This window comes from Lutra lutra, chromosome 4, assembly GCF_902655055.1.
Source record: "Lutra lutra chromosome 4, mLutLut1.2, whole genome shotgun sequence".
Taxonomy (NCBI): Eukaryota; Metazoa; Chordata; class Mammalia; order Carnivora; family Mustelidae; genus Lutra; species Lutra lutra.
Genome location: NC_062281.1, coordinates 37,785,205 through 38,809,928, shown reverse-complemented (window position 1 = coordinate 38,809,928; position 1,024,724 = coordinate 37,785,205). Strand labels below are relative to the sequence as shown.

At 37.3% G+C, this 1,024,724-nt stretch overlaps 2 protein-coding genes, 2 long non-coding RNA genes, 3 other non-coding genes and 1 pseudogene across 18 annotated transcripts; 3 read left to right on the top strand and 5 right to left on the bottom strand.

The window, feature by feature from the left end:
• Positions 1-9,243: 9,243 nt before the first annotated feature.
• On the bottom strand, positions 9,244-9,348 carry LOC125099490 (U6 spliceosomal RNA). Its single transcript, XR_007127215.1, has one exon. It is a non-coding gene; the product is annotated as a U6 spliceosomal RNA (small nuclear RNA).
• Positions 9,349-109,930: 100,582 nt separating this feature from the next.
• OSR2 (odd-skipped related transciption factor 2) lies at positions 109,931-117,697 on the top strand. Of its 3 annotated transcripts, XM_047728151.1 has the most exons (5): positions 110,323-113,813; positions 114,143-114,324; positions 114,410-115,178; positions 116,248-116,347; positions 117,121-117,697. In XM_047728151.1, the coding sequence occupies exons 1-5, from the start codon at positions 113,410-113,412 to the stop codon at positions 117,301-117,303; spliced, it is 1,638 nt and encodes a 545-aa protein (XP_047584107.1). In that variant the 5' UTR covers positions 110,323-113,409; the 3' UTR covers positions 117,304-117,697. The 3 variants fall into 3 exon arrangements, with proteins under 3 accessions (XP_047584106.1, XP_047584105.1, XP_047584107.1); XM_047728150.1 differs by lacking the exons at positions 110,323-113,813; positions 114,143-114,324 and adding an exon at positions 109,931-110,314 and having other exon boundaries at positions 117,203-117,697; XM_047728149.1 differs by lacking the exons at positions 110,323-113,813; positions 114,143-114,324 and adding an exon at positions 109,931-110,314.
• A 23,128-nt stretch (positions 117,698-140,825) lies between these two features.
• On the top strand, positions 140,826-155,704 carry LOC125098489 (uncharacterized). Of its 4 annotated transcripts, XR_007126842.1 has the most exons (5): positions 140,826-141,172; positions 148,665-148,701; positions 151,072-151,321; positions 151,746-151,843; positions 155,186-155,704. It is a non-coding gene; the product is annotated as an uncharacterized LOC125098489 (long non-coding RNA). The 4 variants fall into 4 exon arrangements; XR_007126844.1 differs by lacking the exon at positions 148,665-148,701; XR_007126841.1 differs by lacking the exon at positions 151,072-151,321.
• Positions 155,705-200,902: 45,198 nt separating this feature from the next.
• VPS13B (vacuolar protein sorting 13 homolog B) lies at positions 200,903-964,354 on the top strand. Of its 6 annotated transcripts, none has more exons than XM_047723595.1 (62): positions 200,907-201,131; positions 201,566-201,744; positions 217,503-217,646; positions 255,507-255,627; positions 266,094-266,261; positions 271,338-271,519; positions 274,638-274,812; positions 281,776-282,044; positions 288,990-289,085; positions 289,555-289,677; positions 290,143-290,280; positions 291,204-291,291; positions 300,014-300,205; positions 305,705-305,874; positions 308,935-309,129; positions 313,812-313,936; positions 341,072-341,253; positions 420,136-420,270; positions 421,015-421,188; positions 518,950-519,059; positions 525,899-526,043; positions 561,614-561,741; positions 569,180-569,414; positions 600,202-600,422; positions 611,545-611,748; positions 627,186-627,357; positions 627,691-627,805; positions 630,249-630,390; positions 633,718-634,126; positions 643,036-643,147; positions 684,290-684,493; positions 697,448-697,574; positions 698,938-699,081; positions 752,471-753,158; positions 770,456-770,593; positions 794,119-794,514; positions 811,705-811,907; positions 814,727-814,928; positions 815,210-815,394; positions 856,851-857,047; positions 868,636-868,817; positions 870,090-870,439; positions 875,633-875,794; positions 901,031-901,186; positions 910,027-910,290; positions 911,175-911,258; positions 911,436-911,611; positions 912,095-912,265; positions 912,854-913,055; positions 914,180-914,368; positions 916,747-916,893; positions 918,881-919,164; positions 921,656-921,783; positions 922,014-922,213; positions 936,841-936,959; positions 941,271-942,079; positions 946,001-946,177; positions 948,240-948,410; positions 954,499-954,675; positions 956,815-956,917; positions 957,457-957,706; positions 961,520-964,354. In XM_047723595.1, the coding sequence occupies exons 2-62, from the start codon at positions 201,598-201,600 to the stop codon at positions 961,766-961,768; spliced, it is 12,051 nt and encodes a 4,016-aa protein (XP_047579551.1). In that variant the 5' UTR covers positions 200,907-201,131; positions 201,566-201,597; the 3' UTR covers positions 961,769-964,354. The 6 variants fall into 6 exon arrangements, with proteins under 6 accessions (XP_047579554.1, XP_047579555.1, XP_047579551.1 ...); XM_047723594.1 differs by having other exon boundaries at positions 200,908-201,131; positions 525,896-526,043; XM_047723596.1 differs by lacking the exon at positions 630,249-630,390 and adding an exon at positions 629,623-629,689 and having other exon boundaries at positions 200,908-201,131; positions 525,896-526,043.
• LOC125099463 (U6 spliceosomal RNA) lies at positions 435,079-435,185 on the bottom strand. The gene has a single exon (XR_007127189.1). It is a non-coding gene; the product is annotated as a U6 spliceosomal RNA (small nuclear RNA).
• On the bottom strand, positions 520,002-520,107 carry LOC125099472 (U6 spliceosomal RNA). Its single transcript, XR_007127198.1, has one exon. It is a non-coding gene; the product is annotated as a U6 spliceosomal RNA (small nuclear RNA).
• LOC125099047 (cytochrome c oxidase subunit 6A1, mitochondrial-like) lies at positions 741,561-741,886 on the bottom strand (annotated as a pseudogene).
• Positions 938,319-988,270, bottom strand: LOC125096742 (uncharacterized). 2 transcript variants are annotated; one of them, XR_007126371.1, is made up of 6 exons: positions 988,242-988,270; positions 985,972-986,197; positions 984,744-984,870; positions 976,557-976,685; positions 963,478-963,989; positions 938,319-938,343 (listed from the first exon to the last, which is right to left on the bottom strand). It is a non-coding gene; the product is annotated as an uncharacterized LOC125096742 (long non-coding RNA). The 2 variants fall into 2 exon arrangements; XR_007126372.1 differs by lacking the exon at positions 938,319-938,343 and having other exon boundaries at positions 963,867-963,989; positions 984,744-984,867.
• Positions 988,271-1,024,724: the final 36,454 nt, after the last annotated feature.

Below are 1,024,724 nucleotides of genomic sequence, written 5' to 3'. Positions count from 1 at the left end.
GCATGACTGGACTTCATTATGTTTATATCCGGAACTTAAGCTCTAGAAACAGTTCTGTTCCATGTGTTCATAATTTCTATGTATTTATGTATGTGTGTGTATGTGTATATACACACACACATATGTATATATATATATATATTTATTTAATTTCTTTCTATACCTGCCTATGGTCTCTGAGTACTTTCGAAAGCGGTCTTGATTGAACCAAGCAGAAAGATGATGTGCTTACTTCCAGGTCAGGAAAGTTAAGAAAACAAGAATAGCCCCCAACATGTCGAGGTGACACCAGTTAACACTACTGGGAAACTGGACAATGAGACCTAGGGCAACAGGATAAAAAGGGGAGATAGATAAAAAAGGGGACATCCTTAAGCCAGTCTTAGCATGTGACACAATCAAATCCAACTCTCATGGAAATGCTGAGGAAAGAAATATATGGCATATTCACACAGCACAACTTCCTAAAAATCTTTACCCATCTTTTTCCCTTTCTCCCAGGTCCTCACGACAGCCATCCATTTTGCTTCTCGCTTGTTCACCAAACTCCTACAGTGCTTCTCTCCCTCCCTCTTTCTCTCCCTCTCTGGGCATACTCACACTTCCCCTCCCTCTCTCCTGCAGTTTACCTCCCTTTGCTATTACTTCAGGCCTTTTTGTACTGAGAATAATCTGACCTCCTTCTCTTCAGTTCTGTAGCTGTTCTAGCTCTACTTAGCTCTGTCAGCACAACATAGTCCTAGGAGACAAGAAATGAAGGATTCTTCCTTAAAAGGGCAGGGGAAGCAAAAGAGTAAAAGACTGTGAATACTCAAACATGAATATTTTTGTTCCTATCAAACATTCTTTCAATCAACATTTTTTTTTTTTTTTTTTTTTTTTTGTTAAGTTGCCAGGCACAGACAGTGAGGTATGACCTCTTACCCTGAAACTACGGGGTTTTCCTATTACAAGCTTCCCCATACTCCTTTTTTTGGATTCTTTTCCAAAGGGAATGATTACTTTACAAAAGATAATTTTTTTGCTTAATGAGCTGATTACTTTACAAAAATTAGCCATGGAAAACCTTTACATGGTTAATTTCCCTCAAGCATTTAAACTCTGATTTAAATTTCAGTCTTCACTGAGAAAGAAGGTAAGATGACTGTGGTTTCTAAAATTTCTCTTGAAACAAAGAGTCAAAGGCACTAGAAAAAGTTATCTTAAAGTCACCTTATTACTAAGTCACCATTGACAAAGGACTATTAGATTACCACTTTATATTTAGCCACAGATGAAGGAGAGGGAAAGAAATAGAGAAGCTTCTAGACACCACAGGCTTATGCTTAGTAAACTGAAATTATTTTTTAAAATGTAAATCAAGAGTAAGAGCATTGAAAACATAAATAAACATAACATTAATTTTTATCCATATTAGTTATCTATTGCTGCATAACAAATTGCCCCCCAAAATACCAACTTAAAACAACACGAATTTATTATCTCTTAGTTCCTGTAAGTCGGGAATTTTTTTTTAATTTTATTTTTTATAAACATATAATATATTTTTATCCCCAGGGGTACAGGTCTGTGAATCGCCAGGTTTACACATTTCACAGCACTCACCATAGCACATACCCTCCCCAATGTCCATAACCCCACCCCCCACCCCCCTCCCCCCATCAACCCTCAGTTTGTTTTGTGAGATTAAGAGTCACTTATGGTTTGTCTCCCTCCCAATCCCATCTTGTTTCATTTACTCTTCTCCTACCCTCTTAACCCCCCATGTTGCATCTCCTCTCCCTCATATCAGGGAGATCATATGATAGTTGTCTTTCTCCAACTGGTAAGTTCGGAATTTTGGTGCAACTTAGTAGGGCCCTCCAGCTCAGGGTCTCTCAAAAGACTGTGGCCAAGGTGTTGGTCAAGGGTGGTCACCTCTAGATCTAATCTATAAATTTAATGTAATCCCAATTTGTTAAATATCTCAAAAAAAAAACATTTAATAGGATTTAAAAAGTAAACTGTCAAGTTCCAATCGAAGAGAAAGTACATAAAAGCACCCATAATTTTTGAAAGAAAGAACAATATAGAGATTTGCTTGCCAGATGGCAAAATACTTCGTAAATTGTGGTAACTAGTTACATGAAAAGAGGCTCCAACATCACTAACCAATCATCAGTAAAATGCAAATCAAAACCATAGTGAGTTATCACCTCACACCAGTCCGCATGGCTAGTAACAAAAAGACAAGAAATAACAAGTGTTGGTGAGGATAGGGAGAAAAGGGATCCCTTGTACACTGTTGGTGAGAGGGTATATCGGAGCAGCCATTGCAAAAATATCATAGAGGTTCCTTAAAATATTAAAAAAACAGAACTGCCATATGATCCAGCAATTCTACTTCTGCATAGTTCACTGAAGAAAATGAACACACCTACTCAAAAGGGTATATGCACTCCCATGTTCATTGCAACGTTATTTATAATAGCCAAGATGTGGAAAAACCTAGGTGTCCACAGTGGATGAAGGGATAAAGAAAATGTGGTATAAATACAATAGAATATTATTCAGCCATAAAAAAATGAAATCTCGCCATTTTCAACAACATGAACAGATCTTGACAGCTCTGTGCTAAGTGAGATAAGTCAAAAGGACAAACACCACACCATATGACTTCGCTTACATGTGGAATCCAAAACAAAACAAAACAAAAAGCAAGCTTGTAGATACAGAGAGCAGATAGCTGGCTGCCAGAAGAGGGACTGGGGGAAGGGGATCACAGTATACAAACTTCCAGTTATAAAATAAATAAGTCATGAGGTTGTACAGTGCAGCATGGTGACAAGAGTTAATAATACTAAATTGCATATTTGAAAGTCGCTGAGGAAAAATTGCAAAAGTTCTCATCGCAAGAAAGGCATTTTGTTGGGGCGCCTGGGTGGCTCATGGGTTAAGCCTCTGCCTTCTCCTCAGGGTCCTGGGATTGAGGCCCGCATTGGGCTCTCTGCTCAGCAGGGAGCCTGCTTCCCCCTTCTCTCTCTGCTTACTTGTGATCTCTCTCTCTGTCAAATAAGTAAAATCTTAAAAAAATAAAATAAAAAGAAAGGCATTTTGTAATTACGTGTGTGAGATAAGCTAGACTTACTGCAGTGATCATTTCACAATACATACCAATATTGCATCATTATGTCGTATACCTGAAGCTAATACTTCAATTATACCGCAACAAAAGAATTATGGTAATTAAAAGAGTGTGGTGTTAATTCAGACATGGAAAAATTAATGTATGTAATGAATAACGAGCCCAAACAGAGCCATTTTTATGTGGAAATGTTCATGATAAAACAACATTTTACCTCTCAGGGTAAAGAATGAGTGACTCAATAAACTGTATTGAGACAACTGATGACTTGAAAGAAAAAAATGAAATAAATATATACATACATATGTACGTATTGTTACATCTCTCTTTATATCCCTCTGTGTCACGCTTCTTTATATTGCAAGCAACTGAAGTCCCAGCCCAAACTGCCTCACTCAACAAAGGGCTCATTTAACTCAGTGCTCACATGAAAGACACTGAGGGTTTTTGTTTATTTGTTTTTCAATTTCTTTTTCTGTGTCTGGGTTCCGACTTCTGTAACATTACCTTTGTCCTGAGGCTAAGTAGCTGCCAAAGTTCCCAGCTTCGAATCTACACACCAGGTGCCCAGAAGGAGAAAAGCACCATCTGTTGGTATCCCCCATCGAAGAGGGAGAAATCTCCTTTCCCAGAACGCTTTTGCAACTTCCCTTCTCGTTACATTGGCTCAAGCGCTCAGGTTGACCATTCCTTAACACGCAATGGTTTGGCTTGTGCTGAAACAAACGATTGGCTTATCTTACTAAATCAGTGAGGAAAACTGGACAGAAATTCCCTGTTTTGGTCTAAAATAGCGGCGCCCTCTCTTAGAGCTAGGAATCTATCAATTTCCACTATGACAGCCCCAAACGAAAAGATATTCCAGTTGCACAAAAGAGGGAAAAGAGAAATAGCTTGACGTCCATTATGATAATACATCAGAATAAATTCCAGATGCACTAGAGAGCCAAATGGTTAAAAATAGACAAATGGGATTCTCCACCCTCAAAGAAGCAAAGCAGAATTCCTCACACCTTGAGTGTGGGCTATACATAGTGGCTTCCTTCCAGAGAGTAGTACAGTATGAAAAGGGGGGGAAACAGTTACTTTTCAAAAGAGAAGCAAAACCTCAGCCAGGTGATCAAGGTCAACATCAAGAATAACAGGTCATGGGATGCTGGGTGGCTCAGTGGGTTAAAGCCTCTGCCTTCGGCTCAGGTCATGATCCCAGGGTCCTGGGATCGAGCCCCACAACAGACTCTCTGCTCAGCGGGGAGCCTGCTTCCTCCTCTCTCTCTCTCTCTCTCTCTCTCTGTCTCTCTGCCTGCCTCTCTGCCTACTTGTGATCTCTGTCTGTCAAAATAAATAAATAAATAAATAAATAACAGGTATATTGGTTGTATGTACCCTGATCTGATGTGATGTGAAGTATTCTTTACCTCTGTGGTCTTTCTTCTAAAACCACAAAACCCAGTCCCGTTATGAGAAAAACATCAAACAAATTCCAAGTAAGGGATATTTTACAAAATCTCTGACCGGTACTCCTCAAAACTGTTAAGATAATCATCAAAAACAATTAAAGTCTGAGAAAATGTCACAAGACAGATGAGGCTAAGGAGAAATAAAGATTAATGCAATGAGGTATCCTAAATACATTGGGAGTCTTGTCACAGAAAAAGGACATTAAGTAAAAACTTAAGGAAATCCGAATAGAAGATAAACTTTAATTACTAATAACATCAATATTGGCTCATGATTTGTACAAACATCCCATGCTAATGTAAGATGTTAATAACATCTTACATACAGGGAGATTGGGTTGGGGTATATGGGAACTGTGTACTACTTTCACAATTTTTTTATAAATCTAAAATTATTCTACAATTTAAAGTTTATTTTAAAAACATTTTAAAACACATTAAAGACCTCCAAGATATGTTTTAGGAGAGCACATAAGAGAATATTTTAATATTTAATTTAAGAAATAAGAGGGGCGCCTGGGTGGCTCAGTGGTTAAACCACTGCCTTCAGCTCAGGTCGTCATCTCAGGGTTCTGGGATGGAGCCCTGCATCCGGCTCTCTGTTCAGCAGGGACCCTGCTTCCCTCCCTCTTCTCTGCCTGCCTCTCAGCCTACTTGTGATCTCTGTCTGTCAAGTAAATAAATAAAATCTTTAAAAGAAATAATAAAGAAAAAAAATTTAAAAATAATAAAGAAATAACAGACATTGGCAAGGATGCTGAGAAAGGGGAACACTGCTGCTTTGTTGGCAGGAATGCAAACTGGTGCAGCCACTCTGAAAAACAGTATAGAGATTCTGCAAAAAGTTAAAAATAGAACTACCCTATTGTTCAGCAATTACACTAGTAGGTATTTACCAGAAGGATACAAAAATACAGATTTCAGAGCACCTGGGTGGCTCATTGGGACCTATCTTCAGCTCAGGTCATGATCTCAGGGTCCTGGGATTGAGCCCTGCATCAGGCTCCCTGCTCAGCGGGGAGCCTACTTCCCCCTCTTTCTCTGCCTGCCTCTCAGCCTACTTTTGATCTCTCTCTCTCTCTCTGTCAAATAAATAAATAAAATCTTAAAAAAAAAATACAGATTTGAAGGGGTATATGCACCCCAATATTTATAGCAACATTATCAACAATAGCCAAAATATGGAGAAAGCCCAAATGTCCATCAACTGATGAATAGATAAAGATGTTGAATGGGATATTACTCAGCCATCAAAAATAATGAAATCCTGACATTTGCAACTGCATGGATGGAGCTGTATTATGCTAAGTGAAATAAGTCAGTCAGAGAGAGACAAATATCACTCATTTGTGGAATTTAAGAAGGAAAACAGACGAACATATGGGAAGGGGAGAAAAAAAGAGAGAGGGAAACAAACCATAAAAGACTCTTAATAATAGAGAACAAATTGAGGAACGAGGGAGGGAGGTGGGTGGGGGATGGGCTAGATGGGGGATGGGTATTAAGGAGGGCACTTGTGATGAGCACTGGGTGAGGTTCGTAAGTGATGAATCTCAGAATTCTACTCCAGAAACCAATATGGCACTGTATGTTAACTAAGTAAAATTAAAATTTAACAAAGAGAGTATTTTTGTAATCACAAGCTAGAAGATCTGATAGGAAAAATGCAAAACTCAGAAAGCAGAAAGAAAAAGCTGACCAGATTTGACTACATAAGAATTGAAAACATTCATAAGAAGAAAGATAATAACCCAAGTGAGCAGATAACCTAACAGAATGAAACAAAATTATCTTCATATGTATGAGATGAGGAGTTAATATCTAGAATACAATGAGACATAAAGAAACTAATTAGGATAAGACAATCTAAACACATGGGCAAAACATCTAAATTTGCAAAATCACAGAAGAAATGCAAATGGTTAGTAAACATGAATAGATGCTCAACTCTACCAATAAGCAGGACCATGCAGATAAAGCAGTTGTGTTTATAAGTCATCCATTTGGGAAAGGAAAGGGAATGGAGGGGGAAGTAGAAGGAGGAAGGAAGAACAGCAGTAGAGAGAGGATATGATGGACCTTGAGAGCAACTTTGCTTTATCAAATGTGTAAGATTAAAACATGTATATCTGCGGCACCTGGGTGGCTTAGTGGGTTAAGCCCCCGCCTTCAGCTTCTGCCTTCAGCTCAGGTCATGATCTCAGGGCCCCACATTGGGCTCTCTGCTCAGCAGGGAGCGCCTGCTTCCCCCCACTCCCTCTGCCTGCCTCTCTGCCTACTTGTGATCTCTCTCTGTCAAATAAATAAATAAAATCTTTTTTAAAAAATGTACATCTGCTTCAAGACTTCAGGAAGCCAATGAAAGACAAGCTGTAAACCGTGGGGCAAAGCTTCATACAGAACTTAGTGAGGTAGAATGAAAACAATCAAACCTTTGTTTAGGGAAACATCTTGATAAGCTTCTTTGAGCTGGAAAGGTGGCACCCCAAGACTTGCTCTATAAGAGGCAATACGAAAACAGAGAGAGTTGGAATCAGATTTGGAAATGTATATAAGTTCCAAATGTCCCTGGACTCCAAGGAAAGACTTAGTGGAGCACTAAAACAAAACAATTAGATTTGACCACCATGCCATTGATGTATATTCAGGGAGACACTGAATTGGTGTCACAGACATATTTTAAAAACTTGTGTAGAATTTCATCTTTCCTTAAAACCTAAGATCTGGTAATTAGTAGCTGGTTAATATCAATTCTAACTTTGTGGGGTGATTATTTTTGCAGGAAAAATACAGCTGTGGAAAAGTTTAGGCTGTAAGCCTTAGTTGTCCACAGCTGGAGGAAACCTCATTTTTGGCACACAGCCGTGTCCAAGCTCAACGACTTACCTGAGGGCACCAAATTCGAGGCATAGTGCCTAGAAGGAAACAAACAGCCTCATGTGTTTTAATTTATAAAGTCATGGCAAGCATCAGATATATGGATATGATGGATATGGTTCATTTAAATTTACTCCACAAATACAAGAATATTAGCAAGAGAGGATGCCCCTTCAAGTTTCAAGAGGCAATGTTAGTATTACTAAAAGAAAGTGCTAATGTTTTATAACAGGAATTCACAAATCCAGGCAATCATGTAGGTTGAAAATATAAATAGATTTAAGAAAGATTTGAGTACTCTTACAGTTATAGTTATCTCTGGTATCATTACAGACTACGGATACATCATAGGTTTTTTTTCTTTAAGGAGAAAGAAATTTCAGGCATAGTCTAAATATTTTGAAAGTGGAAATATTTTGAAATGGAAAATAATCACTTTTTCCCTCAAAGCCCCCATTTTATTGTTAAAAGCTTCTCCATGGTCAGTACCATCACCCTTATCACCACCACCATCATCATCAACACAAACTGGACACTTCCTTTATGCTGAAAGTTTTACAAGAATTTTCTTATTTTTAAGGGTCAGATCTTATAAAATGCAAATACCTCCATTTGCTATTACTAGTTAACACAATAGCAGTGATCAGAAAGCCAGGTTCTGTAGGAATAGAAACCAGACTATAAAATCTGGTAGTTAAAGGGAAGGTTTCATAAGAGGTAGAAAACAAAGACTAATTTTCCTTCCTTCACAATTTTGTTGAGGATGAGAACTAGATGATAAAGTCAAGACAATTCCAAGGTGTTTGTTATGCTGTATTTTTAATTGGCTCCTTTTTATAAATTGTTTCAGGGATAGTCACCAGAGAATCTATTGAATACCAACAGAGTACAGGGTTATGATTAAATATTTTTTACTTAGAAAAACATAATCTTCAATCAAAAAAGTCTGGGAAATAAACAGTATTATAGTAGGATTTTTTTTAAGTATTATCAATAGGTATATATCTAAAATACAATTATTTTGAACATTTTGATTAGGCTTTTCATTAAATCTTGCAATTTTCAAGTAACATTATACCATAAGCATTTTCCATGTTATTAAACAGTCTTTGTAATTGTCATTGTAATTGCTAGACTGGGTTTTACAATAATTTACATGCTCCATTTAAAAAAATTAGGTAGTTTCCAGTTTTTCACAATTATATATAAAGTCACAATGCACATTTTAAAAAATTTATGATGAATTTTATTTTTTTAATTTAAATTCCATTAATTAACATGTGGTGTATTATTATTTTCAGAGGTAGAGGTCAGTGATTCGTCAGTCTTACATAATACCCAGTGCTCATTACATCAAGTGCCCTCCTTAATATCCATCACCCAGTGACCTCATCCCCTACCCTTATCCTTTCCCCTCCAGCAACCCTGTTTCTTTTTTATGATTAAGAGTCTTTTATGGGAGATGCCTTGGGGGCGCAGTTGGTTAAGCCTCTGCCTTGGTTCAGGTCATGATCCCAGATTCCTGGGATCAAGTCCCACATTGGACTCCTTGTTCAGCAGAGAGCCTGCTTCTCCCTCTGCCTGCTGCTCCCACTGCTTGTGCTCTCTCTCTCAAAAAAAAAAAAAAAAAAAAAAAGAGTCTCTGATATCATCTTGTGTTATTTTTCCCTCCCTTCCCCCATGAGCCTCTGTTTTTTCCTCAAATTCCACATATGAGTGAGATCATATGGTAATTATCTTTTGCTGATTGACTTATTTAGCTTATACAGTGAATATTTAAAAAAAAAAATGGAACTCTTCACGAATCTGCATGTAACCCTTGCGTAGGGGCCGTGCTAATTTCTGTTATCGTTGCAATTTTAGTATATGTGCTGCCAGTGTGAGCACAATGTTACAAGGCACATATTTATATAGAATTTGTTTTTGTGTTTTAGAACTGTTTTTGAGACACTGTCCACAAACAAAATTAATAGGACAAGAAGCATGAGCAGTTTAAGGCTTTTGGCATATTACTGTCAAAAGACTGCTTTCAAAAAAAGACATTTTCATATGCTCATTTGGAAATATAAATTATTAAAGACTTTTTGGAGAGTAACTTTATAGTATCTTTTGAAATAAAAATGCATGTATGCTTTGAACAAGCAATCCCACTTCCAGGAATCTTTCCAACAAAAATAGTTACTCATATATTCAAACACGGATGTACAGGGTTTCATTTTAGCATTGTTTAAATTAGGAAGAAAATTGGAAATAACCTAAAAGAAAAGGTCAAATAAATTGTGTTATGGCTATATTTTGGCAAATATAAAGTTGCTAAGAATTAAATGGTTCTACATTTATTGACACAGAAAGATCTCTTAGAGAGTTACATGGAGAACAAAAGCTGATGGATAAACAATCAGACTGACTTCATTTATAAAAAAAATAAATAATTATATGTCTAAAGATTCATTCAAAAATCAAAAGGGATTGATGGTTGTATGACATTATGAATTTGTTGAATACCACTCAACTGTATATTTAAAAATGGCTAAGATGGAGTCAGCTGGGTGGCTCAGTTGGTTAAGCATCTGGCTCTTGATTTTGGTCCAGGTCATGATCTCAGGGCCATGGAGTCAAGCCCTGCACCTGGCTCCATGCTCAGCATGGAGTCTGCTTGTCCTTCTCTCTCTGTTCCTCCCTGATGCCCTCTCTCTCTCTTTCAAATAAATAAATAAAATCTTTTAAAAATGACTAAAATGGTAAATTGTATGTTATGTGCATTTTACCCCACTTAAAAAAAATCAGTAGGGATCATACACCTGTGGCTAAGACTATTAGTTGTTCCACTAAATCCATTCCTGCCTTCTTACACAGTGAGAGAGTACCAAATCCAGCTTAGACACATTTCCCAGCCTCCCTTGCAGTTACAATTGACCATGTGGCTAAATTCCAGCCAATAAGGTATAAGCAGAAGTGTTTGTGGCCCTTCCTGAGAATCTTCCTTAAGAAACCACTAATACATTTTGTTGGCTAATTGTCAAGAGGTTAAAAAGCAATTATTTATTTTCATGGATCTGTGGGGCAGGTGGGACAACTGTTCCTTTCTTTCATTTTTCCTTGGCCTGTGATGAAAGGGTGGCAGGTAACTAGGGGAAGATCTTCCCCTGTCAGCAACGGGGGTACCGCCGGGCCAGCAGAACTGTGGAGGTTGGTGAGGCTTAGGCTTGATATTTAAACACTGTTTCTTCCACCTGCAGCCACTGACCAAGTTTTATGGCCAAGCCTAAAGCCAAGAGGAAAGGAAGTATACCCTGTCCGTGATGATGCCATGGCAAGGATGTGATTACGGGGAGAGGAGGAAGGAGTGGGACAGTTAGGATCTATAACACATATTTTGCTTAAAGATATTAAGTTAATTACCTAAGATTACACAGCTGGAATGTGTCAGAGCCAGGCATTCAAACGTAAGTTTACTGGATCCAAAGCCCATGCTCTTTCTATCTCAACACTGTGCATTTTTACTCTATTTTAATGGATAGGATAAATTACCCCTCACTCCTCAACTTTTTCATCTTTGTCTTTGCTGTTACAGTGTGTTCATCATTCCAAAGGAACTTTAAAATCACTTTGTCAAATCCCAGAAATAGAAAAGATAAGAAAACATGCTGGAAATGAACCTATAAAGTGACTTTAGGAAATGCTGACATCTTTAAAATGGCTAACTTTCCTAAAAGGGATATGGTGTGTCCATTGCTATCAATTTTATTCATGTAGGTGTATCTTATTAACATTATTTACAATCCTTTTGGGTCTCCTACATATTCAACCCATTTCTTGTATTTCCACCAAAAACACACTCATACATGGCATGTATATTTAAAATACTTAGCTAAAATGGAAGCAATATGAAACCCCAAGTTAAGCATAGGGACCTAAAACTCCTTTAACAATTTTTGGATCTCTAGTCTCCTGCTTCATTGCTCAGCCCTCTGCTCTCTCCATTTTATTTCCCTGGCCAATTCCCCCTCCACCAGATAAAACAAAGTTTTTCTACTTTCTTAAATAAAGAAATTCAGCTCTCTCTAGCTCATACCCTGAACCCAAGCTTTGGTGTCACTTCAAATATCTAATCAAACCCATCAAGGTGCTCACCACCCTTCCCCCAAAAAAAGAAAGAAAAAATAATTTTATGTATGTTAGTCAAGTTTACTGAAGTAACAAACAACTCAAATCTCTATGGCTTCCGAGAACAAGCATCTGTATATTGTTCATGGTTTCTGCCAGTGGCTGCAATTCTGTTCTGTGTCTTCTCATTCTACAAACCAGCCCAAAGGAGCAGACTCTATTAAGAACATGTTCTTATGAATGAACATGAACATGAACACAATTTATCACAATGTAAGAAGAGTCACTCCCCTTATAATTAATTGTAAACATCAACTTTATCCTTTTCCTTAAACTATATGCACGACTAAGATGGGCATGTAGTAGTGGTTGTAGGGGTCATGAGTTTTAAGTGTAGGATGGTGCCTACCAGAAAATCTAGAGAACTTTCCTAATATGTATGACATCCCTGCCCCAACCTCCCCCATCATCTGATTCATCCCTGGAGGAAGGAACAGGTATATACATTTTGCAAAGGATCCTTAGCTGATTTTAACACCTCCTACTCTCAAGGCTTTTGAGAACCTCTGGAAATGGATTTTGGGGGAATGCTCTTATCTTTTGTTCATACCAGTCCTGGCATTTTAAATACAATAAGTCCTCCCATTTCTAACACTACACACAAAAATAAACTCAAAATGGATTAATGACCTAAATATGAGAACTGAAGCTATAAAAATCCTAGAAAAGAACATAGGCAGTAATTTCTTTGACATTGGCCATAGCAACATTTTTCTAGATATGTCTCCTCTCCCAAGAGAAATAAAACAAAACAAAAAGCTATTGGGACTACATAAGAATAAAAGCCTTTTTTTTTAAAGATTTATTTATTTATTTCTCAGAGAGAGAGAGAGAGACAGAGCAAATGCAGGCAAAGGCAGAGAGAGAAGTAGGCTCCCTGCTGAGCAAGGAGCCCAATGCAGGACTTAATCCCAGGACCCTGGGATCATGACCCAAGCCGAAGGCAGTGGCTTAACAGACTGACCCAAAATAAAAGGCTTTGATACAGCAAAAGAAATCATCAACAGATAAAGAGGCAGCCTACTGAATGGGAGAAGATCTTTACAAATAATATATCCAATAAGGGATTAATACCCAAAATACTTAAAGAACTTACACAACTCAACACCAAAACGAACAAAAAAGAAACAAATAATCCAATTTTTAAAATGGGCAAAGGACCTGAATAGACATATTTCCAAAGAAGATATGCAGATGGCCAACAGACACATGAAAAGATGTTCAACATCACTAATTACCAGGGAAATGCAAATCAAAACTACAATGAGATATCACTTTACACTTGTCAGAACAGCTAAAAGCAAAAAGACAAGAAATAATAAGTGTTGGTGAGGATGTAGAGAAGAAGGAACTCTCCTGCCCCTTTGAAAGGAATGTACAACAGTGCAGCCACTGTGGAAAACAGTACAGAGGTACCTCAAAAAATTAAAAATACAAATATCATATGATCCAATAATTCTATGATCTATTACTGGGTGTTTACCCAAAGAAAACAAGAACATTAATTCGAAAAGATATTTGCAGCCCTATATTTATTGCAGCATTATTCAGAATAGCCAATGCATGGAAGCAACCAAAGTATCCATTGATAGACAAATGAATAAGGAAGATGTAGTGTATACATGCATATGTATATATGATGTATCTATGTGAAATATATATCTATAATACATGGTATATATACAGGTGGTATGTATATGTGAGATACATAATGGAATATCATATAGCCATAAAAAAGGGTGAGATCATGCCATTTGTGACAGCATGGATGGACCTAGAGGGTATAATGCTAAGTGAAACGAGTCAGACTATGAAAGACAAATGCCATATGATTTCATTCATGTATGGAATCTAAAATCAAGACAAATAAATAAATAAATGAAAAGCAGATTCAGACCTGTAAATACGGAGAATAAACTGATGGCTACCAGAGGAAAGGGGAATTGGGGAGGGGGGATGAGCTAAATAGGAGAAGGGTGGGAGATAGTGGCTTCCAGTTATGGAATGAAAAAGTCACGGGAATAAAAGGCACAACATAGGGTTCACAGTCAATGATATTATAACAGTATTGTTATGGTGCCAGATGTAGCTACACTTGTGGTGAGCACAGCATAACACAGGGAGGTGTTGAATCACTACATTGTATAGCTGAAACTAATGTAATGTCGTGTGTCATCTATACTCAAATTTTAAAATTCTTTAAATAATAAATCTGATGAGTCCTTCAATTAATGTTGCACTGAGCACATGAAACACAAACAGGAAATAACACTGGCCTGATATAGTTGGTCAGGACTCTCCTTTTGCCAAGAGAAGGTTTTTACATTGTAAAGACTACAGAAGATTTCTACTTTTAAAAAAGTACATACTGTTGAAATTTTTGTGGGAATATATTTTGAAAGCACTCGACTGAAAAGAGTGAAACATAATTTTAGAAACATAATTTTGTCAGTGTGGATGCACTTATCAGAAGCACTGCATTCAAAGTGTTGGCTCAAGCAGTTGGGTGTCTAAATGGGTTGGATAAAGCAAATCAGGCTCCAACACTGGCCCTCATTAAAGAAAGCAGAGATGCCAAAAATCCCTTGGCATATATACAGGAAGGAAATTAACGACTCCTTGAGATAGGAATGCTGGAAAAGATCCATTATGAGTGTCCTGCTTATATACCCATAAATGTTGCCCCAAGAAGGACTGGAATGACTATCCCTTCCCCAAGGTCTTGAGACCTGCACTGCTAAGGGAGATTCCAGTATCTTTTTTTTTTTTTTAATGCTTCAATATTTTCTAAATGTTGGAAATTGCTAGTGGGAAATTTGCAATTGAAATATGTTCTCTAGTTTCATTTGGGAAGGCATAATCTTGGGACTGCAGAAGTGAGATAGCCTCCATCAACAGTCAGAGCAAAGTGGGCATGATTACAACAGGTAGGAAAAGCAACTTGGTCATCAGAATTATTTCACTTTCAGAGACCTCTGGCTATGTCTTTTTGAGCATAGAGTCCTCACTAAAGTCTTACTTGGCTTGTAGAACCAAATACCCTAGGTAAGTTGAATAGGATCTCATCTGAGCCAAGAAAGTAGAGAGTCATGACTTCTCACCCAATTTCTAGAGCTGAATCCACAGATCCACAGCATCTTACTTGAAGGGGAGACTAGTAACCATAACAGCAAAAGTTGATTCTTTGACTATTACCCCTAGATATTCCTAAAAGTCATTTAAGAGGATAACTATGTCCTAGGATGAAAGAAATAATTAAGGCTTTTGGGAAACTTTTAGATACTAGCTCTGAGCTGATAGTAATTTCTGGTACACAGAAATTCACTAAGAACTACCTATCAGAGTAAGGATATATCTGGGTCAGGTAAAATAAATGAAATTTGACACAAACCCTAAACCCTTCCATCCTGTGGATTTTTCTCCAGTTACTGTGTTGAATGGAATATTCTTAACAACTGGCAAAAATCCCCAGATATTTTCCCTATTATGAGAGGAAGAACAAAATGGAAGATACTAGAATTTCCTCTCCCTATTAAAATAGTAAATCAAAGGCAATACTATATCCCTGAGGAAATTTCAGATATTAATGCCACTGTTTGTGGCTTACCCAACAGCTGTTTTTACTTGCTCAACACAATGCCTTTTTTATTTTAAAGTTATAAGACAACCATGTGCCTCAAGGAGACTGAACTCCTCCCCAGTACTCAGGGATGAATTTTAATTAGATCAAATCCAAGTCTAAATAATTCCATTCTCCTTGCATTAATTGGTTTAGGAATGGGAATATGATGCCATTCTGACCAATGAGATGTGGGGGAAAGCCTGCTAGAAGGTTGGAAGCATCCCCACAGTCTTGAAGAATGACTATGGTTGACATGATTGGATGGTGATCCTAGCCGTAGCGCAATTCCGCATACCTAGGGACAAAATCCTACAGTCTCAGGCACTAGAACACAGTGACAGAACTAGGAAATGCTCTTTTCTACATTCTAAATAATCAGAGTAGACCAGAAGCACTTTGCTTTCACCTGAAAAAAACTAGCAACCGTGATAGGAGAGCACTGCAGCTCTAATGATTTGAGATAGTCTGTTAGTTTCTTCTGGATCCCTGAGCTTGCTCTGATTCCTACCCTTTTTGAGACTTGATTCTGTTTTTTGTTTTGATTCTGTGGCTACCCCACAGCTCTCTGATGAATTCCTGTCTTTGCTCAGAGTTCATTTCTACTGCTTGCAAAGAGCCTTCATACACCATCCTATTAAAAAAAAATCACATATTTTCTTTACAATTGTTTTTGTTTTGCACTCACTTTTGTGATATACTTATGAATTTTATTTTTATATATTTACTTGGTTCTGTTGTATGTTGGCAAGATTTTTTTTTTCCCCTGATACCAATTCTCAACTTTCGTATTCTTTAGTTTTGCTCTCTCTGCAAGAAAGCCCATGTTGAGCAATTTTTGAGACAGGACATATAAACGGTCTGAGATTTTTACATCTGAGAATGCCATTTGTTTGACATTACACATAAATGACAGCATCCCCACCCTCAAGTTTCTATGGATATTGTTTTATTGTTTTGTGGGATTTGGTATTGTACAGAGGTCTGAGACTAGGCTGATATTTTTTTTCCACTAAAAATACCATTTCCCCTGTTTATACACTTGGAAGTTCTCTCATAGTTTCATTATTTCTGCTCCTTTGTTGTTTTTACCTTCGGAATTTCTAAGAGGTTTTTCTGGACTCTTGCAGTTGCTACTGACAGAAAATCAAATCTGTTGTCATGGTCAGAGTTTCCTTGGAGAAAACAGAATTGGCTCTAGCCAGGTTAAGGTGGGAGATACTTACTCAAGACTATGAACTTACTAGAGAATGATTGAAAGACTCGTAGTCGCAGGCTGGACTTTCAGAACTCCTGAAGCTACACCTAAAATCTGCTTCAGTGAGTGGCTACATCGCTAACTTAAATGAAGACGATGCTGCCCCTTTCCTGGTCCCCAAAGCTGCCAGACCAGGAAATTACTGCCATCCTGGCTGACTACATGGAGCTAGGGACTGACTGGACATCAGCGTTTCTGTCCTAGCTGCTGCAAAAGTATCAAAATGCCTCGGCCACCAGGAGAGCCCGTAGAGCCACCCATGATCCTCTCTGAGTCTCCCCCTTTCAAATCTCATTCAGACGCGTCTATTTGGTGGGGACGTGTCACACGCAGAAACCCCCAGCGCAAAGGCATCTAAGTCATGCAGACTTCCGTTTTCTAGCCTCTGGTGTACACGAAGTCATGCTAGTCAGGCTTGGAGTCTTACCACATGAGCCGATTTAATATTTGCCACATTAATTTTAAGAATAAAGGGAATTAGCTGGCTGGGGTACTTGGGAAGTTGAAGGGGTATGGTTGGCTCTAAACACAACTGGAATGAGAAGTTCAAACCAGGTTACTAGCATTTTCTCTCTCTCTCTCTCTCATTCTTTCTTCCTATTTTTCAGTTCTGATTTTACTCATTCAACAAACATTTACTGAGTGCTATGTGCCAGACACTGTTTTTAGTGCTGGGGCTGCCATAAAGAACAAAAAAGCCTCTCAGTCTTTGCCTTCTTGCCTTCCCTAGTAGTTTTGTTCTCTGGAAGATTCTCTGAAAAATGGCAGCAAAAATGGCTCCCAGGAGCTTCAGGCTTATAGATGACTTGCGATATCACTAGGAGAAAGACTTTTCTCCCCCAGGAAGCATATAAATTTTACTAAAATAGTAATTCTTTTTGGCTTTAATATGTGATGCCCCTATGACCCGAGTATGGAGGAGCATGTATTATATGCCCACCAGATGTGGGTCAAGCTGTTACAAAATACAAAAGTTCCCTTCCATCCCTAAACTACCCAGCATACCACACACACACACACACACACACACACACACACAGCCTTATTTCTGTACATTCTTTCTTTCTTTTTTTTTTTTTTTTTTTTAGAGAGAGGGAGGGGTGGGGAGGGGCAGAAGAAGGAAAGAGAGAATCTTTTTCTTCTTAAGATTTTTTAAAATTTATTTGAGAGAGAGAGAGGGTGTGGAAGGGGCAGAGGGAGAGGGTCAGAGAGAAGGAGAGAATCCCAAACAGACTCCATGCTGAGCACAGAGCCTGATAAAGGACTCCATCCCATGGCCCAGACATCATGACCTGAGACAAAATCAAGAGTCAGACTTCAACCAACTCTCCAGGCCTCCTGGAGAGAGAGAATCTTAAGCAGGCTCCACACCCTGTGTGGAACCCAATGTGGGGCTCCATCTCATAATCCTGAGATCATGACCTGAGCTAAAATCAAGAGTCAGACACTTAACTGACTGAGCCACCCAGGTGTCCCTGTACATTTATTTTAAAAAGTGTTCCTCCCTATGACAACACAAGTTCCTCTTCCACAAATGAATACACACTCTCTTCTTCCCCAAAAGAAGAAATTCCAAAACTCATCCAGTTCCCACGTACTATTCTAAACACCAGGATTTCAGGTCCAGATGACTCATCATTTAGCAACCTATGGGTAGATAAGAAATATAAGTACCCCCAACATATTCAGGATTTCAATACAGGAGGTCAAATAAGAAACTACAACAAAAACTTTCATTTGAAAATGGGAAACCAACTTCCAGCCCCCACTCTATGGCATAGACCTTCACTGCAGGCAGAAAGAGCAAACACCCTATTCTGGCAGTGGACTTCTGCATTGTCAACTCTAAGAACAAGTAGCCAAAACCAGAGATCTGGAAAGATCATGATTCTTGAACCTAAACCCCTAGCCCAGTGGCTTTTTCTCTTTGCCACAGACTTTGATTGTCTGCCCACCCCCCAGTCCTTGGTTTAACTGTACTCCTCCCATCTTCTGTCCCTCCATGAGGCCCAACACCCCAAGATCCATAATCTTTCTCTGGATTATGTACAGTGGTTGTCTCTTAGCAGTGGAATTACTCTTGCTTTTGTTGATCAAAGAAGTAACAGCAGGAAGTGTCTGGGTACGGCCCAGGGGTCAGGCTTCAACCCTTGTCAGGCTTATCTTCCACTACACTCCTCACCTCTCAGTTTTTACTTTCACTAACTTTAGCTTCAAGGAGAGAATTGCACTCTTAGACTTCTCCAAATGAATATGAGTAGCTGACTCTCGGGTATTTGAGATTGCAGGTTAGAGGTTGAAAGTGCCTCTCAGCAAAGCCATATGGTATCGCCTTGCTGTTTGCTGTTGAGGCCAGATCTGAGTGTATATATCATATTGAGAATTTCATAGGACACATATAATTCACGCATTTCAAGTATACACACCAACAGCTTTTAGTATATTGACAGAGTTGTACATCCAACACCATAATCAATTTTATTTTATTTTATTTTAAAGATTTTATTTATTTATTTGACAGACAGAGATTACAAGTAGGCAGAGAGGCAGTCAGAGAGAGAAGGAAGCAGGCTCCCTGCGGAGCAGAGAGCCCGATGTGGGGCTCGATCCCAGGACCCCGGGATCATGACCTGAGCTGAAGGCAGAGGCTTTAACCCACTGAGCCACCCAGGTGCCCCACCATAATCAATTTTAGAACATTATCATTACCCAAAAAGAAACCTCATCCCCTCACCTCCTGATATTCTCATCCTCCCATCCCTGCAAAGACTTCCCCGTTGCAGACATTTCATATACATGGAATCATACATTATGTGGTCCTTTGTGGTTGACTTCTTTCCCTCAGCATATTCTCAAGGTTCATCATGTTATGGCATGCTTTAGTACTTCACTTCTTTTTATTGCTGAATAATATGTTTGACTCTCTGTTTAACTATTTGATGAAGACTATTTTTTCTTGGCATTATTAAAATCATCAAAAAAAGTCATTAACTAACTCCAATATCTTGACATTTTCTGCAAGCCACTAAAACACTAGCCACAGGAGACATGTGATCAGATTTCCAAACTACAACAGATTTCCAAACTACAAACTATTTTGTGTCTACCTCATAACCCAGATGTTCAGTACTCATGTGGGAACAGAAGAACAGAAGAATTCTCATCACACCTCAGCTCAGACAATTCTACATTTTAGAGTTTGACGCTTGCTATATTCCGCTTCCAGTTATCAATCTTTGTCTTATGATTGCTTGAGTAAAAGCTTAGGTCTCATGGGGCACCTGGGTGATACAATCAGTTGAGCAACTGACTCTTGGTTTCAGCCAGGATGGTGGTCTCCAGGTCGTGTGACTGAGCCCCATGTTGGGCTCTGCACTCAGCGTGGAGTCTGCTCGTCCCTCTCCCTCCTCCACTGCCTCTCCCCTCTCAAATAAATAAGCAAATCTTTTTTAAAAATTAGGTCTCACGTAACTGGGAGTTTGTGAAATCTGATTTCAGATATGTCTGGATGCAATGATTCAAAACTGTAAGTCAAATGCCATCTCTACTTTTCAGCAATCCTTGTCCTACTTTGGCTTAATTCTCAGGTGGGCTTGCATTACTTGACACCAGAAGTGCCCCTTGGCAGCTCATGATTTGATATTCCAAGTGGGGCCCATATCAGTCCCTTCATAAAAATGTTAATTGGCCCTGCTGAGTTGGGGCAAAGTCAGGGGAGCCCATTCCTATACCTGGTTCACTGGTTCCATTTCCAGGTCTAAGGGAGTAGGGTGATGAGCATGAGTTACATGTACTTTCTCATGGAAGAGAGGGGGGTCATATGATTGATAGCCACACTAGGTATGGGATGAAAGATTTCTAAAAGGAAAAAATAGACCTGGAACACAAGAAGCAACTATCCACTATACTTTCTATTTCTATGATACTCAATTTTATCATATCTATTTTTATCTCTTTATCAATTTTCTGTGTCCTATGAAATATTTTTCAAATTTGCCCCACATATTATTTATTTGGTTCTCTGAAAGACTGTGTCTTTAATTAGCTTCCTAGGCTTTGGGTTTCTGTGTAGTTTTTTAGAGTATCATTTATATTTTTTAAATATTTATTATGGATCTATTCTTCCCAGGATTTTATGCTAGGATAAGGACCCTGTCTTCAGAGAAATTACTGTCTGCTAGATGAAGACACAAATAAACAGAAAATGACAATAAAGTGATATAATTAAAGTAAGCTCAGGGTGCTTGGACATGCCTAGCACAGAAACCCAACTCAGTCTGGGAGGATTCATAAGTTTTCTAAAGGAGATGGTGTCTTTAAAGAATGAGTGTTCATTGGATAGGGAGTGGGGACCAAAAAAATGAAGGGAATTTCAGGTCAAGGCACAGTGTGTGCAAAGGCACAAAGATGCAAAAGGGCATGTCATGAGGGAGGAACACGGATTAGTTCAGTATGATCAGTACAGGCAGTACAAGGAGAGGGGCCAGAACAAGGCTGGTGAGGCACCTAGGAGCCAGGTCAAAAGTCACACTGCAGCTGTGTGCCTGGAGGGCTGTATTTTGTCCTGGGGGTAATAGGAGGGTTTAAACAGGAGTTTGTCATGTTCTGAGTTGCGAGTTGCATTTTAGAAAGGCAATTCTAATGGTGATGTGGAGGGTGCTCTGCAGAATACAAATTGTTCAAGAGGTCACTGCAGCTACAATTTTGGAGATGGTGACGGTCTGAATCATGGCTGTGTGGCAGGTATGGGACCTTCACAGAAGAAATCAGAGCCAAGAGATGGAAGGAGGGAGAAAGCAATGAGTAGCCTCCATCTCCATCTCATCCCTTAGCTTTTCAACTAATATGAACCAACAAGCTACCTTTGGAGTTAAGCTCATTTGTGTTGGTTTTGCAGACTTAAACCTAAGAGTCCTGACTCATTTAATAACAAATCAAATCATCAGTCTATATCAATTAATGTGGTGCTTACTTTAAGGATATAGTTTATAAATTCACTTGCCTGATTCTTCTTTATCTTTCTCTCCTCTCCTAGAAGTTTTTGTCCTTCCTTCAGAGGCGAAAAGAGCCAGAGGGTGGAAAAAACTTTGTAGGGGTGATTCTCACAGTTTATTTTTGTTGTGTTTCTCTCAAATCTCCTTACATGTTTATGTTAGATACTACTGTGGGTCTCATGTTATCCACAAAATCTTAAAAGGGATTATTAGCATAGCTGTGGCTTTCTCTCTTTAAAATAAACCCCATCTTACTAGGAATTTGTATTCCTCAAGGGATTGTCTTTTTCCAGATACACAATACTAAATATTTTAATCAAATATGTGATCAGAAATATTTTCCATTTTACTTCTTTTATTTATTTAATGGACTCATGTTACCCATGCTTTTTGGAAGAGAATTGTTTGGAATAAATGGCTCAGCTTTTATATTCCAAAATATGAGAAAATAATTTCTTGCTTCTGGGACATATAAAATGTCAGTCTAATTGTGCATTGTTTGGTATAGTCATGTATGGTTTGAGAATGGATTTTAAATTCTATATACTAATATTAAATTAAATTAATTTTTTTCTTTGGTAGTTCTCAGTCATAGTTAAGGAGTTGGGTTCTAGAATACGTCTTGAACAGGCAATATAGATCATTTTACAATTCTCCCACTACTTCATTTCTCCTCTTCTCACTCCCCAATGTGGTCAGATAGTCCCACATGTCTGCATCCTTGCATCCCAGGGCACCAAGCTTAGGGAGAGGTTCCAGCCTTCACCACATGCTCAGAAAAGCTCCTGGGTTGTGGTTGAGGGTGGTACAGTGCCAGGCATTATCTCTAATCTCATTGCTGGGCTCTGATGTTTCTGTCTGAACCTTAGTCTGCTTTTTTTTTTTTTTTTTTTTTTTTTGCTTTTTTTCCCTTCCCAGATTTGCATACCTCCTGGTTCTTATCCTCCCTCTGGGCTCTAGCGTCCTACTGGCTCTATTTCATGGCTGGTCCTGACTTCCCTGCTAATGCACATTCTGGCTTCTATTGATTCACAGGTTGTTGACCCCTGACTGATTTTTTTTTCTTTCCAAGTCTTGCAGCCAGCCACACTCATTCTGGTTCACAGTCCTGGCATAGATTTATCACATCTGCTGCCAGCGCTTACAGAAAATCAAGTGGGAAAGCTCAGACAGAGAATCAGGAACCAAGAAAGACACATTCTACTGAAACTGACTCAAAAAGAAATAGAGAATTGGAATAGAACTATGACAAGTGAGAAGATCAAATCAGTAACCTCCCAAAATGTCCACAAAGTAGAACCAAGGCCCAGAGGTCTTCACCACTGAATTCTACCAAACATTCAATGAAGAATAAATCCAAATTCTTCACAAATTCTTCCAAAAAAACAGAGGAAGAGGGAACCCTTCCCAAATCATTCCATGAAGTCAATATCACCCTGATACCAAAGACAGACAAACACATGAAAAGAAAACTATAGAACAGTTATCTCTTACAAATATGGAGGAAACTAGGTGAGAAAAGGAAATAAAAGGCATCCAGATTGGAGAAGAATAAATAAAACTATACTCATAGGTGACATACTCTTGTATATAGAAAATCCTAAGGGATCCACTGAAAAATTGTTAGAACTAGTGAATGAATTCATCCATCAAGGTTGCAAGATACAAGAGCAATATATAAAAATCAATTGTATCTCTATACTTGCAATGATCAACCTAAAAATGAAAATAAGAAAACAATCTATTTATGATAGCATCTAAAAAATAGCACGCTTAGGAATAAATTTAACAAAGAAGTGCAAAACTAATACTCTGAAAATGAAAAATATTCTTGAAAGAAATTAAATAAAAGCTAAATGGGAAAACATTCCCATGTCCATAGATCAGAAAATGCTGTTAAGATGTAAATAATCCCCAAGATGATCTATAGATACAATAAAATTCTAACAAGATTCCAGGTGACTTCTTTTTGCAAGTTGACATGCAGATTATAAAATTCAAATAGAGTTGCAAGGGACCCAGAATAGTTAAAAACAATTCTGAAAAGGAAAAAGTAGGGCTTACATTCTCAATTTCAAGACTTACTACAAAACAACAGTAATCAAAATAATGTGGTATGATCACAGAGACATAAATCAATGGAATAGAATTGAGAGTTCAGAAATAAATGCATAAATCTATAGTCAACTGATTTCAACAAGGTTGCCAAAACCATTGAATGGGGAAAGAACAGTCTTTTCAACAAATGTGTTGAATAGTCACATGCAAAAGAATGAATATGGATCCTTATTTTATGACATATATAAAAATTAACTCAAGATGGATCAAAGATAAACATAAGAGCAAAAACTGTAAGCTCTTAGAAGAAAACATATGGACATATCTTCACAACCTTAGATTTAGCAAGGGTTTTTTAGATATGATGTCAAAAGCAAGAACAACAACATCAACAACAAAATAGGTAGACTGCTCATCATCAAATTAAAAAAACTTTTGTATTATGGGACATATATCTAAAATATATGATGGGGCGCCTGGGTGGCTCAGTGGGTTAAGCCTCTGACTTCAGCTCAGGTCATGATCTCAGGGTCCTGGGATCGAGTCCCACATCGGGCTATCTGCTCAGCAGGAAGCCTGCTTCCCTCTCTCTCTCTCTCTCTCTGCCTTCCTCTCTGTCTACTTGTGATCTCTCTCTGTCAAATAAATAAATAAAATCTTAAAAAAAAATTTAAAAAATAAAATATATGATGAACTCTTACAAGTCAATAACAAAACCTCAAAATTGGTCAGAGGATCTGAATAGACACTTATGCAAAGAAAACATACAAATGGCAAAGAAGCACACAAGAAGATTCTCAACATCATTATTATCAGGGAAACACAAATCAAAGCCACAGTAAGATACCACTTCACACCCACTAGGGTGGCTAGAACCAAAGTCAGATAACAACAAGCATTGGCAAGTACATAAAAAAATAAGAGCCCTCGGACACTGCTAGTGAGAATGTAAAATGGCACAATTACTTTGGAAAATGTCTGGCCTTCCTCAAATGATTAAACATAAGATTGCCATATGGCAATTCCGCTCCAAAGTATGGGCCTAGGAGAAATGAAAACATATATCCAAAGAGAAAATTGTCCATAAATGTTATAGCAGCATAATTCTTTTTTTTTAAGATTTTATTTATTTATTTGAGGGAGAATGAGTGAGAGAGAGCATGAGAGAGGAGAAGGTCAGAGGGAGAAGCAGACTCCCCAAGGAGCTGGGAGCCGGATGCGGGACTCGATCCTGGAAGTCCAGGATCATGACCTGAGCTGAAGGCAGTTGCTCAACCAACTGAGCCACCCAGGTGCCCCTATAGCAGCATAATTCTTAATAGCCAAAAGGTAGAAACAATCCAAATGCCTATCAAATGATTAGTGGATAAATAAAATGTGGTATATCCATGCAATGGAATAGTATTGGGGGGGAGGAACAAGGTACTAATACATTGTTACAACATAACTGAACCCTGAGAGCATTATGCTAAGTGAAAGAAATCAGTCACAAAAGACCACATGCTGTATCACTCTATTTCTATGAAAAGCTAGGGTAGAGAAATCTTGAGAAACAAAAAGTACATTAGTGGTTGCTTATGGAAGGAAGTGGCATAAAGAGTGTATTGTATGACATGTGAATTATATCTCAATATAGCTGTTAAAGAAAAACAAACAAACAATAACCAAATCCACTCGAAGATTGTATTCAATGACTTCAAAACACTGAAAAGCTTTGAACATCTACTACAGATTCCTGAAGGTTTACCTTCATAGATCTGTTTATTTTGCAATTAATGAAGGTTAAAGGAGCAGTCTCTAAAATTGTCACTTGGAAGCTTAGAGTTTCTAGTTGTAACTCTAAGCACAAGTACATCACCATCATGTCTTTCAAAGGAGAATTTATTTGCCTTATTAACAAATCAAGAGTACTGGGTTTCTATCAAAGAGAGCAGAATAAAGGAAAAAGATTAAATATTTTATTTGCTCAGATTGTTTAAAGAAGTATGCTAGAGAATAATAGATGGGTTTAAACTTCTTTTAGAGTTACTAGCATTTCAAGTTCTTAAAAAAGGAATAATGCACTAACATCCATTTAAAAACTTGTAAGAGTGACATTGATGACCGTAAAGTAGAGGCTACAGGAGTATTTCAAGCTAAAACTCATTATTATCAACTACTGGCTATAAGCAATGAAACCAAATACAGAGTTCGTGAGTTAGAGATGAAAGGGAAAAATATATATAAAGCTTAGGGAAGGAGCTGTAACAATATTTGGATAAAAAGGATGATGACAGAATTAATTAGGAGACAAATCTAGAGAAAAAAGGAAAAGGAAATGAACCCCTGTGGGAACTCTTATAAGGGGTACTGGAAAACATGATCGGGTTTTTTTTAAGACTTCCTTCCTTTCTTTCTTTCTTTCTTTCTTTCTTTCTTTCTTTGAGAGAGAGAGAGAGAGAGAGCAAGTGCGCACATGCATGTGCGCAGGGGCATGTGGGGGGCTGGGAGGGTGCAGGGGGCGGGGAGAGTGTTGGGAGATGGGGAGAGAGAATCTGAAGCAGACTCCCTGCCCAAAGCAGAGCCATCTCAAGACTCTGAGAGCATGACCTGAGCTGAAACCAAGAGTTGGTCACTTAACAGACTGAGCCATGCAGGTGTTTTGAAAACATGGCGATTTTGATTACATCATTTTAACCTAATTTCACCACAGGTTTCCCAATAGCTGAATATGCATGTAGACATCAATTTTTATCATATTGTAAAATAATTTTTAAAAATAATAAGGTAGGCCTGGTGATTTTTTTTACTGTTCTTTTGTACCTGCTTCTTGTGTTAGCAAAAAAGACTGAAAATTGAGGTGTAGACTTAATCATTATTTGCCCAGTCTGATAAATATGGGAGGGGATTAAGCCTCTTAAAGTGAGATATCCACACATTAGTGGAATCCTAAATTAAAAATAGGCTTACCAGGGCACCTTGGTAGCTCAATCAGTTAAGCTTCCAGGAACTCATGATTTTGGGTCAGGTCATGATCTCAGAGTCGTGGAATTGAGCCCATATTGGGAGAGCTGGGCATGGAACCTGCTTGGGATTCTCTGTCTCCCTCTTCTGTCCCTCTGCCACTTCCTCCCAGCTTGCGCATACACAGTTCTCTCTCGGAAGGAGGGTAGGAAGGAAGGAAAGAAGGAAGGAAGGAAGGGAGGGAGGGAGGGAAGGAGGGAGAGAGAAAGAAAGAAAGGGAGGAAGAAAAAATAAGATTACCAAATACTTGTCAATTTGAGAAAAACCAAGTTGGCTCCTGTAAGAATAAACCATGCTTGACTGATCTATGGAATTCTTTCTGAAGGAAAATAAATGTATAGGGAAAAGGGAAGTCATGAATGTATTTTATTCTTGGAAAAGTCTTTGAAATTTTTTCACACCAATAACTTAACCTAGTATTCAGCAGAGAGTTTTATTATGGATAAAGGAAAAATATCAAGGTAATAGGGAAGGAACATTATTAAATGGGGTAATGTACATTGTGGTATTTCCCAAGGAATCACTCCTAGGCCAATCTGATTTAGTGATTTATTATGTTTTGGACAAGAGAGTGCATAGTAAAATCTCTAAATTTGAAAATGATACTGAATTTTTATAGGGAGTGATATGCCAAAATGAGAGGGATAAACTATGCAAAGTAAAAATGGCAGATGAATTTTGGCCTAAGTGCTAGTTAACAAACACATTAGTGGAAAATAATCCAAGCTCCAGTTATAGATGGATTTGGTTGCTAAGCCACAGTGGAGCACAGGGTTCAAGGCATCACTGAAGCTGTTCTTAAAAGATATCCTGACGTGCTGTTGGGGCTCAAAATGTCAATCCAAGATTATTGGAGACAAGACAATTGACATTGTTGATTAGTCTATCCATGAGCAAATTACTGTCGTGACTGCTCTCGCCTGTTTCTAAGACCCAAAATAGTGACTAGAAGGAGCTGGCCAGGCAAGACATCTTTTCTACCTTGTGCAATGATTATCACACAGCGTGAATGTACTTACTCATAAAGACAAAATACCAGTTTGTTCATCTTTGATAAGAACCCAACTGGCATTTCTCAGAGTTCATTAGACATCAGAAAATGGAAGGAGTCACTTTAGACATTTACTGAGAAACTATAATGTGAAAGGCACTCTACTGAGTGCTGGGGAAGATACACAGATAAATTTATTTCAGCTCCTAGTCTACCCAGGGAAAGAGGACAACTGCAATACAGAGGAAACAGTAATTTTGCTATATGAAAGGTATGGGTATGAGTGTCCAGAAGAAGGGAAACCAAACTCCATTATACATTTATTCATTCATTCAACTAACATTTATTATAACTCTTCATTCATGTATTACATCCGTATTTATTGCTTACTAAGTGCTAGCCACTGTTTTAGGGTGTAGGGGATAGTAGTGAACAAGACAACTCCCTGTTCTCCCCAGTTACGAAAGAAGTTTTTTTTTAAGAGACCAAAACAAATCTGATAATATCAAATAGATAAGTACCATGAGGAAAACAAAACAAATGAGTGTGATGGAGTAGCTGGAGGTTGGTGGATTCTTTATAGGGGATGACAGAAAAAAGGCTCTCAGAGAGGTGGCATCTGACTTGGGATTTATTGATGAGAAGGAGCTGGCCATGTGAACAGCTTTCTAGGCAGAGGGAGCAGCAAGTGCAAAGGTCCTGAGGCGGGAAGAAGCATGGCATGTTTAAGAAACAGAAAAAAAGAGCAACTATATCCCAGTGAGCCTGGAGAAGTTAGACAGTCAAGGCTGGGGAATACCTGGAGGAGACATCAAGCCCTGTGGAAGAAAGAAAGCACATAAGCAATTACATGATAATGTGAGGACTATGCAGATACACAAGGGACAATTTTAAGTGTGAAACAGGAGTTAAAGATGATTGGTTATGAATTATATTTTCAGAAAGATCTAGGGACATAAAGCTGAGGAAGAGGGACTGTGGACAAGGATGTTACAAACCCTCCAAAGTCCAGACCTTGAGCTAAGATGGAGCTACCCTGTAGGGATAGAAGCAGCAGCAAGGGTGGGCAACAGAGCTACTGTCCAGGGCTGGGAGGCTAAACTTCTTAGGTAGTAGGATTGGAATGACTCTTGAAAGGTTAATCAAGCCCACCCACACCCTTTTCCCCTGAAAGCCTCTCAACTCACTGAGGTCTCAGAGTTTCACTCACTTGACTTAAACTTTTGTCCAATTAAAATGCAAAGAGCCCCAGGAGGGAGAAAAGCATCATACTTAATTACCTTGCAGTGTATTATTAGTGCTTCATCTCATCTTCAAGAGGTCTCTGTTCAGAAGGGATGGCAGCGCCTTCGTATGAATTTATGTAGATGATTATAGTTCTACCCTTTATAATGAGGCAGGAGATAGTAATGAGGTAATTGTATCTCTTGGATCAGAACGAATCGGTAGTTTTAGGGAGACAGGAGAGAAGTCCATATGAAACCGGGTTCAAAGTCCAGGGTCTGGCTTCACTGCGGGACCTGGGGAAAATTACTTAATTATTTGGAGTCCCAGTTGCCTTATCTGAAAGAATGCCAGACCTAGAGATTTGTTGTGGAGATTTAATTGGATAATTTAAGTGAAAGTGCCTGCCAGACTCGTAAATGTTTAATGGTCTTTCTTTCCCACTCGAGCCTGTGGCCCAAATTCAGGGGTATGGCTGGGTGTTCAGGGACGCCGATCTGAGTTGGGGCAAAAGGAGACCCTGAGGAACCAGGGAGAACAAGTCAGGGTCCTGAGAGAATCTGGTATTTATTTTTAGGCAACAGAGAGAAGATATGTAACAGATGAAATTGAGCTGAATGCCAAAAAGAATCCCGAGTGAAGAAACTACAGAACCCCCAGAGTAATGAATTTTCTTCCTTCTTAATGCAGGAAGCTAACACAGATGTTGGTTTCAAGGGTGTTAAAATATAATAGGACTAAAATAATTTATTGCTAGAAACTTGATAACAAAATCCAAGCACAAGAACCACCAACTCCACTTGCCAGAATTTAAACCAAGTTAACCTCAAATCAATCCACAGTATATCCAAAGAGGGAAAACATTTACACTGCCTGACCTGGGATTCTAGCAAACAAACCCTAGCTATGTCAATTCCTAGGCCTCTTTAATATCACATTAGTCTAGTTTCACATCAATTGTCTCATGCCAGGAAAATGGGTTTTTAAATGGGTTTCCATTTGGAGATGGCTCCATGCCAGACTGAACATGGCTTTTGAGAGGCTCTGGAACACTCAAATGTCACCAGTTACAGTCAGTGCAATTTCTGCTCATGAGATTTTATTTAATGCAATTACTTAAGGAAACACGCAGGCAGACATAAGGATACTGGTATCAGAGGGACTGCAAAATCCACTGAAATGGCATCTACTGAAGGAGTCAGGTGACCTAGGCTAGGCTCTTAGTTCTATTAATAAGCTAAATGTAGGACTTAATTGGATAAAGTGACAGATGTCTAATATTTTTCATTCTTATGTACAAAGAACAGGTTCAAACCAGCCTAGCATAGATTCAGACACTCACCCTGTGGATTGGCCAATTTAGTTTGAGGCAAGAAGGCACTCCCAAACATACCAGACTCCTTGGAAATATGTTAAGTGGTATTGATGATGGCCATAGCTGCCAGGGGTGTCAAATGCATTTAAAAGTAAGCAGAGTCCAAGCCTGCTGCCCCGCTGTGTGGGGACAACAGTTGATTTCAGGAGGGCATGGTTCCTTTCCAGTGGTGTGTGCACATGGCCTCCAGTCAGCAGTCTCACCCAACATGGAGCACATCAAAATAATATGAACGACACAAGAGCTGTAGCCCTTGCATTTGTGAAAATGGTGAGAATGGTATTGTCATCCTTAGCAGCATTTGGCTTCTTTTTTTGTTCTCCTTGTTTAATCTCCTTTCGGGGGGGGCATACAACATTGAGGTGAAGGACCAACTATCAGGTAGATTCCCAATGACACTGGGCAAATCACTTAACCATCCCATGCCTCAGTTTCCCCACGTAGGTATAATGACAAAAACATTATTACCTAGCTCAAAGATTTGCTTTGAGGAATTCATAAAATATAGACTGTTTAGAGTAGGCCTAGCATGTGGTGGATAATCAGTAAAGTTAGCTATATCTGTGTGGGTAATTAGGATAATAATACATTTAATATAAAAGAGTAGACAAAAACATTTTAAGATTTATTTATTTATTTTTAGAGAGAGAGTGCATGGGGTAGAATGCCAAAAGGGAGAAGGAGAGAGAGACTGAAGCAGAGCCCACCCTGAGCACAGAGCCCAACGTGGGGCTTGAACTCACAACCTTGAAATCACGATCTGAGATGAAATCAAGAGGCGGTCATTTAGCTGACTATACCACCTAGGCGCCCCCCCTAACTTTTTTTTAATGGAAAACACCCATTACCTTTCATATTCCCACTGTCCACAGACAATCTAAACATTTTAGGAAGGAAATTACAAGGTAATTGAGATAATTATGTGCCTTTTCTATATTTATTCTTCCCTTCTTCCTTAGTAACTACACCATGATTTTGTTGCAGATAACAAACTATATGTCCTAGCCTTCTTTGCAAATAAGAGTCAACATGTGACTAATTTGTAGCCAAGGAGATGAAAATATTCCCTAACAGTAGAACGGATAAATAAGCCGTGGATTGGAATACTATGCAGTGACGAGAACAGACGAACTATAACTAAGGCAGCAACATGAATGAATCTCACAAACATAATGTCGACAAAAGAAGATGGACACTACAGAATATATCTCGTATAATTCCATTTATTGAAAGAACAAAAACCAGGCAAAATAATCCCTGCTTTTAGAAATCAGGATCATGGTTACTTTTGGAGGGGTTGTGACGTGGGATGAGAGACACGGAGGAGACTTCTGTATTGCTGGTAACTTTCTGTTTCTTAATTGTAGTGATGACTACATGAGCATGTTCAGTTTGTGGAAATTCACCAAACCATATGCTTCTTCTATATTCATATCTGCAAATGGATTATATTTTCAATGAATCTAAAATCTACACAAAGCTCTGATGATAAAATTCCCAGCATCAGCCACTAGATAAAGGACTGGCAAAGTACACATTGAGTTATTGTTTGGAGGTTGTTGCCTCATGTAGGGAGAGATTGGTCATGCACATAGCAGTTCCAAGGAAAAGCTCTGCTAAGCAAATCTGCTTCAGAAGGTAACCCAGAATTCAGGATGAACAGGATATTTTCCCCAAAGTGAAAACCACTCCTATGAAGTCAGGAAGTCATATAAACCCAGTAGAGAGTCATTGCATCCCCATGTAGCCTAGGGAGCATTTTGTGAACTCTGAAAAAGGAATTTTACATATGTTATCTCATTGAATCTTCACAAAAGCTTTGAGAAATAGATATTATTCTCTTCACTCTAGATGTAAGGAAATGAGACTCTAAGACATATGGGTATCATTAAGGCCAGTCCTTGAGAAATGATGGGTATCATGAATGCCAGTTCCCTAACTTATCTTCAAATCCTGTATTATTCAGGACTCTGTTAGTTTCAAGTGACAATAACCCAATTCGAACTAACTTAAGAAAAAGGGGGCCCGGGTGGCTCAGTGGGTTAAGCCTCTGCCTTTGGTCAGGTCACGATCTCAGGGTCCTGGGATCAAGCCCTGCATTGGGCTCTCTGCTCAGCAGGAATCCTGCTTCCCTCTCTCTCTGTGCCTGCCTCTCTGCCTACTTCTGATCTCTGTCTGTCAAATAAATAAATATTTTTTTAAAGAAAGAAGAAGGGGAAGGTTTTTGTCCCCATGTCTGGGAAGCACAGGGATATAGCTAATTTCTAGCATGACCGGATCCAGGGTTTTAGGTTCTTTTAAGTTTTGGTCTTACCACCTCTCCGATAGGCCTACTTCATGTGCCAAGATATTTTCCAGCATCCCCACCTTTATATCCTACCAATCCAGCACTCTAGCAAAAAAACAACAATCTGGAGAAGACTCTGATTTACCCAAGTAAGGTCATGTGTTCATCCCTGGACCAACTGATGTGGCCAGAGAAGATCAATTATGTGACTAGAGGAGGTAAGGACATTGCCATGCAAATCACATGAAATGAATTTCCCACAGGGAAAATGGGTTCTCTTCCCCAAAGAATGGACAAAAACACTACACTACAATGCCTAAGGAGGACTTCCTGGGCATCCAAAAATTGTTGGTCAACAATTAAACATGACTGTTTAAACATCACTATTTCCATGCAATATATGAACACCTTCATCTGGGTAGTGTTTCACATCAAAGAGCTGTAAAATGAATGGTCTCATTTAAGCCTTATAATAAATACTGGGAAGGAAAATTTACCCCAAAGATACAGATTTAGAGAAAAGAAGGGCCATATGCTCCCCAATGTTCATAGCAGCAATGTCCACAATAGCCAAACTGTGAAAGAACCCAGATGCCCTTCAACAGATGAATGGCCAAAGAAGATGTGGTCCATATATACAATGGAATATTACTCAGCCATAAGAAATGATGACTACCCAACTTTTGTATCAATATGGATGGGACTAGAGGAGATTATGCTCAGTGAAATAAGTCAAGCAGAGAGAGTCAATTATCATATGGTTTCACTTACTTGCGGAACATAAGGAATAACATGGAGGACATTATGAGAAGGAAGGGAAAAATGAAGGGGGGTGGGAATCAGAGGGGGAGATGAACCACGAGAGACTGTGGACTCTGAGACACAAACTGAGGGTTTTAGAGGGGAGGGAGGTGGGGGTATGAGTCGGCCCGGTGATGGGTATTAAGGAGGGCATGATGGAACACTGGGTGTTAACATGTAAACAATGAATCTCAGAACAATACATCAAAACTAAGGACGTACTATATGGTGACTAACATAACATAATAAAAAATAATTTTTAAAAATCCACATACGGGGGCACCTGGGTGGCTCAGTGGGTTAAAGCCTCTGCCTTCGGCTCAGGTCATGGTCCCAGGTTTCGGGGATCGAGCCCCGCATCGGGCTCTCTGCTCAGCAGGGAGCCTGCTTCCTCCTCTCTCTCTGCCTGCCTCTCTGCCTACTTGTGATCTCTGTCTGTCAAATAAATAAATAAAATCTTAAAAAAAAAATCCACATACGAATGAGATCATATGATAAAAAGAAAAGAAAATTGTTCTTATTTCACAGATGAAGGAACAGGCCCATGAGGCAAATAACTGATAAGGTTATCAGCTGGCAAGTGGACCCCAACTTGAAACCAGGTCCTTCTTGCACCAGAGCTTGTACTCTTCTTGCCATACCTCTCAGCCTGCCAACATAGGCAGTACTAAGTGAATTTTCTATACTACAAGTTTTGGGGTTTGTTTTTTTTTTAAGATTTGTATTCATTTATTTATTTAGAGAAAGAGAAAGAGAGAGGGAGGGAGAGGGAGGGAGAGAATCTCAAACTGACTCCACACAGAGCACAGAGCCTGATGTGGGTCTTGATCTCAGGACCCTGAGATCATGACCTAAGCTGAAACCAAGAGTTGGATGTTTAACCAACTGAGCCACGCAGGGACCCCACATTAGTTTTTTCTTTTTTTTTTTTTTAAGTTATTTTTATTAGTTATGTTTAAGGCAGGAGCATAGGCCATTGCTCTGGGGTGCTCCCCAACAAAAGGATACCACAATGCCTTTAAAATAGCAGGCTAGTGCCATTGGCTTTAGAACATCTTTCTAGAAATCATAGGCCATCTTCATATTACCTTGCAGTACAGTGAAGAATCAAGGCCTGCCGTGGCCCTGTTGTAGCCCACCAGTTTTTGTGTCAAGCCCAGAGCCTGTCCCCAGGATATGGCACAGGGTTGCCTCAAACTGCTTCTCCCTCCTGGCCACCCAGGCCACAGCTTAGGGTGGCCAAAGGCCCTGCAAGCAGTGTTCCTAGAGTGAAGGACCATGTGCTGTCAGCTGCGTGTTGGGGCTGTTCTCCGCTCTCTGCCCTGTAGCTGTCAGCCCGTGGTGCTTAGATTTCTCAGGCATGTTGCCGATGGTGCAGAAATTCCAAATGTTGTGAAGTTCTCAAAGCACTTACTGTTGAGAGAGAGTGTGTGTCTAGTTTGTGAATTCCATCTATTTGGAATTCTGAAGACTGAGGGTACATTCTTCAGGGTCAGTAGCAGCCTTACATTGTCAACAAGAGACATTCACTGAAAGCCTTTTATGTCCCGGGCTGTAGGCATCTACCTACGTGGTGTAACGGGGTCTCCTCTGGGTTAGGTTTACCCTCTGACCACTTCATGGGCCTAGGAACTTACACACCCCCACCCAGGTAAAAAGAGACACCAACGGGGCACGTGGGTGGCTCAGTGGGTTAAGCCTCTGCCTTCGACTCGGGTCATGATCCCAGGGTCCTGGGATCGAGCCCCGCATCGGGTTCTCTGCTCGGTGGGGAGCCTGCTTCCCCCTCTCTCTCTGCCTGCCTCTCTGCCTGCTTGTGGTCTCTGTCAAATAAATAAATAAAATCTTAAAAAAAAAAAAAAAGAGAGAGACACCGACCCATGACTAAACAGCCTTTAATAAGATGTTCCTCTGTGGCACTGAGACATGGGATTGCTAAATTTTGATGAGACAGAAGTAGTCAGAGACACAACAAGCTCTCAAGTGGTGAGGCCTTGCTGTGGGATACACAGGAGGTGAGGAGAAACCTTGGAAAGAATTTGTTGAATGTGCACTGCGTGTCTGAGGTTGTGTAAACATTAACTGTTGTAGGTCAGGTTCCTCAGGAAAGACTCTGGGGTGAAGGTTCACTGGAAAGGGATCTCAGCAGCAGCATCTGAGAGGGATGAGGACGTGGGATTGGGCAGAGGAGGAAGTGGAAGGGGGTGATGCCGGGGCAGCGGAGGCCTCAGTCAGCCTGCCCCTACCCAGAAGCTCTGAAGCTGGGATGGTCCCTCAGAGTTGTCCTAAACTGAAGCAAAGGGATATCGAGCCTTTGTGCCCTGACCTCCACACAACGGAGAAGTCATGGGACACCTTGGCTGACTCTGGGGAGGCAGCATAATTGGGGAAGGCAGACTCCGGAAGAAGCTCTGCTGTGAACAGTGAACAAGGGAGGGAGGGTCCTGAAAGGGTGGTCTGGACAGAAGAGCACAGCTGCCACTACACTCTATTGTTTAATCCATATGACAGTCCTGGGAAGTAGTTCTTATAATCATCATTTTCAGATGAGGAAACTCAGCCTCAGAGAAGTTAGCCTGTCTAGGTTCACATACCCGGGATTTGAACAGATTAGACTGCATAAAAAATATGTATACTTTTATTTAGGGGGGAAAAAAAACCAGATAGACATATGGAAGGTGGGAAAAAGAGAGAAAGAGGGCAAAACATAAGAGACTCTTAATGATAGAGAACAAACTAGGGGTTGCCGGAGGGGAGGAGAGTGGGGGATGGGCTAGGTGGGTGATGGGGATGAAGGAGGGCACTTGTTGAGATGAGCCCTGGGTGTTCTATGTAAGTGATGAATCACTGACTTCTACTCCTGAAACCAATATTACACTACATGTTAACTAACTAAAATTTAAATAAAAATTTGGAGAGAAAAAGAAATCTGTATACTTTCTATCACATTATTCCACCTCAGAAAAGAAGCAAAAGGAAAAGCAGAGAGAGGATGGAGGGAGCCTGGAGAGGTCCCACCCACTTCACAGTGTTGTGAGAAATGGACTAAGAGATGCAGATACAGTGACTGAGAAAAAGCAGTTTTTAGAGCAGCTGGGTGGCTCAGTCGGTTAAACGTCTGCCTTTGGCTCAAGTCATGATCCCAGAACCCTGTTCAGCAGGGAGTTTGCTTCTCCCACTCCCTCTATAGCTCACCCCTGCTCTCTCTCTGAAATGGTTAAATAAAATCTTTAAAAAACAAAAACAAACGAACAAACAAATGAAACCCATTCATTCTTTAGAACTATCCCAGCTGGCTTAGAACACCAACTGCGCTGCTTACCATTTAACTTCTCTGTGCCTCAGTTTCCTCCTTTGCAAAATGGAGATAATATTAGAATATGCCTCAAGGGTTTTTATAAAGTTTAAACAAAATAATAAAAAGATACATAAATAAAAAAATAATAAATAAATAAATAAATGCAAGCCATGCCAAGGGCCTAGCACTGTGCTAGGCCTATAGTAAACACCTAGTAAACATTAACTACTCCTATAACTCTCCCATTTATGGTAACTTTTGGCAGTGCAGGAAATGCTCTCTTTAGGATTCTGCCTCTCCCCAACATACCATATACGTGGTCTCATCACCAATGAAGGCTCTAGATGGCTAGGTCCCGAATATTTTAAAAATCCAGTTTTTAGATGGTCAGGGTAACTCCAGAAATCTGAAAAGGAGCCAAATGCCAACCACACCTAACCTTTAATGCATAATTGTGGAGGCAGAATAAATAAAAGAGGACTGTGAAAATAGCTCCTTCGTGTCTGCCAAACAAAATACCTTTTCCTAAAGTCAGCTTTTTAGAAACCTTGGACAGTGCATGAGTGGAGGGTGTTCCCCTCTCAAAGAAGTCTCCACTGAGTTTTGTAACCCAAATCCCGCAGCCTGGGGAGAGAGGTCCTTAACCTTGCTGCTGTAATTTCACCACTGCTTTCTCTGGACAGCAGAGCACAGGGAGCTAAGCCCTCAGTGCCTGTTTCCTAGCTGTGTGGCCAGTAGTTCATGACCACACACACCCCTGCAGCCACTCAGTGACTCAAAGTGGGTTCTGCCTTCCATTCTGTCTGCCTACCAGGTAGCCAAATAAAAAGGGACCTGGAAATTTAAGTTCACTACCCCTTTTTGAAATAATTTTTAAGGAGATAATCATTCATCCAAGAGCAGTGGGTAAAATGGAGGCCCTTAAAATGCTATGTTCACCAGGAGTCTGTAAATGGGATTTATTGTGGAAAAGGGTTCTCTGCAGCTATCATTAAGTCGAGGAGATCATCGCAAATTATCTGGGTGGGCCTAAGAAAGGCAGGTGTCCTTATAAAGAATGGCAGAGGGAGATCTGAGGCACAGAGAAAGCCAGGGAAGACTGAGGGAGAGGTTGGAGTGATGCAACCAGATCTAGGGAACCCTGCAGCCACCGGAAGCTGGAAGGGACAAGGGAGAATTTGACCCTAGAGCCTTCAGAGTGAGTGCAATCTTGCCAATCCCTTGATTTTGGGCTTCTGGCCTCCAGAACCATAAAAGAATAAACTTTTATTGTTTCAAGCCACAGAGTCGGGGGCAATTTGTCACAGCACCCACAGGAGCTAAGACACCACTTGTTTCTTATATAACCTCTATCTGGACTACCCATCAAGATGTTTATGATCCTTGGGCAACGGGGGGCTCAGTTGGTTAAGTGGCTGCATTCAGCTCAGGTCATAATCCCAGGGTCCTCCCCCACTGAACACTCCCCTGCTGACACTCGCCCTGCTTGTGCTCTCCCTCTCTGTCAAAGAAATCAATAAAATCTTTTTTTAAAAATGTGTATGATTTTTTATACATTCAGTAAATAGAAAATACCAGTTTAAACAATATGATCTAATTTTTATTATTTTTTTTAAAGATTTTTATTTATTTATTTATTTGACAGAGACCACAAGTAGGCAGAGAGGCAGGAAGAGAGAGAGGAGGAAGCAGGTTCCCTGCTGAGTAGAGAGCCTGACGTGGGGCTCGATCCCAGGACCCTGAGATCATGACCTGAGCTGAAGGCAGAGGCTTAACCCACTGAGCCACTCAGACACCCCTCTAATTTGTATTATTAAAAAAATACATGACTACTATTCATTGGCCAATGAGTGCACTATGTATTTTTTCAGAATAAAGATTAGAAGTCTTGATACACATGTATGCACCTATGGACAGGCTTCAGATCCTGTCCTCTTGTCCAGATTTGAGGAAATCACTACTGGGACTGGGCCAGTCTCCCTCAAGGATCTGGAAATATCCAGTTCTTTCCCCGTCAATAAATCCAGACTGGAGATGAAAAACTCAAATACCCATAGGAGCCAGGCAGGTATATTTTTCAGTGAATTGGATCTCATAGAAAATATTCAGGCATATTGGGGATGGGGGAGTCCTGGGAAGAACATACTTGTCTCATTCTGGAACTCCAACTCAGCTCACTGATTATTGTCATGGAGGAGACAGGCTGAATGTTACCAAATCTTATTTTTCAAGAGATACTGGATTCAAAAATCTTTTTTTTTTTTTTTTGTATGAACCACCCTGTTTTTGAAACATGGGCATCTAATTCAAATTCTCTTGAAACATTCTTCAGGCCTCGCAGGGGCTCAGATCTTTAGGTTTCCATTTGCGATTTAGACCTTTTAAAGCCATTCGACTCTTCCCAGAGGGTGAAAGAAATTTCGGCTTTGGAACACAATGTCTGGGCTCCTTTGTTGGAACAGATATGGAAAAATTCCTCTCATTCTTTGCTGATAAGCCTACAGCCTTGAACACAAGATATAGTTAATTTTGTAATCAACTTATTCTGCCACATGAAATTTTTCATAAATTGCCCTGCTACGTAAGCATTGTACCAAGGCACATGGTAAATGCTCTGGGAATAGTAGCTGTCATCTCTGTCTGGTATGACTGGGAATGAATTTTCTCCTCCTCCTGTGGATAGTCCAAAGAGTACGGCTGGAGTAGGAAAAGTGATGTCCAGAAAATGATGGAAGAGCTTCTATCACTCATTGACCAAGCCCGCAGGCCCTGTTCAAAGGCAAGTGGCCCTTTTCTGTCCATCTCCCTCAGTGCCAAGCAGAGTCATAGGAAGATTCCACTGTGCGCCAAAGTCAACTGCTCTTACGTTCACTCTGGTCCTCAGCACTACTATGCCACTCTCTATCCATCCGCATTAGAAGTCCAGTCCCTTGTGGCACACATAGGAGTAGCTGGTCCACTTGGCCCCATTCAGCCCTTGGAGTCCCACTGTCTCTTGAACAACTCAACTCCAACACCACTAGGAAGGTGCTGGGGGGTGGGTTTGTGGGGGTGGGTGAGGAAAAGGCTTTTAATAAGTGCCACTACCACCCAGGCTGCTTGGAGGATAGATCAGGGAACAAGAGAAAGAAATGCATCCCTTTTCCCTCACTGCAGAAAACCTAAACTAATCTCAGTGGCTCAAGCTACCACATTATCATATTAAGGAGAAATGCTCCTAAAATCCAGACTTTGGAGTCTGTGCAAGAATCAGAAATCACTCATCTCTGGGCTGCCATTAGCAAAGTAGTGCCCAAGAATGTCAACAATGGACCAACAGCATAGGCAAGAGAGAAAAGAAGGCATTTTTATAGGGAAGAATTATGGGAATACTCACACACTGCGCTTCTCAAACTTTTGGTCTCCTGGGTTAAGGAAAGTCTCTTGCACCAGGAAATATAGCTTCCAGGCCTGGGACAAGGACTTGTTGCCAGTAGAGCTCAGTTAAGTTCATTGCTACATGTCTTTTTTTTTTTTTTTAAGATTTTTTTTTATTTACTTATTTGCGACAGAGTGAGCAAGAGAGAGAGAGAGAAGGAGAAAGAGAACAAGCAGAGGGGAGGGGAAAAGGGAGAGGGGAGAAACAGACTCCCCACCAAGCAGAGAGCCTGATGTGGGGCTCAATCCCAGGACCTTGAGATCATGACCTGAGCCAAAGGCAGACACTTAACCCACTGAGCCACCAGGCATCCCTAGATGGTCTCTAAGAAGCTGTGTGAATGAGAGAAAGCCTCAGTCTATCTGTTCCGGCTTCTTCTGTAAAATGTGACTAACATTATCACCCCCGTCTCTTGCCAAAAACAGTTGTGCAGATCAAGAGAAAAATACACATACTTCTAAATGCAGGCAACATGCTTGAAAATTTGCATTTTGAAAAGTTAGAAATGCCCTTGAGTAAACTGCCAACTCTTCACAGGACAGATAAAGGAACTTTTATTTGGCCCAGAACAACAAGATCCTGGCTATTCTGTTAAAACTCTAACATAGCCTTGTAGTGTTATCTAAGAATTTGTTACATATTTCGTAAACTTTCTTAGCTAGGATGACTCTGATTAGAGAGACAAATGTGATTTAGGATTATGACATCTATTCCAAAAGGTTTTTGAAAGAACATGTCTTACCAATTGTTGTAACCAGAGGCTCAAAATAAATAGTTCCTTTAAAGTTTATATAGGCTATATAATGACAATGCTACCCATAGTTAAATAGGAAAAGGCAAAGCAGTATTAGGTCAGCACTTATAGTGTCATTATAATTCCATCAGCCATGGGTCTGGAATTTAAAACAAAAGTCACACTGACACCATCAAATGCTATTAGAGCTCAGGAGACAGCACAGCCTACTTTTCAAATTTCAGAGTTTAAGATGTTAAGACAATGCTTTTGACTGATCTTTTGGTCTTTCAATTTTAGGTTCACTTTTTTAAATTTAGCAATAATACTATGTTAAATTCAGCCATTTCATGTTTTATGGGAAAAAATAACTAGAAAAGATACTGGAATAATTACTATGCCCTATTTCTTAAATGTTTTCCAGAACTTTTTAAGACACAATAAGGAAACAAAGAACTATAGAATTTGAGGGAATCTAAGAGAACTAGTAGATTCCTTGATTTTACAGATGAAGAAACTGGACCCAGAGATCTGCGTGAACTCACCTGCCCAAAATGGTATAAGTAAATCATAGCCAAAGTTATTACCAAAAAAAGTCTATTGATAGATAATTCTTTCAGAAAGATGGGTATTATAAATTAGTGTGTTTGTGCAAGCACATCCCTCCTCTTACTGTGGATAGGTTATCATAAGGTCTACATAATTGAGGAATTGACATATTTTGAATCTATAATAGATGAATTTAAAGATCTCCTCCCTGAGTATAACAAAGGTAACCTAGTTAGAATGAGTCATCATGAGTTATCCCAGTCTATGGTCATCCGTATCAGAATTACCTACAACAGTGGTATTCAAGGTTGCCAGTCTGTTTGTCTACCGCTCACAATACCCTAAAAGAATATTTTAATCATAAGTTTATGTAGTTGAAACGGATATAATTTGACATATTTTAAATATAAACATTCTAATATAAAATGGTCACATCAAATTTTAAATGTATCTAAAATAATATAAATGGGTCGCTGCCATCACACATCATATATTAAAAACAAAACAAAAAAAAGACTGAACAATCCCTTCTTTAGCATTTGAAAATTCTACATCTTTCCTTTCCTTCTAATTCCTACACAGAATTTCTATTGTAACCTTTTGTTTCCTGTTTAAAATCTTCTATTAATTACCATATCATATTTCTTTGTAACGAAAGTATTAGAACAAACTGAATTTGTAAATATTTGTTTTGTTTTCTGTGACAATTCTTTAGGTGTTAAAATTATTCTTCTGATTTGATTAATCATTATAATTCCTATTAATATACAGTAATACAATGCAATATTTGATTTAAAATCACTAAATATAAAAAGTAATTTTTTAAAGATTTTATTTATTTATTTGACAGATGAGTAAGCAGAAAGGCAAGCAGAGAGAAAGAGAGGGAGAGAAGTAGGCTCCCTGCTGAGCAGAGAGCCCAATGCAGGGCTCTATCCCAGGACCCTGGGATCACGACCTGAGCCGAAGGCAGAGGCTTTAACCCACTGAGCCACCCAGGTGCCCCATAAAAAGTAATTTTTAATAGATATGTGTCTCTCTAACAAGATTAATGGGGCTTTCTTTTCCCAATTAGTTCATGATCCTCTGATTAATATGACTCATTGCTAGAACAAAATAGGGGGTTTTGTCCCTTGTGTTTTTTTTAATAGATGTAAATGCTGAGAATTCAGATCATGTTAAAAGTAGATGATAACAAGGAATTTTGCTATTGCAATGCTGATCAAGTTTTGAATTCTTTGTAAATTAGATCTCAAAAATCATGAAATGATACCTCATCTAAGCTGATGTTTAATGACCTACCAACTGGACTAGATTCTCCTTCAGACTTGAGAAAGCATTGAACTGGAAGTCTCCTAATTTACAAAGGAATTTGTCACTAGGTCACTAGAGTTACTTTCTTGCTCTATTTCTGGAAAATCCACCAAAAATATTTTACCAAGATTCATTAAAGAACCATTCATTATACTTGCTACTGTTTCATTTAAAGACATCACGTTTAAGCTTTTAGAATTGCAATTAGGAAACTCGTGTTGATCTTAATTTCATTGCACTTTAGCCAATTCATTTTTTTCCCAGTAAAGTGTTTTTAAGTATATTTTTGTCATAACTTGAAACTGCAGATATATCATGTTCGAGTTATAGAAAATATCTACCAAATAACCTAAAGAGCTAGTCCTCTTTGTCAAACCAATCAGCCTTTTTTACTTTCAGAAAAAGCCTGCCTTCATGTTTGAATCCAAATTAAAATGTTAATTCATATCTCAAAAAAATTATAAAAACCACTGAGAAATGTCTTCAGGCAAGTACCATTTATGGTTACTTAAAAAGATTAAATTGATATAATTTAATTAATGTACCCTTTTAATAACATGCTATAAATCGTGATAAGCAAGATAAATCACTTCGCTGTTTCTCATTACTTGATTCATAAAAAATGTAATATTACGTGTTACTAAATTTTTAAGTTACCTGTGAGGGGAGTAGTATTGTAAAAGGTATAGTATTCTTCTGGGATCTATTTGTATTAAAGTCTCATGAAAACAACAGTGGACAAGTACTGACTAATACTGGTATGGAGCTAGCCTTTCACAGAAGAGGCCTTCCATTCCTGACAAATTTCAGAACAACCCTAGTAGAGCTGGTGAAATAGTCATTTTTAAATTTTTTTTTAAAGATTTTATTTATTTATTTGTCATAGAGAGAGAAGCGAGAGTGAGCACAGGCAGACAGAGTGGCAGGCAGAGGCAGAGGGAGAAGCAGGCTCCCCGCCAAGCAAGGAGCCCGATGTGGGACTCGATCCCAGGACGCTGGGATCATGACCTGAGCCGAAGGCAGCTGCTTAACCAACTGAGCCACCCAGGCGTCCCGAAATAGTCATTTTTAAAGTTGAAGGATAAGACATTCTAATAGTTCACAGAGTAATCAAAGTTCATGAAAAAAATAACAAAGACATCGGGTTTCTGACTAACGGAGATAACGATGACCCCGAATAGCCAGAGGAATATTGGAAAAGAAAACCAAAGCTGGTCACATCACAATTCTGGACTTCAAGCTCTACTACAAAGCTGTAATCATCAAGAGACTATGGTACTGGCACGATAACAGACACATAGATCAATGGAACAGAATAGACAACCCAGAAATAGACCCTCTCAACTCTATGGTCAACTAATATTCAACAAAGCAGGAAAGAATGTCCAAAGGAAAAAGGACAGTCCCTTCAGCAAGTGATCCTAGGAAAATTGGACAGCCACACATAGAAAAGTGAAACTGGACCATTTCCTTCCACCATACATAAAGATAAACTCAAAATGCATGAAAGACCTAAGTGTGAGACAAGAACCCATCAAAATCCTGAGGAGAACACAGGCAGCAACTTCTATAACCTCAGCTTCAGGAACTTCTTTCTAGACATGTCTCCAAAGGTAAGGGAAACAAAGGCAAAAATGAATTGTTGGGACTTCATCAAGATTTTCATCAAGCTTTTGCACTGCAAAGGAAACAGTCAACAAAACCAAAAGACAACTGGCAGAATGGGAGAAGATAGTTGTGAATGACTTATCAGATGAAGGGCTAGTATCCAAGATTTATAAAGAACTTATCAAACTCAAGACCCAAAAAACAAAAAAATCCAGTCAAGAAATGGGCAGAAGATGTGAACAGACATTTCTCCAAAGAACACATATAAATGGCCAACAGACACATGAAAAAATGCTCAACATCACTTGGCATCAGGGAAATACAAATCCAAACCACAATGAGATACCACTTCACACCAGTCAGAATGGCTAAAATTAACAAGTCAGGAAACAACATACGTTTGTGAGGATGTGGAGAAAGGGGAACCCTCTTACACTGTTGGTGGGAATGCAAACTGGTACAGTCACTCTGGAAAACAGTATGGAGGTTCCTCTAGAAGTTAAATATAGAGCTCCCATATGACCCAGCATTGCACTACTATGTATTTACCCTAAATATGCAAATGTAATTATCCAAAGGGGCACATACACCCCAATGTTTATAGCAGCAATGTCCACAAAAGCCAAACTATGGAAAGACCCAAGACGTTCATCGAAAGATGAATGGATAAAGAAGATGAGGTATATATATACCACGGAATATTACTCAGCCATCAAAAAAAATATGAAATCTTGCCATTTGCATCAATGTGGATTGAACTGGAGGATATTATGCTGAGCGAAATAAATCAAGCAGAGAAAGACAATTATCAAATGGTTTCAGTCATATGTGGAATATAAGGAATAGCACAGAGAACCATAGGGGGAGAGAGGGAAAACGGAATGGGAAGTAATCAGAGAGGAAGTAACCATAAGAGACTCTTAACTATAGGAAACAAATTGAGGGTTGCTGGAGGGGAGATGAGTAGGGGGATGGGGTAATTGGGGGATGGGCTTTAAAGAGGACACCTGATGTGATGAGCACTGGGTGTTGTATGCAACTGATGAATTATTGAACTCTACGTCTGAAGCTAATGATGTAATATATGTTGGCCAATTGAATTTTAAGTTATAAATAAATAAAAAAATTTTAAAAAGGAGTTGATGTTGATGATAGAGGGGCTTATGCAAACAAGACCACAATTAGTTTGAAAAGGAAGATATGGGAGGGAAGAACTATAAGGTTTTCGCCCTATGGATGGTATGGTCACCGTAATAATGAATGACTATCCAAAATTCAAGTATGCCCTTTTGGCTGTAATAGGTGCCTATGTGTCGATACTAAAACATGAATCCTAAAATGAGAAGCAGCTCCTGGGACCAGATTGTTATGAATTCTGTTGAAAAAGATAAAAACTAAAATATCTTAAATATTCTGATCTCTGTATAAAAGGGAACAATGCAGAGAAGTTTTTGTCTTGTTCAAACAAATGATTCATCAGGGGGAAAAAAAAGATACTTTTTCCTTTCCATCATCCCTTCTATATTTATTAATTGTAATTCTATTATATAAAAGAGCTTTCTCTTCTCCCAGTTAATGTACTTAATTATATCAGTACAGAATCATGAATTCTTATTTTATTCTATGAATTATAGTCCATGTTTATCTTTATTGTGGTGCTCAATTGTCCCAGATTTGGCAATTGGGGGTACCTTCCAATTCCTCTGGACACACCCCCACCTTTTGTAAGGGATCACTTGCTTTGTAGTCCTGAGTCAGGGAACTCTCTAGGTTTGGAAATTCATGTTCTTCAGTCCTGGCAGATTTTCTTGAATCATTTATTTATTTATTTTTAAAGATTTTATTTATTTATTTGACAGAGATCACAGTAGGCAGAGAGAGAGGGGGAAGCAGGATCCCCGCTGAGCAGAGAAGCCAATGTGGGGCTCGATCCCAGGACCCTGGGATCATGACCTGAGCCGAAGGCAGAGGTTTTAACCCACTGAGCCACCCAGGCACCCCTTCTTGAACCATTTATTTGATCATTTCTTTTCTTCTATTTTTTCTGCTTTCACTTTCTTAAATTCTTTATAGTCAGATGTCTAAAGTTATCCTTTAATTTTTTTTCTGCTTTTATAGAAATCACAGAACTGTGCAAAAGTAGAGAGAACAGTGTAGTAATGCCCTATATGCCCACCCCCCAGCTCCAATTAATATTTTACCTTTTCTTAAAAAGCATATTTTAAAGCAAATCCCAGAAGTTATGCCATAAATAAAAACTTCAGTATGTACCTCAAGTAGGTAATGACCTTTTTTAAAAAGTTTTATTAACTTCTTTTTTAGTAATCCCTACACCAACACAGGCTCTAACCTAGGACGTGAGATCAAGAGTCACATTTCTCTTCCAACTGAGCAAACCAGGCTCCCTGATGAGGACTTTAATGTAACCATATATACCATTAGTATGTTAACGGTATTATCAATAATTTCTTTTTAAAAAATATTTTTTTATTTATCTGTCAGAAAGAGAGAGAACACAAGCAGGGGGAGCGGCAGGCAGGGGAAGAGCAGGGTCCCCACTGAGCACCAGATAGGGACTTGATCCTAGGACCCTGGGATCATGACCTGAGCTGAAAGCAGACACCTAACTGACTGAGACACCCAGGCATCCCTCAATAATTTCTAAATATCATGTAATACCCAGTCCATGTTCATATTTCTTTTAATTTTTTTAATTTTTTTTTTCACAACTGGCTTAAAGTTCAAAGCAGAATTCCATGAAGATCCACACTGCATTTGGTTAATAAGTCCCTTAATTTACATTTCCTCCACCACCACTCTCTATTTCTGTTTATATTATTTAGTTGTTGAAGATTCTAGGGCCCATATGTGACCTTCTGGTTTTCTTATCTCTCTTTCTCTCCAATTACTCTTTGTCTCTTTTTTCCAAAAATTTTTTTCTAATTTATTTTTTAGATATCATTGATATATAATGTTAATGTTTCACACGCATAATACAAAATGATCACAAAATGATCACTGCAGTTAGGTCTAATTCACATCCATCACCATATGTAGCTACAGATTTTTTTCTTGTGATGAAAATTTTTAAGATCTACTCTCTTAGCAACTTTCAAGTATATAATACAGTGTTACTAACTGTAATTCTTTGTCTCTTCACGTACTTGCTGAGAGATTTCCTCAACTTCTAATCTTTCTGTTGAATATGTTTTTGGTAAAGAAATTTAAAATTCATGTTTTCTCAATCTTCGCTTATCAGAGCAATGTTTTCTTCTTTCATGATACACTATCTTATCTCTTCAAACATATTATTTACTTATTTATTTTTTTGATCCTTCTGCATTGTCCCTACTTTGTTTTTTTTTTTACTATTTATTTTATTATTTTAAGATTTTACTTATTTAAATGAACTTACTTAAATTTATTTATATTAAATCTGTGGGGCAATCTCTCCATCAGATGAACCTCCGACCTTCTGCTGGAAGGTGGGGGGGAGTAGCAAGAGGCTGTCAGATGTTTTTAGGGCTGGGGAGGCCACCGGGAGGTCTCATTCCTCTTCTGCAGATTTTTAGCTAATCTCCATGGTTTTTCAGGCCCTCTTTCCCACTGCCCTTAGAAGCTTACTATCTTCTACCCTTGAAATTTTCAGAGGTTCAGTGGAATGAATCTGCATGTTCCCTATTAGCTTTATTCCTTGCAATCACTTCGGTTCTCTGTTTTCCAGTTTCCAAATTATTACATATTTGTTGATTTCTATGGCTTCTTATACTATTGTGCATATATGTATGTGTGTCTGTGTGTGTGTGTACTTTTTGATTTTTGCCTTTTTTATTCCTTTACTATCCATTTAGTGGGATTTCAGAAGGAAGTGAACGCAGCATATATGTTGAATCTGTAGTTTTACTAGAAATCCCTCATACTGCTTTTTTTTTTTTTAAGATTTTATTTATTTATTTGAGAGAAGAGAACAAGCAGTGAGGGGCAGAGGGAGAAGCAGGCTCTCCTCTGAGCAGGGAGCCCAACACAGGGCTCAATCCCAGGACTCCGGGATCTTGAGCTAAGCTGAAGGCAGAGGCTTAACTGACGGAGACACCTAGGTGCCCCCCGTCATATTGCTTTTTTTAAAAAAAACCTTTCATTTATTTTTGTAATTGAAATATAATTGTCATACAATTTTATATTAGTTTAAGGTGTATAACATATTGATTTGACAATACTTTGCTTACTCATTGCTCACTATACATGTAGTCACCAACTGTCATCATGCAACATTATTACAGTATTACTGACTATATTCCCTGTGCTGTACTTTTTATCTCTGTGACTTATTTATTTTATAACTGGAAATTTGTACCTCTTAATCCCTTCTTTTTTTCACCCATCCCCCCACCTCCCCTCTGGTAACCACCTGTCTATTCTTGTATTTAAGAGCCTGTTTTTTATCAGGGAGATTCAAATTAAAATCACATTGAGATCCACCTTACACCAGTTAGAATAGCCAAAATCAACAAGACAGTAAACAACAAGTGTTGGAGAGGATGTGGAGAAAGGGGAACCCTCTTACACTGTTGGTGGGAATGCAAGTTGGTGCAGCTACTTTGGAAAACAGTGTGGAGATTCCTCAACAAATTAAAAATAGAGCTACCTTATGACCCTGCAATTGCACTACTGGGTATTTATCCCAAAGATAACAGATGTAATAAAAAGAAGGGCCATCTAGGGGCTCCTGGGTGGCTCAGTGGGTTAAAGCCTCTGCCTTTGACTCAGGTCAAGATCCCAGGGTCCTAGGATCGAGCCCTGCATTGGGCTCTCTGCTCAGCAGGGAGCCTGCTTCCTCCTCTCTCTCTCTGCCTCTCTGCCTACTTGTGATCTCTGTCTGTAAAATAAATAAATACAATCTTAAAAAAAAAAAAGGAAGGGCCATCTGTACCCCAAAGATGCCCTTCAACGGACGAGTGGATAAGGAAGATGTGGTCCATATACACTATGGAGTATTATGCCTCTATCAGAAAGGATGAATACCCAACTTCCATATCAACATGGATGGGACTGGAAGAGATTATGTTGAATGAAATAAATCAAGCAGAGAGAGTCAATTATCTTATGGTTTCACTTACTTGTGGAGCATAAGGAATAACACAGAGGACATTGGGTGAAGAAGAGAAGAAGTGAGTTGGGGGAAATTGGAGGGGGAGATGAACAATGAGAGACTGTGGACTCTGAGAAACAAAGGCATCTCTGAGGGTTTTGGCGGGGGGGGGGGGGGGGTTGGGAGACCCTGATGGTGGGTATTAAGGAGGGCACGTATTGCATGGAGCACTGGGTGTGGTGCATAAACAATGAATCTTGGAATACTGAAAAAATAAAATAAATTTTTTTTTAAAAAGAGCCTGTTTTTCTGTTTGTTGTTCATTTGTTTTGCCTTTTAGATTTCACATACAAATGAAATTGTATGGTATTTGTCTTTCTCTATCTGACTTACTCCACCTAGCACCATACCCTCTAGGTCTATCCAAGTTGGCCTGGTCTTGGTTCAGTTAAATACTCAGGGATTTTACACTCTTGGCAAGATCAGGCTCTGGTATATTATGAAGAGTTTGTTCAAGTCCCTAAGGTCATTCTCCATAATGATGTCATCAGTTACAACTGCATTATAGATGATTTGTTCAACACATTTCTCATTGTTAATAGGATACTTCAATTGTTTGAAATTTATTTAATCTCCTTTATAAGGCCATGCCCAACCACATAGGGAACTTGGTAGATGGTACTGCAGTACTCTCTGTGGCTTTAGGCAAAACAATTGTTTTAACAATGGATCCCAATACAAACATAGTGATTCAAAGGGCCACATGCACACCAGTGTTTATAACAGCCATGTCCACAATAGCCAAAATATGGAAAGAGCCCAGATGTCCATTGTTAGATGAATGGATAAAGAAGATGTGGTGTATATATACAATGGAATACTACTCAGCCATCAAAAAATGAGATCTTACCATTTGCAATGACGTGGATAGAACTAGAGAGGATTATGTTAAGCGAAATCAGTCAGTCAGAGAAAGACAAATATATGATTTCACTCATTGGTGGTATTTAAGAAACAAAATAGATGAACACAGGGGAAGGAGGGGAAAATAAAATAAGACAAAATCAGAGAGGGAGACAAACCATAAGAGACTCTTAACCATAGGGAACAAACTGAGGGTTTCCGGAGGGGAGGGGCGTGGGGGAAATGGGGTAAGTGGGCCTTATGGAGGACATGTGATGGAATGAGCCCTGGGTGTTATATGCAACCGATGAATCACTAAACTACCTCTGAAACTAAGATAGATAGATGATAGATAGATAGATAGATAGATAGATAGAGAAAATGTGGTACCAAAATAAATGCTTTAAAGGAAAAACAAAGAAACAAATACACAATGGTTCCCAGCATCACAAAACTTCTTGAAAGGATTCATTCATTGAGGTTGTAACATGTACCAGATACTATTTTAGATACTGAGAAAATAATGGTGACCCCCCTCAAAGAAAGACATGGTGACCACCTTCATGAAGCTGATATTCTTAAGGCAGAGGCAAGTGAATCAAATAGTCACAGAGAAATACTAAGTTAAAACTGAAACAAGTTCTATTCTTGTTCCAGTGCTCTGAAATTGTATAATGAGAGATTTGCTCTAGTTGCTGGAGGTTGCGGGAGGAGAAGGGGAGGTCAGGGAAGGTTTCCTTCCCCAGAAAAGTCAAAGTTGAGCTGAGATTCAAACAACAAATAGGGTTTAATTAGTCAGGGATCAGATAAGAAAACAAAGCCCATACCTGGCAGCGCACTAGAGGAGACTTAGTTTAGGAGATGGGTTATGAATCACTAGGGCGTGAAGAGCAAACAGGAGAGTGAAGTAACTGACAGATTAGCAAGGCAGGAAGCTGCGGCCACCTCAGGGCTGGGGTTACAAGGTGTCCTGCCCAGGAACCAGGGCTGGGATGGAGATGTACTGTCGTCAGCTGCTGGAACCATACAGGCCATACAGGGCCCACTAAGAGTTGCTGCACGAGCTCAGCAGGGAGGGCTTACCTGGCTTTTCTCCTTGCTTCCGCCCTCTAATTTTCTGCCGGTGCATTCCAGTGACCAAATACGGCAGAATCCGATGGGAAAGGAAGCCTGGAAAAATGGAGCTTGCAAGGGTCAGCCCCCTACAACACAGAGCAGAAGAGAGGGAGGAAATAGATCTGGGCGAATAACTGGGGCAAAGCCAGTGGGGGAAAGAGGCAGAGGGAACAGGCACGGGATAGCTTTCTAGGCAGAGTGGTGACCTGCAGAGTCTCCATGGCTAGTGGGGACACCACACAACTGAGAAATATGACAGAAGGCAGAGAGCAAAATGAAGTTTGACAGGAGGTGGGGCCAGACCAGGTGGGAACAGCAGGCCATCTTAAATGGTGGGCTTCCCTCTTTTTTTTTTTTTCTTTTTTTTTGAGAGAGCAAATAAGCAGGGAGAAGGGCAGAAGGAAAGGGAGAAGCAGATGCCCCGCTGAGCAAGGGCCCAACTCAGGGCTTGATCCCAGGACCCTGGAATCATGACCCGAGCTGAAGGCAGACATTTAACCAACTGAGCCCCCCAGGCACCCCAAATTGTGGACTTTAATGGAAAAGCAGTGAGATGCCAGTAGTGTTTTAAGCATGAAGTCATTGTAACTGACAACTATAATTAAAGTGAAAAAAATAATTCTCAGTTATTCTGCAGAGTCAAGTCTATATACATTCAGCGGGAAGATTTTATGAACACTAAGGACTAGTAAGACAAAACAAAACTTCAGTGAGCCTCCTAATCACCATAGTGAGATATCAGATGGAGCTGGCATGTAGACAGAGAGTTGGGACCACAAAACGTGATTCTCCATATCTAACTAACCATATCTAAGGCCTCTGCAATGGTAGCTGTAGCACTTTTGAGCACCTACTATGTGCTATGGAAAGGGCTAAAGGAAAAAAGAAGAAAATCAATAAGGATCCTATGAGATAGTTACAGATGAGGAACCAGAGGCTCAGGAGGAGTGTTCGAGGTCATCAGCTAGGAAGTGACAGAGTAGGGGTAAGAACTCAAGTCTTCCTGACTTCGAAGTCTGACTTTTGGCTGCGACACATTCAGTTTCTTAGGCATTCCATTGTCAGCTCTGAGGAACCATGCTTAATACCATCCAGGTTGAGGTGATAAAATATGGTTTCCTGCCCAAAAGCAGTGCTTCCTACTGTGCTATTTCCCTAGGCCAGGCACAGTGGGCAATAACAAACAGAAGCAGGACACCTGGGGGGTTGCCATTTCCTTATTTAAAAGGAAACAACCAGGCACCTGGGTGGCTCAGTTGGTTAAGTGACTGCCTCCAGCTCAGGCCATGATCCTGGAGTCTCAGAATAGAGTCCTGGCATCAGGCTCCCAGCTCTGAGTGGAGTCTGATTCTCCCTCTGACCCTCCTCCCTCTCAGCTCTCTCTCTCTCTCTCTCCCTCCCTCTCTCAAATAAATAAATAAAATCTTAAAAAATAAATAAAATCGGGGCGCCTGGGTGGCTCAGTGGGTTAAAGCCTCTGCCTTCGGCTCAGGTCATGATCCCAGGGTCCTGGGATCGAGCCCCACATCGGGCTCTCTGCTCAGCGGGGAACCTGCTTCCTCCTCTCTCTCTCTGCCTGCCTCTCTGCCTCCTTGTGATTTCTGTCTGTCAAATAAATAAATAAATCTTTAAAAAAAATAAAAATTAAAATTAAAATTAAATAAATAAAATGGGACAACCATGAAACTGATGGGGGGAAAAAAACATACTAAGGACCCAATGACTCATTTCTGGTAAAAGGCTGGCAATCAGCTTCTCTGAAAATGTAGCAGTAGAGATGAGTCTAAGGCAAGGAGCAGCCAGCAGGGGTGACACCATTCTGGACAACGGCACTAAGAAAAACACCATATTATGTAGGCCTGGACAAATTACCACAAAGTCAAGTCGCTTTGAGGAATTTATGGCTCAGGAGGCCTCCCTGTTTTGTTTTGTTTTTTTTAACATTTATTTACTTAAAGAGAGATTGAGTGCACAAGCAGGGAGGGGGGCAGAGGAAGAAGGAGAGGGGAAGCAGACTTCCCATTGAATGCAGAGCCTGACAACATGGGGCTCCATCCTGGGACCCTGAGACCATGACCCCAAGATGATGATCCAAGCCAAAACCAAGAGTGGAATGCTTAACCAACTAGGCCATCCAGGTGCCCCAAGTCGTCCCTGTCTTTGAGTGAGGTTCTTGACAATATGATGAGATGCCAAATGGTTGGAGACCAGAGTGAGACAGCAAGACAATAGAGTATTCACACACGGTGGGAGGGCAGGGGGTGGTCCAGAGAGAGCGATGGCTGAATCTGGAGGTAGTGGTGGGTTTGATGTCTGAGCTGGTGGGCAAAAACAAGTAGAGATAACCAAAGGTGGTCCCCAGGGCCTCCAGTGTTAGAGGCTTGTTTTGTGGAATAGCAGGTAGACTAACTTGATTTATAGGGCTAGCACTGGGCTGGACGCTTCTAGTCTAAACCAGTGGTTTTCAAACTTTTAAGGGCAGTGAAGCATTTTCTCCACAGGTCTTAAGGGGAAGCGTAAATAACCAAAAACAAATAAAGTAGAGTTGCTCTGGTGGAAGCAGGCGGTGGTGACCCTGGGTCCTGCCAGGTTAGACTTGCTTCCCCCCTCTGAAACCCCCTGATGGTCATACCCCCAGATGTGGAAGCAAAGATGATTCATAAATGCAGCCAGAATCTTCTCTCCTGAGAGGTGAGATGAACCCAGTTCTTAAGTATGCAAAGTAACTAGACTGTCTCAGGCCCCTGTTGGAGGGAATCCCAAAGGGAAAACAGAATTAGCACACCAATAATCCTTTTCAGCTCTCTCTGTCCACAGCCCCCATGGCCCCTGTAATTTAGCTGGTTAAACCTTTTCCTCAGGGTGAACAGCTAGGCTCAAGTCAGGTGGGCTTACACGCATGAATCAGTTCGGAGCTTACTACCCAAAGATGAAAGAGAAAAGCCTGCCAGCGTCTTCTGCTCACCCACAGGAGGTTTCCAGGAGCAGAGCTCAGCCCTCCTTCCTTCCCGCTCCAAACACACAGAGGAGAGACCAGCAGCCGCCCAGGGCGCCCCTGCGGCCACCTCAGACAGATTACACCAAAGCAAGCCAATGTGAAAGCAACTTCTTCACCAGTTTCATAAAGTAATTGCCTGGGAACCATTCCTTTTCAGACCTAATTATAAAGTCAGTTTTGAATTACAGAACAAGATGGTATGAAAGCCAGTGTTCAACAAGCAGAACAAACAAACACGCCAAGATAAAATGCAGTGGGCTTTTACCTGAGGGCTGCTGCCAGTGACAGCACGAACGGCGCTGTTTCACCGAGTCGGGGGTGCCCTGGAAAACTTCAGACCTTGCCAGGAGACGGTTCTCAAAGCCTTCCTTTACAAAGCACCTCCATAATAAATAAATAAACTACATTCCCCAGAAGTCTCTTCGCTCAAGCCTGGGGCTACAGTTCCAACCGCTCTGTAATTGTCCAAAAAAAAAAAAAGGTAGAAAGTTTCAAAATGTTTCAATGTGACAACCTTTTGACATAGAGTTGACTCAGCTCATTTCAGATCTCATTTTATCACCAGTTCCCTTGGGCATGTTTTTTTGTTTTTGTTTTTTTTGTTTTGTTTTGTTTTGTTTTGTTTTTAAAGATTTTATTTATTTATTTGACAGAGAGAGATCACAAGTAGTTGGAGAGGCAGGCAGAGAGAGAGAGGGAAGCAGGCTCCCCGCCGAGCAGAGAGCCCGATGCGGGACTCGATCCCAGGACCCCGAGATCATGACCGAAGCCGAAGGCAGCGGCTTAACCCACTGAGCCACCCAGGTGCCCCGCCTTGGGCATGTTTTTAAAGATAAAAATACCAAAATTGTGGGGGCGCCTGGGTGGTTCAGTGGGTTAAAGCCTCTGCCTTCAGCTCAGGTCATGATCCCAGGATCGTGGGATCAAGCCCCGCATCCAGCCCCGCATGGGGCTCTCTGTTTGGCAGGGAGCCTAGTTCCCCCTCTCTCTCTGCCTGCCTCTCTGCCTACTTGCGATCTCTGTCAAATAAATAAATAAAATCTTTAAAAAAAAAAAAACCAAAATTGTGGGCTATGCCAGGATCAGCAGCACTTAACAGAGCAGCAGTCCAGTGCTTTTTACACTCACTGTACAAGTTACGCTTTGTTCAAACATTAGCATGCATCAGAATCTCCTGAAGGGCTGGTTAAAACACGGGTTGCTGGACCCCACCCCTTGAGTCAGTGGTTCCAGAGGGGGTCCCAAGAATGGGAACGTAGCAGATTCCCAAGTGATGCCAATGCTGCTGGTCCCTGATCACATGTTAAGAAGTACTGATTTGAATGATCTATGTGGCCTATGTCAAAACTTTGGGGGAGGGTGCCTGGGTGGATCAGTCGGTTGAGCGTCTGCCTTCGGCTCAGGTCATGATCCTAGGGTCCTGGGATCTGGTCCTGTGTAGAACTCCCTGCTCGGTGGGGAGTCTGTTTCTCCCTCTACCTCTCCCCCCTGCTCATGCTCTCTCTTGCGTACTTGCTCTCTCAAATAAATAAATAAAATCTTTTAAAAAGAAAAAAACTGGGGCGGGGCCGGGAGCAGACACAGTTACTGATTTCTACTTATTCTGATTTCTACATGTTTTGAACTAGCAGTCTTTGTGAAAATGAAGACCCTAGGTTTCCCCAGCAGTGTTGGGAAGGGTAAAAAGCAAAGCAACGAGTTCAGGAAGATCCAGAAACTAACGGTGTCTGGCTCTACACTTTTCCTTTTCAGGCTTGGAGAGAATCTGTTTGTGCAAAGTATCCTAGCAGTCTGTGGTTGTGCCAACACAAAGAACCCGAGGTCATGCATGGCTCCCTCTCCAGTGCTCTTACCAGCGCTAGAGTGAAAGGAGACCAGGCAAGGACCAGGGGTGCCCCCGTTGATTCTGATTCATACCAATTTTTTCACTGGCTCCTACTTTGTCGTTGCCTCTGCCCTAGCAGAGGTAGGATCCCTCTGCTCAGATCCCCAACCCAGGAATTCCTATCCTCCCTTCCTTCTTTATTTAGCTCCTTTATAGTCTAAGGCTGGCAAAGTCAGGCAGCCAAATAACCACAACAGCCTTGAGTTACAATGCTTAGATGGGTGAATTAATGAATGTAGAGCCATTGATTTACTTTCCTATCTATCTTGTCTAAGTAACAGCAAGCAACGAGAGAATCTTCGCAAACACCAACCAGACCCTACGCATCAATCTGCTAACAGAAATTAGCCTTCAAGAAAAATTGTTCAGGTGCACCAATCACTCCCACCAGCCACCAGGGGTCACAGAAATAGAAGTTTTCACTAGACCTTCCTAATTCACAAACCTATCCTCTTCCTCCCCAGTCCTTGGTCACAACACATAATTCAGCAGGTAGAATCCCTGGAAAAAGAAAAGAAAACACCTATAATACTAGTTTTGTTGTTGCTGGGCTTTTTTTTTTTTTAAATGCCAGAGACATGAAACCATTTAGAAGTTTAGGCCAGGGTTCACAACAATCCATTATCTGAAAACTTAGATATTTCGATAGACTGTTATTTTGGTAAAGATAAATACCACTCAGCTAGGCACTGTGTTTGTCCTTGAATTGAAGTACGATCACATTTTATTGTCTTAGCCTTGAGCATGGTTATCAATGCCAGGAACTGAGAGGCTTCATTTGAAGGATGACCAGGCTGTCTCCCTTGCAAGTGTCTTTATTCAATGAACAGGGACCATGGGCTTATACACTGTTGCACAAGAGGAAAACTTCCTGACACTTTTTAAAGGTGCCAGCTAAGAGACACTGGTCGGTGGGCGAGGGCTGGGGCAGCAACCACAGCTGCAAAGAGCTTAGCCCTTTTGCTAAGCTCCGTGTGGTACAGCTGTAGTATTGGCCAGAGAAAGTGCTGGCAGCCCCAGGAAAAACAGACTAATTCACTTACAGGAACTTTCCTCAAAGAGTCTTTTAAAAGGCATTTAAGGCAGACCAGGTGCACTTATTTTCTTCTTAAATCTCATTGCTTTGTCAGGTATTCTCACTTACAGTTGTTAATACTCTCTATGTGCAACATTAACTTTTCTTCATTGCATTATAAATTATAATAGAAACCTATAAAACATATTTAACTTAATGATAATTAATGGTTTCTAGATAGATTCCTTTGGATGTGTAACATCTAATATCTGTGCTACACAGTACTTTGGATACTATTTGGAGAGCTATACATATGGCTATTTAGGTTGCCTGGAACTTTGTTATAGATTTTGGAAGCCATGCATATTTTTTCTTTACTATAGCCATGTCTGTGTTTGTGTGTGTGTGTGTGTGTGTGTGAGACAGCGAGAGAGAGAGACACATTGCTACATTGCTCAGACGTAAGAGTAATAATTGATTAGTAATTGAGCGGTAGTAACTTGTTCAATTCAGCATGTCATGCTGTTAAAAGACTTCCAGCTGTCAACTGCTTCCAATATAAAAAAACGAGGTGGGAAGATTGGAATCCAGAGGGAAAAGAAATTGCTTAAAGGTGAAACTTCATAATGTGAGAGTCAGGAGGTTGGACTCAAGTCATCATTCAGGTGAAAATTGCCAATAACGTGAATAATTCTAGGAAATACTCTGTGGTCCTTCCCCAGATTTGAAAGCACTTGGGTCACAAGCACTACAGTTGTAGCACAACAAAAGACCTCCCTATGCCAGTAAAGGAAAATGAGTGCCAGAGCCATCCCGAAAGGTAAATATTGGGAGTACGCAGCTGTTTGCATAATGTGATTTTAAGTGTGACAAGCATGCACCCCACCCAAAAAACAGCTATGCCACAGACCAACCCAGGTCATGGATGCCTGCAATTCTGCCATTAAGGAGTATTTCCATCCAAGTCAAAACTCAGGAATCATCCTTGACTCCTCTCTCTAGTTCTCTGACCCCATTCAATCAATCACAAATTCCTCCTACATAGCTCCTGACTCTGCCCCTTTATCTTCATTCCCTCGGACAGTGCGATAACTCAGGTCTCCGTCAACTTCTGCCAGCATGACTGCATGGCCTCCTGACTTGTCTCCGTGCCTTCATTCTGTTCTCCGAACTGCAACTAATGTGATCTTTTAAGATGCAAATCTGATTATGACAATCAGCTTAAAAGCATTAGCTGGCTCCTCTGAGCCCTCAGGATGAAGTCCAGGTTCCTTAACGGGGTTTACAAGGCCCATGTGGTCTGGCCCTTGCTGACTGCTCCTGCCTCACCTCCTGCCACTGCCTCCCATCAGCACACTCGCCCTTTCTTGGTCCCTCCTTCTTGCCTCTAGGGCTTTGGACACAACATCCCCTTTGCTTAGGACACTCCCTCCCATTTTCTACTCGTCTTCTCAAAGACTACATCACCCTAAATGTATCCCTATTTTAGCACTTTCTTACCATGTAAGTTTTACCCATTCCACTGTCTGATTTTTTTTCCCAATTAGCATATGTATTCCATGAACGCCAGAATGGTCACTGATGCACTACTATATTTCCAGGACTCGGCACAACGTTGGTTCCATGATAGTCACTCAATAAATATTTGCAGAATAGAGGAACAAGTGAATTCTATTAAAGGTCTTGGGTTCTATTGTCATTCTAATTTAGGGAATTTACACTTTTGTGTGATTTCCCTTACTCTAGCTGTCCTAAGATATGTTTGAGAGTGTTAATGAAATAAAGCCAGAACTGGCTCTGAAAAACCAGGGGATAGTAGAAAGACAATGACCAGCCAAGAGGAAAAGGTATGGCAAGGAAGGTAAGGACTGGTACTAATGGAGGGCCCTTCATGGGTATAAAGAAAATGGCAACCAAAACTTGAGTTTGGCCCTTGATTTCATCCCTGAGGCCACCCCTAATGAAAAATTGGTTCCATGGATGGGTTCACCATCAAGATACTTGCATTTGGCCCAGTAGTTTCACCCAGGGCTAGCCCAATGGCTATGCCCTATTGCCAGAACCATACCATGGAGAAACGACAAGGGCAAGTCATAGAGGACTGGATAGACAGACTAGTTTCATCTAGGCCAATCTGACTGAACTTGTCTAGACAGAGATGGCTACTTTTTCCTTATCATGGCCGTTCAAAGCAGTGTTCAAATTTCACCAACCCATACCTCATATATTTCCATCCCCAACCACACTCTTTTATCTCTGATCAGTGTAGAAGAGGATAATATGTAACACCAGTTGGTTTATTTTCCTAGTGACCTCAATCAATCACTCAGTGATGTTTCTGGGCAAGGGAAATAATATCTTCTTCTTCCCACACCACTATTAGGAGCATTCTCCAAGCCTCAGCCATGAGCTCTTGATTTTTTTCCCTCTGGATTCTCTCCTTAGTCAATTAGTTTAATATCATGGCTCTCATTTTTGGAATTGGGTATCATACTAATGATTCCTCAGTCTAAAACTCCTACCCTGATCTTACAAGCAGACTTCAGGCCCACATTCTTCACTGTCTAAGGACCTTTTTTCTTTGTCTCACCAAGAGTTCCAACTAAACATGTCCATAATCTTGCACCCTCAAAAACAAAAAAAAAATTGACCCACAGCTGCAACGTTCTTATTTTCACCAGCGGTATCATTCTCCCAGTCACATGTCAGAATACTCCACTCTCCCCACCAGCACATCAACTGTCTTCTCCTCAATGAGTCTCACCTTGACTACTCCATGTAGAATTGCAGCTCTCGGGGTGCCTGGGTGGCTCAGTCAGTTGGTGGCTGCCTTCGGCTCAGGTCATGATCCTGGGGTCCTGGCATATAGAGCAGGCTAAGTCTTCAAGACCCACATTGGGCTCCTTGCTCAGGGCGGGGGAGGGAGCCTTCTTCTTCCTCTCCCTCTGCCCCTCCTCCCTGCTTATACTTTCTCTCTCTCTCCCAAAAAAATAAATAAAATCATAAAATGAAATTGCAACTCTATAGCCCCAGGATTCTTGATTCCCGCCCCCCACCTACTCTATTTGCCTTCTAACACTTACTGCTCTGAACCGTACTATGTAATTATCTATTTACTATTTATCAGTCTCTCCCCAGTATTTACTAGAATGTAAGCATCATGAAGCTAGGAATCATGCCTGTTTTTATTTACTGATGTCAACTTAATGCCTAGAACAGTCCCTAACATATAGTAGTGCTCAGTAAATATTTGTTGGGGGCACCTGGGTGGCTCAGTCAGTTGAGCATCCAACTCTTGGTTTTGGCTTGGTCATGATCTCAGGGTCGTGAGATAGGGCTCCATTCCAGCGAGGAGCTTGTTTGAGATTTTCTCTGTTTCGCTTGTTTGAGATTTTTCTGCCGCCCCCCACTCGTGCTCTCTCTCTCTCTCAAATAGATAAATTTTTGTTAAAATATTAAATAAATATTTGTTGAATTAATTAATCCACTCCACAAGTATATATAACAAGAAGTATATTATAAAATACCTCTCCTAGGAGCACCTGGGTGGCTCAGTGTGTTAAAGCCTCTGCCTTCGGCTCAGGTCATGATCTCAGGGTCCTGGGATCAAGCCCTGCATCGGGTTCTCTGCTCAGTGGGGAGCCTGCTTCCCCTCCCCCGTCTCTGCCTGCCTCTCTGCCTACTTGTGATCTCTGTCAAATAAACAAATAAAATCTTTTTTAGGGGCACCTGGGTGGCTCAGTGGGTTAAAGCCTCTGCCTTCGGCTCAGGTCATGATCCCAGGGTCCTGGTATCGAGCCCCGCATCAGGATCTCTGCTCAGCAGGGAGCCTGCTTCCTTCTCTCTCTCTCTGCCTGCCTCTCTACTTGTGATCTCTGTCTGTCAAATAAATAAATAAAATCTTTAAAAAAAAATCTTTTTTAAAAAATACAAAACTTTTAAAAATAAAATACCTCTCCAATAAGTAGAACTTAAGTTCCATGTAGTATGGGACTTTGTTTTGCTCATCACTGTCCTTCAAAATCTGGATAGTGTCAGGTATCACATGTATTCAATAAAAATCTGCTGAATCGGGGCACCTGGGTGGCTCAGTCGGTTAAATGTCTGCCTTCAGCTCAGGTCATGATCTCGGGATCTTGGGATCTTGGGATTGAGCCCTACATTCGACTCCCTGCTTCTCCCTCTCCTTCTCCCCCTCCTCCCTGCTCATGCTCTCTCTCTCCCTCTCTCTCAAATAAATAAATAAAGTCTTCTTAAAAAAGAAAAACTGTTGAATAAATGAATGAATGAGTAGGAACTCATTGAGTTTCCAGTACTAAGCTAGGTGCTTAGAGATTCAAAGATAATTTAAACAACTAACTGTCATACCCTGGGAGGGAGATATGTGATAGAAGTAGAAACAAAACACCATGGAGACTGAGGAGTAACAAACAGCACTGAGGTTAATGCTTCACACCTGGGTCTTAAAGACTTAGCCTGCTTTATATGCCAGGAAAAGCCCTGGAAGGGATTAAAGTGTATGATATGGGACAATGTTTCTCAAATGTTACTTGCATACCAATCACTTGGCCCATCTTGTTAAAACACAGATTCCAGTTCAGTGGACCTGAGGTGAGCCCTAAGATTTTACATTCCTGATAAGGTCCCCGGTGAGGCTGGGCCTGCTCTTACTCAACCTCATATTAAAAGAGAAACAACAACAACAAAAAAAAAAGAGAAACAAGTGGGGGCGCCTGAGTGGGTTAGGCCTCTGTCTTCAGCTCAGGTCATGATCTCAGGGTCCTGGGATCGAGCCCCACATCGGGCTCTCTGCTCAGCAGGGAGCCTGCTTCCCCCTCTATCTCTGCCTACCTCTCTGCCTACTTGTGATCTCTATATGTCAAATAAATAAACAAGATCTTAAAAAAAAAAAAAGAGTAACAAGTGTACTCAAACAACTCAGCACCCATTCTTCCTTAGCAGACTCTGGTTTTTTTCATGTATCTAACCATCTCACCCCCAGAACTTAGAGGAAGTGATTCTAGTGTCAGTCCAGGGTTAGTGTCAGGTTTGAACTCAAAGCTTCTTCTGGCTGATTCATGGATGAGAACAGGGATAGGAACTAAGGATGCAGAGTCTATGTTTAGGGGAAAGGTTTTTCTTTCCCTTCTGCTTTCCTTTAAGAAAGAAACATGTGGCTTGACCAATACTGGCGGCCACACTACGTGAAGAGCACCATCTTAAGAGAAAGCCAATGCCAAGGGCGCTGAGTGGAGAGGGGGAGAGAACTGGGGTTTTTAAGGCTATCACTTAGCTACTGACTGCCCTGAACCTAGAAGGTACTCTACTTGAGACCTGATCGAATAAATGTCCTTACGGTTTAAGTCAACTTGAGGTCAAGACTTCTCTTATTTGCAGCAGCAATCATCCTAAGGGTTACATTGGACCTTTTTTAAGGCAATAAATACTTACTGAACATCTACTATGTCCCAGGCACCATCTTAAGAAAACAAGACAAATATAATCCCTAGCCTCATAAAGTTTATAATACAGAAGATAAGTTAATTTGATAGTCTGAATTGATGAAATTAATGAAATTTCATTTTATATATTATTTCCTTCGATGCAGATTACTTCTTCTCCCCTGGCTCTGGCTCTGAAATTGTTCTTATTAATCATCTATTGCCCTGAAATAACTGTCCTAATCTTAAATCAGAGCTTTGTCTCCTCACACTTGAAAACTGCAAAAATACCCTGATACCCTCCTCAGATCTAATATACAAACTCATACCACATCAATTTTCCTCAACCATTAAATTCACAGGGCAAAAATCTCCAGAGATACTTTTTGCTTATAGCAGAGATTTTCAAGTTCATTTTATTAAAGCAAGAAACTATTTCTTCAAAAGCAAAAAGTTTCTTGCACAAAGTCTCAATGTCTAAAATGAATAAGCAAGCCAGTATTGTGCTGTGGAAGGAGGGAAGGGTCAAGGGCAGCCACAGTCTCCCCATCTCAACAGCCCAGCAGCTTCACCCGCCCAACCCACCCAGTCCCCTGAGTCATGAAGTTCAAGTGCTGCCTTCATTTCACATGGTTTCACAAACACTGATCTTGTGGTAGGGTGAAATTCCAATTTGATAGTAATCTGCTTCTATCATCTGCCCCTGTTCTTGATTCACTTCGGTCAGTCTTCCCACAACACTTCAAACACATACACTCGTTCTCAATCTTTGCTCAAGTTATTTCTTGCATCAAGAACATTGTGGGGGTGCCTGGGTGGCTCAGTGGGTTAAGCCTCTGCCTTCAGCTCGGGTCATGATCTCAGAGTCCTGGGATAGAGCCCTGCATCGGGCTCTCTGCTCAGCCGGGAGCCTGCTCCCCGCCCCCCGCCTGCCTCTCTGCCTACTTGTGGTCTCTGTCTGCCAAATAAATAAATAAAATCTTAAAAAAAAAAAAAAGAACATTGGGTATCCATCCATCTCTATGTAAAACTGATCCACCTTCACAAGGAACCTGATAACACATTATGTGAGCTGCCAACACCCACAGAGAGGGCATTACCCATCAATCCTGATCACCAGGCGTTCTTTCCTGAGTCTGGTAGCATCACAATCCTTTCCCGTTGACACCTGTCAACCACTGTCAACCAAAAAACACAAAAAAAGCAGGAAAACAAACAAACAAAAAAGTTAATTAAAACATTTTTTTTAATTTTTAAAAATATTTTTAAATTAAAAAACAATTTTTTTTTTTTAAGAAATGTCCTGTTTAGGGCACCTGGGTGGCTCAGTTGGTTAAGCGACTGCCTTCGGCTCAAGTCATGATCCTGGAGTCCTAGGATTGAGTCCCACATTGGGCTCCTTGCTTAGTGGGGAGTCTGCTTCTCCCTCTGACCTCTCCCCTCTCATGGTCCCTCTCTTTCATTCTCCTCTCTCTCTCTCTCTCTCTCTCTCAAATAAATAAAACCTTTTTAAAAAATGTCCTTTTTAGCCCCTGTCACAACAATAGCTCTCATTCCATTTTCTCTAGGCTCAGATCATCACTTAACTATAAAAATAGTTCAATGCATATGGCTCCTCAGCGAGATTATAAATGGCTGGAGAGTAAAGACTCTATTTTCTCTTTCTTTCCCTTGAATTCCTAGCTCAGCTCTAGCCTCCTAGTAGGTGTTCAATGAATACATACTTGGTGAATAAATATTAAAGTAAATATTAATTTGTTTCTTCTAAAGCATCCTTATATGATCACCACAGAGCATCAACACATGAGCTTAAAGAACTACATTAAGAATCAGGAAACCTGAGATCCTCTCCCATGAGCACGACTAGGTAACCACGTGCTGTACTCTCTCCTGGGCCTCAGTCTTCCTCATCTATAAGAATGGAGTTGATTAAATTATTTCTGAGGAATGGTGTGAGGGATGGTCTTCACGTTTGCTGGGAGCAGAAGCACTCAGATTACCAGGCTGCCGTCTGGAAGTGGGGTCCTCAGTAGGCAAAGAAGATTACACAATCCATGAGGAAGGATCTAGGGCCTTCTCCATGTCGCTGGCTATATTCTGGGTCCCTGGACTTCCAAGCCAGGGCCATATGCCAGGCCTCACGGAGAGCTGGAATAACCGCTCCTGACACAGAGCGTGACTGACTACCCTTCCTTGTACTCATCATCAGTTTATCCCGATCCAACAGACTCTGCCGAGTCTCATAGCAAATGCTGTCAAAGGCAGTTAGCCTCCCACATCTCCAGTTTATACATGATTGTCTTTGGCTTGGACACCAGTCCCTGGTGTAATCAGCTGGGGCCAAGGTTTCAGAGTTGGCTTCACTCAGGGAATACTCTAGCAACTTCATATAGGAAAGAACTAGTTTGGGCCCCTCTTTTCAGAAAGGAGGCTACAGGTATGGCACAAACCTTGGGCACTTCTCTCTCCTTTTCCAAAATGTTTTATGTTTTTTGACCAAATACTGCCAACCCTGATAAAAAAAGTATTAAGAAATATGCATTATGAATAAAAGATCAGCAGAATGAAACTTAGCAGTAACTTAAACTCTCTGCTCAGTATACAAGTATGTAGAAGTAGATACAGAGAAGAGGGAAACTCTACAAATGCATAAAATTAACTCCCTTAAAGGCCTTCTGGGATCCAAAGACCTCAAACATAAGAGAGTATTCCATCACTTTCCAAAAAAATTGCATTTTAAAGAGGACACGGAGTATGAAAGAGTTTTATAACCTTCTAATGCATAGCTAATTCAAGCATGGCCTGAAATGTATGCTAATTACAAATAGAAGGAACATTTTTCTCTCCACCTCGTTGTCATTGAGGGGTATAGCACGGTGGCAAAATGTTTGGACTCTGTGAGAAAGAAACCTAGAATAGAACCCTCAGATTCACCATTCTATCACCATGTGACTTTAGGAAACTTTCTTAGCTCTTTAAGCCTCTGTTTATTTATTTGTAAAATGGGGATGATGATTCCCGCATCATAGGATTATTGCAAGGATTAAGTGAGATTTAAAAAAAAATCAAGGAAGCCCCTATGCTTTTATTATTCACCATAAGCTTTTATTACCAACTAGAACTGTTCTTAACTCTGAGCTTCCTCTCCCTCCCCATTCACATTTTCAGTTAATCAATGGCTTTACAGAAATATGCTTGGGGATTACATAGGTTTAAGAGAGAGCGAGGAGAAAGGGGAAAGAAAGAGAGAGGAGAGAGTGCGGTGGCTGGGAGGCCCTGCCGGGGCCCTCCGCCTGCACATGGCGCCTGCCTCAGCCTCTCCTGCCCGCTCAGTGGGAGCAGCAGGGGTTCCCAGGCTGAAATTCCATTCCCAGGTAGCTCACAGGGCAGAGCTGGTGGCTGCTGGGACGTGTGGGCTGTGCCCACCTGCTCCCTCAAGGCAGCCTCATTCCATGCTGGCTCCCTCGGGATGCCTGAAGCCGCAGCGGCCTGGGAGGGAGGCAGCTGGGGAGGGCAGGGCAGCTTTATGTGTTCTGGGAGAGCTTCTCAGTTGTCTGAAATCCTCAGCTTTTCAAAGTAGGGCTGATCCCGCATAGAAATGTGAAACTGCTGAGAGTCAAATAAATCATTAATACGCGAGCTGGGAAAGAATGGGCAGTAAAGAGGACAAAGGGTCACTGCTAGGCCTTCTCAGGAGGATTGACTTCACATGTGCTGCTCTCCACTTCTTCATGCCATTCACCCTTCAACTCACAAGATGATTTTTGCTCTTCCAAGGAAGTCCTGGGGCCGTGCCAGGAAAACTCCAGAAGCATTCCACCCAGTTGAGCACTCCCTGCTTCTTGAAACTCTATTCTCTTGGCTTCCATGACGACATCATCCTCTCCTGGGCTTTGTCTTCCTTCTCTGGCTCACCCTCCTTGTTCAGCCGTTTCTCCTCTACTTGACCTCTAAACGTCACAGTTCCTTAGGGCCTGGCTTTGAGCCCTGTCCTCTTTCTGAGCCTTCGTACTCCCTAGGTGACCTCATCCATTTTCGATCTGAAATATCCATCTATATCCTCGAGACTCCTAAATCTTTATCTCCAGCTCGGACCTCTCTTCTGATCTCCACACCTGTAGATCCACTACCTGGACATACAAATTTCCACTCATCTTCCATAAGTTAGTAAGTCCAAACATAACTCCTCCAAACGGCCCCTTCCTCCAGTGTTCCTCCGCCAGTAAATCTCAGTCACACCCACATCTGCCCAGTGGTTCATGCATACCTGACCCATTGGGAGTCATCCTTGACACCCTCTTCCCACACCGCCCCATCCAGTTTATTACAAATCCCTGTCAATTCCTCCTCAAAAGTGTCAAAAGTGTCAAAAGACACCTTCCCACTGTCACCATCCTAGTCCAAACCTTCTCTTCTACTAACCTGCTAGCTAATCTCCCTGAGCTCTCCCATGTGGCAACTAGGGATCATTTGGAAACATAATAAATGGGGTTGCATCACTATCTTACACAAAACACAACAGCTTCCCATTGTACTTAATAGTAACCGAAGTATCAGGCGCTATGCAAAGAATCCTGCATGCATCATCTCAATTAATCCTCAAAACCCTGCACTTTCCAGCCTGTTTCATAGACAAGGAAACTGAGGACCTGGGAGATGAAGTAATTTTCCCCATATAGGCAACTAGAATGAGTTAGGATTTGAGTTAGGGATTCGAATTTAGTTAGTCTGACCCCAAAACCTAGGCTCCTTAATTACTACTATTCTGCCTTTCATTTAATCCAAATTCTCTGACACAGGCTAAAAGACCCTGTGTGACCAGGACTCTACCCACTTCTCCAGCAGCATCATCTCCACCACCACCACTGTCGCTCTTTGTGTTGTAGTTATATCATTCTTTCAGTGATTCTAATACCCTGAGCTGTCTCCTGCCTCAGGGCATTTGCACATGCAGGTCCCTCTATAACATTTTTCTCTGTGTATGGCCTAACTCCTCCTCATCCTTCAGGACTCAGTTTTGCCATCACTTCCTCACCAAGAGAACTTTCCCTAATTCCTTATTAAGCTGTTTTCTTATATTATGTTTTCTTATTGCAACCTGTATTTTTATCATAGTCCTTACCAAAATATGTACACAATGTGTCATTGTATCATATATCGCATATAGACAATGTATAACTGTTTAATGTTTATCTCTCCAATAAACATAAACTCCCTGAGAGCAGAGACTATGATCATTTTTCCATCCTGTATCCCCTGAGCTTAGCATAGTAGTAGATGCTTAATTAATATTAGTTAAATAAGTAAATTAATTTATTTTTATGGGATAATTTATTTATGCCCATCAGTAAGAAAAACACTACATTCCCCAGTAGATAAATAGGTAAATGATACCAACTGACAATTAACAAAATTGAAATAAAACAAATAAATGGGGTGATGTTTGATCTTATTACAAAATCAAGTAGCCTGAAATGGAAATAAGATACATGTTTTTCATCTACTTCAGTAGCTAAAATGAAAAAAATAAATATAACTTTTTAATGTTGATGGCGAAATTGGCCCATTAATGTTTTCATGGTGAAAGTGTTCATTGATTTTAAAAAAGAAAAACAAAGAAGAGAATCTTACCAAAAATAGTTTGACAAGTAATATTTATATCCTTCATCCTATCATTCTACTTCAGGAACTTTTATTGTAAGAAAATAATATTAGGACAGAAGTTGTTTCATACAAAAAGACATTATTTCATCATTATATAGTGAAAAACAAATTACGATCAAATGTCTAACAATAAACTCTAGTATGTTTACTGTGTTATGCAGCCATTAAAATTATGTTTATCACAACTTCATAAAACAGGAGAAATGACAAGTCTGCAACACCAAATGTATTGAAGGAAAATGCACAATTGTTTATATTATATATGCCTGAATAAAAGGCAACTGTGAATACTACACCCCAAATTATCCTAATGAAAATTTTAAAACAACAGAGTTTTAGGGGCAGGGGGCACAAAACTGGAATATGTAAACTTTTAGCAATGAAAATGAAATATTTAAGTATCCTCTTATAATATTTAATATATTAATTTAGATTGACATATATATATATATCCAAAATCACATACATAGAAAATATACTGATAGGGCACCTGGGTGGCTCATTCATTAAGCCTCTGCCTTTGGCTCAGGTCATGATTCCAGGGTCCTGGAATTGAGCTCTGTTCAGGCTCCTTGCTCAGTGGAGAGTCTGCTTCTCCCTCTCCCCCTCCCCCCTGCTTGTGATCTCTCTCACTCATGCTCTCACTCCCTCTCTCACAAATAAATAAATCTTAAAAAAAAATAATAAAACGAAGAAAATATACTGATAGAAAAATGCTTCCACCCTTATAGTCAATGAAAAAATTTTATTCACTCTTCAGAAACGTAATTGACATCAGTGTCCTCATGATCTATAAAGAGAGACCTACTTTTTTAAAGGTTTACTTACAAATATAACCAACATTTACCTTTGTATAGTGTATTAGACAGGCTCCTCCAGAGAAACAGAACCAATAGGATATAAGAGGAGATTTATCCTAAGAAATTGGCTCACGTGATCATGGAGGCTAAAAGGTCCTATTTGCCATGGTGGTGGAAGCTGGAGCCCCAGAAAAACCAGTGATGTAATGAAGAGTACAAAGGCCTGGAAACCTGGGGAGCTGGGGGGCAGGAGAAGATGAGAGAAGCTCAAGGAGAAAGGTAGGGAAAAGGGTGATAAAATTCTTCCTTCCTCCACTTTTTGATTTATTCAGGCCCTCAGTGGATTGGATGATGCCAGCCTACACTGGGGAGGGCAGTCTACTGAGTCTACAGTCCAAATGTTAATCTCATCCCAGAAACACCTTCACAGACACACCCGGAAACAATGTTTAATCTGGGCCCCCATGGCAGTCAAGTCAACAGATAAAATTAACCATCACACTCAAATGAATTACTAACTTTGCATGAAGTTCTTTACAAACGTAGAGATTTCAACAGTTGACTTCAATAAATGCAGAAAACTATCATTGACTGAACTGTTTTGTTTTTTTTTTAAGTTAACATGTCTTCCCTCAAAAGATAATTAAGGGAGGACACCTATGATACATTTTGTAAAGACTTGAACGTATGGTGACTCTCTTTTCTGAAGAATACTTTTCAGGAAACCTGTCTTTTATTGGATATACATAGTACCTAATTTACAACTACATTTTTAAATAAAGCCTTACCCCTGTACAGCCTGCATTACTGGAGGATTAATTGCTAGTCCCCTCCCTTGTTGCTGGGTTGTAGGAGATTTCAGTGTTCAATGATATTGAACAGAGGGTGTTCTCCAGGTCTATGCCCTGCCTGTGAGGGTATCCTTCTTCGACTCAGACTCTAAAGGAAACAAGTCTTTCCAGCAAAGGATATTTAAGATGTCCTTCCCATGGTAATAGTGCTCAAGAGAAATCCAACATGAGAGACTATGGACTCCAGGAAACACGCTGAGGGTTTCAGAGGGGGAGGAGAATGGGGGGATGGGTTAGCCTGGTGATGGGTATTAAGGAGGCATGGATTGTATGGAGCACTGGGTGTTATGCACAAACGATGAATCATGGAGCACTACATCAAAAACTAATGATGTTCGGTGTGGTGACTAACATAAGATAATTTTTAAAAAAGAGAGAGAGAAATCCAATAAGACAGAGACAATGTATCCCCAAGGAGAGCCTGAGTGTATAGCCCACCAGAAAGAGCTTAGTGGGGAGCCAGCACACTCAGCAAGGGAAATGGAACAGAGGCATCACAGGGCTTCTGTTGGTGCCCATACAAAGCAAGGCGACAGGCAGCCAACAATTTTGCAGATTGCTAGAAGGAGCATACTCTAGAAAAGATTGTCACTCGTTCTTGGAGAGAAGGAATTAGGGATCAGAGTTAGATGATGCTGTTCATTTTTTTGGTAGACTGTTGCATATAATCTAGTATGTAAACTCTAGTTCTCTTTTTTTTTAAGTTTTTTATTTTAATTCCAGTGTCGTTGACATACAATGCTATATTGGTTTCAGGGGTACAATATAGTGATTCAACAATTCTATACATTGCTCAGTGCTCATCATGGTAAGTATACTCTTTAATCTTTAGTTCTCTTTACAAAGAGTGAGTATGGTCATTTTCAGAAAAATTATTTTGTTGATTTCCCTGAAGCTCTAAGTTAAAGAAGGTCTCTTGGTATAGACAAAATTAGGGGGACCACAACTAACTATTGAGTCAGGATTCTGCCTTTGGAGTGATCGATAATCTATCAGCAGCCCCCTTTACAGAGTGACTAAGACAAGGGTGTGTTACCCATAGAAAATATTCTTTTTTTTAATTTTTTTTTTATTTTTTTAAAGATTTTTATTTATTGACTTGACAGAGAGAGATCACAAGTAGACAGAGAGGCAGGCAGAGAGAGAGAGAGGGAAGCAGGCTCCCTGCCGAGCAGAGAGCCCGATGCGGGACTCGATCCCAGGACCCTGAGATCATGACCTGAGCCGAAGGCAGCGGCTCAACCCACTGAGCCACCCAGGCGCCCATAGAAAATATTCTTAAGAATATATTCCAAAACATTGGTTTCAGTATATTTTGAGTGGCAGTCTTATAAGAGCAATTATCCTAGTTTTCTCTAGTTTCCAAACTGTATTTAATGGGCATGTACTTGTTAATGAAAACAAATGAAATAAAAAATAAAAACAGCAAAGTTTAATCCTAAATTTGATTCATAGTGGTTACAGTTGATAGCAGTGCTATCTAGCTTTGAAATATGGATTTTAAAAAATTACCCCCACTTATAGAAAAAAAATTAAGTTTGCTTATATGACATCATACCTGTCAAAATTTTAGAGCACTAAGCACTTTTTTCCCTTCCTGAATTTAAAACTAACCAAGAGATAGACACAAGAGCGGGACAGTGAAAGAGCCAAACTTTTATCTCAATTCCTGCCAAAACTGGACTGAAGAATGTGGGCTGTGGGTCTATGACCACAGTGGACTTACCCACACTGTGCCCACAAATTAAACTTATCTTCCCGGTCACGGGAAGAGCTGGAGAAGCAAAGGCTTTCCTCACAATGGAACAGGTCCTGTTAATGTTCCTACATGGAAAGCGACCAGAGAACACGCTTTCTGCAGGCCGCTGAGCCGAGAGGAAAGTGAAGTCCAACCCAGCCATACATGCCCAGTTCTTACACCCAACCTTAGCCAGAGGTACAGCAGTAGGAGGAGACTGGGACTATTACTTTAAAGAAAGTCTTCTGCATGGAACTATGAGCCCAGGGGTAAAGAAGAATCCGAACCTGCTTGCAGGCATTATAAATGGGGAAAAACCCCATTCAGATAACCAAGACTCTGGGATCCTAAGAAACAGTCTTGATTATTTTTAAAACGAAATAAATAAAAATGTTGGTGTTGAGTAAACACACACACACAAAAAGCCATTCAACAGAAGAATCTCTTGTATTTTGAAAAACAAATACGAGCTTTCTTTAAAATGTGCGACGATATATTTATTTGACTTATGCTTCTTTCACAATTCCACAAATTAAAAGTGTCTTGCCAATTAAATTGAAAATTAGAAAAACACTGTTGTGCCGAATAGAATTCTCTCTCTCTTCCCTTAAACACTCCTGAGCCAGAGACAAAGAAATAAACACTCCTGGAAAAAGAGAATAGAGAAACGGTTGTTTTTTAAAAAGTCCAGCGTGAGGAATGTCCTGGTGAGGAAAAGCCCATCCTCTTAGCTAGAGTTGCCTAATCTTCAAAGATTCATCCCTGGAGAGTCATAACCAGGTATGTTGACTCAATACCCATACTTGCTGGGCAAGACTCTGGCCTTCGTCCAGGCTCCTTGGGACAAGATGTCCACAGGAGTCCCAGTGCCTCTGAGGAGATGCCAGGTGAGAAGATTTTCACATGGGTATTTCAGTGTTCAAGTCTCTTGCACCACATTTGCCTACTCAGGCATTAAACCAAATCCCTTTCCACACCGCTGTGTAACCAAACCGGAGGGAAAGAATCTTCCACAGCGGGCACAAAGGAGGTTCTCCGCTTGCGGGGAGACCCAAGTTGGGGGATGGAAACAGAGTCTCCACAGTGATTGCTGCTTGAAGCCCTGGTCTGTTACTGGCACCTCTCTTGACTGAGAGACCCCTGGACTCCTTCAGCTTCTACTTCCTTATCTCAAAAATACCAAGGCTGGATTTATCCAGCTGGAACTGCCTTAAACTTCTGATCCTTCATCTTTCTAACCCAATGTTCTTATGGTAATACAATGCATGAAAGTGAAAATTATTTTGGCAATTATTCTCAGTCAGAGGCAATTTTTTAAAAAGTCTGTAAGGTAGGCTGTGCATGCTCCTGCACACACACACACACACACACACACACATACCCCACTCACAAGGTAAGCAGCTTGAATTATTTCAATTGTTTGTTCACACAGGCCCAAATTACTCAACCTTGCCCTTCTCCTCGCTGCTATTGACATGTTAATTATGCCAGGTTGTTTTTAGTCCTTTCAAACTGTCCTCATCTCTTTTTAAGTGGAGTAGATTTCTAAATGTGGGTCCTCAAAACAGGGCGGTTGAGCCAACACTGTGTGCTCGGGGACATGTAAGAACTAAATGTACTGATAGGCTGAACGTGTTCTTGAAAGATGGATCTATGACACGAGGACAATAAAAGTGGTTGATTGAAGGAAAATGTCCTGAAAAACTGAAGATGAACAAATCTTTCATTAAATGGAATCACATTGTATGTGTTGTAGGACAATTCCCTATCTAGGACTACATTTTTAAAAGAACATGGGATTTAGCTCCAAATTTATTCTGCCACATACCATATAACTTTAGGCAAGGTCCTTAAGCCCTCTCCCTGAGCTTTAGTTTCCCTTCAAAGAGTGTAGACAAAAGACATACCTCAAATATTGGTTGTGAAGACTGAGTAAAAGACTGGGCTTAAAAATGGCTGACAAAGCACCTAAAATACTCAAAGTTATTTGGATATTAAAATGTTTGTTTTGGAGGAGGGAGTCAAGATGGCGGAGAAGTAGCAGGCTGAGACTACTTCAGGTAGCAGATCAGCTAGATAGCTTATCTAAAGATTGCAAACACCTACAAATCCAACGGGAGATAGAAGAGAAGAACAGCAATTCTAGAAACAGAAAATCAACCACTTTCTGAAAGGTAGGACTGGTGGAGAAGTGAATCCAACGTGAAAGGAAGATAGACCACGGGGGGAGGGGCCGGCTCGCGGCGAGGGGCGGAGCAACGGAGCACAAAATCAGGACTTTTAAAAGTCTGTTCCGCTGAGGGACATCGCTCCAGAGGCTTAACCAGGGTGAAGCCCACGCAGGGTCAGCATGGCCTCAGGTCCTGCAGGGTCACAGAAGGATTGGGGGTGTCTGAGTGTCGCAGAGCTTACCGGTATTAGAACGGGGAAGCCGGCTACGGAGACAGAGCCGAGGAGTGAGCTCTAAACTCGGGGTTACCTTGAACCGGTTGCAGGCTCGGTCAGCTCGGAGCGCGGCCGGAGGCCAGGGTGACGGGAGTCATTGGGCGCTGTTCTCTGAGGGCGCACTGAGGAGTGGGGCCCCGGGCTCTTGGCTCCTCTGCGCCAGAGATGGGGAGGCCGCCATCTTCATTCCCGTCCTCTGGAACTCTACGGAAAGCGCTCAGGGAACAAAAGCTCCCGAAAGCAAACCCAGCAAACCCGAGCGGATTACTCAGCCCGGCCCCGGGTAAGGGCCGTGCAATTCCGCCTGGGGCAAAGACACTTGAGAATCACTACAACAGGCCCCTCCCCCAAAAGATCAACAAGAAATCCAGGCAGGACCAAGTTCACCTACCAAGGAGTGCAGTTTCAATACCAAGGAGAGATGCGGAATTCCAGAGGAGAAGAAAGCAAAGCACAGAGCTCATGGCTTTCTCCCCATGATTCTTTAGCCTTGCAGTTAATTTAATTTTTTTTTCAATTTTTTTTCTCTTCTTCTGCTAAATTTTTTTTAACTTTTACCCTTTTCTTTTTTAACGTTTTTTAACTAGTTTATCTAATATATATATTTTTTTTTTCTTTATTCATTTTCTTTTTTTAATTGTTTCTTTTTTTTTTTCTTTCTGAACCTCTTTTTATCCCCTTTCGCCCCCCTCACTATTTGGGATCTCTTCTGATTTGGTTAAAGCATATTTTCCTGGGGTTGTTTCCACCCTTATAGTATTTTACTTGCTCCTTCATATACTCTTATCTGGACAAAATGACGAGGCGAAAAATTCACAACAAAAAAAAGAACAAGAGGCAGTACCAAAGGCTAGGGACCTAATCAATACAGACATTGGTAATATGTCAGATCTAGAGTTCAGAATGATGATTCTCAAGGTTTAGCCGGGCTCGAAAAAGGCATGGAAGATATTAGAGAAACCCTCTCGGGAGATATAAAAACCCTTTCTGGAGAAATAAAAGAACTAAAATCTAACCAAGTTGAAATCAAAAAAGCTATTAATGAGGTGCAATAAAAAGTGGAGGTTCTCACTGCTAGGATAAATGAGGCAGAAGAAAGAATTAGTGATATCGAAGACCAAATGACAGAGAATAAAGAAGCTGAGCGAAAGAGGGACAGACAGCTACTGGACCACGAGGGCAGAATTCGAGAGATAAGTGACACCATAAGACGAAACAACAATAGAATAATTGGGATTCCAGAAGAAGAGGAAAAAGGGGAGCAGAAGGTATATTGGAGAGAATTATTGGAGAGAATTTCCCCAATATGGCAAAGGGAACAAGCATCAAAATCCAGGAGGTTCAGAGAACCCCCCTCAAAATCAATAAGAATAAGTCCACACCCCGTCACCTAATAGTAAAATTTACAAGTCTTAGTGACAAAGAGAAAATCCTGAAAGCAGCCCGGGTAAAGAAGTCTGTAACATACAATGGTAAAAATATTAGATTGGCAGCAGACTTATCCACAGAGACCTGGCAGGCCAGAAAGAGCTGGCATGATATATTCAGACCACTAAATGAGAAAAACATGCAGCCAAGAATACTATATCCAGCTAGGCTATCATTGAAAATAGAAGGAGAGATTAAAAGCTTCCAGGACAAACAAAAACTGAAAGAATTTGCAAACACCAAACCAGCTCTACAGGAAATATTGAAAGGGGTCCTCTAAGCAAAGAGAGAGCCTAAAAGTAGTAGATCAGAAAGAAACAGAGACAATATACAATAACAGTCACCTTACAGGCAATACAATGGCACTAAATTCATATTTCTCAATACTTACCCTGAATGTTAATGGGCTAAATGCCCCAATCAAAAGACACCGGGTATCAGAATGGATAAAAAAACAAAACCCATCTATATGTTGCCTACAAGAAACTCATCTTAAACCCGAAGACACCTCCAGATTTAAAGTGAGGGGGTGGAAAAGAATTTACCATGCTAATGGACATCAGAAGAAAGCAGGAGTGGCAATCCTTATATCAGATCAATTAGATTTTAAGCCAAAGACTATAATAAGAGATGAGGAAGGACACTATATCATACTCAAAGGATCTGTCCAACCAAAAGATCTAACAATTTTAAATATCTATGCCCCTAAAGTGGGAGCAGCCAACTATATAAACCAATTAATAACAAAATCAAAGAAACGCATCAATAATAATAATACAATAATAGTAGGGGACTTTAACACTCCACTCACCGAAATGGACAGATCATCCAAGCAAAAGATCAACAAGGAAATAAAGATCTTAAATGACACACTGGACCAGATGGACATCACAGATCTATTCAGAACATTTCATCCCAAAGCAACAGAATACACATTCTTCTCTAGTGCACATGGAACATTCTCCAGAATAGATCACATTCTCGGTCCTAAATCAGGTCTCAACTGGTATCAAAAGATTGGAATCATTCCCTACATATTTTCAGACCACAATGCTCTGAAGCTAGAACTCAATCACAAGAGGAAATTTGGAAAGAACCCAAATACATGGAGACTAAACAGCATCCTTCTAAAGAATGAATGGGTCAACCAGGAAATTAAAGAAGAATTGAAAAAATTCATGGAAACAAATGATAATGAAAACACAACGGTTCAAAATCTGTGGGACACAACAAAGGCAGTCCTGAGAGGAAAATATATAGTGGTACAAGCCTTTCTCAAGAAACAAGAAAGGTCTCAGGTACACAACCTAACCCTACACCTAAAGGAGCTGGAGAAAGAACAAGAAAGAAACCCTAAACCCAGCAGGAGAAATCATAAAGATCAGAGCAGAAATCAATGAAATAGAAACCAAAAAAACAATAGAACAAATCAACGAAACTAGGAGCTGGTTCTTTGAAAGAATTAATAAGATTGATAAACCCCTGGCCAGACTTATCAAAAAGAAGAGAGAAAGAACCCAAATAAATAAAATCATGAATGAAAGAGGAGAGATCACAACTAACACCAAAGAAATACAGACAATTATAAGAACATACTATAAGCAACTCTACGCCAACAAATTTGACAATCTGGAAGAAATGGATGCATTCCTAGAGACATATGAACTACCACAACTGAACCAGGAAGAAATAGAAAGCCTGAACAGACCCATAACCAGTAAGGAGATTGAAACAGTCATCAAGAATCTCCAAACAAACAAAAGCCCAGGGCCAGATGGCTTTCTGGGGGAATTCTACCAAACATTTAAAGAAGAACTAATTCCTATTCTCCTGAAACTGTTCCAAAAAATAGAAATGGAAGGAAAACTTCCAAACTCATTTTATGAGGCCAGTATCACCTTGAACCCAAAACCAGACAAGGATCCCATCAAAAAAGAGAACTACAGACCCATATCCTTGATGAACACAGATGCAAAAATTCTCGCCAAAATACTAGCCAATATGATTCAACAGTACATTAAAAGGATCATTCACCACGACCAAGTGGGATTTATTCCAGGGCTGCAGGGTTGGTTCAACATCCGCAAATCAATCAATGTGATACAACACATTAATGAAAGAAAGAACAAGAACCATATGATACTCTCAATAGATGCTGAAAAAGCATTTGACAAAGTACAGCATCCCTTCCTGATCAAAACTCTTCAAAGTGTAGGGATAGAGGGCACATACCTCAGTATTATCAAAGCCATCTATGAAAAGCCCACCGCAAATATCATTCTCAATGGAGAAAAACTGAAAGCTTTTCCGCTAAGGTCAGGAACACGGCAGGGATGTCCGTTATCACCACTGCTATTCAACATAGTACTAGAAGTCCTAGCCTCAGCAATCAGACAACAAAAGGAAATTAAAGGCATCCAAATTGGGAAAGAAGAAGTCAAACTATCACTCTTCGCAGATGATATGATACTCTATGTGGAAAACCCAAAAGACTCCACTCCAAAACTGCTAGAACTTGTCCAGGAATTCAGTAAAGTGTTAGGATATAAAATCAATGCACAGAAATCAGTTGCGTTTCTCTACACCAACAGCAAGACAGAAGAAAGAGAAATTAAAGAGTCAATCCCATTTACAATTGCACCCAAAACTATAAGATACCTAGGAATAAACCTAACCAAAGAGACTAAGAATCTATACTCAGAAAACTATAAAGTACTCATGAAAGAAACTGAGGAAGACACAAAGAAATGGAAAAATGTTCCATGCTCCTGGATTGGAAGAATAAATATTGTGAAGATGTCTATGCTACCTAAAGCAATCTACACATTTAATGCAATTCCTATCAAAGTACCATCCATTTTTTTCAAAGAAATGGAACAAATAATCCTAAAATTTATATGGAACCAGAAAAGACCTCAAATAGCCAAAGGAATATTGAAAAAGAAAGCCAAGGTTGGTGGCATCACAATTCCGGACTTCAACCTCTATTACAAAGCTGTCATCCTCAAGACAGCATGGTACTGGCACAAAAACAGACACATAGATCAATGGAACAGAGTAGAGAGCCCGGAAACAGACCCTCAACTCTATGGTCAACTAATCTTTGACAAAGCAGGAAAGAATGTCCAATGGAAAAAAGACAGCCTCTTCGATAAATGGTGTTGTGAAAATTGGACAGCCACATGCAGAAAAATGAAAGTGGATCATTTCCTTACACCACACACGAAAATAGACTCAAAATGGATGAAGGACCTCAATGTGAGAAAGGAATCCATCCAAATCCTTGAGGAGAACACAGGCAGCAACCTCTTCGACCTCAGCCACAGCAACATCTTCCTAGGAACATCGCCAAAGGCAAGGGAAGCAAGGGCAAAAATGAACTATTGGGATTTCACCAAGATCAAAAGCTTTTGCACAGCAAAGGAAACAGTTAACAAAACCAAAAGACAACTGACAGAATAGGAGACGATATTTGCAAATGACATATCAGATAAAGGGCTAGTGTCCAAAATCTATAAAGAACTTAGCAAACTCAACACCCAAAGAACAAATAATCCAATCAAGAAATGGGCAGAAGACATGAACAGACATTTCTGCAAAGAAGACATCCAGATGGCCAATAGACACATGAAAAAGTGCTCCACATCACTCGGCATCAGGGAAATACAAATCAAAACCACAATGAGAAAAAAAAAAAACACAATGAGATATCACCTCACACCAGTCAGAATGGCTAAAATTAACAAGTCAGGAAATGACAGATGCTGGCGAGGATGCGGAGAAAGGGGAACCCTCTTACACTGTTGGTGGGAATGCAAGCTGGTGCAACCACTCTGGAAAACAGCATGGAGGTTCCTCAAAATGTTGAAAATAGAACTACCCTATGACCCAGCAACTGCACTGCTGGGTATTTACCCTAAAGATACAAATGTAGTGACCCGAAGGGGCACGTGCACCTGAGTGTTTATAGCAGCAATGTCTACAATAGCCAAATTATGGAAAGAACCTAGATGTCCATCAACAGACGAATGGATAAAGAAGATGTGGTATATATACAATGGAATACTATGCAACCATCAAAAGAAATGAAATCTTGCCATTTGCGATGACGTGGATGGAACTAGAGGGTATCATGCTTAGCGAAATAAGTCAATCGGAGAAAGACAACTATCATATGATCTCCCTGATATGAGGGAGAGGAGATGAAACGTGGGGGGTTAAGGGGGTAGGAGAAGAGTAAATGAAACAAGATGAGATTGGGAGGGAGACAAACCATAAGTGACTCTTAATCTCACAAAACAAACTGAGGGTTGATGGGGGGAGGGGGTTTAGGAGGGTAGGGTTCTGGACATTGGGGAGGGTATGTGCTATGGTGAGTGCTGTGAAGTGTGTAAACCCGGCGATTCACAGACCTGTACCCCTGGGGATAAAAATATATTATATGTTTATAAAAAATAATTTAAAAAATTAATTTAAAAAATGTTTTATTATTTGAGATATCCTTTTGAAATGCAAATCATAATCAGCACTGATTTTGTGTGTGTGACTTTATAACAGGGTCTTGTTAAAAAATGTGCTCAGGTAAGGAGTATTTGCCATTTTGTAAAAGGTACACCATAAGGAATACAGTCAATGATACTGTAATAGCCGTGTATGGGAACAGATGGTAGCTATGCTCAGGGGAACTAGAATAATGTATAAACTTGTCAAATCACTATGTTGCATACCTGAAACTAAGGTAGTATTTAACATTGTGTCAACTATACTCAAATTTTTAAAAGTATCTGTTCTCTCCCTCCCTCTCTCTCTCTCTCTCAAATAAATAAATAAATCTTTAAAAAATAAGGTTGGGGGTGCGCCCGGGTGGCTCAGTCAGTTAAGAATCAGGCTCTTGGTTTCAGCTCAAATCATGATCTCATGGATTGTAGGATTAAGCCCTCCCTCTGGCTTCATGCTCAGCAGGTAGTCTGCTTGAAGATTCTCTCCCTCTGCCCCTCCCCACCACTTGCTCTCCCCCCACCTCAAATAAATAAATAAAATCTTTAAAATTAAAATTAAAATTAAAAAGTTTCTGTCAGGTGCCTGGGTGGCTCAGTCATTAAGTGTCTGCCTTAAGCTCAGGTCATGATCCCAGGGTCCTGGGATCCAGCCCCACATCGGGCTCCCTGCTCAGTTGGGGTGTCCACTTCTCCCTCTGCCCCTGACCCTGCTCTAGCTCTCTCTCTCAAATACATAAATCTATAAATAAATAAATAAATAAAATAATTTTAAAAATACAAATAAAAAAGTTATCTGTCATTCTGTCACATAGAGAACACACTATGCCAGGAGATAACGTCCCCCATTCCCTACACACACAGCCAGTTCTGCAAGGAGCAGTTCCCTCCCAGTCTCCTCTACAACCTCTACCTCTACTCCTTTATCCTTCTCCACTCATCACCAGTGACAACATGGTATCTCCTACTTTCTTTACTGGTGATGTGAGGACACTTTTAGTGTCTGCACAGTTAGTAGGACAGTTAGGGAGTCAGGGCCAGGGTTCCCAACAAGAAAATACGGAGTCAGGACAGCTAAGATCAAACAGCAGCAACATCCCGTTTTGCAGCTTAGACGGGACTGAACTAGCATTCTGCTTTGCAGCCTTTGCAGAAATGACTTCTGCAAAATGTCCTAAAATAAAATAATAGGCCACAAAGCATTTGTCACCATCACAGGCAAGGGACAGTTAAGACATCAGCCCCCAGATGTGAGCAAAAAAGACAATCAGTACATAGACTTTAACCTAATAGGTAGACAGATACGTGACCAAAGCCCTGATTGGCATGACTCAGCACACCCTGATTGCTGAAGGTCGTTCTGCAAAAGAGCTCATAAAATCCCCTAAACTTAGAAACTCCAATGACAACCATCTAGGGTCCCCTCCTCTTTGGGAGCTTTGTACTAATGCCCAATGAACTTTGCTTTGCTGCCCACCACTCTTCATCTGGTCTACGTCTTCATTCTTCAAGGCAGCATGACCAAGAATCGTGGACAAACACTAAAGGCAGAGAAATACTGCAAGAGTGACAGAAGCAGAGGATTAAAGGGTTGTTTTACCCCTCCTCCTAGGATAGCTTTTCTAGAAACCATTAAAAGAAAAAGAAAATTCTTCCTGTTTCAGAGACCTACAAAGGAGCAACAGATCAACATCTCCTGCTGGAAGCTCTGCAGAGTCTTCATTTACTGTTTCCAAATGCACTTTTTTTTTTCCTGCTGTGGCATGAGCTTGTACAAGCTCCAGAGGACAAGTTTCCTCAAGATAAAGGGAGTGGTAACCCCCCAGCTTCCAGCCTCGTACCAAACGTGCAGGGAAGGATGCAAAAAATTTTAAAAAGGCAAGTGGGAAATAAGCACCACAACTAGAGTTGGTCTCTACAACTGACAGTTTGTTTTCTCTAACATAAGTATAATTGTCCTCCATGTCTCCCCTGGATATTGGGAGGACCACATGACTATATGTGGTAGCAAAACATTATCCAAATAGAATACATTATTATTAACCATCATGCATGCAACAAATATTAACTGAGATCACTGTTCTAGGCTTCAAGGATACAGCATCAAATTAGCAGACCATGATCTCCGTTCCTTGTGCAGCTTAGAAACTGTAAGACAATTTCTGTCAGGGCTTAGCACTGGGTGGGAAATAAATAGGACAATGTAATTGTAAAAAATCAGAGGGGAGGGGTACTTGGGTGGCTCAGTTGGTTAAGGGTCTGACTCTTGATATTGGCTCAGGTCGTTATCTCAGGGGCATGAGATCGAAACCCTAGTAGGTCTCCAAGCTCGGTGTGGAGGCTGCTTGAGATTCTCTCTCTCCCTCTCCCTCTGCCCCTTCCCCCACTCGTGTGCATGTACACCCATGCTCATGTCTATAAATAAATAAATAAATAAATAAATAAAATCTTTTTAAAAAGTCAGAGGGGAGATGGGAGTAATTCCAGGTTAGTTAACCATTCTTTGTGCTTGGAGACTGTTGTGGAGAACTGAGCTTTGGGAAAGAGCCAGCCAAGAGTGGATACGGGGATTGAGAGCATTCCAGGCTGAGAAGAGCGTCTGCACAGGTCCTGAAATGGACATAAGCTTGATGTGTCAACGGAATAGGGAGACAGCCAGTGTCGCTGGAGAATGGTAAGCAAATGCAGGAGAGACAGAAGATGAAGTCAGAAAATCGATGGAAGCCAGGGCATCTAGGTCGTAGTAAGGATTATTTCAGAGACTTGCTGAAATGCACACATTTCTGAGAACCTATTTAATTGCATCAGTACATAATAGGAACTTAATAAATATTTAGATTAATTGACTTCCTATGCATAATGCTTTGGATAAGTCTGTGATTAATAGCCATCTAAGTGACCAGGACTCTGAACAACTGGGAGGAATACCAGCATAGCTTTTTCAAAGAGGATAGCAATGAAGATTGCATTCCAGGAAGCAGAATCCAGAAGCAGGCTTCTCATCCATCTTGGCGGAAACCTTTCCTGTCTTGATGTAGCTTCCAGATTCCAGCAAACCCTTGCCAAATACTAGGAACTAAACCCTTGGACCATGTCTTCTGGGTCTGAAGACTCAGAAATCACCCTTGGGGGATTACTGTAGGGGAAAGACTCTGACCTTAAGACCCCTCCTTTGCTTCTTACTAGCTGTGCAACCTTGAGTAACTTATCTAATAATAATAGAGGTAAATGTTTATGTAGTGCTTTCAATGGGCCAGGCACTGTTTTAAGGACCTTATTGCATCAACTCATTTAGCCTTCAGTTCAGTAAAGGTGGTATAATAATAGTGCTTACTTCATAGACTGGGTTGTCAAGTATAAAATTGATATACAATAAATGTTTCCTTCCCCATTTCTTTTAAAGCCTCAAATGACTGCCTTTAAAAGCACTAGTAGAGATCACGTGTGTTAAGCGCTTGGCCCATAGTTGGTATCCAACATATCACAGCTATAATGATAGCAATGTTATCAAGTCTTCCCCCAGCAAAACCAAGCCCTAGTTTACCTGAAGGATCAAAGCCCCACTGAGTAAGTTACAGAGGCCAGCAGTTTGGGGTATCTTAACCACTAACTTATCCTAGAAGCTGATTGAGAACCTGGCACATAATAGGTGCTCAATAAATATTCTTTCCTCTGTACTGAAGCACAGTTTTACTGTCAAACCAGGAACTACTTTAAAGGTTGCTGTTCCGGCGCCTGGGTGGTCCAATGGGTTAAGCCTCTGCCTTCCTTTGGCTCAGGTCATGATCTCAGGGTCCTGGGATTGGGCCCCACATCAGGCTCTCTGCTCAGCAGGGAGCCTGCATTCCCCCCACCCTCTCTTCCTGCCTCTCTGCCTGCTTGTGATCTCTGTCTGCCAAATAAATAAAGTCTTTGAAAAAAATAAAAATAAAAAAATAAAAGGTCTCTGTCTTACCTCAGAGAACACTGGTATCAATGAACCATTGCAAGAGTATTATCAACTATAGGACAAAATCTAAATCTTTGATTTAGGTGGTGATCTCTAATGTTCAAACTCATGCCTCAGCAGAGAGGCTGACAACTGGGACATGAAGAGGGGGCCTGGAGCCTCTGTCAGCCATGTCAGGACTGGCCTCAGAATAAGAGAGAGTAGCAGTGCAATAGCCAAGCAGAAGGAAGGGTTAGGGGAGCTTGGCTCAGGCAGATGGGCCCAAAACAGTGAGAAGAAACCCTGGTAATGAGAGAAGAAGTATACAGAGTTCACAAGCAAAGGTTTCTTAAGCGAGATGTGTACTGTGTACAAATCCTATATCCTCCCCTGGTTAGTACCATACACACAAGGCCCTATGGGTAAGAGCTGAGGGCCTCCTCCTAGGTCTCTCCTACCCCAGTCAGCCCTAAGACCTCACTTTGGAAGAGCCACCCTTTGCAACTAATGTCTGTATCTCCACAGATCTTCGTGAAACTGAGATTTGACTTGAAAGGGGTAACACATCCATCCATTAGCACCTACCCATAGATGAGAGTGTATTGTCTCAGCAGATAAGCTGACTCTTGTCTTAGGAAACAGAGAGTAGAGTTCAAAGATAAGGCACAGATCAGAAAACTCTTTGTCAGTTCTAAAACAAGCCAAAAAAAAAAAAAAAAAAAAACCTGAAAAATCAGAACAATGGTTGCCTGAGGAGCTTGACCAGCAAAGTGCATGAGAGAACTTTCTGGGGATGTGAAAATTTTATACTGTGATGCGGTGTAGGTTACATGGGTGGTGTATCCATTTGTCAGACTTGTACAGCTAAGAGCTGTGGCTTTCTTTTTTTTTTTTTTTTAAGACTTTTATTTATTTATTTGACAGAGAAAGACCATAAACAGGCAGAGAGAAAGGCAAAGAGAGAGGGGGAAGCAGACTCCCTGCTGAGCAGAGAGCCCAATGTGGGGCTCCATCCCAGGACCCTGGGATCATGACCTGAGCTGATTCACTGAGCCACCCAGGTGCCCTGGAGCTGTGCATTTCAATGTACGTGAGTTTTGCCTTAGAAAGCTACAAGAAAAATAAGAACAAAGTAGGGAGGGAAAGTCAAAGTAGAGATGATTTAAGAATGGTAGCCTGTGATGGGTACATTAGGGTTTATTGTACTGTTCGATTTCCTTTAATATATATTTAGAATTTATTTAATTTAATATATATTTAGAATTTATATATATTTAGAATTTATATATATTTATATTATATTATATATACATATATATATTATGTATATATATATTATATATAATGTATATTATATATACATATGTATTTATATTAAAATTTATATATTAATTAAATATATATTTAGAATTTAATATATATTTAGAATAATTTAAAAAAACCTTTGTCAGGAGCAAAGGAACGTACAACCAGGGGTCAGGAAGGGTCTATGTGGGACCCTCATCCCAGTCAAAGGGCAGCATGGGGAATGGACTAAGCACCCAGGGAGAGATCCCTTTGTCTCCTGCACATTTCGTGTCAAATTTAATTCCATGTGTACTTTTTCAGCGGGCGGGAGTCTTATTAATCTGATCCTTTTCCATTGGCTTTTCTAACTGTATCAGAGAGAGCTAATAGTTTTATGTATTTGTGCTGCCGCTCTTTCGATAGTTACAAGCACACTAAAGGGAGGCGAAGGATAAGGGAAACCTGGTTTAAATGTGTCCTAGGCCAGCCCTGTTCATATCTAGCGAGAGACTTCAGAGGAGAAGGACCCACAAGCCCAAAGTCAAATTGCTCAAGAAACTTCCACTGGAAGACTGTTGTATTCCCAGAAATGACTCTCTCATCAAACACAACATCGGGGGTGGGGATAGGTTAGTGAACAGGCTTCGTGTGTACACGGATCTCCCCACCAGAGATGGGGTTGACAGAACAGGCCTGCAAACTCATGGAAATTAGCAGTAATGAGACATAAACAGTCAAACCTCAAAATAACATCTTTGGCCTTTAGAATCAACACAGCTCTCCTGTCAGCTTGCACCTGGCCTGTCCGGCTGGGTCCGGGAGCCAGTGGGGTTTTAGGCCCCTTTTAACAGCTGCCAAGAGCACATTACTCATGGCCAGGATGTCGGCCTTTTATGTTGCCACAAGTGGCCCAGCCGTTGTTGGGGCCTGGCGAAGTTCATTGACAGTTTTGTTTTTTTTTTTCCTCCAGGACTGGGTCTTTGCTCTCTGATTCTTCCAGCAGCTCCCATTTGTTCAAATGTTACCAATGTACACTGAGTGAGCCCCCTGGCTCCTGTGTGGGCTTACAGCCAGGCTTGCTTCCTGGTCCCATCCTTGGGTCCCTGGAGAGACAGGGCAAGAGACTGAAGTCAGAACAGCAAAGGGCTGCAACCTCCCCAGACAAATGGTTTCATCTGCCTTGTCCGTGCCTGGATTCCTACCACAGTGTAAATAGTCAGGAGGTGCCAATTAAATACAGACGGTCTACAAGAGCATCCCTGCGAAACTGCAAAAAAGCCTAATTGTAATACCTGTGTTCTAAGTACATCCTCGAAATGCGCTGGTCGGTGGCATGGGTGGGTGGGTGTATCGAGTTAAAAGGGTCCCACCTCCCGCTGCCTTCGGCTCAGGTCATGATCCCAGGTCCTGGGTTCGAGCCCCACATCGGGCTTTCTGCTCAGCAGGGAGCCTGCTTCCTCCTCTCTCTCTGCCTGCCTCTCTGCCTACTTGTGATTTCTCTCTGTCAAATAAATAAATAAAATCTTTCAAAAAAAAAAAAAAGGGTCCCACCTCCATCAAATCAGTAAGGTCCCTCCTGGATCAGTGGGGCCTGGTGAGACTGAATTTGGGGTTAAATCCTAATGGGGTCATTAGTATCTGATGATATAAACTCATAATTACCATGGTTATTTGTTTACCACTTATTTTTCCTTCTAGACTTTATATTATTCAAGGGCAGGAGTAGTGTCTTTCATTCACTGCTCTATTTTCAGGGTCTGGCCCAGAGAAAATCATCACAAAAATCTTTACCGATTGAGGGAATATGTTGAATACTGAATCTGCAAGTTACCACCACCCAGGAGGGCTTGGAGGCGTTTCATTCTGCGCTTGGCTCCTTGTTGACAGACACTGTTAACAGGATAGGCAGAAGTCACTCCCAGCCTCTTTCTGCCTTTCTCCCTTCCACTGCGGAGGTTGGAAAGTCTCCCTTGTGGCTTTGGGTCTAGCCCATAAGGCGAAAGAGGGACTCTGCTGAGGTACTTCCGGGACAGATTTTGCTTCCTGATTTTAAAAAAAAAGAAGACAAAAGAAGAGATGTTGGTGTTGCCCTTCCTCCCTTCGTTTTGCTCTGACTGTAGACTGACCGTCATCTTGCAACCAGTAGTGACAAGCATGGGGAGGAAAATGCAACATCTAAGGATTATTGAGCAGAAACATGAGAATAACCAGGGCCCTCGGGCTTCACTGAGTCATGGAATTATCCCTGGAACCACCTGCCTCTAATCTTCTTGTTAAGCGAGATGATCTGAACACTTACACTGTTCGAGCCACAGGTAGTCTCGTTTTGTTTTCTATCACCTACATTCAAATTCTTGGTAGCTGGTAACTTTTCTGACCTCACCTTAGATAGGAGGATGGAGACTGTTTTATTCAATTTGTTATTCCCAAGCACATAGTTCAGAACATTGTGAAGAGCTCAATAATGAATGAATGAATGAATGAATGAATGAATGAACAAAACAGGAAATAAAGAAAAAGGGATTGCAGAATTCATTTTTTTAGAGATTTTTATTTATTTATTTGACAGAGTCACAACTAGGCAGAGAGGCAGGCGGGGTGCAAGGGGGAAGCAGGCTCCCTACTGAGCAGAGAACCAGATTTGGGGCTCAATCCAAGGACCCTGAGATCATGACTGAGCCGCAGGCAGAGGCTTAACCCACTGAGCCACCCAGGTGCCCCTGCAGAATTCATTTATTGAGCTTCTACTATAAACTAAGCAATGCTGGTTTCTGAATGAGGGCTGTTGTTAGAATTATTATTTAGCTGAGTATTTTAGAACTCTTAATTATAAGGTTTTGGTTACAAACTATTATGATTCTTGGATCTTGCTCTCTGATTTGTATAAATTATGGTTTATCAAAGTGCATGCTGTTTGCTTATTTTCTTAATGCATACATACTCATTTGTTTTTAAAGCCTGAAGAAAAATAACTGTTCCCCTATAGTGTTTATTAATGGAACAGTTTCTGTAAAATATGGAAACTATTTTTCTTCTTTGAAATTAGCTACAATTGGTTCCATTGAGGATTGACAAACCCTGGCTGTTTGCTAACATCATTTCATTTAGAGCACTAAGATATATACTATCCATGGGTTTTCAAAATGTTTGATGTCTGGAGCTTCTAATTAAAAAAAAATGTGGAGCCTTGATCAAATGGAAAGGTTTTAAATATATCTGTTGCAAATTGTAATGAAGCAAAATTCATACTAGTTGACAACCAATGACCCATGTTAGAAGAAGTTCTAAAATAACAAAAAGAACAGAAAAAATGCAAATATTATGTTAATAAATCTGAGGATTCAGTTTGTGGGGATTATAATAAAATTTCTCTTTTCCTTTTGTGCTGTTCTCTCGCAAGGCCCAAGTAAAACAAGTGTAATAAATTTTCCATCAACAGGTGACTACATTTGTTGGTTTTTTAGAGTGGATTTGACTGCATTTTAGAACAAATGCACTGATAGCTGGTGAAGATGAATATAGATTTTTTTTAAAGCTACCACATCCAGAAATAATATCCGCATGCCAACAAAATAAGAACTATGACAGAAGAAATCATAAAACAACAACAAACAAGACTACAGTCCACCACTACTTGCCTGAGAAACCCCCGGGACATTTCCTCAGAATGGATCCTCTCTGGGTTGAAACTACTTAGAGTCTCACAGAAGGAGGATGAATGGTCATACAGCCTGGGCCGAAGAACAAGATGGACCACTCTATACCCATTAAAACTCTTAAGTCTGGAAAAGCAGCCAAGATGTGGAAATAAGTGGAATAAAGTGAAAAAAGCAGAACATAAAACTGTGTGCACACACAGATCACCACTCTGGAAAAACACATGTGTGTATGTTGACAGTGATGAGAGAGAATTTGGAGGCATGTCAATGGTTTTATGCCAAGCCAACCAGTTCTTTCTTTTCTTTTTTTTTTTTCTCTTCCTTAAGAAGTTATTTAGATTCACGATATAAGAAAAAAGGAGAACACTAGCACTAAAGCTGTCCACAGTTCCCTGAAAGAGTTAGGCTTTCTTAAGGGGCTACTGCAGGTTTGAGGGCCCAGAGAGTTCATGTTAGGAAAATAAGGAAGCATGAACATAAGAATGCCATTGTTGCCCCTGAAAACTTCAAGGAGGGTGCCCAGGAAGGGGCAGGCCCCCCACCTCTTGTTTCTTCCAACTGCACTTTGGACAGCAGGGAGAACCTTGTCTGTTTAATAAATTTGTGAACAAAGGTTGGTTGCTTCCCTTGTCAATAAGCAAACATTATCTGTTTCTGTTTCTCTACTAAATTGAATTTCTCCTTACCCTAACTGATTATATAAAGACTTTATGTACACAGGAAAAAGAAATGACAAGGTTGTATAAGAAGGCCCTGGGGAGAGTTGTGAAGTCTGTACAGTTTATTTCTTGGGGATCCTTGCTTCTCTTTTATGGGTACTTTTCCCTCTTTTCAAGACCCAGAATGCTCATAAAGCCACTATTTCCATCGTGCATCAACCTATTAAGTGACCATTGGATTATTTCTGTCCAGGATTTTTTAAGTTAAAAAAAAAAAAAAAAGGACCATGACAAAGGATGCAGACAAAGGAATGAATCACCATCGACTGAATTTGGGGCATAGAGGTAGGGTTTATATTTGGGAATAAGAACTTTAAAACAATTCACATAGGCAACAGTCCTTACGAAAGTCAGAACTGAGGGTCAAAGAGTCTAATTAACTGGCTCAAAGTTGAACAACTGAAAAGAGGGAAAGTCAGGAGTGGTAGTCAGGTCTGCAGAAAGCAGTAGGTACAATGAGAGGCTGTGAAAGCTCCCAGCTTTCACTTTCCATAGGTGAGTGGAATCAGGGACAATTCCCACGTCTCCCAAGGATGGGCCCTGCAGCCATAAAATGCACTGGGATTGGGGGCGCCTAGGTGGCTTAGTGGGTTAAGCCGCTGCCTTCGGCTTGGGTCGCGATCTCAGGGTCCTGGGACAGAGTCCCACATCGGGCTCTCTGCTCAGCAGGGAGCCTGCTTCCCTCTCTCTCTCTCTCTGCCTGCCTCTCTGCCTACTTGTGATCTCTCTCTGTCAAATAAATAAATCAAATATTTTTTAAATTAATTAATTAATTAATTAATGCATTGGGATTGTTGCTGATGTGTGATATAGAAATAGTATGCCAGTTAGAAGGGAGAAGAGAGGGGTGCCTGGGGGGGCTCAGTCAGTCAAGCATTTAACTCTGGATTTCGGCCCAGGTCATAATCTCAGGGTCATGGGATCCAGCACGGAGCCTGCTTAGGATTCTCTCTCTCCCTCTGCGCCTCTCCTCTCCCTGCGGGTATTCCTGTTCTCTCTCCCTCTTAAAAAAAAAAAAAAAAAAAAAAAAAAGGAGGAGGAAGAGGATACAATTCTCTAATTTTGATACGGTGGGAAGGGACAAGGGAAGAGATCAGGAGAAAAACTACTCATACTAATTATTCAAAGATGGATTCCCAGTGGAAGATTATCCTGTGATGAGAATAGTGTTGCCAAAATCCAAACCCTTTCCAGGGTAGCTACAAGAAGGCCAGATGGCCTGAGCAGAGTTGATGTTCTCCAAAGTCATCCCCAGATTCCGACTGCCCCCTCTCTCTTTGCATCAGGTTGCCAGAACTCTCCTGACAACCCCTAAGACAAAGCTGGCATCCAGTTTTGGGCTCAGTAATCCTAATTTTCCTGGTAGCCTTAGGGTTAGTAGTCATTTGGTTTTCCTTGAAAAATGTCACAAAATAAGGTATCAGTCTTGTGGTATCCCAAGGCATGAAAAGACACTCACTGAAAATTAAAGAGAGAGGTCGCCTGTGTGGCGAAGTCAATTAAGTGTCTCAGATCAGGTCACGATCTCAGGGTCAGGATCTCAGGGTCGTGAGATTGAGCCTTGGGTCGGGCTTCACACTTTGCTTCACACTCAGAGTCCCACTTGGGACTTTCTCTCCACCCAACTGCCCCTCGCCTCCCCCGCTCGCTCTCGCTCGCGTGCGCTCTCTCTCTCTCTCTCTCTCTCTAAGATAAATAAATCAAACTTTAAAAAGAAGGAAAGAGAGAGAGGGAGAGAGAAAGGAAGAAAGGAAGGAAGGAAGGAAGGAAGGAAGGAAGGAAGGAAGGAAGGAAGAAAGGAAGAAAGAAAGGAAGGAAGGAAGGAAGGAAAGAAAGGAAGGAAATTTAAAGAGAGATACATGAACCTTCTGCAAAAAATTCATGAGCTCTTTCCAGGTCATAGAGCAGATTGGCAGGAGAACCAGAAAGGAAACTGTTTTCTGTACTGTATGCTTCACTCACAGCATTTATCTGAGGAACCAGGGTTTTTAGGAAACAGTGATTTAAAAACAAAAAACAAAAACAACAAACAAACCTTAGCACTTTATGGTATAGAAGGCAGCTCCATGTCAAAAATCTAAACTCATTCAAATGCCTGTAATTTTAATTTTTTTCAGTCTCTCCATCTGAAATTTGTATTGTTGTTGGCTCAAACACCACTTTTTGATTGTCCTTGCTGCTTGCTGAGAATGCGATCTCCAAAGCACTCTGTTTAATCTTTGAATCCGCTCAGGAAGATGGAATTACCATCTCTGGAAAACTGCAGTTTAGTTTCAAGGAACTTGCTGCAGCTGCAACAATGAGATGGAAATGTGGCTGGTTCGGAGGAGGCAAGGATAAAGGTATGGGATTAAGACAGCCTTGCGTGCCCCAGTGAGCAGAATGATCACATAAATCACAAGCTAACCTTGGCTCCACTCAGCTCGTATTAAAGTATGTGGTGTCACTGCCTCCCCATAATTAGGATTTGTCATCTGGAGCATCAGGATGGGAGACACAGATGCCAAAGAGGGGGCAGAGAGAGAACAGAGGCTGGGGAGGAAATGAATAATTTTGGTGACAGTGACTACTATTTTGATAGGAACCAGAATGTCTGCAATATTTCAAGAACCTTGTATAAGGGCAAGAGCTGTTGGAAAAGTGCCTTCCAACTTCAAAATGTGCCTGACCATAAGAACGCTGATAAGCATGGGGGGGAGAGCAGCTGGAACTCTGCGGGCTGCTTGTGTTTCCTTTCTTGATATTTATGCCGAGATCGAATTTGCAGCTGCTTTTATCTGCTCTTTAGAAGTTCTTGTATTTGAGGAATCATTAATTGTAAAATAAATACCTACTCACTGACATGGAAATGTAATTTATGAGCCAGCTACAGAACTGGCTATTACGTATAGAGAGTATCTGGAACTTTCCACCCTGCTCAAGATGCCATTTATGGAGGAGAGTCAAGGTTATCGCGCCTCATGTTGTGTCCATATTAGTGCCCTGGGCTAAGACATTAAAAATAATGCTCGCTTCAAGAAAAAAAAAAGTTAAAAATTACGTTACCCAGTAATATGGATAGGGACCTGGGAAGAAGTTTTTGAATTAGAGCCATGACCAGAGAATGACCAGCAAAGAAGAGAGCTCACAAACGCAATGTAAGAGCAAGGCTTTTGAGAAACAGTGCAGAGCCCATCTTGTAAAAATGGGACCAACACAGTCTGGGATTTGAGGCAACACAAGAGGAAGTTAGGGTTGAGCAGAGGTGATGCCATGAGAAAACTGACCCCAGGTCATCTAAGGCACAATGTCTTCTTATACAGCAAGCTTAAGTGTGGTCAGTATCAGCTGGTCCCAACCAGTAGGTAGGGAAATATCCCAAGAGGTTTGCAGCAGCAGCAGTGGGCAGTAGTGTGGGTGTCAGTTAGAACCACAGGGGTCATGGGATGGGAATCCAGACCAGGCTGTATAAAGGCCACGACCAAGGAAAACGGAGTTCACAATGTGTCCCAGTTATATATAGGGTCAGGCGTTGGAGGCTGGGTCACCAAGCAGCTATCGAGCTGGAATCTAAGCATCTAGATGGGCTCTGTCTTAAGAGAGTGAGAAAGATGATGTAGGGCTCCACGAAGCCCGGGGCTCAGCCTCTGAATGTGAGATGATGCTGGCAATCCAACTTCATTCCAGATCATAGTAGATGGCAGGGCTGAGGCTACCTGTCTCTTTCCTACCCTGCTGAGGATTACTGCAGGTGTTGGCCTTGTGGTGGCCATAAGTTCTTTGTCTACCCAACAGCCCTTCCTTTAGGAATGATGTTTCTATGATGAACTCTGATTGGGGTATTGCCCTCCCAGTGCACAAAGGTGGGACTGTGACTCAAGTCTGGCTGATCAGATTAATTCACTCCCCGTCCCACCTCGAATTATCTAGAGATAGGCATATTCACAAGCCCATCGAACCTTCTATTCTTCTCCTACTACCAGCATTTACTGAGGGCTTATCAAGTGCCAGGAACTGTTCTAAAAGCTTCAGATGCATTATCTTGTTTCATCCTCCGATCAATTCAATAAGGTAATGCTATTATTATCTTCCCTTTACAGATAAAGGAGCTGAAGCAAAGATAGAGTAATTTGTCTAACATCAGACTTCTGGGTGGTAAAGAAAGACTGTGTAACTAGGCAGTTTTGTTCCAAGGCTTAGGCTATGGATGTGCAAGGAGAGACACCTTGCTTCCTCTGGGATTGTAAACCATAAGGATTATGTAAACTGGATACGAACCACCAACACCCCTGGTCTCAGGGTGGGAGTTGTCTGCAGGAGAATGAAGCCATATAGTGTGAAAAGGAAAGGAAAAGAAAGAGAGACCGAGAGAGAGAGAGAGACCTTTAGAATATGGCTTGAGCTCTTGGATCCAGCTGTGCCTGAAGCTGTTCAACCCAGGGACTTGTCAGTTACGTGAATCAGTAAACTGGCTTAAACTAGTCAGACTCGGGCTTTTGTCCTTTGCAAATAAGAGTCCTGAATAATAGGGGCCCGTCTGTAGGATACTTCTGCTGACACAGGGAGGGAGGGAGTTGGGGAAGATCAGAGCAGGAGAAACGAGTCAGAATGTTAAGAACAGATTGGCATCCTGTGACATGCATGCAATTATTGTGGCAAGTACACAGGTCCAGTTGTCCTAACATGACAAGTGTGCCCTGCTCCCTACTCAGTGATGGTCTGGAGACATACTGACTGTACCTCTGCAAACACAGTTCACTAGCCCCTGGAGAGAAATCTGAAGATAAAGCAGGGCTATCGTCTCACTAGGAGAAAATGTTTGATCTGCCTTATCAATGCCTGGGTTTACAGCACACTGCAGATAACCTGCAGAATCCTGCTTGAACACACACACGCACACACGCAGAACCTTGGAAGTTGTGAAAAGCAAGATAATTGCAATGTGTGTGCTTTGAAATACACCTTTTAAAAGATTTGGGGAATGAAGGATTGGTTGGTTGCTTGTTTGCTTGGTCCCTCAAGAACAGCTAGATAGAGTTAATATTTGTTCCACCTCTGACTAGTTAAAAGTGGCCTTTGTCAATTCCTGTACTTACAAAGCAGTGTGGGGTGGTGTGATTTGGCCTTGAGCTAGTAACACAAGTGAAGCTCTTCGAACAGTGTCTGGCATGCAGTAAGTTAACCAAACACCATTCTTTTTTTCTTCTCCTTGGTTTTCCAACGATTTTTCTATAACTGGCACTACTTTTCCAATGAACAGATTCTGTAGAGGAATGAGTAGGGAAGGGTTTAATACCTGGATGAACTATTAGAAAGGAATTTTAAACCATATTCCTGCACACAGACGAGTGGTAGAGCCAGAGAAGATTTTTTAAGTCAAACATCAGAACTGGGGAGCCTGAGGGGAAGTGAGTACCCAGGGTCACACAGTTCATGAGTAACACACCGCGGTTAAAAGATCAGGTTGGTACAGTTAAATTGTACTGCCCTTAGTTTGCGTAGACAATGAGAATAATCGAGTATCTATACTTGTCGAGCGTGTTGGAATCTGAGTTTGAAAGTTGGAATTAATTACCACAATTTCCCCTGTCATCCGATGGACTAGCTTAAAAAGTAGAAAGTGCTTGCTCAACAGGAACCTGTAGAACTTTGTAGCTGAAATAAAGGAACTTTAGAAATCAAGTAGAGGTGGCGAAGACCAGATTAAGCAGATGGGTTTAACTATAGGACTGGGGTTCGGAGCTCTGGCTGTGCTAACGGGAGTTTTGATTCTCCAGTAGGAGATCTAGCCTACAACTTATCTCAAGCACACATGACAATGGAATCTTTTTTCCTCAGCAAAATTATTTAAATCTTGAGGTGTCCCAAACACCATCTAGGAAATGGTAGAGTAAATCTCTAGAGTTCCTGCGTTGGCTCACATTTTATCCTATAAATCCTAATTATTTTCCTGCTAGCTGAGGCCCAGAGTGACAGACCCTTCATTTTTCTGCCTGGTGCACCTCAACTCCCCTCACTACTGGGGTTCTTGCTAGGGCCTCCAGGTCCCTGTTCTCTCTCCCGTGCCCTCAGCATGTGAGAGAGAAGCCAGAAACTGCAGCTGATAGCCTAGGCCCCCTAACTCCATTCCCGCCACTGCGGTTCTAAATTCCCCCTGCGTGTAATTATAAAGTATGTGTTCGGTTATTTACTTTCCCTGTTCCATGCAGAGGGTGTAACTGAATAATACAGCTCACAAGTAAGCCCGGCTTTTCTGCTGCAAGGTCTGAATTAAAAAGATTATAACTCTCTATCATTCTAGCTTAAAAAGAAACCACTACTTATGGAGCTTAAAAAAAAAAAAAGTAGAAACAATGATTCTCTGTCCTCTCAGAGATGCAAGCAAAATTGTAGAATTAAGATGTTTACAGGGTTTTTGTTGTTTCTGACGACCCTAAACTGCCTCGTTTAGAAAGGTAAAAAATAAAAATGCCTTATGTTTCTTGAATTTCCAGGAATCAAGTCTGGCAGCTGGTTTGCTGTTGTCTTTTAGAGTTTGAAGCAAGAAAAATTACGACCAAAGTGGTGTCAATTTGCTCTATTTATCTTGGGAATTAACTTTAAAGCTTAATTGTCAGAGACAGTGACCTCTATACTCATGAAAATCCCCAGGGAATTACAAAAGCAGACTTCTTGAGTGGAATGTGCATGTCATTCTGGGGTGAATCAGCCTATGCATTGCCTGAAGGAAAACTCAGCCCAAGGAGGAAGGAGCTGACCCCACAAGTTTTTGTACTTCATTTCTCAACACCCAGATCTGGTTCCTAACCCACTGCTTCTGTCTGACCCGTGTTTATACTGCCAAGCCAGTTACAGAATTGCCTGTATATGCGCCTTGTCACAGAGAGACTGGGTATCTTGCAATGAGCTGAGCCTAGGTCCCACCATTGACCCCATTCAACTCCCAAAGGCTCCCCGAGGAGATGGTGCGGTAGGTTGACAAAGTTCTGGTTGCTTCAGAAGGTTCCTGAGCAGGATTTTCCCTGGAAACTTCCCCTTCCTCTGGCAGCATTTGGAACAAATGTTTGGCTGAAACCATATACTATCAAATTAATAGAATAATTGTAGGATAGAGAACAATAAGTCAGAAAACAAAAATGCAAGCATACAGCTCATAAAGTCTACTTTATGGAAGTAGCACAAAGTTGAAAAAGTACACATTGTACTCAGTAGAATCACCACTCCCATCCCGACCTTGCCCCAGCCTGCTCCATCTTGCACACATTTAACTTAGGGAAAAAGAGGGGGAAGGAGGAGGGCAAAAGCATTTGAGCAAATAATGCCCAGGCCTCTGGTGTGGTCAGTGGTAAGCCCAGATACTCAGCAGATCACATCACCGTTGTAATGAAGTAACAGTGAACAGGCAGAGAGGCACAGGGTTTGGTAACAATCTTTTCTACATACAGAAAACTCTGTTGACTGGCCCTGCCCTAAAGCATTGCCTTGTAAGAGAAGAGCCCTCAGAATAAAAACAGTAACACGGAAATAGATTACGCTCTAGTATACACAACAATCTCCTTTTCTGGAATCTGTTAGCCTAAGTTCAGAGCTGGGAACTGTGGTTAAGTGCTTTCTTTTCTGTAAAATTTGAAGCTCTCTAATTGAGTTAGCCTTGACTCACTCAGAGAATGTTGTTCCTTTTGACCAAAGCACAGCTCCACAAGGGACTTGAATGGAACGATGAGCTAGGGGGAGACTTGCCTTTAGCAAACCAGATGGGCCACATCAATCCCAGGGATCACTGGGATATCAGATAAAGCAGCCAGACCAACCCATGACTGGATGTCAGAATGGGCCTCCAGGAGAATTCACTCATATTAGCTATGATTAACAAAGAAATGGGGGCGGGGGGGGAGCAGAAAATATGGTCGGAAGAAAAACAGTTTTTATGATTTGGCTTCTAAGAAAAATAAGGTAGCATAGATAAGTGCTTGCCGGTTTCCAAGGTTTTCCTATTCTAAGTTATGCTAAAGCAATATTTTGGATCAGTCATTCTCAAACAGCCAATTTAAGGACCCATGAAGGCTAGTCACCTGGAAAGATCTTTAAATATCTAGATTCTCAGATCCATCTATAGAGAAAGTCTAGTATATGGCCAAGAAAGCTGTACAAGACTGGACCTTTAAAACATTTGGCATAGAAACAGATAAGCAATAGGAAGTCATTATTGGTTCCTCAGGGATCAGAGCAAAATGATCAAACACGTCTTTAAGGACAATCTGGCAGTAGAGACATTTAACAGAGCAATTTTTCCCAAATTTAATCTACAGGGAAATCACTTAGGGATCTTGTTAACATTCTCATTCTGTAGGTCAGGCTGCATGTCTAACCAGACCCCAGGTGAGGCCAAGGCTGCCTGTCCTCCAACCACCCTTGGAACAGCTAAGTCTGGAGGTTGGCTGGGGCTGGAGTCCTGGGACTCAGAGACTCCTGATGTGGCACGGCAGGCTGCTGGGTTCAAGTCAACATTTTTTCCTTGAAGGGAAACTGCAGCTCCAACCTAGACGAGACTATGAAGTAAAACAGAAAGAAGCCCCTTCTGAAACCAGGAGTTCCAGCTCTGAGCCGTGGAAAAGTCAGCTAGCTCGAGAAAATATCTTTCCTCCTGGGCCTCTGAGGCCCTGTGGGTAAAATGAAGTTGTCACTAAAACAATTTCTCATCCATGGTCCTAAATCCTCTAACCCCAGCACAGAGATAGAATAGGGTCAAACCGACTTAGGTGGCCTTTTCTAAATCTGCAGGTTATTAGTAACTGTATTGTAAAGAATCAAAACGAGTCTCTTACATCCTTTTGGTATGTTTGCTATAAAACATACATGTCCTGCCTATATACCAATTGTGTACATACTACTTAGACATGTGATTACACCTAAAAAGGGGTAAATACATTTGTATGTGGGGGGTTGATAAAAGAAAACGCTATTGTATACAGACCGAAAAACATTATACTTTATTTTTAAAATATTGTAAGGGCTGGTATAAACAAGTCATAGCTTACAGATGTGTGTGAAAGCTGCACAAATTGGGCACATTTACTATTTGGAGGGGAAAAAAAACTTGGTTTTAAAAATTGTTTGGACTGTATGTTCTTTTCCTTTTTAGCAGGGTGGGGAGCCAAAGGAATAGAATTACAGGGTAGAATAGAAAATACCTCCTTTAAGGAAATAAATGTGTAATAGGAACTATCTAGGCAGTGCTCTCAGGCATGGAAATCCCCTGAGGCTCGTGTAAATGTGTATAAGTATGTCCTCCATGTCACTCCAGATGTTTCTGCAGAGAAAGAATCCTTCTCCCCACACACTGGTGTTAATGCTCTGCATGTAACCTCCATCCATGCCCAGACTTGCCCCAAGTCAAGCAGCATCCTGAAGGGAGACCCCAGGTCAGACTGGGGATCCAGAGTCCCCTCCTGCTCCCCTCCCTCTACACCCGGACAGCCGCATGTGTTGGTAAGTATTCTCCTAGGCTTGGAGGGGAGAACCAGGCCTGGAAGCATTACCACAGGGTAAGGCTCAGAAGTAAAGTCCACTAGGCAGAGAGGTTCCCCCGGGACAATTTTAAATGGTAAGTAAGTCTCTCCACACTTCTCTTTGGAGATTGTCTGCAGGCTATAGCTATGGAGGAACCTCTGTGCTGTGTTGCGGGTGGTGGGGGGGGATCTGCTTGTAGTTTTCACTCTGAGCTACACATTTTTTGCAGCAGCCTCTGGATGCTCAGGCCTGGCTTCTACAGTTGCCCCCATCCCCACCCCCAGGCCTGCTTTACAGGGTGACAGGGCCAAGAAGGATCCAAGGCTCCCACTTTTCCTCTACTATGCTCTTCTCATTTCTCACTCCATGTTCCAATACAAAAAAAAAAAAAAAAAAAAAGAAGTATTCCTGTAAAGCCGCACTCGCATGGCCTGCCTGACCCCTCAGGACCTATCCCATAAAGAGAATGCTGCCATGGGGTCCCAGTGGTATTCATCACAACACACAACAAGGTCATCCACAGACAAGTCCTGACAATTTGTGTCTCCCACTGTCTTTGTTCACACCTCCCCGCTCTAAGTAGAAAGTCACACACCAATAGCCACAATTCAGAAAGTAGTGACGACACGCTAAGCTGTTCCAAAACAGAATCTTGCCACCCCACATAGTGCTTAAAAGCAGAAAAGTGGCAAAGGGGATAGTGAACCCCGTTCAGAACCAATGACAATATTTATGGTACCAACACATAGAAAACAACATATATAATAAAATACCAGTCCTAGACATCCTGTGGTAAAGACTATTGGGCATCCCCCAATATCTGTTCTCTTCTTCTTTAGTAGTAGAAGCCTACATTTTCACAGGGGCACACAGCCACCTGGAATAACGATTTCATTTCCCAGCCTCCCTTGCAGCTGGGTTGGCTATGTGTCTAGGTTTTGTTTTCTGTAGAATCTCCTTAAAGAAATGGTGCTTGACCTTCATGCCTCCCTCCTTGCTCCTGGCTGGAATGCAATGATTTTGGACTATAAGGTGAAAATCATTTCTTTAGGTTAATGGAACAACAAGATAGAAGAGTCTAAGTAATTAGACTAATTAGACTAATTAGCTCCTGCTAATCAAGGAGCTAGCCACCATATTGACTCTGGCTTGCCTATGTTTATGTGAGAGATAGATTAACTTCTCTGTTGGTGGGGCATGTGGCTGGCTCACTCAGTAGAGCATGAGACTCTTGATTTTGGGGTGGAGAGTTTGAGCCCCACATTGGGTATAGAGATTACTTAAAAAATTTTTTTTTAATTTTATTTATTTATTTACTTACTTACTTATTTATTTCACACACACACAGAGAGAGAGAGCACAAGCAGGCAAAGCAGCAGGCAGAGGGAAAGGGAGAAACAGACTCCCCACTGAGCAAAGAGCCCAATGTGGGGCTCCATCCCAGGATCTAGGATCATGACTTGAGCCAAAGGCAGACACTTAACTGACTCAGCCACCCAGGTGCTCCAAAAAATAAAATCTTTTAAAAAAATTTAACTTCTTGGGGTATCTGGGTGGCTCAGTGGGTTAAAGCCTCTGCCTTCAGCTCAGGTCATGATTTCAGGGTCCTGGGATGGAGCCCCACATCAGGCTCTCTGCTCAGCGGGAAGTCTGCTTCCCTCTCTCTCTCTGCCTGCCTCTCTCCCTACTTGTGATCTTTCTCTCTCTGTCAAATAAATAAATAAATAAATAAATAAATCTTAAAAAAATTAACTTCTCTGTTGTTTAAACCTCTGTTATTTTAGATTTTCAGATACTCACAATTCAGTTGTATTCTGATACCATTTCCTTCCCCTCAAGATTTCATGTCAATGACATCCCCAAATTAATTGCATCATTGTTTCACTAGAGAAAACCTCCAAAATATTAGCTTTGAAGCCTAAAAAAATCTTCTCCTCGTAGATCTACTGCATGTATTCTCTAATTGCAATGAAACAAAACAACAGAGTACAACAAAATGTAATAGTACAGTATTCACTCTTTTCAGTAAACAGTGAAAATTTCTTTTGGTAAAATCTTCCTGTAAAGACGAATGACTTTTTCTCTTGAAATACTTGGGGCAGTGACTTAATTTTTGTACTCTTGACCACTGGATACTAGGCACTGGATCACATTTCTTCCCCTTGGTCTCCTTTCCAAGTCCTTGGAGGAGTCTGAAGAATAATTTGGGGCTGATTAGGTCAGTTCATGTTAATGGATAAGAGAGAATCACAACTACTTGCAGCACTGATACATACCCTTGTCATTTTACCCCCCAGAGTATTTTTAATTAGCAGATTCAGGAACTGAGGCTCCAACAAGCGGCAAGACTTCCCCAAGACAATAAACTATTAATTAGGGACCTTGGATCCAGGTTTTCTGATTCATACTGTATCATAACTACCTGTTCAGTTGTCTGTCTCCTTATTCATTGATATATCCCCAGCACCAACCTCAGGTCCTACTATACTAAATATCCCCAATAAATAAAACAGGTTAAATGAACTAACAAGTCTAAAATCCCACTCTGCCATCGCTCCCTTGCTCTGCAAGGGTTCTATAAGTCAGTGTTCCTAATATATTCCAGGTCACTCCCAGGCCATATGGCCTGTCAAAAGAATGTGGTAAAGGCTGAGACAGAGGGAAGCAGAACTGGTGAACACACCCATATGACACACTCGTGTTCTCCTCCACACTCTCCTGGGCCTGGGCGGGCCCACCACGTAGGGCATTTGGATGTGTGCCTCATGGCCTGGGAGACAACTTGCACTTTGTGTACTTTTCCAGGGAAAGGAAAAGGCAACCGTGGTCTAACACGTTAGAAATGCTGCTGCCTGGTGTCCTGACATCATAGCATCCACCCAGACTGATTCCTGGAGGCAGGCCCGTTTGCCAGGCATGGGCTGCGGAGGACATAAGAAGAGGGGTTAGGCACTGTGAAATGGAGTATGCAGCTAAGACAGGCAGTGTGACGACTCACTGTGACACAATGCATGGGTAAGAATAGAATGGAGCCTCTCCACTTCTAACATCCATGTGTCTCCAGATCCATTGACGTTATCTAAATTTTGAGCTTAGAAGCAAAGATAATAGAGCTCATTGCTCCTTGTGAGACTTGGATTCTCTGAAGCCAGCTGGATCTGAGCTGATACCACTTTAATTTCTCCCAAGAAACAATGAGGTTGGGGCCAACCTAGCTGTCTGCCACTTCCTTTACCCCTCCTTCCAACAAGGGTGCCAGAAGAAGTGTTTCATGGCTCCTCACAGAGTCGGGATGTGAAAACAGGCTTGAGTGAACCAATGGTCACCAATCATAAGGAATCTACAGCTAAATTATCACCTGATGGAAATAACATTATTGTAAAATGTTGTCATGATATTAAGGTCTTCCAATTGGGAAACCAAAAGTTAAGGCTGTGCTGGCATTCATTTTCCAATAAATGAGCTGGCTTAAATACTGACTTTCTCTCCTTGACTTGTAAAAATGTAAGAGAACGTTCAATAAATGTTTTAAAGATTGCTATTAAGTACAAATACTTTAACAATTTAGGAAACCAACCCTAAAATTCCACCTTTCTTGTCTTTGCCCCACCCCCGGGTCAGGATGAAATTCAGGATCTCAAACAGTAACACAATTGCTTAGAACCGGGTCCATAGCAGACACTCAGAAGTATTTGGTGACAAGGAATTCTATGTGCCTTATGAGCTGGCACCTTACAGTCTTTTTAGAGTTTGCTGAATTGGATTAGATTAAAAAATAGTGTATTAATCCTCTGGGGAATATTCACAGAAACAGCTACAGGGATATACATTTTCCTTTGTTAAAACTTGTATCTGCATTCAAATATTGGCCTTGGCATTTCCTAACTAAGTACTGACTGCTTTGAATGTTACTATGTCAAACCATCTGCACTGGAAAGCAAAATCCTGTTAAGAAATATGATCACAGGTTGTAAAGAGATTATCATGTTCCTGACCACTATACATTTTATACTTTGAAAATCCCCATAAGAAAAGGACATATTAAAATAGCAGACTTTGTCACAATGGAGCTGAGTACCCTTACAGAATTTATGACTAAGGTAAATATATGCATTTTTGTGTGTATTTTCAGTGGCTTCCCTGCACTGGCTTACTAAAATGAAACTTTTTTTTTCCCTGAATCTAAAAATAGACAAGAGGCTTCTAGTTAGATCCAGTTTTTTTAGGGACCTGCCACTGCCTGTAAGGCAAAGTGCCTTCTACTGTTCTCACAGCCCACAACCAGAAAATCTCCCGTGGGGGTGGGGAGGAGGAGGAGGATGGGGGAGTACAACAAACGCTCCAGTGGAGGTGGCTCTTTACCTGGCTAAGAACAGAAGTTCAAGTCAAGGTTCTAGAGAGAAAGTGCGAAGTGAAAGTTTAAGGGAGGTTAACTACAAAGTGCCTGCTTCGTTCGGATTTTTAGATACACGGGGGTGGGACGGGGGAATAGACGATACTTATACTCCCAGGTGAAAGGTAATGGGATTTGAGTCCGTTTTAAGGTGACAAATCCGCAGGTTGAGGATCACGCTGTCAACGCCCGGGTACACCTGCTCTTTGGAAGCTGGGCAGCTGGGGAACCCAGGAGGCAACAAGGCAACGAGTCAGAGTGCGTGCAGATTCCGTGAGCAGAACTTTCGTGTCTGTTTCAGCTGTCCTAAGAGCGTCCCATACAGACCCCGGGAAATCCAAAGGCACAGAAACTTCCAGCCCAGGTCCAGACACGATCCTGCCGATTGTGACACTCCCTTATCTCTGCCCGAGTCAGGCACTCTGACCCAGTGCAGGCAGGACAAGGGAGGGTGTGGGCAGTGTGTCAAGGTGTGAGAGGAAGCGTATGCTGCAGACTCACGAATCACTAGGCAGTGGTGAAAGTAAAAAGAGAATACTATCTCGGGAATACTGGGCGGGGGAAAGAGTGGGGAGTCCCAAAAGGTGAGAAACTAAAATAAGGTGCGATGCTCTTGAGTGGTCTCTAACAGGGACATTTCTTGAAATCACATCAATTCCAGTATTAGTTATAATCATAATAATAAAAAAATAAAACATAACAACAATTAAAAAATTAAAAAACTGGCCGTGAAATGGGAAGACACCCGTACTACTTTTTCTCTCTCGCTTTGCCAATGTATCCAGACCCAACTCCTTGAAGGAAGGGTTCACGCCTAGATCACGTGACTCGGCACATCCCCGAAGACTCGGGAGGTAATGGATGAATGAGAGCGAATGAATGAATGAATGAATGAATGAATGATAGAATGAATGAATTAGCTGCCCTAGGCCAGTCTCTGATGGAAAGGAAATGAAGGCAAGGAGAGAGAGGGGAGGAGAGAAGGAAAGATAAATTCCCCATGCCTGCGATACCCCCCAAATGTCAATTTGATCTAAGTCAGTTGTTCTCAAACTTCGGCATGCATCAGAATTACCTGATGGGCTTGTCCAAACAGATCGCCAGACCCCACTCTCAGAGTTCTTGATTCAGTAAGTGCGGCCAGAGAATCTGCATTCTAACAAGTTTCCAGATGTTGCTGATGCTATTGGACCACACTTTAAGAATTGCTGTTCTTGACAGTCACCTAGACCGATCCCAGCATCCATAGAAACCACCTTTGCAGCGAGTATAGGAAACTCAAAGGCAATCCAAGACGTTTTAAAAACAGACCATAGAGAACCGAGAGCATAGCTGCTAGGATCCAGCTCGCTCACTATCGCATAGGAATTAGAAATCAAGATTTTCATGTGAGTTTTCTGAATGTTAAAGCGTTGGCAGGTAAGTTTGCTTGTTTGTTTGCTTTTTAAGTAAAAGCCTAATAAAAATAGGTTTGCAGATTCTGTCCTAGTCTTTCCTGAGGATCTTTTTCGGACGGAATTTGAGGGCTGGGACAGTCCCACGTTAGGTGGGTGGAGATGTCCCAGAGGAGCACTAGCCACAGGGTCCTCCCTCTTGGGAAGCTCCTGGGTCTTGTCCTCCGATGCTTAGGTCCCTTTAGTCACGAACACCAACGGGCTCCGTTAGAAAATCACCTTGAAGTCAAAGCTGTCCTTCGGAAGCATACGACTTGACCTGGCTTTCTCTTTCGAGGCGAACTGCAGGAGATCCGCTTCTAGGGGACGCGGGGGTGGGGGCGTCCCCCAGAGCGGAGAGCGCCCTGTCCCCGCTATCCTGGGAGCCTAAGCCGGTGCCCTTGGCTGGAGGCGCCTGCCTCAGGGCCTCGGAGCTCCACTCACGCCCAGCACGTGCCAGTGCCAGCACGCGCTGCTGCCGGCCTCTGCCAACCACCGCAGCCCCCGCCCACGACACCTCTCCGGACTCCGCGCAGCCTGAAGACGCGGAGCAGTTCTCCAGCGCCAGGGCCTTCACAATATCACGCGACTCTAGAGGGGCGGTGGATCGCGGGGCGGCCTGGACTCCGCGCTGGGCCTTGCTGCTTCGGCCCTCGGGAAAGCCAAACACCGAAGGACCCAGGCTTCCAGGATGGTCTGTCCCTCGGTTGCCCACCCCTGCTGTGGCCCCACGGCTAACCTTCCGACCCGGTCTAAGGCCTTCTCAGGCAGCTGCCCCCCTTGCTGCCACGCAAGTTGGTGGCTGGAAGGGCCCTGCGGCCTCCCGCTGAGTGAAGCCCAGTGGTGCACAGGCGCCGGGAGAGCGCCAGTGAGCCCAGTACGCATCCCTCACCCTCCTGCCTCCAGGGAAGAGCCCCGCAAGGCTGGGCCGGCCTCTGGTGCCTGAGGCTGAGCCGCTGGGTCCATTCAGGAGGTGGCTGGGCCCAGGGATTGGATGGCTGGAAGCGGCGAGGGGGTCCTCAGGTCCCCCCACCGCTCCGCCCCAGCAAGGCTCGCGCGCGATCCCGGCGCCTCGCCACACGCCTCTTCTCGCTTTCGGGCTTAAGGAGAGCATGGCCGGTCCAGGAGACCCATTCCCGACAGGGCTTCAAAAGATGGGGTAGGAGGAAGCGTAAGTAGTAAGGGGGTGGGTCAGCTTTCCTAACACGGCCCCCAGAGAAACCTCTCTTGCCTCTCCCACAGGGACAGTGTCCGAGGCCTTGGAATCTGCTGGAATCTGAGCTATGAGCGCCGGACCGCTCTTGAACTCCCGGCGCCGGGGTCAGAACTGGGGTCTTTCCCTGCCCCGCAAAAGCTAGAGTCTCCCGGAACGGCGCGTTGAGTCCGAAAACTCGCCTTGGAAAATTCCGCCAGGCGAGAAGTCGCTGTGGGGGCAGGGGGGGGCCCTCATCAAGGCCCCAACGGTGGAGGTAGAGGGGCTTGTTGGCCCTGAGACCAAGCCAAGGCCTTCTCTCCAGCAACCCTGCAGCGCTCAGGACTCTGCATCCGCAGCAAAGGGGCCCAGGACGAGGTGAAGGAATCCAATCGCCCGCGGGGTAGCTGGACGGCTACGCACTCACACCGCGGAGCAGGCTGCCTGTGACTGCCCCCGGCGCCTGCGTCCGGTAGTGCTCGGCACTTGCCTCCAGGGGGCGCTGCGGCTCTTCCCGCGGCCCGCGGAGCTCTGCCCGCGGCCGCGCTTTCCCATCCCATCCCAGCGTACCTCGCCCACTGAAACATACTTTTCTAAAAGATAAAATTCTTTGTCTTTTGGTTCCTGTTCCACACCCTCAGTTCTGAGACCAGTGCCCGCGATCCTCCTCTAGGTTTTCGCGGGCCTCGTCTCTACTCCCGGCCTGCAGAACACACGCCCAGAGAAGAGCTGGGCTTCTAGCTCCTCCGGGATCTAGGAAAAGCGGCAAACCGTGCCGGAGGTTCAAATGCACGGGGTCCCCGCCCTAAAGAGCCTGAGGAAGGCTAGGGAAAAAGGAGGCAAGCCCTCAGAAATAATGGCAGCTGAAATCCCTGGTGAAAAAGATGGGGTTTTCATCATTTGTGTCTTAAAGGGTAAACATTTTTGGGATAACCGCAGCGCGCAGAGTGGGAGAGATTCGGAATCATCTGCAAGAAGCCTGTTGTCAGACACCTGCTCGTTGCTCAACTGGCAGAGCCTCCTGGGTGGGCCAGGGCGCGGGCGAGGGGGGCCTACTCTGTCGGACCCCTCCTCCTCCAGCTCCGCGTTTCCTCTCTCGGGCCTTCACCCCGTCCTCCCGGGGCGGAAACTTTCGGCAGTTCGGGTTGGAACAGCAACTGTTCCCGCGCCTCTCGTCAGTCTGTTAGCCATTTCCCTGGAAGCGTCCTTGGTGTCGAAAACCCAGAACTCAGAGCGAGGACAGCAGATGACCGTGGCCGCTGAAATGTCAGAGTGAAGCGGCGGCGCAGCTCCCGGGGTGGGGGTGGGGGCGCGCGGAGGGAGTGGGACGGCTGCAGCAGAGATGCAGATCCCCGGCAGCAGCTGGGCCGCTATAGGCTCCCAGGATTTCCCTCTCCACACACCCGGACCCCACAACGACCGGGTGGCCTATCTTCCCAGCGGAGCGTTGTCTCTGGGGTAGTCCGGCGGGTGAGGCTGCTCCTGGGTGGGCGCCACAATGAGTGCGCTCTAGACGCCGGGGTGAGCAAGGGGCTCGCCGGGGCTGAGCCTGGAGAAACTCAAGGGCCCGCCCGAGGTGGGTGCGGAGGTGGCCGGAGAAAGCCCTGCGTACAGTGCCGCGAGGATCTCAGCCTCAGGCTCCGTCCGGGCCTGAAGCGCGCACCTGCCGGGTGCGGGCCTGGAAGCTGCAGAGGTGCTACCCGCCCCAAAGCTCGGAACTCGTGGACTCTTTCCTACCTTTCAAGCGACAGCAGTCCCGGGGCCAACGTAGCCCAGACTCCATTGTTGACCTTGGCAAGCGGGGGTGGGCGAGGCAAACACGTTTATGAAAAAACCTGGGCTCAGAAGGTTTGCGGAAAGAGGGTGCAGATCGTGCGTGGTTGGAAATTCTGTCCACCCAGCAGGAAAAAGACGGTTCCTCGCGCACACACGTACAGGGTGGGAAGGTGTGAAACCTGCCGCTGGGGAGTTGCTTCCACTTTGGAAGAGGAAATACGAAGCGTAGAAACACTCTTCAGGTCACCACCCCGGGAGTGTGTGTCCTAGGGATCTGAAAGAAGAGAAAGTTCCCTCCAAATTTTCCAAATTGAGAAAAGCTGCGGAAGGAATGAGGTGGTTAGAGAGAGGGGACCACAGGCATCCCGGTAGTTGGAGCTCAGGACTGAGCGCTGAAATGAAAGCACCCCTATAGAACCCACTAGGGAAAACCTGTTTTGTTTTGTTTTTTGAAACCCCTGAAATCTTAGGCATTCTGCTACTTCCATAGTTTGTCAAATCTACTTTTTAAGCATTTAAATACTGAAATATATTAAACACTGGGGTCTCCATCCCAAGCTCACTTTTTAACCTTCGAGAACTGAAATTGGAAAGAAAGGGGGAAAAAGATCTACAATCCCTGTATTACCTTTTACCAAAGGAACGAAAAATTCTATCCATCTGGGCATAAGTAAAATAGAAGGAATTGTATATTAATAAAATAATATCTCGTAGCTTCTGCTTGGCTCAGCAGTCACTGGTTAACCTTTTGACAAGTTTTAGTCTTTTGCTTATATTCATCCACTACCCCTGCACGATGAGATTATTTTAATTGTCCTTTGGGGCTGCACATCCAAAACCATCTTTTGACGGAACACTTATATTGTACAGCATTTTGGCTGGAAGATTTGCGCCCCTCAAAGCGTGAACTTGCCAGGGGTTAACGCAAATCCCCTCTGGTGACTCGTCTGGGATGAAGGGCGTTTTGCTCAATGTTGTTCTCTCAGATCTCATCTGGAAAGAGGCTGTTAAATGAGTGTGTCATTCCCTTTCTGTCACTTGATCACCCTACTTACAGCGTAGCTGAAGTGCGTTCTGCAGTTAGACTCACACAGGACCAAGCCTTTAGAAGAACCTGTAAAATGTATCGATTCGATTACCTTTCCTCGAGACTGAACAATGAAGTGTTTCTTTTTTGTTTTTGTTTTTGTTTTTTTGTTTTGGGTTGGGAATGAAGATGGACATGTGTGAGAAGCTACAATAGAATTTTCCTAAAATTTTAAAATGACTGTTCTTCACCCATTCCAGATGGAGTCTTTATTGTTTGCCAATGGGTTGCAGATGCCCACCCTTTGACCAAGATGGTTTACTGCTTATAAAATGTACCTTGACTGATTAAACCATAAATGTTGGAAGAAATTTCTTCTGAGGCATCCCACGTATGTCTTTGCAGTAATTACGGAATTAGTCAATTGTCACCTCTAAAAACAAACTTCGTTTTGAAAACAGCAAACAAAAGCAGACTACAGATATAGTCATAATTGACAAAAAGTATGTACAAAGCTGTATTTAAAATTGAGGGAAATGTGATACATTTTGGAGAATCCAGTCTAGCACTGATTGACTTTACGAAAAAGATGGTTATATTAAACGTGTTAAGATGTGGAAATTAATATGGCGAGAGCGTCAAATAAGACTACAAAATGCTCTTTGGGTTTCTCTGCAGGGTCTTCAGGAAGCAGAGAACTCGCTGTTCAGTTTCTAACAGTATAAGGAAAAGTGGCACCGAGAAGGAAAAGGGGGTGGGCTTTGCTTATGTGTGAGTTTTGAACTGAGTCACCTTCGGCTCATCTCTGGAGCAGGGAAACCTCGAGGAAACCTGTGCCTTTAAGACTCAGTTGCTATCCAAACACAAGTAAACAGAGTGGACCATTAGCGGGCGCCGGGCGCGGAGGCGGAGCCAGGCTCCGTGGGCCCCGCGCTGCCGCTGGACGCCCGCGCGGAGGGGAGGCGGGGCTGCTACTAAAGCCCGGGACTCCTGGCCGCGAGCAGCCTGGGGAGGGACGCGGGCGGGGACAGAGCTCGGAGTGCTCGCTGCTGGAGGGTGATGGCCCTGCGAGACTGCAGGCTCCGACCTTACCCGGAGTCGGCGGCGAGAGGCTCGCGGAGGCGCGGGGTTCCGGGCGAGCGCTGAGCTTCGGCTCCAACAACCCCCGAGCTTTACCAACTCCACGTCCACAGACCCGGACGAAGGCTGGGATCCGCTCTCGCTTTTGCTGCTCGCTGTCCTCCAGATCATGTCCGCGGCTCCCGGGATTCCGCTCGGAAAAAGAAGTTTGCCCCGCGTGGACCCAATGACCTTTCCGAGTTCCGCGCCTCACCACCTGGGCCGGGTCTGATCGGCGCTTCCCGGGCGGACCCTTCAGAGGGAGGTGAGTGTCCGCTCTGGGAAGGAGCTGCAGCCGCCTTAAGGAAGAAAGGGTGCAGGGGGTGCAGGGGACACTCAGATTCTCGGTCAGGCGTGCCGCACGTTCAGAAATTGTGAAAAGAAATCATACGGATGCAACCTTGGGGCATTGTGTTTCTCACTGTATCGGATCCCCCCGCACTCCACTCCCGCCTAACACTTAAGGACACACACTTTTATGTACTGATTTTAGTTTTGTTTTGCGACATTTAATCTAAGCATTCAGCAAGGCTTCTTATAAAAGCTGATCGACGTACGCTGAGATAAAACCCCCTGATCCCGTGGTGTTTCCGACCGGGCCGTAGTATTCCTGGTCCACCCGTCCCGGGGCAGCCGTGGCAGCGCAGCGGAGCGCCAACGCGCCGGGGCTCACACTGCCTGCCTAGCCGGCGCGTTTCAAGAAGGAAGTAATAATAGTTCAGACCTAGGCAATTTCTCCAACTTTGTTGCTGGCCTTTTGATTTCCCCCCTCCCACCCTCCAGACCTAGGGCAAGGGGTGTGGGGCGGGGGGGTCGGGGGAGCAGAGGGTAAATTCCCCTGGGGTTTAAACGCTTAAATTCTCGGGTAAGAGCTACAGAGAAAGGACTGGTGGTTGCAGGAAGGAGGGAGAAAAAGGTGTTTGTGGAGGGAGCGCGAGATCTGTCTCCCTACCTGTTAGCAGAGAACAAAAGAGGGTTGGCGTTTCCCGCAGCAAAACGGCACAGACAGCTACTTTCTCTGCTGAACGAACTGCAGTCCCGAGCAGAACAAGAAAATTACTCACGCAGGGGGAGCGAGGGAGCTGAGAGAAACAGAACCCAGATTATGCGGAAGGCATCTTAATTTAATTAACTCCTTGGGAAGGCAGAGGCGCTGCGAAGGGGCAGGAACTTCGCGGCCGTTTTCCTCTGTTCACCTGATGCAAGCTGGCCATCATTATTACTTTTTAAATGATCTCCTTATATCTACTAAGACTTTCGCTCTGATTTATGCAAAATTCCACCGTGGCTTGGGCTGAAATTCAGCGAGTCTATGGATCCATCAGTCATTTCTCTCACACCAATACACAGGTTTTAGCAGATGACCAGACTGTATATTATTTTTAGATAACTCAGTGTAATAACAGCATTACCAAAGAGCAATACTCTATCAAATTACCGCGTACCTTTTTTTCTCCAATGTTTTGAAAGCTTCACTGAACTGAAATTAGTTATGTACACTTTTTTTTTAACTTGTTGACAACCAGTGAACTAAATTTTACAAAACTTCTGTACATGCCTGGAAATCCCTGTGAAGAAGACTGATGAGAGAAAACTAGTCTCAGTTCCACCGAAATATTAATGTCTTCATTGGTTCTTTCCTTGTAAAATTAAAAGTAACCAATGGTCCGAAAAGGGGTAGAGGAGAATTGACAGCAAAGGATGATGACCGCTGTTATTGCCCGAAACTCAGTGTGGGAATTACATGCTCAACTTTAGACAAAACGAAAGTACTTTAGATCTTTTGCATGGACTTAAAATATCTTTTGACATACATTTCCAGCAACTCAGTGGAAGAGTGGAAATCTAAATTCTGTAATTATTTATGGCAAAAGTGTTTGGTGAATATTTGGAGTTGTTCTATTTCTAAAAGCGTTGAAGTCACCAATGGTTTGCTGTTCCTCTATGAAGAAGATCTCTGTCCTGCAAATTAAAATGAAAACTTACTATGAGATACACTTTTGGGCCACTTTGAGCTGAACTGTAATAGAGTTGCTAATTTTTGTGTTATAAACCATTTGAAGAAAAGGGAAGGGAGATGGCACTCAACTTTCTGCTGGCAGAATTAACATGTAACGTTTAGGCAGATTTCACTTTGTGCACGTAAAATGGAGATCACGGTGGGATATTCCTCCAATTGACACCCTCTCTCCCCACCCCCCCATAACAGAGGTAGGAGTCATACTTTGCCTCCTGTATTTATTTCTAAGAAATCTAGCCTGGGAATACACCCAAATATTAATTTCAGTTTCCTCTCTATGGGGGAGACCACTTTTTAACTCTAGGGAGAAGATAATATTTTGACTCTCTGGAAAATCCTCATTACACAAAAAGAAGGAAATAAAAGCATAACTTATTATTTTTGATGGAAGAGGAAATAAACAGATAGATTACCAGGAATGTTGGTACCTTTTTTCCCCCTGCCTTTCTAGGAGGGCTTGAGGGTTGCCACTGAACAAAAATGAATCGTGATTTGTGGTGGGAAAGTTTATTACTAATGGAGGTTTACAGTTTCGGTTGAATGGTCTGACTGAGCCCCTCTGACTGTTACACACCTCTCATTAACTCCCAGTCTGAACTCCCAGACCAAATACCACCAGGCAGAAGCGGTTCATTAATAAATCCCTGTCTCTGAGCATTCCAAACAGAAGAGGAGGGAGAGAAGGTGTGAGACTCACTGAGACTACCAAATTCTGCCTTGTCAGAGCGCTGTGTCATTAGCACGGTCCCCCAAGTCAGCCCTAGGAGCCCCGGACAACACTTCACAGCGCCCTATAGAAGATTCAGACATGTAAAGGGGTAGGTGATGAGGGTTAGAGACTGGACAAACCTTCCCAGCTTCCCGCTGGGTTCAAAAGCCAGACTGAAAGGTCGTTGGCTCTAACCGGCCTGCCGGCCCCTTTCCAGAGAAAGCACTTAGCTGTGAGTCCCGCACCTGGGGAGCTGCCCTCAGAGGCAAGGCCCAGGTCGGCAGCGCTGGCAGAACCATTGCTAAAAGGCAGCTGAAGTGGGCAAAGGTGGGCCCACCCTGAATGCAGGTGAGGTGTCCTGGGGAACCTGGGTCTGAAATCAGACCTCTCTGTTGTTATTTGGGGGGCAGAGAGATGCGAGTGCTTGCACCCTGCTTAGGCCCCAGGCCGCCCACGTCTCCGAGCAGATAAACGACCCTCCTCCTGGCGGTCAAAGACGCATTGTACCTGCTCGAACTATCGCTGTGGCTCCCCGGCTGCCCCTTTCCTTTGCCTCCTCAGGGAGCCTACTCTCCCCTCCACTCCTCTCTGCTCTTCCCCGGAGGCCTCGCCGGTGCAGGAGCGGTTCCTAATGCCAGGCTGGGAAGCCTCTCCAGCCTCCCTAGAGCTTGGCGCTCAGTCTGGGAGAAGGGGTTCGGGCCTCAGGGAGGTTCTCCGCCCACCCACCCCTATTCCACACCACCGCAACTCACCCCCTGGGAGCCTGAACCATCTGGAAGGGATCTTGGTGGGGGGTGGGAGGGAACGGCCCCTGGGAAGGAGGAGGGGGCAATTCCAGGCTGAACCCGGCCCCCGAGGTGTCACTTTTCTTTCCTGCGGCCCGTCACCGCTGATAAATGGGACTGAGGCAGAGGAAGGAAAAAGAAAACCTCTGAGGTCAGCGCGGGGCGAGACTGGCCCCTCCGAGGGCCCGAGGGCCCTGCAGCACAGAGCGCACGGGGGCTGCGCTCCGGCACCCGCGGCGTGGCGGGGGTAAGCGCGGGAAAGGCGATGGCGGGGCGGGGCAGCGGGCTGGGGGCGCTGCAGGAGGAGCAGCCGCACTGCGGCTAGGAGGGACCCTCCGCGTCGTTCCCCGGGGAGCTCGGAAGCGCCCCGGCAACAGAGACTGGGCCGCAGGCCTGCAGGTGCTGGCGTCTCGGCCGTCGGATTTGCCCGAGCTTCTCCGCACACGGTGGGGTGGTTGGGGTGAAGTGGATGCTGCCTCTGCTGCAGGACTCCTCCCCCGCCCCCACCCCACCTTTCTTTCTCCTGAGGCCCGGGTCTTCCGTTCCTTGCGTGCTGGCATTCCGACCTTCCTGTGGGTGCCCACATAAAGGCTGCTGGGGTGCGGGACACCCGCTCGCCAGAAGGCCACTTCCTGCCGCGTCTGACACCCTGGCCCCGGGGCCGAGCTCGGTGCAGACTCGCCTGGCAGGCACTCTGCTGTTGCCTCACCACTCCTTTTGGGGACCCTGGAGTAGAGTGGGGAGGAAGACTTTGAAGGAAGGTGTGGTAACCCTTGGCACCAAAGGGTGGGCCGAGGGGGCTTAGATAATAGTCACAACTCTCCCTTCTTCCCCTGCCATTTTTAGGGTTTGCTCTGCGTGTTGTTGCCTCTCTGGGTTTTCACCGGAGCCCCTCGCCCACCTGCCTCCGAGTCCTGGAAGAAAGGGGCGGTTCCCTCCGCCCCCCAACAGCCGGGAGAATGGGGAGCAAGGCCCTGCCGGCGCCCATCCCGCTCCACCCGTCGCTGCAGCTCACCAATTACTCCTTCCTGCAGGCCGTGAACACCTTCCCCGCCGCGGTGGACCACCTGCAGGGCCTGTACGGTCTCAGCGCCGTGCAGACCATGCACATGAACCACTGGACACTGGGGTACCCCAACGTGCACGAGATCACCCGCTCCACCATCACCGAGATGGCGGCGGCACAGGGCCTCGTGGACGCACGATTTCCTTTCCCGGCTCTGCCCTTTACCACCCACCTCTTCCACCCCAAGCAGGGAGCCATTGCCCACGTCCTCCCAGCCCTGCACAAGGACCGGCCCCGTTTTGACTTTGCCAACTTGGCGGTGGCCGCCACGCAAGAGGATCCCCCTAAGATGGGAGACCTGACCAAGCTGAGCCCGGGGCTGGGTAGCCCCATCTCGGGTCTCAGTAAATTGACTCCGGACAGAAAGCCCTCCCGAGGGAGGTTGCCCTCCAAAACGAAAAAAGAGTTTATCTGCAAGTTTTGCGGCAGACACTTTACCAAATCCTACAACTTGCTCATCCACGAGAGGACCCACACAGATGAGAGGCCATACACGTGTGACATCTGCCACAAGGCCTTCCGAAGGCAAGATCACCTGCGGGATCACAGGTGAGGTGGGGAAAGAGGTTGGCCTCGGAAGGGAAAAGGACTTTGTCCAGAGTACTGAGTCCTGAGAGACACTCCAGGGGTCACTAAAATCCCCTCTGAACTAGACTATATCCCCAAAGGCCCTCCCCCGCCAGCTACAACTAACCCCCAACCTTTACCTTCTTCCTCCGCTGTCTCTTACCAGCGTCCTTGTTTGGAATGCAGGAGGGCCTTTTCTCATCCTTGGGCAGTTGCAATCTTGTGGGTTAGCCTTGGTCCTGAGATCTGTTTCCCAGTTTTCTCCCAGTTGCTGCTGGGGAGGTGGAGCGGGTACAGCCCAGGGACCCCAAAGACCTCCCCATGGTGGATATTAGTCTGCGTTGCAGTCAGACCATTTCTAATGTTCTCAGGCCACCTTAACTGGGTTCCCTCCTTTCACTATCTCCCCACCCCCAGATGCACCCCAGAGCCTGCCAAAGCAAACTTTATTTTATTTTATTTATGAGGGTCTTGAGATCACTGAATTTAGAAACAGCTCCCCACAACCCTTCCACGACCTTAAACTCTGCATTCCTAAACGGCAACTGAAGAAATACTATAACGTAAGTGTTTTCATCGGGTGAAAACCTCCCAGGAGAAGGGCTGGTTTATCTTCTCTCTGGACTCTGCCTGCTGTTCCACAGGGTTAGGACTTCGGTTGGGATCTTCCGTGGCTATTTAGGGATTTGCTAAAATCAGTTGCCCTGAATTCGACCTTGCCTAACGTCCTGATTTGGCCAGTTTAGGTACCAAAGAAAGCGGAAGAGACCAGGAAGGACACATTCAGCAGGATTTTGAGCTCCAGAATACAGCCAGAGAGGGCGATCAAGTGTAGATAAAGTCAGCCTCCGGTGAATGTTTGGAAGAATCTGTTAGTTGAGGTTAACCATAAACAGAATTACACAGGGGGAAAAAAAACACAATCTGAAAACATAAATAATGGGACTCCAGTTTCTTTTGTCTTCTCACGACTTCCTCTTGAGTACTGTCAAAAGGAACTCCTCATCCTGGTCATAAAACCATTTCAATGAAACCTTATATTGATTTACAGGTATATCCATTCCAAAGAAAAACCTTTCAAATGTCAGGAGTGTGGGAAAGGATTTTGTCAGTCTAGAACTCTAGCAGTTCACAAAACTTTACATATGCAGGTAAGTTTGTTTTCTTGTTTAAAGACAATGGCTGGTTTCGTTTTATGATTTTTTTTCTCCTTACAAAGGTGTTTCGTGGCAGGCTCTTTCTCTTAAAAGGCTCTGTTTAGATTTAGTTTTCTAGGTGGGGAAAACAGCACTCAACTTTTTATAATCCCCCCCCCCCAAATTTAATCTTACTTAACACAAAACATGATTATATTTTTCTTAAAGAAAAGACCATTCTCTGTATTCTAAATCCTAATTTTAGAATTAATTTTTTCCCCATCTGATCTTTCCTGCATTTAAAGCTTTCGTGTTTAGGAGGAAATAAAGGTAATTTTGATAATGGAGGCATGGTGAAATCCCATATGCTCTTTCTCCCAGGGGCCTCATAATTTGTAGTTTTCTGAACATTGAGGAATAGTTTAATTTTCCAGCAAAGAGGAGCCTTATTGCCCTGGAGAATGTCGTTCCTTAAGAGAGGATTAGAGTTTTTCCTTCCTCCTTTTCCTGCCTGTGACACGGTGATGAAATGTAAAGACCTGGAAATCACAAAGCCCACTGGGGTGGCCACCAGCAGTTATCAGTGTAATCGGGCCCTTGTGTGTGCCTGCGTGCGTGTGTTTTTGAGATTGGAGGATTAGGAGCCAGATTTGTTTCTGCAAGTCCCCTCTTTTGTTGTCGTGCGTGTGTAAAGTTAATGCTTGTGATACCGATAAGACAGAAACTATTGAGAAGGGTGCGGTGGTGGTGTGAAGGATTAATCCTTTGCTTGCTTCACATCTGAACAGGAATCTCCACACAAATGTCCCACATGTGGAAGAACCTTTAATCAGAGAAGTAATCTGAAAACTCACCTTCTCACCCATACAGACATCAAGCCCTACAGCTGCGAGCAGTGCGGCAAAGTGTTCAGGCGAAACTGTGATCTGCGGCGGCACAGCCTGACTCACACCCCGCGGCAGGACTTCTAGAGAAGCCCAGGATGTGTCCCATGCCGCCGCTGCTCCCCTCCCCAGACACCTCTCCAGGCCTCCCACCCCAGGGGTTGCGCCCCCCAACCCCTTACAGACCCCAGCTCTTCCCCTGCTGCAGCTGCACCTGCAGCCCCGGGGAGTTAACCCTTCTTCTCGAGGACTGAGAACTGTAGAAAGCCACATAAGTACATCCCTTCACAAAGAGCATATGCTAGTTCTTGTAGATATTCACAGCTCATTTTAGAGCTCTGTACATAATGTCGTGGGTCTTTGTTTTGTTGTTTTGTTTGTTTTTGTATCTTGTTGGATGCACCTAGATATGGAAAATGGAAGCCAAATTTATCTTTAAAGAGTGTATTTCCAAAATAAAACTCCTTCTTGTTTGTTTCAACACTTCGGCAAAAGTGTCTTGCTATTTAACTGCTGCTTCTCCTCTGGGTTCTGGAAGAGTAGGATGCCTCCAAAATATTCAGTATAGAGGGTGTTCTCTATCCCTAAGTTTTTTTTTTTTAAAGATTTTATTTATTTACTTGACAGAGAATACAAGTAGGCAGAGAGGCAGGCAGAGAGAGAGGAGGAAGCAGGCTCCCTGCTGAGCAGAGAGCCCGATGCGGGGCTCAATCACAGGACCCTGAGATCATGACCTGAGCCGAAGGCAGTGGCTTTAACCCACTGAGCCACCCAGGCGCCCCTCTATCCCTAAGTTTTTAAAGTAAGACTTTTCACAATTCTTTTACTGAAGCTTCAGCTCTTCCCTCTCTGTATTGTGGCATTTTGGAATTAGATGGTTTGGAATTGGAATTTTTGTTTTTCGAAAATATTAAAATTGATACCCTTAAGGTTTTATTCCCTTTTGTTTATTCTAATTCTTTGTGGATTATTCCTTCAGATAAAAACAATATAATGATCATTGTTAATAGCACCCAACTCCAAGACTGCCCTGCCTGAAAGCACAAGGTGAGAAAAGTCCCTGACCTAGTGTCAAAGTTTACGATGGACAACTTCTCTTACCATTAGACTTTGAACACTATGATTTAGCACTATAGACAGAGACTTTATCCTGGTTTCAGGAGAGAAGCCTAATAATCCTCCTATAGAAGAATGAAGGAAGGTACAACCTTCAGAAGATAGCAGATTAAGAGGAGAAAAGAGGAACTACTTAGCTGTGAAAATATTTTTTTCCTAGGATGGAGATGCTTTCTTCTAGAAGGTTCAGCTTTCTCTGCAAAGCAAAGTGAGTTGGGTCACTTGCAAAGTCTCTTGTCACTGGTTGGCCTTTGACCCCTGGGAAAATGCCAGAAGTATAGGTACTCTGTATAGAACTCATGGCAAGCATATAATAATCTTCTGAGGCATTTCAACCTTTACCAGATGGTTCCTGGGGAATGTGACACTAATATCATGACAGACAACCTGGATAGGATTTAGGTGGAAGGTTTTGGACACAGATAAACTGTAGTACTAGGCAGAGGCTGGAAGGGAAATAACTAGAATTAAAGGAAGAACATCAGAGGAACCCGTGGCCCAGTAGCCTAGTAGGTACTCACAGGCTTAATACTGAACAAAAGGGTGAATTCGGTACTCTCGGATTTTTTTTTCATTTTTATATTTGTGTTGGATGGCATGTTTATGTTTAGGGTAACACATCCTATGTTTGTACTTTAGAATTCTCCAGAACAGTACATGGGGATTTACTTTTTTTTTTAAAAAGATTTTTATTTATTTATTTGACAGAGAGATCACAAGTAGGCAGAAAGGCTGACAGAGAGAGAGAGAGAGAGAGAGAGGAGGAAGCAGGCTCCCCACTGAGCAGAGAGCCCAATGTGGGGCTTGATCCCAGGACCCTGAGACCATGACCGGAGCCAAAGGCAGAGGCTTTAACCCACTGAGCTATCCAGGCGCCCCGGTACATGGGGATTTAAGGACCTGACTCCAAATTTTTCACCAGTGCCTTTTTCAGTACAACTTACAAAGAGATTTCAAAAAGTGTTCCAGATTCAATGCTTACTCTGTTCTCAGGGGAGCTGGCTGGAAGTCACTTCTGCTTCTCATGAGAGATGTATTCTTTCCAACAAAGTGTCCACTCACCAAGCCTGTGTGTCTAATGCTCACACAAATGCATTTCTCAACATGGGTTGGGCCCAGACCTTCACCGAGGAGAGGGGGCAGGGAAGGAGTGTGAGGGTGCATGTGTGTGTGGTATTTAGAGGACTGAAATTCTTGTTTGTTTTCTTGTGTTTGTACAGAATTAACTCAGTGACCTCCCTACCTCTACTCTCTCAAGATCCTGCCCACCTTGGCACAGAAGATCTGAATACTTTAGGGCAGGGTTACACATTGACTGTCCCTAGAGCTCCCCTAATCCTGCAGGCATTTTCCACGTAGTCAGTCTCGCTTCCGCACCCACCCCAACTGACTACAAGCTGCAGAGTTCCATTGCACAGGGTTCAGTCCAATTATCAAAGACCCCTGCTCGCTATCAAGCTCAGGCATATCCGTGAAGTCACTGTCACAAGGATATGTACATCAGAATAACCAGAATACGGTTCCTCTGCATTTATTTTAGTTGAAAAAATGGGAATCCGAAGTGAATGAGGAAAAAATAAATTGAAGAAAGCAGTTCCTATTCCCAGATACACACTATTTCAAAAGTTAACATGAATTTGTTTATACCGTCATTAATTTAACAAATACACCTTTTAGAATCTTGACTAGTTAGATAACTTAAACATCTAGGGTTGCCTGGGTGGCTCAGTCAGTTAAGTGTGTCTGCCTTCAGCTCAGGTCATGATCCCAGGGTTCTGGGGTGGAGCCCCACTTGGGGCTCCCTGATCAGCGGGGAGTCTGCTTCCTTCTCTCCCTCTATCCCTCCCCTCAACTGGTGCTCTCTCTCCCAAATAAAAAAATAAAATCTAAAAAATCTATAACAAGACTTAATTTAATAGCTCCCTTCATCCTGCACTCTTATAGCCAGCATCCATTTAGAGTTAGAAAGTGATCTAAGTGAACACGCTCTTTCCACAAGTTGTCATGATCTCAGGGGAACTTTTGAACAGTGGGCTCCTTCCTCTCCAAATTCAGAGTTTTGTTTTCTTCTTTAGAATGTTCAAGTACGCAGGAAATGAATCTTAAGTGAGAAAAACTTATAATGTATCATAAGGGAAATGGTATCTGGTAGCTTATGAAATTAATCTACTGAGGGTTCTTTTGGTGGGTTTTGTTTCGTTTTGTTTTGGTTTGGTTTGGTTTAGAGAAGAGTCATTATTTGAGTTTTAGATTAGCCTGTGTTTTCCTTACACCATCTACCATGGTCAACTCATGAATCAATACTCCTGGCTGGAGACCAGGAATGGGAAATATCACGAGTCATAACCACAATGCTGAAGAACTTCATGTACAGCAGTTAAGTATTGAGCTGTGACTTTAATCTTATTTTGCAATCCATGTGTGGGATTTTAAAAAATAACATCTAAAATTTATTATATTGTAATCAATTATTATGTGAAATTATGAATGTGTGTTAGGAGCACTTATTGATGCTAGTATTGAAATGTAGGTCTTCAGAGTACTAGTGCTTTATAATTAATTGCAGTAATTAAAATTGCTATTTTGCGCAGGCATATCCTCTTTTTACATGAGGAAGCTTTCCAAAATTTAACTCTAAGACAAGTAAATGTTTAAAAAGCAAACAAATCTAAAATTTTCAATTATAAATAGGCCTGGTCACTACTAGCGATGAAATCAGAAACATATACTGGGAGTTTCTTCTACTGTTCATTTGTCAGATGTTAGCATAGACATTTGAACCTTTTCACTTAAGTCATGTTGGGTCAGGTACCCTTGCCCTAGTTTTAATTCTGAAGGCACTTAGGACATTACTTCTTGAATACTGTCAACATGATAGACTATATGCATTTGGATTAAACAGAAGAGAAACTACAGCAAATTTTAATACAAGAAGGGTATTGCTATGGCATAACGGGCTAACTTTCCTATTTCCAAAGTAATTTCCATATTATTATAATAATAATAAAAGACAAAAAATTGATGAAACCATATAACATTGCAAACAAGAATAACTTCTGTATTTTGGAGGATTATTTGTGTTCACCTTTATTAGTATATTATGTTGAGACTGTATTTCCCAATTTTTCCTTCAGAAATGTAACTTTCCACTGACAGCCACTTCTGCTGACAGCAATGAGCAATAAAGGGAGTGGAGATTCAGAATGATTCAGCTTTGATGACCTGAGCTATTTCAAGTTCATTCTTGTTTCTTTATTGCCTGTCCCCCTCAACACAAATTGTGTTATCATCTAAGCTATATAACTTTTTCTATATAACTATCCAAGGCAACAAATGATAGTGAAAAACTGTAAGTAACACAAATAGCCTACAATAGGAAACTATTGGGTAAATTATAATGCTGTATCCATTATGTATAGCATTATACTAGTTATACACTAGGCATATACTCCACTATTAGGTATAACTTTCTATTGCAAACAGAGAGTCTGACTAAAGGGGGCTTACACAATAGGGGATTTATTTTCTGACATTACAAGAAGTCTCAAGGATGGGTCCAGAGATGCATAATTAATTGGAGTGACGAGATCATCCAGAGCCCAGTTCTTACTTCTCTTGTCTTCCATCTTTGTGTGTTAACTGCCTCGCTTCATGGTCACGAGATAGTTCCAACAGCTCCAACCACCTGTTCTAGTGCTTCCTTTTCACAGACACTTCATGGGCAGAAAAAGGATTTATCTGTTCCCTGTATCACTTTTTCAGAACTAAGGATCTGGCATAAATCCAACCTGTAGGGTTGCCTGGGTGGCTCAGTAGGTTAAGCATCTGCCTTCCGCTCGGGTCATGATCCGGGGTCCTGGAATTGAGCCTCTATCTGTCTCCCCACTCAGTGTGTGTGTGTGTGTGTGTGTGTGTGTGTGTCTACTTCTTCCTCTCCCTCCGCCCCTTCCCCTCATTCATTTTCTCTCTCTCGCTCTCTCTGTCTCTCAAAATAAATCAATAAAATAGTTTTTAAAAATCCAACCTGTAGACTTGCCCTTATAGCTTATTGGTCAAAATTAGGTCAGCCTGCTCCTCCCTCAGCCGGTTACTGACAAGGACAATAGAATTATCCTATGATTGATTTAGACTAAATAAAACTCATCTTCTAAGCATAGAAATGGAGCCAGCCTTCCCTGAAGCCCTTGATTGCCTGAAAAACAACAAAACAAAACAAAAACAAAAACAACAAACCTGAGTTCTGTTAGCAAGTAAGAATGGAGAACTGAGTATTGCGAATATTAAGCAGATGTTAAAAATGAAGTTTCTGTTGATAATCTTATGTTAGGGGATGCTTACGTTATAACAGAAGGGTATTTGGTGGCATATACAATATTACCCAAACTATATAAACAAAATCTTGAAAAATCTAAATGGAAATAAAGACTAACAAAAAATACACCAAATTGTTAATAGCAGTTATTTGTGAGTAAAAAACTAAGGGTGTGGTTTTCTTCTCCTTTTCTTTTCAACTCTCCCACAGTAGGCATGTGTTAATTTTCTAAAGGAAAGGGTCATAAACATTATTTTTTAAAATTCAAGATAAATTCTTTGTTTCCCCACTATTTTTTTTCATCTTGCTTCATTGCCTCTGACCAGCCCCTTTGCTTGTCTCCTTTCACACACAACTGCATATACCCTCTTACTTCTTCTAAGCCATTTCTTTACTTTATTTACATCCTTACTTTCTAGTTCCTTTTCTTTCTTCTTTGATTTGTATTCAAAACTCCTTTTCCTGTTGTTTCTCTTCTCTTCTTTAGGTTTCTGTACTCTGGTTGGTTGTTTTCTTCCTTGTGAGAGCGTTAATAATTCTGGCTCAATGTTCCTCCAGGTGTGATCATTACAATTTTCCAGGGTACTTGTTTCTGGGCTCTCCTAATCCAGTGGATGACTTGGAATTCCTGGTGATAAAGACTCAGGACTCTGTATTTTAAACAAAGCCTTTAGGTAGTTCTTATGTGTAACGTAGACTGAGAACTTCTGCCTTAGCCTTTGACACCATCATTCCCTTTATCTTATCCATCAGCCATTTACTGTGTGCCTACCGTAATAAACATAAAACAAATTTCAACCCACTTTTCTTTACTTATTTACTCACTGTCCTTGAAGTGGTGAAATTCCCCTCTCCCTTGATTCTTATTACTCTTCCATGGTCTCTCTATGTACTTTTCTTTTCTATTGTTGCTGTCTCCAAATTAGATTTTTCTTTTTCACATTAATAGACATCTTTGGCTTTGGTATTTTATATCTTTGTTCTTCTTTGTTCTCTTAATCCACTTGCTAATTTAAAGAGACAGGAGAATAAAGAGAATGTAATGATCCATTAAGATGAGAAAATCACCAAGAGGTAAAAATGATTCTCTTTTCCATTAGTAGATTGAAATATCGTCACCGAATGACTTGTTACTTCAGCTTCTGTACAAAGAACATTAATTTGCTATGAGTAATGCTTCTGCTGAGGTGTGTGTTTGTGCTGGTTTTAAGATCAGAGCTAAAGAAAGTAGTTTTTTAGATTATTTATATTATTATTACACTTCAATTTCAAAGCAGGTAGCCATTTTATGACGGAAAGAGCTATGGACACGAAGTCAGAAGATGGATTTAATTTTTTTAAGGTCTGGAATTGTTTTTGGACAAAACATTTAACATCTTCGAGACTCAGTTTCTTACCTGTAAAATGAGAGTTTGCACTACATAATAATGTCTTCTCCAGGTTGTAAAATTTATGTTTCTCATTGAGGTAAGCATAAATGCATTGATAGGTAAGTATTTTACTTCACAAAAGCTAGAAAATGCCAAGAAATCATATCATTTCTCTCCCATAAAATGTTATTAACCAAGTAAAAATAATGTAGGTTTACAAATTAATTTCTACTTCAAACTGTCATAGCATCTGTTTTCTAAAACTTCTGAAATTTTAGGGGCTCTTCAGGTGACTGTTGGTTGAGAGTAAAGTTTTTTCATTGAAAAGAAGACATATTTCTTTATAATTTTCAGTTGATGAAAACAATCATGCTTATTGTAAAAAATTCAAACAATATAGAAGTATAGAAAGCAGAAGTCTCATTTCCTCATGCCCACTAATGACCCTCTTGGTTCCATTCCCCAGAGGGAATTTTTGGTATGTCTTTCTGGACATTTTGCTGTTGATATGCAAAGGCAAGTGTATATGTAAAAACATAATACTATTTTGTAAACTTCTCCCCACCCCCCACACACTTAAAAATAGAACAATATATATTGGATCTTTTTTCCCATATCAGCATAAGCAGATATTCCTCTAAGGTAAAGAAAAGAAAATCTAAAGACTTCTAAGCCTGAAGATTAATTCTTTTCATTAGAATTTAACATAAGAAATAGGAAAACTATCCTGTTACTGAAATTATTTACAAAATGCTAACCTTAACTGACAAACCTTTAGTCCCATATCTTCATGACAGCAGCTGAGAGAGTGCCTGAGGGTTTTGAAGATTCTTCAAGGTGTGTCATATTATGGTTCACATCAGTGCACACTGATATACCTCCCTGGCAAGAACTGAAAGATACAGTTCTTAAATCCCCTGGTGACCCATTATCCATGGATCATTGACAAGATAGAATGTAATAGCTCCTGTCTTTTTACCAAGGTAAACTTCCCAGTGAAACTGTACTGTTCTTGTCCTGTGTCCTTTATTTAAACAAAAAAAAAATAATAATCTAGGAAAAAGAAACTACATTAAGTAGGTAATACAAATGCTCTCATAGTTTTTATTGTATTTTAATGTTGATTGAATGAGAAAATATCTGTTGAAATATAGTAGCTGTTTAATATAAAGTGCAAGACAGAAGTTTTTCCCACAACTTGGCTTTCCAAATAGATCATCTAAAATTCAAGGCTAAACAAATTGCACAAGATTCAGCATTTATTTATTATTTACTTATTTATTTCCTTCTTTCTTTTTTGTAATTTGACAGAGACAGAGAGAGCACAAGCAGGCAGAGCAGCTGGTAGAGGGACAGGAAGAAGCAGTCTCCCCACTGAGCAAGGAGCCTGATGTGGGACTCAATCCCAGGACCCTGGGATCACGACCTGAGCCAAAGGCAACCCATTAACCAACTGAGCCACCCAGGTACCCCAAGATCCAGCATTTGGAATATCAAGTTTCACTAATAGATGTTTTGCCTATTTAAGGCATGTAAGCAATAGTTCAATTGGTACTATGGAACAAAACTGAACATTTCCCATTATTTTGCTAGGGTCTAAAAAGTCAGTACTTCTCTATCCAAAAAATTGTTTCACTTGTGAACTGGCCCATCATCCTAAGCTCTCAGGGACCCATTCACAGACGTCTGCAATGTTTACCATGTGGCACCATGTTTTTGCAACATCACATATTGACAGTGATGTGTTATAAATATAATGTGATGACAGGACCTGGTCATGTTTTTATGTGGTTCTCATCTAGATCCTGTCTGAAAGTTCCTTATTTTATGTTAATCTTCTTGACTTCTAGAAGGATTCTTCCCAATTCTATGGGTTTAGAGTTAGAAAAGGTTAGAAATAGAAAGATGATGCTCTTGACAACTTGATTTCCTGCCCAGGTCACAGAAACAAAGGAAAAGAAAAGGAAAAAAGGCAATAACTTAACCAAAAAAGCAAGCTGCAGAATGGGCAGGTATGTATCATTCATGTAAAGTTTGAAGGCATGATACAAGGCATGATGAATATAGTAAAAGTATAAATCATTCTTGGAAATAATAAACATTAAATTCTGGATAGTGGTTATCTTTAGGGAATGGTACACATGGAAGGGGGACTTCAATTATATTTACATTTTATTGCTTAAAGATATCTGAAGCAAATATTGAGATAGTTAAGGCTTGACAAAGCTGAGTGATATATGTAGGGGCTTATTATATTCATCTCTATACTTTTCTATATGCTTAGAAATTTTCATAATAAGCCTTTTTTTCCTTTTTTTTCTTTTTTTTTTTAAAGATTTTATTTATTTATTTGACAGAGAGAAATCACAAGTAGGCAGAGAGGCAGGCAGAGAGAGAGGAGGAAGCAGGTTCCCCGCTGAGCAGAAAGCCCGATGTGGGGCTCGAACCCAGGACCTGGGATCATGACCTGAGCCGAAGGCAGCGGCTTAACCCACTGAGCCACCCAGGCGCCCCTAAGCCTTTTTTTTCAAAAAAGAATCTGATTTTAGAGCTGAAAAGGACTTTAAGAACTATTTAAGATTGATATTTAATGAGCAGCTACTCTGTGATGTTAGAAATATACTAGTTTACCAGAGAAGCAAGTTCTTTACACCCTTGGAGATATATTCTACTTGGAAAGAGGCTACATTTATAAAAATGTGAATACACAAAAACAGATATTGATTAGGACCCCATTTGAAGATGAGACCGTTGAGGTAAAGAAAAGTGAAGTGATTTGCCTGAGATTCAAGCCTCTTGTAGAGTCTTGCCTTCCCAAATACCTATATTTCTCCCTAACTTAATGTTATTCTAATTATTGATGGTGTTAGGCACAAACACATTGACAATGTCTCACACTTGTTTTGTAGCCATCTCTAATTAAGATATAAGATAAAAATTACAAATGTGTCAAATGCTAAAACTTAACTGAATAAGCTTTAAAATTATTTGAGTATTTTTGATATGACATTAAATTTACACAATTTTTTATTAGGTAGGTCAGCATTTTCTTCATTTCATAGGTGAAGAAAGAGATGAATGGGGGAGTAGTCATGGAGTGAAGTAAATTGCTTAAGGCTCTATAGGAAATAAAATGACAGGTTCTGGATCAGAATTCACAAGTCTGACTAATCTAATGCAAAATCTTGAGTACCTTTCTTTCTGATCTTTCCTTTCAGATTACTGTACTTCCACACATTCCTGTAAAGCCAACACAACTCTTGAAAATTGTAAGAGCCCATAACATTAATATTTTGTCAGACAAATTGAGTATTTTTTCACTTCAGAGTTGCAAAATCGTATGATATGATAAAAATGTTTAACATAAGTTTTTGTGTCCATCTAAGTGTGCAAACTCTTCTCTCCAGATGGTCTCAAAGAATGATCAGGGAAATAATTTCCCAGACTGCAACTATTCTATTCAGAGCTTTGAAGCCAAATATCAGGTGAGCTTTTATCCACTGTTGGCAAACAAAGGGAGCAGAAGAACAGAATGATTATGGTGACCTAAGCTACTTAGATGGTGTTATGATATCCATTTTACTTATAAAATCCTAGCATTGTTAAGATTTCTATTAAAGAAATTGTCTTTATTTCTATTAAAGTAATTGTTTTAATATTATGATAGACAAAAATGATTGTTTGAGCTTCTTCCTGTATTCATTTTTTTAAAGATGTCTTTGAAGAAATTAGGTCCTTATGGGAAAATTATTCTGAGCAGAATTTAAATATTCAACATCAGAAGATAGTATGGTCTAATACTATTCCTACAGGAATTTATCAATAGACTTTACCCCTGTGTACTACATGTTTACTTACAAAGTTGACTATAGGTTTATGTTGTAAGTGCTTGATATTGACTGGTACAGGAACACTCCAGAATTACTTATCATCTTCATTTTCCAATGAATTCTTTCTTCCCTTGGGTGATGTGTGAAGCAAGGCTTCTAAGGACTTCTTCAGTGTCCTTATTAAGAACATCTGTAAAGAGCATCAGAATGAAGTGTTGAATTTCACCCATTTGGATTTCATTAAAGTGTCTATAGTTGTCAAGCATTTAGAAAGTCAAGACACTAAGAGTTTGGGGTTTGACCCAAAGGAAATTGGTCCTCATTTTAAGGCTAAACAGGAGGGATAACTGAGCCAAAGTTTTTTAGGGACTTTTTTTTTTTTATCATTCCTTTCAGATACATGCCCCTAAAGAATGAACACTTAAACAGTCCTACTTTCTAATGGTAAGTTTTCTATCTTGCCAGAGCAGAGTGTGGGTTTACTGCAGAGGGTCTTAACCTAGGGTTCATGGACTTCTAGTGGACCCACAGACAGACCTCAGAGAGTCCATAAACTTTGTAAAATTGTAAGCAAAATTTCATGTGCATATACACATTGGTTTGTTGTTGTTGTTTCTGGAAAGAAGAAGCTGTAGCTTTCATCAGAATTTCAGGGACATTTGTGATTCAAAAAAGGTTAAGAAATGTTGGTTTATTTTTGTATGTATTTAGGTATCTTAAAAATTTCAAAGTATCTAAACAAGCAGAATTTTCATTTTCTCTTTTTACTAAGATTTCATAGTATACATAAATGTACATAACTTTTAAATGTTAATAAGGTAAACTAATTTTAAAATACTTTTTAATTTTTAAAATTTTATTTATTTTTATTTTTTTTAAATTTTATTTATTTATTTGACAGAGAGAGAGATCACAAGTAGGCAGAGAGGCAGGCAGAGGTGGGGGGTTCAGGGAGGAAGTAAGCTCCCTGCTAAGCAGAGAGCCCCCATGCAGGGCTTGATCCTAGGACCCTGAGATCATGACCTGAGCAGAAGGCAGAGGCTTAACCCACTGAGCCACCCAGGCACCCACTAATTTTAAAATATAAACAAATGAACAGAATTCTGATAATTTGTGAAATCTCAATTATAACTAAATTGTCCGTATACACATTCTGATCTGATTAGGTTTAATAAAAGTAATCTGACTGATTCTTTGGAAAAAATAATATAAAAGGAGTAATTTGGTTGGAAAGTGAAAATACACTGTATTGGCAGTACAGAGTGGTAAAGAAAAAAAAAAGGAGCTTGAAGTTTTCCCCCTACATTTGGTAGTAATAGTAGTAGTAGTTGTTGTCGTTTGGTTAATTAATCATGCTCTAATTATAGTAAAGTGGCATGAATTAATTTATTTATATTGTGCTTAAATCCACTTTGAGTAAAATCAACAACTTCGTTTTGTAAAGAACGCTAAGTGAAATAAATTCTGATGTGAAAAATCCACTAGGGATTTTTAAGTTTTCTAAAGTTTAAAATGAATATCAAATAATAGGATCATCATCACACTAATTCTAGCTACATTTTATGCTTGGAACAGTTGGTAAAATTTAAGAGATCATATTTTAAGTTCAAATACAATACCATATTTCTTCTCTGCATGTGATTTTTAGAAGCCTTACTTTAACTGGATCCTATAATTATATTTGTCTTTAGAAGTAGATTATTTAGTATATGTTGAAGGAGCAACCTTTTTTCAGTGTGGTTTTCCTGGTGAATCATTCACTTCTGACTGGAATCAAAACACAGAACACAGAAATATAGCATGAATCTTTGATTAGTAGGGTATCTGCCATTTGTCTTTGTTTTATATCACAAGAATATACCACAAGTTATTGTTCCCCTCGAGTTAAACTTTGGACACCAGTCTATTTTGATTTATCTTTGCTTCTTATGCAGTAAGCCTTCTTTGACCACCTTCTTAAATTACCTGTCCTCTTAGACAATTCTTTAGCTTATTACATGTAAACCTGGCTCGTTTCCAAATTAACTTAGCTAGGATCTTAATCTTTCCCATCCTCTCTCAGAAGCCCCCATGAGCCCTGTTGATAATCACCAAACCAAACTTATAGGCTTCACACTCCCTTGCTTCCCCTGTACTCTCCTGCTCTATCTATCTATCTATCTATCTTTATAATATATAATATAATATATAATATATAATATATATCCCTGATATATTATATTACATTACATATATATGTAATAAATGTATTATATCATCAGTATTTCTTTTATTATTATTTCTCAGATGCCTTTTCTCTCCTTAAACTTTGTCTTTCTAACTTTGCCTCAAAATGTTTTCTTCTTTTCAAATTTATCTCACAAACATAAATTTAGATATTAATGAAATATGGACTCTTGAAGAGTTGTTTGTTTTAAAGTTAAGACTTTTTGGGGTACCTGGCTGGCTCAGTTGGTGGAACATGCAACTCTTGATCTTGGGGTTGTTAAGTTTGAGCCCCAGTTTGGGTGTTGAGACTACTTAAAAAGTAAAACCTTAAGGGGCATCTGGGTGGCTCCGTCAGTTAAGCTCAGTTAGTTAACTCTGATTTCAGCTTGGGTCATGATCTCAGGGTCATGAGATCCAGCCCAGCCCTGCTTCCAGCCCCATGTGAGGCTTTGCACTAAGCTTGGAGCCAGCTCAAGATTCTCTCTCTCCTCTTCCTTCTGCCCCTCCCCAGTCTTTCTCTCTCTCTCTCTAAAAAATAAATAAAATAAAATATTAAAAAATAAAACTGGGCTGCCTAGGTGGCTCAGTGGGTTGAGGCCTCTGCCTTCAGCTCAGGTCATGATGGTCCCAGCGTCCTGGGATCGAGCCCCGCATCAGGCTCTCTGCTCAGCAGGGAGCCTGCTTCCCTTCCTCTCTCTCTGCCTGCCTCTCTGCCTACTTGTGATCTCTGTCTGTCAAATAAATAAATAAAATCTTTAAAAATAAATATATAAATAAATAATAAAATTAACACTTTTCTTTAATATCAAGTTTGTCTCTTACTATTTATATAAGGTTAAGAATCAGTAAAGGTTATAGTATATGAATTATATCTCAATTAAGCTATTATTCAAAAAACCAGAAAAGAGTGAAGTGGAGAAAAATAAAGAAATTTACTTGAAAGTGTTTTGAAAGATATAAACTGCAATATGGACCTAGATATTTATCATTATTATAATTACTATTACATAATTATTTAGCTTTACAAATTCTCTGAAGCCTTCCTATAAACTGATAATTTAAACTACTTTCTAGCTCACTGCTCTAGAACTATTTACGCAAATGCAAATTATGTGAAAGCTTCTAGCATAGTGGCTGGCATAAAATAGGTATTCAATAAATGTTAAAAAACAAGAAGAGTTAAGGTACAATTGATAAAGTCATATATATTAATATAGGGTTCAAAAACTTGAGGAATTTAACCTGTGCCTAAAAAAGTCAGGAGTGAATTTAAAGTTATAAAAAACCTTATTCTTTGTTATTATTAATGATATGTACCATTACAAAAGTAACATGGCTGGAAACCATCAGATTAAAATTCATTTTTTAAGCCTTTCTTCAAAGACTGTTATTAAAAGACTTAATAAGTTTGAAAATTAGTTTTGTGGAGTAATATGGTGATTCCCAATTAGCTTTCTTCTCATGTTGGGGATTCTCACAGCTCTGGTGACCAAAGAATATTTATTCCAACATGGTTCCTCCTTTTGGAAACAGAACAACTTTTACATTTTCTGTTAAAATATCCAACAGTGAGTATGTATGAGTTCAAGATGTTTTAGCTGTTCGGGAGGTATGATGTTTTTTCTACCTTTCAACCCCACCTCCCTCTCAGGTTCTCAGAACCAGCAAAAAAGAAAACATTATTAAAGGAGGTAAGAATCAGAGCTGATGGGACACTGGTTTGCTAGTCAAGACAGCTAGCCTGTTTTCAAAGTTGTGGTCTTCATTATGCTTTAAGAACAGTAGTGTCTTTGGATTGGAAGGAACTTTAGTGTCTTTATCCATCTTTCATATAATATTGACTGGAGGAACACTCACTATTTTGCGAAACCCCAGGTTGCATTTTAGATAACTCTGAATGTTAGAAAATTTTATGCTCAACCAAAACCCCACCTAGTTGCACCTTCCAATGATGGATCCTAGGTCTGCCCTCTACTTTCTCTAAGTTGCAAACTTGGGAGAGGATGAGGAGAGTTCTTATATAAACAGATGAGACCTTTGCGTTGAACTTCGCAAAATGTTTAGAATTGTTAGAAAATCGTGTCACCACACCATCAGTTCCTCAGAAAAATACATTGCTTATTACTTCTTCTTCTTTTTTAAGGTTGTATTTATTTATCTGAGAAAAAGTGAGAGAAAGCATGAGAGTGGGGGGAGGGGCAGAGGGAGAGGGACCTGCAGACTCCCTGCTGAGCAGGGAGCCCCACATGGGGCTGATCCCGGGACCCTGAGATCTTGACCAAGATCTTGACCAACCAACTGAGCCACCCAGACAGCCCACTTATTATTTCTTTATGCAGATTCCACACTAGGAATTTTTCATTTCCCTCATCCAAATATGCCAGTGAAATTAGCAAATTTTCAGTCTTTCTGGGAGATCTGCCAACAATTATCAATGTATCAATGTTAGCACACCTTAATGGAAGGAGGGAGAAGGAATTAGAAACTTCATAGTCCTATTTCCTCCTCTGGTGGTATGGTAGGAAGGAGGATTAACTGGTTAGAGCTGAAGCCTTATTGGGTATGAGTCTTTTAAATTCCTGGCCCGGATTAACTGAATGATCCCAGCACTGAGCACACTTGTTGTCCGGAGTACTTGTATCACTCTGATTTGCCTAATAACTAATCTGTTTGCAACCTCCTCCACATTTAATGAGGAGGTTTCATTGTCCTCCTCTTGCAGGTTTTGACATGCATATTCCTACATTGATTCAAAAAGACCTGAATTGCATGCTAGAATTTCAAGGTGCCAAAGGCCACAGCTTCTTCGTTTTAAAAAAAGGTGGGGGGATTATTACAGATCAGGCAGCAGGACTCTCAGAGTCTACACCTGGCTGGCCCAGGTTTGGCTCTTCCTCATCTATTTATTCATCTGAATAAAAACTTCAAAAAAAGTAAGAAAAAAAATGAGTTACCCTGGTACTGAGCCTGAGATAATGTGTATCAGCTTTGATCACATGTTCTGAAGTTTGGGAAAATGAATTACTATAAACCGGGTGTCATCCTCAGCTCTTCCCTGGAAACACTTTTCTTAAATGTTGCTTTTGATCGTATTTTTTGATGCAATTAAGGATTCCTTTCCCTAGTCATGTTTTCTTTCTTGAGCTAAAACCTTATGGAAACAATCCAATAGAATTATATAGCTATGGTTCCACTCACAGGAGCTCTTGGTAATGATTAAGGTTGCCTGGACAAAAGAATATGGAATAGGTGTTTGCCTAGTGGGTGTGTCAGTGGTGGGGATGGGGGAGTCCGTTTTATCTTTCTATAACCTGAGGTTCTATGAAGAACCCTAAGGCATATCTGCAACAAAGAAATTACTCTGAATTTATCTTTTTTCCCAATACTTCTCCCTCATTTGATAGCCATTCGACAAATATTTGAGTATCTTTATGTTTAAGCACTGTATTAATCTGTATAAGAGACAAATAAGGACAAAGAAAAACATAAATAAAGAAGTAAATATGACTTTTGGGACTTCATCAAGATCAAAAGTTTCTGCACTGCAAAGGAAACAGTCAACAAAACAAAGAGGCAACCCACGGAATGGGAGAAGATATTCACAAATGACACTACAGACAAAGGGCTGATATCCAAGATCTATAAAGAACTCCTCAAACTCAACACCCAAAAAACAAATAATCGCGTCAAAAAAAATGGGCAGAAGACATGAACAGACACTTCTCCAAAGAAGACATACAAATGGCTAACAGACACATGAAAAAATGTTCATCATCACTAGCCATCAGGGAGATTCAAATCAAAACCACATTGAGATACCACCTTACACCAGTTAGAATGGCCAAAATTAACAAGACAGTAAACAGCAAGTGTTGGAGAGGATGTGGAGAAAGGGAAACCCTCTTACAATGTTGGAGGAAATGCAAGTTGGTGCAGCCACTTTGGAAAACAGTGGAGATTCCTTAAGAAATTAAAAATAGAGCTACCCGGGGCACCTGGGTGGCTCAGTGGGTTAAAGCCTCTGCCTTCACCTCAGGTCATGGTTCCAGGGTCCTGGGATAGAGCCCCGCATTGGACTCTCTGCTCAGGGAGTCTGCTTCCTCCTCTCTCTGCCTGCCTCTCTGCCTACTTGTGATCTCTGTCTGTCAAATAAATAAATAAAATCTTAAAAAAAAAATAGAGCTACCCTATGACCCTGCAATTGCACTACTGGGTATTTACCCCAAAGATACAGATGTAGTGAAAAGAAGGGCCATCTGTACCCCAATATTCATAGGAGCGATGTCCACAGACGCCGAACTGTGGAAAGAGCCAAGATGCCCTTCAATAGACAAATGGATTAAAAAGATATGGTCCATATATACAATGGAGTATTATACCTCCATCAGAAAGGATGAATACCCAACTTTTGTATCAACATGGACGGGACTGGAGGAGATTACTCTGAGTGAAATAAGTCAAGCAGAGAGTCAATTATCATATGGTTTCACTTCTTGTGGAGCATAAGGAATAACACCGAGGACATTGGGAGATGGAGAGGAGAAGTGAGTTGGGGGAAATCAGAGGGGGAGACAAACCACGAGAGACTGTGGACTCTGAGAAACAAACTGAGGGTTTTGGAGGGAAGGGAGTGGGGGGTTGGGAGAGCCTGGTGGTGGGTATTATGGAGGGCATGTATTGCATGGAGCACTGGGTGTGGTGCATTAACAATGAATTTTGGAACACACACAAAAAATAAAATTAAAGAAAAATTTTTAAAAAAGAAGTAAATATGTTATGACCCAGATATGTGTTGCCATTTATGGCAGTAAGTAGGTAGAAGTTTCCCTTGTCAGTGTGGGGGGGAACGGAAGGGGATAAGGAGGACTCACTTGTGGAGGTAAATGTGATTTCAATGATGACAGTGAGTGCAAATGACTTTCTCCAATGGAAGTATGCTATCCCAGTACTGGTAGTTTTCTTCAAAGCATAATCTGTGACACAAAAGTCTCTTTAGACCCTCTGAGATCAAAGGATTTTGTAGTCAAAAACATCTGAAACTTCACAAACACATTAACAGTTAATGTCTCTAAAAAACCCAGTGGTAAAGAGACCTGATTAACAAACTATCATGTAGCATCTCCCATATGGCCCTGACCGCAACGATCTTTTTATTATTGTTGGAGGGAGATGTACAGTCTCCTGACAGACGCCATTAAAATTCTTAACCTAAAGACGATAATTTCCCATGAAAAATGGATGCTGTGGGTCAGTGAAAAACACGTTAGCTTTTCTAAGTTTCACAGGTAACTATTACCATAAAAATGGTTCCTGGCAGGACACCTGGGTGGCTCAGTGGGTTAAGCTTCTGCCTTCAGCTCAGGTCACGATCTCAGGGTCCTGGGATTGAGCCCCGCATAGGGCACTCTGCTCAGCAGAGAGCTTGCTTCTCCTCGCTCTCTGCCTGCCTCTCTGCCTACTTGTGATCTCTCTGTCAAATAAATAAATAAATAAAATCTTTCAAAAAATGGTTATTGGCTATTGCTTTTAGAATGGGCAAATAGGGCCACAACTTGGAGTCTCTTGCTTACTGAAGCTCTGCGAGCCCTCAAAAACTCTGCATAAGATCCTCACCTTAGAGGTAAACCTACTGGAGCCCTGGGGCAGAATATGTCTCTACATTCCTTGAAACAAGTGTGAAGAAACAAATAGAAGAACTGCCATTATGAATTGTACTAAAGCCATGATCAAAAGTCTCTATACTTTGAAATACCTAATCATATTACAGGATTAAAAACACATGAGTGAACACTAACCAATAATTTATTCATTTCTATATCTACTTACATCTTTTAATTTTGAAAACATAAATTTGTGGTTCTTTCTCATTTACACTGACAAAATCTTTCTCTTACTTTCAGTCTGGTAGATCTCTTTTGCTATACGTCTTTTTTGTTGGATTTGGACTATGGTAAGTTTAAGGCTTTATCCAAATTCACTTTTCAGAGTAACTTCTGAGTAGAAGATGGCCTAAGGGTAAAGAAAGATTAAGAAGAGCTCATATAAAATGTCTCACCTTTTCTAAGAATTATGAAATATATGTAACTTTTATATGAATGTTGGGCTTATTTTGTTGTGTTCTACTAAGGCTCAACTGTTGAGGCCATAGTGTAAGGCGATAATCCTAGAGACAGGCATGTCCCCTCTAAAGAAAGTGGCATCCCCCATATCGATCATCTGGAAGGGGCAATTCCTCAGACAGGTAGCAGGGTCTTTTCGAAGGTGGGTCTTGGACTTCAGTGAGAACTCTTGACTCCCTGTGAGATCAGTCTTTTTGGACTTCGAAGTATATTGATTGATTGATGATACTCCCTGGTGTTTTAGGAAAGATGACTTCCCCCAAGAGGTTAGGCAGCAAGGTGCTACCTCTGTGGGAGATCCTGAAATGAAGTGATTTACTTTCAGTTTATCTAGCTTTCTGTTGCTTTCTGTGTTCAGTTCTATCTGGCTATGTCCAAATCTTTAGTAAGGGTTTATCATAATACATTAGCCTGGGTCAGGTCTCAGTTGTGCACTATGGACCTTAGGTGAAAATTTGGAGTTCATGTTTAAGCCGAAGAACTAAAGAAGAGACAGTAGCCACTCAAGTTTACATAGTGATATGTGGTTATAGTTATTTATAAGGATAATAACTATCAGGTATCTAGCACCCACTTAGTGCCAGGCATGTTACATATGCTATCTTATCTAATCTTCACAATAATCCTCAGAAGAAGCTTCTATTTTAGTTCTATTTTGTGGATGAGGAAATCGAGAGTCTGAGAGATTATATATTAGCACATATCCCGTAGTTATTGAGAGGTGGGATTTCAATATAGGTTTCATCTGCTAGGGGCTAAACATACTCTAGTCAAATTACTTCTCAGCCCTTGAGTTTTTCTATATGAAAACATCTACCTTCTAGGGTTGCTGTAAGGATTCAATGAAATGATGTATATAAAGATCCCAGGTCATTGATTAGAAGATAATGGTATCCCCAAAATGATGCTTACTGTTATGTTTTCCTTCTGTATTTCTGGCGGTTCCTTCTTAGTATCCTTCAAGGTTTTCTCTTGCTCTGATGGCCTGCTAAACTGGTGTTTTCTGAATATATTATTTAAAAACACTTCTCTTGAGTAACCTCACCAAACCCAGGGCTTCAGCTACTGTTTTTATGCTGCTGACTTCTAAATCTTTACCCTCAGCCCAGATCAATATGTAACTCCAGACCCAAATATCCATTCATCTGACATTCTGCCTGGACATCTCAAAGATACAACAAAATCAACATACCCCAAACTGATCACATCATTTTTCTGTTCCAATCTTGGCTTCTCTCTCAGTAGGTGGCATAATCAAATCTCTAGATCCCTAAGCTCAAAGCCTGGGAATCTTTCTCTATTCCTCATTTCTCACACATCCCTCACACTCAATTAGTTATCAGATTCTCTCAAGTCCCCTTTTATCTCTTATATGACTCCCTCCCTCTCCCTCTATTTCATTTTATAGCCACTCTCACTGTCTAAATTCGGATTCTCATCTCTTCTATCAACCATTACTGCAATAGTCTCCTAACTGGTTTCCCTACAATCTTCCCAACCCTCCTCTGTGTCCTCAACATTCCTGTAAAAATGATCTTTCCAAAATGCAAATTTTATCATTTATTTTCCATTTAAAAATTTTTAAGAGCCTCCTAGCTTTCAGGATAAAGTGCAGATTCAGCCCATACATTTCTTCAAGAATTTCTTGCCTGCTTCCTTAGCTATATTTCCCAATATTCCCAATATTCCCTCATTTGCATTTTTACCATTTGATTTGTTTTAGAAAACCACTTGAACTTCTCTAAGGGAAGCTATTTCTATCCTTGGGCTTTCAGGCAATGTCACCAGAATGCCTACGGATTGCCTCCACCCCACCTCCTTGCCCAACTGCCCCTTTCCTTAAACTCCTTCCTTAAAGTTCAGCTTAAGGGGCACGCCTCTGCAGAGCTTTTCCTTGATCTTGACTCTGGTGTTTTTCTTAATGTTCCCCTGATACGCATGTTTCAGTAGGTAATAGCGTTTTCATACTACTCATTTCTCTCACTAGCCTGTGAACTGGACCCCAAAGTTTGTTCAACACTCGTCCCCAGCACCCAATCCCTAGCACCTAGCTCATAACAGATACAGACTATTTATTAACGAAAGAGTAAATTCATGAAGAGAGTTTTTAACCCTTGGGTATGCTGAATGTAGACCTAAAGCCAAAGGCAGAGCTTTGAGTTAAGGTGGCATGTTATTGGAGACGCCTTAAATCACATTTCTCTCTTCTCCACCCAGTCCTTTCTTCTCCATTTTACTTTTGACCAGGTTCTACCACTCACGTTAAGAAAAGTAAGACACAATAGCTTTTAGACACACCTGTTGAAACAAGCAATGAAGATGGAGAGTATCCCATTTAGTAGCGTAGGGAGATGAGAGTGTGACTGGGACCTAGGAAGCCAATACACACACACTGCCTTCTACAAACTTGAGCTCCAGTGTTCCTTTGTAATCTTGAACCAGAGGCAGAACTCTAAAATCTAAACTGTTTAGTTTTATTTTCATTGGGGAAACTGGGTACGTTTTTAAAAATTACATTAATTGATCATTTTCTTTCTTTTTCTCCATTTTTTCCCATACTTCTCTGAGTGTGTTCTCCTTTTCAAATTTTGGCTGTTTCCCAGCTTTCCTTCTGTGAAGGTAATAGCGATAAAAAGGGTTAAAAAGAAGAAAAGCAAACCCAACTAACTCAAAAGCTAATCAGATTTTTTAAAAAAGTCTCTTTGTGGAGGAGATTCTCTAGGTTGAAAAAACCCACACGTATCACGTAGCTTACTCAACAACTCTATTTAGTAAAGGATGGCATGAAGGGAAAGAGGGAGTTAGTGACTTGCCCAAAGCCACTTAACCAGTTAGTTGTGTCCCTACGTCTCTCCTGTTCCAGTCTTGGAGATCTCTTCTTCCTGACTCTCTCCCCTTGTGCCCACGGCTACCACATTTCTGTTTAGGCAACATCAGGTAATCGGTAAGAATATATTTATTATATACAGTGTATGCTATACATAATTTTTAAACAAATAAGGTCAACACACTAACAGAGCCGAAAGAAGCCACGTGGGCGACGCTCAGGGCTCTCTGCAATTTGCCCCTGGGAGAATAAAAAGGATCGCCGAAGGACTCTAGGCTCTAGGACACCACGAGCCTCGAGAGACACTGTTTCTCCCCAGTCTTTCTCCAAAGAATGAGTTGTCGCGTGGAGGGAAACCCTGGGCCGCTTCCTCCGGCATGGCAGAATGGTTCGAGTAACCAGGAGGTGTGCCCTGCTCCCTGCCTGGTGCGAGACCCCTTCCAGGAACTGGTCAGCAGTAGGAGACTTCGGGGAGCTAAGCGGGCCTCCCCGTCCGGCGTCAGCGCTCAGCGTTGGGGCCAGAGCTTCCGGGCTCCGCTCTGGGCGCAGAGGCCCGCCCGCGCGCCGCTCGTGGCTGGGGGCGTTTCACGAGCCCGGATCCCCGCAACCAGGTTCTCCCCGTCCTGCGCGCCACTCACACCTTCGTGGGCTGCTTCCGGCCCAGCCCTGTGGGTCTCTAGAGCCTAGCAGTGCCCTGGCCAGAGATGTAAAAGAACGGGCGGTCTGGCCCTACAACCGGTCTACGTAGAACTCTCCTTTAAAACCCTTGCGTGTGGGGGATCCGTTTCCCTCCATCCTAGGAGTTTGATCTTTATGCAGCGCCCCTTGTATACAGCAACTGTATTATGTACCGTAGGTTAAAAAAAAAAAAAAAAGATGGGATTAGTCTCACATCCAGAGACAGTTTATTTTCCACATAAACTAGGAAACAAGTCATGAGGTAGTGAACAATCCAACAGACCCTAGTAGAGAAGCGGGGTGGGGAGTGGGGCGGGAGGGGTTGGGAAGGGTAGATCCAGGCTAGACGGGAGAGACTCAGAGCAAGCGGGCTAAGAGTTGAGAGAAGAGGGAAGAGCGTGGGAGAGGAGTCGATCCGAGAGGGGAGTGGGCAGGGGATTAGGTGAGAAGAGGAAGGAGGAAGGAGAAAGGAGAGCCTGGAGCGGGGGGGACAAGAAGGAAAACTAGGCGGAGTGGGGGAAGGTGGGCGGGCATAAGAAGGGGAGGGAGAGGCCTAGTTTGGGTCCTACGGGCCTCCGCTCACTGCCCTCTTGCGTGAGAGAAGTCTCACGAGCCCCCAAATACGCCACCGGGCAGCCTCCCAGCCTCTGCGAGCACCGTCTGGCCGCTCCCCTACGGCCTCGGAGACCAGCGGCGCGCACACTCTCACGGTCGCGGGGCCACGCTGACTCCGGGAGCCAGACAGCCTCGCGCCTAAACCAAACGGCCCTCCTCGACCGCCTCCCTCCCGACGCGGAGGCCAGAAGCCAGGTGGGCTCGACCCGAGCGAGGCCCAGCGCAACCTCCGGAGCACTCAGCCCCGCACCTCAGGCGCCGCGTGCGGTGGGCCGGGCAGAAGGATTCTCGGCGGCGACGCTGGGAAACTTGGAAGGAATGTCCCAACCCTGCGGACAGGCCCGGCGTCGACGGGGCCGGGAGCTGGGGTCTCCTCTGTTAGCACTTATTTGAGCTACTTTTGTCCGTTTACTCGTTGATAAACGCATTGGGGGATTCAAAAGGGAAAGGGACCGGCAGCGCCCCCGAGGAAGTGGCGGGAAAGTAGAGATAAGGCTCCAACGGGACTGTCGACTGCTCGCGACAGCGGGGGCCGGCGCCTCACGCGAAAGCTGGGGGCCGGGGCAGCGCCCCTCAGCTCGGGCTTCGCGACCGGCCCGGGAGCCGGGGGTTACAGGAGGAGGGAGGCGCGACGCCCGGCTTGGAGGGGTCGCCGAGCTGGGTAGGAGCGCAAGGCCCACCGCGGACCGCCCGCACGAGCGGATGGACCGCGGAGCGCCCTGGGCGAGGCGTTCGGTGTGGATGGGGTAGGAGCGACGGGCCTGGCGCTGAGGAGCTACGCCGAGGCCGCTACATCCTCGACCCTTGCCCTAGACGGAGCGGAGTCCTCATGGGATAAATGGGGCGCGCACAGGCGTTTAAGGCCCCTGCTCCTTCTCTAGGTAGGAACCTGCCGCGCGTCCCGTCGGCGGGCGCTGGCTCCCAGCACCCGGCGGCCGAGGCCGCTGGCGTTTTCCCGCCTTGCGCGCGCAGCCGGGTGGTGAGCGCTGGGTGCCGCTCGGCTGGAGGAGGGCAGCGCGGAGGCTGGTGGCCGAGTCCTGCGGCTGCCCTTCCCGGCCGCCTGCACCCCGTCGGCGAGCCGCGGCCCTCGGGCCCGGCAGGAGGCGCTGTGCGGACGAATTGAAACACAATACAAAGGCTTTAGGGATGGCGTTTGCGCATCCTAGGACCGGAACCTTTAGTTGAGTGACCCGATTCAGACCACCTTCTCCACCTCCTCCCTGTCTTTAATGTGTGTGTGTTTGTGTGTTGGGTTAGTCAGAAGGATAAGACGTCAGCGAAGGAGATCGAGAAGTATAAATTCTTAAAATTCAGGTTCGCTGTTTTAAAAGGAAGATGTAAGGCAGATATTCTAATTCTTGATTATAAAGGGCTCGCTTAATACTGCTGTTAAAGATCCTACTCCATTTGAAGGGTTGGGTTTAAATTCTTTTACTGAAATAAAGGTTCATACAGACTTTCTGCTTATTGCTATCTGAAAGATGTCATCAGTAACAGGAGCAAGAGGTAATTTCAATATTGAAATTACAATATAACAATATTATGTTTGTGGTGCTTTATCAAACTATAACAATGCTATTTGTGAATATTTAGTGGTCTGTGAATCATTAGTTAGTCCACAGGAACTGGGGCAGTCATGCAAAAATGAAATGTATTATTTCATTTATTGTCCTCTTAAATGTAGGACTAAATTCATACCAGGGAGTAATCTTATGAAAACTCTGATCAGAAATAAAGGGGAGGGGAAGGAAAGGGAAATCTCTGAACCCATTGTATATATGGCCAATGTAGACACTCGAGCCCTGTATAAGTAAGTGGTGGAGCTATGAAGAGATTAAATGGCGCTGCCTCCATTTTATATGTGTTCTCAGCCTCAAAGGGATCTGCCTTAGACTGGCCTCCTAGTAGAAGCTGGCATTCTTGGACTTTGCTTTTGGAAATTGATTTATGTCATTTTGGAAATTATTCAGAGTGATTATAAATGCAAATTACTAAATGCATGGCATATAAAGAGACATTTTATTCTGCTAATAATTAATATATGGAAGAATTAATTTCCAAACAATGCTTCCACTGAAAAAAAAACTATGATTTTATGATAGCGTGATTTGGTAGTGACGCTGTTCTATCTAACAAGTAACTATTTCAGGACCTCAGGATATTAAAGTTAAAATCGGTATGAAATTTTGGTAAAAGGAAGAGTTTATGGTGTAAGCAGGTGCTTATTGTACCTGGATAGACATCTACAGTGTTGTTCAAATACAGTGTTTCAGTCTGAGGTGCAAGTTTATGATAGGGCGCTTCTACCTCTTCTTTGAACAGGTTAACCCCAAAATAAGTATAAGGTAAACCCTGGTTAAATAAAATAGTTATTTTTTATTGGTAAAGATTAGGTTAGGTAGTAAAATTATATAGGAAGTTAGATATGTAATAATCTCATTAGCTTAACTTTATATAGCATTTTGTAACTCATTAAGTGCTTTAAGGTATATTTATCTCACTTAATTCTCACAATAAATTTTTAAAATTTAAATTCAGTTAGCCAACATATAGTACATCATTAGTTTTTGATATGGGTTCAGTGATTCATTAGTTGCATGTAACACCTAGTGCTCATCACTCTCACAGTAAACTTTTTGACATAGATACCATTTTGTTGGTTTTATAATTGGGGAAACAGGCTCACAGTGGTGGCCTCTTGAATTTAATTCAATTAACTCTGATATGCAGCTGGAGTAACCAGCAACCACTAATACCTTGACTTTCAAATTGCATGGAAAATTTGGTGTTCCTGAACCAAATGAATGGATTTTTGAGCTAGATAATGCAGAACTGAGGTCGTGATACAGTTTTGAAATGAGTGCGTGTGGTGGTGGGGTAGATGGTGTTTGTAGCATAAGATTTAATATATAAACATACAAATTGTGAGTCCTTAAAAAGCGGTAGTGTGATAGGTTTACAGTTAAAATGATACTTCTTTCTTAGAGAGAAAAGAAACTGTGAAGCTCAAAATTTCAAGTCACAATCCTGAAATGTCTTTTTCGGTTAACTTAACTAAAGAAAGCAACTTCTAACAGTTATTTCCTTAAACTTTGAAATGTAATATATTTCAGCCAGGTGACTTGAAATAGAAAACAGATAAAGATGACTTACTGGTTAGTGAAATACCAGTCTGAAACAGACAGCTTACTTTTTTTCCCCCTCTTCATTTCCCCTGGACCAGCTGTTAATGTTTAACCTTCATTTACTACTTCAAGAGTCATATTTACACTTCTCCAGCAACACTTTATCCATATGTTCCTTGGCCTTATACATTATATAAGACTCTTTTAAGGCAACTTCCTAATCTTCTCATTAAGAAAATGTCACACTCACCCAAATAACCCTATAGAAGACGTCAGATGATATCACCATTAAAACAACACCATAGAAGATGTCATCTGATATCACTTATAGGCTTCATTTTTGTCTGTAATAGTCTTTGCCAGGTTGTTCTTCCCATTTAGACAACTGGGACGTTTCCTTTCCTTTATTCAGTTGATAGGGGGGAAATCCAAAAACACTTCACAATTCACTTGATATCAGGTAATGAATTCAGCTTTCTTGAGAGGAACATGATGCAAAGTTGTTTTTTCTTTGTTAATAATCAGTTGTCTTACCTAAAACAAGTGATCATCATTTGGATCATAAGTTTCATACTGGAATGTTACTGCTTTACTATGTAAGGGATATGACAAAAAAGGACAGAATGGACTTTACCTCTGGTCTGATAACTTGCTTATTCCTACTTTTTTAGGTTCCAGAGGTTGAACAAATTGACAAATAAGGTTTAGGTAGTGTTTTTATGAGCAAATCAATCTCATTATTTTTACTTTGGTAACTTCCTATCAAGTAGTTTTATATATAGGGGAAAAGGTCAATGAATTTTCAAACTGATTTGTCTAGGTTTTGTTATTGTTAGTGGTTAATTCAGTGAAGTTGGAGTTGAGATTTTTGTATTTAAAACTTATTATAATGAACTGATTATGTAATTGACCTTTAGCCATGGAATATCACCAAGTTCAAGGTTTTTATCTGTTGAGTAGATATACTCCTGTTTATCACCTTTGAGGAATATTTCTGGTTTAAGAGAGGCCAGATAAGTTCTATCATAATAATACATTTAATATATTACAACCAATTGCTAGATCTCTTGTACCTTTAAAATTTTTTAGTGATTTACAAATAATGCGTGATCTGAGTAAATGTGTCTTATTCTTTTTTTTAAAAGATTTTATTTATTTATTTGACAGACAGCGATCACAAGTAGGCAGAGAGGCAGGCAGAGAGAGAGAGAGAGGAGGAAGCAGGCTCCCCACCGAGCAGAGAGCCCGATGTGGGGCTTGATCCCAGGACCCTGGGATCATGACCTGAGCCAAAGGCAGAGGCTTTAACCCACTGAGCCACCCAGGTGCCCCTAAATGTGTCTTATTCTTATCTGATTTTTCTTGGCTCAAGAAGATACTTTTAACCAGAATCTACCACTCCCTTCAAAATAGGCCCAACTGACAAAAAGTGGAATTGAAACTTAATTTTGTCAAAAATAATTTCCTTTTTGCACAGAATTTGTTTGTCTTCTGTGTAGTGGTATGGTGCTGATTCTCCATGGTCTTACACTCTTTCATTTTTAAGTCTGTGCGGTCATCCCTATGAGTGTCCATTTCTGGAATCAGGGTGAATGAAACTCTGCTTGAAAATCTATGTGTCTAAAGCAAAAGCTATAGTGATTTTCTGTATAACCTTTTGTGACTAATAGAATTATCTTACCAAATTATACAGGACTTCCTCTCCAGATTATAAATCATTATGCCAACTTTGACAGTTGCAAGATATTGACAGCTCTTGTTAAACTAGATTACGATTTTCACATGTGAACTTGCTACTCCCATATCTGACATCCTTCTTGTCTGAATCAGTACTTTTGGCACTTAGTCACAGATTTATATTTTAACATTTGTTTTAGGATTTGTTCCTTTGAGACTATAATGCCCTTGAGGGCAGGTTCTATGTGTTAGATTTTTTAATGCCTCACAACTCCTGAGTAAAAGTTTTGGCGTATGGTATGTACTCAGTGAAGAATTATTCAAATAAACATGAACTGTTTTTTTTTAAGATTTTATTTATTTATTTGACAGAGAGAGAGAGAGAACACAAGCAGGCAGAGCAGCAGGCAGAGAGAGGGGGGAAGCAGGCTCCCCACTGAGCAGAGAGCCCGATGCAGGGCTCGATCCCAGGACCCTGGGATCATGACCTGAACTGAAGGCAGAGGCTTTAACCCACTGAGCAACTGAGCCACCCAGGTGCCCCTAAACATGAACTGTTTTTATTTAGTGTTGTGAAGAGCATTTTTTTAGAAATATGAAGAATTAAAATACATGGTCTCTGTCCTTGTGGTACATGTAGTTCATCTAGGTTCCACATAATTTATTAGATTCATAATCCTTTACGTATGATAATGAAGTCCAAAAATCCCAGAAAACTTATATTGTTATGTTTTTGGTAATATTTTGTAGTAAAATCTAACCCAAGAGTAAGTTATTTGGCATAAAAATATGACTTGAACTGATGTGAAACTATTTATAGTATTCATTTATTCCACTTAAGAAGAATGTTCAAATGTTTTACCTCAGAAATAATTGATCCCTTAATTATGATGTTATTATATTACCACCATGGTATATATATTATATTACCTTTTGAAATCTGAAAAATTCTGACTTCTGAAATACATCCAACCTCAAGAGTTTTAGGGACTGTGGATCTCTATGAATACAAATACAAATACAACTTATACAAAAAGTTAAATGATAAATAGTCAAATAACTAATATAATAATGGTAGAAATATCCCAAGCCCATCTTAGTAAGCTGCTTAAACAGTCATGGTGTATCTGCTGGATGTTCCTGCAACTGGGCATGCACTCAGTCTTGGATCCCAGGGACCAGAGGCAGATGACGTGGGAGTTTCTTCCTGACATGTCCAGGCATGTGAAGAGCCAGAGGATGTACAAACTAAGTCCTTTAGAGAGCACAGAGGATCAAAACCAGGGAAACTAAGTTCATTCATCTAGGAGTAAGCGATGGCCTGAAAAATGACCCAGAGAGACACTGGAATAGAAGGAGGGATTAAGGGTAAGGTGAGAGTCTTGGGCAGTTGCCATAGCCATGGATGATAGAGCAGCAACCCTATGCTGAATAAGTGGTTGACTTTGGTGTAAGGGGTAGATTTGGTACGGGCTGGTACAAATATTGTTGCGTGGATCTGAAAGGGACCCTTTATACAATAATTTATGGCTGTGTCCTCTCACTATTTAAAAATGAGTGATCTGAAGTTCAATAATTATTTTTCAAACATCTAGTTAGTGCTTGAGCCACAGCACAAATCCAGGTTTTATGTTGCCTATCTAGTGCTTTTTCTAATACCATAGGGAAATAGTATTTCAATCTGGAGTAGTCATGAATGACTTTTCAGAAGTTTGAATTGAATTGTAGTAGTTTGCCAAAACTTGAATTGGATTTTTTGAATTGAATTATTATCACAGTTCCACAACACTTAAATCTTCATAAATCTCTGACTATACTTTTATATATATTCTTTGCATTTTTTAAAAGATTTTATTTATTTATTTGACAGAGAGAGATCACAAGTAGATGGAGAGGCAGGCAGAGAGAGAAAGAGAGAGAGAGAGAGGGAAGCAGGCTCCCCGCTGAGCAAAGAGCCTGACGCGGGACTCGATCGCGGGACTCGATCCCAGGACCCTGAGATCATGACCTGAGCCGAAGGCAGCGGCTTAACTCACTGAGCCACCCAGGTGCCCCTATTTTTTGAATTTTTAAGTACCTTGGTGTCAAGGATTGTCTTAACTTTTTAAATCCCCACAGTACTAAAGAAGTGTTTTGCACATAGTATAGAATGAGGAAAAAAAGGGTTGAAGTGGAAGCAGACCAAAAAATAAGTGTGTCTTATAGTAGAAAGAACACCACTGGGAATTATAAAACCCAAGTTCTTTTCTAATCTGGCACAGATTAACTGGATAACCTTGTGCAAATCACTGAACGTCTCTGAGATTCAATTTCCATTCCCGCCCCCGCCAAAAAGGTCAAGTGACCTTTAAACTCTTTTACTCTATATTTTAGTTTTATGTCTATATTTGGTTGAACAATATAATTACAACATTAATACTAACTGGATTTAATTGTCTAGGTATTATAAAAAGATAAGTGATATGGGCTTAGGTTTTGCAGGGACCCTCTCCATAGAGATCTCTGAATATATCTGGAATATTGATTAAACTATTTTGGTAAAATTGTAAAAATACAAAAAATATCAACAATACATTCAACAATAATCATTTCACATTCAAGGCATTGAATAAGATGTGTTCTCTGACCGAGGATTTAGGAAGAATTTACTTTAAATAGTTAAAAATGTAAGTAAGTAAACAAAACAAGTTCTGTGGAACTTTGATATGTTTAGCTGTAATGAATCAGCCTCTGAAACTGTGGTATGACTGGCTATTCAGCCTTTCATTGGAACTGTTTAAATTATTTAGCATTTCATAATATAAATATTTTGATACTGTGCACTCCTTGATTAACATGAAAGTGGTTTATCATCTTTGAAGAAAATTGTAACCCTTACAAATCAACTCAGAGTATAATGTTTCTAATTGATTATCATCTGGGATAATATAACTATATTCCCAAAACCCCTTTTCTGAGTCCCAAACATGTTAGAGAAGTTTCACATTCATTTCATTTTATGTTGTATTAACTAATGGCAAAAATATTTGGTTGGAACTACATAGCATTGTGATTGACTGGTGAACATTTTAACAGAGGAGATCTAAATAAAGATAACATTTTTCAAAAGAAGGACATTGCTGGTGCTTGACTACCTGTTCTGTAACACATTTATTCAGTCTTGGCAGTTAATGTAGATTAGAACATTTAAAGTTTCCAGCCTGTGGCCATCTTTACAGAATAAACCATTTCGTGAAAATTTCTTATAGGTTATTTTCCTAAACAAGGTTTTTTCAAATTTTTGACTGTTAGCCACAGTATAAAATAAATGTACACTGTGACCTGGTACCCACATACATATATAGTAACTGAAATAAACTTTCATGAAATAATACTTGCCTTACTATGTGTGATGCACAGTGAGTTTTTTTTATTATGTTCTAATTTATTTTATTATTTTGAAATAGTTTGTCAGAAACCCACTAAATTGATTCCTAACTCTCTAAAATGTCATGACCTATCATTTGAAAAGCTTCAGCTTAATCCTTTTTTGAGGGCAGTTAATATTTTCTATTTAATTTTTGTTCCACAGAGCCGAGATCTGAGCTCAGCACATAGATGCTACTCAGGTAATGTTTCTTGAGTGATTTGTTCTTGATCTAGTTTCAGAAATATTAAAGTATCAGTGACACTTTTCTATACCAGTTGCATGAAGCTGTTGAAAGAAATTAGGAGAAAATCATTAGTAATTAGAAGATGAAGGTAAAACATATATGAGAAGAAGCAAGAGTCACCACACACTTAAAAAAAAACAACCATAATAACAACGTGTTGTTTCTCTAAGAAGTTGTAGAATCAAGTGCTGACTTGTATTTTTTTTCAAATGCCACTATTTTAAACTTGGTATTCATTTTTCTAATAATTTAATCTTAAAACTATCACCTCATGACCATAGAGTGACTTTCTCCTAACTGCTGCATGTGTGTGTGTGTGTGTGTGTGTGTGTGTGTGTGTGTGAAGTTTAACTTTGATTAGGTGTTATTTTTCTAAGAAAGTAAGATTTACATCTTGTAAACTTTAACTTTATTACTATTCTTTAAACAATATTCTGAGCCAAATACTATTTGTGAATAAATCACATATTTTTGCCTTTTTTGCCTCCTAATCATACAAAGTTTTCCCCCCTATAGTAATGTCTGTTTAATTTTTAAGTATGGTCATTAGTAACTTAAGCTTTTCCATTTATACCCATTAATAACTTTTGGGGGGAGGTTTTGACAAATATTTTGGTTCCTTATAGGTTCAACTCAAATAAAATTCTGTTATAACAAGTATATTAGAACAGAAGTTTCTAAAAGATTGCTTGGTATTTTCTAGCTGTTGACCTTTTCCTTTGTAGCAATAATTTGTATGCTAGAGTTTCTGCTTAGCAAAGAATTAGGCTACTTCAGTGAAATTTTCTGGGATATGATTAATCCAAATAAATAGAAGATACATATTTTATTACCATATGATTTGAGCAGGGTAACATCAATATATCAGGGAGTTTTCGCTACTGCTATTTTATGTTTAGTGGTATTTTATAATTATTCTAAAAATTAATGTTTTCTTCTCATGCTAAATTCTTTAATGGAATTTTATCTTCTTTCCTTTCTTTTGTTTTTCCAATTTTTCCTTTTTTTTCCCCTCCTTCTTTTTGTATCACACAAATACTTCTGTGCTTTATATAATATTGAAACTCATTGAATGCTTGCTGATTAACTTTAAGCTAAGTTATTCCCTAAAACATTTAGGATCACTAGGGCTCTCTAATATTAATATTATCTAGTGGATAGCGAATTGGGCTTAGAAGTTAGAGAACTAAGTACATAATTGTGTTTTTTTATTAACTCAGTAATTTAATCTCTGTCCTTTTATTTTTTTAATCTATAATTTATACAGGGCTAATAGTTGCTTTTTCCTTTTGTCTATTTCACAGCAAGATGTAAGATCATGAGATAGTTATAAGGATTTTTTTTTTGAAAATTTAAAAGCATCCTACATGTATAATGTTTAGTGAGGCCCCTGATCATGGTTGTGATTAAATGAAAAAATGTACATAAAATAACCAGCACAGTGCTTAACACAGAGTAAGTACTAATAATTGTGGCTGCTCTGAATATTATTTAACTTGTATATGTGCTTATAAATTTCAATTACTTTATATTTCACATTTTAAAATAGAATAGAGTCTAAGAATACTAAACTTTTGTCAATTTGTTTTTCATGCTTCTCATTTTATGTGGATTTCTTCATTGGAATTCTCTCCCCTCCCCCAAATCTGGTCTTTTTAAAAATATGTATTTGTCACTTTGTAAGTTTTACATATAAATAGTTAAAATTTATAATTGGTGGTTGAAAATGAAAATTATAATTAGTCCTGTGCTATTGAGTATTTTGAATTATAACAATTTGAATTATTCCATATATAACCATGTAATAAGACATTTGGTTACTTGAGTAATAGCAGTTGCTTTGAGTTATATAATTTCAATTAATTACATTTTGTCCTGTAGCAGATAAGTAAAATTTATATTGCATTATTTTTTATATATAACAGGTATTTTGTCCACATAGAGCAATTTTAGCCAGTTGAAGATATAAAAGTTCAAAAGCAGTTTAAACTTAACAATTTAGATCTCATACAGTTAGTTATTTCTTACCCATTTATAACTTACTATAGCTCTCTTCATATTTTTTTTTCAAATTATGTTTTACTGTTTTTCTTACCAAAAAAAGCGATCCCATTATAGTGATTGGAGCCTTCCTTTTCTAAACATTAAAGAAACGTCATGCTTTTGCAATTTAAAATTGTTTAAATGGAAGTTATTCAAGCGGTTTATTATCTCTTTCTAAAGAGAAAAAAAAAAAGGTGTCCCTCCGTGTGTGTGTGTGTGTGTGTGTGTATGTGTGTGTACGTGTGTGCAACTTAATTAAATTATTTCTCTTTTTCCCTTCAGGAACCTTTCCTAAAATGTTAGAAGAGGGATAGAAAAACATTTGCAACTTTTGTTTCACTTGGTGAACGAGTCAGGAACTGTTTGTGCACAATAATCCAACATCAGTTTAAGATTTTTGGCTGTGTTTTCTCAAGAGCAAGAAAAGATTTTGCTTCCAATTCCTGCACATTATTTTTTTATTGGTTGGATTTCCTATTCAGCACCACTTTACTTTCATTATTTTGGTTATTAATCTGTTCATTTTGGAAGAGTAAGTAATTAAAACAGTTTTGAAAAGTTGTGTGTGTATGTGATATTTTGTTGGAGCCTCTACAAAAGCAATAAAAATCCTTGTCCAAATCCTCAAGATGCAGATGGTGTCATGAATGTTTTGAAGACAGGAAACCATACAGTCCTATTTTAAGAAATTCTATTTATTTTTAAATCAAATAAAAATTTTTCCTGCTCTTTAAAGTACCTGACTGGCAAGAGAACATTTATGGCATCCACTTACAGAAAAAGAAGAAAAAAAAAGAACACACAATTCTTTTAGTAGATTGAGGTTTGATTACCACAGCTCTTGGAGACATAGAGACCTAGAGCTTAATTTGGAGATAATTTACATTTTTACCTACTTACTTGCTGTCTTCTTAAAGATGTTAATTTTTCATCTGTTTTTCTTTTTTCTTTTTCAGTATAATTGCATCATCTCCATAACCAGGAGAATTGCTGTCTGCTCCTCAGCTCTGTATTATTAATGAAGATCTTTGTCTGTTGGGTTTCCTTAGTACAGGTTAGTACTTGACTTTTAGTTTTGCTCAGACTCATTATCAGGATTTTTCTGACTGTACTATCAGTGCTTTCTTTCTTTATGTTTCATGTGATGATTTCTTTCCTAAAACTTTTGTATTGTACTTTCCCATCTCTGTTCCCTACTTTATCTTTCATAGAGGTTCGAATAAAAACCAAACAACCAATCAAGCAAAACAAATGAAAAGCCCCAGCAGCTTCCTGAAAATCTTGACTCTCTCCATATCTATTTATCCTTTTATTTCATTCCTTAATTATTACTACTTTTTAAAAAAAGATTTTATTTATTTGACAGAGACACAGAGAAAGAGGGAACACAAGCAGGAAGAGAGAGAGGGAGAAGCAGGCTTCCAGCAGAGCAGGGAGCTCGATGCGGGGCTCGATCCCAGGACAATGGGATCATGCCCTGAGCTGAAGGCAGACGCTTAACGACTGAGCCACCCAGGCTCCCCTTAATTATTACTGCTTTCGAAAACTATTTGGCATCTCCTTTAATCTCACTGCATCATACTGTCTTCCTAACACTTCTCAAACCCGCCACTTCTGTATCAAGTGTTGTTATACAAAGTGGTCTGTCTAAAACACAAATGTGAACAGATCACTCATCCTAAGAAACCACTTAATAACTCTCCAACACCTACAGAAGAAAATTAATCTTAGCATGGAATACAATGATCTAGCCCCGGCCTACCTTTCTGACCCTTATTTTGGCAATATGAGATTTCACGTAATCCCCAGAATGTACTAGGCTGTTTCTCACCTCTGTACCTTGGCTCGTGTTTTTCCTTTCCTAAAACTTTTTCTTACCTTGTCTTTCCCTAGCTAGGAAGAAGGCTTTTATATTTCGAGACTCTGCTTAGAGATCATGACTTCCAGCAGATCTTACTGGCTGGTCACATGACCCTCTGTCCTCACAGTCATTCCTTGATTCTCCTAGCTCTCATTTATCTATTGCTATCACTCACTAGAGAATGAGCTCCTTGAGGGCAGGGGCCAAATTGTAGTTGGTTTTGTGACTGAAAGGATTGTAAAAAATATCTTTTTTTTTTTTTAGATATTTTGAGATTCTTAAAAAGATTTTTTAGATATTTTGAGAATTTAGAAAAGTTTTCTCAATTCTGTGTAAAAAACTGCTAATTCTGTGAAAAGAAAAACCCATTGCAGGTTTCTGATAACTTTATTGATAGAAAGCAACTGATCCAATAGCCTAAATTTCTAACTTTTTCCTATTCTGAATCCATTCATAATGAGGGAATGAGCCACAGCATTACACGCTGAAAATTCTGGATCAAGGCAGTTTTTTCTGTTTGCTTTGTGGAACTGTCTGACTTGGACAGCTTTTGGCACGAGTAGTAAACTCTCAGATTATTTTAGAAACAATGAACTCTGTGTAGCAGGTGTATTTCCCAGTGCATGCTGACAACAGAATGAAAAATATAGCTACCCAATTCCAGCTCCAGAACAACCTCAGTCTGTAGTCATTCTCCAAGAGCCTTTGGCAGGAGATATATTGGAATGCTCTGACTGTCCACGTTCTTGGAAAGATGACAATAGAAAAAAGTTGCTTTCATCAGGCCAATTTTCTTCATTTCTACAGTTCAAGAAGTTTAAACTCTCAAAGAATGTTTAGAAGACAACGGAACTTTAAACATATCCAAGAAAGTACATTAATGTTAGTCTCTGCTTCCACCCGTTCTCATAGAACTTAACTTATTCCCCAGATATTTTGGGGATGATGTAAATGTTCTGTGTTGTCCAGTAGGATAGCTAATAGCTACCTGTAGCTCTCAAGCATTTGAAATATGGCTGGTGTGACCGAGAAACTGAATTTATAATTTTATTTAATTTTAATTAAAATTCAAATTTAAGGGGTGCCTGGGTGGGTTAGTGGGTTAAAGCCTCTGCCTTTGGCTCAGGTCATGATCCCAGGGTCCTGGGATTGAGCCCCACATCGGACTCTTTGCTCAGCAGGGAGCCTGCTTCCCCTCCTCTCTCTCTGCCTGCCTCTCTGCCTACTTGTGATCTCTGTCAATTAAATAAATAAAATCTTTTTAAAAAATTTAAATTTAAATATCCATGTAGAGCTACTAGCTACCATATTGGATAGTACTGATCTAGGCCATACAATGCCAGCAGGAAAGCTTTTTTTTTTTTTAATAAAACACTTGGGTGTCAGAAAAGTATCATCCATAATCAGATGATCCATTCTTTCCAATGCTGATTATGTGTCTTCCTCTTAGTTCCCTAATGCAAATTTTTGTGTACCTTCATGGCCTGAAAAACTCTTTTTAAAAGTTTTCATTTAAAATCCAGTTAGTTAACATACAGTTTATGTTTCAGGCATACAATATAGTGATTCAACACTTCCATACATCACCTGGTGCTCATCACAACAAGAGTACTTCTTAATCCCCATCACCTATTTAACCCATCCCCCCCCTTCCATCCTCTCTGATAACCATCAGTTTGTTCTCTATAGTTAAGATTCCATTTCTTGGTTAGCCTCTCTCTTTCTCTTTTTTTTTCCCCCATTGCTCATTTGCTTTGTTTCTTAAATTCCACATATGAATTAAATCATATGACATTTGTCTTGCTTTGACTGACTTATTTTACTTAGCGTAACACTCTCTAGCTCCATCCATGTAATTGCAAATGGCAAGATTTCAGTCTTTTTTATGGCTGAGTAATATTCCATTTCATATATATGTACCACATCTTTTTTATCTATTTATCAGTACTTGGGCACTTGGAATCTTTCCATAATTTGGCTATGCTGCTAGAAACATCAGGGTGGATGTATCCCTTTGAATTAGTATTTTTGTATTCTCTGGGTAAATACTTAGTAGTGCCATTGCTGGATGTATTTGATATATTTAAGACAACTGGACATTTTAAAAGGATACCGACATTGTTCTCAATGGATCTGTAACTTAGGTATGAAAAAGACCATGAATGGTGCTAGTTCTGAATTAAGAATTTTAGTATAGACTAAGTGACATCTTTTATAAGGTTCTTTCATTATATTTGCAAAGAATCTCTAAGAACTGGTTGATGTTTTTGGAAAACTGAGAGCCAGAAACTTTATATACTAATCACCATCTAAGAATTTCACCATCATGATGATGTAGTCGAACAATGTTGTTAAACTGAAGTCTGCACATTGGACTTAAAAGGTAGAGGGAATTCCCAAAGGGAGAAAGTTAAAGGGCAAGGGCAAAGGAAGGAATGAGGTAAATAAACTGGTTTGACTTGGGAACTGTGACATGATCTAGAATATGTGTGCAGATTTTTAACTAGTCTCCATTGTGATCCCCAACTGCTTCAGAGTTCTGGAAAGATGGATATTAGGAAAGTGAGAAGACAAAGAAAAATTGCGTGGAAGATACTATTGCTGAGTGGGAAGAAATGAGATCAGTGGATAGCTAGCGTAGTCCATTGCTGTCATCATTACCATCGTCGTCATCATCAGAAGCATGGTCTAACCACACCTAGAGCTTCTGTTGAACTGGAATTAAAATCACTTGAATTGCTCCCATTCTTTATCTCAACTGGTTCTTCATTATCTCATTTTATCGAAGATTACTGTCTTCAGTGAAAGTATATGATACATTTGCTATATAACATTTTAATGTTTCTTGTTTGGTGCCTGAAGAAATTTTGCTATGTGAAAAGTCACTATCACCTTTATCTGTAGCATTCTCCTCCAAGAGCGGTCAAATAAGAAAACCAATTACAGTAATTTTCTACCACACAATAGAGGTGAGAGTTCCACCAATCTGAAACTAAGTTAGCTATTCCAAACAACAGGAATGCATTATTGTAGAGTAAATAAAAAGTGATTGAAGTCTTTACCCTTAATTAAAATAAAACTCATTTAAGAGACAAAATGCTTAGGGAATATAGTCAGTAATATTTTAGTAACTTTGTATGGTGACAGATGGTAACTAGGCTTATTATAGGGATCATTTCATGATGTATAAAAATATCCAATCATTATGACGTACACTTGAAACTAATAAGATATTGTGTGCCAATTATATACTTCCATTGGGAAAAAAAAAAGGATTTGACTCACTTTCTCTCTGAGTCACATTAAATTTTTAGTGATGTGCATGTACCTCTGGGCAGACAGGTTCTATTTCGATTCTCAAGTAAAAAAGCCAAATAAAATGTCTTAAGACGTTCTTGGAACAGTTAGAAGCATGACGTGCCAAAATATTTCATGAGAAAAAGACAACCTATTTTCTCAAGATTTCTAGTCCAACTAAGGAAATTCAAGAAAGAGGAGATTCTTAACTCCTAACATTATCTTTAAAGAGTTTGTGAAAGAGAAAACAAAGACCAGAAGTTAAGTAACAGAGAGCAGAGTGGTAAAATGTTGCCACCTGCTTCTTTGCTTGAGAGAAGAGAAAGATGAAGTGTGTGCGTGTGAGCATGCGTGCCGGAGCACAGATAGAAAGTACAAGACTTCAAGGGCTCAGGGTAAAAATAATGAGTGTACAAGCTGGTTTGCTTCCAATTTTTAATTTGTTTCCACTTCTTAAAATGGCATAATGGAGGGGGGGCGCGGTGCCTGGGCGGCTCAGTTGTTAAATATCTGTCTTTGGCTCAGGTCATGATCCCAGGGTCTGCTTCTCCCTCTCCCACTCCCCCTACTTGTGTTCCCTCTCTTGCTGTGTCCCTTTCTCTGTCAAATAAGTAAATAAAATCTTTTTAAAAATGGCTTAATGAATATAAACTATTCCAAATCATAATCTTTTTATTCATCAACATCTTATATATCTTTTCTTCAAACCATAACAAGGACTTTATTAAGCAGCAATACAAAGACAAAAAAATCCTCTGCAAATATTTTGAGTCAACATTTGATTTTTTAAGATCTGTCATTCTTATTTTTTTAATCACATATTAATTCACTTCTCTTGTCAGCAAATTTTCATTCCTCTCAAGCCACACACTTATCTGTGTTTTCTTCTCTTCTCTATTTTATCATTAATGTGACATCAGAATTTTATACAAAAGTAACAATTTATGAAATAGAATTTGATTTTCTTTAGGTTGTGTTTTTCCCATATATTCAGTTATTTATTTTTTTCATTTCCTTTTTATTCTCCTTCTGCCCTCCCCACCTTTTATCCCATTTTCTTAGAAGAAAACAAACATTTATTATGTGCCTACTATTTGCCAAACTCTTTGCTTTTCCCATTTGCAGTTAAGAAAGTGGGGGCTGAGAGAAGTTATGTAACTTGCCTAGGGTCACATAGATAATTAATGGATGACTTGTTTGAAATCTTCATCTGCCTGACTCTAAAACCTTTTCTCTCCAGTATGCCTTGTTTTATCCACTGTAGGGATTCTGCAACTCTATTCCTGCCTCTCACTTTTATTCCCTTTCCTTCTCTCTTCCTTGGCAGCATTTTTTCTATGAGTTTTGCTTCTTCTTTGTGCCTTCCCAGCTTTCTCTTGTTACTACTCAAATTCTTTTCCTTTTCTCCTAAATCTTAGTTTTGTTTTTCTTCTAGTGAGAAAGCAGTATTTTAATTGAATGTCTTAAAATTGTATCTCCTGGCATTGTAATTCTAAATTTATTCTAAAGAAATCACCAGAGATGTATGCAAAATGTATATACAAGGAAGAAAATCCAAGCATTATTTATAGTTTTGAAAATTAGAACAATTTAAGTGCTTAATATTGGGGTTAAACATAGGTTAAATAAATCCTAGAAAATATATAATTGACTATTACAGAGTTAGGTAAGGTAACAAATACTTAATGACATAGAAAATGTTCATTATATATCATTTAAAAACTAATTTGTTATGAAAACTCACTTATGATAAAGTTATTATTCACATAAAAGGAAATTATTTTTTTTAAGATTTTATTTATTTATTTGACAGATAGATCACAAGTAGGCATAGAGGCAGGCAGAGAGAGGAAGGGAAACAGGCTCCCTGCTGAGCAGAGAGCCCAATGCAGGCCTCCATCCCAGGATGGTGGCATCATGACCTGAGCCAAAAGCAGAGGCTTTAACCCACTGAACCACCCAGGCGCCCCAAGTCACATAAAAGGAAATTAAACAACATATTTAATTTAAAGAAAATTTAAATTTAAACAATACAAAATTTAAATTCTGTATCTACCCCCAACTTATTAAAATGAACATTACCCCCCAAAATGAACATTATCAGTTTTTTTTTAAATCTCCTTATATGACACTATCTGATGATAAGTGCAAAAAACACACAAAAAAGCATCTTAGAATATGTAAAAATGATAGTGGTTTTTCGGTGTAACTTAATTCAGTGAAAAAACAACTGTAGAGTAGAAAACTGGAGACTTATATACTAAAATGTACTAAAATGTGAGTAGTTGTTGCCTCAGGTTGATGGCTTGAGAGTGAATTTAATTTTCAATTTATAATTTATGTTTCATTCTTTTTCAGTTAATATGTATTAGGTTTGTAGTAAAAGTACATAACAAATGTTTTATATATACGTGTAAGTTTATTATTATCTTCAGTGAAAAGCATAGATTGAAAAGTCAAGAAAATCCTTTTTTTTCCTTTGAGGCTGGGAAGACTATCATCAGAGACTGGAGAAGGTTGTTTATGATTCACCATCAAACACAAAGGTCTTTAATTATTATTCTTAATCAGTATAACAATATTTTCCTTTTTGGCACAAGCTCTGTACTAGGTAAATGGTGCAAAAGAACTCTAAGTGTGTATGTGTCCTGGGTATTCAGATTAGACAGAGGAGATTCTCTGTAGCTGCAGTGGTCAAATAGCTTATCAAGGAGGAAGGCTTTGATTTGGACTTTAAAAGATATAGAAGATTTAGATCAGCATTGTCAAACTCTTTGGCCTTAGGACTCTTTTCAAATACCCTTGAAAATTATTGAGGACCCCAAAGAGTTTTTGTCTATGTGAGTTATATCTCTTTGTATTTATCATATTAAATTAAAGTCAAGAAAATCAATAAATATCTATTAATTTATTTTAAAATAAAGGACATGTTAACATAAATAATATATTCTTATGAAAAATAACAATATTTTTCAAAACAAAACCAATTAATGAAAAAAGGTTTATTTTACATTTTGTATTTTAATATATGGCTTAATAGAAGACAGCTGGATTCTCATATCTGCTTCTGTTGTGATATTACATCTCATATAGCCTCTGGAAAATTCCACTGTACACTTACAAAAGAATGAGAGTGAAAGGCAAAAAGCATCTTAGTGTTATTATGAATATACTGTTGATATTGTGAGCCCCCCTGAAAACCACCTTGAGAATTACTGATTAAAATAGACTGGGTAGGGGCGCCTGGGTGGCTCAGTGGGTTAAGCCTCTGCCTTCAGCTCAGGTCATGATCCCGGGGTCCTGGGATCGAGCCCCGCATCGGGCTCTCTGCTCAGCGGGGAGCCCGCTTCCTCCTCTCTCTCTGCCTGCCTCTCTGCTTACTTGTGATCTCTGTCTGTCAGATAAATAAATAAAATCTTTAAAAAATAATAAAATAAAATAGACTGGGAATAAAATAGAGGGATGACATAATCTCAGTGCTGGGAAAGCATAAGGCATATCAGAGAAAGTAAGCAGATGAGTCTGGTAGTTGTAAAAGATTCATACAGAGGAAGGTGAGAGAGATAGGGCAGGAAATGTGGGTTTTGGGGAATCATATTATGTCAATTAAAACATACCAGCTTCTTTATTTATGACTTTAGGCACGGATCTCTACTTTTGGCTTCAGAAATTTCCAGGGCAAGAATGATAGAAGAGAAATGTACACTTAGTTCCAGACAATACTAATGTATGTGGCTGGCGGTTATTGATTTATTGATTGCTTTATTCATTCAGTTTATTTGGTGTCTACTAAAGCCTAAGCATTAAGTAAGAACTAGTGATACAAAGATGAAAATGACATAATCCCTACCCTGTATATCAGTTTTCAATTAAGTGGGAGATTCAGATATTAAAAGATAAGTGATACATTCCTTAAACTGGAGAATCACAGAGCAAAGGGCAGCTAACTCTGGAAGGCATGGTGGACAAGTTGTGGGTTGGAGAGGAATTCTTAAAGGTTGAAGTCCCAAATATCAGCAACCAGTCATATCTAATCATGGTGAGAAATACTAGAAGTATAAGGATGACAAGCACAGTATCAGAGTTAATAGTAGATTCTGGGGTAATGCTTAGTACTACAGAATAATTTCCTGAATATATGTTCTCTTTTGGAAAGTAGAAAGTACAAAGTCTCTTTCTGTGAAAGTCCTACAGAATCTTCACTGGCTGGCCTGGGTGACACCACCAATTACTTTTGTGTCTCCCTTCACTTGAGTCACCTTTTTTGGTGTTTTGGCTCTCTTCTGTGATCAGTAACTAGAGTGAAGGGAAGGAAGAAACGTAATCACAACAGCTTTAAACCAGGTACTGAGAACACCTTTACCAGCCCGGATCTTCATGAGTAAGTAAATAAACAAAGAACCTGTCTCCCAGCACCACCTGCAGGGGATGAAGAAGTCTGCAGCAGAATTCAATACTCTGTCAAAGTATCTTTAATCCAACATTCCTTTACTGAACATCTACTAAGAGACTGATTTTAGTAGCTGAGGAGAACACAAAGATCAATAAGAGACCATGCACCCCTCCCCTAAGGAACATTATTAGAATTGGGGGATTTTTGTAGTGATTAGAGTAGCTTGGAAGAAACTGATTCAATCTAAGAGAATCAGGTTTCTTTTTTGCAGATTGAATAATAATGCAAATACTGCATTGCTTTTTTACATCTGCCATCGATAGAAACTAAGAACAAAGGTAATTTCACAGTTTTAAGTAGTGAAGTAATGAAGTCTGCATTTGAGACTTCAAGTCTGTTGAGCTTATAAACATAATGAGAAAGACCTGTGTTGCATACTAATTTATGTGGGCCAGTTAAAATTGCTCTTTTCCTAATTTAAGGCTATCCCCCAACAGATGTCTTTTGAAATAGCTCTCTGCTGGCTATAAGAGGGATTAGATAGAAGGAGATACATGGCACTCAATGTGTATTCTAGTAAGAACCTTTTATTTTATTTTATTTTTTTAAAAAAGATTTATTTATTTATTTATTTAATAGAAAGAGATCACAAGTAGACAGAGAGGCAGGCAGAGGGAGAGGGGAGAAAGCAGGCTCCCTGCCAACAGAGAGCCCCATGACTCGGGGCTTAATCCCAGGACCCCGAGATCATGACCCAAGCCGAAGGCAGAGGCTTAACCCACTGAGCCACCCAGGTGCCCCAAGTAAGAGCCTTTTACTTTCCTTATCAAATCATGAAACTTTCCAAAAGTTCCTAGACTTTTATAGACTTGCAAACAACTATGAAATATTTTTCTGATTTCTAGTATTTAAAATAGAAGGAGAATGTACCAGGTACACGAAAAACAAAATAAATGAAATGAGCATTGGTAATAACATCCTTAGAGCACGAAAGACTCCCGTTGGGTGAATGATAAAGAATACGAATAAAGCTGATTTGCAGGATGGCTTACAATGTTTCCTTTGTCTAGATTTGGAGTCTTCTTTTATAGACAGGCAGGGTTTTTAGGGGGAGCAGCCAGTCAGCTATTACCCTTATCACCTATCCCATAACCCCAGACAATGCTTACGTGATTCTGAGTAATCATTTTCTATGTTTCCAGTCTTTTTAACTAAGGCATTTGAACTTTTTAATGCAGATTAAGTCTTGAATCAACACTCCCAATTAGACCTCTTTCCAAAATCACACCATGAGTTATAAAAGCAATGACATGGACTGATAAGTCAAATAATACAGTTAGAAGTAAGAGGATCTTAGATATTATGTAGTACAGTGTTCTCAAAGTGTGGGTCCTCTATCTGCAGTAGAATTTCTTGCTTCATTACAAATGCAGACTCTTGGGCTACACATCAAACCTAGCCAATTTCAGTCCCTAGTGGTGGCATCCTAGAATCTGCATTGTTAACTCCTTAAACTGATATGCGCATTAATGTTTGGGAAACCACTCATCTCATCATATTGCTTCATATTACAGATGAGGACATAATCTCAGAGAAGTTAAGTGATTTGGTCGAAGTGACACAATCAGTCAGAGACAGGAACCAGACTCAAATCTTTTGACTCTCAGATTTGAATTTTTTTCAACTATAGGTAGTTTATATTTATTTTTAAGTTCCTAATAGATTTCAATGAAAAAGAAATATATTTGAGTTCTTTGTTCCTTGACATTCCCCTCCCAATTTGATGCTAATAATTTACCATTAGGAAGTTCCCAGTACTTGCTGAGTAAGCTGTTGCGTTGAAATTGAAGGAATATCAACTATAGAAGCTGGTGGACAAAGGTATTCTGTTATCTTTTTACTGTCCCATTCCCCACCACAATAAGACAAGCAAGATCATTTATCAACAAGAACAAATATTCATTTTTCTTAAATCACAAGAGAACAATAAAATGTCAACAGAAAACCCTGCTACCAGTGTTGAACAAGAATATCCCACCCTCTATAACAACATACCATATGGTATTTCCCTACCTTGTTCAGTATTTAACCTAACAATTTATTGCTGGGTGTCTTGGCAGCAAGCTGTGCAAGTCAAAGTGGAATCTGATTGAGGTGAGTTAATTAATGTGGTGGCAGCTTGGAATGTTGTCCAGCTGCCAGTGAGAATTATGTTTGTTTGCCTTCGGCCCAAGTGTGAAATGGCTGGCTGTTGATTTCAGAAGTGTGAGTGTACATTTTTATATCTCACACGAATGAATACATTTTTTGTATCCTACACATTTGGGGAAATGCTAAAATTTATTGGGTAATGTTATTTACCACTTGTGTGGCAGAAAGAGAAAAGTGGAATTTTGCCCCAGAGGTTGACTTTGCATCTGTAGAAAAACCAAAAGCAGGTGGTATATAAATCTATGAACAGGTAAATGAGCCATCTGAAATTAGGTCATCCGGGCTAATGTTTTCAGGAATAACTTTAAAAAGGAGGTAAGCAGGATTCGAACCAGAAAAGAATAACTCTTGTAATGATAAAAGGATTCTGAAAGTAGGAAACATAATTTTAAATTTCTCTTGAAAGGAATGGCTTTTGGATTTACTATGTAGCTACATTTAGACTTTTCGTTTTCTTTTTACCAAATACAACCCTCTATTGAAGACATCATCTCTCTGTGCAATTCTTTCAGTCAGCAGAGATGAGTCATTTCCTGTGATGTGTTTTTGATGTAAAGGTATTGAATAGTTTTGGCCACTGTTACTCACATGAGCAGCGGTTCTCCAAGTCTAGTAGTCAATAACTGACACGAAATCAACACAGTTCCAAGTACATTCGCAGGGTGTCAGATATTACTCTTTCCCTGTTTTTTCTATGTAAAATATCAGGAAGATAAGATGACTTGACAGAAGTTTACTTTAATACACTTTTCCTTCTTTTATTCCATCATTTTGAAGAAATTTAAAACATTAAAACTAAAGGAAATGGCGGGCAGGAGATAATACAAAGAACCATTTGCAAACCCAACAAAACAAGTATTACCGGAATGCCTGTTTTGAAGTTTTGATGTTGCCATGAGACTATTAACAAAACTTAAAGTAGAAATGTTTACACTTTGGAAGATACTAAACAAAATTTAGTTTGTCAAGGAAAACACTAGCAAAAGTAGAGTTTTAAATGTAGAAAGTGTAGAAGTATATAGAAAAAAACATAATGTAGTTCTTATGTCCTTTAATCTAAGAAAATACAATGATAGCTCTAAAACTTTTACTCAGATAGGTGAGTGTTACTTTGAGGTTAAGATTTCATTTTACTGAAAGTTAAGGCAAAGTAATTTTTTGGGTCACATGCCAAATAATAGAATATGATGATGTTTCCTTTTTCACTGAGGGTATTTGCCATAGTATTATTTACGATCCTTTTTCCATGCTAAAAGTTTTTAGTATTTGAAAGGATTATTTGATTATATATAGCTACAGTTAGCCACTGGTTACTTTATTATTTTTCTTTATTTGATATGGCAATTTAAAATATGAGAGACATTTTGTGCCTCCTTTTCACATAAAAAGAAGAAAAAAGAACCTGGTAAATATTATTGCACTTTTCACATTTTAGTGTTATCATATCTTTGAACTTTCAGGCCAGAGTAAGCCTCTGCGTCTTGTTTTAGATTATATTACTGTCAGAGTGAATAAGAAATGAAACATTTTAATCTAATGTACACCCTGTGGGCATCCCATAAGGTCAGACTTATCACAGATAGCTGACCAGAGAATGAATTTTTATAAATTATTTAGTTGCTGTTAAACTTATTAAAATTTAATCTGCCATAGATACATTAGACAAAATATGTTCCCCTTAAACTTTCCTGATATTTATGGTATAATTACAAGTATATAATAACTATGGAGGATAACCATACCCCAAATTTGATCACTGCTCTCACATAAATTTTACACTTTCAAAGTTAATGTATTAAATGTTTTTGGTGAAATGCTAAGCTTAGAAAAGGTAGGTTTTGTTTTAGAAAAATTAGGGCCAACTAATATTAAAGAAGGGTACTCAAATAATTCTACGTTTTAATACCATGTCATAAGTTTTCAAAATACTATGAAAAAAATTATATACTTTCTTTTTTTTAAGATTTTATTTATTTATTAAGAGAGAGAATGAGCGAGCACATAAGCTGGGGGGAAGGGCAGAGGGAGAGGCAGACTCCCTGCCCAGCAGGAAGCCCAACCCAGGACTGATCCCAGGTAGGATCATGACCTGAGTCTAAATCAAGAGTAGGATATTCAACAGACTGGGCCACCCAGGCACTCCCAAAATTGTATACCTTCTATGAACAAAGTGATACATCAATGGGGAATGATATAAGCTTAAATAAAGTCAGTTCTGCATCAGAGGTAATTTATAAGAAGTTTTTACTACCTTCAGTTATGGAGTTCTGCCTGCACTTTCTGCAGCTTCCTAAGTTCTGTGTGATAGCATCTGAATCATTATAATGAAATGTTAAAATTATTGAGATTTAAAATTATTCTCATTTTAGTGAACTTGAAGTTTTGTCAAGCAATAATTAATTTGAATGCTTCTTCATTTTTCCATGTGCTCTTTTCAGATATAGCTGGATTAATGAAAGAATAAAACCATGGATTCATAGACCTTTAGATGTTAAAAAGACTTTCGTTTTCTTAGTCTGTAAAATATAAGGTGAATAAACCAATGTCTAAGTTTTAAAGCGAACCATGGGAGGAGTCAGGTTTGGGACTCAGATTGGTAAATCCAGTGTGCTTTCCATCTGCATTAAATATTTCCTTAATAACAATATATTTATTTTTTAGGACAGTTTTAGGTTTATAGGAAAATTCTGGAGACAGACATCCCACACCCAGTCCCCCTTATTATTTATATTATACATTAATATGGATACATTTGTTATATCAATAAACACATACATTTTCAGATTTTCTTACTCTTTTCTGTTCTAAGATCCCATCCTGGCTCCCATATTACATTCGGTTGTCATGTCTCCTTATGCTCCCCTTGGTTGTGGCAGTTTCTCAAACTTCTCTTTTCTTATTTTTGATGACCTTCGGAATGTCCTGTCAGGTATTTTGCAGACTGTCCCTCATTTGAGATTTGCCTAACATTTTTCTCATGATTAGATTTGTTCTGGGTTTTTCAGGAGAAAGACCACAGAGATAAAGGGCCCATTATTATCAATCATATCAAGGATCTAGGCTATCAATATGACATCACTTTTGGTGTTGACCTTAATTGGATGGCAGTGTCTGTCAGGTTTTTCCACTGTAGAGTTATTCCCTGATGCCTTCTTCCACCTTTTGTTCCATACAGTCTGGAGGAATTCATTGTGTGCAGCTCACACTTAGCGAGTGGGGAGTTATGCTCCTACTCCTTGACGGTGGTGTATATGCATAAATTATTTGGAATTCTTCTGCAAAGGAGATTTGTCTTGTCTCCCTCATTAATTTATTCATTTACTCAATTTATTAAACTCAGTATAGACTCAAGAATATTTATTTTATGTTCTGAGTTATCACCCAATGTAAGTATCCCCCACTTTTTGAGAGTTCACATTACACCACTTCATTTTTTCAAGAGACCTACGTTAGTACATTTTTTTGCTAACTGAAAGAAATCCAAAGAGTATTTTCTCTTTTATAAAAAAAAAAGTGCAAAGCTAAAATAGCGTTCAGCGTTTGCTCTTCAGTGGGCAGTAATAGAGGCAGTGTGCACCCATGCAGTGAGAGTAACACTGTCAACCTCCAGAAACTGCACTCAGAATCTTCGCATCAAGCCACCACAACTTTGACCTGTGTCTGTGACACTCTGGGCTTTATCTCAATTTATTTTGTGCATCTGTTAGCAAGATGTGCCCTAAGATTTCAGAGAAGCTGAAGAGAGGTTATTTTTGGGGCCTGAGAACTCTCAAAGATTTTTTCCACATAAATTAATGGTATTTGCTTCTTCACTTTACACCATTTTAGCTTATAAAAGGTTTCATGGGAACATTCTACTTTTGGCTAAGAGGGGACACCTGTATCAAAGACTAATTGATCATATAGTTGTGGGTTTATTTCTGGGTTTTCTCTTCTGTTCTATTGATCTATGTGTCTATTTTTATGCCAGCAGCATGCTGTTTTAATTACTACCACTTTGTAGTATAAGTTGAAGTCTGGAATTGTGATACCTCCAGTTTTGTTTTTCTTTTTCAAGATTGCTTTGGCAATTTGGGGTCTTTCATGGTTCCATACAAATTTTAGGGTTGTTTGTTCTAGTTCTGTGAAAAATGCTTGGGTATTTTGATAGGGATTGCATTAAATGTATAGATTGCTTTGGGTAGTACAGATATCTTAACAATATTTGTTCTTCCAACCTATGAGCCTGGAATGTCTTTACATTTGTTTGTGTCGTCTTCATTTTCTTTCATCAGTGTTTTATAGTTTTCATGGTACAGGTCTTTAATCTCTTTGGTTGAGTTTATTCCTAGAAATTCCACTGGTTTTGGTGCAATTGTAAATGGGATTATTTTCTTAATTTCTCTTTCTGCTGGTTCATTCAGTATATAGGAATGCAACAGATTCCTATAGATTAATTTTGTATCCTGCCACTGGACTGAATCATTTATGAGTTCTAGGAGGTTTTTTTGGTGGCATCTTTAGGGTTTTCTATATGTAGTATCATGTCGTCTGCAAATAGTGATAGATTCACTTTGTCCATACTGATTTGGATGTCTTTTATTTCTTTATGTTGTCTAGTTGCTGTAGCTAGGACTTCCAGCACTATGTTGAATAAAAGTGGAGAGTGGACATCCTTGTCTTGTTCCTAATCTTAGGGGGAAAACTCTCAGTGTTTCCCCATTGAATATGATGTTGGCTGTGGGTTTTTTCATCTAAGGCCCTTATTATGTTGAAGTATGCTCCCTCTAGGAGGCTACTTTGCAGAGAGTTTTTATCATGAACTGATGATATACTTTGTTAAATACTTTTCCTGCATCTATTAAAATGATCGTATGGTTTTTATCCTTTCTTTTATTGATATGACATATTGATGTGATGTTGTTTTGTGAGTAAGGAAACACCTTTGCATTCTGAGAATAAATCCCACTTGACTGGGTGTATGATTTTTTACTATATTGTCAGGTTTCGTTGAGGATATTTTCAATTATATTCATGAGCGATATTGGCTTGTAGTTCTGTTTTTTTTTTTTGTGGTGTCTTTTTAAAAAATTTTATTTTATTTATTTATTTGACAGAAGGAGATCACAAGTACACAGGACCTCGGGATCATGACATGAGCCAAAGGCAGAGGCTTTAACCCACAGAGCCACCCAGGTGCCCCTTTTTGTGGTATCTTTATGTGGTTTGGTATCCCTGTGGCCCCCAATAGTTTGAATTTGGAAGTTTTCCTTTCTCTTCTATTTTTTGGAATAGTTTGAAAAGGATAGGCATTAACTCTGCTTTAAATGTTTTGTAGAATTTGCCTGTGAAACTGTCTGCTCCTAGACTTTCATTTTGGGGGAGGTTTTTGATTACTGACTCAATTTCATTGTCTATTCAAATTTTCTATTTCTTCCTGCTTTAGTTTTGGTAGGTTATGTGTTTCTAGTTTATCCATTTCTTCTAGGATGTTCAATTTGTTGGCATTCAGATTTCATCATATTCTGTTACAATTGTTTGTATTTCTGTAGGGTTGATTGTTATCGCCCTCTTTCATTAGTGATTTTGTGTATCTGAGTCCTCTCTCTCTTTATGTGTTGGCTAGGGGTCTAACTATTTTGTTGACCTTTCCAAAGAAGCAAAGAAGCAGCTCTTGTTTTCATTGATCTGTTCTTTTTTTTTTTTTTTTTTTTTTTTTTTTTTTTTTTTTTTTTTTAGTTTCTATATAATTTATTTCTGCTCTAATCTTTATTTCCTTCTTTACTCTTACTGGCTTAGGGTTTCATTTGTTTTTCTGTTTCTAGCTCCTTAAGGTGTAAGTTTAAGTTGTTTACTTGAGATTTTCCTTGCTTCTGATGTAGGCCTCTATTGTCATAAACTCCCTTTTAGCACCACTTTTGTTGCATCCTAAAGGTTCTTGACAATTGTGTTTTTATTTTTGTTTCCATGTAATTTTTGATTTCTTCTTTGATTTCCTAGTTGACTTACTCATTGTTTAGTGGCATGTTATTCAACCTCCATGTATCTGTGCTCTTTCCAGATTTTTTCTTGTGGTTCATTTCTAGTTTCACAGTGTTGTAGTCAAAAAAGATGTATGGTATGACTTCAATTTTTTTGAATTTGTTGAAGCTTGTTTTGTGGCCTAATATGTGATCTGTTCTGGAGAATGTTCCATGTGCACTTGAAAAGAATGTGTTCTGCTTGTTTTAGGATGGAGTATTCTATGTCTGTTAAACCCATTTGGTTCAGTTTATCATTCAAAGCCACTGTTTCCTTGTTTATTTTATGTTTGAATGATCTTCCCATCGATATAAGTTCAGTGTTAAAGTCCCCTACTATTATGTGTTACTATCAATTAGTTCTTTTATGTTTGTTATTAACTGTTTTATATGTGTGTGTGCTTCCATGTTGGATGAATAAATATTTACAATTGTTAGATCTTCTTGTTGAAATGTCCCATTTATTATTATATAATGTCCTTTTTTGTCTCGTGTTTTTGTTTTAAAGTATATTTTGTCCAAAGTATATTTTGTCCAGCTTTCTTTTGACATCCATTTGCATGATAAATGTTTCGCCCTCCCCCACTTTCATTCTGTAGGTGTCTTTTGGCATGAAATGAGTCTCTTGTAGGCAATATATAGATGGGTCTTGTTGTTTTAGTCCATTCTGATACCCTATGTCTTTTCATTAGAGTATTTTGTCCAACTACATTCAAAGTAATTATTGATAGATATGTATTTATTGTTATTTTTAACTTGCTTTGTTGTTTTTATAGATTTTTCTCTGATACTTTTTTCTCTTGCTCTTTTCATGGTTTGTTGACTTTCTTTAGTGATATACTTGGATACTTTTTCTTTATCCTTTACATATCCATTACTGGTTTTTGATTCGTGATTACTGTTAGGTTTGTCAAATAATTTCTTTTGCATATAGCAATCTATATTAAGTTGATGGTCACTTAAGTTTGAACTCATTCTTTACTACTCTGCCCCCACCCACCACCATGTTTTAGATATTTCGTGTCACATCATATGTCCTTTTATTTTATGAATCCCTTGACTAATTTTTACAGAAATATTTTTATGCTTTTTTACTTTTTACTTTTCATACTCTTACTTATGGTCTTTCCTTTCCACTCAGAGTCCCCTTTAATATTTCTTGTAAGTCTGTTTTGGTAGCCTTGAACTGCTTTACTTTTTGCCTGAGAGACTCTTTATCTTTCTTTCTATTCTGAATAATAACCTTTTTGGATAGAGGGTTCTTGGTTGCAGATTTCTCTCTTTCAGCACTTTGAATATATCATGCTACTCCTTTCAGGCATGTAAAGCTTCTGCTGAAAAATTTGTTGATAGCCTTATGGGGTTTCCCTTGTATGTAACTGTCTTTCTTTTCTCTTGCTGTTTTTTTATTTTTTATTTTTTTTGGATTTTATTTATTTATTTGACAGAGATCACAAGTAGGCAGAGAGGCAGGCAGAGAGAGCAAGAGGAGGAGGCAGGCTCCCCATTCAGCAGAGAGCCCGGTATGGGGCTAGAGCCCGATGTGGGGCTCGATCCCAGGACCCTGGGATCATGACCTGAGCTGAAGGCAGAGGTTTTAACCCACTGAGCCACCCAGACTCCCCTCTCTTGCGCTTTTAACATGTTTTTCTTTATCATGACTTTCTGCCATTTTAATTACTATGTGTCTGGGCATGGACTTCCTTGGGTTGAATTTTTGGGGGGATCCCTGTGCCTCCTGATCTAGATACCTATTTCCTTCCTCAGATTAAGGAAGTTTTTAGTTATTTTTTTTCTGGTCAAATACATTTTCTGTCCCCTATATCTCTTTCTTCTTCTGAGCTCCCCATAATGCAAATGTTATAATGCTTGATGGAGTCAGTGATTCCCTAAGATTATTCTCAATTTGCATAATTTCTTTCCTCTTCTTTGCTTGGCTTGGTTGCTTTTCTATACTCTGTTTTCCAGCTCCTTAATTTGTTCCTCTGCTTCATCTAGCCTGCTATTTATTCCATAAAGTATATTTTTAGTTTCAGTTATTGTGTTCTTAATCTCTGATGGTTCTTTTTTTAATCTCTGTGTTAAGGTTCTCACTGATGTCCTCCACTCTTTTCTCAAATCCCATGAGTATCTTTATGATCATTAATACATTTTTTAAAAGATTTATTTATTTGAGAGACAGAGAGAGAGCACAAACATGTGAGTTGGGGGAGGGGGCTGAGGGAGAGAATTCAAGCAGACTCCCTGTTGAGCATGGAGCCTGATTTGGGGCTTGATCTCACAACCCATGAGATCATAACCTGTGCTGAAACCAAGAGTCGGATATCTAACTGACTGAGCCACCCATGCACCCCTTTATGATCATTACTTTAAATTCTGTCAGTCATATTACTTAAAGTCCATTTTGCGTAGGTTCCTTGCTGTGGTTTGGTTGTGTTCTTTCATGTGGGACATATTTCTCTGTCTCCTCATTTTGTCTAACTCCGTCTGTTCTCTGTGTTAGGAAATTCAGCTACTTCTCTTGCTCTTAATGATATAGCCTTATGAAGAAAAGAGCCTGTAGTGTATTGCAGTGTAGTGTCCTCTGCTCCCCAGGATCTGGTGTTTCCATGAGTGTCTCCTATGCATGTTACATGTGCTCTGCTATTGAGTCTTGACCTCTTTTTCCTTCATTCCATTTGTTTGCAGAGACTCTCTGCATATGTTGGCAGTGTTTGGTCCCCAGCAGAGGTGGGACATGTTTTAACAAGGTATGTAGTGGTCTGCTTATAAAATGAGAGCTGTCCCCACCACAGCTGGAACTGAGGTCCTGCAAAACCCGTGGGTTGGGGGATGTGGTGTTGGCAGGATTTGCATCAGTCTTCTGGGGGAGGGTATCTGTGGCACTGATACTGAGGCTAGTCTGACTGGGAATGGCAGATAAAAGAGCTGGCAGGGGAGGGGAGGACAGGGCTTGGTATAAGCAAGTTAGTTAAGGAATGTTGGCACCCTGTTGATTCCCACAAGTGGCTGTTGTTTATGCTGAGGGGGCAGGAGAAAGAAATGGTACCTGCCAACTCCTTTGTTCTTGGAGGGGTCTCCTCATGATCCCTGTCTCTCTGGCCACACTCTGAGATGAGCAAATCACTCTCCTTCCACCTGCCCCAGTGTTTCTCAAACTACTTCTCTGCTGTATGTGCAATAGTGGTTTGTCTGCTGTCTCTTTAAGGGCAGGACTCTTCTTCCTAATGCCCTCCAGGTTTTCTCAGAGCTAAGCTTCAGATTTTTAAAATTCCAGGCTTTAAATCCTACTGGTCAATAAGAATTTGTGGGATTCCGTCCCTCTCAATTTCAAGGGAAAATATTATGGGGATTTATCCTCCCCATTTGTGGGCTCCATGTTGTGAAAGGCTTTTTTTTTCTGCTCTTTTCTCCGTGCCACTGGCTACCCCCCCACCACCCGCCCAATGTGGATGGTCCTGATCCATTTTCTATTTCACTCCCAAATAGTATCTTCTCCCTTCCTATCTTCTTTGATGGTTTCTTCTCTATCCTTAGTTGTGGAGTTAGTTCTGCCATTCTTTATATAATTTTCTGTGTTATTTACACTGATGTCAGTGTTATCCATGGGAGGAGGCAAGCTTAGGGTCCTCCAACTCCACCATCTTCCTTCTTTAGGTCTTTGAGTATCTTTAAGACAGTTAATTTAAAGTATTTGCCCCTCCCCCCACCAAATAAAGTCTTTGCCTAATATGTCCAATATCTAGGCTTCTTCAGGGATATTTTCTATCACTTTTGTCCTGTGAATGGGCCACACTTCACTGTTTCTTTGTATCCTTTGTGATTTTTTTGTAAAAAACTGGATATTTTGGAAACTAATGATGTATTATATTTTGGTTAATTGAATTTAAACAAAAAAACCTGGACATTTTGAATATTATAACTCTGGGAATCAGATACTCCCCCCTCCTCAGCATTTGCAGTTGTTGCTTATTGAGGGCTGTTGTCATTCATATTTCTAGTGACTTTCCCCCATACTATTTTTGCAAAGACTGTATATCTTATTCATGTGTGATTACCTAAGTCTCTGTTACATTATCTCAGTGGTCAGCCAGAGACCTGACAGAGATTTCCTTAAATGCTTGGAATGTAAAAGGAAAAAAATATACTCTTCTTATTTTTGTAGATTAGCATTGAGCAGATGCAATCCTTCAGTGCTTGGACAGGCCATCTATAATTCTGATTCAGCTTTTACTCCTGCTCATGTGGACCCTAAAGATCAGCCAGAGATAGAAGCTTTTAGGGTCCACTCAGGTCTTTTCTGAGTTACACTGAGCTTCTGGGCATGCTGTTGCCTGTATCAGTACATTATCACTTTTATTGCTAAATAGTATTCCATTGTATGATATACCACATTTTATTCATCCATCCATCAGTTGATGGGCATTTGGATTATTTCTCCTTTTTGGCTCTTATAAATAATGTTCTATGGTATTGTGGACTCATTTCTATTTTGAAAATGGACTGAGTTAGATAAGTTGATAAACAATGAGCTGATTATATTTAAAACTAATAATTAAATGAATTTTGAAATATGTATAAGTGTGTGAATTCATCACCATAATTAAGAATAGAAGCATTTTGGGGGCGCCTGGGTGGCTCAGTGGGTTAAAGCCTCTGCCTTCAGCTCAGGTCATGATCCCAGGGTCCTGGGATCGAGCCCCACATCAGGCTCTCTGCTCCACAGGGAGCCTGCTTCCCCCTCTCTCTCTGTCTGCCTCTCTGCCTACTTGTGATCTCTGTCTGTCAAATAAATAAATAAAATCTTTAAAATTAAAAAAAAAAGAATAGAAGCATTTTCATCACCCTCAAATGTGTCAACATGCCCTTTGTAATCCACTACAACTCTGAAACCCTGTTTGCCTGCACTCACTGATCTATTTTCCATTACTAAACAATTCTAGAATTGTATATTAGTGGAATAACATCTTATTGTTCTTTTTATCTGGTTTCTTTTGCTCAGCATAATCATTTTTATTTTCTTCCATGTTGTTTCATATATCAATAGTTTCTCATTAATTGCTGAATAGTATTCCCACTGCATGTCTATATCACATCTTATTTATCCATTCATCTGTTGAATATTTGAATTTTTTCTACCATTTAAGCTATTACAAATGATCCTGTTTGAATGTTTTTCAAATTTTCTTGCAGACTTATTCTTCCATTTCTCTATGGTAAATACCTTGGAGTAGAATAGCTGGTTATGGGGCACCTGGGTGTCTCAGTCAGTTAAGCATCTGCCTTTGGCTCAGGTTATGATCTCAGGGTCCTGGGATCAAGACCCACGTTGCTGAGCAGGGAGCCTGATTGTCCCTCTCCCTCTGCCTGCTGCACACCCTGCTTGTGCTCTTTCTGTCAAATAAATAAATAAAATCTAAAAAAAAAAAAAAGACTAGCCTGTTTGTATGGTAGTTATATGTTTAACTTTTCAGGAAACTGCCAAACTGCTTTCCAACAATGAAAAACAATGGCCTTTCCCACAATAGCCAACTATTGTATTACTTTACATTCCTACCAGCAGGATATGAAAGTTCCAGTTGCTCTACATCCTCACCAACACTTGCTATGGTCAGTCTTTTAAATTTTAGTCATTTTTGTGTGTATACCAGTATCTTATTGTGGTTTTATATTACATTTTATTAATGAAAAATAATGTTGAACGTCTTTTGATGTACTCATTTGCCATACATGCATCTTCTTTGGTGAAGTGCATGTTCAAATCCTTTACCCACTTTTAAATTGGTGTTTGTTTCTTATTATTATTGAGATTGAGGGATGTGAGTTCTCAATATATTCTGAATGAAAGTCCTTTGCCGGTTATATATTTTTTAAATATTTAAGTTTGTGCTTGACTTTTCATTTTCTTAGCAGTACTTTTATCGAATTAAAGGTCTGCATGTAGATAAAGAAGGAAGACTTTGTATGACCACAGTTCATGTGGAAGACATGTGAGTTTTAGTTAATAATGGTGTTAGTACAAGTTAAGGGTGTGATGTGGCTAATGAACTTAGGATTCACTAATGAGTACATATTGTAGATAATGAGAAGTAATACTCTTATGGTACTTTGTACTGATCATATCACATTATTATTTTCAATTCTGGGATTAAGTGTTAAATGGAATATTGTCAAACTTAAGTACATTCAGAGGAAGTAGATTAGGATAGTAAGAAGACCAAAAGAGCAAGGATTGAAGGAACTTGGGATAGTCTAGAAATGAAAGGACTAAAAGGAGAGAGAAATTTTAAAAAATTTGAAGGTCTTGCAGAGTAAAAGAAGAATAGTTAAGTGCATGGGATATATATTCAAAGAGACATGGATTCAAATACTAGCTACTCCTCTTTATAGTTATGCGCTATTAGGCATGGTTCTTAAAGGCTGTCTAAGTGTTCTCACCATTAAAATTCATAGTACATATTAAATGCTCAACAAATAATATTATTCTTGAGCTCACTATGTGACAGTAGTGATGTTATGAAACATTTATTATAATATTTATTAATAATTTCTAGTAAATCAAGGATAATTGGGACATTCATTATATTATGGCATCCTTAAAAAAGATGGCACTTCATTTAAGGTGCATCAGTGTTATTAGTTACTGTGTGAGAAAATGCCCCCAAATCTAGCAGATTAAAACAATCGGTATTTATTCTCTTACAATTTCTACTGTGGTTTAGGAATTTAGGAGCAGCTCATCTGGGTGGTTCTGGCTCAGGGTCTCTCATGAGGTTGCAGTTAAGAAGCCAGGGCTGCACTCATTTTATGGCCGACTGCTGAGAGAAAACCCCAGTTTCCTCTTTGCTTTTGGCAGGAGGCCTCAATTTCTTGCCATGTGGACTTTTCCTTGAGTGCAGCTTGAATGTTCTCATGTCATAGCATCTGGCTTTTTCCAGAGCGAGTAATCCCAGGGAAAGAGCAAGGAAGAAGCCACAATGCTTTTTATGTTCTCATTTCAGAAATCACATTGTCACTTTGGCCACTGTATAGCTCTCCAAAGTGAGTCACTAAATACAACCCATATTCAAAGGGAGAGCAATTAGTTTCCACTTTTTAAAAGAGGTGCTATTAAAGGATATGTGCACATATTTTAAAACCCCTGCAACCAATGAGGAAATTTATGCAGAAAAAAGATTTTAAGGATATTTCTGGTGTTGCAGGCTTAGGAAAGAAAAGTGTTTAGGACTAGTCTCCCTAACCAGGTTTCTGGATACAGATTTCCTATAAAATCCCCCACAAATCTATTTTGCCTCAGTTTTCTTCCTAAAATATTGGGCCTGCCCCAGGTAAATAAATGCTTCAATTATTTAATTACCATAAGATCCTGACCTCATGGAGAAATATCCAGACTTTCCCTGTAAGAGAGTCCCCATTGGATTTCTCTCTTAAGTCTCTTGGCCATTCAAAATAAGAATTTTAATTTGTATTCTTCTGCTAGCTCAGGGTTAATCTTCATCTTATACAAAGAACATCTCCCTTGCCAGTCTGACTTCCTGTATTAGTTTACTGTGGCTGCTGTAACAAATTGCTATAAATTGGGCATGTTAAAACAAAAAAGTTTATTCACTTGTAGTTTTGGAGGCCTGAAGTCTGAAATCAAGGTGTCAGCAAGGTTGAACTTCATCTAGGGGTTGTGGGGGAATGATCTATTTCTGCCTCTTCCAGCTTCTTGTGGCTCTTGACATTCCTTGATACATAGCTCTATCACTCTAGTCTTTGCCTTCATGGTCATGTTGTCTCCTTTTCTGTGTTATTTTCCTTTGTCTCATTAAAAAAAAAAACAAACTTCATCTTCAAAGTTTCAGAATTTTAATTATAAATGTGCATAATTTCATCCAAGGTTGTCACCAGTTTCATTCAAGTTTCCACCAAGGGCTCAAGAAATCAAGGCCTCTGGAATTATCAAAGCCTAACAACTACTTTTAAAGACTTCACTGCTTACAATGGATGAATAGGTAATGTGGGCCTATTACAAATTTCAATTTTTAGTCAATTGATCTTATTTGATTATTAATAGCCATTTATAGAAAATTCAATTTAACTGGGTATCTGCATAGAGTAATGCAGACAAAGATTTTGTAAACTAGTGAAAATTATGCAACCTTTAGATATTATTAATGTCTATATGTAGTCAACACTGCATTTTATTTTTTTTACTAATTTTTTCTATTAGTCTCTTTTATAAATTGAATTTTAAATTTTTTATAAGTGACATAAAATATCATATTAGTTTCAGATATACATCATGGTGAGTCAGTATTTTTTTACATTTGGAGATGAATCCCATCATAAGTCTGGTTGCCACCTGTCACCATATAAAATTATTATAATACTGACTATATTCCCTCTGCTGTACATCACATCCCCATGACTTACTTTATAATTGGAAGTTTGTACCTCTTAATCCTCTTCACCTATTTTACCCTCCCGCATAGTAACTATTAGTTTGTTTCTCATTTATGAGTCATTTATTTGTTACTTTATTTATGAGTCATTTATGAGTCATTTATTACTTTTAGTCACTTATTTGTTACTCATTTATGAGTCTGTGTGTTTTGTTTGTTCACTTTTTTTTTTTAGATTCCACATATAAGTGAAATCATATCGTATTTGTCTTTGACTTATTTCACTTATCACAACATGCTTTAGGCTCATCTACATTGTTGCAAATGGCAAAATTTCATTCTTTTTATGATAGAATAATACCCATTGTATACATGTACCATATCTTCTTTATCCATTCACCTATTAATGGACACTTGGGCTGCTTCCATATCTTGGCTATTGTAAATAATGCTGCAGTGAACATAGGGGTGCATATATCCCTTCAAATTGGTGTTTTAATTTTGTGTGGATAAGTACCACAAAGTGGAACCTCTGGATTATATGGTAGTTCTATTTTTGATTTTTTGTCTCACTTTTAAAAGGACACTTGTCACCAGATTAAGTCCTACTTGGAAAATCCAGGAGAAACTCTTCTCAAAATTCTTAATCACATATTTTTCCATATAAGGTAATATTCAATCTTTTGCCATATAAGGTAAAAATATTCATAGGTTCTGAGGATTAGATATATCATTTTGCGGGGCTACCATTCAGCCCATTACACCTAGTCACTGGCAAAATAGGAGATCCTTAAATAGCCCCTAAAATATGACTAAGACTTTTGTTTCTCTAAAACTTACTGCAAACAATTAAGATAATCAAATATCTGTAAATATATAAAAGACTTCTTGGAAAAGGTGGGATTTATGATTCTTTAAAGGTGTGATGTGAAGTTGAGAAATACTGGCCTAATTGATTTTTCATCAGGTATATTATACATATATAAAAACATAAAAATACCTATGTACCTACTAAACTTTATCAAATATTAATATTTTTACTTATTTTGGAAGAAATGAAACATTACAGATACAGTTGAAGTACTCTGTATTCCCTTCCCTCTGTTTAAATTATCTTGAATTTGCTATTTTTGTCATGAAAGTATCTAACACTATTTCTAAATATATATGTAGCTATCACAATATATAACATTTCAAGGAATGCCATATATATGTATACATATACATACATACACAATTGAATATATAGCAAATACATACTATATATGTGATATATTTTATTTTGCTACTAATTTTTTCTCGATGTTATATCTTTCAGATTTATTAGTGTTGATTAATATGTGACTTTGTTCATTGTTTTTTCAGACTATTACAAACCATTTTGCAGGTTCTGAACTCTTTTAGAAAAAAAAATAGAACAGAGAAAAGAGAATGCATCACATGTACTCAGTTTGAGTATAGTTTTGTGAGAGTTCTCAAGACATATATATGTGTACTGAGTCATGGTGTAAACTATATTTTCAAATCGAGGTAAAATATTTGAAAGTCATAGCCCTAACTTATTCATTTTCACCACACGTTTCATTATATGAATATACTACAGTTTAGTTAACCATTTTTCCTATTGATAGTTCGAATTTTTCTGTTTTATTATTGTTAAATTACTAAATTACTAAATTTAATAAAGTTTATTAATAAATTAATAAACAGTTAAATTACTGTTTATTACTGTTTTATTACTACAAACCATGCTTCAAAATACTGTTAAACACATCTCCTTGTGGGGTGCCTGAGTGGATCAGTGGGTTAAATCTTCTGCCTTCAGCTTAGGTCATGATCCCAGGGTCCTGGAATCAAGCCCCACATCGGGCTCTCTGCTCAGTGGGGAGCCTGTTTCCTCCAGTCTCTCTCTCTCTGCCTGCCTCTCTTCCTACTTGTGATCTCTGTCAAAAAAAAAAAAAATCTAAAAAATAAAACCACCCATGTTTCCTTGTGCACATCTGCAAGAGTTTCTCTATACTTACAGGTGGAATTGCTAGAGTACATGCATCTTCAGCTCTATTGGATATTGCTAAATTTCTCTCCATTGTGGAGTTTTCACTAGCGGTGTAGTCATTCTAGTCATTCCATATCACTGACATCAAACACTGAAAATGTTGTCAGCCTGATGGGGATAAAATAGCTGGTCATCGTTGTTTTAAATTGTGGTCCTCTAAATATTAGTGAAGTTGAGCATGTTTTCCTCTGATTATCAGACATTGGTGTTTCTTCTTTTATGAACTGCCTATTTTTCTCTTGGATTGTTTTTAACTCCTTAATTTGTAGTTCGCTATAAAATCTGTGCTCTAATCTTTTGTTAACTAATATACATTGCAATATTCTATAAGGCTGTGGCTTGTATTTTACTTTATCATGTTCTTTGACAAACATATTTAATTTTCATATATAAAACTTATTAAGCTTTTTAAAAGTTTGTCCTCTTTATATGTCTTTGTCCTATTTTAAAGATTTTTTAAAATTTATTTATTTGACAGACAGAGATCACAAGTAGACAGAGAGGCAGGCGGGTGGGGGGGGGGGAAGCAGGATCCCCGCTCAGCAGAGAGCCCAATGTTGGGCTTGATCCCAGGACCCTGAGATCATGACCTGAGCTGAAGGCAGAGGCTTTAACCCACTGAGCCACCCAGGTGCCCCTCTTTGTCCTATTTTTAAAAATCCTTACTCTCTGAGGAGTAACAGTTTTTCTCCTATACAATTTTTATAAATTTAAAAAAATTCCTTCTCACATTTTATTTTTAATTTATCTAGAATTTATTTTTTTAAAACACTGATTTGAGAGAGACAGAGAGCAGGAGCGGGTAGGGGCAAAGGGAGAGGGAGAGAAAAACTTAAGCAGACTCTGCATTGAGTCTGGAGCCTGAGGTGGGGCTCAATATCATGTCCTGAGATCAGGGCTTAAGCTGAAACCAAGAGCCCCTGAGCTGAAACCGAGAGTTGGGTGCTTAATTGACTGTGCCACCCAGGTGCCCCTGGAGTTTATTTTTGTGTTTGTTGTAAGCAAAGGTAGATTCACTATGAAATGAATGAAGCTTAAGCTTCAAGGACTGTTACTCGCAAGCCCTTTCTATGTGCCTGGAAGAAGCCCAAGTAATGTGTTCAATATGGGTTGTATGTTTTTATAAAATTCGCAATGTAAAATATTTTGCAATTTCTTTTCTTAAATAGGGATCCTCAAATTTTAAGTTTCAGGCCCTATAAAACTTGAACTTCATCCTAGGTCTGAGGTAGGAGTCTAATTTAAATTTTTCCCATGTGGATAGTAATTGCTTGAGTGCTAATTATTGATATTTGCAAATACTTTGTCATTGATCTAAAATGCTACTTCTGTCACATATCAAGATTCCATAAACGAGGAGCTTTTTTTGACCCCTTCATTTAGTCTTGTTGGTATACTTGACTGTCCTTCAGTTTATTTTGATCTAGTAGAGGTTTGTAGAACTGTTGGTCCTCAAGTAGGTCTTAAATTAGGCTAGTCCACTTGTGGTCGTGTCCTTTTATTTCAGTGAGAATTACAAACAGGAAGTTGCACTTATGACAGGGGAAACAGTACACTGTTTTGCAATTAGGTAGATGTTGAACTCTGCCTTGTTCTCCTAGCCTTTGACTAGTCGTATGAGAATCATACTTCTTCATCAATAGGAAGTAACATGAAAAGTCATCTGCAGCTAATAACTCCTCTCCTAAGCCTTGACTGATTTTTCTCATATAGTTCCAAATGATTTTTTCCACATCCCACAGCACTTTGTACATATTTCACTTAATCATATATTAGTCATTTATCTCTGTGATTCCAATGAAACTGAGCTCCTTCCAGGTAGGCATGCCTTAGCACCTACCATGGTGTACTCCACATAGTAGGCATTGAAAAAAATGTCTGTGAGTTCTGAGTAAATTCAGAATACCAAACTAATATATTTAAATAATTTGAAGCAACTGCTGTTATTGATTTTCTATCAATTGGACTTCTTATGAATTATTCTGTGCCCAACTTTCAAGTGAGATAACACGTACATGACTTGGACAGATACTTGTTTACAGTTAACCTGAGACTACATTAAAAATCTTTATGTGCTATAACTCTTTAGGAAGCTAAAGCAGTCAGAAGTGTTTTGTGCCGCTACTTAATATATAGTACTCTCAAACCAGAAAACTTCTTTTGTTGTTATTATTATTATAGTAATTAATGGTTTTTTTCTTTTCTGTTTGTTTCTTGCCTTCTCAAAAGGGAAGAAAATGGAGACTTGAAGTCATAAGAGTTGGGTTGATTGGCTGTGACCATAGGCAGTTCACTTAAGCTTTCCATAAGCTTCCTCACCTTGCCATACTTTTGTTATAAAAGGAACAAGGTTAACATGTAAAGGGTATTCAGTGGGTAAATCATGATTATCTAGGGAAGTATATTTTAAAATTTAATTTTACAGTGATTTTCATCAGTAAATCAAGTTATAATTTTAATGTTCCTGAAGTAACAAACTTGAATAGATTAAGTTCATCTCAAGTCTATTATTTTTTACTTTTGTGTTACTTAACACTTCCTGCTATAACAGATACCCCCCCCAATTTTAGTGATATAAACAGCAGTTTATTTTTCAATCACGCAAAATTCTTTTTTTTAATCATGCAAAATTCTTTTTTTTTTTTTCAGTCATGCAAAATTCTAATGGATGCTACTAATCAGCACTTTGTATTTCTCTAGCAATGATTCACAGACTTGGTCTGGTATTTTTTTGTCCTTGGCATTTCTGCGGATCTTGGCAGTCCTCCGTTGCATTCTATTTATCTAGCTTGGTGATCGGGGAAAGAGTAAAAGAATAAGGCTATTGCATGGAAGGCTTTTATGAGCCAGGCCTATATCTTCATCACTTCTATCCACATTCAGGTAATTAAAACTTAATTATTTCACAACAACTGACTGCAAGAGAGTCTGAATAGTGATCTTGCCATGTGCACAGGAGGAAAAGGAAAACAGATTTACTGAATAATTGTTAAAGTCAATCACTGCCACAACTTACTATCACAGAATATGCAAAGCGCTAGGATACAAGTCCCTGTACTTGAAGATCTCACAATATGCTGCACATAATAGAAAAATAATAATAAAATAAGGGTGCCTGGGTGGCTCAGTCAGTTAAGCGTCTGCCTTTGGCTCAGGTCATGATCCCAGGGTCCTAGGATTGAACCCCAGGTCGGGCTGCCTGCTCTCCAGGGAGTTTCCTTCCTCTTTTGCTCCTCCCCCCTTCATGTGTGTGCTGTCTCCCTCAAATAAATAAAATCTTAAAAAATAATAAAATAACAGAAAAATAAATACTAAGAAATAAAAAAATAAATATAAAATAAATAAATAAATAAGTCTTTCTCTAACTTTTCAATCTTTTTAAAAGATTTCATTTATTTATTTGACAGGCAGAGAGGCAGGCGGAAAGGGGGGAAGCAGGCTCTCAGCTGAACAGAGAGCCCCATGAGGGGCTCGATCCCAGGACCCTGAGACCATGACCAGAGCTGAAGGCAGACGTTTAACTCGCTGAGCCACCCAGGCTCCCCAAAGGTAGTTTTTTCAACAAATGGTGCTGAAGCAACTGAACATGCACATGCAAAAAAAATAAATGTAGACACAGGCCTTTTACCATTCACAAAAATTAAGCTAAATTGGATTGAAAACCTAAATGTAAAACACAAAATAATAAAACCCCTAGAAGATAACAGGAAAAAAACCTAGGTGACCTTGGTTATGGTGAAGACTTTTTAGATACAACACAAAGACATGATTCATGAAAAAACAATTGACAAGCTAGAATTCATTAAAATTAAAAACTTCTGCTCTGCAAAAGAAAATCTCAAGAGAATGTGAAGACAAACTACAGGCAAGGAGAAAATATCTGCAAAACACACGTGATAAAAGTCTTTAATACAAAATATACAAAGAACTCAGCATTCAACAATAAGAAAACAGACCACCTGACTAAAAAATGGACAAAACCACAAATGGACAACTTACCAAAGAAGATACACAGATGGCACATAAGCATATGAAAAGATGTTATATGTCATTAGGGAATTGCAAATCAAAACAATAATATGCCACTGTACATCTATTAGAATGGCCAAAATCTGGAACACTGACAACATAAAATGCTGGCAAGGATGTGGAGCAACAGAAACTCTCCTTTATTGTTGGTAGGAAAGCAAAATGGTACACTTTGGAAGATAGTTTGGCAGTTTCTTACAAAACTAAACATACTCTTTCCATGTGATTCAGCAATGGTGCTTGTTAGCATTTATTCAAAGGAGTTGAGAACTTATAGCCACACAAAAATGTCCACACATGGATGCTTATAACAACTTTATTCATGCTTGCCCAAACTTGGAAGCATACAAGATGTCCTTCAGTAGGTAAATGGATAAACTGTGGTACATCCATACAATGGAATATTACTCTGTGCTGAAAGAACCTGTCAACCCATGAAAGGACATGTGGAAATGAGGGAGTATATTATTAAATGAAAGAAGCCAACCTGAAAAGGCTACACATATGTGATTTCAACTATATGGCATTCTGGAAAAGGCAAAATGACAGAGAAATAAAAAGTTTAGTGGTTGCCAGAGATTGGGGGAGGGAGGGATGAAGAGGCATAGAAGATATTTAGGGCAGTGAAACTATTCTGTATATTGCAGATATCTGTCATTATACATTTGTCAAAATCCATAGAATGTATAATAGCAAGAGTGAACCCTGCTGTAAATTATGGAGTTTGGATGATATGTCAATGTAGGTTCACTGATTGTAATAAATGTACCACTATGATGGAGGAGAGTCCAGAGTCAGGACACTTTTGTGTGTGTAGGAACACAGAATATATGGGAATTCTGTATATTTAGTTCAGTCTTTCTGTAAACCTACAATTGCTCTAAAAAGAGTTTATTAAAGGGACACCTGAGTGGCTCAGTTGGTTGGGCGTCTGCCTTTGGCTCAGGTCATGATCCCAAAGTCCTGGGATTGAATCCCACATCAGGCTCCCTGCTAAGCTTCTCCCTCTGCCTGCCCCTCCCCCTGCTTGTGTGAGTGGTCTCTCTCTGACAAATAAATAAAAATCTTTTTTTTTTTAAAGATTTTATTTATTTATTTGACAGAGAGAAATCACAAGTAGGCAGAGAGGCAGACAGAGAGAGAGGAGGAAGCAGGCTCCCTGCTGAGCAGAAAGCCCGATGAGGGGCTCGAACCCAGGACCTGGGATCATGACCTGAGCTGAAGGCAGTGGCTTAACCCACTGAGCCACCCAGGCGCCCCAATAAATAAAAATCTTTAAAAAAAAAGTTTATTAAGGAAAGCAAAAACATCACTTGAACTCTGGAAAAGTATTGCCTATATAACCAATTTGCCTCAAAGTCTTCTTGAGAAGATTTAATAAATTTTTGGGGTAGGGAATCTTACAATAAAGATATAATTGGAGATTTGGGAAAGGCTGTTCATTCGCCAGTAAAAGAAAACCATGAGGAATGAATGAAACATATTAGTAATAAGTAATTAAATTTATTTTGAGGAGGAGCTAAGATGGTAGCATAGAAGGGCCCTAGGCTTGTGTTATCCCTTGAACACCATGAATTAACTATCAAATCATTCTGATTACTTAAGAAATTGACCTGAGAAGAAACTGCACAACTGAAGAGAGAGAAGAGGGCACATCAGGAAGGTAGGAAGTGCTGAGATGTGGTTTGGGGAGAAACACATTACAGATGCCATGGAGAGGAGGGAGTTCTAGTTGCAGAAAAAGGCCAGAGAGTGGAGCACACACAGGGATACACAAAAGAAGAATACCTCCCCTGAGCCATTGGCTGGGAAAACAGAGACTGATTTTTGTGAGCTTTTGCAAGCAGCCTGACTCAAAGTTTGGAGTTTAAAAGGTCAGCAGGCTTGGCTGGGATAAAGCCCTGAGGCCACTGCCTTAGTCCTAGAGAAGGCAGGCAAACTAGCCATGATTTGAGCATCACCTAAGTCATACAGGAAGAGACTGTTCACTCTTCGTGGAGTGCATCTGTGAGAGGTGGCATTCACAGAATTGCCTCTCCAGGGACAAGAGAGTCCTCAGGCACCATTTCCCTCTCCTGCCCCTGAGCATAGGTGCAGAGATACCTGGTGAGGGCAGCTAACCCAGCTATTGCCTGCTTTGCTCCAAATCCCATACCCCAGTGCTTTGGGGTGAATGCCCTTCTCATTCAAACCTGCATCTGTCCAAGTGCAGTGAGACACTCTCCCAGAAGACCACCACACCAGGTCCCTAAAGTTTGGAGTTTTAAAAAAGTCAGCAGTCTGGGCTGGGATATAGCCCAAAGTGTGCTGTGTTGCTCCAGGCAGGCAAGCAACCTGGAGGCAGACTGCATGAAAACAGCGACCTGAAAAATGCCTGGGATGAATGAAGAGAAATAATTCCTTGTCTGGGAGTGCCTCCCTGAAAGCAGCAAGCACAGAAAAACCTCTCTGGGGACAAAGGAACTGGCTGGCACTATTTCCTCCACTGACCCTCAGGATAAACCAACTTCTATAAACACCACTGACCCTCAGGATAAACCAACTTCTATAAACATTGTCTTCCTAACACGCTTATACCAAGTCCTACCCACCTGTACTCTGCTGGTATTGCTTTTCTTGGACAAGTGAGCCTAAGGCCCAGCACAGCAGGTCCCTTCCCCAGAAGACCAGCAGAATCCCCTCTCCCCATCACACACACACACACACACACACACACACACACACACACACACACACACATCTCCTGACCAGAGAGTTCTGTAAGGCTTCAGTTCCAGTGGACGTACCATCAGGCCTCATTTAATAAGCAGACCAGAACACACCTAGTTAAAACTTGCCACACTCCGGCCAAGGTCCAAACACTGCCCACGGCAGGCAAGGAGAGCCTCTACAGATGACTGGTCTGAGGGACAGAGCAGCCAAAACACAGCAACAGAGTGCATGCAGCACACACCAGAGACACTCCCTGAAGTGCCAGGGTTTGGACACTCTTCTTCATAAAGCCATAACTCTCAGGAGAAGGAAACAAAACTGGCTTTTCAAACACACAGAAGAAGACAGAGACTTAGACAAAATGCCAAGATGAAGGAATTCATCACAAAAGAAAGAACAAGAAAAGGTCAGAGACCTAATTAGAACACATACAAGTAATATATCTGATGGAGAATTTAATGCAACAATCATAAGGATACTTACTGGGCTCTAGAAAAGCACGGAAGACATCAGGGAGACACTTCACAGAGATAAAAGAGTAAAAAACAATCAGGCAGAAATGAAAAATATAACAACTGAGATTTGAAAAAGGCCACAAGGAGGGAAGAAGCAGATCATGAGAATAGATTCAGTGACTCTATCAAATATAATAACATTTATATCATAGGAGTCTCAGAAGAAGAGAGAGAAAAAGAGAAAAAGGTTTATTTGAGAAAATAATAGCTGAAGACTTCCCTAATCTGGGGAAGGAAACAGATATCCAACTCCAGGAGGCAGAGAAGACTTCCATGAAAATCAACAAAAGCAGGCCAACACCAAGACATATTGTAGTTAAATTTTCAAAACAGTGATAAAGAAAAAAAAAAAAATCCTAAAAGCAGGAAGACAAAAGAAGTCCCTAACTTACAGAAGACTCAAAAGGCTAACTGCAGATTTCTCTACAGAAACTTGGCAGGCTAGAAGAAAGCGAGCGGCATGATATTTTCAATGTATTGAATGAGAAAAATCTATAGCCAAGAATACTCTATCCAACAAAGCTATCATTCAGAACAGAAGGAGAGATAAAGAGTTTCCCAGGAAAACAAACACCAAAGGAGTTTGTGACCACTAAACCAGCCCTGTAAGAAATATCAAATATCAAAGAAAGACCAAATGTAAAAAAAAAAAAACAAAAACAAAAACCTAGAAAGGAACAGAAAGAATCCTCAGAAGCAATGTCAAAGCAAGTAATAAAATGGCATTAAATACATATCTATTAATAATAACTATGAATTAAATGGACTACATGCTCTAATCAAAAGACATAGGGTGTCAGAATGGATTAAAAAATAAAAAACGGACCCATCAATATGCTGCTTACAGAGACTCATTTTAGGCCTAAGCCACCTGCATATTGAAAGTGAGGGGATGGAGAAACATCTATCATGCAAATGAAAGTCAAAAGAAAGGTGGAATAGCCATTCTTGTACCAGACAAACTAGGTTTAAACCAAAGACAGTAATGAGATGAAGAAGGGCACTATAACATAATAAAGGGGTCTATCCAACAAGAAGATATACCAATTGTAAATATTTATGCCCCCAACATGGGGGCACCCGAATATATAAAATAATTAATAACACACATAATGAAACTCATTGTTAACAACACATTAATAGTAGGGGACTTTAACATCCTAATTACATCAATGGACAGATCATCTAAGCAGAAGATCAAAAAGGAAACAATGGCTTTGAATGAAACAATGGACCAGATGGACCTAACAGATATATTTAAAACATTTCATCCTAAAGCAGCAGAAAACACATTCTATTCAAGTGCACACGGGACATTCTCTGGAATAGATCACATACTAGGTCACAAATCAGGCCTCAACAAGTACAAAAAGATTGAGATCATACCATGCATATTTTCTGACCACAATGCTATGAAACTTGAAGTCAACCTCAAGAAAAAATTTGGGAAGACCACAAATACAAGGAAGTTAAACAGCATGCTACTAAACAATGAATGGGTCAACCAGGAAATTGAAGCAAAAATTAAAAAATAAAAGGAAAATGAAAACACAAAGGTCCAAAACCTTTGGGATGCAGCAAAAGAGGTTCTAAGAGGGAAGTAGATGACAATATAGGGGCGCCTGGGTGGCTCAGTGGGTTAAAGCCCCTGCCTTTGGCTCAGGTCATGATCTCAGGTCCTGGGATCCAGCCCCACATTGGGCTCTCTGCTCAGCGGGGAGCCTGCTTCCTCCTCTCTCTCTTCCTGCTTGTGATCTCTCTCCCTGTCAAATAAATAAAATCTTAAAAAACAAACAAACAAACAAACAAACAATATAGGCCTACTTCAAGAAGCAAGAAAAATCTCAAACAACCTAAATTTACACTTAAAGGAGCCAGAAAAGGAACATTGAAGCCTAAAGTCAGCAGAAGAGGGGAAATAATAAAGATTAGATGAGGGGAAAAAAAAAAAAAAGATAGAGAAACTGAAAAAAAAAAAAAAGAATAAGAAGAAGAACAGATCAGTGAAACCAGGAGCTGGTGCTTTGAAAAAAATCAATTAAAAATCAATTGAAATTACTTAAAATTAATAAATATTAATTAATAAAAATAATAAAACTAATAAGCCCCTAGGTAGACTTATTAAAAAGAAAAGATAAAGAACCCAAATAAAAACACAGAGGGGAAAAATTATAACTAACACCACAGAAATGCAAACAATAATTAGAGAATATAATGAAAAATTATATGCCAACAAATTGGAAAACCTGGAAGAAATGAGTGAAAAGTGTCTAGGAAACATATAAACTACCAAAAATGAAACAGGAAGAAATAGAAGACTTGTACAGATTGATAACCAGCAATGAAATTGAATCATTCATCAAAAATCTCCCCAAAAAACAGAAGTCCAGAGCAGATAGCTTCATAAGGGAATTCTACCAAGCATTTAAAGAAGAGTTAATACTTATTCTCAAACTATCCCAAAAAATAGAAAGGGAAGGAAAACTTCCAAATTTGTTCTATGAGGCCAGCATTACTGTGATTCTAAAACCAAAGACTTCACTAAAAAAGAGAACTACAGGCCAATCTCCCTGACGAACATGGATGCAGAAATTTTCAGCAAAACACTAGGAAATCAAATCCAATAGTACATTAAAAGAATCATTCACCACAATCAAGTGGGATTTATTCCTGGGCTGCAAGGGTGGTTTAGTATTCACAAATCAATCAACATCATAGACCACATTAATAAAAGAAAGGATAAGAACCATATGATCTTTTCGATAGATGCAGCATTTGACAAAGTATAACATCCATTCATGATAAAATCCTCAACAAAGTAGGGAAGAAAGGGAAAAAACCTCAACATAATAAAGGCCATATATGAAAAACCCACAGCAAATATCATCCTCAATGGGGAAAAACTGAGAGCTTTTCCTCCATAGTCAGGAACACGACAGGGATGTTCGCTCTCACCACTGTTATTTAACATAGTACTAGAAGTCCTAGCCTTAGTAATCAGACAACAGTAAGAAAGCATCAGACTGCCTGATCAGTGGGGAGTCTGCTTCTTCCTCTGACCCTCTCATTCTTTCTCACTCTCATTCTCTCTGAAGTAAATTAATGAAATCTTTAAAAAAAAAAAAGAACACTTATGAAAGAAATCAAAGATGACACAAAGAAATGGAAAGACATTCCACCCCAATGGACTAGAAGAACAAAAACTGTCAAAATGTCTATACTACCCAAGGCAATCTACACATTTAATGCAATTCCTGTCAAAATACCACCAGCATTTTTCACAGAGGTAGAATAAACAACCCTAAAATTTGTATGGAACCACTAAAGACTCTGAGTAGCCAAAGCAACTTGAAAAAGAAAAGCAAAGCTGGAGGCATCACAATTCTGGACTTCAGAATTCAGCTATAGTGATCAAGACACTATGATACTAGCACAAAAACAGACACATAGATTGGTGGAACAGAACAGAAAACCCAGAAAGGAACCCACAACTATAAGCTCAATTAATCATCAACAATGTAGGAAAAAATATCCAATGGAAAAAGACAGTCTCTTCAATAAATGGTGTTGGGAAATTTGGACAATAACATGCAAAAGAATGACACTGGACCACTTTCTTATAGCATACACAAAAACAAATTGAAAATGGATTAAAGACCTAAATGTGAGGGAGTCAAGATGGCAGAGAAGTAGCAGGCTGAGATGACATCAGGTAGCAGGAGATCAGTTAGATAGTTTATCAAACCATTCCGAACACCTACAATTCCAACAGGAGATCGAAGGGAAGAAGAGCAGCAATTCTAGAAACAGAAAATTGATTACTTTCTGAAAGGTAGGACCTGCAGAGAAGTAAATCCAAAGCATCGGGAAGATAGACCACAGCGGGAGGGGCCGGCTCCTGGCAAGCAGCAGAGCAACGCAGCACAAAATCAGTTTTTTTTTTTTTTAAGATTATTTATTTATTTATTAGACAGAGAGAGAGAGATCACAAGTAGACAGAGAGGCACGCAGAGGGCAGGGGAAGCAGGCTCCCTACCAAGCAGAGAGCCTGATGCAGGGCTCGATCCCAAGACCCTGCGATCACGACCTGAGCCAAAGGCAGAGGCTTAACCCACTGAGCCACCCAGGCACCCCTACAAAATCAGAACTTTTTTTTTTTTAAGGATTTTATTTATTTGTCAGAGAGAGAGAGGGAGAGTGAGAGAGCACAGGCAGACAGAATGGCAGGCAGAGGCAGAGGGAGAAGCAGGCTCCCTGATGAGCAAGGAGCCCGATGTGGGACTCGATCCCAGGACGCTGGGATCATGACCTGAGCCAAAGGCAGCTGCTTAACCAACTGAGCCACCAAGGTGTCCCACAAAATCAGAACTTTTAAGTCTGCTCCACTGAGGGACATCGCTCCAGAGGCTAAGCTAAGGTGAAGCCCATGTGGGGATAGCGTGGTCCCAGGTCCTGTGCGGTCACAGAAGGATCAGGGGTGTCTGAGTGTCGCAGAGCCCACAGGTGTTAGAGCGGGGAAGCCAGCTATAGAGACAGAGCTGAGGAGTGAGCTCTAAACTCGGGGTTACCTTAAACTGTGATCCATGGCACAGTCAGACCAATGATCTGTATGCAGAGACCCCACAAGATCTGGGGAGACCCCCATGGAAGAGTGCAGGGATCTTCTGGGTTTGGAGACTCCAGGCAGGGCTGTGTGCCAGAGACAGAGACGCTTGGTCCCAGGCTGGGTGAGCTTGGAGCGCAGCCGGAGGCCAGGGAGACGGGAGTGATTGAGCGCTTTTCTCCGAGGGCACACTGAGGAGTGGGGCCCCGAGCTCTTGGCTCCGCTGGGTCGGAGATTGGGAGGCCGCCAATTTCATTCCCATTCTCCGGAACTCTATGGAGAGCCTTTAGGGAATGAAAGCTCCCAGAGGTGAACCAAGCGGATTCTTAGCCCGGCCCCTGGTAAGGGCAGTGCAATTCTGCCTCAGGCAAAGACACTTGAGCATCACTACAACAGGCCCCTCCCCCAGAAGATCAGCAAGAAATCCAGCCAAGACCAAGTTCACTTACCAAGGAGAACAGCGGAATTCCAGAGGAGGAGAAAGCAAAGCATGGAATCCATGGCTTTCTCCCCAGGATTCTTTACTCTTGCACAGTTAATTTCTTTTAATTTTTTTTCTTATGCTAATTTTTTAACTTCTACTCTTTCCTCTTTTAATGTTTTTAAACTAGTTTATCTAAACAATACCTTTAATAAAAAATATTTTTTGAAGCTTCATTATTATAGTCATATTTTATACTTCATTGTATCTAACTTTATTTTTTGTATACACATTGGGTTTTTTCTTCTAAAAAAACGTGGGATACAACTTATTCTAATAGATCAAAATATACCTTAAATCTAGCACAAGGGGGCGCCTGGGTGGCTCAGTGGGTTAAAGCCTCTGCCTTCGGCTCAGGTCATGATCCCAGGGTCCTGGGATCGAGCCCTGCATCGGGCTCTCTGCTCAGTGGGAAGCCTGCTTCCTCCTCTCTCTGCCTGCCTCTCTGCCTACTTGTGATCTCTGTCTGTCAAATAGATAAATAAAATCTTAAAAAAAAAAAAATCTAGCACAGGGCTTTGCTCTAGTCTCCAGCCTGAGCAAATTCTCTCCACTTTCTTTTTCTTTATTTTCCCAACCAACTTATCTTATCAACTCCTTTTTTAGAAATTTAAAAAAAATTTTTTTCATCTTTATAGACATATTCCATTCCTTCATTGTATTTACCCTTATTTTGTGTGTGTGTGTGTGTGTGTGTGTGTATTCATTCTTTAAAATCTTGGGAGGTAGTTTCTTCTAAGAGACCAAAATACTCCCAAAATTAAGTGGGGGGTGACTGTTCTATTCACAAGTCTAATATATATATTTTATTTTTTATATTTTTTCTTTATTTTTTAAAAAAAATTTTTTTCTGAACTTCTTTTTAACCCCCTTTCTACCCCCCACAACTTGGGGTTTCTTCGGATTTGGTTGAAGCACATTTTCCTGGGGTCTTTGCCATCCTTTTAGTATTTTATTCACTCCTTCATATATTCTTATCTGGATAAAATGACAAGGCAGAAAAACTCACCACAAAAAAAAAAGAATAAGAGGCAGTACTGAAGGCTAGGGACCTAATCAATATAGACATTGGTAATATGTCAGATCTAGAGTTCAGAATGATGATTCTCAGGGGGCTAGCTGGGCTCAAAAAAGGCATGGAAGATATTAGAGAAACCTTGTCTGGAGAAATAAAAGCCCTTTTTGGAGAAATAAAAGAGCTAAAATCTAACCAAGTTGAAATTAAAAAAGTTATTAATGAGGTGCAATAAAAAATGGAGGCTCTTACTGCTAGGATAAATGAGGGAGAAGAGAGAATTAGTGATATAGAAGACCAAATGACAGAGAATAAAGAAGCTGAGCAAAAGAGAGACAAACAACTACTGGACCATGAGGGGAGAATTCAAGAGATAAGTGATACCATAAGACGAAACAATATTAGGATAATTGGGATTCCAGAAGAAGAAGAAAGATAGAGGGGAGCAGAAGGCATATTGGAGAGAATTATTATAGAGAATTTCCCTAATATGGCAAAGGGAACAAGCATCAAAATCCAAGAGGCACAGAGAACCCTCCTCATAATCTATAAGAATAGGCCCACACCCCGTCATCTAATAGTAAAATTTACAAGTCTTAGTGACAAAGAGAAAATCCTGAAAGCAGTCCGGGAAAAGAAGTCTGTAACATACAATGGTAAAAATATTAGATTGGCAGCAGACTTATCCACAGAGACCTGGCAGGCCAGAAAGAACTGGTATGATATATTCAGAGCACTAAACGAGAAAAACATGCAGCCAAGAATACTATAATTAGCTAGGCTATCATTGAAAATAGAAGGAGAGACAAAAAGCTTCCAGGACAAACAAAAACTAAAAGAATTTGTAAACACCAAACCAGCTCTACAGAAAATATTCAAAGGGGTTCTCTAAACAAAGAGAGAGCCTAAAAGTAGTAGACCAGAAAGGAACAGAGACAATATACAGCAATAGTCACCTTACAGGCAATACAATGGTACTAAATTCATAACTCTCAATAGTTACCCTGAATGTTAATGGGCTAAATGCCTCAATCAAAAGATGCAGGGTATCAGAACGGATAAAAAAATAAAACCCATCAATATGCTGTCTACAGGAAACTCATTTTAGACCCGAAGACACCTCCAGATTTAAAATGAGGGGGTGGGGGCGCCTGGGTGGATTAGTGGATTAAAGCCTGTGCCTTTGGCTCAGGTCATGATCCCAGGGTCCTGAGATTGAGCCCCGCATCGGGGGTCTCTGCTCAGTGGGGAGCCTGCTTCTCTCTCGCTCTGCCTGTCTCTCTGCCTACTTGTGTTCTCTGTCTGTCAAATGAATAAATTAAAAAAAAATAAAGTGAGGGGATGGAAAACAATTGCCATGTTAATGGACATCAAAAGAAAGCTGGGGTGGCAATCCTTATATCAGATCAATTAGATTTTAAGACAAAAACTATAATAAGAGATGAGGAAGGACACTATATCATACTCAAAGGGTCTGTCCAACAAGAAGATCTAACAATTTTAAATATCTATGTCCCTAACAACTATATAAACCAATTAATAACAAAATCAAAGAAACACGTTGACAATAATACAATAATAGTAGGGGACTTTAACACTCCCCTCACTGAACTGGACAGATCATCCAAGCGAAAGATCAACAAGGAAATAAAGGCCTTAAATGACACACTGGACCAGATGGACATCACACATATATTCAGAACATTCCATTCCAAAGCAACAGAATACACATTCTTCTCTAGTGCACATGGAACATTCTCCAGAATAGATCACATCCTGAGTCATAAATCAGATCTCAACCAGTACCCAAAGATTGGGATCATTCCCTGCGTATTTTCAGACCACAATGCTCCAGAGCTAGAACTCAGTCACAAGAGGAAATTTGGAAAGAACCCAAATACATGGAGACTAAAGAGCATCCTTCTAAAGAATGAATGGGTAAACCAGGAAATTAAAGAAGAATTGAAAAAATTCATGGAAACAAATGATAATGAAAACACAACGGTGTGAAATCTGTGGGACACAGCAAAGGCAGTCCTGAGAGAAAAATATATAGCGATACAAGCCTTTCTTAAGAAACAAGAAAGGTCTCAAATACACAACATAACCCTACACCTAAAGGAGCTGGAGAAAGAACAACAAAGAAAGCCTAATCCCATCAGGAGAAGAGAAATAATAAAGATCAGAAATAATAAAAATCAATGAAATAGAAACAAACAAACAAACAAAAAAAAATAGAACAAATCAACACAACTGGGAGCTGGTTCTTTGAAAGAATTAATAAGATTAATAAACCTGGCCAGATTTATCAAAAAGAAAAGAGAAAGGACCCAAATAAATAAAATCATGAATGAAAGAGGAGAGATCACAACCAACACCAAAGATATACAAACAATTATAAGAACATATTATGAGCAACTATACATCAGCAAATTTGACAATCTGGAAGAAATGGATGCATTCTTAGAGACATATAAACTACCACAACTGAACCAGGAAGAAAGAGTAAACCTGAATAGACCCATAACCACTAAGGAGATTGAAGCAGTCATCAAAAATCTCCCAACAAACAAGAGCCCAGGGCCAGATGGCTTCCTGGGGGAATTCTACCAAGCATTTAAGGAAGAATTAATTCCTATTCTCCTGAAACTATTCCAAAAAATAGAAATGGAAGGAAAACTTCCAAACTCATTTTATGAGGCCAGCATCACCTTGATCCCCAAATCAGATAAGGATCCCATTAAAAAAGAGAATTACAGACCAATATCCTTGATGAACACAGATGCGAAAATTCTCACCAAAATACTAGCCAATAGGATCCAACAGTACATTAAAAGGATTATTCACCACGACCAAGTGGGATTTATATCAGGGCTGCAAGTTTGGTTCAACATCGGCAAATCAATCAATGTGATACAATCCATTAATAAAGGAAAGAACAAGAACCATATGATACTCAGTAGTTGCTGAAAAAGCATTTGACAAAGTACAGCATACTTTCCTGATCAAAACTCTTCAAAGTGTAGGGATAGAGGGTACATACCTCAATATCATCAAAGCCATCTATGAAAAACTCACCATGAATATCATTCTATATGGAGAAAAACTGAGAGCTTTTCTGCTAAGGTCAGGAACATGGCAGGGATGTCCATCATCACCACTGCTATTCAACATAGAAGTCTAGACATGGAAGGCTAGAAGTCCTAGCCTCAGCAATCAGACAGCAAAAAGAAATTAAAGGCATCCAAATCAGCAAAGAAGAAATCAAACTATCACTCTTTTCAGATGATATGATACTTTATGTGGAAAACCCAAAAGACTGCACTCCAAATCTGCTAGAACTTCTACAGTAATTCAGTAAAGTGTCAGGATATAAAATCAATGCACAGAAATCAGTTGCATTTCTTTACACCAACAACAAGACAGAAGAAAGAGAAATTAAGGAGTCAATCCCATTGCACCCAAAACCATAAGATACCTAGGAATAAACCTAACCAAAGAGGCTAAGAATCTATAATCAGAAAACTGTAAAGTACTCATGAAAGAAATTGAGGAAGACACAAAGAAATGGAAAAATGTTCCATGTTCCTGGATTGGAAGAACAAATATTGTAAAAATGTCTATGCTACCTAAAGCAATCTACACATTTAATTCAATCCCTATCAAAATCCCATCCATTTTTTTCAAAGGAATGGAATAAATAATCCTAAAATTTGTACGGAACCGGAAAAGACCTCGAATAGCCAGAGGAGTGCTGAAAAAGAAAGCCAAAGTTGGTGGGATCACAATTCCAGACTTCAAGCTCTATTACAAAGCTGTCATCATCAAGACAGTATGGTACTGACACAAAAACAGACACAAAGATCAATGAAACAGAATAGAGAACCCAGAAATAGACCCTCAGCTCTATGTTCAACTAATCTTCGATAAAGCAGGAAAGAATGTCCAATGGAATAAAGACAGTCTCTTCGACAAATGGTGTTGGGAAAATTGGACTACCACAGGCAGAAAAATGAAATTGGACCATTTCCATACACCACACATGAAAATAGACTCAAAATGGATGAAGGACCTCAATGTGAGAAAGGAATCCATCAAAATCCTTGAGGAGAACACAGGCAGCAACCTCTTCGACCTCAGCCGCAGCAACTTCTTCCTAGGAACATCGCCAAAGGCAAGGGAAGCAAGGGCAAAAATGAACTATTGGGACTTCATCAAGATCAAAAGCTTTTGCACAGCAAAGGAAACAGTCAACAAAACCAAAAGACAACTGACAGAATGGGAGAAGATATTTGCAAATGACATATCAGATAAAAGGCTAGTGTCCAAAATCTATAAAGAACTTATCAAGCTCAACACCCAAAGAACAAATAATCCAATCAAGAAATGGGCAGAGGACATGAACAGACAATTCTGCAAAGAAGACACCCAGAGGAGGGAGATGGTGGTGGGGTTATGGACATTGGGGAAGGTATGTGCGATGATGTGTGTAAACCTGCCGATTCACAGACCTGTATCCCTGGGGCTAATAATACATTATACATTAATAAAAAAATAAAAAACTATATTTAAAAAAAAAAGACCTAAGTGTGAGGGAGGAAACCATCAAAATCCCAAGAACACAGGCAGTAACCTCTTCGACATCGGCCAAAGCAGCTTCTTACTGGATATATATCCTGAGGCAAGGGAAACAAAAGCAAATAAAAACTATAGGGACTTCATAAAAATAAATAATTTCTGCACAGCAAAGGAAACAATTAACCAAACTAAAAGGCAACCTATGGAATAGAAGATATTTGCAAATGACATATCTGATAAATGATTAGTATGCAAAAAATATAAAGAACTTATGAATTCAACATTGAAAAACCAAATAATCCAATTTTAGAAATAGGCAGAAGACAGGGAGTCATTTTTCCAAAGAAGACATACAGCTGGCTAACAGACACATGAAAAGATGCTCACCATCACTCATCATTAGGGAACTACAAATCAGGGGCACCTGGGTGGCTCAGTGGGTTAAAGCCTCTGCCTTCTGCTGGGGTCATGATCCCGGGGTCCTGGGATCGAGCCCCACATCGGGCTCTCTGCTCTGCAGGGAGCCTGCTTCCTCCCCTCTTTCTCTCTGCCTGCCTCTCTACCTGCTTGCGATTTCTCTCTCTCTGTCAAATAAATTAAAAAAAAAAAAAGGGGGGAACTACAAATCAAACTACGGTGAGATCTCACTTCACAGCTGTCAGAATGGCTATAATCAGGAACACAAGAAATAACAGGTGTTGGTGAGGATGTGGAGACAGGAGACCCCTTGTGCACTGTTGGTGGGAATGCAAACTGGTACAGCCACTCTGGAAAACAGTATGGAGATTCCTCAAGAAGTTAAGTATAGAACTACTCTACAGTCCAGGTCTTAGGGATTCTCAGCAATTATCATGAAAGAATCTTACAAAGTGTGCCAGTTAGTCTGTACTAAAATTCTTAATTCAGAGTTAGCACCATTCATTGTCTTTTTTGTACCTGTTAGAGACCCCTGAAAACAATGCCGGTATCTTTTAAAAATGTGCAGTTCTCTTAAATATATCAAATACATGCAGCAATCACACTACTAGGTATTTAGCCAAAAGATACAAAAATACTAATTAAAGGGATACATCCACCCTGATGTTTATAGTAGCATTATCTACAATACCCAAATTATGGAAGGAGCCCAAGTGTCCATGGACTGATGAATAAAAAAAGATGTGATATATGTCACATCTTTATATATAGATAGATAGATAAAATGGGATATTACCCAGCCATAGAAAAGAACGAAATCTTGCTATTTGCACGGCGTGGATGGAGACAGATAGTATGATGCTAAGGGAAATAAGTCAGTCAGAGAAAGACAAATACCATGATTTCACTCATATGTGGAATCTAAGAAACAAAACAAATGAACATGGGGGGAACAAGAGAAGCGAATCAAGAAAACAGATTTGTTGTTTAAAGGTTTAATTTATTTGACAGAGAGAGAGCAGAAGTAGGAAGAAGGAGAAGCAGGCTCTCCGCTGAGCAGGGAGCCTGATGTGGGGCTCAATTCTAGGACCCTGGGATCATGACCTAAGCCAAAGGCAGATGCTTAACTGACAGAGCCACCCAGATGCCCAAAAAACAGATTCTTAAATATAAAGAACAAACAGTTAGTAGAGGGGAGGTGGGGGGACAGATTAAATAGGTGATGGGTATTCAGGAGTGCACCTGTTGTGATTAGCACTGGGTATTGTATGTAAGTGATGAATCATTACATTCTACACTTGAAAGTAACATTACACTGTGTTAACTGGACTTAAATAAAAATTTGGAGAAACAATTATTTTGACTTTTTACAGAACACAGTGCAGTAGAATACAGGTTGAAAACCACCACTTTTGAGTCTTAAAACCAACCAACCAACCAACCAAACAAACAAACAAAATCAATGACCAAATAATTTTCCCAAGGCAGGAATTTGGCAATTATCTTGTTGGCTCCAAAAGAAAAATGGCATAGAACAAAAAATATACCATGATTATTTCGTTTATAGGGCATAGTAAAGCAAATCTAAATTTGTATTAGTATACTGCTCTTTCATATTAAATTTAGACCTGTCAGAATGGCTAAAATCAGCAACACAAGGAACAACAGGTGTTGGTGACAATGTGGGGACTAGGCCCCTTTTCTCTAGAAGAATAACAAGACTTGTAGTTCTAGAACTGTAGAGACTTTTTAAACAAGATTTCTGAGTCAGGGCTTCAACCTGTTTGCTTTCCAAGTGAAACAGATAACTAAGAAATTTCTTAATTCACTTGGCTAATTCAATGAGTTTTAAATAAGACCTAGATTACTTGGGTTATTCATCAAGGCTTTTTGTGAGGGGACAGTTGCTCTGAATTAGCCATTAGCTGCTTTTTTCTTTTGAAACTTATTTTCATTAACATAATACATCTAAATACCTTGGCATCCTCATTTACGCCTCTTTTCTATTGCATTTTCTAATGCTCTTCCAAGAAATCATAACTTGAATTCCAGTGAAGAGCTTAAAAAATTTAGGAATGTTTATTAAATGCAACAATATTGGTAATTATTTTTTTTATTTTTTTTTAAAAGATTTTATTTATTTATTTGACAGAGATCACAAGGAGGCAGAGAGGCAGGCAGAGAGAGAGGGGGAAGCAGGCTCCCCGCTGAGCAGAGAGGCCGATGCGGGGCTTGATCCCAGGACCCTGAGATCATGACCTGAGTCGAAGGCAGCGGCTTAACCCACTGAGCCACCCAGGCGCCCCGATATTGGTAATTATTTTTTAAATAATTCTCACACTCAATGTGGGGCTCAAACACACAATCCAGAGATCAAGAGTGTCATGGTGTATGGACTGAGCCAGCCAGGCGCCCCGTTTCTTAAATTTTTTTTGGTGGGGTGGGCATTTTAATTACTTCGTAAGGAAAGTCCATTTTCAAAACGCAGTGGTAGTTGTTTTCTGCAGACCTTACTGGTAAAAAATCAGGGAGTATGTCTTATGCTACTCTTTTAAGCCCAGTATGTTATTTTTCCGAGTTAGGTGTTAATAAGAGTTTCTCGATTGTGTTAGTTTGAAAAGTATTGGAAGGAAAGGTAATATTTTATACATTCATTTCAGCCTAATAAAACCAACACTGTCTCTTAAAACTCTTGAATTCCTTATTAGCTATTTCTTTTCACTTTATCTTTAGGAGTTTTCTTTCTATCCTTCCTTCTGATATTCCCACTGCGTTTCTGAAGTCCCACATAACCCTGCAATCTAATGGTTCTTCAAAATCTGCTCTTTGGGGCGCCTGGGTGGCTCAGTTGGTTAAGCGACTGCCTTCAGCTCAGGTCATGCTCCCGGAGTCCCAGATCGAGTCCCGCATCAGGCTCCCAGCTCCACGGGGAGTCTGCTTCTCCCTCTGACCTTCTCCTTGCTCATGCTCTCTCTCACTGTCTCTCTCTCTCTCCAATAAATAAAATATTAAAAAAAAAATCTGCTCTTTGGCCATTCCTTCACCGCCCCTGCATCAGCACATTTAGGGATATTTAACCACTCCTTTGCCAAAGAACGGGAGAGCTAGTCTGCACGTTTGGTCGAAATGCGTTCCCCTAAATTACGCACCCTAATTCCTTCATTTTCTCCAGTACTCGGACCTTTGGGCAGCAAATGAACCTCGGATCTAAATTTAAATCTGCCCCCGCCTCCGACCTCCCGTTCCTACCTGCGGCCTTAAGGCTGCTGCCCTGCCCACTGAACCCACGTTGCTCTCCCCAGGCCTTCCATTTCCCAAGAAAAACAACAGACGCTTGTCTTCCAGGGCTTTAAACACCAGTACCCACTTTGTTTCTCCTCCTGCCCTCGGGCCCTCGGCGACTCCCCACCCGGACACAACTTCCACTACCTACAGCAGCTCTCTTTCCCGGGCCGAGCGCCACTTCCGGACCGCCGGTGTCCCCGTTTTACCGGTCCGCCCACCTCCCCCGCGCATTTTCTAGAGCTTTGTCCTAAAACGCCGGCGGGGTCGGAGCGGGGACGCAGGCTCGCCCGGTACAAGAGGTCTCCTACAAGACGCGGGGCTGGCTGCCTCAGCCTGGGAACTCCCGCCCCGCTCGGGAGCCGAGGGGTGGCGGCGGAGGGACAGTTTCTTTGGAGCACCGAAGTGGGTAACACCCGGAAGTGGTGCCGTACCCGAGCTGCACCGCCGCCGGGGGCGGGTGCCGGGTACCGGGAGGTGGAGAGGAAGCCACCCTACTCTTCGGCGTGAGTGTCAGCGGAGGGGGCAGGACCGCCAGAGGCGGGAGCTGGCCTGGTTCTAGCCCAGGTTCTACCGTGGTAGATCCGGCTGGGTTCCGGCAGGCGAGGGCCTCGTGGGGAGGCTGGGCTGGTGAAGGGTTGCGGCGGCCAAAGGGGATCTCGCTCCCTTCTTTCTCCCATTCTTGGAGATCTGCTCTCTTCAGTTCGTTAGTTTATTCCCCTCACCTTTCGCCAGGCGAATTGAGGGGAGTTTTTACTAGCGAGGAAGTTGGAGCTGGAGCAGGAAATCCACTTGTGTTTTCGGCTTCTGGGAGGAGGCGAGCGGCTGCTTTGGTGGGGACTGTTGCTTTTCGGCCTCTTCAGTCCCTCCTGAGAAATGCTTTTTCCTTCGCTTCTCTGCCGACTCACTTACTTGTCATGTTTGCCTTTACCCCCTTCAGCTTCTGGCTTTGACTCCTCTGCACCTTAAAAGATGCTGGAGTCATACGTGACTCCAATTTTAATGAGCTATGTGAATCGCTACATCAAGAATTTAAAGCCGTCAGATCTACAGCTTTCACTATGGGGTGGAGACGTGGTTCTCAGCAAGCTCGAGTTAAAGTTGGATGTGCTGGAACAGGTAAGCTGTGTAGCTGTCACGAACTGGAAACAGTTTCCCCTAGTTTAGTAATAATCCCTTGTTTCCTGCACTTCGGTTTTATGCTTTAAAAACTTAAATTTTTTGTTAAAGTATTTTAGACTACCCTGAAACTACAGACCTGCCTTTACGGAAGTTTTTTTCTCGCGGTTTGTTACTAGTGATGGTTTGTTAGAATCGGATTACCGAAACGTGCCTCAATAGATAAGAAAACAGTTTCATTGTTCTTGTCAGAATTGTTCGGTCTGCTTAATTCGGAAGCATTACCGGATATGCTAATATACATTGCTAAGATTTCTCTATGAAGCTGGAAAATATTATATTCCCATTTTCGTTTTTGGGGAATGGAAGGGTCTGAAAGACAGCAAGAGACTTCTCTTAGTACGGAAGAGGACATGACATTCTCAGAATCGAGCAGCAACAGATTGAGGATGCCAGTAAAATTGAAAACTTACTACTTATTCACTTTTTAGGTTTTTTTTTTTCTTTTAACTTGAGTATGGTCTGATGTAAATGAACTGTAACGTTAAAGTTCATATGTTTATTAATCCACTGAGTACATTTATTACTAACATATGCCAGGCAACTCTGTTAGGCCTGAAGATACAAAAATTATCTGTGGAAACTCAGAAGAGCCAGACCAACTGCTTTTTAGGAGATAAGGGAAGTCTTAATCTAATAGTGAAAGCTCATTTTTATATTCCACTGCTCCCTTTATTATTGAATAATCTAGAGTATCACTAAGAAATAATACTCTTGGTTCCTTTTCCGTTTTCTCTCCAAGGTTAGTTATCATGATATTTTCATATTTTAGAAATGACTACAAGTCCTAAGTGTATGGGTCAGTTTTTAATGTATGTATGCACGTGTGTAACCACTGTGGAGATGAAATAGAGTATTTCCTGCATCTTAAATGGCTTCCCTTTGCAAATCAGTGTCCCCACCCCCTAAAACAGGTGACTATTATTCTGACTTTTGTCAACGTGAAGAAATTATACTTGTTCTTGAACCTTAATAAATTGGAATCACTTGTGTCTGGCTGTTTAACTTTATGGCTAAGATTAACCCTTGTTAATCTTATTAACCTTTATGGCTAAAATTAACCCTTGTTAAAGAGCTGTAGTTCTTTGTATTGCCTTGTATTTTGTTGGCTAAAGATTCACAATTTTCCCATTGATGTACATTTGGGTGGCTTCTACTTTTGGCTGCTGCGAAGAATGTTCTTGTGAACAATCTTCTATGTGTATATTGGTGGACATAGGTATTAATTTCTCTTAGGTGTTTACTGAGGTATGTACATGTTTAGCTTTGATGGATACTGCCAGGTAGTTTTCCGAAGTGATTGTATCAATTTCCATTCTTACCAATGGTGAACCTTACCAGCAGTGGATGAGAGGTCTAGTTACTTCAAATTTTTGGTATTACTTGGCATGTTTGTTATTTTAATTTTAGCCTTTCTCGTGGGTGTATTGTGGTATCTCAGTTTAAATTTGCGTTTCTTTAATGGCTAATTTTCACGTGCTGCTTATTGGCTATTTGAATATCCTCTTTTGTAAAGTCTATAATTCTTTTGCCTTTTTAAAAAAAAATGGTTTTTTTTAAATTGATGTGTAGGGGTTCTTTACATATTTTGGAAATGAATTCTTCACTAGATATATTTTGCAATATCTTCTCCCAATCTGTGGCTTGGCTTTTTACACTAAAAATTATCTCTGGCTGAATAGAAGTTTGTAATTTCATTGAGGTCCAAGTTGTCAGTCTTTTCCTTTGTTTTATGAAATTTTTGCTTATTCCAGGGACATGAAGATATTCTTTTTTTTGTTTTGTTTTTAATTTTAATCACCCCATGCTCATCATGACAAGTGCATTCCTTAATACCCATCACCTATTTAACCCATCCTCCTACCCCTCCTCTGATAAGCATTGGCTTATTCTCTGTTAATTGGTTTGCCTTCCTCGCTTTTTTGCCCCCCCTTTACTCGTTTGTTTTGTTTCTTAAGTTCCACATATCGGTGGGATCATGTGGTGTTTGTCTTTCTCTGACTTACTTCACTTAGCGTTATACACTCTAGCTCTATCCGTGTTGTTGCAAATGGCAAAAGAGTTCATTCCTTTTTATGGCTGAATAATATTCCATTATATATGTGCAGATATAGATATAAATAGCTATATCTATCTCCTTTATCCATTCATCACTTGATGGACATTTGGGCTCTTTAGGTAGTTTGGCTGTTGTTGATAATGCTGCTGTAAACATTGGGGTGCATGTATCACTTGAAATTAGTATTTTTGTATCAGTTGGGTAAATACCCAGTAGTGCAATTGCTGGATCATTGGGTACTCAGTGGATTATTAAAACTTTATACTGTTTTCCAGAGTGGTCACACCAGTTCACATTCCCAGCACCAGTGCAAGAAGGTTCTCCTTTCTCCACATCTTCAGTAGAACCTGTTGTTTCTTATGTTGTTGAGTGTAGCCATTCTGACAGGTTTGAGGTGGTGTATCTCAGTGTAGTTTTGACTTGCATTTCCCTGATGGTGAGTGATGTTGAACATCTTATCATGTGTCTGTTGGCTATCTGTATGTCTTTTTGGAGAAATGCCTATGCATGTCTTCTGTCCATTTTAATCAGATTATTTGTTTTTTTTGGCTATTGGCTTTTATAAGTTTTTCATATATTTTGGATACTAATCCTTTATCAGATATGCCATTTGCAAGTATCTTCTATTCCATAGGTTGCCTTTTAGTTTTGTTAATGGTTTCCTTTGTTATGCAGAAGTTTTTAATTTGATGAAGTCTCAATAGTTTCCTTTCTCTTTGGACATGTGTCTAGTAAGAAATTGCTATGGCCAAGGTCAGCGAGATTGACTCCCATGTTCTCCTCTAGCATCTTGATGGTTTCCTGTCTCACATTTAGGTCTTTTGAATTTATTTCTGTGTATGGTGTAAGAAAGTGATCCAGTTTCATTCTTTTGCATATTGCTGTCCATCTCTTGTTTTCTTTTAGAAGTTTTATTTTCTTTGATTTATTTAAAATTTTTCTGCAAGTGTGAAGTAGAGGTCAAAATGCACTTTTTTCTCTTTGATACGCAGTCCACACCATTTGTTGAACCATTCTTTTTCTACTGAATTGCAGTAAGTCTTATTGCAAATCATGTTGTCATACGTTTGTGGATTTATTTCTGAACTCTTTATCTGCTCAGAAGTCTGTTCTTATGTCATTACCATACTATCTTTTACAGTAAGTTTTGATATCCCATAGTGTAATTTGTGTAACTCTGTTCTTTTTTCCTTGTAACTATTGTAGGTCCATACATTTTAATTTCAATTTGTAAATTTTAGAATTAATCTCCCCCTAAAGGGGAAACCCACTGACATTTTTGTTGAGATTACATGCAATCAGTAGATTATTTTGGGATGGATTAACATTAACACATATTGTGTTAATGTAGTATTGAGTATTTTAATCCTGGTACAGAACATTGCTTTCTGTATTTTTAGGTCTTCAATTTTTCTCAGCAATGATTTGAAGTTTTCAAGAAAGGCCTTGCTCATATTTCATTAAATATTATTTTTTTTTGCTATAAGGAGCATTATTTGTTATAAGGAGCATCTTAAATTTCATTTTCTAAGTACATTACCAGTACACAGAAATACAGTTGTTTCAGTACATTGGCCTTCCATTCAGCGTCCTAACTTGTCTAGTATGATTTAGTGTTTTCTTTTAGATTGCCTATGTACACAGTCCTGCCATTTGCAAATAGTGACGGTTTTACATCTTCCAGTGCTTGTACCTTTTATTTCTTTATGGCAGTGTGGAGTAGACATCTTGAAAATACTCTTTTTTGTTCCCACCTTCGGTGTGAAAGTGCTCAATATTTTACTATTAAACATGTTGCTAGCTGTAAATACTCTTTACTGGGTAAGGAATTGCTCTTTTGTTCCTCCTTTTACAAGTTTTTAAAAATCATGAATGGGTTTGAATTTTATCAAATAGTACATTTAGTGAGTTTATCTGATTTTTTCTTTTATTCTGTTAATGTGGTAAATTTGAGTTTTTAGATGGAGTTTGAATTCCTGGTATAAACCCATACTTACTATGTATTAACCTTTTATGTGTTAGCTTTGATTTGCTAAATCTTTGTTTGGTTGTATAGCAGCTATGTTTATAAGTGATTCTGGTCTGTGATCTCTTGGAGTATCCTTATCTGGCTTGGATTAGCATAGATATTTTGCGTCGTTAAATTAGTAGGTATTTCCTTTTTTAATATAGGAGTTTGTGTAAGATTGGTATTAGTTTTTATTTTGGTAAAATACACATACCAATATTTACCATTTTTGCCATTTTCTTACTGTATAGGTATGTGGCATTGGTAACATTTATGTTGTTGTGCAACAATTACCACCATCCATCTCCAGAAATTTTTTAGTTTCCCAAACTGAACCTCTGTACCCATTGATCCAGTAACTTGCTATTCTCTCTTACCAGCTCCTGGCAATCAGCCACATGTCTATGACAGGATCCAACTTCATTTGTTTTTATAAGTGGGTGTCTACTTTTCTAGTAACATTTGTTGAAGACTGTCCTTTCCCCCTTTCAATGGCCATGGCACCCTTCTTGAAAATCACTTGGCCATAGATGTGAGGGTTTATTTCTGGGCTCTCAATATAGTTCCCTTGGTGGTTTCTAGGTCTGTGGTCAGTGTCACTTTGTTTTGAATACCATAATTTTGTAGTAAATTTTGAAATCAAGATGCGTGTAATCTCCAACTTTGTTCTTTTACTAGTTTTTTAAATCTTAGGAAAAATGAATCTCCTGGGGTCATGTGGGCCAACGGTTTTCTTAGTCGGAAAGTTTTAAATACCTGATTTTTAAAGATTGTATTTATTTACAGGGGTTTGGGGTGGAGGAGGAGGAGGAGGAGATGGACAAACGGACTGCAGTGAGCATGGGGCCCAACTTGAGACTCCATCTCACAACCCTGAGATCAGGACCTTAGCTGAAACCAAGAGTTGATACTTAATGGACTGGGCTACCCAAGCACCCCCCCATGATTTAATTTCTTAGCAGATATAGGACTATTTAGATTTTTATCTCTTCTTTTTTTAGTTTTGGTTAGTTATGTTTTCACTGAATTTCTCCATTTCTTCAAAACTGGTGTTCAGCAAACAATGGCTTGGACCTGCTTTTATAAGTAAAATTTTATTGGAGCACAGCTATTTGGTAGCTTTTGAAAACTAAAATGGCAGAGTTGAGTAGCTGGGACAAAGTACATGGCAAATACCTTAAATATATACTATCTGGCCCTTACTGAAAAATTTCCTGCCCCTGCTCAGAATTGTCTGTATGTAAAGCCATAAAGTTGGGGTTTTTGGTGCAGTTTAAAGTTGACTTATTTTTTAAAAAAATCTAGGAACGGTTGTGATATTTTTTCCTTACTGATATTAATGATTTGTGTCTTCATCATCAATATTGTTAGGGTTTTACTAATTTTATTTGCAAAGAACTGATCTTTCTGATTTTTGTTGTTGTTGTTGCTTTTTTATTTTCCCATTCTACTTCCTTTGGATTTGATTGACTGTTTTCTCTAGCTTCTTGAGGTGGAAGCTTCTGTCATATTTATTTTTTCCTCCTACTTTTTTCTATTGAAATACATGCATTTAATGCATGTACTTTTTTCTATTGAAATACATGCATTTCATGCATGTATTTAATGCATGTATTTTTTTTTTGCCCTCTACTTAACTTTATGTCATAGAATTTCGTATGTTGTTTTTTTCATTATTTTGTTCAGAAAATTATTAATTTCCATTTTGACTTTTTTTTCTTTGATTCATGGGTTTAGAAGTGTGTGCTTAATTTCCAAACATTTGGGGAATTGCTAATTATTTTTCTGTTACTGATTTCTAATTTAATTCCACTTTGGTCAGCATAGTCTCTGTATTATTTTAATCCACTATAATTTATGAATTAGTATGTGGTCATTTTTGTAAATGTTCTCTATGCAATTGATAAAAAGAGTATATTCTGCAGTTGTTGCTATATTCTTACATAAATATCACTTATTTCAAATTAATAGTATTCTTAAATCTTGTAAATTCATATGGACTTTCATATCTGCTGTTCTCTCAGTTACGAAGGTATGTTAATATCTACAATTATGATTATTTGTCTACTTTTTAATTTTGCCAACTTTTACCTTATATACCTAGAAATTGTTATTAGGTGTGCACAAATTTAAGTGTTACCTTATTCAACATACTTAAAAATCATCCTTAAATGTGTCCCTCTTTCACTCTAATAATTCTTTTTGCTTTAGGTTTTTTTTTAATAATGATGTTTTAAAAATTGCTTCAGTTGTGGAATCCCAAAGGTTGCAGAATGGATATTTGACTTATTAGAGTCTAACTTAGTACTTTTACCATTTCCTGAACAATTTTACAACAGTTTGACTATATATACTCTCCCATTTCCCTTCATTTTTTGGTATTGGGGTCTTTCTTTTTGCTTGTTCAGTTTGGGTTAGCTTGTTTAGGTTAGCTGGGTTTAGCTTGTTTTTCTACCATTTCCGGTAGAAGTTTAGGTTATTGATTTTGGGAGATTTCTTCTATTATAGGCATTTAAACAGCTATAAATGTCTGTAGCTGCAACCCATAAATTTTGATATTTTGTATTTTCATTTTCATTCAGTTCTAATGCTTTCTGATTTTCCTTGATGAATGTGTATTTTTGTGTTTGTTGGTTGGAGTGTTTTATAGATTTCAGGTTTAATTGGTTGGTAGTGTTCAGGTCTTCCATATCTTGGTTGATTTTCTGTCTGTACATTATTGTGAGTATTAAAGTCTCTATAATTATTGAACCAGCTTTCTTTCCTTTTACTTTTGTCAGTTTTTACTCTATGTATTTTGGGATTCTCTTGTTATGCTCACATATATTTTTATATTTTCTTGAATCAACCCTTCTACTGTTATAAAGTGCCTTCAAATGTTATCTTCAATAACATTTTTTTTCCTTAAAGTCTGGTTTCTTAATAGTGTACTCCATTTGTTCTGTAGTTGCTGTTTGCATTATATATATGTTTTTCTCAGTACACTGTTTTAATTGTCTTAACCTTTTGCTTCATGTTGTGTTTCTTCATGCCTAGTACCATCTCTTTGAAAGTTTTACTGGTATGTTATTTAGCTTTAACTACCTCTTCAAACTTCATTTTGTTCATTGTAATTTCATCCCATGACAGGGATAAATTATTCATTTTGGAAAACAGTCATATGAAAAACAGGAATGGGGCACCTGACTGGCTCAGTTGGTTAAGTGTCTGATTTTTGATTTTGGCTCAGGTCAGGATCTCAGAGTCCTGAGATTGAGCCCTGTGTCAGATTCTCTTTCTCTTTCTCACCTACTTCCCCTTGCCTCCCTTTCAACAAAACAAAACAAAACAACCAAACAACCCCCCCAGAGCCCCAAAAGTACAAAACAGGAGGGAGGAAACACTGCTGGAAATTAATATCATAGACATGAAAATTCCCTGTATGCCAAAAAGAAAATATATACCATTTAAATAGCAAGAAAATGTTGTATTTCAAGTATTCCAGGCAAGAAACTGGGTCACATGACTTCCTCGGAGTTTCATTTACTGCTTTTTTAAAAAAATAATATTTTATTTATTTATTTGAAAGATAGAGATCACAAGTAGGCAGAGAGGCAGACAGAGAGAGAGAGAGAGAGAGGAGGAAGCACGCACCCTGCTTAGCAGAGGGCGCGATGGGGGGGCTCGATCCCAGGACCCTGGGATCATGACCCGAGCCGAAGGCAGAGGCTTTAACCCAGTGAGCCACCCAGGCGCCCCCATTTACTGCTTTTTAATTGACATATAAGTGAAATAAAAGTATAATACTAAGTGTACTACATAATTTGATTTTTTAAAAAAAGATTTTATTTATTTATTTGACAGAAACACAAGCAGGGGGAGTCGGAGAAGGAGAAGCAGGCTCTCTCCTGAGCAGGGAGCCCATGGTGGGGCTTCATTCCAGGACCCCGGGATCATGACCTCATCCAAAGGCTGACTTTTAAACGACTGAGCCACCCAGGCACCCCCAATCTTTGCCTTTTTTTTTTTTTTTCCACTCAATCTTTGCCTTTTAACTGGAGTATTCAATCCCTCCACGTTTAATGTTTTTAATCATATGGTTGGATTTCTATCTACCATTTTCTTTCTTTTTTTTTTTTTTTTTTTTTTAAAGATTTTATTTATTTATTTGACAGAGAGATCACAAGCAGGCAGAGAGGCAGGCAGAGAGAGAGGAGGAAGCAGGCTCCCTGCTGAGCAGAGAGCCCGATGCGGGGCTCGATCCCAGGACTCTGAGATCATGACCTGAGCCGAAGGCAGCGGCTTAACCCACTGAGCCACCCAGGCGCCCCTCTATCTACCATTTTCTATTGTCAATATTTCTTGTGTTCTTTTTTGTTTTTCTCATCCTTTACCAATTTTTTATATTCAGTAGATATTTTTTAATGTTTCATTTTTAATTTCTTTAATTTTCACATTACTTTTTAGCGGTTACTCCAAATCTTACAATATGGATCCAGTTTTTTTAGTCTATTTCAGATTAATGCTAAATTTGTTACTTAAAATACAGAAACTTCCTCTGTTATAGCTCCATTTCTTCCCCCTTCTTTGTGCTATTGTCATATATATTGCACCTTTGTGTTATAAAGTCCAACAGTACAATTTGATAATTGTGTTTTAGGTAATGGCCTTTTAAGTCAGGAGAAAATATACGTTTATATTGTCCTTTAATGATTATACAATTACATTCATTGGTGCTTTTTTGTGAATTTGCGTTACTGTCTGGTGTTCCTTTCAAGTCTGATGAACTTTCAGTATTCTGTTAACAGTGAATTATCTGAGTCTTTATTTGGGTGTTCCTTTTATTTTGCCTTCATTTTTTTTTAAATTTTATTTTTTATAAACATATATTTTTATCCCCAGGGGTACAGGTCTGTGAATCGCCAGGTTTACACACTTCACAGCACTCACCATAGCACATACCCTCCCCAATGTCCATAACCCCACACCCAACCCCCTCCCCCCATCAACCCTCAGTTTGTTTTGTGAGATTAAGAGTCACTTATGGTTTGTCTCCCTCCCAATCCCATCTTGTTTCATTTACTCTTCTCCTACCCCCTTAACCCCCCATGTTGCATCTCCTCTCCCTCATATCAGGGAGATCATATGATAGTTGTCTTTCTCTGATTGACTTATTTCGCTAAGCATGATACCCTCTAGTTCCATCCACGTCGTCGCAAATGGCAAGATTTCATTTCTTTTGATGGCTGCATAGTATTCCATTGTGTATATATCCCACATCTTCTTTATCTATTCGTCTGTTGATGGACATCTAGGTTCTTTCCATAGTTTGGCTATTGTAGACATTGCTGCTATAAACATTTGGGTGCACGTGCCCCTTCAGATCACTACGTTTGTATCTTTAGGGTAAATACCCAGCGGTGCAGTCTACACATTTAATGCAATTCCTATCAAAGTACCATCCATTTTTTTCAAAGAAATGGAAGAAATAATCCTAAAATTTATATGGAACCAGAAAAGGCCTTGAATAGCCAAAGGAATATTGAAAAAGAAAGCCAAAGTTGGTGGCATCACAGGACTTCAAGCTCTTTTACAAAGCTGTCATCATCAAGACAGCATGGTACTGGCACAAAAACAGACACATAGATCAATGGAACAGAATAGAGAGCCCAGAAATAGACCCTCAACTCTATGGTCAGCTAATCTTCGACAAAGCAGGAAAGAATGTCCAATGGAAAAAAGACAGCCTCTTCAATAAATGGTGTTGGGAAAATTGGACAACCACAGGCAGAAAAATGAAATTGGATCATTTCCTTACACCACACATGAAAATAGACTCAAAATGGATGAAGGACCTCAATGTGAGAAAGGAATCCATCAAAATCCTTGAGGAGAACACAGGCAGCAACCTCTTCGACCTCAGCCGCAGCAACATCTTCCTAGGAACATCGCCAAAGGCAAGGGAAGCAAGGGTAAAAATGAACTATTGGGATTTTATCAAGATCAAAAGCTTTTGCACAGCAAAGGAAACAGTTAACAAAACCAAAGACAACTGATAGAGTGGGAGAAGATATTTGCAAATGACATATCAGATAAAGGGCTAGTGTCCAAAATCTATAAAGAACTTAGCAAACTCAACACCCAAAGAACAAATAATCCAATCAAGAAATGGGCAGAAGACATGAACAGACATTTCTGCAAAGAAGACATCCAGATGGCCAACAGACACATGAAAAAGTGCTCCATATCACTCGGCATCAGGGAAATACAAATCAAAACCACAATGAGATATCACCTCACACCAGTCAGAATGGTAAAATGAATAAGTCAGGAAATGACAGATGCTGGCAAGTATGTGGAGAAAGGCAACCCTCCTACACTGTTGGTGGGAATGCAAGCTGGTGCAACCACTCTGGAAAATAGCATGGAGGTTCCTCAAAATGTTGAAAATAGAACTACCCTATGACCCAGCAATTGCACTGTTGCCTTCATTTTTGAAGGATATCTGCAGGATATAGAATTTTTGGTTATTGTTTTTTTTTTTTTAAAGATTTTATTTATTTATTTGTCAGAGAGAGAGAGAGATCGCGAGAGTGAGCACAAGCAGATAGAGTGGCAGGCAGAGGGAGAAGCAGGCTCCCTGCTGAGCAAGGAGCCCGATGTGGGACTCAATCCCAGGACGCTGGGATCATGACCTGAGCTGAAGGCAGCGGCTCAACCCACTGAGCCACCCAGGCGTCCCTGGTTATTGTTTTTGAATGTCATCTCATTACCTTCTTTTTATTCTTCTTCTTCTTCTTTTTTTTTTTTTTTTCCCTAGGATTTGATTTATTTGAGAGACAGTGAGTGAGAGAGAGCACAGCTGGGGGAGGGGCAGAGGGAGAAGGAGGAGCTGACTCCCTGTTGAGCAGGGAGCCTGATGTAGGATTCCCTAAGCTGAAAGCAGGTGCTTAACCCACTGAGCCACCCAGGCGCCCATCTCATTATCTTTTTGCCATTGTGTGTAATGAGAAGTTAGCGATTTTTCTATTTCTGATTTTAAGATTTTTTTTTTGTCCCTGGCTTTTCACTGTGATTTGTCAGGGTGTCGATTCACTGATTCTTTTTGCCAGTTGATGTTGAGCTCTGTTAGTGGATTTTTCATTTAATTTACTGTACTTTTGAATTCTATAATTTCCATTTGGTTGTTCTTGGCAATTTGTCTCATTGATATTTTCTATTTGATGAATCATTGTCCTATATTCCTTGAATTATGTAAATATGGTTTTCTTCTTTTCTTTGAACATAATAGATATTATGAAGTCTTTGTGAGCTAAGTTTTACAGTTGAGCACCCTCAGAGATAATTTTTATTTAATTTGTATACTTTCCTTGTTTCAGAATTTTTGGTTGAAAACTGGACATTTTATAGATAGTAAGTTATATCAACTCTGAATTCTGATTTCCTCTATCCAGGGGATGATTGTTGTTGATATTGATTTATGTTTATTTTTTAGTGATTTGCCTTAACCAAATTTTTGGTGTTTCCCCTGTAGTGTGTGGCCTCTAATGTTGATGCCTCCCTACCACCTCCAGCCATTCTTTGTGTGTTCAGTTCTGGCTTTCTAGGTATTACCCTGGGTCACTATAATAGTCATCAGCCATTGACTGGCTAGAGACTGTTTAAACCATTGAACCAGTAAATCTAACTCTTTACATAGACTTTCTTCCACTCCTAAACATATATTAGATAATGCTCACAATTCAGGGAATTTATAAATGTGATCCTTGCCCCCTCTTTTTTTTAACTTACTGGGTTACAAGGCCTCTTGGTTAACCATGAATGCGTAGCTTGTTAGGTCCCTCTCCTCTAAGTAAGCACAACCTGTCAAATGCATATAGCTTTCTAGACTCTCAGGGATATGTGAAATCATAGCAAGTCTGTTAATTTTCTGGACAGTCTGCTGTTTTGTTGATCGTACCAACAAATACTGTGGCCTTAGGTTAGACTTCTTTTTTGCCCCTGATTTTTTCTTTCTTTTTTGACAACTTTGTCTAGTTTTTTGATTGCTTTTTGGAAAGAGGATTTGCCAACTTCCTAACTCAGAATTCTTCTTCTTTTTTTTTTTTTTTTTAAGATTTTATTTATTCATTTGATGGACAGAGATTACAAGTAGTCAGAGAGGCAGGCAGGGAGAGAGGAGGAAGCAGGCTCCCCGCCGAGCAGAGAGCCTAATGCGGGGCTCCATCCCAGGACCCTGAGATCATGACCAGAGCCAAAGGCAGAAGCTTTAACCCACTGAGCTACCCAGGCGCCCCCTAACGCAGAATTTTTAAAGTCCTGTCCTGTATTCATTTTTATTTTGTAGTAAAAAGCATGTAACATAAAATTTACCATCTTAGCTATTTTGTAGTATAGACTAGTGTTAACTATATGCACATTGTTATTTAATAGATCTGTAGAACTTCTTCATCTTTCAAAAATTAAAACTCTATAACCATTTAACAACTTCCTTTTTCCTTCTCCCCCCAGCACCTGGCAACCACCATTTTCTTTGATTTTAAGAATATGACTACTTCAGATACCTTATATATGTAGAATCTTACAGTATTTGTCTTTTTGTGACTGATTTATTTCACTTAGTATAATGTCTTTAACATGTTTAGTCATGTTGTAGCACATGACAGAATTTCCTCTTTTTAGAAGATTGGATATATTTGATTGTATATACCACATCTTCTTTATCCATTTATCTTTCAGTGGACATTTAGGCTGCTTCCACCTCTTGACTATTGTGATTAATGCTGCAGTGAAATGGTTCTGCAAATATCTTTCTGAGATCCTATTTTCAGTTCTTTTTCATATATACTCAGGACTGATTTCATGTGGCGATTCTATTAATTTTTGAGGAACTTCCATAATGCTTTCTTTAGTGGCTGCATCATTTTACATTTTCACCAACAGCACACAAGCATTCCAATTTCTCTTCATACCTGCTAGCACTTGTTACTTTTGATAATGGCCATTCCAACAGGTGTGAGATGGTAGGTCATTGTGGTTTTGTTTTACATTTCCTTGATTAGTGATGTTGAACATCTTTTCATATATTTGCTGGCTATTTGTACATATTCTTTTGAGAAATATCTATTCAATCATTTACTACTTTTAAATTGGAATTACTTTTTGTTGTTTATTTTAGATATTCACCCTTATCAGATAAATGGTTTGCAAATATTTTTTCCTATTACATAGGTTGCCTTTTTGCTCTCTTGAATGTTTTCTTTGCTGCATGAAGGTTTTTAGATTTGTCTATGTTTGGTTTTGTTACTTATAAAATTTAGTTTTTTTAATTAAAAAATTTTTTTTTCAGATTTTTATTTATTTATTTGACAGACACAGATCACAAGTAGGCAGAGAGGCAGGCAGAGAGAGAGAGGGAAGCAGGCTCCCTGCTGAGCAGGGAGCCCAATGCGGAACTCGATCCCAGGACCCTGGGATCATGACCTGAGCCAAAGGCAGAGGCTTTAACCCACTGAGCCACCCAGGCGCCCTAAAATTTAGTTTTAAAGTATGCCTGTATTCTGTTAGAATATTTTGTTATAGCCTACCTAGAATTAGGTTTTTGAACTTTTTAACCCCCTTCTTAAATTCTTCTTTACTGATATTCTTTGTGCAGTCATAGATGTTCTGGTTTTTGGAATGTATTTTTTGCAATGTATTTCTGAAGTTATAAGTAAATAAAGTATTTTAAAGTTGTACAGTTTATCTTGAAGTAAAAGGAATGAAACTTGTTTTTTATAGTTATATTAAGGATGGTCTGTCTACTATAACAACATCCGTGTTTTGTCTTTTACAAGGCATAAATATATTCTCATTTTTCACAACTCTGAGGTAATGGAAATAATCTTGATTATAGTCAGATGATAAGTGTTGAAGTTCAAGTGGATTTCGATATGGGTGATAGGGCTCAAAATTCCGTGTGCAAATATAGAATGCTGTGTCTTGTGTTAGTGTTTAGGTAGTAGCGGTAAAGTTGATTAACAGCATTCTGATGATACTGAGGGTTTGATTCAGGTGCTTTTGACTACTTCCTGCAAAAATCCAATTTGTACCCATAAATTGCGACTGTGGTAGGCATTTCACAAGTGTTCCTTTGTTACACAAGTCAGGAAGTCATAGAGATGGCACTATCATGGGCTCATTGTCCAAATAGATGCATAACCAATGGAAAGGTATTAAGTTCTCATAATGGAAGTATAGATTAAGTATAGTTGTGGTGAAGAGGAAGGGTTCTGGCATCATATTTTCCAGTTTTGAGTCCTGGTTTTCCAAGTTGTGTCATTTTAGGAGGTTACTTGACCTTTCCATGCCTCAGATTCTTCTTCATCTGTAAAATTGGTAGAATAATAATATTTACCTTTTGGGGGTCTTATAAGGATTAAATAATTGTATGCTGGTAAAGTGCCTGGTACATAGTAAGTTCTGAGTAAACAATGTTTTTGTTATACATGCTGATGAAAATATAATTGGTTTATACTTCAAATTGATCTTTCAAATTTTAATGGCAAATACTTAAAATGTGACACTCCATTAGAATAATATAGTAGAAATAGATTTTAGGTATTCTGCTCTTGCAGGAATTAAAGACTTCTGAATACCTACATGAGGCCCATATGTTTGTAAGCATAGTTAGCATTTTTGTAACAGTTGTTCTTAGAGGAAGATAATATTCTGAGCACTTTGTATAAATTCAGTTAATTCTCAGTGATACTATTGTTATCCAGATTTTACAATAAACTGAGACACAGATATATTCAACAAGTTTCCCAGTGGTTTGCCATATTGCCTATATTTAGCTATTTTACTTTGTTGCTAACCTAAGTAGATGGGCAATTGTGGATGAATAAGTTTAATGTATATCTTAATTTTCACAAATAGTTGAAATAACTTAAAATGTGATTGAAGTATAATCTATATTGCAATTTTTTCCTTTGTAAATTTTTAAGAATTTTGTCAGTGTTACAAGTTAGTAATATAAAGTGATTATGGTGACATTTATGTTTTCATTTCTCACCTTCTTCCTAATAATAATGGAAATCAGTAAGAAAATATTTAAATTTTATGACCAGATAGTATCCGGGTACAATCTTTAATTAGGTAAAACTCAATACTTTTTTTATTTTTCAAGTTTGGTTAATTTTTATTTTGTTAGGTCACTCTCTTATCTTTTAACTCTGCTCTCTCCATACCCTTTTAACTTGCCTTACAGTCCTGTTCTGTTAGTTTAAAACACATTTTAAAGACATGTTTTTGAATGGAGATTTTAAACAATATGCCATTCAGTTATCTTAGTGCTGCTGTCTACTGTGATTATTACAACCACTATCATATATGAACTTCTGTTATGTACCACATATTTTATATTATATTTATTCAGCAGAAAAAGCAATGGAGGCCTAGGCAGGTTAACTAGCTTATTAAAAGTAACTTGTACAATAGGTTTGTGTTGTGTATCATAACCTATAGTTTAACAAGTTATTTGGTACTTTTTGTTGAACAGTATTTCTTAAAATATTTTTGTTTTAGAAATTTCATTTCTCTTTTCAGAAAGTAATGTGGATATTATAATGAAAAAATTAAGCACTTACTAACTTTTAATATTTTTGTTTTAAGGAACTGAAATTACCATTCACTTTTTTAAGTGGACATATTCATGAGTTGAGGATCCATGTACCCTGGACAAAACTGGGTTCAGAACCAGTAGTAATTACCATCAATACAATGGAATGCATTTTGAAACTTAAAGATGGAATACAGGTAAGTTATTGAACCTAGTTTTTTATGTTAACGTATTTTAATAGTTAATGGTGTTATTTCTTTAACTTTTGGGATATGTCACCTTTTACACAAAGTTTATATACACTTACAGTTTCTTACATGCCTATTAAAGTAACATAATTGCAAAAGGGTATTCTTATATTTGGATAAAACATTCTAATGGTTATTTTCATACTGATTTCACTGAATCTAATCATAGCCATCATAGTGATCATGTAGATGGCTTATTATCTGTCTCTACTAGAAGTAGGACCTGATTGTGTCCAATTTTCAGGTGAAGTTTTTGAATTTTTGCAAAAGAGCTGTATGATTTTTTATATTTACATGACTTTTTTAATTAAATTTTTTATTTTTTTAATATTTATTTATTTATTTATTTATTTGACAGAGAGAGAGATCACAAGTAGACAGAGAGGCAGGCAGAGAGAAGGGAGAAGCAGGCCCCCTGCTGAGCAGAGAGCCCGATGTGGGGCTCGATCCCAGGACCCTGAGATCATGACCTGAACTGAAGGCAGAGGCTTAACCCACTGAGCCACCCAGGCACCCCTATGTGACATTTTTTTTTAAAGATTTTATTCATCCATTTGACAGAGAGAGAAAGATCACAAGCAGGTAGAGAGGCAGGCAGAGAGAGGGAGGAAAGCAGCCTCCCTGCTGAGCAGAGAGCCCGATGCTGGGCTTGATTCCAGAACCCTGAGATCACGACCTGAGCCGAAGGCAGAGGCTTAACCCTCTGAGCCACCCAGGCTCCCCCCTACATGACATTTTTATTTTATTTTATTTTTTTTAAAGATTTTATTTATTTACTTGACAGAGAGAGAGATCACAAGCAGGCAGAGAGGCAGGCAGAGAGAGAGGAGGAAGCAGGCTCCCCGCTGAGCAGAGAGCCCGATGCGGAGCTCGATCCCAGGACTCTGAGATCATGACCTGAGCCAAAGGCAGCGGCTTAACCCACTGAGCCACCCAGGCGCCCCTACATGACATTTTTAAATGAGATGAACATTTCTCATTTTTTTGAGATGAATTTTTAATTTAAGTTAACATACAGTGTTACAGTAATTTCAGGTGTAGCATATAGTAATTTAACACTTCTGTACAACACCTGGTACTCATCACAAGTGCATCCTTAATCCCCATCATCTATTTCACATATCCCCCACCAACCTCCCCTCTGGTAACGATTAGTGTGTTCTCTATAGTTAAAAGTTTGTTTCTTGGTTTGCCTCCTTTTTTCCCTCTTTACTGATTTGAATGGATAAAGCAGCTGTGGTATATATAAACACAATGGAATATTACTCAGTCATAAAAATAATGATGTGGATAGAACTAGAGAGTATTACGCTAAGCAAAATAAGTCATTGAAAGACAAATACCATATGATTTCACTCATATGTAGGGTTTAAGAAACCTATCAAATTTCATTGTGTTTTTGAAGTTTCAGCATCAGAAGCTGATTTTTTTTCTTGACCTTTTCTCTGACCATTTTACATTTCTTAGTGTTTTTTCTTTTTTGTAAAGGTATAATACTTATTTTTTAAGAAGTTTCTAGCAAAAATTATTTAATATAGGAAGCAAATAGATCTGATAGCAGTATATTACGAATTTTTCCTTTTCGTAGAAAAGTATTGTCTCTTCATTTTTACTACTTTTTTGTTAGCCCATATTTCACTTGCAGTTTAAAAAATGCTTTCTAGAACCAAATGAGTTGATGATGATGAGATGAGTATTAATTTTAACAATTTAATAATTTATTAAATGTTATGGCAATTTTAGTGTGTCCTAAATATAATCAGTCTGTGAATTAAGGTTATGATTTTAAAATAATTTCCTGTTTTAAGAAGATATTTTGTCATATCAGCCCACTGGGCTCATCCTTTTTTCCTTTTATGAAATCTTTGATTCTAATCTTTTATTATCTAATTTGATGTAATTTCTGGAAGTAAGTAGACCAATGCTATATTTCCATGAGAATTTATTTTGTAAACATGAAAAACACGGGAGATGTATTTAGAAATCTGTGAAATAGTTCTATTACAACAGAGTTTTATTTTACATTCATTTTAGGTAATACTTAAGTGGTCTTAATCATCATCTGTTCCTGGAATTTAATTTTTTTTTTTTTTAGAAGTCTGGGCTTGGTTATACCACCCATGGAGAGCTCCATATTAAAAGAGAAAAAAAAATCCAGACACTAAGTATTTTTTCAATCGGAAGGTGGAAGTTTCAAGGCCAGATGTCCCATAAGAAACACATTTTAAAAGAGGCAAATTACAACTAATTATAGAGGCTGCAGAAAAAGATTTGTAACACATGACTTAGTGCAACCTAGAACTAATATTTGATATTGGACGATGCAGATGGCTACTGCAGGAATGATCAGGTTTCCTGCTTGCATGGTATTTGAGACTTGAATTTTGTGGTGTGTACAGCAAAAGGTCAAGTGTCATGAATGTAAACTACTCTCAAAACAAGTATTTTTTGCAGATGTTTAAAATTTTGAGGTAGAAAAGATTTTTGAAAATTGCAGTTGACATTTGGACAAATTATTCAGCAGTGTCCATCCCTGGAGAGTAATACTTAGGTTAGTGATTGGAATTAATTTTTCAGTAAGACATTGTAGATGAAACACATTTTTAAACAGTTTATTTTCCTATTTTAGGCTTTGATTAGTGTAGTAGGAAATTAAGTTAAAAAGTTACACATGTACTAGTAAAACTGAATAAGCCCATATTTAATTTAAATTATTTCAAATTATTACATTGTAGAATCACCTGAAGAAAATACTTATTTCATAAATTAGTGTGGGAGGTTGGTTAAATGAAGGGATCATTTAGTGTTTTGGATATAAATCTTTTAAAAATACTACTGTTGATATTTGACAATGTAATAAATACAACTTAAAAGTTAGAAATTTGAGGTCTAATTCAGAAAATGTCATTACAAAAATATAATACTGCTAAATGCCTTGATAAGAAGGTATGTCTAGTTTGTAAAGTTCAGTTTAATTCTACCGACATTTGTTGATTTCCTGCTCTTCAGTGCACTGAACAGCATTGTCAAGATATTTATGTAACCTTCTAAGGAGACTTAAAGAAAGAGATGTATGATGATTGAGGGTGACTCTAGTCATAATTATAATATACTGCCTTAGCATGTCTCTATAAGTCATTTTTTAAAGATTTATTTATTTTTTCATGCAACGATATTTTATTAACATATAATGTATTATTTGCCCCAGGGGTACAGTCTGTGAATCATCAGGCTTACACATTTCACAGCACTCACCATAGCGCATACCCTCCTCAATGTCCATAACCCAGCCACCCTATCCCTACTCCCCACGCCCCAACAACCCTCAGTTTGTTTTGTAAGATTAAGAGTCTCTTAGAGTTTGTCTCCCTCTCCATACTATCTTGTTTCATTTTTTCCTTCCCTACCCCCCACAACCCCTTATCCTGCCTCTCAAATTCCTCATATCAGAGAAATCATATGATAATTAAGAATTGTTTGTTTTAGTGAGTTGACATGCATGATCTTGGGGGAGAAGGAAAGGGAGAGAGTCTCAAGCCGACTCTCTGCTGAGTGTGGATCTCCATTTTTCTACCCTCAGATCAGGACCTGAGCTGAAGCCAAGAGTATGTAGCTCAACTGACCAAGCCACCCAGGCCCCCCTGTAATTAGTTTTATAGAGATTTTTTTTTTTTTTTGATGACAGGGTGACCTGAGTTGTTGTGTTTAATTTTTTTTTTTAAAGATTTTATTTATTCATTTGAGAGAGAGAGACAGCACAAGCAGGGGGAGAGGGAGAAGCAAGTTCCCCACTGAGCTGGGAGCCCAACACTGGGCTTGATCCCAGGACCTGGAGATCATGACCTGAGCCAAAGGCTGATGCTCAACCATCTGTGCCACCCAGGCACCCCCAAGTTGTTCTGTTAGGTCAAATAAAGGCCACCGTGATATTCACACTGAATTCTTATATTATTTTTAAATTAACATATAATGTGTTGTTTGTTTCAGGGGTACAGGTCTGTGATTTATCAGTCTTACACAATTCACAGCACTCACCATAGCGCATACACTCCCCTGTGTCCATCGCCCAGCTACCCCAACCCTCCCACCTCACTCCCCTGTTTCCTGAAATTAAGAATCTCTTATGGTTTATCTCCCTCTTTGGTTTCGTCTTGTTTCATTTTCCCTTCCCTTCCCCTATGATCCTCTGTCTTGTTTCTGAAATTCCTCATATCCGCACTGAATTTTTTTAATACATTGATATTTCACTCAAAAAATACTTAACTGTTAGCTGTTTACTCTGGGAGACATTTCTGTCATTTAACCCGCCTTTAGACCCTTCAGATTTTACTTGTGAGCTTTTTTTTTTTTTTTTTTTTACTTTGGTTGCAGAATTTGATTCATGACACATCATCAGTGGTCCAGGTCTGACTTATTTAAGTAGTTCACTCTAATTAACTATGTGGATCCAACACTTAGCTCAGTAACTTACATTTAACTATGTGTTCCTCTCCTTTTGCATATTCTTGCTTTTCAGCCTCTGTGGGCCTCACCTGTAAAAGAGGGCAGGACTTGCTGCATAGTTCTTATTCTATGGTTGTATATGCTTTGCTCATCTTATTAATAACTCTTGCAAAAGAGCTTCTTCAACCTAGAGCAGTAGTAAATTTGTTTTTTTTTTTTTAAAGATTTTATTTATTTATTTGACAGAGAGAGATCACAGGTAGATGGGGAGGCAGGCAGAGAGAGAGAGAGGAGGAAGCAAGCTCCCTGCTGAGCAGAGAGCCCGATGTGGGACTCGATCCCAGGACCCTGAGATCATGACCTGAGCCGAAGGCAGCGGCTTAACCCACTGAGCCACCCAGGCGCCCAGTAAATTTGTTTTTAAACAACTATTTGTTTGGGCCTCTGTATGACCTAGAAAGTTTAAAAAACAAAAACAACAACCCCCCCCCCCCAAAAAAAACCCCTATAAAATCTTTTGACCTGATAAATGTGACTGCAAAGCTAATTATAGAATACTCACTGTTCATAAAACCAAACCAAACCAAACCAAAAATCTTTTGTACCTAAACCAAAACTTTAAAATTATCAGTAAAAACTGGGGATAAACAAAGAGCTTTTTCTTAATGTATGTATGTACTTTTAGTTGCTGGTTAGTGCTTGGAGTTACAGGACAATCTTGTTGTCCTTTCTCCTTGCACATTTTGGTGCTGTGGAAATCCATTATTTGTTTAGTTAGTCTCGAAGAGGGAAGTATCCTATCTTGTGCTTGAAGCTTGAGCACTATGCAGAAGGAAGTGTTGGTAAGGCTATTAACAATATTTATATGGCCTTTAGGAAAAAAAAACACACACACACTTTAATTCTCTTAAATGAGGTGGGATTAATTTAAATGACTACTACTTTAGTAGTCATTTGAATGTGTCCTCCCCCTCACTCACTTCCACTCCTGCCAAAATTCATATATTGAAATTCTCCCCAAAGATAATGGTGTTAGGAGATAGGATCTTTGGGAGATGCTTAAGTCATGAGCCCTCATAAATGGGATTAGTGTCATCTAAAGAGGCTCCAGAGAGATGCCTGTCTCTTTTGCCATGTGAAGACACAGTGAAAAGGTACCAGCTATGAACCGGGAAGAGGGCTCTCAAACCAGACCATGTTGGCACCTTGATCCTGGTCTTCCCAGCCTCCAGAACTGTGAGAAATAAATTTGTTGCTGTTAAAAGCTACCAACCTACCAGTCTGTGGTGTTTTTTATAGCAGCCCAAATGGACTAAGACAACTGTCTTTTCAGAAATTTAACAGGGTTCAGAAATGCTGACTTGGACTGTGGAATTTATTGTATTATTATTGATTTCCTCACTTGCAATGCTGTGGGTTAATGATAGTGGTGATTATAATCGCAGATAATGTAGTCTATGTTCTATCTGTAGCTTCCTCATATAAAAAAGTGAGAAAGAATTCCCTATAAATTATGGGTATTGTCTTTACTCTCACAAGGGAACCCCTTTTATATTGTGAAGGAGATGAATACTCTGGTACAAATGTAATGGTTCCTGTGTAACAGTTCAGAAAAGCCACATAATTGTTGATAAAATGAATTATAGTAAGTTCATATCATTTTGATCTAGTGAAGAATTTTATAAATGGAGTATATAGATAAATAATTTCCAGTCTTTGGATATATGTGCTGCCTATAAACTTCAGACCTTGGATTTGAGTTCTTGTGTGTGGTGTTGTAACTGCAGTGGTGAAATAAGACTGGAAAGTGGGGCATTGACCTTTGTGTAAAGAAGGTGAATGGAGGATTCAGCAGAGGAGAATCCTGAAAGTCCCTGGCAGTGATTCCTAAGTTATCTGCCCTGGTGGCAGGCCACAGGAAAGGGTGGAGAAATTGAGTAATTCAAAACCGAGTAATACGTAGAGGAGTGACAGTAGTAGTTGTAAATGTTCTTCACATTCTCAGCTGAGAGAAGAATAAGCCAAACCACATTTCTTTAAGATACACAGAAAAATAATGTGTTTTGCTGAAGAAATTTTAAATATATGAGTCTGATCCTGAATTTACTTGCACTGAGAGGTATATCCAAATTCTTCTGGTAAATGAGGTATTCAGTTTAGTCAGGTGCAGCAAGCATTAAGGTGCTTCCTATTCTTTGCTGTATATCTTCAATCTTTTAAAATTAATACCAGAGATTATATTCTGAGTCCGTTTTGGAATGTAGTAGAGAAATAAATACTTCTGAGTTTCACTGTAGGTGGAATCCTTTATATATATATTTATATATTTTGGTTATTGGCTGTTTTCTTTCATTTTAGTCCCACTTTTATGGAGATGTAGTTGACAAAATGCATTTATTTAAAGTGTACAATGTGGTGATGTAAGTATACATTGTGAAAGGATTCATACCATCAAGTTAATACCTTTTACCTCACAGTTAACTTTTTTCTTTTTTTAACTTTTTAATTTTTTTGATGAGAATAAGATTTATTCTTAGCAAATTTCAAGTATACAATATAGTAGTATTAACTGTAGTCACCAAGTTGTACATTAGAATCTTAGGTCTTGTTCAGCTTATAACTGAAGAGTTGTACCCTTTGACATTTCATCCAGGACCTGTCAAACATTATTACTCTATTGTTTCTGTGAGTTTGACACATTTATTTATTTATTTATTTACTTACTTACTTACTTATTTGACAGACAGAGCTCACAAGTAGGCAGAGGCAGGCAGAGAGAGAGGAGGAAGCAGGTTCCCCGTGGAGCAGAGATCCCGATGTGGGGCTTGATCCCAGGACCCTGGGATCATGACCCAAGCCGAAGGCAGAGGCTTAACCCACTGAGCCACCCAGGCGCCCCAACGCTTTTTTTTTTTTTTTTTTAAGATTGCACATAGTATTTGTCTTTGTCTGGCTTATTTCATTTACCACAATGTACTTCAGGTTCATCTGTGTTGTTACAAATGGCAGGATTTCTTTATTTTTCACAGCTGACTAATGTGCATGTGTGTGTGTATGTGCACGTGCGTGTGTGTTTGTGTATGTATGTATGTATCACTTAGGTTATTTCCACTCATGGCTATTGTGAGTAATGCAGCAGTGAACATGAGAATATAGATGTCTCTTTGAAATAATAGTGTTTTCTTTTCATATATAACCAGAAGTGGGATTGCCAGAAGTGGATAATATTGTAGTTTTATTTTTGAATTTTTGAAGAACCTCTGTACAGTTTTCCATAAAGACAATACCAATTTACATTACCACCAATGTTTTACAAAGGCTCCCTATTTTCAGAATTTGTTATTTCTTGTCTACTTGATAATAGCCATCCTAAGAGGTTTGGGGTTATATTTCATTGTGGTGGTTTTTTTTTTTTTTTAAAGATTTTATTTATTCATTTGACAGAGAGAAATCACAAGTAGGCAGAGAGGCAGGCAGAGAGAGAGGAGGAAGCAGGCTCCCCGCTGAGCAGAAAGCCCGATGCGGGGCTTGAACCCAGGACCTGGGATCATGACCTGAGCCGAAGGCAGCAGCTTAACCCACTGAGCCACCCAGGCGCCCCTTCATTGTGGTTTTGATTTGTGTTTTTCTTTTCTTTCTTTTTTTTTTTTTTTTAAAGATTTTATTTATTTATTTGACAGAGAGAGATCACAAGTAGGCAGAGAGGCAGACAGAGAGAGAGGGGGAAGCAGGCTCCCCGCTGAGCAGAGAGCCCGATGCGGGGCTTGATCCCAGGACCCTGGGATCAAGACCTGAGCCGAAGGCAGAGGTTTTAACCCACTGAGCCACCCAGGTGCCCCTGATTTGTGTTTTTCTTATGGTTGTTGATGTTCAGCATCTTTTCAGGTATCTGTTGGTCATTTATGTAACTTCTTTAGAAAAATATTTATTCAATTCTTTTGTTCATTTTTACTTGGATTGTTCCTTGATATTATAGAAGTTCATTTTTTATATTTTAGTTATTAACCCCTTACGAAATATATGGCTTACACATATATTCTCCCATACCATAGGTTATCTTTTCATTTTGTTGATAGTTTCCTTGGCTGTGCAGAAGCTTTTTTTATGATGTAGTCCCACTCTTTTTTAAATTTTTTCTTTCCTTTTTTTCCTTAGTTTTTGTTGCCTGTGCTTTTGGTGTTGTTTCTAAAAATCATTGCTATGACTGATGTCAAGGAACCTTTTCCACTATGTTTTCTTTTAGTAGTTGAACAATTTCAGGTCTTATATTTAACTCTTTCATCCATTCTGAGTTAATTTGTATGAGTAGTGTAAGATCGAGTCTGTTTTCATTTATCATTTTGTAACTGGATATCCAATTTTCTCCAGCATGATTTATTGAAGAGACCATCATCTCTCCATTGTGTGTTCTTGCTGCCTTTGTCCAGGATTAATTGACTGTGCATGTATGGGTTTATTTCTCGGCTCTCAGTTCTCTTTCATTGATGTGTGTCTGTTTTTATGCCAGTACCATACTCTTTTGATTACTGTAGTTTTGTAATATATTTGAAGTCAGGAAGTGTGATGCTTCCAGCTTTGTTCTTCTTTCTCAAGATTACTTTGGCTATTTGAGATTGTTTTCGTGGCTCCATACGAATGTTGGAATTGTTTTTCCTATATATGTGAAAAAATGCCATTGGAATTTTGATAGGGACCCTAGCATTGAATCTGTAGATGACTTTATTTTTTTTTAAGATTTTATTTATTTATTTGAGAAAGAGCAAGAGAGAAGCAGACTCCCCACTGATCAGGAAGCCCAAGGTGGGACTTGCTCCCAGGACTTTGGGTTTGTAACCTGACCCAAAGTCAGACACTTAATTAACTGAGCCACCCAGGCGCCCCTGTAGAGCACTTTAGATACAGTGTTTTGTTTTTTGATGCTGTTGTAAGCAAGAATCCTTCTTAAATTTCTCTGTGATAACTCATTAATAGCATATAAAACACTGATTTTTGTGTATTTACTTTTATCCTGTAATTTTACTGAATTTATTAGTCCTGCAGTGTTTCTTGTAGGATTCTTTAGAGTTTTCTATATGTAAGATGATGTTATCTGCCAACATAATTTTAATGCGCACTTTCCAATTTGGGTGCCTTTTGTTTCCTTTTATTTCCTAGTTCCTGTGGCTAGGATTTCCAGAATTACTTTGAGTGAAAGTAGTGGGAGTGGGCATCTTTATCTTTTTCCTATTCTTACAGGAAAAGCTTTCAGCTTTTCACCATTGAGTATGATGTTAGCTGTTGTGGTATCATATATGACTTTTATCATGTTGAAGTACATTCCTTCAATACCTAATTTGTTGAAAGCTTTTATCATGAAAGGGTGTCATACTTTTTCTGCATCTAATGAGATATTATTTTTATCCTTCATTTGTTAATGTGATGTGTTGCATATGTTAAACCATCCTGGCATCCCAGGGATAAATCCCACTTGATCATGCTCTGTGATTTTTTTTTTTAATATGCTGTTGAATGCAGTTTGCTAATACCTTACTGAGAATTTTTACGTATATATTTTCAGGGATGTTGGCCAGTAACTGTCCTGTAGTGTCCTTTGTCTGGGTTTGGTATCTGAGTAATGTTGGACTCACAAGGTGAATTTGGAAGTATTCCATTCTGTTCAGTTTTTTGGATTTTGAGAGGGATTGGCATTAATTCTTCTGTATATATATGTGGTGTAATTCACCAGTGAAGTACCTTTCTTGGGCTTTTCTTCATTGGGAATTTAAGTTTTTATTTTAATTACTTTGTGCTCATCACTACAAGTATACTCATTAATTCCCATTGCCTATTTCACTCTTTCCCCTACCTGCCTCCCCTCTGGTAACCAGGAAGTTTGTTCTCTATAGTTAAGAGTCTATTTCTTGGTTCATTGCTCTTTCCCCCACCTTTTGCTTGTTTGTTTTATTTCTTAAATTCCACATATGAATGAAATCATATGGTATTTGTCTTTCTCTGACAGCCTTATTTCACATAGCACTATACTCTTTAGCTCCATCCAGTTGTTGCAAATGGCAAGATTTCATTCTTTTTTTATGGCTGAATAACATTCCATTGTGTATGTATATACCACATCTTCTTTTTTGATTCATTAATCATTGGATATTTGGGCTGTTTCAACAAATTGGGTATTGTAGATAATGTTGCTGTAAGTACTGGGGTGCATGTATCTCTTTGAATTAATGTTTTTGTATTCTTTGGGTAAATACCTAGTAGTCCATTTGGTGAATCATAGAATAGTTCTATTTTTAACTTTTTGAAGAACTATACTGTCTTCCACAGTAACTGCAGTGGTTTGCATTCCCAGCAACAGTGCAAGAGTGTTTCCCTTTCTCCACATCCCTAAAAACATCTGTTTCATGTGTTATGATTTTAGCCATTTTGACAGGTGTGAGGTGATATCCTTCTAATTGTGATTCGCTTTTCCCTAATGAGTGATGTGGAGCATCCTTTTATGTGTCTCTTGGCCATCTGTACGTCTTGTTTGGAAAAATGTCTATTCATGTCTTCCCATTTTTAATTGGATTATTTGTTTTTGGGGGTGTTGAGTTTGATAAGTTCTCTGTGGATTTTGGATATGAACTTTCTATCAGGGTTATATCAGATATATCATTTGTAAGTATCTTCTCCCATTCTGTAGGCTTTTAGTTTTGTTGATTGTTTCCTTCACTGTGCAGAAACTTTTTGTTTTGATGAAGTCCCAATACTTTATTTTTGCTCTTGTTTCCCTTGCCTCAGGAGATCTAGCTAGAGAAAAGTTTTGACATCCAAGAAATTACAGCCTGTGCTTTCTTCAAGGACTTTTATGGTTTCCTGTCTCAAATTTAGGTCTTTAATCCATTTTGAATTTATTTTTGTGTATGGTGTAAGAAAGTGGTCCGGTTTCATTCTTCTGCATGTTACTGTCCAGTTTTCCCAATACCATTTGTTGAATAGACTGTCTTTTTTCTATTGGGTCTTTTTTCCTGCTTTGTTGAAGATTCATTGACTATATAATTGTGGTTTCATTTCTAGGTTTTCTATTCTGTTCCATTGATCTATGTGTGTGGTTTTTATGTCAGTAGCATACAGTTTTGACCACTACAGCTCTGTAATATAATCTGAAGTCTAGAATTATGATGTCTCCAGCTTTGATTTTCTTTTCAAGATTGCTTTGGCTATTTGGAGTCCTTTGTGGTTCCGTACAAATTTCAGGATTGTTTTAGCTCTGTGAAAAATACTGGTGATATTTTGATAGGAATTGTATTAATGTTTAGTTGCTTTAAGTTGTATAGAGAATTTAACAGTATTTGTTCTTCTAATCCACTAGCGTGGAATATCTCTCCATTTCTGTGTGTCATCTTCAGTTTCTTTCAGGAGTGTTCTGTAGTTTTCAGAGTACAGATCATTTACCTCTTTGTTTAGGTTTATTCCTAGGTATCTTATGGGTTTTGGTGCAATTATAAATAGGATTGTTTTCATAATTTTTTTCTGCTGGTTCATTACTGGTATACAGAAATGCAACAGATTTCTGTATGTTGATTTTGTATCCTGTGCCTTTACTGAATTTGTATATCAGTTCTAGCAGTTTTTTGGTGGGGTCTTTTGGGCTCTCTGTATAGAGTATTATGTCATCTGCAAATAGTAATAGTTTTACTTCTTCCTTACCAATTTGGATGCCTTTTATTTTTGTTGTTTGATTGCTGTGGCTAGAACCTCTGCTACTATGTTGAATAAAAGCGGTGAGTATGCTCATCCGTGTCTTGTTCCTGATCTTAGGGGAAAGGCTCTCAGTTTTTCCATATTGTGGATGATACTTGCTGTTGGTTTTTCATATATGGCCTGTATTATGTTGAGGTATGTTCCTTCTAAACCTACTTTATTGAAGATTTCTGTCATCAATGGATGTTGTACTTTGTCAGATGCTTTTTCTACATCTATTGAAATGACAATATATGGTTCTTATCCTTTCTGTTACTGATGTGATGTATCATGTTGATTTGTGAATATTGAACCACGCTTGCAACCCAGAAATAAATCCCAGTTGATCATGTTGATTTTTTAAAAAAATTTTCTAATACGTCATTGGATTTGGTTCACTAGAATTTTGTTGAGGATTTTTATATTTGTGTTCATCAAAGATGTTGGCCTGTAGTTTGTTTGTTTGTTTCTTTGTTTTTGGGGTCTTTATCTGGTTTTGGTATCCGGGTATGCTGGCCTCATAGAATGAATTTGGAAGTTTTCCTACATTTTCTATTTATTTCAAGTAGTTTGAGAATTGGTTGGGAGAATGAGAGAGATGAGCAAGGAAGTGGGCAGAGGGAGAAGCAGGCTCCTTGCTTGGCTCAAACCCAGGATCCTGGGATCATGACTTGAGCTGTAGGCAGTCACTTAACTGACTGAGCCAACCAGGTGCCCCGACAGTCTTTGTTTTAAAGTCTATTTTGTCTGATACAAAGTACCGCTACTCTGGCTTGGCTTGGCTTGGCTTGGCTTTTCTTTTCTTTCTTGCTTGCTTGCTTGCTTGCTTGCTTTTTAATATTTATTCACTTTAGAGAGAGAGAGAAAGAGAGTGAGAGCATGCCCAGTGGGGAGGAGAAAGAGGAGAGGAGAATATCTCCAGCAGACTTCCTGCTTAGTGAGGGGCCCAGTGCAGAGCTTGATCCCATAACTCTGAGATCAAGACCTGAGCTAAAATCAAGAGTTGGACACCAAGCTAACTGAGTCACCTAGTCTTTCCATACTCTGGATTTCTTTCGACATGCATTTGCATGATTAATGCTTCTCCATCTCTTCACTTTAAACCTGCAGGTATGTTTAGGTCTGAAATGTATCTCTTGTAGGCAACATATAGAGGAGTCTATAGTTTTTTTGTCCATTCCGTCTCTCTGGATCTTTTGATTGGATTGTTTATTCCATTTACAATCAAAGTAATTATTGATATGTATTGCCATTTTATTACTTATTTTGTAGCTGTTTCTGAAGATTTTCTCTGATCCTCCTTGTCTGTCTTTCTTTCGTGGTTTGCTAATTTTCCTTAATGATATATTTGGATTTCTTTGTCTTTGGTCTTGGTATATTTATTAGTTTTTTTGTGGTTATGATTAGATTTATATATAACATCATCTGTATATAGCAATCTGTATATAGCAATCTACATTAAATTAATGGCTGTTTAAGTTTGAACCCATTCTTTACTCCTCCCCATGTTTTAGATATTTGGTGTCATATTTTACGTCCTCTTACTTTGTGAGTTTGATTGTTTTTGTTTTGTTTTGTTTTCAGAAATATTCCTTTTTTTTTTTTTTTTTTTTTATTTGACAGAGAGAAATCACAAGTAAGCAGAGAGGCAGGCAGAGAGAGAGGAGGAAGCAGGCTCCCTGCTGAGCAGAAAGCCCGATGTGGGGCTTGAACCCAGGACCTGGGATCATGACCTGAGCCGAAGGCAGCGGCTTAACCCACTGAGCCACCCAGGCGCCCCAGAAATATTCCTTTTTACTGCTTTTGTGTTTTCTACCTTCATACTGTCAGTTTTGGCTTTTTCACTCAGGGTCACCTTCAGTATTTTTTGTAGGGCTGGTTTAGTTGTCATGAAGTCCTTTTAGTTTTTGTCTGAGAAAGTCTTCATTTCTTCTATTTCTTCATTTCTTTCTATTTCTTGCTGAATAGAATGTTTTTGCCTGCAGGATTTTCCCATTCGGCACTTTGAATACATCTTGCCATTCTTTTCTGGTGGAAAGTTTTTCCTGAAAAATCTGCAGACGGTGTTATGGAGTTTCCTTTGTATGTAATTGTCTTGCCTTTTTTTTTTTTTTTTTAAAGATTTTATTTTTTTATTTGGTATTGAGAGAGAGAACACAAGCAGGGGGAGTGGGTGAGGGAGAAGCAGGCTTCCCACTGAACAGGGAGCCCGATGAGGGGCTTGATCCCAGGATCCTGGGACCATGATCTGAGCCACCCAGGTGCTCCTGTTTTTTTGTTTTAATGATGTTTTATTGTTATTCTTTTAGAGTTTCTTTTTTTATTTTTGAAGTCTGCTCTAGGCCCAATGTGGGGCTTGAACTCATGATGACTCCCAAGATCAAGTGTTTCATGTTGTACCAACTGAGCCAGCCGGGTGCCCCTTGTCTTGATCCTTTAGCTATTTCTTTCTTTCTTTCTTTCTTTTTTTAATTTGACAGACAGATCACAAGTAGGCAGAGAGGCAGGCAGAGAGAGACAGGAGGAGGCAGGCTCCCTGCTGAGCAGAGAGCCCGATGCGGGACTCGATCCCAGGACCCTGAGATCATGACCCGAGCCAAAGGCAGAGGCTTTAACCACTGAGCCACCCAGGTGCCCCATAGCTATTTCTTTATCACTTTATTTTGCCATCTTAACTACAGTATGTCTTAGTTGATTTTGTTGATTTTTGTTTAGGATTTTCTGTGGCTCCTTAATTTGTACCTCTGTTGCTTCCCTAGATTAAGGAAGTATTCAGGTATTATTTTTTCAGATAAATTCTCTGCCCCCTTTTGTTTCTCTTCTTCTGGGACTCCTAAGATATGAATGTTATTACCTTTGGAGTCACTGAGTTCCCTAAGTCTTTTCTCTTTTTACATAATTATTTTTTCCATCTTTTCATCTTAATTACTTTCATTATCTTTTGGTCATTAATTCATTTCTTCTTCTAGACTGCTATTCATTCCATCAGGTGTTTGTCATTTAGTTTATTGTACCCTTTGTCTTTGTTGTGTTATTCCTTGTTTCTGCTTTAATGGTCTCACTAATGTCCCCCACTCTTAATCCAGTGAGTATCCTTATGATCACTGCTTTAAATACTCCATCAGGCATGTTACTTTTATCTGTTTGTTTAATTTGTTTAATTTCCAACCATGTTCTTATTTTTTGTTTTGTTTTGTTTTGATTTGGGACGAATTCCTTGGGCTTCTTATTTTGTCCAAGTCTTTGTGCCTATTTCTGTGTGTTAGGAAAGGCGGCTAAATTTCCCGTTTTTTTTTTGTTTTGTTTTGTTTTGTTTTTTGTTTTTTGAGATTTTATTTATTAATTTGTCAGGAGAGCACAAAGCAGGGGGAGCGGCAGGGAGAGGGAGAAGCAGACTGTCTGCTGAACAGGGAGTCCGACATCAGACTCAATCCCAGGTCCCCGGGATCATGACCTAAGCCGAAGGCAGATGCTTAACTGACTGAGCCACCCAGGTGTCCTGACATTTCCTCTTCTTGAGGGTAATGGCCTTATGAAGAAGAGGTCATATAGTGCCCTGTTGTTTAGTGTCCCCTGCTCCCCAGGGTGTGGTGCTCCTGGAATGTCTCCAGTGTGTACTGTATGTGCTCTGCTGTTTTGTCCTGGCTGCTTTCTTTCAGGCCAATCTTCAGAGGCTCTCTTTGCCTCTTGTGGGCTCTGGTCTGAATATGATGCGTTTTTAACTAGGTGTGCTCTGGTCTGGTTCTGAAATGAGACCTGTTGCCTCTGCTGCTGGACCCGAAGACTTGCAAAATTCCTTTGTCAGGAGACTGTGTTGGCGGATGTTTGGGCCAGTTTTTTGGGGCATCCGTCCACCAGGCTCAGACTGAGGAAACGGTGATTGGGAAGAGCAGTTTCACAGGAGTGTCATGGGTGGAGCTTTGTGTAAACAAGTTAGATAGTGAGTGTTGGAGCTGAGCTTGTTTCTGGAGGTGGTTCTGTGTTCAAGTTGAGTCACCCTGGAGGAAAATGGTGCCTGCTGGTCCCTGTGTTCCTGGAGGGGTGTCTCTGGGAACACTGTCTCTCTGGGACATGCTCCAAGATGAGCAACTAACCTTCCCACTGTGTGCTCCACATGCTCTTCAGATTGCTCTTTCCATTCTGTATGTCCATGGGCTGTTTGTCCTGCTTTTTTTCCAAGAACAGCCTTGATGTCCTGTGAGCTCAGGGGCAAGGACACTGACCATAAAAGCTGTAGCCTTTAAGCCTTGCTGTGGCAAGATCTCAAGAAATTTGGGCCCTCTTGCTTTCCAAGTAATTGCTAAAGTTGATCTGTCTTTTTCAAGGCTTTCCTATATCATATTATATAACAGGTGTCTGATTCTATGCTTCTCTATAGAGATAAAAGTCCGAGTCGCTGTATAGCGGAAATTTGGGCCCTCTTGCTTTCCAAGTAATTGCATTTTCCTCCAGTGCTCCCTTGTGTGCTCCTTTGTCTCTCACCCTTCTCCACAACTGTGGCTCATTCCCTGCTGCAGCAGTGGCCATCATCCAGTTCTCTCCCAAGCCCTATATCTGCACTTCCTACTTTCTTCAGTGTGGGCTCTTCTCTGACTTTAGTTGTGGAGTTCGTTCTGCCAGTCTACAGATAGATTTTTGGGGTATTTAGGATGATTTGCTAGTTACTTAGTTGTATTTGTGCAATGAGGCGAGCCTTAGGTCCTCCTCCTTTGCTGTCATCTTCCTCTCTGAGATTTAAGATTTTAGATTACTGATTTGACATCCTTACCAGTTATGGGTCTGTTCAAATGTTTTATGTCTTTATGATTTGTATGTTTCTAGGTTATATTTCTAGCTATGTATTCACTTCTTCTAGGTTGCCCAGTTTGCTGGTGTATAATTGTTCATAGTAGTCTCTTAAGATCCTTTATATTTCTGTGGTATCAGTTGTGAAGTCTCCTCTTAAATTTCTGATTTTATTTATTGGTCTTCCAGCTAAAGACTTGTCCATTTTATCTTTTTAAAAGCCAACCTGTTTTGTTGATCTTTTTCTGTTGTTTTTCTAGTTTTTATTTTACTTATTTTTGCTCTGACCATTGTTGTTTCCTTCCTTCTGCTGTCTTTGGGCTTAGTTCTTTTTCTTGTTCCTTGAAGTATAATATTGGGTTGCTTGTTTGAGATCTTTCTTTTTTCTTAAGTAGCTGCTTGTGGCTATAAACTACCTTCTTATAATTGTTGTGGCTGCATTCATATGTTTTGGTATGCTTTTGCATTTTTGTTTGTCTTAGGATTTTTTAAAAATGATTTTATTTATTTATTTGAGAGAGAGCGAGCGAGCATGAGAGGAGAGAGATCAGCGGGAGAAGCAGACTCCCTGCCGAGTAGGGAGTCTGATGTGGGACTCGATCCCAGGACTCCAGGATCATGACCTGAGCCGAAGGCAGTCGCTTAACCAACTGAGCCACCCAGGCGCCCCTTAGGATATTTTTTATTTCATTTTTGAAGTCTTGTTTTGACACATTGTTCAGAAGTGTGCTGTGTAATTTTCATGTATTTGTGAATTTTTAACTTATCCTCATGTTCTTGATTTCTAGTTCCATTGTGGTTGGAAAAGGTACTTGGTATTATTTCAGTCTTCTTAAATGTGTTAAGACTTGTTTTGTGATCTAACAATATGTTCTATCCTGGAAGATGTTCCATTTGTGCAGAAGAATGCGTATTCTACTATTGGGTAAAATTTTCTGTCTATATTTGTAAGTTCCATTTGGATAAAGATTAGTTCAAGTTCAGTATTTATTGGTTTTCTCTCTGGATAAACTATCCATTGTTGAAAGTGAGGTATTGAAGTTTCCTACTAGTATCATGTTGCTGTATAATTCTGCCTTCAGAATTGTTGATATATTTAGGTGTTTTAATATTGGGTGCATGTATATTTACAGTGATTATATTCTCTTGATGAATTGACTTATCAGTGTCTCTTGTTATAGCTTTTGAGTTAAAGTTTATTTTGTCTAATTATAACTATAGCAACCCTTGCTGTGTTTTGGTTTCCACTTGCATGGAATATCTTTTTCCATCCCTTAATTTTGAGCATATGTGCTAAGCATATGCTCTTCTAGGCAGCATGTATTTGGGCCATTTTTTTTTAACTTTTCATCCATTTAGTCACTCCATTTCTTTTGACTGGAGAATTTATTTGATTTACTTTTAAAGTAATTAGGGATAGGTATGGACTTATTATTGCCATGTATTGTTATCTGGTTGTTTTGCATTTCTTTGTCCCTTTATTTCTCTCTCTCTGTTTTTCTTTTAGATTTGATGATTTTCTGTAGTGGCATGCTTTGATTCCTTTCTTTACCATTTGTTAAAGATTTATTTATTTGAGAGAGAGAGTGCATGGGTGTGTGGGAGGGACAGAGGTAGAGGGAGAGGGAGAGAAAATCTCTAGCAGACTGAGGGGCCCAATATGGGGCTCAATCCCACGACCCTGAGATCATGACCAGAGCTGAAATCAAGAGTTGGATGCTTAACTGACTGAGCCACCTTGATTCCTTTCTCTTTTTTCTTTGTGAATATACTATATGTTTTTGTTTTATGTGATCATGAAGCTTTGATAAAACATCTTAATCTGTTTTAAGTCAATAACTGCTTAACTCCTATCACATCAAAAAATGTTAGTCTTTCATTCTTGCTCCCCCATATTTTATGTTTTTGATGTCACAATTAACATTTTTATATTGTGTATTCACTAACAAATTACTGTAGATATTTTTTAATACCTTTGTCTTTTTGAAAAAGATTTTATTGATTTTATTTGAGAGAGAGAGTATGAGAGCAGGAGAGAGAATCAGAAGCAGACTCTGCACTGAGCGCGGAGCCAGATGCAGGGCTCTGTCCCATGAACTCATGATCATGATCTGAGCTGAAACCAAGAATTGGATGCTTAACTGATTGAACCACCCAGGTACTCCAATAATTTTGTCTTTTAAACATCATAATAAAGTGATTTCTATGCATCACCATTACGGTATTAAAGTTTTCTGGCTTTAACTATATACTTACCTATTTAACAAGTTATCTATTTAATCTCCTTTCATTTTATCTTGAAGAATTCTTTTTAATATTTTTTATAGTGTAGGCCTAGTGATGAACTCCCTTGGCTTCCCTGCCCGGGCACATCTTGACCTCTCTTTCATTTCTGAAGGATAGCCTTGCCTGGTAAAGTATTCTTGTGTGTCAGTTCCACTAAATAAGATATATTCAACACTTTTAATATACCATCTCATGTTCTTCTGACTGATAAATCAGCTGATAGCCTTATTTTCTTTGTGTTTACGAGATTAGTTTCTTTTCTTTAGCTGCTTTAAAAATTTTCTCTTTGTCTTTAATTTTTGACAGTTTTATTATAGTATCTCTTGGTTGAAGTCCTTTGCAGGTTGAATCTGTGAATCTGAGACCTAGGAGTTTTATGTTCTTGGAAGTCCATTTTCTTAAATTTGGGAAGTTTTTGCCGTTATTTCTTTAAGCTTTCTGCCCCCTTTCCATCTCTTCTTCTGACACTTCAATAATGTAAATATTTTGCTTTATGATATCTTATAATTCACATAGTTTTATTCATTTTTCTAAATTCTTTCTTAGTTTTTCTCCCTTGAATGGACAATTTCATATGATTTGTTTTTGAGTTCACAGATTCTTCTACTTGATCAAGTCTGGTGTTGATACTGAATTTTTAAATTTAAGTTTTCAACTACAGGATTTGTTGAGTTCTTTTTTTATGATTTCTTTCTCTCAAACTCATTTTGATCACCTTTTGTTTTCCTGAGTTCATTGCGTGATCTGTCTGCTTTTGCAGTTCACTGAACTTCCTTAGAACAATTCTTTTAAACTTTTTGTCTGGCAATTTGTAGGTCTCCATTTCTTTGGCATTAGTTACTGGAAAATTGTGTACTATTGATGGTGTCATGTTTCCTTGGGTGTGTGTGTGTTATAGCCTTGCACTGATGTCTGCATATTCGGAGCAGTCACCTCTTCCAGACACTTTATAGAATGGTTTTGGTGGGTCAGACCTTTACTTGTGGGCAGGTCCAAGGGCCCTGGCTGGATGAAATGATGTAGTTTTGGTCTGTGGTAGGCTTTATAGTGTAGTCTCTGCAGCTCCATTAGGTGAGGTCAGCATCAGTAGTGATTGCAGGAGGCCCCAATGACATATTGCTGTGATGTCAACAGGTGTTGTCTCATTGTTAACCATCCATCCATTGAACAACTTTTTGGTAGCTTCCCATTTTTGATATTATAAATAATATTGCTCTAAACATTTGTGTACACATTTCTATGCTTATATAAGTTTTCATTTCTCTGGGATATGTGCTCAAGGTCACTATCATTGCATCCGATGGGAAGTCCATTTTTTTTTTTAAAGATTTTATTTATTTATTTGACAGAGAGAGATCACAAGTAGGCAGAGAGGCAGGCAGAGAGAGAGAGAGGAGGAAGCTGGCTCCCTGCCAAGCAGAGAGCCCGATGCGGGACTCAATCCCAGGACCCTGAGATCATGACCTGAGCCGAAGGCAGAGGCTTAACCCACTGAGCCACCCAGGAGCCCGGGAAGTCCATTTTTATTAGAAGAAACGGCTAACTTGATTTCCAGAATGGCTATGCCTACTATACATTCCCATGAGTAGTATAGGAGTGATCCAGTTTCTGTTTGTCCTCACTAGCATGAACTACTTTTTATTTAGCTATTCTGATAAGTATGCAGTGATATCTCATTTTGTGTTAATTTGCATTTTCCTTAGGATAATTATGTTGAACACTTCTCATATGCTTATTTGCCACATGCATTAGTAAAATGTGTATTCATGCTTTTTATTCACTTTCTAATTTGAATGTTTGTTTTCTCAGTGTTGAGTTCTGAGAGTTCTTTTTTGTATCCTAGAAACAAGCTCTGTCTCAGGTATATGGTTTGCAAATACTTCCTGCAGTTTGTAATTTGTCTTCTAATCCTCATAACAGGGCCTTTTGGAGAACAAAAGGTTTTAAATTTGACTAGGTCCAATTTATCAGTTTTTCCTTTTATGCATTTGTGCTTTTGATGTCAAATCTAATAACTCTTTGCCTAGCCCAAGATAGCAAAGATTTTCTTGTACATTTTTTTCTAAGAATTTTGTAGTTGTATGTTTAAGTCTGTTAGGCAGTTTGAGTTAATATGCCTCCATGATGCCATTGGAAACACTTCAGCAAAGGTCAGTAGTGACATCACTGTTGGAAAAGTCAGTGGACACTTTTCATTTACTTTTTGATCCTCACTCAACTGTGATAGTTCGTAATTTTGATCTCTTTCTGAAAACCCCACTTTCTGTGGCTCCTCTGATTGTTTCCCCAACTCTTGGCACCAAGTCTGGCTTCTCTTGTGATGTCTTCTCTGCCATCCGTCACAAAATTTAAATTGAGTGTACTAGGCTTTCAATACTTTAATCCTGTCCTTGGATAATTTTATTTTCTGTGGGTTTAATTATTCTGTTAATTAATAAAATTCTGAGAGTTCAGTTTCATTTTCTGAGCTCTAACATTAAGAGCAAAATGGATCTCTGTTTATGTGACTATTACAAATTGAATTAATCTAAGCCTCAAATCCTTTAACCCTTTTATATTTCCTATAAATAATAGTTCTGTTATTTACCTTCAATTCAGAAATGCTGAAGTCATCCTTAACTTTCTGTACTGCTTTTATTCAATTATTCAGCCATTTCTGGATTCCACTCCTGTGCTATCTCTTGAGTATAGGTCTTTCAGTCGTCATTGGTACTTCTCTCCAAACCGTTTTTAATATTGCCTCCAGGGAGGATATTCCTAAACGGTAGTCCTGATTGCTTAACTCTTGTGCTTAAAACTTATTAATGATTACCTTTCTATTGCTTCTTCTTTTTTTTTTTTAAGATTTTATTTTTTTATTTGACAGACAGAGATCACAAGTAGGCAGAGAGGCAGGCAGAGAGAGGAGGAAGCAGGCTCCCTGCTGAGCAGAGAACCCAATGCGGGGCTCGATCCCAGGACCCGGAGATCATGACCTGAGCCGAAGGCAGAGGCTTTAACCCACTGAGCCACCCAGGCGCCCCACCTTTCTATTGCTTCTGTAGTTCTTCTCAATCTTTTTAGCCTGGCTTCCTGGATCACTTTCTCTTCTCTCATGTTTTGGGTTCCCTAAATCATTTGTAGTTCATCACACTGACACTGTATTGATAACTGTAGAACCTAAAGAAATACAATGTATAAAATAAGCATCTCATTTATGGACATGGATAATAGATGAGAATGATTTATCTGAGTAAATTTTCATTGCTTTATCAACAAAGTCCAGATGCTTTGATTCCCATTAATATATTGGCAAATTAGAATACCCTTACTTCAAGTTTAGTGTAAACAGTATCTTAAAATGTCTTTTGTCTTTATAAAAATCCATTGAAAAAATTCTATTCTTCACTATTTATATATAATCTATTTGATGGATGAATTTCACAAAATTTATGTTTTGCCTCTGGCTTTCCAATACTCTCTAGAGAGCTTTGATTAATTTAAATATTAGTATAAGAAAATCTGTTACTAGCAGCAAATCTACAAAAATTAAATACAAATAATAAATTGTTAAAAAGAGTTTTTTTCATTTATTAGAGAGCATGCACAAGCAAGGGGAATGGCAGAGGGAGGAGGGAGAACCAGGCTCCCTGCTGAGCAGGGAGTCCGATGTGTGGGGCTCAGTCCCAGGACCCTGGGATCATGACCTGAGCCAAAGGCAGATGCTCAATCGACTGAGCCACCCAGGCACCCCACAATTAAATACAGATTATTTTAGTTTTCCATTGCAATTCAACACTGCTATTTTCTTCCATTGGCATATAGATGATTAAGAATTCTGTGTAATAATTGTGTATTCTTCTCTGTATTCTTCTCTATGGGAACATGGAATTTTACTTGTATTACATATAAAAAGGTAGAAAGAGAATAGTGTATTTAACTTCACTTGATTTATTAACTTCACTTGTTTGCAATTGATAGTAATAAAAATCTCCCAAGATATACAAAATTAGGTATTTCAGTTTGTATATAGTTTGACTTTTCTTTTTTTTTTAAGATTTTATTTATTTAAGAGAGAGAATGTGTGCATGTGTGAGTGTTGCTGGGGGAGGACAGGGGAGAGAGAGAGAGAGAGAGAATCTAAAGCAGAGTCTGCCCTAAGCACAGAGCTGGGACTTGACCTCATGACTCTGAGATCTTGACCTAAGCTGAAACAGAATTGACACTTACCCAGCTGATCCATCCAGGTACCCCTACTTTTACTTTAATAAATTGCTTTGTTCTTGCTTTAAAAAAAATCTACTGATTTAAATCCTAGAATTTTTTATTATGGCATACATAAGCTTAAAATATATGCCATATGAAAACCGAACTTGGCATAAACTGGATTTTTGGTTTAATAAAAAAATTAAACTTACTGAGGATGTTTTAATTCTTGTTGGATTCATTTAATTCATGTTGGATGTTTTTGAGGGGTCCTGCTATATTTGTTTTATCTTTGGAAAGTTTTTCCCTTTTGTTCTTTTGAGCTGAAAATGGTATTTTCATTCTCTTGTATCTCTTTTTTAGGAAGAAGAAAAGTCACATTTGGATTCAAATAAATAATGAAGTCTTTTATTTTTATGAGGGACTTTCAAAGAATGTTATGAATGAATGAATGAAAATATGGGGTTGTAATAGAAGTGCCAGTGCAACCTTAATTACAGTGTTCAGTGTTGTGGACACTGTAATTTATATGTTTCAGTGCTGCAAACAGAAAACAATGCTGGTTTGATACTTTGCAGCTTGGTGGTGGTTGCATGTTCTCTTTTCCTTTCTAGCCTTAAGGCATCTCAGTGTGTTGTCTGGCATTAACAATGATGAAGAACACAGATTGCAGCTTCTACTATTTTACTTTTGTTTGATCCTAGATTTAGTGTATAGGTTCCCTTTCAATTAATAAAATGTAATGGTTCTCTGATTTTCCTTCTGATGATTGCATACTGCTAATTTTCTTTTTTTCTTGAATTACTTCATTTTGTCTTTTTTGTTTGTTTTTTTTGAAACTCTGGATATCTAGTACTTAGAAACTACTGAGTCTATATCTGAACTGAGTTTTCTATAGACAGAGTTGGGTTTTACTGGTCCGACAGTTTGTTTATTAGTTGGAGTGTAATAGATTATTTATATTTTATGTGGCTTTTTGTAAGGTTGGTCTTAAGTCGAGTGTCTTTTTGTTTCCTATTTGTCCCATCTAATTCTTGTATCTTTTTTCTTTTCCTGCTATTTTTGGATTAGCTGAGTATATATGAGCATTCCATTTTATCCTTGTTATTGGTTTATTTGCTCTCTCCAGTTTTTCGTGGTTGCTCTAGGGTTAACAATGTGCATGTTTAGGTTACATCATCTACTTTCAAATAATAATATACCACTTCAGGGGTAATGTAAATATTATTCTTTAGTGTGCTTACGACAGTATGCTTCTCTTTATCCCTTGCCATCATTTGTGCTAATGTTGTAATAACTCCTCTCTATATATTTTAAATCTGCAATATGTTGTTATTATGATTGCTTTGAACAGTCTGTGTTTTAAGAAATTAAAACATAAGAAAAAGAGTCTGTTGATTTATCCACATAGTTCTCAATTTATTAATTTCTTTATATAGATCAAAGTTTTCATCTAGCAGCATTTTATTATGCTTGAAGAACCTGAATATTTTTTGTAGTCATTTCAGCTTGCTGCAGATTCTTTCAGCTTTTGTTTGTTTGAGAAAATCTTTGCTGCTTTCTTTGCTTAACAATTCTGATTTCTAGATTTAACCTTTGGGTTAACTCCTGGTTATCTGCTTATGCCTAGGGCTTTTGTAATAGCAGCTTGGCCTACTTTGTATTTAAAATAGAACAGCAAGAATTGGAATGAGAGAAAAATGGCTAACTCTAAGAAGATGAAAGGATTTTAGTGAGAGTAATAGAAACAGCTTAAAGTAATTCCTTCCTTTTTTGAACTCAAAATTTCAAGACTTTAACAAACTCTAATACTTGTCAAAAATTTTCACTTTTGATAAGCTGTTTATCCTTATGAACTTTAATTTCCTCATTTGTTAAAATACAGAATCTTATAGGATGTTTGTGATGATTATGAACAATGAACATAAAGCTTCTTGCATTGTTTATGCCCACAATACTTAGAATATTATTTTACAGTATGACTTATCTGTATACTTTTAAAAGATTCCTTTATAAATAATGTTCTAACATTGAGGACTCTTTCTTTTCCCACTTATCAGCTGGTGTCTCCTGCATCCACTGTGCAGAGTATCCTAAATATGCTCCTGTACCACCTCCATTCTGTTTTACTATTTTCAGGCTCTTTTTTTGTCTAGGCTTAAGGGAGTCTTTTCCTGTCTCAATTTACTCAACGACCACTTACTCTTTAACCCACTGTAATCTGGCTTCTTCCCTTACTACTCAAATGGATCTATTCTTTTAAACTTCTGTAATGATCTGTTAGTATTACTTGTAAGTGAATTTTTTTTGTCCTTCTAATTTGAGGTGATTATAAAAGACTGTAATATTCAGAGTTGATATCTTTTTGGTGGAGAATTAAATTTGTCCACATTGTCCAAAGATGGAGTAATTTTGAGAGCATCTTGTTTGGTGTTCATGGCTATTTTGTGCACCTGCATACACAGAGGTGCTTCTTCTAATCAGTATTCTTTCAGTTGTTGAGATCCTCCCCAAGTCTAGACTCACACCTGTATTACAGTGCACTCTTTAACTCTCCTGGCAGGTTTTATTATTTGCTTCAGTTTGTCTAAATGCAGACATCTCTGCAAATTAGATCTCATTCTCAATTTTAGTATCATATTTATTAACAACATTATTTGCCTCTGAATTGCATTGTATAAAACAATATATAAAAATATATAAAAGGAAAAATAGGAAATATCATTGAGTATATATAAAATTATTCTAATACATACAGTGCAAACAGCAATGTCATAGAAAGGGGAAGATGTTATTTAGGGCTTTTTTCTGTATTAAGTAGTTCTTGTTAGCCGAGAATTTTCATGTATCAGAGAAAAGCCAATAAGAGATTGGATACACCTTTATGAAATAAAAAATAATCATTATTGCTCTTTTTCAAATGAGACAGACTTTAAACTGCTAACTGTTTAAACTGTTAAAGAGTATGGGCTCTGAAAAACAAGTTTATTAGATATATAAATTATAATTTTTTAATAAAGAATACATTGTTTTTTATGTGTCTATTGGCCATCTGGATGTCTTTTTTGCAGAAATGTCTGTTCATGTCCTCTGCCCATTTTTTGATTGGATTATTTGTTCTTTGGGTGTTGAGCTTGATAAGTTCTTTATAGATTTTGGACACTAGCCTTTTATCTGATATGTCATTTGCAAATATCTTCTCCCATTCTGTCAGTTGTCTTTTGGTTTTGTTGACTGTTTCCTTTGCTGTGCAAAAGCTTTTGATCTTGATGAAGTCCCAATAGTTCATTTTTGCCCTTGCTTCCCTTGCCTTTGGCGATGTTCCTAGGAAGAAGTTGCTGCGGCTGAGGTCGAAGAGGTTGCTGCCTGTGTTCTCCTCAAGGATTTTGATGGATTCCTTTCTCACATTGAGGTCCTTCATCCATTTTGAGTCTATTTTCATGTGTAGTGTATGGAAATGGTCCAATTTCATTTTTCTGCATGTGGCTGTCCAATTTTCCCAACACCATTTGTCGAAGAGACTGTCTTTATTCCATTGGACATTCTTTCCTGCTTTATCGAAGATTAGTTGAACGTAGAGCTGAGGGTCTATTTCTGGGTTCTCTATTCTGTTTCATTGATCTTTGTGTCTGTTTTTGTGTCAGTACCATACTGTCTTGATGATGACAGCTTTGTAATAGAGCTTGAAGTCTGGAATTGTGATGCCACCAACTTTGACTTTCTTTTTCAGCACTCCTCTGGCTATTCGAGGTCTTTTCTGGTTCCATACAAATTTTAGGATTATTTATTCCATTTCTTTGAAAAAAATGGATGGGATTTTGATAGGGATTGAATTAAATGTGTAGATTGCTTTAGGTAGCATAGACATTTTTACAATATTTGTTCTTCCAATCCAGGAACATGGAACATTTTTCCATTTCTTTGTGTCTTCCTCAATTTCTTTCATGAGTACTTTATAGTTTTCTGAGTATAGATTCTTTGCCTCTTTGGTTAGGTTTATTCCTAGGTATCTTATGGTTTTGGGTGCAATTGTAAATGGGATTGACTCCTTAATTTCTCTTTCTTCTGTCTTGTTGTTGGTGTAGAGAAATGCAACTGATTTCTGTGCATTGATTTTATATCCTGACACTTTACTGAATTACTGTAGAAGTTCTAGCAGATTTGGAGTGGAGTCCTTTGGGTTTTCCACATATAGTATCATATCATCTGCAAAGAGTGATAGTTTGACGACTTCTTTGCTGATTTGGATGCCTTTAATTTCTTTTTGTTGCCTGATTGCTGAGGCTAAGACTTGTAGTACTATATTGAATAGCAGTGGTGATGATGGACATCCCTGCTGTGTTCCTGACCTTAGCAGAAAAGCTCTCAGTTTTTCTCCATATAGAATGATATTCATGGTGAGTTTTTCATAGATGGCTTTGATGATATTGAGGTATGTACCCGCTATCTCTACGTTTGCAGAGTTTTAATCAGGAAAGGATGCTGTACTTTCCCTTTAATCAGGAAAGGATACTGTACTTTTCCCTGATGCCACATCACTTGGCATCAGGGAAATACAAATCAAAACCACAATGAGATACCCACCTCACACCAGTCAGAATGGCTAAAATGAACAAGTCAGGAAATGACAGATGCTGGCGAGGATGCGGAGAAAGAGGAACCCTCCTACACCATTGGTGGGAATGCAAGGTGGTGCAACTACTCTGGAAAACAGCATGGAGGTTGCTCAAAAAGTTGCAGACAGAGCTACCCTACGACACAGCAATTGCATTACTGGGTATTTACCCTAAAGATACAAATGTAGTGAAAGAACCTAGATGTCCATCAACAGATGAATGGATAAAGAAGATGTGGTATATATACAATGGAATACTATGCAGCCATGAAAAGAAATAAAATCTTGCCATTTGTGATGACGTGGATGGAACTAGAGGGTATTATGCTTAGCGAAATAAGTCTATTGGAGAAAGACAATTATCACTATCATATGATCTCCCTGATATGAGGAAGTGGAGATGCAACGTTGGGGGGTTGGGGGGTAGGAAAAGAATAAATGAAACAAGATGGGATTGGGCGGGAAACGGACCGTAAGAGACTCTTAATCTTACAAAACAAACTGAGGGTTGTTGCGGGGAGGGGGCAGGGAGAGGGTGGTGGGATTATGGACATTGGGGAGGTTATGTGCTATGGTGAGTGCTGTGAAGTGTGTAAACCTGGCGATTCACAGACCTGTACCCCTTGGGCTAATAATACATTCTATGTTAATTAAAAAAAAAAAAAAGAAAGAAATAGGAGAAAGAAACACCCTTGCCTAAACTAAAACTCTCTGCTTGTCAAAAAAAAAAAAAAAATACATTGTTTTCTTAGAATAGTTAAAGGTAATTACATCTTTTCTTGATCATTGTTTAAAGCCTGAATATAAGTGGACACTGAAATTTAGAATAGATGTTAGGGGGTTTCAAATACAAAATAAGGCATTTCTTATTGAAAGAGGAATATGGTAAACATTATGGTTGTTGAGTTTTTCCTTTATTACTCCGTCCTTTTTTTAAAAAGCCGCATACTTAGTATTATACCATTTTTTTAGAAGTAAGGGCCCCTTTCATAGCTAAAGTGAAAGGATTCATTATAATCTGAATATTTAAGAATTTATGAATTTTATACTTGCTAATGTTGTTATAGTGTATAATTAAATACTTTTTAATCTTTCATTCCTTTAAAACACTTGAAATTCTTTAAAATATCAATTGGTTTTAGTACTATTGAGAATGCACTCAAATTCTATTGGGACAATTCTGTGCTTCACCGAAAATTTATCTGAAATGCTTTTTTTTTTTCTTATTAGAATATTAGGATATTCTGGGAGTTTCCCCCTTTTTAGAATTACATATGATTGGATGTTTCCATTTTTTCCACCCATGTTTTTTCCCAGGTTACTTTTAGATCTTCTTCTACCATGTCGGCAGCATTATCACATATATACTTATATATATTTGGAATATGCTGTTTTGATAATATGCTGTAGTTACATATATTATTTCCTTGCAGAAATGCTTATGTATTTCTATATATATTTCTATTTCTCCTAGAAACTTAAGCCTATTTTCTTACCGCCACTTGCTTTCCTTTCTCTTTTTGAATCTACTCTTTCATTAGAAATTAGCCAAAAGGATAATAGTAGAAATGCCTTGTCTTCTTGGCAGTACTTTTGCCAAGCAAAAATTCTTAGCCGTGGAGGTGGCCTGAATTTTTTCCCTTAAGGCAAATGATGAAAACACTGGGTTATAATGCAATTTCAAGTTGGATAAATGTTTATCCTATACATTTCTATTAGGACAAATGTTTTAAAGCAGGGGTCATCAAACTACGGTGCATGGGCCTACCCCCTTTTTTGGTAAATAAATTTTTTTAAATACAGCCAGTCTTATGTGTTTACATATTGTCTATGGCTGTTTTCATTTTTTTTCTTTTCTTTCTTTCTTAAAAGATTTTATTTATTTATTTGACAGAGAGAAAAAAAGAGCACAAGTAGGCAGAGCAGCAGGGAGAGAGAGAAGCAGACTCCCCATGATCAGGGACCCTGGGTTCATGACCTGAGCTGAAGGCAGACACTTAACAGACTGAGCTACCCAGGCGTCCCTGTTTTGATTTTTCAACAGGCAATGGCAGAATTGACTTGTTGCAACAGACTATACAGATTGCAAACCTAAATTTTTATTGTCTGGACTTTTATGGGAAAACTCTGCCTTCCCTTTAAAGTATGTGACCATCCCAAATTAACATTTAATTCCACTGAAAGAGCATGAATACTATATATTGCTTTTTCTAAATTGGTATGATGAGAATTTGTATGTTTTTGATTACTGAAAATTTAGTCTACAGACATTTATATTGAGATGACCTTTTCAGTGTGGACAGTAGAGTTTTTGTGTCTTTATATGATCTTTATGTAGAAATAGATAATTGGGAGAGGTAAGGTATTATTTAGTGTTAAATTATCACATACTCAGATACCTTGCTTAAGTAATACCCAAATAATTTGAACCCTTAAATTAAATTTGGAGACAGGAAGAAAACAAGTTAATACTGAATGGTTAGAAATTAAATTATTAGAATGTGTGTATGTGTGTGTGTGTATTCATGTGTAGTGTGAGGCAGGCATGTAGTTAACTGGCTCTTGTACCATTTGAATAGTTTTTCTTCCCCACTGATTTATAATGCCACCTTGTCTCATATTCTAAGTATTCATGTCTGTCTGGATCTGTTTCTGGGCTCTCTTCCGTGCTGTTGGTTTGTTTAAATTTAATATAGTTCTATAATCATAATGCTGAAGGAGGAGCTATCTCTCTACCTCCTTTGTGTGTTGTGTGTGTGTGTGTGTGTAGATATTATTCATTCATATCACTGTGTGAGGATTTTAATACATTTATTTTAAAACCTTCTAAATCTGTTCTAGAAGATTAACATAACTGTGAGTGCATGTCATTGATTTCTTTAGCTGTTGTGGCATTGGATTGCTTTGTGTGTTTTAGAATAGTGGTTTTTAAGATTATTTTGAATAGGGTCACTATCTATTTTACCACCTGTTCTCTCTCCAGCCCTTTTGCTCATCTCTTCTTGTCTAGTAGTTTTATAGTTAACTTGTTCTGGCTTCTCCTCTGGAGCTGTCTTATTTTGGCAATTTAGGGTTCCTGGGTGTTGATATTGGGTGATACAAAGTTATTTGTGTCAATTCTTATTTGCAGCTTCATGTTCAATTCTAGGCAGGAGCTGGCAATAGCTCTTTTTGACCTCTTTTCAAGAGTTGGAATTTTTTACTATGTTACTGGTTTCAAGTGTTGAGCCTGGTAATGGTCTCCTCCCATACTTGGACCATTTTGAGTCCTCTTTATTCCTCACCTGCCTCAGTCAGCTCCTATACCTTGAGCATAACTGTATCTCTTCAGTCTGACTCACTGTTTGAACCTGGCTAAAATTTTCTTTTTTTTTTTTTTTTTCTAAACTTTATTGTTAGCATCACCCAGCCTCAAATGTTTCCACTTACCTAGTCTGCCATATTTTAGGAGCGTTAATCCTTATCTTTCTTTTTATTGGAAATCAATTGGAAATTGGCTTCAAATATTGCCTCTATTAGGATGAGCCCCAAATCTTTAACTCTTGATTGCTCTTATGATCTTGACTTGTACATGTTCAGTTCCCCTGTGGACGTACATATTGGTGTTGATGTGCCTTCACCAGAAATGCTACATATCCAAAAATGAGTCTACTATATACATGGATGTTTCCTGGGTCATCTAGTGCTTGGAGTGCAGTGTCCTCCTGTATGCTTCATGGTCAAGCATCACTCTGCCCTGAAATTTTCAAAGCTCATTAGCATCACTTTACAAAGTTAGAATAGAGATCTAAAAGTTCGCCTTTTACTTTCTTAGACTTGAGAAGATGGTAGTTTTGTTGACTGAATTAGGATGTAAAGAACAGGATTTTTTTTTTTTTTTTTTTTGAAATGGGGGTAAGGGAAAAGGAACAGTCATTTGCAGAGTTTATTTTATATGTGTGTTGACTTTGAGGTGCAAGCATTTAAAAGCATTCTTATTGCTACTTCCCACATCATCTAATTTCTAAACGTTTATAATATTCTGTAAATTGTTGGTATCTCTGCTTTTGTTTCTGTCACAACCAGAAGATTCTTCTTCCTGAATGAAGTACTTCATTTTGTTAATCTTTCACTCCTAAGTTTCATTGACTAACCAAATATGTAGAATAAAGCTCAAATTCCTGTAAGGAAGATACTCACAGTCGAGATCATTTACTCTAGCTTTCTATAGCCTCATGTTTTGTTGTTCTCTACTTAACCTAAATTGGACTACTTATTCTCTTCAATAAGGACACATGATTTCTTCCTTACCACCTTTCTTGGTTCAATGTCCCCCTTTTTTTGTCCTGTAGGACACAGTCTTTTCAAACCTCATGTCCTTCGTGACATTTTTCTGGCTAAAACTCACTGTGATCAGTTCCTCCTCCAAATATACTGTACTCAGTACTGTGCTGTTACTTGGCCTTTTTAATAGGGAGGAAGTAAAGCAACTATGGTTAGGATTATGTGATTTAATACCAGTGTGATTTTGAACCATTTAATCTCTTTTTGCCTTAGTTTCCTCATCTTTAAATGGAGATACTTTTGTATGGGGAATAGTGTCTAATTCATAGCATTGTTAAGAGGATCAAGAGAGATGAATGTAATGTCATTAGCAGTAGGTGACATTAGTAGAAGTCCCACAAAATTTTTTTTTTTCTATTTGTCTTTTTCCTCTCTCTCTGCCTTTCTTCTTCTTCTTTTTTTCTTTTTTCTCTGCCTTTCTTCTTTTTCATTCTTCCTGCTTTTTAGTCTTCCTTTCAAGTTTAGGAAAGGGTTTATAGGAGGGGCTTTTCGGTCAGACAGAGCTGGGTGTTTATCCGAGCTCAGTCACTTGCTATCTTTTTGAGCTTGGGACCTCTTAAGCTCTAATTTCCTCACCCTTAAAATACTTGAGGCCTGGCCTGGAGCATGTAGTAAGTATTCAAGAAAGGTCATTATTGTTTCTTTGTGACACCTATGATTGCTGACTAACCTACATTGCTTTTAACCTTTTTATGCATATAAGGATTGTTCCTCAATTAGGGAAGTAAAATACCTGGATAAGGGCCATCTATTTACACTAGTTATTTTCTCTCTAGGTGTCTAACTCATACATACACATTGATCAGGTCTTTTTGCTGAAGGAAGTTATATGTAAGAGAAGTGGTTTTATTAATCTACTCAAGCAAAGGGAAAAATTAGATAATAGGATGTGTCTTTTGCCAGAATGCCTCTGTATATGCTTTTGTTCTTTCCTCTGTTAATTTCTGCCTGTTTTACCTATCAAATATGAGTGGGTTAACCAGTTCAATCCAGTGGCCTAAAAAGAGAGGAGGAGGAGGAGAGGTTGGCAATATAATATATGTCTAGTGACATGAGGGAAGGGGATGTCCTAGGCAATAATATAGAATGGATTTTTCCTTAAATGTGTTGCCGTTAACCAGCATAGTTTTCTGGCTGGGGCAGTATCTTGGGTTGGGTCTGTGTGTGTATGTGTGTGTGTGTAAACAAGAACAAGTCAGGAGAAGAGATGGCTAATCTGGGGTAAATGGCTCTGGTCCTGTTATTTGAGTAGCGTGGATCTCAAACATAGAAGACAAGTTCCACCACACAGGTCTTTACAGTTAGTGACGACATCTAAATACATTATATGTTCATAAACATAATTAAAAAAATAAAAAAATGTGTCCTAAGGAATGTTCAGGTTTGGCTTGTCAGATGAGCAATTCCTCCTCTTTGGAGGATCAAGCAAAGGCTTGTAAGGGGGCATCAACTTTCTTTTCTTGCCCAGCCCAACCTCTTATTCTCACTCTTGATGGGCGAGAAGATGGATGCAGCCTCTTCTGTAGGTAAAGTTGGTGTGTGAAGAGATTGGGGGCATACATACCTTCTTGAATGTGCTAGGTACTTTATTTAATGACTAAAATTAAGTTGATTAATATTGTTATCAGGGTAAAGGTGAGCCAGAGAATCCCATTTTTTTTTTTAAGATTTTATTTATTTATTTGACAGACAGAGATCACAAGTAGGCAGAGAGGCAGGTAGAGAGAGTGGGGAAAGCAGGCTCCCTGCCAAGCAGAGGCTCGATCCCAGGACCCCAAGATCATGACCTGAGCCGAAGACAGAGACTTAACCAACTGAGCCACCCAGGTGCCCCGAGATTCCCATTTTTATCATGAAAGTTAGTGAATGTGTTTTCCCTGGCTCTTTCTGGTGGTCTCCAAGTATACCCCAGCTTTGGTGACTTTATTTGTCTGGTCTCTGAAAGTTCAGGTTTACTCTTAGAGATTCTTTATTGCATTTGACAATTGCTAGGGTACTTGCAACTGGAGAAGAAAAGGTGCATGTCCTTACGATGTCTGTAGTAGTTCATTTGCAAGGCCCTCACTTTATATTTCAGTAGTTTTTGGTGACCAGAGCTTCCAGGGAAGCCACAGTCCTTTTCTGCTTATCTGCACACCACAAGGTTAAAGAGCGTGAAGCACATCATTTCTTAGTTCTACCTTTCAATTTTTTTTCTTCAATTCTTTTCTTGCATTTTAACCTCTTTGTCTATTTTTTTAAACAAGGAGTTAGAATGATTGAGCCACCTGTTTTAAGTCATATCCTCAATCTTATTCATACCATTGTGAATCTGGGGGTTGATGGGTTTCAAGTTTTAATTGACTCCCTCTTATGAGGGCTAAGGTGAAAAATACGCAGCCTGATCCTATGATCTGTCAGTATGAAAGTAATGGATCTATCTAAATACAGTGTTTGCCACATTTTCCCTCTGTTAGGAACTTTTGTAAGGAAATGACATTCTTGCTTGTTTCATGAGGAGCAAAGGGCAGTATTTTCAGAAATAGCTATGTGGTCCCCAAGAGAAAACATTCTTTTGCCGTGAAATATACTTACCAGACATTTTGGGAAAAATTGCAACCTAAATAAGAAAGATATAACTGTGATGTGTTTGGGGTTAAAAATTATCTCAAAACATTTTAGCTAGTATTTTTGAGAACAGGGTTTCTTTTATTAGAAATTAGAGACTTTTGATGAAGTAAAATATGTCTAAAATGATGCATACTGGTTAGAAGCAGATGGTGAACTCCTAATGATGGAAATAATTCCAGTTTTGATGGTAAATATTGTAATTCTTGTTTTGCTTTATTTTTAATGTAGTTGGGATAGGATTTGAATGGAAGCTGACTTATAATTGATACAATTAAAATGTAGTTGAAATAAAAACATGTTCAAGTTATTAAAAGAATTATTTTCTAATTGTATATGCAACCCTTATTTCCTAACCATAATTAAGAATTGTTTGCATCTGCACATTTGGTAGTGTTTGTTTTATAGAATATATTCCTATGAGTATTATGATTAATGATTTTTAAAGCATACTAAAATTTTAGGTTTATTATGAATTTTTAAGCAAATTATTTAGGTTTTTTTTTAAAATAATCAAAATGTGTAGTTTGTAGGAAGCTTTATTCACGGTTTTTTTTCTTAAACTATTTGAAGTTTTATGTTTAGTCTATGCATTTTACTCTTTTTTGCTGTTAATAACTTTTACAAAATAAAAATAACTTGTTCTTTTACATTAAAATGTTTGTCATCTCATGTATGCCAGATTTATTGGACTGCAGTAGTTTTAGTGCATTTTGGCTGGAATGTTTATTATGACATCACTGTAATCTATATACAGTATGTGATTTCAGATGGTTTCAGTGTTAAATATTTTCATAATTATGCTAGTTTTGGCAGTTCACTTGGAACTTTTTCACATTTCTTTAATGAACATGTTTTACTTCTGGGCTTTTGAGACAACCATATGTTTCAAAAATTAATAGTGTGCTTTTAATGTTAATGTTGTACAGAAGTGTATGACTACAGACATTTTTAAGGATGTAAGCTGAACTAAAAGTAATTACAGTAAGGTTTTATTCACAGTAGTAGTCTTTTAGTATTTAGAGACGATAACATCCCCCCAAATAACAGAAGATGTCATTATAAAGATTGAATAGTGAAGTTGTTTTGTGTTATACAAACTAATTGAATCAAGGCAGTGAACATAATTAAATAGGATGCAAAGGAGTCTAAGGATGATTAAGATTAATCATTGAGGTGATTAAGAAAACAGCTTGGAGGGACGCCTGGGTGGCTCAGTTGGTTAAGCAGCTGCCTTCGGCTCAGGTCATGATCCCAGCATCCTGGGATCGAGTTCCACATTGGGCTCCTTGCTTGGCGGGGAGCCTGCTTCTCCCTCTGCCTCTGTCTGCCATTCTGTCCGCCTGTGCTCGCTCTCTCTCCCTCTCTCTCTGACAAATAAAAAAAAAAAAAATCTTGAAAAAAAAAAAAAAAGAAAGAAAACAGCTTGGAGGGCGTCTGAGTGGCTCAGTGGGTTAAGCCTGTGTCTTCTGCTCAGGTCATGATCTCAGGGTCCTGGGATCGAGGCCCACATCGGGCTCTGTGCTTGGTGGGGAGCCTGCTTTCCCCTCTCTCTCTGCCTGCCTCTCTGCCTACTTGTGATCTCTCTCTGTCAAATAAATAAATAAAATCTTTAAAAAAAAAGAAAAGAAAAGAAAAAAGAAAACAGCTTGAATTCTTAATTTAACACACAAAATACTGAGGGCCTTAACATATAAGCAAAAAAATGGGAAGAGTTGAGATCCTTTTTATTTATTATTATTATTATTATTATTATTTTAATATTATTTGGTGGGCAGCAAAACAAGGTTTATTGAGCAATAGAAAAGTGATAGTACAAAGCCCCCAAGGAGGCAACCTAAGAGGGTTGCCACCTGAGTTTCTAAATCCAAGGGTTTTCATAGGCTTGCTGGAGGGCTGTTTTAATCTGATTAACCCTCCCTGCATCTGTCATCCAATCAGATTTTTGTCATCTGTCTCTGTCATTTGGGACAGGGTGGAGGGCTTCTTCCAGGGTGGTGTAAAATCCTTTTCAGGGTGGGGGCCCGTTTTCCTGCGTGCCTGCCTTCCAGCTGTCTGTCATTCCCCCATTTGAAGAGGTAACCCTAACTGCTGTTAGGGAAGAAGGGCAATGACAGATTGAAGCTACTTCCTGCTGGGGGTTGCGGGGGTGGGCATTGGATGGGGTGGCAGTCAGGGTTCCTTTCATCCTGATCTGTCAAGGGGTTTCCTGTAGATGTCTGGTTTTGACCTCCATGTGAGGCTCCATCTGAACCACCAATTGTAGTTTGAGGACCTTTATTGGTTAGTTGACCTTAATGATGGTGGAGATCCCTGACGAGCCCCCAGGAATGTTACAGGATTTTTTCTCCATCAGTGCCTGCGGTTCTTGGTCATGCTGCTTCAAAGAATGAAGAGATAGATCAGACAGAGTGGTGGGCAGTGAAGCAAGGTTTACTGAGGGATAGTAAAGTGATAGTACAAAGTTCCCAAGGAGGGAGGGGCCCTGAGAGGGTTGCTCCCTTTCCATTTATTTTGTATTCAGATGGAGAGTGTTTAAAAATTTCTATTAGTCTTCTTTTGTGAAAGCCATATATAAGAATTTTTTTTATGCCGTCAAGTGGTTTGTTTAGATACCAACTCAAAGGAAGAATTTGTGGTTTAAACTACTTGTTATTTTTAAATGCCATTTGAGAGTTAAAATTATAAGAATTGTTCAGTTATATAGAATTTTTTTAGAGCTAAAAAATAAGTCTTAGCTAATCAAATTTAGTAACCATAAATTGTATATATTCAACTGAAAAACCTTTCCTAATTCTTAAATGGTGGTTGATACTTTACTTTTCTATTTAAAAAAAAAAAAAAAATAGGATGACCATGAAAGCTGTGGTTCTAATTCTACCAACCGTAGTGCTACTGAGAACACGAAATCATCAGTAAAACCTCGAAGAATTCAGCAGGCTGCTCCCACAGATCCTGATTTACCACCAGGTAATTTCTAATGAGCTTGGTAAAACCAAAATTTCATTTGTTATTAATCGTTGTTGTAATCTGTATACATACTTTCAGTATTTAGTGTCATAGAATACTTGGACTATATGTGTATGTGCATTTCCTTCATGACATAAGAACAGATTGAGTCCAGAGCCCTCAAAAATGTCTTTCATTCAAATTTTGATGCTCTTTTGCTACAGGTTTATTTCTTAAGTTTCTTTCTTACATCCTGTCCAAGCAAAGACATGCCTCTGTTTTCTCAGTCACTCACTCTCACTTTTCCGCCTTACCTAACAGGAGGACTAGTATCCCCTTTGTTCCCCTTGCTTCTTGATAAGTAGAAAAGACACTAGATTGTTCTGAGTTTCAGGAAACTATAGAAGTCACCAACAGGGGGCGCCTGGGTGGCTCAGTGGGTTAAGCCGCTGCCTTCTGCTCAGGTCATGATCTCAGAGTCCTGGGATCGAGCCCTGCATCCAGCTCTCTGCTCGGCAGGGAGCCTGCTTCCTCCTCTCTCTCTGCCTGCCTCTCTGCCTACTTGTGATCTCTCTGTCAAATAAATAAATAAAATCTTTAAAAAAAAAAAAAGTCACCAACAGGATCATAGAATTTTGTAACCATCTCTTTCATTTCCTGAAATTTTTATTTACCTGGAATAGTAGTGGCTTACAAAGAACAGTTCCTTAGTAACTATTTAATGAGGAAGAATAACATGATCATGACATGTCAGCTCTGTGGTCAGAATGCATTAATGCCTTTTACTGTTAGGGTTTTTTTTTTTTTTTTTTAAAGATTTTGTTTATTTATTTGAGAGAGAGCAAGAGAGAGAGAGAGAGTGAGTGAGTGAGCATGAGTAGGGGTGAAGAGCAGAGGGTGAAGCAGACTCCCTGGTGAGGTACATGGTTAGCTGACTGAGCTACCAAGATGCCCCTACAGAGAAAGTTTTTATTACCATTCTCATTACAATATTTATTCTGCTTCTGATAGGAATTATAAGGGATAAAGTGGCTATGCCTTTGGTTTCAAGGTGTTTTTGTCCTGCATTTTTTTAAGGGCCTTGCTCCTCAGAGTGTGTCCCAAGGACCAGTAGCAGCAGAACCTGATAGCTTGTTATAAATGCAGACTCTTGGGGCTTCTGGGTGGCTCAGTTGTTAGGAGTTATTTTATCACTCACCTCTCTTTTGATTTTATTTATCAGTCATTTCTTTTCCTCAGAGGTGTAGTTGACATTGGTATTTATTTGTTTTCTGCACCATAAGTTTGTAGGCTTTCTGTTGGTTTTAATATGGTTAATTTTTAAAAGTCTTCTGTTACCATCTACTAAGAGGCTGGAGTTAGATAAATCATTTCATAGCCATCCTCCCTCAGGTATGTTTCAAGTTACATTTGAATTGAACATCTTAAACTAGTGTTGTAGTGATGTTATTGCTGATGCTTTATGTTCTTCTGAACCCACAAAGTCTTGGTAATCCCTCTGGCTTTAAATAGATTAATTGCTATAGCTGGAGAAGGTGCCAGAAGAAATTTTACTTCTGAATGTTTCTAATTCTCCTTAGAGTGGTGTGATTGTTCCAGAACTTTCTAAATTTTTTCTCACTACTTAACTCCTTAGGAAAAAATCCTTGGTGAATTTAAGTATAAGTTAAACTGTAACTTGTTCTTATTTATTAAATGGGCAACTCCTTTACCTCTCCAAATTTCTGACTGCATATCCTTTCAAAACTTCCTATACTAGCTCATTGTACTGAATTCTCTCCATCAGTATCTTGGCAAAGAATAATTGGTTTTAAGTTTAACTGTTGAGTCTTGTAACATTTCTTTCTCTTTTGAGAAATAAGATAAATTTAATGCTTTTGTCGGTTGTTGATTTCACAGATAAAAATCTATTGGCTAACCCACATGTACTCAAAACAGGTCCCAGACTTTTAAAAGATTCTTTAGAGCCTTTAGTAGCATTTACACTGATAATCAGATTTGGGAAAATTGGTCTGTTTTGGGGGAGCATAAAGTATAAAACTATAAAAACATAAACGTAACCGAAAAAATCCTATTTTTAGAGGCATGAAACAGAACTGTATTCTTAACTACTTGAGGTAGCATTTGGATTAACATGTGCTTTCCTGCCTTATTTAACAGGAGGACTAGTATCCTCTTTTATGCCGACATAAATCACAGTGAAGGAGTTGATTTAGGAAGTAACTGAACTTGTTGGGCAATTACTGGGAAGCAGAGCAGTTAAAGTTAATCTTGCCAAAGGGGGGAAAAAAGGATAATTTGAGAATCCAGCTGGATAATGGTAAATCATTTTATTTAAAGGTTGACTCATATGGTTATTTGAGGACTCCTTTCTGGCAACCTTATCCTGCCTGGGAACTATATTAAGGTCCTCCTATGGTAGAGATGAATTTCTGGTCTCAAAATTTTCTAGGGCAAAGATAAAGCTGTGTTTACAATTTTGAAGTTTGAGCATTTACACAGATCCAGAGATGCTTTTTGAGAACAGTTTTGGTTTTGCCAATAGTCATTTGTTCTACACCCTTGAAGGATGGGTGGCTCTTGAATATGAAAAGAATGTAAGTCAATATCTGATATCCTCTTCCCAGTCTCTTTTCTTGATATCTGGAACAGTCTTTTATTAAATTATGGTTCCTGACCAATTAGTGCATTGGAAGAGCAATTTAGTGGGTCATAGTAAGCATTTAAAATATATGGCAAAGAATATTTCCTGAGATTAAGAGTCTCTTATGAAACTGAGGCTTTCTGGGGGTGGGGAGGGAAAGGATAGGGTGGCTGGGTTATGGACATTGGGGAGGGTATGTGCTATGGTGAGTGCTGTGAATTGTGTAAGACTGATGACTCACCTGTACCCCTGAAGCAAATAATATATGTTAATAAAAAAATAAAATATATGGCAAAGACTAGAAAACCTCCTAGCATAAAGGCATATAGTAAAGTTATTAGTAAAGAAACCTGTGGTTATGTGTGCACTTGTGCTGGGTTACAGTGTAATATTTCTTACTGGGAGAGAGGGTTCCAAATAGTTGGAATGTGATTTGAAGTATATGTGTTCTCTTTCAGTCAGTGATCTATAGGCTAGGACCTTTGATTATTGCTAACAGTTTTGAATTGTGGTTTTAGCATATTCTGTAAAATATGCTGATGATTCCTACTTAGAAAGTTTAAGGATGTTTTATTTATTCATGCTTTCCTTTGTATTCTCTGCATTTTATCTCTGTAAAGTGAAACTACTTCTAAGTTAGACAGCTAGATTATTCAGTTCTTTGCTCTCTGAAGCATACAGCCTTTGGCTTTTATTGAAGGTCATTTTATCTAAAATGACTTTAAAGGATATTGTTTTTTAATTTATTCAGGATCTTTTAATTGTTTTTTTTCTTTTTAAATAACTACTCACTTAAAAAAATTTCTATTTGTCTGTTAAGAAATTCAGAGATAAACTTTGTCTTCCATTGCAGAGCTTCTTTTTCTTGGTTTTGTCATATAATTATCTTTTTCCTTTTCTTTTTGCCTTTTTACCCGGAATATATGTATACATATATACATACACACACAGTTTAATAGAAATATTAAGGAAATAGATAAACTTTAAAAACCATGTTGCCTACTGGGTCTGAGGTTATGATTTAGTCATCTTTGATCACCATCTAGTAAAGAGGACAGCAAGACATGTTTTGTGAAAGGCTTATCATTAAATATTTTAGGATTTGCAAGCTGTATATTTTCTGTTGCAGCTATTCCATTCTTCGGATTTCACATGAAATCAACCATAAATGATAAACTAATGTATTGTGCCTGTGTTCCAATAATATTTATTTATAAAAATGGATGGCGAAAACCTCATTTTGCCAGCCAATAGGCATTTTATGTTTGCTACACTGCACAGAAACTAAGCTGTGCAAAATCACAGTGTTTTCTTCAGACTTCAGTGTTCGGAGTCATAGTCATTGAGTTATGAAATAAGCTACTTGAAGATTTTCTGGCTTAGCAGTCTATCTTTTTTGGGACATGGACCCTTTGAAAATCTGTTGAAAGTGTGGTAGACCCACAGATGCACATTTGAAACTGTACATACCTTCAGGTATTCACATTCTTGCTGAAGTCCATCTCTAGGCTCTAGCCCACATTTTGTGGATAAGAAAATGGGAACTCAGATATTTTGGTATATATGAGGAGAGATAGTAGTATTAAGTTAGTAGTCATTCAGTGAAAATTTTTTTCTGCAGAAAATATTGAATATGAAATGGAATATTATAGTTTGTGTGTGATGTGTATGTATATTTGAATGCTTGCCATTTAAACTGTTAGGGCTTGGTTTTCTGAAAAATCTCTTGAAAGGGAGTTTAATAATAATTGGAGAGTAAATGACATAATCGAGGAATATTTGTAATATATCATCTCTTCAGGAACCTGAGCCAAGAATGGCAATGTCTTGTTACAGAAGATAGCATAGTCATTTCCTTTCTGTCTGCGTGTGGGGGACCACAAGATTTTAAAGCTATCTGATCACTCTTCCTTTCTGGAACAATTAAGAGTAGAGAATATCTTATGGCAAATGAAAGAGAAATGCATTTCACATCTTCTATTTTTTATGCTCTTATTGTTTTAATACCTTCCATTAACATGGAAGCTTTTTTCCCCCTCTAATAACAGTGATACATTGTGTAGGTTGTATTAACCCACTGGCTAAGTTCCTAGCAGTTAGCATTAACCTAACAAGTGCTGTTTTGTTTACATACCAGTACAAAGACTCTTCTACCACAAGCCTAGGCTTTTTTTTTTTTTTTTTTTTTTTTTTAAATAGGCTCTATGGTCAGCATGGCTCAAACTCATGACCCTGAGATCAAGGGCATGTTGGGCAATTACTGGGTTCAAACTCATGACCCTGGGCTCAAACTCATGACCCTGAGATCAAGACTTGAACTGATATCAAGAGTCAGACACTTTACTCACTGAGCCACCCAGGTGCCCCTATGCTTATTTTTTGGGAGACTCTGCTGTGCCCTAGGCCAGACTTGGAATTCTGTTGCTTTTAGCCTTTCCAAGAAGACAGTCTGGAAAAGACCTTTTTACCTCTTTTTTTTTTTTTAAAGATTTTATTTATTTATTTGACAGACAGAGATCACAAGTAGGCAGAGAGGCAGGCAGAGAGAGAGAAGAGGAAGCAGGCTCCCTGCGGAGCAGAGAGCCCGATGTGGGGCTCGATGCCAGGACCCTGGGATCATGACCTGAGCCGAAGGCAGAGGCTTTAACCCACTGAGCCACCCAGGTGCCTCAAGACCTTTTTACCTCTTAATTCTCCCATGCTGTAAGTGATATTCTGCGCAGATTTCACTGGAGAAAACTATTTGCATGGACATTATGTATGGCATAGAAGTCCTTATCTCACTAATAATTTTATAGTCTGGAAGGGGAAGCACAAGATACTCATGGATAGTCAGTCATTTCTGATATCCAGATGTTCTTTAGTATAATGATATATTGATCCTTTTGAAAGGAGGTTATGCTTAAAACTCCTTATGCTTAAAACAAATTTTTTGTTTATTACAGAAAAGGTGATAATTGGAGAGCTTTTATATTTCATTCAAATTAGATTGAATTTCAAAATATTGCTTAGTGCAGGCTTTTCAATTTCCTAAATCTTTCTGTGTGAATGGGGGCATGCTAGAATGGCTCGCTGAAGACTGTACTTGTAGTTAAAGAATGAACTGCTTAATCTAGGAGTTTGTAAACTCCTAACCACATTGCAAACCAAAGCTGAGGGGAGCTGTAAGGAAGCTCAAGTAATAGTTTTTGAATACTAAAAGGAAGGAGTGTTTATGTCCAGGTACATGTGGCTTCCAAAACACAAAGATATCACAGGCAGTCAGAAAAGATTGAAAATGAAAGGATGGGAAATAGCATAACAGATAAATACTATTAAAAAAAAATCTGTCTTCACAGCATAAAAACCAGGCAAAATGAACCTTAAGGCAAAAGCATTAATGGATATATGTAATAGATACTAAATTATAACAGGTACAGTTTTCCCCAAAATAGTATGATGACTTTGTATGGATCTAACAACTTGGCTATGAAATGTGATCAAGAAAACAAAATCCCCAAACTAGGTATTTGAATATCAAAATCACTAAGATTATTTTAGTGTATACATGTAAAACTCTCCACCCCGCAGATAAGACAGTGTACATTCTTTTAATGCATACCTTACACATCTACAGACATTGTAAAAGACTTGATCAAAAAGGAAGTCTTGACAAATTTCAAAGAATCACAATCATGAAGACCATCCTCTCTGGACTGAGCACAATTACAGTAGACTATAATTACTGATAAGTATGAATTTATCTCTACCATTTTATTGTTATATCTTTGTATGCTCTGATTGTTGTTCTTCAGTTTCCCCTCTCATGCTTACTCTTTATGTTCAGAGTCCAAAAATAGTTGTTCCATACATTCTTTCCAGGCTTTTAGGCTACATTCAGTGGGGCAGACAGGGTGGACTATGCTTACTTCATCTCACCCAGAACTGGAACCTGTTAACATTTTGACATACAAGCTTTTAGAGACTCTCTGTGTGTGCTTGCATGTGTGCATGTGTACATACACATGCACACATTTTTCTTTTGTAACTTGCATTTTTTAATGTTAGGATCTTCTTTCTGGGATGTTAATGTTTTTACATTATTATTTCAATCATTGGCATTTATTACATAGTGTAACTCTTCCATAGTTTATTACCAGTCCCTTTTTGTTTGATATTTTAGGTTAACTTTTATTGTCAGTTTTGTAAAATGCTTTAACAAACATTTTTGCACACACCTCTGTTTATCTCCTTAGGAGAAATTCCCATCAATTTATAGAATCCAAATTTGTGAATAATTTTAAGGTTTTGGCATGTGTAGCCAAATTATGCTGTGAAAAGTTTAACAGTATTTTCTTTCAAGCACTTTTTTAGTCTAATTCAATCTTTTGTTTTTAAACATTTTTTTGAAACTTTTACGTATGGAAAATGCTATCATACATTTTATTGTTAATTGCGATTACCATTTTTAAAGTTCTTATTTAAATTCCAGTTAGTTAACATACAGTGTACTATTAGTTTCAGGTGTGCAATTCAGTGATTCAGCATTTCTGTACATTAGCCAGTGCTTATCACAACAAGTGTGCTCCTTAATTCCCTTCACTTTTTTAACCCATCCACCCACCTCCCCTCCGGTAACCATATCTGTTCTCTGTAGTCAAGAGACTTGGTTTGCCTCTTTCTCTTTTTTCTCCTATGACAGTCTTTTTTTAATTTTTTCTGTCACCATTTTCTTTTCTTTTCATCACTTCATTATATAGGAAAGCTTGATTTTTACTGTTTGTTAGCTGATGAGTTAGTTAGTTGTGTTTTTTGAATATTCTGTATAACATATAGTCATCTTTGTGTAATGGTAATTTTGCATCCTTCCCTGTTAGTACTTAAACTTCTTTTTTACTCTTATTTAGTTGTTCAGAACTTCTGTGACCATCAAAATAATAATACTAATAGTATTGTGCACTCACTATAGTTTTTCTTAGCTCCCACAGTAACTGCCCTAAGTTATCTTCTAGTTACCAAACATGATGGATGCTTTCTAAATTCATGTTTTACTGAATCTCCCTCCTGCACTGACAGTAAAGAATCCTTGTTCTTAACTTTCTAAAAAAATTTACTTTGAAATAGTTTCAACCTTTCAAAAAAGATAAGAGCGTTACAAAAAACTTCACTTTTCCCTATTTGAGCTTAAGTTGCCTATATGATGTTGCATAACCCTCAAATTTATACCAGAACTACACCAAAATGCTTTTAGGTATGGTTAACCAAGTCATGGTTATCAAAATCGTGGAATTTGATTTTGAGCAGCTTGGCTTCCCAGTGACATTAGGATAAATAAATTGTAGATGTTGTCTCTTTGTAACCAAAATTGATACACATCATTTCATTTAAGAATATGAAGGGAATAAATAAGTAATTGTCTTTGCCCTCCAGGATTTCATAGTTTAACAGATAAAATAATTCTATGTAAACATGCACAAATGGCAGTAGTAACATAAGCCCAAGGAAAGTGGTAGAGACAGTCTTCTGAATGTTGTGTAGGTTGGGGGACATTGGAGAAGAGCCTGTAGTGGAGAAAGATATTTATACTGGGCCCGTAACAAGGGAGAATGGACAAAGTGTACTCTAAACCGAAGGAAGAGTATGAGCACAATCCATGAAAGTTCATGGTGTTTTATCTGACCCTGTGGGCATAGATGTATATGCCTTGAGGAATGGGATTTATGGGTGGGAGAGAGTTGGATAATGATAGGAATTTCTGGAAAGTTTGATTAGAAATAGGTGGCTGTTTTAGAGCCATCCAGTATGACCTCCAGTATGACCTGGGGTTCTTACCCAGAGTGCATTTTCAGATGCTTTTCAGCATGCTTAGGGAATAGACCTGGATTACTGTTATGTCATCTAAATACTTAGTGATGAGAGCTAGTAGATCTGCTGTTTGACACTCCTCTATAGCTTACTTAAAACTAAGTTGTTATGGAGGATTGGAGGGATAGTGTATCATTTTTTCCATTCCATTAGTTACTGTTACTTTAGTATTGCATTTTAAATAAGGAAGTGTAATCTATCGGAGTAGTGCTTTTTAGATATTTTATTCTCTAATATATTATTCCTTGGTGAATTGCCTTCTTTATCTCAACTTGTATGCTAGTTTTATAATGAGAAACTGTGGGAAAATATTAAAAAATAGATTAAAAAAATCCATTACTAGTGTTCTGTTGGTTAAAATACATTAACAGTATTATGTTTCTATAACTTTGCGTTTAATATTTTCTCCAGTTCTATCTTTGAGAGTTATTTTTTCTTTTGACGGTAATAAAAAGTCATGAACTGTTAAGAGGTTTTTATGAATTCCTTATGGATGCCACTTTTTTCAGAAATGGGAAAACCAATATAAGTCATGCTTCTTGACTTCTTAGAAACAGGATGTTTATTTTTATTTTTATTTTTAACGTGTGTTGAGTGGTAATAGCATAGGGGAATATACATTCCAAGATTGAAACTTTTGATTTTTAAAATTTCTTTTGGAAGCTTAATTTGTTAAGCATTATTTTAGTGTTTACTCTCATGAAAGAATATTTATTACTTTTAATTTATTGATATTTTGTTAATTTTATAGCATATGATAATTGGTACTCTAAAAGCTGCTAAAAGTTTACATCTAGATAAAAGAAAAAATTGAACTTTGTTGTTTTACATTTTTTTCCTATGCGTATCCTTTAGGAATGAATGAAGGAGTTTGTTTTTGCAAAGGTGCTATGGTTGAATGGATTTAAATAGGCTTCCTCTCAACAGGCTTTACTGTAGTTGTTAACAATGTCAGTTGCTGACAGAAGTTGGTTCTGTTTTGCCCAGTCAGGTTCTGAATATAAGCAGGATAGTTCATGAAATAGCTAAAATTTTAGTTACTTTTTAAATAAGTTTTGTAGTGGGAAATGCATTTGAATCAAGTGAAGTTTTTCATCTTTTTCTCCTGTGTCTTCTTAAAATGCTGTTTGTTTTTTATTTATATTTTCAATTAAATTTCTTATTGATGTATCTGTATACACATTTATTGTGTGAGAAACTTCTGAGAATGTGGAGTATCCCATAGTAGTATAAAATTAAGAGAAAATTTTGGAGATTTTAGGCAAGCTATGGCAAAAAAGAATGTTTACTAGTTACTTCTGTTGTTGGTTGTTTTTAACTATTTGTTTATTATTTCCCTGTGTTCACATTATGCTTTTCTCATTTCTTCCATACTTTTCTTTTTTCTTTGCTTTCATTGTGTTTTTTGTCTCTGTTTTTAAATTCTGTCTATATTTTCTTCCTAATTTGTATTCTCTCCTCTACCCTGCTTCAGTATTATTAGTAAGTAGAAATACTTGAATCCATTATGGTAGTCATGTTTCCCCTATTTTTCTTCCTCCCAGCCTAACTTTTGAATATTCTTATGGCTATTTAGAGTGGAAAGAAAAGATGGCTCAAGAAGAAACTTAAAGAAGCAACACTTCTAATAGGTTGTATAATCAGCGCATAGTAACATTGTTTCATTGGGAAAAGGTTTCTAAAATAGGCAAAAACCAGGCAAAGTACTGAGTATAGGATTATCATTGACTGGGATCTAGTATGTTATTAAAAAGGTATAGTGTCTGTGATTTCTCTTAGTACATGAACACTTACTTTTAGAGAACTTCTTCCTAATGGTTTTTAGGGGCAGATCTTCTACTTATTAGCTATGTCAGTTTTGCAATCCTGTCTGTTTCCTCTTTGCAAAATATGCTAAATGATACCCACCTATCATATAAGTTAAATTCAGTAATATTTTAAGAATAATTCTTTATTGACAGACCTATGGCTAATTGAAATTTTTTTCTCTATTTTGTAGGTTATGTGCAGAGTCTGATTAGACGAGTTGTAAATAATGTAAATATTGTTATAAATAATCTCATACTAAAATATGTTGAAGATGATATTGTTCTTTCAGTCAATATCACTTCTGCAGAGTGCTATACAGTAGGTGAATTATGGGATCGTGCATTCATGGATATTTCTGGTGAGTAAATATTAAGAAGAGTGTAGATTTTTCCATTATTGGTATAGTTATCTTGGTTTCTTTCTTTCTTTCCTTCTTTCTTTCTTTCTTTCTTTCTTTCTTTTTTTTTAAGATTTTATTTATTTGACAGAGAGAGATCACAAGTGGGCAGAGAGACAAGCAGAGAGAGAGGAGAAGGAAACAGGCTCCCTGTGGAGCAGAGAGCCCGATGCGGGACTGGATCCCAGGACCCTGAGATCATGACCTGAGCTGAAGGCAGAGGCTTAACTCACTGAGCCACCCAGGTGCCCCTATTTATCTTGGTTTCTAAACCTTTTGCGGGCCAGTTGCCTCTTTGATAAATCTGATGAGAGCTTTATGCCTCAGCCTAGAAAAATGAACATATATAAGGTTTAGCGTATGGGTTGCCTAGGTGATTCAGTTGGTTAAGCAGCTGCTTTTGGCTCAAGTCATCCTGGAATCCCAGGACTGAGTCCTTCACTGGGCTCCCTGCTCAGCAGGGAGTCTCCTTCTCCCTCTCCAAATAAATAAACTCTTAAAAAATTAGCATTAGCTATAGGGGGTTTAGTAGACCCTCAGATTAGGAAATCCCTGACTCCATTTTTAATATTATTAATTTTTATTCTTTCTTACCTACCACATGCATGTTTCAAGTGTATCTTAAAACATTTTACAGTGCATTGGGGTTGTAGTAATAAAAATAGTTAAAATTTTTAACATATTTGAAGGAGGAAAAGGAACACATTGCTTTTATGCTCCATAATGGCAAAACAATGTATCTGATCTGTGTTTTGGGTTTGTATATGCCAGAGCATATTTGGGACTTCTGGATAATCCTAAAGTCTCTTTTGAGTATGACATGCTGTACTCTCCTCCTGTTTATATTAAAAGAACTATTAAGTAATATAATTTTAGTAACTACCATTATTACTATTTATTATGTTTTACATAGTAGGCATTGTGCTAATAAGCATTGAAAACACAGCTGTGAAAGAGATGCTGCTTCTTTGTGAGAAGAGATTAATAAATCATAATATCGATAAATATTCTGATAGGGTAAAGAGTGGACATTTTTTGAAAATATAGTGAGGAGGGGTGCCTGGGTGGCTCATTTAGTAAGTGTCTGCTTTTGGCTCAGGTCATGATCCCAGGGTACTTGGATTGAGCCCCGCTTCAGGCTCCTTGCCCAGCAGGGAGTTTGCTTCTCCCTCTGCCTGCTCCCCCTGCTTGTGCTCTCTTTCTCTGTCAAATAAATAAATAAAATCTTTTTTAAAAAAATGAAGAAAAGAAAAGATAGTGAGGAGACTATTGTAAGTACTTTTTATCTGTGACTTGCCAGGGTATGTATTTGTTAACAGTGTGGGCGCTAAAGCTAGACGACCTGAGTTTGGATCCTGGTTGTCCCACTTAGTAGAGCTATATGACCTTAGGTGAGTCACTTGACCATTTCTTAGTTTCTTCATTTGTAAAATGGGGGTAAAATAAGAGCTTCCTTATGGAGTTATTTTATTAAATACATTAGTGCACTGAAAGCACTTATAAAAGTATCTCATACAGAGACCTCTGAAAATGAGCTATTAAAATTTTTACATTTATTTTCTCAAATTCTCATAACTCCATCAAGGGATACTCTTTCTCATTTACTTACATATTCACTTGCTCATCTTAAGTCCTACTTAAAGGAAAATAAAAGGAAATTTAGTCTCAGGGTTACTTAACTTGCCTAGTTTGCCTAGTTTAGGCATACAACTAGGATCTAGCAGAATTTGATAGTCTCATTTTTGTGTGTTCTCCAAGCTTCAGTCTTTGCTTTTTTTTCCCCTTTCTTTTAACAGTAGGCTCCACAGCCAACACGGGACTCAGATTCACAACCCTGAGATTAAGAGTCATATGCTCTACAGACTGAGCCTGCCCAGGTGCCCCTTAGTTATTATGTTTTAAAATGAAGAATAATTTTGATCTCACAGTTTTGTTGTGAGGCATTAATCACAAAGTCCCAAGCATTGTCTCTGAGACATTGTTAATACCTCCCGCCATCCTCTGTTGGGAAAATATTTCATACAAAGACCACAAGGAAACATTAAGAAAAATGGAAAACAAGTAGGACTGGGTAATGCAGGATTGAATGAATGTGTTGACATTTTATGGGAAGAAATTTCTATGGTTTATTATACAACTGATGTAAATATTACTTTGGGAAATTATAGTGAATTAGAGTCTTGGGTTGGGAGTTGGGGCATCCTAGTTTGAGTCTTCCCTCCACCACTCTAACTTAGTATAAGTTTAGTGAGTCATTTGTAAAATGTGAATTATCATAACTACCAATATGCTGATGTATTTAAGAAAATCGAGTATCATACCACATGAAAGTTCATGATGAGGATGATAAAAACAGCAAAAATAGTATCTTTCACTTGTTGAGTTCTTGTTAATTGCTGGGCCTGGTGCTATGCTTTTGTACATTATCTGTTTTTAATCTTTTACCTTCTGAGATAGTTACTATTATTTACCCTTTTATTTTTACTAAAACATTTTATATTTACAAAGATTTAGGTCACGTATTTTGTTATTAAACAATATAATGAGCACCTTTCCTCTGAGTATCTAGAACATACACAGTAGTTTACCCCCACAAATGTGTTTTTCCTGATCTGCTTTCCACCTAGAGTTAACTGCTGTATTAAATTTTATCATTTAATTGCTTAAAAAGACTTGTGGTATAAAAAGGAATGAAGTACTAATGTATCCTACAATGTGGATGAACTTTGAAAACGTTCTAAGTTTTTAAAAGCCAGACAGAGAAGTTGTGTATCGTATATTGCAGGATTCTTCTTATGAACTGCACAGAAGAGCCAAATCTATATAGACAGAAAGTAGATTAGGGACTGTCTCAGGATTGGGAAGTAGGGAGGGTAAGGAGGGGATTAGAGGGATGATAGCTCAAGGGTACAGAGTTTTCTTTTCTTACGTGTTGTAAAAGTTTTAAAATTAATTGTGGTGATGGACACTTAATATTGTCAGCATACCAAGTGCCACTCTGTGTACCCTTTAAATTGTTAATTTTTTAAAAAGATTTTATCTATTTGAGAGAGAGGGAGAGAGAGAGAGAGAATGAGCAGGGAGAAGGGGAGAAGTAGACTGCCTGTGGAGCAGGGAGCCCCATGTGGGTCTCTATCCCAGCTGGGATCACGACCTGAGCTGAAGCAGATTCTCAACCGAACTGAGCCAGCCAGGCGCCCTTAACTTGTTAATTCTATGTTACGTGAATTTTATCTCAATAAAAAAGTATCAGATGTGGATTATACATAAACAATGTATTACATGTATTTTTGAGCTTTGTAAAAATAGTGTGCTCTATGTTGGGAATTTGAGGTTTGAGTAAAACCTCAAAAGTTTCCTGTTTTCAATTAGTGTCATGCTTTTAATATTTTTCCATATTGTTCCATGTAGTTATAGATCACTTATTTTTACTTGTGAATAATATTCTACTGTTTAAATATGCCAGAATTTAATTGTTGTGGTGATGGGCATTTGGGATGTTTCCCGATTTTTGCTATTACAAACAATGCTTTTAGGAATCTTTGTACATACCTTTTGATACATATGTGTAAGCATTTCTTAAGGCCATACACTTAGGAATGGGTGCGTTAGATGGGAGGATAGCAAATCTTCATGTTTTCAAAATAATGCCAGGTCATTTTCCAGAGTTCTCCAGAGTTGGGTAGACATAGTTATTATCCTCATTTTTCAGATTAAATTGCAGCACATTATCTAAAGTAAGTACCAGAACTAGAATTCATTTTGTTAGTTTTTAAAAGGTAGTTGTTATATTTATTGTTCAAGAAAAATATTTTCAAAGCTTTAATAATTTCCTTTGTCAGTGAATGATAATTTTCTAGAATACCCTCAAAATGTAGACCACTTTATGTTCTTACAGCGTAATAGATTAAAAACCTGAACTCTCAAGTAAGGTTGCCAGAGTTCGAATGACTGCTCTGTCCTTCTTAAACTAACATTAAACTCTTTCCCCTTACTGTGCCTCAGTTTTCACATCTTTTAAACAGAGGGATGTAAATATTAAAAGGTAGCAGAGGGGAGAAGACTTGGTGTATTGTCTGAGAGCGAACACTCAGTGAATTATTATCATAAAGAGAGGGAAGGAAATATCTAGAGGGTTTTTTTCATTTCTAATTCTACTGTTATTACATATGTGTACACAAAGAAATATATCAGTAACTAAATGATTTATTTATATACCATGTAAATCATAATATATTTGGGCCCAATATTTATTTACCTAGGAATTGCCTATTAGGAGTAAAACTTCTCGTTGCTAAAGTTTTCATTTTCTAGTTTGATATTTTACTGGCAGTTGTTTCATTTTTATTCCCTTGAAAACAAACTGTATACTCTTATTGGTAATGTGGTACTTTCTTCATCAATTGTTTAGAGCAGTGATGTCCACTAGAATTTTCTGGGTCATGGAAATGTTTTATATTTTTACAGTCTAGTACTGTAGCTACTAGCCACATGTGGCTATTGAGGACTTGAAATGTTGCTAATGTAGCCAAGGAACTGAAATTTTATTTTTGTATAATTTTAACTTATGTTTAAATTTAAATAGCCAGATATTGCTGGTGGCTACTACTGGAGAGTACAGGTTTAGAGAATCTGTGGGTTTTTTAGTGTTAGATATTAAACAAATGACTCCTCAGAATGTTATTTTTAATGTAGTTTCTCAAGTATTATATTTAAGTTATTTGATATCTCATTGCAGACAGCAGAATATAGCATAAGTTTTCATAAATTTTGTCTTAAATTTGTAGTTAGATACTGAGCAAATTGGGGACAAACTATTTCACTTCTTTGTACTTTGATTCTTCCTACTTGCAATGGGGATTTTTGTGCCTATTTCATAAGGTTGTTGGAGGATTTAAATAATAGAGAAATTATTTGCATAGATTCTGGCATCATGTATTTAATGCTCTGTTAATCTTACTATTTGTACTAACAAATAATTGTTGCCTTTTTCGCTAATTTTCCTTTTTACTTAAAATGTTTTTTTCTTTTTTTTAGCAACTGATCTGGTGCTGAGAAAAGTTATCAATTTTTCTGACTGTACCGTTTGTCTTGATAAACGAAATGCTAGTGGTAAAATAGAATTTTACCAGGATCCTTTATTGTATAAATGTTCCTTCAGAACGCGTCTGCATTTCACATATGATAACCTAAATTCCAAGATGCCATCTGTTATTAAAGTAGGTGTTTCTTTTTCTAGTAGTTGAGTTCCATGTCTCCATTTTGTTTTATTGGTTCTTGTAGGTGCTATTAAAGAAGAAAGTAACCTCATAAAATATATATGTCATTAGTTTTTGTAAGAGTTTTATTTCTATTTATAATTTTAGGTTATATTGTTTATTGTATATTAAAACTTTCTGCATTGTGTATTGTACTAGAGAGATTTTGGGGACTTTTTTTCTCCCTGAAACTGTAGTTTCCTTTATAGTTTGTCCAACTGTTTATTGATTTTTTTTCCTCTTTTAAATGAATAGAAGAAATCCTATAAAAAGTGTAATTATACACATAATGGGCTGAATATCAATGTATATTTCAATCTTTATAATTTATTTAACATGATCTGATAACTATAGTTATTGTCCCTCTTAGATGACTTTATAAGGTTTAATATACTGACCTACTATCTTAGTTTATTGGTTCAGGAAATTTTAGTATTTGATCTATGGAATCGGAATGTAATGCAAATCTTGCCTGTAGGAATTTTTTAGGTAATGTGAAAGTTTGTTCTCCAAGATCCCGCAATAGGAATATATTTTCAACGTGTATAGTTAGTCTCTTCATGTAAATCTTACTTCTTTTCTCGTATAACAGTTTTCTAAACTTCTATCCATATCTCAGTTTTTGAAAAAGAATTCACACAGTAGCTTGTGATCTTGTTAATAACTAAGTTTTAATGTGGAATGAATATTTATTGTTGAGTTTCATGCCTTTGAATACTAAAGTGCTAGAATGGAAAAGCTGCCCCTGAGTCTGAACACAGGTATTGATGTGCCTGGTTGTACATGGATGTATAACTTATTTTTTAATACTGTCTTTTTAAAAAACATGTCACTTTCTCTTTTATGTAGCTTTACTATATATTTATTCGCGAAATCCACTTATTTTAATTTGGTAGTGCTTCAGTCATCAGTGCTCTAGTTTTCTCTCCATTGTATACAATGCACATCAATTTATTCAAATTCTGTTACTTTTTCCTTCTATTTGTGAATTAGCTACTTTGCCAAAGATAAGCATAGGGAAATATTAATTGAGTGGTATTGTTGCCTCTGTCTCGGGATAATGGGCTTACTTTCCTTCTTTCACCTTGAACCTGTTAGGAACATTGGGGAACGTTAAGGGTAAATTCAAGATGCATTTTGAAAGCAGATACTGGATGCCTTACAGTATAAAATAAACTTATTGATCTCTAGTACAAATGTAATTACACATTCTAGAATGTGGCTAAATTAGAGGAAAGTAAAAATAAATGAATTTGAGGGAAACTGAGTGTTGTCATATAAGTTTGTATTCTCAAAATTGATTAGGCATGATATATCATCTTAAAAAGCATCTTAATATTAAGTAAGTTTGTTGACATGGGGGTTTTTAACCCTGGTAGTCTCCAAATATGGGGTTCCATTACGTTCAGCTGAAATAAAATTGAGTTTTTTATTAATAACATTGTGGTATAAGATTTGCCATTTTTAGTTAGATCTGTTATTCTTCTAACTCCCAGTCCTAGGAGTATATATTAAAAGCACATGGGTAACCTCACTGATCACCTAGAAGAGAGGGGATTTCCCAGAATATTCCAGATACTGTAGTTATTTATTTAAACCTCTTACATATATTTAAGTGGCTTTTAAATTTATCTATATTTTGGGTTGGCTTTTTATAATTTTCTATCTGTTGGGACAAATATGTCCTAGGTTTTGTGACATCTGAGATATAGATTTTATGAGTATATAACTTATGTAACATTTCCCCTATTTTTGAAAATTTTCTTTTTTTTTTTCTTTTTAAAGATTTTATTTACTTATTTGACAGACAGAGATCACAAGCAGGCAGAGAGGCAGGCAGAGAGAGAGAGTGGGGAAGCAGGCTCCCTGCTGAGTAGAGAGCCTGATGCGGGGGTTTGATCCCAGACCCTGGGATCATGACCTGAGCCGAAGGCAGAAGCTTTAACCCACTGAGCCACTCAGGTGCTCCAGTGCCATACAATATTTTAAAAGGATGGGTAGAGAAATACCAAATTAAGAAGAGCTCGGCAGGCCTGTACCATACACTCTCTCCTCCTTGTACCAAACTTTCTTTTACCTTTTCTTGGTCTGTTCAGTGTATGATTTTTAAGTCAGTTTTAAGAAACCTGTACTCATAATTAAATATAGCCTTTGCAATTTTCTTCCCCTTCAAATACAAACGTTTGTGCCTTTAATCCTAAAAATATGGTTACTATTATTTTTTCATGTTTCATAAACCCTCAAATACCTTCCAGGAGTCCTGGAAGTCAGAATAAACCTTCCAAGAGACTTGACATTATGGCTTAATTGGTTTTATTCCATGTTTATATAACAGCAGGGAACATTACACTGAGACTGTTTTATATTTTATTAATATCTTTCTTTCTGTAAGGGTAACTTTGATGGACTGCTATATATCCTGTTTGTTAGTAATTAATCTTGTTTCTTTATTATAACTGATTCATGTTACAAATTTTATGTCCTATTTAAATCTCTTAAAACTTGTTTGGAAAACTTTTCTGAACATGTATGTCACTTGGTTTTCAATATTTGACAAAATTTTATTAAGTTCATACTTCTATAGTTGCAATGTTAGTAATTTTCTCACTTATTACACTTTTGGAATGTGTATGTAGTCTTCTTGGTTAATAAAGCTAAAGGTTGATTGAGGTTTTATTAAAATGACATTATGAAACTTTTATTGTTGGTGTCAAATCTCTCTGATTTTGGGGGGGAGTGCTATGATATTCTTCATACTATGGAGCTGATATTTTGTTTCTATACCTTTATTTCTGGAAAAGTTATCTAGAAGTCTAGTGTGACTAACATCATCATTTCTATTTGTATTTACATAATTTGGCTTAGTACAGTTTCTATCTAAAGTTGATTGGTCATTGTAGCAAATTTAATTCCTAAGATATTAGAGTAAACTATTTTGGCTTATGTATTGGAAATGTTTGGGACATTACTTTTCTCTTATGGTGTTCTCCATTTTCGGACGTTTAACATTTATCTATTTATGTTAAAAGGTACTTCCTTTGAACATGCTTTTGTTGATGTTTGTTTTTTTCAAATACAGATTCATACCTTAGTAGAGAGTTTGAAACTTTCTATCACAGATCAACAACTGCCTATGTTTATCCGTATAATGCAACTTGGGATTGCTCTTTACTATGGGGAAATAGGCAATTTTAAAGATGGGGAAATGGAAGAGCCTACCTGTCACAATAAAGATATGTTAGGAAACATTACAGGTAAATATAACAAAAACTTTATTTTTGAACTGTTGTTTATATGCTTTTTCACCATTGTGAAACTTTGAAAACTAAACATTAGATTGAATTTTCAATGTTTAAATATGATGGGATGATTTTATTTTGGTTGTTTGACACTACTTGATTTTTTTTTCCCTTTATATGCTGGATATTACTGTGATTTTCTTTTTACATTCTTAAAGTAACTTTAATATTTCTAATAGGTATACGTGTTCAGAAAGTATGTTATATGAAAATTAAGGTAATGCATCATCAACATTTCCTAATAAATTGAGGTATTGTTAATTTTTTGCAAAGGCTTGCCAATAGTTACACAGGAGTTAGATATACTTAATTATTATATGTAATTATATTTAACTATAGTTACACTTAACTATGTACTCATTGGAGGATACCTAGTTAATTAGACATTATTGATGGAGTATATGTTTCATTGAATGATACTAGTGGGTTAACCTCAGTTATTCAGTTCATTATACTTGTACTAAAGTCTACTGAATGTACTGAACACTGGTAATGTGGGAAAACACAGATAAAAAGATGTGTTCTCTTCCCTTAAAACCACAGTGAGACATCACTTCAAGGCCACTGGCATGACTATAATCAAAAGACACATAATGACAAGTGTTGGCAAGATTGTGGTGAAGTTGGAACCTTTATGTTGGTTGTAGGAATGTAAAATTGTAGAGCTGTTTTGGGAAACAATCTAGTTCCTTAAAAAAATTGAACATAGAATTACCACATGACCCAGCAGTTCCACTCTTAGGTATATATACAAAAGAATTGATAACACATGTCCATATAAAAATTTACATGTTAATGTTAAATGGCAACATTATTCATGATAACCAAAAAGTGAAACAACCCACATGTCCATCACCTGATGCATGGATAAACGATTGTGATATATCCATACCCTAGAATATTATTCAGTCATACAAAATAATGAAAAACTGATACATGCTACATCATGATGAACTTCAAAAATATCTTAAGTGAAAGCAGCCAGTCAGAAAGGAACACATTGTATGATTCCATTTATATGAAATGTCCATAATAGCCAATTCCATAGAAGTAGAAAGTAGATTAGTAACCAGGGCTTGGGGAGAGAAGGAAATGGAGAGTGACTGCTAATGGGTAAAGGTGTTCTTTTTAGAGTGATGAAAATGTTCTAAAATTGGATAGTGATGATGGTTGCACAATTTTGTGATTATATTAAAAACACTGAATTGTACACTTCTAAATGTGAAATTTTATATTTAAATTACAGCTTATGAAAAACTTTTACTACCTTAAAAGCTTAGGGAATTACATTAATAAGTGTATGTACATAGAAAACATACCTTTATTTCACACTGAACAGTGAATTCCTGTTAGACAATGAACTCCTTTTTTTTTTTTTTTGAAGGTTTTATTTATTCATTTGGCAGAGAGAGAGAGGGAGAGAGCAAGAGAGCACAAGGAGGGGGAGCTGCACAGGGAGAGGGAGAAGCAGACTCCCCTGCTTAGCAGGGACCCTGATGCAGGGCCTGGTCCCAGGATCCTGAGATCATGACCTGAGCCGAAGGCAGACCTTAACCGAGTGAGCCACCCAGGCGCCCCAAGACCATGAACTCCTGAAACAGGAATAATGTCTAACATCTAGAACAAATCCGAGCACCAGAATGTGCTCAATTTTTTTCCAACATGCTATTATGACAAATTTCAAAAATATAGAAGAGTAGAAAGTGTATTATCCAGTGGACACCCATATACTCATCATCTAGATTCTATACTTAATATTTTGTTAAATTTGCTTTATCACATAGCTGTTCATTCAACTTCTCCATCAGTTCAACCAGTGCTTTTGATGGCTTTCAAAGTAGGTTAGACATCAGTACATTTCACCTCTAGACTTTAGCAGCTTATTGTTAACTAGAGTTTGTATTTTTTAATGGTTCCTTTTATTTTTTTTGAGGGTGTAATTTACAAAGTGAAATGCATAAATCAAGTATACTATTTAAGTTTTGAGAAATGTGTATACCTGTGTGTAGTTAACGTTACGATTCATTCTTGATATTTGACGTCCTATGGGTTTTGGCAAAGTCATAATGACATATGGTCATCATTATGATTTCTCCAGAATATTTTTGCTGCCCTGAAAGTATAATATTTTGGGGATTCATCTGTGTTGTTGCATTTATCAGTAGTTCTTTCCCTTTTATTGCTAGATACATTGTATGAATATACCATAGGTTATTTTTGCCATTTTCCTGTTGATGGATATTTGTGTTGTTTCCAGTTTTGGCTATTATAAATAAAGCTGTCATGGACATTTTTCCACAAGCCTCTTGTAGATCTGTGCTGTACTTTCTCTTGGGTAGATACCTAACAGTGGAAATTTATGTTGAGGTTGTGCTGGATGTGCTGTTTTACATTTCCACAACATTGTAGGAGAGTTCTAGTTGTTCCACATCTTTGCCAGCATTTGGTGTTGTCTTTTTTTTTTTTTTTAAACTCTTTGCCATTCTGATGGATGTGTTGTGGTATCTCCCTGTGGTTTTGATTTGCATTTCATTGATGAGCAGTTATTTTGAAGTTTTTCATGTGGTTATTGACCGTTAATGTATTTACCTTTGTGAAGAGGATTTAACTGTTGGACTATTTTTAAACCTTTGTTGGGTTTCATTACTGATTTTTAAAATTTTTTTAATATATTCTGAATTCAAATAGTATTTTTTTAATATATTCTGAATTCAAATACTATGTCCTATACATGTTTTGGGAATATTTTTTGCTGGCTTGTGACTTGACTAATTCATTTTTTAATAGGTATCTTGAGAAGAGTTTTAAATTTTGATTAAATGTAGATTTCAGATTTTTCCTTTATAACTTATTTGTCCTCCTAGAAGTGACTAGGTTTCTCTACTTTATAAAAGGGAGAAAGCAACTCTATTTGCTTGCAGAATAGTTGAAATTAGTTTTCTCATCTCTCTAAAGCAGGGATCCTTTTATTGTGGGTGTATGGATTCCTTTGGCACTCTGGTCAAGCCTGTGAACCTCTTCGCAGAAGGTTTTAAGGATCTTGATTTTTGGGCGCCTGGGTGGCTCAGTGGGTTAAGCCGCTGCCTTCGGCTCAGGTCATGATCTCAGGGTCCTGGGATCGAGTCCCACATCGGGCTCTCTGCTCAGCAGGGAGCCTGCTTCCTCCTTTCTCTCTCTGCTTGCCTCTCTGTCTACTTGTGATCTCTCTCTGTCAAATAAATAAATAAAATCTTTAAAAAAAAAAAAAGAATCTTGATTTTGATATGCAGTGGTATTCTTTCTTCATGTTACTTGTGTTTGGAATACATTAAGGTTTTTAGGTCTGTGGGTTTATAGTTTTCGTATATATTTAGAAAATTGGTGGGCATTATTTCTTGAACTGTTTTTTAGTTCTCTCTCCTTTGGAGATTGATTACATGTATATTAGGTTTCTTGAAGTTCACCAGAGCTCTCTGATGCTCTTGTTCATTTTTGTTCTCTTTTTTGGTTGTTGAGTTTCTTTTTCTGTTCTTGTTCACTAATCTTCTGTATCTAATCTGCTATTTATCATAGCTAGTTTATATTTCACCTCAGATACTGTATTTTTCATCTCTAGAAGTTTAGTTGTTAAAAAAAACTTGTTTATGCTTTCTTAAATATCTCATTTTATTTATATAACTGTTTTTTTTTTAAAGATTTTATTTATTCATTTGAGAGACAGAGATCACAAGTAGGCAGAGAGGCAGGCAGAGAGAGAGAGGAGAAAGCAGGCTCCCCGAGGAGTGAAGAGCCCGATGTGGGGCTCCATCCCAGGACCCTGGGATCATGACCTGAGCCGAAGGCAGAGGCTTTAACCCACTGAGCCACCCAGGCACCCCAATATATAACTGTTTTAATGTCTGTGTTTACTAATGCTAAACTGTGTCATTCCTAGATCTTTTTGTTTTGACTTTTTTCCTTACCTGTGTTATATATATTTTCTTCTTCGCATGCCTGATAATTTTTAATTTGATGCCAGGCATTGTGAACTTTATCTTGTTAGATGCTGGATATACTTGTATATAGCAAAAAGTTAACAAAAAGTTAAGTTATTAGAAATGATTTAATTCACTTGTCTTGCTTTCAGTGTTTCTTAGTTGGGATCAGAGCCGCCATTAGCTTAAGGCCAGTTTTGTCTTACCACTGACAGTCAGCCTTTTGAGTACTTTCTTGATGAGTAATGAATTAAAGGTTTTTTCCTTTCTGCTGAGATCACAAACTAGTTCCAATTTTATGTAAGTCTTAGAGGTTGTTTTCTTGCCTTTTTTTTTTTTTTTTTTGGTGGTTCTTTCTAGTGGCCTCAGTAGTTTCCTTGCATGAAATTGAGTAATACTTAGCTGAGGCCTGGAGTGGGATGCTCTGCAGATATGACGAGCTCTCTCCGAACAGGTCTTTCGTGTTCAGAGATGAATGAACATGTATTTTGATATTTTGAGATAGCTTCATTACTGATGTTTGAACTGACTTTTGTAGGTTTTGTAGTTAATGGTGATGCAACTGTGATTTATTACTTATATTTAGAATTAAACTATGCAACTGCAATTTGTTACCTACATTCATAACTGAAAGTGCTACATTTTAAATACTTAATATGTATTTTTCCATCAGAATTCACGAATTTCCTGAATTCTATTAAAGGGCCCCAGAAAAGTTGCACTCTTCCAAAGGAAAAGAATATTTTAGGAAATTCAACCCAGAGATTAGGGAGATGCTTTTTTCTTTTCAGGACTCTAATTCATTCTTTCTGCAAGGCAGTGAGCAAAGATTTGAAACTTCAGAAGCATCTTTCATCAAAATCCCTCCTAATTTTTAATTAAGTATAATTATAGTGGCCAATTTTTAGTGATGTTTCTTTTGTTTCACAAGATCAAGCAGTGGATACTTCTTCTGTTTTAATGGTTTAGACAACCGAGGTCAAGAGTCTAGCTCTGTGGACTCAACCTGGTCACTACTGCCTAGGTGGAGGTGACCTGCCTTGTTTTATAACCAAGATGATCATTAATGATGTCCAATTTAAGGTCTTACAGGGGCATTGATAACAGGCTTTATTTATTCCCCAGGAGAAACTGATAAAATGTTTATGGCTAAACAGCAGGATATAAAGAATATACAAAATATTTTTTGGATTTGTAATTTTTATAATTTATTTTGAAGAAAAATGGCTAAAGTTTCTTAGTACTGTATATTAGGTTCTTTAGTTACTACTTATGAAGTCTTTTCCTTCCCACATGAACTAAGGTGAATGGCCACGTTTCATAAACTATACATCTAGGATATTCCAAGAGTCTCCTGCTATAAGGATTTAAAAAGTTACAAAGTAAAAAAAAAAAAAAAAAGTTACAAAGTTTTTCTAGCCAGAAATCTGATTCTGAATGAAGATGATATTTAATGAAGTGTATGTATTATAGATATGTTACTAAAGAGTAGATAGCTTGAATCTGCTGGACACTGCTTATACCATGAATTCTCTAAAAAAGTAATGGTTTTTCTAAATTCCATGATGAGCTTTTTTTTGTTTGTATTGTTGGGGTAATGTTAATGGAGTTTGGTGCCGTTTATCTTTACCAAGATTTTTTTTTTTTTTTTAACATTTTTGACAGAGATCACAAGTAGGCAGAGAGAGAGGAAGGGAAGCAGGCTCCCCGCTGAGTAGAGAGCCTGATGTGGGGCTCGATCCCAGGATCCTGGGATCATGACCTGAGCCGAAGGCAGAGGCTTTAGCCCACTGAGCCATCCAGGCACCCCCATGGTGCCGTTTATCTTTACAAAGGTAGAATGAGTTGGAGAAGGTAGAATGAGTTGGAGTGGTTGGGATCTAAATCCTTTGCCAATTTCTAACCAAATGAAAGTAATTTGCTAAAATGTTTTCATATGTAGAATAGGAAAGTTACTAATATATGTTCCTACTAATAAGAAAGAATCACCAACAATATTTTTTTAGCTTCATATGACAATAATTTTTTAAAATTTTTATTTTATTTGTTTTATTTTTTTTAAAGAGTTTATTTATTTATTTGACAGGCAGAGATCACAAGTAGACAGAGAGGCAGGCAAAGAGAGAGGAGGAGGCAGGCTCCTTGCCGAGCAGAGAGCCCAATGTGGGCCTCGATCCCAGGACCCTGGGATCATGACCTGAGCTGAAGACAGAGGTTTTAACCCACTGAGCCACCCAGGTGCCCCCATATAACAATAATTTTATTATAATAATTACTTTCATCATTAAGAGTAGTTATTTTTGGAGGGGGGGTGCTTTTTTGTCTAGGAGTGCCTGACATTTTTATTGGGTGTATCAGGAAATAACTTTTCTTGAATATTTCTGACATGAATATGTTTCTGAGAAGTCAGTTTTTCAGCACTTTAGCCTTATTTTGGGGAGGAAGTTTTTAATTAGTGGAATGCTAAAGAATGAATTTATGCTTTGTATATAGCAAATATATTTAGAACTATGTTATAAACTATGCCCTATAGAACATTAATTGTGGACTATGAAAGGGGATTAACATAGTACAACATATAGAAACTTGAAAGTAGTGGGGTGCCTGGGTGGCTCAGTCAGTTAAGCGGCTGCCTTTGGCTCAGGTCATGATCCCAGGATCCTCGGATTGAGTTCCATGTCTGGTTTCCTGCTCAGCCGGGAGGCTGCTTCTCACTCTCCTTCTGCTGCTCCCCCTGCCTGCATTTTCTTGCATATGTGCTCTTTCTCTGTCAAGTAAAAAAAAAAAAAAAAAATCAACTTGAATATAATGCTGTATTATTGGTTTCAAATAATAATAACCATTGTATAACTTATTTATATGTGGAAAGAAGGATGTGGGAGAAACATTTTTATAGAATTTACATTCCTAATTTTCCTTTTAGTTAAATCCTCTTGATTTATTTAAAATGACTTTACTTTGATAGGTGCCGAGGATGAAACGAGAATAGATATGCAGTATCCTGCTCAGTACAAAAGCCAAGACCTGTATTCACAGCAAGAGGATGAACAGTCACAGGGATGGGTGTCGTGGGCCTGGTCATTTGTGCCTGCAATTGTGAGTTATGATGATGGTGAGGAAGACTTCCTTGGGAATGATCCTACATCAACTCTGCATCAGCAAAAAGCACAGACTTTGAGGGATCCCATTGTGTCTATAGGATTTTACTGTACAAAGGCAACTGTGACTTTCAAAGTAGGTTTTCTCTTTTTTGCTCTCATATTTCTTTCAACTTTAATGCATAAATTTTGATTTCTGGAAAGGATCTAGTTTAAAGTTTGTTTTACACTTAGTAGATGTAAGATAGTCTAGCAATCTTTATTTCATAAAATTGTGTTCCTTCATCTAACTCTGAATTTTGATCTTTTTCTATCTCTTTAAGCCTTTTCTACTTTATTATTATTATTAATTTTTATCAGTTTCATAGAAGATTTCTCTTCCCACTGAATCTTCAAATTGGCAAATAAAGATGCCTTTATATTTCCATTAAAAATGAATTACAATAAAACCTCTCCCTTGAATTCATATATACTTCTACTTACTGTTTGATCTCTGGCTCTTTCATTACAAAATTTCTTTAAAGCACATAAAATTTCACTCTTTCCTCACCTTTTACTCTTTGAGATAGTCTTATTTCTTTTCTACATCCTCATTTAACTTGGGTTTTCAGTAATGTTTCACATACTTAGACTACTTTCTCCATTAATAAATACATGTAAAGTGTATAGTCAAAAGAGACTATATAATAGGTATTTTCCAGTTAAAGAATAGTAGAGCGAACACTTTAATTTTTTAATATTAAGTTTTTAATTCCAGTTAGTTAACATACGGTGTTATATTAGTTTCAGGTGTACAGTAGAGTGATTCAGCCCTTGCATACATCACTCAGTGCTCGTCACAAGTCCCCTTCATAATCCCCATCATCTTTCTCACCCATCTTTTCACCACCTCCCCTCTGGTAACCATCAGTTTGTTCTACATAGTTAAGAGTCTATATATTGGTTTGTCTCTCTCTTTTTCTCCCCCTTTGTTTGCTTGTTTACTCATATGTTGCTTAAAATCCACGTGAGTAAAATCTCTGACTGGCTTATTTTACTTAGCATTATACCCTCTAGTTCTGTTCATGTCATTGCAAATGGCACGATTTCAATCTTTTTTATGGCTAAACATTCCATTGCACGCGCGCGCGCACACACACACACACACACATACACACACATCTTCTTGAGCTGCTTCCATAATTTAACTATTGTAAATAATGCTGCAATAAGCATAGAAATGCATGTATCCCTTTGAATTGGGAGCACCCTTTTATTTTAAGAAATATAAAATTATTAGTACTTTGGCACCCCTTGTGTGTTCTTGGATCATATATTGTCTTATTTCCCCCTCAGTTATAGCCCAAACTTAATTTTTAGTATTTATTTCTTGGCTTTTTATTGATAATATTATCACACATGTCATATCCTTGAATAGTATCTAATTCATTCAATAAATACTACTGTCTTCTATGTGCCAGACCCCATTTTGTCTTTAAGGATACCCAGTGAACAGATGAGATAGATATCTCTTAAAATATAAATTGTTATTATAAGCAAGTAAGCTACTTAGTATACCCATTTATGATAAGGGTTAAGTAGAAAAATAAAGAGGGAAGTGGAATAGTGAATGTGTCCATTGGATAGGAAGGTATTAAAGAATTTACAATTGGGTGATCAGGGAAGGCCTTAATAGGAAGGGGAACCTTTAAGCAAAGACTCATGAAAGAAAAAGCTGTGTATATACATAGGAATGAAATTCTAAGAATAGCAAATGTGAAGACCTCAAAAGTTGAAGGAATATTAAGGAAGCCAGTGGGGCCAGAACAGAGTGGGCTAAAACGAGAATAGTATAAAATCAGGTCAGAGAGGAGATGGAATTGGGGAGAGATCCATAAATTGTAAAACTGTGTAGGTCATTTTAGGTTAGGGACTTTGTCATTAATCCTGGGTGAGATAAGAAGTTCTTGGACAATTTTTAGCATAGTAGTTACAGGATGATCTGAGTTATGTTTTGAACTGCATCACTCTGGTTGCTGTGTTAAGAATAGATTGTAGGGAGCAAAAGCAGAAATAAGATCAGACTAGAGAGGATTTTGCAAGCAGGAGATAATGATTGCCAGACTAGGATGATAGCAAGGGGAGGTGGTGAAATGTGGCTGGATTTTGGATGTATTTTGAAGGTCAAGAGGACAGAACTTCATGATAGATTTTATTGTGAGAAATAAATGAAGATGATCCAAGGATGGTTCCTGAGCAACTAGAAGAATTGAGGATGGATTTTTTGACATGAGGAGGACTGTGAGAGAGATGAAATCAGGAGTTTGGTTTTAAACAAGTTTAAGTGCCCACTGTATATTGAAGTACAGCTGTTGGGTTGGATTAATGAATCTAGAGTTCAGATTAGAAGTTTGGCCTGGGTATATAAGGGAGACCGAGGATTTTATTAAGATCGGAACCAGCATATCTATATGTCTAAAAAGGAGAGGTTCTGGGGACAAGTTTTGGGGCACTGTGATATTAATTATTTGGAAAGAAAAGGCAGAAATAGCGTGGGAAACTGAAAATAAGTTAGGCAGAAAACCAAGAGTGTCTATCTGGAAGCTGAATGCCATAAATGTTTTAAAGTTGACAATAGTAGGTCATTTGTGAGAATGGATTATTGGATTTGGCATTGTGGGAATTCTTGGTGATCTTGATGGGAACAGTGATTTGACAGTGGTGGAATCTTCGGTGGAGTTGGTTAAAAGCAAATGGGAACCTGGTGGAAATTTAAAATGGTGCAGTCGCTGTGAAAAACAGTTTGGTGGTTCCTCAAAACATTAAACTTAAAATCATATGACCCAGCAGTTCCACTTGTAGGTGCATACTCAAAACAATTAAACTTCACTCAAATAGATGTACATGAATGTTCATAAAATGAACACATGTGATATGAACAAAATATGAAATAAATATGAACAAAAATATTCATATTTACGATGGCCAAAGAATTGAAACAGCTTGGGGCACCTGGCTGGCTCAGTTGGTAGAGCATGGGACTCTTGACTCTTGAGCTCCACATTGGGTGTAGAGCTTACTTGGACAAACAAAAACCCTTTAAAAAAAAAAACAACAGAACAACAACAATCCAAATGTCCGTTAGTGGATGAAAGAATAATAATGATAGCCTTTTCAGAAAATTGTTGATATTCTTTTTTGGTAGTACACCAAACTCAGTCGGTGGTAATTTTTAAAAAGACTACTTGTATCTCCAACTCTAGCCAATTGCCAGTATATATTCAACAAATGAATCCTCCATCCTTCTGCCTATCTCCTCATCTGCTTGCCGTCTTCCAAAATTTTGGGATCCTCTTTAGGATTTTATTTCTTCCATTTTATTTGTCTTTGTTGGATTATTATAGAGCCATTTTTCTAAAGGGGTCCAGCCTGTGAAGTAGTATTCTAGGTATTATTCCAGGTAACTTGTTAGGTACTGGAAATGTAGCATGTAGCACAGGAAAGAAAAAATCAAGTTTTTGTTCTCATGGTTTTTTTAATTTGGCTTGGATTGCTTAACTACTTGAAATAAATTTTTTAAATCAGTGGTAAAGGTATACAATTTATAACAACACCAGACAGTAGATTAAAAATATTTTAAATTAAGTAAATAGTCTTTAAAGACTTTTCTAATTAAAATCATCAAGTATTTCCTAATATGACAAACCCTGAAAGATGTAGAAAATGAGTTTTAGCAAAAGTTGAGCTTGATTGATTTAAATGATTTTTTTGGTAATAAAGTTGGAGCAAAAATGATAAAAATTCATTAGCTGTGCTATTTTACATTTCTGAATTTTTCTATGGAACCAATTATTTTTTATTATAAATTTCATAATTGAAATTCATGGATCTAGCTTTGGTGAAAAGAATTATCAGTCTGTAAAATTAAAAATAAAACAAATCTTTAAAATATATAATAGAGGGGAGCCTGGTTGGCTCAGTGGGTTAAAGCCTCTGCCTTCAGCTCAGGTCATGATCCCAGGGTCCTGGGATCAAGGCCTGCATTGGGCTCTCTGCTCAGCAAGGAGCCTGCTTCCCTTCCTCTCTCTCTGTGGGTCTCTCTGCCTACTTGTGATCTCTGTCTGTCAAATAAATAAATAAAATGTTTTAAAAAAATAAAATATATAATAGAAAAACTGGGGTGTCTGGATGTCAAGGTTGGTTGAGCATCTCACTTCTGGTTTTGGTTCAGGTCATGATTTCAGGGTCTTGGGGTGGAGCCCTGTGTTGGGTTCCACACTCAGTGTTGGAGTCTGCTTGAGATTCTCTCTCCCTCTCCCTTGGCCCCTCCCACTTATGCTGTCTCTCTCTCTCAAATCTTTAAAAAAAAAATGTGTGTGTATGTGTGTGTGTGTGTGTGTGTACACACACACACACACACACACACATATAGCCAACCATTGCCAACTAATATTACATGTATTGTCAATTTTATTTTTTAAATTTATTAAAAAAATTTTTTTCATGATACTGTCTCTGCATTTAATAGACGTTTTTGGCAATAATGATTTTAATTGTATTAATTAGGAGTATATTCAAATTTAAGTTCTAAAAGATATAAACATCTTAGTAACAGCAGCATGAATTAACATTTTCTTGAGAACTTAAATTATACTTACGAGTTTTCTTGGTGTAATTTTGTTTGAGTGTAGTTGATATACAATGTTACATTAGTTTCAGCTGTACAACATAGTGATTCCATATTTCTATACCTTATGGTATGCTCACCACAAGTGTAGTTACCATCTGGCACCATACAACACTATTATAATGTCATTGACTATATTCCCTATGCTGTCTGTGCCTTTTATATTCCCATGACTTGTTCATTCCATAATGGAAGCCAATATATCCTATACTTACTCATCCATTTTGCCCGTCCCTCTACACTCTTCCCCTCTTAAAACCATCAGTTTGTTGTCTATATTTATTGGTTTGATGATTCTTTTTTGTTGGTTTTTTTCATTTGTTTTGTTTTGTAGATTCCACATAAGAGTTAAATCACATGGTATATTGCCAGTTTTAGTTGATCCAAAAGAAGTTATTTTTAATCTAATTTTGTGAGGGAATTTAAGGATTGTTAGTAAAGTTCTGTCTTTTCTGGTGACTTTTGCATGTTTTTGTTCAGTTTAAAATTCTGGTATATATCTGCTCATTGATGAGAATTGTATTAAACTGATTCAGAATAGTTTGTATTTATATATAAAATTTTTATAGACTTTTAGAGCAGTACTTGTCATTAGTTAATACATCTTTTAAAAAATTTAGAACATTTATGTTTCTAAAGTTTGTCTAAGTGAAATATGTTGAGATTTAGGAGGAAAACATTAGAATTCATTGTTCAGCTTGGATTCAAAGAATGTATGGAATTAATTTGTGGTTCATATTTTGGTCAGAAAATAAGGTCATGTTTCTACATTAGCATTCTGAACAGTTGATATCAATCCAACAAAAATCATGCCAAATTAAATGTAGCATTTAAAAAATCATGTTGAAGATTGTTCTTGTAATGTTTGAGTCCTTTTAATCAATTAATTGCTTTTTCTGTACAATAATTGTAGACAGCTGAAGGGTGATCAAGTTTAAAATACTGAATTTTACTTGAGCATTTTATAGAATTATACTTTAAAATAACAACATTGTATATACCAGTTCTAGAAGCATCTAAAAATAAGGGCTTGTATATTAACTTTTTGTTACAAAAAATGAAAATAATTAGTTGATTTTAAGCATAAGTAAGTTATCATGCTTAAAATTAAAACTTTCTGGTTTAATAAGTTCTATTTGACTTAAGTTAAATGCTGTTATTTTTTAAATGTGATTTTTGACTTTGCCTTAATGTTTGAATAATACATCCATTTCACAAGAGTAAGGAAGGGTCTCATTAGTAAACATGGGCAGAATATCTTTGAAAAAATAAATACTTTGGATCAGTTTTAGGTTTACAGAAAACTGGCAACGTACAGAGAGTTCACATAGATTCCTTACTCAGTTTCTCCATTGTTAACATCTTATACTATCATAGTACATGTATCAAAACTAGGAAGCCAACACCGGTGCATTTTTGTTAAATTCCAGACTTTAACTGAATTTCATAATGTTGTTTTCTGTAATATGATCCAAACCAGGATACCACATTGCATTTAGAAAAGTATGTCTTAAAAAATAATTTATCTAATTTTTTCTAGATACATACAAGTAATGTGTTGTAAGCTTGAGGGGTGCAAGGGGTGTTGCTGTGGTTGTTGTTTTGGCAGCATCTAGATTAGTACTTGTTATGTAGCTGTCACTCATTAAGTATTTGCATGATCGAATGAGTCTGAGACACATACTTTTTTTTTCCACCTATTTTTTTTTATTAAATATTTTTATTTTTTTATAAACATAAAATGTATTTTTATCCCCAGGGGTACAGGTCTGTGAATCGCCAGGTTTACACACTTCACAGTGAGACACATACTTTGAGAGTAAAAACTTTGAGAGTAAAAACCCATGAACCTACTTCCCTCATAGAGCTAGATGAAGTTTTGTTAAATTTATTTGTGGGTATTGTGTTGTGTTTTGTTTTGTTTTGTCTTAGTTTTCTTTCTGATGAAAAATTTGGGAAAAATTTTGGAAATGATTGAACTAACTCTGGTTGAATTTGTATGGTATATAAAATGAATAGAGGTTAAAACATATGTAAATTTTTGGCAGAATATATGAACTATATGAATTTTGGCAGAATATATGAATATATGAGACTGTTATAGCTACATAGCTTTTACCTTTTTAAGCAATATAGATATGATACAAGGATGTTAAATAAAAATATGATGGTATTTAAATTCTCTATTTGAACTTACACTAGAATATTCAACCTTTATACCATGGATAATCTGTTACAGCTGTTTTTGTTGCACCTGTTTTCCTGCTTAATAATTAAATTTCCTGAATCTTAAAATTGGCCCTGTTTCCATCAATTCATCACAGTAATGACAGTTTATTGCTATCTAATACTAAATTCACTTTATTGTTTCTTATTTCACTTATTCACTAATTTCACTTACTTATTGTTTCTTAGCTCACTGAAATGCAAGCTGAGAGTAGTTATTATAGCCCTCAGAAAGTAAAATCCAGAGAAGTATTGTGTTGGGAACAAGAAGGAACTACAGTTGAGGTAATCTTTCAATATTGAACATATATATTTAAAACTTTTTTGAATGGCCTTTATGTTAATATTTAATAAATGCAGGCTTTTATCATAGTGGTGTGTTTTAAAATATATTCACGTTTTTTTCTATTTTAGTCATCAGTAGTATTGGGTTGAAATAATTATTACTTTAACAGATTCTACTATAACATGCAACATGAATTCTTTCATTTTTACATTTAACTTGTGTGAGCTCCTATGTATGTGTGGATTAATGTTCATAAGGTGCCAGTCATTGAGGATACAGAGATAAGTAAGATGTTTCTTAATTTAGTAGGGTTTATGATCTGAGGAGAATAAATTTGGAAAGTCCACAATCCTAAAGAAGTTTCTACTAATTCAGTAATTCTACAGGGAAAGCCTGTAACTTTTTTGAGCCTGTAACATTTTTATGAAAATCAGATTCTTAGTTCTAATGTTTCCTTCCCTCTTACAGGCCCTTATGATGGGAGAGCCTTTCTTTGATTGCCAGATTGGTTTTGTCGGTTGCAGAGCGTTGTGCCTTAAAGGAATTATGGGTGTTAAAGATTTTGAAGAGAATATGAATAGAAGTGAAACTGTAAGTCAAATTCACCCCTTTTCCCCCTTTTTTGGATAGAATACAGGGATAATGAAGTGCTTATTGAAGTGTTTAACCATACCAAAAAATCTGTTAGACTGCATATATCTTTGGCTTAAGAGAGGAACTTTACTGTTTTCCCCTGTAAGAAATTATAGAGCTCAGGGGAATTTAGAAAGTTGGTAGCACTTAACACCTGGACAGTAGTTCCAAATAATTTCCAATTCATAAATGTTTCTTCTTTCTTGTTTATGGCAGCTACTTGTAGTCCCTTTTTGGTTTGTTAAAATGTTCTTTGCCAAGATAGGCAGTGAAAATGGAGACAGCATTCCTTGTCTTTTTACAGGATTTAAAGTTGTAGTGATTTCTATTGACTACTGAATGGTGTTATAAAACCAAGGTTTTATTTTCTTTTACAGTTCAATGATTTTTCCTCCTGTTTAGAAATTTTGTATTTATTTTCAGGAAGCCTGTTTCTTTATTTGTGGTGAAAATTTGAGTATGAAAGGGTTGACATATCTTACAAATTCATTGTTTGATTACCGAAGCCCAGAAAATAATGGTACTCGCGCTGAATTTATCTTGGATGCAGCTCATCATAAGGTCAGAGAATATATATTTGAGCCACTTTCTAGGCTGTGTTTAGGTGGACATTTTGTGTGAATACTTGTAATTGCCATTTTTCTTCTCAAGTAATACATTTGAATGCTAGTTGTTTATTGAAGCATTTAGAATATTTTTGTCCTGCTTCTACATCTAGAGAAGTTTGATGCGTACACAAAGGTCTCTACTTCTGGATACTGTATAGTCAGTTAGTTTGTTTATCCGTTCCCAACTGTTAAAATAGTCATGGGGGAAACTTGTAGAATGATCTTTTAATTGCAGTTACTTTTGGATATGGGATTAATGGGAAGAGATGAATTTCACATTTTACTATGTATGTGTCTTACTGTTATTTGAATTTTACATGTAAAATTAATGTACTTTTAGGGAATAAATTTAGAAATTCAAAAAAGGTTACCTGAAGATTAGTATAAAAGAATAAATAATACATATTTTAATGCTTTTTACTACATTTACTTTTGTAAAGAATTTAATTTTAATTTGCATATTTCCATATCTTTTAAATATTTTAGGTATATCTTTAGTATTTGAGTTTCATATAAGCATACTGGAATATGTAAGGTTTAAATGTATTTAAGAGTATACATTGGACAGTTTTGTGATGGTCACGGTTGTACTATCCTATTCCATTATAGGTATTCATTAACTAGACATTACTGATAAAGTGGTCAAAATGTCTAGTAGAATTATGGATGCTTTCTTGTGTTGTCTTTAGTAGAGTTAACATTAACTTTCTTAGAAATGAATTCTTTGGATAGCCTCTGTTCTTTTGTTTTGGTAATCCTTTTAGTTGATATTTGAGTTCTGTATAAAGATGTATGTTTGATTCTTGACTTAACAGGTTTTAAACTCAGTCTCCTTGATACAATGTGTGTTCTGTTTGTTTTCCTTTGTGCCGGCAGGAGACATACACTGAGATAGCTGGAATGCAAAGGTTTGGGGCTTTTTACATGGATTACCTGTATATAATGGAGAACATCAGTGGCAAAGGTACTAGTTTCTTTCCTTTATGTTTGCTTTTCCTTGAACAACAGAAACAAAAGACTGTTCAGGATCAGTTGGTCCTTGACCGGCTGTAATCTGTTACATCAGCTTTGCCTTCTGTTACTTTGGAGAATGGTGTAATTATAATAGCATGTTATAATTTTCTTAGACACTTAGATTCTTAGTCCTTTCTTTGTGTAGTTGATTGAAAAGACATTTTATATAACCAACCAGATTTAGTTCTGTTATGTACCAAATATTAAAATTTTGATACATCAGATTTCATGTTGCATTAAGTTGTCAAAAAGCATAAACATTTCTCTTTCTGTATTAAATACATTTCAAAGGTTATGTAGATCTTTTTATTAAAAAAACTGTTGTTTCAAGCAGAATAGTGGAAATAAATTCTTTTGGAGATTATGAATATAGTCTTATATGTTTTATAAGCAATCATGTTTTTAAAAAATTTTATTGATACTTTACATGTTCATCAGTATACTCTGTTGTGCTTATTCTCATCTTTTTTCATATTGGAACCTTATGAAAATAGGTTTATCCTTTTTTGTTAATTTTTCATATATTAATGATTTTTATGTGTTAGGTGATGAGTTTGATATAGTGAATGCTAAGAAGACCAAAGCATTTTTTAGGAGACTAATAGGTAGTGTTTATACACTTAAGTAAATGATTATAATATAGCACATTAAGAACAATAATTAAAGTGGAGAGCTAGAGAGGTCTAGGTCAGAAAGTGACTATTTTTATGGGTTGGGTTAAAGACTACACAAAGGAGTTGATCATGAAAAATCATTAACTTTTGTTAGATGAAAACAGAAGGAGAGAGCAGTAACTTTCTGCTTCCTCCTTTTGTAATAGATTTCTACATGATGGTATTCTCATTGATCAAACCTTGGGTTTACTTCTTTCCCTAAACTCTTTGCTGAGGTTCTCTCATTCTTTTCCATTGATTTGGTACCTTTTATATGTTGTTGATGCACATATTTATAATTTTAGTCCAGATTTCCTTCATTTAGAATTAAATATCCATTGCATATTTGGTATTTTTACTTCTTTATGTGTCTCACAGATATTTCAAAACTGAATGTGTTCAAATAGAAATATTAAAATCCTTATGACTGTCCACTGCCTTTTGCTTTTCCCTTAGTTTCAATATTCTTGTCTTGGAAAATTGTTCTTCTGTGTTCTGGTTGCTCAAGCTAGAAACCTAGTAATCATTGTGACACACTTCTCTCCTAGCCTCTAGTCCATCAACACATTTTTGTCACATTTCATCTACAGATGGTCAGTGACTTCTCGTAAACTCCACTGTTACTACTCTCTTCTGATCTGTTGTCCTCTCTACATTTTAATAGCTTTTTACTGTTGTCTGTCTCCCCACGCTTTCAGATTAGTTAATTCTGTGCTTCAAACACTCACTCACTGACTTTGCATTGCTTTATTTAAAAATAATGTTTAAATTGTGTACCAGATTTTGGTCTTGAGTTACTTGGAGGATAGTGATAACCACTAAGGAAGATAGATACAAGTAGGATTTTTGGAGGAAAAGTTGTGTTTGGAGGTACCTGTGGACATTGAGGTGGAGATATTCAATAACCAATTATATATAGGAAAGGGTAACTAAGAACTTCATAAATTGTTATAGTGTCGTAGTTACCAAATATAGGATGGTAAGTTTCTTCTGGTTCAGTATGAAGTCTTCTGCATGTGTTATGGATTCCATATCTTGTGAGGAGGTGGAATATCAAGTAGTTGTCCTTCAGGGGAAGGAAAAAGCACTAAAAATTTATTATGTGCATATGTTGCTTCTACACTTTCTAAAAGATAGAAGCATAGTTTATATTTGCTTATATATATTCAGTGTGAGAAACTGGTAATTGGTTAACCTTTAAATTTTTCATATTTTTCATTTCCAAGAATAGGATACAATGTTACAAATATTTTAGTCCTTAACTTTTTTTCCAACAACTATTAGATTATAACATACAAACCGGAAATTTCTATATGTTTATATATGGAATAACAAAGAATTATAATGGAAATACCTGTGTGTAATAAATTTAAATTATTTTTTGTCTGTGGTCCTGAGACCAAAGACTAAACTGAAATCCTTTGTTTGAAATTATAGAAAAGTAATTTTGAAAAATAACTTTTGAAAAAGTTATTAGCAAGTGTGGATAAGGGGCACCTAGGTGGCTCAGTTGGTTAAGCATCTGCCTTTGGGTTAGGTCATGATCTCAGGGTCCTGGGATCGAGCCCCGCATCAGGCTCCCTGCTCAGCGGGGAGTCTGTTCTCCCTCTCCTTCTGATCTTCCTCCCTGCTTATGCTCTCTCTGTGTCTCAAATAAATAAATAAATTCTTAAAAAAGAAAAAAGCATGGATACAGAACTTTTGTGTTTAAATGGGCCTTCCTAGATTCTAAAGGTATTAGTGCTGGGAAGCCTTACTTGCCTATTTCTGTTTGAATAAATAAAGTGGCTTAAGAATTAGAAATTACCAAACTGAAGAGTCCAAGGTGATGGAGGAGTAGGAGACTGTAGTTTTGTCTAGTCCCAGGAGTTCAGCTTAGATAGCTTTGAAATCATTCTGAACACCTGCAAACATAACTGGAGATCTAAGAAAAGAATAGCAGCACCTCTACAAATATAAAAGCAAACACTTTCTGCAAGAATGACAAGATGGAAAAACCACCTCAGAAAAGAGGACAAGAGGGACCACTGACTGCCAGGGACCTAATCAGTATAGGTATAAGCAAGATGTTGGAACTAGAGTTCAGAATAACAGTGATAAAGATAACTAGCTGGGCTTGAAAAAAGCATAGAAAACACTAGAGAATCCCTTTGGGAGAAATAAAAGAACTAAAATCTAATCAAGTTGAAATCAGAAAGGCTGTCAATAAGATGCAATAAAAAATTGGAAGCTTGAACTCCAGTTCTGAGGCAGAAGAGAGAATGGGTGATATAGAAGACTAAATGATGGAGAATGAAGAAGCGGAGAGGAACACCTGGGTGGCTCAGTCAGTTAAATATCTACCTTCAGCCCAGGTCATAATCCCAGGGTTCTGGGATCAAGTTCTGTATCAGGGTCCTTGTTCAACATGGATCCTGCTTCTCCCTCTGCTTGCTGCTCACCCTACTTGTGTGCTCTGTCGTTCTTTCTGACAACTAAATGTATAAAATCTTTTAAAAAAAAATAAGTTGAAGAAAGAGAAAGAAACAACTACTGGATCATGAAGGGAGAATTCAAGAGACAAGTGATACCAGAAAGTGAAACAATAGAGTAATCGGGATCCAGAAGATGAGGAAAGAGAGAGTAGGGTAGAAGGTATATTGGAGCAAATCATAGTGGAGAACTCCCTAACTGGGGGAAGGAAACAGGCATTCAAGTCCAGGAGGCACAGAGAACCCCTCTCAAAATCAACAAAAATAGATCAACACCTCAATATATAATAGTGAAACTTGCAAATCTCAGAGACAAAGAGAAAATCCTGAAAGCAGCTCGGGACAAGAAGTCCGTAACCTACAAGAGTAGAAACATTAGACTGGCAGCAGACCTCTCCTCAGAGACTTGGCAGGCCAGAAAGGACTGACATGATATATTCAGGATGCTAAATGAGAAAAATATGCAGCCAAGTACACTTTATCCAGCGTGGGTGTCATCAAAATAGAAGGAGAGATAAAAAGCTTCCAGGACAAACAAACTAAAATAATTTATGATAACTAAACCAGCCCTGAAAGAAATATTAAAGGGGATCCTTTAAGTGATCAGAGAGTCCAAAAGTAACATAGACCAGAAAGGAACAGAGACAATATACAAAACAGTGACTTTATAGAATACAGTGGCACTAACTTCCCATCAGTAGTTACTCTGAATGTGAATGGACTAAATGCCCCAATCAAAAGACACAGGGTGTCACATTGGATAAAAAAGCAAGGCCCATCATACACTATCTGGAAAAGACTCATTTTAGACCCAAATACACCTCCAGATTGAAAGTGAAGGGGTGGAAAACCATTTATCATGCTAATGGACATCAAAATAAAGCTGGGATGGCAATCCTTATATCAGACAAATTAGATTTTGAACAAAAGACTAATAAAAGATGAGGGACACTGTATCATAATTAAAGGGTCTATCCAATAAGATCTAACAATTGTAAACATTTATGCCCTTAACATGGGAGCAGCCAATGACATAAACCAATCAATAACAAAATTAAAGAAACACGTTGATAATAATATAATAATAGTAAAGGACTTTAACACCCTCCTCACTGCAATGGACAGATCATCTAAGCAGAAGATCAACAAGGAAACAAGGGCTTTGAATGACACACTGGATCAGATGGATTCACAGATATGTTCAGGACATTTCAACCTAAAGTGACAGAATACACATTCTTCTCAAGTGCACATGGAATATTCTCCAAAATAGACCACATCCTGGGTTACAGATCAGATCTCAATTGGTACCAAAAGATCTCCAGAATAGATCACATCTTGGGTCACAGATCAGGTCTCAGCTGGTACCAAAAGATCATCCTCTGCATATTTTCAGATCACAGTGCTTTGAAACTTGAACTCAATGACAAGAGGACATTTGGAAAGAACTCAAATACATGGAGGTGAAAGAACATCCTACTAAGGAATAAATGGGTCAACCAGGAAATTAAGGAAGAATTAAAAATATTCATGGGAACAAATGAAAATGAAAACAAAACTGCTCCAAACCTTTGAGATGCAACAAAGGTGGTCCTAAGAGGGAAGTATGTAGCAATACAAGCCTTTCTCAAGAAACAAGAAAGGTCTCAAATAAAAAACTTAACCCTACACCTAAAGGAGCTGGAGAAAGAATGGCAGATAAAGTCTAAACCCAGCAAGAGAAGAGAATTAAGAAAGATTAGAGCAGAAATCAATGAAATAGAAACCAAAAGAACAGAACAGATCAATGAAATTAGGAGCTGATTCCTTGAAAGAATTAATAAGATTGCTAAACCCCTAGGCAGACTTATCAAAAAGAAAAGAGAAAGGACCCAAATAAATAAAATAATGAGTGAAAGAGGAGAGACTATTACCAACACCAAACAAATACAAACAATTATAAGAACATATTTTGAACAACCATATTCCAACAAATTAGGCAGTCTGGAAGAAATGGATTCATTCCTACAGATGTATAAACTACCAAAACTGAAATGGAAAGAAATAGAAAACCTTAACGGACTCATAACCTGCAAGGAGATTGAAGCAGTAATCAAAAAATTCCACAACAAACAAGAGCCTAGGACTGGATGGCTTCCCAGAGGAATTCTACCAAAAATCTAAATAATACCTATTCTTCTGAAGCTCTTTCAAAAAATAGAAATAGAAGAAAAACTTCCAAACTCTTTGAGGCCAGGATTACTTGATCCCCAAAACCAGACAAAGACCCCACCAGAAAGAATTACAGACCAATATTCCTGATGAACGTGGATGCAGAATTCTCACCAAAATACTAGCCAGTAGGATCCAACAGTACATTAAAAGGGTTATTCACCACAACCAAGTGGAATTTGTTCCCATCTACAAGGGTGGTTCAACATCCACAAATCAATCAACATGATACACTACATTAATAAAAGAAAGGACAAGAACAGTATGGTCCTCTCAATAGATGCAGATAAAGCATTGACAAATCCAGCATACTTTCTTGATTAAAATTCTTCACAGTGTAGGCATAGAGGGAACATACCCCAATATCATAAAAGCCATGTATCAAAAGCCCCCAGAGAATCTTGTTCTCAATGGAGTAAAGCTAAGAGTTTTTCCCCTAAGGGCAGGAACACACAGGAATGTCCATTCTCACCAGTGTTGTTCAACATAGTACTAGAAGTCCTAGCTTCAGCAGTCAGATAACAAAAAGAAATAAAAGGCATCCGAGTGGGCAGAGAAGTCAGACTCTCACTCTTCACAGCGGACATGGTATTCTATGTGGAAAACCCAAAAAACTCCTGCCCCAAATTGCTAGAACTTGTACAGGAATTCAGCAAAGTGGCAGGATATAAAATCAATGCACAGAAATCAGCTGCAATTCTATATACTAACAATGAGACAGAAGAAAGAGAAATTAAGGAGTCAATCCCATTTACAATTACAAAATCCTCAAACCCATGAGATACCTAGGAATAAACCTAACCAAAGAGGCAAAGGATCTGTACTCAGAAAACTAAAAGAACACTCATCAAAGAAATTGAGGAAGACACAAAAAAATGGAAAAATGTTCCATGCTCATGGATTGGAAAAACATATTGTTAAAATGTCTTTGCTGCCTAGAGGAATCTACACATTCAATGCAGTCCTTATCAAAGTACTGTCAACTTTTTTCACAGGGCTATAACAAATACTAAAATTTGTATGGAGTCAGAAGAGTCCCTGAATGGCCAAAGGAATGTTGAAAAAGAAAACCAAACCTTGATGGCATCACAATTCTGGACTTCAAGCTCTATTACAAAGTTGGAATCATCAAGACATTATGTTACTGGCACAAAAACAGCCACATAGATCAATTGAACAGAATAGAGAACCCAAAAATGGATCTTCAGCTCAATGGTCAACTCATCTTCAACAGAGCAGGAAAGAATATCCAATGGAAAAAGGACCTTTCTCTTTAACAAATAGTGTTGGGAAATTGGACAGCCACATGCAGAAGAATGAAACTGGACTTTTTTTTTTGCTATATATAAAAATGGACTCAAAGTGGATGAAAGACCTAAAAGTTAGATAAGAATCCATCAAAATCCTAGAAGAGAACACAGGCAGCAACCTCTGTGACCTCATCTACATCAACTTTTGGCTAGACATGTCTCTAAAGGCAAGGGAAGCAGGGCAAAAATGAACTATTGGGACTTGATCAAGATAAAAAGCTATTGTACAGCAAAGGAAACAGTAGAAAAAACCGAAAGACAACCTACAGAATGGGAGAAGATACTTAAAAATGTCTTACCAGGTAAAGAGCTAGTATCCAAAATGTATAAAGATCTTCTCAAACTCAACACCCAAAGAACAAAAAATCCAGTCAGGAAATGGGCAGAAGATGTGATCAGGCATTTCTCCAAAGAAGGCCTATAAATGGCCAACAGACACATGAAAAAATGCTCCACATCACTTGGCATCAGGGAAATATAAATCAAAACCACAGTGAGATACCCCCTCACACTGGTGAGAATGGCCAAAATTAACAAGGCAAGAAAGAACAGATGTTGGTGAGGATGTGTAGAAAGTGGAACCCTCTTATATTATTGGTAGGCATGTAGGCATACAGCCACTCTAGGAAACACTATGGAGACCCCTCAAAAAGTTCTAAATAAGGCTACCCTATGGCACAACAGTTACACTATTAGGGATTTACCCCAAATATACAAAAGTAGTAATCTGAAGGGCCAGCTGAACCCCAGTGTTTATAGCATGATGTCCACAATAAGATGTGGTATAGATATATACAATGGAATACTACTCAGCCATCAAAAAAAAAAAGAAATCTTGCCATGTGCAATGATGTGGTTGGAACTAGAGGGTATTATGCTAACTGAAATAAGTCAGAGAAAGACAATTATAGAATTTCACTCATGTGGAATTTAGAAAACAAAACAAAGGATCATAGAGGAAGAAAGGGAAAAACAAGATGAAATCAGAGAGGGAGACAAACCATGAGAGACTCTTAATTATAGGAAACAAACTGAGGGTTGATGGAGGGGAAGGGGGGTAGGGAAATGGGGTACCTGGTGACACAATGTTCCTATGTCAGTTGTATCTCAGTAAAGCTAAAAAAACCCCTAGAAATCACCATATGTCATCATTTATAATGTGGAGTTATGTATTAAGAACAAATCTCTAATGTATGGAGTGTACATATTAGTTAAGCAGAAATACCTGTATGTAGAGCCAGTATTTTTTTAGAAGATAGCCCTTGGTTTCCACCTCAGTATATGGGTAGATAAGGGATTGAAGAATTTGGGTTTTGTATCATGTAGCGTGGTCATAGTAATTTTGTTCTAGAAAAAGTTTAAAGCCGGTAAAACCTATTGTTGTCTTCCATGATCACTATACAACTGTCACAGTGCCCTGTGAACATTTTTTCAGCAAAATTTCTAAGATAAAATAGTAAAATGCAATTTCCTCTACTCAGCCTTCCTAATTAATATCATAGTATTGTGTATAGAATTATTGGATATTAGCCAGTTAGATTTTAGAGACTAATTTTCTTAAGAATGACTGTTTAAATTTTGTTGCACTTCTTATAACATTAAATAGATTATGGGAATAATTGTTATTTGAAAAAAATGTTTTTTGTTAATAATCACCATCTCATTTGTGTAGAGAAAAAATATAGATTAACAGTGTTCTGTGTATTCAGTCAATGGAGAATTAAAAAAAAAAAAGATTTTATTTATTTATTTGACAGAGAGAGAGATCACAAGTAGGCAGAGAGACAGGCAGAGAGAAAGGGGGAAGCAGGCTCCCTGCTGAGCAGAGAGCCCCATGTGGGGCTTGATCTCAGGACCCTGACACCATGACCTGAGCCGAAGGCAGAGGCATAACCCACTGAGCCACCCAGGCACCCCTGGAGAATTGGTTTTAAGGCATTAACCTATAAGCTAAAAAGAGAAGAGTAATATTACAATTGGTATATCTGATTGCTTAAAATATTAATATGAGATGTGGTTTCTTGTAGGTTCTGCGAATCAACAAGACTTTTCTTCAGGAAAAAGTGAAGATATGGGAACGGTTCAGGAGAAATCTACAAAAAGCCTTGTTATAGGTCCTCTTGATTTTCGTTTGGATAGCAGTGCAGTACATAGAATTTTGAAAATGATTGTTTGTGCCTTGGAACATGAATATGAGCCATATGGTGGGCTAAAACCAGGTTTGTTTTTGTCCTCATTTTGAATCTCTTGCTAGTTGATTTGAATGATTATATAATCCAGTTTGTTGTAGTTTGCTAAATTATACTTTTTTGTGTGTAATTTTCCTGTCTGATTTTCATGTATTTAGTTGTATGTAGAAGTTATGGGAGAGGTCAAGATTTGGAAATTATTTACATAAGTACTTTATTTACCAGTATTTGTCAGGATTTTATTACCACACTTTTGGATACTTTTTCTCATGTATATTCCTGAAATAATGATCACTTTCCCACTTCGTGGTTTCTGAAGAGCAGGAATGAAGATGGACTCTGAACATACAAACTTAGATTTAAGGAGACATAGCTCTTACTGGTAAAAAACAATTTGTTGCTTACCCAATTTTTTCAATGTAGCATGAAGCTGTCATAATTTCCTAAAATACAAATTCATTTTTTATACAATAAAGCACTCTCTATTAGGACATAATAGCATGTAAAGGACCCCTCTGACATTAGACTATGGCTTGAATTCTGACTCCTGCTTTTAGTGTTAGGAAATTTAAGTAATATCACTGATTTTTCATTTCTCTATCTTAGTAATGAGTTTAATTATTGGGCTAGTGATGGTTAAATTATCTCCTCAATATCTATTATTCTCTTATTTTATAGTAAAAAAAAGTTTCTATGATAACAGTTCTTTTTTTTTTTTAATTTTTATTTATTTATTTGACAGAGAGAAATCACAAGTAGGTGGGGGTAAGAGGATGCAGGCTTCCCGCTGAGCAGAGAGCCCAATGTGGGGCTCAATCCCAGGACCCTGGGATCGTGACCTGAGCTGAAGGCAGAGGCTTAAGCCACTGAGCTACTCAGGTGCCCCCTATAATAGCAGTTCTTTTTTTTTTTTTTTTTTAGATTTTATTTATTTATTTGACAGACAGAGATCACAAGTAGGCAGAGAGGCAGTCAGAGAAAGAGAGGGGGAAGCAGACTCTCCGCTGAGCAGAGAGCCCTACGTGGGGCTCGATCCCAGGACCCTGAGATCATGACCTGAGCCGAAGGCAGAGGCTTAACCCACTGAGCCACCCAGGTGCCCGTATAATAGCAGTTCTTATGATAAAATTAAAGATAACACATTCCAAGTATAGTCACAGGACTTGAGGTTCTGACTACTGGGATGGGAGCAGAACTTTAGTTAAGTGAATTTTGGGGCTGTGACTTTAAAAGGAAATACACATACCTTCCTTTTTTTCCTTTACCCTTCTTTCTGGGTGGAAAAAAATTATAATGGCTGGAGCTGGAGCAGCCATCTTTGACCCTGAAACGAAAGTTGCATGCTGAGGATAACAGCAATAAGAGCAAGAACCTGGGTCTTTGGTAGCATGGTAGCACTGTCATCTCTTTAGATTGTTATATGAAATAAATTTCTGCTGCTCAAACTTTATTTGAATTTTGTCATAGCAAATTTACTGTTACCTAAGTATTACACTGGTAGGACCAACTTCCAAAGATCAGTGCATGTAAATAGCATGTAACATTGTGTCTAGTGTATAAGAAGTGCTTGGCATGTTTCTGTAGTCATTTCTTATACTTTGCTTGCATGCCTACTTCATCCCAGACATCATAAAAGGGCTATAATAGTGTATATGAGATGGTTAAAATAAAAGACAGTGACAGTACCAAATGTTGGGGAGAATGTGAAGAAACTACGTCACTCATCATTGCTGTTGGGAATGTAAAACATACAGCCACTTCTGAAAACACTGTCAGTTTCTTTAACAACTAAACCTGTAACTACCTGTAACTACTAACTACTAAAACTATAACTATTGCCTGTAACTAATAGCCTAGCAACTGTACTTGTGGGCATTTATCCCAGAAAAATGAAAACTTAGGTTCACACAAAAATCAATACCTAATTTGTTTTTCTCATGTGAAAATCCAAGACAGTAGGTGCTCTAGTGGATTAAGGTAAATGTTCCTTGAGGTTGTCTTTAGACCCAGAATTCTGTCTTATTATTCTACCATTCTTTGAGATATATCTCATCTATGTGGTCAGTGTTGGCCCACTATTGCAATATCTAATTTGAATCAACAGGAAAAATGGGGCAAGAGAAAATGGTAGTTATTGTGCTTTCATTTAATAATACTGCTCAGTCATCCTACTTACCAGAACTTAGTAACAAGTCCCTATACCTAGCAGCAGGGATACTGGAAAGTGTAGTAGTCTCTGAGAACCTCAGTACCAGTCTTATGTTCAGAGGGTTTTTTTGCTAAAAGAATGATTATAATTAGTCTTTTTGACAGTAGAATGATTCCCTACATACATATATACAAACACACGTATATATAACATGAATTTTTATCTGAAGCAGTTTATCGTCTCAAGAATGTGACACACACATATCTATATATCTGTATATGTATCTGTGTATCTATATATCTATATAAACTGTATACATACATATCTATATGTATATAAACTGTATATATACATATACATATATATGTATATATACTGCTGTTAGCTCACTTATTTTGATATACAGATAGTTCTCACTTTCCGTGGTAATTAGGTACCATAAAAATGTGCCAGCTGAAATCATGGAAGGTGGTCATAATCAGTGGGACAAAATTGAAATTGTTTCACACTTTCAGATATTTTTGTCAAAATGCTAAAAGCTCTCGATTGGTATGACTGTATATAGAAATGAAGAAAATACTAAAGGGAATAGTAAAGTAAGAGTTTTAGTTAAAAATAAAACCAAAACAAACTTAAAAGTATTTTATTTTATTTTTTTAAAAGATTTTTAAAATTTATTTGACAGACAGAGATCACAAATAGGCAGAGAGGCTGGCAGAGAGAGAGGAGGAAGCAGGCTTCCCGCTGAGCAGAGAGCCTGATGCGGGGTTTGATCCCAGGACCCTGGGATCATGATCTGAGCCGAAGGCAGAGGCTTTAACCCACTGAGCCACCCAGGTGCCCCTTAAAAGTATTTTAAATGGTGCTTGTCTCCTTGTCTGATAACTTACAATATAGAGGACTGTCTTTCCGACACTTGGGCAGATTGTTGTATTTCTGTTTGGATCAGATTCCCATACATTTTCAGTGTCATAAAAACCACTGAGAGTTCCTTTAATGGGAAGTATTTTGTTTATATCACTTCCTCTGGGACTTCTTCAGACATCTTCATTCTTTTTATCACAGCCACTTTCCTCATCGACATTAGTCTGTCTTCACTAATTCCCCTAGCTGCATGTCAGGAGTCTCTCCAAGAGTACAGTGTTGCTATTACGACAGTCAGCTGTTTCTTCTGTAACTCCTTGTTTGTTATCAGTCTTTGTTTCTTTGCTGCACTTTCCTTTTTGATTGCTGGTTCTTTTCCATTTACCCATTTTTGTGAGATGTCACATGGGTTTATCACTGGTAACCAAGGAGGCACCACAACTGCATGCTTTGCTGTCTGTGCACGAGTTAGATAACAGATAAGAGATACCAGTAACCCAACCTGACGGACTTTGAAAGAAGTGACTGGGTGGGTCACTGATCATGATGCATATCTGATGTTATGATTTGTGGGTTGAAGAACTTGCAGTAAGGTTTGTACTTTCCACATTTTTAGAGTGGCAACAGATATTTAAACTTTTTTTTGGGAACTGGCATTTTTTCACTAAAACAGGATAACTAAAACTGATGTATGCCAGAACTATGCAAAGTGAGGGCTGCTTCTGCATACGTTTGCATGTAAATGAGTACATATATATTACATCTTAAGTACTTAGTTTTCCACTTTTTAAAAGCTATTTATTGGAAATATTGGAAAGCACAAAATCTAAGGGCACAGTTCTGTGAATTTTGCAAACTTAACCACATCTTTGTAACTGTTCAAGAAATGGAACCTTGGTAGCACTCCAGAAGTCCCCTTTGTGCTCTCTTATCTTTACTCCTCTGACCCTGAGAGTAACTTCTCTTTCTACTTCTATCTTCTTGGATTTAGTTTTTGCTTAGCTTATAATTCATATAAATGGAATCACACAATATGTATGTTCTCTCTCTGGCTTTAGCTTATTTATGAGATTCATTTCATTATGATGTAGTGTGTCATTGTGTGAATATACCGCCAATTATCCATTTTACTGTTGAGTATTTAGTTTCTAGGTTTTGGTTAACTATGGCAGTGATGCCACAGACATTCTAGTACATGCCTTTTGGTAAACATGTGTACTCCTTTCTGTTGGGCATGTATGAGTGAATCACTCAGGTAAAAGGATTGCATATGTTCACTTTTAGGAGGTATTTACAAACTGTTTTCCCAAGTGGTTGAACCGCTTTACATTCTTTTTTTTTTTTTTTCTTCAAAGATTTTATTCATTTATTTGACAGACAGAGATCACAAGTAGGCAGTGAGGCAGGCAGAGAGAGAGGGGGAAGCAGGCTCTCTGCTGAGCATAGAGCCTGAAATGGGGCTTGATCCCAGGACCCTGGGATCGTGACCTGAGCTGAAGGCAGAGGCTTTAACCCACTGAGCCACCCAAGCGCCCCATACTACTTTACATTCTTATCAGTGGTTTGGAGAGTTTTAATTGCCAGGGCTGGCAAACTATGACTTACTGCCTCTTTATGCCGCACATGAATTGATAGTGGGTTTTGTGTTTTAAATAGTTAGGAAAAAATAAAAGAATCATATTTTATGACCCATGAAAATTATATGAAATTTAATTTTCACTTTCTACAGGTGAAGTTTTATTGGGACATAATCATGCTCATAGAGTTTGGTATTATCTGTGGCTGCTTTTGTGCTACAGTGGAAGAGTTGAGTAGTTGTGACAGACTATATGGCCCACAAAAACTAAAACAGTTTCTAAATGGCTCTTTATGTAAAAGGTTTGCTGATGTTTGGTTTGTATGCTTGCCAACACTTAGTATTAACCATTCTAGTGGGTATTTAACCATTCTAGTGGGTCAGTAATGCTGTCCTGTGACTTTATTTGCACTTATCTAATGCCTAATGGTGTTATCTAGCTTTCCAAAGGATTTTTGGTGATTTAAAAATACCGTCCTTTGCTTGTTCAAGGCTTTGTAGCCCATTTTTCTATTCAGTTGTTTATTATTGGTTTTTAAAAGGTTTTACATTAAAAAATTTTTAGTATGCTGTGGGTCCTTTGTATTGGTATCTGTATCCATCTATCTGTGGCAAATATCATCTGTTTGTTGCTTGCTTTTGCATCATCTTAATGGTGTTTTTATCAACAGAAGCTGTTATTCTTTTAACAAAAGAGATTAAGAATTTCTTTAAAATATTTAAAAGTAATTTAAAATCAAATATAAATTTTTTATAGTAAGGACATATTTACATTCTACAGTAACTTATGAGTATAAATTAAATTTGTTAAAGGTAACACATTATTTTGCAGTTGCTTCATTGTTGAAAAGAGAAATATAATTTATCCTTAAAATTTGGGAACCAATTAATTCACTTATTTAAAAATATTTTTTATTAAATTTTCATTATTTCATTTTAGATATTAAGGATGAAAATGAAACAATACTGAATCCTGAAGAAGTGGCATCTTTGGAGGAATATATTCCTACTCGACATACAAGTGTTACTCTCCTCAAATGTACCTTCACTATTTTCATGGCTGAATTCAACTTGTTGGACCATTTGCTCCCTGTCATTATGGGAGAAAAGGTATATTTTGCAGTTCATTACTTTTTTTTCTCATACATGCATATTTGCAAGTTCTATGATACTGTAAGAGGGAGATGATAGAGTAAAAGAATATGTCCTTATATAATCATCCATGGTGATGTTAAAACAATGTAACTATGATTGTTAATTCTTATGTGTGTGTGTATATGTGTCTACATATATATTATATATAAATAACCTCAAGCTAAGGCTATATCAAGAAATGGTGAAGAGAGCATGGGTCTAGAAGTCAGTCCATATACAAACTATGACACTTTGCTTTGTATCTCTAAACCTGTTTCTGAAAAACAAAACAAAACAAAACATTTGTCAAGTGGGCTGACAGATTGAGCTGGTAAAGAAGCAGTAAGTCTAGATGGATTCAGGTAGTTTATTACTTACATTGTAAACATAAAAGCAAATCATTAATCGTGTCAGCTTGTTGTGTCCCTTTCAGGACAGTCTTGAAACCAGGAGGCCAAAGTGACCTGCAGCACACATGTGCAGCATACCATTAAGCAGAATACACTTTGTCAAGGATTCAATTCCATGTGTTGTCTAAGCAATTATAGAGATTATAGCTGTACATTGAGAATAGTAAGTGGAAACCCCATATGTCACCTGAATGTGGGATGCTGATGAGAAAATGTCTCATTGCAGTTTCCCTCAAAAGAAGGTGAGAGCTTTTAGAAGCTCTGCAAGTCCTCCTATCTTGATGTGTTGTGAGAGTAATGGGATGTTCTCCCAAGGCTTAAGTCGGCTGTGGCTACATCTTGCTTTGTGGTCTGCACGGATTTGTGTAAGATTGTCAGGTTGTTGGCACAGAGCTGTTCCCTTACAGTAGCTAGCTCTTAGAATTATTTTTAGTATTAGATGAGATAATGCACATAAGCCATTTGCACATATTAGGAACACAGTAATTACTACTTTATTGTTAATGAGGACTTATTAGATGCTTCACTTGATTAGGCCATTGCTTTCTGAGTTTGCCATATACATAATAAAGTATTATTTGTTATCTTTAGTTTCTTTTGGTTGTATTTCTTTTGATATGTACATAATGATGATTATAGAAATAAAAATGTCCTAACTTTAAATAAGAACTTGTGGAAGTATGACAGGGAATTGACTGTGATACGATAGTTTCATGTTGTGTATTTGCTCCATATTGTCCACTTGTAATTGTTATGTTGCTGGGTAAAGCAATCATCTTGGGAAAATTTCAGCGGAGAAAAAGCATGTCAGTATTAGACATTAACTTCAAAGCAGCTATGAGTAATGAGTTCAAGAAAGAGACAAAAAGAAAGAGACAAAAAAGTGGAAGATTTCAGAAGAGCCCTCAATCTATTAAAAAAAAAAAAAAACAACCAAATCACATTCTGGAACTGAAAACTATAACACACTTCAGAAATAAAAAGATGGAAAACAATTTAAATGCAAATCACAGAAAATAGAGTGTAGCTGTTTTAATACCAGAAAGTGTGAGCTTAAGGCAAGAAATATTATTAGAAATAGCTGTTTTATAATAATGAGTGTTAACTCCATGAATGGAACAACATAGATAGTTCTTACAGATGGCATGTTGAATTAAAGCAGGCAGTCAGGAGCATGTACTGTATGATTCCATAATGTTCACGAACAGGCAAAACTAGTCTGTGGTGATTGCAGTGCAAATATTGGCTGCCTCTGGAGAGAGTCAGCCGATCTATCGCCTGAGAAGGGATATATTGTAGAGTGCCTGAAATGGGTGGTGGTTACAGATGTAAAATTTTATTGAGCTCTCCACTTAAGATTTGTGTGCTTTAACATATGTTATACCTTTGGGGCGCCTGGGTGGCTCAGTGGGTTAAAGCCTCTGCCTTCGGCTCAGGTCATGGTCTCGGGGTCCTGGGATCGAGCCCCACGTTGGGCTCTCTGCTCAAGAGGGAGTCTGCTTCCCCCCCCCTCTCTCTCTGCCTGCCTCTCTGCCTACTTGTGATCTCTGTCTGTCAAATAAATAAAAATTAAAAAAAAAAAACATATGTTATACCTTAATAATCCAAAGTAAAGTCGTTTAAAAGAGCAATTGCTTTAGTAAGTAGTGGTTTAACAATTATTAATAAAAAGTTAAAAAAGCATGTGTTCAAACAAGTATGTTCAACTTAGTCGATTTTAGGCCCAGTGTATCTCAGTAATGGCACTTTTGGCTTTTTGGACTTGGAAAGTATTGTGTAGCATTTACTATCTTTAGCCAATCTTTACCCTGCTAAGTGCTAGTACTGCTCCCCAGTTGTTGTAACAATGGAAGACAGAAAGAACAGTGAAACCTCTCTCCCACAGATTTTCATGTACATCTTAGGTCATACTGTTTCTTGTTGAGAATGACAGTATGGCATTTTAAGGAAGTAAGTTAGTTTTAGGACCAGCAGGGGTAGTTTGCTAATCAGGGTTCATACTGTAGACATCTTGATACCTACTTGCATTTATTTGGAAGCTTAGAGAGGTTCTGTAACACTGAAAGTACCAAGCCTAACTTGAGATTCTTAGGATTTTATGAGGCTTTAACGTATGTATTGTTAGATACAATATGTTTTGTAGATACGATATGGATCAGAAGTTATTCCTCCTTGCGGGTTTTGCTTCTTGTGTCTGTGAAACTGTCTGGAATAGTCCTCTTAGTCCCTTCATCATCTAAATGTGAATAAAGGACAAGAAGACAACTGGTGGGTAGCTCTGGGATATCTAGGTCAATATTTGGGAATGGTTGAGCTTAAGAAAATACCATTCAGTGTACTGAGGAGCACATAATGAACTATCCCAGTTGGTTGAAAAATAAAAAGTTTAGCCAAATGGGCAGTAAAAATTTTTACAGTAAATATGCATTTTTTTGAAATCTAGGACATACTTAAAAATATATAGAAGACATTTGTATTTGGTTATGGTAAGAGAGTCCCATAGAAAATCATCATTTCTAGATTGATTTGATAACATTGCAAAATGTGCCGTCTGAGGCTTGTGTGGGGGCATTGCACGTTAGTCACTGTTTTCCTGAGTTATAAAGTGAACTTTATTATTTTCCAGAACTCAAGTAACTTCCTGAATGCTACAAACTTCCAGTCTCTTCGGCCTTTGCCATCCATTCAGATATTAGTGGATAAAATTAATCTGGAACATTCTGTGCCAATGTACGCTGAACAGTTGGTGCATGTGGTCAGCAGCCTTACTCAGCCTTCTGATAATCTGCTTCATTATTGCTATGCACACTGCTATCTTAAGGTAGGAAAAGTGAATTTTCTTGTTTATTAGTATGTTTGGCTTAGGGAAAATTAAGTATCTTTTTTCTTAGATTTGTAACTTCATGGAATTAGTACCCCCATAAGATGAGATTTAAATGATACATAATGGATATATTCATTATTCAACATAATTAAATGAAAGTGTACCTATTTTAAAGTTACTCAATTATTTGGGATTAGCTTGATGTTTATATGTGTATATGTTTATAATACACCTACAGGTTTATAATGTTAATTATGGTTTTTGAAGATTTTTTAAAAAAATGTTTATTTTAGAAGTGAGTAGAAGGGACAGAGGGAGAGACTCTTCACACTGACTCCCTGCTGAGAGTGGAGCCCAATGCAGGCTCAGTCTCATGATCCATGAAATCATTACTTGGGCTGAAACCAAGAGCTGGTTACTCAGAGGACTGAGCTACCCAGGCGCCCTGTTTTTGAAAATTTTATCTGTCATCAATGATAATTATAAGTAGTGTGAAGGAATACTTAGTTTATAAGAATGTTTTAAAGACTCATGATTTCTTTGAGGGGAACATTTTTGTGAGACAATGCTTTATAAAGAAGGTTTAACACTTTTTTTGGGTCGTTTCTTTCCTCTTAACTGAATTCATGTTAATTTCTGGATACAAAGAGAGAATGCTTAATGAGTCAAATTGGGTTATATAGCATTAATTATTGTAGGCTTTACTGAGCTCTTCCTTATTTTCTTGGTAAATAATACATCCGAGGGGTGCCTGGGTGGCTCAATTGATTAAGCATCATACTCTCAATTTCCTCTCAGGTCATGATCTCAGGGTTATGAGATCCAGCTCTGCATTGGGCTCTGCACTGAGCACGGAACCTGCTTAAGATTCTCTTTCTTCCTCTCTGTGCCCCCCTTCTCTGCCCCTGTTGTGCATGCACAGGTGCACTCTCAAAAAACAACAATAAAAATATCCCATTGTAGGTACATAAAGATAAATTCAAATGTTGAGTAATAAGTGTTTTTGCAAAGCAAACACAGAACTATAGTCAAAGTGGAGATAGCATATATCTAATCAAATTCTTTTATAGTTTAAAGAAAACTTTACAAACATATTCAAGAATAAGAACTAAAAATACACTAAATTCATGTAAAGGACTCCAAAATTAGAGGAATCCAAAAGTAGATTTTACTGGTTCATGCTTCATTGTTCCATGTTTCAAAGTTCTTAAATACTTGCATATTTGTAGAATAAAAGGAAACCAATGTAAATATAAGTTTTACACCGCCTGTAGTTTTAAGATGGTGAAATTTGTTTTCAAACCATGTAGCGTAGAAAAACACTTTTTCTTCTAGACCATGAAAAGCCCATTTTTAAGAGGATGGAGGAAACTCCACTCCCTTGGTGAGAGAGTGACACTGTCATGTTGCGAAGGGCTATGGACACCAGAAAGTGTAATTCATTAGGGCCATTATTATAATTATCCACCACAGTATTTTATGTCATATGGAGAGCAGGAGAAAGTAATTTTGAAAGCTAGATATGTAGGTAATATTTTATATTTGTGCCTTTTAATTCACTCCCATAATTACTACACTGAGGTTTTTTTTTTTATAATAGTATGACTATTGAATATCAGATTATAATATAAATGGGTCATATAGACATTTTAACAATATTTGTTTTTCCAAACCATGAAAATGGAATGTTTTTCCTTTTCTTTTGGTCCTATTCAATTCCTTTCATTAGTGTTTTATAGTTTTCAGAGTATGGGTCTTTGACCCTTTTGGTTAGGTTTATTCCTAGGTGCCTTATAGTTTTTGGTGGAGTTGTAAATGGGATTGATCCTTAATTTCTCTTTCTGCTTCTTCATTATTGGTGAAAGAAAAGCCACATATTTATGGATTAACTTTGTCATGAAGGTAATGCTTAACTTTTATTTTTTTGTTGGTCCCTTTAAGAAAGGAATATATCTTTAGCATGCTGGTTGTACTCTTATACTGAGTGTCTTATGATAAGAACAGCATAGAAATGATTTATTTTACATCACAATTACTATGTTTCCCTTCTCATTTACGGTTGGTATGTGATTTTTATAGTTTTTGCCTTTCATCATTGCAAATCCTAATTTAGCAAACAAATTTTTAAATTAAAAACTTACTAGGAGTTTTTTATATTTCTAAATCGACAGTTTTTTCTATTTATGTTAATTCAAGAATATTGCAAAGTGTTAAGATGCAGATGATATTTTTATTTTGTAATTGGATTTTTTTTAAAAGGTGGCCCTGCATGTTGAATTGTTCATTTAGTGTGATGTATAAGTCTTCTTATTCAAGTTGACATTTCTTTCAGCTAAAATTTTTATTGGTAGTTACACTCAACTGCTTTATACATTCTTACTGTTCATACTATTAGTTTGCAATGTACAGTGCTTTTATTCTGTTTATGAATATATGAACTATCCTTGGTGAAAGCAACTTCAACTCCTGTTGCATTGGTTTTCCTTTTTCTAGGTAAAGTATTTGTAAACTTAAAAAAAAAAAAAGATTTTATTTATTTATTTGACAGAGATCACAAGTAGGCAGAGAGGCAGGCAGAGAGAGAGAGAAGGGGAAGCAGGTTCCCTGCTGAGCAGAGAGCCCGATGCAGAGCTTGATCCCAGGACCCTGGGATCATGACCTGAGCTGAAGGCAGAGGCTTTAACCCACTGAGCCACCCAGGCACCCTAAGTATTTATAATCTTGATCAAGAGCTGTTGACAAGTTAGTGGGTTATGTAGGTATTATAAATCTGTGTGTATCTTTACTGTAATTTAAAGGAGAGTTAGAAATTGGTTATTTTGAAATTATTTTTGATGTGGTAGATAAGTACTCTTTCATTACAATTTATATTTGCCAGAATGTTCCCTTAGAAGCATCTCTGGACAGCATGTAAATTTAGTAAAAGTTTAAAAAATATTACAGAATAAGATACAGTTTCCTCAGAGTCCTTTGCAGTTCTGCAAATATCCAGCAGGGATCTCCTCTACACCCAGTTTCCATCTGAGTAAACTTAATGATAGTGTCTGTGATTATACTGTTGGGACATTTCATAGAATATTAGAAAGTGGCTTGAGAGAGTTCTTAGTTGAACACAGATAATCTAATATAAAATCTTACCCTTATTCATACTTTAGGAATATTTAGAGATTGGACATTGTTTTAAAAATTTTTATCTTAAGTGGTATTAATAATTGTAAACTTCAGAATTCTTTAAATGGGCCTTTTAGAGGAAATAAGAAATTCCTGAAATTGCACAGTGCCTGGAAATTCTTGGTATACAGTGTTGCTCGGAACAAGTCTTTGAAGATAATGTGTGTGAATAACTGAATTTTTAAGGTTGATCATTTAAGTATTAGAATCATTTATTTTTCCTTCTCAATTTTGGATTTCTTGCCACTTGGCTGATTGTAGTACTTACAGGATAGTTGATGTATCACTTTCATTTTCTTTGATAGTAATTAGGTAAGTAGGTTCTTCGAAATGCAGTTTTGTCTAAAAATATGTAATTCTAACTAATGTCTCATTTCCAAAAAAATTATTTTGTTTGTTTAGAACTGACTTTAGAGCGAGTGATTTCAGTTTGATGAATGATAGGGACATAACAGCTTTTTGAAACCATTTGGAAGTAGTGTAATACTTTTTAAGAAATTAGTCATTAGTTTAGAAGTTCATTAAATGAAAGTATTTTGTTTTGAAATTTAGTGATTGAAAAATCTTAAACATGTTTCACTGTAGAACTAATCAGTTAATATAAATCCTAGAGATAGGAAGGTCAGTACTTTATGAACCTAAGGAATAAAAAAAAAAAAAAATAAGGTAAGTGTTAGGCTTCTATATGTTGTTGGGAAACAGTAACTCTATTTTGTATCCCTGTGTGTTAGTGTTTTTTGCTTGAGATGTTTATTTTTACCTCATTGGAAATAATTGGAGCAGAAATATAATAAGTTCTCTGTAGTGTTTCATATATAATGTGATGTTATATTGGTTCTTCCGATTAAACCAAGTATACTGTTCAGGAATTTCCAGGAATGCTTATAAAAGTTTTGAGTGTGATCTGCTCATTTTAAGTATAAACATATGAAGAAAAATTTATGCCATGTATCAAATTTCTGGGGGTGAAAAACCTCAGCCCTACAATTTTCACAAAAGAAAGGGAAAAGATGTAACATTTTAGGGTATATTTGAATATCCTTTTTGTGTGTGCATAATGTAAGTTGAAGGCAAAATACATTTTTATGATAGTTTTTATTGTAATTACTGTTCTTTTAGACATTAAGTGATATTAACAGTAATTTATTAAAGTTAATTTTTATAATGTGCACAATGCAGGCAGTTTATATTAATAGCAAGTATGTGCATTATAGCAGACAAACACTAAATGAGAATTATGTTTAGAAATAAAATGTGAAACAGAGTTAGTAAGGAGCAGTGATCTTTCAGGGATGTGAAAGAAATACTATATATTTTAATCTCTTAATTTGGATTTAGTCAGTGTTAAATTGAATAAAAGAAAATGTTGATGTTTGGGAAGTGGAAAAAGACATTGGAACATATTTAGTGTGCAGCTGTTGTAGAGCAAATTGAAACTGACGTATTTCATCCTGTGCTTATTAGAACTTTGTCTCTGTGAACATTTGGATCTTTTCTTTTTGTTTCAGATATTTGGTTTCCAGGCAGGACTGACGTCTTTGGATTGTAGGGGATCTTACTGCTTACCTGTACCGATTATTCCGTCTTTCAGCACTGCTCTTTATGGTAAACTTCTGAAACTACCCACGTGCTGGTAAGTATTATGTTAAAGTGTGGTTTATGGTAATTTTCATTTATTATGAAAGGGGGAAACCCAGTTGTGTCTGTCTTATGCAAGTGTGTTAGTTTTATACAAAACCTTAGAAAAATATCTGAAGTTATACTGTCTTTTACTGAGACACTAAAAATCTCTCTTTAATGCCTGAAGTGTACTAGATCATAGTATCTTTTGTGGTAGTGTTAAGTGTTGATGGGATACTGTTAATTCATGTTGTAACTATAGTAAACTCTTGCTGCTTCACACTGTTCTAGGAACTGCAAAGGCAAATACCTTATATTTTCCTTTTTGAGAGAGGCTACAAAGATATTAAAAAGTTGCAAATTAATACCAAGGCTCAAGTATTTATCACCTAAATAACAATTTCATGTGTATTCCTAGCCACTAAGAAAAGCATACCCATAACATAGATTTAGAGTGTTTGATATGTCTGTAGTTGCTGCATTTTGAAAGAAACTGATTTTAGACCTTATTTTCATTTGGTTTTGGATTACTTTATTTGGAGGTCCTATTTCCTTAAATTGAAAGAGGGTTATAGAAAGAAAGCCAACACTCACCATCCCTTTGTTTTTTTGTTTGTTTGTTTTTGTTTTTGTTTTTTTTAGTTGAGAACAAACTTTTAATATATTAAAAACAAAACTGTTGAAGATATGAAATAAGGTTTAAACACATGAAATTAAATTCTTGTGAAATATTTCTATATTTTAAAATTAGGTTACTTTTACTATTTAGAATATGTCTTTGCTTTCCCCACCTGATTAGTAAGCTTTTTTTTTTAATAGGATGTATTTTCTATTATTTATGAAAAGCAACAGAAGTTCTAGAAAATATTCTTTAAAGTACTTCATTTGTTAAAAATATATTTCTTTAATAATATATAACTTTTTAAAATGAAAATTTTTTTAAAAGATTTTATTTATTTATTTGACAGAGAGAAATCACAAGTAAGCAGAGAGGCAGGCAGAGAGAGAGGAGAAAGCAGGCTCCCTGCTGAGCAGAAAGCCCGATGTGGGGCTCGAACCCAGGACCTGGGATCATGACCTGAGCCGAAGGCAGCGGCTTAACACACTGAGCCACCCAGGCGCCCTAAAATGAAATTTTTAAATTAAATGCTCACATCTTCAAAAAATTTTGCCTATTGGTCCAGAAAATTAAGAAATATAGAAGTTGCAGTTAATCAAGTCTTGAAATCAGTTCTTCTATAAAATGAAACCATTATTAAATGATCATTGTTATTTCTCTTTTTTTTTTTTTTTAAGATTATTTATTTATTTATTTGACAGAGAGAGATCACAAGCAGGCAGAGAGGCAGGGAGAGAGAGAGGAGGAAGCAGGCTCTCCGCCGAGCAGAGAGCCCGATGCGGGGCTCGATCCCAGGACCCTGAGATCATGACCTGAGCCGAAGGCAGCAGCTTAACCCACTGAGCCACCCAGGCGCCCCTGTTATTTCTCTTGATAAGTTTAATTTTATCCTTAGTCATCCCTATTCCACACATGTTATTTATTATGTTTTATAGACATTCACTTTTTAACATTTTATTTGTATATACATAGCATGTTGCATTTGAGCCAAATTTTATATTCTGATCTACTAGGAAATACCAGCAGATATGTCCCAGTGGTATGTCAATATCAACTTTAATAAATGTGAGCACTGTTATCTCAGTTATGTGCTGATTTACTTATCTTTCATAACACTGAGATTTTTTAGAAAAACAGTGCAATTTACTATAGAAAATACTTGGCTTTTTTAGAAAATAAGAAGCCAGAATTTTCAAAATGAATTAATAGCCTTTGTATGAAAAAATCTGAATATTCAAATAGGCAAGGGTTAGTTTAAAGATGTATAGGGCTTACTTTAAATATTGTCAAATGGGATATAAAATAAGTCTGCTGACATATAAAAGAAAATATTCCATTTAAATATTAAAAGAATGACATCACACAGTGTTTGTATTTGGATGTGACTTGCTTTTTTGTATTTAAGACCACTTCTATATTATTTGAATGATACTTTTCTATGCTTTATATGAGTATATTGCTTTGAAATAGTTTCTTTACATTATTTTCCTTAATGACTATAAACTATAATTTGTTTTTAGCAACTCTAAAATGAAAGTAATACATATAAAACTCATTAAATTGAGAAGTATCTTAGTTAAATGAAATGAGTAAGATACCAGATAAAATACATCATGTAGTGCCTGAGTTAAATCAAAATCATATGAGAACTGAGAATTTTATTTAATTCATGTAGTGAGTGAAAATTATTTTAGTAAGCCACCCTGGTTGTGTCATTAGATGTCAACTCTGTTCCCAATATGGTATTTCCCTTTCTCAAATTATGAAGCTGTTTCATCTGGATTTTTAAAAATCACATTCCAGTTTCTTAAAGGACATGTACGATGCTATTTACATCTATATCTGTATATTTTTTCAATGATGAGAAGAGCATGTTTACTGTAGGTCATAGCTTTTGAAACACATATATCACATTGAAAAAAATTTTAGTTGGTATGTTTTAGTTAGCGATGGAAATCTAGATTTTATGTAAAACAAAAAAATAGTTCGTACTTCTTGTTTAAAAATGTCAAAATTGGGCGCCTGGGTGGCTCAGTGGGTTAAGCCGCTGCCTTCGGCTCAGGTCATGATCTCAGGGTCCTGGGATCGAGTCCCACATCGGGCTCTCTGCTCAGCAAGAAGCCTGCTTCCCTCTCTCTCTCTGCCTGCCTCTCCATCTACTTGTGATCTCTCTCTGTCAAATAAATAAATAAAATCTTTAAAAAACTAAAAATAAAAATGTCAAAATTGATACTAATTTTATATGAAACTTCAAACTAACATTTGTTTTAATCAGTTTGTTAATAAATTTTTTTAAAATGTGGCTTAAGTAACATTGAAAATAAATTATTTTCTCCCATTTGCTTGTTCATGTTAATATATTTTAGCCTTAATGAACAAGCTAATACTAAACTCCAGTTTCTTGGGATTTATTTTTTTCAAAATATTTTGGTCATATTTTATCTTTCATTCTGTATTGCACACTTTCCAAACATAAAAATATAAGCATTTCAAAACACTTTTGTCTTCATTGCTTTACATCAGGTTAGCTTAATCTTTTAGTCCCTAGAACAAGACTAAAATATGTAAGGTATAATGGGAAAGACACAGTGACAATAATATTTAATGACAGAGATCTTGAGCAATTAATTCAAATTTTAATTTTCTTCCTTTTTTAGTAAGGGGATGTTTAAAAGTGGGCAATAAAGTGTTGGTTAAATGGTAATAAAGTATAACTTTGTTATGACTAGTAGGAATAAAACTTGGTGTCCTGTAGACAGTTTTTATTTTTTTATTTATTTATTTTTTTTTTCTGTAGACAGTTTTTAAAAAATTTCTACAGTTGTAATGCTTTTAGGTTTCTAGATACATTCTTGGAGTTAACTTTTTTTTTCCACAACAGAGAAACTATAATAAATATGTCTATTCTATTTCTAAAATTTTAATTGAAATATTATTTTGTAGAAAAGTGCATATATTATGGTATTTCATAAGTGAATTGGACCTTTGGTTACTACCAGAAAGATTAAGAAACGGAATAACATCATCTCATAAGCCTCTCTTACTTACCTTCCGGCAAGTTTAACCATTATCCTGATTTCTTCTAACATAGATTAGTTTTGTTTGTTCTTGGACTTAAATAGAATTGTCCATAGTCTCCTTTTTGACTGGCTTCTGTCGCTCAATGTGTTTGTGAGATTCATTTATATGGAAGAATGTAGTTTTTAGATTGTTTGCTTTTGTCACTATACAGTATTGTATTACATGAGCATCGATCATTTGCACATTCTTGATTTGCAATTTTATTTTGTTTTTATTTATTTTTTTAAAGATTTTATTTATTTACTTGAGAGGGAGAGAGTGCATCCACAAGCAGAGGAGTAGAAGAGGGAGAGGGAGAAGCAGGCTCCCTGCTTAGCAGGGAGCCTGATGTGGGGCTCTATCCCAGGACCCAGCCTAATCATGACTTAGGCTGAAGGCAGACACTTAGAACTGACTCAGCCAACCAGGGGCCCCTTAATCTGCAATTTTAATTGAAAAATAAGTACATAAAGTATGTGTTTATTTTTTATTCCTGTGCCATTTTCCCTTTTCCTTAAGCAGCTTCAATTATATTAGAGGACATTAGATGTCATTCATAAATATTTTTTGATTCTCTATATTTTGACAGACATTGTGCTACATGTTGGGATTGGGAAAAGAATACAGTAGACTGCAGTGAGGGTAAGAGATACCCCTGAGCATGACAACTTACATTCTAGTGGGAGAGGACACTAGACACATAAGAAAACGGTTGTCTTTAAATGGCAAAATTGAGGCTTAAGAAAAATGCCCTGTTAGTTTAAAGAAAGTAGAAAATTGTCCTGGGATGTCGTGGTTGGCTTCATAGAAGTGGCAGTAGAATTGGGTTTTATTTGTTGAATTGGGTATGTATCTAGACATGAGGAGGTTGGTTTTGGGGTGTGGAGGCTTCCTGTGGGGATAATACTGTCTCACCAAAGTCAGGGCTGCTCTATTGAATCTGCGAATGGATATCATGGGAGAGGAATTTGAAAGGCTACTTTTGGGCCTAGACTTTTTTATGATTAAGGATGTCTGAGTTTAATATGAACACTTAAAAATTAAACCAGGTAATCAAAAACTCATTAACCAAATTTCTTCTTCGTCAGGCTTGTAATTCTACAATTATACTCTAGTCTTAAATTCACTGACTCCTGTAATTGAGGGTTTAAAAATTGATCTCGTTTATAGAGAGACAATACTTACAACATACTTGGGAAGTTCAGAGAATAATTACTTTAGCTTAGAAAGTCCTGGAGAACATGAAGACAGTAACTTATAAGCAGGTTATTAAAGAATATGTAGGATTTGAAAGAAAATCCTTTTTAATGAACCATTAGGTGTTTAGTTTAACAAAGTTTTCATGACAATCCTGTGAGCTGATATTCTCTTATAAAACTAAAATTCAGGGAGGTTACATAAATTGTCCAAAGTCACATAGTGGCTGGGCAAGTATTCTCATGGAAGCTTATCTGATTCTAAAGTCTTTGATCCCTTTTTTACCTGAAGGACTGAAGAGGTACATTATCTTTTGTTAACCATCTTCAAAGGCTCAGCGTGCTTTTTGCCTTGTAGTAAAAGTGGATTTCCATGTATTGTGAGGGTATTTGAGATAGTGCAGCTAATAAAGCTGAACTCTCCTAGTATCTCCCAGTATATAGGTAACAGTATATAGATACTATTTTGATGATCTCACAGCATTGTAGTTAATAGGGTCTTGTGGAATCTTAGGCATTATCCTAAGTTTCTGAGTCTATGACATAGCTTTGATTTATAGCTGTCTATCACAGGTTGAACATTTTATTCAGAGGGTCTCAGCTCCTTTGTGTGGTAACCAGATGCCTTATTGGGCAGCTCTATAGTTCTTTCTTTTACCGAGTTAAAATCTGCTTTCATGTTTCTTCTGTTTCCTAATTATTGCTTATATATGTCATGAGTCATTTTTATAGCCGTAGGAATGTCGGAAAATACATTTATTTACAAGATTGAGGGATCCCTATAAGTACCCATTCCTTATTTAGCACAGTAACAGATGGGTTGGTTTTGATTAATGAAGTTATTGAGCAGTTCATTTGCTTGAGGAAGATGTTTCTGTGGAATCCATGTTTGAGTTCAGTGTTAATTAGGAAATAAAGGATTTGGTGGTGGTAGTGGGCTCATTGTAATTGACATGGTGTCTAAAGGAGAAGTAAGCAGATACTGATCCTTTTGTCTCCCTGAAATGGAAACGGAAACAGCCATTTTCCTGTGCTAGCTCTGAATAACACTAGAATAACTATAATGGAAGCTAGGCCCTTCAAGTCTAAAAAAATGCCAATATTTATTTATCAGCTAATGTAGAGTATAAGTAACCCACCCCACAGGCTCAAAAGGAGGTTTGCTCAACTGCCTTGTCCTTTATAATACCACAGTTTGAGAACATAGAGTTGAGTGTTTTTAATGCCCCTGGAGATAGAGCTTTTTAATTTCCTTTTTTCCAGAGCATAGATTATTTTCATCTGCCTGCTTTTGTGATGAACATTTTCTTTAACTCACTGTCTTAAAACTGGTAAGATTTAACTGGGATGCGAATTCTCTTATCTCCACTTGAGTGGCAGCAACCTGATAGTTAGCTTTGGTTCTTGCATCTGGAATGTGCTTTCATGGAATGTTTTGAACTAAAAGAAACACTTTAATCATGTCTTACAATCTTTTCATTTCAGAGATGAAAAAACTGAGTCCCAGAGAGTTCAAATTACCTAACCTAAGAGCACACAGTTAATATCAATGCCTCAATTTGATCATCTTTTTTTAAAATCCTCATTTTATTGGTTCAGGCTCCTTCAACTCTACCACTGTTTAAAAATTATTACTACTATTTAATTTTTTCATGGTAAAAGATGCAAAACATGAGATTTACCATTTTAACTATTAAGTGTATAATTCATTAAGTATCTTCAGATTGTTGTGCTACTGTCACCCCTGTTGATCTCCATAAATTTTATAATTTGTACCCAATAAACAGTAACTTCCCAGTACTCCTTCCTTTGAGCCCCTGATAACTACTGTTCTACTTTGTATGAATTTGACACACTATTCTGGGTACCTCATGTACGTTAAATCATTCAATACTTGTCCTTTTATGTCTGACTTATTTCACTTAGCATAAGTTTTCAGGTTTCATCCGTGCTGTAGCATATGATAGAATTTTTTCTTCCCTCCCTTACTTACTCCTTGCTTCCCTCTCTCCCTTCCTTCCCTCCCTCTCTCCTTTCTTTTCTTTCCTTCTAAATTGATTACATTTTAAGATTGAAAAATTCCATTGTATGTATGTGCTTTGTTTATTCATTCAGCCATCAGTGGGCATTTGGCTTCTTTCCACATTTTAGCTATTGATAATGGTGCTTTGAACATGAGTATACAAATATTTGTTTGAGTACCTGTTTTCAGTTCTTTTGGGTGTATACCTAGAGGTGGAATTGCTAAATCATATGGTAATTCTGTGTTTAATTTTATGGGAAACTGCCACTCTTGTTTTCCACCATAACTGTACCATTATACATTCCTCCTAACAATGCACAACAGTTCCAATTTCTCTCTATCTTTATCAACACTTTCTATTTTAGGTTTTTTGATAAAGTCATCCTAAAGAATATGAAATGGTATTTCTTGATAGTTTTGATTTACATTTCTCTAACAATTAGTGATGTTAAGCATCTTTTCAGTTGCTTATTGATCATTTGTATATCTTCTTTGGGGGAATATATATTCAAGTTCTTTTCTCATATCTAAATTGGATTGTTTTTGTTGAGTTGTGTTCCTTATGAATTCTGTGTACTAAATTTTTATTAGATATATGATTTGCAAGTCTTTTTTTCAATTCTATGTGAAAACATTGCTTTTTAATGTTAAGATTCTATCTTAATTTATCTCCCAAGCCAGAAGCTTAATTTACATCCTTTATAAATCTTTGGCTTTTTGTTTTAAAAAGTTATTATTTACATTTGACACAGTTTTTCTTAAAAATTGGTATAACTTGAGCAAGTAAAAAGTGATCAAGTACATATTTGGAATAGCTGTACTTTGGGGAGGAGGGGAAAGATAAATTTGTTAGAATTCTTTGGGTTGTTTACAAGTTTATCTTCACAGTAGTTTTTGCTCTTAACATTTATAGGGATGGCTAACTTAGATTGTTTTTCTGCAGAATGATTTTATAACTTTTTACAGTAAAGAGCAATCTTTTCTTGATTGTCTTCTCTTAAAAAAACATGTTTTAAAGATATTTAACTGTTAATTTCTTAAAAACTTAAATACAGTGCTTGACAATCTATATGTTATAGACAAGTTTAATAATACTGAATAGAATGAAAATTAAAGTGAATGAAGAGATAAGATTAAATCAAATGAGTTTTCATAGGGTTATTTTATTCAGGATAGGCTTTAGGAGGATGTAGGTTTCAGAACCAGTAGGAAGATTGGGATTTTCATCACTATTTTAAAATGAATCTGTAAATACCTCATGGTTCCCGTACATCTGGACTGACGTATATGTGTGTATATATGTGTTGCACGTGTGTGTATATATATGTACATATGTTCTATTTCCAAATTCATATGCATACTGGCTTTATCACCTTTTTATTAGCAGTAGTGCTTGTTAATTATTGGAAAACAGGAGTTTTTTTTTTAAGTGGTTATATTAAGGGAGTCCAAAATTTTTGTGAGCATTATTCACTAAAAAGATACTATCACAGGCCTAGTGCTCACTGTTAATCTGTTTGAAATCTAAGAGAATACTGAAATATAGCTCTTTGAGGTATTACTAAGTGGTAAATTAATTCAGCCAAAGCACTTAATGTTCTGATTATGAGATTATTTCTCTAATGATAGATGTTAACATTAATTTTAACAGTCTGGTGAAAGAATATATTTTAACAAATCCCAGGAGATAAAACACTGTTCTGTGTATGGTCACATAGTTAGGCATTTCAGGGTAGACTGAGATTTATATCAATCCAGCATTGTTTGCTTTTTAGCTCTGTCAGACTCTCTTGAAAGGGACATACACTGCTGGTATAGGTTTCTGCTTTAAATGCAGATGAATCAGGGTTTGATTCATTCATCAAAGTGAGATTCAAACTCGTCAAAATGTGTAAATGACTTCTGAAATTGTATTTCTATATGATGGCTTTATAGTTCTTAAGAATATATAGATCTTTTAAAGAAGCTTAGCGCAGTTGAGTATGAGAAATACAGCAATCTTCATTTGTCTTTGGCTCAATTCCTGTATCTATTTCACATCCAGACTTGAATTTCTACACATTTAGAGATGGGTAAGCATAATCACAATGAAAATACACTGTCCTGATAAATTTCTCCATTATATCATATAGCAAATTTGATTTGGGAAGTACATAGTACAAACTGTTCTCATACCAGCTTTCTCTCTTGATTTGGATAGCTTGTTGAAATAGTTCCCTGTGCCCCCACCCCTCTGCTTTTGTATTGGAATAATTCCCTTTGTAGCAGATTAGCTCAGTTTCCATCAAACTTCTGAAAGCAAGTGACTAGGTCTTATTAGTACTCTCTACTAAGGTGTAATAGTTTTATTCGACCTGTAACCTCAGGTCAGGCATACAACAATGTGGACTACATGCTGGATGGCTCTGTGCATGATACAACTTAGTCTTCTATCTTATGGGATACTCTGTTGTAGGACTTGGGATATGCTTGCATGGTCTTGTTAACGTAACTATCTTTGCATTATTAAGCATTTCCTTGCATATTTCTTAGAACCTTTCTTTGTTTTTCTCATACTTTCTGTTTTTATCTTCTACTAATTTTTTCATCATTAATGCTTCTTTTGTATCCTTATCTGGATGATTAAAACAGGGAAGGATGATCATAATAGGGTACATATTTTCTTCAATTTTGTAAACAGTGTTCCCGAGTCAGTTTCAGTTTTTTGTTTTTTAAACTCTAGTGACTTTCCCCACTGTTTGTCTGCCTTTTTGCACACTTGATAATGTTCTTTGCTCATTCATTCAGGCATGTTTCACAGATAGGAGATCAATGCCCACTATGTGCCAGACACTCTGCATGGCCCTCGAGAAGAAAAAACTTAGCAAGATACCTGCCCTTATGGGGTTAGTTAAGGGAATTTTAAAATGGGGGAAAATTGATTAAAGAAAGAGGCAATGTAGATTGTCTTTTAAATCTAATTATATAAAATTGTCCTTTTTGTTGTCTTCAGCCTTGAAAGGAGATTTTCACATAGCTTTTTTTTAAAAAAATCTTAATTCCAGTGTAGTTAACATAGAGTGTTATATTAGTTTCAGGCATATACATAGGTTTTGGTTGCATAATATTTTTAATTAGTCTATGTTTTCTTATTTAATTTTGTTAGTGATTCCAGTTTGAACTGAAAACCACTTAGTGATGAAGCAACCAGTAATAGGTGAAATACAAGTTTTACAGAGAAATGAAAATTCGTTAAATTTATCATTGTTTTATTTTCCAGCTTTTTGCAACATTCTGCAGTTATTTAATGATTTTGTAGAGTGTACTTGGTAATTCTGGACTTCAGCTTTTCCAAAAACTTGATTTGTTTTTTTCAGTACTTATCTTCACATATATTACAATCTCCAGTATTTATGGATGTTAACATATATTAGAGCCTTTGAAGTCTGTTTGTAAATACGTATATTTTAAATTTATATACTTGGATTATACTCTTACTATCCATTATAATGTACAGTGTGAATAAAACTCAGAAATATGTAAACTATTTGTAATTAAAAGTTTTTTATTGTAAAGTTTTTAATATGTATAGTCATGAGAAGATAGCTTCTCTTTGATTGTAAATTACTGAGATTAATTTTGGGAGCAGCACTCAAAATGTATCATTACTTTGTAATCAAATCTCATTCTGATAATTTTTATATTCACTGAGAAATAGTTATATTTAACTTGCATATAATTTATATATTAAGAGCTCATGAACAGAATTGTTTTTCAACCTATGTAAGCAAGTAGTATGTGAGAAATTGACTTGAAAGTTTTAATACCAAATTAATAATAATAGCATATATGTGTCAGGAATAGTACTAAGAGTTTTATATGCATTATCTCATTTAATCTTCATAACAACATGATGGAGATACTATTTTATTCATTTTATATAGATCTTTGTCTTATTAATCCTTATACATACAGTAAATAGTGAAATTGGCATTCACTTTTAGATCTGAGTCAAGACCCAAAATTAGCAGTCCCTGCTACCTACCATTGATGAGGAGTATGTGGCAAGTTGTCATTAAGTTTTTATCCTAAGGCATCTTTCCATAGGAATAGCTTTGCTAACTTACAATTTTTTAATAAACAGCTTTATTGAGTACTTTATATAGCATAAAATTCACCCATTTCAGGTATGTAATTCAGTGATTTCTAGCATCTTAACTGAGTTATGTAATTGTTACTGTAAATCAGTTTTAGAACGTTTTCACCCTCCCAGTGAGATCCCTCAAGCCTGTTTATAGTTATTCTCATCTCTGGCCCCAGGTAGCCACTTTCTTCATAAAGTATCTTTTATGGCATATGAATGGAATCATGCAATATGTGGTATCTTGTGTCTGGCTTCTTTCTCTTAGATAATGTTTTTGAGGTTATCTGTGACATAGCATGTATGAGTAGCTAACTTGTTTTTTATTTTCTACATCTGTCTGTGGCTTTCCTTAACTGAGTAAAATATATTCAGTCTTGCAAATAATTATCCATACTCTCAGAGTATGCAGGACTCTCAGAGTCTTGCAAATAATTATCCATACTCTCAGAGATGTTTAAATTCCAGAGTTGATTAAGGGGTTTTCAAACTGTGTTATAGTTGCTGATGTAACTGTGACTTGGGATTTTCTGAGAATGTCCTTTTGTGTCATTAGCCATTTCAAACTGTTTTGTTTTGTTTTAAAGATTTTATTTATTTCTTAGAGGATGAGCAGGGGAGGGGGCAAATGGAGAGGGGGAAGCAGGCTCCCCACTGAGCAGGGAGCCAGATATGGGACTTGATCCCAGGGCCCTTGGATTATGACCTGAGCTGAATGCAGATACTTAACTGACTGAGCCACCCAGGCACCCCTAGATATTAGTTGTTTAGTCTCATCATGTTCTTAACTTTTTTGGGGAGGAATAATATTTGAAGGTGAAAACTTAATTTTTCATACTTATTTCTCAAAATATTCTTATATTTGTAGAATCCCTGTAAGGAAAAAAATTGGAAAATATTTAGAGGTCTGGCTACACCTGAAAATACTGTATGACTATAGCAAACTTTCATAGTACTTTAGAGTCGTGTAGATGTTGGTTTATAAAGTTCTCTATAATGGATTATTATATGAATTATACCCCTGTTTTCATTAACTTAGTTCTCATTTTAAAACCAGAGTATAATTTAAATATAGCAAAGTTTAGCAATTTTATGCATACAGATATGTATAGTCAGGTAGCCACCAAAGTTCTTTCTTGTCTCTTTGCAGTCAGTCCCTTTCTCTCTCCCTAGAGTGAGTCAAATTTTTGGGGAGGGCTGTTGGCTCATAATAAGGAGTAATGCCTGTTTTGATTCAGGGGATGACTGATTAGCTTGTTAGCTGGGAAACCCCACTGTTCCTTGCTTTGTTGTTCTATTCTTCACCCAAACCCATCAAACAATTGATTCTTTTCACTAGGGCTTCTGGGATTTCTCTAGCACACTGCTGCCGAAGACTGAGGCTCATAGCATTTTCAGTTGCATGATAAAAGATTTTGTACTTAGATTTCATACATTCATAAATGAAAACATTCATAATTAATAAAGTCTAGACTCACTTCTATTCTCTATTTCTTAACTCCCCAAAAGAGCCATAATTTATGGATTTGTACAATGAAACTACTCTTCCTGATATGAACACACTGGTAGTTCAGACTTATTAAAAATAAGTTTTTACACATTCACATATTTTCATTTCATTGAGTGTCTTTTGCTTAGGTTTTTAAAAAGCATAGTTTAAAGAGAATAATAAAAATAGAGAAAGGGAGGGGTGCCTGGGTGGCTCAGTCAGTTAAGCATCTGCCTTCAGCTCAAGTCATGATCCCAGGTCCTGGGATCAATCCCAGTGTGGGGCTCCCTGCTCAGTAGCCAAGTCTGCTTCTCCCTTTGCCCCTTCCCCAACTCCTCCTCCTTGCTCATGTATGCTCTCTTTCTCTCAGATAAATAAAATCTTAAAGAAAAAAATAGAAAAAGATGTAATTTTAACATGGGAGATATCATAGGACTCTATTTTAAGTGACAACAAGCGTAGTCTAATTCTTTAACAAGATTTAAACTTTTAAAAAACTTATTTTACTATTGTCCTGTGTATTTTTTTTTTAAGATTTTATTTATTTATTTGACAGACAGAGATCACAAGTAGGCAGAGAGGCAGGCAGAGAGAGAGAGGAAGGGAAGCAGGCTCCCTGCTGAGCAGAGAACCCGATGCGGGACTCTATCCCAGGACCCTGAGATCACGACCCGAGCCGAAGGCAGCGGCTTAACCCACTGAGCCACCCAGGCGCCCTGTCCTGTGTATTTTAATTTGATTAATTTACAGCCTTGTATTTGTATCAAGGTGAAAATTTGACCTAAATTGCATTTGCATGAATTACCAGTTTGTTCATATCAGAAAGAGTAGTTTCATTGTATAAATCCATATATATTATATTTATGGCTCTTTTGGGGAGTTGAGAAATAAAGAATAGAAGTGAATCTAGACTTTAATTAGGAATGTTTTCCCCCAAATATGTCATTGATTTTTCTGTAAATTTGTCTTGAGTGATTTTTAATAACATATTTAAAAATTTTAAAAATGCCTCTTTTTTTTTTTAAATACAATTTTTTTTTTTTTTTTTTTTTTTTTTTTTTTTGACAGAGAGAAATCACAAGTAGGCAGAGAGGCAGGCAGAGAGAGAGGAGGAAGCAGGCTCCCCACTGAGTAGACAGCCCGATGTGGGGCTTGAACCCAGGACCTGGGATCATGACCTGAGCCGAAGGCAGTGGCTTAACCCACTGAGCCACCCAGGCGCCCCTTAAAAATGCCTCTTAAGTAATCTTTATATGAGGAATAGTCCAGAATCTTAAATTTAATAAAATAACATGATTGGTTCTGAGCATGTTTTCATCAGATGTTCTGTTTGTCTCTTTCTTAGTACTAACTTTTAAGTCTCTGCTTGTACTGTTTTGGGATTTAGTTTGGTTAATTTCAATTCTTGGAAATATTTTAGCTACAGTTTTCAATTATGAAATTATAAATCCTGTCATTGCATTACTAATGATTTTATATTTTGCTAATGAAGTATATTTACTTATTTAGAATATTAATGCATTATTGTTTTTTTAAAAAATTCCCTTGAAAGAACAATTTTTATGTTAACTCCTCCCAATTTTTATTTTTTGTCATGTTTCGGTTTTGATTTTGTAATGTGTTTAAGTAAATGACCAGTCAAAAAATACCTGCTTTTATAGTTCTTGAGTGTATGTGTGTGGGGGGGGGGAGATTAAAAAGACATGAAAAACACCACTATAGGTAAATAACCTCTGTCTTTATATCAGTTTTCTCTTTGAATTTTTTTTAAGTGAACGCATGAAGAACAGGCAACACATGTTAACAACCAGAGAGTGTTGGTCCAATGAGAACAGAAGGTTTTCTTTGATTTTCCTGTTGGAAAACTTGATATTTTCCACATGCAATTTTATGATCAGTTGGGTGTGAAGTTGTATAGGCAAACACGATTCTTCTCTTGTTAAAAGTTTTAAACTTAGAGGTACCCAAATGAACATTTATAATTCATTCTTAGATTATTGACTTTAAATTTGATTTTGGGGATATTGGAGAATATTATTATAAGACGTACATCTTTTTCTATGAGAAGAATTATGCTAGCTATTCCCCAGTATTTGGTTTTGTCTATGTACAACAGCAGGAGAATATTATCTTGTGACAACATTTTATTCTAGTGACAGTATCTTTGAAATACGTCTGTGTTTCATTATTTTTGGGCACTGAAACTTAAGAGTATATTCAAAAGAATTCTAAGTTATTAGTATATTAAAAGGGAAATGTTTTGGTTAGAAATCACTCAGTTTAGCGTAAGGTTTTTTTTTTAATCATTGTCTCTAAATTTCTTAACTGTGTTTGATTTAATCTCTTTTTAATACATTAATTTGAAATTTAAGAACAAATAATCATTGGAGGTCCCCAAACCAGAAAGATCGTATAGTGCATACTTAGTGGCAGAAGATAATCTCTAAGAATAGCATCACAATGCTCTTGTATAGCATTTGTACTTCACTAATTACACTACATACAGGGATTTATTTGAACCTCACAATGGACAAGTCATCTGTTTTTTATTTTAAGGATGTGGAAATGAAGAATAAGGGAAGGTGATATGGTGGATCTAGAAAGATAAGTCACCGATTCTAGACATCTTTTAATTAGTTAGTGATGAGCCGTCAATAGCATGTTGGTAACTATTAGCAAGTTTTCAATAATAACTTTGTATTCTTTATTATGATTTATAACTTTAAAAAATATTGCCAGTTTCCTAGATGAATCTGTTAATACTTAGCTTTTTTCATCTGATTAATGACTCATTTATTTGTTTTAAAAATAATATTTTGGCACCTATCATGTGAAAACTTGTGTGGTTAGGCCCTGGAGTCCCATTATGAATAAGATGCAGTCTTCGCTTTTTCTTTCTTGATTACCTAAGTATTTAGAGAGGTGTTCTTTTCTTTTCTTTTCCTTTCTCTTCTTTTCTTTTCTTTTCTTTTTTAAGGTTTCAAGTTCTAAAAAAGTTCTAGTCAGTTAATATATGGGGTAATATTGGTTTCAGTATTAGAATTTAGTGATTCATCACTTATGTACAATACGCAGTGCTCATCACAAGTGTCCCCCTTATCACCCATCCCCCATGTAGCCCATTCCCCTGCCCACCTCCCCTCTAGCTACCCTCAGTTTGTTCTCTATGGTTGAGAGTCTCTTTTATGGTTTGTCTCCCTCTCTCTTATTTTTTCTTTCCCCTATGTTCATCTTTTTTTTCTCTTAAATTCTACATATGAGTGAAATCATATGGTATTTGTCTTTATCTGACTGATCTATTTCACTTACCATAATATTGTTTAGCTAAATCACTTCATTGCAAATGGCAAGATTCCATTCTTGTTGATGGCTGAGTAATATTGCATTGTGTATACATACCACATCTTCTTTATCCATTCCTCAGTTGATGGACATTTGGGCACTTTCCATAGTTTGGGTCTTGTTGATACTGCTGCTATAAACATCGGGGTGCATGTGCCCCTTTGAATCAGTATTTTTGTATCCTTCGGGTAAATACCTAGTAGTGCAATTGCTGGGTTGTGGGGTTGTTTTCTTTTTAACTTTTTGAGGACCCTCCATACTGTTTTCCAGAATGCTTGCACCAGTTTGTATTCCCACCAACGGTACAAGAGGGTTCCCTTTTTTCTGCATCTTTGTCAACATCTTTTGTTTCCTTTGTTGTTAACTTTAACCATTCTGGCAAGTGTGAGGTGATACCTCATTATACTTTTGATTTATATTTCCCTGATGTATGAGTGATGTTGAGTATCTTTTCATGGGTCTTAATCACCAGCTAACTCTTATATCTGCAACCAGGTTTGTTTGATTGACTTGTTTTTGAAAGATAATTCCAATTATGTCCTTCTCCGACCTAAAATACTTTGCTTCTCACAGCTTTTACAGTGAAGATTAAAATCTTTAAAACATTCTGCAATACCCTCAGTGATTTAGCCCTTGCTTGGCTATCTGCGTTGATCTGAATGTCCTCCTTAGCCCCTTCCACCTTTTGCCTTATTCAGTTTCTTTTTTCACCAGGTCTTTCACCATATTGTTTCACTAGTCAATAGCCTAAATGACTTTTACTTACCCTATAGGTATTGGAAACTGACACTTTTCTCTGACTAGGTTACACCCCCCTAATATATTCCTTCATTGGATATCAGTTCTGTTTTTCACTGCACTTTTCATGGAAGTGATTTTACACTGGTTCATGTGATTATTTAACAGCTTTCCTTTCTTTTTACTTAATCTCCATATGGACCATCTTTTTCTATAGAGGATATTTCTCTTTCAAACCTTGACTCTATTGTAGACAAAAATAAAAACTTATTGACATACAGCTGGTAATTTCTATAGTGATTTCATTGTTTTTTTTTTTTTTTTGGTTGTCTGATTGATGAGGTTTTAATTTATGTTTTTGACAACTAAGTCTGTTTCCTGTTTACTTACATAATATGTGTAAAATGTGCTCTTGGCCAAAGGAAAAAAAAAACAAAAAACAGTGACTTTAATTACTGAACTTGACTAAAATTTTAGTGATTTTTCTAATCAGAATTCTTAAGGTTGTGTTTGAATGTTATTACATACATAAAGTATATTCTATAAACACACTTCCCTTCTCTTTTTTCTTGAGTAGACATTTTTACTTAAGTAGGTGAATTGTTTATATTGAATAACTTTTCTAGGAGATGATGAGAAAATGAAGGGACAACATTTAGTTCCTTTTGTTTTTTGTTTGCTACCACCCATAGTTCATTGTACAGTATTGGATATTGCATATTATAATAATCAGAAATTGATTTTTATCTTAGTGTTAACTTTTTCTTTTATTTAATATTTAAATTGAAGTAGTATTTTAGAAATTTGAAAAATGCTGAACTTTTCGAATCTAAATATAACAAGATATAATTTGCATTTTATAGTTATTTGCAAATGCTATAGTCATTGTGATTAAAAAATGGACTGGTGAGAATGTTGTGAAAGGGATATTCTGACACAGTGCTGATGAATGTGAAACGGGATTCAAACTATTATGAAGTAAGCATAAGATCACTGTGGAAGTGTGTGTTACTGTAGAAAGAGCTTAATCTCTGAGAATGTCATTTAGCTAAAAAAAAGCAGACTATAGACACCCCCCCCCCACAGAAACACACATACATAAGCACACACATCCATTAAAATTTTAAGTGTATATGAATGCATAAAATCAAAAGATGTCTATAGTTGTATATGCTAAACTTATAATAAGTAGTTATGTATCGGGGTGGAGTGGGATCAGAAGAAGGAAAGAGGAGTTTTAACCTTTCATTTTACCTACTATTTAATTTAAAACATTTTTTTTTTCCTTTTCATCGAGTACTGATGTGTTGTGTAAGGTATACAGAACTAAATACAAATTTGTAAGCTTTTTAAACTGCTTTATTTCGAAGTTGAGTTGGTGAAGTTTTGTACTCATTTTGTTTTGGAAAAAGTGATCTAATCTTATTTTACTGTACAGGATATGAGTAATAACAAAAATACATTTTTGGAACCAATTTGTAGGTTCAAACTCTGCATTTGGGGACTCTATATAAATCTTTAGATCCAGCTGTTGCTGAGGATATTCTTTCAATTGCTGTGAGGTGTGTTGATTTTAAGAGAATGGATGGCTGTTCCTCAATTGTTTAATTCCTTTGCATCGAATAGTAAAAACTATTTCCACATTCTTTATTTAAAATTTTGAAGGTAGAATTTTCTTTAAAGAAATGCCAGATTGGTCCAGAAATTTCATCAGCTCTGTATTATGATTTGTCAGCAGATGGTACAAGCAGAGTCTTTTAAAGTATTTGTTAATTAGGGCATATTCATTTTCAATCTTTGCTACTACACAATCAAGACCTACTTGTTTCTGTTTCCCTCAATTTATTCTGGAGTTTGTCCAAGTTGAGTTTTAATGAGTTGTTTATTTCACTAGTTACATTAGGATTTATTTTTCCCTAGAGAGTAATGTTTGAATTGATAGTTTTTAAACCTATTCTGTAAAGTGAACATATGTTCAGACTAGGACTTCTCTGATATGTGAAATAGGCATAGTTAAAATAATTTTATTTTTACCAACTTATGTGTTAAAAAGTTGGTTTAGTGATTTTTTTTTAGGTATTTCCAGAATTTGTTAGATATTTTTCATATGAACTTGATTGAACTTTTTTAAAAAAAAATTAAATAAATATATAGTGGCATAAACCACAAGGAAATTTTTATTTTATTGTGCATATTCACTACATTTTAAAGAGCCTCCCAAATAGCATAAATAAAGTTGTAAAAACTGTTGGTCTGTTAAGAAATTCTGAAGCAAATGTGGTATGATCTTATGGTTAGATGAATTGGGTCTGATGAAGTGGACACATGGGTATTTATTATTTTTTTATATTTGTTAACCTATTAGAAATATTTCAAAATTGACCAAAACAAAAGGGAATGAAACCTCTCTTCATTGATACTAACAGATATATTGTATAACCTACCATCTTTGGCCAAGTTATTTTTAAATAGTTTATTTTAGTTCAAATGCTACTGGAGTACTTAGCAGAAGCATAATAAAATGTACTTTTATTTGTGGTCGGCTACATCTGGAAAATAAAACCACAAAAGCATGTCCTACGTGTATGATACAATTTATTTGTTTATTATTGAATTCTGGCTTTTGTACAAAGTGGATTATTTCCTTTGATGTTAAATTGAATCTGAAGGAGAGAATTGCTCCCTACCCTTGGGTATTATTAAATGTAGAATAAATTAATCTTTTTGAATCTGCATATATTTAACTTTTTATTCAAGTCCATGTTACCCGTTTGGGAACCATTTTATGTAACATATGATGGCTTGAAAGTTAAAATACCATATACAGTAGCTTAATTTGTTATGAAATAGTAAAGGCTCACTTATAAAAAGAATCCCAACTTTAATTTTGCCTTATAAAAGATTATTGCTGTAGTTATAAGAACATGGCTCTTGCTACTCTATAGGACTTTCTATAGTGTATTTAACTAAAGATAGAGTAGTTTAATTGTACATTTTATATTGTAGGTGTTCCAAATTTTTTTTTCTTTACTTGCTATCACTAATACATTTATTTTGGTCAGGAATTTTGAGAACTTAATATAGAGAGAAATACTTATTTTTAAATGCTTATAAAAACAATAATTTACAAAATGGTTGCATTGTTAAGAATGCAAAAGGAACAACAGTGACATTATAAATTTGTGTATTGGGTCCTTTTTGTTTTTCCTTCTATTTCTTTTAATACCTGCTATTTTACCTGTTTGGTTTATAGAATCTTTTATTCAGTGCATGTTTGTTTCTTGGTCTGTTCATTTCAGTCCGTTGGCTTTCTGGCAGAATGTGATCAGGATTGTGGTTGAAGGGTAAATCCAGGTAGAGCTACATATTGCTATTACATATTTGAAAATTGTATGGATAAGGTGGTCTGTGTATTATTAATGTGCAGTTGTATATTTAAATTGCCTGGCATGCTATTTAAGAGAGCTGGGTGATTTTTTTGTTGTTGTTTTGATATTTTTGAGTGAGAGAAAGCATATTTACTTAGACCACTGTTCCTAGGAACAGAGTTCTGACTACTTGAGGGAGATTTTTTTGTTTTAATGAGATGAAGTCCACATTATACAACATTCACCATTTTAATTATTTTAAAATGTACTATTCTTTGGTTTTTAGTATTTTTACACCATTTTGCAGTCATTGTCATTATCTGATTCCAGAACATTTTCAAAACTCTAAAAAAGAAACTCTGTCTCCATGAACATTTCATATGAACAAAATCATACAATATGTGGCATTTTTTGCTTGGCTTCTCTCATTTAGCATCCTTTCAAGGTTCATCTGTGCTATAGCAATTATTACCACTCCATTCCTTTTAATGGCCAAATAATATTCTTTTGTGGGGATATATAGCACATTTTGTTAATCCATTTTTCAGTTGGATTGTTTGATTGGGTTGTTCCACTTTTGGGCTGTTGAGAATAATGCTGCTACGAACATGCATTTATGAATTTTTATATGAACCTGATCTCAGTTCTCTTGGGTATATATGTAGAAATATAATTGCTGGGTCATATAATAACTCTATATTTACTTTTTTGGTGAACTGCCAGATTGTTTTGCACAGTGGCTTTAGTGTTATACATTCCTACCTCCATTGTATGATGGTTACAATTCTTCGACATCCTTGCCAACACTTGTTCTTTTTATTTTCTGGTTTTTTTTTTTCCTTCTTTATAGCCATCCTAGTGGTGTGAAGTGGCAGCTCAGTACAGTTTTGATTTTCATTTCCCAGATGATGTTGAGTATCTCTTAATGTGTGTATTGGCCATTTGTGTATCTTCTTTGGAGAAATGTCTATTCATGTTCCAGTTCATTTTTTTTTGAAAGATTTTATTTATTTGAGAAAGAGATAGCATGAGAGAGAGAGTGAGCATGAGCAGTAGAGAAGGGGAGAGGGAGAGGAAGAAGCAGGTCCCCTTTAAGCAGGGAGCCTGACCGGAAACTTGATCCCAGCACCCTGAGATCATGACCTGAGCTGCAGGCACACGCTTAATGGACTGAGCCACCCAGGCGCCCCTGTTCTAGTTCACTTTTTTAAATTGGGATGTATATCTTCTTGTCAAGTTGTAGGAGTTCTTTTTTTTTTTTTTTTAAAGATTTTATTTATTTGAGTCTGAGAACATGAGTTGGGGGAGGGGCAGAGGGAGAGAAGAGCATGAAGCAGACTCTGCACTGAGCAGGGAGTCTGATGCGGTGCTGTATCCCAGAACCCTGGGATCATGACCTGAGCTGAAGGCACTTAACCGACTGAGCCACCCAGGTGCCCCGAGTTGGGAGTCCTTTACATACTCTGGACAGTAGACTCTTTTACATATATGATTTACAAATATTTTCTTCCATTTTATTATCTTCTCACTTTTTGAATAGTAGCCTTTGGTATACAAAATTTTAAATTTTGATGAAGTCAAATATATCTTTGTCCTTTTTTGCTTTTCTTTTGGTATGATATTTATGAAACTGTTCTTAATCTAAGATCATGAATATTTATAGCTGTTTCTTTCTAAGAGTTTATAGTTTTAGGGTTTTTTTTAATCAATTTTGAGTTAATTTTCATATATACAGTATGGTAGGGGTCCAACTTCATTTGTACTTGGATATCCAGTTGTTCCAGGAGATTATTCATTCCCTAGTGACAGGTGGTGATTACACTTAACTGTAGTGAGTGTTGAGTAATGAATAGAATTGGCAAATTACTGTGTTATTCCCCTGAAACTAATATAATATTTTATGTTAACTATATATCAATTAAAAAAAGAGTATGCATTTCCATTGATTGGTCTTGACACCCTTATCAGTAATTGGACATAGATATAGGGGTTTGTTTCTAGACTGACAGTTCTAGGTCACTGATTTATATGTCTATCCTTATGCCAGTATGGCACTGTTTTATTTTCGTACTAAGTTTTGAAATTTGGAAGTGTTAGTTTTTGAACTTGTTCCTTTTCAAGACTTTTTTGACTATTCAGGATTCTTTGTAAGTCCATATGAATTTTAGGATTATCATTTTTAAAATAGACACCTGAGATTTTGATAGGGATCAAATTTAATCCATTAATGAGTTTGGGGTTTACTGCCATTTTAATAATATTCAATTTTTCAATCCATAAACATCTCTTACCATTTATTTAGATCCCTTCTTTAATTTCTTTCAACAATGTTTTGTTGATTTCAGGGCAACAGTTTTGTACTTCTTTGTTAAGTTATTCATAAGTATTTTATTCTTTTTGTTGCTATTATAAATGGAATTGTTTTCTTTATTTCCTTTTCAGGTTGTCATTTTAAGTAAATATATAACTAATTTTTTGTAATTCCCTTGTATCTTCGAACTCAGTTGAATTTATTAGGTTTAACAGGGGTGTGTGTATGTGTGTGTGGGTGCATGCCGCGCGTGTGTGCCGTGTGTGCGTGCACGTTTTAGGGTTTCCAATATATAAAATTATCTCATCTGTAAGTACTGATATTTTTACCTTTTCCTTTACACTTTTTTTTTAGATTTTATTAATTTATATGAGTAAGAGAGAGAGTGTGCACACATGAGTGGGGGAAAGGGAAGAAAAGGGAGAAACAGACTCCCCACTGAGCAGGGAGCCTGATTTGGGACTTAATACCAGGACCCCAAGGTCACGACCTTAGCTGAAGGCAGACGCTTAGCTAACTGAGTCATCCAGATGCCACTCTTCCTTTACACTTTGAATGCCTTTTACTTATTTTTCTTGACTAGAACCTATACTGCAATGTTGAATAAAATGGCAAATAAATGGCAAAAACAGAGATCTTTGCCTTTTCCCTGATCTTAGAGAACAAACCTTCAGTCTTTTGTCACTAAGTATGATGTTTGTTTTGTATTTTTCATAAATGTCCTATATCATGTTGAAGAATTTGTCTTCATTCTTAGTATGTTGAGTGTTTAAATCATGCAAGACTATTGGATATTTGTCAAAAGCTTTTTCTGTGTCAGTTGAGATGTACATGATTTTTCCCCTTCTGTACATATGGTGTATTGCATTGATTGATTTTCTTATGTTGAACCACTCTTCTATTTCTGGGAAGAGTACTAATTGTCACATTGTGTAATGTTTTAATTTCTTCTGATATGTTAGTATTTACTGAGGATTTTTACATTTGTGTTCACAAGGGTATTGGTGTGTTATTTTCTTATCTTTGTCTAGCTTTGGTTTCAGGGTAACATTGGCCTTACAGAAGGAATTAAGTTCCCTCCTCTATTTTTTGCATAAGTTTGAAAAGGACTTCTGCTATTCTTCTTTGAAAGAAGTTTGGTAGAATTCATCAGTGAAGGCTTCTGGTCTTGGACTTAGCTTTCTTGAGATTTCTGCTTCATTTTTGGAGGATAGTTTTGCTGGAATGTAATTACTGATGGATAGTCTTTCTTTTTGCACTGTGAATATTTCATCTACTGCCACGTGACCTCCATGGTTTCTGATTGGGAATGCCTTCAAAACTCAACCAGGCAGTTGACAATTCTGCCTTCTTTTCTTGTGCAGACTGTGAAAGTCAGTGGGAGGTGAGAGCCTCAGGCCTTTCTCTGGTCTTTGCTTTGCTAGTGCAAGAGCCGAGTGTGTGTATGGCCTTCTGTATTCCCAGGAAGACACTGGAACTTATTAAGCTTTTTATTCTCTAAGCAACACTTCCCAGACTTTCCTCCCAAGATATTGGTTAATCTGTTTTTTCCCCCTTTTTTAATCCCTTGTCCCAGGAAGTAAAGGCTAATGTAATACATTTTCTGTAAATGTTTTCTACAAATGCTCCAGGGTGGGTTTTTTGTTTTTTTTTTTAAGTGTTGGGAGAGTTCTGAATTAAAAGAGGTAAAGTAAGCTCATTGAGTTGGTCCTCCACGTAGCTACCAGACGAGTCAAAGCAAAAACCACAATTCCTTCTGAATAACGTTTTCTCTCTTAACCACTACTTACTTGTACTGGGGATGTGGACTGTTAAATGCCACTGCTGGGCTGAGGGGAAGGGGATTCAACATGGGTAAGTAAAAATACCAAAAAACTCACTGGTCTGAGATTCAGCAGCATTTTTTTTTTAAGTGTTCCGTTTGTTGCAGGATTTTAGTTAGTTTCCAGAGTTTTGAAAAAGTTAACTCTAGAGAGGTTTTGCCAGATTTTTGCAGCTTTTACGGAGAGATAGACTAGTGTACCTCACTCTGCTGTTTTTGCTGATGCCATTCCTCTTAAGGAGGTTTTAAGTGAAGTTTATTTCAGTGAGGAGGTAAGAAATTGATAATCCAGTGTTGGATCAGGGAGTGGAGGTAGATTGATACATCTAATGCTCATATCTTGGCTTTTTTTTTTTTTTTTTTTTTTTTTTTTGAGAGCCAGCACGCACACTTGTGTACATACACACACGGGGGAGAAGGGGCAGAGAGAGAGAGAGGGGGAATCTCAAGCAGGCTCCATGCCCAGTGTAGAGCCATTTGTAGGGCTCCAACTCAAGACCCTGAGCCAAAATCAAGTCAGACGCTTAACTGACTGAGCCATGCAGATACCCCAGTATCTTGGCATTTTAAACATGATTTATGAAATTAATTCATTTGACATAGTTTATGATTTCCTTAATTCATTCTGGAAATACTGTAATTTAAATTAAAAAGTAAAAAAAAGAGATTTCTCTAAACATAATACAGATTTCTCAAAGGACGAAGCCAAACAATATAGACATTTATATAAGGAAAGGATAAGATGACATGAATCATCTTCCACTTTTATCTTACAGAAATAACTATTAAAAATTCTAGACAGGGGGCACCTGGGTGGCTCAGTGGGTTAAGCCTCTGCTTTCAGCTCAGATCATGATCCCAGGGTCCTGGGATCGACCCCTGCATCGGGCTCTCTGCTCTCCCTCTCTCTGCCTCTCTGCCTACTTGTGATCTCTGTCTGTCAAATAAATAAATAAAATAAATAAATAAATAAATAAATAAATAAATAAATAAAATCTTAAAAAAATTTAAAAAAATTCTAGACAGAACTTTTAATGTCAACATACAGACACATGCAGACATACTTGTATGTATGGGTGACCATATTGTAATACAACTATGTATCTTTTTACTCACCCATTATTTCATGTTAGCTTTTCAACAATGAGATTGTCTGGGCTTAGGGTGTTTTAAATATTTTAAATATTGTGGCAAATAGTGTTAAAAGTATTACAAATGGTGTAAGTATTCTTTTAGATTCATGAAAATTCCTTTCAGATAGTCCTAGAAGATGAGTTAGAGGCAGAGAGGTTTTGCTAATCTGACAAATTAAAAGAGTCCTATGTTGTTTTAATTTGAATTTCCTCTTTTTGCTGGTGAGCCTTTGAGTTTTTCCATGTTTATTGGTCATGTCTGTTTTCATAGTCTGTAAGTTTTCTGTAATGTTTTTGGTCCATTTTTGAATTGGAATAGCTTTTTCTTTAAATAAAAAGCTTTTTAATGAAATGATTCATATTCTTCAGGATTCAGCTTAAATCAAACACCTGCATTCTTCCTCCAGCCTTCTCCTGGGTGTATCTTGCAGGAACGTTTATGTAACATTGTTTTAGCATTTATTATGTTAAATTGTAATTACTGGTTTAATTGTCTTACAAGTGGACTCTGAATTCCTTGAATGTAAAGACAGTTCCTGTCTCTTCAGATTTTAGCAAAGACTCTTCTTGTATCAAATTTTAAATATTAAATGTTATTGATTTTCACAATTAACTGTGGTAGATTGGGTAGGGGTTATTAATATATATATATATATATTTTTTTTTGGTACTTGTTTTTTAAAGAGGAAAGTGATGCTCAGTAAAGTTTATGTAAATCTTTTTCTAAAAGCATAAAAAGTGATTTAGCCATATGTGGACAATAGATTTTTAAAATTTCATGTCCTGCATCCAGTACCTTACATGAAAAACTTTGAAAGTAGGGTGAAAGATTAGAGATTTAAAGTACAAATAAGAGCGCCTGTGTGGCTCAGTGGGTTAAGCCTCTGTCTTTGTGTCAGGTCATGATCTCAGGGTCCTGGGATTGAGCCCTGGATCAGGCTCTCTGCTTAGCAGGGAGTCTGCTTCCCCTTCTCTCTCTGCCTGTTGCTCTGCCTACTTGTTATCTCTCTCTCTCTGTCAAATAAATAAAATCTTAAAAAAATAAAAATAAATTCAGAATATTGAACACTCTGGAGTCAGGCTTAGATGAAATCTCAAGATCAGTGGCTGTATAAAGCCTATTCAGGTATTTCTTACGGGTAGAACCCGTAGAAAAACAATTGATTTAGTGAACTTGGTTATTATTAGGTTATTATCAGGCTGCAACAACCACATGGCCTTCTTGTCATTGCAGTTGGACTTGCCAGCCCAATTCTCCCTCAGGAACTTTTCATTGACCATTCGTTTGCTTGAATCACTTTCTAGAGATATTCACTTACCTGGCTCTTAACTTCCTTCAAGTCGGCTCAAGTTTTGCTTGGAATTAGATCTGTTTTGTTTTTTTTTTTTTTTTTTAAAGTCTATACACATTATGAAATTGCTCCTTCTTCAGTTCCTATTTCATGTTCTACTTTTCTCTTACTGACAAATAGGAACCTGGGTATAATGTAAATATTTCATAAAGACCTATGAGAGAAGTAGGATAGAGGGCTCTGGATTAGAATCCCTGTATATAAGTTTTTGTATTTTTACTCTAAGATATTTAGAACAATGCAGAACTGGTAGTAAATTTTCTTAAGTGTTAACTAGTATTATTTTCATTGTTATCTTTGAAGATTATCTAGGTTGAAAAATTATAATTGAACAGAGTATATGTGTGTTTATGAATGTGTATGTCTGGACATTATTTTTATATTTATATTTTTTATTGTAGGAGTTTTTGAAATAGTGAAATTTAAATTGTGGAGTTGCATATCTATTTGATTTAGTTATATTTAAATTATTTTGAATGTCTGCTTTTTTTTTTCTTACAGCGTAGTTCATTTTTTATGTTGCTATTTGTAAATGGTGTTTATTATACTGTTATTCTTTCTCTTTTCTTATGCAGGACCAAAAGATCTCAGATTGCTGTAACTGAAGGTATATTTGAACTTCCAAATCTCACAATTCAAGCTACAAGAGCACAGACACTTCTGCTCCAAGCAATATATCAAAGCTGGTCTCACATTGGAAATGTCAACTCTTTGTCAGTGAATGAAGCTTTGATGAATGAAGTTTTCCAAACTATAGGTAAGAGCACAATCTTCTTGGCAAGTATTTGGAAAATTCTTATTGGTGGTGACTAATATTTTATTATTCAAATTCATAAGTATAGCCTGCTGAACTTAAATCGTGTACTAAATTTCTGTGCAAGTGGATATTTACAGCTTCTGTGTAAAATTCAGGATATGAGGTAAGCCATTCAGTTTCATTCCCTGCCAATTTCTGGATATATTTTCAGGATGTTCTTTTTTACCAACTTCTTGCACAGTTAACCCTCTTGCCTTACATGGATAACTTCCAAGGGGATCAATGTAATATCTATGTTTGAAATGATAGCCAAATCAAGCATAATTACAGTATGCCTGATTATGCTGGCAAATATGAATAAAATTCTTGATCATAATATTTTAAGACTTGGTAAGCAAATTATCCTTTTTAAAATATTTAAATTCAATTAATTAACGTATAGTGTATTATTAGTTTCAGAGGTAGAGTTCAATGATTCAGCAGTCTTATATTACACCCAGTGCTCATTATATCACATGCCCTCCTTGATGTCTATCACCCAGTTACCCATCTTCCCACCCCCACAAATTATCTGTTTTGTGTGAAAAACATTAGTCTTAAACCTTGACTGGTTAAGTTTACTACTACAAATAAAAAGTCTGCTTTGATGCCACCATAGGAGATGTTATCTTTATCTTACACTTACTTTTCAGGTAAACAAAAAAATTTACAGAAGTTTCACTTCTTTTAGTTGTCTCAGTTTAAAATAATCATCTTTCTTTTGTTAGTAACACAAAAGTAGCTTTTAAAGAAGAATATATTTTTATTAAATGTAATCATCCTTTCAAATAATAACCTGTGAATTTCCTACTTCACTTGCCTATAAAAATAAGACATTGGCTTTTTGTTTTTATGTGATGCTTTTGAAGGTTTTAATTTCAGACCATACTATGGGAGACTATATTATAAATTCTAAAAAACATAAAATAAAAAAGCATTATAATTAGAGCCTTTTTTTGACAAGTCTAATGACTAATATAAAATTTTATATAGTTTTGTGTTGTCAGGTTTTTAGGATTCTATAAAGAATGACAAGGCAAATGTTTCATTAGCCTAGAAGCTGTTAAACTTGGGGCTTATGAAAGGCCTTTAAATTCTTTGAATCTTCGGAAGTAGTACCCAAATTTTAGTGTATGTATGAACACTTAACTCTCCTACCACACATACATACATATTTATAATCTCTTTTTTAATCGATTCTTTTATATTATTTTATTAAATGCAGTGAATAAGTAACTCAGTTTTGACTTTATTTTTTCTTATATTATCATAGTTAACAGTTAACTTTCTTTTCTTTGCATTGCCCATACTTCTTGCATTCTTTTACTTAAAAATTTTTTATGATTTAGGTGTATGTCTTGGAAAGAACATATAGCTAGATTTAAAAAAAATATATTTTATTTATTTATTTGACAGAGATCACAAGTAGGCAGAGAGGCAGGCAGAGAGAGAGAGAGAGAGAGAGGAGGAAGCAGGCTCCCCGCTGAGTAGAGGGTCCTATGCAGGGCTTGATCCCAGGACCCTGGGAACGTGACCTGAGCCGAAGGCAGAGGCTTTAACCCACTGAGCCACCCAGACACCCCATAGCTAGATTTTTTAAATGAAGTTTTATAGTTTGTCTTTTAGCTAGTAAATTTAATCCATTTAGGTTGGTGTGATTGTTTTGTGACTTTGTTTCTATCTTACTGTTTGTCTCTTTTTGTACTTTTTAAACTATATTTTGTAAAAAATTGCTATTCCTTTTTTTTTTTTTCCATTTCTGCTTTTTGGAATTGTATGTTGATATTGAATTAATCGCTTAAAAGATAACTGCTGCTTAGGGAGAAAAAACTTGTGGACATTATCTTTAAGAAGTTAAATGTTGGGGCGCCTGGGTGGCTCAGTGGGTTAAGCCTCTGCCTTCAGCTCAGGTCATGATCCCAGTGTCCTGGGATCGAGCCCCGCATCGGGCTCTCTGCTCTGCAGGGAGCCTGCCTCCACCTCTCTCTCTCTGCCTGCCTCTCTGCCTACTTGTGATCTCTGTCTGTCAAATAAATAAATAAAATCTTTAAAAAAAAAAAAAAAAGAAGTTAAATGTTGAGGGGCGCCTGGGTGACTCAGTTGGTTAGGCATCTGACTCGATTTTGGCTCAGATCATGATCTTGAGGCTGTGAGATTGAGCCCCACATCTGGTTCTGCACTCAGCGCAGAGTCTGCTTGAGATTCTCTCTCTCCCTCCCTTTCCTCTCCCCACTTAGGGGCATGTTGTCTCTCTCTAAAATAAATAAGTAAATAAATAAAATCTTTTTAAAAAAGTTTAAAAATAAATAAGTAAATAAATAAAATCTTTTAAAAAAAGTTTAAAAAAAAAGAGTTACTGTATGACCCAGCAATTTTACTTTCAGATATACACACAAAATGGACTACATACTACGTCCACCAAAATCTTATACATGAATATTCATAGCCTTATTTTTTTTTGCATGTAATTATTTTTTAAAAATTTTATATACTTAAGGTATTCATATTGTTGTTTTGATATACGGGGTGAAATGATTACTTATAGTCAAGATAATTAACCTATATATTTCCTCACAATTACTATTTTTTAAAATGTCGTGTGAGTATAAAAAATCTGTCTTAGCAAATTTCCAGTGTACAGTATACAGTATTAACTGTAATCATCATGTGAGGCTGTACATCATATTTATAGGACTTACTCATTCTATATAACTGCAACTTTGTACCCTTTGACCAACATCTCATTTCGTCCATCTTCCTGCCCCTAGTAACCATTATTATTTCTCCTCTGTGCTTCCATGAATTAAACACTTTTAGATCCCACATAGAAAGGAGATCACAAAGCACTATTTTTAATAGCAAAGGTGGAAACAAAACAAAGGTCTATTAACTGATGAATGGATAAACAAAACTCTTCTATATCTGTACAGTGGAATATTTTTCAAATGTAAAAAGGCATGAAGTACTGATACCGCTATGATGCGGATGAACCTTGAAACACCTTCCTAAGTGTAAGAAGCCAGATGCCAAAAGGTCGCATATTATGATTCCATTCATATGAAATGCTTATAATAGGCAAATCCATAGAGACGGAAAGTAGATTAATGGTTGCCAGAGTCTGGGGAAAAGGAGTAATGGAGTGACTATTAGAGGTAAGGTTTTATATTTTTTTGGGTGGTAAAAATGTTCTGGAATTAGAAGTGTTGAGCTTTTTACATTGTGAATATGCTAAATTGCACATAATTATACACATTAAAAAGGTGATATTTGTTACATTAATTTATCTCATTGAAAAAAACTTTATTTAAATTGTTGAATATTTAGGTAGACTGCATTATTATATCCTATGATCTGAGTGTCTTTATGCCCCCAAAGTTCATATGTTGAAATTGTAATGCCAAATGTGATGGTATTAGGTAATTGGGGGCCTTTGGAAGGTTATTAGATCATGAGGATGGAGTGCTTAGGAAATTAAGAAGAGGCTTGTGAGTGTTCCCTTGCCCTAACCCAATGTGAGGACACACCAAGAAGTTGCCAGTTTGCAACCTAGAAGAGGCTTTTGTCAGAACCTGACCATGCTGGCACCTTGATCTTGAACTTCAAACTTCAGGAATGAGAAATAAACTTCTATTGCTTATAGGTTGCCCAGTCTGCAGTATTTTGTTAGAGTAGCCTGAGTGGACTAAGATGTTATGTTACTGCCATTCATATGGCCATAATCTTATGTGAAATTACTGTACAAAATCTGTTCTTTTAGGTCCTTACCCATAAGGCCTACAGTCAGGCCTTCATTGGCCATAGCATTTATCATATTCTGAAATTATCTAATTTTTTTTTGGGGGGGGGTCAAATTTCTGTTTCTGAAGTGGTGTTCTCTCCAGAGCTTTTTTGGTTTACTGTCTCACAATATTAACCTACCTTTACTTAAATTTTTTTTTGTCAACTGGCCTAGATCGCCTTAAAATTCATATTAATAGGTAGATGATGGTGTTATTTATGGCTATAATTTCCCTTTTTTAGAAGGGAAATTTTTTATAGAACTAATTCTATATTTCTTTTTCTGAATTTATCAAATGAATTGTGCTATCATAAAACATCTTATTTAAAATTTCTTTCTCTGAAAATATTCTGTCCTAACAGAATACTGGCACAGATATTATGAAATGGATCAGACAAGTGACTGCAGGTTAACTGATTCATAATCTGATGTTTTGTCATTGAGAAACCTAAAATTAGTGGAAATAATTTTTCAGATTAGAGGAAGTGAGGAAAATGGAATCATGTTAGGAAGTTTTCCCTCTTTGCCAAGGAATTTTTTTTAATCAAATTAAGCAGCTATAAAATTGATAATAAATGAATTAAAAGGATTACTTAAACCATTTTTAAAGGGCCAGATTTCCAAGTGTCAAGTTTTCTTAGATCTTTTTGCACTCCCCAAATCTAATTCTGTTTATTATATTCTTAGTGGAGTGCTTATAATATTGTGTTTTCAAATTTTCTATATTAAGATCCAAGAGGTACATATTTAATGTGTAAAGTTTTAGCATTTTATTATCTGGCATCTATGAGGTGTCAATAGGCAGTATTCAGCACTGTTAAATTTTGTTTAATATGCTTGTTTTAAGCATGTGATCTTTTGCTTTACATCACAACGAATTCTCATTTACTACATTAGTGAAGTTATTATGCAATGTATGTTCTTGGGCCTCTCAGACTTAATATTCTCATAACATGTGAAGTTCCATTCTACAGTTGGTTATAAGCCATGCACTTCTCAACATTTGTGTCTCACCTTCCATCATAATCTTGTGCTTCTAGCTTACCTACCTACTAGGCTATCTGCTGTCTTGTTATTGATGGTTAATAATCCACAGCATCCAATTTCTCTCATCCTTCACCCTCGTGGCTTTTCCCTCTTTTTATATTGAACATAATCATGGTTTGATAACATTCTCCTACATTATCCTTTTTACTTAGATGGCTAGTTGTTTAACACGATACAAGTCAACACTACTCTTTTACTTTGGGTTTACCATTATACTAATTATATCCTACTTGTTCTTCCAAAACATGGCATTCTTTTCCATATTCATGCCTTTGCCCATGTTTACTTCCTTCCCCTATGCTGCAAACATTGTACCTTGGTTTCTTTCTTTTTTTCTTTTAAAAATTAATTTATTTTTATTCCACTGGTCCACTTTTGTTTCTGTTTTTTTAAATTTTATTGTAATTCCAGTGTTAACATACAGTGTTATATTAGTTTCAGGTGTACAATACGGTGATTCACCAATTACATGCATTACTCTGTGCTCATAATAAGTGCACTTCTTAATCCTCATCACCTATTTCACATCACCTATTTCACCCATTCCCCCATCCATCTCCCCTTTGATAACTATCAGTTTGTTCTCTGTAGTTAAAAGTTTGTCTCTCTTTTCTTGGTTTGTCTTGGTTTGTCTCTCTCTTTTTTTTTCTTTACTTATATGTTTTGTTTTTTAAACTCTACATGAGTGAAATCATTTGGTATTTGTCTTTCTCTGTCTGACTTATTTCACTTAGTATTATACAATCTCCATCCATGTTGTTGCAAATTGCAAGATTTCATTCCTTTTTATGGCTGAGCAGTATTCCTATTTGTCCATCCATCCATCCACACACACCACATCTTCTTTCTCCATTCATCTATGGATGGACATTTGGGCTGCTTCCATAGTTTGGCTATTGTAAATAATGCTGCAGTAGACATAGGGATGCATGTATCCCTTCAAATTAGTGTTTTTGTATTCTTTGGGTAAATACCCAGTAGTGTGATTGCTGGGTTATAGGGTAGTTCTAATTATAACTTTTTTTTTAAAGATTTTATTTATTTATTTGAGATAGAGAGAGTGAGAGAGCATGAGAGGGGAGAAGGTCAGAGGGAGAAGCAGACTCCCCATGGAACTAGGACCCCGATGCAGGACTCAGTCCCAGGACTCTGGGATCATGACCTGAGCTGAAGGCAGCAGCTTAACCAACTGAGCCACCCAGGTTCCCCGTTCTAATTTTAACCTTTTGAGGATCCTCTATCCTGTTTTCCACAGTAGCTGCACCAGTTTGCATTCCCACCAACAGTGCAAGAGGGTTTCCCTTTCCCTACTTCTTACCAACACCTGTTGTTTCTTGTGTTGTTGATTTTAGCCATTCTGACAGGTGTGAAGTGATCTCTTATTGTAGTTTTAATTTGCCTTTCCCTGAAGATGAGTGATGTTGAGCATCTTTTCATGTGGCTATTGGCCATCTGTATGTCATCTTTGGAAAAATGTCTATTCATGTTTTCTCCTGATTTTTCAAAGTTATTTGTTTTTCAGGGTTATTTGTTTTTTTGGGTTTTGAGTTTATGACTTATTTATATATTTTGAATACTAACCCTCCAGCAGAAATGTCATTTGCAAATATCTTCTCCCATTCTGTAGGTTGCCTTTTAGTTTTGTTAATTGTTTCCTTTGCTGTGTAGAAGCTTTTTATTTTGACAGAATCCCCAAAATTTATTTTTGCTTTTGTTTTCCTTGCCTCAGGAGACATATCTAAAAAGATGTCAGAAAAATTACTGCCTGTTCTCTCGGATTTTAATGGTTTTCCTATCTCACATTTTGGCCTTTCATCCATTTTGAATTTATTTTTTTGTATGGTGTAAGAAAGTGGTCTAGTTTCATTCTTTTTGCATGTTGCTGTCCAGTTTTCCCAGCACCATTTGTTGAAGAGACCATCTTTTTTCCATTGGATATTCTTTTCTGCTTTGTTGAAGATTAGTTCGGCATAGAGTTGTGGATTTATTTCTGGGTTCTCTATTCTGTTCATTGATGTATGTGTCTGTTTTTATGCTAGTACGTTTCTGTTTTGATTACTACACCTTTGTAATATAACTTGATATCTGGAATTGTGATGCCTCCAGTTTTGTTTTTCCTTTTCAAGATTGCTTTGGCTATTCAGGGTCTTTTGTGGTTCCATACAAATTTTAGGATTGTTAGTTCTAGTTCTGTGAGAAAGGCTGTTGGTATTTTCATAGGGATTACATTAAATGCGTAGATTGCTTTGGGTAGTATAGACATTTTAACAATATTTGTTCTTCCAACCCATGACTATTGAATGTTTATCCATTTCTTTGTGTTGTCTTCAATTTCTTTCATCAGTGTTTTATAGTTTTCAGAGTCAGATCTTTCACCTCTTTAAGTTTATTCCTAGATATTTTATTGTTTTGTGTACAATTATAAATGGGATTTTTTTCCTTAACTTCACTTTCTGTTGCTTCATTATTAGTGTATAGGAACACAACAGATATCCGTATGATCATTTTGTATCCTGTGACTTTACTGAATTCATTTATGAATTAGAGTCGCTTTTAGGTGGAATCTTTAGGGCTTTCTATATATAGTATTATGTCATATGCAAATAGAGTTTTACTTCATCCTTACTGATTTGGAAGCCTTTTATTTCTTTATGTGTCTAATTGCTTTGGCTAGGACTTCAGTGGTATGTTGAACAAAAGTGGTGAGAATGGACGTCCTTGTCTTGTTCCTGACATTAGGGAAAAAGCTCTCAGTTTTTCCCCATTGAGTATGGTATTAATTGTGGGTTTTCATATAAGATCTTTATTATGGTGAGGTATGTTCCTTCTAGACTTAATTTGTTGAGGGTTTTTATTGTGAATGGATGTTGCAGTTTGTCAAATGCTTTTTCTGCATCTATTGAAATGATCATTTTTTTTTTAAAGATTTAATTTATTTATTTGGGAGAAGGGGAGAGAGTACATATAAGCTGAGGGGTGGGTAGGGACAAAGGGAGAGGGAGAAACACTCCCTACTGAGCAGGGATCCTGATGATGGGCTAGATCCCAGGATCCTGAGAACATGACCCGAGCCAAAGGCAGATTCTTAACCAACTGAGCCACCCAGTTGCTCCAAATCTTTTTATTTTTTTTTCCTTAGTTAAAGAGCTCAAATCTTCTTTTTAAAAATAATCTTAAAAATAATTAAAGAGCTCAAATCTTCTTAAAAATAATTCACATACTATACAGTCAATTCACCCTTTTCAAGTATATAGTATTTATCTTATAGTATATTCAGAGTTCTGTTTCCATTACCAATATTAATTTTAGAACATTTTCATTAACTCCAAAAGAAGTTCCATTTTCCTTAGCCATTATTCCCCAAGCCTCCCGTCTACCCAGCTCTAAGCAATCACTAGTCTGCTCTTGGTCTCTATAGATGTGCCAGTTCTGGACATTTCATATAAATTAGCCATATGAAATATAGCACTTTGTGACTGAATTATTTCACTTAGCATGTTGTTTTTTTTTTAAAAGATTTTATTTATTTATTTGACAGAGATCACAATTAGGCAGAGAGGCAGGCAGACAGAGAGAGAGAGATGAGGAAGCAGGCTCCCTGTCGAGCAGAGAGCCTGACATGGGGCTCGATCCCAGGACCCTGGGATCCATGACCTGAGCTGAAGGCAGAGGCTTTAACCCACTGAGCCACCCAGGCACCCAGCATGTTGTTTTTGAAGTTTGCCTATATTGTAGTATGTATTAGGACATCATTTCTGTTCATTGTTGAGTAATATGCCTTTGTGTCTATATACCACATTTTGTTTATCCATTCATCAGTTGATTGACATTTGGGTTGTTTCTATTTTTGACAATTCTGAATAATGCCATAAGCATTTGTGTTTGATTTTTTGTGTGGACATATGCTTTCATTTCTCTTAGTTGTATATCTAGAAGTAGAATTGTTGCATCATATAGTAAGTCTGTAGGTAACCTTTTGAGGAATTGCTACACTATTTTCTGAAGCAGCTATACCATTGTATATTTCCACCTGTAGTATGTAAATGTTCCAAATTTTTCCATATCATCACTATACTGTAATTACTTGTCATTTTGGTTCTAGCTATCCTAGAACATATGAAGTAGGCTGCCTCATTGTAGTTTTTATTTGCATCTTTATTATGGCTAATGATGATGAGCATCTTTTCATGTGCTTATTGGCTATTTATGTATCTTCTGTGGAGATGGGTCTGTTCAAGTTCTTTGTTCATTTTTTAATTGGTCTTTTAATCTTTTTGTTTTAAGCTGTAAGAATATTCAAGATATGAGTCCCTTATCAGTATGGTTTAGAAATATTTTCTGCAGTTGTGTTGGTTGTCTTTTCACTTTTCTGATGTTGACTTGTCTATTTTTTTTCTTAATTGTAGCTTTAGGTATATCTTTACATTGCATCTTACTATCATTAAGGATGCCTTGTTTCTTCTTTGTTATTAGTCCTTTTTTTTTTTTTTAAGATTTTACTTATTTTTTTGACAGAGAGATCACAAGTAGGCAGAGAGGCAGGCAGATAGAGAGAGAGAGAGAGGAGGAGGAAGCAGGCTCCCTGCCGAGCAGAGAGCCCGATGCGGGACTTGATCCCAGGACCCTGAGATCATGACCTGAGCCGAAGGCAGAGGCTTAACCCACTGAGCCACCCAGGTACCCCAGTCCATTTTCTTTTACTTTTTGCTCTTTTAATTATTTCAGACTTTGTTACATCACAGAATCCTTCCTGCTCTTATTACTCAGCTTGATTACAAGACCAACAATTTCTGTGATGCTGACCTTCTAGATTAAAATTTTCCCTTCTCCCTCTCTCTCCAACATATTCTGCTTGCAAGTAAGACGTTTCTGTGTGTTATCTCTACTACCATCAAAACAAAATTGTCATATCTGAACTGAACTGTCACTGATTTTTGTCATTTTTAGAAAGATTTATAATTGAGTTCCTCTTTTACCACTTCATTTAAATCCAGGTTGTGACTTACTATTTGGGTTTGAAATAACTTTGTTGGTTACTACTAAGAGTTGAATAGTATAAAATATAATCAAATAGAATGCATATAATGTAGTAAAAGTATTATGGTTATTATATTTATAAACATGAAAGATGTACATTGTTAGTAAATACAGTTATTCCTTACTTTTTCATTGGTGAGAATAGGAATTAAATGTCTGTGTAATTCCCCCTTGAAATTTTGAGTTTGGGAAATTCAGGATGGGAGAAATGCCTGAATAACAAAAAGAAAATATAGTATTCTTCCGAAGAGAGAGAGTTCAAAATACTTGATAATAAATAATTAGTGACATGATTCAAATTCTAAAATTCCTTACCTAGAAGATACAGTATAGATATTTATATCTTTTTGGAAAATGTGCTGGGGTATGGCACCATGTCACTGGTGAAATATATGTATGTAATCAAGTGTAGGACATTTCTGGAAAATTTTAAAAATGAAAAATGTTTATTCTGAAATCTTGGTAGCTAAGAAAATATGGTTATTGGTTCCCTGATTATAATGACGTAAGACTCTTAGTGAAGAGTGGTCAATGGTAAGTAGTAAAATAATTTATCCCTCAAAGGAAATAATTTGGTAGTCAAGTTTTATATGTGTCCTATTTATGCTGCATTTTTGCATAGGAAAACTAAGGATAGGGACGCCTGGGTGGCTCAGTTGGTTGGACGACTGCCTTCGGCTCAGGTCATGATCCCGGAATCCCGGGATCGAGTCCCACATCAGGCTCCCAGCTCCATGGGGAGTCTGCTTCTCCCTCTGACCTTCTCCTAGCTCATGCTCTCTCTCACTGTCTCTCTCTCAAATAAATAAATAAAATCTTAAAAAAAAAACTAAGGATAGAAACATAATTTTATTCTTGTTTTACAAGTATAGAATTATTTTACAGTTTTATTATCTTGACTGATTTTATAAAAATGCCTATTTTATGCTGTATTTTTCCTTTTAATAACTGAAGCTGTTAAATAAGTATGTCTAAAATAAAATAATGTTATGTTAAATTGCATTGGCTCTTAAAACAATATACAACAACTTTGTGCCTCAGTCTTCTCATTCTAAATGTTGGATTAGAAATGGTGCTTCTGAAATGAAATATCAGATTTAATTTCAAGCATCACATCTACAAAATGCCTTTAGGTAGAAAAGATGTTTTCTCTAACAAACTATATTACAGTCACAATATGTCACAATAAAAAGAGATGAATTTGGTTTGTTGAATCAGTTATTTCTATTTTGTGATTGGTTTATCTAAGAGTCTAAGAGAAAATGGGAATATTGAACAATAATACATGTTCTAAAAGCTACAAAGACTTTTTTCTCAGGTCTTCTAAAAATTAGAATAAAATGAGAAGATACTAAGATAACTAATACAAAACTCTATGCTTATGCTTCTTAGAGACTTAATTTTATGCATTGAATATTAATAATCTGTGTATTCTATAGATATTAGTGTAGTTTAAGTCCTACTGTCTATGTCAGGTGATAAGAATATTATCCTTGTTTAATAGTTGAAATTTAGGAGAGAGCACTGAAATGTAGTACGGAAATTCTGTCAGTAACTAATTATATGTCTAAAGGAAAGTCATTTGTTTCATTGAGTTTCATTTAACTTTATCATCTGTACAATGGCGATGATATCTTATTACCTACTCATAAAGTTCTCGTGAGTACAAAATACTGTTTGTGGAATTGATTTTTCTTTTCCTGGATATTGAATCCTGCTGGAATCATACATATGGGGATACTACCTGTGGAGGTTGTTCTAGAATATGAGGTTCTTGGAGACTGCGATAGCCATTGTCAGAATTGGGGTCTTGGTCTGTTGCTTGAGCTGGGAAGATATAGGGCAAAGGTAAATTCAAAGAGTAAGGCAAAAGAGTAAATAGGTTAATGAACAATAAACATGATGACTGAAGAATAAAATTCAAGATATTTATTAGGTGTACTTCTTTGGACTTACTAAGAAACTGTGCATTGTCTCCCTTTAAATAGCTGTTTATGAGGCCACACCTAGTTCACAGAAATTTAATGATGAACAATGTATTCTCTCTTCTGCTAGAGACTCCAAAGAGGAGTGGAGTAACAGTGTTGCAATGTGGTGGGATAATAGAAATTTGAAACCTTATCCTTTTATCTAATTTTATGCATTTTTCCTCTAGTGAGCTGCATGCTGTAGGGACTGGATACTGTAAAACTTACTTGAATCATCCGAATTGGCTTACCTTTTTTAGGTTGATGTTTCTCATGCACTAATTTCATTGTCTTCTTACCAGTAATATTGATGTTGGCAAGTTATATATCCTGTGTTACACATGTGAAAATTTATGCTCAGAACAAGTTAGTGTTTTTCTTAAAGATTATCCCATAGATACTCACTGATTAATTTGGTTACGCTTAAGGTCCTTTGGACCTTTCTGTTACTGTAATTTCTATTACATCAAACTCTCTCTCTGGTAAATGAGACCAGAAATACAGTCAGATAATTAGTTTGCTACTCTATTAGCAATTATGTAACAAAAAACTAGCAAGTATTAGGAATCTAATTAAGATAATAAATCATAAAGAATAAAGCAGCGCTGTTAGAATTTGAACTAAATATATATTAATTGGCATTTTTGAATTACATATTTTTGTTTATGTTTCCGATAGTACTCAAATCATTGAAATTCTAACCTTTGTCATTCTCCAGAAGATAAAATAGAAAATCACACATGCCTATTTTTTGTTCAGGAAAACAAGAACTTGCTATCACTTTTCCCTTATTCAGGTAGTTCATTGTTTTGTTCACAGTGTAGTTCCATTAATCTGATATTTATAGGAAAATTGCTTTCAGACTTTAAAATCTGTGCTGAAGGTGATCAAATGGACATTTGAATCCCTCATTTAAGTGATGTCTTAATGTTAAAATAAAAATCTACTTTCCAGAATGTAACTGTAAAAGTATTTTATGCAAGATTTCATGTGGGATACCTTAATGGTTGAATAATAAATTTTACCTCATAAAAATGAAATTCAATAATACAGTAGCTTTCTCAGCTCAGTAGCATCTGGTCTATTCTCATGAGAGCCAATATTTTCCAACTCATTAGGATCATGTCGTTCTGTATGTCGTCAACATTGACTTAGCCAAGCTACCTTTACTTACATAACCGCCAAACTATTAAATAGGTCTCTTGTGGAGTGAAGTCAAATATTCCTCTTACTTTACTTCTGCCTTAGAAGAGGGGAAGAAAATGTACATACTGTAACATTTAAACATCTGGCCTGAAACCACATCAGTGTAACTCCGAGCAAAGTTACGGATACGGTATTCTTCCCAGGTGTGCATATAAAAAGGGTTTTGGAGTTGTTGAATAGTTCTTTAACTATTTAGGAAAAAGATGTGGTATAGTGATACGCTTTGTTCTGTTCCTCTGTTTGCAAACTGCTTATTTTCCCTCATCTACAAAACACCTCCAGTATGTTCTGAAATACATATTTGAGCTGTTAAAAAATTTTCTTTCCAATAAGGCATCAACAGTAAATTTATCCGTGTCTTAAAAATAAAAATGTGTTGAGTTAGATTTGCATTAAGAGATACCAGTAAGATTTCTTGATACTTAAATTTAGGGGTAAAAAGACTTCAGATTTATGAATTTTGTGAGTTTTAAAATGTCCCTGTATGAATTTTGCATTGATATGAATATTGAATTTAAAGATTCCTTTTCACTTGAATTCATGTTCAAGTATTAAAGGTTACAGTGTATGTATGTGATAATTTATTAAGAATTGATGAACCCCATAATTATTCTTTTTCTGTGAGTACAGTTTAAAGAATTAAGAATGTACTAATTGTTTTCTGCATATGAGCACAATCCTGAGTAATAAATCAGATTGGGCTGCTTTTGTGTTTAAGTGAATAAAAAGGAGGGCAGATGAATGCTCTGCCAGAATCCTGTTTATTTAGCCTCACTTATACATTTATATTCTGGGAATCAGTATTCCCTATCTTTTGAGTAAGTTTCTAGAATAGAGTAGTTCCTTTTACACTAGAAGTTCTCTGTACCTCTGTCTTAGAAATCTTTTATTGACCCTAGTATTCTGAGACTCCCCTTCCATTGAGCTATGTTCTCTTGGAGTATACTTCTGTAGCACTCTACATTATCTTAGTATTGGCCACCACTGATTTCACTGGATCAGATCTCAAGTTGTTTTTGCAGTGTTTGTGTGTACACACATTATATATGTACATTCAGTGACGTTAAGTTACAGTATTCCTGAAAATGTGTTAGAAAGTTGAATGCCTGGGAGTTGAACATGTTATAAGCCCTTAAAAAAATGTTTGCTTGTCTTTCTTATTGCTGTGGTATTCTTTGGTCTACAAAATTAAGGGTATATGTGAGAATGGTCTCAGATGACTAGTGACTATGGGATAAGAGATGGTACTTGGTTGTAGGAGGCTACCAGCCAGGCATCTTTATTTTCCATAAGCCCACTGATTATTTTTTTTCACTCTCATCCTTGTTGTTTTGGTAGTAAGGTAGGGCTGCCACTACTACAGAGGGAATTAGATGATCATCTTTATTTAACAGTTGCAAAAAGGACTAACTTTGCCACATGGAGTTAATTTTAGAGATATCCTTATATAATGGGCAGGGGTTCACTACTAGGTATTTTTCCAAAGGATACAAAAAATAGTGATTTGAAGGGGCACATGCACCCCACTGTTTATAGCAGCACTATCCACAATAACCTAAATATGGAAAGAGCCCAAATGTCCATCAACTGATGAGTAGATAAAGAAGATGTGTATATATGTATGTATATATATGTATATATATGTATATATATATATATGTGTGTATATATACACAATGGAATATTACTCAGCCATTAAAAAGAATGAAATCTTTTCCATTTGCAATGATGTGGATGGAACTAGAGAACATTATGGTAAGGGAAATAAGTCAGAGAAAGACAAATACCATATGATTTCACGGATATGTGCAATTTAAGAACTAAAACAGATGGACATGGTGAAAGGGAAGGAAAAAAAAAGACAGGGAGGCAGGCTGTAAGAGACTCTTAACTATAGGGAACAAACTGAGGGGTGTGGTGGGGAGACGGGTAGGGAGATGGTATAATTGTGTGATGAGCATTAAGGAGGGCACTTGATGTAATGAGCACTGGGTGTTATATGCAACTGATGAATCACTAGATTTTACCCCTGAAACTAATTATTATACTATATGCGAACTAACTTGAATTTCAGTAAAATCTTGGGGGAAAAAAAGAGTTCAGATTATATGAAACTATGGTACTTTTCTGTTACTAAATTGTATGGTGATTTTCCCCCTTATTTATTTTGTTTCAGTTTTATTAAAATATAGTGGATATACAACTCTATATAAGTCTATTGTGTACAGCATAATGACTTAACCTGTGTTGTGAAATAATTACCTCATTAAGTTTAGTTAGCATCTCTCACCTCATATAGACATACACACGCACGCATGTACATGCGCACACATGCGCGTGCGTACACACACACACACACACACACTCTTTTTCTTTGTGAAGAGTGCTTTTAGGAACTATTCTCAGCGACTTTCAAATGTACCACGCAGCATTAACTATAGTCCTCATGTTACACATTACAGCTGGAAGCTTGTACCTTTTGACTACTATCATCTGGTTACCCTGCACCCCATCCTCCACCTCTGATAACCATAAATCTGTTCTTTTTTTCTACAAAATTTTCAGGTATCATATATAAATGATATGAAACAATACTTGTCTTTCTCTGACTTCTTTCACAGGATAATATTCTCAAGGTTCATCCATGTTGTAAATGGCAGGATTTCCCTTTTTTTAATGGCTCAGTAGTATTGTATTGTACACACACACACACACACACACACCATTTTCTTTATCTTTTTGATTTGTTGTTGAGTACCACTTAGGTTGTTCCCATGTCTTGGCTATTGTAAATAATGCTGAGTGAACATGGGAGTGTAGATCTCTCTTTAACATGGTGATTTCTTTTCCTTTGGATGTGTACTCAGAATCTCTAGATCATATGGTAGTTCTATTTTTAATTTTTTAGAGGAATTTCCATACTGCTTTCCATAGTGGCTGCACCAATTTATAGTCCCATTGACAGTGCACAAAGGTTCCCTTTTCTCCACATCCTTGCCAACGTTTATCAATTCTTTTTGATGAAAGCCATTCTAACAGGTATGAGGTGATACTTTTGCTATTTTGATTTGCATTTCCCTAAAGATTAGTGATGTTCAGCACCTTTTCAGTGTACTCGTTGGCCATTTGAATGTCTTCTTTGAAAAAATGTCTATTCAGGTCTTTTGCCCATTTTTAATCGGATTATTTGTTTCTCTCCTATTAAGTTGTAAGAGAACTTGATATATTTTGGGTATTAACTCCTGATAATGAGATAAATCAGACAAATATTTGCAATGTTTTCTCCCATTCTATAGATTGCCTTTCATTTTGTTGATCATTTCCTTGGCTGGGCAGAAGCTTTTTAGTTTGGTATAGTTCTACTCATTTATTTTTTTTTATTTTGTTGCTTGTATTTTAAGTGTCATATCTAAAAATTTCTTGCCAAAACCCATGTCAAAGAGCTTTTTATCTTGTACATTTTCTTCTAGGAGTTTTATGGTTTCAAGTCTTAAATTTAAGTTTTTAATCTATTTTGAATTAATTTTTTTAAGTGATGTAAGATAGGGGTCATTTTTCATTCTTTTACCTGTGAATATCCAATTTTCCTAACATCATTTATTGAAGAGACTATCTTATGAGTATTTATGGTTCCTTTGTCAATTGCTAGTTGACCGTATATGCATGGGTTTATTTCTGGGCTCAATTCTTTTTTTTTTTTTTAAAGATTTTATTTATTTATTTGACAGATAGAGATCACAGGTAGGCAGCGAGACAGGCAGAGAGAGAGGAGGAAGCAGGCTCCCTGCTGAGCAGAGAGCCCGATGTGGGGCTCGATCCCAGGACCCTGGGATCATGACCTGAGCCGAAGGCAGAGGTTTTAACCCACTGAGCCACCCAGGTGCTCCCGATTTCTGGGCTCAATTCTGTTCCATTGGTGTATGTATACATATTTATGGCAATACCATACTGTTTTAATTACTGTAGCTTTATAATAGAGCTTGAAGTCAGGAAGTGTGGTACTTTTGTCTATTCTTCTTTCTTAGATTGTTTTGGCTATTCACAGTCTTTTGTGGTTCCATTTCTGTTAAAAAAAAGTCATTAGAGGGGTGCCTGGGTGGCTCAGTGGGTTAAGCCGCTGCCTTCGGCTCGGGTCATGATCTCAGGGTCCTGGGATCGAGTCCCACATCGGGCTCTCTGCTCAGCAAGAAGCCTGCTTCCCTCTCTCTCTCTCTCTCTGCCTTCCTCTCCATCTACTTGTGATCTCTCTCTGTCAAATAAATAAATAAAATCTTAAAAAAAAAAAGTCATTAGAATTTTCATAGGGATTACATTGAATCTATGGATGGCTTCAGATAGTATGGACATTTTAACAATATTATTAATTTTTCTTCTTCTGTTTCTTTTGTCATTGTCTTACAGTTTTCATTATACAGATCCTTTTCTTCCTTGGTAAAATTCATTTATATTTTATTTTTGGTGCTATTATAAACAGGATTGTTTATTTTTTAGGTAATTTATCATTAGTGTATAGACATGCTATTTATTTTTGTATGTTAATTTCCTTCAACTTTACTAAGTTCATTAATTAAATCTAATAGTCTTTTTGGTGGAGTCTTTAGGATTTTCTGTATATGTCAGTGAGCAAAGTGTTGTGTCTCTGCTCTTGGCACTGCACAGAGAATTATAGATTGGTGCCCAAAGTAAAATCAGAAAGCAGCTTTATTAGAGCAACGATATACTCTTAAAGTGGGAGAACCAGTGGACAAGAGGTGGCAACTGCTACAGGGATTCTTTTTTTATGTGAGCAGGGTTCTTGTGTCATGGACAAGGTGGTCTATGATGGAGGCTGCTTCCAGTCATTTTGGGGGACTCCTCCTACAGGTTTGCAGGGGGAGTTTTTGACCCTACAAGATTTGTATCAGAACCAATATGGCAGCCTTTCTTTCGCCATTGGTTGGGGCTATAACTGCAGTGTACATGCATTACAATGAGTCTAGGTATTACCCTGGGGCACAGGTAGAAGAGGAGAGGAATGCTCTGCACCTGTGGCTCTTGGTCTATTAGCCCTAGGTTCTTTTAAGCCACAAGGTCAGGATGTTGTGCCCTTGGGCTTCTAATGTATAAGCTGTTTGTCACCATCCTTGCCTCCAGCTCCTGTCTAACTAACTGCCTACTTTGTCTTTCTCCCCTCAAGGACTTAGGACTTCCACTGTTCATGTCTTGCTTCTACCTAACCTGTATAACATCATGTCATCTGCAAATAGACCATTTTACTTCTTCCTGTTCAGTTCTGATGCCTTTTTTCTTTCCTTTTGTCTAAGTGCTCAGGCTGAGCCTTCCAGGACTATTTTGAATGGAAGTGATGAGAGTGGGCACCTTTGTCTTAATCTTTGATGAAAAGCTGAATCTTAGAGGAAAAGCTTTCAGCTTTTCATCATTGCATATGATGTTAGCTGTGGGCTTGTCATTTAAGGTGTTTATTATGTTGAGGTACATTTCTTCTATACTATACCTAATTTGTTGAGAGTTTTTCATGAACAGATGTTGAATTTTGTCAAATGCTTTTTCTGTGTCGATTGAGATTATTACATTTTTTTCTTTCATTGCATTAATATGATTTGTCACATCTATTGAATTGCATATTTTGAATCATCCCTACATTTCGGGGATAAAACTCACTTCATCATTGTGAATGATCCTTTTAGTGTGGTGTTGAATTTTATTTGCTGCTACATAATTGAGAATATTTGCATCTATTTTCATTTGGGATATTGGCTCTTAGTTTTCTTGTGGTGTCCCTATCTGGCTTTGTTTGTATCAGGTTGTAATGCTTGCTTTGTAAATGAGTTTGGTAGTGTTCTCTCCTCTTCAGTTTTTTGAATGAGTTTGAGAACCTTGCTGTGAACCCTGGGGCCTGACTGGTCAGAGCTTTCTGTCTTGTTAGGGATGGATGAATGGATGGATGATGGATGGGTGGAGTAGCTGTGGATGCCCGAAGCCTTAAACACACACATGGACACAGATCGCTAAGGGGAAGCATTTCAGTTAGCATGACAGCCTGAGACTGAAGTGTATGTGTGCCTATCTGTGTAAGAAAAAATACTTAAATTTTAATATTTGGCATATTCAAGAAGGAATGGCATGGAAGCAGTGAAATCAGACACATGCACCTCTGGATTCTGAATCTCAGATATGGGAATGACTGTGCTTGAAGGCTGTGATGAGTCATGTGTTAGAGCATTTATTCAATAAGACACTGAGCAGATTGAGTAACTGGCATTTTGTCCTGTGGACCTTCTTGACAAGACCATGACAAATCCTGATGGTGGGATTGGGGCTGGGTAAGTTCATTGGTTTGTGGTTGGAAGACTCCTGAGGAGGTGGCTTCATGCTCTCTTCCCTGCCTTCCTCTGAAGCCCTTCATCTTTTGGTTGCTGTTCCTGCCAAGACTGAATTTAGCTACCATTCCCCTCCTGTGTCTACTTAAGCACCTGTGGGGTCACCCTTTGTAAATGCTGCACCCAGAAGGCAAGAGTGACTCTATCACTTTTCTATTCAAGAATTGCCTGCGGTGGCTGGGTGGCTCAGTGGGTTAAAGCCTCTGCCTTTGGCTCAGGTCATGATCCTAGGGTGCTGGGATCAAGCCCCGCATCGGGCTCTCTGCTTAGTGGGGAGCCTGTTTCCTCCTCTCTCTCTCTCTCTGTTTCTGCCTGCCTCTCTGCCTGCTTGTGATCTTCAAAAAAAAAAGAAGAAGAAGAAGAAGAATTGTCAGTGGCTTCTCTTTGCCCTCGGGACAAACTTAAAATACTCCTGGCATGGCCCTTTAGGACGTGGGCCCTCTCAGCCTCATTCATCACCTCTGACTGGGTCAAATCTCATATACCTTGCTTTTCACATTTTCTTCTGTGTTTGCTAAACAAAACAGAAATGCTGATTACTTCTTTTCTATTTGAAATGTAATGTTAGTATTAGTATTTAGTATTAACATTAGTATTTCCCTTGTAAATACTTTTTTTTCATTCACCCAAGAAGAGTTATTGTCTCCTTTGTGGTATCATTGTGATCAATACATCACCTTAGTTCAACAGAGCCAGTAAGTGCTAGTTTTGGACCCTGTTTTCAGAAGTTAAATTAAATATAGTATTTAAGTTTGGATTACATACATTTTATACTGTAGTAACTTTTGTACTTAAGTTTTATGACAAAATCTAGTGTGTTGTAATAGACTATATTTAGACGCATTAAGTGTCTTTCAGTTATTACCACTTAGTCATAATAATTGGATGAAAAATTTATTGCAGCTATCCAATTAAAATAAATGTAATAAGTCGCTGGTCTTAATTATCAAATATAATAACATTTACTCTAGATTTCAATATCAAAAGTAAATAACAATCCTCTGATAAAAAAATTTTATAATTAGAAACAGCTTTTTTGTTTTTTTTTAAGATTTTATTTATTTGAGAGAGCATGCTCAATCAAGAGCAGGGGGAGGGGCAAAGACAGAGGGAGAGAGAGAAGCAGACTTCCTGCTGAACAGGGAGCCCAGTATAGGGCTCTAGTCCAGGAACCCGAGTTCGTGACCTGAGCTGAAGGCAGATGCTTAACCGACTGAGCCATCCAGGTGCCCAGCTTTATTCTGTTTTATTAAAGTTTAATTGACTATGAGAGACAGCATTTGAAAATTTCATTTGATATTAGGTTAATATTAATTGTAAATTGGGAAGTGGAACTCATCATTTCTTCCCTATCTGATTGACCTGCTTTTGTGGATCTTTTTCGCATAAGAAGCACTCACTTTTTAGTAATTCTTCTCTTGAAGAGCCTGTTTAATATTCCATACCCACCTTACTCTTCACTACAGCTAGAACTACTTCATCTCTCCATTTTTTTTTCAGCCTTGAGTTTGATACTATTATTAATCTGAAGGTGATTTAAGGAATACACAGTTGGGTGTGTATCTGCTCACCTTTGCAGCTAATTTGTTTTGACTATGTGCTTTAACTCTTACTGATTGAACTTCTACTTGAGTTGGGAAATTGTCATACTTACTTGCCGTTTGAGTTACTAGATGTTTGTTTGTTCTACTGAGCTACATTCCCTGTCTCATCAAAGACTAAGGTCATGGAAGCCTGGGATCAGTCAGTCAGTTGAGTTTCCAACTCTTCATTCAGCTCAGGCCATGATCTCAGGGTTGTGAGGTCAAGCCCCTTGTCAGGTTCTGTGCTCCCTCTTCCTCTTCTCTTCCCCCCACTCATGTATGCTCTTTCTCTCTCTCTCTCTCTCAGAATCTTAAAACAAAAACAAAAACAGATACTAAAGTTATAAATTTACCTCTCCAGACTGCCATAGATTCTGGATGCTTTTCCTTACTTTTAATCTTCTGGATGTGCTACTGCCCTCTGTTATCAGACCTGTTTGAAGGCATTTATGCCCCCCTTCTTTTTATTAAGGTAATTATTGATTACATCACATTTGCTTGTTGGGGTACTTACTTCATTGTTTCTTATTGGACAGGCATCTGCTCTGATCACTCATCTCAACTTGGGCATTTTTCTCCTTTGTCTATATCAGGACTTAGCAAATATGGCTCACTATTTGTGTTTAATCATTTACCCACAGTATATCAGTCGTCAAGAATTGTCAGATTTATTTCCTAAGTACTATTTTTTTTTAAAGATCTTATTTATTTGACAGAAAGAGAGAACATGCTGAGCAGGGAACCTGATGGGGGACTCAATCCCAGCACCCCGAGATCATGACCTGAGCCAAAGCCAGTCACTTAACCAACTGAGCCACCCAGGCACCCCTCTAAGTACTTTGGTAATACATCCATTTCTCTCTGTCTTTATCTCTGACACTTAAGGTTGACTTCATCATTTCTTTTTCCCCTTCTGATCCATTGTCTAACATGTACTGGAGTGAGCTTTGAAAAATTCAGATGTGATCCTAGCACTCTTTTCTTGCCTTTCTGTTAATTGTAGGATAAAGACTCAAATCTGGCCCTGTACTCCATTAACCTTTCAGCTTCTCAGAAGAGCTGTGCTTCTCTCAAGATATCCCAACTTGCTGCATTGCTCCTCTCCCTCTGTTTCATTACTTAATATATTTTAACTTATCCTCCCTGCTCAAATGTCAGTTCCTCAGAGGATTTTTCTTTCAGTAGAAAATAGGTTCCGTCAGGGCAGGTACCACATCTCATTTACTCTCCTGTTACATGTTCAGCAACTAGTATTTACTTTGGAGAATATCTACAGATAAGTGTTTGTATATCTGCTTTTTTTTTTTTTTTTGAATGAGTATTCAGAATAGAAATAGTTCACAAATTCCACCAGGTCCTCAGATTACTCCCTCTCTTCCCCCACACTTCTGACACCATCTGTAGTATAGTGGATGGGAGCTAGGGGGTCTGTCCTTTTTAGTGAGTGAGCAAAGTCAACAACATAAAGGATATAATTAAATTATGGGAGATAATTGTAAGAAAAGAGTAAATTTAAGTTACCTGTGAGAAATTATTAAAAAAATTGCTGTGTGGATTTTCGTGTCTGGCGTTTCCAAGACCCCTACATTTGGAGATTCTCCAGAAGAATTCAGAGGACTCAGCATGTAGTTATACTCATGGTTAAGATTTATTATAGCAAGGTAATAAGAGTACATGTCCGATCACAAGGGAAAAAGGAGAAATCCACATATGTGCTATTTCCTGTGAGGGGTACATGAGCATGCTCCAAAAGCAGGTGTTCAGTATAAGACATGTTTTTTGTACAAAAGACTAAGCACAGTAAACCATTCTTATCAATTAGAGAATGGAGGCAAGGCAAGTTCCTATGTGCTCCCAGTGAAGGGCCTACTTTCCAAGTGGACCTTTCTAGGGCTTGCGGTCTTAGGCTTGCTGTTGTTAAGTCTTTTCTACATTGTTCTTAGAACAATATTTCACCTTATAATATCTATGATGTGGACCAAAAGAAGGTGAGGGAGGTAGAGTCAGAAGTCTTCTTCAGTTGATTTATCAGGAGGCCATACTAGTGATTGACAATCCTGGATTCTTGTGGATTAGGTAGGGAGCACAGAGTGTCCATTAGATATTCTAACTTTTGACCTGTTTTGTGACCTTTAGAAGAGAAGGCATACCACTGTTAGCTGGTAAATGGCCCTAAAAGCCAAAAATTATGTAACAGCTTAATTTTGAATGCTAAATTGGTATGGCCAGAGAGCTGATCAGACTGAATGGGAGTTAGGGGTAAAGGTCTGAAGTAGTGAGTTTCGGAGAAATACATTGCACGTGGATGGGATGGCAGTACTTAGTGCAATGTGGCCTTTGCCACCACATTATAAATTGTTGACTTTGGGTGGTCATGAGTTGACCATACTGTGGTAACGTCTGCATTGGAAACAGAGTCCTTACTTTCTGTACATGCTATGGTGGTGAAAGTTTTGGCATATCTGATGTGGTGATGGGTCTGGGCAGCAGTGGTGGGCAGTCTGGGTGATACTAGTTGAATCAAGTTGGTCTCAGGGTAAGGGCTCCTACTGTGGGCATCAAAAGATTCACAGATGATTTGATCAGCTGTGATTTTTCTTTCCCTGTAGTTTTTTTTCCCCTTCCTATTGTTTCTTTTTCTATACTATCTTCTTATTTTTTTAAAAGATTTTATTTATTTATTTGAGAGAGAGAGCGAATGAGCAAGCATGAGTCAGAAGGGAGCTACAGAGGGAGAAGCAGATTCCTTGCTGAGCAGAGAGCTGGATGAGGGGCTTGGTCTCAGGACCCTGAGATCATGACCTGAGCTGAAGGCAGGCGCATAACCGACTGAGCCACCCAGGCACCCCTATACTATATTTCTTCTATACCTTGCAACACCACATTTTTAGCTTCTACTCTGCCAGTTTGTAGTTTTCCAGTGGCAGACCAAACAGCTAGGCCAAACACAACAACTGAAGGTTCAGTAAATTAAAACAGGATTTATTAAGGTACCATTAGGCAGAATTGTGTGAATGGCTTTGAATTCTGCTCACTGAGCTGGTTCACACATTGAGGGAGCCAAGGTTGAATAGCTGTAGTAGCACAGTGGACACCATTATGTCTCAGTTCAGTTGAACCCTTACTAAAACTGGCATTTTGGGGAACCTCCATGTATCAAATGCCCCATTAAGCCTATGGCTTTGCTTCAAGAGGTGGAGTGGAGGTTAAGGTTCCCCTTGGGGGTAGCTGTTCCTTTTTTACATAAATCCAAAATGTGGCCAAGCCTTGTATGGTCTTTTAGTTTGCTAATTCTGTTTGACTAGGGGTAGGTACCTTACCCATACTGAGTCAGTAATGGTGCCTACCTATAAGTTAAAAGTCCGTAAGTCCCAAATTGGGCCAATCAGAATCCTTGTCTGGGATTTTTGGACATGGAATCAGAAAAAATGAGGTTAGTTTTTTTCTATTGGCAGAAGACATGGAATGTAGGGATTAAAAATTATCATTGTGTCTTGGTACGGTGAGAAATCAGGTCTGCAGAGAAAGCGAACTAAAGTGATAAGGAAAAAGAGTTCTGGAGTCCTTTGAGACTCTAATAGTGGTTTTGAGGTCTGGTCTTTTCTTTATTATCACTGGGTTTTCAATCCTTCTTTGTATTCTATAAGCCAGTTAATCCCAGTGTTTTGTTTAAGTTGGTTGGATTTCTGTTTCTGTCCAATATGAGTCCTAGGAAATACATATCATCGTATTACACAAAGTATAATAACTGATGGTTTGGAATCTTCACTAGATAACTATTAATTGGTATTTTACCCAGACTTATTTTTATTTATTTATATTGATGTCATGATGGAAAGAATGAAAAATATATGCACGTTAATCTAGGTGTTATTTCTAAATTGATTGAAGTTATTCGTGTGACGTGAATTTCTAAGGCCAAGAAGAGGTGTAAAGATTAAAATGTGCTTTGGATTAAAGTAATAAAATTAAGATTTGATTGAGACAAAAAAGAAAAGTTACAGGTTATATTGGACACCTAGGGAATATGAACCTGTAGCTTGAACATGAGTCTGTACATTGCTGAAAGAGCTACCATGAGTTTGGATTGATTCCAAATCCAAAGATACACCAGAAGAACTGAGAAACTTTCCTAATTTTATTCTTTACTAGTCAGAATTTTGAGCAGTATTGCTGATCACACATCAGAAAATATTTTGAAATATAATGAGCAGTTTTCATATAAGCTATTTGAAGATAAAAATGAAGAAAATTCTAAAATGAGAAAAATATTAGCTCTTAAAACCAGAGAGACTCTTTAATGGCTGTTCTCTAGAGAATATGTCTTTGAAGCTTATCCTTTTATACTGCAATCAAAACTTACATATCCAAGTGACTCTTGCTTTTCTAAGTAATTCTTTTGGCCCATACTTTCCAATCTGTAGACATTGCTATGTTAACAGATTTTAAAAACTTCTTTAAAAAGTTTTTGTAGGCAATTTAGCAGGTATGTGAGAAATTAGTACCTTAGTTTTAAATACACAGTTCTTTTAAAGATTGAGTGTCATGGAGAGAAAGAAAATGTAATTTCGTACAAATGTCTAAAGTCATGCTGTGTGTTAGAATATAAAGATCTGTTGAGATCCAGTGTCATTTACTTTACTATTCTAAATGGTATTTCTTTCAGATATTCAGTTTTATCCCTAAAATGATTAAGATTTGTCATCATTGGGACAAGTTAGAAGAATGACTTGTAGAACATTAATGTAGTCGTGAGGAGTACCAAAAATGTTTTGATCAATGATATAGTGTTGCAGTTAACTTATGCCCACTTTGAATGACAATTCTTTTCTGTCTGGTATAGTCCAGACCTTATGGTTTAAATTTTTCTCCCAGGTTACTCCCTCCTCCCGGTTGCCATTTACTAATTGTGGGATCCTTAAGCATGTTGCTTAGATTCTTTCAGCTTCTTCATTGTGAAATATGGATAATAATATATTTTTTATGGCTTGTAGTGATAAATTGCAGTATATGTGTTTTGACATTGTCCAAGGTCTTAGCCACTGTGCAGTCCTGCTGCATCTTTACTTTATTAAATCATAGCACAAATGATTCATGGATAGGGTGGCAATAATGTTGGTTACACAACTACATGAAATTTGTGATAACTGTTCTAGTTAATTGAATACTTCTAATATGTAATGAAATATTTCCGCATACATATATATGGGATTAAATAGACATGGATTCAAACTGTGTCACAGTTTTTCTAAGTATTACATGAAGTATTATTATTTTATCATGTCTTTAATATAATGTAATGTGTTTTATTTAAAAAATCAGTAGGGTGAGATATAGTTAATGTTTTCTTTTCACCACATTGGCACCCATTTTTGTAAAAAAAGGAAATAGTCATAATTTATACCTAGAGAAAGTTGGCTTTTTACATCATTCACAACTGTACTCCAAACTGTTTGATATTTTAGTTTTAGGATTTAACTTCTAACAAAAGTCATGTGACATTAGCAGTGAGGTGCAGTGAAAGCTCTCTTAGGAATACTCTTAATAGAAAGGAAGATTTTGGGTCTGTGAGGTTGTGTGGGCTTGAATGTGATTTTTATTTGATATATGAGCTGTGACATTACTATTGCATGACTGAGATGTACTTGTAAGTGCCGTACTATGCAGATATTTTTTTTTTCTGAAACAAAGCCAGAAACAAAATCTTGAATGTGTTCATTTAGTGGGGAAAGAATACTTCATAGAAACATATGGAAACATTTCTAAGTTTTTTTCATTAAATGAGCCTTTTACTTTCTAAGCATTTTTATGATTGTTCAAGTTAATATGTCATTTGCCTCATATTTTCCAAGTTTAGTGAGACATAGAAGTCTTATAGACCTGGGATGTTTTGAAACAACCAGATCACTTTAAAGAATGCACATTTTAGGATTAGGTTAGATGATTATTAGAAAATTTGGATTGAATCATGAATATATTTTTCATTAGATTATTAATCATAAGGCTGTACATCTTTAATTATTTTAATATTATGATGAAATTTGGTGAGGACATGTATAGTGGTTATTCTCTTTTTACTCATTTTTAAGTTGTAAAAGCATAGGACAACATTAAAGGAAATCATAAGAGGAAAAAATACCTCAAGTATAACATGAGTTTTTAATTTTCCATGTTCCCTTCTAACCTGTGTCCTTATACATAAAGTTTTACATCGTTCTATATTATGTACATACCATTTTATGTTATGTTTTTCTTTTATAACATTACATTAAATTTTTTTTCTTTTTGGTGGTCACATACTTTGGTCTCTCCCATTGTGAAATGCATACACAGAAAATTTACTTACTCAGTCCCCCTCAACTTCTCATTTATCTTCCTTTTTTCCCTCACAGAGAAATAACTTAGAATGATATACATGTTGCTTTTCTACTTAACTTTGGTGCTGAACCCAGTGTATATTTTGTAGTTTTTATCTTCCTTGACTCCGTATTTGACACACTTAGAACTGTATTCTTGATTTGTGGGCTCTTTTCCTTTGTTTTTTATACTTTGACGAAGCACTTGGAGTAACCTCTTCCTTCTGTGTGGCTCCACCTACCACTCATTCACTGACAACTGCTTCATTGAATTCTCTAGCCCAGATCTTCTTCCTGAAACTGAGAAATTCATTTGCATGTACCAAGGTATCTAAAACTCACTAATATTCAAGATGAAATTTAACTCTTCCTCTCTCATCATAACTAAGGGTACCACCGTTATTAACCTGTTATCTTACACAAAACACTTAGAAGTCGTCATCATGTTCTGTCAATTCTTCCTCTTCTTTTTTTTTTTTTTTTTTTAAAGATTTTGTTTATTTGACAGAGAAAGCACAAGCAAGGGGAGCAGAGGCAGAGGGAATGGGAGAAACTGGCTTCCCAGTGAGCAGGGAGCCTGACGTGGGACGTGATCCCAGGGCCTGGGATCATGACCTGAACTGAAGGCAGACATATAACTGACTGAGCCACCCAGGTGCCCCTCAGTTCTTCCTCTTAAATCTGACCTCTGTTTATCCATAGGATCCAAACGAAGTGATTCAAAGGGGCACCTACACCCCTGTGTTTAAAGCAGCAATGTCCATACTAGCCAAAATATGGAAAGAGCCCAGATGTCCATCCATCAACAGATGAATGGATAAGGAAGGTATGGTGTGTGTCTGTATATATATTATAAATACACACACACAATGGAATATTATTCAACCATCAAAAGAATGAAATCTTGCCATTTGCAATGACATGGATGGAATTAGAGAGTATTGTGCTAAGGGAAATAAGTCAGAGAAAGACAAATACCATATGATTTCACTCGTGTGGAATTTAAGAAACAGATGAACAGGGAAAGGGAAGGAAAAATAAAATAAGACAAAACAGAGAGAGGCAAACCATAAGAGACTCTTAATCAGAGGGAACAAACAGGGTTGCTGGAGGGGAGTTGAGTGGAAGGATGGGGTAACTGGGTGATGGGTATTAAGGAGGGCACTTGATGTCATGAGCACTGGGTCTTATATGCAACTGATGAATCATTAAATTCTACCCCTGACATTAATAATACACTATATGTTAACTAAGTTGAATTTAAATTTAAAAATTAAAAAAAAAAAAAAAAAAAGAAAAATGCTTTCTTAAAAAAAAAAAATCTGACCTCTGGCCTCTACTTTGTGTTACCATGTCTTATTTTCAGCTGGGATCTTACTAAGTGATCTCCCAGTCCTTTCTTGTTCTTTTCCAGTTCTTTCTCTCTGTTGCAGTCTGTGGTCTTTATAAAATCTAATTCTAATCATGTCCTTCAGTGGTTTCCCATTTGTCTTCAAGATGAAATTGGAACTTTGTTGCAAGTCAGTACAAGGTCCTTTGGTGATCTCTCAGACCCATCTCTGGAAATGTTCTTCAAGCCCTTTCCTTTAGCTGTTTTAAAATAACAACTACCCAAGCGCACATTATCTCTCATCCTTCTTCATTGTTGCATGCTGTTGCATCTGTCTGGAACAGTTTTCCTTCCCTCATAATCATTTCTTCCTCTTGTCTGCTTAACTACTAATTTTTCTTTAAGACTTAACTGAAGCTTCACATACCCTGGTTTGAGTTAGGTGTACTTCTTTTCTATTCCCAGAGTGTGTCATCTACCATGATGGCAGATGTGTAGTCTATGCTTCAAAAATGTTTTTGGGGGCGCCTGTGTGGCTCAGTGGGTTAAAGCCTCCGCCTTCGGCTCAGGTCATGATCCCAGGGTCCTGGGGTCGAGCCCCACATCGGGCTCTCTGCTCTGCAGGGAGCCTGTTTCCTCCTCTCTCTCTCTCTCTTCTGCCTCTCTGCCTACTTGTGATCTCTGTCTGTCAAATAAATAAATAAAAAATCTTTAAAAAAATGTTTTTGAATTGAACTATTAAATAGTATTCCACTGAGTTAATTTTTCAGGGATTCATTAACAACTGGAATTTAGGTGATTGCTGGTTGTTTATTTGGTAAAGCATTTTGCATCTTCATGCCTATTAGTATTTTTAAAAGTTATTTTCCTGGCAAAAATATCCTAAGAAATATTGAATTAAGATAGGGACACTTTTTATGTTCTTGGACATCATCTTTTGTGTAATGCTCCTTAGTGTCAATCTTGCTCAAAATATATGTTGTAGGTTACTTATAGTGACTTCCAGAAATCAAAATTATTGGTTAAAAAAACTGGCCTTAGAATATTCATTAATTTTTGCATTTAGTAAACATATATATGTCACAAACAGGGTATGCCAGTCTTTGTGCCAGGCACTTTGTGCCAGGAACACAAATATAGTCAGACTCTTCTTCTGACTCTTTTCTTGGTTAATTGCAAAATACGTTTACTAAGAGCTTTGAATAGAAATATACATAATGTAATTTATACACATTTATTACACTGATTGGAGTTCCCTGTTAAATATGCAGACAAATCAGTGTTAAATTTAGTGTATTAATGCTATAAGTTTAACAAACTTTGTTTATATTTGAGAGTGGCTTTATTACTTGAAAAATTGCTTTTTTCCATATTACCATTATATTTTTGCTTTTATCCCTATGTTAGAGGAAGGTTATTTCAATTAGGATCAGATTTTAATGAGTAATAAAAATGAAATTTTTTTTTCTTGGAAAATATAATTAATAGATTGCTGGAGAAGTTCAATTTTATTTTTTTAACAAGTTGAACTATTAGTGTTTATAATATAGTTTATCTTTGTTTATTTCTTTACTTAAACTACTCTGGTATGTTTCATATTTCAATATTAAAATATAAACAGATGGCTATAGTATTTCTTTGTACATGATATCCACACAAGAACTCTTTGTACTGTTGGCAGTACTGTTACACAGTTCCTTACTACAGTAAGTAAATATATTACCTCAACCCTTAATCAGCCTACCATTGCCACTGATGACCCAATGCTTAAGTTGTAACACTATGCTGCTGACCCAGACTCTGGGGGCTTATTTTATTTTATTTTTTGATGCATTGCTGTAGGCAATTTTAAGGGTGTGGAACCAAGCCATTTTCTCCCTTGGACTCATTTCCACTTTTATTTCCTATGGGAGGCTTAGCCTTCCTTTAAAATACTAGGATTTAAAAATTGTTCACCTATTCTGTGATTGCTATGTGTAGGAGTAATGCTGTTTGCTCGTTTTAACTCACTGAATTTAAAAAACATTAGTATGACTTAACCATTGGTGTTAAACAATTCTCAAAATTAAAATTTTCAATTCATAAAATACTTTTTTAGTAGACACTTTATTCTTTTGTGTATGTGCATTTTTCATGGTTTAGTTTTATTTTATGCTCAAATGCTAGGAATGTTTGGCTTGATGTTGTCCCAAGAGTGTGTAATTGAGAACTGACAGGGTATATGAAGTTGAAAAGAAATTTAATGAGTTGTAAAAAGCAGTGCTTCATTTTTCCTTGGTAACTAATATATTATTTGTAAGGGAAGTGTTCTAAAAAGTTCAAAATGAATAGGCCTCTAAATTGAATAGTAGCTTTAAATTTTAACATTAGTAACTGCCTCTCAAAAATAAAATGAAGTTTATTCACAAGAAGAATAAACTTATTTTATTTTTAGTTTGGGGTTTGAATGTGCTGACTATAGTTATTTAACCTTACAGATAAAACTATATAAAATTATATGCTTTTAAATTTAAAAAAAATTAGTTCATTTTCTTTTGTCATTAAGGAATTTATGGAACATCTCACTTGAACCAGGGGTGATTATAAGGTGCTGGGGTTGTTAGGATGAGGCAGGTGTATATTGAAGGAACTCCATCCCTAGTAGGGAAACAGACATAGAAGCACATAAGAATACTGTGGTAGGTGTTGCTAGATGTTCAAAAGGGAGTCACAAAAAAAGAACATTTGATTATATTTGAAGACTTCCTAGAGGAAATAACATTTGAATTAAGAATTATATGTAAATATAGTAACAATCTGCTAAGTGTCCTGTAGTTTTGTTAGGAGTTGAAGAGAGGGAGGGAGGCAGGGGAGAGAGCAAGTGTGTGTGTGTTTGTGTGAATGTAGTGGAGAATGAGGGTTGTGGTAACAGTTTCCTCAGATGCTTGATATGAAAGCTCTGTGCATTGTTAAAAATACCATTTTAATTCATGGGCATAAGGAGTGATTTTTGAAATGGGAACACTGCCTGTTGGGTTCTTCAGGAAGCAGACACTGAAATGGAATTAGGATTCCTAAGGATTTACTGGGGAGGAACACCTGTGAAAAGAAAAGAGTGGGATGAGGATTGGTCAGGAGCTGTCATCATGTTGTGATGCTGACTTGATCAAGCTGCTACCAACCCAACAGAGACCTTTGGAACAAAGGTTAGAGAGTCCTCATTGGTTGTCTTCCACCATTTCTCATGTGTTGGCTATGGATTTCCTGAATGGAGTATGTCTTTGATTGGAAAGCTGAGGCAAACATTAATGAAGCTAACACCTGGAGGCTGTCAGCTAATCACACTCCTTGCATCTGGGCAATGTGTCGTTTGTTGAAAAGTGATCTGTGGGGCACTTGGGATGATAACAGTCATTCATTAATTTAGTCAGTAAATATCAGATACTGTGTGCAAGGAGTAGTGCTGGGCATGGATGGTGTAAGCAAAGTAGGTATGTCCCTGTTCTCATGTAGAGCATAGATCTGGTGGCAGGATATTCCAAGCGAGGATATCCAGCATACAGCCTCTTTTAATGTGCAACAGCTTGGCAAAACAGAGAGAAAGAAAGAAGGCTGCTTTCACTGGAGAAGAGGGAGGGAAGGAGTTGAGGCCAGAGAATTGGTGGGAGCCATCAGAGCTTTGCAAACCACAGTAAGGAGGGAGTTTATTCTGTTGTAATGAGAAGTCACTGGAGGACTTTAACCAAAGGAGTGAGACAATTTAACTTATAAACCTATAAAGCTTATTCCTGCTTATCATATCCCCCACTCAATAGTCATGATGGAAACATGTCTGGAGTTCTGACTTACAACATACTATGTAGTCACTTGGAAAATTAATTCTACTTTGTTGGCAGTAGTATAACATCTATAGAAAAGATACACATACACACAGGCATGTCCACATCAAGTCCATTATCAGTTTGTTTTACCCATTCTCCATATTTCAACAGTAACTCATTAATTTCTTTTATTTTTAAGTAACTATTCAATTACAAGAACCAAATTTTAATTTTTAGTTGACTATATAGAACTTGTTTATTTTTTGGCCTTAGCTCTGAAAAAGGCAAGTAAACTTGTTTGTAGAAATTTTATTTAGGCATTTGAAACTCTTCATGAGAATGTGTTGCTAATTTTTACAGTTTAACTAGTCCCTCACTGGATCCAGACAGCTCTCTGGTATAGTACAGGACAGAATTTAAAGATCCCAGGTTTCTTGCATATAGCAGAAACCTGCACATTGCTGGCTTCCAGAGCTGCTTTTATTTTTCTTGGGATCAGAAGTTTACCTTTCTCCCATAGGAATTTTTAGGACTCCCTCTCTACCCTTACATTAACTTGCCTAGTTGAGAATGATTATAGTTATCTTTGACTCTTATTTAAGACTTAAATCATTTATTGGAAATTAAGTTCCAGTTTTGCCAAGTGTCTTGTGAGTGCTGGTTTGAAAGTGTTTAGTAATAGCATAACCATTTATTAATCATGTGACTGAGGCAGGTCTCTTTCAGACTCTGTTTCCTTCTCTGTAGAATGAGGAGGACCAGTGGTACTGCTTTATAAACCTGTAGTGAGAAGTAAGTGTAATAATACAGAATGTCTGGCATATCATACTATTCTAGAAATGAAAATTGTTCCTGTTTTTACTGTTAACTTAAATGTGATTATTGCTTTATTCGGGTGATATGCAAGTACAGATTCAGTTTTGTATTCATCTAAAATCTGCTCTTCGGCTTTAGCTCTGGTTTCAGCTTTTAAAAGACTGAACAACAGTTCACTGGCTACCTCAGTGTCATTTCTGGCATTCTTCAATTTGTGTGTAAAAATACTCACCATCATATATAATAGCCTAACAAAATCAATAAAATAAATGAGGCATGTCACTTAGATTTATTACTAATGCCTCAGTTTTCACTTTCAATTACAGGTGAGCATCCTCTGTATAATTAAGTATGAGCACTTTCCCATAGGTTTTATGTGTTGGAGTTCTGTCAGTGACTTGAATATCAATATTTATTATTACAAGAGTAAAATATTACAAGGATCAATAGTTGTGAAACTTAATTATATGCAGAACAGTAATATTTGAAAGTTTCAGTGATAAGGTAAAGAGATGGATAGTTGTATTTATTTTCTTTCATTTTCTAGTTATTTAATTTTTTTAGCAATAAGTCTCTAAAGATAACATATAGATTCCTATTTAAGAATTGTTTACATCTTATAAAGTTGAATTAAAGGCAGAAATCCAAAGGATTGAGGAAAGATAACTCAAAATAATACTCAGTAATATCTAAGATCCTTGATTCAAATATAATAATGAAAAAAATATAGAATGTGAAAAGGAGGAAGTGTTAGAGAAAAATTAGATATCTAATACACATCCTATTTTCCCAGTCCGAATTAAGGACTCTTAACAAGAATACTTTATAACCCTTCCTATGGAGGTTTTAAACTATTTATTATTACAGAGGAAGGAAACCCCTAATAACTTGGTAGAAACATTAGCATCATCAATGTTAGGCAAAAATTGCCTTATTCCCCTATCTACTTCATTTGAAATTGAGCCTATATTGAATATTGCAAATGTGTAGGGACTACAGATATAACAGCTGACAGAATGTGAGAGGATGTTTGTGTACTATACTGTCATATTAAGTCAGCTCTTAAAATGATTATGAAAACTTGTAGCAATAGTTACTTTATTAGAATTTATAGTTATTCTTATGTTCCAGAAATGTATTTTATTATGATGATATTTGGCTTTTGCCACAGCTGAATAGTGTGCTGGGTGTTTTATTTTAACTTCTATGTGCCTTACATATTTATCAATTGCCCTAGTATACAGAATGTTGGGTAATTTTAGAAGAAAGGATTTAGAGCATCAAAATACTACATTTTATTATATAAAATTTTTAAGGCTAGTTTCTATTTTAATTAACAATTAGTAGATTGTACATTATATATAAATTTGAAGGATTTCTTAGAGGTTTCAACATATAATCAGAACCATTGCCAAATATTTTTCTTCTCAACTAAATAATACATTACAATGAATCCACTTAAAAAAAAAAGACCAAAATACCTTCCAATATAATTTATACACAAAGAATACTACTATAAAACATGTTCTATATGTTATTTCATTTTCCCTTAGGTCAATGCATATACATTTACTCTCAGTTCCTTTGTAAGATACTTATTAAAATTACTTATTGTGAAATAGAGGGTGATCCATAAATAAACAAAATTTTGCTCTTTTGTTTTTGCTACAGTAGAACACTATGGGAACCTCTTATTGATTCCATTACCAGTTGGATGACAAAGAATAGTGTTTACTATCAGTGGGAGATGGAGATCTTAAGGTTTAAAAATAGTTGTGTAGTATCCAAATAAATAATACAGGACACATTTTAACAATACTAGAACTGGTTTAATTTAATTAACTGTGGTCTAATTGTGGTGTGCATCCCACTCATGGTAAACCACAGTGGCATTTACTGGCTGATACTTCAAATCACTACTGTTGTCCATCCATCTTCATTGACCAAATGTATCACAGAGACATTGTCTAAGGTCTGGCAAAGAGTTCTTATAGAGTTTGATTTAATGATAAGTCTAAAATAGAATTCGTTTGTTGATATCAATTCAATGGAATTTAAAAAATCTGTTCCTAATGACTTAAGTATGAAACAATAATGATTTTACCATGTTTGCTGAGGAAGAGAGCAGATAAGTTAGAAGGATTTGTTTCTAGGTACAGTTAGCAATGACCTACTATATCCACCCTCTAAAACTGCTAAAAGAAGGCAAGTGGAGAATGGAGGAAAAGAGGATGGCATTTCCTATGTGTAGAAATTTCTGGAAACTATTGCCATTTCATAATGCTGTGTCAACTGTCCTGGACATGAGAACAGTTATGAAAAACTCCAGTTTTATAACCATATTTTAACTTTTGGAGTAAATGAGATACTTGGTGGTATCTCCCGCCACCCCCCATAAATGTGCATTGTTTGCTTTTATAGATCCTTTTTTGGATTATTTGGTAAGAATTTCAAAAATTGCTATGAAAATTGACGATTATAACTATAACATTCTTTTTTTTTTTTTTTTTAAGGATTTTATTTATTTGAGAGAGAGAGAGCAGAAGCAGGGGGAGTTGCAGAGGGAGAGGGAGAAGCAGGCTCCATGCTGAGCAGGGAGCCTGACATGGGGCTTGATCCCAGAACCCTGAGATCATGACCTGAGTTGAAGGCAGATGCATAACCGCCTGAGCCACCCAGGTGCCCCTAACTATAATATTCTGTCACCATTATATTTTAGCATGTTGCCAATGCAAGGGTAACAATTAAGGCTTTTTGTGAAATTGGTGGGGGAAGTGACCAGGATAATAGGTTATTTTAGAAAACTGGAAAACAGGTCATGAAAATACATTGTTAGTGAGAAATGAGAAGTGAGTAAATATTTAGTAAAAGGCCATGATTGAAACAGAAAAAGCAGGGGTGCCTGGGTGGCGCCTTTGGCAGGCAGCCTTCTCTCTCTCCCTCTGCCTGCCGCTCCCCCCTGCTTGTATGCATGCTCTCTTTCTCTCTCTCTCTCACTCTCACTCTCAAATAAATAAATAAAATCTTCAAAAAAAAAAAAAAAAACAGAAAAAGTATCAGAGATGTTTTTGGACAGCAGGCTACACTATAGTTACTTGACTACAATATGTACTTTTGGTTGGTGGTTTTTTCACTTAGGAATGGCCACATTCCTCACAAAGCTTTTCATGATCCCCATTTTTCCAGCTTTCATGTCCTGTGACATGAAAGTCACATGAGAGTGCTCACCTCTGTCACCCAAGGGGTTCCACTCCCACTGAGCTTCTGTAGTAGCTCCTGAACGTAGTCCTTGCTCTTTCCTTAGGTCTGTGACTCATGCTTTTTTAATTGCCTGCAGTATTCCAATTTACTCTACCCTCACCACTTTTTTTTTTTTTTTAAAGATTTTATTTATTTATTTGACAGACAGAGATCACAAGTAGGCAGAGGCAGGCAGAGAGAGAGGAAGGGAAACAGGCTCCCCGCTGAGCAGAGAGCCCGATGCGGGGCTCAATCCCAGTACCCTGGGATCATGACCTGAGCTGAAGGCAGAGGGCTTTAACCCACTGTGCCACCCAGGTGCCCCTACCCTCACCACTTTTTCTGGCTTCTCTTTATCTTTTATTATTATTTCTGTAGATCAAGCCAGGCGCTCCTTTCTATATAATTGAAAAGCGTCCTGTGCTTCTCCTATTGTAGTACTTACTACATTTCATCGTAATTTCTTATTCAATTATTCACTTCTTTAAATAAATTTAAGATCGTTTTTGTGGGAAAAGACAGTGTTTGTGGTTAGTTAAGCACTATTGTTTTGAGTGAATGGATTCTGGTCCTAGTATTTACTAGTTTTTAAATGTAGGAAACATAAATACTTTAATGTTACCTCTTAGTCCAGCATGTGGGGATGGCGAAGGGGAGAGAACAAGTGGCCATGAGGCAAGGTTAGTAAAAAAAAAAATGTATTTGTACTGAGTTTTGAAGGATGAGTGAATCTGGACCTGGTAGCTGGTAAGTATAGATTAAATTTTGGCACGAATTTTTTCTCCTGTGTATTCTGGTACCATTTTAGTACAACAAAAAATCAAAGGATGTTAGACTGTAATAAAATTTATGTTGGAAAAGATAAAAATTTCGTGAGAAATTAATTTCATATGAAAAATCTAAAAAAGTCTGAAAATGTGCAGATGCTTCATATTAATACTGACAGTTGTTGGCCAGTTTCTAATTTCACTTCATAATCAAAATAATTAAAACAACTAATTTTAAGCACAAAGAGATTAACTGGGTATTGAAGAATAACTAACATTATATACAAAGCACAGTATGCCTTATGGTGGCATTTAGTTGTTTTATAATATATTTAGTCTAGTGAATAATAGTATGTTTAGATATATTTGTCCTGTAGTAAAATTTATTTTTAGGATTTTACTAAATCTCTCTCTCCCACTCAAAAGATTCAACTCAGAGAGGAAGCTATTTACTTGACTCAATCAAATAACATCCCAAAATATCTCAGACTTCCATTGCCTACGAATCACTTTGGAGGTGCTGCTAAAATCCAGGTCTCAGGCTCACACTCTTCTGTGCGAGTCCTTCCTGTCTGACTTTTAATAAGCATCCGGTTTTGATACTAATGATTGACCTTTACTCTCTTTACCATTTAGTGGTAGGACTTCCACATTTGTATAAATCTGAAATTCTTTTGTACAGTCATATCCATATTGTCGTGAACTTAGAATACTCTTAAGTACATTCAAGGGATGTTACTTATTTGAATGCATGAGGCTTCATATTTGGATTAATAAAATCAGTCAGATTACTTTATACTCATCCTATGGTACTTAACTTTGCAACATAAGTTATGTTATAAACGGTTTTGTTGATTGTAGTCCGTGGAAAATAAAAATGAGTAATATTGCTATAAGATGTCTGAAATGTTCAGTAGTCTGAATGATAGTAACATTTATCTTTATACTGTACAGTTCATTTTGGTTTTTCTGGCATTCCTCCAGTGCCATATCGTGAGAGTATGTCTTAATAACCTTGGCAGTAAACTGTCAGTTTGGCTTTTGAAGCATAGTCAATATTAAAGTTTTAATAAAGTAGTATATTTCTCTAATTGACTTTATAAGAGAATAACTTTCTTTTTTCTTGGCTATTCTTTGATTTTATATTGCTTATAAAAGATATAAAGCTTGGGTATTTGTTTTATATCTTTAATTTTTTTATTAAGTTAAAGTAATACATATTTATTTTAACATGGGAAACAATATATGTATATATAAGGAAATAGTTTTTATTTTTTATTTATTTTTTATTATTATTATTTTTTTTAAAGATTTTATTTATTTATTTGACAGACAGAGATCACAAGCAGGCAGAGATGCAGGCGGAGAGAGAGAGGAGGAAGCAGGCTCCCCGCTGAGCAGAGAGCCCGATGTGGGGCTTGATCCCAGGACCTTGGGATCACGACCTGAGCCGAAGGCAGAGGCTTTAACCCACTGAGCCACCCAGGCGCCCCAGGAAATAGTTTTTAAAGAGTTAATTTCCTTTCCACTCCTCCATTTTCTTTCTTTCCTTTTTTTTTTTTTAAAGATTATATTTATTTATTTTTTTTGACAGAGACAGAGATCACAAGTAGGCAGAGAGGCAGGCAGAGAGAGAAGGAAGCAGGCTCCCTGCTGAGCAGAGAGCCCAATGTAGGGCTCGATCCCAGGACCCTGAGATCATGACCTGAGCCGAAGGCAGAGGCTTTAACCCACTGAGCCACCCACGTGTCTCCACTCCTCCATTTTCTATCTCACTTTCTCTATGCTCGTACAAACACAATTGTGGGTTTGTGCTGAATTTGTGTGTTGTATTTAAATGAGTTTGTACATGTATTTAGGAACCTGCCTTTTCAGTTAATACCATTGTTATGGTTATTATTCCAGCATAATAGTAGAGATGTAACTTGTTCTGCTTAACAGCAGCATACTATTTTATAGTATTCGAGTTCTATTATTTATTCAGTCATTTCCTTCTTTTATTTTTTTTTATTTTTATTTTTTGAGATTTTATTTATTTATTTGACAGGCAGAGATCACAAGTAGGCAGAGAGGCAGGCAGAGAGGGAGGGGGAAGCAGGCTCCCTGAAGGGCAGAGAGCCTGATGCGGGGCTTGATCCCAGGACCCTGGGATCATGACCTGAGCCGAAGGCAGAGGCTTGAACCCACTGAGCCACCCAGGCGCCTCCAGTCATTTCCTTCTTGATGAACATTTAGGATATTTCCTTCTTTTTATCACTCTTCATAGTGGTAATAGATAATTTTGCATATTAATAGCCAGTTATTTTTTATATTCTTTCTGTAAGATGGATCTAAACTATGGGACTATAGGTCAAAAGGAGTGTGTATTCCCACTTAGTGAATTTTTTTTATTAGATATATAACATTTTGTATACCTTTTCTTTAAACACAAAAATACATTGTAGAATATGGGAATTACTAGAAAACACAAAGAATGAAATAAAAATCATCTGTAAATCTACCAGCAAGAAATCAATGTGATAAACTGAAGCATAACTTTCCAATTGTTTTTTTTTTCTCTCTCTCCTTTTTTCCAGTTCATTACATCAGTTGTGTTTAAGCAGCTAAGGTTTATATTTACTTTAGGAGGAAGATTTGGCAGAGTAATTTCAAGGCCCTTATGTTTTAAATGTAGATTTGTCTTTATTTTTCCTTTTTTTTGCTTGGAACAGGTAAAAACTTCCAATGAAACTTGAAATATAGCCTAGAAAGTACATTATTAAAAGAGAAAGGAGAGGGACGCCTGGGTGGCTCAGTTGGTTAAGCAGCTGCCTTCGGCTCAGGTCATGATCCCAGCGTCCTGGGATTGAGTCCCGCATCGGGCTCCTTGCTCGTCAGGGAGCCTGCTTCTCCCTCTGCCTCTGCCTGCCATTCTGTCTGCCTGTGCTCGCTCTCTCTCCCTCTCTCTCTGACAAATAAATAAATAAATAATCTTTAAAAAAAAAAAAAAGAGAAAGGAGAAATAGCTGTGAATCAGGACTCAGAAAACTGGAGTTGTGGATGTCACTTCTCCCTGATTAGTCCTGGGAGTTCAGTTAAGTTACTTGACCTCTCAGAACCTCAGCTTCCTCTGCTGTTTCCAAATGATCTGTTGATATATGGTCTTCTGTGTCTTAGACCAGAAATGATTTAAGAGTTTTCCAAACTGTGTCAGGGAGTTTCTTTATATACCCTTGTGAGTTACTCCTGATCGGTTCTTGTTCTGATTTCTTATCACTGTAGGTTAGTTTTGCCTATCTTTGAAATTCATGTAAATGTAATCATATAGCATGCATTGTTTTTTGTCTGGTTTCTTTTTTTCAATAGAATGTTTATGTGATTCATTGATGTTGTATATATATATATCCATGCTATATATAATTATGCCATCCTATTTAATATCCATCATTTATTAAAATGGGTAGGATAGGTTGATGGGTTCTAGTAAAAAGTGAGTTGCAGACCAAGATGTACAGCCCCATGCCAGCTTTATTGTAAGAGAATGATCGTTGTACTCATGCATGTGTGTGCATACATGTGTGTATGTTAATGATGGATAGACAGGTCAGGTAGATAGGTAAATTGATAGTTAGGTGTGGAAGGTGTTTTATGGTACACATAAAACAAGTACCAGTTGTTACATTTTGGGAAAACATAGGATATGGATGAGGTGGATATTAGAGTATGGTATACCCCCCTTTTTAATAAACTTTAAAACCATGTAATTATGGGGGTTTTGCCTTTTTATGGTTTTTAGTGTTTGTTTTTCATGGAAAATTTTTAAATATTCACTTTTCCCCCCATGTTCTTATTTCATTCTATTATGTCCTGGAGAAATGCATTCTTTAATTTAGCTCTTAACGTTATAGAATTGTTCCCAACTTCCCGCAAACAAGAGTATTCTGCTCATTGTGGTTTTCCTGAGTGTTGTCTGTACGTGTGTGTGTGTGTGTGTGTGTGTGTAGATAGCTGGTTATTTGTTCTAATCAACCCTGCTCCCTAGACTTCTAATTCATTTCCTTTTAAAAGGTCTCTGAAAAGTCCTAGTTTACTAAGTATAGAACTTCTAAACAAGTGAGATATGATTCATTTAGGTATATGACCAGCTTTTCAATATTTGTAGTGAATATTTTAAACTCCTAAAGATGTCTCATTTTGGGGTACTGAGGCAAACAATTAGAATTAATCTTAGATGTAGATTTAACTTCTAAACTTATAAGGAGTCAGTGAAACCAACTTGAAAAAAATGAAATGTGTATCATATCTTGTTATGCCTTAATTACTATAATTTATAATCAAGTCCATACATACTAATATCATTAATAAATAAAATAACTATAAAAATAAAATATTAAATCATTAACATAATAATTGGAAGCAACACATAGCATTTTTTGAAAATATTATGATTATAATGTTATACCCGGTCTCCAAAGTTGGCCATGGTCATGCTTCTCATTATTTATATCCTTCCATAGACCTATCCCCTTGAGTTTGGGCTGGTCCTGTGATGACTCACTTTTGACCAATAGATTGTGGAGAAGGTGTTACTGTATAATTTCTGAGGGTAGGTTGTAAGAGGCCTTGCAGCTTTTGCCTGAGTCACTTGGAATATTTGCTTTGGGTGAAGTTAGCCACCATTTAAGAAGTCCAGTGCCCCTCAGACTATTATGTTGTGAGGAAGCTGAAGCTAGCCTCATAGAGAGGCTACTGTAAGGAATGAGAGTGAGAAAGATGCTTGCCCTATCTGGCTGCCAAATGTTCTAGTCATCTTGACTGGTGGATATGACATGAGTGATGAAACCATCTTGAATCTTTAGCTCAAATGAGACTTCAGATTGTTTTAGCCCCAGCCATCTGACTGGAGCTGCATGAGAGAGACTCAGGCAAGAACCACCCAGATGAGTCCAAAAATCTACACAATTGTAAGAGATAAAAATAGGTGGTTGTTTTAAGCCACCAAGTTTCGGAGTAGTTCCAATGGAATAAACAACTGGAACAGTTAGTATTAAATAAAATTTGTTGTAAATGTATTTTTTTTAAAGATTTTATTTATTTTATTTGACAGAGATCACAAGGAGGCAGAGAGGCAGGCAGAGAGAGAGGGAGGAGGAAGCAGTCTCCCTGCCGAGCAGAGAGCCCGATGCGAGGCTTGATCCCAGGACCCTGGGATCATGACCTGAGCCGAAGGCAGAGGCTTTAACCCACTGAGCCACCCAGGCGCCCCATGTTGTAAATGTATTTTAATGTGGACATTGAATGCCTTGATACTTGATCATCCTTACCTTTGACACTTTTCTTGATGACAGAATTTCAGGCCAAAGGATACTGATATAAATGTTTGACACAGATTGTAGATAAAGGGCTGCTTTAAGGTTCAGAACCAAAGCTCAGCCTGATCCAGCCTGGAGCATTTAAGGCTACTGGAAGCTTTAAAGAGCTATGAATCACACCTCAGGGACCCATCAGTAATATGGGGATCCAGGTTGAATTCCAAATATTTCCTATTTATCGTTACATAAAAGAACAAAATAAGATAATATACCTTAAAATAATTTCAATAATTATAAGCCTTTTACTCCTTCCCTTTCATTTACTTTTATCTTTTCTTACTTTAGATCATACTTTTGTGATTAAATTAGAGATATACTTAATAAAGTTAGGCTTCTAGTAGAAAAATGGGATTTGTATCAGACTAATATGATTTTAAGTTCCTTTATACCTTCCAGATAGAAGAAAATTTGAATCGCCTGATGTCAGAGTCTGCTGGTGTTTCTTGATTACTAACTCTTTGACCTCAAGTTCACTGAAGATTAGTATATTAAACATAATGCATTCAAGCTCATTTTCTAAGTTATCTTTCATGTTTTGTCAACTGCCAGGTGGACTTTGAGCATTTTAGGAGAAATGTGGTTAAAGTAGTCATAATTATCAACTGCCTGAAGTGCTTACCTGGTATTTTAAAGAATATTAATAAAGTCACATTTAATTTGGTTGGGAAATTTCACATGAGTGCAAAATGTTCATGTCTCATATTTTCATTTATGTCCCTAGCCATTTGTAGGTTAATGTACTCTCATATCATATTTGAGAACTAAATATTTGTTTATAGTTTAATGTTAACATAGCATGTAACTTCTTATAGTTAAATGTTCTCGGTAATTCTGAACAGAAATCACATCCATTGCACATTAATCTTAAATGTATATGAATTGAAAAGTAGAATTACAGGTATGATAAAATAATGTATTATAGAACTGGTAAATGTTTTAAAGTATACTGATTATGATTTGCAAATATTATAGCCAAAGTATGCGTTGGCAATAGCTTCCAAAAACTAAGACAGATCTGAAAACCTTTTCACATTTTTCACTTAATAAACCAATTTATAGATTATTGCTTATATTTAAAGCTAAAAAAATTCCATTTTTCTTTCACCATTCTAACAAAAACTTAATAAGTAGGCATTGCTTTAAAAATGACACAATCCACCAGTTATTTGGTAAGACTAGCATAATCATAAATTTCCCATCCATGCTTTTTCCTAAAATACTAACCCATATTGTTCTCCCTGGACCTGTTGTAAGGATGACTAATCCAACTGCTGAGGTCTCCCTTTATGTGTTTGATGGAACACTTGGCTTGCTGGACTACAGCTGTGTGTTTATGTGCAGTGCACACCTGCAGGGCCTGACAAATAGCTGTAGTATGCAGAGGATACAAAATTACCCTGGCAGTGCTGCACATAAGGAAGTTTCTGTTTTGAAGTCCATATGTGTGTGTGCTTGAGATGCCAGCTGGTGTATTTATGTTGCACGCACAGATGTAAAACTGCCAACTGATTTTATACCAAATAAAGTCTAATCTTTTTATACGTACTTTGTGTCAAAGTTATGAAGTGGTACGTAAGAATGTTCTCACGACTTAGGTCTCTTAAAAGGTGCTATTAAAAATATGAACTCTTGACATGACTAGGAAGGAGGATAGTGACATACATGCATGGTATTTCTTAACTATTATCTTTGTGTGGAAGAATGTTATTTTTGCTGTATCATTATATAAATAAAGTCTTGATTGATTATAATCGTTAATGATATATATACTTTTTTTGTGGCTAGAGTTAGTCAGGGTTGTGTTTAATCCAATTTATGAATCAGGATTCAAATGTGAATGTGAAAGCCAAATTTATATAGTTACTTAACTTGAAGGTTTTATTTAGCCTTTCTGTATTATCAGTATACTTAATTTTAACAAGCTGAAATGATAGTTTTGGGTGGCATTTTTACCAGTGTGTTTAAATTTGTTCTGCAAAACACTGGTATTTATAAGGATAATTTTAAAAAATATATATTTTATTTATTTATTTGACAGACTGAGATCACAAGTAGGCAGAGAGGCAGGCGGGGGTTGGGGAGTGGGGGGAAGCAGGCTCCCTGCTGAGCAGAGAGCCCGATGTGGAACTTGATCCAAGGATGCTGGGATCATGACCTGAGCGGAAGGCAGAGGCTTAACCCACTGAGCCACCCAGGCACCCTAAGGATAATATTTTTTAAGACTAGGGAAATTTAAACATTAACATAAAAATGGTAGAAATGCCATTTATTCAGAAGTTTTGAAAGGGTCAGGATTTTGGTTTCTTTTAACATGTTACCTCTAAATAAATGAATATATCTGTTTTACTTAATGTGTCCATTCTAAACAAGAATAATAATTTGATACTTGGGGAAATTGATCTTCAGATTAATACTTGCAAATTAGAATTTTCATGTCTGCTGCTTACCTGCAGATTTATTTGAGTTGGAATTCTTCTGATTATCAGTGTTTGATATAGTCATTTCCTCGAAGAAGTATCATGGCTTACCAGTTAATGAATTTTTCGTATTTCTAGTATTAATCAGCATGGCTTGTTTCAGTTAATTTTTTAAAAGTATTGACTATTACTATATTTCAAATATGTGTACAAATTAAGAATTTTTTTTTAGACATTGCACAATGAGAACTGGTTATCTGAATGGTTATATTTTGGTTTTGCTTTGCCTATAACTTCTAATGGTTTTTTTCTATCACTCTCTTTGATCTCTATTAGTTTATAAATATTTGTAAGGAGAGAAAAAGAGTTCAAGTGCTCATCCCAAATCATTTTAATTAGAACAATTTAATAATAAAAATACGTTTGCTGATTCTATCCACTTTTGCATTTGAAACATGCTGAATGTATGCTTCACATATTACATATAAATATATTGATTCTTATTCTGGCATTGATATAAGTCTGTTTTGACTTTGTATTTATAGAACTGCCTTATCATGGTTCCTTATTTAATTATATTTGTGCTGATATTTTTTCTATGATGAGAATTACTATTACTGATAACACTAAACTTGTAATTATTATTAATACCTTTACTTTTATTAAGTAGCACCTTAGTAGGTATGATTTCTCTTTCTTGAGTAGTAGGCATTGCTTTGTCATAAAAGGATGTGCATTTGCTTTTATTTCCAGCATGAGTTTACTTGAACTTTATCATCTGATTTCAACAAATGTGAAAAGGGTCTGAGCTTTTATAGTTGTCCCTTAGTCTTAAAATTATGAATTTTGGGGACATCTGGTTGGCTCAGTTGGTTAAGCATCCTACTCCTGATTTCAGCTCAGATCATGATCTCAGGGTGCTGGGATTGAGCTCTTTGTGTCCAGTTTGCATTCAGCGGGGAGTCTGCTGGAGATAACCTTGCTCCCTCTCTTTTTCTCCCTCTCCCTTGAAATAAATAAATGAATACATTTTTAAAAAAAAAAGTATGAATTTTGATTGAATCAGGCTTCTCAATTCATGAAGACTGCTTCATTTGGGATAAATTTTATATAATGAGACAGAGAAGTAGACTAGAAACCAAATCATATCTTTATGGCTAACCTGAGTGATAGAAGGGTTTGGCACAATGTACAGTTAATCACACATCAGAAGTACATCAAGAGACTAGGAAATTCTGACAAAAGGCAGAGCAGAGAGACAGTGTAGAACAGTTGAAAGAGCTCTTGTTAAGGAGACAAAGTGTAGCCTTGTTACTCAAAATTGTGTGACATTAGTTCAGTTTCCTAGAGTTATAGTTGAGTTTTTCCACCAGGGAAAGGGAATAGTAATTCTATTTTAATAAAGTTGATGTATTAATAAGGTGATAGACATAAAACTTTTCCTGGGGTTAGGGTGTGGAGCATATAGAAGGTATTGAATAAATGTTGACTTTTTTTTAAGGCAGTAGTAGTAGGAGTTTGAAGTAAATCAATAATGTAGGAAGTAAAAGATAGATATAAAGTTAACTCATAAAAGAATAGAAACAGGGAAGATTGTTAATAAATAAAAGATTAATTATAAATAAAATAAAAGAATATTTTTTAAAAAGGACCAAACCTCAAATTTTTACAGCTACAAGACAGAGCCTTTTATTACTCATTTGAGAGATTATGTTCCATACATTGCTTGGTTATTTAGTGCCAGGGCCAGCTTCTTTTAGTAGGGTATCACTTCAAACACTGCTGCCGCCACTGCAGGTTGCAAGCACATGATTGAAGGCTTCTAGTTCTCAGCTCATGCCCAGATGTCTTTCAATAACTATAGCCAGTAATTTCTTCAAATTGCTCACTTTATCAGCAGCACATGTCATCAATCCTGAAGTGGTTGCTCAAGTCAAACTGCAGAATCTTTAGCTTACAGACGCAGCTGCAAACAGGTGAACAGGCAGAAAGTAATTTGTGCAGCTTGGTGGCTGTCAGACGAAAGACAGACAATCTGTGTTTAAAACAGATTGCAGGCCCTGTATGGGCCAGACAAAAGGGATTTCTCCAACTGCAAATAATTCCAAGGTTAACATATTTTCCTTTCTGCCATTAGGTGATTTGTTAAAATTGGAAACAATGAACATTATAAATCTACACAGAAACTGGAGACAAGATGAAAGAGAAAATCAGATCACTAAATAGGTTTACATTTGTCTTTCCAAAGAAGTACAACTGGCATTCATATAAACTATTTTCCCACAAATTAAGCCAAGTTATAAAATAATTCTTTGAAACTTACAAGATTATAAATGTTTCAAGTTGCATTGAGATTTACTGATATAAAAATATAATGAAACCTGAACCAGTGGAGTTTTTATAAGCATATTGGTTTCTAGAGTTAATTGTTAATTTGTGAATGTTACAGTTTACTTTTTTCAAATATTATTTGGTGTTTCCCTTGAAAGTTTATTAATGTAAATGTTAAAAGAAGCATATGCCACATATATCAAACTTTTTTTTGGATATGAGGGTCTATCGTGATTACAGAACAAAAATTCTTACGGAGAAAACAATTTTGAGGACTTAGGAATTTAAAAGAGTATTCCTGGATTTTATTTTCCTGGTGGTTACTGGCACATGGCTCTGAAAGGTATCTTCATCTGTTTGTAAGATAGTTGCATTTTAGAAGCATGTTCCACAGTTGCATTAAAAATACTCATTTTGTCTATGTATCTTAAAACTGGTAAACTGTGTTATGAGATCCCAAATCATCAGTGTATTTATTACTTGTCAGTATTTGTCCATATAAGTGCTTACTAAAATAAACAGGAAGAACTATATATTACATTTAGCCTTATGAGTTCTTCATCATGGAAGACCTTCTTTGTTATTAGCTACCTGAGCTCATGTCTGTGATACAGAGAGCAACTCTAAATGAATGTGACTGATTTATTCTTATTCTCTGGGTCTCTTGTGCTTTCTCTCATGTTTCATCATCATTTTAGTGTTGTTGTAATTGTTTTTAGTGGTTAATGAATCTTTGTAATGCTGTGTTTAAATACATAGCCTTATTCAAGTCCCAATTTGGTCATTCTCTTTGACCTTGAACAAGCTCTCCAATTCTGTTTTTCAGTGATGATAGTGCTATTTTTGTAACTCACTTTTTTTTATATTTCAGGAAAAGTAATATAAAGCATTGTGCACAATTCCTTGCACATATTTGAAGGTTCAAAATACTTTAGCTATTTTCTGCTAGAATTTAAACATCCTAGGGAGAGGGGATGTATTTGTCTTGATCCTGGCTGCTACCTAAGCATTTGTCAACATTGCCTTGAACACTGTAGGAATGTAACTAGTCAGAATGAATTTATCATTGGTTCTATAAATTTCAGAATCTACTTAGCTGATTTTTTTTAGTGATAACAGTCTTTCTTTAAATGCCTTGACTTTAAAAAGAAATTAGAACAATTCTGATATATTTTTTGAGTATAGACAAAATGGAGGGATAAGAGTATTTAATTTTTTCTTATTCAGTTTACCTAACACTAAGAATTTATTCTGGATTGTAGTTATTTTTCAAGTGTCATTGATTTTTTTCAGCTTCATTGGGGTGTAATTGATAAATTTGTAAGATTTGAGATGTATTTTTGAAAATCATGATTTGATATATACATTATGAAAGGATTAATTAGTACATCCATCACACTTATTTTTATCTACCTATCTGATGAGAACATTTAAATTATACTCTTAGCAAATTCTAATGATATAATACAGTGTTATCAACTCTAGTTACTATGTTCTATTCATTAGATCCTTGGGCTTTATTCATCTTTTAACTGAAAGTTTGTGTCTATTTGCCAACTTCTCCCAGCTTCTAGCACTGGGCAACTGCCTTTTTTTTTTTAAACTGTTTCTTTGAGTTTGACTTTTTTTTTTTTTTTTAAATTTAAAGATTCCACATTTACATGATATCTTACAGTATTTCTCTTTTTCTGCTTGGCTTCTCTTAGCATAATGCTTCCAAGTTCTATCCATGCTGTTATAAATAGGACTTCTTTCTTTCTCATGGCTCAATGATATTCCTACATATAGCACAGATGCACCACATCATCTATATCCATTTATTCATTGATGCACACTTACCTCGTTGTTTCCATATCTTGTAAATAATGATGTGAGGAGCATGTTAATGCAGATATATCTTCGATTCAAATATCACTGATTTGTAATGCCAGATTATTTTAGTGAGTATAAGCCTTTTGGTCTCCAGATTGGCCTACCGTTGTTCCTTTTCCTCCATTATTTGGCCAAAAATTGAGGGTGTAAACACACAAGTATTAACTTTCAGTCTTGTAGGTTTTTCATATCAAAACCTCTTTGCCTTTAGAGCAGTAATTAGAGCTTCTAAAATACAGCGATGTGCATGTCCCCACCAGACCTCTTAAATTGAAATCCCTGAGGGTGGGGTCTGGAGGTAGGCCATTTAAAAACAAAGACCAAAAAACTCTTTGTTATCATGTAGGTCCAGGCTTGAGAACAGCTGCTCTAGCACAGAGAATGGCGAAGGATGGCCCATGGGTCAAATCTAGACCTTTGCCTGTTTTTCACTGGTACACAGCATGGTTATTTGGTTATTTGTTGAGTTACTGTCTGTGGTCTGTTGTGCTACAACAGTAGAGTTGAATAAGTGCAGCAGCGACCTTGTGGCTCACAAAGCCTAACACATTTGCTTTCTGGCCCTCTACAGGAAAAGTTTGACAACCCCTGCTTTAGATGGAAGTTCTGACTCACGCATCTTTGCCAGGTTCCTAGCTTTCATGTTAATCTTGATGTGAATGATTGGTGAATTAGCTAGATTTTTGGTTATATTTTTATTTCTTGCCTAGTGGATTGTGAACTGCTGGAGGACAGCACTATATTTTACAGCTCTTTGAATACCTCAACACTTAATACACTTAATCTTGCATTGTTGTGTCCAAGTAAATGATCATTAATTGATGCTAGCTGTGGACCTTAGGTCATTACATGAGGGCACCAGCAAGGGGCAGCATGGAGCTTTTGCCTTGCACAGTCAGTTATTTATTATTTACTCATTTATCTGTAATATTACAATATGTTAAAATGAATGTTATAGTATTTTACACTTATTACCAAGCCATAATTTTATAATTATGGCAAATATCCTTATTTTTAAACATTTCTTTAATTCCCTTGAGTCTAAATTATTCCTTTTATCATTTGCTCTTAAGTTTCAGGTCTGTCTCAGCTACAGAATAGCATGCTACATTTTCATCATCACTGTTTTAAAAATTTCTCTTCATTCCTCCTTCAGGAACTTTTGGCAGTGACTGGAATATTTATGTCTTGGAAATATTTTGGGGTCTGGCAGATAGGAGATTGATCCAACTTTAATAATAGTTTGGCCCTACTTCTAGGCCTTTAATGGGTCAAAGGTAGCTTTGCTTTTGTTACTAATGTGGTTAAAGTAATTTTTTAATTGTGGGTTGCTTAAGAGAGAAAACAGACATGAAGGTATCCCATAGAGACTTCTGTTTTATTCCCCTGGAATTATGTATTCAACTAGCTTTCAACTATTACTGCACAAAGTTTTTTTCAAGCATTGTCTTAGCGTTTGTTTCCCAATTATAGTTAGTACACATATGTGTGTTATATATTTATTAAGAAAGTAAGGTCACCATCTTTAAAAGATTTTTTCATTTGAGTTGTTGAACAAAGTGAGTATGTTATTTAGGGCAGGGAAAAAAATAACTGCACTCAGGCAGGTTGCTGACTGCAGTCCAAATGGCTGATCAGAGAGTCTTTATATGCGTCGGTAATGTGTTGTGCAATATAAGCTGAAATATATTCCACAAGGGAGGAAAACGGAATAGGTTACATACGCTGTTCCTAAGTGCAATGAATATAAAACTCCATTACTCACTTTAGGCAGGTGCTTTTTATATGAGGCTTTAAAGAAATATAAAACTGCTGGTGAAATGATTGGTTTGTACAGACACCACTTAGCTTCTAGTGCTTTGACCAGATAGAGACTGAAAGTATTCCTGCAAACATTTCTTGAATGATTCAGGGATTGAAGGTTAATATTCTCTTGGTGTAATAACCCATCAATATAAGCATTGTTTATAGTATATGAAATTTGTCTCTGACTTGGTTATGAAAAATTATTTTTCAGTGACATGGGAATAATGTTTAGATTTTTCTTTGATAATGATAAAGAAATGCATTTACTAAAATTTCTTAAGATATATGTATGTATTTAAAATGTTTTTGAAGAACTACTTAAATAATATTTCTTTGTGCTTTTCAATATTTGTTTTTCAAGAATTTTAGATTTTTTTTTTTAGGCGTGATTGAGTAAACTTTTGGAATATAAAACACTCATTTGGGGGGTAGTTCTGCAGTTAGTCGAAGAATATCATGAAGAATTAAAAAGTATTCTAATTAGTTCATAAAGATTTTTGATGGGCTCAGCCGTACAAGTGCCTATATTTCTCTTCCTGTTAGCTATTATAACAGGTACCTGCTTATATTTTAAACACTGAACATTCTTCCACAAATGAATCTTCATAAACCTAACCTAAAAGGGAGATCGAAAGGGTAAGAAACAGGTGTTGTTCAAATTTGTTTGAGGTTTTAAATATGTGAATGAGTTTCTTTTTAAACCTGTCCTAGATTGATTGATCGATAGATTTCTCTTTTCTCTTGTTCTTTCTCTCTGTTAATACAGAGGTGAAATTTATATTACATACAGTTAACAGTTCTAAAGTGTATAGTTCAATAATATTTAGTATATTTGCAGTGTAGGATAACTGCCAACTGTATCTGGTTTAAAACCCTTTTTGTCACTCTGTAAAAACACTGTACCCTTTACGTAGTTATTCTTCACGCCCTCCTCTGCTATATCTCCTGGTAACTTCTTTTTTTTTTTTTTTAGATTTTTATTTATTTATTCAACAGAGAGAGAGAGATCACAAGTAGGCAGAGAGGCAGGCAGAGAGAGAGAGGAGGAAGCAGGCTCTCCGCTGTGTAGAGAGCCCGATGTGGGGCTCGATCCCAGGACCCTGAGATCATGACCTGAGCTGAAGGCAGAGGCTTAACCCACTGAGCCACCCAGGTGCCCCCTATCTCCTGGTAACTTCTAATCGCTTTCTGTTTCTGTGGTTCACCTATTCTGGACATACCATATAAGAGGAATCATATAATATGTTTTGGGGTTGGCTTTTTTCTCTCAGCAGAATACTCAGGAGATTTAAGTTGTTGTGTGTATCAGTAGTCTATTTTTATTGCTGCGTCGCATTCCATGGTATAGATACCTAACGGTTTGTTTAGCTGTATAGCCGTTGAAGGATGTATGGGTTGTTTCCAGCTTTTGGCTATTACTCATAAAGCTGCTATAAACATTTTGTGTATTCATTTTTGTGTGAACATAAGTTTTCATTTCTCTGGGATAAATATTCAGGAATGTGGTTGTTAGGGTATATGGAAGTTGCATGTTTGGTTTTGAAGGAAGCTGCCAAACTGTTTACAGGAGTGGCTGAACCATTTTACATTCCCACCAGCAATATATGAGTGATCCATTTTTTCCACATCCACATCAGGATTTGATCTTGTCATTATTTTGTTTTAGCTGGTTGGGTAGGTGGGTAGTGATACCTTATTGTGGTTGTAATTTCTGTTTCATTGATAGCAATACAAATGATGTTGAATATCTTTTTAAATGCTTATTTGCTCTCTGTATATCCCTTGAGTGAAATGGAGGTTTATGTTTTAGCCCATTTTCTAACTGAGTTGTTTGTGTTTTTATTGTTGAGTTTTGAAAGCTCTTTATATATTCTAAATACAAGTCTTCTGTCAGATAATGGTTTACAGATATCTTCTCTAGGTCTGTAGCTTGCCTTTTCTTAAAAGGGTGTTACCCAAAGCAAAATTTCTAGTTTTGTTTTGTTTTTTTTTTAAAGATTTTATTTATTTATTTGAGAGCGAGAGGCATGAGAGAGAGAGTGAGCACGCAAGTGTGGGGGGGGGGATGGCTAGAGGGAGGGGAGAAGCAAATTCCCTGATGAGCAGGGAGCCCAACGCAGGGCTCCATCCCAGGACCCTGGGATCATGACCTGAGCCAAAGACATTTAACTGACTGAGCCACCCAGGTGCCCCAGAATTTCTAGTTTTGATGACAACCCATTTTTCCTTCATGGATGGTACGTTTGTTGTTAAGGAACTCTTTGTCTCTCACTAGATTGCAAATAATTTCCCCTGTTGTTTTGTTTTTTTTTTTTTTCCTCCTGAATTTTGTAGTTTCACATTTGTGCTTCAGTCCATGATTCATTCTGACATTTTTTAGATAAGATATTAGATCTAGGTTGAGGCTCATTTATTTTGCCTTTGGGTGTCCACCTATGCCAGCACTTTTTGTTGAAAAGGCTATCTTTCTTTCATTGAATTGCATTTGCAGCTTTGTCAAAAAGTGTTCGGCACGTGTGTGTATTTCTAGATTCTCCACTCAGTTTTACTGATCTGCGTGTCTGTTATCACACAAATACTGTAAAGTCTTGATTAGTATAGCTAAATAATAAATCTTGAAATTAGTAGACTGATTCTTACCACTTTTTGGGAATTGTTTTCAGCTATTCTAGTTTATTTGCCTTTCCATAAATATTGTTGAGTCTCTGAGTCTATGAATACTGTCTCTTCATTTATGCCTATATCAGCATTTTATAGTTTTCAGCATATAAGTCCAAATACTTTTACTTGTGTCCAGATTTTACTTGTGTATTTAATTTTATTCAGTAATTATGTTACTGTATTTTAAATTTTAGTATGCATATATATTTGTTGCTAGTATATATAAATGCACCGATTTTTTCCATTTTTGTTTTATATCCTACAGTCTTAAACTTATTTTGGAAGTTTAAAAAAATATTCCTTGGGCTTTTTATGCTTAGTTATATCAACTAGATAAGGGATAGGTTTTGTTTTTGTTTTTGTTTTCCTTTTCCCATTTATATGCCTCTTATTTCTCTTTCTTCTCTTGTTGCACTGGCTAGAACTTCCAGCAGTTTGTTGAATAACAGCAGTGGGAATTGGCATCCTTGTCTTTCTTCCAGTCTTAGTGCGAAAGCATTTAGTCTTTCACTATTAAGTAATTTTAGGTATTTTTGTAGTAGTTCTTTCTCATGTTAAGGAAGTTGTTCTCTTTTCCTATTTCCCAGGAAGTTTTTACTGGGAATGGATGTTGAATTTTGTCAGACGTGTTTTCTGCATCAATGGTTATCATGATTTTTTTCCTTTAGCTTGTTAATATTGTAGATTCTATTGATTTTCCAATATTGAACTAAATATCTATACTGGAATAAATATTTATTTTATTTATTTAAATACTTATCCTGGAATAAACCCTACTTGATCATTGTATATTTTTTATATTTATACTCCTACAAACTTATTCCTGAATTCCATCTTCTAATATTTTGTTAAGTATTTTCACATGTATATTGATGAGGAATATTTGTATGTAATTTTCCTTTTTTGTGACATCTTTGTTTTGCCATCAATATAATTATAACTTCAAAAAATGAAATGGGAAGTGTTTCTTCCTGTTCTGTGTCCTGAAAGAGATTCTGTGGGAAGGATATTAATTCCCCTTAAAAGATTTGGTGTAATTCTCCATCTGTAGTTTTGCATTTTGATAAGGTTTTGTTTGTTTCTTGACTTATTGATTCACATCATCAAAGTTGTCAGTATACTTTATGATATTTTCTTATTAATTTTTTGATGTCTGCAGAGTTGGTAGTGCTATCCCATTTCATTCCTGATGTTGGCTATTTATGACTTCTCTTTTGTTTTCTTTTTTCGTCTTGCTAAAGGTTTGTCACTTTTACTGATTTTTTGAAAAAGCCAGTTTAAATAAATTTCATTGATTTCTGCTATCCTTATTATACTACCTCTGATTGTTTTGGGTTTATTTTATTCTTCTTTGTCTGCATTTTTGAGGTGAGAGCCTAGGATATTGACTTGAGACTTTTACTTTATTTATTTATTTTTTTTTGTCAGAGAGAGTGAGCACAGGCAGACAGAGTGGCAGGCAGAGGCAGAGGGAGAAACAGGCTTCCTGCTGAGCAAGGAGCCCGATGTGGGACTCTATCCCAGGACGCTGGGATCATGACCTGAGCCGAAGGCAGCTGCTTAACCAACTGAGCCACTCAGGCGTCCCGAGACTTTTACTTTTCTAATGTGTCCACTTGGTGCTATAAAATTCCCTCTCTGTACTGGTTTAGTTGTGTTCTACAGATTTTGTTATGTTGGTTTCTGTTCAGTTCAGTGTATGTGTTTTATTTCCCTGAGTATTCCTCTTTGACTTGTGGAGTATCTGGATTGGTTTAACTTAGAAATATTTGGAGATTTTCCTATCAGTTTTTTCTTATTGATTTCTAATTTGATTCTGTTGTGGTCAGCAAACAAACTCTGTTGACTTCAATTCTTGTAAATTTATTGAGGTTCATTTATGGCTCAGAATAATATGACCAATTGTGTTATATGTTCTTTAGGGTGTTGAAAAGAATGTATATTCTGTTCTGTAATATCAAGAAGAGCTTATTGGTTGATAGTGTTTTTGACATCTCCTATATCTTTGTTGGTATTCTGTCCAATTTTTCTGTCAGTTGAAAAAGGTTGAAAGAGGTGTTGAAGTCTCTGACTAGAATTCTGAGTTTATCTTTTTATCACCTATGAGCTATAGTTTTTGCAGCTATGTTGGTTTCATACACATTGATTGCTATGTCTTTTTGGAGTATGTACTCTGGTGATTTTTGTTTGTTTTTTTGTTCTGTTAAGTCTCATTTATCTGACCTTAATAAAACCATTCCTGCTTTTTTATTTTATTTTTTAAAGATTTTATTTATTTATTTATTTATTTGTCAGAAAGAGAGAGCACACAAGCAGGCAGAGAGGAAGGCAGAGACCGAGAGAGAGGAAGGCTCCCTGCCGAGCAAGGAGCCCAATGCGGGACTTGATCCCAGGACCCCGGGATCATGACCTGAGCCGAAGGCAGCAGCTTAACCCACTGAGCCACCCAGGTGTCCCCACTCCTGCTTTTTTAAAAAATTGAGATTAAATTCACATAACCTATAATATGTAGTCACTTTAAAGTGTGCGATTGAGGAGTTTTTATTATATTTGTAATGTTTGCAGCAATCACTAGTTTTTATTTTAGTTTACATTTTATCACTCAAAAAGAAACCCCACATCCATTGTTAGTCACTTCCCATTCCTACTTACTTTTGTCTCTAGCAACTTCTAATCTGTTGTGTCTCTGAATTTACCTATTCTCAGTATTTCCAAAAGTGCAATCATGCAATGCATAACCTTTTCTGACTTATTTCAGTTAGCATGTTTTCAAGAGTCATCCCCGTTGTAGCATGTATCAGTACTTCATTTGTTTTTATGGCTGAATATCTCATAATACTGGTTTTCTACATTTTGTATCAATTCATTGGTTGGTGGGCATCTGAGATTCTACTTTTTGACTATCAGCAACAGTGCTATTATGAGCAAACTTATGTGTAGACATACATTTTCAGTTCTCTTGTGTACTTACTTAAGAGTGGAATTCCTGGGTGATATCGTATCTCTCTATGTTTAACTTTTTTGATGAATTGCCAAATTGTCTCCCACAGCTGCTTTACCATTTTACATTCCCACCAGCAATGCATAAGAGTTCCAGTTTTTCTACATCCTTGCCAATACTTGTTATTGTCTCTCTTTCTTTTTTAATAGCCATACTAGTTGGCGTAAAGTGGGATCTTACTGTGTTCTCCTTTCTTTTGAGTAGTATTTATGCTACCTACCTTTTTCTGCACTTTCCCCTTCAACTTGCCCACATTATTGTGTTCGAAGTAAATTTCTCTTAGATAGCATATGGTTTAATTGTATTTTTAGTCCAGTTTACCTATCTTGTCTTTTAATTGCTAGATTAGGACCATTTATATTTAATTATTGGTAGGTTAGGCCTTAACTCTGACAGTTTAGCTCTTTGTTCTTTGGATCTGTTTGTTCCTTGGATCTGTTTTTATTTTTTTTCCTTTTTCACCTTCGTGTTGATTACTTGAACATTATTTAGAATTCCATTTTCATTTATGTGTAATTATTTTGAGTATATCATATTGGGAAGCTTTTTAAAGTGATTGTTATAGTGTACATTTCATTTATCTAACTTATTACAGTCTAACGGTATCAGTTTTTCAGTTCAGTGATGAGTAGCAACCATACTCATTTTATGTTTCTTTATTCTCCCCTATTTATAATGTAATTGTCTTAAATATTTCCTCTATGTATATTGAGACCCACATTAAAGATTTTTACTTTTGCTTCAGCATGAAACACAGTTTAGAACTAAACTCAAGAAATGAGGGAAAGTCTTATATTTACCCTGTTTTTGCTTATTATGGTTTTCTTTTTTCCTAATATTCCAAAAACCTTTATCTTATTCTTCCTGTTTGAACAACTTATATTAATGTTCTATTAGGGTAGATCTGCTACTGAAATTTCATTGCTTTCAGGGTAAAAGCTCTCAACTTAAAGTTCTACTAAGTTAATACTTAACAAAATATCACAGAGTTTTTTACTTTTCCTTCATTAGAAAATGTCTGGTTTTCCCTGTCAGTCCTGAAGGATATTTTCAGCAGTTGAAAAATGTGCCACTTCCTATAGCCCTTTATGGTTTCTAATGAAAAAGCTGCTGTCATTTGATTTGTTTCGTCTGTATGGGTTTCTTCTTCTCTTTTGCTCAAAGATGTTTTTCCCCCTCTGTCTTTAGTTTTCAAAAATTTATCCATGATGTATTTTTATCTCTTTGAGTACTCTGTTTAACTCAGCTTTTTAATTTCAGGTTTATGTCTTTTGCCAAATTTGGATAGTTTTTAGCCATTATTTCTTCAAGTACTTTTTTCAGCTCTACCTTTCTCCTCTGGGACTCTGATGACATGAATGTTAGATTTTGTGTTAGGGTTGACAGGTCCCTGAGAGTCTGTTCATGTATTTTTTTCTATTTTCTCTTTAATTCAGATGATGTAATTTCTATTGTTTTGTCTTCCAGTTTAGTAGTTCTTTCCTTTGTCTTCTCCATTCTGGTATTGAACCCAACCACTGAGTTTCTTATTTCTGTTACTGCACTTTTCAATTCTAAATTACCTATTTTGTTCCTTTTTAATGTCACTTTCCCTTTCTTCTCCTCTTACTGTAACTTTCTGTTTCTCTGTTAAGATATTTCTAACTTTTTAAAAGATTTGTTTATTTATTTTGAGAGTGAATGTGAGTGGGGGAGGGGCAGAAGGAGGGAGAGGCTCTTAAGTAGACTCCTTGCTGAGTGTGGAGCCTAATGTGGGGCTCAATTTCATGACCCTGAGATCATCACCAGAGCCGAAACCAAAAGCCAGATGCTCAACGAAGTCACCCAAGTGCCCCTAGATCTTTCTGATCATTTGTTTCAAGTATACTTATAGTTGCTTACTGAAATATTGTTATGATGGATGTTTAAAGGCTTTTGTCGGATAGTTCTAATGTCTCTATCATCTCAGAGGCCTCTATTAATTGTCTTATTTCATTCAGTTTTGGGTCTTGGTTTTTGGCATAAGTCATTTTCAGTTGAAACCTGGTTATTTTGGATATTGTTTTCTGAGACTCTGGATCTTATTTAGACTTCTGTTTTATCTGGCTTCGTTTGATAATGCTCCAGCAATGGAAGGGGACATATGCCCTTGTTACAGCTGGGTGGGCATGGAAGTCCAGGTATTCCTCTTGGTTTCCATTGTAATCAATGACTGGAGGTGGGGGTGGTGAGGGGTCGGGGGACAGTTCTTGTGACTTCTGGCCCAAGGTAGAAATTCTGGCTCTCATTTGGACCTCCATTGATACCTTTCAGTCTTGGAGTAGTTGGACTGCCTCATTATTGTTCTCCATGAGATTTGTGCTGACAAAGTGAAGATGGTGGTGGCTCATTATTGTTGGGGGATGATGAAACTCCTAATTCTCTAGTAGGTCTCCTTGACATTTACCCAGCTGGAAGGTTGAGGGTGCCTCCTTATTTCCAGGTTGGGTTGGAAGTCCAGGCTACCAATAAGTTTTCCTGTATGCTATCCCAGTAAGGAGTATTGGAGGTTCCTTGTTTTATAGCATGTTGAACGTGGAAGTCTTCCCATTGACCTTCCTTGGTGTAGGTGTTGGTGGGTGTGGGACTATAGTTTTTTGCTGTGGCATTTGGCTAGAGTAGAACAGTTGTTGCCTAAAAATTTTCTGTCTTACTGGTATCTCCCTTTCGGGTCCTTTAACTAGGGAAAATTGGCTTTTTTGGAGAGATTTTATGTCTCTACCTATTTGCATTTCTGGGTTGCTGTGTTCTTCATCTTCAAGTTTGGGTTATTTATTTATTCTTAAGAGCACATGAGTGGCCAGGGGTGGGGGTGGAGATCAAGAAGCAGCCCCCCACCCTGAGCAGAGAGCCCGATGTGGGGCTTCATCCCAGGAACCTGAGATCATGACCTGAGCTGAAGGCAGACACTGAGCCACGCAGGTACCCCAAGTCTGGAAATATATTAGGCAAAAACAACCTGTGCACTTCACCTCACCATTGTTTCTTTCTTTGGGTCCTAAGGTGTCCCTGACTGGTCTGCCATTTTCTTTCTGCTTTTCAGTCTTCTTGTGTACACACTTGTATACATATACATATGTATATGTATGAAATATTGGTTTTTTTAGTTGTATTTAGCATGAGAAATAGAGAAAAGTCTACCCTATTTTCCTGGAAGTGGAACTAGTTTATTTCTATAATAAATTAAGAAATTAAAAAAAAACTTGTTACTTTTTTTATTAGAATAAGAGTGAATATGACCTTGAGAAGCCTTCTGTTTGTTGATGGTGTAATTTTTTTCTTTCTTCTTCTTTTTTTTTTTTTTCTTTTTTGCCTTACTCATACCCAAGCTATGTAAAGTGATATTTTACTCTGAATTTGGCTCTAGTAAAAACACTTTTTCTTTGGGGATGTGACTGGCACTGATTCATAAATAATTTTGAACTAAGCTTATTTGTAGATTGCATTATTTCTATTCTTTCTTTCCTTGCACTTATCTTTTAAATATCTATTTATTAGAGTTCTGATGTCTTCCACCATTTTATTTGTATATTTGGGTTATTTATTGGAATATCTTAGTGATATATGTAAACATACTTTGTATTTTATTCTCTTGAAAACCATTTATAAGTTTGGATATATATAGATACACACAAAATTAGTAGGATTTTTTAAAAAAGATTTTATTTATTTATTTGACAGAGAGAGAGAGACAGTTAGAGGGGGAACACAAGCCGGGGGAGTGGCAGGGAACCCAATGCAGGGGTCGATCCCAGGACCTTGGGATCATGACCCAAGCCAAAGGCAGATCTTAACCAACTGAGCCACCAGGTGCTCTTAGTAGGATGCTTTTGTTGTTGCCTCCTTATTTTACTTACAGTGATTGCAGAGCATGATTTATCTTTAATATTTAAGTGTAAAACATTATTTAAGTTTCCAAACTTAGTCAATTTTTAGATTATATGTGAAGTTTTAAAAAGTTTGATTTTTCTACATTAGTGGTAATTTCTGTGTAATTTCTAATGTTTTTTCATGTGTGGTTTTCACATAGTTGTAACCATACTGTGTGTAACATTTTGTGTTCTATTGTTTACCAGTTCTTAATAAATACCTTTTGTATACTTAAACATCAAATAACACAGGTTTTTAGTAATAAGGAGATATTGATATTTCATAATGCACTTAGCAGTTCTCTTCTTCTATTGTATCTAAGTGATATCTGGTTTTTGCTGATGTAATTAATATTGCTAAAAACATTTTTTCCCTTTTTAGTTATTTTTTTGTGATAAATTTCAAGGACTGAGTAATTTGGTGGTGGATTATGAACTTAAAAAAGTAACATACAGTATATATTGCTTTCTCAAGTAATTCCATGAATATATAATATAACTGGTAATGAAGGGTAATGATATTTTAATAAAGCCTTCACAGCATTAAATATTGTAGACTGCACAGGCAAACGATGCTTTACTTTTTCTTTAATTCACTTCAGTTATGGCAAAATTGATCTTTTTTCTTATGTCTTTCCACTATTCATATTTCCTTTTAGATGAATTTGCTTTTATATTCCTTATCATTTACTGATTCATGGATTCATTTATTCAAATATCTAAGTGCTTTTTTAAGTGATTCATTAAGCTTTTAGTGTATTTGTCAGAACTTTTGAAAGTTTATGTAAATTCTTTGGCTTCTCCCTGTGAATATTTGTACAGTCAAAATAGAAACACGTTACAGTGTCAAAGAGGGACATTTTGACATTCATTTATAACAGTAAATTTTCCCACAGATTTTGTGTACAACACACCTCAGAAAAATTGCAGGTTTGGTCTAGACCCTGACAACAAAGCTAGTCAAATGAATTTTTTGGTTTCCCAGTTGATGTAAAAGTTATGCTTACAATATATTGTAGTTTCTTAATTGTACAATAGCCTTATATCTAAATATATATACACACACACACACGCATATATCTTAATTTAAAAATAACCTTATTGCTAAAAAAAAAGAAAAAAGTAAAAAGAAAAGGTGAATATTATCTGAGCTTTCAGCGAGTTTGTAATCTTTTTGCTCTTGGAGCATCTTGCCTTGATGTTGATGGCTGCTAGCTGATCCGGGTGATGGTTATAAAGGTTGAAGTGGCTGTGGCAATTTCTTAAAATAAGAAAACAGTGAAGTTTGCCACATCGAGTGACTCTTCCTTTCATGAATGATTTCTCTGTAACATGCCATGCTGTTTGATAGCATTTTACCCATAGTGGAACTTCTTCCAAAAGTGGAGTGATTCTTTTCTAACCATGCTGCTGCTTTATCAACAAAGTTTATGTAGTATTCTAAATCCTGTGTTGTCCTTTCAGTAATCTTTACAGCATTTCACCAGGACTATATTCCATTTTGGGAAACCATTTTTTTGACTCCTCTGTAAGAAGCAACCCCTCATACATTAGTTGTATCGTAAGATTGCAGCAATTCAGTCACATCGTTGGGCTCCATTTCTAATTCAAGTTTTTCTCCCTATTTCAACCATATCTGCCATTGTTTCCTCCATTGAAGTCTTGAACCCCTTGAAGTCATCCATGAGGGCTGGAATCAAATCCTTTCAAACTCATGTTAAAGTTGGTATTTTGACCCCTCCCATGAGTCATGATAGAATTCTTAATGGCATCTAGAATGGTCAGTCTTCCCAGAAGGTTTTCTTTTTGCCTAGATCCATCAGATGAATTACTATCTATGGCAACTATAGCCTTTTGAAACGTATTTCTTAAATAATAAGACTTGAAAAGTCAGAATTATTCGTTAATCCATGGGTTGCAGAATTGGTGTTGTGTTCACTGGCTTGAAAATAACAATCTTGTACATCTCCAACAGAACTCTTGGGTGACCAAGTACATTGTCAGTGAGCAGTAATATTTAGAAAGGCATTTTTTCCCCAAGCAGTAGGCCTCAGTGGTACATTTAAAATTCAGCAAACCATGTTATAAACAGATACACTGCCATCTAGGTGTTGTTGCCTTGTGATTTTTAGAATGGTGAATGAACATTGGCTTCAATTTAAAGTCTCCAGCTGCATTAGGCCCTAACAAAAGATTCTGCCTGTCCTTTGAAGCTTTCAAGTGAGGCAGTCACTTCTTTATAGCTGTGAAATCCTTACATGGCATCTTCTTCCAATAAAGACTGTTTTGTTTATGTTGAAAATCTGTTGTTTAGTGAAATCCTTACATGGCATCTTCTTCCAATAAAGGATGTTATGTTTATGTTGAAAATATGTTGTTTAGTGTAGCCACTAATTTTTCAACAGGATCTTCTGGATAACTTGATGTAGCTTCTACATCAGCACTTCTTTATGGAGATGGCTTCTTTCATTAAATGTCATGAACCAATCTCTGCTAGGTTCAGGTTTTTCTTATGTAGCTTCCTTACCTCTCTTTCCTTCAAAGAATTAAAGGCAGTTAAGGCCTTGCCCTGGATTAGGCTTTGGTTTAGAGAATGCTGTGGCTGGCTTGGGCTTCTGTGTAGAACATTAAAAATCTTTATCCATATCAGCAATAAGGCTGTTATCATTTGTGTATTCACTGGGGGCTAGCACTTTTGTAACTTGGCTAATTGGCACAATAGGCCTACCTTTTGGCCTAGCTTGGCTTTTGACATGCCTTCCTTGCTAAGCTTAATCATTTCTAGCTTTTGATTTAAAGTGAGAGACATGTGACTCTTTTGCTTGAACACCTAGAGGCTGTTGTAGGTTATTAGTTGGCCTAATTTCAATACTGTTGTGTCTCAAGGAATAGGGAGGCCCAAGGATAGAGGGGGAGATGGAGAATGGCTGCTCAGTGCAACAGTTGGAATGCACTCAACATTTATTAAGTTAACTGTCTTATATGAATATGGTTTTTGGTGCCCCACAGCAATTACAATGGTAACGTCAAAGGTCAATGATCACAGATCACCATAACACATATAATAATAATGAAAAAGGTTTAAAATATTTTGAGAATTACCAAAATATGCAGGAACACGAAGTGAGCAAATGTTGTTGGAGAAAAATGGCACCAGTAGACTTGCTTGAAGCAGGGTTGCCACAAACCTTCAATTTGTAAAAAACGCAATTTGATTTGTAAAAAAAAAAAAAATCTGTGAAGCACATAATGTAATAAAACAAGATACACCTGTAGTTACATAGTCGGTGATCTTACCTATTGTTATTACCTTTATGAAAATGGCACTTACGGTATATGGCCCTTTGAATAAGCGGTGTCCACAGTGACCATCTCTTTGCTCTTCTCATTGTGACCTTGTGTCTACAAGAAGTATTCCAGAAGTGTGAAACATTATTCCCGGTTTCTTCTTTTGGGTAGCTCCTTTGTCATAGCTTAGGTGGTATTTTCTTAGGACTCACCAGATTGGTTTAGTTCTTTCCTTTCTTATGGTTTTGTAGCATTCTGTGCTTCCCATTTTTGGCATTTTGCACAAGATTAAGTAGGTACATGTTTGTGTAGTTATTGGTTTGATGACCAATAGTATTTCTCTCACTAGATTTTGGATTTCAATGGAGAAGATTCTTAAATGGTCTTGTCTAGCCCTGTAACTCCAGTCTGTGCTTGGTGTATAGTAGTATACAGTAAAAACTTAATGAATGAGACATGTGAGTCAAAATTAGTGGGTGCATGAGGGACCATAGTAGATGGTCATGCTTAGGTGTAGACAAAACTTATATTCTTAACCCAGGGTGATTGCCTTACACAGTGAGACAGTCCAGAATTATAGGTAGTAGATCTTTGATTTTATCACAGATTGGAGGTCAGTGATTGAAGTGGCAAGACTGAATCTTGGTTGCATGCTGTCAGAGTTCTAATGGTAAAGGAGTAGCTTGTCAGGATCAATGTTTCCTAATGGTGAGATAATTAGCTTGGCAATTTTACCTTGTGGTACAATTGAGAGTGCCTTATGGCAGAGTATGAATTAACTAAGGAAAGAAGAATGACCTTGTCCTTCGTAGAGTGAGTAAATGTTGTATTTAATTTTATTCTGGTGTGTCCTTTACCAGTTCCCTTTAAACATATACACGTTCACGTATACATGTTCACACATGATATTTCCTTAATTTAAAGATAGTTTTGCTCTTTACTATGACCTCTTTTACTTTGCCAGCTAGTCACTTAACATCCTTATGTATGTAAAAAAAAGGTTTTTTTTTAAATGCTTGCCACAATTTCCCTCTTGTGTTTATAATAAAGTGTTTTAAAATAGACTCTGGGCTTCCTGTGTGGTATTTTTAAATGATTTCATTTCATTTTTATTTAATGCCTACATAGTTGCTTTGTTTTTTTCTTAATTTAGTTGTGACTAAGAGTGATGGCTTCTTCTCTCCCTTCCCACTTTGACTGTCAGAATATGGAGTTTAATATAATGTGGCTTTTGCATAGTAGTCTTGCTTTGGATATTTTCACCAGTGGTTTTTACTGAGAATTTAATTTCTTATAGTTCCTTCCCATATGTGTCAAAAAATTACTTAATCTTAGAAGCAGGCACTTTATGTTTTCTAAGCATTTTATTATCATATCTTAAGTGTTTTTTATTAATGTTCATGTATATGGATAATACTTAATGATCATAACTAGTAATTGGGCATTATTTATTATTTTAGTCAAGAACTTTTATATGTAGAAAAACCACTCTAATATTGCATCACTTTGTTATTTGTATTACAAAGAAATAATTGTCACTCTTCACTTGATATTTTAGCTCTGGAGGCTAGGGGAAATATGAAATTTGCAAAAGTTATCCATGCAGTATCAATTTGTAAAGAAATCTGTAGTTATCCCTTTACATTTTTTTCATGTTTCCCTAATGTCACTGACTTTATCTAGTTCATATTTTTTCTATTATATATATAAAAACACGGTAACTGCTCCAATTAAAGTTTTCTCTATCTTTTAAAAGAAATATATAGTATAAGAGAATACCACTTTCTTCAAAGGCTACTTTTCTATATCCCACCACATAGTAGTCATCTTCTACAGCTGATCATTGGCTTTTAGAGCTAAACAAAAAAAAAAAAAAAAAAAAAAAAAAAAGAAAAGAAAAGAAAGACCTCATAGAATCAAGTCTAATCAGTCACTTTTTTCCAGTGAAGAAACTGAGCCACAGAAGTTTTAAATCCAAAGTTACACACCTATTTGATGGCAGAATTTACACTAGAATAAAGGTCTAGTGATTAGTATATCTTTCAGTAAACTCCCTCATTATTCCCTAACATATGTAAACTGAAACTTCCCCAATCCAAGCTTGTACTGTTTGTAACAACTTTGAAAATATGCTAGCTAACATGTATTGAATGCTTACATGCCAAATACTCTGTTGACCACCGTCCATTTATCATTTCAGTACTCAGGATTATTCTGTGAGATAGCTTTGTAGCCCCTTTACAGATTTATACCACTTTATAGATAAGAAAACTGAAACAATATAGTTCAGTTCATTTTAGGGTTCATAATGTGTTTGATATTTATGCATACCCTGTTTTGTTTAACCTAAAAAATATTTGTTGCTTCCTTATCTATCATGGATGAAATCTTGTGGAGAAAATTCATTTATAAGCTGCATTTACTTACTTTGTAAACATATAGTGTATCAATCATGACATGACTTCTGTGCTTGGCAGCATGACATACTAGTTAACCTGAAAACCTTTCCTCAGCAAAGGTGGATTAATATATAATATGCTGGGTAATATATAACACTTAAAATTCTAAGTTAATTGCTGAACCTGCACCAAAAAAAGAAAGGAGGAAACTGAAAACCAGAGTTGAAAGTAGGCACTTAAGCTTTTTCCAAATGGACTGTGGCAAATTCATTTATCAGTGGACTTGATTTTTAATCACCAAAAAGGGGTGAGACAGGAAGGAAGGAATTGGGAAGTGATTTCCATTTCTATAAGCTTATAACTTCTGAGTGAAAGGTGGACTGTTTTCAAATATATGCCCCACTCTTGATTTAATAAGAAACTTCTCAGTTTTGGCCCTGATGGGGAAGAGGGCAGGGTGTTTTGCTTGAGAATTTATAACCATAGTCCTGTCATCACTCAGATTTTAGTTTCTTGTGTGGTCTAGGAACAATCAATACAATAGCTTAACTTAAAATATGACCCGGTTGGACTTTCTACATCTCTGGGTACCTAGTAGTAAACACAGATATTTGATGTGGCATGTACCTTCAACTATGGCAATGTTTTTGAAGAAGAAAGCCTTGTGAAATGTAAACTCAGAATCTGGAATGACCAAGGATTTGAAAATAATCCACCAAGATCAAGAATTAGCAGAGTCCTCCAATGACCAATTTAGATTCCTAGAATTTCAGATAATGTAATTATTGGAAATAGTGTAAAATGGCTGCTTAAAAGTATCAAAGAAGCAAAAGATAGCACTGAAAATTTTGTGAATCTTCAGATTTAAGAATCATAAATCCCATACAAGAAAAATAAATTTTTACATGGATACATTGTTATGAAACCCTGCTGTGCTAAAGATAAACATTTAAAAGCAACTCAAAAGGGAAGAAATTTATGACATGATCTCCCAACAGTAATGTTAATTTTTTAGTTCCCCATACTTGGTAATGAAGAGGTGGAGGAGCAAACAACAAGCAAATAACTTGTGTTTGTTTTTTTTTTTGTTTTGTTTTTTTTTTTGTTTTTTTTTTAAGATTTTATTTATTTATTTGACAGAGAGAAATCACAAGTAGGCAGAGAGGCAGGCAGAGAGAGAGGAGGAAGCAGGCTCCCTGCTGAGCAGAAAGCCCGATGCGGGGCTCGAACCCAGGACCTGGGATCATGACCTGAGCCGAAGGCAGCGGCTTAACCCACTGAGCCACCCAGGCGCCCCAAATAACTTGTGTTTGAACACCTATTATACTTGAGGCACTGTGCTGAGCTATTTGATGTTCTCTTCAATTAGGTCCATTACAGTCTAGTGATTTTCCCTTTTCCAACCAAAATAAGTTACTGAATCTTCTTGTCAGACTGTATCTAGAATTTGTAAGTTTCTCAGTACTTTAACCAGGCTCTGCCCCCCTTCCAAATGAAAATATTTCTTTTTCTAGTTCCTTATACCCAGAAATGTCCAAATTCCCAACCTGTAATCATAACATGGTAGAGCAATCGACTTTTTAAGTATATAAACTTGAAGAGAAGCATGTTAATTCTTCATAATGCAGATTAGTATTCTAAGGTATGCATTTAAATAGTATGACAAAGATATGTAGGAGAGAGACTGAGTTATAGTTTTAGAGTTAGAAGTTATTTTGTTAATCTTTATATTAAGAATTATGTCCTAAACGTGGTGACAGAAATACATTGTGTTAAATTAAGGCATCTCTTTTCATCACTCTTTCAGCATGAAGCAGAATCTTGTCAAATGTTTGCCATTGTTGATGTTTAAAAGCAGTTAATCAAAGAAGCAGATCTGTAGACACGTGTTGGTTGGTAAATTCTTTCTGCTGGTAGTTCTAGCAGTATGAACAGGGAGGGATTGCTGAGATGCAAGTGAGGATGGAACAATGAAAAGTAAGCTCTTGCTGTAGAGGGCTTTGTGTTTTGTTCCTTGTGATTATTTAAAATTTACCCTGTCATCTAATTATCACTGGGCACCACACTTTTGAGATTTCTTTTTTTTTTCTGTGCTATTTAATTTGAGTGTGGTTCAATGGTTTTATTTTATATTCTGTTGAAAATACTAGATGATTGTTACCCAGACATTTTGGCTTAACTCAGCACTGGAATGTCACTTCCTTTCCTTTCCCATGTTAAAAACTGCAAAATCATTATCAACAACAAAATGACCACTATCTTTTAAAGGTTGCTGTCTTCTGTTGGCTTATCTTATCAGAGGCAGCCATTTGCATGTAGTCTTTGTCACCTGTTGTGTCTTATGTGTACCCAGAAAGCTGATTGGTTCTGTCTTGTTCTTGCTTCCGCAGCCACTGCTGTTCAGACTTCTGCTTTCTTCTCATGTGATCATTCTCTAGTTTCACTTTCTCCCTTTATTCTTCCCCTGAAAGGGTAAATGCTTACCTATTGTGATAATACCAACTCTTTGGAAACTCTTTCTTACTTTATTTTGTGTAATGTTTTTTAATCCTGTCAGTGCCTATTTTAAAATAATTTTCCTTTTCCCTCCTTCAGAAACCTTTATTATTGGTTTACTATCCTGTTATTTTATTATTTTTGTGTATCTAGTATGAGTCCTGGCTGCTTGAGTTTCCTGAATGGCATTTAATTTTATTTAAATTAGAGTTTTACAAGGCTTGTAACAAAGGGTACTCTGGGCCCCTTTCATCTTCACTTCTTTTTCAGAAGCAGTCTTTTCAGCTCATTCTTAGATATTTACCTCTAAATTTCTAAATAAAATGTTTGTGTCACAATTTTCTGATCTTTCATGTTTAGATATTATCTACATACATTCTACTACCCCAAACTTAGTGTCTGAAAACAACATAAATTTATCTCCTTACATTTCGATAGTTTAAATGTCTGAAATGAGTCTTGTACTAAAATCAAGGTGTTAGCGTGGCTATATTCCTTTTGTAAGCTTCCTAGAATCTGTTTCCTTGCTCTTTCTACCTTCTTAAGGCCACATGCATTCATTGGCCAGTGACATTCATCCCCCATCTTCAAAGCCAGCAGCATCACTGATGGTGCTTCTGTCATCACGTGTCTTTCTCTGACTCTCTTTTTTTGCCCCTTCCTTTCATTTTTAAGGACTGTCTTGATTATATTGGGTCCACCAGGATAATGCCGGATAAACTCCCTATTTCAGATCAGCTGATTAGCAAGCTTAATTCCACCTGCAACTTTAATTCTCCTTTTCCATGTGAGGTAACATACACAAGTCTTGGGATTAGGATGTGGACATCTTTGGAGAGGGGAGGCAGGTAGCCTTATTTTAGCTTTTAGGGTTAACACTCACTGTCTCCATCTTTAGTCTTTTTTTTTTCTCCTAAATTATCTAGGTATATAACATTTTGCTTAAATTTGTTTAATATTAATATGTTATGACCATATATGGATGAATTGTAATAGACTACCATTAAATAATTTTTTCTTGTGCAACTTTTATTCCAGGCGTTAATAACTGCCCTATTAAAATTTTAGTAGTGTTCTATGTACTTTTTATTCGTTCCACAAAACTCTTCTAGATACTTAGCTTCTCTCAGTAGTTCCAATACATGAGGAGATAGTTTTAATTTTTGTAGTTACTGTTCTTTTAGTGCACTTTTTTCTTGTTTCAATTTCTTTTTGTTTCTAATCCTACCATAGAGCTAGCTTGAAGTTTTCTTTTATCAGATTGTCCTGGGAATTCTCTTTTCTCTTATGTTAGATCCCCTGTTTTTTGGATCACATATGTGATTCTTTCCTGATTTACTCCCTGATTTTGGTGAGTACCATTTTGTAGTTATCTTTCCAGCAGAGGAAGTAAAATTTTTTTCAGATCTGGCATATCTGATGAATTTTTCTTCTGCCTTCATATGTGATTGATAGTTTCGCTGTTTATAGATCTCTAGGCTGGGAGTAAGTTTTCTACAGAATTTTTAAAGTATTACTTTATTGTTGTCTTCTTGTTTTCCAGTGTTGCCGTTGAGAAGTTTGATGCCATTCTAATTGTATGTTGTATATTTGTATGTCAGTTGTTTCATGTTTGCATGTTTGTTTATTTTTTATCTCAGAATCCCTTAGGTGCTTCTCTTTCAGGTGTTGGGTTTCTGTGCGTATGCTTTTTCTTTTGTTGTGCTGGATTTATGGTACACCTTTTTAATTAGAAACTCTTGTTCTGTAGTTTAGAGAGATCTTCTTGAATTATTTCTTTGATTATTTTCTCCATTTTATTTAATAGTCTTTTTGGAATTTTTGGTTTCTAGGTATTTGATTGTTTATGCTGATCCTTTCATTTTATTGTCATTTCTCTCCCATTTTCAACTCTTGGGATTTTATGCTTTAATATATGGTAAATTTCCTTAACTCTAGTTTCTAATTTTTCTATTTAAAGAGATTTAACGTCATGTTTTTCATTTCTAAGGGCTAGTTTTTTCTTTGGAAAAAAAATTGTTTTTAAGGATTTTATGTATTTGAGGGAGAGTGTGTAAGAGGAAGCATAAATGGTGGTGGGAGTGGGAAGGGCAGAGGGAGAGGAAGAAGCAGACTCCCTACTGAGGGAGCCAGAAACAGGGTTCCATTCCAGGACCCATGAGATTGTGACCTGCGCTGCAGACAGGTACTTAACTGACTGAGCCACCAAAACACCCCTTCTTTGAAAATTTTAACTAAACATCCTGTTTTTGTTGTAGTATCTTCTGTACTCTCTCTATTATTACTAAGATTTTTGCAATTATTATGATTAAGCAATTATTATTACTAAGATTTTTGTTTTTGGTATTTTTAGTTACCCTGTTTCTTTTCTGTGTTTTTTAATCTCTATGTGTTATAGTGATTGCCACATGATATCTGGTGGTCCTTCATATTTAGAGTAAAATACTAAATCTGTGTTTAAGGTTGGAGCTTATTGAATTGCTGGTGTCATTGTAGGGGAATTGGACCCTACTTATTTTTTGTTGTGGGAGAGTCAGTTATCATTATCTTTGGTTCTTTTTTCTTGGACTGGCCAGTTTCCACTTAGAGAAATCCTTCCATTTCCTTCCTGAAGGTTATAAGCCTGTCACTCAGAGTTCTTAGTAAGGAAAAGAAGATCTCATCCTGTAGTACATAAACTCCACATAGATTTTTAGACAATCTGCTGTTTTTAACATGCACCCTTTTCTTTGGTTGTATCCCATAGTCCAAAATTCTTGTGGTTTAATCTCTCATAGTGAACCCTTAGTCTTTTGCCTGGATGAGTCTGGGGATGTTGCATGGCTCTGTGAATTAAGGGAAGGGATCTATGGTGATCTGATAATTCATTCTCTAATCTTTTTAGCCTCATCTGCATTCCTTCCCTCTGAACTACCTGGCTTCTGTAATTTTTAATTTTTGAAGGTTTACTGCAGATTGACTTGTGCCTTAATAGAATAGATAAAAGTACCTGTGGGAAATTTAACAAAGTCATCTCATTTCTACTTGTTCATCAGATATTCCTCTTTCAAAATTTTGATGATAGCTCTTGCCTTCTTGAGAGTTCCTTATTCAGCTATTGTCTTTTCATTTTCTTTTTTTTTTTTTTTGAGTTTAAGACCCTAAAAAATTTTAAGTCTTTTAGTGATGATTAATAGAGTGAACACAGGTAAAACCTACATGGGGTTTGACTCCTTAATCTTTTACTTAGATAAACATGCAGATATGCAGGTTATTCTCATTAGTTTATCTTTTAATAATTACAAGAATTGTCATAAGCTGATTATTGAACACTGGAGAGTTGACGCTGAGGGCTAAGGTCTCAAAGAGGATGGAAGAATTGTGGCAGGCAAGAAAGTTGGTAGAAAAAGAATCAATTAAATATGAAAAACCCACCGCAAATATCATTCTCAAAGGAGAAAAACTGAAAGCTTTTCTGCTAAGGTCAGGAACACGCCAGGGATGTCCATTATCACCACTGCTATTCAACATAATACTAGAAGTCCTAGCCTCAGCAATCAGACAACAAAAAGAAATTAAAGGCATCCAAATCAGCAAAGAAGAAGTCAAACTATCATTCTTCGCAGATGATATGATACTATATGGGGAAAACCCAAAAGACTCCACTCCAAAACTGCTAGAATTTGTACAGAATTTAGTAAAGTGTCAGAATATAAAATCAATGCACAGAAATCAGTTGCATTTCTCTACACCAACAACAAGACAGAAGAAAGAGAAATTAAGGAGTCAATCCCATTTATAGTTGCACCCAAAACCATAAGATACCTAGGAATAAACCTAACCAAAGAGGCAAAGAATCTATACTCAGAAAACTAAAAAGTACTCATGAAAGAAATTGAGGAAGACACAAAGAAATGGAAAAATGTTCCATGCTCCGGGATTGGAAGAACAAATATTGTGAAAATGTCTATGCTACCTAAAGCAATCTACACATTAAATGCAATCCCTATCAAAATCCCATCCATTTTTTTCAAAGGAATGGAACAAATAATCCTAAAATTTATATGGAACCAGAAAAGACCTCAAATAGCCAAAGGAATATTGAAAAAGAAAGCCAAGGTTGGTGGCATCACAATTCCGGACTTCAAGCTCTAGTACAAAGCTGTCATCATCAAGACAGCATGGTACTGGCACAAAAACAGACACATAGATCAATGGAACAGAATAGAGAGCCCAGAAATAGACCCTCAACTCTATGGTCAGCTAATCTTCGACAAAGCAGGAAAGAATGTCCAATGAAAAAAAGACAGCCTCTTCAATAAATGGTGTTGGGAAAATTGGACAGCCACATGCAGAAAAATGAAATTGGACCATTTCCTTACACCACTCACGAAAATAGACTCAAAATGGATGAAGGACCTCAATGTGAGAAAGGAATCCATCCAAATCCTTGAGGAGAACACAGGCAGCAACCTCTTCGACCTCAGCCGCAGCAACATCTTCCTAGGAACATCGCCAAAGGCAAGGGAAGCAAGGGCAAAAATGAACTATTGAGATTTTATCAAGATCAAAAGCTTTTGCACAGCAAAGGAAACAGTTAACAAAACCAAAAGACAACTGACAGAATGGGAGAAGATATTGCAAATGACATATCAGATAAAAGGCTAGTGTCCAAAATCTATAAAGAACTTATCAAGCTCAACACCCAAAGAACGAATAATCCAGTCAAGAAATGGGCAGAGGATATGAACAGACATTTCTGCAAAGAAGACATCCAGATGGCCAACAGACACATGAAAAAGTGCTCCACATCACTCGGCATCAGGGAAATACAAATCAAAACCACAATGAGATACCACCTCACACCAGTCAGAATGACTAAAATTAACAAGTCAGAAAATGACAGATGCTGGCGAGGATGTGGAGAAAGGGGAACCCTCCCTACACTGTTGGTGGGAATGCAAGCTGGTGCAACCACTCTGGAAAACAGCATGGAGGTTCCTCAAAAAGTTGAAAATAGAACTATGCTATGACCCAGCAATTGCACTACTGGGTATTTACCCTAAAGATACAAATGTAGTGATCCGAAGGGCCACGTTCACCCGAATGTTTATAGCAGCAATGTCCACAATAGCCAAACTACGGAAAGAACCTAGATGTCCATCAACAGATGAATGGATAAAGAAGATGTGGTGTATATACACAATGGAATACTATGCAGCCATCAAAAGAAATGAAATCTTGCCATTTGCGACAACGTGGATGGAACTAGAGGGTATCATGCTTAGTGAAATAAGTCAATCGGAGAAAGACAACTATCATATGATCTCCCTGATATGAGAAAGTGGAAATGCAACATGGGGGTTTTGGAGGGTAGGAAAAGAATAAATGAAACAAGATGGGATCTGGAGGTAGACAAACCGTAAGTGACTCTTTATCTCACAAAACAAACTGAGGGTTGCTGGGGGGAGGGGGGTTCGGAGAGGGGGTTGGGGTTATGGACATTGGGGAGGGTATGTGCTATGGTGAGTGCTGTGAATTGTGTAAACCTGGAGATTCACAGACCTGTACCCCTGGGGATAAAAATATATGTTTATAAAAAATTTTTTAAAAATTAAAAAAAAAGTCAGGTAATTATGTACCACAGGACTAGGAATATGTAGTAGGAGTTGGTATTTTCCAGAAAAGAACCACAAGGAGAAGAACTAAGAGTGCATTATTTTATATTAAATTCTATTACAAAAAAAATCAATGTTTTTGGATTATTTCATTGATAGTGTGTACAATGTAAAATTATATTTTAGTTGCAGTGTCTTAGAAATTCCTTCTTTTGTCTTCTGGTGGAAGCAGCATTTGAATGAATGTATGTGTGAGAGTGCTTTGTAGAGGGCGTATTTTAAATGTTAGATACTGTCATTATCTTTGTGATTGGCCTCTTGACTCATGTCAGCTGACTGTATGTCTAACCAAAATATTGCACCTCTTCTCTAAATTAAGTTCTATGTAAAGAGCCGTTTTCTTGTTTAAGTACGTTGAACAGTGACTACAATACTTTGGCCTCTCCATGTAACAATAATAAATAATAGCCTGTCTTAAGCTACCTAATTACTCAGCTACTTTGTTAATGCTGCCCCTATCCAAAGCAGTGCTTTTTTTTAGTTTGAGAGTGTTTGCTCTTTTAGTTTCACCATGTTGCAGGAGATTTCCTTTCACACTTTCAGGAAGCAGCATTCATGTATGACACAGTATGAATGGTGCTCTGAATTATGTAATGGCAAGATTTTACTCCTTTCTGCTTTCCTAGAGCTTACATTTGGGCATGTTACAAATTTTGACTTGAAGGTAGAATGGAAATAAACCAAGTTCATTTTTAAGTAAGAGTTTTTTTTGTTTGTTTGTTTTTTGTTGTTTTTTTTTTTTTTTTAAGGGGTCCTGGCTGGCCCAGTTAGTAGAACCTGCGACTTCATCTCAGGGTTGTGAGTTCGAGCCCCACATTGGGTGTAGAGATTACTTAAATAAATAAACCTAAAAATTTTTTTAAAAGCACTTTATCTTTTTAAAGAATGTTCAGGTTTGTGGTAAAATTGAGGGGAAGTTAGTTCCCATATGTGCCCTGACCCACAAAAGCACATCTACCCCAGTATCAGCATCTTCCACCAGAGTGTATTTTGTTACAATGGATGAACATACACTCACATATCATAATCACCAGGAGTCCATAGTTTAAATTAGCAAGATTTTTTTTTTTAAAGATTTTATTTATTTATTTGACAGAGATCACAAGTAGGCAGAGAAGCAGGCAGAGAGAAGGGGAAGCAGGCTCCCTGCCAAGCAGAGAGCCCGACGCGGGGCTTGATCCCAGGATCCTGGGATCATGACCTGAGCCGAAGGCAGAGGCTTTAACCTACTGAGCCACCCAGGTGCCCCAAGATTTTTTTTTTTTACTAGCAGCTTTTCTCCATTGTTGAAGTCAATCAAGAGATGTCTATAATTTATTTTTTTAAAGTCTCAGCTTATGGTATTTAAAACAAGTTTCTTTATAAAAAAGCCTTTATGGAGAACTTATGCATAATGATGTTTTAGTTATTTTTTTTCATGATTTTATCTATTTATTTGAGAGAGAGTGACACAAAGATAGTGACAGCGCAAGCGAGCACAAGCAGAGAAGCGAGGGAGAAGCAGGCTGCCCACTGAGCAGTGAGCCCAATGTGGGGCTCAATCCCAGGACCCTGGGATCATGACCTGAGTGGAAGGCAGCCGCTTAACCAACTGAACAACCCAGGTGCCCTGATATTTTAATCATTAAAAAAAGTTTTAAAATACTTAAGAAATGTAATCATAAAAATGTAAACTAAGTTTGTGAGAGTTAAAAACAAGATGCTTTGTATGTATATGTATATGAGATTCTTACCAGAAGAGGTTCCAGGCAACTTTTTCTGATAAGAGTATTATATACAACATGCATTAAATATTAACAAAGATCTATCATTTTTTCAGGGCACTTGGCTCACTCAGCCAGATGAGCAATGCCACTCTTGATCTAGGATGGTGAGTTTGAGCCCCACATAGGGTGTAGACAGTACTTACATAAATAAACATAAAAAAAAATTTACCATTTGTCATTAAAGATAGAGTCCTCGATGTGGTAGAAGCAGTGTTATAAAATAATTTAAAAACAAAGCCATTTTGGCCTGTTCTTATTCTTCTGTGTTTATATCTACCAGAAACTAATTCAGTTCTTTTCATTCTGAACAACATCAGCAACCCTTGAAAGAATCTATCAGTAGCTCTTGTCTGCTGATCTCTATCTAGGTTTTAATATATGTTTTGAAAAATTGGCAGAGGATGAAAATCTAACTGTGGGGCTTGAGGGCTAGGAGGAAGGTATCGTTCTATTTTATATTCTTCTCATCATCTAACATAATGATTAGAGCAGGGTAAAGTATCTATTGATTATAACTTCCCACAACTGCAGTAGATGTGAAATATGTAGGGTTGCTCAGCTTCCTGTTTAAGGAGAAATGTGATCCGGTCTTGTCGCTTTCTCACTTGAGATTGGCAAAACCCTACTATCTGGTTCTTGGTTTTCTCATATGTGAAATGGAATAGTAAAGGTCAAAACCTTGAGGTTTTGTTTTCTTTTGGAGATAAATAAATAAAATAATAAACTAGACCTAGGGATTGACATTAAGTGCTCACTGAAAGTGAGGTGCTATGATAGCTAGTACTACTGTTAAAATGTTATTACTATGACTATGTTTATATAAATACTGTTGTCATTGTTTAATTTTCTGAGATACTGCTTTAGATGTATGAGTCATGGATTTTGAGGATCTGATAAAAATCTGATATCACTGTAGAATATTGTACAAATGCACAACATTTTAGACTATTGCTCTGGGGATAATAGGTATCACTTCAAATGGAAACAACAGAGGTGGTGAATATTGGAAAATAGCAACCAGTCGATACACATTTATGTAATAACCACATAGAAATTAGTAAATGAATGGGCCCTTCTGAAGTGAGTGTTAGTGTGCGAGAGGGTGTTTCTTAAAATGATGTTTTTTATTTATTTTTTTAAAAGATTTTATTTATTTATTTGAGGGAGAGACTGTGAGAGAGAGCATGAAATGGGAGAAGGTCAGAGGGAGCAGACTCCCCATGAAGCAGGGAGCCCGATGTGGGACTCGATCCCAGGACCCGGGGATCATGACCTGAGCTGAAAGCAGTCGCTTAACCAACTGAGCCACCCAGGCGCCCAAAATGATGTTTTTTTAATAATTTGCGAATCACATAGTGTGCTGGTTAAACCGTAGATTCCTGGGCCATGTCTCAGGAAGACACTTGGACAATTATGGGGCTTCTTGAACATACTAAAGTTGAGATGGAAGATTTCAGAGTAATGTTCAACGGATCAGTCATAGAAAGTTTATGGTTTTAATTTTTCATACATGTTCTACTTAGAGCTTCAGATGTGGAGAATAATATATATTTGATCCAAATGTGGAATGTGGAAAAGGGAAATTATGATGGTAGATGTTGGTGAATACAGGCAAAATGAATGGTAAAGTCTTCTCTGTCAAATTGTATTAAATATCCTAGTTCTTTTGCTACTATAGGACTTAGAGCAAAATTTAACTAAACTCCTGCAATTGAATGTATCTTAATCTGAAAGTGAGGATAATAAACATTTTTATTACAGCCCCATTGAGAGGATTGAATGAGATAACATTTGTAACACAGAGTAAGTCCTCAGTAAATGTTAGATGATTAGAGTTCTTCATCATTATCATTTTAGTGGTTTGCAATATTGTTATTCTTAAGGTTCCCCTGCCTGTTTAATTCTCACCTACTGTTCAGGGGCAAAATGGGTTTCTCCCTTTTGAATTAAATTTTCCCTACCATTTATTTCATGATAATTATTATAATAATAATTCTATGCTTCAATGTCCCTGAGCAAGTAGCATATAGTAGAGATGTTAATATCTACTTTTTTGTTAATTGATATAGAATACCATTGATTTCTTTATCTGCACATGGTGTTTCAATTTTGCTTATAAGCTATTGTATTTTAACTTAGGAACTGTCTTGTTTATCTCTCCTTATTCTACCTGATTGAGATATTCTGGACATTTGTTTACTCAGAAAGTTTCCTGTTTAAATTAAATGTGTCTCTAATTAAAACTCAATGTATAAGTTAAATTTGTTTCAAAAATAAATATCTTACTCTTTCTTTCAAAACTATGATATTTTAAAGTTTTCCTGTTTTTTAAACAAATATTTGTTTTAAAATATTTACTTGTATTTCTTGAGCTTGACTAATCAAAAGCTGACTGCATAAGTATAGTTATGAGAGTTCAGGCTATTTATTTTAAAATTGCATCCTTTCACCTCCTAAATGCTAAACCATGAAACCTAACACAAATACTGTAAGAACATCTGAGGCAGATAATTAAAGTATAATTAAGTTTAAATGCCTTGGTGAAGGAGTATAAAAATTATTTAAATTCAATCGGCTAGTACATTTGCAGTTTTCTTTTATTAGGTGTGAAATCTAAGAATCCCCTGCCAACTCTTGAGGGCTCAATCCAGAATGTTGAATTGAAGTACTGCAGCACATCATTGGTCAAATGTGCCTCTGGGACCATGGGATCAATAAAAATTTGTGCCAAAGCCCCAGGTATGTGCAGCTGGACCGTGTAAAACTTTATTGCCTGTATAGGAGAATTGGCCTTGCATTTTACAAGGAGCGTTACTGAAACAAGAATTTGCTCATTGTTCCTATGAATCAGAGGTTTTAAGTTTTTTTATTTTTACTTTAAAATTTTTTTAATTGTGCCAGGATGATACTTCTTTAATAAATTAATTTTTATTTCAGGAAAAAAGCTGCATAGTTATGAGAATGGTTATGAAGGAGAACAATTAAAGGTGTACTCTTACACTTTTGGGAGGAAATAGGAAGTATAGATATATATGACACTTAACAATTAAAATGTTCGTATAAATAACAGATAACTGTTTCTCAATTTTTAAAACTGGCTTCACCTTCCTGCTAATACTTTATTTCATCTATTTTCCATAAATACTTGTAACTTAAAGTTTTTTCAGTGCAACCTAAATTTCTAGGTAAGTTTAAAGAGGTACAGATTTTGTAGAATATTTAGAACATAGTATGTTCAAGTTCTTTCCTTTTACAATATCATCTGAACATGTTCTGCATTCATTAGCTAAATACTAAGACTTAATTTGTTAAGAGTTAAAGTGCTTTTAACTTTATCAGTCATGCTTTTTAGAGTATAAATGTACAGCTAAAATGACCAAAAATAAATGAAGTGTTATATTATGATAATATATTTTAAGATCAGGCATCCTCAAGCTACTCCTATATTTTTTATAGGAATTTTTTCATTATGTTTCTCTTCAGGTGACAGTGGAAAAGAAAAATTGATTCCGTTGCTTCAGGGTCCTTCTGACACTAAAGATCTTCATAGCAGCAAGTGGCTCAATGAGAGTAGAAAGCCAGAATCTCTCTTAGCTCCAGATTTGATAGCCTTCACAGTCCAAGTTCCACAGTATATGGACTACTGCCATAATTCCGGTGAGTATAAATTTATCATTATTCATTTATTTTGCATTTTCTTTTCCAGTAAAGCTTTTAAAAAGGACTTCTTTTAAAAACCAGTTTGTGTCCATTGAGATACTCTCTACAGTTGTGTTCTTTAAAACTTCAAGTGAAGTGTTTTTGTGTAATTTTTGATAAGTCATGTGTTCATAAATAATGATTTTATTTTATATGAGAAATAAATAATTCAGTTGTCATTATAACAATCTTAGATTCATAGCTCCTAAATCCAACTGAGTTTTAAAACCTATCATATCGTATAATAGGTAGAAAGGACTAAAAGAAATTTAAAACATTGGAAAGAGAAAATATTTTTCCTTGGGATAGTAGCACTTTGTGACCCACCATTTGCCATACTAAAATTGGGTATTTGAGCCTTCTCTAGTTTTGCAGAAAGGAAGAAATGTTGATAGTAGAACCAAAAAAAAAATCTCAGAGGTCAGGATCCTATTTCTTAGAGTAATTTTCCTAGTAGTATTTTGCCTAGAATCTATTTCATTTTATTCAACACCACAATAGCAAAGCCATACCTCTTATGTTGAAAGGAGATACCAGAAGGATCAGTAAAGACTGGGATTAAAAAAAGATATGGTAAGTAGAGACCATTATCACCCATGAGGTCGATTAGTCACTATAAGGTTAGTAAAGGCAAAGTGGTTGAAAGGTCTAGAAATAAGATTGCTATATACAGATTTCTTAAAAGGTGAAGGGTGCCAATTTTTTTAAAGAATTAAATGGCCAGTGAGGAAGTGCTTTCAAATAGCTTCCTAAGAGTAGAGCTCTCTTAATATTTAACAAGTATTATAACTTATGGAAAATGTTAAGCATCACTGCATTAAGTTCAAAAGGGAAGACCATGAAAAGATTTATAATTAATTGACCAGACAGAGAGAATATGGAGGTGAATATTTGAAACCGTGCACAAAGACATAAAAAATATTTGAAAGATGAATTTTGTTACAGTAGCATTTGAAGCTGAATAGCATGCACATTAGAAACTTGAAATTAGTATCTTGAAATGTGAGCCTGAGGGTCCTCAGCATGCTTCTAAAGACAATACTCCTCCAAAAGAAGTTTCAGCCTGGTGAGAATTGGTATGGAATCCAAAGGAAAAATGTGAAGATGAGGCCAAACCCAAACTAAGACTGTGCGTATGGATAGAATATCTGTCTTTTAAGGTAGGGACTGATAAACATTTTAATAAAGAGCCAGATAACTAATATTTAAGACCTTGTGGGCCATATTTTCTCTCTGTTAGCTAACAAGTTCTGCTATTATGGCATAAAAATAGCTGTAGATAAAATGCAAATGAATGGATAGGACTGTATTTCAGTTAAACTTTATTCACAGAAAACAAAGTGTGGGCCAGAATTAGTCTAAGTCATTTACTTGTAGGGAGAAGGTATTGGAGGTTAAATAAACATCATGATTTTAAAAATGCCTATTTAACCATGTTCCTTAAATATACTGTTTGATAAACTTCTTTATATGTTACCCAAATAGTTTTTTTATTTTTAAGATTTTACTTATTTATTTACTTACTTACTTGCTTGCTTACTTATTTGACAGAGGCAGTGGGAGGTGGTAGGGGGAGAGGCAGAGAAGAGAGAAAATCTCAAGTAGAGGCCACACTGAGAGCTGAGCCCAGTGCAGGGCTCAGTCTCACAGCCCGGAAGTCATGATCTGAGCCGAAATCAAGACTTGGATGCCTAACAGACTGAGCCACTGAGGCACCCCTCCATTTGGTAATTTTTGATAGGTTTTATTTTCAAATCATCACATCATTAAAATGATATTAAAATGATCAGACCATCCAGTTAGAATTTTGATACCTAAGAAAGGACTAAGCTTATTTGAATCTACCACATATTAAAGTTGGACAGGGCCTCCTCATTTTTTGTTTTGCCATATACACAGAAGTAATCAGTTGAGTTTGTAATCTGATCTTTCTCATAACAATATCTTATATTATTATTTGTGATTGAAATCCATTTCTAGGGTCATAAAAAAGTACTTGCATTTCCATTCTTTTATATAGGCCTAAAAGTAAACTACTATTTAAAAAATTATGATATTTTTAGGGTAAAGTTTTACATTTTTTCTTGCTGTAAGAAAATTTACCTAATCTTACAATCACTATTATGTTCAGTGATATGTTTTTGGATTTGTGTGTAAAATTTTAATGTGATTATGTATTTGATACTTTGAAATTATTTCTTTGGGTATGTTTCAATCCTAAAATGAAATGTGTTTTCACTTAAGCTACATTCACATACTTAATTTAGGGCACTTTTAAATTTAAATTTTCCATCTACCTTGAAACTGCCACCCACATTCATGGCTCAGGTATTTATAATATGGTGTTTATGATATGGTTATGAGAAGGCTTAGAAGTATTTTTTAAAGCCAGTTTTAAAGTAATATTGATTAATCTTATGTTCTTAAGACAAGATTTAAATTGGAGATGTATACGTGTATCTATGTATAACTCAGGAGTAGGCAAATCATAAATAAATTTTAAATGAAGAAATAATTTTATTAACAATCCTTTAAGACCTTATTGAAATATCACCCTTTCAGCAAAGACTTACATGGCCATTGGATACAAAATTTTTTTCTCTCCTAAAAACAGGTGCATGTACACACATGCACACACACATTGACACATACTTCTTATTTTTCTACTCTTCACTTTTTTTAGTACTTACCACAGTTTTTTTTTTTTTTAAATTTTATTTATTTATTTGACAGAGAGAGATCACAAGTAGACGGAGAGGCAGGCAGAGAGAGAGAGAGAGAGAGAAGCAGGCTTCCTGCTGAGCAGAGAGCCCGATGTGGGACTTGATCCCAGGACCCTGAGATCATGACCTGAGCCAAAGGCAGCGGCTTAACCCACTGAGCCACCCAGGCGCCCCTACTTACCACAGTTTTACCATAGTATGTATATTACTGATTTATCTTATTATTTTGTCCTGCTCTTAGAAATTATGCTTCATTTAAGCAGGAATTTTTCTGTTCTGATTGTTACTGTATTCCTAGTGTCTAGAATAGTATCAGTATACAGTTGGCTGTCAACAAATATTTAATGAATGAATGAATAAGAAAGTGATGATTACATTTACTTTATTTGGTTTTTGAGATTGGAGCACGTAAAGGAAATGAGACAGCCAGAAGTCATTGCTAATCTTTCTTAAAAAGAGATTCTGGGTAGTTAAATCCTTCTAGTTGAACAATTAAAGGGAAGCACAAGTCATCCTTGCTGTCTCTTTCACAAACATATCCAGGTAAGGTTGTTAATGAACTTTTCCCATGGATTTATAGAATTTGAATGAGAAGTATTTGCATTTAGAGTAATAAGTGATCAGTCAAATGATGTGAGACAAATTGTGTATTTTGGTGGTGTCTGGTGATCATTAAGTGGCTTCTGAATATCAAGTATGGAAGACAACTACCATTATGTGCCCGCTCCCACATTGGAGGTGGGGGATTAAAACTAGGACCAGAAAATGTTTTAGATGTATTGTAGAAGTCAGGAAGTAAGTTTTGAGAAAAGGTTAGTTAGGATAAAGAGGCAGAGTTTTGTTGTTGTTGTTGTTTTTAAGTAATCTCTATACCCAGCATGGGGGTTGAACCTAGGACCTGGAGATCAAGACTGATGCTCTTCCAACTGAGCCAGCCAGCACCCTGAGACAGTTTTTTAATTCTGATTTCAGAATGTGAGGGATGGACAGCTTCATTAATGGGAATTGGGTATTAATAAGAAATATGTTCTCCCTCTGCCCCTCCCTGGCTCCTGCATGCCTGCTCTCTTTCTCTCTCAGAATAAATAAATAAATGTTTTAAAAAAAAAAGAAGAAGAAGAAGAATGAGAGAGAGGGAGAACCACAGCACTGCTTTGTTTTTGAAGACTCAGCAGCTCCCTTAACACTCCCCGAACTGCCCCCCTTACCTTGCCCTGCCCTGTTGCATTATCTACTTAACTGTCTCTGATTGTAGTGAAGTAGCTCAAGGCTCTTGTGGGAGTCCAGTGTGTCAGCCCACATTCTGTACTCATTGTCACTATTCATGGGAATCACTTAGTGACACTTCTATTTCTTTTCTTTTCTTTTTTTTTTTTTAAGATTTATTTATTTTAGAGCATGGGAACAGTGTCAGGGAGGGGCAGAAGGAAAAGTTGAGACTCTCCAGCAGACTCACTGCTGAGCACGGAGCCCCAGGTAGGGCTCATTCCCAGGACCCGACAAAATCAAGAGTTGGTTGCTTAACTGACTTAGCCACCCAGGCGCCCTATGATGCTTTTATATTTTACATTTGTGTAAATATTAGAAATCAAATAGAGAAATAAGCTTCTTCTTTTTTATTTCTTTGACCGAGGTGGAAGCACTTGGTGACTTGTTGTATGTAAAATATTTTAAGATGGGTTCTAAACATTTTTCCCTTTTTAATATAGACCGGCTTTTCTTCATATGCTATATTTTGCCTATGGTTTATAGCAGGTTCTGCTTGTTAAAAAGTTCTGAGTCCTTGTTAATCTATGTATTAATGTCTAAATAAATTTTGAGTGTCTGCTGTTTAAGAATATAAAATGATTACAAAGTACTACATAAATTTAGAATCAAAGGGTCTTCCATTTCAATTTCTAAGCCAATGTTAGGTCTTTTTAAAATGTGTCTCCTTCTTCATGCTCTAGATCTCTTAGCCTTCTTTCAGTTTCTCATTGGTGATTACGCTTTTGTATATGCTGTTTTTCCTGTGTGGGATTCTCACAATTACCCTTAACTTTTCATCTTATACCTGTTTAATTCTAGCTTAGTCTTAAGATCATAGCTCAACTACTCCCACTTCAAGGAAGCCTTCCCTGATACTCTTTACCCTATTTCTCACCACCCAAATTAAGTAGCTCTGTTATATTCCTTTTTATAGTTAACTATACTTTGATAACACTTAATGACAGTATATATTTACATAGTTGGGTGATTTGAATGTCTGTCTTTACTACTTGACAGTGATTTGTGGGAGGGCGGAGTTAGTTACTGGTTGCTTGTCATTTTATCTCCAGGACTTACCATTGCCTGACACATAGGAAATGCTTTGAGAAATCATTTGTTGAATGAATGAAGAAATAAACATTTATGGCAGGTGGTCAAGGGTATGAACATAATAAGTAGTAAGTCGTTAATAGATGTTAATAGCCTTCCCCCTTTCTCTCCTTAGGTTTCTCATTCCTCTTTCTTCTCTTTATGTACATATTTGTTGATGGAGAGAATATCTATTAGGGTCTTTTTTTGTTAGACAGCTCTAATTACTATTAGATCCTCTGTTTGTTGTACTATAACTTCCATTTCTTGGTTTGATTTTAGTCTTATAAATGACATGAAATAATACATCAGCCCTCAATAAACCTGACAAGACTTATTGTCTTATTTTTCTTAACTTATTTCCCTGTCTCAATTTTCATCATCTTTAGTCTTCGGAATTTACTTACGATCATATCCTTTCTGTTGAAACCTTAGTCTTTCTTGGCCACCAGTGTTAATACAGGAGTCTCTGTAGGTCTTTTGAGTTTATGTATATCTTGTGAATGGTGGCACTGAGTGCCCTTTGTTCTGGAGTATCTATTCAAGGATGTTTGTATGGTCATCAGCCTTGGAAGATAGATTGTGTCCCTCTAGAGCCAGTGGAGAGTATGTTAACTGCCCATTAAAAAAGATTTGGTTCTTCAACTCAGGTTCATTTCTCATCCTGCATCGCTCTGCGTGTGCAGACATCCATCTGGATACATCTTTGTCATCACTTCTGTGAAACTTGGGGGCAAAGGGAACTGATGCAAATGTGTTGATAGTCATGCTGTTTGCTCTTCCATGAGTAATAAAGTCCTTTGTCTCTGACTCAGGAGTCTTCTGTCTTTGACGTCATTCATAGGTGTGGTAGGATAAAATCCTAGGCTCACAATTTTTGACACCAGAACAATGTAGTTTCCCGGTTCTCCTTGCCGAACCATCTACATGTCTCTCCTCAACTGTGGTAGTCCCTCCTTATCTCCAGCACCCCCAATGGAGGTCTGAAACTGCAGATAGTATTAAATGCTATATATACTATGTGTTTACCTATACATACATATATAATAAAGTTTGAGTTCTAAATTAGGTATAGTAAGAGTCTTATACCAATAACAAGTAATAAAATAGAACAGTTATACAATATACCATAATAAAAATTTTATGTATATGGTCTCTCTCTCAGAATAGCTTATTGTAATGTACTTATCCTTCTTGTAATGAAGAGATGATAAAATGCCTATGTGATGAGAGGAAGTGAGGGAAATGATGTTGGCATTGTAATAATAGGCTACTGTTGACATTCTGAGGATATGTCGGAGGAGGATCATCTGCTTCTGGACTGTGTTGACCATGGGTGACTGAAACCATGGAAAGTATACCTGCAGATAAGGGAGGACTAACTGTATGTTTTTTTTCTTTTGTACCTTAAATATAGGTCATTCATGAGATTTTGTTCCTGGTTTTCTTTCTACCTGGATGATGTAATCGACACTACTGTTTTTAGCAACCAACCATATGTTTATTTCTTTCCATTTATTTTCTTTTGAAATCCAGACTTGAAATTTCAGCCACCTCTTGACCATTTCCCTGTGGATATTTTAATGGTGCCTAACACATTTAAAACTAAATTCAGTGTAATCCTCCCACCCCATTTCATACTCCATTATTTACTATTTCAATTAATGGCACTATTTCCCTCCTAATGCTGTAAATTTGAGCACTAGTTCAATTGTTCCTTCTTTTTCCCTTGCATATGGTAGATGTTCCATAAAAGCTTTTTTTTTTTTTAAACTTAATAGTCCAGGCTAAACATAATAAATTTATTTTAGTCATTTCCCTTATGATGTGTCCAGATTCATTGCGATATTGATTACTTCCACTACTTGTTTGAAAATGTGTTTTTTAAAAATTTAACACAAACCTCCACATAGCACAAAGTAAAGAGTATATTTTCCAGATTTGTGTAGTGAACTTCTACTTAGTTACTTTTTGTTTTGAGCTTATGTGGCAGTGGAAACAAGAATTATTTTTCACATAAACTATTCTTAAGACAGTTTTTTATTTCATATATCTATACTATTTATGAATATCGTTCATGAATTTACATGAAGAACTTACACTTATTTCTATGAAAATTAGTTTATGAATTTACCTGAAGAACTTCATACTTACTTCTATGAAATTTCATCTAATTGATTTTGGCCAACCATTAATAAGGAAGATATCTTTGAAAGTATCTATTTGTCTGTAGTTACTTGTACAAGTAGGTTGGATATGCTAATTTTGCTTTTATATGTAAGATGTAAAATAAGTATTTTTTCCTAAGATTAGAAAATTAGAATTATGTGATTATGATTTTTAAAAAATAATGAAAAACAAGTGTCCCTCTTAAAATGTCATTTAAATAAAATAGTTTAAGCCAATCTTCCTAGTCCCCAGTGTAATCAGCTTGATAAATAAATACAAAATTTTTAAGTTTGCTAGTTTGTCATATAGTAAAAGTTATTTTATCTTTTATCCATCAAATATAGGCAACTTTTGATCACTGTTATTGGTAAGAGAAGTCAAAATTACAACTCTCATGTCTGGAAATTCAGTTAAGTTGGGGGGTATTTCTCTTTCTTGATTAAAACATACCAACAAATGTGCACAATCTTATTTCACCATTCACGTTGGTTGGTTAGAATGTGAATTGCTAAGGAGTTTCTAAAATGGAGGCAGTACTTCACATTGTAAATTTTAATTTATGGGGAATGTTTTTTGTTCCAAAAAAATTCTCCTTATAATGTAGAATTAAGTGAATTGCCTTGAAGGTATGTTTTTAGTATTTTTGACAGGACACATGAGTAAGAATGCTTATATATTGTAGCAATTAAAGACAATTCACATTTGTGGTTTGGGCATAAATGTGTAAAAATTATACCCATCTATCTTATTACATTTCCTCTCTCCTCCCCAAGGACTTTACTATGTACTTTATCTGTAATTGTTGCCAGTTTTCTATCATGTTCCCACTGGGCTTCTGGTGCAAAAAATCTTATCCTCTTGATGACAGAGCTTGCCTGAATGATTTCATGCTCCTAGCATTTTTGTTCACGGGAATTAGGGGCAAAATGTAACTACAGCTGAACAGAACGTCTATTTTTGTAATTTTGGAGTTTAGGCTCTGTTATTGGAACTAAATGAAGAGATGCAGGTGTTCTCCAGTCCAAGCCCTTTGGGAGTTTTGATGGTAGATGCTTGAAAAGAAAATGCATGTGTTTCCAGAGTCAAACAGCAGCTGTGAGACAAGGATTTATGTTTTTCTCAGAACTTTGGGATTTCAAAATGTTACATTTAATCACAAGCACAGAAAGGGGAGCAAATGTTAAAGATGTTACACATAAAAGTAAGTTTGCTGATCTCTTTACCATACGAACTAGTTGTGGGAATATAGGAGCAAAGTGATTTTTAATCATAATATAAACAATTTCTAAAGGATTAAGATAGTTACCAGGACATAGCCTTTTGAGAATGTTGCATTTATAGTGTAGAGAATTTTTTTAATCCTACTAATTACTTAAGTTTTCTTTTTCCGTTTAGACATTCATGCATGCACACTATGAAAGGTTTGGCAGAATATTTGCCAAATGAGTTTTGACAATAATTATTTTTGGAAAAGTTTTAGTAATACCTTGTAACACAATGTTTAGTATTTTGAAAACACAATGTTTTCAAGTAGAATAAGTGTAAATTTCCATCTCAGATAATAAAGGGAATTTACAGATATATTTAAAATATACCTATATTAAAGCTGATATGTATTTGATAGTATTAGTTACTCTGTCTAGAAATTACTCTATATTAATCATGTTTTCCTTTAAAACTTTAAGTTTTTCTTTTGAGTCTTCTCATTTCCTACCTTGTTCTCTACACTCAACTGATCCCTATTAAAATTTTTCTTCAAGTTCTATAAACCTGTGTATGTGCAATTTTGAAGCTAGGACTGAATCCTTTACCTTGTCCCAGAATGTTCGTGATTGAAATATCTCCTGGATGCCATGATGCTAGGAGTTAGGAACAGGCTCAATAGCAACAGGAAATTACTTTGCTCCTTTGAAAGGTCCCAGATTCTGGAGGGAAGCCAGGGGGAGATATCCCTTGAGACTTGTGGGTGACCAGTTGTTTCCTTCATTTATAGCACAAGGTCAAAATTTTGCATTTTTTACTGCCTCTATAATAAAAAACTGGCATTCAAAGTAAATAAGTAGTGGCTTCATTTGTAAATAATAAATTATAAGAAGTGTTTCAGGTTGTAATGGACTTCAAGTGAATACTACCAGAAAATGTGTAATGTTTTATATATTTTTATGAATAAACAAGATAGCATTATTATTTCAATTTACATTTGAGAAAATGTTATGTTTTCAAAGCAAGTTTTTGGCTTTGCATTTCCTATCCAGTTTTGAAGTTGGCTGTATAGTAGTTGTCATGTAGGCCAAAAGAAAACTAGTGGCCTTATAGAACCAGTAGGAATTGATTTATGAAACACTTAGAAGTGAAATTCATACCAGACTTTGCCATTTAACTCTTCCCCATTTGTCTCATCCCTTGTAGGAAAAACTTGATTCTGTTGCTTTTGCAGTTCTTTTGTCAATACAGTATACATAGGAATCATCCTTATGCCATTGCTTTGTTTTGTGAATACATGATAGAGTCAGCTGTCCATTAATGTGGGAGAGTTTAAGCACTTCTTTGGGAGTCTCCTTGTTTCTTTTATTTTCACCTTCCTCTGACTTTAGTCCTTACTCTTCCTCCTCGTTTGCTTTCTCCCTTCCCAATCAGTAACTCCCTTCTAAGCAGCACCACAGTACTTGGACCATACCACATGACAGACCCAACTATAAGATTTCTTCCTCTTGAGAAACTGAGTTCTTAAGGGATCATGACATGTACATGATGGGTATTTGGGACATACAGGATGGTCCAAAGGAAATGATTTTTTGCCCTTTGGGTATAGCCTTGTTGTCTACAGGCCCACATCATTTTATTTCTAAATTGGTCTGTGGGGGGAAATACAGTTTGGCCCCAGTGTGTTAAAGAATAATTAAAAAAAAAAAAGTACCATTATGACTCTTGTGTAGATATGAAATGGACAGATGTTAAAGATTATTAGCATCATTATCAATGAAAGAACCAAGCACATGTTGCAACCAGATCAAGGAGAACTAAAAATAAGAAACAGAGATCAGTAATACTGTAATAAATTGGAAAGGGACACAAAACTGGCTTCTTCCATAGTGGGGAAAGACAGTCAGTTGAACTTCTGCATGACAGTTTATTTACATCTCTAGTCAAGAATTGCTTTGCATTGCTCTCAGTTATCTACAATGTTAATAGTTTTTAAGAAAGCTCAAAGGCAGTAAAAGGTGCAGAGTCTATAGATTCAGACTCCGATAACCTGGAGTGTACTCAAAACAATGCAGAGCTTTTCATTGAAGCACAATTTTTTTCCTACAAGCCTTACTAAATTCCAGATGGCTAGGCTATTTTTAGCTGTGGGTGGTTTAAATATAGAGGCAGGTCAGAAGTAATTTTGTGAGGCAAAGATTCAGTACATGGAGAGAAAATTAAAGGGAAATAATGCCACCGGCAGAGGGCAGTGATGAAGTAACGGTTTCCTCATGTTCAAAGGAGGTATTGATTGTTGAGTAATTTGGGCTAATTCTGTAGACTGTAACTTGAGTTAACTTTTGAAACCTTGTCATATTAAGTTCTCTTCAGCCAGGTGTTTTGTCAGTACCTACCACTTACCAGGCAAAAAGGTGTTTTGTTTTTGTTTTGTGTTAATTAAATAAATAAAATGTTCTAACCTGACTTTTAAGTATGTGTTCTAATTTATTAAAAAGCATTCCCATGGAAAGGATTCATACAACAAATATTTGAATATGTACTGTGTGTCAGGGACTGCTATAGGTATTAGAAAGAGGAGGGGAGGGGGTGTGTGTATACAAGAGAGAGGAGTTCCCGAAAGTCACAGAGGTAACGTTCTCTTGATTGTAACATTTTTATTTTAGTTGGTTATTTATTATATTTAATTTTTTCTTTTGAGAATTAAATCTTTTTTTTTTTTTGGTTAAAGATTTTATTTACTTGAGAGGGAGAGTAAGTGAGAGAGAGCACACAAGCTGGGGAAGAAGCAGAGGGAGGGAGAAGCGGATTCCTCTCTGAGCAGGGAGCCTGATGCAGGGCTCAGTCCCAGGACACTGGGATCATGACCTGAGCCGAACGAAGGTTGATGCTTAACCGACTGAGCCACCAAGGTGCTACGAGAATTAAATCTTTTATGTCATGTTAGCTAAACTAGTAAATAAGTATTTTGTAAATAAGTATTTTGGGAAAAAAAACTATTTAAAATGTAAAAGTTATGTGTTATCTGATTTTTTTTTCTGCTGAAAATATAGAATTCTTCTTCAAATGTCAAAATTATGTGTTATCTGATCTTTTTTTCTGCTGAAAATATAGAATTCTGAAATAATATGAAAGTAAATGCAAGAGTATACTGAAGTTCTACAGAACTCAGTTACAGATATATACCAAAAACAAAAATATAAAGGCATCATAGCAAAATGTCCAAAGGAGACAAAAATAAGAAACAAATGATTAAAAACACATGAAAAAACTCAAACTGATAACTACTGAAAGAAATGGATGTTAAAACAATAATAAGGAATACTTTTGCCTGTCAAATTGATATGTAATAAATTGTAAAGCTGAAAGCTGAGAAATTTCTGAGATGAGCACTTTCATAAATGTCTGGTAGGATCATGAATTGGTACAAATTCTCCAAAAATCAATTAAAAAATTATTAAGGACCTTAAGAGTGGGTATCCTTTATAATCCCATTTTCAGACTGTATTCTAATGGAGTAATCTAAGATCCATTTAAAGACCTGAATCTAAAGCATAAGGGTATTCACGTCAGTTTAGTTACAATAATCATAAGTCATCCTTGTGGTCTACTAGTAGGCAAATTATAAAATAGAGTATATCCATAGAAGGACATCTTTTATATCAGCCAATAGAAAATATATATTATAGAAAATATTCATTTTTTTAAAGATTTTATTTATTTGTCAGAGAGAGTGTGGAAGCAGGGAGGGCTTTAGGCAGAGTAGTCAGAGCAGGCAGAGGGAGAAGCAGACTCCCCACTGAGCAAGGAGACAGATGTGGGACGGGGTCCCAGGGTCCTGGGATTGAGACCTGAGCCCGAGGCAGATGCTTAACTGACTGAGTCACCCAGGTGTCCCAAAATATTCATATTAAAAGCTTATGGAGAAAATAAAAATATAAACCTATATCTGATAAAGTTATATGTAGCTTTAAAATTTTTAAGCATATGAATACATGTTTACATATACTCATGTATTAACGTTCATAGAAAAATTACTGAATTTTGTGACTATCAGTGCTTGATGGGATTATGAGTCATTTCTCATTCGTATTTATACTCTCCTGTAGTATTTGATGTTTTCTGCAAACATAAATATTTTTAAATAGTTTTTTTTTCCCAAAATACTTATTTACAGCTAAGTTGTTCATGGGTTATTATGATTATTTTCCTTACAAGTAGGCATTCCTGCACATTAATTCTTATATAACCTTTAATATTTAAATAAAATTTCAATTTGAAAGCACATATGTGCCCTGAATGCCACAGAGTGTACAGTTTAGTTTTTACAGGGGTTTTGAGGGTCTTAGTGTATATCTGTATAAAATACCACATTTCCAGTCAGCATAATTTGGATTTCTTCTTAAGTAGTTTCAGTCCAGTGAGTAAAATGTTTAAAATCACTTTATTTTTTCTATAATTTATTTTCATTTGTGATTAAAATATATTTTTTTCTTTAAATATAATTGAAGTTTTATTTTATCATTAGCTCTCTGGGATAGTACAAAACAAAACCTTCAATTAATTTGATATAAATGTTCACTTGAAAGTTAGCTCTTTAAAATATTTGAATGCATTTCTTACATAGGAACAAAGAATTGTCATAGGTGAAATCCAAGGCCAACTCAAATTTTTTGCTAAACTCAACAATGAAGTTGAGATACTCTAAATTTTTAATAAAAACTAGAAGGAATTAGAAATAGTACTTTATTTAAGAATAAATAAACTTATATCTGAAGTCATTGTATTTAAGATAAAAGAAGACTTAGGAGAATGGAATAGTAAAAAGATACTTTCAGAGAGACATTTATTTATTGGCATTTCATGGACATCAGAGATTGAGAACAGTGCTGCCTTGTGTGGTTTTTAGTCTGATTTTAAGTTTTACTCTGATTTTGTAGCTGACCATTGAATGCAGGGTTTTGGGGCATTGATTCCCCACATAGTAAATCCATATGTAACTTGGCTCCCCCCAAATTTAGCTAGGTTCACCAGGAGCCTTACTGATACCATAAAGAGTTAACACATATTTTGTATGTTGGATGTATCATAATGTGGTATCTCTCCTGATGGGATGGAGCAGCCTAATTGGGTGGAAGCCAGCAGTGTGGGTGGTGAAAGAACTCACTTGAGGCCCAACAAAGGAGATAGAAGTTTATTGAATGCACCTCGGGGGGAGTGTGGTGGGCAGGAGAGCAGAGGAGACACTCTGCCAGGATGCAGTAGATGGGGACTGCATTTAGAGAGAAGGACCTATGGATATATATGGAATTTTCTTTTTTCTTTCTTTCTTTCTTTTTTTTTTTTTTTTTGGTTAATTGTGCCTGATTGTTAAGTAGCCCATTGGTTAGTTAGGGCCTTTTTTTTAAATACCTTTTTTTTTTTTTAATACTTCACGAATTTGAGTGTCATTCTTGCACAGGGGCCATGTTAATCTTCTCTGTATCGTTCCGATTTTAGTATTTGTGCTGCCGAAGCAAGCGCAAGGGCCTATGGATATTTTGAAGTAGGTCCCTTGCTGGGCCTCTCTGTATCAGCCAGGGGGTTGGGGTCACTGATGGCCCTTTTGCCTTGTTCTGTAATCCATTGTTTAAGCCTGTTGCCCAGAAGGAGCCTTTACATTATATATTGTGTTCTGACAATAAAGAAGACTAGGGAAAGAAAATGTTATTAAGAAGATCATAAGGAAGAGAAAATACTTTATAAACTGTATTATATTTATTGAAAAAATTTGCATGTAAGTGGACTCACACAGTTCAAACCTGTGTTCAGGGGTTAACTGTAGTTTGTTTTTGTTTTTGTTTTTTTCCTTCACTCATGTATTACATATGATTACTAGCTATGATTGGGGTTAATTCTGGACTGCAGTAGAGAAATAAAACATTTTCTTGAAGTGACTGGATAGGAAGTAGGAGAGGAACAGGAAAAAGAAAAGTTAAGAATTTAAAGTTCCCCCAAATATGAGCATGAAATTTTCTGATATAATGAGTTACAGTTGATGAAAGGCAGGCAGAATTTAGTGAATAATCTTTGGGGGAAGAAAGGAAGTGATGGGCAGCCAATGAATGGAGGGGGAAGGAAAAATATGCAACTTTAAACTAGCAGTTACTGGGTAAGAGGTGTTTCCCCCCCTTAAATCAATTTGATATTGTTAAATTATTAATTGCCTTGTTATCCTTAAAATAAGATTTTGTTATAATTACTAATCTTGTGTAGAATACATAAATTTTCAGGGAGAGAAGAAAAGAATAAAGCAAACTTTTTGGGGTGGTCAAATGTCCTCAGGGTCAAGAGGTCTGACTCCTGTCTGATGTTCTTTTTATTATGTATATTCATTTAAGGGACCCTTTCAGGTAACCAGGTAGTTATCTTCATTCTTTCAGCACAATTTACTTTGTACTAGAACTGTATGATATAAAGATGAAAAAGACCCTTTTCACTTATTCATGAGCTTATAGTTCATTGAGGAGATGTATACACACACACACACACACACACACACACACGTGTGTGTGTGTGTGTGTGTGTGTGTGTGTGTATAAAGCATATAACTAAAAGGTATTAAAACATCATTATAAAACAAGGTAGTATGAATTCACATTGAAGGAAGCTTTTACTCAGACTTGGGACTTGGGAAAAATTTCCTGGAATCAGTCCACGTCTAAGATAAGAGCTTAATTATGAGAAACAATGGGTCAGGTTTGGGGAACCTGCAACTAAGTTCACTGGAATGGCAGAATGGAACAGGAATGTGTAAGTTAATGCCTGATGAGATCAGCAATCTCTGGACTATGAAAGGCCTTGAAAGCCATTTTAAAAGTTTTGGACTGAGTGCTAAGGAGAGCATTTGGAACTTTTTATCATATTTCTACTTCAGAAACCAATTTAAGGAGCAGGGTGGTTAAGGGTAAAAGACAGGAGGCAGGGCAGGTAGGAGAATGTTGCAATGAAGAAAAGGGTAATGTTACTGAAGAGAGTTACACACATTTGTGGGATTGTAATGTGTTGGAATCAGTAGGAGTTGATGGTTAATCCAAGATGATGGCTAAGGGAAAGGGCACAGTAGGTAAACCTAGGGTCCTAGTTTGAAGAGCTGGGTGCACAGTAGGGCCCCTTTCACTGAGATGAGGAACAAAGGAACAGGAACCAAGTTTTATTTAGGGTGGTAGAGGCAATTGGTAGAATACTGATATTTTTTTTAGTTCTTCCTGTGTCGAAGGAATTATTCCAAGCATTTTAACTAAGAGCCCAAGCAGTTTGACTTTAGTAGTTATATTCTTAACCATTACACCAAAGAGCAAAGACTATGGAGAAATTCAGACCCTAAGTCATTGATTATTCAGTTTATAAGTTCTATTTAGTTTTATTTAGTGGCTGCTAGCTGCATGCACAACACTGCTAGCGGCTGATAAAAAAGATTTTTTTTTATTACAGAGCCCCATTAAGTTGTATACACATACAGCTAATTCTAAGAACAAGCTTGCCAAATGCTACAATTGGTTGGGAGAAGCGTACTATTTGAAAATAGAGAAGAAAGGTTAATTTGAATCAAGAAGGGAGGATTTAATGATATTAGCAAAGGTTTTTCAAAGAGGGTTTGCTGGGATGATAGAATGCATATGAGATGAAAATTTATTGTCTAAGCATTACAAGTACTTTTAATTGTCCTATACTGTTTAGTTTTAGATGTTTGATAATTATTCAAGGCCGTATTTTTGTGAAAGTGTAAAATGTGTAGTTGTTAAAAAAAGTACTTAGTATATATTTATGGTGAAGTAGTATTCTTTTTAAAGTATTTCAGTATGTTCAGACAACTATAATCAAAAAATTGTTTTTAAATTTTTTTTCATGATGTAATTATAAAATATATTTAGGATATTATTACTGTTTTTGTTTTCTCAGACAAATTTTTAAAGTTAAAATAAGTATTGGGACAATTTGATTGTATTTAGTTTTTATGTGGTTTAGCTTGGAGTTAATTATTAAGTAGAACTTGATTTTTAGCCTTGGAAAAACAAATGCAGAAGTTAATAAGCCCCCTCCCCTTTTTTATTGGATTCATTGTTAACAAAGCATAGCATAAGTAAGTCTCAGTCAGCCTGTGAAAAGGATGACTTAACACAACTGTTGATGCATTTGGAGTGAAACATCTTTATCAAGTTAATACAAGAAGCAGTCATGCCCTACTTGAATTACTCATTTATTATAGCTGAACAGCAGCCTGCATGTGGACTTTGAAATCCTGGGAAAATAAGATGCCTACATACATCCAAATGTTGAAAGCCTTTACTCCTCGGCAGCTGGAAAATGTTGAGCTCTGTTGTCATCCATTAGGTTTTTGGCCTTCAGGGAGATGTGATCAATTTAATTACCGACCAGCTTTATCCATTACTTTTAATGACTGTAGCCTCTGAAGTAAACCTCTGAAGTTTGTAACTTAAATGATCATATTTAGATATTGTACATTTAAAATTTATAAAAATTAAACACATAGACCTAGATAATTATACTTTGCTTATATGTTTGCCGTATGTACTCAGATCCCTAAAAATAAAAAATAATTTAAATATATTAATAGAAGTAGCTTATTTACTTTAAATGAAGTAAAAAATGTGTTTGTGTTTAAGAGTAACAAAATACGCTCCACATAGTTGCTGTTCTGGGGTAAATTTTATATATTATATCCATTTGTGCACAAAATTTTTACATTTCCTAAAATACAGTTTGGGTTATTTTTAATCACAATTATTTATAAACAAAACTGTTAATAATTATTTGTGCTTTTTGTTTATCTTCTTTTCACTACCATTGTGATGCCAAGTCCAAGGGGGATTTTTAGAAAATATGGGGTGATAGAGCATTACTAAGAGAAATTAATGTTATATGTAGAAATGTAGCTCTAACACCGAGGCTATTACTTGTGAATTCCAGTTCTAACTCTGGAACTCATTCTTTATATAAATCACTTGGTCTCACGTTGACTGTTTCTTAGTCTATTAAATGATTGCAGTAAATATCTTTGTGTTGACTGTCCCTTGTATAAAGACACTCCTTTAAAGAGGTCACCATTCATGTTACAAACCAAGGGAATTTGCTTGTTATTGTTATTTATTACAGTGTTTTTTAGGTAGATGATAGTAAAATCTTTCTAACAAAATTGTGTTATGACAGTATTCAACAGATAGATGTAAAAATGAGAAAAACACCCTTTGGCTAAGTTGATGGCTGTAAAACAATATTGAAGATACCATGTTTGACTAGTTTGTATATTTAAGTTGATGTGTTAAAATATTTGTCATGATTAAAAAGTGTGCGATATCCTCATTGACAGACAATATATTTAGAGGCTTTATGCTGGTGCTATACTGGGAAGAGTTTGCAAAAATAATAACTAAGCGGTAGAAAAAAGGGAGATCTATCCGAAAGTAATAGATTGTTAATACATATAATAGTTATTTACTTAAGTAATAACTTTATGTACAGGTTAATGATATGCTTCTGATCAATATAGTTGGAAAAGAAGTAATGAGAGATGCATATTTTGGAATGTGTTATTAAAAAGGTTAAATATTAGTTTTTTTGGTCAGAAGGGTACTGTTCTGAATTTGGAAGAATGAATCCAAGTGGTCATAAATCATGTCAAAATCAAAGCAACAAAATATGTTTATAGGTGTATAATATAAATAAGTGTTAACACTAAAGATGGGTTTAGAATTGAGTCGCTTGACTTCTTTGTAGTTCTTTTAATTTTGTTTTCAGGTACTACATCTGTACTTAGATGGCATTTCTGTGCCAGACCAGGTCAAAGATAGGAAGAGCATGTGTTGTTCTACTACCCATACATTTTTAATAAATTTGTAATTGTGTTTAAACTTTTTTGGGGAGGTAAAATTTGAAAACTTGTGTAGCTATTTTTGTTATGACGCTAACAAATGGGTTTTTTGAAAAAAATTGTATGGATTGATTATGTTTCTAAGGGCTTATATAACAGATACCATTATTCACCATGTTCATATTGAATAATATGTAAAATCATGTGCTAATTCATTCTTTTTCTCAAAATGAAAATGCTCTTTTATTATGATATTTAATGTGAAAATTCAAACACAATAGAAAAATGTATAGAATTATTAGCAATTATCTGAAATACTGTGACCTAAAGATTAACTAGTGTTGATATTTTGACACACATGCTTTTACTTTTTATATGATTACATGTATAAATACATAATCCTGCATGAATAATTTTCATATCATATATTCTCTCTGTATCTGCTTTTTCACTCTCCCTTGTTTTAAAGCCATCTTTCTATGATACATACAGCTTTTCATCCTAATTTTACATGACATTGTAGCATCCTGTTATATGCCAATATATATAATTAATTTCCTCATGATAGTAGTATGATTGGTGAGTATTTGAATTTTTCTAATTTTATACTAATAAAAAAAGATGATAGGAATAATTTTGTTAACATTCATCTTTATGAACTTGCCTAACAAAGTAATTATTAAAAGCATATTTTGGTGTATTATTTTGCACTTGAGAATGACATAAGTTTATTTTTCAAATACTTAGTACTAAACAATTCTAACTACAAATTTTAAAATGCAGATGGTTAAGTTTGCAGAGAATTCAAGTGAGTTTTTCTTGTCTGTCTTAATACATTATTAACAGTAAGATTCTCTTTTTTTTTTTGAAACTTCTGAGAGGTCATGCAAATAGCTCAGTCATTGACATGTAAATTATTTTTTTCTAGAAGGTTTTAATACTTTCCTCAGAATTATTTAGTAAATCATTTCTTCAATTTCATTTGCAGCATCATTTAGGAGGAGATTGGACTTTAGAATTGGGCAAACTTGTTGTCAAATATGTATTTGCTTTTACTCTTGTCATACTTGGAAAATATACTTAAATCTCCCTGAGTTCATTTTCCCATATGTCAAATATATAAAACAAATCCACTCACTTGTAGGGTTTGTTTTGAAGATTAAAAGTAGTAAATATAAAGAGCTAGCACTTACTACTTAATTTTAACTAAGCCTTCCAAAAACTTACTTATGTGAAGTACTTTATGCAGTTTGGCAATTTTTTTTTATTACTAGTGTTTTTTAAATTTTCATTAACAGAATGATTCCACATTTAATGTGAATTTATGTTTTTTAGTTGTTTATGCTGCTAAATTTGTAGATTCTTACGGTCTATCCTTACACTAAAAAAAATTGCAATTAACATTAGCTAAGTAGTTTGCTTTGCTGTTTTGATACATGATTGTGTAACTATATATAAACTGATCTAGAAGGAGCGTGTGCCACAAAGAAAAGTTTTATTTACAAGATCAGACTTGTATGTTTATAAATCTTTAAATCTCCTTTGGAGTCCTGTCCTTTGATATCCTTCCCTGAAGCTGTCTTATTTTAGATCTCTAAGCAAATTGTGTGTGTGTGTGTGTGTGTGTGTGTGTGTGTTGTGTGTTGTGTGTAAAGCCAAGGGTGAACACAGTTATGTAGGATTCCATAAGTTCATGTGCTCTTGTTTGATAATCTCTCTTTTAACTCCAGTTCCGAAATACTATCCAAGCTCCCCTATCTCTGGCTATACCTCAGTGAATAGCACATGGGCCATTAATCTGCTCTTTGGTAAACAGGTCACTGATTCTAATTAATTTTCTGTCAACTTTTGAAAAATAATTTGTCAGTTAAAAATCTCAGTGTTGGCTATAGAATAAATACTGTAGCGGTGTGTGACTGCAGCATGGTAACATTGTTATGTTGGGTGTCTTCTGTATCCCCAACAAATGATTCTTTGAAATCTGCTTAGACTTTACCCAACACAGTGAGTAGTAACTTAAAGTTGTTGCTGTATCCACAAATCAGTTTGTGACCAACTCTGGTAGATGTTTGAATAAGAGTACAGGTTTCCAGATCCTAAATGCATTGTTCTTTCCCGCCTAAGTGTTACGAAAGGGAGTTGACTTGCAGATATGATGGCTTTTTCTGTATTTCCTTACTAGTTCTCCTTTTCCTTTACCTACCTGTTCAAGGGCAATTGCCCTAGTGCTGGTCTCACACCTCTATCATTTATTGGCTGTTTGTCGCTATGTGCTGTGTACCTCAAGTATTCTGTGTGTGTGTGTGTGTGTGTGTGTGTGTGTGTGTGTGTGTGTGTTTGTGTGTGTACCTCACGTATTCTTAACAGGGAAATGGGAATGTTAATAAATACCTACTTCATAGGGTTATTGAAAAGATCAGCTATGTTAATATAGAGGTCATTTTTCATAAATAAATTTCTGTGCATATAATTAAAATATTAAATGCTTTTATTGGGTGCTCATTAGTGTCAGGCACTGTTTTAAGGGTGGTGTATCATTTTAGCATAGTAACTCCATTATGAAACAGGAACTTTGTTTTTTAAAAAAGTTGAAAGTAGTAATTGTTATGTGATCCATAACACATATGTAAGATGAAGCAGAACTTGAATTTGAAGTTCTCAGCTTTATCTACATCTAAAGATTTGTGAGAGAATGTACATTTATGTTTTATGTTTAAATAAAATGTTTAAGGTACAGTTATGACTTCTCGATTTAACTGATTATATTTTCCCATCTACTAAAATACTACTCATAGTATCAAGCCGAGCTGTAGTTCTCTCTCTCTGTGGCTCCTTACTTCAGCTGTCTCTGAGGGAACTCAATCTATGAAGGGAGGGTCATCCAGATTTTCTGCTGAACCAAGACTGCTATCAAGATACCATTCAGGGGTTTGAAAAGAGTGAATTTTCTGCCCGCTAGTATCCTTACCTGGCTATTGCTCCATAGTCCCCAGTCAGATTACTAGGACAATCCCCAGTTACAAAATTTTAGTCATTCCTGGTGCTTCATATTAGCATTTCAGTATTTTGATGCCGAATACCAGTAAAAATTAGGCCATTTGAATAACATGATGAAAAGATCTTAATTTGTCATGTAAAAGTAGCTAAGAAAGAGAAGAGATAGAGAAAGCCTGATTATTTCGCAAAATTGATGCTAGGGACAATGGAAACACATCTCCAATCTGGTTCAGATTTCCTTGTAATTCATACTGTTCTTTAACTTCATCACTCCCTGAATTTTCTCTGTAGTGATATCACCATTAAAGAAATTGAAGTGTCATTAAGAATGAAGAATATTTTAAATATTTTGAAATCTCTTGCATTCTAGGATCAGTGAATCCAAAAGTGAAACTCTACTAGTAATAAGATTTTGAAGCAGCTACAGAAATTCTGTGTGTAGCCTCCCACACAGTGCAGCTTGAGAGCGCTTCTTTTGTGTGATCACTTGGTGCTGAGTGTGGCTCAGTGCCTGAAAGATTCTCATTAAGTAAAGATATGGTAGGGATTTCTCACTAGGAAGATCTGCTTTTCCATTAATGCTCATACCTCCTTACTTGTTTCTATCTGTAGTTCTCCATAGCCTCTGAGTAAATTTTGGTGTTTGCATAATCCTAATTTATTAGAGTAATATTTATGACATATGGCATAGTATAGTGGTTAAAAGCATGAGCTTTGAAACCAAGACTGATTCCTGGTTCCACTATCCTATCTCTATGATCACTGGCAAATTTCTCGACTCTTCAGTAACTTTTTTTCTCATTGGTAAGATAGGAATAATAATACTATCTATGTGATAGGCTTGTCATGAAGATTAAGTGAACTCATGTAAGTAAAGCATTTAGAATAAGATTTGGTACATACAAATGTCAGTAGTTATTTGTAATGATGGAAGTATATCTGGAACTCAAAAAACCCAAAAAAGTAGTCCCTATTTCCTGGTTTATCTGAAATCACTTGCTCTGAGAGGATATTCAGGTAGGAGGAAAGAAGGACAATTTTAATGAAACTCATATTTTGTTGGCATATATGATTGCTTTAAAAGAAGACCATTTACCCGCCTAGAAGAAAGCATTGATTCTAGTGGCTAAAAGGATTGATACTATGTGTTCAGCAATGTATTGTTCCAATCAGTTCTGTAAAGATAAAATGTTAAATTTGTACTGTCTCCTAACATTCATAGTGCCAACATTTTTTTTGAGCAGCAAATGAATCTTTGGTTATCTGTGAAAAAATTTCTCTTGGATGATTCACAGGCATTTTAGACTCAGCACTTCTAACTTCTTTTCTCCCATTTTACTTCAAATTTGCCCTTTGACCTATATTCTTCTATATTGTTGAGTGATGGTATTACCGGTCCAATCAGAAACCTAGGGATTGCTCTAAACTTTTTCCTTCCTTCATTTCTCATCTTTCCTTTTTTTGCAGTCACCAAATCCTAAGGCTTCTCTCTAAAACTTTTCCTGGGAGACAAAGCCAATCCTTGTACTTCCTTTGAAAATATTCTTCAATGACTCCCTCACTGCTTTCTGGATAAAGTTCACAGACTTTTTAGCAGTATTTACAACTCTAATATCGTATAGTGTTTTCATATGCACACTGTTCTCCCACTATGTGGACCCATTTTCAGTTCCACAAAATGCCATTTTCATTTTTGTATACAATTCCAGTGCATGGGAAGCTCTCCCTGCTTTTCTCTTCCCTATCCTTCCTTTTCTCTTCCCTACACTTCAACTGAAGCACTACTTCCATTGAAAACTGATTTGCAAATTTATTTTGCAAATAAATAAGGCACCTAAGGCAAGCTAGGTGCCCCTCATGTTTGCTTCTTCTTTGCATGCTATAACCTCTTCTGAATATTTTATTAAAGCAGTTACCAAAATTATGACTATTTTTTGTCAGAGTCTTCCACTAAATTATGAGTAACCTAAATACAGGGACTCTGTCTTATTTATTTATTTATTTATTTATTTTTATTTTTTAAAGTAGGCTGTACACTCAACCTGGGGCTTGAACTCAAGACCCTAAGATCAAGAGTCGCATGCAGATTGAGCCAGCCAGATCCCCCTTTTATTTATTTCTTAAAGTTTAATATTTAGGTTTAGGTATATGGTTGATGGTCAATAAAAGTTTGTTCAATTACAAAATAGTTTTGAATGAGAGTAACATCTTTGATAATGGTCACATGGTAAGGTTGTCTTTATTGGGGGATAATGAGAATTAATTGCTAATAGTTATTCTCAAGAGGCAAAGATAAGGAAATGGACCAAAAGCCCAGCTTTTGCCCATTCGACATTAGTCATTCTGTGCATTTCTTCCTATTATTTATTTACCACTTTGACAATAACAGTTTTTTCTGGTCTGTTCTCATGAGTACTAGTCACTGTGAAAAGTGTCTCTCTGGGTGCCTGGCTGGCTCAGTAGAACATGCAACTCGATCTCTGGGTCATGAGTTCAAGCCCCATCATGGGCATAGAGCTTGCTTAAAGTGTCTCTCATTTAGCCTACTTTAGAGCATCACTCTGTTTAATTCTTGACTTTTTTATTTTAGTAATACTTATTGTTGATTTTGTTTTATCAGATGACTAGAAAAATAAAAGTTTCCCTCCAGATGTTGCATTTTCATTGTAATAAATGTGTAGATGGTTCCTTGAGCTGATTTAAGGGCATTTGGCAAATTGGTTAGAAGTCTAGTCCTTGGAAGACAGGAAGTCAGCGATTGGCATTTACAGGATAAGAGGTTGGATGGACAGGATAAATATGTTAGTTAGGGAGTTTTCCCTGGGAGTGGGTAAGGCTGAGAATCAGAGTACAGAGGTCAGGGCTTTGTGGACAAGAGGTAAAAGTTGTATCTAGAGTGCAAGAAAGGCTAATGTGGTAGGGAGTATATGTCTTCATTATTATTTAGGGCTATCTGACTTCAATGGGAAGAGAATGTTGTTTAGGGGAGGCTGGCCTTGGGTAGCAGTGAATTCTTGTTAGAAGTTGATAAGAGCTTAGAAATAGTGGAGCACCTTAGCTCTGGTAGTGGATGGGATACAGTTATGTTTATTGTACCAACACTACTTGGCTCAAGACTGTTTTTGCCTGTGAATAACCTAGTTTAAACTAGGCCTTAACTGAAAGTAAGAGACTAATGTTCAGATCTATTAAGTGAATAAATATGAGTAGTTTTCTGTGCCATTGGCGGAACAAATTAAACTTTCACTGGTTGAGTGCTTACACCTACACGTATAGTGTGGGAGGATCATCAGCCAGTTTGTCTTATTGGCTTATTGGCAGCAGAAAACTCTTAAACTGAGTTTTCCCATGGAAGAAGTATCTTACTTGAAATCCCAGAACTTTTACTAAAAAATTTATGAAGTGGGATGACAGTAAATTACAGAAGAATCATCAAAGCAAGTATGTTATTAATTGACAATTTATTGACTTCATCCCCCGGGCCAGTTTAAAGAAAAGGGAGGGAGGGTTAGATTTCAAGCTACACTTTGAATGCTGTGTGAGGTCTGGTTGAGATATTTCTGTTAGGCTGTGATTAATTAACTCAATTAAACAAGTATTAGTACAGGAGTAAAAGAACACTCTCTTATGGATCTGTCAAAGAGGTAATAATGGGTTCAGTACTGATAAAATTGTGAATCTGAATCTGGTTAACATTAAAGGGCACACAAAAATTCACCTGTCATCTTTAATCTTTTGATAGAGAGCAACAATAATTCAGAGTTTCATATACGTATTCTATATTTTCTCTTGTATGGATAGGTTTGCATATTCATTTGAGTTAGAAATAATGGGATTAAGCTTTAATTTCCTTTTTAACTATATTTTAAAATGTTAACTTGTCAGTTTGACTTTTAAAAATTGTTAAAAATTATTATCCTTGGGCTTTATAGCTTGTGCAGTTATATAATTTTACAGGAAATGACGCACATAAAGGCAAAGAAAGGTTTTGAAACTTTCCATCTTAGTTTACTTCTCAAGAAAGACATGCTTCCAGTTTATGAACAAGAAAGTATAATTTCTGAGCTAGAACTTTTTTTCTTTTTCTTTTTTGAAAGCCCTGAATGTTGAGATAGAGTCCCTTTTTGTCTGTTCCCTAACTATAATTTCATTTGTTCCTGTTAATTCTGAAAACACTTATATACTGTAATGACTGCTTATTAGTTTTACAATTTTCTATGTCTTAACATCTCTTAAATTTAGAGGAGTCCTTGTATAATCTGTTTTTTCTAGCTATTGCTAACAGCCTGAGTTGAGGTCAAGTTCTGCCAGAGAAGATATCAGTTTGCTTCTGCTACTAATCTGGTGGCACTACAACTTGAGACGACCATAAGTTAAGCTGTCTGTTTGAGGATTTTTTGGACTTCACTTGTAGTGTAGATTCAGACTGCAAATCTACATGAATACTAGTTTATGGTTCAAATTCCCAAAGATCTTTGGATCTCTGCCCAATGTACAACTTAAGTCAAACTATCTTTCTGCTTGGTGGCTTTATTTCTTATTTCCTGTTACACTGGCAGCTTTGATGTATCAACTTTATGCAAGACTTTTCTATTATACTTTATCAGATAATTAATAATATCTTAGATATAATAAAATATAGGGGCAGTGATGTAACCAAAAAGCAGCTGCATGGAGGCAATAGGAAATGGTTCATGGCCTTGGAGCAACTTCACTGGTGGCATAGAATGTACTTTGAAGGTCGTCTTTTGTGGCTAAAAGTATTAATGGCTCCATCTGTTGTATTGCTTGCCATATTTATAAGCAAGACCTTTTTGATTGTGATCCTAGATCTGGAATACAACATAGTGTATCTTGCACAGTCACTGAGTGAGAAGCCTTTGACCTGAACCTTAGGAAAAAAGTCTAGAGAAGCTGAACCACTAAATCATTATATAACCAGTGGCACCTTAGTCTTATCTGTGAAGTGAGAGGTATTGGAAGGCTTCTGTAAAACAAGGATTTGCAATGGGGCAAATTTTTAACTACTTCTGTTTAAAACGTTTTGGGGCATCTGTGTGGCTCAGTCGATTAAGGGTCCATTTTGTGATTTCAGCTCAGGTCATGAACTAAGGATTGTAAGATTAAGCTGTGCATCAGGCTCTGGGCTGGGTGTGGAGCCTACTAAAAATTCTCTCACTCCTTCTCCCTCTGTCCCCCCTTCCCTCTCTTTAAAAAAAAGAAGTAAATAAAAATCTAAAAAGTTTTATCATAATGTAGGTGTATGTACCACAGCTATGTAAAATCCATAAGCTAGTAGAGGATACTTGTTTCCTTTAGACATACATATATTTCTAAACAACTATTGTATTTTGTGTTAGGAAAATTAGGGGACCCTTGGAAAATTTAACTTATAATTAACATTTTATTTTTTTTTAAGATTTTATTTATTCGACAATCACAAGTAGAAAGAGAGGCAGGCATAGAGAGAAAGAGGAGGAAGCAGGCTCCCTGCCGAGCAGAGAGCCCGATGTGGGGCTCAATCCCAGGACCCTGGGATCATGACCTGAGCCGAAGGCAGAGGCTTTAACCCACTGAGCCACCCAGGCTCCCCTATAATTAACATTTTAAACCTTGACTTTAGGTTTCAAACTCAGATATTAAGCTATTGCCACTGTATGCCTGCTCTAATTTACTACCTCTGCAAATTAAGACTTCTTTTTGTGAATTTCCATATCGGATAGGAGTAATATTTGGGTCTACATACTCAATCAAAAAATTGTTAGAAAACATTTATAAAACAGTTGTATTACATTATTCAGTTCACAAACATACTGGTGTTAAATAAGAATGCTGTGGAATCTGTTACCATTCTGTGAACATTCATTGGACGCTTAAGCAGGAAATACCATAAACAAAAGAGATACTGACCTACCCCAGTGATAAAATATAGCTTCTATATAGTACCTTTAGTTTAGCTATTCCTGTCCTGCACACATCTCATCTTGAGAGAGAATAAACATATTTGAATTCTAGTATAAGGGACTTTAGTTCAATATAAGGAACTATCTTGCCATTGAGGGTAACATACAAAAAATCTTCATGAGTAGAGTTGATTCTTTTAATTGGGATGGTTCTGATTGTGTTACAGTGAGGCCAAGAATATAGCCTAATTGTGTCACAATTAGGGGCTCAGTGATATAGTGTTGTGGTTGTCCACCCTATGAGATCTAATGCCCCTTTCTATGACTGGTATTTTCTAAGGCTTTTTACTATCTTGATGTAAAATTCATAGTTAATGTACCTTTTTAAGCTGATAACTTAGGGAGAAATCAATATAATACTGTAATCCTATTAAGGGAGAAATAAGAGGAAAGTAATTTATATATTTTTTTAATATTTAGAATGTAACTAGAAGACATGATAAGACATTTTGTCTGCCATGTGTGTTACATTGGGACATTTACAAGTGCTGCCTGCCTACATGTTTGATAAATTGGCAGTGCAAACACCCAAATGAAATATTCATGAGTGATTTTCTGAAGTGGTAATGTGTCTTGGTCAAATTCTCAGTGATTGATATTTTTTCTCCATATAGTGAAATTTCTGGAACTCTTGGGGGTTTTTAAAAGTGGGTGAAAACCACTCTCAGTTTTGATGTAAAACGGAGTTAAATTCTAGGTTCAAGTAATCATGAACAAATTTTTCATTCACACGAGTGCCTGGCAGGATGTTTGAAAACTGTGGAGGATGCAGGACCATTCTTTTGCATTGAGCTTTGAACAGCTTTTAACAATCTTGGTTGATATCTGATGTCTGTAGTGTCTCCTAGTGATTGTCACAACCAGAAACACCAATTTCAAAAAATTCCCCTAGAGGGTGATACAATCCTCATATAGAATATACTGACTATAGAATAAATGGTACAGACTGCAGACAAGAGTCGTAGTATTGGATTTGAATTTAAGTTCTTCTACTTACTGACTTCCTATTGACTTTGTGATATTGGGCAATAGTCAACCTCTCTTGGCCCTGGTTTCCTTTCTGGAAAACTGGGAAGATAATATCTTACAGAATTAAGTGGAGAAAATGTTATATTTTAGGTACCTGACATGTGCTTCATGTGGATATGACTGTGTCTCTTTTAATCACCATGCTGTTTTTTCAGTACTAGTAGGCACTTGATAAATACTTGCTTACTGTTAAATTATTATTTAAAAACTCCTGTGTGTCACACTGTGTTCCAGTATTGAAAGTAGGTGAGGAAGTGATTGCTTATAGTAGGCTCCAGACCTATCGTCTGTGTCTTCTTGTGTTGTGGAACTTGTGAGTCTTAATTGAGGATGCTCTCTCTTCGGGATTATGACCTCCAGTTTCCAGAGAACATTAAATTCAAAATACGGTGGTTTGCTTTCAGGTTAAAAGAGACCTGTGGGTAAGGGTCTACCTCTAAGTACATTAGTTTCCCAGAATCTTAATGTTTTTTTTTTATTCGCTTATATTGTTTTACTAATGTCAGGGTGATGGTGGAGGCTGTGGTAAAAGGTTCAGGACCTTCCCTCCTTTGTTAATCCTGATCTTTGTTACATGGATTTTTAAAAATAACGTACAAATAATTTCTTCCTCCTTTTTAGCTCTTTTTCTTTTTCCTGTGATTTTGGCCAACTGAAGTTTATGTATTGTGCTTCCTGTGCAAATATTTGCTATTTTTGTCCTGCTATTTGACTTGTTTAACTTTTATCCTACTTAATTCAAACTACTTACTAACAGACCAAGAGGAAATAGTACTTCTGGCAGTTTTAATGAGACTAATTACTTCGAATATGTTGGAAGGAACTCATGGTCTTCCTTTTTAAATTGCCATCCCATTTATTTAAAAGAGGAAGCATTTAATCTGTAAATGCTACTCTGCATTTTATAGAATGGTGAACCTTATAAATACTGCGGTTTTCCTCAAATGTTTATTAAAATTTTAACTCACATAAATATTTGATCATCACGAACAAGAGTTTTTTTTTTTTAAAGATTTTATTTATTTATTTGACAGAGATCACAGGTAGACAGAGAGGCAGGCAGAGAGAGAGGAGGAAGCAGGCTCCCCACCAAGCACAGAGCCCGATGCGGGCCTCGATCCCAGGACCCTGAGATCATGACCTGAGCCAAAGGCAGCGGCTTAACCCACTGAGCCACCCAGGCGCCCACGAACAAGAGTTTTTAAAGCAGTCGTTTCGCTTTGATATTTGCAGTGTGAAAAAGCTAAAATTTTTTCCTTTCTCTTTCATTTTTTCTTCCAGGTCGCCTTTGTTTTATTTTTTTGTTTTTTATTTTTTTATTGTTTTGCTTTTGCAAATCTGCTTGTCCTTGCTTGACCTTTGGTTACTAAAAGTTTAAGTTTGGTTTTGAGTTGGTGATTGCTGCAGTCTTTAAAGCTAAACAAATCTTTAGCATTCATATGATTTAACCAATTATTGTTAAACATTTGGTCACTTTTCTACAAGAAAAGTAGCTATATTGTCAGTTGCACATTCTGTTACCAAAGTCTGATTCTGGAGCATTCTATAAAATGAATGAAAATCTATCTGATTAAAATTCATATTGGTTCATACTGTTTTAGGTTGTTTTAAAACCTGAAGAGTCTTTTATGTACAATTTTCTGAATCAGTTTAAAAAAGTCATGAGTATTTCAGATAATGACTGTGTTGTTTTACCTGTTAAAAACTTAGAAATACTTTATTCTCAGTTTTGGGGCACCTGGGTGGCTCCTTTGGTTAAGTGTCTGACTTGATTTTGGCTCAGGTCGTGATCTCAGGCTGCTGAGATCAAGCCCCTTGTTGGGCTCCATGCTCAGCAGGGATCCTGCTTCTCTCTCTGTTTCTTCCTTCCTTCCTTCCTTTCTTTTAAAGATTTTATTTATTTATTTATTTATTTGAGCAAGAGAGAGAATGAGTGAGCACAAGCAGGGGGAGCAGCAGGCAGAGGGAGAAGCAGGCTCCCCGCTGAGCAGGGAGCGGATGTGGGACTCCATCACAGGACCCCAGGATCACGACCGGAGCTGAAGGCTGAGCTTCACCCACTGAGCCACCCACGCGTCCCTCTCTGTCACTTTCTCTCAAATAAGTAAATCTTTATTCTTAGTTTTTACACTTAAACCAGATAAAATTTTATTTCTTTGCATTGCTGAGACTGTGCATTTTAAATGTGCATTTGAGTAGCATTTATAATTTCACTTTACTTGCAAATGACATTGTTTTGCTTGGTAAGGGTATAGAGCATTTATTTAACTCCTATCGTACAGGAAATGTGATATGAGATATCTTGAGGATTAAGATTTAGCCATAACACATAATTGATTGTATTCAGTTTCATTTCTGTATGTTTGCAAAATAAGGGGTTTCTAGACTTCTTAGATTTCTTGTGTGTGTATGCAGGAAAGAAGGTGGGATTTTGCGTCCTTTGAATTACTGATCAAAGTGTAAATTCCTAAGTCTCTTTTTGCCTTTTGTGTCATAATTTATTGTAAGAAGTCAAACAGGTTGCTTTTAAGTGTTAGAAAACACAGTAAAATCAGGGCCTCTTTGCCTGTGTCCAAAGTGGTGTGCTCCTTAGTTGTATCATTCTAATGAGAACCCCAGTTGTTGGTTTGCTTGCTTTTGTCTTTATTTATATAATTTCATTCTTAAAGTCATTTATTATTGACTGCTCTTTACTAACAGTATATGGCTAAATAGTTATATTTTTTCATAAGTTACTTAAGATCTCCTGCCTTACTAAAATGTATAGGTGCTCTATTAAAATGTATTCATTTAGTAAGACCAGGTTAAATAATTAAGATTTAGGGTTCTACTAGATCACCAGTGTTTTCACTTAATTGCAGCTGACAATTTATTTTCAAGTATAGACTCTGTTCTCCGAGGTTTTGCAGGACCAAGACTATGTTGATGAACTTTATGTTGCTCTGGATGTATAAAGCTAACTTTGCATACAGAAATAGTCTTCAAACCTTACTTAGGAGAACGGTAGAGAAAGATAAAAATAAATTTTTAATTTGAGGAGTGTTCATGGTTTTTGGTCCTATTAGTCTAATGTGAACAATGATTACAGTGTTTTATTTGAGTTTTTAATTTAAGCAGTTTTCTTTTAAATTTGTTTGCTTATAAGATTGCGAGCATGATTAGTGAAATAAGTCAATTGGAGAAACACAACTGTCATATGATCTCCCTGATATGAGGAAGTGGAGATGCAACGTGGGGGGCTTGGGGGGTAGGAAAAGAATAAATGAAACAAGATGGGATCGGGAGGGAGACAGACTGTAAGAGACTCTTAATCCCGCAGAACAGACTGAGGGTTGCTGGGGGGAGGGGGTTCGGGAGAGGGTGGTGGGGTTATAGACTTTGGGGGGGGGGTGTGCTGTCGTGAGTGCTGTGAAGTGTGTAAACCTGCTGATTCACAGACCTGTACCCCTGGGGCTAAAAATACATTATAGGTTTATAAAAAAATTTAAAAAATTAATTAAAAATAGTAGATTGCGAGCATGAATGGTCACTAAATTGTTGAATTAGGAATTTAGTAGGAATATAGTACACATGTTTGTATCAAAGATTTGTGTATATTTTTTATTAGAGGTGGGAGGCATAAATATACAAAGCCTTAGCTGTTGTAAGAGTTGCATGTTGGTTTCTTTTCCTGTTCTATTTTATCTGAATTCTCAAAGGAATTTGGAGAAGTTGGAATGGATTAAAAGAAGAGGAATAGTAATTATTCATATGGAAACAAAGATACGTGGAAAACGTACAGCAATGGTTCTAAACATTCTTAAGTCCTTTATAGTTCACTCTGATGTATGTTATTCTCCGCACCCTATACTAAATCACAAAGGTCATTAGTATGACCTATATAAATACATTTTTATCAGAGAAGTATTGAACAGAATCAGAGTATGATTTACTTCCCTTTGGGAAACTAGTGTGGGACAGCGAATGTGACCTGCTGTCATGTCAGTTCCCTAGGCGATATATATTACTCAGTTTGGGGCCCTCATCTTTCCTACCCATTTTTCTGGTAGAGACAGTTAAGGCCTGGAAAAGTGATGATTGTTTCCAGGACCTGATGACAGTTCTGAGAAAGCTGTAATGCCTGGTACTTCATAGTTGTCCAATAAACATTTCATGAAGGAACTCCAGTCCAGGGTATAATGAAGGTTTCAAGTTTCTTTGGGATAAATTTCTGTCCATTTTGGTAGTTTAAGAGTGGATAAAGTCCACTGTGAAGCTTCTTCAGAGGTATGTAGCATGGTCAGCAAGGAGTGTGAAGATACATATTCAAGCATGGGCTATTCCACTTAAAGATACATGCTTATAGCATAGTTATTCAACATGGTTAAATAATTTATGAAAGCCAAATACTAGCAATGCCAGTGACCATTAACTTGGAGGATGACCATACAATACATAGGCCTGGCCAATTGGCCATTTCATATTCTGTCATTCCTGTTGAGCAAAGGAAAAAGTGCAAGCGGATGCATTTAATAGGCGTATTTTCACTTATGCTTATGCCACAAACTGTTCCTTTTACTTACTTTTTCCCTTTCATGCTCACTCTGACTTTCTTAACTCCATGACTATACATGGAGAGATGAGGTTTCTTATTTAGGGAAGTTATTAACCATCTCAAAGATACAGAGTTAATAAGTGGCAGAACCAGGAATTGAACTAGTGTGTTGATGTCTCCAAGTGCTCTATATCATGCTGACTCAGATCAGGTGTCTGAATGATTGGAACTGGTTGTAAGAGTTATAAATGTACAAATTATGAAAGTATAAATGTATAACTGTATGCATAATTAAAAACTGAGATAGGCTACCAGATACACTTGAAATCATACCGCCGTATTCTCCTCCATAAAGTTGTAGTTCTAAATAATCAGCTTGTGTTCTGATTAGTGTTGATTTGCTGTGATGCAAATTTTTACCTTTATTTGACTTGCAACCTGCTTTATAGAGTTAGTGATTTATTGAATATCTTGGAGGCAGGTCCTTGACAGGCAGTATTTTAAGGTGAAATTGCTGGGTGAGGATTTTGTTAACCTGACATTTTGTGGTTTCGCCTCATAAAACTGGCAAAGGACTCTCAGCGTGGAATGTTAATGGGGTGAAGTAATGAATGCAGGCTGGGATACAAGCAACCAGACTTGAGCAGTCCTATAGTGAGTACTCCATGCTTCTTGGGGGAGGTCTTTGTAGACAGTAGCTTTTCTAAAAGATAAAAGCAGTAGGAGATCTTTTTAACTCAGCAGTTCATCAAACTCTTTCTGAAACTTAGAAGCCAAGCAATGGTATGAACATGGGAAAGCAATTAAAGTTAAGCAAGTGCAATCTCTCATGATAGTTTTCACTTTCTCAAGCTATTGAAGTAAATAATTATTGAGTACCTATTTCCTCTCACCAAATATTAGCCTTTTTAAAAATTCCATTCAGCTTTTCAGGATTCTTGTTTTACTTGCGTATCCCAATCTGTCAATAAGATCACAAATTTAATGTGCAGATTTTAGGCTGTTTTATGTGGACATTTTGGAGCAGTTCTTGTGGAGCTGTTATTTCAGAATGCACTGTACTAGAATTGTTTGATAAAAGTTGAAGTACCTCTTACCAAAACTTTTTTTGATCACGTATTATATATTTTACACTCTAAATTACTTACAGTGTATGTTTAATTTTTTTTTTTTTACAGTGTCAGGTTGACAAAAGCCTGACACAGGAATTTCAGCTTAAGATACTGCCTGTAATGGACTTGTTTCCAAAATAGTCAATAAATCACTAACTCTCTAAAGCAGGTTGCAAGTCAAATGTATGCAAAAAATTTGCATCAGAGATCAAGATCAGAACACAAGTGAGAAGCAAGAGGGTGGGGAGAAGACAGTCAGCACGTTTAGGATAGGATGCTAGTGGGACAGACCACACTACCAACATCCTGTGGCATGCGGTGTTTATGCTTTCTCTCCTTTGACCCTTACTATTAGTTGATTATCTATATTTAATATGTCTTGTGAATTCTGCCTGTGTTTTATAAGCTGCTTGCTTATGCATTTTATGAGTTCTACCTACCTATATCTCATAAGATATTAATTTACTATCTATGGCTGACATTTCTTAGGAATTTTATCATCTTTTTAAAAAAAATTATAGTGTAATCGAATATTCTTAACCAATACATATTGTGCACTTTGTAGAAATTGTGCTTCAGTCAAGGTTTAATCAGAGAAGTAGAGCACTAGGAGATACATGTATAAGGGATTTAATAAAAAGATTTCTCCATACGCAACTGTGAGAACTGTTTAAATGGTCTGTGGAAGTTTTTTCTTTCCTGTTTGGTGCTGTTACCTGAAATCAGCAAGGCAGAAAGTCAAGAAGAGAAGGTAGACATGAATTAAGGGGAAGCAAAGATAAAATGGGAACCTGTGAGCATCTGTGGCACTAGGTCTCTTAATATTTCCAACTTTGATGATACGAGTATCTTGTGAGAGAATATGGTATCCTTTATTACATAGCTAACAAGAACAATGCTCCTAGTCCTGAGTCAGGCAAGTTGAAGGAGGAGGTTTGGCAAAAGCTGGAGTTGCCATGGGTCTTCCTGCAACCTGTGCCAACTAGGTGGCCAGAGATCAGCAGAAACCTGTGTAAGCAGCAATACCACCTCTTGCCGTGCTGGCATTCTGAGTGTGAAATATGGCGGTTACTTCATTTCTGCCTTCCAAATCTTGCTGAAGATTTTTTAGAAAAGATTTTATTCATTTATTTGAGAGAGAAAGAGAGAGAGCGTGTGCACTTGTATGAGTGTGACTGGGGGTGGGGGAAAGGCAGAGGGAGAAGCAGACCCCCGCTGAGCAGGGAGCCTGACTCAGAGGATGAATTCCAGGACCCTGGGATCGTGACTTGAGCCAAAGGCAGGCGCTTAACAGACTGAGCCACCCAGGTGCCCCTGAAAACATCTTGGTAGCGTGCACTAATTTTGAGCTATCTATAGAAGAGTATTGTAAGAAGTATACTTCTAGTTTTTAGTCAGGTTGGTATATTTAGATATACCATAGGTTCTATTTGAATTTAAATTTTTCTGAATTGATTCAACTCCTTTATGAGTAACTACTCAGTAATCATTGAGTGCTTACTGTGTGCTAGACACCATCCCATGCTCTGTGCATACATTAGATTACTTAAATGTCAAAATGATCCTGTGAGGTATATTTACTCTTCTCTCTCTTTCTCTCTCTCTCTCTTTTTTAAGGTTTTATTTATTTACTTGACAGAGACCGTGAGAGAGGGAATACAAGCAGGGGAAGTGGGAGAGGGAGAAAACAGGCTTCCCGCTGAGCAGGGAGCCCGATGCGGGGCTCCATCCCAGAACACTAGGATCATGACCTGAGCTGAAGGCAGATGCTTAACAACTGAGCCACCCAGGCGCCCCTTCTCTCTCTTTTTTAAACATGTGAGGAAACCACGGTGAAGGTTCATTAATTTACCTGAGGTTGAGGTACAGCTGTCAGTAATGGATGAAAGCATTAAATCTCAGAAAGTTTAATAGCTGTCTTTTGCTTTTAACCAGATATAGACTGCAAACGGTGGGGGGGGGGGGGAGGGCATGTCAATGAGGATGGGTTGGTATAGCATTCCACCAGGGAAGCCAAGTTGTAATTTTTAGGTAGTGTAGTGCCTTTGAGGGATGGAAAGGTCCAAAGTACGCAACCTTAGTGGAATGGCACTAGTAGGTGGTATGTTACTGCAAAGAATTTCATACATTGCTCTTTTATTTAGTGTCTAGGTTAGGTTGCTCCTCAGCTAAGACCTCCTGTGCTTATTTTGTCACTTGGAATACTCTTTGGCTTACACTGTGTATGCCTAAGAGTATAAATACCCTCCTGCTCAGGATGGTTTCTAAGGTTCCCTAGGTTTGGCTGTTCTTGGACTGTAGAAGGATTTTTCTACTTGTGAAGTATTATCTTACCAGTTTTTATGTGAAACATACTGAGTGAAATTTTAATTCTGTTGGCATTTTTTGAGAGGTCTAGAACCCTGTATTTTAGTTTTGTGCATCTTATTCTAAACTTCATTTACTTCAATAAATACTAAGGTAAGCAGCTACTGTGATTAGCATCTACACTATTTCAAAGCATATGTTTTAGTAAAATGAATAATATTGAGAAGATACATTTTGAAGGTATTTTGGAAGGAGAATGTAATCTATATATCTTATTTGACATAATCACCATAGGGAATGCTGAATCAAAATTTTTCATCTACATGTTTTGCCCTGATGTCAGTGTGTGGTGTTAGCAGTTCAAGGAAATCCATCTGCATCAAGGGGAAAAAAACCCTGTTAGCTCTAAATTAGAAATAAAATTTACCTTTTTGCAGCATGACTGCCAATTTCAGTTTTGAAGCAACTGATTTCTTTCTGAGCCATCAGCTACAGTGGATTACATTAAACATAACCACTAAGCCTTCCTAGCAATCTTTACCTTCCTGTTCTATGCCATGACAATATTCTCTCTGGGATTTCACTAAATAGTGCCTTTCTTATCATCTTGACAGATTCTAGAAATAGACTACAGCACAGAAATTCTAACAGTAAGTAAACTTACTGGTTATTTCAGGTTACTTCAGTGTTCTTTTAGAGCAAAAAAAAATGTTTTGATAGTGGCTCCATTGACATTTTGGACCAGATAATTCTTTGTCGTGAGGACTGTCTAGTACATTTTGGGATGATTTTGCAACATCTTTAATCTCTAGATAGCAGTCGTACCTTCCAAGTTGTTATAACCAAAAATGTGCCAGGGAAACTGCCACTGTTTGAGAACTACTTCTTTAGCATTCATGTTTTATTCTGTAATGTATTTTTTAGCCAACAGAGATGCCAATTCAGAAGCGTTTGCCTAGAATTTTAGAAGAGAGCTTAAAATATGGGCATATTTGGAGTAGCTATCTAGAGCTTTTAATTCAGAATGCACTGTGGTAGAATTGTTTTATAAAAGTTAAAATATTTCTTATCAGAACTTTTGAACACCTATGTGATACTAAACAATAGTATGGTCCTCGTTGTTCTGTTGTTATTGCCATTAGTAGAAAATATGAAGTATTAGTCAGGGGCCAGTGATGGGTTTGGTTTGTGTGTGTTTAATCAGCTTTCTTATTTGAAGGGTGGGACTTTATTTATTTTTTTTTTTTTAAGATTTTATTTAGTTACTTGACAGACAGAGATCACAAGCAGGCAGAGAGGCAGGCAGAGAGAGAGAGAGGAAGGGAAGCAGGCACCCCGCTGAGCAGAGAGCCCTATGTGGGGCTCGATCCCAGGACCCTGAGACCATGACCTGAGCCGAAGGCAGAGGCTTAACCCACTGAGCCACCCAGGCACCCCAAAGGGTGGGACTTTAGAAGATAAAGGAGAATTTGGGAATTTAATCAAGTACAGAGTAAACAGAGTGAAGGAATAGGATTGCTCTTTTGAAACATCATTTAAGATACTTGGTTCTTAACCCTGGACTCAAGTTTCTACTTATTCCTCCTGGGTTCTTCTTGATTCCCTTACCCCAACCCTCAGTCAGAATTAATTGTATCTCCTGAATGTTCTCTCCTGTGCCCTTCATTTTTTTAATATCCAGGTGTTGTCACCTGTATTTTAATTTGTGATTGTCTCCTACCTTCCACATTGTGGGAAAATGGAGTGCTGGGTTGAAAAGTGAAGTAGTTAGAAGGAAATCATAGCAGTAGGAGGGGCTACATTTAAGAAGTTAATTGATCTAGTCATGTCTACATGGGTAATTTTATTTTCACTAGCAAATTAAGGATAATTTTAATTTGAAGACGGGCAGCTGATTATGTTAACAAAACATCTGGGTTGTATTTATTCATTTTTGTACAAATCAACACAGTGCACCTTTATTTCTTATTATTTTATTTTATTTTTATTTTTTATTTTTGGGGAGGGGCAGGAGAAAGAGAATCTTAAGCAGGCTCCATGCCAGCACAGAGAAGCCTGACGCGGGGCTCCATCTCACAACCCTAGATTATAACCTAAGCCGAGAGTCAACTCAAGAGTCAGGAGTCGGACGCTTGACCCACTATGCCACTCCAGTGCCCTAACACAATAAACTTTTCAGTGCGTCTTGACTTTATTGGAGTTTGGTGTAGATAAAATTGTAAAAATCAAGGCTGAAAGTGAAATCTGAAAGCTGCTACAGAAAAACAGGACTTTAACTATTGCCTGTGTACATGAGGCAGAAGAATACATTGATCTTATATTTTATAGATACTTGACAGAAGAAATTGTCAATATTTTGAGCTCCGCATTGTAACTACAGAAGGATAACTTTAAGAATTTAAGGGAAATGAATCATTAACACCATATTTAGTTTAAATTCCATTTTGTTCAAAGGATATTTTATTAATTTAAAATAATTTTTTAGGACAAAAAAGGTTAACATGCTCAGGCTTCTAGGTGAGATTTTGTTAAGTCATCTTACAATTAAGTTTGAAATAACCAGTGATAAAATTTCTTTTGTGCTCTATAATTAGGTTACTAATTAGTAGAATTAGAGTATCTTGCCTTTTGTCCCCAAATCTTTGCTAATGTCTTCATTTATTTATTTCTTAGTATATTTTTGCCTCTTTGGGGGAGGGCTAAATAAAACAATATCAATTAACAGTATCAATTAAGTATTTGAAGCCTAATTACAAAGTCAGTTTTTCAAAAGTTTGGGAATCATTGTAGCATTATTTTCACAACCCCAGCAACCTATATTAGCATAGAGGTTTGTTTCTTATCTATCTAAATCTATGTAAATTTTTTAATTTAATTGAATTTCAACAATACTGATAAATGAAGTGGAAGAGATTTGTCCTGTCTGGTATCCTGATGTGTGAAACTCTGTCAGTTAAATATCGTGTAAAGATTTATTGGATTATTTAAATAATAGCCTGTGACTTACCCATTTTCCATTCTTTGTCTTTCAGTTCACAGTGGAAATGGCTGAATTTTAAACTCAGAATCATTGGATTAAAATATTTTTAACAGGTCTTAAATATTTGTAAGGAAATAGAAAAATCAAGAATCAGTAAGGCTAAGATTTACAGTTACCACATTAGTCTTTTCATTAAATGGCCATTTTATGCAAGTGAGAGATCAGGTAACTATTTTTTTTTTTAATCTATTCAAGTGTTTTAGGCCAAATTAAATGTTCTATGATATATTCTGAGGAATTCATTCAGTAAATTCTTTAAGTATCCCAAGGGGCTCAGTGTGGAAAGGATGTTTACAAGTACAAAGTGAATGTTACGCTTACACAAATCCTTACTTAACTTCAGTGCTTTATGTACATTGAGTTAGGTTATCCTTCAAAATATTCTTAAATGCACAGTGTGGGATTCAAGATAAAAGATGTAGATTAAAAGATTTTATCCATTCCTTTCTGTAGTCCTCACAATAAAGATTCTTCTTTGAATTTCCAATGTGAAAAAAAGGAAAAAAATTTCCTGTGTCCATTTATTTGTCTTGAAATTGTACTGGTATTGCATTAACCTCATTTTGGTAGTAAAGGAAAGAAAAAATGGAGTCACATGTTTTCTGTAGCAGGGTAGTCAAAGGTAGCAACATTGTGTAATTTCCTTAATAAGAGGCAGTCAAATAATTCCAGGGCCACTTAGAGAAGGATTTAGCCCTCTAGTAGTGGTTTATCATTTAATGCATATATGAAGGAATCATAATTGTTTAGATATATCTGTATCAGAATCTCTTTAAATAATAGTGCTTTGTCTCTTTAAATAGTACCATTCATGGCAACTTAGTAAGGAGAGTTTGGAAGGTTGTAGAGTTCATATATTTTAGAAAAGAATGAGATGTTTAAACGTGTAACTTTCCTATGGTCTTATAGCTTTAAATTACTACTTTCTTAGGGACATCAGAGAGACATAAAATTAATGCCCAGAGAATCTGTTTCTTGGAGAAAGATGTGCAAGGAAAGATGTACAAGGAAAATAGAGGGCATCATATGTTTTTAAAATTTTTAAAATTAAGCCTTTTATTTAGAGATAACCATAGATTCGCATGTAGTTCTAAGAAATACTAGAGAGGGATCATACATACCCTGTACCTGTTTTCTCTCAATGATAACATCTTTCAAAACTATAATAAAGTATCCCAATCAGGATATTGGCAGTTCTCTAATCTTACTCAGATTTCTCTCATTTTATTCGTGTTTCTGTATGTGTGTATTCTGTGTAATTATTCTACATGTTTAGGTTTTTTAGATTTATGTATCTAATGCTGAAAAGTACAGAGCAGTTCCATTACCAGGATCCCTTCTTTCACATTTTATAACCATACCCACTTCACTCTTGCTTTCTCCTTCCATCCTACTCCAGCCCCAAATCTTAACCACTGGCAACCACTAATCCATTCTCCATTTTTATTTTTTATTTATTTTTATTTTTTAAAAGATTTTATTTATTTATTTGACAGAGAGAGACACAGTGAGAGAGGGAACACAAGCAGGGGGAGTGGGAGAGGGAGAAGCAGACTCCCTGCTGAGCAGGGTATCCGAAATAGGGCTGGATTCTAGGACCCTGGGATCATGACTGAGCTGAAGGTGGACGCTTATCAACTGAGCCACCCAGGCACCCCTCCATTCTCCATTTTTATAATCTAGTTAAGTACTGTTATATAAATGGAGTCATGTATGTAGTGTGTAACCTTTAAGGAATGGCTTTTTTCATCCAGCATAATCTCTGGAGATCTGTTGATTGATCAATCGATTGATCAATAGATCTATATCATTGTAAGATTTTTGTTCAACATAATGTTTTTGAAATTATGCATGATTTGTGTGTCAGTTATTATTTTTTATTGTCAAGCATTATTATTATTATTTTTATTGTCAAGTATAATTCCAGTTTACAGATATGATACAGTTTTTGATGGACATTTGGGTTGTTTCCAGTTTGGGGTTATTGTGATTAATGCTGCTTTGACATTCTTGTACAGATCTTTTGTAGACATACATTTTCATTTGTGTTGCGTGCATATTTAGGAGTGGAGTTGCTAATATAGGGTAGGTGTAAGGTGTGTTTTGTTTTGTTTTGTTTTTGACAGATAGAGACCCCAAGTAGGCAGAGAGGCAGGCAGAGAGAGAGGAAGGGAAGCAGGCTCCCCATCAAGCAGGGAGCCTGATGTGGGCCTTGATCCCAGGACCCTGGGATCACGACCTGAGCCGAAAGCAGAGGCTTTAACCCACTGAGCCACCCAGGCGCCCCTAGGTGTAAGTTTATAACAAAATGCTAAACCTTCTACCCAAGGAGTTGTGTGATTTAACATCCCACCAACAATGTGTGTTACATTTGTTCCATTCATGTCTTTGTCAATATTTGGTGTAACCATTTTGATTTTATCTTTTCTACAAAGCATGAAAAGGTATCCCATGCTGTTATTAATTTGTTTTTATCTGATGACTAATAGTGTTAATCTTTTCATTTGCTTGTTGGTACTTGATACCTTCTTTTGTGAAGTTGGTTGTTTTATATTGGTAGTTTGTTTTACTGAGTTGTTAGGGCTCCTTATATATTTTCATATGTGTGGAGGATTTTTTTTCCCAGTCTGACAGTCCTAGGAAGGACCAAAATTTAAGAATTTTGATGTAGTCAAATTTTATCAAGTTTTCTATGATTAATGCTTTTTGTGTTTTAGATTTTTTTCTAAGAAATCTGATAGTCTTATAAAATTTTTTCCTGAAAACTTTATAGTTCAGATTTATTTTTAGGTCTGTGATATATCTTTTTTTTTTTTTTTTAGATTTTATTTATTTATTTGACAGAGATCACAAGTAGGCAGAGAGGCAGGCAGAGAGAGAGAGAGGAGGAAGCAGGCTCACCACCGAGCAGAGAGCCCGATGTGGGGCTCTATCCCAGGACTCTGGGATCATGACCTGAGCCGATGGCAGAGGCTTTAACCCGCTGAGCCACCCAGGTGCCCCACGTCTGTGATATATCTTAAATCAGTTTTTTGTGAATAGTGTTTGGTTGGGATTAAGGTTTTCGGTATTATTTTTTCCCTATTTGTTTATTCAGTTGTTAAAATACTGTCTATTGAAAAGCCTTTTCATTCCTCATTGAATTGCATTGACATCTTTGTCAAAAATCCATTGACAGTATATTTGTAGGTCTATTTCTGGAATGTCTATTTCATTAATCTATTTGTGTTTGTATCAATATCCATGGTCTTTACTGTAGCCGTATCCTGAATCTTTCTTTTTTTTTAAGATTTTATGTATTTATTTGGCAGAGAGAGTAAGAGAGAGATAAGAGAGAGATCACAAGTAGGCAGAGAGGCAGGCAGAGAGAGAGGGGGAAGCAGTCTCCCTGCTGAGCAGAGAGACCCATACAGGGCTCCATCCCAGAACCCTGAGATCATGACCCAAGCTGAAGGTAGAGGCTTAACCCACTGAGCCACCCAGGCACCCTTGTATCCTGAATCTTGACATTAGGTAGTGTGAGTCCTCTAACTTCATCTTTTTTTTTTTTTTAAAGATTTTATTTATTTATTTGACAGAGAGAAATCACAAGTAGGCAGAGAGGCAGGCAGAGAGAGGGGAGGAAGCAGGCTCCCTGCTGAGCAGAAAGCCCGATATGGGGCTTGAACCCAGGACCTGGGATCATGACCTGAGCCGAAGGCAGAGGCTTAACCCACTGAGCCACCCAGGCGCCCCAAACTTCATCTTTTTTAAAGATTGTTTAGGTTATTTTAAGTTCTTTGTTTGCCTTATAATTTTTAGCATCAACTTGTCAATTTCTATTTAAAGTCCCGTTTGAGTTTTATTTGGGATTTCATTGAATTTGAGTTTGAACTTAGGGAGAAACTGATATTTTGCCAGTATTGAGTCTTTCAAATCCTGAACATGGTAACTGTCTCTGTTTATTTAGGCCTGCTTTATTTTTCTTAGTAAGTTGTTTACTTATTTCTTGCCTACTGCATTGTATTTTTTTCCTCTCCCAATCATTCATCTCGTAATCTATTAGAGTACCTATAGAATATTTTTTCTGCTAAGATATGTTTCAAATTTATGTAATTATAATTAGAAAAAAAACAGTTATAATCAGTAGTTTCGAAGATACTTGATTGCATATTAAGAATACCTATTTTAGGGGCGCCTGGGTGGCTCAGTGGGTTAAGCCGCTGCCTTCGGCTCAGGTCATGATCTCAGGGTCCTGGGATCGAGTCCCACATCGGGCTCTCTGCTCAGCAAGAAGCCTGCTTCCCTCTCTCTCTCTCTCTGCCTTCCTCTCCGTCTACTTGTGATCTCTCCTTGTCAAATAAATAAATAAAATCTTTAAAAAAAAAAAAAGAATACCTATTTTATGCACTTTATATTTAAGTGTTTGCTTTTGCTTAGAATATAAGAATGAGGTAACTTTTAGAGCTAGTTAATGCAAATAGTAACATACAATTATTTTGTTACATTATGATGTTTATAGTATCCCATAGAAACATTATTTTGAAATCCAGTGTCTCATGGTAGTGATTTTGAAAACTGTATGTTGTTGAATTCTGTTGCTTTTGAAGCTAAGACTTTTAACAATTGATGTAGATTGTTACCATGACATTTTAATACCTGTGATTAATAATGAGACCCATGATAGGAAGGCATATTATCCTACTCTGTCTATGGTAGATTAATGATTATTCCTCTTTTCTTTCTTTTTCTTTTATTTTTTTTAAGATCTTTTTTTTTTTTAAAAAGATTTTATTTATTTATTTGAGAGAGAGACAGTGAGAGAGAGCATGAGCGAGGAGAAGGTCAGAGAGAGAAGCGGACTCCCCGCGGAGCCCGGAGCCCGATGCGGGACTCGATCCCGGGACTCCAGGATCATACCTGAGCCGAAGGCAGTCGTCCAACCAACTGAGCCACCCAGGCGTCCCAAGATCTTATTTTTAAGTAATCTCTATAGCCAGCATGTGGGGCTTGAACTTATAACCCAGAGATCAAGAGTTGCATGCTCTTCTGACTGAGCCAGCCAGGGGCCCTTTTTTATTTTGAAATAGACATAAAAATAGAGAATGATATAATAAATATCTCAGCTTGAAAAAATCATTACAAATATATTTTGGGTCTCTCTTCTTTCGTTCCCAGTCATATTCTTCTCCCTCTTTACCATATTAGAATTGGCCATGGTTCTAAAGTTATCAGTCATTATTCCTTTGCCTGTGTATACCTTTATACTTTTAGTCTATTAAATGTATGATTTTAAAATATTGAAATTTCATGGGACGCCTGGGTGGCTCAGTTGGTTAAGCAGCTGCCTTCGGCTCAGGTCATGATCCCAGCGTCCTGGGATCGAGTCCCGCATCGGGCTCCTTGCTCGGCAGGGAGCCTGCTTCTCCCTCTGCCTCTGCCTGCCATTCTGTCTGCCTGCGCTCGCTCTCTCTCCCTCTCTGACCAAAAAAAAAAAAAAAAAAATTGAAATTTCATATTGTTTGGCATGTCTTGATTTCTTCATTTGTATTCTTTTTGAAAATTGCTTTTTTATCCAATTTTAAGTTTTTATTCCTTGAACTCTTATTCAGTCATTTATATAGTAATCTTTCTTATGAACATACTGCAGTTTATTCTCTCACCATGGTTATCATATGTGATCACAGCCTGTCTGATGCCATGTTTCTTATACTACTGGGCAGTGTCAGGGATAGGACAAAACTCTTGGGTGACAGCTATGCACAGAGTTAACCGTGCTCTTTTTGCTGGATAGCACCAATAAGCAGATTGTTAGTGATACTGTCCAGGGGTCCCCAGAACTCAAGCCAGGTGCCAGCAGTCAGATTATGGTCAGTGATATATTCTCCTTTGACTTTTTTTTTTTAATGAGTTTTTTAAAGTAATCTCTACAGCTGACATGGGCCTTGAATTCATGACTCTGATATCAAGAGTCTCACATTCTACTGACTGAGCCAGCCAGTCACCCCTCTCCTCTGACTTTTATAAGGATCTGTAGGTCATTTAGGTTTTTCCCATTCCCTTTGTCAAAAGGCTTCAGGAGCTGCAGGTGCTTGCTGGTGGGGCTCTTATTTACACACTCCCCCTCACCCCCTTCTCCCGCCCATGGCTATTCTTAGGGACAGGACTGGTATGTATCTTGCCTGAGGGTTGAGCTCTACTTGGTGAAGCTCATCTGCATCTGGAGCCTCCAGGTTGAACTTCCTGCTGTTCTTCCTCTCAGGAATTCAGTCCCTGAGTTGAACCCAAGGATACCAGGAGTGGCCAGAGTTGGGATAAGTTTGGGGGAAGCAATGAAGGTATGAATCTTAGGGTTTATGTTATTTTGGACAGTGAAGTTCCTATTTGTAGGGAGTTATGACTGCAGTTTTCTTCTCTTTGATGTCCTTTTTGTTCTACTGGTCAGTACAGTGGCCACAGATGTTGGCTAGGACAATACCACCTGTAGCCTATAGAACTAAGCATAACCATTCACTCAGTTGTGGTATAGGTGAATCTCAGTGCAGTGGTGGTGGACTGGGTGCTCTTGAGCCTGTGAGCTAGCACCGCCTTGGTCACATCTGCTGAACGTCCCCGTGCTCTCTCTCATAGCTTGAGTTGGTGCAGCTGCCAATCACCCACTGGATGTGCAGAGGACATTCTTCCTTCTCTGCCACAAAGTGGGCCAGAACAGGGTAAAGTTCTCATTAATGTACTACTTCAGCTTGTTGAAGTTAATTTCAGCTAGCTGGTTATAATGACAGCCAGGGTCAGGTACCAAGTATACTTGATTTTATATGCAAGATTGGCCATGTCTCCTTGCCTTGCTTAACTTAGGTACTTCTTCATTTTGTGCTTGTGAGAGTACACGGAGGGCCCCGGTTTGTGCAAATTGTCATCATGTCAGTGTAGGAGATGGAGTCTACACCAGACCTATGCTACTCCACCATAGCATTCATGCTACCTTTCACCCAAGGATGACTGCCATTTTTAGGATCACATCCGTGGGTGATGTCTAGCTGGGGAGCATGCCAATAAGCTTCACACCAATTGTTTGGGGACTGTTAACTTCCAGGAAGTCCCAGATTTGCCATCCACAGTTTCAGCTTCCCAGTGCCAATGTAAATGCTCTACGGGCCACCGTTGGGAGTGTGGGAGTAAATGCCAATCAGAAGATTGCAGGGTGCATAGTTTTCCAAGATGATCTGGTGAATGATTTCAAATCAAGCCTCCTGAAGCCCATGCTATTCTTGGAAACTGTAGTTGCCAGAAATGTATACATTTCCTGGTTTATGTCTTTGTCCTGGTATAGATATTTCTTTCCCCTGAGAGGGTCTTAAGTGGTCATAGTGGATGGTGGATGGCATGGCCATTTGGGGCACCTACTGCTGGTGAACTGCACTGTGATGTCCTGCATGGTTCTGTAGTTGGGCTGCATGCAGCTACAGATAGATCCCAGCCCGCTCAATGGGGTCATCCAGGTTGTCATAAACAATCTTTTTGAGAGGATCAGAGGCAGATTGAATAATTTGTGAGCAATGTTAATGTTCTTCCCCAGCAGGTGTACCCATTGGGCTCAGATTGTCTCAACTTGACCCATTGGTACAGGACTACTGCTGTATGTTTCTGCATATAGGTATATGAGGTTTCTGCAGCTGCGTCATTAATAGGCTGTTAGGCATTATTTTGTGGACTGAGAAAAGACTAGGTTACGCCTTACAAATACTTTTTTTTTTAATGAAGTTTTCGAGTTCCACAAAAATCTTGAATTTTATTGCTTTATTATTTTTTTTATTTTTAAGTAATCTCTACACCAAACATGAGCCTTGAACTCATGCCCCAAGATTAAGAGTTGGATTCTCTACCAACTGAGCCAGCCAGGCACTCCTGTATTTGTATTTTAGTTGAAACTTGATTGAACTTATCTGTTTTATATCTTGTCTATATGTTAGTATATGTTTGGGTGTCTCTTTTTATCATACCCTATGCCTATAATTTTAGTATTTTAATTTCTTATGTTTTAATTCATTGATGAAGACTTTAAGCACTGGAAGTGGTGATTGTCAGCTCCTTCTATTTCTTTATTTAAAAAAAAAATCCTAGTGTTTCCCCAGAAAGTGTGATATTTTATTACAGTAGGTATGATGTAGTAAGGGGTGCCTGGGTGGCTCAGTCTGTTAAGTGGCTGCCTTTCCCTCAGGTCCTCATCTTGGAGTCCTGGAACAAGCACCACACTGGGCTCTGCTCAATGGGGAGTCTGCTTCTCTCTCTTCTTCTGTGCTCTCTCTCTCTTGCTCTCACTTTCTCTCAAGTAAATAGATAAAATCTTTAAAAAAAAGTATGATGTGATGAAAAGTACATATCTGAGAAATACCCTTTTTTTTTTTTTTTTTAGATTCTTAGTTATTTGAGACATGAGTGGTGAGGGAGGAGAGGTAGAGCAAGAAGCAGACTCCTCACTGAGCATGGAGTTCGATGTGGGGCTCCATCCCAGGACCCTGGGATCATAACCTGAGCTGAAGGCAGATGCTTAACCTACTGAGCCAGATAGATACCTGGTAGATATCTTAATTACACTGAGGAATTTTCATTATTAAACTATACTTATAGCCCGGCAACAAACCTATCTTAGTCATGATTTATTTTTATATTACTAAATGATAATGGAATGGTGTATGTCAACATTTTTTTTTAAAGATTTTTATTTATTTATTTATTTATTTGTCAGAGAGAGAGAGGGAGAGAGAGTGAGCGCAGGCAGACAGAATGGCAGGCAGAGGCAGAGGGAGAAGCAGGCTCCCTGCCGAGCAAGGAGCACGATGTGGGACTCGATCCCAGGACGCTGGGATCATGACCTGAGCCGAAGGCAGCTGCTTAACCAACTGAGCCACCCAGGCGTCCCGTATGTCAACATTTTTGAGAGAGAGTTAAAGCAGTGCTTGAAAATTATTTTTTATTCCCAAGTAATTATGTACATCATAAAGAACACATATATGTACATTTCTTTTGCTTATATTTACTTGCTGTATAAGTTTTTCATTCTTATACTGTTCTTGATTTAGTATGAAAGTTTGCTAGACTTAGGAATTGGTAAAACTTCCTAAAGAAGTTCTCTAGAAGAGTTTGTAAAAGATTGGAATGCCTTTTAAAATTTTATGAAATTTTTCTCAGAACAATTGGGCCCTACTCCTTTCTCCATATTTCCTCCTACCCTCCTTCTCTTTCCTTCTTCCTCCTCCTGCTTTAAAAAAAAATCTTGTTTTCTTTCTGTATTTTTTCTTTCTACCACAGTAGCCTCATCTTCCTTGTTCCCTCTCTCCTCCTCCACCTCTTCCACCTTCTCCTCACCTTATAACATTTTTTTAAATATTTATTTATTTATTTGGCACAGAGAGATCACAAGGAGGCAGAGAGAGAGAGAAGAGGAAGCAGGCTCCCTGCTGAGCAGAGAGCCTGATGCGGGACTCGATCCCAGGACCCTGGGATCATGACCTGAGCCGAAGGCAGAGGCTTAACCCACTGAGCCACCCAGGTGCCCCACCTTATAACATTTTTAACTAATGTTTCAATTCTCTGATAGGTGTAGGGTGTTCATATTTTCCATTTCCTCTTGAGTTTTGATAAGTTTATTTTTTCTAGGATGCTGTCTAGAAAGTTTGCCTTATTTGAAACTCAAGTAATAGTTTATCTGGGTATAATACTCTGCTTTATAGTTTCCTTTTTTTATTTGAGACATCTGCTGTTTGTCATTTCTTTTTAGGTAATATATCTATTTTTCTGTACTTGATTTTATCTTTTTGTTTACCATTTTTTATGTAGTTTAACCTAATTTACTTAGTTTTGGTTTTCATTTGTTTATCATACTTGGGAATAATTTTGCTGTCTGAATCTGAGAATTTGTGTCTTTTATCAATTCTGGAAAATTCTCAGCTTATTTCCTCAAATATTGTTCCCTACTCTTCTCTCCTTCTGAACCTGTGATAAAATATGTTGGATACAATCATTTCATCATTCTTGTATCTGTAGCCCTCTTTTACATTTTTAATTTTTCTTTCTTTATGTTACGTTTTGGGTGATTTCTTAAGATTTACTAATTCTTTTTTTTTTTTTTTAAGATTTTATTTATTTGACAGAGAGAGAGAGAGAGATCACAAGCAGGCAGAGAGAGAGAGGGGGAAGCAGGCTCCCCGCCAAGCAGAGAGCCCGATGCGGGCCTCGATCCCAGGACCCTGAGATCATGACCCGAGCTGAAGGCAGCGGCTTAACCCACTGAGCCACCCAGGCGCCCAGATTTACTAATTCTTGTATAATCTATTTAGCGTATCCACTGGGTTTATAATTTCACTGAATATTTTTAAAAAATTCATTTTGAATGTCCTTCTGTACTCTTTTTGATTATATTTGGTTCTTAAGCTTTCTAGTCCATCTTTGAGTTATTTAAACACTATTTTATTATAATCTACATTTAATACTGTTATTTAAAGTTTTGGCAGATCTCTTTCTGCTCTTGTATTCTTTTGACCATAGCTCATGATGGCTTATTTCTTCACATTTTTACAAGTTTGAATTATTAGCCCATGTTTGACAAGTTCGTTTTCCAAATGAGTATTTTGTAGCCTATATTGAACATGGATATGTTTAACAGTTTTTGCTTTTTTCTTTTCTACCAGGTGTCAGATTTTACTTATCCTGTTCCTCCTTATTGATTTTATCCTCTTCTAATTATGCAAATAATGTAAAATTGATCCTCCAATTCACTAGGCTTTAAAAAAACTATGTAAGATTTTATTTTGTAGTCTGTTTAGTAATATGTTGAAGGTCCTCTGTAATATCCTTATTTTATAGGAATTTTCTTTTAATTCTTTTTATCATTTTAAAAATAAACTTAGACATGCTAAAAGGTGAAACCATTTATTTTACAAGGACACCTATAAATCCTTTTTTTAGCTAATGAAATTGAAAACTGCAAATTTCATTAAATCTCCCTCTATTTTTTCCCCTTTCTCATTTTTTCCCCTTTCTCATTTTTTCTTCTTCAAATCAGTAGTTGGTCACTGCCTTGAACCTGGCACGTATCATTACTATGCATATTTTTATACCTTTGGTATATTTGTGTGTATGTATGTTACCTTCAACAATACATATGGTATTCTTTTGCTTCATTCTAAGTGATATTGTGGTAGATTATAAAAATTGATATAAATCTCTTTCTGTAACTCTTATAGTATCACATTATATATAGTCTATTTCTTCATTCCTCTAATTTGGATTGGCATGTGACTTGCTATAGCCAAAAGGACATGACAAAACAGAGGTTTAGAAAGGAATTGCTTTCTGGAGCTTGCTTTTCTTTATTTGGAATCCTGAGATCATCATGTGAACAATTTTTAGCTAGAATATGAGAAACCATGGTGATGAGAGCTAAGGAACCCTAACCCATAAACAGTCAGTGTCCAGCTTACCTGGCAACTGACTACAGATATCAGAGTCAGCCTCAGCTAAGATCAACCAAGGCTACCAGAAAGACTTTCCAGGTGGGGCTGCTGAAAATGGATGACCTGCAGAATAACAAGCTAAGTAAATGAGAGCTGTTTTAAGACTCTTGAGTTTTGGAGTGCTGTGTTACATAGCAAAAATGAGCTATTAATGGGGGGCGCCTGGGTGGTTCATTTGGTTAAGTGTCCAGCTCTTGGTTTTGGCTCAGGTAATGATCTCAGGGGTCATGGGACTGAGCCCCCTGTTGGGCTCCACGCTCATTGTATGTGAAGGTTCTCTCCCTCTGCCCCTACCCCAACTTGTGCACACATTCTTTCTCTTTCTAAAATAAATAAATCTTAAAAAAAAAAATTAGCTGTTAAAGGTATCATGACATTTATATTCTTTCTCTAATTTCATTTTCTTATTCAACTTACACATCTCTTAGCTATGTAACTGTGGTTCATTCATCTTCTTTATGTTATTACATTATCTGAATTTACCATATTTTTATTTTTTTTTTTCATGATTATTTAGGTTGTTAACTTTTTAAAATTACAAATCTTAAGGAGCCTGGGTGGCTCAGTCTGTTAAGTAACTGTCTCTTGGTTTCGGCTCAGGTCGTGACCTCAGGGTTGTGGGATTGAGCCCCACATCAGGGTCCGTGCTTAGTGAGGGGTCTGCTTGAGATTCTTTCTCTCTCCCTCTGCTCCTCCCCCTGCTTGTGTGCACTCTCTCTCTCCAAAAAAAGAAATCTTTAAAAAAAATTGTAAATAATCCTCTCATGAACGTTTTTGCATGTCTTCTTACACATGTGTAAGAATGTCTATAATGTTTAAGTTTTAGATCTAAGTTTTTAAAAAAATTAAGTTAGGAAATATTGTTCAGATCATGATATAACTTGCCCCTGTTCATTTCAGCAAGTTTGGGTTTACTGAACTGGTACTTTTATCTATACCAGGCACTTACCATTTTATTGCTATAATCTGCTTGTCTAGGGTAAAACTTGGACCCTAATACTGCTGAAGTGCATGTCATAAGATTCCTTTTTTAGTTACTAGGATTAATTTTACGGCCTTATGTGGTTTTTTTTTCCTTCAGCTTTATTGAGATATAATTAACAAATAGCCTTATGTTTTTAAGTTGCTAACAAAATAAACTGTTTTTAGCCTATGTTTAGCACACCACATTTCTGATTATAGATGAAATCAAGATTGTTAAATAAAAGGATGATGAAAATAAACTTTTTCAGACGACATGCAGAAGTTATTTGTTTTACCTCTGCAATGCTAAACACCATGGACATAAAGTAGATGATGCTATTTCCCTGGGGAACCATATAAAACAACCCTCTATTCTAAAAGTCAAATAAGGTGATTTTGATCAGAGAACTAGGTTTGGCATTAACATTTTAAAATTTGCTTTAAAGAATGGCCATATGATTTATCTTCATGGAATAATAAAGTACAGTCATCATGATCTATGACTTAAAGTGAGGAAGCTATTAAAATGTCTTCATTTTTCAGTTTTTCTTAGAACATTTTGTTCTTGAGTATAAATTCTTTGTATTTCTTCCATAATTTTAATGATAACACATTAGCATATAGTTTAAATATCTTGAAATGCACAAAGTTAAACTAGGGGCCTTTTTTCATAGCACGAAAACATTCTGCCAAGTGCCATCTTTAAATGTTATTTTGAGACAATTTGCAACTCTCAGATGGTTGCCAGTTTTTCATACTGAAAATAGATTATTTTCTGCCTCATGAAAAAGAGAATAGTTTATTTTTAAGGAATGTGGGACACTTTTCATATTTAAAAATAGCATGCCTTTTCTTCCTCTTGCTATTTAGACTGATAGTTCCTTATTGGAGGCATAACTCAGTATCTCTTGCAAATATATCTTACACAAAATCTAGAATCCACAATTGAGAAAATCAAATCCAAAACAATATGCATTTGTAATCAGAGCTGTGATAAAATACAGAATTTCTCCTAAGAACACACAGCAAAATATTAACAGTTGTTATTTCTGGTGACTAGAGGGGAAGGGGAAAGACTGAATTCTTTCTTATAAGCTCTATATTTATTTTTTAATTTATTGTAGCATGCATACATTTTTTGTACTGCATATATTTGACGAATTTTCATTGAAGTGTTAAAGATATAGTGGATTACAAAAATACCTGATACTTGCCCTTGTAAAACTTATAAGTGGGAGGGATATGTAACCACACAGATAAATAAAAAATTGAAATTGTAATAGTACCACAGAGGAAAGAATCATCATATTAGGAGAGATTATACAATAGGAAGATGACTTGGTTTGGAAAATTGTGGTAAGCTTTCCTGAAGTTAAGAAATCAGTTTAAATATCAAGGAGTTATGTAGGCATATTATGTAGGTGAAGAGAATCTTGGAAAAAAAGTAGGGACCACCCTCTGCTAAGACTTGTATTCCCTGTAAGGAGTTCCTTTTTCCCCATCCATTAGAGCAATGCAAAGCATTGAATGGTGGTGTTGACAGGATCAGATTTGAGTTTTGAAAAGGTCATTTTGGCTGTAGTGTGAAGAAATGATGTGATTAGTACGTGTTGGGCATGAGAGTGAATGCTGGTGGACTAGTAGAGAGGATATTATAGTAGTTCCTGTGAAAGATAACTAGTTTGGTCTTGGTAAGGAGGCTGGAGATGGAGAGGTATAGAAAATTTGAGGATCATTTTAGGAGGTAACATTCTCAGTATTTAGTGATGATATGTTGATATGATGATATGTTGCAGTCATCAAGATAATATCTGGGTTTCTGACCTGCACACTGGGTGCAATTAAGAGCAAGAGCAAAGGTGCACCTGGGTGGCTCAGTTGATTAAGCGTTTGCTTTTGGCTCAGGTCCTGATCCCTGGGGTCCTGGGATCCAGGCCCCACATCAGGCTTCCTATAAGGTAGGGAGTCTGCTTCTCCTTCTACCCATTTCCCCTACCCGTGCTCTCTCCTTTGCTCTTTTTCTCAAATAAATAATTTCTAAAAAATAAAAAGACTCGGGGCGACTGGGTGGCTCAGTGGGTTAAAGGCTCTGCCTTCGGCTCAGGTCATGATCCCAGGGTCCTGGGATTGGGCCCCACATCGGGCTCTCTGCTAGGCTGGGAGCCTGCTTCCCCCTTTCTCTCTCTGCCTGCCTCTCTCCCTACTTGTGGTCTGTCAAATAAATAAATAAAATCTTTAAGAAAAATAAATAAATAAAAAATTAAAAGACTCTATTTTTCAGATAGAATAAGTTAAAAGTAACAAAAAATCTCCCTGGAAAAAACTGAGAAGGGTACTTCTACTTTAAATTTTATATTTACCATCATAGTTCTTTTTTCCAAGAATACGGAAATATTTTATGATTTAAAAACTAATTTAAAATTGTATCAATTTAAAAGTGAACAGAACTATTAAATAACCAAAGTTAATTTCAAGGTAAGTAATTCTTAAAAAGGGATTCATATTACAATTTGCTGATTGATTTACCTCCTACCGCCATAAATAATTTCACTTTGAGAAAACTCCAGGTGATTTCATTTTAGTTGCTAACTTCTCTAGAAGACTATTTTAAATGTTACTAGCTTTGCCATTATTTTTTTAAAGATTTATTTATTTGAGAGGGGGAGAGAGAATGTGCATGCATGCACTCATGCCCATGTGTAGGTGGAGGCGCCAACGGGAGAGAGAGAAGCAGACTCCCTACTGAGCAGGAAGCCTGAGCCTCCATCCCAGGACCCCCAGAGATCATAACCTGAAAAGTACATTCTTGATCTGAAAATACTATTCTAAAAACTATTTGTCAACTAATCCCTAAATGTGTTTTTGCTCTTGTTTATTCTAATGTTTATTATATAGTACTTGTGGTTTTTTGTTAGGTGTCTCGGTCTCCTTTAATCACTTTCACTTATTTATCCATCTTCCACACAGATTCTGGTCAGGTAACTCCTTTGCTTCAAAACCATTTACAGAGTTACCTGGGTGGCTGAGTTGGTTAAGTGTCTGCCTTCTCAGGTCATTATCCTACGGTCCTGGGATTGAGTCCATTGTCAGGCTACTTGTTCAGCAGGGAGCCTGCTTTTCCCTCTGCCTGCCACTCCCCCTGCTTGTCTTCTCTCTTTCTCTGACAAATAAAATCGTAAAAAAATACAACATTTATGGATTCCTCCTATTGCCCACAGGATTTGAGTTTAAGTTTAATTAACATAATGACATCACCTGTTTACTTTCACCCACTTAACCAGTTTATATTCATTCCTTTTCTTGTTCCTGAACTCTGTGTATGTGTGTGTGTATGTGTTTTACTGCTTTGTTATCTTGAAGAATTCCTACCTATCTTCCTGGACTCTCTTTTTAGTTTAGAAAATACTGACTGACCTTTCTAGACCCAGATCAAACGTTATCTCTCTTAAAGCATGACTACTGCCTGGGAGGCTTACCAGGTTTTTTTTTTAGTTTTGTTTTGTTTTATTTGTTTGTTTTGGTCAAATATCTCTAAATTTGCAGGTAGCATCCTATTGATATTTATACTACATAATATCATGTGTACCTTAATTACTTATTTAAATATTGATTCCCATTAATTGTGAGTTTTCAAGAAAATTGGCATGTGATAATTGTTCAGTAAGCCTTTGTTGAGTCCTGTTATAATGGAGGCAAAGAAAAAGTCATCAAATATCTTAGTATCTAGAGAGAAAAGAGACATGCATATCTTATTACAAATCAGCGTGGTAGTGTTACAAGGGATGATATAGTGTTCTTGGGAGTATGTGGAAGAGGGAATGGTTGGCTCTGACTGGGGAATAGTTCATCTTCACAGAGGAGCTCAACTGGTCTTAATCTCTTTTAAAATAATATTCTAATCCATCTTGCTTGTGTTATAGCAGATGGATTATTTTTTTCTGCCCTCTTGTGGAATCTTAGCATTCCCAAACATTTATAAAGGAAATATAGTAGGGACTACTGAAATGGGTTCACCTCCATAGTTTAAAACTTTTGATTTCAAAGTGATACTAGTAGATTATGGGCAGTCTTCTTTCTAAGTAATTTTGTTTCCAATAATTTCAAACCTACAGACCCTGATAGGTTATACCATGCTATTAGTATTCCTGCTACTGGTAGTAGACAGACTTCACACAAACGAAATGACTTCATCCAGTGTCTTTCAAGAGTCCCATCACCTTATTTCCAGCCTCACTTTGTTTCTGCAGTCTTCCTGCTCAGCACATAGGAGCTCTTGGTTCATAAATAGCTCCACAGAGTTTATTCTTAGAAGTGGAGAGTAATCAAAAGAAGCTAAATTTCAAAAAGTTGAAGGAAAAGCTTGTATACAACCAAGAAAATATGAGCTTTGGCCAACAAATAAAATAGAATAACTTTTTATGTGATTAAGGAAGGATTTTTCTTTTAAGAAATTCCAAAAGAAAAATTCAAAAAATTTTATGCAATAAAAGCATAGTTGTTTTTTTTTTTTAAGATTTTATTTATTTATTTGACAGAGAGAGAGATCACAAGTAGGCAGAGAGGCAGTCAGAGAGAGAGGAGGAAGCAGGCTCCCTGCCAAGCAGAGAGCCCGATGCGGGCCTCGATCCCAGGACCCTGGGACCATGACCTGAGCCGAAGGCAGAGGCTTTAACCCACTGAGCCACCCAGGCGCCCTAAAAGCATAGTTTTGATTAAATGCCTTTTCTTTCAAATTCTAATTTCTAATGAATTTACTTAAAAGCAGAAAAATAGGCAAAAACTTGTGTTCTTGATCATCACCCATTTTTTTCCTGGGGGGGAAAAACTGATAAAAAGGAAAAGCAGTTCTACTGACTATTCTAAGGAAAACTACATAACATAAGCTTATATAGTAAAACATTTAATCATGTGAAGTTAAAAGAAATAACCCCAGTACTCCAGTCCTTTGATATTGTAAAGTGGTGTAGTGAGGGGTTAGAGGGTGATTAATTTCAGGATCAGTAAAGGTTACCTCACTGATTTTTAAAGTCAGGTATAAGGCATACCTCAGGTGCAAGTTGAAGTGCTCCTCTGAGTAGATACATTCTTAATATAGCAAGCTTCTTCCAAAAAACAGTGCACAGCACTTGCTGGCTAATGTTACTTACTGAGGAAAAATAGCACTAGAGGCAGTGCTTGATCTGTTTCTTGTTGTTATGTGTACTTGACCTAAGTCCCCTCCAAAGTATCTTTTTTAAAAGTGTTTGAATGTATTTCCAAGTAAGTCCTGGGTTCCATATCCTTGAAGAAGGCTCCTTTATGATTTGTAGCAGTTGAAAAAAAATAGAAAAAAAGATAAGAACTTTGAAGGGTACATTGTCATTTTATGATATTCTATGATATGTGATTTTTTTCCATTCTAAAAGTCTTATTTCATAGTAAAACTTAGGTGTGTTATCTAAAGCTGACTAAATATGATAATATTGATTTCTAGAATGATCAAACCAGTGATTAAGAAAATAACCTTGTTTCTGTGACAAAATGAGATTTGACTTGTTATTTCCACTCAGTTTCACTTTTGAAATTTACAGCACCCAGTAACTGTGAAGCATTCTTTTTTAGAGAAATAAAAATAGCATCACAGATTGCTTTTTGAGACTTGAGTAGTACTGGGAAATATTTGGTTGAGAAATGATTTTTAATTTTCACTCTTAATAAGTAAAAACTTACAACTTTGGGGGGAAATCATTTTTATGGGCTTGCTATTCCAGGCCTTTTTTTTCCTTTTGTATTTCAAAGTCTGTGCTTTCTAAACAATAGAGAAGAAATATCCTAGGATACAAAGAAATACAGCTTAAACTAAAATTAGATATTTCATAAGATTCCTGAGAGTGGTTTTAATTTTCCATAGATGTTTTTAGTGTGTTCACATGCTAGGAATTTGAATATCTTTAAATATTTATCCTCAAACTGTGTTAAAGTTTGCCTACATTTAGAAAGCATGTCAGAATTGGATTTTTAAATGGAAATTGCCTGTTTTAGTCTAGATTATCTTTAGAGTTTTCTTATATAGGGCAAACATAACCTTCAGAAATCTCTTTATGGAGAAATCTTTTGAATTGCCTGTCTAGAATCAAAACTTTTTAAAGTATCAGGAATGTTTAATGCAGGCAATGTCACTAGTCTTTTGAGACAGAAATGCAGTTCTGATTGAGCAACATCCAGAATGGTTTTTCAGCCGAGGCAGGGGAAAAGGAAAAAATATAGAACAAGGAAAGAAACACTATCTAGGCTTGGGAGAAGGGAAGTTGGAAAGTAAGCAGTGGAAGAAGAAAGAGCCTCTGCAAGAGGGCAAGGAGTTTTATCAGAACTTTCTCTCCATAGTTGTTACTTGTGGGAGAGAGTAATTTCCCTCAGATTTTGGGATGGGGAAAAGGTTAAAGAGAACTAGACTCTTTTAGCTCCAGTTGGTGTCTCTGCTTTCAAGCTTCCAAACTTGATTTGCTGTTTTCTTTATATCACGCTCAGAGTGATTTTTTTTCTTTATTATAAATAAGCTTATGTTATTAGCTACCCTCTCTTTTCATCTTGAGTACAGAAAATTCCAACTGCTTTTCCTAATTTGAAAATCCCCTATCTCTCTGATCTAATCTATGATTCTCTCCCTTTCCTACTATGTTCTTGCTACACTGCTTTTATGTTTCTGCTTAGGTCTTTTGTTTCAGCTGTGCCTTTTGTTTGGAATAGTAGTCTTACTGCTTTGCACTTGGCCAGCTCTGTGTCCGCTTACATGTCTGTTTCCTAGAGTGGTTTTCATGACCACTCAGTATTAAGGAGTCACTCAGTCATGCTCTTGGTGTTGTAGTATTTTAAGTCTTTGAATTATCCTTATCACTATATGATATTTTCTTGTGTGCTTGCTCTTTTATTTCCCTGTTAGTAACTATATCCATGGTGCCCAGAATAGAGTTGGTGCCTAGTAAGTATTTGTTGGGTGAATGAATGTATGGACCTTTGCTCTGGGGCTTGGTGTGTTACCAACGTAATATCAGTGTATCTGGTCCAAGGAATACTATACATAATTTTCAGAAACTTTGCTTGCTTGGACTGTAAGTTTTATTGTAATGAAAATGAGACCTAATAGTAATAGCGTAAAAGAATTTACAGGTGGAAATCTGGAAAACTAGGTTTGAACTGTAGCACTTTCAGGTATAACAAAATTTAGTTGCCATACTTCTGTGACATGTTCGTTTTTCTGTAAAGTAACTTCTCATGGGGTTGTTCTGAGGTTTAAACGAAATAGTTTATCTTTTCATGAAGCACTATACAGATTACTTTAAGTTTTCTCTTGTTTCCCACAAAAAGATCAAGTATCTTTACCTGTTTTTTAATTATAATTTTAAAGGTGAGCTTTAGTTTTATATAATTTTACTACATGTACTTATACAAAGTGTTAAATAATAGAGAGAATCTCAAGCATTGCTTGTTGAATAGTTTATGAGTCGCAAACTGGTTTATTTAAATAATTTCTTCAGTTTTTCTCCATTAGATTTTTTTTAAATTTCTGTATCTTCTCCTTTTTTCCTGTCATAATCAGTCAGTTTCTTTTTGACCAGTTCTTCATGTAATTCGAATCTAGTTTCTTTTTGCTTGCTGAAATATTTATTATGGAAAATGTAGATAGTTAGCTAGAAATGTAGATATATTTATCCATCTCTAGGTTTTGAAGGCTTTGGAAGAACAAAGTCTGTTCAGCTTTTTTTTTTTTTTTTTTTTAAAGATTTTATTTATTTGACAGAGAGAGAGAGAGAGAGAGAGATCACAAGTAGGCAGAGAGGCAGGCAGAGAGAGAGAGGGGAGGAAGCAGGCTCCCCGCTGAGCAGAGAGCCCGATGCGGGGCTCAATCCCAGGACCTGGGATCATGACCTGAGCTGAAGGCAGAGGCCTTAACCCACTGAGCCACCCAGGCGCCCCTGTTCAGCTTTTCTGTTATTTTTTTCTGTGTAGAAATGTTTAATCATATTGATCAATGCATGAATGCACTTTGCACTTTTCTGCATCCATACTTTCACTCATATGTTATTCAGCTGCCCAGAATGTTCTTTCTTCCCCCTTCTCAGTTATTCAAATAATTCTCTCCATAAAGATTTGGTTAATATCTGCCTTTTCTCTAGTGAGTTTCCCAACCTGCTGTATCTAAATTGATCTTAATTTTTTGTCAACTCTTGATTGTAGTTCATCGTATTTTACCCTTTCTGACATCTTATTTTGTTTTTTTAGTTATTGGTGATTAATCATTTTACTTTTCCTACTATTTTATCTTGTAGTTTTCAATTGTTATATTTTTTAAGTTGAGGAACTGTATGTTTCTACTTGGATTTCAAGCTTTTTGAGGTCTCTTTCTGTAGTGTCTGCCATATCATTTCTATTCATTTTATGTGCTTAATAAAAGGTTTTTGTTTTTGTTTTACTTCTCATTAAACAGCCATTTATTTTACACTCAGAGGAAATAGTTGTGTATTTTACAAATGGCAGTCCTGTGACGTGGTTAAGTGGCAGAACTATTGTAGACATGTTGCTTGGATCCCAGCTTTACCAACTTACTCATTGTAAAGACGTTGACAAAGTCACTCTGCCTCTCTACCTCAATTTTCTCATCTTTAATGACGAAAATACTGTATTTCATGGTTGTTATGTGGGTTAACTGGGAAGATAGATGTAAAATGCTTAATACATTACTTGGCACGAAGTTACCACTAAGTATAATACTGTTGTCATCAATATTAGCATCGTCATTTTATGGCATAGCAGAAAGAGGGTTTGAAGTCAGTTAGGCCTTGCTGATTGTGTGACCTTGGGCAACTATTTTTTTTTTTTTAATCACTCTAAATTCCAGTTTGAGCATTGGCAAAATGGAGATATTTAATTTGAGGATTAAATGTTATTTTCTATATAAACATGTATATATCATAAACCTGTAAGTATTGAGTATATATACAAATTAATAGAATAATTCTCTTTAGCAACTTTGTATTCTGAATTACTGTTGTATTTCTAGAAGCTGAACACTACTTTCTCCCTTCCTTCTTTCTTTCCTTCTATCCATGTGTCTAACAGGGACTTAAAGCAACTCAAGGAAGGATGACTTCAGCAGTTGGTTTAGTGCCTTTAGGACCTGAGCTCTGAGACAGCCTAACATGTTTTGCTAAGAGTCTGTTATATTCGGAAGATGAGTAACTGTACAGAAATAAACTGTTAATATGGGAAACAGATTTTGAAAGTATGAAAATGGGTTTCATGATATGGACTGTTATCATTTGTACCATTGTCCCACATAAGAACACTGTTTATGAAGAACTCTTGATTTGTGTATGATGCTAGTTTATTCACTGAGTATAAATTAGTAATTTTATTTGACAGCATAAAGACAGTTGCTCAGTTACCTTCTTTTTATATAAAATATTGTGACTGTATGAAAAAAATATTGGTAAAAACCAAATGTTAATTCTAGACAAATTTAAATTCATAACCTTTTCCTACTACCAACAATAAAAACCTCCCCAATTTGTTAATGTTTTACTTTCTTCTTAGACCAGGGGATGTTATCCTTGGTATCCACCCTGTGGGTCCGAGAGTCTCACCTTATGCCACATCTGAAGAGAGTGGCAGTGGTCTATCCAGCCAGTTATAAGAGGATATTAGCACCATCTTGTGGTGCCTGCTGTTCCCTGCCATTTACTTTAAGTGCCCTGTCATTAAACAGATCTTGATAACCAGGAAAGGCAAAAATAAGGAAGACATCTATTTAGCAATTATCTTTCCAAAGCATATTCACATTCTGATGATTGGACACTTTTTACTACTGAATTCATAACATTTCTATAAGATTTTTAGCTTCAGATTTTCCTGGTATGGTAATAATTGATTTAGATGCTTCAAAATCTTAGATAGCTTTAAAAGTTAGAAATAATATTTGAGACACTCTGGAAGATATTACTTTGTTTTTCTCTGAATTATACAAGATTAATGTTAAATAAGTCCTTGCATATCTTTTTTTTTTTTTAAAAGATTTTATTTATTTGACAGAGAGAGACACAATGAGACAGGGAACACAAGCAGAGGAAGTGGGAGAGGGAGAAGCAGGTTTCCGGCCAAGCAGGGAGCCCTATGCTGGACTTGATCCAATGACTCTGGGATCATGACATGAGCCAAAGGCATATGCTTAATGACTGAGCCACCCAGGCGCCCCAGGTCCTTTCATATCTTAATGTTATTTTAGAAATAAATATTTAGGTATGATGTATTTGGTGAATTCTATCTTGATTACTGTTGTAACATACATAAGCTGATCGAAAAATACATAGTTCTTAAAAAATCATATAGTTCTTTGCAAATAAACTTAAAATATGTATTTAATACTTCTTGAGCAGAATTTTATAGTCCTAAAATAACTTTGGGGCATTTAAAGACAATATTTTCATGAAAGTCAGGATATTAATTTTCTTCCAAGGGTGCATTTTAAATGTTTATATTTTGAACAATTGGTTCCTTAATGTTATCTTCCATAAGAATATTTTTACATTTTTCTAACTTGGCTGGAAAGCAAAATTAGTTATATCAGTTAAATTTAGGATTGTGGGTTCTGTGTAATTCATAGAAAATAAATAAGTTTTGATCATGGGCAAATACAAAGGATAGGAAGCATAGTAATATGGGCATTAGAATGATTTTTGTATTTAGATACAAAAGGAAAGTGTGTGGTGAGTACTCCATGTAATTAAAAAATGTACTTACTTTAAAAAAAGTAAGTTCCCCAAATTTACTATGTTGCTCAACCTGAATATGTATTTTAAAGATTTTATTTATTTATTTATTTTATAGAGAGAGATTGGGAGAGCAAGAGCACACACAAGTGGGGGATGAGAGGCAGAGAGAGAGAGGGAGAGAGAAGCAGATTCCCTGCCAAGCAGGGAGCCCAGTGTGAGGCTCGATCCCAGAACTCTGGGATCGTGACCTGAGCTGAAGGCAGATGCTTAACCAGCCGAGCCACCCAGGTGCCCCATCTTTGATTATTTGTAATAAAATTAAAGAACAATTTAAGTGTAGACTTAAAATAGTATTTGTTTAATTCAGTACATGTGTTAACCATGTAACAGTCATTCTAATAAAAAACTATGGCCTGTGGGTTATGAATCCATGTACAACCAAACCCATGCATTAGTATTACTTGATTACAAAGGAGAACCACTGTTTTTTTTCCTAAAACATTATGTCATAAACTTGAAGATATTATATCTAAGACAGTGCTGACTCCTTAATTAATGTAGCTTTCTTTTTTCTTTTTTTTATCAAGGACATTTTCATCAAGGAAATTTTTAAAAACTTTATTATTAATCACCTTCATTTCATAAAACAATGGACATGTTAACATTTTAAAAATAAGAGGGGTGTAATTTTGGAATAAAGATATATACTGTTTTCTAGTATACTTTTTTCATGAATCTCTGCCTAGTCAGTTATGATCTACTGCAAAAGCAAAAGGTGGTATAGATACATACCAAGTTCTATAATACAACTTGGAAAATTAAGAGAATTTGTGGTACTACTGACACAAACAAGGGAACTAACAGCGGGAGTCACTTTCGGTATGTAAACTTAGTTCTTAGGCACTTTCAAAAGGTTTTCTTGGATAGATTATGCCTTTCAGGAACATTGGTTTATATTTTCTGTACTTTTATTTCAGATAGTATGTTTATGCCTAATGGCTTTCTTTAGAGGAGAGGATACTGGGATTGACTTACTAGCTATGGTAAACTTGAACAGGGTACCACCTGATTCTGATTCTCAGTTTCTTCATCTGTAAAATGAAGGTGATTTATCTGGCATATAGTAATAAGTGCTTAGCCAAACAGTGGCTATTAGCCTGGGATTATCACCAGAAGAGGTCTTCAGAGTGATCTTACCAGACAGTGTTACTGGATAATCCATTAGATTCTTAATTATAGTCTTAAGGAACTGATAGGCATTTAGTGCCTCTCAGTATTAATGCTGGAGAGCCTTACCTCTCATGTATAGCCTCATATCAAGGGTTGGCAAACTTTTGATAAATGACCAGAAGATAGTTTAGACTTTGCAAACCGTTGTTGTATCTGTTTCACATATTTATCTCTGCTCTTGTAGCAGGAAGGCAACAATAGACCATATGTAAATGAATGAATATGGTTATATTCCAATAAAACTTACAGACTCTGAAATTTGATTTTAATATAATCTTCATATCATGCAGTATTATTCTTTTGATCTTTTTCAACTTTTTTTAAAATGTAGAAACCTTCCTTAGCATGTGATCTGCACAAACGCAGATAGTCTGATTTTGGGCTGCAGGCTGTAGTTTACTGATACCTTTCTTAGAGTATAAACATGAGAGCAGGATAGCAGACAATCTTCATAGCAGAACATCAGAGACAGTATCTCCCATAAATGAGGGGTATCAGGCTTGTACTTCTGGTGCAGCTGTAATGCACTCTGATGTTAATTAAGATAGTTTTTGGAGAATAATATCCAGGATTGTTAGTCTTGCTTCCTTAGGTTATTAGATAAATTAGTTTTTTCTGCCACTAGGTACCTAATATGCAGAATTATCCTACTCAGATTCTAGCAGTTAGGGACAGAGTAGTTAGTTCTCCATCACAAATGGAAAAAAAAGTATATATATGTATATATATGCCACTGTCCTCAAGAAACTGCTACGAAGACATGTTTAATGAAGGTATATCACTATTATGTATCATTTTGACCCTACTGATTTTTATTTCTTGAATGTGCCTATCTTAACATTGTATGCCCTCACCCATAGGATGCTGAGTCTTTTTTCCCTTTTATTTGTCCCTTGGAAGACCATTTTGTATGATTGGATACCTTAGTCAAATAATTCAACACACTTTTGCTTCTGGTAAATGACATTTCTGGTTCTAGGAAATCTAAAACCAGAACCATTCTTAATTTTTCATCTGATTTCATCACTAAGGTATTGTAGTGGTGATGGTGATGGTAATGATGGTTGCAGGTGCTATCACTTTTTACATTTCTACTATGTAATAGATATTTTATAAACATTGTCTTTTCAGTCTTTATAACAAGCCTATAAATTACATGTTGCTAGTCTTATTTCACATTTAAGAAAATCTGCAGTTAATTGATATGGTCAGGAATATATACAGCTGGTGTCAGTGACAGATTCAGGCCTATACCTTTGACTCCAAAACCTTCTGCCCTTCTATGTTTCCATTAAACTTTGTGCATATTTAGAACATTTCTTATTTATTTACTTTGGTGTCTCTATTAAAATATTGATAAGAGCAGTCTTCTGTTTTAATTTGTCTTTGTATCTTTAGATCCTATTCTAGTTGGTGCCTAATGAATATTGATTTAATCAATGATTGAATAACTGAGGGCAGATTTGATATATAGTGAATAAGGGAAGAATGTTCTTATGTAAATTAGGAGTCTCCCATAATAGTATAGTATGAGTAAAGAGGGATACTTACTGTGAAGTGAGTCTTTCTTATAACTCAGGGGTTCTAGTGGCATCATACATGACTATTCTCTTTGGAGACTATCTCTGTTGTCAAATCATTAAATATCTAAAGTATTATTTTAGTTTATTTTTTAATCGTATCATTTTGAGGTAGGAAAATCATGATCAGACCTAGAATAGTGGATGATACCTGGGTACATAAGAGTATTTTCTTTCCTCTCTCTCTCTCTCTCTCTGCATTTATGTCTAGACATATACATTTATACATATATATGTATAAATGTATGTATATTTAAGATTACAAGTAATTCAAAGTTAATAGATTGTGATTATTAAAATGAGAAATTCACTGAAGCTTCGTTAGATCCTGTGTATAATATCACACACAAAGGTGAATGTGTATGTGTGTGATTGTAGAGGCATTCTGTAGTATAAGCATTTCCCCCACAACACCATACATATATTCCTGAAAATCTTTGCATTTGGCACATAAAATTAACATGGCTTATAGGGAAAATAGGGTTAGAGGCAATTATCACTCAAAAGAAGAAGAAAAAGAAACAGCCCCAGCAATTACCACTCAAAACAGTAATTGTGGTAAACAGAGTACTAGGAAAAACAGTAACAGTTTTAATAAAACTACTAGCACAGTTAAATGTCTGGCCATTGTAATGAGCATCCTTGTCAGGATAGCCTTAAATCCTGGGGCTCATGGTTTGTTTGAGATGCAGATCTTTGAGGAAATTTGCTTTTAGTAGTGATTGGTTTCATAAAAATGAAAAAATATGAATCAGTATATAGACTTCCTAATCAAAATTTTTTAAAACACGGGGTACATAGTTTATTCTTTATCTACACTCCCATCTTCTTCAAATAGCTCAGCATACGGAAGGTGTAGTGATTCATGAAGCCACTGAAGCAGTCACTACTGGCATGGAAGGAAAGTTCTGTACTTCTGTGGGATTATCATCCTTTTCCTTAAGATCATCATATATTGTAAAAGCTTTCCCTTTAATTGTGAGAAAGCTGAAAGCTTCAAAATGTGCTGGGAAAAACTGCATCTGAATCAACACAACTTTTGGTTATATATATTGGCTGATATCATTGCCCTACTTACCAATCACAACTGAAATAATACAGATTTAAAGAAACATAAATTGTAGTGTAAAGACTGTTTAACTTTAGGGACACTTGGATGGCTCAGTCGGTTAAGTTGCTGCTTTTGGCTCAGGTCATAACCCCAGCGTCCTGGGATCCAGTCCCACATCGGGCTCCTTGCTTGGTGGGGAGCTTGCTTCTCCCTCTGCCTCTGTCTGCCACTCAGCATGCCTGTGTGCACTCTCTCTCTGACAAATAAATAAATAAAATCTTTAAAAAAAAAAAAGACTAACTTTAGGTTTTTAGGTTAAAATAAGTAGATACTGACTTTTTTTTCCCCTGAATCCAAATGGGAAAAGTTTTAGCAGAAAACACTACTCATGCCCTACTACGTAGCATTAGAGCATGGAAAATAATGGGAATAGAGGTAAAGTTAAAAAAGATGTAGGAACTGAAAGAGGTTCTAGCAAAATTTAATTGCATTAATTTAATTATTTGGAGGAAATAGAACTTAAAGGACATGGGAAGGATAGGATATTTATTACTTATTTTGTAAAACTAAGTTTTATAAAAAACTACTTTTTTTTTTTTTAAGCCATTAGTGGATACTGGAAGAAAGAGAACTTATTTGAGAGGAATTAGAAAAAAAGTTGTAAGTGCAGGGCTTTGTAGTCAGACCTGGTTTTGAATCTTACCTTCTGAGCTTTTTTGCTTTTGTGATCTTGGTCATGTAACTTCATTTTTTTAGGGCTCACTTTTAACAAGTATAAAATGAGTTTAATGTATAAGCTAGTTCCTTCGTTTTTTGTTGAAATCAATGAGATAAAGCCTAAGTGCTTAGAGTAGTGCCTAGCTCATGAAAAGTGCTATTATTTTTACTTTGCAACCCTGAAGATCATATGAACCACAGTTTGATTACTCTTTTCTGTAGTCCGATAAAATAACAACAGCAGCTGTTTAAAGTTAGATTATTATTGTTCTAGGAAACTCTTTGAGATTAGTCAACGTGACTGTGTATCTTTCTCATCTCACTGTAATTTCATGACCACCCAAAAGTAGGTTCTTAGTGCTTCATGGCAAATACCCACCCCCCCCTCCAGTTTATTCTTTGCATTCCTATACCTTACTATTAGATGTGATTTCTCTGTAGCAGAACATTGACATAATCCCAGAGAATCATCTTCAGACTATACACTAGATCTATAGAATCATAATCTGCATTTTAATGAAATTCCTCAGGTGATTCTTATGCACACTAAGATGTGAGAAGCCCTTTCCTTAAATCATTGTTCTCATTTCTTCCTCTCTACAATCCAGCATCCCTAACTCTCTTCTCTTTTGAACCCATTTTGTGGATGATAAATTCACTTCCTACTTTTCTGTAAAGAGCGTAGGTATTAGAAGAGACTGTCATGCATTCACACAACCCCTTTACTTACCTTTTAGTGTGTATAATTAGTACTCTGCCTTCTTGTTACTGTAAATGAAATAATCTGTGCTCCCATGTAAACCTTTTCACTATCCCACCACTTCTCCCTACCCAAGGATCTCCAGTTGTATCATTTAGTTTTTGCTGTTAATTGGATTGTTCTCTCCAGTGTAGAAACATGCTGGGTTTTTTTTCTCCCATCTCAAAAAAATGAAACAAAACTTTCCCTGAATCCCATCTCTCACCAGCTACTATGCATTTCTTTGTCCTCTTAGCAGTAAAACTTCTCAAAAGAATTGTGTATACCTGTCTCCATGTCTTTCTTCCTTCCTTTTTAAGATTTTATACGTTTGGGAGAGAGAGAGTGAGAGTATGAGCTGGGTGGAGGGGCAGAGGGAGAGAGAGAAGCAAGCTCCACACTGAGCAGGGAGCCCAACATGGGGCTCGATTCCTGGACCCCAAGATCATGACCTGAGCCAAAGGCAGATGCTTAACTGACTGAGCCACCCAGTCATTTGCTCCCTACTCCATTAAAAACACTTGGATAAGTTCCTAGTGACCTAAACAATATTATATTCACTTGGCAGTTCACAGTCCTCATTTTATCTAACTTAGCAGCAATATTTAAAAAGTTGATCACTCTCTTCTTGAAATACTTTTTCCCATTTCCTTCCTTTCTTGGTTGCTCTTCTATTTCTCTGAGTGCTTCTCAGTCGTATTGTCTGGTTCCTCTTCATTTCCCCCTCAAAATGTATGGTCTTTGTGGTCTACCTTCTTTTACCTGGTGTGCTGTTTTCAAGGTTCATTCACATTGTAGCCTATATTAGTACTTCCTTTTTTGTGACCAAATAGTGTTCCATTGTATGTATATGCCATAATTTGCGTATCCATTCATTCATTATGGGCATTTGAATTGTTTCTACCTTCTGGCAATTGTGAATAGTGCTGCTATAAACATATGTATGCATATACTGTACATAAAATGTATAGATATATATTAGAGCACCTGTTATCAGTTTGTGGGGGGAATAAACCTAGGAATAGAATTAATGGGTCTATGTTTAACTTTTTGAGGAACCTCCAGTTTGTTGACCTGGCAGCTGAACCATTTTGTGTTTCCACCAGTAATGTACTGGGGTTTCTCATTTTCTGTATTTTTGTGAACGTTTATTATTTTCTGTTTCTCTCTCTCTCTCTCTCTTTTCATTATGGCCATCCTAGTGGGTGTGAAGTGGTACTTCTTTGTGGTTTAGAGTTGCATTTCCCACAGTTAATAAAGTTGAACTGCTTTTTATGTGTTTGTTGGGCATTTGTGTGTCTGTTTCTCTTTCTCTTGTCTGATGACTACCAAAGGAGACCCTCTGAAGACCTGTGGAGTTCTCTGTATATGCAGTTAGCTCCCTTATGGTACTCTTTCTTGAGAACTCAAACCACTCTGGTCTTCCTATACTCTAAACACTGTCTCCTCTAACTGGGGAGAGTGCTGGGCTTTGGTTCCTCTTTCTGCACCCATATCCTGGAAGTTGTCTCCAGGACAATTGTAGGGCTCACCTCTTCTGTTTTTCATATTTCAGGATCACAATCTTTGTGCCTGATTTCCAGTGTCTTGCGTATCTTTGTTTCATATATATTTTCCAGTATTTTGGTTGTTTCACACAGGAGGGTAAATCTGGACTTGTTACTCTATCTTGGCCTAATGTGGAACTCTTTCATCTTTAAACTGGAGAAAATGAGGCTCAGACTGTGCCAAATTCAGATGAACTCTGCTGAGATTCCTATGAAGAATTCATGTCATCTTTCCATGTACCATCACCATCTGGGATGTTAAACATTTGTGCTTTGGCACTCCACTGGCTGGACTTGGCAGACTCTGGGGGTTGGGAGGGTAGATGTATAATCAGTTGGTTTACTATGTCAGGGGTTGTGGACATTGATTATGATTCACCTGGGAGTGAAGAACTTTTTAAATGAAATTTGAATCTCTTCTATGACTACTGGCAGGAACTGAAAAATTCTCAATAATGAAAATCACATGTTTTAAAAGAAATGGACTGAAGAATACTTACTTCATTTTAGTGATGTTGCATTTTCTCTTTATTTGTAATGGAAATATCTTTTCTTTCCAGGAATATTAAGAGACTTTGTGAGACAGACTTTTTTTTTTTTTAATTAAGGAGCTTTGAATATTAGGAAAGACTTAAAAATTCACATTTCTTCAAAAACATATTTATGTAAGAACATGTCCTTGTTCTTAGTAACATTTATGTAAGAACATGTCCTTGTTCTTAGTAATACACACTGACATAAGTCAGAAGTAAATGGGCAACATATATTCAGTGTATTTTCAAATGGCTCAGTAGAAGATTCTCATTGTGTGTGCACTGCACATTCATGCGGGCACAAACACCCACACAGATAGATGTGTCTATATATATAAAGGAATTAGGTCCAAATTCAGATAGTTGGTAGATTTGGTTGAAGGATATTTTGGAGTTTCTTGTGCTATTCTGGCAACATTGAATTTTGGACTTATATTAAACTAAAATTTTATATTTAGAAACTCATAATATGACCAGTTACTGACTCCCTAGGTGTGAAGTAAATGTCTTTTGTTTTTGCCTGTATAGATCCATTTTCCTCTTATCTGATAATAGTTCTAAGCTATAAGACTCAAGTGGGATTGATTTCACAGGGCAGTGCTAGGACTGAACATGTGGTCATGCCTGGAACTCCTGTTTTGTTTCTGATTTGACCTGATTGATATGGCCGTGATTCTGTGGACCAACCTGGTCCAAGGAGATTTATTTATAAGACTTGTATTGAAGTTCCTGGGAAAGAGAAACTACTGTTGCGTTTTCAGATGAGTAGGTTATACTTTTGAACCTTACTGTGGCCATTTGCCCCTGTTTGTAAGAGTTTACATGAGAACAGTGAAACCAATTTAGAAGAAAGAGAACCAATGGAAATAAATAAATAATAAACCTTAGTAAAAAGACTGTTGTTATATACATAAACCAAATTATTTTAAAAGATTGATCTGATCAGCATGTGGTGCTTGGACCATTCTCTTCCAAGTCCTGAAGAAAAAGAAATAGATCTCGACATTTCTGTGTCCTAATTCTTTCTGACCATTCTTTATAAATGCAATTTTTAAAAAATATTTTATTTGTTTATTTGACAGAGATCTAGAGAGAGAGCACAAGTAAGCAGAGGGGCAGGGAGAGGGGGAGAGAGAAGAGCAGGCTCTCTGCCGAGCAGGGAGCCCGATGCGGGGCTCGATCCCAGGACCCTGGAATCATGACCCGAGCCGAAGGCAGCCGCTCAACCAACTGAGCCACCCGGGCTCCCCTCTGACCATTCTTTAATTTCCTTTTTACATTTTTCCTTTCTTTTGGTGTTCTGTCATTAACCATCTCATTTCCTTGATGAATAGTCTCTAGGTTATTTTTTCTCTGGCCACAGTTTCAGCTATATTTACTTTCATTGTTTGTTATAGTGTATCATATTTAAATTCATTTCTGTTTTTGTTTTACATTATGATTATAATTTGATTAATAAAACTTATTCCTTTTCTATAATTCAATTATAGTTCTAGCCTGAGAAATCCCACAAAAAAATATTAGCCTATATATTTTGACTACTAATAAATATCTTTACCTTGGTGTCCTATAGATATCCCATTTCCCATATTGCTATCTTCATCTTTTCCTTCATCTTTCCTTCATCCATTTCTTATTTTAGTCCATTTCTTCAGTAATTATACCACTGTATTCTCTGAGTGGCTCAGATAATTCTTGTTTATAGCTTACATCTATTTAGTTATAAAATATTTTTACCTTTCAAATAAGATATTTCTATCTGATTTTTACTGTCTCAGCTTACACCTTTGTGGCATATTCCTGAATTTCTGGTTAGTTATAAAAGTAGTTTGTAGTAGTGTTGTTTATCCATTTTGTCTCTAACCCCTCAGTTCATGGTCCATGCTCCATTCGTTTTGATGTTTCTGAAATGCACAGTTGAGATTTCATTTCCTCTAGCTTTGAAAGTTGGCAATGGTATTTAACACTCTCAGAATAAAATATTAACTCCTTAAATGGGCATTCATGATCTACTCGTGGGCTCTACATTTCCTTAACTCTAGCCTTTTTAAGCTACTTGGATGTTCCTAAATAATTACCATACTCTCTGTTATCCATGTTTCTACAAGCTCATCTCTATTCCCAGGATATCCTTTTTTGCTGCTTCTCTAGTTGGCAGAATCCTACTTCTTTAGAACTCTACTCAGAAATCACTTGTGCTGTGTAGCTTTCCCTCTTTTTTTGAAGCCTGTATTCTTACTATTTACGTAGCTCTAAAACTGTTAATTTTCCCCCTTTTTATAACTGTTTATTCTCCCCCTCTCCCACCCCATTTCCACAAGACTCCTAGACATCTTAAGAATGCTGTTTGTCCTATTTATCTTTGTACTTTGAGAACCTAGCACAATCTCTTGTACATATTAGCTCTGTAAATGTTAGCTAAAGAATGGGAGAAAGGGAGGGGAGCGAAGGAGAGAGGGGATTTTGTTTCTGTTTTTTTTTAACTACTTCTAAAAAATTAACATATAATGTATTTATTTCAGTGGTACAGGTCTGTGAGGCATCAGTCTTACACAATTCACTGCATTCACCATAGCATGTACCCTCCCCAGTGTCCATCACCCCACCACCCCATCCCTCCCACCCGCATCCACTCTAGCAGCCCTCAGTTTGTTTTCTGAGACCAAGAGTCTCTTAAGGTTTCATCTGTTTCATTTTTCAAGAGGGGTTTTGTTAAATTATATTCATGAAGTAACATGAAATAGATACTTATTTTAAATAGGCATGTTAAGATCAGTTTAAGATACCTGCTTTCAGTCACGTGGGTATTCTTCAGGCAGGGCAATACATAACACCTTGATTGATAACCCCATTAAACTATATGTGATTTCAGGGGAGAAGGTGTGATAATTCCCCAAAGAGGACTAGAGAGCTTTTGCCAGAAGCAGCCTTGGAAAAAGTCTCTTGCAAAAATCAGAGCCCAAGAGAAAGGTCCATGTGTTTCCATTATGAGGGATTCTAGTCCCAGGATTAAGGGTATAAATCAGGAAAGGAGGGTGAACTATACAAGAATTATCTAATCATCTACACTACTTCCCAGTACAGTTATTTCTGGAAAAACTTTTTCCAAAGGCTGCCATATTGCACTGATAAAGGTTCCACTCTGCAGGGTACTACCTTTGTTACTCTTCCAGCTGGTGCATATGTTTGTGTGCACTGAGTGAGGTACTGCACTGTTCCGTATCTTAGGAGTCAGCTGGGAGGGAGGGGCCATGATTCCAGAGGTAAGGGACATGTTAGATGGGCACAAGTCTGGGCTCTGTCAGATTACCTTGTATGGAGTTGGTAGGAGCCCATGCAGGGCTGGTCCCTACTGCAACTACTGGAATAAGAGACAGTTTAGGTTCAAGTAAGAATTAGAGGTGTTTAAGGGGAAAGGAATGCTGAAGAATAAAAAATAACAGCTATCTATTAAAATGAACACAAGAAAAGACTTAGCATAAAGCATTAGGAAATGTGTATAGAATGTGATGCCAGTTATGATTTTAGAAAATACATTTGTTCTTGGATATCTGCTTCATGTGGTGACAGTGTAGACATGTTGAAACAGCTGGGGTTTAAATTCTCAAACTAGGTTTCTTATCTACACCAAACTGTTAATACTGATTAAAAATATTTTCTTTCTACATTTTTGTTGACTATAGAATATCTCTAATTATCCTATATTATTTATATAATCAGATAAAAGGCTTAACACAAAAATAGTGTCACATTGGAATATTGGAAACCAGGCCAGGAAACAGTTCTATTTATTATCAGTAATCAAACTGTGTCTTAAATTAAGTGGTATTTGGAGTAAAGTTTGATTTGAAGCATATTTTCAAGTAATTGCTTCTGGATGAAATGAAGTTACATTTTATAATAAGTGCTTGAAAGATTAAAGATAAATGTAATAATTTATCATATGTTCATTCATTAAATTCAGTATTTTCTATGCCCCAAACACTGCCTTTAGCTTTGGGTATGTGTGAACAGTAGAGATGGTCTCTGATCTCATAAGACTACATTCCATCTGAGGAGGTAGATAACGAGTAAACAAAAACTTACATAAATGTTAAAAAGAAACAGTGATACTCTGATGAAAAAATACTGTGGGAAACCTTAATTTGATAGGTTATTAGAGACAGGCCTCCCTGCAGTTAACAGAGAGATGACTGAAGGCACAGTGAAGAATTTGATGTATTCAAGGATAGCTTGCATATACTTACTATCAGGAGAGGCAGAGATGTGATTGCAGAGAGGTGAGAGATTGGGCATGACTTGGTTATGTTGTTTAGACTTAATGAGAGGGGGCTGGGAAGGCATTATTTAAGCAGAGAAGTAACAAAATCTGCTTTATCACCTAAACACATGAGGTCTGTAGAAGTTTAGGTATACTGTTTTAAATTGTTACTGTAAAAGTAATTAAATCTTCAGTAAGTAAAATGGAAAGTTAAAAAACAAATCTAGGGCACCTGGGTGGCTCAGTGGGTTAAGCCGCTGCCTTCGGCTCAGGTCATGATCTCAGGGTCCTGGGATTGAGCCCCACATCGGGCTCTCTGCTCAGCAGGGAGCCTGCTTCCTCCTCTCTCTCTGCCTACCTCTCTGCCTGCTTGTGATCTCTCTCTGTCAAATAAATAAATAAAATCTTTAAAAAAAAAAACAAATCTAGAAAGTAAAATAAAAATATTAACTCATCACCCAATCACAAACTATAAAAGTTTTTTTTACATATATTCTTCTAGTTTTATCCCAGTTTATTTTACCTGTTATTAAATATTGCATTTAAAATTTATGTTGTAAGAATGTTTCCATTATCACATAGTCTTCATATCCGTAATTTTAAAGATTACACTATGTACTGTTTTGTCACTTGACTATGTCAGACTTAGCTTAACCATTTCTCATTTTTGGAGATATAGATTGTTACAGATACTTTCATATAAAAATAACTATATATGAAATTCTTAGTATTAATCAATTCCTATATTTCCCTAGCATAGATTTCTGGAAATAGAAAGAATTAGTTAGAAGGTACTAAGTTGGGGTGCTGGGTGGCTTAATCATTAAGCATCTCCCTTCAGCTCGGGTCATGATCCCAGGGTCCTGGGATGGAGCCTCACATCGGGCTCCCTGCTCAGTGGGAAGCTTGCTCCTCCCTCTCCCACTCCCCCTGCTTGTGTTCCCTCTCTCGCTGTGTCTCTCTCTGTCAAATAAATAAATAAATAAATAAATAAATAAATAAATAAGATTTTTTTTAAAAAAAGGTACTAAGTTTTTATTACTAAATACATATGGACAACTGTAATTTAAACTACGACCAACAATGTTACTGGAGTTTGGGAAACTTTTTCTTAAGGACCTAGATAGTGCATATTTTAAGCTTGTAGGCCATATGATGTCTCTAGCAACTACTTAGTTCTCCTGTTTTAGTGCAAAAGCACCCATAGACAATATGTACATAAATAGGCATGGCTGTTTTCCAAAATACTTTACTTAAAAATTTTACAAAAATATCTCATTATCTGTGAATTGAAGCCTGAGCTATCAGTTATACCACATCCTTGCCAGTATTTAGATTTAACCCTTTATTGTATGCCTAGGAGTTATAGAATTAAGTAAATTTTGCAAACTTTAAAATATTCTTAAATCATATCACTCAAAGCTCTGTTTTTGTGTTTGAAAGTAATAAGGTAGTTTGAAATTAATATGCTTTACAATTGTGATTGGTTTTAATATCTATAGCAATAATTTATTAATTTTCCTTGTGTTCTATATTTTTTATACCTGTTCCATATTAACCTTTGATGTTCCAGAAGACTGTTATCCAATTTAGACTACCCAAATGGTAATGACATCTAAAATGCTCTTTGAATGGTTGCAAGGATATATTTGATTTAATACTGCAGTGTTGTTCAGAAACCTGAACTCTAATTTTGTTACTAATCCTCACAACCAGGTAAGCTTTGTAACCTTACAACCTCTGTATAAGGCTTACTGTTGCCTGCTCTTCAAATTTACATGTATCTTTTTTTTTCTTATTATTAGTTTCAGAGGTAGAATTTAGTGAGTCATCAGTTGCATATCACACCCAGTGCTCATTACATCAAGTGCCCTCCTTAATGTCCATCACCCATTTACTCCAACCCCCCAACCACTTCCCCTCCAGCAATACTCAGTTTTTTTCTTCAAGTTAAGAGGTTTGTCTCCCTCTCTGGTTTTGTCTTGTTTTATTTTTCATTCCCTTCCCGTGTGTTCATCTGTTTTGTTTCATAAATTCCACACATGAGTGAAATCATATGGTATTTGTCTTTTTCTGACTCATTTCACTTAGCCTAATACTCTCTAGTTCCATCCCCAACATTGCAGATGGCAAGATCTCATCCTTTTTGATGGCTGAGTAATATTCCATCATGTGTATATATACTACATCATCTTTATCCATTCATCTTTCGTGGGCTGTCTGGGCTCTTTCCATAGTTTGGCTATTGTGGACATTGCTGGTATAAACAATGGGGTGCAGGTGCCCCTTTGAATCACTGTTTGTGTCCTTTGGGTAAATTCCTTGTAGTGCAATTGCTGGGTCATAGGGTAGTTTTATTTTTCAACTTTTGAGGAACCTACGTACTGTTTTCCTGGGTGACCGCACCAGCTTGCTTTCCCACTAACAGTTAAAAGGGTTCTCCTTTCTCCACAACCTCACCAAGATCTCTTGTTTCCTGAGTTGTTAATTTTACCCATTCTGACTGGTGTGAGGTGGTATCTCATTTTAGTTGTGATTTGTATTCCCTGATGATGAGTGATGTTCAGCATTTTTTTTCATTTGTCTGTTAGCCATTTGTATTTCTTTGGAGAAATGTCTGTTGTCTGTTCATGCCTTCTGCTCATTTCTTGACTGGATTTTTTGGGAGGTTTTTTTTGGTGTCAAATTTGGTAAGTGTTTTATAGATTTTGGATGCTAGCCCCTTACCTGATATGTCATTTGCAAATATCTTCTCCCATTCTGTAGATTGCCTTTTACTTTTGTTGACTATTTCCTTTGCTGTTCCAAAGCTTTTTATTCTGATGATGTCCCAACAGTTCATTTTTGCTTTTGTTTCCCTTGATTTTGGAGAGGTGTCTAGCAAGAAGTTGCTGTGGCTGAGGTCAAAGAGGTTGATGCTTGCATTCTCCTCTAGGACAAATTTACATGTATCTTAAAGTGTTTTATGCCTATATTGCAGATGTAAAAACTGGAACCAACCATGGTCTGGTAGAATAAAGCATTGGCTTGTTTCAGAGACCTGCTATTCTTTATGGTATTCTATGTGGTGTAAATAGAATAAGATTCTAAATAACCATCAAGTGCTCTTGAGTATATTTGGAAAATAGTAGGTAGTCTAAGTTAAAACATACACATTTATTTTTTGCCCCAGCCATCAGGAGCCCCTCCCCACCCACCCTCCCCAAGATAATTTAAATCAGGGGGAAAAGTCATTTTTAATCTGTTACTTAGTGAAAACAAATATTGGGGAGCTTTTTGTGGTTGTTTTTGATACATACAGGAAAAAAATTTACTAAATTTTTTTTTACTGTTGGGACTTGGTGATCCTACAGTTCTTGTATTTAAAAAGCAGCTTGGGGGCTCCTGGGTGGCTCAGTGGGTTAAGCCGCTGCCTTCGGCTCAGGTCATGATCTCAGAGTCCTGGGATCGAGCCCCGCATCGGGCTCTCTGCTCAGCAGGGAGCCTGCTTCCTCCTCTCTCTCTGACTGCCTCTCTGCCTGCTTGTGATCTCTCTGTCAAATAAATAAATAAAATCTTAAAAAAAAAAATAAAAAGCAGCTTGAATTTCTGAGAAATTGAAAGAAATAACTTGGCTGGAAAAGGATGGCTGATGAAGTAGAGGGCTGTATCTGAGTCTTTGAAATGCTAGAAATTTATCTTATGATTTATGCAATGAGATTTTAGATGAAATGAGAGGTAATGATGTTAAGTACCCAGAAAATACATGCTTATCTGGTCTTGATCAAGAAAGCATTGCTTTTAATTTCCAAGATTTATTATTATATATAGAATTTTTAGTATTCAAGGATTTCATAATTAAATCAAAATGTACACGCTGTCTCAGAGCTAGTCTCTTGAGTACTACCACGATTTCAAGAGTCCTTTCCAACTTCTACTGGTACATGGAACTTAAAAGCTACTGACACCACCTAGGGTGGATGACTTTGAAGATTCTTCCAGTTCATTTTAAGAATCATTATATTAACAAGCATGTATTTATTTCTTTTTAAAGTGTTTATTTATTTATTTATTTATTTATTTATTTATTGGGGAAAGAGCAGGAGAGCACGTGAGTGGGGGGCAGTAGGAACAGAGGGAGAAGAGCAGGCTCCCTGCCGAGCTTGGAACCCAGTGCAGAACTGAGATTATGACCTGAGTCAAAACCAAGAGTTAGACACTTAACTGATTGATCCACCCAGGTTCCCCAATAACAAGCATTTATTAAGCTTCTTGCTAGAATCTATAAAAGGGAATAAAGCAATATGCTCTTTTACTCTGTCTGCTTAAAATTCAAGCCAGATGTCGATAACTTCCTATAATCAGCCAAATTAAAATGCTAAATCAGTAAAATATATATTAAGTATTTAGAATTAAACATGATCAGAGATATCGGTATTGGTTTTTAAATTATTAAACCATACGAATACTCTTTTATTCCAAATTATACCTCAATTCATGTTTTATGTTCATTAAGTCAAAAGGTAATTATCATGTTTATATTGGCTTTATAATGGTCATAGCCTCAAGCTATTTATTATATGCTAATACAATTAAGACATATTTTGGAGTTTGGGGTCTGTTTATAAAAGATGAAGAAATACTTGAAATTAATAAAACTGTCAATATTGGACAATAAAAGATTTTGCTGAGGTGTATGATGATAAATTTTATAATTCTATCGATTTATAATCTATAGTTTGATTATATTGTTCTGTAAGACTAAGTTTAGTTTAGGGCACCTGGGTGGCTCAGTGGGTTAAGCCTCTGCCTTCGGCTCAGGTCATGATCTCAGGGTCCTGGGATCGAGTCCCGCATCGGGCTCTCCGCTCAGCAGAGAACCTGCTTCCTCCTCTATCTCTCTCTCTGCCTGCCTCTCTGCCTACTTGTGATCTCTCTCTGTGAAATAAATAAATAAATAAATAAATAAATAAATAAATAAATCTCTAAAAAAAAAAAAGACTAAGTTTAGTTTAAATTGAAGAATTGGTTTTAAAAGTTACTGTTTATTTATAGGATTGTAGATTTATTCATACTGATTGGTGCAGGATCACTGTGATGGGATTCTACATGATGAAAATCCTGAATGAAGGACAGTACCAAACTGCAGATAAACGAGAGACTTTTATGAGATCTGATAATTTTCCAAATGATTTTACTTGTGGTGAACCAAACTTTGGCTTCTGTTTCTTCTATGAACCAAAGTTTTCGTTGAAATTCAAAGCCGACCAGGAAAACTGTTGGTGTAGTTTTTTGGTTTTAGAATATAAATCATTACTTGTGTATTGCCACACATATATTCAGACATTCCACTATTTTATGTTTAATTAAACATGTATATTATATATTTTAGGTTTAAACCTACATACACATGTATGTAATACCTGAAAATTCTGTGCAGTATACTTGAGTCTGCACTTCGCTTTTTTCACTTTATTTATTTTATTTTATGTTTGAAGTTTTTATTTTTTTTTTAAAGATTTTATTTATTTGAGAGAGAGTGAGTGAGTGTATGAGAGGAGAGAAGGTCAGAGGGAGAAGCAGACTCCCCATGGAGCTGGGAGTCCGATGAGGGACTTGTTTCTGGAATTCTGGAATCATGACCTGAGCTGAAGGCTGTCACTTAACCACCTGAGCCACTCAGGTGCCTTTAAGTTTTTGTTTTAATCACCCAGGACTCATCATGACAAGTGCCCTCACTCCTTAATCGCCATCACCTATTTAACCCATCCCCCTATGGACTGCCCCTCTGGTAACAATCAGTTTGTTCTCTCTTTCTTGGTTTCACTCTCTCTCTCTTTTGTCCTTTGCTCCTTTGTTTTGTTTCTTAAATTCTACACATGAGTGAAATCATATGTTGTTTGTCTTTCTCTGACTTATTTCGCTTGGCATTATACTCTAACTCCATCTATGTCATTGCACATGGTAAGATTTTATTTTTTTTAATGGCCCAATAATACTCTCTTATATGTATATGTACCACATTTTCTTTATCTGTTCATCAACTGAGGGACACTAAGGCTGCTTGCATGTCTTAGCTATTGTAGATAATGCTTCTATAAACAGGGGTACATGTACACCTTGAATTTTTTAAAAAATTAATGTTTTTGTGTTCTTTGGGCACATACTCAGTAGTGCGATTACTGGATCACAGGATAATTCTATTTTTAACCTTCTGAGGAACCTCCATATTGTTTGCCACAGTGGCTATATCAGTTTGCATTCCCACCAACAGTGTATGAGGGTTCCTTTTTCCTCCACATCCTCGTCAATATTTATCATGTCTTGAGCTGTTTTTAGCCATTCTGACACATATGAGGTAATATCTCATTATACTTTTGATTTATATTTCCCTGATGATAAGTGATGATGAGCATCTTTTCATGTGTCTGTTGGCCATCTGGATGTCTTCTGTAGAGAAATATCTGTTCATACCCTTTGCCCATTTTTAATTGGATTATTTGTTTTTTGAGTGTTGAGTTTTTTAAGTTCTTTATTTATTTTGGATTCTAACCCTTTATCAGATATGTCATCTGCAAATATCTTCTATCATTCTGTAGGCAGCCTTTTAGTTTTGTTGATTGTTTCCTTTGCTATGCAGAATATTTTTATTTTGTAGTCCCAATGGTTTATTTTTGCTTTTGTTTCCCTTACCTCAGGATAGATATCTAGAAAATTGTTGCTATGGCTGATTCAGAGAAATTAATGTTTCTGCTCTCTCCTAGGAGTTTTATGGTTTCAGATCTCACTTTTAGGTCTCTAATCCATTTTGAATTTTCTGAATTTATTTTTGTGTATGGTGTAGGAAAGTGGCCCTAGTTTCCTTCTTTTGCATGTGGCTGTCCAGTTATTCCAAAACCATTTTCTAAAATTTATTTATTTATTTATTTTTATAAACATATATTTTTATCCCCAGGGGTACAGGTCTGTGAATCGCCAGCTTTACACACATCACAGCATTCACCATAGCACAAACCCTCCCCAATGTCCATAACCCCACCCCCCTTATCTAAACCCCACCTCCCCCCAGAAACCCTCAGTTTGTTTTGTGAGCTTAAGAGTCACTTATGGTTTGTCTCCCTTCCAGTCCCATCTTGTTTCATTTATTCTTCTCCTACCCCCTTAACCCCCCATGTTGCATTTCCACTTCCTCATATTAGGGATATCATATGATAGTTGTCTTTCTCCAATTGACTTATTTCGCTAAGCATGATACCCTCTAGTTCCATCCACGTCGTCGCAAATGGCAAGATTTCATTTCTTTTGATGGCTGCATAGTATTCCATTGTGTATACATACTACATCTTCTTTATCCTTTCATCTGTTGATGGACATCTAGGTTCTTTCCATAGTTTGGCTATTGTAGACATTGCTGCTATAAACATTCAGGTGCACGTGCCCCTTCGGATCACTACGTTTGTATCTTTAGGGTAAATACCCAGTAGTGCAATTGCTGGGTCATAGGGTAGTTCTATTTTCAACATTTTGAGGAACCTCCATGCTGTTTTCCAGAGTGGTTGCACCAGCTTGCATTCCCACCAACAGTGTAGGAGGGTTCCCCTTCCTCCACATCCTCGCCAGCATCTGTCATTTCCTGACTTGTTAATTTTAGCCATTCTGACTAGTGTGAGGTGGTATCTCATTGTGGTTTTGATTTGTATTTCCCTGATGCCGAGTGATGTGGAGCACTTTTTCATGTGTCTGTTGGCCATCTGGATGTCTTCTTTGAAGAAATGTCTGTTCATGTCTTCTGCCCATTTCTTGATTGGATTATTTGTTCTTTGGGTGTTGAGTTTGCTAAGTTCTTTATAGATTTTGGACACTAGCCCTTTATCTGATATATCGTTTGCAAATATCTTCTCCCATTCTGTCAGTTGTCTTTTGGTTTTGTTAACTGTTTCCTTTGCTGTGCAAAAGCTTTTGATCTTGATAAAATCTCAATAGTTCATTTTTGCCCTTGCTTCCTTTGCCTTTGGCGATGTTCCTAGGAAGACGTTGCTGCGGCTGAGGTCGAAGAGGTTGCTGCCTGTGTTCTCCTCAAGGATTTGGATGGATTCCTTTCTCACATTGAGATCCTTCATCCATTTTGAGTCTATTTTCGTGAGTGGTGTAAGGAAATGGTCCAATTTCATTTTTGTGCATGTGGCTGTCCAATTTTCCCAACACCATTTATTGAAGAAGCTGTCTTTTTTTCATTGGACATTCTTTCCTGCTTTGTCGAAGATTAGTTGACTATAGAGTTGAGGGTCTGTTTCTGGGCTCTCTATTCTGTTCCATTGATCTATGTGTCTGTTTTTGTGCCAGTACCATGCTGTCTTGATGATGACAGCTTTGTAATAGAGCTTGAAGTCCGGAATTGTGATGCCACCAACTTTGGCTTTCTTTTTCAATATTCTTTTGGCTATTCGAGGTCTTTTCTGGTTCCATATAAATTTTAGGATTATTTGTTCCATTTCTTTGAAAAAAATGGGTGGTATTTTGATAGGAATTGCATTAAATGTGTAGATTGCTTTAGGTAGCATAGACATTTTCACAATATTTGTTCTTCCAATCCCGGAGCATGGAACATTTTTCCATTTCTTTGTGTCTTCCTCAATTTCTTTCATGAGTACTTTATAGTTTTCTGAGTATAGATTCTTAGCCTCTTTGGTTAGGTTTATTCCTAGGTATCTTATAGTTTTGGGTGCAATTGTAAATGGGATGGACTCCTTAAATTCTTTCTTCTGTCTTGTTGTTGGTGTAGAGAAATGCAACTGATTTCTGTGCATTGATTTTATATCCTGACACTTTACTGAATTCCTGTACAAGTTCTAGCAGTTTTGGAGTGGAGTCTTTTGGGTTTTCCACATATAGTATCATATCATCTGCGAAGAGTGATAGTTTGACTTCTTCTTTGCCGATTTGGATGCCTTTAATTTCCTTTTGTTGTCTGATTGCTGAGGCTAGGACTTCTAGTACTATGTTGAATAGCAGTGGTGATAATGGACATCCCTGCCGTGTTCCCGACCTTAGCAGAAAAGCTTTCAGTTTTTCTCCATTGAGAATGATATTTGCGGTGGGTTTTTCATAGATGGCTTTGATAATATTGAGGTATGTGCCCTCTATCCCTACACTTTGAAGAGTTTTGATCAGGAAGGGATGCTGTACTTTGTCAAATGCTTTTTCAGCATCTATTGAGAGTATCATATGGTTCTTGTTCTTTCTTTGATTAATGTGTTGTATCACATTTATTGATTTGCGGATGTTGAGCCAACCCTGCAGCCCTGGAATAAATCCCACTTGGTCGTGGTGAGTGATCCTTTTAATGTACTGTTGAATCCTATTGGCTAGTATTTTGGTGAGAATTTTCGCATCTGTGTTCATCAAGGATATGGGTCTGTAGTTCTCTTTTTTGATGGGATCCTTGTCTGGTTTTGGGATCAAGGTGATACTGGCCTCATCAAATGAGTTTGGAAGTTTTCCTTCCATTTCTATTTTTTGGAACAGTTTCAGGAGAATAGGAATTAGTTCTTCTTTAAATGTTTGGTAGAATTCCCCCAGGAAGCCGTCTGGCCCTGGGCTTTTGTTTGTCTGGAGATTTTTGATGACTGTTTCAATCTCCTTACTGGTTATGGGTCTGTTCAGGCTTTCTATTTCTTCCTGGTTCAGTTGTGGTAGTTTATATGTCTCTAGGAATGCATCCATTTCTTCCAGATTGTCGAATTTGTTGGCATAGAGTTTCTCATAGTATGTTCTTATAATTGTCTGTATTTCTTTGGTGTTAGTTGTGATCTCTCCTCTTTCATTCATGATTGTATTTATTTGGGTCCTTTCTCTTTTCTTTTTGATAAGTCTGGCCAGGGGTTTATCAATCTTATTAATTCTTTCAAAGAATCAGCTCCTCGTTTCGTTGATTTGTTCTATTGTTTTTTTGGTTTCTATATCATTGATTTCTGCTCTGATCTTTATGATTTCTCTTCTCCTGCTGGGTTTAGGCTTTCTTTCTTGTTCTTTCTCCAGCTCCTTTAGGTGTAGGGTTAGGTTGTGTACCTGAGACCTTTCTTGTTTCTTGAGAAAGGCTTGTACCGCTATATATTTTCCTCTCAGGACTGCCTTTGTTGTGTCCCACAGATTTTGAACCGTTGTGTTTTCATTATCATTGGTTTCCATGAATTTTTTCAATTCTGCTTTAATTCCTGGTTGACCCATTCATTCTTTAGAAGGATGCTGTTTAGTCTCCATGTATTTGGGTTCTTTCCAAATTTCCTCTTTTGATTGAGTTCTAGCTTCAGAGCATTGTGGTCTGAAAATATGCAGGGAATGATCCCAATCTTTTGATACTGGTTGAGACCTGATTTAGGACCGAGGATGTGATCTATTCTAGAGAATGTTCCATGTGCACTAGAGAAGAATGTGTATTCTGTTGCTTTGGGATGAAATGTTCTGAATATATCTATGATGTCCATCTGGTCCAGTGTGTCATTCAAAGCCTTTATTTCCTTGTTGATCTTTTGCTTGGATGATCTGTCCATTTCAGTGAGGGGAGTGTTAAAGTCCCCTACTATTATTGTATTATTATTGTTAAAGTCCCCTACTATTATTGTATTATTATGTGTTTCTTTGATTTTGTTATTAATTGGTTTATATAGTTGGCTGCTCCCACGTTAGGGGCATAGATATTTAAAATTGTTAGATCTTCTTGTTGGACAGATCCTTTGAGTATGATATAGTGTCCTTTCTCATCTCTTATTATAGTCTTTGGCTTAAAATCGAATTGATCTGATATAAGGATTGCCACCCCTGCTTTCTTCTTATGTCCATTAGCATGGTAAATTCTTTTCCACCCCTTCACTTTAAATCTGGAGGTGTCTTCGGGTTTAAAATGAGTTTCTTGTAGGCAACATATAGATGGGTTTTGTTTTTTTATCCATTCTGATACCCTGTGTCTTTTGATTGGGGCATTTAGCCCATTAACATTCAGGGTAACTATTGAGAGATATGAATTTAGTGCCATTGTATTGCCTATAAGGTGACTGTTACTGTATATTGTCTCTGTTCCTTTCTGATCTACTACTTTTAGGCTCTCTCTTTGCTTAGAGGACCCCTTTCAATATTTCCTGTAGAGCTGGTTTGGTGTTTGTAAATTCTTTCAGTTTTTGTTTGTCCTGGAAGCTTTTAATCTCTCCTTCTATTTTAATGATAGCCTTGCTGGATATAGTATTCTTGGCTGCATGTTTTTCTCGTTTAGTACTCTGAATATATCATGCCAGCTCTTTCTGGCCTGCCAGGTCTCTGTGGATAAGTCTGCTGCCAATCTAATATTTTTACCATTGTATGTTACAGACTTCTTTTCCCCGGCTGCTTTCAGGATTTTCTCTTTGTCACTAAGACTTGTAAATTTTACTATTAGGTGATGGGGTGTGGACCTATTCTTATTGATTTTGAGGGGGGTTCTCTGCACCTCCTGGATTTTGATGCTTGTTCCCTTTGCCATATTGGGGAAATTCTCTCCAATAATTCTCTCCAATATACCTTCTGCTTCCCTCTCTCTTTCTTCTTCTTCTGGAATCCCAATTATTCTAATGTTGTTTCGTCTTATGGTGTCACTTACCTCTCGAATTCTGCCCTCGTGGTCCAGTAGCTGTTTGTCCCTCTTTTGCTCAGCTTATTTATTCTCTGTCATTTGGTCTTCTATATCGCTAATTTTTTCTTCTGCCTCATTTATCCTAGCAGTGAGAGCCTCCATTTTTTATTGCACCTCATTAATAGCTTTTTTGATTTCAACTTGGTTAGATTTTAGTTCTTTTATTTCTCCAGAAAGGGCTTTTATATCTCCTGAGAGGGTTTCTCTAATATCTTCCATGCCTTTTTCGAGCCCAGCTAGAACCTTGAGAATCGTCATTCTGAACTCTAGATCTGACATATTACCAATGTCTGTATTAATTAGGTCCCTAGCCTTCGGTACTCCCTCTTGTTCTTTTTTTTGTGGTGAATTTTTCCGCCTTGTCATTTTGTCAAGTTAAGAGTATATGAAGGAGCAAGTAAAATACTAAAAGGGTGGCCAAGACCCCAGGAAAATATGCTTTAACCAAATCAGAAGAGATCCCAAATCGTGAGGGGGGAGAAAGGGGATTAAAAAGAGGTTCAGAAAAAAAAAATAAACAATTAAAAAAAGAAAACGAATAAAGAAAAAACATAAAAAAGAAAAGAATATATATATATATTAGATAAACTAGTTAAAAACATTAAAAAAGAAAAGCGTAAAAGTTAAAAAAAATTTAGCAGAGGAAGAGAGAAAAAAAAATTGAATTAACTGCAAGACTAAAGAATCATGGGGAGAAAGCCATGAGTTCTTTGCTTTGCTTTCTCCTCCTCTGGAATTCTGCCGCTCTCCTTGGTATTGAAACTGTACTCCTTGGTGGGTGATCTTAGTCCCGGCTGGATTTCTTGTTGATCTTCTGGGTGGAGGGGCCTGTTGTAGTGATTCTCAAGTGTCTTTGCCCCAGGCGGAATTGCACCTCCCTTACCATGGCCCAGGCTGAGTAATCCGCTCAGGTTTGCTTTCGGGAGCTTTTGTTCCCTGAGCGCTTTTCGTAGAGTTCCGGAGGATGGGAATGAAAATAGCGGCCTCCCAGTCTCCAGCCCGGGGGAGCCGAGAGCTTGGGGCCCCACTCCTCAGTGCGCCCTCAGAGAACAATGCCCAATTACTCCCGTCTGCCTGGCCTCCGGCAGCGCTCCGAGCTCACCGAGCCTGTGACAGGTTCAAGGTAACCCCGAGCTGTGAGCTCACTCCTCGGCTCTGTCTCTGTAGCCGGCTTCCCTGTTCTAATACCTGCAAGCTCTGCGACACTCAGCCACCCCCGTCCTTCTGTGACCCTGCGGGACCTGAGGCCACGCTGACCCCGCATGGTCTTCACCCCCGTTTAGCCTCTTGAGCGATGTCCCTCAGCAGAATAAACTTTTATAAGTCCTGATTTTGTGCTCCGTTGCTCCGCTGCTTGCCTGGAGCCGGCCCCTACCCCCCGCAGTCTATCTTCCCATCGCTTTGGATTCACTTCTCTGCCAGAAAGTGGTTGATTTTCTGTTTCTAGAATTGCTGTTCTTCTCTTTGATCTCCCGTTGGATTTGTAGGTGTTTGTAATCTTTAGATAAGCTATCTAGCTAATCTCTGTTACCTGAAGTAGTCTCAGCCTGCTACTTCTCCGCCATCTTGACTCCTCCCTACCCAAAACCACTTTTTGAATAGACTCTCTTTTTTCCATTGGATACTCTTTCCTGCTTTGTTAAAGATTAATTGACCATATAATTGTGGGTTTTCTTTTGGACTTTCTATTCTGTTCCATTAATCTATGTGTCTAATTTTTGTGCCCTAAACGGTATCATACTGTTTTGGTTACTGCAGCTTTGTAATATAACTTGAAGTCTGGAACTGTGACGCTCTGACAGTTTAGGGTCTTTTGTGGTTCCATGCAAATTTTAGGATTATTTGTTCTAGTTCTGTGAAAAATGCTCTTTTTATTTTATATATATATATATATATATATATATATATATATATATAGTTTTAGAGTTTTATGTCTTGAATGTGGAGGTGGAGGAGAAAACTTTGAAATACCACCAATTATTAATTGCTGACACAGTTTGAGATTAGTATTAAATCTCATTTGTGAATTCTTTGCCAATTGAGAAATAAGACAGATGAGTCAGATAGAAGGAGACCAGTTATTAACTTAATGTCTGATAAAATTGACTAACATTTGATCTTGAGAGAATGGAAAAGAACGAACACATTTTATTATAGGAAAAAGAAAAACACACACACAGTCTTGATGATTCCAAGTCTTATGCCTTCTCTGCCCCTGAACTGGACTGAAGAAAAATGTGCAACAGGATGAGCTGTCTCCCTTTTAGTTTATGACCAAGGAATACAGATAGCTTCTTCATGTTGCAGAGTGAGCATGTGTGAGTGTTTCACACATTAGGCTGTTGTCTAAAGCACTCATAACCTCCCCTGTCATCCTTGTTCTGAAATGATGAAATTCTTATTTACTGAGAAAGCTAAATTGAGTCAGTGGCTGAAATTGGCTCTATATTCTCATTGTTGTACTTCGCCAGAGAATGGAAAGATCAGTGGTAGTAGGAAGTCTTAATGGTGGAAGCTAATTTGAATCAAAGGGTACATGAAATTTGGATAAATGGAAAGAAGAAAGTACATACATACATACATACATAAGTGCTTAATAAATATTTTTATGGGCACCTGGGGGGCTCACTTGGTTAAACAGCTGCCTTCGGCTCAGGTCATGATCCCAATGTCCTGGGGTTGAGTGCCTTATTGGGCTCCCTGCTCCGTGGGGCCTGCTTCTCCCTCTCCCTCTACCCCTCCTCCCTGCTCATGCTCTCTCTGTCAAATAAGTAAATAAAACCTTTAAAAGATAAATATTTTTATATGATGTGAATTAGACTTAACGGTAAAATTGCTAAGTTTAGAGGACAGTGACAGAATCCACGATAAACTGAAAAATAAGACAAATGCCTAATTACATTGTTTTACTTCCAAGTTACCACCATCCTGTTGTTTCTGCTATATGGGCATATATTTATTTCTTTGTGTAATTGAACCCCATACTGCATTGTTATTATTCCTACTCTAAATAGTCATGAGTCTTTCAAAGGAGATTTAAATATATATATTTATATATATAATATATATTTGCATGTGTGTCTGTATATAAATATAACTGTAACTGTATATATAAATAAAAATACCATATTTTTAATATACTCTTTATTTACATATTTAATCTTTCTGGTGTTCTTGATTCCTTTTCTAGAATTGAATTTCTATCTGGTATATTTCCTTTCATTCTAAAGCATTTCTCTTGATTTCTAGTAGTGCAGGTTTTTAGAAGACAAATTGTTTTCATTGTTTTGTTTTGTCTTCATTTTTAAAGCGTATGTCCAGCAGGCATATAAACCTAGGTTGTCTTTTCTTATTTTAGCACTTTAAAGATACTGTTCCATTGTCTCTGTATCGGCATTATTCCTGATGAGGAGTTATCCTTAATCATAGTTCCCTTATATATTTATTTTTTCCTGAGTGACTTCAAAAAATTTTTTCTGGCTTTGGTTTCCTGCAGTTTGATCGTGATGTGGCTAGATCTGTTTTTCTTTTTAATTATTCCTCTTGGAGTTTGCCTATTTTTTTCTTTTAACCTGTCAGTTGATATTGTTTATAAGTTTTGAAAAGAAATTTTCAAAGAATTCTTCACTTCCAGTATTGCATTTTTTTTAAAGATTTTATTTATTCATTTGACAGAGAGAGAGATCACAAGTAGGCAGAGAGGCAGGCAGAGAGGGGCGGGGGGGAAGCAGGCTCCCCATTGAGCAGAGAGCCCGATGCAGGACTCGATCCCAAGACCCTGAGATCATGACCTAAGCCGAAGGTAGAGGTTTTATCCCACTGAGCCACCCAGGTGTCCCCAGTATTACATTTTAAATCCTAACGTTTCCGTTTATTGCTTTTTCATAATTTCTCTATCTACTGCAGTTCTTCTTTGGTTCATGCATACCATCTACCTTTTTCACTATATTCTTTAAAATATTTATCAGAGTTTTAAAATCTTTCATAATTCCAGTATTTATGCTCCCTTTTGAACTCGGGCTATTGACTGTTTTCTTTTTTGATAATGAGTTATTTGTTTTTCTATTACTGTGCTTCATATTTTTTAAAATGAATGCCAAAAGTTGTATATAAAAAGGAATAATAGTGCCTGTGGTAGAAAAATGTTTATGCCCATAAAAGAACATGCTTCTTCTTCTGTAATGTAATTAGTATAGTTGAGTTGTGTCTAGCTTTTGCTTTCTTTTTTTCCTTTCTCTTTATTTTTTAGTTTTTATAATTGAAGTATAGTTGACATATATTGTTATTTACAGGTTCATGACATAGTGGTTCAACAATTGTGTACATTTTACCATGCTTACCATGTTAAGTGTAGTTTCTGTCTGTTACCATATAACATTACTAAAATAGTATTGACTATATTCTCTATGTTTTATGATCTTTGTTTTTATTCTCTAGGTGACGTGGATCTGGTTCTTGCTTTACTTATGTTGAGTTCGCTGTAGGCTTCACATTTTTTGAGCCTGTGACCGGTTCAAGGTAACCCCTTGGTTACCTTGGTTTGTGATTTTGCTCTTAGTTCTTTGTGATTGGTTTGTGATTTTGCTCTTAGTTCTTACCTATATGCACAGACCTAACATGCCTTGTTTGCTTGTTATTATTTGCCTCCAGGGGGATCTATCTTAGTTCCTCTTTTCTTCTCCTAGTCACAGATAGCCCTGGTTGGTGCTCACTGAAAAGTTCACAACGACTGTGGGATTTCCTTTAGTTTCCTTCTCTGCTCTCAGAAGTCATCAGGCTCCATGTGCCTGCATGTTACTGGGGTCCTTCTCATTTCTCCAGTCCTGTGCCCTGCTATTCTCATGAGTATTTGGTGGAGGTTTGTTGAAAAGAGATGTCAGGTGGGTACACTCCTCTTGTGTCTGGTATTCTCAGGGATTCTAAATTGTCGTGCCAGTCCCCAAACTCATCTTTAAACATTTGTTAACATTTCTCTTCTTTTCTTAACAACATGTTTCTTCTCCAACTTCTGCAAAGTTGGAGTTTCTGCCAATTTCTGCCAAGAATGAAAGCCACTATTCATTCTTTCCTGCCTAGGGCCTTTCACTTTTAGGATTTTTGTTCATTAGGTTTCTTTGCAAACCCTGCTGTATTATGAATGTTGAAAAGCTTTGATGAGTTGAAAAGCATTATGTGGCTTGTTTTTGCTATGATGGAATAGAGTTCTGTGATTTTCTATATCCTATGGGAAAGCATGATAATTTTTAATTAAGTAACATGAGCTACCGTATTCACATACCTAAAAGTCTTATGATTCATTTATGCTAAACTTGACAATTACCTTGGCTAAAGTTACCCGTGGTTGGCAGCTCATCCCTGCTCTGTCATTTCTTGTCTGTGATTACTCTATCTTGCCTTTATTCTCCACCCATGTTTTTGATTCTTTCTTTTTTTTTTATTTAACAGGCTAAAATTCTTGAAATTATTCTTAAAAATTAAAGCAGCAAATAATTTCTTAAGAGCTGTATGAATCTAAAATGCCCTTAATTTACTATAGCTATGTAATAGAAAAATAGTGAGTTTTAGCCACTGAAGCTTAGATGAAGATGAATATGTCTGTGTTTTTGTCTCATTCATTGGTTTAACATAAAATGCAGGGTACTTGCCCACTTTTATACCTCAGTATTTCACAAGACCATCTCATTGGCTTGACAGAGTTTCTATAGCTGACAAGAAGCATGTATATTTAATTGTAATTCTATGCACCTTTGGTCTCTCACTCTTTTTTCATTTTCATTTCATTTTCAGCTTAGGATGTAACTGAAATGACAGTGGTGCCTTGGTTTAACTAATTTGTGAAGTCTGGGTGGAATGTGCGTAAAGGAGCCATTTTTGGCAGTGAGCAGAGAAATAAAGCACACTTTTCTTATTAGTTGTCTCCCAGGCTAAAATTAAACAGAATAGTATATTGCCAAGTTTTAGTGATTTATGAGGAATCTGTTCTGAATAAACTCAGAATCAGACTAGTTGTCTGTGTGCTTACATGTCAGAACTTGTGTGTTATTTTTAAAGGTGAAGTCCCCTGAATTGAGTATAATATGAAAATATCCCTTTAAATTTAAAAGAACTTTATAATTTTAACTAATTTGATATTAAATTAATAGATTATTCTCTTTTATCACCTATTTAACATTCACAGAGGTCCAGTCTGGCTATGTGTCATTCAGTCATCTCTGATAATAATGTAATCTATAACTTTCATGAACATTTGTTGAAGTATTTTAACTTCTTTATAATAAAATAAGGCTTTTAAGGTTAGTTTTCACATGAAAATATTTGATGCATTTGTTTTCCTTTTCCTTTCTATAAAATCTCAATTAAAAAGGAATGCTACTAATTCACTGAGAAAGTTTTATAAAAAACTTACCCAACACATTTAATTTTTGACACAGCTGAAAGGACTTTTACAATAACTTGCCCATTATGGAGAATGTCTGTAATTTTCTAATTTACTTTTGTCCTTTGAAGTTGTCATACTATTAAATTTATAAACTGCTTTGTTTGTGTAGGGTTTGTGAGTGTATTTTTCATCATAATTAAAAGAAGTTTGTGTTTATCCTGAGAATATGTATGTAGTGAGTTTTGTCTGCATGGCTATGAAAAAGGGTGAGATTTCTTTGTCTTTGCATCTCTTGATAGAATCTCTGTGATGCACATCACATTGTAGTTAATGTTAATAAATAATAAAAAATTATTTCTTCCCCCCAAAAAAAGTAAAAATAAAAAATGTTTGTATGTGCCTTGTACTTGAGATGCATATTAGAACAAACTTATCCTGATATATTTGTTTTTAAAATTACATATAATTTCTGTGTTTTCTTCATTATCTTTTAAACAGAACACTCTGTACATACAAAAGAATATATATAACATGTAAATTTTGAAGTAAAATCATATACTCAATTCCATTTATTTTTTTGCTGAGAAGTTGATTGTCTTTGCTTTTAATCCCCAGATGATCATTCTTGTTGTTCAGGGTGCTTTTTTAAAAAATCTTCTTTTCCCTTCAGTGTTTGTAGCTTCTTTCTAATTAGTTTAACAAAATATGTTTATGTTTATTTTTTTTATGTTTCATTTAATTTCCAGTTAGTTAACATACAGTTTAATATTAGTTTCAGGTGTACGATTTAGCGTTTCAACATTTCCATGCAACACCCCGTGCTCATCACAGATAACCCCTTAATCCCCATCATCTATTTTACCCACCCCCTTACCCACTTCCCGTCTGGTAACCATCAGTTTGTTTTCTATAGTTGAGTCTGTTTCTTGGTTTGCCTCTCTCTCTCTTTTTTCCCTAATGGTTATTTGTTTCTTAAATTCCACATTTGAATTTAGTCATATGGTATTTGTTTTTCTATGACTTATTTCACCTAGCATAATGCTCCCTAACAAATGGCAGTATTTCATTCCTTTTTATGGCTGAGTAATATTCCATTGTGTGCATATCTTTCATTCATTCCATTCCATTCCATTCCATTCATCAGTCAGTGGACATTTGGGTTGTTTCCACAATTTGGCCATTGTATATAATGCTGCTGTAAACTTCGGGGTGCCTGTATCCCCTCAAATTAGTATTTCTGTATGCTTTGGGTAAATACCTCATAGTGCAATTCCTGGGTCATAGGGTAGTTTGTTCTATTTTCAAATTTTTTTTTTTAAGATTTTATTTATTCATTTGACAGAGAAAGAGATCACAAGTAGGCAGAGAGAGTGGGAAGCAGGCTCCCTGCTGAGCAGAGAGCCCAATGTGGGGCTCGATCCCAGGACCCTGAGACCATGACCTGAGCTGAGGCAGAGGCTTAACCCACTGAGCCACCCGGCACCCCTATTTTCAACTTTTTGAGGATCCTTCATACTGTTTTCCACAGTGGCTGGACCAGTTTCCATTCCCACCAGCAGTGCAAGGAGGCTTCCTTTTCTCTGCATCCTTGCCAACCGTTATTTCTTGTGTTGTTGATTTTAGTTATTCTCACAGGTGTTAGGTGATAATCTCATTGTAGTTTTAAAATGCTTTATATGTTTTGGTTTTATTGAGTTGGTTTTTTTTTTTTTGGTTTGAGGCTTATTGTCTTTCAACAATTTTGTAAAATTCTCAGCTGTTAAGTTTTTAATAATATTGCCTCTTCCCCATTTTTGGGTATCTCCCTCTGGACATGTTTGATCTTCTTACTTGGTACTCATATCTCTTAACCTCATTTTCATAACCATTTTTCATTCTGTTTTGGATGCATTCTAAATGAGCTCATATGCTTTCCCCATTTCACTTTTTTTCCTCTTCAGCTATAGCTGATCTGTCTAGCCTGCCCAATGTGTTTTTTACACCAACAATTAACTATGTCATTTTTATAGTTTGTTTTTCTTTAAAGTATGTTCTTTCCTGATACTTTCTCTTTTTTGATACTCTGTGTGATACCATACTTTTATATTTTAAATAGTTTATACATAGGTGTTTATTTTATGTATTTGGCTATCTGCAGTACTTGAAAGTCTAAATTTGTTGTTTGTTGCTTTTACTGACTCTCTCTTAATGGCTTGCTTTCTGTAGTGCTTGCTGATTTTTGGTGAAGAGAACCCTTTACAGATCATAATTTGTGGTGGTTACATGATAGTGAATTAGAGACTTTTCAAACAGAAAATTTTATTCTGCTTTTTACTAATGGCTAGAGAGACACTCCTCAGCAAGAAAATTGAAGTCTCATCTACCGCTCTTTTCTCTTGACCCCCATTTGAGAATCCTAATTGTATTCTCTCTCATGGCAACTGTTCTTTTTTTATGTGCCCTTTTCAAGAGGTAACACCTCTCAAATCTTTTCAATAATTATTTTGGTGTTTACTTCCATATTTTTAAATAATATGACTTCTCTTGCTCTTTCTTGGTTACTTTAGAGCAAAATTTATTGATGTCTTACTCTGGAAAATGATATATAACCAACTTTCACTCTGTCCTGCTCACATCTCACATTCTTCTTATGTATACCTACTCTCAAAATTGTTATATCATGTTTGATTAATCAGGGCACCTTTTTTTTCAGAACTTACATATTTCTCTTTATAAATATTATTCATGGTACAGTCATGTTGTATGCTTGTGATTAGTTATCATTTCCTTTATAGCATGTGTTTTTCCTGTATTGAATAATTGTGTTTTATTGCTTTTCTGGGGCCTGGGTGGCTCAGTTGGTTAAGGGTTTGACTCTTGATTTCAGCTCAGGGTCACAAGATGGAGATCTGCATCCAGCTCAGCGTGGCTCTGTGCTGAGCATGGAGCCTGTTTGGGGTCCTCGCTTTCCCTCTCCCTCTGCCCCTTCCACTGCTCTCTCTCTCTATCAAAAATAAATAATAAATGTATCTTAAATATTGTTACTACATTTTTCACGTACCTGTCACTAAATTACTGTTGTTTGGGGAGTCCTGTCACTTTTCTCCTGTATTGGATCTTTTGTCTCCTGGACCCCACATTCTTCTTTCTTATTGCAGTTGCTTTTTGTGGAACACATTTCTTATTGTAAAATATGTATTATTTGTGGTATCTTTAATATTTATGTGATATTAACTATAAAACAAATTATATTACAGTGGGCTTATGTGGCAAAAAACACTTCACAGTAATTTAAACCTAACTGTAATTTCATTTCTTTATATGGAATTTAGAAAAATCTTTTAACTTTTAAGATTGAATTATATATTCTTGAATTTAAATAAGAATTTTAAACTCTCCATTTAAAAGTATGCAATTAATTTCTTTAAAAGATTTTAATACTTCTTATATATTCTACTATAGGAAAAATATATATATTAAATTATATTTTCTAATTGACTTCAGTTATGATTCCCCTTTTCCAGTCATCCTGTATTTATCTTCTCCTATTCATTCCTTCCTGATATGTATTTGAGTGACTCATTGCTCAGGAGCACACACATTGTTACATGTGGGAAGTGTTACATTTGGGAAGTTACAAGTGGGTGGGATTTCTGTTGTCTCCGAATGCTGCCCAAGAATCTACACTGAACATTCAGAAGCACCAAAATGTAGAATAGGAATACATATGACAATTTTTGCTCATTTGAAAATTCTGTGCAAAAGTTTTTAAAAAGAGGATATTTCTCTTGCTTACACTCCTCCATCTTTCTATCTCTAACTCTGTGTGGTTCACTTTTCATAGGAGTTGGTACTAATAGTAATTGTATTGTTTAAATAATCTGCAATGTTATAGAATGAATGGGCTTTCGTACCTAATCCAAGAACTCATCTACCTTTTATTATGACTCTCTGTTCCTACCATATGGCCGTTACTTTTCTAGATACTGGAGATATAGTTGAGAGCAACATTGACAAATACCTCTTACTTGGTACTCCATATATCTCAACAGAGCTAATAATATTTTATCAAAAAATATATGTAGAAATGCAAAAATGTATTCATGGAATGCACATAACCTGCACATAAATTATGAATGGGATATTATGCTTTATTTAGTTAAGTTCGATGTGAGTTGCTTTTTATCACTGAGGGACTAAAATACTTTGCTAGAATGGAATTGCAACTTGTTACACTTCAGCTTTGTGTTTTATGTCAGAATGTTAGCCTGTATTTCATCTAGGCAGATCTCTTGCTTCTGTATGTTAAAAGCTATAATTTGCAGTGATTTACTGAGTGGTTATAATAATCCTTCCTTTCACATTGTGAATTAAGTTTGTAAAATAAACAAAAAAGGGAGATAATATTCTATTCTCATGACCAATATAGATATTGCTTTTTGCCTAAAAAATAAAGCTTCTTATTATTAAAGACATATTCACTTAAAAATTTTTTTAATATTTAAATGCAGTTTAGTTAACTTATACTGTATAATTAGTTTCTGGGATAGAATTCAGTGATTCATCGGTTGCATATAACACCCGGTGCTCATTACATCAAGTGCTTTCCTAAGTGTCCATCACCCAGTTACCCCATTCCCTAGTCCCCTCCCCTCCAGCCACCTCCCCTCCAGTTTCCTATAATTAGGAGTCTTATGGTTTGCCTCCATCTCTGTTTTGTCTTATTTTATTTTTCCTTCCCTTCACCTATGTTCATCTGCTTTGTTTCTTAAATTCCACATATGAGTGAAATCATGTGGTAGACATATTCGCTTTTAATGAGATAATTCATTTTCCATAAAATTCATTATTTTTAAAGCGCGTAATTTAATGGTTTTTAGTATATTTGCAAGGTTGTGCAACAATCACCATTTTCTAATTCTGGAACATTTTAATCACTCCCCAAAGAACTGCGTATCTATTAGCAGTTACTTTCCATCCCCCCTCCCCACGCATTGGCATCTGCTAATCCCACCTTTTTTCTCCGTGGTTTTGCTTGTTGTAGCCATTTCATGTAAGTGGAATCATCCAGTCTGTGGTTTTCTATGACTGACTTCTTTCACTTAACGTGTGTTCAAGGTGTGGTGCAGGCATGGATCAGTACTTTATTCATTGTGATGGACAAATAATTTTTCATTATATGGCTCTACCACATTTTGCTTATCCATTCAACCATTCATGGACGTTTGTGTTATTCCCATGTTTTGCTATTATGAATCCTGCTTTGAAAAGTTGGGTACAAGCTTTTGAGTGGACATATGATTTTAGTTCTCTTGGTACATACCTAGGAATAAAATTCTTGGGTCATATTGTGACTGTATATTTTGCTTCTTGAGGAAATGCCAAAGTGTTTTTGAAAGTATTTGCATCATTTTATGCTCCCACGAGCAGTATATGAGGCTGGAATTCCTCCACATCGTTTTGTCCACCCTTTTTAATTTGTCTTTTCTATTACAGCTGTCCTACTTGGTGTGAAGTGATATAAAGCTTACTGTTTTGTAGGAGGAATTAACACAATTTTAAAATCTTGATTTTTAGGTGCTGTACTTCTTTGTAGTGTACAAGGAGTAGCAGTTAATATTGACCCAGTCTTATACACCTGGCTCATTTATCAGCCACAGAAACGAACCAGTAGACATATGCAGCAGGTGAGAAATTTTTATAATTTACTCTCTTAATGAATAAATCTTTTTCTTAGTCATTTGTTACAGTTATGTATTGTCGGAATTGATTTTTTTTTTTAAGATTTTATTTATTTATTTATTTGACATGAAGAGAGAGAAATCACAAGTAGGCAGAGAGGCAGGCAGAGAGTGGGGGGGAAGCGGGCTCTCCTCAGAGCAGAGAGCCCGGTGCGTGACTCGATCCCAGGACCTTGAGATCATGACCTGAGCCGAAGGCAGAGGCTTAACCCACTGAGCCACCCAGGCACCCCTGGAATTGATTTTTTAAATGGATGTACCACAATTCCTTTGTCCTCCATTCTCCCCCTTTCAAGCAATTCTATTCTTTCATTTCTAAACAGTAAGTTACTGTTTCATTGACTATTGAAGTGAATTTCTATGCAATTGCTGGTAAAGCAGAAACACTGGAGAGACTAGTTTAGGTAGTTCTATTTTACTAACTTTCTTTCCTTCATAGTGTCTGATGTGTAAGAATTGCGTAGAAAATGTTAGCGTTTGTTTTTATTATCTCTGTATTTCCTCTTCATCTTTAGGTTTACTCAACAAGTATTCATAGTGTGCCAAGCCCCTAGATTGGGATGGTTGGTATAAAAGAGTTGGGATGTGTGCTTATTTAAAAGGGTATAAATTGCAAAGTAAAGAGTACCTAATTGTAGTTCCTGGAATGCTTAAGTGTAATTTTCTATGTTATGATGCTTAAATGGAATTCTTAGAGATGGATTTTATTTTTCCCATTTTAAAAATGAAGAAACTGATGCTTATTGACATTTACCTACATATTGTCACATGTAGTAAATGGCAGAGCTAAATGTTTTTCAGGCCAAATTTATGCTACCTTGCATTGCATTTTCCTGTTGACTTAATTGTAATTTTATAGTAGTGCAATTGGAATGACTTGGTATTTGTTTTAATATGAAACATTCATGAATTTGCCTGTCATCCTTGCACAGGGGCCATGCTAATGTTCTCTGTATTGTTCCAGTTTTAGTATATGGGCTGCCAAAGTGAGTGCTGCATCTTTTTTCTGAAGTAACTTAAAGCTAGGTGATAGAAAAATACACAATTTTATAATTAAATAAGACAAAAATGGACTGACTATTTCAACCCATGTCTCAAGGGGTATCTTTTAAAGGATTTTCTTCACCCTGTCTTAATTTGAAACTACAGCTTCCATTCCCCAGTTTCATTGTTCTTTTTTTATCAAATTGTTAGAGACCATGAGGCACTGTGCTAGATACTGGGGCTACAGAAATAAAAGTTAATTTTTCGTATATCCCTTCCTCTAGAGTTATTTACTGTATTTAGGAATATGAAGGAATATAGCAATGCCATTTTTAGAAATTGCTATATTAGATCTAAATAGGATTATGTGGAAAAAGATAAAGAAGAATAGTTCTCTCAGGCAGATGAAGTTGTTAAAAGGAGGAATTAAGACAGTTGAGCATTACAGCAGTAAACCAGACCAGGAAGGTTGCTCTAGACTGAACTGTGTGAGCAGAGGAAAAACAACAACAACAACACAACAAAACCCCCCCACTAATTTGTTAAGAAAGGAACCTTCAGTGATTCCAGACTAGAGCCAGTTGTTATAGAGACTGGTAGGAATTGGAAGCCAATTCATAAAAGATTTTTTTTTCTTTAATACAGAGTGTTTGCGACTTCATCCTGAAGGGTAAAGAAGAGCTATAGGAACCTGATATAAAGAGATTTGAATTTTAGGAGGTTTCTATTCTGTTTATTCAACAGAATGTTGAATAAAACTAAAGAAGAAGAGGCAATACAGAGATAATAAAAATGAAAGTGAACATTTACTGTGCAATTCCTATGCATCATATACTCAGAACGAACATCCGGGCACTATGAGGGTAAACAGGCCAGTAAAAAACAGGACCACCTAAACTAGTCTTTCCACCATCTCTGCTTTACCAGCAGTTGCATAGAAATCCACCTTAACAGTCAATGACACTAATGTCAGGGTGCATTTGAGAAATATTTTAGATGTAAGTTCTTTTAATTGAGCTATAATTGATATGTTAGTTTTCAGGTGTACAACATAGTGATTTGATATTTGTGTATATTTTGAAATTATCACCACAATAAGTAGTTAACATCCGTCACTACAGACAACTACAGATTTTTTTCCTTTTGATAAGAGTTTAAGATCCACTCTCTTCACAAATTTTAAATATACAATATGGTACTTTTAACTATAGTCATATTGCTGTCCATTACATCTCATGACTTATTTGTTTTTTAAGTGGAAGTTTGTACCTTTTGACCCCATTCACCTCAGTTGCCCCCATGAGTTTGTCTTTTTTTTTTTAATATACCATTTATAAGTGAAATCAATATGGTATTTTTCTTTCTCTTATTTCACTTAGCCTAACTACCTTATTATCTGGTCCATCCATATTGTCACAAATGAGAAGACTTCTTTTTTATAGATGAATAATATCCTATTGTACTGTAAATTCTCATTGGTTATTTTATAAATGATGCAATTATGTCAAGTTATGCTAGAGATATCCCTGAAGATCAGACAGTGTTCCAGCATCTTTTTTTTTGTCCTAGTGTCTTAAGTAGATCGATGCATTTGATTGATAACAACCACATTTAAAGATTTTTATATTTAATTTTATTTTTATTATAACTATTTAAAATTAAATGTAAATATATATTTAAAAAATTTCCAAGTTCAAAACAGTAGTTTTGTTTAAAAGTAATACAAATACCCATGACCCTACTCATCCAGAGTTAAAATTATATTGGGATAAATATCTTCATAGCTAAATCTTTGGATTTTTTTCTAAGTATTCACTTAGAATATATTTTTGAAAGTGTAATTAATAGTTAAAGGCATGTATTGAGAGGCCTGGGTGGCCCATTCAATTAAGTGTCTGCCTTTGGCGAAGGTCATGACCTTGGGTTGCTGGGATTGAGCCCCAGGTCAGGGTCCCTGCTCAGCAGGGAGTCTGCTTCTCCCTCTCCCCCTCACTTGTGTTTCCTTTTTCTGTTTCTCAAATAAGTAAGTAAAAACTTTAAAAATATTAGTTAAAGGCATATATTTTCAAATATTTTGAAGCCTTTGTTATATCGTGACTTACCTTCCACAGTTGGTTACAGTTTACATTTTCACCAGCACTTCACAGTATTACTATTTTACTATGGTTCATCAATATCTCAAAAATATACTTTTAAAAATATACTTAACCTACTATTTTATTCTTACTTTTTTTTTAACATGGGTAATTGAGAAAATAGCGTAATTGATCCCTGTAACTGTATCATCCAGCTTTAATAATGATCACTCATGACTACTCATCTTTACTTTTTAAACTCTATTGGGTAAAAAATGCTAATATTCAGTAGTGGTGAAAAAATAGAAAATGGATAAACTCATACTACTGTTAATGAGTGAAAATCAATGAATTGGCAATATCCAGTAAAATTGAAAATAGGCATTGGGGCATGTGGGTGGCTCAGTGGGTTAAGCCTCTGCCCTCGGCTCAGGTCATGATCTCAGGGTTCTGGGACTGAGCCCCACATTGGGCTCTCTGCTCAGCAGGGAGCCTGCTTCACCCTCTCTCTCTGCCTGCCTCTCTGCCTACTTGTGATCTCTCTCTCTGTGTGTGTCAAATAAATAAATAAAATCTTTAAAAAAAACCAATTCTAGTCCTTATAGTTTATTTTAAAAAAATTGAAAATAGACATAGCCTCTAAGCCCTAAATCCCACTTTTTATTTTTATTTATTTTTTATTTTTTATTTATTTGACAGAGATCACAAGCAGGCAGAGAGACAGGCAGAGAGAGGAGGAAGCAGGCTCCCTGCTGAGCAGAGAGCCCGATGCGGGACTCGATCCCAGGATGCTGGGATCATGACCTGAGCCGAAGGCAGAGGCTTTAACCCACTAAGCCACCCAGGCGCCCCTAAATCCCACTTTTTAATAAAGATATGCTTTTAACACATATACTCATAGGAGCTAAAGAGTCATGGATGAGCCTCTTAGTGCAGTATTTACTGCAGTCATGTAAAATTGGAGACAACTTGAATTGAATGTAAGGAAGTAGATTTAAAAAGTATGATGTATTCACATGATATGATAATTTATTAGTAGAGATTATACAATAAGTTTTAATATGTATGTCTCAAATTATACCTAATGCAAAAACCAATTTTCCAAGGCTATATGTAATATGAGAGCATTTACATACATTTTCCCAAAACTACCCTTAGAAATAAATAAATGGTGAAATAAGTGGTGTATATGAGTATGTGTAAGTAAAGATAGTTGTTAAAACATGCATTTCACGGATTATATCAGTATTATAATAGTGGCTGATTGCAGGAGAAATGGGCAGGTGGTTAGCAGTTGGAGGGATTTTAGCCATATCTGTAATACTTCATTGGTCTCTTTTTTTAAAAAAAGGAAATATGATAATAATGTAAAGAGCCAGTAACTATTAGATGTAATGAGAATGTGGATATTGTTTTTCTTTATAATTTCCTATATTTTTACATTTATTAAATTAATAAGAGGGAGAGTTTTATATTAAATTAATAAAGAGGGAGAGTTTTCTGAGAAGAACAGCAAAAGCTTTTAGGTATTTTGAGATCATGGGATATTGATGCATCAAGGATAGGAGAAATCTGAGGCTAGCATACACTGATATTTGAGGAAATATCTAGTACCAGAAGGTAGAAGAATATTAGTAGAAACATGGAAGCTGGCTAAAAATAATTATTGTTTATTTTTATATTTTTGACTGGAATAGCCATATTTCCAGAAAAGTGGAGGAAATCAAATCATTTTACTCTATATCCAGTATCTCTTCATGCCTGACATGTGGTTTCTGTATTAGTAATCATTCAGCAAATATTTATGGAGAGTCTTTTGGACACTGTTGTAGGTATTTGGAATACAGTTCTGTAGGAGACATATCAGAGCCTGCTGTCTTACTAGGAGGGGTTTTGTTAGGGCTTTTAATATATTGTTGCCTTTGTGAAAATGCACCCAGTTTCAGCCACCAAAAGGAAGGGTTTTTTGTTTGTTTGTTTTTGGGTATTACCAATATTATGGCTCTTATGAATCTCATCCTTCAGCTTTTTTTTTTTTAAAGATTCTATTTATTTATTTGGCAGAGAGAGATCACAAGTAGGCAGAGAGGCAGGCAGAGAGGAGGAGGGCTCCCTGCTGAACAGAGAGTCCAGTGCGGGGCTCGATCCCAGGACCCCAGGATCGTGACCTGAGCTGAAAGCAGAGGCTTAACCCACTGAGCCACTCAGACACCCATCTTCCAGCTATTTTGCTTGAATTAAATATCACACTACACAGAACATAATTTTTCTCTAATACGTTAATTTGAATTTGAACATGGTTTATAAATGATGGCCAAGAGATTCAGGGGATTATGGAATCACTAAATACATAGGGGTTTTTAAGTAGACATCTCCACTCCCATATTTTATAGTTGAGGAATTTTAAATACATCAAAACTTAACAATATGTCGAACATTTCTCGTCTAGGTCTTAAAATACTGATTTCCTATTCAGATTTTATAAATATAAATAGGTCTTAAAATACTGATTTCCTATTCAGATTTTATAAATTCTTAATATGCAAGTAGGTACTATACATTGTGATGTTTCCCACAAATATATTTAACCTTTCCATTTTCTCATTATCAGCTTCCTTGTCCTTTTACTCAGTTGAAGTAGCAACTTTAAAATACTTTGCCTTTTTCCCCCCTCTATCTAATGGCTTGATTGATTTGCTGCATTGTTAGATAATGTACCTATGTTCTGATTGACATGTTTTCATAATTGAATTAATATTAAATAAGTAATAAATGTTGGGTGAGCCGTAAAGTTGGATCTTGAAGAATGTGGTGTTGTGCTGTTGAGAGCAACGTTAGACTGCGCTGCTCTCAAGCCCCTCCAGAGCTACCATCGGACACAGCTGTGTTACAGTTAGCAGCTGTTGTTGCCCACGCTGCAATTGCCTTTTCAATTTGTGGCTAAAACCCAACATTTCATGATTGTTTTCCACCCAGTTCAACATTGATCTTTGATCCTGCAGCAAACTTTAAAAATACCTTTTTTTTTCTTTTTTGCCAAAAATCTGACAAGATTGTATTGGGCGTCATCAGCAGTAACATCAGACTTTAGTTCAGTGAATAAAGATGAAACAGCTGCTTTATTGTCCAATTCAGCACTCATGCATTCAGTATAGGATCATAATGTTTTCCAGCTTTCTCTAACTCTGAGCTGGAAAATAAAAAAGCTGGATACTTTTCTGTGTTTTTTAAATATGCTACGTATATCACTTTGTCAGACAAAATGTAGAGATTTTCAGCAATTCTTTATTAAGTTGAACTGTAACATGTAATTAATCCCTTTATACAAGTATGTCTCTAAAGTATCATTTTATAAGGATAACTTTTTATTTTCTAATAATCACGATTTTCAAAGCTGATTTTAGTTTTGATTTGCCCTTACCGTATTATCTTTATGCTTCTTACTGAAATTTATTTTAAATTTCATTTATTTTCAAGCTATCTTAGTTTCATACAGAATTGTAATTTCATGCTGAAACTACTAAGTGTCCCTGTGTGAATCTGTGTGCATAAGAGAGACAGATGAAGAGAGAGGGAAAACTGTGAAAGATACAGATTGACTGATTGATTTCAAATAATAAACTTCAACACCACTTATGAAGGCTTTTCCTCAATGTCGCCCTGTTTAACCTTCACTGCTTAAGAAACAGTAAATAATTCAGTGTTTCATTTGCCTCTCTCCAGCAGCCTGTCGTAGCTGTTCCTCTTGTTATGCCAATTAGCAGAAGGAAAGACGATGAGGTGTCTGTTGGAAGTGCACCCCTGGCAAAGCAGCAGTCATGTCAGGCCTCTGAATATGCCAGCAGCCCTATAAAAACAAAAACAGTAACAGGTATGTGTCAAGAATTCTGAAGAGTCTGTGATTTTACCCTAACTCTAAGCTCAAGTAAGTTATCAGGTTATCCAGGCCACAGTTTCATGAATGCCAGCCAAAGACATGAGACTCTTGGAATGGAGACAAAGGACTTTATTATCTTGCAGCATTAGCAGTAACCTAGGTTATTAGCATTTTCTTGTGTCCCTGTCCTAAGCCTCATTCCCACAGGGTGGCACCAGGGAGGTCAAATGCCACCTAAACACAGTGGATTATGTTAGAGGAGAGGAGCCCTCAATCAGGGAATCTGAACTTGCTATAATCGGTAGAAAACATGCCTGCCATTTTCTTTGGAGGGAGGCAATATTTGTAACTTGCAAGGCCTAAGCCTTTGCTCAAAAGGAGGACTATATCTCTGTCTTTTGAGTCTGTATGCTGTACAAATATCCTTGAAAACTGGGCACAAAGGCACTCACTGCTTTACTTTTAAGACTTGCAAAGACACTAGAGACCCATAAAGAACCAAGTATGTTCTTTCTTAAAGTGAATTCTTGCAAAATATATCTCAATTTTCTCCCTCTCCCTTCTCTCGCTCTCTCAGCTAGATCATCTCTGCAAATAAAGATCATAAATATTCTTCCATAAGACAATTTTTAAATCCCCATTTGTGTAATTGAAAAGAAAAGCACTTTATAATTGCATTTAAGTGGTATTTTCTTGGTTAACTTGTAATGTTTGTGATGATCGGTCCCATCTTAAGGAGAGTTTATATTTTTCCTTAGATGCTAAGCTTTATTTCATATGACTTCTGTATTCTGAAGCATATTGGGAAAAGTTTCATATTTTCAGTAAATTAAAAACCACTTATTGAATGTCTGTACTGGGCAAAACTCTGTTGTGATATGGAGCGTAGATACATTAATTAGACATGATCCTCACCCTTAAGGAACTTAACATATATATCAAACTAACATTTATAGTTTAGAGGAAAAGTACTATTTTCTGGCCATATTTAACAACAATTAAATGGTAACATGCATTTTTCTGGAGTTTTACACTTGTTATTTTACTTTTCCTAAAGTATTGTTGTTATGTTTATTTTGTGAAATTATTCAACTTCCACCTGTCAGCATCCACAAACCTTTTACTTTGTTGAGATTTTCTTTATCAAATGCCAAAAATGCCTATGCTTAGTTTTTGTAACATAGGAAGCTGATCTGTAACTTAAGTATTGAATTTTTAATACAGTATTATTTCCTTTAGATACTGTGCTAAGTTTTATACTTTAGATCTCTTGAACTATTAATTTAGATAAAGATTTATAAATATCACCTTTTTTGTGTGTGGGTGTGGAGGGCAGAGGGAGAGGGAAAGTGACAGTCTTAAGCAGGTCCATGCCCAGCACAGAGGAGCCTTGATGCAGGGCTAGTTCTTACGACCCTGAGATCATGACCTGAGCTGAAATTAAGAGTCAGACACATAATATGTACTGAGCCATCCAGGCACCCCATATAATTATTACCTCTTTAAAAAAAAAGATTTTATTTACTAATTTGACAGAGCACAAGCATGGAGAGTGGCAGGCAAAGGAAATGGGAGAAGCAGGCTTTCCAAAGAGCAGGGGGAGCCAGATGTGGGACTTGATCCCAGGTCGTGGGATCATGACCCGAGCTGAAGGCAGTCCTTCAACCAACTCAGCCACCCGGGCACCCATCACCTCTTGATAAATAAAATATCTACTAAAGAATCATTTGATAAAAGTAAATTTAATCTTGTATGCATATCAACCCCATATTCTGACCTCTTGCTTACTATTTAGTCGTGCTCTTTAAATCAGAGTTGATAATTGATTTAAAGTAATTGTTAAGGATGAATATAGATGAGGGAAAATGCTTAAGATCTCAATGAAATTATATGACAGAGGCACAGAAATTATGATCATAGGTATTTATTCTTTATGATTTGTGTATCTTCCTTCTTTTTTTTTTTAAGATTTTATTCATTTATTTGACAGACAGAGATCACAAGTAGGCAGAGAGAGGAGGAAGCAGGCTCCCTGCCAAGCAGAGAGCCTGATGTGGGGCTCGATCCCAGGACCCTGGGATCATGACCTGAGCTGAAAGCAGAGGCTTTAACCCACTGAGCCACCCAAGCGCCCCTGTATCTTCCTTCTTGAAGGCTCACTATTTTTACTTCTCTGGAAACCTTGGTTTGTGGTAGTGCTCTCTTGAGAATGCTCTATGCTAACTAATTTCTTTACTTAGGATTAAATTTCAAAAATTTCAGTTGCATTTTTAATTATATCACTGTTCCTCCTTCAGTTTTAATTTAAAAAACGTTTTATGAGTCCTTTGTATCTATTTCTAAATGAAATTATAACTGTTGTACTCATTATTTACATTGCATCGTAAATTGAAATGGATTTGGTAATGCGTTCATAGCCTTTTACATATCTTGTTTGTTTTTTTTACTATTACCATCTTAACTTTTAAATTGTATAGTTCAGTTAGTGTTAAATATATTCATATTATTATGAAATGTACATTTAAATTTTTAACTGAATTGTATAGTGGAGAACTGTCAGTGTTAATTTATGCCTGAATTCTTACTAAAATGAGTTTTTATATTTTCAACCTAAGGTCCAGTCTTGGTCTTAAGTTCATTCCCAACAATTATGTAGTGTTTTTGGCACATGAAGGCCAAAGCTTGGTGATACTGCACTGGCCTTGCTTTTTGCTTGGTGATTATTCAACAAAAGCAGACATCTTCCTCTTCCAATCGTAATTAACCAATGTTAAATAGCTGGCTGCCGGGAGAACATATGTTTGATTGTTGGAAATGTGTTGACAGCAGAACAACACTATTTCAGTGATATAGGCACATAGGGCAGGCCAACCCAGAATAAAAGCATGTCTCACATGAAGATAATATATTATCACAGAATTCTAAGTAATCTTCTAGAGAATCTATTTTTGAAACAGGGAAACCCCTAAAAACTATAACATCTGTTTACCCTATGTTTTGGAAATGTTATGAAAATTAATTTGGAACTCTTGATGAAAATGTAATGGATATGAAAACTTTAAAAAGAAGAATGCTCTATAAATGATAACTCTTTAAAAAATATTAGCTATTTTTCTCTTGCATGTTTAGATATTACTTCTCAAGTCCAAAGCACTATAAGTATATGGTTAAAATAATAGAAGGGCTTTTAATTTGACTTCTCAAGTACTACAAAAATAATGATAAATTAAGATGTGATAATTAATTATGTAAATTTTAGTAGATAATGCTACAATTTCAAAGTATGGAAATTTGGCTTCTGACCATGGTGGTATAATAGGGACTAGATTTATATTCCTGCTATAAATAAATAAGAAATTTTTCCAAATATATGGGAGAAAAAAAGCTTCTAGACATTGGACAGTAGGCTGTACAGGACTGTGATTCATCACAGAAAGGAAACAAAGCAGTTGAGCCCTAGGATTGCCTTGGCTTTCTGGCTAAAGGACATTCCAGACCAAAGAACAGGGTGCGACGTATTAAGCTGAGCTCAGCTGTCTTGCTGAATTGAAGTTTAGGGAGGTAGAGTGACTGAAGTAGTAGGAGGTGGAGATAATGGCAAAGCATGGGATAAAATTGTAGAGAGAGAAAGCTGTGTAGCAAAAGAACTCCAGAAATCAGGAATAGTGTTCTCATTGAGTATTTGCTAAATCGTAAGACATGCCTGCATAGGATGAAACTCTGCATGGTTGGGCAAAGGATGACCTAGGAACCATAATCTGAATGATTGCCAGAGCTCACACAGGGCTGGAAGGCATTCAGGTTCCTATTGTCATAGTCTACAATCCTGTCAATTATTCAGGATATTCAGTAGAGATCTCAGGACAGCCATACCTGCCATGGTGGAGCTAAACTATCGAAAATGTAAAGGCTACCTTAGATTCACCCTAACCAAGTTTTAAAAAGCCTCTGAAGCAACAAAAAAGTAGTTTTAAGTGCTGGCAAAATGAAGCCTAACACTATTAAGAGGAATATAAGAATATCCAGACATGTAACAGCTTAAAATCACAATGTCAAGCATTCAGATGCATAGAGAAGCATAGAGATGCAAAGAAGTAGGAATCTATGACCAGGAGAAAAATAAGCCAATAGAAATAAACTAAGAAATGGCATAGATGATAGAATTAGCAGGTGTATTAAATACTTGTACATTCAAACAGGTATTATAACTGTATTCAGGTATTTAAGGAAAGATGAGTACTTTTTGGAGGGAAATGGAAGATATAATTAAGAACCAAGCCCAACTCTAGAGTTGAAAAATATATGGGAAGGGAGAAACTGACTGGGTAGAATTAGCACTCGAGTAGGCATTGCAGAAGAAGAAATCAACCTTGAAGATCTAGTAATAGAAACTTGCCAAAATGAAGCACAAAGAGAATAAACGGGGGAAAAAAGTGTATCTAATTTTAATAGACTGTAGGATGATAATTTGAGTAGTCAGAGTAGGTCTCACTGAAAGTTTGAACTGATATGAAGCCAGTAAAGGAGGGAGCCTTGCAAATAACTTTGGAAAAATCATACGGGATTTTATGTATCTTAGAATAAATTACCCAGTCTAACCCCTTCACTTTATAATTATGGAGATGGATAAGTTGCTTGACCTCTTTATGAATCAAAGGTTAAAAATATTTAGTAAAAAAAAATATTTAGTTCCAGATGGTGTATTTCACCCATCCCACCACCCACCTCCCCTCTGGTAACCATCAGTTTGTACTCTATAGTAAAGAGTTAGTTTGTTGGGTTTTGTTGTTGTTGTTTGTTTTGTTTTGTTTTTTTGCTTATTTGCTTTGTTTCTTAAATTTCACATATGAGTGAAATCATATGGCCTTTATCTCTCTCTGACATATTTTGTTTAGCATAATACTCTTTGCCTCCATCCATGTTGTTACAAATGGCAAATTTCATTCTTTTTTATGGCTGAGTAATATTCCTGTGTGTGCGTGTGTGTGTGTGTGTGTGTGTGTGTGTGTGTGTGTGTGTGTGTATGTATCATCCTCTTCATTAGTCAGTGGGATAGGTAATGGGGATTAAAGAGGGCGCTTGTGATCAGCACTAGGTGTATGGAAGTGTTGAACCACTATAAATAAAAACTTAAAAAAATAAATCTCTTGATATGAATATTTATATTGCTCCTTGATTTCATCCTTATAAAAAAATCTTTCTCGGGACGCCTGGGTGGCTCAGCGGGTTAAAGCCTCTGCCTTCGGCTCAGGTCATGATCTCAGGGTCCTGGGATCAAGCCCCGCATCGGGCTCTCTGCTCAGCAGGGAGTCTGCTTCCTCCTCTCTCTCTCTGCCTGCCTCTCTGTCTACTTGTGATCTCTGTCTGTTAAATAAATAAAATCTTCAAAAAAAATATCTTTCTCAATTTGATTATTGTTTAACTCTGTTCTTCAGATTTCACTTGGCAAAGTGTTTTCTGGTCCTATATGAGGTGCTTTGCTATTTAGCAAATTACAGAGTATAACACTTGAAAAGTAAATAGCACCCTAATTATGTTAGTTAACATATTTTCTCAATGTGTTAATGCGCCTGTAGCAGACTCACACACATACAAATAAAGTTCCAGATTATGACAGTCATTCTGTGATTATTAGTTGCCTTCTTTCTTTTCTTTTTTTTTTTAAAGATTTTATTTATTTATTTGACAGAGAGAGATCACAGGTAGACAGAGAGGAAGGCAGAGAGAGAGGGAGGGAAGCAGGCTCCCTGCTGAGCAGAGAGCCTGATGCGGGACTCGATCCCAGGACCCTGAGATCATGACCTGAGCCGAAGGCAGCAGCTTAATCCACTGAGCCACTCAGGCACCCACCTTCTTTCTTTTCTTAACAGCATAACCAGCCATAGGAGTCAGATCTGTGCAAATTTAGTCATCTACTATTTTCCCTCTAATACCAAATATATAACCAGCCAACTTCAGAGCATTCTTTTTTGTCAAGGGATGGTTCTAATTTTTCAGTTCAGTCCCATGGGACTGAAATAGTGAAGAATTTTACATCAGAGCTACCAACAAGGGTATAGCAGGAAACACCTAAACTTCTGTGATTAGCATGGAAGGGTCTGCCACTCTTTAATTGATGTCACTTCAGTGTTGCAGTTAAGTTGCTGGATGACACTAAGAAATGAAACACTACTGCTGACATATTTTTTTCTTCCCTAATATATATGTTTATATATATCCCATAATCAGTGATATATTTTAAGAAATAAAAAAATTATGATGTTTCAAATGCTTATATTTCTTATCAGACATATGGAAATTCTATCTTATTTTCTCAAAGAAAATTAAATATGGAAAATCATGAAATTTTAAAATCACATTGTTTATATTACCGATAAAGGTTTCAGATTTTCTTTTGAAGAATTTTTTTTTTTGACAATGAACTTCGGTTATTAGGTAAAATATCTAATTGCATTTTTTTCTGATCTCATTTCAAAATATAGTATTTTAAAATTAAACAGTAGTTCAGTAATGTAGTCATAATGATTAATTTTGGCTGAAAATATCAGAAATCTCTCAACAGCAATAGTTTAAATAAGATTGAGTTTTGTCTCTCATGTGAAAGCTTAAGAGTATACACCCTAAGGTCATATGGCTTCTCAAGGTATATGACTCTCCAAGGTCAGGTACTTTCTTTCTTTTTTTTTTTTTTTTAATTTTTTTTAATTTTATAAACATATATTTTTATCCCCAGGGGTACAGGTCTGCGAATCGCCAGGTTTACACACTTCACAGCACTCACCATAGCACATACCCTCCCCAATATCCATAACCCCACCCCCCTCTCCCAACCCCCCTCCCCCCATCAACCCTCAGTTTGTTTTGTGAGATTAAGAGTCACTTATGGTTTCTCTCCCTCCCAATCCCATCTTGTTTCATTTATTCTTCTCCTACCCCCTCAACCCCCCATGTTGCACCTCCTCTCCCTCATATCAGGGAGATCATATGATAGTTGTCTTTCTCCGATTGACTTATTTCGCTAAGCATGATACCCTCTAGTTCCATCCACGTCGTTGCAAATGGCAAGATTTCATTTCTTTTGATGGCTGCATAGTATTCCATTGTGTATATATACCACATCTTCTTTATCCATTCGTCTGTTGATGGACATCTAGGTTCTTTCCATAGTTTGGCTATTGTAGACATTGCTGCTATAAACATTCGGGTGCACGTGCCCCTTCGGATCACTACATTTGTATCTTTAGGGTAAATACCCAGCAGTGCAAGGCATCCAAATCGGCAAAGAAGAAATCAAACTATCACTCTTCACAGATGATATGATACTATATGTGGAAAACCCAAAAGACTCCACTCCAAAACTGCTAGAACTTGTACAGGAATTCAGTAAAGTGTCAGGATATAAAATCAATGCACAGAAATCAGTTGCATTTCTCTACACCAACAACAAGACAGAAGAAAGAATTTAAGGAGTCCATCCCATTTACAATTGCACCCAAAACTATAAGATACCTAGGAATAAACCTAACCAAAGAGACTAAGAATCTATACACAGAAAACTATAAAGTACTCATGAAAGAAATTGAGGAAGACACAAAGAAATGGAAAAATGTTCCATGCTCCTGGATTGGAAGAATAAATATTGTGAAAATGTCTATGCTACCTAAAGCAATCTACACATTTAATGCAATTCCTATCAAAGTACCATCCATTTTTTTCAAAGAAATGGAACAAATAATCCTAAAATTTATATGGAACCAGAAAAGACCTCGAATAGCCAAAGGAATATTGAAAAAGAAAGCCAAAGTTGGTGGCATCACAATTCCGGACTTCAAGCTCTATTACAAAGCTGTCATCATCAAGACAGCATGGTACTGGCACAAAAACAGACACATAGATCAATGGAACAGAATAGAGAGCCCAGAAATAGACCCTCAACTCTATGGTCAACTCATCTTCGACAAAGCAGGAAAGAATGTCCAATGGAAAAAAGACGGCCTCTTCAATAAATGGTGTTGGGAAAATTGGACAGCCACATGCAGAAAAATGAAATTGGATCATTTCCTTACACCACACACGAAAACAGACTCAAAATGGATGAAGGATCTCAATGTGAGAAAGGTACTTTCTTATTCCACTATGAGTGGCTCCTGTTCTAGGCTTGATGAAATGGTTCACAATGGATGCTTCAACTGCTTATCATGTCTGCATTTCAGTAAGCAGAAATCAGTAACAACAACAAAAAAAAGGGGGTGGGGGGAAGAAGAAGAAGAGAACACCTTACCTCTTTGGAAACTATACAGAAGTTGTACTGTTCACTTCTGCTTATATACTCTTGGCCGGAAAAACTAGTCCTATTTATTTGATCATATGTGATCTTATCCAGAGCTGTATAGGATCTCAGGAATGTAGTTTGTATTTTTTAAGGCCTGGGTATGTGTGACCAAAAGGTTTGGGTTCTAACTAAAAAAAAAAAAAAAGAGGAGAGTAAATAGTACAGGTTAATGTAGCTCATTACAGGTTACTTAGTACAGGTTATTTACTCTGCCATAGTAACTTAAAATGGAATGTCGTAAGCTGGAGTTTGGTGAGAAAAGTAGAAAATATTGTGCTTTAAGTGAGAATATCAGAAGACAAAGCTGGTAAAAGTGTTGTCATGTCTGAGATGTTGCGTAGGTTTTTCACAATGAGTACTAGAGGCTTAGGATTCATTGCCTTTGGGATCTTACACAGTCGAAGCCACAAATTGTGTGATCTCCCCGGGAAACCATATGAGAAGCAAAACGAGAAGAAAGCCCAAAATTGAATTCTTTAAAGACTAAAGAGAATGAGCCAATGAAAAGATTGAGAAGCATCCTTCTGAGAATTAGGCAATGTAAGTGTATACATATGAATGTATACATGTGTATATTATACACACACACACACACACACACCCATTATGCCATATATACATATGGCATAATTGAAAAGCACTTCAAGATGAGGATGGGTAACTGCCTAGGATGCTGTAGTTTCATTTAGAGCAATGAGGCAGAAATTGGCCAGAGAAGCTTTAGCTGTTAGGAAATGAATGGTAATTCAAACAGCCACTATGTACACTACTCTTTTCAGAAATTTCACTGTACAGACACTTGGGTATGTCTATCGAGAGGTAAAGAGAGAAGGAAGAATTGGAGATGCAGGAACTTTGGGTATAATTGATACAGTGAGATCACAAATGAAGCAAAATATAAGATTTATTAATAGATGTAGGACTTAATAGGAGAATTACCTCTTCCTTTGAGACAAAGGTAAGAAGACTATATGTCAATTAGTTAATTTTCTTTCCTACAAGAGTTATGTAGGATAAGTATTATTTTCTTTGCCCTGTTTGAGAATGTAAGAAATGAAGAAATGTTTAAGTTTTCAACGTAAGACCCTTTTTTGCATATTCAAGGAATGTGTTCCTTCTAAGAAAACAAGACCTTACACTTTTTACCTTCCTTTTTTGTTTTGTTTTGTATACATTTACTGTGGTACTCCAAGTTTGACATTCTGTCAAGGCTTTAAAAAAAATCATTTTATCCACAGCAGTATAACTGGTAGGATGGTTTGACGTTGCAAGATTTCCAATTATTGCTGGTAGTAGTTGCTTCTGAAGGCACCGATGTATTTTGGAGTAGTTTTAAGAATTGTGCATTATGAGTAAAATGGTTCACACCAATGTAGTTATTCATCTAAAAATGTTTAAATCATCCTTAATTTGGTTAAACTAGAATGTTGAACGGGTATGTTCCTAGTTATAGGGTGGAATTAGTATTAATGTACTTCTTGTAAATATTTTTTGGACTTTTGTATATTAGAAGTTGCTTACTTTAATCATGTAGTTTAGCATAAAATTTCATTCCTTTGTGATTAATTAGATATCCAATTTCTTTGGCAAATGTTAAAGCATTGGAAAATATTGTATAATATGCAATTGATTTTATTCTCTCAGGGATAAAATGTGGTTTAAAGTATATTTTCCCTTTTTGGAATAGAAAAAGGTTTAAAGTAAAATGAAGTATATCTAATGAAGTACATAAAAAATTAAAGAAACTTGGAAATACCATCCAGAAAGTAATCAGAGAACTTAAAGGAAAATATACAGTTACTAAATTGCTTCTTCCATTAGTACTTTGTAAGAACAATTATTTTTATTTCTAAACCTAGAATTTATGAGGAAAAATATTAACAGTCTGCAGAACTTAACATAATCTTTATAATTCAAATTATGTCTAAGTTAATTTCTAAGCTTATCTTTCTAAGACTTTCAACAGGTGCCCTATGATGATTTATGGCATCAGCCATAGTAGTCTAGATGGTTGTAGCTATAGAGTGTTTTTAACATTTTGATTTTTTAATGTTTCATAAACTATCCATTCATCATTTGATATTCTTTTATAGACAGACCTGGTAATTACACTACTCACTTGGTACTACTACATACCTGGATTTCTTGCATTTCTAGTTTTCATATGAGGACTCCTCAAGTAATTGATCAGTTTATAAAGAAATGTAATTTATGCTTCTTTAGTGTGTCTCCTAGTGTGTCTGGCAGAATCTCTTTTAATTCGTGTTGAGTTTGTTAAGCAAACTAGGCTTATTGATTTTTATTTTTAAACATACTACAATTTGTATAGCGTGCACATAATGTCTTTTCCTCTTGGAACTTTGATTCTTGAAAATTAGACTAGTAATTATTTCATATTTAAGTGGAAAAGATTTTTTGTTCTCCTATTTCCTTGGCTCATTTGTTATTTCTCTAGGACTGTAAAGTAGAAGATTTATTTAGGTATGGTTTCTTTTAATATGTTCAAGTTTTACTCTGGTTTTTACTTTGAAAGTAGACTATAGACTCTATGAATTTTGTCATTGGAGATGGCTTTAGAAGGTAAAAATTTAACGCTGAGAAATTAGTTTTAAATTCTACATTCTGTTGGGATTATTTTTCTTTTGACGACTGTCCCTACTACCTCTCTCCTTCCTCTTTTAAATGTCCTAATCCAAGCCTAGACCAAAACAAAGGGGGAAAAAACCCACAAAACCAGTTTTTGGATTCCTTGAACACATCTGAGGCAGGCTCATATTTTGTTAAAAGCATTATTAAATAGTAAGAGAAGAATTAAAACAAGTACAGAGAACATAAACTATTTAAAAATAGTCTTTGGTAGCCTTCTACCTTTTTTCTTAGTGTATTCCTATCAGTAAAAATCCTTGAGCAAGTACAAAATTTATTGATTTATGCATTAAGTGTCTGTATCACTATAGTAATATACTATAAAGCATGCAAGATAATTTTACTTTTATTAACATTTAAATGTTTTTATTCTGATAGAGTTTTAATATAGCAATCATATTTCAGTGAGACTAATATGCTTCATTTAAAAAATTTTTAATACTGTGTTATAGAAACTTAAAGGTTTGGTTCCTTTTTTATGTGTTTTTTAAATTTTTTTTATTTTTAAAGATTTTATTTATTTATTGGAGAGAGGGAGAACATGAGAGAGAGACCACCAGCAGGGGGAGCTGCAGAGGAAAAGGGAGAAATAGGCTCCCCGCTGAGCAGGAACCTGAGATCATGACCTGAGCCCAAGGCAGACACTTAACTGAATGAGCCATCCAGGCACCCCAAGGTTTAGTTCTTAATTCACTTTATTTTAATAGTTGATTTTAGTAGCTGACATCGAAAAGACACCTCACTGAGGTACATTCTATCTAAGAGGGAAATGGACATCATTGATGCACTGAAGACACTTATTTTTAAGTCCTATTCATTTTATCAGGGTCTTTGTTGACATCAGGCTAGTAAATTTCCATCTTCCTTATATCAATAAGATAGTCTTCTAAATTAATGGAAAGGTGTTGCCTTTTCCTTTTCCTTTTAAATAAATTAGTGATATCTTTATTCCATATGTTTGGATACATGTGTTTTACATGGAATCTTTAAAAATGTATATCCAAATTATGAGGATTAATTTAGTTAAAGGTAGAGAATAAAATTTGTAAATCTAGTTAACTGTATGCATATAAATTATAATATGCCACAATTAATTGAAAACAAATGAAAGAGTGAAACCCTGCCATTTTGTTCTTGTTATTAAATGTCTACTCTTCCTTCAGTATACTTAGCATTGTGTTTTCTGTAGCCTTATGACATGGAGAAGGACCTCAATGTAATTCTACTTTACTAAATATTAACAAACTGTGTCTTTCTCATTTTTATATAAAAGTAAATATGAATAGATATTCTCATATTTGTCCCCAGAAGCTCAATGGATGGTCTTATAGTTTTGTACCCTATAGTTTTGTACTCCATTATTGGAGTTCACTGCTGTCTAAGGGTGTTACTATATGGAAATTTAGGGTTGTCTGTAGGAAGTTCCTTTTATAAGGCACAGATGAGAGAGTGCCAAGGGTTAAACTGAGAAAAGTATTGGCTAATGTAGTTAAATCTTTTGGAGGTGGAGAAAAGATTAGAGGAGTAAAAATAGCATCTCTAAATACATAAGTTCAGGCAGAGTGTCTTAAGTACAATGGCCAGTGAATATGATAATGGAAGGACTAAGAGCCAAGGGAGGCAGAGTTTGAATAGTTCTTGAGGAAGTAAGCCTGGGAAATGGGGAAGTAAACCCCATGATGTGCTTGGGCATTTTGGAGTTTATGCAGGCTGTGTTATTATATTGCAAGGGCTGGGCAGATACACCTATGGGAAAGGGAAGGAAAAATAAAATAAAAACAAAGAGGGAGGCAAACCATAGGAGACTCTCTTAACTCTAGGGAACAAACTGAGGGTTGCTGGAAGGGGTAATTCAATGATGGACATTAAAGAGGCACTTGATGTAATGAGCACTGGGTTTTTTATGCAACTGATAAATCACTGAACTCTACCCCTGAAACTCATAATACACTGTATGTTAATTAAATTGAATTTAAGTAAAAAATAAAAAAATTTTTAAAAATTGCTGTTTTCCTTCTAGTTGATAATTGACTCCTTTACTAGGGAAGACACATTTCTAAATTATTTTTGACACATTTCTAAATTACAGAGGAATCTCATTGTAAAAGACAAACATTTTTAAAATTATCTTAAATTTGAAAAGACGGGGATAGTTTCCTGATTTGCATAACCAAAATGGTAAGAAAAGCAAAGATAGATCTTTTCCTTGGAATGATGTAGAAACAGAGACTCCATACCATTAGGACTGTTTTTCTTTTCCAGTTGGCTTAACTTAATTTTATTGAAATAGGTTTCTTGACTTAGCAGTGTACACAGCTGTGATTTCTCTGGACTCACATACTTAATTCTCTGTGATCAAAGAGAAAGATCTGTTCTAGTATCTGTTGAAAACATACCTAAGAAGGATTTTGTTTGGCCTCCCTTAGGACATATGCATACATCTTAGACAATCACTGTGACCAGCGCAGTTAGGTACTGTGATTGACCCAATGGCAGCCCTTTCTGAGGTTAGGGACATGAGATGTGATACCAGAAAATAGAGGGCTAGCAGAAACATGGCTCCTGGGAGTAATTTGTGAGTCAGCCATTCCAGTTTATGTCTACTAATTTTTCACTTTACAATTAGTCACAACAGATTTAAAACACAAAATGTTGATTATATAACACTAAATCACATTCACAGGTTTCTGTTTTAATAGGAATAAGGTAGATGTTTTATGAATATATCGCACACACAAGAATTAGGAGCTCAGGAGGAAAAGAATCTAGACTAGAAAGATATGGGATGCATAAAACAGATTGTGGCCTATAGTGGGTTTTTGTGTGTTTCTTAACCTAGAGCTTATTCATTTGGGAGAAAGGAATTAGGAAGTGTTTTCATCGTTCTGCTTTGCACAGTTTATTAATTTTGAAACTTTGTTTCATTATAAAGAATTTTTTCTAGTGATTCATTAATTTGAATTACAAGATTTCAGTTAATTTTAAAGTTCTTTGAGAAAGCATTGAAAAGTTTTTGAATATAGAGTTCTTTGGAAGTAAGTAAGTAATTTTAGTTTTTACATGAACTGGCAAGAATTCAGCAAAAATTCAACCAAATTGTTTTGTATGCAGTCTCTGCCCCCCCTTTTAGCAGTCAGAACAAGATTATAGTTTCCAGATGAAATTCTGAATGTCACATAGTGATGACATATATTTTCCTGGTTGGCTCAGCATGAGATGCAATTTTGCATGCCATGTCACGCTGACTTGCAGTATCCAAAAAGCCATTATTTCCCAAGGGGCTTTCAAGAGTGATAGTATCGAATGTAGTTTGTATTTTGATGAAAAGTCTCAGGCATTATTGTAGTTTCTGTGGCAAGTTGCTTAAAGCTTTATGTACTATCTAAACTCTAGAAATTTAAAAATGGTGTTACTATATAAAAGTCACTTTTTCTTCAAGTTACTTAAATTTATGTTGCCAAAATAAGTTGCCAAAAATAATGATCAGTGTAAGATACACATTAAGTTAGGAAGGTACCGTGGAAAAACCAGTAGACTAGGGACCAAAAAATCTAGCTTTTGATCCTATCCCCAGTCCCATGTCAAGCTAACCTCATACACCTGCATTTTCTTCAATTATAGTATGGTAATAAGTATACCAACAATAGCTCACAGATTTAAGTATTGTTGTAAGACTTAGAGTAAGTTATGTGAAAGTTCTATAAAATGGTAAAACACATTCAGATAGAAAGTAAATAATATTCTTTGTGTTTGCATTTTAATAGGAAAGATATATGCTCTAAGTAAGGTGAAGCTTATTTTATCTATTAGGGGCTGATGTTGCAGTGTGATTTTAGTTTTTCCTTTCTCTGTTTGATTTTAGTCTTCTTACATTTGCCTTAAAATGCAGTATTTCCATTCATGCTTACTTCACACTGATGATTTATTTTACTTTTGTCTTAAATGAGTTGCTTTGTTAAACCAGTTTTCTTCCTTCCTTCCTCTTTCTTTCTTTCTTTCTCTCTTTCTCTCTTTTAAGATGTTTCATAACCAGTTGTCTGCATCTCCATTTAAGTATCTCATAGGCCACTCAAGGGGTACCTGGGTAGCTCAGTTGGTTAACAGTCCAACTCTTGGTTCTAACTCAGGTCATGATCCAAGGGTCCTGGAATGGAGCCCTGCGTTGGGCTTTGCATTCAGCGTGGAGTCTGCTTGAAATTCTCTCTTTCTCTCTCCCTATCCCTCTTCCCTCCCCCTGTTCTCTGTCTTTCTCTCTCTCCCTCTCAAATAAATAAATAAATAAATCTTTAAAGAAATAAATTTAGGTATCTTAAAGGCCACTCAAGCCTAATATCAAATCTGTAACAACTATGTACCTCCCCCCCCACACCACCACCACCACTGATCATGTTACTCAAGGATGAAACCTTGGATTCATAGTAGCTTTTTTCCTGTCCGTTCTGTTTATATGTTGCATCCCCAATCAGAGCCACATAATTTTTTCCACAGAATAAAGATCTGCTAAATAGTCCCACTCATGTCATTTCCAAATTATCTCATCATCTTTTCTCAGTTACTCTAGCCCATTGTTCAGATGACAGCAAGAATCATCTCATTAAAATCTAAATTGGATCATTTAATTCCCTGCTTAAAATGCTTCAGTAATTTCTTAATGCATTTAAGGTAAAATCCAAACTTGTTCCCATGGCCTACAAATTTTTTTTTTTAAAGATTTTATTTATTTATTTGACAGAGAGATCACAAGCAGGCAGAGAGGCAGGCAGAGAGAGAGGCAGGCAGAGAGAGAGGAGGAAGCAGGCTCCCTGCTGAGCAGAGAGCCCGATGCGGGGCTCGATCCCAGGACTCTGAGATCATGACCTGAGCCGAAGGCAGCGGCTTAACCCACTGAGCCACCAAGGCACCCCTGGCCTACAAATTTTGACCTGATTTAGTTTCTGCTGGGTTTTTCCATTTATCGTTTGTCATTTTTCCTTACATTGATCCTTTTTCATTTCTTCAAAGACTCCATGCTTTTTCTTGCCTGACATCTTTTGCATATACTGTTTCCATTTTTTTCACATTAAAACACTCATAATTGATGTATTTTATGTACAGTGAATTAGCATTAAGTTCGGTATCTTGGATATCTGCAGTTAGGCTCCGTTTCTTGGATGACCCATTTGAGGAAGTTCACTTAATCGAACTTAATGAAGCCTCTATCAGTCACAAACTGATGGAAACACTGGCAGCATGTGTGGAGCCGTGTTTCCACATCAGACCATGCTGATTTAAGCAGACGCAGCAAGAATGAGAACCCTCTGGGGTTCTGGCCACAGTTCTTTGCATGGCCCCAGTGGCGCTGCTGCAGACCCACCCACCTTGCTCTCTTAGATTCAATGAGGCAAAAGGCTATTGCTCTTCTCGTAGCTATGTACTTTTCATGCTCCAAGTCTTAGGTTAAATGTTATCCTTTTAGTAAAGAAAGCTTCCCTGTTTAGTCTTTCTCAAATAGGTCTGTGACACTCCCCCAAGATTTCCTACCTTAGCACCTGTTTTCTGCCCTTCTAACACCCATTATAGGTTTTCATTCTTTTTTTTATTTCTTGTTGTCTAAAATGTATATCAATGACCATAGCTGACTTGCTCACTTTTTTAAAAATTTAGGTGTAATTGATATATGTTATATTAATTTCAAGGTATACAGCATAATAATCCAATATACGTGTACATTGGGGAATGATCACAATTGGGCTTGTTAATATCCATTGCTATATATAGTTACCAAAACTCTTTTTCTTGTGATGAGAACTTTCCTGATTTACTTTCTGAGAGACTATCAAATATGCAACCATGAGATTGTTAACTATAACAATATGCTGTGCATCACACCCCAGGACTTATTTTATATTGGAAGTTTGTACCTTTTCACCGCCTTCACCCGTTTCACCCAACCCTTCCCTCTGGCAACTACTGGCCTGTTCTATGCATCTATGAGCTTGTTTTTTGTTTTGTTTTGTTTAGTTTTTAGATTCCGTATAGAAGTGAGATCATATGGTAGTTGTCTTTCTCTGCTGACTTATTTCACTTAGCATACTGCCCTCGAGGTCCAGCCCTATTATTACAAATGGCAAGATTTTCTTCTTTTTTATGGCTGAATAATATTCCGTTATATGTATGCATATATTATATATATGTGTGTGTATAGATCATATACATATATATACACACTTGCATATGCATACATATCAGTGTGTGTGTGTGCGTGTATTTCTTTTTTCATTCATCCAAAAGCAGACACATAGATTGTTTGCATATCTTGGCTAGTATTAATAGTACTGCAGTGAACACAGAGGTGCATATGTATTTTCCAGTTAGTATTTTCATTTTCTTTAGATAAATACCCCAAAGTGGAATTGACAGATCATATGATTGTTCTGCTTTTTATTTTTAATGGAACGTCTATACACTATTTTTCATAATGGCTGCACCAATTTACATTCCCAGCAGCAACACACAGGGGTTCCGTTTTCTCTGCATCCTTACCAGCACTTGTTATTATCTCTTGTTTCTTTGATAACAGCCATTCTCACAGGTGTAAGGTTGTATGTTATTTTGGTTTTGATTTGCATTTTCCTGATGATTAATGATTTTGAGAATCTTTCAAGTACCTGTGGGCCATCTGTATGTCTTCTTTGGAAAATGTCTTATTTAGATCTTCTGTCCATTTTTTAATCAGATTGGTTTTTGATACTGAGTTTTATGAGTTCTTTACATATTTTGGATATCAACCCCTTATCAAGTACATGATTTGCAAATATTTTCTCATATTCAGTAATTTGCCTTTTCATTTTATTGCTGGTTTCCTTTGCTGTGCAGAAGCATTTTAGTTTGATGTAGTCCCAGTAGTTTATTTTTGCTTCTCTTTCCTTTGTTTTTGGTGTCAGCTTCAAAAAAATCATTGCCAAGATCAGTGTCCCAGAGCTTGCTGCCTATGTTTTATGGTTCAACTTTTAGTTTTAAGCTTTAATCTATTTGAGTTAGTTTTTATGTATGGTGCAAGACAGGGTCCAGTTTCCTTCTTTTGCATATGGCTGACCAGTTTTCCCAACAACGTTCATTGAAGGGACTTAAATATCACATTCCTTAAACTTTTTTGCCCCCAGTTCTTTAATTGATTTATATTAATGTCCTGTAACTTTTCATGCTTCTCTCCAGATTTCCCAGGAATATTTATCAATTACTTAGGAAAAATAGCAGTATGTAGTACATTTTAAGTTGGTGCATATAATCTTTCAGAATATTCCCACTGTATCACAAATTTGGATATGTTTCAAAATGTTAAATACTGGGACACCTGGGTGACTCAGTGGGTTAAGCCTCTTCCTTCAGCTCAGGTCATGATCTCAGGGTCCTGGGATCAAGCCCCGCATCGGGCTCTCTGCTCAGCGGGGAGTCGGCTTCCCCCACCCCCTGCCTGCCTTTCTGCCTATTTGTGATCTCTCTCCTCTGTCAAATAAATAATAAAATCTTTTTTTATAAAAGTTTTTTATAAAAGTTGAATACTGACAGGAGTAGTGCACGTATAACCCAGGATATTGATGTTAGATTTTATCTTGAGTCAGGTAATTGGTAAATATAATTTTGAGTTCCTACAGTGTTCTTAACTGTGTGTTAAGTATTTTGGGAAATTGAAAGTAGTAGATGACGTGGCTCTTAGTCTCATGAACTTTAGGTTCTAACAGGAAAGAAAAAAGTCGTGTGCAATATGGTAGATTTTACAAAACTTCGGAAAAATTAGGGAAAGGAGCCATTATTACAGACTTTAGGAATTGGAAAAGTTTTCATTAGAGAGGTACAACTTGAGGTAGGTCTTAAATAGATAGGGTTTGTGATAATTAGGAAGGGACAGTTCACTTAGATGGGAAGAACAAGGGGAAGACATCAAGTGGAATAGAGATTCTTCAGCAGAAGTAGTGGAAATTAAAATTGAACAGATTCAGAGAGGCAAGACCAGCTTATATAGGGCTTTGAAAACCAGATGCAGAAATTGAATTTTCCATATAAGATGCTATTTATTCTTGAATAGTATCCTATGGTTGAGAGTAGTCTAGGATGGGATGGAAGGAGGAAGACCCTTTCTAGAAATGTGAAGTACCCTTCTTTACAGAGATGAAGATTTTCAGCAGGTTGGTAGCCATGGAAATGGAAAAAAAAAAAAAGGATTTAGGTTCTTTATGAACCTGAAAATTGACCTTTTTTTTTCTTTTGCAAGAGATACATTTTTATTCTTTCTAAGTGGCACCAAAATCATTATTTGGATTATGAATGTGTAAAAGCTTCTTTTCTATGGCTATACATATGTAATTTAGAACAGAGGGAAAGTTAATTATAAGACAGTGATTCTGAGCAGAGGAGCCTGATGTGGGGCTCAATCCCAGGACCCTGAGACCATGACCTGAGCCGAAACCAAGTCACACGCTTAACTGACTGTACCACCCAGGCACCCCCAGAATTTGCACTTTTAAAACCCAAATTTTATTACATCTCCTTGCTTAGAAATTTTCACCATCTTTTTAGTATCCTCAGGATAAACATTATGTTTCTCAGTATGGTATTTCAAGGCCCTTCATTTGCCCAGCAGTGGGCTTCACACTCACCTCCTTCACTGTGTGTTTCATGTCTCTGCGTCTCTCTTCATGATTCTCTCTGCCCACAACTCCTTCTTTCTTGAATTTAAGAATTCCTTCTGAACCCAAATCTATGTTACCTCCCCTGTGAAGACTTTGCCAGTACTCGATTGAATTAGTCAGTCTCTGTGATTTGCAGAATATTTCATAGCATAGCATTCATCATGCTCTTTGACAATTGTACTTAATTTGATTTCTTTTTTTTTTTTAAGATTTTATTTATTTGACAGAGATCACAAGTAGGCAGAAGGCAGGCAGAGAGAGAGGAGGAAGCAGGCTCCCCGCTGAGCAGAGAGCCCGATGCGGGGCTCGATCCCAGGACACCGGGACCATGACCCGAGCCGAAGGCAGAGGCTTTAACCCACTGAGCCACCCAGGCGCCCCCTTAATTTGATTTCTATCTCCTCTCTAGATTATAAGCTCTTGGAGGATGGGGATTGTGCCATATTTTGTAGTTGTTACTGCAGGATCCTGGTATATAGTAAATGGACATTGAATAAAATTTTTGAATTTTTTTTTTTACAATTATTTTTTCCAACTTTATTGAGATATAATTGACATACAACATCATGTGAGTTTAAGATGTACAACATGTGGGTTTGATGCACTCGGATATATTTTTTTTTTATTTTTTCAGCATAACAGTATTCATTATTTTTGCACCACACCCAGTGCTCCATGCAATCCGTGCCCTCTACAATACCCACCACCTGGTGCCCCCAACCTCCCACCCCCCACCCCTTCAAAATTCTCAGATCGTTTTTCAGAGTCCATAGTCTCTCATGGTTCACCTCCCCTTCCACTTTCCCTCAACTCCCTTCTCCTCTCCATCTCCCCTTGTCCTCCAAGGAGAGCGGCGGAATTCCAGAGGAGAAGAAAGCAAAATTTTTGAATTTATGATGAGTGAGATTCCTATCTGTCTGCCTTCCCCTCCTTCCTTTCCCCTTTGCTCCTTTTGCTTTCCAAAACATGAATGTGAACATTCAAGGTCTAGTAGTGATCTGATTAAGCCAAGTTTTCTCACTTAACTTTTCTATAACCCCTTGGTTAGTTTATGTTAAGTTTCTCTCTGAGCTCTTAAAACTGTAAAGATCAAAGTTCAGGTTAAGACTTCACTTCAGAAGGAGAAGCAGTGTGAGGTATTTTTGACGGACAAACACTAAGTAAAACACCAGTTTACAGAATGACAGAAACCGTCTTCATTAGTTTAGGGTTGCACTTTGAATAATTTAATCTTTGTCCAAACTTAGTTCTGAGTGTAAGATACATGAAAAAAACAATACTAGCCTTGTCAAAAGTTGTAGCTGTAAGCAAGAGACTGCCTCTTCCAGCTTAAAAATTCTTGATGCTCCTCTAAGATCTCATGATGTTAACTGCAAATGCTTCATTTGCTCATTTTCTGCTGTGGCCTTGTACTTCTGGTGGTGATAGTGTTGGCTGTGTTTTGGGTGTCTGCATGCTACGAGTCATGGAAGTGCAAATTTCTTGTTGTTAATTTGTTTTATTTTGGAATTAAGGCCAGGGTGAAAGAACGTTAGTAGTCTGGTGGATCAGGGTGACAAGCTGTATGTAAGTTGAAGGGCAGATTCTAGAGCCATTCATATCTTGCTTTACTACTTATGACAAGTTGGTGTTACTAAGTAGTTCCTTTTCTCTTTTTCTCTCTTCTCTTCCTTTTCTCTCTCCCCTTTCTTTCCTTCCCTTTACTTTATTTCTCCTTTCTTTTTTTTTTTTTTTTTTTTTTTTTTTTTTTTAGGATTTTATCCATCTATTTGACAGAGATCACAAGCAGGCAGAGAGGGAAGCAGAGAGAGAGAGAGGAGGAAGCAGGCTCCCTGCTGTGGGGCTCAATCCCAGGACCCTGGGATCATGACCTGAGCCAAAGGCAGAGGCCTTAACCTAACCCACTGAGCCACCCAGGCGCCCCTCCTTTCTTCTTTCTTTACAGGTAGCACAATGCCTGCCACACCATGGTTTTCCTCCGGGATGAAGGCAGCCTTCAGTGCTTCTCTCTCGAGAGTGATGCATGAGAAACCTGAACTTAAATAGCTGAAGTGATTCTAGGATCACATATCTTGAATTGGTAGAAAAAGTGGTACCTAGATTTCCTGGTTGCTAGTTTATGCTTTGAGGAAGCTTTACATAAATATATTTATCCCATTAGTGTCTGAAATTTCACCACAGAGGAGTTTTGTGTTTTGTTTTTTTAAATCTCAAAGGCTTCCACATGTATTTTCTATGAAAAATCAACAGAATTCATCATTGACTTTTATGATGTCTTTGTGAACAAGATAATGCAATGTGATGCTGTAGGTCACTATTGTTTCTCTTCTGGGGCATTTACCCTTTTTTCTCTTTCAAGTTCTGTGTAGAAACCTAAAAAGTATGCCACTCTAGATAGCCTAGTGTCTCCATTTGGTCTTTAGCTTTCCGAGCTTGTAATGAACCAATCCTGAGTCCTGCTTCAAGTCCTACTGAAGTATTTCTCTCCCTTTCTGAGCTTACAACTCTCCCCTCTTTATCTTTCAGGAAGCCTTGATTTTCCTTATGGATTCTTTTTGGTAGTCATCTTCTCTTTTTGTTTAAGATTCTTTAAAGTATGCTGCCTGTCCAGGATGAGTTTGCAAGGCTTATTCTCAGGAGGTTTTTTGTTTTTACCTTAAATTTCCTTTCAGGTAATTCAACTCTGTTTAAGGCAGTTACCCCTTGGCATAATAATGTCATGGCTATGAGTACATGTGTGAACAACTTGATTTCCTTTAGAACATAAAGGAGAAATAAAGATTGGCGTACTTTGCTTCTTGGTGATTATTTGAAATTTGAAATAAACATGAAGCTATAAATCAAAACTATATGCCTTACACAAAGTTGTATTTCTTTTAAGGTTTTATTTATTTATTCCAAATAGAAGGGGTGGGAGTAGGAGGAGCAGAGGGAGAGGGAAAAACAGACTCCACGCTGGGCACAGAGCCCAACGTGGGGAATGATCTCAGGATCCTGAGATCATGACCCAAGCGAAAACTGTGTCAGATGCTTAATGGACCGCGCCACCCAGGTACCCCCAAAGTTGCATTTTTTTTTTTACAAAAATGTCAAATAATATGCCACTAGGGAAAGATTTTAATAAAGTACACATAGGACTTTTTCTCTTTCAAAAAAGATACTGTAATGTATATAATTGGTGAATCACTATGTTGTACATCTGAAACTAATACTGTATGTCAACTACAATTAAAAATTTTATCAATTGAGTGAATCACCCAGTATTTACTGAGTAAGCCACTATGCTATTTCAGGCTGCTACATGAAATAGAAGAACCATGGATTGCCTTTTCAGTGAAATGAATACTGTCTTAGTTATCAGCATTATGATGAAGAGTGCATAAATATATAAATTGATGGTCAGATGTCTTAAGGTTAAAGAAACAATGCTATAAGAATTTGTTATTGTTGACTCTCTTATTAGAAGTCATTCTCCTTTTTTGATAAATTACTAAACCTGACCCACTTTGTGAGAGCACCTCTTTAAGGCATTTCTCAGCAGATGATAAAAACCCCAAACAAGGCTAAATTCTGAGAAGCACTTACTATGAGAAATGAATTTCATTGTTGTAGCTGGCAAATATTTTTTGACTCTTTAAAATCATGAAGTAACTTTTTTATTGTGAGAGTCTTGAACTCAATAGCGTAAGCTATTTGGTCCCAACTGCAATATTTGGTGTTGCTGGTTTATGTATATTATAGAATACTTAAAGTTGCCATTTAATCATTGGCATTATTACTCAAACCCTCAAAATAGGAACAGGGGTTTTGACAGACTTACTTTGAATAATTGTTACCAGGTTCTAGTACAATGGTAAGAAGGAAAAGGAATATTCTGATGTAAATCATTGATATGTTGAAGCAAAAGTATATGATCATTTAATTATTTGGCTTGGGACTTTTAGCTTTATGATTTTTCACCCAATTTTATCTAATTGGTTTACATTAATATGAACTTAAGATTATTTCTTATTGGAAGAGTACGGTGGTTAGTGGGGCAGAACTCAGAATATCTTCAAAGTTCAAGTATTAACTACTACCATTTATTACTATACCATGTTATTGTACTTTACTGCTCATTTTGGAGAGACAAATATTCAGATGTTTAATACAATACCATCAAGAATTAAATATGTTATACAGAATTATGTCAGAATTCTGTGAGATGATAGAGGAAGGACCAAATCTAATTTGGGGAAATCACTAACTTTTTTTCAGAGGAAGTGGTATTTAAGGTAGAACTAAAACAATAGGTTGATTGTGATAAAAGAGGAGGGTATTTGGGTTACAGATCTGATAACTTTTCAGTTCTTTTCTACAGTTTACAGTCAATATTTTTTTCACCATCATTTTCCTATACTTAGAGTTCTTTAATGAAATATTTTTATACACATTACCACATTTAAAGTGAATAGTATATTATTGACATTAGATGGTAGTAATATTAATTTCTGACATTTAGATTAAGTTGCTTTCCTTCATTATTATGGCAAGTGGGACTACTGAAACACTCAAGTTGAGTCCAAGTGCAGTACCTTTCTTTTAGTTTTTATTTTTTTACTGTAATTCCAGTATGGTTACCATACAATGTTTTATTAATTTCATGTGTACAATATAGTGACTCAACAATTCTATGTATTATTTACTGCTTATCAGCTAAGTGTACTCTTAATCCCGTTCACTTATTTCACACATGCCCTTACCCACCTCCCCTCTGGTAACCATCTGTTTGTTTTCTAAAGTTAAGGATCTGTTTTTTGGTTTGTCTCTCTTTTTTTTTTCCTCCTTTGCTTGTGTGTTTTGTTTGTTAAATTCCACATGTGGGTGAAATCATATGATTTGTGCATCTCTGACTGAATTACTTTGCTTAACATTATATTCTTTAGCTCCATCCATGTCGTTGCAAACAGCAAATTTCATTCTTATCCTGAATAATATTCCAGTGTGTGTGCGTGCGTGCGTGTGTGTACACTGTATCTTCTTTTTCCATTCATTTATTGATGGACACTTGGGCTACTTACATAATTTGGCTGTTGTAAATATTGCTTCAGTAAACACAGGAGTACATATATCCTTTTGAATTAGTGTTTTTATATTCTTTGGGTAAATACCCAGTAGTGTGATTACCAGATTATAGAGCAATTCCATTTTTAATTTTCTGAGGAAACTCCATACTGTGTTCTATAGTACCTGTACTAGTTTACATTCCCATCAATGGGGCACAAGAGTTCCTTTTTCTCTATATCGTTGCTAACACTTGTTTCCTTTGTTTTTGATCTTTGCCATTCTGACAGATGTGAAGTGATATTGTAATTTTGATTTGCATTTTCCTGATAATGAATCACATTGAACATCTTTTCATGTGTCTTTTGGCCATCTGGACTCTTCTTTGGAGAAATGTCTGTTCATTTCTTCTGCACATTTTAATTGGATTATTCGTTTCTTTGGATGTTGAGTTGTATAATTTCTTTCTTTATATATTTTGGATACTTAACCCTTTTGCAAATATCTTCTCCCATTCAGTAGTGTGCCTTTTGGTTTTGTTGATTGCTTCTTCCCCTGTGCAGAAACTTTTTATAATTATTTAGTAGTCCCAGTAGTATATTTTTGCTTTTGTTTCCCTTGCCTCAGCACACATATGTAGAAAAATGTTGTTATCGCCCATGTCAGAGAAATTACTGCCTGTGCCTCTTGTAGAATTTTTGTGGTTTCAGGTTTCAAATTTAGATCTTTAATCTGTTTAGAATTTATTTTTGTGTATGGTGTAAGAAAGTGGTCCAGTTTCTTTCTTTTGCACGTTGTTTTCTAGTTTTCCCAATACCACTTGTTAAAGAGACTGACTTTTTCCCTTTGGATATTCTTTCCTGCTTTGTCAAGGGTAATTGACCATATAATTGTGGGTTTATTCCTGTATTTTTTTTCTTTCTTTTCTTAATTCATCGATTTTTCACTCTGTTCTGTATGTCTGTTTTTGTGCCAGTACTATACTATTTTGATTACTACAGCTTTGTAATATAACTTGAAGTCTGGAAATGTAATACCTCCAGCTTTAGTTTTCTTTTTCAAGATAGCTCTGGTTATTCAGGGTCTTCTGTGGTTCTATACAAATTTTAGGATTATTTGTTCTAGTCCAATCTATTGATATTTTGATAGGGATTACATTAAATCTGTAGATTGCTTTGGATGATATGTACATTTTAACAATGTTTATTCTCCCAATCCATAAGCATGGAGTGTCTTTCCATTCCTTTGTGTCCTCTTCAATTTCTTTTTTCAGTGTTCTGTGGTTTTCAGAGTACAGATCTTTCACCTCCTTAGTTAAGTTTATTCCTACGTAGTCTATTATTTTTGGTGCAATTATAAATGGGATTTTTTAAAATTTTTCTTTCTGCTGCTTCATTATTAGTATATAGGAATGCAGCAGATTTTTGCACATTAATATTGTATCCTATAACTTTACTGGATTCATTTTTCAGTTCTAGTAATATTTTGGTGAGAATTTTATTTCTTACTTTCTGATTTGGATCCCTTTTATTCCTTTTTGTTGTCTAGTTGCTGTGACTAGGACTTCCAGTACTATGTTGAGTAAATGTGGTAAGAGTGGACATCTTTGTCTTATTTTTTACTTTAGTTTTTCTCCTTTGAGAAAATGCTCTCAGTTTTCCACCATTGAGGATGATTTTAGCTGTAGTTTCTCATATATGGCCTTTATTGTCTTGAGGTATGTTCCTTTTAGTCTACTTCTTTAGGGTTTTTATCATGAATGGATGTTGTACTTGGTCAAATGCATTTTCTTCATGTATTGAAATAATCATATGGTTTTATTTTTTTTCTCTTATTGATGTGATATATCATGTTTATTGATTTGTGAATATCGCACCACCCTCGCAACCCAGGAATAAATCCCACTCGATCATGATGGCTGATTTTTTAAATGTATAGTTGGGTTCAGTCTTGCTCGTATTTTGTTGAAAATGTTGCATCTATCTTCATCAGAGATTTTGACCTGTAGTTCTCTCTCTCTCTCTCGTTGAAAATGTTGCATCTATCTTCACCAGAGATTTTGACCTGTAGTTCTCTCTCTCTCTCTCTCTCTCTTTTTTTTTTTTTTTTTTTTTGTAGCATCTTTATCTGGTTTTGGTATCAGGATAATGGTAGCATCAAATGAATTTGGAAGTTTTCTTTCTTCTTTTCTTTTCTGGTTTGAGAAATAGTTTGAAAAGAATAGGTTTTAAGTGTTTGGTAGAATTCATCTCCAAAGTCATCTGGTTTTGGGCTTTTGTTTGGGGGGAATTTTTTGATTACTGATTCAATTTCATTGCTGGTTATTTGTCTATTCATATTTTGTTTCTTCCTGATTTAGTTTTGAGAAGTTATGTATTTCTAGGAATTGATCCATTTCTTCTAGATTGCCCAATTTGTTGGCATATAATTTTCCACAATATTCTCTTACAGTCCTTTGAGTTTCTGTGGTGATGGTTTTATTTTTCCTCTTTCATTTCTAATTTTGTTTATTTGAGTGTTCTCTCTGTCTTGCTCTTTTAAGTCTGGCTAAAGGCTTATCAGTTTTGATCTTTTCAAAGAAACAGGTTCTGGTTTCATTGATCTTTTGTTATTTCCTGTTCTAATCTTTATTATTTCATTCCTTCTACTTGTGTTGAGTTTTGTTTTTCCTTTTTTTTTTTTTTAAGGCTGTTTATTTGAGATTTTTCTTGTTTCTTGAGGTAGGCTTGTATTGCTATAAACTTCCCTCTTAGAACTGCTTTTGCTTCCTCTCAAAGATACTGGATTTTCATTTGCATTTGTCCTCAGGGTTTTTTTTTTTTTTTTAATTTCATCTTTGATTTCTTGTTTGACCCATTCATGGTTTAGTAGCATGTAATTTACCCTCCATGTATTGGTGCTTTTTGCAGATTTTTTTTTATGCTGGATTTCTAGTTTTATAGCATTGTGAACAGAAAAATGCACGGTAATTCTTCAGTCATTTTGAATTTGTTGAGACTGGTCTTCTGGCCTCATAAGCAATCTTTTCTGGAGAATATTCCACATGCACATGAAAAGAAGATGTATTCTTCTATTTTAGAATGGAATGTTGTGATTATATCTGTTAAAATCCATCTGATTCAGTGTCATTCAGAGCCACTTTTTTCTTGTTGGTTTTCTGTTTGGATGATCTAGCTATTAATGTAAGTGGGGTGTTAAAAGTCCCCTACTATTAATATAGTATCAATACTACAGTATTGACTATTGATTATTTCCTTTATGTTTGTTGTGAACTGCTTTATGTATTTGGATGCTTCCTTGTTGGGTGCATAAATATTTAAAATTGTTATATCTTCTTGTTGATATGTTGTATTTATGATTATATAGTGTCTTTGTCCATTGTTACAGACTTTGTTTAAAGTATGTTTTGTCCTATGTAAGTATTACTACTCTGGCTTTCTTTTCACAATCATTTACATGATAAATGCTTTTCATTCCCTTCACTTTCACTCTGTATGTGTCTTTAGGTCTGAAATGAGTCTCTGTACACAGCATGTAGATGCATTTTGGTTTTTTTAGTCTGTTACATCACACAATGTTTTGATTGGAGTGGTTAGTCCATTTATATTCAAAGTAATTATTGGTAGGTATGTATTGTCATTTTGTTACTTTTTTAAGTATTTGTTTTTGTAGCTCTTGTCTGTTCCTTTCTTCCCTTGCTCTCTTCTCTCATGGTTATTTGGATTTCTTTAGTAGTATACATGGGTTTCTTTCTGTTTACTTTTTCCTTATATATTACTGGTTTTTTATTTGCAGTTACCAGTAGGTTTGTACATAAGATCTTCTGCATATGCAGTCCATAGTAAGTTGATAGTTGCTTAAGTTTGAGCCCAGTCTTTACTTCTCTCCACAACACGTTTTAGGTATTTGGTGTCCTACTCTACATTTTTTTATTTTGTGAGTCCCTTGACTAATTTTTACAGGTATATTTATTTTTGGTGCTTTCATGCTTCCTTCTTTTCTTAATCTTACTTATGTCTTTCTTTTCCATCCAGAAAGTCTCCTTTAATGTTTCTGGTAGGACTGATTTAGTGGTGAAGAATTCTTTTAACTTTTGTTTGTCTTAGCAACTTTGTTTCTCCTTCTGTTTTGACTGATAGCCTTGCCATATAGAGTATTCTTAGCTGCAGTTTTTTTCATTTCAGTGCTTTGATTATATCCTGCCATTCTCTTCTGACCTGGAGTTTCTGAAGAAAAATCAGTTGATAGCTGTATGGTATTTCCCATGTATGTAACTGTTTTTGTTTCTTTTATTGCTTTTAAAATTATCTCTTTACCACTGGTGTTTGCCATGTGAATTACTACATGCCTTGGTGTCGACCTTCTTGTGTTTACTTTGTTTGAAGCGCTGTATGCATCCTTGATCTGGATTTCTATTTCCTTCCCCAAATTTGGGAAGTTTTTAGCTACTATTTTTTCAAAGTCATTTTCTGCCCTCTTTTCTCTGTCTTCTCCTTTTGAGATTTCTGTATTGCAGGTGTTATTTGCTTGATGGTGTCGTTTCATTCCCAAAGTCCGTTCTCATTTTGTATAATTTTTTTCTCTCACCTGGTCAGCTTGACCAGTTTCTATTACTCTATCCACCAGGTCACTGATTCTTCTGCTTCCTCTAGCATACTATTTATGACATCTAATGTATTTTCAATTTCATTGAAATTGAATGTTCATTCAATTTCGTCTGTGATATTTTTTTTAATCTCTGTGTTAAGGGTCTTACTGATGTCCTCCACTCTTTTCTCAAGTCCCATAAGTGTCTTTATATGATAATTACTTTAAATTCTCCATCAGGCATATTACTTATCTCCATTTTGCTTTGGTGTCTTGCTGTGATTTTGTCATGTTCTTTCATTTGGGACATACTCCTTTGTCTTCTCATTTTTGTATAACTGTGTCTACTTCTGTGTGTTAGGAAAGTCAGCTATGTCTCTTGCTCTTGAAGGTAATGGCTTTATGATGAATAGGTCTTGTAGTGCCCTGCAATGCAGTGTACTCTGCTCATAGAACCTGAAACTTCAGGGGTGTCTCTTATATACATTGCTTACATCCTGCTTTTGTAGCTGAACCACTTTATGTCCCAGGTGCTTTTGAAATTGCTATTTCTATGCTTACCTCTGTGGGCTCTCTCTTTAAGGGAGGGGACAGAGTCTCTCACCTGCTGGGATCTCCCAGAGCCCACCCTGGCTGATTTTTTAAAGTTTCAGGTTTTAAGTCCCACTGGTTCTAAGAACTCACAAAATTTGGCCCTCTGGTTTTCAAAGCCAGATAATATAGGGATTTGTCTTCCCTATGTGGGCTCCCTATGTGAGGGTCTGTTTCTCTCCCCTTTGTATGCCTATGGAGTCCCTCCCTCCTGTTGCCAGACCTGAGGGTCCCTTTAGCTCCTGACTGTGTATCTGCCCATTTCAAATCTTCTTGGATGCGGCTTCTTATCTCTTTTTAGTTGTAGAGTTTTTACTGACAGTCTTTGGATTGTTTTCTGTTTTATTTGCACTTATGTGAATGTTATATACTATATCCATGGTTTGAGGTGAATTTAGAGCCCTCTTCCTCCACCGTCTTCCCTAAAACCCAGTGCAGTGCATTTTCCATGGCACAGACACAAAGGATTGATATTGCACCAAGTTGGACAGTACATACCCAAGAACAGATTATTATTTTAATCAGTAAATATTCAGTCTCAAAAGTACCTTATTTATTATTACTAACAGTATGTTATTTATTATTGTTGCAAACAGGAAGTATAATAGGTATCAGACTTCAATGCTAAATGTAGGTTTTTTTATAGTTCCAGGAAGACTGAATAAATCTGATGATTTCTGAACGATTGGTGGTACCATAATCTTGAGTAAAAATATGATACATTTACTATGTATTTGGTAGAATTCAAAGTTACAGCACAAGATTCAAAAAACAGAAGAACTTCCATAGCACAGTTGTTAAAAACATGGACTTTGGAGTCAGACTTCCTAGATTTACATCCCTGTTTTGCCACTTACCAGCTGGGTGACTTAGAATAAGTTACTTAATCTCTGTATGGTCAATTTTCTTATCCAAAAAGGTGAGAATAAGAGTCTAAATAATGGTGTGTTCCTCATGGGGTTGTTATGAGACTTAAACCAAGTAGTATTTGTTAAGTTTTTAAGGCAAAGACTTGGCATGTAGCAGCTGTTAGAGGTTTTGATTAAATAAAATATAGATAAGATTGGCAGAATTTACGATAATTTTCATATCCTACCTGTAAAATATACATAACTACAAAAAATTGCCCTTTTTTAAAATTGTCTTCCTCATATCTTTTAGAAAATATGGATTAAAAATTAATGTATCCAAAATAATGTGATTTCATATCTCTAATAACCAGAATTTATAATAATGGTATTTATAAGTAACTAATATTCTGTATTAGATTTTCAAAATTTGGCCGTAGAAATTTCTTTGAAAACCTTTGGTGTTCATTGTTCGAAGAGTTTTAAAATTTTGACTGCATCTAAAAATGTATTTTTATAGAATTTATTTTTATTTCTTTTTAAGAGAGCAGGACCTGGGAGGGGCAGAGAGAGAGGAGAGAGTGAATCTCAAGCAGGTTCCATGCTCTCAGCACAGAGCCCAACATGGGGCTTGATCTTGCAATTGTGAGATCATGACCTGAGCTGAAACCAAGAGTAAGATGCTTATCCCAAGTGCCCCTAGAGTTTATTTTTTAAAGCAGTTTTAAGTGCTCAGTGAAATTGAGGAGAAGGTACAGAGATTTCCAATGTATCCCCTGCCCCTACACATGCATAGACTCCCCCCATTATCAACACTCTCCACCAAAATGTTACATTGTTATCATTGATGAACTTATCTCATTATCATCCAAAGTCCATAGTTTACAACTCACTGATGGTGGTGTTCATTCTGTGGGTTTGGCCAAATTTATATTGAACCTATATTCACCATTCTAGTACCTTACAGAGTAGTTTTACTGTGCTACAATCTTATGTGCTCTGCCTGTTCCTTGCTCTCTCCTTCTTACCTCCTAGAAACTAGTGATCTTTTTACCATTTCCATAGTTTCGTCTTTTCCAGAAAGTCATATACTTTGAATTAGTATGTAGCCTTTTCAGTCTGGCTTCTTTCACATGGTAAGATGCATTTAAATTTCCTCCATGTATTTTTTTTTATAGATTTTTTTTTTAAAGATTTTATTTTTTTTATTTATTTGACAGACAGAGATCACAAGTAGGCAGAGAAGCAGGCAGAGAGAGAGGAGGAAGCAGGCTCCCCGCTGAGCAGAGAGCCCGATGCGGGGCTCGATCCCAGGACCCTGGGATCATGACCTGAGCCGAAAGCAGAGGCTTTAACCCACTGAGCCACCCAGGCGCCCCATCCTCCATGTATTTTTATGGCTTTGGTGACTCATCTCTTTTAAGTGAAAGATAATATTCCATTTTTTGTATGTACCACAGTTTATTGATTTACCTACTGAAGGACATCTTAGTTGCTTCCAAAGTTTGGCAATTGTGAATAAAGATCCTGTAAATTTCTATGTGCAGGTTTTATGTGGTTGGTCTATATTTAAGACAGTTATTTAATTTGGCAGAATTCTACCATAGGTTTAGGTAACCATTTTGTTCCCACAACTACTAATGTGCAAAAGAAAGTGATGAAGTCTACGGGAGAAGAAAGCAAATTAATGTGTGTTTTATTAAGAAAATTATAGTAGGTAATTCATTGTTGTAAAACATTTAATTAGTTCTGAGATATATGGAATATAGTGTTAAATACCCCTTTCCTCTTACCTCTCATCAATTCTGTTTTACTCCCCTCAGAGGTAACCTCTACTATGGATTTCCTTTCTAAAAACTCTTCTATAACTCTTTTTGTACGTGGGGTAGACAGATCACACCCAAACCCACACATTGTTTTAAAAATATATTTGGATTGTACTACACATACGTATTTTTCTCATTTCACAAGTAATCAAAAATATGCTTTCTGTCATACCTGTAACTGTTTTTCATTTTAAATGAATGAATTAGGGCTTCCTTCGTGGCTCAAGAGGTGAATCATCTGCCTTTGGCTCAGGTTATGATGTTAGGGTCCTGGGATTGAACCCACTGAGGGATCCCTGCTCAGTAGGAAGTCTGCTTCTCCTTCTCCCTCTGCCTGTCACTCCCCCTGCTTGTGCTCTCTCTGCCAAATAAATAAATAAAAATCCCTTAAAAAATGAATGAGCATAATCTTCATTGTGGGTATTCAAAAATTAATTTAACGATTTTTTTCCAATGGTCAGATAAGTTGCTTAGCATTTTCCCTCTCCATTTCCCTTCTCTTCTTACCTTCTTACCCGCCTCCCCCTTTTTAAAAAACTATTTCAAATAATAGCGCGGATACTGACCATTCTTTAGAAGTTGTTTGTATGCATTCACTCTTGACAAAGACTTGACAGGTTTAAAAAACTAAGGGTTTATTTTTTTCCCTTCTGGATTCTCTTTCTCTTACAGCTCCATTCTTTGATCTGCTGCAACCTAAAACCTTGGAGTCATCCTTTCTTCACCATTCTCTCTTAATGTATTTGAGGTCCATCAGTTAGTCCAGTTGGCTATAGCTTTTACATGGATACAGAATTCCATCACTGTTAACTACCTTTACCGTAGCCACTATCTCTCATATATTGTCTTCCTGTTTTAATACTTGTAGCCTATTTTTCTGCAGAGTACCCAGAGAAAAATTCTTTTAAAATATGTCCAGTAATTTTATGACTGTATTTAGGATCCATTATCATATCCTAGGTTTTTCAAGGCAAAAACCAAACTTCTTCCCATGGCTTTTATAAACGCTATATGATTGGTCCTTATTTATAGCTCTGACTTCATTCCCTACTTCTGTCACTCTTTACTTTGCTGTGGCCCTCATTGCCTCCATACTGTTTCTTGAAAATCCTAAGTACAGAGCAGGGTACCTGGGTGCTGCATGTAGTGACTGCCTTCAGCTCAGTATCTCAGGGTCTTAGGATCAAGCCCCAAGTCAGGCTCCACACTTAGCAGGGAGTGTGTTTCTCCCTCTGCCCCTCCCAAGTACACATATAAGTGAGGACTTTTTTTTTTTTTTTAAGATTTTATTTATTTATTTGACAGACACAGATCACAAGTAGGCAGAGAGGCAGGCAGAGAGAGAGGAGGAAGCAGGCTCCCTACTGAGCAGAGAACCCAATGCGGGCCTCCATCCCAGGACTCTGGGATCATGACCTGAGCTTAAGGCAGAGGCTTTAACCCACTGAGCTACCCAGGGGCCCCTAACTGAGGAATTTTGCATTATTATTTTATCTGCCTAGAATGCTCTGCTCCCAAATATCTCCCTCTCTCCCAGACTCTTTTTAAATAAACATTCTTTGAATTTCTAACATGCATAATATGGTAGTCTTGGGTTTATAAGTATGAGGAAAAAGGTTTATGCTCTATATCCTTAAGGTATTATTAATCTAATACAAATCCAAATAAACCAAGTTGAGGAGATGGGGAGAGAATGAATTGAGATACGGCAACTGTAGATCACGTAGTAGTGATATTGGTAGCATTTACTTTGGAGAGAATTTTAGGACCATCAGACTTAATCAGATTCTTAAAGAGCAAGATCTGATTTATTTTATGCTATTTAAAAAGTACCTAGGGGCGCCTAGGTGGCTCAGTGGGTTAAGCCTCTGCCTTCAGCTTGGGTCATGATCTCAGGGTCCTGGGATCAAGTTCCACATCAGGCTCCCTGCTCAGCAGGAAGCCTGCTTCCCCCCAACCCACCATCTGCCTCTGCCTACTTGCGATCTCTCTCTCTGTCAAATAAATAAATAAAATCTTTAAAAAAAAAAAAAAAGTACCTAAAGTGGTGCATACAAATTATGTGTTTGGATTAACATATATTGTATAAAATATATATGGATCTGTTTGGAAATAATACATATTGTTATAAATTATTATTAAATTAAGAGTAATTTCTGAAATTTTACATTAAAGTTATTGAGATTCTCTGATTCTTGTAATTTAGATAGATAAAATTTTGATAACATGCTATATGGAGTGGAATATCACATTTTCTTAATCTACAAATCGGCCTTTTATGTAATCACGTACTTCTCTTGGTTACTTTCAAAATCAGTTTTTTGTTTTTTGTTTTTTTGTTTTTATTTATTTGAGAGAGAGAGTATGAGAAGAGGGAGGGTCAGAGGGAGAAGCAGACTCCCTGCCAAGCAGGGAGCCCGATGCGGGACTCGATCCCAGGACTCCAGGATCATGACCTGAGCCGTCGGCAGTCGCTTAACCAACTGAGCCACCCAGGCGCCCTCAAAATCAGTTTTTAAACTCGAGAGAGTCTATGGATAAGCTTTTGTTCAGGAGAATTCATATGTAGGAAGACTTGTTTCTTACCCATTTTAGATGAATCAAATGTTTTGTTGTTGAATTTCCTTTACCTTTTTTCAAGTAAAGCTTTTATTGCAGTATTATCTTAATACTGAGAAATGGGCAGATTGTTAGGTTACAACTTAATGAATTTTTGTTAAGTGGATATATCCATGTATTCAGTAAATAGAATATTAGATTATAACATTGTTCCAGTGTCACCTCCCAGTCACCAGTTCCTGACAAGAGTAACCCAACGTGCCCCTGGCTTTTAACAGATCAGTTTTGCTTATTTTTGAATAGTTGCAAAAATCAGTAATTCTATAATATAAAATGATCTAATATAATATTTTGTAATCTTATTTGGAAGTATTAAGCAAGGAAAGAAATAGTCATGGAAATATTTTCTGTATATTTTTGTGAAACAGTAAAGTCCATGTGTGTTAACTATTCTTCTACTTAGAATCCCGACCATTGTCAATTCCTGTGAAAGCCATGCTGAATCTCTCTGAAGGCTGTCGAAGTCCTGAAGAAAGAATGAAAGAATTTATTGGATTAGTGTGGAATGCAGTAAAGAGTCTCACACTACAGGTAAAAGAAAACTTAGAAATAACCATGGTTTTAATTTCTGTAATTTTTTATAATTTTCAGTACCTTAAATATTGGTAAAAAATAATTGCACTGGTAACACAATATTGGTAAAAAAGTAACCTCACTCTTAACACTTTTGTATGCCATCTCATTTCCATAACTTTGATGAAAACTCTTGGCACATTTTACATGTTAACAGAATCATATGAAATACATATTATATGTTCTTCTTGATAAAGTTATAAAATACACAAATTTTGAGCTGTTTCTTAAAAAATTCATTTTACTGTTTCTTTATTTTAAACATTATTTAAAGGATTTTAAGTATTCAGTATACAAATCAGAAAACAATAGACAACAGGCCAAACTGGACAGTGGTCAGTGGTCCCTGGGATGTTTTTTAAAATATTTTATTTATTTATTTGACAGAAAGAGAGGGAGCACAATCAGGGAGAGGGGCAGGGAGAAGGAGAGGGAGAAGCAGGCTCGCCACTGAGCAGGGAGCCTGATGTGGGGCTCCATCCCAGGACCTTGGGATCATGACCTGAGCTGAAGGCAGATGCTTAACCTACTGAGCTACTCAGGTGCCCCATCCCTGAGATATTTAAGATAAGGTCAGGATGACCTAGTTACTGTTGGTTTTGGGGAATGAGAGGAAAGAGGCTAAGTGGTGTTCTAGGGACCAGTTTTAGCCTTTGGGTGGATGGTGATGCCATGAAATGGTAAAAGAAAACAGTTTTTCAGAGTTAGGGGCAAATAGGAAGTTTATTTTATGCATACATTTGAAATACCTGTGAGATAGCCAGGCTTCTTTTAGACCATAGGATATTCAAATTTGGAGGTTAAGGAAGAGATTCACAGTAGAGATAATAATTTTGGGAATCATCTATAGATGGTTAAAACTAGGAGAATAGTCATTCAAAAAATATGTAAAGTTGAAAGAGCAGTGGGCCAAGGGAATACCATGTCTAGAGTAGACACTGAGAGTGTCCTTCAAGCTGACTGTGAGAGAGAGATCAGAAATGTAGATGGAAAAGTCAGGCAGTTCATGGAAGCCAATGAATGGTGTGTAGAATTCCAAGGAACCTGTACTTATTAAATTCTGGATCTTTTTTTTTTTTTTAAGATTTTATTTATTTATTTGACAGAGAGAGATCACAAGTAGACGGAGAGGCAGGCAGAGAGAGAGAGAGAGGGAAGCAGGCTTCCTGCTGAGCAGAGAGCCCGATGTGGGACTCGATCCCAGGACCCTGAGATCATGACCTGAGCCGAAGGCAGCGGCTTAACCCACTGAGCCACCCAGGCACCCCTAAATTCTGGATCTTAACTATGGACTTGATTTTGCTTACCTGCAATATGAAATGGTTACATGATGTTTAAGATTATTTCCAATTCTGGGGCTCCAGGGTGGCTCAGTCAGTTAAGCAGCTGCCTTCGGCTCAGGTCATGATCCCAGGGTTCTGGGATTGAGCCCCACATCGGGCTTCCTGCTAGTGGAGAGCCTGCTTCTCCCTCACCCTCTGCCTGCTTGTGCTCTCTATCTCTCCGTCAAATAAATAAATTAATTAAAAAAAAAGATTATTTCCAATTCTAACATCCTTGTGGGATTCTTTTGGTTCTTTTGCTTGTTTTATAATGATACAGTGCCTTCATAGCTTTGTCACCAACAAAAACTTAATCTTATATGTTATTATGGATTAGTTATAAGTAGAGATACTGATGTTCCTCCTTTTTTTCTTCTTTTAAAAATTTTTAATTGTGGTAAGATACACTAACATAAAATTTGCTATGTTCACCATTTTTATGGGTGCAGTTTAGACCAATGTTTCTCATTTGACTAAACTTATTGAGTATAAATTAACATATAATTACAGGAGTACTAATGATTATATCTTTGTATAGGTTATTTTGTATATGACCTAGGCACTTGCTTGCCTCATTCCTAGTCCCAGCTCTGTATTATACATGCTGTTTATTTAGACATTTTCACATGTTAATGTGTTCTGGAAGGGTTGAAAGATAAAACTTGATTCTGATTAAATGATTCAAATCTAGGCCCTAAAATTCTGAGTTTTAAAATAGTAGTGTCCGTTTTCCAAGATATTTTATGAACCAAAATATAAAACAGAAAATGCTGGAGTTGTCATCAGATAAAACAGAACATCATACTTGAAGTCATCAAAGGATTATTCTTCCAGTGGAAGTTTGAGCAACTGAATGTGTTTGGAATCAGAATTTCTGGAAAATTTATTTTGCAGCCAAACTTGTATATGCTAAGCCCATGTATTCTTTTACTTATGATAGACATATCTTGCATTTAGACATAAACAATATTCACTGTAACTTACTTGTTTTTCAGTGGGAAAAGTAACTTCCACATTTCATCTTAACGGATTATGTTACAGTACTTTATGTAGTCTTGTACAGTTTTTTAAAATGTGAACTTGGTTTGAGGGCCTTTTTCTGGAAAGATTAATATAAACTTAGTTCTTTGCAGTTTTTCTCTATCAGCTGATCTGCAAAGATCTTATCTATTATACTTCAAAAAGCTACATTTTATTCCAGAAGCACATGATTGGCAATGGCATGCAGTTAACAAAATAGAAATATTCTGGCCTAAAATTCACTAATAAAAGAGAACATTGCCCTAGTTTTTGCCAAACTCCTTTTTATCACATTAAAGATCATGTTTCTGTTATATGGCGTTTTCTAGGTGTTTCTTGTAATTTCTGAAGCTTTTTGAGTGGACTGTATAATAGAGTGGAGTCTTTATTTTCTATACCAAGCCTCTTGGTCTCCTTCTTCTGCTAATAATGTTTAGAGAACTCTTCCCACATTCCTTGATTTTGATGTGTCTTAGGTCCCATAAACTAGTTAAGCTAGACCACTTGAATTCTCTCTCTTAAGAAGTTACATATAGAATATGATCAGTGATACAATCATCATATTGCATGATATAATTGATGTCCTTATATCCAGTGAACTTCCTGGCCTATCTTCATGATTAAACAAGGGTAAGCATGTGAGACTAGACAGCTCAACTACTAACCACCTTGTTTGTAAGAGTAATTATTTACATTTAATGCTTAAAATTTTGCAAGGTTCATATTTTTATTAATAGGCATTGAGAAGGTGACCACAATTGCATGGGGTAGTTTGTTAGAAGGAAGAAGTCTGGAATTTCAGTGTAGGCATTTTTTCATGTTTTCTCTTAGCACATATTTATGGGAAAATGTGGATTTTTAACAGTCTGGAAAAGACAACTAAGGTGCACTTTTGAGGTTTTTAACTTAATGCCCTAAAGTGGGTATATTTAGATTCCTACTATATATGATGACACCCCAAATATTTTCATAGTGTATTAAGAATTTATAGAATAGGAAAACTGTGATTTAGTCAATAGTTAATATATTTGTTATCATGCAAATGGAATACTACACGTTTGATGGCCTCTATATACGTAAACAGTTATATCATAAATGCAAGTCTTTTTAAATAAAGATACCGTGAACATCTCTTATGAGTCCATGAGAGCTAATATATGGATCTGTTATAGAAGATAATCAGTGTATGTTCACTGATTTTATTTTTAGCAAACCTTCAGGTGATAATTAATACATTTCATCTTTAACTTTTTTAAAAGAATTTATTTATTTATTTGACAGAGATCACAAGTAGGCAGAGAGGCAGGCAGAGAGAGAGAGAGGAGGAAGCAGGCTCCCTGCCGAGCAGAGAGCCCGATGCGGGACTCAATCCCAGGACCCTGAGATCATGACCTGAGCCAAAGGCAGAGGCTTAACGCAGTGAGCCACCCAGGAGCTCACATTGCATCTTTATATCAGAGCTGACACCTCCCCACCCCCCGTTACGGATAAGGAAACTAAAGTTATAGAGAGATTAAATAACTTGTCAAAGGTTCCACAGCTGGAGTTGAACCCATCTGGCTGACGTGTCATTTTTATTAATTACTAGGTTTTCTCTGTAGAATGAATGATTAACAACATGCACTAAACAATTATTTTAATTAATATCTGATGCTAATAAAAATAATTGTGTTTACTTATTTAATAATTAGTACCTAGTACATGCTAGACACTGTACTATGTACTGAGACTGTAAACAAATAGGCAAAGTATCTGACATTACAGACCTTATATGCTCTAGTGAAAACTCTGTAAGGCTATTAGTATTTTATTTTTTTTTTTTTTAAGATTTTATTTATTTGACAGAGAGAGAGAGAGATCACAAGTAGGCAGAGAGGCAGGCAGAGAGAGGAGGAAGCAGGCTCAGTGCTGAGCAGAGAGCCCGATGCGGGGCTCGATCCCAGGACCCCGGGATCATGACCTGAGCCGAAGGCAGAGGCTTAACCCACTGAGCCACCCAGGCGCCCCAGGCTATTAATATTTTAAAACCCTCTTGTTTCAAGTTTTTTAAGTGCTGGGATTATATCTTTTCTCTCTGTACAACTGACTTTCAGTTTATGTGAGGTATTAAAGAATGCATGAATAAAAGAAAAAGTGAACGAAAATATAACCTGAAATGTTCCTTCATATTTCTTTTTATTTGAAGCTGTTTTCTGAGAATAAAATTCATACAGAGAACATTGCATTCTTTAGAAATTTTACAAAATACAGTCATCACTAAAGTTTCAGTTTTAAAGAAGGAAAACGTTATTTGGGAATAGGAAATAAGAATGTTATTTAAAAGTACAGAAAATATGATATAACATTTTAAAGCATTTATAAAGTGTTCTATATGTTAGACAGTAGGCTAATTAAAGTGTTCAGATTAATGTATAAGTGAAACCTATCTTAGTCTCCTCTTTTTATCTAAGTTGTGATCACAGTTACATAGCAAACAAGGTAGAAGAATCTAAGTTTACCAGACCTTACATATGGGAGATGGGTTGGGAGTACACAAAGACATACATCTTTTCAAATGGAATGTAAACTTGGAACTTTCAAAAAATGCATGACAGTCATTTCACTTATCAAAATAAGAATACCAAATAATTTCTACTTTCATTGGTTTATTCTCAGTGTATCATACTTAGATATGTAGCCCTTGACCTAATAGGAATCAAAATAGAGGCGGTTCTATTTCAAGAATTTGTAATAATCCCTTCACTTTAACACATGAATATGTTCAATATTGGCGAAAGAACACGTTGCTACCAAAACTGAAATAAGATCCTTGAAACAGAAAGGATGTTGCCATGGAAAAATGAAGTAACACTCAGTGCAGCTGTGATGCATTAATGAATAGGATATTTTTTTAAAAGATCATTTGTGTTTGGTGTGGCTCAGAGGGTCCCAACCAGATGGTTTCCATGAACATGATCTGACCCCCAGTTTGAGGACTTCTTACTGGCAGATTACTTCATTTTCTTTCCCTTGGATTGTCAGATCCTTACATTAATGCAAAATTTACTGCTACAGATTTATATTCACTTATATAAATCACTCAACATTTTACATTAAAACCACAATTTTAGACATACAGTTTTACAGTTATTTTAAAAGTGTAAAAAGATTTATGGGATAGCTATAGTATATATAATAGATGTAACATTATAATAAGTTTGAGCACTTTGGATTATGTGTATGTTTTGGTTCTTATCATTAAAGGACTCTCCATAACACATATTTTAGAAAATTTATTTTTTGGAGTTGTGTGTATTAGGCCAAATTTGATGAAATAATTTATTTTTGAATTAGTGGAATTTTGGAATATATTGTGGTTTTGGAAATCTTGGCACAACTTAAATTTATTTCAGTGGATACGCATATATATATCTGTATGGTGTGGCTTATTATACTAATTATCTCACATTGTTGAAAACATTTTTTAACATGGCTTCAGTATCTACATGAAGTGTTAAATACTGACTCTTTCTAGTTTGACACTAGAACCATAATTAATATGGGAGGATATGTTCTCAGTTACCATATTAACCTTGTACATTGGAACATCAGTAATTATATTAAATATTTTAAAAGTTAAATGTAATGCATCTGAGACAGTGTATACTTCTATTTCAAAATAAAAAATGTTGTAATCTTAATGAACTGCTTCACATATATATATTTAAATTAAGTTGCAAGATGAAATTCTAGAACTAAGAAATGAGGTCATACTTGATGAACCAATGTATTTATTTTTGCAAAATTTTACTTATATTTTTCTTCACTGAATTCATCAGTGCATTCCATGCACAGAAATGTTGAAGTGAAGATGAGTAAGTTAGCTTATTTATAAGGTTGGCAAATTATTTATTGTATCAAGGAATTCCAGACCTGTTACATATCATGCTCTCACTAAGGACTTTATTAACCCCAAGGGAAGATATATTACTGTATTCTTAGTTATCTTTTATAAAATACAGTCTCATCATTTGCTAGAATATTCAAGCATTTATCAAACAAATTTTAGATTTTATTACACCTTCAAAGATAATATCTTTGTATGCCAAATATTTTATAGAAAATTAACAGATGATATTTTACATTTTCTTAAGAATAATTTAAGAATGCTAGGATAATTTGTGAACGAGGTTACAAAATATTACTTTGTAAGAACCAACCAAGACTGATAGACTTTACGTTGCTTTTGAACTAAGAACTCATGATGAATTTAATTTTTTTAATTGGGTTTTCTTAGTCCTATTTTTAACTCTCTAAGGGCATGGCAACCTAAGTCACCACACTGGGAATAAGAAAGCATAAAAATTGTACATGAAATCAAAATTTAAATATAATTTGAGGTATGAGAGTAGCAAGGAATAATGCTCTGATTTTTAAGTCCTCTCAATTTTCTTCATTACCATGTATCTTTATATATAAAATGTGATACACACTTGAATGTTGATGCACATGTATATTAAAAAAAGTATGTGATACATTTTAATGTTTGTCTAGAGATATCTGAACACTTAAACATTTTTTTCTTACATTTTAGTCTATAAAGTAAAAAAAAAAGCCAAATTCATAAAGAAATAGCTGTGTGTGTGTGTGTGTGTGTGTATGGATGGATGGATGGATGTTTTAAGTGAGTACAGTATAATGCTAGTTGGTTCTACGGTCTTAGCTGGTGTTAACAAAATCTAATGAACTGCAAAAGAAGGAGGATTTTCTCACCTTTTTTTGCCAACAGATTTTCTAATTCAGTCATGTTTCTTGGAAAGAACTGTGGAAAGGCAGATATGTTTTCATCTCATGTCACTGTGCCTTTTTGATCAAATTTATAGCAAGAAACAACATCTTTTTAAGTGTTTATTATGTTCTTTAGTAAACATAACTTGTAAAGCCATAAGTATGGCCCATTTCTTTTTTTAGCTTGCCTGTTTATTCTTAAAGATATTGGGTATTTAAGGGTATGGTTACTCTCTTATTTAGTCCGTTCCCAATATTTTAATTTTGCTTTTTTTCTTCCTCTCTAGCTTGACGTACAGTCTTGTTGTGTGTTTGTTCCAAATGATAGCCTGCCTTCCCCAAGTACAATTGTATCTGGTGACATTCCTGGAACAGTAAGAAGTTGGTACCATGGACAAACCAGCATGCCAGGAATGCTTGTCCTCTGTTTGCCTCAAATAAAGATTATTAGTGCTGGCCACAAGTATATGGAACCTCTGCAGGAGATTCCATTTGTTATTCCACGACCCATCCTTGAAGAAGGTACATTTAAAAATGAAATTCTTCCTATAATTGTTATGTTTTATAATAATATTTTTAGCTTTGTTTTTTCAATATGCCAATCTTTATGTAAATCAGTCTTCTCAATGAAAGATCCACATGAAAATGGATGACGTGTTCTACAAAGTGGATCTAAAAAGAAAAGTGTACCAAGCATATGAACTAAGTGATGCCATTTATTGACATCCACAACTTTTAATCATATTCATGTATGTATAAATGGAGACTACAAAAGATCATATGCAATACAGAATCATCACTAAAATGGCAAAGGAGAGACACATTGAGAAAGTTGGTTTTGGATGTTTTCATTAGGCTGAACTAAGAATGATAAAGTAGATCTTCATTTAAACTACTTGATTTATTAAAAGAAATATATAATAAAATGAATATATTATTTACATCAAGCATAATGTATTTCTAGATTTCTCATTTGTTAAAGTGGATGATTGTGTGATGATTTGAAACATGACTCCTTAGAAAAACTTGATTTCTGATATTGCAGAGTTTTCGGTTGCAAATTTATACCCTTTTGAACTTTGACATATCCATCTCAAACAATATGTGAATCTGGAAAAGTTTTGAGTCACAAAGTAAATAATGTGAGTCTATATATTAATAACAGGGTTCAAATTTTTTACAGTGCTAAACAGTTCTGCACCTTGTTCATATTATTAGGATGTAAGAATATGAATGCTGACATCATTCAGATTCTACACATACTATTATTGAAAAGTGGATTTAGTCCACACAGTATTTTTACTTTGACTTGAAGTTGATTTCTCTCTCCCTTTCTCTGTATTGGACTTTGCATTGAAATGTAGTTTTCTTAGTTTTATCAGAAGTGGGAATGATTTTGCTGCCAGAAATGAATGGTGGTACTTAATAATATGAATACCATTATCATAAAATCAGAAAATTCTAACCATTAGAAGGAACTTCTTTAGAGCTCTTCTTGTGTGATATTTATCTTGATGCAAGGATTCTTTCTCTAGCATATTGGATATATCCATTCTTTGATATTTGCTTTTGGTTATTAGGAGTTCTTTATTATCTTTATTATCACAGCAGCTATTGTATATCCTATCAAGGATATGCTAGCCTCATAAAATGAGCCAGGGAGTGCTTTCCCCCTTCGTTTGTTTTAAGTCTGAAATAATTTTTGTAAGATTCAAATAGTTTGTCCCTTAAGTTTTTCTTCTTTTATTAGAGGTGGTGGGGTGGAGGTGGGGGCAAAGGGAGAGAGAGAGAGAATCTTAAAAGGTAAGGTAGGTAGAGGAAAAACCAGGATGCAGTATGATCACAGAAGACAAATGATTTGATCATTTTAAATATGGCAGAAGTGCTCAGTAAGACAAGGACTAAAAGATTTGTAAGGGATTTGACAATTTTAGGTCATTGATTCTCTTACCACAGTATTTTCAGAGTGCTATTAATGCAGTTCAGATTATGGTGGTTTAAGGACTAAACAGAAAATGAAGAATTTTTTTATTCACATGTACTTGACATAAAATATTGGTTTCAGACGTATGATAGTGATTTGATGTTTTTATACATTAAAAGAGATCACTACTGTAAGTCTAGCTACCATCTGTCTCCATACAAAGTTACTACAATATTATTGATGATGCTGTACATTATGTCCCCATGACTATTTTACCACTGGAAGTTTGTACCTCTAATCCCCTTCACATATTTCACCCCTCTTCCTACTCTTCTCCTTTTAGTAATCACTAGTTTGTTTTCTGTGTTGAGTCTTCTGTTTTGTGTGTTCATTATTTTCTTTTTCAGATACCATATATAAATGAAATCATATGATATTTGTCTTTCTTGGTGTGACTTCCTTCACTTAGCATAATACCCTCTAGGTCCAACCACAATGTTGCAAATGACACAATATCCTTTTTAATGGCTGAGTAATATTCCATTGTATGTGTATATCACATTTTCTTTATCCATTCATCTATCGGAGAACACTTAGGTTTCTTATATACTTGGCTATTATAAATAATGCTGTGAATAACAAAGAGGTACATAGATCTCTTAGAATTAGCATTTTTATTTCCTTCAGATAAATATAGAAGCAGAATTGTTGCATTCCGAAGATTTTGGAAATTTGTGTTACTGTTTTCATTTTTTCTTAAGTTATTTTTTGCTGTCCTCTTTGATTTCTTCATTGACTCATTGGTTGTCTAATAGCATGTTGTTTAGTCTCCATGTGTTTATGCTTTATCCATATTTTTTCTTGTAATTGATTTCTAGTTTCATACCTTTGTGGTTGGAAAAGATATTTGATGTGATTTCAGTCTTCTTGAATTTATTGCAACTTGCTTTGTAGCCTAACATGTGATCAGTCCTGGAGAATGTCTCATGTGCACTTGAAAAGGAGTGGTGCTTCTGCTTAGGATAGAATATTTTGCATATATCTCTTTAGTCCTGATCCTTAAGGTCAATATTGCCTTGATGATTTTCTGTCTGGTCTATCTCTTCATTGATATGAGTAGAGTATTAAAGTCTCCTACTAGCATAACAAATAGCATGGAGGACAAGGGGAGATGGAGAGGGGAGTTGAGGGAAATTGGAAGGGGAGGTGAACCATGAGAGACTATGGACTCTGAAAAACGATCTGGGAATTTTGAAGGGGTGGGGGGTGGGAGGTTGGGGCACCAGGTGGTGGGTATTGTGAAGGGCACAGATTGCATGGAACACTGGGTGTGGTGCAAAAATAATGAATACTGTTATGCTGAAAAAATAAAAATAAATAAATAAATAAATAAAGTCTCCTACTATTATTATACAACTATCTATTTCTGTCTTTACTTCTGTTAGTATTTGCTTTGAGTATTTGGTGTTTCTATATTGGGTGCGTAAATGTTGATAAATATTACATCCTCTTGTTGGATTGACTCTATCATGATTATATAATGCTCTCCTTTGTTTTAAAGTCTATTTTGTCTGACATAAGTATTGCTAACCCAGCTTTCTTTTCATTACCATTTGCATGGAATATCCTTTTCCATCCTCTCACTTTTAGTCTGTGTGTGTCTTTAGATTTGAAGTGAGTCTCTTGTAGGCAACTTATATACGGGTTTTGTTTTTTTATTCATTCAGCCATTCTGTGTCTTTTGATTGGAGAGTTTAGTTCATTTACCTTTAAAGTAACTGTTCTTAGGTTCCTGGCTGTTTTTGTATCTCCTCTCCATTCCTTTTCTTCCTCTCTTTCTCTCTTATGCTTTGTTTGTTTTCTATAGTGTGTTTTTTTTTTAAGATTTTATTTATTTATTTGACAGAGAGAGGTCACAAGTAGGCAGAGAGGCAGCCAGAGAGCGGGGGAGGAAAGCTGCCTGCTGAGCAGAGAGCCCCATGTGGGCCTCCATCCCAGGACCCTGAGATCATGACCTGAGCCGAAGGCAGAGGCTTAACCCACTGAGCCACCCAGGTGCCTTTTCTTTAGTGTTATAGTTAGATTTACTTCTTTTTTTCTTTTGTGCATTTACTGTAAGTTTTCCTTTGTAAACCGTGAGGTTTACATAACCTTTTTATGTATATAAGTCTTTTTAAAGTTGATAGTAACTTAATTTTGAACATGTTCCAAAGCTTTATATTTTTACTTTCCCTCACCTTATGTTTCATATTTTTAATGATACATTTTACATCTTTTTATTTTGTGTATCCCTGAACTTAATTATTATATTTTTACTTAATTTTGCTACTTTTGTCTTTTGCTCTTCCTACTTGGTTTGTAAGTGGTATGTCCACTACTTTTATCATTTATTTACCCCTTGAAGCAAGATTTTTACTTTTGTGTGTTTTCTTCTTATTAAATAGTACATTTTATTTTTAGTTTTGAGTAGTCTTTTTAACATTTCTTATAAGGCTGTTTAAGTAGTGATGAACTCCTTTAGCTTTTGCTTTTCTGGAACTCTTTTTTTTTTTTTTTCCTTAATATTTTTTTCATTTTTTTAATTTTTTTTTTAAGATTTTATTTATTTATTTAACAGAGAGATCACAAGGAGGCAGAGAGGCAGGCAGAGAGAGAGGAGGAAGCAGGCTCTCCGCTGAGCAGGGAGCCCAATGCGGGGCTCGATCCCAGGACCCTGAGATCATGACCTGAGCCGAAGGCAGAGGCTTTAACCCACTGAGCCACCCAGGCGCCCCTCCTTATTAATATTTTTTATTGAAGTATAGTTGACACACGATGTTACATTAGTTTCAGGTGTATGATGTGGTGATTTTTTTTTTTTTTTGATGTGGTGATTTGACAAGTCTGTGCATTGTGCTGTGTTCACCTCAAATGTAGCTCCCATCCATTACCATACAACACTATTACAGTACCACTGACTAAATTCCCCTATGCTATACCTTTCTAAATTAAAATTCTTATTTTTTTAATTTTTTTTTATTTTCAGCATAACAGTATTCCTTGTTTTTGCACCACACCCAGTGCTCCATGCAGTCCGTGCCCTCTCTAATACCCACCGCCTGGTTCCCCCAACCTCCCACCCCCTGCCGCTTCAAACCCCTCAGATTGTTTTTCAGAGTCCATAGTCTCTCATGGTTCACCTCCCCTTCCAATTTCCCCCAACTCCCTTCTCCTCTCTAACTCCCCTTGTCCTCCATGCTATTTGTTATGCTCCACAAATAAGTGAAACCATATGATAATTGACTCTCTCTGCTTGACTTATTTCACTCAGCATAATCTCTTCCAGTCCCATCCATGTTGCTACAGAAGTTGGGTATTCATCCTTTCTGATGGAGGCATAATACTCCATAGTGTATATGGAAAATTCTTAATCTCTCTGAATGATAACATCTGGATAGAGAATTCTTGGTTGGCCATTTTTTCCTTTTAGTGCTTTGAATATGTCATGCCACTCTTTTATGGCCTATAAAGTTTCTGCCAGAATATCTGCTAATTGCCTTATGGGGTTTTACCTGTATGCAATATGTTTCTTTTCTCTTGCTACTTTTAAGATTTCCTGTTTCTCTTTTTATCATTTTACTTTATTATTTATTTTAAAAAGATTTGTTTTTTGAGAGAGAGGGAGTATGAGCAGGGAGAGAAAGAATATTCCCAGTCGAATATTCCAGTTGAATATTTCCTGCCGAGAGCAGAGCCAGATGTGGGGTTCCATCATGTGACCCATAGATTGTGACCTGAGCTGAAATCAAACATCCAACGCCCAACTGACTGAGCCACACAGGTGCCCCTACCTTTTACCTTTTTAATTAGAATACGTCTTGGGGTGTTTGTCTTTGAGCTTATTTGGGCCTCTCTGATATTCCTGGACCTGGATATCTGTTTCTTTCCCCCAGATTACAGTGTTTTTAGCCATTATTTCTTCAAATAATTTTCTTGACTTTTCTCTCTCTCCTCCTTCTGGGACCTGGGTAATGAGAATGTTACTTCTTTTGATGTTGTCCTAGAAGTCCCTTAAGATATCCTCACTTCTTTTAGTTCTTTTTTTAAAAATTTATTTTTATGATTTATCTTGTGTTTTCTGTTACTTTTTTTTCCCAGCTCACTGATCATGCTTATGTTTCATCCATTCTGCTGTTGAATACCTCTAGTGTACTTAAAAGTTCAGTTTTAATATCTCTTTTGTGTTTTCTTATTTTCTATCTCTGTGTTGACGCTACTGTTGTGTTCCTCCATTGCTTAGATAGGTGAGCATCTTTATGACCGTTATTTTGAACACTACCTGGTAAATTGTGTTTCTCCATTTAATTAAGATCTTTTTCTGCAGATTTTCCTTATTTTTTGGTTTGGAATATATTCCTCTGTCTACTCATTTTGCTTGTTTATCTGTATGTATTAGGTGAAATGGCTACTTCTCTCAGCCTTGAAGCAATAGTCTTGTGTAGGAGCTGTTTTGTGTGGCCCAGAAGCACTATTTCCTATGGCTGCCAGAGCTAGACACGCTGTGGGTATCCCTCCTGTGGACTGTTCATCCACTGGCTTTCATAGGGCCGCTGCTGTTATGTGTGAAAGGTAGGGCTCTGGGTACTCACCTGGCCTTTTGTATCTTGGCTACTGCATGGGGAGAGTGGGCTTCCAGCTTCTTGCCTATCCTGGTTGTGGCTTGCTTTCTTGGTGGATTGGGCATGGCTTGGGGCATTTATCTGGCTTTTTTACACCTTGGGTGCCACATGGGAGTGGACAGGGCAGGAGGCTTACCTGGTCTGTTCATGGTAAGTGTAGGCAGACCATCCCCACCCACACCAAAGCACATTCTAAATAAAATGGTAAAAGGTAGGGGTGCCTGTGTGGTTCAGTCTCTTAGTCTTTTCATACTTAATTTTAGCTCAGGTCATGATCTCAGGGTCGAGAGATCGAGCCCTGTATCTGGTTCCAGCAGACTAAAAGGGGTCCACCTAAAATGGTACCGTTTGGCTTATTTACGAACAAGGTAGGATGAGATTGCAAAAATGGCTGTTGACAACAGCCTTTCTATTCACTGTTAAAATCCTTCCAGATTCCTTTTTTAAATCTCTTAAATTTATTTATTTATCTATTTATTTATTTCCTTGCAGATTTCTGTCTCTCTGGTAGCCACTTTAACATTAGTAAATGGGTCTTCCTCTCTTATGGTCTAAGTGCTTTTTATTTCTTGCTTTTGTGATGGATCACAGGGCAAATAGGTTTGGGGGCAAGTGCTTTGACAACAGAACTTTATTTCCTAACATACTATGATTCACCTGGTCTTAATCATTGTTGATATTAAAAACTATACATTTTAGACCTTGTCTTTACTGTGCCTGCCCCTAAGGTCAGGATTACTGATGTGGGGCACAGTCCCTTAACTTTTCCAGGGAGTGTTCTCTCTGTAGGACCTCTCCCACTTGTGCTTCATCTGGGGTGGTTTTCGGGCAAGGCCATGTCTGCCTCTTCCACTCTTCTACATGTCTCTCTTTTGACTTTTGTGTGAATGTGCTGCTCATCTAGGTCTCAGGTCCTTTTTAGAGGAAAACGATGCCATATGTAGTTTTAAGTTACTGTGTCTACAGAAGGAGGTGAGTTCAGGGTCTTCCTATTTCACCATCTTGAACTCTCTCATGAAAAATTAGTAGGACAAGTCTACAGTAGGTTTGTTGTTGTTTTGTTTTGTTTTTGTTGGGTTTGGTTTTTTGCTTTGTTTTTTAAGGTATTTGAAAAAGACAGGAGAGAGCAGGTGGTATCTAGATGTATATATGCCTCAATATTCTTAGGTTGCAAGGAACAGAAATCTAGTCAGGATAATTTAAACAAAAATGGAACTTAATGACTCATTCTTTTTATATTCTATTATAGAAAGCAACTTGGAGTTTTAGTTAAAATTTTGAGGTTAATCCCACCATTTGACTCTGGTTATGAACACCATATTTTCTTTTTAAAAATTTTTTTAATTTATTTATTTGACAGACATTTTGATGGAAATACTTTACTATATTGCAGTGTTTGTGTTGTTGTGGATCATACCATCCTGTGATTTAGGAAAGAAATCATATGCGGTACTTCTTTAGAGAAAAGTAGGGCCACTCTTCCCATTGCTAGCTACCACCCAACCCCAGCTTTAGTATCATCTTCTGTGTTCTTTGAACAAAGGACATCTCTGTCCTACTGCAGGGCTTTAGCAGATACTCCATAGGTGACAACCTCCTTCTTGATCTCTTTTCTAGCCTTTTTTTTTTTTTTCATTTTTCAGGCTTCCATGTACTTCACTTGCCAAGTCCTTCTGTTCTGTGCTCTTACTGCTTTTGACTCATCACTCTTAATACTCCTTTCCCAATTTTAGTTATTTTTATTCAGCCCCTGATTTACCTACTCGGGTAAAAAGGGCAAGAAGCATATCTGTCTTGTTCATGGTGTTATTCCCATCATCTAGCACAATGAATGGCACAAAATAGGGCTAATTGTAGAGTATGCTGTTCAGTACGTAGTTTTTGGTTACTCTGAGGAGCAAAAAAAACCTTTAAAAATGAAAAGGGCAACTTCTGACTTGTCTTCAAGCTCATAAATAATTGAAAAAGAATTCTTTGTCATTATGATTTGAAAAAAAAGTAAAAAAAAAAAACAACGATTACAAAATGATCAAGGGGTGAACAAGAAGGGTTCTCATAGATTTCAGGCTTACTCTGTACTGAATTTAAGGTTCAAAATAAGGAACCATTTGTTGAGCTGTCATCTTTTCAATTGCCATGGAAAGGGAGAGATGATCTCTAATATAGTCAGATCCAATCTATATAGGGTATTTGGGTCAAAATCAACATCTTGAGTTTCATTAGCAGGCATTTGCAGTGAGGCTTGCAGATGTAATTTGCTACATCCAGCTCACACCTCTGAGCAGATGGGTCTCTACGCTGTGCCTAGCAGAAGTTTGTTTTTTCTTCTTTGAAAGAGTTGCCTGCAACTTTAATAAAATATTTTGACAGAAATGGAATATTGAGATCATTTATAAATTAATACTTTGCTCTTGTTGGATTTAGTGAATTTACATAGAAACTGATGTTAAAATTGTTGAGCATCTGTGAAAAACAGAAAGGTTATTTTTCCATGTAATTTTTTTTCATCTTACTGGTTTATATTTATTTGTTCCATTTTTGAATTTTTTAATACCTTACTTTGATAAATATAATTTCCACTTGTTCTGAAAGATGATGCTGTACTATTATAATAGTTTTCTTTTTTCCAGTTTTACTCAGTGTCTGTGAGTTTAGTTTTTAATCCATATGTAAATGAGATACCTTGGGGAAAAGAAGAAGCTCAGAAAAGAGCTTAAGATTTGTTCTTGATGTTGCTGCTGTTAAATAAATCTCTTTGAGGCCATCATGTATGTATTACAAATGAAGTTAAGCTGTTGAAATGCCTAAATGTAGTTAATATAATTGTTATATACATTATTATGATTTCATAATAGCTCACATCCACCCTGCTACCTCATATGTTCAGCTCTGGGTTCTGTGACTTAAAGGCTTGAAAATGAACCTTACTTTATTTATTCCCTGTCAATCAGTTTTGTATTTCCCAACAACCCTCCTCCCCTCTATGCGCACACACAAACACGCACACACACGCACACAAACTTATTTTAAAGACAAAACCAATATGGCAGATCCAGTGTGTCATATTTTTCCTTTAAAATAAAATATATAGGGGCGCCTGGGTGGCTCAGTGGGTTAAGCCGCTGCCTTCGGCTCAGGTCATGATCTCAGAGTCCTGGGATCGAGCCCCGCATCGGGCTCTCTGCTCGGCAGGGAGCCTGCTTCCCCCTCTCTCTCTGCCTGCCTCTCTGCCTGCTTGTGATCTCTCTGTCAAATAAATAAATAAAATCTTTAAAAAAAAAAAATAAATAAATAAATAAAATAAAATATATAATTTATATTGCCTAGAGATCATAAAAATGTGTTTTTTAAATGATACCAGGGTAACATATTCTCATTAAAGGAATTTTTTTTAAATGGGGATATAAGTGGCATGTAGCATTGGTTAATTTAGGGTATAGAACATGTTGATTTGCTGCTACCTTTATATATTGCAGTATGATTACCATTGGGGTATCAGCTAACACTTCTGTAGGTCACATAATTATCATTTCTCTTTTATGGTGAAAACTTTTAATACCTAAAACAGCTTTGAAGTATATAACACAATATTATTGACCATAATTGGGGAGTCATGCATTAGGCCTCCTTCTTCATTTTCTTGTTGTAAGTTTGTAACCTTTAATAGAATATCCCCAATTTCCCCACCCCCCAGGCCCTAATAACCACCATTCTACTCTATGTTTCTGTGAATTCACCTTCTTTAGACTGCATATGCAAGTGATATTGAGTATTTGTCTTCCTCTCTCCGTCTTAGCTCACTTAGCATAATGTCCTCATTAAAGGAAATTTTTAAAGTAACAATATACATGGGGCGCCTGGGTGGCTCAGTCGTTAAGTGTCTGCCTTCTGCTCAGGTCATGTTCCCAGAGGCCTGGGATTGAGCACTGCATCGGGCTCCCTGCTTGGCAGGAAGCCTGCTTCTTCTCCTACTCCCCCTGCTTAGTATTCCCTCTCTCGCTGTGTATCTCTCTGTCAAATAAATAAATAAAACCTTAAAAAAATAAATAAAGTAAGTAAAAATATACAGATGAAAAGAAAAATTACTTTGGTGATAATTACTATTGACAATTTAATTTTTATTTCTTCCCAGTGTTTATTCTTTCTGTTTTGTGTGATAAATATATACAGACGTATACACATAAAATTTTCATTATGTAAACTGATTGTATTCATAATGTACAATTAGGATAATTCCTGACAAAATTTTCAGCACTGTTTTTTTTTTCTTTTACTATATTATCATGCACATTTCACATGGGCTTACCGTATTTTGAATCCATTTCCATCTAAAAGTAAAGAATCTGCCTTAACTTTTTCTTAGTGTTTAGTGAATGTGGACTTGCTCCTTTCTGTAAATTGTAATTTCTTGGGTTGCAAGGAAGAAAGAAAGTCCAGTTATCTTAGGAAATGGGGGTTCAGTGATCTCTGATGGCCAACAGGAGAATATCAGAAGCGATCTTTAGTGGCCAAAGTATGCCAGACAGAGCGTGGGATGTAAATGAGGACGTAACGGTAGTCCTGAGTACCCACTGACACGTTGGGCTGGGCTTTTTTCTTCTCTACTACTGTCCTTACATCTTTAAACACCTTTTTTGAAGTATAATTTACATTCATGACATTTACTCATTATACGAGAACAGTTCAATGATTTTTAGTAAATTTATAAAGTTAGGCAACCATCACCACAACACAGTTTTAGAACATTTCTGTCACCTCAGAGTTCCTTTATGTCCATTTTGCAATTTATTTCTGTTCTACATGCTCCAGCCCTAAGCAACACTGATCTCTCTCTTTATAAATTTGCCTTTTCTGGACATTTAATATAATGGAATCATACAACATGTGGTCTTTTTCATCTTTCTTACTACCTTATATACTTATGTATCAGTGTATTCAGGGTACATTGGTTTTTTTTGTTTAGGATAATATTTTTTAAAGTTCATGATGTAGCATGTGTCAGTAGTTTATATTGCTGAGTAACATTTATTCTACAATAATACCACACTTTGTTTATTAATTCAGCAGTTGATATTAAATTGCATTGTTACCAGTTTTTGACTATTTGGATTAATGCTGCTGTGAACATTTGGGTGCGTGGTATATGGACAGATGTTATAATCCATAATGGATAGAGTCTTTGGAGTGGGATTACTGGATTTTATGGTAAGTTTTTTTTGAACATTTCGGATAATGGCCAAATACTTTAGAAGCGATTGTACCATTTTTACATTCCACTATTAACATGTTAGGTTTTACTTTCAATATATCTTTGCCAGCACTTGGTATTTTTGCCATTCTAAGAGAGTATGTGGTACTTTACTGGGGAGTCACTTTACATTTCTGTAATGACTAATGATACTGACTGTTTTTTTCATGTACTTAATGTAATTGCTTAGGGAAATGTATATTTAAATCATTTGTCCATTTTTCGGTTATTTTATTTTGAGTTGTTCTAGATGTGTATTCTTTTTCAGATATATTATTTGCTAATATTTTCTGTAGATTGGGGCTTTTATTTGCATTTTCCTTTTTAAAAGTTTTTATTTAAATTCCAGTTAGTTAACATACAGTGTGCTCTTAGTTTCAGGTTCAGCACTTCCATGCAGTGCCCAGTGTTCCTTAGCAAGTGTACTCCTTAACCCCATCACCTCTTTCACCCATCCACCCGACCCACCTCCCCTCTGATAACTGTCAGTTTGTTCTCTTTAGTTAAGAGTCTGTTTCTTGGTTTGCCTCTCTTTTTTTCCCCTATACTCCTTTGTTTTGTTTCTTAAATTCCACATATGAGTGAAATCATATGGTATTTGTCTTTTGATGGACTTATTTTGCTTAGCATAGTATTCTTTAGCTCTTTTTATGTCATTGCATATGGCAAGATTTCATTTTTTTATGACAGTAATATTCCATTGTGTATATATACCACATCTTCTTTATCCATTCATCAGTTGGTCGATATTTACGCTGTTTCCATAGTTTGCATTTGCATTTTTTAATAGTAAATTTTGAAACAGATTTTAGAATTTGATAAAATCCTCTTTTATCAATTTTATTAACTGCTTTTGGTATCTTAGTTTTAGCCTTAGAATTTGGTATGTGGTCATTTTGATGTATTTTTTGTATATGGCATGAAGTAAGAGTTAAGAGTCTTAAGTTCATTTTATTGTATGTGGATATTTAATTTTCCCAGCATTATTTGTTCCAAATACCATCCTTATGGAATTATCTTGGCACCTTTGCTAAAAAATCAACCATAAGTCTAAGGTTTTTTTGTTTATTTTCCCCTGGACTCTCAATTCTATTCCATTATTCTCTATGCTATCTTTGTCCTTGTAGCACATGATGTTGATTACTGTGGTGTGTTATATTGTCTTTAAAATTATGTGATATAAGTCATCCAACTGTCTTTTTTTTTTTTTAATTTTTTTATTTTTTTCAGCATAACAGTATTCATTATTTTTGCACCACACCCAGTGCTCCATGCAATCCGTGCCCTCTACAATACCCACCACCTGGTGCCCCCAACCTCCCACCCCCCACCCCTTCAAAATTCTCAGATCGTTTTTCAGAGTCCATAGTCTCTCATGGTTCACCTCCCCTTCCAATTTCCCTCAACTCCCTTCTCCTCTCCATCTCCCCTTGTCCTCCATGCTATTTGTTATGCTCCACAAATAAGTGAAACCATATGATAATTGACTCTCTCTGCTTGACTTATTTCACTCAGCATAATCTCTTCCAGTCCCGTCCATGTTGCTACAAAACTTGGGGATTCATCCTTTCTTTCTTTTTTTTTTTTTTTTTTTTTACAGCTTTATAAACATATATTTTTATCCCCAGGGGTACAGGTCTGCGAATCGCCAGGTTTACACACTTCACAACACTCACCATAGCACATACCCTCCCCGATATCCATAACCCCACCCCCTCTCCCAACCCCCTCCCCCCATCAACCCTCAGTTTGTTTTGTGAGATTAAGAGTCACTTATGGTTTGTCTCCCTCCCAATCCCATCTTGTTTCATTTACTCTTCTCCTACCCCCTCGACCCCCCATGTTGCATCTCCTCTCCCTCATATCAGGGAGATCATATGATAGTTGTCTTTCTCCGATTGACTTATTTCGCTAAGCATGATACCCTCTAGTTCCATCCACGTCGTCGCAAATGGCAAGATTTCATTTCTTTTGATGGCTGCATAGTATTCCATTGTGTATATATACCACATCTTCTTTATCCATTCGTCTGTAGATGGACATCTAGGTTCCTTCCATAGTTTGGCTATTGTAGACATTGCTGCTATAAACATTCAGGTGCACGTGCCCCTTCGGATCACTATGTTTGTATCTTTAGGGTAAATACCCAGCAGTGCAATTGCTGAGTCATAGGGTAGTTCTATTTTCAACATTTTGAGGAACCTCCATGCTGTTTTCCAGAGTGGTTGCACCAGCTTGCATTCCCACCAACAGTGTAGGAGGGTTCCCCTTTCTCCGCATCCTCGCCAGCATCTGTCATTTCCTGACTTGTTAATTTTAGCCATTCTGACTGGTGTGAGGTGATATCTCATGGTGGTTTTGATTTGTATTTCCCTGATGCCGAGTGATATGGAGCACTTTTTCATGTGTCTGTTGGCCATCTGGATGTCTTCTTTGCAGAAATGTCTGTTCATGTCCTCTGCCCATTTCTTGATTGGATTATTTGTTCTTTGGGTGTTGAGTTTGCTAAGTTCTTTATAGATTTTGGACACTAGCCCTTTATCTGATATGTCATTTGCAAATATCTTCTCCCATTCTGTCAGTTGTCTTTTGGTTTTGTTCACTGTTTCCTTTGCTGTGCAAAAGCTTTTGATCTTGATAAAATCCCAAAAGTTCATTTTTGCCCTTGCTTCCCTTGCCTTTGGTGATGTTCCTAGGAAGATGTTGCTGCGGCTGACGTCGAAGAGGTTGCTGCCTGTGTTTTCCTCGAGAATTTTGATGGATTCCTTTCTCACATTGAGATCCTTCATCCATTTTGAGTCTATTTTCGTGTGTGGTGTAAGGAAATGATCCAATTTCATTTTTCTGCATGTGGCTGTCCAATTTTCCCAACACCATTTATTGAAGAGGCTGTCTTTGTTCCATTGGACATTCTTTCCTGCTGTGTCGAAGATGAGTTGACCATAGAGTTGAGGGTCCATTTCTGGGCTCTCTATTCTGTTCCATTGATCTATGTGTCTGTTTTTGTGCCAGTACCATGCTGTCTTGATGATGACAGCTTTGTAATAGAGGTTGAAGTCCGGAATTGTGATGCCACCAACTTTGGCTTTCTTTTTCAATATTCCTTTGGCTATTCGGGGTCTTTTCTGGTTCCATATAAATTTTAGGATTATTTGTTCCATTTCTTTGAAAAAAATGGATGGTATTTTGATAGGAATTGCATTAAATGTGTAGATTGCTTTAGGTAGCATAGACATTTTCACAATATTTATTCTTCCAATCCAGGAGCATGGAACATTTTTCCATTTCTTTGTGTCTTCCTCAATTTCTTTCATGAGTACTTTATAGTTTTCTGAGTATAGATTCTTAGTCTCTTTGGTTAGGTTTATTCCTAGGTATCTTATAGTTTTGGGTGCAATTGTAAATGGGATGGACTCCTTAATTTCTCTTTCTTCTGTCTTGTTGTTGGTGTAGAGAAATGCAACTGATTTCTGTGCATTGATTTTATATCCTGACACTTTACTGAATTCCTGTACAAGTTCTAGCAATTTTGGAGTGGAGTCTTTTGGGTTTTCCACATAGAGTATCATATCATTTGCGAAGAGTGATAGTTTGACTTCTTCTTTGCCGATTTGGATGCCTTTAATTTCCTTTTGTTGTCTGATTGCTGAGGCTAGGACTTCTAGTACTATGTTGAATAGCAGTGGTGATAACGGACATCGCTGCCGTGTTCCTGACCTTAGCGGAAAAGCTTTCAGTTTTTCTCCATTGAGAATGATATTTGCGGTGGGTTTTTCATAGATGGCTTTGATAATATTGAGGTATGTGCCGTCTGTCCCTACACTTTGAAGAGTTTTGATCAGGAAGGGATGCTGTACTTTGTCAAATGCTTTTTCAGCATCTATGGAGAGTATCATATGGTTCTTGTTCTTTCTTTTATTAATGTGTTGTATCACATTGATTGATTTGCGGATGTTGAACCAGCCTTGCAGCCCTGGAATAAATCCCACTTGGTCGTGGTGAATAATCCTTTTAACGTACTGTTGAATCCTATTGGCTAGTATTTTGGCGAGAATTTTTGCATCTGTGTTCATCAAGGATATTGGTCTGTAGTTCTCTTTTTTGTTGGGATCCTTGTCTGGTTTTGGGATCAAGGTGATGCTGGCCTCATAAAATGAGTTTGGAAGTTTTCCTTCTATTGCTATTTTTTGGAACAGTTTCAGGAGAATAGGAATTAGTTCTTCTTTAAATGTTTGGTAGAATTCCCCCGGGAAGCCGTCTGGCCCTGGGCTTTTGTTTGTTTGGAGATTTTTGATGACTGTTTCAATCTCCTTACTGGTTATGGGTCTGTTCAGGCTTTCTATTTCTTCCTGGTTCAGTTGTGGTAGTTTATATGTCTCTAGGAATGCATCCATTTCTTCCAGATTGTCAAATTTGTTGGCGTAGAGTTGCTCATAGTATGTTCTTATAATTGTCTGTATTTCTTTGGTGTTCGTTGTGATCTCTCCTCTTTCATTCATGATTTTATTTATTTGGGTCCTCTCTCTTTTCTTTTTGATAAGTCTGGCCAGGGGTTTATCAATCTTATTAATTCTTTCAAAGAACCAGCTCCTAGTTTCGTTGATTTGTTCTATTGTTTTTTTGGTTTCTATTTCATTGATTTCTGCTCTGATCTTTATGATTTCTCTTCTCCTGCTGGGTTTAGGGTTTCTTTCTTGTTCTTTCTCCAGCTCCTTTAGGTGTAGGGTTAGGTTGTGTACCTGAGACCTTTCTTGTTTCTTGAGAAAGGCTTGTACCGCTATATATTTTCCTCTCAGGACTGCCTTTGTTGTGTCCCACAGATTCTGAACTGTTGTGTTTTCATTATCATTTGTTTCCATAAATTTTTTCAATTCTTCTTTGATTTCCTGGTTGACCCATTCATTCTTTAGAAGGATGCTGTTTAGTCTCCATGTATTTGGGTTCTTTCCAAATTTCCTCTTGTTATTGAGTTCTAGCTTTAGAGCATTGTGGTCTGAAAATATGCAGGGAATGATCCCAATCTTTTGATACCGGTTGAGACTTGATTTAGGACCAAGAATGTGATCTATTCTGGAGAACGTTCCATGTGCACTAGAGAAGAATGTGTATTCTGTTGCTTTGGGATGAAATGTTCTGAATATATCTGTGATGTCCATCTGGTCCAGTGTGTCATTTAAGGCCTTGATTTCCTTGTTGATCTTTTGCTTGGATGATCTGTCCATTTCAGTGAGGGGAGTGTTAAAATCCCCTACTATTATTGTATTCTTGTCGATGTGTTTCTTTGATTTTGTTATTAATTGGTTTATATAGTTGGCTGCTCCCACGTTAGGGGCATAGATATTTAAAATTGTTAGATCTTCTTGTTGGACAGTTCCTTTGAGTATGATATAGTGTCCTTCCTCATCTCTTATTATAATCTTTGGCTTAAAATCTAATTGATCTGATATAAGGATTGCCACTCCTGCTTTCTTCTGATGTCCATTAGCATGGTAAATTCTTTTCCACCCCCTCACTTTAAACCTGGAGGTGTCTTCGGGTGTAAGATGAGTTTCTTGTAGGCAACATATAGATGGTTTTTGTTTTTTTATCCATTCTGATACCCTGTGTCTTTTGATTGGGGCATTTAGCCCATTAACATTCAGGGTAAGTATTGAGAGATATGAATTTAGTGCCATTGTATTGCCTGTAAGGTGACTGTTATTGTATATTGTCTCTGTTTCTTTATGATCTACTACTTTGAGGGTCTCTCTTTGCTTAGAGGACCCCTTTCAATATTTCCTGTAGAGCTGGTTTGGTATTTGCAAATTCTTTCAGTTTTTGTTTGTCCTGGAAGCTTTTAATCTCTCCGTCTATTTTCAATGATAGCCTAGCTGGATATAGTATTCTTGGCTGCATGTTTTTCTCATTTAGTGCTCTGAATATATCATGCCAGCTCTTTCTGGCCTGCCAGGTCTCTGTGGATAAGTCTGCTGCCAATCTAATATTTTTACCATTGTACGTTACAGACTTCTTTTCCCGGGCTGCTTTCAGGATCTTTTCTTTGTCACTAAGACTTGTCAATTTTACTATTAGGTGACGGGGTGTAGACCTATTCTTATTGATTTTGAGGGGGGTTCTCTGAACCTCCTGGATTTTGATGCTTGTTCCCTTTGCCATATTGGGGAAATTCTCTCCAATAATTCTCTCCAATATACCTTCTGCTCCCCTCTCTGTTTCCTCTTCTTCTGGAATCCCAATTATTCTAATGTTGTTTCGTCTTATGGTGTCACTTATCTCTCGAATTCTCCCCTCGTGGTCCAGTAGCTGTTTGTCCCTCTTTTGCTCAGCTTCTTTATTCTCTGTCATTTGGTCTTCTATATCGCTAATTCTTTCTTCTGCCTCATTTATCCTAGCAGTGAGAGCCTCCATTTTTGATTGCACCTCATTAATAGCTTTTTTGATTTCAACTTGGTTAGATTTTAGTTCTTTTATTTCTCCAGAAAGGGCTTTTATATCTCCCGAGAGGGTTGCTTTAATATCTTCCATGCCTTTTTCAAGCCCGGCTAGAACCTTGAGAATCATCATTCTGAACTCTAGATCTGACATATTACCAATGTCTGTATTGATTAGGTCCCTAGCCTTTGGTACTGCCTCTTGTTCTTTTTTTGGTTGTGAATTTTTCCGCCTTGTCATTTTGTCCAGATAAGAGTTTATGAAGGAGCAAGTAAAATACTAAAAGGGTGGCAGGAAAATATGCTTTAGCCAAATCAGAAGAGATCCTGAATTGTGAGGGGGGAGAAAGGGGATAAAAAGGGGCTCAGAAAGAAAGAAAGAAAAAAAACTATTAAAAAAAAGAAAGCCGATAAAGAAATAAATATAAAAAGAGGAAAAAATATATATATATTAGATAAACTATTTAAAAAACGTTAAAAAAAAGAAAATGGTAAAAGTTAAAAAAAATTTAGCAGAAGAAGAGAAAAAGAAAAAAAATTGAAAAAGAAAAAAAAAATTAAATTAACTGCAAGGCTAAAAAATCATGGGGAGAAAGCCATGAGTTCCGTGCTTTGCTTTCTTCTCCTCTGGAATTCCGCCGTTCTCCTTGGTAGGTGAACTTGGTCCTGGCTGGGTTTCCCGTAGATCTTCTGGGGGAGGGGCCCGTTGTAGTGATTCTCAAGCGTCTTTGCCCCAGGCGGAGTTGCACCGCCCTTACCCGGGGCCGCGCTGAGTCATCCGCTCGGGTTTGCTTTCGGGAGCTTTTGTTCCCTGAGCGCTTTCCGTAGAGTCCGGAGGACGGGAATAAAGATGGCGGCCTCCCGGTCTCCGGCCCGGAGGAGCCGAGAGCCCGGGGCCCCACTCCTCAGTGCGCCCTCAGAGAACAGTGCCAAATGACTCTCGTCACCCTGGCCTCCGGCCGCGCTCCGAGCTGACCGAGCCTGCGACCGGTTCAAGGCAACCCCGAGCTGAGAGTCACTCCTCGGCTCTGTCTCTGCAGCCGGCTTCCCCGTTCTAATACCGGTAAGCTCTGCGACACTGAGACACCCCCGATCCTTCTGCGACCCTGCGGGACCTGAGGCCGCACTTACCCCGCCTGGGCTTCACCCCAGTTAAGCCTCTGGAGCGATGTCCCTCAGCAGAACAGACTTTTAAAAGTCCTGATTTTGCTCCATTGCTCCGCCGCTCGCCGGGAGCCGGCCCCTCCCCCCGCGGTCTATCTTCCCGTCGCTTTGGATTCACTTCTCCGCCAGTCCTACCTTGCAGAAAGTGGTTGATTTTCTGTTTCTGGAATTGCTGTTCTTCTCTTCAATCTCCCGTTGGATTTGTAGGTGTTTGCAATCTTTAGATAAGCTATTTAGCTGATCTCCCGCTACCCGAAGTAGTCTCAGCCTGCTACTTCTCCGCCATCTTGACTCCTCCCCCCAACTGTCTTTTTTCCTTAGAAATTATTTTGTCTATTTTAGGTTCTTTACATCCTTATGCAAATTTGAGCATTAGTTTATGGGTTTCTACAAAAAGCCTACAAAAACTTTGATAGGAATTGCATTTAATTTATAAATAAAATGTCATGATATTTGCCATCATGATACTATTTATTTAAACCTTCAGCCTGTGGTCATAGAATGTTTCTCCTTTTATTCCTTCGATTTTATTCAGTAGTATTTTGCAAATGTCAGTGTCTTACCTGCCTTGCATATCCTTAATTACATTTTTAAAATGCATTTTATTTATTTGAACTTGCTGTGAATGGAATTATGTTCTTATTGTCATATAAAAATTTAATTCTGTATGTTTCCCTCATATCCTGGGATCTCACCGAACTTGTTTATTCTAGTTGCTTTTAGTGTGGATTCTCTGAAAATTTCTATATACCTTTCTAGTTTCTATGAACTATGCCATCTGTGAATAAAGACTTTCACTTCTTTCTTTCCAATCTGGATGTTATTAAAATTTTTTTTAAAGATTTTATTTATTTATTTGACAGAGAGAGATCACAAGTAGATGGAGAGGCAGGCAGAGAGAGAGAGAGGGAAGCAGGCTCCCTGCTGAGCAAAGAGCCCGATGTGGGACTCGATCCCAGGACCCTGAGATCATGACCTGAGCCGAAGGCAGCGGCTTAACCCACTGAGCCACCCAGGCGCCCCTGGATGTTATTAATTTTTGTTTTTAGTTTAGTACACTGGCTAAATCTCCAGTACAGTGCTGCATAGAACCAATGAGCGCACATGTCCTTGCCTTGTTCTCGAATCTAGAAAGAAAGCCTTTAGACTCTCACCACTAAGTATTATGGTAGCTGTGGACTTTTCATAGATGTCTGCATCAGGTTAAGAAAGATACATTTTTTTCTCAATTTATTGAGACTTTTTACCATGAAATTATTTGGATTTTTTCAGATGCTCTTATGATCCATTGAGATAACTGGTTGTGTGTGTGTGTGTGTGTGTGTGTGTGTGTGTGTGTTTCACTTTATACTATTAATGTGGTGTATAACTTAATTTTACATAATTAAGTGATTAAATGATTAAACTAATCTTGGATTTGGGAGATGTATCTTGCTTTCTTATGGAGTATCATCGCTTTATATGGTGCTGGGAAGTTTGCCTTTTGCCTTTTTTTCTTACGATTTTACTAGTTCTTGAAAGAAAGTGTGTGAGCCAGAGGTGGGGGAGGGAGAGAGAGGGAAGAGAGAGAAAGAGAATCTTAAGTAGACTCCAACCAGAGCCAGACAGGGAGCTCAGTCTCATGACCCCAAGATCGTGACTTGAGTTGAAACCAAGAGTCAGACCCTTAACCACCTGAGCCACCATGTGCCCCATGCTTTTTTTTTTTTCCTAATAATTTTTGTGTATATATTTATGACAGATTTACTCTATAGTTTTCTGGCAGATAAGTTCTCCTTATCTGGTTTTCATAACAGGATAATTCTGGCCTTATAGAATAACTTGGGAAGTCTTTCCACCTCCTCTGTTACTGAAAGTGTGTGGAGGAATGGCATTATTTTGTTAATGTTTGATAGAGTTTACTCTTGAAGTCACAGGGAATGGGTGGGCTGCTTTTTTTATAGAAAGCTTTTAAATTAATAATTCAGTCACTTTATTTGTTTTTAGGTCTATTCAGATTTTCTTTTTTTTTTTTTTAAGATTTTATTCATTTATTTGACAGAGAGAGATCACAAGCAGGCAGAGAGGCAGTCAGAGAGAGAGGAGGAAGCAGGCTCCCCGCCGAGCAGAGAGCCTGATGCGGGGCTCGATCCCAGGACCCTGAGATCATGACCTGAGCCGAAGGCAGCGGCTTAACCTACTGAGCCACCCAGGCGCCCCAGATTTTCTATTCCTCTTCTAGTCAGTGTTAATAAATTCTAGTCAGTGTTAATAAATTGTGTCTAGAAAGTTTTCCATTTATCTAAGTTCTCTTAATTGTTGGCGAATACAGAGCTCATAATACTGTCTTTTATCCTTCTTAATTTTATTAGGGTTGGTAGTCATATTCCTTCTGTAGTTATTGATTTTGGTAATTTGTGGATTATCTTTTTTTGAAGTTAAAGAGTTGTCATGTTGCTGATCTATTCTTAGGATCAACTTTTAGTTTTATTGATTTTTTTTCTGTTGTGTTTCATTCATTTCTGCTATAATCTTAATTTTTTTCTGCTTGCTTTCTGTTTGATTTTCTTTTTTTCTGATTTCTTAAGGGGAAAACTTAGTGTTTTTTTTTAAACTTGATTATTGATGTAACAGTTTATTGTTTTATGATATAGACATTAAATGCCTATAAATTTTTCTTTAAGCACTCCTTTAACTGCATTTCAGAAATTCACAAATATTGTTGTTCTTATTTACTTTACAGTATTTTGTAATTTTCCTTATGTTTTCTTCTCTGGCCCTTGTGTTATTTAGAAACACTGGGTTGTTTAACTTCCAGATACTTGAAAATTTCATGGATTTCTTTTTGTTGCTGTTTTCTGATTTAATTTCACTATAGTCTAGAACATAGATTTAATAATTTAATCCCTTTAAATTTATTAACCTTTGTTATTTGGTCTATTTGAGAGACTGTTCCATATGTGCTTCAGAGGTTTTTCTGTGGTGTGTCAGTGAGGTTGAATGGGCTGATATTGTTGTATACTCATCTACAGACACAGTGACTTCCCATCTATTTATTTTATCAATTATTGAGAGTGGAGTATTGAAATATTCAAGTTTTACTGTTTAGTTGCTTATTCTTTAAATCCTGTCAGTTTTTGCTTCTTGTATTTTGAAGCTCTGTGGTTAGATGCATATGCATATGTAATTAATTGGTAACAGCTTCCTAAAGTATTGACCCCATTATCACTATTAAGTGTCTCTTTTTCTCTCTGTAATACTCACTTAAAAAAAAATATTTTATTATTTATTTGAGAGAGAGAGAGCATGAGTAGGGAGAAGGGAGGAAGAGGGAGAGAGAGGATCTTAAGCAGACTCCCTACTGAACATGGAGCCCAACATGGGGCTGGATCCCAGGACCCTGAGATCATGACCTGAGCCAAAATCAAGAGTCCGATGCCTCACCGACTGTGCCAAGCAGATACAATATATACGCCTCCTGCTTACCCCCCCATCTCTTTCTAAATAAAGAAATAAATATTTAAATTGGTCATTTGCTAATTATTATCTCTTTCTTTTGTGTATTTTGTACCTCTGATCCTCTTTTACTACCTCCTATATTTTAAATGTGTATTCTAGTGTACTATTCTTTTTTCTCCAATACTTACACAATGTACTTTTTCAATGGTGACTATATAGGGATTGTATTATTATGCATCTGAATTTATCACACTCTAACTTAGATATATTTTAACTTAATTTTTATGAATTATAGAAAATTTGTTCTAACGTATTTTATTCTCTACCTCATTCTGTTCATATAGATTACATCTCCATGAATAATTACCCAACAATAGTCTTATTTATTACTCTCTGCCTTTGAAAGAACTTAAGAGAAATGGGAAATAATACACTTATAGTCTTTCATATTAACCCACATCTTGTTCATATCCAGTTCTCTTCATTTGTTCCTGTCGGTTTGAATTATATCTGATGGACTTACTTTAGTATTTCTCATAAGGCACTTTGTTAGCAATGAATCTCTCTTGTTTATCTGAGATTGTTTATCTGAGATTTTATTTTAATATTTGGAACATAATTTTTCTGGATATAGTGTGTTTGCCTTGACAGTTCATTATTTACTTTCCTATATTTTTTCATCTCTTGTATTTGAATGTAATTTCTCACTGCCTTCTTTTTTTTCCCCCTTAGGGTCTTTTTCCCCCCAGTTTTTATTTAAATTACAATCAGTTAAGATGCAGGGTAATATTAGTTTCAGGTGTAAAATTTAGTGATTCACACTTATATACGACAGCTGGTGCTCATCACAAGTAGTGACTCATTAATCCCATCACCTATTTAACTCAATCCCGCCACCTCAGCTCTGGTAACCAATAGTGTGTTTTCTACAGTTAGGAGTACGTTTCTTGCTTTCTTTTTCCTCCCATGATCATTTGTTTCTTAAATTCCACTTATGAGTGAAATCATATGGAATTTGTCTTTCTCTGACTTATCTCACTTAGCGTAGTACTCTCTAGCTCTATCCATGCCATTGCAAATGGCAAAATTTCAATCTTTTTTGATGGCTGAGTGATATTCCTCTGTGTGTGTGTTTATCAGTCTTCTTTATCCATTCATCAGTCAGTGAACATTTGGGCTCTTTCCTTAATTTGGATATTGTTGATACTCTGCCTTCTGAACTCCATTATTTTACATAAAAGTCAACTTTAAAATGTATTGATTTTCTCCTATATATATAGATTTTTTTTTTTTTTACTGCTTTCAAGAATTTCTCTGGTTCTTTAGCTTTCACCAATTTCTCTATATTAAATCTATGTATTTGTGTGTTAATATTCATCCTATTTGGGCTTGGTTGAGCTATTTGAATGTTATGTGTTAATGCTGTTTATCAATTTTAGGATTCTTCAGCCATTGTTTCCTCAAATATTTTTCTCTTCTTTTCTCTGTTCTCTCCTTCTGGGTCTTGTGTTAAATTTGTATCAGTATGTTTGATGTTGTTCTTCAGGTCTCTGAGGCTTTGTTAATTTTTTCAAAAATTTTTTCCGATTGGATAATTTCTATTGATATGGCCTCCATTTTTAAAAAGATCCTTCCTTCTTTCTCTTTTCTTTTCCCTTCCCTTCCTGTCCCTTTTCTTTCTTTTTCTTTTCTTTCTATTTGATAGCATGAGCAGGGAGAGGGACAGAGAGGGAGAGAGAGGAAGATGGAAAGAATCTCAGGCAAACTCCAGAATTGAGCGTGGAGATCAATGCAGGGCTTGATCTCATGACTTAGAGATCATGATCTGAACTGAAACAGTCACTTAACCAACTGCTCTACCCAGATGCCCTGATAAGTTTCTTAAATATGAGTGAAATAATATAGCACTTTTCCTTCTCTGTCTTATTTCACTTATCATAATACCCTCTATGTCCATCCATATTGTCCAAATACATGCTCTCATTCTTTTTCCTGGCCACGTAATATTCAAGTGTGTTTCTTATCAATTAATCTGTTCATTGACACTTAGGTTGCTTTTATGTTTTGGCTCTTGTAAATAATGCTGCAGTAAACGTAGAGGTGCATATATCTTTTTGAGTTAGTGTTTTTGTTTTCTCTGGGTAAATACCCAATAGTGAAATTGTTGGATCATATAGTATTTCAATTTTTAATTTTTTCAAGAATCTCCATAGTATTGTCCACAGTAACTACACCGGTTTTGCATTCCCACCAATAGCACATGAGTGTTCTTTTTGTCTACATCCTTTCCAATACTCGTTTCTTATGTTTTTGTTACATTTTGACAGGTAGGAGGTGACATCTTATTGTGGCTTTTGATTTGCAGTTCCCTGATGAGTGAGGTTGAGCATTTTTATGTATCTGTTAGCCATCTAGACGTCTTCTTTGGAGAAATGTCTATACATGTCTTTTGTCTACTTTTAATTGAATTATTCATTATGTGTGTGTGTCTTGTATAATTTATTTATATATTTTGGATACAAACCCTTTATTGGATATGTCATTTGCAAATATATTTTCCAATTCCTTAGGTCTCCTTTTAGTTGTGCTATTTCCTTTGCTGTGCATAAGCTTTTTATTTTGATGTAGTCCCTATAGTTTACTTTTGTATTTATTTCCCTTGCTTCAGGAGAAAGTTAGTAAAATGTTGCTATAGCAAATGTCAGAAAAATTACTGCCAGTGCTCTCTTCTAGGATATTCATGGTTTCAGGTTTTATTTTGTTTTTTTTTTTTGTTTTTTTGTTTTTTTTTTTCTCCCCTCTGGGCAGAATTTTAATCACACATGCTTTATATAATCTGTACACAGGACATAAACAACTTACAGAACAGTAAATCTGAAATCAAATGTACATGTTGATACTTGCTTCTGAGATATGGTATGATTTGGACACCCATCTAGAAGGAAAATGTCATTTCTCTACTCAATACTACATTTAAGGAAGTAAATGATCTCTACATCTTCCATCACCCACTGGGTTATGTACTCTTAGCCTCATCCATGATAACCTCACACCAGGTCATCTTTGAACCAGCCCTCTGCTCTTCTACAAATACCAACTTTTCATGCCTCCCAGGGCTCCAGTTTCCATACATGAATAATTCTTGATGTCCCCTTGTGGGTTCCTGGGTTAAAATGCCCACTGTCTATTGCTTTTCTCTCCAAAAGTTATTCACTGTTTTCCCTCTTTTTTTTTTTTTAATTTATTTCTTTTCAGCGTAACAGAATTCATTGTTTATGCACCACACCCAGTGCTCCATGCAATCCGTGCCCTCCATGATACCCACCACCTGGCTCCCCCAACCTCCTACTCCCCGCCCCTTCAAAACCCTCAGATTGTTTTTCAGAGTCCATAGTCTCTTATGGTTCACCTCCCCTTCCAATTTCCCTCAACTCCCTTCTCCTCTCCATCTCCCTGTGTCCTCCATGCTATTTGTTATGCTCCACAAATAAGTGAAACCATATGATAATTGACTCTCTCTGCTTAACTTATTTCACTCAGCATACTCTCTTCCAGTCCCATCCATGTTGCTACAGAAGATGGGTATTCATCCTTTCTGATGGAGGCATAATACTCCATAGTGTATATGGACCACATCTTCCTTATCCATTCATCTGTTGAAGGGCATCTTGGTTCTTTCCACAGTTTGGTGTCCGTGGCCATTGCTGCTATAAACATTGGGGTACAGATGGCCCTTCTTTTCACTACATCTGTATCTTTGGGGTAAATATCCAGTGCAATTCCAGGGTCAGAGGAAAGCTCTATTTTTAATTTCTTAAGGAATCTCCACACTGTTCTCCAAAGTGGCTGCACCAACTTGCATTCCCACCAACAGTGTAAGAGGGTTCCCCTTTCTGCGCATCCTCTCAAACACACGTTGTTTCCTGTCTTGCTAATTTTGGCCATTCTAACTGGTGTAAGGTGGTATCTCAATGTGGTTTTAATTTGAATCTCCCTGATGGCTAGTGATGATGAACATTTTTTCATGTGTCTGTTAGCCATTTGTATGTCTTCTTTGGAGAAGTGTCTGTTCATGTCTTCTGCCCATTTTTTGATATGATTATCTGTTTTGTGTGTGTTGAGTTTGAGAAGTTCTTTATAGATCCTGGATATATCAACCTTTTGTCTGTACTGTCATTTGCAAATATTTTCTCCCATTCCATGGGTTGCCTCTTTGTTTTGTTGACTGTTTCCTTTGCTGTACAGAAGCTTTTGATCTTGATGAAGTCCCAAAAGTTCATTTTTGCTTTTGTTTCCTTTGCCTTTGGAGACATATCTTGAAAGAAGTTGCTGTGGCTGATATCAAAGAGGTTACTGCCTATATTCTCCTCTAAGATTCTGATGGATTCCTGTCTCACGTTGAGGTCTTTTATCCATTTCGAGTTTATCTTAGTGTACGGTGTAAGAGAATGGTCGAGTTTTATTCTTCTACATATAGCTGTACAATTTTCCCAGCACCATTTATTGAAGAGACTGTCTTTTTTCCTATTTTTATTTTTAGGTCTTTAATCTATTTTGAATTTATTTTTTGTGTTTGGTGTTAGAAAGTAATCCTTCAGGGGCACCTGGGTGGTTCAGTGGGTTAAGCCTTTGCCTTCGGCTCAGGTTATGATCTCAGGGTCTTGGGATCGAGCCCCACATCGGGCTCTCTGCTCAGCAGAGAGCCTGCTTCCCCCTCTCTCTCTACCTGCCTCTCTGCCTACTTGTGATCCCTCTTTCTCTGTGTCAAATAAATAAATAAAAAATCTTAAAAAAATAAAAGAAACTAATCCTTCATTGTTTTGCATGTAGCTGTCCAGTTTTCCCAGTACCATATATTGAAAATACTGTCTTTTCCTCATTGTATAGTCTTGCCTCCTTTATCATAGATTAATTGACCATATAAGTATGTTTATTCCTGGGCTGTATATTTGGTTCCATAAACTTTGTGAATATTTCTGTGTGAGTACCATACTGTTTTGATAACTACAGCTTTATAGCATATCTTGAAATCTGGTATTGTGAAACCTGCAACTTTGTTCTTCTTTCTCAGGATTGCTTTGGTTTTGGGGAGATTTCTGTAATCTGTACAAATATTGTTATTCTTTGTTCTAGTTATGTGAAAAATGCTCTTGGTATTTTGATAGGAATTGTATTGAATCTGTAGATTGCTTCAGGTAATATGGACATTTTAACAATATTAATTCTTCCAATCTGTAAGCATAAACTATCTTTCCCTGTGTTTGTGTTATCTTAAATGTCTTTCATCAGTGTTTTATAGTTTTCAGAGTACAGGTCTTGCACCTCCATGGTTGTTTACTCATAGGTATTTTATTCTTCTTGATGCAGTTTGAGTGTGTGTGTATAATACATATATAATTTTCTTTGTTATCTAAACCAGTTTTTTTATCTTCTGCTTCTAGTATCCTGCAAAGTCAGCAACATATCATTACAATGTAAGGAAATCCACTGTGTGTACTTTTTTAACCCTTTTCTCGTAATAAGTGAATGTTATCTAATAAACTCTAGTGCTCTCTTCCTCATTTTTGACACGTAACACAGTCTTACTGAGTTTTCTTTATGTATTTATTTTTCCCCAAACCTCATTCCTATTCATGCTCTTTCAAATTATTTAATCTGAATTAAAACAGTGTTGTGTTTGTCATTTTCATGATAATTATTTTATTGGTATCTTTTTCTCTGTCAATAATAGAGTTTTCACAAATTCACACAGAAATGGAATTATAAGTTTTGTTTTTCATTTTTCTTAGTTCTCTAGATACTTTGAAAATATCTGAATTCTGCCAGCAATAGTTTATCTAAAATAAAACATGTTACTGCATTGGAACTTTACAATTAAATTTTAAAATACTGGTCTTGAAATTCTCAGAATAGTTCATGGTTCTGGCCTGCCATGTATCATATGAACATGAACGTGCCAGGTGAACATATTTTAGGGAGTCCCTAGAACATTATGTTCCCAGTTTTATAAATAGGTAAGGTGTTTTTATTTTGTTTGTACCTGTATTCAAGAGGAATACTTGTGCAGCTAATGATTTGCTGTGTTTTGATAATTTTCTTTACAATGATTAATTGTGGGAATTTTTGTCATTACATGTTAAGATCCCAACTTTTTAAAAGACAACCTGCAGGGGGCCTGGGTGGCTCAGTTGGTTAAGCGTCTGTCTTTGGCTCAGGTCATGATCCCAGGGGTCCTGGCAACAAGTCCTGCATTGGGCTCCCTTCTCATCAGGGAGCCTGCTTCTCTCTCTTCCACTCTTCCTGCTTGTGTTTCCTCTCTCGCTGTATCTCTCTCTTTCAAATATATAAGTAAAATTAAAAAAAAAAAAAGACAATCTGCAGACTAAATAAATGGGTCTAAAGTACTGCTTTAAAAGTTCTGTTTTAGACTTAGAATATGATAAAACAAATTTCAATTTATTGGTCTCATTCCAAAAGAGAAGCAGAGACACATCTGCCATAGTACTAATGTTGTTTGAGATTTTATTTTTAATTTAACAAATTTAAATTCGGTGCTCTTCATCCAACATACCCACCATTTAGCATTTCTTGGATAACAAAATTTGAAAAACTATATATAGCTCACTACCAGTTTTAAAATAAGTAACCTGAAATCATTCCAGAATATTTTAAGACAAATTTGGCAAAGAGTTTATTTTGTAAAATAGCATGGAACTTTGTGTAGGTTTAAAAATAATTTTAGAATTAGTTACAGATAATTTAATGTTTGTCATTCTTTCTTGGGGGCAAATATTTTAAATCTTAAGACAGGCAGAGTACCACAGTGCTGACCACATACTATTATGCAGTTTTCATTGTTTCCAGTCAAGTTATTGTGCCCTACTATGTAGCTAGATTTATTCTAGTATCCAGGTCTCAATTTCAAAGATTCTAATTTTAATCTTATGAACTATATTTGGTCAGGACATTTTGAGTATTCAAACTTAAAAGAACCTATCTTATAGTATCTACTCAATATCACCATTCATAGTTCAAATGGTTACTTATATTCCATATATATGTGTGTATATGTATAAATATATAATCTGATCCAGTTTTTAATTCACTTGGTATTTTTACTGTCACTGGAAGATAACCTGAATGTAAAATTACAGTATGATCCTGCTTCTGTGTGGGCATATCCAGCACAATGCAGGAAAAAAAAAAGACTTGAAGGAAATATTAGTTGTGTTAATAGTTGTTATTGGGAGTGGCAGCGTTTTGACTAGTTTTGATTTTTCTCCTTTATATATTTTCTAATTTATCTTTTGCGATGTACCAGTACCTCTTATTTTGACAAGTTTTGATTTTTCTTCTTATATATAAATATTTTCTGCTTAGGAAAATATTTTTAGGATTGGTTTTGATTTTTCTTTACATAATGTCTAACTTATATGCAGTGAGATATTCTTACTTCTCTATTTAGAAAATAAGTATTTTCAACTTGCTTAAAAATAATTTAGCTCTCATAACAATGTCTATAGTGTCTATACTTACAAGTGCTAGTAGAATTGCAAACTCAAAACTGTAAATCATAGAAACCTATTTTGCATTAGTTGGCATCTCAAGAGTAAATGTTAATAAATACTCTAATACTCAGTATACTTGAAAAAATCATTTCTCAAAGTACTTTATAACCACATTAAAATGGTTTTATCTCATAATTTATATTCATGAATTAATCTCTGATACATAAATAAAAGAAAAAAGTATAAAAAAGGAAAGGAATTTTACTTTTACTCCTGATATTTATGAGTGCTTATTTTTCATCAAGTATATTTTATTTTAAAATAACATATTATACCTAACAATCACCAGCGGAAAATAACAAAATGCATCTTGGGTCTTACTCCCAGAGATTCTGCTTAAGAAAGTCTGAATTAGAAACCAAGAATCTATGGTTTATATGTGCACCCACATGATTTTGGTGCAGGTGATCCAACAGATGATAATAGATTATTCTTTTCCTCTCTTATTCCTCAGCTAGATCTATGGTCTCCAAGGTATAATGACTACATCCCCAGCAATTGCACAATGCAACCCACTAGGATGAAGGAAAAGGAAGTTAGAATTTCTATTTATATCTCCATCTCATTTCCTTAAGTTCTATTTCTATATGTTTCATAATGTATATAATTACTGATATAGTAGTATGTATTATTTCTGTACGTTTTATGATGTATATAATTCTTGATATGTAGTATAATAAATACAAACATAAACATTTTTCAAAATTACTTTTAAACAGCATATAAATTGTTTAGCACATTGGTCTCTGGTATTGTCGCTTTTTTGATGCTGTATTAAATGTTTTATATTTCAAAAATAGATGATAGACCCCTTATAATCAAGTGACAACTGTATTTTTATATGTGTGCTTATCTGCCCCCTTTGTCCTTGTTACCAGGTAATGCTTTTCCTTGGACTATCAGCTTGCATCATTTCAGCATGTATACCCTTTTCAGTAAACAAGTGACACTTTGCCTTGTGGAACCAATGGGTTGTACCTCTACTCTAGCTGTTACATCTCAAAAACTACTCGCTACAGGACCTGATACAAGGCATTCATTTGTTGTCTGTCTCCATGTTGATCTAGAGTCACTTCAGATAAAATGCTCGAACCCTCAGGTTAGTATAGTTGATTTATGAAAGGAAATTTAAAATAATGTGATTTAAGGACAATTGTGAATTTTATAAAGGTTTCTCTTCTGTTTAGTGTCCTGAATGATTTTTCACAGAGCCATCAAGATCAGAATGGTTAGATTAAGAATTGCTTTGAAGCTCTCTCAAGTTTTGTTACTTAAACTCTTCTGAAAATGTAATGGTGGCAGCATAAATGCATCTTTTGGCTGAAAGAATGAAATCAGTTGCAGGTATAAAGTGTTTAAACACTGAAGGATTGCTTTATTATCAACCTGGAAGAGTCTTTTAACATAATCAAATACAATTTCAACAAGATTCTCACTCAGAACTTCTTCTGCTCTATACATAATATTTTTTAAAAAGCACTGTTTACTACTTAAGAAATATATTTTACTAATCTCGTAACATTTCATTTGGTATGGGCCAAGGGTGTTGAATTCTGTAGTGTTACAATGTAATATGAATTCCAGTCTCCCAGATTTATACAAATTATTGTGTATAGTTAACTTGTTTCTTTAACCTTAATAAGCAGACTGTGGTATACTTTCTACATAGATTGTCAGTGTTGAATACCGCTGAAATTATATTTTTAAAAAATTATTTTTAGGGGCGCCTGGGTAGCTCAGTGGGTTAAAGCCTCTGCCTTTGGCTCGGGTCATGATCCCAGGGTCCTGGGATCGAGCCCCACATTGGGCTCTCTGCTCAGCGGGGAGCCTGCTTCCCCCTCTCTCTCTGCTTCCCTCTCTGCCTACTTGTGATCTCTGTCAAATAAATAAATAAAAAATCTTAAAAAAAATTATTTTTAGATAGGTATTCGATCTGACAGGTCAATATTGATAAATCTGTGTTTATTTCAGCATTATTGGTTATAAGCCATTAATTAAGCTCATTTTTAGACTGCATTTTTTTTAAAGTGGGTTCAAATATTATTTCATATTTTATACAGCCTCCTTACTGATATCATCCTCCTTTCTCCTCTTCTTCCTCCCTGGTTAATGGAGGATTAAAGGGACCTAATGGCTGCCAGATTTCTAAATATCATGTGAACTGGTACAGTGTAAACTCTAATTAGACTATGAAAGATTTTCAACATATAATCTTCTAAAATAACTACTAAAAATAAAATGTAAAAATACAAAGAGATATGGCTAAGAGATGTATTAAAATGGAATACCAAAAATATTCAAATGATCTTAAAAAAAAAGTCAGGAAATGGTAACAGAGTTTAAAAACTGGATAGAAACAGAAATGAAATTTTATCATTTGCAACGACATAAATGGAGCTATAGTCTGTTATGCTAAGTGAAATAAGTAAGTCAGAGAAAGACAATACCATATGATTTTATTTATATGTGGAATTTAAGGAACAAAGCAGGTGAACATAGGGGAAGGGGGGAAAAAAAGAGGGAGGCAAACCATAAAAGACTCTTAACTATAGAGAACAAACTGAGGATTAGTGGAGTGTAGGCAGGCAGGGCATGGGCTAAGTGGGTGATGGGTTTTAAGGGGGGTACTTGTTGTGAGGAGCCCTGGGTGTTATATATATGTAAGTGATGAATCACTGAATTCTGCTGAAACCAGTATTACCCTGTATGTCAAAAAATTAGTATTTAAATAAAAACTTGTAACATAAATAAATAAATAAAATGATAGAGCTGAGCTATTCTCACCAATAATGTTAAATGTTAATGATGTTAACTAGGAGTGTTTAGATCATGAGTTAGCAAACAAAAACCTGCAGGCCAAAAACCCAGTTTTTATATTTTGTCTGAGGTTGCTATTATGCAGAATTAAGTAGCAGCCCCAGAAAACAGTATGGCTCACAAAGCCTAGAGTATTTACTATCTGACTCTTTAGCAGAAAGTTTGCTGACCTTTGGTCCAGCTATTCCTATTAAAAGGCAGAGATTTATAGAGTAAGACTCCACTGTATATTGCTTCAAAGAGAAGCACTTGAAATATAAAGAAACAGATACAAATAAATGCATAGGAACAGTATACCATACAGACAGTGTAAGATGGCTGGACTTGCTTATTTTAATATCAAATAAACTAAAGAAAAAGGGTATTTTTTTTTTTTAAGATTGTATTTATTTGACAGAGAGACCAAAATAGGCAGAGAGGCAGGTGACGAGGTGGGTGGGGGGTGAGGGGTGGTTGGGTGGGGGTGTACAAAATTACAGCTCCCTGCTGAGCAGAGAGCCTGACAATGGGCTTGATCCCAGGACCCTTAGATCATGAACCTGAGCTGAAGGCAGAGGCTTAACCTACTGAGCCACCCATGTGCCCCAAGAAAAAGGGTATTACCAGAGATAAATAATGACATGAAACAAAAATGGGTGGAATTAAAGAAAAAACAGATGATTCTATTCAGTACTGCATAGTAGGAACTTTTTTTCACAATCTCAGCAGTTATAAAGCAACTAGAAGAAAAATAAATAACCACACACAGTAGGGAAGTTTATAACACCTTTCTCAGCAATTGATAAAGCAACCAGATAAAAGTAAATAATTGGAGATCTAGAAGAATGAAAAATACTACACACTCATCTTGATCTAATTGACATTTATGGAACACTGTATCTAACAAACGTGGACTACATGTTTTTTTCAGATGTTCATTGTCTCACTTTGTTTACAAGATCAAAATAAAGTATATTATCTAATCATAATCAAAATGTATTAGAAATCAGTAATAAACTGTAGAAAAACTGTATATATCTAGACAATAAAGATGCTTCTAAATAATCTATGAACCAAAGACAAAATCACTTGGACATAAGAAAATATTTTGGTTGAATGACTAAAAAAAAGTGGACATAGTAAAGTAGTCTTCAGAGGAAAAACATAATTTTAAATATTTACATTAGAAAGGAAAAAAGATCTTAAGTCATTCACTTAAGGGTCCTCTCTAGAAAGCTAAAAAAAGAACAAGATAAACCCGAAAGAAGTAAAAGGCCAAAAATAATAAAGATAAGAGCAGAGAAGACTAGTACAATAAAAAAAAGAGAGAAAGATAAAATACAAATTACCCACTTTGGGAATGAAGAAGGAGGATTATCACACAGATTCTATAGACTTTAAAAAAAATAATAGAATATGAACAACTTCATGCCAGCAAGTGTAACAATTTAGATGAAAAAGAAATTTTTACTGTAAAATTACTGTACAGAAAAATATACAAAATAGAAAATCTGAATATCCTTTTAATTCTATAAAAGAAATTAAATGTGATATAAAAATAAGTTTTAAAGAAAAATTCAGGCCCCAGTGGGTGAATTTTACCAAATATTCAGGGGGAAAAAAATAGGAAATTTTCACAAATTTTTTTCCAGAGATATAGAATGAAAGATTCCTTTCCAAATTGTTTTATTTATTTTTTTTAAAGATTTTATTTATTTATTTGACAGAGAGAGATCACAAGTAGGCAGAGAGGCAGGCAGAAGGGGGTGGGGGTAAGCAGGCCCCCTGCCCAGCAGAGAGCCCGATGCGGGGCTCTGTCCCAGGACCCTGAGATCATGACCTGAGCCGAAGGCAGAGGCTTTAACCCACTTTAACCCCGTTAATAAATGGTGATAAAGTAGGGTTCATCTTAGAAATTCAAATTTGGTGTAATATTAAAAAATCATTTAGTAGAATTCACCGTATCAATAGAAGAGCTGAGAAAAATCCTATGAAAATTTCCATAGATGCAAGCAAAACTTTTGACAAAATTTAACCACCCATTCATGATAAAAACTCTAAGCAAATTACAAATATTAGAGAATTTTTCAAAGCTGATAAAGGATATATGTAGGAAATCAGATATCATATTGAATTGTTTTCCACTAAAATACAAAAAAAGCCCAGAATGCCTGCTTTTATTACTTAATCTGTATCATACTAGATGTCCTAGCCATTCCAATAAACCAAAGGAAATTAAAAGGCATAAAGATAAGGAAAAAGTAAAGATCTTTCTATTTGCTTATGATAAAATGTTTTATAGAAAATCCTAGAGGAATTAACAACCTATTAATAAAATTATCAAGGTTGTAGGAGACAAGAGTAATGAATAAATATCAGTTGTATTTTTGCATAGTAGCAGCAAACAGCTAGAAACTGGAATGAATCCATTCTACTTATATTGATATCCAGAAACATGAACAAATGAATCTAACTAAAGATGTCCAAGTTTTACTGTGAAAACCAGAAAGCATTGCTGGGAGAATTTAAAGAACCTAACAGGAGAGATATACCTATTCATAGATTGGATCAGTCAATATTGTTCAAAGGGCAGCTCTTCCCAAATTGATTTTGATATGGGCATAATCAAGTTTAAAAACACTTTCTCTTTGAAAGACACAATGAGATAGCAAAAAGTCATATACTAAGAGAAAGTGTTTTGTTTTGTTTGTTTTATAAGGTTTTAAGGGGTGCCTGGGTGGCTTAGTCGTTAAGCGTCTGCCTTCAGCTCAGGTCATGATCCCAGAGTCCTGGAATCGAGCCCCACATTGGGCTTTCTGCTCAGCGGGAAGCCTGCTTCCACCTCTCCTCCCCCCGTTCGTGTTCCCTCTCTCACTGTGTCTTTCTCTGTCAAATAAGTAAAATCATTTTTAAAAATTTAAAAAAATAAAGTTTTAATGTATTAGACCGTGTGTGAGGTTTGGGAGGGGGGGAGGTGGGAGAAGCAGAGGGAGAAGGAGAGAGAGAATCTCAGGTACTACAAGTCCAATACTATAGACCTCATCCAGAAGTGAGGAGAACAAAGATGAATAAGATAAACACATTGTTGGGGAGCAAGACTATTCTGTCCCTTCAAGGTCCTTCTAGGTGGACTAAGAATCAAGTTGACATCAGAGAGATTAACAGGAGAAAATCAAATTTAATATTTGGGTTGAAAGACTTAAATGTGAGAAAGGAAACCATCAAACTCTTAGGGGAGAACACAGTCGTACACACATATATATGATGGAATATTACTCAGCCATCAAAGAGAATGAAGTATTGCCATTTGCAAGGGCATCCATGGAGCTAGAGTCTATTATGTAAAGTGAAATAAGTCAGTCAGAGAAAGACAAAACCATATGATTTCATCCACATGTGGAATTAAAGAAACAAAACAGATGAGTATAAGGGTGGGGAGGGAGAAAGAGGGAAGGAAACCATAATAGACTTTTAACTATAGAGAACAGAGGGTTGATGGAGGGAGGTGGGTGAGGGGTAGGCCAAATGGGTAATGGGCACTTGTAATGAGTACTGGGTGTTGTATGTAAGTGATGAATGACTAAAATCTATCCCTGAAACCAGTATTCCTTTATATGTTAACTTAGTAGAATTTGAATAAAAACCTGAAACAACAATAAAAAATAGCATATGTGTGGAGAATCAACAAGAAATAGAAATTCCAAAGATAGGCAAAATTAGGTATACATGTCATCTTGGACTAAGGTTAAGGAACAGGGGTCTGGACTTCAGAGGAAAGGAATGCAATTTATAGAAAGATAAAAAAGAGCAAATGTTTAATAAATTAATATTTGCTGGGCCACTCAGAAACAATGGGACATAGAGGAATTTTATCAAGCAGGCCTTGCTCTATGTTCCTCCCAGTCTACATACCTCGTTCATAACATACTGTAGTTCTTAGTCTCATAGTTCTCTTCCTGGAGCAGGTCCTCTGCCTGAATGCTTTGAGGCAGTTGTGGGGGACGTAAAGAGCTTTACCTGAATCTACCGGGTTTTGATTGCTTTTTAATTCAATATAATCTTCATGTCAGAGTGGGCCATCGTGGGGCGGCCTGTCCTTGGCCTATGCAACATGAAGAAGGCCATGCCTGCACACATCTTAATGCATCTGTTAAAAGCCACAGATAAAGAGCAAATCTTGAAAGTACCATGAGAAAAATAACGCATTACTACAAGAGAACCAAGATTTGATTGTTAGATTACGTCTCCTGAGTATAAAGATCAAAAGAGTAACATCTTTATTTTTTTTTTTAAGATTTTATTTATTTACTTGACACAAATAGGCAGAGTGGCAGACAGAGGAGAGGGAGAAGCAGGCTCTCCGCTGAGCAGAGAGCCCAATGCGGGGCTTGATCCCAGGACCCTGGGATCATGACCTGAGCCAAAGGCAGCTGCTTAACCGACTGAGCCACCCAGGTGCCCCTAGAGCAACATCTTTAAATTGTGAAAATAAAAAAATAAAAACAGCCTATCAACCCAAAATTCTAAATTAAAAAATAATGTTTATGAATAAAGACTAAATAAAGACATTTTCAAATAAAGGAATCTATCACCAGTAGAACTGCACTGTAAGAAATCTTAAAGGAAGGGCACCTGGGTGGCTCAGTCGGTTAAGTGGCTGCCTTCTGTTCAGGTCATGATCCCAGGGTCCTGGGATGGAGCCCTACATCAGTCTCCCTGTTCAGTGGGGAGCCTGCTCCTCCCTCTCCCTCTGCCTGCTCCCCCTACTTGTGTTCTCTCTGTGTCAAATAAATAAAAAATCTTAAAAAAAGAAAATAAATCTTAAATAAAGGATGTCTTTCAGGCTGAGGGGAAATGAAACCAGATGTTCGAGCATCTTTTTAAATGTTCATTCGCCATTGTGTTTGTGAATTGACAGTTCATATTATTTACATTAATTTGTATTTTCCTGTTTATGAGTAAGGTTGAACAGTTTTTGAATGTTTATTGGCCAAAGAACTTGTTTTATGAATTGATAATTTATATATTTTATCTAAATTTTCTATTAAATTTCTTAGCAATTTGAAGAGCTTCCCTTAGGCTCTATAAATACAAACCCTGTATTTGTAATGCAGTTATTTGCCTTCATGGCGTCTTTTACCAAAAATGTTTAATCTTTCTTACTGAAATATATCTATAGGCCTGTTTTTATTTTCTGGGTATCCTACCTTACAAAGAATACCATGGGCCCCTAAAATGCATCCACATGCATCCTAAAATTTATCATTTATTTTTAAGATTAATGACTCAAAATAACCTTTTTTTTTTTTTTTTGAGTGGTTTCTCACTAATCCATTTGTTTTGGTTTTGTTTTCATGAATAACAGTGCTTCTTGTTCTTTTTGTGCCATGGACTTCTTTGAGAATCTAATAAAAGCTATGAGGCTGTTTCCTAAAGTAATGTATATACCCACCAAATTTTGCATACATTCTCGGAAGCTTTGTGGAGTACTGATTTATAGCCAGTACATAAGATTCTTGATTCCATTTTAAGAAAATATTTCCTTCATAAATACCAATTTTTGGTTTACTCATTAGTGATACCAGAAGTTTTGATATGGAATATTAATTAATTTGATTCATTATTGCTTAGATACAAAACCTTCAAGTAGTTTATATATTTTAAAATAAAGGGCAAACTCTGTATGTAGGGCATGCCCAGAGCAAATTCTTTATCCTGTTAGATGTTACTGTAGGTCTGTGTATCAACTATGGTGAACTGAACTACTGTGTCAGTTCTTAGAACTCATTGCTGTTCAAGGGCCTTAGACAGTATAAATATTTAACCCAGTTGAATATTCAGTTTTTTTTTTCCTAAGGGTGATTTTCATTAACCCTTCCCTTTAACTTAACTGTTTAACAGTTACCAAAGTTACACAATTCTCTTTAATGTCTTTAGAAACTAGTTTCTTTGATCTTAAAAATTATATTTACTCTAAAATTAAAAGACCCTGTAGAATCCTGTTTTCAATATAAAATTTCCCTTTAATATTATAAAAATTTCCCTTAGCCAATAAATTGATATATTTTATTTTCTTATACGGCATTTCTAGGAACATAAAACCATCTTTACATTTTTGGGTTGTGAGTATGTAGAACTAGAGAAAGAATGGGTTTATGCTTTTTATCCTGTTTATTCATAGTTTTTATTGCTGTAACTTATGTTCAGTTTTAAGAAGGGCTCTGAAATTTGACATTACTGTCTAGGAAAACAGCACTGAATTTAAACAAACTGGGTTTGTATTCTCGTACCACTCACTCATTCTTAATTTTTCTGAGCCCCGATTTTCATTTTTATCTTTAAGCAAAATTAGACTGGGTAAGGGTTATGCTTTATATGAAGAGTCTTTTTAAAAATATTTTTGGAGGCAAGAACTTTTTTTTTTTTGAAACTGAGCTCCAATAATTAGTGACAACCTACTTGCCAAATGAGCTAGACTTTTTAAGTTTGTATTCACTTAGAGCTCTGGTGTTCACTGTGGATTAGTGATGCTTTGTTGAAATTCCATTCCTGCTTGGTTTCCATTGAAATTGTATATCCATGGTTTTCTTCTTCTATCTATGGTTACTCTTTTATCTGAGTCTCTCTCCTAATACCCTGCAAAACAAGTTCTTCCTGCCTAACTGGATAGAACTTTTCTTTTCATTGCCCCTATATCATTTCCTGCACTTGCTAGTCTTGTGACTGGAATGGCTTTTGCCTCCACTTAAATTGCATCTGCCCTTCAGGGAGGTATCTCTTTGAGAATTATCTCAGCCTCTCCAGTTCAATTAACTCTCCTTTATGATTGGTTATATATTAAATGAAAAAGTATATGTAAAGTTAATTTTTAAAAAGTAAAATATTACTTTTTTATATTCAGTAGGTTTTTTATATATAAGGTGTTAATATTTAGTCACTTTCAGAAATATACATAAAACCTCCTCATGTGGCACTCATTTTTAGAAATTTTTAAAATTTTATTAGGATATTCTTAAATGCAATAAACTGCACATGTTTAAATTATCTAATGCTATATGATTTGGCACATGAAACCATTCTCAGAATCAAGATAATGCATTCATCCATCATCTTCAAAAGTTTCTTTCTGCTACTGTGTTATCTTCTGTTTCACTACTTTCCCTGTTCCAGACAACTACTGATTCTGTCATGGATTAATTGTCATTTGCTAAGATACTGTATAAATAGAGTCATACAGTTGTATTCTGTCTCTCTAGCTCCCCCCCCTTATTTTTTTGCCTCACTTCTTTCATTCAGCATAATTATTTTGAGACTAAGCCTTGTTTTTCATGAATCCATATTGATTTCTTTTTACTCCTAGATACCATTCTTTTGTATGGATATATTGCATTTTGTTTATCTACTTGGTAAACATTTGAGATTTTTTTTCCAGTTTTAGATTACTATAGAAAAATTGCTATGAACATTTGTGTTCATGTTTTTGTGTGGACATAGACTTTCATTTTTCTAGAGTAAACACTTAGGAGTGAAATGGCTGGATCATATGGTAGGTATATGTCTTTTTCAGAAGCCACCAAACTGTATTCTGAATTTTGCCTTCCCATCAGCAGTAAATGAGAGTTTCGGTTGTTCTACATCTTTGCCAATACTGGTATGGTTAGGCTTTTTATAGTTAGCCATTTTAATAGGTGGGTAGTGGTAGCTCATTGTGGCTTGAATTGGCATACTTTTCTGTTACAGCTTGGAGGATAAGAATTGAACATTTATCTTTAAATTTTTTATTTTTTTAAAACCTTTGAATTTGGCAAGTCTGAATTCTGTAATAGCAGCTCTCTCCTTTGAAAATAAAAATATGTTTATAAAGTTTATGTCCATGATTGCTTGGTACATTAACTACACAATGTACTTAGTGACATTCATACAAATTATTTAAGTCTAATTGTTAAAGGAAATAAGAAATGGTGACAGTAAAAACATCAGTTCTCTTAAATAAATAAACTGTATGCCCTTAGAAGTATTTAGAAATTGTTTTCTTTGGTTTATGCTTTCCTTATTTGTCAGTTTTTATTGTTTAAGAAAAAGTAAAATAATCTTTTTTCAAAATATTTAGCAACACAATTTTTTCTTTTTAGTGAGAACTTAGTCTTGATTATGAAGGACAAAAGAATTTGAACTAAAATTTTTCTAAGAGGTTTTTTGTAAGATCTCTAGCCATTAGGATATTTTTTTAAGCAAAAAGAACTATAACCTGAGATTTGAGACTTCATCACACACAAAGCAAGAGAAAACTGTAACCCAAGTACTGTTCTATATCAAATAAGGGTTGACAACAGTGTTTTTATGCATCTGTTCTGCCCACATAAGAAGCCAGCTTTATCATCTGGATGTGTCCTGGGGCTGAAACTTCTTATAAATATGAGAATTTCACTTTTTTTTTTTTTAATGGCAAACGGAATATGGTATCCAGCTGTGGATTTGCTTATATATTTTGTTTGCATTTTTTTCTTTGGGCTTGTTTTATACAGTATATGGCAATATGTTGTCATACAAATTCCATGATTAATGCTTATTTATGAAATCTTATGTAAATATCTTAGAACTTAGTCAAACAATGTGCAAGTTAAACAGTTTTTTCTCTGAATATTGGAATGACAAATCCAAGGGGAATAGTAGGTTGGATAGTTTATGTTCTTTATCTATAGCAAAGTTTCATATGTAACATTTTCCTTTTACTATTCTATGTTATGTCATTCTTTTTTACTTTATTTTGCTGGGCAATTAATCCCGTTTCAGTTTTATCCCTCAGAAAAATAAGGAGAATTTAAATGTGGAAATCATTTAGAAATAAGAATGGTAATTATTTCATATGTAATTAAGTAATCATATTTACTAGTATATATTTGATATGAAATTCTGATATTGACCTCTGCTTCAGAGGCATTTCTTTGTGTTTGTTCTATTAGTCATATATTAAAAGCAATCCACTGTCCCATAATAAGCTGTTTTGTTAGCATTATTACCATATTAACATGATTTTCCCACAAAAATGCTAAGTTGTTCATAAAATATCACAGTATGAATATGTGGCAAACTTTATGGGTAAATTCATTATATCTACTTCAAATTCAAATCATGATAAAATGTTTAAAGTTATAAACTTGTTACGTGAATTTTCTCTGTATATCTCATCAGAATCATAGTATCATAAAATATTTATGATCATATGTATAATTATACTATATAATATAATAATTATTTATAGATCACAATATAATATGATTAGTGGTACATTAACAGATTTTTATTTCCATATATTCTTGTTTCCTTAGACTTGTTTTAATTTTCTCACATGTAGTAATTTAGTTAATTGTCACTAGAAGTTGAAAGGCTTATTTTCCCTTTTTTTCTTTTTTCCTTCTGCTCAGGTGCAGCTCTTATATGAGCTAACTGAGATCATGAATAAGGTCTGGAATAAGATTCAGAGGAGAGGCAATCTCAGTCCTTCCTCAGCCTATCCGGAAACCATGGCAGGGCCGGGTCCTGGTTCTCCGGTGAGAAGCAGCGTAGGCACAATTCCTCCAGATACCAGCACATGCAGCCCATCTGCTGAGGTTGGAACTACTACTGAGGTAAGTGTTTCTGAAAAATTCTGTTGCCAGTGAAGGGTGATATATACCGCAGAGTTCTATACCAGGATTGAGAATGAAGATGACCTCACTTCTGTGGAAGCTGGCAGGTTCCGAAGGCTCATGGAGAGCTGTGGTAGCAGTGGCTGTTTATTAATGTTCCTTTTAGGTCCCAGGATTCTAATTACTTTCAGTAGGTAGTGGGGTAGTTCAGGACAGTGGAGGGTTCTCTGAAATGGAAAAAACTAAGACACAGTAAAGGTATGTTTCCTCAGATGTATGGAAACTTAGCAACTGAATGAAAATGAGGTTCATGCTCCTTTCCCCTGCCCCCTCTGTCCCTGCCCTTTTTGTAAACCACAGTGTTCTTACCATCTTTCCATTAGTGGTTTTTAATCCTGTCGGACCCAAAGTCCTCTCCTTCTCCTTTACAGTCATAGAAAACCTTCTTTTCATTTTTAGCACCCTAACCTCAGCCAACATGCCAGTGCCCTTTTAAAACAAATATTTTATAATGTCCCTTTACTATCCTGAAATGAAAATTAAAAATAATATAATCCACATATTTTCAAAAATATCTAATATCTTAAATAAAATATAAAGGATTAAAGAATATAATTCAAGGTATAATAACATGTATTTCATTATATGTATAAATGTTCAGACAAGACTATGTTAGAAGAAGATCTGATGAAGTAGTTAGGTACATATAATTATTGTGAATGTGAGTGATACAGATAGACTCGTGAAGGTCTATATCCAATATCACAAGTGGTACTGTTGTGGCATCATTTGTTGATGGTGTCATTTTCTGAAATAGTGGCAACCCTGGTAAAGATTTGAACAAAACAATATTCTTTTCATTTCAATAGTTATGTTTCTGGAACTGTTGGTATGTAAAAAAATCGTGCAGAAAATGCCAAAAAAATAGTGTTTAGATCTAAAACTGAGTTCAATTTTATTTCCAAAGTTGATATACAAGATTTTCACTTGTATAAATTTCCATGAGCTAGGGAGCACCCGTGTGACTCAGTCAGTTAAGCATCTGCTTTGGCTCAGGTCATGATCCCAGGGTCCTGGGATTGAGCCCCATGTTGGGCTGCATGCTCGGTGGGAAATCTGCTGCTCCTTCTCCCTCTGTCCCCTCCCTGCCCTGCACATATTCTCTTTGTCTCTCTTGAATAAGTAAACAAAATCTTTAAAAAAAAGATTCTCTAAGATAATTTTTGTTTCTCAGGGCAGTCTTATTCATCATAGAACCTCTTGATTCCCCTACTCCAAACCTTTAAATGCCAGTAGTGACACCCAGTCATTGAGTCAAAGAAAAACATCCTAATACATTTCCAAAACACACGCTAGGGTGCTGAAGTTGTGCCACTGAGAACTACTGGAAAAGACAGAGGTAGAAGTTGTTTCTGTTTCTGCCTACAGATATCATTTCCTGTGGAAATAAAGTTACCGGCAAAATACAGAATTGGAATAAGAAGCAAGTAAAGGAAAATTTTTTTTTTTTCAAACAAATCAGTAAAGGCAATCAAACTCAGTTAAATGGGCATTGTTTTTACTTGTTCTGAGGCTCTAACACATATTAGAATAGATTTATTAGAAAACAGCATAAGCAACTTCTCTGTCCCTGCTCATTCTAAATTCTGAAAAACACAGTGACCTGAGTGATAGGTATTACTTTGTTCACCCCCCACCCACCCAAATGAGGCATAGGTCAAGAATCTAGAAATGTGCCATATGAAGTTAATGGGGCATATCCTTTCTAGGGTAAAAGCAGTGAGTTCTTTCTTGGAGATTCCTAATGTTCTTAGAATACAAAAGCTCCTGCAGTTTAAAACAACAACAACAACACTGTATTGAATGCAGTAGTGTCCAAACTTGGTTAACTAAAGACTTTTTCTGCATATTAACATTGCACAGAATACACTTTGTGAATATTTTGGAAGAGTAATCAAAGCTTGGAGTGATAAATTGCTAGACAAAGGATAGTACAAGTGCAATTGATAAATGAAGTTAAATAATAGAGACATTTCACTGGCAGAAAGGAAAATGTTCCATTAAATGATTGTTTGCTAAGTACTTTATTTACAGGGATGTCCAGATAAATGTGACTACCTTTTTGGGGGAGTGGCTTTTTATTAGAAACATTTAAAAAACATTAAAAGACCAGTAAAGACAGCACTCTCATGGAATGGTCCCATCTAGGGACTGCCATTCACACAAAGTACAGTATAACCTACTCAAAAGAACATAATGGCCCTGTACAAGACATAATAGAGATGAATATGGCCTGTAATTGTAGGAGTATGATTAACAAATTTATTCTATGAGATCTATGGGAATTTTAAAGAGAAGGTGACATTTCAGATGGATCTTAAAAATGATACATTAGTAACAATTTTGTTTTAGTAAATGTATTACAATATGATAAGCTAGAAGAATGATGTCTTCATTAGCCAAAATGGGGAAATTAACAAAGGGAAAGATTAAAAAGGGGAGATTTTTTTTCAATCCCATAAAAATGAATTAATTCTGATTTTAAAAATAAATTCCATACATTACTGAAATTAAATTTAGAATGTTGAGAATTCTTTCTGATTGAGTTATAGACATTAACAATGAAAATGTTCCTAGTGGATTTATTCGTTTTGTGTTAGCTGTGGGTTTTTTTTATTAACATAAAATGTGTTATTTGTTTCAGAGGTCCAAGTTTGTGAATCATCAGTCTTACACAATTCACAGCACTCACCATAGCACATACCCTCCCCAGTGTCCATCACCCAGCCACCCTATCCTTGCCCCCCAACCCCAGCAACCTCAGTTTGTTTCCAGTTTCATTTTTCTGCATGTGGCTGTCTAATTTTCCCAACACCATTTGTTGAAGAGGCTGTCTTTTTTCCACTGGACATTCTTTCCAGCTTTGTCGAAAATTAGTTGACCATAGAGTTGAGGGTCCATATCTGAGCTCTCTATTCTGTTCCATTGATCTATGTGTCTGTTTTTGTGCCAGTACCATACTGTCTTGATGATGACAGCTTTGTAATAGAGCTTTAAGTCTAGAATTGTGTTGCCACCAATTTTGGTTTTCTTTTTCAACATTCCTCTGGCTATTTGGGGTCTTTTCTGGTTTCATATAAATTTTAGGATTATTTGTTCCAGTTCTTTGAAAAAAAAATTGATGGTATTTTGATAGGGATTGCATTAAATGTGTAGATTGCTTTAGGTAGCGTAGACATTTTCACAATATTTATTGTACTAATCCATGAGCATGGAACATTTTTCCACTTCTTTGTGTCTTCCTCAATTTCTTTCATGAGTACTTTATAGTTTTCTGAGTATAGATTCTTTGTCTCTTTGGTTAGGTTTATTCCTAGGTATCTTATGGTTTTGGGGGCAATTGTAAATGGGATTACTCCTTAATTTCTCTTTCTTCTGTCTTGCTGTTGGTGTATAGAAATGCAACTGATTTCTGTACATTGATTTTATATCCTGACACCTTACTGAATTCCTGAATGAGTTCTAGCAGTTTTGGAGTAGAGTATTTTGGGTTTTCCCCATAAAGTACCATATCATCTACAAAGAGTGAGAGTTTGACGACTTCTTTGCCGATTCAGATGTCTTTTATTTCTTTTTGTTGTCTGATTGCTGAGGCTAGGACTTTAGTACTGTGTTGAATAGCAGTGGTGATAGTGGACTGCCCTGCTGTGTTCCTGACCTTAGGGGAAAGGTTCTTAGTTTTTCCCCAATGAGAATGATATTCACTATGGGTTTTCATAAATGGCTTTAATGATATTGGGGTATGTACCCTCTATCCTTACACTGTGAAGAGTTTTGATCAAGAAAGGATTAGCTGTGGATTTAATCTGACCTGTGTGAAGAAGATCTGTAAATGAAAGAATCTTACTGCAGAAGATTTATTTATTGGAGGAAGATCATGTAAAGCAGCTTACAGATGGTAACACAGACTTATGGAAGAAAAAGTAGCAAATATTTTCAGAATGTACCATCTTTTCTTGTTTACATAGTGTGGTTAAGAAAAGAGGTGAGTAGTCCAATATGGTTTTGAAACATACAATTACTTGTGAAACTTGTTCTCTGAGAAGTATCTTAAAATAATTTAGCTGCTTTATTTTCCATACATGGCAGGAGATTTTTGTGAAGACTGTTATGATATGATAACCAGTATTAGGGCTGAATCTAACTTTACAAATAAAAGGTGTCTGTGTATTGTGTATTAAATATTAAATATTTAATTTCTCTCCTTGCTCTCAAGATAATAGTTGTTAGGTGGAGATCAAGGTTAGCTATGTATCCTTTGAGTTTAAATTTCCCCTTTGAGAATTAGCCCATAAATGATGACATCTGAAAATACAATCCTTATTTTCTCCTGTGTGTATGAATGCTACATCTATGACTCAGTCTGTGGTTTAATTTATCCAGAATTCAAAATTTGTGCCCAAGTTTTCATTTTCTGATTTTTCTTTATTTATTATGCTGCTAGAATTGTGTGTAATGATCTTTGTAATTTTCGTTACTTTACTTTTGAGTTCTAGTATGTTAGGTATGTTACTGTGATCCCTTGAATTCCATTTTTAAAATTTTTTTTATAATGTTGATGAATTTGCCTGTATATTACTTACTAAATGGAAATAAACTTTGTTCTCTCACTGGAGAAGCTACTTAATAAATGGGGTTAGGAAGGACAATGAGGAGAGTGTACACATATATTTTGTGTTAATCCATTTTAAAAGCCTTTCTTCCTATTTGGACATGGCATTCCTAGAAAGCTCTTAGCATCCCTTTGCTCCTTTTGGTAGTTATCATCCTAATAATCTTTTGATTCTAAGAAGACATTTTATGAACAATACTGTCATGTAAGCAACATAAGTCTCTGTATACAGATTTGAGTATAAATTGTGTGGTTAGTTAGAGCAGTGCTTCCCTACCTTTTTCATGTCATTGCATATATAGAAAATGATATTTGTGTATGAAGTTATCAGAAAAATTTCTAAGTCACTGGAAGTTCCATTTACCTCAGATCCTGTCCGATGATTCTGAAAGCCAAGGGATCTATGTCTCAGCACAGTTGTGACACATCCCATGGTGTTTCCACACAATAATTAGGAAGCTCTGAGTTTACTTTTAATATTTTTGTTATTGCCCCAAAACTAGTTGTTGTTAAATTTAAATAAAATTGTTACATTGAGATTGTTTTATAATTATTTTCTACCCTCCTCTCCCATTATATCAAAATAGTGGTATTATAAAAGCATAGGACAATTGTGATATATGCTTTAATTGTTGTGATACACTCTTCTTCATATAGCCAGGGCCAAGGAGAAAATTAAAAGTTAAATCATAATGACATATTTATTTAATCCAAAACAGGTTTTAGAAAATCTATTGTGAAGTTTCATGGGTTATTTGACTGATTACTTGACTGCTTAGTTCTGAGTAAGTCCCAGTATTGTCTTCATCTTTATAAGAGCTGGGAGCATAAAAGGCATACCCTTGATTAAACTGAAAATGTTGCCATTGCATAATTTATATATAGAAATATGGCTGACCTCAGGGCCTAATGCAAAAATTTTATGGAGGAGATTTATATTAGCTTTATATTTTGGAGTACCCACTGAACTAAGTACTTTACTAGCAGTATTTCTTTTTTTATTTAATTAATATATAATGTATTATTTGCCCCAGGAGCACATGTCTGTGAATCATCAGGCTAACACATTTCATAGTATTCACCAAAGCACATACTCTCCCCAATGTCCATCACCCAGACACCCGATCCTTACACCCCTTCTCCCAGCAACCCTCAGTTTGTTTTGTGAGATTAAGAGTCTCTTATGGTTTGTGTCCTCCCAATCCCATCTTGTTTCATTTTTTCCCTCCTACCCCCCACGACCCTCCGCCCTGCCTCTCAAATTCCTCCTGTCATAGAGATCATATGATAATTGTTTTTCTCTGATTGACTTTTTTCACTTAGCATGATACCTTCTAGTTCCATCCACATAATTGCAAATGGCAAGATTTCGTTTCTTTTGATGGCTGCATAGTATTCCATTGTATATATATACCACATCTTCTTTATCTGTTCATCTGTTGATGGACATCTAGGTTCTTTCCATAGCTTGGCTACTGTGCACATTGCAAGCAGTATTTCTTTTAATTCTCAAACCAATGTTATGAGGTGGGTAATATTATCATTTCCCTTTTAGACTAAAAAATTTGTGGCTACAGAGGTTAAGTAATTTACTTGAGGTGAGAGAGAGAATAAGTAGCAAACCTGAAATGAAAATTTCTGCATTTCTACCCAAGTCTGTAATGTATACTATCATATGAATTATGGGACACAGTGCATTTGATAAATCTTTCTTTTTTAAGTAAATTGTTGCCACTAAGTATAGATGTATTATTTATCCCGCTCAGCACTTGTGGTTTTCTGGTATATATTTTTTCAGTTCTGGGAATGTTCTCGGACAATATCACTTGAGAAAATACTTCTACATTATCTTTAGTCTCTCTTTCTAGAACTTTTTCTCTTTCCATGTCTTTGAACCACTTTTTCTTTTGTTTTGGTTTTTGGTTTTTCCCCTTTTTTCACATTCATAAGCCTCTGTTTTCTTTCTAGGTTATTTCCTCAATTTCACTATTGTTACTGTCAATTATTGTTAAATATTGACATATTGTTAATTATGATTTTATGTCCCACTTAACTTTTATATGTCAATTTTTTATTGTAAAATACACCAATAAAATTACATTTTATTGTAAAATACACGTAAAAATTACCATTTTAACAATTTTAAATGTACCATTCTGTGGCACTGTTGTGCAACCATCACCATCATCCAGTTTTTTAATCTTACTCAACTGAAATTGTATACCCATTAAATAGTAACTCCCCATCTTAACCATTAAGCTTTCAAGTCCGTGAACATGGAACATCTTTCCATTTATGTGCATATTTGTTTCATTTCTTTAGCAATATTTTGTAGTTTTCAGCATACAAGTGTTAAACCTCCTTGGTTAAGTTTATTCCTAAGTATTTTGTTCTATTTGTTTATTTATTTTGAGAGGGAGGGAGAGAGAGATTCTTCAGCAAGCTCTATGCTTAGCATGGAGCTCAAGCAGGTCTTGATTTTACAGCATTAAGATCATGACTTGAGTGGAAAGCAAGAGTCAGACGTTCACCCCACTGAGCTACCCAGGTGCCCCAGTATTTTATTCTTTTTGATGCAGTTTAAATGGGATTGTATTATTAATTTCCTTTACTGATTGTTCACTGTTAGTATATAGAAACACATTTTGCTGAATTTATTTATTCTAAAATGTGTGTGTGTGTGTGTGTGTGTGTGTGTGCGTGTGCGTATGTGTGTAATTTTCAGGGTTTTCTACATAGAAGGTCATGTTTTTTGTGAACAAAGATAATTTTATTTCTTCCTTTCCATTTTGGGTGCCCATTATTTCTTCATCTTCCCTAATTGCTCTGACTAGGACTTCCAGTAATATATTAAATAAATATTCCACTTAAAGTTTTAAATATTAGATAATATTTTTAAGATGGACATAATTTTCTCTTTTGCTAGTAATTTTGTGTGAAGGGAACTATGTTTTAGCTCTAATAAATTTTGTACAAATAGCAAAAGACATAGTGAAAAATTGACGCTTTGTTGCTTTTTCTGTTTCTATGTTATATGTGCTTTTTATGCTGTTTTTTATCTGAAATATGTGTTAAGTTTTTAATAAGGTAGAAGTAAAATGATTTAGACTGAAAGGCTTCCATTGATTCAGAGGTAAAGATGTCAAATAATGATTATATTATTTCAGCACTATACTAGATGTGAAATAAAAACTCTCCACTACCATCCGTTCCCTGTTATCTTTCTATCAGAGGATAACCCTAATTTAAGTGATCAGTACAATGCTTGGTGCACAGCGGGTTTCAAACACATTGCTATTGAATATGTGGATGTTAAATTAATTGGGAATGTCAACTTATTATGACTAAGTTAAATCTGATTTATTATAGTACAGGGCATGTATATAATTTACTAAGTCACTGCAAATATATTTTGATATAAATTCATAAAGCTATATAATGAGGTTTTTGTTTTTTTGTCTATTGTTGTTTTAAACAGAATTATTTTATATTTTTATCAGATCTGTTGTCTGAATATTTTGAGAGTCTAATCTTTTGTTTGTTTGTTTGTTGTCTTTTTAACTTTTATTCATAATAGATTGTTTCCTTATGTGTTATGTAACCTTGTATTGGGAGTGTTTCATTAATTGAACTTTATCTATGAGACTTTTATATTATGGTTGAGGCCTTCTTCCCACAAAAGGATTTTGTGTGTTTGCCTCTTTGAGGGAATCCAGGTTACTAGCCTGAAAACCCTTTACTGTTAATTTCGTAATGAGAAGTTTCTTTTAAACATTCTGGCAGTAAAAAATCATTGAGCCCCATGTTGGGCTCTGTGCTCAGCAGGGAGTCTGCTAGAGATTCTCTCTCTCTTTCCCTCTCTTCCGTTGCCCCTCCACGTACTCTCTCTTGAAATAATAAATTTTTTTAAAAATGCATTTTTTCCTATTTTATCCTGTAGGGTTTTTTTCTTTTTTTTTCTTTTTCTAATTTAGAGAGAGACGGGGAAAGGCAGAGGGGGAGAGAGAATCTTTTTTTTTTTTTTTTTTTTTTTTTTTTTTTGGGGAGAGAGAATCTTAAGCAGGCTCCACACCCACACACCCAGCACAGAGGCCAACGTGGGACTCCATCTCATAACCCTGAGATCATGACCTGAGCTGAAATTAAGTTAGACACTTAATCAACTGAGCCACACAGGTGCTCCTGTTTTTTCTAATCTCTTAAATTGGATACTTAGCCTAATGTATGTTCAGCCTTTTACAAACTTTTAAATATTTAAGATAACATCCTTTATCCTTAGAAGAATTTAAAATATTTGAATTGGGGCATGGATATGTATACACACATAATAGATAGATGGACCAGGAAATTTAGTCCATAATGGATTCTGTTTCCTAGAGACAATTCTGTATTATACAGAAGGGGGAACAAAAATTTTAGTATGCAGCAAAAAATATAAAATACTGAGTCCATGTTAGAATATTGATTTACAACTCAACCAAAAGTAAAAATTGGCAGATTAACCTCTCATGTTGGAAGCTTTGGTTCATGGCAGAATTTGACTTCTATTCTTCATTGATTCAGGATTAAAATAGCTTTATGCAGCCTAGCTTAAAGAAGATGTGAGATACACACAAACACACACACACACACACACACACACACACACACACACACACACAAAAGTATTACTCAGCCATAGAAAAGAATAAAATCTTGCCATTTGCAACAATATGGATAGAGCTGGAAAGTATTATGCTAAGTGAAATAAGTCAGTCAGAGAAAGATGATTTCACTCATATGTGGAATTTAGGAAACAAGACAAAGGAACAAAGAGGGGGAAAAGAGAGGGAGGCAAACCGAGGAACAGACCCTTCACTATAGAGAACACAGTGGTGGTTAGCAGGGTGGACGTGGGTGAGGGGATGGGTGAAGGAGGTGATGGGGATTAAGGAGGGCATTTGTGACGAGCAAATGGTGTTGCTCAGCAAAGGGCTGAATCACTCTGTTGTACACCTGAAACTTACATTATACTGTATGGTAACTAACAAGAATTTAAATTAAAAAAAAAAATCTTACATGAGATGCTTCATTTGTTAGTCTGCAGTAATTATTTAAAACATTTATTTTCAGTTAAATTTAAAGTGACTATGAGGAAAAATAGGTACATGTGGCCAAAAGCCAAAAACTACCATTTGTAAAATAAGTAAGTCCTGGGGATATAATGTACAGCAGGGACTATAGAGTTAATAATATTCTATTCTGTGTTTGAAAGTCGGTAAGAGAGTAGGTCTTAAAAGTTGTCATCACAAGAGAAAAATAACCTGTAACTATGCATGGTGATGGATGTTAATAAGACTTATTGTGATCATTCACAGTATATACAAATAATGATCTTGTACACCTGAAGCTATTACAATGTTACATGTCAGTTATATCTGTTGAGACATTTATTGAAAAACAGAAGTGAATATTGGACTGAGAAGTTGTTGACATCAACTGCTATAGCAAAACTTTTGTCAGTCTTTTACTTATTATGGTACAGTAATAAGCAGTAAGCTATGTCAAATTATTATTTCAAACAACCCTTTAGAAAGTAAGTTTAATTTGGAGCGCCTGCATGGCTTAGTCAACTAGGCAGCTATCTCTTGATTTCGGCTTAGGTCAAGATCTTAGTGTCATGGAACCAAGCTCAGGATTGGGCTCAGTAGGGAATCTGCTTGAAGATTCTCTCTCTTCCTTTCCTTCTACCCCTCCCCTGTTCATGCACATGCTCCTCTCTCTCAAATAACTAAATCTTTTTTTTTTTAAAGCTAAATTTAGTTTGAATACTGAGTTGATATTTTAAGAATGTATTGTAATCATTTTAACTCTCCCCCTTTAAGTAGACTTGTTTCATTCAATATTTATCTTTAAATGGTTTTATATTCAACATATAGGAAGACATTTTTATTCAAAATGTGGGAATCATGGGGCACTTGGGTGGCTCAGTTGGCTGAGCGTCTGACTCATGATCACAGCTCAGCTCTTGGTCTCAGGATTGGGAGTTCAAGCCCTATATTGAGCTCCACTGTGGGGGTGGCGCCACTTAAAAAAAATGTGGTAGTTTTAGCATTTAGATTATCATCTGATCAATTGAATAGCTGTTAGAAGACAAAAATAATATATCAAAATAGATTAGAGAAGTGGAGCTTATTTTTTAGCCTTTGCATACATCAACAAAATACTTTGTAATGCTTTTCCTATTTCCAAATAATCATATTCACATATTCACCATCACAATTATTGACTTACTAGACTTTGCTTTTTAAATCTAACGAGTTATATAAATTAACATATCAATCTGAGGCCACCTTACATTTTTTTAAGGTTTTATGTAAATTCCAGCTAACATACAGTACAATATTCGTTTCAGGCATACAGTATTTGTCTTTCTCTGACTTACTTTTTTTTAGCATAATACTATGTAGCTCCACCCAGGTTGTTACAAATGACAAGATTTCATTCTTTTCTATGGCTGAGTAATATTCCATTGTATGTATACATGCCACATCTTCTTTATCCATTCATCAGTCAATGGAGACTTGAACTCTTTCCATAATTTGGCTGAAACTTTGGGATGCTTGTACCCCTTTGAATTAACATTTTTGTGTTCTTTGGGTAAGTACTTTATAATACAATTGTGGGATCATAGAATAGTTTTGTGGGGTTTTTTAAGATTTATTTATTTGAGGGATGACTGGGTAGCTCAGTGGGTTAAGCCTCTGCCTTCGGCCCAGGTCATGATCTCAGGGTCCTGGGATCGAGCCCCGCATCGGGCTCTCTGCTCAGCAGGGAGCCTGCTTCCCCCTCTCTCTCTTCCTGCCTCTCTGCCTACTTGTGATCTCTCTCCCTGTCAAATAAATAAATAAATAATCTTGAAAAAAAAAAGATTTATTTATTTGAGAGAGAGAGTGGGGGGAGGGACAACAAAGGGAGAGAAAGGGAATCTAGAGTAGACTCCTTGCTAAGCTCAGAGCCTGACACGGGGCTCAATACCACAGTGCTGAGATCGTGACCTGAGCCGAAATCAAGAGTTGCACACTTAACCAAGCCACCCAGGTACCCCAAATTTTATAATTTCTTTATGTGCTTTAGATATGAACCCTTTATCAGATATGTCATTTGCAAATATTTTCTCCCATTCTATAGATTGCCTTTTAGTTTTGTCGATTGTTCCTTTGCTGTGCAGAAGCTTTTTATTTTGATCAAGACTCAGTAGTTTATTTTCACTTTTGTTTCCTTTGCCTTGGGAGACATATCTAGAAAGAAATTGCTGTGAAGCCACCTTACATTTGTTGTGCTTATTTATATCAATTATATATCTGGGAAATTTTTTGAAATCACAGTTTTAAATTTTTTATTTCTAATTAATATCTGTTTTCAAAAACATTAATAAAAATTTTAAAACATTTACTATTTAAACTATTGTTTTTCTTGCTGAGTCAGGTCAAATATATTAATTATTTTGGCTATAAAGAATTTACTATACATGAATCTGGTTTTAAAAAGCATACTCTTTACAGTTGCTTGTATTAAGAAGAAGAGAAGTATTTGTTTATATGAACCTTGGGTGATTTATACTTTAAACTATGAGTAATTCTTTTTATGTTGACATGTTGATAGGAAGTACCATACTTTTCAGTGAATTTAACTCTAGCTTCCTGAATATCAATCTGGATGGTCGTAGAGGGGGAAATAGGAGTAAGACGCGTAAGTACGAAGCTTAAAAACAGTTCATCATTTTTCCCACCCTTGCATTGAAATAGTGAGACCAAAGGTAGTGGAAACCACAGCAGGCCACTTGTTACTGTTGACTTAAGTACAAACCGTGGTGGAAGTGTTTAGCCCTTTGGGAAGTTTTGTGATTGAACAAGAATGCTGGAGTTATTTTGATAAGGGAGAATAGCAGTGTGGCCAAAACTATGATCATCCCTGAGCTCTGAAGCAGGCCAAGGATGAAGGGCTGCAGTGTTTGCTCTTCCAGATGAACAAAGATAAATCCAGCTAGAAAAATAAACTCAGTTCTTTTGGTCAATTTGCAACAAAATGGTGAAAGAATTGAACTGTATATTTTAGAACTTGGCATAAAGAGGTGTGGGAAAATATTTCAGCATCTCCAGTTCTGGCTCAATTTTTGCTATAGATTTGGAAATCGAGCAGAAAATTAATGCACAAACATATTTAACAACACCACACCAAATGTTGTAAATCCAAAAGGAAAATTGGAACTGTGTGAGGAAGGAGCAAAAGTCTTTTTCAGGAGTGCTTACTTATTAAATTTGAAGCCACAGTTTTCTTAACATTCCTACTGAATATACCTAATAATATTTTTTTAAAAATCTAGGTCATATTGACTTGAGGTGCTGTTTTCTCTGCAGTTTCCATTCTTGGGATTATGATGTTCTTCTAAGTCTTGAAGGATAATTTAATTTATGAATGCTTCTGCTCTAAGAACCTACCCATAAAGAAAGGCATCTTGACTACATTATGTGTCTTTTATTGAATTTGACTTTGTAAAATACATCCTTTTCTGGGATTAGTTTGTGCTTTTCATTAGGTGTTGTGTTACTTCAGGCAGCAACCAAAACCCTGAATTTTTGTATACCTTCTCAAATTGTAAGAATTTCAATGATAGCAGAGTTAGGACTACTTACTTTGGAAAAGAATTTGTATGAGAACATCAGAGTGAGCTGTCTGCTTTGCTTGGTGAAGTGGAACAAGGAGTGACTACGCTATCTTCAGATTTAAGTCTATAATTTTCTGTCACAGTAAATCATAGGACACTTTTGTTTTGCTATGCCTGGGCCTAAGTATTCCAACAATAAGTACTTGTCTGTTCTTTTGTGAAAATCATCCCCATTTGGTCTCTTTCTGGGGATTCAAGGAAATTAAAATCTCCTTCTGATTAACAGGTATTACAGGTAAACACTTCATGTAGACACTAAATAGACCCAAGTAGATGGTATGTTTGTGGTAGTGAGTGCACAAATTGTGGTTTGGTTTTGTATGAGATTTTATTCATTGTCCCTGCTCTGAGTTGCCAGATTAGTGGCTTCTGCTCTGAGAAACTCTCCATAGAAAAGAGTATACTCACCACATTATGTTATCTTCTTATCAAATTTTAAGAAATTTCTTGTTCTGCCTGTTGACTACTGGTCATGACTCCTTAGCATAGGAAGTGAATATCTTGTTTGAGACATTCAAAGCAAAAACAAACTATTATAAGTTGAGGACATATGGCAAAGGAAAATGTGCTAAAGTTAGAAAGATAACAAAATGAGAAAGGCAAGAGAGTTGAATACCAAATTCTGTAAGACTTGTGAGTATACAGTTTCTAAGTAGTGGTTCAGTTTGATGGTGATAATTATACCTACTAGTTACAAGTTGCTTATTATATGTAAATCACTTCACATTTATGTTCTTATTTCTTCTTACCAACTCTAAGAGATAAATATCAAAATAACCATTTTGCAGAGGAGGAAACAAACTCCAAGAGATTAAATCCCACGGTTAGGGTCTAAAGAAGTCCTTAACCCTAATGTATCATGCTGCCTACCAGACTGAGTTTAAGTACATAAAACTAAAGTTTAAAAGTACATATCTTTTTTTAAAAAAAGCATGCTATAGTGTATTCGATCAAATCTCAGAGAATGGGTGTTTTTGAAGGTTTTTAATGGACAGCAAAGTTGGAATTTTAAAAACCCAAATACTTGGTAGTTAATCCTACAAGAATAGAATACAGGAGTGACTGATCACTGTCCCTGGCGCCGTGTCTTCCTGCTTCTGAGGCTGAAGCTATTCCATTCCATACCAGGATTTATTTTTCTCCAGCCCACTTAACAGCTGCTGAAAAGATTTAACAAAAACAATGATGACCAAATGAACCTTTTACAGAAAGTCTGTTAGTACCAAATGCGGGAACTTACATATTTATAATTCATTATGTATGTTTTGAGTTGAATAAACTCATGCTATTTACCTCTAACTATTTAGCCATATGAATCATTTTTAAGAATCTATTGTTGGGACATGTGCCTGGCTTAGTAGTAGGGCATGTGACTCTTAATCTTGGGTTGTAAGTTTGAGCCCCATGTTGGATATAGAGATTACTTAAATTCTTTTAAAAATCTGTCAAATCCAACTTTTTAATGTCTTCTTATATTAAAATATGCAAGGCATGATAAATGTTCTGTTTCTTAAGCCATGCTAATTATGCTAATCAATTTGCTATGGATATTGTAGATTCACATAAGTACTTCATAGCAGGGGTAGACAAACCTCTGGTTTCTATAAATGACTGGATTTTAAATATTTTAGGTTTTGTGGATCATAGCATCTCTATAGAAACTACCTAACTGCTACATGGCAGCCATAGGCAATAGGTAAATGAATGAGTATGGCTGTGATCTAGTAAAACTTTATTTCCAAAAATAGACAAGATTTGGCCCCTGGCTATAGCTTAGCTTGCAGACCCTGCTCTCTAAGGAAATACCCATTGGTATAACCCAAACTTGTTCTGGATCTTATGTACTCTTGAGAAGACTGGAATGACATGCATGGACATTTCAACTATAAAAAAACGTGTGATTAGTACATATATTATTAACATGTATCAGCATAAGCATTTAAATGTTTATTGTTAGCAAATATATGTTATGGAAAACTTATCAGTGGTAATTTCAAATTTTATATAATTTTTAAGGTTATTTTTATTTGTTACACAGTTGTTTTTTTCTCATCCTAGGGAGATTCTATACAAGCAGGTGATGATTCACCATTTTCAGATTCTGTGACTTTGGAACAAACTACAAGTAACATTGGTGGAGCCAGTGGACGAATTAGTCTGTGGATGCAGTGGGTGCTCCCCAAAATTACTATAAAACTCTTTGCTCCAGATCCTGAGAATAAAGGCACAGGTACAGGGTTACTTCTCTTCTCTACTGAAAAGATAAGATATTAAACACTATTTTTAGAAGAAATAATAGACTTTAGTTTTATTTATAACTGTCACTTAAACATCATTAGATCTAACTTAGGTGATTTCTATTAGCAGTACTAATATATTGAATATAATACCTGAATTTGTATTACTTTTCCTTAGTGTTGTAGGATCTTGTGTGGTTAATGAACAGAAAGTCTCACTTCCTCTGTAGATGTCAAGAATATATATATGAATTTAATCTAAAATAGAAGGTTTTAATATTGATTGTGAGGCCTATGCTGATTTTAATGTTTGCCTCTTGTTGCAGAGCTTTGCATGGTCAGTGAACTAGAAGACCTCAGTGCTTCCATAGATGTTCAGGATGTATATACCAAAGTGAAATGTAAAATAGAGAGTTTCAATATTGATCACTATAGAAGCAGGTAAATAATGTGTAATGAATGTGGGGAAAGCTATACTTTATTTGGACACAGTCTATATAAGAATTTTTATATTTTAATTTGGGTCTTTTTAAAAAATACTGTACTTATTTCCAAAGAGGGTTCTTAACAGATAAATTGATCAGTTTTCCTTGGAATTCATTCATATGTGGAATATAACAAAGTTTTGTTTCATAAGATGGCAAATCTGTTCATGAAGACCCATATTGCCATATGAAATGAAATAAGCTGCTTTTTCTGTCGTCTCATACAATTTTTTATTTTGTATATTTGCACATTTGCTGGAGACATGATTGATGGCTTTGGTTTTTGCTGTGTACTCTCCATCCCCTCTCCATACTAGAATAATCACAGATTGAAATGGAGTAGTGACATCTCATGGCCCTTTGTACTTTGGAGACTTTTCTTGTCTCACACATGATTAATATACATGTGGTGGATATTCCTAGAACCAAATTTTTCTTTCCCTAGTAAATTTTTATCAAAAGTATGGTGTAAACAATTATAATTTATACTTAAATTATATATATTTTATATATACATATTTGTTATAATAATAAATAATAAATATAAATTTGTTATAATAATAAATAAATAAATAAATAATGGTAGTAAAAAAGTAAAGTTTTAGATATCTTCACAAAGATGCATAGCACTTTTGTCATTAATTTTTCCCAAATGAAAATTAAAAAATGCTTTTTGTATTTTTTGTTTGCTTTTTTGTTTTGTTTTGTTTTTTGCTTTAGAATACGACTCTGGAATTTGTATTTTTTAAATTGAAATATAATTTACATACCATAAAATTCACACATTTAAAAAAAATTTTTACACAGCATCATATTTTCAATTTCATATTGGTGTAGAAACAGCCTTAAAGTCTATTTTTTCTCAGAATTTATAATATTCATTCAGCAGTTATTTATTGAATCCCTGCAGAAGCATATATGTTTCTGTACCTTTACTGTTACATCATAGACCCTAAAAACAGAATGTTTTTTATTGAACATGTTTCTAATTCTACATTAAAAACATTTGAATTTTGATTCTTTATCATATAGCTTATCACATATATTGTATTGCTTATGTCAGTGACCATCACATCTGTCCAGCCAAAACCTTGTGTCATAATTGTGAAGTTCAAAATATTTTGCTGGCTATATATTAAACTCTTTTTTATTAGTAGTATGTTACAAAGCAAATGATAATTGTTTTTATTCTTTAGCCATGAATCATGAATTGATCTTTGATAATGGAATGTTCAGTTCCTTAAGTCCTCATGAATAGCATATCTTTATATGAAAGTGATTTCTGCAGATGATACATGATTATTATGTTATAGCTGAAATCATTTCCTGATGATGTGAATATTATAATGTATATTCTAGATCATCAGTGACTTTACTGTTAAATTTATCTAAGTTTTAGGTAATTATTCATTCACTTAGTCAAAATATTTATTGGGTGTGTATTATGTGCACTGTGCTAATAAGCACTGGGGATACAGTGTTTGAGAAAAATAGACGTCAGTCTTGCCCTTATGGGCCTGATAGTTTCATGGATGAGATAGAAATAAATAATCAATCAGTAAGTATACAGTTTTACCATTAAGACAAATGCTTCCATGCAAAATGACCAGCATGTGGTGCTAATATAAGTTGTTCTTGATTGCATTGTCAGATCCGTATTTTAGTTCAGTGTAGTGCTGTTTACATAATAACTATTTGAAATAGTTAGATATGCTCAATTTTTTAACTCAGAAAAATTGAAGAGAACAGATAAGGTGAACTTATGTTTTCCAGGCCAGGGGAAGGTTGGCAGTCAGGACATTTTGAAGGAGTATTTCTACAGTGCAAAGAAAAACCTGTGGTGAGACTCATTTAGTAATTATGATTTTTTAAAAATATATTGTAAACTGTTTATCTTTGTTCTTTCATGCAATAGGACTAATGGTTATAAGAATTAGAACTCAAAGTAAATTCTTTTTGACCTGTTCTTCCAAAAGTACATTATAAAATAAAATTGTTCCTTTAAGCTGTTTGTGTTTTGTAACCATTTTCCTGTTATAGGTACTAAGAAAATTTTTCAAACAGCAAAGGTAGGATTGCTTTTATTAAAATACTTTATCATTAATGTATTGTTATGTTGACTTTTTAGAAGTTCCTCCTATTCATAAATGAGTTCTTGTTGGATTGTCCTTTATCATAAACTAAAAGTAGTAATTTTACACTAAAAACAATTATTTTTCATTTACTTCCATTAACAATGCTTTTGCAGAGGATGGTCCAGACAGAGGCCATACCTAGCAGTGGCTCAAACCTGAACCTATGCAAACTTGAGCAAAATTTAAAGTATCTAGATTTTTTTGCTTATGGCTTTTATTGCTTTTTGTCTTTTCACCTTCTTTGCTCCTGTCCATCACCTCAAGCCTTGGGGAAGAGTGTTGGTCTCTGGGGCAATGTGGAGGTGTCTTCCTTTCCTGTACCGACAAGCTGAACAGACGCACCTTGTTGGTTCGACCCATCAGCAAGCAGGACCCTTTCAGTAATTGCTCTGGCTTCTTTCCTTCTGTAAGAAATCATTTTAAAATTATGCTACAGAACTCCCACTAACAGGAATCCAGAGGAGGAATTGAACTATCCATAGAGTCAACTCTTGATTTTCATCTTCCTCTGTATGATCCACTTTGTCAGTGAACTCAGCTGCACTTTTAAATCATACACTGGTTTTCCGCTACGATCTAATTTGTTTCTGGGTTACTTGCATATCCTGTTTTTCACTCTGGTTTTGTGATTACAACCCAATTTTACCATGAGCATAAGAAAATCAGAGTGTAGGACATTAAATACAATGTTTTTTAAATTGTGCATGTTTTGAATGATCAAGAGTTGACCAAACTTTGATTCTTATTTAGCTTGCTTTTTTTCCCCCTTTCAATTATGCCATTTCCTTCTTGCACCTAATTCAAAGTACCTTACTTGGTGACCTCTTAAAATTGGACAAGGCTGTATGCTCATCATTGACTGGCTGGAAGATGAATACTAGACTGCACACCAGTGGCTTTTAGATGATTAAAACCCTGTTTTTTCTAGTGGTTCAATATATCTGGATATGTTATTAAGTTAATTCTTTTAAGTGACATTCTTAAAGTCAATACAAATGTATGTAATTTTAAAATATTAAGACCAGATTATCACAGTGGTAATAGCAATTCTCTTAAGAATTTATTAAATCCCTGCAAACATTATTAGATATTTTCTTAGCATATGGGAACTATTTCCTCTTTTTTTTTTTGGTAGCTCAAAAGGAATTTAAGACCTATATCTTTTTTAAAAATGATAAAAATTAGCCAAATATTTTAACTAATTGTGTTCCTAGATTTAATGTTTAATATTGTATTTGCATAGCAAATGCTAGTTTGTATTTGATTTTTTTATGTTTTTATGGATTTTTGGTCTGGAGAAAGATGTCTGTAAATGTGGCTTTTCTATCAGCAAGAGTTCTGTTCAGATTTATTTTTACGTCTTCGATTGTTATTAGTGTCTTTGAGAAACATTCTTAATTTTTTTTACATTTTGAATAACTTTAATGTATATTCATGAAAAACCCCACTAATTAGTGCCCTTTAAAATTTTTATCAATTTTTCTACGGTTTTAAAAATTTTACTAATATTTCTTTAATTATTTTCTAACCTTTCATCTTAAAGATTATAAGATATTATTACTATATAAAAGGTAATATTTACATTATCTCAACTCCAGCTAGTATTCATTGATTCTTTTTTTTTTTTCCCTCTTACATTAAGGGAATTGAGAATGTAGTAGTTTCAACAAACTTCCTCTCATGGGAGTTTACCTTTCAAGAGTACCTACATTCAATATGTTTAAAATATTTTTTCCAAATCAAAGCATTCATACAGTGAAACACCTTTTATGCTTTTTCCAGGATTCATGTGTTGCCGTTGTGAGGATTATTTGAGCTAGGTTATGTAGATTAGTGGTTGATGGCAGCTTTGTGTAGCCCGCGCCCCCCAGAGTCCAGTTTAGAGACCCAAAGACCATGTTGCTGTATGGCCATACCCCAGCCACCCTTCTCCATCCCGTGTTTCCTGCTGTCCAGCAAGATGGTGATAAGACTAGTGGCACTTTTTCCTGTTTTGCCGTATTTCCTTTTGAATGTAGAAAGCAAAAGGAAAGAGAAATCAGAGCGGCAACAAGGAGGTTGGGGACGATTAAAGAAATGTTCTGAGGGCAGGACAGTTATATGAAATATGATTATTTTGTACATCCATTCAATGCCTACTTCCCAAGTTTTTTTTTTTTTTTTCCAAATATTTTATTTATTTATTTGACAGACAGAGATCAGAGAAGCAGGCAGAGAGAGAGGAGGGAGAGTGAGGAGGAAGCAGGCTCCCTGCTGAACGGAGAGCCAGATGCAGGGCTCCATCCCAGGACTCTGGGATCATGACCTCAGCCAAAGGCAGAGGCTTTAACCCACTGAGCCACCCAGGCACCCCATCCCAAGTTATTTTTAATGGTCAGAAAATTAGGTTAAAAAATAACATATATGAAGGTAAATTTAATCTCACCTTTCTTCATTGTAAAGTCCAGATTAAAAGCAAAATTAACAGTAACAGCTGCATTGTATTCTCTTTTCCCTCTTGCTTTGTCACTGGATGACAGGCGCCGCATGAGAGGAAGGAAATGGAAGCCAAAGAGCTTTACGAGTACTGGCATAACATAGGCCTGGACGCATTGCTGCTTTGCCGCTCTCACTCTTTTCCTGTTTGTTCTTCTTTCTCAGTTTACTTCCTCTCTTGACATCACACATTGGATCCTAATAACCTAAAAACTTTGTTTTTAGACCCAGGGAAGAGAGGTTGGAAATGTGGAGTATAATAGCTTAACTGTAATTTTATGTTGAGTAATTTACAAAATGGGATTTTATGTATATTTCATGGTTCAGGAAAACTTTCAAGAGCTGTGCTTTTCATATTTTGACAAATACAAAGTATGCATTTTACTTCACTCTTTAAAATATGCTCTTTTACTACAATTTGTTTAGAGTGTATAATTTGAATGTAAGTTAATTGGACAAATTTGGTCAGAAATATTGATGTTATGATGATAAAATTTTTTCTCAAATGTTGTATGCATATTAATACAGCATTAAACCCAAGGAATATGAGTTTGAGTTGTAAGAGAGTTGGTAGTTACGTTTTATAAATAGTATGATAGCCAGTGAAAATAAGCAGGTTCTAAAAGACAGATGTTTTATTTTTGTGTTACGTTACTATTTCCAGTAAACATGCATTAAGTGGTTGTTTTAGTTATCAAAGCATGGTTTCAGTGAGGTTCTTTTTATGGGCTTGGTCATCATATAAATTAGCCAGATTATCTAAGGAAAAACTGTTCTCATAAATGTTAGGTCAAGGGAAGTCAATCATCTTTTTTATTCAGGTTGTTGATTACAAGTGGAAATATGTAACATGGTTATTTCGGTTTCATCTGCATAAACAACCTTTCTCTGACCCATGTTACAACACCAAATTGGTACTGTCAGTGAAGAATTATGAAGAACAAAAAGGTAAAATCCAGAGATGACTTGTTCCAAATTCTGAAAGTTACAGAAAATGTAGAAATCATAGACACAGACACAACAAAGTTTAATTGCCTCTCAAGATCTAGAACTAGAACTCAGGATTCCTAATTTTCAGTTGAATCATTCTAATTTTTAGATGGTTTTGCCCATCTGTGGAATTGATCAGTAATGTGCTCATCAATGGATGTAGACATAATAGAGGTTATAATACCAACAAAGATCATTTTCTGCTTTCAAAGAGTTTTTTTTTTCTTTTTAATGAAGTGTGTATTATGATTTCCTTTTTCTGGAACAGACAACAGCAAAACTTCTAGATGGCTCTCATCAGCAGCATGGATTTCTCTCTTTGACATACACAAAAGCTGTAACAAAAAATGTCCGCCACAAGTTAACATCAAGAAATGAGCGAAGAAGTTTTCATAAGTTATCTGAAGGTTTAACGGATGGTTCCCCCCATTTTCTTCATGAAATTCTTCTTTCAGCACAAGCTTTTGATATTGTCCTTTGCTTTCCTTTGCTTAATGCCATTGCAAGTATATTTCAAGCAAAACTACCAAGGACCCAAAAAGAGAAAAGAAAATCTCCGGGTCAGCCCATGAGGAGCCATACGTTGACTTCACGCAGTTTACCTTTGATTTATATCAACACAAGCATAATCAGAATTTTTGTTCCAAAAACAGAAGAAATGCAGCCAAGTATTGAAGGTATTGTCTTTCAGATTTTTTTTGGTCTGATTTTACAAAACTTCCATGTAGGGGGTTAAGTTTCCATTTTTTAATATGATTGGGGGTTGTATTTTGCACTTCAGTGTGTTTTAGAAAAAGTAATTATGTTATAATCATTCTCAACTAAATCTTTAGGAGTTATTTCAGAATAATGGGTATGTTACTGACTCAGTTACTAGAATAAGAAATGGATTTTTTTTTCATCAGGGCTTTTGGTAGCAAAGCTTATGCTTATTGTCATTTTATTAAACTCAAATGTTAGGTTCTGTATACCTAAGGTAACTAGAAATTAGTTAAAAAAAAAAAAAAATGGCCAACTCTCCAAGGCTCCTGTGGCTTCTTCCAGGCTTCTAGGTGCAGATTATTTTAGCTTTTAAAATGAAGTGAATTCATAATCCTACTGCCTCTACCCATGAGAGTAACTTTTAAATTTTTAGTTTCCCCTGTGCTATGAAACAGTGAAGAACTTTAAGAACTTTTAGTGAAATTAGAGTGTAGTGTTTCACATGGTATGAACTTTGGAGTTACAGAGACCTGAGTTCAAATCCCAGCTTTACTAATTATGAAGTATAAAATCTTGAGCAGGTTAATCTGAGTTACTATGTACAAAATGGTAATAGTGGTATTTAAATTGATAGTAGGTCTTCCGATAGCTTACTTTCCAATGATGACTACATGGACACTATGTGAATAGTACCACTTGTTTAGTAAGCTCTCAGTAAATGAGAGCTGAATCAGGAGGAGGTGTGCCCTTGCTTTCAAGGTAGAATATTTGCAAGTCCCACATTTCACTACTGCTTGTACTTCATTGGCCAAAACTTAGTCATATGGCTATACCCCACTGTGAGAGAGCCTGAGAAACAGTGTTTCCCCCGGCACTAGAGCACCTTGCTCATAAATTAAGGCCCTACGAATTTGAGAAAGAAGAGAGAATGGTATGAGAGGGATAACTAATAGCTTCTGCTACATGAGAACAGTAGAGCTTTTTTCCTTTTAGTTGTGATGTGGAGGACGAAGAGCTTGAATGATCAGTGATGGTAAATAAAAAAGAAAAGCACCTAGTTCCATTCTCTTTCTTCTTGGGAGTCTAGTCTGTCTCTTGTTCTGTCTCCCAGATACATAGGGAAGATTATTCTGCCTAACATTATAAATAAGTTTTGATCAAAATAATGGTCCTTTTTAAAAAACATTAACTATAAATAAAAAATTATTTGTAGAGCTTTATAGTTCATAATTACAAAGATGTCTAGAGATAAATTCAGCATATTATACTTAATGGATTTTTTAATACAAACTAGTTCCTATTCTTTTCCTTCTGATTTTTGATAAGAACTATCATAAAGTTGATTACTTTGAGATAAATTAGTACTCTCTGCGTTGCTATATTCTGAGAGCAACTGCCTAGTTGTTTTCATTTATTCAGATAGTTTGTAGAAACACATGAATGGTAAAGAATAAAGTTAGTCTTCACTGAGCGATTACAAGTGATCTGAGAGGAAACAGCAAACCAGAAAAGCTCATATTCACTGCAGAGACACTGACATTTATGCTTTTTCCTTATTGTTATCCTTTATTATGTATCTAATGAATGTTTAGATTGTTATCTAACATTGCTATCTAAATTTATATTAAAGTTACATAGGTTTAAAAAAACCTGTATTTTTTAAAAAGATTTATTTATTTGAGAGAAAGAGAACACACCTGCAGAGGGAGGGGCAGAGGGAGGAGAGAGAGAATCTCAGGCCAGTCTCCCCACTGAGCTCGGAGCCTGACTCAGGACTCCATCCCAGGACCCTGAGATCATGACCTGAGCTGAAACCGAGAGGCAGATGCTTAATCAACTGAGCCACTTTCTCATAACCACACAAGAGAATAGACATAAAAGGTCATGGAGATTTTTAAACCATCTTTTGGCCTTTTCAGCTGAGAGTAGGGGGAAAACACTGAAAGCAGAAGTAGCTTGGCTTTGTTATTAGAGGAAACATGATTATTTTGGTAAAAGTTTGAAGTAGTCCATTGCATTTCAAAAATATCACTGTATTACCATATCTATAACTTTTTCCATTAAAATAAAATGGCAGAAAATTTGAATCTAGATAAAAATAAGAATGAAGTCATATCTATATTATAAAAAAGTTCTAAATTTTTTTAAACAATTAATGATATTGTTTTTTACTGATACATCTCTCTGGTTAGTATAAAAGCATTTATTTTCCTAACCAGAGTGGGTTTCTGTAATTTCACTTAAAATAAGGTATGTTAGTAAGCTTTTGTGATTTCCTGAAAATTCTTTGTAGTGTATATTTTATGTATCCATAATTTCCTGATTATTCTCATTTGAATGTAAACAGTTGGTAAGGCCAAAACTTCATTGAGCCCTAAGAAAAATAGTTTTATAGGAGATGAAAAGTTAGGATGAGGTGGAGAGAAATACAGAAAGAGGGCTGTATGATAAAATTGGGAAAGGTCATGCAGACAAATCAGGAAGCAAAGCAACCTATCTGACTTCATGATGCTTTAGTACTGATATATAAGTGTTCAGGAATTACAAATGACCTTCAAATTATGGGACTGAACTGGTCTCTAAATAGTAATTGCATGTAAACTAATCCTAAGTTGAATCCTTTTTCCTCTAGTGTCCCTAATGCTATTTTAAGATAAGGTTTTACACATTAAATTTCACATCTGAAATAATCAGTAGTGATCACAAATACAAATAACAAGAAAAAAAACATAATGTATATGCTTCATTTCCCATTTAAGTTTTGAAATTGGGCCTAGAATATAAAGCAGTATCAATATGTTGCTTTTTCAAGACATGCCAGTCTGGCTAAGACTTTTTAAATAGATGTTCAAGAATGTTTATACTGGTACATCTTCCAGAATCAGACATAGCTGTTTCTCAGTGTGTGCATTTGATCTGCATTCAGCTTTTGCTTATTCATTGTGAAATATTATCTGTTTGATGTAATGAATGATTTGGGATGTCTTTGACTGGTACTTGTTAATACAGGGGACATTTTCACAGTAAATTGTTCTTTCATTTCAGTTTAGATGTTCATTCCAGGGCTCCTTTGAATAAAATTTTTGTAACAATACATGTGAGAGAAATTTACCCGACAAACTAATTTTCACCAACCATATCAGTGTCATAGCCCTTAGGTGGTAATCACTAGGTGGATCTTATTTATAATGTTAAATGTTTCTTCTTAAGACAGATGTTACCTGTAAAATATAAATTGTCTTGATCATTGAATTAGAAGTCTTTCCTTTTTCATTTTTTTAATTGTGGTAAAACACATATAACAAAATTTTTTCCATTTATAATTATCCAGGGGTACATTAATGGAATGAATTACATTGACAGTGTTTTACAACTATAACCACTATTTCCAAATGTTTTCATCATCACAAATAAACTCTGTTCCCATTAAGCAATAACTCTCCCAGCCCTTGATAACCTCTAATTTACTTTCTGTCTCTGAGAATTTTCCTGTTCTGGATATATCTTGTAAGTGGAATCATAAATATTTGGCTTATTTCACTTAGCATGATGTTTTTAAGCTCCATTCATATTGTAGCATGGTATCAACTTTACCTTTATGGCTAGATAATATTTCACTTTAGGGATTTTCCACAGTTTGTTAACTTACATCTCTCAGACACTTGGGTTGTTTCCAGCTTTGAGTTGGCTATTATGAGTAATGCTGCCATGAACACTGGCATACAGGTGTCTTTTGGAGCCCGTTTTCACTTCTTTTGGAGATGTACCTAGGAATGGAATTGCTGGATCATATGGTAATTCTGTATTAGAATTCTTTGTTTTTGAGGAACCTCCAGTATGTTAGGACACCTTTTTGATGAGGACAGAATTTGTGGCATTTTCTGAACAACACTAATGTGCAGGCATATTTCAGCCAATAAGAGGACTCACTCTTAGTAAGCATGGGAGCGTGTGTACACTGAGCCCCCCTCCCCCCCCCCCCCCAGCACCTTCACAATGAGACAGAGGTCAGAAGTTCAGTAGTGAACTCTAACTTTTTCTGTCCTATGCAGCAGTGGTTTATTGGGACAGGTTCTCTGCTTCAGTAATTTGTGTACATGTCAGAAGGAATTAAAAACCTGGCTCTTTGAGAAAATGGAGGGAAAACTGCTTTATTTCTTGATTTCGTTTGCATTTTTGTCTTGTTTGTTGTTTTTTTGGCTTACTGTGTTAAATTATAAGTTTTAAATTTCCCATTCAGCGGCTGTAACTAGAAAAATCCCCAATTGATTGCAATTGCAAAAATATATCCAGACTTCTGCTACCTTATTTTTTAAAGTTGCTTCTCTCTCTCTCTCTCTCTCTTTTTTTTTTTTTTTTTTTTTTTTTTTGGTGGTGGTTGTGGTGGGATTTTTATGGTCTAATTTCAAAATTCAGATGCCTAAGTACTTCCTAAGCAGGTAGCCTTGAATAAGAGCGTACAGAAAGGGGTGCATATTGTTATGGCCATTTTGAAAAATGCAGTCTGCCGTGTTTCTCTATGAACTCGTGGTTAATTTTGATCTTTTGCTTATATAAACTTTTTGCAATAAACACCTTTTCAGAGGCATTTTTTCATGACTTGGGTGAGAATGTATATAAATAAATTGCTAGCAAAAGGATTACTAGATCAAAGGGCATGTACCTTTAAAATGTTTAGGAGCTGTCATGTCAAATTGCCCTTCTAAATAGCTGTACCAGTTTTCTGTTTCCTTCTGTTCATCCTAACAGAGTTTTCCGGGGTTTTGTCAGGCTCATTAATGAAAAGCACACTGTTTTTCTAAGTTGTTGCTCATCTTTTCCTTATCACTTAATAAGAGCTCTTTGTGTATTAAGTCTTTTGTCTGGCCTGTACTGTATTGCATATATATTTTTTGCCCTCTACCTCTGTGTGTGTCTATGTATATGTCTATATCTGTATCTACATGTATGTATCTTTACTTACATCTTTATAGTTGACCCTTGAACAATGCAAAGGTTAAGGGCACTAACCCTCCCACTCCTGCAGTTGAAAATCCATGTATAACTTTTGACTCCCCAAAAACTTAACTACTAATTGCTTAGATGGGAAGCCTAATCAATAACATAAACATTTAACACATATTTTGTATTACAGCAGTATTCTTAAAATAATACCTAACTTTTCCTTAGTTGTTTCAGTATTTCTAGGTTCCACAATTTGTCTTCGTTTCAAAGTGTTGCGTATCTCTAAATTGTTTCCAGTATATTTATTTTTTAAAAAATCTACATAGAAGTGGACCCACACAGTTCAAACCCATGTTGTTCAAGGGTCAGCCATACTTACATCTCTACCTATACTATCTCTGAGAAGTAATGAATTTCCAGAATGCATTCCTGTCTATAAAACAGTTATAAAAATGCGTGCCAAAAATGCAAAGATTTTGGCACATTCTATTAGATTTTTTTGACACTTTACCTTTCATTGTTGCTACTCTTAATTCAAATGATAATTCACCCATGAAAAATTTTTCAATGAGTAAAATGCATATAATGTAAAATTCATCATTTTAGTCACTTTAAAGTATAGACAAACTTTTAAATGTATATTTTATTTGGGAGATTGAATGTTTTCATTCAACACATTTTGGAAGATATAATGTGACTAAGGAAAACATGATTGAAACAGCAATTCGACTAGAAATAAATTACTTACATGACAAGATCTAGTAAGAGTCAAGAGGGTAGTAAGCATTTTACTCCAGAAAGGTGTTAAGAAGTTTGCTTGAGTTACATTTGTATCAGATGAAAATATATGTGTAAATCATGTTTTATTGAGTGTGATAGCATAACTAAATAATGCTATATCTGTACTTCTCAGCAGAAACTATACTATAAGCAGTATCTCCAAGTAATTTGTTCTGTAGACCAGAGTTAATTGGCAAAATAGATACAACTATATTTCCCACTAGTAAAATAATAGTCATAAGGTTTTTTTGAACCTTCTTTTTGTCTTCAACTGCAAATATGGCAATAACTACTAAAACCTTTTGTTGATAGCTTTGTGTAGGGTTGTCACTACAGTTATGACTTTATAAAACTATAACATTGCACAGTGGCAAGTTCAAATACTCTTGAGACTTTACATGTTTTACTGTGCTGAGTTTATATTGAGAATCTTAAAAGGAAGCTGAGGTCTCCAAAACACTTTTATTTCTTGTTGGCTTTAAGAAAACCTATTTATAAGCAATAGTCTTATGTTACCTGACAGTTGCAGGAAAATTCGGCTCTGTATTTAAGCTCTTGGTTACTTAAGCTCATAACTTCAGAGTTGTTCATAACATTTTCATTTTCAATACACACTCTCTTGCCCCAAGAAAAGATAAAATCTTTCGGACTTATATTTCACATTACATTAAATGTGAAAGTTTTTAATAGTTCATGTGTGAAATCAGTTAATAATAAAAATATATTTAACGTTCTAATATTTTATATAAACAAATGATATTGAAAGTCTGGTTTTCAACTTGAATATTGTTTGTATTATGAGCAATTATCAGGATCCTGAATCTACAGGTGTTTGACTTCCAGTTTAAGCTATTTATTTCAGAATAGAGGACTGTTTTTTGGATCTAGTATGAGTCTTCCAGAGTAAGTAGTTCCGCATGAGCCTAAATTTTTAAAAATGCAGTTCAAGCAAAGAAGGAAGGCATTCATTTTCATGTTGAAAATGCATCTAGAGGGAACATTTCCTCATATGGTCCAACTATTGAATGCAGGTGAAATAAACCAAAAAAGGGGAAGCTTATTTTTTTTCCAATTATAAATTAACTAAAGAACTGAATAAAGACATTTTTGATAAATACTTATTTTTATTATTTTTCTTATATCTCAGAGGTAGATTTTGATAAGCTAACTACTCTCTATAAAAAGATTATTTTTATTTACTTTTGAATGATCTGCATTAAGTGCTTTTTTATTATTATAACTTTATAGTCAGTATAATCTAGTGAGAACACTTTTGGCTCCAACAGAAACAGAATTCTGTTCTTGGATCTGGCTTTGTATGTAACACCAAGTACGTCATTTTTCTTCCATATGTACCTCATTTACTACAGTGTTTCTATTACATTTCAGACTTCATATGGTGGGTAGTATCTGCAGCCTGGGAGAACAGTTAGCAAGTACACTAATTGCACTTTTGTGGTATGGTCTATTCTCCAGGCTTACTATTTATTGATTTAATTGATGCCTGCTGCTTAATCAGAGGTTTTGCCCACATGGAACTATTTGATAAGCTTGGCATAAAATGCAAGATCTGTGAAATGTAAACACTGTTCATAGTTTAAGGACCTATAATCAAGCCAGACCTCTAGTCATTTGAAAATAGTACAGCTGTATAAGAAGTAGTTTTCTATTTGATCTTTTTTGCTGTGGACATTTAAAAGTACAATCTTTATTGTAGCATCTGCATGCTAATATTTATTATGATAGCTCATCTCTCTCTTCCCCATTTTCTGTCCTTCTGACCCCCACCTCCCTGCTGTTTTGCCACTCCCTTTACATCTTCTTCATCTTCTTCTGGTTCCTTCTTTTCCTCACTGAGTATCTTCCTTCTAACTTTTTCTGATCTTCTTAATTCTGACTTTCTTTTTTAGACTAATCCAAGTCAGACCATACTGAGTGAACTGCTGAAGCAGCTGGAAATAATCTCTTAGCTTTTGCATTCTTCGGGCACCACAGTTTGCGAAATCTGGATTGTATGCCTTTGTAGGCATGTTCTGTTCAGGATATTCTTGAGATCTTGCAGCCAGTCCTTTTCAGTTCCATTTGTGGCAGATGATAGTTTCTTGAGAGAAATTACGAGTTTTATACATGTTTTCTTCAAAACCCAGAAAGTTGTATATTGTTAGCAATTTTAAACAGTTTTTAAACAGCTAATACAGTGAGATCATCTGTTGGAGAAGAAGGAGTAGAATTTAATATAAATTAGTGGGGCCATGAAGAACCTCTGTCCATCTCAGATAGTCCTTAGAAAAGATGTTGGATTAGCCAGTGATTCATAGAAAAATTGTTGAACTTTATAAGAACATGGTAAAATATTGCTTTATTCGGTAGAAAGGATCAGGATCTATCTATCTATTTATATATATCTTTTTAATTTTTTATTGTTTTTGAGAATACTTGCCTTAATGATAGATTCCATTAGAAGTAGAACTTTTACATAGGTGTGAAATTACTATTTCTCAAGCAATTTCACAGCAGAAATTATAAAAATTAAAAAGTGCCTAGACTGGCAAGTTGAAATATCCTTGTAAACCCTTGTTTTTTTCTTTCTTCACCATTGCACCCTTTGTGTTTCCTTTGGGTCTTCTGACATGTTAGAGCTTAAAGTGCTGTTACTGTGTGTGTGCATGTATGTGTATATATTGTATTTAATTACTATTTATCATGTAAATTTAAATGGCTTTGCGAATCTATTCCTGACTTTATGGTGATCTTCAATATATTTGTAGACAGTAGTACATTTGTACACAGCAGTGCGGTGTTAAAAATCCTAGGGCTAACAATCACCTGGGAGAAAGATGTAGTAGTCTAAGTTTATGAAATTTGATAAATGTACTACTTCAGCACTACTTATATGTATTTAACATATGTTTTAATGTTGGGTTGGAGTTGGTTTTTTTTAGTTGCCATTTTAATTATGCACAAGAGAAAATGGGATATAAAGGAAATAGTTTTTAAAAGCATCAAATGTTTTTATTTTTAATGTAATTTTTTTCCTTGTCCTCATTTACTGGTTTTTATTTTAGTGTGTCTCTACCCCATTATTCAAAGATTGCTCCGCTTGCATGAAGTTACACACAGACCCGCTGTATACTTCATGAGTCAATTTCTTTTGTTACAGTTAATCAGGCAGCAAACGAAGACACCATGGTTTTGAAGATTGGCTCTGTTGCTATGGCTCCCCAAGCTGACAATCCGCTTGGCAGATCTGTCCTCAGGAAAGATATTTACCAGTAAGTTTATTTTCTTACATTCAATCTTGCAACAATTTCATCCTGCAAAGAAGTACACTGATCAATAAAACTTGCTTCGTGTGGCCTGCAGAAATACTTTTCATTTGGAATCTTTTGATATTTAAAACCAGGTTTTTCTGATTTCCTTCAGTTGTGGGTTTTTAAATTCATTCAGACAAATCAAGTATTTCTGTGAAGTGTTGATGAATAACAGAATGTAAGCACCGAGTCACCATGAAGCTAAAGAAGTGCAGTTTGGAAAAGTTTAGCAGACTTTAAATTTGACCAAATCTCTAATCACATAAGAAAATGAGGTTCTCTCCAGAACTACCACATCCTACTGTAGTCATGTTTTATCAAATTGAAGCATTTTCTTAATTTAGCTATAAGCCATTATTTGAAATCTAGGACTGTGGATGTCATATGGAACAAAGCTGTAGAGAAAAGCAAACTTCTAAGGAGAAATTTCACAGTAAACACTTTCTGTGAAAATGCCATGCTCTGGATTTTGTCACTGGGTCTATTTGCAAACCACACCAAGCATCTATGGACAGCTAAACTGGTGAACATATGTAATCAACGTGATAAAAATAATACATCATTCGTACTAAAGTTGGCACTGCTGCCAGACATAAAAGTACAGTTGCAAATAATACCAAGTGAGAAAATTCACAGAAACACAGATGTATGAGTGTCTTATTCATCCTGCTGGTCTGCTTCTCAGATGAGGTAGTGTCAATTCCTACTGTCTTCCAATATATGTTCCCGTTAGGAAGGATTCTGAGTTTTTTAATGCACGTAACCACCTAGAGGTTAACAGCAATTTTTACTTTAAGGGGGGGTCCTAGGGATTTTATTTTCTTAAATTTTTCTCTTATTTGAGTTGGTAGGTTTTTCCTTTGAATTATGTAGCAGGTTCTTCTTCTTGTATTATTTTTGTTGGTAGCTTATAATATTCATCCCTTACGTAAGGTTTTTGTCTTTTTGTTTTTGTTTTGCTGGCTTATGTAGAAACTTGGGAGGTGAGAACTGAAGGAGGCCTTAGGAATTTCTAATCCAACTGCCTTATTTTATGCATTAGGAAACTGAGGATCCAAAAGAATAGTTGTCTCTAGTCAAGTAATGATAGAAGACCACAACTTGTACTATTTTACTCTCTCAGGATCTAGAGAAAGGATCACAGTAGAATTCTTTCTGGGTGAAAATAATTTTCTAACACTTGAAAATTTTTTCGGGTATATTTGTCTTTTCTACTTCATTTGTCTACCACTTCAGAAGTAAGTTGTCCTCAAAGAGGGTCCTGCTTTACTTTTGGTGAAAGAAATATGTTTTATATTAAAAGATCCTATCACCATCAATAAAGTGAACCCCTGAGATACTTCCTTTCCTCCTCTGCCCTCTGAGTAGATGACATGGTCTTGTATATAGAAAATCCTAAGGAATCCACTGAAAAACCATTGAGTAAATAAGTTCAGCAAGGTTGCAGGATACAAAATCAATATATAAAAATCAACTCACAGTAACACTAAGCAGTGAACTATCTAAAAGTCAAATTAAGAAGATAATTCCTTTTATAATCTCATCAAAAAATTAAATACTTATGAATAAATTTACAAAAAGAAGTACAAAACTTACACTTTGCAAACCATAAAACATGGTTGGAAGAAATTAAAGAAGATCTAAACACATGAAATTATACCTCATGTACATAGATCCAAAGTCTTACTAGTGTTAGATGGCAGTACTCCTTCAAAAAATTTGCACTCAACATCATCCACATCAAAATTTCAGCTAACTTCTTTGCAGAAATTGACAGACTGATCCTAAAACTCATATGGAAATTCAAGGGACCCAGAATAGCCAAAACTATATTAGAAAGGAAAAACAAAGTTGGAAGGCTCACACATTGTAATTTCAAAACTTATGATAAAAAAATAGAAATCAAGACAATGAAGTACTGGCATAAGGATAGATATATGTCAATTAATAGAATTGAGATTCTACAAATAAATCACATTTACTATCCATTGGTTTTTGATAAAGAAGCCAAGATAATTCAGTGGCAAAGAACAGTCTTTTCAACAGATGGTGTTCAGATTACCTGATATCCAAATGACCAGGGACATTTACCTTACACCATACAAAAATTTAACTCAGTATGGATTGGATACCTAATAGCCAAAAGTGGAAAACACCCAAAGGTTTGTCAGCTGACGAAGGCCTAAACAAAATGTGGTATACCCATACAAGAATATTAGTTTTTACCATAGAGAGAAATAAAATGTATATTATAACATGGATCAACCTTGGAGACATGTAAAGTGAAGGAGACCAGACAGAGAAAAGCCACATATTATGTGATTCCACTTATATGAAATGACCAGAATAGACAACTCCATCGGGACAATAGAAGAGTGGTTGCTAAGAAAAGAGAGAAGAGTGACTACTAATGGGTATAGAATTTCTCTTTGGGGTGATAATAATTGTCTGGAATTAGATAGTAGTGATGTATAATGACTTGTAGAATGAGTACTTGTACAATGAGTGAGGTATAGTGAGTACCAGAGAATATATGTAAAACTGAACCATACACCTCAAAAAGATAAATTGTATGGGATATAAATTATATCACAATAAAGCTGATTTTTTTTTAATCAAAGATTGTTGTCACAAAGTGATCCCTAGGAATTAAATACCTGGGAGAGAAATGCCCCTCCTAGTAGGTACATGGAGACTGGATGCTCCTCACCTCTGGAATTATTTGCCTTATCTGGCTATAACCAGAGGGATTTTCTTGTGGAAGGGAGGAAACCAAGGAACACTTGTTGGTCGTGTAGGCTAGAGGGACATGTTGGAGTCTGCAGGAATCCCAAACACAGTCATCCACAGTGCTTTTTTTGAGTGTTGGGTGGGGAGAGGAGGCTGGTAAGAAGAAATTGAGTTTCTCAAAGTTTCACATTTCTTAAAAGATAAAGCCATGTTATAGGTGCACTATTCAATACAGTAGTCACCATGTATGGCTCTTCTGCTTTTGAAAGGTGGTTAGTCCAAACTGAGATGTTCTTTAAGTATAAAATATACACAAGATTTTGAAGAACTTAGAAAATAAAATATCTCATTAATAATTTTTATATCAATTTTATATAATGATGACAATATTTTTTTAAATTTTTTAATTTTTCTATAAACATATAATGTATTATTAGCCCAAGGGGTACAGGTCTGTGAATCGCCAGGTTTACACACTTCACAGCACTCACCACAGCACATACCATGATGACAATATTTTTGATATATTAAATACATTTTACATCTATTTTCCACTGATTTTTAAAAGCCTTTTCAGTGTGACTACTAGGAAATTTTAATTTATATACATGGCTCACAGTTGTGGTTTGCATTATATTTCTATCAAATAACATAATTCTATTGGAAGAAACTTGCAACAAATATAGGACAAGTCTTGTACTTGGGGCCTTTGAAACTAGAGGTGAACTGCATTTAACTAACATTGCAAGCCAACCCCAGCCTAGCTCAGTTAATGATTGAATTGAAATTATCTCCCACTTACCCATTCTGCCTGGCAGGAAAAAGTGTGCCTTCTCTGGGAGAAAATAACGTTAACTCGTCTTTTTATACATGATGTCTAATATATAATCAAAAATTACAAGATACCAAATAAGCAAAATTTTAGACGCATTATCAGGAGAAAATTTAGCTAGTAGTAAAAGACCTACAGATGACTGAGGTTGTTGGAATTAGTAGACAGGAGTTTGAAATAACTGTTAATAGTATTTTAGAGAAAAATGTGGAAAAGATGGAGATTTCATAGAAATGAGATCTATTTAAAATTCTAAAACAGAATACCAATATCTGAAGCTAAGGATTTGTTAGATAGCTATAACAGCAAATGGACAAAGCAAAAGATAGGATTAGTGAACTTAGACATAGCTAAATAGAAATTACCCAAACTGAAGCACAGAGAGGAGGAGAAAGGAATAGAAAAGAAAGGAAGAAGAAAGAGAGCATGAAAAATATGTGGGTCACTGTCAAATGGTCTAATGATGTTTAAGTAGAAGAAAGAATGGAACCAAAGGATAACTTAAAGAGATAACCCTTGAGACTTTTCTAAAACTAATAACAGTCATTAACCAGCAGATCCAACAAACCCACTACCCTATACCCAATATAAACGAAATAAGTATAAGGAGAACTATGTCTAGACACAATATGGTCAAATTACTGAAAATCAGAGAGACTTCTCTCTTATGGGCGGAAGGAGAATGAGAGAGAATGCAACACCTACCTCCCCCAATACAGGTTTCAAGGCCCAAGATAGTACTTGGGAGAGAGGATATGCTTTTATTTTTAATAAGGTTGGATATTTTCATTACTAAAATATATATGTATGAGTAGCTCAGTCAGTTAAGCATCTGACTCTTGATTTTGGCTCAAGTCATGATTTCAGGGTCATAAGATCAAGCCCTGTTTCAGGCTCTGCACGGGGCATGGCGTCTGCTTGGGATGCTCCCTCTCCTTCTGCCCCTTGCCACTTGTGCTCTTTTTAAAAAAAAAAAAAAGTATGCATAGGTAGATAGATAGAGATAGGTAATAAATATAAATTATATAGAAATATTTTTATATAGAAATTTATATATAGAAAATATAAAACAGAAAATTCCTAAGTGCAGCCAATAAAAAAAATACCTTTGAAGGAACAAAAGTAAGATTGGAATAGGGACACCTGGATGGCTCAGTGGGTTAAGCCACTGCCTTCGGCTCAGGTCATGATCCTGGGATTGAGTCTCATATCGGGCTCTCTGCTCAGCAGGGAGCCTGCTTCCCCGCTACCCCCACCTGCCTCTCTGCCTACTTGTGATCTCTCTCTTTGTCAAATAAATAAATAAAATCTTAAAAAAAAAAAAAAGACTGGAATAACTAAAGATCTTAAATTTGAAGGTGAGAAAACCAGGGGACATAGGACCATTCTTTCAATACTTGACCTATCATGTATCACAGGGAATGGTTTTATTTCTCCTGAAACTAAGACCCAAGATCATTAAATAAGTTGATATTACAATGACAGTAATTACATCTCAACAGTTGAAGATCTTTCAGTTATAAAATTTTAAAAATAATTGGGGCTATTTGTTCATTATTCATTATTTAATTTTTTTATGAGCACTTGTTATTTTTTACTAGGCACTTTTCTAGGTATTAGGTGTATGTCAAGACAAAGAAAAATCGCTGCTATCATGAAATTTAGATTTAATGGGGGAGACAGAGAGTTAAATGTTCTAGTGTATTCTAATACATGTTGTGGAGGCAGGGAAGAAGATAGGAAATGGGAGGTAGAGAGGGACATCATGGCCTAATAAGAGTGAGTGCCTCGCTGTGAAGGCAAGGATCTTAAAGCAGGAGTGTGCAAAAGAAGCCAGTGGTAGCTGAAGCAATACAGGCCTGAGGCAGCATGGTAGGCCACAGGGGAAGAGACATGGAAGAACCCGCTAGGCCACTGTGAAGAGTTTGGCTATTATTTTGATGTGGTTGTGGGGGAAGATAATCCACACATGCAGAATTTTGAAATAATGGTTTTGTTGTTTACGGAATATCTACCTGCAAAAAGAAGTGAAGGGATCACCAGGAGAGACTACAAATACACATTTGAAAAGAGGTGAAATAAGCCTTTAAAGTAAAGAGAGTCACAGTTCAGAAGAACAAATGGGAGTTTGATATTGCTCTCTAAGGCAGTCATGGTAAGGATTATTTCTATTTTTTGAATTGACTGAATGTGTGATATGAAACCCTTCTAATTTTTGAAGGGTTGATTTCTCCATCAGATGAGAAACCCTCAGGGTTTGAGCTGGAGGGTTGGCAGGATCCAATTTATATTTAAGCAGATAATTCAGGCCAATATGTGAAGACTACACAGCAGGCAGGGAAGGGCAAGGGTCTGTGACTGTTGTGCTAATCTTGGCAGGTGATGATGGTGGTTTGGCTGCTGGTAGTGGCTGAGGAGGTGATGAGAAGTGGTCAGATTCTGGAGATAATTTAGAGGTAAAGCCAGGAGAAGTTGCATGCAGATGGATTGCACATGGGATTTGAGATGAAGGAGATAAGGATAATTCCGTTGTACATCCTGAGCAACTGGAAGGACGAGATTAACTGAGGGAAGGAAAGTGATGGGAGGGTTTAGTTTGGGTTTGGAGGGTGGAGATGAGGAGTTTATTTTCTCTCTGACAAATAAATAAAACCTTTAAAAACAAATAAACTAAAATGTTGATTATCTTCAGAGGTACTGAGCCCCGCCCCACCCCAATGCTGATGTAGCAAACTGATCAACCATGTTAAAGGCTTAGAGGGGATTATGATTTATGTTGAATTAGACCAGTGCTTCTTAAACTTAATGTGAATACAAATCACCTGGGGATGTGTTCAAATGCAGATTTTGACTTGGGAGGTCTGGAATGGTGCCTGACATTCCACATTCCACCAGCACCCAAGTGAGTAAGACACTGATACTGAGGGATACTGATGTGCCCCTTCAAAGCCCACACCTTGTGTAGCAGATGAGGTGAAGGGTTTCCAAGTCTTCCAAACAAAGAAGATTTTTAAAAAATAATTTTAATAAATGCTAATACTTTTTAATGCCAAAAATTCAAACATTATGAAAAGCTCTATTGACAGCAAAGTAAGTGTCCTCCATCCCCACACTTTTCCTGCTCCCTAGCAAGAACCCCCTCAGTGGAGTCTTTTTTAAGTTCAAAATTTTTACAGACTTGGAGTTGACAGTGGTTGTTACTTTTGGAAACTGTGATTCAAAAAATGTAAAATAAAACCTGTATTAAATTACTAATACCTTATATGAATTTTTACTTTATTACTCTCAAAAGATCTGATCCACTAGAAGACAACAGAACATATAGAACATGTTATTTATTTAGAGCTCATGGCCAGCTCTATATTATCATGAGTTCCTCTTTTGACCCTCTACACTCTTTACCTACTTCCTCCTAGCCAATTGATCTTCCTAGCTTCCAGCTGCTAATTCCTGGACAAGATCATCTTCCAGTTTCCTTTCACCTCTTTCTGAGATTCTCCTATGATGTGTTCAGCTTTTTTTTTTTTTCCTGACTTATACCGATGTTCTGAAGCACAGTCTGGCCTGATTGATTTTCCTCTGTCTTACACAACCTCATTCCCTGAGGGATGTTCAGGTTCTTGTCTCAAGCCAGAAGAGCAGCCGAGAAACAGTTAAGGATAAAAGGTTATAAAGACAGATTTTTAAAGAAATTACCTATGCTGAAAAGTGTTCCTTCATAGGCTGAAATAAGGATTATAAAGAAGTAAAATGTTTTAAATGTGTTTGTAACTTAAACACATTCATAATTTGATAAATTTGGTTACACTTTTCTTATCTAAATGGTTACATATGTTTTTAGAAACTTGTGATCTTCAAATGCTGGTATATCATCTGTAGCATATTAACTGTGGTGTTTATGATTATTTCTATTAAAAATGCAAATACATCAGTCAGGACAGTAAGCCATTCTATAGTACAATTGCTATAGAAAAATTACATTGGCTTTACATTATTTCTACTTCCTAGGACTTTTCTAAAATTTTCATTGACCATGATCCTGAATACAGTGCACAAGTAGTGTGACTTGATTTTCATTGCTTTAAATAATTTTTAAGTAATTTCTTTAATTGAGAGAAATAGAACAAATAGCTCTATATTAGTCATGAGAATAGTAGAGATTTTGGAGACATTCATGCTGTCACATTGCATGTATGTATGCATGCATTAATTTATTAAATATTCATCGATTACTTATTTCAGTTATTCAGCAGATATCTACTGAATGCCTATGATGTACTTGACACCAATGATATATATATACTTCTGACTGGAATTTAATGGTACCTCTCTTCATTGATCTCAAGACCTCAACCACTTTGAGTAGATGCAATTACATTGTGAAGCTCTGATAGATTCGATAACATAATAATTCATACTTTGTCTACAACACCTCCCATCATACCTGGATTAATGAAATAAGCAAAATCAGAAGTTATGAACTTGTACCCTAAATTTTTTTATGGTCCCATTTTTTAAAATTTTTTATTTTTTTAATTTCTTTTCAGTGTTTATGCACCACACCCAGTGCTCCATGCAATATGTGCCCTCCATAATACCCACCACCAGGCTCACCCAACTTCCCACCCCCCACCCCTTCAAAACCCTCAGATTGTTTTTCAGAGTCCATAGTCTCTCATGGTTTATCTCCCCCTCCAATTTCCCTCAACTCCCTTCTCCTCTCCATCTCCCCATGTCCTCTGTGTTATTTCTTATGCTCCACAAATAAGTGAAACCATATGATAATTGACTCTCTCTGCTTGTATGGTCCCAGTTTTACTGTAAGGATCCCTACAGCATTATGTCTTACATCTTCCGAAAATTATTATACGAGGAAAGAATGACTCCGGAAGTTCCTCCAGATTTGTAGTTTTCATAGGAAGAAATAGAGAAAAGTGTTCTTCATTTTCATTCAATGATTTTTCTCTTTAAAAGTAGAGGAGAGAGGGGCGCCTAGGTGGCTCAGTCGTTAAGGATCTGCCTTCGGCTCACGTCATGATTCCAGGGTCCGGGATCCAGTCGGGATCGAGTCCCTCAACAGGCTCCCTGCTCAGCAGGAAGCCTGCTTCTCCCTCTCCCACTCCCCTGGTTTGTGTTCTCTCTCTCACTGTCTCTGTCTCTCTGTCAATTAAATAAATAAAGTCTTTTAAAAAAAAATATGAGAGAATAGAAACGTTAACATTAGTTATCCGTGAGTCTAAGTAAATGTATCACTTTTTCAGGACATTTTAATGGTGTTTTTTTAAAACCTTTTTATATTCCAAATTTTAAAAAGTTGTTTATAATTTAGTTCATCATTATTCAGAAATCTGGTTATTAAATTGAAATATAAAAAGTTAAAGTAAGATTTAAAAAAATAAGATGAATTGTTGGAATGATTTATTTTATAGTAGACCTACCTTTATTTTACTCTATAAATAAACCTATATTAAGGTTTTTAAAATAAAAGTGTAATAGTGTTCATTTTTTGAATTAAATAATACTGAATTTTTATGTGCCTAGAGAGTAGAATTCCAGTGCTATTCTGATTGCTGACTACTTCCTTACTCTGTGGCCATTGTTAACAGACTGACACTTTTTTTTAGACCATTTCTATGTGTAAGGGAGAGAGACTGTCTCTATTTGTCTTAAATAATGGGTCTACATAGTGTTCTGCAGCTTAAATTGGTTTTAACTCAGTAGTATGCTGTGGGCACCCTTCAGTGTCATCATATTAAGAAATGCTTGCCTGTTTTTGAACTGTTTTCAAAGTGGGTTGTTTGAGGGGTGTAGATCCAAAGACTATTTAAAGACTACCTTTTTGTTTCTAACCCAACAAAATGTTCTCCATTACCAGAAAGCTCTGTAGTAACTTTTGTAGATCATATTGTGACCAAGACTTCCCAGAGTTGAGAATGTTATTGAACCTGGGAAATTGTAAAAAGAAAATTTAGTTGCTTTCCTCAGTGAGATGGTTGCTGGGTGGTCCTTGAACAAATATATCAGTACCTGAATACTGAATTATTGCAGCTAAAGAAAACTGAAATGATTACAGCTGAAGTATTCTTTGTTACCGTTTGAATTGAAAACACCAAGTAATTCACAATTCAGTACTACTGCATGAATTAAAATGGGCACATTTGGGCTTTAACATCGCACTTTGAAAATCTGTTCAGCATCTAATAATGCCCAATTTTTAACGTGACAGAATTTCTGTCTTTTAATCCAACAAGCATCTTCTTCCTTGAGCTGACCTCAACCTATATTTGAAATCTTAGCACTAATTGTTTTCTTACATAAGACTCTTGTTCAAATTAGATATTTTGTTTAACCCAGTAATGCTTAGTATGTTCTATTCTGTGGCCCTTGTTTATGTATGCATTTTCAATTTTCTTGAAATACAGCTTTCTTCCAGCTTAGCCTTTCAAAGAGTTTTTGTTACAAAAAGTTTACATTGGAGAGATTGTGGATCCTTTAAAAATCTTTTTCTTTGGTCTTCAACGTTGTTAATGTAAAAAAATTCCCAAGAATCATATCTGTCTTTTAATGTCTCACTTAAATCCTTCTCTTTTTTGAAAACTTTCATAATCATTTCACTTAAATGTCTTCTTTCTTGGGCCTTCTATACCAGCGCCTGACCCACCTTTCTGCACTTAGGATGTAATAGGAAGAGTAATAGCTAACATTGATGGAGTACTTCTCTAGTGTCAAGGATTTTACCTGATGTTTCAATGCAATGCTTATTTCACTATAACCTTCAAGAGCCAGGTATCATGAGCATCTGTACTTTAGAGACAAAAACTGAGTCTGCAGACAGGAAGTAATTTCTCCTGAGTCACAAATAAATTAAGTGACAGAACCAGATCCCTTTACCCATGCTCTTTACCACTGTGTTTTGCCACCCATAACTGAGTTTCTTGTATGACGTTGGCTTTAATTTAACTTAGAGTTAACCAATGTATGACTCTAAGTTTGAACTTAATTTTTTTTAAGTTTTGCATTCATATTTCGTTAAATTTTATCACTGTTTAGATGTTAGTTTTTTTTCCTTCTGACAACATTCTTGTTAACAGTGAGTAAATTGAATAAACTAAAAGGACGCAGTTTTAGTGCATTTTCCTTAGGTTCCCTAAAATATTCAAAGCTAGGGATAGACTTAATTATAGATATTAGAAAAAAAGATTATAGATGTTAGAACTATAATTTATGATGAAAACTCATATAACCCTCATGTTTAAGTTCCTTGATCCCTAGGGGTACTTGAACATATAATCTATTTTAAAAGAGTTTTCATTAGGTTCTAGTTCATACTACATTTGATTTACCGGAAATGGCTCCCCTTTCACATCCCCAACTAATGATTTTGTCATCAAGCTTTTTCTTCCATCTAGCTCCGAAATAGTCATGACCAGACACAAATATTAATGTAGATTTGCTGATTAATAGACTATATATTTCTGTGATTTTTATTTCATAAGATATTTTAAGTCATTATAAAACATAAATCTTTCTCTTTAACCTTAGTATAATTATTTCTGTAGTTCTGTCTCAAAATTATGAAAGAGATGGAAAAAGATTGAAACTCTTTTTTCTTTGTTGTATTTCTCTCTCTTCCCAGAGTAGTCACATATATCATAACTTTTCTCTAAATTATGTGGTGGTATTGCTTTTCTTATTTTAAAACAACTATGTTCTATTAGCTCACATGTATTTTTCATATACCAAAATTATATCAAAGTTGAGTAAGTATATTTTTATAACAGTAAAGCTTTATACTTTTTCCAGAATATTTTGTTAGAAGCATTTTAAATTATTCAAAACAGATTCTTTTCTTTTGTAGCATTTTTAATTACAAAGTTTCTTAATGCTCATCCTTTACTTGAGAGAACTATATTCTTCTTATAATTGGACATTTGCAAACTTCTGCATACAGCTTTTGGTTCGTGCCATAAATATTTGTGGGTCTTCTGATGTCCCTTCTGGGATTTTATCTGTGACTAATTTATCCCATAGCTTTTTAAAAACTTTGTCAGTTGTTGAATTTTTCAGACATTTTTTCTTTGCAGACATTTGCTAATCCTTTTTAGTGCCTTCAGTACTTAATAGACTTGAATCTAGTATTGAGTTTCAGTTTTTCTCTGTAGAGAATTTCATTCTCTTAAAAATTGTCTACAAGCATTATATGAAAAATTCATGGTAATTTTGGCTAACTTTTTAAAGACATCTTTCATAAATGAGGTTTCTGACAGGTGTACCATATATGTGGCAGTTTCACTTATGGAATTTTACTTTGAAAGAATTAGAAAAGTTAGGGGTGCTGATTCATTTTCACTCTTAGAAGACTTGCATTAGTAGTACTCCTCCAGCATTATATACAGAATTTGTTATTCTTTTATTGCCTTTTTTATGGACAACTTTTGCAGTAGTGGTTGCTGTCCATTTCTCACTGTGAGCCTGATCTGCTACCACCAGTCACAGAGTTTAAAAACATGCTTTGTTCTTATTTAGTTGATGAGAAAAATTAACTTTCATTACAAAAATTCGTTTTATGGCAATTTTGGTAGCATAAATATTCAACGCAAAAATGCTTTTTCTAAATGGGAGCTTTACTGGAAACTTGTTAAACAAAGCAGAATTTTTTTTTGACTACTGTAAAAATGTCTTAGTTTTTTATTTGCTTTGATGTGCAATCACATAAATATTTTTTAAATCATTAAATCATAGTTTACTAAAATTCAGGAATCAAGTATCTCACTTAAGGTTTTAAATAGATAGACCTTGATGCAATCCAAGATATAAACATTTGCATGCAAACAATTATTTCACCTACATTAAAGCTTTGACATAATTTTTTTGTAATTTTTAATCTTCTAATGGTCATTCTGACTTCTCAGTATGAAATAGCATTAAGTTGATGTAACCAGTGAAATTCATCATTCAGATTAATTTGTTGTTTTACTCTTGATTTACATGTATATTTCAACAATATACATAGGTCCAAATAATTACTGATTGAAACATAAAACCAGTAGAAATTCATAGATGAGATTAACATCCTTTCAAAGGTGAGCTTATCATCATGAAAAACTGTGCATATATGCTTTGAAAAATTGTCTTTATTTACAAACAAATTATTCTTTTTCCGGAAATATTAATACCTTTCTTTATTCTTAATGAATATGAATACTACAGCTCAGGGTGTGGTATTTCTTCTCCATATCTTTTTATAGTTTCACTTAAAACATAGCTTACCTTCTACATTAGCTCTAAGCCATACTTTGCAGATACATTGTAAAGATTAAATTTTACAAATCTCCACACAACTGTGCCCCTCCACTCCCAGCCCTTAATTTATTTCTAATTTTCTTTCTATATGAATGTTCTCAAAATAGCCATTGTTTTTGGTTTCATGCAAGGTATGTTTCATATCTAGTGACATTATGTCCCTAATCCTATAATGCTTAGTGTTGGTTTCAAATAACTCCCTTTTAGCAAATCAGAGAGATTGGGATAGTAGGTATTTAGAGTAACTTGCCTAAAAGCTTTGTTCGAAAATACCATTGGCAGACTAGTCCCTGTCGCGTTCTTCAGCTGATCTAGTGTGAAGGCTTTGGATTTATATTTGGCCCTCTCCAAAGTAACTGTGTCTTTTGTGGCTTCCTGTAGCAGGATGTAGGTTTTCCATGAATGTATTTCTGTTTGTTGCCAAAAGCTACCTCAATAACAGTGTTGAAATGACTGTAAGTTTAACTGTCATAGATTTTGGAACGTTATATATATTTAACCCTTCTTACTGATATTTTTGATCCTGTCCCCTAGAAATTCAAGTTAGAAACTGCAGAGTAATAGAATATGTTTAGTTTCATATCATAATGGTTTTTTATTATGAACTTGGAAAATCTATCTTATATTTCTTCCAAGTGCATTTTGGTTCTATAAAGTATGCTGGATATGTAGTAGATGCATTTCTGTATTTTCACTGAGGCACTAACATTACCATGGGATATTACTCTCTCAACCCTTCTGGGCTGAAAGACAAAGAGGAGAAAATATAGTTTACCTTTAAGATACATTTCTAGAGTTTATGGATAATGATGATTATTTAACAGGACCACTGACTTACAAGACCGTTCTTTAAAGAATAGTAAAAATTGCTATTCTCTAAGTGTCTGATGTAAAGAAATTGCATTTTTTTCTCTCATTAAAAACAAAGACTGCATATTGTAACCGAAAAGTAATTCTCATTCTTATGATAATGAGGTAAGTAACCCTTTATTCTTATGGTTATCCGTAGAATGTACTCTGTTCATCAGTATAAAAGAGGAGACAGAGAGGATAGAAGATAGATAACTAAGTAGTTTTTAAAATCTGGGTTGCCTGGCTGGTTCAGTTGGTAGAACATGCAGACTCTTGATCTCAGGGCCATGAGTTTGAGCCCCATGTTGGGTCTAGAGCTTACTTAAAAACAAAAATCACGTTTAGTAAAACGTTGAGTTGAAGAGACTTGTACATGTGACCTGCAGTGTTGGCTTCGTAATTTTAATTTGAAGGAGACCCTTTTACTCTGTATTGGCTTTTATGTCTATTTTCAACCAACACTTTTTATCCTCTCTATAAATATAGAAAGAAGCTAATTACAAAGCATCTCTGCATTCATTTAATACGTACAATTAATAATAAATTACTTCTACACATTGTGTTAGAATACTGGCTAACCACAAATTAGATACTACTATCCCCAAAATGCTTGAGTTTTTTGCATGAGAACAATTAAATTTTCATTTCCCTTAAGTACCAGTTTAAAAAAAGCTATTAAATGCAGTTCCCTGTATTTCTTATATTAATCTGTATTCACTGAGTTTCTTGACCTAAAATAAAAAGTCCAATTTTACCTAGTTTGTGTAGTAGAAAACTTACCCTCTGCCAAAGACAGGTATTTTCTCAATCTGAAATATTTTTCTTGCCCATCATTTTTAACATTGAGCTTTGAGCAAACACTAGATACCTAAAAAATTATTCATATTGACAAAAGTAATAAAAATACAAATGTGATTCCAAAATAGATAAAAATTAGCACATAGCTTATTTTTTCTGGCTCAGACTTTTTTTCATATCTTTATCTTGAGTTATAACTTAAATTCGGGAAAGTGTGTTAATCCTTTGCATAAGCTTGATGAACTTTTACATATATGTACAGCCATGGTACCACCACTTAAAAGTCCAGAAGCTTTTCCTCATTCCCTTCCCACCCACTGCCCTCCACTCCAAAGGTAATCATTATTCTGATCTCTATAATCATAGATTATTTTTGACATAACTCAATGTTAACATGGACTTTAAATTGTGAACACTTTTTTCTCAAAATAGCTTATGTATAAATTGACATAGTTTCTGAGCCAGTGTTCAGTCATACAACTCAAAAATAAATGATTTTGATTAGAATTAAAGTACAACTTTTAATGTCAGTTGGTCATACCTTAATAGCAAATTGCATATTCATTCACTATGATAGTTTCCATCTGAATCACTAATGAATGCCAGGAAAACAAAAACTTCACATATGAAGATTAAAAATTTTTATTAATAAACATCTCTATGCATTAGATTCCGAGGATACACTTTAATAATTGTGGTTATAATGTGAGCTTTTGAACTAGTTTCTATGAATTGTATTTATGGCCATAGTTACTTAATACAAGTTGTCATATACACATATATATGTGACTTTTTTTTTTTAAAGATTTTATTTATTTATTTGACAGACAGAGATCACAAGTAGGCAGAGAGGCAGGCAGAGAGAGAGAGGAGGAAGCAGGCTCCCCGCAGAGCAGAGAGCCGGATGTGGGGCTCGATCCCAGGACCCTGGGATCATGACCCGAGCCGAAGGCAGAGGCTTTAACCCACTGAGCCACCCAGGCGCCCCTATATGTGACTTTTGTACAGCATAGGGTATATAGCTCCTCAAAAGGAAGTGTGACTTTGTATTCCAGGACTCCTGTTGTCCTCTAACCGAATTGACTGTCGTCCAGGCATGGGTTTGATAAACTGACACAACAGTGAAAAGAGTCCCTGTCCCATGTCAGCTTATCAAACACACTGTGGACAGCATGTCTTTGGCATTGAACACATTCCCAGTCATTTAGGTTCTGAACAGAAGGCACGAAGCTTACGTTCAGTGAAACACAACCTCAGTATTTCCAGGTGATTTTAAAGAACACCTGATAAAACTGAGGTATAGTACCACAAAACTTGAAGAATTATGCACAAACTAGGGAAAAAAATTAAATGCATAGAATTATAGAATTGCAATGCCATTGGTTCAGTTTGGTGAAAAGTAGTATTAATGAAATATTAATTTCTTAATATCCTGTCAATTCTGTTAAACAGTGTCAAATTATACTGTAAACATTTATACTGTAGAATAAAACAATAAAATCCAAGTATGTTTTTTTTTTAATCTTAGTTAATATCAGAACAGATATTTCCCAGGAAAAGTTATCTGTCCATCTGGATCTCTCACTATTTTTTTTCCAACTTCATTTATTGGAAAATATTCATCCTCAGAAATTTAGCAGCCTTCATTTTGCATAGTGTGCCAGAATCACTTATTCAGTTTCCAGGTTAGGTATGGGCATATTAAAAAGAGAATTTTACAATTTATTCTTAGTCCCATAAATATATTCCGATGAAAAGCTAACTTACAAGACGATGTAGGTCAAAACACATTTACTTACATAATGTTTCACTTTACTGACATATTACAAAATAAAACAGCTACATCAATACTATTTATGAGTGACTTTGCCTGACATTGCATCATAAAAACATGAGAACGTATTTCGTAGGTTCATTTTTCTCTTCTTTGTTAACCCTGCAAAGAAGAAATGGCATGATGCAGTTACAGTACCTCATCAGTGGGGCTCCCGTGCCGCGCCGCAAGGACAGATGACACGCGGGAGTGCTGAGCAGAGGGTGCTCTCTGGAGAAAACTACAGTCTCCAAAGAGCTTTTTTAAGGAGGGACTACTTTTAAAAGTGTCTGGTCACCTCAAAGGCTATGTAGAGCATTTCCTGCCAGTAGGATTAGAGGAAGGAAGCACCAGGCCAAAATGTTTGATGTGTGATGTACTGTAATTCCTTTCATGTGCTCGGTGGCTTTCATATGTTGATCAATGTTCTGCTACCAATTGTGACCCTGGTGTGGTCCAGGTCATTAAAGTTCTACGTTCCTTAATGTATGGGGTCATTAACTGTACCTAGCAGCATTATTATAATTAAGGATACTGTTTGCTTTTAAATAACCACCTCTCATTTTCATTAAAGTATTTATTTTTCATAATTGGATAATCCTCCTGGGGACTGAGTCCCACGGAAGAGATGATTCAGTGTTAGAAGCTGCCAGTACCAACATCACTATGGATAGCTCTTTACATTTCCTTGCTTTACCTTGTGTACCTGGTTTTTATTTTTTATTTTTTTATTTTTTTAAAGATTTTATTTATTTATTTGACAGAGATCACAAGTAGGCAGAGAGGCAGGCAGAGAGAGAGTGGAAGAAGCAGGCTCCCCGCTGAGCAGAGAGCCTGATGCGGGGCTCGATCCCAGAACTCTGGGATCATGAGATCATGACCTGAGCTGAAGGCAGAAGCTTTAACCCACTGAGCCACCCAGGCGCCCCTGTACCTGGTTTTTAAATCCGCATTTGCTTCTCACAGTCTCCCGTGGGCATATAAACTTTCAGAAGGAAACTGGCCTCATAGTGTCGTTTTCCTGGGTGTATGAGTCTTAGAGGCAGTAGGAATAAGTATTGACAGAATCGCCATCAACAATATTATGTATCTTTAATGAAACAAAATTGACAATTACACATGTTCTTTATTCTTCTAAGATCACATTTTCTAAAGCAGTGAAGTTCTAACCCACTATAGCTTTAGGCTGTTTTGTTTTGTTTTGTTTTAAACATAAATGAGCAGCTGTGGCTGATTATCTCTATGGTAAAGATTTGGGAACAATCTCAACACTCAGCTGTAGAGGACAGGTTAATATATTAACAGTATATCCATGCAGTAAAATTCTAAGCAACCATCATCACAAAGGACAATATGTGTGTCTATTTACTAACATGAAATATAATTTAGATATATGGTAAGTGAACAGAAGGTTTTAAAAAACTGCATGTATAGCATGATCTCACCTACAGACATGTTTACATGTTAATGGAAAATAGCCTAGATTGTTACACACCTGATTGTCAGAGGTGGTTACCTGTGATCATTTGTCTGTGGCAAGTTGTTTTCCTTGTTTTTACTTATGGACATTTTCTAGATTTTTTAGACTAATTTGAATTCTCTAGTTGCAGTTTTAAAAAGTAGGAAAAATGTTAGTTTTATATTCATTATATCTTTAAGTCTTCGGATAATTTTTTAAGTTTTTAGGGTTTAATTTTTCTGTCTCCTTAGTGTAAAGTATATGAAAATATCTTCTTTATTCTTTCATATTTATCTTTTCTATGACATTTATATTTGCTTTTTGGATCTTTTTATACTCTTAGTATAATATCATTAGATCACCCATTAGTTATTCAGCACTCAACAATGTTGGTTCTAAGGAAATATATGCTCTATTCTGGGTGCTCACACGTGTGTGTGTGTGTGTGTGTGTGTGTGTGTGTTTGTGTGTGCTGAGGATTACTTTGTTTATTTGTTTGAAGAACCAGTTTACTCTCTTCCCCTCCTAGGAGTACCTGGATATTTTCAGTTTTTGTCTTTTGTCTCTCTTGCTGAATATATCATTACTACATTAATTTTACTAAGACAATGGGCAGGTACTAGATTCCAAACAAGCCCTGTCTATAATATTGAGGCAATAAGTTGACCTTCTTCCTTACATAATCAGTTTTATTATGTTATTTATTAATTTTTTCAAAAATATTTGTGAGTGCTTACAATTTACCAGCTATTTGTTAGATGTAAGGATCCATACACTGCATCTAAAAAATGTAATAAAAACTTTCACTATCTGGGGCGCCTGGGTGGCTCAGTGGGTTAAAGCCTCTGCTTTCGGCTCAGGTCATGATCCCAGGGTCCTGGGATCGAGCCCCGCATCGGGCTCTCTGCTTGGCAGGGAGCCTGCTTCCTCCTCTCTCTCTCTGCCTGCCTCTCTGCCTACTTGTGATCTCTGTCTGTCAAATGAAATGAATAAAATCTTTAAAAAAAAAAAAAAAACTTTCACAATCTTCACCTTCATGAAACATAGTTTAGTCACCTTTATAATTATGTTTAAAGTATATTAATTGATTTTGAAACATCATTTTCTCTAGGTAAAGAAATATATGGCACATCAATAATATAAAATAATTCCCTGAATTTTTACATACATACTATACTAATGTAGCATCTGCATTTATTTCATCTTGTCAGAAAATATTTCACTATAGTTTTGTAGATTAAAGTTATTGGCACCATAGTTTAAATCAGTTTCAGATCATGGGTTATGATGTTAATATTTAGGGTCAAAATAATCATGCTTATGTTCTAAGTGTAATAGCATACAAAGTTAAAAAGTTACTTTTTAAAATTTTTTATTTAAAATTTTTTTAATGACTAAGACCTTTTATCAATAACTTGTGAACAGTTATTCAATTGGCCTTCTAAAAAAGGTGCAACAATTTTCTGCAATTCTTTTTCTTTTTTTTCCAAACATGTTAAGATATAGATATACAACATGTATAATTTTAAAACATATTAATTTAAATGAGAATTCTGGATTTTAATCTAATAAAACTGATGTAATGAGTAAATGTACATAATTGTTAGAGCATTTAGTGATAGGAAGGATGCTTATAAGCTACTTTAATATTGCCCTCTGTTATTGGAAGCAGCCACTCTTGGTGAAGGAATATTCTTTCTTCTTTTTGGCACTGTAAAGCAGAAAACACATCTTCATTTCTATAAACAGTTAAATTTAAGGGAGTTCTTTATGGTGTTCACAGAAAGAGGAGATTTGAAAATCATCACCAGTTAAATTGGGAGTCATTCTGTAGCATCTCTTTAACAGCTGTTTGGCCTCATTATTTCTCAGTTCATAAATTTTATTTTAAATGCTTTTGCCTTAGCACACATGCTAAGGTGTGAGAGAAAAACTTTTTTTCCACCACTTTTATATCTCAGTTTTATTGGCAAAATATTTTCTAGCTCTTCCATCACATTGGGCCATGTCTTTTTCAGAAATAAATTTTTGAATTCGGAGAATTCTTTGGTAAAATAAAATTGTATCTCCTCTAAATCAGTTTCTTTTTTATTCCCTTTGGGAGAGGAAAACTTCTTTGTTTTGATAATTATTTTATAACCCAAATCTGAAAACTACATAATTGTTCTCTGGTTTCACTGTAGTTTTGAGTCCCTGTTTTGAGCTATGCTATTGCTCAGCATTGTCTGTTTCAAGATTTTATTCTTAAAATGTTACAGTATATCGGGGCGCCTGGGTGGCTCAGTGGGTTAAAGCCTCTGCCTTCGGCTCAGGTCATGATCCCCCGGTTCTGGGATGGAGCCCTGCATCAGGCTCTCTGCTCGGCAGGGAGCCTGCTTCCCTTCCTCTCTCTCTGCCTGCTTGTGATCTCTGTCTGTCAAATAAATAAATAAAATCTTTTAAAAAATAAGTAAATAAATAAAAAATAAAAAATAAATGTATAGAATCAGTATAGAATCACAAGTACTGAAGTTTAAATATTTTTTGTCATTATTGTTCTGTTTATAAAAACTGCTAAATTTACATTGTTAGATTGTTTATATGTTGCCTTAATTTTCCCTTTTTCTTTTCTGTTTTAATTAAAGCTTGGAAAATATCCAGGGGTAATGTACTTTGAAATTATACCATATATTAATATTACTTATCTGATTTTAAGATTATAAATTAAGATTATTGTTCCCTGGTATCAGTTAAAGCTTATATAAAACTTATTAGTAGAATAAATAGTATGACTTAAATATTTTGGTTAAATAGTTCGTATTTTGCTGACTGAAATCAACACTGTATATGACGGCACATTTAACTCTTGGTGTACTGTTAAGAAAAAAACCTATCACATTTATTATCTCTATATTTTTATATTTCTTGCCATGCTAAGACATTGATGCCCAAAGGAAATAAAAATATCTTTATACTTTAGAGAATAAAATAGGGGAAAAGATTTTTATGTTTTTAATTTCCAGAGAAAGAAAAAATACTTCCATAATAGGAATCTTGTGTTTTACACTTCCTGAGCAAAGTAGTGATTTATTTTCAGCTTCATTAAATCCTGAATGCATAGATAAAATGCCGTATTTGGAATTCCTGTCTATAATAATATATAATAATCTGAATTCAGTTGTTTCAGGAAATCTGAATTGTGTTCAGTGCTAGTTTTAACTGAGATCTTTCTAGAACCTCATCTCATGAGATTAAATTTCTATAAGGAAAAGTTTCCAAAAGAATAAAATTCTAATGCCAAGTCTTGGAAAACAAGTAGCACTTTGTCTTGGCACTATGTACATTTATTATTGGCAGAAATATTCTTAGAATATCCTTGTTGCAACGTTGCTATTTAGAATCACAGAGTGTCCTAATTTATATCCATGTAATTAATCAGGTCTTGATTATAGATGTTAGGTAAGGGAGATTTTTTTCAAGGAGAAGTCTTTTGGGGCTATGGTAACCAGAGAAATTCTCCATGGAGGAGTTAGAACTAGGAGTTAGCAAATATGCCAGACGAAAAAAAGGGGTCAAAGAAGGAAGGCAGATACATTTAGAGACATGAGCAGTCTTGTATCAGAGGACTGGTTACAGGGGTGTAATGAGAGAGGGGTGGGGGTAAGTGATGTTGATCAGATTGTAAAAGCATTGAATTCCTGGTTAAGGAATTTGTGCTTCATTGCCTGGGTGAAGGAGGAGATTCTGAGTATTTATGACTGGTTTGCACTGTTTTTGGAGGATTAAACACAGTGCCAGCCATATATTAAGTATTTGAAGTGCACAGATTCTGGTATGAGACTGCCCAGATTCAAGTTTCAGCTTTTCACTCACTAACAGAATGTCTTTGGTCAACATAAGGTACTGGTTGCCTAAAATTTCTAATCTGCACTGCAGGGATAATACTACCTGCCTTATAGGATTGTTATGAGGGTTAAATAAATTAATACATGCAAATACATCTGAATTTGGCACATAGTGTTCAGAAATATTTACTGAATACTTATATGTATTAGCTGCTATAATTATTATTATGAATATTTTTAAATAATTACTTAATCTGGCTCTTCCATATTGATTAAATTGGGGGAAGGATTGCACCTTTAGTCTTTATACAAAGTTAAGTAAAATCTCAATGACAAACTAAGAAACTGTAATTTTTTATATACCATAAAAAAAAACCATAGCTTAGCCAACCTATTCAGATGGTTTATATAACTTTGAAGTTCCCAGATAATTTCCAGTTTGTAGTTTAAGCCCTATTTAATACTAACATTTCATAGCATTTTATAGTTTACAGAGTACTTTCACACATTTTATCTCCTTTGGTTTTCACTTCAGTCCTAGGCACTCCTTCGTACTGTTATTCATATTTCACAAAAGAGAAAACGAAGCTCATGGTTGCCCCAAGATCATACAGCTCTTAACCACTACATTGCGATTCTGCTTGCCCCCCCTCCTTTTTTTAAATTCAAGGTTAGTTAACCAGTGTCATGTTTCAGGTGTATACAGTTCTATACATTACTCAGTGCTCATCACCAAAAGTGCACTCCTTAATCCCGTTCACCTATTTCACCCATCCCCTCACCCAGTTCCCCTCGGGCTAACGCCAGTTTGTTCTCTATATTTAAAGTGTCTGTTTTTTCACTTGTCTCTTTTTTTTCTTTATTTTATTTCTTAATTTTCACAGAGGAGTGAAATCATATGGTATTTGTCTTTCTCTGACTGACTGACTTCACTTAGCATTATACCCTTTGGGTCCACCCATGTTGCTGCAAATGGCAAGATTTCATTTTTCTATGACTGAGTAATATTCCTTGTATATGGCATACAACATCTTCTTATGTAAACCACCATCTTCTTTATCCATCTGTCAGTGGACATTTTGGTTGCTTCACTATCTTGGCTTTTGTAAATAATGCTGCAAGAGGGGTACATATATCTTTTCAAATTAGTATTTTTGTATTGTACTGGTAAATACCCAGTAGTAGAATTACTGGATCTTATGGTAATTCTATTCTTAATTTTTTAGGAACCTCCATACTGTTTTCCACAGTGGCTGCACCAGTTCTGCATTCCCACCAATAGTCCAAGAAGGTCCCCCTTTCTCCACATCTTTGCCAACACTCATTAGTTCTTGTGTTTTTGATTTTAGCCATTCTGATACATATGAGGTGATATGTCATTGTGGTTTTTTTTTTTTTTAAAGATTTTATTTATTTATTTGACAGAGAGAGATCACAAGAAGGCAGAGAGGCAGGCAGAGAGAGAGGAAGGGAAGCAGGCTCCCTGCTGAGCAGAGAGCCTGACGCGGGGCTCGATCTCAGGACCCTGAGATCATGACCTGAGCCAAAGGCAGCGGCTTAACCCACTGAGCCACCCAGGCGCCCCTGTCATTGTGGTTTTGATTTGCATTCTCTAATAGTGATGGTGAGCATCTTTTCATGTGTTTGTTTGGTTATCTCTGTCTTGTTTTGGAAATATGTCTGTGCAGTTGTCCACTTTTTTTTAATTGAGGTATTTGTTTTTTGAGTGTTGAGTTGTATAAGTTCTTAATATATTTTGAATATTAACCCTTTATCAAATATATCATTTGCAAATATCTTCCCCCCATTCAGTAGATTGCCTTTTTGTTTTGATGATTTCTTTTGCTGTGTAAAAGTTTTTTATTTTGATGTACTCCCAATGATTTAATTTTGCTTTTAACATTTAAACATTTAAAGAAGAGTTAACACCTGTTCTTCTCAAAGTATTCCAAAAATAGAAAAAAAGAAAAGCTTCCAAATTCATTCCACAAGCCGAGAATTACCCTGACACCAAAATCAGATAAAGACTCTACAAAAAACAAAAACTATAGGCCAATATTTCAGATGAACAGAGATGCAAAAATCCTCAACAAAATATTAGCAAACCAAATCCACCACTACACTAAAAAAAAAAAAAAAATCATTAACCACAATCAGGTGAGATTTATTACAGAGATGCAAGAGTGTTTTAATATTTACAAATCAAGCAATATGATACATCAACATGAGAAAGGATAAAAAACACATGATCATCTCAATAGATGCAGAAAAAAACAAAGTATAACATCCATTCATGATAAAAATTCTCAACAAAGTTTAAATGAAACATACCTCAATATAATAAAGGCCATATATGAAAAACCCACAGCTAACATTGTACTCAATGGTGGAAAACTGAGACTTTTTCATCTAAGATCAACAAGACAAAGAATGCCACTCAACACTTTATCCAACTTAGTATCGGAAATCCTAGCCACAGCATTCAGAGAAGGAAAGCAAAGAAGTAAAAGGCATCCAGACTGGTAAGGAAGAAGTAAAACTGTCACTATCCACAGATGGCATGATAATGTATTAAGAAAACCCTGCAGAGTCCACCAGAAAAAAACTAGAACTGATAAATGAATTTAGTATAGTTGCAGGTTACAAAATTATTACATAGAAATCTCTTACATTTCTTTATAGAGTAATCATCAAGCAGAAAGAAAAATTAAGAAAATAATCCCACTTACAATTACACCAAAAGAATGAAATACCTGGAAATAAACTTAACCAAGGAGGTGAAAGACCTGTACTCCAGAAACTATAAACCACTGATGAAAGAAGTTAACGATGATACAAACGGAAAGATATTCCATGCTCATGGAATGGGAGAACCAATATTGTTGAAATGTCCGCACTACCCAAAGCAATCTATAGATTTAATGCGATCGCTATCAAAATACCAAAGCATTTTCACAGAACTAGAACAAATAGTCCTAAAATTTGCATGTAACCCCAGAAGACCTGAATAACCAAGGCAATCTTAAGACCAAAGCTGGAAGTGTCATAATCCCAGATTTCAAGATCTATTACAAATCTGTAATAATCAAAATAGTATTCTTTAGTCTTTTTATTGAAGCAACTATGTCAGAACAATATACAAAATAAGAAAGTATGTTGGATACCCACTATCTACCGCTGTTCTGCATCTTGCTTTTTTTTTTTTTAACTCTACCTTTATTCATGTTAAGACTTAACACTCAGATATTCCTAATTTCATTCATGGATTTTTACTTCTCCTTAATTGTCCATTGCATCAGTATGCCAGGTGTTTTTTCTTTCCTCTAATAATGCACATTGAAGTTTTCAGTTTTTCTCTATCACATACAGTGATGAATATTCTTCAGTATTCTCCTTGTATACATATATAATATTTTCTTTTGAGTGGTGCTTTACAAAAGAACTTGCTGTGATCATGGAAATATTCCTGTATCTGCTCTAATATAGTAGCCATTAGCTGAGTGTGACTATTGAGTGCTTGAACTGTGATGGCTACAGCTAAGGAACTAAAATTTTAAAAATTGTGTTGAATTTTAATTGACTTAATTTTCAATAGACACATGTAGCTAGTGGCTATTGTACTGTACAGCTTGGGCTCTGGGGTGTACATCTAGGAGTAGAATTGCTAAGTCCTAGGTTAGGCATAGCTTCAGTGCTGCGAGGAGGTACCACCAAATCATTCTTCAAAGTGGATTATGTCAGGCTTACCTTTCCATTAGTTCAATGGATTGCTCTGCATTCTGATAGAAACACTTAACATTAATACTGGTTTTGTGTTTGTTTTGTTTTGTTTTTTATTAGTACTGTTATATTAGACACTACAAACAACTACAAACTACAATTTAGACATTACTTTGACATTTTACTATGTCTTAGGACTAGAAGTGAGTGGAAGGCCCTTAGGTAAAAACATTTGCTCCTTACAACTAGAGGTAGTACTTCAAAGCTGTGATGCCCTGGTATGATTAGATGCATAGATATGTACCCTCTAATATATGGTGATGAAAGGGTAGTACCCTGCCAGACGATAGGAAAAATATACCAAACTGTTAAAGCAAACATGAGACTATGTACCAGTTACTGATTAGAAGATTGTTGATTGGTACCTTTCCTTAAACCATCTTTGTTCTGATTATTTTGCATTTTGAACTCTTCATATTTTTAAGATCACGTATTAAGAGAGTTCTCAAACTATTGATGCATTTTTTAAAAAAACTATTTTCCTTTATAAGTAGAGTGTTACTTAATATTTATTTTACATAAATTTGAGAATCTTGACTCCTGGTCTCCAATTTTGTAATAAATATTGGTCTGAAGCAGCTCAAATAATATGGCAACTTTTTTTTAAAGCAGTGATTTGTTATATGCCGGGTCTAAAGGCTCCCTCCCCTGTCAAATGTCTTATTGTAAATCTGCTCTAGTCTATAGTCTTGGAAATATTCTTTATTAATTTGAAGTCTCAGTTTTTCATCCATCTATATACATTTATTTTTTAAAAGTATAATCTTGTATTATTTTGAAAAACAATTCTGTTGTTAAGTATAGAAAAGTCTGAATTTATAATCAGAGAGTGTGGCTTCCAGTTTGGACTCTGCCTTTACCCAGCCTCCTTACCTAAATCATTAGCATCTATAAAATGAAGTCTACATATCACATCCTGCAGGTGGTGATTAGTAAGAGGTAAATGGAAATGGCTTTGTTAGGAATCGTATTAAAGATTTCCCAAGCAACTTAATATGAGGACTATGCTACATGTAGTCCAACTAATTCAGCTGCAGTTTGCTTTTTTAGAAATGTTTTTATAAGGCTAAAGGTTTTTTCCTTATTACAGAAGATATTTATAAATGTAGTAAGAACTTGCTTTTCCTATCTAATAATGTACTATGAACATTTCTCTGTGTCATTAGTCTTTCAAAGCTTTGTTTTTAATTATTTACCAGTGTGATTAAATGCTGCAGTTATTGCTAAAAAATCATTAGTGGAGATTTTGAATAAATGAGAGCCAATTATGAATCCTGATTTAAATGATTTTTGAAAGGAAGTCTATTTTTGTAAACATAATTTTAAGAGTAGGAGATGATGGATAATGATGGATTAATAAAGAAAGAGGAAATGTTAAAATGGTAGGAGAGTTTTATAGAAAGTTTCAAATAGGTTACTCGAATTGGATTTAGAAATAAATAGGGAACCCATTAACTACCAAGACCGATTATTTTGAGTAAACAAAATGAAAAAAATTTGATAAAGATTTGAAGAATATCTGAATGAAAAAGGATGTTAACAGTTGGAATAAAGGATGTTAACATACAGTTCATGATTTATATAATAGGAGTTGATTTGCAGCCATGGTAGGTATTATAGAAGAATCATAAATCAGGAATCTTGCCAGAGATATGTTGTAGAAATATTAGAAGCAAGTAGGAGTTCTGTCTCTTTAATAAAGACACATTATAAATTTCATCTATTTAGTGTATTACCATCTTTCGAAGCCTAGAGAGATGAAATTTAAATAAACCTGAAAAATGCAGGATTTTACTACATTTATAATTAATTTTTCAAAGTCACCTATGTGAGAATTATAGTAAAATATACTGCTAAGTAAGACCATTCTAGGTTCTAATACATAAATGAAGTTCACTTTTATGGAAGATACTTGGATATTTTGAAAATCTGTGAGGATTTTATATAAACACACCTGTAATATAACATTGTAACATTCTAAAAAAAAAGAACTTTGATCTCATGTTGTCAAGGAATTATTGCATATTATTTGAAATGAAACTATTCAAATAAAATTTATTCTAAAATTTAGTTTTTAAAAATTAATGTAAGAATAGTATGTAAGAATTACACTACTTTGTTAGTGTAATAAGGAAGAGTTTGCCTAATCCTCTGAAACTTTATAGTGTATGCATGGTATGTGTTATGCTATTTAAAAATTAAAAGGCTGCAATGACCTTTAACAATGGTTTTGATATTTCTTTTCTTTCTCATAGGCCAGCCTAACTCTTCTACGCTTTCTTATGTTGTTCTTTTTTCTTTTCTTTTTTTTTTTTTTTTTTTTTGGTGAAGTGTTGTCAAGCAATCTCTTTCACATCCTGTATTTGTAGAGTTGGCTGTTTGAACCTATATATGGAATTTTGCATTTGTTCCTCTTAAATTTCATCTTATTAGTTTTGACTTTGTTCCAGTATTTTGAGGTATAGTATTATATATATTTGTCATTTGAAAATTTGATAAGGCTGATTTATATGAATTCATTAAAATTAATGCTAAAAGCTATTGAATTGAGCCAAATCCTCTGTCATGTTATTAGGAACTTGACTCCAAATAGTTATTATTTGGATTTGGTAATAAGCCAACTCTAAATCCATTTTACTATGTTTTTGTCAAGTCCATATTTCTCCAATATATTTTTAAAAGTATTTAAACTAAGTCATTCGCCCATCTTTATAACATTAAGTTTTATAATAGTGATGTTGTTTTTTCAATGTTATCATTAAACCAAAAAAAGTAGGTTTGGCCTTATTTATTCTTAGTTAATTCAAACAACTCTTAATATAGATCACTTTATATCCTTGCATGCTCAAAAACCTTCTGATAAATGAATAATCAATGTTACTAAAGATCAGTAACATAGGGGTAGCTGGGTGGCTCATTTGGTTAAGCATCCAGCTCTTGATTTCAGCTCAGGTCATGTTCTCAGGGTCATGGGATTGAGTTCCATATCGGGCTGCATGCTCAACAGGGAGCCTGCTTGAGATTCTCTCTCTCCCTTACCCCCTTCTCCCCTGCTCTCTCTCTTTCTCTTTCCTTCTTAAATAAAAGTCTTTAAAAAATAGATCAATAACATAATTAGTTTATAAAATTGAAGTAGCATATTCATTTCTCTATATTGTAGTGTGTCTGTCAATAATTTCTCTGAGATCACATAAGGGTTCTTTGATCACATCAACAAATTTTTCAATGCAGTACATGTTCAGTTAATTCATTACTTTGGAATATATTTCTAATGTGATGAGAATTGTTTGGGGTAGTTTGATATACTTTTCACTTTGACCATACATTGTATACCCTGTATCTTCTTACATTGTCTTGTAAATATATACCCCATTTATAATACTTGTGAGCAAAAGAGGACTTACCAGCTCAGGTCTAACTGCTAGAGGAAAAAAAAAAAAAACTTCAAAGCTCATATTTTCCTTAAGATAAAATGTGAAAATCTAGCTTCTTATTTTCTTAACCAGTGAGGATATTTTGAGAAACTTTCAGAAAGAGGTATTCTTTATATTAATGAAATTGCCTATAATTTACCCATAAAAAAAAGAACTGGTAAATACTGCTGTCGTGTCATTATTACTTTACACTCCATTTTGTGGATTTGTATACATGATCATTTAATTTTGTATAACTGAAAAAAGGTGAGTTTTATTATTGCCCCATCATAAAACCATTTGTTAAAGTGGAATTTATTTATTAGAAGTTTGTATTAATTAAAAATGAATTTTAGTTTCTGAAAGTTATGAAATTCTTAAAAAATCATTTAATAATTGGATAACTCCTCATTTTTGCTCCTTCTTTCTGTGAGAATGTGAAATACATGATGAATGTTTTAGTGTTCATTTTATCACTTGGACTAGAAATCTAGAGAAATCATTTTCTTACATAATGTTCTGTTCATACTCAAGGAATTATCATAGGGCCTGTTTGTTTAAACTAAAGTCTCTGTATCATCAGTCTACTTTTGGATTTTATAATTGAGACGAGTGGATTCAGTCTGAAAGCAGACCAGTGGATTCTTTCTTATACACTGTAGTAATAACATTAACCAGGTGACATGTATGATTAATAAACATGTTAATTAAAATTATAAGATTAAATCCCAAAGAAATCCTATGTAACTAGGTACCACTATCCCCTTAGAGAAGATACTGATATTCCTTGAGTTAGCTGACTTCTCCAAGCATCTATATCTTGTAAATGATAGAACCAGAATTTGAATATAATTTTGATATTAAGATTCAAGCTCTTTGGGTAACTGGCTGACCCAGTCAACTAGAAGAACATGTGACTCTTGATCTTGGCCTTCGAATTTCAAGCCCTTTGTTGAGTGTAGAGATTACTTAAAAGTAAAATCTTACAAAATTAAAATTAAAATTTATGTTCTTAATACAGTTTAATTATACTGTGCTTTCTTTGACCATTGAACTCTAGTGGTAGCCAATAGTTGTTTAAATGTATGCCATTCATCATAAAATGGGCTGGGCCAGAAAATGTAAGGGGATCCTAGGAAACCTATCTCCTTCATTGGTGATACAGTTGAGGAGTACATATAGTGGCATTTGTGAATCAGTCATGCTACTGAATATAAAAAACACATAAAATCTGAAGATGGAGCCCTAGAAGTCACTAAAATTGAAGAGACAAACAGAAAAAAAGAATCCAGTAAAGGAAATTAGAGAAGGACAGGTGAGGGAGTGTGGAAGTACACAAGTTCATGGAAGAAAATTTTAATAATGAGAAAGATTGTTGTAATAATAGCTTCCAATACATATTAATCATTTACTCTGTGTCAGGTATTACTTGGCATGAAGGAGCTCATTTGACTTCACTTTTCAGATGATTAAAATGAAGCACAGTAAATTTAATATGCTCAAAGGTACCCAATGGTAGGTGGCAGAGCTAGAATCATCCATCCCATCAGGCTAAGTGTGCAGTCTGTGCTCTTCACCAGCGTGCTCTGCTACCATTTTGAATTGCCAAATACCCAGAAAAGACAGGTGAGTTAATGACTAAAAGTCATCCACTGGATCTGATAATTAGAAAATCAGTTGGGGATCTTTTCCAGGAAAATTTCAGAGGAGAAGGAGGGGTGATACCTGATTGTTCTTGGTTAGGAAAAATAAATTGTGAGAAATAGAAATACTGAGAGAAAGATAAGTTTCTGGTTAAAAGGGACTGTGAGAGAAAAGGTGCCAGCCGGAGAGGATGCAGGGTCTTAGGGAGAGCCTCTCTCTCTTCCAAGGAGACTAACTTCAACATAATTTGTCTGAAGGTTCAAGATACAGAAGAGAAAAAGGAAAAAAATGATTGCTTACCATCCTCAAGAGAAGTAAAGGAAAGAAAGAAGAATATTAGTTATTTATTCAACTTGATATATTAAAAGCCTACTATGTGTCAAGGCTTATGGCAAAGTACATGGAAGTGAGAAAATTATTTCACTGACCCAGCTTTCAAGGGTGAAGTGAATTAGCAGAGACAACTCTGTGAAGGAAGCAGGACAAGTATTAATTTCTCTGGTTTATAAAAGAAATAGCCTTGGAGTTACTGGTTCTTGTCCTTGCTCCTTTCACATCAGATACTAGACTTAAGATGTTCCAGGTCAAAGAAGTGATGCTCTCAGTATTAGAATTTGGTTTTAAAATCAATAAAAATGCTAGTTTGCATTCAAACAAACAAACAAACAAGGGAGAAGGCATATTCCTCAGTCCCAGTCCAGACCTGCTGAATTAGAATTTCTGCAGGTGGGAACTTAACATTTTTAACAAGCTCTCAGGTCATTCTTCTACCCTCTGAGGACAAGAACCCTTGCCATTGGTCATGGGAATCAGCAGTAGTCCTCAGCCCGGTCAACTATTTATATCCCCTACCCTGTATACTCTCAAAATTACTGTCGCTATAGATACTTGGTGATAAAAATGCAGATTAATTTAATTGAATCAATGCATATAAATTTTACTTCTTTTTACATTCCTATTTTCTGGCTTGTTTAACGTTTTGTAGATCTCAACTGAGCTCTAAGTAATGAATTTTATTTCTTCACAGTGAGCTCGAAAGATATGCCTATTCAGCAGTGAGCAGTATAAATGGTTCAACATGAGCTGTTCCTTATGTAAACATACAAAAGGCCTGACCCAGACTAAATCAATTTAAAAAGGAAAACATTAAAGCTATGTTTCCTGTTATATACTTAAAGTCTTCTTTGGTTCCTTATGATTATATTATTGACCAACTATTGCAGACTTTAGTTTATCCTCCTACACCACCTGCTGAATGGTTCAAATGGTATGGGAGATGAGTTTCGGAAGGGCAAAGCAATTACAATTATAACTCCTACATTTTAGCCAATAAAGCAGCTTTTTGTGTTAAGGGCAAGGAAGTTATGGGCATCTTAACTCACCCCCTTTCCTGATTTGAATTGCTAAAAGCTCTTAAAGACTGTAATAAGGATAAAGAGCAAAGTTCATAGAGCTTTTTAGAGGTATGTGAATTTAAGACAAAATTTTATTCCATTTACGATATCAAACATTTCTAGGAAAAAACTTAATTAGGAAGTAATACAATATAAGCTTCTTTTAAAAAGGTATTTTCATGTATTTTCTCCCAGCTTTATTGAGATAAATTGATAAATAAAATTTGCATATGTTTAAGGTGTACAAAGTGATCATTTGATATGTGTATAGTTTGAAATTATTACCACAATCAAGCTAATTAAACACAGCCATCATTTTACAGTTATCTTTTTTTATGAAAGTTCTTAAGATTTTCTCTTACTGTATACCATTAACTATCATCACTATGCTATACACCAGATCCCCAAAACTTCTTATTCATCTTATAACTATGTTTGTATGTATATTGGCTTTTTCCAGTTTTATTGAGAAATAATTGACATACATCACTGTAAGATGTACAGAATGATGGTTTGATTTACATATATTGTGAAATGATTAGGACCATAGATTCAGCTAATATCAATCTTTTCATATAGATACAATAAAAAGATAAGGAGTAATGGGGAAAAGATTTCTCCTTGTGATGAGAACTCCTAGGATTTACTCTCTTACAGCTTTCCTGTAGATCATATAGCAGTGTTAGCTATAGTTATCTTGTACATTACATCCCTAGCACTGATATGTGTTAGAACTGGAAGTTTGTACCTTTTGACCATGTTTCTCCAATTTCCCCTTCCTCTCCATAGCCCCTGATAACCAAAGTCTGATTTCTTTCTCTGATCTCTCTCATTTGTTTCCATTGCACATATAAGTGAGATCACACAGTATTTGTTTTTCTCTGACTCACTAGCATAATGTCTTCAAGGTCCATCTGGGTTGTTGCAAATGATTTCTTTGTGTGTGTGTGTGTGTGTGTGTGTGTATGTGTTTATGGCTGAATACTGTTCTGTTGCATGTATGTATATGTTACATCTTTATCCATCCATCCATTGGTGGACACTTGGGACGTTAGTTTTATTTTGTAAGGTAGGTATTATTAATATTAGGCATCCTGACCCTCACTAAAGCCACAAAGCTCTTTTCCTCCGATGAGTTTTCTAATAAAGTAACATTTTATTAGAATTCTTTGCTCTGATGGTTTTGCAGTTGTTTCTTATGCTGTGAAAATGCAGTGCACTAAAAGCTCTCTTGATTAAAATGTATTTTTGTTTTTGGCTTTGAAATAAAATTGTTTTTCACTTCTAACTGGCTATTTTTAAATTAAAAGTCATTTGCTTAGGGAATGTCACATTTTAAAGGTTGTAAAATTATTTCCGGCATTTGAAAAATGAAAATTAATTGTCTTCAAGTTATGACTGTATGTATTTATACCTTTAAAAAAGATCTAGTTAAAAAAAAAAAGATCGGGGTGCCTGGGTGGCTCAGTGGGTTAAGCCTCTGCCTTCGGCTCAGGTCATGGTCCCAGGGTCCTGGGATGGAGCCCCGCATCAGGCCCTCTGCTCAGCGGGGAGCCTGCTTCCTCCTCTCTCTCTGCCTGCCTCTCTGCCTACTTGTAATTTCTGTCTGTCAGGTAAATAAATAAAATCTTAAAAAAAAAAAAAGATCTAGTTAAATACATCTTTCACAAGACATCTTCCTCTCAGAGTGCTTAATAGGAGTTTACATATGGTATTTGAATGAAAACATTTTGAATGGTTTTTTAAATTTAGTATTGAAAAATAAAGTACTTTGAATGTCCAAAATGGGCATCTTATACTTTAAAAAATAAAGATCAGTGAGTATTTCAAGTTGAGGGGGAAAAAAAAAAAAAAAAAGCAAGTACTTTGTGGAAAATGAAGTAAATCAATGTGCCACTGTGTGTTTTTTCTGGCTTTAAAGAATTGAAAATAAGTCATACAGATCATGTAATTAGAAAAATTAGATTTTATTATCTAAGTCTGAAAAAAATTACCCTGCGTTTATTTCTGTCAGAGAAAACTCAAACCAAACTTACAAAGTTTGTGAATAAGAGCTAATCTTTAAAATATATTTCATCTTTATATTAACCTAAGCTAATAAGCCAAATGGCCTACCTATATTATTTGTAACAGTGATTTACATTTTATACTTGGGAAAATGTACAAGAATACATTCTTTCCTGGCTTCGATATCTCAGGAGACTAAGAAATTATTGAAGAAAATCTGTTTTTTAAACAGTTTTAAAGAACTGTTTTCTGTCTTAGAAAGTCGGGGGTTTATTACAAACTAACCCAGAACACTATTAAAATGTTTTTAGATTGATGGAACAGAACAAATTAGAACACTTGGGTAGAGGGGCACTTGGGTGGCTCAGTCATTTAGCGTCTACCTTTCAGCTCAGGTCATAATCCCAGAGTCCTGGGATCGAGCCCCTCATCGGGCTTCCTGCTCATCAGGAGGCCTGCTTCTTCCTTTCCCGCTTCCCCTGCTTGTGTTCCTTCTCTTGCCTCTCTCTGTCAAATAAATAAATAAAATCTTAAAAAAGAAAAAAAAATACCTTGGGTAGAATTCACTCATTTTGATTAATTCAATGGAAGGTCAGTGCTGCTGTTTGCTTTAGGCTTTTGTTTTTTCAGAATCCAAATGTGTACTTTATCCGGTGAGTCTTTCTTCCTCTCACTTTCTAATTATTTCACTGTTATTTAATATTTTATACAGAGGCTGAAGGGAGAATCAAAGTAGGATGATTTTTTTTTTTTTTTCTAACCGTCACTGAGGTTTTTATGATGTGTCGAGTTCTATGCTGGGCTCCTTATCTCACTTAGTTCTTAAAATAAGACAGAAACTCAGATCTTTCTCATCTTGACTACTGTGCTAATACATAATTTCTGTAACCTTTTTGGCAGAGGAGAAAATGCCAATTTGCTAGGCAAGCGTGACCTGTGGGCCACACCCCTCCACCCCCAAAGCCTGGGCCTGGTGCTGTTCTTGGACGCTTTCTGATGGAAGGGCCTGTCTGTGACTTGAAGCCTCACTAGTCTGTGACTTTACTTCCTTCCATACTTCTCTCTTTACCAATGGTTCAGAACATTTTCAAGTTTTCTGGATATGCTGCTCTCTCATACCTCTGGACCTCTGAACCTCTTATTTCCTCTGTCTGAAATAATTTTTTTTTAAATTTTTTTCATTATGTGGAATAAAGTTTGGCTGTTTTGAACTCCCTTAAGCACTGCTTCCTTTTCCTGGGTCCCTTAGATCTGGGTCCCGTTTTTGTGCTTCCAGTTGCATTCTATACCTAACCTTTTATAGCCTTAACTCTTTTTGCTATTCCCTGTAAATCCCCAGTGAGACTGTAAGCTGTATTAGGGCAGGGACCTCAGAGGGATCCAGCATCCCTAGGGCCTATCACAGGGCCTGGCATGCAGTGCTCACTAAATACTCTCTGAATGAGGGAATGCAAGTTTGCTTGGTGGCCTTTGAGATAGGAAGATAGAGTTGACAGTCTTGAGTAAGGAATGGAATAGGGAAATACGTGGTTGCTTTTCACTAGTTATTACATGACCAGCAGTTTTAACTGTCAAGATATAGTTTTAAAGTAGTCATTTTTACATAGAAAAAGAACTTATGAAAGGGGAAAGTAGCATTATATGCAGTGGAAGAAATGAGAGGGCAACCTTTATATTCATCCCATGGTGAAAAGGTTAAGAAATATCTTTGGGGACAGTGATAAATTAGATAAGAGATGTTTTTTCCACAATAAGTTGTAAAATCTTTGTTACTAGAAATCTTTCTAATATCCTCTTATCTGTTTAGTCTCTGCAGCATCATAGTTGTGGGTTTTTTAATTGCAAATTTAGTTTCTTAGGCCTTCTATCTTTAGCTCTTTTTTTTTTTTTTTCCCTCTTGACTACTGGAGGTTTATCTGTTTTAGGCTTTGTTGATCCTTCCCTGTCTTTTTTATTTCATTGATTTCTGTTCTTATTTCCTTCCCTCTTTTTCTTTTTCTTTTCTTTTTTTTTTTTTTTTTTTTTTGTTTGTTTGTTTGTTTATTCTACCTTTTTATGTGTAGCTCATTACTTGGGAGCTTTACCAACATCCCCCACCCAGGAGAGTTGTACATAGTTACAACTGATGGACTATGGTGACACATCATAATCATGCAGACTCCGTGGTTTCCATGAGGATTCACTCTTGGCATTACACGTTGCGTGGATTTGGACAGATAAATAACATATGACACATATCCATAATTATAGTAACATACAGAGTATTTTCACTGCCCTACACTGAGCACCTTTTCATTTCCCTGTTGGCCATTTGTATGTCTTTGGAAAAATGTTTATTTCAGATCCTTTCCCCATTTTAAAATTGGTTGTGTTTTTGCTACTAAGTTGTATGAGTTCCTTGTATATTTGGGATATAACTCCTTACAAGATATAGGGTTTGCAAAATTTTCAGAGGTTGTCTTTTCATCTTGTTGATACTTTTCTTTGATGAGCAGAAGCTTTTTAATTTGATGTACTCCCACTTATTTATTTTTGCTTTTGTTGCCTTTTGCTTTTGGGGTCGAAACCAAGAAATCATTGCCAAGACTGAGGCCAAGGAGCTTACCCCCTATGTTTTCTTCTGAGAGTTTTGTCATTTCAAGTCTTGCCTAACCTCCTGCATAACTGTAGTACAGTATCAAAACCAGGAAGTTGACATCAGTAGAGTCCACAGCTGTATACAGATTCAGCGGTTCTCTGGGTTCTCCTTGTATTTAGGTGTGTATAGTTCTGTGCAGTTTTATCACATGTAGATTCTTGTAACCACTATTGCAATCAAGATCCTGAACTGCTCTATCACCAAGAGGCTCCCCAGGAGGGCTGTTTTTAATTTACACTTTGACCACGTATGTAGCCCACTGTAGCCCCGGCTTTATATGTAGGGTCTGCGATTAAGTTGATTCATCATCTTGGGTGGGCCTTGAGCTTTCTCTCCCACGCAGTTATCAGAGCAGAAAATCAGTGTCTGCAGGATTCAGCAGAAAACCTAAGAGCAAAAGCTGGTTTTGGCAGGTGCTTATTTATTAGTTTTCCTGGTTTCGCTTTGGGAGGGGTTGGCGGGGTCGGCGGGGCGCTGGGGGGGGTACTTTGAAGTTTCTGTTCTCTGGTGCCGCCTCTAAGATGTGTTTAAAAAGGTGACTTTCAATTTTTGTCAAGCATTCTAGTTGTTTCAGTCAGAAGGTACATTCAGGGTTTCTGATATGCCGTATTTTAGAAGCAGGTGACCCTGGAAATACTAAATCTTTATCGTTTTCTTTATGGTTTTTCATAATTAGAAGAGTGGCCTTTGTTTGATTCTTGGTGCCTGTGCATCTATGATTAGTTGGTGATTAGATATCTTATTCATTCAGAACCATTTAAGAGTCTATTCAGAAATGGTCGTTAAATTTATAATAGACCTACTTATGAATAACTTCTAGTCATATATTTTATTTATCTCTGTATTTAGTTATTGAAATAACTAAAGCAGAGAGAAGTTAAATAATGTCTTCATGCTCATGATCATTGGAAATAGTCTGAGGGTAAAGTTCACATGAATCTTTCACTTACCCTGTTTTTCTACAACTCAGATTTAAATGGTTTTACAATTAGCTTTTAAGTTGGACTTATATACCCAAATATAAATTTCACTGAACTTTCAAATCAGGTTAAAATGGCAGATATATTCTCTCCTTTTGTATGAAATTAAATAAAATCTCCAACCCTGATGCTTAAAAAGTTTGGAATTTTATTTTTTTAAATATTTTATTTATTTATTTGGCAGAGCAGGAGAGCACAAGTAGGGGGAGCAGCAGAAGGAGAGGGAGAAGCAGGCTCCCAGCTGAGGAGGGAGCCCCATGTGGGACTCCATCCCCGGACCCTGGGGTCATGACCTGAGCCAAAGGCAGCTGCTTAACCAACTAAGCCGTCAGGTGCCTCCAAAGTTTGGAATTTTAAAATTAGAATACTTAGGGGCGCCTGGGTGGCTCAGTGGGTTAAAGCCTCTGCCTTCGGCTCGGATCATGATCTCAGAGTCCTGGGATGGAGCCCCACATCGGGCTCTCTGCTCAAGCAGGGAGCCTGCTTCCTCCTCTCCCTCTCTGCCTGCCTCTCTGCCTGCTTGTGATCTCTGTCAAATAAATAAATAAAAATCTTTAAAAAAAAAATTAGAATACTTAGAAGTATCTGACTGTTGCTCAGTCTATGTAAAAACTATTTACATAGGGAAGAAGAACCTGTGGGAAGTCATGTTCTCCAGGGGTAGATAGGAGAAATATAGCTCAATTTACTAAGAAAAAAAATGTGGGATATTCCAAGCCTACATGGAAAAACTTTGATATGAAACTCAGTGTTTTGTGGTTTTAATCTTGTGATTATACAACATCCATGTGCCAAGGGAAATAGACTGATGTTAATGCTGGGCTGAGTTACTTTGTCTTTTAATATAGCACTGACTGTATTTCATAACATACTTTTTCTTCAAGGATTCTTAAAGTATTTTAGTTCACCTTAAAAATATGTTTAGGGAATTTATTTAAAGTGTAGAAGGCATTGGCTAGTTTAAAATAAGGAAATGTAACTTTTGTGTGGGAATTAATAATCTAAGAAATAGGCTATGCCACTAACTGCCCAAGATGTTTACTGTATATCTGAATTCATGTGCATCTGAATCAAAAGTTTGCTGTTTAAAATCTGTTTTCTTACTGCTATGGACATATAGGTTCTCCATTTGAGATTTGTCAAGATTTGTGTCCGTTCAAATCAGTGAACTGAAACAGCATTTACTGATAGCTTGATAGGAGAGTTAGTTCTTGACTTCAAGAAATGTATGATATATTGGGAAAAACTGACATGTCATTGTGATGTTATTGTGCTTTTAGTATAGAGAAACCCCAGGAGCACAGATTTGAGAGAGATGAGTTTGGAGAAAGGTTGGTTGGGAAAGGCTTCATAGAAAGTGAAGTCTGAGGTGGGCCTTTAAGCAGAATTATACCAATTCTAAGGTAAAACGAGAACATTGTACCAAAATGGGGTTATTCTAAATGTTACACCCTCCCATCTTTACCCTCATGCTTTCTTTTTTCTTTACTTTCATCAGGACAAATTGAAAAGGTTCATATCCCATTTTATGGGCTGTATTTCTAATGTAATTATTTGCTTCAAGTAAAATTTTAGGCTATTTTTCTTTGCATCTCCGTTCCTAGATTGCAATTCTTCTAAGTTAGAAAAGAGAAGGAAAACAACAACAACAAGTTGAGCTCTTAACTTTAGAAATGAGAATTCATCCCATTTCTTTCTCTGGCTTCTGCTATGGTTTCTAGACTGATGCCTGTTTGTTTCCCTGTTCTCTGTTATAATTCTCTCTGATATCACCCTACCTGAACTGCCTGCTCATTCAGTTCCAGTTCTTTCCCAGCCCCTTTCTTCACTTGAATTCATTAGCCTCAGCCCGTACCTTGTCTGGCGCAGTAGAACCTCGCCTGGCCCAACAGATGCTATTTCCATTTCTCAGCAGCTGGCCTAGTCACCTGCCATCTTGAGTCGCTGCAGTTATCCACCTTCCATCAGTATTTGACCAGCCTTCGGGGACATGGTCTAACCCACACTGCTTAACTTAGCCACAGCACAGTCTTAATTGGATCCTTACCTGTTTCTGTAGTTTTCAGAACAGGACCCATGCTTCCTTTTCCCCACCCCACCCCCATCAATTAATTTCTTTAGTGTTCAGTTGATGTAATTAATTTAATTGTATTTTTTCAAATAGCTGCAGTTGTTTTTTTTTTTTAGTACTTGTACTAGTGAAGTTATTTTTAGTCTCTATATCGTTGTGTTCATTGAAACTTTCATAGGGACCTAATATTATTTTCCTTTTGATGACTCACTTTAAAACATTTGTGAACCAACAAAACTAAATGTTCCCAAACTCATGCAAATATAGGTTTATCTAGCCTCCAAATCCTGAACCCAGTTCTTTTCTTCCTACTGTATTTCTTTGCTATTTTCATTCTAAAACCCTCACAAAAAATGTAATAATTTACTTCCTCTAATTTAGCTTTATGCCACTGATGATTTTATTTCTTTGTTTAGCATTGGGTCCAGTAAAGTCAAAGTTTCAACTCTGTATGGGCCAATAATCCTCACTGTGTGTCTCCATATGGAAACAGTGTAGTCTTCTCAACAGTTCAGTCTGTGTGGCAACTGGGTTGTATAAAGAACCAAGGGCAAGGGTTAGGGAAGTGTAGTAGATTGACAAAGTTCTATTCTCTCTCCTCAGGAGACATGAAAGGCCTGAAGAAGGTAGCCTTGGAAAGAAGACTGGGTGTTGAGTTAGAAAGCCTCGGTCTAAGTTGTGGTTTTGTCACAAACTACCTCAGTACCTTTGCCTAAGTCTTTCAACCTCTCTGAATTATTTTCTCTTTAGTAAAAATGGTAATAAAAATAGAGCCTCCACAGCAGCTCAAGAACCGAAATCATGGATGTGAAAGTACTTAGAAAAACCGTACATTGCTGGGAACAATGTAAAAAATCATTGTAGGGTAGATTACTGTACATAAGTTTAGGGTACATTTTCAAATCATCCTACTGGTTACTTCCTAAAACCTGCCTCGGAGATTTGATTAACCCAGTGAGTCCATCAGTAATCCAAAGGAAGAAAAAATGGTAATGATATTATGTTAGTGAACAAAATAAACAGAATATATATTTTTTAATTTTTATTAATTTTATTTTTTATAAACATATAATATATTTTTATCCCCAGGGGTACAGGTCTGTGAATCACCAGGTTTACATACTTCACAGCACTCACAATAGCACATACCCTCCCCAGTGTCCATAATCCCACCCCCCTCCCAACCCCCCTCCCCCCATCAACCCTCAGTTTGTTTTGTGAGATTAAGAGTCACTTATGGTTTGTCTCCCTCCCAATCCCATCTTGTTTCATTTACTCTTCTCCTACCCCCTCAACCCCCCATGTTGCATCTCCTATCCCTCATATCAGGGAGATCATATGATAGTTGTCTTTCTCCGATTGACTTATTTCGCTAAGCATGATACCCTCTAGTTCCATCCACGTCGTCGCAAATGGCAAGATTTCATTTCTTTTGATGGCTGCATAGTATTCCATTGTGTATATATACCACATCTTCTTTATCCATTCGTCTGTTGATGGACATCTAGGTTCTTTCCAATAAACAGAATATTTTATGTGTTTACATTTTTTCATCACCTTTACAGGAGAGCTTTGAACTTGGGAATTCTTCGAGACCCTGGATCAGAAATTGAAGACAGACAATACCAAATAGACCTGCAGTCCATCAATATTGGTACTGCACAGTGGGATCAACTAAAACCAGAGAAGGAAAGTGGCACAGGAGGGGTGCTAACCGAGAGTGAAAGAAATTCTCAAAACCCAGCCCTTGAGTGGAATATGGCCAGCAGGTAGGAAATGATTAAGAAACATTCTACACTTTCTACTGTTTCATTGCCAGAAGAACAGTTGGTGATACAGTCTTCAGCATGTCCAACCTAAGTGTGGGGTATCCCTTCTGCATTAATGATTTTGCTTGGAAATCTTCTGGTCTACCAACTGTTACACTGTACTTATTACAAATTTAAGGTTATGTCAGCATTTTTTTTTTAAAGCTTGCTATTTGATGAAAGGTTCCACTTCAGGCTAAGGATACATTCACATTTTCCCTTGAAATCCACTGTATTCAAGGTCAGATTATTTTTTCTAAGTCTCTCCTTTCTGTTTATGATGATAAGAGGAGAAAAGTAACAAAAGCTCTGGGTTGCTTTTATTTGTTTAGTCCACTTTAACTTGAAGCACCTATGTTTACAGAGAACATTTTTAAAGGAATTAGTCCCGAACGAGAGCAATAAAATTTGTAGAGTTATTGCCCTCTCACCCAGGCTGCTCATGGTTTCTCATCAGAGTTAGGTAGAACTGTTTGCTAGAACAAAGATACTAGGCATTGAAAATACTTTTGTAGGGGCGCCTGGGTGGCTCAGTTGGATAAGCAACTACGTTCAGCTCAGGTCATGATCCTGGAGTCCTGGGATCCAGTCCCGCATCAGGCTCCCTGCTTGGCAGGGAGTCTGCTTCTCCCGCTGACCTCTCTCCTCTCATGCTCTCTCTCTCTCTCTCATTCTCTCTCTCTCAAATAAATAAATAAAATCTTAAAAAAAAAAACTTTTGTATATTGTAAACCTGGAGGTCTTTATGATTTTAAAAATTGTTAACTATTTTCTCATTTTTTTAAATTTATTTTTTTGCTTGTAAAATTTACTAACATCTGTTGCTTATACCATGCTGATTTATTTGATTGAATTTCTTTAAAACATTGTTTATATATAGACTTTGTTGAATCCTTTTGCAATGCTGATTGCTTTGGGGTTCTGTCCTTTTACCACCAAAACTGTATTTATCTATGTCGTGACATTAATAATAGCAACAACTTTAATAATGGATTATATAATACTTATCACTTTACCAAACTTATTTAAATTAATTTTTGTAGTAATGATATTAGATGAGAACTATTTTCCCTAATTCTACATGAGGAAACCGAGGCCTAACCAAGATAAATAATGTGCCTAAAACCAAATCCCAAGTAGTAGTGTGTGCTCTATATGAGCTTCTTCTTATACAGCTACCCTCATTCTTTTCTGATTTCCCTGTGGCTCTGTTCATAATGAGCTTCTTTCAGCTTCCTGAAAATAAGGTTTGTCACTTGCTATTAGACCTTGATACATGATCTCTGCCTGGAGAGTTCCCCCCTCCCCTCTTTCTCTTGCCTAACTCCCCATCATTCATCAAGCCTCAGGAAGCCTCATATTTTCCAGGAAGTCTTTGCCTGAGCCTCCACAAGAGCAGGTTAATACCTTTTCTGTGAGCTCTTAACATATCATTTGAATATTTAATTCTAATTATCTATATACTTTGTCTTGATCCTAAAGACAGCTCTTCACCATCCTTGTCCATTGATTTATCCCTAGTACAGAGCACTTTCATAGTGTGAAACGTATTGTCAGCAGGGGCACCTGGGTGGCTCAGTCAGTTAAGCATCCAACTCTTGGTTTCAACTCAGGTCCTGATCTTTAGGTGGTGGGATCAAGCCCTGTGTCAGGCTCCGTGTTCAGCAGGGAGTCTGCTGGAGGTTCTCTCTCTCCCTCTTCCCCTCCACTCTCTTTCTCTCAAATAAAAAATATAAATGTATTATTACAGCCTTTCATTGATAAGTGATTGAACATGCTCCTGAATAGGGGTGCAAATTTGAGTGAAAAATTTCCTACATTTCAGGAGAGGGATGCAGGCAACACTTCCAGCAGCTGGTCCTGCATAGAGGATCTGGTGCACACCTTACATGCACTACACCAGTCCTGATCTGTAAACATCACGTGGTAGGCATCAGGTCAAGTTCTAGCTTTCCTCTACTCCATTCATTTTTCAGGTTCAGGAAGTTCCAGCTTACATAATTTATAGGTCATCTTTTTTTTTTCTTTTAAGATTTTATTTATTTACTTGAGAGAGAGAGAGAGAGGGCACACACACACAGAGGGAGAGTAAGAGGCAGAAGAGCAGAAAACCCCGTGCAGGGCTCTATCCCAGGATCATGACCTGAGCTGGAGGCAGACATTTAACTGACTGAGCCACCCATGTGCCCTTATACATTATCTTAAAAACTACATATTCTGTCAACAAAAAAGTTGGGCCTTACTTTCATAGGAAACTTTATGACCATCTAGCCTTAACTCAGCTATATCTGTCTTATTTATTCCTTTAATTCATTGAAATAAAGTTTGTGTTTCTGTGTGTTTTAATAACTGAGTTTGAAATTCACATTACACAAAATTAACCATTTGAAGTGGACAATTCATTCACAATTGTACATTCACAATTCACAATTGTACATTCACAATATTGTGTAACTACCACCCCTATTTATAACCACCATCTCTGTCTCATTCTAAAATATTTTCTATAGCCTAAAGTAAAATCCCTTACCCGTTAAGTACTTTCTTCTGCATCATTCCCTTCTCTCCATGGTGCCTGGCAAATGGCAATCTGCTCTCTATTTCCATGGATTTATCTATTCTAGATATTTCATATGAAAGGAATCATATAATAGGTGTTCTTTTGTGTCTGCCTTATTCACTTAACGCAATGTTTTGGAGGTTTTTCCACATTGAAGCATGTGTCGATACTTCCTTTTTTTTTAAGATTTTATTTATTTCTTTGTCAGAGAGAGAGAGCGCGCAAGCAGGGGGAGCAGTAGGCACAGGGAGAAGCACACTCCCCACTGAGCAGGGAGCCTGATGTGGGACTCGATCCCAGGACCCTGGGATCATGACCTGAGCCGAAGGCAGGCACTTAACCAACTTAGCCCCCCAGGCATCCCATCAATATTTCATTCTTAGTTACTGTTAGATAATATTCCACTGTAGGTAAATAATACCACAGTTTGTTTATCTGTTCGTCTGCTGATGGACATTTGAGCTGTTTCTGCTTCTTAGCCATTATGAATAATATTGCTGTGGATATTTATGTACAAGTTTCAGTACCTGTTTCAGTACCTGTTTTCAGGTATTAGGAATATATATCTAAGAATGGAATTTTATGGTCATATGGTAATTCTATATTTAACTTTTGAGGAGCTGCCAAACTCTTTTTCATAGCAACTGAACCATTTTACATTCCCACCAGCAATGCTCAAGGGTTCCAATCCCACCACATTCTCACCAACATTACTTTTTTTTTTTTTTTTAACTATAACCATCCTATTGGGTATGGTTTGAATTTGCATTTCCATAATGATTAATGATGTTGAGCCCTTCATGTGCTTTTTGGCCATTTGTATATCTTCTTTGGAAAAAATGTTTACTCAAGCCATTTGCCCATTTCTAAATTGAGTTGTTTTTTTGTTGATGATTTGTAAGAGTTCTTTATTCTAAATGCTATATCCTTATCTGATATATAATTTATAAATGATCTTTTCTTGATAATGATCTTTGCACAGGTTTTTATAATTGATCTAAAAATCCATTGCTAGATCCAAGGTCATGAAGATTTATCCCTATGTTATAATTTTTTTTTATTTGCATATAGTTGACACACAATGTTGTACTAGTTTCAGATGTACAACATAGTGATTCAGCTTTTCTGTATGCTATGCTGTGCTCGCCAAAAATGTAATTACTATCTATCACCATACAGTACTGTTACAATATCCTTACATTACCTATGCTGTGCCTTTAATTGCTTTTGTTTCCCTTGCCTTAGGAGACCTATCTAGAAAAATGCTTCTGTGGCCAATATTGGAGATACTATGGCCTGTATTCTCTTCTAAGATTTTTATGGTTTTAGGTCTTACATTTAGGTCTTTTTTTTTTTTTTAGATTTTATTTATTTATTTGACAGACAGAGATCACAAGTAGGCACAGAGGCAGGCAGAGAGAGAAGGGGAAGCAGGCTCCCCGCTGAGCAGAGAGCCCAATGCGGGGCTCGATCCCAGAACCCTGGGATCATGACCTGAGCCGAAGGTAACCCCTCTGAGCCACCCAGGCACCCCTCACATTTAGGTCTTTAATCCGTTTTGAGTTTATTTTTGTATATGATGTCAGAAGGTAGTCCAGTGTCATTCTTCTGTTGTTCAGTTGTCTCTGTACTATTTATTGAAGAGACTACCTTTTCCCCACTGTATATTCTTGCCACCTTTGTCATAGATTGATTGACCATATAAGCATGGGTTTATTTCTGGGCTCTCTATTCTGCTCCATTAATCTGTGTGTCTGTTTTGTGCTGATAGTACGTACAGCTTTGTAGTGTATCTTGAAATCTGGAATTGTGAACCCTCCAGCTTTGTTCTTTTTTCTCAAGATGGCTTTGACCACTGAGGGTTTTTTTGCAGTGCCATACAAATTTTATTATTATTTGTCCTAGTTCTATGAAAAATACCTTGGAACTTTCATAGGATTGCATTGAATCTGTATATTGCTTTGGGTAGTGTGGACATTTTAACAATATTAATTCTTCCAATCCATCAGCCTGGACTATCTTTTCATTTGTTATATCTTTAGTTTCTTTAATCAATGTTTGATAGTTTACAGAGTACAGATCTTCAACCTCTTTGGTTAATTTATTCCTAGGTATTTTCTTTTTAGTGACTTGTGTCAATGTTTTCTTCTGAGAGTTTTATGGGTTTAGTTCTTATAGATTGTGGGTCCATTTCGAGTGTTTGTGTGTATGTGTGTGTATGGTATGAGGTAAAAGTCCAACTTCCTTCTTCTGCATATGGATATACAATTGTCCCAGCACCATTTGTCCCATCATAGAGACTGTTCATTTCACCATTGAATGACCTTGGCATGCATATCAAAAATTAAGACTTGGACATCAGTTATATGTCATAGAATGTCTTTTACACAAAGAAAAAAAAAGAAATAATTTGATATGTTCCTGTCCCTTACAGAGCTCAGTGTCCAAAGAATTAATAGTTAATTACCTATTAGAGTGCAGGGAGTAAAGTGCTGTGGTAAACATAAGTATAGGATGTTTAGGATTACAGAAGAGCCACATCAAAATCAGGATGAGCACCTTCCATGTACATAGGACATCGCAGGCCAATAAATATGACAGACACATTACACAAGAACTCTAAAATTGACATAGGTACAAAATGGAAAATTAAAGAAAGAAATGAATGATTAACTCTGTGAGTGGGTTTTCAGGGAATGTCTCACAGAGTATACAACTTCTGAATTTGTTTCCAAGGAATCTGAGTGGCAGGAGAAGTGAGGGGCATTTTGAACTAAGAAAGCAGTAGATCCAAAGGGTAGGAGTATGAAAATGTGGCATGTTTTACTCACTTCTGAACAGCCAGTACTTAATATTATGCTTGGCACATAATAGCTATTTAATAAAGAGCTGAGTGAATTAATGAAAGATTGAATGATACACGATTAAGGATAACCAGTAGATCAAGTAGCGGAATGTTTCTGAGAGATCCTGATTCAAATGAAGACAAGAGATTTTAGATCTGATGTAGCCTAGTAGTGCCGATTAATCTTGCTAGAAATATAAGCAGAACCTTAACATGATCCTATTTTTGCTTTTCAGTAGGGATTACAGGTAAAATTCAAAAGATACCAAAAGATACTCCATGAAGAATAATTTGTTCCCTCTCTTGACCAATTTTAAATAATAGCCTTTATAATGGTTTTCATTCATTCCTGCTGCACACATTACTCAGCTTTTGTCTTTAATCAAAACGTATTTCTGTGTTGGGGGAGAAGGGAGTTTCTGTATGTTGGGGGAGAAGGGAGTAGGGAAGTTAAGCATAAAAATGATCACATTTTAAAATTTGTAGATCTTTTCCTTCTAAAACCTCAATTTTGCAGTTGAGAGAATATATTAGGATTCAGTCAGGGCAGCAGAATCACTGTAAGTGTTCTAGCCTAAGGGGTTTATTTTAGGAATATGGCCTTGCTAAACTGTGGAAGAAGCTGTGAAGGATCTAAACGGGACTGTGGATCAAAGACATGTCACAGGCCCGCCCAGCCACTGGAGGGACCACCAGAGTTTGGGAGTGAAGTCCTTGGGAGGCTGTCGCCTCTGTGGAGGGGTTGAGCCTGCATAGTCAGCAGGGTCAGTGGTCAGGAAAAAGAGCTGGTCACAGAACCGAGAAGAGGGAAAGCAAGCTGGAATCTGCTGGCACCACTGAGTCGGAATTTCGCTCTTTTACAAAGCATGACTTTGAGAAAATATTGGCCAGTATTTAGTTCCCTCATACCTCTAGATCTCATGCAATTTTCTCTCTCAACTCTGGACCATTCTTAGCAAATTGTTACAGAACAAAACCACTATAAGAAACCAAGTTTCAGGAGGTTCCATGCCTTGTGCAGTGTCACTTAAAAGTAGAGCTAAGTATAAACCCTGATTTGCTTCCTCTCATTCAACTCCTTTTCTTATACTTGGTGTTCTGACGCCTTTCACTTAGACTAAAGTTCTTTGTTAGTGAATCGCTTTTGTTTCTTTTTCTCTTAGCAGCCATTTTTACTATGTCTAAGTGTATTTTATAGCCTGAGGAAATGAAGTACTGAGAACTAAAATAAACTGTACCAATGTCCTCGATATGCAGGTTACACACCTCATCACTGTTGCCCTTTTACATGGTGATTGGCGCTTGGATGTATGTGAGTGGGAGAAGGCTGTGGTTTTTCTTCCGTACATATCAGCTAAGGGTGTCCTTGGCAAACTGAATAGGTGGCATATAGATAAAAGAACAGATCTGTCTTGGCCAGTCTTCTTCTTTGTTTCTTAGCACAGTTACTGACAGTAGGTACTCAAAAAGTCAGAACATATTTAAATAGAATATAATCATCACAGTAGTGTATCATAAAATTTTAAAACCCTCTATAATGTCAATTAATTTGTAGTTCTTACAGTCCCTAACATCATATTTGTTAGATGGATGGTTGAATAGATAGATCGATAGATCGATAGATAGAAAGATAATAATGCCCTGATTGATCCAAAGCCTTAAATAGCTAGGTTGCCTTCCTTCAACATTTTGTTTTTAAGTGAAGGATCCAAACAAGTTTATGTCAACATTTACTTAAAAGTATATGTACAAGACATAACTTCTACATATTATGCAGTATTATTCTGTGAGCACTGCACTTGGAACATTAATACATGTTGTTAAAGCTTTAAAAATGAAATAAAATAACATAAATCCCCTGTGTTTCCCTTAGTAGATTCCCATTGTTATTCTCAGTTTCTAATATCCTTTTCTGTGAGAAACATTTAGCAGTCCCCTGACTTATCCCTCCTCTATGAAATTTTATTTTGAAGTTTTTCCTTGAAAAAAGAGCTATCAAGTAGAATTAGATGCAGGCGTTCCAGACTATAGATATAAACAACTGGAAACTATGACCAGAGCTGTTAACAATTGAATATCTCTGTAAAATTGAATTAGGTTGATATTTCAATATAGCTATACCCTTAAGATCTTCTTTTAGAGACTGAAATGAATGTAATACTTGTGATCTCCATCACAAATATATTAACCATAGTTTTTGATTTGTTTGTTTGGGGTAGTTTTTGTTTATTTCTCCTTGTTTTGTTTAGAGAATGAGAATATTTTAACATTATTGAATTTTGCCAAAATAAATTTGTACTAACATTTTATTTGAATGTACCTTTAAAATTATCTTCATTTCAGGTTGTAGTTCTTGTAGCATTATTCATAGATACTTTGTGTCTTTACAAGGTAATTGGATCCCCTGCTGGAGGTTTCCCCACCTGCCTGTTTTTTACTTATCATTTTTTTTATCCTACCTTATGATTCTTTTTAGTTATTTATTTTAGCTAAACTGAGCTGCACACATTCATCTTTGCAGCACCTAGCAGAGGGCCTGGCTCAACAGTGGACACTCAGTCCATGTTCTCAGAATTTCACACAGTGATAAATGTCATGAGAGTAATGTGGCAATATAATGGGATAAGGGTCCCTGGGAAATGTCTTTTTTTTTTTTAATAGTTTATTCCTTTTTTATTGCTGAGTACTATTCCATGATATGGATGTACTCTAATGTGGGGTGTTTTTTTATGTTATCTTAGTCACCATACAGTACATTATTAGTTTTTGATGTAGCATTCCATGATTCCTGGGAAATTTCTTTACATTAGGCCTAGTCTAATACCTAATGGCAAGAATGACCTACCCATGCAAATATTCCTGGAGTGTTTGTGTCAAGAGTGTTCTGGCAGAGCAGAGATCTTTGAGTAGAAATCAGTTTTTCACACTTAAGACTATGGCTGGCTGGGAGGAAAAGAATAATAATGAAAGTTTAGGGTAGGGAAGGGACTAAATTATGAATGGCCTTATAGATCAAAGAGAGTTTGGATTTTATTTTAACTGCATTAGATCACTGGATAGTGTTTCATTTGGAGGAAAAAAAAACACCAAAATAGGTTTAAACTCTTAATTATATATTTGATTTTTAAATTATAAACAATTCATATTATCTTCAGGAACCTTCTATCTAGGTAGCTGGCTGGCTTAGTTAAGTGCGTGACTCTTGGTCTTGGGTTTGTGAGTTTGAGCCCCACATTGGGTATAGAGATTGCTTAAACAAATAAACTTTATAAATAAAATATTCTTTATCTAAAACTAAGAAGAATCTCTACAAATAAGTACAGTTAATAAAATTATAACAGCTTTCCAAATAGTAGACTGTTTATAATAAATGGCTGTGAATATTACTGTTTTTTATATTGAGGAATAACCACTACAAGGGGTTTACCAGAACAAGACCTAAATAAGTATCTTCTGTCACGTATCTTCTATCTGAAGCTCGGCTGTAAAGCCATACCAAGAAAGTCTTCGTGTTCAATAAAAACTGTTCGATGCACACACAGACCATCTAGCACTTTTTATTCTTTTTAGTGGAATATTTTGGAAACCTTAGTACCGTTTTTCCTATTTATATATGGTCTTTCATAATACGCAGTTTTTGAAATAGGATTTTTTTTTTTTTTTAGATTTTATTTATTTATTTGACAGAGAGAGATCACAAGTAGACGGAGAGGCAGGCAGAGAGAGAGAGGGAAGCAGGCTTCCTGCTGAGCAGAGAGCCCGATGTGGGACTCGATCCCAGGACCCTGAGATCATGACCTGAGCCGAAGGCAGCGGCTTAACCCACTGAGCCACCCAGGCGCCCCTGAAATAGGATTCTTAAACTGCTTTAATATTTCCCATAGTGTCATTCCAAAATGTATGGAAGATGGGCAGAAGAACTGAGCATTATTTTGCTGAGCCCAGGAAAAATGACCACAGCCTTCCTAAACATGTATTTTCACGAGTACGGGTGGCACGTACCTATGCCTTCTTGCATACTAACAATTTCAGAGAACAATACTTTTCCTTATTTACCATCTGCTATTTTCAGAGATCAACTGAAAAGTTTTTGTTAACATATATCATTACTTTCCTGTTACTTGTTTAGCACTTTATGATTGTCAATTTTTTTATCCTCACACAGGGTTTTATAAATTTCTGTGGGTTTAAGATTCATTTTTTTTAAATTTTATTTATTTATTTGTCAGAAAGAGAGAGAGCACAAGCAGGGGGAGCAGGAAAGGGAGAAGCAGGCTTCTGCTGAGCAAGGTGCCTAATGTGGGACTGGATCCCAGGATTCTGGGACCAGAGCTTGAGCCAAAGGCAAACCACCCAGGTGTCCCAATTTCTGTGTGTTTAATCTTCTGTGTTAGCTGACAGGTACAAATAACTGTTCCATTTCCGTGTTTCTATGGACAGTATAGAAATACATTAAGTCACTTTCCTGGTATACCAGAGAAATATTTCTTCCATAACTCTCCTAACGTCCTATATCTTAGCATACTATATAGATCATCTGTTCTCTATAGCTGGTTTTACTATCTTTCATTCATCATAGGTGATCAGCTCTTTGACCAAGAGATACCTGATTGTGAATTTTATTGTATTTATCTGAACTGGCACTCATTATACTTCTGGAATCCATGGGCTCTTACATTTAATCAGTTCTGGAGAATTCTCAGCCATTAACTCTCTGATACTGTTCCTTTTCCTTACTTTCTGTTCTCTCTTTTGGAATACAAATTAAATATGTTGCATCTGCCCCTCCATGTCTCTTAACTTTTCTTTTAAACTTTCCATTTTAAAATTTACTTTAGCACATTCCTGGAATTTTCTCAAATGTATATTCTAGTTTATAATTGATTTTTTTTCTTGAGCTGTATGTAAAATGCAATTTACCCATATATTATGTATTTTATTTTAGTGAGTCTGTTTTTCATTTCTCGAAAATTTAAAATTTTAAGTCCTATTCTCTTATCTAGTAAAACATGGTGATTTTTTTTGAGTATCTATTTCTTTTGAAGTATTTCAATCTATAAAAACCTTTAATGATTTAAAAAACGTATATGATTACCTCAAAGACTTACAAGAAATAACACAAAAGAAAATGTTATGTACCAGAAAACTATAATTTTAGAGGACTATTGACTTAAATTTAAAATTTTTTTTTATTTCTAAGGCCATAGGTCTTTCATATGTTGTGTTACTGATTTAATTCATCACATAATGGGGGAAAATATGATATGTATAAATACTCATTTTTTTCCCATTGGGTTTTTCGTTAATATTTGCTCTTATTTGGTTTCCTGCTGTCTTTTCCATTTTAAGGTATTTTTAATACATCATATATTTTAACATTCCCCTGTGAGAGCACATCAGATGTTACATGTTTCTCACATTGACCATTTTATGGAACTTGAGCTATTAAGCTATAATTATGGTGTCTCTCAGGATCATAACCTTTCCTCTGTATTCACAAATTTTAATACTTCTTCCTGTTACCCTCTATTCACCAGATCTCTTAATTCTTTAAAATTGACTTTCTTGAAATCCAATACTTATGTGTCACAGAACCAGATGATCCAATTTGCTTTTTTGGCAGACACCATGTAAAGCTTTGCCCATTGCAAATTTGAGCAAAAGATACTAGCACTTTCTACTTTCTAGACTACTCTGGTAGAAAAGGATGTAGAAAGACTTGAGTTCATCTGGGCTTTTTCACGAGATAATTTATGCCAGTTCTCTCATCTCAATTTATCACTATATAAGTGAATAGTGGGGACATATTCATAAGGAATAGTTGATGGTTCCAAGAAACTTTTGAGGTACAGATTGCTAGTAAAACGTAGAACTATATTATTTCATAAAATGAAAACTTAGAATATGGATAGGGAGACTTGAAGAACTGTACTAGCACAAGCTTTAGTTTCTCAACAGTGTTTTCCAGTTTCATCTTCTACCATGTATGCAGTACTTCCTTTGAAGTCATTAGCATTTAACACTTTTTTTTTTTTAAGATTTTATTTATTTATTTGACAGAGAGAAATCAGAAGTAGGCAGAGAGGCAGGCAGAGAGAGAGGAGGAAGCAGGCTCCCTGCTGAGCAGAGAGCCCGATGCGGGGCTCGATCCCAGGACCCTGGGATCATGACCTGAGCCGAAGGCAGAGGCTTAAACCACTGAGCCACCCAGGCGCCCCAGCATTTAACACTTTTGAATGTAAAGTAGAAATGTCGTGCTAAGTAACTGATCAAAGATGAGAATGTATAAGGAAAAATTAAAATAGAGACCAAATGCTATTCTGTTGCCAGGTCCAACAATGGAAACTTTGTTCACATTAGGTGGCCTTAGCATAGCCCCTGATCCTCATTTCCTTGTAGATAATATGGGGCTGGTAATGAATTTTACTTCACATACACGGTTGTTGTGAAGAATCGTTCGATATCAAAGTCACGAAAGCTATTTCATGAACCATATGTGCAGTAATAATCCATGAGCTTAAAAAAGGAGGTCATTCAGAGATTAAGAGGAGATGCTTATGAACTTAACAGGTTCAGAAAATGCCAATTGTCAACTAGGTCAGAAATAGGAAAAATAGGAAATTAAAAATCATCCTAAAATAGGAAGGTTATTATTGGTAATAAAAGATTAAACTATTTGTAAGAACAAAAGTAATTAAAAACCAAGTAATTTGTTGAAGGGATGTGACTAATATGAAATTAAGTACATCTGGATTTCTCATTAGTTTTATGCTATCTTTTATTAATCTGAAGTTACGAATTGAAGTATGAAACTATGACTATAAAATGTACAAATAAACACTCTCAAAATAATTAATTTTGTCATACTTGTTTGTAGTGAAGACTTACACAAATTCTTTTTATTTTTTTATTTTTTTATTAACATATAATGTATTATTAGCCCCAGGGGTGCAGGTCTGTGAATCGCCAGGTTTACACACTTCACAGCACTCACCATAGCATATACCCTCCCCAGTGTCCATAAGCTCACCACCATCTTCCTCCCCACCTCCCCCTGGCAACCCTCAGTTTGTTTTGTGAGATGAAGAGTCTCTTATGGTTTGTCTCCCTCCCGATCCCATCTTGTTTCATTTATTCTTTTCCTACCCCCAACCCCCCCCACATTGCATCTCCCCTTCCTTATATTAGGGAGATCATATGATAGTTGTCTTTCTCCGATTGACTTATTTTGCTAAGCATAATACCCTCTAGTTCCATCCACATTGTCACAGATGGCAAGATTTCATTTCTTTTGATGGCTACATAGTATTCCATTGTGTATATATACCACATTTTCTTTATCCATTCATCTGTTGATGGACATCTAGGTTCTTTCTATAGTTTGGCTATTGAGGACATTGCTGCTATAAATTCAAGTGCACATGCCCCTTTGGAAGGACTTATATAAATTTAATGAAAAGAATCCTTGAAAAAAATGAAATCACTAATAATTTTTTACTTTATCTCTTAGCATACGGCGACATCAAGAAAGAAGAGCAATTCTGACTCCCATTTTAACAGATTTTTCTGTCCGAATTACTGGAGCACCTGCTATCATTTTCACCAAAATAATTTCTCCAGAAAATATGCACACTGAGGTGAGAACTTAATTTAGATTTCATTTTAGCCTATATAATGGAATAGCTTCTCTTTGTATATTAGGGATTTTTTTAGCTTTATGCACAGGATGTCACATTGCTTATTATTGATGTTATTATTGTCACCAAAGATTAATGAATACTTTTTAATACTGTTATTGCCTTTCAGGTAATTATTTAATCCTCATAACAATCGATTGACTACTTCTCTCTTTTATTATTTTTTTAAAGATTTATTTATTTTAGAGAGGGGAAGAGCAAACGTGTGTGCAAGAGGAATAAAATAAGAATTCTAATTATAATAAGTAAATACAGGGAACTTGTTGTGGGGAGAAGATTATTTAACCCAAAAAGCAAAAGGAATATTCATTTCCAACATACTATTCTTTATAGCTGTGTTAAAATCTATCCTAAGCTGTGTAGTTTGCATTGGGACCCATCGTAAGACTCCTTAAATCCATTCCCTTCGATGACACTAGTAAGAAGGTTCTTTGGACATTTCCAAACATTTGAACATTGTCCACATTCTCTTCCTGACAGGAGGCAGAAGTTCTGCTTATTAAGTGAAACTTGGGGTCTGGTTTTTTTCTTCTTTTTTCCCTCCCTGAATGGTTTTCCAGTGATGAATGTTGAAGTGACTCAAGTTACGCAGAACAGCATCAGTTAAATGTGGACATCTACATGATGCAGCCAAGATTTTAGCAGCTCGAAGAAGAAGTGAAATTAATTAGTCTAGCTATCTTTGGCTTCAGCACTATTTTGTTATAAATCACTTGGAGTGTATACTTTGGAGAATACTCAAACCATACCACTTGTGATTGTCATTCCTTGCCTATAATTGGGCTGTTTACATCTGTCTGCCCAACAAGATTAGACTCTCCTCAAGAGCAGGTTGCCATTCAAAGCTAACCTTCCTCTTTGTGCTATCCCTAGCAGCTGAGTATACTGCATGTTACTTAGGAGATGCTCAGTAAATATTTGTTAGTTTGAATGAATGAACAGGATTATGCTAAAGAATTACATCATCACTTACATATGGGAATGATGTTAGTAGTTTGAGGTATAAAAAAGCCAAATGTATATGAAATGGTAAAAAAAAAATTGTGTTTGTGTTGTTAGTTTGTTTCCCTGCAACCAGTGCATGGCCCTGCGCACAGCAGGACCTCATAAATGTTTATTAAATTAATCCATTAAACTATGTGGAGTGGCTGTGCTCTCCGTTTCTGCTATTCTCATTAGCATATGAACTTGAGTCCCGGGATAATTCATCAACATGGTAAAGGTCAAATAAGTAAGAATGATAAATTATCATCTAATGGGTATCATGTATCTTTATCTGTATTCAACTTTTTTGTTCCTTCAGGAGATTTTAGTGTGTGGCCATTCCTTGGAAGTGAATATAACCACAAACCTGGACTTCTTCCTAAGTGTGGCTCAAGTTCAACTCTTACATCAGTTAATAGTAGCAAATATGATTGGACTGGAACCATCAAGCAAGGCCACAGAGGTAACTATTACCTGATTTTGATTAGTCTTACTGCATCTCTCCCAACTTTACATTCATAATAGGAAAACTATACTTAAATAATTTCTGCTAATTATTCTGTATTTAATTTTATTCAAAATATGGTCATAAATTACTTTTAGATTGGTGTTCTTTATTTTTGAAATTTATTTGGTCTCTTTTCCTGTCATGGACCTTTGCAAAATTGCTGTGGCCTAGCCTCAGAAAAGCCTCTTAAAAATATGGTTTTAGTATCCTGCTTCAATTTTTTAAAGTACAATGCAAGAAACCTGGTATAGCTTTCACTTACTCAGATACATTACAGGGCTAGGGCCTCTTTTGGAAGTGACCTTTGTGATAGTGCTATGGGAATATCTTCAATAAATAACTTCCAAAGCATTCGATTCCCATGCTCAGTGAAGAACAGACATAATCATAAAAGTTGAAAGCCTGCCTAGAATTTTAATTTTGATCCGGTGTTCATTGGAAGCCTACATTGAAACCACAAAGCATGTCAGCATGAAACAAAGAAAACTGCTTATTAGATGCTTTTCAAGATATGTTTTCTTTGCTTTTTGTTTCCATACTTCTATAATGCTATCTGTACTTAGAATATATCTCCTGTAAAAACTCAAGTGAAGAAGCCATTCATCTATGAAAAAGACATTGGTTTTATTTTTGTCAAGAGTTATACAGAAGACTGAGTTCTATTTATTAAGAAGGAAAGGAAGAGGTGTTCTTTGAGAGTTCCTAGATGCTAGGCAGTGTGCCAGGCATTTTCATGTAAATTAACTCATTGTATCTTTGAGTGTGTTATCACAACCACTTTGTGAGGTTCATATGGGCATCATTTTCATTTTACATATTAGGGTCTTGGGGCTCAGAGATGGTAAGTGACCTGCCTGAAATCATTCATACATAGCTAAAAAATGGTGGAAGTGAAATTTTAATATTTAAGTCCTTCAAGTCAGTGCTATTTCCATTCTATCACAGTGTGTGGATTATAACTATTACATTAATCTCTCTGTCTTCTTTATTTAAAAAAATATTTAAAAATGATAAAGCTTTTAACTTTTATAAATGATTCTCTGACAGACCATCTTTTACTGCCCATGATTTCTGTTTGCTCAGTATCTCTTTTTTTCTCTTTTGTTTTGTTTTGTTTTGGTGGGGGGGAGTGACAGGGGCGAGGGAAAGGGAGAGGGAGAATTTTAAGGAGGCTTCACGTCCAGGATGGAACCCAGTGTGGGGCTCGGTCTCAGAACCCTGAGATCATGACAGGAGCTGAAGTCAAAAGATGCTTAACCGACAAGCCATTCAGGCACCCTTTGCTCAGTATCTTTTTTAGAAAGGCTATAGAGCTATGTCCTCTCTAAAATATCAGCATTTTTCTAATATATGTTAGATAATCCATAAGGATGTAATCATATGACCTGAAAGTAAATAGAGCACAAAATATTTCCCCATGGCATTTTCAATGAGGTTCTTGAAACAAATTGGGTTGGAAACAATATTTTATGTTCCTATATTATTTGTGCCAAGTCTATGAATCAGTGAAATCGAATTCATCAGTGAAATCGAATTCATAGATTTCTGATGTGCTTTAGGAATTTATACAACTTAGCAAATTTGTTGTTAAGTCTTTACCTACTTTTGGCAATTAGGAGTAAAGCTACTATAAACATTCATCTGCAGACTTTTGTGGGGACATAACTTTTCAGCTCCTTTGGCAGACAAAAAGGAGTGTGATTGCTGGATCATATGATCAGAATATGTTTAGTTTTATAAGAAACCGCCAAACTGTCTTCCAAAGTAGCTTGTACCATTTTGCATTCCCACCAGCACTGAAGGAGGGGGTTCCTGTTGCCAACCTTAGCAACGTTTGGTGTTTTCAGTGGTCTGGACCTCGGACATTCTATTAAGTGTGTAATGGTATATTTTATTGTTTTAATATGCATCTCCCTGATGATATATGAAGTGGAACATCTTTTCCTATGCATATGCTTATTTTCCATCTACATAGCTTCTTTGGTGAGGTGTCCATAAAATTCTTTGCCTCATTTTTTAATTGCGTTGTTTTCTTACTGTTGAGTTTTAAGAGTTTCTTTGTATATTTTGGATAACATCCTTTATCAGATGTGTCTTTTGCAAATAGTTTCTCCTAGTCTATGGTTTGTTTTCTAATTCCCTTGATACTATCTGTCACAGAGCAGAAGTTTTTAATTTTAATTGTTTCTTTCATGGATCATGTCTTTGGTGTTGTATCTAAAAAGGCATCACCATACCCAAGATCATCTAGGTTTTCTCTCATGTTCTCTTTTAAGAGTTATAGTGTGGTTTTACATTTAAGTTATGATCCATTTTGAGTTCATATTTCTGAAGGGGTAGATCTATATCTAATTTTTTTTTTTTTTTGCATGTAAACATCTAGTTGTTTACAACACCATTTGTTGAAGAGACTGTCTCTGTTCCATTGCATTGCTTTTGCTCCTTTGTCAAAGATCATTTGACTGTATTCATGAGGACCTATTTCTGGCTTCTCTCTTGGATTCCATTGGCCTATTTGTCCATTCTTTCACCAGTCCACACTATCTCGATTACTGTAGCTTTATAGTAAGTCTTAAGGTATGGCAGTGTTAGTCCTCCATTTTTGTTCTTCTCCATTATTATATAAGCTAGTCTGGTTCTTTGACTCTGAAAACTTTAGAATCAGTTTGCCAATAGCCATTAAATAACTTTCTTGAATTTTGATTGGGATGTATTGAATCTATGGATCAAGTTGAGAAATGACATCTTAACAATATTGAATCTTCTTATCCATGAACATGGAATATCTCTCCACTTACTTAGTTCTTTGATTTCATTTGTCAGAGCTCCTTATATAAATCTTCTATGTATTTTGTTGGATTTTACCTAAGTATTTCATTTTTTGGTATGCTAATATAAATGCTATTGTGCTTTTAATTTCAAATTCCACTTGTTCATTGTTAGTATATAGAAATGTAATGTAATTGACTTTTGCACTTTAACCTTATATCCTGAAACCTTGCTATAATCACAGTTTTCATGTTGATTCATTCAGATTTTCTACTTGGACAGTCCTGCCATCTGTAAACAGAAACAGTTCTTCTGTCCCAATCTGTAAAAATTTTATTTTCTTTCCTTGCCTTATTTTGCTAGAATGGACTTCCAGTATGTAGAAAAATAGTGGTGAGAAAGAACATCCTTGCCTTCTATCTGATCTTAGTGGGAAAGTTTCGGGTTTCTCACTGCAGGTTTTTTGTAGATAATGTTTATCAAGTTGAGGACATTTCTGTCTATTCCTAGTTTACTGAGAGCTTTTATCATGAATGGGTTTGGATTTTGTCAGATGCTTTTTATGCATCCATTCATATGATCATGTGATTTTTTTTTCATTTTGTTTGTTGTTGTGATGGATTACATTAATTGAGTTTTAATTGTTAAACAAGCCTTGCAATACTTGAGATAAATCCCACTTAGTGTAATATGTAATTCTTTTTATACACTGTTAGATTATATTTGCTGGTATTTTGTTGAAGATTTTTGTTTCTTTGTTCATGAGAGATATCAGTCTCTAGTTTCTTTTTCTTAAAATGTCTTTTTCTGGTTTTGTTATTAAGGCAATGCTGGCCCTGTAGATTGTTAGGAAATATTTCTTCTGCTTCTGTCCTCTGAAATAGATTGTAGAGAATTGGTATAATTTCTTCCTTAAATGGTGCTAGAAATCATCAGTGAACTCATCTAGGCCTGATGCTTTCTTTTTTGGAAGGTTATTAATTATTCCTTCAGTCTCTTTAATAGATATAGGCCTATATCTATTTGTGGTTGACTCTTTATCTACCTACTTTCGGCAGTTAGATCCTCTGTTTTTTCTTGTGTGAGATCCTCTGTTTCCTCTTATGTGAGTTTTATCTGATTGTTTTTCAAGAAATTGGTCCATTTTCTTGAAATGGTTATCAATGTATGGGCCTGGAATTGTTTATAATATCCCTTTATTATCCTTTTAATTTCCATAGGATCTGTAGTGATGTCCCCTCTTTCAGGTCTGATATTAGTCATTTGATTCCTTTCTCCTTTTTTTAGTTAGCCTGTTTAAAGGCTTTTACTGATTTTTGCTCTAATTCTTATTATTTCTTTTCTTCTGCTTATTTTGGATGGTGATGATATTTCCAGACAATCTTTGACAAAGTTTTCTTTGAAAGATTAATTTTAAAAGTTATTCAAGAATGTGGTGGGTGATTTTTATTAGTAGAGGAAACATTTACACTATAAACAAAGGGGGAGAAAGATGGAAAAGTCTTTGGAAATAGAAGTGAAAAACAGTGGAACAATCTAAGGATTATTGCGAAAGCCAAGATTTAATATTAATTTTGATTGTATGGACAACTAACACAAACTTTCAAATACATATTTAAGGAGAAGAACTTTAGGCAATAAAATGACCAGCTTGATAGTTCAGGCAAATTGCCTCTCATGTTGATCAAAACTTTTCCAATGTTTTCACTCTGAAAAATGTACTCTAGATAGGTGAGGCCACTGGATCAATCAGCCTGTATTTGTATTCTTTGATTTTCATTTGTCCCTTTAGAGTGTTGTGACTTTCATGATTGCTGGCTTCCAGAATTATTTCTCTTTTTTAAATTATTGTTTTCTCTATACATAATATGATAGGCCAAGAAAGAACATAAGAGAAATAAACATTTAATATTCAAAAACCCAAAGTGCATTCCATATGTACAAACATGTCCTTTCATACTCCATTCTATAATTCATCTCTATGAAAACAATTGGTTGTTTAACCCTAGAACAACAGGAATGTTACTTGGGTTTCTTACATCCTATTTCTCTGCCATTTACATGAGATCAGAGTCAGGCTTCTAGATAACTTCACAGTCAAACCCAAATATACGATTCAAACTTTTCTCCAGAATTAGAGCTCCACTATTCATCCTTGATTTCTGGGTAGGGCTGTGGTGATTTACACAGTTGGTTTACAGTTTAGAGGTTTCTTTACCTCTTGCAAGATAATCTTGTTCTCGTAAAGGCCCAATTATACAAAAATGGTTATTAGTAATATAATCATGACATTCATGTAATAATAATTAACAAGAGAGATAGTTTGGTAATATGTACCAGTAGACGTCAGGAAATTTCTGAAAGAGAATATGAATAAACAAAAAGCTAAAGAATTTTCATTTGTTTAAGTCTATTTATAGAAGAATAATGCAGGCCATTTTTATATGATAAAAGGAAACTAAAAAATCCTAAGTTTTTCTAAAGCTGTTAGTATACAGGACATTGTAAGGAATCATTCAAAAACTGAGCAAACAAGAAATCCTACCTTTCTATCATTTTATTTCAGTTGCTGTCATACAAAAAATACAGCTAGAAGAAAATTTGCATCAAATTTTTAAAGTATTAGACTACTTTAAACTGAGATGAAAGCTGAGTGTTCTATCTGAAATCTGTGAAACCATAAGCAATATAGATAAAGTACTAAAACTAGTGTGTTAACTTGAAATAGTTTATTTTTTATAATGCAGTTATTTTTATCAGTAACTAATATGATATATGTCTAACATAGTTTGCTTGGGTGTTTTTACAGTTTGCTATGGGACAATATAATATGTTGGATCTTTTTTGCTATGTACTGTGATTGAGTATGCACCCTATGGAGTAGTGTTCGAAGTTGTTTTCTTGATGGCATTATTACTATTTTATCATAGAAATAATCTTCTTTGGGGTTATTCCTCATTTAGGAAGGGAAATTCTTATTTTTCAGTCAGTGGTAAAAATTTTTACAAGACATACTTGACCAACTTTAGGATTGCTAGGAATAATTAGAACTAGAAACTTAAGAGTAAGAAGAGAAGAAGGGACTTTGAGTGGTTGTATAGTAACAGAAGTTTTTTTGGAGTAGAACATTAGGCAAGATGAGGGAAATAGAGGCAAAAAGTATACCCTTAGAACACAGGTGAGCAGAAGTGAGGTTTGGAAGCAGGAACTAAAACCAGTATGGGAGAGGATGTTGTTCTGTCTGTCTTTCTGTAGGTGTGAATGGGAAAGCCCATGTCAGAGGTTACATATTTCTGTATTAAAAAAGGAGGTGGGGATTTTGGATGATGTGCATGTGGTGACTTTCCATCGGTGTTGCTATGCTGAGTATTTGTTTCCCTTCAGAGGCACCTGGATCAACTACTTGTAACCAAGCAATAAACACAGGCACCAATAAAATATGGATTCAAGCAGAGCCTTAAATGGACAAGAGGGCCTATGAGGAAATACCCTGAATTTCTTACAATCTAGACCTGGAAAAGTTATTAAGTATTTTATTGCCTATCCTCTCCAAGAGAAGGACTTCTTAGGTACATTGAACTATCACACCTGTCACAATTTTACTTAGGCCTTATAGATATTAAAAATCGCCTAATTGTCTCCTGAAAAACAAGCTTATGCTTAGAGAGAAGTGCATCATAGTTGCTTCAGGGTACATGCTAAACATCAAGAAAACCATAAAAATCTTAATTTTCCAGCCATGCTTATGTTTATCTCATACAGATTTCTTGACCAGAAATCCAGTGAATGCATTAAGTTTTCCTAAGGCTCTCTTAAACTGTCTTTCCTGGTTGTATTCAACAGTATTCGCTGAGGGCTTTCCATATACCAGATATACTGAATACAGACTGGAAAAGGTATGAAAAATAAGTACACTATTGTTTCCACCCTGTAGGATTTCATAATCTGGTTGAGACATAAAACATAGATAAATGAATTGATAACTAAGAACTCAAAGCAGTAAATAAGAAGTGCTAAACATGCTGTATGGAAAATGAGTGTTAGAGGAGTGATTCACAACAGGAGGAGAAGACTTTAGGCCAGGCAGTCAGAGATTTAGCTTCATGGGGATGTTGGAATGGAATAGGCAGAGAAGGATGACCTATTCATTTACTTAATAAACATTGAACCTTTTCTATATATCAAACACTATAATGGATACTAGAGTGACATCATTAAACAAGAGATAAAGTTTGTGCTTCCAAGTTCTAGTGTTCATATATTTTATGAGGAAGATAGGCAATGATAATAGAGCTTGATCAAGATATACAATCATATCCAGTTATATATGCACACACAATTAGTTGCATACATCAGATATATTCACTTTCCATTAGCACAAAGTTAATCATGTGGTCATACCTAGCTGCAAGGGAGGCTGAGAAATATAATTCTTCTAATATGTGACCACGTGCCATGCTTAAAATTATTTTACTATGAAAGAAGAGGATGATGAATATTGGGATGCAACTGACTGTCGGGGCCACAGAGACTTCAGGATTCCCAGGTAAGCCAGATCTAGAATACTCCTCAGAAAGCAGTTTTGGCTCTCTTCAATACTTTAAACATACTGTCAACTAAAGCCTAATGTTACATACCATATGGTATGGCAGAAATAATGTTGGCTTACCAATTGTTCACTGCTGCTATAGGGACAAGTGTTGTGTTTGCCCAGCATTTCTAACCCTCTTCAATCTGATAGTAGAACTTCCTTTCCTTTGGCTAAACAACATTCTCCTATATAGTTTCAATAGGGATTCCCATTACAGGGTAGACATGAAACACAGGCCTGGTCAGTCATTGTACTCCATCCCCCTATCAGTTATTGGCCCAGATATGGACACACTACTCAGACCAGGGCAGTGTTCTCTATGAATACACCGGGAAGAATAAAATCTCTTTCCCGTGGATCATTAAGTCCAGATGTTACCATACTGGAGATTTCTTTGACCATGCTGCTTTCTTCTCCTTTACCACTATCACATGAAGAAAACCTGTATTTTTAAAAAGAGAAAGAGAAAGGAATTGAACTCATAGAAATAAGGAAACCTGAAAGATGGAGAGAAAAAGTCTTTGACATCATCTGACATCCTTTGACACAGTCCTAGCCAATGAGATATAAAGAGAACTTTACAACAGATTTCTCAGAAAGTCTTCACCTTCTTGCTTTTCCACCTTCTTGGAATCATGACAATGGAAGTGACCAGCTACTTGTGACCATGAGGCAAAACATGATGACCAAACATGAGGACAAAAACCACACACTGAGGATAGCAAAGTGAATACATAAATCTGTATGTTTCAGTGTTCTAAGATGGAGATGATAAAGCCCAAGCGAAATGCTGAGCATACGTACAATTTGATGCTGAATAAATGCTTGCAGTATGAGTTGATCAATGGATTCCTTAATTCATAGGAATTCCTATTTCTGTTCATAGAGATAGAAAAGATAGATTATGCAACATACACATCAAAAGAACTGGAAGGTATTGGTGATTAACTGTATGTTTGATGGAGACAGGTTAGGTACAAATTGTGGAAGGCTTTGAATACTGGACTGAAATGTTTGAAGTAAGCAATAGAGAGGAGTTGAAATTGATTGAACTGTACAATAACTTAAACAGATGTCCTTCTAAGCTCAGATCCATTTTAGACTGAACCTCTCAGTTTTCCTCACATGTTGGTAGTTCAAACAAATATCATAGCTACATTTTTCTCCATTCTACTATAATAAATATATTGTATTCTAATGTAGTATCAGATTATTTCAGTTAGGATTTGAAACAGCTGTATGTAGCATATATTATATAGGCTGTATATTTCACCCCCTATTTCCAAGAGCTACTAGAGTTATTCTTTAAAAAAGGAAGGAAAACAATGCACACACTTAAAAATTGACTAAACAGAAGGATGAGAAGGCTGAGATTGCCCTGGGTTATGTTCACTTGGATGCAGTAATTACTGTGTTATTCCTGGCTAGCAAGTAATCATCTTATTAAGCCTACTTACAGAAGTAGTGTATATAAGGAGTAACACATGCTCATTTTCAAATCAGTGTTTTAGAGTAAATAAAATTTTTATAGCAAAATAAAAACCATATTTTTAGGGGGCAAAGAATAGAACTGCATCACTGGGGATCTGAAGGTGGGGTTCTTTGATCCACACACTCCATATCCTGAAGAAGAATGTAGACAATTATAACACTAATTGAGCATTTCTTCCTTTGCCCTCTCTCCTTCCTCCTCCTCTTAACCACTTGGTCTTAGCCACTTCCTTAGATCTCCTTTCAGTCTCTGCTAATGACTGACTTGGACTTGGTAACCCATCCTGGGCAGGCTTGGTACCTGTTCTGACAGTCTCTTTGATAGCTAAAAAATCTCATTTACAAAAAATAATAATAATAAAAAAAATTAGGCATCAGAAAATATACAGTATTTAGTCCATGTTTCTTCAATATTTCTAAAGTAATGGATATTTCCACTGAAGTAAGGTTTCTACTTCCCCAGACTTTTTGCTATTATTTATTGTATTTGGCTTGCCTACAACTATCTAAAGAATAAAGGACTACATAAACCACCATATCCAATTGTCTATGAAGCATGATAAAGTTACACTGCAAAAAAATAATGTTACAGTCAAGCTGATCAGAACAGGTAAAACTCCCCAAGGTTTATCTTCATCCTCAATTAGCTCCTCTCCTCTCAAGATTGTTATTTCTTCTCGTCTGTCCTTTTATTTCGTACTAAGTTATAGGTCTTTTCTCTGACTCTGAATCCTGTCTCTTTAATACATGCTCATTTCTCATATTTTTTTGAATTTCCAGTGCTTCCTTATTCCTCATGACCTACCAAAATGTTTGTATATAAGGAGAAACCTCTAGGAAAATAGTTCATAACGGATTCATTATTATCTTTTCTGAATAAAAATATGATAAATGAGCTAACTGTTCAAAATAACTGAGGGTCCATGGTTTGCTGGGTTTTATATATGACAGTTTGTTCTAACAAGCAAACTTCTGGGATTTCAGTCACTATTACATAAAAGAACCAACTTTTTTAAAATATTAACATCAGAGCCATGGGAATGTATATAATTCTCATCTAAGATTTCATACATTTTTAAATTGCTTATTTCTAAAACTTTGGCTCTTCATCAAAGGTTTTCTGTAGCAAATGACTAAAAATCTTCTCACAGAGTATAGAGGTATATAAAATAAACACCAAAGCCTAAACCCAATAATCTTCCTTCTACACTTTTGAAGATGCCTGGACTTTTGCAAATGTGCTATAGTTGGCTTCCCACCTTTCTTTCTAAAACTTGGCCATTTCAGTAATGCCCATTTGGAAGACACAAAAGGATACTGGGGAGATGGAAGTATTCTGTTCATGATTATGATGGTGATTACACAACTGTATACATTAGGTAAAGCCCAACCCACTGTACATTTTTAAGGAGTAAATTTTGTTATTTATAAATTATACTCTGGTAAACCTGGCTTTAAAAAATGTGTGGCCACTCAGCTTTGGAACCCAGCTTCGGAAGACACAAAGTCTACTCCCTGGCAGCAGTGATTTCCATTAATGTCAGAATGTGTGTTATACTTAGGTGGCTGCCCAGAATCTGTAACACCAGCTACCACTCATCAGATACTCACTGTGTGCCAGATGGCCTAAGTGTTTTATACAGCTTAACTCCTTTAGTCCTAACAATAACCCTCTGAATTGGGGGCTTTGTCTCAGACTGTACAGTATAGAAACGGAGTCTCAAGAGAGTCACATCATTTGCCCAAGGTTATGTAGCTAAATAAGTATCCAGGCCCAGTTACTTGAGAATGTATTGGTTAGAGGAATGGTGAGAGGTAGCTCAGTGACCTAACTGGTATGTATGTGGGTGTTTATAGGGAGAATTAAGCAAAATCTAGTTTATAGAAAATCTTAACTGTTCTTATTTAAAATTTACCTTTTATTGTAATGGTAAGCCATTGAAGGATCTAAAATAAGAGCATGATATAATCAAGTTCACATTTGGAATGGTTAGAGGTGGATTAGGTAGGGAGCTCACTGGATGCTCTAGCAGTAACACAGGTGATGAGAGCCTGAATTGAGGCACTGATTTAGGGAAGAAGGGAAGAAAACCAGTAATGGGCAATCTCGGCATTTGCTTGAAAAGGTGTATAAAAGGAGGAAAGCCCTAGGAAAGTAGGTTATAAATAATTCATTACTATCCTTTCTGAATAAAAATATGATAAGTGAGCTGGTTCATCTCAGTGCATATGGTTAATGGAAAGATAGTACCCTAGATCATTCTTTCTCTAGCTTTTCTCAATTGAATGATACAGGGCAATGAGTCTTCAGCTACTTGTTTGCTTATAGACATCAGTTAGTCCTAAATTCAGAGGCCACAGATTAGGATTCCCCTGCATTTTGTACCTTCTTGAATTCTTAACCAGCTCTGAATTTCATTTATGCCTCCAAAGAAAAATGTTGGAGCGGACCATTGTTCTTTTTAAAGACTCAAGAAATGGTTACTATTTAGTTGTTGACTGGTTTTATTTCTAAATATGGGAAAGACAATGATGTTTAAATGTCAGTGGAAAGGATTCAGTTGGAAGGCAGGTTGAGATATCCTGGGATGAGAAGGAAAAATCAATAGTGTACCATTCCTAAAATAATGAGAAAATAATTTCCCACAAATGAAGAAGGGTTGATGTTAGGAAGAAGTACACGTCTTCTAATAGAATCAAAGGGGAGGAAGAGAGCATGATCACATGCCGTAAGTAGATGTAAATAGATTCAAGAATTTAGTAGTAGGGAGATGAGGAGGTGCCCATTTGATTCTTTTTTACTCCAGAAAGAAGATGTAAGATATCTGTTAAAGAATGATACGGGGCTCAGAGATGGAAGGCAGAAACTGTTTATTTAAACTTTTTTACCTCGTAAATATAGATTAGAATCTACGGAAAGGCATACAAATAATGGTAAAATATAAAGATTGCTAAAAATTAAGAGCAGAGGGACAAAAAATACAACACAATTTCAGGCCATAAGGCCTGAACCTCAGATTTGACTCTTAACTTCCTGGCATATCAAAGAAGAGGAAATTCAGATACTAAAAAAATTTACATAAAAGTTTGCTGACTTTTAGAATGTATAGGTCTTTTAAAATACATTTCCTATTTTAGAATAGTTTTAGATTTACAGAGAAGTTGTTAAAATACTATAGAGAGTTCTCAAATACCCTGCATCCAGTTTTCCTTGTTATTAACATCTTACATTAGTACTTACGGTGAACTAATATTAATATAATTATTAACTAAAGTCTATTTTAAAGTCTATTTTAAAGTTTATTTTAAAGTCTATTTTCTTTATTCAGAGTTCCTCGGTTTTCCTAAGAAAATTTTATGAATGTTCTTCTCTGTTCCAAGGTCCCATTAATGATACCATGTTACATTTATTGTTATGTCTCCTCTAGACTATGACACTTTCTCATATTTTCCTTGCTTTTGAGGACCTTAACAGTTTTGAGGAGTACCGGTTAGGTGTTTTATAGAATTTCATTTAAATTGGATTTGTCTGATGCTGGGGTGGGGCATAACAACTACATAAATCATTTTGAATTGTTCTATACAAGACAGTTTTCTATTCTTCATATAGGATATATATTATAAATAGAATAAGTGTGCCTTTCATGTTCAAAATTATATTGATATAAATAGTATCAAATACAACTATGCTTAATCCCTTATATGCCAGGCATTTTCTTAATCCCTCAGAGCTCTAGTATCACCTACAAAATGAAAGATTAAGATTTGGCTTTCACCTCCCTTTCTAGTCTTTCACTTGTTTTCGATGACCCGAGGGAAAGCCCAAGACTGACCTCCAGTGGTAATCTGTGCTGTTCTCCAAGAAATAAATACTTGTTGACTTGAGATAAATTTACACAACCAAATCGTTAAGAGTAACCCTTACAGCAAGTCAGTTTCTAATTTACTTATTTATTGATAGTTAATGACAAATTCAGTTTCTCTATAATATGATTAAAGAAATTTCTTTCTAGAAGTGAAAATATCCTTTTTCTGTTCTGCAGTTAGAACCATTTGGGGAAAGATGAGTCTAAACTCTCTTCATTGTATAGATAACCTAATTCTGGATATAATCATTCCATAAATATCTTTTATGCTTTGGTGATTTCCTCCCAGTAATTTAGTAGAGGTTTTTTTACAGTCATTAATTTTAGTACTCTTAAAATATTTTCTGACATTGACTTCTTATTTTTTTCCTGAGGCTTCTCTGTCCTCATGGAACTATACTCATATAAATTCTAAGATATTCCACCATCACCAACCCCAATAATCTCAGAAGGTATCTGTGAATCTGCAGAAGTTGGGTATATCCCTATGGGGGGAAATCCTCTAATACTGTTTTTAGCATTCTCCAAGAGTGGATCTGTGTTTTCTGGGACCTGAAATTGGTCTTTTTAAAAAAGAATACAAATTACGTATATAAAATAACCAAGACTCAGGGTCTTGTTAAATGTCCTATGCAAGCCAAGAAGCCTTGAAGCTGAAATTTCTTACTAACTTTGTGGTAAGTCTCCCTCACACAGTCTTGGATGAAAACTGACATGACCACTCTACCAGCTTTCTACTACTGCCTTTTGTAGAAGCCTCCTGCATTCCTTGGCTCATGGTCTCCCCTTTCCATCTTCAGTGCAATGACAGGTCAGGTCCTTCACGGATGACATCTTCATGACCTCTTACCATTGCATCTCTCTCTAATCACAGCAAAGAACAGTTCTCAGCTTTTAAGGACTTGTGTGATTAGATCAGGCCCACCCAGATAATCTAACATAACCTCCCCATTTCAGGATCTGTAACCTTAATCACTTCTGCAAAATCTCTTTTGCCATATTTGGTAACATATTCAGATTCTGGGGTTCAGGATGTAGGCATCTTCAGGAGAACAGTTTTCTGCCTAACATACCACATAGGGGTATGATTTCAACCTTCTTTTCACTTGATGATCATGTCCAATGACTTAGTCTCACTGACTCAAAAAGCCAACAGTGAGCTACCAAACTCATCCAAACCCAGGCATCTTCTCCAGAGTCAACATAAGAAAAAGCCTAAATGTGTCTGTTGGGAGAAGACATGATAGAGAAAATTGTGAGAAATTGTTTATTGTATGTCCAGTTTGAATTTGGAGGTTAGTGTTAGTGCTGTTGTAGCAGTTTGTCCCTAACTTAAAATAAAAATTTTTATGAAAATCATATTGTCCAAAACAAAAATGATTACTGGCATTGTCTTGATTTCTTATAAATCTCTTCAGTGTTTGCCTTAATGGAAGACAGTATCAGTTTCTATATTCAATCTGTTATTATATGTTATTTTGATTAAAATGTAGGAAGAAAAACCATCCTCTTACAGATAATGGAGTCAGAAGAGGGAGTATTTTAACAACCTTTAAGATAATTGTAGGTATTCTTTGTTATTACAGTAAAACTTGAGATATGGTAGTCTCCCGTTTTATCTACTTTATTGACAATATATTTTTAAGGTTTTTTTTTTTTGAGATATAATCCACATACCATAAAATTAACCCATTTTAAGTGTGCAGTTCTGTGGCTCTTAATATATTCAGAGTTGTGCAGCCATCACAATTTTAAATCATTTTTGTCACCCCAAAATGAAACCCTATATCCCTTAACTATGATCCCCCAATTCTCCCATCCTCCCCAGCCCAGGCAACCACTAATCTACTTTCTTTATCTATGGATTTATCAATTTTGGACATTTCATATACATGGAATTGTATTATATGTGTTTTCTATGGCTAACTCCTTTTACTTCACATAATGTTGATATCCTTTTTCTTTTTATTAGATGCTTCATTTCTTTTTATTGCCAAATATTCCATTGTATAGATGTTTACCACATTTTTTAATCCATTATTCAGTTGGTGGACCTTTGGTGAGTTTCCATTTTTTGGCTGTTTATAATGTGCTGCTATAAATATTCACAAGTATGTCTTGTGTAGATATGTATTTTCATTTGTCTTGAGAATATACCTATAAGTGGAATTGCTGGATCACATGGTAACTCTATGTTTAATCGTGGCAATTTCTTAAAAGAGTAGCTACATATGAAATGTGAAGCCATAAGAATGGGCTTTTCTTGTTCTGTTATCTTACAGTTGACTTTAGTGCCTTCCATGCATGATTTTCTACCATCACTCATTTGGAAAATATTTGTTTACTTAGTTATGCAGATCTTCCAAAAGTTGACACATTTTATTACGTGACATCAAAATTCACATTTGTTGATATTTTGACCAGTTCCCTCATTAGAAAAGTCTAAGTACTAGGAAGTGTCAGACTCATGAGAGCAAATATAAGTTTTCTATAATGCTAATTTTTGCTTGAAAGTTTAAATATTCAGGATTGGGTATTTCACAAACATTTTCTCTAAAATGAATTATTACTTCAAGGAAAACAATAGATAATCTTTATTGGCAATGATAAAAACCATAGTTTTGTCACTCCTTTCAGTTAGAAAGGTGTTTTCAGGAGTCAGCTACTAATCGCTAGCAACTCAGTTGCACATCTGCTTTCCCTCAAGACAGCTGTCATTCTTTGGTATGTAGCAGCAGTGCTTTAGCGCTTGATGCACACTTCCATTTCATCACACCAAAGATTTAAAAATATCCGTTCATTGGCTAGGATTTAATAAATAATTTTACTTCTTCATCAAGGACATTTTTATACATGAAACTGTTATTTAATTCATTCTGTACTAGAATTTTATAGTGAAGAACTAGCTCCTTTTGCTACTACTTGCCTTGATTCTTGGTAAGGCACTCACCATTGCTATTGCATTATCAGTGCAAATGTCAACATAGCAGAAAAGATGGATACGTCTTGGTATTATTACAAAATTAGTTTTGACTTAAGTATTCTTTGATAGTGTCTCAGGGACCTTGAAGGATTTGTGGACCACACTTTGAGAACTGCTGCTCAAACACCAAACTTTTTATCTCTGTTTCTCTTTATTTAAAAAAAAAAAAAAGATATTTTTCAGAAATGTTAAGATTAATGAAAAGTCATAGTCATTTTAAGTAGGAACAAATAAATTTTTGTGACTTTGGAATATACTGTTGTTTTCTTTTCCTATCAGAACAACATTTAGTAAGTAAATAATCTTCACTCTCATTTTAAAATGAGATAGCATTGGAAATCAATTTTTATTTATTTGTCTAAGGTGGGCCAATGAGCTTGCTGTACATTTTAAGTTGAAACTCAAGCATTCTAATTCATAACTCCAGTACTTTAGCTTTTACTAGAAAGCCTGTGTGAAACAATATGATGCCTTAGTAAAAGTTGGAAGCTTAGGCTTAAATTGCCTCATTTGTCTTATTGAATAATCTTCAGGTAATCATCTTTCAGGCTTCAAAGGTGATCACGTGAATACTCTTAGAAACGGATTGGGGAAAATAGGTGATGGTGGTCAAAGGGACCAGGTTCTAGTTATCAGATGAATAAGTTCTGGAGATCTCACGTACAGCATGGTGAACTATGGTTAACAATATTGTATACTTGAAAGTTGCTAGGAGAGTAGATCTTAAATGTTCTCACCACATAAAAAAATAATGATGACTGTATGAGGTGATAGATTTGGTAACTAACCTTGCTGTGGTAATCATTTCACAATGTATATGTGTATCAAATCATAATGTTGTACAGCTTAAATTTATACCGTGTTATATGTCAATTATATCTTAAGAAAGCTGGAAAAAATATTTTTAGATTAGAAATTACGTATGAATTATGCTGACATCCCAACATTCTCAAGCTAAATTCCTCTAAGCAGTGTTCTATGGGAAATGAATTGATTTCAACAGATTAGAGAAATATTTTAAGAATGAAATATAAGTGTGTGTTTATTCCTGGGCTCTGTATTCTGTTCCATTGATCTATGTGTCTGTTTTTGTGCCAATACTATCCTGTTTTGATTACTGTAGCTTTGTAGTATATCTTGAAATCTGTAATATTACAGATTTGTTCTTTCTCAAGATTGCTTTGGCTCTTTGGGGGTCTTTTGTGGTTCTATACAAATTTTAGGATCGTTCTTTCTAGTTCTGTGAAAAATACTACTGGTATTTGATAGGGTTGTGTTGAATCTCTAGGTTTGCTTTGGTGGTATGGACATTTTACAATACAATATAAATTCTTCCAATCCATAAGCATAGTATATCTTTCCATGTGTTTGTGTTATCTTCAGTTTCTTTCATCAGAATACAGGTCTTTCAGCTCCTGGTTAAGTTTATTCCTAAGTAGTTTATTCTTTTGATGCAATTGTTAATGGGATTGTTTTCTTAGTTTCTCTTTCTGTATTCTTTGTATTAATTTTGTGCCCTGTAGCTTTACTGAATTCATTTATTAGTTCTAGTAGGTTTTTCTTTTTGGTGGAGTCTTTATGGTTTTCTATATTTGGTATCATGTCATCTGCATATAATGAAGTTTTACTTCTCTCAGATAGTGTTGTATGGTGACAGATGTAGCTACACTTGTGGAAAGAGCATAACATAGAGAGTTCTTGAGTCCCTAAGTGGTACATATGAAATTAATGTGACATTGTATGTTAACCATACATCAATAAATATTTTTAATTAAAAAAATGAATGAGATGTACCTTTACTTAAAAAGCTTCTAATTGCTGCAAATATACATGACTTTTACAATAAGCTGAATGGATTAGTTATATAAAAATCTATAAGTTTTCAGGCACCTGGGTGGCTCAGAGGGTTAAGCCTCTGCCTTTGGCTCAGGTCATGATCTCAGGGTCCTGGGATCAAGCCCTGCATCTGGCTCTGTGCTCAGCGGGGAGCCTGCTTCCACATCTCTCTCTGCCTGCCTCTCTGCCTGCTTGTGATCTCTGTCTGTCAAATAAATTTAAAATATATATATTTTTTAAAAATCTGTTAATTTTCTTTATAAAATATAACATCAATAAATTGTATATAGATAGTATATTAATTAGCTGGTTGAAATCTGATTTTGTCAGTGCTTTATTTGTGATGTAGTTTTTTGGCAGAAATGATACTATTGGGAAGACTTTCAAAGTGCAAATGTATGTGTCTTAAAATTCTCAAGAATCACATGTTATCAATAGTGATGATGATGACGATAGCAATGCGTAGTATGTATTAATGGCTTACCATATATGCCATGTACTATCCTGTGTTACTTAGTGCCTTATCTCATTTAGTTCTCCAATAGCTATGTTGGCTAGATGCAGCTAGTACTAAGAATAAATAAACAAAAGTCCCACAACTTTGAGTTTGATAACCTCTGGCATATATTTATTTACCTTAAAACAGCCTTTTCACTCTTTTTTTTTTTTTTTAAGATTTATTTATTTATTTGACCGAGAGAGAGAGAGAGATCACAAGCAGGCAGAGAGGCAGGCAGAGAGAGAGGGGGAGAAGCAGGCTCCCTGCCAAGCAGAGAGCCCGATGCGGGGCTCAATCCCAGGACCCTGAGATCATGACCTGAGCCGAAGGCAGAGGTTTAACCCACTGAGCCACCCAGCCGCCCCCAGCCTTTTCACTCTTAAGTAGTCTTATAAACAGTCTTCTTTGTAAGAGCAGGGATTACTTTGTGGTAGGTATTTTGCCTTTTATTTTTTAAATCAGTTCTTTAACATAATCTGACTTTAGTTTCTATTTTTAACACTAGTAAAATGAACTGGAAAGATTCCTAGCCTTTCTATAAACTTAAAAAATAATTTGTTTTCTTTCCAGAAATAATATTCTCATAAAATGGATATGATTTAATTTTTTCATAAAAAATATAGATGTAGGAGAAATTAATGTGTAAGAATTTTAGGAGTTCATATCTGAGGACTCAAAATGGTAAAGATGGTGGTGGTGATGATAGTCATTCTTTGTATACTTATTAGCCAAGTATGATAAATACTGTATGAGCATTATCTCCATTCTCTCTATAACCCCATAAAATATAGTTACTGTTTTTATTCCAGTTTTTCAAAGGGGAAACTGATTTATTTATTAGCTAGTTTTTTTTTTTCCCCAAGACTATATAATTGGTAAGTGATGAAGCCAGGATTACAACCCAAATTATATGTCTAAAGTACTTGTGACCTTTGCTTTGCTACCCGGCTAACAATCTAGGTTCCTGATGCTGGCTTTAGGGCGTTTCTTAACTTCTTCAATTTCCTCATCTATAAAATGGGAATAAGAATAGTTCTTAGCATTTCATAACTTTTTGAGGGTCACAAATGTTTTGGGTATTTAGGGACTTTGTGAGGATAAATGAGAAAGCAAAATTTCTTGCACAAAGAAGTGCTCATGGTGCTAAATGATATTACCTATAGCAATAAGAGACTGTTTCATTATTATTACTGCTATAATCATGGTCATTTACTGAGCACTTCTGTGTACAAGAATTCTGCTTGAACACTTTGTTTTCTCAATGAAGTCTCCTGTGGCATACCTCATCTCCAGCCATATGACCCTTACCACTGTGCCACAATATTAAATAACTTCTTGACTCTGCCTTCTGTCTCATTTTAGGTAGCCCAATATACAGAGCAGCCAGGAGTAATCATCCTAAAGTTTATTTAGGGTCATAGCACTCCTTTATTCAAAAACCTTCAATTCTTTACCTTTGCCTCTTGAATTAAATAAGAACTCAGCCTAACACTCAAGGCTCTAACTTCTCTCTCTTGTTTTATCTTTTTTACGCAGAAATCTGTGTAGTTTTCATCTGGGTGAGGATACAGATGTTGGAAACACTTGAGGTCGTCAGGATTACTGAGGATCCACAATCAGCATTTAGAGTGTTTGTGGCAGGGATGCTCAGTGTCTTTCCATAAGCATAACAGCCTCAACACAAAGTCTCGCTCAAATGTGGGTTGTCAACCTGTTGTACCTCCTGATCCCTGAACATACTCCTGATTTTCGTATCATCATTCCTTTATCCTGCTATTTATTTGACTTTTTCTACCTCTCCTCCCAAATCTAAGGCTTTTGCCATCTTATTTAGAACTTCAAGGCCAAGTTTAAATATCTCTTATACTCCCAGATCCCTCCAGTTTCTACATGAACCACTCATATTTTTTTTTTTTTTTTTTTTTTTTTTTTTTTTCACTCATATTTTTTTAACGTTTACTTCTTAAATCTCTTTTTATACCTGTTTGCAATTATTTTTAGTGAAGGAGATATTTACTACCCTGCAGCCTTTTTTGAAGGAAGGCTCAAAGTCTGATTTAAACTTTGAATGTCCCAAAATGTATAGCACTGTCTGTTACACCTTGCATTTATTTCTGAAGGATAAAGACCCAATCTTCAATTTTTTGGTAATAAACATGATCTTATTCAGCTCAGCATTGCTGGTGCCTCGGATAGTGCCAGGCCAATAATGGGTTATAAACTCATGTTTTTTAAATCAGTGTTCTCATCTTAACAGACTAAAAGTATTTTTGAGAAACATACAGCAGTATTTATTATTTGTTTGTTTAACTTGTTTACATTCTTATTTATCTGTCCATTTGCTCATCATCTGCTTCGTTCAACAAGACTGAAAATGCTGTCAGCAGCATCTCTACTTCACTCTGCACTTCAAGCAGAAGACGGCATAATTCCTTTTATGTACCAAGTGCTTAATATGTTTTATTAAATGGATTTTATTAAAATCCATTTATTAAATGGAGCCTAGAGCATAAGTGAAAGGTGTAAATGTTTTCATGCCTTCATACTTTTTGGTGGTAAAGAATCATAGATGTGCAAGCACTTCAGAACCTACACAATAGGTTCTGTAAATGTAAAGCTTAGGTACAGTTTATTTTAATATGTTGGCACCCTATCAAAGTGTAGATACTCTGAACAAGCCATCTTGTGTCCTAGAGACAAAGACCCCCCAAAAGTATTGGTTTTTCTTTATGGAAGTGGGAGCTTCTTAGTACTTACTGAATTTCTACTGCTCCTCAATTAAATAAAAAATAAACTAAATGACAAATTCAAGGATACATAGATATACACTAAGATATTACTTGTAGCCTGCGTAGACTAATATGATTTCACTAGAGAAAAATAACTGCATAAAAAATCTTTTATCTTATTTTAAATTGTTACTCTTTTAAAAGGGTTTCACTATGAGAAGGAAGCTTTATGGGTTGTGGTGATTTTAATCTGAGTGTGACATGGGGATTTGGACTTGATCCAGATCATTTAAAAATAGCTCTACAGGGGCGCCTGGGTGGCTCAGTGGGTTAAGCCTCTGCCTTTGGCTCAGGTCATGATCTCAGGGTCCTGGGATTGAGCCCTGCGTCTGGCTGTCTGCTCAGCAGGGAGCCTGCTTCTCCTCTCTCTCTCTGCCTGCTGCTCTGCCTACTTGTGATCTCTCTTTCTGTGTCACGTAAATAAATAAAATCTTTAAAATTTTTTTAAAAATAGCTCTACATTATTTATTTAAAATGGAATTTTATACTTTCATTATTTGGATTAAATATAAATTTATTTTATTTTGTATCATACTAAAGTGATAATGTAGAAAAGAAGGCAGATGCCTTTTACCAAGTTTCATTGTAAAATTTTGCTGCAAAAATCATTGTCAGGTCATTTTTCAAATCTATTGAAATTTGCCTTTGTCTCACTGCAATAATTGAACATTATATTAGCAACTATTATTGTCTGTCATCTTCTAAATGCAGTGATACAGCATAGTACAAAAAGCATAGGATGCTCAGAAAAGCTGGGTTCAAATTCTAGCACTACCATTTAATGTCTTTGAAAGGTAGACATACTTTTTATTTCCCTGAGCCTCTTTCCTCATCTGTAAATTTGGACTAATACTCCTTAATTCTTAATATTATTGTGAAGCCTAGATGATATTATGTGATTAAAAAATTAGGTTCAGCCCTTAGTAGATAACCTTCAGATGTTGTAGTATTTGTGACTGCTAGAATTTGCTACCGTAGGGTAATCTACAAGTTTTTTAAAAGAGTTTATTTCTTTAATAAGGAAAACTGCATACTTAAGTGTGTTTTAATGATTTATATTTGATAATTTACTAAATTTCCTTTGGACTTTTCTGAAAATCCAAACTGAATTGAAACTTACACACTGTGATATTACGGAAATAAATCTGAAACAAGCGTTGGAGAAATTGCTGTAAAATTTGCTTTGGCATGCCACTAATGGTAGAATCTTGGTCAAGTTATTTGTGCACTGTGGGCTTTAGTTTCCTCCAGTGTAAAATGGGAGAGTTAGGGCAAGCGAGTGGGAGTAAATGAAATTAAAACCTCTTTCAGTTCTAGAATTCGTTGATTATTTTTGGAATATTATTATTCTGATTCATTCTGAAGGTCCAGCTTCTTTTCAGTTTTTTATTGTTCATGTTTTTTATTGATGCTAACATATGTTATATAATATGTTACATATATACAAATGTGTGTAAATGGATGTTTTCTAAATATGATAATCACCAGCAATGCTCATGAAAACTATTTAAGAATCTCTAGAAATTCTGATTCAGTACATTTAGAGAAGGTCACAGGAATCAGTAGTTTAATGTGTCCCAGGTAATTCTTATCAACCAACTTTGAATTGCTGTGATATTTTACCTTATTTGATCTAAAAGCTAATTTCTGCTCTGTTTTGGGGAGAGGAAGAGTGAATATGCCACTTGGATGCTGAGATCCAGCAGCCTGTGGAATTTTATTTTATTTTATTTTATTCAACACCCAAAACCAGTATTACACTATATGTTAATGAACTAGAATTTAAATAAAAGCTTGAAAAACAAAACTGCTATGAAAAAGAAACAGTCTTTGCAGTAGCCAAAGTGGAGGAAAGACATAAAAATGATAACGCCAGCAGACTTGTTGGAAATGCAAACCAAAAGAGAGTGGGGGACGCCTGGGTGGCTCAGTTGGTTAAGCGGCTGCCTTCGGCTCAGGTCATGATCCCGGCGTCCTGGGATCGAGTCCCACATCAGGCTCCTTGCTCGGCAGGAAGCCTGCTTCTCCCTCTGCCTCTGCCTACCACTCTGTCTACCTGTGCTTGCTTTCTCCCTCTCTCTCTCTGACAAAAAAAAAATAAATAAATAAAAATAAAAGAGAGTGGAATAGCATCTTTGAAATACAGGAAAACAAAACATGTGAACCTAAAATTCTGTATCCAGAAAAAATATATTTTAAAACCTGAGAAAAAAATCATAATTTCTCTCAGAAATACTAAAGCTGAAATAATTCGTCACCAGGAGACCCACATAACAAGGAATGTTAAGGGGACTTCTTTAGACAAATGGAAAATGATAATAGGTAGATATCTGCCTCTACACAAAAGAATGAAATCATTGGATATGATAATTATGTGAGTAACTGTAAAAGGCTTTTTTCTGTCACTTTTTAAAAATGGAAGTATGCTTGATATACAATATTATGTTAGTTTCAGGTGTACAACATAGTAATTTGATAGTTACATATATGACAAATTGCTTACCATGAAAATGTGGTTACCATCTGTCACTAAAGTAAGTTTTTACAGTATTATTGTTTCTTATGCTGTACTTTTAATCCTTCTGACTTATTTATTTTATAATTTGAATTTTATACATCCTAATCCCTTTCACCTGTTTTACCCATCCCCCACCTCTCTCCCCTCTGAAAAGGACCAGTTTGTTCTCTGCATTTGTAAGTCTATTTCTGTTTTGTTTGTTCATTTGTTTTGATCTTTAGACTCCACATATAAGTGAAGTTATATGGTATTTCTTTTTCTTTCTGACTTATTTCACTTCTAGATTTACCCATGTTATCACAAATGCAAGATTTCATTCTTCCTATGGCTGAGTAATATTTTATTATTTTATATATAGCACTTCTTCTTTATCCATTCATCTATCAATGGACATTTAAGTTTGCTTTCCTATCTTGGCTATTGTAAATAATGCTGCAATAAATAGAGGTATGCATGTATATCTTTTCAAATTAGTGTTTTTGTTTTCATCCAGGAAATACCCCAGAAGTGGAATTACTGGTCTCATGATATTTCTGTCTTTAACTTTTTGAGGAACTCCCATACTGTTTTCCACAATGGCTGCACCAATTTATATTCCCACCAATGTCCTTGCCAACACTTATTATTTCTTTTATTGATAACTAGCCATTCTGACTGTGAGGTGATATCTCATTGTGGTTATGATTTGCATTTCCCTAATGATTAGTGATTTTGAGTACCTTTTCAAGTGTCTTCAGGCCACTTGGGAAAACATCTGTTCAGTTCCTCTATCCATTACTTAACTGGATTGTTTGTAGGAATTTTGCCTGTTGAGTTAAATGAGGTTTTTTTTGGGGGGGGGGGTATTAATCCCTTATCTTTTCCCAATCAGTAAGTTGCCTTTTTGGTTTATGGATGGTTTCCTTCACAGTGCAAAAGCTATTTAGTTTGATATAGTACCAATTGCTTAGTTTTGCTGTGTTTCTGTTATCTGAGGAGACAGATTCAGAAAAATATTTAAGGCTAATGTCCAAGGTATGTCTGTTTTCTTTTAGGAGTCTAATGGTTTCAAATCTTGTATTTAATCCATTTTGAGTTTCTTTTTGTATATGGTATAAGAAGTTGGTCCCGTTTCATTCTCTTGCATCTAGCTCTCCTGTTTTTCTAACACCATTAAATGAAGGAACTATCTTTCCCCCATTGTTTCTTCTTGCCTTCATTGCCATAGATTAATTAACCATGTAAGTATGGGTCTATTTCTGGGCTCTCTATTCTGCTTCATTGATCTATTTGTCTAATTTTGTGCTTGTTCCATATTGTTTTGGTTACTACAGATTGGGAGCATAACCTAAAACCTGGGATTGTAATACGTTACGTTCAGTTTTGTCCTTTCTCAAGATTGCTTTGACTACTTAGGGTCTTTTGTGGTTCCACACAAATTTTAGAATTATTTGTTCTAGTTCTGTGAAAAGTGCCATTGATATTTTGAAAGAGATTACATTGAATCTCTATAGATTATTTTAAGTAGTGTGGACATTTTAATAATACTAACTTTCCAGTCCATGGACATGATATGTGTTTCCATTTTTTTGAATTGTCTTCAATTTCTTTCATTAAATTTCTTATAATTTTCAGAGTACAGGTCTTTCACCTCCTTGGTTAAATTTATCCTTGGGTATTTCATTCTTTTTAACTCAATTGTAAGTGGCATTATTTTCTTAATTTCTCTTTCTGCTACCTTGTTTTTAGTGTATAGAAATGCAACCAATTTTCATATATTAATTATGTATCCTGGAACTTTACTGAATTCATTTATTAATTCTAATAGTTTTTTGATGGAGTGTTTAGGGGTTTTTTATGTATAGTATCACATCATTTGTAAATAGTAGCAGTTTTACTGCTTCCGCATGGGATACTTTACAATGTGGATGCCTTTTACTTTATTCTATTTTATTTTAGATCTTTATTTAAAATAAAGTTAGTTAACATGTGGTTAACTAACCATATGTTTAGTTTTTGTTTTTTTGTTTTTTTGTTTTTTGTCTAATTGCTGTGGTGCTGTGGCTAGGACTTCTAGTACTATCTTGAATAAAAGTGACAGGAGTGGGTATCCTTGTCTCCCTGATCTTAAAGGAAGACCTTTTAGCTTTTCACCATTAAGTATATTCTTAGCTGTGGGATTTTTCATAATGACCTTTGTTGCAATATGTTCCTTCTAAATCCACATTGTTGTAAGTTTTTATCATGAATAGATGTTGAATTTTGTCAAATGCTTTTTCTACATCTATTGAGATGATTATATGATTTTAATCTTTCATTTTCTTCATGCAAGTTATCACTTGATTTGTTTGCAGATATTAAACCATCCTTGCATCCCTGGAAAAAATTACACTTAATCCTAGTGGATGATCCTTTTAATGTATTGTTGAACTTGGCTTGCTAATATTTTATTGAGGATTTTTGCATCTGTGTTAATCAGGGATATTGGCTTGTAATTTTCTTTTTTTTTTTTGTAGTTTTTTTTTTGTTTTTGTTTTGTGTTTTGTTTTTTGTTTTTTGTTTTTGGTATCAGGGTAGTGCTGACCTCATAATGATTTTGGAAGGATTCATTTGTCTTCAATTTTTTGGAGCAGGTTGAAAAGGGTAGGTATTAGCTCTTCTTTAAATGTTTGGTGGGAGAGGGGGGGTGGGGTTATGGATATTGGGGAGGGTATGTGCTATGGTGAGTGCTGTGAAGTGTGTAAACCTGGCGATTCACAGACCTGTACCCCTGGGGATAAAAATATATGTTTATAAAAAATAAAATTAAAAAATAAATAAATAAATAAAAATAAAACTGAAAAAAAAAATTTACCTGTGAAGCATTCTGGTCCTGGACTTTTGTTTGTTGGGAGTTTTTCAATTACCAATTCTGTGACATTATTAATAATCAGTTTGTTTAGATTTTCTATTTCTTCCTGATTCAGTTTTGAAAGATTGTATATTTCTCGAAATTTATCAAGTTCTTCTAGATTATCCAATTTTTAACATACAATTTTTTGTAGTGGTCTCATAATCCTTTGTAGTCCTGTGGCATTGGTTGTAACTTCTTTTCATTTCTGATTTTATTTGAATCTTCTCTCTTTTCTTCTTGATGATTCTAGCTTAAGTTTTATCATTTTTGTTTATGTTTTCAAAGAATCAGCTGTTACTTCACTGATCTTTTCTATGTCTTTTTGGTCTCTGTGTCATTTATTTCTTCTCTCACCTTTATTATTTCCTTCCTTCTACTCATGTTGTTCTTCTTTTTCTAGCTTCTTTAGGTATAAGGTTATATTGTATATTTGAGGTTTTTCTTGTTTCTGTGACTGTGAACTTTTCTTTTGGAAACTGCTTTTGCTGCATCCCAAAGATTTTGAACTATTGTATGTCCATTTCCATTTGTCTCTAAGTTGTTTTTAAATTTCCTCTTTGATTTCATGTTTGACCATTTGGTGGTTTTGTAGCTTACTGTTTAGCATCCACTTATTTGTTTCTTTCACTTTTTTTTTTCTTATACTTGATTTCTAGTTACATACCAGAAAAGATGCTTGATATAATTTCAGTCTTCTTAAATTTATTTAGACTTGTGTTGTGGCCTAACATGTGATCTCTTCCTGGAAATGCTCTATGTGCACTGGGAAAGAATGTGTATATTCTGATAGATTTTGTTGTTGTTGTTGTTTTGGTGTTTGGTTTTAATTTTTGTTTTTGTTCTTTTAAAGTAGGGGGTGCAGAGGGAGAGAAATAATCTTAATTAGGCTTCACATCCAGTACAGAGCTCGATTTCACAACCCTGAGATTATGATCTGAGCCAAAATCAGGAGTCAGACACTTAACCAGCTGAGTACCCAGGCACCCCTATCCTGATGTTTTTAGATGGAATGTTCTGTGTATATCTGTTAAGTTCATTTGATTTAGTGTGTTGCTCAAAGATGCTGTTTTTCATTGATTTTCTATTTGGATGATCTAGTTTGTTGATGTAAGTAAGTGTCAAAGTCCCCTACTATTATGATATTGCTGTCTATTCCTTCCTTTACTTTCCCCTCACTTTAGAAGTCTCTTTCAATGATAACTGACAGAAGCTAAAATAATAACAGTGTAGTAGGGGTTTCTAACACATATGGAAGGGATACTACATTACATTTTGTTCAGTACATTACACAATTGATTATTACATTTTTGTACAATGTACAAAAGCTGGCAGAGGAGGAATCAAAGTTTACTGTTACAAGGTTCTCGACTGTAAGCAAAGTAGTATAATATTACTTATTCTGATAAGTTAATTTTAAAAATAATTTCAACAGATACAAAAAACAATTGAAGATCATAAGATCTAACAACTCAAATGGGTAAATAAATTTGGAGCTAAGAATTGTATCTCTCTGTATTTCAAAAATAATTCCTCACATATTTGTTTGACCTACTTTAAGATTAGAAATGGAGGGGCGCCTGGGTGGCTCAGTGGGTTAAGCCGCTGCCTTCGGCTCAGGTCATGATCCCAGGTCCTGGGTTCGAGCCCCACATCGGGCTTTCTGCTCGGCGGGGAGCCTGCTTCCTCCTCTCTCTCTGCCTGCCTCTCTGCCTACTTGTGATTTCTCTCTGTCAAATAAATAAATAAATAAATCTTAAAAAAAAAAAAAAAAGATTAGAAATGGAGGATGATTGTATGAGATACCTACAAATAACATTGCTTTGAAATAGTATAACCTAGATTTTTTATTCATACATAGCTTGCTCTGGATAGAGTTGGGTATAACTCTTATAAGAAACAAGAGGACAACATGAGCCTGTACTTAGACATCCATCACACTGAAAGATTTATAAACAACTTTTCTACCCTCATTTCTAGGCTTTATTATTTTAAGAAGGCCAAATGAATAAATAGTGCCAGCCCCAGCTCCAACAAAATTGTTAAGCAGAAGAAATGTGTTGTCCATTCCCTCTCTTCTCCCACTTTTGTTGGCTACCAACTATATGTCCAGCCCTGGCTACTGATCCATGATCTCTGAGCTATTGCATGTGTTATTTTTTGATACCGTTTCTCAAAAAAAGTAGGCATCTTAGCTACACTTTGCTTTCTAAAATAATAAATATTAGCTTTACTATTAATATTAAATTCTCTCTGTGACATTTTGGCAATTATTTTAGCATTATTTCTTATTTAATAGTGACTTATTAAAAAAAAGAAAACTCACACCAGTGTGCAGTAGCAGGCATACTGTATTTCCTTAATCATTCCTTACATGTGTTTTTCATGAATATGCAATCCTTTGCTACATAGAGCAATCCCATGGATTTTCAGGTTTGGAAACTATACCCTAGAAAGGCAGATGTCAAGGGTAATCCAGTAGAGCTAGTACTAGAACTTGGGTCTGCTGACTTCTAGTTTAATTAAATTCTTAAGAGTAGAAGGGAAAGTGTTGGGATTTGGTGACAAAGTGGTAGTCTCTGTGTGGGGTACTGCTGGAACTCATCCAGGCTTTTAACCTGGCAAGAATTCAGTCCTTTATAATCTTTGATAGAAATGTAAGGACTGTTTTTTAAGGAGGGCCTGGGAGTTCTGTGCATGAACAGCCTCAGGAAACTGCTGTTGCTGTTGCTAACTCCAACCCCGGAATGAAGTTGCACAGAATACTTACTAACCACAGCTTCCCCAACTCAGTGAATATAATCCTTAACTGTGTTCTCTTTTAGCTGTTTAATTTTTTTGTTGTTATTAATTTTGTTTTAAACTATCATTCTTCTGACTGATTTTCCCAATTAGCTATGATGTCTATGACCACAAATAACAGAAAAACCAAAAATATTACACAGTAAGGAAATTTATTGGCTTTTATAACTTGGACTTCAGACCTAGAGTACACCTGAGGGTTATCTCACTCTAATACAGTTTCCTTTCTCTTGACTTCTCTGCTACACTCTCGGCTTCATTCTTAGACTATTCTCCTCATAGTCGCACTATAGCTGTAATAGTTGTATCTGTACTTCCTTGCATCCAGTTGTTTCCCAAAGCTCTCTGTAGGGGTGAGGAAGCTTTACCCCAGAGGTCCTAAGGAAACTTCTTCCCATGAATTATTAGACCAAATTGGGTCACATGCCCATTCCTGAACCAAGCCCTGTGATTTAGGAAGTACCCTGTCTGAATAGCTTCAGCCTGTATTTCTGAACCAATCACAGGAAAGGGACTTGTTGCACCCCTGAAAACTAGAGGTGAGGTTGGGGTTTGGGAGGTGAAAAATTAGATTTCTCTTAAACTAGGGGAAATTAAACTAGGATGATGGACAGGTAACCAATAATGTCTGCCTCAGTTGTTTTGTTTCATTTTGTTTTTTTCCTCTTTTGGCTTTTAGGATCAGTATGGAATATTAAAGACTATGAGTTTGGGCTTAAGTCTAGCTTTCAGAGAGCTACTATGGCACTTAGCCATGTTCCTTAACTCTGTAAGCCTCAGCTTCCCTAGAGGAATTTTGTAGGGATTAAAAATAATGTAGGTATAGGACTTACCACGTAAGAACTCAATAAAGGTACAATTTTAAAATTTTGTTGATTTTCAAAATTATAAATAATCAGTTTATAAAAGTACCTTTTTCTCCCTGCTGAGACCCCTTCCATCCCTAGATAGTTATTAAAACAAGTGAACAACAAAAAAAATGTTCTTTAGAGAATCTAGGTTGTAGGTATACAGATGCTTACTATAAAATTATTTCATCTTTTTGCATGTTTGAATATTTTCATGGTGACATATTGAGAATAATGAATTTACAAGAATCACAGTGTTGCAATAAAAACCACTAAGGGTGACTCAGAAATACCAAGCCAAAATTCCTCTTCCCAAGACAGCAAAGTGTAATCTAAATGACAATTCAGGTTAATTGCCAGAATGATACTGTTGCCTTATATCTCAAGCATTTCATTTCTTTATAAGGAAGTGTTTGGCCTGAAATTCTGGGTTTCCTGCCTTGAAATTGCTTGGCATTCATTAACGATTTTGTGTGAGCAGCCCATGACACAAAGGGATAATGAAGTATATATAAGATCTCACTCACTACAAAAGCTCTGGAGTTAGCCTTTCAGAAATAAAGAGATGGGAGAATAGAAGGAGAATCAGGAAAATGACTTTTATTAACTCTCTATAATGTATGTTCCAGCGGCTCTGTGGTTACAAGGATGACTATAATCTTCCCAGCCTTGAAAGAGTTCACACCTTATGTCAGAATACACCCCCATCCGTAACTAAATGAAGAATGCCCTAATAAAATTGTGTCTGAGAACATAGTGCAGAAAAAATTACTAAAGGATCCTCATCACAGACCCCTCCAGTTAGGGAAAAGTTGTTAAAGCTTGAGAGTATTTACCACAATTTTGTTTAATAACACAGGAATCTGTTCTGTTGCTAACTCATTAAGATTCATAAGAAACCTTCACTTCCCAAAACTGGGCACCTACCCTCTTTTGTCAGCAAAATTCCCAGTCTCCCTCCATATGATCATATGGTTGAGTAAGATTACTTGCATACTGTCTCTTCTCCATAAATAAGAATAAAAGGCCATCAAGGGCAGGCCAAAATAAATTGACAATAGTCAGGGCCAAGACCTTGACGTTAACCCCACTCCTTCCTCTCCTGCCATGTATCATTGTTCTTGTCTTTCACAGGTCTTCTTAAGAATTTGCTTTGCTCTGACTTGGAATCAGTCTAGTTGACTCTTCCAATAATGTGTAACATGGCCCACTTTTCATTTCTGTTTCTATTTTATCAGGCTGCCTGCTGTTATTTTACCAGGGCTTTTTTGTCCTTTCATTTTCATGTGGCTGTTTGGTTGCAGAATTCATTGTAAAAGAATCAGTCCTACATAAGATAAATCATTAAGGTAACTTATTTAAGCAGCCCTTAGAAGGGCGTAAGGTGAAAAGGGTGAAGAAACGCCCAGAAATTTGCTCAGAAATCTTTCACCAGTTTGTTAAGAGATCATTCCAAGAACTTCCATCTACCTTCATTCCTTTTTGTAAGATGGAGGGATGCATGAGTGAATAAATGAATGAGCAAAAACAGTAGAAAAGTCATGTGTGAAATCTAACATTGGTATAATTTTTTACAATGCATGGAACTTTTTCACTTATAGAATTTAATTTAATTTCACACCATCCTATAAAGTAGGTGTATTCTTTATTTTATGTTGTCATCAGTGAGATCCAAGGATGTTAAGGTCTCATCACAGCTAAGTGAAAGAGCCAAAGTTTGACCTATAGATCCTCAGATTCTAATTCTAGAGCCATTTCATCTTGTCCAAATTGTTCTTGAATCTAGAAGACAACAAGCTATAAACACATTTGTTTTGGTAAGTGAAAGACAAGCAGGAACTTCTCTTCATTTCTAATTGGTAGACTAGAATTTCCAGCTACTGCAGTGAGAGAAATGTTGGTTCTAATGAATAAGATGAATGATATGAATAATGAATAAAAAATATATAAGGTTTCCAATACAATTCTAGCTAGAAGGCCTAAAAATATAAAAGGCCATAGACTTCTTTTTAATCTACAAATAAATGCATGATGAGGAGAATGAACTGGGATGGTAATATGAGGATTGTGGCATTTCACTGTATGAGGTTAACATGTTCAAAATGGAACTCCTGATCTCTCTCTTCCTTCAGACCTACTCCACCCATAGTCTTTTTTCGTATCAGTCATTGACAACTCCCATTTTTCCAGTTGCTAAAGCCAAAATTTATGAAGTCATACTCATCTCTTTTTCTATTATACATCATATCTAATGTGTCAGGAAATCCTGTGGGCTCTACCTTCAACATATACCCATAATTCGACTTCTTACCACCTTTGCTGTTTTGTCCTGGTCTAAGCCATCACGTCTCACCTAGATTACTAAGTAGGTAGCTTCCTGACTCATCTCCTTTTTTGCATTCTATTCTCCCTGCCTCATATTCTCAAAACCACAGCCAGGGACCCTTTTAAAATTTGAGCTAAATGATCCTGTTGTCCCCTCAAAAGCTTTATTCTCTGGCTCCTGTTTCTCTCAGAGAAAACTTAAAGCCTTTACAACAATGACTTTCCAGGTGCTGTATGATCTGGCCCCTCCATTAGTCTCTGACCTCCTCTCCTAACGCCCTCTCCATTGCTTACTCTGCTCCAGCCACACTGCCCCCCGCCCCCCGGCTGTTTCTGGAGTATGCCTGACATGATTCCTACCACCAGGCCTCTGTGAGGACCGTTAGCAGCAGCCGCTTGCTCAAATGTCTCCTTCTTAATGAGGCCTAGCATGACTACTACCCTTTTAAAAATTGCTATCCTTCCTTAGATATCATGGTGTCCCCTGACTGCTCTTTTCCTCATACTACCTATAATTCACCAATATACTATATGACTTACTTATTATATTTATTACTTCTACTTCTTAGAATATAGGCTCCACAAGAACAGGTTTTGGGGGTTTGTTTCAGTTTGGTTTTTTGTTCACTGACACATCCTCCATGCCTAAAATTATTGAGCACATAGCAGAAGCTCGTATGCTGGTTCTGAAAGTAGATGACCAACATGCCCCATATGATAAAAACATCAATAGAGGTGATAGAGGTGAGAGAGAGCAAAAAAGAAGAAGAAGAAGAAGAAGAAGAAGAAGAGGTAAGAGAGATCAGTAGAGCTGAACAGTTAGTCCAGTTGCAAAACTTCTCAGGTAAAGACTGATGGTCTTTGTTTTTCAAGGGAAAGAATAAAGTACGATGTAATTGCTATGGCTTCTGAAATACTACCTATGTAGCACTTGACATGATATCACTTTCCCAGATTTATATGGGAACCAGGTATTTTGCATTCATTCATTCAACAAGGATTTTTCAACATGTCTATTATGTACCAGGCACTGTATAACTAATTTCAAATTAAAACTTGCAGCAAGTGCAAAGAATATGCTTTAGTGTGTCTGTATTTAATGTAGGAAAATGAAAGTTTCACTGTTTTATTAGTTTCAGTTGCCAGCATTGCTTGTTTGCATTCCCTCAGCTTTTTGAAAATCAGACACACTCCACATGCAGAGGTAATGGCACTCACCTATCATCAGTAGGACATATACTTGGACTCATTCTTTTGCAATAATAATGTGAATGGTGGCTCATACTTGTAAGAATGTTAGCCAGAATTAGGGATGTAGGTTATGGCTGTGAACAGAATTTTTTTTTTGTATGACTCTAACTTAACTGACCCAATACTAGATGAACTAACTCACCTGAGCAATCTATTATGTGGTCTCATAAGATACAGAGATTGGAAAAGGTCATTAGCCGGTTGTGTCTGTCACTTGGTGGCCAGTGCTAGTTTGATCCTGTTTTTTTAATGCTCTGGACAGCTTAGTTTTTTTGGGTTAAAGCACCATTTCCCTTTTAATGTAGTAAGCACTTCCCCCCTATAAGATAACCCATTCTTTGGAACGGAAACAGCATTAGGTCTTTGTAACCTGGGTAGTTTTTAGCACTGGATTGTTTAGTTTGTAAAAATATTTGATTTAGACTGAGCTTGTAGCCTGATGATGTTTAGAAGAGTGCCAAAGTGTAACTCATAGAAGATGCCAGTAAAAACCATAGTTTGGAGAGGTGAATAATGGTTGCGTCATTTTCCTGGTAGGTGTAACCAGGCCTGAAAATCCATCACTGCCATTTTTAAAATGTCTTCCTAAGGATAAAGTCAGCTGGTATTCTGTGAACTACATTAAGTATCAAAATAAAGTATCTGCCAGTGCCTTGAGTCACTGTCCCACTGTCTTTACATTGTTAAGGAAGCTTTGTTTCATCATTGTGTTTTACTGCCAAAAATAGCAGTAATACTTTTCCATGACTTTTAATGAGCATTTTAGTTCCAGTGAAAACCTTGAACATACCAGATTTTTCATTGTGATTTAACTTTCATATCAAGCAAATTCTTGTTAACAAACAAGTTCTTGTAAAATATTTTAAAACTTCAGTTCCTAAAATATCCTTTCTTAAATAAAGTCTAAAGACAAATATAGCAGGAAAAAATAAGCACATTTGGTTAAAATAAAATGAAGTCTTGTGAGTAACGTGCAGTAATCAAGCCAACACAACAGATCAGATTTCCAGACTAATAAGGTACAAATAAAAGATTTTAAGGTTCAAATAAAGTACATTAAAATATATTCAGTGTCCCTTGATTAGTGGAGAGTTTTTCTAGAAATACTGAATGTACAGTTTCCTGACCCCTGTTGTGAATGAAATACACTGCAATAATTGATAAAAGTGTATTTGTTTGTCTGCATACATGCCTTTGGCTGTGTTAGGCAAATCAGGGCACTGAAATAGATGGAATCAAAAGACCATCTCCTGCTCCTTGAAGAGTACAGAAAGTGTAGGACTAGGAAAGGACAAATAGAATAGAAAGTGCATTACTGGCATCTCATAGATTTGGTTCTGATTAAGTTTGGGAGGCAAGTAGCAAAAGGGAGTAGTGTGACCCCATTTTTTCTTAACCCCTTAGACCTGTAACTTCTCATTCAAGAGTAAAGATATTCCTTCCCTCTCAAAAGGGTGGCATCGTACTAAGGAATGTGGTCTTCACTGGAGAAGAGTATGTGCACAGGTAGAGTTGGAGCATAGAATATAGGACCCTGCCCCATGGGGAAGTCAGTAACCCATGAACACAGACTGCTTCATCCACGGAAGTTCTTGAGAATATTTCTCTGTGACCTCAACCACGTTTACACTTGTTTATAAAAGAATAAAAGAAGAGTTAGAGAGAGACCCAAATGAAGACTAATTCTTACACTTTTTTTGTTAGTTGGCAAACATTCTCAAAAGCTTTTTTCCCCACGAATCTCGCCGCAAGTGTGTCTCTTCAAGGTTTATATCATCCTTATTTCACTTTTTTACTTTATATCTGAGGCCAGACCACAAAGAATACTCAAAGAGAGGGGACTGGGAGGAAGCTGGCTAGAACGCGCAGGAAATCCTGTTTCATTCCAGGGCTCTTTGTATGTGACCATATAATTTATAATCTGAACACAAAAATTTGAGAAATAATACTGCATACTATTAATAAATAAAACAACAGGTAGGAAAAGAACTGGCTTGGACCATCCCGTACGATGTGGTCATAGAAAGGAAACTCCTACTGCCTTAGCCCCAAACTCTTCACTTTTTCTGTGACTTCTATTAAATGTCAAGGGGAGATAGAAAAACAATAGAGATAATAACAGAAACAAAACTCAGTTCTTTAAAAAGATCAGCAAAAGCGACAAACTCTTAACTAACCAAGAAAAAGAAGACTCAGATTACTAAAATCTGAAATGAGAGGGGATATTAATACCAACTTTATGGAAATAAGAAGCACCACTTACAAAATTAACACAAAATGGATCAAGATCTAAATGTAAGAGCTAAAACTGTGAAACTTAGAAGAAAACATAGGCATTTATTTTTGTGACCTAAGGATTAGGCAGTGTTTTTTTAAATATATAACACAAAAAGCACAAGCAACCTAATTAGTTAATAGGACTTAATCAAAATTAAAAGAGTATAAAAACAACCCACATAATGGATGGAAATGTTTTGATATCACCTATCTAGTAAGAGATTTGTATCCAGAATATATAAAGAATCCTTACATGTAAATAATAAAAAGACAACCCACTTATAAAATAGACATTTCTCCAAAGAAAATATATAGATGGCCAATATATACATTGAAAAAAACTTTTAGTACCATCAACCATCAGGGAAATGCAAATCAGTACCACTTTGAGACACTGCTTACACCCAGTAGGATAGCTATTATCATAAAGACAGATGATAGCAAGTGTTGGTAAAGATGTGGAGAAATTAGAACCTTCATACACTTGGTGAAAATGTAAATGTTGCAGCTGTTTTGGAAAATGGTCTGGCAGTTCCTCAAAAGATTAAAATAGAGTTATGTATATGTAACCTAACAGTTCTCCTACATATGTAATTGATAGAAATGAAAACATATGTCCACCCAAAAACTTGTCCCTGAATATTTATAACCGCATTATTCATAATTACAAAAAAGTGGAAGCAACCCAAGTGTCCAACATGCTAATGAATAAAGAAATAAAATGTAGTATATCCATAAAATGGAATATTATTCAGCCATAAAAAGGAATAGAGTCTTGACATTTGCAATGACGTGGATGGAGCTAGAGAATATTCTGCTAAGTAAAATTGGTCAAAGAAAGATAAATACCATATGATTTCACTTATATATGGGATTTAAGAAAAAATCAAACATGGAGAGGGGGAAAAGAAGAAAACCAAGAAACTCTAGAGAATTAACTGATGGTTATCAGAGGAGAGGTGGCAGGGGGTGGGTTAAGTAGATGCTGGGGATTAAGGAGGGCATTGAGGTGAGTACCAGGTGTTGGATGGAAGTACTAAATTACTATATTGTATGCCAGAAGCTAATATTACACTGTATGTAAACTGGAATTTAAATAAAAACTTGGAAGAAAAAAAGCATTGATTTGTGAACTTTAAATAGATCATATAGCATATCACAATAAAGCATGTATTTAAAAATATGTCAAGCATCTTTTGTGGTTCCATACAATTTTAGGATTGTTTGTTCTAGTTATGTGAAAAATGCTATTGATATTTTGATAGAGATTGCATTAAATGTATAGTTTGCTTTGGATAGTATGGATTTTAACAATATTTTTTCTTCTGATCCATGAGCATGGAATGTCTTTCTACTTTTTTTCCTCTTCGATTTCTTTCATCAGTGTTTTACAGTTTTCAGAGTACATGTCTTTCACCTCTTTGGTTAAGTATATTCCTAGGATCCTCTTATAATTTGGCCAGTTGCAAATGGGGTTGATTCCTTCATTTCTCTTTCTGCTGCTTTGTTATTGGTGTGTGGAAATGCAACAGATTTCTGTGCATTGATTTTGTATCCTGCGATTTTATTGAATTAGTTGATAAGTTAGGGTTTTTTGGTTGAATCTTTCAGGTTTTCTATATATATTATGTCATCTGCAAATGGTAAAAGTTTTACTTCTTCCAATTTGGATGCCTTTTATTTCTTTTTGTTGTCTGATAACTGTGGCTAGGAATTCCAGTGCTATGTTAAATAGCAGTGATGAAAGTGGCATTCCCTGTCTTGTTCTTGACCATAGAGAAAAAGCTCTCAATTTTTCCCCATTTAGGATATTTGCTGTGGGTTGTTCATATATGGTCTTTATTATGTTGAGTAGGTCAAACCTACTTTGTTGAGGGTTCTTATCGTGAATGGTGCTGTACTTTGTCCGATGCTTTTTCTGCATCTATTTGGGAAATCGTATGATTCTTATCCTTTTTTTAAATAATGTGTATCACATTGATTGATTTGCAAATATTGAACCACCCTTACAACCCAGAAATAAATTCTACTGATTGCAAATTTGTATGGAACTACAGAAGACCCTGAATAGCCAAAGCAACATTGAAAAAGAAAAAGCTGGAGGCATCACAATTCCAGACTTAAACTATATTACAAAGCTGTAGTGATCAGAGCAGTACTGACACAAAAATAGACACATTGATCAATGGAACAGAATAGAAAACCCAGAAATGAACCCATGACTATATCTTCAATTAATCTTTGACAAAGCAGGAAAGAATATCCAATATGAAAAAGACAGTCTCCAACAAACAGAGTTGGGAAAACTGAACAACAACAGGCAGAATGAAACTGGACCACTTTCTTAGACCATACACAAAGATAAATTCCAAATGGATGAAAGATCTAAATGTGAGACAGGAAATCATAAAAATCCTAGAAGAGAACACAAGCAGTAACTTCTTTGACATAAGCTGCAGTCAGTTTCTTTCTGGATAAGTCTCCTGACTTATCCAAGGAAACGGAAACAAAAGCAAAAGACTATTGGGATTTCATCAAAATAAAAAGCTTCTGCACAGCAAAGGAAATAATCAACAAAACTAAAAAGCAGCCTACTGAATGGGAGAAGATATTTGCAAATGACATATCTGATAAAAGGCTAGTATCCAAAATATATAAAGAACTTATACAACTCAACACCCCAAAAATGAACAACCCAATTAAAAAATGAACAAAAGACACAAATAGACATTTTTCCAAAGAAGACATCCAGATGGCGAACAGACACATGAAAAGATGCTTAGCATCATTCGTCATCAGAGAAATGCAAATCAAAACTACAATGAGATATTACCTCACACCTATGAGGCTAGAATCAACAACACAAGAAATAACAGGTGTTGGTGAGGGTATAGGGAAAGAGGAACCGTCTTGCACTGTTGGTGGAAATGCAAACCCGTGCAGCCACTCTGGAACATAGTATGGAGGTTCCTCAAAAAGTTGAAAATAGAACTACCCTATGATCCAACAGTTATACTACTAGGTATTTACCCAGAGAATAGAAAAATACTAATTCATAGGGATACATGTACACAAATGCTTGTAGCAGCATTATCTGTAATAGCCAAATTATGAAAACAGCCCAGATGTCCATCAACAGATGAATGGATAAAGGAGATGTGGCATATATATACAATGGAGTATTAGCCATAAAAAGGAATAAAATCTTGCCATTTGCAATGGCATGGATGGAGCTAGAGAGTATAATGCTAAGTGAAATCAGAGAAAGACAATACCATATGATTTCACTAGAAGGTAGAATTTAAGATACAAAACAGTTGTGCCAAAGGAAAAAAAGAGAGAGATACAGAGGCAAATCAAGAAAGAGACTCTAAACTATGGAGAACAAACTGATGGTTACCAGAATGAGGACGAGGTGGAGAGAAGGGTAAAAATAGGTGATGGGGATTAAGGAGTGCACTTGGTGTGATGAGTGCTAGGTGTTGTATGGAAAGGTTGAATCACTGTATTGTACACCTGAAACTAATATTACACTGTATATTAACTAACTGAAATTTAAATAAAAACTTTTTAAAAATTATATCAAGGGGTGGTTGACCGATAGCAGATCTGAGTTTTGTGGCCCTCAAATCCACATGCTTATCACATTCATGATAAAACCATCCTTGGGCAACTTCGCTTTTATCTGTTTTCCATATTGTGCATATTGACTACCTGTCCCTCACCCACTACCCCGTCACCCCATAGGATTTTCTTTGAAGAAAGAGTACTATGGCTAAAAAGTAGTGTGAAAATCTCTGGAAACAATGAGCTCCAGAACCTCTTCCAGCTTTAAGAAGCATGATTCAGATACATTGAACTGAGAATTTGAATTTGGCCTAGATTACCCTATTTTAACTCCATGTTGACAAAAGGAAAGCTGTGAACAAAGACAGTTTTTTCTCCACATAGTGCACACAGGTGTGACTTAGTGGAAACAGTGGAACTCAGCCAGGTCTTCAGTTCCCTAGTGTAGTGCTCTATCTCCAAGCTCTGCTTCCTGTTCTTGAATACAGTGATTTGCTAAAATAGACACACCTGGTCCCAGCACCTTGCAAATGGATTTTTCCTTTCAGTATTTCAAAATACATTCATGTATTGATGAAGGCATTCTCTGGGAAGCCATCTGTCTGAAATTTGCAGTAATAAAAACCTTACTAGTCCTTTAGGTACTCATAATGGTATCTGTTACTTCATTCCTCTACTCTTTTCTCCTACTTTTTTTTTCCTTTTTTTTTTCATTCATTCATTCATTCTTTCATTCATTCATTGACAAGGCATGTGTTTGTGGAGGATCTACTATGTGCCCACACTAGGTATGTAATAGTAAACAAAATTAACTAGTCCCTGAAATTATGGATCTTGCCATCTGGTAGGAAGACATAGTAACAAAAACAACAAGGTTTAAAATTTTCTGAAATGGAGAGTATATAGATTATGATTTTAAAGTGACCTCTGGAGACATATTCCCAATGTTCAAATCCCAGCTACACCATTTAACACACATTTGTGTGATTTTTGTGCAACTTTGAGCAAGTTACTTATCTGGGCCTCAGTTTCTTTATCTTAAAATGGGGATAATAATAGTACCCACTTTACAGAGTTCTGAAGATTAAATGAGTTGATACAGAGTAATGCCTAACATATACTAAGTGCACATAGAAAAATATCAGGCACATTCTAAGCATGCAGTAAGTGTTATCTGTGCATTGATATTGCTTAGAGAATATTAGGGAATCAACTAGTTAGGTGATCAATATTGCCATCTTAATCACCATTATCACTGTCATCCAATATATGCATCTCACCTTATATACGTGGTTTATTCGCACGATCTGCAAAAATGGACATAGGGGTGCCTGGGTGGCTTAGTGGGTTAAAGCCTCTGCCTTCAGCTCAGGTCATGATCTCAGGGTCCTGGGATTGAGCCCCGCATCCGGCTCTCTGCTCAGCAGGGAACCTGCTTCCCCCTCTCTCTCTACCTGCCTCTCTGCCTACTTGTGATCTCTCTCTGTCAATTAAATAAATAAAAAATCTTTAAAAAAAATGGACATAGCACATTTCTGGACCCAAGAGTCCTGCAATCTAGTTAAGAGATAGAGTGAAAGGCTTAAAAGAAAATATCAGTGGAAGGTAAGATATGCTAAGTACCAGATAAATTATATAATATGTCCTACAGGATTGTAGGAGAGAGGAGTTATTGTGGGTTCATAAAGTGAAGGCTACATAGAGGAAATGCCCACTATACCATCTATTATTTAATTTCACATCCCCATGTTGGTCATCTGGCCAATAACTTTGTCATTGGCGGTGCTACCTGCAGTCTCTCTGCCCCCCAGTCCCTACTCCCACTTCACATTTTGATCACATTAATTTTTCTCAAGCACCACTTGTCATTTATTTACTTGGCAAGTTCTTTTAATGTCCCCTTGTATATAGCAGTGTTTCTCAAGTATTAGTGTGGGTAAAATTACTGAGAGTTTGTAATAAATGTAGGTCACCAGGTGTCACCTTCAGGTAATATACTTTTGGCATGGGGCCTGACAATCTCTATTTTAACAGGTGCCCTAGATTATTTTGATTCTGATGGTCAAAAGGCTCTGCTTTCAAGAAGACTGGCAAAAAAACTAAGAATTCCATTTTCTTAACCTGCCACCTAGAATCTTGCTTTATCCTGCCTTTGCAGCCTCATCCTCCACTATTCCCATTAAAAGATCTCTTTTATTTGAGCTAAATGGGGCATTTCCTTTGCCATACATTTACCCGTGCTCTTTCCTATCTTTTGTCTCTTCATTTATGTGGTTCCTTCAGCCTCAGTGCCTTTACTGCCATTTCAACAAGTCTAAATCCTGATTTCTTTCAGTCTTGGAACAGATGTGTTCTAAAAGCATCTTTAGTAGAGTATCTCTAACCTAGAAGGTAAGCTTCAAGTTTAACTGATCTTTGTGTCAACTCTTTCACGCAGGAATCTAAATAAGCACCTTGCAAATGATTCAATTTTTTCTTAATTCATTCATTAAGTATGTATGGGGTGCCTTCTGTGTACCAAGCACTATTCTGGATGCTGGTGATAAAGTAGAAAAATAAACATGCAAAAAGTCCTCTGTTTTTATGGACCTTACATTCTAGTGAGACAACTATAAGTAAATATTTTAAAAGTTTTGAGAAGAGTAATCTGGCAGTGTCATATGGAATAGGTTAGGAAAGGGAAAGACCAGTGAAAGAAACTAATTAAGGAACTTTTGTAATTAGCCAGTGGATAATGGAAGGGCCAGTGAGAATAAAAAATACAAAGGAAACAGCAAGAATAACTAATGAAGTGAAGGAATGACCAACAGTACACTTGGTAGGGACCAGGAAGGTATATTTAATATTTGAGCCTTTTGGGAAGGAACTTAAGTTGTAAAAGTGATATTTTGGAAAAGATATTTTAGAATGTTATGGTGATATTTTATTTCTTTAGTTTTTTATTTATATGTATTTATTTTTGGACCAGTGTAAGTTATTTATTCAATCCATCTCCCACCATGAGCAAAGGAACAGAAGATCAGTATACTGGTCAACATTTTGATATAAGTAAGGAAGGTGAGCTTAAGGTCCCATTTGCTTTTCTAGTCCATGTACAGAGTCCTGGTCCAAACCAGTGCTGTGGTCCACATTGAGTAGTGGTCTAGGTTCTCTTTATTCATCTTCATGACCAGTCGGACGTGGATTTACATGAGAGTTACAGTATAGAATATGATCACCATCTCTCCAGGGAAAGGGCTTGGACCTGATGTGGAGATGAGGGTGGGAGATGAATTCGGGTCTCTCATGTTTTCTGTTATGCCAGGTTAGAAAGATGTTCAGCATGCTCACTCCTATGCTGAAGAGTGCTAAGAAGTAGATGAGGGCCTTCCACATGCCAGCTGAGCCCTCCTTGCCATGGGCATCACTCTTTGACTTGGACCGCCCAGCTGTGCCCTGGACCACCCTAGCAGCCCAGAAACCCAGTACCCACCTGCCATTGCCGTTTTCAACTTGGACCTATGGTGATCTTTTAGATACATGATATTCATAATGGAACATCTAAGTAGAAATTCTCAAAGACAGCAATAGTAAGGTCTTGTAACAGTTCATCCCTCACTTCCTTTCTTGTAACTCAGCTTCACTAATATTCCAGTAGTCTCAGCTGTCTCAGGGCCGAAATCCTCCCAAGAAATATTATACATCTCATTTTGATTTTCTGGGGATGTGGCATGACTCCATGTCTTAGCCCACTATTCTGTCCTCCAAGTATTTGTGCAGAATGAGGTCTAGGCCCAACCCCAGAAAACCATCTCTAATTATAGCCCTCCCTTGAATTGTTCTTAGCTGATTGGGGGTTTGGTTTGCTAGAAGAACTAGGAAGGCATCATAATTAAACTAGAGAGTCCTTTGGGACTTTGGGTATGGTGGTGAGTGTCATGATCTCCCTATGTGAAGATCACTGTGTCATTTATGATTCTTGGGAAAATAGGCAAAGTTTGGAAGTCAGATTATTAAAGCATTGGCATAACACAGATGGTTTAGGAAGCTGCTTGCATAACCTGGGAAATCCTCTTTTCCATTCTTATAATTGCTCAGGCAAAAAAAATTCAAATCATTTTTGTCTCCTGTCTTTCTCTCATAATAGTCCTACAGTCCAATCATTAGCACATACAGGTGTGTGTGTGTGTGTGTGTGTGTGTGTGTTTCACATAAATTTTGTGATCTGATTTCCCCCACTAAGGTGTAAACTCCATGAAGGCAAGAACTTTGTTTCTGCTGTATCCCTAGCAGTACCTGGAACATGGTATATACTCAAAGAATTTGTTGAATGAATGAATAATGTGAAATATTTTTTTACGCATTTTGCGTAATAATTTTGATATTGGCTCTATCTTCAAGAAGCTCAAGAAGTCTTTAATCCCAACAGAATTATTATAGCTTAAGTTCAAACATTAAGCATACTTGACTGAGTGACATTATCTTACAACTATCATTTAAAAAAATCTTTATTCTTTAAGAAGTTTAGAGATATGTGAATTTTAAATACTAAGAACACTCCACTTTAATGATGCTAATTTATTGCTAATTCATGCTAATTCGCTGTTGTGAATATGATCTTCTGAAATTTAGAATTTTTTTTAGATTTTTTATTTATTTATTTGACAGACAGAGATCACAAGCAGGCAGAGGGGCAGGCAGAGAGAGAAAGAGAGAGAGAGAGGGAGAGAGGAGGAAGAGGCTCCCCGCTGAGTAGAGAGCCCGATGTGGGGCTCGATCCCAGAACCCTGGGATCATGACCTGAGCTGAAGGCAGAGGCTTTAACCCACTGAGCCACCCAGGCGCCCCCTGAAATTTAGTATTAACAGGAGACATTCTGATAAGACATCTAGAAATCATGTAATAGCTATGATTAAAATTTATTAAAAATTTATTAAAAAGCTTTTGAGAAAGTTTTCTCAGGAGTTTCCAGACTTACCTACAAGTTTAATGTTTATAGAGATGATCCTTGATACTTGGGAGGACTTAATGTATACTTTTCTTCTTAACTTCTGAACATTTATTCAAACATTTCTACATAATCAAGAATATCCTTAAGATATGTGTTGGATTACCTTCATTAATATACAAAAAATTGTTTTCTCAGAACAGCAAGAATTACTTAGGACATATCAACATATGAAAATTAACTGATGGTGTAGGACTAGCTGACCTCAGCAATTGTTAGGAATATTTACCTGATTTAGAGAATAGTTCAGATTTGTAAGGGTTCAAGGGAGAGGCTGTGATCAAAGCAGTTTGTGCAGAAAGCTATTTTGGCCTAGTGATGATTTTTATGGAGTAACAGCACAGAACAAAACTCTAATGGAAAAGAGGAATCGGCTGCAGGGCATAAGCAAATGTGTTTCTCTAACACCTTGACCATTTTTCATTTCAAGCCCGTTGCATGCATCATTAAGGTATTGACAGCATGAGAATCAATACAATATGTATTCAGTAGTATGTAGTAACTCAATATGTAGTGTGAATTTGATCTGCTATCATGGAGTTAAAGGGTAGCCAAGAAAAGTTTGTAAGTGACCCTCTATTCTAGGTCTTGATGGACTTCAATGAAATCAGCTACAGAGTAGAGAATACTGAGATTCAGGTTTAATTTGAGAAGAATCTACAGTTAACTGAAGCAAGTTTGTTTAGATTTAGAAAATAAAATATATAATAATGAAAATCAGTTCACTATTTTTATTGAATAACCATGTTCTATTTGGCAGTGAAAACCAGCTACTGGATAAAGTTAATTATGGATATGCTGAAACCATTTTCATTATTTTTAACTTGTACTAAACCTAGGGGAAAATTCATTTTAAGAGCATGCTCTTGCTTCATTTCCATAAACCCTACATAGTTTCCGTAAAGGAATATATGTGATTTGAAGGATAAAATAATCAAATAAGAATATGTATATATTTTTATTAATAGAAAGTTCTCCAAGTTCAACTGTAGTTTTCTTATCAGAAAATCGGGTTCATAGTTGCAAGACAAAAGCCCACTAGAATGGTTAATAAGCATACTCTACTTCTGCCATCCTGCAGAAACTAAATGCAAACTTTTCTGTGACTCTTAACGGAGAATGCATAGGCTCGATAAACTTTCATCTGCTTCAGGGTCGGGGCTGATTCAATCTTAAGGCAAGTTTATGAGAGTGGCTGATGTGATACAGTTGTTTCTAGTAAAATCAGACTAGCTCTAAGGAGCCAATCTAAGTCAGTCTCTGGGTAAAATTCTATGAGAAACAGACTCCAACTCAGACACAATTGTAAACCCTGATATATTAAGGACTTGCAGCTGATTTAATCCTATTGAAAAATCTTTAAGCAGCCATGAGACAAAATGGTTTCCACATTGACATCAGCGGAATGAACCTTGGATTTCATCAGTATGAAGAGTAGTTACCTTGTAACACACAGTAGCCACTTTTTAAGAATTAACAGTGTGGCCATTTCAAAGCAGGTTGTTGTTTCTAAGGTAAAGGCATCTGTTTTGATTACGATCCAAGTTCCCAGAATGTGTCAAGTTTTATTTTTAAAAAACTGAATTCATTACAAAAAGCAAACAAGTCAAACTTAAAATCAGAAGTTAGTATAAATCAATGAGATCTAGTCTCCTTGAACAAAAATGACCGACCTCTTCCAATTTTATATGTGACAGAGAAAGAGAAGGAAAGAGAATGAAAACTTCTGTTTCTGAGTTAAGACCTTCTATGCAAAGTTTCACCTGGAACTAATTTTTTTTCATGAACTTAGAAGCTCCTGAAAATGAGCTTATGCTATGAAATCATATATGTATAAAAGGACAGACAGACACAAAAGTTTAAAGGTCAATACTACAGATAAAATCTCAATAAGTAGGATTTGAACTTGTGTGGGTATGTTGGTATGTATACTTTTTTTTATTTATTTGGCTTATATTGAAACACACTGATAATGATCAAGGTATTATAGTCCATTTAGCACTAGAACAGGTCCCTTTTTGTAATTTACAACTTTAATTACAACAATAGACCAAACATGGGCTACAGTAAAACACAACCTTGCCTGAACTATCTCCATGCTTATTTTATTGCATTTAGTGCTGGTCTTGAAATGTGAATATTTGAACTGATACTTAGCAAGCAGTAGTGGCCTCATACTGTTACTTCAAAGAGCCGGAAAAGTAACTTCATGAAAAGGAAAACTTGAAACTATAGTACTCTTTACCATTCTATTTGTTAAGCAGTGATGGGTATCATTAGTTCTGCTCTTTTGCATAATTACTGCAGTATTGTGAAAACTTTTTTCGCCATCCAACTGGGAATAATTATATTATGTGGGATCTGGTAGAACATTTGGCTTAGAGAAATAAAATATAAAAAGCCCTGATTTTCTAAGCACCCTATCCATAGTACCAAGGACACACAGTGCTTGTGCAAGTTTGGTTTTTAAGTAAAAAATAACTTGGATTGGTGACACTTACGGAGATGTTTCATGCAGAGGGCAATTTATTCTTCTAATTTTTTTAAATTAATGTGCTTAGATAAATTTTACCTAGCATGTCACTGACCTACTCTGGTAATTCATGTATAAAATAACATGTTTATTAAGTGCACTGCTGATATCACTGAAAATTTGAGACCTAAAGATATATATTTTCTTATTTACTTGCTTAAATATATTCATCAAGTTGAATTCTCTTGCTGATTGTTACAACAATTTGCTACTTATGTAAAGTTTCCAGAATATGCTATCTCTGTGTTAAAGGTATATATAAAGACCCTCTCCCAGCAACACCACCCCACCCCATCCCCCAAACCAAACTTCTATAAGATACAGCTAGAAGAGTATGTTTGCAATGTTTAGACAATGAGGCATATAATTTTTTCAAGTTTGTAAAAACTGCTTTATAATTCCAGTATGTGAAGCCATTAAAATAGTATAACCAGTTTTTTAACTGATTTTTTTTATTGTATTTGATTTTGTAAGATCTTTACTTCTTTGAAAACATTACTACATTTTAGCAAGGACAGTAAAATTAGAATAAATGTCACAGTGATATACAGATGTGTTTGTCACTTTGATTTTGTGGTTTCACACTTGATTTTTCGTAATTTAGAAAATATGAGAAATGATCTCGTGATTGGCAAACAATACTCTGATGAGGATTAAAGTATGACTGTTGCATGGTGGAAATACTACTTCAGTATTTCTGTATAGAAACCATAGTTATGGTAGGGAGGTGGGAAAATATGTAGATATATCTATGCTCATATATAGTTAAGGTTTCCTTAAAATGATCAAGAAATTAAAAGAAGGAATGCAAATTAAAACATTGAAGTAGATGCCGAATTATCTTTTGTTGTCATCCATCAAAGCAAAAATTGTATTTGTTTTACACCTGTTCATTCTCAAGAGGCTGGTTTCGACATAGTTTTCTTTAAAAAATTTTAAATATCCATTTATTTGCAGCATTTTTATTAGTGAGGCAGATTCTTTGAAGGTGCTCCTGAAAATGTCAATATGACCAAACCGGAAGTTTCAGTCAATCAACCTTATCTTTCTCTGCTCCACAAGGCCACAGAAGAACATCTAACTAAAGTCATTTGAAATTATTGTAATGCTTTCTTTGGTACTGTCACATACTTGAGTGTGGTTTTAGCCACTGCTCCTGAGATACTGTAGCTCTTGCCAGACTCCAGGGTGAGCTTGGAAACTTACCTACCTCCATACGTGAAAAGGAGGAATTAGCTACAGCTCCCCAGCTACTAGTACAGCTTTCAGCACCTTCTCCATGGTGGCTCATATCTGTGCTGTGGAGAACTGTGAAAGGATGGGAAAGTGCACTGAAATGATCGAAGAAGTAAACTATCAACTTGACATGTTTTCCCAGCCCTTGAAAAATCTTCTCATATTGAAACCCATTGATGGTGAAATTGTAGAATTCCTCTAAGTACCATCTGGTTGTGCTCAAGTCTTTAAAGCTGTTATCTCCGCATCCAATTTCAGAGTCCTATCCTTTTTTCTTCACCAAACTATCCATTTGTAAGCCACAAATATTTTTCCAGCTCTTTCAGATTTTATCTAAAAGTATATTTTAACAGTATTTAAATAGTTCTTAAACAATAACAATTTATCTTGATAGATGGCATGCTGTGTTTTTTCATTTTATTTTAATTAGCCATTGTGGAACCAAATTCCCTTTTGTTTTAGCCTTTTAAATATTGTTTAATTATAGTTATCATGCCAGATATCTTAAAGGTTATTTTACCAATACAGTTTCATTTAACATAACCCATATGGAATCAATAGCCCAGTTTCCTAAAGTGAATGCTTGGAAAATCTTACATTCATATGTTAAGAGTACACATCCTTTCCTCATTAGTTGGAAAGTACAGGGATTTTGGCACGGGTTCTGTGTGGAAGCATTGTGCAGCTTTTATATGGATTTTGTTTTTAGCCTTTGATGACACTGTTTAGAATAGGAAGTATCTAATAAGTAAAGCATTTTGTCTCAAGTGTTGCCAGTGTGTTTAATATATGCCTGGAGGTCTGAAACATTATCTTCTTCACTGCAGTAATATGCATTTAATTCTCTGAAAGCAGAAGGTCGAACTTTTAAAAGGGACGCAAAGTACATTTTCAAACAGAATAATTCAAAACATATGGAAGAGGGGACCAGCGTAATGTACAGTTGATTTTTATGGTTTAATCATGATCATGTTAATGCACACCAGTAGCTAATTAAAGAAAACTTTTATTGTTCATTTTAAATGAGTTAGGTAAAGAGTGGGTGAGCTGATATAACAGCACTGCCCCAAGATCCGTGTTTCTGCTGCCTTCACTAAGAGCAAGCAGATACTGCTCTTTTTTGACAACTTAAATTATTAGTCCCTTCAGACAATAATAAAGCAAAAGTTATTTTCAGAGTTACTACACTATGAACTTTTCTTTTTCCACAAAGGAATAGTAAATTGATGCCCAAGTTTAGGGCTTAGCACACATAATTAATTATAAAACTTTTCTCAAGAGCAGGCCAGATACTCTTTAGTATAATAGATAAATCTGCAATGAACTGGTGACAAACCAATGGATTTTTAAATATATCTCAAAAATCATCAGCTTATTTATTTCAGTGCTGCAAATAGTGTGGAAACTTAGAAAAATGGAGGAAATCTTGGCTTTTAAGCCAGTTTGAAGAATTTCGTTGCCTAGGACTGAGAAAGTTATACTTTTTTTTTTTTTTTTTTTTTTTTTTTCTGTCCCCAATAAGAGTCAGAGTCTTTCATCTCTGGGTCATTGGTTCAAATTCCATTCTGCTCGGTAGTGACTAGAATTAGTTACCATCTGACTTCTGTTCGGTAACCTGTGTGACCCAGGCTGATAGCTGCCATCCTGCCTTTGCTGGTTATTTATATCTCAAGATCAGGCTACTTGACATTCACTAGAGCTGAATGTGGCAATCTCAACACACACTAGGTCTGGACACTGCGTATCTACCTACGGGCAGTTTGTTTTGTCATGTTAACACCATTAGGGAACCCTTTAAGGAAGGAGAGACCAGATTTTCAATACAAATCTCTAAATCAGAAAAAGAAAATACAATTCTCTATGCATAGAAAGTAGTGGAGTTTAAGTGTGGTCGCCTTTCCTGATGGAATGAAAATGGTTGAGTTCTGGATTTGAGTTTGCCTCAGAACTCAATGTAAAGGAATTCTTTATTATGTTGTATACAGGTACTTAGTTTGTAATGTGTGAAAATGTGGCCAGTAAATCCTAGACTAGTTTTTTTCCATGTATTATTTGAGAATTCTTAGTTGGTAATGGATTTGGAGGTGTATTTGAACTTTTTATAACAGGGATAACTAAAAGCTTTAAAATTAAATTATTTTGATGATTGCCATATTTTTTTATTTTACTGAATTTTTCAGTTAAATACATTCACTTGTTTATTCAGTCAGCTCTTAATTATTAAGCTCTACTATGTTATAGGGAGTATGGTGTATGCTAAGAATACTAATGGCGTTCCGTCTTACCCATAGCCCAAATCTGACTGACCTTGGACCTATTAATTAATCTTTCTAAGCCTCAGTTTCCTCACCTGTGAAATGGGAATAACACTACCCCCTTCAAAGGGCTATAACACTTACTATAGAAAATGTAGGTGTGTGCTAACAACATTTGGCAAATAACAAACATAACTCAGTGGTATTTTTTATCTTCAGTTGCTTGCATTTGAATTGCTCTGAGACAGGACACAGTGTGAAAAGTGCTGTGACAATAAATATTAGCTTGTTATGAAACTGTAAAAGCTGGAAAGACTAGCACCATCTGGAAGGGTTAAAGAAGTCTTCGCAAAGAAGGTGACTTCTTCTTTTTTTTTTTTTTTAACTTACCCTTTATTGCATGCTGCTATGTATTATGTTCAACACATTAACTCATTTAATGCTGAAGCAACTTTGTGGGTTGGGTATTAATGTCCCCCGAGTGAAGTTGAGGAACCAGCAGAGACTGTGAGAATAACCAAGCAGAAGTGTGATCAGCCCACAAGGTGGAGAGTACAGATCAGGAAAGAGCCCATGAATATATCTGGAAAGACCTTAAAGAGTATAGCATATGGGGAGGTCTGTGTCCACATCTATGTATATGCTGACAATCATGTGTTCCTAATCTGCAGACCAATTTTTTTATTTAATATTCTATCAGAAACCATCATCAAACATTTATGGATCCTCTCTGTAGCATGCCAGGCTCTCCTGTACTCCTTAGTGGTACACAGGAGCCACATGATGTGGCCCAGTCCCTCTGGCAGTCCTTCACCTGGTAAAAGAGATAGGCTTGTGGCAGCTGCCCATTATTGAGTATTTACTGTATACCAGGCACTGTGCTGACCTCTTTAGACAAATTAGCTCATTGAATCCTCATACTCTTGAGATCAAATTTAAATCCCTGTTTTACAGATGAGGTTATACAATGTTAGAGAGATTTGTAATTTGTCTAAAATCATACAGTCAGAAAGCAGTGAACTTGACCCCACATCCATCTGCCTTTAAAGCCTGTAAATGTTTTAACACTATCTAATAGTGCCACTACAGAACATTGTAGGTATAAATTGAAATATGTGTAAAGTGTTAGGATCGCCAAGCAGGAAAAGAATGAGAGAACAATTCTCAGACAAGTCACGTTTGTTCTGAGTCTTGATGGGATAATCTATGTTTGCCGGCTCAGGAGGGGCGCTCCAGACAGGAAAGTAGCACCCTAGAGAAAGAATGGATGAAAAGGACATAGTGTCTTCAAAGACTGTGTTGTTTTTGCTTCATATAGTTCATATTGGACTTTTATTAACAATATGCATCTCCTTCAACCACTTAAAAATCAATAGGCAAGAAGTATTTTAAAAAATTTAATGACTCTTACATCATTGTCTTGAATTAGTTAACAGCCCTTTAACATTTTCATAAACAACTCATGAAAATTTGTACCATGTGGAAAAATGATGCTATATTTATTGCTCAAATTAAAGAAAAGCCTAAGAAATGATAAGCAATGCCTAGGGGACTATTTTTCCATTGATGGTGCTAATATAAATTAATGTAGCCTTTTTTGGAAGGGTGTTAACAATATTGGTAACCTTAAACTTTCCTATAACATTTACCTAATAATTCTACTTCTAGAGGCCTGTTCTAGGGGCACCTGGGTGGCTCAGTGGGTTAAAGCCTCTGCCTTTGGTCATGATCAGGTCATGATCTCAGGGTCCTGGGATTGAGCTCCACATCGGGCTCTCTGCTCAGCAGGGCGCCTGCTTCCTCCTCTCTCTCTCTCTCTCTGCCTGCCTCTCTGCCTACTTGTGATCTCTATCTGTCAAATAAATAAATAAAACCTTTAAAAAAAAAAAGCCTGTTCTAAGGAAATGTTAGATGTTTTTCATAGAGATTTTTTTGTCAAAAAGTAAAAACTGGAATATCCAATTATATGAAAATGTTTGAACAAATGTCCCCAACACTAATTATTATGCAGCTTTTTCAAACAGCTATGAAGAATAATTAGTATATGCCAGATCAGGGTACAGTTTGGCTCTGTGGTATGATCATAACCAAACAGGGGCTAGAGGGGAAGCACCTTTGCATAGGTGGGGAAGAAATGCTGACAGTGCACTAAAATATTACCATTGGCTATGTTTGGTGATAAGACTGTAGTCAAGAGGATTTGGGTTTTTTTTCTCAGATTGGCCATGGTTTCTTAATAATGAGTCTGTTTTACTTGGAGGAGTCTGCTTGGAGGAAAAAGCAAGTGAAATATCTAGCGTATCACAAACTGATGGCTGGGAAGACCTAGGAAAGGGAAGCCAAAGAAGCAAAGTAGAGATCTCAGTGCTGTGTGGCCCCCAAGTTGTTCTCTGTTCTCCACAGAGGGAGTGGTTAATGGAAAATTTTGAAAACGAGTAGCCTTTAGTGCACAAAAGAAAAATCCACCTTCGAGGACTTTAATTACTTGTATTTTGCTTCATCACTTATGTTTACTCTTGTTCCAAGTCCTACTACAGAGGAAAATAAACTTCATTTTGAATAAAATAATTTTATTTTAGTTTTCTTTGTCCTTCATAATTTAAGACTCTTGACTTTTCCCTTTCTTCCTATCCAAAATCTTACAATTCTATAATGACAAGGGCAAACAATATAAACTACTTCTGCCTAAAATATCATTTCAACCAATAGTAATAATGATTTGGAAATAGTTTATTGCACTACTTGAAAAATCACAATGAATACTAACATAATTCTTTAAACATAAGTATATACTACTGTTAGTCCAAAAAAAGGAAGTCTGATTCAAAATAGACTCCAAAGTCTCCTTCAACAGTAGAAATGTAATGTGATGCTTTTTCCCAAGTATTTCCTTGGCATTTTAATATGAATAGTTTTTTGAACGGTCCCTTTGTTTTTATGATCACTCTGGTACAAGTTATGCTAGAGCCATTTTTAACATATTTATAACACCCTTTATATATAATAACACTTGGAACGTAACCAGTTTAAAATACTTTCTTCCTCCTTACAGATCTCTAGACAAGAACAGAAAAAAACAGATATATTTGACGGAAGCATGGCTGAAACCTCCTCCCGGTACAGTGGCGCTCAGGATAGTGGAATCGGCAGTGACAGTGTTAAAATCCGAATAGTACAAATAGAACAGCACAGCGGTACCAGCCAGCATCGCATCGCCCGTCCCTCACGCCAGTCGTCAATCGTAAAAAATCTCAATTTTATTCCCTTTGACATATTCATTACTGCAAGTAGAATCTCACTAATGACCTATTCCTGTACGGCCATACCCAAATCAAAATCGCAAGAGCATAAGGATAATGAAAAAACAGGCAAGAGTTCGTTAAATCTCCCAGAAGTTGATTCAGATGTTGCTAAGCCCAGCCAGCCATGTATTTCTACCGTAACAGCGGAAGATCTCTTGAGCCCCAGCGTAGCTTTTCCTTCGGGGAAAAAACTAGGGGTCATCTCTCTTGAAAGTCTTCATGCCGCCACAAGGTCATCTGCTAGACAAGCACTCGGTATAACTATCGTTCGGCAGCCTGGACGGAGAGGAACTGGTGACTTGCAGCTGGAACCTTTTTTATACTTTATTGTGTCCCAGCCTTCTTTGCTTCTAAGTTGTCACCACAGAAAGCAGCGAGTGGAAATATCCATTTTTGATGCTGTGCTTAAAGGGGTAGCCTCTGATTACAAATGTACAGGTAAGAGCCTTCGAATTTACTGGAGTGCTAATAACTACTACTACCTAGTAAGTTTTATTCCCAACGTATCAAGATCAATCAAACAGAAAACAGCTGGCAGACCAGACAAGACTTCTTTTCTCCGCGGAATACGTAAATATGTAAAGTTCACGTCCCACAGCTGAATCATGTTTAAGTAAATGTTTGAAATGTATCGAGGTTTAGCCTCAGCGTTCTTACCGTGCCTCTGAATATTCATTTTTTTTTAAAGATTTTATTTGACAGAGAGATAGAGCACAAGTAGGCAGAGCTATTCATTTTTTATTTCAAGAGCTGAATGAAACGGGTTCTTTTTGGCCTATAGAAATGCTTAAGAATTTCCACTGATTGGGAAGTCAAGCTTTTTTTTTTTCATACTAATACCCCATAGGTATGCTTTTCATATTAATGCAGCTGTTCAGGTTGAAAAAAAAAAACCTTAGAAAATGGAAGTTTATTGTTTTGGTATTCTTTTAATCTAATCAGCTTGCTCTAACAGCGTTATAGTAAATGTATTGGAGAAGGTTTATTAGTAAGGTAAGATGGTTTAAAGATGTTTATTACATGTATAGCGAACACATTTATTTGTGGTATTGGCCAACTGGCCCTTGTTTCTCCATCCATACTTTTCTTATAACCAGAGAGAATCCTATATTATAATAATTATATTGAACTTCTGAAGCTTGTTGCCTTTTAAGAGTAAGAAAGTGATCAGGAGTTCAGATTTAAAATGTGTTGGCTATTAAACAGCAAGGGCCAGTGGAAACAGGGTCAAATAGGGTATAAAGACCTTTTCCCTGAGTAAATGTAGAGTTAGAAATTTGGCAGGGAAACTGGAAAAGGTAGTCGGGCCATCTAAGATTCAGTATTGGAAGAAGGTCCTAGCAAGCTCAGGTATAAATCAGGCATTTTATTGCTATCAGGTGGTCCCATCTAGCAGATGGAAGCCAGCAGTGAGGCATTTGGAGAATCTGTCCAACCTGGAAGTCAAGCTGGTTCGTTCTTGACATTAAGGAGAACCATTTTACACGGCAGGCTCCTGGAGAGTAGGTGACAGGTGTGGGGATCAGGATTTCATTTCAGCCCAAGGAAATAAGGTCAAAGGGGCCCTTGGCTTTTGCTGAATCATCGTACAGGTCCTCTACTTCAGAAAAGAGAAACTAGGCTGTTGCTAAGGAAGAGCATACCCTAGGGTTACCTCCTGGATGGCCTGCTTGCCCTCTCTCCATTGGTGTGCTGGAACTAGCTCAAACTGGCTTGCAAGGGCCCACTGTTAAATTTTTAGGAACTTTGAAAGACAGTTGTTAAACCACTGGTAGTTTAAATCGGCCACAGTGAGAATATTTCTGCCACATATAGTGGCAAACACCGTCAGTCAGCTCTCCCGCTCTGAGAGCCAGTTGTTAAACGTTTACCAGCAGGCACTGCCTCCTTTCCTCAGACAAGTCCTCGTTTACTGAGTGCCTACAATGTAGTGGGGACTTCAAGGGCACTGAAGATGGGCATGGTGCTGAGGGTGATGTTTTATATGATTCAGGAAGACATGCCTGTGTACCTGATACCTGTTAGGGGGTCTGCTCAGCATTGGCCAAAACTAGGTGCAGGAATGGGAAAATAAATCGGAATTCCAGGGCCCTCCTGAAATTCTTTCAGCTGTCGTTGCTTGTAGGTGGGTGGCTTCACTGACCTCTACTAGGAGATACTAATAACTGAGTTTAGCAGAACTATCAGGACTCATATCAAAGATGTGCAGTTGCTTTATAATTAGTTCTTAGGCTGAAATATTATATACTTTTTGTTTAAAAAAAAAATCCTTGGGGGGGCGCCTGGCTGGCTCAGTGGGTGGAACATGCAACTCTTGATCTCAGAGTTGGGAGATCTCTACACCATGTTGGGTGTAGAGATTACTTTAAAATAAAATCTTTTTAAAAAAATAAATATATTTTTAAAAAGTTTTAAAATTCTTGTATATAGGCCAACATGGAACCCAACTTCAGTAGATGAAGCTTAGAGTGAAGGTTATGAGCCAGTTCACTACAGGGGGTTCCATGTGGGAGGAAAACGACTCCCATACCTTCCCAGGAGCATCCTTTGCATAATATCCTTGTGGGTGCCTTTCTCTACACAAAATGTGTCTACTTCGACATGTACATTATCCAAAAAGAGTTATCAGTATAAATGATCACATTTCTGAAAAATGAATTTCATGATTTGCAGACATTCATCAGAAAGTAACTAATTAAAATAGAACAGTGAAAAAAACTGAAGAAGCAACTAGCACTTACTGAGTACTCTTTCTGGGCCAGACGTTGTACTAACTTCTTCAAATGCATTATCTCATTTAATCCTTTTAACAGCTCTATGGGAAATGTTATATATAATCCCATCTTAGAAAAAAGGAAACTAAAGTTTGCAGAAGTTAAATAACATGTTCAAGATTACAGACCTAGGAATAAACAGAGCTAAAATTCAAAACAAGATTTGTTGGATTCCTGAGTCTGGTCTCATGAAGCTGACTTTCTAAGAAAGGTCTGGAAAAAGTTTATAAGTTAAAAATGAAAGAAGTGATGTATTATATCTTTCTGTACTTATATTCTTTTTTATTTATTGAGATATAGTACAGTATTATATTACTTTGAGGTATACAACCTAGTGAGTCAACATTTGCATACAGTATGAAATGGTCACCACAGTAAGTCCAGTTAACATCTGTCACCTTATAGAGTTAGTACAATGTTGTTGACTATTTTCCCTATGCTGTATATTTTATCCCCAAGACTTAACTTATTTTATAACTGGAGATTTGTACTTCTTAATTTCCTGCACCCATGAAGGCCTCCCCTCTGGTGACTGCCCATCTGTTTTCTGTATCTACGAGTTTGGGTTTTGTTTTGTTTTATTTTGATCCCATATATTAAGTGACATTATATGGTATTTTTCTCTGTTTGACCTATTTCTATTAGCATAACACCCTCAAGGTCCATTCATATGTCACAAGTAGCAAGATTTCTTTCATTTTAATGGCTGAGTAGTAGTTCAGAGAGAGAGAGAGAGAGAGTGTGTGTGTGTGTGTGTGTGTGTGTGTGTTGTATACACGTGGTAGCTCTAACTTTTTGAGGAACCTTCATTCTGGTTTCTGTAGTGGCTGCACTAATTTACATTCCCACTAACAGTATACAGGTGTTCCCTTTTCGCCATATCCTCACCAACAGTTGTTATTTCTTGGTGTTTTGGGGAATAACCTTTCCCGCAGGTGTGAGGTGATACCTCATTGTGGTTTTGATTTGCATTTCCCTGATGATTAGTGAGGTTGAGCATCTTTTCATATGGCTGTTGGCCATCTGTATGTCTTCTTAGGAAAAATGTCTCTTCAGATCCTCTGCTCACATCTTAATCAGATTGTTTACTTTTTTGTTAAATTATACAAGTTTTTATGTAATTTGCATATTAACCCCTTATTGGATATATGACTTAAATGTCTTCTCTCATTCAGTAGGTTGTCTTTTCAGTTTGTCAGTGATTTCCTTTACTGTGTAATAGCTTTCTAGTTTGATATAGTCCTTTGTTTATTTTTGCTTTTGCTTCCTTTGTCTCGAGTCAGATCTAAAAGACATCACTAAGGCCGATATCAAGGAGCTTGCTGTCTATGTTTTCTTCTAGGAATTTTATGGTTTGAGGTCTTATATTTAAGTCTTTAATTCATTTTTAGTTGATTTTTATATATGGTGTAAGATAATGGTCTAGTTTCATTCTTTTTGCATGCAGCTGTCTAATTTTTCCAATACTATTTATTGGAGAGACCATCCTTTCCCCATTGTATATTCTTACCTCCTTTGTTGAACATAAGTTGAACATATATGCATGGGTTTATTTCTGGGCTTTCTATTCTAACCCTGATCTATGTATCTGTTTTTATGCCAGTGCCCTACTGTTTGTTTGGTTTTTTTTTTAAGGTTTGATTTATTTATTTGACAGATCACAAGTAGGAAGAGAGGCAGAGAGAGGGGGGAAAGCAGGCTCCCCACTGAGCAGAGAGCCTGACACGGGGCTTGATCCCTGAGACCATGACCTGAGCCAAAGGCAAAGGCTCAACCCACTGAGCCACTCAGGAGCACCCCTACTGTTTTGATTACAATATTTGTATAGTATAGTTTGAAATCAGGGAGCCTGATACTTCTGGCTTTTTTCTTCTTTCTCAGGATTGCTTTGGCTATTCATGGTCTTTTGTGGTTCCATACAAATTTTGGGATTATTTGTTCTAGTTGTGTGAAAGATGTCATTAGAATTTTGATAGTGATTGCTCTGATTTATAGATTGCTTTGGTGGTATGGACATTTTGATAATACTAATTCTTCTAGTCTATGCACATGGAATATCTTTCCATTTATTTGCATCATCATTGATTTATTTCATCAATGTCTAATCATTTGCAGTGTACAGGTCTTTTACATCCTTGGTTAAATTTATTCCTAGGTACTTTATTCTTTTTGATGCAACTGTAAATGAGTTTTTTTCCTTGATTCCTCTTTCTGCTACTTTCATTATTAGTGTATAGAAACACAACACACACATATTTTTGTATATTAATTTTTTATCCTGCAACTTTCCTGACTTCATTTGTTATTTCTAATAGTCTTTTTAGTGTAGTCTTTATAAGATACTGTTCCACTGTCTTCTTTCCTCTGTGGCTTCTGATGAGAAATCCAATAATCACAATCATTGTTTCCATATATGTAATGTGTTGATTTTCTCTAGCTGCTTTCAAGATTTTTTTCCTTATATTTGGATTACTATGGGTTGATTATAATGCATCTAGGCTTGATTTCTTTGAATTTATCCTTTTTGAGGTTCTCTGAGCTCCTTAACTCTGTAACTTTATGCTTTTTAAAACCAAATTCAGAAACATCTTAGCTATTATTTCTTTAAATATTTTTCTGCACCAATCTTTCTCCTCTTCTTTTGAGGACACCAACATTTAACATTTTATAATTATTCCACAGGTCCCTGAGACTCCATTCTTTTTTTTTTTTTCTTTTTTCCTACTTTCTTTCTTCTTCTCTGTTCTTCATATTAAATAATTTCTATTGAATATTCCAGTTCTAAAATTTTAATTTGTTCCTTTCTGTAGTTTCTCTTCCAAGAACTTATGTATTCCCATTCATTTCAAGCATGTTTACCTTACCTCCTGAAGCATAGTTATAACACCTGCTAGAATCTTAAATGCTGTGTAACTGCCGCCATGGCCCAGCCATTACATTAGCTGCCCCCAACCTCCCCCCTGCCCTGACTCACTGTGCCCACCCTTGGGGCAAAACCAGGAGAGAGAAAGAAATATAAAAGGCAGGGGCGCCTGGGTGGCTCAGTGGGTTAATCATCTGCCTTCAGCTCAGGTCATGGTCTCAGGGTCCTGGGATCGAGCCCCATATCAGGCTCTCTGCTCAGCAGGGAGCCTGCTTACCCCTCTCTCTGTCTGCCTCTCTGCCTACTTGTGATCTCTCTCTCTTTGTCAAATAAATAAATAAAATCTTTTTTTAAAAAAAAGAAATATAAAAGGCAGCGGGTTTTCCTATGTCCTTGAAACTGGGAGCTTTGTTTCCCAGACACAAGGACTTTTGGCTGTTCTTGCCGTCGCTGCGCACCACAGCCGAAGACTCCCTCTCAAAGTGGAGAAAAGAGGAAAAACAAAACAAAACAGGAAACCCATCACTGTAGGGGTCACATCTGCAAGTTTGACTGCCCTCCTCAATCTGCATTATTGTTGTTTACTTTTTCAAGTCCTCAGGCATTTGTTTTTTGTATTTTTTTCTCAAGTTTTTTATTGTAAGCAGCATGAGAGTTAGGTTGCAGTGAGCTTATTATAATTCTGGCTGGACCAGAAGTCCTGCAATTGTAAAATAATAAAACTGTTTTGTAGACTATTTGCCAAGACATGGTTTTCTGAGAAACTTAATACAGGATTTCCTCCAAAAGTGATACTTCAATATCTTTACATCTGTGAGCAAAGATCAATTAATATATTGTAATGAATAAACTGCTTCCAGGGAATTGTCAGAATTAGCTTGATTCTGCCCATGTCACCATCAAGCAGAGAACATGTTCGGATACTCAGAGGGTGGCAGTTGTGTTCTTTATCTGTGGTCCTGAGGGATATCCTTTCATATATTATAAAATCAAGTTAGAAGTTAGAAGTGCTGTGAAATTCATTGTCCTTCATGTCAGTCTGCCTTCTCAGCACATGTGACTGATACATACGTGTGTGTGTGTGTGTGTGTGTTTGTGTGTATTATATATGCCATTTATGCACATACCTGTTGAAAAACCTGAATTCTATGAGAGGCTACCCAGAACAGATGGTAAATGGAATCTATATTTGTACCTATCCCTACACCTTTTTTTTTTTAGAAACCTGAAGTGAAACAGAAGTGATGACATTTACTTACAATTTTGAAAGATTAATAAAGTATAATTCCATTCCAATCCTCATAATTTAGTGATCTTAAATTATGCCAGCTTTACCTTTAAGTGAATATATGGTGGTTTGTTTAAACCTGTAAGTGTATATATAATTTTAAAAATGGCAGATTATCTAAAGCCTAAATTATCAACTTGAATTTCTTTTATGACTGTTAATATCCTGTGCATGATCTTCCATCTAGTCCCGGTAGATAATACATTTGTGAGTCAACAAGTTCCTTTTTAAAATGTGAAAATAAGGGCGCCTGGGTGGCTCAGTGGGTTGGGCCGCTGCCTTCGGCTCAGGTCGTGATCTCAGAGTCCTGGGATCAAGTCCCGCATCGGGCTCTCTGCTCAGCAGGGAGCCTGCTTCCTCCTGTCTCTCTGCCTGCCTCTCTGCCTGCTTGTGATCTCTCTCTGTCAAATAAATAAATAAAATCTTTAAAAAAAAAAAAAAAGTTTATAAAATGTGAAAATAATGTGACAGTGGGCTTTCCCATGTCCTTACCTGGAGCAACCTCTAACAGAAATGAAATCTTCTGCCAGCACCTCTATATGCAGCAGCTGTAATATTGGCAGTTCTCATTTAAGTAAAGATGTATGTAGTTGTTTTTAACATAATCGTATTAGTTGTGTTTATAAATATTTAAAATTTGGTATTTATTTTGTTTTAAGGTAATGCAGTCCAGATTTGAAATTGCCTCATATCTTGACTATGCAGCCCAGGGCAGACTTAGAAAGTCATTTTTCTTCTTGTTTGTTTGGGGCTTTTTGTTTGTTTCTGGAGAAATGACTGTGCCATCTGGTCAGTTGTGAAGGGTTTGAACCATTCTGAGGGAATTTAACTAACCCCCACACTTCCTCGGCACATGGTCAGTTAGTCCGGTAGCTTATTACTCATCGTGTAACAGGAACTAACCAATTTGAAGACAGTTGCTTCAGCCATCCTGCAGCTTCCTTACCTTCCTGTAATTTTTCAAACATCGGCTAGACTAAAATACAGAAATTAAACTTGATTAGAATTTATACTGAAAGATCAGGTAATCATATATTTCTGGGTATGACAAAAATATCCACAACATGTTATCTATAGTATGGGATACTTTCCACATTTTAAAGTCTTATAAACATTACATATATGACTTCAGATCTAATTAAGAGGCAAACACGGAATAGAGTTCAATAAGAGCTCAACATTTGGAGTCAGTCAGTCCTGAGTTCTAATCCCAGCCTGGCTTCTTAACAGCCATGTGACCTCAGACAAGTTATTTAGAATAGGTGGTTAACACTTATCTAGAACAGGCAGAGAACAGTGGTAGCAACCTTCTAGAACTGATGTGAGAATTAAGCGATATGTATGTATGGATGGAGCACTTAGCTAAGTATGTAGCACAGGGCTCCAGGAATGTTAATATTGCCATTGTTGCTTTTATCATCATTCTTAACATCTTTAAGTTGAGTTTAAAATAGTGGTTGTAATTAGCCAAAAAAAAAAAAAAATTCACATCATTTTAATGCAATTTATGGCTATTGTGTAGTTTTGAAATTTTCAGTTACAGTAATTGGCTTCTTATCCTTTCATGAATAGGTCTGCAAAAAATGTGCCGGAGACATCTGAGTAAACCAACAGTTGGAAAATCATAAACTGCCTTCTTACACCTCATAAATCATATCTTAATTTCATTTAGTTATTGTGACTTTAAGAGAAGGATTGAATTACATGTCTCTTTAGAATTAAAGGTTTTGCTAATGTCTCTGGAAAGGCTTCGAATTAACCTGTGACTTTAATGTCATAATGATCACAACTTGAACATTTATCTGAAAATTTAGCTGCTGGGAACATTTCTTGCTGGCCAGTAATATGAAATGAAATTATTACTTTGACAGAAATCAGCAAGTAAGTAGGTCTCATAAGTGAGAGGAACTCTAGTGGATCACTCAAGGAGAGTGGTGGGGAGACTGTTACATAAGAAGTTGACCCCAGCGAGCAGGGGGAATTAACATATGGCAAAGGATATTGGAATGGAAATTAGAAATTTTGACTTTTAGTTTTGGCTCTAATGCCAAGATTATTTGATGCAAATAAGTAAATTTCTTGGTGTCTTAGTTTCCTTATATCTAAAATGGGTTTAATAATACCTGGTCTTTGTAGTTTCATGGTTTAATCTTAGCTCCAAATGAGATATTTATGAAATGCCTTGGAACTATGAAATATTATTCAACTGCAAGTGGGGACTTCTATAGTTATTAGGAGTTGAAGGAAGAGCTTACTAGACCTCACTTTTTGAACATGAGAAAGACTACTATCCTGGCCCTTTTGGCATCCATCTCAATCATCAGCATTTACTTAAAATGAATGAGAAATAGGAGGAATTATTTAAAGCCACTGAATTAACTTTCAGTGCTACAGAACTCAGACTTTGCTCAGAACAGACAAAAGGCTATTAGGATTAAGTTGAAAAAAAATATATATATATATATAATCAAATGTCCTGTAAAACATCTGAAACCCACATTAGAATTTAACATGAAAACAACCAAATAGGAAAGAAATCTAAAATACCACAAAACAGCATAGAAAATAAATTGAAAGGAATTCGTTGAAATGATATTTCACATATTATCTGCTGATCAGCATCATCAAATATAAATAATGTAGTTCCTCATAGCAAGATATGGAAGATTTGTTTCTAAAAGTAAGAGCCAATGGGCACTGATGATCACACACATTTAAAGCAGCCACTTTAATCCTTCATCTTCCACTTCTCCCAGGCTCCAGGCTTGGGATTTCAAACTAGGAAACTTCCTCTTTCCCTTCCCATCACATCTTATGAGACACATTGTACAGAGCATAGGCCAAATGCCTGGGTCTCAGCAAGAAGATGGTGGCACTTACCTCGCTTCCGCAGCAATTTAGAACTGGTTTCTTGATTGATTTTGTTGCTCTGACATTGAATCTTGACTGTGTTTTAAGGATCTGGGTTCCTTCACAATTTAATTTTCAGGCATTTTGAGGATTTTATGGACTACATTTGCTTCTGTAGCTACATTAAAAAAAAAAGGAAAAGAAAAAGATAGCCATTTAAACTAAGGATCATGAAATAAATATAGAAAATATGAGAAACTCGGTAAGCCTGTATGTAGCTTTGCCTTTTTTTTATAGATGGTGGTCAAAAGGTGTCTGTTCTGATTATGACTTCTCACTGTAGGGAGAGACACTTCCAGCCTCTGAGTACAGGCAAACCAAGCACCCTAGTGGCTTCTAGAAGAGGCCCCTTTGGAGCTTTAACAATATCAATTTCATAGATAGAGGTAAATACATCTGTAGATGCTTTTCTTTAAATTTTATTCAAGTTCTATTAAGAAACACCTTTGTGTATTCTTGGCTTTGCACAAAAGGATTAAGGTAAAAGACCATCTAGGAGCATCTTCTCAGTGAACTTGGAGAGAGGATGGGAGACTAGGGAATCTCTCTAAGACCTCACCTACTAACCTGCTTCTCTTTTAGGTACTCTTCCCTTTCCCCTCTGACAAGCTGTTAACTCTGCTTGATCCTCTTTAACAAAAGAAAGCTGTGTGAAATTGAAATTCTGATGCACTGACCATGTTTATTGAACACTGAAAATGATTTTAAAGTGTCATTCCAATCTTTTCTTTGTATAAAACTTGATATACCCAGATACCTTACTAAAAGGAGTCTCGAACTCCTGGTTTAAAAAATGGAAAGGAGTCTGTTTTGGCTTACAGATTATTTACTTCCTTGATTCATACATAGGCCAGATATTTCTAAGGGATGGAAAAGAATGTAAGACTATAATTTTGATAATTACCAGAACCCAAATGCAGGGAAATTTTTAGGTCAATAAGTTCTCCTCAGCCAGGAGTATTTAATAGAGAAGTGAAATACATTGACTAGTATTTTAAACCTAAGTAGTTATTATTTTAGGAATTAAATATAAATAAGCTTACTCTGTTTTTTAAGATCGAAATTGGATATAATTTCCACTAATAGACAGTGTTTTGTTTTTTATCTGTTATATTCCCCTTCAGATCAGTGATAAAAAAGATTTTTCAAAATTATAAATCAAAAACAAAAACTGGGAGGAGTAGACATTGAAAGACACTGCATACACGTACTCCTCTTTTCTTTAAAGGTTGTGTTTTAGAAACAAAATAGTGACTGTTCATTGAAGTCTTACCATGATGTGTCCCACACAAACCATGTTACACATATTATCTGATATAATATTCTCAACAACCCACAGCCCATTATCCCCATTTTTGGAAACTAAGAAACTGAGACTCTGTGAAGTTAAAATTAAATTTACCCACTTTAAGGAGTCAGGACTTAAACCCAGATCTGTATGCCTCCAAAGTTCATGTTCTTTTCATTACCCTGAATTTTCTACTGTTTTATAAACTGATGTAAACTCTTCTATGGAACAAAATGTGAAAAAGCTCAATGAAAGTAGGACTGTCCATGTTCAGTAAGTCCTAGGTTAATGGCAATCTATTTCCTAAACCTCTTCCATTTGACAGTATCCTTTCACCTGCTGCTTGTCCCTCAAGAGTTCATCAAAAGTCACTTAAATGTTATTTCATAAACATAACAAACCAGTGTACCTCAGGCCAAAGAGAACCAGTCTCCCTGAGCAGCTATAGTTGTGACTGGCCTGGGCTCATTAACTATGGCAGACTGCGACATGCTTGCAACCATAATAGGTCATTGGAGACTTCGCAAAAAGTGAATAAAATCTAGTCTTCTTTCTTTTAAAAAACAAACAGTAGATCCTTTTGGACTTTGTGGAACTAACAAAATGAAGACAGAACTAAATCTTGAGGCTATTTGCAGTGCTACATCATACAAGCATTTTATGCTTCTGAGGAATTGTACTGTCAGAAAACTCAGTGCAATATGGCATTGGAGCAAAAAGTTGCTGAAATTTAAATCTGCAACAGTAGCTTAGGGAGCACATTAATTTTAATCATAATGATTTAGGGATGGTAACATTAGCATCAATAGGATTAGAAATTAAAGCATGATGTAATTGCAAAAGTTGTTATTAATATTGAGCAGGATTTTGTTACCCAGGACTGCCAGCAGCAACAGGATCAGATTAATCAGATGAATACAGCAAGAAGCTAATACTGAGAGGGAGATGGCAAACTATTTACTTACTGGAGAAAACATGGTTAAAATGAGGGATGCCAGAAGGCAATTAATCAGATGTTTATTTTTCAGTACTCATTCCCCAAATTTCAATTAATAACATTTTTTCCAGAAACACAAGTTTACAAGAACTTTCCATCAAAGGAAAATTTTGTATCCTTGACCTTGCTCTGTATTTGCGTTAGCATTCATTTTCTGCAAAAATGTAAAGGACAAAGGTATCATGAGACAGTTGAATCAAAGGGACAAAAGCATTATTGCAACTATAGTTAATTGCATCTTGCACAACAAAATCTTTGCCTGGAACTGCCAGGGAAAACACCACTGGGCTAACCACTTTCTGCCTTCCTTAATCAGTCTACTTATGGAGATGTTCTTGAGCACAAAAGTGGCCAAGGGAGAGCAGAAAGAGGCACAGATTATCAACTGTTTTGTAAACCTAAGACTGATAAAAGTAACTGTTGTGGAAGAGGGAGAGAGTGAGGAAGAAAATAAAAGAGAGACTTAGCTTTCAAATAAGTTCTTATGGCATTGGGATTTTTAAAAATTTGAAGTTCAAATTATTCACATGGCAAAAGAAATGAAAACATTGCTTCTGCAATGGCTAACACTTAGAAGTATCGGGTATAAAAGTAGCTGGACTTCATTCAGTGTTAAGTCAATCTTTAAAATGGGGAAATTATCACTGACATCTGTGGGGAAATGTCTTCTCATTGGGACCTTAGCAAAAATTCAGCTTAGTTATAGGGAAAAAAAAAAAAAAAAAACACCCAGAAAACAAAAAACTCCTGCCACACAGTACAACAAAGCAAAGTAGAATAAAGTAGTAGAATAAAGCTTATAAAATCTGTAGCATGCAGCTGTTCTATGAGAACTTGGGAAACAAACTTTTTGTTAAGTAGAAGATTGCAAAGAAAATAAAAGTTGGTCATGCTGAATCATGTTATATTTTATATAATTCAAATATTAGACAAAAACATACTTTGTGAATATTTGCTAAGGTTTAAAAAATAATAATAATAATGAGCAGCAGTACAAAGACCACTTTTATCAGATTCAGAAGAGGACCTCCCAAGCAGTTAAGTGACATGAAGGTTTGTGAAGAAGAGCAAAGTAATCTACGAACACAAAGAATACAATCTGAAATAAGTCTCTGTGTAAGCTAATAATATCTTGATCCATGTGAATGGACTGGAGACTTCCTGAATCTTCTCTTTGGGTGTTCTTTGTGACTTGATATGAAGAAGTATTTTCTTTTGAAGGCCAGGTCAACCCAGAAGGAAAACAAATAGTATAATTTTGTCAATACAATTGTCTTGTTGAAGTGAATTCTCACTGATTTTGAACAAAATTTATGGCTATGAGCAATTTGTCATTTGTTCTGACCCATTTCCCCCACTCTGCAACTCCTAATAAGATGCCACTATCTGGGGCACCTGGGTGGCTCAGTGGGTTAAAGCCTCTGCCTTCAGCTCAGGTCATGATCCCAGGGTCCTGGGATCGAGCCCCACATCGGGCTCTCTGCTCTGCAGGGAGCCTGCTTCCTCCTCCTCTCTCTCTCTCTCTCTCTCTCTCTCTCTGCCTGCTTGTGACCTCTGTGAAATAAATAAATAAAATCTTTTTTAAAAAAAGAAAAAGATACCATTCTCTCCTGTTTCTTAGGCTTAGGGACAACAGCATAAATGTGCTCATCGACATCAGCAGGAGTTTACTCTGCCTGAGAGCTTCCTGTGCTCAAATAAATAGGTGTTTGTTCAGTACAGAGAAGAAAACTATCAAAGTCTGAAGGAGCTTCCAGTATGAAGTAATCATCCCTACCTGTCATTCTATTTATATTATATTAACAGGCTCCTCTAATCTTAGTTTATCTGGTACTTTCCCAGCTACATTGACCCTGAGGAATATGTAATCTGAATCTCATTTTCTAGACTTGATGATGGAATTAAGGAGAAGTTAAATTGAAGACATTACAGAAGTCTAAAAGTCATGCCCCTCATCATCTAGCCAGTAAAACATAAGGGACTAAATAGACTTCCAGACTTGAGCTATTTCTGTGGGATTCTGACCTTTCTGCTACTACTGCCGCTTTATTCAACCGCTGTGACTAGAGGCATATCCGAAGTAGAGATTTTAGGTAAAACTGGGAGAGTAGCCACTGTCCTGTCATACATCAGTATTCATCAACCATGCAACCTGTATTTTCCTGAATATTCCTCATTTCAGTTATTCTTTTCTGTCAGCTCTATAAATACATCTGTACTTTCAAATCAATTGTGTAGCCATATTAAACCAACAATATCATTAAACCAGTAATTTGGAGGGAAAACAGTCATTGAAAGTTTGGCACTTTGCATGGATTTCCTGGACTTTCACATTTCTTAAAATTCCAAATTCCTATTCTGCTTCCTACTATTGCCAGTTTGTTTATTCTATCTCCATTAAGTCATATCCCCCTGTAATTGCCCCAGTGCAGACTCCAAGGCTGGGTGCCAGATGGCCAGGCTCTGTAACTTCTATGAAAAGAGAAGCAACCTGCACAAAACCTATCTTCCCTACTTGGAAAACCCTCATCCACAGTATCAGAATATTGTGCTTCCCCCCTCTATACCTTGATGAACATAGAACATCAAAATATCCTTTGACATGCTTTTTTTCTCTCCCCTTCACTTCAGTTTTTTTTTTTTTTAGATGCTTGGTGCATCTTCCTGTTTCCCTCTTCAGCTGTGAATATAGGTCCATATATCATTATATGCTTAGGATCGTCCTAAAGATGATCACCCCCCAATATGTACATATATATGTATGCAGGTAGATATATTTCTTTAAGGTAGAGTCCTTTGTGTGGCCTTTCTGATTACAAGGGCATGGGTATTTAGGGTTTTGGTAGACACTCATTTTCAACCTCTCCCCTACTTGTGTAGAAATACAGTATTTACACTCTTATCAACCATACATAGGAAGATCCATTTCTCCTCTTTCTCCCCCATGCAAGATATTATCAGTATTTTTAATTTATGCTAAGCTGATGAATTTAAAAACCTCTTGCTTTAACATACTTATGGTTGATTGTCAGGCTGAGCATTTTTTCCCATTTTTCATACAACAGTGCTCTCTAGAAGTATTAAACAGCTAAAGGGAAAAACAAAATGTTAAAAATGTTTCAAGAAACTATAGGAAAATATGTAATCACCTAGGGATAAATCCATTAAATAAAAGTTAATAGATTTTTGTTCACATCTATAAAGTATGCTTGCAAAAAACATCAGAATTTATTTTAAGGACAGCTACCATACCAAGAGGAAATACTTTCTCCATGTGACAAACATTAACACTCATTAACTAATAATAAAAAAAAAAAGAGTGGGTAAATATTTTGTAGAAGAAGAATCAAATGGCCAGTCTATGAAAAGATGCTTAACCCACTTCGTTTTTTACTATTAACAATATAAAATGGCTCTTATTATGTCAGTACATATAGATCTTCTTGATTCTTCTAAACAATTTTATGGGTTCCTATTGTTTATTTAGGCATCAACCCTTTGATTAATGTCTAGGTCGTTTTCTACTGTTTGCTATGATTAGCAATTCTTACAGTGTGTGTGGGCACATGCATATGTGTGTGCATGTGTGTGCGAGCTACATAATGCATTATCAGTTTTTTAGTCTTGGCCTATCTGATACGTGAAAAATTCTACTTATTTAAAAAATTTTTCTTTGATTTTTACTAAGATTTGGTATCTCATGTTGATATTTTAAATGTTTATATGACATTTGTTTTCTTCATCAGATATTTGCTTCTTTATTAATTTCTTCATTTAATAATCACTTATTTTTTCCTCTACCCATTTTTCTCTATTAATATCTACATTGACTGTATGAGCTCTGTATAATGATATCTCTTTTTTGTCACTTGAGTTTGAATATGTGATTCCTATAACTTGTTTTGTTTATCCTAAATTTTATTTGCCAGTCTTTTTTACACATCATATAGATATTTCTACATCAGTTTAATTCTTCTCTGTATGTTATTTATTTAGTTACATCACTTATGTCTGTTTTCTCTGTTAGGTCATTGTTCTCTCTCTAGATTGTATTCCCTTCAAAGTGAAGAATTAAATCCCCTCATATAGGTCTAGCACAGTACCATCTACTTAATAATAACTGCTTCTTGATGATGGCTACACAGGTGGGTCCCTAGAAGAAGACACTCAGGTCCTGTCAAGTTACATAGCTCCTACAGATTGATTATAGAACCTACCAGCAATAGACTTTTGCTATTATTTCACAATACTTGACCGTTATATTTGAAAGAGAGAATAATATAGTGTTACTATGTAATGGATCTACTATGCATATTCTCACTGCTTTAAATTCACTGATCATATAAAAAGAGAAGAATGCACTAGCTTGGTGTTTGATCTTTACCACATAGATCTAACGTCACGATCAATCGCTTTCAGTATTTTCTTTGAAATCACATAAAGGTTCATATGTGCCAAATTTCATAAGAATCACATGATAAGGTCAAGAAATACAAATTCCAAGGCAGAATTTATATGCCCAGTTCACATATGACAGTAATACTATATAACCATATGTTGAATATAATACACTGTATGTAAATGCTATTCTTGAAAGCAATCCAATCAATAAAACTTAAAATAAATAACACTTTAATAACACATTTCAAATCGACTGAAAATGGAATAGATGGACTCTGTGGCAAGAACATCCCTGTAAAATTGACATTCAGAGGCTATTAAAACACAGAGAATAAAACAATCTTGAAACTAAAGAAAAACTGTGAATATTTAGAAGTTTTTTTGTAAAAAGCCTACTACATCGTATGCCAAGATATAGCAGTCGTTTTTATTTAAAGAGCTATTTCAATAAAAACCGGATTGCCAAGCAGTAAAAAGCAAATTCCGTTTGCATTCACCAATAGCTAAAAAATACTTTTTAAAGAATATACTATATAAACCAGAAAAGAAGTTTAAAAAATACACAGTAACAGAAAAGTCAAAACAGAAAAAAGTCAATATTTAGTCATAATTGGGACTAATAAAAGATTGACCAATCTTTATCATTAAAGAAGGTTATGGGAAAGCTACTGAAGTTAACTTCAAAAGCCTAGCAGTAAAAAGTGATTGTAATGTCAGTAAAACTCTGAAACAGATCAAATAGAAACTAAGTACTACTAATCCACTGCATCTTTGAACATATATATTTGGCTTTTTTTTTTAAGCTGAAAAGCTTTTCCTTTTTTTCTTTAATTTGTTTCCAACATCCTGTTTAAAAAAAAAAAATGAAGAAGAAGGAAAGAAATCCAACTATACAACTATTAGCAGCAGCTCAGAGTATAGAAACTTTACCTTCATTCAAAGATAATATGAGTTAAGATTTGAAATGTCTTTTCCTTTTTGGCCTGGTTCTGGAAAACATGGTTTCATCATTCCAATGTAGAGAGAGAGAGAGAGCTTCTCTCTGTCCATACGAGTACTTATATGACAAGGATATGTACAAAGAGATGAATCAATGGAAGTTACAGAAGTGAATTTAACTATTTTTCCTTCCTGTTTGTCAGCTTAAGTTCTTAGACCAAAATGAGATGTTTGTAATGTGATTGACATTTTTAATTTCAATTTTCTCCCTTCAGATCCTGGGAAGACTCTGCCCGAAGCCCTTGATTACTGCACAGTTTGGCTGCAGACAGTGCCTGGAGAAATAGACAGCAAAAGTGGTATTCCACCCTCCCTGGTAACGCTACAAATTAAAGACTTTCTTAATGGACCAGGTAAGAAAGTCATAATTCAAATGTGTATACACTTTTTTCATGTGAGTATATTAACATGTACTTATGGTCTGTTAGAAATTGTGACCTCCTTGCAAAAAACAAATAGTTCGTTTATTTTCCAGAAGTGTATTCTTCTCAGGCTGCCCATTTTAGAGATTAAAAGACAAATATTAATATGCGTTAAAAATTACCTTTGGTCTGGAGTGCCTGGGTGGCTCAGTTGGTTAAGCATCTGCCTTTGGCTCAGGTCATGATCTCAGGGTCCTGGAATCAAGACCGGAGTCAGGCTCCCTGCTCAGTGGGGAGTCTGCTGCTCTCCTTCCCTCTGGCCTTTCCCCAGCTTGTGCTCTTTCTCTCAAATAAATAAATAAAATCTTTAGAAAAAAATGTCCTTTGTTCTGACAAAAAGTAGTTATCAAAGAATAATGGACTATAAGCCAAAGACCAAAGACTTTATTTCTACCTTTTCTGCTAATTGTGTTACCTTAGGCAGTTGATCTAATCTCCTATGCCTCAGTTTCCTTACTGTAAACAAAAAGAATAAAATAGATGGGTGGTTGGATGGATGGATGAGATCCATGATATATATACATAAAATAGTATACATAGATATATTTGATTAGATAAGTATACTTATTTCAAATACTTAGCAATGCACTTGAGAGATTAACACTCAGTTTTAGGTAGATAGAGATGGTTATCAAAATGTACTGAGTGGGGGCGCCTGGGTGGCTCAGTGGGTTAAAGCCTCTGCCTTCGGCTCAGGTCATGATCCCCATCCTGGGATCGAGCCCCGCATCGGGCTCTCTGCTCTGCGGAGAGCCTGCTTCCTCCTCTCTCTGCCTGCCTCCCTGCCTGCTTGTGATCTCTCTCTCTGTCAAATAAATAAATAAAATCTTAAAAAAAAAAAAATGTACTGAGTGTTTATCAGTCCCAGGTACTAAGTACTTTACATACTCATTTAGACCCAAGGAGGAGGCACTGTAATTATCCCTGTTTTATGAAATTAGGAAGTTAAGACTTAACGATGTGAAGGAATGGCAGTGGAGCCATTCAAACCTAGGTCTTTATGACTCCAAGACCTAGATCACTTCTGTACTACATTGATTTTAGCATAACCGTAGATTTTTCCTCTCTTCTCTTTTTCCTCTTCTTTCTTTTTCCTGCTCTGTCCTTCATGTCATGCTCCTCTTCCTCTTCTTTTTATTATTATCCCTCCCTCACTTCAGTGAGATCTTAACTAATTATTTAACAAAAATTACTACATTTTGATTTGTTTTATTTTATACCTGTATTGCTTCAAAATATATTAGTCATCAAAGGAATATTAGTTTCTTCATTTTAATTTAAAATTTAAAACAATGGTGTTAAACTGTCTTGAGATCTCTAGCAATATTCTGCAAGGCATGAATTTTGCTGAGTGAAAATATCCCTGCGTAGACCTGGTTTAGTGTGTGTCATGGCCGACCAATGCACTCATGAACCGTAGCAACAGATTGAAGAAGGCCTCTTGTCAGTATGTATGGAGTAAAGAGAGCCTAAAGCCATCTACACTGCCCCTTTCACTGGGGTCCTGTTCTTCCCAGTGCTGGGATTTAAAAGGTATAGAAGTATGAAGAACTATTTCTAATCATTATAGGTATCTAGACATGGTTTTAAGGACTCAAAGGAAAGCGAGAAACTGATTATGAAGGCTAAGAGAGTCATTAAAGTTGGAAGAAGGCTTTGGGGTGAGGTAATGGATAGATTGAGAGTAATGTGAGTCCTAGTACTTGGCTAGTGAGTGTGAAATACCATATTTCATTGAGTCCAAGCCATCATCAATTGTAGGAAAAACATTTTATGTACCAAGAAAAAAAAATATCTGCTATTTAAACTATGATACAGTGCTTTCTTATTGTGTACATTTCAGGGCACTTCCTGACTTCAGAGTTGTTCACATGTAAAAGACTGAACGTGTTAGAATGGGTGAACTTGGGTGTGAACACATGGTTAGTTCATGGAGAAATGAGAAAGAAACTTGGGTTTCCCTTTTTTCTTTTTTAGTTTCAGATTTTTTTTGCGTTCAGGCACATTCTTCATTCACGGGATAGAAAGTTCATTTCTAGTTTATATTTGATTGATTTGTTAAAGAATGGGATCTGCAAATCCATAGTTGTGTACCATATTTTCATGGCAACCAAAGAAATTGAATTTCAGGAGAAATGTCAGTGAATGAATGGAAAGTCATGTTTATAATTCTAGCATTTAATGTGACTAGTAGAAATGTGATTTTTTAAAATAGATATACTTTTGTGTTTCTTACGCTTAAGTTCAACATTACATATATGCCATTCCTTATTTTATGTTTATTCAATAAGAGTGATAATCTTTCTGGATATTCAAACTTTTAAACAAATGGGTTGAAAGCATTATTTTATAGTAGAGCTTCTCAGACTCGAGTGTGCATCTGAAGCATCTCTGGTGAACATGTTCAAATGCAAACGGTTTGGGATGCCTGGTGGCTCAGTTGGTTAAGCGTCTGCCTTCAGCTCAGGTCATGATCCCAAGGTCCTGGGATCAAGTCCCATGTTGGGCTTCATGCTCACCAGGGAGCCTGCTTCTCCCTCTGTCTGCTGTTCCCCCTGCTTGTACACTCTCTCTAACAAGCACATAAAATCTATTAAAAATGCAAATGGTTTAATAGTTCTAGAAGGCGGGAATGAAATTCTACATTTCTAACAAGCTCCCAGGTAAAGTGGGATGAGTACTGGGGACTACACTTTTGTAACAAGCTTTTATGATTCATGAGTGAATGAATGAATGAATGGATACACAAACACACAGACAGACAGACACACACACCCACACACACACAGCTGTTGAGGACCAAACTGCAGATATTTTGGGGCACAGGAGAGGGGAATTCTTTCTAAAGAATGATGAGTGTTTTTTTTAAATGGTACTTTTATTATGAAAAATCAAATACAGTGTCTAATTAATGGTTTAGGTTTTTCAAACTCTAAAACATTGTAACCAAGAGTAGTTTGCTTTGAGGGAAGATTAGTTTGAATGGTATATCCAGTGGTGTGGAACTCCACTACCTACTAACCTAACATCTTTGAACTGCTCCAGAATTTACTATTTTAGACAAAAATGTCCGAAATGCAAATAATTTCTCATGTAAAGTCTATAAATAGATGTTAGTCCATAGACTAATCATATTCTCTTACTACACAGCCAAATTGCCACTCTGTTTAATTTAGAGATCAATAGAAATACAGGACACATAAAGTACTTTTTATATTATTTTATAGATTTTTGGCAACTCAAGAAAATTCTCTTTTTTCCAGATTTTAGAAAATAGTATACTAAGAGGAATATCATTTATGCTAAGACTATGGGAACAAGCTTCAGCTTTATAATATTCCCTAGTGTCATTCCCTTCCTTAAAAAAAAATAAAGTATTTTGATTTGTATGTGGTGTTATCATTAAGAATCTTTTGCTACCGTTAGTTTTTTAATCTAGATGCACATCCTATTTAAGTAACATTCCCAGAGTTTTATACTACAGCTCTAAAATGGTGTATTTACACTTATTCTTTTCTTGCTCCTGAATTAACATTTCAGGAGCAATAAAAGTTACGACCCTGAAGAATACAGGAAATACTGATTATAACTACCTAACCTTGGGTTTTCTTCTTAAGGTGCAAACTTAACAGCTTTTGAATTCAGCCATACAGATTTATTTTGCAAGGATTATTTGTCTAAACAATGTAATACAAATGCTGCTCTTTAGCACTTGTTTTTGGAAAAATAATTCAGAGTTCTTGAGTATTCCCTTATTTCCTCTGTTCACTTAATAGTACCATAGAGCAAATAGTAGGTCCCAACTTCTACATCAAAAAGCCCTTCAAAGCTCTCTCACCCCCATCTCCTTCCTTCAGAGGCAACAGTTGTACCCATTAGCAAGGTCAGTGGCTTGGAGAAACCTGGAAAGCAGCAGCTACCAGAAACCCGCTAGAATAATATCTCCAGCAGGTGATAGATTAGTTGGAACAAATTGGAACCATTGCAGTTCAGCAATCCTGGTTTCTTTCAAGCTGTTTTTAAAATGTCGTCATTTTAATACACAATCTAAGCCCTGCGGAACAGTCCACAGCAGGTTAATTTGAATCATATGATGTGTCACTGCCCTCAGCTGACATGAGCTCTATTCCATGTGTGAAGCCATAATAAATCCATTCCCAACCGAGGAGAATTCCCCGTGAGAAGGTGAACTAATCCAGGCCTCACACTGGCATGCTAGCCCCCTGTAATTGAAAGCAGGGCCACCTGTTCCCAGCACAGTTAGCCTATAGAGAAAAAATTAGCATTAGATCAGATACTTCTTATATTGAAAAATCATTCATAGTTCTTGCAAATTCAAATTCAGCTGTGAACTGCTTGGTATGACATCATACAAAAACGTAGGAATGTGCCCACTTGATCCCAGTTTAAAAGTTTTGTTAACCATAGGATTCCTTAACTTTGAAATGAGAAAAAAAATTTTTTTTAATTTAATGAGAGCTGACACGTGAGAAGAAGAACTGGGAAGGGTGCATATTTTTCTAATTAACTCAGGGTCATTTGTAAAAACATTTGAGCTCCCTGGTATTTTTTTCATTGTTCCTTTGCAGACATATTTTTGAACACTGTCACTGTTATGACATTTAATGAAATGACATTTAAATGACAACAAAGAAAAATTTGTGCCAAACTGGGAGAACATTACCACATCATTTATGTTTTCTTATAAATTAATTAGCATACTGCAATCTTCATATAATTTAAGTAATAGGGTTGTATCAAACACGGTTATGACTGCAATTTCACATTTATTTTAGTATATGGTATACTGGTGTTTCTAGAGGAAATACATAACCACTAAGATCTTTTTCTTTTAATAAAATCATTTCTTTAGCCTCTCCCTGTTTACCCTGCTCATTAATTTGCCTGTATAGTTTTCACATCATTTTAATTTCATTCTGGCTTTGGATTGGTTTCAGCTCTGGTTTTATTTGATTTTTGGTTTTAAAAATTTAACTTTTAATGGGTTGTGATCCTATTTTAAACACTTTTCTTATGTTTTATGGATTAACTTACTGTTTTATAGGTTGTGATTCTGATTTTTATTTTTACAGAATTTCTGAACATCTTAGTATAATCCTATTTGCATAAACTTCCTTGATTTGAATGAAAAAAATATTTTAATATATACCTATTAAATAATATAAAATATTACTTTAAAAAACTCAGATACAGTATCTCACCATTCAAATAGGTTTATGTAAATAGAGATTTTAAGCTATTTACCTCCAGATGTGTATTTTTGAAATGTTTTTATTTTTCTTGGTGAATTCTGCTTTTATATTCTTTTACTACTGAATTTATTACTCAGTGGGGATTAATTCAGATATACCTTGAAAGTACTTGTTCAGAGGAATTAAGGTACCTAAAAAGGATGACCCAAATAACCTCTTGACATTTTCTGGAGTGGAAAATAAAGACGAAGTAACAGAATATTTAAACACAAGATTTCAGTGTGAAAGAAAGCATCTTAAGGAGCTATTTTAATTAATTTCTCTTCATGCTTCCCTGATAGTTAACCCTTTGCCTCTTTTCTCTTTCCAGAAATGGAGCCAAGGCCCAGGCCCTTGAGTTCTGTCTCTGTCTTAATAATTCACTTTTACAACCATACTTGCAAGCTATCTTCTACATTTAAGAAATGTAAATGAGTTAATAAAACAATAGGAACCTTGACTTTTACATTTCCCCAGTTTTATGGGTTCCAATTTGCAGCATCAGCATTACATTATCATAGTTCATTTTCCCCCTGACTTACCGAAATGAAATGGTAAACTTGATGTCAGGGTGTCAAATAGGGAATGGACCAAGAATTTTGTGACCCAAGATAGCCTCTCATTATTTCAACCTTACTTTTCCAACTCTAACTTGTACCTTTGGAAGAAATGAGAAAAGTGGATGACTTCTAATTTTTAAATGTTTTTCTCTTACTCCTATAACAACATGATTTTAATACCAGATTTTTCACTGTACAACCAGGAAACCATATTAATTTTCTTACCAACACTATACAGTGAGGGGACTTGAAGTCTTCTTTGAAAGTTGGGTGACCATGGTGCCTCCAGGGGACTATACTTGGCTATGTAATGGGACTGGAAGAGTCACGGATGCTGGTTTTAGGTGTGGCCAGATGGTAAGAGGCAGTACAAGGTCTCCTGCAGGGAACTCAGTGGTATGTCAATTACTTAGATTCCTTATTTCTTCATGTGGTCCAATTCTGTCAGGATTATTTCTTCTACTGAAGAAATGAGGGTAATTGAGGGGATATCTTTCTAGGATCATGCAGCAGGCGAAGGTGGAAGAAAAAGAGAACATTATTTGGCTTCTCCTGACTGTAGCCTTGCAACTTTGTGCTTATATGCAGGTCTTCTTCCTCTCCAACCTGTGCCTTTCCCGGGGACACAGCATGGGGCCTTCTGTCCATCTCTCTATAGACAGTAAGCTCAGCTGTGTCTTTTATGCTAAGAACTCTCAAATGCCTAGCTCTGGTTTTGGCTTATTCAACTCCAGAACTGTTTCCCCATCTGCCCATTAGATGTGTTTAGTTATTTAAAATTCAATATGTTTGCATTAAATTAAACCATTTTTCTCTCCTCTCCTTATTCATCCCTGCCCTTAGGTATAGTCTTCAAATTTCTTTACATGTGCTAGTGATAGCAACATTATTTCAGTCATGTTTTCTCACAATTTTACTATCACTTTTGGTTCATCCTTTTTTCTTTTTAATTTTAGGTCTTCTTCATTTTTCCCTTGAAATGGTCCTCCATTATGTTTACTATCTCCCTAGTTTAGGTTTATGCCCTACTGACTTCCTCGGTCTGTTTACTGGCAGCCTTCCCTCCAGATTCTCCTTTTACTCACGAATCCTGTCGTCCCCTGTGCCCTTGCTAAATGAGCCTCCCCTGCCAAACTCCTATGATGTTGACCACCCAGCTCTCTCAGTTCATCTGGTCAAAGCTCTCCTCAGCCCTAAAGGCTCTCTCTAATCTGGTATCATCTGGTTTAGCTGTCACTAAGCAGGTGATCCTAGGTAAGATTATTTTACTTCTTTGAGCCTCAGTATTTTCTTCTATAGGAGAGCTATTTTAAGATTCCTTCAAGTTCTAAAATGATGGCTGTAATCCCTAACGGAACTCTTCATTTATTTTCACACCAGATATTGTGAGCAATTGTAGTATGCCTGGTGTTGTTCTAAGCAGTGCCTTCTCTCAAGAAATGCACATAATCAGAGAGAAAAGACAGAGTTTGTTGGTGAAATCATCATGCAAAGTAACATATAAGGATAAACCCAATATATGTGTCGTGAAGTTCTGTGGATTTATTAGAAGTTCAGGGAGGCTTCCCGGAGTAACTGACCCTGCGGCTGGTTTGCACAGGATACAAGGGAGTTGACCAAGGACCTCAGAGGGGCAAGTGGATTTCTTGGAGGATATGTGCAAAAGACAGGATGGAGAGAGGCATCATGTCAGATTATAGGAAATGAAAACAGGGAGGAGTGAGGAAACTAGTGCTATGAGGTAAGACTATAAAGAGAGGCAGATACCAGGTCTTACTGACCATAATCAAGGATTTGGGGATTTTTATCTTAAGAGTGGTGAGGAATCATCAAAGAGCTGTCAGCAGGACATGTATGTGGTGGAGGAGGGAGGAGGTGTGTGTGTTGATATGGTTATATCTGCATTTTGAAAAAATAACTATTTGCAGGGTGGAGAACACTGATGGGGCTAAAGTAGATGGAAGGGAGCAGTTAGGAGAATATTGCAGTAGTATTGGTGAGAGGTAATTACAGGTCGGATCAGGGATTGGTGATAAGAAATAGGGAAAAGTGAAAGAATTGGTAGAAATTGGGAAGGCAAAAATCTACAGACCATAGTAATGGAGTAGGGAGATAGTGGGTAAGGGAGAAAAACATGGCTTCTGGGTCTCTGACTGGTCTAACTGGATGGATGGTGGTTTGTCCCCACAAAGTTCATGTGTTGAAATTCTAATATCCACTATGATGGTATTTGGAGATGGGGCCTTTGGGAGTTAATTAGGTTTAGATGAAGTCATGAGGATGGTGGCTCCCTCTTGATGGGATAATACACTTATAAGAAGAGATGCCAGAGAGCTTGCTGTCTCTCTCCCTCTGCCATGTGAGGACACATTGAGAAGGTGGCTATATACAAGCTAGAAAGAGAGCCTTCCCCAGAAACCAATAGTGCTGGCACCCTGATCCCAGCATTCCAGCCTCTAGAAATGTGGGAAAATAAATTTCTATTGTTTAAGCCACCAGGCTCTGGTATTCTGTTACAGCAGCCCAAGCTAAGACAGGTGGTAATCGTGATTACTAAGATGAAAATACTTGAAGAGAACCACGTTGTTTTTGTGTTTGGTATGGTTTTCATTTGTGAGAGTATGGAGAGATCATAAGTTTTGTCCTGGATATGTTGAGTTTGTGGCACTTATTCATACAGATCTGGGGCTCACAAGACGAATACCAGTGATAAAGGATTGAATGTTTTAGAGTCTTTGGGATATAGATTCTAAGTCAAGCCATGGGCCTGGATGAGAGATTACTCAAGAGAAGAGTAGAGGGGAAGTAGAGAAAAGAACCTAAGACTGCATCTTGAGGAAGTCCAATCAGGATTTTACTGGCCAAAAGGAAACCGTGGGCTAAGAGGAGAATTTGAAAAGCATAATGTCCAAGAAGCCAAATCATTAGCGCTTTGAGACACAGAAAGATGAGGAATTGAAAATATCTTGTAGATTCACAGTCATTGTGACTACTAGTGTTTTCCCCCATCAGGTTAACCTGGATAGAAAATAGTCTAGAATGCATTGAGGTAAATGGGAAGGAAAAAAAATAGTGGAAGCCGAGAGTATAAATAACTCCTTCAAGAAGTTTGTGAAGAGTAGTAATAAAGGGTAGTACATGAAGGAACACCTGGGATCATGGTCTGGGGATTTTGTTTTTATGATGAAAGGAACTTGGGTTTTCTCATATTTAAATATTCTCAAGAGGAATCCAGTTGAGAGAAGAATTAGGTAAACTAAAAAAGAGAAAAGATCAATGTGGTGCCCAAGAAAGAGGGAAGGAGAAGTATCCAATACATATTTGAGAGACCCAGTTTTAAATTAGAGAAGCAACAGATTCTCTAATTTGTATAACAGGTTAAGGAAGGGAATTGGAAAGGGGCATATGCAGGTAGTTTTTTAGTTTGGTAGCAAGAAATTGGTGGAAATCTAATGGCTTTAACTTTCTCCCTGAAGTTAGAAACAAGATCACCTATTGAAGTTGAAGAGGGACAACAGGGTATGATGGTTTGGAGGCAGAACAGCTTGACATCATGTTCCAATGTGACTTTTTCATATGCCATGTGCCTTCTCATCTCTGTGTCTTTTTTAACTTTTACATCATGGAAATTTTCAAATACATACAAAAGTATACTATGTAAGTAATTGTCAGCTGTGGGCAGTGTTGTTTCTTAGTACACCACTTCCTCACCCTCTGTATTATTTCGAAGCAAATCCCATGCATCATATCATTTATAATATTTCAGTGTTATGTATCTCTGTAATGTAAGAACTTTTAAAAACATGACCACAATACTGTTATCAAACATGAAGATAATTATTCTTCAGTGTTATCAAATATGTAGTCAGTGTTCAAATATCCAGTTATCTCATACATATGTGTGCAGAGAGGGGAAAGGGAAAAATGTATGTGGATGTGTGGGTGTTTGTGTGCATGTGTATTTCTTGGGATTTTTTTTTTTTTTTAAGCAGAAGCCACATATGTTCTGTGCATGACTATTGGTTGATATGTCCTTCTAGTTTCTTTTAATTGTTAGGTTTTCTACTCTATCATTTTTCATCTCTTGTAATTTATATATTGAAGAAGTTAGATCATTTATCTTATAGAGCTTACCACAGATTGTATTTAGCTATTTAGTTGAGAGAGAGCGAGTGAGCTGAGAGAGGGGGAGAGGGAGAGAGAATCCCAAGTAGACTCCCCACTGAGTGCAGAGCCCCACACAGGGCTCTACCTCACAGTCCTGTGATCATGACCTGAGACAAAATCAAGAATCAGACCCTTAACTGACTGACCCACCCAGGCACCCCTATCACAGTTTGGATTTTGTCTATTCCCCTGTCTTCTGTATTTGCTACATAAAAATTGGTAGTTGGTTTAACCTATTCAAGTTTGCTTATTACTGTTTTTTTTTTTAGTAAGACTGTTCTGTAAAGGGGTTTGGGTTGTTGCATCAGAAAGCACATACTATCTGAAGGTCTCTTTTTGTGATGTTAAAGGCCATTGATGCTAAATGCCTGATTTCATTGGAGATTACAAATAGTAATATTTTCATACTAACACTCCTTGTCCATGTATTAACTAAGATACTAAAAAAAAACATTCCTTCATCTACTACTTGTTTACTCAATACTATTGCTCATCTAAGGAAGGTAGGATAAATACTGAGTTCTGTTCCTTTATTTAAAATGAGTTTTTTTAGAATGAGTTGATTTTCTAGAAGAGAACTTTTTTACAATGTATGCATGTATCAGATCATCATAATGTATACTTTAAATAACTTAAAATGTCATTTTTCATTTGTATCTTAATAAAGCTGGGGGAAATGAATTATTTTTCTAGTATATTCCATTGGTAGCCAATTAGTTGTTGCTTGGTATTATTCTTAAGTCATTATTTTTAATACTACTCCAATTATCTCATCATTGGAAGTGGGAGTCTCTAGAAATTGGATTCTTCATGTTTTTAATCTTCCCTCACTGTGGGATCTTTGTTCCCTTATCGCAAAACAAAATTTGGCTGTTCCCAAAAAGTAGCTCTGCTGTCTCCAACCCAGGATGAGTACAAGCCATCACTGAGAAAAGCAAAAGAGAAAAAGAAAGGACATAGACATCAAAAGAGCAGCCAAAATTATTAGAGCAATAGAATATGCTTAGCCCTTATTTTTTTAAAGATTTAATTTATTTATTTATTTGTCAGAGAGAGAGCGTGCACACAAATGCAAGTGCACAAGCAGGCAGAGTAGCAGGCAGAGGTGGAGAGAGAAGCAGGCTCCCTGCCGAGCAAAGAACCCAATGAGGGACTCGATCCTAGGACCCTGGAATCATGACCTGAGCCGAAGGCAGCAGCTTAACCGACTGAGCCACCCAGGCGTCCCATCCCAAAAACGCGAGCCCTTTTTGATGACTGTTTAGAGAGAGAAGTTCATTTAGAGAAGTTCAATTTAATATACTCATTTTAGAAAACCAGTACATTTACCCTATAATCAGAATATTTATGTTGTGATTGGAGAGCGGGGATAAAATGTAGTCAAAAAAGTCAATGCCTGATCATAAGAATATGTGTACGAGAATAATGCTGGTGGTGATGATGCCCACATCCCAGGTGTCAACACTGTGAACTGCGCCAGCTGACCGGGACAAGAACATGTGTCAGGCCATGTCTCTGAGCCTCCTCAACAGCATGTGGGACAATTTATTCCCAGTTGCTTTGGTCTACCATTGTTAACTGGACTACTCATAGGTGCCACCACTGAGGTCTTTACACTTCACACCTTCAATAAAAATACATTGATCTCATTGTCATGGGCAACTTTCCAGGTTTTCTAGTTCTCACATCTGTGAATACTCAGTCTCCACTGTCCATTATCATCAGGAGTATGTTTACTTGGACACCGTCATAAAAATCTGAATTTGAATTGCTGAATAAGAAAAAAATGTTCTATGACCTAATAAAAAATATTTTTTATTAGAGATGCTATAATTCATAAAGTCAAGGTTGATTACAGATTTGTTCTGTTTTGCATTTACCTCTCTAAAATGGGGCTAGGGTGTAGGAAGCACCATCATTCCTGTGCCTATACATAGCCACCACCACGTATGTACTGTTTACTGAGCAAGCCTTACTGGTCTTTAAAAAAAAAAAAAAAAAAAAAAAAGTGTCTCTTACAAATAAAATTCCAAAGGAAGAAACACTTAACAAAGAAGTTTTCTTTCATAAATGTTATGATTTGGATATAACAAGCCATATTGAATCCATTGGGTTTTTGGTAATAGATTTCAAAATACATCATAAATGTAAGTAATATGATGACTAATGGGTCAAGTAAAGTTGGAACATTTTAAATGAGAAAATAGCTGGAACAGTTTTCAGGAAACTTTTCCAGTTGATGTTTGGTCCCCCACAAGGTGTGTATTAACATAAACTTAGGGGAATCACCTCTGGGGCTTGAATTCGCTCTCTGATTTCATTACTACAATATGATTCTTTTGCTTTCACTATTAAGTCATCTCCTAGGGTGATGGGAGCGTAAAATAAGTGTAATTTATTTGTGTTTGTCTAATCTCCTTTTAACTCAATAGTCATCTCATCATTCCATTTCCTGGTAGCTGTTCAGAAAGTTTTGAAGGGTGATTAGAATCTGATAATTGACAGGCATGGGTTTGCTTGGTAACTTAAAGATATAGACTGTGTTCTGGGGATGATGCGAAATTCTCTCTGGCAAAGGAACAGATGACTCAGCTGGCAGATTCTCTATTACTGCATATTCTTAAAACCTGAACTTTGAAAGTAATCCATTTATTAAAATTTGATGAGGATTATGAAAAAATTCTAAGCCTTTTAAAACAATCTGATAATAACTGGAATAAAGTCCACATTGACAATTTATGGCTGGTTCTTTATCCAGGTATAATTCCAGTTCCTCTAAAACATTATATAGCTCCCACTGTGTCTCTGTTGAAGAAAACTTTTCTAGTCCATTTTTATTACTGTTTTCATCTTAATGATGAAGTTAATGTTTTTCATCACTTTTCAAGTATAAGTACTAGAAAATACAAACTACATTGCTCATTTCTTTTTGTTTAAAAATGCCAGACTCTTTTGTTGCATAATTTTTCCCATTTGTAAAAATCATCTTCCTGTCATGATGAAACTGAAAATATTTATAATAAAGGCACTAATTTTTCTACCCAAAAAAGTGATTGATGGTTCAAGGATGTGAAAGTTTTAAAGGCACTGGGTGGGTAATAAATGTAACAGTACAAATTTGTAACACTTTCGGATATGACAGTAACTTCATGATTTTAGTTGAAGGATTCATACATGTTGATGGACTTTACCCAAACTGTAACAGGCACGATTTCATTTGTGGTGCTTTTCATTATGGTACATGCTTCCTGTCTCTTGGTGCAGCTGGTACTTTTGAAAGCAATACCTGGTATTACAGAGTAGCCTCATTTTCACTCTGCTTTTAGGGCTCTTGGCTTTATAGCACTCTCCAGCTTGTCCAAATGGGACTGCCCAGCCCCTCTGTTTACACCTGGACCCAGCTCTAGAGGGGCAGGGATGAGGGACTGCATGTGCCACTTGGGGGGCACCCTGCTGAGAATGTTGCACCATATGCAAACAAACATACAAAAAAAAATTTTTTAAGGTGAATTACTTAAATGTTCTAAATCTCGATTTGTTTCTTATAAAAAGTTAACAACAGCTGTCTTGTGCTATGTATATATAGTTCTATTAGAGTTTTGAACTTTATGAAAACTTTCACCAGCTGCTGTTCAGTGACTGTGAGATTGTACTCCTAGGTTGAAGATCACCCAAAGAATGAAGTTTTGATGTATACATCAGTTTTGACATGACCGCCCCCCAGGAAGGATAAGTCAAGCAAACGAAGTGTCCAAGGAAGAAGCCCTCCTTGACCAATCCACTGCTTTGAGAGAGGGTTGTCTAGAAACCAGCACCACAAAAAATTAACATTAAAAATTCACATTTCAAATTCATTAAATAAAAGAAATATGAAAGAAATTTAAGTAACTAAGCTTTCAAAATATTTTAAAAATCTATGGCATTTATGCTTCTGAAGTTCTTAAAGTTTAAGGTCATATCCTCACTCTTGGGACAAACTGTATGAGAAAGGAAAATCCAAGAATATCTTTTTCTTAAAAATTTATTGAGTCCTGCTGAATTGTTATGTATAAATTAGTGACCTAATAGAGATTCATGACTTTTAAAGATAGGACAAGATGGGCAACTGTATTAATTATATACTTGCCATCTCTGTTTGAGGCCGTTGGAGTTGTATGCAGTATGTATTGTGCGCTGTCCTTACTGTTGCTTGGGAAAGTGGGTCTTTCTGATTTCAGACTAGTCAAAGTAGTTATATTTGGTAAAAATAAGGTCAATAATGTGACTCAAATAGATTCATAGTTGAAATTCAGCAATATAATTAGATTTTAGTACACGTTTCTTTCTCTGAATTATCAGCATTTGAACTCTACTGACAAAAAGAAGCCTTCTTTTAAAATGTATTTTAGGGGTGCCTGGGTGGCTCAGTGCATTAAAGCCTCTGCCTTCAGCTCAGGTCATGATCCCAGGGTCCTGGGATCGAGCCCTGCATCGGGCTCTCTGCTCGACAGGGAGCCTGCTTCCCTTCCTCTCTCTCTGCCTGCCTCTCTGCCTACTTATGATCTCTGTCTTCAAATAAATAAATAAAAAATCTTTAAAAAAATAAAATACAATAAAATGTATTTTATAATACAATCTAGGTCCTATGAAAGAATATATTCTCACTTGTGAATTAACCTATTTTAGATAGCACCAAACTGACCTGTGCTTTCGAGTTTTACCAGCTTAACTGATTCTAGTCTAGCTTTAAAGCCCCTAATTTTAATATGCCTCATTCGGTGTTAGTAAGATCAAGAAGTGTCCTGTGGCTTCCCTAATACATAGGAATAGCATTTCATTTTTTTCACCTTCTACAGAAGGGCCACCAACAATGTTCTACTCCCTTGTTGGAGGGGCCATGGAGAGTGGAAAACAAACCTCAAAAACTAACCTAGTACACGTTTGGTTAACACATAGGCCTAAAGTGGGCTTCCCCTACGTATTGGAGCCATGGACATATTCAAGCTGTTTGGCCTTTTGAGGAACACATGAGACTAAAAATTAATGAAATGAAATGGAAAAAAAAATTATTCTATCATGCATATGACAAAGTCATTGAAATAACATTGTTTTTTATTTTTTAAATTAATATACAATGAAATCCTTTTTTGGTGTACAGTTCTATGAATTTTAATATATATGTAGATATACATGACTGCTACCACAATCAAGATATTGAATGGTTCTATCATCCAAAAAAAAATCTCTCACCATATTTCTTCATAATTATACCCCCCCCAAGCCCTAATCTATGATAACTACTGCTCTCTATCACTTTAAGGGGTTTTGTTTGCTTATTTTCTCTTTTAAGGAATGTCATACAAATGGAATCCCATAGCATATAACCTTTTCAGACTTGCTTCTTTTGCTTACATACTGCCTCTGAGATTTACCCAAGGTGTTACATGTATCGGTAGTATATGCCTTTTTATTGCTAAGTAGTATTCCATTGTGTGGATGTACCACAGTTTCACAATTCATCCATTGAAGGGCATCAAAATTATTTCCAATTTTAGTGTTTACAAATAGAGCTACATCAAACATTTGTGTGTAAATTGTGTGCACGTAAGCTTTCATTCCTTTATGATAAATGCCGAGGTGTGGGATTGGTGGGTTATATAGATCATATATAAAACTGCTAAAATGTTTTCTGGAGTGGATGTATCATTTGGTGTAACCACCAGAAGTGCATGAGAATCCCACTAGCTCCAGCCTCTCTACCGCACTTTATATTGTCAGTATTTTTTATTTTTGTCATTCTAATAGATACCCCATTGTCATTTTAATTTTACTTTTCTGATGACTAATGATGTTGGGCATCTTTGTATGTGCTTATCTGTCATGAATATATCCTTTTCAGTGAAGTGTCTATTCAGGTCTTTTGCCCATTGTAAAATTAGGCTATTTGTTCCTTATTACTGAATTCTGAAAGATCTTTATTTTGGATACAAATCTTTTATAAGAGAAGCAGTTTGCTAATATTTTCTCCCAGTACATAGCTTGTTCTTTTCATTCTCTTACTACTACTTTTTACAGAGCAAAAGTTTTTAGTTATGAAGTCCAATTTATAAATTTTTTTAATTGAATCTTGGTTTTTTGGTACTGTATAGAAGAACCCTGCCTAATCCCAGGACTCGAAGATTTTCTCCTCCGTTTTTATGTAAAGTGTTGAAATTTTACATTTTGCATTTAGATCCATGATCTTTGATCCATTCTGAGTTAATTCTGTATAAGGTATAAGGTTGGGTTCAGGCACTTTGTTTTTTGTCTTTTTTTTTTTTTTTTTCCTATGGGTGGCCAACACCATTTGTTAGTGAAACTATCCCTTCTTCATTGAACTGCCTTTGCACCTTTTCCAAAAATCATTTGACAGTTTTTGTTTGGACTATATTTTTGTATGCTCTGTTTTGTTCCACTGACATATGTGTGTATCCTTTCTTCAAAACTATACTGTCTTGATCATGGTGAGCTTCATGCTAAATTTTAAAATCTTTTAAGTCCTCCAGTGTTCCTCTTCTTTTTCAACGGTGTTTTGGGTATTCTAGTTTGCTGTCCTGTAAAAATTTTATAATCAGCTTTTCTATATCTGAATAAATACTGCTGGGATTTTGATTGGAATTTTTCCAAATTTATTGATCAGTTGGGAGAAGATTGACATCTTTACTATGTTGAGTCTTCTGGTCTATGAATATAGGTAGATTATGTGTCTCCATTTAGTTAAGTCTTTTTTGATATTTCATTAGCATTTTGTAATGTTCAGCATACATACCTGTATGTATTTTATTAGAATTATACCTAAGTATTTATTTTATTTAGAGCTATTATAAGTGTAATTTAAAAAAAAATTTATTCCATCTGCACACTGTGGTTTGTAGGAATGGAATTAGTTTTTGTGTGGTGATCTTGTATTCTAAAATCTTGCCAAATTTTATTTATAAATTCAAGGAGTTTTTCTATATATTCCATGGAGTTTTCTACATGAGCAATCATATCATCTGTGAATAGACATTTTTTCCTCCCATTCTTTATGCCTTTTATTTCTTTTTCTTGCCTTATTGCACGGGGTAGGATGTTTAATATTATTTAGCATTACATAGAGTATGAGTAGTAAAATGCATATACTTGCCTTGTTCTGATCTTAGGGAACAAGCATTTGATCCTTCATGATTAAGTATGATGTTAGTTGTAGGTTTTCATCTATGAACTTTATCAGGTTAAGGAAGCTCCCCTCTTAAGAACTCTTAAGAACTTAATAGTTCTTACCATAAATGGATACTGAATTTTTCGAACTTTTTCTGCATCAATTAGTATGATCTTTTTGTTTCTTAAACCTTTAACATCATTACTTTGATTTTCTAATACTGAGCCAACTTCATAATGGGTGTTTATGATGGGGGTATATTATTAGTATTACATGTTGCTGGTTTGATTTCTAGCTTTCTTTGAGGACTTTCATGTCTCTGTTCTTAAGGTCTGTAGTTTTACTATCTTTATCTGGTCTGAGTATGATGGTTTCATAAAATGGGTTGAGTAATATTCTTTCCTCTTCTATTTTCTGTGGCACAAGAAAATGAAGAAAAGAAGGAAAAGAAGGATTTTCATAGTCCCTGTTGTGAGCACTAGGAATTATCTTCCCATTTCCTGAAGCCAGAAATAGAGTATTCTGTCCTTATTTCTCGCCAGCTTTTAGGTTTTGAACTTTTAGATTTTGAACCGCGTTTAGCACAGGCTGTGGGATACAGAGGGAAAAATGACAAACTCACCTCTATTTTGGTAGTATTTTGCACTCTAATCATCTTCTGCAGTCTTCTGTTACCTTTATTTTTCAGTGTCCTCCAATAGCTATTTTGTTTTTAGGTTTTATAATTGCATTCTCTCCACTTTTGGATCTACATAAAGTGGGAGGGATAGGATTCTATCTTCCCTGGAATCCTTAAATAATTTTATTTTTAAGAGAGAGTATGCATGAGCCAGGGAAGGGGAGAGAGGGAGAGACAGAATCCTAAGAGGTTCCCTGCCCAGCCCAGAGGCCAATGTAGAGTTCCATCTCACGACCCTGAGATCATGACCTGAGAAGAAATCAAGAGTCAGATGCTTAACTGACTGAGCTACCAAGGCGCCCCTGGAATCCTTAAATAATTTTTTTTTTAAAAAGGGAACTGGCAACTAGCAAAGTGCAAGGTATATTAGATGTTTTTGCTTTGGAAGAAAAGGTTCAAAAAAAAAGCTGAAACATTCCTAAGCCTTGAAACTTCATTTATACTCACATTAGAAACTCAGAATATCATGTGAGTAAATATGTTTTGGGATTTGTGTTCATTTTCTATTGATGAATAACAGATTAAGCACAAATGTGTGGCTTGCAGCAACACAAAATTATTGTCTCGCAGTCCTCTAGGTCAGAAATCCAGGCCAGTACAAATGGATTCTCTGCTTGGAATCTCACCAGGCAAAAATCAGGGTGTCCGTTGGGCTGGGCTCTAATCTGGAGGCTCAGAGAAGAAACTCGGTCTAGTTGTTTGCATAATACAGTTCCTTGTAGTTGTAGGATTGAGGTCCCTAACTCCTTGTTGGCTGCCTCTCAGTTCAAGAGCCACTCATTCCTTCTCACAGGACCCCCCTCATCCTCAAAGTAGCGATGGTATATAATAGAGCCCTTTTTAGGCTTCAGATGTCTCTGACTTCCCTTTCTGCTGCCTTCATATGCCTTTTAAAGGGTTTATATATTTAGGCCTACCAAATCATTTCTGTCTGAAATTCAACTGGCCTAGGCTTTTTATCACAACTATAAAATCCCTTCATAGCCCAGCAGTACCTAAAGTAGTGTGTGATTTGATCACTAAGGGAGAGGACTTGGGCAGGGGAGTCATCTTTAGAATTCTGCCTATGACAGAACCAGATTAGAATGTTCCGGGGTGCTCCTGCATGAAGTGACCAGACACGTACTTGTGCTGAGTTGGAGGCCCAGTGCTGCATATTAATGATGAAAAATAGGCACTCACAGAACTTGTTGATTGGCAGCAGATATAATCTCACAAAAAGATACTTGTGCAAGGCCAGGTTTGTGGACTAACTTCTGCAGAAACTGCTGAGCAGTACCCTGAACATTCAGCATTAGGTGAAGAAAGGGTACAGTACAAAAGGAGAAACATGAGCAAAGGCCTAGTGGTATGACATAGCAGGAGCTGGGAGAAGAAGGCTCTATAAACTCTGATATTTCTGGAACCTTATTGTGTGAGGCAGGCAATGGTGGCAGATAAAGAAAGGCAGGGCCTTTTTTTTCCATTCTAAAAGGAGCTTGGTCTTTTATACCATAGGTAAAGAAGAGCCAATAGAGAGTTTTAAATAGGAGTGAGCCAATCAGGATTGCATTGAAGCAAATCATTTGGAAATTACTCTGGAGACTGTATTAGCAGGAATTGGTCTAGACAGAGAAATCATTCAGGAGGTTTTATAATAGCTGAACAATATCAAAGCCATGGAGGGAAAAAATGGGGACTGGCTAGAATGCTGGAGAGGAGATTGGATTCAAGCAATATTTTGGAAGTAAAATTGACAGAACTTAATCTTTGAGTGGGTTTGGACCAGGAAAAGAACATGAAATGTGTTTTAAAAAATCATATTTCTTATTTGAGTCACCTGGTAGATTATAGAGCCATTAACTGAGACAGGGAATAGCGCATGTCCAAGAGGAATAAATGGAATGTTTTAGATAAAATGATTTGATGAGCCTAGGAGAGTTCCAATAGAAAGGAAAAATTCATTCATTTTTTTCCTTCATCACATCATTAAATACCCACTTAGTTTAGTACTCACTGTGGACTAGACAGTAGCTTAGGCACTCAGAATACTAAGATGTAGGAGAGCCCATACTGTCCAGGAGCTCACAGTTCACTGGCCTGGGACAGATACATAAGAAGTTAACTCTAAAAATATATAAATAGGTGGCTGACGAGCCACCGCGCACAGGGTATTCTGGAAGCAGAGGATGGGCAGCATCTTCCTTGGCTGCAGGGTCAAGAAAGACTTCTGATGGAACTGACTCAAGGACTAAGTCTCAAAGGGTGAGATAGGCAAAAAAACAGAGGTTTAAATGTTTTTTTCCTGTATCACTGGGACCACAGTGATACCTGAGATAGGATCCATATCAAGGTAGTAGTCAAGCAACTCTCCGTAGATATGGCAGGTGTATGTATGTACCCTTCCACTAGTGCTTTGACAGTCTTCAGTTAGGGGAAGTGGATCCCTTTGGTTCAGCAGTTGGCTTAGGTGGCCATTTGGGCAACTTCCTGAATGGATCACTAAATTGGTTCTATGGCTACAGAAGGAATACTTCAGACCCTTGATTTAAGTCTGTGTGTTACAAATCCAGACCAAAGCAGGTCGCTCTGGCCACCACATTTGAGTCTCCTATCTGCTGTAGCTTTTGTTTCGGTTTCCTCTTGTTCCTTTCGTCTCTTAAGATTGTCTTCTTTTTTTGCATTGTTGTAAAGGTGGTATTATTTACTGTGAGGCCACAGAATTTGGAAACCCACATGAAAGGGTAGGGAGGCAGAGCAAATAAATGTATGGGTCGTTTGAACCATCCGGTCCTCCTAAAGTATTTTGCCCACCAGCTTCTTTCAGTACTCCAAAATCTACAAATCAAAAATAATGCCTTTCAACGTGTGGCACCGGTATAACCAGATACTTCCCTGAAGAAGAATAAAGTCAGGCCCCCTCCTCACACAGTACTCACACTCACACAGTACTCAGGAGTTAATGCAACAAAATCATAGACCTGGGGAACCTAGGTGGCTCAGTCAGTTAAGCCTCTGCCTTCAGCTCAGATCATGATCGCAGGTAGGGATCTTGTCCTGCCCACCTCTGGCTGCCTGCTCAGCAAGGAGTCTGCTTCTCCATCTGCTCCTCCCCCCCAACTTGTGCTTGCACACACATGCTCTCCCTCTCTCTTTCACTCCCTCTCTTGCAAAAATAAATAAAATCCTTAAAAAAATAAGTCCTAGACCTAAATATAAGAGGTAAAACTATAAAACTTAGAAAACTAAGTGTCAGTCTTTGTGATCTTGGGTTAGCAATGGTTTCTTAATATGACCCTAAAAGCACAAGTAAAATAATAAATAAATTGGACTTCACAAAAATTAAAGTCTTTTGTGCTACGGATAATACCATCAAAAACCTGAAAAGACCATCCACAGAATGGGAGGAAATGTTTGTGAATCCTATATTTGGTAGGAACTTGTATCCAGAATATAAAGAACTCCTACAATTCAATAATAACTCCTGTAATTCAATAATTCATTTTAAAATGAGCAAAGGATGTGAATAAACATTTTTCCAAGAATATATACATATGGCCAATAACCAAATAAAAAAAGCACTCAACATCATTCATCATTAGGGAAATAGAAATCAAAATCACGGGACGCTTGGGTGGCTCAGTGGGTTAATCATCTGCCTTCGGCTCAGGTCATGGTCTCAGGGTCCTGGGATCAAGCCCCGCGTCGGGCTCTCTGCTCAGCAGGGAGCCTGCTTCCCCCTTTCTCTCTGCCTGCCTCTCTGCCTACTTGTGATGTCTCTCTCTGTGTCAAATAAATAAAATAAAATCTTAAAAAAAAAGAAAGAAATCAAAATCACAATGGGCTACTACTTCATACCCACTAAGATGACTGTAATCAAATATGACCCAGCAATCCCATTCCTAGGTAGATACCAAAAGAATTAAAAACATGATCACATAAAAATTTGCACATAAATGTTCATACTGGCATTATTTATAATAGCCAAAGAGTGGAGACGACTGAAATGCCCATTAACTGTTAGTGGATGAACAAAATGTGGTGTATCCATATTAGGGTGTATTATTCAGCCACGAAAAGGAAGAAAGTACTACATGTTTCAATGGGAATGAACCTTAAAAACTTTTACTACACTAACTAAAAGAAACCAGACCCACAAGGCAAGATATTATGTAATTCTGTTTATACAAAATCTATAGAGACGGAAATTAGATTAGTGATTTCCTGAGGCTAGAGGTAGGGAATGTGTGGGGAGGGACTGCTAAGTGGTTTGGGATTATTTTTGTTGTGGTGATGATAATGTTCTGAAAGTAGATAGAGGCAAAAATTGCATAATCTTGTGAGTTTACTAAAAACCATTGAACTGTACACTTTAGGTAAATTCTGTGGTGGGTGAGTTAACCTGTCGATAGGAGGTTTAAAAAAAAACCCAATTCCTTTAAGTTACTGTGTTTTTTCCTGTTTAAGAAAATATGGGGAGCAGGGAGCATTTTGGTATTGCAAAGGGTAACTCAGATGTCTGATCCTTTCTGGTGGACACCTAGCCAGAAGCAGGACTCTCCGAGTTTTGCTGGGCCCAATTAAAGAATCACATGAGAAGACACACTTAAAAAGAATTGCCTGAGGGAACATGGGTGGCCAGGAGAAAACTCTAAGGTGCTAACACCTGAGGAAGGTGAAAAGAGGTCCTCCTTATGAAGAAGGATATAGAAACTAACTTTATCTGCTTAATAACCTTGCCGTTAGCTTCATATGGGATTGGGTCTTATATATACTCGGTCTCCAGTGAAAAGAACACCTGTGAGGTTCAGTACGCTCAAACATAGGCGAGACATAGTGTACCAGGCACTGGGTATAAAGACATATGACATGCCCTGCCTTCACAACAATTATAGTCTTAGGTCTTACTGATAATGAAAACAGAAGTAAGAAGGCAAAAACAGAAAATTAAAGCTGGTCAGTTAAAAAAAAAAAAAAAGCTGGTCAGTCTCTATGTCAGGTGCTGAGTAGCAAATAAGGACAACACCTGGTATATGGTGCGTATAAAATGGACTGTAGGTTTGAAGAGATCTCTGTGTACACGTTACATTGGATGGGGTGTTTAAATGTTTTAGAATGTGGAATGTAGGGAACCATGTAAGGGACCCTCCTGGTTCTCACCAGGGCACAAAGGGGAAGCAAAGCTTTTCTACATACACTTGATCAGGGAATGGGGCAGGGAAGGCTACTTCAGCTAGTCAGTTGGACAGATATTTATTGACACTATATTTGTGTCAAACATTGTGTTAGATCCTAGGGGAAGTCCTTTTACCTTGGAAGAAAGAATGTCAGTTCCAGTAACAAACTCAAATAGCTGCTTAATTTTGGCTCAGAGTGGGAGAGCAGAAATAGATGTCCACGCGTGGCCTTCGCTCTATCAGGAACAATCACATGGATTGAGACACGATGGAAGGCACGCGAGTAGTCCAGGGAAAGTGGTCCTTCAAGTAACTACATGGGAAGAACAGTTAGATGACGAGCGAAAGAATTCCAACACCTGGCATCCTAATGAGTCCACCGTACAAGTGTGGGGAGACTTAAACAGGAGCTTGACAGGGAAGCAAGGGTTTCTATTCAATGACAGAGCTTCAGTAATTTTCTTCTCTTTTTCAATTCTATAGCAGACATCAACTTGGACATATCAAAGCCTTTGAAAGCAAACCTGAGTTTTACCAAGTTGGATCAGATAAACAATTTATTAAAGAAGATAAGAAGTACACACAGCAAAGAGACATCAGCGCCATCAGACACCTCACTGAATAAGGATGAGTTTCCAACCTCAAAATGTTACCGTGGTAAATTTTCGAAATCTAAAGTTCATGGTGATGGAGCACAGAAGATTCCATTTCAAGAAAACATGTGGAGAACTGTTTCTTGCTTTCAGAAAATTTCTGTCCATACTACTCAGATTGTGGTCTCCATGGAAACTGTCCCCCATCCTAGTAAACCATGCCTGTTAGCATCTTTGTCAACCCTCAGTGGAAGCCTTAATGTCAAAGCAACACAGAAAATACCTGGTAAGTCACAGAAAAGGGGAGAGGGAGATGATAATATGGTTTGTTGGCATCTGAAAATGCGTAATTTTAAAGATTCATATTATGTAGAGTTTAAAAGTTTTTTGTTTTTTGTTTTTGTTTTTTGTTTTTTTTAGAGGTTAAAAGTTTTAAGGACCATTACAGAGGGGGATATTTTTTGTGACCTTATTTTAAGAGCTAAGTTTGTAACACATCCTTTGAACCTAAATATTTTATCACCTTAAATGAATCTGTTGCTTTCCATCTCTTCGGGTATGTTCCTACAAATGTCTGTAAAATCATCCACTTCTGAATTCATTTTTACCTAAAATAGCTTAGTGGAACAGTAGAGTATCAAGTTTTGTGAACCCTTAGAGCAGTGTTTCTCGAAGCATGGTCGCAGAACCAACAGCATCAGCATCACCTAGGAACTCGTTAGAAATGCCAGGTTTCAGACCCCACCCCTGACCTACTGAATCGAGAACTCTGGGCGTGGAACCCAGAAATCTGTGTTCCAAAAGCTCTACAGATGATTCTAATGCACTATATGAAGTCACTGGTAACAGTTAATTTAAAAAGAGAGAAATTGTTCAGGTGGCAGCTATGCTACACAAAGTGTAGCAAAAACCAAGGTTCAACTTGGCAAGGACAATGCCATTGACCATGCCAGCAGTACCTGGAAGAGGAAGGCTATGCTTCAGTACCTAGCCTCGCACAAGGTGGTGTGGGGCTCTGCAAACTGGATGGCGTTGATGGGTAGAGAGGTGAGAAATTAACAGGCATCTACCTCTTTCTCTTTTGTTACCATGACGGAAATGTTAATGTGCTTTTTCACACTGAAAAATGGTAGGCAGAAGGAATGGGAGGAGGGGAAGAGAAAAGACAAGATACAGGTGGGAAGTAGCAGTTTTCAGTCACAGAACCTGCTACTGTAGGAGTCCAGGGCACAATGCCAGAAATTTTACTTTGAAAAGCAAAAGTAGCATAGAGGAAACCTTTTTTTCCACTTTAATATGCAGGAAAGAATTGGGGCTAGAGGGATGGTGTAGGGGATAAAGTAAATCCGAAAACTCTCTGTAACTTAGTTGCTTACTAAAAAGTGGTTAAGTGGCAGCTGGAGACCCCCTGGAACGTAGTTCCATATAGCCAGTTTGGGCACAGTAGTTTAAGAGATAAAGGAAAAGTTTTATGGTTGAGAAGTATGAATTTTAGGCCAAAAAGTGGATGATTTATTTCTTTCTCACCAGAAATATTTGTGACCAAGCCAGCTAAAAGCACTGTATTTTTTTTTATTGTCTTAAAAGTTAGAAATGAAAAATGTAAGGTCCGTGGGACATGAAAGACTAGGAAACACTGGAGGCTGCAGTGTCTGATTTATCCACAAATAAATTGCAACCCAGACAACACTGACCGGTTCCCACGCCTTTCCAGTTGTACCTTAATCATAGCAGGAAAAGGTTAGGATGCAAACAGAGGGGAAGAATTTAAATGGACTGTCCTCAATTCTAGGTCCTCTTCTGTCTTGTTTTATTCGTTTGCTACTCATATTTTACCCACTTTTAATGGTGTCTGTCCTCAATAAACATCTCTATAATGTCGTTAAAATCCTCTCACTGAGCTCCACAAGATAGCGGACTCATTCTGCTTTTGTAGCTTGTTTTTTTTTTCCCCCCCTTCATCCTGGAAAAACTACATACCCCATCCCTTTTACAATTATGCCCTTCAATCTAGTTAAACACAGAAACAGAAACTATAGCTCCTACAAAGACATATTGTATATAAGTGTAATGTGTAGTGTCCAACAAACGTTCTCAAGGAGTTACTTGTGTCAACAAACAAAACCAAATTGAAGTTAGCTCTTTAATGGGAACAATTTTATTATGAGAACATAACGAGTGCCAAATCTGTTTTCTCTACATTTCTTCTTCATGGAGCAGCATGCCCAGTTTAAAAAGATAACAACGTTAGCAAGATAATCATTAATTATAATCAAATAAAATAAGAGTGTGTTAAGTTCTAGCTATTGCTGATGGCTGATTTCAGGGAAATTATAATTGCAAGATTATCACATATTTTTCAAAATTTAATTTATAGCTTAGCAAAACTTTTTAAAAGCCAAATATCATTTTGATGCCTTGAACATTAATTTCATTATATAGTTGAATACGTTAAAAAGTCATGCTTTTCAACCTGGATGAAATAGACTCAAATATACATGCAAGATATATTTTTGATGAGTGGTAAAAAGTATCCCTCACACACCCCCCCCCACAAAAAAAACCCTCCTACCAGTAGTTATATTTCTTTTTGTATTCTGCAAGTGACATCGTTCTGCATTGAACTAAACTCTTTTATAGTATATCTTTGAGCTGAACCTAGTTAATGTCAGATTTTTATAGTTTGAATCTAATACAGAAATACCTAACTGTGTCTTTGATTTTACAGTTTATATAACCATTGTGACCATCTGCAGCAGCTGCACTTTTCAAATTATTTGCCGAACCAAATTGAGCACAGTGACAAAAGTAGTCATCTCAGATGTACTATTAAACAGAGAGAGAAAAAGGAGCTTTGCCTTGGTACAGTATAGCCATCTGCTGTACAGATGTTATTGTATAGAATGACTTAAGATAAAATAATTGTAGAAAATTTTCATTAAAACCTCAACAATTTACACTTGTTTATGCGAATCTGCATAACTCCCCAATGAGACAACACACTTGGGGTTTCTTTGGTTCTCACTTACTTTCCCTTTGATCCTTTTTGATGTGCTGACTTTAATAAACACAGTCAAAAACACTGCAAAAGCATCATGGAAAAAACTACAAAGGAACAATTATAGCAGCAGAAACTACTCTAATCCCTAACTTACGCAAGCTATTTTTAGTGAAATATTTTTTTTAACACTCTTTATGTGACAATGTTATATAAACAGGGTAAAACAGTCCTTTCCAGATGAGTTTTAATTTAGGAGCTGAAATAGATTTGTAATGCCAGAGGAATCTTATGTTCTAAGTAATATTTAGAGAAACACAATGGGGAATGTGTTGTAGGCATGTTTCCTCACTTCTGAAAGGTACAAAAAATATTTGAGTTCATTTAATGATTGTATTTTTTATCATCGAAACTGTCATAAGCTTATGGGAAGAGTATGGGGGAAAGGGAATAATAAAAGCATGAGAAGGGAAGGTTAATCTTCTTCCCAAGACACTGGCAATACACTTACATCTAGGATGGTTTCATATTCATTTACTGGTTTTTGCAACAAAATATGTACAAATTATTTGCTGAAATGTTCTCATCATTTGAACCAATATGAAATGGTTGAATATTTTCAATTTAAAAAAGAAAAAAATCCACAAGTTCTTCTTAGCCTTCTGTACTATGCTGTGACCCTAAACTAAGAGTTTCAAGGGACTTAATTTTTTTCCGAATTCTACTCTGCAGATGCTAGTGTAACAGCGACTTATAATAACCTAACTCTTATTTCTGCTAGAATACTTACGTTCTCCCATATGTCTTTGGTAAAATGGCTCTGAAGTTCTGATTCTAGTAGACGTAATGCTTAGATTTTTTCAGTTGGTATATAATACTGAAAAAAATAACAAAATGAATCTCATTTAGAGATTCTATCTTATTTTCGGAAACATTTTTATTTCGGAAAGGCTGATAGTCTTTCTTTTGCTATCTATTAAATCCATCCCATTCTGTAGTGTGTTCTTTTAAAAACAACCCCCTTCCCCCCACCTACACACATAACACAATCTTTTTTTGCCGTTTGAAGTATGTCGTTTTTGGAGAAACCATAAGTGTGTAGCTATAAATTGTGAACACAGTGTAGCACTTTCCACAGGCAGGGTGGGGAGTGAGCTGCAGACTTTAGCTCCCCTTGTCAGAATAAATTATGGCTGTATTAGGGCGGCACTCCTTTAGATTTTGGCAAAGGAGGGTACGCGATTCAGGCTGTGGAATGGCTATGCTTTAGGCTGCCTCGCTGTTGCTCAGGGATGCTTAGATTAGCAAACTCCATGGAGATAAGAAAAAAGGAAATGGGATATGAACAAGTTCAGTGGCACAAAGGATTGGGGGAAGAGCCTAAGTGAGGCCATCTTGGTTCTCATTTTAGTCAGAAATTGGAGAAAAGTTGCAAGGATCCCCTATCCATAGGCACTTAGGGGACTTGTCATCCATGGCAGAAAACAATGAGCTGAACTCCTCCTTGTCTAAGAGCTGTCGTTTAAATAACTTTCACCACCCCCGCCTCTGTCATCCAGATGTACTTATCTATGTGTATAAACAAAAATAGAAAGAAAGCATAGCTGCATTATTTTTCACATAGACAAATGCCTCTTCTCGTGTTCACCGAATTCAAGAGCAATAAAACATAAAGAAAAAAGTTCTTTTTCATGTACTGAAAAAATGAAATCTGGTCATTAATTGATACAAAGTGGAGCTCCAGCTTTTCATTCCATAGTTAACTGGATCTCCTGAGGAAAATCTCTTAAGGCCTTGTCATAGCTGTTGGATGCGGCAGAAATGCAAGTAAGCCTAAGGGGAAATAAAACATTAAATTAGATATGACTACCTAAAATAATATGTCGCAACAGCAAGCCATTTACAACACCCCAAAGACTTTTGTTACTTTTAAGAAATAACTTCTCTTTCCAGTGCCTGAACAATAGGAGATGAATGCTTTGACAGTTAAAGCCGGAGGACACACTTGACTTTTAAGCTGCCACTGAGGACGGAAGTGGAGGCACAGCTTGTAGACAGCTATACAAATCACTAACAAACCTTAATGAATATTGGGTGTGGGCATCAGGGTCCTGTCATTTTTGACACTATATCCCAAGTAGCGTAAACCCAACACTCAAGGAAAGGTGGGGACCTCATCGGGTCTCTAACATCTGGGATTTTATTTGTCATTTTGGCATACCCCGCAAGCGCAAAAGAAAGAGTAAAAGGGGATTATCTTGACAATGAAATGAGTTACTGAATCTTGTGATAATGAAAAGCAGAAGAATTCTAATGCCTTTCTATAGTCCCTGAGGTAGAGGTGCGTTTATAGTTTTGCAGAAGTAAAATGGAGGCAGGCAGAACAGATGGCCTAGAGTCTGTGAAACATGACACCCCTCACCTCACAACTGAGTACCACTATTAATCCTGGTCCGATTCTCTCTTATTACTTTATAACAAGGTTCAAAGTTGCTACTGATGAACTAGTGTGTCCCTCTTACTTTACTCTTAAATTACCTATAGATTATGGATTCTCTTCAGCAGTGGTATTTTCCTGTGTATACTGAGGACTGTTGAGACATTCAAAAGAAGTAGAATAGGAAGTTCTAAAAATTAAATGAGAAGTAAGGAGAAAAATAAAATTCTCATTACTTTTTTCCAAACTAGTGTTTCATATTGTTTCTCTAATATGGTGGGAAATAAAAATCATAAATGTATAAGATGCTATCTGGGAGAGTAATTCTCTTGTCCTCTTCTTAGAAAAATCACACACGATGGAGAAGAAATCCCACCATGCAAATTTTATTCCCCTTGTTGTAATTATTACATACAATAATATATGATTAGCTGGAATTTTGGATAATAATAGGCAATATTAATACTATTATCTTTGATCTTTTTTCACACCCTTAGAAAGAGAGGTAACAGATCAGGAATATTTGATGTTTTTTTAAAAAAAAATAAAAAGTCAAAAACCCACTGGGAGATGAATGCGGTTCAGACACATTTACTGGGATATTTAAATATTTCTGTTTCAAAAGCTTTGTGCATTTTTTTAATGTCTTACATGATTATTATTCTTCACATACATTTTTTGTTTTAGTGCTAGGTGGTCACCGTAGCTGCTTTGGATTCTAATGGGAAATCTTTAAAATACATAGGATAGTTACTTTAGAAATCAAGATGATAACTGCTCAGTTGCATTTCTGATGTGTTAAAAATCCTCTAATAAGCAAGCAGCTTCAGATGTCAAGCACTGTCATGTGCTCTGTGTAGTGAACATCGTGTACCTGCCCAGCCTTTCGTAGAGGGAGATGAGCTCATCTCAGAGAGATAACCATCTCTGACTTTTTCTTCTGATTCATCATCGACCTGAACTCCATTTGAACCTTGTTAGACAAAAAACAAGCAGAATTCCTGGCCCAAACTATAAAATATAATTAAGCCCTTTTGAAATGATGTGTAAAAGAACATTGCTGTACCCCCACTTATAACCACTACCACCACCACAACCAATAAAGTTAAATCAAGCACTGCCTGTAATGGATTAAAATAATAAATGTTCCTGGATTTCAGTGTTTGAAGTACTTGAAGAAAACAGGCTCCCAGCAGCCCGGGTAGCTGAATGCAGGAGAGACATTTATTAATGACGAGTTCAAGGATTTGGCCTGTTTAAGATCATTACTTTCTGTTTACCGTGTGTTACACATCTTTTATATTTTTTACACAGCCCACATGTGTCCATATGCAATAATGAAAGCTTTTTTTCCAACAAAAGAATTGTTAATTGTGTAAATATGGTTCTCTTGGGGAATGTGAAGTCTTCATAGGACTCTGCTTCCTCCTAATGAGAAATCCAGTACAATTATACTCTTCCAAGTATATCAACCTTCAATCTTGTCTCTAGCCACATTGGTCTATTTCCTCCTATTATTTTTAGTTACCAGATTCTAAACTTAATCTAGACTGCTAGAAAACTGTTGGCCTTAGGTTCGATACTTTAGAGTTGTGTCCCATTGCATTGGACTTTGTATATTTTAAGTAGTATAGGAAAAAAAAATGCTCTTTATTTCTTTTCCTAGTTTTAACAAAGGTATGGTAAAGAACGATTTTTCTAGTTTTAGATACATTTGGGAAGGGGCAAGGGCAACTGATAAAAATTTCCCATATATACCTTTTTAAAACAGTGTTCTATAGACGGGAGAAAAAAGGGCCTTTGAGACAACACAAATACTATCAGTTGACATAAAGATATCTCACTGCAAAGTACTGTTAGAGAAGAAAGTTTCCAGTCCCAGTAATTAGGAGATCTCAGTAGCCTCTCCTCTGCACCTTAATGGTAGCACCCTATAGATCAGTAGGAGGTGAAATGAACAAGAACTGTTGTAGCCCTCCATGCTGGGACAGTGGAAAAAGAGAAGATTAGGAGGAAATCTCTCTCCCTCACTCTACTGAACTTGTGACAGCATTTAGTTTTGCCTGTGTTCACAGCATAGTGCCCTCCCATCCACATAAGCCATGAGTAGGCTGTTTGCTAGGAAAGTTTCTGGCATAGCAACGTTGTCAGTGATGAGTGACTGAGGACACATCCTAGATGTTCTTTTACTTTCTGGCTGGGCGTCTGGACCTGTAGGCTATGTTGGCATAACATACTGAGGCCATGCAGGACAGCTGGGGACGGGAAAAAGCATTTATTCACAACCCTGTTGCCAGTTGGAAAAATGAAATTACTAAGAGCTAACTAATAGCAGGAGTTTTTATAGAGCAACCTGGATGCTGGAAGGAGGCAGACAGAATCTGAATCCTAGCCCTGCTACTTACTGGCAGCTGATGGTGGTAAAAGTTACAACACGGCTCATTTCCGAAATGAAGGCAAAAGTACAGAAGTCACAGGCCTGCTGAAAGGATTAGGTGAGATAATGTACTCAGAATACCCTACACATTCCTTGGCACAAATTTATTAAATTCCTCAATAAATATTGGTCTTTTTTGTATCTTCCTTCCCTTCCCTCTCTCAGCACCATGTGAATGCTGAAGTCATAGGTCATTAAATTTTCGAGTTGCAAGTTATCTTAAAGATCATCCTTTTCTTTATCAAGAACCCTTTTTTATCTTTTTCTCTCGTAAATCTCATGATCCAAACACATTGCATTTAGGATGAGATAGCTAACGTAACTACACCAACTCGATATGACTGTAACCAAAAAGAAAAATTTACTGCACTTCCAAGGTTGTTTCAGATAGATTCATGATTTCTCTCGGGGTCTTTGAAATATGGAAAATACCTCATGAACCACCTTTACTATGTGGAACTCTCTCAGGTCAAAGAACCCCGGGTGGAGGCCCACTGAGCTAATCCTAACTCCCCCCTTGAGCTAAGGGTGAAAGATTAAGTGATTTGCCCAGCGATATTCTGAGATGGAGTGAGGACTAGAACATGTCTCCCGGCTTTTGATTGGTCGCTTATACCAGTCTTAAAACACCTGGATTATGCAGATCAAGACGAATTTCTAAGCCATTGTAGTAAATTGTTAAGCAAGTCATTTTGCTTTCAACACTGTTTGAGGAAGTTTATACCAATTCTTCCATCCATGTAACTTACTTTAAAGAAAGATTGATTCACAGCAGTTTCCTCACGTAATTAAATTAACCAGCTACTGTTTTCATCTAAGGAACTTTTGAAGTCTGTATTTACTGTTGTTCTTTCCTCTGTAAGAAGGTTGCTATACACGTTCCGGTATGCACGGTTGGATCTGCCAGTCTGGTTATAAGAAAGAAAGAGAGATAGAGAGAGAGAGAAAGGAAGGAAGGAAGGAAAGAAGGAAGGAAGGAAAAAATAGAAAGAAATGGCTACCTGGTCCAATCAAGTTTTATTTTACTAATAAACCGACACAACTGTGAAAACAGTGAGCATTGTGGCAGTTGGAGAGGAAGAAAGAGGCAAAGCTTGTCCTCCATTACCCTTTTTGGTATTTTTAGTTTAGTTTTTCTAGAATCTGAGTTCTAAAACATTTCTCAAAAAATACCTCTCCCAGACAAAGACCAAATAAAAATAACCAACTTGTAGACATTTTCATCTTTGATGAGTAATTCCCCCTTAATTTATGTGAAAGAAAAAAAAGAAGACCCATTTCTGTTACTTGTCATTTTATTATGGCCAAAAGAAGAGGTTTGTGTTAGAGCCTTAGAGCAGGAGGATGGCAGCCGGGTTGGCGGGGGGGCGGTTATTCAGCAGTGAGGACTAGGTGAGAGTACATGGGGATTGGAAACCCCACCCATGGCAAATCATCAGATGGGATGGGATACGCGTTAGCAAGGGGACCACCTGGTTAGGCTAGACTTTGGAGTAAATTTGTTCAAGAGCAGCAGCACTTTCAACATAAATGTAGTTCTCTAACAGCTTTGTTTTGTTCTGTTTCATATATTAATCTTATGCTATATTTTAGTTTATACTAATCTTATGCTACATTTTAGTTTACTACATTAATAGGTACAAACATATAGGCATATTATAAAATAGAATGTAGTTAAATACAATCTGATCAACTTACATATTCTGATGGGGTTGGGGACAAGGTTTATTTATTTTGTTCATGGTTAAAATACTCAACTGCCATTTTTTATGTACTTTAACATAATTAGTTGAAGGAATTAGAAATGAGAAGAGTTTTAATCATCTCTTTATGAACCATACTGAGAAAAATTTTTTCTGGTTATCTCTTTATGGATCATCTCTTCATAGGTCTTTATAAAAATTTTTTTCTTCCTCACTTTTTCAGGCACCCTGATGCTTCATTGTTATGCAAATTGACCTGTAGCTGTATCTAACCCATGCTTGCTGATTTTCTGGTAGCCTTAGATTATTTCCAGCTGTATAAAAAAATACCTGGATGTGTTTTGCTAGCACATGTCATCACTGAGTACTCTTTCTCATGACATACAGAAGCCCTGATTCAGATTGCATTTTGCACAGTCAGCATGTAGAGAATAGGAGACTGACCAAGTGTCTAGTAGAGACTGACGATGCAGAGCTGGCAGCATTTTGTAAACATTCTCCAAAACAAGTGGTTTGCATTTATTAGTCTTCTGAAGGAGGATTTGAAAGGTCATGAAACTACTTGTTCCTTGAACTAAATTTTTACACTCAATGAAAAGTATGTCAGTATGCAAACCAAGCAAGATTATTTCTGTTTATGGTACCAGTTGTTTCTGAAATTGCTTCTCAATGTTGTTACACCTCATTTAGTTTAATTAAATATCTGCCATTAGTTTGCTAGGGCTGAAATTAAAAGTATAAACACAGATTTTTGAAAGAGGCCAATGGAAAAATCAGGCAGAAAAGCATTCTTTTGAATGGAAGGAAGTCGAAGAGGTTATAGACTCGGTCAAAATGACCTGATCACACAATTGCTAAATGCAGTGTGGGGTCCTGGATTGGATCCTGGAACAGGAAAAGGACATGAGGGGAGTAATGTGAAATTCAAATGAGGTCTATAAATTAGTAGTATTGAGGTTAACTTACCGGCTTTTGAGAATCATATTATAGCTTACGGAAGTTAGCTTATGTAATTGTTAACTTGAAGGGAAGCTGAGTGAAGGGTATCAACTTTGCTGTAAAAGCCTAATATTATTTCAAAGTTAAAAGATTTTTAAAATGACCTGATAAGTGTTTGAGTAACTTTACTAATATTCATGCTTTAAAAGTTTAAGTGACCGTTTAAAATCTTACATTTCCACAGCATAGTTCTTTAATTTTTTTTCTTCTCTCTATATTATTTTTGGAAATTTAGGGGGAAAACGAACAGTTCAGAAGATGTAAAGGATAACACATCAAATACCTATATATTTGCCAGCTGAAACAAACGTAAACGTATTGTCATATTTGCAGTGTACGTGCACGCACACACACGTACACATAGAGATAAAATGAGATAAAATGTCACAAAATCATGTGGCCTTTTCTAGTGCTAAGAAGATAGCTCTTTATAGTTTTTACATGTAGTCATTTTATCCAACAGTGCATTCATAGTCCACTAGGAAGGAGACGAACACATTCCTTAATGTACTTTCTGTTGCCATTTCTACCAGATTGAAATGTCTAAGTATTCAGTTTACATGAACTCTGAGTATTCTCCATGGCCCTGGGTGTATGTGTGTGGTTGTACATAAAACAAGATTCATTTCATCCCAAGGAAGGTATTTAGAATGTTTCCTGATGAAAAAACAAACAGGAGAGGACGATGTCCCATAGGCTAGCTTCTCACGTAGTGAAAGAAAGGGAAAAGGAAAATTAATAACCCTGTCACGGGTCCCAGGGATTATTTTCATATTTTGTGGTAAAAGTGTGAAGTTTGGTTTACCATTTATAAATGACCCTTTCTGAAATTTATCACCACTCTTTATTATTAAGTGATCATCATCATCTCTTATTACTGGTCATTTACGCCAAGATTAAAACCACTTGAACTAATACTTTTTTTTATTATTTTGTTGTAGCTTTAAAAAAAAAAAAGAATAAGAGTAAATGAAACAAGATGGAATTGGGAGGGAGACAAACCATAAGAGACTCTGTTTTAAACTTAAAAGCTGGTACTTGTGAGCAGCCCGTTCTGTGGTGTCACCAGTAACCGGAACCCCTTACTGAGGAGCAAAGCCACAGCCCAGTGGTGTGTGTAGTCAGTGTGCTGGGCCAATGGGCATGTGGGGGATGGGTTAAATCAGTTGCATAAGCTTCCAAAGCAAACCACACCTCATTTCCTTGTAGGTGTATGGCACAGAAGAACAGAGAAGGGGGCAGAAAGGACCAAGCAGGGCACACTTATGTCTGTGCCTTTGGACATAGACTTATGTCTATGCCTGTGCTCTGTCCTCACTGCCAACATAAGCATCTGCTATTCCCTTTGGCCCCTGTGTGTTTAAGCAAGTCCACAATCCATGCTGGTAGACCTGCGATAGAGCCAAGTTCAAACTGTAAAAGGATGACAGAGGTGTAAGAAGAGAGTGAGAAGTAGACTTATTATTGGGGAAAAGAAAAGAAAAAAATGACAAGAGACTTAAATATAGGTACACAAATACTTGATTAGAGTGAAAGAATTAACAGCACAAAGGAGAATACAAAGCAAAAAAAAAAGATTTGTTTGATAGTAGGGTAATGTCCCTGTTTTTTAACAGTTCACTTTTTTAACAGTGTCAATATTACACACGATGTTGGTTGTTTTTTCCCCTCTACTACTTCCTGAGATCTTGGAACTTGAGGCTGATAAATTGCCAAGGAAAAATCTGGTGTGAGAAAAAAAATGCAAATTATTTACTTTACCTTCGTATACCCAGTATGTAGTAGATAACCAGTAAATGTTGGTTGAGTAATGAATCCATGTACACATAAATACCACGGTGGAGGTGAACTCAGATATCCAGAAGGCTCACAGTTAGAAGCATGGGAGTAGCACTGGCTTAAGAAATTAGGCATGGTTATGAATTACTATCCTAAGAAATTGTCCTAAGGCCGTGAGGGTAGAGAAATTCACTAGAATAAGGGATTAGGGGTAAGGAGTAAGAATAGAAGATTGTGGGTTACCCTTGGCAATCCCTTTACTTAGAGACTGTATATCAGGTGGGATGCTTTGGCTTGTAAATGACAGAAAACCCAACCTAAGCTGATTTGGGACTTGGTACTGTCCTTAGGCATGGCAGAATCCATTCGATCTCCCCTCCGTGTTACATAGCTTTGGCCTCAGACCCTACATAGGGGCTGCCAGCAGCTCCAGCACCTTCATTTTCTTAACTTCAAAGCCAAGGAGCAAGAGGAAAGGTCACTTTTCCAAAGGCATTACTGTACCTCATTGATTTTCAGTAAATCTCACGCACATGCCTGAACCAAAGCCAACTCCGAAGAGTATCAAACACGAAAATCAATAAGTCTGGCCAGTGTCCAGCCCTACAAGCCTACTTTCTGGCAAAGCAGTCCTTAGATTCTATTATTGCTGAAATAAAGCTACAGCTGGAATAGTGCCTGCCTCAGTTGTAAGGTCTCTGTATCTCGGGTACATTGTGCCTCCTCCTGCTCTCCTCACCACACACCTGAGTCTGCCTGGCTTTCTTCTTGTTGCAGACTCCCAGGTGTTGGCCTGACCATTGGCTTCCTCCTGGGCCATTTTTCTGAGATTACAGATTATCTTTATTCTCCCACGAATTCTAGGTATCCCATTCTCTCTACCCAAGCAAAAAAGAATAGGATTTGTATGACTCCAGTAAAGTGTTCGTGCATTTAACAGTGTATGCAGTGACACAAAAGCTGTCAGTGTTTCTATATTTATTTGTAATAATTCAAGTTTAGAATTTTTTCTCATGTCCTTCCTCACCCCAGGCGATAAATACTTCTAATTGTATAACTTTGGGGAATTAAGAAAAGCCTTCTATCAACCCTACTTAAGTTCTTTGGAAGAGATAGATACTTTCTGAGAATATACATAAGATGTAACCAATGTAAATTTTGTCATTCCAGTAGTAGTCTTTTTTTTTTTTTAAGCGAAACCTCAGGAACTACTTTAGACAGTACAATATCAGTATTTGAGTAGTTCCTACATAGTAGAAGTATCTAGTAAGATCCAAATTCTATATGTATTAAGTTACTTCTAAAAAGATTTTATCATATGCTTGCAAATATCTTTGTATAAATGAAAGGTATTATAGAGTGAGAAAGGTAATCTCCTTCTTCTGTACGCTCCAGACAAAATGTTGTCAAGCCCATTCTTAATAAGACTCCTAGAGATAGATATTAGCCCTTTCTTTTGGTAGACTTTTCTTTGGTAATTACCTTTGGTCCCATGAGTAAAGGTAATTTGTCCTTTATGTCTGTCTTAGTTCTTCTGCTTTAATTTTCACCACTTCAAAGTGATATTCCAGGGATGATTAGAAATCAGCACATTAGAAGGGATGTTCAGCAAGTTTCTTACTGTCGTAGGAGGAGGTACAAATAAGGAAAGAGAGAAGGCTAGAAACCACTCTCTAGTGCATATAGGCTTCCTAGCCCTCTCTGCTGAGACGGCCTAGAAGCAGTGAGGCCCTAGTAACAGTGAGCTTACCTACCACCCAGATTTTGTTTTCTAGATACCATTCTTCAGTAAAAGAAACTCTTTTTGGAGAAATGGCTGATGCCATAGGTGAGATGGGAAAAATACAAGATAAACCTAAAACATCTTAGATGGCCAGAAAGTAAAGAAGTTCTCAAAAAATGTTGGGGGTATATTAGGACACAGGACCCAACTTGAAGGGGTTCTTAGTGCCCAGAACTGGGCAGAAGCAACAAAGTAAACGATAGTATTAGATTATAACCCATAAAATAAAATAAATACCCTTGAGTCCATACTAATACAAATACATAGTTGAACTGATAAATGGGGTAGAAAGGACAGCTCTTTTTACCACAGAATGCTAATTAATAAATGTAGAAGAATAAGAAAAAGGAAAGAATAAGAAAAGAATAAGAATAGAAAGAATAAGAAAAATGGAAAAGCAACATGATCACACACCACAGTAATAATCATTGCATGCGCAAACCATTGATGGTTGCTAAAACATTAGCAGGTGAAAGTCTGATGTAAAAGAGGATACTTGCATGATCTTCATATATCTCCCCACAAGATAGTTGTTATTTAAAAAAAAAAAAAAAACATAGCGGTTTTACAGTGGCAAAACCTGGCAGACGCCACTTTAGTCATACAGTCAGAGTTAATATTGCCAGTAGTGAAACATCAATATCACATACCCCAGTATATGGTAACACGGAGAAGGGCATCACTTCTCGGGGATTCTTGCCAAAAATGTATAACTTCATTCTAAGGAGAAAACATCAGATACATTCAAATGGAGAGACTTTTGGCAAAATAATTGGCCTGGACTGTTCAAGAACATCAAGGTCATTAAAGACAAAGAAAGGAGACTAAGGAGACCTGAGAGCTAAATTCAGTGGGGATCCCAAGTTCGGATCCCAGACCATCAAAGGACATTTTTAGGGAAAATGGCAAAATTTACATGAGATCTATAGATTACTTACTGGTATGTTGTCGGTGTTGATTTCCTGATTTCTGTATTTCTGCTCAGGTTACATAGCTAGGTAAGAGGTATGTGGTTGGGAACTCTGCACATTTTTGCAAGTTTTAGATGCTTCTAACATAGTTTCAAAATAAAAAGGGTTTTGTGTGATATTTTTTAGTGGAGGGGGGCTTGGCATGGATGGCTTCTAAGGTCTTCTCCGTCCTACCTTATTATTCTATGACACAGTGATGCAAAATGAAGAATGGCAAAGATTTAAGCACTCTTCTGTTTTGTTTGTCAATTAAAACATATGTTGAGGGGCGCCTGGGTGGCTCAGCGGGTTAAGCCGCTGCCTTCGGCTCAGGTCATGATCTCAAGAGTCCTGGGATCGAGCCCCGCATCGGGCTCTCTGCTCAGCGGGGAGCCTGCTTCCTCCTCTCTCTCTGCCTGCCTCTCTGCCTGCTTGTGATCTCTCTGTCAAATTAATAAATAAAATCTTTAAAAAAAATATGTTGAGACATAAACGTTGGATCACATTTTATACTGGCAATTCAGTTTGGTGGGGTATATCTTGAAGGGCTATTCTTGTGCCCAGTCCTATACTGAATCAGATGGTCTTGCCTCCGGAATGGTCAGTCTACTAAAGCTTGAAAGTGATGTGGTCTACATTTCAGTCATTTAGCTTACCGAAGTCTTTCTTCATAATGGAGATAGATAGAATGATCTAGAAATTAAGTCGTGGAGATAAGAGAACAAGAGCCCCCAAAGTGGGCCCTGAGTTTTTTTAGTCTGGGCGTCTGGCAAGGTAATAATAAACCTTAAATGAGGTAAGCAACCTAGAAGGCCCTTGGTATTAAACATTTTGTGTATGAGGAACCAAAAGAATATTCACATTAAGATTACTACCAGATAATTGGGTATTTCACTCTAGGGCAGAATGAAGATGTATATATTGGGGAATAAAGGGAAATATAATTCTAACATTCCCTTACTACTCACTTGCTGGATGACTGTACTGAATCAAGCCTGTACTTCCATAATCCCCATTATGAGAAATTTTGGAATAATTAATTGGTATGTTTCATTTAGCAGATATTTACTATTGAGAAGTAAATATCTCAGGAAATGTATTGCAGTTAGGTCAGGAAATTATGGCTTGTGTTCTAAACTCCATTAATGGAGATGATTTTTGATTCTTGGGTATTTGGGGACCTGTTTGTTTCTTTTTTTTTTTTAATTTTCTGTTTTATCTCTTTTCTTTATCTAAATGAGGGATAGTTGTGAATCAAGAAAGTTGTATACATGAAATGGAAATCTTAGTGCCATAATAGAGTTGAAATTTATGAAACTGATTTCTGCCGTCCTAAATTTTAACAGAAGTCTTAGCCCTAATTTACGTGGGTGTGATGTCTTCCGTGGAAGATTAGAAGTTATGGTCTTATTTCTGCAGTAGGAGCATACAACCTACATGAAGTTTTCAGCTCTCCACAGAGTTGAAGAGTCAGTGTGGGTACTGTACTTTGAAACGTGTATACTATGGGCCTAAGGTGTTTTTAAATCTTTCATCTCTTTTAAGGATCAAATATCATTAGAAAAATAAGCCATGGGCATTACAAACGTGGTCTGGTGAAATTCAATATTCACAATGACAGTTCAGAATATGAGCTCCTTGGGGGAAAGTTAACCCACCACTCTAACTTTGCATCCAAATATCTTAAAGTGTGCTGTTGGTTTTATGAAAAGGTTTTGATCTACACTTCTAGTTTAAGTTCAAAAGAAAACCTACATTTTAAAGTGTATTCCTTTTCTGGGTATATTTACTTTGAACTATAGCATATAGTTTTTCTCATAAATCTAACCTGCCACTATCTGTTTTTAAGACTTTGTAAACTTCAAGTGGTTATGATGTGTGAAGTTTGGATTAAACTAAAATTTTTAGAAAACACATGTTATATATTTTGATTGTTTTGAATTTTAACATAGGCCAGTCAAAAACTTGAGTGTCTAGCAAAGTAATATACTTACTCTGTTACTATAAGAAATCACAGAAAATTGCCCTTTCCCATCATGTTAACAATAGACAAATGAAGCAGCTGTTCTTATTCTTAATGTAGTTGTTTGAAAAACTTGCACAATTTAATGAAAATGTCTCTACTCATAAAACCTAAAATGCTCACACATGGGAAAAGTCATAATGTTTTGGCAAATATTTTTTTGTTAGGAATGTGAAAGAGGCATACCTGCTTCATAACTAGAATTCTGTGTAAGTAGCGTAAAACTGTGGGAGAAAGCCAACTGAAAAAGAAGACAACAAAGGATAAATTAATGCTTTTTAAAAATACAGATAGTTCTTACTCAAACATACTTTTTTGACAAAGAATAATTATAACCTATACCCCTCTCCCTTTTTTTCTTTTCCAGGCATAATTCTTGGGTCTTCGTTTCTACTCAGCATAAATGATTTTCTGCTTAAAACAAGTCTCAAAGAAAGAAATCGGATTCTGATAGGACCATGTTGTGCTTCTGCCCATCTGGAAGCTAAGTGGTGTAAACACAGTGGCAATCCAGGCCCTGAACAGTCCATACCAAAAATAACCATTGATTTAAGAGGAGGTCTGCTACAGGTCTGTGGGGATTGGCCACATTTATCCCATAAGTTTTCAACTAGCCTTTTTTCATTTTTTTAACTGTTTCACTAAATCTTGATATGGTGAGAAAGAGTATTATCTGATTGATCTCTTTTTTTTTTTTAAGATTTTATTTATTTTTTATTTGGGAGAAAGAGAGAGACAGAGATAGTGAGAACGAGCATGAGAGGGGAGGAGGGGGAGAAGCAGCTTCCCTGGGGCTCCATCCCCGGATGGTGAGATCATAACCTGAGCCAAAGGCAGATGCTTAATCGACTGAGCCACCCAGGTGCCTCTAATGATCTCTTACTGAGCTTTTTTAACCGCTTTATTTCACATACCATATAATTCACCTAAATAAAGTGTATGATTCAGTGGTTTGTTTTTTGTTTTTTTTTAGTATATTCATGACATGTGCTCATCACTATACTCCACTTTAGAACATTCACACAACACCCTTAAAACCCTGTACCCATTAGCATTCATTCCCCATTACCCTCTAATCCTCTCTCTAGATCTAGGCAACTACTAATTGTTTTCTGATTCTGCATATTTGATTGTTCTAGACATTTCATGTAAGTGGAATCACATAATCTGTGGTCTTTTGTGACTGGCTTCTTTCACACAGCATAGTGTTTACCAGATTCATCCATATTGTTGCAGGTGCCAATACTCTGTTCCTTTTTATGGGCCAAATAATATTCTGTTGTACGGCCATACCACATTTATCTACCAGTTGATGGACATTTGGATTCTTTCCACCTTTGGGTATTATGAATGATGCTGCTAGGAACATTTGTGTATAAGCTCTTGTGTGGACATATGTTTTCCTTTCTCTTGGATATGTGATTAGGAGTGGAATTGCTAGGTCATTAAACTTTTTTCTAATTATAGACTTTGCTAGTTACGAAGTAGCCAACGTTGTAAGTGTCATCTCAATATATAAGTGTCTCAAGCACAGTATCATCAGCAATATATAAGAACCACTTGCCAATGGTAGGTTCTTTAGATATTATAACACCTGATGATTCACACTTGACATATAATCAATTGCAGCCTTTTATACATTTGATTTATAGCTATGTATGGACTGTGTGAGGATATTCAGTTTATTTCTTGGTAACTTTCTAGATGGATAGATTTGAATGTATTCTTTATATGATTTGATGTCCCCTAAGTTTAACATAAATCCAAAAACCTTGAGAAATTCACAATTATGAAAATGTAAATGACTGATTTGTTAGTAACAGAGGCATATTATATATGAATTTCTTGTTTTTATCTATAGGTCGTGTTGCCTTGACTTTTTGGCCAGTGTTCTTACTGACAGGGAGCTAGATGTGGAAGGATTCTAATAACTTACTGTTTTGTATTGCTTTGGAGATTTTCAGCATCTATCAGAAATCTTCGTGTATTTAATAATAAGTGTATCATTTCATGTTGTTTTATCAACAATGTTAACAGTATTACCATTTTCCCAAGAGAGCAAAGTAACTCCTCATTAAAATCAACAATAAGACAAAAACATACTATCTCTACATTATAAAGTCACCATCTTTTGACAGTTAAAGCCTAAAGCACAGTGTTCAACTGCCCAGCTTGGGGAGTTTTTCAAGATCCAATAAAAACAAGATTGATGAGAACACAGTAGACTTGGTATCGGATCTCTTACCTTTATTTCTGTTGCCTTAATTCCAGAGAGCAGGACCCAAACTTAGGTTTAAAGTTTACCCACAGGTGGGACGCCTGTGTAGCTCATTCGTTAAGCATCTACCTTTGACTCAGGTCATGATCCCAGGGTCTTGGGATCAAGCCGCACATTGGGCTCCCTGCTCCATGGGAAGCCTGCTTCTCCCTCTCGCACCCCTCTGCTTGTGTTCCCTCTCTCACTATGTCCATCTCTGTCAAAAACAAATAAATAAAATCTTAAAATAAAATAAAATTTACCCACAGGTGTAGGGTTATTTTTCCTACTTAGTTATATTTTTTCTCTTTTCTGTGTTAATCTGGTTCTCTTAGAAAGAATGGTTGTATTGCCTTTATCCAATATATACAGACAAATGTAATATTATTTACATTTTGAGTCCTCTGACATTAATCATTATTACCCACTGGTCATACTTCTCTTATGGACTAGTACTCTTCAAATGGAGAAAAAAAGAGAATTTGATCCTCTTTGTTAGAGAAAATACCAAGGCCTTTGTCCTGAAACTCTACTGTATCTCCTCAATGGTTGATTATCAGAGGCTCTGGAATACTGTATGTTGGCACATTCTCACTAAACACAGAAGTTGGGAGCCTTGTGAGTTCAAGTTCATTGAGCATCTTCTCTCTCTTTTTCTCTGAAGAGTAAAAGTGCAAAGAATGGAATCTTATAATTAAGAGGTGTTTGTTAAATCTCATGACAAAATGTAGGAAGCTATTCCACAAGGTTATTATTATTCTTTTATTAACATTTCGGCCTAGAAGATCTTCATTACCTTCTCTCGCACTGTAATAGATACTGTTTTCTCACTTAGGCACGTTAACTCATAAACATTACCTTGCACTAACATAATTTCATTGGTAACCCAGCATTGAAAATTGATTATTATTCACACAATATATGATGTAATTGATTTTCTTGTTTTTATGTATTTACTCAAGTAATAGAAATTCATCCCATAGGTCACTTAGAAATTATAGTTAAGTTATTGTCAATAATTAAATTGAATGTAATTATGGTCTCACGTTAACTCCAGTATGATTGTGCCTAATTATCCTCATGAAATGTTTGTATTTAAAAACCACTAAAATTTTTCATATGATTCTTAAAGGTTTTCTGGGGTCAAGAACATTTGAACTGTTTAGTTCTTCTACATGAATTACTCAGTGGATACCTCAACGAGGAGGGAAATTTTGAAGTTCCTGAAGCAGTTCCACACATGCCGTCTCCTGTGGAAAAGAACCAGATGTTTCAAAGTGAACAAAGTTCGGATGACCTACGGACAGGCCTGTTCCAGTATGTACGAGATGCTGGTAAGTAGCAACAGCTTCAGCGTGAAAGAGAGTTTTAACTGCACGGTCACTAAATAACACATCAAGATCGCTCGAAAAGTATGTTAATAGCTGCAGTACAAAAATAGTACATTACCATTCAGTCTCTCTTAGGGGAAAATTCTTAATTTGTTCCTGTCCTAAACCATCTAAAAGTAGCCAGCCAGCTTCTTTACATTCTTACCTTTTATCCTCATAATGTTCTCTTTCTGTACCATGTTTCATTTCAAAAGCATGCAGTTAATTATTTTTTCCTTTAACAGAACCTTTGAAAATGCCTGGTGTCTATGAAGTCTTGTTTTACAATGAAACTGAAGATAGCTCAGGGATGATGTTATGGAGATATCCAGAACCCAGAGTGCTCACCCTTGTACGGATAACTCCTGTGCCCTTCAACACCACGGAGGATCCGGATATTAGCACCGCAGACCTTGGCGATATGCTTCAGGTAGGTAATGACTATTCATTTCGAATAGAAGCATTATGGAATAGTGCTGATTAGATACTAGGAAAAAAGATTAGAGGAACGCCTTGGTGGCTCAGTCAATTAAGCATCTGCCTTCGGCTCAGGTCGTGATCCCAGGGTCCTGGGATCAAGTCTCTCATTGGGCTCTTTAAGACTCAGCGGGGAGCCTGCTTCTCCTCTGCCCACTACTCCCCCGACTTGTGTTCATGTCCTCTCTTGTCTCTCTCTCTCTGACAATTAAATCTTTAAAAATAATAATAATTTAAAAAGATTAGAGCATTCCTATTTTTTCCATCAATAGTATCAGAAATGCGCTCAAATATACGGTGTGTGTGTGTGTGTGTGTGTGTGTATGGATACATACATATGTATATACATACCCACAAAATAGAAATTTTAAAATAAGGAATAATGTAATTCAGATTCATGATTCATGGCAATTTTGAGAGTTCTCAATTCTGCTCTTAGCCCTTTTTATAGGTAGGTTATATCACATGTTCTCTAATTGTAACGGGACAGGTGTCATTCAGTTCACCACACATTTTTCAAATACCTACCATGTGCTCACACTCTTCAGCATTTCTAGAATTGCTTTATGAAATAAAATATGTCCACGTAAGGCCAGAATGGTTGACCCAGTTTTCATCTTCATTTCCAGAGCTGATAATGGTCTTGGGCTTGAGGTCGCTGAGAGGAAAACTGTCTAACCAGTGATCATGTTCCATGTGACTTGATGAAAGTTTGTTGCTTCTCATTTCCAGAGTTTAATGTAAATGTCATTGAGGCTATCACTACATTAGCATTCTGCTGATCAGTATTCTACAGATCTGAATTTCTTCAAAAATGTGTTTTCCTCTTAGTGTCCCACCTATCACTAGATCACAGATCAGAACAGTGAAATTGCTCTTTCCCTGACTCCCCACATCTCCTCATCAGTAAGTCCTGTCAGTTCTGCCTCAGAATACATCCCTATTCTATCTACCTCCCTCTTTTTATTGGTACAACTGGAGTCCAGTCTGCCACCTCTCTGGTCACTGTTAGAGTAGCTTCCTCAATGGTCTCAAGGATTCCATTCTTGGCTCCCTGTAATGCATTTTCCAAATAGCAGTTAAAGTGATCTTTTAAAAACATAGATGAGGCCACATCATTCCTCTAACTTAGAACCTGATGGTCCCTTCCTCCACTTCTTAGAACCAAAGTCAACCATCTTGCTATGGCCTATAAGGACCCGTGATGTGTGCCCTGCCCACCTCGCTGACTTGGTCTCATGCCGGTCTCCCTATTCCTTACTATGTTCCAGCCATACTAGTTGAGCATACCACTTGAGAGTCATTTCTCTTACTCTGTTCCCCAACTTTGTCAGTCAGGTGCCAGCCCAAACGTTCTGTCATGGCTGGGTACACTACCACTTCTTTATTCTAAATTATTACATTACTTTGTTTTACTTTTGTCATAACTCTGATTACTATTTAGTTATTGTATGCATTTATTTATTTACTTGCTCATGGTCTTTCTCTCTCTACCATTAGCAAGTAAGCTCCCTGGGGGTACCTAAGTAGCTCAGTTGATTAAGCATCCAACCCTCAGGTCGGTCAACCCTCACGGCTCAGGTCATGATCTCAGGGTCCTGAGATCAAACCTTGCATTGGCTCTGTGCTCAGCAGGAAGTCTGCTTGTATTCTTTCACATTCTCCTTCTGCCCCTCCCCCCACTCATGTGTGCTCGCTCTCTCTCTCTCTCTCTCTCTCAAATAAATAAATAAATAAATATAAAAAGAAAAGAAGCCTCCTTATATTTCTTGGTCACTTTTATCTAGCCCTTGTTATATAGAGGTATATTCACCAATTTTTTCTTTCTTTCTTTCTTTCTTTTTTAAGAGAGGGAGTGTGGAGAATGGAGAGAGAGAATCTTTTTTTTTTTTTATTTAATTTAATTTTTCTTCAGTGTTCCAAAATTCATTGTTTATGTACCACACCCAGTGCTCCATACAATATGTGCCCTCCATGGTACCCACCACCAGGCTTCCCCAACCCCCACACTCTCCCCTCCAAAACCCTCAGTTTATTTCTCAGAGTCCACAGTCTTTCATGGATTGTCTCCTCCTCTGATTTCCCCCAACTCACTTCTCCTCTCCATCTCCCAGTGTCCTCCATGTTATTCCTTGTGCTCCACAAGTAAGTGAAACCATATGATAAATGGCTCTCTGCTTGACTTATTTCACTCAGCATAATCTCTTCCAATCTTGTCCATACTGATACCAAATTTGGATATTCATCCTTTCTGATGGAGGCATTAATACTCCATAGTATATATGGACCACATCTTCTTTATCCATTCATCCATTGAAGTGCATCTTGGTTCTTTCCACAGTTTGGCAACTGTGGCCATTGCTGTTATGAACACTGGGGTACAGATGGCTCTTCTTTTTTACTACATCTGTATCTTTGGGGTAAATATCCAGTAGTGCAATTGCAGGGTCATAGGGAAGCTCTATTTTTAATTTCTTAAGGAATCTCCACACTGTTTTCCAACATGGCTGCACCAACTTGCATTCCCACCAATAATGTAAGTGGGTTCCCCTTTCTCCACATCCTCGGGTAGAGAGAATCTTAAGCAGGCTCCATGCCCAGCGGGGAGCCCAACATGGGTCTCGATCTCACAACCCTAACATTATGATCTGAACCAAAATCAAGAGTCAGAAGCTTAACTAACCAAGGCACCCAGATGCCCTCCCCAATTATTTTAATGCGTGCTCTCTACTTATTTTTTTTTTTAAGATTTTATTTGTTTATTTGACAGAGAGATCACAAGCAGGCAGAGAGGCAGGCAGAGAGAGAGGAGGAAGCAGGCTCCCTGCTGAGCAGAGAGCCCAATGCGGGGCTCGATCCCAGGACTCCGAGATCATGACCTGAGCCGAAGGCAGCGGCTTAACCCACTGAGCCACCCAGGCGCCCCTCTACTTATTTTTTTTTAAAGATTTATTTCTTTGAGAGAGAGAGAGAGAGCACACATGGGGGAGAGGGGCAGTGGGAGAGAGAGTCTTTTAAGCAGACTCTGTGCTGACTCCAATTTGAATCCAAAATTCATACTAACATATTAGCATATTAACATTAACATATTCTTGTTAAAATTTCTAATTATATTTAGCCAGATGTTCACCTTCTGAATTGATTATAGTAAAATGTGTCATTATTTTGTCAAGTGAACTTGAATGTGCCGAACTATCTGATTTGCCAAGATGACAACGGTCTTTGATTTTTTTTCTTGTGATGAGAACTTTTAAAATCTACTCTCTTACCAATTCTGCTTTGATTCTTTAAATCCTTAAATTTGTTTCCTCTCCTGTTAAGATCATATTCATGATTACCTTTTCTACCAGCATTCATGGATTATTTTTGCTATGTAAAATAGCAGTATCTTTGACTGCTACTGCCTTACTAGACTTGCTCAAATGCAGAACGTCTTTAGTATGTTCAGTTAAAATGAAAATACTCACATATCAAAGGTTCAGCCTCATGTAAGGGCTTCTTTCTAACTGCTTTCTGGGTTCATATTTGTAACTAAATGTGAACTAACATAAGTCTGGTAACTATTGTAGTATTGTGTCAGTTGTATTAAATAAGGCATTTGAGTTAGTACATTCGCCTGTGACGTGTTCTATATCTTCTCACTGACATTGGAGAGGCAGAAGAGCATTCTGGTTAAGCCCTAGCCAGAATGCTAGATGTCATCTTAGACAAGTAACTGAAGCTCTCAGCCTTGGGTTTTTTGTTTTGCTTTTTTTTTTTTAATCAATAAAATGAGGCCATCAATAATGTGATGATTATAAGAGGGAATATTTGAAAGGCACAGTGAACAATGCCTGGCACACAGCGTGTGCTATGTGATATTTAAGTATGAGTACTACCAATCTCTACCATGGTGACAATTGTCCAAAGTCTTTTCATCTAAGAGAAGCACAGGCTAGACCAGAGAGAGTGGGGGCCGATGATTCTAGTAGCAGTCCGGGAGAGCTGGGGCAGTCCCACTGTCCAGACACTGTACTTGTCACATAAGCAAAGCACTGCATGAAGGAAGCCTGGCAGAGGCAACAAGCAGAGAGTTGGTATCAAAGAGGTTTCACATCTTATTGAAGAGATGGGAACTGAGTTTGTGGTTAGAGTTCCAAGACAGGGATGCTGGTCTAAGAAGGAAGAGAGGCTTGACCTCCTGTGAGGTGAAAGGGAGAGCTTGATCCCAGCAGTAAGAACACCCAGAATCAACAACTGGCACGGAAGAGTAAAGCGGGATGGACCCTTGTGTTCCCCTGACGAGGAGCAGAATTTGACCCAAGGGTTGGGGCGAGCCTCACAAGTAGAAATAACCCTCTGGGTTGCAATCTTAGAACTGTACAAACTATTTTGTTTCCTTGGAGCTTCTGTGGAGAACAGAAAATATGTTGCATGAATCACAGCTCTGATTCGATATGACAGCTTTTTCCTTGAGCACTTGCAGTGCCAGACCTTGGGCTTGCTTCTGGGGATTCAGGTCCTCAACTGAATGCTGGAGTTAATGTTATTTACCTTTCAGAGACATCACAAGAATCGAGTGAAATATTAGAGCTAAAACAAACAAATACCTTACACATAGTGAGCTTTCAATAAGTGTTCGTTTCTTTCCTGCCACTCCTCCTTCACAAGCAAATGTCTGGACCACTAAAAGAACCTTCTAAATAAAATTCCAGCCTTGGTCTTTCTTCCTTCACGCTATCCTGTTAAGTTCTTCAAGGAACAGGTGGATTGTATCAATTCCTTGAGAAAAGCTTTCAGTGGTTCTGTTACCCTGGTCAACTGACCTTGAGGGTCCTGCATAGCCTCCCCACCCCCCACCCAGCTTTACGTTTCACTCCACTACACATGACGTACCCTCCAGTCAAACCGGCCTATCCAGCATTTACCAAAGCTGCCAGTGACAGCCCACTTCCACACCTACTCCTTCTTCATTTGAATCTTCCCCTTTCTCTGCTGAAATCCTACCCGCACTTCCAAACAGCCCATATGCCCTCAACTCCATGAAGGCTTACCTGGATGCCATCTCCACACATAGTACCCCCTTCCTCTGTAGTCCTGCGACACTCCATAGCACCACTTTTATGCTATTTCTTACCTTACTCCTCACATTTTATGTGTTCATATCTTGTCTCCTAGATTGTAGGTTTCCAAAGGCAGCGATTGTATCCAATCTGTCATTATGTCCCTTATAGTAGCCATTGCCCCGGAGATGCTCAGTATAGCAAATGGATGAATGAATGCATGAATATCCATGTTTCTGTTTTTTGTTATTCCAAAGTATTACATTGTTTGTCATAATTGTGTGATTGTGTGGGGCTATTGAATGAGTTTGGTTTTACAAACTGAATTATGTCAAGATGCATTGTGTTACGCTTCACTGGTATTATCTACCATAAACACACAGTCTAATGTCATTACATTACATAGGCTTTTGGTGAGATCATTGAATATACTGCCAAGCCCACTGCCCCCTAGACAGAGGCTACTTCTTAAATACAAAGATAAGTTAATCTCTTTGGTTTTAGTCCTGAAAACAGAATCAAGTTTGGTTGACTTCTTCCTTGAGGACCGTTTAGTTCATAAAAAATTGACCTTATAGAGTTCACTTATACAGCACCTTCAGATTTGTCTGTTTTTATATCTTTCCATGACTGATAATGGCATTTATAGACAGTCTCCCCATATGAGTTTATGGAATTTATTTTGCAATTGTAATGAAAATTTGGAAAACACGTTTATAATAAATCAAACTAACCAGGTTCTGTATAAAGACCCTGAAATTAATATTCACAGAAAGCAAAAGGAGCTTATTTTATGGTCAGTTCATAATTTTATCATGTTAATATTAAGTATTAGCAGTATACTTAGGTATTAATAGGATTACAACTTGTAAGGTAGAATAATGCCATCAACCTAGAAGGAATATTGTGTCATTTTAGTGAGCTTAAATGTCCCAATTTCCGGCCCTGTGTCTGGCACGTTCTAAATTTTCCTTTCCTCATCTTGTCATGTACACTGCCTACTCAGGATTCAATTTTGGAAATATACATGTACCCAGATTATAAAATTTTAATCCATTTTTGGAGTAAAATTGATAACAGGTATTTTAATTCTCACGCAGATCTGTCATGGTACTTGCTTTTATTCTCTCAGTACTGCATTATTCTTGTTTCATATTTGTTTTCATCTATGTGTTGTACTAAATTTTTAGATATCTTCATTTGGTATGTGAGAATAGGCCAAACTAAATCTCATCTTTCCTCAAGGATCTTAAGAGTATAAAGTTTGGGGCGCCTGGGTGGCTCAGTGGGTTAAAGCCTCTGCCTTCGGCTCAGGTCGTGATCCCAGAGTCCTGGGATCGAGCCCCACATCGGGCTCTCTGCTCAGCAGGGAGCCTGCTTCCCTTCCTCTCTCTGTCTGCCTCTCTGCCTACTTGTGATCTCTGTCTGTCAAATAAATAAATAAAAAATCTTAAAAAAAAGAGTATAAAGTTTGAACATTACAATTCAAGACAAACACTAAAGGGATGGGGATCACTGAAGCAATTTAAACAGAGGGGAAGCAAAGTTAAAGAAGTAAATTGGAGGATGAGTTTGGCATTGATAACATACAATGTGGATTAAAGGAAAAGATGTAAAAGCTAAAGTCAGGAATTCGTCTAATGTAAGAAACATCTAGGGTGTATGTAAAATTCCTAGTGTTAAAGTCAGAAGAGAAGGATGGGACACCTGGGTGGCTCAGTTGGTTAAGCATCTGCCTTCTGCTCAGGTCATGATCCCAGGGTTCTGGGATCGAGGGCCACATCAGGCTCACTGCTCAGTGGGGACCTGCTTCTCCATCTTCCTCTGCCTGCCACTTTGCCTAGCTGTGGTCTTTCTCTTCTCTCTCTCTCTCTCTCTGTCAAATAAGTAAATAAAATCTTTTTTTAAAAAAGTCAAAGGAGAAGGAAAGAAAATGTTCAAGTAACTTGAGGAAAAATTAACACAGGTTCACAAAAGTTTACACCAAAAGAATTAATTAGATACTTAGATTCAGATCTATACCTTCAGAAAATGTGCATATAATTAACAAATGAGGTAAACATCTCTCTCATTTTTATTTCCACTTCTAGCATTTCTCCCCAACAAAGAATTATTTGATATCTTCTCAATCTAGTGTAGGATACTATAATGTATAGACAATGAGGAAATAAAGAGATTGATCTGTCCCTATTCTTACAAGGCTTATAATCTACTTGAAAAAAAAGAGGGCGCATGGAAGACAAGGGGAGATGGAGAGGAGAAGGGAGTTGAGGGAAATTGGAAGGGGAGGTGAACCATGAGAGACTATGGACTCTGAAAAACGATCTGAGAATTTTGAAGGGGTGGGGGGGTGGGAGGTTGGGGGCACCAGGTGGTGGGTATTGTAGAGGGCACGGATTGCATGGAGCACTGGGTGTGGTGCAAAAATAATGAATACTGTTATGCTGAAAAAATAAAAAATTTAAAAAAAAAATTACATATGCTGCAAACTCATAAGATAAAATAGCTAAATATAAAGATAGACCCATGCATTTATATAGGAAGAATCATGGAATTTGGGAAATTCTGACATCTGAAAGTAAACTGAATTAGTTGGGAACAAAAGAATTAATTTGTGACAAAAGCTGTAGGATTTCATAGCACTTTTTCAGTGAAAAAGGCATTTTCAAGCTTGGGAATTTAGTGCAGAATTCTTATGAAAAAAACATGACTAAAGTCCATAAATGATATCTTCACAAGGATAACAGGAAGAAAAAAGACAAAAGCAAGCTGTGTCATTTGTTTATTTCTGGTGGAGAAGGAGAACAGTAAGCCAAAGAAATCAGTGCACTCATGTAGGGTTCATTTTGTTTATTCAGTTCTCAAAAGTCAGAGAAATTAGTTTTTAAAGTCACACTAATACGATTATAAAAATCAAGGCGAAACCACATTGGAAGAATAATGAAGAAAAAATTACATACTTGGAAACCAAGGAGAATCTAAATGGTTAAGATCTGGGTTATTTTTGCTCCAGTTGTTATGATCTGTGTTTCACACCCAGAACTGTGCTAGATGCTTTGCATGATAACCTTGGTAAATCTCATTTTATCCTGTGAGGTGCGCCTTATCCCCACTTTATAAAAAGTGAAGAATCTGAGGCCAAGAGAATTAACTTGTCCTGAACTATAAAACTTAAAAATGGAAGAGCCAGAATTTTATCCCAGGTCTTTCTGACTCCAAAACCTATGGTTTTTACCCTATTTGTACAACATTGGGATAATAATACCGTAGATGATACATTCAGGTGATAGTGAGCTACTCTGTCAAAAATGTGGAAAGAAAGAGAATAAAATTATCCTTCTACTTCAGACTATGAAAGCATGAAATCATGAATCTGACCCCAAATATGCAAAATAACCTTAAACAAATAAAAGGACTCCTAGACACACAAGATGGATTGGATATTAAGATAGCTAAAGAAAGAATGTTTCCTTCAGAAGGAAAACTGGTCAGCTCTAGAAACCTAGGAAGGTCGCAGAAGCATTTGTTGGCAAAAGCTCTCCAGGCAGCATCCAAAGAAATGGTGCCCAAATGTCTGGTTCACCTGGTAGCTAAATCCTGTCTCTGGAGATGAATATTGCAGCTGTCAGATCTCCGTGCCTAACATTCAAATCATCTAACCACCCAAACAACCTTCTAAAACTTTGGCTCCCAATGTAATCTGTCTATGGAGAGAATATCGTACATTGCTCAGGCCAGCATCAGTATCCAGGCCGCTTGGCAGTTATACATCTCATGATAAATTAATAACTTGGCATCTGGTTTATATATCAGTCTCTAGTGAACTGTGTTGCATGACTCAGCATACCTAAGTCTAGTCAGTGCTGGCGTACCATGGAAATCTCCTAAGACTACAAGACCAATGTCCAGATCTTGAATGATGGCAAATCCATCATGTTGAGTACCCTCTTGTGGAGCCCTGCCTTCTCAGCATGCTGGTCCTTCCCAGATGACATCTCTGTGCACTGTGTCACAAACGTTCCCAAACAAAATTCTACTCTCACTACCATGAAGAGTTGTGGGAAGTAGATATGATGTATGTAAAGCACCCAGCCATACATAGTTCGGGGCTTAGTAAGTTATTATTACAACACACAGTAAATGGGAGCTGCTGTCAGTATCATCATTATCGTCATCATAGCAATTGATCAAAGAACCTACTGTGTAGACCAAGAAAGCCCTGTTTTCTGAGAAAGACTTTTTTTGTATTTATAGCCTGTTAATGTCATAACAGTTGTTAGGAGTGCTGTGCCTGTGATTAATAGTGTGCTTTCACTAACAGACTGGTTGCTGTAAGGGGCGCTACCTTCCCGAAGCTACATGGTCAGGCCCTCTGAGGTAGTATGTCAGCTCCAGTCCTCCAGGTTGCAGGTAGCAGAAACCCCTCTGAAGCTGACTTAAAGAAAAATGGGGGGATCTAGTATCAAGATACAGTGGGGAGTTGGAGAGGCCAAGGGCAGGAGGGCCTCTCAAAGGATGAGGCCAGGAATGGAAGATAGGAACCATGGGGAGTATTTATACACTATCACTTTTCTCTGCTTCTTTCCCTATGTTTGCTTCATTCTTCCCTTTCAACAACTAGCTTTCCTTCTCAGGCCTGCTGGTAGTTTCCCCACAATTCCCAGAGCCGAGCTCCAAGAGTCACAAGTACAAGTCTAACGTCCAGTCTAGTTCCACATTCCTCATCCACCTAGAGCGGTGTCAGGTGCTCTTGGTTCATTCAACTATGGTCATCAGGTGGGGTCACATTCCCCAACATGGCTGTGAAGTAGGGGTCATTGTGAGCTCGGTAGATACCCCAAAAGGGATCCATTTTATATCGGATCTCTCTTACTCTTCTCATTTTTCACTCTGCCTGGTTTGGCCAAACTCATGCTCTGTACTGGCCTCACACTGTCAGCTGCTTCTTTCCGGCCTAACTCTGAAGGTCTGTACTGCATGTCCTGTTCTTCCAAGAGGGAAACCTTTTACATATGGTCTCTGGTTTAGAGAAGCTTCAATGCGGGCAGAGGGTCTCTAGAAAGACCGCCTCACTAAAAAAAAAAAACTTGATTCCTTTTTGCTATGGTTTTTCCAGCTTTTCCCTTTGCTGCTATCTGACAGAGCTGTTTCTCTCTGTACATCAAAGGCTGTCTGCGTCTTGAGAAAAACCTCACATCACTTCTTAAATCTTCTCATTGTCCTCTCCTAGCATCCTCCCAAAGTATCGATTCAGCAAGCTCCTATGTCTTACTGACACATAGGAAGTATTTTCTTATCCCCCAAATGCTTCAAATCCATGCCTTTCTTGGTGAGCCCTTCCTTTTTAATGCAATGACTAAGCAGCAAATTAGCAGCTTCACAGATTCTCTACTCTCCCAGGTCTAATGAAGTGTGAGAGCTTCTCATATAAAACCGTTTTCTATTTTTGAAATCAAGTTTACGATGGGATGCTTTGTGCCTGTCGCTTAGTGGTGATTTAATCGTGTTTGGTTTTCTGATAATCTCCTATCTTACATACTTACCCACAGGTGGAATTAAAGCATCATTAAACCTTATAGATATGTGGGTGCTATTCTTTTTCATAATTACATGGGAAAATGTCTCCTGTCAGGCAATGATACTCAGTATTATCCAGTAAATGAAAAACTGGACTTTGCTGCTTTAAACTTGACTTTACAAGCTTCCTGTAATTCTAAAGCACATGTACCTGATAGGCAAAGGTGATGATATTAGCACCTGGTGACATGACATAAAAAGAATCCTTCTGAGACTTACTTGCAATCCAATATGATGTACCTCTTCCATGCACAGCTTAAAAAGAATAAAAGGAAGTGTTCTTGGGTGTTTCTTTTCAGCTGTGTTGGGCGGTTCACTTAAAACTGCAAATATGTTCCCAGAATCCTGAGCCTTTTTATTTTATAAGCACCTCGAGCCCACTGGCAGCTGTACTAATGTGTCCCAGAAGGCTTTGCTCCTATCCATCATCTTCAGGAAGGGTGCTCAAAGCCCAGATATGAGATTCATTGTTGCTGAAATGCAGAAATTTAAAAAAAAAAAAAAAAAAGTCCTGGGAGCTTAAGGGAAGTAAGAGGCAGAGCCAGAGTCTTAAGAAATAAGGGAAAAGCAAAAGTCCTGTGTACCCCATGGACACAGTAATAAATGGTTCTGAACGACAGGTCATAGGGCTGGATCGACGACTAAGTGTCCCACATCCAGAAGCATTGCCTCCTTTTTTGGACAAGGAGGGAGGAACCTAAAATAGAGTATTCCCTGAGGATACTTGTAATCATTCTGTCTTTGTGGTGTTGTAAAAGAAGGAAAAAAGGATCTAGGAATATATTGAAAAGAGCTCTGCTTGAAAATTTTGAAGTTAATGCAGGAAATACAGATAAAAGGACCTGAGTTAGGGCCATGAGAGGTACAAAGGTCGATGAGGCTCTGGTTCTGCTCTCAAGGCATCTCTATTCTTTCAGGAAGGGTGATAAGTACACAAAATGAGGTGAGGTAGAACCGCCAAGTGCCACAGAAGAAACAGAGAATGTGCCTTTTTAAACAAGGAGAGCTTACATCTCCCTGGAAGCAGTAGGAAAATGCTTCATAGAGGAGATGGCAATCAAAGGACTCCCTGAAGGCTGAGCGGGGTCGCAACATAGAATGAAGGGAAAGGGGAGATAAAAAATCAGTCTGAGCACAATTGCAGAATTGAGTAAGAGAAGACATAACTTATATATCTGGAAGGTGGCAAACAATCTGATTTGGCTAGCATAGGTTATACAAATAAGGGATTCATGGAAGGGTGGTAGGTGGCAGACGTATGTTTTTTAGTCCGTGTCCTTTCCATGGAGGGAAAGAGGAAGGCAATACATTTTCTGTGAACGTAGAATGTACCAGGCACTAAACTTGTCCTTTTGTATATCGTGTCCCAATGATCTGCACTGTGATGCCGCATATTACATACTATTATCTTTACTTTAGAGCTAGGATTACTCAGGTTCTGAGAAGTCATACAATTTTCCCAAGAGTGCAAAGCAAATAAGGAGCTAAAATCAGGACTCAGAGCTAGGTTTGTGTGAATTTTTTTCTTCTGTGTTGTGCTACCTTGACTCCTTTTGGATGGAGTGGTATTTAATTCAATAGGCACTGGAGAACCCTTGGCAGTAAATTGATTTAGGTAAATTGATTTAGAAGTCTGATAAAGAGTAGATGGTAGAAAGAAGAGACCAAACATGAGAAGATCTGTTGGGGATCTCAGAGAGGAGACGACAGAGGCTGTAATAAGCTGGAGTGGGGTCAGAGGGCGGGGATATGAGGAAAAAGAAGTGTTCGGAGGAGATGCTGTATGCTCTATGCTCTTGACAACTAATTGGGTAGTTTAATGACGGAGTAAGAAAAGTCATAGATGACTGCTAGATTTAAGATCAATAGGCAGCAGGATGAGACTATTTACAGAAATAGCTTGGCACTATTCACCATGCCAAGTACCATAGGCAGATTATATCTACTTCTGAAATCAGCTCTGCAGAGGTGAATGTTCTCCCCTTATTAAGGAAAGAAAGCTGAGAATCTGAAAAATTCAATGACTTGCCATGGGCCTCTTCTCCCTGAAATGTATGTCAATGAACATAGATTTTTTTTTTTTTTTAGATTTTATTTATTTATTTGACAGAGAGAGATCACAAGTAGGCAGAGAGGCAGGCAGAGAGAGAGGGGGAAGCAGGCTCCCTGTGAGCAGAGAGCCTGATGCGGGACTCGATCCCAGAACCCTGAGATCATGACCTGAGCCGAAGGCAGAGGCTTAACCCACTGAGCCACCCAGGCGCCCCCAATGAACATAGATTTAATGTGCAATTTCAAGACACTTTATAGATTATAAATTCCTATGAAGTTTTTTATGAATCCTTGAGGTGGAATCCCAACAACACAGGAAAAAACATTAGAGCTATTGAGATCTGCATCAACTAGGATTAGGTTCAGATATGAGAGACAGAAAATACCCAATGACAGCAACATAAACAAAACTGATGTTTCTTTTCCTGTCCCACGTGAGGACAGTCTGAAGGTAGGTGGACTAGGACTGTCAGTATCTCTACAAAGTCATGAGGGTCCAGGCATCTTCCTGCCTCCTGCTACTCTGCTGTCACTCAGGCTCTTGCTTTTCCTTCATGGTCCAATATGGCTGCATGACCTTTTAGCATGTTGTCCCCATTCCAACCATGAGAAGAGGAAGGGACCAAACTTGGAACCCACACTCTGAACACTGTGCTGCCAGCATCCCAGAGTCTGGAACTGTGTACCTGGCCACTCCAAGTGTCAGGAGAATGAATTGGGGACTCATTTGCTGAGGAAGAAAGGAAGGAGAGCTAGTGAGGCACAATAAGCAATTTCTGCTGGCACCACCGCTATGACGCCCATGGGTCCCCCCTGCTGTGCTGCCCAGCCCTGGGGCCCACACCCACTTCTAGCCTGCTGGGGAGTCAGCGTTCCCGCTGGGAGACAGTAAGAGAACTCGCTTTCTAGTTCACTAGTGAGCTGTCTGCTGAAGCAGAATTTGTAAAGAAAACTGAAAAAGCAAATGAGATTTTAGATAGATAGATGATAGAGTAGATAGATGATAGATGATAAGATAGGTGATAGAATAGATAGATGATAGAGTAGATAGATAGGTAAATAGATAGTTTAAAATGCTAGCATTCCTCCAGCTCTTTGAAAAATGCCAGTGGAATTTTGATCGGAATGGCATTGAAAGTACAGATTGCTCTAGGAAGTATAGACATTTTAACGGTGTTTATTTTTCTGATCCATGAGCATGGAATGGTCTTCCATCTTTTTGTGCCTTTCATGAGTGTTCGGTAGTTGCTCGAGTACAACTCCTTTACCTCTTTGGTTAGGTTTATTCCCAGGTATCTTATGGTTCTTGGTAAAGCAAACAATCCTAAAATTTGTATGGAATCAGAAGAGACCCCAAATTGCTAAGGAAATGCCAAAAAAGAAAAACAAGAGTGGGGTCATCACGTTGCCTGATTTCAAGCTTTTACTACAAAGCTGTGGTCACCAAGACAGTGTGGTACTGGCACAAAAACAGACACATAGACCAGTGGAACAGAGTAGAGAGCCCAGATATGGACCCTCAACTCTATGGTCAAATAATCTTCGAGAAAGCAGGAAAAAATATACAATGGAAAAAAGACAGTCTCTTCAATAAATGGTGCTGGGAAAATTGGACAACTATATATAGAAGAATGGAACTCAACCATTCTCTTACACCATACACAAAGATAAACTCAGAATAGATAAAAGACCTCAACGTGAGGCAGGAATCCATCAGAATCCTAGAGGAGAGAACATAGGCAGTAACCTCTTTGACATCGGCCTCAGCAACTTCTTTCAAGATATGTCTCCAAAGGCAAAGGAAACAAAAGCAAAAATGAATTTTTGGGGCTTCGTCAAGATCAAAAGCTTCTGCACAGCAAAGGAAATAGTCAACAAAACAAAGAGGCAACCCACGAATGGGAGAAGATATTCTCAAATGACAATACAGACAAAGGGCTGATATCCAAGATCTATAAAGAACTCCTCAAACTCAACACACACAAAATAGATAATCATGTCAAAAAATGGGCAGAAGACATGAACAGACACTTCTCCAATGAAGACATACAAATGGCTAACAGACACATGAAAAAATGTTCATCCTCACTAGCCATCAGGGAGATTCAAATCAAAACCACATTGAGATACCACCTTACACCAGTTAGAATGGCCAAAATTAACAAGACAGTAAACAACGTGTGTTGGAGAGGATATGGAGAAAGGGGAACCCTCTTACACTGTTGGTGGGAATGCAAGTTGGTACAGCCACTTTGGAAAACAGTGTAGATATTCCTTAAGAAATTAAAAATAGAGCTTCCCTATGGCCCTGCAATTGCACTACTGGATATTTACCCCCAAAGATACAGATGTAGTGAAAAGAAGGGCCATCTGGACCCCAGTGTTCATAGCAGCAATGACCACAGTCACTGAACTGTGGAAAGAACCAAGATGCCCTTCAACAACGAATGGATAAGGAAGATGTGGTCCATATATACTATGGAGTATTATGCCTCCATCAGAAAGGATGAATACTCAACTTTGGTATCAACATGGATGGGACTGGAAGAGATTATGCAGAGTGAAATAAGTCAAGTAGATAATAAGTCAATTATCATATGGTTTCACTTATTTGTGGAGCATAAGAAATAACACGGAGGACATGGGGAGATGGAGAGGACAAGGGAGTTGGGAAGAATGGGAGGGGGAGACAAATCATGAGAGACTATGGACTCTGAAAAAAAATATGAAGGTTTTGGAGGGGCGGAGGGTGGGAGGTTGGGTGAGCCTGGTGGTGGGTATTATGGAGGGCATGTATTGCATGGAGCACTGGGTGCGGTACATAAACAATGAATTCTGGAACACTGAAAATAAATTTTTTTAAATAAATAAAAATTTTTAAAAAATGCTAGCATTCCTTGCCCTTCAAAAAAAGGAATCTGTCAGTAAGACATGCTTTTAAAATAAATGGAAAATATTTGCAAACTGGAAGAATAGTGAAGTCATTTTTGTCCTATCACTTTATTTGGTGGTAGAAATTTTGTCTGTTTCTCTTTTCCTGTTGCTGTTGCATTAAAAAGTTGGGGGGAACAATTCTTTTTGGCAACAAAGAACTATCTGTGCCTAGCAATCAATGTGTTTGATGTTTATGTTTACTGCTCAGTCTGAAAAATGTTTGGGGTCTAAAAGAAAGAATAAAGGATAGTAAGTATGAATGGATGGTCTATGATCATCTTTTTATTAATTATTCTCCCCCAACAGAAGTATATTTGCTCTGTGAAAGTCACATTAAAATCCATTATTCAGGGGCGCCTGGGTGGCTCAGTGGTTAAAGCCTCTGCCTTCGGCTCAGGTCATGATCTCAGGGTCCTGGGATCGAGTCCCGCATTGGGCTCTCTGCTCAGCAGGAAGACTGCCTCCTCCTCCTGTCTCTCTCTGCCTGCCTCTCTGCCTACTTGTGATCTGTCTGTCAAAAAAAAAAAAAATCTTTTAAAAAAAACCCCATTATTCATAAAGTATAAATTATTTCTTGAAAGTTACATTGTTGAAGAGAAATAGAAATACAGAAGGAGAAAAGTACAGAGAGGCAATATAGCCCATTTGTTAAGAACAAAGGTTCTGGAACTAAAGTGGCGGGGTCCAGATCCAAGTACCTTGGCAAGATACATAACTTTTCTGTGCCTCAGCTTCCTTTTGTATAAATTAGGCATGATAATAGTTCATACCTCTTTGAGTTGCTAGGAAGAATAAATGTTGCTAGATGTAAAAAGCACCTAAGATACTTAGTTTCTCACGCATAGTGCTTTACAAATGTTAGCAATTATTAAGTTCCTCTAAGAGCTTACCATCTCCAGATGCCAATTTGCCTCTTGTTCTATCCTAGATTTATCCTAGAATGGTGGAGAAAAACTGAGTATTTATTACAAACTATAAATTCTTTATCCCTTTACCCATCCTTTTCATAAAGGCATCGGCCTGGAAAATTCACTTTTGTCATACATTTTCAACCATGAATGCCTTCCATTTTTTCACTCAACTCCTTGTTGGGAAAAAAGAAACAAAATTTGAGAAACTTATTTGTTTTGTAGGAACATCTTTAAATACTACATCAAAATTAAGATTCTTGGTTCTCTTATGCTGCTAGCACTTTTTTTTTTAGCAGCTTTACTGAGATACAATTCACATACCATACATTTGAACCATTTAAAGGGAATCAGTCACTGGTTCCTAGTCTCTTCACAGGCTTGTGCAATCATCACGACAAGTTCAAATGATTTTATCATCTCAGAAAGAAACCTAGTGCCCTATAGCTATCACCCTCCCCAGCTTCCCCCACCCCCACCCCTAAACAACCACCAATTTACTTTCTGTGTCTACATATTTATCTATTCTGGACATTTCGTATGAACAGAATCATTTAATTTGTGGTCTTTTGTGACTGGCTTCTGTCATTTAGCATGATGTTTTTGCACTTCACCCATATTGTATCATGGATCAGTATTTCATTCCTTTTTGTTGTCAAATAATATTCCATTATATGGATAAACCACATCTTACCATTCATCAGTTAAGGACATTTGAATGTTAGCATTTCGTGAATCCTCATCTGCTTTACTTAGCCTCTGTTCTGTGCTACAAACTTGGACCAAAGGTGATGATGATGATTAATAGTATTTAGAAGGTGTTCTTGCAAGCATTCTTTCAAAGAGCTTACAGTCCAAGCTTAATGAAGCATCTACATCAGCAGCTATCCCCCAGCATTGTACAGTAAATTTTAATGGAAGTGCAGAGAAAGAAGTTAACATAATAGTTGATGAGCTTGAAAAATAGTCTTAAAGCCAGGTAGTGGAGCGTTTTCAGTAACATGCTGAAACATTTGGGCTTTATGCCGTAAGCACTTTATTCTGTGAGAGTAGTCATTAAGGGTATCGAGCTGAGTAACAACCATGGCTGATTACGGCAGGAAAGATGAATTAGAGACTAGAGGTTGGGCTGCCTGGAGGCCTGTTCAGAGCACAATCATTCAGCAATAACGAGAATGATGGTTGGAATGGGAAGAAGGAAATGCGTGTAAGAGACATCTGGAGGTAGAATAAATAGGTCTCAAAGTCCAGATGCAGACGATAATAGGAGGGGAAAATTAAATGACTCTAGCCTGAGTGACTGGATAGATGGAATACTATTAATGGGGACTGGAAATGTCAAAGAAGAAATAGAGTAGTCTAGGATTGTGGAAGAGATACTAAGCTCTGTGTTGAACACTAGTAATGTAAGATTTTAGAGGACGAATTATGATGAAATGCCTACCACAAGTTTGGGAATGTAGGAAGCCAATTCAGAAAAGGGTCAGGTTATTTAAGAAATGGTTTAGCAAGTCATCTCCATGGAAGTAAAAATTGAAGCCACAAAAGTGAAATGAGAGAAAGTCACACAGAGAGACTCTGTGTGAAGAGCTTAAAGATAAGAGAACTGAAAATAGAACCATGAGAACTCTCACTGTGTCCAGTAAATAAATAGTAGGTTAGGAATTGTGGGGCTTGAATAGTATCCCCCCCGCACCAAAATTCATTTCTACCCAGAACCTCAGAATGTGACTTTATTTGGAAATAGGGTTTTTGCAACTGTAATTAAGTTACAATGAAGTCATACTAGATTAGGGTGGGCCATAATGCAGTGATTGGTATCCTTGTAAGTAGAGGGAAATTGGACAGAGACAAATACAGGAAAAAGGCCATGTGAAGACAGAGGCAGAGGTTGAGGTGATAATAGCCACATGCCAAGGAATACCAAGGATTGCCAGGAGCAGCGAGAAACTGGGAAAAGGCAATGAAGGATTCTTCCCTAGAGCCTTCAGTGGACCATGGCCCTGCTGACACCTTGATTCTGGACTTTTGGTCTCTAGAACTGTGATAAAATAAATTCCTCATTGTTGGCTTTTTTTTTTTTTTTTTTTTTTTTTTAGGATTTATTTATTTTTGTTTTAGAGAAAGCGGATGAGCAGGGTGAAGGGCAAAGGGAGAGAGGCAGATTCCCAGCTGAGTGTGTACCCCAGTGTGGGGCACAATCTCACAATCCTGAGACCATGACCTGAGCCAAACTCAAGAGTTTGTCACTTAACTGACTGAGCCACCCAGGTACCCCAAATTTCTTTTGTTTTAAACCAGCAAGTCTGTGGTAATTTGGTATGGAAGCTTCAGGAAACTCATACAGGAATCAGCAAAGTGGTTAGAGAGAAAAGACTAGGGACAACAGTGTCAGCAAATCCAGGCATAGTGAAGAGTTTAAGAAGCGTGGGGGATGCAGCAGTCTCATGACTACTTAGAGAGGACAGTCGTGGACTGGAAAAAAAGAAAGCTTGACAACTTGAGGTCACTGTTGACTTGGAAGCTTTAGTCACCAAGGCACCATGGCAGAGACATTTCCCTATGATAGCCCATCTCCTTCTTGGGTTCTGTGATTGGGTCACATTGGGTTTAACTGTTTGATACCCTGACTACACTGTAAGCTCCATGAGAAAACTGCACTGTCACTTATCATCAATTTTCTGACATATACAAGGGAACATAATAAAAACCTTATAAAGCTTCAAAAAAAAAAAAAAAAAAGAAAAGAAAACTGCACTGTTCCTCATTCATCCGTGTTTCCCAGTCGCCTAGACAATGGAACATAGTAGCTGTTCAGTATTTGTGGGGCAGGAATGAAGGACAAAGAGAAGAAGCTAGAAATTAGAAAAGAAGTTATTAATTTAGTTTATGCTTGATTCTATGGAGGAAGTTATTGGTAGGAGGTCTTCTAATTAGAGAGTTGAGTGATAGGATTTATTCTTTAGAGATAGAAGATATTAGAGACAAGACGACTTAAAGTTATGAGGTGACAAGACCCAAGTTTTGGTCTATATCATCCATATGCTGTTGTATACTAGCCAACAGAATTTGATAAGCAGTAGCATGCTGAGGACAAAAAAAAAAAAAAAAAAAAAAAAAAGGTTGGGAAAAGGCCCTACAGTTTCAGGACAGGAAGAGGTAATTTCTTTACTCCCCCCCCTTCATTTATTGTATTCCTATTTAGAGCAATCCATAGTGTTAAAAGCATTATATCATAATCTCACTTAATCCTCACAAAGCCATAAGAACTGTTATCACTCCCATTTTACAGATGAGGAAACTAAGGGCCAGAGAGATTAAATAACTTTCCCAAGGGCATACCACTGCTGAATAGCAAAGGCAGGATCCTTTCTCAGGCTTTTTGATTCTAGAATCTACATTCTTAACTTCAGGGATGGAGATATTTTAGATTAGTGGGGGAAATCAATGTCATGTTGATTTGGAGGTACTTCAGGGGTTCCTCTTGAAGATGTCCTTTGTGAAACACACTTTCACATGTAATCAGTGTTTATTAAGTATTGCCTGTCTGTGGGATGGTCCAAAGCAGCAGCTTCCTGACTTTTTGTAAACACCTCTTAATTCCCATTCAGATTCTATATTCTACTCTATAATGCATTTTTATTAGCTTTACTATTATAAAAGAGTATTCTAGGTCATTAGCTACACTATTCTTTAGTGGAAGAGATCCTCTTGCATTTTATAAAGTTGACCTAAGCCAGAGCATGTGTCAGACAGTTTCACTGTCTCGGTGTCATGTTTCAAAAGCCTAAACTTTTGTCAATGAGTAACTGCAGATGGCAACCATTTTTCCACTGCTCTATCAGGCACATCGTGGTGAATCACTGTGTGGAGATCTCCGAATGTTGCCAAAAGCAGCTAAATAATATGTTGGTTTTAGGTTACTATTAGAAGGAATTTTGGTGAATGTGTTTTCTTGTTAACAGTTCTCTTACATATTGGACTGGAATGGTTTGCTTACCTGCAGGACAGGAGACAGCCTCTTTGAATTATCTCAAGGAAATAATACTCTTCAAAGGGCATTTTCAGTGAAGAGAGATGGCTGATGTGGCTCTTTGCTTTCGTGAGTGTCACCATATATAAGATGAACCAGGATTCTCAAAGGACTCATTTTCACCCCAACCAACTTCGTTAACATACTCCCAAACTTCATTTTACTGCAGTGATCTTGAAATGTACATAAAGTACATTCAGTTTCATATTTGTTGATTGAAAAATATTTTGCCTTAGAAAAATATTTGCTACATAAGCCAACTTTGAGCCATTCTTTGAAAACAGACAATAATTCCGCTAATCTTACCCATGTATTCACCCTTTATCATGACCGCTTTTTTTTCTTCTGTGAAGAGAAATTAATTCCAAACATTGACTAGTAGCTTTTTCTCTTTAGTTGAATCACAGTGTATCTATGTAAAATAGCAAGCTTTCAGACTTGCTTCCTATTTCAATAAAAGTTCATCTTAAAAGATGAGCACTCAAATTAGTGATTTTTTAATCATTTTTAAAACACTCTATTAAGCACATTAAGAAAATTCAGAGCTAAACTTTGAGCTAAGGTCCTCTTAGTGATTGTTGTAGTGTGTTTAGTATATTTGTATATTCAGAATAAAAAAATGGTCTTCAAGAATCAACTTTCCAACATCTTATCCTGTTGGAGATTAAACTTCATCTAGACACACAACCCTACATTTGTTCCCAAGCAATTCTTTGATCTCTTTAAAATTTATATACAGTGTTGAAACTCTTTAGTAGTTGTTTTATTATGATTATAAAATAGACCTTCCTAAATACTGTCATATTAATATAGTCAACATAGACCAATAAAATGACTAAATCACTAATCCCAGTGCTATCATCTGGTGGTTGGTAAAGAACCTCAGTCTATCAAGCAATTATTCAAATGTGATTGTGAGTATATTAAAGTGTATCATTTGATAGTATCATTAATGGCAATTTTTTGTATTGAGGTGTAATTAACACATAACATTATATTTGTTTCAGGCAGGTAACATAATGATTTGATAGCTGTATATATTGCTAAGTGATCACCATAAATCTAGTTAATAAAATTTTTGTGTATGTGATGAAAACTAATAAGATCTACTTTCTTAGCACCTTTAAAATATGCCACACAGTATTAACTCTAGTCACCATGCTGCACATTACATCCCCACAACATACATACTTTGTAACTGGAAATTGGTACATTTTAACCCGTTTGCCCATTTTGCCCACCCCCACCCTTGCCTCTGACAACCACCAGTCTGTTCTGTCTATGAACTTACTTCTATGGTTCGCTTCTTTGTTTTTAGATTCTACATATAAGTGAAATCAGATGGCATTTATCTTTCTCTGTCTGACTCATTTCACTTAGCGTAATGCCCTCAAAGTATATCCATGCTGTCACAGATGACAAGATTTCATTCTCTTTGATGGCTGAATATTTTTCCATCGTGTATATATACCACATTTTCTTTGTTCAACCATCAGTGGACACATAGGTTGTCTCCTTATCTTGGCCATTGTAAATAATGGGGCAGTGAACGCAGGGGTGCGTGTATCTTTTCAAGTTAGTGCTTTCATTTTCTTCAGATATATACCAAGTAGTGGAATTACTAGATCATATGGTAATTTTATTTTTAATTTTTTGAGGTACCTCCATACTATTTTCCATAGTGGCTACACCTATTTATATTCCCACCAACAGCACATGAGGGTTCCCTTTCTTCTAAATCCTCAATAACAGTTGTAATTTCTCATGTTTTGGATTACAGCCATTCTAACAGATAGGAGGTGATAACCCACTGTGGTTCTGATTTGCATTTCCCTGAGGATGAGTGATGTCAATATCTTTTCATCTGCCTGTTGCCCATCTGAATGTCTTCTTTGAAAAAGTGTCTTTTCAGTCTTCTGCCTAATTTTTAATTAGATTGTTTGGATTTTTTGTTAGTGAGCTTATATAAGTTCTTTATATATTTTAGATTTTAACTCCTTACTGGATATATGATTTGCAAGTATTTTCTCCCATGATGGCACTTCCCCCCCACTTCCTTTTTTCTTGTTTTTAATTCAAGACAATTATGACCTTTTCTAAGATATGAGCATGGTTTTATCAGTTGTTTCTGTTATATGAGCTCCATATTCTAACATGATTCCTAAACTGATTTTGAAGGAAGCTTCAAGCAATTTTATAAAATTTTAATTGGTATGCTTATTATATTATTCCTAAGAAAGAAGTCTATCATTTGATAAATTGTAGTTGGGAAAAAAAACTTGATCATTCTCTTTGAAAAAAGTAAGTTTCGGGGCGCCTGGGTGGCTCAGTGGGTTAAGCCCCTGCCTTCAGCTCAGGTCATGATCCCAGGTCCTGGGTTCAAGCCCCACATCGGGCTTTCTGCTCAGCAGGGAGCCTGCTTCCTCCTCTCTCTCTGCCTGCCTCTCTGCCTACTTGTGATTTCTCTCTGTCAAATAAATAAATAAAATCTTAAAATAAGTTTCTGTTATGAAAAATTTCAAATATACAAAATGGAGGGAACAGTATAATAAACTCTGTCTTTCACATATCTTTGGTAATTGTCAATATCCTGTTGTCTGTGTTACATCTGTTCCCCTCAGCATTTTTTGTTGATGCTGATATTGTTTTTCTAGAGTATTTTTCTTAAAGTCCCAGTTATATCATTTCACCCATTAAAAACTATAGTAAGCATTGTTAACAGATAAAGATATTTAAATATAATTTAAATATATATATAATACATAAATATAATTTAAATATATAAATATAATTTAAATATCTTTATCATAGCCAGCAAAATTAACAGTAATTCCTTGTTATCATATAGTCGTCTGTATTTAATTCTCTTCTCATCTCAAAAATAGTTTTTAGAGTTGGTTTGTTTGAATCAAGATTCCACTGAGGTCCACACATTGTTTGATCAGTATGGTTTTTACATATACATCAGTTCCCTTAGTTTCATTAGTTTTTTCTCCTCCATGTCATTTATTTGTTGAAGACATTGGATTATTTGACCTATAGAATTCTCTAAATTTTACATTTTGATTCACAATTTATCTTTATAATGTTGTTTAAATTTTCTTGTTTTCTGTGTATTTTCTGTAAGCTAATAGTGGCTGTGGTGGCTTGATTATATTTCACTTGTGTTTTTTCTTTTTCTTTCTTTTTTTTTTTTTTTAAGAATACCCCCCAAGGGACACAGTGTTCCCTCTATTGCATCACAAGCAGACTCACATGGTGTCTGCTTATTTCACTTCTGGTGATGTTAAAACTGATCAGACATTATCAGCCTGATCCGTCATTATCGAGTCCTCTGTCAACCTTTTACACATTGATCATTCCATAGTTTGCCAGCATATTTTCTCCAGCCCACAGAAATAAAATTCACTGATTCATTCTTCACTAAGAGGGAAGAGGCAGCCTGCATTTATTGGGCAATCTCTGTGTGCCACACTTGCTAGGCAGTTTACCTACATTCTTTCGTTTGCTGTTTCCAAAATCTCTGGGTATTCCATATTGTCGTTAGAGTTTAATAGGTAAAGAAACTACAAATAGAATTTACTCAAGGTCATATAGCTAGTAAGGGAACCCACTTATGCTAGGTGTTGTTGTTTTTATTAAAAATTAACCTAGAAAATAGTAATTCTCATTTATATGTAGAAGTAGATAAAATAGATCAAAGCTAAAGGCCAAACTTAATCAGAATGGCAATGTCTACAGCATTTGTATTACCATCAATAAAGTGATGTTACTGTCCTGTAAGCTAAGTACTTCCCGTGCCCCAGTTCTGTTCCACTGGAGCCCAGCTACTAATTTCTCTCAGTCTTAAATATAGCTTGAATGGACTATATAAGCTCTATGGTAGTTCATCTTATGGAAGGCCATGATGTCTGCCAAATAACATTTTTATAAAATGAAAACTATATCATAAAGCATTTTCTAATACCGAGGCATGTTAAGCACTCCAGTTTTGTTGAGATAAATCTTGAAATCTTTTCTACATGTCTTAAACATCATTTGTCTTCACAATTTGGGGTTAGTGTCCAGAGCACCAAGTTGATGTCTATATGACCTCCCAAAGTCCTTTACAATCCTGTGATTCTCACACTGATGAATTCAAACAGGAAAGGATTATTGGGCCAAAACTCGGAGTATCTTCAGAGCCAGAATGTAGGAAAAGTTACAAAATACAGATGTCTGTCAGGGATGAGGTCCAAAGGAAAAAGCAGGCCAGAAGTTAGAAATAGATATGTTTTTGTACAAAAAATTTGGCTTTTAGCCAAAGGAATTTTTTTAAATACTTAGATCAAACTATTAAGCTGTAATATCCAGTTGAGATATAATAAAGTCCTGGGGTTGAGGATATATACTTGAAAAAAAATCATAGCTTATTACATTCAAGGAAATTCAGACTTGTGCCAGATTTTACCTTTTAGAGAATCTATAATCCTATATTTTTCAGTCATGGGCAAAATCATCCTGATTCCTTTTGGAATTGTCAGCTTTTGCATATCAAGGATTATAAATGAAAATCAAAGCCTTTAAATATTGTATTAATCATGGAAAATAAGGCAAAAATGTTTATACTTTTTAACCCTAAAAATAAGCCACTCTCTTTTTTAAATGGAAAACTATAAAATTAATACCATCTATTTTAATTGTTTACTAAAATTTTAAGGACTGCTTATATTAGGGGATATAAAAGAATTTGTTCTTTGTGGGTTTTCTTTTTTTTACTTTTTTAAGAGTGACATGTTCCAAGAATACTTTTTTTCCCTTGGGCAGTAGGGTCAGAGTAAGAAGATCGTAATGGGGAACACCCATGAAGGTGCTGATCATTTCTCTGTGAATATAAAAATTGACCTATGGGCACAACTGTTTGTTGGGTCTCTCTTTTTTTAAACCCTTGTCCGTACTATTTGTTTGTTTTCTATGTTTTGTGTTTTTTATTTCTGTGAATCTTATTAGAGAAAAATTTGCCATGCAAAGCCTGTGATGTACCCCTAAACAGCAAATTAGGTGTCTGTGGCTTTTCTTCTAGTCCATAATGTGTTATGAATTTAACTAAATTGTCTTAAAAAGCATTCCCAATACTCATCTTTTCCACATTACATTCTTTCTACATGATGATTCGCTTAACAGGACATAGGTCACCACCAAATAATGGTGGTCAGTACAGCCAGAAATTCTATCTGCTAATTTATGAAGAAAGAGCCAGTCATTCTAGCCCAGGAAATTTGCTTCTCTGTAGATTTTCTAAGAGATGATTTTGCAAGACTTAGAAAATTATTGGTATCTATGAGAGCCGTCTTTGTTCCCTTAGCCACCTGAAACCTGAAAACAAACCAAGTGAACAGAGCTGTGGTCTGATATGTTTGGTTGGTATGTAAATACACATTATTTTCTAACACCCTGTGGCTGTTCTTAATGGTAAATCAGAGAAGTATAAGGCTAAGAGTGATTGGCACTAAACTACTCTAAGTCATTATTTCAGGCAAATTTGACATGACAGATAATAGGAAAAGAATAATAATCAATGTCAAAGGCATTCACGTTTTCTTGGTAAGGGTATAGATCATAGGTATCCCTGACTCCTTTTCTTTTGCATTCCACTTTAGGGCTATAGTGTTGAGGTGTTCATTTGAGAATATGATTGTCTTAGGAATCTATACAGTCTACTTACGTTTGCTTTATCAGATTTGAACATATATTTTCAAATTCTAAGTGTGCTGTGAACAAAATTTAATTAGATACCTAATAACATAAAAATTAACGCTTCCTGATTTTCAGGTTTATAGTAAAATACATTTCATCTGTTTTTTAAAATAGATACTCCCCAATGGTTTGTGCCAATTACATTGGCACTTCTTATCAGCTAGATTTATGTATATCTGAAAAAATGACTCTTCACATTTAATTTAATGGTATGAATTTTGTATACATTTATAATGTAGTATTTCCAGGTAGGGAATGCCTTAACTTGAATCTTGAAAAGATAAAACATATCTTGTACATGTATGAATTTGTTGCTTTTATATGTTCATTTCCCCTTCTTCGAGGAAGCCTTCCCTGGTATTGTCTATCTCCCTGCAGGCTGGGAATGTTGCCCCTTTTTAGAACACCCATACTACCCTGAGCCTATTTATATTACTTATTCCTTTCTTTACATTGGACTTCTTGTGGGCAGAGTTTGTATGACATCTACCTTTGATTTCTAGTACCTGTCATATACTAAGTGGTTGTTGACTGTGACTAAAAGTCCAAGATAAAATAGAATAAGATTAGCTTAATGCATTGAGACTGTCTCCTCAAAGAAATTGCCAAAGTAAGGCCCTGGACTTTACATACTATTTTCATGATCTCTTTGTGGGTCTGTGAAGCCTACTGAATGAGCAGGGTGAAGACAAGGAGACCCTTGCAATAGTTCTGTTAAAAGTTCTGAACAAAGAGAGTAGCAGCTAAGGTTATGTACTTATTCTACCCAAAGTTCCTTTGAGGAAAGGCAGAAAATTACAATGATATCCAAGCTGGAGTTCCGTGTGCACAGATAAGCATAGATAACCACAACACAAAATAGTATTACCTAATGCCATAAGAAGACTTTAAACTATGTATGTTTTGGGAGTTCAGAAGAGAAATCACTTCTAATTTGGATGATTAGAGAAGGGTGTTTTGTTGTTTTCTTGGGAAGAGGTGAAGAGAATAGTTTTGAAAGGTGGATGAGATTTCAAGAAGCTTTGATGGAGACAAATTGAAGGCAGAAAAGGCATATGTAGTATAAAAGTAGGAGATTAGTCTAGGAAGATGGGGAGGGGCCAGAATTTGGGCATAATTCCTTGGGAATGTTAATAGAATTTGCATATAATATCATTTTAACACACTGAGATTTATTCTCCTAGGACATTTATTCAGAATAGCAGAGGTCAACTAAGGTTACTATTTTGAAAATTACACAGGGCCACCTGGGTGGCTCAGTTGGTTAAGCATCTGACTCTTGATTTCAGCTTAGGTCACAATCTCAGGGTCATGAGATTGAGCCCTGCATGGGGACTCTGTGCTCAGCACAGAGTCTGCTTGTCCCTCTCCCTCTGCTCCTTCCCCCACTCACATACGTGTGCTTGCTCTTGCTCTCCCTCTCAAATAAATAAAATCTTAAGAGAAGGAAGGAAGGAAGAAAAAGGGAAGAGAGGGAGGGAGGAAGGAAGAAAAGGAGGGAGGTAGGGAAACTACACAGTACAATCTTCCCCTTAATTGGGAGCTGATTAGGCAGGCTTAGTATCTTTAATTTTTTATATTTTTTTCTTTTTCCTTTCTGATGTGTCAGCAAATAATTCTTTTCATCATACTTCCATCAGAATCAAAATCATGAGTCACTCTTGCCTGCTTATTAGTAGCTTGCCTTTTTCATAGAAACAATACCATTGAATAAATTAAGAATAATTGAGAGGTTAATTAATCTCATTCTTATACATACATTTATGTCTATGTGTGATATATATGAAATGTATAAAATATATATTAAATAAATATAAATATTGTCAAAAATTGTGAAGAGTCTAAGTTTTACCTCTTTTGCAATCTAATAGCTTAGCCTGCTGCACTCCCATGGATACTGATAGAAAACACAGAAGTGCTGGATGAATGGCAGCTTAATACCTACAACAGAGTGCATATGTGCTGGTTTATCAAGCCCCAGTTTCTTTAGGGCAACATGAAAAGAGCCAGGTGACACTTGCATACATAGCGAGTTACATTATAGGAAAGGAACCCAGAACTTGGGGACCCTGAGTCTTTTAGAATGGGAGGTAAACATGCCTGCTCTTTTTTTGTAGGGAGACGTTATCTCCGTCTTCCATGGCTGTTTGCTATACATATATCCTTGAAAAGATAGTTTGGAACAAAGATAATGCCTTTACCTCCAAGACGTGTGGAAACATTATAGACTCATGGAGAATTATTTCCCAAAAGACATACTCTAAAGGACCTCTGTAAAGACAACAATATTCATCTAAATGAGGGATCAGCAAGCTACATGGCCTGAAGGCCAGATACAGCCCACCATCTGTCCTTGTAAACAAAATTTCATTAGAACACAGACATATATTCATTTAGGTATTTTCTACCTCCTATAATAGGCAAAGTCATGTAGTTGAAAGAGATAGCACATTATTTGTGTGCATGTGTATACACACACACATATATGTACACACATATTTGTGTATATATATACATATTGAGATATATATGTATGTATATGTATCAAACACTTGAGGTGTATATGTATATATACCTCAAGTTTGTTGACCCCATTCTAGTTTAAACATTTATGACAAGCCTTTATAAAATACACTAAGCTTGTTTTTTGTTCTAAAATATTTTCAGATTTTTAAAAGTTACTCTGTAATCCCTTCTTCTTTCCAATTATTGAAAGTTATACTATCTGTACGATAGTTCTCATTGTAAAGGGTTATTAAGAGTGGTTATCAATGATTATTATATACTTAACTTTTTTAGTTTCAAGAACAATCATATAGCAAATTATTGCAGTAGAAGTATTTGGTTTATGAGCATTGCTTATTTGTCAGGTTGCATAGTTTTTAAATCCTGCACAATCAGGTAACTAAAATATGGGAGTCAGTACAGTAAAGTGAATAGAATGGGTTCTAGACCAATGGTCCAAGCCCTATAATTTATTATCACTGAGATCCTTGGCAAGTTGTGTAACCCTTTGGATCTTTCTTGTCCTCATCTAAAATGGATATGTCCTTAACTAACTTACAGAATTATCACTAGGATTGGAATAAAAAATCATGTAAATTTTGGCCCACAGTGTACACTTTAAAATATGGACTCTCTTATTAAAATATAAACTTTAAGAAGCAAACCCTATATTCATACATTTATATTTATATAATACTGTACATATATATGTATTTATTTATATACTTATATATTGCTTTAGAATTGGAAAGAGCTAGAATAATCTTATCCCATCATCCTAATTTTTTAGAGGTAAGAAAATTGAGGCTCAGATTGGTTATGTGACTTCAACTCAAGGTGACAAAAACAGCTAGCAATTAAACTTAGACAAGAAGTAAGCTCTCCCTGATTCTCAATTAGTGCTCTTTACAGTATACCATGTACATTTCATCATTTCATGCAAATGAGTAAAATACCTGAACAGTTAGAGATGAGAGTAGAACACAGTACTGAGTTTAGGACTTGTATCCTTATTAAAAGAAACCATAAAATAGTAAAGTTGCCTCTGCTTTAAGTTAGTTTTGACTCAGAAATTCTTAATATATTTTTGTTATTTCTCTTTAAGGAAAAATATTATCTTGAAAGATGTCATATTACACACCTGCATTTGCTTGAAACTTGGTAGCTTGATAAATTGATAAGATAACTGGGTCATATGTTAAGTTTTTTGAAAAACCAACCCAAACATAGATCCTAATAAAAGAATGTTACATATTTCCTTTTAAAGGCTAAAAAGTATTTCTCAGGGCTCTTAAATTACCATATTTTGATACCAAGGGAAAATAAAATCTGGACTTAGAGTCTTGTTTGTACTTAGAGGGTTTTCCGGACAGGAAGGCAGTCTTGATGCAATGCAGTAAGCCACAATACCAGTGGGGCATTACAGGTGAAAACTCTGCAGCTGTACCCCTTCACCACAATGTATTACAACTGTACGCTGGAATATTTCCTGTACAGAAATAGGGTTTGGTTAACTTTGTTTCCCAAGAGTAGATCACATTCAAATGTTATAAAATCATGATTTCCTGCATTTGAATACTTGTGGTTTCTCAACTGGTTCCAATATTTTAAGTTGTTTTTTTTTTTTTTTTGGTATGACTTCTATTAGTTGAAGATGTATAGAATCTTTTCTTTTCCTTCTTCAAAATCAACTTTAAAAGCAGGTACATATAAAAAGAAATAGTATTATAAACTAAAAACATTTGAGATTGCAAATATATTTGTATTCTGTGTCATAATTAAATGATAGATTTATACTTTGAAGTAGAAACCAAAAAATCAGCAAATTCGTTGTCAGAATATGTTTTTATTCAAGATTTTTATTTATTCATTTGAGAGAGATACAGAGACAGAGAGAGCACAACATAGGGAGAGACAAATGGAGAGGGAGAAACAGACTCCCCGCTGAGCTGGGAACCTGCCATGGGGCTCGATCCCAGGACCTGGAGATCATGACCTGAACTGAAGGCAGATGCCCAACCATCTGAGCCACCCAGAATACATTTTTTAGGTGCCCCCAGAATACATTTTTTAATATTTTTTAATATAAATATATAAATTTTACATTTTTAATAACTATTAAAAACTAATAACTATTGGAAAGTATCTCTACTCAATTGCATTTGTTCTGAGTAATGAATGTTTCTCCTGTTGTTATTATAAATAACTGATTATAAGAAATGTTCTTCATATTTAGTACAGTTACATCCAGTCATAATTATAAACAGAAACCTCTTCTGTATGGTACTTTTTTAGCGTAACAGGTTTTAATGATTATATTGTCCATTTATACCAATTTCTACATTTACATTGTCTCTTCCAGTCACCCCTCAATCAACTATTTCATGCTCAGACCTTTCTTTATTTTAACTATTTACTTACCTACTCTCTTACAGTCATCACTTAAAAACTCTATAACCTATCTATCTCTAATCTTTCCAATGCATTCCCCCTGTGGAATATATTTAGTGTTAATACCACTTTGATATTGTTATAAATGGAGTATATACTGTTAATGGTTAATAAGGTAAAACAACTGTCTATTACCAAAAAAGAGTTTCACTACAATTACTTTTTCAAAAGTTATCAACTAGGAATATTCCAGTATGAAAAGTCTCTGCTCGACCCCATCCCAGGAGTATATGTCAGGAAACATTTGAGGAAATTGATTAATTTTAAGGCTGCTTAAGGCTGTGGATAACAGATAAACTTTTAAGCTAACTAAAAAGTTTAAAAGGAAAAGCTGCAGAATGAGATGTTTACAGAAGCTTTGAAAAGCTCCAGCAGATACCTGGGAAACCACAACAGCATACGGATGCTTAGGGCTGCATTCTTGCCCCAGGCTCTGCACTTGCACAGCACTGACCTGAGAAGGCCCTGCACTCTCACCTCTGGCTAACCTTAAGGCTCTGCGTAAGCAGGAAGGGAGGGCTAAAGCAGAGTTGAAAGCATGTCCCAACAGCACATAGAGCATCTCAGCAGACATGGGGGCTTATTGGTTCTATACTATTAAGGAAATCTGTAATCATTAACTGACCACTAAGCTCACCAACTAGAGACTTAAGTGACCATATGATAAAGAATACATACTATTTAGAACTGGTTCATAAATGTTACTAGACACAAACAACAATTACAACAAATAGCAATGACAAGAAGCCTTGGGCAAGGGAGAGAATCTGATTTCCATAGTTGCCACTGTTTATTAACAGTACAATAGTAATAGAGTTAATACTCATTAACATAATAAAATTTTGTATCATTTTAAATGACTAGTTTTCAACAAAAAAAATATGTGATATGCAAAGAAACCAAGTATGGCCCATAGATGGGAAAAGTAATCAAAAGAATCTGTCCTTCAGAAGCCCAGATGTTGACCTTGCTAGACAAAACTTTAGCCACCTATTTTAAATATGTTCAAGAATCTAAAGAAAGCCATGTTTAAGGGACTAAAGGGAAATATGAGAATGACTTTGTACCAAATATATCAATAAAGAGATAGATATTATAAAGAAAAAAGAATGAAATAGAAATCCCAGAGTTAAAAGGTATAGTAATTGAAATGAAAAATTTACTGGACGGTCTCAACAGCAGATTTGAGCAGGGAAGAAAAAATTAGTAAACTTAAAGATAGGTTTGTTGATATTATTGAGTCTGAAGAACAGAAAGAAAAAGAATTAAGACAAATGAACAGAGCCTCAGAGACCTATGGAATACCATCAAGTATATCAAGCTATGCATTATGGGAATCCTAGAAGGAGAGGAAAGAGAGAGAAAGAATATTTGAAGAAATAATGACTGAACACCTCCCAGATTTGATGAAACTTAGTGTACACATCCAACAGCTCAGTGAACTTCAAGTAGGATAAACTCAAAGATTTCCACACCAAACCCAATCAGACTATCAAAAGACAACTTTTTGACTCATCATATATATGTGGGATGATCAATAAGATCAACAACTGATTTCTCATCAACAACCATGCAGGCCAGAAGGAAAGAAATAACATATTCAAAGTGCTGAGAGAAACAAAAGAGAAAACATTTGCCCAATTAAGTAACTAAAAAGACTGGGATAAATGATAAAGATCAAAATGGATCCCACATTCAGATTTCTTCCCAAGAATCCACTTTAAAGAAATGGGAACATGGAAATTGCAAGTAACACATTATTAGGTGTGTTTTTCTTCTTTAAGGGTCAAATGAGTTGAAGAGCGTAAGATTTATAGCCAGTAGGTCTGTCTTACTAAATGTGTGTTCTTGAACATGATACCTGACTTCTCTGGGCCATGGTTAACTTATCCTTAAAATGGCAATAATATTTTCCTCACTAAGGTAGTGTATAAGAAAAATCTTTGTAAATTGTAAGGGACTATTCACAAGGTAGTTTCTTCTGCCACAGCTGCTGTCAGTATTATTATTACAAAAACAAAGGTGATGTTGAAAAAAGCAGCTGTTCTTCCTCCTACTCACCTGTTGACTTGGCATCCTGAGAAATCTGGAAATGTGGTGGGGAGAGTAATGAAAGTAATGTCCTCTGCTACAACCAGGCTTTAATAACTAGTCCTGAACAAAAGTTCCAGCTTTATACTCGCTAACCAGCCCTATGTAGCTACTCTGCCTCTATTTTGTCTAATACAAACTAATCCTGAACGAAAGTTCCAGCTTTATACTCGCTAACCAGCCCTATGTAGCTACTCTGCCTCTGTTTTGTCTAATACAAACTAAAAGACAGTTGAAGCAAGACTGATGGAATCCATCACTTGCTAGATCTCCTCCTCCCTACTGACTCTTTATTATTCACATAAATACAGGGAAGACACTTTCTCGGTATCTTTTTCCTAGGTTGCTTATTATGACTGTGTGGGCAAAGGGGCAGTGGCCCAGCTTCAGCAGGCCCTGCACAAAGAAATAAGAGTGATTTATCTATGAGGACAGATGGGCACTTGCAACCTTGCTAATAGTCTTGGCAGTGCTATTAAGTAATAAAAACAAATTAAGTGCCAAAATATTCTTTGTACCAGAAATATTTTTAAATAGCCAACACACATGCAAATCTTCCCAAATTAGCCATCAAATGGAAACAAATTGTGGAATAACATTTTAAATGCAAAAATACATGTGCTCTTACCAACTGGCAGATATACAACCTAAAATATATTCATATGCAAAGACCACATATGCTTAGAGTACAGTTTATTATGTATGGCTGGCTAATTTTTTAGATTCTGTCAAATAATGGATAGGAAAACAAAATGTTATAAAAAATATATATAATCTTGACAGTCATTTGAAATGTACCATGTGTTACATGTGGAATGCTTTCCAGTGAAACCAATTTACTTGTTCCCACTTCCCATGACTCAGTATTAGATATTCAAGCTTTCTAAACTATTTTTTGGCAACCAAACTTCCTTGGAATAGTCCTCTTTCCTTCAAGTTATTCAGCACAGGCATTAATAATAAATCCTCAGTTATAGATATGTAACTAAAGATCATTCACATCATCTCTTTCAGACCTAAAAGCACATAATAAAGTTATTTAAATAAATCACACAAAACAGAGCCCAGAGTTATTCCTTGAGAATAATTAATTGCTACCATATGAAGCACAATATGACTGCATTCAATTGTTCGTTTAATTGTGGTACTACTAACCTAGAGATTAGCTGGGCAATGTCAGTTCCTAACTGAAAGGCAAAGGAAGATTAGTGAGCTAAAGAAAAGTTTGTTCAAAGTGGATGTGATTGCAGAATAAAATGGAGGGGCTCAGTATATATAAAACAAGATCGTTGTAGAATAGAAGACTGTTTAAGAAGGTGAAAGTGTTAACTTTTCAGCACCTAACTACATTCATTAGTTTAAAACTTTATTAAGCATATACCAGATACCAGATTTTGTGCTATGAATTCACTGGAGAAATAGCTGGAGTTCTTTAAGAATCCCTCTCAGAGAACACACACAATGCAAGCCAGACCTCAGGAGCAAATAGTAGCATAACTTTTAGAACCACAACCATTGTCTCTAACCCTCCTAAATCAGGACTCATATTCAACACATGGTTCTCTTCCCTCTCTCCTAGTCACTACCTGAACTAGGAGATTTAGCCCCTCTTTTAAATAAATAAATAAATAAATAAATAAATAAATAAATAAATAAATAAATAAATAAAAGATTTTATTTCCTTATTTATTTGACAAAGAGGGAGAAGGAGAGAGTGCACATGAGTAGGGGGAGGGGCAGAGGGGAAGGGAGAAGCAGATTCTGTCCTGAGTGGGAAGCCCTATATGGGGCTTCATCCCAGAACTCTGCAGTTATGACCTGAGCTGAAGGCAGATGCTTAACCAACGGAGCCATGCAGAAAGCCCAAAGAATGATCTCCTCTTATATGGATAGACACTGACTCGCATCCCTTTTTCCTCCTCTCACCGACCTTCTTTCTACCTCCCAAACCCTTCCACTGAGCCCTCTGGAACACTTGATTTGTGAGCTCCTCTAAACCTCAATCTCTTCTTTAAGCATTTCCCCTGCCCCTTTACCTTAGATAAAAGTCTTGCTGTACCCTGGGACTCTGTGCACCATTGTAACCCTCTAAGGTGGAGACTTCATTCCCTCCATCTCTTTTTACCTCAAGGTCAGGAGATAAGATATTTTTGTTCACCAGTGCCACTTGCCTTTGCTCTTCTACCCTCGTATAAAATCTCCCTGCTCCTTTGAGACTCATTCCATCTAATTAATTGTCCTCCCCACCCCTCTTTGTTGTTGTCGCCTACTAACTTTTTCATCACTTTTCCAAATTCTCAGAAGTCTCTGGCCCATGGCTTCTTTTTTCTTTCTTTCAATTTTTTATTTAAATTCTAGTTAGTTAAAATATAGTGTAATATTAGTTTCAGGAATAGAATTTAGTGATCATCACTTACATATAACACCCAGTGCTCATTACAAGTGCCCCCCTCAGTACCCATCACCCATTTAGCCCACCCCCAACTGACATCAACATCCTTGCAAATGACCCAGCCAACAGCAAGTCCTGGACCTTGCAGTCATCCCAAACTGTTCTGCCTCCTCAATCACTCATTCCAGCTTCTTATCTCACTTGTGGTCTGTCTCTCCAGCCTGCTCACTCAGCAGGCTCCACCATGGTCCTTTGTTAAACTATGTATAAACCTGTAAATATCACATAGAAACCTATCTCTTCTTTCTCCCTGTGCATCAGCTCACTCTGTTTTCTCATCCCCTTTTAGCCAGTTTATATTCTTTTTTTTTTAAAGATTTTATTTATTTATTTGACAGACAGAGATCACAAGTAGGCAGAGAGCAGGCAGAGAGAGAAGGGGGGAAGCAGGCTCCCTGCTGAGCAGAGAGCCCGATGTGGGGCTCGATACCAGGACTCCGGGATCATGACCTGAGCCAAAGGCAGAGGCTTTAACCCACTGAGCCACCCAGGTGCCCCAAGCCAGTTTATATTCTTAATCCATCATTTAAAACACCCTCTTGCAAATAAACACCCTGAACTCTGATGCTCTGTCTTTCCATTATACTCTCCAGACAAAAGGCTAAGGCTGGGCAAACCTAGAGCCATGTATAACACATTAACTCCCTCTTCTACTCTTCAGAATAGCCAACTCCTTACTGCAGATTTCCACTTGAATAACTCATTGCTACTTCTAACTCAGCTTGCCTAAAAATGAACTCATGATCTCCCCTCCTCTACCCCACATATACCACAAACCTACTCCCCCGTGGGACAGATGAGTCTTACCCAACTTTGTAAATGACCTCAGCACTCACTCAGTTGCTTGGGCCAGAAACCTGGGAGTCAATCTTGACATCTCCCTCTCCTTGTATTTAGTCAGACAATAAAGTTTTATGTCCCAAGAATCTCCCACACATCACTCTGCTGCCACCAACCATACTCTAGATATAGACCACAGTACTCACTTCCTGCCTGGTCCTTTCACATCCAGGCTTGCCCCTTTTTAATCCATTCCCTATACAACATCCAGAAGCTTTTAAAAGAAACATCCATTTGACCTTCAAAGATATCCCACTGATGTGAAGGTAAAGTCAAAAATCCTTAACATGGCCTAAAAACAATAGTTTTTGTTACCTGCATTTCACAAATGAGGGAACTGAGGCTCAGATTCATTAAAAAGTTGCTCAAATTGTAGAGCCATGACTTAAGGATTTCATCCTATGGGAGTGCCATACCAGAAAGACATTTTAAGGTGGAGAAATAAAACACAAAGATTCTTTTTTTTTTTTTAAGATTTTATTTATTTGACAGAGAGAAATCGCAAGTAGGCAGAGAGGCAGGCAGAGAGAGAGAGGGGAGGAAGCAGGCTCCCTGCGGAGCAGAGAGCCTGATGTGGGGCTCGATCCCAGGACCCTGGGATCATGACCTGAGCAGAAGGCAGAGGCTTTAACCCACTGAGCCACCCAGGTGCCCCTAAAACACAAAGATTCTATCTGTATGGTTTATAAGTTTATGACTCTGTGTATCTGAATGGATAATTGACTAAAATTACCTTTAAAATACTAGTTATGCTCATTTTAGCTTTCCATCAGAAGTCTTAAAGACAAATACATCCTTGTAATGATGGAAGGGATCAAATATGCTTTAGCAAATGTACTCACAGACATCCAATGTAGTACGATTTTTTTCAACAGAAGTTTATTTGGAGTGAATTTATTAATATCCCTTTGTTAACCAAGAAAAATAGGGTGTACAAAGGCAAATCCTAACAAACACATAGCTGAGATATTTGGGGATTTATTTCTCTAGTAGTTTTCTATTGTTTTCTGAATTTTCAGAGTTGTCTGTAATGTTCAAATTGAAGTATGTAACCACAGAGCCAGCCTCACACAAAGTTGTGAACTAAATAAAGTTTGTCTTTGGCTCTCTTCCAAGTCTTTCTTTTTGAACTCTTCATAACTCCTCCTCCCCTAAGTGCCAGTGTTGGTACAGTCCACTTACATTGCCCTTAAACTGCCTCATGGCTTCCCACAATGGTTCCCAGCTTGGATTGCCTTATATTATGGACTTATTCCAACCCTCGCCTTGCACATCAAAAATTACTAGATTTTTTTTCCTTAAAGCCCCACTCTGCTTCCCAATGTGACAGCCAATTTTCGTAAGCTATTATATATTAATTTTAATGGAGAACTTCTGGAGACAATACCAGAAAGAAGTCTTTTCTTTTCACTGTATTTTCTGTGTAACCTCCCTACCAAGAAGATAATTTTGAACTTTACATTGTATTGTTTGCATTACAGAAAAACAAGAGGGGAGATAAGCAATGAGATAGTCCTTTATCTCTCAAGTCATAGCCAACATGGAGGACCATGTTTTAATAGGCGTGTAGCAGAAAACTGTATTGAACTATGATTACAGTGTTCCTGCCTATCCAGGTTCAAGGCTTATTATTTTCTTCTTACAAGCCCAGCCCATCGTTAAGAAATCTGGCAAGTAAGACTGTTTATCACAAACTCACTGATCCTGGTAAAGATGCCCAAGTTTCAGAAGTGTTCTTTGAGCATGAGAAGGATAAGTAATTCATGGCTAACATTTTTTAAGCTTTTACTATGTGGTATTATATGAGATGCTTTGTCTCTTTTGATTCTCACAATTCCTGAGATAGTTCTGTTACTCTTTCCCTTTTAGAAATAAAGAAAATGATGTTGGAGAAATTGATTTGCCCAAGAACTCATAGCTAGGAGCTAGGAATTGAATCCCGTTAGGTTTGACTCCAAAGTTCATGCTTTCATCTTCTGTACTTCTTTGTGGAGAATTTTTAATGTGCCAGAGAAGGACTGAATCACCCAGTTTGTGTATATTCCTTCCTTCATTCATTCATTCATGAATTATTCATTCAGCAACTTTTTTTTTTTTTTGAACATTCACTGTATACACTTTGCCAGGTGCTATGAAAATCCAAAGCTCAGCCAAATGGAAATCATTCCCTCAAGGAATGTGCCTACCAGGGAAGATGTCATGTATAGAAATAACTATAACATGAGGTATACAGACATAAGAGCTATGAAACAGATTCCCTTTTTAAAAAATATTAGAGTTCAGAAAAAAAGAGAGCATTTCTCCATCTGGGGAGGTGAAAAGGCTCAAAATAAGGTGGTATTTCATTTGGACCTTGATAGATGGGAAGGATTTAAATATGAGACAATAAGAAATGAAGGGGTATGCAGGTATTTTAGGCTGAGAGAGAATATAGGAACAAAGACCCAGAGAAGGGAAAGTTAGAAAAATGTGGGTCATGGAAAGCATGAAGGGAGAGAGAATTTCAAGAAATGGTGGGTAAAAGTGGATTACTATGAATGTGTTACTTGTCCTCATCAGTAAAGAGAACACACGCTTCTGTTGCATCCCCCTGTCTCTTACTCATATCCATTTTGTTCCCCCTTTTTCCCAGTAAGCATCTCTCCACACACCGATGCTCAAGTCCCTCTTTAAAGAAAAGAAACTATTATGGGTGGAGAGGTAACATTTATTCCCATTGAAAGATTAGGAATCATTATTTAGAAAAGAAAAGGAGAAATCTATTCATTTGGGAAGCTTCTATTAAGATCCTAGTATGTCCAAAAACTGTTAGATGCTAAGAAAAATTTTTTTACATAATGTGTCATTTTTGTACAAGGATCTTAGAGTTGACTAAAGGAGACAAACATGTAAATAGGGAATTACAAAGTGTGATGAGTTTTATGATAGAGGAGTGTATTAGATATAGTAGTGACACAAAAGAGGCAGCAATCAGCTCTGAGGATGGTAATTAGGGAATGCTTCTGAAAGAAAAGACGCACCTGAGGACAGTCCTTTTTTTTTTTTTTCCAAAGACAAATGGGAATAACCCACATGTTCTATTTTAAAGCTTTTTTAAAAAATTAATAATGTACCTTGGATGTCTTTTGTGTTAGTATATATAGATATTCCTTATTCATTTTAGTGGTTGTATAGTAATCCGTTTATAGATCTGCATGTGATATTTAACTAATCCCCTATTAAAGGATATCTGAGTCATTTCTAATTTCTTACTAATATAGCCAGTGCTGAACTAAATACACACTTGTATTGGAATCTCTGTAAACAAATTCTTAGACATATACTTCCAAGCATTTAAGTGATATTGCCAGATTGCCCTCCAAAAATGCTGGATGGAAATGCTTATTCCCTTACCCGTGCAGACATTGGAGCTGTCCGTCTTTTAAAACTGCCAGAGTAACAAATAAAAAACACTATGTTGTGAATCTGAATTTGAATTTACGTATTAGTGAAGTTGAGTATCTTTTCAGGCTTACTGGCTGATTACTTTTATTTTGCTGTGAACTAATTAGTGTCAGAGTCTGCGATTTTACCATATACCAGCTAATAAATCAGCCTGTTAGTGTTCCGTGGCTGCTGGCAGAAGATGTAAGACTCATGGGTCAGAAACAAAGAACATTATTACTCCGCGCACAACAAGTAACATGAGCATCATGTTTGTATTGTTTCCTCTTGCCCGCAGGTCCCACAAGGGCAATGCAAAAGGGCCCTCGGGGATGGTAGGCATGCAGTGGGTATGTGGGACAGCCAAGGAACATGGAGCTTGTCAAATCCACTCCTTTAGAGTGAGTCTTCTCTTTGTCCTGCAGAGAGACTTTCCCACATGCCTCAGGGTTGTTCTCTGGAAACACAACCTAAGAACTGGCTCCAGTTAACAGCTTTCAGGGCCTTGCATTCTAGTCATACCTAGCAATGACATGCAGGGAAGTTCAGGGCCCATCGCTAATTGCCTTTTCCAACATACTTCCTTTTTAAATTTTTTCCTACATGCTTATTTATCATTTTGTCATTGATTTGTAAGCTCTCTCTGCTACCACAACAGTTACTCCTGGAACTATCATAGAATATCACCTATCTTACCCAGTTTGCTTTTTTTTTTAATTTGATTTTATCCACTGTGGTTCTGTGAGGTTTATGGGTTTCATGCAATACTTATAAAAAGCTGCCCTATTATAAAAATATTAACCAATTTTTTTTCTCCTCTGCTTTCGTTTTGGCCTTTAACATTTTTATCCTTTGGGAATCTACTTTCATATAGGAATGATGTAGGGACCCACTTTGGTTTTACCAAATGGCTGGACAGTTCTTGCAGCTTCATTTCCGGTCTTTCCCTACTTGTTGGAAATGGTATCTGCCTGACATACTAAGATTTATCAGTACTTCATCTTAAACTATTTTTTTGTTCTGTTTCTTCTATTTGTAGGCCACTACTCAAACCTTATCTTTTAACTGCTATAGCCTTATAATAAACTTAACACCTGGTACATATTTGTTCCTCATTTTTTTCTCTTTTATTTAAAAACTTTCTTGGCTTTTTTCATATATTCTTGAATGGGTCTTTTAAAATAAAGTAGGTAAACAGGGTAAATATAACTATGAAAGAAATTCTGAACTACTGTCTTTTACAGACATCCCTTTCTAAAAGTCTTATTCATATTATAACTTTGATGGTTTAATTTGCATTTCAACAAATATAGAACTGTATCATAGTTTGTATTTGCAACTTCTAAAATCTTTATTTTAATATAGATTCCTTGTAGTTTGGAATACTGGGATGAACTCCAGAAGGTTTTTGTTGCATTTCAAGAATTCAGTCTGTCTGAAAGCAAAGTTTGTGAGCTACAGTTGCCAGATATCAATCTTGTGAGTGACCAAAAGAAACTGGTATCCTCGGATCTTTGGAGAATTGTCCTGAACAGCAGTCAAAATGGTGCCGATGACCAAAGGTAAGTCGGCAAAAAAATGAAATAGTGACATTATGCTGGGAAACAGTCATTAAGTCCTCGTATCTAGTGACCCCTTGCTTAGCCGTATCTCAGCTGGCTAGCAGCTGCATCTGTACAAACCACAGATGAGAAATAGGACAGAAGACAGAAGCTGACATAGCAAAGTCTGCATACTAAAAATTCTGTGTTATATGCATAATATAGCTCTGTGAGCCCTCCTGATAAGAACCTGTTCCTTCAGTATAAAAACAAAAAGTGCAAAAAACAAACTACCAGAAGAAAAAAAAAGAGCCATCCCGAGCAAAAAAGTATAAAGAAAAGAACCATTAATTCTTCAACAGACTCTTAATGATGCAGTAAATAATATGTGTTAATGATAACCCTGGGACATTAAGAGAAAGGTTAAATAAATCGTATTGTCTCCTTCTAAAAAGGTAAATTTTGGAAATATTTCTTAAGTGGCTTAATTTTTTTCTTAAAGATTTTATTCATTTGAGAAGGGGAGAGAGAGTGTGTGTACACAGCTGGGGTGGGAAATGGGGGAGGAGAAGCAGACTCCCCAGTGAGTGGGGAGCCTGTTGCCTGACTCAATCCCAGGACCCTGGGATCTTGACCTGAGCCAAAGGCAGATACTTAACTGACTGGGCCACCCAGACACCCATCTTAAGTGATTTTAAAAAAAAAAAAACAACTTTAAAATACCTGTAGACATTTAAAAAAAAAAAAAAACTTGGCTAACCAAAATGACTTCTACCACAGGCTTTCTAGGTAGCTCTACATTGTATTTGGCCATAAAGAATCCTAGAACTGTAGACCTCATCGTGTGTTCTATATCATGTCCGCACAGCTTCCTCCTACAGGATATCTGATTAGTGGCAAAAGAGGGCCAGACTCTTTGTTTTCAATGTTTGTCTGCTTAATATGTCTACTAACTTAAGAGTAGGAAAAAAAATTGGCTTTGGTAACCTGTTCTTCAGCCCATCTTCTCATTGACATGTCCCTATTAGTCAAGACTTTCTGTCCGACAAAAGACAAGAAAAAGATACTAAATCAGAGTCTGTGGGATAGTTTTCTTGGGTCATATGATAATGCGTGTACCATGGGCTCAGGCCTATCTTGCCGTCTGTCACTCTCAATGTCCTGTTCCAGTTCTCCTGATGAACTGGCTTTAGCATTATCTTACTCCTCTTATATAATCCATTCTTTTCTCTCCCCAAACAACAGTCTGGCACTAACAAAGAGAAAAAAACATCCATCCTTTGTAACATCCCACAAATCAGCTGTTTTCTCTTTTCCGTGTTACCTTTATTTTTGCCCATAGTGTATGCCTTTACAAGATTATAATCATAGCACAACAACATTCTGATTCCTTCTTTATATTATAAAGAGTTGTGAATGCTTTCTCTCTTTGTTTTTGTTAATAATACTATCTGTTCACTGAAGAGTGGGAAAATAAAGAGAATGCCATCACCCATGATCATATCACACTGATAACTTCTATTAACATTTTAACAGTAGCTTCATTGTCTTTTCCAGTTATTATTCTGTGTGCTTAATAATAATAGTGTGTTTTTATACTTTATATGTTCTATTTCCAGGTCATGTGGGCTCTTTAAGAATAATTGCTTTCCTTTTATATTACCTATTGATTATAAGTAGTAAAAATATAGTAGAGGTGTGGGATCTTAATTTCACCTATATGTGGAATTCAGCAATGAAAAGAATACCCTTCCTGCAAGAATTTAGCAAATGCATAGGAAGACTGCCTATTCCAAGCACAGGTTACCTAGTCAGAAACCAGGAAATCTTAGAAAATAGAGTTGTAAGTAACAAAAATGTTTTTAATTTGAGTTTCATTAATAGTATCAAGTTAGAAATCATTTCTTGATTCTAATTATGAAAGAATGTATTTTCAGCACTGGAAGAAGCATTTTCGACAAGGTTAATTCCTCTGAATCTGAAACATTCATAAAAATTACTTTTGTGGTAAGCTTAGCACTACAGAAATGTGGAACCTTTAGGGAATGGAAATTTATGCAGACAATCAAATTCAGGCAATTTTTCACCAAGCTTTTGACATTGTAATCACAGATCTTTTGTCCTCACCTGGGATTTTTCAAGTTACCTAATATTTCACAATTGATCTTGCTTTGTTTGACATTAACCATTTTTCAGGTAGAATTTGATATTAATGAAATTAAATTTAAAGAGCTGGTTTAAAAGTCAACTTCGTAAGACCCTGCTAAGACACTTTGCAAAAGGGATAGTAAATAAATTTCATCCAGTTTCTAGAAAGTAAACATCACAGCTTCAATAATATGTCAGCATTTTATGCAGAAAGAAAATTGCTACAGTTAGCTCCAGTATATTCTGTCGTGAGGAATTTAGAACTAGACAAAAACCTGACCCTTTATGATTAGAGATTATCTTATAAGTAATATTCTCAGTGGTTTGAAAAGGATATGCATCAGACTGTTGTACGTTCCAGGAAGAAAGTTCATAAAAGCAAGTCTTATGAAACTTAATCTTAAGAAGAAAAAAGAGGAAGAAAAAGCAAAGAGCATCTTGCCCACAATTGGCATAAAGCTGCAACAGTGTAGGGCAACTCCGTGGCAATGGCATCACTCTATGTAAGTAAATGAAAGCACTATTTAATGGAGAATTGCAAATTAGAAGACCTGGATTTAAGTCCTGGCTCCGTCACCAACTAGGTATTTGACTTTGAGAAACGGATTTCTAAGCTGAGGCCCTAAGGAATGAATAGGCGCTAAGTCCAAAGGGTGGGCAGTTAACCTTCATTAGAAAAGGACTGTAGGGGCGCCTGGATGGCCCAGTGGGTTGGGCCTCTGCCTTCGGCTCTGGTAATGATCTCAGGGTCCTGAAATTGAGTCCCGTGTTGGGCTCTCTGCTCGGCGGGAGCCTGCTTCCCCCTCTCTCTCTGCCTGCCTCTCTGCCTACTTGTGATCTCTGTCTGTCAAATAAATAAATAAAATCTTTAAAAAAAAAAAAAAAAAGGACTGGAGACAAAAGAGCCAGTCTCTTAAACCTTAGTCTGTTTATCCCCTAGAGGTAGATTATCTTCAATTCAGTGCCTCTGTATTTGTAATAAGTACATTCCACCATCTTTAACCAGTGGTTTGCTTGCTCATATGAGAGGAATGATTGGCAATGATTGTGTGTTTTTTGAAGGCAGCATTTGAAGTAGAGGAACTTCAAGCTTAGTTTCCACCACAGTATTGACCTTTTAGGAGACTTGTCCTATTTGCAGCACACTGGACCGGAGGCAAAAGATAGACCTTTAAGCCCGGATCAAGATTAATCCATTTCAGCTATTTATCTTTAATCTAATCATGTATATATTTGCCCACGCCCATTGAGTAAGCCTAAATAAACCCCCTTTATCAGTTAGGTGCTGACAAGAAACAGAAGGCACACTAGAACTTGAAGATTGTGGCGAGTTTAATGAAAGGACTATTTACAAAAGTGTGGGCAGGATTAAGGGACAGTACCGTACCCTGGGGCTAAGAATCCTGGGGAACCATTCCACTCTTGGTCCTGAAGGAGCCTGGGGAATACATACCCTCCCTCCATCTCCTCTCACTTCTGATCTCCTATGGGCATCTCCTACTGGCTGAACCAGAGAATAAGACAAAAGACAAAGCAGCTTGTTGAGACAGTTGGTTGGCAGAGAAGAGGACGGAGAAGGGTAGAAAGTGGATCCAGTGAGCAAACAAGGTAGCCGGCAACTACACACTCTATTTGGAATATATAGTTTCTTACCCAGTAACTGGTCCTACAAGGGAAAAAGGCAAACAGAGTGGTGGGCCCAGCTCTCAGGTTTTGGGCCACTCTGCTAGGTTCCCTGGGTTTGGAATCAATTTGATGTCTTCTGATGGACCAGAACAACCATTTAATTTGTTTTGGTCTCTGCGTCCCCACCCCAACCAGCCCCCCACCCGCCTGCCTTACCCTCATGCCAAATGACTAATCCTAGAAGTCTGTGACTTTGTGAAGTCCTACAAATTACGGGCAACTATCTGTAACATGATAATAACTGCCAATCTTGATATATAGGTTCAGTTAACTTCATTACCAGTTGATAATGGTCAACTGTGTTCACCTTCACCAAGTCTTTGGTGGTTTGTTGTGCGTGTTGCATGGTCATTTCTCCCAACATGAGAATGTATGAAAGCAGATGACTTAAAAGGACTTTTTATGTCCACCCCCAACATGCTGGTTAATGGAAGAAGGCATCTTAGAAAAAGAAGAGACCTAAGTGCCCTCTTTCTTCACACCATGAAAATGGAAACTCTGGGGTGTTTTTTGGTGTACTTGCATTTTTAGATGTGCCAAACAAAGTATTTCCTCCTACTCCCTAAACATCTTTTAAAAGCAGCCCCCATCTGCTCATATTAGGCAATCTTTGACATAATGGTCAACAGCTTTTTTTTTTTTTCCAAAGAGGAGATGCTTTTCATTTTTCAAAGCCTTGATTCTTGCATAGATAGATAGTGGAGGAATTAGACGAAGAACATCATGATGATCAAGTCCTGGAGTGTTTCTCTTCTCTCCACCAGTTGAACTTTCTCCTACCAGAAGTTGACTGTGGCTTCCAGATACTCTTTCCTTCCATTTGGCTGCTTGGATGTCTACTTGTAGTGTACCTAAATTTGTTGAGTACCGTTTTAAAAAAACCTTTTGACGTTCATAAACCATTCAGGTGTAAACCAGAATATTCTTTACCCTGGGCTAACCATGAGTTTTGCCTTTTCTACCTTGGGTAGAAGGGATGCTTGTATTTTTTCCCCAAGTGTCTTTTTGAAGCCTTTTACTACTTCCTTTTAGTTGATGATTGAACTCCATGTAACACCAGGAGTTGGTCTTCTGCCAGCTAACCCTTTTCCCTGTACACATTCCCTAAAGTAATCAGTTTTCCTCGGGGCTCACCTAAAGTTCTAGGCTGGTGATATTAAAATGACTCACAAGTCTCTGTGTCACGGTGTTTAGTCTGTGAGCTGTGGAAGATTCTCTCTTTTTAAAGTCAAATACAAAGGAGTCCTTTACCTGAGGGCCTATTTAAGCCTGTTGCATTTTTTTAAGCCATGGATTACAACCCAATTAGTGGGTCATGAAATCAATTTAGCAGGTTGTAGCCAGAATTTTTTAAATGAAATAAAAAATATTGGTGTGAAAAGGACAATATGTATAATTCTACTTGTGTGAGATACCAAGAGTCGCAAATTTTTAGAGACACAGTAGATGGTGTGTTCATCGGGGTGGGAGAGAGGGGAATGGGGAGTTCTGGTTTAGGGATATAGAGTTTGAGTGCAGGAAGATGAAAAACCTCTGGAGATAGAGCACTGATTTGTCCACCAGAGCAGATGTCCTAAATGCCACTGAATGTGCACTTGGGCAAAACAGTAAATTTGTGTTATCTATATAGCTTGTGACAATTTTTACAATGTCAGCAGGTATCATATTTTTAGTAGACTTAACTCCCCCTTCCACCATTTTACATGTGTCCTAGAATACAGTAAAAGTGAATTTTTTACTTTGGTTTAAAGCATCTTAAAAATGATGATTCTAGGGCACCTGGGTGGCTCAGTGGTTAAGCGTCTGCCTTCAGCTCAGGTCATGATCCCAGGGTCCTGAGATCGATCCCTGCTCGACAGGAAGCCTGCTTCACCCTCTTCACCCCCTGCTTGTGTTCCCTCTCTGTGTGTGTCTCTCTCTGTCAAATAAATAAAATCTTAAAAAAAAAAAATGATGATTCCAATGACTAGAGAGAACTTGGTGCAAGAGACTCACATCCTCCCATCTTCTTAACCATCCAGCTTTCTCCCAGGATGGACAGAGCAGTGTTTTTGCAGTAGGCAGGAGGGAGTTTGGTGAACCAGTATTGAGAGACCATGCCACAGTGACATGAATGTCAGTGTGATGTTACAAGACCTGTCTTGGGAACTAAAGGCATCACCTACAATTAACGTGTTGTGAACTACGTGACCAGGATGGTTCTCTGCTTACCAGCGAGAAGAAGCAGGATGGCATATTTTTCTGTTAATGGGTGCTAGATATTATGCTGAACAGTTCATAGGCAGCATCTCCTTTAATACTCAAAGAGTCCTTCAATTCTGTACTCATTTTACATGTGAAAAAACGAGATTTATCCAGGTGATGATACAAATTGGTGAAGGTTCTGATATAAAAGACAGAAGTGCAAGTATCTTCTCTAGGTTCTTTCACCCAGTTATTCTCTGCTTAATCTCTCTGCTGTATTTTACTGTATTATAAAACCCTTCTTACTACAAAGGGGTCCAGAGAAAAGCTCAAGCCTTCATCAGTTAAGGCAGATTGTTGGGTTCCTGCACTGCCATAGGGGTTTGCCTCAGAATGGCACCAGGGATGAATCTTCAAGGACCATGCCTGGGTCCCAGGAATGCCTATTAATCAGTCAAAACACAGACTTACTAAGATACTCCTTGTTTAAAAAAGAGTTGGTACCCTTCTGTAGGTCACCCCTCTATAGGACAGCTGATAAGTAACCTTTTGGCTAAAATGCGGATGTGGCTGTGTAAAATTCCTGCCCTATTTTCCACATTTTAGAATATTTCCACTATCCTAAGAATTTGAGTTTCCATTAGGATCTTAGAGGTAGTTCAACTAACCACTGAATCTTGAGTTCTGTGTCTTAATGTTTGAGAGGTGCTGCCCCAAGGAGTCACCGCTTTTACTTTCTTCTCTATTTCTGCTGATTACACATCTCATAAATTATGTTTTTCCTTTTGACATCTGGATCAGGGTTCATTGTACCCAATTAAGGAAATTATGTCAGCATAGCTACTCTAAGTATCCCTAACAGGGTCATCTCTCTCCTATACATGACTGATTAGCTCTATGATGATGAGAGCTATAATGACATTTATATCATTTTAGTTCTGATTTAAGAGGTAGGTGTGTGTGTGTATATATATATATATATATATATATGCTGCCTTTATGATACATAATAATGATCAAATTGTGTATCAAAAAACTCTAATTTTACTGAATTCAAAATACATTTAAAGTATATTCAGGTTGTATATACCATATTAATTTTGTGATTAAGAAATTTTAATTTCGATAGGAATCTAATTTTTTAGTAGGTCTGAATTTTTCATATATAGTTTAACTCAACAACCATTTTAGTTAGGATTTTTTTTTTTAATTTATTTTCAGCTTAACAGTATTCATTGTTTTTGTACCACACCCAGTGCTCCATGCAATCCGAGCCCTCTCAAATACCCACCACCTGGATCCCCCAACCTCCCACCCCCCGCCCCTTTAAAACCCTCAGATTGTTTTTCAGAGTCCATAGTCTCTCATGGTTCACCTCCCCTTCCAATTTCCCTCAACTCCCTTCTCCCCTCCATCTCCCCTTGTCCTCCATGCTATTTGTTATGCTCCAGAAATAAGTGAAACCATATGATAATTGACTTCTCTGCTTGACTTATTTCACTCAGCATAATCTCTTCCAGTCCTGTCCATGTTGCTACAAAAGTTGGGTATTCATCCTTTCTGATGGAGGCATAATACTCCATAGTGTATATGGACCACATCTTCCTTATCCATTCGTCCGTTGAAGAAAAAAAAAAAAAAGACAAGAGAACAACCACCACTACTTCATAGGACAACTTTTATTTTTAACTCGTTCCCACTATTCTGGTTCATTTTTTTTTTATATACATAATTTTTTAACCTATTTACCATCACAGTGAGATGTCCAGTACATCAAACTCCATAATAACCTTCTAACCTGAACTTTTTGATTCATACACCTGTGTTTTTCTTTTGCATTTCTATTTTTTAATTTTTTTTTAAATTTTAGTTTAGTTTAGTTTAGTTTATTCCTTTTTTATTTTTATTTTCTAATATTCATATAGAGTTAAACTTCAAAGTAATCCCCTTTCCCCAATCAATGCTACCCCTATAGGCAAACCAATTTTTAACCCCCCTTTATCTTAGGAAAGTTGAGTCCTTTAACAAAGATATCAAGATACATCCAGGAAGAATCAAAACAACCTTCCTTGCCCACACTGAGAATTTATTACCACTCTCCCATCTTTTTCTCCTGCCAGTGTTTCTGTGTTTTTGTGTTTGTCCTGATAGTATATAAATCTTATACTTGGGGTTCTTTTTGATGAGGTTCTTCCTTTATTTGCTTATAAATATATATATTTTTTTCCTCTCTCTTGTCATATACTTTTATCACCCTTTTTGTTTATCTGTTTTTGTTTGTATACTTCCTAAATCTTACCTTGGGGCCCATTTGGGCTGAACCTTCTCTTTTATCTTCCCTTTTTTCCCTGTCTTTCTCTCTCTCTCTCTTTTTTTCTTTTTCTTTTCTTTTTTCTCTCGTTTGGGTGGGGAATCCTGATTGCTCAGAAGCGTTCCAGGGTGCACCTTGACTGCACCACAGTTGATACATCCAGCTACATCCGTTCAGTCATCTCTCACCAAAATGACTAGGAGGAGGAATGCCCAACAGAAGAAAAATACAGAGGATGGGCCTTCTGCAACAGAGACAATATGTCGGAAAGAGGATTCAGGCTAACAATTATCCAGGCAATAGCTAGGTTTTGAAAGCCATGGATGACCAAACGGAATTGATTAGGGCCGAACTGAAAGCGACCAGGGAAGATGTTCACAATGTTAGGGCTGAGCTGAAAGCTACCAGGGAAGAGGTTCACAAAGCTCTCAATGAGTTCCAATCTAATCTAAATTCTCTCAAAGCTAGGGTAACTGAGACAGAAGATAGAATTAGTGATCTGGAGGACAAACAAATAGAAAGGATCAGGAGGAAGCCTGGAACAAACAGCTTAGAAGCCACGAAAACAGAATCAGGGAAATAAATGATGCCATGAAACGTTCCAACGTCAGAATTATTGGAATCCCTGAAGGGGAGGAGAAAGAAAGAAGTCTAGAAGACATGGTGGAACAAGTTCTTCATGAAAATTTTCCCAATCTTGCGAATGGAACCAGCGTTCATGTACTAGAGGCCAAACGGTCTCCACCCAAGATTATAGATTCAAGAAAAACATCAAGGCACCTTATAGTCAAACTGAGGAATCATAATTGTAGATATAATCTCTTGAAAGCCGCTAGGACAAAGAGGCTCCTTACTTACAGATGAAAGCCCATCAGAATAACGTCAGACCTGTCCACAGAGACCTGGCAAGCCAGAAAGGGCTGGCAAGATATATTCAGGGCACTAAATGAGAAGAACATGCAGCCAAGAATACTTTAGTTAGGATTTTAAGATTGAAAGAGTATTGCTAACTACTTGAGTATGTTAGGAGTTACTGTATAAGCCCCAAAATATCTATTTTTAAAAATTTATATGTATATTTAATATAGGAAGAACTAAAGAATTAATCAATTTGTTATGAATAAATAATGTAGCACATAGTCCTGTTTTAGCAGCCTTTTTCAATATATGTTATACTATCTGCTACTCTCAAGATAGAAAAATAAATCTTGGAAAATCTCAGGAGTGTCAAAAATTGTAGTTGGCACGAAAAATGCTTCAGTTAAACACCTCAAATTGTGTACTCACTGTTTTAAAACTGATCTCATAGAACTCTCGCCTGGATTTTTAATAATATTTTGACTAACATTACCCTATTTCTAACAACTTCTGAAAGTAGTTCAAATGTGTAAAACACATGTACACCTAATACACTTTGCTCTTTCTGAATAAATACAAGTTTTAATTTTACCTACTCAATGAAATCTCTTATTTGTAACTGAACAGATAAATTCTGGAAGGCTATTTAAATTTGTATGCCCATTTATAGAAGCTTTAGAATATACTTAGGTGCATTCCTTGTGCATAGCATTGAGTCAGTAACAAATTGCCCCAGAGTTTTTTATTTTCTTTGTAGGTACTGGAGATTTACTAACATTACTGTATATACCACCATATAACTATAAATTTCTTAAAATTAAAAGCTCAGTAAATGTGTTGGAATGCTCCTAGCTTTCATTTTCACCAGGCTTTTCACACCCTCTTTCAAAACTTAGCTGAAGATTCACACTCTGAGAATCCCGCGTGATGCACCTCACGCTGTCCTGCATTCCTCTTGGGTTTCAACTCTGGCAGCACCTCCAACCGTCCTGTACCTGGGTGGTGGTTCTATTTGATGAGGTTTCTAAAGGTCTACATATTTTATATCACCAGTTAGATGGTGATATAAAACCAAGAATTTATTTCCTTAGTTTTTCCTGTCATAGTGCTCCCTAGGATACTGTAAATCATGATGTCTCTTTCTAGGCTCCTCATGGACTTGGAAGCCAGCCTCCCATAGCTCTAGAACAAGTCTCGGATTTGGAAAGAAGAGAGCAGAGGATGATGAGAGAATGGGTCAGCAGTTATTCAGTGACCCTCCATCACCATAATACCCCTCGCGCCGTCCCACTCCCCAGGTCCCATGTGTCTGCTAGCACTGAGGCCCGGCAGCTAGGCATTATGTCTCCTATGCATATCAGCAGCTGCCATGTACAAACTTCTTCCCTCCTACAGATGCCATCACTATTTCTTTTAATGAGATTTTACTTATTTCGAATGGCGGTAGGCAGATGGGCAAGTGAATAGAGGGCCCATGCAGTGTAACTGAGTGTAACTGTCCATGGGACCTTGGTGGTCCTAACTTTTATGGCACCTACTACAGCATTTACTGGGTGTTCAATAAAGAGGAGTAACTAACTCATGGCCCTCTGGATATGGACAATCTGGAGAAGTAAAACAAAGTGAAACATTTATGGTGATGCTGGAAGTATTGAGTTTTTGAACAGCAGAGTCATACTCCAAATTGTGTGGTCTTGAACTAATAGAAAAACAAGTTGTCTTTAAATTGCATGAGATGCGGTTGGAAGAAAATTGGGTTGGAGGTAGGTCAACATGACCTGGGGTTTGAAGAATCCTTTGAAATTTTTCTGCTGCTAACTTATAGACAATAATCAACTTGAACTTAATTTTTAAAAACAACTACTTTATGTGAGTAAATACGTAAAATTTCATGATAATATATTAACTATAGGATTATGGGTGCTAGCTTTAAAAACCCTTATAGAGTGGCGCCTGGGTGGCTCAGTGGGATAAAGCCTCTGCCTTCGGCTCGGGTCATGGTCTCAGGGTTCTGGGATCGAGCCCTGCATCGGGCTGTCTGCTCAGTGGAGAACCTGCTTCCTCCTCTCTCTCTGCCTGCCTCTCTGACTACTTGTGATCTCTGTCTATCAAATAAATAAATAAAATCTTTAAAAAAAAACACTTATAGAAAGACATTTCACGGGACGCCTGGGTGGCTCAGTTGGTTAAGCGGCTGCCTTCGGCTCAGGTCATGATCCCAGCGTCCTGGGATCGAGTCCCGCATCCGGCTCCTTGCTCAGCGGGGAGCCTGCTTCTCCCTCTGCCTCTGCCTGCCACTCTGTCTGCCTGACAATATAAATAAATAAAATTTAAAAAAATTTTTTAAAAAGAAAGACATTTCACTTATATGGTATTGGGAAATCTAGGTCGTTGATCTTCTTTTATTTCTTATTTCCCATAGCTCTGCAAGTGAATCTGGTTCTCAAAGCACTTGTGACCAACTGGTAACTCCAACAGCCCTGGCTGCCTGTACCAGAGTCGACTCCTGTTTTACCCCATGGTTTGTCCCATCTCTTTGCATTTCCTTCCAGTTTGCTCACCTGGAGTTCCATCTTTGTCATCACCTTGATCAACTAGGCACAGGTACTCTTCTCTTTAGCATCTGAATAACACCCACTTAATACTTACCGTTTTTCTTGAGTGTTCTCTGAGACACAGTTCATCGATTTTTACCCAGATAATTTATTTTCTTTTCATGAAGTGAAAAGACATGGAAGGGGTTTTATCCTGTGTGTTACAGTATTAGTGATGTTTCGAAGTGCTGTGATTGCTAATCACTCCACCACCCAAAGCTCTTTCCCCACTGACTATCACCCATGTGGTGGTGGAAATTTTTGGAAGAGGCATTCATTTCCCCCAACAGTGAGCACTGGCAAAATTATTCTGAAGTTGACTTCATCTAACAGATGTACCCCTTACTTTTGAACCACCATATGGACCTATTATATAAATTACCAGTAGTATTGAACTGACATGATTTTGCATGCTTCCTAATAAGAATTTTCAAGGAAGTTACAAAAATTGCAGGTTTTACTGTTTTTCCAATTGGGATCTTTTTAAAAGAAATACATCTGTTTCTGTTCTGTGTCCTGAGCTACTACATTAATGATGGAGAGATTCCAAAAGTATTCTATATTACCTGATTTCAAAAGCATGAATACATTCTACAAGGGATGGGCAAATTCTCCAGAAATGTAAAGGACTGTCATTTTTACAAGCTGATGAGGTGGAGTCTTATTAAATTTTGCCACCACCGAAAGTGGTCTTTTATAAATTTGCCAGTCTTACGTGAATAATTACTCCTAAAAGTCTATACCAAATGTTTCCTAGTTAGTACATTTTGATTTAGGTTTTCAACCCAACATGTAATGGAAAAAGGAAAAAAATCAGATTTAAAAAATCAGATTAAAACTAAACACAGCTGCTGTTAAGCATCTTGCCTTTTCAGCAAAAAATGGAATTTAACCTGCTTTTTCTAACTCTCTTCGAGTCATGTTTTTGTTTTTGAGATTTTGTTGGTAGATACAGAGCATTTCATAAAACTCTCCTTCGATAGTGCCTCCTCTTCATTGTATCTGTCGTCTTCTGTGATCAAATTTTTGTCTGTGAAACTGAATGTGAACTTTAGATAATATATGTTTGAGGCATACCAGTTGAACAAAACCATTTTGTTGGCAAATATCAAATGGTAATTCAAGAGATCAAATGCCTTCAAGAGAGTGTTTGCATTTTATTAAACTGCAAATCACAAAATCGGTAAGCTTTAAAAAGTGAATAATTTAAACGCCATGTCTTTCTTTCCTTAAAATATTGGCTCATCCCAACTGCTGTTTCTCCTGGTTATTTTCTCAACAGCTCCACCGCGGTACCTACACCCATTTATTTCCGATAAAAATGTGCCGTCTGAACTAGAATACATGATTATTTCCTTCAAAGAACCGCACCTATATCTCCGGCAGTGGAACAACAGTCCTGTCTGTCAGGAGATCCGGTTCTCAGCTCAGGCGGACTGTAAACTTCTCGAGTGCAGAAACGTCACGATGCAAAGCGTGGTGAAACCTTTTGGCATCTTCGGGCAGATGGCCGTTTCCCGCGACGCGGGGGAGAAGCTGCTTGACTGCTCCATCGTAGTGGACTCTGTCTTCGTCAGCTTTGGGCAACACGTGGTTCATTCTCTAAACACTGCAGTACAAGCTTGGCAACAGGTACGCACATCCTAGAACAGCTTACAGTTTGTCTGCGTGTGATCTTTCACTAGACGCTTTATGTTATCACTTCTAATAGTAAGCGAAGCACCCCCTAAAATGTGAGAAAATGAAGAATTTGATGGGCACCATAATATTTGGGGTTTTCTCTGTTTAGCAAAGTGATGCATGTTATTTTTAAAAGCTTTGGAGAATATGGGTTCTCTACACATGCATAGGAGACCATGCCCACATTTTTGTGACTAATGTACCACATCTGTGTGGAAAGGAACATATTCCCAGAAATTTTTTCCAAGTATTATGGCTTTCCTTTGCCAAAGCTTCAACTTAGTTATGTATCAAGTTGTCTAAGCATCCATTGCAGAAATGAAGAACCTTTGTGAGCCTTGCCGATAGTAAACATTTCATCTTTTCAAAGGGAAAAAGCAGCGAGAAAAAATGTGCAAGCCCACCGAGCCTAAGTCTTTCCCCTTACTATCATTCTGCCATTTTTTAATCAGTTAAAGACTCTCAATTGATTATTTTCTTCCTTTCATCTCTTGCCAGAAATTAGCCATATCAAACAAGGGGATGAAGTGTAAGTCTGTGCTGCATGGTGTGTTTAAGATGAGGAACCTGTCCGTGCCACAAGCATGAAAATAATTTCACAGAATGTTTGGATAATACTGTAATTTAAGAACAAATCATTTCCACTTCCATACTGATTTTCGATATAATATTGTATTTCCATCAAGTTTGTGTTGCTCTTAAAGCTGGGACACTTACCCCCTACCCTCAACTTCCATATGTGCTACCTGCATTTGAGCGGAGCTGGCCCCCCAGGAGAAATGCTCTCCTATCCTGCGCTGACCTCATGTGGAGACAGGCCGGGGTGGGGGCGTTCTGGGGGGACTTGGGAGTTCTCTAACTTAAGAATTTTTATGGGAATAAACTCTTTTCTTTATATGCATGAAGACCTATATAAGACTAAGGAATTAATTACCTAACATGGCACTACAATAGCAAAGGGAAAGAAGATAACACATCTGTTTTTTATTTTAAAATTCTTTTTTAAGGGCATTCCATGGTTTTCTTGTTGCAGAGGACATGCGTAAAATAAGAGCTAGTGTGATCTAAATCTTTGCAGCTGGTTCGAATAGTGATGTGAAAAAAACCTCCATGGCTCCAATTTCTGCTTTTTGTCATATTTTGAACAATGCGTTTAATAAAAAACAAACCTAGAAAATATAAAAGAGTCATTGATAGAGCATTTAAACCCAGAATATTTTTGTCTTGGTATCAGGGCCATTCTAAGAGGACTCATGTGTAGCAACTACTGCAAAATGGCCTTCAGAAATATCAGTTTCCTCCCAGGGTAAAAATATTCTCTTAGACACAGCTATACATATAAATAAAATACGGTGCATAAATATTTAAATGTTTTAAACCACATCAGAGTGCAAATGACTGACTGGCTAACACAGTGCCTTGAAGGAATATTCTGGGTTTTTTTTTTAAATGGAATTGTATATTTGATTAAGTAGAGCCATATGTCACGTAGCATATTGCTGACAGGTACATTCTATGAATAGTTGATTCTGATTTATACAGGGATTTGGCAATGTTAACATGAGCCACAAGAGGATATACTTCTGTAATTGTTGCTGTAATTTTCTTGTTTCCTCCCATGTCAAGGGTACTTGCCACCAAGTTTTAATGTGGTAGGCATCTAACCCTACGCATTCTAAAGTAAATACAAAAATGCACTACTTTGAAATTACAGGACATTTGACATTGAAATGGGTTTATAGAGGGTTATTAAGTTCATTGTTTCTAAGATGTTCTGAATGTGGTTTATTCCCTTAGTGGGGAAGATTAGTTTCCCAAGCTTGGAGGTTATTGGTGTGTTGTCTCATATGCAGTCTAATTATTGCCGATGAGAAATATGAATTTAATAAGCAAGATAAGTTATTCAAGTTCTCTGCATACTTTTATTGGATTCGTATCTGAGACAAGTCATTTGTATCCAGTGTGGATGGACCAGACAGTTGAAGAATGAAACAATTTGGCCTTTCACCTTTAGGTCACAAGCTCGAGATTAACAGAAGCCTTCATCAGTGTCTGATTTCTCTGGCTGTGATTTTTTTTTTCTCTTTGGCACATGATTAATGTTTTGTGAAACCAGATTGAGGACACAAAATGCCACTTGCAACTCACTTTATGTTTCAATGCCGTATCCCCACATTTGGACAAAATGACATGTAAAGGGGATTTTTATTTAAAAATGAAGGTCTTGCTCATGAGTCTTATCTTACACCAGAATGATGTCTGTCTCTGTTTAATTGCAAATGCCTGTACAACACTCCAGCATGAATCTTAAATGTAGATAAGCCATCTTTTAATTACAAATCTGAATGAGCATCCTGAGACTCTGACTATATGATGTCATATAAAATGTGCACAAGCTGTTTTATTAAAAATACACCAGAATTTAAGACACTCCAAGAAATGCTTAAACTTACTACAGTTATAATGAACTCCACAGATGAAGGAACAGTAGAGAAACAGTTCTCTGAGGACTTTGAGTATTCTTTAAAAAAATGTAAACAACCCCCTTGTGTTCGTTCATTTACATTTTTCTAAAACACTCATCATTTATTAAAGGTCAGTTTTTGGAGATGAGGGAAAGTAATATGCGCTTTTTTTTTTTCCTTCTCAAACCCCATCTGGTAACTTAACCTCTGTGTTACCAGAAGATTGATCCCAACTCATTAAGAAAACTGAATTTCAGTCTCAGGATATCTAACTGGAAGTTTGGAATCATATCCCTTTCTTCATGTTTGCACTCTTGGACCTAAAGGAGAGGAAAAAGTTTATGAGAGCAGTTTATGTTGATTGTATAAGGGCAAATGGAAAAATATCTTTAAAATAATTATACACTGGACTCCAGTTTGATTAAAGGTTTATAAACCTTTAAATAGGTAAGACATATAAGACAGAATTAGATAGGTTAGACCGGAATAGAAACAGGTAGGATACTCTGAAGAGATTCAAATTGCTAGAAGAAAATCCACCAAAATATTAACAGGAGTTATTTGTGTGCAAAATAAGAGACTTAAAAAAAATCCCTACTTCCTATATTTTCTAATTTTTCTACTGTGAACATGCATTCGCTTATAATTTTAAAAATTAAAATTACTCATGTATTTGCTTCATAAGTGTTTACCGAGTACCTACGTGTCAGCCATTATGCTGAGTACTGGACATAAACTGGTAAAAAAACAGACTCGGTTCCTGCCCTCTTGCACCTATAGACTCTAGTGATGGAGACAAGAGTGAACCGAGAATCAAATGATTTCTTAGTCTCAGGAGGGATAGTGAAACAGTAGGAGTGTGAGGTGAGCCTAAACTGGAGGGACATGACCTGGTCTGGAGGTGCTTCCAGAAGTCTACCCAGAGAAAATGACTTGAAAACAGGAACCTGAATGCTAAGTAGAAACAAGTTAGTTAAGTGGGAAGGAAAACAGGTCCATGCAAGGGAAAGGCACTGAGGCAAGAAGGAGCTTGATGTGTTGAATGAGTTGAAAGGGGGCTAGGGCAGTGTTGGAGGGACAGGAAAGAGGTTGTGCAGCTGGGGCTTAGCAAGCAATTGGGGACGGGCTCACGATGCGGCAGGGGTTGAATCAGGCAGGACGTTCAACCCCACTGGAGTCAAGCTCATGATTAAAAGCCACAGCGTAGAGAATGATAAACAACAGATAATTGTTGCTTCTAATTACTTTGATCTCTCTTAATCCAAGACTCCTTTTTTTGTGTGATTAGTGTGGCTGTCAAGCGAGGTTCCACTCTGAGAATAGGGAGATTGGTGAGAATCGGTGGGTGACAGAGTGAGTCCCCAAGGGTATTTGGAAGAATGAGGTGTTTCAGGGCCCTTTCATCAACTACAGCCAGAAAGTACTGTCCACCTTACTTAGGGGGCCTTGTGCATGACTAGGAGTGGATTCTGCCCCCCAAGACACCTGTTCTGGATGAGGTTCTAGATTGGGTCTTGTTCCAGGCTGGATTCCAGGTACTTTGTCTTTAGACTCCTCAGGCCTCATAATCACTTAAATCACTATGCTTGTGAGTCATATGTCCCCTTTTACTCTCCCTCCCCTTGGGAAAATGGCAAGTGACCTAGTGTAGCATTATGACATTTAGCTCCACAACCACGAAATAGAGGCCACAATAGAAGTATCAGTTCCAGTGACCTCCCCTTGTCTGCAAATTGATTGGCTAATTAAGATTTTTTTCTTGCATTCTCAGCTTGAGCATCTATTCAACTATTCTTTTCATTTACCAAAAAGATATGTTTATTAGTTTTTAACCCATAACCTAACCAGAGGGATAGAAGAGGAAACACAGAAATGCTCAATCACTTTGTTGGTGTCTGGATATAACAGCAACCGACGGAGACACCATTAAGTGGAAAAGGAAGGTCTCAACACAGGAACATATTACTAATTTGTTGAGCCTCAGCAGACGAATGGAAGACATGAGCTGATGGATGACTCTTAGCTGACACAGACACCAACAACTGTTTTTCAATGAACATTATCTTTCTTAAAAACTGCAACTTGGCTTACACTGATTCCAGAGCTGGTCTGTTTTGTGTGTTCAGCTTCTTAACAATAGAGGGAAAGTTATGGTTTTATTTACATCTCTCCCTGAGCAGATTTACACACACACACATCCACCCTCCCCCTTAAGGGATCTGGGGATGTATTACCTAAATGATCCTTACTTTCTGTAGGGTACAAACTGTGGCTTTGGTAATTGGTCTTGATTGTCGAGTGTAGAAGGCCAGGAACATGGTAATTCTAGCCTCCAGTACTCTGCTCAGAAACGTGCACTACTCCGTACTGCATTCTTTGTAGCATGTTAATTCATTTTAAAATGTTAAAAGTTTGAGGGATCTCATTGTTCTTTTACTCTTCTGTGCCTATGATTTCTTTTGCAGGAGTATAAATCAAAACATATTCTTGGAACATTTAAGATCTCTTTAAGGTATTTTTTGTGCTTATCCTGGAAGTATAGAATACTTTGTATACCAGAGCTAATGACAACAGATCTTTTAGTGTTTCTGTGTTGTAACAATCGCCACTGGGCAGACAGCTGCCAAACATCTTGCAATTAATCTGATGCACGTTGGCTTTCGTACTCTTTTTCTTTCAGAACAAATGCCCTGAAGTAGAGGAGTTGGTCTTCAGCCATTTTGTGATCTGTAATGACACACAGGAGACACTGCGGTTTGGCCAGGTGGATACTGATGAAAATATTCTGCTGGCGAGTCTCCACAGTCACCAGTACAGCTGGCGCTCCCACAAATCCCCACAGGTATTTGAGAAACAGCCTTACAAACACAGCAGTTGTGAACGTTGGGGATTCATTTATTCCGCGTTTGTGTGCCTGTGTTCCAGTTATTTCCCTTTTTAAGTCTCCCAAGGAACCACACGGCATAGCTGCCTCTGACAGAAACCCAGGTAGGGTTCGAGGTGGGAGCCCAGCACAACCTTGCTTCTCTTGGAAGGGAACGGCCTCCTGGTTATCACAGGTGCTGCAGAGGCAGCTCGGTGTGGCCGTGATGCGGTTGGACTCTAGAGCCCAAGTTCGTAAGCTTTGATCCCGGCTCAGTAACCTTGCTTTGCTCTCTGGTCGTCTGTTTCCTCATCTGTAAAATGCGGATAATGGTAACACGCATTTTTGTAGGGTTCTGAGGACTAAGCGAGTTACTGTGTATAATGGCACTAGAATAGTGCTCGAGATACTGTAAGCATTACACATTGGCTATTATTATTTAGGCATTTGTTCAGATTTTTACTACGTACCTACTCTGCACCCGGCATGGCCTGGGCGCGGGACATGCAAAGACAGGGAAGTCATGGTCCTTTCCCTCCAAGGACAGCTCACAATCTGTGACCAAGGGGGCACTGAGAAAAGACATACCAAAGGATGTCTGTTTTCCAAGTAGTATAATTCCATTTTCCTGTCACTTTAGATGGGAATAATTAGAGGGATGTGCCCTGCAGGGATAATATGAGGATGAATTAAATACAAAGATGTGGTCTTAAATGAGTAAAAGAAATCCTAGGAAGTCATCTCAAGAATAATGTATTTCTAAAACTCTGGGTAATAAGGAAACTACTGCTTGTGATTAAAAGAAAGTCATTAGATTAGAGAGCAAGTTTTCCCATCTGGTCTATAGACCAGCTTCAGAATATGTTATGCCCTCCGGTCCCTTTTGCTTCTCCCCCGCCCCCAGTAGCTAGATTCTGATTTTTTGCTCGCTTTTTCATCATACTGCCACACTGCTAGAATAAAACTTGGAAAGGTAGACACAGTACATTCTTATTTAAGAATAGTTATTTAATTCTAGTAAACCTGACAGGACATTAAAACCACATAAATCCTTTTTTAATAAAACTTGTTAGGAAAATTTCTCAGATGAGATGATGTTGTACTCATCTTTTTAGAGTGAATGACATGCCCTTGTTTTCTAATGTTTCTCTCTAGAAATTTCCATGTTCTTAAGTGGTTGTTTGCCCCTTATAACATAGTTAAAAGCCAGTTTGTTTGCATGTTTGCTTGTTTCAAAATATCTTTTTGGGCTTTTGTGTTACTAATTGCAGAAGTGAGAACATACAGACATAAGGCAAAAAAATTAAAGCAAAAAAAAAAAGAAAGAAAGAAACAAAAAAACCCCCAGAACTCTTATAATGGCAACCATCCAGAGACAACCCATGTTAATACTTGTCGTCTAGCCTTTTAGATATTCGAAAAGTTTCCACAGTAATTGCATTTTTTAGGGACGGGAGAAACCTCTGGGAAGGCTCAGCTCCATGTAGCCCTCTACTGTGCCCATGGCCACAGCACCCACACCCTCCCACGCTCCAGCCTCTGCACACAGAAAGCAAAGTACAGGAAACTTACCTCCCCTCCCAGTCTCTTTAAGAGACCCTTGGTGACCCTCAAGTTTCTCAGATACTGGGGACTCCCCCATGGCTCAGTTGGTTAAGCCTCTGCCTTCAGCTCAGGTCATGATCTCAGGGTCCTGGGATTGAGTTCCACATCGGGCTCCCTGCTCTGCAGGGAGTCTGCTTCTCCCTCTGCCTGCCGCTACCCCTGCTTGTACTCTCTCACTCGAGCACTCTCTCTCTCTCAAATAAATAAAATCTTAAAAAAAAAAAAAAAAGATTTCCTGATACTGGAGCCAGGATGAGAAGGGTGATCTTAAGAGCAGCTGGCTCAGAGGTATGGAGAAACAGGAGGCTTCATGTTATAGACATGCAGTATCTGGTTGGGAAGGAGAAAAAAACAGGAAAGAAGCATGGCTGACCGCTACCAGCATGACACCTGCATATTTTACTCTTTTGCAGGTTTTCAAGGTCCTTTTGTATTTGTTACTAGTTTTGTTTTCACAATATCCATGTGCGGTTTGTGTTGTTATGTGTGTTTTAACTAAGGAGACAAATGGAAATGTTAGGTTGAGATGGTGGTAAAGTTGGGACTGAAATCCCTATCTTTGGATTCTCAATAGAATGTCATTTCTATGGCATTGTCCAGCTCTCCTAGGTTTGGGCTACGTGGTTTGTCTGTTAGAATAGCAAAGCTGTAAGGTTTCAAAAGATAGGCTGAGAATCGCTAGTCTGATACTCCACGTTTAAAGCCAGACTAATGTGGAATTCTTAGTCCAAGTAAATCCCTTGCAAAGTCTTAACTTTATTACCAAAAATAATAAGAACCTTTTTATGACAAACTGGACGCAAGACAGATATCTATTAAACTTTTCTGTTTCCTTTTCAATTTGCAACTGCATTCTCTGGATACAAATTTTAATGAGCTGTAAGCATTATAATCTTCAAGCTAAAACTTAGATCAACTTTGTTTAAGAAAAAAAAAAATGGTGTCTCTTTACAAAACTCTATAGGTTGAAGGAAGTGCGTTTTAGGACCCTCTGAAGCCAGAAGTCTTAATGGGCCCAGAGGGTCTTCATGGAATTTCTTACATCCACAATTGCGAATTCTGCTGTGTTCTAATGAGAGGTTACATCTGAGGCCCAGAAAACCTAGCCGCTTAGCTTCAGACTGCACCTGGAGGTAGTCATAGCCTTGCAAGTGAGCAAACTGTTGCTTTTTCCAGACTCCACGTCATATCCTGCGTTGCCCAGCAGGCTGCGTTTTAGGAACATTTGTGTCTGCATGTTTATGCTACCTTGGGTGTTAGTCAATTCATAGCCTCAGGGAGGATTTCCAGAGGTCATAGAACTTAACTCCACTAAACAATGTAGCTTATATTGCAGAGATCAAGAAAGTGGCAATGACAGCTGGAAAGGTTTCAAAGAGGTCAGCAGATTTTAGAACCACACAGGAGGTTGCTAACAACAGTAAGTCTCAACAGAATGGGAAGAAACATGGACACACCAATTCCAGAAATCCAAAGCCGATTTTAAAATAAAAAAGTTGTAAACTCTCCTTATAGTTTCTAACACATGCTCTGAGGCAGAATCATTTAAAATGCTGGATATCTCACAACCGTTGCTTGCCTAAATAAACAAAGGAAGAACAAAACTAATTCCCAGGGAACAGTTGAACATACTCGGCTGCACAATCATAAATGCCATCCCAGAGGCCCTCAGATATCCCAGTTCAGTAGACTTCAGATCCAGTTGGGTGAGAATAACCAGCAAGTGACTGATCTTCAAAGAAGTGCTTCATATTGTAGGAAGTTGACTCAGGACTACAGGTGTGAGTTGATGGTATCTTTCCCCAGAATATGGGTAGTAGGTGCAGAGTAGGGTTAAGGAAGGTTTTGTTTAATGTAGCCAAACTGAATATAGGGACACTTCCATCAGCCAGTAGGAAGCGTGAACAGGCTGTTCAAGTTGGCTTTCTTTCCTGGTTGATAGAGAGCACTGTTGGCTAATTAAACTTGAAATAGGAATGCCTCTACCTTGGATGTAAGGAATTACATGTGTTTTTATCCTCAAAACATGTACAATTTATAGATGATGTGTTTTTTAGAATTGCAGAATTTCGACTACCAGAGACTTAATTTCAGTAATCAAACCATCTAGCAAGGTGAAAATGGGCTCTAGACAGAGCTATAGAAGTTAATAAAATTTTGCTCCAAAAGGGACTTAATAGAAAAAATGGCAGATATTTTAAAAAGCAAAATGTAACAAGGTAAGAATTTTGAAGAGAAGTGGAACATCCGGGACATACTCATTAAAATAGTCAGATTTAGTGAAGAAAATAGAAAATCGTATATTACTCCAAGACAGAGGTTGGCAAACTTTTTCTGTGTAGGGCCACGTACTCCATATTTTAGGTCTTTTGGGGCCTTCCTGTCTCTCTCGCAGCTATTCCTCTCTGCACAAAAGCAGCCGTAATGAAAGATGTGGCTGTGTTCCAATAAAACTTTATTTATAGACTATGAAATTTGAATTTCAGTAACTTTCACACATCACGAAATAGTATTTTTCTTTTTTTTTTTTTTTTTTTTTTTTTTTTTTTTTTACCATTTAAAAATGTAAAAACCATTTTAGCTCACAGGCTGTACAAAAATAGGCAGTGTGCCCCGTTTGGCCCACAAGCCATAGCTTGCCAGTCTTGCTTGAAGGCCTCTCTGTTGACAAAACTCAGTTGATGGTCAGTTGTTTCATTCTGACCTAAGTAGTATTTCTGTCACTTGAAAACTTGGAAAAATGTTTCAGAAATTACGAAGTGACAGGTAATAGTTTAAATCTAACACATATGACCAACCTGTACTCACCACATAACAGTAAGACATGTTTATTTTACTTCTTCTGGGCTTGTATAGATAGAAAGTCCTCCAGTTCACTGTATATAAAATTATTTTAAAGTGAGATCTGATCATTTTTCCTCTTGTCTAAAGGGATATAATAGGTTTTGAGTATCTACCTCTCTTACGGTGAGTCCAGCCCGTTGTCAGCCTCATTAACTAGACTGTAACTCTCATTCACTTCACTCTTTCCATATCCATTTACATAATGCATATGTATATATATGTCATAAAGAAAGAGCACAGTCCTTATTATTATAGTCACAGTTTTAAAAATTTAAAAGCTGAGTTAGGGAGATAAGGAGATATTCTATGTTGGCAAAACTGTTTAAAGTGTTAAATTTTTCAGGTATTTGCCTCTGTTACATGGCACATGGCGTGCATGTTAAAGTTGGTTTAGAAGATGCAAATGGAATTAATTCTTCCTCTCTAGAAAGCAATTTAATAAGCACAAAAGCTATTAAAATGGTCACAACCTTTGATTTAGTAAATCCCCTACTAGTAATCTACTCTCAGAAATAATCTAAATTGAAACAGAAGTTTATATTCCAAAAATGTTTATCACAGCTTTATTTATAGTGTCAATTAAAAACCAAAATGTTGGGGCGCCTGGGTGGCTCAGTGGGTTAAAGCCTCTGCTCTCGGCTCAGGTCATGATCCCAGGGTCCTGGCATCAAGCCCCACATCGAGCTCTCTGCTCCGCGGAGAGCCTGCTTCCTCCTCTCTCTCCCTGCCTGCCTCTCTGCCTACTTGTAATCTCTGTCTGTCAAATAAATAAATAAAACCTTTAAAAAAAAGTCACTTTTATAGCTAAATTTGAGTAAAATTTAACATATCTGAATGATAAACAATTATTAGACCTTAAGATTTTTACAGAGAGGAAGTGCTACCATACCCTATCAGTCAGAAAACAGAATATAAAATAAATATAGATACAGATATAGATACATATAGTATGATCATAGCAATATAAGAACAAATGCATAGAAAATGCTGGAAGGATATATATCAAAATGTTGCCAGTGGTTGCATCTGGGTGGTAGGTTAAGATGATATTTTTCCAGTTTATTATATTTTTACGTAGGTCTCAACTTATTAAAATAAGGGATATAGATTATTAAAGCAGAAAGAAATTAAGAAAAACCCTGAAAAAAAATTTATGCACAGACTACAGGGAATTTCAAACACTAACTGGAAGAGTGGCAAGTGCAGTGACTTATCAGTAGTGGTTATCTTAATTCTCATATGAACGACTGCAAGTTTCTCTCAAATATTCTCTTAGTTACAACTTTGCTCCACTCCAGTCTATCTTGCAGACTACATCTCAAGAAACTTCCCTGAATAATGCTTTAATTATTACAATTTCCTGTCCAAAAATCTTCATAACCTCCCCATCATCTATTAAATATCCAAATTTTCTGACATCCAAGGCCTTGACTCAGTCACTCACAAGCCTTCTTGTCTGCCATTAATTCCATCTAGCAGCTGATTTGGTCTCCCAGCCTCCCATTCAGTTTTAATCCACAAATGTTCATTTATTGTGACCTCTTGTGTGTAATTAAATATGTTCATTTTTTCTGTAAAGAACTTACTGTCTAATGAGGGAGTCAGAAAAGTAAACAGATTTTTATGGACATGATCAGTATCTATCAGGACATTATTGCAGTAATTCAAAGCAGGGGGAAATGATGGGTAACTGAATTAAAATACTAACCATAAGGAAGAAAAGTGAGAGAATCAGGAAGTACAGCCCATTGCTTCTGGATATGGCCAAGGTCTGGATGGGAGTGCAAAGAAAATGTTTCCAAGTCTAACCTGAGGATGGCAAGGCTTACCGGTAGAGGGGATATTTGTGTGGAAGTTTAATGTTTAAGGAAGAGTTAGGCGGATGAAGTGAGGGTGGCGGTGCTGGTGTTCCAGATAAAGGAGTCAGCTTGTGTGAAAGCTTCAGAGGGAGGACACAGCCGGGCCTAGTAGGACAGCTGGACCGACTTGACTGCAGTAGAGAGGACACGTGTGAATCCACAGGACGGGAAAGTAGGTAGGAGCCCTTGTGTTCTGTGCTAAGCAGCTTTAGTGCTGTCTTGAGGCCGTGATAAGACAAAGGCAGGAGAAACTAAATACTTGAAGAGGTCAAAGTTGGCTTTCCACGGAGGCTGGGTTTGAAGGTTGAGCAGAAGTTGGCCCGGTGAACAGTAGTGGAGGAAGGAAATGACACAGAACCAGGGAGATGTAGATATATTGGTAGCATGTCATGTTTGGGGGATTCAGATTTTGTTCACAGTAACTCAGGCATAAAAACTGTATGCCCTGCTGAAGAGATGTGTGTTGGTAATGTGCTCTTGGCTGTGTTGCGGAAGTCCAGATATGGAGGGCTGGCTAACTTTGGTGGGGTGAATGCTCCCACCATAGCTGATCTCAAGCTACCAATGATTTAACAACCATACCACAAAATTCCTGACTGTTCAGCAGTGCTTTTTCACAAATGAGTTCGAGCCAGCTCCAGCACACCACAGTTCGGAGGAACTGTGTTCTGAAGAACCCGGCGGTCCATCCAAGGAGATCCATCTGTATGTGATGGGCGACTCTTGCCTGTGGAAGGCTCACAGGATCCCAGCTGCATCCTGGAGAGATCCCTGTGGTGTAGTAGGAAAGACGGTCTAGAGGAGACGGAGGATGCCAGCAGAGAGCAGTGTGGACCTGGCCGCAGAGCCCCGGCGTGACAGAGGTCATAGTGACTGAGTCAAGGCAGAGGAGAAGTCATCACTTGGGGTAAATGCCTAGCAGACCCATCCTTCTGTGAATAATAGCTATAAATTCTGAGCAAAATACAAAAAGAACTACTTCTGGAGACTGAACAAAGGCAGGAAGATTTTGGAGGGGAACCAAAACTCGGAGCAAGCATCCTGCAGAGTGAATTCCCCGTTGTTTGGTGGCTGTGCTGGGTGGCAGTTGCAGTCATTTCAGTGCAGGGGTAGCCCGTCGTCTTCCTGGCCCCAGGTAGCAGGGGAAAGAGCTCAGGCCACCAAGGCTGCTAGAGAGTGAGGAGAAAACTTTGGATGGGGGGAAGCCAGAAAGTGGGAAAATAATTCGGCCTAACTGTCCACTGACTGCGGAAACACGTGGGCCTGGGGAAAACTGGAAGCAGCCTTTACCTAAGGCTTCAAGAACCGAACGAAACCCAGCAGCCACTCGCCCAGGTTTGAGAGTTTTCCATTTGAGTCTAAATGAATTGAGTACTTGTTAAATCAAAAACATTAACACTCTGGAGCAGTTACAAGAAAATCCAGAGTTTCCACAACAAAACCTTGACAGTGTCCATAATACAAACCAAAATTATACAACAAATCTCAAGAATCACCACCCCCACAAAAGTAGTTCAATTTCAAGAGAAAGATAATTAACAGATGTCAACACCAAGATGACCTAGAAGTTAGAATGACCATATACTTTAAAGCAACTATAACAAAGGAGAGGGTATTTTACAGTTGTTATTAAGGTCCCAAGTTAGTTGATTTTTAATCAAAAGAGAGAACATTTTGTGCACCTAACTGAATCAGATAAAAGCTCCGAAAGAGGGGCTGGGCCCTTTTGTGAGGAGAGAGAGAGACCCATAGGCTCCTGTTGGCCGGGAAGTAAAATATCATGTGGTGAGTGCCTACAGAGAAGGCCAGGGGGCAGGGAGCTGTGGGAAGCCTCCAGGACCTGCAGGTGGCTGCCAGTCCCAGTCATTAGTAAGTCAGAGTCCTCAGCCTGTAGCCACAGGGAAGACATTCTGCCAACAACCTGAGCGCACTTGGAAGTGGATTCTTCCCTACTTGGACTCCTGACCCACAGACAGAGTGATGGTAAATGTGTGTTCTTTTAAGCTGCTAAACTTGTGGCAATTTGTCTTTCAGTAATAGAAATATAATACAAAATGACAGAGAAGAAAAGGCAGTAAACTGGAAGATAGGTCAGTAGAAATCATCCAGTGTGAAAGAGAGAGAGAAAAAAAGATTCAAACAAAATGAATCAAACTGCAGGGACCTGTGGAACAATTTCTAAAGGTCTAAATATGAGTAATTACCATCCAAGAATGAGAAGAGAGAGGGAGAGTTGGGCCAAAAAAATTAAATTAACTCAAGAAATGTCCCAAGTTTTGTGAAAGATAAAAATTTGCAGGCCTCAGAAGCTCAGAAAACCCCAAACAGGTATTTCAAAGAAAGTCACACTGAAGTACCTCATGATGAAACTACTGAAAACCAAAGAGAAAGAGAAAATCTTGAGGATTAGCTGGAGAGAAATTGTAAAGAAAACTATTGGACTAACTATGAACTTTTCTTTAGGTATCAAGAGAGGCTAGAAGGGAAGGTTTGTGCTGGAAGTGATCTGTTTGGAAGTCATTTGGGAGTTACAATCACCAGGATTTGGTTACTGGTCATGGAAGGGAAGGGCCTAGTTTAACTCTGAGGTTTCAGAATTAGGGGACAAGTTGGCAGTGTTGCTGTTGGCCCAAGACAGGGAACTGAGTAGAAAGACAGTGTTTTAGAGACAGAGGATGGAATAGGATATGAGAACACAACAGGGTGACTCTAAAATCCATGTCGGACACGTTGAGTTTTGGGTTACTTGGCAGGGCAGAAAGGATGATATATTAGAAAAAAACACAGATTTGTAGCCATACGTGCCTGGGTTTCACTCCTAAGGCTTGTTAGCTATGTTAGATTGGAAAAGTTTCTTAATTCCTTGGAGCCTCGGCTTCCTCTTCTGCAAAATCAAGAGATTTTTGTGACTATCCCATGCAATAACATTTATAAAGTTTCTAATGAAGAACTCAGATCTCTATAACCAAAGGTTCTTTCCTTCCCTTTTCCCTTTCTAACCAGACATCCAAGTGGCCATGTAGAGTAGGCAAATGAATGAGAGTCAGAATGTCATAAGAATAGTCTGGCCTAAGAGGTTAAAAATTGGGTTTGTCATCAGTGCCTAAGTAGCACTGGGAATGCCCAAGGAGGCAGAGCTAAGAGAAGAGGACTTTGTTAGTTATCTCTTGCAGTAGAACAATGTACAGCATTGGTGTACAGGCAAAAAGATGGCTACTGCAGACACTCCCATTCATAAAAGGAGAAAAGGGAGACCCACCGATTACAGGTCCATAAAAATTCTAATATCCAACCGGATAAATGTCAGAAGTTTCTTGATTAGTAATCATTCATACTCCTGCTCAAGAGTAATTGTCCATGGCTGATGGCTTTGGACTCTTGGCTCAAGCCTCCTTGAGTCATCCATCCTTTTTCTTGAAAAGTGTCCTTTGTTTGCACTTCATAGTCTGCTCAGATTTTTTTGAGTAGTTTTCATAGTTTTCAAAATTCAATATAATTTTGAAGACTCAACAAGCCTCTTTACCATCTTACACTTTGTGTCTTTCAGTCAAAATTGGCAGTGTTTTTGCCAATACAATTCTTTAAATGACTTTGTGGGTCTCTTTTTAATCTTACTGAGATTTACTGCAGTGGACAAAATCACGTATCTCTTCAAGATAATTCCTTTCTGCTTTGGGATTTGCTCATGCTGCTGAGTGTCTTAGAAGCCCTTGTTTGAATAGTTTACTGGGACAGCAACTTAGATCTTTCTGCAATCCTAACAAAGGATTTTATAGCCACATTCTTAGCTTCATCCCTAAACCAGCTTTCCTGGTCATGTCCTGGATTTGATCTTTGCGTAGAAACCACTTCTTGATTTTAGCATCATTTGCCATCTGAAGGCTAGAAATGTTGAAAACTAGCAAGTCCTGGCTCCTTTTTATCTAACACTTCTTTCTTAAGCTTCTGTCAACCCCTCTCAGACTTTAATATAAGCAGCAGATAGAAGCCAGGAGTTACTTCAGCACTGCCCGGAAATCTCCTTAGCCATATCACATAGTCGATTAGGCACATTTATACTTTCCATGTCACTCTAGCTTATAGTGTTGCTAAGCTCTCTGCCATGACATAGCAATGTCCCTTCTTCCATTGTCCAACATCATTGTCCTCATTGACAGCCTCCTCTCAGGCCATTAAATAACTATTAACAGTAACTTTGAAGCACCTTAGATAGTCACCAACACTCTTCTCAAGTCCTTTTAGTTTCTGCCCACTTGCCTGCTCCAAAGGCCCTTGCATTTTTTGGCTTTTGTTATAGTAGCACCCCACTTGGAGAAAACAAAATCTATATTAGTTACATATTGCTGTTTAATAAATTACCCAAAACCCAAGTAGATAATACAACAGACATTGTTTTTAATCTCCATTTTATTAGCCAAGAATTTGAGGAGTGGTTGAACTGGGTAGTTGCAGCTCAGAATCCCTGAGAAGGTCACAATCGAGACATCATCTGGAACTGTAGTCATCTAAAGGCTTGACTGGGCTGGAGAATCCATTTCCAAAATGGCTCACTCACGTGGCTCTTGGCTGGAGGACTTGGCTCTTTGCTACAAGGATCTCTCCATAGAGCTGGCTGAGTATTCTCATGACATAGCCACTAGCTTCCCCCAGATCAAGTAATCCAGATCAATTTAGAGCAAGACAGAAGTCATAGTGTCTTTTATGACCTAAGCTCAGAAGTCATTCATTGTCATTTCTGTGATATCTTAGTGGTTACACAGATCAGCCCTATTCAGCATGGGAGGGGACTATGCAAAAGTACAAATAGCAGAAGACAGGGATCACTCGTGTGATCTTGGAGGTGAGGTGTCATAAGGAAATTAGGCTAAGAAATTAGATCCACTGGAAGGGGTAAGAGGTATAAGAAAACTAAGATATAATAGGAAAAGCAGGATATACAGTGTCCTAAAAGCCAAGAAAGGAGAATATCTAGAGCTGGGGGGAATTATCAGGTGCCGTCCAGAGATTGAGTAAGACAAGAACTGAAGAAGCCATTGTATTTGGCAACTGAGAGGTCATTGATGGCTCCAAGAAAGCATTTTCATGGCAAAATATGAATAGAAGCCCTCTTGAAGTGGATTGAAAATGAACAGAAGGTGAGGAAATGGAGAGAATCAACATGAATTTTTTTTAATCTTGACTGGATGTTAACTAAAGAAAGCTGCAGGATCAAGCAAGGGTTTTAAATGGAAGAAAGTTGGGCATGTTCTATACGGAAACAATAAATAGCAGAGGTTGATATGCAGAAGAGAGGAAAAATGATTAATGGCATAAGGTCTTAAAATGGGAGAGGAGGAAGGAATCCAGACCACAGGTAGAAGAATTGACCCTGCATGGGAGGAGGTTTATACTGGATACCCATTGCTGCTTAACAGAGCACGTCAAAATTTAGTAGCTTAAAAAATGCATTAGCTCAGGGCATCTGGGTGGCTCAGTGGGTTAAAGCCTCTGCCTTTCGGCTCAGGTCGTGATCCCAGGGTCCTGGGATTGACCCTCACATCGGGCTCTCTGCTCAGCAGGGAGCCTGCTTCCTCCTATCTCTGCCCTCTCTGCCTACTTATGATCTCTGTCTATCAAATGAATAAATAAAATCTTAAAAAAAAATGCTTTAGCTCATGAGTCTGTTGGTCAGAAACCTAGATGCCCTCAGGAGATTCTTCTGGTGTCTGCACGGCTCACTTGTGGTCCAAGATGGCCTCACCTACATATGTGCAGTTGGCAGGCTGTTGGCCAGGGTACTCTTGGTTCTCTTCCATGTGACTGCCCCCAGCAGACTAGCCCAGACAGGAAAACCAAAGCAGAAACTACTAAGCCTGTTGAGCCCAAGCTTGGAGCTCACACAGCATCTTCTGTCACCATCTCTTCATGGGCAGGACAAGTCACAGGCTTAGGCCAGATTCAAAGAATAAGGAACTAGGTATTACCTCTCATTGAGAGTTGCTGAGAGAATTGGGGGCCATTTGCAACTTACCAGGAAAGCCTCCTCCGACTTTGAAATAAGAGAGAGAGAATGAGCATGAATGTGAATGGAGATGAGGTCATAATGGGTATTTGCTGAAAGTAAGATGAAAAAAAGAATAGGAGGCTTTAAAAAAGGAATTTTCCATAGCATCTAATCCTATAGCCTGCTCATATTAGGCATTTGGTAAATGTTCACTGAGTAAATGTTTTCATTACTTATTTATAACGTTTCTGACATTTTTCAAGAACATAGACTTAAAAGCTTAATTATTTTAACAATATGAAAATTGTAAACTTATTTCCATCCAATTGGATATTGTGTGTGTGCTGTACAGATACACAAAAAGAGATCTTGTGATCTCAAAATGTATCTTCTGTATACTGTCAGTGAAGTTGGGCTTTTAATTAGGAGTAGCCCCTGGTCTCCCACACCTCCCCCCTTTGACCTCCCAGTGGCTTCCAGTGAAAACAAAGACAAAACTAGGACATCACTACAGGGGGGAATTCACAGTGTTCTCCCAAGGAGAGTACCTTTCGAGTCCATGTGCATGTCCAAGTCTTCCCAATTTGTTCTTTCTTCATTTTTTTAAGTAAACTCTACACCACACATGGGGCTCGAACTCACGACCCTGAGATCAAGCATTGCATGCTCTACCGACTGAGCCAGCCAAGCACCCCCAACTCTTCCCAAATTAACTGTGAAAAATTCTTATTGTTTGTCATAAACTAAAAGTACTGTCGTATAGTTACCAAATGTTCCCGATTTAAAGTAAATCATTTCAAGTTAACTTTGCCACACATAATCTCCTTTTCTAGCCATGGAAGTCAATTCCCAGAAACCTCCAGTATGGCTCTTGTGTAGGGCACAGCTGCCTGCAACTAGCAATTCCATGTGGGGAGGAAGGATTGTGTGCCTTTGCTCCCCAGTGGCAGTAACAAGCTTCTTTTTACTGTTGCTGACATTAAGATAGCTAAAATCAACAGTGAGGTAAACACTTCTTGGGACCATCTGGCAAAGATTTTAATCCCAAATATTCTGTAAACACTGACTCCGTTTGAGTACCCGGAACCTACTGTCCAGTCACCACCAACTGTGTCTTTATTTCGGTTTTAGGCAGTAATTGAAAGAGCAAAGTAGTAGACTGGAGACTCTGTCCTTTTACCTTTCTCTCTCAAATATTTCAGCTTCATAAGAGACTCCAAGAGATTTACATTCTCTGAGGAAGCTTAGAGGGCCTTATGAAGTGACCAGTAGAGGTAAATGGGGCCCTAGCAGTTTTGGTCATTAAGTATCTGGTAGCTAAAGCGTACTTGGAATGTCTTCATTTTCTGTTGGGAAATGCATTCACTCTAAATGAGATGCAGAGCTTTGGGGCTGAGTTTTATTTTTCCTGTATTTTTTCAAAGTTTCTTCGTAAAAATGATTTGCAGTGTAACCTAGTTAAGACTTTTAAAGTCTTTCCCCAGAAATGGCAAAGATAGGATTGTGATAGGGCACTTTATTCAGTCCCGAGGCTGATTTCTGGAGTTTTCTACAAGCCTGCATGAAAAAGAACAACTGGGGATTATTTCAGCTGTGAAGCACCCAGAGGAATGACTGCTGGTGCTGCTAATGGTCTCTCTGTCCCTCCTCTGGCAATAAATTTTAGATATTGAAATATAGCTTTGGAGAAAAATGTACTGAAGATTCCTTAAGCTTTTTACAAGACACTCAAAGGCTTTTCACAAGCCTGTGCTCTGGAAATGTGAATTCTTGATGTCTAAACATAAAGGTCCTTTACTGAACTAGTTTTAAATGTGAATTTTCATACGGAGTACTTGGAGAAAGGGAATGCAGCTGGACCATTAAAGCATGGTATTTTGCCATTTTTAAGTAATGAGAAATACTGATTAAGAATGTTATAAAGATTTCAGCATACATAATGTGATTGTCTCTAATCATAACCTATTAGCACAAGTCTGTAACAAAAGCATTAGGTCTGTTAAAGACAATGGCACACCTATTATACTGTGGTACATTTTAATTATTTCCATACTGAACAGGATATTGAAGAGCTTATTATCTAAAGGTCAGAATAATGCCCAAGACATGGCCAAGCCCAATGAGTGTCAGATGCATGGAATGTTGGATGACTTCATAGTTATGAAATTATTTCATTTCTCATGATAATTCCTGACTTGCCAAGTTAGTGAATTTTAAGAACTCTGAGAGCAGATTTTAAGATAAATGTGAAATAATCCATACTTTTGGAGTCAGGGACTTCCCTTCAGGCATTAGTTCATATTTGACTTGCTTGACTTACACTTGGGGATAAAATGAGTTAGGACAAGGTCTTAGATACCACATTCCCTTACTGGGAAAGAAAACCAACTTGCACAACTTTGGCTCATGTTTCTTGTTATACAGGCACTGAGAAGCAGCGGTTGCCATGAAATACTTTATTTAACCTTTACAAAAATGTTTTCTTAGTATGGCAAGGCAGTTTAGTTAAATGAAAATAAATAACTATAAAAAATTTGGATTTCTTTAAATCCATCTGTTGAATTCTTTTTTTTCTAATTAAAAATTAGGGATAACAATTATAATTGTCTAAATTGCCATGATGACTAAAAATAAAGATTGTGTCAAACTGTTTTATCCTTTCTTAGGACACGTGTTGGCATGTCTTCTATTTTACACTAAAGGAAACTTTGCTGAATGATGAATGTTACATTTGAGAACAATTTAAAAGAAAGTTTTTTAGGTTGGGTTTCTCTTTGTTTATATTTATATTTAGTCAAAATTGATTTTCAGACAAAACAGTTTTGCTCACAAACTCCAAATATTTTTCCAAACCTGAATGGCTATTAAACAGTATCTCTAGTTTTTGTCTTACTGTTTTCCATTTCTCAGTTCACCTAAATTATTCTTTATTGTTTCTGTCCAACATGCTCTTTTCTCTTCCACTGAAAAGTTGGGTCCAACCAAGGGCATGGTGACCATTGGCTATCATTCTGTCAAAAGAGTGTGTCTATACAACACCGAAATCTCCTGGCTGTTGGAGATTAAGCAATTGAAGTTATTTGATTTAATTAGTTTAAAAGAAAATAAGAATTATCTCATATTTTATGGACAGACCATCCTTTTCTGTACTCACACGTGCACATACACGTACGTATCACATTTTTCTGAATCTTCACTTTTCAACCCTTTGTGGCAGTTGTCAGGGCTAAGCCATCTTAAAAGACTCACACAATTCTGGATATAAGGCAGCCATTAGTATGTTTTTTCAGTCACATATCATTTAAATATAGGGAAGTCCACACCCTCTAGAGACATGGAAACAATATATATGTGTAATGCTGAAATGAGCTCTTCAAAACCAATATGTCCTTTCATACTTCTTTTACTATGTGCCTTTGTATCTGATTTTATGATTAAAATATCCCAAAAGTTATACATAAAATTATATTTTTAATATATAAGAGAATTTGCTCACGACATCTTCTTGCAAAAATTTTTTTGAAGTATAGAATTTTTCACTAATTTAGATAATTTGGATTTAGGTAATTTTTTAGTAAAGAATATACTTGAAGCATCTCATTGTTTTGTAGACAATGTATATATCAGAAGTACCACAATTATTCGCCCTACTCTTACTTCCTATATAACTTCTTTTTCATAAGTATATAATTTTTAGCCAGATACCAAACAGAGACTGATACCTGAACAGTGATAAACCATAAATGAATTTTTTAATTTGGATTTCTGTTTAGAGTTACTTATAAAATATAAATCCTTTCTAATTTTAGAGAGATTCTATGATTTGCTTATAGATATGTTGAAACATGGATAAGCCTTAATGTTTGCTAGAAATGTGTGCCATTTGACATCCTATTTACCCATGGAAATTCAAATAATTCACCGTAAACTATACGATGGAAGGACACAATGCACTGTTTTAAAGCTATAGAGCCTTATAGATGGAGAATATGATTGAATTATTTCTTGTTTATATTAATCGTGTATATTTTGTTTTTCTTTCATACCTGTGACATTTTCTGTCCTATTTTGTTTTTAAAAGTTTTCAATTTTCTTCGTAGCAGTTATTCCTACTTGCTCTACTTCCGTCAGTAGGAATCCTTATTCTGCAAATGCATTTTTTAGTTTTTCCTGCATTTATTGTTTTATCTAATTACCTTTTTATGTCACCTATTTATTTTAAGCTCAGGCTTTTTTCTGTTTTTGCCAGAGTGTTCCTTCCTCTGTGGTTTTCTACAGTTTTACAAAAATCATGTATTTTTACACAGTTTAAAGAAGACCAAAAACTTTCTTGATATTCTTTGCCTGAATTCTGCAACAGGGTGTTTATGGTAACTTTTTAAGATGCTATCCTCCTCCCTTTGCTTTGTAATATTTTTTTCAGAGGTCACATGGGTTATTTTCAGTGTTTGTCAGTGATTATAGTATATGGATTGTCCTTGGTTAGAGTCTGTTATCACTTGAGGAACGAGATTGTTATTCTCATCCCCAGCTGCAGGGCAGAAGGACAAAGTCAATTCCTGTCTCACTTCCCGCTTTGTAGCTGGCATGTCCTACTATTTCTCAGCTATACAGAAGTAACACCTTTTCCAACATCTTTTCATGGTTCTCGGATACCCCAAACTGTCACACTTCATGAAAAACTACAGTTCCCCTTGTTCGCATCTGTTTTTGTTGTTCCTGAGTCCTCCTTCCTCTGTAACGATTATCTCATGATGACCGCTCATAAAATACAGCGGCGCATGGCCACAACCTGTTTCTCCCTGGGAGCTACTCTCTTTCTGTAGATGTTGAAAGACCAGGGAGATAGTGAAGAGCAGGACATCAAACAGCCTAAGAAACTGTCAGTTACTTTCCGTCCGCGTCTCTAATGCTCCGTCGGGTCCCTGGTGTTTACTGATGACTGATGCCTGGAGGGGAAGCGGCGGCCACTGATGGGGAGTTCTGTGCCTCTTTCGCCTCTCTTTCCGTACCACTCCCTCGAGGGCAGGTCCTCTTCTGACCCTCACGTCTCCTCAACCCCAAGAACCTACGCATGCCTCTGCCTGTGTAAGAGCAAGATCTGGCTTCCTAAAATGATGATTTTTGTTCCAGTATGACTCTTTCCTTTCCGGGATCAAAATTCAATGGTTCCATTTGGGTTAGGATCAAAGCTATCAGAGGATTGTAAGCCGATGAGTTCATACTATAAAGTTAATTTTCCAAATGATGAGAAGTAGGACAAGAAGTTGTTTGTTGGCAAAAACGGTTTGAAGCTATAGCTTGCTACTTTTAGGACCTGTCCCTGTTTATAATGCAGTCAGTGTGCTTTGTGGACGTTAATTTTGTGCAGAAAGACCCACTCCAAGTTAGGCTGTCGCCTGCTTTTGTTTAGTAGAAACAACAGCCCTGTCTATCTTTTATTTACTCCATTTCAACATGGTTTTTTCATGTTATTTCTTTTCATAACTAATATGTCCTCTGGTCAGTCTTTTAACTCCCCAAGCAGAATACCTCTGGAGTCCTACAACAAATTTTCCTTCCCCTCATAAAATTTTGCAGCATAATTTTTCTTGTTAAATATCTGTTTCTTCCACTCCATTGTGAGCATTTCCAGTGTGAGTAATGTGTCTCGTTCATCTCTATATCCACCACGTGTGGCTTAGTTCATTGGCTTATGGTAAACATTTAATAGACGGAGATCCTAAAAGTATTTGCTATATTGGAAAAAAAAAAAAAAAAACAAACTATCGCCCTGGGGAAGAAAGCTCAAGTAATTACATAAAACTGCTCCAAGGATTATGTGAATAAGTATTAGAGCAAACCAGACCCTCTGGGAGGGGCTCGGAGGCTACAGAGATGAACTGACTGTCGTGTCACCCTTTTTAGCAAAGCGGCTGCAGTGCAAATGAGAAAGTGGTGACACCGACTGGGACAGAGTGGGAGACTTCAGGCAGGAAGCTGAATCTGAGTTACTAAAATAGAAACGTGTCATTTCTTTTCCCTTAAAATGCAAGCTCTGTATGCTTTCTATTAGACGTTTTTCTTTTTAATAACATTAATGTTTATCTGATTTCAAAATAATACATATTTATAGTATGACATTTGGAAATTACATAAAAGCACACAAAACACATACACAAAGGAATACTTAAAACACACAACCCCAAGATAACCACTGTTAGCATTTCAGCATATTTCTAGCCATTTTCTCCCCTAAAAACATGCACAAGAATTTTTCTTCATTTTATAAAAACGGAATGTATACTGCACGTGTCTTTTTATAATTGCTTTTTTCCCATTACTCTATCGCTAACGAACATTCTCAGTGTTTTTTCATGCTGTGATTGTTTTCTTCGGTAGTTCGAGAGGATTCTACAATCTAAGTATGGTTAAGCATACCAGAGTCGGCACCACTTACTCTTGAGTTCCGATCTTATCCCTGCCCTCCCAGCACTGTGGCCCTGAGCAGCTCGCACAGCCTCTCTGTGACCTGGTTTGCTTTTTCATCTGTAAAATGGAACAACAGTACTACCTCATAAGATTGTTTTAAGGAATAAATGAGAAAATGTATAAAAAGCACTGAGGCCAATGCTTGGCACATAGTACGTGTCTAACAAATGATAGCTTTCATTGTTTTTACAATATTTTATTTGACAAAATATTATTTCCTAGCAATGTCTAATTTTTATTATTAAAACAGTGCTGGAATAAGTTTACATCCAGGTAAATCTTTGCACATGTGTATGATTATCACCCTACAAGAAATTCCTATGTAGCATTGATGAGTCAATATCTGAAACTCAGATTTTTGACAAGGACTAGACTCCAGCGACAGTGTTCAATCTAATGTGTGTTTGGAGTGTGCCAGGTTTCCCTTTTTGTAACAGGTTGTTCTAGGCTGATTTCACAGTATTTGCGGCCTTCCTTGAATTCAGTTGTGAGGGAAAACCTACAACAACTCCTCTTTGATGGAAGAGCCAACAACCCAGCACTTGTGTGACGACAGAGTGGCCTCTGTTATCTCACCTCCTGGACCACTGATTTGGAAAGCTTTCTTTCTCTTTCTCCTTTTCCTTCCAAAATACCCTGCATCAAAGAGTCCAAGTTATCCGCTAGAAAATAAATCAACATGATTTATTTCCACTCTTCTCATTCCTTACTTGTGAGATTGTGTTCTATAAATAAATGTAAAAGAGTATAGAGGGTCCTGAGAGTTCCAGTATTGAATCAGGGTGACATGAGGCATTAGCCATTATCTAACAAGTTTTCCACTTGGTTTCTTAGCATTACATCAGATACTCTGAACATCCTGAAATGTAACTGCCTTGACAAAACAGTAATGAGCAACATATTTCATTTTATTTTTATGTTAACTTATTGGGATGACATGTACTATCAGTTCTTTTTTTTTTAAGATTTTATTTATTTATTTGACAGACAGAGATCACAAGTAGGCAGAGAGAGACGGAGAAGCAGGCTCTCCACCAAGCAGAGAGCCCAACGTGGGACTCGATCCCAGGACCCTGGGATCATGACCTGAGCTGAAGTCAGAGGCTTTAACCCACTGAGCCGCCCAGGCACCCTGTACTATCAGTTCTACTTGCACATTCCAAATAAGCAATTAAACTTGGATCTGTGTAATTTGATCTATAGCTTTCCAGATATTATTTTAGATAGACAAGAAATTTTTTTTTAATTTATTTATCTGACAGACAGAGATCACAAGCAGGCAGAGAGGCAGGCAGAGAGAGAGGAGGAAGCGGGCCCCCCGCCGAGCAGAGAACCCGACGCGGGGCTCGATCCCAGAACCCTGGGACCATGACCCGAGCCGAAGGCAGTGGCTTAACCCACTGAGCCACCCAGGTGCCCCTAGACAAGAAATTTTAAAAGTATTTTAACTTAATATTCCTTCAAAATGCTCACCTACTCTATCATTTGGGATCTACTTTAGGCTTTAATATCAGTATTACTGAGTCTGAATTATGGATTGGAAGGATTACATTGATTTTAATTTAATCTAGTATCATCATCCATGTAAAGTAAATCTCCTTTGTTGAAAGGTCATTCAAAAACTTGGGATTGTTTTTAAGAGTACACTTACAGTTGATAAGCACTTGATAAGCACCTTGATAAGTACTAAGAGTACACTTACCTTGATAAGCACTGAATAATACATGTAACTGTTGAATGACTGTATTGTATACCTGAAATGAATAACACTATTAACTACACTGAAATTAAAATTTTTAAATTTTAAAACTACAGTGAGACAAAAAGAAAAATATTTTAAAAATAGGAATTATTTCTAAATATTTTTATTTAATACTGTATTTTATGACATTTTATGCACAGATATCACGGATATCACTAAAAATTTTTAATGTCTACTTTGGGTTATTTTTCAATAATCCTCACTCATTTATTTATTCAACAAATATCTGTTGAATGCCTACTATGCACTAGGCTCTTGGGATATAGTGTAAGTTTAGAAGTTTAAAAAATACACATGATGCCTAAGCTTTAATATATATTAACAATACATATTAATATATACATATATTTAATAGTTTATTTCACTTGGATTGAATGTTAATTTTTTTAGAACACCTAAAATTTCTACCAAGAGTATAATGGATTGGGGAAAATTTTTGAAGTTATTTCAATTTTCAGTTTCTTCTTAGAATATTACATATTACTGTACAGTAAATTATAAAATACAAAAAAGTATAAGTGAACCTGAAGACATTTTTTATTTGTGATTATTTGGGTAGGAATCATCTTGATGACAGTTTTAAAATGAATAGTGAAATAAAGTTCACAGACAAGTATCTGGTACCTTCACTTATGTTTAGGATATAGTTTTAAAAATATAGCCATCCCCTTTTCTTTCTGTTCCTTGGTGCATCCTGTTTTCCTAGATGTCTTATTTTTCTTTCCTCTGTAACTGAATCAGGAATTCTCCCTTTGGAGGTGACTGTGGGTGGTCTTGAGAGCTGACCCCAGGCCTCTGATCAGTAATTCAGTTTTAACTTTCATTTTGTATTTTAAAAAATGACCAGAGAGCTGCATATGCTCCCATTTGAGATCTTCAGTGGAAAAACCATGAATTAGTCTGGCTGCCCCTCCAGTGGGGCTGCTGGAAAAAAAAAAAAAAATGTAGCCCATTGGGACCTTCCAACAAGCGTGGCCACTGTACAACCTGCCTTATTGCTTAGTTTCAGTTCGCACTGAGAAGTTCAAACAAGAGTAGTTCTTATTTTGGCTTTTTCCCCCCAATGGAAAGTATTAGCACTAGCTAAGTAGGCCAAAAAGAATGAAAAGCCTGAATAGAAAGGATGGTAGAGGAAGTGAGTCAGTAAGGGAAACTTAATAGGGAAGAGGGGAAAGAAAGTTTCCAAGTTGATAAGAGAATGTAAAAATACCATGGGCTCCAGGCAACAAAGGATAGCTATGTGGGGCCTAAGGCCATTGCTTCATCTCGCCCGTGTTTGCAAGTTTCTGGCCCATCTTGCCTTTCCTCCTGACTATGACAGTTGCCCTCATTCTTCCACACTCCACTCTTAATCTCCTTTCAACACACCGATCCCCTATACAGAAGACTTCAGTGGCCACCTGCTAATTCTTCAATAAAGCACAAATTCCTCACTTAGTAAATCAGTGCTGGCCGCAATCTAGATCTCCCTGTTTGACCTTATCCCTGACTCCCATTTTTCATGTTCCCTTTTCTCCAGCAATTCCAGATTGTTAACCTTGCCCCCAAGCATACCCTCTGGCTTTCACATCTCATGTTGTCCCTAAGGGGACCTGCCATCTTTGCCAGTCGAAACCCTGTGGGAACTCTGAGCCCCAACTGCTTCCGGAAGCTCTTCTAATCCCACCAGCCTGGAACAAGCTGTCCTTTCTCTAGACTCCTGTACCATGTTGTATCTCTCCAAATGCCTCTTGTTTTATTACGCATGCTTTATTTTCCCCATAAGATCGTAAGCTCTTTGCAGGACAGAAGACACGGTTCTTCCTCCTTCCTTCCTCCATAGCAGCTATCATATCAGCTTTCTTATAGTATCTGAGTAAGAAAATATATCAGAGGAATGATAGAAAGAAATCACATTAGGATCAAGTAGTCTAACACAAATTTCACCTTCTTATGCCTGAATTTATAGTCCCTTCAGTATAGAAAGAAAAGTAGATCTATGAGTATTTGTTTTTAAATGGAGACTACTTAGTACCTGGAGCCATGAAATGTAGTCATTTGGGGTGCCTGGGTGGCTCAGCAGATTTAAGGCTCTGCTTTCGGCTCCAGTCATGATCCCAGGGTCCTGGGATCGAGCCCCACATTGGGTTCTCTGCTCAGTGGGGAGCCTGCTTCCCCTTCTCTCTCTGCCTCTATGCCTACTCTGCCTCTATGCCTCTATGCCTACTCTGGCAAATAAATAAATAAAGCCTTCAGAAAAAAGAAAGAAAGAAAGAGAGAGAGAGAGAGAGAGAGAAAGAAAGAAAGAAAGAAAGAAAGAAAGAAAGAAAGAAAGAAAGAAAGAAAGAAAGAAAGAAATGTATGTAGTCATTTGGTTCAACAGAACAGAACTCCCTCACTCAGTGGAGGTCCATGAGCATCCGCACTGCTGTCTAGTGCCTGAAGTGGACACACCATGGGAAGGATGACCCAAGTAGGGTTGGGCCTTCTCAGTCCTTTTTGTAGGTTTTCTCTCTTAGGAATGCAGTTCCTTCCCTAATAAATGATATATGTCTAATAGCTATTTAAATGCTTTGAACAGTCGACCAAACATTACAAATATTGTACCAGTGATGCATGTGGGAAGAAGTGTGATGTTTTTCTCCCACCTAACTTTTCTGTGTGAACTTAATCCAGACATATCTGGATTTTCATAATTCAAAGAAAATATCTATGCCAACATTTTGAGAACACGTAGATGCCAAGCGAAACCCAACAACATACTCCTTGGTGACATTCAGTCAGTTGAAGCTGTGTACACAGAGGGAGCCGCTACCTAAAATTGAGCTCATATGCAAATGTGAACACTCCTCAATTCCAATTACGTTGTATACATTAAACCTTTAGAGGCTGTGGAATTTTCAGGAAAAATATAGCCGAGCTTGACCTTAAGTACCTTGCCTCATTATTTTTTTGTCATTTCCAGCTACTAGTCTCTCCAAAGAAAACAACTTTCTTGTTTCTTTTAGTTTTGTGTGTGCCCTGAGCTTTATTCCCAGTTGCTGCTACAAAAAACTGAAATGGTTCCAAACACCACTATTGTTTTTCTTTTTTTTTTTCTCTGTCACTAATATTTAAAGATCAAAGATAACTCTGGTACTTTTATGTTGTAGAGTGTATATAAGACCAAATTTTCCCTAAAGGTATTTGCTGTCTAGGACTTTTTTCTTTTTTTCTTTTTTCCCTTTCTTTCCCTCCCTCCCTCCCTCCCTCCCTCCCTTTCTTTCTTTCTTTCTTTCTTTTTTTCTTTCTTTCCTTCCTTCCTTCTTTCTTTCTTTCTTTCTTCCTTCCTTCCTTCCTTCCTTCCTTTCCCTTATTACCTTTCTTTTCTAGAAGTCACCTGAATGGTAGCTTTTTTATTTCCTGGCGTCACTGGAAGTTGCATGGAGGAAGAACTGGAGTGGGGCTATATGAAAAGCAGGGAGATGAGTTAGGAGGTTTTGAAAAAATATTAAGGTGTTTTAAAACAAACAAACAAAAAAATCCTCCCTTAACCTTCCACCAAAATCATATTGTGATAACTAGTGACCTTGGGAAATGTTTTAATTTAGGTACTTTCTAAAGTTTCCTTCTAATGGTAAAGCAGAAAAATAATCTTTCTGTCAAAAGACTATTATTATTATGACATTACCATGTAAATTCTTAATGTATTTATTTTAAGGGCCCATTATGATAGCTCTTATACAATGTTTTTATAGTTTTATTCATTCTGTTAATTGGGAAAATGTTTCATACGATCAGCCTTTGGTTCGTTCTTTTAAAAAATTATATACAATGTGAAGGAAATAGTTTGTATATTATACAAATGTTTTTCCTAAAATGTCAGTTTTATTTCTAATTCTTAGTAATTGGATAGAATACTGTTTATGTTCATTTAAACATGTATCCTAAAGAAGCAGTAATTATTATGTTGTTTTGGAATACTTGTTCAGTTAAACTGATTTTCTTCATTGCATTTAGTAGGTAGGAGTGGAAATAGAAAATATTTGATGATCATGGAAGAAATCTAAATATTACCAAATTGGCAATAATGTGTGAATAAATATGAATGTGAATCAGGAGACTCGTTTGGTAAACGCTACAATAAATACGTGGCTAGCAAAAAGTAGAACAAAGACATTTTTTCATACATTCAAAATGTTGAAGGTAGTTCTCATATGATATATGTGATCTCATAGAGAGAGTATATTGAATGAACTGCATCCTCAAATTGCTGTTTTGTTCTTTATCAAGAGAATAAATAAGGAATGGCAATTTAGGGTCAAAAATAATGCAACAAATGAAATTTTACTTTAATTACTGTCTAGCCATAAGAGGGAATAAACTATCAGCCAAGACCGTGTTCTTTGATCTCACACTTCGACCTTCTTGTCCTCCAGATGAATGAAATGGGCTTTTCTCAAATGTTCAGCAGCCTTTTTACCATTTGATAGGACAATTATTTTTAAGAAGGTTTAAAATGTGATCTGGAAAACCACATTGACTCTCTGTGGCATATTTGCTATTCTTAGCCTGCTTGAATAAGCTGGAAGTGGATGAATAAGGCAGGTTAGAAAGAAAACAGATGCTAAATATTACAAATAGGAAGGTTTTCCAGCAATGAGACTTTCATTTGAGGACTAGATTTTTGTTGGCACTTTTGGCATCGTGACGATTATTGTTTTTCTCTCCAGCTGTTACACATCTGTATCGAAGGTTGGGGCAATTGGCGCTGGTCAGAACCCTTCAGTGTGGACCACGCAGGAACGTTTATTAGAACGATTCAGTACAAGGGTCGGACTGCTTCCCTCGTCATCAAGGTTCGGCAGCTCAGTGGAGTGCAAAAACAGGTGAGTTCCTTGTGTCCGGGACCCACACAGCTCTTAGTTCTTTGACACAATTAATGGAAGCGAAACTTAAAGAAATTGAAAATAACTCATAATTTAAAAACCCACAGCGATGAGCCTGGGTATTTTTGCTCCCAATTTGTATGTGCTTGTTGATGATCCTGAGGATGCTGATGGCTTCAAACCCCTTGTCCCACATCTTTTACAAGAGCTGCTAACGAGCAGTAAAATTTACTGATTTTAGTTTCACCTCTTCTCCCTGTCATCACCTACCTTCTGGTGGAGGTGCTAATGAGCTGTGAAATAGCCAAAAGGCCTTTATTAAGGAAGAAAAGAAGCACTGGGTGTTGGGGACTCTGGATAATCCAACAGCGGATAACCAGGAGTTGGTTCTCAGACATATCAGAATAATCTTCGAGAAAGTGTTGTGATACCTCCTATGACAGAGTGGGCCTGGGTCTCCAGCAAGCTTTCCTTTCCTAGGAGTTAATATTAACTGCAGTAAAAATTCACTACGGTCTAACTCTTGGCATATAAAACCTCAGCTCTCAGCACATATTTTTACGTATTTTATAAAACTTCCTTTTGGCTGTTTTTGAAGTTCTAAGACTGCAAAGGGGAAAAAAGTATCTGACACTTTTTTTGTGTTCTTAAGATGTGAAAATGTGGTTTTTAGAAGATGTTTTTCAAGCATGGCGCATATGACAAGAGTAGAAAGAAAAAAAGGAAGTATTAAAATCTGAAAACTGGCTTCACTGCACACATCATAACTGGATTTGTCATAAGAGTTTTAACATATACATCTGCATCTGGACTGTAAGTCTACCCAGAGCTTATGTGAATTGAGGACATGATAGAAACAGCCCTCAGTCCCTGGGAAAGGAAAAGGGGGGCTTTTCTTATCAAGCAACATGGGCTGGTCCATTGCCGTGTGCCAGGGGCAGACAGGAAGCAAGTGGTGAGGTGAACAGTAGGACCTGTGCCGTATACGTTCTTGATCTCCACCTAATCAGGGAGCTGGACATCATGTTCTCATTATTGTGGGCAACAGAAGTGAAAAGAATAGAGCAGAGGAATCTTCCCAATGAATTGACTATTCCTCAAGTAATTATGGATTGCCTACAGTAAAAGAGAGTGAAACGAAAGACACTATGTGACACAATCTTTGCTCTTAAGCTGCAAATTTATATAAACCCAACTGTATGTCGGGCACCATGTGTGTGTCGCACAACTGACAGTAAGTGTGAAGGGAATCTAGAAGTTTCAATAGGAAGAAATGACTCGAGTTGGGCTTTGGAAAACAGAATTTGGATTAAGAGAGGACATTCCAAGTAGACAGTGTAATATGAAGATAGGAATATGGGACAAATGGGTCTTATGGGGACCCACGATGGGACCAGCCTAACGGAGCATGAGCTTTGAGCTACAGAGTCCTAAGAACAAGATGTGTCACTGACTTTCATCTGCCCTCAGAACTGTCACAATGGATATGCTCTCAGTAAATATCTGCCCAATTAATACATTCTGGTTTTCTGATTCTGTCACTCATGGTCTTTGAAGAATGCTTTATCCACCTTCCCATTCACTAGCATTCCTGAGAAATGGTCATTCGGCATCTGTTTGAATACTCCCAATGATAAGAGGCTCATTTCCTCACATGGCAGCCCTTCCCATAACTGATTACTTCCATCTCTAAAGGAAGCTCTTTCCTGATTTTGAACCCAAATCTCTCACCGTTCAACCAGTTTTTACCACTCTTCAGAACTTGGGAGATGTATGCAATAGCTTATGGTGAGGACTAAGTTATCTCTCCTCTGTATTACAGCCCTTCAAAAACACAAGGGAAGCCAAGATGTTTCCCCTGAGCTTCCGTTAGGCCAGTGGTTCTCAAACTTGCATGTATGTCAGAATCACCTAGAAGGCTTTTTAAAACATAGATTGTTGGGTCCCACCCTCAGAGCTGCAGATTCAGTAGGTCTTGGGTGTGATGTGTCAATTTATATTTCTAATAAATTCTCAGGTGTTACTGATGCTACTGGTCCAGGGGACCACACTTTGACCACCATGGCTCTGGTCTGAACTTTCCCAATTCATTCAGCTCTTTTGCATATGGTTGCTAGAACAGTTACCGATTAATGGAATGGCAGGGTCACTCCATGGAGAAATAGTTTTCCACAGAATATCACTGGTGATTAAGATCATAACCACTCTGGCTGTGTATTCCCTTGCTAGCTATGTGATCTTCAGGTTAGTTAACCTCTTTGTGAATCAGTTTCCTGACCTGGGAAATGAGGATAGTAATAGTGCCTTTGTCATAAAGTTAGTGTGAGTTTGTATATGTAAAGTGCTTAAAAAGTGCTTAAAAGTAGCACCTGGCCTACTGTCATAACTCAAACTGTAGTTACAAGAATGAAATAGTCCCAGGAATCCATAACATTGGTTAGACTTTGTTGTCTTAACGCCAATAGTGCCTTCTTCTGGGGCGCCTGGGGCTCAGTCAGTTAAGCATCTGACTTTGGCTCAGGTCATGATCTTGGGGTTCTGGGATGGAGCCCTGCCTCTGGCTCCACGCTCAGCAAGGAGTCTGCCTTCCCTCTCCTTCTTGCTCTGCCCCTCCTCCCACTCGCATTCTCAAACTCTCTCTTTCCTTCTCTCAACTAAATAAATAAAATCTTAAAAAAAAAAAAAAAAAAAGATAGGGCACCTGGGTGGTTCAATGGCTTAAGGCCTCTGCCTTCAGCTCGGGTCATGGTCCCAGGGTCCTGGGATCAAGCCCCGCATCGGGCTCTCTGCTCGGCAGGGAGTCTGCTTCCTCCCCTCTCTGCCTTCTTGTGATCTCTGTCTGTCAAATAAATAAATAAAATCTTAAAAAAAAAAAAAAGACAAAAATTATAGTGCCTCCTTCTTGCATAGATATTATATATCTTCAAGGAGTAATATTAAATTTTAGGGATAAATTAACATATACTGTGTTCCTGAGGCAATACTACACATTGCAACAGTAGGTCATAAGTCAGAAAAGTTGGCCATGGGAAGTACCTTTTTTAAAAATTCCCACAAATGTTACTTACCTTTTCTTCCCCCTGACTAGAAGAGATTTCCCAGCCCTAATATCTATTACCTAATATCTCGGGCAAATTTCTTAACCTTTTGTAAAATAAAGCACCTAGTAAATATTAGATCACTGTTGTTATTTTTGTGTTAACTATTTTAAAATATTTCTGAAAACACAGAAAAGTCTAAAGTAGAAAAGTACCCATATTTCTGCCACCCAAAGATAAATACTGTTACTACTTCGGTGTATCTTTTTCTACTTTTTTTCTATGCAGATTTTTTTTAGCCAACTTGAGATCTGGTTATAATTAGTTTTCAACCTGTTTTTTCACTTAACATTATATGATGCTTATGTTCTCGTGTTATCTACAGAGCCGAACTATCTTTTTAATGGTTGCATAATTTGCCACATGGTATGTTGAGACCCATTTAGATATCCCCTTGTTGCTGCACCTTTAGATAATTTCTAACTCGTTGCCAGAATAAATCCTTAAATAAATATCTGTGTGTATACATATGTATGTCAGAATGTCTGGATCTGTCCTCAAAATAATTTGCTATAAAATTTAATTACCTGAGCAAAGGATGTGAATGTTTTTGTGGTACTTGATACATCTTCCCAGACTAAAAAGATATACTTTATTCTTTAACCAAAATTCATTGTTTTGTGTCACCAGATACTTGTTAGGGCAACATTAATCCTTGAAATAACTAAATATATATATGTGTCCCAACCAATATACTGACTCTCTGAGTTTTTCAGACTATTAGAATTTCTTAAAAATCTTAGTGTAAGGAGGGGTTCAAATCAGACTCACAAAAATTTCCCATGCATTAGAAGCTTAAGGAATCCTTTTAATCATCCTCTCTGTTAATGTCAAATCGACAGATTTTAAGGCATCTGGTGACAAATCACATTTCAGGATTTCCAAATGTTATTCAAACCATTGGATGTTCAGTAAATATTTTCTGTAGGGACTTCCTCTCACACTTTTCTCTGCTTCTATCTTATTATAATAAATTATCTTATTTAAAAAAAAAATGTAGAATGTAGCCAGGCAGGAAAGAATCTTTCAGAAATCCATAATGGAAGCATAAGCCACCCTCCCATTGCATTTACTTATTTACTTTTCTGAAAGAAGTGCCATCTTACGGGGCGCCTGGGTGGCTCAGTGGGTTAAGCAGCTGCCTTCAGCTCAGGTCATGATCCCAGCGTCCTGGGATCGAGTCCCACATCGGGCTCCTTGCTTGGCGGGGAGCCTGCTTCTCCCTCTGCCTCTGCCTGCCACTCTGTCTGCCTGTGCTCGCTCGCTCTCCTCTCTTTCTGACAAATAAATAAAATCTTTAAAAAAAAAAAATAGTCAAAATCTGTTAGTCCTTCCCTTTATTTCTGTAATTGTTTAAAAAAAAAAAAAAAAAGAAGTGCCGTCTTACTGGCAAAGTCCATTTCCATCCCTCTGTCATGGAAGACATAGACACACACATACATACACACAATTTACACTTTGAGTTTTAGCATTTATTGTTATAGCCAAATGAGATTGGGCTCTAAATGAGGGCCATTTTAGTCACTCAGCAGAACAGTGAGAAGTGGAACACAGAAACAGCAATTCATTTTAACCGAGGAAGAAGCAAAATGTAAAATGGTTGGTACTGAACGCAGGTAATGCTGAAAGGTTCAGCAGACCACCAACTTCAAAATAACTGCTGCATTGTTGTGAAAACCCTTTCTAGTCTTTCAGTTGGGTTTAATTTTTTATTGCCAGCGTAGATTAACTAAAATTCAGGTTAGCTCCAGCTAAAGTACATCAGAGACACAGGATTTTCTCAATTAGCCAGGTTGGGAAGGAAGATAGGAATCAAGGTTTCAGAAGAGCTTCGTGGATTCCTGCCTCTCTAACATCTTGGCTTCTTTCCTTCTACCCCACCTGGGCCAGGAAATTTGCAATAAACCACAGCTGCCTAATTTTAAAGATTTTGGGAGGTGAGTGTGTGCAGCTCACTGATGGACCATAGCTGCATTAACACGCCCCCGGATAATGGAGAATTGGCTGATGCCTGAACAATGAGATTTGGTTATCTGTACCCTGCCTTTCTTATACCCCTGCCATTTCTCCAACTGAATGATAATTGACCACATACAAAATTTCTCAGGAACTTTGTACATAACACAGCTACCCACGTACACACAGTGACTTCCACGTGTCCTATCCCCTCACTGAGAAAAGCTTTACTACTCTAAAAACGTAAATGTACATATGTACATATGTATATATATTGTATCTTTATACATACACTTTTAATCAGGGCTAAGATATCATTTTCCAGTGCATCTGGTGCTCTGGAGTTATTCTTTAATATCACTATTCTTCTTGGCACTGATCTAATAAGAGTTCTGAAACCTGCTAAGTAAAATCATATGTGGAAATCTTCAATACACATCTTTGTGGCTTTGGGGAAAGAGGAGAATTAGTGTGAAACCTGGAAATGTGTATTAAAGAGAAACCCTACATTAAAAAAAATTAAGTAGCTGTCCTCAACTGATAAATTAATCTTGAAATTCTAACCATAATTTTCAAAATAAAGGCATTGTAAGTGTTGCCACTTTGAAGAAAAGCAGACATGGCTCTCACTGAACCCTGCGTGGGAGCAGCTCTGAAGAACACCATACCAAGGCGGAGCCATTTTGGATTTTCCTTCATCTAAGTAGCCCTCTCTCCCTGGCCACTTTTAAGGGTTTTCTTTTTATCATATTTGAAAGCCTATTTAACAGGCTTTATAGTTGAAAATGAAACTATAAAAACCCACCAAGAGGATCTTTGTCTTTAGACAAAGTGAGTCCCAGATGGTTGAGGAGATTCTGTGGTTTCTGTGAGAGACAGCAAAATTCTCTCCTAAATCTCATGAGGCCCAAAGGTTCTAAAGCAGGAGCGGTGTGCATACATTGCCAGGCCTGGGCACATCAAGAGGAAGAACAGAATTAAATACTGCCTCAGAGCTTTCACGTGTTTATTTAAAATTAGACGATGCTAAGTCCTCGTAAGACTTAACCATGAGTGCCTAGTAACCCCTAGCATATGCTGAAGAAAAGCTTGCTTGCTAACTCAGGACTCATGGTTCAGTTGACTTCTGTGTTTGTTATTGAGAAAACATTGTTTTAAAAGATTATAATGGCTAGAGTGCCTACAATAATGTACAGTTAAGCACGGCTTGGTTTTTACAGATGTACTCCTTATAAAGAAAAGTCAAAGGAATAGATAGTTGGAAAATAAATGTTTAAGAAAATGCTAAACTTTAGTGTTCAACTAATGAAACAACAATGACATTTAATTTTTGGTCTATCATCGTAGCAGGTTTCTTTATAATGAACTAAATAATCGTTCATTCATAATCATATGTATTTGTATAAATAATAGTTTCCTTACAGTGGTGTTTACAAAATACTCTTAATCACATATGAAAATGTACCCATTAGGGTGTTTTCAGTTTGAAGTAACAAAGTAGGTTTTTTAATCTTCATAGTAAGCTAATGAGACAGACACTATTATTGTTCCTATTTTATATTTATTATCTCATATAATAAGAATGAGGAAGGTAGGTTAAGTTTTGGTTAATTAAGCCACTCAGGGCTGTATCTGCTTCTCTGCTATCCTCTTGGATTTGCCTTTTGTGTCTCAAGATGGCTACAGAAGCTGTATGTACATTATATATCCTCTCACAACTTCTTCCGTGGCAGACAAGAAGCGGGCTTTCTCTTCTCAAATTCTCTCCCTTATCAAGGAGTAAAATCTTTCCCAGAGCCTTTTAGCAATCTTTCCTTCTCATATTATTAGCCAAACAGTGCCCCATGTTCACCCCTAAAGTAATCACTGGCAAAAGGAGAATGGAATCACAAGGATCAGTTTGTGCCAGCTGTGACACAGACTATGGAGGCCATGGAGGTGTCCACCTTCCCTGAGTACTTTGCTCCTTTTTGAGACCTAAACCGAATCAGGGTTATTAATAACCAGGGAGAAGGAGGGACCACCTCTTTGGAATGGAACCAGTGACATCTGTCACATTTACATTATGATGGGCAGTCTTCATTCTCTTTTTTATAGTTTCTAGGCTTTCTTAATTCATAGGTATTAATTTTATGAAAGACAGACCTTCAGAGTGACTATCAGACTCTGGGCCAGAGAGTCTGGGTAACACCATGCAAGTCATCTGACATCATTCTCCTTGTTAAGATGACAAGTCCTAGTAACACCTATTTTTATTGTTACTGTGAGAATGAGAGAGTTAGTGTGTAAAAAATGCCTTGTAATAGGATGTGTGTATTTATTCATACAGATTCGTGTGTATGTACATACATGTGTATGCAGAGAAAGAGAGGGAGAGATTTCTTTTCAATTGGCTCACACGGCTGTGGAAGCCAAAACCCAGCAGAGCTGACGTGTAGTTCCTGCCTGAAAGCCAGCAGGCTAAAGACCCAAGAAGAGCTGATATTTTTTAGCCCAGGTCCAAAGGCCAGGAAAGACCGATGTCTCGGTTCAGTCAGGCAGGAGGAGTCCCTCTTACACAGGCTCTTTGTTCTAGTCAGGTCTTCAGCTGACAGGGTGAGGCCCACCCACAGTAGGGAGGGCACTCTGCTTTACTCAGTTTACCAGTTCAAATGTTAACCTCATCCAAAAACATCTTCACAGACCCACACAGAAAAATGCTTGGCCCAGTATCTCTGCAGTCGTGGCCCATTCAAGTCGACACATAAAATTAACCATCACATGCTTGAGAAACCACATATATATTGGTGTGCATATGAATGATTACTATTCATAAAATCTAGAAAAAAATATTACAAATAAGAAAATCCAGTACGTGAAAGTCCTATATTTTCTAGTCACGGTGAATATTTATATTACAGTAGGACTCACTGCATAGGAATAAAGTTTTGCATTATCTTTTCAATTTCAACCAATTTAAGAAACATTTCTTAATGCCTACCATGAACTAAACTCTTAGCTGGAGGAAAAATGGGGTGATCCATGAATCTTTGGATCATTCTGTGTGTTTTACAAAGCCACATGCTTCTACTCTGTGGGAAAACCTGAATAACATAAACTCTAATTAGGCATCTGACTTAACAGTTGTTTGTATTACCAATTTATAAAGTGATCTCTTATTGTGTAAGACTGTAAGAAACCCTTGGAAACCAGCCTTGGAAACATAAATCGCCAGTTGGCCTCTCAGCCACCAGAGCTGAAGCCTTGTGCTCGGTCCCCATCATTGGTTACTGCCACATCAGGTGACATCACTGACTACCCCTTCCTGGTGGGTCTTTTCTAAGGGCTTCAGCTTCCCCTGGTTTACCACCACAGTCCTTTGCCTCTTCTTCTCGGGCCCCTTCCCTGGCTCTTTGCCCCTGAATCTGATCCTAGGCTGTTGGTCAGTTGCTGGTGTAAGCCTGCACCTCTTTTCCAGGTCAGCTCTTTTCCGCCTGTGCGCATTTGCAAGGCTTTCATTCCATAGGTCGGCTGTCTCCAGCCTCACCGCACGCTCAGGCACACACCCAGCATTTCCAGCTGGCTGCTGCCGGCCCTGCCTGTGCCTGTCCTTTGAGTGCGGTAAACCTAATATGACCAAAGCAAAATCCCTTTCTCCTCCCAAGCCTTTCTTCCTGTATGCTCTAAACAAGTTCATGGCTTCACGTTCTTTCCTTCAAAACCAACACAGGTAATAACAGTGAACATGTCACCAGTTCAGGAAATCCGAATGGGTGAAACTTTATGTGTGTGTTCATTATGTTTTAGATTATCATCTGTGGAAGACAGATCATCTGCAGTTATTTGTCTCAAAGCATAGAACTGAAAGTCGTTCAGCATTACATCGGTCAAGACGGACAAGCTGTCATTCGAGAACATTTCGACTGCCTCACAGCCAAACAGAAATTGCCTTCATACATACTGGAAAACAGTGAACTGACGGAGTTATGTGTGAAGGCCAAAGGAGATGAAGACTGGTCAAGAGACGTGTGCTTGGAATCTAAGTCCCCTGAGTATAGCATTGTCATTCAGGTACGAGATGTACGGCAATCTGGAATAGAGCAGTTTTGTGTTGTTTTTTTAAGATTTCATGTATTTATTTGAGAGAGAGACAGTGAGAGAGTGCATGAGAGAGGAGAGGTCAGAGGGAGAAGCAGACTCCCCGTGGAGCTGGGAGCCGGATGCAGGCCTCCATCCCGGGACTCCGGGATCGTGCCCTGAGCCGAAAGCAGCCACTCAACCAACTGAGCCACCCAGGTGCCTGAGTAGAGCAGTTTTTAAAATTAAAAGTTTCTCCTTTTGCTCTTTATTCAGTACAGCACTTTATTTAAAAAATGACCGGTACAAAAGAGGGAGATCTGAAGTAAGATAAAAAGACTTGGGATATTGCTTCCTCCCACCCCACAGCAGCACAGCTGTGGTATCAGTCCCAGTCGCCTTGAGAGCCAAGACGCTGCCCTTTTCAGGTGGAGACAAGTTATATCTTGAGAAGGATCCTGATGCACCAGGGCTTGGGATGGGGATGCAGGGGAGAAGTGGGGAAGGAGTGCCCCCCCCCGACTTGAGAATCTTCACAAAGGTCTGCTCCTTTTTTATCTCCTCTTCACACTCCACCATCGGCACATTTCCTTGCCACAAAGGACAAATCCTCCCCGCCATTCTCCCACCCAGTCTTGTATCAGTCTCTCCTCTTACAAATGCCTTTGTCTTTAAGAAAGCGTTGGCCTCGTTGACTCACTGCACATTCACTTTATGCCATAATGAAGTCTGGTTTTGCTTATTCTCTGTTTTTAATGGCTTTTTTCTATAACTTTAAACTTTTTAATCCTCCAAACTGACATTCGATCTGTGCCTCATTTTGATTAATTAGTAAACTGTTCGGTATTTAACAGAACCCTTTTCTACCTCCTTTGCAGGTACCATCTTCAAACAGTTCCATTTTTTATGTCTGGTGCACAGTTTTGACATTAGAACCCAATTCTCAAGTGCAACAACGACTGGTGAGTGCTTTCCAGTCCTAAAATATGGTATATGACTCTGACCTTTCCTGTTCTGAAATAAATTAAGGTCAGAGTGACCCAGGGAAGAGATTTATTACAAGTTTGTTTCAGCATCAAACAGCTGGAATACTGCAACAAAGCAAATATGAAAGTTGTTCTGTCCTTTTATTTTTATAGATTGTGTTCAGCCCTCTTTTTATCATGAGGAGTCATCTTCCAGACCCCATTATCATACATTTGGAGAAAAGGAGTCTGGGATTGAGTGAAACACAAATTATTCCAGGAAAAGGACAGGAAAAACCACTGCAAAACATAGAACCTGACCTTGTGCATCACCTAACATTTCAAGCAAGGTACTGGAAAAATCCTTACGTTATTCTGAGAGAAATTCAGTAGAAAAGCAACCTATACTATTGAGGGGAAGAAGGCAGATAGAATATTTTGTATGATTCCCTTATCTTATGAGAATGTTATTTTAAAATTGCCCTGCCTAGTGTTTCCTTATCTTCTTCAGTGGTTTTGGATAAAATTCAGCCTCTTTCATTAAACTTAGATATAAACAAGAGGGATTGGAAGATTTAATTGACATAATTTCTCTAGTAGAAGAAATGAATAGAGCTCTCACCCAAGCATGTGGGGGAGGGGGACAGGGAAAAGGGGTCAGGGCCCAGATCATCCAAAAACTGTGTCACTAATCCCTAAATCACCAAAAAAATTGACTCAATGTCACAAAAGGTATTGGTCTATGATACGTCTATAGTTCGATTTTTTTTTTTCAATAAATTCACTTTAGAAATCTGATATTCACTCCTGTTTTATTCTTTTCCATTTCCTAGAGAAGAAGATGATCCTTCCCACTGTGCCGTTCCCATCTCAACCTCCCTCATCAAGCAAATAGCCACTAAGATACACCCTGGAGGCACAGTTAATCAGATCCTTGATGAATTCTATGGGCCAGAAAGTTCCCTTCAACCCATGTGGCCCTATAATAAAAAGGATTCTGACAGGTAATGGTCCCCAGCAACCTTTTTCTACAAACATTTCTCAATATTGATAAATAAATGACCATTCACCAAAATGTTAGATACCATAAAAGGTTTTTAATGACTGATTGATTCATTCGTTGATTGGTTGATTTTAGAGAGAGAGTGAAAGTAGGTAAATGAGGGCAGGGGTGGAGGAAGAGGGGTGGAGAGAGACTTTCAAGTAGACTACCCACTGAGCATGGAGCCTGACATGGGGCTCTGTCCTAGCACCCTGAGATCATGACCTGAGCCAAAATCAAGAGCCAGCCACTTAACTCACTTAGCCACCCAGGCACCCCAAAAAGTCTTTTAAAAAAGAAATATTTGCATGCATCTATCAGATTCCAACCTTCTATCATTTGGGTAGATGTGTTTTATGGACTGCTTTACTCATAATCTAGAACATAATTGCATGAGAAGTTTCTCCAGAATGCAGATTCAGCATTGGATGGTTCTGGTGTGAAGAGGGGTCATACAAGAGCATTGTGTGTTTGGAATCCTTAAACATATTTCATGAATACTGACGTCATTGTATTTCATTGAGTCTCTTGGATGTGGTATTTGGAACAGGAGTGAACAGCTGAGTCAGTGGGATAGCCCAATGCGAGTGAAGCTGTCAGTCTGGAAGCCATATGTTAGAGCCTTGCTGATAGAGCTTCTACCCTGGGCCCTGCTCATCAATCAATCCAAGTGGGACCTCTGGCTGTTTGAAGGGGAGAAGATTGTTCTACAGGTTCCTGCTGGCAAAATTATTATCCCTCCTAATTTTCAGGTACTATAACTTTTTTTTAGTTAATATGAATTCTTTTCTTTCAACAACTAGCCTTTATTCTGAGGTCACATTTATATTCTTAACAGAATCAGTTGTAGAAAACTCTCCTCTTAGATGCATATGTAAGAGGTATGGAATGTGCTTTGATATTCAAAGACATTTCAGATGTCTTTTTTTTCCCCCATCAGCAGTATTCATACTTGAGTTATCATTAAATTTGATAACTTGTACTAGTTACATTTTCATTTTCATTTTCACTCTGTACAGGATACTTGACAAGCATTATGATTGGCCTACTCAGGGTATGTTAAGGATATAGAGCCATATTCTGTGCTAACCCACTCCCTAAATACACTTGGGGTTCTTAGAGAAATTCTCAAGAGATCTGCAAGGCTTTCTGAGCAACTATTTTTGTCAGAGCCCCTTTTCCCTTATAAGGACCTGGATGTCCATAATCATGGATGTCTACCCGGTTGTTGATAATAACAATATGGAGTCATTACTGGCATTGGGGGTGGGACCCTAATATAAAACAGAATTTCACGGCAAGACTGTATTCCATCACAAGAGAACTTTCTTGATGAGGCTAACCCATTTCAAGAAAGCACATAAATCTGTAGGAAAATAGAATGCAAAGAACTCCTAAATAAAATGTTTTCCTGATGGGAAACAATTGGAGAGGCCTTTTTTGAGTTCTAGTTCATGAACATCTTTATTCAATTGCATTTTTCCTGTATGTGTTTGTGTTTTTTTTAAATAATCGGATGATGTTTCCTTATGGAATTGAAATGCTGACCTACATGTACCTAAGGTTGCATATTATTCTCTAGTCAAATGAAATGAAGCCCTTCATTTTTAAGTCTTTGTTATTTATAGGGGAGCCACAGTTTGGGTTAGGTTTTTTTTTTTCCCCCTTCCATGAATATAAATTCCATTGTGAATCAAAGAAAACATTGAGAACTAAAATAAAATGTATGTTGCCATTCCAAAAACAAAAACACAATTCATAAAGGGATTTGGTTGCCTAAGTAGACCTATTATATAATATAAAAAATTCCTGTGAATTGAGGTAAAACTATCAAAGTTAAGAAAAATACTTTATAATTGAGGCATTATTTTTCCAGGAGGCTTTTCAAATTGGAATATACTGGGCAAATACAAACACTGTGCACAAGTCAGTAGCAATTAAACTGGTCCATAACCTGACATCTCCAAAGTGGAAAGACGGAGGTAATGGTGAAGTTGTGTCATTGGACGAAGAAGGGTTTGTTGATGCTGAAATAAGACTTGGTGCTTTCCCAGGACATCAGAAGGTAGGATCAAAGTCTTCATGGCTCAGGGGGAAGAGCATACCATCCCCTCAACCGGTTTAATATGAGTCTACCCTTTTCTTTTTAATCCCTTCTTAGTGTCACATGCTCTAGACAATTTATAACAGCGAAACACGCGATTTCTTAGACCTCTCTGTTTCACAGGTTTTTTTCCCCTTTACCAGTGATAAAAGCCATGTCACATAATTTATCCAATAACCGCTCTGTTTCAGAACACTCAGCAGTCACTTGATGGATTGTATGTGGGGGAAAAATGAACTTATTCCAAAATATCCACAAATTGTACTTGGCCTCCTTTCCTTGGAGCAGGAAGTAGAGTTGCTAACATTCTGAGCACTGAGGGAAAGGACAAACCTCCTATAGCAAAGATTATGTTCCTGGAAAAAGGGCACACTGAGCAATAGCTACGCTGATCTTCCCGTAGAACCAAAGGTTATGAGGGAGTTCTGTTCCTGAACAGAGAACTGGTACCCATGACTATATGAATACAAAAAACCTACTTCATCGGTTATTGAGCTAAATACTGATGGTGTGTGATTTTCAGCCTCCATCTTTTCAAAAGTCTATGAAAAGCAATTAATTTGAGTAATATGGTCACAAATGACATTAACCTGTGTGTTCGGCAGCACAATATCATAGTGTCTCATGAGGTCTCATGCTGCACTTCCTACCATCTTCGTTATCTCAGCCCTCCCCAGTCAGACGAAGGGCTACTTCATCAGAGTAGCGTGGTTCAGAATGACCTTACTCCGGGGAGAAGTTCAATTTTGACGGGCGTCTTTGAAGAGCTTCTTGAAAAAAAGTTAGTGTCATTTGGTGACTTTTTAAAAATAAATTTCTCCGATACAAAGAAGTTGTTTCTCTTCAGTATTCAAGGCTGGTATCCATTTCCTCAGAGTTGTCTGGGCAACACATGTTTATGCGCTGCCAGCCAGAAGACTGTAACATGGGTGTAAATGGCAAAGAGCTGTAAGCGTGAATCACCCAAAGCTGAAGACTTGTAAGTTGAGATCGACCATCAAAACCTAGGAAAATGTCACAATACACCATCCAACACCCAGTACCTCCAGCACCTCAGAGAGTGGCCACAGCCAAGTGCTACATGAATTTGAACGAATGAACAGACTGCTGGAAAATACATTATTATATGTATTGATGTCTCCTTACTCTTTGCTAGTGATTCTCAAACTTTTTAGGACTGGGACCCCTTTATTCTCTCAAACATCATTGCAGACCTCCAAAACCCTTTTATTTATGTGGGTTTTGGCCATTGGTATCCATCAAACTAGAAATGAATACAAAAACTTTAGAATGCAAGAATATGCAAGCATACATTCTGCTGGCCATGACAGTGATGACATCATAGGTCATAAAACCCCTGGAAAACTCCACGGTACACTCATTAGAGAATTAGAGTGGAAAAGACAAGAGCATCTAGGTATTATTATGAAAACAGTTTTGACCTTTGGACCCCCTAAAAGGATCTCAAAGACTCCCCGTCTCACTCACAGACACACAAGTGTCCCAGGCCACTCTTTGAGAACTGCTGTCCTGACATTACCACTTACTAAGTGGGGATCGTCAGGCAGCGGATATCTTCTCTGACCACGTCAGTACTGCGGTGAGGGAATGACAGGGTACGTGGAGGGTAAGAGAAATACCACAGAGTCAGACTGCATGGTTTCCAATTCCAGCTAGACCGTCTCTGTCGTTATGACCGTGAGCAAGTTACTTAACCTCTTTGAGCCTCATTTCCGTCTTTTATAAAATGGAGATCATAGTAGCTGCCCCAAGTGGGTTTTGTAAGGATTCTGTGAGTTAACACACATCAGTACTTACAACAAGCAGCTCACAAGAAAGCAGCATATGAGGGCCGAGCATTGATTTTTTTAATCCTCATCACTGTTCAAGTCCTCAGAACGCCCAGTGGTCCCCACTAGGCCTTTGGCGAGGGAGCTGCTGTGATAAGCATGAAGAAGGGGAGAGGAATGCTTAACTGAATTCTTTATGTTGAAAAGATGTGTGACATCTGTTACGTAAAAGTGTTTATAGGTAAATATTTTGTGAGGAAATTGGTTAATAAACTTGAAAACAAATCTCTGTCATTGTACTGTAGCAGCAGAAAGAACTGGTTCGCTGGGATCCCCTGTTGTAATAGTGGCCCCTTTTAAGGGCGGGGACATTTTTGAGACTGAGAGGGGACACCAATAAATACTCTGGAGCAAAAGGTAAAATTGGTACTGTCCAGGGCAAACCAATAGATAAAATGACCTTTTAAAAATAAGAAAGTTTGTTATGCCTTATACTTTTTTGCCTTATTGTATTTTATACAAATTATTCTTTCCTCAATTGTTTTATAGTTATGTCAGTTCTGCATCTCCTCCATGGTACAGCAGGGCATACAAATTATTCAAATTGAAGACAAGACCATAATAATCAATAATATGCCATATCAGATATTCTACAAACCACAGTTATCTGTCTCCAAACCCCAATCTGGAAAGGAGGTAAGCCGTTCAGAATATGATCGATTTGTCGTCTTCAGTTTTGATATATCAGCAATAAGTAAGATGAATTTTTTAGCCTAGAAAAAACTACGACCGGATATAGGTAAAAAGAAATTTATATGTTATTGAATTAAAGCACAGATGTCCTGGTCAGCACTTCCAAGGTACTTAATGAGCAGAAATCCTACGAAAGCAGCAGATCCTGACACGCAGCCGGACCAGTGCCGCCTGCACCCCATCTGCTCGGGGCTGCAGCACACATTTCCAGCATGCTCGCAAACCCAGAGCCCCCCCAGCAGGGACAGGGCCTGAGGACTGGCTGCTGGGGCTCATGAAAAAGACCATCTGCCTCCCAGGCTGCAGGGCCGAGAGGAGCCACGTGGTCAGAGGCTCGGCCCGCAGAGCCAGGATCTAGGAGCCCAGAGTTCTCTGCCCACGAGGAGAGTAACTGTGAAAATGTCCCTGCTCATTTATGTGGACATCTCGCTGGCAGGATATCCAGGAAATGAATCCAAGAAGGGTTTTTTTTGATTCACTTAATCACTTTGTTCATTAAAATGAACACTTATGTTTTGGGAGAGAGATCTTTTAAAAGGACTTAAACACATAATATGCTAAGTGGTCTGCTATTGTTTTATGCTATTGAAACGATCACATAGGAACATATTTCTTTCTTTACCTCTGTCTGCGTTTATTTTTATCCCTTTCAGCTCCTAAAAATTACATTAGAACAATAAAATAGGATGAAAGTCTTATTCTTCTAAGCTCACAGTGCATTATGGTATTGCCAAAAATGTCAGAATAATAGAATTTCATCTTGGTTCACCGAAGTACTGATAGAATAACTGGGTGACCAGAAGTCCCCAGCTGGGAGGTACAGGTCAACAATGTTCGCATTTTAGGTGAGGATTTGGCAAGAGAATCAGCATATGTGCAGATAATTCTCCTGCTTCTTCCCACCCTAGGGCTTTCTGAGACATTGGGTCAGGGATTTCCATGCTGACATTTCTGCATCTGAAAATAGGCATAATTTCACATTCCGTGCAGGGTTTGGGTGGCAATTAAATGAGATAATATGAGTAAACAGACAAGGCATTCGGGAAATGGTGGTACCCAGCGGCAGCCACACCACAAGCATCACAATGAACTTACCTCAGCTTCCTGAAGACAAAGGGAAGGCCCAGGTTCTTCTGGGCAGCTGGGGAGTGTCCCCTCTATCAACCCTACCCTGCATCAGGCAGGTGTGGGAACTTCTTTAAAGACATGGTAATCCCTGGCCTCTCAGGAACACCATGTGGGATAGTGGTAAAACCACCAAACAAGAAGCAGGAAGCCAGGCTCTGGCTGGGCTTTGCCACTCACCATCTCTGTGTTGTTGGACAAGTCATCAGTTTTCTGGAAAGCAGCTTCCTCAGATGTGAAAGAGGAGTTTTAAATAAAGCATCTCTAAAGGTCCTGGACCTTTAAAGGTCCCCAAGACTCTCTACCTGTGCCAAAAACCCTGTGGAACTTCAACTGAGGGTTGGGGTCAGAGTTTCCTCCTCCCTCAGGATAAGCCTTACACAAAAATTACCTTCTGAGCTCCCAGCTTATCAGCTCTCTTCTGCCCAAGGCCTCTCAGGGCTCACCCTTTCTGTTTGGCCCATCCCTATCCAAGAGGACTCCCTCTCTAGCACAGGGCATGTCTCCCCTTACGACATCTGGATTTTTGCAGTACTGGGGGATATTGAGAACTTTGCATCACCTTCTAAATCGTCCCAGCCTTATCATGTTTCATTATGTCTAGAAAAGCAGACGCTGCTCCCACTGCTTGTAATGGTCTCATTAGGGCTTTCTCTTGGGCCTGGGATTCTAACAGTGCCCTACTTGGCTACCTCCTGAGAATCCACGGTTATGGATTCTTAGAAGCTGTGCCTTCAAAAGCTTAACTTCTCTCCATTGTTGTAGCCGCTGTGCTATCTCAGCATTGTCTTTTTCTTTTTTTCAGTATTTTCATGTTCCAGACAGTGCTACTTTTAGCATTTGCCCAGGTGGAGAGCAGTCTGCTGTGACATCCAGCTCCCTTCCTTGCTGGGATTTAATGCCTGATGTCAGCCAGTCACCACTGGACACATCCCTGCTTCAGAAACAGATCTTGCTGGCCTTTTCTCCTGCGGCAGGTGCCTCTGGCTCCCCATGCTGGAGCCTGCCCGCCATAGTTAGACAAGAGTTTCCCAGACAGAGCGTAGCAGTGCCCTTCAGAAACCGTGGGGACAATGGCTTCTGCACCAGGTACTTCTGTGTGAATGCCCTTCTTTGCTTGTCAGTGCGGCTCTTCGTCCAGGTGCTGGGAGGGACAGAGGAATGGCTGCAGAGCTCCCCGGATGTAAAACTAGGTTTTACTTTTATTTTTCATGACTTCTAGACATTGTACGCAATTGGACAAATGCTGTGATCACATGTGGGTTGGCCCGGTGTCCTACCGGTGAAGATTTTTCCCCTACTGCTGACACAGCTTATCCTTGGGCGGGGGGAATGATAGTGTTTGTCCCATAGATTGATGGTAACACAACACAAGGAAAAGATCGCCTTCCATAAGGACTTCTTGGCTTCTGTCAAGGGTTAAAACATGAGGGAGGCAAGTTGGGAAACCTTTCTCCTTTGCCATATTTTACATCAACTTCAAAAATGGAATTTTTCTTTAAAAGCCATTAAGAGAGATAACTTAGATAAACACAAGTCACAGAAGACTCTGTTCTGTGGTTGTTCCTGCACGCAAGTTGCTCCAATTACCGATTACCAATTATGCAAATAACAACCACAGAATCTAGCTGGAGACATGTAATGATTTGTGCATACTGGACTTTTAGTCTGTGGTTGTCTTGCATGCAGTACGTTCCTTCTCTAGCTCTCAGGAATAATTTATTTATGGTATATATAAAAAGGACAAAAGAACACATACTGTGATCTTACCGGAGGTGCCTTCTTCCCGTGATTGAGATTTACAGACTTTGAGACTTTAGTTCCCTAACTTTTTGATGTCTACAGAGATTTCTAGTAGTCATAGTTTAAAAGATAACTTCCTAACTCATGGATGAGTTAATAGTGAGGCCCTGCTCCCTACACACACCCCTTCATCTTTCACAGCATTCAGAAATATCCCTGATTTTATAAACACTTTTCATCCCCTGATCCTGGAGAGGAGTGGTTATATTTATATTCTGGCTGGAGAAGTTAAGTGTGGTGAGTTTAAGGAAGCATTTTTGAAAGCGATGTGAACTTATGTCGAGAAAACAAAATTTATTTTCAAAACGGAAAGGCAAAATCTTAAATAAAATTGCATTTGGGATTGATGTTTAAAATTCTAAGAATTGTAAGACATGATTTTATTAATATAATTTAATCTTATCTATGAATACCAAACTAGATATTCGATTGAAAATACCATATGTTAGTCCTGGCCCCCAGCTTTCTTGGCTAGCAAGAAGAAATTCTCTGAGGTTGGCTTGCCCCAGCTCTTTCAAAATTAGGCTGGGAAAAGAACTTTGGTATGCATCCAAGGCCTGTACTCTGCAAGTGAATTCACTTCCTACAGCCCCTACAGTCTCTGTCCTCCCCTCACTCCGACCCTGCACATTTGATGGTGTTATTTTTTTTAAGATTTTATTTATTTATTTGATAGAGATCACAAGTAGGCAGAGAGTCAGGCAGAGAGAGAGAGGAAGGTAAGCAGGCTCCCTGCTGAGCAGAGAGCCCGATGCGGGGCTCAATCCGAGGACCCTGGGATTATGACCCGAGCTGAAGGCAGAGGCTTTAACCCACTGAGCCACCTAGGTGCCCCTGATGGTGTTATTAATATGATTTCCCCAAATGCTAATGGACAGTTCACTTCAGCATTTCAGACAAATATGATCTTTCGGGAGGACTCACACCGGTGAACAGGATAAATGGCAAATAAGAAATTCTTCAGTGCACTGTCCACCCCTCTCCACCCATGTAAACTGAGGGCCACCTTTGGCAAATATTCAATTCCTTTCATTAATTTGATCAGTCCATGCAATTTAAACTGCAGAGAGGATTTTTTTTTTCCTGTTTTGATATGAAATGTTGTTTGGTCATCTGTGGTGTAAACTGGAAAATTTCAGTGTCTCCATTGCCAAGGGCAGCCTATGCCCACACAGCAGTTTTTCCAAAGCCAGTTAAGACAGTTTTGCTCTTGGTAGTCAAAGTGGAAATCACATAAAATTCGACAATGTTGTGCAAATTGACAGCAGGCATCATGAGCTTACCTACTTTTAGAATATAAAAAGAGCAAGGACCCAGATTCTCTGGCACTCCTTCTAAAAGCACACCAGCCCCTCTCTTGCCAAGACTTACCAGGCACTGTTGAGGAGGAAGGGACTCTGCGTGAAGAGTTTAAGGCACATTTGCCCAGAGGAAAGCAGAGCGGAAAGCAGGGTTATTAGTGCAAGGTTAGCTCTAATTCTAAGTGGTAGAAGTTATGTTTTTTCCCTTTTAAATATTTTTTTACGTCTTTGAATATTTTATGATAATCATGTGCTAACATTGCCGTGAAAAAAAAAATCGGTAAAGCTATAATTAGTGTATGATGGTTAATGGATGAGAGGATGGGCTCCTTTCTCTGGAAACATTTCCTCTGGTGGATAAAAGAGAAGATGTTGTGGAGTGGTGAATGTTACAAATCTGAATAAACACATACCAGGAGAGTAAGCGTTCATCTTTTTCTAAACCACTTCTGTCATTTGATTTGATTTCATTCTAGGGCTGTAGTACTGACATATCAAGAACACTGTGGAGTGACTTACTTAACCCTCTCTGAAGACCCTAGTCCTCGAATAATTTTCCACAACAGATGTCCAGTAACAATCCTTATAAAGGAAAATATCAAAGGTATATTTTGTCACATTGAACTTAAATAATGTATTCTTTCTGGAGGTTTTTATTTTTTTTTTCCCAGAGGTTTTTAATTGAGTAGCTACCTGTGATCCTGTGAAGAATGTTTAAATAAAAGTATCATTCGTCCCTCTTCCAGAAGTTTCTCCTGCCGCATTATGTTTAATATCTCTTTGTCTTTGTCTTCAAGACCTAAGTCTTCATATGCCTTTTTTTAAAAATTTCAGATATTCCAAAGTTCGAGGTTTATTGCAGAAGAATTCCTTCTGAGTGCTCAATTCATCATGAACTGTATCATCAGATTTCCAGTTATCCAGACTGCAAGACCAAAGACTTACTTCCCAGCCTCTTCCTGAGAGTGGAATCTCTAGAGGACATCACAAGTGAGTGGAGTGATGCCGTCGACATCAACAACCAGGGGACACAGGTCAGTGAGCCACGCATCTTCCTGCCATGGCCCAAACAGATTCCCTTTTCTAAAGCTTCCATGCTTGTCTGGTTTTTTTGTTTTTGTTTTTGGGGTTGGCTTTTTTTTGTTTGTTTTCTTTTTGTTTGTTCATTTGCTTTTAAAGATTTTATTTATTTATTTGACAGAGAGATAGAGAGAGAGCCCACGTAAGCAGAGTGGCAGGCAGAGGGAGAGAGAAAAGGAGGTTCCCCGCTGAGCAGAGAGCCCAATGCGGGGCTGGATCCCAGGACCCTGGGATCATGACCTGAGCCGAAGGCAGCCGCTTAACCAACTGAGCCACCCAGGTGTCCCCATGCTTGTCTGCTTTTTTGGTTTTTTTTTTTAAGATTTTATTTATTTGACAGAGAGAGAGATCACAAGTAGAGAGAGAGAGAGAGAGGAGGAGGCAGGCTCCCTGCCTAGCAGAGAGCCTGATGTGGGACTTGATCCCAGAACCCTGAGGTCAGGACCTGAGCTGAAGGCAGAGGCTTAACCCACTGAGCCACCCAGGCAGCCCCTGCTTGTCTGTTTTTAAACAGACTTTTCCAGATGCTGTACTTCTTGTCCCTGTGTGAGGATGCAGGTGTATCCATTTTTCCATCCTCTTTAGGTTATAAATTCTCAGATACAAGTCTGTGTTTCCCAAATGTACTTACAAAGGCCAGCCCCTGTTGGGTCTAATGCAAGGTCAAGAATGAAATAAAATTGTGAGACTTCTCTACGTAGAGGGTAGTCCTACTGTCCAGATTTTAGGAAAATCATAATGGCAACCTTAGATTCATCCCCTCTTTAGAAAATTTCAAAACTTAATTTAAAAATAGACATATTTTTGCTAAAAGTACATAACAGTCTGCAAATATAAGTACAATTTAAAAACCTGGAACAGATAAATGTCCCAATTTGTCTGTCTTGCTCTCCGTGTTGGTGGTGGTTTATTTTTGTTGAAAATGACGTATGAACCTAGCATTTCATGTCTCCTATACTTAAAATTTGCCATCTTTTGGTGTATAACAAAAAACTCACTATTATATAGCAATCACCATTCTCTGGTCCATCCTCTAGTCCATCCTCCCTCCGCTCAGCCCCTGGGGACCACAGCTGTCCTTGACGCTCTGAGCTTGTCAGGTTCAAGGCACCACCTGTGTGTGGAACCACACCACACGCACCCTGCCATGCCAGCTCATTGCACTCAGTGTAGTTAGCGTCTTCGGTGTTGGTCCGTGTCGTGGCATGTGATGCTGCTTTCTTCCATTTTAGGGCTGAGCGATCTGTGCCATACTTTGTTACAGGTCTTCCATACCTATTCATTCATTAGTAGGTCCCATTCATGGTAACGGTTGCAAGACACCTATTAAAGTTACAAATATATTTACTGTAATAATGATTATCATTTAATAATCGTTTACTGCACGCCAGGCATCGTGCTGAGCTCTTGCCATTCATTCCTCTCTAACTCCACGTAGCCGTAGAGGCCAATGGTCTCCATGTTACACAAGTGAAAACTGAGACCTCCAGAAGTAACACAGCCTAATTCCCTGGCGTTACTAGAGAAGGGACTGGGATTTGATCCAGACCTGCCTGACTCCAAAGCACTGCTCCATACCACTATACTATGAATCCTACTTCCCCACCTGGGATTCCTGAACACCCCTTTTCCCCAGCTGGCACATTGTTTCTTATCTCCTGACAGACTTTCTGTCTTCCCCCAACTGTGAAGTCTCCTCCCCACTACAGGCCCCCCATTTGTTCATATAACACTTGTAACATTGAATTACTTTTTTAAAAAAAGATTTATGTATTTGAGAGAGAGAGCAAGAGCAAGCCTGAGCCAGGGGTGAGGAGGTGAGAAGAACAGAGGGAGAAACAGACTCCCCACTGAGCAGGGAGCCCGATGCGGGGCTCAATCCCAGGACCACAACTGACTAAGCCACCCAGGCACCTCTGTAGATATTTCTTTAAGTGATTTCCTACCAAGTTAGATTTCCTGGTGGTCAGATACCTGCCTAATTCATCCTCTGCCTGTGGGAGAGTGCCTGTCTGCACAGTAAGAGTAAATATCAAATCAGTAAATGAAGGACTGACTGAATGAATGAATGAATGAGAAGATGAGACTAGGCGAGAGAGGTGGTGTGAAGGAGGGCATGAGAGCCCCGGGTCTAGCCTTGGGAAAGGCCAGCATGTCAGTGCAGAGCAGCAAAAGGGACGGAAAGGAAGAGGCAGAGTGGCAGGAGGACCACCAGGTAGGGGAGACAGAGAGCCCCTGAGGGACAAAGTTGACAGGCTGGAAGGTGGTGGAAGGAGGGAAGCAAGGTAGCAATTGGAAATGACAAGTTCAGAGTGAGCGGAAGGGAGGGAGTGGAGGAACATGTGAGAATTGTTTTTTCCAGGAGTGGGGCCATGCAGCGGAGGAGGCCAGTCTCTGCGCTGCAGGGGTGGAGGCGGTCAAGGAGAAGTGGAGAGGACAGTGAGGAGTGCCCGGGAGACAAGTCCAGGGCCCCAGGAATGAGGTTGTACTGGAACAGGAGGACCTCGTCCTCTTCTCTGCCTGCAGAAAAGAGGTGGGCAGAGGTTAGGAAGAGCTGTTTCAAGGGAGGGACTGGGACATTGAGGGAACTGATGCACTGAGGGCTGAAGTTTGAAGTACGGAGTAAATCACCTGCTGAGGGGAGAGGGAAAGGGCTGGGGGCCTGAGGGAGTGAGTTAGCAGTGGAACCAGGTGGAGGATGCAGCCAGGGACTGGTGGCAGGATTAGCCGAGCGCCTGGGGCCACATTCACCTTGGAGACCTGCGTTTGTAGTGGTCCCCACCCTAGAGAGGTGTGGTTTCTGTCCGCCGCACTCATTGGCTACACACTGAGAACCTGCTAGATCTGCACAGCCCTGGAGAAGCTCCTGGTCTCATTAACATACAAAATAAAGATTGCAAGCTTCCCAAGGGTTCCTGAACTCCTCTGCATCAGTTTGAAAATTTTTTCAAACCTTGCTTGCTTCTCTGTGTCTAGGGAATTCTTGACATCAGGCCTTCTGCCTGCCAAACCTTATTTGAGGGATTCCTATTCACTCTAAATTTCCTCAAACCTTTGTAGTCACAGATACTTCAAAGCTAGGAGGAGGTACTCTTTCCAACACCCTTATCATCCCTGGTCTGAGGACCCAGCAAAGGCTCATGTTCCCATTAATCTTTGAGGAGCTGTGTGCCATATGTCCAGCAGACCGCAGTTCGTTTCCTACTCCACAGGAAGATGTGTTTCAGAGCCTCACCGACATCTCAGGAATACACCAGCATGTATAAATCACTGGGGAGTAAAGGGAGCTGTGTCCTCTGATGAAAGGAAGCAGCCCTTCTGTAGAAGTTGAGTTCGTTTTCCAGGAGCCTTTCCTCAGCCCTGGGTCTGAGGCCCATGATGCAAATTTCAAAGCTTACCTTAAAAAGCAGGATAGGGGCACCTGGGTGGCTCAATTGGTTAAGCTGCTGCCTTCGGCTCATGTCATGATCCCAGCATCTTGGGATCGAGTCCCACATTGGGCTCCTTGCTCCGCAGGGAGCCTGCTTTTTCCCTCTGCCTCTGCCTGCCACTCTGCCTTCCTGTACTCTATCTCTCTGACAAATAAATTTTAAAAGTCTTTAAAAAAAAAAAAAAAAAGAGGGCAAGATAAAAACACCATAAAATCGGGCTCCTGGGTGGCTCAGTGGGTTAAAGCCTCTGTCTTTGGCTCGGGTCATGATTCCAGGGTCCTGGGATCGAGTCCCACATCGGGCTCTCTGCTCAGCAGGGAGCTTGCTTCCTCCTCTCTCTCTCTCTGCCTGCCTCTCTACCTACTTGTGATCTCTGTCTGTCAAATAAATAAATAAAATCTTAAAAAAAAAAAACACCATAAAATCACCAATCTGCCTCAAGGAAGACAACTCCTTTAGCTTTTGCCAATGATCGCCCCTTGCCTCAGCTCTGGAAACAAGACAGTGTCATGTCCTATACTTTTGAGATGGAATATGAAAGGGACAGGCAGAAAGTAAGTTTATAATAAGTTTATAATCACACAAAGAGGTGTTCTTTAGATCAGGAATTCCTGGGAAGATCTGATGGTGTGTAGGCCATAAAATTCTGACCGTTCTTCGTGTGGGTTTTCCTGGGCTGTGTTACTAGCTGACATGTGGCTAGAAGACATTCCCTGGTTACTCACCAGAGGTCCCAAAGCAGCAGCGGGTGCTCTTAGCCATAACTTTTTAGCAGGTGTGAGCCTGACTCTGGGGAAACATCTCTAGATTCTGAATAAATAAGTAAAGACATAAAAAAATGAGCTTATGTGGACCATTTTAAGTCACAGTTTTGATCCCATCAGGAAGACACATTGGGGAGACAAATAATAAGCAAGTGCTCCCAAGGCTGTCGTGTTGGGAACTCTGGGGGCAACTGTGAAAGGAAGGTCAGTGGTCCTGCTAGGATGTCCAGCAGACGAGCTTGTGAGGCTAAGAAGAACCTCTCCAGTAAGGGAACCTCTCCAGTAAGGGAACCTCTCCGGTAAGGGATCCTCTCCAGTAAGGGATCTCGTACTTCAGATTGAACAGGCATGAAGTAGACAAGAAAGTGGGAGGTTTTTTCTGGGCGGAGAAAGCAACATGTTTGAAGCTTCTGTGCTCAGACAGGGAGCCTGGTCCCTTCAGGGATCTAAATGCCAGTGTGGCCAGAGTGCCAGATGAAGGAAAAGGGGCCGGGACGGGGACCAGTGAGGCAGTTTAAGGCCAAACCCAGACTCAGTATCTGCAACCAAGGATTTAGGTTTTTATCTTAAGAGCCATGGGAAGTCTTTGACTTGTTTATGAAAAGCAATTTCTGAGCCATTGAAGCAGCAAAGAAAAATGAGCCGTAAAAACCCCAGAAGGTTTGCAGGTGAGTTTTCTTCTAAAAAGATCCAGTAAATTCTCACTATCTTTGATGCTTAGCAGAAGTGTTCGGTGGAGTCAGCATCGCCAGGGTTTTCTTTTCCATGTGTGTGGAAGAGGCAGAGTAACAGTCCTTCGTGTTTCTGTAGCTCTCTGCCATTTACAAAGTACTCGCGCATCCACAGTCTCTATTCTTCCGTTCATTTATTTGGCAAGTTTAATGGAGGAACTATCCAGGGCCAAACCCTTTGCCCTGAACAAGGCTTTACTCCTGCTCCAAGGACCTGAGCAGAAGTAAGTAAATCCAGTCAAGTGGTATAAGTCCCAAGACAGAGCGTTTGATCACAGCAAAAATTCTAGGATCATTAGGGCAATAATTTGTGTGTTTCTTTTCCTGATGAGAAGATTGAGACTTAAAGAGTAATCAACTAGGTGGTTTATAACTAAGCAGGATCAGAATGGAACCGGGATCTGCCCACATGTGACCCAGTCTTGTTTTTCCTGTACCAAGTGGAGGTCACAGTCTGTCCTTTGGAGTCCAGCCCTGGCTACAGATATTGCTACCTGAAGGTTCATGAAAGCACAGGTTAGAAGAGGTTTTCTACTTTCCCCTCCATCCAGAGCAAGAGTCCCTCCCATGCCATCTCCCCTCAGTCTTCTGGCTCAGTTTCATTCCAGCAGTGACTATAGGAAAGTTTCTGCCCATGTCGAGCTGAAAATCCTCCTCCATGGCATCCACCTCCTTCATCCTTGTTTTACCCTCTGGGGCATCGCAGATGTTTACTTCCCCTCTAATATAGCAACACTACAATTATTTGAAGGCTGCCTCAACATCTTCTCTAAGTGTTCCCTTATCCAGGCCAAACATTGCTGGTTCCTTGAATCATTCCTTCAGTAAATGTGATTTCCAGACCCATCACCCACAGTTACCCTTGTCTGAATACACTAGTGTGTTATGTTCCCTTTTAAAAATCTGGCAGCCAGAATTATACATACTATTCCAAATGTGGTCTAACCAGCTATTACCTCCCTGTGCTTCCATTAATAAAGTGGAAGATTGAGTTAGCTTTTTATTAACAAGTTCAGACTGTTTGTTATTATTGAACTTGTGGTCAACCACATCCCCCAGGTCTTATCATATGACTCGCTGTACAGTTGACTTTTGAACCCAGTGACAGGACTTTGCATTATCCCCAATAATTAAATCTTGTTGCTATTGGCCTCGTCCAGCTTGTGAAATCACTTAAAAAAAATTTGTGATGCTGTCATCCAACATATTAAGTATCGTTGGTAGCTTTATGTCATCTATAGATGTGGTAAGCATGCATTCTATGTGTTCGTCCGAGTCATTAATAAGTATGTCGAACAGGGCAAGTCCAAGGTCTGCAGGCCGTGGTGAATCACTGGGTACCTCCCGAATGCATGGGTTCAGTCAGCCACTAATACCTCAAAATGCACGGTCATCTGGGGACATTTCTTAAATAAGAAAATGCACCTGAAAACGTTTTTTAAGCCATACTGTTTAAGATGTTTCTTACCTTGCTTTCAAGGTTATCATGACACTTTGCTAAATGCCTTGATGAGCCAGGACTCAAGTAATGTAATCAGTCCACTTGGTGCAGATCAGACAGAGGGAATAACCCTGAGAACTAACGCTTGAAGAGCATGTGGTCATTTTCCAACATACCCTTAGCCTCTGTCCGGGAACCTTTACATAGAAGAAGACTTAATCAGCCCAAGGGAGTATCTGATTTCTAAAACATGCAGTAAAGCTATTTTGGCTTTTTGTTTAGTTCCCTCGCCTTCCCCTACATCCCATATCAAGGCTAGAACAGACATCAGCTAGTTGGTACCCACTTCTGCATATCTGCCAAGTGCTCTGGTCTAGAGTCTTCTATGTGTCTACAGTTTGTTCCAGCTGAGTCACACCTGCTCTTAAAGATACTTAGGAGTAGGGATTCCCCTAGATATTTTTCAGCAGCTATACAGAGGGAAGACTTATACTCTGAACATCGCTATTTTGTTTTTGCCCTTATCCAACCTTTTCTCATTTTAGAAATTGATCATTTTAAAAATTCATCTACCTTTTTTCCTCTCGGAGATCAACTTTCACTGCTTTAGCTACTAGCTATCATCCAGTCACTAGGATCCATCTCTGGCCCCTGCATCTCTCCTAAGCTTCAAGTCTGTGTTCTTTGCCAACCACCAGACATCTCCACCTGAAACTCACAAGCATCTCAAACCCAGCATGTCTGAAACCAAAGTGATCATTTTCCATTCCCTAAGCCAGCTTCTCTTAGAGTCGCTACTTCCCACTATAAAAACCTTAAATAAGATTTCTGTAAATTTGTATTGAATTCCTGCTTTATGTCAAGCATTCTACAAATATGATCTTTAGTCCCTGCCACATTCCTTAAAGGCAGATACTACCTGAAGCCCAGGGAGGTCACCTTTCACAAAGCAAGTGGCCTGGGATCCAAACTCCAGCTGTCAGTCTTCTGAGCCTATATTTTTTCCTGCTGTACCCCAATACCTTCCTTTCCCTCTTCCTCCTGCCCCCACACATCCTGTAAATCACCAGGTTCTGGCAGAAAGTCCTCAGAAGTTTCTCTGGATCTGCCCCTTCTCTCCATGACCATGGCCTACTTCAGGCCTTTTATCCATCTTCCCTCTCTCAGAGTTTGGCAGTAGCCCCTCAAAGGACCTCTGTGTTGCCAGCCTCAGCACCTTCAACTCGGTCTCCACAGCTACCACCCAAGTGATTACTAAAGCACAGAGTCCAGCCCAAAGAAGGCTCTCCAGGCCACTAGACTGGTTAAAACAGGCCACCACCTGAGACAAGCACGCTGCGTGTTACTTCCATACTCCCTCTGGAGGTAAGGGGTCTGTCCGGCCCCATAGCATACACGGAACTCTTCTTCTTCCCTTCAAAGCCTAAGTCTTGACTTGGTCCACATCATGGCTTTCCCTCTTCAGATACTTTCTTACAAGTCACTTCGTCTAGAGATAGGAGTACTACCTTCTCAATTTATTCCTTCCCAAAATAGGGAGTAAAATTTTTTTATGAAAAAGAAATGTTAGCCGAAGATCAGAACAAATAGAATGGCTAATTACCTGCAGATCTATTTACGGAGGCTGAGTGTCTGCCATCTGCTGGCTGGAGACCCGGGAAAGCCATAGTGTAATTCAGTCCAGGTCCAAAGGCCTCACAACCAAGGCAACTGATGGTTCAGGGCAGCTAAATTCATGAGGAGAAGATGAAATGAGATATCCTAGCTCACCAGTGAGGCAGGGGGAAAAGGGGGCAGATTGTTCCTTCCTGCACCTTTTATTCTGTTCAGGCCCTCTACAGACTTCCCCCCACCTTGGGGAAGGCAGTCTTCTACTGAGTCTGCTGCTTCAAATGCTAATCCCATCCAGAAACATCCTCACAGACACATCCAGAAATAATGCATAACGTGGGCACCCTCTGGCCAGTCAGGTTGACACAAAATTACCCATCACAGAAAGAAAGTAAAAATCTGAGGTGGGAGCACAGGAGTCAGGTAAAAGAAAGAGAATTGGAAAGGGAGGAGCCCAGCAAAGTGTATCCTGTGGCTGTTGAGCCCAGATGAAGAGGAAATGAGTAAAATATTAGAGAAGGAGAGCACAGAAGTTGTTTTAGTAACAGTTGTACCTATTATTGAAGTCTACCTCAGCTTCTGTGCTGGGGTGCTTTCTGAAAGCACAAGTTTATTAAAGTTTATTAAAGTGTTTCTTACTTGTAATCGTGGTAAAAGACAATGTAGCAAGTGGAGGGCAGGACATAGGCCTGGAATGATGTTCTTATACACACCAGTGAGAGAAGGTTTACTTGATCAGAGTAAACAGACACAGACAGATACAAACGGCAAAATACAGAGTATCTTCCCAGGGTTTAGTGGTCAGAGCAGCAAATCTACCATATGTTGCCCGATAGCCTCCTCCCCATCCCCCCCCACACACCAGTGTGAAGTGAAGAAAGAACGAACACCTAAGGGATGGCACTGATCAGGACAGGCTAGCTCATTCGGCAGTAACAGCTTGGCAGCAACAGAAAACCCCCTTGGTCATCAGTCATGTCATCGTCCCTTTTCTACACGCGAAACAAACAAATTGCCTCCCAGGGGCTCCATCCAGTCACCACATCCCACTGGAAATCCAGTACTCCTGAGCAACGCTCTGAGTCTGCGCGGGACTCCCTTCATCTGGAGAGCTGGGAGCTCGTGGCCTCCTCCCTCTCCCCTCATTTTACAAGACAGGATAACCATTATAACCCCTCCAGAATGGAAAGGAGAAGAAAGAGAGACGTAACAGCAGCCCCTTATCCGTGACAATTCTGAAAATTTTCTGAGCACGTAATTGTGGGGTTTCTACCCTGGAGCAAGGTCTCATCTCTGAGCCCCATTTCTATTCTTGGAACTCCTTTCTTAGCATTTTTCTTCTAGTCCCTGGATCTACCCTCAAGAGCTCTTCCTCGATCCCATCTAAAGCTCGTATTGAGTTTCAAGCAATCACAGTCTCTTCCAGTCTAAACTTGTGAGTTTATTGGGTGGTAGTCATTTCTCAAGAACTATTTGATTCTCAAGAATTCATGTACTGATAACCACACCCATAGTCCTTTTAAGGCATATTTCTGTGCTATCTTGCTTCTTCGTCTCTCTCTAGATTTAAGAGAGTTTCTGTGGCAAATGTATACTTTTAAGCTGAACTTTCTTCTGAGTCACTTGAACAACTGGCCAATTCTTTCCTGATATCTGAGCTCATCTCTTCTTGAATACATTGCCAGAGACAGCCAGTAGCAGCCAACACACACTACTAACGTTTTGTTCCCGAACCTCATCTTCTGGAGGCGCAAATGGATTAGGTTTATAATCTGCCTCCCAGGTAATCTTAGACAACAGTCTTACTAAATGTCTTGCTACTTTATAACATGAATTGCCACTTTAATATCTTCCAGTATCAATTCTTACTGCCTGACCATTAACCCAAGGACTCCTATTTTAGGTTTTTGCAGGAACCCTACTTCTAGTATCGATATTACATTAGTTAGCTGGGCGAGGCTCTGTGGCCTTTCCAAATCCTAGCATTTACTGCTTGCTCCTGCTGTGTGCCCAGGGCTCATGGTCACTTTCCATGGTCACTCAGGGATGCAGGTTGATGGAATCTCCATCACCTTCTGTGTGCCCCACTGTAAAAAGCCACCCCCAAACCTAGAGGCTTGACAGTGAAGAACATCTCATGAGTCTGAAGGTTTGTTTGGGTGATTTTTGTGCAGGATGAGCCTGGGATCCCTCATGCAGCTGTGTTCGGCTGGAAGTTGGCCGAGGGAGGATTTCGGCTGGAAAGTCTGGGCATCTCTCTCACCATGTGGTCTTTCCTCTCTAGAGAGGCTAAACCAGACTTCTTCGCATGGTTGGCAGGAGGGCAAACCCCAGGGATCAAGCTTTATCAGGCTTCTTGCCTCTCATTTGCTGATATCCCATCGGCTGATAGCAGTCACAGCCAAGCTCTGGATCAGCAGAAGGGACCAAGCAAAGGTCTGGAAGCTGGGTGTGCAGCTCCTTGACTGTGCAACCGTCTGCCACAACCAGCTAGACCAGGAAGCAACAAGCTTTTTCTTCAAAAAGTTTCTTCTTTTTCTTCGGTAAACATTTTCAGTTTTGCAGGCAATACAGTCTCTGTCACAATTTCTTCACTCTGCTGTTACATAGAGACAATATGTAAATAAAGGAGCGTAGCTATGTCCCCACAAAACTTTATTTACAAACTAACAGGCCATGGATTGGATTTGTCCTGCCACCGATCTAGAACATAGAGCCTGTATTCAGCCTCCACAGCAGAGGAAGGAGACTAGCTCTTTTATGCTTTGGCTCAGAAGTAACGTTTGTCAATTCTGTCTTTAGCTCATTGGCCAGAACTTAGTCCCGTGGCCACACCTAACTGCAAGGGGCTGAGGGGTAGAGTCCTGCTCTGTGTTGGACGGAGCTCGGTACACACAGACACTAGAAGTCTCTACCCCAGCAGCTACGTTGAGATGATGTCCATTCAGATCTTGACTGCATATCAGGTGCTGAAAAATATGGACATAAAACCATTGTCCTCATGAGCTTATACAGAGATCATGATGATTAATATATGAAGAGGGAGAAGCATGTTATATACGTCTTTGCCCTGAAATCATTAGTTATTACCCCATCATTTGTGCACTTGGCTTTTTCACCAGCTAAGCGGACAGCAGTTTGAGGGGGTGATTAGATCTTCTCGGTCCCTGGGTGCCCGGGTGGCTCCACCGGTTAAGCGTCCAACTCGTGATTTCTGCCCAGGTCATGAGATGATCTCAGGGTTGTGAGATCGAGCACCGCATCAGGCTTCCTACTCGGCGGGGAATCTGCGTCTCCCTCCCTCTTCATCTGCCCCCCACCTCATGTGCTCTCTCTCAAATAACTAAATCTTAAAAAAAAAAAACAAAAAACCTTCCCTATCCCTAATACAGTGCCTTGCTCTTTGTAAGAACACTTTAAGTGTCAAATAATTGGTTGAATGACTAAATGACCATCAGAGCAAAACAAGGATTTATTTTAAAACTTCTGAGGTAGGTACAGGTGCCTAATTTCTCTGTCAGATAGATACCTAACTCCCTAATCCCTAGAGCCGCCGCTGTACAAAATGCTTGGCATTGTGAGCTGCTTGTCTACCTGGGAAAAGACATGAACTTAAAAAGTCCATGTTTCTCCCTTTCTAGTGGTGAATAGAAGGAACACCCAGAAAAATTTTTCTCCAGAGTCCAGATTTTTTTTTAAGATTTTATTTACTTATTTGATAGAGAGAGAGATCACAAGTAGGCAGAGAGAGAGAGGGAAGCAGGCTCCCCACTGAGCAGAGAGCCCAATGCGGGGCTCAATCTCAGGACCCTGAGATCACAACCTGAGCCGAAGGCAGAGGCTTAACGCACTGAGCCACTCAGGCACCCCAGAGAGTCCAGATTTTTGATGAGAAGAAGTACCTTAAAGGTTTAAGTCCATTTGCTTGCTTCAAAGTCTCTTGGGCCGTTAACAAAAACCATCAGCTTGATTTATCTTTCCTATCTTAGAAGGAACCAGTATCCTTCCTCATTTCATCATGCCTAAGGATGACTTTGAGTTGAGCAGAGCAGTAAATATTTCCCTTTTTGAGCCTCTCCTGCCCTCCTTTGAGGGTTGATAGTTTTCTCCTAAAACCCTGGGACATGCACTTAAGTTAACAGTCACTGAGAGAGGGAAATACAGATGGGGGCACAGGGCCTTAGAAAGGTTTGTGCCGGGGCGCCTGGGTGGCTCAGTGGGTTAAAGCCTCTGCCTTCATCTCCGGTCATGATCCCAGCGTCCTGGGATTAAGCCCCACATCGGGCTCTCTGGTCAGCCAGGAGCCTGCTTCCCTTCCTCTCTCTCTGCCTGCCTTTCTGCCTAATTGTGATTGCTGTCTGTCAAATAAATAAATAAAATCTTAAAATAAAAAAAAAAAAGAAAGAAAGAAAGGCTTGTGCCAAATGAATAATCTCACATCTATAAACCTAGTAGAAAAGCAGTTGACTTAGGGCACCTGGGTGGCTCAGCCAGTTGAGTATCCCACTCTTGATTTCCATTTAGGTCATGATCTCAGGGTCATGGATTCGAGCCCCATGCTGAGCCCACTTCAGGCTCAACGCTCAGCAGGGAGTCTGCTTCTGTCCCCTCTCTCTCTGTCTCACATCCATGGGTTTTCTCGCTCTCTCTCAAATAATCTTTTTTTTTTTAAAGCAGTTGACTTACTTTATATATCATACAAAATGATAAATATGAGTGTTTTTGAAATAATACGTTTTGTTTTAGATTCATGAGCTCAGCCATTTATTAAGTTGACTGCATTCTAGATTTTGTCCAAGTCAAGTTCATTTATTTTAAAGATTTCATTTATATTTTTGAGAGAGAATGAGCACGAGTGGGGTGAGAGGCAGAGAGAGATGCAGCCTCTCCTCTGAGCAGGGAGCCTGAATCGGGGACTTTGGGATCATGACCTGAACTGAAGGCAAACACTTACCCGACTAAGCCACCCAGATGGCCCAGGTTCAATGTTTACCTTAGAACAGACAAGGAAAATTCAAGATACAGGATCTTTTGGAACATATTTTTGCAAAACAGTCCATTTGGGAAACACGTCCGTGGAGCACAAACGGACCCCACTCCTGCCATCAAGAAACTGACAGTCTGATCATTGAGTCAGGTGTGTAAACAGGTGACTCTGCCACGAACAATACAGATTTGTGACCAAACAAGTGCAGTTTAAGTACTTTAGGAACATAGGAGTATCAAGCTGAGGAAAGGAATAGGAAAACTAGAGGGTACCTTCGTGGAAAGAGGTATCCTTAAGGAGCAGGTGCAAAGATACATAGGCTCTGGAAAGGACTCGCGGGAAAGGAAAGTCTTCTGGGCCCTGGGGGTGCCGAGTGGCAGACAAGGGCCTAAGCTGAAGCAGTGGCCATGGAGCACAAGAGAAGGTGCTACCAAGGAGCCGGCCGAGCGGGAGCGTCTGTGGGCCGCTGGGCCGCAGGACACGGGCAGGAAGCAGACGTGATGGCCACCTGCCTGACCCACCCCGGGGTGCCGCCCCTGGTCAGGATTTCTGAAGGAGGAGCACTTGTGCACCAAAGAAGCCCGGTGACATTGAAGTGACGTCTGGGGCTCTCTCTGCGGTTCTGCGTACACTCTTTCCAGGGCCTCCTCAGCCGGTCGGAGTTAGCAAGTACCTTCATTCCCTGGCAGGCAGGCACCTAGCTCTGTCCCTTCCTCCAGGAATTTTCAGTCTTCCTTTTCTTTACTGTCCTAAAAATAATAAAGGGCCCAGATTTGGCCTGAACTGATACCGCAAATTATCATAAAATCAGCGTTCCTAAACATAGGTTCTCGCCTCTACTCTCAGGTAAGGCTGGCCATGAACATGACGTTCTTGGAGTTGTTTTTCAAATAGTTCTGTTCTGTTTTTCAAATATTTATCAATTTAAGCAACCTCGGTATTTCATGCTGAAAGGACATCTGTTCTGCTGGCCTGGCACCTGGCTTCTGAGATAGAACTTTCCTGAGGCTTTAGTCCACCTTCCCATGGAAGAAAAATTAATTTTGACTCCAAGCAAATGAAGTTATCTGACATTGTTACAAGTATGTGAGGGACTGAGGGAACTTGAGAAGATTATGGCATGTCTTGATAGGTTTTCTGGTACATTTCTGAGTCCTCCGGATAGATGGGCATCCTCATGGTAGTGAGTCAACTCTCGAGAGTCTGAAAGTTTTTTCATTTTGCATTCAAGTCCTGAGTTTCAGGAGATTCTTTTCCACAGAGATCCATAAACACATATCAGGCTGGCCCATGGCTCGACTCCAGCCCACACAGAGCTATTTGCGAATTCCAAAGGAGGAGAGAATAAAGACACTCGTGCTCTGTCATCATCCATCATTGTTTTTTGCTATGAACCTTACAGCTGGATATTGAAAAATCTGGATTTGATCTTTCTTTCTTTTTCTTTTTTTTTTTTTTTTTTACAAGTCAGCTGAATAGCCTATACTCATACATAGAGAGAAATATAACCAGCAAATGTTTGTGGTATTGAATCAGAACTTAAGACGTTGGAAGGCAACCATTTCAGTAGTGGTTCTTGCTTCTTTTTCGTCAGATTTTGAATATTATTCTTGTAGGTTGTGTTCCTGACTGGCTTTGGCTACGTATATGTGGACATTGTCCTCCAGTGTGGCACAGTCTTCATCACTGTGGCCCCAGAAGGAAAAGTGGGATCTGGTCTAACTACTACCAACAGGTAGGATTAATTATTATCCCAGTGGCAGTATGGTAAGCTTTCCCATTGTGAAGTCATAAACCTGCTATTTCCCATTCTTTATCATCTTTATATATACATTATAGCTTTTGGTGAATTATTATGTAATCCATAGGATATGTTTATTAGCATTAAATCCGATCTATAAAAAGTAGCAAGATATGATCTTTGGTACCCCTTCCCATGGTAAATTGAATAAACTGGTTTACAAACTAAAACATGCATTAGAATTATATATTAGCATTAGCATGAAATGCAAATTAATACTTCTGTATCCAGTTGACAGTCTAGTAGTTAGTAATCTGACTTAGCAATTAGAGCTACAAAATAAATTCCTCTCTTAGAGGGTTGCCATCAGGTTTTACACTCATGAACCAAAGAGTTAATATGCTTAATTTAAAGGAACTCCTTTAATCCAGTTGGAATAGTATGAAACTAGCCCCTCCTTCTAAAAGTGAAGGCGCATGCATGACCTCGAAGTTCTAGGAAGGGGAAATACAAGAATCAAAGACACGCAAATTTAAGTAAGATATTACCAAAGTTAACAATGATGTGTCATCACCTACGATTCAAGTGGAAGTGTAAACTACTGCATTTTCTGGAAAGCACTTGAGCAACCTCTGTAATCAGCTTTAAAATCCCTTTGGCTTGTGGGTGCCTGGGTGGCTCAGTCAGGTGTCCGACTCTTGATCTCAGCTCGGCCTTGATCTCAGGGTCCTGAATTTAAGCCCCACGCTTGGCTCCCTGCTGGGCCGGCTCCACAGTAGGCGTGGGCCCTACTTAAGAAAAAAAAAAAGAAAAACCCTTTGGCTTGGAAACTCCTTTTTTTTTTCTTTTTTAAGATTTTATTTATTTTAAAGAGAGTGTGTGCATGTGCTCGCATGAACCTCAGGGAGGAGCAGAGAGAGAGAGAGAGAGAAGCAGACTCCCCGATGAGCAGAGAGCCCGATTCAGGACTCCATCCCAGGACCCTGAGATCATGACCTGAGCCAAAGGCAGAGGCTTTAACCTTTAACCTTTAACTGAGCCACCCAGGTGCCCCTTGGAAACTCCACTTTTAAGAATTCTGAGAGTGTAAGAGATAAAGCAGTGGTGAGAAAAGTGGGCAAAGACAGAATGAGAGAGATTTATCATATTGCCACTTAGAGGGGCAAAATATTTAGAGCACAAATGCCCAGCAGAAGGGGAACGGATGATACATAAATGGTATATCCACAGAAAAAAAGGCTTACAGTGGAATAGATTAATATGGGTGATAAATCTAAAATAAAGCAAACAGAATATAAAATTGAATATACAAATACGACCAGTCCTATATCATACACAGATGAATACACACACACACACACACACACACACACAAATACTTCTCACACATGCTCACACATACATGCAGAAAACATTCCAGGAACTAAAACTCAAAAGGAGGAACCAAATTTTTAATAGATAAAGGGGTAATAAGCAATTATCTAATAATTTTCTGCACTTTAATTTTCTACAAGAAGAATTTAGTTCAGCATCAGTTTATTATTATTAAAATTTTATTTAAAATGTAAACTAATAATACCAACTTCCATCATTTGTTTAAGCCCTTTTCTAAAAAAGTTCCTTGCTTTTCTTATATGGTTAAGAAATTATTAGTTACAACCTGTGTAATTATTATTAATTTGAGCTTACAATATTTCAAACAAGTTTGGGTAGAATGTTTTCTTTGCCCAGGAGTGTTTGTAAAAAATCAACAGCATAACAAAATTGGAGACGTAATATAAAATTACATAACACAGGGGCACCTGGATGGCTCAGTGGGTTAAAGCTTCTGCCTTTGGCTCAGGTCATGATCCCAGGGCCAGGGTCGTGGGATCGAGCCCCACATCAGGCTCTCTGCTCAGCAGGGAGCCTGCTTCCTCCTCACTCTCTGCCTGCCTCTCTGCCTAATTATGATCTCTCTCTCTCTGTCAAATAAATAAATAAAATCTTTTTTAAAAAATTACATAACATAAAATTTCAAGCCTATACAATAATTTCAGAAATATTTGCCTAGGGCATTAATAGTGCATTATTAATCATAGTAGCAACAAATTATACATATAGTGGTAGAAGTAGGGAAGGGACAGATATTTACTAATATTCCCTTAATTCATTTATTCAAATATTTTTCAAGTGCTTACTGGATGGTAGGTGCTATTCTAGGGATGAGGACACAATGGTGACCAAAAAGAACAAAATCCCTGCTTTTGAGAAAATGATCACGTTCTCGTAGATGTAGAAGATCTAGAAGATGTAGAAGACAGAGAATAAACATAATAAAAAAGGAAAACTGAAGGTACTGCAGAAGGTTGGCTTTCTGCAGGGATAAAAACAACTGGGTAGAAAGACCAGGAATGCCAGGGCCTAGGGACAGAGAGAGAATAATTTTTAAAAAACCAGTGTAGGTAAGCCTCACCACGGAGTTGACATTTGAGCAGAGACACAAAAGCTTGTGCCAGGGGGTTAATAATGTGGCTATCTGGTGGGAAAGCTTTCCTGACAGAGGGCGCAGCCGGTTCGAAGGTCTGAAGTAGCATGCCTGGCACGTTGGAGCAGGGAAGAAGCCAATGTGGGCCAAAGTGGGCGAAAATCATAGCGTCTGAGGTCAGAGAGGGAAAGGCTAAAAGAGCGGGACTTGTGTCGGGCTTAGTTTTGATTCTTGACCTGGGGAAATCACTTCACTTGAGTGAAGAAGTGACATGATCTGACCTAAATTTTTAGAAAATTGTTGGCTGGCTCATTGACATAGACCATAGAGAAGCAAGGGTGGAAGCAGAGACTCGTTAAGAGATTGGTACAGTTGTTTGCACTAGAGATGCCAGTGGCTTAGACTGCGGTGGGATCAGTGGAAGTGGGAAGAAATGGTCAGATTCTGGATGTGCTAAGAAAAAACCAATGGGATTTCCCTGATGCACTAGGTAAGGGTTGAAACGAGAAGTATCAAGAAGGACTCTGGCATGCGTGTTCTAACAAGTGACGTATGTGGTTGCCATTCACTGAGATAGGAAAGACCATATGTAGGCTGGGGATGGGGGTAAGAGCTGGAGTTTGATGCGACATGACGAGATGAGACGAGTGCCTATATAAAGAAGCAGTTAGATATCGTAGGCTGGCAGTCGGGTAGTTCTGAGCTGACCATGTGAGTGGGAGCCCTTAGCACGGAGATGACATATCAGGCCATGAGACTGGGTGAGATCTTCAAGGGGAGGGCAAGGGCTGAGCCTTGGGCACCTTCATCTGCAGGCATCAGGGAGAAGAGGACGTCACACAGCAACTGATGGGGGACCACAAGTAGAAGAGCTAAGAGAAGACAAATGGAGGGAATGTTTCCAGACAGGAGGAGTTATCGACAAGGTGAAATGCCATTGTGGGTCTAGTGAGCCACAGACCCAAAAGGCTGCCAGTGAAAGGCCAAGTGACAAGGAAGTCACTTGGTGAGAGTTGCTTTGTTGGACTGTGGGGGCAGAAGCCCACTTGGAGCAAGGTGAAGAGGGAATGGAAGGCAGCCAGCTGACAGTGTGTGTAGAAGTTTTTATGGGAGGGGGAAGCAGAAAACTGAGCAGGAGCCAGTAGCTAGTAGCCCCAGGCCTCAGCCCCTGGGCCTATAAGAAATCTAGTTGTAGATTGTTAGTAATGAAGAAGAAAATGAGGTTGGAGGAGCAGGAGGCTGGAGTTATGCCCCAGAGCAGGGGAGAGCAGGAAGGTTCTATGCACCATGGAGGGCTTGGCCCGAGGCAGGAGCACAGCAGGTCAGCTCTAGAAATGGTGGAGGAGCAGAACCCACAGCCGATTCATGGCTAGATAGGCCGGGGTCCTGGGAGTGAATGGTAAGTTTTCTTCTGTTTGCTTTACTTCAGCATGAGGAGTTTTGGTTATTTGATTTTACCTTTGTGCCTTGAGATGATCGTGATAGAGAATTAGTGCACAAACACTAGAAGACTTACGGAGGAAAAATCTGGTGTTGATAAGGGAAGCACATAGAGAACATGACAAGAACTTGTAATAGTCCCGTAGGAAACATTTCCCAGAGCTGTTGGGAATGTGACGGGTTCTGCCCAGACACCATGAACTGAAAGTTGAGTTCTTACTTGCATCTTACCAGAATCTGATGAGATGTCAGGAGGTATGTAAGAAGGCACTATTGGGAGGCGGGGCAGGAGGAAGGAAGGAAAAAGGCAGGAGGGAGGGAAGGAAGGAGAGAAGAAAAGGAAAGGAAGAAAAAGAAGAGCAGGGGAAGACTGACGTTCTTTTCCCTTTCTCCTCTAGAACTCTGGAGAAGATTGTGACACTGAAAATGTTCATCACTCAGCTGAGCCTGGTGGTGTTTGATGACCTGACCCACCACAGAGTGTCATCTGAGCTCCTGAGACTCACGCTGGACAGTGTTTTCCTGCACGTGGCCCCCCTGGCCGGCGCCCTGCCCGGGGAAGAGGCGGCCACCGCCCCCATCCAGCTTCACTGTGTGGAGGTCTGCTGCGGGGACCTGCAGCTGGACAACCAGCTGTACAACAAGTCCAATTTCCACTTTGGCGTGTTGGTCTGCCAGGGGGAGAAGACCGACCCGGTGCCGTGCTTCCTGATGCAGAGCCTCCTCGTGCCCAGCAGAGACCTGGAGGAGTACAAGAAGAACTGTTTTATCAGACTCAGCCTCACCCTCGCCGAGGGCAAGAGCTGCTTCTTTGAGGACATCAACGAGTTCCGTTTCGAACTGAAACCCGCCCGCTTATACGTGGAGGACACGTTCGTTTACTACATCAAAACGCTCTTCGAGACCTACCTTCCCGAGGGCTGCCTGGCGGCGCCCCCCGCGGGCCCAGGGGCCGGCAGGCAGGGGCTGCCCGCGCAGGTGGGCCAGCACGCCCGGGCCCTGGCGCACCCCGTCAAGCTGCGGAGGCTGCTGATCCAGCCCGTGAGTCTCCTCGTCAGCATCCACGCGTCCCTCAAGCTCTACATAGCGTCCGACCACACGCCGCTGGCCTTCTCGGTGTTCGAGCGCGGCCCCGTCTTCACCACGGCCCGCCAGCTGGTCCACGCCCTGGCCATGCACTACGCCGCGGGCGCGCTATTCCGAGCAGGTGAGGCCGCGGTGAGCCAGAGCCCCGGCGGAACCGAACCGCTTGGGGGGTGCTTACCGACCTGCGGACCCCGGGGGGCAATATGGCGGGAGGGAAGAGTGCGGGATTGGCCGTTAGTCAGCGCTGGGTGGACATCCACGCTCTGCCCCGCACTTAAGAAACACTCAAGCAACCAGGAGCGTCGATATTAGCTGTTACGTCACTTAGAACTTTAATTCCTCGTAGCAGACACCTTCTCGCAGCTCCCTGCAGTACAAGGCTCAGGGTGAGCGCGCTAGTGCGGTCCGGAAAACTAGCCCAAGCCTCAGCCCCTGGGCCTGGAAGAAACTCACTGGAAGGTTGTTAGTCTCCTCATTAGAGCCCATGAATAGCCATAGGTGAGCAATTCAGAGGATTTGTGTGTCCCTAAGACGCACAAAGACCCTTCTTTCTACGCATCTGGCCTGTGTAGACAGATCGCAAAAAGAAAGCGGTTGGTGTCTCAGCTTCTCCACAGACCTGAGATGGAAAAGTCGGGGTGGGGAGGGGGTTGAATATGTATACCAAAAGGTCGGTTGGCGAGTACTATGGTGCTGGTAGAGTGCAGGGGACAGAGTGGTCTGAGAACATTCTATGCAACAGACATCATCGAAACACGGGTTCCTCGCCTAAATTCACCCTAACACGGTTTCAGTGTGATTATCCAGCCCCTTATGTTCCCAGGAATTCAAGCAACAAACCCCAGCCAGAGTTGGTCTTTGTGGGTTCTTCCTAGCAATGAACATGACAGCCTTCCTTTCAGAGAATAACAAAGGAAAGAACATTTATCACATCGTACTTGGTGAAAGCATTCCCATATAAGCTAACATTGTAGCAGTAAATGACCCGTGTTGTTGCCAGACTGGGGAGATCACATTTTCTCTGTAATGAAATTCACAGAGTTAATATGGTTACTCAGGAGTTCTTAACTGAAAATGACAAGATCAGGGGAGGGCCCTACAGGGACTATTGTTTTGATAGCTTGCACAACAATGAAGAAAATATTTCTCTCTTGCTAAGAAATCATTTAAAAATAAGCAGTTAACATTTCACATTTAATAGATGGGTATATTTATAAACAATTCCAGAAACTTAACCTTTCGGGCAGTTTTTGCTTTTAACATGAGTAGCAGGCACGTAAATTACTGGGCTCTGATCTGGGGCCTGCAGAGGACTAAGGCTCCCATCAGGCCACCAGGTAACACTGAGGTGTGGGGGGCACCCATGTAGGTAATGAACTGGCAGAGAAACTCCCAACTGTGGCACCAAGGAGCCATGTCCCTGCAGCCTGTGAGCTAAAAACGTTCTCTCTTTGTTTTGTTTTTTGTTCTTAATGAGCTTTCACAAGAACATTCTGTTTGGATTTTTTGTAATCCACCTAAAATCCTCTAAGCTGTTGTCCCAACCTCATTATACACTGGGACAAGAAATTCTAATACAGAGGGCCAAGTTTTTAGAGGCCGTTGGGAATTCTGTCACTAAAAACCTACAGGCAACGTGAGAAGATGGTAGGAGGTTACCAGTGCCCCAGTAGAAGGGCATTCAAGAGAATGTACTAGCATTCTTGCAGAGGAAGGGGGGAGGGTTGGCCTGGGGATGAGCAAGTTGCAGTTGCATTGCACGTGGGGCAGGACTCACCCATTGAACTTGCCTAGAAGGTTCCTGCCTGGGATGGTCGAAATACCCTGGCCTCATTTCTAGGGAAGTTTGTGGATTCACCTTGAAAAGGTTTTAAACATAAATTAGAAGTAGATAGGAGTAGCCCTATTCGAAGGAAAGCATGTGGAAAGCAGTAGCTTTCTAATTTCCTGGGGCTCCTCTACACCCAAGTCTCAAACTGATGGGAAGTCAGACAGATACTCTTTTTCAACAAAGTTTTCAAATGAATAAGCAAGAGATATATTGGCTTTTCGGATACTCACTGTCCTTTTCTGGCTAGTTCAAATGCCTCTGAGAAGTACCTTGGGTCCATACATAGCCCTCCTGTCAGGCCGTGTTCCTGACCCAGGAGGACCACACCCCACATCCCGCCTTCCAGTAGCTTGGTGGAGGGCAGCGGTGAACAGTGAGCCTGGGTGGTGTCTCTTCATGCTGGGCCTGCTACACTGGTTTGTGTGGATGGTCTTTGCTTGGCAACAGCCTACATACTCTCCTTTCCTTATCTGTGAGTGTAAAATCTATGCAGAGGAGAATTAAGATGTTTCTAGACCAATTTGCTGCCTGCAGGTGGAACCTTATAGCTATCCCAGACCAAAGGGAGTTTGCTGTTTCTTTACCTACAGAGAGAGGAGAGCCCTCCAAGGAACTATATTCCACAAGCCTCCCTGATCCCCTGCCTTCCTCACTGCAGCCTGGGCTCTCAGAGGGTGGGTGGGCTGTGCAATCAGGGAAACCTGGGTTGGAGACCCAGCCCACGTGTCTCAGCAGCAGGAAATTGCGAACAGTCGAGCCACACTTGCCTCCTCATCCTGCCTGGAGAACGTGGAAGTGGAGACAGGTTAACACCGTGTCAGATTCGCCTCTCTCCCCTCCGCCTGCTATCCCTGACCCCCAGGGAGAGGTTCAGTCATTAGCTCCTCTGCATTTATGTAAAGGGAGGTAATAGTACTTCATGTGCATAGTTGCTGGGCGCATTCAATAAGCTGAATGTCTGATACCCATAGGCCGGCGTTTTTTGGTTTACGTCTCTGGAAGTGATTCCCTCATGTCATCCTCCTACTGTCCCAGAGAAGAGAAGTAGGCTCCAAATTTAAGACGGTCCCTCTCTGTCGGGGGCCGGGCCTAGAAACCATCAGGGCTCTGCCTTGCTTCTTACAGTCGTACCTTCCTCAGCCTCTGGGACAGTGACTTGACTGAGGGTCTGTCCCAGGCTTGTCCTGCAAGAACCTGCTGCTCAGGCAGGATTGGCTCCCACACGAGTCCCGGCCCCACGGCCTCCCCATGAGAGAACGCTCTCGGCCCCAGACTGGGGCACCCGTGATTCCCCGAGGAAGTCCCCTATCTAGAATCCTGCACTTAGCCCTTGGCCTTGCCTGCACCTCCAGCCCCCACCCCCACCCCTGCCGTGAGCACGCTGAGCCCCACTCCCCGGGGAGGAAGGTGAAGGGAAGCCGCTGCCGGAGTTCACACCACAGCCCCATTCCCACGAGGCAGCAGACACCACACGCAGGCCACTGAGCAGGCCAGCCCCTGGCAGGCCCCCTGCTCGAATAGGAAACCAGATCCAAAGCTCCCCTCCCGGGACCCTGGAAGGGAACACTCCCCTCGCGCTAACCTAATCAGTATGTCCATGTCACCGGTGTTTACACAACTGAAGCTGGGGCTGAAGGGGACACGTTTGTCTGGCTCCAGCTCCGCTCCAAAGGGAAGCACTCAGCTTGGTAGGATTGGGGAAGATTAAAAATAACTCCTCCATCCTTTCAGAACTTTGCATCTCCTTTCCAACACCCCATTTAGCATCTGCCTCCTCCCCTGACCAGACCAGACCTCCTCCTCCTCCCGGTGCCTCCGCTGCCCTGAGGTGGTTTTAAAGATAACTTCCCAGCCTGCAAACACCTGCGCCCTAAGAGACCCCCTTTCCTTCGGGCGGGGGGTGGGGGGCGTGTGTATCCCCTTGCACACAGGTCCCTTTTAGCAGGAATACAGGAGGCTCGGGCAAGGAAGTCAGAGTAAAGCTATTTGCTAGGCTGCCAAAAGGATCACTTTGATTTATAAAGTATGAAAGCTTGCCATTTATGAATTCACAGTGAATGAGTTATTTCCCATATTTTGCTCCAGAGGAGCTTATTACATTCTCAATTCCAGTGTGAAAAATGAATTGCAGGGAAAATGGGTCACTTTTCCCAAATGTTCAAAGTGTTGTGTTTAAGGTTTCGGTAACCCCTTCCCTTTGGTCCCCCACAGGCTGGGTGGTTGGATCGCTGGAAATCCTCGGCAGCCCCGCAAGTTTGGTGCGAAGCATCGGGAATGGAATTGCCGACTTCTTCAGGCTTCCGTACGAGGGGCTGACCAGAGGCCCGGGAGCCTTTGTGAGTGGCGTTTCCAGAGGGACAACATCCTTCGTAAAGCACATTTCCAAAGGTAGCTGTTTCAGTTCCTTTTCATAATGCCTCATTTTCATTCCTTCCCTTATTTTTTGTTTTAAAGAACACGTTGATGTTTTTGGTGTGTGAAGGGTGCCTCTACCTTTGTTGGGCCTGTTAGGGTGCAGTGAACTGTTGGATTTTTCACAGAGCTCACACAGAATGTCTTATGTTTTAAACAGATCACTATTTGCCTGCAGTGTGTGAAAATGTTTCAGAAACTTCAGAATTTTAAACCTCCCATTGGGAAAACAAGGATTGGCTCAACTGTTATTCCATGTGATAAATACAGAAATATTAAAGGTGTTCAGGACTTCTGCTAAACATCAGAAACCCTACACTGTGTTGCCTCATCATTTTTTTTTTTTCATGTAGATACAGTTGTCATAACTTTGGGAAGAATATGGATACATTTTGACATGGAAATGGCTTTGGAGGTTAACAGGCCGCTCTCCGCCAGCAGGCCGCATCAACAGTGCCATCTTGTGGCCCAGACAGTCCGTCAGGCACAGAAGCCAAAGTGCTGCCCACACGAAGGGGCATGTTTTTGTTTTATCCGTGTGTGCCTGGCAATATTTTGGTCAGGCTGGCAGTGACTCGGGAACTAACAAGGGCCATCTGAGTCCCCTTTTCTTCTCAGCAGGAGGCAGGGAAAACAGGGCAAAGGGCTTCTTCCCCATAAAAGGCTTTTTAATGTCAACAGTGCTGCAACTCTCTGATGAGTGGGCAGGTTATAGAAGTCTCTGGAAAGCTCAAAAGAAGAGGAGCTTGAAATATGAGCGCCCATCCTCCTTGGAGGGGGGCACTGGCAAGGGGAACGCATGAGCATCAACCGAGTTGTGTGGACAAGGACAGGCCCACTCCCCCAGGCCCCAGCCGTCCGGGAGGCCTGCGAGCTAAGAGCCAAAGGAACTCACAGATGAGTCACTGGTGGATTTCTCACTCCTGACACTTGAATCTTTGTGGTTCCGATGTTTTTATTTTCAAATAAGACACCCAACACCTGCTAAATTGAACCCCGTGGTAATTTTAGCATAGTGACTCACTGAATGTTTTTTTTTACACTTGTTCTCTCCTTCTCTTAGCAAAAATCCATTTCGTTTTTTTGGTATCTGTGTGTGTGCACAGGCTTTTTAGATTGCTGGTAAAGATGCAGCTGCAAAAGTGACATCCACCGTGTCTTCCTACAGCTTGGTGACCACTAACGAAGGCGCTCATTCGTCAGTTTCAGGATCTGTCCATTGATGTCTTTCAGTCTTGCCTCACTGAGATCTCCGCAGACTCATTTAGAGGGGTTGGGGACTGTTTTAAGCAAGTTGCTGAGATAGCTGTTCTTGGGAAAACCAGACAAAATCATGGCTTTCACATGATTTATTTCCTTTAGTGTCCTCACTTTTTCCAGCTAAAATCCTAAGAATCAAAACTGCACATCTTGTCTGTGGCCCGATCACTGGTTTCTCAGAATGTCAAATGATAAAGTTTAATGTCATCCTTTGCACTAAGGAGGGAATACGTCTTATTCCTAAGTAGAAATGTTTCTTTACAGTCTGTCTCAGATTCAGCAACGTAACCTTAACCTTTAAAATCAGAGCAAAGTCTAACCTTCAAACTGGGCCTCAAGGAGGACTTCAAAACTGTGTTAGCCAAGCGTGGACAATCCCACCATAATGATGGCAGTTTCATCTGAAACTCAGGGCATTTTTCTGGCAACAGAGATTCTTATCCTACCCCTTTTGAGGTGTGCCATTACCCTTATAAACAAGTGTTAATCTTCACCTCATTTTTTTTTAAAGATTTTATTTTTAAGTAAGCTCTACACTCAGACTCACAACCCCAAGACCATGAGCCGCACGCTCTGAGCCAGCCAGGCGCACTTCACCTCATTTCCTTAAGGCTCTTGCTTCAAGCTGCCCAGAGGAAGCTGCCTTCACTCACCACCTGGGCATGTCAAGAAGGCACAGATGCACTTCCACTGCTCCCCCCTAGCCTTTTGGGGAACCACTGCCAGGGGGTCCACCAGATTGGTGACCAGGCCAACCCGTGTTCCCTTGTGCCCTCAGGTACCCTCACCTCCATCACCAACCTGGCCACAAGTCTGGCGCGGAACATGGACCGCCTCTCGCTAGATGAGGAGCACTACAACCGGCAGGAGGAGTGGCGGCGGCAGCTCCCCGAGAGCCTGGGCGAGGGGCTCCGGCAGGGCCTGTCCCGGCTGGGCATCAGCCTGCTTGGTAAGGGGCTACAGGAACCCACACTGGACGGGGAAGGTGGTTGTGAAGCCTACATCCTTTCTGCAGACAAGGCTGAGGCTCGTGATAGCTGGGGGCGGGGGGTCGGTTGAGGTGCGCTGGCACAGGGCCTCCATCCCAGAGCCCTTGCACCGCTCTGAGAGGAAGGCCCACCGGCACAGACGCCCACGCTCTGCCCTCCCTTGCTTCTGGTAGGAAACTTATCCCTGTCCTCAGGGCGGGTATCCAGAGAGCCTCGTGCCAGAGGAGGCGCCCTGAGCATTGGGTGGCGCGGGGCAGGGGGCGGGGGCGGGGGGGGGGGGTGTCAGCACGGGGACAGCAGCCCAGGGCCTGTGGCTTGTGAAAGTGCGTAACGGGCCGCCGGCCTTCTAAGCCTCCGTCCCCTGCCCCGGCCACATCCTCCAGACGCTCTCACCTTTGAGAAGCTCTCAAGCAACGTGCAAATGTCCTGTAAACTTCAGCAAGGAGCCCACTTTCGCCTTTTATTTTCTTTTGAGAGTGCCGGCTAGTCCCGACTCAGAGTAATTACAGTTGTCAAGTGGCCAGATGGTATAGTTCGAAGTGAAGATGGCTGCGGGTATTTCCAAATACTACAAATGTTCAAAAAATAAGCTGCTTTGGAAAACTCTATAAAAAGGAAGCTTCAGAGCTGAGATTTTGCAGAGCAGGATTTTCAAGGGTATCTTTTGTTTATTTGTTTGCGAAGGAATTTAAAACTGTATTGCTTGGCAGCCTGCCTGCTCACATTGGAAGGAGTGTGCATCTCCCGCAGATCAAAGTACCCCAGAGCAGGGAGAGCGGAGGTCAGAGAAGATGAGCTTGAAAGGATTTGCGCTCTCTCCAGCTTGCGCTGCTAGCCGCAGCCCTCAACTCGCAGCACAGCCAACTGAGGCTCTGGAAGGAAGTAGTAAGATGTTATAAGCTCAGATTAAGTTACTAGAAATTGTTTAAGTCATAACATTCTGTGGCGATGCGTGGAAACTGTGATGCTTATGCTTATGACCTGGGATGGAACTACGGGGTAGAGGAATGGTCTGGAAGGCCAGGGGAAGGCGTGGGAATAGACCACATTCCGGAAAAGCCAGCAGACCCCAGGCTAGGGTGTCCAGGTCCTTTCTTTGTGACCTCAGGCACGTTCTTACCTTCTCTGAACCTGGCTTTCTCCTTTGTAAACTGGGGCTGGTGATAACATTATTAGAGGTAATAATACTGGTCTGTCATGGGCCCGGCATAGGGTCTGTGTTTGGTAAACAGCACTGCTCATGCCATGCCCTCTTCTCTGGGCAGAAGAGCTTCCTTCCCTCCATGCAAGCTCTTCTTGGAGTTGACAGGCTCAAGTAGACCTGAGCTGGCCGGCCTATGGCTATGTCCATTCCAACCAGTGTGTTCTCTTCCACACAGAGACGCCCTCACCCGCCACCCAGTTGCCACTGTTGTAAATCATCCCTGACGGTAGAAACCCATTACAGGAGGAGCCATGATCCTCCCATCATGTTGTCATACTTTTTAATACGGCGCCCACTGTTAACCAGGCTAGAAGGTCCTAAAACTTGGATCTCTGTGGTAGTCACTCCTCATACAACATCATCTGTGCAAGGGACTTATTTCGTCTATAAAACCTCAGTGCGCTTGCGGTCTTCTGCCTCTCTGGTCATTTCCAAAAACTCAGGGGTTCTGTGGATGACCTAAATCCCTCCCGGGTATGCAGTGACTGCCCTTGCCCCCCATGGCCTGACCCTGGGCCCCCACGCAGCACCGCCTCCAGCAGCACGCCCTGAGCCGCGTGCCCATTTCTGTGCCCCTCAGATGGGTTAGTTCTCAGTGGGCGTCTCAGAGCTGGCTCGAACCCGCTTCCTTCCCTCTCAGAACACTCTGTGTCCCACTTAATCCCTGGCTTATCTCAAAACGTCCTGTCCAGAACTACCTCATGTGGGGCAGGAAGACAAGAGAAGGAGTAGCACCGATCAAGTCCCCTCACCTGGAAAAGCATAGATTTATCACCATTTAATTTATCCCCAGATATGGTATTTAAAACTGCTAAATGCAGTTAGGTGCCTGGTTGACGTTAGAGCTGTTACCATATTGTTTGAAAACCATGCTCAGTGGAATCAAAATAGTACTTCCTCAGTTTCCTCCTCTCTGAGAAATACTAACAACACAGCTAGTAAAAATGTGTCTCAAGAACACTTCAGCATTGACAAAGCGTTTTCACGGGTGTCATCTCATTTGATCTACAAACCCAGGCATGTATGTGAGGGGGAGTGACTCGCCCAGGCCAGACCTCCACCGGGACAAGAGCCTGGGCTTTTCCTCCTGTCCCCCAGCCTGGAGGGCTCCGAGCCTGGAAACAATCAGGATGTGGGGAGACAGAACAATTGAAGGTTCCAGGGTAGGAAAAACACATTTCCCCCAAATGTTTATGGGATTGGTGGGCCTTCTTGCCTCTGTTTTGCTCTCGTGGGGACACTGTGGAGTGTTAGGAGGTGCTTGAGAAGTCAAAGGGAGCCTTCAGCCGCCATGCCCAGCCGCATCGCCCCGAGTCAGCGAGGCAGTGTTGGCTGGCCCAGAGATGCCGCCGAGGCTCTGCGATGAGCCTCCCCCACAGTCTTGAGGAAGCAGTGGCTTTGGGGAGAATTCTGTTTAGCCTAAAGAATTGGTACGAAGGCTTTCCCACATTTCCCAGAACTGTTCCCCCAGACACCCCCCTTTCTGCTGCACCCTGGAGCCTGTGCCGAGCGAGGATGTGAGCTCTGTGTCGCTGTCATACTCCATGTTCCCTCCCAGACGTGGCTTCTCTCTCAGATGTCAGCCCTCGCCTCTCTGATCGCCCTCCTGGGCTGCTGCCTGATGGATGAGGCTAGACTTCCGGTACCCACACCCTCGGTCTCCACAGCCACTCTCGGTGTGCCGTGCGGAACCCCCACAAAGTGGGCCTCTACCAGGTGCATCAGGACGTTCTCCCTGGAGTGAGAGAGCGAGCAAGCGAGCCAGGCACCGAAGTGTGGCCTTTTTGAGCCGTTCTGCTGCCACAATCAGCCATTAGCGGAGTGGCGGAGGTTCCTGGGGAATTTTAGGAATAACAGAAGTGTTTCCTTCTCCGTGAATTAATCTGTTCTGGCCCTAAAAGACTAGCCTCAGGCTGGAATACTTACTATCCGCTGCGTGTAGGCCTCGTTTGTCTCAAGTGGTGAGCTGTAGTGCCCTGGCCTAGGCCTCTGCCTCTGCTGTTGTGATTTTAAAAATAAATAAATAGATGTCCAAAATAAAATTACAGCGTGCAGTGAGGGCAGCACTGAAGAAGCCACAGAGGAACTTTCTAGGTCAGTAAGCCAGTATATTCTGCCTGAGGCTGGGGAGCGAGTCCTGGAAGAGGTAAGGGAGGGCCGTTCCAGTTCCCTCTCCTAACAAAGAAAGGCCTCCTCCTCCAGCAAGAGGGGAGCGAAGGAGACACCCCCCAGTTTCTGCCTCACCCGGCACACCCGGAGTCCACGGAAACTCCCCTCCCTCCGAGGCGCGCTTCCTTCCTCTCCTGCCTTCATCACATCACAGCCGTCTCCATGTGGCCGCCCACCCCGTGGGCCGGATGCCAACAGACAAGTTTGGGGATCAGTTTCCACCACTAAAGCCTTGGAGCAGAGCTCGAGTAGATGACAGTAAATAATTTACCAGTCGTGGGATTTAGCTGGATTAGACTTAATAAGCGAGCCTTCTGAAGGCCTCCGAGAAGCTGCCGCTCTCAGGCACGGCGCAGACACCACGGAATGGCTGCTTGTCTCTCACGGCCACTCTGGTCTCCAGCTTGCACCTGGTGACCAGCGAGGTGTTGGTGTGTGTGACAGACTTTCCCCCTCCAGGGTCTGGTGCTGGGCGAGGGCATGCGGTCTGACAGCTCCTTCTCTACCTCTCAGCATCTAACACCTTGTCATGAGGCTCAGATTTTCCACTCCCTGGGCTGCCCAAATAGTCCATCTGTTAAAGCCCCAGTAACTGAGCCTTCGGTGTGGCCAGTGGCTGGAGAAAGTAGAAGATCAAAGGGCAGTTTCACTGTGATACCTGTTTGCACTTAGATAGGCCTCAGAGCTCGGTGTGGGGACTCACCGTTATCAAGGCTCCATGTGTTCCTGGTACGCGGTGGGCCTGGCACATTAAAGGAAGTGGGAGGTTCTCAGTGAAGTAATCACCTGGCCCCCGGCAGGATCTTAATAGTCTTAATGGAAATCTGCACTTGAGAAAAGGCCTTTCTTGAGTGATTGAATCCATTGGCGAATTTGTAATTATTTACCTCAGTTTACCTACGAATTTAAGCATGGAGACCTTTCAAAGAAATCAGATAATGATGTCACAAAAACTGTGTTCTCTGATTTGATGCTGTTTACTTGGAACTGTCTGCTGTGAGATAATTTGAAGAGAAGACCCCACGGTTCTTGTGTGCGCTGGGCACCAAAGGCGGCCACCACCCCCATTATTAACACTCCCCAGCCCAGGTGCCAGGATGGAGTGTGTTGAGGGCCCTGATGCAGTGATCCCCTCAGCCCTCCACAGCCAGGGTGGCTGGGGCCAAGGGCAAGCGGCTCCCTCTGCCTCCCCAGTGAATTCTTTAGAAGGTTTGGGAAGCCCTGGGTGTAGGCTGAGAAACAGACCTGTCGCCTCAGGTCATTCTTAATCTGTCAATACATAAATTTAAATGGCTCTGTCCAAATTCAGAGGAATGGAATCTACGAAGAACATTCCCTTTACAACTGACCTGAAGGAACCAGCCTTTGTTTTACTGGATTTTGTTCAGGGGAATATTACTTGAAATTAGCAGGTCATTAACAGAGACCTGGAAATCTCCATTTACCCAAGAGACTGAATTAGTGGCATTTGGTATAATGGGATTTGACATGTACTGAAATTTCTACCAGGGGGACTGTGCATTTTCCATTAATCCTAACAGGTTTGAGTTGAAAACAAAATTCCATCAAGAACTGCAATGAAATTTTTACCTCTTACTGAGCTAGAGAACCTCCCTCTCCATCACTGAAGGAAAAAAAGAAAATCAGGACTGGTGGGGCCTTTAGTAGATATTCTCACAGGCCCCTCAGGGCAAGGGGAGCAAGGAGGAGGGAGCCACAGGAGGCTGAGGGACTCCCCCGCCTGCTTGGTACCTGACCCGGCTGCCCTCTGGGAAAACCACTAGAGCAGAGTAGTGAGAGCAGGGGTTTGTAGCTGTTCTAAAGTAAAGAGTAAGTGGCCAAACCTCATTTGAAGTGGGAAGTGGGGGAGTGTTTCTAAGACTGGCAGAAGGAAGTGCCTGTTTATAAACAGGATGGATGAAGAGCTTGGTGGTGAAGAGCTGGCCTGTGACTCTGCCTCTCTAGACTCAAATCCTGGCTCAAGCACAGGACAGCTGTGTGACCTTGGGGCAAAACTCCTTAACCTCTCTGTGCTCTGCCGCCTTATCTAGGAGCTGAGGATAAAAACCATGTCTGACTCCCAAGATTATGAGGATTAATGGTCTCATACAAGTAACACTCTGGATACAGTCCCCAGCACATAGTAAGCGCTCAAAACAGATTAGCTTTATAGAAGTAACTGCAATATCAACACTCTTACATATTAATATATTAATATTATCAAAGAATTGGTCTTATCATTATTAAAAGGGATGGCCTCTTCCAGTTTCTTCACACTCCTAATTAGTGAAAATTGATTAGCTGAGCAGGCTTGCCCTCTCCTGAGCAATCATTAGCTCTCTCCTCTAAACTGTGTTGCCTGGTTTCTGGACAAAGGCATGTGAGTGTCACTTTGGAATAGTCTGATGTGTTTATGAAATTCTGAACTGAACTTCTCAGATCCTCACTGGGATGGACCAAACCCAGTCTGAACATTGTGTTTTGATGAAGATCATAAATGCCTAACTCAGTGCCCAGTGAGCTTATGTAATTGGTAAATAAATGTATAGTAAAGAACATTATAATGAGGGTAGGTTTTCGCTTTCGATCCAAATAAAGCTATTTTGGATTGAAGGTTTTCACTTTTTCAGGATTTTAAGCCTCAGTCCTCACAAGGGGCTTTTGCTGTTTTTCAGGTGCAATTGCCGGCATAGTCGATCAGCCTATGCAGAACTTCCAGAGAACATCTGAAGCTCATGCTTCAGCCGGACACAAGGCCAAGGGTGTCATCTCAGGTGTGGGGAAAGGAATCATGGGGGTGTTCACAAAGCCCATCGGAGGGGCCGCTGAGCTTGTGTCACAGACCGGCTACGGTAAGTCGTGGGGCACCTGTCAGGCCAGCTCAGGTATCACCCACCTACTTGCATTATTATACCAAGGACTCTGAGATAATCTAGGCCTTCGCATGGCAAAGCAATGAAAAATTAAAATGAATAAATCCATAAAGAGAGAAATAGCTGTCTTCCTCACCTCCTTATCCTTATTTATGGGAAGAGTAGAATCGTACTACTAATGATAAATTTAATAATTGTAGACCCAAGAAATCAATTAGCAGGTTCAGTAGGTCTATCTCACAGATTCTTTCTACAGTACATCTAAAAAAATAGACTCCAGTGATCGCTTCTGGGCCTTTTGGCTAAGGCGGAGAGTAAAACAGACTTGAATGAGAATAACCAGTTAGAGGTGGAGGGCAGTTGAGAGCAATACGTAGAAAATATTGAAGCAGAGACTAGAATGACAACTTGTCTGATGGCCAGTTGGAAAGGAAAAATAGTTGATAAAGCAGGAAGGTGTCTGTGAGGTGTGTGTGTGCTTCAGAGAACGAGAAAGAAGAGCGTGCACGCCCACGCCGGCAGAGCCTCCCGTGCTCTTGCCCCCGGGCCGAGTTCCTGGCCACTGGCAGCAAAGGCAGGTGACCTACATCTGAGACCCCTTCCCCAAGCAGACAGCGAGGCTGGGGGCACCGCCGGCCCTGGCCGGGGGCGCGCTGGGGCCTCTCCCCGCTGGGCGTGCATGCGGGAGCAGCGGGTGCGTGTGAGCGGAAGCACGTCTTCCCAGGCTGCTTTTCTGCGTCCTTGGCAGAGCCCAGTAAAGTGACTTCATAAACCGGGACTCGCACGGTCACCTTTTTCCCCAAATTCGGTGTCATCGCTTTGGTCAGGAAGCGGGCTGCCTCGGTGCCATCCCAGACCACAGGCGCGCGCTCTGCGTCTGGCGGGAGTCGGAGGGACCCGTTTCACCGCGGGCACCTGCACCTCAGATCTGACAGAGGCGGCCCGACCAGGGCACAGAATCCGCGTCTGAGGGGGAGAGAGTCTGAGAGGAAGAGAGTGGGAGACCAATGCCCACACTCAGGCAGCCATCCGGAGGGTTCCTTTAAGAGACCACACAGGGGCGAACATGTGTTCCTCTTGGCTGTTCCCCTCGCCGCCCCCCTCCCGGGTCTGTCTCTCTCCTGTGAGTGACGTTTTCACTCACAGGGAAAGGGACAGAACCGCTGCCACCCGTCAGCCGGCCCAGTCAGACTCCGCTTACGCGTTCATAAAAGCGGGATTCCCTTGCTGTGGACCCCAGGGAGGCGAAGTCCACGCAGACTTCACCAATTCCTTTGGTGTGGAAAATGCCATGGTTCCTCACCACGAGGTTTCCCAGGGCTGAGGATCTCCCCCTCACGGAAGAGCATCTCAGCACAGAGCTTCACATGGCCTTGCTGCTCTCCATCATTCTTGTAAAAGTTTTATTACTGCACTGAAGGTTTTACAAACCACTAACTCTTTGTCTAATGACTGTGCCTCGTTTATAAACATTTACAAGCCCTCGGAAAGCACACATGCTGTACCATCTTTGGTTCTGGAGCGTCTCCTCTGAGCCTGCATGGCTGCCGCTGGTGCCCTCGTTCGGTGCCGGCACGGGGAGAGCGTGTCATAAACCGGAGGCCCCCAGAGTGCTCATAAATGTATCTGGATTCATGTTTAACAGCTGGATTAAGTCACCTAAATACGGTATCTAGGCAAACCGTGTGCCTTTGTGTGCATCTCTGTGTGTTGTGTTTGTTTATGTGCCCGGCCCCAGCACCGATACAGAAGTATTGTAACATGAAGCAGGGAAGTCGACTAACAATCATGGCTTCTTTTATCACATAAACTGTAACGGTGTGCGAGCGATTGCTCAGGACTGATTACTCCCAGGAGCGTTAGGCTTCCATTAATTGCCAGTCCAGTCGATGCTTGGACTGTGGTTCATTCATTTTTCAGTTTGTAGCTAATGTAAGAGCGCCAGAGGTCAGAGCACTGCGGTGTTTAACGATTATCTATACACTTGCTTCCAAGGATTTGACATCATTTTGGGTCTTACAGCGCTTTATGGATGGCTGTAAGCAGATGACATCACTGCAGCATGGAACCGGTTTCCAGAAAACAACTAGTAAAACTCCCTTACTTCTCTTACCACAGGTATTTTACACGGAGCTGGACTTTCTCAGCTTCCCAAGCAGCGCTATCAGCCAAGTGATCTACATGCTGACCAGGCTCCAAACAGCCACGTCAAATATGTCTGGTAAAATTATCTAGACGCCTGTTCCACGGCACATGGATGTTAGGGGGCCTGCTTTGCTCTCAAGCTGACGAGCCCTGCTTCCGGGGCAGCCCCAGACCGCGTTCGGCAGCTCAGGCAGCACCGGGGCACCTTAGGGCCCAGGAGCGGCTGCCACCCCCAGATGCGGGGCTGGCCGCACTCCCGGCCTCTCGCACACCCTCGGGGAGGCGGCGCACTGACAGAGGAGCCCAGGCGGTGGGAGGGGACCCGGGATTCCCTAGAGAACCAGCCTTCTTCTCGGGGTGATGTTTCTATAGGGAAGAAAAGGAGCCAAGGGAAATCTTTATCCCCAGGAGGAGCTGGGTTCTGTTGACCAGAATCAGTTTGAGAATTAAAGTGACAATTACATTTTAAGCTCAAATTAATAATCAGATCGGTGAGAGCCCTCCACCTTTGGGGAACCGTGTGTGGGAACGCCCCAGCCCTTGGTACCGTGAGCACTGGTGTATGACCATCTTTTCCAAACTGGCTTCCCGCCTCACTTTTCTCCTTGGAAACAGGAAAATGCTTCAGTCTCTGGGCAGACCAGAGGTGCACATGGCCCTGGAAGTAGTTCTGGTGAGGGGCTCCGGCCGGGAGCACGAAGGCTGCTTGCTGCTGACGGCAGAGGTGCTCTTCGTGGTGAGCGTCAGCGACGACACACAGCAGCAGGCCTTCCCCGTCACAGAGATCGACTGCGCCCAGGACAGCAAGCAGAACAACCTGCTCACCGTGCAGCTCAGGCAGCCAAGAGTGGCCTGTGACGTGGAGGTACATTTCAGGGGACAGGGTGACTGTGTGGCTGACTGCTGTGGCAACGGAGATGCGGGCTGGCCGCGGGGACGCGGGCGTTTATGAGCCTGCAGCCGCTGGCCTGGCTGCTGTGACGAGGAGGGTTGTCAGAGGAAGCAGCGTGAAGGGACATGGGAGCCAATGCAGAAGGAAGTTGGGAAGCCCCAGCCCAGGCGTGTGTGGGAGCCCTTCCTAGGGGAGCGCGGCAGCAGGCCCGGTGGACTCAAGGCCCGGGGTTAAGCCACTGTATGAACGGAACAAGGCTTGGTTGTCGTGGGGCAGGGGTGCTGGAGGAGACCGGGCAGGACAACAGAGCTCCAGCACAAACTGGTCTGTGTGAGAGGGCCAGGGCCCAGGCGGCAGTTCCCTGCGGCTGCCGCACAGAGCGGGCACAAGTCTGCTGTAGCCGACTGGAGATACAGGAGAGGACCGTGAAACGAGGTGCAGCCAGTGGGCCAGACCTTCACAAGCTCACAAACCAGATCTCAGTCCCTCAAGACTTCATGGGTCAAAATTCTGTACATAGATCTTTCCTTCCTGCTCTGTATTCTGTGTGGTTCTGTGTCCCCTTTCCCACAGGGCAGATTCCCACCCCCTAAATACTGTGGGGTACCTCCTGGGAACACTCCTTCGGGTCTTGAGGCAGCTCCCTGGCCACACAGCTTCCGTGCTAGATGCTGGCTCCCGGCCACATGGAAGCTGCTGTGGAACGGATGGTCAGGCAGGGCACAGTGATGTCCAGGGTCAGAGGGGAGCCCTGCCCAGAGTGGCACCAGCTTCCTACAGGCCAGTGTTCGGTGAGCAGGTGCACCCGGTGGAAACCAGCGGTCTGCTCCTGCCTCCCTGCTGACTGCCTGATCCACCAGGGGCTGTAAGAGTTGACCTAAGAAACAGACATCTTTTTCCACACAGCAAGACGAGTGTAAGTCGGTGGCAAACTGGAGCCTCCTTGTCCTAACCTGGGCCCTCGGTGGCCCCATCCTGCCCAATTCATTATCTTCTCCCTGGTATGGGAGCCTGTGCTTCCCTCGCACCACTGTTTGGGTAGAATTTTCTGAGAAGATGGAAAGCAGCCAACCACAACAACTCTGAGATTTCTCTAGCTTCTTGGATCCTAATCAGTCAGGCTTTAAGCTGGGGCTTGGCACTAGGCGAACATTGCTGCCTCGAGTTGATGACTTTCTGGGAATAAACAGAGGTCAGATGTCCAGGCTGACTTTAGATCTGCCAAAATCTTCTGATCCAATTGACAATAAAGCAGCAGTGATCTGGCTACAGGACTTGGCAGGGCACAGTATCATTATCTTCAAGTCCTTGGTCCTTAACGAGAAACTTCCAAGGCCCTAAGGAGTATCTAGGGCCATCGTTATTCCTTAGCTGCTTGGGAAATATTTCATATCTTAAGCTGGGACTGGAGATTCAGCTTTTGCTGTTAAACTGTCTTTACAGTCTTCAACTGTGATCCTTCTCTCTTTGGCTTTTTTGAGGATACTTGGGGAATTATCATAGCTGGAAGGGAACAGCTCTGCTTCTCGAGGGGCTAATGAGATGATAGCTGGAGTCACCACTCCTAGAAGCCGCCAAGGCTGAGACCATGGAATCACGGAGTTAGAGGCAGAAGCACCACTGACACACTGGACATCATGCCCAACACTGGTTTCCCACCAGTACTCAGGGGTATCAGCTGAGGGGGGCGGGGGCGCTAGGGCTAAGGGATGGCTACAGAAGAGGCGGAAAAGATGACTGAAAGCAGAAATACTGCAGGGCAGCATCTGGCAAGGGACAGAAAAGGTGGATATCCGGTATGCCTTTAGCCCCCAAATTCTGCTTTCTCTAAATCTATCCCAATTCACCTCTCCCCTCAACTCCTCCTAAGAAACAGGAAATAACTGCCTCCTCAGTCCTGCATTCAAACCCTAAACCCTCCCCTACTCACCCCAAAGGAGACCCAAACTGTAAGGAAAAAAAATGCTCATTTCTTTTCTGAGACAGTACATCCTTCGTTAGGCGTGCCCTAATTCAGTGTGTTTGCAAAACGTGGGATGGGGGGGGTGTCACTCAGCAGGGCTGCTTGACATAGTGAATTTTCCTCAGTTGTCATGCTTCTGTCAGTCCATACCCGTCACATGCCAATCTGATGCGCAGATGTAAAGCTGGGTTTAAGAAGCCTACCTGCTGTCTTCCAGGGAAAAAACTAAGAACTGGTATTTTTAAGATCTTTATAGAAAATGGCTTTTTTGGTTTTCCTCAGATGCTAGGAAACACAGCTCCTTTAAATTTTGGAAGGAATTAATTTGTAGATGACATCATTCAGTATACTGAAATGTGGCAGGATTCAGATTTTTTAAATCAGCATTTGCTTTTCTTGGTTAAATGCAGCCATTTTTAGGGTAATAATTGCTTAATATGCCTGGCACATTATTGAAATCCCTTATGAGAGAGACTCAAAATGAGTCAGAAGGTCAATTTATTCCTTGGCCAGGTTCCTTTCACAGCACGGGTTTTCCTGTGCTGCTGTTCAGGAGGAGCAATTAAGACTTTCTGTGTATTCAAAGCTTTCCAGCTGAATTCTGACCCCATCAAATGAGATCATCGGAGTTCTGGCTTTTGCCTGGTGGTACACAGCTTTCATCTGTCAGCGAAACTTTGGGGGCTTTTTTCTGTCCCAGGCTTAAAAATACGAGATCCAAACAGTACCAGATGCCCTACTTACTTCTCTGGCAGCCCCGCCACTCCTTACCATCCCACTGGCTTTTGCAGCTTTTAAGACACCCTTGGCTGCACTGTTTCCATGCCCTTCACAGAAACACAGAAATTCTTTATATTACTACTTGAGAACTCGAAAGCCCTTGTTAAAAATGTTTTTAATTCTTCCAGAGTGATCTTGCCAACATTTGGTAGGTACAGACCACTGAAAGGTCAGTGGCTACCTGATTCCCACAGATCAGCGGCTTACACTGGAAACTTCTCAGTCCACATGATCTACACACTAGACAGCTACAGAATTTCAGGGTGGGAAGAATTTATAGCTCCAACTGCCTTTGATGGGTGCTTTCTCAGAAAATCGCACTTAAGAACTTGGGTAGTATATCTCAGTTCTCCTATTCGAGCTCCACTGAAGATGAGCCAGACTTTTATGAACCATAAATGTACTTTGCATCCTCCCTTTTTTTCCATAAAAATTTCCCCTTCCTCTGCCCAGTTTTTTTATTTTCTCTGGCTTTAAATCCTAGTGTTTATAAAAACAGAAAATGTTACAGTTCAAAAGGTATTTATTTTTTTAAATGCCCTGTCCAAAGCCACTGGTTTGAAAAGAGGTTCTCTTTTCCACGATTTTTTTTCTGTCAAACTGAAGAGGTTCAAGGAGACAAGCAAACAAAACTTTTATTTCAGGTGCGAGTTTAATGTTGATTTAAGTGGAGGAAAGACACTTTTCTCCTTTGTTCCTGAGCTCCTCAGTAAAGAGCAGTGAGAGATGTTTAACAGTTAATGAGTATAATGTTACAAATTTGTCAGCTTCAGACATCGGAATTTTACACACCAAATGCTTATTCAAAGGAGGCCATCCTAACAGTCTCCTGCAGAGCGCTCCTGTCGTACTCCTGCAAGTGCACTGTCATTACCACAGCTCAGAGGAAAAATAAAAAGCACTGTTTGGGACAAAATGGCTTTATTAGAGTACCTAAAGGCATAATGTATAGATGTATTAAGGCAACAACAGAAGGAATAATTTGTCACGAAATGTCATTATGAGGTTTTGGCAGCTGAAGACTCTTTATTTTTGGATCCCAGGTGGACGGAGTCCGGGAGAGACTGTCGGAACAACAGTACAACAGACTTGTGGACTACATCACAAAGACATCTTGTCACCTGGCTCCCAGCTGCTCTCCCATGCAGACCCCGTGCCCGGTGGTGGCTGTGGAACCTCTCCCCTCCACTGTGAAAACATACCATTATCTGGTTGATCCGCACTTTGCTCAAGTCTTCATTAGTAAGTTTACCCTGGTGAAAAATAAAGCCCTGAGGAAAGGGTTCCCTTGAGTCCCCTCTAAGGTGGTACTGGTCCTGCTTGTGCAATTCATTCTTGAAAAGGAAACGGAACTAGCTCTAATAACATCTAATATGGACACAAAGCCAATACTTTACTATAATTATAGGGGATTTCCCAGACTCTTCTAAAATTCAGATTCTTCTCCCTAAGAAAACACCTTAAAATGCAATGATAAAAAAAACTTGTTCCTTTCCAATTTGGAGGCCGTGATTAATGTTGTCATCTCATCACATATATATATACTACCTTTTGCTGTCTAATGGTATTTGCTAAAATGTTTACTATAATTAAGATCTGTAAACTCTGCTCTAACAAAAAATGTGGTCAGGCCTTAGAATGGAGAGACTGGTTAAAACTTCATTCCCAACTGCATCCGTTTCTAGTCTAAGACAGTCTTTTCCTTATATTCTCATCTGCAAACGTTTGGAATCTTTAAACGCTTAGGATTATAATATTCAACTTGTTAAATTTATTACTTAAAATGTGATGCTCTTCTTTAAGTGAAACCTGCTGTGTATATTCCTCCTCTAAAGCCTGCAGGTTACTGAAATTTATAAGACCTTCTCATGACTGTCCAGGTACACTAGAAAAAATGTTTCACCAGTTTATCTTTTAGCAAGCAAGCTTATGTGTCTTCCAGAGAAAACAGACCCAAAGGGCTCAGATGAGTTTCTCTAGTTCCATAAAGAAAACGTGCTACTAGGAACTAACACCCTCTTGTGGAAGGGGTTTACAGGAGGATAGTCCTACTGCCCTGGGGTACTACAGGCGAGTGTTAATCTTAACAGTGAACCAATCCAAAGAGTTTAATTCCTTAACCACAAAATATTCCCAATGTGTGATATTATTTTTCCATTTAAGAATGGGTTTTTATCAAGATCTTGGGTCACCAGATATCATCTTTAATATTCAGTAAAAATCTCTCTGATTAAAACACATTTTTACTGATTACATCCAAATCTGGATCTATAATCTATTATGTACAATTGTGAGATGCTAAGAAAATTCAATTTCAAATGCCTACTAATTTTTAATCAAGTCTCACATGTCATCAGGCATAAGAAGTCACTGTGTAATTGTTTCTGGAAAGCAAGACTGTTTATGAACAATTCGGGCTAAATATGAAAAAAACTGATTTTTCCATTAGTTTGTTGTGTTATGCTCATTTAGGAAAGTGACCGCTTTGTCAACCTCAAGAGTTAACTATTTTTAAGAATGTAAATATGTATGAATTAATGTATCTTTTATGGTCATTTTGCATACTACTTGTAAGAACTGTTATATAAATTGTTGAAAATAAAAGGAATCCTTGAATTACTGACCACACATAAATGTGTATTGTCACCAGGTATTTTTCAAATGCAGGTTTTCACCAATTCCTGGGTTTAATACAGCTCACATTATTAGGACCCAAGAATTTTGCATTAGTTAAAAAGGCTAAGAAACAGTTTTTGTTATCCTAATAAAGTACCAGTGATAAAATCAGCTTAGGTTAAAATAGACAATTTTTAAAGCTCTCTGTAGTATCACTTTGATCACAAAAAAAGCACTAATAATTAATATGGGGGTAAAGATCCTCCTAAGACCTCCCCCCCCAAAGTTCCCATACTCTTATCATTAACTGTGACTACTCTAATACTTTTTCTGGACTAGGCATATATTCCATATCCATAAAATGTATTATGGTATTTTCCTAGACCAGATATATATTCTAACTTATATACACATACTGTTAACTCTTCAAAAACAACTGGTATTTTAATTATCTACTGAAACTGGTGGTTGATCCATCAGGGCTACTAAACAGTGACAATGAAGCCCAAGGACATATTTTACTGAAAAGATGTTCTCTGTCCCTTCTAAGAGGGTACAGTATAGTGAGTGGTCTTACAGGCTCATGTAGACTGCAGGATGAAGAAAGTGCACCTACCAGTATTTCAGTGAATTAAACACCAGAGCAATGAAAAATATTCGAAGACAATGGTAGTTTTAAGAAATGTTAAAATCAAGTTAATCATCCTAAGGTTCATAAACACAGTTAAAATCTCCAACCCTGAATTATCAGAAGAATTAAACAGAAACGTACTGTCCAAAGTATTTGTTAGTTGTTTATTTATCAAGACAACCTATTCCAGAACCCAATATTCGTGCTTCATAGTTCAGGAACACAGGTCAGTGACAAACTTCAATTGAACTCAACCCAAAGAAATTCTGTGGAAAAAAAACAGTGGCTTAAGTTAATGACAATATTCTCTTAATACCTCACCACCATTGAAGTCACATGAGGTCTACTCCTTCTAGTGGAGCCTATACTTTGCTCAATCACGTTCTGCCCAGGAGAAAACCATTTCTGGGCACAGTACACCTTACTCTAATTTCTTATTTTTCATTGACCAAATTTTACCTTTTTCCTCCCTCTCAAGTCCACTCTCTTCCATTCCCGTCTCATACGCACATACTGTTCTTAAAAGCAGCAGCCCACCTGTTCTAAACAATATTTCTATTCCTGTCTCCAAATCTGTTTTTCTGGGTTTTTTTTCCCTTACTGGCTTTTTAAAGGAGAATATAACTTCTCACTTAAAAAAAAAAATAAAAATATAACAAACATTTACAAATTAGACTGCTAACATCTCATGATGAAATGCATACCCACTGTAGAAATTGTCAAAATGTCAAAGTTGCAAGAAAACAGCAATGTTAAGAGTCCATACAGAACCATTAATATTTTCTTGATCTTTTTACCTTCAGTCTTTTTTCTGTGCAATTTTTATTAAACAGAGATCACCTTTATGTAAAATATTTTCTATTTATATAACCTCATGCTACTTTGTGAATATCATTTCTAATGGACATCATGTCCATGGTATGAAAAACTAATTCCTTATCAATTTTCCAATGGCTGGAAATAAAGTTCTTCCTATTTTTTGTAAGTAATAAAGTACATACTTTGTGCACGCATCTATCTGCATTTCAGATAGTTCCTTTAATTTTAAATTAGGTAGAAGTTACTATGTTCATATTATCCTTGAGTCTTTTAAAAAACTAAAGTCAACTGCAGCAGGTCTTCATACCCCAGGAAAATCATTCATACATACACACGCATACACACCCACACACCACTATGCACACCACAGCTGGAATGCTCATTCAGGAACATTTTGCCTAAAAAAATAGCTGACTGACATTTCCCTTGTCACATCAAATTCACATAGGGGTAGTGGATGGAATCATTACTTAAACTGTTCTAAATGCTTTTATGTTAAGCTTGAATAAAGTTAAATACATGAATGATAAGATTGCAGAGTATCAAAAGTTTCACATGCTTTCAGATTCAGTGGACATTTCATCAGCACACAAGTCACTTCTTCATTGTCAGCAGAATCTTATCCATGAGGCCTAAGGACTTTGTGGATTTAACAAACCAAATCAGAATCTCTGGAGGGCCACCTAGTCACTTATGGAATGGACACCTAGCTAAACTATAAAAGGAGTCAAAATTCTTTTAAGTACTTCTAAAAGTACTTTAAAGCACATTTTCCTAATGCCAATCTAGCAAGCAACAATAGCATAACGTGCAATGATTCTGAATATAAAGAATTGAGAGAACACTAGAAACCAGTTAAGAAGCTGCAGCAACCAAACATTAATACAACAAAAAAACATAAAAGGCCAGGAAATTTCATGGAATTCTTTCTCACTCTTGCCTCAGCCCCTCCTTGGTGCAACACAATGTGATCAGAAGGAAACTGACCAATTCCTGGCTCCTCCCACAGGATAGAAGGTAAAAATTAAAATTGCTTGCAACATTCTGACTTGTTTTCACAATAAAAGCACTTAACAAAATACCTAGGAATAAATCTAACCAAGAAGATGAAAAGACCTACACTCTGAAAACTGTAAGACATTGATAAAAAGAACTGAAGATGATACAAATAAATGGAAAGTCATGGATTCAAGACCTTGAATTGTTCAAACATCCATATTCCTCAAAGCAATCTAGAGATTCAATGTAATCTCTATCAAAATGCCAACAGCATTTTTCACAGAACCAGAACAAAAAAAATCCTAAAATCTGTATGGAACCACAAAAGATCATGAACAGCCAAAGCAATTGTGAGGAAGAACCAAGCTAGAGATATCAATCCCAGATCTGAAAATACACTACAAAGCTATAGTAATCAAAACAGTATAGTACTGGTATAAAAACAGACACAACAAAGATTAATGGACGAGAATATAGCCCAGAAATAAACCCATACTTATGTGGTCATTTAGTCTACATGACAAAGGAGGCAAGCATATACCAGGGAAAAGACAATCTCTTTAATAAATGGCACTGGGAAAACTGGACCACTTTCTTATGCCACACACAAAAATGAACTTTAAAGACCTAAATGTGAGACCTGAAACCATGAAACTCCTAGAAGAAAGCATAGACAGTAATCTCTTGGATGTCAGCCTTAGCAACATATTTATGGACGTCTCCTCAAGCAAGGGAAACAAAAGAAAAATGAACTATCAAAGGAAAAGCATCAACAAAATAAAAAGGCAACCTACTGAATGGGAGAAGATATTTGCAAACCAAGTACCTGATAAGGGGTTAATAAAAGTGTATAAAGAACACCAAAACATCAAATAATCCAACTAAAAATAGGCAAATGATCTGAACAGACATTTTTCCAAAGATGACACACATGGCCAACAGACATATTGAAAGATGTTCAATATTACTAATCATTAGGGAAATGCAAATCAAAACCAGAATGAGATAACACCTCACACCAGTGAGAATACTAGTATCAAAAAAAAAAAAAAAAAGATAACAAATGTTGGTGAGGACGTGGAGAAGAAAACCCTGGTGCGCTGTTGGTGGGAATGTAAATTAGTGCAACCACTATGGAAAATAATACAGAGGAAGGGAGGAACAAAGATGGCAGAGGAGTAGGAGACCTAAATATCATCAGGTCCCAGGAGTTCAGCTAGATAGTTATCAAACCATTCTGAACACCTACAAACTCAACAGAAGATCAAAGAGAAGAGCAGCAATTCTAGGAACAGAAAACTGACCACTTTCTGGAAGGCAGGACGTGTGGAGAACTGAATCTGAGGCTAAACACAGGAAGAGAGACCGTGGGAGCAAGGGCCGGCTCCCAGCAAGCGGTACAGCAGTGGAGCACAAAACTGGAACTTTTTTAGAAGTCTTCTCCACTGAGGGACGTCGCTCCAGAGGCTAAGTGGAGGGTGGAGCCCTTGCAGGGACAGTGTGGTCTCAGGACCCAAGGGGCCAAAAAAGACCAGGGGTGTCTGAGTGTGCAGAGCTCTCAAGTATCAGAACGGGGAAGCCAGCTGCAGAGACAGAGCCGAGAAGTAGGCTCTCAGCTCAGGGTTACCTTAAACCATGATCCAAGGTACAGTCAGCCACTGCTCTTCAGGCAGGAACCCCACAAGTGGCAGATCCAAAGGGACCCTCATCCTTCCTCCTCTAGGAGGAGTGGTATGGGAGCACACTGCAGGAATCTGCTGGGTTTGGAGACTCCAAATGGGACCATGTGCCAGAGACAGAAACAGTCACAGGCCGGGTGATCATGGAGTGTGGCCAGAGACCAGGGAGACAGGAGTGACTGACTGCTTTTCTCCGAGGGCGCACTGAGGAGTGGGGCCCTGAGCTCTCCCGCTCCTACAGGGCCGGAGATTGGGAGGCTGCCATTTTCATTCCTGTCCTCCAAAGCTATACGGAAAGCGTTCTGGGAATAAAAGCTACCGAGAGCAAACCTGAGATTACTTAGCCTGGCCTGGCAAGGGTAGTGCCTTGGGCAGACATCTGAGAATCACCGCAACAGGCCCCTTTCTTTCAAAGTTAAATTTTTTAAATTTTACTTTTCTCACTTTATTTTTTTAAATTTTTCCTCTTTCCTATATTAACGTTAACTATTTTATCTTAATACCTTTTTAAAATTTTTTTAATTTTCATTGTTATAGTCATATTCTACCCCTTCACTTATTTTTTGTATACGTATAGCTTTTTGTATATGTATAGCTTTTTCTTTAAAATTTTGGGATACAGTTTCTTCTAACAGATCAAAATATACCCTAAATCTAGCACATGGCTTTGTTCCAGTCTCCAGCCTGATCACAGTCTTTTTTTCTTTTTTTAACCAACTCATCAACTCCTTTCTTAGAATTTTTCATTTTCATCTTCACAGTCCTATTCCAACCCTTCATCATGTTTACCCTTATTTGTATATATATACAAGTTTTTCTTTCTGTAAAATTCTGGGAGGTAGTTTCTTCTAACAGACCAAAATATACCCAAAATCAAATATGTGGCTCTGTTCTATTCACCAACATATATATTTTTTTCCCCTTTCTTTTTTTTTTCCCTTTTCTTTTTTTCACCCCTTCTTCTCCCCCTGGTTTTGGGTCTCTTCTGTATAGTTAATGTATATCTTTCTGGGGTCATTGCTACCCTCTTAGTATTGTGCTCATTCATCTATTCTTATCTAGATAAAATGACAAGGCAGAAAAACTCACCCCAAAAAAAGAACAAGAGTTAGTACCAACAGCTAGGGACCTAATCAATATGGACATCAGTAATAATATGTTAGAACTAGAGATCAGAATGACGATTATCAAGGTGCTAGCTAGGCTCAAAAAAAGCATGGAAGATACTAGAGAATCCCTTTCTGGAGAAATTAAAGAACTAAAATCTAACCAAGTTGAAATAAAAAAAGCTATTAATGAGGTACAATCAAAACTGGAGGCTCTTACTGCTATGATAAATGAGGCAGAAGAGAGAGTTAGTGATATAGAAGACCAAATGATGGAAAATAAAGCTGAGAAAAAGAGACAAACAACTACTGGACCACGAGGGGAGAATTCGGGAGATAAGTGATACCATAAGATGAAACAGTATTAGAATAACTGGGATCCATCCCAAAAGAAAAAGAGAGGGAGGGAGAGAGGTATATTGGAGCAAATCATAGAAGAGAATTCCCCTAATTTGCCCACGGGAACAAGCATCAAAATCCGGGAGGCACAGAGAACCCCCTTCAAAATCAATAAATATAGGTCCACACCCTGTCATCTAATAGTAAAACTTACAAGTCGCAGAGTGACAAGGAAAATCCTGAAAGCAGCTCGGGACAAAAGGTCTACAGCACACATACAACAGGGGATATTAAATTAGATTGGCAGCAGGCCTATCCAGAGAGACCTCTCAGGCCAGAAAGGACTGGCATAATACATTCGAGCACTAAATGAGAAAAATACACTACCAAGAATAATATACCCAGCTAGGCTGTCACTGAAAATAGAAGGAAAGATAAAAGGCTTCCAGGACAAACAAAAACTAAATGAATTTGGAAACACCAAACCAGCGCTACAGGAAATATTGAAAGGGGTCCTCTAAGCAAAGAGAGAGCCTAAAAGTAACAGACCAGAAAGGAGCAGAGACAATAAACAGTAACAATCACCTTACAGGCAATACAATGGCACTAAATTCATATCTCTCAATAGTTACCCTGAATGTAAATGGGCTAAATGCCCCAATCAAAAGACATTGGTTATCAGAATGGATTAAAAAAACAAGACCCACTGATATGCTGTCTACAAGAAACTCATTTTAGACCCAAAGACACCTCCAGATTTAAAGTGAGGGGGTGGAAAACAATCTACCATGCTAATGGACATCAAAAGAAAGCTGGGGTGGCAATCCTTGTATCAAATAAATTAGATTTTAAGCCAAAGACTCTAATGAGAGATGAGGAAGGACACTATATAATACTTAAAGGGTCTGTCCAATAAAAGATCTAACAATATTAAAGATCTATGACCCTAATATGGGAGCAGTCAATTATATAAACCAGTTAATAACAAAATCAAAGAAACACATCAATAATACTACAGTAATAGTAGGGGACTTTAACACACACACACACACACACACACACACACACACACACACACATCGAAATGGACAGATCATCTAAACAAAAGATCAACAAGGAAATAAAGGCTTTAAATGACACACTGGACTAGATGGACATCACAGATATATTCAGAACATTCCATCCCAAAGCAACAGAATACATTCTTCTCTAGTGCACATGGAACATTCTCCAGAATAGATCACATCCTGAGTCATAAATCAGGTCTCAACCAGTACCCAAAGACTGGGATCATTCCCTGCATATTTTCAGACCACAATGCTTTGAAACTACAACTCAATCACAAGAGCGAAGTTGGAAAGAACTCAAATACATGGAGGCTAAAGAGCATCCTACTAAAGAATGAATGGGTCAACCAGGAAATTAAAGAATTGAAAAAAATTAATGGAAACAAATGAAAATGAAAACACAACTGTTCAAAGTCTTTGGAACACAGCAAAGGCGATCCTGAGAGGAAAGCATACAGCAATACAAGCCTTTCCCAAGAAACAAGTAAGATCTCAAGTACACAACCTAATCCTATACCTAAAGGAGGAGAAAGAACAGCAAAGAAAGCCTAAACCCAGCAGAAGAGAAATCATAAAGATCAGAGCAGAAATCAATGAAAATAGAAACCAAAAGAACAATAGAACAAATCAACGAAACTAGGAGCTGGTTCTCTGAAAGAATTAATAAGACTGAGAAACCCCTGGCCAGACTTACAAAAAGAAAAGAGAAAGGATCCAAATTAATAAAATCATGAACGGAAGACAAGAGATCACAACCAACACTAAAGAAATACAAGCAAGTATAAGAACATATTATGAGCAACTATACATCAGCAAATTTGACAATCCGGAAGAAATGGATGCATTCCTAGAGAGAGACATATAAACTACCAAAACCAAACCAGGAAGATCTAGAAAACCCGAAGAGACCCATAGCCACTAAAGAGATTGAAGCAGTCATCAAAAATCTCCCAACAGGGACGCCTGGGTGGCTCAGTGGTTAAATCCTCTGTCTTTGGCTCAGGTCATGATCTCAGGGTCCTGGGATCGAGTCCCACATTGGGCTCTCAGCAGGGAGCCTGCCTCCTCCTCCTCTCTTTCTCTCTCTCTGCCTGCCTCTCTGCCTACTTGTGATCTGTCAAATAAATAAATATAAATAAATAAATAAATAAATAAATAAAATCTCCCAACAATCAATCAATCAATCAATAAAATCTCCCAACAAACAAGAGCCCAGAGCCAGATGGCTTTCCAGGGGAATTCTACCAAACATTTAAAGAAGAATACCTATACTCCTGAAACTGTTCCAAAAAATAGAAATGGAAGGAAAACTTCCAAACTCATTTTATGAGGCCAGCATTACCTTGATGCCAAAACCAGACAAAGACCCCAGCAAGAATTGCAAACCAATATCCTTGATGAACATGGATGCAAAAATTCTCACCAAAATATTAGCGAATAGGATCCAACAGTATATTAAAAGTATTATTCACCATGACCAAGTGGGATTTATTCCTGGGCTGCAAGGGTGGTTCAACATCCACAAATCAATCAACATGATACATTAATAAAAGAAAAAACAAGAACCATATGATACTCTCAATAGATGCTGAAAAAGCATCTGACCAAGTACAGCATCCTTTCTTAATCAAAACTCATCACCGTGTAGGGATCGAGGGTACATACCTCAATATCCTCAAAGCCATCTATGAAAAACCCACAGCGAATATCATTCTCAATGGGAAAAAACTGAGAGCTTTTCCCTTAACGTCAGGAACACGACAGGGCTGTCCACTATCACCACTGCTATTCAACATAGTACTAAAAGTCCTAGTCTCAGCAGTCAGACAACAAAAAGAAATAAAAGGCATCCGAATCGGCAAAGAAGAACTCAAATTCTCACTCTTTGCAGATGACATGATACTTTATGCAGAAAACCTGCAAGACTCCACTCCAAAACTGCTAGATCTTGTACAGGAATTCAGTAAAGTGTCAGGATATAAAATCAATGCACAGAAATCAGTTGCCTTTTTATCAGTTGTATTTCAATACACCAACAGTAAGACAGAAGAAAAAGAAATTAAGACAACTGCACCCAAAACCATAAGATACCTAGGAATAAACCTAATCCAAGAGGCAAAGAATCTATACTCGGAAAACTATAAAGTACTCATGAAAGAAATTAAGGAAGACACAAAGAAATGGAAAAATGTTCCATGCTCGTGAATTGGAAGAACAAATATTGTGAAAATGTCTATGCTACCTAAAGCAATCTATACTTTTAATGCAATTCCTATCAAAATACCGTCAATTTTTTTTTTCAAAGAAATGGAACAAATAATCCTAAAATGTATATGGAAAAAGAAAAGACCCCAAATAGCTAGAGCAATGTTGAAAAAGAAAACCAAAGTTGGTGGCATCTCAATTCCAGACTTTAAGCTCTATTACAAAGCTGTAATCACCAAGACAGTATGGTACTGGCACAAAAACAGACAAACAGATCGATGGAACAGAAGAAAGGGCCCAGAAACAGACCCTCAACTTTATGATCAACTGATCTTCGACAAGGCAGGAAAGAATGTCCAATGGAAAAAAGACAGTCTCTTCAACAAATGGTGTTGGGAAAATTTGGACAGCCACATGCATAAGAACAAAACTGGACCAATTCCTTACACCACACACAAAAACAGACTCAAAATGGATGAAAGACCTCAATGTGAGACAGGAAGAACCCGTCAAAATCCTTGGAAGAGAATCCAGACAGCAACCTGACCTCAGTGGCAGCAACTTCCTCCTAGAAACAATGCCAAAGGCAAGGGGAGCAAGGGCAAAAATGAACTATTGGGACTTCACCAAGATAAAAAGCTTTTGCACAGCAAAGGAAACAGTCAACAAAACCAAAAAAGACAGCTGACAGAATGGGAGTAGATATTTGCAAATGACATACCAGATAAAGGACTAGTATCCAAAATCTATAAAGAGCTTATCAAACTCAACACTCAAAAAACAAATAATCCAATCAAGAAATGGGCAGAAGACATAGACATTTCTGCAAAGACATCCAAATGGCCAACAGACACATGAAAAAGTGCTCAACATCACTGGGCATCAGGGAAATACAAATCAAAATCATAGTGAGATACCACCTCACACCCATCAGAATGGCTAAAATTAACAAGTGAGGAAACAACAGATGTTGGTGAGGATGAAGAGAAAGGGGAACCCTCCTACACTGTTGGTGGGAATGCAAGCTGGTGCAGCCACTCTGGAAAACAGTATGGAGGTTCCCCCAAAAGTTGAAAATAGAGCTACCCTACAACCCAGCAATCGCACTACTGGATATTTACCCTAAAAATACAAATGTAGTGATCCAAAGGGGCACGTGCACCCAATGTTTATAGCAGCAATGTCCACAACAGCCAAACTATGGAAAGAGCCGAGATGTCCATCAACAGATGAATGGATAAAAAAGATGTGGTATATACATACGATGGAATACTATGCAGCCATCAAAAGACCCCCAAATCTTGCCATTTGCAACCAAGTGGATGAAACTAGAGGGTATTATGCTAAGTGAGATAAGCCAATCAGAGAAAGACAATTATCATATGATCTCTCTGACAAGAGGAATTTGGGGGCGGGTATCATGGTGGGTAGGGAGGGGAAAAAAATGAAACAAGATGGGACCCGGAAGGGAGACAAACTGTAAGAGACTCTTAATCTCAGGAAACAAACTGATGATAGCTGGGGGGGGGGGGGGGATATGGTGGCTGGGTTATGGACATTGGGGAGGATATGTGCTATGGTGAGTGCTATCAATTGGGTTAAGACTAATATTTACAGACCTGTACCCCTGAAACAAATAATACATTGTGTGTTGATAAAAAAGGAAGGAAGAAGGAAGGAAATAATACAGAGGTTTCTCAGAAAGTTAACAATAAAATTACCATATGATCCAATAATTCCACTATTGGGTACACACAACTATGCACGCATACAAACATACCTACACAGTGAAATACTATGAAGCCATAAAAAGGAATGAGATGTTGCCATTTGCCACATGGATGAATCTACAGGATATTATGCTAAGTGAAGCAAGTCAGGAAACAGACTCCTAAATACAGAGAACTGGGTGTGGGGAAGGAGAGGAATGGGAGATGGGAAAACAGGTGAAAGGTTTTAAGAGCTACAAACTTCCAGTTATAAATCAAGTCATGGAGATGAAAAATACTGTACAGGGAGAAAAAAATAAATAAATTAGGAACAGATGCAAACTACAGCAACATAATAAAAGCCATATATGAAAAGTCTACAGTTAATATCATACTCACTGGTCAAAGCCTGAAAGCTTTTTCTCTAAGATCAAGAAAAAGATAAGGATGCCCACTTTTACCACTTCTATTCCACAAATGACTAGAAGTTCTAGCCAGATCAGACAAGAGAAAGAAATAAAAGATATCCAAATTGAGAGGGAAGATTTAAAACTATCTCTGTTTGCAGGTCTTACATGCAGAAAATCCTAGATTCCACACAAAAAACGTGTTAGAATAGGGGCTCCTGGGTGACTCAGTTGGTTAAGCATCCAACTCGATTTTGGCTCATCATGATCTCAGGGTTGTGAGATCAAGCCCTGTGTCCACACTAAGCACGGAGCCTGCTTAAGATTCTTTCCCTCTCCCTCTCCCCCCAGCTTGCCCACAAGCACATGCTCTAACAAACAAAAAAACCTGTCCGAATAAACTAAATGAGCAAAGTTGCAGGATACAAAATCAACACACAAACACCAGCTGTGTTTCTATCCACTAACAATGAATAATCAGAAAAAAAATTAAGAAAACAATCCCAATTACGATAGCATCAAAAAAATATGTACGAATACTAATCAAGAATGCAGGGACGCCTGGGTGGCTCAGTTGGTTAAGCAGCTGCCTTCGGCTCAGGTCATGATCCCAGCGTCCTGGGATCGAGTCCCGCATCGGGCTCCTTGCTCGTCAGGGAACCTGCTTCTCCCTCTGCCTCTGCCTGCCATTCTGTCTGCCTGTGCTCGCTCTCTCTCCCTCGCTCTCTCTGACAAATAAATAAAATCTTAAAAAAAAAAAAGAATGCAAAAGACCTACATACTGAAACTACAAAACACTACTGAAAAAAATTAAAGACATAAGTAAATGGAAAGGCATCTCATGTTCATGGAGTGGAATACTTGTAATTGCTAAGATGTCCGTATTACCCAAAGCGAGCTACAGAATATAATGTAATCCCTTATCCCAATAGCATTTTTGCCGTGCTCGCTTCGGCAGCACATATACCAATAGCATTTTTGCCAAAGTAAAAAAATCCACCCTAAAATTCATATAAACTATCAAAGGACCCTGAATAGCCTAATCTTGAAAAAGACAACGAAGTTGAAAAACTAACACTTCCTAGTTCCAAAACTTACTATAAAGCCACAGCAGTCAAAGTAGTGTGGTACTGATATAAAAACATAAATATAAATAAATGCAACAGAACAAAGCCCAAAATAATCCCTTACATATACAGTAAAAAAATTACCAGCAAAGGTGCCAAGACAAATGCTAGTGCGAAACTGGATATACATGAAAAAGAAAGTTGTACCCTTTTCTTACCTCATATCCAAAAATTAACTCAAATGGATCAAAGACCTAAAACTATAAAACTTACAAGAAAATGTAAAAGTTTCATGACATTGGATATGGCAATGATTTCTTATAGGACACCAAAAACACAGGCAACAATAAAAATTACATAGACCCCATCAAAAATTTAAATGCCTGTGCATTTCAACAGAATGAAAAGGTAATCTACAAGACGGGAAAATATATTTGCAAATCATATCTGAAAAGAGTTTTGAAGAACTACAACACAACAACAACAAAAACCCCAACAAATTAAAATGGGTGAAGAATTTAATTAGGTTATTTCTCCAGAGAGGACATATAAAGCATGAGAAAAGATGGTCAACATCATTAACCATTAGGAAATGCAAATCAAAATAAAAATCCAGTACCACCTCACACCCATAAGGATGGCTACATGAAAAATATGAAAAATAACAGAAAACGTATTGGCAAGCATGTAGTGAAACTGGAACCCTTCTGCACTACTGACAGAGTATAAAATGGCGCAGCCGCTATGTTAAATAGAACAGTGTTTCCTTTCAACATTAAAAACAGAACTACTATATGATACAGCTGCTCCACTTCTGGGTACATACCCAGTATTAAAAGGGGTTTTGAAGAGGTATTTGCACATATCATAGCAACATCATTATTATTTGGGGTAGGGGGAGAGGGCAGGCTCCATACCCTGCTCCATCTCACAACCCTCAGATCATGACCCAAGTGAAAATCAAGAGTAAGACACTTAACAGACTGAGCCACCCAGGCACCCCTAACATAGCAAATTATTTACAATAGTCAAAAGGGGGAAGCAATCCAAATGCCCATTAGAGGTGAATGAATAAGCAATATGTGGTATATAGATACCATGGAATGTTATTTAGCCTTAAAGAAGAAGGAAATTCTGACACATACTGTAATGGATGAATTCTGAGGACATTACGTTAAGTAAAATAAGCCAAATATTATAGCCTATCAAATACTACATGATTCCACTTAAATGAAGTACTTAGTCAAATTCAGAGACACTGAACAGAATGGTGTTGCCAGGGCATGGGGGGATAGAGAGTAATTCAAAAGGTCATCCTGCAAGATGAAAAGAGTTCTGGAGATCGGTTGTACAACAATGTGAATATACTTAACAATCAACGTATTTTACCATAATTTTTAAAAAATTTTAAACAGTAATTCCAACAGCGACATTACCTTTACATTCCAAAATCACTTTGCACTCTGAAAGATACCAGCCCTCCTCATCTCCTCAAAATCTTTCATGGAATCGTAATTTCTGTAGAAATCTGCATATGCCTTCTTTCTTGGTTCGGCCACAGCAAACTAAAAAATAACATATCCCATTAGGGCTTATTTTTTAAGCCATTTTAGAAACAATATCCAAAGACAACATAAATCATGATGTTTGTGTTTACCTTTAACTTGAACTCTGTATTTCCTAAGACAAAGTTGGAGGCACTGACACAGAGGCAAGGGAAGATAAAGCAACCTCATGGAAACTACTCAACAAAGGGGTCTTCTTCACCTGGGGACAGATTATTCCTTTTGCTGGGTGTGGGTATGCAGACTGGTTAAGAGCCAAAGGAAGATACCCAGAAAGCTAAAATGCTTTAGGGAGAAGACAGCAGCGTTCCCTCCAGCAAAACCCAGTATCTCCAAAGCTGACACATGCTAATATATTCTGGCTCAATTTAACTTAATTAACTTAAAATATTAACTTCAAAGGAGTGAGATCAATTCTGTCCCCATCAGCCTCTGAAAGACACCCGAAGCTTTCTATCTGGCAAAAACAGTTCTGGGTGATTTACACTTCAATATCATTTAAGCCCTTAGGATATATATTGATCTGTTGTACACAGGAGGAAATGGGACTCAAAATATAAGTGACCCAGTTAAGGTCTAGGAAGAAGCACTAGGTTCAACCAAGATTCAAACCCAGGTCTGTCATGTGGCAAAGATTTTTATTTTCCACAAAACACTACCTAGTAGATTTCAATGTGTGGGTTATAATCCAAAATCATATCCCATCCTGCATATAAAAACCAGTAAAAAAATTCTCTAAGTGCCAATCTACTTCCATTTAGGTACTGCAGAAATACATGGAATCATGACCTTTGGTACTTACAGTCAGAGTCCTTTACTTGACCAGTTTTCCTGCCTCACCTCCTATGAAAATTCCCAACTTCTTCCAGTAAGACCACGAGACAGGAGACCCAATGCAACCCTCTGAACCGAGGCCAGCATATTACCCAGAAGGCAACTGAGTATTTGTTAAAACAAGAATATTTTCCTTTTAAAAATATGGTAGGATGGGGAACCTGGGTGGCTCAATCATTAAGCCTGTCTGCCTTAGGCTCATGTCATGATCCCAGGGTCCTGGGATTGAGCCCCACATTGGGCTCCCTGCTTGGCGAGAAGCCTGCTTCTCCCTCTCCCATTCCCCCTACTTGTGTTCCCTCTCTTGCTGTGTCTCTGTCAAATAAATAAAATCTTAAAAAAAAATAAAATTATGGTAGACTAAAATAAAGTAAAAGGCTCAGCAAACCCCAAAATAAAAGCAAACAGATGTTATAACCCCACCTAAATTATTTTGTTTTCTGTTACACTTAAGACATTTTTAAGTCTGAAAAATCCAGACTTCAACAAAAAGAATACAAACTATCAATTTAGATCCACTACACCATGAGTTCCTTGAAACCCATAAAATCTATATATGAGGCCTTATACAAATAAGCAAATACCTGAAGATTTAGGAAAGGTCTAGTTCATATAACAGTAATTACCTATGGAAAAAAAAATCTATTCAGGATAAGCACTGCTCATTTGCCTCAAAATCTAACCCATATTAAGGAATTTAGACTTAGCAGATTAACTTAATCAAAATTATTATTATTATTTTTTTTAGAGCGATCACAAGTAGGCAGAGAGGCAGGCAGAGAGAGAGGAGGAAGCAGACTCCCTGCTGAACAGAGAGCTCGATGCGGGGCTTGATCCCAGGACCCTGAGATCATGACCTGAGCTGAAGGCAGAGGCTTAACCCACTGAGCCACCCAGGCGCCCCTAATCAAAATGATTTAATGGATGGTGACTTTATGTAAAAGGCAAAGAAGACGATTAAACCTGGAAAAATCAGTTAAAACTGAGAACAAAATGAAGGCCAAATCTTTAAAAGCATTCAACACTAAGTGCATAAGGGAAATGAAGGATGCAAGCATCTACCAAGGGAACAAAGTTTACACCCGCCTTCCTCTTTAGTAACTGTAGATCCCTCAGTGCTTTGTGTACTTTCCTTCCACTCAAACACTAATTAACTATACACAACACTGACTACTCTACCAACCAAATTTTAAAATTTTTCATTCAGAACAGACTGATAATTGGTCTGACATGGGCTCTTAATTTAGTAGAACAGACACAACCTGAAGCAAATATTACTTAAAATACAATGTTTCCAATATTTTACAGTCTGGTACAAATGACTGAGAACCTACCAGAACACTACCAACACATCTGGAGGAAAAGGCTGCAACTCCAAAAAATAACATTTGAGTGGGCCTTGAGGATACACTGGAATCTGCCACACAATGGGATGAAAGACATTCCTGTTGTGTACAAACCCATGGGAGAAAGCAGAAATTTTCTAATATCAACTAGTTATAAAGGGCTGGAGGGCTGGGTATATTAGGACTGCTGGGAAGATGACAGAAAGGCAGAAAGAGCTAATCACAAAGTATCTTAAAATCAAGACCAAGTTTCAGCTATCACCCAGAACCCATTAATAAGTGATGAAACCACTTTAGAAGACTACAGCCAGTAGTTGATATATTTCTTACTATAAGTCAAAATTTTGAAAGCCACTGCACACTACACATGCAGGAACTCAATACCATAAACAGATCTATTCTACAGGCGTAAGTTAGAAGTAGCAAGAATCCACACAAGTTACCAAGGCCTGAGGTTTGATAGTGACAATGAGAGTGAAGAAATGACTTCCCCAAATTCCTCTCCTCACTCCCACTTCATTTACTCATCCATCCATCCACCCTTTTCCCATAAACATTTATTTCATGCCCACTACATGCCAGGTAGCAACTCTCTCAAGGAGGATGTATGTGAAGGGTTTACATTTTTATGCCTGTATCCTCAGAGTCCCAAAGCACAGACCCTTAGTGCTTTTGCTCAAGTTGTTCTCCCTCCCCTCAGCACTTCAAATTCACCCTAACTTTAAAGGCATAAATTCAACCTGCTCTATCGAAGAGCATGCCGAAGAGTATGACCCACAATACCCCACACCTACGGAAAGAAAAACCCAAAAGCAGCCATCAACTATCAGAGTACGGTCCTAGTACATGGAGGACAGGCTCCTTCTTGCCCACCCTCATTCTTGCAAACTGTCTATAATCTGCTCCAGGAACAGCTGAGAAATGAAATGTCCTTTTATTTATATTCTATTTTATAATAAATATCTAATTTTTCACCCCTCCAACCTGACTGACTTCTTTAAAAACACATATTTAGAGGTATATATGTACATTCAGTATACTACAAAGCCCCTGAACTCTACAGCACTTAACACTGTACTAAATTTCAGACACTACATCTTATTCAACAGATACTTTACAGCATCTATTTGTATAGAAGGCAACAGACAGTGGGATGCTACTGTGAACAAAAAAGGCACCTTGCTCTAAAGAGGCTCCCAGTCTACTAAAAACAGAAGAAATAAACAAAAAAAATTAAGTACAAAGCACTGCAAAGCTCTAACTCATGGACCATTATGACACATGGTCATAAATACATTTACTATCAAACAATTTTATAGAAAAAAAGTTGTAAATATAAAATTAAGACTTTGAGAAACACAAAATGCACAGAGCATTCTGGGAAAAAAGTGAGAGTAGGAACACCAAGAATCTCTGGCCACCAACACAACTGCGCTAGCACAATAATGTAACTCTCCTGACACTCTGGATCTCTTGAAAGCATACAATTTCCAAAGGAAGGCTTAAATCCTAAATTGTGGTCAGGTTAATTTCATTCACTTTCAGCTTTTAGCAACTTAATAGCTAACCATTCCCCACTCCCAAGGCAGACAGCTGTGCAGGTGTTCCTGGAGCGGTTTACAGGAAGCCTTCTGGAACAAAGATGGGCAAGAAGGACCCTCTCCTCCCTATACCAGGGATCTGCACTCTGAGAGCTAACTGCTGCTTTTGTTCAGAGGCCCAGACTTCTTCCCCTCTCTCATTTTTCTCATTTTCTCCTTTTGGGAGCCTGACATTAAAGACTAGCACATTCAAAGGCATCTACACATACACTCCTCACGGAGATTGCAGAATGGATTAAAAAATGACCCAACTATATATGCTGCCTGCAACACTTATTTCAGATCCAAAGACAAAAACAGATGGAAAGGGAAAGGGAGCAAAAAGATATTCTATGAAAATAATAAAAAAAGAGACCAAGAGTGGCTTTACTAATATCAGACAAAATAGACTTTAAATCAAAAAAGACTACAAGAAGGACGCCTGGGTGGCTCAGCGGGTTAAGCCTCTGCCTTCAGCTCAGGTCATATCTCAGGGTCCTGGGATCGAGCCCCGCATCGGGCTCTCTGCTCAGCAGGGAGCCTGCTGCCCCCCCCTCTCTCTGCCTGCCTCTCTGCCTGCTTGTGATCTCTGTCAAGTAAATAAATAAAATCTTTAAACATTTAAAAATAAATAAATAAATAAAATAAAAAGGTCACAAGAGACAAAGAAGGACTTTATACATAAAAGCTTCAACACAGTAAGAATTTATTCAATTAGAAAAATTTACTCACCTAATAACACCAGCGAAGTATATAAAGCATAAAGTGACAGAACTGAAGAAAAAAATAATTCTACAGTAACACCTGAACACTTCAATACCCCAATCTCGGGGCTCCTGGGTGGCTCAGTGGGTTAAAGCCTTTGCCTCAGGTCATGATCCCAGGGTCCTGGGATCGAGCCCTGCATCGGGCTCTCTGTTCAGCAGGGAGCCTGCTTCCTCCTCTCTCTCTGCCTGCCTCTCTGCCTACTTGTGATCTCTGTCAAATAAATAAATAAAATCTTAAAAAGAAAATAATTACCCCAATCTCAATGACAGATAAAACCACACCAGACCTAAATAAGGAAAGAGAGGACTTAACTCATTACACCAACAAAATCTAACACATATACAAAGAACACTCCACCCAACAACAGAATACGCAATCTTTTTTTAAAAACAGTGATTTATTTATTATTTATTTGAGAGAGAGAGAGAGAGAGAGAGAGACTCCACAAGGAGGAGGAAAAGAGAGAACCAGTCTCCCCTGCTGAGCAGGGAGCCTGACGTGGGCCTTGATCCCAGAACCCTGGGATCATGACCTCAGCTGAAGGCAGACACTTAACTGACAGAGTCACCCATGTACCCCCAGAATACACATTCTTCTCAATTACACATTGGATACTTTCTAGGACAGACCATATACCAGGCCATAAATTAACTCAAAAGATTTAAAAAGACAGATATTATACAAAGTATGTTCTCTGATCACAATGGCATGAGACCGGAAATCATACAGAAGGAAAACTGGAAAATTCACAAAACTGTGGAGATTAAGCAACAAACTTTTAAATCACCAATGGGAGAAAGAAGACAAAACGAATGAAATCAGAAAATATTTAGAGACAAATGAAAGAACAAAACACACCAAAATTTAGAGGACACAATGAAAGTGCAAAGGTGGGGGAATTTTTGGCTAGAAACACATATATTAAAAAACAAGAGAGATCTCAATCAACAACCTAACATTACAACTCAAGGAACCAGAAAAAGAACAAGATAAATAGCTAGAAGGAGGGAAATAATAAATATTAGAGCAGAGATCAACAAAACAGAGACTGGGGGAGGGGTGGACGGAGAAATCAACAAGGCCAAAAAAACGGATTCTTTAAAAATATCAAGAAAACTGACAATCCTTCTGAATGAAGAATACAAATCCTTCTGAAATCTTTCCAAGCAGCTGAAGTGGAGGAACACTTACTAATTCATTTTATGAGGCCAGCATTACCCTGATACCAAAAACAGACAAAACACTACAAGAAAACTACAGACCAAAATCCTCTATGAACACTGATGCAAAAAAAAAAAAAAAAGAAAAAAGAAAACGAAAAAAAAAAATCCCTTAACAAAATACTAGCAAACTGAATTCAGCAGCATATTAGAAGGACTGTATCCAATTAACAAGTGAGGTTTATTCCGGGAATACATGGATGGTTCAACATACCAAGGGTCCAACATACAACATCAATGTAATATATATTAACAGAAAAAAAAACCCACAGTAATCTCAATGAATACAAAAAAGCATTTAACAAATTCAATATCCTGTCATGATAAAAACACTCCAACTATAGGAACAGAATCAAACTACTTCAACATAACCCATATGATGTCTACTCTTGTTACTTCCATTCAACACAGTATTCTAACTTCTAGCCAGAGCAATTAGGCAAGAAGAGAAATAAAAGGTATCTAAATGGGAAAGGAAGAAACAAAATCATCTGTTTACAGATGATATATGTAGAAAACCCTAAAAATTCCACAGGGAAAAAACCTGTTGGAACCAATAAATAAATTCAACAAAGTAGCAGGATGTAAAATGTCAGACAGTACTACGGAAACCACCAGGTTGCCTGAAAAATTACACACAGAATTACCGTATAACCTACCAATTCTACTTCTGGATATATGCTATAAAAAACTAAAAGCAGAGTCTTGAAGAGATACCTGTAACCCATGTTCACAGAAGCATTATTCACCATAGCTAAAACATGGAAGCAACTCAAATGTCCATCAAAAGTGAATGAATAAGTAAAATGTGGTACAGATATATAATGGAATTGTCCATCAAAAGTGAATGAATAAGTAAAATGTGGTACAGATATATAATGGAATTGTTTTTAAGATTTTACTTATTTGACAGAAAGAAAGCACAGCAGGGGGAGCAGCAGGGAGAGGGATAAACAGGCTCCCCACTGAGCAGGGAGCCAGACATGGGGCTCAATCCCACGACCCTGGTACCATGACCTGAGCCAAAGGCAGACACCTTACCAACTGAGCCATTCAGGTACCCCATACAACAGAATATTATTCACTCTTTAAAAGGAAGGAAATTCTGACATATCCTACAATATGGATAAACCTGAGGGTCATTAAGCTAACTAAAATAAGCCAGTTAAAAAAGACAAAATAATGTATTACTCCATTTACATAAGGTACCTAGAGTGAGTCAAAATAAGATACAGAAAGAAATGTTTGACAGAATGGATGGAGAAGGGATGGATATAGTTTGTTTTACAAGATGAGTTATGGAGATAGGTTGTGGGGATGGTCATACAACATTAGAAATGTATTTAATACCACCAAACTGTACACTTAAAAATGGCTAAATTTTATCTCTAGTTTACCATAATATAAAAAATATATTAAAAAAAAAGCCCCAAAAGGCATAATGTTAAAATCCACAGAAGGCACAGCAATTAAAATGCAGTTCTGTGGCAACAAATTCTTCAAGCTGTCAAACACCACCTTCCGCATCCCTCTGCTTTAATAAAATTATATCCGTGTGTTACGGGCTGAACTGTCTTCCAAAATTCGTGTGGTCTTAAGACCATAGTACTTCAGAATGTAACAGTATTTGGAGATAGGTCTTTAAAGAGATAAACTAAAATGACCTTTGGAGGGTGAGTCCTAATCCAATATGACTAGCATCCTTTCAAGTGTAAATTCAAACAAAAATATGGTAATGGAAAGACTGTGTGAAGACAAAGGGAGAAACCCATCTACAGGCCAAGGAGGGAGGCTTCAAGGGATATCAACCTTCAACCTCGCAGCCAAACTGATCTTGGATTTCTAGCCTCTAGAACAGTAAATACACTTCTGTGTTTTAAGCCGCCCAAGGTGTTGTACTTTGGACCCTAGCAAACTAATACAGCTTCCTTTAAAGATGGAGAAGAAGCTATCTGGAGAATATGAGGTATTTTCCTCTCACACTGAGTTAAGTGGGGGAAGGAAGGGAGCACATTAGAGGAGTTTCTTTAAAAGATTCAGAACTGGGGCGCCTGGGTGGCTCAGTGGGTTAAGCCGCTGCCTTCGGCTCAGGTCATGATCCCAGGTCCTGGGTTCGAGCCCCACATCGGGCTTTCTGCTCAGCAGGGAGCCTGCTTCCTCCTCTCTGTCTGCCTCTCTGTTTACTTGTGATTTCTCTCTGTCAAATAAATAAATAAAATCTTAAAAAAAAAAAAAGATTCAGAACTACTTATGAAAATATTTTCAAATTTAAAACACACATTTTTGGACCAAAATAAAAAACATACGTACCTTATAGAAAGCTGCAACCCCCAGGGATACAACGAAGGCTCCAACAACATGAAATCGCAGACGCTTGGCCAGAAGGCCTCGCATCTGAGGTTTCGTCAAAGCACTGGAAGTCATGGTCGTTATTCTCCTTGATAAGTAAAATAATAAAAACTCTGAGAACACAGTAAGATATCTAAAGAACTCTTACACAAAATTCATTTTAGTACCCAGAGGAGCACAGGCATAATTCCTCCCACAAAACCTAAGGTGTTTATTTTATTATTTTTTTAAGCCTAAGGTGTTTAAAGGTTTAGTCTGCTTCAGGGTTTCGCTGCCTCCCGCCCCCCCCAACCCCGCCCCGCACGCTGAACAACAATCCTAAATAAGCAAGGTCACTGCGGCAAAGTGGGGAGCAAAAACTACAAATCTCCCAATCGCAGTTAAGATAAGCAGGGGCTCTAGACTGACAAGTGCAAACGCATTTACAGCCATTTGCTCTTCTGAGAACTTAAGTATCAGCTCATTAGTCCCATTTTATTGACCAGAAAACTAGGGCACATGGAGGTGACGTGTAACTTCCAAGGTCACGGGGTAAACGATTTAAACTCGGGCAGGAGCCCAACCCTGGCCTCCAGGGCCCACCCAGCGACTGCTGCGCTGTCCCACAGGCCTTAGGCCCAGGAGGCTGGAGGGCTGGGATGAATGGCCGTGGGAGCGCTGGGAGGCTGCAGGACGCTCACCTTTCCCTCCGCCCCCATCCCCGCCATCAGGCACGGGGACCCTTTTCCAGCTTATGCAGGCGAATTACCAACGTTACCACACAACAAGCAAGCACCGACCGCGAGCAGACGCTGCTGTTTTCCCCACGTTGCCCCTTTGCCTCGCGACCCCCTGAGGAAGAAACTCCCTTATCACGGGTGAAAACCCTGGCGCCAGACAAGTCAAATGACCTAACCAAGGTCACACTGGGGAAAAAACACAGCGGAGACCAGGCGGGCCAACCGCCTCCGAATCCCAGTTGCTTCCTCCAGACGGCTGCAGCGCACCCGGCCCCGGCGACCCCGCCGCCTGCCCGCAGCCCTCCTGAGGCCGCGGCGGGGGCGTGCAGGGGTGTCGACCCTATGAGAAGTGAGGCTCCCCGACCGCAGAAATACGGACAGCACTCAACTCCAGAGATGAGCGAGGGAAGGCAACGGAACCCAGCAGTTAGGTGAACCCTGAGGAAGAACGCAAAAGCAACACGACTCACCTCTACACCAACTTCAACCTAACGTCCTTCCTAACAGATAATGAAATGGACGGCGTTCCAGCCGTGCGCAGGCGCAGAAGAAGAAGCGGCGGAAAGGACCCAGCGACGGTGGCCGGAAGAGTTCAAACGAGCTCCGGCGCGCCTCCCGACTTTCACAGCTCTAGTTGAAGTGCGTGGTTAGTTTCTTCCCTGTGAGAGCTTGGACTAAAGGCTTGATCTTCTAAGTCTGTTTCCATAGTAATTTGGAGATATTAATCTTACTCATATACAGAGTTGATATGAGTTTATTAGAGATACAATGATATTCAGTATGTAATATTTTTAAATGTACCTTACAAATAGAGTGCAAATCATCCTGGGCCCACCATCCCGCAAACCATGGGCACAAACTGTCATTTTCATTATTAACTAACCTTATGCGAATAATCGTTTGGTTTGGGTAAAGGGTTACTAAGCCAAGTTCGAGGAGCTCAGAGCGCAGCCAATGAAACCGACATAAACAGATTAGTATCAGTCCCAAGTGGTGGGCAATATGTCTCCATACAGACATGACCCAGCTACTGCAGAAGCAATTACCCGTCTGGCAGAGCTGAACAAGTTCTAATGGATGTATTGTGACAGGGTTTTTGTTAAGACGAGTGTTTTAAAAGAAGGCAACTGGAAGTTGATGGAAAGTGGTGTGTAAGGGTAAGGCAGTCGTATGGTAGGTGTGTCAGGCTTGATTTTCATTGAAATAACTTGGATTTATAGCGTTAAGTCAATTCAGCAAGCGCTGTGGAAAATACATTAGGATACAAAATAGACCTGGTATAGATTCAACATATATTGATGAAACATTTACTATGTACCAGGTTCTGCTGTATAGTAGGACAAATCTTCAAGGAGGTACATTCTTATCAGGGAAATTTTGCTCTCAACAGACACTGTTGGGGTGAAAACTTTCAGCCACACAGTAAAGGTAGGTGCTCACTGAGGGTCCAAGTGGGTTTCTACCTCAGTAACATTCTTTTCAGACCTCTTACCAACCATCTACCCAGCTAAAAATCTTTACATGGGATTTGCCCAGGTGGTAATGTGTTCGCATTTCCCACCCCTACAACTGGCCCAGAGAGCAAGCAGTAAATTTCAGAATTCATAGGGATTGTCTGTTGAATAATTAGGGAAAGCTTTAGGGAAGTCATGGAAGAGATGGAAATGAAGCTTAGTCTAATGGAGAGACCTGGAGAAGTGGAGAAATCTAAGAGACAAAATTGGTCAGAAGAATGTGGCAAAGACAGATACACTCAGGGAACAGAGCCTGGCCAGGATGGAATGCTGAGTGGTGGTTTACGAGCACTGGATAGTGAGCGAAGCACGGGGCCACTCATAATAATCCACGGTGACACATGAATAGAACCTAAATGATAGTGGTGAATAGAGAGGATGGCTTATGTGGGTTCTGTTCTAGAGCCTATCAGACCTGGATTTGAGTCTCAGCTCATGACCTCCTGGCTGGCAAATTTCTTAATCTTTCTAAGTCTGCTTTCTCCTCTCTAAAATGGTATCCTTTTTACTTCAGTGACATATGTAACCCAGCATATAATTTTATTATTTCAAAATATTATTATTTCAACATATACTCAATATAAACCTTATTAGTAAGATCTTTACATTCTTTTCCCATACTAAGTCTTGGTGTCTATTTTTCAAGTATAGTACATCTCCATTCAGACTAGTCACATCTCAGGTTCTCAAAGGGGTATATTGTATTGGACGTAATAGTTAAAACACCTTAGTCATAGGAGAATGCTCAAGATCAATTGTTAAATAAAAAGGCAGGCTATGGGGCACCTGGGGGGCTCAGTAAGTGTCTAGCTTTGGCTCAGGTCATGATCTCGGGATCCTGGGATTGAGACCCGTGTGGGGGTCTCTGCTAGTTGGGGAGCCTGCTTCTCCCTCTCCCTCTGCCCTTTCCACCGCCCATACTCTCTCTCTCTTTGTGTCGCAAACAAAATCTTCTAAAAAGGCAGGCTGTAAAACTATGCTACATGATCTAATTTTGTAGCACATGCATGAAAATATACATATGTGCTGATGTGCAGAAAATAATGTTGAAAGGGTCCACAACAGAAACTTGTATTAGGGATTTTTTTATATTTTATTTTGTCAACATCAAATCAAATGTATTCTACATTTGATTTCCTTTTATAGTTAGAAAAACAAATGTGATTTTCTAAAGGAGAGATGTGTTTGTTTCTTATTATCACTGTAACAAAGTGCTACAAACGTACCTTGAGACAACACACATGGGGCGCCTGGGTGGCTCAGTGGGTTAAGCCTCTGCCTTCGGCTCAGGTCTTGATCTCAGGGTCCTGGGATCGAGCCGCAGATTGGGATCTCTGCTCAGCGGGGAGCCTGCTTCCCCCGTCTCTCTCTGCCTGACTCTCTGCCTACTTATGATCTCTCTCTGTCAAATAAATAAATAAAATCTTAAAAAAAAAAAAAAAGACAACACACATTTGTTACCTTACAGTTCTGTAGTACGGAAGTCTGACACAAGCCTCCGGGACTAAAATCAATGGGCCTGCAGGGTTTTACTCCTTCTGGACGCTCTAGAGCAGAATGTTCTGTGCCTTTTCCACCTTCCAGTGGCTGCGTACTTAGGCAGTGGCTTCCCTACTTAGCTCATGGTCCCCTTCCTCCGTTTTTAAAGCCAGCTGCATTGCTTATCTCTAATCCTGCTTCTGATGTCACATCTCTTACTCTGACTTTCCTTTTCTGCCTCCCTCTTCCATATTCTCCCTTGTGATTACATTGGGCCCACCTGGATAATTAAGGATAATCTCCCTACTTTAATGTCAGCTGATGAACAACCTCAACTTCATCTGCAACTCCATTCCACTTTGCTCCATAACATAACATAATCCAGGAATTAGGACCTGAACAACTTGGAAGGGTCATTATTCTGCCTACCACAAAAAGCCTGGTTGTAAATTGTACAGTCTAACAAATATTTCTACTCTCCTCTCAGGCATGTGGTAGGCCTATACTTTCCTGATGCCTTGAAAGTTGGGATATGACTTGCTGTGGCCAATGCAATACGAGTGGAAGTGACATGTGTCACTCCCGGGTAAAACCACAGCATCTGGTTTGCCATGTTCTCTTTGCCCTGCCTTTGTTATAAGGGAAGTATTGAGTGAGTTGGCACCTACGTCTGCTGGATCTGAGAGAAATCAAGATAAGCAGAGCCTGCCTACTCTCTTCCACTGGCCAAACTCAGTGAGTGAGGAGTAAACAGTATGGTCGTGTGTTATTCCACTGAGATTCAGGGATTATTTGGTGTTATGGACAAACTTAGCTTGTCCTGACTGGTAGAAGAGGTTAAGAAATGTATTTAGTTAAGGGAATGTGTGCGTAGATGCTGAGACAGGTAAGTGATAGAGACTGTGAGAATGCGAAGAGGAAACAGGGACATTAAGCTGGCATTGAAAATGAGCTATGTTGATCACCACGCCTTCTCCTAAGTTGAAACAAAATGGCTCATTCATGTTAGAGGCATCCCCGGGCCCACCCTTGAGCTCTAGAGAAGCTTTGAGGTTCTCAGAGAAGCTCTGAGTTTTATAAAAGAACCCTTCTGCTGCTCAAGCCCTCTGGCTACCAGCCCGAGGGAACACTGGATATGTGGGTCCCTCAGGAGAGTTTTTCCTGAGGCATCAGCTCCTCAAATCTTCCTAGGCTGATGAGGTACTGGATTCTAGGGGACTCTGGCCTCCCTGAAATGTGTATGTCAATCAGGGACATGTTTTCCAGCTATCCCAAGGCTGAGTTGCTGCCTTGCTGTATCCGTAAGTTTGCAAAATACATTCATGTTTGTATTTTCATTTTGTCCTCTCAATAATTCCGTGAGATGAACAGGGATTCTTGTTCTTTTAGATAAAAGATGCTGAGAGATACAGTGGTAGAAAAATAGCAGAACTTGGACTAGAATCTAGAGTGGAATTCCTCCCACATCACGGCTGTGAAGAGTACCTCCAGAGAAACAAATCTACCTCCGTGGGCACCACTCATTAGTCGATGATGATTTGTTGAGCACCTGCTATGGGCTCTGTGTTGCTAACCCCAAAATGGCTGAAAGTATAGTCCCAGGAAGCCACAGAGGACAGTCCCCAAATCAGTTGATCACTGCATAACCATCCATTTCTCCTTTGTTGAATAGATATATCCTCCTAGTCCCACTTAGAAAAACCTAAGAAGTTATTAGTTCAGACGAATAGTAATGAGGTGCTTTTCTGACCATTTCAGAGCTAGCAGTAATTAAAACAACTTTTCCAGAATTGAACTGACATCACTCACAGAAGCTGTACACAGAGATACTCTCGCCTAAGAAAGCCCTCTATGAAACAAAGCTATTAAGTGAAAGAATAATGTGAAACTTTACTGCATTAAGAACACAGAGAGAGGGGCACCTGGGTGGCTCAGTGGGTTAAAGCCTCTGCCTTCGGCTCAGGTCATGATCCCAGGGTCCCGGGATCGAGCCCCGCATCGGGCTCTCTGCTAGGCGGGGAGCCTGCTTCCCTTCCTCTCTCTCTGCCTCTCTCTCTGCCTACTTGTGATCTCTCTCTCTCTGTCTGTCAAATAAATAAAACAAAACAAAACACACAGAGAGAGCATGGGGTGCCTGGGCGGTGCAGTAAGTTAAGCCTCCAACTCTTGGTTTCAGCTCAGGTCCTGATCTCAGGGTTGTGAGATCAAACCCTGTGTAGGCTCTGTGCTCAGGCAGTCTGTTTGGCTCTCTCTCCCTCCCGCTCTCTGCCCCTCCTCCCTGCCCTCTCTCTCTCTCGCTCTCTAACTAAATAAGTAAATCTTAAAAAAAAAAAAAAGAATACAGAGAGGGTAAAAAAGAAAAACTCAAAGTTTACTAGGTAGAAAGGAAAAAACAAACCTTGCATGAGAAGGCAGAAATACCATATTTTAACTTCTAAGAGGCCACAACAGAGCCAGAAGATAGAAATTATCACTCTAAGATAGGACACTTGGTAACTTTTTAATTCATTTGAAAAAAGGGGTCTCCTAGTAATTACTTTGGGATTCCACTTTGAACTTGTGTTGATGTTAATTTGTGGATATGTTGCACTAATCAAATTCAGTAAACATGGATATCTATAGCATCCAGACACTCCTCTGCATAGACAGTCACTGTGTGCTGGGGCACACAGCCATTGGGAGGGTTGCATGGTCATCCTGACTCCGGGCCACATTTAAAATTGGCAGGGAGGCAAGCAAACCTTTCTGAAAGGCCATCTTACCAATTACTGTCTGAAAAATGGATAGACCTGGCCCCATGTATACACTTACCCACACACACGCGCGCACACGCATTTACCTGTAGACTTTCCTGGATTAGAAAAAGCCTGAATTTTAAAATTACCCAATATTCAAATTATAGCATATGAAGGATAAACCAATCAGTATATGGCATTTTAAGCTTCATTTTAAAGCATAAGTTAACCCAAATCTTCCCACTATAATTCAGAAAAAACTTACATTGCACTTTGTTCCCCAATCTGTGCCAGCCATTATGGAAGATGGTAAGAAATTGTAAAACCCAGCCTCTGTACTCTAGTAGCTGGTAATTTCATTAAGGAGAAGATTCATGAAACCCTATACAAAAGAATAAATTTCGGACCAAAATGAGATGGAAATAGTTCACTCAGAAGAAAGTTTGGAAGAGAAGAGATTGGTGTGACATTGACCATTCATTCATTCAACAGATATTTACCAGGCACGAAGTGTGTGCCAAGCACTGTTCCATACCCCAGAGACACGGTGGGAAAAAGACAAAGTTCTTGCTCTCTTGGAGTCTATGTTGTCACATGGGACACAGAGAGCACATCAGAAAGCAAATAAATACATTCTATTACTTCTGACAGTGGTAAGTGCTCTGAAGAATGAACAGAGTGCTGGGTGGTGCCTTTGTAGAGGGAGGCTGGGAACACTGTCTCCGAGGAGGTGAACTTCGAGCAGAATCCCTACTGATGTGAGGAAAGCTGCTGCATAAAGATCTGGAAGTGTTTTCTGCAAAGAGAACGGCAATTGAGTTGACAAGATGCTGCTGTGTTCCAGAACGGCAAAAAGGCTAACAGGGCTGGAGCTGAGTAAGCACAGGGGAGATGTCCAACCTGGCCCAGGAGACTTCCCTCAAGAGATGAGATTTGAAACAGGATTGGCTTGTCAGCCTGCCCAGATAGAGAGAGCGTTCCAGCTGATAAGTTAAATTTCCACCACCTGGTGCCATTAGGACTTACAAGTGGGTTAATTAGAGAAAAGTAGAATTAGAGAGTTGTATTTTCTACATAGCTATAGGGCTTACATTTGAGGATTCTAGTTAACACTTTCTATAACACTTCAGTTTGCTCACATCATTTGGTGTCTTATCAACTCTTTTTTTTTTAAGATTTTATTTATTTATTTGACAGAGAGGGATCACAAGTAGGCAGAGAGAGAAGGGGGAAAGCAGGCTGCCTGCTGAGCAGAGAGCCCAATGCAGGGCTCGATCCCAGGACCCTGAGATCATGATCTGAGCCGAAGGCTGAGGCTTAACCCACTGCCACCCAGGTGCCCCTCTTACCAACTCTTTTGAGTTGTAATTGCTTGCACTTCTTAAAAAACCCATCTCAGGGGGCGCCTGGGTGGCTCAGTGGGTTAAGCTGCTGCCTTCGGCTCAGGTCATGATCTCGGGGTCCTGGGATCGAGCCCCGCGTCGGGCTCTCTGCTCAGCAGGGAGCCTGCTTCCTCCTCTCTCTCTCTGCCTGCCTCTCTGCCTACTTGTAATTTCTCTCTGTCAGATAAATAAATAAAATCTTAAAAAAAAAAAAAAAACCATCTCAGAAGGATGATGATAAAGAGAGTAGAATGGGAGTGAATAATCCTGTCTCAGAGTGCCTGGGCAGCTCAGTGATTTAAGCGTCTGCTTTTGGCTCAGGTCTTGATCCGGGGTTCCTTGCTCAACAGGGAGCCTGCTTCTCCCTTTCCCTCTGCCTGATGCTCCCCCTGCTTGTGTGCTATTTCTCTCTCTCTCTCTCTGACAAATAAATAAATAAATCTTTAAAAAAAAAGAATTGTTTTTTAAAAATTAGAACTGTGGACTTTAAATTTCATGTCTTATGAAATATAACTCTGACCCCTGTAAGTCCGCAATTATTGGTTGTCTTATTCAGTAAATTGGATGCTCATATTAATACTTGAATTGACATCACTGTTTTCTGAAAAGTGTAAATAACTGAGACATTTCTTTTACAAGTTTCTTCTTCTTTTATTCATGAAGGTAAAACTGATTCTATGTGTTGAAGCTTTTTTCAAATAAAGAGTTGAAACTTTATTTTCTATCTCCCCAATTTTATAATCTGTACTTTAGTGGGGGGGCGGGTGGTTCTACCCTCAAGGGTCTTTTTAAATTATTTTTTTTTAATTATGGTAAAATACACATAACATAAAATTTACCATCTCAGCCATTTTCAAGTGCGCAGTTCAACAGTGTTATGTATGTTCACATTATTTTGCAATTTCTAAAACTTTATCTTAATATAAAATAAATAAAAATAAAATCCAAACTCTATCAAACGATTCCCTGTTCCATGTTCCCACGCTCTAACCTCCTCCCCACCCCTCAAATTTCCTGGCAATCACAATTCTACTTTCTGCCTCTATGAATTTGACTACTCTAGGTATCTCATATAAATGGAGCCATACAATATTTGTCTTCCTGTGACTGGCTTACTTCGCTTACTATAATGTCCTCAGGTTCATTCATGTTGTACCATGTGTCAGAATTTTCTCTTTCTTTCCTTTCTTTGTAAGGCCATTGTATTTACCATATTTTTGTATCGATTCATCTATCAGTGAACAATTGAGACTGCTTCCACTTTCTGGCTATTTTGAACAATGCTGCTATGAACATGGGTGTGTAGATACTAGTTTGAGGCATTGTTTTCAATTCTTTTGTTTTCTGGGAACTCTGTCTTTCTCTCTCTCACCTCTCTCTGTCTCTCCTCCGTCTCCCTCAAAAATATATATCTGAGGATACTAATTATAATTTTTTAAAGTTTTTTTTTTTTCCATGAATCAACTCCTAGGGACTAAATTTTGTTTTGTTTTGTTAATATTGCCCAGTTCTGCCTTTGGTTTCTGGCTTTGGTTTCCCATCCATACTTAAGAATGAAGCAATAGTGGGGGGCCTGGGTGGCTCAGTGGGTTAAAACCTCTGCCTTCGGCTCAGGTCATGATCCCAGGGTCCTGGGATCAAGCCCCACATTGGGCTCTCTGCTCAGCAGGGAACCTGCCTTCTCCTCTCTCTCTCTGCCTGCCTCTCTGCCTACTTGTGATCTCTGTCTGTCAAATAAATAAATAAAATATTTTAAAAAAATTTTAAAAAAAGAATGACGCAATAGAAAAGCTCATCATCAGCTATGTGTCTGTGGCAGGGCTTATCAACTGGCAAGCATCATTTTAGTTGAACAGATGGGGGCAGCCATTCAGCTTTGAGCCTCATAAAATGGAAGGAGAAAGAGCTGTGTGCCAAGGCACTAATTCACATGCTCACCGCCCAATTTCTTGTGAGACAATTCTTCCATTTCTTTACTTTTTTGGTGCTTTTGTTTGTTTTGTTTCAGAAATTTGCTTAAATTCTTTCCCCCCCCCCCAGCTTTATTAAGATTGAAAAATAAAAACTGTATTTATTTAGGTTGTACAATGTGATTTTTTTGTCTTTTTAAGGTGTACAATGTGATGATTTAATATACATATGCTTTGTTAAATTTACACGATGAAATATTATGCAGAAATAAGAAAGGAAATCCTGCTGTCTGGGACAACATAGGTAGACCTTAACAGCATTATGTTAAGTGAAGTAAGGCAGACGCAGAGAAACAACTATTACATGATCCCACTTATATGCGGAATTTTAAAAGGTCAAACTCATAGAATCAGAGAAAAGAATGGTGGTTGCCAAGGTGGAGGGTGGGGAGAAATGGGGAGATGTCAGTTAAAGGGTGCAAACTTCCAGTTATAAGATGACTAAGTTCTGGCGATCTAATTAATGTACAGCATGGTGACTATAGTTATTAATATTATAAATTTTATTCTTAAAATTTCCTAAGAGACTAGACCTTAAGCTTTCTCACAATACATGCAAAAAAAAAAAGTATCTTTCCATTTCTTTTGACACTGACTCAATCAATCAATCAATGTCTCCCTCTCACTCTTTCTATCTGTGTCTCCTCCTGCTTGGAGAGAGTGAGGCATTATCTGCAGAGATGCGTCCGGTGTTGAATATTCTATCTACAGACTATCCAGTAACTCCTCTGTTTTCAGCCCCATTTACTCTATCTCTGCAGACCTGGAACTTCTTGAGTTCTAAGCCCTCCAAACTTCTGAGAGAGATCTGTACAGTCTCCTCTGCTACAACACCCACCATGCATTTATTTTTAAGATTTTTTTTTAAATTTATTTATTTGACAGAGAGAGATCACAAGTAGACAGAGAGGCAGGTAGAGAGAGAGAGAAGCAGGCTCCCTGCTGAGCAGAGAGCCCAATGCGGGACTCGATCCCAGGACCCTGAGATTATGACCTGAGCCGAAGTTAGCAGCTTAACCCACTGAGCCACCCAGGCGCCCCATTTTTAAGTGATGTTTCCTCCTCCCTGCCTCATTCAATATTTACTCTATTTCCCACTTTGGTCTCCAGAAATTTGTTGAAACCTCAGGTCAACGGATGCCCTCTATTTATTTTTGTGAGCTCATTCATTCATTTGTGAGTACAGTCATTTTTAGGGATTGGAGGGACTGGAGCTAAACACACATACTTAATCCACCATATTGAATTACAAGCCTGAAAGTGTAGTTCAGAAATCTTACCATTTCCACAGCTTTCTTTCCTGCAGATGCAGGCTCCCATCTGGGATCATTTCTATTCAGCCCTGGGAACTTCCTAAGTATTTCCTGCAGTACAGGTCTAGTGCCAACAAATTCTCTCAGCTTTTGTTTTTCTGAAAATGCTTAGATTTGGCCATCATTTTTCCATTTTAAAAACATTTTTACTTTGAATTAATTTTAAGCTTACAGAAGATTGCAAGAATAGTACAAAGAACTCCCAAGAGTTATTTTTAACTGGTGACATTTAATTGTTAACATTTTGCCACATTTGCTTAATCATTTTATCTGTCTCTTTCTCTTTCCTGCTCTCTCTCTGTCTCTGTACATGCTCCATATATATTACAATTTTTGATATTTATACATAAAATAATTTTGTATAATATACATCTAGTATAATCATTTGAAAGTAAATTGTGAGAAAAGAGTAAGTTGTGGATGTAATAACTCTGATTTAGGGAATTAACATAGAAGCAATACTATCACCTAATCTACGGATCTCACTCACGGTTTACTGATTATCCTGATAATATTCTTTTTTTTTTTTTAAGAGTAAGCACAAAGATTTTATTTTTCAAAGATTTTTTTCAAAGATTTTATTTATTTATTTGACAGACAGAGATCACAAGTAGGCAGAGAGAGAGAGAGAGGAGGAAGCAGGCTCCCTGCTGAGCAGAGAGCCCAATGCGAGGCTCGATCCCAAGACCCTGAGATCATGACCTGAGCCAAAAGCAGAGGTTTTAACCCACTGAGCCACCCAGGTGCCCCTCCTGATAATATTCTTTAAAAATCTATAATCCCATCCAGGATCACTTATTGCATTTAATTATCACGTCTCTTTCATTTCCTCTAATCTGGAAGATTATTTCTGTTTTTGTCTTTCATTACCTTGATATTTTTGAAGAATCTATGCCACTTATTTTGCAGAATATCATTCAGTTTGGGTTTGTCTGGTATGTCTTCATTATTCAAAAGAGGTTTTTTTTTTGTTTGGTAGCAATAACATAGAAGTGATGTTGTGTTCTTCTTGGTGCATCCTATCAGAGGGTGACAACAATGACAGTTGTCCTCATTACTGATAATGTTAAAGTTTACTATTTGGTTAAGATGGTGTATGTCCCTAAATCCAAAACAATCTTGAAAAAGAAAAAGTTCGAGGTCTCTTTTCAGTTACAAAGTTACAGTATCAAAACAGTGTGGTACTGGCATAAAGACAGAGATGTAGGCCACTTCAAAAGAATAAAGAGCCTTAAAATAAACCCTTACACATACAGTCAAATGATTTCCCTCAAAGGTGCCAAGAACATTCAATGGGGAAAGGCCAGTCTTTTCAAAAAAATGCCCTTGGGAAATTGGATATTTACATGAAAAGAAAGAAGCTGGACCCTTCAATTATATTATATTCAAAAAATTAACTCAAAATGGATCAAAGACCCAAATGTAAGAGCTAAAACTATAAATCTCTCAGAAGAGAATATAAGGGAATCTTCATAATATTGAATCTTGGCTATGAGTACAAAAGTACAAGCAGTGACAACAAAAATTAGACAAATTAGTACATCAAAATTTAAAAATTTTTCATCAAAGGACATAATCAACAGAGTAAAGAGGCAACCTACAGAATAAAGGAAAATATTTCCAAATCCTCTATTTCATAAAGGGCTAATATCCAGAATATATAAAGAACTCCTACAACTCAACAAAAGCAACAATTAAAAAAAAGTTCAAAATGGGGAAAGGACATGAATAGATACTTCTCTAAGATGTCCAAATGGCCAACAAGCACATGAAATATGTTTAATATTACTAATCATTGGGAAATGCAAATTAAAACAACAATGAAAAAAAGAAAAAAAAACCCACAATGAAATACATTTTACACCCAGGATGGCTATGATCAAAAACAAACAAACAAACAAAAAAACAAAAACAAAAAATGAGAAAACAAGTGTTGGAGAGGATGTGATAAAACTGGAATCCTTGTACCCTACTGGTGGGAATATAAAACAGTACAACCTCTATGGAGTATGATATTTCCTCAAAAAATTAAACATGAAATTAGCATATGATACAGTGATTCTACTTCTGGGTACATACCCAAAAGATTTGAAAGCAGGGTCTTGAAGAGATATCTGTACATTCATAACCATAACAGTATTATTTACAATGACCAAAACATGGCAGCAACTCAAGTGTCCATTGATGGATGAATGGATAAACAAAATGTGGCATATACATAAAATTGAATATTATTCAACCTTAAAAAGAAAGGAAATTCTGATACATGCTACTACAGGGATGAACCTTGAAGATACTATGCTAAATAAAATAAGCCCCGTTACAAAAAGACAAAAAATGTGTGATTCATTCATATGAAGTACCTAGAATCATCAAATCCATGAAGATAGAAAGTAGAATGGTGATTGCCAGGGACTGTGGGAAGTGGGGAATGGGGTTTTATTCTTTGACTGGTGCATAGTTTTACTTTGGGAAGATGAGAAGTCTCTAGAGATAGATTGTAGTGATAGTTGCACAACAATGTGAATGTACTTAATGTCACTGAACTGTACACTTAAAATGTAAGTTTTATATTATATAGATTTTACAGTTAAAAAGATGGCACATGTCATGTTTCTCCACTGTAAAGTAAATAAGTATTATGTGTCTTGTAGTAACCATATTTTGTTACTTCCCTTATTAAATATGAAATATGAAAATATGATTCTCATTATCCTCATTATATTGTGTGTCAATCCCCTTGAATGTAACCAGTCTCTCAAACACATCGACCATCTCCTACCTCTGCATCCACCAACCATGCTAATCAAATCCTTGACCCTGTCCCCACTGATGTGGCAGGAGAATTCTAGCCTGCCACAGAAATGAGACAATGACCTTAAATTTCAGAGGATATTTTCACTGGATATAGAATTTCTGGTTGGCAGGTTCCTTTCTCATTCATCACTTTAAAAGATGCCAGTCCATCTGGCTTCCATTGTGTCTGAAAAAAAAGTCAGCCATCATTCTTATTGTACTTCTAAATGTATCATGTTTTTTTCTCTGGGTGTTCTTAAGGTTTTCTCATTGCCTTTGGCTTCCAGCATTTGGACTATGGTAACTATAATGCTTGGATAAGCTTCAATCTCTCTTCTCCTTCCACAATAGCCCTGGAGGTTCTGCTTTTAAGATGACCACATTATAAGAAAGAAGAAGCCTAGAAATCAGAGTCAATGTTTGAAGGAGAGCCATGAAGGAAAGCTGGCTGTCCCACTGAGACTGAGATTGGTAAACAAGCAAATAACAACAATAACAACTACACATTATGTGACTTTAAGTTACTGAGATTTCAGGGTTTATTACAATGGCATAGCCTGGCCTATCTTGACTAATGTATTAATCAAAGCGTGTAATAAGATTATTTTAACAAATAAAAAGGAAGGTAGGTAACATGCGTATTGTTATCATCCATGAACAATACCATGAGTATATGCTACGTATTGGTATTTAGATGAAAACTCACACACATGTGCACATATACACACATATTTAAGTTGCCATACCATTAAAGATCATTAGAGATCATTTGAGAAATAACTTCCGTATTTAAAAAAGATTGACTTTCTTACTTCAAACCTTGAGAGTTCAAGCGGCTAATCACGTACATGACTGGTAACACAAGTCATACTCACAAGCACTGTATTATCCATGTATTTTGTAACAGAGGGGGAAAAAAACTATGTCTTCAAAGTTAGTATTTTTAGGCCAAAAACTGGAGTCTAAACCAAAGACAAACATCACATTTTAGAAAAACCAAATACTTCTAAGGAGATTATTTCACCTGCCACAGAGGTATGAAATTGGTACTTACTAGTTGACTCTATTCCATTTCTAGGAAATAAGCACTGTTATTATTAAGACCAATGAGAAGACTCCTTTGGTTAATATCAGGCTTGTACTTGATTTCTCCCTTGACACTGAGGCTAGTGGTTAGAACACTACAAATTTGAGGTGGTCTTAGATGGGCTGAAAAGGGAGTTAATGCTGGAAGGCCTCATGATTTCATGATATAAGCCTTTAGCAATGTCATTGTGCATAAGTTAGCCTCTTTGTGCCCCAGTTATCTCACTTGCTGATGGTTATGGTTCTTGAGAGAAATGGAGAACAAGGTGGTGCATAAAAGCCACTTAGTGTTGCAGTCATCATCAAGGTCAATATCATCATCACTCTAGTAAGGGAATTCAGATGTTATTAGTACCCACCACAACTTTGTCATCCACTTTGTATAAGAATGTGGAAAAAAGAAGGTAGGCAACATCATTTTGGATCTTTCTTTCCTCCTTGAGTAAAATACGAGTATCACTATAACTAGCATACATGTTAAACACCTGAGAATTGTGATAAGTGTCTTAAAAGAAGAAATCAAGGAATACATTTCTAAACCAGGTTTCTCTAGATTTCAAAAGAAACTTTCAGTTAGGTGTTAGAAAAAACTCAGATGGCACCTGAGCATGCCATGATGGAAAGATACTTTTAAATTGTGAGGAAATCAGCCTTAAGCAAGCAGTATATGGGGTTTTTTCCTCATACTTAAAAAAAAAAAAAAGCTGTTTGGGAATCAACTTGTGATTCCTTTGTGTCTGCACACTGCACACATTAGACAAAACACAAGGCTTATATTAACACAATTACAGCCAATCAAACCTGAAGGTAAGTGCATTATAAATTACCTTTTCATTAGTTAATCCTGGATACCAAAGTTCTTGGAAATATGGTGGAATCACATTTATCAGAAGGTCTCAAGGGACACATAAAGCTTTCAAATATGTGAGGATTTGAATAAAGTAACCTGGCAAGTAGAGCTTTGAGCTTGGCAGTGTAGCTTGTTCCATCTACAGCAGATTCGCGAAGTATCCTTTCCATCTCCCTTGGTTTACAGGTGGCCAACTTACACGGCCAAGTCAGCCCACAAACTAAGGATGTTATGTTCCAGGCTCAGTGAACTTGGCGTTTCAAGAGTAGCTTGTTTTTCCTTTTCATCAGTGAGCTAGGGTTGGAGAAATCCAAGAGTCGAAAATTTAACTATAACCTCAAGAGCTACAAAGTACAATGTTTATAAAACCACCCAGACTATCTCTTCAAAGACTTACAACCTACAAAAAGGCTCACCTCACAAGCTGCTCAAAACACCCTGAACTGACATGTTCCAGCACCACCACGAGACAGCATGCAGATAAGGTAACCTTAAAACCAACCAAAAATAGATGGTACCTTCTGGATCTGCTAAAATCTTTTTTTTTTTTTTTTAAGATTTAGAGAGAAAGTGAGAGCAGGGGGAGGGGCGGAGAGAGAGAGAGAGAGACCGAGAATCCTCAAGCAGAATCCCTGCTGAGTTTGGAGCCCGATGCTAGGCTTGATTCAGGACCCTAAGATCATAACCTGAGCCGAAATGAAGAGCTGGAGGCCTAACCTACAAGTCTACCCAGGTGCCCCTCTGCTAAAATCTTGGTAGGCAAATTAATACAATTAATACTAAAATATGATGGATGTACTACAGCACTAACCAAAACCTTTAAATTTGGTCACAGACCAAGTGTCTTCAAGCATATAGCTGCATATTTGAGCTTTGTTGTCTGTATAGGATCGTAGGTAGGCCAAACACCTGAGGAACTGAATTTATCCCTTAAATTAGTATTGCTTAAGACACTCATAAGGGATTTACAAAGTCATGGAATTATCCATTTTATAAAGCTAGAATGCTGTTGGTTTAAGCATTATTTGGGACTTTTAAAAGAAAATCATAAAATGACTTGTTTTCAGTTTATTGTTTTTTCTTGAAAAAATCTAATTAGGAGAAAGTAGATCTCTGCATTTCTGTTGCATTGAAAGGTTTGAGCTTCATGATTAAGAGTATTGGCAGCAAATAGAGTAAACAGTCCTCCTTAAACGTATTTTGATTAAATACATTTAGAGTTCCAGTTAAGATGCATTTTGCCATGTTCAATATGGTGCTAGACATGGGTGGAAAAACAGCAGAGGTTTTTCCAAGCAGGAGGCATGAGATTGCTAAAATCCTCAGCCTCCACCACAACATTAATTAGTGTGTTTCACCAACCAAGGCTGTAAGATTTGTAAATGAAATTCTAGAAGGGGCATCAAGCTAGAAGAGGATATGGAAGCCAAATGGAAAACATGAACCAATAAAAGAAAAAAGCTAAACTAGCTAGAAGTCTTAGTTTAGTCTTTGAAGTCAGTTCAAGTCTTGCATGCTTTAATTCTGATGTAATCTTAAAATGGTGGGTACAAACAAGAACTCCGAAACAGCTTTTGTAACTTTTGGACCAACTGCACATGAATCAGTTTGTTGATGGCTATAATGATTACACAGTGGTCTTTGCTGAATTACATCTGAATTAAAACCGTCATTCTCCTCAGGCCAGAATATAATGAACACTTACAAACAAGAACAACCATCGTCCAAACACATTCACCACCCCTTCCACAGGCACACTTATAAAAACTTTTACACAGTATGTTACATTTTGTCGATATATCACATTATTAGTCTTAACAGCGTAAGCTTTTGCACGCCAGCGCATTCTTCCTGGATGACAATGTGTTTGTTCCTTCTTTGTCCTGTCATTTGTCTCATTTCACATTCTAGTTAATGAGATGATCGCCTTTCTGTGTGCAAGAATAGTTTCCTGAGAAGATATAATTCTCTTGATTTGAAAAAAATATATATATTTCTGGCAGGATAAGGACTTCAAACACATATGGCATAGAGGACCATGCCCATAATAATCTTAATGGACAAAATTTCTTCAACTAGAACCACAATCCATTAAGTGTATCCTTCTTCTTGTCTGCTGACAAGTCTTAAAACTGAGTAACACACAAAATGAAAAAATGCACACTGATCTTTTTGTAACATCCATTTGAAATTCTTAGATGGAATAAGTGTTAGCATTATATTATGAAGAGTCTTTTCATAATAATTATTATTTTCTTTCTTGGAAAGAAATTTAAGTTATTTTCTTTTGATGATAAATGGAAAAGTTTAGTTCATACATGTTATTTTGACTTAAAAAGAAGAGTACCTAAAAGATAAATAGATTTGATTAAAAATACACGTGATCAGTACTCATGATGGGAATTGAATAGGTGGATTTATATTTATTTATAGAATGTATATGTGAAGAGTTAACAAATAAGGGCACCTGAGAGCCACAATTATACAGAAGTGGGTAAGCCACATATGCAAGTGCAGAGTAATGTGACAGCAGTACTATTGTATTTAGACAGAAAATAGCCCACACAAGAAAGAAGAAATCCATAACCATGATTGTCTGGTAGGCAATAATAAAATTTCAGCCTCACTAAGTCATTGCATGCCTAATAAGTGCCAAGAATATGCATATGACATGTAAACAACAAGTGTAACACAACTGATAAGTATGATAGAAAGATACGTACAAGGTACACAAAAGAGAAAAGAAAAAGATCAACTCAGTTGAGTTGTGTGTGACGGGTATCTAGGGTCAGAGAAAGCTTCAAGGAGGAGAGAAGGTTTCAATTGGGCCTTTGAAAAATGAGTAGGCCTACAGCCCAGCAATTGTACTACTAGATATTTATCCAAAGGATACAAAAATAGTGATTCAAATGGGCACCTTCACCCCAATGTTTATAACAGCAATATCCACAATAGCCAAAATATGGAAAGAGTCCAGATGTCTATTGATAGATGAATGGATAAAGAAGAAAAAGAATGCAATCTTGCTATTCGCCATAACATGGATGGAACTAGAGGGTTTTAAGCTAAGCAGAATAAGTCAGCCAGAGGAAGACAAATACCATATGATTTCTCTCATATATGGAATTTAAGAAACAAAACAGATGAACATAACGGAAGGGAAGGAAAAATGAAATAAGATAAAAACAGAGAGGGAAGCAAACCATAAAAGACAACTATAGGGAAAAAACTGAGGGTTGCTGGAGGGGAGGTAGGTGGAGAAATAGGGTAAGTGGGTGATGGACATTTAGGAGGGCACATGATATATTGAGCACTGGGTGTTATGACCAATCACTTAATCATACCCCTGAGACTAATAATACACTATACATTAACTAAATTTAATTTATATTAAAAAATTTTTTAAATGAGTATGGTTCTGCAGGTAGAAGAGGGAAGGTATTCTCAGGCAGATGGAACAGGTATGAAATTACCATGACCTATTTGTGAGTTGTAAGTAATGTTCACTGGTTTTTAAAGTGTGGTCTATAGACTCCTCTTTAAGGGGGTCCATGAAGTTAAATACATTTTCATAATAAGATGTTATGTGCCTTTTTTTACTGTGTTGATATTTACACTGAAGATGTTAATGCAACAGTGGGTGAAACTGCTGACCTCTTTCTAGATATCAAGGAGGTAGCACCAAAATGATGACATATTTTCCTTTCAAAGAAAAAATAAGTTTCACTTAAGAATGTCTAGAAGTGGGCACCTGGTTGTCTCAGTCGGTTAAGCAGGCAACTCTTGATTTTCGTTCAGGTCATGATCTCAGGGTGGTGAGATGGAGCCCTGCATCAGGCTCTGTGCTCAGCAGGGAGCCTGCCTGCGGTTCTCTCCCTCACCCCCTGCTCCTCCCCCTGTGTGTGTGCTCTCTCTTTCTCTAAAATAAATAAATATTGGGGAGGAAAAAAAGAATGTCCAAAATTATTAACTTCACTAAATGTTGACCCTCCAATACACATCTTTTTGATATCCTAATTGACAAAATAGGGAAGTAAACAAACAGAAAACATGCCTGCTGCATACCAAAGTATAAAGGTTATTTCCTGAAAAAGCACTTGCACAGTTGTTTGAGTTGCCAGCTGACCTAGCCACTTTTTTCATGGAACACCATTTTCATTTGAAAGGATTAACATACAAATTATAGTTATTTGGCAGATGTTTTCTAAAAAAAAAAGTACAAAGTGAGACTCTTACTTCAAGGAAAACAACAGGCAATTTTTTTTTCTGATAATAAAATACAAGCTTATAAATGAAAATCAGAATTTTTGAAAATTACATCTACCATTGTGAGTTTGACAGCTTCCTAATACTTAAAAGATTTTTCTGATGAGATTAGTGAACTTTGATATTGTACAATAAAATGTCAACATTTGATCATCTTCATAACTCAGTGAACTGTTTCTTTCCCCCCAAGAACCAGTATATGAGGTTACAAAATTATACATGGATAAAAGATCCATTCAAAGAGCAGCATAGACCAATGGATTTTCATGTAACCAAATACTGAAAGTATTGATATGGTTTCAGATTTTATATGCCAACTAAATTTAAAGAATATACCAGTATATTAAAGAATATACCAGTTAGTGTGTTATAGAAAATACCCATTTATCTAAGAAAACTATTAGGCTATTAAATACCCCTCCCTTTTCCAACTCCGTATCTGTGTCAGGCTGGATTTTCTTTGTATACTTTGACCAAAACAACATAATACAACAGACTGGAAAGAGAAGCAGTTGTAAGGATCCAACCATCTTTTATTAAGCCAGACATTGAAGAGATTTGCGAAAATGTAAAACAATGCCACTCTTCCCCCTAAATTGTATTGTCTCAAAAGGTACAGTTTTTAAAAATAAAAATGTATACTTGATGATGACATGATTTAATAAATCTAAAGATTTGATAAATCTTTTTGAAAGTTCTATTTTAATTCATAATTCAGTAACTATCAATAGACATAAACCAAATAATCAAAAGATCTTTGGGGTCCTTAATATTTTTAGGAGTATAAAAGCAACTTGAGAGCAAAAATGTGGAGATTCTCTGGTTTTATTGTATGCAAGGAGAGACGATAGACATGATAAGGTGTGTAAGATAATAGAGGAGCAGGTACTTCATGCTAAGGCCTATGGTCATTTCCTAGAAGAAAGGGAATCATCTTAATAGCCCTTTGATGATACCAGAAAAACACTTTAAATACAAATGGAAAGTAAAGATACACATAAATATACTTTTTTGGTGTGTGCAATTGAGTAATGCAGTAATTTTTGTACATTGCTTTATGGAGGTAGAATTTACATACCACAATATTCACTCATTTTAAGATTCAACGATTTCTTAATTCTATTGAGTATTGCAGCCATCACCACAGTCCAGTTTTAGAACATTTCCATCTCTCCAGAGAGATCCCTTATGCCCATTTATGTACAGTTAATCCTCGTTTCCATCCTTAGGCCCCAAGCAACCACTAATCTAATTTCTGTCTCCACAGATTTGCCTTTTCTGGACATTTTACATGAATGGAATCATATAATAAATGCTATTGGTCTGTCTTCTTTCACTTAGCATAATGTTTTTGAGGTTCATGTATGTAACATGTATCAGTTGTTCATTCTTTTTTGTCACTGGGTAATATTCCACTGTATACATGGGCAACATTTCATTTATCTGTTCATCAGTTGATTGATTTTTGTGTAATTGTTCACATTTTGGCTATTATGAATAATGCTATGTGCATAAGCATGCAAAATTTTTTATGGAAATGTTTTTGTTTCTCTTGGGTAGATTCCTAGGAGTCGAAATGCTAAGGAGTATAGTAAATATATATTCAACTTTTTAAGGAACCGCCAGATTTCTTCAAAGTGCCACTTATGTTCCTACCAGCAATATATGAGTTTCTCCATATCCTTGCCCTGACTGGTTAATGTCTTTTTGATTATAGCTATCCTGGTGAGTGTCAGTTGGTATCTCATTGTGGTTTTCATTTGCATTTCCCTAATGACTAATGATGTTGGATACCTTTTCATGTGGTTATTGGTGATTCACATATTTCCTTGGTGAAATGTTTATTCCAATATTTCGATGATTTGAAAACTGCGTTGTCTTCTCATTATTGAATTACATTCTTTATGTATTTAGACATAAGTCCTTTGGCAGAAATATTTTATTCCAGTCCTTGGTTTGTCTTTTCATTTATCTAATGGGATCTCTTTGAAGTACTAAGTTTTCAATTTTATGAAGTGCTATTTCTTTTTTTCATTTATGGATCCATTATGCAGTTGATTTAATATTGAGGAATTCTTTGCCTAACCCAAGATCATGAAGATTTTTCTCCTGTTCTCTTTTGAAAGTTTCAGTTTTATTGCTTCAATTTAGTCGATCATCAAAATTTTGAGAAAAATTTTGCACAAGACGAGATAATTCCTCACTTGGAAAGTTCATTGAAAATTAAATGATGATAAATATAAGGATTTATTTCTAGACTTTCAATTCTGATTTCAATACCATACTGACTTGATTACTGTAGTTGTAGAATACATTTTGAAACTGGAAAGTGTAAGTCCTCTAATTTTGGTTTTATCAAATTTATTTTGACATGGATACTTTAAATTTCCATATAAATTTTAAAATCAGCTTGTCAATTTCTATAAAAACATCTGAAGAACTTTGATAGGGATTATGTTGAATGTTGATAAATTCCAGGAGAATTAGCGTTATGACAATATTGAGTCTTCCATTCCATGAATATGTAATGCATCTTCATTTATTTAGTTAGTTTCAAGTTTTATTTAAATTCTAGTTAGTTAATATATAGTGTAATATTGATTTCAGGCATAGAATGTAGTGATTTATCACACATATAATAATCAGTCCTCTTTACAATAAGTAAAGAGAACTTTAACACCTCCTTAATACCCCATCACCCATTTAGTTCATCCCTCACCCACCTTCCCTCTAGCAACCTTAAGTCTATTCTCTATACTTAATAGTCTCTTATGGGTTGCCTCCCTCTTTTTTTGGTTTCCTTCCCCTATGTTCTTCTGTTTTGTTTCTTAAATTCCACTGAGGGAAGTAATATCATATTTGTCTTTCTCTGACTTACTTTGCTTAGCATAATAAGCTCTATTCACATCATTGCAAATGGCAAGATTTCATCTTTGATACCTGAGTAATATTCCATTGTGTACATACACACACACACCATCTTTTTTACCCATTCATCAGTTGAACATTTCAGCTCTTTCCATAATTTGGCTTTGTTGATATGCTGCTATAAACATAAGGGTGCATATGCCCCTTCAAATCAGTATTTTTGTATCCTTTGGGTAAATACTGGGTATTTTTGGTAAAAAAAAAAAAAAAAAAAAAAAAGGATGTGAATCAGAGGAAATGTCCGTTCACTCATCGAGGAGGGGGATCTGAGGACCAAGGTGGACCCCATGTGCACTGTCCTGTACTCATCCTCCCAGCCCAACTTCCTTCTGCCTCTGTTCCTCCTACTCCTGGCTATGGTTTTTATTTTTGTTTTTTCCTCCTCCGCCTCTACCAGTTCCTGGCATTTCAGAAACTCTAGAATGTACTCCATGGTGGGCAGTTCTAGTCTGGGCCTTCTAATTAACATCAAAAAGATCCTGCCCTCCTGGGCAGGCTGAGAGACATGTCTTTTTTTCTGTGTCCTTGGTGTGAGGCCAGGTCACAGGTTCCCGGCAGGGCAAGGGTGATGAAATGCCTACACTGGAGGGACAGAAGTAGCATCCTATTTAACTTAGTAGAGAATGAGCCCGAGAACCATACACACACACACACACACACACACACACACACACACACACACACACGTATGAATGATTTGGGCAAATAAATGCTGGGTCATAGGGTGATTCTATTTTTAGATATAGAAACCACCATAGTGTGGTTCTATTTTTAACTTTTTGATTAAACTCCATACTGTTTTCTAGACAGGCTGCACCAGTTTGCATTCCTACCAACAGGATAAGAGGGTTCCCATTTCTCTGCATCCTGACCAATATCTGTTGTTTTCCTGTGTTGTTAATTTTAATCATTCTGACAGATGTGAGGTGGTATCTCATTGTAGTTGTCATTTGTATTTCCCTGATGATGAGTGATGTTGAGCATCTTTTCATGTATCTGTTAGCCATTTGTATGTCTTCTTTGGAAAACTGTCTATTCAGGTCTTCTGCCCATTTCTTAACTGGATTGTTTTTAGGGTGTTCAGTTTGATAAGTTCTTTATAGATTTGGGATACTAACCCTTTTTCAGATATGTCATTTGCAAGCATCCTCTCCTATTCTGTAGGTTGCCTTTCAGTTTTGTTGATTGTTTCCTTCACTGTGCAGAAGCTTTTTATCTTGATGAAGTTCTACCAGTTCATTTTTGCTTTTGTTCCCCTTGCCTCCTGAGATAATGTCAAATAAGAAGTTGCTATGGCTGATGTCAAAGAGGTTGCTGTCTGTGATCTCCTCCAGTATTTTGATTGTTTCCTGTCTCACATGTAGGTCCATTTTGAATTTATTTTTGTGTATGGAATAAGAAAGTCATCCAGTTTCATTCTTCTGCATATTGATGCCATTTTTCCCAACTCCGTTTGTTGAAGGGATTTTTCCATTGGATATTCATTCCTGCCTTGTCAAAGATTAGCTGGCCATAGAGTTGTGGGTCCATTTCTGAGTTTTCTATTTGGTTCTCTTTATCTGTGTGTCTGTTTTTGTGCCAGTGCCATATTGCCTTGATGACTACAGCTTTGTAATATCTTGAAGTTTGAAATTGTGAAGCCTCCAGCTTTGCTTTTCTTTCTCAAGTTTGCTTTGGCTATGAGGGTCTTTTCTGGTTCCATAGAAATTTTAAGATTGTTTGATCTAGCTCTGTGAAAAATGCTGGCAGTATTTTGACAGGGATTGCATTAAGTGTGTAGATTGCTTTGAGTAGTTTAGACATTTTAACAGTATCTTTTCTTCCAATCCATGAGCATGGAAATTTTTTCCATATCTTTGTGCCACCTTCAATTTCTTTCATAATGTTCCATAGATTTCAGAGTACAGACCATTTACCTCTGTGTTTAGGTTTATTCCTAGGTACCTTACAGTTTCTGGTGCAACTGTAAATTGGATCAGTTCCTTGATTTCTGTTTGATTTCTCTTTCTGCCACTTCATTATTCGTGTATAGAAATGCAACAGATTTCTGTACCTTGATTTTGTATCCTGTGATTTCGCTGAATTTGTGTATCAGTTCTAGCATATTTTGGCAGAGTCTTTTGGGTTTTTCTACATAGAATACAATGTCATCTGCAAATAGTGAAAGTTTGACTTCTTCCTTGATGATTTGGATGATTTTATTTCTTTTTGTTGTCTGATTGCTGAGGCTAGGACTTCCAATAGCATGTTAAATAACAATGGTAAGAGTGGAAATCCCTCTCTTGTTCCTGACCGTCAAGGAAAAACTCTTGTTTATCCCCACCTAGGATGGTACCATTTGTGGGTCTTTTATAAATTACTTTTATGACATTGAGGCATGTTCCCCCTAGCCCTACTTTGTTGAGGGTTTTTATCAAGAATGAGAGCTGTACTTTGTCAAATGCTTTTTCTCATTTATTGAGAGAATCACATGGTTCTTATCCTTTCTTTTATTAATGTGGTGTATCATGTTGATTGATTTGTGAATATTAAACCACCCTTGTAGCCCAGGAATAAATTCCACTTGATCATGGTGAATAATTCTTTTAATATTATACTGTTGAATTTGACTTGCTAGTATCTTGTTGAAAATTTTTGCATCCATGTTCATCAGGGATATTAGCCTATATTTCTCCTTTTAGGCTTCATAGGAAAGTTTAAAGTTTTCCTTCCATTTCTGTTTTTTGGAAGAGTTTGAGAAGAATAGCTATAAACTCTTCTTTCAATGTTTGGTAGAATTCTTTTATTAAGCCATCTGGACTTTTGTTTGTTGGGAGATTTTTGATTACAGTTCAATTTCTTTGCTGGTTATGGGTCTGTTCAAATTTTCTATTTCTTCCTGTTTCAGTTTTGGTAGTTTGTAAGTTTCTAGGAATTTATCCATTTTTTCCAGATTGCCCAATTTATTGGCATATAACTTTTCATAATATTCTCTTATATTTATTTGTATTTCTGTGGTATTAGTTGGGATCTCTCCTCACTCATGATTTTATTTATTTGGGTCCTTTCTCTTTTCTTTTTGATAAGTCTGGCTAGGGTTTTATCAATATTATTAATTCTTTCAAGGGCCAGCTCCTAGTTTCATTTTTGATCTGTTCTACTGGGGTTTTTTTTTGTTTGTTTCTTTCCATATCATTTATTTCTGCTCTACTCTTTATTATTTCCCTTCTTCGGCTGGCTTTAGGCTTCATTTCCTGTTCCTTTTCTAGTTACTTTAGGTGTAAGGTTAGGTTGTGTATTTGAGACTTTTCTTGCTTCTTGAAGTAGGCCTGTATTGCAATATACTTCCCCCTCAGAACTGCCTTTGCTGCATCCCAAATGTTTTGGACTATCATGTTTTCATTTTTATTTGCTTCCATGTATGTTGTATTTATTCTTTAATTTCCTGGTGAACCCATTCATTCTTTAGTAGGATGTTCGTTAACCTCCACATATTTGTGGCCTTTCCAAATTTTTTCTTGTGGTTGACTTCAAGTTTCATAGAATTATGGTCTGAAAATATGCATGGTATGATCTCAATATTTTTGTATTGGTTGAGACCTGCTTTGTGACTCAGTATGTGATCTATTCCAGAGAATATTCCATGTGCACATGAAAAGAATATGTATTCTGTTGCTTTAGGATGAAATGTTCTGAATACATGTGTTAAGTCCATTTGGTCTGGTGTGTCATTCAAAGCCATTGTTTCCCTGTTGGTTTTCTGCTTAGATAATCTGTCCCTTGCTGTGAGAGGGGTTTTAAAAGGTCCCTACTATTACTGTATTATTATCAATGAGTTTCTTCATGTTTTTCCTTAATTGACTTATATATTTGGGTGTTCCCAAGTTGGGGGCATAAATATTTGCAATTGTTAGATCTTCTTGTTGGATAGACCCCTTTATTATGATATGGTACCTTTCATCTCTTGTTACCATCTTTGGTTTAAAATCTAGTTTGTCTGATATAGGTTCAGCTACTCTGGCTTCTTTTTCTTTTTTTAATATCCATTAGCATGATAGATGGTTCTCTATTCCCTCACCTTCAACTTGCAGATATCTTTAGCTCTAAATGAGTCTCTTACTCAAACAGCATGTGGATAGGTCTTGTTTTTCTATCCATTCTGATGCTTTATGTCTTTTACTGGAATATTTAGTGCATTTACATTGAGTGATTATTAATAGATATGAATTTAGTGTCATTGTGTTACCTGTTAAGTCATTGTTTCTGGAGATTTTCTCTGTTCCTTTCCCATCTTAGTTGCTTTTGGTCTTTATTTCCTACTTAAAGAGTCCCCTTAAATATTTCTTGCAGGTCTGGTTTAATAGTCACAAACTCCTTTAGTTTTTGTTTGGGAAACTCTGTCTGTCCTATTTTGAATGACAGCCTTGCTAGATAAAATTTTCTTGGCTGCATATTTTTCCCATTCAGCACTTTGAACATATCATGCCACTTTCTTCTGGCCTGCCAGTTTTCTGTGGAGAGGTCTGGTGCTAACCTTATTTGTCTTCCCTTGTCAATTAGGGATTTCTTTTTCCTTGCTGCTTTCAAGATTTTTTCCTTATATCTGAATTTTGCCAATTTTACTACAATATATCCTGGTGTTGGCCTGCTTTTGTTGATCTCGATGGGAGTTCTCTGTGCCTTCTGGATTTGGATGTCTGTTTCTTTCCCCAGATTAGGGACGTTTTCAGCTATAATTTGCTCAAATAAGCCTGTCCCCTTCCTCCTCTCTTCTTCTTCTGGGACTCCTATGATACAAATGTTATTATGCTTTATGGAGTCACTGAGTTCCCTAAGCCTACCTTTGTGATCCAATATTTTTCTTCCTCTCTTCAGCTTCATTATTTTCCATAATTTTGTCTTTTATAATACTTATTTGTTCCTCTGCTTCTTCCATCCTTGTGGTCATTACATCCAGTTAGTTTTGCATCTCAGCTATAGCATTTTTAATTTTTAATTTTGGTCTGACTAGTTTTTATGTCTTTAACCTCTGCAATAAGGGACCTCCTGGTGTCTTCTATGCTTGTCTCAAGACTAGCTGGTATCCAAAATAAAAAAAAATGAAAAAAAAAAAAAAAAGACTAGCTGGTATCCTTATGATTTTTTTAAAAAATTCTGCATCAGGCATATTATAACTGTTTTTATTAGATCCCTGGCCATGACCCATTCTTGTTCTTTCTTCTGGGGTGAATACTTCTGTCTTGGCATTTTGTCTAGATCTCTGTCTTCTTCTATGCATTAGGAATGCCTGTTATATTTCCTGCTCCTGAGAATAATGACTTTATTAAGAGGTCATGCACTATGCAGGACCTGGTGCTTCAGGATGTGTTTCTGGAGAATGCTGTGTGTACCCTATTGGGTTTTGGCTGCTCTTTCTTTCAGTTCAGTCTTCTGCAGAGTTTCTCCTTACCTGCAGTGAGGAGTGTTTAGACCTTGTCTAGTGTGTGGCAAGTTTACCAATTTGTGCTTTGGTCTGCTTGTTAAAGAGGTCAGATCCTATTTCCAATAAAGCTGAAACTTTGCAACACTTTATGGTTAGTAGCTATAGTGTGCACAAGGGGGTTTGTGCTGGGCTTCTGGGAGAGGGCCCACTGCCACTTTGGGTCTTAGGTACACTTACCCTAGTAAAACGTACCTGCTGAGTGCAGGGGGGTGGGCTTGGTGTAAGCGACTCAAGCCTCCAATGTGGGTGGTGAGCTGCTCACTGAAGTCCATCTGTGCTGATGGGCCAGGGAAAAATAGCATCAACCAGCTTTTTTGTCCCCACAGGGGGGAGTTGCCACTCACCGTCCAGGAAGCCCTCAGAAAAGAGCAAACAATCTCCCCTCACATGTGTCCCAGGCAGCTCTCAGACCCCTCCCTTCACCCTGTGTTCTGTCTGCCCACCCAGTGGCACAATGCTCCTATGTTTTATTTCAGGTGTGCCAATTGAGTTTAAAAACTCCACATTTTAGGGACCTGGTGTGGTATGGATCTGCACTGATCCTCTGGGGGAGGGTCTCACCGCACTATGGCTGGTGCTGGTTTGTCCCAGAAGGGTAGTTGCATGAATGCACAAGGGCTTGCAGTTTATAGTAAAACACAGCAAAAAGCCAGTGTCCAGGTTAGCTGCCCTTAGCAGGTGTTTCTGTCCCTACGTTAATGAATTGGGCAGCAAAATGCTGGCTCTCTTGTCCCCTCAAAGGCAGTGCTCTGAGAAGGGGAACTTCTCCCCTCTGAGAAGGGGAACTATTTTTCCCAAGCAACCAGGGGATCCTCAGACCATGCTGTCTGTTCCTGGGCCTCTGCCCTCTTTCTCCACAGGAGCACCACCACGCCCGTCAGGCTCCACACTATGTGGTTTTTGAAAACTTCAGTCTTTGAGCTCCACTGCTTATAAAAACTCACTATAATCATCCCCTCTCATTATCCCAGTCAGTGATTTGGGGGAAGTGTATTTCCGGTGCGATTCCCTGCTCTCCCCTCAGGCTCCCTCCCCTCTGTAGCTCATTCATTTCCCCACCACCACCACACCCAAATCATATCTCTATAGCTCCTACCTTCCACAATGTGGCCTCTTCTCTTCCTCTAGTTGTACAATTTGTTCTCTTGTCCTCAGATTGATTTCTTGGGTGTTCGGAATGATTTGCTATTTATCTAGCTATATTCAAGGGATGAGGCAAGCATAGGATCCCCCTACTATGCCACCATCTTATCTCCCCATTTCCACTTATTTAGATCTTTAATTTCTCCGAGCAATGTTGTGCAGTTTTCAATGTCCAAATCTTATACTTCCTTTTGATATTATTCATATGTCTTTAATTCATCATGGTGAATAAAATGGGTTTGGTGTGTCAGTTTTGGTTTCTTTTTATTGCTAGTACACAAAGATACAGTTGATTTTATGTTTTGATCATGAATTCTGCAATCTTGCTGAACTGTCCATTGCTTCTAGTTTTTGTGGATTCCTTAGAATGTTCTACACAGAATCATGCCATCTGCAAATAGACAGTTTCACTTTTTCCTTTCCAGTACAAATATATTTTATTTTTCTTGCCTGATTGTAATGGCTAGGCTCTCTACTATAATGATAAAAAGAAGTGACAAGAGTGGATGTCCTTGCCTTGGTTCTAATCTTGGGAGGAAAGCTTTTAGTCTTTCACTATTAAGTATAATGTTAGCTATAGGTTTTTTGTAGATGATCTTTATTAGTTTCCCTTTTGTTCCCAATTTGTTTAGAGTTTTTATTAAAATGGGTGTTGGGTTTTTTGAAGTGCTTCTTTGTCTATTGAAATGATCAAGCTGTTTTATCCTTTTTAAATTAGAATGTATAACACTAAGTGATTTACATCTAATTTGCTTTTGAGATCCTCAGATATGTAGATTAATGTTTTCCATTATTTGGGGGATGTTTTTGGCTACTATTTCTTATTTATTTATTTTTTAACTGTACCTTTCTCTCCTTTCTTTCGGTGGCTCTTCTAATACATATATTGTGAACTTGATGGTGTTCCACCATTCCCTGAGGCTCATTTATTTTCATTCTTTCTGAAGTTCTTCAGATTGGCTAATGTCTATTGATCTACCTCCAAGTTCACTGATTCATTCTTCTGCCTACTCAGATATGCTGCTAAACTTCCTGGTACATTTTTAAAATTTCAGTTATTGTATGTTTCAACCCTAGAATTTCCATTTGTTTAAAAAATTTTAAGCTTATATTCCGTTTCATTACTATCAGAATTCTTTAATTATTTAAAGTTTCCCTTTTTAATTTAAGCATGTTTATAATAACTGATTTGAAGTTTTTGTCTGAAAGGTCTAACACATGTGTCCCCATACAGTTTCTATTGACCACTTTTCTTCCTATGTATAGGTTATACTTCCCTATTTCTTTACATGTCTTTAATTATTTTATTGTTGAAAATTTGGCATTTTAGATAATATATAGTAGCATCTCCACATTCTGGATTCACCACCCATCTTGGGGGTGTTGGTACATTTGTTATTTGTTAGTGACTTGCCTGGACTAATCCTATAGAAAAGATTCCGCTATAGTGTGCAGCTGCTTATGTCTCTGTTGTTTTTTAAAATAATATTCTTGCTTTTGCTTCTAAGCCATCTTCCTAGGAATTGCATATGGATTAGTACAATTTAATGATTAGCCAATGATTGGTCAGAAGTTGCACTTAAACACTTGGAGCTTAGTAAGGCTTTTGTTCATTGCTGATGCTTTGATGTATAGTTAAAGGACTGCATTCAAAGTTTATGCAGTCTATAAGATAGAAACAACTTTTACTTTCTGACTAAACAGGCCTCATGTTAATAAACTATGAGCAGACAGAATACTCTCTGATTTCTGTTGAACATGTGTGTAGCCTTGAGCAAGCCTACTAGCTTCCAAACCACTAAGGATATGTAAAAATTTTCCAATGACCACTATGCCTCCCTCATCCCAGATGGCTGTTTTGTTCCTAGCTGGTCTATTAGTATGTAGCTTGCCCAACCAGTGGGCATGACCTCCTGGACTTCCTAGATGTTTGCTATTATTCCCAGATTGCCCTACTGTTTTGAAAAAATTCCTGGGCATGAGTTTTCCCATGTTTCAAAAATCAAATCAAATCAGCAGCAAGGCTGCTGGTCCTTATGGCCTACTCCACGCTGGTAGAACTACTGTATCATGGAACAGGATGGAGGGAATGAAAACGACCCTAAACCAGGCCCTGAAAGTTAGGGCATCCCAGTTGTTCCTGAGGTTAAGGAGTTTTCTTGAATAAACAGTTTGTTGTATATATTTTTTTCCAATTTCTAGAATTCCCAAGTGGTTGTTTTGACATTGTTGTCTAGTTTTGTTGCTTCTATTTGGTGAGATTTGCTGAACTTCTCAATTAGCCATTCCAGAAGTCCCACCATATTTAGCAATTCAGTAGTTTTTTTTTTTAAGTTGCTAAAGACACCAAATTTCATATGTCAAAACTAAATACATGCTTTATAACACCTCTTTCTAAAAGTCCCACAGATATGATAATAAAGAAGCACAAAGAGAACGACTATTTAACAGTATTGAGGATGGTAAAGGAACTTGTCGGTGGCCCAGAAATTTCGACAGTAGAAAGCTGATGGGATCATGTTGACATATAAAACAAAGCTGAGAACAGAAACTACAATTATGATGCTTTGAAAAGGGAAGAATGGACAACACATAGAAGCCACAATTCATCTCCTTGGCAGGAACTGTGAAAACACCTTGCATAATGGACTGAATTTTTATGTCCCCTCTCAAATCGCTCTGTTGAAATCCTTATTGCCAATACGTTAGTATAGGAGATAGGGCTTTTGGTGTGAGAGAAGAGCCCTAATGAGTGAGATTAGTGCCCTTATGAAAGATAACCCAAAGTCTCCCTTCTCCCTTCTGCCATGTGAGTAAACAATAAGACAGCCACCTATGAACCAAGAAGGGGGTTCTCACCTGACACTGAAAATTGCTGGGGTCTTCTAGATCTTGGACTTCCAGCCTCCAGAACTGTGAGAAATAAATTTCTGTTGTTTATAAGCCCCCCAGTCTAAAGTATTCTGTTGTAGCAGCCTGAACTAAGATACCTTGTTGGATCCTGATGCTACTCCATGGGGGAAACAACTTTTCCCTACTCCTTTGGGGTCGCTGGCTTTGCTTCCTGAAATAAATTTTCCTTATCTATTATCCTCTAGGCTACATCTGTAATTGGCATTGGAAAGTGGGCCTCTTTGGAGGTTGTACAAATTTCACAGCCTGCTTTCTGATGATGCAAGTTTGGGGGCCTGGTGGTTGTTTTATAGATTGAAAAATTACAGACATTTTCAGGCCAGGCTTGTGGTTTTGTTGAGAATACAATTCCATCAAAATTTAGTAAGCTTTCAGTCTATTTACTACTAGTTGGTTCCATGTCAAAATCTCTTTTGGTCTCAGTTCTTAAGCCTGCCAACTCTCTTATTTTATTTATTCACTTCTATACTTAGCACACTCCCCTGTTATTTTAATGGTGGCTATTGTAAGGTCATATAAAACAACAGGCTAGATTAAGAAGGCAACCCCTCCACTTTGACCTTTGTTACAGGGCCAGCACTGTCCAGATAAGAGGTCTTACTGAGAAACATCAGAAAGTGCACTGACAAAGACTCTGCTTAATGAGGCAGAGTTGCAGTTGACTTTTCCAACTTTGAAGGGTCCAAATTATTAGACTTTACATCAATTTTAATTGCAAGCCATAATCAGAAAATTTAACTTCCATTTTTACTTGTTTACAGGTTAATTCTTGCCTGATATATCTCTCATGGTACCTAACTAAAAGCAACAAGGACCAACAATGCATAAACACACCAACATTCTATCCTTTTCTTTTCTTTTCTTTTTTGACCACTTCTTTTAGAAAGCTGTGGCACAGCAGACGCATGGTCTGCCTTCCAACTTACCAGAAGTAACAGCTTCACCAAATATTTAGCCATGACATTACAAAGGTCACCAATTTTCTTACCTTCAATTATGTTTCCTGGTACCCATGACTGATTGCTTCATGGACTTCACATTTTAGGTTTTTGTTATGGCACTACCCTACTAGCAGCAATTTTTATATTAATTAACATCTAGGATAAGCTGTTGTTTAAAAAAGAAAGGCACAAAAATAAAGTGACTCAAACAAGATACGGATTTTTCGGGCGCCTGGGTGGCTCAGTGGGTTAAGCCGCTGCCTTCGGCTCAGGTCATGATCTCAGGGTCCTGGGATCGAGTCCCGCATCGGGCTCTCTGCTCAGCAGGGAGCCTGCTTCCCTTCCTCTCTCTCTGCCTGCCTCTCTGCCTACTTGTGATCTCTGTCTGTCAAATAAATAAATAAAATCTTTAAAAAAAAAAAAAAAGATAGGGATTTTTCTCTCACATAATAGTCCAGAGTGAGACATCTCTCCTTCAGGAGGTCATCCACAGACCCAGGCTACATAATTCCTTAGGGAGGTGTCCCATCTACATGGTGGGATATTTCATTAAAAAAAAAAAACAAACAAAAAAACAAAAAACAAAAAGCTCAAATGGATATTTCACACTTCTGCTCAAAGCCCTCTGACCTGACGTTGTTCACATGGCAATGTCTATCTGCAGGCTAGACTGGGAAATGACAGTTAACAGTCATGGACACAGGGGTGCCTGGGTGTTAAGCGTCTGCCTTCAGCTCAGGTCATGATCCCGGGGTCCTGGGATGGAGCCCCACATTGGGCTCCCTGCTCAGAGGGAAGCCTGCTTCTCCTTCTGCTTGCGCTCCCCCAGCTTGTGCTCTGTATCTCCCTCTCTGAGAAATAAATAAAATTTAAAAAAAAAAAAGAAAAAGAAAAAAACACCAGTCATGGACACAGCTAAAATTTAGGGATTCCATTATTAAAAGGAATAAGAGGTGGACAGATGCTGGGAAACAGTCTCTGTCACAATGGGGGTAAAGAAGGGGATTACCATTCAATATCATCACGTACTATTGACTTTTTTCTTTTTTTTCCTAGGTACATATATCAATTTTATAATTACAATAAAGAAGAGATTTCTGAAACAGTAACTATTTCAGAACAGACCTACACACTAAATATCTGACTTTGGAAAAGGAAACAGCACAGAGGCAGAATTTTTTCATCTTCGTATCCAAGGTTCTAATTCAAAATATAGCAACAGTTGTTCATTGAGAAATACACCAAAACTCGACAGAGAGTTACACATTAAAAAGCCCCAGTACTATAAATTCACAAAATCACATACTATTAGAGCTAAAATTTAAATAAGGACCCTTTGAGGTGCCTGGGTGGCTGAGTCAGTTAAGCATCTGCCTTCGGCTCAGGTTATGATCCCAGGGGCCTGGGATCAAGTCCCATGTCAGGCTCCCTGCTCCACAGGAAGTCTGCTTCTCCCTCCACCCCCTTCCCACTTGTTCTCTCAATTGCTCTCTCTCTCAAATAATAAGTAAATAAAATCTTTTAAAAAGGACATTTTGCTCTATAAATATAAGTAAATGGAGACTCAAAGTGTAAAATAAATGGCCCCACATCAGAAAGGCAGTTATAGATCCAAGATTAGAATCATTTCTACTGAGTCACTGGATATATACTAACAGAAATTTTTTTTAAAAAAGGATTTTATTTATTTATTTGGCAGAGAGAGATCACAAGTAGGCCAAGAGGCAGGCAGAGAGAGAAGAGGAAGCAGGCTCCCCGCTGAGCAGAGAGCCCGATGCGGGGCTCAATCCCAGGACCCTGAGACCATGACCTGAGCCAAAGGCAGAGGCTTTAACCCACTGAGCCACCCAGGTGCCCCTAACAGAAATTTTTTGAAGCAGAAAGTTCACTGTAATTTTTAAGAGTATTCCAATTAAGAAAAAACCCCACATTTATTCACAGATAATATACTATAAAGTAATTTTCAATTATATGATAAATGATAAAGATACACATTTAAGAACTATAACATGAATTAGATTATACTTTTTTTTAAGGATTTTATTTATTTGAGATACAGAGAGCAAGAAAGAGACAGCATGAGCAGGGGGTAGAGGCGGGGGTTGGGGGAAGCAGACTTCTGACTGAGCAGAGAACCGGAGGGAGGGCTTGATCCCAGAACCCTGGGATCATGACCTGAGCCAAAAGCAGATGCTTAACCAACTGAGTCACCCAGATGCCTCTAGATTATACCTTTAATACTAAATCTGTTTATTAGAAAATAATATACACAAGCTGAAATCTGACCCTACTGGCCAAATTACTTTTGGATTATTTCACTATTATTTTTATTTCAAAATATCTCTACTCATCCTAAACAATAATATAATCAATTTTCCCATGTTTTGAAGGGTATAAGTTGACAAAGTATACATGGTAATTTATGTGTTTTAAAATGCAAGTCTCTTCCAAAAGTAAGCTCTCTCTTTTTTTTTCTTTTATGAGAACTCAACTCATAAAACCAAGAAGCACATCAGATATAAATGGCACAATCAGAATCAACTTATTTATTTGTACAAACCCAAGTCAGATTTCGGGGCACTGTTAAGATTACCTAACATACATATTTCATTTAACGTAAGTAAGGAATTTAAGTTTTATTAATTCAACAAATATTGACTGAGCATTTCCTTTAGGCAATACATGTCCAAAGATTATGTAAAAGAAGGGAAATTATTCAAATGGATGTAATACAGATACCACTAAAAGAAATAAGTCATCTGTTAGAATGCACTGTCGGTAGTGTTATGGGGCTAGGTACTATGATACTTTTTTAAAAAGAATATGCTGGGGGAACTAGAATTTAAAGGTTCCATTGTAAGTAGAGATCTCAAAAAATTAAACATAAAAATGTTCCAAAGTCTAAAGCAGTGGTTCTTGACTAGGCATGATTTGGCGATATCTGGAAATATTTTTGGTTGTCACAACTGGGGAGGTACTACTGGCCTCTTCTGGGTAGAGGCCAGGGATACTGTGAAACACCCAGCACTGTGTAGGACAGCCCTCTGCAACAAAGAATTAGTTGGCCAAAAAAGTCATAGTCCCAAGGTTGAGAAACTCAGGCCTGAAGTAATTTAAGTGATTTAGTGTGATTTAATAAGCACTAATTTCTTTTCTGAAAGACATAATGACACATAGGTATATTTTCATAAATATGAAAAATGACATAAATAGACCAAAGTTTATATACTTTACATGGAATTGTAACCTTATTATGTATTTTAACTACAAAAATACTAATGGTAAATTTTTGTGAATGACATTGTGTTGACCATTCTTACATATGCAGTGATTTTTACCTGCCTGTGATTTTTAGAGTAGAGACATTTCCTTCATTTTTTCAAGAAATATTTAATGAACATCTACTTTCTAGATATTCTATGTAAGGGGCTGGAATGAAAGTTCAAATAGCAGCTTTATTGGGGAAACAGGCATGTGAACAAAAATTAGAATCCATATGACAAAGATTATTATAGAGGAATAAGTAAGTTACAGAGTGGTAAGACAGAAGAGGGAGTGATAACTACTGTAGTTTTGAGGGCCAGGGGCTAGGGTAAGAGAAGAATATCAAAGATAGCTTCCCAGAAAAACAAATTCCTGATCTGAATATTTATATCAGAAGACAGGCGGGACTTATACATATGTCATGGTAACTAAAAAATTCCTTGGGGCACACAACACTTGAGTGGCTCAGTTGGTTAACCATACAACTCTTAATTTCAGCTAGGGTCATGATCTCAGGGTCAGTGCCTGCTTAAGAGTCTCAATCGCCCCCTCCTTCTCCCCCTCCTCTCTGCTTGCACATACAAACACTCTCTCTCTCTCTCTCTCTCTCTCTCTCTCTCTCGGAAAAAAAAAAAAACGAAAAACAAAAAACAAACTATCTTATCAATAACAAGTTTACCAATCATCTTTTTTTTTAAAGATTTATTTATTTGTTTATTTATTTGAGAGAGAGAGGAGGAGCAGAGGGAAAGGGAGAGAGAGAATCTCAAGCAGACTCCCTACCGAGCATGGAGCCTGATACAGATCTTGATCTCACAACCCTGAGATCATGATCTGAGCCAAAATCAAGAATCAGACATTTAACCGACTGAACCACCCAGGTGCCCCACTGATCATCTTAATGAAGCTTAGGCAAGGTAATGTCATAAGAAGGTATGATTTTATAAAAAAAATCATCAAGCACAGTTGGAGGATGGTGAGGCAGAAAAGAGAGATACTAATTAGGACTCAGATTCAAGGTAATAATAATCTGGAATAAGGCAGTCATCCAATGGGCTTAGGAGAAGAAGGAGATGAATGAAGAGATGTTAAGAAGAATCAGTAGAACCACAGTCAGAAGATACTTCTGAGCATGCTAATATAAGGAAATTGTCTCTAGTGCCAAAAAGTTGAGATTAGCTCATGCTGGGGGATGCTTTGAGAACAGGCCAAAATGAACATGTTAATATTTATAATATAAAGGTTGCCATCAATTTCATACATATAACACAATAAAAACAAATAATTTAAATTTTCTTAATTTTATCTTAAAAATAAAACAGACTACAGAATTCTTTAAAATACTGGTGTCAAACTTGAGGGTCCCATCCAATATGGTAAAGAGCTAGAAGTCATTACTACCGTCCTCAACAAGAATAAAGCTGAACAAACTGAAAAATCAACAACTCTCCTTGGATCCTTCAAAGAACTGTGGTAACAGGGCAGACTGATGCCCCTAAAACTGGAGGGAAAGACAGGGAGATACAGAGAATTCCAGCTTACCAGGAGCAGAAGCCAGCAGCTGGAGTTAATTTGGAGAGAATTTCTTTAAGTTGTAATTGATGACTTGCTCCAGGGCTCAGGGCAGACCAGCTTGAAAGGGGCCCTGTCTTTGGTGGGGGAGGGGTGTCCACAGTCTTGGGTTTTACTTCCAGTAGCTCCACCAGGTTCTCACTATAAAGATCAGAGAAAAATCCCCTCCTGCCTCTGGTAGAGGGAGTGGTTAAGTAAACATTTTGGAATACACCCAGAGTTCTCTTCCTAGGAAGGCCTGCCCTCAAGGGAAACTATTTCACCAGAGCCTAATGAACTGGGGTTATACTAAAGCCTAAATGACCTGGGGGAAGAGAAATACCCAACTCAGGCTCACCAGAAGACTGACCTATAACCATCAGAATGTAAAACACTTCCCCTCCTCCTACACTTTACCACATCAACAGGGTTCTGGTATAATAACCGTGATTGCAGCTAAGAGAACTGCAAGCCTCAGACCCTATCAAGGAGACTCCAGGAAAACCCCAAACAACAGAAAAGACAAAAACAAGGACCTCAGGGAAATTTCAGCCTATAACACCACAGCCACAGCAAACAGGAAATACACCTAATGCCTACCAGATAAACATAAAACCTCACACTTAAGGCCCATATAACCTCAGTTCCTTTTATCATGTCTTGTTTTCTATAAAATATTACAAAGCATGCTAAAAGACAAGGAAAAAAAAAGTCTGAAAAGATAAAGCAAGCAGCCGAACCAGACTCATATGTCTGAGATTTTGGAATTATCAGACCAGAAATGTAAAATGATTAATATCCTAAGAGATCTGGTAAAAAAGTGGATAATGTGTTAGACCAGATGGGTCATATAAGCATAGAGATGGAAGTTCTAAGACAAAATCTAAATGAAATACTAGAAACTGAAAAATTGTAATGGAAATGAAGAATGCTTTTGGTGGGCTTCCCAACAGATTAGACACAACTACAGAAAGAATCAGTGAGCCTGAAGAAAGATCAATAGAAAATTCCAATACTGAAATGCATAAAGGAAAAAACCAAAACAGTGGAAAAGAACAGAATACCCAAGAACTGTGGAACAGTTACAAAAGGTGCAAAAGGTGTGTCATGGAAATATCAGAAAGACAAGAAATATCAGAAGGAAGATAAATAATATTTGAAGTCATAATGATGAAGAATTTTCCAAAATTACGAAAGACATCAAACCACGGATCTAGGAAACTCAGAGAACATAAGCAGGATACGTATCAGAAAATCTACACCTAGACGTACTATATTTGAACTATACAAAGTCACAAAGAAAATCTTGAAAGAAGCCAGGGGAATAAGATTTGTATTTGTTTTCTCTTCTGAAAACACGTAAGCAAGAGGAGAGTGGCGTGAAACATATTAAGTGTTGAAAGAATAAAACCGCTAATCTCAAATTCTATATATGGTGAAATTATCCTTCAAAAGTTAAGGAGAAATAAAGACTTCCTAAAACATACAGAAATTGAGGAATTTGTCTCCAGTAGACCTGCCTTACAAGAAATGATGAAAGAAATTTTGAAGAGAAGGAAAATGATAATAGGTCAGAAACTTGGATCTACATAAAGAAGGGAAGAGCATTAGAGAAGGAATAAATGAAGGGA

Bases quoted from the DNA above. Each gene is read 5' to 3' on its own strand.
- VPS13B (XM_047723594.1), top strand. From the start codon at position 201,598: ATGCTGGAGTCATACGTGACTCCAATTTTAATGAGCTATGTGAATCGC. The intron at 697,575-698,937 runs GTGAGAACTTAA...TTGTTCCTTCAG, and splicing joins CAGAAAATATGCACACTGAG to GAGATTTTAGTGTGTGGCCA. The intron at 914,369-916,746 runs GTAGGATCAAAG...ATTGTTTTATAG, and splicing joins CTTTCCCAGGACATCAGAAG to TTATGTCAGTTCTGCATCTC.
- OSR2 (XM_047728151.1), top strand. From the start codon at position 113,410: ATGCCAGGCTGGGAAGCCTCTCCAGCCTCCCTAGAGCTTGGCGCTCAG. The intron at 113,814-114,142 runs AGCGCGGGAAAG...TTCCTGTGGGTG, and splicing joins CCCGCGGCGTGGCGGGGGTA to CCCACATAAAGGCTGCTGGG. The intron at 115,179-116,247 runs GTGAGGTGGGGA...ATTGATTTACAG, and splicing joins GATCACCTGCGGGATCACAG to GTATATCCATTCCAAAGAAA.